General features: G+C 42.0%; 2 protein-coding genes across 3 annotated transcripts in view; both read left to right on the top strand.

Moving 5' to 3' along the window:
* Positions 1–9,681: 9,681 nt before the first annotated feature.
* On the top strand, positions 9,682–564,973 carry LRP1 (LDL receptor related protein 1). Of its 2 annotated transcripts, none has more exons than XM_082246010.1 (89): positions 9,682–9,962; positions 121,403–121,525; positions 157,310–157,447; positions 196,937–197,056; positions 202,184–202,312; positions 203,116–203,379; positions 249,947–250,109; positions 267,948–268,170; positions 269,868–270,057; positions 280,240–280,383; positions 284,858–285,094; positions 295,424–295,604; positions 303,129–303,351; positions 305,827–306,016; positions 309,203–309,328; positions 310,956–311,096; positions 313,618–313,743; positions 313,885–314,001; positions 325,095–325,175; positions 330,587–330,754; positions 339,802–339,984; positions 343,192–343,392; positions 345,526–345,771; positions 357,162–357,359; positions 364,255–364,459; positions 371,026–371,190; positions 374,243–374,487; positions 374,901–375,032; positions 379,220–379,447; positions 379,573–379,747; positions 397,041–397,135; positions 402,654–402,803; positions 406,472–406,612; positions 407,356–407,481; positions 407,800–407,931; positions 409,971–410,105; positions 412,652–412,781; positions 413,760–413,886; positions 415,176–415,327; positions 415,632–415,756; positions 417,365–417,736; positions 419,177–419,366; positions 421,757–421,961; positions 426,232–426,424; positions 427,799–427,921; positions 434,248–434,376; positions 435,340–435,459; positions 435,823–435,936; positions 438,191–438,340; positions 439,553–439,675; positions 440,445–440,561; positions 440,647–440,775; positions 447,694–447,816; positions 447,953–448,093; positions 450,225–450,412; positions 450,520–450,712; positions 451,502–451,587; positions 455,331–455,450; positions 456,259–456,446; positions 456,551–456,756; positions 457,525–457,713; positions 463,990–464,138; positions 465,328–465,421; positions 465,762–465,878; positions 467,293–467,412; positions 473,933–474,055; positions 478,367–478,492; positions 478,612–478,728; positions 484,860–484,966; positions 485,597–485,729; positions 491,381–491,503; positions 491,797–491,919; positions 492,852–492,989; positions 495,779–495,913; positions 508,085–508,204; positions 519,126–519,391; positions 519,687–519,865; positions 520,102–520,208; positions 525,591–525,707; positions 526,614–526,790; positions 527,866–528,012; positions 528,108–528,281; positions 530,323–530,487; positions 539,889–540,057; positions 540,922–541,026; positions 548,307–548,371; positions 560,073–560,166; positions 560,945–561,089; positions 562,369–564,973. In XM_082246010.1, exons 1-89 carry the CDS (start codon positions 9,878–9,880, stop codon positions 562,507–562,509), a joined length of 13,635 nt encoding a protein of 4,544 aa, XP_082102136.1. In that variant the 5' UTR covers positions 9,682–9,877; the 3' UTR covers positions 562,510–564,973. The 2 variants fall into 2 exon arrangements, with proteins under 2 accessions (XP_082102136.1, XP_082102137.1); XM_082246011.1 differs by having other exon boundaries at positions 491,384–491,503.
* Positions 564,974–851,130: 286,157 nt separating this feature from the next.
* NXPH4 (neurexophilin 4) overlaps positions 851,131–910,000 on the top strand; it is a 347,353-nt gene continuing 288,483 nt past the window's right edge. The window contains exon 1 of the mRNA XM_082247195.1: positions 851,131–851,433. Coding sequence (XP_082103321.1) covers positions 851,380–851,433 — 54 coding nt within the window. The 5' untranslated portion in view covers positions 851,131–851,379. The remainder of the gene's footprint in view (positions 851,434–910,000) is intronic.

Raw genomic sequence — 910,000 nt, forward strand, 5'->3', positions numbered from 1 at the left:
GCTCATGCTGAGATTATTGAAAGCATTTCTTATGTGTGTTGACTTGTAAGAAACTTTGATCATGGATGGCCAGCCAAACACTCATTCATTAGTGAACTGGTGATTTTGGTTTAGGAACCAACAGACCCAATTAATTACTTTGCTGGGCGTTTCCTATACTGGGTGGGTGTAGTTTAACCAAGGTTATATAAAGGGATGTATGAGATCATATCATTTGGCCTGTGGAAGGGCCACAGGTCTTTATGTCCGAATTTGCTTTTGGGGTGGGGGGGTTTGCTGGCATGCCTAAAGATCCATATTGCAGTAAGTGTATTCTGTTGGATGAATACTTTTCATGCTCTAACTGTTTGGTATAGTTTTTGCAAAGTGTGTCTTTATGTACTCTATACATGTTTTTTTTTTATTTTCATGCCTCTGTGTAGCTGTATGTTCTAGTGATTTGATGGTATTTAAATGAAAAGGCAGGCTCATGCAAACAATTAACATAAAAGTATGTTGGGTATGTTTTATGCTTAATACTAAGGTGTCTACAACTTATTTTGCTTGACTTTTGGATATTGTAAGCTCTATCTATCCATCATATGTTGTATCTTTGCACTGTAATTTGAATAAAAATTACTTGATTTGGGGGTTTTGGGGGGGGGGGGGGGCATTGCACATTTCACATTTCACATGCTTGCTTGAGTGATTACTGATGTTTTATACATGTTCAATAAAGCTTATTCATTTGTACACAGCTCCTGGTTTTTTGTTTTCTTTTCTTCATATTTGTCTAGATGTAATTCAGATATCTTTTGTGTCTGTTGAATGTAATCCATTTCTTGTATTTTTTGTGTGTGTGCAATGGCAGTACAGTATGAACTTGGGTAGGGTTTCTCCATTTACTCCAGCGATGTGTGTGTGTGTGTGTGTGGGGGGGGGGGGTGGTGTGTGTGTGTGTGTGTGTGTGTGTGTGTGTGTGTGTGTGGGGGGGGGTGGTGTGTGTGTGTGGGGGGGGGGGTGGGTGTGTGTGTGTGTGGGGGGGGTGGTGTGTGTGTGTGTGTGTGTGTGTGTGGGGGGGGGTGGTGTGTGTGTGTGTGTGTGTGTGTGTGTGTGGGGGGGGGGGTGGTGTGTGTGTGTGTGTGGGGGGGGGGGTGGTGTGTGTGTGTGTGTGTGTGTGTGTGTGTGTGGGGGGGGGGGTGGTGTGTGTGTGTGTGTGTGTGTGGGGGGGGGGGTGGTGTGTGTGTGGGGGGGGGGGGTGGTGTGTGTGTGTGTGGGGGGGGGGGTGGTGTGTGTGTGTGTGTGGGGGGGGGGGTGGTGTGTGTGTGTGTGTGTGGGGGGGGGGTGGTGTGTGTGTGTGTGTGTGTGTGTGTGGGGGGGGGTGTGTGGTGTGTGTGTGTGTGGGGGGGGGGGGTGGTGTGTGTGTGGGCTAAATTGTAAGAAAAAATTAAAGTGTTTATGTATATATTTAGCTAAAAATATATAAATTAAGGAATAATACAAAATTTCCATTCAGTCGCTGTGGATGAATGTAACCAAAACATTTAATAAAAAAATCACTAAAAATGATTACTAAATAAAAGATTGCTACAGCGCTCACTCACCTTTTTAGTTGGCTTAGGTCAGTGATGAACCTTGGCAACACAGGTGTTTTGTAACATTTCCCATGATGCTCACCTACACTGCAGAGTACATGAGCATTTTGGGAAATGTAGGGCAAAAACATCTTGGGGGGGGGGGGGGGGGGTTAAGGGTTACCATCACTGGCCTAGGTAAAACATTTCCAATACATTTTAGTTGTCTGTGTGCGCCATTTTTAAAATAAAGCAAAATCTCTTTACAATAAATTGCAAATGGCACATTGGCGTTCGCCCTGGACCAGAAATGACACCAAATTGGCTTGCACACATTCCAGCAAGTGGTCACAATCAACTGGCTAATCATGGTGAGGGCCACTTTCAGCTGTGAAGAAATAGCATTCATATGCAAAGTAAGTGTGTGTGTGTGTGGGGGGGGTCTGTGCTTGTAATCAGAGCATTGATTACCAGTGCAGACCCTTGGGGGATGCCACTAGAGCCACCAGGGATGCCCACCCATGCCACCATTGATGCCAATCAGTGCTCAGGGAACCTGTTAGTGCCCTCCTCATCAGTGCTGCCCATCATTACCATCTTTCAGTGCTGCCCACCAGTGCCAATCATTGCCCATCAGTGCCACCTATCAATGCCCATCAATGCTGCATATCAGTGCCACCTATCTATCTATCTATCAGTGCTGCATATTAGTGTCTCATCAGTGCCTGCCAGCGCAGCCTCATCAATGCTCGTCAGTGCAACAAAAAACATATTGATTTACCAAATTTTATTACATAAACAAAAACACATTATTTTAGGGGTCAAACATTTAGGTCTTCTTTTTGCCAATAGAAAAAAAACCTTGCAGTGATCAAATACCACCAAAAGAAAGCACTATTTTTTATGAAAATACTGTCATACATTTGTGTTAGGTACAGGGTTGCATGACCGCACAATTGTCATTCAAAATGCAACAGTATAAAAAGCTGAAAATTGGCCTGGGCAGGAAGGGGTGTAACTGCCCTGTAAGGAAGTGGTTAACTATTGAAACATGGGAATAAATATTCCAGGGGTAATCATGCTCAGCTCAATGGTTTAGTGGTTAGTGTTCCTGGCTATAAACACTGAGAGCATGAGTTCAAATCCCAAGTGTGCCATCACCTTCTTAAATTTTAGACAGCTATAAATAAATACTGAAACTTGGCAAATGCATAATTGCACCCTGCACATATGCATGTTTGTTTCTTGAATATACAAGGCCATTGACATGCAATTTTAGGTGATGTAGCCAATGTATTACTATGTGGCCAAAAAAAAATTATGGCACACAGGGTGTTATCATGGTTGGGCCTTGAACTCATGACCTAGCAATCTTTAGCTGTGAGCTTAGCCCACTACACCAAAATGCTGAATACAATCAGATATGCCTGAAAGTTTCAGATGAATAAAGAATGAAGACTGCTAATTAGACAGCTGTGTAGTCTGCTATTAGAAAATCTAAAGGTTAAAACACATAAGATACATAACTATACCTTAAAATTAAAATAAACCATAATAAATGACATTGCTGTGTAATAGTGATTCAGAATAGACAAATTTCCTTTTATGAAAAACACAAAGGGAATTTGGCTAACTCCAAACTCAAATTCAGCCTAAGTTAACTCCAAACCCGAATTCAGTCTAAGTTAACTCCAACTCCGAATTCATTAAAGCATCTAGTTGATGGTTTAACTCCAGCCACTTACCTAATTAGGATGCAATGAGTTTAGGCTGGAGTTATTTCTGGAGAAGTGAGCAGCTCTACTCCAAACTTATACTGAATTAGGCCCAATGTCTCACTAGAATTCAGTTACGATTATATGATCAGATTACCCAATTGTCACAGTAGCATTTATGAGGATTTGGTGTTTATTTTGATTAATATGCTTTATATCTTTAGAGATTTAACAATGTATTTGTATTTTGTTTCTCTGCAAAGCAGGGAATAAAATCCAACACATCCCTTCGTAAAAACACCACACTGTGTACACCTAAACACTTCTTAGTCACACATTTAAAACATTTTATCGCCCTATATGTTTAACTCCTTTTCAGCCGGTGTCATTACTACAGTGACAGTGCATATTTCTGCCACTGACCACTGTATTAGTGTCACTTGTTCACTGGTCAAAAGTGTGAGGTAGTGTCAGATTGCCTGCCGCAATGTCGCAGTCCTGCTATAAGTCGGCGATCGCAGCCATTACAAGTATAATAAATTCCAGTATCTACCGTATACCACAGTTTGTAGACGCTATAACTTTTGCACAAAGCAATTAATATACACTTATTGGAATTTTTTTTACCATAATATGTAGCAGAATACATATTGACCTAAATTTCTGAAGAAATTTGATTTATTACATTTTATTTATTGCATATGTTTTATAGCAGAAAGTAAAAAATATTGTTTTTTTTCTTTATAGCACAAAAAAGAAAATAAAAAAAAAACGCAGTGGTGATCAAAATACCACCAAAAGAAAGCGATATTTGTGAGTTGCATGACCGTGCAATTGTCAGGTAAAGTGAAGCAGTGCCATATAGCAAAAAATGGCCTGGTCAAAAAGGGGGTAAATCTTCCGGAGTTCAAGTGGTTATATTATATATGTAAATAAAGGGTAAGCATTCACATCATTGGGAAAATAAATTAATAACAATGAGATCTCCACTGTTCAGTTATCTAGCCCAAATAACATACTATGTCTACCGCCACATTTATTACTTTCCTATTTTGACCTTTTTACTATCAAGGAAGTTGCTGAAAAAACATTTCTGACACCTCCCTCACCAGCTGCCCCCTGGTCGCTATTCCCCAATACTTCAGTCACACTTTTGCTCTATACTGCACTCGGTTACATATTTAAAGTGGAGCTCCACCCAAAAGGGGTGAGCTCTGCTTGTTCACACCCCCCCCCCCCCCTCCACTGCCACATTTGGCACTTTTTGGGGGGAATCGTGTACCTAGTTTTGACAGGTACCGGATCCCACTTCCTGGTAAGATCGCCTTGCGGCAATCTATGTCATGTCTGGCTCCTCATCCTCCCCCACCTCATCCGCTGCCTTCTGAGACCTGTGTGTGTCCCAGAAGACAGCGGGACCATTCAGAAAGTGCAGTGCGACTCACTGCCGGTTTCTCTTACTTGCAATGCCGGCGCCTGCACCTGGAGACGATGGACGAATCAGCCTGGGGTGCGACATTGCAAGATCCCTGGACAGGTAAGTGTCCTTACATTAAAAGTCAGCAGCTACAGTATTTGTAGCTGCTGACTTTAAAAAATAAATAAATAAATTTCCCCCAGACTGGAGCTCCTCTTTAAGCTCTCTCTACTGGCATCGTACCCTTCCCTCTAAAAACATGCACTGGACACCCCCACAGAAATCTCTGACTTGACCCCACTAGTCTAATCAATCAAAGACCCATCTCCTCTTTCCATTTACCTCCAAACGTCCAGAGCACAGTCTACAACCATCTGAGTTGCTACTTCCATGATAACAACCTTCTTGACCCCTTTTGCCTCTAGCCCTCCACAGAAACGACCTTCCTAACTTACTAACGGCTTACTAACGGCTAAAACCAATAGTTATTACCAAATAAACTTACTACTGAACTTTCCACTGTCTTTGACGCAGCTGACCACCCGCTCCTACTCGAAAAACTCTACTCCCTTGTACTCTGCTCTTTCCTGCTTCTCCCCCTCTAAACGTTTCTTTGGTGTCACCTACAACTCTATGTCCTCCTCACCTTTATTTTATAAGGGTCCGCCATGACTCTATCCTCAGATCATTATTATTCTCTGGTCAGTTAAAGAGGTTGTAAATGCAATTTTTTTTTTTTTTTCAACCTGAAAGAGAAACCCATAATGAGCTAGTATGTACGTATGAGTATACATAGCACAGCACACTGTACAGTATGATGAGTATACATAGCACAGCACACTGCACAGTATGAGGAGTATACATAGCACAGCACACTGCACAGTACAATGAGTATACATAGCACAGCACACTGCACAGTACAATGAGTATACATAGCACAGCACACTGCACAGTACAATGGGTATACATAGCACAGAACACTGCACAGTACAATGGGTATACATAGCACAGAACACTGCGCAGTACAATGGGTATACATAGCAGCACACTGCACAGTATGAGGAGTATACATAGCACAGCACACTGCACAGTACAATGAGTATACATAGCACAGAACACTGCACAGTATGATGAGTATACATAGCACAGCACACTGCACAGTATGAGGAGTATACATAGCACAGCACACTGCACAGTACAATGAGTATACATAGCACAGCACACTGCACAGTATGATGAGTATACATAGCACAGCACACTGCACAGTATGATGAGTATACATAGCACAGAACACTGCGCAGTACAATGGGTATACATAGCAGCACACTGCACAGTATGATAAATATACATAGCAGCACACTGCACAGTACCATGAGTATACATAGCACAGAACACTGCACAGTATGATAAATATACATAGCAGCACACTGCACAGTACAATGAGTATACATAGCACAGAACACTGCGCAGTACAATGGGTATACATAGCAGCACACTGCACAGTATGATAAATATACATAGCAGCACACTGCACAGTACCATGAGTATACAGAGCAGCAAACTGCACAGTACCATGAGTATACATAGCACAGCACACTGCACAGTACGATGAGTATACCTAGCAGCACACTGCACAGTACAATGAGTATACCTAGCAGCACACTGCACAGTACAATGAGTATACATAGCACAGCACACTGCACAGTATGATGAGTATACATAGCACAGCACACTGCACAGTACGATGAGTATACATAGCAGCACACTGCACAGTGCCATGAGTATACATAGCAGCACACTGCACAGTACGATGAGTATACATAGCACAGCACACTGCACAGTACGATGAGTATACATAGCAGCACACTGCACAGTACGATGAGTATACATAGCAGCACACTGCACAGTGCCATGAGTATACATAGCAGCACACTGCACAGTGCCATGAGTATACATAGCAGCACACTGCACAGTACGATGAGTATACATAGCACAGCACACTGCACAGTACGATGAGTATACATAGCACAGCACACTGCACAGTACGATCAGTATACATAGCACAGCACACTGCACAGTACGATGAGTATACATAGCAGCACACTGCACAGTACCATGAGTATACATAGCACAGCACACTGCACAGTACCATGAGTATACATAGCAGCACACTGCACAGTACCATGAGTATACATAGCACAGCACACTGCACAGTACCATGAGTATACATAGTACAGCACACTGCACAGTACGATGAGTATACATAGCAGCACACTGCACAGTACCATGAGTATACATAGCACAGCACACTGCACAGTACCATGAGTATACATAGCACAGCACACTGCACAGTACGATGAGTATACATAGCAGCACACTGCACAGTACCATGAGTATACATAGCACAGCACACTGCACAGTACCATGAGTATACATAGCACAGCACACTGCACAGTACGATGAGTATACATAGCAGCACACTGCACAGTACCATGAGTATACATAGCACAGCACACTGCACAGTACCATGAGTATACATAGCAGCACACTGCACAGTACCATGAGTATACATAGCACAGCACACTGCACAGTACCATGAGTATACATAGTACAGCACACTGCACAGTACGATGAGTATACATAGCAGCACACTGCACAGTACCATGAGTATACATAGCACAGCACACTGCACAGTACCATGAGTATACATAGCACAGCACACTGCACAGTACGATGAGTATACATAGCAGCACACTGCACAGTACCATGAGTATACATAGCACAGCACACTGCACAGTACCATGAGTATACATAGCACAGCACACTGCACAGTACGATGAGTATACATAGCAGCACACTGCACAGTACCATGAGTATACATAGCACAGCACACTGCACAGTACCATGAGTATACATAGTACAACACCTGTGTATGTTCAGCATACACCAATCCGCCATACATTTATGACCACCCACCTAATAAATAGTAGGTCCTCCTTTTGCTGCCAAAACAGCCCTAGCCGGTTAAGGCATAGATGCCACTAAACCTCTGCAGGTATGCTGTGGTATTGGGCACCAAGTCGTCAGTAGCAGATACTTAAAATTGTAAGTTGGGGCCACCATGCTCGATTGGATTGAGATCTGGAGAATTTGGAGGTCAACTCAACACCTCAAACTCATTGTTGTGTTCCTCATACCATCCTTAAACCATTTTTGCAGTGTGGCAGGGCACATTATCCTGCTGAAAGAGGCCACAGCCATCTGGGAATACTGTTTCCATGAAGGGGTGTACTTAGTCAGCAACAGTGTTTAGGTAGGTGGTACTTGTCAGGTACTATCCACATGAAAAGGCAAGACCCAAGATTTCCCAGCAGAACATTGCCCAAAGCATCAGCTGCCTTCTTCTCATGGTGCCATCTCTTCCCCAGGTAGGTGGCGCACACACCCGGCCATCCACATAATGTAAAAAATAAATGTGATTCATCGGACCAGGCCACCTTCTTTTATTGCTCTGTGGTCCAGTTCTGATACTCATGTGCCCATCGTAGGCACTTTGGCTGTGGACATGGGTCAGCATGGGCATCCTAACCAGTCTGTGGCCACACATCCCTATACGCAGCAAGCTGTGATAATCATTTTTTTCTGCTTTCAACAAATCAACTTCAGGGACAACATGTTTACTCGCTGCTTAATATATCCCACCGACTTTTAGATGCCATTGTAACCGGATACACATAGCACAGCAGCAGTGTACGGTGGGTGTACATAGCAGAACATTGAACAGTGCCATTAGTATACACATTGCACAGCAGCAGTGTATGGATATTGCACAGGTCCATCAGTATACACATAGCACATTGCCATCAGTATACACATTGCACGGGTCGATCAGTATACATATAGCACAGCAGCAGTGTATGGACATTGCACAGTGCCATCAGTATACACATAGCACAGCAGCAGTGTATGGATATTGCTCAGGTCCATCAGTATACACTTACCACAGGTCCATCAGCATACACAAAGCACAGTGCCATCAGTATACACATAGCACAGGTCCATCAGTATGCACAGTGCCATCAGTATACACATATCACAGCAGCAGTGTATGGATATTGCTCAGGTCCATCAGTATACACTTACCACAGGTCCATCAGTATACACAAAGCACAGGTCCATCAGTATACACATAGCACAGGTCTATCAGTATACACATAGCATAGATCTATCAGTATACACATAGCACAGATCTATCAGTATACACATAGCATAGATCTATCAGTATACACATAGCACAGTGCACAGATCTATCAGTATACACATAGCACAGATCTATCAGTATACACACAGCACAGATCTATCAGTATACACATAGCACAGATCTATCAGTATACACATAGCATAGATCTATCAGTATACACATAGCACAGATCTATCAGTATACACATAGCACAGATCTATCAGTATACACATAGCATAGATCTATCAGTATACACATAGCACAGATCTATCAGTATACACATAGCACAGGTCTATCAGTATACATAGCACAGATCTATCAGTATACACATAGCACAGATCTATCAGTATACACATTGCACAGATCTATCAGTATACACATAGCACAGATCTATCAGTATACACATTGCACAGATCTATCAGTATACACATAGCACAGATCTATCAGTATACACATAGCACAGTGCACAGATCTATCAGTATACACATAGCACAGATCTATCAGTATACACATAGCACAGTGCCATCAGTATACACATAGCACAGGTCAGTGTAGAGTGCGCCGAGCACAGAGTGGGGTCTCCTCGGATGACTGCTAGGGGGCGCCCCAAACATCTCTCACACACGTAGAGGGATGCCGGGGATGCCAGTCACTCTGAGTCGCCCCTCTTTAGCTGTGTAGGGGGCGGGGAGTGTGACAGTCCCGCCCAGTCCCTCCCACTCTCCTTCTCTCCCACATACTGTGTGTCCAGCCATTCCCTCTCATTAATAAGATTGCTGGATTCCTCCTCACCCCTCCTGGTCAGGGGGACACCCTGGAAGAGAAGAGCTAAGGCTGCATGCCCCCCTTTTACCTGCACCCCCTCTCTGGAAGGCAGGCAGGCGGAGGCCAGGACTGAAGGCACCCCCCTCCATCTCCTGGAGCCCCCCGGGACCGCCGCCTCACCCCCACAATGCCGGCTACCAGGACAGAGGTGCCAGCTGTGCTCGTCCTGGGATTCCTCTGTCTGTACGTCTATGCAACCTCTGTCAACGATGGTGAGTCCATGGTGTCATTCCATTCTAATGGGGGGGGTCTCTTTTATTGCACCTTTCCTCTGCAGGCCCTGGAGCTGACATACCAAGCATGGCTGCAACACACATGTCCACTCACACATTCTACTGCATGCAACAGAAAATGCACTGTGCTCTCCTACAGCATGCAACAATGCAGGGAGGCTAGAATGAGGAGCACTATACTAAAAGCATTCAATAATACAGGCAGGGTGTAATACTACAATATAGGTAGGCTAAAATGCAGGCGCAATACTACAGAATGCAACAGTATAGGCAGGCTAAAATACAGGGGCAATATTACAGAATGCAACAGTATAGGCAGGCTAAAATGCAGGCGCAATACTACAGAATGCAACACTATAGGCAGGCTAAAATGCAGGCGCAATACTACAGAATGCAACAAGATTGCCAGGCTAAAATGCAGGCGCAATACTACAGAATGCAACAAGATTGCCAGGCTAAAATGCAGGGTGCAATACTACAGAATGCAACAGTATAGGTAGGCTAAAATGCAGGCGCAATACTACAGCATGCAACAGTATCGGCAGGCTAAAATACAGGGTGCAATACTACAGAATGTAACAGTATCGGCAGGCTAAAATGCAGGGTGCAATACTACAGAATGCAACAGTATCGGCAGGCTAAAATACAGGGTGCAATACTACAGAATGTAACAGTATCGGCAGGCTGAAATGCAGGCGCAATACTACAGAATGCAACAGTATAGGTAGGCTAAAATGCAGGCGCAATACTACAGAATGCAAGAGTATATCCAGGCTAAAATGCAGGCGCAATAATACAGAATGCAACAGTACCGGCAGGCTAAAATGCAGGCGCAATAATACAGAATGCAACAAGATTGCCAGGCTAAAATGCAGGGTGCAATACTACAGAATGCAACAGTATCCGCAGGCTAAAATGCAGGCACAATACTACAGCATGCAATAGTATCGGCAGGGTGCAATACTTCAGAATCCATCAGTATCGGCAGGCTAAAATGCAGGGCGCAATACTACAGAATGCAACAGTATCGGCAGGCTGAAATTCAGGCGCAATACTACAAAATGCAACAGTATCGGCAGGCTGAAATGCAGATGCAATACTATAGCAGGCTACAGTGCAGAATACAGCGGTGATTTCCTACACCTAATCAGAGCCTGGGCTCACCCTGGGGGCCCCACTATCCTAGGAGATGCCATCTCCTCTGATTGGGAACACGCTCTGCTTAATTGCTCGGTGTGTCTGATAAGGCATCAAGTCCATTGTGGTGTTTGTTGTAACAATGGGATGTGATTTGTTTAGAAAGGTGTCCTTTGAAAAGGAGGGGGGATGGGTCATTTGCTTTTCAAGAGCCTGTCTCTCAGTGAGTGTGATGTTCAGGAATAGCTGCCTATATAGCAAACCCATATTGTGTGAACGGTTGCAGAAATATTGACATTCTATAGGTATAAATGTTGATATTCTTTAATAATAGTTTCTGTAAGGATAAATCCTGAATTTCTATCTTCCATCACATGCATTAGAGCCCATCCTCAGCCTTTCATGTATGGGAATGCAGTGGTATGGGGCACTGTGGTATGGGGTGCTGTGGTATGGGGCACTGCGATTGCTGGGTAACACAATGACGTCTGTGCCTTAGTGACCTGTTGTTAATTGAGATAACTTTTATACCCATCAGATCCATTGTTCATATTCTCTTTGTTCCATTTGATGCAATGTCTATGGGAGATGGAGACCTCTTGTATTGTGATCATATCTCTTGGTGAAGGGCCTGGTGTGTGTATTTATGAATGAGATGCCATCCATTGGTACCTCTAGGATCTCAGATGTTCTCCATGGTGGTACGGATGGGCCTGGTATTGGTGAGCAGGGAAGCTGAGCCGGATTCTGCACTGCAGTGAAGGCTGGATTGGAGCTGTTTGCTCCCACAATGTTGTCTTCTATGGAATCTATGAATATGCATATATTGGGATTTTTTTTTTTTTCTTTGTTTCTGGATGGAATTATTTATTCCGAAGCAGCAGAGCTTGCTGCCCAGGGAAACAAGGCTGACATTGTGAAGGCATCTCTATTGCAATTTTCAGGCTTCATCTGCAAGCAGAGAGCGGCTTCCTCCAGAAGAGTGAGGCTGCAGTGCGCTTTCAGTGCGTGACATGGCATTTAACACTGGCAGCAAGAGAAAGGGAGATTCATGGGAGCTGCACACCAGATGTGAGGGGAACCGCTGCTAATCTCTCTCATACTTCCTATGAAAGGATTGTGTAACTCCTTGACCAATAGTTTGTCTTTATCTCTTTCTCCTAATTTTTGTTATTTATTTGTTTATTTCATTATTGAATAGGTCACATGCATTTCAAGAGCAGAAAATCAGACACCTTAAATAAAATAAAGTTCAAGCTTTTACATTTCAGAATATGGTAAATCCTTTCAGCAAAGGGAAAGTTACCTATTAATGATACAGCTGGATATAATTCCTAATATACAGCTTCCATACGAGATCTGTATTCTAGGGGACCCTCATAACCCTTGGGGCAGCCCACTTATATCTGAATATGCCCATCCAATGACACTTGTGAAAATCCTTTCTCTATACTGTAATTGTTTTCCTTCCTTAATCCGTACTGTGCATACTTCATCGTTTTTTCTTCAGTTTATGGATCTGTTGTCATTGGGTGTGTGATTTCTCAGCCTCTATAGCATCGGTCTTTAAACTATGGCCCTCCAGCTGTTTAGGAACTACAACTCCCATCATGCCTAGTCATGTCTGTGAATGTCAGAGTTTTCCAATGCCTCATGGGATGTGTAGTTCCGCAACAGCTGGAGGGCTGTAGTTTGAAGATCCCTGCTCTATAGCAACCTTTCTCAACCTATCTACCCCAAAGGAGCCCTTAAAATTCTTAGGTTTCAGGGGGAATCTCTGTTAAAATGTCCCTTACTTTGGTGGGCAGTGGGGAGAATGTCCCTTACTTTGGTGGGGAGAATGTCCCTTACTTTGGTGGGCAGTGGGGAAAATGTCCCTTACTTTGGTGGGCAGTGGGGAGAATGTCCCTTACTTTGGTGGGCAGTGGGGAGAATGTCCCTTACTTTGGTGGGCAATTGGGAGAATGTCCCTTACTTTGGTGGGCAATGGGGAGAAGGTCCCTTACTTTGGTGGGCAGTGGGGAGAACGTCCCTTACTTTGGTGGGCAGTGGGGAGAACGTCCCTTACTTTGGTGGGCAGTGGGGAGAACGTCCCTTACTTTGGTGGGCAGTGGGGAGAATGTCCCTTACTTTGGTGGGCAGTGGGGAGAATGTCCCTTACTTTGGTCGGCAATGGGGAGAATGTCCCTTACTTTGGTGGGGAGAATGTCCCTTACTTTGGTGGGCAATTGGGAGAATGTCCCTTACTTTGGTGGGCAATTGGGAGAATGTCCCTTACTTTGGTGGGCAATTGGGAGAATGTCCCTTACTTTGGTGGGCAGTGGGGAGAATGTCCCTTACTTTGGTGGGGAGAATGTCCCTTACTTTGGTGGGCAATGGGGAGAATGTCCCTTACTTTGGTGGGGAGCATCTCCCTTACTTTGGTGGGCAGTGGGGAGAATGTCCCTTACTTTGGTGGGCAGTGGGGAGAATGTCCCTTACTTTGGTGGGGAGAATGTCCCTTACTTTGGTGGGCAATGGGGAGAATGTCCCTTACTTTAGTGGGGAGAATGTCCCTTACTTTGGTGGGCAGTGGGGAGAATGTCCCTTACTTTGGTGGGGAGAATGTCCCTTACTTTGGTGGGCAGAGGGGAGAATGTCCCTTACTTTGGTGGGCAATGGGGAGAATGTCCCTTACTTTGGTGGGGAGAATGTCCCTTACTTTGGTGGGCAGTGGGGAGAATGTCCCTTACTTTGGTGGGCAGTGGGGAGAATGTCCCTTACTTTGGTGGGCAATTGGGAGAATGTCCCTTACTTTGGTGGGCAATTGGGAGAATGTCCCTTACTTTGGTGGGCAGTGGGGAGAATGTCCCTTACTTTGGTGGGCAGTGGGGAGAATGTTTCTTTAGTGGGCAGTGGGAAGAATGTCCCTTACTTTGGTGGGCAGTGGGGAGAATGTTTCTTTAGTGGGCAGTGGGAAGAATATCCTTTTTACAGACAGCTAAAAAGATAATTGGGTGTCATGCCACTGCCAGTGCCTATGCAGGCACAGACACATGATTAGCCTCAGCTCTAGAAAACCATTGCACCCTCTGTAAGAGCCCTATTGTTCCACAAACCCTGGTTGAGAAAAGCTGCTCTATAGAGCACTTGATAGACACAGGAAAGAAACACTATATGCTTGTTACCTGGCAAATGTTAATCCTGGAAATTGATGCATTTACAATCAAGCCATACACTTTAAAATATTGCCACTCCTTTTCCAACACCTTTTTTTTTTATTTTTCAATTTTGTAGTCTAGTTTTGTAAAAAAATGTGATGTCATGATCTCATTTTTGAGGGAGCCCCACCAAAGATTTTCCTTCTCACTCATTGCTTTTTGTCCTGTCTTTCTAGGTGATCTTGTTTCTGAGATAGTGTGCTCGAATGTGCCAACCACCCATATATAAAGGAAACAAATATTTAATTAGTCCTGATTGGCAGTGCTTGTCTTGGGTAGCAGACACCACCCCAAGACATGCGCTGTCCCTAGGCAGGGGAAGAGGGGCACCCTGCATCATCGTCCCAAAACTGTGTATACTCTGCTTAATTCTTTATCTAAACCACACAAGGAACGTTTTACCTGGAATAAGGTTTTAAGTGAGATGTTCTCTTTCTTATCTCTACTAGCCAGTAATGGAGAATGCATTGAATTTGCATAGAATAGAGAATGCATGTGTTTAATAAAGGGTGGCTAGACAGTAGAGGGTTGTCACACGTTGACCAGCCTCAAGCGTCTCCATCTTCCTAAAGGCTGCCATACATGACTCAAATTGTAGCTGAATCAGCCAAAATTTGAGCCATGGGTGCTCCTGTCAGAACCACCTGGCTAAACAAGAGTCCATTGTGCAGTTGACTTTTGTGGAAGGGTGGAAAATTGTTGTCCGGACAGTGCCTGCATCCAATAATTTCTTCACTTTTCTCTTACTTCGTGTTCTGTCAATAGGACAGGAAGTGAAAGGAAATCTCTCCAGCAAGACAAAGATAGCCAAAAATGAAAACTGACCATGATTTTAGCAGACCCATAAAAGTCTCACTTACTGGTATCAAGACCCAGTGTAAAAGGTTGTCCGTACTGCATTTGAATTTGTGGACATATGGCCACTTTTGTTTGTTTGAGCTGAAATGCGTGCATTCTGCACCTTTGCTGCTGATTACACGCTACTGATGTCAGCCCGTAATGAGTCATTCATGCCTACACATTGTTGATGTTTACTGTTGGACTTGAAATCACTAGGCAGCGGCACTGGCGCAGGGTCCATTTATGCTGCACACATGTAACCATTAGCAGAAATGCGTAAAATACGGTACTCATCGGATTTGGTTTACTAAATGCTGCGGACCAAAAGGATGCGCTGTGAATGAACCCATAGCATACAATACTGCTGGGGTCAGATCTGTCTAATTTACAAATCCGATAGCAGCCCTCATATTTCCACTTTGCTCAGGTCATCTTGAAAGGAAAGAAACCTCTTTCTGAAAATGCTTGTTGCCTGATTGTCATGTTGAATTGTTGGATTTGGTAGTGTCTCATTAACTCACCCTAGCAGATGGGTAGATAAGGAACTCTGACTTTACTGGCTTCCATTATTATTCTAAACACATATATGGATATCAAAACTAGAGCCAGGCAGCTAGCATTCTCAGAAGGAGAATCTTCAATGACAACCTTCATATTTTTCTCAATGGTAGGTTGCTTTGACAAGGAAGATTGCAATTATGACCATGCAACAGAGACTGCTCCAACTTCCATTGTATGTATGTGTACAGGGTCTACAAGCCCAATAATGGAGTTTTCCTGGGCTGTAGTGTTGGAAAATGGCATAGCAAAGGACAGGTCTAATCCTGTACTGAATTGTCTCCTGAAACTACTGTTTTTTTTTTTTTTTTCTAATCTGTTGAGTGTTTTAATCTGTTGCATAAACTGCAACACAGTATCAGTAGTGGTGGAAGCTCCCCACAGGGCAGTGAGATACAGTAGGAGGCACGCTGACAGGGGTAAGGCATTTTGTGAAAGCTTTTTTTAAAGCTGAACTCCGGGAATAAAACAAAATTTACCCCCAAAACAGATCCTGACCCTACACTTCAAGGTTTGAATGCTTGTTTAGTCTAGGGATAGGCTTTATTACTTACATTATTCTTGGCCCTAGTAGGCTCCAGTGTTGTCCCTAATCTCCGGGCTGTTGGCTTCATCATGCCCATTGTAATGCCTCATACACACGCATCGATAGTTGGCCGTGAATTTTCTGCCAACGTCCGATCGGCCGATTTTCGGCTTGTTAGTATGATGCTTTCGACAACCGACTCCGACTTTTCGGACGAAAAAAATCTGGTGTGCAGGCTATAAAGATTTTTTTGGCCGATTGTTCTTCAGTCAGTACAGATTTCGGCAGACAAAAATCTGATGAGCAAGACTGGGCATGCTCAGAGAAGAAAAAACACACGGAAAGTAAACCAGCACATGACATCACTTCTGAAGTTGGTTTTTGTTGGCCGAGAAAATTCGTGTGCAGTCTAGAGCACATTTCATCCAACACAACACCACTCTGGACAAAAGACAGCCGATCGGTCGGCCGATAATCGTTGTGTGTGTATGAGGCTTAAGGCTATTACCTTTGCATTGTACATGATGGGGCACCATGGCCTGAAACGCATGGATTTAAAGTACCCTGCCAGAGCCACAAATGCGGTAAGTACCCTTACCTGTAGAGTATGACTGAGTCTTACTACTCCTTCCTAATTGACCTAGTCTAGTGAGCTAATCTACGGTCTCTTCAGTCTTAAGCCCCGTACACATGGGCCAAATGTCAGACAGCATCGGCCAGTTCAAAAGAAACCGGCCGGAATTCAGCCCGGATATAGTGCAGCCAGTCTGACAGAAGCATGAAGAAAGGTGTAAATAATCCTATTAATATGTATTGTGGTTTCTATAGATAGTTAGTAATTTACACATTTACAGCCATATTTGCTCATCATATATGCAGACTATATTTACCACTTTTCAGTGCTTCTTTGTGGTTTGGCTGTACTGCATTCTCTGGTAATTCAAGACTATTCATGGCCTAGCTGACTAAAAATGATTATTAAAGTCAGAATACATTGATCACCGGTACAGCCATTGGCTGCAGCGGCTAATTGAATGCTGGATTTCCAGCAGGACCGTTGACAGAAGCCGGCATAACAATCAGCTTCTGCCAGGGCTATGCACAGGTCAAAATTTGGCTGATTCCTGCTGAATTTCAATGTGTGTACCCAGCTTATGTTCACCATTTTGCTAAAATGGACTATGCAGCCAAGTCAGTTAAAATGCTGTTTAATGTATTGCTTGATATCATTGCCATAATTGTAAATGATTTGCAGCACACCCGAAGCCTGGCAGAAAAAAAGCTGAGCTCAGTTGTTGCCGGTATGGGGGAAGAGAGTTCATTGCGCATGCATGTCTTTTAAATGAGGGATTATTCCTGTGATGCAGGGGTTGCGTGTTCACGTATGATGTGTCCTAGCAACTAGCCAGGATGAAGGAATGGTAACAGTATAAAGCTCCATTTACACTATAAACTAAAACAATGCTAGAAAAACGCTGGATCAAAAAAGTTCACAATAGCGTTTTTTTTTTTTGTGCCAGCTTTTAGCAGCAGTTAGGAGCTTTCAACTTTTTCTTCTGCTGGCAAATACTCCCAAAAACACAAAAGAACGTTTTTTTTTTTTTTTTTTTTGTTTTCTGCTCCTAGAAGCTAAAACTTCAACGCTTCTAGACTAAAATAGTGTGCATAGACACATAGGATAACACTAACTGCTTCTAGAACAGAAAAAAATGCTCCAAAGCTGCTGCTAGGAGCGTTTTTTAAGCTAGTGTGCATGGAACCCAAGAGTTTTTCTGCCAGGCTACGGGTAAGCTGCAGATCCTGTAGGTATGGCAATAACATTAAGTGTGGGCAAAAACTTTATTCATTAGCTAGGTACCAGTAAGGTTCCTGTAATGTGTGCCCACTGGTGGCTGCTTCTTTTTTCTTGAAGAATGTTACTTATATGCAACCTTTGACAGTGACATTAGTGCTGAAGTACTGGTGGAAGAATTGACAGTTGGGTATGAAGCTCAGTGATCATAGTAAATTGCTCCATTATTGCTTTAACCAATACGGATGCTGAATAGTTAAAGTGGAGTTCCACCCATTTTAGTCACTTTAGATGTATGTAGTCCCCTTTAAAACGACTTTTACCAATGGAAAGTTTTTTTTTTTTTTGCTAGTAAATATCCGATTTTCTGCTTTATTTATCCTCATCTCACTTCCGGGTTCGGTTGGCGATTACGTCATTCAGCGATTCGCAGTGTGTGCTGGGATTTATCTCAGGGCATGAAATCTCGCATTATTACACAGGAGATGAGCTGTACTGTGTGTTCTGCCCCGCCTCCGCCCCGCCTCCTCTCAGTGAGCTGTATGTAGTGTATTGAGGCCGTGCTCCGCCCCGCCTCCTCTCAGTGAGCTGTATGTATGTAGTGTATTGAGGCCGTGCTCCGCCCCGCCTCCTCTCAGTGAGCGAGGACTGAAAGCATTATATCCTCACTGAGAGGAGGTGGGGCGGAGGCGGGGCGGAGCACAGCCTCAATACACTACATACATACAGCTCACTGAGAGGTGGCGGGGCGGAAGCGGGGCAGAGCATGCAGTGCAGCTCATCTCCTGTGTAATAATGCAAGATTTCATGCCATCCCAGCACACACTGCGAATCGCCGAATGACGTAATCGCCGACCAGACCAGGAAGTGAGAAGAGGATAAATAAAGCAGAAAATAAGGTATTTACTAGCAAAAAAAAAAAAAAAAACTTTCCATTGGTAAAAGTCGTTTTAAAGGGTATTACATACATCTATGTAATCCAATTTATTAAAAATGGGTGGAACTCCACTTTAAATCTCTCAATAGCAAAGAGATTTAGAGGGTCTGGAAATAATTATTGGGGGGCCCCTATGCTGTTTATTTTTTTTGCTATTCCTGCCCCTGTGCCTGCATCACCGGGCAAATAAGTGAATGAGGCCGGTGAAGTCACTGGTTGTTAAGGACTTGGTAATGCATGCACCCGCCGGTATTCGAATGCCCAATCAGCCAAGGTTCGGGCTGAACCTTCAGCTTATCCCTACTTATGACAGATTTAATGGCTTGGTAATCATTATTGCTTTAGCAGCAAAGTGATTTAAATGTGTTGCTGAATAGTCAAATCTCTCAGTAGCAAAGAGACGTCTAGCCTCGTTCTGCCTTCACCCCTTTGCAGTGCATTCCCATAAAGTTTTTTGTGTAGTATAAGGCTGGCCATACACTATACAATTTTTTCTTGTTCAACTTTCCTTTAGATTTACCAAAACCATGTAATATAGGGTCAAACCTAAACACTTTCAATTTGTATGCAGTCAGGCAGGCCCTTGCACTACATAGTTTAAGGTAAATCTAAAGGAAATTGAATAAGAAAATTGTATAGTGTATGGCCAGCCTTAGGGAAGCATACCAGGCACACCAAGACAAGTATCTTGTGCAAAACTGTGGCTGGGATCCCTGGTGTGTGCAGAGAGCCAATGACCAGGAGGCTTGTAGAAGACAGGTATGCGTATATGTATCTGCATTTGGAACTAACTTTAGGGATTGTCCCAGCATGCAAGGCACACCTGGGATCCCATCCACCGTTTTTCTGCTAGAAACTGGCTGCACAGTGGCTGATTTGGCTATGTAAATGAGGCATTAAAGTTGAGCTTCAACTAAAAGGGGAAGTTTTGCTTTAAGTCCACCTCCTTCCCACTCCTCTACCTAATTTGGCATGTGGGGGGAGGGGTGGGAGCAGGGTACCTAGTTTTTGACTGGTATTAAGTGGCAGTTAACATTGGTGCGATGGAACCCTGCAAATCCACTGCAGGTTCCCGCATCACACCCGACACGCAGGTCAGTTCACACTGCCATATGTGAACTGCTGGGAGTGTCACTACATAGTTAATGAGACCCCCAGATCAGTTCGTATATCGCAGTACCAACTGTCAATTCAGACAGGAATCGGATTGCATAGGTGTGAACACCCAGGCAATCCGATTCTGGTGCGGACCAAAAAAGGGCACTGCACGACTTTGGTCCGAATGCGGTGTGAATTCAGCCATACAATCTGTATGGCTGAATTCACATTGCATATCTGTATTGCAGAATTTGCATCGCACAGACATTGCATGTGATATGCAGAGCGAATCCAATGCGATGTCTGACATCGCTATAGTATGAACCGGCACCAACTCCTACTTCTGCTTGGGATGCCTAGGTGATCCGAGCATAAGTTCTCCTCCCCCCCCCCCCTCTTTCCCCGCAGTCTTCTGGGACACATCACAGGTCCCAGGAGACTGTGGGACCATTCACAAAGTGTAGTGCGGCTCGCGTATGCACAGTGGACAGCCAGCGGTGAAGCCGCCATAGTTGGGTGCCCACACTCTAGATGTTGGAGACTGGAACCCAAAGGCTAGTAAGAAAAAAAGCCTGGGTGAGGACGGTTACATTTTTTTTGTTACTGACAAACTGCTTTAAAACAAAAATAGTGTTTGTGCGTTTAAAGACTGCACACTACAACACACTATAATGGGCTAACTTGTGTTGTGGTGTCCTAAAATGCACATGCTTTGATAGGGTGCGTTGGGCTGCCATTAAGAATAAATGGCACTGCAACATGCAACACGTGTGTCCCTGTAGCCTGTGACTGGACCCCCCCCCCCCTCGCCTGTAACTTGACAGTGACAGGATAAGCAACAGATGGATGCACTGATCATCAGAGATGAGCTCAACTGACTGGCTGCTTCTCCCTCTCCCAGTTTGAGCTCTGCAGTACAGGGAATTGCAAGTGGCGGATTCTGAGTCATATTAAGGTATTAAAGAATACATAACAGCATTCATTCATATTTTTTTTACCTGCATATAGGGCAGAGTTTTACCATTTTATAGTCCATTAAATAAACCTTGCATTTCCTTTTTTAAAGGGAAAATGCCAAAATCATTTGTTATAATACAATAATTATTTTATTATTACTTTTTAAGTTTAGACTGAATATTTTTAAAGGTTAAGAAACACCAACAACTTCAGTTTATTTTTCTTGCTTCCAAAAATAAGACCAAAATATTGGTTTCTTGATTTCCAGATGGCTGGGCCTTAAATATACTGTGTGCTGCAAGGATTGCCATCTAGCCTGTAGTTTATTGGAAAGCTGTGTAGAATGGCCTTGCAGCCAACAATAATAACATGTCATCAGATGGCCACTGTTTCTTTCCAGACAAAGGTAGATTCCCTAGCAACTACATAGCACCACCATTCAGCGTGCCGTCTGGTTACTAGGTAAAATATGTGAAGTAGCTCCCAATGCAAAAAAAATAAAGGAATCTAAAACGTAAGCGGATATTAGCAAAAAGCAACAAGTTATCTATTTTATTTTTTATTAGGCAGTAGAGAATGTTTCTGCAGGGGTGACATTTGTAACATTTTCTGCAGATTGGGATACATAAGGCTGGTTGTGTTAAAGTAGCAGATTCCACCTGCTGGGTGTAGAAGATGGCTGACGTTTGTACAGTATTGTATGTATTCCAGTATTACACACTCATGTAGAAGGATCTGCAAAGGCCACCATTGGGGTAAGGTCAGAAGAGAATAGCATTCATGTTCTGGATTAAGCTTTCTGATGTTATCTAGGTGGAGCTCCGTCTGAACTGGAGGCTGTGTATGAAATAACCTCATTTTGGGAGAAGAGCTAGTTAATGTCTTGAGTACCGTAGATTCCTGTATACTTAGATCATTCTTCCAACAAAATCATTTTGCTTATGGTGAAAGTTGTCACCAGATTATGCTAAAGCTCCTTCACTTAGCCATGACTCACTGCTATTTTCTTTAGCCTACCTTGTCTCTTTGTAATTTCTCTTTCCTGCCTGAAGGTTAGGAATGTTGTGAAATCTTTTTGTGAAGATGAAAGGTGGACTGAGACAGGAGTTCATGGTCACAGCCTGACAAGGCAAGTCCATCGGCTGTGAAAGTTAAGCCTAGTACACACGCAACGATTATCGGCCGACCGATCGTCCGTCTTTTGTCCAGAGTGGTGTTTTGTTGGTTGGAATGTGCCTAGACTGCACACACATTTTCTCGCCCAACAAAATTCTACTTCAGAAGTGATGTCATGTGTTGGTTTGCTTTCTTTGTGTTCTTTCTTCTCTGAGCATGCCCAGTCTTGTTTGTTCGATTTTTCCCTGTCGAAATCTGTACTGACTGCACGAAAATCGGCCGTGTTTTGACAGCGTACAAACATTTTATAGCCTGCACACCAGATTTTGTTTGGCTTGAAAAGTCGGAGTCGGTTGTCGGAAGCATCATACTAACAAGCCGAAAATCGGCGGATCGGTCGTCGGACGAAAATTCCCTGCCGATTTTTGACGCGTGTGTACGAGGCTTTAGGGTGCAAAGGTCTAACATCTGCTCTGCTAAGAGGTTTGGGGCTGCCTCTGGGGCTTTTGGCAAGTATGATGTAACTGTAATATTATTAATGCTAAGCTTTTGCCACCAAATTGTGTTTTTTCTCATTGCCTACATACCCTCAGTGCATCATGCTACATGAGAAAATATTACCAAATATGAGCGGGACATAGAATTCTTATGGTTGTTCTTAGTAATTCATCACTATTTGCTCCAAGCGTTTTCTAAGCTCTGCATGGCCAGAGTATGTGTGTGGTCACTTCCATTTGTGTTCCAGCCTATCCCTTGAGATCATAACATTTTTTCTTTATCTGTTATTTTAACCACATTTTTAATGCTTATGAGATGAACTGTGAATAGAGTGTGCACGTTTCAAATGATTTCATATCTGTATGTAACCAGAATTCAGATTTTACTGGGAAAAATAAGATCTATGTTTTATGGGGCTTAGTGCTTGTGTATCGGTGGTATTCAGTAACCATGAAAAAGGCCGAGTATGCAATGCATAGTAACCATGACAACCAATCAGATTTTGGATTACTGCAGTCAGTTTAGTCAAAATCGGAATGATGATTGGTTGCCATCACTTACTGCAAGTCGATCTCCTCCTCGTGCTTTGCACTTTTTCTTTTTGCATTAAATAGGTATAGAAGTTAGGGAATGTTTTTACAGACAGTCTGTGAATAGCAGTAAGTAATATATCATTTTAATGGACTAATGTGCTCTCCATTCTAAAATCGGAGGCAGTACCATCAGTGAGAGGCTTGCCTTTGTTTTCTGGCCCCTCTCATACTGGTCTCCATACGGTCTTATTGCTGCCCCTCATGCTGGTCTCCTTATGGTATTTTTGTTGCTTCTCATGCCAGTCATTGTACAGTCTTGTTGCTGCCCCTCATGCTGGTCTTCTTGCTACCCCTCATGCCGGTCTCCATACGGTTTCATTGCTGGCTCTCATGCCCATCTACGTGTGGTCTTATTGCTGCCCCTTATGTCTGTCTCTGTATGGTTCTTTTGCCCCAACCCCATGCTGGTCTTTGTACGGCCTTAATGCTGCCCCTCTTGCCAGTCTCTGTACGGCCTTAATGCTGCCCCTCTTGACGGTCTCCGTACGGCCTTAATGCTGCCCCTCTTGACGGTCTGCGTACGGCCTTAATGCTGCCCCTCTTGACGGTCTGCGTACGGCCTTAATGCTGCCCCTCTTGACGGTCTCCGTACGGCCTTAATGCTGCCCCTCTTGACGGTCTCTGTATGGCCTTAATGCTGCCCCTCTTGACGGTCTCCGTACGGCCTTAATGCTGCCCCTCTTGACGGTCTCCGTACGGCCTTAATGCTGCCCTTTTTTTACGATCTCCGTATGGCCTTAATGCTGCCCCTCTTGACGGTCTCCGTACGGCCTTAATGCTGCCCCTCTTGACGGTCTCCGTACGGCCTTAATGCTGCCCCTCTTGACGGTCTCCGTACGGCCTTAATGCTGCCCCTCTTGACGGTCTCCGTTCGGCCTTAATGCTGCCCCTCTTGACGGTCTCCGTTCGGCCTTAATGCTGCCTCTCTTGACGGTCTCCGTACGGCCTTAATGCTGCCCCTTTTTTACGATCTCCGTACGGCCTTAATGCTGCCCCTTTTTTACGATCTCCGTACGGCCTTAATGCTGCCCCTCTTGCTGGTTTTCATAGGATCTTACTGCCAATTCTCATGCTAATCATTGTACAGTCTTGTTGGCATCCCTTACTCCAATATCATGCCTGCACTATATTTGGGTCTCGGTAAGGTCTTGTTGCTGCTCCTTATGATGGTCTCTGTACAGTCTCATTGCTGGAGAGTGAAGACAGGGTAACAAAGAAAAGTATACTGTATATTACTGGGGAAGTTGAAAAATCAAGCATTTCGTTGCTGTACCTTTTTATGGCAGGCTTTTTCACCATCTGGGAACCCTTGAAATAACTTTGAGGTCTTAAGGAACCCCTGTCAACAATTACTATACCTATAGTTCAGGGGACATTAGTAGGGTGGTCAGCAGCAATAATAATGCTTCTTAGATTGGTCGAAAAGTAGAAAAAATACTTTTTTACAATTGGTGATCAATGGGAAGAATACTCTATACATTGATGGCCTTTAAGCCCCGTACACACGTACCGATCGTCGTCATACAAACGTCGGCGGACGAAAGATCTGCCGATTGTACGCTTGTTAGTATGGTGCCTCCGACAGCCGTCTGCGCACATTCTGCGGACAAGAGTCTTTCTTGCAAACATGAAAATTTTTGTATGCCGACACCAGAACGGACGATTGTTCGCCAGTCAGTACAGAATTCTGCCGACAGACCGCAGATTTGCAAGACTGGGCATGCTCAGAAAAGAAAAAACACAGGGAAAGTTAACCATTACATGATATCACTTCTGCAGTCGGCTGTAGTCGGCGGACAAAATTCTTGGGCAGTCTTTGCACTTTTCAACAGACACCGACATCCCGGGGAGAAAAGACGAACGTTTGTATGCCGACGATCTGTACGTGTGTACGGGGCTTTAGGCTAAAAAGATCATTGGTGTCAGTGGTTACTTATCTGAGAGGCAGGAACTGCTGATTGCTAAATGAACAAGTTGCAACCTTTTGGAGGGACCCTGGTTAAGAAAAACGACTCTATGGTGTAACTCAGAGGCCAATCAAACGAATCCCTTTATTTTATTTCAGCAGACTAGAAAATTGTTTGCTATGGATTCTGCACTTGCCTCATTTTCATTGCTCCTGCTCCTGGCATATATAAATGTTACAGTGCTGAGTGCATTAAACAACATTAAGGCCATGTACACTGCTGCGTTTTTTGTCAGCAGCCCCTGAACTCTCCTCTGTTATCTTATCTGTCCATGTATACTGAGAAGTTTATAGTCCTTAAAAGGCAGTTGAGTTTAGTGGCAATTTTTTGAAAGCAAAATATTTCGGAAGACGGAAGTTTATTGGCATTTGAAACACCAAATGCTTGTAACCGCGTGTAAACGCGGTAACTCGCGTTTAAGCGTTTTGTTTATAGATATTTTCAATTTACAATGTAAAAACGCTTCTAAACGCAGCATGTAAACGTGGCAAGATGGATGTTTTTAACAGTCGGTTACTAGCTGTCAAGTTCCAGCGTTCAGGCGAGGTTTTCAAACGTCCCGTGTACATGAAGCCTTAGTGCCGGTTCACACTAGGGCGACCTGTGAGGCGACCTCGGAGGTCGCGGTGCGAAGTAGCGTCGCCCCTATATGAACGGGGGCTTAAACGTTTTTTAATAATTACTTTCTATTAGTCTGCTCACATGGATATTTAGTAGTTCTGTTTTACAAGCTGTTTAATAAATGGAATGTGAATCCTATAAAATTCATTGTTTGCCAAAACATGAATCCTGTTTGTTGAAATTAGCATGTCTTTCTCTACCTGTGTTTGTGTGCGGATGATTTCATCCGCGTGCCCCGGCTGGCCTTACCACATCTTGGTGCCAGCTGTTTTCTACTTGGGCACAGCTGCGTGTTACATATTGCAAGCCTCAAAGTATCCCATTTACTGCATCACAACAAAGTCTTACAAACTACATGACCCCCACACCCTGTCATTTTACCTTTTATTTCTGTCCAAACCTCTAGGTTTCCAGTGGCAAATTTTTCTTGCCCAATACATGGAGAAGTAGGAAAAAAAGTCTATACATATTTGTTCTATTCTAATCCCTTTTGGCAATTGTACCATGGTCAGCAGTCTTGGGTTATTTAATCATGCATAGAAGGTTTGAATTACTGTGCAGGTGCATATTACTTTCACCTGCTCAGAGTTAGTGACACCTGGAAATACATACGTTATTTTATTGCTGGAAGCTTTATTACATCAGCATACCTTTACACCTCCCAAGAAGTGCAATATGCTATAGGTAAATGTTACTTTGAATATTGTGCAACCCCAGCTTTGAGTTATTTACAGTATTTGTATCACAATCCCTTTGGTTTACTGGTTTTCATGCTTAAAGTGGAGTTCCACCCATTTTAGTCACTTTAGATGTATGTAATCACCTGTAAAACCTTTTATAAAATGGAAAGTTTTTTTTTTTTTTTTTTTTTTTTTTTTTGTTGCTAGTAAATACCTGATTTTCTGCTTTCTTTATCTTCTTCTCACTTCCGGATCTGGTCGGCGATTACGTCATTCGGCGATTAGCAGTGTGTGCTGGGATTTATCTCAGGGCTTGAAATCTCGCATTATTACACAGGAGATGAGCTGTACTGTGTGTCTGCCCCGCCTCCTCTCAGTGAGCTATGTGTATGTAGTGTATCGAGGCCGTGCTCCGCCCCGCCTCCTCTCAGTGAGCTGTATGTATGTAGTGTATAGAGGCTGTGCTCCGCCCCGCCTCCTCTCAGTGAGCTGTATGTATGTAGTGTATAGAGGCCGTGCTCCGCCCCGCCTCCTCTCAGTGAGCTGTATGTATGTAGTGTATAGAGGCCGTGCTCCGCCCCGCCTCCTCTCAGTGAGCTGTATGTATGTAGTGTATAAAGGCCGTGCTCCGCCCCGCCTCCTCTCAGTGAGCTGTATGTATGTAGTGTATCGAGGCCGTGCTCCGCCCCACCTCCTCTCAGTGAGCTGTATGTATGTAGTGTATCGAGGACGTGCTCCGCCCCGCCTCCTCTCAGTGAGTGAAGACTGAAAGCATTATATCCTCACTGAGCTCACTGAGAGGAGGCGGGGCGGAGCACAGCCTCGATACACTACATCAAACAGCTCACTGAGAGGAGGCGGGGCGGAGGCGGGGCAGAGCACGCAGTGCAGCTCATCTCCTGTGTAATAATGCAAGATATCATGCCATCCCAGCACACACTGCGAATCGCCGAATGACGTAATCGCAGACCAGACCCGGAAGTGAGAAGAGGATAAATAAAGCAGAAAATCAGGTATTTACTAGCAAAAAAAAAAAAACTTCCCATTGGTAAAAGTCGTTTTAAAGGGGATTACATACATCTATGTAATCCAATTTATTAAAAATGGGTGGAACTCCACTTTAAGTTTGATTTTAAGGAAAAATGCAAAGTAGTCAATGCGAGGGTAGGAAGGTGGCTGTTATGAAACAGACTATGAGAAGATCTGTTGGCCTTTAATCAGCATGAACAAGGCGGAACGCACTGCTACAAGTCCAGGAAATTCTTCCACAATAGTGTAATCTATATACATAGCCATTTTATCTCTAGTGTTGGTCCCTAAGTGGAGAATCAGCACTGTCAATTGTCCTATCGCTATTTTCATTTCAGGTTTCTTATACGTCAGATAACATTTTATGATGCTCATATTTTATTTGAGGCCACAGTAACAGGGAGTGAGTTATAGTTTTCAACGCTGTGCTGCTGTCTTTTTTTGCTTTCTTTGCTAAATGTATTGCAGCAAAATTAGGCAACCTTTAACCTTCGTTCTTTTACGTGTCTGATATATTAGGAGGACAACATTAGTGGCTTTACCTGGGTTGATTGTAATTGGCTGAGAATGGCCTCTCTATAGTGAAACCTGTAGATGAAATGATCCAAGTTCCAGGTGCCTTCCAGTTTGTAGTGCGCATACACGCACGCACGCACACCTATTGGTTTGTATATCATTTTTAGACTTGACCACATGATCTACTCCATTACGGAAGGTTCTACTCCCAAACGTCGCTCTCTATTTCTGGCTACCACTTTGGCAAGTCTGAACTCTTGTTTAGGGTGACATTGAAATGCACACAGGGTGCAAAATGCACACAGCTCGTGGGAACTGAATGACTTGTTGATGATAATCCTTAATTCTGTGTTACCTGTTTTATAATGCAGGCACCCCACTTTTGTCTGTACAGTTATATATTTAACCTTTGCTGCAGCAGCGTATTTAGGAACACTGATCATAACGCAACCCCAGCCTTCTGATTGGACAGTAAAGCAGCAGCAGCACACTGATAAGGTCATCCCTTTGCTCACTCTACTCCCTTCTCTTCTCAGCATGTTCTATGCTATTGGAACTGTTGGCAAGCAGGCTTAAAAAGTTTTTGTGCTTGGAGAGTATGTGACCAAAAAACTATAAATCAATGTTTCCATGTGGACTTCTACAAAGTGTGCTGAGAAGGTTTTGTTTTGAACTGCAAACTGACATTGCTGCCTTTTTGCTGCTTGAGGCGCGTGTGTGCATATGTATGTGTATGTATGTATGTACATGTATGTATGTATATGTGTGTGTGTGTATATATATAATATATATATATATATATATATATATATATATATATATATGTATATATATATATAATAATTGTATTATTATTCAGGATTTATATAGCGCCAACAGTTTACACCAACCTTTTTTTTTTTTTTTATAACATGAGGGTGGACAGTACAATTATAATACATTTCAATACTGGAGGAATCCGATGGCCCGGCTTGTTAGAGCTTACAATCTAAAAGTGAGGGTCAAGTGATACAAAAGCTAATAACTGGGGGGGGGGGGATGAGCTGATAGAGAAAATAAAGTACAGTTGTTAACTGGAGGCAAGATAGGCTTCTCTTAAAGGATTTGTAAATTCAGAAGGTTTTTTATGTAAACCACTTCTGGACCAGAAGAATTTACCCCCTTAATGACCAGGCCATTTTTTTTCGATTCGGCACTGCGTGACTTTAACTGACAGTTGTGCGGTCGTCCAATGCTGTACCCAAATAAAATTGATGTCCTTTATTTTTTCTCACAAATAAAGCTTTCTTTTGGTGGTATTTGATCACCTCCTGCAATTTTTTTTTTTTTTTTTGCGCTAGAAAAAGAGGAAGAATTCTGGAAAAAACCCCAATTTTTTACTTTCTGCTATAAAACATTCCCAATAAAAAAAAATGGAAAACACTTTTTTTTTTTCATAAATTTAGGCCATATGTATATGTAATATGTATTCTGCTACATAATTTTGGTAAAAAAAAAAAAAATCCCAGTAAGTGTATATTGATTGGTTTGCGCAAAAGTTATCGCGTCCACAAACTAGGGGAAAGATTTATGTCATTTTTATTTTTTTTACTAGTAATAGTGGCATTCAGCGATTTTTGGCGGGACTGCAACATTGCGGCGGACAGATCAGACACCTAACTGACATTTTTTACACTTGCGATGGGATCAGTGACATTACTACAGTGATCAGTGCTAAAACTATGCACTGTCCCTGTACTTATGACACTGGCAGGGAAGGGGTTAACACCAGGGGGCAATCAAAGGGTTAACTGTGTCCCTAGGGGGTGCTTTCTTACAGTGAGGGGGGGGGGGGGTGGGCTTGCTGAATGAACACAGGATCCTGGTGTTCATTACTGACAGAATAGTGGTCTGCCATGTTTACAACAGCAGACCGCCGTTCTGTCTCCCCCTGTAGCCAATCGGCGCGTGCGCGAGCCCCCAATAGGGGTCTCGCGAAACGATGTACATGTACGTCGTTTTGCAGGACAGAACCGACCTGCTGCAGTATAAGTACGGCGTCGGGTTGGCTAGTGGTTAATGCATTCTGTGCATTTGGCTTAATCAGAAGGGTTTTTTTCTGTTCATCTTCTCTTAAAGTGGATGTAAGCCCTCACATATACCAAGTGAAGTGAAAAGCCTCAGATGATACACAGAGATTAACCAAATCTCCCTACATAAGTTTTACATGTATATCTGCTGTCTATATTCTTTAGAAAGTGCACATTGTGTTAGAATTTTTCTCTTCCTGTTCAGCACTTGGATTGTAGTCTTGGCAGACACTGTGACACAGCTGATTGGAGCAAAGGCACCTCCCCCCCCCCCCGCACTCCACATAGGCGCAGGAAGAAAGTGCTGTGAATAGACCAGCTCTCTGCTAATTCATTACTAGCACCCACCCAGACACCAAATTCTGCCTGGTTTTATCTCAGTTGTCAGAGAACTTGTCAGAAGTTTTCATGCTGATAACAGAAGAACAGAGCAGTCTAAACACACAGGACTCAGGACTTTGGACAGGAATAAGAAAAGACTGCAGATATGTGTGCCCAGATCAAATTTCATGAATCAGGTTTACATTAAGGTTTTTTTTTTTTTTTTTAACCAGCCAATATCGGCCGTCATTTGCCCCGTACGTTGCTTTACTTAACCCTTGGTTCACACCTATGTGTGTGTTTTTTAGTGTGTTTTACAGAAATGCACTACAGTCCATTCAACATGGTCTCCTGTGGATCTAACCCACATCTGTATGTTTTAACTAGTGTATTTTTAGGTCAGGAAATTTTTCTTTCCCTGCAGCATATTGCTTTTTGCGTGTAATAGACTTCAATGGACCCGCACCAAAAACGCAAGTATTTAAGTATTTGTTTTTTTCATGCGTTTTTTGCTTCTTTTTTTTAGGTGGGGGGCTAATTGGAAAATGACAGCTCTGCTCATGCAGTCTCTCTGTGTCTCTCTCTGTGTCTCTCTCTGTCTCTCTCTCTCTCTCTCTGTCTCTCTGTCTCTCTCTCTCTCTGTCTCTCTCTCTCTCTGTCTCTCTGTCTCTCTCTCTCTGTCTCTCTCTCTCTGTCTCTCTCTCTCTGTCTCTCTCTCTCTGTCTCTCTCTCTCTGTCTCTCTCTGTCTCTGTCTCTCTCTGTCTCTGTCTCTCTCTGTCTCTCTCTGTCTCTGTCTCTCTCTGTCTCGCTCTCTCTCTCTCTCTGTCTCTCTCTCATCCTTTTCCATTGAAACATTTGATTTTACTAAGAAATTTGATGCATTCCTATTTTTAGTATTGTTTTATCCTCTGTGAGATACAGACGTAGTAGCAAGGTCAGTATGATCTGTTTCATTCATCTGTAATTAAAATCTATTGACAAGCGTGACCTCTTCCTTTCCTGCAAGCTGCATACAGAAGCTTGAATCGTTACTGAAAATTGCACGTACATTTACAATATTTCTAAAATACATTAGAAGCGCCCTAAATTTTGCTGTATTGGTTCCAATATGCTCTTGCATGTCTGGACTTAGTCCGACCATAGACGGTGTAAATTTCTTTCCTACAACCTCCCGCTGAGCTATTGTGTTCTTGGAGTGGGGGAAGCGGTCCCTGCTGGGAGAAGACAATGATTATTGCTAACAGCCGCTAGCGATAATCGCATTTAAAATCTGGCAGGCTGGTTGTACCCAATTGATCGATCGATTTTGTACCCAATTGATTGATCAATTTGGGTACATTCAACTTGCCCATACATGGTCTGAACCTCTATGGCTGGCCTTAGAATGAGCAAGGAAGGACTAGCACTGTGATTGAATCAAGATTGTATTGCATTGCGCAGTGCTATCTGTCTAAAGCTTGCCATAGACTTTACAACCTTTTGTACATTCTCCTTTACATTTACCAAAACTATACAATAGAACACAATAAATAAATTGTATAGTGTATGGTCTTCCTTAACATTGGCAATTTCTTTACCGGCGGGGAGAGCAGGAGGATGACCTCACCTACGTACTGCTATTTCTTTATTATGAAATCAGCAGTCTAGGGATGGGGAGGTGACCACGGAAGGAGACCATGCATCCGCTTGTAGCTATAACAGTAAGTTGGGACATGAGGGGCATTAACTGGGCATCCCTGGGCATCCTGAGATTAGCTTTTGTAGGAATTTATGCACAAATACCGAAAAAGCACAGCTCTGACAAACTGCAACCTATTCCAGGAATAGTATTCCTCTATCAAGGTCTAATAACTAATTTAGTAAGAGTCAAGTGGGTCAAAACAGAAGTGAGTTGGTCTTCAGGAGTAGACCTCCCATAAATATATTATTCATTCATTTTTACTGTGTATGTAAAAATAACATTTCTATTTCATGACCTTGACCAGAAACCACACAGATAGGAGATTGTCATTGGCTTTCCAGCTCAGTAGCTGTAATGTCCTTAGCTGCCTACAATTGCTTTTAAAGTATTTTGCAGTTAGAACAGGCTTTAGTTTGAACAACATTCCTTTAGATAAAAGGATACCCTTTGTCATGGAAGCAGAGGGGCAGGAGAAATTGAATTGCAATAGGTGCTCACTAAAGCAAAATCCCTGTACAAAGTACATCACTGGAGAAACTCTTTGCTTAGTAGAGATGAATCTCCCATATTTAAGAAAACTCAGCCAGTAGTAGCTGGTAACTTTTTTGTAAACCATAGCCCAATAAGCACTCCTATGCATCCCTCCTACACATCAGTGTTGGCCAATGAGGCAATGCATTATATTGAAGGACCAATAGTGGGCGATGAGAGATGGCAGGACCTCGGTTTGGGGTTTCCAGGGTATTGTAGATTATGGTATAAGGAGGCACCTCTCCTGCTAGCATCTAAGCAACCTAAAAGGAAGTTGGCAGAGTTGTATAAAGTACTCGAAACCCATACTTGAGTAAAAATACAAGTGCTCGATCAAAAAGTGACTTGAGTAGAAGTGGAAGTGCTCGATCAAAAAGTGACTTGAGTAGAAGTACTAAAGTATTCAACATTTTTTGTACTTGGGTATTGCAAGTAGTTTTTTTAAAAATTTTGCTACTCGAGTACTGAAAGTAAAAGTACAAGTACTGTGTTATGTAGTTATTAAAGAAAGAAGTCAAAAGTTTGAACATCATATTGTTTTTTATTATTTCAAATGCAGCTTTTATTTATACATACAGTAGCATTTATTTTCGTATGTGCTGATAATACACATGTTTTGAGCTTCATGAAACCTGCCATCTACTGTTCTGGCAGTGGTAATTTTTATAATTGTAAGGAATAACTATGCAGCACAAAAAAAAATATCGGAGTAGAAGTATTGAAATCATTGAAAAAATGTAGTGAAGTAAAAGTGGAAGTAGGAGAAAAAAATTCTACTCTAGGAAAGTGCAGATACCGCCTTTCGGTACTTAAGTACAGTAGTGAAGTAGTTCTACTTAGTTACTATACATCTCTGGAAGTTGGTGAGGATAGAAATATATAAGAGCTTCCACTGCTGACTTATTTTTAAATATGCAGGTTCTGGGGCTGTCACCTGTTTCCTGGCTTTACTTCACTTACGGAGTCACTGACCTTCAAGAATGTAGGAAGAAGTTCAGTAGTTCATACTTCAGTGGTTGCATGTGTATTATTGTATTGCAGGAAGATAGGATTATGATGATAGCCCCACAACCTATACCTTTTTAAAAACAAGTCAGCGGCAGCTCCCATCATTGTTGGTATCATAGGTTGACCTTAATATAAGGACATAGTCACAGCTGTGTTGGGTGCAGAAGAGAATCTGAGATAGTGGATACTATGTTGTCTCAACTGAAGTGCATCCAATAAGCTTTTTCATTTTAATTTTCTAAGCTGTGTTGAAAAAATTGAAAGCTTGAAGCTGTTTGGCCACAGCAGGCAACAGCACCGGCTAGGCTAGAACATGATTCTGACCATTGTGCTTCTGAGAGCTTCCCACCTCAAATGACCCACTCTTCACAGACAGGATAGGCAGCCTCAGCCTGAAAGCTGCATGTTGGGCTCACAGTACAACAAAATGTACCCTCCCCCACCCCCAAATGTGAGGTGAGCCATTAGACTTCATGCAGATATTAAGTCCCATCATTTGTGGTTTCCCAACTGGAATCCAAACCTCCCGCCAATCCCCCTTACAGCCGCAGTGTAAATAAGCCCTAAGAACGGGGGTCAGCAACCAGTAGATGATGGACAGGTGACTAGTAGATATTGGTCTAGGCTTGCTGACCTACCATTCCAGAGCATCAGGCAGTGTGCAGTACAGTGTACCTGCTGGGCTTAGCCATAGACTTCTATTATATCCTGCAGGTTTGGTGCAATTTCTGAAAGCAGAATGCAGGGCTTTTGGTGTGCTTTCACAAGTGCACCACACCTGCAAGATATAAAAGAAGTCTATGGCAAAGTGCAGATGCTCTGAGCTGCGCCCGCAGTACAGGTAAACCGCAGCACATCAGTGTGAAAGCAGCCTTATAGGGGACTCAGAACAGTAAGGGTTCATTTAAATTTGCAGTTTACGGGGTGGTAAAACCCGGTGTTTAAGATGTGTTTTTATCATCCCCGCCCTAATCACACCCCTTTTAGCTGCATTGGCCAGGAGTCTACACGTGTCGCAGCTGGAGTTGTATGCCCTGTGATGGTTGGTGGGTATAGCACCTGCCAAGCATGACCCATTTAAGTGAATGAGGCCACTCTGCAAGTGCCCTGCAACCTTGTGCAGTACAGCAAACAAGGGGTTAAAGCAGGCAGTGTTGTCTCTTTCTCTCCACCTGCTTTAACCCCTGGGATCCTGCAGAAGCATGCAGTTGTGGGGCACTTGCAGAGTGGCTGCATTTACTTGAATGGATTGTGATTTGCAGGTGGTCCTGCTGTGGCATGTGTATACCTTTTTTACTGCTGCCTCAGCAGCTAAAGGGGGTAAGGATTGGGGGTGGTTAAACCGCGACTCAACAGCAGGGTTTAACCCCCAACTTTACGTGTGAACACACACTAAGGGTGTCGCTGCCGATTGCAACATAAGGCTCATTCACAAGTGCAACAGGCATTGCTGCTTCTCTAAAGGAGTGATCTGAGTATGTTTGACAGGTGGTGAGGGGCGATATGTTGCCTCTTCACCACCTGATTTAAACCCATGATTTCAGTGTAATGCACATGATTGTGACATGGTAGTACAGCAATTAGTGGGTTTAAATCAAGTGTGAGGAGGCGACACTGTGCCGGTGATCTCTGACTTCTCCCATGTTCAGGTAGATCTCTGCCTCTTTAAGGTTGCCTATCGTTTCCTTTAGAACAATCTGAACCAATAGCAATGTTCTGTAGCAGATGGACTTCCTAATGCAGCATTCAGAAGTCAGTCCATTCTGCAAAGTAACGGCCAAGAAACCAGAAAACCTTTCTCAGTTGATAAGGGTTTTTTATTCATATTGATTAATATATGAATGTAAAAAAGGGAAAGTATAGCACTTTATCATTACTTTTTTTTTGGGGGGGGGGGGGCATAGAAGATAATATCTTATTTGTGTCAAATACTTATCCCACCATCCCTCATGTAATGGGTAAAAATAGGCAGGCATGTTCGAAGTCCAACCTCCTTCCATAGATACAGTGGAGAATTTTGTGTAGCCACAAAAGGACATAAAGAGTGTTTTTGTCCCAGGATTACAAGGTAAAAATGCATTTTTTTTTTAAATCCAACTAAACTGAGGGCATCTGAAGAAAAGTAAACACATGGTGTGCTTTATAAAATGTAAAATCATTACAAGCATTTATAAACGCATATAAAAGCATATCCTCGCTTGCCCATGTGAATGAGCCTATGATCGCTGATTGTCTTGCTCCTGGGATTTGTCCAGCCATGGCCTATATGTAAGGTTGCCACCTCATTCCTTTAAAACCGAACACATATTAATTACACAGGTTCTGTGGCTGATTAAGATGGAAAATAAATTCATTTGGTGCCTTATCTGCATTAAATTAGCCTCAGAACCTGTTTAATTCATGTGTGTTCAGGTTTAAAGGGACGAGGTGGCAACCCTAACTATATATACTTAGCTGTATTTACTTTGCGATTCACATAAAAATATACTTTATTATATTTGTCTTTTAGGCTTGGAATAGTGATTTTGCTTTTGGACTTTACATGATAGTGAAAGTATTTAATCTAAGGCCTAGAGAGAGTGGGGAGGTTTTATTGATGTCTGTGTTCTCATTGGGAAAATTCACCCTCTGTATTGGTAAATTGCTAACAATTTTCACCAAGAAAGAAAGTTGAAGAAAAAAACTTTTGTAAGTTGGGTAAGAAGAAATCTTTCAATGGGACACCTGTTCCAGAGACAACTGTTTTGAAAGGGGAATTTACTTCCTTTTTAATCTCTGCTATAGGAAACGGAAGGAAATTTCCCAATAAACCACCCAAAAAAAAAAAAACGGGCAGGAATTTTGAATTTTCTATACTCTATATAAAAAAGTTTTGGCTATACATACTTTAAACTCAAATTAATGTATAAGGGCTCTTTCACACGGGCGTTCCGATCAGATCCGCCTGTCAGTTTTTTAGGAGGATCTGATCGGATGCCCATTCAGCCCTATGGAGCAGCGGATGTCAGCGGTGACATGTCCGCTGACACCCGCTGCCATCCGCATCCGATCCTGTCCGTGAAATCCGGACGGATGGAAACCCTATTTTCCATCCGTCCTGGGGATCGGATCGGATGAGAGCGGACAGGCGGTTTGCTCTCATCCGATCCCCCATAGAGAGCAGCGGGGCTCTGACACCTCCCTCTCCGCACACAGTGCGGAGACAGAGCGGTCATCCGCCGGCTCAGTGGGGATCGGCGGATCGATCCCCGCTGAGCAGCACGGATCCGTGTGAAAGAGCCCTAACTGAGGGCAAAACTTTTGATTAGAACAACTATTAGGTTTTTATAACTGTGTCCCTGTTAGGAAAATCCACCTTCTCTATTTATTTGTTCTGTTTACCGTTCTCACCGAAAGTAAAAGGAAAATCCCTAATTATGGGTTGTCCTCAGAAAAGTAAGCAGGGAAATCTTCTAATAAAGACACTAGTTCTGGTGACCTGAAGGGCCTCAAGTGATTCCCCAAAGCGGAGTTCCAGCCATTTTTATGTTTTTTAAAAGTCAGTAGCTACAAAAAGTGTATCTGCTGACTTTTAATAAACACACACTCACCTGTCCCACATCCAGAGATGTGGCTGGTGGGAGCGTTGGTTTTCTCCCTCTTCTCCCTGCTGCACCAGTATCTCTAGTGTGGGCACCTGGCTGTGACAGCTTGCGGGTTCACAGCCGGGTGCACACTGTGCATGCGTGAGTCGCCCTGCGCGTCCTGAGTGGACGGGCAATCTTCTGGGACCTGTGACATGTCCCAGAAGATTGCAGGGAGGGAGAGGGGAGAGAAGAACTTTTGCTCGAGCCACCTAGGCGGCCCGAGCAGAGGTGAGAGCGGATACCTGTCAAATTCAGGCACACCCCAATCCCCCCCCCCAAAAAAAATGACATGTCGGGAGGCCTTAAAGCGGTAGTTCCACTTTTGGGTGGAACACTGCTTTAATTTGCAATGGATTTCCTCTCCCTTCCTGTTTTGGCTATGGGACAGGGCGTGTCCCCAATGGAAGACGGATGGCAAAAAAAGCAATAAATAATGGACATGGGGGTTATACGACTTCCATCACTCCATCCAAATAGGAAAAAAAAAACTGCCTGTAATTCTAATTTACCATTAATTCCGTTCTACACAGTAAAGCTAATTTGTAATACAGTAAACCCCCGTTATATCGCGGTTCAGTTTTTGCGGTCCCGGTATATTTTTTTTTTTTGTTTGTTCTCTAAGACCTATTCATATTATTTTACCAAGTAAATCATTGTTAATTAAATATTTTTGTGTTTTCCATAGCGCTTGCTCTGCCTCTCAGTATCTTTTGTGTTTAAACACACTTTTAAAACAATAGAAACTCATTTAAAGTCCTTAAAATGCTTTTAAAAGTACAGTGAAAGTGTATTTAAATAGGGTCTTTCTATTTAGCGGATTTTCACTTTTCGGGGGTGGGTCCGCAGCGTAACCTGCGATGGACGGGGGTTTACTATAGATCTGATAATTCTTCTTACAAAAAAGTTGTGACGTTGTGTAAAATCTACACAGAATGCAACGATTTGCAATTCTCCTAAACCAATATTTTATTCACAAAAGAATATAAAAACATATCAGATGTTTAGGCTCTATGCCCACTAGCTTTTTTTTTTTTTTTTTTTTTTTTAGAGGAAGTAAACCCTCCTCTGCAAGTTGTACCTATAGGTAAGCCTATGATAAGGCTTACCTAAAGGTACTGTAAATATCTCCTAAACATGTACCGTTTAGGAGATATTTACCTTACATGCAGCCAGTGATGTCACTGGCGCATGCGCTCTGAATGAACGGCCGCTGGTGCCGTTTCTTCAGAGCCCCGTGCCGTGACTGTCGGCTCCCGTGCGCGGGAGTGACGTCACCGCGGCTCCGGCCAAACAGATGGCCGGATGCCGCGATCCCGGAAGACGGGCGACTGGACATGTCGCCCGTCACACAGGTAAGCGGGCGGCACTGCGGGTGCTCGTTCTAAGGTAAGTATTTCATAATGAGCTAGTATGCAATGCATACTAGCTCATTATGTGTTTCTCTTACAGGTTGCAAAAAAAAAAAAAAAAAAGTTGTATGGGTTTACAACCTCTTTAAGCTCCGAGAGAGAGAGACAGGCAGAGACAAAACACTTCAGGGTGCCCTGGGCTGGTATTAAAGGAGGTAAAAATGTCAGCTGATTATAGTGAATTATTTTCATTAGATTTTAGATCAGATTTTTAATATCACAATGTTTTTGCATGTTGGGTTTAGTTCTAGAATGGCCTAAAGATGTTTCAGGACCTGCAACTCAGTGACACGGTCCATTAATTCAAGGTTTCCACTTCCCCTCCCAAGAATGTTGGAGGAAAGTGCAAAAAAAATCTTGGTCGGGTGTAGTGTTATATACGATATACCGCTTCCTCTCACCTCACTTAGGTGAGGGTGACATCATCCTTTTTCAGGACGCATCTCAGGGAATGTTGAGTTGCCCGAATTTCCTGAAATGATGATCTTGCATTGTATTGCAGCGCATTCTCATGACATTTTGAGTACTCAGCATTTTCTGGGATCTCGTTAGTAGGAGGGTGACACTACCCCCTGCACTATGAAAGTCGAGGGAATGAGACTCTAAATATCCCCTCCATCATTCCAAGGGTCCTTTTTTTGTCCTCAGTTCAATGAAGTGTTATTTCAATAAATTAAAAAAAGGCAGGTGTGCCACGATGTAATGTGCATTATATGCGGGTTGATGCACGCTCCCGGTGGTGTGAACAGGCCTTTAGAGTCTTAAGTTGTGTGAAAAATCTTGAAGGAGATTTGTAAACGTTGAGTAGACTGGAAGATTTCTTTTTTTCGTCTGCCTTAGTTATGTAACCTAAACATATTGAATATATTATGTATCATGGGAGGAAGTTGCCTCTGCCTTGGAAAATTCCATCAGCCATTCTTCCAGATGCTGACTCTGCTTTTCCTGGACCCCCCCCTAAAAGGGTAGTCTGGTCTGCTGGCTAACTCTTCTACTATATATTGTAACCTTTGCAAACTATCAGCTGGCTTCTCTTTGTGACCTCCTTGCTTTTCAGAGAGCTTCAGCAGAGAAAGGCCGTACAAGACTGCGTAAACGATGAGGCCTTTGAAATCGGCAGGAATAACAGCTGTTTTCTGATTGGCAGGGTGCAGGCAGGTTTGAATGTATTGCTATGTGAACACAAGGTCATGTTGAGATCAGATTGATATCCCAGAACTTCCTCACCTCTTACATATTAATAGCAGAGGTTTTATTTTAAACATCAACTGCCTGTTTTTGGTCTAATATTTAAATAGTGAACCAAGAAATGTTGAAGTGATTGAAAAGGTGTTTATAGGTAGAGACTCCCGCTGCAAGCAGTAAAGCAGGGGTGAATTAATTAACAGGAACTCAGGAGCCAATCCACCCGACCAAAGAGCCAGCAGGCAGGTTTAAAGAGCTGAAATGTGGCCAGATCTTCAGTAGTGTCAATCAATGAACTGCTGTTACTTTCCAGAAAACATTGCAAATATGGCAGGGTCAGAATCACTGATTTATTTGTTTTCTTATTAGAAGTATAACTAAAGGCAAAACTTTTTTTTTTTTTTTTGGATTGAGTGGAGAGGGAACTTCCACTCATTTGCTTCTTCATCCCCCCCCCTCCCCATATTTGGCACTTTTCAAGGGGGAGGGGGAACAGGTACCTGTTTTTGACAGGTACTCTTCCCCACTTCCGGGAGACAGCGCCGCGGAAGTTTGGCCCCCTCCTCCTTCCCCCGCCACTAAGCCTATCCAAATGCACAGTGCGCTTCGTGTATGCGCAGTAGGGACCCGCCAGTGAAGCCTTGCAATGGCAGTGGCAGCACCCGACAGCCGGTGCCGACATCGCTGGACTCCATGACAGGTAAGTGTCCTAATACAGTATGTGTAGCTGCTGACTTTTCATTTTTGGAGGGGGAGGCTGGAACATTGCTTTAAGGAGATTAACCCTTTCTATTTGTCCTGTTTACCATTATCATTGAAAGTGAAAATAAAAGAAAATCCCAAAATTTTGGGTTGTCCCAGAAAAGTAATAGTGGAGTAATGTTCCAATGGGGATGCTAGTTCTGGTGACCTGGGGGTCCTCAAGGAATTCTCTTAATTTGCAGGGATTTCCTTTCACTTCTTGTTTTGGATGTGGGACAGGAAGTAAAGGGAAATCTCCACAATGGGACACAAATGGCAAAAAAAAAACCTGACAAGGGATAGAACCCTCCCTTGCTCGATCCAAAATAAATTTAAAAAAAATTGCCTGTAGTTCTACTTTAAGCCATTGCAACCAGGTTCACTAGGCATCTTCTTACCAGGGTTCTTGCCCTTCTTAAACATAGGTCTGTTTTGAAAAGTCTCCCTTTTACACTGTGGATGCACAGGCAGGTGGCCATGCTGGGTCCAGGGATATTCTTTATATTCAGAGGCCTTCAGATGTATTCGGGAACTTTAAACCAGGATTAACTTTATAGTAGGACTGTGTCATCAGTTCGCCAATGGATCTCTGAAAAATAACTGATACATTTGGGTATTGGGAACATGTGACTTCTTCCTCACTATGCAGTGCTTGCCACCTGAGATGCCATTTTGCAGGTCCCAGGAGAACAATCACATGTCTGTGGAAAGAGTCTTTATGCCTATATCCAGAGCATACACAGGACTTGGGGCTCTGGTGGGAGAACATAAGCTTCGTAATTTAGTAGTAGAGGAGGTAAGCTGTAAAGAGAACCTGTTCTTTAAAGGCACAGTCTTTATGTTTTAACTTGTACCTGTATGATGATCAGAAGAGAGGCATTAAAGAGTAACTTCACTTTCGGCGGAAAAAAATAGAAAATAAAGAAAAAATATAGCGTATACAATTGCCACACAAGTCCTATTGTGATTGAATCTTATTGAAAATGACCTTTTCTTTTCAAGCTGCAGCTGCTGTAATTTTCTTAAAATGCAATGCAGCATGGCTACCTGGAGCTGTTCTATGCACAGAATGTATACTGACCACACCCCAGAAACATAATTTCCTGCTTCTGTGATCTGCTGACCGGTTTTCCCAGAAGTCTGCCTAAGATACAAGTCAGATTTCAGGCATCCCCAATGTCATTTTAAGTGAGATACTCCCAATAGGAACACGTTTAAAGGGATGCAGGCCCAGCAGCTTTCCTCATAGAGCCCTGCAGCTGATTGATAATTCTAAAAGCACTCCCATTAGACCCACTCAGCACAGGGGAACCGAGGAACAAACAGTGATTCTTCAGAATAACAAAACGTGGGAATGTGCAACAAAGGTTGTTCTAATCCTTGCAATGTACAGAGATCACCCAGAAGGGAATGTTTTTTTCTGAACAAAAGTGAAGTTGCGCTTTAAACATTTTTTCTGTTGATGGAATAAATAAGCGTTTAGTACTGCAATGCACGATGTATATCTGAAGACTATTGCATTGTTAAAAATTATTGATTCTGTTACTTGGACCCAAAATAGACTAAGCATTTCCCTTCAGTTTCTACAAGTCCTCTACATTGAATACAGTAATAGAGGAGCTGTATATACCACATGTGCAAACATCAAAGTACAATCCCAGGAGTGACTCAGCCCCAACCAAATGGTGCATTCCACTTGCTGCTTATCGTTACATCTCTTCAAACAGGAAACAACAAACTTAATTTAGGAAACCACAAAACACAAACCAGGTGTTGACATGGATCCCATTAGATGTGGAAAAAAAACAGAATGATGTTCAGCATAAACTACCAAATTTTCACTGATAAGACTAATAGAGCAGCATTCATTTGAGCCCCGGTTTACACTGATGCAGTGTGAATTGGGTCTGAATTTCAAGTGGTACATGGTATAAATTCACATTGCGCATATATATATATATATATATATATATATATATATATATATATATATATATATATATATATATATATAATTTATATTTATTTATTTTTTTTTCTCTTTACATCACAATGAAAATTCTGCTTGGCATGTGTGGTTTCCATGCAAATTTAGAGTGTATTTGTGAGGGGAGTGGTCAACAGATTTTCGCTAAAATCTAGGCAAAAAAGAAAACAGTGATGTGAACACTGGGCTGCTATTTCAATCCAGTCCTATAGAAGCCTATGGAGCTGAAATTCACACTGTAACGCACTAAACTTGCACAGGACCCTTTTTTGAACCAGATCAAATTCACACCACATATATGGGAGGTCAGCCTATCAGAGCTCAGACCATACGCCACACACTACATCAAAATGGTCTGCATGGCTGTCCTTCCAGAAGGGAAGCCTCTTTTAATGATGATGCACAAGAAAACCCGCAAACAGTTTGCTGAAGACAAGCAGACTAAGGACATGGATTACTGAAATCATGTCCTGTGGTCTGATGAGACCAAGATAAACTTGGTTCAGATGATGTCAAGCATGTGTGGTGGCAACCAGGTGAGGAGTACAAAGACAAGTGTGTCTTGCCTACAGTCAAGCATGGTGTTGGGAGTGTCCTGGTCTGAGGCTGCATAAGTGCTGCTGGCTTTGGGGAGGTACAGTTCGTTAAGGGAACCATGAATGCCAACATGTACTGTGACATACTGAAGCAGAGCATGATCCCCTCTCTTCGGAGACTGGGCCACAGGGCAGTATTCCACCATAGGACCTCAAACACACCTCCAAGATGACCAGTGCCTTGCTAAAGAAGCTCAGGGTAAAGGTGACGGACTGGCCAAGCATGTCTCCAGACCTAAACCCTATTGAGCATCTGTGGGGCATCCTCAAACAAAAGGTGAAGGAGCGCAAGGTCGCTAACATCCACCAGCTCCGTGATGTCGTCATGGAGGAGTGGAAGAGGGCTCCAGTGGCAACCTGTGAAGCTCTGGTGAACTCCATGCCCAAGAGGGTTAAGGCTCAACTGGAAAATAATGGTGGCCACACAAAATATTGAGCCCAATTTGGACATTTTCACTTAGGGGTGTACTCACTTTTGTTGCCAGTGGTTTCAACATTAATGGCTGTGTGTTGAGTTATTTTGAGGGGACAGCAAATTTACACTGTTATACAAGCTGTACACTCACTAATTTACATTGTAGCAAAGTGTCATTTCTTCTGCGTTGTCACATGAAAAGATATAATAAAATATTTACAAAAATGTGATGGGTGTACTCACTTTTGTGAGATGCTGTATAATGTATAAATTCAGTTATGTTTAAACCTCTTGAGGAATATGAATAACGTTCAAAAAAACCTCAAACTATCAGTGGCTATATAAAAAAAAAAAAAAAAAACTGTGACCATAAGGAAGGTTTAGCGTTAAACTTAGTTTTCTCTCATTACATCTAGATTCTGTGACTTTTTCAGTGCTTCTGTGGCCTCTTTTCAACAACTACTATAATTTTAGAATGCAAAAGAAAATGCACATCACCTCTACTAAGTTTAATTTCTTGTTCTAGCAAATAGCCTGAGGTCCCAACAATTTCTCACCTTCCTCCAACATTTTACATAGCATTTTTCTACTCCAGCCTCCCTCCCACTCACAGGAAAGAAATTCCAAAATAACGAGGTGGTACCACTGCCCAACTTTGTTAAACAACATCAGTCCACCTATACCAGATCCATGTTGGAGATGTGGGGAGTCAAGAGGTTCACACCTACATGTGTGATGGTTTTGCCCAACAATAAAACCGTTCTGATTGGCTATATTCCACCAGCTCAGCGATTTGATCATGGGCAAGATATGGCCAGAGACCCCAGAGGTAGTTCTCCTTTCCATGATCCAGGGTTCGATCAAATCTATCAAAATGGGAACATTTTGATTTCTGTTGATGGGAGGGAGAGCACTGATTCCTAGACACTGAAAATCTCCAGTAACACCATCAATAAGGGAATGGGTAGTAGAAGTGAATAACATAATGTGAAAGAAAATCGCCTCAAGTTTAGAGAAGTATGGACCCCTTTGAAATAATTTCTTGATTCTCCCCCGCTCTTGTCCTTTTTATAGCGAAATTAAACCTATATTACAACACTGATAGTCCTATCTGGTTGTATCCTAGGAACAGATATTAGAAGACAACACGGGACAGCAGATATAGATTTCTTTCATGTTTTCTTGGAGATCATACATGATTTGTTCTGTAGGACGCTACTCCAACTCTTCTTCCTTTTTTTTTTTTTTTTTTACCTTCTTCCTTTCTCTTCTCCTTTTTTGTCTTTGCCTTTTTCTTTTTCTTATTTTTTTCCTTCTTCCTTTTCTTTGTTTTTTATCAGTCTGAGTTCCCCTAGCGTAGGGAATAGGTGGCCTTGAGGTAGAGCTTGCATGATTAATCGTTAAAAAAATCTCAACCCCCCCCCCCCCTCATGATCTTAAAACGGCATTTCCTTGATTCATACAGAGCAGAGCTGTTCTCTGCTCACTCACAGCTGTCAAGAAAAAAAAAAAAAAGCCTCTGGCAAATGTTTATCAACATTAAGTGTGTAGCACCCTCCTAGGTAGGTGCTAGGAAAAAGCATCTATTGCTCCTGCTGCTTATCAGGGGAGCCTAAGCTATTAGTTTGCCTGTCACATGTTTCCAGGTGTGATTCGCTGGGTCTGAGGGAGTGTCCCCACTGCATCCAATGAGGGAGCTTGTTGGACAGTGGAGGAAACCCAGCCAGTGGCACATCCGGTTTTAGGACAGTCCCAGTGGGAGGGCATTCCTGCAATGCATCCTGCGATTGATAACTACTGAGGGGACATGTGACAGGGCATCTTTGGCGGGAAGCAGAGTCCCAGGAGGAGGTGGATGGCTGTCTCTCCTCCTATAGTGTGAGAAGAAAGTGGTCTTAGGCAGTCGGCCTAGTGAACCAGGTGTGGAGCTGATCTGCAGAGGATCCAGTGTGCGGACAGTGGAGCTGCTGGCAGAGTCTCTCTGGAAAAACCGTGTCTGTGAGTACCAGGAGATTTGCCTAAGGGTCTGCCCAGGAAGGGGGATCACTCCAGTGTAGTCAGGGGATCAAGGAGCTAGCTCAAACAGAGTATTACAGAAAAGGGGGTGCCCTGAAGAATAGAGACAAGGGGGGTGCCAGGAAGGGCCCTGAAGAGTGTTCTGCAGTACAGTCAAGTTTATCTCAATAGGTCATTAACTACTTCTTCACCGCTACTGACAAGGTGAAGCAGCGGCCTTGCCGCATTCAGAAATATTCAGTCGGCTCAGCAGATTGTGCATAGTTGTATAAGTTGGAGTATCCCACACATTCCCTTCTCCTACCCAAGTTCTCAATAAAAACACAAAAACCAAAGCTACTGGACTGTTTCATGACTGAGCTAAAACACGTTTAATTTTAGGTTTTGCAGCTACTGAAAAAATAGAGGGTATGCTATAAATTATATTTAGGAATGATTTTTTTGAGCCATGTAAATTTTAATGTTATTAGTACTGTAAGAGTGCCACACTTGCCTCCTTTTTTTATTTAATATTTAAAAAAAAAATTAAATCTGCAGTGGCACTGGTCTATTCTCCATGATCAGATTGCTTAAGTATGCAGTGTCACATACATTTGCTGAATGCACACATCCAATGTGCCTGCCTTTTTGATATGCAGCAATTTTAATCTTCCTATAGGTGGAGGTGAATGTACTGTATCTGTATGTATAAAGCTTTGTGTTAGATGCTCCCCTATAATACTGTAACTGTGGCACCAGCAGCAGCTTTTCTATACATATACCCCTTATACTAGTAACCAGATTTAAGTTTGACTTTGCTTTTATCGAATCATGAAGGATTACTCAGTAAATCTTGTTATGTGTTAACAAAGCCTGATGGTATTATATGCCACCAACTGAGGGATTGGTTGTTTGCCCATGTTCAAGTGGGAGTCAAATAGCTGTGCAATAAAAACCCTTATGGACACCTGTCCATGCACTTTAATGTTAAAACATGTGGCAGAAATGTCCTGTGATTCATTGCACAGATTAGTTAATGATCATTCCAGTGGGTCATCTTAGTTTGGAAGATGGCTGACCTTTTTAGAAAGAAATAAGCAAACATGCAAAACACTGACTTTTAAGCATTTCTATTAATTGTTTGGTGTTTTTTTTTTTTTAATTTTTTATGATGAAGGCTAGAATTATTTTATAACATGGATTTCCACTTTAATTCTAATCTTCTGTATGTACTATAGGATCAGTTAAATAAATATTATTGCACATTATTTACTGATATCTATGCAGGGTCTTGCAGGCAGCAAAATCCAGTTACCAAAACGCATATAATGGTCAAAAGGATGATTCCACATTTGTACAGATCTGTAACATTCTTCTTCCCTTTCTCTAGCACAAATGTATGCATGTACATGCATTTACATATGTACACTTGTACACAACAGTTTAAACCAAGCCTAAAACTGAATTCAAGGTATGGTTTGTATTGCATAGTTACATTGATCCAGCTTGGACCAATGAAAGTATTCATATCCCATACCTCTAGGATCCCTGTGGAAGCTGGAAATCACTGTAGTAGTTACCATTACTACAGCGATCACCATGGTCTTCTGAGCCACGTACAGAGCTGCTATGCAAAACATTCTCTGATCTGCCTCTCCACCTTCTACAATGAGAGAACTCTTTGCAATCATTGTGAAAAATACAAGTTCTCTAAATGGCGGCTTTGCTTAGCAAGCAACACCCTGTGGTTACTGCAGAAAGAAAGGCACAAGACCCAGAAGATCACTGCTATCACTACAGAAGTGGTGACTACTAAATGATTTGCAGATTGCACAGGGATCAATCAGGTATGGAATGTGCATTCCTACATTGGTCCAACCATATCTGGAATACATTTTCAAATGAATGCTTTTTACCTTTTTACTTTATAAAAATGAAATAAACCATGGATGGTTTCCTCTACATGGGTCTGTTTGTAAAATTATTATTATTTTTTTTTTTTTCGTCATGAATGTGCTTGTGTCCTTTTCTGGAAGGTAATGACATATCTTTCTGGTATTAGAAGGTTCCACTTAAAAGCTCTGCAAAGCAGTTGCTCTTGGATATAGACTGTGTGTTGGGCATTGTGCCCAGAGTCTTCCAGCTCAGAGGAAATACGAGGGATTACCCATCTCAGGGGGACGGCCTTTGTTTGAACTATTTAGCAGTGTTTTTATTGTTTTGACAAGGAAATACTCAATGCAATAACTTCCTCAGGCGGTGTGGCTCTAAAGGCTTGTACATCTGCCACAGGATGTGAATTGTGCGAATGTCTTCCCATCACTGACAAAAAAAATGGCTCCAATTCAGCTTATGTAACAAATCAAAGCGCATCCTTTGGAAGAGCACTGATTAAATAATTTATTGCCAGCATTGTCTGTACTTTTTATATAGCTTTTAAAAACTTCCTAAGTTGCATACCTAGGACCGCTGGCTCTTCAGCCGTTTAGAATCCAGCTGACAGAATTTCACTGGCGTTTTAGAACTTTCCTTTTAGCGCTCTCCGACACATTTGCACATCCCGGCATGCCTTGCCGGATATAAACATGTCTTGGGTTAGAGATTCTAAGATTGTTGCTTCATTAGCCACATTCAGGTATACCAAATACAGGTAAGCTGCATTGAGTATGAAAACCTGGGCAGAACTTTACAGTAAAACTAAGGACTGATGGAAAAGTTTTGCTTTAGACGCCATTTAGGATGGCCAAAACCCACATATACCATTAATTTGCCTGAAGGCTTTAGGTATACAGTATAGCATTGGAGCTGTATCGGGGGATCCAGTGCTTTTCCATACAAGGCAATTTAGTACAGTGACAATTTTTTTAAGATGTGGTAACGAGGTTTTGTCTTTTACTGATTTGGGTCTTTATTGGGTTATCACACTTGTCCAGAGTTCTGCTTTATTTTTACATTTCCTGATGTCTAGTGGATTTGGTGGGGCACTGATACTGGGACATTTTCTACTTCCAATGGCCAAAGTTAGGCCCCCTAAAGCCTGAAGGACAGTAAACTGGGCCTTTTCTTAGAAAGTTTGGAGAACCTCTGTTGTAGAAGGAAGATGTTTATACTAGTCTCAGGGCACTCCAGTCCGGCCACGTGATCGGCTAACTTGCCGGCTTCGGGGGGGGGAGGAGAGACTGTTAAAGCGGTAGGTTTTTTTCTTTTAACCCTGTAAGACAATAGCATTATGTGCTAGTATGCATTCTGGAAGACAATAGCATAATGTGCTAGTATGCATTGCATGCTAGCACGTTATTAAATACTTACCTCAGAACGAAGCCCTCCAGTAGTGTGCTGTCACTGCTGAAGGCGCTCTGATCTTCACCCGATCTTCCTTCCGGGTTCACGTCCTCCGGCGGTCTGATTGGCCGTGCCGCGCTGACGTGTGGGAAGTTACGGACCATGGTACGGACCTCCAGAGCACATGTGGCGGTGACTTCACCGGCTGCATGAAGTGTGAATAACGAATAACCTCTGCATGTTTAGAAGATTTTCATTTTACCTACAGGTAAGCTTTTTTATAAGCTTACCTGTATGTATATAAAAATAATAAAAGAGAGTTTACTACCACTTTAAGCTTAAATTTGCTAAACCTGTGTAAACCTGATATGTATACTCCTGTAGCTCTGAGGCTGTCATATAGAAACGGCCTTGTCCCAGCCAAAACCTTTGCAGCCCTCTTCCTAACACCGCTGAGAGTGTGAAAGCAAGAAGAGTCATTCTGATGACACTTGGAGATGGGGATTTGTGTTTATTTTGCCCTATTTAATTTGTGACTATTTCTTGCTAGTAATGGAACATTTGAGAAATTTTGAGCACGGCCAATGCCAGTTCTGTCCCAATCCATATTCTCTCACACTTAAGCCTGCAGGCCAGAAAAAGTTGAAAACATCCTCTTATTTTTGCCAAGGGTGGAAATGATTGCACAGTAAGTCGTCACATTTGTCTCATTTTGAAGTTAAAGTAAGACATGACTACACCAGTCTTGGCTCTCGCAAGGGGTACGGCTCTATCCGGAAATCAATTATTCGCTTGTTGCCTGAAATAGCCATCTGTCAGGAAAAAGGTCTATATATTTCACAGACGCATAGATCTGAGCTGCTGAGATGCTCGGTGTGCAGGGATAAGCACTTGTGAATGGAATGCTTCATATTGCTTTGCTTTTCTCTTTATTTTCTGGATATTTATGTATAAAGGGGCAGATGCTGTGTGTAACCTCTGCGTTTCCAGTTTGCAGGGATGAGAACTATTTATGTACATGTGAAATTTTCTAAATCATGCCAAACCTCAAGAGTATTAAATACTCTTTATCATAAACCTCACTTTTTGGCCTTTCTGGTCTGTTAAATGTACCTCTGAAAAGGTAGTTGTTATATCTGTTCAGTTAATACAAAAAAAAAAAAAGAAAAAATCTGTTGATCCTGCCAGAAATCTTGTGAGCCTTTATAAACCTGTGATCTGACTGTGCTGCACTCGTAGCATTGTTCCTAGAAATATTTGAGAACCACAGAGGCCCCTTTTTCACACAATTTTGACTGAACTTAAAGCAATGACTGTGTAATCTTGAGGTCTATGGACCTCAAAACGCATCAACGTCGACCCAAAGTAGTGCTTGGAGTTGAAGTCGCACAGATATGAACGGTACTTATTGGAAATCATGGAGTACCACTTGTCATGCGACTTTGCAGCCCCAACTCCCAGGACATGTCGCACAAGTGTGAAAGGGACCTTAAGAAGAAGAGGAGTCCTGTTAGTCCCGTCCTAGGGTGACAACACTGCTCCTCCCTTGATACAGTACAGAGATATGTGAACCATTCCCATCTCCTGACATGGAAATTGGATGCGGAGCAACCCATCTAATTCACAATAGTGTGAACCCAGCCTAAAGTTTGGGGGAAAAAAAAATGGAAACTGCGTTTACCGGCAGCTGCGATTACAACCCACAGAGACAAATGGAATGTTTTTCTCTGCAGGCAGTGTGAACCTAACTTTTAAAAGAAACTAGTTATGAGAGAAATATGGCAGCTGTCTTTGCTTGGATGTCACCCTGAACTATTGACTTCAGTACTTTTGAGTCTCTGACCCAGAAAAGAGTGGAGTTTAGAAAGTCAAAGAAATATTTGAGGTCATGATCTACATCTAAGTTCTGGTTCATTACCTGAAAGTATTGAAGCAAGCTGGTATGCATGACAACCAGGCAGATAGCATGCTCAGGAGAAGTGGTTATTGACTGTTGCCTCCGTATTTCTCTTATGACACTTTTATTACTATATTACTACTTCATAAAAATAAATGCAGCTAGGTTCCTGAACTAGAAAATATTTGGGGGGTTATCTCTCACTAAAGGACAATACAGGAATCCACAGTGGGATGCAGAAGGGAATTGGGACTATACGATACCCAGAGATAAATGGAAAAGCGTAGGAGGGAAAAAAAACAAAAAAGAATTATATAAATATTTAAAAAACCTATATGAAGTTTTATTCAAACATTCGTTAAAAAACCTCAAATGAGGAAACCTAGGTTGACCACCAATTAAAACATCAGATCACATAATAGCAATGCATAGAGGATGGACCCTAATACATATAGGGTGATGCTGAAATTGGTGGACACATAGACCACAACGCGTTTCAACAAAGAGTCTTCTTCAGGGGAGGGAGAATGTCCACTTGATCCAGTGTCCCAAAGGACAGCACAAGAGATGAATCGGCAGGAGGGAAAAAGGATTCCTAAAGAGAAATAAAAAGAGAAATATTTTTAAAAATTAGACCAGTGTTTCTCAACTCCGGTCCTCAGGGCACACTAACAGGCCAGATTTTAATTATTACCTTGGGGAGATACAGACTAGACTCCTGCAATCACTGAGCAGCAAATGAGATCACCTGTGATGTATTTCAGTTTTCTGGCAAACCTGGCCTGTTAGTGTGCCCTGAGGACCGGAGTTGAGAAACACTGAATTAGACCATTCTTTCTACCTTTTTCTCCCCCTCCTTTTTTTTTTTTTTTCTTTTGGTTCTTCTCTTTTTTTCTCTCTTCCTTTTCCCTTTTTTTTTTCTTTTCCCTTTTTCAACATAAAAGTAAAAAAAAAGGAAAAGAAAGATGTAAAAAAAACAAAACATAAAGACCTAACAAATACAGAAAATGAATAAATATATACATCTCTTCAAGTATTAGGAAAATTCCTAACTAGTATCCTAGATGTTTTCAGTCAAAGGCCCAGTATTTTGGGAAGACTGGACAAAGGCCTGTATCAAAAATATTATTTAACATCTAGGAAAAAAAAAATGAACAGCTGAACAATACTTGCAGTTAACCAGAGCCTGACAAAACTGATGTGAATCTTCCGCCAGATGGGGAAAGGATGAGGCTGGTATCTAGAGGCAGGTTTATATGGCCGTGCCAAGAGATCACATGGAAATAGAATAGACAATTAGGGGAAATCAGACCTGCAATTGGATTCCCCCCCCCCCCCCCGCCACCAGACTTTGTTGAAACGCGTTGGGGTCTATTTGTCCATTGATTTCAGCATCCCCCCTATATGAGGGTCCATCCTCTATGCATTGATATTTTGGTATCTTATGTGATCTGATGTTTTAATTGGTTATCAACCTATATTTCCTCATTTGAGGTATTTTAATGAATGTTTGAATAAACTTCATATATTGCTGTGCAGATTAATTTTAGCCATACAAACTGTACGGCTGAAATCACATTGCATTCGCACTAAAATGGCGTGGGACCCTTTTTTTGGTCCGCACTAGAATCAGATTGCATGGGTCTTCCCTGCAGAACAGAGTGCAGGACAGGATTACAGCACAGTATGCAATACAGAACAATCAGAACTCGCAGTAAAATAAGATCTATCCTGCCATCCTTGCTCTAAACACCTTTACTGTGCCTGGAGGAGAGCTCTGCTGTGTGCTGGGCTGGGACCAATGATTGATGCTGCAGGGTAAGCTTCTTTCTCTGCTCCACCCACATGTACTGTAGCTGGGACTGTACCAGCTCTGATCCGGGAGGGGGGGGGGGAGAGAACCACAGGTAATCGAGGGAGCCCTGGAGTTTTTTTTTTTTTTCTAGAAAGGGGCGTGTCTGCTGCAGAAGATATGAGACAGGCAGCAAGTAAGGGTGCATCCAGTTTGTTTTTGGGCATGCAAAAGTGTCACAGCCAGATTTTGTGGACTGAGTTATTTGCTTACAATCACACCACACCCAGGGCAGATGCCCCCCCCCCTTCCCTCCCCTTGTTCTTTTTTGGTCTATTTCCCTCCTAAGCTTTTCTATTAATCTCTGGGTATCGTATAATCCCAATTCCCTTCTGCATCCCACTGTGAATTCCTGTATTATATTACTACTTCAGTCCACCCACCCTAGCTCTTTAAATTAAGCTAACACCCACCCATAAACCCACACCCATCTGCTTGCCCATCTCAGTATGACTACCATGGCCTTCCTCTGCTCTTACCCTCTTTCAGTGTTGGCTGCACCTGCAGAGTGCTCCCATAAACTTGAATGCGGCTTGTACTGCCTCCAAGTGTCTTCTAGTCTTGGACCGTCGCCTTCTACAAATTTCTGAGGACTCACTGTGAGGATAGCTAGCACTGAAGGAGATTTTGCCCCATAGCAGGTAAACAGTAGGGGAGGTCATGGATGTCAAGCTGGACAAGGGTTTCGGAGTTAGATTAGATTTTGGGGGGGGGGATTAAGGAGGGTGGATTAATGTAGCTTTCAGAAGTCTGCATTTAGTTCTACTTTCCACATTATTGTGCAGCTTTGTGTACAAGCTCCATCTGATTTACACGTAGAAACCTATATAAAGGGGTGCAGGCAGTTTGACTCGGCAAGTAGAAAATACCGTATTTTCCGGCGTATAAGATGACTGGGCGTAAAAGACGACCCCCTAATTTTCAAGTTCAAACATAGGTTTTGGGCTATACTCGCCGTATAAGACTACCCCCTCTTCCGAAGCAAGGCAACACCATTGAAAAACATCAGATTTCTCATAGCTCTCCAAGGTACCCCAAGTACTGCAATACATGTAATCTCTCATAATATCTCCAAGGTACCCTAAGTATAAGTATTACCAGTAGATGTAATCTCTCAAGATGCTGGCTGTGTGGGAATCCTGTACCGGTATACATTATGTACCGTAGCTTCAGCTACATACAGTATACCACGCTGAGCCAATCACAGTGAGCGATGTATTCTATTATTGAATGCAAAGCCTGCGTGGATTGGCAGTCATTGAGTCGGAGAGGCGGGCTGATGTTACTCCACCAATCCGAGCAGGCTTTGCATTCAATAATTGAATACATCGCTCTCCCTGACTGTATGTAGCCGAAGCTACTGTACATACTGTATACCGGTACAGGATTCCCACACAGCCAGCGTCTTGAGAGATTACATCTACCGGTAATACTTATACTTAGGTTACCTTGGAGATATTATACTCGGCGTATAAGACGACCCCCCTTTTTGGGGGATTTTTTTGAGGTTCAAAAGTAGTCTTATACGCCAGAAAATACAGTAATTATTCTGGCAAACCGTGCAAGAAAGGATGGTGTCTTTGTATCTAAGCAGACTGAACACAGAATGCAAATCATGCTTCTGAAGGTAAAGGTGAGTTTTCACCGCTGCTATCTGGGGAATGTATTGTTGATATTCTAGCAAGAACAATGTCATGGGTTTTAATTTTGTCACAGTTTTCATGCCAGCAATGCTCCTTATTTTAGGCATAGATTGTTGCTGTTGAAAATGTAGAAAAGTTGCACACCTATTTTTCTAGAATAAATGTGATGCAGACTTGTAATAAATTGGGAAGATCGGTAGGCTGCTATTGCCGACCTAAAATACTGTTGCCTGGCATTAATGGTGATCCAATAGCTTTAAAATTTTGAGTTGCTGGCCCACAACAAGTATGAAGATCTGGATTTTTTACTGAATGTTTGTTCTGGCCAGCTCTCACTGTAGGTTTTCTTGAAGTCACCTGCATACATCTGACAACATTGGCTTGTTTACTATGGAAAAGATTCATGTGTGAGTAGCTTCTACAGACCACTTCCCTTGCCTCTGCTTTTTCAGGGGAGGGGGGATTATTACTGCATTTCGGTTTTTCATGGCCAATCATGACTCTCTTCTAGAGAAGTCCGAGATGCCTGCTGAGTGTTTTAACCCCTCCCTTCTTATTAGATACAAAGAGATGTTTGCCTAACGCTGTAAGATTTATAGTTGCAGGTAACTTTGATACCTTGGTTGGGTATTCGTTACTGTATCGGCACTAGCTTTTAGCTGTGGTGCAGATAGTTTCTAACTTCTAATTGTGATAATTTGTCTCTAGTGCTAAACAAGCTGGCAGAACAGCAGTAGGATTTATACTTGGCCCTCTTAAACTATGAGGACATTTATACCCCGCTCTGACCACGAATGGGCTGCTTTGCAGCTCCGTTCCGCAAATGAAAAGGGTGGAAACTTTCTGAAAGGAATGCAGAGGAAATTCCATCATATTAAATGATATTCCACAGGGACATGGAAGCAGCAGGGAAAGGATGTAGTGAGAGATGAAGTTCAGCCCCAGTAGTGTGTTTTGTCAAGCAGTGTTAACTTAGGATACATTATTTTAGACTGCGCAACAAAGCCTATGATTGTTATGAAGCTTGACAGCTACGCTGCAGTGGGGCCCTGGTAAATGTACTGTTAGGGGTTCATGTTTTCTGACATTACCTAGTTACTAATTCTGCTGAAATAGGATATGATCCATGATGAAAATCACATTGTTAGTTCAGTATTGCACAAGGATTGATATTTCTTTATTCAAAGTACTCATGAATTTGGTGTCCAATAAACCATCTGGCCTTTTTGGAAGCTGTTTTCACAAGTATTAGACAGAAATAAAAGCCTCCCCTCCTTGATCATAATGCTTAGAATAAGTATTTATTTAGGACACCAAACAATGTAATAAAATAGCAGCTTATGACATTTCTTAGATGTTATCTGTTGTACTTGTTTGTTGTTTTTGGTTAGAATTGTTCTGCTTTTGCAGTTTACTTCATCAGGAGCTGGCTTTCTCTTCCAGGTTTTTGCAGCCAGCCCCAGACGATGCACTGCAAATTCTCAGTAAGCTGATGCCTCATGGAATATCTGACGTAGATATTCCAGTAAGCTGCTGGAGCAAAGTAAATGTCATTCTTGCATAAGATTAATAAAGGGAAAGGTTGGATAATAAAAAAAGGGGAGGTTGCAAACATTCAATATGATTTTAAAGAGTGAAGGTCCACCTTAAATTCCATTTAAAACGACATGTCCATCGGTATGTAGTTAGATGCAGTAAAATAACGTGTTTTACCTACATGTGGTTTTAAAGCAGAACAAATGTTGTCACTCTGTTAAAGTGGTTAGTTGCCTTGGCAATAAAAAAATACTGTAGCTGCTGACTTAATAATGGGACACTTGCTGTCCTCACCTGAGCTGGCTCTTCAGCTGTCTTCAGGTCCAGGTGCCGGTTTTTGGGATTTCGGTTGTGACGGCATGCGGCTTTATGGCAAGCTTCCGGCTGCACATGTGCGAGCCACACTGCGCTTTGTAATTGGTCTCACAGCTTCCTGTGATGTGTTCCAGAAGACTACAAGGGAAGGAGGGGGTTGCCGAACTTTTACTCATTTTTTTTTTGCTGCGGCAGAATCAACTGATAAATACAATTGTCGTTGAGGTAAAAAAAATGTAATAGAGGAGGAAAAAACTGTTGTGCTGTAATGCTAGTGGCAGAGTGGATCATAAGCCCTTTATTATTTTGCTGATTGTTCCACATTAAGCGATAACTGTCAGTTGTTACTTTTGAGATGCTTTAGCTGTTGGCATTGAACAGTGGGCTGCAGAGTAACTGTCAAATTTGTCATTTTCTCTGTGATTAAGGGTGTTCTCAATAATATCATTGTTATGGCTACTAGCAGCTTTTTTGTATTAGAATATTTTTTGGGATTTGGTGTAATATGTAGTTTTGGACTCTGAAGTGCTTAGGGGATATCTGTAGTAACAGCATACACTTTCATTTTATACCTTTAGCATTGTAATATTAATACAGACAATAGTTATTTTCGACAATCCAATATAAGTTTACTTGAAAAATCTCCTTTCATGTTGAGTGCTGCCTGCCTACTGGCAGTCTCCTTCCACAACTTCTTAGATTCCCTGCATGCCTCACAGATTCTCCTGTGATGTTTACTTTCAATTTCTAAGGACTACATATCCCATGGTACCTTGGCGCCTGCAAACGGTGATCCTGTACTGACTCCGCCTCCTGAAACACTTCTGTAGTTCAGAAGGCAGGCTCTGTGAAATGTGTGACACAGCAGTGCCTACTTAAGAGCATAATGAATACATGTCACATAATTCAATGAAGTAAATGTGTGGGGATCTTCCCAAATGAAGTGTACAAACTTCAAGATTATTCTGAGTAATAGTAGTAGGCTAGAAATAGTTGAAATACAAAGTAAAAACTAATATAGGATTTAACATTTTTACAATGGGTACACTTTAAACCTGCCAATTTGGATAGGCCAGAGGATCACAATGTTGAATCTAGTGGTGTTAACATGTTCCATTAAGGGCCAGTTCACACTGGTCCGACATGCACTCCGACTTTGAGACCACAAGTGGCATGACATGTCCAAATCAGTGGTTCCCTTTGAGAGCCATTCTAGCTGATCCTGGTGTCAGTCTGATTTTGAAAAAGGTTCCTGCACTACGTTTGTCCCACATGAGCACAATTTCAGCCCATTGATTTGAATGGAAGTTGCATCCAGGTCAGATCATCATAACTTACTGATCTTAACTGATCTGACTTGTGGCATGCGAATTGTACTCTCAGGATCTTGAGGGGGAACCCCATGCCAACATTTTTTTAAAAAACAGCGTGGGGTCCCCTACAAGGCTATACCAGACCTTTCGGTCTCTTATGGATTTTAAGAGGAAACCCCTTTGCCGGGAAAAAAAAAAGAAAACAGCTGGGTTTATTTGAGCATGCAGCCTGGCAGGTCAGGAAAGGTGGGAGAGGGAGATGAGTCAGGGCCCACCCCCCCCCCCCCAAACCATATACCAGGCCACATGCCCTGAAAATGGATAGTGGGTGCTTTGGGGTGGGGGGAGGGCACCTTGTCCCCATGTTGATGGGGTCATGGGTCATGTTAATGGGGTCAAGCTGCTTATCGGAATCTGGTAGCCCCCTTTAACGAGGGGCCTCCAGATCCCGGCCTCCTGCTATGCGAATGAGTACTGTATGGGGTACATTGTACCCCTACCAATTCACCCCCCAAAAAAAGCAGTGTAGTATAACAAAAAACCAAAGACTGTTTTTGACAAGTCCTTTTATTAAAAATGAAGAATGCCCCTGTCGTAGCTCTAACGTCAACCACAATGTCTTCTTCCACCGATTTCTTCTTTCTCTGGTTCCACCACCGATGTTTTCTTTCTCCGGTTCCACCACCGATGTCAGTTGTTAGTGCATGAGCACTGCAGCAAAAGGAACATGTTGAAAAGAGAAGAGATCAGAATGACAGGGAGAAAAGTTTTGGTAGATGATGCAATCTGATTTCTTAAAACCACTGGATGGAGGAAAGAAAATCGATTGGTTTCCGCTATTAATACAGTGGTGATGGGGGAACCCTCCTGTGGAACGGTTGTGTTCTCCTGATGGGGAGGCACAGGGAAGCACCCCTGCTGAGAGAACAATGATTATTTCTAGCGGCTATAGCCGCTGGCAATAATCTCATGTGAAATTCCAACATACTCGTTGTATCCAAGTCAATCAAGGGATCAACTTTGGTACAATCAGCTTGCCTATTGAAGGTTCGAATCTCAGCTGGTCCCTGCTGAACCGGCTGAGTTTCAAACCATCTGTGGCCAGCTTAAGTGTGCTGTTTTTTTTTCACTGTCCAGACATACACTGGAGGAGGGACGTGACACAAAAAGCTGGCTTTACACTAGATTTTCGAATGAGCAATGGTATGAACATTAGTATGAAAATTTGTACACCATTCTCAGAAATATTCGATGACTTGCTAAATGTTATTTGAAATTACTGTAAAATGTTGTTTTCTTTTAACAATCGATTTTGAAACAAATTGACTTTCTCTAATGAAAATCACATACACTGTTAGACATGAGTTTGAGTTTGTTTGAGAAACATTTTTCATCCTGCTCCTTATCCATGCCGTCAAAATTAATGTCAATTTGACCCCACTAATGATTACAAAACCGAAGGGAAAAAAATGAGCAAACCTCTACTGGTGTTTGGCCACCCTAAAGTGATTCTAAACCGCTATTTTTTTGTTTTTTAATAAACATGTCATACTTACCTGCTCTGTGCAAACCATTTTCACAGAGCAGCCTTAAACCTCCCTTTCTGGGGTCCCCTGTCAGAACTCCTGTCTCCTTCTCTTCGGTGAGTGCCCCCATAGCAAGCCGCTTGCAGTGGGGGCTATCATGCAAGTTCATTCCCAAGCTGCTCTGCCTTCGACCATAGACACAGACAGGGAGGCTTGGCCCCACCCCCTGCTGCCTCGTTACAGGGTTTGATTTACAGCAGTTGGTGCTTCCATTGTCTGTCTGTCATAAAATATATAATAGAAGTTATCTCTTTCCCAATCTATTCATCAATAAATATCCAATAGAAGATCTAATTCTTCCCCATTTTATTCATCAATAAATATCCTGTAGAAGGTCTAACTCTTCCCCAGTCTATTCATTAATAAATATAAAATAGAACGTCTAAAGCAGGCCATACAATAATAATTCTTTTTTTTTTTTTTCATTCAGACCACAGATTCGATGTGGATGGCGGAATCCCTCCCGCTGAGCCTTTGTATTCCATGTATGGCTGCCTTAAATCTTCCCAAGTCTGTCGGTCATAACATTTACAATAGAAGGTCTACCCCAGTCTGTCCATCAGGTCTAATGCTGGCCATATAAGGTTCAAATCTTGGCTGGCGGAGATTCAAACCATTAATGGGCAGGCTAAATGTACCAAGTTGATCGATTGATTAAATTGAATACAACTATTGATTAACTTGAATGCAACCAGCCTGCTGGATTTTCTGCAAACAGCTGCTATAGCTGCTAGCGATAATCACTGTCTTCTCCTGGTGGGGATGGCTTCTATCACGCCCCCCCCCCACCCTGGGAGAAGACAGTTGTTTAGCAGGAGGGATTCCCCCTGTCAACACTATCTATGGCCTAAGTCTAACCCTTACCCAGACTATTCATTGATAAATATCCAATAGAAGGTTCTAACTCTTCCCAAGTTCATCTGTCATAAAATATCCAATAAAAGGTCTTACTCCTCCTCAGTCTAGTCATCAATTAAAAAGAAAAGTTTGTTGGGAGCTGGGATTTAAGGTATGCAGTGTAGCAGTACAGAGGATCTACTTGCAGACAGATCTGTGTATGGCTAATTGATAAGTTGCTGGGAGTGAAAAGAGGACAGTAATTAAGTGGAGACTGTAGGCTTTTAGATAACAGTAATTTTGTAACTGATTGTTCCCTTGAGGGAAAAGGAAAAGGTGGAGTGCCCCTTGTCTCTACTGACTGGGCCAGACAAGTCTCGCCTCCTCTTAAGGGAAACCAAGTTGCCTAGACGGGATTTCCAGAGATGTGAAGCTTTGTGGTTATCCATGCCATCTGATATTTGGCTGCCTGTACAGATCCCTGGCTAGTCCGGAACCCATCCTGTCATGTCTGTCTATTGACACTGTAACGCTGCTCTCTGTCTGCTCTGCTGAGTGGAAGCATCTGGTTTCCAATATGAGTCGTGCTAATATACTGAGAAAGATGTAGCCTTACAGCGAAATGTGACAGTAGCCTGTCTGACAGGTCAGCTTCTATATGCACAGTCACAGTTTGCTGAAAGGAGAGTGCTTTCTCTTCAGTCCTTTTCACAAGTCCAGGGATGCCAGAGAAAATCACTTGCGTGTGAATGACACTCTTCCTCTTCAAGGCTCTGATTTGAGATTACAAGTAACTCTCTAGTTTGTCTTACTTTTTATTTTATTTTTTTAATTCCATTTTTTCTTTTACAGAATTTAGATTGAATTTCATTTATATTTCTGAGCCATGTATTGCTATTCTGCTTACAGGAAGGAGTTGTCTTTTCATCTCATCCCCTCTCTAGTTTGCCTGGCTGTTTATGGTATACTATATAACGTGGGCCTGCTGTAGGGAAGCCCGTACAAGAATCTCGCTGCTCTTTGCTACAAGTGCTTGCCTGTCACTTTTCTCTCCAGACTCATTTGCTTATTCAAAAGCAGTGCTTTGTCATAAATACATTTTAAGTAATACATAAACGTCTAAAAAGATTGGTTACATCAGTATCATTAAAAAATTCACAAACCATCCCGGCATTCTCTTACTTTTACCCCCTATTGTAAAATGGCTATTTATAATGCATTCCCCACAGCACATGTTATACATTTTGATGCTACATCAATGTGGACCTAGTTTGTAATTACCAGCATTGATGGCTATTCACCGTTTTTTTATCTTAGGGCTCTTTCACACGGGCGGTCCGATCAGATTCGCTTGTCAGTTTTTTAAGCGGATCTGATCGGATGCCCCATTCAGCCCTATGGAGCAGCGGATGTCAGCGGTGACATGTCCACTGACACCCGCTGCCATCCGCATCCGATCCTGTCCGTGAAATCCGGACGGATGGAAACCCTATTTTCCATCCGTCCTGGGGATCGGATCGAATGAGAGCGGACAGGCGGTCCGCTCTCATCCGATTCCCCATAGAGAGCAGCGGGGCTCTGACACCTCCCTCTCCGCACACAGTGCGGAGTCGGAGCTGTCATCCGCCGGCGCCGATCCCCGCTGAGCAGAGCACGGTCCGCAACGGAATGCGGACCGTGTGAAAGAGCCCTTAAGCTTGTCATACATTATACAATTTTCTTCTTCAATTTCCTTTAGATTTGCCTTCAACTATGTAGTGCAAGGGCACGCCTGACTGCATGCAATTTGAAACGGTTTAGGTGTGACTTCATATTATATGGTTTTGGTAAATCTAAAGGAAAATTGTACAAGAAAGTTGTATAATGTATGGCCAGCCTTATGCCCCGTACACACGTTCAGATAATCGGATGACTTAGGCTTCTTTCACACGGCCGCTCCGCTGCTTTAGTCCGCTGCGGGACTTTTTTTTTTTTTTTTCACGGAGCAGATGACATTTGTGTCATCCGCTCCGTGTGCCCGCATATCATCCCATCCGTTTGCGGATGATATGCGGACATAATGTAAGTATATGGCATTGCGGATGTCAGCGGATGACACCGCTGACATCCGATTTTCCTTCCTTTACGTTTTTTACACGGATGAAAAAATAGGGTTCTGTTCCGTTCCAAAAAACGGAACAGAATTGAAAGGAGGAAAGGATGGTATTCAGCTGACATCCGTAGTGCCATTCACTTACATTATATCCGCAAATCATCCGCAAAAAAATAGGATGATTTGCGGACACACGGAGCGGCCGTGTGAAAGGACCCTTATCGTTCACATTTTGTTGCATGATACTAACATCGAATTCAACAATGCGTACAAACGGTATGATTTTTGTCGAACGATTCGGGAAAAGCTTCCTGGTTGCTTGGTTGCTTAGCTATGTATCAGATGGTGCAAAACAAAAACAATGGCAGCCAGGCTTTTTCTGTGCTATTTTAGTGTTTCTGATCATGCGCAGTCTTTGTCGATCGATTTTTAGTGGACACATAGTGTACTGATGGAACGATTGTCGTTCGCGGGGCAGAAGTTTTCCTGTTTGTCCCTTCGGGTTTTGTTGGACCAACTGTCCTGATTGGCTGTCGAAAGCTGTGTACTTATGATCAGATTATCGTGCGATCAGGTCAAATGCGAGTTTTATCGTATGATTATCGGAACATGTGTACGGGGCATTAGGAGTGTCTACCAGAGGGCTCCCTGGTAATGACCTATAGTTTTTTTCTTTTTTTCTTTTGTTTTTTCTAAGCATCAATAATGTACACTTTTCATTCTTATTGCTAGCAATACCTGAGAAATGTATGTGTCCATTTATCTTACATTTTCTACCGTTTGTATTTTCTTACTTTTTGAACAAAAGTATTAAAATAGAGAATAGAAACAAGGTTCAGCCATGATGCAAGTATGTTGCATCATCTTGCAATGAGGCCTCTAAGTTTTACTTATCTTCTAGGGCAGGGGTGTCAAACTAGTTTTCATTGCAAGCTGCATCAGCATTGTGGTTGCCCTTGAAGGGCAGCTTGTATCTGTAAGACGAGACGTGCAGACCACTTTACCTACCTTTCCTTTCGGGGTATGGAGGAGGACCAGCGGAGGGTGGGAGTCAGCTGCCATAGTCTGCTGAATGCTGAGACCAGGGGAGGCGGGGATGAGTGGGTGGTGCCGCTGTACAGAGAGGGGCACAGGATCTGTGGGAGGATTTCTGTCCCCCTCTCTACTGCTGAAACGGGGGGGTAGAGATTATGAAGGTGCTGCAGTAGAGGTGCGAGGGCCACACGAAATGCCCTGGCAGGTCGGATTCGGCTCAGGGGCCTTGTGTTTGACACGTGTCTTCGGGGGTGATTTTGCTAGGCTGTGGCCGTGTATGTTTGATGGTGGTGGGTCCATCTATTTCCTTTTTCTGCAGACTGATGTGACCTTCTGCTTATGCCTGGATATGAGGGACCAAGCCTAAATTTAGATTTACCGTATTTATCGGAGTATAACGCGCACCTCAATATTAGGAGAGAAATTTCAGGAAAAAAGATTAAATTTAAAATAAACAGCTTTGAACTCAGAATATTTTTTTTTTAATCAAATGACATCTCACCAGTGTCCAGCAATGCAGCCTGATCAGCACAGTGTCTAGCAATGCAGCCTGATCAGCACAGTGTCCAGCAATGCAGCCTGATCAGCACAGTGTCCAGCAATGCAGCCTGATCAGCACAGTGTCCAGCAATGCAGCCTGATCAGCACAGTGTCTAGCAATGCAGCCTGATCAGCACAGTGTCTAGCAATGCAGCCTGATCAGCACAGTGTCCAGCAATGCAGCCTGATCAGCACAGTGTCCAGCAATGCAGCCTGATCAGCACAGTGTCCAGCAATGCAGCCTGATCAGCACAGTGTCCAGCAATGCAGCCTGATCAGCACAGTGTCCAGCAATGCAGCCTGATCAGCACAGTGTCCAGCAATGCAGCCTGATCAGCACAGTGTCCAGCAATGCAGCCTGATCAGCACAGTGTCCAGCAATGCAGCCTGATCAGCACAGTGTCCAGCAATGCAGCCTGATCAGCACAGTGTCCAGCAATGCAGCCTGATCAGCACAGTGTCCAGCAATGCAGCCTGATCAGCACAGTGTCCAGCAATGCAGCCTGATCAGCACAGTGTCCAGCAATGCAGCCTGATCAGCACAGTGTCCAGCAATGCAGCCTGATCAGCACAGTGTCCAGCAATGCAGCCTGATCAGCACAGTGTCCAGCAATGCAGCCTGATCAGCACAGTGTCCAGCAATGCAGCCTGATCAGCACAGTGTCCAGCAATGCAGCCTGATCAGCACAGTGTCCAGCAATGCAGCCTGATCACCAGTGTCCAGCAATGCAGCCTGATCAGCACAGTGTCCAGCAATGCAGCCTGATCAGCACAGTGTCTAGCAATGCAGCCTGATCAGCACAGTGTCTAGCAATGCAGCCTGATCAGCACAGTGTCTAGCAATGCAGCCTGATCAGCACAGTGTCTAGCAATGCAGCCTGATCAGCACAGTGTCTAGCAATGCAGCCTGATCAGCACAGTGTCCAGCAATGCAGCCTGATCAGCACAGTGTCCAGCAATGCAGCCTGATCAGCACAGTGTCCAGCAATGCAGCCTGATCAGCACAGTGTCCAGCAATGCAGCCTGATCAGCACAGTGTCCAGCAATGCAGCCTGATCAGCACAGTGTCCAGCAATGCAGCCTGATCAGCACAGTGTCTAGCAATGCAGCCTGATCAGCACAGTGTCTAGCAATGCAGCCTGATCAGCACAGTGTCCAGCAATGCAGCCTGATCAGCACAGTGTCCAGCAATGCAGCCTGATCAGCACAGTGTCCAGCAATGCAGCCTGATCAGCACAGTGTCCAGCAATGCAGCCTGATCAGCACAGTGTCTAGCAATGCAGCCTGATCAGCACAGTGTCCAGCAATGCAGCCTGATCAGCACAGTGTCTAGCAATGCAGCCTGATCAGCACAGTGTCTAGCAATGCAGCCTGATCAGCACAGTGTCTAGCAATGCAGCCTGATCAGCACAGTGTCCAGCAATGCAGCCTGATCAGCACAGTGTCCAGCAATGCAGCCTGATCAGCACAGTGTCCAGCAATGCAGCCTGATCAGCACAGTGTCCAGCAATGCAGCCTGATCAGCACAGTGTCCAGCAATGCAGCCTGATCAGCACAGTGTCCAGCAATGCAGCCTGATCAGCACAGTGTCCAGCAATGCAGCCTGATCACCAGTGTCCAGCAATGCAGCCTGATCAGCACAGTGTCCAGCAATGCAGCCTGATCAGCACAGTGTCCAGCAATGCAGCCTGATCAGCACAGTGTCCAGCAATGCAGCCTCCAGCAATGCAGCCTCGCCAGCGCAGTCTCCACTAATGCAGCCTCGCAAGCGCCATTGATACTATCAGTTTTTAAAAAGGCCGGGAAGCAGCGCCGAGAGCAGAAGGGGGCGGGCCGGGGCGAGGAAGAGGGAGAATGAGCGCTCGTTGTTATCGGTAGTCCCGCCTATGATAGACGTCACACGTCTCGGCAGAGGAGGTGGGACTTCCTATGACAGCTCATCCTTCCTTCTCCTCCGTGCGGCCCACCCCCTTCTGCTCTCGGCGCTGCTTCCTGGCCTTTTTTTAAAAAATATCGGCGTATAACACGCACTATTGCTTTTTTCTCCATTTTTAGGAGGAAAAATGCGTGTTCTATGCCGATAAGTGCGGTAGTTTTAGGACATTTTAGGGATCCATGCATATGTGATATTAGTTTAAAATTAGGTTTGTCTTACAGTACTGATAACACTTTTTGGTTGTTATGTAATTTTGCAATATATTTGAATATACATATACAGGCGGTCCCCGGGTTACAAACATCTGACTTACAAACGACTCCTACTTACAAACGTTTGGGGTGGAGGAACTGACCACAATCTGATAAAACACTCTTGGGAGGAATTAGAGCGGAGACTGTGAGCCCGGCCTTCTCGCCCAACATCAGTGTCTGACCTCATAAATGCACTTCTGGAAAAATGGTAAAACATTCCCATTGACACACTCCTAAACCTTGTGGACAGCCTTTCCAGAAGGGTTGAAGCTGTTATAGCTGCAAAGGGTGGGCCGACTTAATATTGAACCCTACGGACTAAGACTGGGATGCCATTTAAAGTTCATGTGCGTGTAAAGGCAGGCGTCCCAATACTTTTGACAATATAGTGTATATGTATACTCGCATCATAGTTGAACCCTTTTTGCTGTTTTATGACAATACTGGTGTAACCAGTCCTTTTTTTTTGTTTTTTTTGTTTTAATAAAACGTTTTTGTATGAATATAAGGCTCCATTCACACTAGTACGACTTGTCAGGCGACTTGTGTGCCCTCAAGTCGCCCCAAGTCGCTTGTCATAACAAATGCAATGTAAATGAATGAGAGCCATCTTAATATGCACTACTGAAGTCGCTCCGACTTCAGAAAAGGGTCCTGTACTACTTCAAGGCGACTTGTATCCGACTTGTGCCAATAGACTTCAATGGGAGTCGGATCCTTATCTTTTGTCAAACGACTTGTTATCAGACTTTCCAGGAAGAAGAAAGAGATTAGCCAGGCATTCCCCACATTGCAGCCATGCCTACAGTTCCTATATACCATTATCTCTGTCTGGTCTGTGTGAGTGGCACTGGTGGACACAGATAATTGGCACTGGTGGACACTGATACATGGCACTGATAGGTATCACTGGTGGACACTGATATGTGGCACTGGTGGACACTGATATGTGGCACTGGTGGACACTGATTCGTGGCACTGGTGGACACTGATTCGTGGCACTGGTGGGCAGTGGCACTGGTGGACACTGATTCGTGGCACTGGTGGACACTGATTCGTGGCACTGGTGGGCAGTGGCACTGGTGGACACTGATTCGTGGCACTGGTGGGCAGTGGCACTGGTGGACACTGATATGTGGCACTGGTGGGCAGTGGCACTGGGGGACACATACGTGGCACTGGTGAGCAGTGGTACTGGCGGACACTGATACGTGGCACTGGTGGGCAGTGGTACTGGCGGACACTGATACGTGGCACTGGTGGGCAGTGGCACTGGCGGACACTGATACGTGGCACTGGTGGGCAGTGGCACTAGTGGACACATACGTGGCCACTGGTGGACACTGATACGTGGCACTGGTGGACACATACATGGCACTGGTGGGCAGTGGCCCTGGTGGACACTGATACGTGGCACTAGTGGGCAGTGGCACTGGTGGACACATACGTGGCACTGGTGGATACTGATACGTGGCACTGGTGGGCAATGAGGAAATGAGTAAAAAAAAAAACAGAAAAGGGGAATTAGGTCACAACACATCATATTCTGATTGGCCAAATACAAAGTAGTCTATCATATAAGTCGCTTTAAATAATTCACAAGTCGCGCTAAAGTCGCGGTAAAAAGTCGCTAAGTCATGGGGCGACTTATGGTCGCGGTAGTGTGAACCAAGTCTAAATCTATTATTTGTTACATAAATTTGTTGTTAGTCACCACACCTACTCAGCCCCCGTTCACATAGAGGCGACCTGTGAGGCGACCTGGTCGCCTCACAGGTCGCCTTCCATAGAGAAGCTGCGGACCCATTCTAATAGGAGCGACACAAGTCGCTCCGACTTAGAAAAAGGGTCCGGAGCTTCTTTGGGGCAACCAGGAGGCGACCGCCATAGACTTCAATGTTATGAAGTCCGTGGCGGCCGCTCCGAGGTTGCGGCGCGATCTCGGAGGTCGCCACCCGAAGTCAGATCGCCCCTATGTGAACGGGGGCTTAATCCCTGTTGATTTCGTAGTACTTTTAAAGGTAAATAATTTTGGCATGTCCTTTTGGTATGTTTACTCTTCTTTATATGCGGTTCTGACACAATGCTCTTAGGCTCCATTTAAACCTGAGAAAACTGGAATTATGGCAAAACACAGGATGCATTTGCGATGCCCATATTTTCTTAATGACCCCCCTTAATGATTTTTCCGGGATAGTTGAACGACAAAATGCAACACCAAATGCGCCTGGCTCTGTGCCAAAATTTTTTACATACGCTTCTTTGGCGCTTTTTTGGAATGGAGGGAGGCCCATTCAAATGAAAGGGGTCACTCCAAAAACGCTCCACAAAAACAAACAAAAAAGCTGAACAAAAGGCAGCAAGTGTCCCTGCAGTACGCTTAGGTATGACTAGAGCCTTACAGAAAGCCTTTGAGAGACTGCTGCCTTGACAAAATCACTTGAGGAGTGGAGAGCTAGAAAAACTCTTCTGTGTGTAAAGGAACAGTTGTGAAGTATTGTTCTATAGCTGTATCCTGTGACATGGTAAGATTTTATTCTTGCAGAATTGTTACGTTACTGACGGGAGCACTTTAAAGCAAAACTATAATCACACTCCAGCGTTGGGATATCTGTGCGCTCCCTAAGCGCTGCTGATCTCTTCTTGCCACCTTCTTATGAGCCTTTTTTATTGCCCAGGCTGAAATGACAGTGCATCTCTGTGTATGGTGTAAAGAGTTTGCGAGGAGGAAGTTAAGCATCCTTTATTGTAGAAGAGACTTGGAATGTTTCTTCTACAATTAAAAAAAAATGTCCTGCTCCCAGAATTTATTAACTAAAATTCTTTGTAAGTTTATCAGTATGAGAATACAAAAGGTGATAATGGTTTGCTGCTTCATACAGGCTACAGTACATTATCTATTTTTTCCAGAGAAGAATTTGTTGTTTTTTTTACTGAAATAAGGCATTTTGTTAGATTATATAAACAATAGGGCACTTGGTTAGTAGTAATTCAATATATAAGTACATGAGTAATTGTTGGATAGTTTTCAAAGTACATACACATTGGTCCTTCATAACTTTAACAGATTAGTAAAGGGGTAAAAGAATCTCCAACATTTACAGCCATGACTAGGCATGATGGGAATTGTAGTTCCTGAACAACTGGAGGACCATAGTTTGAAGACCCCTGGTCTAGAGCCTGCCTCTGCGCTATAGTACATGTAGGAAAGTCTATACTGTTCAGGTATTGGAGAACGTGATCTGTATCGTATTCAGCCCTAGAGGAGTAAAACGTATGATAGAATTTAGCGAAGCGAAGGTTTATACTAGGTGGATCTGATGGAAAATTACCCTCCGGCCCTTGATTTTGGCTATATGGGTTGTAGCCGATTGTTCCCTAACCCACCAAGCTAGAAATATACTATTCCCTTTGCCTCTTTAAAAGTTGCATTGTGTTTGATAGAGTATATGTATTTTAGCTAGAGTCGTGCGTTTCAACATAATGTCCCTGGGCGTCGCTTGTAATTTTATCACCATGTTTTAGCACACAACTTTAGCTTAGGCTTCACAGTCATCCTGGGAATTTTAGTTTCCCAAAACTAGGAGATTGAAGGTGCTCATACACTAGTTCCCCTCGGGGGGGCTTTGTTCTGCAGAAGGTGTTTCTATCAGCAGGGATGGCCAAACTTGCCACGGAGTTGAGAGCCAAATAGAAATTGCTATCCGAGAGCTACATAATATGACCATCACACATAATATGTCCATCACATATTTGCGTCTTTCTTTTCATCCAAGTGTACAACAGAAACGTTTTTGCAGCCCATCCATGTCTATATCAGCAGGCAAGATTTCAATTGGACGTTCTTTGCTGCGTTTGTATGGGCACTTTTGGTTTTTATTTTGAAGGTATAACCTGTTTATATTTGCAGGCCATTAATAGTCTCTGAAAAATATTATATTGCCCAGTGTGGGTCTGCACCAGGGAGGTGTACATATTTCATTTCAGAAACATTGCAAGCGAACTAGTGCACCCTTTAAACTGGCTTCCATGTGCCATGTATTCTACCATACATTCACTATCTATGTGTAGCATGCCCCCTATAGGCGCTGCTGAGTATGTTAGTTTCCCCCTGACTTCCTTGCCCCTAAGGCACCTCCAACCCACTTGACACTATGGGTTCTGACATAATGGTTCAGAAAACACAACAGTGACACCTAGATATAGGTATATCAGTTTTACTGAGCTTAAATGAAAAAAGGGAACAAATGCGATTTCAACACAACAGGAATTATGGCAGTCTAGGACCAAAGTGAGATTCCGAGTCTTGAAGTCCCATAAAGCACAAGGTAACCCAAGACTCAGAACCCTTTACTGCAATAATATCAGAAACAAATAGATATAATAATATCTAACTGAAAAAAACATATAACTCTGGTTGCAAGAACAGTGAAATTCTGACAAATCCGATATCTGGCTCTATATTAATTGATAATAAGACAGTCAGATCTAACTAATTCAGCTGCATAAATAACTCTTAATGGAATATACTTCAATAACAAGTGTAACTTGACAGAGTTCACTCTATCACCTATAGGGGGCCCCGTTTGTTCCTGAATTAGGTGAGTCTCTTCCTGAGCAAGGCTTCTCAATGACATCCGCCACCTCGCTATTGCCTCCGCACTAGGCCTCAGTCTCACTCCCTCTGCTCCCTGCAGCAAGTCTCCGGCTCTGTCCACCTCACACGCGGTCTCCGGGGCAAGACAGCGAATCTCTGACCCCGCCCCTTATCTATAGACCTCCCCACAATCCCCTGCGGGACACGCAGGTCTCTCTGGGAGTATAGTTCCATCTGGCCATCTCACACAGTCTTCATCCTCTTCTGGACCACATATCCCATAATCCAATATGCCACTCTTCAGGAAAACCTCAGAACAAACAGCTAACTTTAAAGGAACAGTACATCAGCCTTAATTATGCTGGTAGCGATTTCCTCACTTGGCTACGTATGTATTGGTTAGTTTATGGATTTTTCTTAAGCTAATTGCAGTTCATATTCAAATATTAAAACAGAATAATAATAGGGCATGACGATATATTTTCAACTTCCTTTTTTGTTTTTAATTTACTGTTTTCCTAATGGTTGTGGTTCGATGTGCTTAGCCCCCGTTCACATGCACGCGATCCGACTTCGGGTGGCGACCTCCGAGGTCGCGGTGCGAGCAGCGTGCCGCGACCTCAGAGTGGCCGCCACGGACTTCATAACATTGAAGTCTATGGCGGTCGCCTCCTGGTCGCCCCAAAGAAGCTCCGGACCCTTTTTCTAGGTAGGAGCGACTTGTGTCGCTCCTATTAGAACGGATCCGTAGCTTCCCTATGGCCGGCGACCTGCGGCGACCTGTGAGGCGACCAGGTCGCCTCACAGGTCGCCCTAGTGTGAACCGGGACTCAAAACCCCATTGGCAATCCTTCTAGCATCTCATGTGAAAACAATGACAAAAAGCGTTGGCATACTGAGACTGCGACAAAGTGAACCAATATTTTTAATAATTCCTTTCTGCTGAGACTTTATGGTGTAACTTGTTTTTCAAATGTAGCTTCATCCTATTTTCCTTCTAGAAAGTAACAAGCCTAGAGCCAAAAGTCAATTCTTTGTTTTAGAATAGCGAATGACCGTGTCCGTTCGGAATGCTACATGTTTCCATATGTGTCACCAGTCTATTCAGAAAAAATGGCATGAATTCATTCTGATTTGCTGAAGCAAAACTTATAATACTGAGAAATAGATTTTGGCATTATGACTCATATTTGCAAGGACACATCAAAGGATCAGGAAAGCTTGAATAGAAGTTGTTTGGGAAGGTTTTGTGTAATTTGTTTTTAACGTTAACTGACCTGCAAAACACTCAAAGGGGTGAATGGGTGCTTCTCCTGCTACTGGCTGCTCCAAGTAGCTTGGGCCCAGTGGAAGAAAAAGAAAATGCATACCTGGCTCATGTGGGGTGCTCTATATATGTCTTCTGTGAGAACTATATAAATCAAAGCTGAATTAATACTGCCTTTATTTTAAAGCTCTTAGATTTGGAGAAAGATTTGTATGGGTTATTGTGCATAGACCTGAATAGCAGACACTCAAGATTATATACGCAGCTCAATTTATCAGTGAAAGGGCACACACCCTTCCATCTTTTTCTGTGGATACACATTTATGAATTTTCGGTTAGAATGAGCCAGTAATAAAGTAGGAGGGCAGTGCTGGGCTTTCTCAGGTCATAAACGTGTAAACTTTAAAGGATAATTGTACAATACAATCCGAGCCACTGACTAGGATACTTGGGGGTTAATTTATTAAAACTGGAGAGTGGGAAATCTGGTGCAGCTCTGCATAGAAACCGATCCGCTTCCATTTTTGTTTGTCAAAGCTTAATTGATCAAGCTGAGATTAGAAGCTGATTTGGCTACCTTGCACCGCTGCACCAGATTTTGCACTCTCCAGTTTTAGTAAATCCAACCCCTTTGGTGTTTTGCAGCACAGAGCTTGTGGGTTTCAGGGTGCCGTAGTTGTATCTGAGGCAGTGAGGAGGTACATGCTCACTGGTGCTTTGTCATTTTTCCCCTAGCCAGGTTCATTTTATTATAAAACTGTCGTGAAAGAGAAAAGGGAGCTGCCATTTTGGGATTTATTTTGAATTGCAAATTACCGGGCTATTATGCTGTTCTGATGGTTCAGTTGGTTATCTGGCACATATGATGCAGAGAAGGCCAGAGAAATGTTGGAATCCACATACAAATCATTCACTGAGAGAGTGCCAAACAAACACCCAAGAGTCCAGGGTAATTATTATAATCAATTCATAGCGTCAGGCCAACGCATTTCGGGGGTCAAACGCACTCCTTCAACAGGACTACAAAACAAGTACAGATACAAAGGTCATGAACAAGAAAAAAAATTATTACCTTTTTATATTTAAATTTCAAAACTATATTTAGCTGTTCCTTACAACTGAAGTTAAACTATATGTGAACCCAATAACTGAAAAAATGAAATAAACACACACATACATACATACATACATACATACATACATACATACATACATACATACATTTATTTTTAAAATGACTTGGCTCATTTGTAGAATAAAATACACGGCCATAGAAGTCCATTTAAAGAGCCTGTCGGAAACCTGCCAAGTACTTGGCCTGTTAGCCTGGTGGTTGTAAACTTGATCCTCACTGTAACTGAGCGTTTGAGATAAAGTTGTTTCCACACTCCACTTGAACTGGCATCTGATTACAATGTTTCTGATGCAAATCGCAACAGCCCTGGAATTTTATACATTTTCTTATGTAGCTAAGCAATATACCCAGTGTCCTCTGATTTCAAAATAACATGCATGGCATTTTCTCTTTAGGAATGCATCCGACATTTAATTCTGTTCATTCTTGATATCTAAAATGATCACAACTACTGTACTCTGTGATTTGGGAACCTCCAAAAACTTTTTTTGTTTGATCTTCATCTTATTTGTCATGTACAGTATCTCTCAGAAGTGAGTACACCCCTCACATTTTTTGTAAATATTTTATTATACCTTTTTCATGTGACAACACTGAAGAAATGACACTTTGCTACAATGTAAAGTAGTGAGAGTACAGCTTGTATAACAGTGTAAATTTGCTGTCCCCTCCAAAATAACTCAACACACAGCCATTAATGTCTAAACTCCTGATAACATAAGTACACCCCTAAGTGAAAATGTCCAAATTGGGCTGAAAGTGCCAATATTTTGTGAGGCCCCCATTTCTTTTCAGCACTGCCTTAACCCTCTTGGGGATGGAGTTCACCAGAGCGTCACAGGTTACTAGTGGAGTCCTCTTCCACTTCTCCATGACGATATCATGGAGCTGGTGGATGTTAGAGACCTTGCACTCCTCCACCTTCCATTTTGAGGCTGCCCCACAGATACTCAATAGGGTTTAGGTCTGGAGACATGCTTGGCCAGTCCATCACCTTTACCTTCAGCTTCTTTAGCAAGGCAGCAGTCATCTTGGAGGTGTGTTTGGGGTCACTATCATGTTGAAATACTGCCCTGTGGCCTAGTCTCCGTAGGGAGGAGGGGATCATGCTCTGCTTCAGTATGTCACAGTACATGTTGGCATTCATGGTTCCCTCAATGAACTGTAGCTCCCCAGTGCCGTCAGCACTCATGCAGCCCCAGATCATGACACTCCCACCACCATGCTTGACTGTAGGCAAGACACACTTGTCTTTTTACTCCTCCTGGTTGCCGCCACACACGCTTGACACCATCTGAACCAAATAAATTTATCTTGGTCTCACCAGACTACAGGACATGGTTCCAGTAATCCATGTCCTTAGTCTGCTTGTCTTCAGCAAACAGTTTTCTTGTGCATCATCTTTAGAAGAGGCTTCCTTCTGGAACGACAGCCATGTAGACCAATTTGATGCAGTGTGCGGCGTATGGTCTGAGCAGGCTGAACCCCCCCAACCCCTTCAACCTCTGCAGCAATGCTGCAGCACTCATATGACGATTTCATAAAGACAACCTCTGGATATGATGCTGAGCACGTGCACTCAGCTCCTTTGGTCGACCATGTCGAGGCCTGTTCTGCGTGGAACCTGTCCTGTTAAACCACTGTATGGTCTTGGCCACCGTGCTTTAGCTCAGTTTCAGGGTCTGGGCAAACTCTTTATAGCCTAGGCCAGTGATGGGGAACCTTGGCACCCCAGATGTTTTGGAACTACTTTTCCCATGATGCTCAACTACACTGCAGAGTGCATGAGCATCATGGGAAATGTAGTTCCAGAACATCTGGGGTGCCAAGGTTTGCCATCACTGGCCTAGGCCATCTTATGTAGAGCAACATTTCTTTTTTCAGATCCTCAGAGTTCTTTGCCATGAGGTGCCATGTTGAACTTCCAATGACCAGTCAAGTAGAGAATGAGAGCGATTTAACACCAAATGTAAGACACCTGCTCCCCATTCACACCTGAGACCTTGTAACACTAAGGAGTCACATGACATCAGGGAAGGAAAATAGCTAATTGGACCCAGTTTGGACATTTTTACTTAGGGGTGTACTCACTTTTGTTGCCTGCGGTTTAGACGATACTGGCTGTGTATTGAATTATGTTGAGGGGACAGGAAAATGTACAGTGTTATACAAGCTGTACACTCACTACTTTACTTTGTTGCAAAGTGAAATTTCCTCAGTGTTGTCACATGAAAAGATATAATAAAATATTTACAAAATGGGAGGGGTGTACTCACTTTGTGAGATACTGTAGATGTGCAAAAAATGTACACCTTAAAGTGGTTTTAAATGTCCAAGGTTTTTTTTACCTTCATGCATTCTATACATGAAGGTAAAAAAAAAAAACCTGTGTGCTGTGGCCCCTCCAGCCCCTAATACTTAAGCTCCCTCTTGATTCAGCAATGTGAACAAGAGCTGGGCTTCACCCTGTTTTCTCATTTCCCATTGGCTGAGACAGCAGCAGGAGGCATTGGCTCCTGCTACTGTCAATCACAGCCAATGAGGAGAGCACAGTGGGCGGGGCCGAGCCACAGCTCAGTGTGTCTTATGGACTCTGGGGCAGGGCTTTGGAGCGAGCATGCACCAGTGCCCTCAGAGCAAGCGGCTTGCTATTGGGGTACTGGTTGAAGAGGAGGAGCCATGAGCGCCCTGAAAACAGGAGGATTGGGGCCGCTCTGTACAAAACTACTGTACAGAGCAGGTAAGCATAACACGTTTGTTTTTTGTTTTTTTTTTAAATTAATGTTACTTTAATGTGTATTATCTTTTATACAACCTAGCTGAGTGTTAAAAATGCCCTTCCTAAGGTGCAGTGAAAGCTTTCCACACTCCGACATGGGCTATGCTAAAATAATAATATGTTTATGGGCAGTAGCTATCGTTCTTTTGTTTTTTTTTTTTTTTGTTTTAAGGGATTGGTATTTATTGTGTTATCAATCTGTGGTATCAGTCCAAAAATGCCTGGTACACACTACAGCGGGTTGAACAAAAAAATCTGCTGGCTCCAGTCGGAGCCACTATACTAACTATCAGAAATTAGTACAGCAATCTCGCCCGCTGAGTTGTGTTCTGCTAGGGGGATGGCCCCACTAGAACAGTCTGATCAGCGCGCTCTACCATTGGCTAAGAGCACTGATCTGGAGTCGGTTGGCTGCTGGTTTTCCAGCATGCATGCCCAACAGACTGTCATACACACGAACTGAATGATGTACACATGGACTGTTTTTTTTTTTTTTTTTTTTTTTTTTATGAGCCGGCAATCGTCATCAGACATTCAGCCCCTGTGTACTCGGCTTAACATCATTTCAAAATCAAATGCTCTATTTGCACATAAAACTATCATGAATTGGAACACCAATGCTCAAAAGGCACTGTGATCACCACTGGGCTTGACAACAGTCGGTCTAAAAATCTTCTGAGCCATATGGAAAATTATTAGCCAAAAGTGACTGCATCCTATCAGATGCAATTACTGTTCGCAGGTGCAGTGACTGCCTCAACACAATGGTCGTCAGTGGGGATTATGCTATCCATACTGATTAGCGTTGATGGGGGAATCAATTGATTTTCCCTTGTTCAGCCTGTGGGGCAAATGAGAAAAATCAAGTCACTTATTACACAAAGGAGTGGCCATAGGAGGGGCTGGGTGAGGATGAAAACAAGCACTTGCATTGGAGAAGTAAAAGTTAAAAACCCCTATTCCTTAAATGAATAGGAAATTTGCAAAGTAGGTGGTTTTAAAATAAACCCTGTTATGACAAAACTACGGGGGCTGCCTTTGCTGAACAAAAAGTTAGTTGTCGGGTTGCTATGCTGATCCGCCAGCTTATTTTCTTCATTCCTGTTCTGATCAAGCATGCAGGTCAAAGAAGTCCGAAACCCTTATCTGCATATTTGTTGCAGGTCAGTGACCAAATCAAAGCAAAAGAGTAAGCATGACTGCCAAGCAGCTACAATTTCAGAAGTTCAGCAATGGTAGCCTTCATGTTTGTCAAAATACAGATTTCAAATTTTTGACAGCTGAGGATTTGTCATTGCCAGTAAGTCCATTTTTCTTGTCACTTGTGCCTATTGCACTTGGCCATATTGTCTTTTCTTCAGTTGAATTCGCTAGGTTTTCCATCCAGTGTTTTAGGCCTCATGTACATTGCTACTTGTAAACGGACGTTTAGGAGCAGTTGGGCATTTCTTTTCAGAAGCCTCTGAACTCTCCTCTGTTATCATATCTGTCCATGTACACTGAGTCGTTTACAGTCATTTAGAGGCAGTTGAGTTCAGTGTCGTTTTTTGGAAAGCAATTATTTGCGTTCAGGATGTTCAGAACGTGTGTTTACCGGCGTTTCAAATGCAAAACGCAACCGAATGCGATCACCTGCGTTTAGCGCTTGCGTTTTTACTGTTTGACCTCTAATAACGGATCTGAGTGCAAACGCCCGCTAAATGCCGCTAAACGTTGCTGCAAACGCGGCACAATGGGCGTTTTAAACATCCTTTACATATCTGTTAAATTCCAGCGTTCAAAGGACTTTTTACAACGTCCCATGTACATGTAGCCTTAGGCTTAAAGCGGAGTTCCAGCCTAAAAATAAACTTTGCAGCAAAGAGTACAAAAACCTGAAAAAGAATTGGATAATTAATATTTTTTGTTTCACTTACCTTGTTTTTAATGAAAATAAACTTCACTTCCTTCCTCTTCCTCCTTGTGCGGCCTCGGCCCCCGACATCCCTTCCTCCTTTGCATTGCGTCCTGGGAGAAGAGCGTCATCAATCCCAGGATGCAATGAGAACGGCCGGCCGCTACTCTGAGTGCCGATCGCAATCTACAGTGCATGTGCGAGATTGCGATCGGCATTCTGGGTAGCCCAGAACCAGGAAAAGGAACTCGGCAGGGGACACCATGGCTTCAGATGCCCACACCAGAGATTGCCGCGCTCTGCAATCAATTTTAAAGGTAAGTATTTATCTGTATTCAGTAAATGTAATGTACTGTAATGTGGGGTTAGTGTTAGGGTAATTGGGGGTAGCTTAGGATTAGGGGGGTATTTCTAGCTCAAAAAGTGTATGTGGCCGGAACTCTGCTTTAACACTAGAAGTCTAAATCTAAATGTGGGATATGTATGTTTATGTAAATTTTCATGGTTTATTACAGTCTTTATAAAACTACGTGAAGTGACATTAATGCAGCTGACAAATCAGTGCTTCCATTGTCCCTTTTAAAGAGCCCACCAATGCCTTTTCTTCAAGTTGCATCTTTGATGTACTTTTAATAAACAGAGAAAAGCCATGATCCTCAGGATCACGACTGATCTCCGGTGTGTACCGGTTTAGGTAGCAGAGATGAAAAGCAGAGAACATGTTCTTCACTTCTCATCACGGTACATGACTGTTCTGTCACAAACGGCCAGTTTAGAAAAGTGAGATCTGAAGATCTCACAGCCGTTACTCTGAAATATCTCCATTCCAGATTCTCCAGCTCAGAGGTGGAGAATCAGGGGGAGAAGCTGTGTGATTAGAGGAAGAAGACTTCTTCCTTCCTATATATCAGCACCAGTGGGTTCAAAACTAATATGAAAAAAGAATATATATATATATAATGTGTGTGTGTATATATGTGTATATATATATATATATATATATATATATATATATATATATACATACATACATACATACATACATACATACATACAGTGTGTGTGTGTATGTATGTGTGTATATATATATATATATATATAGTGTATGTATGTACTGGTGTGTGTGTGTGTGTATGTATGTATGTATGTATGTATATATATATATATATATATATATATATATATATATATATACTGTATATGTGTGTGTGTGTGTGTGTGTGTGTGTATAGATAGATATTCAGTTAGTTTTCATGTGTCAGAACATGTCATTACGAGTTCTTTTAAACTTTGGTTTCACTTTTTAAATTTAGCGGCACTGTAATCTCACAATATATCGGGAGATTACGGGCAGTCCACCCAGTTATACACAGATCTCGGCCGTTTTCAGAGGAAAAACTTCTCCTCTGATCACCCTGTGAGAAGTGAAGTTCTCCGCATTCTAAACTGGGTGCCAGAGGAGATAATTTTTCTCTGAGAACTGCCGAGAAGTGAACTGATAGAAAACTTCTCAGTTTAATAAACGTACACCTTTGGCTTCCTCAAGGAGGTGAATGTATGATAGGTCAATCCCTTTTGCATAACAGACCAGCACCATTGACAGAATTTAAAAATGAAAAAACATTGCTAGAGATGGGATGGCTAGGAATAGAAACTAAATAGGTTTCATAATTTGGTCCCTAAGTGAATATGAGACGTTTATACCCTTTTTGTTTCTCACATTTAAGAAACATGATATGATTCTACGAGCCAAAACTGATTAAATTCTGTTTTTTTTTCCGTTTTCTGAAATTATGTATATCTGTATAGATAATATGAATGCATTGCCTACAGTGAGATGATATTTGTAACTTTTTTTTTTTTTTATAATGGGGTGTTAGGTGGCTTGGTATCATTTGTACCCCATAAGGCATTTTGCTCTTGTTGCAAGACTGAAAACCTGGTTGCATGTGTAATAAGACATGTTCAGAAAGGAAGGCTCATCTCCATTAATAAAGGACACATAAACACAGCACAAGGACTTTGTGTGCAATGTCAGAAATAATGTCTGTACAGAAAAAAAAAAAAAACATAGCCTCGATCGTCCATTATGGGATCGATCCAGAGCCACACATGATCCAGTGAGAGTCAATGTCCAGTCTTGCTCTATAGTCCAAATAAATGCTTTATTCAATAAAAAATAAAAAAAATCCACAAAAAGGATGATAACACTACACACTGTAATGACTTTTAAGGTGCTTACCATGGTATCTGCGCTATTGAGGAACCAGGATGATCCTTAGACAGGGAGGGCACAGATGTATCATAGGGCTGACAGTTATGAAAAAATCCACAACTGCAGAGAAGCATAATTGTGAGTGTGTGCAAGCCTACAAGGACACCCAGGCTGGAAGTAAGTCCCCACTAAACAGGAGAGCCCTTTTTTTGGAGGGTCCTGTTTTTGGAGTCATCAGTTCCAGTGATAATGTCAGAAATAAGTCCCCGTTCACACTAAGGCGACCTGGGCGCCTCACAGGTCGCCGTAGGTCGCCTCCCATAGGGAAGCTGCGGACCCGTTCTAATAGGAGCGACACAAGTCGCTCCGACTTAGAAAAAGGGTCCGGAGCTTCTTTGGGGCGATCAGGAGGCGACCGCCATAGACTTCAATGTTATGAAGTCCGTGACGGCCGCTCCGAGGTCGCGGCGCACTGCTCGCACCACGACCTCGGAGGTCGCGGTGCGAAGTAGCGTCGCTTGTATGTGGACGGGGCCTTTGGTAAAGTCTGTATTGGAAAAAACATACTGTAGCCTTAATTGTCTACTATGGGATCGATCCAGAGCCACACATGACCCAGTGAGACCCATCTTCATTGAATATTATTGCAGCAAGTTCATTTTTTGTTGGGTTGTTTGTATCGGGCACATTGCTAGCAAAAATCAGGTTACCCTTACCTGGACTTTGTTACCAGATGATAGTGTCATGCTTTCTTAACCACTTCAATACAGGGCACTTTTCCCCCTTCCCGCCCAGGCCAATTTTCAGCTTTTAGTGCTGTTGCATTTTGATTGACAATTGCGCGGCCATGCAACACTGTACCTACACCAAATTTGACATTTTTTTTTATCACAAATAGAGCTTTCTTTTGGTGGTATTTGATCACCGCAAGGATTTTTATTTTTTGCTACACAAATAAAAAAAGACTGAAAAGTTTTGAGAAAAAAAAAGAGTTTATTTGTTATAAAATTTTGTAAATACATACGTTTTTTCCTGCACTGATGAGGCCGCACTGATGGGGTGGCACTGATAGGCGGCGCTGATTGGCACTAATATGCGGCACTGATATGTGGCACTGATGGGCGGCACTGGTGGGCAATATTGGGCACTGGTGGGTGGCACTGATAGATTGCAATGATGGGCACTGGTGGGAAACACTGATAGATAGCATGGGGTGCAGCACTGATGGGGAGGGCACCACTGGCAGGCTCCCTGAGCCCTGATTGCCATCCCTGGTGGCCATGGTGGGCATCCCTGGTGGTTCTAGTGGCATGCCCCCCCAAGTGTCTGCACTGGTAATCAGTGCTTTGATTACCAGCACAGTTCCCCCCCCCCCCTTGTCAGGAGAGCCGCAGATCGGCTCTCCTCTACTCGTGCATGTCAGGCACGAACTGAGGAAAGCCGATCAACGGCTCTTCCTGTTTACTATGTGACCAGCTGTGATTGGACACAGCTGGTCACATGGTATAGAGCCTATGTCAGTAGGCTCTTTACCGAGATCAGAGATGCTGTGTGTCAGAGTGAAACACCGCAGCACCGATCGCCGCTCTACCCCACGGGGGCGCCCAGGGCGCATTATCCTGCCGCCGTCATATGACGTCCGGTCAGGATAATGTAACCACCTTCCCGCTGTCAATTCCCTATAAGGCGGGTGGGAAGTAGTTAAAGGAATTTTCATAGTATAGAATAATTGGTGTATTTGGGGAATGGGTAGAAACAAAACTAATACCAAGATAGCTCTTTTGGGAGTCTCCAAGAGATGAAAAAGACCTACAGAAACCTAAAATCCATTTTGGATGAAGATGTCTTATTTTTGAACCCATTTGGTTTTCTGACCCTTGTGTTTTGCCTATCGGCTCTGTCATGAGCAAAAAATGTTTCCGCAAAAATCTTGCTGCTTTTCAGTTTTGATAAACCAACCCAGCTGTTTATTAAAATAGCCATAGTCCAAACCCACTGAAATTTCTACATATACTTAAAATTCAGGTAGAAATCCAATAGGTATCATGACCCTAAAAGCAGCAGACCAAGAGACTGTTTGCCTAAGTGGGTTTTGTCTGTTTGTTGTACATTGTCCAGATATTGACACAGATTGGATTGTACAGCGTTAACACCGTTGGTATTCAGTGTATAAATGCCTTAATGCAGTCATACTATCTATTGACAATTCTAATGTTACCTCAGGGATGGGAGCCAAATATAATCATATCTGTAGTACAGTCTAGTTATAAAATGTAAGCACCCCTGCAGGGGCTTACATGGTTTAAATTCCTAAATCTCTCAAACTAAATACAAAAATTATTAATAAACCTTAACCCCAGTGGCTGCCGTAGTCTCTAATACTTCTCTCCTGCTGGCTCATAACTGTTTCTTACACACACTGACAGATCTGTGGTTGCTTTGTCTCTAAGCTGTCCATCATTACAGTTTGCTGGACTATGGGATAGCAGGCAGGAATTCCAATAAACCAAAATGTTACAAATAACCCAACATATATAAATCATAAACCTATAAATTATTCATAAAAAACACACCAGGCATTGAGTTGGATAAATAAGTGCCGGTTCACACTAGGGCGACCTGTGAGGCGACCTGGTCGCCTCACAGGTCGCCGCAGGTCGCCTCCCATAGGGAAGCTGCGGACCCGTTCTAATAGGAGCGACACAAGTCGCTCCGACTTAGAAAAAGGGTCCGGAGCTTCTTTGGGGCGACCAGGAGGCGACCGCCATAGACTTCAATGTTATGAAGTAGCGTCGCTGCAATGTGAACCGGCGCTAAGGCTCCGGCCGTTTGTTACGGATTTTAAAGAATTAATAAACACATTAATCATAACAACACTGGAACAACCTAGCCACTACGACTCGCGTTGTATAAACATCAGATTTGTTCCAAAATATCTTTCCAACAATACATACAATCACAATAATGGCGCTTTTCCACTGCATGGAGATGAATGGTTCGGCTTGCTTTTGTGCTTTTCAACTGCTGATACCGCATGGTTTGGTGTAGGAACGGTTCAGTACGGTACGGCGGCGCTTTTCCACTACATGGAACCGAACGGTTCGGCTCGCTTTTGTGCTTTTCCACTGCTGGTACCACATGGTACGGTGTAGGAACGGTTCGGTACGGTACGGCGGCGCTTTTCCACTACATGGAACCGAACGGTACGGCTCGCTTAAACAGTACCACCTCAGTTGTGGTTCCAACAGGGCAGTACCGGTACCATATCCCACAATCCTTTGCATGCAGCCTTGACTGTTTGTCACTACTAGCCACTGATTGGTCAGAGAATCATTGTTATCCCACCCACTTACTTTAGTACTACTTTAGTGGAAAAGCAAACCATACCAAACCGTACCGAACCGTTCCAACACTGTACCATGCGGTACCATGACGTGGAAAACCAAACCGGGCCAAGCAGGGCCGAGTAGAGCCGAGCCGGTACTTGCAGTGGAAAAGTGCCATAATACTCAAATCTTGGCATAACACTTTAGTCCTCCTTCATCAAACAAAGGTGACACTACCACGTAATAATTTGGCTGCGATGAACCAAGGGGAGGGAGGGAGGGGGGGGGGGAACACCACAGTTCTGATTTCTGAGGCGATTGACCTGAGCCTATCGAAGCACCCCCTGAAATACCCCAGAACAAGGTTCTGGAATAAACCAGTGGGTTATTCAGGTGGGAGAAAAGAGCGGGAAGGGGGGTATCTGACCCCAGGATAAAGGTCAGTTACCTAATCTCCCCACATACAGGGCTAAAAGAGCAAGAATTGTGAGCGGGAAAGAGGCCAGTTGACTTTCCCAGAAAAAGTTCAGCTTGACCTTTTTCCTCAGAGGTAGAGCATCTTTCCCCTCAATAGTTATGAAGGTCAAAACTAACATAACATATGCTACTCCTGCCGCAATCCCATGAGGAAAAGGGGGTGCTAAAAGCTCCCCTTTTTCCTACTATGTTCCACTTTAAGTAAACTATCCTGTTCTGGTTTGAATTTGAAAAAAGCACAGATGGTATTTTGTGGGAGCTTAGATTGATCAACATGGGGATGCTTTTATGCTGTTGTGAATGGGGTGCGCTAAACAAAAATTAAGGATTCTAGCGTAAACACACTATAAACAAAGTATTGCACATGTGACATTTAAATGAAAACTCAAATCATACAGTCCATAAATGTGCAGGTGAAAACTGGTAGGTGTTCCAGTGGTGATAATGGTAATAAAAGTCAATAAGTCCACAACTAGTCCAATATGTTGACTGGTCTCCACCCTGTGATAGTGATCAAAACTTCTGGATGTGAAGTAAAAAAATCAACTCTTGGTGATGAAACAATCATGTGATAAAGTGACTTCCACCACCTGCAAACTTTTCTCCTTACCAGATAATAACAGCTAGTGAGCAGTTATTCTCAAATAAGGCCGGCTGATAGGGAATAGGGAAAGATCCTCCACCGCACTCCCACTCTGTGTATACACACTGATGGGCCTCTTACCAAAAAGGTGCAGATTCGATGGCCGGACGCTGTAGACCAAATCCCCAACCTGTTGCTCCGCTCTTCTAGTAAACTCCACCAAGTACTTTTGTCAGATACTGTACTCTTTGATCGCCTCTATGGCCTTGGAGGACCAGAACTACGTCATGACCTCACTTCTGGTCCAGGTGTTTTGCGGCGTGGAACAAATACGCCTACAATCACCGTAAGTATGCTAAGTACAAAAATCCCAACATGGTCCACAAATCTGATGGGGAGGACTGCTGCCAGAGGGACCTCCTGGCCTGTGGAGCTCCTTTACATATTATTTTACCTTTTTTTCCATTTTTCCATTCAACTGACCTTTCCCCTGACTGGCTAAGCTCAACTCCTGGAATAGCCTTTAAGGAAGATTCCATTGACTATAGGATCCATCCTTTTTCTTAGCCACCATCTCATGTCATGCGCGGGAGTAATTTTCCGGCAAGCTCCCGGCAAATTAATTGAAGGTCCCCCCGGACCTTCAGAGCGCATGCGCCACTCGCGAGAGCGGCTGCATGCACTGTAAATATCTCCTAAACCATGCCGGTTTAGGAGATATTATTTGTACCTACAGGTAAGCCTTATTATAGGCTTACCTGTAGGTAAAAGTGTCAAAAAGAGGGATACTACCGCTTTAACCACTTTACAACCGGAGGATTTTGCTGTCTTCCGTCCAGGCCACTTTTTGCGATTCGGCGCTGTGCGACTTCAACTGACAATTGCGCGGTCGTGCGACGCCGTACCCAAACGAAATTTACGTCCTTTTTCTCCCACAAACAGAGCTTTCTTTTGGTGGTATTTGATCACCTGTGCGATTTTTACTTTTTGCGCTATAAACAAAAAAAGAGCGTTTATTTTGAAAAAATAACAATATTTTTCACATTTTTTTATATGAAATTCCCCCCAAAAAAGATGTAAAAACCAATTTTTTTAAAAGTTTTTGGCCAATTTGTTTTATGCTACATATGTTTGGTAAAAAAAATCGCAATAAGCGTATTTTGATTGGTTTGCGCAAAAGTTATTGCGTTTACTAACAAAGGGAAAGATTTCTGTCATTTTTGGTGTTTTTTTTTTAACGCGTAATGGCGGCGATCTGCGATTTTTTTTTTGCGGGACTGCGACATTGCGGCGGACAGACCGGACCCCTGACTGACATTTTTGACACTTTTGGGGGTACCAGTGACATTACTGCAGTAATCAGTGCTATATATATGCACTGTTACTGTAAAAATGACACTGGCAGGGAAGGGGTTAATTTTATTGGAGAGGGAGGGGTTAATGTATGCCTGGTGCTTACTGACGTGTAGGGGGGGAGGTGACTATGTGATTCATGGACAGATCGGATGTCCAGCTATGCTGAACAGTCCGATCTGTCACTCCCTGTCACTATGGAGATCCGCCCGCTGTGTTTACACACAGCGGGCGGATCTCCAGACTCGATCCCCGACGATCGGGTAAGAGCAGCGGCGATCGCCGCTGCTCCTCCCCTGGCCCGACTCCCGCTGTGAATGAAAACAGCGGGAGCGAGCCTCCGGCGGCGCGCAAGCGCCGCCCAGAAGGGGAGGAGTCCAGTCACGTTAATACTACGTGACTGGACGGGAACGAGCCACTCTGCCGCAGTACTATTACCGTGAGCGGTAGTAGAGTGGTTAATATATAATGTGCCCTTCCCCTTCTAGAAGTGGGTTTCCATGTGCTTTATCTTCTTCTCCTTCTGGTTTGCGCCCCCCCCCCCCCCAAGTTATTACCCTTCCCCCTCTTCCATTTCATGTGTCTATACTCTGGGGGCGCACTCCTATGTTTGATGATTGAGATTTGTCATCAGATACGCAATGTCTCTGGCTTTTTTATGATGTCAGCCTACAGCTATACATTTCCATGTACGTACAAGGTTTTTTTTTTTTTTGGTGGGGGTGATTTGTGTTTTGAACCTGGTTCTGTAATAGGACCCTAACCTACACAATTATTATAGCTTTGTATTGTATGCAACATATACTATATGTTCAATAAAATATGTTTGGGGAAAAAAAACTGCTTGTCTTCCACTAAGGAAGCTCAATTGGACTTGCTGAAGGTAATTGTATCGGGCACATTGCTTGCAGAAAAGATTTAGATTCTAGTGAAAGTGCCATGCACCTGGCAGAAGACAGAATGTTAGTGCAATGTAGTAGACGGCGAGGTTTATTTACTAAAACTGGAGAGTGCCAAATCTGGTGCAGCTGTGCATGGTAGCCAATCGGCTTCTAAATTCAGGTTTGACAAAAGAAGCTGGAAGCTAAAGATTGCTTCTATTTGATTTTACTTTGAATCCTTGCACAGTACTTGCTCAGTGGTATTGTCACCTTTTTCGTCCTGTGGTCCCAATCCTTTATGACTGGGAGATTGTACGATAAGTTTTGGTAGGACTGGGATGATGTGAAAGGTGTACCATTCTTTGTGAAGTGGGGATCTACTTTGGATTGGGTAAAAATTTGATTAGATAAATATTTCTTTAATTGGAGAGTTAAGCCCCGCACACACGTACAGATTGTCGGCCGAACGATCGGCCGTCTTTTGTCCGGTGCTGTCCTGTCGGTTGAAAAGTGCTAAAGACTGCACACGAATTTTGTCGGCCAACAACAGCCGACTGCAGAAGTGATGTCATGTGATGGTTGACTTTCCATGTGTTTTTTCTTTTCTGAGCATGCCCAGTCTTGCTCATCTGCTGTTTGTCGGCCGAATTATGTACTGACTGAGGAACAATCGGCCGTTCTGGTGTTGGCCAACAAAAATTTTAAAGTCTGCACGCCAGATTCTGTTCGGCAGAAAAGTCGCAGTCGGTTGTCGGAAGCATCATACTAACAAGCCGACAATCGGCCGATCGGTCGGTGGCCGAATATTTACGGCCGACAATCGCTACGTGTGTACGGGCCTTAACACATAGGCTGATGTGTGTGTATATAGTACTGTAAAGCTTTTGTGTTTTTCCCCCCCCTTCAATAGAAAGTGTTAAATCAGCTCTTGGAATGTATGCTTATAATGGCTTTAAAAGTCATTTTTGAACACCCACGTATGGGTCAACAGAAAATGCAGGCTTATTTTTGTGAACTCTGTCTTGCAGATGTGGCTACACTGCAGTGTCTATGATAGGAGCCTTATGGCTGCCATTCTCCATTCCCTAGAGGGGAGCACAACTGACAGCTGTGTGGCTTACCAGCTTCTCTGGAGTTTTAGAAGCTCTATCTTAGGAAAGAACAGAGAACCTTCCATTAAACAAACTGCCCTTTACTGGAAAAGGGGTACATTTGTCTGACCTTTTATTGCTGCAGTCTTGCATCTGCCCTTTCAAGAATCATTTCTTTAAAAACAAGCTTGTTTTCCTCATATTCTCCCTGTTCTACTTATTTGGAAGGAAACCATATGTAGAAACAACAAGTGGAAATGATGTGGAATGCGCCTGGTGTTTTTTCCTCCTCCTTCTCTTGTTGCTTTTCTCTTAATAAAACATCTGTTTTTAGGATCAGGCCAATCTTGGGACCTGTTTATGGCTGTTTTCTTTAGCTGTCCTGATTACAGCGAGACCAATCGGCGGTAAAAATCTCTTATGTCACTGCAGTACATTCACTAAACGCACAACGTCCATGCAAGTATGTTAATGTGTGACTTTATCTGTGTTTCTGTGATGTCAGAGCAGAGTCTGCATTCTACTGTAATATTAATATAGTATTCCACCATACAAATCTCCTTTTTATGAGCTTTTTAGCCTCGTTAAGGTGATACTAAACACACACTGTTTAATTTACATTGTCCCTTCTAATTCTGTATATGAATGATGGCACTGTAATTATTGTAATAAAAAATGAAAATCAAAGTACCTTTTTCCTAATTGATATACAGCTGTCACATGACCCAGCTCTTTCCCAGCCTTTCTGTAGGGAAATCTAAGCAGGAGGAGCTTCTAGTCCTCTCTTGCTGGTCACTGCTCAAAATAAAAAAGCCTTTGGAATACAGAAAAAAAAAAAGAAAAAAGAATATTATTATACTGTATGGCTATTTGTAAAAGACTCTCAAGGATCATAACATTCAGGGGTATGCGAGATGATTGCGTCCACACACACCTACACAGGTTGAACTGGATGGACTATAGTCTTTATTCAACCTCAACTACTATGTAACTATGTATACTGTTTTTTAAATTGTCATATAAATATACATTTAAAATCAAATCTTTATTTTTATTTTTTTTTAGCATTATCATGGTGTGGGCAGATTTCTGCCAGTCACAGGCTGTGCCTTGCCCCTCCAGCCTGTGTCTTAGAATAAGAGGGAGATGAAGCCTCCATCAATCTTCATGTAATTAATATCCCATTGTGTTTAGCTGATTAGTGGGCATGGAGGAGGGAGGGAGTGGGCTGTCATTTACCACTGTGTATATGCTCACACATGTGACTCTATAGTCACATGGGCTGTGCCACGCCCCTTCCAGCCTGTTTCTTAGAATAAGAGGGAGATGAAGCCTCCATCAATCTTCATGTAATATCCCATTTGTGTTTAGCTGATTAGTGGGCATGGAGGAGGAGGAGGGAGGGAGTGAGCTGTCATTTACCACTGTGTATATGCTCACACATTTGACTCTATAGTCACATGGGCTTCTTAGAGGGGATAGGGAGGAAATGCTCAGCATAGAAACTCGCTGTGAACTGAGCATGTGCAGAGCTGCCAACACGGCTCTGCAAAATCCCTAGCTGCACTGGGAACTTGGACAGAAGGGGGGAAATAGAGAACAGCAGGATGAACCAGGTTTTGTGCAGAATACAGAAAATTAATGCCTTGTTTCCACTGAGCGGATCGTTTCAGGTCAGTTCGGTACCGTACGCTAATTTGAGTGTTTCCATTATGAAAGTGGCCCATACAACCGAACCAACCCGCACCATTCCTGGTCCTGCTTCAGATGTAGGGCCATAGGAAATGGTACGGTGCGGTTAGGGCGGAGCTACTGGCGTCACACGATAGATTCCACTGATTGGCGGACAGGAAAACTTCAATGCTCACATCAAATGAAAGCGCAAAACAAACACCTCATTTGGTGTAAACCCCGCATGGCACCTGGTGGCCCGACTTGCAGTGGAAACGCTCACCTGAATAGACCGGACCATTCTAACCCTTCCAAACTGTACCGACCCGAACCGTTCCGCTTAGTGGAAACGAGGCAATAGTGACAGAGTGAGTATGAATGGCATGTAATACACAGTTTATTGGTAGTTTTTTTTATGATGTGGATTTAGTGACACTTTAAAGTTTGTGGTTCAATGTGGTGTGTTGTGCTAAGGCAGCCAACATACAACAGACCTAAAATCGTACCCGCATAATTTTTCCTAACTTGGTTTTCACTGATACCCTTCACTGGTGGATTAGCACCGAAACATAGAAGCAATAAGGCAAAACCTTGTGCAACATTGCTAAGCTTGAAACAGCTTGTGCATGAAAGATATGCAGATCTAGTGGATATGGCTGCCCACTTATACATACGACAATACAAACTATACTAAGAGACAGCGTTTTTGAAACCTTTAATATACATTTATTCCACTATTTACATTAAGCTGATCACATTTTATATATTTATATCTAAAGAAATGTATTAAATTGTTTAGTTTAAAAAAAAAAAAAAAAAACGGTTGAGGTTTCAGCCCCTAGCTAGTAGTAATGCCAAAGATTAGATGTAATTATTCTACCAACCTAAAAGTGAACTTTTCCATTTCCTATGCAGGGCATAAAGCTTACTTGGGTGCAACCCACCCCAGCACCACATACTCACCCCCCTCCCCCACTTCTCTGTTCAACCAAAAGAGAAGTGCAGTACACACAGTGAATGCAAATATGGGTATACTTGTGACCCGTTCCCCTCTCCCATGTGACAGTTCTGGGTGCCTCATGATTTGCCCAACTCTGTCATATGTGGTTGGGGAGGTAGTGCATATTCCTGTGTAAGCTCCAACAGGTAGGTTTATTGTTTAGTCAATGAAGTTAGCGCAAGGAAAGGTTGAGTCAATCCTACTGGGGAGGAAGGGAGCAGTGTGAAACTTCTTTCTTTTTTTTTTTTTCTTTTTGTCCTCCATGGGCAAAAAGGTTCACTATACGAGTATTTTCTGATATGTGAAACTTTATATAGTATTAGTGTATCTAAAATCAAAACCAAAAATGAAATATATTCAGCTTACTAGTCCTTGGTGTGGCGGTGGGGTGCCAAGATCTGTGGCAATGCTCTGTAGTGCTTTTAAATGTTTTGAAATGGACCTTATGACTGGTATTTCATATGAAAGTTCGTTCTACAAATGCAAACAATGAACATTTCACCTATGGGGGAGTAAAGGCTGCACACTCAAGTGTTGGCTTTTTTCTGGGAAAAGCAATGGCAATTGCTTATGAAAATCTAACCTGGCTGACCTTATGTCCTTAAAGTGCATAGTTAGGGGTTGTCCACCAGGATAGATACCTATTTTTTAGTCCCAACTAGAAGATGCTATTCCCCATTAGCACAAAGGTTTTCTCAAAAGCTCACAGTGGGAACACAAACCTCTTTACTTTCCCATCACAAAGGATTTATTCATAATTGTCACTCTTGGTGTCATAAAACAGCACTACATGTTTTGACACATTTTTCTCTAAATGACACAGGTCCCTGCTGTTAGACTGGAATTTTTAATGCTTTCAATGTGCAAACTTATTAAAGAATAATTGGTGATGATGTGACATTTACGTGAGTGCTCCTTCTAGCCAGGCTAGCAAGTTGGATCTATCCAACAGTTTCCTATGCTATCAGCATTGTAATTCACCTTTTATCCATTTCTATCATTTTTTTAACAAAACAGATGGTGGCTGCACAGAGATATAGACTAGGTATGAAGATGGAGTCTTTTTGTGAAATAACAATGTTTATTTTATTGTCATACACCTAATGGCAAATGATAGATCGAGTCATGGCAGTCTTTACAATTTTTGACCCTAGCCAGAGAAGAAATGCTTTTTTTCCAGATGGCCTTACGTAGATTCATCCTTCTCTTACAATAATACTGTTGGGAATAGTTTTAGGCTGCATTCACACTTGAGCGTAGCGTTTTCGCGCATTTTTTTACCACGATTTTCCAGCGTTTTTTTCATGCGTTTTTGGAGGCAGGCATTGACATCTATCAAAAACACTGGTAATCAGCCCAAAAAGAAGCTCATGTACTTTTTTCAGCTACAGGCGTTTTGCAAAATGCTCAGATGTGAACAGGGGCCATTTAAATGAATGGGGTCTTACTTGGGTGTTTTGGAATGTTTTTTTTGAGCGTTTTTGGAGCTGAAAAACACTCAAAAACGCCCAGGTGTGAATGGAGCCTTAGGCTGCATTCACATGTCAGCGTATTGATCGCGGGCAGAATCGCCGCGATTCCGCCCACGATCCGGAAATCATTGCAAATCGCGGGACGCCTGTGCGTTGCCCGTGATTTGCAATAGCACCCCAAACGCTGTGCGATGTTGCCGCGATTTCCGCCTGCTGAATTGCGGTAACATCGCGCAAAAAAATTGCGGGACGCATTACGCTCCAAAGAAGCTCTTGTACTTTTTTGGGCGTAATGCGTCCCCCGAGATTTTTTTTTTGCGCGATGTTGCCGTGATTCGGCAGGCGGAAATCAGCGTTTAGGGTGCTATTGCAAATCACGGGCAACGCACAGGCGTCCCGCGATTTGCAATGATTTCCGGATCGCTGGCGGAATCGCGGCGATTCTGCCCGCGATCAATACGCCGACATGTGACTGCAGCCTTAGAAAGAATTTATATACAGAGTTTTTGGAATAAAAAAAAATAAATAAACAAATAAATCTGCAAAAAAGAACATGCTGCATTGTTTTTACTGATGAGCACTTACATTTGTGTGTGAATAAGCAGATTGGCTGAAATTGATCCTGTTATTAGGTCTTCCAAAAGCAGACGTGAACAAAGATTGAGGCTTACTGGACTAGTCCCCTTCTTTTTCATGGTTCTTTTCTATATTTTAAAGAAATGCTCAAATCGGAAAGCTTAGCAATATTTGCTTTAGAATAGAAAATACAATTTTAGTACGCTTCGGTCAATACGATCTTTTACTCCAATATATCCTGGGACTCGTGGAAAGCTCTACTCCACAAGCCCATATTGGAACCAGTGAAACCAAAACGTGTACTGGCGAAGCACATTTTCATGGCCACCAAACAAATCCTTATGAAGGCTTTCTATTGCTTTTGAGGAGGTGAAGTGACGGGTACTATACTTGGGGACTCTCAGGATAAAATATTGTGAGTTTGGAAACCCTGGTTTGTTCAGTTTCCAATAACTAGCCCGCCTACCCATTTTTTGGACTCCTAAAGTCCCTATCTGGTCCATCTGTGGTGGCCTTGGAACTCTTTGGGTAGGGCCTCATTTCTTTTCTTCTTTCTCTGGCCCTTTCCCCCTGAACCCCCCCCCCCCTTCTTCTTCTTTCTTTTGATTTGTATTGTGTTTTTTGTTTATTTGTTTCAACTTTTTACTGCCAGTAGCCCTCATGCTGGGTCTGTTTATGGCCTCCTAGTCCCTTTTGCGGCACCAGAATTTTGCTAGCATTGCTTCTCTGTCCTGGGGTGGGGGCAGCATTTTATTTTTAGGCCCTTTTATTTTTCTGGACTTTTTTTCATATAAATGTACAGGTTGACCTTTTGGTGCTGTTTTGTACAATACAGGTTACTGTCCAGAATTTTTGGTGTACTTCTAGCTTACTCCCTTGGTCCTTGAATGCTGGGAGTTGTACTTATCATTGACTCCCCCTGGAATGTACTGGTATGTAGGCACTTTAACCCTGTTGTGTTTTTTTTTTTTTCTGTTTTCTTCGTTTTTTTATGTACACGGGGCCTAGGTGTATTTAGAATGTCTGACTTGGTTTTCTGCTACCTTTCATTGTTGGCCTTGGTGTCTTTTGATTGCTTCTGCTGTATAACCTCTTTTTTTTTTTTCAATAAAAATATTGTGAAAGAAAATACAATTTTTAAAAGTGAATCAATCAAATCTGGATCAAAATGTGTGTCGTTACTTTAGGTGGCCTAACTGATATAGCATAATATAACATTGACATTACAGCTAAAAAAGAATTAGTGCTGTTTGTATTGGCTTCTTAATAATATGATGCATAAGAGCCGGTTCACATACAGGCGACCCGACTTGCCGGGGCGACCTGTGAAGTCGCGGTGCACAGCACGCACCACGACCTCGGAGCGGCATGCACGGACTTCATATCATTGAAGTCAATGCGGGTCGCTCCAGGTCGCCCCAAAGTAGTACAGGACCCTTTTTCTAAGTAAGAGCGACTTGTGTCGCTCCTATTAGAACGGGTCCTGTGCTAATCTATGGCAGGCGACCCACGGTGACTTGTCAGGTGACCAGGTCGCCTGACAAGTCGCCCCAGTGCGAACCGGCTCTAGATGACCATACCAGAGGACCATGACCTGGAAACTTTAAGTAAAAACATGAGAGCCATAGATTTTTTTTTTTCTTGTTCACCACTGTCATTCCCTGTAATATTGATTAGAGGGAGTATCCATTATGGCATGACTAAACTGTATGCAGAGAGAATCGATAAACAGGGCTAAGCAGTTATCTCCACAGAGGAAGGAGTGGCCATAGGGGCATCAAAGATCAAAACTATCAACCTTCGCTGAAAATTTCAGTAGTTGCAATAACTATTGAAGGGATGTTTTTTTTGGAGTATGAGCCTTCTGTTTACAAAGGGAGGAGTACAGTTGATAGAGGAGTACGCTCCAAAAATGCAGATTCCTTTAACCCCCGGTTCACACTTGTGCGTGTGCGGGGTTCGCATGTAATGTCGGAGCGAGTTTAGCCATAAAAACTGTATTGCTAAATTCGCATCGCTCCCGCAGCAAACATGCACAGGAGACATTTTTGCAGCCGCATCAGGATCGGATCGCACAGCGGTTCACACTTGTGCGTTCTGATCCTGTGCGAACTGCACAATCGCACTGCGATATGCGATCAAACTGGGGGTGTCGTTAAGATTACATTGACACCCCCAGCGTATCGCATATGGCAGTGTGAACTGCCGGGGGTGCGTGTGCGATGCGGGAACAGGCTGCGAATTCGCAGCCTTCCCGCATCGCATATATGTGAACCGAGCCTAAATGTCTGATTTATCAAACCAGTGGCTGGTGAATATAACTGACAAAGAAGGACTCTAGTGATGGTTTTCTACAATGCGTATAATTTACTTTTATCATCTTTATGGTATTTTGTATGTCTAAGAAATATGTTGAAAGATCGTGGGTAAATTTTTCAAGAGTGTATTCTTCGTAAAACTTTAAGGCTAAGTTCACATGTAGGTGTTTTGGGGCGTTTTTGGGGAGTTTTTCTGCCCTAGGATCGGCTCAAAAAACGCCCAGCAAGACAAATCCTATTCATTTCAATGGCCCCTGTTCACATCTGAGCGTTTTGATGTTTTAAGCAAAACACCCAACGCTCAAAAAAGTACATGAGCTTCTTTTTGGGCAGATTACAGGCGTTTTTATTTTTTTCCATTGGTCACTAGTCAACCTAAAAATGCCTGCACAAAAACGCCTAAAGAATGCCTCTAAATAGCAATGCCAAAATGTGAACATAGCCTTATAGGCACACTTGGGGCACTGTCATATATGGAGAGTCTGATTTTCAGTCCATGTAAAAGACCTGAGCGAGTAGCCCCATGGGGAACGTTTGTAGAGTGTGGCGGTGGCACTTCTGCTTTTGCTGATTGCTGGGTTGTGTTACCAGACCATTACTGTATAATGGATTTGTACCAAAGTTACTAACATAAAAATACTTTAAAGAAAGACTGCAGTGAATTCACACTTGTCAAAATAAGTAATGTTTAGTCATTATTTACGTATCAGTCACATGCATTTAAGAGCTGAAATATGGATTCCTATTTTAAGTGAGTCTTAAATATTGATCAGTATAAAACAATTGTACAATTAAATGGATCTGGTGCTATGAGAAACCATGTTTTCTGACCTCTCTTTCTGAAAATACTAGTAGCCCAGCTATCATAATGATCTTCTAATGGCTTCAATATTCTGAGTCCGTGACCAACAACGGGTACGCAGGTCAGTTCTGACTTCACAAATGGCATGTTTTTTTACACTAAGGTTGGCCATAGATGCCTCTTCTTTCTTCTACTTCTTCTTCTACTCCTTCCCCCCCTCCCCCCCGATCAGCCAAGGGCTAATTGGAAAAAAAAAACATTTCCAACAATTTTGGCTTGTCCCTGCTGAACTGGCTGAATTTTCATCCATCTATATACAGCTTAAGAAATTGTTAAAGGAAAAAATGAGCATGACTGCCAGGCAAGAAGTATTTTTAAGAGCTCAACAGTGGCAGTCCTTGTTTTTTTTTATTTTTTTTGTTTTTTTGTTTTTTCTCAGCACATATGGCTGTACTGTGAGACCCCGTTCACATAGGGGCGACGCTACTTGCTGGGGCGACCTGTAAAGTCGCGGTGCACAGCGTGCACCACGACCTCGGCGCGACATGCATGGACTTCATATCATTGAAGTCAATGCAGGTCGCCTCAAAGTAGTACAGGACCCTTTTTCTAAGTCAGAGCGACTTGTGTCACTCCTATTAGAACGGGTCCTGTGCTAATCTATGGCAGGCGACCCACGGTGACTTGTCAGGTGACCAGGTCACCTGACAAGTTGCCCCAGTGTGAACCGGCTCTAGATGACCATACCAGAGGACCATGACCTGGAAACTTTAAGTAAAAACATGAGAGCCATAGATTTTTTTTTTTTTTCTTGTTCACCACTGTCATTCCCTGTAATATTGATTAGAGGGAGTATCCATGATGGCATGACTAAACTGTATGCAGAGAGAATCGATAAACAGGGCTAAGCAGTTATCTCCACAGAGGAAGGAGTGGCCATAGGGGCATCAAAGATCAAAACTATCAACCTTCGCTGAAAATTTCAGTAGTTGCAGTAACTATTGAGGGATGTTTTTTTTGGAGTATGAGCCTTCTGTTTACAAAGGGAGGAGTACAGTTGATAGAGGAGTACGCTCCAAAAATGCAGATTCCTTTGAATGTCTGATTTATCAAACCAGTGGCTGGTGAATATAACCGACAAAGAAGGACTCTAGTGATGGTTTTCTACAATGCGTATAATTTACTTTTATCATCTTTTATGGTATTTTGTATGTCTAAGAAATATGTTGAAAGATCGTGGGTAAATTTTTCAAGAGTGTATTCTTCGTAAAACTTTAAGGCTAAGTTCACATGTAGGTGTTTTGGGGCGTTTTTGGGGAGTTTTTCTGCCCTAGGATCGGCTCAAAAAACGCCCAGCAAGACAAATCCTATTCATTTCAATGGCCCCTGTTCACATCTGAGCGTTTTGACGTTTTAAGCAAAACACCCAACGCTCAAAAAAGTACATGAGCTTCTTTTTGGGCAGATTACAGGCGTTTTTATTTTTTTCCATTGGTCACTAGTCAACCTAAAAATGCCTGCACAAAAACGCCTGAAAAAACGCCTAAAGAATGCCTCTAAATAGCAACGCCAAAATGTGAACGTAGCCTTATAGGCACACTTGGGGCACTGTCATATATGGAGAGTCTGATTTTCAGTCCATGTAAAAGACCTGAGCGAGTAGCCCCATGGGGAACGTTTGTAGAGTGTGGCGGTGGCACTTCTGCTTTTGCTGATTGCTGGGTTGTGTTACCAGACCATTACTGTATAATGGATTTGTACCAAAGTTACTAACATAAAAATACTTTAAAGAAAGACTGCAGTGAATTCACACTTGTCAAAATAAGTAATGTTTGGTCATTATTTACGTATCAGTCACATGCATTTAAGAGCTGAAATATGGATTCCTATTTTAAGTGAGTCTTAAATATTGATCAGTATAAAACAATTGTACAATTAAATGGATCTGGTGCTATGAGAAACCATGTTTTCTGACCTCTCTTTCTGAAAATACTAGTAGCCCAGCTATCATAATGATCTTCTAATCTCTAATGGCTTCAATATTCTTAGTCAGTGACCAACAACGGGTACGCAGGTCAGTTCTGACTTCACAAATGGCATGTTTTTTTACACTAAGGTTGGCCATAGATGCCTCTTCTTTCTTCTACTTCTTCTTCTACTCCTCCCCCCCCCCCCCCCCCCGATCAGCCAAGGGCTAATTGGAAAAAAAAAAAACATGTGAGGTACATGGAGGAATCCTCCCCACTGTGCCATTGTATTCTGACAGTGGGATTCTTCTGCTGTCAGAATACACTGATCAGCAGCTGCTGATGGAGAAAACATTTTCAACAATTTTGGCTTGTCCCTGCTGAACTGGCTGAATTTTCATCCATCTATGTACAGCTTAAGAAATTGTTAAAGGAAAAAATGAGCATGACTGCCAGGCAAGAAGTATTTTTAAGAGCTCAACAGTGGCTGACCTTTTTTTTTTTTTTTTTGTTTTTGTTTTTTCTCAGCACATATGGCTGTACTGTGAGACCCCGTTCACATAGGGGCGACGCTACTTGCTGGGGCGACCTGTAAAGTCGCGGTGAACAGCGTGCACCGCGACCTCGGCGCGACATGCACGGACTTCATATCATTGAAGTCAATGCAGGTCGCCTCCAGGTCGCCCCAAAGTAGTACAGGACCCTTTTTCTAAGTCGGAGCGACTTGTGTCGCTCCTATTAGAACGGGTCCTGTGCTAATCTATGGCAGGCGACCAAGTCGCCTGACAAGTCGCGCAAGTGTGAACCGGGTCTTAATCCATTTTTTTTTTTCTAATAAAATTTTTCTGAAAAAATACAGTATTATTTTATAGAAAGGGTTGGTACAATATGGCCTTACTATATGCACCTAATGATATTTTCTTCCAGGAAATGTTTAGCTGTCTCCTTTGCAGATACATGTGTATATTTCTCTGCTTCAGCACATCAGAGTAAGGCTGATTCCCCTTGTCAGATAGGACCGGTTTCAGCCATGACAGAGATGAAAGCAAATTTGCTCCAGCTCCATATAATATGTAGCAGATAAAAACAAATGATTTTTATCCAGGCAGGGGATATATGAATTGTGACCTGTCTGCCAAGTTCTTGGGTCCATTCTTCCAGACCAAGCTTTTTTATTTATCATTCTGCTCTCTTGAAGAATAGTCTCATTGCTTTGTTGTGCTTTGTTGAACATCTTCTATATCTCACTGGCCATCGCAAATAGGCTTGAAGCATGGCGTGTGTGACCAAAATATTAAACAAAGCCCTATCATTTTGGTCACGTCTGCTAGCAACTCCAGCCAGTAAGCACAGAGGAGCAACAATGGGCTGCAGGAGTGTGAGGCCTACTTTCTCATCTGACCTGGCCTAGCTTGAGCTCTTTTTTGCATGCGTCAGTCATTTGTGCATGGTGAAGGAATAATCCACGTGGATAATACAAAATGTGACTATGATTAAAGCGCTACTAAGGTCTAATTAAAACCTAGGGCTTTTTTTTTAGAGCTGTTGAAATCACGAAATATAATACAGTAACACTTTTACTTTCTTTATTTGCAACTGCTAATTTGCATCCAGCAAGTGACAACCTTGAACGCTGCGCCCGTGCCCACCCCCTCCTCTACCTTGCTCTAATTTACAGCGAAGTCACAGGGAAAAGCTGTAATAAATTGCTTTGTTTCAATGGACATGATCATTTTTATGCTGGTTTAAACCAGTCAGCAGATTGTGAATCCAGGAACACAAACATTTAACCTTCTTACATGTTTCTTTACAAAGGCACAGGAACCCAGTAAAGCCATATGTAGTTCTTTCAGTAATGGCTGAGCTTTATCTTTTTATAATATATATCTATATGTATGTATGTGTGTATATGTGTATATATATTTATGTATATATATTTATGTATATGTATGTATGTGTGTGTGTATGTATGTATGTATGTATGTATGTATATATATATAATGTATGTGTGTGTGTGTGTGTATATGTGTATATATATTTATGTATATATATTTATGTATATGTATGTATGTGTGTGTGTGTGTGTATGTATGTATGTATGTATATATATATATATATATATATATATATATATATATATATATATATATATATAATAAATTATTATATAGTTATTTTATGAGAGGTGTAGAATTTATTCTAGTGAATCACAGCTGCTCAGTCCAGAAGTACATTGAGCCTAGCCTGTGTGATGATACCCCCTGGGCTCACAGAAAGTGGGTTTAATGACACTGCCTGTCATTTATCCTAGGAGACTAAAGAGAACAAATAGGAGGGGCAGGATGGGCCTAAGTATTGCAGTAAGGACCAAAGCAATATGTTACAAAAAAATGGAGTTCAGAGTAAAATACATTTGTTGTTCTATTATATGCAACTTTACAAATATAATTGTTTTCCCTGACATTACTTTCTATGTGTTTTTTGAGAGCTGTGATCACAGGGTCAGGCTAATCTAAACTTTGCCAGTCTACATTCTGCACTGGAGAAGGACTGAGCTCAAGGGACACATTTGTTTCACAAACCCATTTAACTTCAGTGGCAGGAACCTGAAACCCTAAAGCCCCATGCACACGAGCTGAATATCGGGCGGTATTGGCCGGCTCAATAGAAACCAGCCGCCATTCGGTCCATGTGTACAGCAGTTGGTCTGACAGAAGCCGGCCGAAACGTCCGGCTTCTGTCAAAGGGGCATGACCAAAAAAAAAAGTTCTGCCGATCGGCATCCAATCATCGCTCTCGGCCATTGGCTGAGAGAGCGGACGGTGTGTTCTGGTGAAACACAATAGCTCAGCCGGGGAGATCACTATACTGACATCTGATTGTTCCCTAACTCTTTAGTGTGTTTTAGTTCTGGTCGCTGGGTTGAACGAAAAAAAAAAAAATGATAGTGTGTACTAGGCTTTAACGATGATTGCTCTTTTGTCTACCTTGTCAAATCAGAGAAGGCCTTGTATTTTTTGGAAAAAAAAAATACAAGGCATTCTGTGAATGGTGGCAGTGCTGAGCAAGCAACCCCTTTTTGGTCAGTGTGGAGAGGGAAAGCCAGTCACTTGCGCAGAATCTATCTGGGATCTGGAAGATCGTGGCAATCACTGTAGTAGCTCTCAACTACTACAGTGATTTCCAGCTTCCCCGGAAGGCTCCTTGGTATGAGATATGTATACTTACATCATGCCAAGCTGGACCAATCTATGTAACGCAAACCATTCCTGAAACTCCGCTCTAATATTAAGATGTATAGTCCAATGTGCCTTTTGTTATTTTATGTTTGCAAAAAGGAAGTCCCCCCCCCCATATAGCACCCCTATTTTTTATTTTTTTTTCCACTGCATGACAAAGAGTTTGAAAATAGTAATGGTGTGATTCCCTGTGATATTCACCCACCTTCATCCCGGCATCACTGCACTGCCAGGACCTACCAAGATCATCTCACCTCCACTTGCTAAAAGTCTTGTTCCATTTACTTTGCAGAGAATGTCGAAAAAGTCTCTGCGTATGACAAGCGCTATTTATAGTTTATTTGTGATCTCTTGATTTTATGTGTTGGACCGTTTATTAATGAATACATTTAATAATGGTATCCGCTTTATATAGGAGAATGATTAGAATAATTGGGTAATTAAATGTGGGGTGTATTTGGCTGTATGGGTGCTTTTTAAATGGAAAAACAGAACACATGCAGTATTTATATGTTGATCAATTTTAAAAGCATCTGGGTCAAAGGACATGTCATCACTGTAAATAAGCCATGGCTATTTTGCTGTCTAAATATTAACATTTGTTAAAGACATGTTTAATTGGGACCAATTTATGACTCTACATTACAGCAGTAACTTGTTTTTATTAATTGAAAGGAAAATAAGTAATTAAAATGTATTCATTAAAACAGCAGTGTCAGCTGCTAATAGCTTGACCCTGCTAGCCCTAGAACCTGTGATAAACGCATATACATAATTTATATAGAATACTGTTTGGCAACAAAGTGTAGAGATGTTGCTCATGGTGTCTCCCATTGGTTTTGTTCTAAAGTTTACGAAGTCTGTTGTGACTTTCAATGATACAGTATATCACTGTCACAAGCAATACCAATCCAAATAATTGGCAAAAGAGGCACTCATGGGGTTTCTAATCGTGCATTTACTGCATTTTTATATACATGTTGGAAGAGGTTGTCCAAGCATACGCAGTGCTGCATACATCGCTTTTCAAGCCTGTTGAGTGCCTTCCCTGTGCATCAGCAGTAGTGTCCTTGTGTGTTATCTGCAAATATCTAGGCAAAGTAGTAACATTCCCAAGAAACTAGCTTTTTAACCACTTTACCACTAGAGCATTTTGCTGTCTTACGTCTGGGCCACTTTTTGCGATTCGGCGCTGTGCGACTTTAACTGACAATTGCGCGGTCGTGCGACGCTGTACCCAAAGGAAATGTACGTCCTTTTTTCCCCACAAACAGAGCTTTCTTTTGGTGGTATTTGATCACCTGTGCGATTTTTACTTTTTGCGCTATAAACAAAAAAAGAGCGTAAATTTTGAAAAAACAACAATAATCACATTTTTTTTTTATATGAAATTCCCCCCAAAAAAATGTAAAAATCTAAATTTTTTTAAATTTTTGGCCAATTTGTTTTCTGCTACCTATGTTTGGTAAAAAAATTCACAATAAGCGTATTTTGATTGGTTTGCGCAAAAGTTATTGAGTTTACTAACAAAGGGAAAGATTTCTGTCATTTTTGGTGTTTTTTTTTTTAACGCGTAATGGCGGCGATCTGCGATTTTTTTTTTTTTTTTGCGGGACTGCGACATTGCGGCGGACAGATCGGACCCTTGACTGACATTTTTGACACTTTTGGGGGTACCAGTGACATTACTGCAGTAATCAGTGCTATATATATGCACTGTTACTGTAAAAATGACACTGGCAGGGAAGGGGTTAATTTTATTGGAGAGGAAGGGGTTAATGTATGCCTGGTGCTTACTGACGTGTGGGGGGTTGGTGACTGTGTGAGACAGGGACAGATCGGATGTACAGCTATGCTGGACACAAGCGGGCGGATCTCCAAACTGGATTCCCCGACGATCGGGGCAGAGCAGCGGCGATCGCCGCCGCTCCTCCCCTGGCCCGACTCCCGCTGTGAATGAAAACAGCAGGAGCGCGCCTCCGGCGGTGCGCGAGCGCCGCCTACAGGGGGAGGAGTCTGGCGACGTACGTCTACGTCGTCAGACAATAACGAGCCACTTTGCCGCAGTAGTACTACGGTACTCAGCGGTAAAGTGGTTAAAAAATACTGATAGATAATAATGGAGTATCCAGATGGATACTCCTACAAGAAAAGTGGTAGATATTGCAATCCTTTGAGGTCTTGTCATTTTGTAGGATTGTAGCTTTTTGATGATTGGCTGTAGCTTTTTGATCATTGTCTTAATACAAATAATGTGCAGAGGTCACCTGTTCCATATATCTGCACCAGATCATTAACATGATTTGTAGCAATGCAGGAATTGGTGGTCGTCCCAAAACATCTACCATTCCAATATGGCTACTGGAACATACATTTTTTTTCTAGCCTGGCCAATCAAGAGCTTCATTAAAAAATTTTTCCTGATTCTGCCAACACCCACACTAGTAGCAGTCACTTCCTTTTATAAAGATGCTGCTAATGTATAAATTCACAAAATCCAGATTTACTTTTGGACTATGGCCTATTCCAAGCCCAGGTACATAAATTCTAAAATAAATTGACTGCAGCAAAAAAGAAAGTGTCCATAAGGCATAAAAAGTCCATCCAATGAGTGATCGATAAGTGTATTATACGCTCACCAGAAACAACAAGGTAACATGCAAAGAATGATCTCTAATGAAGACATGGGGAGTTGTATCCCTTGATAATGTGCGTGCACACAAAACACGTTGGGAGGGGCCAACGTGCAGATGTTACGCCGCTGCATCCATGTGTTTGGAGCCGCAGCCATCATTGTAAGTTTGTTTGGCCTGTTTTAAGTGCGGCAGCATTTTATATATGTAATTTTTAATTTTTAAAAAATATTATCCTATATAAGGTTTCTTGGGCTCCTGGTTGGTGAGCTTCTTGTACCTAGTGTACTGTTTCCTGGAAGAAGGCATCCACACGATCATCGTGAAAGGGAGACCAACCACGGAGTACCTATTGGAGCTTTCTATATGTCTCATTTCTGCATACAGTATTTTGGGTAAAGGTTCACTTGCATAGGGATTCTGCAAGGATTTTGGTGATCTTCATTGGATATCACTCTTTTTGGTGTACATTTATGAAGCTGAGAAGTTTTCTCTCAGTTCACTTCTCGGCAGTTCTCAGAAAATTATCTCCTCTGGCAGCCTGATTATGAAGCGGAGAACCTCAGTTCTCAGAGGGAGAACAGAAGAGAAATGTATCCTCTGAAAAACGCCCGAGATCTGTGTACAAGTGAATGGGCTGCCTGTAATCTCGTAAGACATAGCGAGATTACAGTATGAGAAAATCACTGGTGCCTTTTTATTAAGCAGTGGTAAATTATCACTGCTGAGTACACGTGCATTCTTAGAGGCGACCCCCCCCCCCCCACACCTAATGTTAATAAAATAATTAGTCCCCCTACACAAAATATACAAAATAAATATTTACACACACGCATTTTATGAAAAAATATAATAATTATATATATAGCAGGGGGACATTTTTACTGTCTTGGGGGATCTGGTGGAGGAAGAAGGAAGTCAGTCATCTTTCTTCTTCCCCCCTCAGTTCTCCCCCAATTCTCTCTTCTCTCTCTGATTCTCCACAGCGCGGAGACAGAGCTGCCATCCGCCTGCTTAGTTCCCCTGCTGAGAAAAACGGAGTCTGCTGACAGACTCTAAATGTGAAAGGGGCCTTAACATGTCAGCCCAACCATATCTGGTGTAAGAGTTTTTGGTAGATGCTGGGGAGTTAAACCACCTGACAATTGCAGGTTGGGATGTTTTGGCTCTCGATTTCCTGGGTTTGCGCACTCGTTGTGGTCATTATAAGGGGCTTCCACTACCTGTTGTAAATTTAGAAAAAATAAATTAATAAAATAACAATCCCTGCAACAAAAAAAAAAAAAGGAGGTGCTGAATGCATGGTGAGTGAACACCTAAATATGAAGGGATGGCTCATTTTTCAGGACAGGAGGAGTCAAACCAAAATAACCTCCTAAATAATTTATTTAGCTTATTACACTAATGGCTAAGGCTCGTTTCACATTGGCGCGTCACCAAAGTCGTTTGATTTCCAGTGCGACTTTGGAGTAACTTTGATTCAACTTTACATTCTCTCATCAAAGTCTCACCAAAGGTAGCGCAGGCACATTTTCAAAGTCGCTGCGACTTTAAGTGATACAATTTTGAACGGGTGCAATTGAAAAGAATGGGCTGCGACTTGCCTGTCCAAAGGCGCAGGACAAGTTGCACACGTGTGAATAGAGCCTAAAACAAGTTTCCATCTATTTAATACATATTTTCGTTAGAGCAGGTTTCTGAGTGATCTGCCCCGGTAAAATACACACATTTATACATTCTGAACAGCCTTGGTGTTTAAGTATATTTATCCATTTTGATGTCTTTTATTTTTTCTAGGTTTCTTTTGTGTTACACATCTTGGTATGATACAGTTACCCTGCTGTAACGTTGAAATAGATGATTATCTCATCCAAGAGTGTAGTGCAATATAAACGTATGAAAGTGGGTTTTGAAACACTGCCTAAAATGAGTCTGAGTTACCACAATTTATGTTTAGAACATTTTTATGACACTTTTAACATGTTTTTTAAACATTTAAGCTGTTTTAAAGTGTTCTAGATTAACTCATTTTTGAATGAATGTGCTGCTGGTTTAGTTTTCTCTACGCTAGGATTTCAGGGGCTATGGGCAGAATTTAAAATGATCTTTAGGCCTCAAGTAGACTTTGTTAAGAGTCCAATCTGAATCCTGATTTACATACATATATAGCACTACTCCCATGGGAGCTGCTGTGGGTGGGTTCCCCTGGGTTACCATCAGCAACAACAGAATAGTCTGGGGTTTTTCCAAGTGTTTTACCTCAGACAAGAAGCAGTCCAGTATCTTTTGGCTTTTAGGTTTTATTTGAAACTTGGATAGGAGAAGGGAATGAGTGAGATACTCCAACTTAAAGAACTATGCACAATAGAGCTGAATTAACACTGTATGACGCTGAGTAACGCTGAATAGAGCTAGTCACGGCTAGGCCGCTGCTTCACTTTGCCCTTTGCTGAGAATGAAGTAATAGAGCTTCCTGAGGTAAGCTGTACTTGAGGTAAACTGTGCTGCTGAACAACTTCAGGGCCCTTCCTGGCACCCCCTTTGTCCCTAATCTTCAGGGTTAACTACTTGGCACCCCCTTTCCTGTAACACTCTGAGTGAGCTGCCTCCTTGATCCTCTGACTTCTCTGAAGTGGTCTCCTTTCCTAGGCAGACCTTTGAGCAGATACCTCAGTACTCGCCATACTGTTTTTCCCAAAGTCTTCTGCCCAACAACTCCATTGGTCAGCACACTGGATCCTCTGCAGCCCAGCTCCGCCTGAACCACCGGGATAAAAAGGTCCAATACTATCGGTGAACACCTTCATCCCTAGTAACAATACAAAACAGGAGAGAAGGATGCCCTGGGACTTTGAATTGAGGTGAACACAGAGGGGCCAATGAATCAATTTTATTGAAAATGTCACAATCATAATATATGACCACATGTACATACATGAATAAAGGTATGCAACAATCATAATATATGACCACATGTACATACATGAATAAAGGTATGCAACAATCATAATATATGACCACATGTACATACATGAATAAAGGTATGCAACAATCATAATATATGACCACATGTACATACATGAATAAAGGTATGCAACAATCATAATATATGACCACATGTACATACATGAATAAAGGTATGCAACAATCATAATATATGACCACATGTACATACATGAATAAAGGTATGCAACAATCATAATATATGACCACATGTACATACATGAATAAAAGTATGCAACAAACATAATATATGACCACATGTACACACAAGAATAAAGGTATGCAACAATCATAATATATGACCACATGTACATACATGAATAAAGGTATGCATACTTTTATCTATGTATGTACATGTGGTCATATATTATGTTTATTGCATACCTTTATTCATGTATGTACATATGGTCATATATTTGTTGCATACTTTTATTCATGTGTGTACATGTGGTCATATATTATGATTGATGCATACTTTTATTCATGTATGTACACATGGTCATATATTTGTTGCATACTTTTATTCATGTGTGTACATGTGGTCATATATTATGATTGTTACATTTTCAATAAAATTGATTCATTGGCCCCTCTGTGTTCACCTCAATTCAAAGTCCCAGGGCATCCTTCTCTCCTGTTTTGACTGCCTGAACCACTTTCCTCACATCAGTAGGAGAAGTGACAGCCGTCCACCTCCTCCTGGGACTTTGCTCCTGCCAAAAGACGCCCTGTCACATGCTCCCTCCGGATTTATAACCAATCCCAGGATGCATTGCAGCAATGTCTACCCACTGGGACAGCCATAAACCCTGGTGCACTATTGGTTAGGTTTCCTCCACTGTCCAACAAGCTCTCTTATTGGATACAGTGGGGAGACTCCCTTAGACCCAATAAATCACACCTGGAAACATGGGATAGGCTAAACTAACAGATCTAGCTCTCCTGATAAGCAGAACAGAGCCACCAAATTGGTTTTCCTTGTACCTACCTAGGAGGGTGCTACACATAAAAAAAGTTTTTCAAGGGCAAATCCACAGACAACTTAGTCAGGTATTGATGGGCAATACCCCGATAGTAAATCGCCAAAAAAAATGGTATTAAAGAGGTTGTAAACTCGTTAAAAGTTTTTTTTTTTCTTTTGCAACCTGCAAGAGAAAGACATAATGAGCTAGTATGCATCGCATACTAGCTCATTATGAAATACTTACCTTAGAACGAGCCCCCGCCGTGCCGCTCTCTTACCTGTATGACGAGCGACATGTTCAGTCGCCCGTCTTCCGGGATCGCGGCATCCGGCCATCTGATTGGCCGGAGCCGCGGTGACATCACTCCTGCGCACGCGCGCGGGAGCCGACGGTCACGGCACGGGGCTCTGAAGGAACGGCACGATCAGCCGTTCCTTCAGAGCGCATGCGCCAGTGACGTCACTGGCCGCATTAAAGGTAAATATCTCCTAAACCGTACATGTTTAGGAGATATTTACAGTACCTATAGGTAAGCCTTATCATAGGCTTACCTATAGGTACAACTTCCTGAGGAGGGTTTACTTCCTCTTTAAGTGGCCCCCTGCATTTTTGTCCTATAATGTGCTAGCATGCACTGCATAGTAGCACATTATGACAGACTAATCTGCAAACCAAGCCCTCCAGCCCAACGCTGTCATTGCTCCCCCGGGGCTTCCATCTTCACCCGATCTTTCTTCTGGGTTCACAAGCTCTGGCTGTTTGAATGGCCAGGGCAGCGATGATGTTGCTCCCGTGCATGCACGTGTACATACACGTAAGCCTGATTGTAAGCTTACCTGTAGGTACAAGTTAAGACAGGGACTTTACTACCATTTTCAGGTTTAGCAACTCTAGTTGGTTGTTAATACTTTTGCTTATCTGCTGTTAGGTAAGGCATCTTACTGTTATCATGCTAAAGGCAGTCCTAAAAATTCATATGCAGAGATTAAAGTCGAACTTCAGTCAGAAAATTCCCGTTCTGTCCTTGATTACTTCAGGCTGGCCCCTTTTGCAGGTATGCTGTTATGTAAAACATTAAAAATAAGTGTCTATACTGTTTAACCACTTGACCTCCAGAAGATTTACCTCTCCATAACCAGGCCATTTTTTTGCACCGAGTTCGTTTAACTGACAATTGCACGCCAATGCGACACTGTACCCAAATAAAATGTATTTTCTTTTTTTCCCCACAAATAGAGCTTTCTTTTGGTGGTATTTGATCACATTTGCGGTTTTAGATTTTTGCAATAAAAGTGCCGGTTCCCATTTGTGCGATCACGGAGATCGCATGTAATTCGGAGCGCACTGCTCCTAAAATTACATGCGATCTCTGTGCGGTGCAAATTCAGCCATACAGTTTGTATGGCTGAATTTGCACCGCAATCGCACCTAACACGCACAGGACCCTTTTTTTGTTCCGAAGCAGAATCGGATTGCATGGTAGTTCACACTAGTTTGATTCTGTGCGAACTTTCAGATCTCATTGCAATATGCGATCTGATCTGGTGGTGTCGTTAGCTGTTAATTGACACTCCCAGCGTATCGCATATAGCAGTGTGAACCTGCCAGGGGTGCGGATGCGATGCGGGAGCACGCTGTATATTCCCAGCGTTCCCGCATCGCACAAATGTGAACCGGCACTAAACAAAAAGACAAACATTTTTGAAAAAAAAAAAAAAAATATATATATATATATATATATATATATATATATATATATATATATATATAATTTTCTTTTTTTTTTTTCTGCTATAAAACCTATCCAATAAAAAAAAAAAAATGTAAAAAAGGTCAAGTTTCTTCATCAATTAAGGCCAATATACTGTATATTCTGCTACGTAATTTTGGTAAAAAAATCCCAATAAGTGTATATTCATTGCTTTGCACAAGTTGTAGCGTATACAAACTATGGGACATTTTTCTTTTTGTTTTCCTTTTGTATTTTTCTTTTTTTTACTAGTAATGGCATTGATTAGCAGCATATAGCGGAGCTGCGATATTGAGGCGGACAGTCGGGGCACTAACAGACACTTTTGACACTTTTTTGGGCACAAGTGACACTAATTCAGTGATCCATGCTAAAAATATGCACTAGCGCAGTCTAATATTCACAAACTAGATCTGAATTAGTGAAAAATAGTCCATCTATACAATTAACAGACAGTGTGAGTTGCTTGAATTGGGAGAGACAGAGGCATGATAGAAAAACACCTCACACGGCACCACCGATGTGTGTTGCCACTCACCGGAAAAAATTGCCTTCCACTCTCATGGAAAAGGCAAAATCACTTAAGACCATTTATCCCGTTCCCCTGGATACTCTGTATACGAGCCTCCTTATTCCTCCTCCGTGCACGGTGCAGATCGGCTGTGTCCGGGGCAGATCTCCTCCCTTCCTCCTCCTCTAGCTGTCACCCAGCCTGCAACTGGGGCTCCCCTGCACCGACACAGGCTCCGGCTACTACAGGCGGACAGCAGCGGTACCTCCTCCAACCCTGAGCCCGGCCTGTCCTGTACTCCTTCCCGTTCCTACAAGGACTGTCCATCCGCTCCCATCCCCCCCCCCCCCCAAACACTGCCCGCACTGTAGGATGGGAGCTCTACTGGTAAAACACTCTGACACTGATACTAATTTTAAAATGCTTCTTTTTTTTTTTTAACCCTACCGAAAATACACTGATGCTGGCCTTTCGCCCCGGCTCTTGATCCTGACCTTAAATCTAACCAATTTTTTTCTTTATCAACCTACCGACTGCAGTAAAGCTACAGTGTGAGACGGATGTGCAGAATAACGTGTGTGTGTGTGTGTGTGTGTATATATATTTATATACACACACACATGATTCTGCTTTTCCAGGTAGAAGGGGCACGCATGCATGTGCTGCCAGTGTCCTGGTTGTGCTGTGATTACTCACAGGATAAGCCAAAGGTGGGTGCCGGCCAATAGATGACCGCTGGCACTCGCTTATCGGTGAGGAGGAAGATAGGACAGAGCTCTGTCCTGTCAGCAGGGATGTGCTGGTTTTTATTCCCTGCTAAGCAGGGAATAAAAACCAGCACTTCCCTTAGTGAAAGCACCACACAGTGTACACAGGTAAACACTGCTTAGGCACATGCTTAACCCCTTCCCTCCCAGTGTCATTAGTACAGAGACGATGTATATTTTTAGCACTGATCACTGTATTAGTGTCCCTGGATCCTGGCGAAGTGTCAGTTAGTGTCAGAATGCCCGCCATAGCATAGTAATCCCGCTATAGGAGTCACTGATCGCCGCCATTACTAGTATTTAGTAAGAAATTCCAGTATGTATCCCATAGTTTGTAGGCACTATAACGTTTGCACAAGCTTTATCTAACTTGCTGCAGTTTCAAATGCATGCTGTGAGAAGCTCAATGTGTGCAGCGACATCAGAGTAAGCAATTTCAGTAGAGGAGAAGCGTTTCTAAGACTGACGGTAATGCTGAAGTTTAGTTTTAGGTACTGAACCTTATGCATTTACAGGTAAAACACATTTATTTAGACACTGTTAAAACAAAAAAAATGATTCCATTTGAGTCTGAAAGATCACGTGTCTTGTATTTATTCAGTGCTCTGTTATTTACAGTAAGTATGCATATAGAAGTCACTGGTAAGCTGGAACCTTTTTTTTTGCCCATAGTGTACAATAGTTCAGAAAGTTAAATTTGTAACTCTGGACTTGAACATGGCGTCTTTTGTATCTGTTGACTCCAAACTGTCCGCCCATTTGTAGGGCTTATCGTTTCTAGCTGATAGCGTAGAAGCCCCTTTACAAATCCCAGCAGAAGGTTCATTCATTGAAAAGTGCAAGCCAGCAGGAGCAGTTCACTCTGGCAGCAATTTATCACCATACAATGAATGCTGTACAGTGTGTTATTGATAAGTCGGGATTTTCTTAAAAGGTAGTTATCAAACCGAAAAGAAACATGGGTTAAACATATCAGACATTTGTTTAAGGCAGAGTTTAGTTTTTGGTGCACACAAATGGGTTCTTGAACTTTGTACTGGACTGTTCTGTATTTTTGTAGAGTGGGTGGTTGAAAAGGTTCAGCCAGGAGAATGTTTTTGCTGTTCTCCCTTCTGATCAAAAAGATAAATGACTCTACACGTCCCACAGACAGAGTGTTCTTTCCTGCACTGATGTTTTGGTACTCGTACCTCTCGCCACAGCAGTATTCAGGCAACATTTAGGTTTAGGTTAGTATTCATCTCCTATCACACAGGCGCCTCACTGTACAGAGCGGAGGCGGACACAGTCCCATTCTCCTCTATGGGGAGATTGGGTGAAAATGGACCGCCTGTCTGTTTTTTTTTAATCCAATCATATCCAATCCGATCTGCTGGACGGATGAAAAATAGGACCACCATCCGTCTGGATTTTGCGGACAGGATCGGATCAGATAGCGGACATGTTACTGCTGACATCTGTCGTTCCATAGGGGTGAATGGAGGGTCTGATCAGGTCCGCCTGAACAACTTACAGATGTACCTAATCAGACAGCCTGTGTGAAGGGGGTCTTAGAGAGTAGGTAAGGGCCCTTGGGGCTCTTTCAGACGGCCGCTCCGCTGTTCTTATCCGCTGCGGGACTTTTTTTTTTTTCTTCACGGAGCGGATGACACTTGTGTCATCCGCTTCGTGTGTCCGCATATCATCCCATCCGTTTGCGGATGATATGCGGACATAATGTAAGTCTATGGGTATTGCGGATGTCAGCGGATGACACCGCTGACATCCGATTTTCCTTCCTTTCCGTTTTTTACATGGAGGAAACATAGGGTTCTGTTCCATTCCAAAAAACGGAACAGAACTGAAAGGAAGAAAATCGGATGTCAGCGGATGGTATTCCGCTGACATCCGCAATGCCATTGACTTACATTATGTCCGCAAATCATCCGCAAAAAAATAGGATGATTTGCGGACAAGCGGAGCGGCCGTGTGAAAGAGCCCTAACACTACAAACCTGCCTTGCTGCGGTTTGACTGCAGCACAGGTGCAGAGCAGTGTACCCACAGTTTTACATGCGGGTTACCTGTGCTTTCCCATAGACTTTGAATAGATCACACATTTTTGATGCATTTTTTGAACGTGCACCAGAAGTCCGGCATGCTGCGTCTTCAGAAAATGCGCAATCTAAAAGGAAGTCTGTCGGAAGTGCAAATAACCCACGTGAAAATTGTGGGTACACTGCCCTGCACCCACTCTGCAACCTAACAACAGCACAGCAGTTTGAAAGCACTCTCAGCCCTTCTTCACATTGGAGTGACTTGTCATGCGATTTGAGGTCAAATCGCATGACAAGACGCACCCTATTGTCGGCAGTGGCCATCTTCAAATTGGTGCAAGGCCGACTTTACAGTGCCGTATCAATTGGAAAAAGTAGTTCCTGCACTACTTCTGGTGACTTTGGGTGCAACTTGCATAGAAATGTCTTCAAGTTCACACCTGAAGTCACACTGGCATGGGGATTTCAGATGAATTTGCACGATTTCAAAGCCGCATTCAATGTGAACGAAGGCTAAGGGTTGCTATTCAAGTTTAGGGATAGGTGTCAGAAGGCAGAAGTTGAACAGGAATAGGCAGTGTTTTTGTTATATTTTCTTTGTATATAATGTTCAGAAAAAAAGAATTAAGATTGAGAAGCTTGGATTACACAGAAAGCTAAATGATTCATAGGAATGGTTTTCCCCATTCTTTGTCTCTCTGTATTGTATGGATCTGTACAGACTTTCAGGCCATAGATTATGCAGTTTTCTTTCCTTCAACCACAAGTCAAGGTGGAGGGACCTGAATCAATTTGAATATCTGTGGGGTGACCTGAAGAGGGCTGTGCACAGGAAATGTTCCCACAATATTCCAGTTTACCAGTCCATATCTGTTCAACGATTGCTTCTATGCTCATTCATCACTGAAGAATAGTAAACCGTGTTATATTGAGTTTAGGGTATTTTTGAGAAAATATTGTTTTGTTAAACCTCTGTGCAAATATAACAGGCCTTAAAAATTAGTAGCAAGTTTTGTTATTATCCTGCTGGTCACACGGTTTCAGAAAGTATATGGTTTGTGAGATCTTTTATAAACTCTGAAAGCTGTAAGTGAAAAATGAAAACCTCCAGATTTTTTTGAGAAATTTGGTTATTTACAGTTTTCCATATGTTCAATTTTTATCATTTTCTTAAAAATGTGCAATTTAAAATCTACAAAATATTTGTTATTAACCCAGCACAGATTTAGCTTTTAAATATAGTAGTAATTTTGGCAGGGATTTTGTAAAATTTGCTATGTTTGCATCTGCCCATTTTAATTTTGGTGTATTTTTAGCTAAAATATTGTTTTGATAAACATTTGCGCAAATATCACAGGGCCTTAAAAACCAATAGCACCTTCTTTTTATTCTACGGGCCTGTTAGAAAATCTATGGTCTGGGGAGTCTTTTACAAACTCTGTAAGCTGTAAGTGAGAAATAAAAAACAGCAATGGAAGAATTGCAAAAATAGTCTGGCCACCCCTTAGTTCAAAATTGAAATGCAGAGCCTGGCAGTGAAAGCGTTAAAATGGGTGTAAAGTCTAAACATTTTTTACACTTATGCATGCCCTGCATTAAGGTAAACAATGCTTCAGTATGTGTATCGCTCCCTCACCCCCTCTATTATACATAACTGAGCTTGATCTCGATCCAGTGCTGTGCCCATCTGCAGCAGCTCTTTCCTCTTCTCCCCACTCTCACAGGCTTTGCTGAGAGCAGCGAGAGCCATTGGCTCCTGTTGCTGTCAGTACAATCCTGTGGCAAGGGTGGGACCGAGTCTCTCTGCCTGTGTCTATAGACGCAGGCAGCACATCTCAAAATTGAGCCTGCAATAGGAAGCATGGTAGCACCAACAGAGCCAGGAATACTGGCAGGGGACCCCAGAAGAGAATGCCATTGCACAAAGCAGATAAGTATAACATGTTTTTTATTTTAGAAGGAAAAAAAATTGACTTTACAAATGCTTTAATTCTTCTAAAGAACGCAGTCTTTAATGATTTATCCCAATGACACTTGTTCATTATTGACCTGCCCTACACACCTACAAATTGATCAAATTCTCTGTGTAAATAAATGGAAGCCAAACAGCCTTTAGCTTTCTGTATGTAAACATTGAGTGTGCTCTGTAGGTGAAAAGCTTTTCTGAAAAACGAATGTCACGTGATCAAGTTGTATTGTCCATCATCTTGTGAAAAGAAATTCTAGGCAACTAAATATGTAATTGAAATATGTGTCTACTGTATTACCTGCCAAAGAATTTGTAATTATTATTTACACACGGCACAGCTAGAATGATTACTCTGCTTCCTGGGTCATCTCCCTGCTAATAGGATAAAGGCGATAAGAATTGGTTTGTCCTGGTAGAGAAGTTGCACAGGAAGTTGTATGGCTGAACCAAGGAAGTAATACTGTTATACATGGTATGGCAGATATCTGCAAATTTGGCTGTACAGCATTACAAATCCTTTGGTATTCAAAGCTGCTGCAAACTTGTATATTTAGCAGATAAAAGATCTATTTATATAGTAAATGCATATGTCTGCCTATGCAGACACCACATCATCTTTTCTAAGGCCTTTTTGTATTTGGAATGGATGTGTCATTATAGGTCATTCACTTTTTACTTGATTTAAGTCACTGCCAGTATTTTGTGTTTTGATAGCAGAATCCATTGTTCAGAGTTGTATAAAGTACTCGAAACCCATACTTGAGTAAAAGTACAAGTGCTCGATCAAAAAGTGACTTGAGTAGAAGTGGAAGTGCTCGATCAAAAAGTGACTTGAGTAGAAGTGGAAGTGCTCGATCAAAAAGTGACTTGAGTAGAAGTGGAAGTGCTCGATCAAAAAGTGACTTGAGTAGAAGTACTAAAGTATTCAACATTTTTTGTACTTAAGTATTGCAAGTAGTAAAATTTTGCTGCTCAAGTACTGAAAGTATAAGTACCAGTAGTTTTGAAAAAAAAATTGCTACTCAAGTACTGAAAGTAAAAGTACAAGTACTGCGTTATGTAGTTATTAAAGAAAGAAGTCAAAAGTTTGAACATCATATTGTTTTTTATTATTTCAAATGCAGCTTTTATTTATACATATAGTAGCATTTATTTTCGTATGTGCTGATAATACACATGTTTTGAGCTTCATGAAACCTGCCATCTACTGTTCTGGCAGTGGTAATTTTTATAATTGTAATGAGTAACTATGCAGCACAAAAAAAAATATCGGAGTAGAAGTATTGAAATCATTGAAAAAATGTAGTGAAGTAAAAGTGGAAGTAGGAGAAAAAAATTCTACTCTAGGAAAGTACAGATACCGCCTTTCGGTACTTAAGTACAGCACTGAAGTAGCTCTACTTGGTTACTATACATCTCTGCCATTGTTAAAGGGTCAGTCCACCCAGATGAGCTTAATCAGCCCCTGGCTTCTTATAGGTCTTCAGTGCTTCAACATGGAACTCCTCTTTACCTGTTTTGGATGTTTCCATCTACTAATGTTTGTTCCAGCACACCTGCTGTTGCACTTTCCATAAAAAAAAAAATAATTAAAATGGTAGATTCAAAAGGTAGAGTCTTTATGGCCAAAACAGGTGTGCAGGACCAAAAACTCGGAGAGAGTCTAAAACCAAAACCCTTTTATTTTCGTTGTGGATTGAGTGGCGTGTAGCTAGAACCCTGTTTGTTTGGTTTTTTTTTTCGTGTCCCCATTAGGGAGATTCACTCCCGATGTTGTCCTGGTGATCATGGTTACTAGCACTGTAAAAGATTTGCCACCAGAACAGGAACAGGTATAGAGAGAACGCCTTCCAATGAGAATGCTTGTTCTGGTGACAACTGCCTAAGAGGGCAATTCCCTCACTTTGGAGAAATTTTTTTTTTAATCTTACCTACTGTTGTGTGTGCAGAACAGGGAATTAAGGCAAATGTCCTGTAAAGGGGACAGGTGGAAAATTTTAAATTTGATAGGAGTTTTCACCTCTCCCTATTCATCCAAAATGAAATGTTTTTTGGCTTTAGGTATAATTTAAAGCTGACCTCCAGTCATACTAGTTTTTTCTGTACTTGTAGAAAGTCTTCTTCTCTGATAAAACGGATTACTTTAAATTGCCCAATAGCTTACACCTTCAAAATAAAACCATTTTGAAACTGCAGCAGCTATCTTGAGCCACCTTCATTTTCTATCATAGTAACTTGAAACATTGAATTCAACATTAAATTCTCTCTCCTCCAGATTGTTCCCTCCGTCATCAAGCATTTTGTGTTTTATGGGAGATCACATCCCCAGTTTCTCTTTTAGATGTGCAGCTGCTCAGCAGATTGCACAGCTAAAATCTGCAGCACACAATGGCCACCAGGGAGGAGCATGTATGGCTAAAGGGATACCAGGGGTGCGTTCTGTCAAATATCACTCTTGATCAAAGGCAGGGTGCTGTGACATTTACAGGAGTCTGCTGGCTCTTCCTATGGTGCTTGGAACAAAGACTATTAGACAGAACCAGTGATGTCATCACTAGGTTTCAAAAGAAAACTTAAAAAGTATAACTAAAGGCAAAACTTTTTTTACATTTTTTTTATTTTGGATAAAGTGAAGAGGGATTAGTTACGCCTGTCATATTTATATTTAGGTCTGTGTCTCCATTAGAGAGATTCATCCTCTCTATTTGTCCTGTTTGCCATAAAGTGAAAGCAATTCCCAAATGTTGGTTTGTCCCCAGAAAAGGGGACACTAGTTCTGGTGACCTGGGGGGTGCCCAAATGATTCCCTTGGGCTCTGCTCACATTTAGGCGTTTTTGGGTGATTTTTCTGCTCTAAGCCCCAGCTCTAAAAACGCCCAACAAGATAAATTTCATTCATTTCAATGGCCCCTGTTCACATCTGAGCATTCTGTCACCTTAAGCAAAATGTCTGTCGCTCAAAAAAGTACATGAGCTTCTTTTTTGGGCGTTTTACAGGCGTTTTTTTTTTTTTTTTTTTTTCATTGGTTACTTGTCAAGATGTGAACGTAGCCTTAATTTGCAGAGATTTCCGCTCTCTCGTGTTTGGATATGGGACAGAAAGTGAAGGGAAATCTCTGCAATGGGACAAAGCTAGCAAGAAAACAAAATCTGATGGCATTATAACCCTCCCTTACTCTATCCAAAATGGGGAGATAAAATGTTTTGGCTATAGTTCTAATTTAAGAGTCATTTTTTAATTGTATGTTGATTATTGGGAGCAAGAGAAGGTATTATATTCATACAATACACTTCTAGCTTTAACAGTTATATCCGTTTTGGGAACCTAACCATTTAATAAATGGCTGATTTTTGCTGAAACTTTCTATTCTTAGGCCACTGCCTGCTTTTTCAGAATTGCTTTCCTTTGAGCAAATTCATGTTGTAAATTGGTGAATTTAAAACAAAGCTGTTTAATATTATGCATCTCTTAGAATGGTTGAGTGATGAGTTAGTGGTAAGTGACTCCGTGAATGCTTGCGGTCTCTTGTTTTCTAACACAGAATCATAGTGTCTGTGAGAGCGGCATGCTAATGTCAGAGAGAAGGAACAAATACGCTTTAGTTTGAATTCAGGTCAATGTTCATTATGTTGGACTGTCTCTAGCAGGGTAATGGACAAGCTGTGCTCATTTCCCATAAACTGTGTCAGTGACAGATCTGTGTTTTAACATGTTAAAGCAGTAGTAGGTCATTTGTAAGTGCAAAAAAATGAAATTGCAGCAACTACTGCAAGATTGTTAAAGTATAAAGACTCCTACCTCCAGGTATAATACCTGCCTGTTTGGTAGTTTTAGATCCTGCATATTGATTGCTGCCTATGGTACAGAAATTATTTCTACCTCCTCATCATAACTGATGCATCTACTGAATAGATGGGATTATCCACCTTGATAAACAGTCATCATACTACTACTACTACAATTGTACCCTGCATCAGTGGTTTAGAAGCACTCATCATATCACGGTTGTCATTGTAGTCTGCATCAGTGGTTTATATACAGTCCTCATACCACTGTTTTGTAGTTAAGAAAATATGGGTCTTCAAAAAGTTCTCAAAGATGTTCAAAGCCCCGTTCATACTTGCGCATTACTGTAAAGTTGGATACACACTATACAACTTTTGTTGTTAGGGCTCTTTCACACGGCCGCTCCGTGTGTCCGCAAATCATCCTATTTTTTTTGCGGATGATTTGCGGATATAATGTAAGTCTATGGCATTGCGGATGTCAGCGGAATACCATCCGCTGACATCCGATTTTCCTCCTTTCAGTTCTGTTCCGTTTTTTGGAACGGAACAGAACCCTATTTTTTCATCCGTTCAAAAAACGGAAAGGAAGGAAAATCTGATGTCAGCGGTGTCACACGCTGACATCCGCAATGCCCAGAGACTTACATTTATGTCCGCATATCATTCGCAAACGGATGGGATGATATGCGGACTTACGGAGCGGATGACACAAATGTCGTCATCCGCTCCGTGAAAAAAAAAAAAAGTCCCGCAGCGGAGCTTTCACACGGAGCGGCCATGTGAAAGAGCCCTTAGAGTTCCTTTAGATTTACCTTTAACTATGTAGTGCAAAGGCATGCCTGATTGCATACAAATTGAAAGTGTTTAGATTTGACCTCATGTTATATGGTTTTGGTAAATCGAAAGGAGAAAAAAAATCTAAAGACAATTGTATAGTGTGTATGGCCCATAACTCGGGTTTACTGCTTGTTACCACAACATATGACACTCTGTATGGTGCACTCTAGTAGTTTTTTTATTTAGAGCAACACCCCAAAACACAGTACAGAGGGTGTCGACCGTTCCACAAAGCAGCACTACAACATACATACCATGGGTTGTGGTGTGCTACATTAACCACTTGCCGACTGCTCACTAGAGCACTAATGCGGCAAAGTGGCTCGATAACGTCTGGCGACGTAGACCTACGTCACCAGACATTCCCCGACTCGCTCCCGCTGTATTCAGTCACAGCGGGAGTCGGGCCAGGGGAGGAGCAGCGGCGATCGCCGCTGCTCTTCCCCGATCGTCGGGGAATCGACGATTACAAGGGGCGGATCTCCTAAGTGACAGGCAGGGTCAGATTGCAGGGTTCAGCTTAGCTGAACCCTCGATCTGTCCTTGTGTCACATAGTCACCTCCCCCCACACACGTCAGTAAGCACCAGGCATACATTAACCCCTTCCCTGCCAGTGTCATTTTTACAGTAACAGTGCATATTTATAGCACTGATTACTGCAGTAATGTCACTGGTAACCCCAAAAGTGTCAAAAATGTCAGTCAAGGGTCCGATCTGTCCGCCGCAATGTCGCAGTCCAGCAAAAAAAATTGCAGATCGCCGCCATTACTCGTTAAAAAAAAAAAACACCAAAAATGACAGAAATCTTTCCCTTAGTTAACGCAATAACTTTTGCGCAAACCAATCAAAATACGTTTATTGTGATTTTTTTTTTTTTTACCAAACATAGGTAGCAGAAAACAAATTGGCCAAAAATTTTAAAAAAAATTGATTTTTCCATTTTTTGGGGGGAATTTCATATAAAAAAATGTGAAAAATATTGTTATTTTTTCAAAATTTACGCTCTTTTTTTTTTTGTTTATAGCGCAAAAAGTAAAAATTGCACAGGTGATCAAATACCACGAAAAGAAATCTCTATTTGTGGGGAAAAATAGGACGTAAATTTCGTTTGGGTACAGCGTTGCACAACCGCGCAATTGTCAGTTAAAGTCGCACAGTGCCGAATCGCAAAAAGTGTCCCAGACGTAAGACAGCAAAATCCTCCGGTGGTAAAGTGGTTAAAAAAAAAATGCAGATTACTTTACATGGGTAATGCAGTGGAAAGAAAAGGGGGTGAAAGAGGCCTGAATCCAGTCTTACATCAATGGCTAGCTTGAGGGCCAATTCACACCAGTGCGTTCATCTGCGTTTTAGCGCAGCTGTAAAACACAGATCAACAGAAGGATATCTGAAAAACAATGACTTCCAATGTTTTCTATTTACGCCATAACGCTGTGCATGCATATCAACGGACATCAAAATGTATGTTGATGAACATCAAAATGTATGTCAACAGACGGCAGCATGTGTTAAAACACAACTAAAATGGATGAAAATGTACATGCATTTTCCATACATTTTAGTGGAAGTCAACATGAATTGGCCCTTAAAGGGTACTACTAGAAGGTAATCTCTAACATTTTTGTACTTGTTCAGTATCAAAGCTTACCTGTTGGGTATATTATATTTTTTTTACGTTTAGGCTACTGAATGGGTCATTTCGCACTTGCTAGCCTGTTGGGACCATGTATCTGCTTGTACTGCATTGCTTCTTCACTGGCTATAATGCTAAAGACTCACTTTCACCAGCAAGGGAGCAGCAACAAAGTAACACCTCATTGGTTCAGCCAACTAGGAAGCCATAATGCAGAAACCCAGGAGTATACACTGTTCCTAGTGATCCTGCCGCTGGCAAGTTGCTGCCATTTTCCTTATCACTAGTCCAACATGGCCCTAAAACTATGCTATAATGTATTTTGTTGCCCTTTTCAAATTATAACTTGGATGCTGATTTTGGCATTATTTAAAAATCTTAATCCACAACTCTTACTTTGTTTCTATATGCTGTTATGTATTTTCTTTATGTCCCAGTTGAAATGTTAATCCAGATTCTTGCCTCTACGGAAGCTGTGCTGTCTTCTGTCTGAGCTCAGGGTTTATAGCTAAAACTCTGTCCTGGCTGGGCCTGGAGGTCTGTCAATCAACAAAGCCTTAGCTTCCTTTTATATAATCCTTGGTGCACTTTTACTTGACAAACATTTGAGTGTCTGTTAGAAAAAGTCGGCTCAAGCAGAAGATAGGCCTTACAGCCTGACACCTCTCTTGTGGCAGAGCAAAAATACAAATAATAAAAATTCGAAAAATCTCTGAGAGGCAGGCAACACTAAGGCTGGCCATGCATGTTCAATTTTCTTGTACAATTTTCTGTTAGATTTACAAAAAACTATATAATATGAGGTCAAAACTAAACAACACTTTCAATTGTATCCAATTAGGCAGGCCTTTGTACTACATAGTTAAAGGTAAATTTAAAGAAAATTGTACAGAAAATTGTATAATGTATGGCCAGCTTAAGGTAGCAACTTGCTATAAATGCCAATTGGTAATTGGTATTCTTATAAAAACAGGAAGAAAAAAAGTGCAACATGTAGGTATGAAACATGTAGTAACCAATCAGGAATTCTGATAAAATCAAATTTGTTATATATAACCATAGATGTTGTTTGTTCTTTTATTATAAAGTCTGAATGCACACAAATAGTAATGAATCATTTCTTCTTGCATTTTAGCTCCAAAAACATGTAGCCCTAAACATTTTGCCTGTAAGGATCAGGTAACATGCATATCGAAAGGTTGGAGGTGTGATGGTGAAAAGGATTGTCCAGATGGCTCTGATGAAGCTCCTGAAATATGTGAGTCTATTTTTAAGCTCGTCTTATGGAACATTGTAAAATATGTAGTGCAGAAAACAGTAATAGAAAAAAAAATCCTAAGGAATTACTTAAATTTAAGTTAATCCAGTTATGAATTAAGTAAAAATAATTATATTGCATGTATGTGTGTAATATATATGTAGAACTGTCCCCGTAGGGCTTGATGTGTGTTGACTTCTTGGTCTCACTCTGATTACCTGCAGACAGTTGCTGAGGTTTTTTCGCTTATATCCCCCCTTACTCCCGTTTGCTCGTTACTCATATATATAAATAAACAGTCCAGGGTATTTGGTTTTGCATTTATTGTGGATCATGGATGGGAGAAGGGAATAGTGGGATACTCCAACTGAACTATTCACAGTAGAGAAGAACAACTCTCACTTGGCCTCACCAGGTTATTTGTGGAAGCAGACACACTGCTTTAACCATACTGCCACGTGTATGGAAGAATTGGGTCTTCTTGCTCTCTCGATAGTGGCAGACTTGATGCAACTACTTTATCTTCAGGACACGCTCTAGCATCCCCTTGACTGACACCTGTCCACTGAAGGGATGGCCCTCACATGATAGTCTCCATGACACAGATCTGTACTTACTGTAGGCAGAATTGGATCCTTTCCAGTGTCTCTCTTCCAGTCACCGCAGCAGAACATCTGGGTTCAGCTCCTATCTGACTTTCAGGCCCTCAGGTCAACTACCCAAGGCAACATGGCAGATTCTACAGAGGAGGGGCAGCCACCCCCTCCCTCTGGGACCTCTCTCTCCAGCCGAAGACCCTGAGCACATGTGCTCCTGGCATTTATATGGTCACCCAGCATGATTGCACCAATCCACTTTCCTCTGCCAATCACCAGGGCTTTAACGATGCCTGTGCTTTCACTTGTCTGGTTTCCTCCCACTGTCTAATATGCCTCCCTTTTGGGCCAGTGTGTAACACCCAGACAAGCTGAGCTGCACCTGGGCACCATGAGCAGACCCTACCAATGGGTTCTGCTTTCTGGTAGGCAGAAAGCAATTTAAATTTACCTGGCAATCTCTCTGGTAAGCAGAAAGACCCAAAAACTATACTCTCTTCTAGCACCTACCTAGGAGGGTGCTACATATACATATCTTCCTTGTAGAGCAGAATTGGGAAAGGCAGAGCTAACACTGCAGCAGTGAGGACCTAAACAGTGTGCTGCTGATACTTCATTATCCAACCACATCCTGGGTTATAGACCAGGCAATATTGTGATCTGCACTCCAGTCTACATAGAGGGCACAGGCAATGCAGGACCTCCTTATGCTGTCTGTCAGGGGAAATCTGGGTCAGAAGACTAGTTTGACTGGCAGATAAAATATATAGAGATAATATATTTCACTGCACCTTTAAAAGTGTACTCCTGGTATGTATTTTATTGCATAGAGGCTGAGCAAACCCCTCTGTTCACTGTATGCATGAGACCCAAAAGACAGTGGTAATCACTGTAATTGTGGAGACTACTACAGTGATTCACTGCTTCCATGGTGATCTTTCAGGAATGGCATATGCATACTTGCATTGTTCCAAGCTGTATGCTGGATGTAACTATTCAATAAAACCCTTACTGGAGTTCAGCTTTAACTTTTTTTTTTTTTGCTGAAATTCATCTTTTAAAGGATAAGTTCACCTTTGTGAACATTTTAGATGTTCCACCCTTGGTTTGAACATGTAACATGTTCCCACTGCTGCAGCCGCGCCCCGCTGCCTTCAATCCCGGTGACAGCAGCATGGGGAGAAGTTCCCCATACTATCTGTTCATTTTTCCAAACAGCACGCCCGTGTGGGGCTCTGTTCACATGACCGCTTCATTCATTCACAGAGCTCTATGTATAAATTAACTACAAGTTCCGACATCCATTGCAGCTGTTGGCTTGTAGTTTTCAATGAACTACCACTGCACTGTTGAGCACTGTGGTAGTTCATTGAGTCTTCCGGTCAGTGTGAAACTGCCTACCTGTATGATGTACAGTGTGCAGGAGACCTGCTTGGCACCAACGGTCTGCTGAGCACTGGTGCAATGCTTTCCAGGCTCCTGATTAAAAATGTGCATCTGTTTTTTTTTTTATCTGCAAATAAAATGTGCATTTTTTAAAAAAGTCAACTTATCCTTTAAGCCTGTAAGATTTTCAACTTTTTGGCTTTATGTCAGAATTACTCACCAAGGAAAAAAGAAAAATGTTGCATTGTTTGGATAGACAAGTGTTTTCAAAGTGTGATTCTCTCATTTAAAGGATCAGGATCCAACTAAAGTTCAAACTTTTTGTTTTTAGTCATGGACAGAGCAGGGAATGGTTACAATTCCTGTCAGGTTTTCTCTTGTCCTCAATATTCCAAATAAAGAGATCTCGCTTTGGACCCTGTCCTGTAGACACAACACGAAGTGAGAGAAAGTGTAACTCCACTGTAGAAATTTCCAGTAGGTGCTGGAACTAATGTCCCAATTGCAACATTCCCCCCTTTTCATGTTCATGTGACAATTTCACATAGAGAGGGTAAATCTTCCCAGCAAAGACACAGACAGCAATAAACCCGATGGGATTTAGCCCTTTTGTACTCGATCTAAAACGTTAGGCGTAACACTGCAGGAGTTTGGATGTCTATGCATTTCCCGCAGGAAGTATGGTGGAACAGTCTGTATGGGCTCTATACACAGTGCATCCGGAAAGTATTCACAGCGCTTCACTTTTTCCACATTATGTTACAGCCTTATTCCAAAATGGATTCAACTCATTATTATTTTCCTCAAAATTCTACAAACAATACCTTATAATGACAAAGTGAAAGAACTTTCTTTGCAATTTTTTTGCAAATCCTTTAAAAAAAAAATCAAAAAAAAAATCACATGTACTTAAGTATTCACAGCCTTTGCCATGACACTCAAATTTGAGCTCAGGTGCATCCTGTTTTCACTGATCATCCTTGATGTTTCTGCAACTTGATTGGAGTCCACCTGTGGTAAATTCAGTTGTTTGGACAAGATTTGGAAAAGCACACACCTGTCTATACAAGGTCCCACACTTAACAGTGCATGTCAGAGCACAAATCAAGCCACGAAAACCAAGGCATTGTCTGTAGACTTCCAATACAGGATTGTGTCAAGTCACAAATCTGGGGAAGGGTACAGAAAAAGTTCTGCAGCATTAAAGGTCCCAATGAGCACAGTGGCCTCCATCTGTAAATAGAAGAAGTTTGGAACCACCAGGACTCTTCCTAGAGCGGGCTGCCCAGCCAAACTGAGCAATCGGGGGAGAAGGGCTTTAGTCAGAGAGTTGACCAAGAACCCGATGGTCACTCTGACAGAGCTCCAGCGTTTCCCTGTGGAGAGCCTTCCAGAAGAACAACCATCTCTGCAGCACTCCACAAATCTGGCCTGTATGGTAGAGTGGCTAGACGGAAGCCACTCCTCAGTAAAAAGCACATGACAGCCCTTCTGAAGTTTGCCAAAAGGCACATGAAGTACTCTCAGACCATGAGAAAAAAAATTCTCTAATTTGATGAAAAAGATTGAACTCTTTGGCCTGAATGTCAAGCGTCATGTCTGAAGGAAACCAGGCATTGGCCAATAACCTCCCTACAGTGAAGCATGGTGGTGGCAGGGGATGTTTTTTAGCAGCTGGAACTGGGAGACTAGTCACGATCAAGGGAAAGATGAATGAAGCAATGTACAGAGACATCCTCGATGAAAACCTGCTCTGGACCTCAGACTGGGGTGAAGGTTCATCTTCCAACAGGACAACAGCCCTAAGCACACAGTCAAGGTAACAAAGGAGTGGCTACGGGACAACTCTGTGACTGTCCTCGAGGTGGCCCAGACTTGAACTCAATCTGAAAATAGCTGTGCACGGACGCTCCCCATCCAACCTGATGGAGCGTGCAAGGTCCTGCAAAGCGGGATGGGAGAAATTGCCCAAAAAAAATAGGTGTGCCAAGCTTGTAGCATCATACTCAAAATGATTTGAGGCTGTAATTGGTGACAAAGGTGCTTCAACAAAGTATTGAGCACAGGCTGTGAATACTTATGTACATGTACATTTTTTTTATTTTTAATACATTTCAAACAAATTTCTTTCACGTTTTTATTATGGGGTATTGTTTGTATAATTTTGAAGAAAATAATGAATCCATTTTGGAATAGGGCTGTAACATAACAAAATGTGGAAAAAATGAAGCGCTGTGAATACTTTCCGGATGCACTGTATTTCAGTGGATGAGGGCGTAGCCAGGATTAGTATACAAGAAGATGCGTCTCCCAGAGCTCCCACTCGTACGTCTCCATAGATCTTGCTTGCTGTTAACACACCCAAGAATTACCTCCAGCATCAGGTGCCTTCAGTGCAGTGTAGGAACCCCTTTTTGGCATTCCAGAATGAACACGACCACGTGGCATCAGGCTGCCAACATGATGGCTTAAGCAGCATTGCTTTTTAGACCAAGCAAGTGGACTGGGCTAAAGAAACAGCAGTCAAGTTAGAGAAACATCTGTTATATAGGCAAAGGCTACTTAGAGATGACTTAGCCCCTGCTGGTCACTTCTCACAGCTGTTATTCTTGCCTGAGTGATACAGGAGAGGCCTCCAATTGTGCCATCTTGGAAACCATTAGTACCATTGTACTGAACATCTCGTGCCTGATTACCCAGACTCTGTCTTTACCTGGCACCTCTCTTCTGGAAATCCACAATGTACCCTACTGGAGGTTCTCGCTGCACTAAATGCATGACCTTGCTTGGCATACTTAAGTCAAACTTGGGGATTGTTTAAAATAACGATTAATTTTTTATTAGACAAGACTTCCAAAAAATACCTGAAAGCACTGCGGCACTAAAATGCAAGATGAGTGTATTGAAGATAAAGTCGGAAGTGATGATATTTAAAATTGTTTAAGGCTCAATAATGTGCACATTGTATGCCTACCTGTGCTCTGAGTGCTCAAGCTCCATAGACTTATTGGGGAAGTTGGATCCTTCCAAGTATTTGGTTGTGAGGCCATTACCCCACTTTAGAACACTCATCTGGTCTCTCCCTCCAGGGAACCCTCCAAGACATATCCTCGCAAGGCTCCTAAATTGCAAAGATAGGGAATACTAACTCATTTGGCAAAAGAAAAAAGCAGATGGCATTAAATTGGGCAAACAATCTGATTTTTTTTTTTCCTGGACTTTTTTACTGAAGTCCAAAGGCAAGGGGCTGAATTCTGTGATCTCAAGAAAAGACTTCAATGTTTAAATCTTCTGTATGTAATTCTATTTTCAGCCATCTATTTCTATTTCCAGTGCTGGTGGGGAATCACATTTTTTCCCTTCCCCCTGGGAGGCCGATGAAAGGCTTGAGAGAAATGAGATCCATCTGACCACCTTGCAAATGATGCCATTACTCATTTCCTTCCCCTGTAAAGGTTATATACTACAAGAAAACCTAATTGTGTTCTGCTACAGATGCATACCTATGGTTTGGTATCTTTGGCACCCATGCACCCAGAATGCTATTTTGCATTGACACTCAGAATCTTTTTTGGATTCATAGTTTTATTGCTGTTTTGGACTATGATGTTCAGTTCTCCAATACTGTTTACCTAAGTTGAGTTTTCTCAAACCCTTTGTCATTTTCCTTCAAGTAGTTGCATACCTTAGACATAAAAATTTAACAAAGCACATGCCTCTATAGTGTGTACTTGCCTGGATCCAAAGACCGAGTATGGTTCTTCTCTGAACTCTGTATCTGCATGAGTCACTGATGGAACTCTAAGCCAAAGACTCAGCCTCCTGGGAGATGGTCTGCTCCTTCCGACACACAGCAGGTGACTCAGACTCAGCTCTGTGATTTTCTGTATGAACTTGATAGAGGGGTATGTGTCCCTTCTGTAAAATCAGACTTCACTGAGCTCTGCAGTATGTGTGAGATCAGATCCCTGCTTTCTACTGCTGGGAAGAAGCCTTTGATATGTGTATTTTAGAAGGCTGTAGAGAATTAATGGCTACAGATAAACCGGTACAAATTATGTAGGACTTTGTTTCATCTCTATCAACTGAAGCTAGTCAATTAACTGGGTATACAATATGTAAGAGTTTACAACAACTTTTAGGGCCCATTCACACCATTTTTGCTTGTGCAGTGAGATGCAAGTGCGTTCATTGGTGGTGCATACTTCCTAAGCTTGCATTTCCTTTGAGATCACTTCTGTCTTTTTTCTTCTTGGCTTTTTTTATGTGCACTACACTGGATTTTTGTGCATTTACATATATATTTGTGCGCATTTCTGTATATTTGCAGTGCAAAAAAATGCAGCTTGCTGTACTTCTTTTCACTGCACTGTACTATACTGCTATAGTTTGTACTAAGCCCATAGGATAACCTGAATTTTGAACGGTCCATGCAGTTGGAGTGCAGTCAAAAATGCATCCCACTTCATCTGTTGGGAATGGCCCCCAAAGCACATATTGTGTTTGTTGATATTTATATTACTTCACATGTCTTTCTGAAGTTCTGCTATGGGCTGTGTAATATCGGACCTGTCATCCGCCCGCTCTGCTCTGATCAGCAGGGGATCAGCTCAAGGATCCTGTGTTGATCGGAATGGAATGCGCCCATATGAAAGGGTCCTTCCTTACACTTTTGACTTAACGGTGCACCGACAAATAGAGAAAGGGAACAGACAGCAATACCAGGGGTATAGTTCATATTCCTTTCGCACACATTCCTGGTTTGTAGGCTCGTGTTTTTTTTTGTGCCGAAGCGATCACCAATTGGCAACTGGATTAGTTACAAGTAAATACATATTCGCCAGCACACCAAGGCTCTTGCAAAAGCAGTCCAAAAACTTTATTCAAGTTACGATCACATCAAAAAAATAGTGCAACGTTTCGGAGCCGCACAGGACCCCTTCGTCAGGCATGTGACATCATCATTTTTTTTTTGATGTGATCATAACTTGAATAAAGTTTTTGGACTGCTTTTGCAAGAGCCTTGGTGTGCTGGCGAATATGTATTTACTTATTAGCAATACCAGGGGTTCTAATCCCTATTCACTCTGTCCAGAACAAAAAAAAAAAGTCTTGCCTTTTAGTTACACTTTTTAATTCACAATTTCACAAGGGAGGTTGTTTCATGAAAAAGAATAAATAGAAAATAAATATTTACATGGCTATTCTTGTGCATACTGTATATGTTTGGAATAGGGAGCATCACAGTTTACCATATGAAAGTAATAACTAATTTGGTTGCTCATAGTATATGCTCTAAATATGTCCCTTTTCATTCCGTCACACTTTCCTAATGCTTTTATCGGGGGGTTTTGCAAAGCCAACTGTGGAGTCTTACAATTATGCCTAATTTACCACTTAACTAATTCCTCCACTGTAGTATGAAATTCCATGGCATCTGGGCATTTCCACCACATGAGAAAGGTCTAACCACAGAAACACAAGGGAGAAATGTTGGGTTTGAACTTATGGCCTAGAGGAGTGAAGTACCATCTTGTAAGAACTTTATATGAGGTGTCTTTGACTTGAGAACATCTGGATCCTGATTTGGTGCTCATAAATCTTCTGTTCCGGGCTCCAAGTCCATTTTATTAACTTTGGCCTGCTATTGAATATTTAATTTCTTAACTGTTAGACTTGTACATATAGGTGCTGGGCTCAAGTGGGTTTGTTGAGCTGAATGGCTTAAATCCCACTAGGTCTCAGTGAAGTGTTTCTTACATTTTACTCTGCATAGTATTAAAATGTTGCTTTTAGCGTCTGATAGCTGTGATTTTTTTTTCTGGTGCTCTCTCCAATGAGCTTTTCTGTATACCCAGTGAACACATTTGTATGAAGCATTTCAGACATCATGCTTCAGTTACTTACAAGTCAAGTACTTACAACTGTAGGGTAAAGGAAGTAAAAATTACTCCTTGCAAAGTGCAGTAACCCTCCAAGTCCAAGCCCTCATTGACTAATGATATATCAGTTTACCGTTACCAGATTAATAAAAAAAGACAAATTTTGATTTCTCTTTCTTTCCCTGACAGACACAGCTTCATATCTTCATTGACTGTTGGATTATGCTGCTCTTCCTAGGAGTAGGACACTTGGCGGAAAAGAGTTAACAAAAGTGAACAAGACTTTGACCACGCCCAGGGGGTATACTCCCACTTCCTGCTCTAGGGCATCCGTTTTTTTTTTTTTTTTCTGCCTAGTAGGAGTAAGGACCTAGCTCTTTGCTGGGCTCTCTGGTCCTGGCATTTTTTTCTAAATTTTAAACAAAATTTTTTCCTTTTGATTTTTTTTCCTTCTACAATTAAGCTGTTCCTGTGAGAACTGCAATCAACTGCTGGACTGGGTGACGCACTGCATATTTTAGATCCTTACCCCCCAGTCTGGCCAGCGAGCGCATGCAGACTATAGCTCTGCGCTAAGTCGGCTGCGACATAGCCCCACTGGACAGGTGCAAGGTGTGGTGAGTAACTTTTTCCTCCTTTTTTTTTTTTTCTCCTGTGGAAAACTTTTGGTGGAAGCAGGCCCAGTCTGAGGTGGTCGGTCCCTCCTCTGACCTCTCGACCCCTCTGGTACCACATTTCAAAAAAGGCCCTCCTTGCTAAGGAGCTGTGACTGGTAGGTGACTTGCACTGCTGGCTCTCACTCTGTGCGGTGTGGTGAGTTTACCTGGGGGTGTATGCGACCCCCTCCTTCCTGATGTAGCATTAGCTGGGACCTGTAGTGCCATATTTAAAGTGGTGGGACACGTGTTTTTGCAAAAAATAATCTTGTGAGACCAGGCTGTTCAATGGAACCCTCAGAGCAGGAGGAGAAACTACAAAAGCTGCAGCATGCGATTCAGCTTCTGTTGTCCAACCACTGGTCATCTCTCAGGATTTGCATGCAAGTGCTGGGGTTGATGGTTTCCACTTTCGAGGCAGTTCCGTTTGCTCCTTTTCACACCAGAGCTCTGCAGAGGGAGATCCTGGCAAAATGGGACAGGAATTCCGGATCCCTTCGTCAGGGAAAAATTCTTCCTTCCCTTTATACTGGACTGTGATCTCCACGGACACCAGTTTGTACAGACATTTGGGCCAGGGGGTTTGGACTCGCGAGAAGTCCGCTCTGCAGATCAACATCCTGGAAATCCGGGCAATCAGACTTTGTCTGTCCCAGTAGACGGATCGTCTACAAAGGTGTCCGGTAAGGATTCAATTGAATAATGCCATGGCCGTGGCATATGTCAATCATCAAGGGGTCACAAGGAGTGCCCTTGCAGCCAAAGAAGTGGCTGGTATTCTGAGATGGGCAGAACAACATGTGCTAGCCCTCTCTACTGTGCACATTCCAGGGGTGGACAAATGGCAGGTGGTCTCTCCATCCGGAGGTGTTTCAACAATTGTGTCTCTGGTGGGGGATTCCCGATGTGGATCTACTGGCTTCTCGTCTCAACAGGAAGGTTCAGAGGTTCATAGTAATATCTCAAGACCCCCCTTGGCAGATGCAGCAGATGCTCTGGTGGCTCCCTGGGGTTAGTATTGTCTAATTTATGCCTTCCCTCCGTTACAGCTCCTGCCAAGACTCCTGCGCAGGATTGAGTCAGAGGGTATTCCAGTGATCCTGGCGGCTCCGGACTGGCCTCGCCGATCTTGGTACGCGGGGTTGGTAAGACTGGTCGCCGATGCTCCTTGGCGGCTCCCTCTCAGAGAGGATCTGTTGTCTCAAAGTCCAAACTTCCATCCTGCTTGTCGCATACAGTCACTGGCTTTAACGGCCTGGCTATCAAATGCCAGGTACTGAAGGATAGAGGATTGTTGGATTTGGTGATTCCTACTCTTTTAAGAGCAAGAAAATGTATTTCCCGCAAGATCTATCATCGGGGTTTTAAGGCGTATATTACTTGGTGTGACGCCCATTAGCCTCAAATTCCTTGTACTTTTGTGTAAGGAGTTCCCCATATGGCCCCTCCTGTGAGGTCTCTGGTGCCCCCGTGGGATCTTAATTTGGTGTTATCTGTTCTTCAAAAAGCTCCTTTTTGAGAATTTTCATGAGATTCCTTTATTCACTCTCTCACCGAAGGTGGCCTTTTTTGGTGGCCATTTCTTCGGCACGCAGGGTTTCTGAATTGGCTGCGTTGTCCTGTTGATCACCTTATCTGGTGGTTCACAGGGACAAGGTGGTTCTTCGTCCCTGTCAGTCATTTCTTCCTAAGGTCATTTCGGGCTTCCATTTGAATGAGGACATTGTGTTGCCTTTGCTGTGTCCGAAGTCAAAACACCCAAAAGAGATTGCCTTACATTTCTTATGTGGTTCCTGCCATCAGGGTGTACCTGGCGGCGACTGAAACAATTTGTAAATCGGATTCCTTATTTGTACTTACGGATGGGCCCTGTAAGGGCCAGGCTACGTCTGCTGCGACTATTTCCAGGTGGATCAGGCAGATGGTGGTGCAGACCTATTCAATTAAGGGTCAAGTCCCTCCTTTACCTGTCGAAGGCGCATTCTACAAGGGTGCTAAGTGCCTTCTGGGCTTTCCGTCATCCGGCATCAGTGGTCCAGGTGTGCAAGACGGCCACCTAGTCGTCTGTGCATATGTTCACAAAGTTTTACAAAGTGGTCATCCTGGCATCTGTGGATGCTGCTTTCAGCCGCAAAGTTTTGCAGGCCGCTGTTGTGGAGGCTGTGGCCTCTTGAGGGTGTGTTTTTTTTTTTTTTTTCAGGTTGGTGAGCCCCAGTTGTTCCTGGTTTGGCTCCAGGCTATTTTTTTCTGTTAGCCGTTTTTTTGTTAACAGTTTGCTGTGTGTCCACCCCTCATGATGACACTGCTTTGGGACATCCCAACGGTCAATGAAGATGTGAAGCTGTGTCCATCAATGAATGAAAGAGAAAACTGGATTTTTGTCTTAGTGTAAAATCCTTTTCTCTGATGTTCATTGATGAACACCCACCCCTCTGTGGAATTGGGTTATGTATTCTTCTGACACTGTTACAAAACTGACGTCCTAGAGCAGGAAGTGGGAGTATACCCCTTGGGACTGCCCATGGGCGTGGTCAAAGTCTTGTTAACCCTTTTCCGCCTAGTGTCCTTTTCCTAGGAAAAGCAGCATAACCCAACAGTCAATTTAGACATGAATCTGTGTCAGTCAATGAACATCAGAGTAAAGTATTTTACGGTAAGATAAAAATCCAGTTTTTTTTTTTTGCTTCTTCCGAAATAACAGTGGCTTATTAAATACAATGTTGAGATGGCTCTATGAATAGTTTTGCAAACTAAAGAATGTGTAATTTTGCTCAGTCAGTCTTCTGCTAGATTCTGTCTCTGCACCAGACCGCACAACCAGGTCCTTATTTGCAAACTGCACTACATTTCCCTTCTAAAGCCGTTTTTATTGATTTTTGTAGATTTTAGATACAGAAAGCAATGGTTAGAACCTCTTAAGTTGTTATTGCTACCCTTTGGTGACAATGCAGGAAACCACAAGCAGGGACACTTGACAACAATTCAAATTAGAGAAGTAATAACTGCTAATAATGACGTACTGGCAATTAAAGATCTAAAACAAGCCTGTGGCTGCAATAGAAATAAATTGTATTTGTGTGCAAAAAAAAAAAAAAGCCCTGACAGCGAAAAGGGTTGAAGAGACTCTGCTGGAAGAAGAAACCCAACTTCTGGTGTAAATATATAACATTCAAGTACCTGAAGGAGCTTTTACTCTACCTTTTTATGACTGAATGCCCAGGCGCCATTATGACATGGCAAAGCTCTGGCACTTTCTAAAATGGTCAAAAGTTGCCCCCCTCTTCCTGCCTCTGGCACATTTCTATAGGTCACTAACACTTAATAGTGTTGGGAGTTCTTCCTATCAGAAAGGTCCAGCCTTAAATACAGGAGTTTGGAGACTGCTGAGGGTATGTGCAGGAACATCTAGAACTAGATGCTTGCTGCTTATACCTGCAGCTGTTCGCCTGGTGATGAGGACTTTAAGCAATGTAGCTTGGTCCAAGACCAATCCCAGTCTGTGATTTAACGGTGAAGGAGTAGTAGCACACTGGTGAAGTCCTCTTTCTGTTTCCTGGTCTTGTAAATATTTTTTAAGGTGTGGCTCAGAACATTGCCCCTTTAACCATGTCTGGATGCAGCTTTACAATAGCTTAATGTCAGATTCTCATGCTTTTTTGTATGTAAAAATCTATTTTTAATTCTTATATATTTTAAATAAATTGTGTTTTTATATATACATTTGATATATTTTGAAATGGTAGTGCTAATTATGTTGATCTTGCAGAAATTCTTCTCTACAACATAAACATTTTGGGCCTTGGGATATTTTACAGCAAGTTGACTATGGGATTTAAAGGACTGTGCGATTTGTTTAATGAAACGGTAATAAGCTAAATGTGTATAGGGTCATTCATTATTAATATCCCCTTCTACTCCTGCCCTGACAAAAAGGCCATCATTAAGATGGTCTGTTGGTGGCTGTACCCACCGTAAAAACATTCAGAACTCTTCACAGGCTCTATCTGACAGTGTCTTATTCATGTTGGTGCAAGTAATCAAGAGGCCATAGCCCATGACCGGGAATTGAGCACAAAGCCGCTGTGTGCTACGTGTAGGCAGGCATGCAGACTGAGAACTGCTTGTTATGTCAAAAATAAATACACGAGACAACAAACAAACACATCAGCTTCGTGTACAGTGATGGCGAAAACATAGCTTGCTTCTTGTTGGGAGAAGTGAAAACTCTATGGCAAACACTGCTGTTTATGTCTAACTGCTTTCTTAGATGTTAAAAAAAAAAAAAAAAAAAATTTTTCCATTTTTTAATTTTTTTTTGTAACAGCCTAAATATTTTCATCCAGTTAATTGGAAGATGTAATTCCTATGAACAGAAATAGTGTGGTTTAATCCAAGGATGTGAGGGGGAGGGCTTCCAAAATGTGTGCGCTGAGACAGAATAACATTTCCATTTATTTACCTCTTCCCCAGGTAAGTGGCGCACATGCTCCCAGCCAATCACTTCATGTAAAAGAAAACGTGATTCATCACACCAGGCTTCCTTCTTCCATTGCTCTGTAGTCCAGTTCTGATGCCGACTTGCCCATTATAGGCACTTTTTGCTGTGGATAGGAGTCGGCTTGGGCAACCTGACCAGTCTGCAGCTACACAGCAAACAAACTGCGATGCCCATTTTTCTGCTTTCAGGGGCCACATGTTTACATTCTGCACTAATTAGGGTTCAGCAATACTGGTACCTGTGCTGATGCAGAGTATTTGCACAAGTACAAAACGGATGGCTCAAATTGCAGTGCGGTGTGATTCCTGACCAAATCTCATGCCATTTTCTCCACCGCTACTGTGTATACCCAGTTTAGAAAGACAGGGAAGCTCCATGGAAGTGCAGCAATTGCCAGACAGTTTATTAAAAAATTTTATAACAACTAGCATGTCAAATCCAAATCTGCATGATCATAGTGTCCCTTTCCCACGGGAGCTGCCAATGATGAAAAACCACAGCCGCTTACAGGGCTGGAGGGGATGTAGTAAGTTCCGGGACCCCTGTGAACCAGCTTGGCGCGTATACGTGGGTATTGGAGTGGAAGTGATTTCAGCTTGGGGGTGGACTGCCTATACATGCTTTAACATCTCCTCCAGCTCTTTGAGCACCGCAAGCGGGATTTGACATGCAAGATATGTACTTTTAACATGCGAGTTATAACATTTTTTAATAAACTGTTTGCCGATTGCTGCACTTAGATGGCACTTCCCTGTCTTCCTATACTTGGTTCACACAGGAGCGATTGGGGAAACCACATGCAATTCAGACAGGAATCACACCACATTCCTTTTCAAATTGCATGCAGATCTTTGCAGTGCAATTTGAGTCCATTTTTTTTTTGTATGAGCTCAGATTGCACCACAAAGGTGTCAGTATACTTTGACCAAAAGTATCGGTACTCTTACTCACCGGTAAAAAAACAATATTGGTGCAACCCTAGGCCTAATATATTTCAGATGCCATTTGTAACAAGATAATCAATTTTATCGCTTAACCTGTCAGTGGTCATAAAGTTATATGTGATTGGCGTATAAATCATCGCCCACAGATCCTGGCTCTCACCTCTTATAAACCATGTATGATTAAACAAAAACAATTGGGCAGAGTTGATGGGCATCGGGACTGTTAAAATTCAATTGTTTGGGGTGGGAATCCACACTTTTTACAAGGCATTGGATTGCAGAATATCCTCACATTCTATTTAAAAGCTTGAAACAAGGGGATCATTTTAATCTTTGTTTTTCTACTTAGTTTCATAACACTCAATCAATATTCCTTACAACAGAGAATATCTAATTGTAATAATGAAGTACCATATTTTTCACTCCATAAGACGCACTCCCCCCCCCCCCCCAAAATAAAAATGGGGGGGGGGGTGTCTGTGCATCTTATGGAGCGAATACTGACTAAATCCCTACTGGGTGGTCCGCGGACTCTGATCTGGAGTTTTCCCACGGTGTCCCCGAGTCTCCCGGCTCAGCTGTCATGTATGAGAATGGAGCCGTTACTTCCTGTATAGGTCCGGCTCACAGGCGGAGTAATACAGATGCACGCCACTTGTGCCATACACAGGAAGCAGAGGCTTTGCTCTATACTGCAGCCGCATGCTTCCTCCCGGGCTCAGCCACAGAGTGCCTACAAGCAAATCTCTAAGTACTTGCTACTATTACCTTATGCTGTGTGTGTGTGTGTGTGTGTGTGTGTGTGTGTGTGTGTGTGTGTATTTTGTGTGTGTGTATGTATATATATATATATATATATATATATATATATATATATATTATATATACATATATTATATGTGTGTGTGCATGTATGTGTGTGTATGTATGTATATATATAATATACAGTGCCTTGCGAAAGTATTCGGCGACCTTTTGCCACATTTCAGGCTTCGAACATAAAGATATAAAACTTAAATTTTTTGTTTAGAATCAACAAGTGGGACACAATCATGAAGTGGAACGAAATTTATTGGATATTTCAAACTTTTTTAACAAATAAAAAAACTGAAAAATTGGGCGTGCAAAATTATTCAGCCCCCTTAAGTTAATACTTTGTAGTGCCACCTTTTCCTGCGATTACAGCTGTAAGTCTTTTGGGGTATGGCTCTATCAGTTTTGCACATCGAGATACTGAAATTTTTGCCCATTCCTCCTTGCAAAACAGCTCGAGCTCAGTGAAGTTGGATGGAGAGCGTTTGTGAACAGCAGTTTTCAGTTCTTTCCACAGATTCTCAATTGGATTCAGGTCTGGACTTTGACTTGGCCATTCTAACACCTGGATATGTTTATTTGTGAACCATTCCATTGTAGATTTTGCTTTATGTTTTGGATCATTGTCTTGTTGGAAGACAAATCTCCGTCCCAGTCTCAGGTCTTTTGCAGACTAAATCAGGTTTTCTTCCAGAATGGTCCTGTATTTGGCTCCATCCATCTTCCCACCTTCCCTGTCCCTGCTGAAGAAAAGCAGGCCCAAACCATGATGCTGCCACCACCATGTTTGACAGTGGGGATGGTGTGTTCAGGGTGATGAGCTGTGTTGCTTTTACGCCAAACATAACGTTTTGTATTGTTGCCAAAAAGTTAAATTTCGGTTTCATCTGACCAGAGCACCTTCTTCCACATGTTTGGTGTGTCTCCCAGGTGGCTTGTGGCAAACTTTAAACGACACTTTTTATGGATATCTAAATGGCTTTCTTCTTGCCACTCTTCCATAAAGACCAGATTTGTGCAGTATACGATTGATTGTTGTCCTATGGACAGAGTCTCCCACCTCAGCTGTAGATCTCTGCAGTTCATCCAGAGTAATCATGGGCCTCTTGGCTGCATCTCTGATCAGTCTTCTCCTTGTATGAGCTGAAAGTTTAGAGGGACGGCCAGGTCTTCGTAGATTTGCAGTGGTCTGATACTCCTTCCATTTCAATATTATCGCTTGCACAGTGCTCCTTGGGATGTTTAAAGCTTGGGAAATCTTTTTGTATCCAAATCCGGCTTTAAACTTCTCCACAACAGTATCTCGGACCTGCCTGGTGTGTTCCTTGTTCTTCATGATGCTCTCTGCACTTTAAACGGACCTCTGAGACTATCACAGTGCAGGTGCATTTATACAGAGACTTGATTACACACAGGTGGATTCTATTTTTCATCATGTCATTTAGGTCAACATTGGATCATTCAGAGATCCTCACTGAACTTCTGGAGAGAGTTTGCTGCACTGAAAGTAAAGGGGCTGAATAATTTTGCACGCCCAATTTTTCAGTTTTTTATTTGTTAACAAAGTTTGAAATATCCAATAAATTTTGTTCCACTTCATGATTGTGTCCCACTTGTTGTTGATTCTTAAAAAAAAATTACAGTTTTATATCTTTATGTTTGAAGCCTGAAATGTGGCAAAAGGTCGCAAAGTTCAAGGGGGCCGAATACTTTTGCAAGGCACTGTGTATGTGTGTGTGTGTATATATATATATATATATATATATATATATATATATATATATATATATATATATATATATATACACTGCATGCCCCATACTGCACTGGCTGCATGCAAAGTAAAAATCTCCTAAACGGTACATGTTTGGGAGATATTTACAGTACTTATAGGTAAGCCTTAATATAGGCTTACCTATAGGTACAAGTTGCAGAGGAGGGTTTACTTCCTCTTTAAGTGTAACTCCAGTCAAAAAAATTATTTTTATGTTTCTTGGATAGCACAGGGAAGGGTTATTATCACCTCTGTAATGTTCGTTCTGCTGTCTGTGCCTCAAGTATGAGTTTTATATGTAAGTTGGATGTATGTAACTCAGAGACTGACTGTAGTGTGGGAATGCATGTAAATCACAGGCATTCCCACAGCTGCAAAGGTGATGCTTTAACCACTTAAGGACCAACCCCAATTTTAAGTTAAAATCATATACAGTAAAACCTTGGATTGCGAGTATAATTCGTTCCGGAAGCATGCTTGTAATCCAAAGCACTCTTATATCAAAGCGAATTTCCCCATAAGAAATAATGGAAACTCCGATGATTCGTTCCACAACCATTTATTCATAAATCCTTCAGTTTATAGTCAATATAAAAAGATTATAGCATTACGATAGGTTGTGTAACCATAAAATGTCCATCCACAAATAGCCGCTTCCACAAGGGGATTGGAAGCAAAATCCAGCAGGAGCTACAGGGTATCAAAGAGAAGAGAGGCGCCTCTAAGTGTAGCAATATGGTTCCATTTAATAAAGGTACAACATTTAGCAACTCACATGGTTGATGAATAAAACAGGCACATCTAAGTATGCAGGCATCCGGGGTAAAGCTGTCCACATAGACCCTCTTCTGCACCGCCGGCTGCCAGTCTGTAATCCTGACAGGGAAGACCACCCTGCAGGAAAGTGATCTGAAAGCAAGGGGCAGCATGGAAAGGATGACGTAGATGACGGTGCGGAGGATGGTCCTATGTGGACAGCTTTACCCCTGATGCTGCATCCTTAGATGTGCCTGTTCCAATCATCAACCATGTGAGTTGCTAAATGTTGTACCTTCATTAAATTTAACCATATTGCTACACTTAGAGGCGCCTCTCTTCTCTTTTATACTCAGCTGTGACTTGAGGCTACTTGTATATCAAGACATCGCTTGTATATCAAGTCAAAATTTATTTGAAAATTTTGCTTGTCTTGCAAAGCGCTCTTAAACCAAGTTACTCTCAAACCAAGGTTTTACTGTATATATATATATATATATATATATATATTTTTTTTTTTTTAGCAAAGACTCTGGAGAAAAAAATGGCGGTCGTTGAAATATTTTTTGTCATGTATTTGCGCAGCAGTCTTTTTTTTTTTTTGGAAAAGATACACTTCACTTAATTAAAAAAAAAAAAGGAAACCGTAAAGTTAGCCCAATTTTTTTGTATATTGTGAAAGATGTCACGCCAAGTAAACAGATACCTAACATGTTACAGTTTAAAATTGCGCACACTCGTGGAATGGCGACAAAGTACCATCCTTGAAAATCTCCGTAGGCAACGTTTTAAAAAATGTTAACGGTTACCAGTTAAGAGTTACAGAGGAGGTCTTTTGCTAGAATTATTGCTCCCGCTCTGACGATCGTGGCGATACTTCTCATGTCTGATTTGAACACTGTTTTTATTTGCAGGTGCAACTTACGTATGCGTTTTCTTTGGTGCGCAAGCTCACGGGGATGGGAGTACTTTAAATTTTTATTCATTTTTTCTTCCTATTCATTTTCTGATTTCTTTTTAACACTTTAAAAAAAAAAAAATCTGATCACTTTTATTGCTATCACAAGGAATGTACTCTTTATGGAGGGATCTGAGGTCTGAAAGACCCCAGACCTCTACACTGTACTTTAAAGTATTCAAAATGCCAAAATGGGCATTTTTGAATACTATTAGTTGTTTTAAATCGGCGCCTCTGGCAGCCAAGTAAACCAGAAGTGAGGTCGGGACTCCAACCTGCTGGCAGACATGTCGGTTGGTTGCTCTGGGCCCCCGTAGACCACGTCGCCCTCCGCTCATGGGGATAGCGACCAAACCGCTGCTGAGACACATTGGTTATCTCCATAAAGCTGAACGCCGGCTCTAAAAAACGGTACTGGGGTGATGCCTCTAGCTGCAAGCACCACCCCGGTACAACCACTTCAACCCGACGTACTGGTACTTTGGTTTGCGGGAAGTGGTTAAAGAAAACATATGGGGTGCCATTTACTCTTAATGTCATTTTCATGCACTTTAAAATGCAGTGCGGTTTCCCACACATGGAATCTTAGTGTCAGTGCACCATATGGTTTCTGTTCGGCTGCTGCGTTTTAAAAAAGGTGCAACATAAATATAGAAAATGCCTGATAAAAACCATGTAACGCTTTTTTTTTCTTTTTTATATCATGAAAAATAACTAATTTCTGTCTTTTGTGGACCTGAAGTCTGGAACTTGTGCCCAAAATAGTCAAGCAGAGAGCAAAGGACTAGTAGTAGGCATTACCAATTTGGTTGGGTTCCCTGCAGCTGATCTTTTCCCCTTTATTTACTTGCCAAGCCTTGTTCTGCAGGGTACCACTGCTTGGGGAAGCCATCTGGGTAGGGCTTTCTTTCCTTGTGTCAGAGCTGTACCCTTGGGGACTGGCAATCTAATTAAAAAATATTTAAGGTGCAGCAGAAGAGGTTCAGAAAGCACAGATCCACAAAATCGATTAAATAGATGCTGGGAAATGCATGTAGTGCAGATGTATCTCCTGCCAGCAATTTAAAAATATCTAAACTGCAATATAAATATCCACCTATTGTGAATTAGTCCATTTCCTTATTGTATAGTATTCTGGGTAACATAAGGACACACACTGTCCAACAGTCCATGAATAGAGAGGGCCTGCAACATGGCATGCCTTGTAGTAAAAAAAAAAATTAATTCTTCTCAATTTAAAATCCATCAAGACAACAGGGGAAGACAATGCACAGAAAGTTTGACGCGTTTCATCCCTAAGACGGTGTTATGACTAAAACCCTCTTGGGGCTGAAACACACCAACCTTTCTGTGCATTGTCCTCCCCTGTTGTCTTAATGGATTTAAAATCAAGAATATATATTTTTTTTAACTACAGGTCATACCGTGTTGCCAACCCTCTGTATTCATAGATCATTTGCCAGAAACAATGGTTTCTCCCACCGACTTGCATATCTCTACAAGATCTACGAGCTGGTGGGAGGTGTGTGTGTGTGTGTGTGTGTGTATGTATGTAAGGGCAAGGGCAAGCAGGTATTTTACACTGGCCTCCTAAAATCTGATGCATCACATACATTTGTCTAGCCATGTTAAGCCACTATAGGATAGAGTGAATTTATACAGTCTAAACCCTGGAAAACATCTAGTTACGGCACTAAAAAAAACTGTTTAAAGTTCCACAGAGGAACTTTTTTATATCTGGTACATAACCTCAAGGCAGCAAACTGATTTAGGCTTTGTATATCCATTTCTTTTATTGCCTTACCGAGTCAATTGTTTTATTATTTACATAGTGCCAACATATTGAATATTTTGCTGTTCTCATAAAGCAAATTGCCCCTTTCTCATTAGAAGTTTAAATCTAATGATCGTACAGACTTAAACAAGACCGAAACGAATACATCTATTAGTGCTTTTCTTTCATGCAGATGGTACCCTCAATTGAATTGAATTCCTACTCTCCCAAACATGAGCATTTTATATCATATGTACTTCAGTGGTGATCTGTGAATTAGCATGATGTATGATTTAAAGTGCTTGTAAAGTCTTGTTTTTTTTTTTTTTTTTTTTTTTTTGAATAACAAACATGTTATACTTACCCGAGCCAAGTCAGAGCTTCATGTGTCCATTCAGACACGGAGCCCGCACCAGGCCCCACCCCTTCTCTCTCCTGAATAGCTGGATGATTTTGATTGACAATAGCGGGAGCCAGTCACACCGTGCTGCTGGCACAGCCAATGAGGAAGGGAGTCCCGGATAGCTTAATGACTCCTGCAACATCGCTGGATAAAGACGGGCTCAGGTAAGTATTAGGGGAGCTGCTGCATACAGAAGGTTTTTTTTTTTTCATCCTAGTGCATAGAATGCATTAAGATAAAACAAAAACCTTCTGCCTTTACAATACCTTTAAGTCTAATACCATGGGTCAAATGTTGGCAAATTATATCCTTGTGTATGGCATCTGTTCCGACAGAAGGCTCATGACTGAAAAGGTCTGCTGACAGGCTCCCGGTCAGCGCTCTTAGACAATGGCTGAGAGCGATGACAAGAGTATTCTGGAATGGGGGCTGTCCCCCTGTCGGAACACAATAGAACAGCAGGGTAGATCACTGTACTAACATCTTATTGTTAGTACAGCGGCTCTGACCTGAACTGTCAGGTTTTTTTTTTTCGTTCAACCTGAAAAAAAACAAAGTGTTGTGTACCAGGCTTTAGTCTTCAATGTTGAGTGCAACATCTGATTGTGCTTGAATGAGATTCATACTTGCCTAGGTGGATGCAGCATCAGTCCCCTGCCACCTCTGATACTGAGAACCGAGTGATTGAACACAGCCAATTGCTCGGTTCTCACAGCTTCGTGAGCAGAGAGCTGCTGACTGTCAGTCGCTGTCTCTCTGCTTTGCCCCCTCCTCGTTTACTTCAGCGCTAAGCTGTGGAGGGGCGGGAGGCTCTCAGCGGCTCACTGAGGGGGTGAGCCGGGTGCCAGTCGAGGCATGTGGGTTGATCCCGACTCTATGGTCGTGATGATGTCTGAGCCTGGACTGACTCTGTGACGTCATCAGAGAGCAGACTTCAACCCGCTCTCTACTGAAAACTGGTCACAAGCTTTGGCTGTACTTCTCCTTTAAGGATTTATTTGTTGAGTACATTGTAGTCACTCATATTATGAAGTCACACATGAGCTGTAATTAGCCTTACTTCACTACTTGAAAGTTTTTTGTTTAGGTTTTTTTTTTTTTTTTAAGTTACTAGGGGGTTGTGTGATATAGAAGTATACTGTAAGATGCTTGAGGACAGTAAGACAGAAAGTGAACAGCACATAGGAATTACAGTAAGTGGTCCCTTTCACACAAGTTGTGTCAGGTCCTATCAGCAGGGGTTCTGTGAACAGAGCACAACGGAACATATGCCACTTTTGTGACATCAGAGTCCTTTAGTATTTTGCTGTAGGAGGATTTCGGAACCATAATAATTCCACAGGTGGCCAGATGTGATTGGACTTGGGTCCGTTTACATCAGATTTCCTGTGCTCCTGAAAAATAAAGGAAAAGTATGCAGACCTTTTTTACTTTTTTTTTTTTTTTTTTATCTGGACATACTCTGAAGTAAATAGATGCACTAAAACCAATAGCATTTTTTCCAGAATCAATTATGGATCTCCGGATCATCATTCTCATGGCTCCCTTCCTCCAGTATGCATTAATAATCTGTAGTCAGTGAAAGGTGTATATCCAGTATGCATTAATAATCTGTAGTCAGTGAAAGGTGTATATCCAGTATGCATTAATAATCTGTAGTCAATGAAAGAGGTGTATATCCAGTATGCATTAATAATCTGTAGTCAGTGAAAGGTGTATAGGGGATGCTGGTGTTCAGAGTTTTTTTTTTTTTTTTTAAAACCTGGGGTGGAGGGATAGGAGCTTAAACACACAGTCATTATGACAACCAATCTCAGGTTTATCAGGTTCTTATTTTCCTGTTTGGATTTCAAGTTTCCAACTTATATACAGTATCTCAATAAAGGGAGTATACCCCTCAAATTTTTGTAAATATTTTATTATATCTTTTCATGTGACAACACTGAAGAAATGACACTTTGCTACAATGTAAAGTAGTGAGTGTACAGCTTCTATAACAGTGTACATTTGCTGTCCCTTCAATATAACTCAACACACAGCCGTTATTGTCTAAACCACTGGCAACAAAAGTGAGTACACCTCTAAGTGAAAATGTCCAAATTAGCCATTTCCCTCCCCGGTGTCATGTAACTTCTTAGTGTTACAAGGTCTCAGGTGTGAATGAGGAGCAAGTGTGTTAAATTTGGTCACTCTCTTACTGGTCACTGGAAGTTCAACATGGCACCTCATGGCAAAGCACTCTCTGGGGATTTGAAAAAAAAAGAATTATTTCTCTACATAAAGACATAAGAAGATTGCCTAGACCCTGAATCTGAGCTGCAGCACGGTGGCCAAGACCATACAGCAGTTTAACAGGACAGGTTCCACTCAGAACAGGCCTCGCCATGGTTGACCAAAGAAGTTGAGTGCACGTGCTCAGCGTCATGTCCAGAGGTTGTCTTTGGGAAATAGACTTATGAGTGCTGCCAGCATTGCTGCAGAGGTTGAAGGGGTGGGGGATCAGCCTGTCAGTGCTCAGACCATACGCCGTACACTGCATCAAATTGGTCGGCATGGCTGTCATCCCATAAGGAAGCCTCTTCTAAAGATGATACACAAGAAAGCCCACAAACAGTTTGCTGAAAACAAGCAGGCTAAGAACATGGATTACTGGAACTATGTCCAGTGGTGAGACCAAGATAAACTTATTTTTTCAGATGGTGTCAAGCTTGTGTGGCGGCAAACAGGTGAGGAGTACAAAGGCAAGTGTGTCTTGCCTACAGTCAAGCATGGTGGTGAGAGTGTCATAGTCTGGGGCTGCATGACTGCTGCCAGCACTGGGAACCAACAGCTCATTGAGGGAACCATGAATGCCAACATGAACTGTGACATACTGAAGCAGAGCATGATCCCCTCCCTTCGGAGACTGGGCTGTATTCCAACATAACGACCCCAAACACACCTCCAAGACGACCACTGCCTTGCTAAAGAAGCTGAGGGTAAAGGTGATGGACTGGCCAAGAATGTCTCCAGACCTAAACCCTTTTGAGCATCTGTGGGGCATCCTCAAACCAAAGGTGGAGGAGCGCAAGGTCTCTAACATCCACCAGCTCTGTGATGTCGACAGGAGGAGTGGAAGAGGACTCCAGTGGCAACCTGTGAAGCTCTAGTGAACTCCATGCCCAAGAGGGTTAAGGCAGTGCTGGAAAATAATGGTGGCCACACAAAATATTGACACGTTGGGCCCAATTTGGACATTTTCACTTTATGGGTGTATTCACATTTGTTGCCTGCGATTTAGACATTAATGGCTGTGTGTTGAGTTATTTTGAGGGGACAGCAAATTTACATTGTTATACAAGCTGTACACTCACTACTTTACATTGTAGCAAAGTGTCATTTCTTCAGTGTTGTCACATGAAAAGATATAAAATATTTACAAAAATGTGAGAGGTGTACTCACTTTTGTGCGATACTGTATATGATCCTTTTTAATAAATGTTAGGCCATACATTGTTTTTTTTTTTTTACGGTTGGCATTTAAAATCAACTCCAACGGAACGTGTGTGTGTGTGTGTATGTGTGTGTATGTGTGTGTATGTATGTGTGTGTATGTATGTGTGTGTGTGTGTGTGTGTATATATATATATATATATATATATATATATATATATATATATATATATATATATATATATATATATATATATATATATAAAATAATTTTTTTTTTTTTTTTTTCCAGTTTAAAAGGAAATGTGTAAAGCCCTTAGTTCTATTAGTTCTATTCCCGTGAAGGTCAGTATCTATAGGCAGGTTTCAAGCATGCATACAAACATATATAAGCCTTCATTGGAAACTGCTGACCTGTTTGACCGAAGCAGTTTCAAAACTGTATCCAGAATGAGTTTGTGTGAGTTAAAATACTTGGCCATAAGCGAAGAGGAAAGAAAATCTGCTGAATTTTCTATACTGAGCTGCTTCTATTTTGTCATGTGACTCGGGAGCATGTTGAAGCATGCCAGAACCATAGGTTTCCATAAATGAAAGCTGCTTGAGGTAAACAAGAATGACGTGCCTAATCCAACCTAAATGAACAAATCTATGTTCCTCATGATTTAACACAATGTACATGCTTGGAATCCATAAGCTTTAGACGTATTTAAATTTTTAGGACAAAGGTCAATTTGCAAGTTTTTTTGTAAGATTATAATCATTGTGTTTACACTTGGCATTAGGATCACAAATCTGAAAGCTTGAGCACTCAGCTGACCCTTGAAGGCTAATCTCACGTTCAGAAAGTGTGTCCTACATCACATGAAGGACTTAGACAACAGAAAGTTGTTGTACTGTAGAGCGAACAAGATCAGTAAGCAGCACGTTGTCTAAATGATCTCCACAGCTGTGTAAGATATCCGTAAAATGGCATTATAGCATACCGGAAACAAACTGACCATGACAGTGCACAAGTCAGAGCAGAAAGAAGACAAGAACTTCTATTTATTTCATAAAGGTATGCACTATGATGGGATACAGTACATGCAGCATACTCCCTGTAAAGCAGGGGTCTTCAAACTATGGCCCTCCAGTTGTTCAGGAACTACAATTCCAATCATGCCTAATCATGTCTGTGAATGTCAGAGATTTACAATGCCTCATGGGACGTGTAGTTCCGCCACAGCTGGAGGGCCGTAGTTTGAAGAACCCTGCTGTAAAGGATATACAGAATTTCTGTAGAATTTAGGAGCCAGTCAGCTTGGTTGTAAGTTAGCAGGCATCTGTAAAGGCCAGAGAACCGTTTTCACACAGAGAAGAGGAAAAGCTCAGGAAAATGAAAACCAATTCCAATTATGGTAATATTGCATTATGTTTTAAATTTTAGAAAGATGGCATTTGGCTTGGCTGAACTTGGTCCAGACAAGCATTCTAATCAAGCCTGATCCAGTTGCAAGACAAAAGAAAATCTTGTCTCAGGTGATGCCTTCCTTTCACATGCATGAAACCGTTTCCTCTTGGCCTTGAGCAGTCTCCTCAGTCTGCTTGTCCTATGTGGACTCTCTACTTTATTTAACTTGTCCGCTATCAAAATTATCTATACTGATGAGAATGGAGAACTTGAAGTGCATGTCTGGGCAAAATAAAAAATTAAATAATTTGTCCAATCACCCAATTTATCAACTAACTGGAAATCTGTGAATGCACTGAACAGAACTTTGAACAGTCAGAAATAGTTTTTATTGGCCCCTAGCAAAAATCTACATGGCTCAGACCCACTTATGTCAAATGATGTTCAAATTAGGCACATTGTCAGGCTGTAAAAGACTACTCTAAGGCCCTGTTCACACCTGAGCGTATTTCAGCTCATAAAACGCTCATCTCTGAAGTCTCAAAACACCCAAGAAGCAAAATCCTATTCATTTCAATGGCCCCTGTGCACATCTGAGTGTTTTGTCTCTAGAAGAAAAACGCTTGAAGCTTAAAAGGGTACATGAGCTTCTTTTTTGTCTGATTATACGCGTTTTTGTTAGATGTCAATGCCTTACTCCAAACATCTGCAAAAAAACGCCTGAAAAAAGCCAGAAAAAACACCTGAAAAACGCCTGTAAAAAGCCAAAAAAAGGCCTGACCATACGCTAAGGTGTCAATGGAGCCTTAAAGCTGAACTTCAGGCGGGTGATCAAAAAAAAACAAAAAAAAACGATTTAATGCAGTTGAGTTCATTAGAAAATTTATTAACATACTTTTTTAAACTCTACTTGTGTAAATATCTGATTTTGACTGTATCAGCCTTCTAGTACAGCAGTTAAAGAAGTCAGCATTAGAGGCCAATTGGGTATGCTACAATGCCCATGAGATGACAAGGCACAAATTGAGAGTAGGAGAGAGCAGAACTGATTTATCAAACAATTTTGCCGGTAATTTTGCATAGGTTTGGCAACTACATAAATAGCGGAGTTCAGCTTAGGCTATTTAGAGATTTTAATGCCCCCAAAGGGCATCATCAGCCATGCTGATGATGCCCTCAAAGGGTAAATTGGTTTGGCTCCCTATGGGAAAAAGGAGATAAAGCAGGAGAAAAGTGCAGCTGATCAGCTACTGCCCCCTATAGTGTGTGGCCAGCTCTGGGACACCTACAGAGCTGAGATAGTCATATAATTAATCTGAAAACAGTGAAAATGGCTCCATCAGGTAAATTTCACACCTCTTCCATGAAAATCATTATCCTCTGTCGAACACAGCAGTTTATAGAAAAGCTGTATGCTACATTGTGAATATATGTATATGTCTGTATAATATATAGCTCTCCCCTAGAAGAAAGCCAACATCCTTCACCACGCCAGCTCTATTTATTTTGATGTCTATGGTAATTGTGTAGTGGTGCTGGTCTGGGTGTAATTATGATTAATGACTCAATATTCATGGTTGTCAAACTGTGAAATGTATTATTACCCAGATGTTGGTGATGGTTGCGCTTGCATGATCCCTTTCTGTTAGGAGAGGGGAAAGGTTACCATCTGACCTATGCACATATGATGGCTGTGTAAATATGGACACCCACTCTCTGTGTACAGAAAGTGTTGGCAGGACATTTTGTGAGTGTGTAAACATCCACTATAGCTTTGGTCTTGTGTAATGTGGAAAAGTTTCTGCTTTTAACATTAAGTACTTAAGTCATAAACTATTATTTCAATAAATAAAAGAGACAGGCGAGTCCAACCTTTAGGCTATATTAGGAAATATGCAGAGGAAATAACGTTTTTCATTTTGATTTTCTAAGCTAAATTTCTTCTTGGTATTGTTGTCTATTCTATGTCAAATGCCCACAATAAGTAAATGAATGCTATAGGTTACTACATTTTGCACATTGCTCCTTACTGAGTGAGCCCATTTGTTTAACCTTCACATATACTGTTATTTGTGTTATTGCAAAACTAAATTCCAGCATTTAGAGAAATCTTTCAGAGATTGGCAAATCCTGTATTCATTTTCACTTTTTTTTTTTTTTTTAACAATTCTGGCGAAATCAAAAATTTTGCCCCCATTCCAAGAATTAAATGCTTGCATATGTGTAGCATACAGGGAAAAGCTCTTTTTCTTGTCTGATTCCCTGCTTCCACAGGCTCTCTCCAGGCTGTAGGACTGGTGCCTACAGCCTCTGATGCTCTCTGATATCAAGTACAATGCAAGGCCCTGTATTGGAAATTAAGGACACCACAGGACAGTCCACAAGCAAGAGTTTGGGGCAGAAGAGGAGAGTAAAACTTACTACCTGCATGCTAATGTAGTAAATATGGAATATTGTATAAAAAATAAATACGCTATACATTCTATTTAGGACATTTAATCAAGTTTAGTAAAGGTGTACCACCGGAAAGCATCCTATAGTTTATTTTAAAAGAAAAATCTAGGAAAAAATTGAGGCCCTGGCTTTGCGGCCTACTCGCGGCTGCTGACCAGGCTGTTCGAGCTGCTGACCAGGGTGATAGAGCAGCAGAGGGACATATGGATTGCCTTGCGCCCCTCTTGATCCGTGGAGGCTGCTTTTTTTTGAGAGAAGTGAAGCAGCCTATAAGGTGTGGGGGTTCTCTGCCTGCACGTCTGTGTTACAGCGGGCCACCCTTTCCCTTTCTAGGGGTCTGTCTTTTATGTCCTTTATGGTGGGCGACCCATAGGTCTAATACGTGGTCCTTTTGTGGACCTTTAGCCAGCGTCTTCTTGCGGGACTGTGGTCGGCGACCTCCCCTGCTGGTTATGTTCTCCTGGTGAGCTTGGCATATAATGACTCTACTGGGTCTGCGTCCACGCACTTCGGGTGCTCTGCGTTGAGGAGGATTCCTCTTTTTACTGCAGCTGCCTTCTGCATAGGGGTGTAATTAATTCCTAATAGTCCCCCGACACAGCTGGCAAACGTGCATGTGTTTCAGTACCGTGTGGTTTGGTGCAGCAAGATTTTAGAAATTGTGTCTGCACTATTTTTGCATGCAAGGACGCTTGTGGATGCACTGATTGTATTGGTGCATGAAATGTTAAACATGGGGGATGCAGCTGCTCCTGCGTCAGAGGCACCGGTCCCCTTGGGCCCACAGATCCCCCTAAAGCGGCAAGGTATTCCCTTTTCTTACCTACTGTGACAAAATTGTCGCAACTCAGTGGAGTTGTTCTAAACGCAATATGGCGGTGTCTGAACGTTTCGCTAGACGTTATCCCTCGAAGAGTCTGTTGAGTATGTGGGCATGCCCACCTGTGGTGGACTCTCAAGTTTCCAGGCTAAATAATTCAGTCCTATTTCCGGTGGAGGAGTCTTAGGTTTAAAAGATCCTTTTGACGGGAGAACCGAGACTTTGGTCTATCACATGTCTTCTGTGGCCGCTTCGGTCCTTCGGCCGGTGTTCACCAGTGCATGATGTCCCTGACTTTCCCGAGTGGGCAAAGCTTTTGCGTCAGGATCTGGTGGGGGAACAGATTCTTCCTGCTTTTGCGTTGCTGGTGGACTAGTTGGTCCAGGGGTTGCAGTTAGTCTGTGATGCCTCTCTGGATGCGGCTCCCTTAAACTCTAGGCTGTCTGTGACAGCAATGATCCTTAGGTGCATGATATGGCTAAAATGCTGCTCTGCGGACCAGACTTTCCAGATGGCCTTATGTGATCTTCCCTTGGTGGGGAATCGTATGTTCGGAGCCTTACCTGGCAGGATCTCCTCCGGAGGTTCCATGTGGGCCTGGTCTGGTATGTCAACAGGGCCTTCCAGACATGCAGACAAACGCCCTTTCAGCCTGAAGGGGCGTTCTCAGCCGTATCTGGGGTGGGGGAGGATGTTTTCGCCCTTTTCCGGACCAGTGGATTTCCTTGATTCATGACAAGTGGGTTCACGAGCTGTTTCGGTCTGGCTACAAGATCGAGTTTTTGGTCTTCTCCTCCAGAGATTATTTCCTTCCAACCTGCATTTTTTCCCAGACCACCTGCGAGGTCTTTTCGGACCTCAAGGTTTGAACCACCTTGTGCGGGTACAGGTGTTTCAAATGGAGTCTATTCGTGGGACAGTGGCATGCCTACATCAGGGGGATCTCCTGGCCTCTATTGCTATTAAGGGCACTTACCTTCATATTCCGAGATATGTCGGTCTTCCGCGTTTCTTCCACTTGCCGTGAACGAGGAGCATTATCAAGAGGTCTCACCTCAACCCCTCAGATTTTTTGCTAGTGCTGGCCCTGGTGTTGGCATTGTTGTGCCTGTGGGTGATTGCGATACTGGAGTAACTGGATGATCTTCTTCTGCGAGCAGAGTCTCCGATTGCTCTGAAGGACAACCAGGTGATTGCTGTGGGGACTCTGCATGAGTTGGTTGGAAATTGAATTTCCATGTATTTTCTCTGGTTCCATCCACCTAGTTGGACTATCTGGGTCTGTTCTGGACTCGGCCTCAGCCAGGGTGTTCCTCCCATGGGACAAGTTCCAAACTCTGTCCACGCGAGACGTCTGCAAGGGAGATTCTTGTTATGTGGGGCAAGAATCCAGTGTCTAGACACTCTCTGATCCTGTTGATCCGGGGTACGAGAGGGTCCCTGACATGGTGGTTTTGCTCTCCGGTGCTTTGACAGGTAAATATTCTTTCCCCTGTACAGGACGGTGGTCACCATGAATGCCGCCCTGACCGAGTGGGGTGGCGTTTTTTGGCACAGTTTGTGCTCAGGGGGTCCGGACTCTGGAAGAAACCAGACTACCGATCGATATGCTGGTCCCTTCTTCTGGAGGTGTTTCATCAGTTGTGTCTTGGGTGAGGTACTCCCGAGGTGGTCCTAAGGAAGGTGCTTAGGTTTTTGGCATGGTCTTGGGATCTTCTGGCCAATGATATACGTCTTTGCTCTTCTAGAACTTCTGCCAAGACTCCTGCATAGACTCGAGGCAGAAGGGATTACGGCCATCCTGGTGGCTCCAGACTGGCCTAGTCGGTTTTGGTACGCAGTTCTGATACGGTTGGTCGCCGATGCTCCTTGGAGTCTTTCTTTTAGAACAGATCTGTTGGCTCAAGGGCCAATTTTCCATTTTGCCTTACGGTCGCTGGCTTTTACGGCTTGGCTGTCGGAAGCCAGGTGTTGAAGGCTAGAGGGTCGTCTGGTGATTCCCACACTGCTGTAAGCTAGTAAATCTACTTCTACGTAGTTTTACCATTGCGTTTGAGAGCGTGCTTTGCGGATGTGAAATGCTGCTTTTCGGTGACACGGATTTTGGCCTTCTCTCAACGAGGCGTGGAGCAGCGTCTGGCCTCGGGTACCAGCAAGGGCCAGGTTCGGCCTTGGCGTTTTCTTTCATGGTCCTTTGGCTACGTTTTTCTGTGGTTCACACCGTTGGTCGAGGAGTCCGCCACTTGGCTTCCCCAGTGCGTTTCCATTGCCCTCGTGGGATCTCATCTTGGTGCTGTCGGTTCTTCAGTAACCGCTGTTGGAAAATATTCACAAGATTCCTCTGCCTACAGGTCGTCTTCTTGGTGGCTTTTCCTTCTGCACGTAGGGTGTCGGAGCTGGCAGCTTGTGGTGTTCACCTTACTTGGTGGTTCACGGAGAGAAAGTGGTGCCCCGGCCCTGCCAATCGTTCTTTTCAAAAGTAATCTCTGGTTTTCATTTAAATAAGCACCCTAAAGAGCTTGACTCACACTCTTTAGATGTGGCTCGGGCAATCGGGATGTACCTGGCGACGACTTAGTCATTCCAAAAATATGATTCCCCATTTGTCCTTACGGATGGATTCTTTTAGGGGCTGGCCGCATCTGTGGCGACCATTTCTAAATGGATAGGCAAATGATGGGGCAGGCCTATTCCATTAAGAATCAGGATCCTCCTTCACTGTTATGGCGCATTTTATATGGGCGCTTAGTGCCTCTTGGGACTTCGTCATCAGGTGTCTGTGGTGCAGGTTGGCAAGGCGGCAACCTGGTCGTCCGTGCACATTTTCACAAAAATTTTATAAGGTGGATGTGTTGGCATCTGCGGATGCCTCCTTTTGGCTGCAAGGGTTTCCAGGCTGCTGTTGGAGATGATTAGTCCTCCTTGAGGGTGTACTTTTTTTTTTTTTGTCAGGTGAGCTCCAGTTGTTCCTGGTTGGGCTCCTGGGTTACATTCTTGGCTATGTTTAGCCCTGTTGGGAATTGTTTCTTGCTGTGTTTCCCACCCCTCATGCGTATACTTCTTTGAGACGTCCTATTCGACTAATGAAGATATGTCGCTGTGTCCATCAATGAACGAAAGAGAAATCTGGGTTTCTGTGTTACCATAAAATCCTTTTTCTTTTTTTTACTCAAATCTGTCCGATTCAATAATATATCAAATATATAGCAATCTTCCAGAAAAAAACTGCAAAATTTTTTGAATCCCCCTGGACCAACGAATATACAAAACGAATGCCGAAGATACAACCTTTTTTCCGAAAACGAATCAGTAGAACATAATGAATTTGATGAAACAACATTTTTCAATGAACAAATGCATCCAAAACGAAACAAAGTTCCATCGTGCACATGTCTAATTGAGAACTCCACCATCTGGGTTATTGCATAGGAACAACGGGTCTAAAACAGCCATGAGCCACAACTGTGCAGTGTGGACATGCACTGTTGGCATGTGTCTGTCATAATGGCAGCCCAAGAGCTCATGTTCACTCAGGCAGTGTGTGGGCGGAGTTACATGCCTAATAATGCCACTATCGTTTCTGGTGTTGCATAATGCCACTTCCCTGCCATTCCAAGAGTAAATTACTTTTAGTCTTTTATTAGTCTCCTTTATATATATATATATATATATATATATATATATATATATATATATATATATATATATATATATATATATATATATATATATATATATATATATATATTTTTTTTTTTATTTTATTATATAGGTATTGTTATAGTGTATTTTGTCTTAATTATACGTTCTGCACACTGCTTTTACCTGGGTGCCAGAATACTGCACAGCCAAACTCTTCTTGATTATATTACACTTAAGCAGTTTTGGCGAGAATGAAATAAAAATATCGTATGATGACCCTATTTTCCTCATCTATTCCTTCTATTGCTGCAAAGCTGATCCTTCAATATCTAGAAGATACATTTTTTGACACATTCCCAGCTTCTGCTATTGCCCTGTAATCAGAAGAATGTCAGGGATATATGAAGGTTGGATAGAATGGCTTCCCCATGCTTTTGCTTTCACAGATGAGGCATCCTATCTGGAGGGAGGGAGAGGGATGAGTATATGAATGGGGGGATGTTGTCTGGAAACTATGCTAAGTAGCCGTTTGCTGTTCATCTGGGAATTCTGTGCACAATCACCTCCAGCGGCACCTTTCTGTATCTCCATCATTTTATCTCTGTAGACCTGTGCTTGAAGTCTGAGCAGAGGAATGATGTCTGCCACCTAATCAGTCCAGAAACCATTTAACATTTTTTTTTTTCCAAATTTGATGTAAATGGTTATGAAATTAATATGTTGTGCCCTCAGGGCTGGTTCTCCTCCTTAACATTAAACAGAAATTATAACTGAAGCATTCTGATCTAAAAAACACTGCTGCTTTGTCAGTATGTCAGCACTTGATGTACTCACAATCTGTACTACTACAGCCTACCTCATAATGAGACTTATTGAATCCTTTGTGTAAAAACAAGAGAAAATAAAAACGTTGCAAACTGGTCAGGTTTTACCTTCCAATTTTGCCATTTTATAATTGTAAAGTGACAGGTTTCATGTGTTGAACAGAATCGTACAAATGAACTTCACCGTGTGAGAGCATTATTATAGTTTATTAAGAAAACCCGGTATGATGATATCTCCACCCCTGAAAGCAACCCACAGAATGGTAAATGCAGAGAGCCAGCAGGCCAGTTTCATGCTTTCACATTGTTGCCTTTTGTTCAGTGACATTTTTATTTCCTTATACCTATCCTGACCCAAGTTCCATCTATGTTCCCATTGAAATATGGCGCTATTTTGGAAAGGGGTGGTATCAAACTGTTATATATGTATTGTACATGTTTGCTACCTGAAACCTTTGTTGAAATTGCATTTGCAACATCTTAGGTGGCACACAAGCTAGTTTGGCAACTATTGGTTAGGACTCTTGCCTTGCAGCTCTTAAGGCACTGTTGGGTGATCTCTAGTATCTGCCGTTAGTTCTGACCCTTCACAGATGATAGCAAGGATAACTTGCCACACATTTGTCCTGGAATCCAGCAATGGGTGCACCCCAGCTGTTTCCATCGGCTCTCGGGTGCTGTTGCTGTCATAGCCTGTAAGGGAAACCGGCCATTTCCCTACTGTGCATGTGCTCTTTCTGAATGGCCCAGTGGTGGGGAAGGAGGAGGGGGGCCGAACTTCTGACGTACCTCCCCACATCAAGGTCCAACGGAAGTGGGGTCAGGTACCTGTACCTGTCCAAAGGTGCCAAATGTGGCACCGGAGGGGGAGAGGAGACAGATAAGTGGAGCTTCCACTTTTGGGTGGAGCTCTGCTTTTACTTGCTGCACATTTTCACTGGCAAGTTGTACACTTGCAGAGCACTTGATGCACGAGTTCTAGTTGACAATTTTCCAATTTGAAGCAAATTTGCATGGCAATTCTCTAGCAAGAGCAAAGTTGCAGTGGTGAGTCCACAGCAAGAGATTTGCATGTCTACAGCATAAAAATTCAGCCACGGTGACCCCTGTGGTGGGATGACTATTGCACAACATAACTGAACCAGAACTTGCAGCAGACTTGCAGAATGTTTGCAAAGAAAGTTGATCTGGAGTCATGCAATGCGGACTTTCTGCAATTGTGCAACAAACTTGCAGCACATTGCAGTCATTTTGAAACTTGCAGCACAATTGCTTGCTATCTGGGTTACAGGTAGGTTTATTGGCTTATGACCAAACTTTCGCTAGTGTTGATGTCTAGCAGTCTTTGTTTTATTGTGGAAGGAAGAGTTCAATGGACCCGTCACTGCAGCAGGAACTAACTTAAATAGTTTTATGTACTCTAAATAATCCAGAAAGCTTTAATAAAAAGTATTTTACTTAACTTCGTAGTAGTAAATGGAGAGACTTAGACGCAATAGAGACCACGTGTATAAACGTTATATGGGGGCTTCCAGTGAATTGTATACACCCTCTGAGTGCTTACCCAAATGTTAGTGGTGGCAGGGTGAGCTGAATAGCTTGGTGAGTGGTAAGTGAAATATCTCTAGTGCTGCAGGCTCAAAAGTACATTGTCTGCTGCACAGAATGTGATTCGACTCGGTTTCTCCCATCCCTGTGAAGGGCTCCTGCAGGGAGCAACAGAATCACCCATGTGGTGTTTCACAATATGAGCGATGGGTACACTGCCCTTGGGTACTAAACCGTGAATGTGAGCCTGTGGTTTAAAATTTGCACTTCAAACCAATCAGTATGACACACAACAGTTTTATTTTTTGCCATAAATAAAAAGTCGTGCTCAATTCTAGGAAACTTAAATCACATCAGCATTACTCAGAGTATTTTGTGTCCAATCGGTAAAAGCTAAAAGGACCGCACCCATATACATAGAGAATTGCCATCTATATACAGGCATAAGGGTTTTTTAAAAAAATAATTTAACCCAGGGGTCTTCAAACTTTCTAAACAAAGGGAAAATTGACTGTCGTTCAGACTTTAGGGGGGCTGAACTGTGCTCAGTGGAAGTAAACCCTGCCTGATCTTTGGCACTAGGGGGAGTAATAGTGCCCTATTTTTGGTGTCAGTGGCAGGAATTTTCCTTAATTGTGGGCTCCATGGCAGGAATAATGCCTCAAGGGCCGGATAAAGGCAAGCAAATGGCCACAGTTTGGAGACCACTGTAACTAACATGGGATTTTTTACTTTAAAATGATCTTCTTTATAGTTACTGTATGTCTAGAAAATACTCTGATTTTCCTTTTAAGCACATAAGGATTCCTGGCAAAAAAAAAAAAAAAAAAACATTTAGTACATCACTAGAATCCCACACCCTCTATCTCCTGATTGACTCACTGGCTGTGATTATCAGCCATTGGCTCCTGCTGCTCCCAAAAGTCAATCAGGAGTGCAAGTCTCTGGAGAGGCAAGGCTCCAATGGACATTGCTGGATCAAGAGGGGGCTCAGGTAAGTGTTTGGGGGGGCTGTTGCGCACAGAAGGTTTTTTTACCTCCATGCATAGAATGCATGAAGTTTAAAAAAAAAACAAAAACATTGTGCTTTTACAACCACTTTAATACATTTAAAAAATAAGTAAATAATTAGCTTACTTGGTGGCAGTTTCATTATAGATGTTTGAGTAGTAAATTTACCAGTTCTTCTCAAGAACTCTTTGCCAATATTTTTTATCATTTCTATTTACAGGTCCACAGAGCAAAGTTTCCAAATGCCAGCCAAATGAACATAACTGCCTGGGCACAGAAGTGTGTGTACCCATGAGTAGGCTGTGTAATGGTCATCCTGACTGCCCTGAGGGCTCAGATGAAGGCTCTTTCTGCCGAGGTAAGCCAATAGCAGTGCATGGAATGTGCTATAAACCAGTTCTTAGAAAAGATGACACCACATGCCCAAAAGTACAAAGACTTCCCCTGATGTATTGTGATGGCAAAAAATTGAAACATTTATTATCGGCTATTTAATTAGAAGAGAAAAAGATGCCCTGATTACAGAGAACAAGCTGGTAAATCAGTGTATATAAAAGCTTCTATTTTCATCCCTGTAGGGTAACTTTGTAATGTCTAATTGCCCTTTTTGGGCTGCCACTTCACCCTCACCCTCACCCCCCAATAACCAATAAAATGCATACTTTTTCCTTTGGAAAAACTGCATATCTGTTAGTTGTTAATGTAATCAGACATATTTTCTCTTTTAACTATTTTGAATAGATTTAGGGCAGTGTTAACAAAATGCTTTTTATGTAGGGTGTTTAACAGATCCCATTCAAGCAATGGTGCATTGTGCTACTGCCTGTTCTGCCAAACTATTTTTGATATCCTGGAACTTCCCTGAGAGTTTACAATATTAAAGAGGAAGTAAACTTCCATAAGTAACTTTTACCTATAGGTTAGCCTATACTAAGGTTTACCTATAGGTAGTGTAAATATCTCATAACCGTGCCTTTCCATCAGAGCCCTGGGCCGTAATCGGCGGGAATGACATCATCACTGTTTCGGCCAGTCACAGAGCCGGAGTCCGCAAACCCAGACGCAAAATGGGTGAAGATGAGCGCCCCTGCAGTGCTGCCATTCAGCGCTGGAACAGCTTCCGTTTAAGGTAAGTTTTACATAATGTGCTAGTATGCGATGCATATTAGCACATTATGCATTTACCTTGCAGGGTAAGAAGAAAAAAAAATAAGTCCAGCAGTTTACAACTGCTTTAACCACTTTACCGCTAAGTACTTGAATAGTACTGCGGCAAAGTGGCTCGTTCCCGTCTGACGACGTAGACCTACGTCGCCAGACTCCTCCCCTGTAGGCGGCGCTCGCGCGCCGCCGGAGGCGCGCTCCCGCTGTTTTCATTCACAGCGGGAGTCGGGCCAGGGGAGGAGCAGCGGCGATCGTCGGGGATCTAGTGTGGAGATCCGCCCGCCTGTGTAAACACAAGCGGGCGGATCTCCTCAGTGACAGGGAGTGACAGATCGGACTGTTCAGCATAGCTGGACATCCAATCTGTCCCTGTCTCACACAGTCACCTCCCCCCCCCACACGTCAGTAAGCACCAGGCATACATTAACCCCTCCCTCTCCAATAAAATTAACCCCTTCCCTGCCAGTGTCATTTTTACAGTAACAGTGCATATATATAGCACTGATTACTGCAGTAATGTCACTGGTACCCCCAAAAGTGTAAAAAATGTCAGTCAAGGGTCCGATCTGTCCGCCGCAATGTCGCAGTCCCGCAAAAAAAATCGCAGATCGCCGCCATTACTCGTTAAAAAAAAAACACCAAAAATGACAGAAATCTTTCCCTTTTTTAGTAAACGCAATAACTTTTGCGCAAACCAATCAAAATACGCTTATTGCGATTTTTTTTTACCAAACATAGGTAGCAGAAAACAAATTGGCCAAAAATTTTAAAAAAAATTGGTTTTTACATCTTTTTTGGGGGGAATTTCATATAAAAAAATTTTAAAAATATTGTTATTTTTTCAAAATAAACGCTCTTTTTTTGTTTATAGCGCAAAAAGTAAAAATCGCACTGGTGATCAAATACCACCAAAAGAAAGCTCTGTTTGTGGGAAAAAAAGGACGTCAATTTCGTTTGGGTACGGCGTCGCACGACCGCGCAATTGTCAGTTAAAGTCGCACAGTGCCGAATCGCAAAAAGTGGCCCAGACGTAAGACAGCAAAATGCTCTAGTGGTAAAGTGGTTAATGTTCTCCTAATTTGAAACACACACACGCAAAGTTTTAAAGCTGCTGCCAAAAAAGACCCATCACCAGCATTGCATATGCACATGCCAGGAAGTGTTCTGCTAGTTCTCAGGAGGAATTTAAGACAAAAAGTTCATTTTGCAGGATAATGCTTAGGCACAATTACAATTTTTACGTTTTTTTCAATAACAAAGCAAGTCTTTACTTTTTTGAGTTAAGGTTCACTGTAATATGTATCCCTTTGTGTATTTAATTTTACTCTGTCTAGATCAGTGTTTCTCAACCTTTTTTCATTTGCAGCACCCTTTAAAATTCTGCACAATCTCGAGGCACCCCATTCTAAAATGAAAAAAAAAAAAAAAAACTAAATTAATGGTTTTACATATAGCAGCAACATCCAAACATTAGAAGTGATTTATTCCTCCACTCTTGCAAACTGGTACTGACTAGTATTCTAGCGTTTCTTTTCCCCCTTAGTTTCTCTTCTTCTACTTGCTAATGTGACCCCAGTTATGATGGAGAGGGGAGGAGGAGTTAAACAAGGATTCTTTGCAAGCACCTGTCATTCTCCTTATCAACCAGTGATTTCATTGGTTGTCAGGATGCCAGTGGCTTGACCCGCATGGTGCCCAGGTTTGTATTGCTGCAATGTAAAAACCTGTTTCAATTTGTTGCAATTGTTAGGCATTTTGCCAAGGCACCCCTGAAGAACCCAGGAGGCACGCCAGGGTGCCACGGCACCCTGGTTAAAAAAGGCTGGTCTAGATCACCAACTAGTTAAATAAACTGCTTGTTCCAGCTTTTTATTTTCAGTCATTACATATACCTGCTAGATTGTATGTATTTGATGAAATAATAAATTAAAGTAACTGAAAATGTTTTACGATGTAATGTTACGCACCGTGTACAATATTACATAGGCTCTTAATTGTGGTGCCATACCTAAATGTGCAGTCTCAGTCGGGCAATACACAGATGAGAAGCCTGCTAATCACATCACAATCAATGGCCTACATCATTTACTCAGCAATTGGCTTTTTACCTTTTTAATTGCGTTAAATGATGAATAGTGTAATCCAGTCTCTATGGTTTAACAGCACTTTGCTGTTAAAATTATTATTTTTTTTTTTTGCTGTCTGTCTTCCTGTGGGGAAATTTTCATTCACTTCGGTCCCACAGATGCAACATGAATTGAGAAGAAATTTCTCTAAACCAAATCCCCTACTAAAGCAATGAAACCTGAACAGGTGTACTCATTGGAAGATTTTCCCTTTATCCCGGCTCTGGTGACCTCTCAAAATTTATGTTTTTTTTTCTTCCCCACTTTCAGTCCAGTGCCTGTGGTCAGTAGGAAAAATAAAGAGGCTGAATTCTCTAAAAGGGACACATACCGCAAGAAAACCTAACCCCTCACCAAAATGAAAAGAAAAAAAAAAAAAGTGGGTTTTTGATACACATCAAATGGTTAACAAAATTGCCTAGCGAGTGTGTTCAATTTTCCATTGTGCAGAATCCACCTGGCAGTGCAGAGTTCCTTTCTTTCTTGCATTTTTGCTGTGACACAGTGCAGATGCTGGAAGTCAAGTGACAGAAATTAATGCAGACTATATTCTATATGATTTTTGTCAGGGATGAAAGGAAACTTTGACGCCTGTTATAAATTCTGCTCATTGCTCTGTTATGGAATTTGTGCTTAGTGTTAACTTTTAGATTTAATGGTAACGGTAATGTAGTATTCCAGGAGGTTAGAAAAATGTACCTAAGCCTTATTGCTGGGCTTTTGTGAGCAAACTAATTAAAGTTTCTGAAAAGTATTAAATCCAAGGCTGAAGTTTATTATTCCTTGCTTAATAAACCACCTGTATCCCCCCCTTTATAAAGAAATGGGACTTGTAAGGACCTTAACAAGTAAACAGAGGGACTGTGCCCTCCTCTTTGCTCATCGCACCTCTATCTCCAATAGATACCAAGAGGCTGGCTATACATATTTGACACACTGGTACAGGATGCTTGCCCTCCTACACAAGATCTTTCCTGCAGTTTCACCTCATTGTTGGCGATGCCAACAACATACTGGCTCTCTTTTGTACATTTTTTTGTTCCTGTCCCAAGATGTGTCCTTTTTTGGGAGGGGGTCCAGCGGCTGATCAATAAACTTACAGGTTTCTTGTTAGGTCCACACTGAGCCTTTCCTATTACATATCACTCTGCTATTCAAGCGCAGATAAGAAATCCCTGCTGGTTCACTTGCTTAAAGCGGTAGTAAACTCTAATGACAAAAAAAAAAACAAAAAAAACCCCTGCAAGACAAAGGCATAATGAGCTAGTATGCATTGCATACTAGCTCATTATGAATTACTTACCTTAGAACGAAGCCCCAACATGGACCCCCGGACACCGCTGTGGGAGCGGACATGATCCCACTGCGTCTCTTCCGGGTTCCGCGGCTCCCGCGCTGTGAGTGGCCGGAGCCGTGATGACGTCACTCCCGCGCATGTGCGCGGGAGTAATTTTTCAGCAATTCCCGGCAAGGAACTCTGAAGGTCCGCCGGACCGTCAGAGCGCATGCGCCGCACTCGTCAGCGGCTGCATGCAGTGGTAATATCTCCTAAACTGTGCAGGTTTAGGAGATATTGTACCTACAGGTAAGCCTTATTATAGGCTTACCTGTAGTTAAAGTCAAAAAAAGCGGTATAATACCGCTTTAAGGTCTGCTTTCCACAGAAGTGGAGATGTACTGACCCCCCTACTATTGGCCAGTGGCTTGCAGTAGTAAACAAAAATCAATTATATGGAGCGCCTGACGGCAACTATAACAGCTAATCAGGAGCAATTTAATAAAACATGGTTTTATTGGCATGATTTCCAGTGCTCATGAGATTACGCTTTATACATGTCTGAAAACATTCCACAGGCATTTTCTCATCAACAGGCCTATGGCTCCAGTCCTTTAACCAACCCCCCCCCCCCCCTCCTTTTTGCCGCCTCTTCCACTATTTCCCTAACCTTGTCTTCCTTTTACTTTATAACTTTAGTCCAGGGTCCTTTTGGACCACTCATCTACCTTATCTCTTTATTCAGAACATGTCCTTTCAAGCATGACAGAGTCTATTATCATTTTTCTAAGGGAGGATTTGGCAGGGACAAAAGTTAATTTTATATTTCTTTTTATTATGACCTAAGTAGTGGCATAACATTTCTGTGCATACATTGTTGTTACCGTATCTCCTCCATGTACCTTTGTATGACCACTATAGTGTGATACGTGTTGGTTTTGGTGTACTGTTCTACATGCCTTGCTAAGAGGCAAAATAAAAATGTATAAATGGAAAAAAAAAAAAAAAAAACAGGGCTGATCATATACAGGCAGGCCCATAGTCACCATAAATATTCATGCTTACCCCAAACATTACTGAGTGCATTGCATAATCAGTACATTTTAAATGATTTTCTAGAGTTTTTTTCATTTATTTTTTTAAATTCAAGTGTTCCTTGTTCTGTTGGGAAGATTTCACTTTACTTCTTGTCTCAGAAGTACAGCAAAAAGTGAAAGGAGCTCCTCTTGAATTTTTACCATAACAAGTGACCCAAACGACTTCACCTCCTGCTTCGGGGATAGCTGTAAAATGTTGTTTTTTCCCATTCCTTTCTGTGTATTTCTTTTACAAAGATTTTATTGGTTCGATATAGTAATCAAAGGTACAAAGATAAACATATTAACCACTTCCATACAGAGCAGTTACACCCCCTTCCTGCCCAGACCAATTTTCAGCTTTCACCACTCTCACACTTTGAATGACAATTGCTCAGTCATGCTTAACTGTAACCAAACAACATTTTTATCATTCATTTTTTTTCACACAAATAGAACTTTCTTTTGGTGGTATTTGATTACAACTGGGTTTTTTTCTTTTTCCATGATATAAGCAAAAAAAGAGCAAAAATTTTGAAAAAAAAACAACTTTTTTTTAGTTTCCATTAAAATTTTTTGCAAAAAAATTATTTTTCTTCATACGTTTGGGCCAAAATTTATACTGCTACATATCTCTGGTAAAATGAACCCAAATTAGTGTATATTATTTAGCCTGTGTGAAAGTTATTGAGTCTAGAAGCTATGGTACCAATTCCTGAAAATTGATCACACCTGATGTACTGACGGCCTATCTCCTTTTTTGAGGCCCTGAAATGTCAGGACAGTACAAATACCCCCCAAATGACCCCTTTTTGTAAAGTAGACAGTCCAAGGTATTTAGTAAGATGCATGGTGAGTTTTTTGAAGTTATAATTTTTTCTCACAAGTCTTGGGAATGTTAAGAAAAACATTTTTCTCTCTTTTTTTCTTCCACAAAGTTGTCATTTTATAAGCTATTTCTAACACATAGCATGTACACAGCAAAAATGACACCCCAAATCACATTCTGCTACTCCTCCTGAGTATGGTGATACCACATGTGTGAGACTTTTACACAGCCTGGCCACAAAAACAGACTTAACATCCAAGTAGCACCTTCAGGCGTTCTAGGAGCATAAATACACATAAAACTTTCTTACTACCTATCACACTTTTGAAGGCCCTAGAGCACCAATACAATGGAAACGCCCACAAAATTACCCCATTTTGGAAAGCAAACACTCCAACATATATTTTATGACCCATTATGGGTCTTTGAATGTGTCATTTTTTTCCACAAGTTTTTGGAAAATGTGGGAAAAAAATAAAACCTTTTTTTCTTTTTTTTTTACACAAAGTTGTCAATTTATAGGATATTTCTAACACATAGCATGTAAATAGCAAAAATGACTCCCCAAAATACATTCTGCCACTCCTCCTGAGTATGGCAATACCACATGTGAGACTTTTTCACAGCCTAGCCATATAGAGGGGCCCAACATCCAAGGAGCACCATCATGTGTCCTAGGGACATAAATCACACACATACATTCCTAACAGCCTATAACATTGTTGAAGGCCCTAACACATAGCATACATTCTGCTGAGCAAAGAATAAACAAAAGATTACCTGTGGTTTTAGCAGTGCAGTGGTCCAGGCAGCAGGCAGGAACGTAGACAGCGACAGTGAAAGGATTGTCCAGGCAGCAGGCAGGAATACTGTCTAGTCAGTACAGGCAGAGATATTGTCAGCACAGCCAAAGCATTGGTCCAGGTAGTAGGCAGGGATATGGTCAGCAGCAGCAAAAGGATTGTCCATGCAGCAGGCAGGAATACTGTCCATAATTAGTACAGGCAGCAGGCAGAGATATGGTCAGTACAGCCCAAGTATTGGTCCAGACAACAGGCACATGTTCCATAAAAAGTCCTGGGTCAGTGCAGGCAAGGACATTATCAGCACAGCCAAAGTAGCCAGGCAGCAGGCAGGACCATCAAGTTTAGGACCTCAGTCGGGAAAGAATGGGCACAGGGGTAGAGGCTTCTCCCACCCAAATCGCTTTGAAGCCTCTGGACTCCAGACCCTATTCCGAGATTACAAACCCAGAGAAAATCAAAAACAGTTTTTCTCCTATCAGAACACTATATTCTGAAGCCCCTCACAAAAGTGTGACCCCTGTGTCATTTTGAATCCCACTACTACAGTAGCAGGGCCAAAGATCAGTCTGTGGCAGGCAAAAAACATGGTGGTAACAGGCCGAGGTCAGTGCAGGTAAAAGGCAGAAATAGACAGTGGGCTAAGGCATAATCGATAAACAGTCCAGGGTTAGTGATATGGTTGGTTGAGGCAGCAGGAAAATATTCAGCACAAGCACAAAAATTTAAAAAGGGGAAAATGGCAGTCTGATTGAAATATGGGCTAAAAGTTTAGGGCAGTGTGAGAGATTTTGAAGCAATCTCCGATGCATAGGCCAAGTTGGGAGGGACATTAGGTACAATGAAAACTGGTGTCTTTCCTAACTCCTTTTTTGCTACACACCTGACACTTTTTTGGCGTCTTCTTCTGGTTACTGATGGTGGGATATGGTAAGGGAAATGGCCCTCATGAAGTCTGCTGACACAATCGGTACTAATGCTTTCTGGGGGGGGGGGGGGATCCTTGCTGGTAAATCAGGGCAGTGGCAGTATCTTCAATAAACTGGAGGAAGGGGATTGGTGTTATTGTTGATTTTTGATAGGTGATATATGTGTTGTACATGGCCAAATGGAAAAAGTAAACTGCAACTTTTTTGTAACAAAAGAGGGACTTTCGTGTCGGGAGATACCTTTAAGCCACCAATGTTAAACTATTGTTTTTTTCCTTGTGGGCCCCTTAGCCTTGAATTTGCTCTTGCCCTCCCCTCTGTTAAATTGCTTTAGGAGGTCCCAGTGATTCCGAATATGATCCTGTTCCCTGTCATGTACAAGAGGAAAGAAAACAGGATTTTTGTCTTAGCTGTAAAATACTTTTCTTTTGAGTACATTACAGCTCTTCTTCTGATCAAGTAAGTTGGGAAATATTTGTCATTTATGATTTAAAATGAAAAACATGTACTTTTGTCTTGTAAAATCCTGTTTTCTTGGAGTAAATTAGGGGACAATATTGTGAAACACTGTTATCTGGCCCCGTCAAGAGAATAAGAGAATTGGACACTGGAATACCAAAGGGAAGGGGGGCGCAGTTATACTGTTTTGTACTTAGTTTTGTTTTTTCCGGTGTCTGGTTCTTTTGAAGCAGCCAGTATAACCCAGTGTTTCACAATACTGTCCCGTATTTTACTCCAAAGACAGGATTTTACAAGTAAGGCTAAGTTCACATGTAGGCATTTTGGGGCGTTTTTCTGCTTTAGGATCAGCTCAAAAAACGCCCAACAAGACAAATCCTATTCATTTCAATAGCCCCTGTTCACATCTGAGCGTTTTGACGTTTTAAGCAAAATGCCCAACGCTCAAAAAAGTGCATGAGCTTCTTTTTGGGCAGATTACAGGCGTTTTTATTTTTTTCCATTGGTCACTTGTCAACCTAAAAATGCTTGCATAAAAACGCCTGTAAAAACACCTGTAAAACGCCCATAAAATGCCTAAAAAAACCCCTGTAAATAGCAATGCCAAGATGTGAACGTAGCCTAAGACAAAGCTCCATGTTTTTACTTTTAACCCTTAAATAATAAATATTTTCCAACTTACTGAATGTTTTATGTGATAGAGGTTAGAGATTTCCTGTTTATTATTTATAATTTTTAACCCTGTTTACACTATCCTGTATGATGCTCTGATTGTTGGGTATTCTTTTAGGTATACAGTGTATAACCAGTAATGCAATTTACCTTCAATTCGGGTTCTTGTCTGGGTTACTATGGGCCACTAAGTTGTTTTTTTTTTTCCTTTTCCGTGCCAATAAAGCTCAGGGTTTTACAACCAAATCGGTTTTCTTTATGCATCAGACTGGTGACTTAATGTAACAATCCTGGCCAATCTATTTGAGTTTATCTCAAGACAATTCTTTCTTTCAATTGTCATGTTTTATCTGTGGTTTTTGTGGTTTTGGACAGCACCTCCACTTCATTAGAGCAGGTTGTTATTCCTCTTGTTTGGCACAGAGTCTGGATGTTTGAGAGCAATGAGAGTTGGCATCTAGAAACTATTAGGGAGGGATTAATGATGAGGGAGTAGTAAGAGAGGAAGCCAGGCATAAATCATTTTGATGGCATCCTGCTGTACATTTCAGGCTTCATATCAACATAAAGAATCAGCAGTTGAATCTGTATTGCAGTTTTATGGTTAATTGATTTATTTTATTGTTAGATTTTTAGTTAAACTTTTTTTTAGCAGTATAATACAATAAAAGATGCACAGCTGATGATGCATATGTTTTCACACATTCTACTGGGTTCTACATTCTCTTGTTGTTCCTGGCAACAAATGAGTTACTAGTGGGCAGCACAGTGGCTAAGTTTTAAGCACATCTGCCTGGCAGCACTAGGGTTGTTGGTTCGAATCCCAAACACGGTACTACCAGTTTGCATGTTCTCCCTGTGCCTGTGTGGATTTCCTCCGGGAATGCCGGTTTCCTCCTACACTCCAAAGACACGCTGGTAGGTTAATTGGCTCCTTTCTAAATTGGCTTTAGTATATGTATGAAAGGGAGTAAGGACCTTCCTTAGATTGTAAGCTCTTTGAGGGCAGGGTCTGATGAGAATGTACAATATATATGTAAAGCGCTGCGTAAATTGTTGACACTACATAAGTACCTTGTAATAAATAAAAGAAACAAAATCCAGGAAACTACAGGCTGAGTTCTCTTTTTTAATTTTCCTGTAGCCAGATCCACAGAGCTCCTCACATGGTGAGGGTGGGTATGCTACCTGCACTCTGTGCCAACAAATATTTTTTGCCTGTGCCTGATATATCAACAGAATAAATTTAAGGTTTGGAATCAGTATATGGGGAAGTGAGATCTCTGAACGTATTTCTGATGCTATGATATGCCAACCTTTCAGTATGAGGGAAACTACAAGAGGCCTAGAGTGAGTGTGTTCTTTAATAGCTCTGCTGAATGCCATATGGGCAAGCAAAGTTAATTCCCAGATTGGTAGACTACTGATAAAAAGCAGTGTTGTGGCCAGGTAAAGTTATGTCTGGATGAAGAGCAGCATATTTGAGCAGAGCTTCCTGCATCTCCAGGCTGTTACATAAAAATAGATTATTTTCTGCAGTTTCTTTTCCCGATAAACCTCTCCAATGCTCTGTAGAAAAAAAAATCTCTGGGCTTGTTTGTTTCCTTTCAGTGTTTAATTAGCATTGAATTTACTGTACACTATGGTCCAATTACCCACTGAACGCTGTTACAGACCCTTGTACACTCTCTGTACATCTCCTTGAAGCTTTGAGGATGTATATTGTGTTTTAGCTGTATTCTATCTTTGTAACTGTTTACAAAAAACAATAATCGTGTAGAAACAGAATTGAACACAAGCAAACATTTTTCTAGTAGGCAAGGGTAAAAAAAATGTTGTGTTTTTATTGCTGTGTCCCTCCTGCTTATAGAGATTCCCCCCCCCCCATTTCCTGTCCAAGAGGAATAAGAAGTGAGAGGAGTTGCCCAAGGTGAAGGTAAATCCCACCATTGACCGCTTCTACCTGAAGAGGTGTTCCCCCAACTGGAAGTTTCCTTCACTGCGTGATTTCAGGAGCTTTGAAATTTCACTTCTCCCCAATGATGGTGTTCATCCGATCAGAAAGCAAAAATAAAACTGGAAACATATGTATTGCCTGGATTTCTAATTTGAAGAAGATGATATCCTGTAACAGCAGCATAGTGTTTTAAAAGTAGTTTGTAAAAAAACAAATGTAACTAGTAAACTTTTGTGCCTTCTTTGTAATACAGAGCAGCTACTAGACAGTCCTGTATCTGACACCATAACTTGTGCCTGTGCCCACCCCTCCACTTATGTTAAGTAACATGGCTTATGTAGCACAAAATATGGAAAACTCATATTATGCCATGCAGGGCTTTTTTCCCATAAAATCGGTGCAGGAACTCAAACGCAATCCCCCAAAAAACCCTTCCCCCACGTACACGCACACCATCCAAATCACATCAAATAGTGGGTGTGGTCAAATTTCTCTATTAGTGGGAAGGTCTTAAAGGGGTATTAAATACTAGGAGTGCATAGTACAGTACATAGTCAGTACAGAGTGCAGAGTTTGAGCATTTTGTACACAAATTGCAGAGTTTAGAGTTGCGATCCGTGCAGAGTTCAGGGTATGCTACAAAATAGTGCAGAGTTCTGGGGTGTGCTGCATACAGAGTGAAGAATTCGGGGGTGTGCTACACACAGAGTGCAGAGTTCAGCCTTCTTCCAGAGCTGCTTACCTCTGTATCTTCATACATATCTCACTTTTGCCCCGCTTCTTTTCTAGTACCTCCCCACACACTGTAGGTGTCTCCACCTCTCTCGCTTGCAGGGAGATCATCCAGTGGGGTGTCTGCATTCACACTGCACCCCGGGCACCTGCATCTCCTTTGTCCCCATCCTGCACTCAGTGGGAGCTGCTCAGCAGATGAGATCTGTGGGAGCTGTTAGAAGCTGGACTTCTGTGTTTACAAATGATATTGGTGAGCAGAGGGCCTGAGCCAGAGGTGGTGGAACTGAGTTCCACCAACTTCCAGACGAATAAACCTCTGGTGCCATGGCTCCATCTTGGTCAGCTTTTATTTTTCACAGGCAGTTTCCTACAGTACATGCGCAAGCCGTTCTGTGCTTTCTGAATGGTGCTATAGTCCCAGAAGCCTGCAAATGGAAGGAGGGGGAAAAAAACTTCAGCTAAGATCGCCGTGACGATCTGACCGGAAGTGGAAGTGGGTACCTTCCAACCAGGTACCCGCTCTCCCCTCCCCCAAAAAAAAAGTGAACGGGGGGAATGCAAACAAGCGGAACTTCTCCTTTTGGGTGGTGATCCCCTTTTAAAGAAACATATTTTTGTGTTCAAGCTAATGTATTTTATTTATCTGTCTCCTTGCTGTGATTTGTAGTGAATATACCTGGTAGTAGAGTAGGCATGTACAAAGTGAAGAAATTAGAATAGTTGTCTATCCTGCTATGGGTCAGATGATCAGTCACCCAGGGTGGTAAAATTTGTAAGATTTTCAAAGGACAGAACATATTGTAAGATTGCACCCCCCCCCTTTTTTTTTTTCTCTTTGAAGAATTGCATGGTCAGTGATTACTGTTTTGACTTTGGTGGTATTACAGTATATGTTCACTTTTTAACCTTCTCGCTCTGTCAGTTTCTGTGATCATAGTTCATATAAGGATCTGTAGCTTCCCCCTAGATTGGCTTTCTATATGTCTGATGATAGTCTGCAATCCTTGTTGTATACCTGTTCTTGAGACTATCTACAGATCGAATAGTTTTCCGTGATTTCTGATCACAGACTTTATTATAAGAGATAAGGAAAGTAGGTGTAGCTGGCGTATGTAATAAGCATGTATATGTACCTTCATGTATTGATTATGTTATTCATACTGTGCATTTGTGTACATTTTAAATGTATGGTGTATTATCAATTTAAAACTAATGCATTGAATACCATTCAACATCCTTCTTTGTGGGCTAAAAAGAAACATCTTAATAGATCTCTGATAAGCTGGCCCAAGTTCCATGCCATGCCTTTTTGTACCTGGGCTAACTGTACAATCAGAACTCCTAAATTAACAGAACAGATACTTAGAGGAGCTCCAGCCACCTTTAAAAAAAAAAAAGAAAAGTCAGCAGCTACAAAAAGTCTAGCTGCTGTCTCTTAGAAAAACATCCACTCACCTGTCCTATGTTCCAGCAGTGAGCGCACCCCAGCCGTCTTCATCCACCTTCCACCCTCGGCGGTGATGGCATCTTCACTATGGGCACCCGGCTGTGACAGCTTGCAGCTTCACAGCTTGGTGCCCACTGCGCATGCACGGGTCGCATCCTGGATTGGTGGATGCAGTCTTCTGGGATCTGTCAGTGTCCCAGAAGACAGCAGGGAGGAGGAATGAAGGAGAACTTCCGTTCCCAAGCACCGCGGCGCTTGAAACGGAAGTGGGAGCAGGTACCTCTCAGTATCGATACCTGAACCCCCCCCCCCTCAAAAGTGCCAATAATGCAAGAGGAGCAGGATGCAAGTCCTTAAAGCGGAACTTCCCCTTTTGGATGGAGTTCCGCTTTAAGATCTATTAGGATATTACATGAGCTGTTCTTAAGTGATCACATGACTGCTGATCATTCAGTTCTTGTATCTGCTCTTAGCAGAGAGTGGTGACTGTTAGTCACCAGCTCTCTGCTCTGTCCCTCTAGTGGTCACTGGAGTGCTGGGCTATGGAGCAGGTGGGAGCTACTGGTTCAGGCTCACAGTGGCATGCTGAGAGGCTGAGCCAGCTGCTGGTCAGGCATCTGCGTGGATCCCAACATTATTGTTGGAATCTTTCCAGAGCCTTGACCAGCGCTGCAAAGTCAGTCTACAGTGGGCCTTAGCCCACTGTCTGCTCATTCTGGATCACAGGAGTACAAAAGTAAGTGCAATCCCGTGACTCGCAAGAGAAGTATGACTAAAAAAAGCCTTGGCCATACTTTTCTTTTAAAGTTGACACTTAATAAATAATGACGTTCAGAAATCACAGATTTAGTAAAGCAAGCAACTAAATGCACCAATTGAAATGCATTATGAGAATGGTTTTATCTGGCCAAGGATTTGTAACTTTGTCTATCCGGCCCCAAGATTATAACGACTCTGCCACCCTAGCATGGCCAGCCTGGTGACCTGACTTTAGTCTGCTGCAATAAGCAATATAGGTAGGTCACAGTCCTGCTCTCCAAATTTTAATTGGACAATAAAGGAGCAGCAAAACACTTAAAGTTTCATTAAACACATCAATAAAAACTATCAAAAACCGCTGTATTACATGCTGTTCATTCTCACTCTGTCACTACTGGATTCATTTTCTGTATTCTGTCAAAAAAGCCTGGTTGATCCTACTGCTCTCGATCTCCAACTTCTGTTAATGTCCCCACTGCAGTTGGGGATTTTGGAGAGCAGTGTTGGCAGCCCTGCACATGCTCAGTTTTCAGTGTGTTTCTATGCTTAACATTTCTTCCCTGTTATACTCTGGTAAATGACAGCCCACTCTCTCCCTCCTCCTCCATGTATGTTACCCAGCTAAACACAATGGGGGCAGGATATAACATCTTGATTATTGGAGGACTCACGTTTCTTTTATTCTGAGACATAGACTGAAGGGCTGTGCCTGTAACAGGCAGAAAGTTGCCCATACCATGTTATTGCAAAAATATTAAGGATTTGATTTCAAATCTATATTTGTATGATGATTTAAAAGTTTATTAATTGAATTATTTATTTTTACTCTGTATCCCAAAGGCTGTCTCTTTTAATTTTGGACATATGACCAGTAGCAGGACTAGAAGCTCCTCCTGCCACTATTTCCCCGCAGAAAGGCTGGGAAAAACCTGGGTCATTTTATATTGATTGGGGAAAAAAAGGTACTTAGATGGTTATTGTTTTTTAAATTAAATTTGCAGTGCCATCATCCACATACAGAATGAGAAATGACAATATAAATGAAACAGTGTGTTTTTAGTATCCCTTTTGATTTCTTCTCTCTCCTTTTGTTGTCATATTCTGTGTCAGCACAGAGGGCCAATCCGGTGTCCTGAACGCATAAGCCCTTTTCTCTCCCAGTCTCGGTGCTGCATTACAGTAGATTACAAGTCAATATCAAGTCATGTTCAATTATTTTCACTATATAAATAAAAACATTTCATGACTTTTTTTAAATAAATACATAACTGCATTCAAATTGAATGCAACTGTTTATTCTTACTATGCTATGTATTAGATGCAGTTTAAACCACTCAATTCTGTGATCTGCTTCATAAAAGGTTTTCCTTTAAAAATTATTATTATTTTTTTTTTAAGATTTCCGATGTAGGCAGTCATTTCATAATTGACAGTTTTTATCCCCAACTATGCCTCAACCTGCTGGTCATCTTCATTAGTTCTCGAGCTGTGTTAGTTTTTGGAAACTAGCTGCCTAATAATAATCTAGTACCGCCTCTTTACTGATAGGAGACGGCAGGGAGACTCTGAGTTTGCTGGGGATGGTTGAGCTTAACATGTGCCTGGGGCGCAGCTTATTTGGTTTAAGCCCGGACATGCTTCCATGAGCATTTGGAACTTCGCCCAAGCCTCTCTGCCTCCACTTAGGTCACCGAGGATACAGGGTATAAACATCAACTTTTTTGGTAGCTAGTTCAGTAACCTTTTTGAGAGTTGTGGAAGATGATAGGGAGAGGACTCTTGAAACTTAGTAAGCAGCACACAGTTGATTGAAGTTACAGTTTGTTTAGGTAGAAATTCTTTCCTGTTGTGATATTGCTACTATGATAAAAAACTAGAATGGAGAATTCTTGCATAGAACTTTTTGGCTACCAAAAAATAGTACGAAATAGCAATGACATAGAGTTAGGTGTTCATTTTGCTCTGTTATAAGCAGAGTTGTATAAAGTACTCGAAACCCATACTTGAGTAAAAGTACAAATGCTCGATCAAAAAGTGACTTGAGTAGAAGTACTAAAGTATTCAACATTTTTTGTACTTAAGTATTGCAAGTAGTTTTTTAAAAAAAATTGCTACTCAAGTACTGAAAGTAAAAGTACCAGTAGTTTTGAAAAAAAAAAATTACTACTCAAGTACTGAAAGTAAAAGTACAAGTACTGTTATGTAGTTATTAAAGAAAGAAGTCAAAAGTTTGAACATCATATTGTTTTTTATTATTTCAAATGCAGCTTTTATTTATACATACAGTAGCATTTATTTTCGTATGTGCTGATAATACACATGTTTTGAGCTTCATGAAACCTGCCATCTACTGTTCTGGCAGTGTTAATTTTTATAATTGTAGCGAGTAACTATGCAGCACAAAAAAAAATATATCGGAGTAGAAGTATTGAAATCATTGAAGAAATGTAGTGAAGTAAAAGTGGAAGTAGGAGAAAAAAATTCTACTGTAGGAAAGTACAGATACCGCCTTTCGGTACTTAAGTACAGTAGTGAAGTAGTTCTACTTAGTTACTATACATCTCTGGTTATAAGTAATTTGGGCGGAGTCTTGGTTCACACAATAGCGATGACCGACATCGCATGTGATTCGGATCGCACTGCTTTGAAAATCACATGCAATGTCTGTGCGATGCGAATTCAGCCATACACATCGTATGGCTGATTTTGCACTGGATTCTGACAGAACATGCAGAGGACCCTTTTCTGGGTCCGCAGCAGAATCAGATCGCATGCGATTTATGTCCGAACTGATAGTTCGCACTCTGATAAGCAAACTAATCTGGGGGTGTCATTAACTTTGTATTAACACTCCCAGAGATTTGCATATGACAGTGTGAACTGCCTGCGATTTGAATGCGATGCAGGAACATGCAGTGGATACACAGGGTTCCCGTATCGCATATATTTGAATCGGCACTAAATGACGTTTACCAAGCACCACCTGAAATCTCCAAAGAGATTACTTGTCAAGCAGACAATTGTATGTAAAAAAAAAAAAGCCTTTCCTTGGGCCAGGAGCATCATCTTGGATTGTGATAGCCTTAGGAAATGTAGGTTTTTAAATGTTCTTTTCTGTAAACCTATATCCAGTTTAATTTTACAAGCCATTTAACAACATCAAAACATTACAGTTTGATTGTGAAACCCACTAGTATGAATTAAAAAATGTAAAAACAATTGATTTAGAAACTAAAATGCTTTTCCATTAACAATACCTAACTAGATTCGTATATATATGAATGCTTTTTGTGTTTGCTTACTTTACTCTAGGGAGAGCAGTATTCATGTTATGTCAACAGCGGTCTTTTAATAATTTATATCTGTAGCGGATTAATATCTATGTGCCCTAAGAACTAGGGAACCCTTGCAGTTTTGTACATGATCAAAATTTTACGCTCTCCTTGAGACAACCGCTAAGTCCTCCTTTTTTTGCTATGGGTCACTGGAAACAGGTCTTCCTACTGAAGATCATGCCTTTCTTTTTTTATGGTGGAGTGAGCATGGAGGAAGCCGAATCAAAGAGTTGCAAATTATTCCTGGCCAGGCACACACTCATCAGGATTCATCAGGGCTCTCCTGGTAAATTGATTTGACACAGTACAAGTGCAAGAAGCACTCAGCTGCCTGCTCTCCCACAATGGGCATCTTGTGTTCTCTGAGAACATCCTCTTTTTCTACTCTTTAATGATGTCCCATAGAGATGGAGTTGTGCTCCACTTTCCCCAGCACGATGCTGTTATTCTTAGGTAGGCACTTGTTTCATCAGTTATTTAACGTATAATATCCCATAATCCCATATTTAGATAAGTTTGCACGCTATTAGATCCTGAAAGTGGTATGTGCATTTTCTGCGTGCTTGCTAAGTGGCGAGATCTGAATGAATCTCACTTCACCTTTCAACTATACCAGCTGTAAAAGATAGAGAGCACCATAAGAAAATTACAAGTACATTCAGCATAGCAATGCAATATGCAAAAACATATCCACTATTCAGAATTTTGTTTTCATTTTTTTTTTTTTAAGTTAAATTGTGTGTCTGGGCACAAATAAAAATGTGTATCTGTGAAACATGCATATTTACCCTTTTAATCCTCTGCAAGTACATTTTTTTTTTTGTCAGAAATGCAGTGAGCTTGCATACTGTACTGAACTGACAACACTGCTTCTGCTGTATTGAAATCCCAACCAGTGTTGTCACTCTGTCCAATTCTGTCCAGTTCTTTTTTTATTTGACTAAAGCCCAGTTTCCAATCTTCTCATCTTCATGACATAAAGGAAAGGTGTTCTCAAAGAGCTGGTTCACACTGAGGCGACACGACTTCCAGGGGGCTACCGGTGAAGTCGCGTGCACCGCGACTTCGGCGCAACTTGCAGGGACTTCACATAATGGAAGTCTATGCAAGTCGCTCCGAGGTCGCCCCAAAGTAGTACAGGACCCTTTTTCTAAGTCGCAGCGACTTGTGTCGCTCCTATTAGAACGGGTCCTGTACTACTCAATGGACCGTGACTGACCGTGACTGACCGTGACTGACCGCGACTTGTCAGGCTGACAAGTCGCGGCAGTGTGAATGGGCTCTTAAGGTGGTGGGAACTGAGCAGGACTAACAACACTGGTTGGGATTTCAATGCAGCAAAAGCAAAGGTGTCACCTTTAATGGGAAGTTTACTAGATTTATATCCGAATCAATACATATTTTTCTGTACTTGAAGTGTTTTAAAAGTGACAACACATGAAAAAATGTGTGTGTTTGTAATATACACTACACTGCTCAATAAAATTAAACGGAAAGGAAAACTTTTTAATCAGAGTATAGTATCAAGTAATAAAGCTCCCTGCGCCTGCTGTCACTTATGCTGACTATACAAAAACAATGTCTTCCTTCAAAAAAATATTTATTTTAGGAAAGTTCATTCGATTTTCTAATCATTAGTCGGGACAAATCAATGTTTGTTTTTGACCACGGTGACGGGAAACTTTGAAGGAGCAGAATAGAAAACTTCTTGGTCAAAGGAATTCTTTGATTCAGCGAATGTACAAAGAATTTTCATATGAATATTTTAATGCGAAAATTGATACGTGTATGGCCAGCATAAGGCTCAGTTCACCCCTGTGGAGGTTGCTTTTGATTTTTTTCTGCAGTGCTTTTTGCTGTGCATTTTGCACACGTGATTTCTCTATCATTCATTGACAGACGCAGCTCCATCTATTCAGAGACTAGAAGGTTATGCTCCTCCAATCAGGAATAGGCACTAGGCAGGAAAAAAGCTTAACCACGCCTATGGGGCTGTCCCTGCAGGCATAACCCCACACACTCTATCAGCAAACAGTTTGTTTCTCTTACGTCCTCCGACAGTCGCCGCCTCTTCATATTCGTCACATATGGGGTATTAGACTTTGCTCCGAAGGAGTAGCTAGGCAACAGAATATGTTAACAATAAAGCTTTAACATATCCCACCCTCAAGGGGTGGTCCCCTCAGTCAATACCCTCCTACTTCCTGCAACCATATCTCAGTTTTAATGTCTAGCTTGTCAGGAGTGGCTGGCTCTCTCTGTGCTGGGACTTTTTGTCCCAGACTCTTTCTTCTTTTTAATATTTTGTTTGAGTTTTCTCTCTACCTTTACTTAGCTGTTATTTTTGTCAGCATTAGTTAGTTCTTCGGACGAAGAGGATCATGCGGACTGGGTCTCGGGCTGATCCCCCTGATAGCAGGTCGTGGGTCAGTGGCTTCCCAGTCTGCCATCGAGCGTTCAGCCAGGTAACGCTCCTGGCACAGTGAACGACCCATCCCTGTTCGGTGCAGGGATGATTGGTGAGGTGGCTACCTCACCGGACGCTGTGCGGTTTCTTACCCGCCATTGTGTGCGTCTTGAATTGCGACTCTCCCTGCCTCATGTGCAGTGGCTTGTTCGCCTGTGCGGGTTCCCCACGCCATGTGAGGTAAGTGTATCTATGTGGGGACCTGTCTGTCTGGGGGGGGTCTCAGTCTGGGACTGTGTAACCTGCCTTTAATCACACTGCTTGTCTCCCTATCTCTCGGCTGCATGCTGTGGGCTGCAAGGGGGGGGGGGGGAGCTGTATGACACTGTGTGTGTCAGGCTGGGCAGTGTGGGAAGCTGTGTGCTGTGGGGCATGTTTTTAATGGCATGTTGGGGCATATACAGCGATCGCTGCGGCGATCTAACATGTATCCATATAATGGGATGAAATTGTGTGTGTTTTTATGCACTGTGGAGCGGCGATTTCGGCGCCAAACGACGCCATTTTACCGGCGCCCGCTCCGGCCGCATGGTTTACATGCACGGCGGCCATTTTCTTGTAGCCTCCATAGGCTTACATAGAGCGCCCTGGCAGCATCACTTCCTCTTTCCTGGAACACCGATCGAGGCAGCAGCAGCAGCGGGGTCTCCTCAGGTTTTATCCTTCTATTCCTGTTGTCCATTGCCTGTATTCAGTCTGTATATTCCCTGTGGGGGTCTCATTGTGCCTGAGTGTGGTGCGGTGGGCTGCGCTTGCCGCGCTTGCTGAAAGGGGGCAGTTAACCCTTGGTTGTCTGGCATACAGGGGCAATGGATTCTCAGGAGGGCAAGTTTCCCACAGTATTGGTGGAAAGCCAGGGGACCGCTGTTTCCCCCCCAGGGGGGGATTTAGCCACTATTGTGGCTGGCCTTGCTGCCCAGGTGCAAATGCTGGTGGCTGCTCAATCTGCTAAATGGCCCAGAGTTGCTCTGTCCTCCGATTCTGAGGGTGAAGGTGATGGGGCTGTTCTGGCAGGGACCCCCCTATCGGGGTCCCGCTCCTCTCTTGATCTAGTGGGGTCTGAGGTAGAGGCTGAAGTTGAGGGGGTTGATAATTCTCCCCCTGGCTCGCCTGAAGAGCTTGCAATCATGGATGAGTTGATTGCTTCCATTAAGCAGACGCTACGTTTGCAGGATGAAGTGTGTCCCCCCGCTGCCTTGGCGGCTTATGGGACGCAGAGAAAACGCAGGACGCCGCAGGTTTTTCCCTGCAATGCTGATTTTCAGCGCGCTGTTAAGGATCAATGGCGCGATCTGCGCAAGCCTTTTGCGGTACCAAGTAAATTCAAGCTGCGTTATCCTTTCTCACCTGCCACTGATGAACGGTGGTGTGTGCCTCCGCCAGTGGATCATGCAATTGCGGTTTTGAACAAAGCCACTGCGATTCCTGCAGAGGGATCCCCTGTTTTCCGTGATGCCACGGATAGGAGACTGGAGTCTCTTGCCCGTCATACTTATTCTGTTACGGGTTCTATGCTTAAGGCTCTGTTTGCTTCTCTCATGGCGGCCCAGGCGATCGCAAGTTGGACGCAGATGCTTAGGCGCGTCCTAGTGGCCGATTCGGCCTCGGCGGCGACCCTGGATATGGTGGATCAGATCCACCAGGGTGTCATGTATCTGTGTGATACCTGGACCTGATTCCGTTGGCTGCACGTGTGCACAGCGTGGCGGTGTTGTCTCGCCGCCTGGTTTGGTTGAAATGTTGGTCGGTGGACCAATCTTCACGTAAAACCTTAGCCAATCTGCCTTATGATGGGTCTCGCCTTTTTGGGGAGTCCCTGGATGTGTTGATTAAGGGGATCACCGGGGGTAAGAGCACTCTCTTGCCCCATTTCCCCAAGGCTAAGGGGGCTTCTGGGAAGAAGCATGCGAATTTTTGGCCCCCTCAGGGGTCCTTTCGTGCCTTTCGGCCGCACTACAAGGGAAAACCGTTCAAAGGCCAAGGCTCTCAGAAGAAGCCCTGGTCTGGGAAACAGAAGTCTGGCCAATCCGGACCTGCGGCCCATAACAGTTCGGCCTGAAGGGGCGCCCTCACCCAGTTTTGGGGTGGGGGGACGCTTGCTCGGTTTTCTTCAGCCCTGGTTGGCCCGTGTGCGGGACAGATGGGTTCTGGAAATCGTTCGATCTGGTTACAAGATCGAGTTTCTCTCTCGGCCGGAGAGCAGATTTTTTCCCTCAAATCTACAACTGTCTCCAGAGCGCCTGCGGGATCTGCACCTGGCGGTGCGGGACCTGAGGGCTCAGGGAGTGGTGGTTCCGGTGCCTCATCGGGACAGATTTCGGGGGTTTTATTCCAATCTGTTCACCGTGCCCAGGAAGGAGGGCAAGGTTCGTCCGATTCTGGACTTGAAAGCTCTGAACCGCTCTGTGCGGGTTCGCAAGTTCCGCATGGAATCCCTGCGCTCGGTGGTGGCTGCCCTGGTTCCGGGGGAATTCATGGCCTCCATCGATTTGAAGGATGCGTACCTTCACATCCCCATATTCGAGGGTCATCAGAGATACCTTCGATTTGCCATTGCGGAGGATCACTACCAGTTTGTGGCGTTGCCCTTTGGGCTCGCCTCGGCTCCGCGGGTCTTCACCAAGGTGCTTGCACCGGTTCTGGCATTATTGAGGGCCCAGGGCATTTCTGTCCTGGGGTATCTGGACGACATTCTGATTCGGTCTGCGACCAGTCAGGGTCTGGAGAAGGACCTGTCTGTCACAATGCAAACTCTGCAGGAGTTCGGTTGGACGATAAATGTTCCAAAGTCGACACTGAGTCCGTCGGTTCGTCTTCCCTATCTGGGAATGATACTGGACTCGGTGCAGGCGAAGGTCTTCCTGCCGGAAGACAAACTCAGGACTCTTCAGGAGGAAGTCAGGTCCCTCAGGGACGTTCCGCACTCGTCTCTGCGGACGTGTATGAGATGTCTGGGATTGATGGTCTCGGCCTTCGAGGCGATTCCTTTCGCGCAGTTTCACACGCGGGGTCTCCAGGCGGAGATCCTGTCCAAGTGGGACGGGCGACCTCAATCTCTGGATCTTCGGATCTCGTTGAGTCATCGCACCAGGGAAAATCTTCTGTGGTGGCTCCAGTCCCCGTTGGTGTCCGGGGGCAAGTCGTTTCGTCCGATCTCGTGGACGATAATCACCACGGATGCCAGCCTGTCGGGCTGGGGTGGTGTTCTGGGCGTTCTGTCCGCCCAGGGGACCTGGTCGGAGGGGGAGTCTTCCCTCCCGATCAACATTCTGGAATTGCGTGCGATAAGGCTCTGTCTTCATCGCTGGACGGACCGGCTGCAGGGCTGCCCGGTTCGGGTGCAGACGGACAATGCCACGGCGGTGGCCTACATCAACCACCAAGGGGGCACCAGGAGTGCCCGAGCGGCTCGAGAAGTGGCCGACATTCTGTCTTGGGCCGAGACTCATGTCCCGGCGATAACGGCGGTTCACATTCCGGGAGTGGAGAACTGGCAGGCGGACTATCTGAGTCGCCAGGCCCTGGATCAGGGGGAATGGTCTCTCCACCCGGCTGTCTTCCAGATGTTGTGCGCGAAGTGGGGTCTTCCAGATGTGGACCTGTTCGCGTCTCGCCTCAACTACAAGGTGAAGAGGTTCGTGGCAAGGACGCGCGACCCTCGGGCAGACGCGTCGGACGCGTTAGTGGCCCCGTGGCATCAGTACAGGCTGATGTACGCGTTTCCACCGATTCAGTTGCTGTCCAGGTTCCTTCGCAGGTTACACTCGGAACGCAGCACGGTGATTCTTGTGGCACCGGACTGGCCTCGCCGGTCCTGGTACGCAGACCTCGTGAATCTGGCGGTCGACGCCCCCTGGCGTCTGCCTCTTCGAGACGATCTACTGTCTCAAGGACCGATTTACCATCCTGCTTTACAGTCGCTGGCTTTGACGGCCTGGCTGTTGAGACCGAGGTCCTGAAGGAGAAGGGTCTCTCTCCAGAGGTCGTTCATACCTTGATCAACGCGAGGAAGTCTTCCTCGGGAAAGGTTTATTACCGTACTTGGAAGGCCTATTTTGCCTGGTGTGAGTCCAGGGGGTTTTCACCCCGCACGTACTCGGTTTCCCGTGTGCTGTCTTTCCTTCAGATGGGTGTCGATCAGCGTTTGGCGCTGGCTACGATAAAGGGTCAGGTGTCTGCGCTGGCCGTTCTGTTTCAACGTCCCGTGGCTTCCAACTCCTTGGTTGGCACTTTTATTCAGGGTGTGCGGCATCTGGTTCCTCCTAGGAGGGATCCTTTGCCCCCTTGGGACTTGAATCTAGTCCTATCTGTGTTACAACGTGCTCCTTTTGAACAGATCAGGGAGATCTCGTTGTCTATGTTGTCCAAAAAGGTCGCCTTTTTGGTGGCGATCACTTCGGCTCGCAGAGTGTCGGAACTGGCGGCTTTGTCCTGCAAGTCTCCGTACCTGGTTGTTCATTTGGATAAGGTGGTCTTGCGACCTAATCCTTCTTTTCTGCCGAAACGAGTTTCGGAATTCCATCTTAACGAGGATATTGTTTTGCCTTCGTTGTGCACGAAGCCTAAACATCCAAAGGAGGTGAGATTGCACTCTCTGGATGTTGTTCGGGCGATAAGGGTTTACCTTAAATCGACTGAGTCTTTTCGTAAGACGGACTCCTTGTTTGTTCTTCCAGAGGGTCCTCGGAAGGGCATGGCGGCTTCGGCCTCTACCATCGCCAAATGGATCAGGCAGACCATTGAACAGGCCTATGCCTTGCAGGGGAAGGTTCCCCCTGTGCCTGTGAAGGCGCACTCTACTAGATCTCTGAGTACGTCTTGGGCCTGCCGTCATGGGGCTTCTGTAGCCCAGGTGTGTAAGGCGGCGACTTGGTCGACCGTGCACACTTTCACAAAATTCTACAAAGTAGATGTTCAGGCATCGGCGGATGCTTCCTTTGGCCGCAAGGTTCTTAGTGCGGCTGTTCCATAGGGTCCCTTGTTGGGGACTCCTGGCTGTTGGGATAGTTTTTTGTATCCCCTGGTTTTTTGTCTTTTCCTGGGTTGTTGCTCCTGTTGAGCACTTATTTTTGCTGTTGCCCAGCTGGTTTCCTTCCTTTGGTAAGGTTCCTTTCTTTGACGTGGAGACTGCGTTGCCTTTCGGCGCGGATGCGTTTCCCACCCCTCATGTTTGCACTGCTTTGGGACGTCCCCATATGTGACGAATATGAAGAGGCGGCGACTGTCGGAGGACGTAAGAGAAAACGGAATTTTTGTAAAATCTTACCTGTAAAATTCCTTTCTCTGAGTCCTCCGACAGTCGCCGCCCCCGCCCCTCTTTTGGGGGTTGAATGTATACTCTACTGCTATTCCACTAAAACTGAGATATGGTTGCAGGAAGTAGGAGGGTATTGACTGAGGGGACCACCCCTTGAGGGTGGGATATGTTAAAGCTTTATTGTTAACATATTCTGTTGCCTAGCTACTCCTTCGGAGCAAAGTCTAATACCCCATATGTGACGAATATGAAGAGGCGGCGACTGTCGGAGGACTCAGAGAAAGGAATTTTACAGGTAAGATTTTACAAAAATTCCGTTTTCTGCCTAGTTTAAGGAATAGGACCTAGCTCCCTGCTAGGACTTCGGTATTCGCTCTTAAAAGGGAAATTTTGTGTTAGTTGGGATTTTTTATTTTTTGCACAAGTTAGTTCCTGATGACCCAGATCCAGAGGAACTACAAGCAACAGCCAGCTGTGGTTTCGCACTGTATAATCTAGATCAGTGATGGCGAACCTTGGCACACCAGATGTTTTGTAACTACATTTTCCATGATCAACTACATTGCAGAGTGCATTAGCATCATGGTAAATGTAGTTCCAAAACATCTGGGGTGCCAAGGTTCGCCATCACTGATCTAGATCCTTAAGGTCTCCCAGCTTGGCCAGCGAGCGTGAGCAGGTTATAGTCCAGAACTAGGCCTCGCCACCACTGTGCCCTGACGGATTGGGACGAGCCTGCGAGTGGACCGTCTGGGACATGACGACCTGGAACGCCCTGAGTCGCAGCTTCCCTCTGGCTGACAGCACCCAGAGGGGAGGTGTTCTGTTTCGGTGTGACACCCACCTGGTATCGCGGTTTGGTGAGTAGAGATTGTCCCCCCCCAAAACCTCTGACGGTCTCGGGGTGGACGTGGGCCCCCCCTCCCCCGGAATAGTCAGACCCAAGGGGCTCCCTGTGTTCCCCTGGCCTCTTGGAGGACTGGGCCTTTATACCCCTCAGCACTGATTCCCTTACCCCTAGCAGTTTAACTTGGGGTAATATTACGGCCATTGTGGCGCTGCTGTGGTGGGGGTGAGTTGTTCTGATGGGGTCCTTGTTTAGAAACTTTCCGATGCCTACTGTTCTGGGACCCCTTTTAGTTGTCCTGGAGACTGCATGGCTTGCCGTGGGGGGGGCCGCCATTTTGCTGTGGATCATGTATGTTTCTGTTCCCATTGTATTGCAGGGGCAGCCATTTTCTATAGTTTCCCATTGTGAATGCATTGAGCGGCCATTTTCCTGAAGTCCACGAGCTGGACAGGCGTGCGGCATGGCTTTTTTAAATGTAGAGGCAGAGTTTTTTCCTCTTCCTTTTGTTTCGTGTCACTTTAGTTTTGCATAAACGCATGCTGGCAGTCTCCTGAACTGTCTGGTAACGTTTTTCAGGGGTTCCCTGTAAGTTTTTGCCTCATCCACTCTGCTATTAGTTCTATTAGTCAGGGATTGAGGGTCTGCTGTAATCACGGTGGAATAGCGTTTTGGTGGTTCTTAAAGGGTGATCACCTGGTTTCCAGGTTAAATAAAGCAACTCTGGTACCGGTGGAAGAGTCACCGTTTTTAGCCAACCCAGTGGATAGATGGATGGAGTCCTTGTCCCTGCGTCTCCACTTGATAATGGGGTCCATTTTAAAGCCTACCTTTGGGAACATTCTGGTGGCGCGAACGGATCTCCCCTGCGGTGCTGGAACTGCTGGACCAGTTGGCTCAAGCTTTGGTGTTCGTGTGTGATACGTCTCCGTTGGTGGCCAGGGAGTCGGCAGTGGGGATTGCTTTTAGGCGCATGGTGTGGCTAAAAAGCTGGTCTGTTGACCAGGCCTCCAAAAAAAGCCTCGACTAATCTTCCCTTCACAGGGGAGCGGCTGTTTGGATCCTCCCTGGATGAGTTGATCCTCCCTGGATGAGTTGATCAAAGGTATCACAGGGGTTTAGAGTGCTCTTCTTCCCCAATCCTCAAAGGGTAAGGCACCGCATCCTAGGCGGGAGCCGCGTCCTTGGTGCTTTTTTTCTGGAACCTTGAACTTCCTTGATTCAAGACAAATGGGTTCAAGAACTGATCCGATCAGGGTAAAGATCGAATTCCGGTGTTGTTCATCGGACAGGTTCTTCCCGTCCAATCTGCGCCTATCTTCAGATCAGTTAAGGGATCTACGGGAGGCGGTACAAGATCTGCTGTTGGAAGGGGTGATTGTGCCAGTTCCCTCTCAGGAACACTTTCAAGGTTTTTATTCAAACCGGTTTACTGTACCTTGTAAAGAATGCAAAGTGTGTCCAATTCTGGATCTCAAGGCTCTGAACCGCTTTGTGCGGGTTCAGAGGTTTTATATGGAATCCATTCGCACGGTGGTGGCGTCACTACACCAGGGAGACTTCTTGACCGCCTTCGGTCTGATGGTATCAATTTTTGCGGCGGTTCAGTTTGCTCAGTTCCATACCAGACCATTGCAAAGAGAGATTCTTGTCAAATGGAACAAGGATCCAAAGTTCTTGGACACTTTGATTCGGTTGAGTCACAATACGAGATCTGCTAAGTTATGGTGGCTTCTTTCTCCAGCACTGTGCCAGGGCAAGTCCTTCCTCCCATTGTGTTGGACGGTGGTGACCACGGACGACTCCCTTATAGGCTGGGGCGGGGTACTGGGGAAGTTCTGTGCCCAGGGAAACTGGACAGTAGAAGAGTCCAAACTGTCGCAAACTGTTTTGGAGCTCAGAGCAATAAAGCTTTGTCTGAGCCACTGGACGACTCCTCTGAAAGATTGTCTGGTTCGGATCCAATCGCACAACGCCATGGCTGTGGCTTACATCAATCACCAGGGGGGGGCACCAAGAGTTTTGGCCTGGGTGGAAAAGTTTATTCCGGCCCTCTCTGCTGTGCACAAACACTGAGTCGTTGGATCAAGGGTAATGGTCCCTACATCCGGAGGTGTTTCATCACCTGTGTGTCCAGTGGGAGACTCCCGAGGTCGATCCGTTTTGCTTCTTGTCTTAACAAGAAGGTGCTGAGGTTCGTAGCCAGGTCTTGAGATCCTTTAGCTAACGCCACAGACGAACTGGTGGCTCCTTGGGGGTCAGTATCGGCTGATCTATGCGTTCCCTTTGCTGAAACTCCTGCCGAGGCGACTCCGCAGGATAGAGGTGGAAGGGATTCCAGTCATTCTGGTGGCCCCAGACTGGCCTCGCCATTCTTGGTACGCAAATCTGGTAAGGTTGGTCGCCGCTGCTCTTTGGAGACTTCCTTTCAGGGAAGAGCTGCTGTCTCAAGGACCAATCTTCCATCCTGCTTTACAGTTGCTGGCTTTAACGGCATGGCTGTTAAAAGTCAGGTGTTGAGAGATAGAGGTCTTTCTGATTCTGTAATTCCTATGCTTTTGAAGGCTAGAAAGTCAACTTCCAGGAAGATATATTATCGTACGTGGAAATCGTACATTTCATGGTATGAGTCGCTGAAGGTGCACCCTCGCTTGTTTTTGATCGCTAGGGTTTTGGTCTTCCTGTACAAAGGGGTTGAACAGCTGTTGGGTTTGGGCACTATCAAAGACCAAGTGCCGGCTTTGGCTATATATTTCCAACGCCCGTTAGTTACGCATGCCTTGATTCCTACCTTCATACAGGTACGAATCGTGGAAACTCAATTTGGAGTTGTCTGTTCTTCAAAAGCCTCCCTTTTAGAACATTCGGGAGATTTTTCTGGCTTTATTGTCCCAGAAAGGTTATCTTCTTTGTGGCTATCACTTCTGCTTGCTGAGTGTCTGAATTGGCGGCGTTGTCATGCCGCTCACCTTATCTGGTGGTACACAGGGATAAAGTGGTACTTCGACCTAATCAGTCGTTTCTTCCTAAGGTGGTTTCTGATTTCCATTTGAATGAAGACATTGTGCTGCCTTTCATAATTGATTAGATGTCGATTAATCGATTCGTTGTTTCGGTCCCGCTTTGAATAAGCAGACCCTATCACTGAGGTGCAGTGTCCACTTTAAATGCAGAGAGGAAGTAAAAGTTTTATACAATGGATAGATCAGCTCAAGGCTGTTTGTGGGAAAAGGTTCATGTGCATAAAAATTATTTGCTGATGTGGTTATTTTATAGCGCTAAGAGAAGGTCAGGTCCCTATAAACAACCAAATACAGCAACATTTGTGGTATTCCAGAGGAAGTAAAGTATAAGAAATCTGTATGCTGGTAATAAGTTTCTTGCTGTGTAGGCAGGAGTTTAGCTTGTCATTCAGCATTTTTATGTTAACATCTAAGCCTTCTAGTCTGTAAAAGTTGTTACTTTCTGGTTAAACTGTTGTTTTCAAAACTTCCTAAACTAAGAGAACGTGTGACGCCAACACAGCACATAATCTTGTTCACGTCAGTATTTTATATCTTCACATGCAAAACACTCATACCATGACAATAATGTTGAACTTTTAAAAGACTTATGTGTACTGCGGTACAGTACTTTCGTTCAGATATTTTATGTTTTTCCTCCAATATCTTGCAAGGCTCATACCGCTTCCACTGTCCATTGTAAAAGGTGCTATTTTGAAATGATTTTGTGTGTGGCAGTAACTTAGCCGCGGAACAGTCACACTTTATGGGATCATTGCACATAATAATTAATCTGTCCAATTAACTTCTCTGCATGCGGAATGCTAGGCATATAAACCCGAGGGAGATTTATGTTTTGTGTACACTGAGACCTAGACATGATGAAACCATTTCCTCCTTTGCCGCTTGTGACTGCTTCATTTATGACTGGTTACCTGCCAGGGACAAGATAAATAAACTCTGAGGACTGGACATAAAATTGCAAATGATTTTTGTGCAAGCTAGCGATTTTGGTGACACTTGGCATTAGCGACATACATTTTTTGGAAGGAATATTAGATTTGCAAAAAAGCCTTTTTTAATGTCACTAGATAAGAAAGGCAGGCTCTTAAAGTGGAACCTCAGTCAACATTGATGACTTTTTTAACCCCTTGGAGCCTAAAGCCCCGTACACACGTCCCGAATGTCGGCCGAACGATCGGCCGTCTTTTGTCCGGTGCTGTCCTGTCGGCTGAAAAGTGCTAAAGACTGCACACGAATTTTGTCGGCCAACAACAGCCGACTACAGAAGTGATGTCATGTGGTGGTTAACTTTCCGTGTCTTTTTTCTTTTCTGAGCATGCCCAGTCTTGCAAATCTGCTGTTTGTCGGCCGAATTCTGTACTGACTGGCGAACAATGGCGGTTCTGGTGTTGGCCAACAAAAATTTTAATGCCTGCACACCCGATTCTGTTCGGCCGAAAAGTCGTAGTCGGTTGTCGGAAGCATCATACTAACAAGCCGACAATCGGCCGATCATTCGGCGGCCGAATATTTACGGCTGACAATCGCTACGTGTGTACGGGGCTTAAGTCCTTTTCTGACATTTGTTGCTTACAAGTTAAAATCTTTTTTTTTTTGCTAGAAAATTACTTAGAACCCCCAAGCATTCTATATATATATATATATATATATATATATATATATATATATATATATATATATATATATATATATATACATATATATATTTTTTTTAGCAGGGACCCTAAAGAATAAAATGGCGATTGTTGCAATATTTTAGGTCACACAGTATTTGCGCAGCGGTCATTCAAATGCAATTTTTTGGGAAGAAATACACTTTGATTAATTAAATAAAAAAACAAAAAACAAAAAGTTAGCCCAATTTTTTTGTATAATATGAAAGATGATATTACACCAAGTAAATAGATACCTAACGTGTCATGCTTTAAAAATGCGCACACTCATGGAATGGCGACAAGCTTGGGTACTCAAATCTTCATAGGAGATGCTTTAAAAAACTTTGACGGTTACCTCTTTAGAGTCACAGAGGAGGTATTGTGCTAGAATGAATGCTCTCACTCTAACGATTGCAGCAATACCTCACGTGTGGTTTGAACACCATTTTCATATGTGGGAGCAACTTGCATATGCATTCGCTTCTCAGCGCGAGCACGGAGGGACGGGGCGCTTTGAATTTTTTTTTTCCTAATTTTATTTTTTTATTTTTACACTATTCTTTTAGAGAAAAAAATTTGATCACTTTTATTGCTGTCACAAGGAATGTAAACATCCCTTGTAACAGTAATAGGCAGTGTCAGATGCTCCTTATGGAGTGATCTAAAAGACCCCAAATTCCTCCTCTGCACTTAAAAGCATTCAAAACGCCAAGTTTGACTGTTTTGAATGCTGTGTTTTTTTAACAACAAATCTGGCGCCTTTAAGGCTCCACTACCCAGATGTGAAGTCATGACATCACTTCCAGGTTTTTTACAATGGAGATCCAATCAGAGCCGAATTTCGCTTTGTTTGTGTCTTCAACCAGCTGTCAGACGTGCTGGCTGGTTGCCCGGGCCTTTTTGGTGGAATGGGAGACCCGGGCGAGCCCTGGAGCCCTGATTAGCCGCATCAGTTCTCAATACAAGTAAGCCGACCGTCGCCTCTAAACAACGGTATTGGGTTGATGCCTCTAGGTGTCTAGCTGCAGGCATCACCCCGGTACAACCCCCTAAACCCAAGGCTGTATGTTTGCGTTCTGTCAGCACTAAAGGGTTAAATCTCATGCTGCTAACATTAGTAAATGAATAGGAAAGTTTATCACTTTACTTGTTTAAGTGCCGGTTCACATTTGTGCGATCACAGAGATCGCATGTAATTCGGAGCGCACTGCTCCTAAAATTACATGTGATCTCTGTGCGGTGCAAATTCAGCCATACAGTTTGTTGTATGGCTGAATTTGCACCGCAATCGCACCCAACACGCACAGGATCCTTTTTTTATCCGCAGCAGAATCGGATCGCATGGTGGTTCACACTAGTGCGATCCGATTCTGTGCAAATTTTCAGATCGCACTGCGATATGCGATCTGATCTGGGGGTGGTGTTAACTATTAATTGACACCCCCCGCATATCGCATATGGCAGTGTGAACAGCCAGGGGTGCGGATGCGATGCGGGAAAACGCTGTATATTCGCAGCGTTCCCGCATTGCAGAAATGTGAACTGGGACGTAAACATTTTTTTTTCACATTTCTTCAGTTCCTTCCTGGTTTGCAGGCCTAGGCAAATCTAATACATCCAGGAGTCTTCAAGAAGAGAGGAGGGGCTTCGTCAGCTAAGAAGCTAAGGGCAGATGTAAATGCTACATGAATCATTTGCCCTTACTCAAGATGGCCAGTAATTTCCAGGGTGGATAAAAAAAACTTAGATTTTTTTTTTAAAAACCTCTGGATTTTTTTAAATTTAAATCAGATTTTTTTTTTTTTTAATCAAATCTATTTAAGATACAATAATTTTGTTCCGCATGAAATGGAGCTTAGTTATGTAGCATGAGGCTGTATATTCTGCAATATTTACCAAAGTAGCATGAGGCTGTATATTCTGCAATATTTACATTTTTGGTAAACTCATTCAATGAATCCAAGCTCTACATGCTAAGATAATATGCACTGCATTGATGCATTCACACAAATTCACAGTAACCATGAGATAAAACAAAGTTCAGGAATATTCCTTTATCTCATTGTTTTGCAAATCTATATACACTACAAAATATATGATTACAGATCGGTTCTGATATCGCCCTTTTACTAACCTAACAGCTTATTATTCTAAATGGGAAACCTTCATTTTGTTTGGAAATATTAAAGAATTTAACTACCAGCAAGAATAACATACATACATACTTTAACTTATTTATAGTTATTTATTATATTCTAATTTATGATTTTGTGTTTCAAACTTTATCATACCCGAGATGTTATAAAGAAGAGCGCACAGTAAAAAAAAATCATATGTAAATAGTTGGTTTGGGCTGCTCATTCTTAAGAATTACATGCAAAATAATGGTACCGCTTTCAGCACCTAAAATCCGAAAGAATCATACCGCCAGGGAGGTTAAACACACATAGTTCATAAGGTTATGTGTAAATCAATGCCTGCACCTTAAAGTGCAAATATATGTGCAAAAACTAGGCAAACTCATATGGATTTAAACATATGTAGTGCAAAATATATAACAGTACATACACTTTCCAGGAAAGTTACTAAAGTGCAAATATATGTGCAAATTAAGCAAAAAAGTGTAAATACATGAAGTGCACAGGTGACCATAAAGTCTGTAAATAGTATACGATTAAATAAAAATAGTCCATCATTTGAAAAATTCATAGTACATCCACCAAAAAAGTGCAGATAAATCCTATTGAGTGATCTTGAGTGTATGACCACCACTGATAAAACAGGTAAATCAAAGGCTTACCAGATACCCCGGACCCAACAGAGTATACTCTTTGGATCATTCAAGCTTAAGGGAAACCGATACCACTGTATTATAGATGTCACAAATCCTTCAGAAGACAATAACACTTTCAACCCAGACTCACCCTCCACAGAATGTTACTCAAGAGGATAACCACTGGTGACTACAATAGGAAATTCTTCCTTGAGGAGCTCAATGAAATAGAAAACTCCTAGTGTGTACCCATATAAAACCATTTAATAGTAAAGGTAAAAAACACACTTACAGAAAGACTGATGAAAAGCGCTTGTACTTAGAAATAATTGCAGCATTTGCAGTAGACCCAACGAGTTTCGTCTAAATAGACATCATCTACTACAAGTGCTGCTGCTTTATATACCTTCCAGGGGGTGAACCCCACAATTAGATGTTCGTATTGTGTTTCCCCATTCAGTACGGCTGAACTTCCTGATTTGGCAAAGATGGCAGCGAGGCGTGCGTTCCATGCCTCGTTTTGAATCTCATAGCGTGTTAATGTTAATTCAACTATATGTTACAAGCCCCGATATGAATCCCGCCCTGGAACCACAAAGGGGAAGTAGAAACCAAGCCTCATATTAAAAAGGTATACACTAAAGGAAAATATTACCAAGCCTCATTTTAACTCCACAACGGGCCGGTTTACAAGCCTCACAATTCTGCAATTCAAAGCCACAGAAAAAAATGTAAAAACCCCAAAACGCGTTGGGTCTGCTGCAAATGCTGCGATTATTTCTATGTGACATTTATAATACAGTGGTATCTACATTTACCCTCAAGCTTGAATGATGCAAACAGTATACACTCTGTTGGGTCTGGAATATCTGGTAAGCCTTTGATTTACCTGTTTTATCTGTGGTGGTCATTCACTCAAGAGGATTTATCTGCACTTTGCACTTTTGCGGTGGGTATACTACAAATTTTTCAAGTGATGGACTATTTTTATTTAATCATATAATATTTACGGACTTTATGGTCACTTCTAGACCGCTCCGTTATCCTGCCCCTCTTTTATATGGACTAGGAGGTGCCACAAAATGACAAAGGCGTGATATTTCAACTATGGCGTTAAACCACATTCAAGTTATATTTCACATTCATTATATCACAAGAATAAATGCTGCCCAAACACCACTCCTGGTTTTCAGTTTTCTTTTTTTTCAAGAAGGAAATTGAGCACAGCAAACACACACGCTGAACACTTCAAAAACACATGCCTATAGTGAGTTTGACAGATTCAGCATGTCCTTTTGAAATGTTGCAATTTAATTCAATTGAAACATCAGGTTGTGGGAAAGCCTAGAGAACAAGATATGCCCTAAAATTCTTGATGCATCGAAATGCAACCTGCCACTGTTTTAATTACCTCGTACATTGGCAGGTACCATTGGGAGCATTAAAAATGCGGCTAAAATTATTTTTTTCTTTATTCTCTAAAACCAAGGGAAAGAGGCCCAAAGCATAACTAGCAATACATAACATAACAAAAATGAATAGTCAATTCAAGGATTAAAAAAAAATAACCAGCTTTTGCTGCAATATTCACCAACAATCCAGAGATTTCCCCTGCAGTACTTCTTTTCTGCTGCTACATGACTGCAGTCTGACAGCCATCATCATTCACCCCACTTTCATGGAGCCCAGTTCATCTTGGACTCACCCTAGCTTATGACTGGACAGTGAAAGGAGAAGCATAAGGCCCCTTTCACATCTGTCCGCTCCGTCGGCGTAGTAGTTTTTCTCAGCGGGGAGCAGGCGGATGACAGCTCGGTCTCCACTCTGTGTGCGGAGATGGAGGTGTCAGATCCCCGCTGTCCTCTATGGGGGAATTGAATGTTCTCATCCAATCCGATCCGCCAGACGAATGGCAAATAGGGTTTCCATCCGTGCGGATTTGACGGACATGTCTCCGCTGACATCCGCTGCCCCATAGAGATGCATGGGGTATCTGTTCAGATCCGCCTGAAAAACTGACAGGCGGATCTGAACAGTCCACATGTGTGAAAGGGCCTTACAGCGATGCGCTTATCTCTCTAATTCTGCTTTCCCCTTCAATCAGCATGATTCTTATCAGCATTAACTAATTGGTACATTGTACTGCTTCTTCCTCTCGCACGCCAACTCTGCTTTACAGGGACTGCATAAAGCTGATGCCAGATCAAATTCAGGAATGTACAGTTTGATTATAAAAAATACATTTTAAATAAACATGATTGCGGAGATAAATTAATCTCTGTCTTATATTGGAGTTCAGTTTTAAAAACTGTTCTCTTTCAATCTCCACTTCCTGTCTTTCTAACTCATCCCCTTTTCCATGTGACATTAGACATCAGTCTGAATAAAGAACAAAATCTTGCATTGTATGCATGTGATTTCCCAGGAAGGCACTGTGTGAGGTAGCCTTTCCAGGATTCATCTGGGAGGCCCTGGCTACATCACTCATGCCTCTAGAGACCAGGAAGTGCAATGTAGATAAATGTAAGTAACAGCCAAATGTCAGAAACTTTAGTATCAGGACAAAGAGTGGCATGTAACCCTGATTTATTCTGTAGGGGGTGGGGAGGTCTGCTTTAGAGCTGAACCCTTGGGATAAACAAATATCTAAAAATAAGAGGTTTTACCTTCTTTGTGTATTTCTTTAAGATCTGTGCAGTAATCCAGTGTGCATCTACCTAGTCTCTGCACCCTCCTTTAGTTTTTGCAGGCAGCCTGTAGTGGATGGGTCCTGATAACTCCGTCCCACAGCTTTGATCTTTACACAGGTTGTGTATAGCATTTGGTGTACACAAAATGGATTTATACCCTTTGTGGCTATTAACCACTTTACCACCGGAGGATTTTGCTGTCTTCCGTCCAGGCCACTTTTTGCGATTCGGCGCTGTGCGACTTCAACTGACAATTGCGCGGTCGTGCGACGCCGTACCCAAACGAAATTTACGTCCTTTTTTTCCCACAAACAGAGCTTTCTTTTGGTGGTATTTGATCACCTGTGCGATTTTTACTTTTTGCGCTATAAACAAAAAAAGAGCGTTTATTTTGAAAAAATAACAATATTTTTAACATTTTTTTATATGAAATTCCCCCCAAAAAAGATGTAAAAACCAATTTTTTAAAAAATTTTTGGCCAATTTGTTTTATGCTACCTATGTTTGGTAAAAAAAATCACAATAAGCGTATTTTGATTGGTTTGCGCAAAAGTTATTGCGTTTACTAACAAAGGGAAAGATTTCTGTCATTTTTGGTGTTTTTTTTTTAACGCGTAATGGCGGCGATCTGCGATTTTTTTTTTTTGTGGGACTGCGACATTGCGGCGGACAGATCGGACCCTTGACTGACATTTTTGACACTTTTGGGGTTACCAGTGACATTACTGCAGTAATCAGTGCTATATATATGCACTGTTACTGTAAAAATGACACTGGCAGGGAAGGGGTTAATTTTATTGGAGAGGGAGGGGTTAATGTATGCCTGGTGCTTACTGACGTGTGTGGGGGGAGGTGACTGAGTGAGTCATGGACAGATCGGATGTCCAGCTATGCTGAACAGTCCGATCTGTCACTCCCTGTCACTATGGAGATCCGCCCGCTGTGTTTACACACAGCGGGCGGATCTCCACACTAGATCCCCGGCGATCGGGGCAGAGCAGCGGCGATCGCCGCTGCTCCTCCCCTGGCCCGACTCCCGCTGTGAATGAAAACAGCGGGAGCGAGCCTCCGGCGGCGCGCAAGCACCGCCCAGAAGGGGGAGTGTCTGACGACGTTAATACTACGTCGTCAGACGATAACGAGCCACTTTGCCGCAGTACTATTACCGTACTCGGTCGGCAAGTGGTTAATGAATATATTAAAATTGAGGTTTTTTTGTGCCTGGAGTTCAGCTTAAACCTTCTTGCTTGTTTAATTGGCTAGTTAACCATTACAGATCAAAGTACAATCCCATAGAGCTGGGCACACAGTATACATTTTTATTATTTTTTTTTCAAACCAGAGGGCGGAATAAAAAAAAAAACCCCATCAGATAGCCTTACTAACACAAATGAATGGAGCTCTATCATTTCAAAGCCATTGTTGCTCATTTTAAGAGATTCTTTAATGAATGGAATAGTACCACTGGACTGGCATAAGACCAATGTGATGCCTATATTTAGAAAAAGCGGTCAAAGTCTTTACCACCAAGTAACTATAGACCTGTTAGTTTAACTTCAATGGTTGGGAAGATACTGAAGAGTTTAATAAAAGACCACATAGATGCGTTTTTGCTAGGAAAAAAAAAAAAAAACATTTTAAGCAACAGACAGCATGGATTGGTGAAAGACAGAAGTGGACAAAAAAGTCTGATTTTCTTTTTATGAGGAGGTAAGTAAAACCTTGGACAGAGGGGTGGCTGTGAATGTAGTATACTTGGATTTTGCAAAAGTGTTTGACACAGTTCCCCACACACGGCTAATGTGTAAGGTAAAATCTACAGGCTTGGAAAAATCAGTTTGTAAATGGATTGAAAACTGTCTTCAGTAGTGGTTAATGATTCTTACTCTGAATGGTCTAAGGTTATCAGTGGTGTACCCCAAGGTTCAGTGTTGAAATCCTTAATTTTTAATATATTTATAAATGATATAGGGTCCGGGATTAAAAGTACAATTTCAGTCTTTGCAGATGACACCAAGCTGTTCAGTGGAATAACATTCTTACAGGAGGTCTCCAACTTAAAGCCGACCTCCAGTGCACTTTTTAATTGGGAACTATTTTGCAAAGATATACTGTTGATCAATGTAAAGTTATGCACTTTGGGGATAAAGAAATATGCATGCATCATACATACTAGGGGGAGTACAACTGGGGGAAAAAATGGTGAAGGATCTGGATGTTCTGGTAGATTATAGACTTAAAATAGCATGCAATGCCAAGCTGCTGTTTCCAAAGCAAGCAAAGTCCTTTCTTGTATTAACAGAGGCATGGACTCCAGAGAGAAAGATATCATTTTGCCCCTGTACAAATCATTCGTAAGACCTCATCTGGAATATGCAGTTCAGTTTTGGGTACCAGTTCAGAAAAATTATATTTGGGAACTGCGGGAAAGGTGCAGAGAAGGGCAACCAAACTGATGAGGAAAGATTAGAGGAACTGAATTGATTCTCTCTTAATAAGAGGAGATTAAAGGGGGATATGATCAACATGTATAATTACATAAATGGTCTATTTGGTGAACATTGTGTACAGTTATTCACTTAAAGGGGGCACTCTTTATGTCTGGAGGAAAAGAGATTTAACTTTCAATTACAGAAAGGCTTCTTCACAGTAAGAGCTGTGAAAATGTGGAATATACTCCCTCAGAAGTTTTTCCTGACCAGTTCAGTAGATTGTTTTAAAAGAGGCCTGGATTCTTTCCTAAATGTACATAATATTTTTGGATACTAATATTTATAGGTAAAGTTGATCCGGTGAATATCTGAATGGCCTCTTGGGGAATCGGGAAGGATTTATTTTCCCTCTGCTGGAGCAAATTGAAACATGCTTTGTTTTTGTTTTTCACACTGATCAGCTCTGCCAGCCATTGGCTGTAAGCCTTGATCAGATGCTGGTTGGATGCTGGTTTTCCAGCATGCCTGTTCAACAGAAGCCGGTGAGACAGAGAGCTGTACACTCTGCCTGAAAGTCGGCCAGTTCCTACCGAACCAACCATTTTCGGCCAATTTTCGGCTCCTGTGTACCCATCCTAAGTCATGCCCATACATCTTTAGGTCGTATCGTTCCTCCTTGGCAGCTTACAGCCAAAAAGCTGATTTGACCATCTTCGGTGATATCTTCATAGGCTTGATATCTGGAATGGCATTTGCCTGGAGTACTGCTGTGTCTGTGCAATAGATGGGTTAATTAAAGCCTACATGTATCTTTAAGTTTCTGTCCTCTTTTGACCATGGGTATGATAATTACAACAGTGTCCCAAGTATAAAATGACAGCATGTGATTCAGTTTGAGTTAAACTGGCCCAAATTTTACTTTGACATTTGAACAATGTCAATTCCCTTTCTATCACCTAGTTTGTCAATACCTTTTTACCGTCAGTCCTCTTGGTAACACCTTTTCTTATAGGTTGATTGTTATGTTTTCAGGCTTTTCTGATACATTGTGTTCAGTGCTGCAAAGGAAACATTTAAACTATTTTCATATTTGCTGGAATTTTATAATCATATTTATTTTTCTTTTATTCTAGAATATGCGCACAACTGTACGATAGCGGGGTGTCAGCATCACTGTGCTCGTACTGTGACCGGACCAGTGTGTTATTGCAACACCTCCTTTCAGCTCGCTGAAAATGGCAAGACTTGCAAAGGTTAGTCACCATAGTGTTTATACAACAGTCAAAAGAAGAGAATATACTGAATCTTCTCTATAGGGGAATAATTGCATAATAAGACAAATTGTTGAGAAAGACCATAGTGCTCCGATATGCTTTCTAAGAGGGAAAAAAAATCACGATGTGCAAAGCAAATTGTGAAAGCTTTTTCTATTTTAAAGTGAGAAAGTCAGTTAGTCTTATGTGGGGAAATAGGCCAGAAAGTAGCTGAAATGCTGAGGTGGAACTGAAAATGTACAAAAATTAAACAGTCGTAGGATTATGCAAGAACTTTATTATGTCAGCAGATTCTTTAAAAAGAATATGGAAAACCAAATCTAATGATACTGAAAACCATGGCATGTGTTACAGATTTAAAGTAGAACTATAGGGAGGTTTATAACCCCTGTCAGATTTTTTTTTTTTTTCGCCTTCTGTGCCCCATTGCGGAGATTTTCCTTCACTTTGGTTCCATGGCCAAACAGGAAGTGACAGGAAATCCCTGCAAATTAAGGACATATAAGGGGACCCCCTGTTCACCAGAACTAGTATCCCTAGAACTAGTATTACTTTTCTGGGGACAACCCAAAATTTGGGATTTTGTTTTACTTTCACTTGCAATGATAATGATAAACAGGACAAATAGAGAGGGTAAATCTCTGTAACAAGGACACAGACCGCAATAAAACCTGACAGGTGTTCTAATACATCTCCACTCTATACAAAACTAAAATAAAGGTTTTGCCTTTAGTTATACTTTAAACATGATGTAATGAAGAAACAGGTATACCTGCAAAAGAACAGATTTGAATATCTACCTTTCCTGCCTGTCAATGGCAACCGAACACCAATCCCATTAAAAAGAAAAATCCTTCACAATGTTCTGCTGGGCAACCAGCATGTCTCCTAGTCCCCTGGTGTGCTCAGTGGTTCCTTCCACTGGCTTCCATGTCATTACAAGATACAGTTATGACAGTCAGCAAAAGGAGCCAGTTAGAGCAGAGGGAACGGAGGAGATGGACACTATTGGAAGTTTTACAGCAGACTAAAGTGTAAGATTTCTCTTCATTGGAGGAGCGCAGACAGCTGGAAAAGTAAGTGTTAATTATTTATTTTACAGATATGCATATTTTTTCTTTTCTTTTTTAGCAATTTCAGGATTACTTGAAGGCCTGCGTAGATGGGCTTTTCGTTTCTTCTAATGGGCTGCTCTGTAACTTCAGACAGGGCCTGAAAACAAGTCACCTGTTTAAATTGTTTTTCAGTGCCAAGAGTCTTACATGATGATTTTCATAATTCAGTACACTCATGTAATTGTGGAATAGTATAATCGGCTAAAAAAAATGGCAGCTGCTACACATTTAGCTACAGTTTGGAGAGCACATAACACTGTGCAAAAGTTTAAGGCAGGTGGTGCGAAGAAATGTTGTAGAGTAAGAATGCTTTTAAAATGTGTGTGTATATATATATATATATATATATATATATACAGTATATCATAATTGTTTATTTTTATCAATTTACAAAATGCAAAGTGAGCGAGCGGAAGGAAAGTCTAAATCAAATCAATATTTGGTGTGACTACCATGGCTTCAAAACATCATCAATTCTTACAGTTTGAGTCTGGTATATGATTAATAAATTATACCAAACAGGTGCTAATGATCATTAATTTCATATATAGGTTGAACCAAGGTCATTAACTGAAACATAAACAGCTGTGTAGGAGGCTTAAAACTGGAGGAACAGCCATTAACATCTTGCTTACTTCCCTTCATCACTGGAAAATGTCCATCAGTGCCATCAGCACAGAAGTGGCAGAAACCAGTGGGACCCAGGTACACCCATGTACTGCAAAGAAGTCAGGGCAGAAATGGTCTTCATGGAAAAATTGAGGTCAAAAAGCCATACCTCCGACGTGGAAATAATGCTCAGCGACTCAACAATGCTCGAAAACAAAGGAATTGGGATACAGAAAAATGAAAGCAGGAGCTCTGGACTGATGATTTAAAATATTTGAAGCAGGAGGCAGATTTTTCGCCAAATGATGGAGAGTGATAAAATAATGAGTGTCTGCAGGAAACAGTGAAGCATGGTGCAGGTACCTTCCAAGTTTGTGGCTGCTTTTCTCCAAATGGAGTTGGAGATTTGGTCAGGATCAATGGTGTCCTTAATGCAGAAGAATACAGGCAGATACTTATCCATTATACCCTACCATCAGGGAGGTATGTGATTGACCCCAAATGTATTCTGCAGCAGGACAAGGGCTCCAAAGATACAGCCAAATTAGGAACTATCTTCAGTGTAAAGAAGAACAAGGAGTCCTGAAAGTGATGGTTTGGCCCCCACAGAGCCCTGATTTCAACATCGAGTCAGTCTGGGATTACATGAAGAGACAGGAGGATTTGAGGCAGTGTACATCCACAGAAGATCTGTGTTTAGTTCTCCAAGATGTTTGGAACAACCTACCTATTGAGTTCCTGCAAAGACTGTGTGCAAGTGTACCTAGAAGAATTGATACTGTTTTGAAGGCAAAGGGTGGTCACATCAAATATGGATTTCTCACCTGCCTAAAACCTTTACACATTAGTGTATGTTGAGACTAGGACTGGGAATAAGCAAGGATATCGGGGATCCTAGGATACGGTTTGTTTTTCACAATTTGTTGACTGGAATCACATGTTAGTGGGGGGGAATAGGTAGAAGTTGGAAACGTTTGTACAGGGGTTGCTGTTTCTGCTGTTTGTCATCACCAGTGATTACATGGGAGCAGCAAAGTATGCAAAACACAGTATGTATTTCCTGGTGCTAAAGATGTTGATGAAATACCTATGTGAATTAGATAATTTCATGTTCAATTCTTGTCTGCAGTTATGGTGCAAAAACAGGCTGAATGTAAATAATGCAGTGCCAATGCAGGGGGGAAAAAAAAAGCTGTAGGAGGTCATGTTTGCAAAGTTGCAAATATGTGAAATTTAGTTAACCTAGGCCTCAGACACACTGGCATGTATAGGCATAAAATATACCTACCATAAAAAATACATAATTTCTCTTTTGTTCACTGACAGACACAGCTTCAATTCTTCAGACCAGTGAGCTTTATGCTGTCTCTGTTCAAGAGTAGGACTTGGCTGAAACCTTTTTGGTTACGCCCCTGGGGCAGTCCCAGAGGGTATACTATCACTTCCTGCTGTAGGTCTTCAGTTTTTTTGAAGGCTAGGAAATATACTTTCAGGAATGTTTATCATCGAGTTTGGAAGGTGTACATTACTTTGTGTGAGTCGCGGGCGGTTTCTCCCTGCTCCTTTTCTGTGTCTCGCCTGTTCGAGTTTCTACAATTGGGTGTAGATCAACGTTTTGCTCTGGGCACCATCAAGGGTCAGATTTCCGCCTTGGCTATTTTCTTTTCCAAAGGCCGTTGGCGGTGAAGTCCTTGGTTCACACTTTTGTGCAGGGAGTTCACTATCTGGCTCCTCCGGTGCGATCCCTGGTACCTCCTTGGGATCTCAATTTGGTTCTGTCGGTGCTTCAAAAGCCTCCCTTTGAAAATATTTGAGAAAATCCTCTGCTCACTCTGTCACAGAAGGTGACTTTCTTAGTAGCTATTACTTCCACGTGTTGCATATCAGAGTTGGCTGCATTGTCCTGTCGGTAACCTTACTTGGGGATTCATAGGGACAAAGTGGTGTTGCGACCCTGTCAGGTGTTCCTTCCCAAGGTTGTCTCGGGGTTTCATTTGAATGAAGACATTGTGCTACCATCCCTATGTCCCAAGCCTATACATCCTAAGGAAATTGCCTAACATTACTTAGATATGGTAAGGGTGAATTGGGTATAGCTGGCGGTGACTGAACTGATTCGAAAATCCGATTCTTTGTTTGTTCTTACAGATGGGCCTCGTAAGGGGCAGGCTGCGTCTGTTGCGACCATTTCCAAGTGGATCAGGCATACGGTGGTGCAGGCCTACTCCATTAACTTTCAGGTTCCTCCTTTCCCTGTTAAAAGAGCATTCTACGAGGGCGCTTAGTGCCTCCTGGGCCTTCCGTCCTCAGTGGTTTAGGTGTGCAAGGTGGCTACATGGTCGTCTGTACACACATTCACAAAATGTTAGAAGGTGGATGTACTTGGATCTTCGGATGTGGCGTTTGGCCGCAAAGTTTTGGATGCTGCGAACGAAAAGGCTTCCACTTCTTGAGGGTGAAAATGTTTCCTGGTGGTCAGCTCCAGTTGTTCCTAGTTGAGCTCCTGTTCCCTGGTTGGCTATGTTTAGCTTTGTTGGGAATTCTGCAATTGCTGTGTTTTTTCCCCACCCCTCATGTTGACACTGTTTTGGGACATCCCACTGGTCTGAAGAATTTGAAGCTGTGTCTGTCAGTGAACGAAAGAGAAAACTGGATTTTTGTCTTAACGTAAAATTGTTTTCTCTGAGGTTCACTGACAGACACAGCACCCGCCCCTCTGTTGAGGTTGAGTTATTTGTTCTTCTGACACTGCTTGTTACAAACTGGAGTCCTACAGCAGGAAGTGATGGTATACCCTCTGGGATGCCCCAGGGGTGTAACCAAAAAGGCTTCTGCCTAGTCCTACTCCTGAAGAGCAATAGCATAAAGCCCACTGGTCTGAAGAATTGAAGCTGTGTCTGTCAGTGAACCTCAGAGAAAAGGATTTTATGATGAGAAAAAATATCATTTTTTCCTGTGGCCGGGGAGCTGCAGGTGGTAGTGTACAGCTGGCTATAGAAGTAAATGACTGTGCACTCCTGTACTTTGCATCAGTGTCCTAGCAGATCACATATGCAGCAATTTGGCAACTACAGATCAAACAGAGGCTAAGATGGCAGCTTTCTTGGCTGTAAATGATAGGAGGGTTTGGCTCTACTTTACTTCGAACATGTTGCTTTGCCCTACATGGGTGACACAGGTTTTTCTTAAAAATAGTACTGCATTTTTGAAATCTGGCTCAGAGCCATTTAGAGGTTGTTGGCCAAGTCCTTTAAGTAAGTTTGAACACAAAATGTTTGCATATGACCAGTGTAATAACAATATACTGATTTGTTCACCTTTTTTGATAAATGCACAGTATATCTGTAAGAGCATGTGAAAAATGTAACATATCTCTTTGCAGATTTTGATGAATGCACATTGTATGGAACCTGCAGTCAGACTTGCCATAACACTGAAGGATCGTATGTTTGTAGATGTGTAGAAGGCTATCTGCTGCAGCCCGACAACAAGTCCTGCAAAGCTAAGAATGGTAATTGACAACTTTATCCTTTTTTAACATATGGTAATTTTCAGTTCGGATTATAAACAAACTCGAGTAAAACATTTTGGCTGGAATTTCACTTGAACCAATAAAACTCTGTCCTACTTCAGTGATATACCCACTAAAATGTAGATTTGCACCCCTGTCATTACCCTACATCAGCCTTTTTCAACCTTTTTACGCTTGAGAAATTCTTGAAATATTTTATAGGTCTCAAAGAACCCCAGCTAAAATAAATTATACCTATAGTTCCTGGTATATTGGTATAACCACTAAATTGTAGGATTGCTTAAATATATACAGATGAATTTGCATATTTTACATCCTGGGCAGTTTAATTTTTTACTCCTTCCTGCTTTTAGAAAAATAAATCTTGAAATAAATAAATATTAGCAAAGAAATGCAAACAGTAAAAAATTGTGCTGCTCCCTTGCATTGGTGGTCAGGATAATTAGGATAACAATTTGACATTGCTCACTGCTCAAGGAACCCCTAGAAACCTCTGGAGGTACTCTAGGCTTCCACAGAACCCTGATTTAAAAAGGCTGCCCTACACTTTCACAAACTCTGTCTGTGTCCACATCCATGTACCAATGCCAATGGCTCATTCAATAGAGCATTAAAGGCCTCCCATTAGCTCCCAGGTTTCTTTTCCAGGGATCTGGTTAGCACCATATCTTATGCAGGTACACATACAATAGTGCTTAGTGGGAATTTTTTCTTGAAATATGTTTGTCTAGCTTTAATATGAACTGTTCCTACAAGTCACTTATATTTTTTTTTATCTTTAGAACCAGTTGACAGGCCTACAGTTCTTCTTATAGCCAGCACTCAGAACATCCTTGCCACATATTTAAATGGAGCCCCTGTGCCAACTATCAATCCAACCAGCACCAAACAAACTACAGCTATGGATTTTAACTATGCAGAAGAGACGGTATGCTGGATACATATGGGAGACAGCCCTTCTCAGACCACCCTGAATTGTGCTAAAATCCCTAATCTGAAAGGTTTTGTAGAAGAGAGGACCATTAACATCTCCCTGAGCCTGCACCGTAAGTATGCCTGTAGTTCCTTCCTGTAGTGCAATTTTAATACATGCTGTGAAAGTAGCCCTTTATTTTACTCTGCATTTCAAAGTGACCTTATCTTTGTCTGCTTTAGTTTATCGAATATTTCTGTTCATTAGTATCTTAATTAAACATAATTGAAAGTGTATTTGGGCTTTGCTCGTTAAGAAAAAACAAGTTCCCATTAATGCCAGCTTCTGAAGGATACTGCTGGGTATGAGGAAGCCTTTGTCTTATCCTCAGCACTGGTAATTTGCAATTGGCTGCATAAAGTCCCATGTCATTGGGCATGGAGCCAGTTCTGTATAAGCTCTGTCTAGGACTGACTTGGAGCTTATACTATACTGGGCTTTTCTAGCTCCTGGGAGTGAACAGAGTGCGGAGGAGCAAAGGTGTTGGGTAATTATAGGTTCCTGCAAGGATTGGCTTTAAAGTGAATCTGTCTCATCTCTTACACTATTATGCAGTAGCTGCGTAAACCCTACCTCTTTATGATTTGATAAAGTTTTCATAAAGCCAAAATATTCTTGAATTTTCCTGAGCATGTAAACAATGGACCTAATGGTTTTTACCATGTACTGTTTAAAAGCGTATTTTCATTTTTGCGGCCAAATCGGGATAACACTTTTTAATTTGTTGCATGTTCCCATTCACATAGCATAACTAAAATAAAAATGCAGCTTACAGTACATTTTACTTCGTTTTTTTTTTTGTCTAAAAACAGTTGGCATAGGGAAAGAAAGCGAGGTGAAATCTTCTGAACAGGGGAACAGGCAGCAAAACGTGTGGTACAGGGGTGTTAACCCTTCCCTGTGCTATCTAAAAGACTTAAAAAAATATTATTTTGGCTGGAGATAAACCTAAAAAATGTACCTGTTCTGACTTACAAACAAATTTGATTTAAGAACAAACCTACAGTCCCTATCTTGTTTGTAACTCAGGGGACCGCCTGTAGTGGGGTTTGTACAAACGTAGCTGTAGAAAAAGGAAATGCATGTTAAAACATACTTTCTTGACTGCGGAGCGCTTTTTTTTTTTTTGGGCAATTATAAAATACTGAGCATTCATCATAAACCAAGTGGCTCCTAGAAATCGCATGTTAATCTTTCAACATTTTTGTAATATTTCGTTTATATGGAAAAATGGGGATTTAAAAAGCATTCTAAAATGTCCTGCAAATATTTTAAAGTGACTCTGACAGTACAGGGTCACTTGTACCCAACGCATACCTGCTAAAATAAGAACTATACCTACCTTTACAGCAGCCCTGTCTTAAAATGCTGCTGCTTTGCCGCTGCAATTATTCAGCCAGTTAGATAAGTCGAATCCCTGTTTCCCCCACCATGTACAGTGGTTCGTCCTATCAGCTCATACATCCTGTAATGATGTCCACACCAGTGAGAGGAACCACAGCGTCCAGCAGGTGTTAACAAACCCAGAAGTGTGAAATAGTTGCAGCATCTATGGAGCGGTGAAGCATCAGCATTTCAACATGTAGACCACCAAAACAGTAACTGTATTCCCTCTTCTTTTAGCAGGTTTCGTTTTTTCGTAAGAAAAAACCTGTACTAACAGGGTCACTTAAAGCTCTAAGCAGTTTGAAACAAAATATCTGAATATTTGCATATTTGTGAATGAAACCTAATCTTAGACAGTTGTTTAGGTGTATAGGAAATTTCATTTTTTATTAGTTTATTTATATATTTAATTTTGCTAAATTTCTAAACAATTTATTTTTTAGATACTTGATGTTAAGAGAGGTGTTCTAAATTGCAGCTTAGACCTACTGGGAATTTATATTATGTTTTATGTTAAACCTGGCTGTTGGCCATGTTACCTACAGACTGCAAATTTACATTTATTATTTGTATGTATTTGGACATGTCAGTTGTTTGATTTTTGTGATAGTTGTGTCTCAGGCACACAGACTTTTTGTGACCCAGTAATACTCCCAATTACATGGAGATCATTCCTTTAAGTTTGTGAGATTTGGCTGTGGAACGAGCATATAGAAGAATGCAGGGCGTAACTGAAAATATGAAATAGAGTTAATTGTGTGCTGCGAAACCGCTATTTTAAAAATGGAATGAATAGTATAGTTCTTAAAACAGAAGCTATTTAACATGTTATCAATTTCAACACAAATCCAAATCCCTTTCAGTATGCTTAATTCAGTAAGCAGTATTGATCGGTATTTGCCATTGATGGCTGTTATTGTGAGCAGTAAGAACCAATTCATTACAGCTTCGTGAGTTGAGCCTTTTTTGTCATTATGACTGTATAATTGGGCTGTATATCTGCGCTCTACTCCAGAACCGCTGATTTTTAGCCTTACCTATAAAGAATCACCTGGATTTACTTGCATAGAACTGTTACAGACTGTTTTGGTTTTCCACAGTGCAAAATATGAAACGCAAAGTATATCTTCAACAGAAGATATCACTTCCAACACAGATCCAAAAACAAGCATGTATTCTGCATTTTTGGGTAGGGCATGAAAGAATAAAAAAACATGGAATACTTTCCTTGCTTTTACTTTCTGTTTGGATGTTTTATTTATGTTGATCATTAGGACTTCAAGCAAAAAAAAGTTTCATGGTAAAAGTATACAGAGGTAAATCTAAAATAAGATAGATATGGGGAATCCTTTACAGTACTTGCTGTCCATGCAGCAGGGGATGGTGGAAATAATAATTTGGAACCAGACACAAGTACTCTATCACATCATACATGAACAGTATCAGAGTGTTTAAATGTTGGTGGGAAAGTTGACAATAGCCCGATAATGTAAATTCCAAAGCAAGCACCTTTTATGTTTGTGAAATTTAGGCAAACCGCCTCAGAACAGAAACCCAAAAAGATGTACTCTATGGTGCAGTGTGAGAGACAAACTAGAAAAGACCGGGGTCATTGAAAAGCGACTTCTTGTGTATGTTGATTTCATGGCATGCTCCACCTTACTACAGCTAGCAGACGCTTGGCAAGATTCAAACAAACAATATTCAAGTCCTAATAGCAGCACTTGTAATTCATTCAAGAAATGTCCAGGTCTACTTAGCAAGTGTTGTTAATCTAATATAATCAAATACAGGTAATACGCACTTTTACATTTGTCCAGCCTAGGAAGTAATAGCCATAATAGCTTTAGCAGGCCAGTGCCCAATGTACCCAGCAGTTGGCCTCTTCAAGCACTCCAGCGTTTTCCCTTTTAGTGTCCATGGATTTCCAGATCAATGTATCTGTATGTATGTGATCTGGCGTATAGCCGCCTTTACATGTTGGTACAACGCCTATGTCTAGTGCCTCAGTGATGCAGATACTCTCCCACTGGTGTGTGGGAAAAAGACAGGGATATTGGCCACTACCCTAGCGAACCATAAAAAGCCGCTACACCAAACAACTGACAAGAAAATTGTGAATTACAAAATGTGGAAAAAAGTGCAGCACTAATAAATACTAGCAATATAAACGTGTGTGTGTGTGTGTGTGTATATATATATATATATATATATATATATATACCAAGAAAGGTAAATATAAATAAACTGCAAAATAAATAAACGTGAACATCAAATCAACAGTCCCATATGTGAAGTGAAAACAGTCCACAACGGTGATAATTGAAGTGCCACTGGATCCCAACACCAACAAGATATAGAAATATAATGTGCTCACCAGAACGATAGGACTCAAAATGCCATATAGCATATGAGTCAAATCAGCTTGTTGTACAATGGATGGATAATCCGAAGGGATGGCCGAGGTCACTGATGTTGACGTGAAGAGGTGATAGTAGATATGAACCATCACACCAGAGAGGCTCTCACCCAGCCAGGCTTTTGTGGGTGTTTGGCTGGCACTACCTTTTGAAAAAAGCATTTATGCTGAAACGCGTCAAGGCCACGCTGCTGACAGCCTACCTTTGCATCTGTATACGCTCTTTACCACGAGATGTTTGTAAGTGCAATTTGGTGTATTTTTATTGAATAAAAATTTTAGCAGTGTTACACTATTTGGTGTTCCCTTGTTTTTTGGTTAATTTCTGGCCATTTTTACGGAGTGAGAGCCTCTCTGGTGTGACGGTTCATATCTACTATCACCTCTTCACGTCAACATCAGTGATCTCGGCCATCCCTTCGGATTATCCATCCATTGTACAACAAGCTGATTTGACTCATATGCTATATGGCATTTTGAGTCCTATCGTTCTGGTGAGCACATTATATCTCTATATCTTGTTGGTGTTGGGATCCAGTGAGCACTTCAATTATCACCGTTGTGGACTGTTTTCACTTCACATATGGGACTGTTGATTTGATGTTCACTTTTATTTATTTTGCAATTTATTTGTATTTACCTTTCTTGGTTTATATTGCTAGTATTTATTAGCGCTGCACTTTTTTCCACAATAGAGACAACTTGTTTGTACATGGCGCAAGTCAGATTTTTTTTCCCTTGAGTTCTGCTTTACCTCCCATCAGTAACCGCTTGCCATGTTTTGGCTCTTGTGACTTTTTTTGAGCTATCTGGTGGCCCGATTCTTTCATTTAAATATCATTCTTCCCTGTTTCTCATTAAGTTATTCTCTCCTATTTGGTATTCTTCATGTTCTGATTAGTTATTTTTATTCATTAACTATGTGATGTTGTTCCGCAATATGATTGTCTTCTCGATTTCATTCATCCCTGATTAAACAATTCTGGTTCATTTCAACATTTAATCAATTGTAATCTAGTGTATTGCATCTGTGTATCTACTCCATTTCCTTTTTTGATATTTCATTTTTCATATTTGACCTCCTGCAATGCTGAGGAAATGTAGTTTCTCTCATCATTGAAGGTTTGATGGTTTTCAGTGCTAATAATTAACAATTGTGAGCTTTCCAATACAAGCTATACAAGATGGCAACCACCCAATCTATAATAACCTCTGCAGTAAGGTGCAAACGGAAGAGCTTTGCACATCACAAACAAAAACTTTCACAGCACACTGAAAAGCTACAAACAAGTGGCCACTACCCCCACCTATATCTGGTCTTTACAGCAAGAAGCACTGGAAGGGTGACGTATGTATAAATAAAATACAAAAAGATTCCCAAGCTCACACCAGCTAGCCTGCAAAACGTTGATCCTGTCAAGTCACGTCAAAAACAGAGGGTTTAGTTGCACACACTTGGAAATATATGTGGAAGCCACAGTGCCTCACCAAGGCTCCTTATTATTTATGCTCGTATTATTTACAGCTAAGGAAGCTGCCATCTGATTGATTTGTAGTTACCATGGTGCTGCACATGTGATCAGTTATGACACCAGCCATTTGATGGCTTGACAGTTCAGTTGAGAGCACAAGCGAACTGTGACAGTTATCATTCACAGCATGCCTTGAATGTGATTTTGAGAAATAGTTAAATTGATAGGTTTAGTCCCACTTTAACCAAAAATAGTTTACAGTCTATGAGATCTTTCCACCATAAACCTATGCAGATGTATTCTTGAAGGAATAGCAGATAGAATAAGCTTGCTCTCTTTTTCAATATTCTCCAAGGAAGCTGATTCATATTTCTGGTAAGATCACTGACCAAGGATGAAACCGAACACTTCATTCTGCAGTCAGCAACTTTGTGGACTTCTGTGTCTCCATGAATTTACCATTTATTAGTTTCCTGCATGGGACTTCAGTTGCAGCCTGTAAAGATCATAAAAGTAAATATAAGTACAGCTGTGGTCTAATCTGTATAGAGGTAAAAAATGTTAATGTACACATCAGTTTTAGGTTTATTTAATGTACCTGGCAAAAACGTGGCCTCTTAGTTGAATGAAGAGCTTCATATTTAATGCATTAAGTCACAAGATATCAGTATCATACCATACCACCTGAAATTCGTATCAGCTTCTACGTAGAACAAGGGTAATCCAACAGATGAAAAGGGGGATCTATGATTAGAGTATGTAAACTTTAACAATGCACTTCTCTTATTTGCTCCCTATGTGACTACTCAATACACCTTTGCATGGGTGTTGTTGTTTCTGTTTAATAAGAATACCCGTTAACCTTTCTATAAATCTTTTGAGCTCATAACTTCCTGAGCTTTCTGCCTGTGCTGCACTGTTGTCCGCTATCACTGTTCCCAGTTCTCTTTTTTCAAGTTCAGAACATACCCCCACTATATTATGGAGAAGGGGGGGGGGGGGGGCGTGTGCTGTAGTCCCAAAACACTTTGTCATAGGGTGACAATCCTGCTTTTCCATAGATACAGTACGGTAGCTGAACACTGTCACCCTAGCATAGGAAGTGTGCTGCTGGCAGGATCACCAGTTTAAAATAAAATTTTTTGCTGAGTGCACAGTAGGTTACAAGAACACCGGATTTCTGACAGGATCAATAACTATATTTCTGTACTCAACTAAAAATGAAACAAATGTAGCTGCCACACTTAGGGACTGCTAAATTGCAATATATTACATTTTTGTTCATGGGCGTAGATACACTTAAAAGTCTAAATCCATGCTTCTAAATCTATAAGACAGGGGGCGCTCTTTTGAAAGAGAACAAAGATGACTCTTTTGCCAGACTACATCATACATGCTGTTTTTAATTTGCTTTAAAGCTACATGCACATGGGTGCATTTGCCCATGCAGCATAAAGGCACTGCATATTTTTAGTGTGCCTGATATGCTACAGTTGTGTACAGGGGCCTATAGACCTGAATGAGTGAAGATGGAAGTATGCGTAAAAAGTGCCCATGACGGATGTAATGCACCAAACGTGCTCAAAGTGTGTTTTAGCACATGAGTGCTGTACATGTGTGATACTTTACACAAATATTTGTGTACAGCTGCCATTACCTATTCATATCTATGGGTGGCTGTGCACAGCTCCAGACTGTCGCATCAGAAGTATACAGTGTCTTTATGCTGCCAATGTGCATTTAGCATAAAGCTATATTCTAATCTAAATGGAAAACAAAGTAACCAGATACATACAGGGAGCATTCTAGTTCCCTTGTATTTAATCTGGTAGTCCTGGGGCATGACTACAGGTGATGATGGAACACAGCACGGGGGCACTCCTTCCCGTCATGCACCCTCCCTTACATCTGTCCCCCATCCTACCCCCCCCACTCCACTAATGCAGGGGCTGTGCGGGTGGTCTGGTCCACCTCCTGGGGTGGTGGCACTATGCTGGTGATGGGGGCCGAGGGGGGGGGGTGCACCACTGGCGAGGGGGATTGTACCTGGTGGGGGCTCCTGCCAGGGCCCCCCTGTCCTGCCTGGACCTGTCCTTGAGGCCTAAGCATCCCTCCTGGAGCCACATGGGGCCACCATTTTGCTGTAGCCTGTTTGTTTCTAGGCACAGAGGCGAAGTTTGTGAAGTTCGGTGGCCATTTTGCGGTGGTTTGCCATTGAACATACCAGCTGCCGTAACAGTGGAGCCTGTGGGTGGCAATTTATGCGGTGGGAGACCCTCTTTATTCCCTGGTGCTGACACCTGGATCTTTTCACTTCCTGATCGCCACACGTGGAGTGCAGATTATCCTGGGGCTGCAGGTGCCTGTTTCTGCTGGGTGTTAAGTCTGGGGGGGGGGGTTCTCTCCCTCTCTGCTGGGGATCACTTGGTGCTTTGTGCCTGGTGACCAGGGGGTGCTGCCAGCATGTTGGGGGTCATCTCTTTGCAGTGTTATACACTTTTTGTGGGGTCCCCCTTGTGACTCATGGAGTTTTTTGAGCACATCTCTCTTTTTGAGCACTGACGGCAGTTCTGGAGTCCTTTGTCCCTGGTAGAGGTGGATTTCAGGCGACGGGCTAGCAAAAAGCACCTCCCGCCTTCCCCTGCCTCATCTGTCTTATCAGATCCTGTATCTGATTTGGCCGCCGCAGACGTGAGTCACCCTGCTAGGTCTGCGACCACACGCCCGGAATCCTCAGATAGTGAGGATGATTCTGTGCGTGAGACCTTGAAGATGGGGGACGCAGCTGTGACAGAGGCACAGGTTCCCTCTGGCACTCACAAGCCATCCAGAGCGGCAAAGGTGTTTCCTTTCCCCGCCTATTTTGACAAAATTGTCCCTAAAGAGTGGGCACGACAAAGTGTCCCCTTGGGGTTCCTAAGCGATTTACTAGGCGTTACCCCTATGAGGAGTCCCTTATTAAGAACTAGACTATTCCATCAGTGGTGGACCCTCCAGTTTCCAGATTGAACAAGGCAACCGTGATTCCGGTTGAAGAGTCCCTGGCCTTTAAGGATCCAGCTGACAGGAAGGCGGAGGCTGTGGCCCGCAATATGTACACTCTGGCTGGTTCGGCACTGAAGCCGGTATTCACCATTTCCCTGGTTTTGCTAACTCTGACCGAGTGGGCTAAGCTTTTATGCCATGACCTGGAGGTAGAACAGCTCCCTCCTGCCTTTGCTGAGCTGAAGGACCAGCTGGTTCTCAGGGGCTGCAGTTTTTTCTGTAATGCCTCTTTAGATGCGGCTCACCAAGTGGCTCGGTTCCTGTTTCAGCAGTGGTCCTTCGGTGTGTCTTTTGGCTTAAATGCTGGTCTGTTGGCCAGACTTCTAAAAAGGCCTTGTCTAATCTCCCATTTCAAGGGGATCACCTGTTTGGGGCTACACTGGATGACATCATTAAAGGTCTCACAGGGGGAAAGAGTACTTTTCTTCCGCAAGCTACTAAGGGCAAGGAACCTCGTCGTAGACGTGGGCCCTCCTTCTCAGCAAGTTTTTTTGTCCCTCAGGGTTGACTGACAAGGACTCAAAGCCTTTCAGGGCCTCCTCTGGAGGATCCAAATGAACCTGGTCTGGCAAGCTGAGAACGGGCTTCTCCAGACTTGCGGACAAGGCTCCTTCAGCATGAAGGTGCACCCTCACCTGTATCGGGGGTAGGGGGATGTCTTTGTTGGTTTTCGGACCCGTAGACTGCCCTGGTACAAGACAAGTAGGTCTACAAAGTCTTTCGGTCCGGCTACAAGATTCACTTTTGTCCCTCCGGCAAGGTTCTTTCCTTCCAATTTGCGCCTGTCCCCAAACCGTTTACAGGTTCTGTTTGGGACAATACAAGACCTGTTGTTTCAAGGGGTGATTGTCCCGGTTCCGACTTCTGATTTTTTTCAGGGTTTTTACTCAAAGCTGTTAACAGTTCCCTAGAAGGAAAGCAAGGTGAGTCAAACCCTGGACCTCAAGGCGCTGAACTGCTTTGTGTGGGTGCAGAAGTTCAGGATGGAGTCCATTCGCACAGTGGTGGCATCCCTGCATCAGGGGGATTTTCTTGCCTCGATCGACATCAAGGATGTTTACCTTCACATTCCAATATGTGCTGGTCACCAGCGCTTCCTCCGCTTTGCTGTGGGAGAGAAGCATTATCAGTTTGTGGTGTTGCCCTTTGGTCTCTCTGCTCCTCGGGTCTTCACAAAAGTGTTAGCCCCGGTGCTAGCATTGTTATGCCAACTGGGGATCGCGGTACTGGGCTACTTGGAGGACGTCCTTCTGAGAGTGGAATCTCCTACTGCTCTGGTGGAAAACCTAGAAATCCATTTCTAGGAAGATCTACAATCGTACGTAGAAGACGTACATTGCGTGGTGTGAGTCTCTTAAGGTTCATCCTCACTCCTTCTCGGTGGCTCATATCTTGACCTTCCTTAAACGAGGGGTGGAACAGAAATTAGCCTTGAGTACCATCAAGGGCCAGGTGTCCGCTTTGGTGGTCATCTTCCAACGACCCTTGGCCACATACTCCCTGGTTCGTACCTTTTTTTAGGGTGTCCGACATTTGGTTCCTCCAGTGCGGTCTCCATTGCTGCACTGGGACCTCAATTTGGTGCTTTCGGTCCTCCAGAAGCCTCCCTTTGAGAACCTTTGGAGATTCCCTTGCTTACGCTGTCTCAGAAGGGGGCTTTTTTGGTGGCTATCCCCTCTGTGCGCAGGGTGTCGGAACTGGGAACGTTAGCCTGTCTGTCGTTCACCTTACTTGGTGATTCACAGAGATAAGGTGGTTCTTCGCCCCTGTTCGTTGTTTCTCCCAAAGGTTGTCTCTGATTTTCATTTGAATGAAGACATTGTGTTGCCTTCCCTGTGTCCCAGGCCAAAACATCCAAGGGAAATTGCCTTGCATGCCTTGGATGTGGTACGGGCAATTGGGGTGTACCTGGCAGCTATGGAGTCTTTTAGGAAGTCACTCACTTTTTGTGCTCACGAATGGGCGTCGGAAAGGGTTGTCCGCTTCCTCTGCGACCATTTCCCAATTGATCAGACAGTCGGTTATTCAGGCCTATTCCATAAGGGGTTAGGTTCCGCCTTTCCCTGTCAAGGCACACTCTACTCGGGAACTTAGTGCCTCCTGGGCCTTCCTTCAACCGGCGTCAGTGACGCAGATTAGCAAGGCGGCCACCTGGTAGTTGGTGCACACTTTCACAAAGTTCTATAAAGTAGATGTGTTAGCATCTGCGAATGCTTTTTTTGGCCACAAGGTTTTGCAGGCTGCTGTTTAAGAGGGTGTATTGTTTTTTCAGGTGGGCTCCAGTTGTTTTGGTTGAGCAAAAGAAAGCTATATTTGTGGAAAAAGGACATCAATTTTATTTAGGTACAGCATCGCACGACTGCGCAATTGTCAGGTAAAGTACAGCAGTGCCGAATCGCAAAAAATGGCCTGATCATTAAGGGGGCAAATCCTTCCGGTCCAGAAGTGGTTTACACTGCTTTGGGACGTCCCAATGGTTACGAAAATCAGGAGCTGTGTCCGTCAATGAACGAACGAGAAAATGGGATTCTTGACTTACCGTAAAATTCATTTCTCTGATATTTATTGATTGACACAGCACCCACCCCTCTGTGGAGGAGTTTCTTCTGACACTGTAACAAAACTACTTATAGCAGAGAGAGGGAGTATACCCCCTGGGACTGCCCATGGGCATAGCCAGATTCTTTTTTTCCTGCTCTTGTAGGGGGCAGTATAACCCAATGGTTATAGAGATCAGGAGTTGTGCCCGTCAATGAACATCGGAGAAATGGATTTTACGGTAAGTAAAAAATCTATTTTTTTGGGCTAATTCAGGTAAAATGTCTTTATTTGATAGAATGAGGAATAATCTACATTGTGTCAAGTTTTGTATGAATGGTTATGGCCACATTGGGGATGTTTTGCACTTAGCTTTTTATCCCAATGACAATATTGCCACGGGAACAGGAGGTAAGGAGAAATCTTTCATGGAGACACCCACATCAATAAATAGCAGTTGGAGATTGTAGCATATATGCACTTTCTATTCTGGTCTATGTTGTCATTAGGACAGGAAATGAGGGGAAATCTATTCAATCAGACTATGTACACTAATTAATAAAAGCTTGAAAGAGATGCTTACCTATCCCTGCACAATCCAAATTTACACTGGGTGGCCTGGGCGCAGGCTACCAGGAAGAAAACTTACCTTCTGATCAGTGCAGATAATTGAAAATGTTCTATTTTTTTGCATATGCTTGTAAGCCATACACATGTTTACCATAGCAGCTGAGTACAGCACTGCACAGCCATTCATGTCAATATAAGGCTGTATACTGCATCTGTGCTTCCCGGGCAGAGGAAAAATGCCGGGATTTATATTGAAGGGGCTCAGCTACCCATGCGCCCATTAGAGAAGTGGGCTATTTTGAAGCAAACTTGACCTTTTTAATATTGCTTTTCAAAAGTATGTTAAATCATTAACCATTTGTTAAATCCTAAGTGTTAAGTCCTGTAAAATGTGCGCTATTTGCAGCATGTTGTTTCTCCAGTACAATGGGTATACTTTAACATTAAATTCAAACGAGTTTCCAATTTTATTGTTATCGTGTTCTGTGCATTTGTAAGACCTGTGTGGGGCCTGTTCAAGTAAAGAATTATTTATAGCATGCCAGCTTTGTTTCTAAGGGCCAAGGTTACAAAGTAGAGGCATTAGTGAGCTAAATGCACAAGGCTGTAGGGCTCCCCAGCTGTGCTTCCTGCAAGAGGGTTTAAATGCCAGTTCTGATGTGTCATTGGCCTCTGCGCTACTGGCACAGTATAGAGACAGTCTGTACAGACAGCAGCCGAAGACTTAGGCAATGATTTAAACTGAAGCTTAGTCATTTAGAATACATTTCAGAGCTTTACACACAAACGCAGCCAAAGTCGGCTATGGGAGGACATGTAGAAAAGAGCAGTCACAGCAACAGCCAGGAATGTCTACACTTGAGAAAGAGGAGTTGAACACAGATAATGATGGTATCAAGTGCAGTCTCATACCAACTTTTTTTTTTCCCCGAATAAACCAGCTTGGCTATTTTAATTCCTGCTGTAGAATTGAGAACGCTATGCCTAAATTAGTATATGGTCTGAAAAAACCAAGAGCGTTAAAGCATGTCAAATATGCCTGTTTTGGGAAAGAAATTGTGAGCTATTCACTAACCTCAACTTTTTTTCTTGGTTAAAAAAGTCCAGTCCAACCAAAATGGATGTTTCAGCCATCAGCTTCATATGTATCTTTTGAGGGTTGTGGTTGAGATATGTCTGCTTCTCAGTTCTACCCTTGTGCCAGAGTCTTTACTAGGGTAGCTACTACTTCTTTTTTTAAATTATATTTTGTATTCAATGAAATAAGTACCATATTAAAAAAAAGTACAGAGGATGTAATTTCTAAATCGGCTGTCAAGAGATCCACTGGTCTGACTCAGGTGTACAGATCAGGACTTCTGATATTACCTTGACTTTCCTGACCTGTGTACTTGCTCTGACTCAAGGTCTCCAAATAGCAAATACTGGACTATCATAGAGCCATATCTGATAATGTAGAGCTTATTGTAAGAATTATTCTGATACCAAGCTAAGAGACTGTTAGAGCCTGTTCACATTATTGTGTTTAAAAACCCACATGTGCTTTACTTAAAGTGGAACTTTAGTCAGAAATTTAAGTTCTGCTAGACTTAAACAATTAAAAATAAGTGCCTATAATGCTTAAAGAGGAATCTCCAGGCTCCTTCAGAAAAAGAAAGTCAGCAACTACAAATACTGTAGCTGCTGAATTTTAATATTAGGGCCCTTACCTATCAAGGCATCCAGCAGTGTCCTCACCTAAGCTGAATATTCAGTCTGCTATTGGGTGCTGGCACTGCCATCTTAACCAAGGGAAACCAGCTGTGAAGCCTTGCGGCTTCACAGCCGGTTTTCTACTGCGCCTGCACAAAGTGTGATGCACTTTGAATTGGCCGCAGTATTCTAAAACCTGTGAAGTACTTTAAAGCGAACGTCTGGATCAGTTTACCGTGGTCAAAACTAGGTACCCACTCCCCCCAAAAGGTGCCAAATGGGGCAGTGGAGGGGGAGGAGACAGACAAGCAGAGCTTCCCCTTTGTGTGGAGCTCCACTTTAAAATTCAGTAAGTAACTGTCTTACCCTGCTCTGCACATGCCCAGTTGCTCTATTTTTAGACAAGGCCGATCTGCTGACTGCCTTAAAGCGGAATAAAACCCTCCTATCCTTTACAGCCAAGGAAGCTGCTTCTGCTTGGTCTGCACCTGCCATGGTGCTGCTCATGTGATCAGTTATGACACCAGCCATTGGATGGTTTGACAGTTTGGTTGAGGGCACAAGCAAATGTGACAGTTGGCAAACCTGACATTCCAGGTTTTTAAACCATTAAATTGATGGGTTTAGCTCCACTTCGATTTACTGCTGGAGCTCTGGGCTTCAGCAAACTGGCCGCCTCCAGCAAGAAGAAACAGAAGCAATGCTAGAGGCAATTTACAGCACACACTCATTTTGGTAGGATAATTATTAATATGGAATGCATGTTCCTTGCTAAAGAACATTTTTTTCAAGTTGTAATATATGTAAACTAGTTCCACTTTAAAGTACTTTAATGATTTTTTTTTAATGCATTGAGAAAATTTTAATGTAATGCAAGTTATATGTTGGCACCATCAGCCAGTTCAAAAAAAAAAAAAGTCCAACATTTGGCCTGTGTTTACTACAGTCAGTCTGACGGAAGCCGGCCCTTTGGCTGGCTTTTGTCGATAGAGCATGACTGAAAAAGGTCTGCCGATGTGTCAGACCACAATAGCACAGCATGGGATATTGCTGTACTAACATCGAATGGTTAGTACAGTGGCTCTCCTGAGCTGTCAGGTCTTTTTTTGTTCAGCCCTGCCTGGCAGAACGATAAAAAAAAAAGACCAGTGTGTACTAGGCATACAATGCATTGATTGGAAAAGCTTCATAGATTAGAACAGTAACTCCTTTTCATGTGCTTTTAGTATGCTCTGATTCTGCTTTGTAATGCATATTAATTATGATGATGCGAATGGGCTCCAAAAGTGAGATTAATTGTCATTTCATTGTGCCATTGCTGGAAGTTATGATATTCTGTGCCCCTTTCACCCCCTACCTCTTCTTTTTGGTGGGATGATGCAATTTTCAGAGTTTACAGGGGCAGAACTTATGAAAATTGACCTGGTTTTGACAGTAGTGATTAATTTATCTAATCATGTCCATGACAATTCTTTGCCCCTTGTTTTTTCTACTACATCTAAACGATTATTTATTAATAAATGGCATTAATAGGGTAGATTAACATTGAATGAAAATGTGCGCTACGTAAAACAAATACAGTTCATCTAAAAGTAAAAACAAAAAAAATGTAAACTAGATATTATCATGGAGAATGCCAAATCCATTATTTTACTATACATACTTTTTACCTTTTTATCGTTTTAACATTATTACCACATCTTCACGAGCTGAAGTGTGTTCATTTGCAATGCACTTTATTTGTGCATAAACTTGCTGGATTACATGTCGATTTTTGAATGCAGCTGCTGTACATAGCATGCATTACTTATTTAAAATAACAAAATATATATATTTTGGAGTGTGCATGCTGATTTATATGAAAGAAACTATTTTATATATCTTCATTAACTTTTGCCACTAAGCGTCAGTTTGAACCAGTGGCTGATGGCTGAGCATGATTCATATACGGTGATGCCAGTGAGCTGCCAGCATTGCTTCAGAAAGGGTTAGTCAGAATTTGACTTTGGCATTGACTAGTATGTAAAGGAAAAAAAAAGCTGCATAGATTTTCTTTTTCCTAATGGCCAGCAGAAAGATCTGACATATATGTTATGTTATCAGTATGCATACCCTGCCTGTAGATTTGTAGCTTTTAAGATTTTACCAGTCCAATGGTGGCGTTTGATCTAGACAAATAATCGAGGTGGAGGAAGGAAACCTCCATCACTATGGCTGAGCTATGTCCAGCATTTGTATGTATATCATGATGACATCAGTAGCTAGTAAGCATTGAGCTGAGGACAATCTGCAGTTGATTAGCAAGGAATGCAGGCTTCCCTGCTGCCAAATGGTAAACCTCCTGCATGCTTTTGCAGCAAAAATTGCACTGTTAAACAAGCACAGTGTAAACTCCTTGTTGATAGCTGTCCCTGATTTCTACGAAGTGTCCCTCAATTCCATAATTTATCTGTGTTTTACATATGCTTTTCAGTATTGATAATTTTTCAATAAAAAATCCCTTTTCCCTATAAACTATGTGCAATGATTAGCTAGCTTTCATAGTAATTAGGCAGTTTTAGGTTACTATGTGAAAAAAAAAAATCATTTTTTGGCCCAAGTTTTTAGAATGTCTCACTTCACATCCCTTCACTTAAAGTGGAACTTTGCTCTCTCGATCAACATGGGCTATTTTTAATCCTTATGCTGCTAGCATTAGTGATGATGTCATAGAACTAGAAGTCTTCAGGAGGGGAGGGAGGGTTCTTAGCTCAGCCTATGACTGACCTAAGGGCAGATGGATTCCAGGAAGAAAATGATACATGAATCATCTGTCCTTACTTATGATGGCCATTGCCAGAAATACCGGGGGCTGTTTTTCAAAATGATTTCTCAGCAAAGTAAAGCATGGAGACATATAGGAATGGGGCAGTTTGCTTTTGAATATAAAAAAATTTATTAAATAGCATTTTTGGTTTGAGGTGCTCAGATTAAGTGCAGTTCCACTTTAAGCACATCTCAGCATTATCAGATAATATAATTGCACTAATCAGAAGTTATTTGTTTTTGTTATACATGGAAAAAAAACTGCTTCTCCCAGCCATGGCAGCCTAGATCACATGGTCTTTTGACTGGCAGTCATTTGCAAAAAAGAGTATCTATTGTTTTAAATTAAACATGACAATGATCTTCCAGCAAGATACTCAAAAAAGCAACATTTTTGTATACTTTAAAGCGGAGTTCCGGCCACAGATTAGTTTTTTTTTTTTAAAATACCTCCCAAACAGTGATCCACCGCCCTTTATACATCCGCTAATCCGGTTTTATACATATAAATAATAGATTGACAATACTAAAATCTTACTTTATAAAATGTTTGCAGAGCGCCGCCATCTTTTTCATGGTCACCCAAAGCCTCAGTGTGCACATATATGCCCTGCTTCCTGGTTCTAGATGGAGGGGGGGGGGGGCGATTAATGCAGCGCGAAATCTCGTGCATGCCCAGTACTATGCTGTGGCTGTGACTCCACTCTCTCTCCAACAAACAAAGGAAAGTACTGGCAATAGGCTGTTTACATCTTTTTAAATATGGCGCCGTCCGCGCTGTGCTCTGCCTCTCATCGCGTCATTTTCTGATTGGAAATAACGCGATGAGAGGAGCGGCTGGCAGCCTACGTCACTGCCTATTGCCTCCTGGGAGTGATCAGTAAGAGCTCCCAGGACGCACTGCGGGACAGGAAGTGACGGCGTGGGCCGCGGCCGCATAGGGAGGAAGTGGAAGGAAAGGTGAGTATATTTTCTGCTGAAACAAGGTAAGTAAAAAAAAAAAAAAAAAAATTCGAGAATATCCAATTCTTTTTCAGGGTACAATAAGGAAGTGGATGCCACAAAATCTAAGATAACGATTTTGCGGCCGGAAACTCCGCTTTAACATATACATTATATAAAATAAAAAGTCAATGCAACATAAAAAGGCAGTGTACAATACAACCACTTACTGCATTTGCCCCAAAGATGAATATTACACAATGGTCAACATAAATATTCGCTGTGGCATGTTGCACAAATCATCATGTTTATCAATATGTGTTGAGAATTATTTTAGAAATGTTGACAACTATACAGCTCATTCACTGTGAAATGGTCCACACTTTTTACACAAAAATTTCTTTAAATAGGAATACATACATGTGTGTTGTCACTGCTCTTTAGGCAAGGACTACATGGTTTTTAGTATGTAATGTGAAAAATTCTGCGTGTGTACCAGTTATATATACATACACAAAGCTGCAAGCAAAAAGGTGAAAAAAAGAAAAAAATGCCCAAAATATAAATATGCTGCACTATACTTCATATTATTACTCAATAAATAAATCACAGTACAGTTTTAAATAGTGTATTGAATACATATAATCCACAATAAAAAAGAAAATGTCCAAATGTGAATCCGTGATTCAGCCCTACATAAATATTGGGTACTGTGAAGTAAAACTTCAACCAAGTGCAGAAGATGTGTGAAAATACGTCCACCAAAATCCCTTTGGGCACACGCTCACCTCAATACATTGACCCTCATAACAAAGTTCAAATTGCTCTTCTATATGTTCAATAAGATCTACACTTTAACCAGCTGGATTCTCCTCAAAGGTCCTGCTATCCTTCTCAAGGCTTTAGCAATCATAAACCGCTCAGATTACGGGAAGGTAGAGTAGGTCGATCTTCCATCCTCTGTCACTTGACCAGCAATAAAGGGGGAGTGGGGGAGAGACCATACAGAGCAATGACACAGCAACATATAAGGGTTGCTTTCTCCATATATATGTCCCTAACAGTCCCATTGGATAGATGTCACTGTTTCATCGCTCTGCGTTGTCTCTCTCCGTCCCCCTTTGTTTTTCATCACATGACAGAGGCAGAAGTAGTTTAAACAGTCGAGTGGGAAGATTGACCTACACTGATATCTGCCTTCCCACCACCTGAGCTGTTGATTGCTGGAGCCTTGAGGTGGATCTTATTGAACATATGGGGCACGATCTGACCTTTTTGTTATGAGGGTCAATTTTAGAGGTGGAAGGGATTCTGGTGGAAGTCTTCAGCACTTGCTTGAAGCTTTATTTCACTGGACCCAATATTTATGTAAGCCAAAATCACGGATTTACATGCAAAACATTTCTATTATTTTGATACACTCTTTAATACACTAGTGCGATTTATTTATTGAGTAATATTGATTCTGTATAGCGCAGCATATTTATATTTTTTAGTATCTCAACTGGGCTAGGAATTGTATACCTTGCAACTGATCGCTATTGCATATGCAGCAACTGGATCCCAATGATATAGGCTACACAAATGGCATGTAGTAGAAATTCATCTTGCAATATTGCTGCTACATACTGCTGCGTATTTTTTACCATATTGAGCCATTTGTTATTTTTTCACTATTGATTTTACCAGCAGTTGAGCTATTGAAAAGCACCTTGGTTCTTCTTCAAGGCGTATAAGATATGCACAGGACGCAGAAGAGGTCCCAGCCATAGAAAGTGTGCTACCGTGAAGGTTGTTATCACACAAATAAATCCAACATCCACAGATGGAGCAGTGTAATGATGCCCCTAACCTTTATAAACAAAAAGCCTGAAGAGTTTCTCCTCTGATGGTCAGAAAAGCAGACTCTGCCCACCATCTCCGCTGTCATGAAAACCATCAGGCAACATCCAGCCAATACATGCTTGGTAATGGAAGGCTTCTTGTACCCCCCGAAATTGGGGGTTAAAAACAAGCAGCTTCCTTTTTTGAAACCCAAGAAGAAAGAGAGGGATACTGAAAAAGATTCAATAGTAAATGGAAAAACAACACAAGGATTCCTTTTGTTGGAAGTAAAAAATGGATTGCCATAAAACAGACATAGAAAGAGAATGCAGTATAGATGACATCAAAGAATTGTACACCCTTATTTCAGATAAAGCCTATTATCAAAGGTAAATACACGCTTATAAGGTGCCAACAAAAAGGCGTAACGCTGCTCTTACACCATAAAAGCAGAGGGAAAAGATTACAAAGCATCCTTCTGCTAAAAGGAAATAATGTGAAACCGAGAATACAATCCCTGAGTACCATCTATTAACTTTCATTAGGTTATATGAGAGGGATGATGAAAAATATACTATTCCTCTATATTGTGACATATCAGAAATGTATTCATGCAGACTTTATTGAAAGGTAAACTTTAAACTGGCAAAGTAAGCAGATTGAGAATCTGGACTATGAGAAACCTGAGAAGATGCATTCTGTTTCCTATGAACACCAGGTTATTGAGCTAAAGGGTATGACCACATTAGAAAACAGAAATACAATCCTGCTTTCATTACTTTACACAGGGAAGCATTCTGGACTCATAGATTAAATACATTTTTTTTTTTTTTTAAACTATTCCTTTAATCTTTAAAGCCAAAATAAGATTTTTGGCTCCTCAGGGCCCTTTTTATAATCCGTGTTTAGCATGCTTGAGATTATAGCAGACCTTTCTCCTAAACAGTGTTAATTTCATTGACCAAAATATTTTCATCATAATGTTCATCAGCGGCATGTTTCCAGTGACAAAAAATAAACGAAAATCAATTCCAGTGTTTGTCATTTGACAAAAGCCATGACGAAAATCAATTCCAATTTATGTCAACAAACAAAATAAGAACAAAAATGGGAGGGAGGGATGTTTACCTATGTGAACTTTTGCTTTCCTCAGAGCTCCACCTGTAAAGCCTGTGAGACTGGATTCACACTTAGTGTGGACGCGGTTTACAACAGGGGTCCAGTGCTTTCCTGTTCTCCGTTTAAGGGAAGAATCGGGCCTGAATTTTTGCCTGAATTCGGACCTAAAACTGAGCCAAAAATGCACAGGACCTCTGGGCAATCCGCTTTGCAGCAGCCACAGAGATGTGTGAACCGGCTCTGTTGAGAGCCGGCACGCTCTTCTGTCATGCGAATTGGATGCGAGGAAACCTGCATCCAATTCGCACTAGTGTGAGCCCAGCCTGAGTGTTTCCCCACCCAGCAAGCAAGATAGCAACCTTGGCATGCTTATTGGCATAGTGTGCTAGCACTGTGCAGCATTCCAGGCCTCCTAAGAGGAGCATCCAGAGCACTGTGTGCATTACAGACCTCCTCAGATCACCAAGAGCACTCTGCAATACAGGCCTCCTCAGACCATCCAGAGCACTGTGCGCATTACAGGCCTCCTCAGACAACTGTCCAGAGCACTGTGCCTATTACAGGTCTCTCTCTCTCCTCTCTCTCTCTCTCTCTCTCTCTCTCTCTCTCTCTCCTCTCTCTCTCTCCTCTCTCTCCTCTCCCCTGTAACGAAACTTGGTTTTATTTATAAATATGTTTTACAACGTCCAAATCTGTGTCTGTAGTATGTTGAAACCTTAATACCATAACCTGTTTGTACATTTTTACTCCGTTAGTATGAGTTTGGAAATTCTAGAGAAATGCTTAAATTGTACATTTTTACTCCGTTAGTATGAGTTTGGAAATTCTAGAGAAATGCTTAAATAATGCATTACAATTTAATTAAACCCATTAAGTTTTTGTCAACTAAAATTATTATATTTGACTAAAATACAACTAAAACTAAAACAATTCAGATGAATAAAATATGACTAAAATTAAACCTAAAACAAATTTGAAATTTGATGTTAAAACTAACACTGCTCTCATAGTCTCCACCTCCAGCAATGTGTTGTCTTTGCCACCCCATGTTGCTCTGTGTTCACTGCCATCACCTTCTAGCATTTTTTTTCTGGGTGTGAAGACTTATGCACCAGAGTTACTGTGCCCCAACACCTAAAACATACCAAGATAATACTCTGGGCTGTGTGTGTGCACTGTTCCAGGATGATATCTTCGGTCTGCTTCAGATTTGAAGGAAAACTTCCTTTTGTCTCCAGGTTGGAGGGAAATTTCCTTTGTCTCCTGTCTCCCAGTGATCAGACTGCAACATTGTAAGGCTGTTTCGAATCTCGACCAGTTCAGCAGGAACAGGCTGTGATTTGACTGTTAATGGGCAGGCTGAATGTACCAAGTCGACTGATCAACTTGGGTACAACCAGCCTGGAAGATTCTCTTGGGATTATGGCTAATGCTTGCTAAAGCCGCTAGCGATAATCACTATCTTCTCCCAGCAGGGACGGCCTCCCCTGCCCTCCCCCCACATTGGCCGGGCAGGATGGATTCCTGCATGAACACTGTCAGTCTTGATGGTGGAATTGAGCACATTTCTTTCCTGCAAACCATTGTTGCAGGAAAGAACTTTGTTCTTTGTATGGTTGGCCTAACAGTGTCAGCTGTTTGAGAACTGCACATGCAGGATTTTCACCATTGTATTATATTTGAACTAGCATCTCGGTGCATGAGGAAGATGTTGATCCTGGATAGTGGCTGAACAAGGGTGGCTCTGTCCATTTAGAAAAAAAAAAGCATTTTGGAGGTATTGTTAGGGGATGTTTTGTGGGAGGAAGTAAAAACTGTTGCCAGCTTTTCGGACTGTTGTTTTACCCACATATAGTGAACAGCATGAGCAGCATTTACATAGAGAATATTATGTTACAGTTAATAAACATGTATTTGGCAGTTCTCAGATTATGCTTTCAGTGAGACGTGCCGGAAATGGGGGAGCAGTTCTATAGTAGAGATGAGCTTGGGCATCCTCTGAACTCCCCTCTAACCCAAACTGTCTCGCTTTTATGTACTTCAAAGAGCTGTGGGCCAGGCCATTCCCCACCTCGCAGCTTGCACGATCTCCGGGGCAGTAAATGACCCGACCCACAGCTCATTAGAGTACAAAAAAGAGGGAGTGCAAGTTTCAGATGAGTTCAGAGGATGCCCAACTCTTCTCTAGACTGCAGGCACTAGACTAGGTTTTTTTTGTTGTTTTTGCACTAGGTTGAACAATTCTATGCGTTCATATTTTGATTACGTATCTACAGGGGTGTTTTAAAATGTTGATTGGCTGTAAGCTACAAACATCCCCCTTCAAAATCCTCTGTATGGTTAAGCTTATTAATTCTGTGTAAGCATTTCATAAAATGATGCCTAGCCCATCATGGTGCTAAACTCCAGGAATTTTAACATAACTTCCAAATCAGATTCTTTCCGGGATAACATCTTTAACACTCTCTGGGGAATAAAGGGTTTGCTTTATAAAGCAGGCACACACTGTAAGCCAAATCTACTTACTTAGGCCTGTGCTGTTACGGACAGCTTAGAAGTTAGATGGATGCTAATTACCTTCCCTCATGTCCTGGAAATTCACTTTTAGTCCATTGCTGCAATTCTGTAACCTCTATGTATGGTGTCTTGCTCTTTGTAACGTGTTCTCAAGAACTACTTGGTCTGCAGAAATGAAATGTATAAATCTATATAATGTACTGGTATTGAGTTGGGAACGGCAGACTGATACACAAAAAAAATATCAATATATGCAATTTACAATAAGGGGCGAGGAGGATCTTAAGAAGGATTTTTATTATGTGTACATACCTTTTTTTAATTATAACAGCTTTCTGATCATGCTAATATATCAGCATCTGTAGGTAAAATAACTAAAAGCAAGGGTCCTAAAACCATTTAAAATTATTTCAAGGTTTCAAGCTGGCATAATCTTTTTATTGGTGAAAGTGAAAGGTGCGCAAATTATAAGTGCTAAAAACGGAAAGCAGCACTGGAGAATAAAATATGGGTGAATAAAAAGAATGAATAGTACGCTAACCTAATATATGAATAAAAATCAATAAACATAACATTTAGTGATTAACACGTATCAAAATAAGTGCAAAACATATGAAATCTTGTGAATAAGTCAGTGTTTATCAATTGAACAAAAAATAAGAAACACAAGTCTCTCAAAAGATGTGGGGTATAAAAAACTTCAAAACTAAAAAAAGGTGTTCTGTGCCAAATAAGCGTGCCACTCTGTAAAAGTGATCGTGTTCCCAAATAGGATCCTTGATTTTTGTCAAGGTGGCCCCTTACCGCAGAAAACCTTTAAGGGAAGCTTCCAAGTAATGGACTTTCTATGACGTTGGTATGATGACACTTTATGGTGAAGATGGGTGCTTACCAGAAATCAGGGAGACTTGAGCATGGACTGCTGTAGAACAGGAAATTCCGCAAGGAAGCCTGGAAGCTGGTCCGCTTTGCAGTGGTGAGATTCCAGCAATGTAAGGAGCAGGTTCCACAGAGCAGGTACCCAATGTAAAGAAAAGGGACTGATAGTGCATTACCTTCAATACTTGTTATTGAGAAAAAAGGTGGCTACTTACATCAATCAGGACAAACAAATGCAAAACAAGCTCAAGAGCATGCACGGCCGCCTGCAGAACGGTCCGTGGCGTGGGATGTCGCAGCTAGCCCCCTCCGACGCGTTTCCACTTAGGAGTCGTCAACTGGGAATGGAGCTGGATTTCTTTTTTAGAAACATTTAGAGGAGAACAGGTTGACATAAACTGCTTTCTTGCTCCTTCTTACATTTCCCATCTACCAACATGCATTCAACCATTTCCTTGAAAAAAATGCACACAAGGTCTGACCGATATCCTGTTTTAGGTGTTGTCAAGAGAGAAATTATGCTGAGCCACTGAGAGCTCCTTCTAGTGGCTAATCTAAAAAACGCTATATTTAATATCTATAATAGGAAAATGCAGGCTTGTAAAAATATTAAAGGCATTTAAAAATTTAGTTGAGGGTAAATTTTAACTATGCACTTGTTGAAAATATAATTACTTTCCAGTACAACCTTTATATAGGACTGGGATTTTTTTGGTAGTGCCCTTAATTTTCTTTCCTGGTCTCCCCAGTGACCACACACAGTAATAAAATCTTAAGAAAAGTTTCTACCATGGTTACAGGAAAAATATTCGCCCAATTCCATTCCTCCATCAACACCATGTTGACAGGGAAATCCCTCCCGCTGAGCCATTGTATTCTCCCAGCGGGGATGGCTTCCCAAGTCAGTGACTATTTCTAGAGGCTATACCAGCCGCTAGTGATAATTGCATGTCAAATCAGGCAGGTTGGTTGTACCCAAGTTGTTCAATCGATCAACTTGGTACATTCAGCCAGCTCATACAAGGTTCGAATCTCGACCAGTTCCTGCTGAACCTGCTGAGATTAGAACGGTCTATGGCGGCCTTAGTTTTGTAGGTTTTAGCTAGGGTAACCTCTCTGTATGTATTCATCTTCTGCTTAGTTTGAATTGCTCAGCCTTGTGAAATTTTTGGCTCACAGTGGAACTTCACTCTCCTAATCAACATTAATTATTTTTAATTCTCGTGCTGCTAGCATTGGTAAATAGATAGGAAAGTATATTATATTTACTTGTTTTATACTTTTTTTTTTCTTGCCTAGACAAATGATGTCCTGAATTCTAGGAGTCTTCAGGAGGGGAGGAGAGTAGGAGGGGTTTTCTCAGCTAAGCACACTCTCCTGCATGCATGCTTGAGCTAAGGGCAGAAAGTAACAGGAAGTAAATGCTACATGAATCATTTGCCCTTAGCCAAGATGGCCATGGCCAGAAATGCTAGGGGATAATTTTCAAAGCAATTTCTCAGCAAACTAAAGCATGAAGGCTTTGATATATGAGGGGGTTTACTTTGAATAATAAAAATGAATCCAATAACGTTTTTAGTTTGTGGTGCTCTGATGCAATGAAGATCTGCTTTAAGGGCTTTTACACATGAAAGCAGAAGTATGTCTAGTGCATATGTTTGAGTGGTGGTTCCTGACATTACCCTCAGTCTTTGCTTCTGGAAGATTGTACTCACCTACTCATGTCTGTACATTCTTCAAGACCTCATAGTTTTAAGGCCTTCATGGGCTTGAATTCCCATTTGTATAAGCCCTAAGTGCCGGTTCACACATATGGGATGCGGGAACACTGCAAATCCACTGCAGGTTCCTGCATCACATTCAACTCGCCGGCAGTTCACACTGCCGTAAGCGAAATGCTGGGGGTGTCAATACAAAGCTAATGACACCCCCAGATTTGTTTGGATATTCCAGTGCGAACTGTCAGTTCGGACATGAATCGGATCGCATATGTGATCCGATTCTGCTGCGGACACAAAAAAGGGTCCCATGCATGTGCTTTCCAAATGTGATGCAAATTCAGCCATACAAAATATATATATCTATATAGCCATATTAAAAAATATTTAGTCTGTTTGACTGTAACTTGTCATTTGAGCACAGCTACATTATTTCTAATGCAACGTGTATGACGGGGCAAAAAAGAAAAAAATATTTCATCTCTGCAACGTGCACAATTCTCCATGTTATTTTCCTTTAAACATACTGTAAGTACAGAAAAATATGTTGATCTAGTTTACTGCTGAATTATTTTTTAAGTGGACAAAGTGCCTTTACCTCACTGTAGTCCCAACCAGCATGGTCATCCCTGCTGGTTCTGAACCACAGAACTCCACATATGTGCATTGATTTATTTACCTGCAAAACAGTGGTGCAGCCTTACTGTCTAGTTCCTGTGTTCACACAGTGTGTTTAGGGAAAAGGCTTTTCCTACTACAGTGCCTTGCAAAAGTATTCGGCCCTCTTGAACTTTTTGACCTTTTGCCACATTTCAGGCTTCAAACATAAAGATATAAACCTGTAATTTTTTGTGAAGAGTCAACAACAAGTGGGACACAATCATGAAGTGGAACGAAATTTATTGGATATTTCAAATTTTTTTAACAAATAAAAAACGGAAAAATTGGGCGTGCAAATTTATTCAGCCCCCTTAAGTTAATACTTTGTAGCGCCACCTTTTGCTGCGATTACAGCTGTAAGTCTCTTGGGGTATGTCTCTCTCAGTTTTGCACATCGAGAGACTGAAATTTTTGCCCATTCTTCCTTGCAAAACAGCTCAAGCTCAGTGAGGTTGGATGGAGAGCGTTTGTGAACAGCAGTTTTCAGTTCTTTCCACAGATTCTCGATTGGATTCAGGTCTAGACTTTGACTTGGCCATTCTAACACCTGGATATGTTTATTTGTGAACCATTCCATTGTAGATTTTGCTTTATGTTTTGGATCATTGTCTTGTTGGAAGACAAATCTCTGTCCCAGTCTCGGGTCTTTTGCAGACTCCCATCAGGTTTTCTTCCAGAATGGTCCTGTATTTGGCTCCATCCATCTTCCCATCAATTTTAACCATCTTCCCTGTCCCTGCTGAAGAAAAGCAGGCCCAAACCATGATGCTGCCACCACCATGTTTGACAGTGGGGATGGTGTGTTCAGGGTGATGAGCTGTGTTGCTTTTACGCCAAACATAACGTTTTGCATTGTTGCCAAAAAGTTTGATTTTGGTTTCATCTAACCAGAGCACCTTCTTCCACATGTTTGGTGTGTCTCCCAGGTGGCTTGTGGCAAACTTTAAACTACACTTTTTAAGGATATCTGTAAGAAATGGCTTTCCTTTTTGCCACTCTTCCATAAAGGCCAGATTTGTGCAGTATGCGACTGATTGTTGTCCTATGGACAGAGTCTCCCACCTCAGCTGTAGATCTGTGCAGTTCATCCAGAGTGATCATGGGCCTCTTGGCTGCATCTCTGATCAGTCTTCTCCTTGTATGAGCTGAAAGTTTAGAGGGACGGCCAGGTCTTCGTACATTTGCAGAGGTCTGATACTCCTTCCATTTAAATATTATCGCTTGCACAGTGCTCCTTGGGTTGTTTAAAGCTTGGGAAATCTTTTTGCATCCAAATCCGGCTTTAAACTTCTCCACAACAGTATCTCGGACCTGCCTGGTGTGTTCCTTGTTCTTCATGATGCTCTCTGCGCTTTAAACGGACCTCTGAGACTATCACAGTGCAGGTGCATTTATACGGAGACTTGATTACACACAGGTGGATTCTATTTATCATCATTAGTCATTTAGGTCAACATTGGATCATTCAGAGATCCTCACTGAACTTCTGGAGAGAGTTTGCTGCACTGAAAGTAAAGGGGCTGAATAATTTTGCACGCCCAATTTTTCAGTTTTTTATTTGTTAACAAAGTTTGAAATATCCAATAAATTTCGTTCTACTTCATGATTGTGTCCCACTTGTTGTTGATTCTTCACAAAAAATTACAGTGTTATATCTTTGTTTGAAGCCTGAAATTTGGCAAAAGGTCGCAGAGTTCAAGGGTGCCGAATACTTTCGCAAGGCACTGTAGCTATAGGAACGGGGTGAAATGATGAAGGGGTGTTCTCTAGAGAGGAAGATAGAGGTCTGAGATTTCCTTTTGGTAATACCTGGACATATACTTTATGCAAAGCTTATAATAAAGCCAGGGGCTAATATGTTGGATAGTAGAGAAGATCTGTATCTTTTGTTTCTGCATAATTTACAATCCGCTGGCCTTTGTACTATTGCAGGTCAATCATTACTTACAGAGACTATATCTGCAGGCAGCTGCTGACATATACTGGGCCACCTACAGTTCATATTCTGCATATGACAAAAAACTGAGATTTTGATAAAGGACGTTTTATATACAGTATACTGATAAATCCTTGCAAAAGCAATACAATCAGTGCCACATTTAACCCGTTTAGAGTCTAGTTTCTTTTTCTTCAGGACCTGGAGTGTGCATGACACTGTAAGTGTGTTAATGCTGCTAGATGGATCATGGCCTAAAGTTACATAGGCACTGCATACACTACCCATCCAGTACCTATGTGTACAAGACCTAATTTAGACATACAGTGGATGTAGACACGTACAGACACACACACAGTGTCTGGGGCAGAGGGACACTGGATGATGGACACTGACTTATAGATGTACTTAGATGAATTCTATGGTAAAGATATGGCATACAGTGGAGGACAGTTTTTCAGGTGTCAAACTACTGTTTTAATGCTGAAAGATGCTACTAATAAAGTTGTAGGCCATCTACAAAGGGAATGGTGGGCTCATATACTTTTGTGATATATGCAAGGGATGGTGGGCTCATATACTTTTGTGATATATGCCAGGGATGGTGGGCTCATATACTTTTGTGATGTATGCCAGATTATTTAATAGCAGTCATGGAGCCTTTTTTTATCAAAGTGCTTAAAATAATTTGTATTGCTCTACAGCAACTTCTTAGTTTCAAGCTTTCACTCTGAGGGCCATGTCAGATTCACAATTCTGCTGCTGGCAAGGATACCACCTGACCCAATGGCATCGCTCCCTTGCTGGGTAGAACACTGCAGAATTTAACTTGTTACGATGGTAGCAGTAAGACCATGACTGACCACTGATCTTGTTAGTGATGGAGAAACTACACATCTGTCAGGGATTCAATTGCTGGCAAATTGTTGCCGGCAACAGGTTAGCTTGTTTTAGAAGGCCCTAAAGCCTCCAGTTAACAACTGCAAATTTGAATCTGATTTGTTGGAGAATGCAGACTAATAGTATTTTTGTATACACTTAATATGTAATTCGAGTAGCTCAAAATAAGCCATAAAAAGTTTGGTACATTTATCCCTTGTACCACCGTTATACTGATTTATAAAAACTTTTGTATACAAAAAAAAAAGTTTGGTACAAGTTTTCATTTTATTTTATGATTGTTAATGAGACACATCCGACTCTTCCTGAAATGTTCTCACTGAGAGCTGCAGTGTTTGGGAAGAGGAGCATGTGAGACACAAATGAAGGAGGATTTGGCTCAGTCAGCGAAGGAAAAGCATTTTTTTCTATCACACATTATTTTGGCTCCTGCTTGTGAGCTTTTTAATGCAGCACATAACATATGATTAGCGACTGTGGGACGGTATAGCATGCTTCCAACATTCTGAATGACTATGTTACAGGGCTTGTTTCATTCCAGTATCTGGTGAGTGCATTTGAATGGTGGAGGGAGAGCACAGTGAAGAAACCGTTGGTAACACACGAGGTGTTTCACTCTTTGTACCTCACGGCTGTTTTTTGGCCTATGTCTGGTGAATGTTCTGGCACTCTGTGTCTGTCACGGGAGGAATTATTCTGAATGTAACGAGCCAAGCAATTGACTTTTGATTGCTACACACATTTTTGGACTCCTTCTTTGGACTTTATACACACTTGGGTCACTATATGAAGATTTTTTCCTTTGTTTGCATTTTCAATTGTTTAATCAGTTATAATTATTTGCACTGCACTTATATTCATTATATAATGAGACACATGATGAGAAAATCAAACAAAAAATACCGCTTTCGAAGCGATTGTACAATAGTTTGATCATTAGTCCACCGCTTTCAAGAGCTGACAATTCATCCAAAATTATCCGAAGGGACAAACACAAAAATTGTTCTCGTACGATTCCAAAACTATTGATTTTCGTTCCTTCAGTGCAGTTTTCATCCCAAAAAAATCAGAAGCGCAAGACCTCGCATACTCGGAAATTAAAGAATACATTACAATACAACCTATTACATCACTTCTGAAGTTGTATTCTGCTGTATGAGAATTTTCATAACTTCTTCATTTTTGATACGAGACTAGCATGAAAAAAAAAAAAAAAAAACATGCAACAATTTGTCCTATATTCTCATCAAGTGTACGAGGCTTAAGGGTAATTGTAGTACCCTATGATCTGAATACATCTTTCGCTAATCCGGTTACATTGTGGTCATGTCAGATTGATTGCTACATTTTACTGCACTTAGCAATATATTAATATCTTTATTTGTATAACACAGATGGCAGAACCACAGCATAACCTTAGACAGGGTTTCTTTTTTATATAGACAACAAAAAAAGTTTAAACTTTGATATCCATTTGTCAATGTCCTCTACTAAAAAATTGCACGTGTGATAATCTGCATATTGAACAAACACATTTTCCAATCTGTGTGAATGGTCACAGAAACAAATGGCCAATGAAATGGATGTAGAATCTCTGAAAAATCTGCTATATTGCTAGCACATATAGGAACAAAATAATTGTGATTCCCGAATAATGATCGGTAGCTTTTTTTTTTTTTTTTTTTTTGCACTGTTACAGTGTTTCTTGTCCATTTAGTCCAGGTCTCCCCAAAGTGCTCAGTGATGAATCCCAGGGGTTTATAGGACTATCCAAGGGTAGGTAAAATTGCTCAGGGTCAAAAATGGATGTGTAAATATATATAGAGGGGGTGGTCACTATATGGTCAGTAAAGGATTTAAGGTAAATTGGGGTCAATTGATCTTTTAAGGTCTCTCTAGAGCTCTTTGCTGGTCCCTAGTCCTGCTAGTCAGCTGCCAGTGATACTAGCCTTGAGTTGTCTTTGTTAGCTTTGCCTGTAAAGAATATTTGTACATACATACATGTTCATTACTTATACTGAACATACTTCCCCACTTCAAACTCTGTTTGAGAGCCATTGAGTACACCCATAGCAATAGGAGTGGGGCCAAACCACTGATTGCTGTGTATTTACTAAAAATGTAACATTGTAACAACATTGTTAAATTGTAACAACCCTGGAGGCTTTGACAGTATTTATAGAGTATTGTTCTTTGTAGTTTCCTTGTTTAAAGTTAAATGTATTAGTATATATTCATATAACAAACACTTGGGGTTCAATGGACAATCTGAAACTTCAGGAAGGCGTTATTGAGCTGAAGAGTTTGGGGACTCCTGGTTTAGTCAAATCTTTGTCGGAGTGGATGGAGTCTTCAGTTTAAGGACAAAAATGTGTGGTTTAGAGGAGGCAAAGCAACGGACTCACTAAATTACACAAACGTTAGGTTATGTGTTCACCTCTCCTAGTAGTGCTTGGACAAAACATCCACTAGCTACCTTTCTATAGCTTCATTTCCTTGCTGAGCCATGTTTGTTTGCATATGCTGAAAATGCTATTTGTAACATTTCTGCTCTGGCAGACACCTAATTATAGAAGTAATTAGAACCATCTTGGAGTCTCTCCACACCATTGAAATGTGTCTAATAATGGTGCTCTTGTTTTCCACCTTTAGACCCCCTAATCTGTTTTGTGCAGCAAAGCGGCTTAGCGGGAAAACTGAAATCTGGAGGCTGGCACTGTTTATTAAACTAGGTGAAAACTAGGCACAGGAGAATAAATACTACACTGGCTGATGTGCTTGTCGTATATGCAGATTTGTTTTTGAACACATTTCCCTTACAGCCCATACAGACTTTGTGGGGCGACCTGTGCACCGCGACTTCGACGCAACTTGCACAGACTTTATATAATTGAAGTCAATGCAAGTCGCCTCCAGGTCGCCCCAAAGTAGTACAGGACCCTTTTTCTAAGTCGGAGCTCCTATTAGAACGGGTCCTGTACTACTCAATGGTGAGCGAGCGACCGACCGTGACTTGTCAGGCGACCAAGTCGCCTGACAAGTCGCGCTAGTCTGAATGGACTCTTACCCTCCATAACAAATGACAGCACAGAACCTCATAATATTTAAAGAATATGTAAACCCAATCATTAAAACAGTACACAAGCCAAAGTGTAATTTCCAGTCTTTTTATTATTTTATATTAATTTTATTGAAGCAATACCTGATGATCCTTTCCTTGAAGGTCCTTGTTCAGGAACTTACTGTTAAAGGGTGACTGTGCTCTGTCCCTGTCTTCCAGTTACTTTTCTGTGTTTTCCTCCTGCCACATAAGCTTCCAGTGGAGATTATTACCTACAGAGTAGAAGCTATCATATGTCTTTGAGTAAAGCATAACGTTGGAAAAGAGATTGGACATTGCTTATTCTACAAAGACATTTTAAAATATCTGGACAAACTTGTGGGTAGTCCCTAGGAAAAATGATAAATAATTTAATCAATGTGTTATCAAACTAACGGGTTTCTGTAATTAGTTTTACACATGTTCTCAGTCTTTTAATCAGTCAGTGAACATGGACCTGATTAAGTAAAGGAGAGAAATGTCTGGGGAGATGGGGGGAAAAAAAAATATAGACCAACACATCGAGAGTAAAGGTTAGAAGACCATTTCCAAGCAACTTGATGTTTCTGTGACTACAGTTGCAATAATTAAGATGTTTAATGTCCATGGGAGTGTAGCCAACCTCCCTGGACATGGCCCAAGAGGAAAATCAACCACAGATTAAACAGAAGGATCATTGAATGGTAGACAAAGAGCCAAAGAAAACTTCTAGAGAGAAGCTGAACTTCAAGGTTAAGGTACATCAGTGTTTGATCACACCATCTGTTGCTTTTTGAGCGACAGTGGACTCAAAGGAAGAAGACCCAAGAGGACTCTCAATGTTGAAAGAAAAACAGGCTGAAATTTGCTAAAATGCATATTGACAAGCCACAATGCTTTTGGTACAATGTTCTTTGCACCCATAGCTTTGCACAGCCTATTGTATTAGGGTGTGTACTCCAAAGTTCAAAAACACGGTACAGATCACTCACTGTGTACATTCAGGAAGAGAAGGGGCTGGTAAATTACATATTTGCAGGCCCCTTCCCCCACTCATCCTAAAACATTCCCCTTAGTGTGAGAGAAGAGGAAGAAAGCCGGCAGCACTGTGGGGGGGGGGGGGGGGCGGGGAGCAGGGCAGAATGGGGAATCTGCACTGCACAGGTTGGGTAGGGTGTGCCCGGGCACATCTGGCACAACCTGTGCGCATGCCTTTGTTTGCACAGGTGCAACAAAACAGATGCTTTTTGGCAAGTCACATCAAGGTCACAAACTAAAAAAAATGTTTAAAAAAAAAAACACTATACCTACTGTGAAGCAGGGAGGAGTCTTAGATATGTTTTGGAGCTTCTTTTGTATGTCTGGCATTAGGTGCATTAAATCTGTGCAGGACACAATGAAATCTCAAGACTATCAAAGAATTCTGAAGTGAACTCTACTACCCAGTGCCAGAAAGCTCTGTCTCTCTTACAGGTCATGAAAACATGTTTGCTGAAACTGCTTATAAAGTGTTAGTTGGATTTCATCTTCAATTTGTTAGTCAAGTCCATCTAAACCAGTTATTCCAACACTTCTCTCTCTCCAGACTGACAATGCTTCCGTCCAAAGGTGTATGCTTTAGTAATTCATGCAGAATACAGACACTTTAAGACAAGTGCGTTACTGGTTGGATCACCAAAAGAATAAAAAAGCCTAACAAAAGAAAACGAATGCAGCCACCACAACTAAGTGCAGACTGGGCAGAAGGAACCGCGCACTCAGCCAAGGCTAGGCAGTTCCTAAATGTTTTGCAGGACAATTTTATGGGTCAGATGGTGAATGCACCGACAAGAAACAATGCGGTACTTGACCTACTGATTACCAACGATACAGACCTGATCACGGATATAGAAATACGGGACAACTTAGGAAACAGTGACCATAGGTCAATAAGTTTCAGTATTAATTACAGTAATAGGAAGCAGAGGTGTAATATAAGGACACTGAATTTCAAAAGAGCCAATTTCCCTAAACTGCGCTCGCTGCTAGAAAATATCAATTGGGATAGAACCCTGGAAACAAAGAACACGGAGGAAAAATGGGAGTGCTTCAAGAGCATACTAAACAGGGGGATTGGCCAGTGCATTCCAAAGGGAAATAAATTTAAAAGAGCAAAAATAAACCCTGGATGGCTAAACTCCAACATAAAAATGTATGTTAGTGCTAAAGAAAAGGCCTTCAAAAAATACAAGACTGAGGGGTCATTGGCAGCATTTAAGCATTACAAAGAGTGTAATAAGAAATGTAAAGATGAAATCAGGGCGGCTAAAATAGAACACGAGAGACATATAGCGGAGGAGAGTAAAAGGAACCCCAAGAAGTTCTTTAAGTATATAAACAGTAAGAAAGCGAGGCCAGAACACATTGGCCCCATAAAAGATGATAAAGGAAATATGGCCACTGAGGACAGAGAAAAGGCGGAAGTGTTAAATAATTTCTTCTCTTCAGTCTTCACAAAAGAATCGGGGGGCTACACGAACCCAGCTTGTAAGGCCGATAATACACCTCAGGAAGTGCCGCCATGGTTAACAGAAGATAGACTTAGAGCTAAACTAGAGAAACTTAACATAAATAAATCCCCGGGACCGGATGGCTTGCACCCGAGGGTTCTTAATGAGCTCAGCCAGGTGATTGCCAGACCATTATTCTTGATCTTTAAGGATAGTTTACAGATGGGTATGGTGCCAGCTGATTGGAAAAAAGCCAACGTGGTACCAATATTTAAGAAGGGGCCGAGATATATCCCGGGTAACTATAGGCCGGTCAGCCTAACATCTGTAGTCTGCAAAATTTTGGAGGGGATGTTAAGGGACCACATACAAGACTTTAGTAATAAAAACGGTATTATAAGTAGTAATCAGCATGGATTCATGAAAAATCGTTCTTGCCAAACCAATCTATTAACCTTCTACGATGAAGTGAGCAGCCACCTAGATAAAGGTAAGCCTGTGGATGTGGTGTATCTGGACTTTGCAAAGGCCTTTGACACCGTTCCCCACAAACGATTACTGTACAAACTAAGGAAGGTAGGTATGGACCATAAGGTGAGTACCTGGATAGAGAACTGGCTCCAGGGGAGAGTACAGAGGGTGGTGATTAATGGGGAGTACTCGGATTGGGCGGGTGTGGAAAGTGGGGTCCCCCAGGGTTCTGTCCTGGGACCAATCCTGTTTAATTTGTTCATAAACGATCTAGAGGAGGGGATATCGAGTACAATCTCAGTATTTGCAGATGATACTAAACTAGGCATGCCAATATCTTCTATGCAGGATGTGGAAACCTTGCAAGCAGACCTGAACAAAATAACGGGGTGGGCAATTACATGGCAGATGAGGTTTAATGTTGAAAAATGTAAAGTAATGCACTTGGGGGCCAGAAACCAGAAAGCAAGCTACTCACTAGGGGGGGAACCTCTGGGTGAGTCTAGGATGGAAAAGGACTTGGGGGTACTGGTAGACAACAAGCTTGGCTCTTGCGTAAGAGAATTCCACATCCTTACTGCTCTTACAGTGAAGAACCCCTTACGCACTTTAAGGTTAAACCGCCTTTCCTCTAGTTTTAGTGAGTGGCCACGTGTCTTATTGTATTTCCTTTCTCTGAATAGGTTTTTCCATATGCTAGGGTTGCCAGTACAATATTTGTACATTGATATCATATCCCCCCTCAATTGTCTCTTCTCCAGAGAGAATAAGTTCAGTGCTTGTAGTCTTTCCTCGTAGCTGATGCCCTCCATTCCCCTAATTATTTTTGTTGCCCTTCTCTGGACTCTCTCCAGTTCCAGCACATCCTTCCTGAGGACCGGTGCCCAGAACTGGACAGCATACTCCAGATGTGGCCGGACCAGAGTCTTGTAGAGAGGGAGAATACTCTCTTTATTTCTGGAGTGAATCCCCTTTTTTATACATCCCAGTATTCTGTTGGCTTTGCTTGCAGCGGCTTGGCATTGCATGCCACTGCCAAGCCTGTTGTCTACCAGTACCCCCCAGGTCCTTTTCCATCCTAGACTCACCCAGAGGTTCCCCCCTAGTGAGTAGCTTGCTTTCTGGTTTCTGGCACCCAGGTGCATTACTTTACATTTTTCAACATTAAACCTCATCTGCCATGTAGTTGCCCACCCCATAATTTTGTTCAGGTCCGCTTGTAAGGTTTCCACATCCTGCCCACAAGATATTGGCCTGCTTAGTTTAGTATCATCCGCAAATACTGAGATTTTACTTGATATCCCCTCCTCCAGATCATTTATGAATAAATTAAACAGGATTTGCCCCAGGACAGAACCCTGGGGGACCCCGCTTTCCACACCCGCCCAATCTGAGTACTGCCCATTAATCGCCACCCTCTGTACTCTCCCCTGGAGCCAGTTCTCTATCCAGGTACTCACCTTATGGTCCATACCTACATTCCTTAGTTTGAACAATAAGCGTTTGTGGGGAACGGTGTCAAAGGCCTTTGCGAAGTCCAGGTACACCACATCCACAGGCTTACCTTTATCTAGGTGGCAGCTCACTTCATCATAGAAGGTTAATAGATTGGTTTGGCAAGAACGATTTTTCATGAATCCATGCTGATTACTAGTAATACCGTTTTCATTACTAAAGTCTTGTATGTGGTCCCTTTAACATCCCCTCCAAAATCTTGCAGACTACTGATGTTAGGCTGACCGGCCTTTAGTTACCCGGGATATATATCTCTGCCCCTTTTTAAATATTGGTACCACGTTGGCTTTTTTCCAATCAGCTGGCACCATACCCGTCTGTAAACTATCCTTAAAGATCAAGAATAATGGTCTGGCAATCACCTGGCTGAGCTCTTTAAGAACCCTCGGGTGCAAGCCATCCGGTCCCGGTGATTTATTTATGTTAAGTTTCTCTAGTTTAGTTCTAAGTCCATCTTCTGTTAGCCATGGTGGTATTTCCTGAGGTGTGTTGTTTAGTTTGGCCTTACAAGCTGGGTTAGTGTAGCCCCCCAATTCTTTTGTGAAGACTGAAGAGAAGAAATTATTTAACACTACTATATCACCTGAGGCCAGTCACTTCACTGGGTATATGTAAGGGTTTAAAACCACTTTAACCAAACAGCAGACCTAGTAATGTCATCGGGAAAAAAGGGAATGAATATTCCTATGCTAGCAGCTTTGAGGCAGTCACATTTTGTTGAACTGGTTATTTTCTCCATGTGCTGACACTCAGATTGTTGTTCGCTAACTCCTGCACCCACAGCTTTCTGACTACTCGAACAGCGACTGAATCTAATAGAGTGATAATCTTGATCAGTTGATAATTTTCCACCTGGCTTCTTCTGTTTTCAGTCAGTTTGTTGAGCCAGGTGATGCTGACAGGGCCATCCACAGCTTAAATTTCATCTATATACTGTATAGATAGCTTGAAGTGGTTGTAAACCTCAGACATGAAATCTAAACACATTTTTATGGTGTTTATTTGCCTCTCTCCAAAGCACTAAGTATAATTTTATGTCTGCTGTCTCATTTCTCTGTCATCAGCATGAGTCACTTCTGACCAGTTTTCCTGACACCAAATGATAAAAGGTGACGGGTGACAGGGAAGAGATCTCCTGCACACAACCTGTGATTAGCAGCCTCAACCCTGTTCCTGGGTGCTGTGTAAAGAGGAGAGTTGTCCCTTCTGTCCAATCAGAGCTCTTGTACAGTGTGTAACTGCAGCTCCCACCCACTGCTTTGAGTTTGTGAAAAGTCCTTGATCTCTAAGGATGTACTGTACAAATGGCTGCAAATAAACAGGTACAATGTATGTAGGAAGATTTGTTGCTCCTCTGTGTATCACCTAAGGCCAGGCACTTCACTGGGTGAAGATAATGGTTTGCAACTACTTTGTCTAAAATGACGAACTTGGACAGAAATATAATGACACATTTACAAAGACACTATTGGCTAGAGGTACATGCTGTCTTTTGGCATCGGCAAGCTGCGTAGAGGAGCTTCCCTAAATTTGTACATGATCAGGCAGAAAAAGGAAGCACTGCGAGAGTTTTATAGATACAAAGCTTGTAATAATTTATTTAGAGTCTGAGAGATTTGATGGTTCTATGTCAGCAGTAGCTGTGCCCTGAAGTTGTTTGATGTAAGTTTTTGCTTTGATATCTCTAGCTTGGCATGACTTATCTGCCCACGCACAACAACAGATCCTGCTTACATGCATGCTCAGTGCAATCTGACAGATCTAGGCTGCTGATCAGATCTGTCATGGCAGAACAATTTCATCTGCCTCAGATTTAGGAAGATCCGATTACTGATTTGTTATTCAAAGCCCACATGCAGCAGCTAATTTACTTACAGAACTTCAAACTTCATTCATATAAAGAAATAGCAGTATGTGCCAGAAGTAAGCTACAAGGTGTGCGCTTATACTTAATAAGATTATACCAAATGTTTTCAATTCAATATACACTATATTACCAAAAGTATTGGGCCGCCTGCCTTTACACGCACATGAACTTCAATGGCATCCCAGTCTTAGTCCGTAGGGTTCAATATTGAGTTGGCCCACCCTTTGCAGCTATAACAGCTTTAACTCTTCTGGGAAGGCTGTCCACAAGGTTTAGGAGTGTGTCTATGGGAATATAAAAGAGAAAAGGTGTACTGCGCTCTTAGATAATCTCACTTGTGCTTCAACGGGTGTGTTAAGTAAAGCCCCGTACACACGTACGATTGTCGGCCTCAAATATTCGGCCGCCGACCGATCGGCCGATTGTAGGCTTGTTAGTATGATGCTTCCGACAGCCGACAGCGCATTTTCGGCCAAACAGAATCTGTCGTGCAGGCATTAAAATCTTTGTAGGCCAACACCAGAACGGCCGATTGTTCGCCAGTCAGTACAGATTTCGGCTGACAGACAGCAGATTTGCAAGACTGGGCATGCTCAGAAAAGAAAAAAAAACACGGAAAGTCAACCATCACATGACATCACTTCTGCAGTCGGCTGTTGTTGGCCGTCAAAATTCGTGTGCAGTCTTTTGCACTTTTCAGCGGACAGGACAGCCCTGGACAAAAGACGGCCGATCGTTCGGCCGACGATCGGTACGTGTGTACGGGGCTTAAGCACAATTCCTGTGTGCAATTGATCTCAAAACAAATCAAATATTGGGCACAAACTTATCTTATCCTTTGACAGAACCGCATATGTTATAATCTTGATCATATGTGGCTATTCAAAGTGCAAGTATATAACTCAATATAAAGGTATTATAGAATAAATTAATTCTTATACTCCAAAATTACGTAAAAATCCAAAAAACAATATAAGAATCGCATCCGTGAAATCTAAATCAGGTAGTGCTGTGATTAATCAAAAGTGCATATGTGCAATCCAGCTATATATGTGCAAAACTTCAAGCAAATTATTATTTTGTGCAAATAAGCAATTAAGTGCAATAAATTATTTGTGCAAAATAGCATTACAGTAAATCATAATATATTATCCAAGTGTGTCACGTATTCATTTTTTGTGCAATAACAAAAAGTCAATAAATAGTGATGTTCTGTGCAAAGAAACAATTCTTTAAACGTGATTCCCAACTGTAGTGGAAATGCCTCCACCTTCAGTATTGTGCTCCTATTTGTGCGTGCTCTTCAGTGAAAACACTTATATGTGTGCTAGCCTCTCACCTCTAGCCACATATGTCAGAGCATTTGGGTAATAAAGATCAAAGTTGCCTCTGGTCCTTTTCCTGTCAGTAATATGGATGTTTCCAGCGGGATGGTTTCTCCTTATTATAGGTGGGGGGGGAATGGATACTCCTGTGTATTCCTTCCAATCCTTGTCTATACTTCTCCTTTAACCTCAGTATTATATTCAAAGAAGGGCCATCATGGTGTAGTATTTAAATACATTTTTTATTGAAAAAATATATAGCCACTCACATTTAAAACTGCACTGAACAGTATTCCCGGCTGTGGTAACCGCTGCGGACATTCCATCCGTGTCCCGTCGCGTCACTTCCGGTTCTCATGTGACCCTCCCTACGCATTGCGTCACGGATCATGTGACTTCTTCAGGGGAAGAAGTCACCCTAAAGGGTAATGAAGAAGTCACGTGATCCATGACGCAACGCGTAGGGTGGGTCATACCCCGGAAGTGACATGACGGGACACGAACGGAGTGCCCGAAGCGGTTACCACAGCCTGGAATACTGTTAAGTGCAGTTTTAAATTTGAGTGTGAGTGGCTATAGATTTTTTCAATAAGAAATTGATTTAAATACTACACCATGATGGCCCTTCTTTGCATATAATACTGAGGTTAAAGGAGAGGTATAGACGAGGATTTGAAGGAGTACACAGGAGTATCCAGTAAGTAGATCAGCAGTTTTTGAAATACTCAGACAAGCCCATCTGGCACCAACAACCATGCCATGTTCAAAGTCACTCAAATCTACTTTCTTTCCCATTCTGATGCTCAGTTTGAACTTCAGCAAGTCATCTTCACCACATCTAGATGCCTAAATGCATTGAGATGCTGCCATGTGATTGGCTTATTAGCAATTTGTTATACCAAACAATTGAACAGATGTACCTAATAAAGTGGCCGGTGAGTGAAGATCAGACTAAAATGAAGGACAAATGAGAAGGAAAGAGGGACAGAGGGACTTTGTTACAAATCAGGGACAGTTGGGAGCTATGGGGGTGATTCTTTTCTATACCCACTGTAAATTCTGTATTGCTTACATTCTTCCATTTTGAACACTTCAGAAGTATTTCATAGAATTCATATGTTGCAGCAGCATATGGGGGCTTGACGTAGACAAAGCTTTAGGTTGCCAGGAAATAAATTGCTTATTGCAGAGATTTTCAGCTTTATTGTCTTTGCCATTTGCAGGACCTGCATCAATAACTTGTCAGGAATGTTAGTAGTATACAGAAGGAATTCATAATTCTGAAGGATGAAAGTAAACCATGGCAGACAGTCTGGAGATTCTTTGAGGCATATTTTTTATTTATTACTACAGTATTTGTAATTGGCATGTGTTTTTTGGAATTCTGCATATTTTTAGATTCTTAGAACAATCCATATAAAATTACCCTTAAATGTGAATGAATCTGCACACAATTCTTATGCTTCTCTCATCAATGGTTGCTACTAGACTGAACCAGATGTCTTCTGTTAAATTATATTTTGGTGAAATGGCATTCAACCATGATGTATGCTTTTGGCTGAGCGCTATTGGTTTTTTGGTTAAGCTGGTTTGGCTCTGATCTACCTACATTGATATATAAATGCGGGCCCAGGGAAGGCATGCCTGTTTATGTCCCAATAAACCAATCAGCCATAACATTGTGATCACCCACCATAACCTGTCGAGGCATGGACTGCACTAGACCTCTGAATGTATGCTGTGGTCTCTTTAATCAAGCCGTCCATAGCAGATCCTTTATATCCTGTAAGTTGTGAGGTGGACCCTCTAAGGATTTTACTTGTTTTTCCAGAACATCCCACAGATGCTTGATTGGATTGAGATCTAGAGTATTTGGATTCTAAGTACACATTTCAAACGTGTCGTGTTCTGCAAACATTCTTGAATTAATCAGACTAGGCCACCTTCTTTCATTGCAGTGTGTTCCAGTTCTGATGCTCACGTGCCCATTGCAGGTGCTTTTGGCTGTGGACATGTGTCAACATGGGCACCCTGAGCAGTCTGCGGCTACACAGCCACAAAGCCATTTGACTGAGATTTACTGTGTGTTCTGACACCTTTCTTAGGGAACCAGCATTAACTTTTTCTGATATTTGTGCTACAGTAGCTCTTTTAATGGATTGGACTACATGGGTCACCCTTCACTTCTCCTGTGCATCAAGGAGCCTTGGCCACTCATGACTCTGTCACTGGTTCACCGGCTTTCCTTCCATGGACCACATTTGGGAGGTTCTGACCACTGCAGATAAGGGAGGTGCCACAAGAGCAGCAGCTTTGAAGATGCTCTTATTCAGTCGTCTAGCCCTTACAATTTGGCCCTTTGCCATAGTTGCTGAAATCTTATATTGGCTGTTGGTTTTCCAGCATATGTTTATTTGACAGAAACCGTTTGTGAGATCAGCTTCTGTGAGATCTTTTCGGCCGACTTTCTGTCCGTGTGTACAGGCCTTTAGATCCTGAGCCTGCCTCAGCACAGACTTGATTTTCCCCTCAGGTGCTTCCCTAGTCAGAGTGCCTGTCTGTAAAGCTGGCCAACTAATTTTCATATTCTGGCCAGTTTATGATGTACTAGCTGAAATTCGCTCAGAGGTTGGGCCTGTCAGCCTCTTCCCATCAAACATCCCTCGATTGAAAAATCAAAAGAGCTTGGTGGAGAATATTTTGGGGAACAGTGGCTGCATCCAGTCAGATGCAAATGCTTTTTGATATTTTTGATTACTGTGGGGCTGGCTGTCAAATTACAATTGTCGCAGTAGGTGATTTGTCTATCTGATGGAGGAATCTGGTAAAAGCTTTCCGTTTTAGCTTGCAGGTCAGATAGGTATGTCTACACACCCACTGCTACTGCAGCTCAGATAGGTATGTCTACAAACCCACTGCTACTGCAGCAGCATGTCCGCTGGGGAGGGGGCTCTAACTAACTGGAGCTGCCCTCTTTTTTGTAGGCAACACCCACCTGATCATCAGTCTCACACTTGGCAGAGACCCTTGAACCAAGGACATTCCCAGTCAGTATCTGCATCTTTTACATCACGATAGTGTCAGTTGTCAACACACACACACACTCTTCTAATTTTTTGACGGTCTCTCCTGTTGATCCTGACAGTAATTTTCATTTTATATTGCTTGCAAAATTGCTGCTCAGGAAGATCTACTGCTGTGCACTACTTTGTTATCCTCCCCTCTCACTCTGCATTTTTATGTGATTCATTTCCTGATTTCACTAAATCAATTTTATTGGACACTCCATTAAATGTTTTCACATATCAAGAGTTACAAAATCTTGTATGACCTGCACTAACAACTTGTACATTATTAATCTCTAGAGCGTTTAGAAATGTCTCACTGGTACAGATTGTGCAGACACTATACTAATCTGTGGAAACAATATGAAACCATTTTTAATACAATCATGGCTGTCACATTTCCCCTACCACCTTTTTTCTTTACCCTGGTCGATTGGCAGTTTGTTCATGATCTTGTGTCTCTGAGTCAGCATGGGTGGGCCAGACAATCTGCTCTGTCTGTTGTGAAATTTATAGTTACTGTATGTCCTTTTTTCTAGTTTCCTCAATCTAAAAAAAAAATCCTTTTTCCTTGCAAATATACAGATTTTGTAAATGGTATGAAGAGAAAAAAAAAATATTAGAGTATTTTATGAGAGATCATGCCAACATGTATACTTGTACAACCTTCGAGCACTTCTGAGCTACGGTATCTCACAAAAGTGAGTACACCCCTCATATTTTTGAAAATGTTTTATTATATCTTTTCATGTGACAACACTGAAGAAATTACTCTTTGCTACAATGTAAAGTAGTGAGTGTACAGCTTGTATAACAGTGTAAATTTGCTGTCCCCTCAAAATAACTCAACATACAGTCATTAATGTCTAAACCACTGGCAACAAAATTGAGTACACCCCTAAGTGAATGTCCAAATTGGGCCCAATTTGCTTTCCTTCCCAATGGGCTTTCCTTCCCCGGTGTCATGCGACTCATTAGTGTTACAAGGTCTCAGGTGTGGCTGGGGAGCAGGTATGTTAAATTTTGGTGTTATCGCCCTCACTCTCTCATACTGGGCAGGGCAGTATTCCAACATGATGACGACCACTGCCTTGCTAAAGAAGCTGAGGGTAAAGGTGATGGACTGGCCAAGCATGTCCCCAGACCTAAACCCTATTGAGCATCTGTGGGGCATCCTCAAAGGGAAGGTGGAGGAGCGCCAGGTCTCTAACATCCACTAGCCCTGTGAGGTCAGTGGCAACCTGTGAAGTTCTGGTGAACTCCATGCCCAAGAGGGTTAAGTCAGTGCTGGAAAATAATGTTGGCCACACAAAATATTGACACGTTGGGTCCAGTGTGAACATTTTGACTTGGGTGTACTCACTTTTGTTGCCAACGGTTTAATGGCTGTGTGTTGAGTTATTTTGAGGGGACAGCAAATTTACATTGTTATACAAGCTGTACACTCACTACTTTACATTGTAGCAAAGTGTCATTCCTTCAGTGTTGTCACATGAAAAGATAGAATAAAATATTTACAAATATGTGAGGGGTGTACTCACTTTTGTGAGATACTGTAAGCTTTTTTTAGAGACCCTGAGGAGCAATATTTTCCAGCATGCAGTTAACTTGCTTTTAGTAGCCCAAATAAATGACACTGAAGGCATCTTTCCATATATCCTGTTTTAGGCAAACAATGCTCATACTGTACAGTATACACAACAGGTAATGGAGTAAATGTTAATAATTACTAGATATTGGCAATTGTACACATTTCAGATATTTTTTTGATATTGTGGTTTATTTTCTGATTGTATATTGGGAATATAAAATACTTGCATTCCTAAAGACAAACATTTTTATTGAGAAAAAAAAAACATTCCCTTCTAGTTGATCTGTGTAAATTGCAGGGATTTCAACCAATGTTAATGCAGATTCCTACCTTCTGTTGTTCTAAATAAATAGTTGTTTGCTTGTCTATGTCCATGTGTTAAGTGAACCTGTATGAAAGTAGTTTTATAATTATTAATCAGCTGCTGCACGTGCAGGGCTCTATTGAGAAATTTGGAAGGGTCTGCATCCCTTTAGACATGGTTTCATTTTGAGAGTATCTTACCAAAAGGTAATTTTGTTTGTTGTAGGGGATGCTTAAAATGTGACTTGTATCTTAGTGCAGACTTCTGGGAAAATCAGTAAGCCAATCACACAAGCAGGAAATGTCATTTCTGGGGAATGTCCTGTACAGCATCTGTGTACTGAACAGCTCCAGGTAGCTAAATTGCATTGCATTTTAGGCTCGATTCACACTGATGCGATGCGGGAAGGCTGCGAACTCGCAGCCTGTTCCCGCATCGCACACGCACCCCCGGCAGTTCACACTGCCATATGCGATCCGCTGGGGGTGTCAATGTAATCTTAACGACACCCCCAGTTTGATCGCATATCGCAGTGCGATCGTGCAGTTCGCACAGGATCAGATCGCACAAGTGTGAACCGCTGTGCGATCCGATCCTGATGCGGCAGCAAAAATGCCTCCTGTGCGTGTTTGCTGCGGGTGCGATGCGAATTTAGCCATACAAACTGTATGGCTAAACTCGCACCGCACAGCTGATCGCATGTCATGTCGGAGCAGTGCGCTCCGACATGACATGCGAACCCCGCACACGCAGTAGTGTGAACCGGGGCTTAAAGAAAACGACAGCTCTGCAGACTGAAAATGAAAAAGGTCATTTTTACTAACATTCAGTCACGATATGACTTGTGTCGCAATAGTATACGCTATATTATTTATTTATTTATTTTTATGTGGCAATTTTTTTCCCCTCGAGGCCCCGTTCACATACAAGCGACGCTACTTCCCGGGGGGCGACCTCTGAGGTCGCGGTGCGAGCAGCGCGCCGCGACCTCGGAGCAGCCGGCACGGACTTCATAACATTGAAGTCTATGACGGTCGTTCCGGGTCGCCCCAAAGAAGCTCCGGACCCTTTTTCTGAGTCGGAGCGACTTGTGTCGCTCCTATTAGAACGGATCCGCAGCTTCCCTATGGAAGGCGACCTGTGAGGCGACCAGGTCGCCTCACAGGTCGCCTTAGTGTGAACGGGGACTGAAAGTGGAGTTGGCCTTTAATTACCCTTTAAATTCAGATATAATATTATTTTTAATTTAGTAAACAATTTTTACAGCGTTAGATTTTCTCTTCATAGCTGGTCCTTATGTTCTAACCTGCAAAATGTCAATAAATAACTATATTGTTATCCTTAAATCTCTACCCACGGTAAGGCCCCTTTCACACTTGTGCAACTTGTCCTGCGACTTGGGACTGCAATGTCGAAAGAGAAGGTATACTCCATGATTTCCAATGAGTACCATTCATATCTGTACGACTTCAAGTCACAACGACTTCAAAGTAGTCCCTGCACTACTTTGGGCCGAAGTTAAAGTGTTTTGAGGTCCATAGACATAGGCATTGCTTCAAGTCTAGTCAAAATCACGGCAAAAAAAAAAATAGTGGTAAAATCGCGCGACTTTTAGGTTGCATGAGTAGGAAAGGGGCCTAATCGTACTGCTCGCTAGACTTTTCAACAGTCTTTCCAATGAATGTTCTTTTTATACAAAAGATCACTTGCAGAAATGGTAGATATCATTTGTATTGCAAAATGCAAATGCAATGAAGTTCTATACTATGAAAATAATTCTTCCAGACACAGGAAAGGTATACGTGTGTTGTGTAAAACCTCGGATTAAAGCGAACCTGTGCTTTGCCCATGCAGCGCATAGCAAACATTTCACTTTTATGCCAGCCCCACCAGATTGCACAAACTTGCCTTCCTTTTTTGTGCCTCCAGTGCTCAATTTTGCCATCAAATATAAAGAAAATGACTCAGTCCTTACAAGTATGGGGAGTAATTACCACCAACTAGTTCCTAGTAACTTAAACATTTTAGAATGACTGCAGTATACAATCCAGTCCTAGGACACTACAGGACACAGTAGTGACATAATGGCGAAAGATGAAACCTCAGGGTGCAACTGAATCCCTTTTTATAATATTTGCATTAGCACATAGTTATGAGTCTACTTATGAAAGTAGCGCAATGTATATTTATACATAATATATATTAATGCCTATCCCATATCCCCCATGTATGGCTGACTCTTTTAAACCTCTGTGTGTTTATGGGAATTGGTATTTCCTTCCTGATCCTGTGGTATGCCTGTAACAGAGCATACTTTGTGGCAGGCCTGAGAATTGGCTGATTGCAGTGTGGATTGATGTGAGTATTAAGTTGACATTATGCTATAGGAAAGATTTATGACTCTTTGCAGATTCTCTGACTATATACCAAGGACAGCTTGTTAGCATGTGTGCCATGCAACCTAGCAGAGTTATATGTTTGACATTAAGCTATTTTTGTTTTCATCTTTCAGATGTTGAACAGATGGCCATAGACTGGCTAACGGGCAACTTCTACTTTGTGGATGACATCGATGACCGGATCTTTGTCTGTAACAAAAATGGCGACACCTGCGTTACTCTTCTTGACAGAGAACTATATAATCCCAAGGGAATTGCTTTGGATCCAACCATGGGGTAAGACTAGGACATATTAGAGATGAAAAAATATCTTGTACAATGTTCTATAATTATTTATCCCATAATAACGTGACATCAGTGTATTATGCAATTTTATAAAATGATGATCGTATCTTCAGTATTTTTTTTTCTTTTGAAAAAGGTCAATACATGTGTGTATGTACGTGTGTGTGTAATATATATATTACATTACCTACTCTGTATTGTCAAAGGTATTGGGACACCTGCCTTTACACGCACATGAACTTTAATGACATCCCAATCCTAGTCTTTGGAGTTCAATATTGAGTTGGCCCACCCTTTGCAGCTATAACAGCTTCAACTCTTCTGGGAATGCTGTCCACAAAGTTTAGGAGTGTGTCTATGGGAAAGTTTGACCATTCTTCCAGAAGAGTTGAAGCTGTTATAGCTGCAAAGGGTGGGCCAACTCAATATTGAACCCTACAGAGTAAGACTGGGATGCTATTAAAGTTCATGTGCGTGTAAAGGCAGGTATATATATATATATATATATATATATATATATACACACACACACACTGTGTATGTTTTGTTGTATTACGCTCCTTACAACCCCATCATCTTTTTTCAGAGCAGCCTGTATTTCTCTTGAGGTTACCTGTGGGTTTTTCTTTGTATCCTGACCAATTCTGGCAGTTGTAACTGCAATCTTCCTTGGTCTACCTGACCTTGGCTTGGTATCAAGAAATCCCTGAATTTTCCACTTCTTAATAAGTGATGGAACAGTACTGACTGGCATTTTCAAGGCTTTGGATATTTTTTTATATCCTTTTCCATCTTTATAAAGTACCATTACTTTGTTATGCAGGTCTTTTGACAGTTTTTTTTTTCTGCTCCTCATGGCTCAGTATCTAGCCTGCTCTGTGCATCCACGAAAGAGCTAACAAATTCATTGACTATTTATACACAGACACTAGCTGCAAGTTAAAAAGCCAAACATGTAGGAAATATATTGTTGTTTTTTTTCAAAATTTTCACTATTTTTTTGTTTATAGCGCAAAAAGTAAAAATCGCACAGGGCTTAAGTGGTTGATAAGTCAATAAAAATAAAAGAACATTATGATATATGTGCGATATATATATATATATATATATATATATATATATATATATATATATATATATATATATATATAAAAAAATTTTTTATCACATAGTGGTTTGGCTCCTTTTTTAAATCATAACAACAGAAATTACTCAAATGGTCCTGATGAAAAGTTTACATACCGTGGAATATTTGGCCTTGGTACAGACACATAAGGTGACACACACACACACAGGTTAAAATGGCAATTAAAGGTTATTTTCACATTTTTTTAATATGAAATTCCCCCCAAAAAAATGTAAAAATCAAAATTTTTTAACAATTTAGGCCAATTTGTTTTCTGCTACATATTTTTGGTAAACAAAATCGCAATAAGCGTATTTTGATTGGTTTGCACAAAAGTTATTGCGTTTACTAACTAAGGGAAAGATTTATGTCATTTTTATTGTTTTTTTTTTTTTAAACGAGTAATGGCGGCGATCTGCGATTTTTTTTTTTTTTTTTTGCGGGACTTCGACATTGTGGCGGACAGATCGGACCCCTGACTGACATTTTTGGCACTTTTGGGGGTACCAGTGACATTACTACAGTAATCAGTGCTATACATATGCACTGTTACTGTAAAAATGACACTGGCAGGGAAGGGGTTAATTTTATTAGTGATCAGGGGGTTAAGTGTGTCCCTAGGGGCGTGTTTATAACTGTAAAGGGGTGTGGCGTTTGATGTAACCACAGAGACATACGATCCTACATAGCAGGATCGTATGATCTCTGCTGTTACACCAGGGAGAATGACAGGCGGCTTTGTTTACATCAGCCGCCTGCCTTTCTCCCTCTCTACCGGGAGATCGCGAGTGACACACACGCGAGGATGCAGGGGAACGAGCGGGGGCGGAGGGCGCCTCCGGCGGCGCACGCTTGCCCCCTGCAGGCTCCTGGGCAAGCGACATAGTACTACGTCACTTTGCCCAGGAGGGGCTGACTGCCGCAGTAAATATACTGTGGGCGGTCAGCAAGTGGTTAAAGGAAATGGATAGTCCTTTTCACAATTTTTTTTGTTATACGTGCAAGAAAGATTAGCTTGATATAAATAATATCAGTATGTGTTAATGATGAATAAAAACATTTTTTATGCCTAATTTTTTATTATTTTTGTATATAGGTGACATAATGTTTTCTTACTATACAGACTGCTTCTTGCTATACAGTGCTACAAAATTATGTTTTATTGCTTTTTCTCCCAACGCAAGCCTAGAAGTTGGTCTACTCATTGTAAACCATGCACTTCTTCTGCGGCTTTTTTTTAAAAATATAAACAGTTGTTAAACAGAGGAAGATTGACGGAACTGAGCCACTGGGATTTTCTTTAATGACTAATCTAAAATCTCTGTTTAATACAAAAACTAAAAATTCTTTAATAAGCATGTAGAAATGTGAAAGTGATAGCAACATTTTTTTTCAAGACAAACACTGTAATATTACCTCACTTAAAATACACACTATACATTTCCATTCAGATGGTCGTGTCTTTGATGGGTATAATGGGAGTGTAGATGTCATTCATGTTAATTTTTAGCAGGACTGATGTGAAAAGTTTTCAGATAATACAAGGCTCACAAGCTGCTTTCTGCAAATGGTATAAATGAGTTACTACTCATATTGAATATTAAAGGACTTTTTAAAGATATTTGTTTTAACTAAATATAATTTTAATTTTCAATATACACTTGCCACATAATTAGGTACACCTTGCTAGTACTGGGTTGGACCCTCTTTTGCCTTCAGAACTGCCTTAATTCTTCCTGGCATACATTTATCAAGGTGTTGGAAACATTCCCCAGAGATTTCAGTCCATAGTGACATGATAGCATCACGCAGTTGCTGCCGATTTGTCGGATGCACATCCATTATGCGAATCTCCCGTTCCACCAAGGTGCGCTATTGGATTGCGATCTGGTGACTGTGGACTGAAGGCCATTGGAGTACAATGAACTCATTGTCATGTTCAAGGAACCAGTTTGAGATGATTTGAGCTTTGTGACATGGTGCATTATCCTGCTGGAAGTGGCCAACAGAAGATGGGTACAGTGTAGTCATAAAGGGATGGCCATGTTCAGCAACAATACTCAGGTAGGCTGTGGCGAAAAAATTATGCTCAGTTGGTCCTAAGGGGCCCAAAGTGTGTCAAGAAAATATCCCCCGCACCATTACACCACCAGCAGCCTGAACCGTTGATACAAGGCATGATGGATCCATGCTTTCAGGTTTTGTGGCAAATTCTGAACCTATCATCTGAATGTTGCAGCTGAAATTGAGATTAATCAGATCAGGCAACATTTTTCCAATCTTCTATTGTCCGGATTTGGTGAGCTTGTGTGAATTATAGCTTCAATTTTCTGTTCTTAGCTGACAGGAGTGCCACCCAGTGTGGTCTTCTCCAAGGTTGGATGTGTTGTGCGTTCAGAGATGGTATTCTGCATACCTTGGTTGTAATGGGTGGTTATTTAAGTTAACTGTTGCCTTTCTATCATCTCACACCAGTCACCCATTCTCCTCTGACAACAACAAGGCATTTTTGTCAAAACAACTGCTGCTCACTGGTTAATACTGGATAGATATTTTCTCTTTTTAGGACCATTCTCTGTAAATCCAGAGAGAAGTTGTGCGTGAAAATCCCAGTAGATCAACAGTTTTTGAAATCCTCAAACCAGCTTACCTGGCACCAACAACCATGCCATGTTCAAAGTCACTTAAATCAACTTTCTTCCCCTTTCTGATGCTCGGTTTGAACTTCACAAAGTTGTTTTCACCACATTTAGATGCCTAAATGCATGTGATTGCCTGATTAAAAAATCTGTGTTACTAAGTAAGGGAAGCATTCCCTTACAGGACGTTTTTTGTATAAACTATTATTCTTTTCCTGGAATCGGGTGTATAGTAGGTTGGAGCCACACTGTTCTGTGCAGTGATAGTCTCTGCCCCTTATTCCAGTATAGGAACAAAATGGCATATTAATATGGAGGTGTGGAAGTCTTATGATCTTTGGGCTGCGCAACCAGCAGAGCTAAAGTCGGGAGGTCATACATAATCCTAGGTCCAGCACTGTGCCTGTACAGCAGCTGAAACACTCCCTTGGAAAAGGCAGAAGACATGAATGGAGGAGTTCAATAAATACCTAATATCACCTTTCTGGTGCTTTGACTCTCCATAATGGCCTGTTCTACATTCAGAAATTCCTGCCACCTTATTTGATAGCTTTTCTGACCAGTACGGCAGATTCAGGTAGTTCTTAATAGTGCCACTTTTAAAGAGTGGAACTATTAGTACACCAAATTGAATTAAAAATGATTACAGGGGTCCCCGGGTTAAAATCAAGATAGGGACTGGAAGGTTTGTTCTTAAGTCGAATTTGTTTTTAAGTCAGAACGGGTACATTTTTTTAAGTTTAGCTCCAGCCAAAACAATGATGTTTTAATTTTTTGGATAGCATAGGGAAGGGTTAACACCCCTTTACCATTTGTTTTGTTGTCTGTACCCCCGTTCAGAAGATTTCAACCTCACTTTCTGTCCCTATGACAACTGTATTAAGAAAATGTGGGGTTTTTTTGGAAACATTTATTAGTGATAAAGCTTCAGTCGAGACACCTTTTTTCCATGAGAACTCTTACAGGAGTGAATTTCCTTTCCTAGGGCTAGGACTCCATAGGGCTCCCTTCCTAGGGCTAGGACAACAGTTCCTGTTGTCTCTCCGTTTATAGTTAGTGGATTATGAAACTATAGTTTTTTGAAATTACGAGTTCTATAGTTTGTGGATTATGAAACTGGAGGTAATGAAGGCCAATTTTATGTTGGCATACAGCGACAGGCAGAGTGCTTGTCTCTGTATTCTGTGTACCAGAGCAGCATATTTGCCTTCCCCCTTCCTATTACCCCTTCCCCTCCCTACCTGTCACTGGTTGTTAAGAATGCTGTCCGCTTCACAGCTGACTAGCAGTGACACATAAGTGGATGGAGCCTGATGGGGAATCTAAGACACTAATTCCCCATCAGGTCCACTCTCTCCCTATGATCGATAGCAGGTCGTGGGTGCATTCTTTAGCCAATAGCAGGCTGTCTGTTGGCTAAGGATCTGATGTCGGGGCGGGTTCACATCACAATTCCTGTTTTTCATATGCCTATCTGCATGCTTATTTATGTGTTTTTGATTTATTTTGCCATGTTCCAGGTGCATTCCATACAGAAATAATGCAGCATGTTCTACTTTGGTTGACTACTGGAATACACTGCATTAGTGTGAATTAAGGCCCTTGGAATACATAGAAAACACTTTAGGGGCATTTTTCATGCAGAATACAAACACACTGGACTGCATCTGGTGTGAACCAGCTCTCAAATCACAAGGGAAGCAGACCTGATGGGGAACCAGTGTCTATGAATGCCCATCAGGCTCCACCATCCAGCTTCAAAACTACCTTTCTTAAGGCAAACTGTTTGACAGCTGCAGCAGCATGGGGAAGCTTAGAAAAGTGTGCCCATGTAGTGTCTTCCAGTTTTACAACCTGATAACTTAAAATAAGGCAATGAAAATCAGTAATAGGATTTTTTCCTTTATAAAAGAAAATGGCCTGGAACATCACTAGCTTTACATGTGAGTATGTGTGTTTGTGCTAAATTCCCTATAACGATATTGAGCAATTTAAACTAGATTAAGCAATTGTAGATCAACAATGCCAAATGACCTTCCCTAGCAATTTTTTGTTTGAGTTTGTTGGCCCAGTTATGCTGAGTAGTTAAGTTTGGTCAGTGATCACAGCCAAGAACTCTGTGGTTTGAGGAAATGTTCCATATGATGAGATGTCAGACCTTGCCTTAGGTGAAAGAAGATTGACCTACATGAGAGTCGAAATTGTTGAGCTGTTGAATTTTTTTTATAACTGGAAGCCACCTTTTGGCATAATGAAGGTAGTTTTATAGTTACCTTTATTTTCTATTTCCAATTATTTATGTATTTGCTATATTTGTAAACTGATGTCATAATGTACACCTCTTTTACAGTACACATAGTCAAACCTATTGAACACTCCAGACATGCTCAGTTCTAATGTTTCAGACGCAGTCACTCACATGTTTACATTTCAAAGCATTTGCTGGAATAATACACAAATGACAAATTTAGACACCATGCAAAGAATCTTCCTTGGGAAATAATCAGAGTCTCATGATGACATCATACCTGAGTGAATTTTGAATCCTATGTGCTGAGGTTTTCTGGTCTTTACTGATATATCTAATTTTTTTCACTAGAAATAAGTTAACCTACTTTGTGTGCTATGCAAACATAAATTGAATCTAAAATGCAAAAAAAAAAAAGAAGGAAGTCCGCAATGGCGCTAGTGGTTGTCTTCAGTTTCCTTCACTTAAGGTTTAAAGCCCTATTCTGCACCCTTGTCCCAAGTCCTAAGATGGTCTAATAAAAATATCCGCCTGGCTTCTCTAGTTGACAGTTTGGCCCAACTGCCACCTGCCTCACTGTTAACCCATCAACGGGTATCCTTGTTAGCCAATTTTGAGGCTTAGAAGACTGGAGACAGGGAAGCTTGGCCAAGCTGTGGACCAAGAAAGCTTGATCACTCTTTACAAACAAAAGGACTACAGAACAGTCGGGATGCTGAATGGTACAACTAACCCTTTCTGCTGTGTGGTGCCACTGGTTGTTTAGTGAGAGTAGGAAAAGGGTTAGAAAGGATCTCCAAACTTTGACTGGTGTCATAGGAAGAGGTATTCCACTTTGAAGATTTCCCCTCACTCCTGAACTCAACTGTGGAATTATGGCTCAAACCTAGCTTCTGTCCTGGTAACAATGTACCTTCCGGTGCCAGTGTTAATTTCGTCAACTAAAACCGACTAAAACGTTTTCGTCGACTAAATTAACACAATTTTAGTCGACTAAAATACGACTAAAACTAAAACAATTCAGATGACTAAAATACAACTAAAACTAAAATGGCATTTTAGTCTTAAGACTAAAATACGACTAAAACTAAAATGGCATTTTAGTCAAAAGACTATAACTAAAACTAAATCGAAATTTCCTGCCAAAATTAACACTGGTGCATGCTCAAAGCTTAATACCATAAATAATAACATATTCGATTTTTCACTCCAGGACCAGCAGTAGTATATAATGAGTTTGGAAATTGTAGAGAAATGCTTAAATAATGCATTACAAATTACAATTGAACTACACCCATTCGATTATAGATGACTAAAATGAGTTATAGTCGACTAAAATGTACTGGAGTTTTAGTCGACTAAAATGTACTGGAGTTTTAGTCGACTAAAATGTACTGGAGTTTTAGTCGACTAAAATGTACTGGAGTTTTAGTCGACTAAAATGTACTGGAGTTTTAGTCGACTAAAATGTACTGGAGTTTTAGTCGACTAAAATGTACTGGAGTTTTAGTCGACTAAAATGTACTGGAGTTTTAGTCGACTAAAATGTACTGGAGTTTTAGTCGACTAAAATGTACTGGAGTTTTAGTCGACTAAAATGTACTGGAGTTTTAGTCGACTAAAATGTACTGGAGTTTTAGTCGACTAAAATGTACTGGAGTTTTAGTCGACTAAAATGTACTGGAGTTTTAGTTGACTAAAATGTACTGGAGTTTTAGTTGACTAAAATGTACTGGAGTTTTAGTCGACTAAAATGTACTGGAGTTTTAGTTGACTAAAATGTACTGGAGTTTTAGTTGACTAAAATGTACTGGAGTTTTAGTTGACTAAAATGTACTGGAGTTTTAGTTGACTAAAATGTACTGGAGTTTTAGTTGACTAAAATGTACTGGAGTTTTAGTTGACTAAAATGTACTGGAGTTTTAGTCGACTAAATACGACTAAAACTAAAACACATGCAGAAGACTAAAATGGGACTAAAACTAAAATGCCATTTTAGTCCTAAGACTAAAACTAAATTGAAATTTGCTGCCAAAATTAACACTGTCCGGTGCCCTTATGTACCTTTTACCGCCCTTATGAAAGTTCTTATGACCCCTAAACTCTCAGTGCTCTAGTATGCAAATGATTTTATTTCATTTTATTTATATTTTATTTGCTTCTCACCACTCATATTTGTTCTTCAGTTGATAAGCAGCCCTTTTTGTCTAATAGGGAGTTGCAAGAGGTGTGAGGGCTGCATGCGATGAGGATGTACACACACACACACACTGCATTTGAGCTGTTACTTGTTTGAAACAAAAGGTTTACTTTGAATATGCATGTAACAAAATTGTTGTCATAGCTGGATAACACCAGGTAGTAGTAGTGAACAGTTAAGATTAGAACTAAAGGCAAAACTTTGTTTTTTATTTTTAATAGAGCAAGGGAGGACTCTAACCCTTGTCCATTTTGTTTGCCATCTGTGTACCATTGGGGAGATTTCCCTTCACTTCCTGTCCCATAGCCAAAACAGAAGGTTAGAGGGAACTCCTCAAATGTGGGGAAGTTTGTTGTCAGCAAGGTCACTAAATCCAGTGTCCTTATTTGAAGATGTCCCCTCTATTCCAGTTTTGGTGCCAAAATGTGGTTTTCTTTTACTTTCACTCCTGATGATGGTGATAATGGTTAACAGGACAAAATGAGAGGATGAATCTCTCCAATGGGGGCACAGACAACAAAAAAAGAGCTGACATGTGTTCTAATCCCTCTCCACTCTATCTTTAGTTATACTTTAACTGCATGATCCTGCTATAAAAAAAAATGAACATATCTATTTATTTTAAAGTGAGAGGACAAAGAACTGCTAGTAAGCCACTACTGAAATTTGTATGTTTAGATGTCAGATATGGTGCTAGTAGACTATAATCCAGCTTAATTTTAGAATACTACTGTAACCAAGGAACAGATTTGTGCTATTTAGCAAAATAGCTAAATTTCCTCTTGTTTTCTTTAAATACTTGGAGCACAGTTTAAAGTACAACATATATTTGGGTTTCTAAAGCCACAACATGTCACAACATCCTGAATTTCACAAATCTGGATAAATCAAAGATGCGTCACAGTGTTTCTCAACAAAAACATCTGGCTGCTTTGGTCCAGTACTCCTCTACCAGTTTTTGTCAGTGTTCCACTCTCTTTCAGTATTATTAACCTTAGTAGTTTTGCTGTTTGCACTTCATGCCCTTTGACATGTATTTAGTTTTCTGTTTTTTGTCCAGAGTACATATGAACAGTTTTGTAATCTGTTTTCTTCCCGTATTTCTTTTACTCTGTTAGCCATTCCATCCTTTTTTTTTTTTTTTTTAATTTTTTTTTTTTTTTTTTTTTTATATTTACTAATTAGCCTGGAACACACAGACAATTTATAAATATTTTGTACCTGTTATTCTGAAGTAAGACTAATAAACTATGTAACAGTAGTCACTTGAGATTTTCAGATCTAAATAGATGAGTGGTGAATGGTTTGGCTATATAATATACTTTCTGCTTGCCGCACACTTGCTTGCTGCACTAAAACTTGGTACACACTAAGTTTTTTCGGTTGAACGCAAAAAAAAAGAAAAAAATTGTCAGCTCCGGATTGAGCCGCTGTAATAACGATCACACCTTGGTACAGTGACTCCCCCGCTGAGCTGCTGTGTTCTGACAGGGGGACGGACCCCCCCACCAGGACACTCCGATCAGCACTCTCAGCCATTGCCTGAGAGCACTGATTTTGAGCCGGTAGGCTGCTGGTTTTCCAGCATGCTCATCCGACAGAAGTTGGCCACTTTTTATTGAACTGGTTGATGTCATCTGTACAGGTCTTTACTGTCTGGAATCACTCTACCATATTCTGTGGAAAAGCTCTTGTATCTTTTACTTTTTTAAATGACATTCAAATAGTGTTTGCGATAGGAATGGCGTCGCTATTAACATCTATATCCCACACTTGTGCAGTGCAAAGATAAGTGAAAAAACTAATGACAATATTAAAATTTCTAGAATGCAGCTGTTCATAAATAGTGGTAACCCAAAATTCACAAATACGAGAAAAATAAATCACAGCGCAAACAATAGTGAATCATGTATAATAGTTAAGTGATTACGTTCTACTCAAAAAACTCATAAAGTGCACCGTGCAATTATGTGCAAAAAATGGGGTGTAGAAACCATGTAAACGTATACTATATAACTAAAGTATATAAATATAAAGTGCCAGTCCAGATTTAATAGTTCTTTAAGATCTCCCACATGAGTTTTATGCTTTATGAGCTTTATGAGTTTTTTGAGTAGAACGTAATCACTTAACTATTATACATGATTCACTATTGTTTGCGCTGTGATTTATTTTTCTCGTATTTGTGAATTTTGGGTTACCACTATTTATGAACAGCTGCATTCTAGAAATTTTAATATTGTCATTAGTTTTTTCACTTATCTTTGCGCTGTATTTGCACTGCACTTTTAACAGATTTGGTCATTACCATTTTGAACAGCTGCATTTAAGTTCACCATTATTTCAGTTATTATTTATTCAATTTTTCCTGAGCGCGGTACACACCTACCCACACTATATCCCACACTTGGCTGTTAAGCTCATAAGTAAGCTTGAACATTTTATAACCCTGATTGGAAATATCAGGTATAATAGTTTGCAAATGAATGAAATCTTCCATAAATAACCAGCTGTAAACTGTAATTACTGGAACGTAAAATGCAATTCAGCACTTTTAATATTCCTATGAGCTGGTTCAGGGACAGTACAGTAGTACTCTTGGTTCACCATTCAAGCAGTATAAATCTGGAGGTGTTAAATCGAATAAACTGCAATATTTTGATAGGTAGCAGGAGTTGTCTTAAAATAATCTGTAAGGGCCTCTTAACACAATATGAATTGAATTTGCTGGGAAGCTTTGCCCAACACATGGACAAGGCAATTTTCCTATATGTTCAGTTACCAGCATTGTGCTGGAAAAAAGTAGAGCATGCTGGACTTTGACGCAGCACAGAATGTTGTGACCCACTACACCCATTGCAATGTGGTGCATAAAAATGAATACATTTTTCAAAGAAATAAAAAAATAAAAAAATTAAGTAGCAGTTCAGTGCACAATTACAACATATTACAAATAGCAGCTATCTTATAATGCACCCACTCGTGTGAAGAAGCCCTAAAACAAACACCTTGGAAAATGCCCAACCTTACAAGCCTTTTTACTATCTGAAGTCTTTGAGTTCAATTGCTTTTGTGGCCCATGGATGAAAAAAAAATGTATTGTTCCTCCTAAATTGCTTGCATAGCAACTACTGTAGTGGTAGCTTGGCAGTGGCCATGAAAAATGGTTACAAACTTGCTTTTAGATATCATCTTCTGGAATCCTAAAAGCATTGCGATGTGAAGGCTCATTCAAAACCTTTACCAGGACAAATGGGCCATAAACTGAAAAGGGTCTACATAGTTAAGAGATGTTTTCTCCGATACTAGTCGCTGGGCAGTGGCATTGTCCAAAAAAATCCTCTCTTAAAGTCCATCCAAAACCTACCATTTTGTTTCATATCATCAAATGGATCAATAGGCTCTTTGCATTGCAAACCACCCTGTTAAAAGAAAAATGTATTTTATGTTGTAGTAGAGGGATCCAACCAGGTTTGTACCTCATTTACCTAAGAAATACAAGGTTCTGCAAAATCTCCATATCTCGTTAGACCTGCGAGGCAACAAGCTTCTAGCAGGGTTTATGTGGGCAAGCTAAGTGTGGCTATCCAAGGCCAGATAATACCGTAAGAAAAAAGCAGCAGCAAGAACACCGTTAGTCACACCTTACATCGCAACATAACATCTAAGTAGCTTTAGAACATGCAGAAGTGACACTTCTGTGATTTCAGTGGGATAGGCAAAGCACTGTCACCCTAATTAAAGAAAGTGGCTATTTACTAGTCCTTCTGGCTGGATTAACGGGTATTTGCATCATATTACAGGGGGATTTAGCAAAACATAAAGGGCAGATGTATTGATATTGGCAATTTAAATCCTATATGAGAGTTTGGATTAGATTTTTTTTTTTTTTTTAATTTCTAGTACAGTTATGTTTATCTGGCTGATGGAAAGGTAAAAGGAAAAAAAATAATTTATTTAGGAGGTTTTATAATTATAAATACAGTTCTATTATAATCCCCATATAAATATAACTACATTCAAGTCCTTGATTTGTTTCTCCCTGACATTCAGTGACTGGGGAAGACTACGTCAAGGCCTGTAATAATAATGGATTACAGTGCCATCTCCGATTGACTGCTGATGGGATAGACCAGCCTTGCACATCACACTGATACATTTCTCACTTGACTGAGCATTGTTTGTGACCTTTTTTCCAGCCTCCTTACCAATTATTACAGCCTCTTTTATATTCATTGATTTCAGTCATACACTTTAGTCACAGATGGAGAATGGTTTTATTTATGTTTTCAGCAATTAGTTAGATCTGCTAACTCTGCATTAAATCTCAGGGATTTGTATTTTTTATTAAAGTTAAATGTGCTTGTAATTTAAAATGTATTTGAACTTGTAAGCCAGACTAAGCTAGGATTGGGTAGTGTAGTGTACATTGTTTAATGTGGATTAAACTGATGCAAAAATGGTGACTACATTCCTAGGATTTTAAGGCAAGCCAGGTACTGAGCATGTGATTTGTTTGGGTAGAGTCCTATTAGTGCTATTTTCGACATACATGTATAACTTAATGTCTATTTCAACAATTTCTGTACATTTTTAAAAATCCTTGTTCTTTTGTGTGGTTGGTAATTATACTGTATGTACATGGGGGCTGCCATATGGCTCATTACAAACACTGAGTCTGCTTCATAGTGCTACGCAATGGTTTTGCTTTACTGCATCTTCTCACAATGGCAATTTCTTTATCACCCACTCATTAATACAGTTACCCCAGTTTGGCTTATATAGATCTCAGCAGTTGATAAGCCGTTACACATACTAGTAATTTCAGTTGTAAAAGAATAGTAAAACAGACAAAGAAAATGTGGAGAATCATGTTATCATTGCTTGTCATTAGCTTTAGGCCTCATGCATGTGGGCGAATGAATTTATGGCCCAAATATGCATTTTTTTTTCTATTAGGATTTGCGTGTATGACATTGAGTGTAAATGCATTCCACTAGCCAGAATATATATTCTAGCTTTTGGAATACGCTCATAGGCACCTAAATTAAGCTCACAAGCTCCTCTCTAAACACAGCTTGTGTGCATGTTTTTTTTTTGGCCCCTAAATCTTAAAATGATTGCAAAGCTTTTTTTTAACATTAAAAAGCAAAAAAAAAAAAAACCCAAACAAACATGTTATACTTGCGTGCTCTGTGCAATAGTTTTGCACAGAGTAGCTTCTCCGATCCTCCTCTTCTGGGGTCCTCCCCCAGCGCTCATGGCCCATGTATAAGAAAGGTACTAGTCAACAAAAAGCTCTTGTGGGTTTCACCATTTCTGTATATCATTTCTTCAAGATCTGTGCAACAGGGGTTATGGTAGGGGTGTGTTCTTTGCCTACAACATTTGTGCTAAAATGTATTCCTTTTTCCATCTCAGAAAGTTAAAGTGTGATTGTAGCACCCCATAGTACTGATTGATATGCTGGTTCCTGCAATATGGGTCTACTTGAATATCTTCTAGCCAGGGAGTTTGAAACCTTTTCCCGAAGCTCTGGCTCTTCCTCCATGACTGTAAGGCTTTTGGTATAAAGACTATATGAACATTTTTACAGCACAGTTGTTAGGGGCCCCAAACTTGTGATTACAGGCTAGCTCTGATGGAGGCTGCGCTACCTATCTGGCCCAAATGAAAGTGGTTCACGGATTTTCTTGGTACATGATCTAGACAGGAGTCTTGTGACTACCACCCAGGCACAACAGCTGTCCTTTTCCCAGCAATATTCATAATGCTGGGTTATTTGTAATAGAGTTCTCCAGTTTTCTGGCTACGTAGAAGACCAAACATAGGTAGCAATGTCTCAGAGGGAAAACCCCTTATAGGTAATCTACACTTCTAGAGGAATCTGGCCCCAAGGCTCCCATCAGGCCTAAAATTCACATGGTTGTCTAACTCAGTGTTTCTCAACTCCGGTCCTCAGGGCACACTAACAGGCCAGATTTTAATTATTACCTTGGGGAGATGCAGACTAGACTCCTGCAATCACTGAGCAGCAAATGATATCACCTGGGATGTATTTCAGTTTTCTTGCAAACCTGGCCTGTTAGTGTGCCCTGAGGACCGGAGTTGAGAAACACTGGTCTAACTGATTAATTCCCTCTTCGCTCCACAATCTGAATTCCTGAACTCCCCTCCACCTTGATGCTTATCTTCCAACTAGGCATAAAGTGGGGAACTAAAGCAGTTGGAAAACTTTCATTCGATCAGTGGCTGCAGCGCTGATCAGTGTATTCTAACAAGGAGTCCCGCTTTCAGAATCCAATAGCACAGTGTATTCCTCCACCCTCCCCATTGCCAGCCTAATTAGAAGCTAACTCTGTTCCCATTATGCGCTACAGAAGGGTCTTGCATGAAATATGTTTACAATCCCATGTCTCAGCGCACTGCCTGCATATATAATGGTGTAGAAGATAGACTATAGAGCAGGGATCCTCCAACTACAGCCCTCCAGCTGTTGCGGAACTACACATCCCATGAGGCATTGTAAAACTCTTATATTCATAGACATGACTAGGCATGATGGGAATAGTAGTTCCTGAACAACTGGAGGGCCATAGTTTGAAGACCCCTGCTATAGAGCCTTGTCCATGTGGAAAAATCGAATGCACGCATATTAGAACTCGTTTATCCTTGTGGTGTCCTCTGAAGATCGATCTGCATTGGATCACTCTTCAGAGGGTGTTTTCCATTCCGTGAGGTGGCATTATGTTGCCTCCTCACAGCCTGTTTTTAAAAACCCACAACACCACAATAGCATTGTGGACCCATTCAGATGAATAGGTTATGTTCACTGAGCAGTACTGCCCACCCAGCATGTCAGCGGGTATAATTTTTGCTATGCCACAATGCAAATTATCACAGGCACGCCATGTAAACACAACCATCTGCTGTCTTATGGGAGAGCAGTTTGGGGCACTAAAAATGCGGCTCAGTTGTGTGTTTTTACCACCCCCATCCACAAGTGTAACTGAGGTCTTGCTGTGCACTGAGCAGTGCCTAAAATTGGCTGCTGGAAGCATTGCTTGGCTCTATAGCTAGTGTACTTAGTGTAGTAGATTTTCAGCTGTGTATGTGTGTGGTGTGCAGTCACCAGTGTGACATGGTGTTTTCTCCTTCATTAAAATCATGTATTACTATTCTCTTAAAATGTATTAGTGATTCTGTGATGAATTGCAATTACGCTAATGTGCATGTAATTAATAGCAGCTGAAGAAAATTATGCCTTGTCTTCCGCATGATAAAGACTCGAAAAAAAAAAAAAAATTCCATGCTCCTCAATAATTATTAAGGTATAAAGAGTGCAAACTGCTAGTGATATCTTGTGCGTAACTAGGGTTTTTCAACTTTTTTGAAGTCATCCTGTCATGGGAGAAACTCAAAGATTATCACTGTTGAAAATGCTAGTTGCCAGGCCTGACAGCTGTTCTAATAACACACTTTCTTTAGTACTTTCTGACTTGGGCCTCTATACTTTAATGATTTACAATGTGACTTTTTTTAGGACATTATATAATATTTGCTTAAATTTCCAAATGTAATTTAAAGTGGCTCCCGGTAAAATAAATTAATAAATGAATTTAAATCTTTAGAAGATATAAAGTGAAGACACATACTTCCAGCTGGCAGAAGTCTGCATTGAATGAATGCTGGACCTCACAAATGAGGCAGAATCCCTGCACTTCCTGCTGGTGTCTAAGCTTGGCAACCAGCACCTTGCCTTATCTACATTCCTATTCTTATTCCATTACCACGAAAGGCTTCCTCACCAAAGTGGTATAAATCTTATGAGAGTGGGTAAGCTGTATTTGGCTCTCATATGTCTGCACTGCCTTTGCAGCTTAAAGCATACCTAAAGGCAAAATATACCTAAAGGCAAAACTTGTTGTCTGTAGTTCTACTTTAAGGGGGAGCAGTTGGGTAGCAGTAGAACAATGCTCTGGAATGGTAGTATGCATAGAGCACAGAATGTGACCAGGCAGGGCCGGCCCAAGACATTGTGCTGCCTGGGTCCAAGAATGAAATGCTGCCCTCCCCAAAAAAAAAAAAACATCACGCCCAACAAAAGGCCCCCACATCCATTATTTTATATAAATATGACATTTGGTAAGTATTATGTATACTTTTTCTATAACTCACCACTGGACCAGTCCACCAAACACCCACTGTCTGTCCTCAGTCCTCCTGTCACTCCTGTGTCTGCAGTGCCCACCGCCCTAGAAGATACAGCCTCCCCTGCGTGAGATGGAGTGCGCTGATGTCTGAGGTCATCGCACACCACGATCACATGAGGGAAGTTCCCCGGAGGAGACACTCTGCCTTCTCATACTCATCAGTTTGCACTATGGGCAGCAGTATGAGATGGGAAAATGCCGCCTATAACACGCCGCAAACTGATGACACACAAAACTGCTGTAAAAAAAATCTTGGGAGTCAATTTGCTGCCCCTCTCCATGTGCTGCCTGGGTCCAATGGACCCAGTAGGACCCATGGTAGGGCCTGCCCTGTGACCAGGAATAACAGGCACTGCTCTCTCCATACTATTAGTGGTGGATTGGGAGTGTGCACGGGAGAAATAAGAAGAATAAAAAAGAAAACGGGGCTGTGGTCTACTTGATATTTTAGAACAATTGATAAAAACAAAATGTGAGTTTGGTGTTGTCACTTTTAAATTATATCTTTTTGAAAGCTGAAAACTTTGAGGCCCAAGAATGCTCCACTCCCATGTAACTGCTTGGGCCTTGGTCAGACCCTATACAATAAATTATGGGGGGGGGGGGGGCATCCTTGTATAGTTCTGGAAGAACTATAATTTTCTTGGGGCAGTGCCTGCAGATTGGGATGGTGGGAGGGTGCACCTATAGAGCTTTCCAGTATGCTGTTTTTTTTTTTTTTTTAACAGTGAGAGACCGAATACCAATAAAAATATCCAGAAAATCACCTTTCAAAAAAGTTATAAATTGATTTGCATTTTGATGAGTGAAATAAGTATTTGATCCCCTATCAATCAGCAAGATTTCTGGCTCCCGGGTGTCTTCTATACAGGTAACAAGCTGAGATTAGGAGCACTCTCTTAAAGGGAGATATTCTAATCTCAGCTTGTTACCTGTATAAAAGACACCTGTCCACAGAAGCAATCAATCAGATTCCAATATCTTCACCATGACCCAGACCAAATAGCTGTCCAAGGATGTCAGGGACAAGATTGTAGACCTACACAAGGCTTGAATGGGCTACAAGACCATCTCCAAGAAGCTTGGTGAGAGGGTGACAACAGTTGGTGTGATTATTCAGTGATACTAGATAGGTCTTTGTTAGGACCAAATCGAACTGGGTCTTGGGCATTAAGATTGCATGAAACAAGCCGTTTACACCATACAAGCCTATATTTGTTTATATTGTGAGGTGCATAGATTCTTCTGAGTCCACAGAAATCTTTGGGTATAGTGGGTGCTGTAATAACAAGTGACCTAATTGGTCTTCTGTGTAAGTAAAGGGATCAAGCATTAGCAAAATTGTTAAATATCTGTAACCAGCTTTACAAATTTTAAGAAACTTTTAAACCACTCTCTTACAGGAAAGTGTTCTTCACGGATTATGGGCAAATCCCCAAAGTAGAGAGATGCGATATGGATGGCCAGGACAGAACCAAGCTAGTAGACAGCAAAATTGTCTTCCCACATGGGATCACCTTGGATCTAGTGAATCGTTTGGTTTACTGGGCGGACGCTTACCTGGACTACATTGAAGTGGTAGACTATGAAGGCAAGAACAGACACACCATCATTCAGGGGCTTCTAGTAAGTAACTATGTGCATGAGCCTCTTTTCATATTCTACTTTTTTTAAAGTATTAAATCTATAAATTCTATTAATTTAAGCTGTAATTTGTTCTTAATTGTCTTCAATGGTTTTGCACATTTAATATCACAGAGCAAAGGTAATTGGTGTGCAGTAGTCCATAACAACCATTCATTTCAATTCTCAAATTTCAATTTTCATTAATTGGCCCACTCTGTGCTGCGGAAAGTTGATTTGGTTGCCATGGTTTAATACCCTTCACTGCTTTTTTTTTTTTTTTTTAATCTGTTATTACTGAACTCAACTTTCTTATACTGCTTCCAGAGTGAGTTACAAAAGGAATTCATTTTTTCTTTTTCCTATATTATCTGTAAGGCCTCATTCACATGGTCTTAAAAACTTTACTGATGTTATTACACATGTGTTTTCTAGGAAAAAAGTTCCCACGTAATGATCAGTAAAATTTAAAATACTTGCCTATAGATGTGGCTAAATGCGTAAAGAGACTGATTAATAGCTACCTTGTTGTTATACTTTTTCTCCTTTGTTTTTTTTTTTTGTTTTTTTTTAAACAAACGAGGTATACTTACCTGCTCTTTGCAATGGTTTTGCACATTGCAGCCTTGATTCTCTTCTTCTTGGGTCCCCTTCCTTCTGCCTTCAAGTACCTCCTAGCAAGCCGCTTGCTAGGGGGTACTTGGGCTGGCCCGATCCAGAGCTGCAAGGGCTTGGCCTCGTCACTGGATAGTGAGAGAGAGCAGTATGGGACCGAGATCATGCTCTGACTAAGCCCCCACAATATGTCACTGCTTTTTTTTTTTTCCTCTTCATCTTTTAGCAAAGATGATATTGAGTAGAATGACACATTAATTAGAGTAGAAGCATGGCCAAAGCTTTTTAGGCAATACTTTGCCTATGGATCACAGAGTGCAGTTTGTTCTGAACTCCTGTGACCCAGTTTCAGCCAACAGTGTCTCCTGACGTAATAGAGCCATTCCAGGCTCTGGAAAGATCCTGACCATATGGTTAAGGTCCACCCAGAATCCTGGACCGGCACCTAGGTCAGCCTTTCAGCATACCGCTGAGAGCCTGAGCCATCCATCCCGCCCCCTCCACAGCCCACGCTCCAGTGAGCACTGGAGGGGAGAGAAGAGAGTCAGTGACTGACAGTCACAGCTCTCTACCAAGAGCGAAGGGGAAGAGCATTTTTGATCGCTCAGTCTTCACTGCAGAGTCGGCGGGAAACAAATGCAGAATCGCATCAATGCTGCATCCATCTAGGTGAATATATATTATATATATATATATATATATATATATATATATATATAATTTTTTTTTTTTTTTTTTAAATCCCATACTTTTCTTTTAACGCTAGTAATCAAGCTGTGACCTCACCATTGAGAGTAGTGATGCTGCAAGTCTATGCCCCACTGCATAAAACATTATTTAGGTTATGCAGTAACTCCTTTACCAATGTGTCAAAAATAACACTGTTTTTTTACCTCAGAAAATCAGTCTGATTTAAATCTGCACTGGATTATATCTACTGAAGAATGAAAGTTTAAGGGTCTTCTCTCACAATGGCAGTATGTTGTGGTGCATTTAACTCAATGCAGTGCAACGTTTGTGTACTGGAAAGGTGCATAATGGCATTTATTAAGCATATTAATTTTCTTGACTTTTCTCATTCCTAGATTGAACATTTGTATGGTCTTACGGTTTTTGAGAATTATTTATATGCTACAAATACTGATCATGCCAACGCCCAGCAGAAAACAAGTGTGATTCGTGTTAATCGCTTCAACAGTTCAGAGCATCAAGTGGTGACCAGGGTCGACAAAGGTGGAGCCTTACACATTTACCACCAACGCCGGCAGCCAACTGGTAAGACTTGTAAAAAGTCTGATTCATGGTTCCGTGAGCCATATTGTTGTTGAGTATATATTTCCAGTGTACCAGATAGATAACCTATTAAACAACTTGGGCCCAGCTGGCTCCACTGACCTTGCCAATCCTGTGTATGCCTCACACTACTGACCCCACGTCAGCTCCTGACCTCCTCTGTTAGCCAATGCTGGTGCAGGCAGTTCTGAAGTCCACTACACTGAGCTGATGGACTGCGCCATACTGAGGCCTGCAAACAGAAAGAGAAAATAGATCCAGCCAATCAAAAAAAGAAGGTATAACATTGTCATATCTGTGCAAGCTTTCTGTTCACAGGCATCATGGATACTACTTTTAAAGGTAAAATTCATTTTTACACAATTGTGCTACTCTTGCGATGGCTAGAGAGTTGTGACATGTGAAAGGGAGCCATAAAGGCCTTACAGCGACCTCTATGCATAGCTACCATTACATTTGAAAAGCAAGTGAAGTATCATAGGTTGCTTTAAAACTCTTTTTTTTTTTTTTTTTTACATGTGCCCCCCCCCCCCCATCCCTTCTGTATAAAAAACAAAGAAAAAGCTGGCAGGCAGTACTCACCCTCTTCACACTGGCACTGCATCATCCTGTATCCTGCACCACTGGCCAATTCTGGGTTGAACTGTGCCCAATATCAATGGCTCGCACTGTTGTCAATCTGCCTATTAAGGAGAGAGAACGCTCTCGTGCACAGTGCTGGACTTAAATAAGTATAAGGGGGGTGAGCAGGGTATTCTGTGACACAGAGGGTTTAACCTAATGCATAGAATACATTGAGGTAAATAAAACTTCAGGCTTTAGAACTACTTTAAAGTAGTTGTGAACGTACAAAATTGTAGACACTTGCTAATTCAGTTTAAAACACATGGGTTTTACAAGGTTAAGCCCCGGTTCACACTTCTGCGAGTGCCGGGTTCGCATGTAATGTCGGAGCGCACTGCTCCGACATTACATGCGATCAGCTGTGCGGTGCGAGTTTAGCAATACAGTTTGTATGGCTAAATTCGCATCGCACCCGGAGCAAACACGCACAGGAGGCATTTTTGCAGCCGCATCAGGATCGGATCGCACAGCGGTTCACACTTGTGCGATCCACTCCTGTGCGAACTGCACGATCGCACTGCGATATGCTATCAAACTGGGGGTGTCGTTAAGATTACATTGACACCCCCAGCGTATCGCATATGGTAGTGTGAACTGCCAGGGGTGCGTGTGCGATGCGGGAACAGGCTGAGAATTCGCAGCCTTCCCGCATCGCATAAATGTGAACCGAGCCTAAAAGGTTTTGTCATGTGACCATGCATCTCTTCTCCCTGTTAGTGGGTGGGGACGGGCACAAGGTTACAGGACACTGTTCAGACACACAGATAGCTTTTATTTCATAGTCTGTTTATCCTGAAGCAAGATGAAGGCTGTGCTTGAGCAGGAGGCATATTCAAAAGGCAAGCTTTAGTTGGAAAGGGGGCAGGGGTGTTGCTAGGTGGGAAAAAGACCAGGGGCTTCAGGCTTCAGCCAAAAGGTAAATTTGATCCCAGCTTTTGCATTACATAGGCATTACACAGCCCCCCCCCCACACCTCTAGACCTGTCTTGCGTTACACAGCCCCCCCACACACCTCTGAACCCCTTTTTCATTACACAGGCTCCCCCTTACACTTCTGGACCCCTTTTGCATTACACAGCCCCCCCTCCACACCTCTGGACCCCTTTGGCATTACACAGCTCCCCCCACACCTTTGGACCCCTCTTACATTACACAGCCCCCCCACACACCTCTGGACTCTTTTTGCATTACACAGGCCCTCCCCGCAGCTCTGCCCCTTCCTACCTTATTCAAGCAGCATGCAGAGGGAGAGATACAGGAGCAGAGCAGGGAGCAGGATAGAGACAGAATTGAAGAGGGAAACAGCAGTGCCAGTGCTGAATAGACAATGGGAGGCGGGAGCTGCTAGAGTTACCTTTCCAAGTTAACCTATTAGCCCAGAGTCCCAAGACCTGGGGTTGGCCAGGAACTCGGGGCTATAGTATGCAGTTTGCACCCTGTGATTGGTTGCTAGGACCACCTAGCAACCAATCACGGTATGCAAACTGCATACTAAAGCCCCAAGTACCTGGCCAACCCCAGGCCTTGGGACTCGGGGCTAATAAGTTCTCATGCGCAATACGAGACCCGGGACTTTTTGGGGGCCTACTCGGGGCTATAACCCGAGTCAGCCACCTCCTCGAGACGCCATGGAAAGGGGTGTGTGTCAGAGGCAGGCTGTGATTGGGAGGGGGTGTGTACAAGAGGCAGGCTGTGATTGGGAGGGGTATGGTGACTAATACAGGTCAGCTCCGTGGCTTTGTGTGCTCAGTTGAGTAAGAGGAAGAAAGGTTACCGGCAGGATCAACCAGGTACTTCAGATGAAAGAAGTACAAAAAAAGATAGACACTGATTTATAAAATACACATATGTAAAACACACACTTAGAAAATTGTAAAAAGCACACACTTAAACAAAAAAGTAGGGTAACATATACTTGAACAGCATGTCTGCTTTATATATTTAATTGTTAAATAATGGAAGGATGTCCATTAGGTGGAAAGGTCATGTGTATTCAGCAATATGTGCTAGATTTGCAAGATTCCTGTATTCCTCTGTGCCCACCTTAGAAGAATTTAACTACTGTCTGTAAAATAATGAGCATAATTCACCAATGTCAGGGTGGATTGCGGACAGACAGCAACCACCATGAAATCTAACATGGCATTTGTGTGTTACCACTTATGTAGCTTATTAAATTGCTTTTGTTGAAGAGTTAGTAAGCAAGCCAGTTACAGGATTGTGAAGAGTCCTAGAATGTGGATGAAAGTCAATAAAAATTATTTGTTCCTTTGTGACAGACAGCTTCCTTTGTCAATTGACTTTTGTTGACTGGTTATTTAGTGCCTCTTTTGGCTTTGTATACTCAAACCGCTGCAGAAGACTGAAGCTGATCTTTTGTTAAAGGCAAACTAGATTTAAATTTTAGATAAACTGTGCTCTTTGCCTGTGGACTGCTCTGACAGTTTTGCAGAGGTTCTATTTACATTACATGTGAATACTGTATGTTGCTAGAATGGGGTTTAAACTGGACATAAGTCTGATGTAAGGAATACACAATCTCTGGGTTGGCTCACTACAATTATTTTAATAATCGATTAGTTGGCCGATTAATGTTTCGATTTATCGACTAATCGGATAATATCCTTAAAAAAAAATGTTGTTGTATAATTTAGTTAATATGTAAAGTTTAAAAAAAAAAGGCAATTTATTCCTAAATATCTATATACAGTGGTAAATATAAATAACCAACTACCGTATATGTAAATCTCTAATCCACTCTGAAAATAACAGACAGAGAAGATATACTGTATATACTATTAGAGGTTGAATCTGGTAAATATCATCAGATTTAGAGATCAAATGTTTTTTTTTGAAAGACTATTTTTTACCAATTTTCAGACAGAACTGTAATATAGTATGTATGACAGACTCCCTTGTCAAAGGCAGGTGGCTTGATAAAAGCTACCTGTGCCTGCTGTCCCTTATGCTGGACATACTTATTCTGGACGTCTTCCTTCAAAACAAATTTCATTTTAAGAACATTTGGTCGATTTTCAAATCATTAGTGGGGTCAAATCGACGTTCGTTTTCTAACGCAGTGACAGGAAGATTCGAAAGAGAAGAATAGAAAACTGTTTTGCACAGAGTAGCCCTGATTCTCCTCTTCTGGGGTCCCCCACTAACGCTTCTGTCTCCTCCTGCCTTCAGAGTGCCCCAATAGCAAGCTGCAAAGTGTATAGTATAGAGTGCCCCTATGGCAAGGTAAAAAACTTCTGCCTTTAGAGCCACTCACTTCCTGCCCAGGACTACATGTCCCACGAGGCATTGCTCCTCACACATTTACAAGTTCCAAGGCACTTACTGACATCTATGGATGGTGTACTGGGTTGTATGTATGCTGCACTTTGTCTTCTGATATGTAAACAAATAATGCATTCTGCATGCAGGCCAACTAATAGGCTGACCAATTAATCGATTATGAAAATTAGGGATGCACCGAAATGAAAATTTTGGGCCGAAACCGAAAATGCAGGATTCCCTTGGCCGAAAACCGAAACCGAAAATGACTTTTTCCCCCCAAAAATTTAAAATGGATAGAACTGGGGCATACACCAAAAACAGGTAGTGACGTACACCTGTCACTGCCACCCTGTCACAGTATATGTACTGTGATGGGTTGGCAAGAGGTTAATTTAATTACCAATGGTATTTGTATTATGAAGCATGAGGGGTTAATGTATTGTCACTGCTGGTCACTCATCTATTAGTGACCGACCAGTGGCAGGTAATTAAGCCCTTTTGTGCTGCATTAGTGCAACCAGTATTAGTGCAACCAGTGTTAATTAACACTGATACTGGTTGCACTAATGCAACACAAAGGGGTTAATTACCTGCCACTGGTCGGTCACTAATAGATGAGTGACCAGCAGTGACAATACATTAACCCCTCATGCTTCATAATACAAATACCATTGGTAAGCTGCCTCAGCTCCCCCCCCCACTGCCTCAGCGTCCCCCTCCTCGGGTGTCCTTCATTCAAAAGTCCTGCCTCTGGCCGGCGGCACCGCCTCTCAATGACGTCCCTACTACGATCTGTGCATTAATGAATGGACATACCAGGCGGGGGGGGGGGGGGGGGGCGGGGCGAGCGGCCGCTATAGAGAGAACTAATGTGATCCATCCCTCTCAGCTCAGCACGACTATGTGTGAATGAGAACAGAACTGACACCGGGCGGGGGGAGCGGCCACTATTAGCTGTAACTATGTGAGCGCTTCACTTCCCTGACAGGCACGTATCTCCGCTGACAGGGAAGTGAAGCTCTCACATAGTTACAGATAATAGCGGCCGCTCCGCCCGCCCCCCCGCCCGGTGTCAGGTCAGTTCTATTCTCATTCACACATAGTCGTGCTGAGCTGACAGGGATGGATCACATTAGTTCTCTCTATAGCGGCCGCTCGCCCCGCCCCCCCGCCTGGTATGTCCATTCATAATGCACAGATCGTAGTAGGGACGTCATTGAGAGGCGGACGGCCGGCCAGAGGCGGGACTTTTAAAACCTGCCCTGCGCCGCGTTGCGCCCTCCTCCTTCCCCACGGCGGCCATATTTATTTTCGGCAATGTTAACCCATTATCGGCCGAAATGATCATTTTCGGACGATAATTTCGGTGGCCGAAATTTCGGTGCATCCCTAATGAAAATAGTTGACAACTATTTTCATAATCGATTAGTTGTTGAATAATCGATTAGTTGTTTTGGCCCTAGGTCGATCCAGAGCCTGGACCAGATGGGTGACGTCAGCCGACAATGGATTTTACCTTGCTTTTGGCTGAAAACAGGGCGCAGGAGTGCAGAATGAAGTGCACTCCTGTGACCCACAGGAGATGTAAGGCCAAACTCGCTTTGGACCTACTTCTCCTTTTAATGTCTTAGTGCTTATTCTTCCTACCTAGTCCATTTCTTTACTATTCACCTCCGTACAGTTGTGTTATCTGATCTCTGTGTTCAAAGTGCTAAACAGAGTCATTATTTTCCATCTTCATAGTCATGTATTTAGTTTTAAACCACGTTTAAAAAGTTTTTTTCACCAATGTGATTGTATGAATGTGGAGTGGAGCCCAGGAGAGGCAAAAGTGCAGAGATGCTCCATTGTAATACACCCTTAGCTGTTGAGAAAATACCTGTCTGTTGCTTGTACATTATTACTTGCTTCTTATACATACATACTTACACCATTTCAATTGTTTCTTCTGAATAATGCCTGCATTTTAACCACTTGCCTACTGTGCACTTAAACACCCTTCCCATCCAGGAAACAAACAAAGATAAAATTCCCAGTTCAATTTGCCAACCAGTCTGCTTACCAACCAAATTGGCCTGTCTAACAGTTTGCGTCAATACAGGGGTTTAGTTAGCACACATTTGCAAACGCATGTGAAAGCTGCAGGGCCACGTCAAGGCTCCCTGTTACCTGCAGTCCTAACTCTAATGAATTTTAAAGAGTCTCCACAGTGGGAGCACATGCAAGCTAAGGCCAATTTTCAGCTTTCAGCGCTCGCACACTTTGAATGACAATTGCGCGGTCATGCTACACTGTACCCATATGAAATTTTTATCATTTTTTTCACACAAACAGAGCTACCTTCTTTTGGGGGCATTTAATAACCTCTGGGTTTTTTATTTTTTACAAAAAAAAAGAAAAAAGACAGAAAATTTTGAAAAAAAAAAAAAGTTTTTCTTATTTTCTGCGAGTAAATTTTGAAAATAAATTTTTCTCCCTCACTGATGTGCGCTGATGAGGCTGCACTGATGGGCACTGATGAGGTGGCACTTATGGGCACTGATGAGGTGGCACTTATGGGCACGGTACTAATATGCCGCACTGATGGGCACTGAGAGGTGGCACTGCTGGGCACTGAGAGGTGGCACTGCTGGGCACTGAGAGGCGGCACTGATGGGCACTGAGGCGGCACTGATGGGCACTGAGGCGGCACTGATGGGCACTGGCGGATGGCACTGATGGACACTGACGGGTGGCACTGATGAGCACTGATGGGCGGCACTGATGGGCAGCACCATCAGTGCCCACACTGCTGCCAGTCAGTGCTCATCGGTGCCTAGATGAGCAGGCACTGATGGGCACTGACTGGCAGCACTATGGGCACTGATTGTGGGCATTGATGGGGGCACTGATGGCGGGCACTGTGGGCACTGATGGGGGGGCAATGTGTGTGGTTTTTTTACCTTTAGTAATCAGGGCACTGGTGATCAGTGCCCTGATTACATTTCTCTGTGTCCCCAGCGGCTGACGGCTCCCCCTCCTTCCTCACACTGCAGTGTCTGTGTGAGGAAGGAGCGCCGGCGATGAGAGATGATCTCATATGTTTACATATGAGATCATCTCTCATTGGACGGCTTGATCACGTGGTGAATGTCCGCTGTGATTGGCCATTCACCACGATCTGTGATCGGACACGGCCGACACAGATTCTCCCCGATGCGCGCTCGCGGGAGCGCGCGGGGGGCGTGTCACTGGAGGCCTCCCGAAAATTCGAGTCCGCGCTGCAGCCGTATATAGGCTGTAGCGCGGATGGGAGAAAGTTAGTGTCACTAAAGCAACATCATAAAAAACTACCAATAAATGGTGTATTACATGCTTTTCATACTCACTTAATCACTATGAGATTTGTTTTCTGTAATATAAAAAAAACCTGGTTGGTCCTGGTGTTCGCTATCTCCCCCTTTCGCCCTAGTCCCCAATGCAGCTGGGGATTTTGCAGATCAATGCTGGCAGTTCTGCACATGCTTCGTTTTCAGTGAGTTTCTATGCTGAGCATTTCCTCACGATCACATCTAAGCAGCCCATGTGACTACAAAGTCACACATGGGAGCGTATGAACAGTGGTAAATGACCGTCCACTGCCTCCCTCCTTCATGCCCACCAACCAGCTAAACACAATGGGGCTGGGATATTACATGTAAAGTGATGGAGCCTTCACCTCATTCCTATTCTAAGACATCAGCTGGAGGGGCAAGACACAGCCTGTGACTGGCGGAAATCCACCCACACCATTTCAAATATAGATTTGTATGGCAAATTAAACCACTTTATTGATAATTAATTTTTACTCTGTATTCCAAAGGCTCTTTTTTTTTTTTTTTTAATATGTGACCAACGGCAGAGGACTAGAAGCTCCTCCTGTTTTTTTCTCTTCAGACAGGCTGGGAAAGATCTAGGTCATGTGACAGCTGTATATTAATTGGGAAAATGGTACTTACATTTTTTTTTTAAATAAAATAATTTCAGTGCTATCATCCAAATACAGAAATAGAACAGACAGTGTATGTGTTTAGTATTACTTTACCAGTTCAAACATTAGGAAAATTGACCCAAGAGATTAGGGGGTGCAGAGTTTTGTGAAAAATTGTTTTCTGTGAAGCCAAGGATGAGTGCTGGGCAGAAGAAGGGAAGGAGACATGGTACTATCATTTATCTAAAGGGGCATTTGAAGGCAATGCTCTACCTAGGCTATTTGTGACTAGGATATACGGGAACTCAAAGTGAGGTTTCCTATACAGTCTACTGCACGAAGGGCTATGCCTTGTTTATTTTAGACCTCAAGGTTCATTTGAACACCATATTCCACCAATTGAAATGGCCAAACGGAAATTCCTTGGAATACTAACATTTAGGCCTCTTCACATGAAATTTTCCATTGCTTTCGTTTCTTGTTTTTTTTTTCAAGCTTTTCTTTGTACAAGATGAAAACCTTATATTTTTCAAATGAAAGTATATTTAAACGTGTATGAATGTTAAAAAGCATCTTGTCCATGAACTGTATATGTAGGAGTCACAGGTCAATTGCTTCTTAAATTCATGAGCTCCTTTTATCTTTTCATTTTCACAGCAGGGAGATTTAGTTCTCTGTAATAGGAATAGGTCTCTGACAAAGGATCAAACATTTATTTTTGTAAATTTTAGATCTTGTAAATATTTGTGACTGTCCTGTGTATTTCAATTTGGCAGGAGAATGAAATGTCAGGTGGTTGTCCCCGTGCAATTTAAAGGGACTAGCTTCTTAGAACTCTTGCAGGGTATCCCCCGTGGCTTTAGTAAGGCATTAATTTCCTACATCCTATTGCAGTAACCAGTTGGGATTCCTGTGTGATAGAGCTGATCACCTTATGCCACATCCTCAATAATGTACCTTGTAATCATCGCTGCTGAATATAGACAGAAATTGGAGATGCTGTCAAAGTCCCTTAGACCAGTGGTGGCTGGTGAATGGAAATTTTTTTTTGGGGCGGGGGGTGGCAAAACCAACACCCCCCCTTCTGCTGGCGGGACGGCCGGCAGTCAAATCTACCACCCCCTCCCTCCTCCCCCCTCCCGGGATGGATGGCTGACTGTCCGGCCAGACGGCCAAAATCCTTACCTGCTCTTTCCGGGAGAGGCTGTGAGTCTCCTCTGGCCGTACGACTCCTCCCTCTGCCTGGCCAATGGGCAGTAAAATTGCTTCTTTTTTCAGCCAATCGGGAAAGGAGTCTCACGACCCAATTCCTGATTGGCTGGGAGGAAAATCAGTGTCATAATAGCGAATTCATTCGCTATTGTCATACAACTGGGTGGGCTGAGGGCGCAGTGCTCTGCGCCCGAGCCCACCCTTTTTTTGAAGCCTATTAGAGCCTCTGGCTCTAATCACGTGCTTCAAAAAAAGATCCCCTATTGGAATCTATGCGCCCGGCGCCCTGCGTGTAGATTAGGAGGCTGGACGCATGGAAGGGGGGGGGGGGCGGCGCCCCTGCGCCCCCACTGGACGGGCCGCCACTGCCTTAGACTCACAGAAAGAAAACTGTGGATGATTTAACTTGCCATCACCTAGTGAAATTCAGAGCTTACATTTATCAGACTTTAAACTTGTATTCTAGTGACCTAGCACCTTTTAAAGTGGAACTTCACTCTCTCAATTAACATGGGCAATTTTTAATCCTTATGCTGCTAGCATTAGAAAATAGATAGGAAAGTAGATCATATTTTCTTGTTTTAAACCTTTTTTTTACATTTCTTCAGTTACTTCCTGTTTTCCCTGCCTAGGCAAATGTCATAGACCCAGAAGTCTTTAGGAAGGGAGGGAAGGTTCTCAGCTTAGCCTATGCTTGATTGGCTGAGCTAAGGGCAGATGGATTCCAGGAAGAAAATTATCATCTGCCCTTAATTAAGATGGTCACTACCAGAAATGCCAGGGGGTGTTTTTCAAAATGATTTCTCAGCAAAGTAAAACATGTAGACATCAATTAATGGGGAAGTTTGCTTTGAATATAAAAATTAATTAAATTGCATTTTTGGTTTGTGGTGCTGAGATGCAGTGCAGTTCCACCTTAAGGTACCCATAGGCATACGGAGGTCATTGTTTGTGCAACATTTGGCTTGATGGAGCCGGTGACTTTAGGAAACATCCACTGGTAGTGGGCAACTGTGCTATGTGCTACTACATCATTTTCTAGTGCTTTTATAGCTAGTCTTTATAGTGCACTCATAGATTGTTTTGTATTTCTGCAGTGAGAAGCCATGCCTGTGAATTGGATCAGTACAAGAAGCCTGGAGGATGCTCGGATATTTGTCTTCTTGGCAGCAACCACAAAACCCGAACATGCCGCTGCCGATCAGGGTTCAGCCTGGGCAGTGATGGGAGATCATGCAAAAGTAAGCATGGAACTTCAGTGTTATAGCAATAATTTCCACAATTTCCATTACCATTTTAAATATTACACTGAATTTAAAGGCAAATGTCAGGCAAGTCAAGTCTTTAATAGAATGTGGAAGTATTAGAAAATCTGCCAGTGTTTTATTGCTTTCTATGGCTTCAATTGGGAGATATTCCTGTGACACCTGAATAAGACATTAGCAGAATTGGGGTTGCAAGGACAGAAAGTTATTTATGGTAATAAAAGCCTTGCAGAGGTTCTAACCCTTTTACCACTGTACTCATTTTTTTTTAAAAAAGTGTTTTTTTTGTTGTCTTTCTTCTATGGGGAGCAGAACATTGCATGTGCATAGCTGCACAATTTTCTAGATTGGATTTAGAATGTATGTCACTTGCTAGCTTTAGGCTAACCCTTGGGCTTCAGCACCTGTGGTAGACCCAGGTATATAAAACACGCACACTTAAAGTGGTATTGAACCCAAAAACAAAAATGTATTCTTTTGCAACTTGACAATCTTTAGATATAGTGGTTGCATTTGTTTTTTTTTTTTTTGCAAGTTTCTCCTTTCCTATATTTTCATCTGATAAAGTAAATTTTTTACTTTCCAACTTCCTTTAACAGACCAAACTGTGCATCAGCAGTGTCAAAGGGTTAAGACAAAACATTGACAAGGGGGATTACAATGGTCAGCTTTTATTTATATTTATCCCCCAAAAGGGAAAAAAAATAACCAGTTTCTGTAATTGCCTCAAAAGCATAGCTGGAGTTCGGTGGTAATTAGTCAAGTCCATCCAAATATAATTGACAATGCTGTTGTCCGTGGGTGTCTCAGTTGTCCCCCCATCCATAGTGGATGCAGGAAACACCTTAAGGTGTTTCTTAAGCTAATACATTTTTTACCTTAATGCATTCCCTGCATTAAGGTAAAAAACATTTTAGGGCTTGCTGTGCCCCCCCCCCCCCCTAAACATTTACCTCACTCCTGGATTGATTTAGCACTGTTCCTGGCTGCAGTCTCTTCTCCTCTCTCCCTCTTCACACAGGTACTGACCGGCAGCAGCGGGAGCCATTGGCTCCTGCTGCTGACAGTCAAAGTCTGTGGGGAAGGAGTGGGGAACATGGCCCAGTCACACTGTGCGTCAACAGACACACACAGCCTGGCTCGGCATTGAGTCTGCACGTCTACCCCCATAGCAAGAGTTTTGCCATGGTGGCATACACAGAAGAGGAAGAGCTGAGAGTGCCAGCGGGGGGGGGCCCTGGATGAGGAGGTTTGGGGCTGCTCTGCAATACCAGGTAAGTATAATATGTTTGTTTTAGAAAAATAAAAAATAGGCTTTTAAAATGACTTTAAGACAAAAAGTGTGCTACTAGCTGGATAATCAGGTTAAAAATAAAGGAAAAAGAAAAAAAAAAAAAAGAAAACGAATACAATCACCACATTTGGGGATTGGTAAGCAGCAAACTTAAATATATTTTTTCATTTCTTGGGGTTTCATAGCACATTAAGCCACTGCATACGTGTTTGGTTCATTTATAGAGCATCCTGGGGTCCCTAAACTCTTAAACTAGTGATGGTGGCTCTCGTGGTCCCACTGTGGATTGACTATTCCTGGTCCCTGCAGAAAGGAATCGATGGCAGTAAAAAAAATAAAAAGCCTGATGTGTAAAATTAGAAAACACGTGTCGCTAGAGTTTAGAATGGCAGAATAATAGTTTTATATGGATCATAAGTGTGAGCAAAATTAGAGAGGTTATTATGACTTTCATTTCTAGCCTGTCATCCCATGACACATAACTCAAAATACCCTGTACCTTCTACTTCCACCCCTTGCTTCAGCCTGTTGTCAGTTCTGGCCCTTGTGTCAGAGGAATGCCCCCTTTTTTTTTTAATTTATTTATTGCATGTTTTTATACAGCATCAATTAACACAGCACTTTACATATATATTGTACATTCACATCAGTCTCTGCCTTTAAGGAGCTTACAATCCAATGTTCCTGCTTGGTAGGAAGAGTTGGACAAGAAGGCACATGCTGTGAGAAATTTGATGGCGTTAATACAATATCTTGTGCTTCCATGACCCCTGTCCACAATCCAGAATTTGCTGGATTTCCACTAATTAATTGCTTTAAAAGCTGGAAAATCTAGTAGTAGTTGGTCATATGGTAAATATGTCAGTGAAGGTTCTCATTTATCCCAGGAACAGTAGAACTAGTAATAGTCTCATTTAAGTGGATTTGTTCTTTAATGTTGAAGGTGCTTTGTAGCTTGTTCGAGCCATTTCTTAATTTCTATTGAGTGTCCGCAAAATACCCCAGCATTTATAGCCAATTTGTTTTTTGACACCAATTTGAACTAAAGAAATTACTTTGACAAGCTATGAAACATCTTCAGCATTATATCTCCGCTCAGTTGACTGTGAGTAAATACTACTAGATATATCAGGAACAAAAATAGTGAGGACATTCATAGACACCTTAAACCACCTGAGGACCCAGCCTTCTTCTGACATTTTGTTGTTTACACATATAAAAATCTGTATTTTTTGCTAAAAAAATTACTTGGAACCCCCAAACATTATATATAATTTTAGCAGAGACCCTAGGGAATAAAATGGTGGTCGGTACAATATTTTATGTCACACTGTATTTGCGCAGTGGCCTTTCAAAAGCAATTTTGTTTTTTTAAATACAATTTAATGAATTAAAAAACAAAATGCAGTAGTTACCTACATTTTTTGGAATAATGTGAAAGATGATGTTACACTGAGTAAAAAGATACCTAACATGTTGTTCTTTAAAATTGCGCACGCTTGTGGAATGGCAACAAACTACCGTACTCTAAAATCTCTATAGGCATCGCTTTAAAAATACAGGTTACCTGTTAAGAGTTACAGAGTAGGACTTGCACTAAAAGTCTTGCTCTCACTCTAACAATGGCGGCAATACCTCCCGTGTGGTTTGAACACTGTTTACATATGTAGGCTCGACTTGCATATACGTTAGTTTCTGCGTGCGAGCATGGGCCTCTTGCACAGGATAGTCCTATTTGAGCAGTTACTTTTTCCGACTTTATGTGTATTTGTGCATATTTTCACGCATTTTTGCGTAAATGAGTTTGCGCAATGTTGCGTGCATTTTCACACAAATGCACGAAAATGTATTCTCGCGTTCTTTTTCGGCACAATATGTAAATAGGCATTTGCACGTATTTCCGCACAAGAGGCGTAGATTGCTGACCAAAAAAGCAGATTTTTCTATATATTTTTGTTTACTGAAGAATGTACAGCACTTGTTTACACGCCTGTGTGCATAGGCACGTTACAATTAATGGGCTGTATTTTAGCTCAGTTAAAAAAAAAAAAAAGCTGTAGTGAGGTCTAAAAGCATTACATTTTTTTTTTTTTTTACTTTTTAAAAATAATAATAAAAAAAAGCGTTTATGCCCAGGAACTGGAAGTGGTGTCTGAGGTCGCTCCAGTCCTCTAAGGGCATGGAGCCAAGTGGGGCCATCTTGCCCTCACTCGACTTCCTTCCCAGCAATCGGCCGCATCGGGTCAGTCCCAGGCTTAATGGATGGCCCTGGTAAGCTCGGAAATGGGAGTCACCTCTCCCACTGCTTCTCAAAGTGATCTCATGGGGAATCCACAGCTGGGATCACTTTTATTGGAAAACCAGCCGCCTAAATGTGAAAAACCATACTGGGGTTATGGCATCTAGTTGCAGCCATAACCCGGGTATTGAACGTGAAAATCATGACGTACATTCCCAGCTATGCAGGCGGCAAGTGAAGTTGGCATACTGTATATTATTATGGTCTGGTTGAAAGACATGTCAACAAAAAACAGAAATGTGTTCTTTGCCCCTATTATTGCACAAGGACATAGTGTTTCTTCTAAATCCCACAGCTTGTATATAGCAGCAGTTAGTTTTGTCTTGCTGCACCACCTGTTGGTAGAATATGGTACTGTGATGTGACCAAAAACAAAAAAACTTTTTTTTTTTTAAATGTGTAGGATATCTATTAAGCAGTAAAGACATATAAGCATAGATGATCGAACATTGCGTTGAAGAAACAGAATAAAAGATATTTCAATTGTGAGAAGAACAATTAATCGTATCATAACAACGTTCTTTTAACAGAGTAACCTATATGTAACTTCCATGGTGTACAACTGTAGTTGTTCATTGGTTAGTTTAGCGTTTTATCATTTTGGATAAGAGTATGGTTCATTTCTCGGGAGTCGTTTTTTTTAATGCCAACTGTAAGACGCTGGTAGCATTTTAGACTTCGAGGCAATAAAGTAGATGGGAACTCCTCAGTGTTGGTATACCTGGTACCAGGCAGATGGGAACCATTTTTTTTTCTTTTAAATCCCCTTTAAGATATAATACTTGATGTTCTTGATCAAACTTGTAATACAACACATTTTCTATCTGCAAATAGTAATTAAAGGTTTGTTATTTCAGAGCCTGAACATGAGCTCTTCCTGGTTTATGGTCGAGGACGTCCTGGTATCATCCGAGGGATGGATATGGGAGCCAATATTCCTGATGAGCACATGATACCCATTGAAAACCTCATGAACCCTCGGGCTCTGGACTTTCATGCTGAATATGGCTACATGTACTTTGCAGACACCACAAGTTTCTTGATTGGGCGGCAGAAAATAGATGGTACTGGTCGAGAAAACATTCTGCAAGAAGGTGAGGGTTAATGTCACCATAAAGCTGCCCTTAGATGTGAGGAAAGTAGCAGTTTTGTACAACAGGTTATATCACCTTTGTTGGTCTAACTACACAGATCAGATTTATGCTATTGGATGCCACAGGTCAAAACACATTGTTTATTGTACTATAGGGCTCATGTAAGCTGTCAGATCGCTAACATTTTTAAAAATGAACACAGGAAATAGTAGTGAACTTCTAAGACAAATTTATCACAATCTTTTTTTTTTTTTTTTTTTTTTCTTAAAAGAAATGTACCCTTAGCCATGTTGTTCCTAATTTAATCTTTCAACAGTGCTTTCTTCTTGAAAAATGTAGTGTCAATAACTGACAATCGGCTCAGTTCACTAAAGGATATCGCATGTGATATTGGGGTCACGTGACACTTTTTATCTAAATGTCGCATGTGATATTAAAAATGTCAATACACCATACCCTGATCTGCTATTTGTGTATACCCCATAAAACATTGTTAAAGTAAATAAATGCTTGCGGTAAATAAGTAATGGTCCAGGCATGCAAAATTTAAGTAATGTATGAAATGTATTTGGTAAGGAGGTGCCTCACCTTAATGGGCATCTCCTTACCAAATATAAAGCACTATTTGTTCTACAAGATCCAGGACTTTGGGTTTTTCCCCTGGACTCTCTGCCTCACCCCTTCTGCAAGGTCCCTCAGAAGTGTCCACCGGAAAAGAAGTAACACCCACTGGATATGACATCATGCGATAAAATACATATTAGTTTCATGAGATAAATACCACACATTTCGAAAGAATACCACATGTCTAAATTTATGAGTGTTTTTTTATGAATGGCAACATTTTTTTGTAAAACCGCAATGTGCTCTTTTATCGCTAATCTTAACGTGAGATATACTGTTTCATGAATAATAATAATAATTTCAATATGGTCTAACATTTTTCTTTCCATACGTTTTATGTTAATTTTAGGTTTTAGAAATTTTTTCTAGGAAAATTAGTAATTTATTTTTATTTATTCACAGATGCTTTTTATACATGAGCTTCTATGCATGAAAATAAATACCTTAGTGTTTAGTATTCTGTTGGTTATGATTTACAATAACAGACATTGTAGAATTGAAAGTGATGGTGGGCAGCCGCTTGTTTGGATAATCCGTGCATTCAGAGTGTCATGAATGATTCTCAGCACAGATCTATGTATTTTGGGAGATGGTTATTCACATGTGCTTGTCTTATTAGACCTTTCTGTGTGAATAGCCATTACAGAGTTGTATATAGAGTCTGATTGTTGTGGAGAAATTACAGAATAGACTCGCACTCAATGCCAAATTATTCCCCTTCTCCTCCCTCCTTATATCCCGAAGGCTTATGCATTCTTTTATGTGTGTGACATGAGCTGTCCAGCCTGGTAAAATCCAGCTAATTAACTAGGTGTGATGGTTCATAGATGTCTGTCTCTCTGACATTTCAGCTGTCATTTAGAGCTCAGATTTGTAAAAGAGATGGGGAAATGTGCCTTCATGGCTGGTTATTTATAGCTCCGATAGATTTTTGTATTTATAAGTATTTTTTATCCTTTCTTAGTATAGCCAAGGTTCTTATGGTTTCAGTCGTTCTTTCAAGCTTTCTACATTTCTGTGTGTTTTTTTTTTTTTTTTTTTAAAGCTGAACTCTGATGAAAAAAAAATAAAAAAAAAAGCCTCCCTTGAAGTGATGCTTTCCACACATTGCAAACGTTAAATTCTCATTTAGGTCTAGGCCTAGCAGTTTCACTTACCCACACTGTTAGGTCTAGCAGTCTTACTTCTCCACACTGCTAGACTGGTCCCTGCAGCCTTTTTCTCCCTAAGCTCTGGCATCCCAGGTCCTTTGAAGTCCTCAAATACAGTGAAGGGCCCATAGCCTTGAACTGGCTGTGAGGATACCAAGAACAGTCCACAACCAGAGCATAAGGGAGATGGAGAGATGGCCAGCTGTCCGAGGAACTGGGGTTTAGGTAAGTCTAACTGCTTTTTTCCAGTACCCAAGACAAACCTTTAACTTTTGCTGTGTGGAGGCAGTCTCACTGCAAGGGCGAATTTTACTTTTCCATGAGGTTTTAAGAATCATTTTTATACTATTTTTGAAATTCCATGGATATAAAGTATATAATAAAATATGAATTAAAGCCTTGGATACACTTTTTTTTTTTTACTATGTAAATCTTAAGTTAGTTGTACACATTACAGTTAGGACAACTGTGCACTCATGTCTGGGTTTTCATGTAATTTGGCAGAATTTACCATTCATAGGTTTGGCCAAATCTGTCTAGTCTGCATGTCTGCCATTTGTGCTGACCTTCGAGACTGAAGAATTTGAGGCAGTGTCATATTATCTGTATATATGTGAAAATGTGTTTGGGTGGATATCAGTTTGGTGGAGGGAATACTTGATTCGGTTTTTTTCTACAAACAAACTAGGTATTGATAGATTAGATCTAAAAGTGCTTGACATTTGTCAGATTGTTGGTCCCTAGCTTTGTTTGCTAGCTTTACTATATGCTGCACTACAGAAGAAAATAATCTTGCTTATCCTTTGAGCAATCCTTATTTTCATAATCCGGTTTTCCTCTTTAAACATATGATCTATTCAATTTCTAGCAATGTACAGATGTAATGTTTTAGATTGTAATATGTTTCACAGTGGAAATTCTTGCTTAAAGTGTAATTTCAGTCAAATTCCAACTAAGGATAAATCTACTCTCACCCCCATTATAAGACTTTTCTTACGATCCTGTAAAAAAAAAGAAAAAAAAAAGATCTATAATCTTACATACAAAAAATTGGGGGGTTCCCCTATTTTGGGACTTTTTAGGCACACAGACTATAGAAAGTTGATATTCAAATAATTTATTGGATATTGATATACAAATTTTTTTTTGTATATTAATATCCAATAAATTATTTGAATATCAACTTTCTATAGTCTGTGTGCCTAAAAAGTCCCAAAATAGGGGAACCCCCCCAATTTTTTGTATTTCAAAGGGATGTGGCACTTTCTACAAGAACACTGGTCATGAGCAAATCTTTATAATCTTACATATTCTGAAGCCTCTTTGGTTCGGTCACATGACTGTCTTTCAGTGACCACTTCAGTGTAAAGGAAGGACCTCTACATCTGTTGATGCTGCTTCTCCTCTACACTGAAGCCGATGCTGTGGCCCGATCATGTGACCAGACTGGAGCGGCTTCAGAAAAGCTAAGTATAGGCATCTTTTCTTTTGCAGGCTAGATAGAATGGCCTGAGAATGGGTGTGGGAGTAGATTTAGCCTTAGTTAGAATTTGACTGGAATTCCACTTTTAGGTACCTAACTCAAAATGCAGCATAACTATATAAAATATTGTTGTAGTTGGTTATTAAAACAGACATCTGAAAAAGAAGAGAGAAAAAACGGTAGCAACATACTTTCTTCCTTTGGTCTCTAATGGTACATCTTCAGATACATAGCTGCAAAGACCCTGCTGCCAATGTAGAAGTAGATGTGTATAAAAATCAACTGAAATGTCAATATATCAGACGTTGCCTAGATACTTATGACTGCTTTGATATGCAGATACATTCTAATATCCTGAAATATTTTTCAGGACTTGACTAGTTTGGTGAGGAATGGTATTAACTAGCATGCTGCCTATTTTCAGTCCATTGCTTTTTTTTATCCATTTCCTGTAATGACCTTGTGCATAAATAGTGGAGTTGCAGTTGGGGTTCCCAATATCAGGGTTGAGATGCTTTCCTCAGAGTTGGATGAAATGAGATGAGCATAGTATTTTGTACACTGATCTGTCTCAAAATCATGTGTTTGTCATGACAGCATCATTGACAAAGCTCATAGCATTCGTTTCGCTTAAAGCAAGTACCCATATTATGATGTAGCATGTGCCAGGCTTGTTTACTCAGTGGGTTTCCATCTGGTGTTATGATTTTTTTCCATTATTGTTATTTCTTTATCCATCCAGCAGATGTGCTAGGTTGGCTACATTCTGTAGCAATAAACCTTATTGATTCTCTCTTGATGTGATAGAACTGCACAGGAGTACTGTGGAACCACCAATAAATAGCATGCATACAACCACATATGTAGGAGTAAGAATTTTTGTTATAAGGGAAAAGCAAGGAGTTTGAATATGTTTTAGGCAGAGCTGTATGTTTCACTCAACAGTTGGTAAAAAAAAAAAAAACGCTGATTTTACAAATCCCCTCATGCTACTGGATTATCTTAATTGTACAATACAGGACACAGGCTGGATTTTTTGGAAGAATTGTTGCTTTTCTCCTGAAGTCTTGGGGAAGAAGATGAGGGGTACACACAGACATCAATCCATTTAAGGAGGAAGGGAGCCATGTCCATCCACACTCCATAAGATATTTCACAGTGAAGTTGCTTGGTGCTGTAGAAGCAGGGCAAATGACATCATCTTCAACAACCAGTGTGCCTTTGTTCACAAAGAACTACTTTTAAAAGATAAACCGCAATCTTTCACAACTGCGTCTGATGCTGTCCTCAGGATATATATATATATATATATATATATATATATATATATATATATATATATATATATATATATATACATACAGTGGGTACGGAAAGTATTCAGACCCCCTTAAATTTTTCACTCTTTGTTATATTGCAGCCATTTGCTAAAATCATTTAAGTTCATTCTTCTTCCTCATGAATGTACACATAGCACCCCATACTGACAGAAAAACACAGAATTGTTGACATTGTTGCAGATTTATTAAAAAAGAAAAACTGAAATATCACATGGTCCTAAGTATTCAGACCCTTTGCTGTGACACTCATATATTTAACTCAGGTGCTTTCCATTTCTTCTGATCATCCTTGAGATGGTTCTACACCTTCATTTGAGTCCAGCTGTGTTTGATTATACTGATTGGACTTGATTAGGAAAGCCACACACCTGTCTATATAAGACCTTCCAGATCACAATGCATGTCAGAGCAAATGAGAATCATGAGGTCAAAGGAACTGCCTGAAGAGCTCAGAGACAGAATTGTGGCAAGGCACAGATCTGGCCAAGGTTACAAAAAGATTTCTGCTGCACTTAAGGTTCCTAAGAGCACAGTGGCCTCCATAATCCTCAAATGGAAGACTTTGGGACGACCAGAACCCTTCCTAGAGCTGGCCGTCCGGCCAAACTGAGCTATCGGGGGAGAAGAGCCTTGGTAAGAGAGGTAAAGAAGAACCCAAAGATCACTGTGGCTGAGCTCCAGAGATGCAGTCAGGAGATGGGAGAAAGTTGTAAAAAGTCAACCATCACTGCAGCCCTCCACCAGTCGGGCTTTATGGCAGAGTGGCCCGACGGAAGCCTCTCCTCAGTGTAAGACACATGAAAGTCCGCATGGAGTTTGCTAAAAAACACCTGAAGGACTCCAAGATGGTGAGAAATAAGATTCTCTGGTCTGATGAGACCAAAATAGAACTTTTTGGCCTTAATTCTAAGCGATATGTGTGGAGAAAACCAGGCACTGCTCATCACCTGTCCAATACAGTCCAAACAGTGAAGCATGGTGGTGGCAGCATCATGCTGTGGGGGTGTTTTTCAGCTGCAGGGACAGGACGACTGGTTGCAATCGAGGGAAAGATGAATGCGGCCAAGTACAGGGATATCCTGCACAAAAACCTTCCCCAGAGTGCTCTGGACCTCAGACTGGGCCGAAGGTTTACCTTCCAACAAGACAATGACCCTAAGCACACAGCTAAAATAACGAAGGAGTGGCTTCACAACCACTCCGTGACTGTTCTTGAATGGCCCAGCCAGAGCCCTGACTTAAACCCAATTGAGCATCTCTGGAGAGACCTAAAAATGGCTGTCCACCAACTTTTACCATCCAACCTGACAGAACTGGAGAGGATCTGCAAGGAGGAATGGCAGAGGATCCCCAAATCCAGGTGTGAAAGACTTGTTGCATCTTTCCCAAAAAGACTCCTGGCTGTATTAGATCAAAAGGGGGCTTCTACTAAATACTGAGCAAAGGGTCTAAATACTTAGGACCATGTAATATTTCAGTTTTTCTTTTTTAATAAATCTGCAACAATGTCATCAATTCTGTGTTTTTCTGTCAGTATGGGGTGCTATGTGTACATTCATGAGGAAGAAGAATGAACTTAAATGATTTTAGCAAATGGCTGCAATATAACAAAGAGTGAAAAATGAAAGGGGGTCTGAATACTTTCCGTACCCACTGTGTGTATATATATATATATATATATATATATATATAATATAATAAAACAAAATGCACACAGTAAAAATCGAAGTCCCCATCTCTATATTTTGCTTGAAATATTGAGACTAAAGCTGACTATACAATAGTAGAATGTTTTTTTCGATTTTCTTATTGTTGATGAGGTAAATTTAAAATTTGGTTTTGACCAGGGTTTTTTTTTCTCAGAGAATAGGTACAGGAACTCCCTCTTTCAAAGTCACCCCTTGTTTACGCCTCTACCTACCTCCCAATACTGTTCCTTGGTTCCACCCCCCAACCTCCCAGTACTGCCCCTTTTAGAGAATACAGAAGATCAGTAAAATAGATCCCCTGCAGCCAGCAAGAATAGACCCCCCCCCCCCTTGCAACAATGGACCACCCACAACAAAATACCCAGCTAAAATAGACTCCTGGCAGCAACAACAAATCACCAGCAGTCAGCATCAATAGATCCCTCCCTCAGCAGTAGATCCCTTCCAGCAACAACTGACCCCCCAACAAAAGACTCCCCACCAACAATAGACCTCCCCAGCAGTAATACGCCACAACCCTCCCCCCTTGCAAAAATAGATCCCCTCCAGCGACAATAGATCTCCCAGCAGCCAGCATCAATTCATTCCGTGTTGGCGGTGCCGGAACTACGTTCCCATTAAAGCGGTTGTAAACCCAAAGTTAAAAAAAAAACCTGCAAGACAAAGGCATAATGAGCTAGTATGCATCGCATACTAGCTCATTATGTATTACTTACCTTAGAACGAAGCCTCGACACGGACCCCCGGACATCGCTGCGGGCGCTGCCATGATCCCTCGCCGTCTCTTCCGGGTTCGGCGGCTCCGGCGCGGTGATTGGCTGGAAGAGACGGCTCCGGCGCGATGATTGGCTGGAGCCGCGATGACGTCACTCCCGCGCATGCAACCGCTTTAAGGAAGTATGATGAAATAATTTTCCCAAATGAATGAATTTAAGTTCATTCCAAAATCAAAAGTTAAAAGCAAACAAAAATGTTGAGGTACTTTTCATCAAGTCATTGAGTGGTCTGAGAATTTTCGTACAAATGTTTGAATATCATAGATTGCAATTCAAAGCAAACCTCAATAACACCAACATTCAAAAACACAGTACTGCCTATTCTAAAGGGTTTTTTAAATATATTGTATAGAGAATTGTTAGCTATAGAGGCATTAAGGACTTTAATGGTACTGCCATAGACAAGACAACTACGTTAAATTTAAAATGATCATATTTTTTTACAAATTGTGTAAAATCATTGTTGCACTAATAGAACACCAATTTTAAAAAAATATATCATGAAAAAGGAAAGGTATAACTCCTTCAATACTGGAAGTTTTACTCAACAATATAGCACAATACCCCAATAGGCCAATACCCCAATATGATGAAAGTTACCCAGTATTTCTCAACCTGTTTTATGGGGTTACCGCTTCTTCAGGAGTATTTGAAGGAGTATAGATCTGCAAAGAATAAATCCTAAATTATATACAAATATAGGTAGGTTGTATATACATTTACAAAAGTGAGTAGTATAGCATCAAAAAAAGCAAAATCTCACTGTGCGTTGTGCAGTAGAGTAACACAGACAGTAAGGATAGACAATGCTTAGCATTAATAATCCTTACTGGCCATGTTACCCTTCTGCTGGAGGTGTTTGCAAAATGGAACATGATTTAGCATTGATGAAAGATTCATCAAAACAATGGAAACTACAGTTCAATGTTTCTAAATGCAAAATAATACACTTAGGGGAAAAAATATACAATGTTTGGGGTACATTGTTGGCCAAAACTTGAGGAAAAAGTTTTGGGGGGGGGGTGCCTAATTCAGATGTTTGCAAAATGGGCAAACAGTGTGGACTTGCAATGGTGAAAGTGAATAGAAAATATATTTTCATAATTATTGTGTATATATTACCCATTTGCTGATCCATTAGCAGTAAATCTACTTTGAATGGGCGGCAGGTGCAGGCACACAATATACATATATGTTGGTGGCTTTGTTCTGGGTTTGGGCCATGCATGTGCGTGCCCCCTGCTGACCCGTGCTGTGATTGGACATAGCACAAATTTGTCAGCAGGTTTCAGCCAGCGATTGTGTCCAGTCAAAGCACAGAGTTCTTTGTTCACAAATGCGCTGTACTCTGTGTACACAGAACAGCGATCTGGCTGTTTCTTCTCCCTGAAAAGAGAAGACAAAAAAAAACCAGCCAGATCTGTGAGTAAAAGCAGCATGCAATGTTGTTACACAATGTTGGGCACACAGTTAATCCCTTGATTGCCCTTTAATGTTATCCCCTTCCCAGCCAGTGTCATTAGTACGATGTCAGTGTACAGTACTACCACTGATCACTGTATTAGTGTAACTTGCGATGTCAGTGTCCTTCCCAGACGGTGTCTGTTAGTGCTAGATTGCCCGCCACACAGTCCCACTAGAAGTCGCTGCTCACTGCCATTACCAGTGTGGCATCTATAGCTGCCTAAATTCAAATCTACTGTATTGTATTGTATGCACTGTATGTGCATAGTTTGTTGACATTATAACTTTCACACAAACCAATTAATATACACTTATTGGGATATTTTTTATTACCAAAGACATGTAGCAGAATACAGTTTGGCCTAAATTTATGAAGAAATGTTATATTTTTTATTTGATATGTTTTATAACAGTAATTTTTTTTTTATTCATATAATAAAAAAAAAAAAACAGCTGGTGATCAATACCACCAAAAGAAAGGTATGTTTTGTGTGGAAAAAAAAAAAAAGCAAAAAATGCCCAGGTCGTGATGGGGGTAAAACCTTCTGGTGGTCATGTGGTAAAGATTCTTGTTTTTAAGGGGAATCTTTTTATACATCTCTTGTGATAAAGTCTTGTTATAATGGACGTTTTTTTCATAGGAGGTTGCATCATAAGCTATATTTTTGTGCAGCATTCTCAGAATTGTTACTTAATAGTAGTTAAGGAATTGTATAATGGTTTAGTGATTGGAATTTGATAGATATTACTTTGTGTTTCTGTTTTATGATCAGTACTTTGAGACTGTGGTATTGCAGCTTAAAAGCCTAACTCCGGGCAAAAAAAGTCTTCCCTTGCAGTGGGGCTGTGCCCAGACTGCGAGAGTTAATTGCTCGTTTTTGTCTGGGTGTTTGTAGATATACTTATCTGATCCTCCGATCCTCCCAGCACAAGGCTGGTCCCTTTTGGTTCCTGCCCCCTGCTGGTCCAGCAATGTACTGTTCCTGATGTCATCAAGCCCATAGCCCTGCTCTGGACATGAGAACTTTAGACATGGCTGGATTGTGGGGGAGTGCTGTCCATTGGCGAAATGGAGGATCCTGTGAGCATATTCTCCTCTGGATAAAATGAGCATTTAATTCTTGTAGTGTGTGCACAGCCCTACTGCAAGGGAAACTTTTTCTTTTGCCCGAAGTTGGACTTATAACATTGCATTATGTAAGCTGGGGTGCAGTATTTACAGTAGCTTCTCACCTTCCTTGACTCACCCTCCTATTATGAATAAGCCCCTTGGATGAAACACATATGAGGGAGAGAATGTCTGTCTGACCTTTCTTGTGCTAATAAAAGCGTGTTACAGCTCATCAAAAAAAAACAAACCAACCACAACAGTGTGTGGTTAATGTTTGTGCCTGGAGGAGAGAAAGCAGATCCTTGAGAGCCTGTGGCGCTGGTCGCTGTGTAAGTTTGTCTGAAGTGGTACCAATTAGACACATTTACCTTCGCTGTAATATCTGTTTATATATTTAATTTTTTTAATTGGTTTTACGTTTCCTTTCCTAAGAATAGAAGGTAATTAACAGGTGGTAAACTGAATCACTAAAAAATGCACCATTTCTTGAAACAATATTTTTAGGATCCTCCCTTCAGAACTATAGTATTTTATAATAGTTTATACTTCTACAGTGTTGCTGGTGTTGGACTTCCCTAATTTTAGGATGCTGAAAGATTTTGTGACAGTTGATCTTAATAGGCATATTATTTAAATGTCCTTTTTTTTTTTTTTTTAACCTTTCATGAAAGGTATTCACAATGTGGAAGGTGTTGCTGTAGACTGGATGGGAAACAACCTGTACTGGACAGATGATGGGCCTAAGAAGACAATCAGTGTGGCTCGTTTAGAAAAGGCATCGCAGACCAGGAAAACCATTGTAGAAGGGAAGATGACTCATCCTAGAGCTATTGTTGTGGATCCATTGAATGGGTAAGAACCAGTACTGTCAATTTGTTTTGGATATCAATACTGTATGTCATGAAACATAAATTTAAATGGAGCTCCAACAGTAACTGCACTCTTACAGCTTTTATCTTTTATTCTTAATAAAGAAGTAACACTTTACTTGTTGATATAACGGGCAACAAGCTCAAATGACATTTCCAAATAGAATGCTTTTTCATGTACTAGTAAATTGAAGAAAAAGGGTCCCACACCCCCACCCACATATCCGAACTCAAAGACCCACAGAGTACCGCTAAAACCAAGCCTGAAGACATCAGCTCTATTCTGGAACACTACTATACAGCTCTTTTATAGCCCGGACCAACTGGACAAGACTGCAGCTCAAACCTTTCTAGATCAGATCCCTCTACCACAAATTGACCACGAGGTCCTGACCACTCTAAATGCTCCCATCACTGACCGGGAGATCCAGGTCTCTATTGCGTCCTTAGCGAATGGGAAAGCCCCAGGCCCAGATGGATAAATCCCTATATTTTACAAACTAGTAGCTCCCACGCTTTATCCCCACCCTTGCATTGTTGTACAACCACATTTTGACTGGGGGGTGAATACCTACCCTCGGGCTACCAGGCCTTTGTTAAATTGCCAAAAGAGGCAAGGACCCATCAGACCCCGGATCTTACAGGCCGATATCCCTGCTAAATTTGGATTCAAAAATCCTTTCCAAGATCATGGCAAATAGGCTAGCCAAAATCCTACCATCTCTTATTATCCACCCTGCTCAGTCAGGTTTCATTCAAGGGCGCTCTACGACCTCAAACATCCGCAAAGTCCTTATTGTCCTGGAATATGCAAAAACAAACCCCAACGACGACATAGCCATAATCTCACTCGACTCAGAAAAAGCCTTCGATAACGTCAGCTTTTCCTGGTTTTTGACTGTCCTACAATGCTTGGGCTTTTCAGGCTCTTTCTCCCATTTAATTACGACCATGTACAAGGCCCCCACCGCCAATATTGTAGCAGCAGGACGAGTGTCGAATCCCATCAAACTTTACAAAGGAACCAGACAGGGTTGCCCCTTGTCCCCCCTTCTATTCAATCTAGCTCTGGAGCCCCTGTCTAGATTCCTCTTCTATCACCCCCTTCTTTATGGCATTCATATCGGCCAAAGGGAACTGCATACTTCACTCTTCGCGGACAACATACTCATTTTCACTTCAGACCCCACTTACGACATGCCACTTCAAGACATCTTCACCAACTTTAGAACCTATTCGGGAAAATTGGAGTCATGGGCAGATCTCCCCATCTCGCTTCTTGGGAGGTGTCACCTATTTAGAATGGTAAGCTGCGCCAGGCTGCTATACCCTCTTCAAACCATCCCCTTGCTACTAAAGCATAAAGATTTACAAAATTTACAGCGATTTCTATCAAAATTCCTCTGGTGGGGTAGATGCCCCTGTATAAGTTTGAACAAACTATTCCTCCACAGGAGCGAAGGAGGTGTTGATCTCCCCAATGTAAGGGTCTACAATCTTGCATGTATACTTAGGGAAGGTTTTGACTGGTTGTCATAGTTCTCCAGATACTCCAACTTTGACTTGGAGTCACAGATGGTGTGCCCCTACTCCCTGCCCGCTTTGTTACACTGCAAACTCAGCTCACTCCCCCCTAGCCTTCAACACAATCTCTCGATAAGGGACTCATTGGCGACGTGGAGGGAAGTCAGACGCAAATTAAAAGTGACACCTTGCGTTTCTCCATACCTTCCCATACAGCACAATCCCTTATTTCCCCACCCAAACCAGCACAATGGATGTGCAACCTGGGCCTCGCAGAACCTAGTGCTGTTTGCGCAACTTTTTGATCAGGACTCTGGTTCGGGGCTACCACTCCGTCAGTTGCTAGAGAAATTCCGTTTACCGAGTCATCATTTCCTACTCCTTCACCAAGCAGTTCAGTTCAACACAGAACAGTGCCCAAACAAACCACAAAGGTTCCAACGCACTTTCTTGGACACCCTTATGGAAAAACAACTATATAAAATCTTGGATATTTACAAGCCTCTAAACAAGCATTTTTGCATACCCATTCAAGCCACCACAACTGCCTCCTGGAACAAGGACCTCAAGTCCCTGGACGCTCTTGAACGCATACTAGCTGGCTATGAATCCACCTGTGCCCTGATCACCAACGAATTCTAGCGTGAACAACTCAAAATCATTCACAGGGCCTATATTCCTTTCACATTGGACCCCCAACCACACTCTAGGCAAATTTCTCCCCAGTGCGGGGAAGCCAGGCCCAATCTGCTACACAGGTTCTGGTCATGCCGCATAATCACCTCATTTTGGGATCAAGTCGAAAGTTATGTAGCTACTATAACTGGCCTCCCCCCAACTAAGGATATCTTTCAACTGGTATTTGGAGATCTGGCTCTTCCTTCCCATGCCACCCTCACAAAACTCCACCCTGCCACCCACTTTAACAGGGCATGGCTGGCAACTTGTTTCATGATTGCCAGACAAACTATTCTTAAACACTGGATGTCCTCAATCCCTCCAACATACTGGAAGTTAAACAAGACATTTTCTCACTCCTTTGCAAGGAAAAATTGGACACTAAACTTTCCTCAGCTGCTCCATCGACCCGCTTTCTCCACAAATGGAAGGAAGCCTTTCATCAATAACACTCAATTCTCTCTCTCTTAGCACCAATGTTACGAAATGTTTCAATATAAATTTCTATTAAAAAAAAAAAAAAAGTCTTCATAGACACAATCACCAAAATGGAGCTTTTACTATGATGTCTTGGAGCACTCCAAAGTGTTCCCAGGGGCAGCGCAGAAAATGCTAATTGTGCTAGTTGGTTCATCAGATGAACACCCAACCATCATTTTCCTTTCTGTTGTGCACTGTTGCATTAAAAATAATGTAGACTGCAGCTTTTTTTTTTTTAAACACATTCATTGCTCGCATATTCTAAGCCTTACTAATGTTAGGATTAAAATAAAATATATGTGGGCAAAACAAATCTGTATCTTTGTGTTTAAAAAAATATATAAATAAATATAAAAAAAAAAACACATTTCCTTTTATTTTGTCTGCAAGTACCTATTGATCCTGTTAATAATCCAGTAAGCTTCTAACTTCCTGAAGCTGATAACATTGCCTCTGCTGCACTGACATCACAAGTAGTGTTATCAGTCCTGCTTCTCATTTCATCAACATAACACTGGAATGCGGTCCTTTAGGCATTTTTTTCTGCCACTGACACCAACAGTGTGGCAAAATTCCCAACAACAAAAATGGGGCACTATTCCAGCCACCGACATCAACTTTTTCTCCCCCTAATACCAAAGATTGGGCATGGTTTACTCCCTCTGGGCACAGTCCAACTCCCCTTAAGTCTGAAGGACAGTAAACTGGCTCTTTTTCATTCGAGAGTTTGGAGACCCCTGTATTAACATAACTGGAAAGTGCCTTTTTGGATCTCTAGTACAAAGGTTTACCGCTTGCTCACTGTATACTGTAGATATACGGCAGTAAGTCGGCTCTCCAGCGCAGGATCACGTACCTTGTACGTGTTACTTCAGTTCAAGGTTTGACGGCACGCTTCCACTGTGATTAGACACAGTGGAAGCTGATTGGTGGGTAAAACCTGCGCTAAATCTAAAAATATTGAAAGTGCAAATGAATTATTGTCAAATAATTTAAATTATTTTAAAATTATTTTAAATTGCAGCTGCTGTTCTCCAAGTAAAAAACTCAGACACAAATGACCAACAATAAAACAGTTGTTTTATTGTTGGTCACGCCAAGCTCAATGTCCACCTTCACCCGCCGATGCTTCAGTACACAGACAGAACTGCAATCTGCCAATGCAAACAAGGCAGGTGGCAGATTGCCGTTCTGTCACCATAGAAGACATGGATCCTGTGTCTCTGCTAAGCAGGGGCACTGATCCATGCCTTCTCCTAGTACCAACATCTCCCCCACAATAGTGAAGCGTATGTTAGGCACACAGTTAACCCTTTGATCGCCCCTGATATTAACCCCTTCCCAGCCAGTGACATTAGTACTGTGATTGCGCAATTTTTTTAGCACTGATCACTGTTTTAGTTTCACTGGTTCCCAAAGTGCCAAAATTGTCATTTAGTGTGCCGACTATCCGCCGCAATATCGCAGTCCTGCTAGAAGTTGCTGATTGCCGCCATTACTAGTAAAATAAGTAAATAAATAAAAATATCCCATAGATTGTAGACATCATAACTTTTGCGCAAACAAATCAATATAAGCTTATTTGGATTTTTTTTTTACAAAGAATATGTAGCAGAATACACATTGGCCTAAACTGACAAAGAAATTCGATTTTACATTTTTTTATTAGGTATGCTCTATAGCAGAAAGTAAACAATATTATTTTTTTTTTTTTTTTTTTTTTACAGAATTGTCTGTCTTTTTTTGTTTATAGTGCAAAAAATAAAAACTGCAGAGGTGATCAAATACCACCAAAAGAAAGCTCTATTTGTGGGGAAAAAATACATACATTTTGTTTGGGTACAGTGTTGCACGACCCGCAATTGTCACTTAAAGTAACACAAACAATGGCCTGGTCATGAAGGAGGGTAAATCTTCCGGAGCTGAAGTGGTTAAAATGCACATTTTATTGCCTTGCTCTCATTTACAAATACTTTGTTTGCTGAGGCATCATTATCTAGTAAAGTGTATTTCCACTTTTGCAGCCAAATTTAGATAACAGCTACTTTTTTATTTGTTGCAATTCCCATTTAGGCCTGGTTCACACCTATGCAAGTTGCAGTTGATGCATATTCCAGGTGCATTTTGCGTTTTTCAATACATGTTTGCGATCCATTGAAGTCTATGGAGCCAAAACCATAACCTGCTGGTCCCTGGCACTTTCAATACATTGCACAGATGTGAACGTGACCCGTAGGAAACTATTTAAATGGACTGTAGTGTGTTTCTGCAAAACTGAAAATGCACAAAAAATGAATAGCTTTTTTTTTTTTACTTGCTTAAAAATCCTATCTAGCTCTTCTGTGCTTTGTAATGTTTAGGAAGGGGCTGTGAAATAATACTTTACTTAATTAACCCTGTCTGTAGTTTGCTGGCAGATCTTTTTATCCATTGTAAATTAGCTTTGAAAACATTCTGTCCTAACAAAGGATTATATATGTTAAAGTGTTACTAAACCCACAACAGTAAAATCAGTGTGTATATGCAGTAAAGCATGCTTTTTATACTCACTGTGGAACCTAAGGGATTAATTTTCTGCATTGTATAAAAAGGCGGTTTTATCCGATCTCCTCTGATGCTCCACTTTTTCCACTGTCCCCAACTCATCTCCCGATAGCACAGAGGGTAGGGGACCAGCTGCACATGTTGGTGTGCATTGCTAGAGGCTTTTTTTTTCCCTTGGGAGAGTGCTTGTGATCAGCAAAGGCCAATCAGCACTGTCTAGGCAGAGGGTCAGGGGTCCTGCAGTCTTATAGGACAGTGAGAGCAGAATGAAAATTGCTCCTACAAGCTTTAGCCAGACACTGATGGAAGTCACAAGACTGCTCTAACTGCTGATGAGAAAAGTTATTTAGCAGTTTATATTTATAAAAATATTGCATTTCCATGTTCTGTGTACAATGGGAGACCAGATATTCCAGTTAAATGGTCCTGGGTTAAGTAACACTTTAAGGTTTAGCTTCTGCATTATAACCTCATGCCTGTATTATCCATAAAAATAAATAATGTTTGCATTAGCAGCACATTTTTGAGGAAAATACCACTCCTGTGCTTTTAAAAGTTCCCTGGGGGTGTCAGTGAGGATAAACGCTCTATCATGAAGTCCAACTACAAAATCGCTGACCCATCATCACACCAAGTGTGACCTCTCCCCTAGGGATTAAAAACTCACCGGAGATCGCATAAAATAGGCTTTTGATAATCATCCAGAGGGACAAGCAGCCTCGTCTCCACCACGCCTTTCCACACCCGATAAGCAACAAGCTCAAAATTAGCAAGCCTTTATTAGATTGTCCAAAGGGTCATGCAGGCTCCTTCACCAAAACTCTTTTCCTCACCAAACATAAATGTTCCCATACAAAACATAAATGAAGCATAGCGTAATCCAGTACTTGTTTAATATTAAAAAAATATCCAAATAAACTCCCCCTGTAAAATGCCCTTACACAAACAATTGAATGATAGAGCATAAAATCACAGATAGTGCTGCTGCGCATAGCAAGTGACTAACTGCTTGCATGGATCCTGGGAGATACACACAATCAGTCATCAAGGTAGCCGCATGATCACCGCTGACGCATTTTGCCATCACGACTTCGTCTTTTTTTTATTTAGGTTCTGCATTGTATTTTGTGCACTTACTACATTGCCATCTATTTTAGGCAATGCAATCTGTTCATAGATCCCTATATATAAATATGCACTAAAAAATAAAAAAATAAAAACAGCTACAAAGGTAAGATCGATGGGTATATACGCTAAAACTTTTCTTGAGGGGCAAAATGAAAAAAACAGAAATACTAATGCAGCTATTGCATTTAGGGAAAGCTTATGGTAAGCTGTAATATTTTATATGTTTGCTCTTTGGTGTAGTTCTGTTTTTAAACTGAATAAAATATACTACTGAATGCAACTCAGCAGTCCATAAATGCATACCTATATGTATTTTTAGATGCAAGCAGTGTAAATACCTGAATTTTCCTTGGTATCAACCTTATGTAGTCCTGTACAGAAGGGCTTGATTTTGAAAGGAAGCAGTTGTACAGCAAACCAATGCATATATGCTGGCAAAAAGCATAGTTGAGAAGGTAGAGTGATGGACTTTACTGTCTTTCCTCTCACTGTCTATTTACAGGCTGAGACTGGTCCAGGATGACCTGGGATCAGAGGAATTCTGAGAACAAGTCCAAGGGCAGAGAAAAACCTACTGAGGGTGATAGTTAAGGCTCGGTTCACACTTGTGCGATGCGGAAACGCTGCGAATATGCAGCGTGATCCCGCATCGCATCCGCACATCTGGCAGTTCACACTGCCATATGCGAAACGCAGGGAGTGTCAATTAAATGTTAACGACACCCCCAGTTTGATCGCATATCGCAGTGCGATCTGCAAGTTCGCACAGGATCGGATCGCACAAGTGTGAACCACTGTGTGATCTGACTCTGAGGCGGCTCAAAAAATGCCTCCTGTGCGTGTTTGCTGCGGATGCGCTGCGAATTCAGCCATACAAAGTGTATGGCTGAACTTGCATCCGCACAGGAGATTGCATGTAATGAAGGAGCAGTGCGCTCCGAATTACATGTGATCAGCGCATCCGCACTAATGTGAACCGGCTCTAAATGCAGCAAACATTTGTTTTGTCTTTATTTGGCTATTCAGTTTATCTTTTTATCTTTTTATTTTTTGGCTGGGATTCTGCCTAAGGTTTTTTTTTTTTTTTTTTTCTTGCCTTGATTCTGTGTATGTGTCTGATTTTCTGCAATGTTAATTTCATTGATGTTTTAAGGTGGATGTATTGGACTGACTGGGAGGAAGATCCAAAGGATAGCAAGCGTGGAAAAATTGAAAGAGCCTGGATGGATGGTTCCAACCGCACCATTTTTGTCACATCAAAAGCAGTTCTGTGGCCCAATGGACTAAGTATTGACATTCCAAACAAGATTCTCTATTGGGTAGATGCCTTTTATGACCGCATTGAAATGGTTCACCTTAATGGAACAGGCCGCAAGGTTAGAAAAAACATTTGTAGCATGTACATGGTGATTTGAATTCTAACCCCTGAGAAGGAAAATCTTAAGGGAATAACTTTTTTGTGTGTGATGCCATATTACATATATTAGGAATAGTCTATGATAAACAAGGCAAATTGATAGCTTTGTTGTCCCCAGCAGCTAAAAAGGTTTTTTCTTCCAGTCTTTCCCACCACTGGGACAACAATTTGACTGCTTTCTATGGGCTAGCCCACCACTTTCATAATTTCCCCTATCAGGTGAAAGATGTATGCTATATATATATATATATATATATTTCTTTTTTTTCAGAATTATTTATTTAACTCTTAAAGAGAATCTCTGAAGTTCGATGCATAAGAGCTGCCATTGCTAAACTATTTTACAGGCAGCAGGAAATTTCCTCCTGTTCTAGGCTTTTTAAAGCGTGTCTACATTTAAAAATAAAATGTAATACACTGCTCAAAAAAAAAGTATCATGCTGGATATCTATACTGATTTGGACTGGGTAATGTGTTAGGAATGAAAGGATGCCACATTGTTTGATGGAAATTAAAGTAAGCGTCCTACAGAGGGCTGAATTCAAAGACCCCCCGAATATCAATATAAAAAAAAAGAAGCACAGGCTAGTCCATTTTGCTGATATTTTATTGCAGCAACTCAAAATGGTAGTCAGTAGTATGGCCCCCACGTGCTTGTATGCATTGCTGACAACATCGGGGCATGCTCCTAATGAGACTAAGGATGGTGTCCTGGGGTGTTTCCTCCCAGATCTAGACCAGGGCATCATTAAGCTCCTGAACAGACTGAGGTGCATCAGATGGTGGCATCAGATGGACCGAAATATAATGTCCCAGAAGTGTTCTATTGGATTTAGGTCAGGCGAGCATGGGGTCTATTCAATGGTATGAATTACTTCATCCTCCAGGAACTGGCTGGCTGCATACTCTCCCCACGTGAGGCCGGGCATTATCACACACCAGGAGGAACCCAGGACTCACTGCACAAGAGTAGGATCTTACAATGGGTCAAAGGATTTATTTTGGATACCTAATGGCAGTCAGGGTGCAATTAACTAGCCTATAGAGGTCTGTGCGTCCCTACATGAATATGCCTCCCCAGATCATCACTGACCTACCACCAAACCGGTCACGCTGAACCATTTTACAGGCAACATAATGTTCTCCACGGCTTCTTCAGACCCTTTCACGTCTGTCTCATGCGCGGGGGGAACCTGCTCACCTGTGAAAAGCACAAGGTGCCAGTGGTGGACCTGCCAATTTCAGCGGCAAATGCCAATCAACCTCCATGGTGCCGGGCAGTGAGCACAGGGCCCACTAGAGGATGTCGGACCCTCAGGCCACCCTCACGATGTCTGCTTCTGATTGTTTGGTCAGAGACATTCATGCCAGTGACCTGCTGGAAGTCATTTTGTAGGGCTCTGGCAGTGCTCATTCCTATTTGCACAAAGGAGCAGATACCGGTCTTACTGATGGGTTAAGGACCTTCTGCGGCCCTGTCCAGCTCTTCTAGAGTAGCTGTCTGTCTCCTGGAATCTCCTCCATGCTCTTGAGACTGTGGTGGGGGACACAGCAAACCATCTGGCAATGGCACGTATTGATGTGCCATCCTTTAGGAATTGGACTGCCTGTGCAACCTCTATAGGGTCCAGGTATCGTCTCATGCTACCAGTAGTGACACTGACCCTAGCCAAATGCAAAACTAGTGAAAAACTGTCAGAAAAGATGAATAAGGAAAAAAAAGTCTGTGGCCTCCACCGGTAAAACCATTTCTGTTTTGGAGGTTGTCTCATTGTTACCCATCTAGTGCTCCTTATGTTTTAACACCAAAGCAGCTGAAACTGATTAACAACCCCCTCTGCTACTTAACTGACCAGATCAATTTCCCAGGAGTTTCATTGACTTGATGCTATATTCTAGATAAAAAGTGTTCCTTTAAGTTTTTTTGAGCAGTATATATTGCATATATGCTGCATGTGTTGTGTTTTTCCTTCTTTTCCACCTAGTGAATCCTGCTACTAACATACTTCTTGTCCCAGGGTGACAGTGCTTGCTCACTGTACTGAATAAACATAGTTGTCACAGGACAGGAAGTGTGTTAGTACTATACTCCCCCTCTCCAGATTTCTATAACATAGGGAAGGAGGTGTTCTGTAGTCCACTGAGGTAAAGTGGGCAGGGTTTAATCATTGCTTCGGCAAACTGAACAGGGCACAAGGAAGCACTGGATTTCTGCCAGGGTCTATATATTTTTGTAACCTTTAGAACAGATAAAACAAAACAATACAAATGCAATATTTAACAGACTGAAAGGGGGCATTTTTATTGATATACAATTATGGACATTCATTATTTATAGAAGAGAAGTTTTAAATAGGGATTTCAAACCTTTTAAGCTACTGCATGTAGTAGGTTAAATATTTTAATTTCCCTTTCTTTTCTTTTTTCTTGTTAGGCGGTATATGAAGGACCAGAGTTGAATCATGCATTTGGTCTGTGCCACTACAGTAACTTTCTTTTCTGGACAGAATACAGAAGTGGCAGCATTTATAGGCTGGATCAAGTCACAAAAACTGTCACACTTCTAAGAAATGAAAGGCCACCAATCTTTGAAATCCGAATGTATGATGCACAGCAGCAGCAAGGTGAGTTGTATGTTTTAAAGCACATGTGTCAAACACAAGGCCCGGGGGCCGAATGCAGCCCTTCAGGCCATTTCATGTGGCCCTTGCACATCTCCTGCAGCTGCGGCAACCCCCTCATCTCTGTCCCCACCTTGTCTCAGCATTTGGTAGCAAAGAATAGGACAGAACTCCTAAAGATTCTGTGCAGCTGCAGCACCCCCTTGTTTTCGCATTGAGCAAACTCTAGCCCTCCTCTGGTCCTCCGCCAGACCCTGCACTTTCTGCCTCCCAGCTCCATCCACAGCTTCTTCCAGGCAGCAGCACACGGTAAAGGGGCTGTACTGTGATGTAAGGGAGGGTGGAGGACTTTTGACCTCTCATAGCGGGGGGGGGGGGGCTCTTGACATCTGATGTAAGGGGGCTATGGACATCTAGTCTTACAGATACAACCAGCCCTTTGTGGGCAACCATAATGCTGATGCGGCCCGCAATGGAATTGAGTTTGACATCCCTGTTTTAAAGCATCAAATACTTTTGGGTTGTTTTGTCAAACTCAGTGAGAGCTGTGGAGTTTTTTTGGTGTTTTTTTTCATTGTTTGTTATGACCAACAAACCAAAAAGATTATTCAGTTGCAATAGTATCAGTAAAGAACATTCACAGATATACGGAATATACATTCACAGATAATTTTAATACTTTATGAGTACATTCATTAGGTAAAGTGATACAAAAGAAACTGGCCCCACATATTTTGACAGTGGTTCCCCTTCTTATCCTGCGATGTAACATTTCCAGCTTAGTAACCTTCAGAAATTTTTCAACAGATCTGCTCTCAGAGCTTTCTTTGCAGCACACTTTGCTCCCATGTCATGCTCACAGATCATCCTTTGGAGCAGGCTGTGCTCTTGGAGGCTCAAAGAGATAAACAGTCAGCAATTCTGTATCATCCAGTTGCAGAAGTATTTATTGTTTACGGGGTAAATACAACATGAATACGCTTAAGTGTTTCCGCCTTAGTCCTATTGAGTCCTTAGTCCTATTGAGTGCTAGTGGTGACACCACCAGCCTGAGCACCAGTTTCTTAGCTTCTTCTTCACAGTATCCCGATGTAAATGATGCTCTTTTTTGTATATGTGCTCATGGAGGCTTTGATGATTCCAGGGTGTCCTGCAATAGAAACTGTTATATAAAGCAGTTTTTTTTATGTTTCAGCAGTGGACCTTTAATTCCAAAAATTACTTTATGGATGATATACAGTAGAAATGAAATTAGATTTATTTTTTTTAACTGGGAAAGAGTATGGATGGCGTTAGCCACTTTGCTACCACAGCCACTTTTGGTTTTTGCACACATTTTAAAATGCATACAATGTTGACGAGAACACACACACACTAGATTACCCACTTTTTTGGTTAAAATATAAAAGATGCAATGAGTAAATAGACGCCAAACATGTCAAGTCTTTTGTGCCCGCCAGTGAAACAGTGACAAACTTCAGTACTCAAAATTATTGATTAGTGGTGTTAAAAAGCCTTTGCAGGTTTTCCGTTTAGAGTTAAGCATGAGTGATGGCCTTATTATTTTATTTATGTACGTATTAGAAATATTGCTCTCCCTCCAATTTTGGTGATGATACCTCACATTGTTTTCATACGTAGGCACACCTGCCGCATGCATTTGTGTTGTGTGGAGGCAGGGGACATTAAAGAATTTTGTGGGTTTTTATTTTTAGGTTTCTTCATGTTTCAACCGGTTTTTTTTTTCAACACAAGATTTCTTTTTTTTTTTTTTGCTATTACAAGGGACTGTTGCCTAGGTTACGTGTAAATGTGCATACACCCTAGTCATTGTAGTGGTATGTACCTATACACATCTAGATCCCCCATGTTTTAGCATGCTACAATGACATGTTCTATTTGAGACATCAGTGGTCTACTAGGCCCTTGATGCCTCTCCTGCACTCCATTGCAGGTAGTGGAGCACAGATCATGCTCCATTAGCTGTTTCCCTGGCCACAGCAACTGGGTAGTGACAGCGCCGAAACCCAGAAGTAATGTAAATTGCTTCCATGTTCTTTTGTCACAGACCCCAGCATGGTGGGATAGCAGAGCCCAGAATACATGCCGTTGGTTGGTACCTTTTGCTTCCAACATTAGGCTTCACAAATTTAAACACATTCCTGGCTGCTACAGCTGGGAGTATATTTAAAATCTCATTCTACCAGCCACTGTTTATAAACGGCACTGGTGTAGACACGTTTAAGGAAGGCTTTCTTTTGGTGGTGTTGTCATTCTGGACTTGTTTAACTTTCTACATGTCAAAAGTAAAAAAAAAAAAAAAAAGTTTGACTGGCGCTAATTTAAAAGCAGTTAGTGGAACTGCAGATATAAAGTGCTAATTTTAAAATCGGAATATAATCTGATCTGTCAAGTCTATCATGACACTAACCTGTTTCTAGTGCAAAGCATGGTGATGTATTTTATCATTAAAATGAAGATGTTATTTTTTGTACATATATATTTTTTTCTTTCTTTTCCTACTTGCTTTACAAACTCTTGTGCAAGAAAATAAATACATTGTAATTTACTACTTTTCACAGCTACAACTGAGTACAATGTATCCGTCTTTTTTTTTTTTTTTTCTTTATTGTTTTTATTTTTTTAATTTAGAAAGTATCAAAACTGATAAACGTTTTATTGCTGTTTGGTGCTGAAAGTATATGCTGACAGCAGCTTTGTTACACAGATTAGGACCTCAGATGTCAGCTTGACAGGAGGTTACCCTGCAGCCATGCCAGTGGGCATTTGCCTTAGATGGAAGGTTTCTAGGACATACAAAGAATGTCCCATGTCTGTAACTGGTTAAAAGGCTTTTCCCCAGCACCTTACCACCCATCATACATTTAAATGTAAATCCCCAGCACCTTACCGCCCATTAAAAAATAAATAAAATCTATTTACTTCACTTATAATCCATACTTAAGCAGTCACTTTTTTTGTTTTTAGCAAAGTCATATTGCTTTCACCAGTTGAGACAATTCCAATGTAGAGTTCCCTAGCCTAGTGTACCATTTCCTATTTACCAAAAAACTACAGATAAAATCGGCAAAAAAGGGGTGTTTTGACAAAAGTGACCATTATATGTTGGATTTGTATGATTTTTTTGTTTCTCCATTATTCTAATGTCACTGTATTTTGTCTTTAAAGTGGGTTCTAATGCTTGTCGTGTAAACAATGGTGGCTGCAGCAGCCTGTGCTTGGCTATACCCGGAGGCAGGCAGTGTGCTTGTGCTGAAGACCAGATTCTCGATGAGGATGGTGTCACCTGTAAAGGTAAATATACATTCTGCTTTCTTTATTACCTTATAGTCATACATATTGTTTTTTGTGTCTTCTTGTAGCTCTCATTTTTTTGTTATGGGACAATATTGGGTCTGTTATTGGGTCACCCTATTTTGTTGCTACATTTTGCCTGTTTTTATCTTGCTTGAAACTAATACATAAAATTCTGTCATGTTAAAATTTTGTAAAAATGTAGACCCATTGAGGAAACAGAAAAAGAAAAATGATGTTTTTTATTTTCCCTCTATTAAAAATAATTACATTACATTTAGGATCATATGAAATTACTGTCAATATTTACAGCATGAAAGGATAAAGTCTTCTTTATAAGTTCGCTAAATCTGTCTGGAGATTACCAGTGCATTTTTACTTTTGTTAAAGCCTAACAAAAAGGAGTGGAGAAGTTGTGCAAGGAAGCTTGATAGAGAGACTGATAGATGGACAGACTTTAAACATATAAAATTATTACTTTACTTGAGAAAACTGGTGAAATATTGATTGTTTAACCATTTGATCCCCAGACCAATTATGACATTTCTCTCATACATGTACAAAAAGTGGTACTTTGCATTGTAACTGTACACCTCGAAAAATTTAGAATGTGCCTGCTTTAGCCCCCGTTCACACCAGTGAAGTTTTTAAATGGCGCTACTTCAGTACTATTTGCACTGCCGATTTCATTGCAACTTCATTTAACAGAAGTCTATGCAAGTCGCAATAAAATCGGTAAACCTTTTTCATAATTGCTGTGGCATGAGTTGCAACCATATGAATGATTTCATTGTTGGCAATGGGATGCAACTTGTCATGCGATTTGGAACTGTCAAATCGTATGACAAGTTTCACCGGTGTGAACGGGGGCTTAAAGGGATTGTAAAGGCAGATGTTTTTTTTTTTCCTAATGCATTCTATGTATGAGGATAGAAAAAAAACCTGTGTGCAGCAGCTCTCCTCAACCCCGCTAATACTTACCTGAGCTCATCTTTATCCAGCGATGTTGCAGGAGTTTCTCAGCTGCCCTGGACTCCCCTCCTCATTAGCTGAAACAGCAGCGCGGTGCGATTGGCTCCCGCTGCTTTCAGTCAGCCATTCAGGAGAGAGAGGGCCAGGGCGGGGTCGCTGCTCCGTGTCTGAATGGACACAGGGAGCTGTGACTTGGGGCGGGTGCCCCCACGGCAAGCTGCTTGCTCAGGGAGCACTGAACAGGAGGGAGGGGCCCAAAAAGCACAGAAGAACGAACCGAGAAGACACTTGTAATACTCCTGTAAAAACGCTCAAAAACATCAGTAAATTGTTTCGCTCAGGTGTGAATGCAGCCTTTTCATATATAAAAATATAAAACAAAACCACTTTTAAAACATTAACACACACTACTAATGCAATTATTTAGCTCCAGCCAATTTATTTTAAACATTTATCTGAAAAACATTAAGCAGTTTATACATTTACTTTACAGCAAAAGTGTAAAATATTATAGTGAATTATTAGAAGACATTTACAAAAAAAAAAAAATAGACTTCATAGAATTCCCTAATGTTTTTTAAGATCTCTTTAATTAGTATCTGCTTTGAATATCACATAGCAAGCTTTCCATTCATGTACTTTGTTCTGCTCCCAGCAAACCCATCATACATCCCTCCCCCTCAGTGCCAGCCTGGGGAGTTCGCATGTAAGAACAGCCGATGCATTCAGGAACGATGGAAGTGCGATGGAGACAATGACTGTCTGGATAATAGCGATGAAGCTCCAGATCTGTGTCGTAAGTGCCCTATTGCTTGTAGTAGAATTCTGAGAAGTAAATGGCTTCATTTTCCTCATTTAATTTTAATAATTAAAGACCTAATTCACCAAGAATGGATGGTTTGGTTTGATGTGGTTGTTGTCAAGTTTAGTCACATGCTGTATTTTTATTTTCCTATGGGGATTCTAGTTGAGGGAGATACTTCATCTCCACCATAGTTCCCAGTTTGCCACAACATGCATTACAAAGTCAAATGATAGTGTCCCAGTCCTCTGGATTCTCTAATGTAGAATAAATAATTGCCATTTTCATGCTCTGACAGTAACATTTGGGTTATACCACAGACATTCCAAGTTGCCAGATAATGTAACCAACCTGTTAAGACACTGGGAGGTTCCTGCAGGAAGGTCCAACTGGACCTTGCTGGAGGCCACAGTTTTGCTTTAAATGATTAATTGTGGGGGCCAGCAATCAATTCTTAAATAACAACTTGCTTACCGAACTATGTTTTAAAACCGTAGATTGCTGGCCATTGTATTCTGGAGTGCAACATAGTGCTCTGTTTATTTCTTGTGCACAGTGTGTGCACAATGTCTGTGATCACGCTTTCTTTAGACTGTGCAAATGACAGGCAAAATGCGCAGAGCTAATCAGACTGGCTCTGTGTCTTGTGATTGCTGCAATGGGTCAGTCCTAGTTCTTAGATTTCACATCCCTCCCTTTCTTCTCACAGCAAGGAAAGGGGTGGAAGGAGAATTTGATTAATGGCAGGATCCTAGGTTGGTACACAGTAGCAGATTCAAGTTGGGGGGGTTTATTAAATTTTTTTGGGGGGAATATTTTTTAACCCTTTCTCCTGTACATCTCATCTCTCTCCTCTCTTTGTATTGTCTGAATATTAATGCCTTCTGGACAGTAACCTCCTCATCTCAATCCGCCAACTTTATGTGATCTGTACATCTTCACCATCCCCTCCTCCTTCTGTATAATTACTAAGCTCTGTGTTTTAACCATCTCAACTCTAGCACATTTCTTCATTTCCAAAAATTGTGCCAAAAAATTTAGATCAACTTGGGGTGTCTACTTTCCCAAAAAATGTTATTTGGGGGTACTGTTCTAGTATTTTTATTTGATATGTTTTATTTTTTTCGTATACAAACTTTTATTGAAAGAAAACAAAAGATGGTGGTAGAAAGAGAATTGGTACATTAATATGACAAATAATGGTATCACGTAGAGTAAATAGAAATATAACCATCTTAAGTAATTTCAGGTTGTCTCCATTAAATATGGGAGTTTGATATCAAGATAACAACAAGGATATCAAAAATATAGTTCTTGGATATAGGTACAGAGCAGTATAGTTAGAGAGTTTCATAACACTAAGCGTTAGGTCAGATACCCGGAGTCAAATGAAAGGGTTTTAAATAGTTAGTCACCTGTACAGTAGTTAGAAAAAAAAGTAAGGGATGTGTTAAATACCATCAAAGGAAAGCTCTGTCTTTCAAAAACTATATACAATAACTCGGGTACAGTGTTGCATGAGTGATTCATTGTCAGTTAAAACTATCAAAACACTGAAAATGGATAAACACTAACCAAAACAATCTAATTGCAACACATTCGATTTTTCCAGCAAAGTAAAAAAAAAAAAAAAAAGAATTCCCATTGCTCATGGATCATTTGTTACTTTGCCATTGAAAATGATCAATTTACTGCACTTCACTGCATCCAAACCAGAGAGAGAGAGAGGTCAAAGCATGTCATATGTAGTCCTGAAGACAAGTGACACATATCACCATTTCCTTATCTCCTATCTTAGGTTAGAGATCTACCTGTACTGGACTGGAGCCATGTACAGTATCTATCACTTTTTGTAAGAAATATCAGGGATAATCCTAGATGATTGTTTTATATTCCTTGTAAATCTTCTACACATGTTCTTCTATGTGCTACATCTGTAAAGAAAGGCAGCTGGAGAAACTGGTAACACTTATGTAAATTTGCAAAGCATCACCTTATTGGCATTAGAACTTAACAGATAATTTGACTGCGGGAACAGCGATCTGTCTTTTACTGTGGGGCATTAGTACTCCTTTTTCTGGCAGTTTACAGACATTTTAAAGGCCTAATAACAACTGCAGTTCTGGCACTACTCAACATACACATTTTAACAATTAAACCCCATGCTTGATGAAGTTTCCTGGTTTTAGTATTGTGTATCTACGAAAGTTTGTACCTTTTTATGGTATTTCTCAGTTGTTTTAAACCCTTTTTGTACACTAGTTTTTGTTCTGAAGATGATCTTCTTTTTATTCTCCCATGCCTTGGTGAAGTACACATCTATAGTTTGATTATGTTCCCTTTGTTAGGTGGGCAATCTTTGTGAGCGCAATCCATGCCTCTGCACAGCTTTTCTCTTTGGATATGTTTTTTTGTGTAAGCTTTTATCGGTTGTGTACTTCTGTTTCTATAATAAGCAGTTAGTATTATCTTTCACAGAGCTGGTACACAATTCATATGTGTTTCCTTTGCTTAGACCAGCACACTTGCCCATCAGATCGATTCAAATGTGAGAACAACAGATGTATCCCCAGCCGGTGGCTTTGCGATGGTGACAATGACTGTGGAAATGGAGAGGATGAATCCAACTCTACATGCTCAGGTAAAATGTCTTTAGGTATTGAATAGCATTTGTTACTCTTATTATTTAACTGCCGACCAGCTTAACTTGCTCCTATACTCTTTGTTTGCGTGTCGATTTTTTTATTTTCCTGTAGATGACTCCCGCCTTCTTTTTCCACAGCCCGTACCTGTCCTCCAAATCAATTCTCTTGTGCTAGTGGCCGATGCATTCCTAATTCATGGACCTGTGACCTAGATGATGACTGTGGTGACCGCTCTGATGAGTCCTCTACCTGTGGTAAGTTGTTCTTATCATTCTATATGGACATGTAAAATGTTCATAATTCAACCCCAAGTACTTAGTGATGGCTTCCCTGGCCCTGGATTGTAATTCACAGCCAACTCTTATAACCATGTTTGGTTAAAGTGATTTTAAATATTTTTTTTTAATACCAAACAAATCATGCTGGTTCACACTAAAGCGGCACGACTTCAGGGGCGACCTGTGAAGTCGCGTGCACCGCGACTTCGGCGCGACTTGCACGGACTTCATATAATGAATGTCTATGCAAGTCGCTCCAATGTTGCCCCGAAGTAGTACAGGAACCTTTTTCTAAGACGGAGCGACTTGAGTCGCTCCTATTAGAATGGTTTCCGCAGCACACAATGGACCGCGACTTGTCAGGCTGACCAGTCGCCTGACAAGTCGCGGTAGTGTGAATGGAGTCTAACCTGAAATTTATTCTCAATAATGGTTCAGCGTTGCACCTGTGTAAATAATATAGCCTAAACCAAAAAAATCTTCACATTTAACCAATGTATAAATTCAATGTGTGATCAAACCATTTCATAAACAATCCAACTAAGATATGCAATAAAAAACAAACACACACACACACACACACACACACACACACACACACACACACACACACACACACACACACACACACACACACACACACACACACACACACACACACCAACCACTTTACCACCGGAGGATTTTGCTGTCTTACGTCCAGGCCACTTTTTGCGATTCGGCACTGTGCGACATTAACTGACAATTGCGCGGTCATGCAACGCCGTACCCAAACGAAATTTACGTCCTTTTTCCCCACAAACACACAAACAAAGCTTTCTTTTGGTGGTATTTGATCACCCCTGCGCTTTTTATTTTTTGCAATATTAATAAAAAAATGTGAAAATTTTGAAAAAATAATATTTTTCTACTGTGACAGTTAAAAAATATCCAATATATTCAATTTTTGTCATATATTTAGGCCAAAATGTATTTAGCTACATGTCTTTGACAAAAAAATTGTCAATGAGCGTATTTTTAACCGCTTTAAGACCGGAAGATTTTACCCCCTTCCTGACCAGGCCATGTTTTGTGATTCGGCACTGCGTTACTTTAACGGACAATTGCGTGTTCGTGCGATGCTGTACCCAAATTAAATGTATGTCCTTTTTTTCCCCCACAAATGGAGCTTTCTTTTGGTGGTATTTGATCACCTGTGCGATTTTTACTTTTTGTGCTATATACAAAAAAAGAGCGACAATTTTGAAAAATGACAATATTTTTCACATTTTTTTTATGTGAAATTCCCCCCAAAAATTTAAAAATCAAAATTTTTTAACTTTTTTTTGCCAATTTGTTTTCTGCTACATATTTTTGGTAAAAAAAAATCACAATAAGCGCATTTTGATTGGTTTGCGCAAAAGTTATCGCAGCTACTATCTACGGGAAATTTATGTTATTTTTTTCTGTTTTTTTTTAACTAGTAATGGCGGCGATCTGGCGGCGATCAGCAATTTTTTTTTTTTGCGGGGACTGCGACATTGCGGCGGACAGATCGGACCCTTGACTGACATTTTTGACACTTTTGGGGGTACCAGTGACATTACTACAGTAATCAGTGCTATAAATATGCACTGTTACTGTAAAAATTACACTAGCAGGGAAGGGGTTAATTTTTATTGGTGATCAAGGGGTTAATGTATGCCTGGTGCTTACTGACGTGTGTGGGGGGAGGGGATTGTGTGACACAGGCACAGATCGCAGGTTCAGCTATGCTGAATCCTGTAATCTGTCCCTGTCTGTCAAATAGAAGATCTGCCCGCTTTATTTACACAAGCGGGCTCATCTCCACACTCGATCCCTGACGATCGGGGAAGAGCAGCGGTGATCACCGCCGCTCCTCCCCTGGCCCGACTCCCGCTGTAATTGAATACAGCGGGAGCGAGCCTCCGGCAGCGCGCGCGCCGCCCACAAGGAGAGGAGTTCAGCGACGTAGGTCTACGTCGCTGGACGGAATCGAGCCACTTTGCCGCAGTAGCACCCATGTGAGCGGTCTGCAAGTGGTTAAAGAGAAAGTAAACTTCCTTTTCTGACTTTTACATAGAGGTAAGCTTAAAATAAGACTTATAGGTAGTGTAAAAATCTCCTAAACATGCAACTTTTAGGAGATCTTTACATGAAGCCAGTGACATCACTGGCGCATGTGCTCTGAAGGAACGGCCACCAGTGCCATTCCGTCCGAGCCCTGTGCCGTAAACGGCGATGACGTCATCGTGGCTCCAGCCAGTCACAGAGCCGGAGCCCGCGACCCCGAATGCAAGATGGGGTGAAGATGAAAAGCGGCTGCATCGCTGACATCGTGGCGCTGGAACAGCTTTGTTTTAAGGTAAGTTTCATATAATGCGCTTGTATGCGATGCATACTAGCACGTTATGACTTTACCTTGCAGGGGAAAAAAAAAAGGCCAGCGTTTATACAACCGCTTTACACCCTGTGTATCCACCACCAATGGCTGCTCACCTGATCTTTTGAACCATAGATAATAGGTCTAAATCACTTGTCCCTTTTAAGGATAATATCTTGGTTGTGCTTTCATCTTCTTCCTATGCCATATTCACTGGATGACACTCAGTTTTATCATGCTGGGAAGTTCAGAAAAAATACATGGACCATCATAGCGCTTTCCATAAACCAACTATATTTATTGAAAACACGTATACAGTAAAACTCACGTTTTTAGATGCACTTGAACTGGTGCCCAACAGACAATGGCATGTACATGACACTGCTAAGTGACACCTCCTCTGAAGGCTGCAGCTTGTAGATACTCTAGGACTGTTCCCTTTTAGTGATGCTGTGACAGATACACAAAGATCTTACGTCGCCGGCTCTGCCCCTTATGCATTACGCCACGAAAAGGGCTTCTTCAGAGGAAAAATCCATATGTTTACACAAAGGTGCAGCACTAAATCATTATTGATTGTAAATTTCTGATATTGGGGAGTGAGTAGTGCTCTTTTGGATTTTAGCAGCAGCACTTTATTAGTTTATGTATTATTTTATATAGGTGTGTGAGGGTTTTTTTTTTTTTTTCTGTAAATCATAATTACCTGCTCTGTGCAATGATTTTACACAGAGCATCCCTGATCCTCTTCGGTCCTTTGGGCTCCTCTAATTCTCTGACCTCGAGCTGTGCTGTGTGTGTCCATCGACACACACAGTGCAGCTGGGCCCGGCCCCCTGCTCCCTCATCACTGGATTTGATTGACAGCAGCAGGAAGCTAAGAGCTAGATTGAGATTGGGCTCAGGTAAGTATACAGGGGGGAGCTGACAATAGAAGGTTTTTTTACTCTAATGCAGGGAATTCATTAAAGTAAAAAACATTTAGCCTTTACAATCACTTTACATGTTATACCCTATGCCATTTATTATGGCTATTTAACCACTTCCAGCCCAAGCGAATTCTGGCACTCCTCTCCTACATGTAAAAAACATCAAAAAGAAAATTACTCAGAACCCCAAAAGGTTATATATGTTTTTTAGCAGAACAGATTATAGCAAGAATAACATTTTATGTCACACAGTATTTTCGCAGCAATTTTTCAAACACGATTATTTTGGAAAAAAAGAAAAAACTTTCATGAATTTAAATAAAAAGAAACTCTAAAGCTAACCTTTTTTTTTTTTTGTATAATGTGAAAGATGATGTTACGCTGAGTAAAAAAATACCCAATATGTATGTCATGCTTAAAAATTGCGCACACTCATGGAATGGCGCCAAACTTCGGTACTTAAAAATCTCTATAGGCTACGCTTTAAACATTTTTACAGGTTACCTGTTTAGAGTTATGGAGGAAGTCTTGTGGTAGAATTATTGTTCTTGCTCTAATGTACACTGCAATACCTCACAAGTTTGATCTGAACGGCATTTACATATGTGGGCGCAACTTACATATGCGTTTGCTTCTGCATGCGAGCACATGGAGGGATGGGAGCACATAGGAGCACTTTACATTAGCACTTTACATTTTTTTTATTATTGTTTTTTTCTTAATTTTTTTTTTTATAACTTTTTTATTCCTATTCCAAGGAATGTAAACATTCCTTGTAATAGCAATAGGGCATAACAGGTCTTCTTTACAGAGAGATCTGCGGTCTAAAAGACCCCAAAACTCTCCTCTAGGAGGGAAAGCCTGGAATAAAAAAATAAAAGCATCTCAGCCTTTCCAGCTAAAAACACAGCAGTGTTTACATCTTCCGGTGCCTGTAGTGACTTCATAACATCACTCCTGGCCTCCTAAGGTCATAGAGATGGCCAGGAACAATCTGTGCCTCGTCAGCCTTTATGGTAAACTACTGCTGTCTGCTGATTCATTCTCTGGATTGCACAGGCAAGCCCATAGAAGCGGCGGGAGGGGGGCGGGGACATCCCGTCTGTCCCGCTGCTTGTAAAAACAATGGAGTGGCTGAACAGCCGCTATGATTGTTTTTACTTTGGAGGAATTCGTCGGCAGAAAAGAATTATATCTGAATGATGGCAACATTCAAATATCTTTACTCAAAGTTCAGAACTATTGGAATGTGTCTAAACAGATTATAATTCATTATTATCAGCAACTAAGTTTGAATTTGCAAGTCCTTTCCTTGTATGTTTGGACTTTAGGCTGCCCAAAAGGACACATTAGGCACAGCAAAATTATTAGTTTATTAGGACAACTAAGAGAATAGTTTTTATTGAGGTTTAAAGTATAGAATGTTGCTATACATGAAGTGCATTTTGGAATTAGAAACTGTTTGACATTTTTATTATTCATTGTTTATTAACTCAAAGTAATACTAAAGATTTTTTTTAATAAAAAAGAGGTTATATTTACTTGCTCTATGTAACGATATTGCAAAGAAAGGTTCCTTTCCTAGTTTTTTGGCAGTTCCCTCTGGTGCTTTCTGATGCTCCTTTAGCTAGCCAGGTACTAAGGAGACACCTGTGCGCGCATACTCCCAAGCCGGGCTATGTGTGTTCATGGACACACACAGCACCTGTAATCCACAACCCTCCTTTTCTTAAAGTTTGACATGTGGCAGCAGGAGTCTATGACTCCACTGCCATCAGTTTCTGCTGTTACAGATGAAAGTGAGGGGAATCATGCTGGAGAAGTGACATATAGCCAGGTAAGTGTTTAGTGTCAGGTAAGTGTAGGACAGGGAGTGGGGCATTTTTTATCCTTACTGCAGTGAATGCATTAAGGTAAATAAAAAGTGTTTAGATTTTTGAACCACATTACTCCTTAAAGATTTATAAACCTATTCAGAATTCCAGAATGTCCAATGTTCTTTATGGACTTGTATAGACAATTGTGGATTACTTATAATCTATTAGAGTAAATTTGTGGTTTTTAATTGCCCCTCTTCGCATACGGAGTTTGCAGTGATATCTATGTATGTAAACATTTTTGCTGTTGCTTACATAATATAATCTGGTGCACAACAATTTTATGAACCTATGACATTTACAACAATTATTTAATGCATTTTCTATAAAATATAGAAGCATTTCAGTACATGTAAAATATACAAGCATTTCTGGTAAACATAAGTATTTCTGTATTTTTTTGTTGTTATATGAGAATGAGGATCACTCAAATTAAAATGTGAAAATATGAGAACGAACTTCATAATATAGGGAGTATTTGTCTTCATAAATTGTCAGAATGCTTTGGTAATAGGTGTTTTAGGGCTTCGCCTTTTAGGCTCCGTTGAAAACACATTGGATAGTTGGCTTTCTTGGTAGACAGAGCATGAACACCCTTTTTTGTCCTTCATAAAACCTTCCCTGGACTGTCTATATGCAGTGTTTTAATCCCAGTCAGGCTTTGAATGTGTGAGTATTGGGAGGGAAGGGGTGCTAGCATAGATGGCAATTAGCATCACTGTGCCTAGCAGACCACCAGTTCGGCACCCTTTTCAGAGCAAGCAGATCTAGTTTCCGGGATAGGGTTATATCTAGCTGTACATGGCTCTGCTTGCCTCTTTGTAATACTAAGTGCTCAAGGGAGACTTTTGTAATGCTAATGTATTTTTTGTTTAACATTTGTGTTATTTTTTATCCCCTGAAATGGGCCTCTTTGAAAGTTTACGAGAATCAGTTTGGCTCACAGTTGAGTTGGACGCCCTGACAGTCTCCTACAGGCGTAGTTCATTATTCACAGTAGAAAATAGATACTGCATTAGTTATTGTTCATTTTTTCATGTTTCGGAACCATCCATTCATCTTGACTGAGCTGCTAAACGGGATTAAAACTGGGAAAGATTTATCAGTGATCCTGAGCACTGGTGAAAGCACTGTGTTTTTGTGTTGAATTCAGCTTAATAAATGCCTATCTTAAGAGCTTTCTACTTCATACCCAATCAGTAATTAGGCATATACAGTGGTCTAATACCATAGATTAGGTATTGACAGCCAGCAAAGCTACAAGTTCCAACTGGGCTGGAAAAGCATGCTTACCAGCATGTCTCACCTGTCCTTTAGTGTATGTATAGTTATAATATATATATATGTGTGTGTGTGTGTATATTATTATTATTATTTTTTTAATACAATTTCTTGAATTGGGTCTCCCTGATTTGCCCAGGGCTGGTGCAGATTTTTGAGTTAGGGGTGGTAAGGAACTTTAAACCTGAAATCCAGGAAATATTTAGGTAGGCAAAAACTCCCAATTCATTAAAAAAATCGATTTTAATTTTTTATTTTTTTATAGGCCGCTATTGTACGTACCAGGATTTGACTTATCAGCCTTTGGCTGTCTCTGTGCAGCAGGGCTCAAACTGGGGGACAAATGTGTCAAAGGGATGCATGTAGTTGTGTTAAAATACTTCTGTGCTAACAAAGGATATGCTCGTAGGAGGACAGAGTAGAGTGGCAGAAATATTGGCTCATCAGTCTGCTGCTGCTGCTTCTTCAATGACCATTCACTAACAGTGACAAGACCTAGCTCTATTACTAAATCCAAGAACAAGGATAAAATATATTGCAGCCAACTAGCCCTTAGATGTAGTAGTGGCTCTTTTTTCTTGTGTTTTTTTTTTTTAACCTTTATTTTCACCTGGTTTATTTAAACATGAACTGCAGTAGAGAAAAGCCAGGTCTAAAGTGTAAAAGATTTAGGCATGAATGTTAGAAATACATAATTCATAGAAGAAATATAAATCCTTTGGGATGTAAAAAGGATCCCATATTCTGTGGGGAAAATAATTTTTTGATCCCCTGCAGATTTTGTAAGTTTTCCCACTTACATAGAAAGGAAGGGCCCTTAATTTTTATCATAGGTGTATTTTAAATGATAGAGACAGAATATCAACAAAAAAATCCAGAAACCACACATGATACAAATGTTATAAATTGAGTTGCAGTTCAGTGAGCAAAATAAGTATTTGATCCTCAAGCAATACATGACTTGGTGGAGAAACCCTTGTTTGCAAGCACAGAGGTAAGACATTTCTTGCAGTTTGTGACCAGGTTTGCACACATCTCGGGAGGGATTTTGGTCCACTCTTTTTTTTTTTTTTTTTTTTTTTTTTCACAGATCTCTACATTTTTAAGGCTTCTTGGCTGTTGCTTGGCGACTCAAAGTTTTATCTCCCTCCATAAATTTTCTATAGGATTAAGGTCTGGAGACTGGCTAGGCCACTCCATGACCTTAATGTGCTTCTTCTTGAGCCACTTCTTTGTTGCCTTGGTGGTATGTTTTGGGACATTGTCATGCTGAAAGACCCATCCATGATCCATCTTCAGTGTTCTGGCTAAGGGAAGAAGGTTCTCATCCAAGATTTTACAATACGTGGCCCCGTCCATTGGCCCCTCAATGCGGCAAAGTCGGTCTGTACCTTAAGCAGAGAAACCGCTCCAAAGCATAATGTTTCCACCTCCATGCTTGACTGTAGGGATGGTGTTCTTAGGGTCATAGTCAGCATTTTTCTTCCTGCAAACACGGCAAGTCCCCCCTCCTCAAGAAGGCACATGTACAGTCATGCCAATGGACATCTAAATAATTCAGAGAAGGATTGGGAGAAAGTGCTGTGATCAGATTAAACCAAAATTAGGCTCTTTGGCAATAAAGGGTAACTTCACTTTCATGGGGGAAAAAATTGCAAATAAAGAAAAAAACAATATAGCATATACAATTGCGACATAAGTCATATTGTAATTGAATGTTATAAAAAATGATTATTCCTTTTCAATCTGCAGCTGTTGTAATTTTCTGAAAATGTAATGCAATATGGCTACCTGGAGTTGTTCTGTACACAGAATGTGTACTTACCACACCCCAATAACATAATTTCCTACTTATGTGATTGGCTCACCAATATTCCCAGAAGTCTACCTAAGATACAAGTCAGATTTCTGGCATCCCCTGCAAAAAAAATGTAATTTTCAGTGAGATACTTGCAATAAAAACAGGTCTAAAGGGATGCAGGCCCAGCAGCTTTCCTCATTAGTGCTCTGCAGTTTCCACAGCTGATAGATAATTATGAAACCACTCCCATTTGACCCACTCAGCACAGAGGCACAAACAATGATTTCTTCAGAATAACTAAAGGTAGAAATCTGCAGCAAGGTTTGTTACAATCCTTGTAATGTACATAGATCACCCAGAGGGGAATGTTTTTTTCTCAACAAAAGTGGAGTTACGCTTTAACTCGTCTCGCTGTGTTTGGATGAGGAAAAATGCTGACAATGACCCTAAGAACACCGTCCCTACAGCCAAGCATCGGGGTGGAAACATGATGCTTTGGGGCTGTTTCTCTGCTAAAGGTACAGGCTGACTTTGAGAAGGGTTTAGTGATCAGAGATGTTAAGCCTGTTAGAGCTAAAGCTGGCATTACATTAAGATCTGCTAAATTTAGCTTAAAGAGTACAAAAATAAAATATGTAAAAAGTTTTGAAAAAGAAGATTCTATAGCTATGACATTATGTGTTCAATTTAGTTGCGTTCAAGACATTTTCTGCCTTGTAGTTATGATTTTGCTAATTGTCAAATATGTTTAAGTGTTGCAAAATATTACATTTTGCTCACTGTATTTGGTTAATGCATCTGATATTATGCAGTGTATGCATTTCTTTTTTTTTTTTTTTTTTTCCCCCGAAGCATTATTCTTTTTACTCCACATTACCATGCAGACCAAAATGTTCCAGATACAAAAGTGACAGTGACCAGGTTTATGACAAACTGTATGACTGCCAAGCTTGTGGGTCACTTTTTCACATTTTTAAAAAATGATTCTTCAAAGAAAAACAAAAAACACTGCATCTGCTAAAACGACCCTGCTGTTACTAGTTATTCCCAGCCCTATCACTTTTACTGATCAAAATGTGTATTTTCACAGCAATGTACCTTTTAGAGCCGGTTCACACTACTTGGGACACGACTTGTTTGCCCTCAAGTCGCCCCAAGTCTCTTGTCATCACAAATTCAATGTAAATGAATGAGAGCCGTCTTAATATGCACTACTGAAGTCGCTCCAACTTCAGAAAAGGTTCCTGTACTACTTCAAGGCGACCTCTATCCGACTTGTGCACATAGACTTCAATGGGAGTCGCTCCTAAGTCGGATCCTTATCTATTTTCAAGCGACTTGTTATCAGACTTTCCAGGAAGAAGAAAAAGATTAGCCAGGTATTCCCCACAGACAAAGTCGCCTATCATTTAAGTCTCTTCAAAGTAGTGCACAAGTCCTCTTCCAAGTCCTCTTCCAAGTCCTCTTCCAAGTCTCTCTTCCAAGTCTCTCTTCCAAGTCTCTCTTCCAAGTCTCTCTTCCAAGTCTCTCTTCCAAGTCTCTCTTCCAAGTCTCTCTTCCAAGTCTCTCTTCCAAGTCTCGCTAATAAGTCGCTCCTTCATGGGGCGACTTTCTGGTCGCGGTAGTGTGAACCGGCTCTTAGGCATGATACTTCCAAAAAACAATAAACACAGCATCACTGGAAGAACCAAGCTTAATGTCTATCTGTGGTCACCTGTCATAAGAGAAAATTGAAGTTTGCTCTTGCTAGCTTTCTTCTAGTTGCCTGGCTTTAATACATTTGGATTGCATTTTTGGAATATATGAGAAGAAAATGAAAGTCTAAGCCTTCTTTCACACGGGCGCTTCGTTTTTGTCGTCCGTTCAGTCACTTTTTTTTTTTTTACGGACATGGATGACACTTGTGTCATCCGGTCCGTATGTCCGCATATCATCCCATCCGTTTGCGGATGATTTACGGACATAATGTATGTCTATGGGATTGCGGATGACACCGCTGACATCCGATTTTGCGTCCTTTCCGCTTTTTAAACGGAAGAAAAATAGGGTTCTGTTCCGTTCCAAAAAATGGAACAGAACTGAAAGGACGCAAATCGGATGTCAGCGGGTGGTCATCCGCTGACATCCGCAATCCTATTGACATGCATTATGTCCGTATATCACCCGCAAACGGATGGGGGGATATACGGACATGCGGAACGCCCGTGTGAAAGAGGCCTAAGAAAAGTCAAAATTCCTATGCAAGTCTGTAGTCCATACATCCAGGAGGTTACCTGCACTGGTAGAAGGTGGTAGCGTCAAACAAATAATTTCCATCTCTTTTTTGTCCCTCTCTTTGTATAGGTATCTGCACCTCTACCAAAATTGTTTACATTTTGATTTGACCTTCTCTACTTCCACTTATAAAAATCTGTGAATTTAGACTTAAATGTCTAATTGGTGACAAAGTCGTATAAGGACAGTAAATTAATCACCAAATTTTAATAAAACTAATTTAGGCTGACCGAAAAAAATCACAAAAGGGGCCACTGATGGCAATTAAAAAAAACATATAAAAATAGTAACTCCTACCCTAATCCAAAAACTACAAATATAAAAGTTTAACGTGTCTCAATGAGCACTTATGAGTGGATTATTGGTTTAGATCCAAAATGATGTATAGTACATATCAAAGTTTTATCTAGCTCTGATTTTTCCAGCAGGTCTGATGGAAATTTGCTACAATATTATACAAAATATACAATATTTTCAGCTTGTTTTTTGTTTTTTCATTAATGGGAGTATTTGTTTCTTTACAGCTTACCCTACCTGCTTCCCTCTTACTCAGTTCACCTGTAACAGTGGCCGATGCATTAACATAAACTGGCGCTGTGATAACGGTAAGTGGAACGGTTCTGTTTGTCCTTAAGCTTTTCACATCATCTCTCGTCATTTAGAAGGGCTCGTGTCTGTCATGTCATTCTGATGTTAAGATCTGTTTTCCTAATTTTGGCCTTCATACAATGTGACTGAAAGTGATGTGCAAAATTACCCACAGCAAGCAGTCCGATATCATTCATTTTTCTGACTGATGAAAAGTGAAGTCTTTTATGTCATATACCACCTTAGGATAAGAGCAGACTTCCCACGACTACCTGCCGTGCAGGCCAATTCTACCCAAAGATAAATGTTAACTTTTATGTGACGTTCATGGGTAGGAAGACAATCATGTTTTATTTTTTTTACATCTCGGCAGACTTAAGTCCCCACATACTACTGCTTTGCATAATCATCCCTTGTTTGCTATTGTCAGTATTAGTCTTACCCATACTTTTTTTGGGGAATACATTTTACTTTAACCAGCTGAAACTTTAGAGAGGATTCCTTGATGTGAACTTTGAAACCTACCAAGATACCTGCAATTGATGCAGTTGCTGATACAAGCTTTTAAAGGGTCAGTAAACCCAAAATATTGTTTTTGATAGATACAGTTTAATTTATTTTCCCAATTCTTTTACTAATCCAATGGTGAGAACCTTCCATGCGTATCCAGATTGGCTCACATGCTACAAGAATTATTTAAAGGAACTTGTGTTTGTGTTAGATTTCTCATTTATGCTGTGTTCTGTAGAGTGCAGCGGGGGCAGAGAAGTGGTTGGGGTAGGTCTCATCAACAGGATCTCATAAGACCAAAGTTGCTGGTGCATAAATGATATTGTCCACATTTTCTACAAGCTGTCTTGTCAGTGTGTTTCATCTGACCATGTATATGGCTTCTAAATAAAGACATTGCACATCTTAGGGTATTGTGTCTTCACCCTTCAGTCTGGCTCTTATACTTCACCAGTGCTTAACAATGCCTTACTGTAAAACATTGGGTCTTGTTAAAAAAAAAAAAAATGCAAGACATCATATTGATTGACCATAGGCCACGTTCCGCTATATATTCTATTGTATATATTTTTTTGTAAGGTATATATATTTCTAACACTCTAATTATCTAGTCATTTTAGAGAAAAAAAAGTCCAGGCTAGTAGCCATGGTGACAGATTGACCTTGTTTTTTAATGCTATTTTAGGTTTTCCATATGCCCCTAATCAACTATGAGCATGTTTTAATAAACACAAGATATTGCTTTACAAGACCGATCTGCTTAAATATGCCTATACATATGGTCTGTGTTAAATGTGCTTTCATATGATAAAATGTTGACAAAATCTAGCATGTATATGTAGAAATTTTTTATGTTCTTATTTCACTGTCTCTCTCATCATAATGCTTCTTTCCATTATTTATATTCTTTGTCACATAACCTGCATTTAAAAGATTTATAACCATGTGTCAACTTTACAGTGTATTTTCTTTGTAATCGTATTTGTATGTTCTCTTCTGTTCTATGTCTTCAATGTCTTGAATGTCTTGTCTTTGGTTGGTTTCTCTTTGTTGCAGAAAAGGATTGTGGGGATGGCTCTGACGAAATGAACTGTCCAATGTCTCCCGGTTAGTGCATAGGTCAACATGCACCATACAACCAGCTAGGGATAGCAGCAGTTGTTTAGGATCTAGAGTAGATAAGGCAAATAAAAAGCTTTTTGGGTAGGGCTGTCAGCTGTAACTGGGCAATATGTTTCTAATTTTAATAAATTGATTTAGCAAAATTACTTGATAGGTCTGCCATTCCAGGAATCCAGAATAGACAATGTTTGTGCTCAGTTGGCAGTTGGTCACCAGTCTTGTTTTGTTGCTGATGAACATGCACCTTCCTTATACGTATATATGATAGTCTTATACATTTAGGGCCCAGGCTGTTTGAGCTATGTTTATCATACAGCTTTTACGTTGTGTGCCCTTTGATGATGCCTTAAATCCATTGATGTTGTGTTGTTCTTCACATACACAAGCAGCTCTATATGCCAACAATCCATTCTTCTGCATTTCTGTCTAAGGCTCTAGGGTAACCTTAAAACTCCATGGTCTACCAACTTGAATTCATTGCTGTTTCTCCAAGCTGGTTTTACATTCAAGCAAAAGGCTTCTTATAGCATACTAAAAGATTGCTTCAGCAGACACTGCAGATTTATGCTGCTTATAAACACTAATACTTAGAGCCTAATTTTCTAGGGGGAGACAAGGCAGAGGTCATCCCGAGTCTAAATTTACTAAAATGTAAAGTGATGCGTAACAGTTCTTTTTCACATATTTTGATGTTTGAATTGGACATAGGCTCATTTTTCCTTCATTTACTCTTCAGTGTGTCAAGTTCATGAGCTGCACTTCACAATTCAGTTTATTGTAATTGCTGAGAAACGCTGCCTAGTGCCTTGCGTCAAGCTTGCTAACCATTCTAGATAGGTAGCTGTTTGAACCTGTAAATTACTTTGTGCTTCAATGCCCATCCAGGCAGTTATGGCATATTCATACAGCAATCCCAGTTTTTGTTTTTACTGTAACAAGGCCGGCTTTAGTAATTCTGTTGGGCACTTCTTGCCATGGAAACTTCTGAGAAAAAAAAGATGCCAGCATGTGATTTAGCATGCATTTCTTAAATATCTGTTTTTTGGGAAAGCTGGCCTTTATTTTTTTAATTTGTTCTGATTACAGGTAATTTTATTTTCTACAGTCATATGGCTGTTGCAGTTATTATGTAATGCATCTAGTGACCTGTTTTAGTAATTAGTTTGATTAGTTTTAGTATTAGTTTGAACTACAAAGAATAATTAGAATTATTGAGAGAAAATCAGTCATTGTTGGTGGTGGGGAATAGCTTAGAGAAGGAAATGGCTTATTCAGTAGTCTGCTTGTCATAAATCCAGAGGAAAAGATAGCTTGATATAAAATAGCTTGTAATTAAGGCCTGCTCATGCATAAAATGAGATATCTTCCCATCTGATATGGTGCATGTAGTGATCTATGCAATCTCTGTGTTCACTTTTCACTCTGTGTCTGTAGATGGTAGAGCTTGCTATATCTCTGCCTCTTTCTACTCCTGCTGAGACGGGATGGTGGTTGTGAGCCAGGGACTAACTCTCTACTGACACCCAATTCTAAGCCTTCGTGTCAGTTAACCAATCATCCTCTCACATCCTATGAACCTTGATATTTGTACTGCCTTGCACTTCCTCTTGCCACCTTCTTGTCACTTTTACAAAGCAAGTTGCTTTATCTATGTAACCTTTTGCTGTACTTTTCAACCTTTTTTAATTTTTTTTTGTGTTTTTATGTTTCTCAGAGTTTTTTTAGTCTTTGGAAATCTAATTATATTTGTATCCTTATATTGGCATGATAGAGCTATGGGAGCTGTCATGGCATAAGTTTTCTAGAACTTTCTTGCACAATGTGGTTCACTCTCCTGCATGCATGCGTGTTCTAGGTCCTTTGTTTATAGATGTGTAAATTACCTATGACAGCACTTATCTTTCTTTTATGACAAGCTCCCATCAGTGATCTATGAAATACCCATTCTCTTGCTTACTAATGGAATTTTTGGAGTCTGCCCACTGGTACCTCTTCTCTTTGGGGCTGTTTTGTAGACTGCTAAGAATTCCAAATGGAAGACAATGTGCAGGAACTCAGAGCAATGAAGCAGCAAAGAGAAGTCCTCCTCTTAGACTCCTATATCTTCCATATTATAATAGAGAGATTTTCTAATGATATTGTCTGACTACACCTTCCCACAAGGTTAAAAACAGTTGTATTTCCGATTTATCTATTTATTATACACCTGTGTTTCTCAAAAAGAGCATAAACTGCAGGTGGTACATGTTCTGTCACAATAGGTGGGACACTGTGGGGCACAGAATGTCTGTGCAGGACTGTCTTGTGGAAAAATATGCTTTAGTGCCAGCTACCAGTGGGATATACCACATGGTGCATACTGAAACAGTTTGTATGTGCTTCTTTATTACACAATAAAGGCTATGATAGTGGTAAACACATGAAAAACATTTAAAAACAACCCTCTAGGGGTGATTCATTTGATGGACAGGAGGGCGACACTCAACAACATGTAAAGGCATTAGAATGGTCATAACATCTGGGCAGTATCTCATCTCTGGTGTTTCCTACAGATATATTAAGGCATCCAGCAAATTCTCAAAACTGAGATATCAGCTTTGAGGGTGCTTTGTGTGGGATTAGGCCTAGGTGTCTGCTTTCTACTGACATGGAAAGTGCCAGCTGTATCCAATGATTAGCATTTCGGTGGGGCATTGGTAAGTAAGAGAATGGCGACCAGTAGTAAAGGGGACAGATTCCCCATTGGCTAATAAAGTAAAGTTTTATTAGTGTTCTAAGGGCAGGAAAAAACCTCTTATTGCTATTAACTTTGGCTATGCCTTTTGACATCTGAGAAAGTTCATTTCTTCCTCAAATTCTTTGCAGAATTCGTGTTTTAATGCATGTTTTGTCCTGTATGTTAAGTTTTAGTAGTTCTGTTATTCTATACTAGAAAATGTTTTTTTATATTTCCAGTGAAAAAAAGTATTTTGCGTTTTGGGTAGAGTAGACAAAGAATTGGATCTCTGTCTGGTATCTACTAGTGATCATATCACCGTTGGGGGGATTTACTTTCATGTCTTGTCCTGGTTAACACAGCCAATTGAACAGGAAGTGAGGGCAAATCCTCTTCACGGGTATAGAGGGAGGAGTGAAAACCTGGCAGTAGTTCCAATTCTTCTCCATTCTAACCATTAAAAAAGTCAGTATTTTCTGATATCCATGTTTACATGCTTTACTTTTACTGTTCAGGATGCAATTTAAACTATATTGGCATTTTTAACTCTGCTATTTTAGGATTTTCCAAGAAGTTTGGAAAATATCCTTTGGCTATGTCCTTCACTCAGAGTTTCTTGTTAATCAGAATAATGCTTTTGGCCCATTAATTTTTCCAATGGTATTCTCTGGCTTTCCAAACGATTTTAAATAAAGGGATCAGCATGGGTTGGGGACCTCCAGAGGAACCTCTTGGTACTGTATCATAAATGAGCAGGAGTTTTTATTTAAGCTGGGCCCCATTAATGTCAATTCAAAACAAAGTTGATAATTTAGCTAAAAGTCTGTCTTCATGTCATATCACTGCAAATCTGGTTTATTTACAAGTATTTTATCTTCAGCAGAAAGCTTGCTTTACAATCAGGTACATTGTAAGAATGATTTAGAATAGCATTCCTTCATTAAAATATTAGTGCTTTCTATGCCTGAGTGCTTTGTAACATGTTTTAGTATTTGTAATCCGCTTGCTTGCTTTGTTTTACCCTTACCTGAAGTATTGCTTGGTTGTCTTGGTTATCTAACAATTTATATTCACCTTCAGACAACGACTGCGGAGACAACAGTGACGAGGATGGCTGCAGTCACTCTTGTTCTAGCACCCAGTTCAAATGCAACAGTGGCCGTTGCATCCCAGAACACTGGACATGTGATGGGGACAATGATTGTGGGGACTATAGTGATGAGACCCATGCCAACTGCACCAATCAAGGTGAGAAACAACAATCTGTAATATGTCTGTACAGCCTATATATTTTGCCATTGTGTGTGTTTGGGTATGTTAGTATTTAGTAGTGTTGTGGTGTCTAACATTAACCATGCTGTTCTTGCTCTCCTTCCCAACAGTGCCTGTATATAGATGTTTTTGTAAACTTTTTGTTGCTTCTTTTCTTATGAAATTATTCTAGGAATTCCTAAATAGCATCTGTAATAACTCAGAGTGGAAGTCAGACCTTTTGCTATAAAGCAGATCTTAATGCTCAAGTTTTTTTACCTTCAGGCTTCATGTACACTGGCCTACATTTTACCTCAGCTGCACCGCAATTTTGCCACGTTTTGCAGCTTCCTGTGGCTGGGGTCAAAATGTTACTATCCTGAACGCGTTTCTTCAGGAGTGGGAGGTTGAAGCCTACCTAAATGCGGCAGCTCCTAAACTCTGCTAAAAGCCTTTGTGTACATTGACACATAGGCTTTTATGGATTTGAAGTTAGGAGTTTTGGCAAAAAAAATGCCAAAAGCTCCTGAAGTCAAGTTAAATTTACATTTATGTAAAAAATCTTCTGAGTGCTCCCCCCCCCCCCCACCCCACCCTTAATACTTACCTGAGCTCCATATTGATTGAACAATGTGCATGAGAGCATCGGCTGTCACTGTGTCTCTCTCTCCTCATTAACTCACACAGCAGTGGAAGCCATTTGCTCCTGCTGCTGTCAATCACAGCCAGTTAGCCAATGAGCCAGTGAGAGGCGAGTTTGAGCCACACTCTGTGATTGACGAGCCTATTCCAGTACCCATCATAGCAAGAGGCTTGCTTTTGTGGGCAATCAGCCAGGGGGAGGAGCCAGGATCACTGGCTGGGGACCCAAGAAGAAGTAGATTGGGCTGCTCTTTGCAAAACCATTGCACGGAGCAGATAAGTCTAACAACAAAAAAAATCCGTTACAATCACTTAAGTTGCCTTTTACTTAATCTTTAGGGATACAATCACATTATTTCTCTTTTATTGAATAGCTACCAAAAGAAGAAAATTATTTCAGCATCAAACTTAGGCCATGGTTTCACTGACTAGATCAATTGAATTACAATGGTTTACAATGGCATTGCAGACAGGAATATACTGTACAAAGCTGGGAAATGTTGAAGTAAGGTATTCTAAAATGTCTTCAAAAGACAAATCTTTATAGCTGGAAAACTGGAAAAACATAGTTTAGTCCAATTATGTATTTATTTAAGGAAAAAAATCCCTTAAAGGCTAGGTTCACCTTTCTGAGCATTTTCAAGTTACACCCAAATTGTGAGTGTAACATGAAATATGGTCAGCCTGCACAACCCCTTCACCCTCAAACCTTTTGCAGTATCCAGGGGTTCTTCTCCCTGCAGGCTCCTGCCTGATTTGAAGTCAGTATTATTCATTCAGTAATTTTTGAATGCAAAAAACTACCATGACAGAGGGACTCCTAATTCTCAGGGGAACACAAGTGCGGTGACATCTTGCGGGTGCGTTTTATTTCCTTTTGCATTGAGATCTGTCAGGACAGGCCCTTGCAAGTATAAACTTTGCACTGATTAGGTTCAGTCTTTCTGCTATCTGCACTCGTTAATATTATAATTTAGAGAGCAACTATTAGTTTAATGTAATGTCTTCAGTTATGGAAACCTTAAATAAAGATTTTGAAGACTGAGAACAATAAGGGATCTTTTGATCTCAATAGACTGCTTGGAACTGCATAGCAGTGGGCAGTCTGTTTTTCCAGTGGTAGCATAGCCGCGGTGAAATATAGAAATCATGCTGTATGGCTGCTTGCACAGGTGACATTGAATTGCACAGAATCACATTGATGAGAACAGACTGCAGACAGTCTGAATGTAATCAAAACATTGATTACAGTGGCTTTGGCCTGTGATGAGCGCTATCAAGAAAAAAGAATAGGTAATAGATAATTTTAGCATCATTGCTTCCTGATTCTGTATACAGTATGCATGGAAAGCTATATAGTAATCCTTTAAATGTATTTTAAATATTGATAATTGTGTACATTCATTATTCTTTATATAAACTTGCCATAATCCTCAGTGCAGCAGAAAGTGAAGGTTGTGCGCTATGATCTATTCAGGCACTACTATATTGCACAATACTGCAGTGTAAGACTAAAATATTTCTAGCTTTATAGGCTGGACAGGTGTTTTGGTAGGATTACAGAAGGGGAAAGCTTAGGGATTACTGCTGTAGTTTTATAGTGCTCTATCATAAACTTAAATAACAACAGAGATGGGGTGGTGACACAAGACAAAGTAGTAGCAACAAACATATAAAACAGTGCATATACTATGAGGTTTTCAGCTATATATTGAATTGTTTGTCTGGAATTCAGCTTTAATGAAGTTCTAGATGTTTTTTGAGTTTAAAGGCTAAGTTCCTTTTTCGAAAAAAATAATAAATGCATCTATTTTTGCAGGAAAAAAAATATGCACTTATTATTTTTTTCATATGATTCTGCAAAACATTGTACCTGCGGTCAGTGATTCGCAGGTACAATGCCAGGTTTCTTGCACACACTGCCCGCAGTTCTGTTGCCCATACCTCTGTACGGGCTTTCTGTTACAGAGCTGTAGGAAGTGTGAATGGACTACTACGAGCATGCAGACTAGCATGTTTGTGGTCCATTAACCACTTCCATACAGAGCAGTTAGACCCCCTTCCTTCCCAGACCAATTTTCAGCTTTCAGCACTCTCACACTTTGAATGACAATTGCTCAGTCATGCTACACTGTAACCAAACAAAATTTTTATCATTTTTTTCACACAAATAGAGCTTTCTTTTGGTGGTATTTGATCACAACTGGGTTTTTTTTTTCTTCGTGATATAAGCAAAAAAAGAGCAAAAATTTTGAAAAAAAAACACTTTTTTTTAGTTTCTATTATACAATTTTGCAAAAAATTAATTTTTCTTCATACATTTGGGCCAAAATTTATACTGCTACATATCTCTGGTAAAATTAACCCAAATTAGTGTATATTATTTAGTCTGTGTGAAAGTTATTGAGTCTAGAAGCGATGGTACCAATTACTGAAAATTGATCACACCAGATGTACTGACTGCCTATCTCCTTTCTTGAGGCCCTGAAATGTCAGGACAGTACAAATACCCCCCAAATGACCCATTTTTGTAAAGTAGACAGTCCAAGGTATTTAGTAAGAGGCATGGTGAGTTTTTTGAAGTTATAATTTTTTCCCACAATTCTTGGGAAAATGAAGAAAAAAATTTTTTTTCTTTTTTTTCCCAAAACGTTGTCAATTTATAAGCTATTTCTAACACATAGCATGTACACAGCAAAAATGACACCCCAAAATTCATTCTGTTACTCCTTCTGAGTATGGTGATACCACATGTGTGAGCCTTTTACACAGCCTGGCCACAAAAAGAGACTCCACGTCCAAGTAGCACCATAAGGCGTTTTAGGAGCATAAATACACATAAAACTTTCTTACTAACTATCACACTTTTCAAGGCCCTAGAGCACCAATACAATGGAAAAGTCCACAAAATGACCCCATTTTGGAAAGCAAACGCTCCAACGTATATTCTATGAGGCATTATGGGTCCTTTGAACATGTCATTTTTTTCCACAAGTTTTTGGAAAATGTGGGAAAAAAATAAAAACTTTTTTTTTTTACACAAAGTTGTCAATTTATAGGATATTCCTAACACATAGCATGTACACAGCAAAAATGACACCCCAAAATACATTCTGCCACTCCTCCTGAGTATGGCAATACCACATGTGTGAGATTTTTTCACAGCCTAGCCATATAGAGGGGCCTAACATCCAAGGCGCATCATCATGCATCCTAGCCACTTGCCTAGGCCTATTTTTGACATTTGGTGTTTACAAGCTAAAATCAGTTGTTTTGCTAGAAAACTGCTTAGAACCCCCAAACATTATATATTTTTTTTTAGCAGAGACCCTAGAGATTAAAGTGGAGATTATTGCAATATTTTTTATTACACCGTATTTGCGCAGCGGTCTTCCAAACGCAATTTTTTTGGAAAAAATTAACTTTTTTTAATTAAAAAATAAGAAACCAGTAAAGTTAGCCCAATTGTTTTCCATAATGTGAAAGATAATGTTACGCCGAGTAAATAGATACCCAACATGTCATGTTTCAAAATTGCGCACGCTCACGGAATGGCGACAAACTTTGGTACTTAAAAATCCCCATAGGCGACAATTTAAAAATTTCTACAGGTTGCCATCTTTGAGTTACAGAGGAGGTCTAGGGCTCAAATTATTCCCCTTGCTCTAACGATCGCGGCGATACCTCACATGTGTGGTTTGAACACCGTTTACATATGTGGGCGGGGTTTCCATATGCGTCGCTTCTGCGCGCGAGCTAACGGGGACAGGGCGCTTTAATTTTTTTTTTTACTATTTATTTTATTTATTATTTTTTATTTTTACACCGTTTAACAAAAAAAAAAAAAAAAAATTGATCATTTTTATTTCTATTAAAAGAAATGTAAACATTACTAGTAATAGAAAAAGGCACGACAGGACCTCTTTTTGTGAGATCTGGGGTCAAAAAGTCCTCAGATCTCACAAGTACACTAAAAGATAGAAAAAAAAAAAAAAAAAAAAAAAAAAATTATTATATAAAATGAAAAAAAAAAAAAAAAAAGGACATTTAAACCGGTTGCTAGGCAACAACATTTTCCGTAGCTCCGGTCCTCCAAGACCATAGAGTCAAGTGAGGGCAAGCTTGCCCTCACTCGACATCCTGTCTGTGAGGATTCGGGACCGGATCGTTTTCCCCGCTGCCGGCGGGTCCGGTAAGCAGGGAAAAGGACCGGAACGCGTCGGGAGGGGGGGGGGGGCACCTCTTCCGCCATCCCGGAAGGGTGAACCCACGGCGAATCCGCCGATGGGACCACCCTTATCGGAAAGCCAACCGTCCACCGTTTAAAAAAATACCAGGGTTATGGCAGCTATCTGCTGCCATAACACCGGTATTTAGGTTTAAACGGAGGACGTATATAAACCTTTTTGGACTTGGACATGGTGGCTGTATGAAGGGTGACAGGTACTCGGGTACTTTGTTGGGCAGGTGACAGGTACTCTGGTACTGATGAGCAGGTGGCAGGTACTCGGGTACTCCGATAGGCAGGTGACAGGTACTCGGGTACTCTGATGGGCAGGTGACAGGCAGGTGATAGGTACTGATGAGTAGTACTGATACTGATAGGTGATACTGTACTGATGGGTACTGATGATCAGTACTGATACGTGATAGGTACTGATGAGTACTGATGAGTAGTGATGGGTACTGATGAGCAGGCGGCAAGTACTCGGGTACTTCAGGCGTCAGGTACTCTGATGAGCAGGTGGAAGGTACTCGGGTACTCTGATGGGTAGGTGACAGGTACTCAGGTACTCTGATGACGGGTACTCCGTTGACAGGTAATCAAAGTATCCGAGTATCTGTCATCAGAGTACCCGAGTATCCGTCATCAGAGTACCCGAGTATCCGTCATCAGAGTACCCGAGTATCCGTCATCAGAGTACCCGAGTATCCGTCATCAGAGTACGCGAGTACCTGTCATCAGAGTACCCTAGTACCTGTCATCAGAGTACCCGAGTACCTGTTATCAGAGTACCCGAGTACCTGTCATCAGAGTACCCGTCACCAGCCCATCAGAGTACCCGAGTACCTGTCATCAGAGTACCTGATGGGCTGGTGACAGGTACTCGGGTACTTTGATGGGCTAGTGACAGGTACTCTTTATTGGGGGGGGGGCAATCAGTGTGTTTGGGGTGCACTGTACTTGGTAACTAGCTGTTACCACACTCTCTTCCTCACACAGGATCAGTGTGTGAGGAGGAGAACACGGTGACAGCTAGTTACCGTGTTCTCTGTTGACATTTGTGACCGGCTGTGATTGGACACAGCCGGTCACGTGGTAAAGAGCCAATTTCATTGGCTCTTTACCTAGATCGGGGATCGACTCTGTCCGAGGGACGAGCCTCGTCCCCGATCGCTGCTCTGCGCGCCCCCTGGGGCGCGCATTGCAGAGAGAACGAGCGGCTCGTGCAGGAGCCGCTCATGTGATCGGCTGTGACTGACACAGCCGATCACATGGTAAACAGCCAATTTCTATTGGCTGTTTACCTTGATCAGGGATGGGCTATGTCCGAGGGACGAGCCTCACCCCCGATCGCCGCGCTGCGCGCCCCCGGGGGCGCGCAGTAGCAGCTAGAGCGGGCGGACGTCATATGACGGCCGCCCGGAACGGTAAAGCCATCCTGCCGGCGTCATATTACTATGCGCCGGTATGGATGTGGTTAAGAACGACACGCTTCCTGCCTCGGTGGCAGATGAGACTTTGTTTTCTCATTCACAGATTGCTGCACATCTGCACCATTTCCAAAATGTGACCGCGGATGCTGGGAAAGGATCCCCCACCCGCTGTCGCAGGAAGAGGGAGATTGGGGGTATGGGGGGCAGGTCTGGAGCATGTGAAAAGTTACACCCTAAATATTCTTTAAGATTTGCCACTGAACAGATAGATTTTGCTTTTTACGACTACTTTTCGGCACTGATGGCAATGCAGTTACACACTCAGCACTACTTTTGAAAAAAAGTCTTTCAGTTGTACTATTTAATGTTTCAGCAAAGCTCTGTAAAACAATTGTTGTGGCTGACCTTCTGTTTTCTATGCACTATTGTAATGATTCCTATTTGCTGAGGAATATCATTTATCATTGAATTCTTTTTTTTAACCAATGGTCCCATCGTTGACTTGCATTATTTTTTGCCACATTTTTTTACAACATTCCCCTTTTTATCATTGGTTAATTTCTGTGGACAGCTTGCCTCATTTGGAGGTGTTCTTCCATGGTAGGGTCAGAATTGTCTGCCTGATTATACAAACAAAGTTGAGAAATCAGCTAAAAACTTAGAGGTGCTCTAGCCGTTTTTGTGTGTATTAAAAGTCACTAGCTACAAAAAGTGTAGCTGCTAACTTTAAAAAAAAACACAGCTGGGAGCGCACTGTGCATCCTCAATGGTTGCGCAATCTTCTGGGACCTGTGAAGTGTCCCAGAAGATTGCAGGGAGGGAGGGTGAGAGGAAACCTTCCGCTCAGAACGCCTAGGCAGTCCAAATGAAAGTGAAAACTGGTACCTGTCAAAACCAGGTACCTGCTCTCCCCCCCCCCCCCCCCCCCCAAAAAAAAAAAAAAAAATGACATGCCAAATGTGGCATTGGAGGGGGGAAGGAGTGGTTAAAGTGGAACTTCCTAATTTGGGTGGAGCTCCGCTTTAAAGGGAAACTGCAGTGCTTCTGAATACCACAAACAAAAAAATGCTATTTAATAAATTTTTAATATTCAAAGCACTCACTCATCCACACATGTCTCCATGCTTTATTTAGCTAAGAAATCACTTTGAAAAACATGCCCTAGCATTTCTGGCCATGGCCATCTTGAGTAACGGCAGATGATCCATGCAGCATTTACTTCCTGGAACTCAACTGCCCTTAGTTCAGGCATGCAGGCATGAGAGTGTGCCTATCTAAGAAAACCCCTCCTGAATGCTCCTGGGATGTATGACATCATTTGACCATCAGGGGGCCTCAAAACCAGAAAGTACCGTATTTATTGGCGTATAACACGCATCTTCACTTTAAGAGGGAAGTTTTAGGAAAAAAACATTTTAAATATTTAAAAATAACAGTACACTGCCCCTTTCATTAAACAGCCCCCCTATACATTGCACAGTTCCCCCCATGCACACTACATGACCCCTTTTATTACAAAGCCCCGTTTACATTGCACAGTCCCCCTGCACTCCCAGGAGACCCCCAGTCTCCTGGGACAGCCCTGACAGCGTACTCTAAAGTAAAAACAAAATCACTGCCAGACCCTTTCCATAGATGCTTCCTACAATGTGTCACTGTTATTGTAAACCGATGCCTCTAAATACCTCAGTAGCTCCGTTCTTTCATGGCCGGTCATGTGACTGCTCTTCTCTGACGTTCAATGGCCGGTCATGTGATCGATCTCCTCCACCAATCTGAAGCTACACTCAGAGGAGGAGGAGGAGTGGGAGGAGGAGAGCAGCCAGCAAGAACGAAGCGAACAAGGTATTTAGAGGCTGCGTTTTTCAATGACAGTGATATATTATGTAGTAAGGATCTATAAAAAGGGCTGGCAGTGATTTTTTTTCTTAACTGCAGAGTACGCTGGCAGGGCTGTCCTAGGGCCAGGAGAGGCGGAGCGAACCGCCCGATACCCGCCCCCCCCTCCCTCGTTGGGGAAAAAAAAATATCGGCGTATAACACGCACCCACAGTTCGCACTATATTTTCAGGGGAAAAAAGTGTGTGTTATACGCCGATAAATACGGTAACTAAAGAAATTGAAAGGAAAAAAAGAAAACCTGTTAATCTGATATTTTTTTCCTATCTATTTACTATTGCTAGCAGTATAAGGATTAAAAGTAGTCAATGTTGATTGAGAGAGGGAAGTTTTGCTTTTAATGTGCTTCAGAGGATGAAAAAAAAAAACTTGTTTGGTAGAAAGACATGTAATTTGTGCAAATGTTTTAACTAATTTCAGGAGAAAAAAAAATGCAATTCATGTAGGTAGGTGTTTATTTCAAAGTAACTATTGTGAGTACATGAAATTGACTTCATATCAGCCTCTTGCAATGCATGACAGAAGGATGAGTTAATCATTCTGCTGCTCTTCCTTCACTATCTAATCACGCAAGAAGATGACCTAGTTGTGTTAACTTTTTAAAGTAGAGTCAGATTACCCTCCTGGTTGTGCTGAGTGGTAGAGCTGTGTATATCTCAGAAAAGGATAGACAATAATACAAATCCTTGGAAAGTTAAACAGCCCCTATATATGAATTTCATCTATGTAATGGTCTAAATTTGAGTTTTAAGGTTTATGCAATGTTCTTGATTAAATCTCGTTATGAACATGTGTCTATCCTGCAATTGGACAAATTTGAATTCTATCTTTTTCCATGTGAACAGCAACTCGTCCACCTGGTGGTTGCCATACTGATGAGTTCCAGTGTCGTCTGGATGGGCTGTGCATTCCTAGCCGCTGGCGTTGTGATGGAGATACAGACTGCATGGATACTAGCGATGAGAAGAACTGTGATGGTGTGACACATGCATGTGACCCAAATGTCAAGTTTGGATGCAAGGACTCTGGTGAGGAGAGTTACATAAGGTTCTCAATCTGTTACTAACAGTATTTTGAAGTATCATATTTGCTCTGGAACAATTACCACCTAATGTATGTTGGTCTTCAGGGACAGCAGGGAAAAGAACATACATGTTGTGATAAACTAATGTGATGTGTTTCTATACAGTGTCTTTTCCAAGAAAAGCCATAGACCATTTAGGAAATTACAAGTTATATTTTCCTAATGGATGGGTTCTTTTAACTACCTCAATACTGGGCACTTAAACCCCCTTCCTTCCCAGACCAATTTTCATCTTTTAGCGCTGTTGCATTTTGAATGACAATTGCGCAGTAATGCAACATTGTACCTAAACCAAATTTGTGTCATTTTTTCCCCACAAATAGAGCTTTCTTTTGGTGGTATTTGATCACTGCCAGGTTTTTTCTTTTTTGGTGCACAAATAAAAAAAGACAGAAAAGTTTGAAAAAAAAAAATTTTTTTGTTTAGGTTATAAAATTTTGTGAATAGATACGTTTTTTCTTGCACTGATGATGCCGCACTGACAGGCACTGATGAGGAGACACTGATTGGGTGGCACTGATGGGGTGGCACTGATGGGGTGGCACTGATATGCAGCACTGATGGGCACTGATAGGTAGCAATGATATGCAGCACTGATGGACACTGATATGTGGCACTGATAGATAGCACTGATATGTAGCATTGGTGGGCACTGATAGGCAGCGCTGATGGGCACTGATAGGCAGCACTGATGGGCACTGATCGGCGGCACTGATGGGCACTGGTGGGCACTGATAGGTGGCACTGATTGGCACTGATGGGGGGCACTGATTGGCACTGATGGGGGCACTGATGGGCACTGATGGGGGGCACTGATGGGCACTGATGGGGGGCACTGATGGGCACTGATAGGCAGCACTGGTGGGCAATAATGGGCACTGGTGGGCAGCACTGGTGGATGGCAATAACGGGCACTGGTGGGCAGCACTGATATATGGCATTGGTGGGCAGCACTGATAGGAGGGCACTACTGGCAGGCTGTTTGCCATCCCTGGTGGCCATGGTGGGCATCCCTGGTGGTCATGGGTGGGCATCCCTGGTGGCTCTAGTGGCATCCCCTCCCCCCAGGGATGCACTGGTAATCAATCATCTGATTACCAGCACAGACCCCCCCCTGTGATCAGTGAGTACTTAGAAATACTCACTGATCACCCCAGCTCCAGTATCGATCCTCTTCTTCTCCTCCCTGACAGGATCTGTCAGGGAGGAGAAGAGATCGAAGCCGTCACAACGGCTGTATTTACATTGCATGACGGCTGTGATTGGACACAGCCGTCATGTGATCAGGAGGGCCAATCACAGGGCCCTCCTGACGCATCTTGTTGCGCTGTGTCCGAGGGACACAGGCACATCGGGATCGCGGCGCGATCTCGCTCCTTCTGAAGGACGTTCCGGAACGTCCATTCAGAAGGACGAGACTCCCACCCGGCCGTATATGTACAATGGCCCGGTGGGAGGTGGTTAAAGAGGAAGTAAACTCTTCAAAAACGTTTTTCTTTTTTTGCCCCTGCAAAGTAAATGCATAATGTGCTATTATGCATCGCATACTAGCACATTATGTGACAGTTACCTGCAACAAAGCCAGCATTGTCCCTGCTGCCGGCCGCATCCATCTTCACACTTCTTCTTCCGGGTCTGCGGACTCAGGCTGTATTAGGCTCCATGTACACGGGACGTTGTTAAAAGTCCCTTTGAATGCTGGAATTTTTAGGAAGTTTGAAACGTCCGTTCGGTCGCGTTTGTACCCGCGTTTAGCGGGCGTTTGCGGGTGTTTGAATTTAGGACCGTTCCTAGAGGTCAAAAAAATGATTCCCCTTTAAAATGGAAAAACGCGAACGCCAAACGCGGGTCGTCGCGTTTTTGCGTTTGAAACGCCGGGAAACACACGTTCGAAAGCAAATAATTGCGTTCTAAAAAAAGTCCCTGAACGCAACTGCCCGCAAACGACAGCAAACGACCCTGTGTACATGGACAGATAAGATAAAATGTAGATGGGTTCAGGGGCTTCTAAAAAAAAGCCCAACTGCTCCTAAACGGCCATTTCCAGCGTCCCGTGTACATGGAGCCTTACTGGCCTGAGCCACGTGACGCATGCGTGGGAGCCCCAGTCATGGCACAGGGCTCTGAACAAAAAACGTCAGTTTCTTCAGAGCGCATGCGCCGAGGACATCATCGGCTGCATGCACTGTAAATATCTCCTAAAACGGAGCAAGTTTAGGAGATATTTACAACACCCATAGTTAAGCCTTAATATAGGCTTACCTATAGCTACAAGTCATTCAAGTGGGTTTACAACCACTTAAATGACATTGTAATTCACAGTGGCGTGACCAGTAACAAGTGACAGCAAATTTAAAAAACAGCTTATAGCCTACAGTACAGACAGTCCCTGAGTTACATACATCTGACTTACATCCGACTTACATACAACTCATACTTTCAAACGGAGGGAGACAACAGGAAGTGAGGAGAAATCTAGCCCTAGGAAGGGAAATTCACTCCTGTAAGAGTTCTCATGGGAAAAAGGTGTCTCCAATGAAGCTTTATAACCAATCCTTGTTCCCACAACAACCCAAAATGTTCAAAATCCTGTTGCCATAGGAACAGAAAGTGAGGTGAAATCTTCTGAACAGGGGCACAGACAGCAAACCAAATTTACACTGGTGTTAACCCCTCCTTATGCTATCCCAAAAACTTTTTTTTTTGCCTAGAGTTACATATAAAATTTTTTCCTGTTCCAGCTTACATACAAATTCAACTTAAGAACAAACCTACAGAAACGATCTTGTTTGGACCTGGGGACTGCCTGTAATCAGAAAAAATCAGATTTCTGTTTGGTTGTTATGAAATGCCACTGGTTTTAAATGATCCTATATATCAGTGATGGCGAACCTTGTCACCCCAGATGTTTTGGAACTACATTTCCCATAATGCTTATATGCAGTGTAGTTGAGCATCATAGGAAATGTAGTTCCAAAACATCTGGAGTGCCAAGGTTCGCCATCACTGCTATATATAATATAAGTCTTCAGTTCACTTGCACTATATATTTTGGCAATGTCAAATATATTTGTGGAATATAGCAGTACGATCTGCAGTACTGACTGTACTGGATGCTGTTAATAAATGTATATATATATTTTTTTTACAGCAAGGTGCATTAGTAAAGCGTGGGTGTGTGATGGTGATAATGATTGTGAGGACAACTCAGATGAAGAGAACTGTGACATGTTAGTGTGCAAACCTCCATCCCACACCTGTGCCAACAACACCTCCATATGTCTGCCTCCTGAAAAACTGTGTGATGGCAATGATGACTGTGGAGATGATTCTGATGAGGGAGAGCTGTGTGGTAAGTGGGATAAGAATCCCTTTAATATAATTTTCCCAAATATTTTAATCACATGAAATGTTGGTTTTATAAAATGGCTATAATAAGCAGTGTCTTCATCTAACGTATAACTTCAGCATAAAGCAAGCCCCTTTAGTTGATCTGACCCGAATCAGAAAAAATATTCTTCCCTATAACCCAGTAGGAGCTTCTTCTGTCCTCCTTTTGGCACTCCATGCAGTCAGCTAACTAAATATTGCGGATAAACACGTTTTATTGAAAAATATAAGTTCCTGGTCTGCTGGTAAATTATCTGTAGCGCTGAGAAATGTTCAGTTACCTTGGTGAATATTTACCATTTGCTTTACATTTAGTGAAATACTAAACTGTTGTAACCTTGCAAGGAAGTATAGTTCTTTTAATTTTTTTGTGGCCATGGTGGGGAATTTCAAACCTGTGCCTTCTGCATTTAAATAAAAGTGGTATCTCCACTGAATTACTTGGCATCAGAAGTTGGTGAGTTAGGGTAATATTCTAGGAAGGGAGTCTACACAGATAGTGTATGTACCCACCTAAAAGGATAAGAGATCCAATGGACATCTTTTATTATTTATAGATCAATGCATTAGTGATTCTTACAAGTTTTTAAAGGCCAAAAATCTGGAGTCAATTGAACATTTCACTCATTTGTATTAGTAAAGAACTGATCTGTGGAAACTGTGCCCAAAGTGGCATACAGAGGGAAAATTACTATTACCATTTCTGCCTGTAATCTTCAGCTGAACTTTTACTGATTTACTAACTTACCTTGCTTTGTTCTGCACTGTGTCTCTACAAATCTTTATTTTGTAACTTTAGATCTACTTTAAGAATGTTTTTTTCAAACATTTTATATACTTCTCCTTTGTTGAGAAGATATTTTGAAACTTTTCCTCAAGATTTAGAGATCTACTCAAATGCAGTTGCAGAATAGTAACTATTGGACCAGGATCGCAATGCATAAACCATTGGGTTAATTCTCCTTTCTTGTCAACGCTCTGTTGAGATTGTCACATGATGCATAAGCTTGTTATGAGTGATTTCCATATAGGAAGAACACAGGTCTGCATCTTCTTCTTTCACATCTTTCATATTGCCTTTGCATACAGTTATTTAAATAGCTTAATTGCTTGCCTCCAAGCTTGCCAATCAAACACTCCTTCCTGTACTATTAAAACGTTCTGTCTATGAAAATGACAGCCTTCTATGTCTGCACTTACTGGCCTCGTGTATGTATTTTGGATGCATATTGTGCCGCTTTTGGGATATAAATAATGCATAATATGAAGACAGTACTTTAAAGTCCAAATAAAAACATTGCACATAGGTATATGAAAGGTAATTTTAACAATAAGAAAAATACTTTCAACAAAATCACAGCAAAATAAACAAATGGCTTCATTTTTTTATGTATCTCAGCCTTAAAAACCTAATGGAGAAAAAGACAAAGGGGTCCCAAACCTGCTTTGTTTTGTTTTTTAATTTTTATTTAATCTGTAAAGCGTTGTGCAAATTGATGGAGCCATATGAATGCTGTATAATCCTAATAATAATTATTTGGAAGTTAATTGCAATATAAAAGCAGTTTACTTTTTTTTGTACTAAATACATAAAAATGTATGATAGTTTTTGCTCATTTTGTTCAAATCCATTAATCTCTTTCCGGTTGTGATCTATATGCTATCTGTATGCTCTTGCCATGTTTGCTTAGAGATTCTGTCAGGTGCTTGGACGTCCTCGCACAATTAAAAAACATAATAATAAGTGATTAGCTTCTTCTCAAACTGTGTGATAGGGAGTGTGGTAGGGATATTAAATTGCAAGCTCATTTGAGGCACAGGGACTGATCTGAATGGATGTAAAAACTCTGGTGGGTGCTTTATGATAAATCAGCACTAAAAATACCAGAAATAAAATTGTTCGATTCTTTCATGCAGCTGTTGCTGGGTAGCAGGAAGATTAAGAATTTTTGGGTGATTAACATTTTCTTCGATTTGTTGTTATTTTTCTCGCTAGGAAATATTTTGAAGTCATTTTATTATTTGTATATATATTTCCATGAGCCTTCGTTGTTTCACTTTGCCTGCCTGTTGTCTTTTACATTCTTTTATACAGATCAGTGTTCTCTGAACAATGGTGGATGCAGCCACAACTGCACAGTTGCCCCTGGGGAAGGGATTGTATGCTCCTGTCCACTAGGCATGGAAACAGGTCCTGACAACAAGACCTGCCAGATTCATCATAATTGCCCTAAACATATTGGTTGCAGCCAGAGGTGTGAGCAGGAAAAGTTTATAGTGAGGTGCACCTGCTATGATGGCTGGTTTATGGACCTAGAGCAGGAAACCTGCAAAAGTCTAGGTGAGTACACAACATATTTGTATCTATGCAAAGGGCTTCAACTGCTGCTAGGGCAGTTTTCATTCTCACTGTATACTGACCAGTATATATTTTCCCACACCGTCATATAATTCTTCCATCATACAAGTCAGGAAGAAATAATACCATTTTCCAAAAAGTGCTTTTCACTACATTATCCATTATATTTTACTTCATGGTGATTCATATTCTTTCAAAATAACCTTGTCATTATTTTCAGAGTTTATATTTTTCTCAGTTTAGGTTTCAAACTATGCAAGCCCCTATAGCAAAATAGTTTAGTTTGATTTTGTTATTGAAATGGTCCAGGTATATTATTTCCAATACAGACTGTCCTTGCATTCCTTTTGAAGTATATAGTTCTATAATCAAATTCTTTACAAGGAATGCTTTGTGTGCATGTGTGTTTCCTTTTTTTTTTTTTTTTTTTTTTTACCCTGTGTTTAAAAGAAAGTATATTTGGCAATTGAATTGTGAAAATATATTAGAGTGTCTATATATCTATAATAACATTGCGATATCTGAGCCACTAAGTATGTCATTCATGTGACGACTACTTATTGCTTCTCTTGCAAAGCCCCATCCATTTCCCCTTTCTGTTGGATGCAGCACTTAATGTATTATTGATTCTACTGAAGGCTATTAAGGCTCCCTCTGAGCATTGCCCCTTTCTCCCATTTCCCTGGTCCACTGAAGCATGAATAAGAAATAACGAATATACCAAAAACTTAATTTTCAATCACCTTCTACACAAAACTCAAATAGCCGCATTAGCTATAGAAAGTGTAACATAGACCCCTAAATGGGGCTAAGGCAGGGCTTGACAAATTTGCCTGAAATCTAGGAGCCAGCTAAAAAAGTTAGGAGCCAGGTTTTTTTTTTTTAAACTAAGTGCCGGTTCACACTCATGCGGCTGCGGCGATCGCATGTAATATCGGAGCGCACTGCTCCTTCATTACATGCGATCGGCTGTGCGGTGCGAGTTTAGCCATACACTTTGTATGGCTAAATTCGCACCGCACCCGCAGCAAAGACGCTCAGGACCCTTTTTTGCAGCCGCATCAGGATCGGATTGCACAGCGGTTCACATTTGTGCGATCCCATCCTGTGCGAACTGCAAGATCGCACTGCGATATGCGATCAAACTGGGGGTGTCATTAAGATTACATTGACACCCCCAGCGTATCGCATATGGCAGTGTGAACTGCCAGGGGCGCGCTTGCGATGCGGGAACATGCTGCGAATTCGCAGCCTTCCCGCATCGCATAAGTGTGAACCGGGGCTTACAACCAAGCTTTATTTAATAAAACGGATACTAAATTTACAAATAAATACGACTAGAACTCCACTCTCTTCTATAGCGCAATTGGATGGAAACAGACTGTCTGTCTCTTTCCATCCGATGCCATCTGATCCGATCAACGGGATGGATAGAAAATAGAACCACCATCCGTCTGTTTTTGGCGGACAGGATCAGATGGCGGCAGATTACTGCTCCATAGAGGAGACTGAAGGGTCCGATCAGGTCTGCCTGAAAAACTGACAGGCGGACCTGATCAGACAGCCCGTGTGAAAGGGGCCTTCGGCTGTGGTATGGCGATGAGGGGAAAAAAAAAAAAAAAAAAAAAAAAAGATTGATATTATATATATATATATATATATATATATATATATATAAATTTTTTTTTTCTTTTTTAAATAAGAATTGGAAAAAAAAAAACGTATTTTTTTTTTAATAATTTAAAAAAAAAAAAAAAAAAAAATTATTTAATTTTTTTTACATTTAAAAAATAAATTAATAATAATAACCACACTCCCTGTCCACTTACCTTTAAGCAAAGGTAACTGGACAGAGAGATGAAGCCTTAAAAAAACTTTCCTCTCTTCTCCTCTTTGGAAGGAGATGGAAAGGCATTAAGAACATGCATTACTCCCGGCCACCACAAGAGGGCGCCAGTTCCCCTAGCCTTTCTCATCTCACAGAAGAAGGCCGAAAAGCCGGGGCCTCAATTTTTGGACAGCGCGGAAGTCCGTGCACTCGAGGAGAAGGTGGGGGGCTCAAAAGGGACAGGACACCCTATGCAGGGCACCCCAGGCGCCAGGTCGCTAATTCTAGTCGCAAATGCGACCTGGCGCCCGGGTTTGTCGAGCCCTGGGCTAAGGTGACTTCATCAAAATGTAAAAAAGGGTAGGCTGATTAAAATGTGATCTTTGTTGTATTATACTTACCATGTATTGAAGTTTAAAAGGAAATGTAATAATATTATAAGAGTAAGAAAAAGCACGATAGAAGCGAAAATAATACATGAAAATATAAGGAGATGACTGGCGCCCAGCTAATATTGTACAAACGGGGTAGTAGGGGGAAAGCAGGACACTGCGGGCCAGTCAATTTAACATCCGTAGCAGAAAAATGAATGAAATTACTCTTAAAAAAAGAATTCCTATCATTTAAGGACAACTTGCTGAAGCTAGGCTTTACTTAGGGCAGATAAGATCAGACTAATCAGATTATTATTCTTATTCATTTTTTACCACTTGAGCTCGGGAAGATTTATCTCCCCTTTATGACCAGGCTATTTTTTGTGGTACGGCACTATGTTACTTTAAATGACAATTGCGCGCTCGTGTCAATGTACCCAAATAAAATATATGTCTTTTTTCTCACAGATAGAGCTTTCTTTTGGTGATATTTGATCACCTCTGCGTTTTTTATTTTTTGCGCTATTTGCGCTATAAACAAAAAAATACCGACAATTTTGAAAAACAAAATTTAAAAAATCCAATTTCTTTACCAATTTAAGCCACTATGTATTCTGCTACATATTTTTGGTGAAAAAAAATCCCAATAAGCGTATATTGATTGGTTTGCGCAAACATTATATTATCTACAAACTATGGGATATATATATATATAATATATATATTTTTTTTTTTTTTACTTGTAATGGCGGCAATCAGCGACTTATAGTGGGACTGTGATATTACAGCAGAAAATCGGACACTTACTGACACTTTTGATACTTTTTTAGGAACCAGTGACACTAATACAGTGATCAGTGCTAAAAATATGCACTGTCACTGTACTAAAGACACTGGCTGGGAAGAGGTTAACATCAGGGGCGATCAAAGGTTTAACTGTATGCCGCTGGGTAGAGAGGAGGGAAAAGAGTAGACACACGTATGCTCTCCTCCCCTTCTTGTTGCTGATCCAGGAGTGACGTGTTTGACCACTCCCGGGTCCTCGTTTACAGGTACCCAAGCCATCAAGGCTGGGAATGAATGTAATGCAGTGAAATGTGCATTGCATTACATTCAGTGGAGCACAGGGGAGTCATGCAGATCCTGTCACCCAAAAAATCATCACATAGTGGTCTTTTTTTCCCCTATGCTATGGGGAAAAAAACTTAAATAAAAAAAAAAGCACATAAAATAATCCCCCCCCCCCACACCCACCAAAAAAAAAAAAAAATTGAGTCCCTGCCACCCCCACATATATGGAGGTACAAACGTAAACACATATTGGGGCGCCTACAACTGAGCAAATTTGTTAAGCCATTCCCTAAGGGACAACACCTGAGAGTGTGCGGTCTTTGCTGGAGCTCCTGAGGTAGAGATGAAAGTTGTGTGGCTTGCACTTCCAGGCAGTAGCTCTCACTTGTGAAACAAAAAAGACAAACATTAGATCTTATGAGACTTGATGTTTAAATTCCTATGATAAGTTGCACACTTGATGTTGGGATAAGTGAATTTAAAAGGGGGAAGGGTAGATACGTTATTGGGGTCATCAAATGGGCACCCTCCCTTAAAGTTTTGTTGATAAGCCCACTACATCTCCTCCAGAGAGCTCAATACCTGGTGTCCCTGGTACACCCCTCTCAGTTTCTTACCCTCCTGTGTTCTTTCAGCTCTGTTGTTGTCTTGCCTTTTAATTCACATTCTATTGCTAACTTTTCTGCTGCATTTGAAAGACTTGATTGCTTGTTGGAAAAAACAACCCCCTCACCCCTCTTCTACAGAAGGCTGATTGTAGATGTAATGACAAAAGCCCTACATCCCACTTTTACTGGGAAAATGTTGGTTTTCCAGCCATTCTCAGCTTCAGTTGCCAGTTCTGAGTACTGTTTTTTTTTTTTTCTTGTAAGCTTTGTCAACACCATCTTCCCATGCTACTGTTAATTCCACAACATATGCCAGCTTAGTTGTTGTGGACCATGGAACCATGTCTAGCCAGATTGTTATAGCTGCGATATCTGAGTTAAACTCTATTTTTTGGGTTTTTTTCCCCCCCCTGATCCACATCTATTTTCCAATCCTGAACAGTCTTTGGGATACTTGTATCCTTTGATCTTATTTGGTGCTCTGGAGATTAGTCTGTTGGTACATATCATGTGATAGAGACATTCTCTGCCGGTGTTTGTGGGAGATCATATGTGGTGATTCACCTCTGTTCTAAAATTAATGTAAGCTATCTTAGAATCTGGTTGTGACAGCAGGTGTAAAACCTTTGAAAGAGTACTTTCAGAACATCCTGTTATGAAATGCCTTAGTGAACCAAATGCTTGACAAAGAGTACAAGCATGATTTGCTGAGGAGTCCAATAGCATTGGCATCATGGAGGTGTTTGCAACATGGAAAATAAATCCAGTGAAAACTGCAGTTGAACATTTCTAAATGCAAAATAATACATTTAGAGAAAATCAGTCCTCTAACAATCCTCTGACAGTGTACAACATTGGGGGATACAGTGTTGGCCAGAGTTACAGGGGCAAAAGATTTGGTGGCACTTATTTCAGATGATTGCAAAATGAGCAAACAGTGTGGCTTGGCAGTGGAAAAAGGGAATAGAATTCTGGGTGCATCACTACAAGGGACACCGGCAGAAGGAAGGAAATTTGAATTCCCCTATATATAATTTTATTTAGGCCTCATGTGGAATACTGTCTTATTCTGGGGACCTCACTTTAACCACTTTACCACTAGAGGATTTTGCTGTCTTATGTCTGGGCCACTTTTTGCGATTCGGCACTGTGCGACTTTAACTGACAATTGCGCGGTCATGCGACGTCATACCCAAACAAAGTTTATTTCCTTTTTCCCACAAACAGAGCTTTCTTTTGGTGGTATTTGATCACCTGTGCGATTTTTTACTTTTTGCGCTATAAACAAAAAAAGAGCGTAAATTTTGAAAAAACAACAATATTTTTCACATTTTTTTATATGAAATTCCCCCCCAAGTTATGTAAAAATCAAAATTTTTGGCCAATTTGTTTTCTGCTACCTATGTTTGGTAAAAAAAATTCACAATAAGCGTATTTTGATTGGTTTGTGCAAAAGTTATTGCGTTTACTAACAAAGGGAAAGATTTCTATAATTTTTGGTGGGTTTTTTTTAACGCGTAATGGCGGCGATCTGCAATTTTTTTTTTCTTGCGGGACTGCGACATTGTGGCGGACAGATCGGACCCTTGACTGACATTTTTGACACTTTTGGGTGTACCAGTGACATTACTGCAGTAATCAGTGCTATAAATATGCACTGCTACTGTAAAAATGACACTGGCAGGGAAGGGGTTAATTTTATTGGAGAGGGAGGGGTTAATGTATGCCTGGTGCTTACTGACGTGTGTGGGGGAAGGTGACTGAGTGACACAAGGACAGATCCAGTGCTGAACCCTGCAATCTGACCCTGCCTGTCACTTAGGAGATCCGCCCGCTTGTGTTTACACAAGCAGGCGGATCTCCACACTAGATCCCCGACGATCGGGGAAGAGCGGCGGCGATCGCCGCTGCTCCTCCCCTGGCCTGACTCCCGCTGTGACTGAATACAGCGGGAGCGAGCCTCCGGCGGCGCGTGAGCTCCGCCGAGAAAGGGGAGTGTCTGACGACGTAGTACTACGTCGTCAGATGATAACGAGCCACTTTGCCGCAGTAATATTACTGCAGGCAGACGTAAAGTGGTTAAGGGAGACATTGATAAGTTAGTTCAGAAAAAGGCAAAAGAAAAATAAAACATAAAAAAAAACAGGATTAAAACTGATCAGGAAGGACTGCAGGAATGTAATATGCACAGACTTGAGGAAAGAAGGGGGGGGGGGGGAGACAAGTCTGAATCCTTTAAGTACTTTAAGGGTGTGAATAAAGTTCAGGAGCACAGTATTTTCAATATAAACAGATTTTCAGTAGCGATAGTAGAGGTTATTTACCAAAGGCAAATAGGCTTTCCTTTGCACAGGAAATTTGTAGTTTTCAAGGAAATTATCCCCAGAGTTTAGTGAATGTAATGAAATTTCATTTCACAAACAAATCCCCTATAACAGTGATGGCGAACCTTGGCACCCCAGATGTTTTGAAACTACATTTCCCATGATGCTCATGCACTCTGTAGTGTAGGTGAGCATCATGGGAAATGTAGTTCAAAAAACATCTGGGGTGCCAAGGTTCACCATCACTGCCCTATAACATGCAAGGCAGATAAAAAAAAAAAGTTACATTTTTGCTTGCACATGACTGGGTGCTGAAAGTCAGCAGAGCTTCACTTAATTCACTAAGCTCTGAAGAAAAAAATTATGGAGAGCCACTTTCTTTGCAAAGTGAACAACCTATTTATCTTAATAAACCAACCCCAGTGAGTCAATCAACAATAAGTAAATCTAAACATGCTTGGGAGAAACCTAGAGCTCTACTTGGACAAAAGGGAAAAAGCCAAAAAAACAAGGGAATACACTCAATAGACCATCTGGTCGTCTTCTAATGTAATTCTTTCATGTTTCTATGAAAACTACTTATGTTGTCCTTGTTAAATATTCTACTATAGGCAAATATTTGTGCCCCACTGTAAAAGGTAAACACATCTCATATTGTCTCAAGATAAATTCCATTATTATTTTGTTTTATCTCCTTTTATGTTACAATTACATGTTGGCACATGCATGTACTCTTTGGCTTGGATCTGCAATGTTTACACATTTATGGAATTGGGAAGTTTAACATTATTACAGAGGATCGTAGATCCAAGGAGTTGTTTTTATAGACATTGGCTCAAAGTACAAAACAATCTACTGCAGCTGTTCATTTTATGTGTTGGTGACCTTTTTAGACAGCCAAACTTTCCAGTTTTGTGGGCTTCTACTTTGGAATTTTCACCAGCAGAGGGTAAAGAGACCCAACCTTGGTTCATATTTTTGTCTTTTTTTCATCATGTTATAGGGATTTGTTGCCATTACATTTTCCAGAGCAGCGATGACCCAGTTTGAAGCTCTAATACAGTTTCTATACATGGGGGAATCTTTGTTTATCCCATGACCTGGGAGTGCTGGTACTATCCAAATGAGTTCAGTGTGCTCCAGACGTGTGCCAAAGGAAACAGTGACACAGCCATTCATCCAGTTCTTGTCGTCCTCAGAGAGGCGCAGTCAGCATATTAACAGGCCCTTATAATAGCCCCATTGTGCTGGAGAATGGATGCCAAGATCAGGGTTTTCAGAAGATGTGCAAAGCACTTTTTTTCTTTTTTGTATTCAGTCTGTGCCTGTATAACCCTTTCAGCACCTCAGTTCTTCCGTCTGCAAGTTTTAAGTCATAACTTAATCTACATAGTTGGTAAAGTCCTTATACCCTCCTATTCATGTCTTCTGTTTATGTGCCTTGCGAAAGTGAGTTTGAGTCACGAGAAGATGACTCGAGCCATCTTTGTATTAAGACTATTGCTTTTGGAAGACGATTAAGCATCTGGAATGCTCTCTTGATCTTTCAAAGCACTGCGGAGATCTATGTATGCCAATATGTATGTTTTCTGACTTTATTCCGGCTCCACTTCTGCATAACATAGATATTTTCCATAGAACTCAGCTGGCTTTACTTTAGTGCAGCCAGTGACCATCGTGTTTTGATTCAGCGGCATGGAATTATTATGTGGTCGTTAAATCTAATTTACATTCACGTACTTGAAGTACTGGTGCTTTGTTTAACATAGGGGTTCTTATGTAAGACTGTAACTGAACAATATTGCTGGAAGTGAGCATGTTGCTGTAAATGTCCAAGATGACTTGGTGAAATTCCAGTCATTTTTCATATACCTTTTAACTTTTAGTCTTATTTTTCCTTTTATGATTATGCCTCTTGGATAGGTGCTTGTTCTGTGACCATTTGTACAGTGTTTGAATAAATAATATCTGACACTGTCTTAGTTTTAAGAATTTCTTCATATGAAGGAGGCAATTTTAATCCTTTCTCATAAGATGTAAGACTATTTAAACAAATTTACTAAAACTTCCTAAAGTGTACCTTTTATTTTCTTATTGCTGTTACTACTGGGGATAGTAACCCTCTTTTATTGTCCTGGTGACCATGTTACTAGACAGAAAGTGCTAAAAAATCCAAATAGTAATGTGGTCACTGGACCAGGAAGTGAGGGGAAATCTGCCGATGGGGACATTTTGTGAATTTTCCACTCTAACCAAAACCGGGAAAAAAGTTTTGGTTTTTAGATATGTTAAACACCCACATTTAATTTAAAGCACTGTTAAACCCAACAACAAAAAAGAAATATTTAGCAGCTTACCAGTCCTTAGATGTAGTGACAGCATTCGTTTTTTCTTTTTTATGCTTTTTTTTTTTTTCTTTATTTCACTTGATGATCCAGCCAGTAACACACTTCCCGTCTTAAAGAGGAAGTAAACCCTCCTCTGCAACTTTTACCTATAGGTAATCCTATGATGAGGCTTACCTGTAGGTACTGTAAATATCTCCTAAACCTGTACCGTTTAGGAGATATTTACCTTAAATGCAGCCAGTGACCTCACTGGCGCATGCGCTCTGAAGGAACGGCCGCTGGTGCCGTTCCTTCAGAGCCCCGTGCCGTGACCGTCGGCTCCCGCGCGCATACTCGGGAGTGACGTAATCGTGGGTCCGGCCAATCAGATGGTCGGATGCCGCGATCCCGGAAGACGGGCGACTGAAAATGTCGCCCGTCATACAGGTAAGCGGGCGGCACGGCGGGGGCTCGTTCTAAGGAAAGTATTTCATAATGAGCTAGTATGCGGTGCATACTAGCTCATTATGTGTTTCTCTTTCAGGTTGGAAAAAAAAAAAAATTTCAATGGAGTTTACAACCACTTTAAGGTGTCTGCATTCTGGATGAAGTAGTAAAGCAGACATCTTTGGACAGACAGCAGCTTTGTCAGTCTTCTAGGAGGGTAGTGTTAGAATAGCAGATTTAAATGGATTTGACTAACAAACAGAAGCTGAACCCCCACTAACATTTTTTAAACAGTTACAGCAACAGTTTGCTCCTTTTGGAAAATAAAATCTTAACATTGTAAGCACAGTTGCCAGTGTTAAATAGTTTGTCTCAATCCTCTAAGGCCCCATTCACATCTGAGCGTCTCAGCGATTCTGCTCGTGATTCCAGACCACACTTAAATTCGTAATGACACCCCAAATGCAACAAAAAACAGGCATTTTGTTAACCAACAAAACGCACCAAATCGGGGCTGTTCAAAAACATGCCAAAGTTGGCTCCAAAAAATGGTAGAGGAGCTACTTTGGCTGATTTTGGAGTAGAGGACAGCCCATTTAATTTAATGTCATTCCAAACCAGCAGGAAAAAATGTGCAAAAAAAAGCATGAAAAATGCAATGCTGCTGCGTCACTAGATGTGACAGGGGCCTAACTGCTACTTTGGACTTCTGGACAGCTTGGTCTGTTAACAGAAGCTGAAAAATAACAGACACTCTGGCTGGGTCACCCGCTGAAAATAATGGAAAAAAGACTAAAAACAAAAGCATCCAGCACATCTAAGAATTGGTGATCTGCAATTTAATAATGTTTTGTTTTGGGGTTTAAAACCACTTTTTATTTCACTTATATTTATATATAAATTAACCACTTTACCGCTGAGTACCGTAGTACTACTGCGGCAAAGTGGCTCTTGTACGTCTGACGACGTAGACCTACGTCGCCAGACTCCTCCCCTGTAGGCGGCGCTCCTGCTGTTTTCATTCACAGCGGGAGTCGGGCCAGGGGAGGAGCAGCGGCGATTGCCGCTGCTCTGCCCCGATCGTCGGGGAATCCAGTTTGGAGATCCACCCGTCTGTGTAAACAGAGCGGGCGGATCTCCTCAGTGACAGGGAGTGACAGATCGGAGTGTTCAGCATAGCTGGACATCCGATCTGTCCCTGTCTCACACAGTCACCTCCCCCCCCCCCCACACGTCAGTAAGCACCAGGCATACATTAACCCCTCCCTCTCCAATAAAATTAACCCCTTCCCTGCCAGTGTCATTTTTACAGTAACAGTGCATATTTATAGCACTGATTACTGCAGTAATGTCACTGGTACCCCTAAAAGTGTAAAAAATGTCAGTCAAGGGTCCGATCTGTCCGCCGCAATGTCGCAGTCCCGCAAAAAAAAATCGCAGATCGCCGCCATTACTCGTTAAATAAAAAACACCAAAAATGACATAAATCTTTCCCTTTGTTAGTAAACGCAATAACTTTTGCGCAAACCAATCAAAATACTCTTATTGCGATTTTTTTTTTTTTTTACCAAACATGGGTAGCAGAAAACAACTTGGCCAAAAATTTAAAAAAAAATTGGTTTTTGCATCTTTTTTGGGGGGAATTTCATATAAAAAAATGTTAAAAATATTGTTATTTTTTCAAAATAAACGCTCTTTTTTTGTTTATAGCGCAAAAAGTAAAAATCGCACTGGTGATCAAATACCACCAAAAGAAAGCTCTGTTTGTGGGAAAAAAAAGACGTAAATTTTGTTTGGGTACGGCGTCGCATGACCGCGCAATTGTCAGTTAAAGTCGCACAGCGCCGAATCGCAAAAAGTGGCCCAGACGTAAGACCGCAAAATGCTCTAGTGGTAAAGTGGTTAAACCCTATGTTTCTGGTCCCAGTAAATGTTAATAGCAGAGATGGAAAAGAGCCTGGTTCAATGATAGAGAGAGATCCTACCATTAAAGTCTCTCCCTGTAGAAATCTAGGAAGTACTTAGACCATAAGAATCCATGTAAAGTCAAAATATCGCTGTTCAGTGTACTGAGCCTTTGGGAGAAAATGCTGAGAGGCTGTAATAGATGGTTTCATAATTTTATTGACTAATCTCAAGTATTCAGCAGGTTTCAAAGGTGTTTTTTCAAATATTTCTATTAATACAGGGCATATTATTTTAGAGTTAACTAAATCCAACACAGAAAAGTACCTGAAATCATATTCATCAAAAAATCTAAAGATTAAAAAAATGATCACTGTTTATAAGGGCCTTGCTACCTACTCTTTGTTGTCTAAAGCTTAACCCTGCTGGTGTGGAGTAACATATGTAAAAAGGAATATTCATTTTTATCTTCTTGTTTTGCATTTTAGATCCCTTTAAACCTTTCATCATATTTTCAAACCGCCATGAAATCCGCCGAATAGATTTAAATAAAGGTGATTACAGTGTCCTTGTACCAGGACTAAGGAACACAATTGCTTTGGATTTCCATTTGAACCAGAGCACCCTCTACTGGACAGATGTGGTTGAGGACAAAATATATCGTGGGAAGCTATCTGAAAGTGGAGGTAAGCGATATGGTGTACTTGCTTTATATTACAGCGAATTGCATTTTGTACAACAAATTGAGTATCTGCTACATGGAAAAGTGTCCAGGGGTATTTAATTAAACAGAGTGCAAAATCAAAAGTGCAGTGATTCACTTTTGCTAAAATTGACTGCATATAATATATGCAATTATTACACAAGCTATTAGGGTATTTGATGCTATTAAAGAATGACTTTCTGTTGCAGCCTACATCCAAAAAGTAATTTTCTTTGCAGCTACTGGAGGCATTCTATACACTTTTATGTTGTCCCAAGAAATATCATTTTGCTCAATTGGCTAATTTTTTAATGTGTTTTTTTGCTGGGATGAACATTTGATTATAGCAGGCAGACTCTCTCTTAGCACCTGGGAAATAGAAAGTTACTGGAATGCAATTGCCAGTTCCAGCAGAACATCATCAGGTAAAAACTAGGGAATACTTTTTCTAATACCAATTAGTTACAGCTAGAGCAAAATCTCCAAAAGAATAAAGAAAATGATCAAGTTCTATAGGTTGTTGCAGTTCTTGTTTTTCATTATATCCTGAGATATAATTCTAATATCTAAATGCTCTGTAAAATACAGTGCCTTTTAAAAAAGTATTTATACCCCTTCAAATTTTCCACATTTTGTCATGTTACAAACAAAAACATAAATGTATTTTATTGGGATTTTTTTGTGATAGACCAACACAAAATGGCACATAATTGTATAGTGGATGGAAAATGATAAAGGGTTTTCAAACTTTTTACAATATGAAAAGTGGGGCGTGCATTTGTATTTAGCCCCCCCGAGTCAATAATTTGTAGAACCACCTTTCCCTGCACTTACAGCTGCAAGTCTTTTTGGGGATGTCTTCCAGCTTTGCACATATAGAGAGTAAAATTTTTGCCCATTCTTCTTTGCAAAATAGCTCAAGCTCTGTCAGATTGGACGGAAAGCGTCTGAGAACAGCAATTTTTGACTTTGACTGGGCCATTCTAACACATGAATGTGTTTTGATCCAAACCATTCCATTGTAGCTCTGGCTGTATGTTTAGGGTCATTGTGCTGCTGGGAGGTAAACCTCCGCCCCAGTCTCAAGTCTTTTGCAGACTCTAACTGGTTTTCTTCTAAGAGTGCCCTGTATTTGGCTCCATCCATCTTCCCATCAACTCTGACCAGCTTCCCTGTCCCTGCTGAAAAAAAAGCATCCCCACTACATGATGCTGTACGTTGGGGATTGTCAGTTCAGGGTGATGTGCAGTGTCAGTTTTCCACCACACATAGCATTTTAACATTTTGCTTTTAGGCCAAAAAGTTCAATTTTGGTCTCATCTGACCAGAGCACCTTCTTCCACATGTCTTCCCGTAAACTGCAAATGGGACTTCTTATGGCTTTCTTTCAACAATGGCTTTCTTCTTGCCACTCTTCCATAAAGGCCAGGTTTGTGGAGTGCACAACTAATAATTGTCCTGTGGAAAGATTCTCCCACCTGAGCTGTGGATCTCTGCAGCTCCATGGACCTCTTGGCTGCTTCTCTGATTAATGCTCTCCTTGCACCGCCTGTCAGTTTAGGTTGACGGCCATGTCTTGGTAGGTTTGCAGTTGTGCCGTACTTTTTCAATTTTCGAATGATGGATTAAACCGTGCTTCGTGAGATGTTCAATGCTTGGGATATTTTTTTATAACCAAATACTGATCTGTCTGGTGTGTTCCTTGGCCTCATGATGCTGTTTGTTCACAAAGGTTCTCTAACAAATCAGAGGGCTTCACAGAACAGCTGCATTTATACTGAGAATAAATTGCACACATGTGGACTCTATTTACTAATTAGGTGACTTCTGAAGGCAACTGATTCCACTAGATTTTAGATAGGGTTATCAGAGCAAAGGGGGCTGGTTACAAACCTACGCCACACTTTTCAGATATTTATTTGAAAACATTTTGAAAACCATTTATCATTTTCCTTTCACTTCACAATTATGTGCCACTTTGTGTTTTTCTATCACATAAAATCCCAATAAAATACATTTACGTGTTTCCGGCGTCCTCTCTCCTGTTTTACAGAGCTGCCGTTGCGGCAAGGACCTCTTCACGATCCCGTGCGGGATCTTTAGCAGAGCCCATCTGGGCACAGACTGTCACAATTTGTCATCCTGTGAGTTGAACCTGTTACTGTTTTTATACATTCACCTTTTAAACTGTTGGTCGCCTGGCACCTCTTCTCACCCTTTCTTCTTGCGTTTTTGGTTGTAACATGACAAAATGTTGAAAATTTCAAGGGGTATAAACTATGCACTGCATAAATGGTAAATCTGGCTGGCCATGTCCATGACAAATATGAAAACTTGTCTTCAGACTTTTATTTAAAGTACAACTAAAGGAAAAACGTTGTTTAGTTTTGGATAAAGGGGGTATATAGCTTAGAACACCCATCAGTTTGTATTGCTGTCTGTGCCCTCTTTGGGGAGATTCATCCTCTCTATTTGTCCTGTTTACCATTATCATTGAAAGTGAAAGTAGAAGGAAATCTCAAATTTTGGGTAGTCCCTAGAAAAGTAATAGGGAGGAATGTTCCGATGGGGACACTAGTTCTGGTGACCTGGCCGCCCCCAAGAATTTCCTTAACTACTTCCTGTCCGCCCACCGTCAAATGAAGGCAGAGCGGTGCGGCTATTGATCTGGGACGACGTCATATGACGCGGGGGCCGCAGTGTGGCTATCGTGGCCGCGCCGTGTTGCTAGGACACGGCGCGACCCCGATCTTGGTAAAGAGCCAATGACTTGGCTCTTTACCCATGTGATCGGCTGTGTCCATTCACAGCCGGTCACATGTAAATGAGGAAGTGCCGTTTACTGGTTCTCCTCGCCTCACACTGTCAAGAGTGTGGGGTGAGGAGAGCCGATCAGCGGCTCCTCCTCAAAAGGGAACCAAGAAAAGGTAATCAGGGCACTGATCATCAGTGCCCTGTTTACAGAAATTAGTAGAAAAACTCAAAAACAGTGCCCACCATCCGTGCCCAAAATCAGTGCCCATAGTGTTGCCAGTGTGCCGCTCATCAGTGCCACCTGTCAGTGCCGCCTATCAGTGCCCATCAGTGCGGCATATTAGTACCTCCTCATCAGTGCCCATAAGTGCTACCTCATCAGTGCCCATAAGTGCTACTTCATCTGTGCCCATCAGTGGAACCTATCCGTGCACATCAGTGAAGCAGAAAAATTACTTATTTTCAAAATTTACTCACAGAAAATAAGAAATTCAAAATTTTCTCTTTTCTTTTTTGTAAGAAATAAAAAACTCAGATGATTAATACCACCAAAAAAAAGTTCTTTTTGTGTGAAAAAAATGATAAAAATTTCATATGGGTACAGTGTAGCATGACCGCGCAATTGTCATTCAGTGTGACAGCGCTGAAAGCTGAAAATTGGCCTGGGCAGGAAGGGGGTGAAAGTGCACTGTATTGAAGTAGTTAAGTTGCAGGGATTTCCTCTCACTTCCTGCAAGGCTATGAAACAGGAAGTGAAGGGAAATCTCTGCAATGGGATACAGATGGCGAAAAAAAAAAAAAAAATCTGACGGGGGTTACTTTGTCCAAAAAAAAAAAAAAAAAAAGTTTTGCCTATAGTTACATAGTTAATCTGGCAGTAAGAAAAAGACACAAGTCCATCTAGTTCAACCAATATAGTTCTAATTTAAATACTCCTAGTGTCTATCTTTTCTTGGTTTCAAGTAACCCATTGTTTAAACATCCATGGAAAAGTATCAAAACCCATTTAGTTCCAGTTGAAAGACATTTTGTATCAATTTCCAGTGGTCTGGTCACTTGAAACAATTGCAAGTATCCTGTGATTTGCTACAGAATTCCAAAATGTATTTTGCGTAGAGTAAATTCACATCATTACTGCATATATTCACAACTAGAAAATGGCAAAGTGGGAGTCTATACCCAGCGCCTTAGCCATGACTTCTACTACACATATTGTACACATACTATTTTTACGTTTGGCATATAGCAGAGTCTCCAGCCAGACTGTATTAGGTAAAATTGGGGGGTTACACATAGGAGGACTGTTTAAAAGTTACTCAGTAGTAATTAAGTATCAGAGTCTATTACCACAATTCAGCACTGCCTAGAATTTTGTCTGGTCCGGATTGCACATCACAATCTGCTTAATGATACCCTTCCTAGCCGGAAAACATTCATCATGATACCAGAGTTAATTAGCATTCAGAGCTTGCTGTTAATGCTAATTATAGTCTGATGGCAATTACATGGAGGAGGGTACAGGGAAAACAAAATGCTAATTCTTCCTTAGCCCTGTACAAGTAGGTCTACGGCAGAGCTCACTTATGTTCTGTTTTTATTATCCTACAAAGCACTTGGGAAAGGTGTGTAGCTAGGTAGATAGACTGTAGTTGACCCCCATGTTTTTCACAGAAAACTTTGTGAAGGTTGGAAAGTTAGGTGGCAGGAAAGTTGACATAGAAGTGAGTTGAACATTGATGTTTGGAGAGAGATTTTCTTTTGGACCCACCAGTGATTTGGCAGCTTTTTTGGGACTGCCTCTATAAAATAGTAAACGGTAAGTTAAAATAAATGGATAAAATTAAAAGTTTTTTGGTTTTGTCCAAAAGGCACACTGCTAGGGGAAAGGTATTGAGTGGTTTCAGCAGTGTTAATCCATTGAGATCTGAAGGTCCTGCTCTAAACATTTTTTCCAACCAGTCCTACTCACTCTCTGGCTGTGTTTGTGTATGAAACTAAGAGATTTTCCCATTGAATTAAATGGAAGTTGTTCACACCCCAGGCTATGTGTGGACAGCAGGCTGCCATAAAACTGTCAGGGAATGTACAGGTCATTGGTGGTCTGTTTAAAGAGGATTTATTATGACATTCACTCAGTGAATGTTTGCTGGACATTCACCAGTCTATTTTTTTGGCATTTATTTTAAAAGGGGTATTTATTCTATGTGCAATAGGGCAGGTGGGCACATTTTGCTTAAATTGAATGGGCAATTGTTTATTATTTTTGAAATCTCTCCATCATGTTGTATGCTGATGTTAATGAGTGAATCTTGTGTGACTTTAAATATGGTGGTCAAATCTTGTTTGCTATTGGAATCGCTTACATTTTACGCAACTAACAAAATTCACCCAACATTTGTTGCAAATTACATAGTAGAGTAGCGTAGAGCAGATAAGAAGAGGACAATTGCATGGAAGAAGGAAGGGGGCTGTGCTAGGGAATTGACTAGTCAAATTTTCTATGGAGTTCAGAGGTATGTTGTAAGTGAGTAAAACATTATACAAAGGAAAAGTATTGCAAGTAGGAATGTGAAATACCTGATTTTCTGTGTTTTTTACCTGAATTTATTTAGGTTGGTGACAGGGTCTCCTTGGGAGCCATTTAGATATCCGCTAAGTAGGGAGTGCGTTGTTTACAAAGAATCAACTGACTGATAGACTTAAATTGTGACCAAATATGGTTTTACAAATATAATTACTAACTAATAATTACTATATATAAACAGCGCAGTGCTGTCTGATACTTTCTTTTTGTAATTTGCGCTAACAGTTTGAGGACAAGAGCTTCTACGGTGATAGCCTCGATCATCCGGATTCTGTGGGAGACTTTCTCCCTGCACACTGACCACAGGGATTGTCACTCATTTGGCACTGCTGTCATTCCTAGAATGCCTTGCACTTTTTTCAATGAATACTAGGTGTTCTCTGATTGGGGAAGGTGGAGAGGAGGGCTGGTAATGTCATGCTCTGCCTTGTCCAATCAGAAAATGCCTTGCATTTGTTGGAATATTAAAAATGGCAGCGGTCCTGAGTGAGCAATTCACTGTAGTCAGTGTGAAGAGGTGGGGTCTGCTTGCACAGAACTTGAGTAGGACCCAGAAGATTTTGTCTATTATTGCAATGTTATATGTATACTTACATTGTACCAAGCTAGTCGAATGTAAGTATGCAATGCAGATAATTCCTGGAATTCAGCTTAAGGATCGGTTCACACCACAGTGTCCGTGTTCTGGACGCACTTCTGCATACATGTTTTATATGCATTCCTGTGCGTTTTTGATAGTTTTTTCCCCTCTCTTTCTTCATCTCAATTCGGACATGTGCATTCTGGTACATCTTTAATGTGTTTTTGATGCGTTCCATACAGAAAAAATGCAGAATGTTTTAATCTTTTTTTGACTGCACTGGTGTGAACTAGAACCATTGGAATACATGGGAAACACTGTGCATGTGTTTTTTGATGCAGATTAAAAATGCACTGGACTGCTTCTAGTGGGAACCACAGCCCTTAAAGGGGTTGTAAAGTCGAAACGTTTGTTAACTTAAAGCCTTCTTTGTGCGGCAGCCCCCCTAATACTTTCCTGAGCCCCTCTTTTCCCAGTGATATCCATGATTGCCTCACCCATCCGGGACTCTCTCTCCTGACTGGCTGAGACACAGCAGCGGTACCATTGGTTCCTGCTGCTGTCAATCAAACTCAATTAGCCAATCAGGGGAGAGAGGGGACGGAGCTGGATGGCAGCTCTGTGTCTGAATCGACACACGGAGCTGCAGCTCGGCTCGGGTGCCCTTATAGCAAGCTGCTTGCTGTGGGGGGGACTCAACAGAAGGGAGGGGCCAGGAGCTTCCAAGAGGGACCCGAGAAGAGGAGGATCCAGGCTGCCTTGTGCAAAACCAACTGCACAGAGGAGGTAAGTATGACAGGTTTGTTTTTTTAATAGAAAAAAAGAGACTTTAAAATAACTTTAATAAAGAATACATTGAAACCGCACTTAGTGGAGTTCCTATTTAAATGATCATGTTATGCTGTAGTAGTTCAATATGCATCATTATGTACCATCTGCCAATGTTTTGTTTTTTTGTAGCGCTCACCAGTTTTGAAGTCATTATCCAGTATGGCCTTGCAACTCCTGAGGGTCTGGCTGTGGATTGGATTGCTGGGAATATTTACTGGGTAGAGAGTAATCTAGACCAGATTGAAGTGGCCAAGCTAAATGGTACTATGAGAACAACTCTTTTGGCTGGAGACATTGAACATCCTCGTGCCATTGCTTTGGATCCTCGAAATGGGTTTGTGTTTTTTGTAAAGGTTCTTTTTTTCTTTCCTTCTGACTGACTGACACTGTCAGACATGCACATATACACCCAAGTCCCAATTTTTTAAAATTTAAATCATAAACATAATTGTAATATTTTCAAGAAGATATTTTCAAGACTAATTTTTGTACTTTTTACCAGGCTCTATATAGAGATTAGATAGAGATAGAGATTATAGAATAACATCTGGCATGTTGAGTAAAGGAGGACCCAAATAGGGTCTGCTATACAAAGTAAGGAAGTTGTACATAATGCATTCAGAGACTAGTGACGATGAAAGGGATCTATGCTTAAATAAACATGGATTATGAAAGGGGCCATGTTTTAAAGCCCAATTGTGGGAAACTTTAAAATTATCCCTTGCAGTGGGGCTGCGCTAACACTGCAGGAGTTAATTGCTTGTTTACTCTAGGGGGAGAGTAGAATCTTTTACTTTCCTGATCCTCTGCTCCACAGTGGTAGGCTTTCCCTCGGTGTCATCAAATCCAGTGTAGGATTGCATTTGTCTTGATGACATCAGGATCTTTGGACTGCTGAAGTATGGGGGAGAAAAGGCTGCAGGACTGGTCTAGCAGCATCAAGAATCAGATAAATAATTGTACTTTAACAAGTTCCATAGACCTAAACAGGTAATTAATCCTTGCAGTTAGGGGGCAGCCTTTCTACAAGGGATAAGTTCTTCCAAACTGTAGCAATAAAACATTTATTTACCACTTTAATTGTAATACAAATGCTCCACTTTACATGGTTTTTGTAAATTGTACATTTTTTTTTCACTGTATGATAGACTTATTAGGAGCCTGCTATAAAAGGCGTATGAGAATAACTGGTCCTTCTGCAATGATTTTTGTTTTCTTTCTCCAATAAATGGATTTCTTTCTTGTCCATTGATGGACACAAGAATTCTTAAACCTTTCAGTTATACTGCTGTTTACAGAAGGATTGGACACTGGCAAACAAAAAAAACTGTAGGCCAGTGTAGGATAACCCTTCCTACTATTAGCACCCTCCGTTTTTTGCTAGTGTCCTAGGGGGATAGACCTCTTTTCTACAACTCTACTTTTTTTGCCTTTCTTCCATCATCGCTTTTTTTTTTTTTTTCTTTCTTCAATTTTATTTCTTCAATTAAGACTATTTTCTACATGCTGCTGGCTTTCGGAGTACTGTGTTTGGAACCCACTTAACTGGATGTGCAGGGATTACATTGAAAAGGACCTTCAAGCACTTGGTTCATCATAGGGTGCTTTCCAGATTCTGGTATGCAGGTAAAAGTTATCAGCGGAACACTTTAGATCCAGAGCTGCTGGCATTTCCTTAGGGCTCTTTCACACGGTCCGCCTCCGTAGGCGGATCCGTGCTGCTCAGCGGGGATCAATCCGCCGATCCCCGCTGAGCCAGCGGGTGACAGCTCCATCTCCGCTTGCCGTGCGGAGAGGGAGGTGTCACAGCTCCCGCTGCTCTCTATGGGGGATCGGATGAGAGCAGACCGCCTGTCCTTTCTTATCCGATCCGATCCCTGAACGGATGGAAAAAAAGGGTTTCCATTCGTCCAGATTTCACGGACAGGATCGGATACAGATGGCAGCGGGTGTCAGTGGAGGTGTCAGCTGACATCCGCTGCCCCTTAGAGCTGCATGGAGGATCCGATCAGATCCCCCTAAAAAACTGACAGGCGGATCTGATCGGATCGCCCGTGTGAAAGAGCCCTTAGTGTTTGCCCTTTCTCTGAAGACTCCGTTTGCTGGGTGCCCTTATTTCCTTTTCTTTCCATGGAAACCTTGTGGGCCTGATCGCTTAGGTCATCTACTGGGTGAAGTGTCATGCATACTCCACACTCTTCCCTGCCATACAGCATTGAGGGAGCATCTCTCCACTTCTGCTCCTGCTTGAAAAGAGCCATGTTGTTCTTCAGTCTTTGATCTATTTCTGCTGCCTTCCTTTGGTCATCTCACAGCATTGGACCCTCGCCTTTGACAGCTGTCCTTGTTTTAAGGAGTACCTGAGGTCATGCCTGTTACCCTGAGCTAACATGTTGCTTTTCTGCCACCCAGCCCCAGCATGTCTGAACCTAAGCATGGGAGAGACATTCTGCTGTATCTGGTGTCCCAAGCTCATATTCTACTAATGGCTCCAAGCAATACACCTTCCAATGGTGCAGATATCTGCAGCCTGGAACAATGTTCTCCTTTAATCCTAGTGTCTGTTTTGTCCTAGGATACCTCTTTTAATGCATAATGGGCCAGGGCCCTCTCTTCTTTTAGCTGAGGATTTTACCGTAGTAATAAAAGGTTTTTTTAGCCTAATTGGCTAGCTATTTGATGACCATGATTGCAAATGTCACAAATATTTTCCCATTGCCCTCTTTTGCAGATTCTGTACCTGATTTGACACAACCGACGGGCTGAGGAGGAGTCCTTGGCACCCTGTCAGGGGACTTGGTTGTCAAGGAAATCTCATCCCCCTAACAACATCCTGGAACTTCATGCTGTTTGGCTGTCTCTGTAGTGTTGGACCATTATAATGGAGGGTGATCTGATCCAGGCTCAGGCAGCTCGGCGACCATGGCATACCTCAATTATCAGGGAGGAGCCAGAAGTCTTGATATGACAAGAGAGATAGATCTGATCCTGCCCTGGGCAAAACTTCCAGCCTTGTCAGCTGTGTACAATCTTAGGCATAGACAATTGGCAGATGCTCTATTGGATCATCAGTATCTTCTGTCCCTAGGGCTGATTTGCTATCCTGTCGCTAACTAATGGCATGGCTGTCAAAACCCAGGTTTTAGGAAACAAAGACATCTTGGAGTCTGTGATTCCTAAGATGTTATAGGCTTGGAAGTCTACATCTCGCAGGGTTTATCATTAGGTCCTCAAACATGAAAGGCATAGTTCACTTGTCTTTAGACTTCCACCCCAAGAACCTTTTTATTGTAATAACTCTCTTTCATTCAGCTGGGTCTGAACCAGTGTTTGGCTGTCAGTGCTGGCAAGGGTTAGGTTTCTGCCCTTTCTATCCTGTTTCAGAGACAGATGGCCCCATAGTCTTGGTTCAGACATATGAGCTGGCATTCTGCTTGTAGGGCAGCCCATTCATTTCAGTGAGCTGCCCTTCCTGCAGAAACATGGAAAAATACGTCTCCGATCCTTTTTTTTGTTTTTTTAAATCATGCTGCACAGAACAGCATGTTGCTCCAGCACCATACGGTTTTGTATATGCAAAAAAGCGGTTGTTTCTCAGATGCCTAGGGTTAATGGCTCCCCCAGAGCAGCATATTTCTCTTACCTGTCAGGAAGGCGTGTGATTGTGTGGGCATTCCTGACTTGCAATAATTTGAACTTAGCCCTATTTTTTTTTTATTAAGATCCTTGTGTAGGTGGTCTTCCATGTGATTCCTCTCATCTGTGCCCTTATGACTTTCTGAGATCTAAGCCTGGTTTTCTTGCCACTTCAGAAACTACTATTTGAATTCCTTATATACATTTCTCTCTTTTTTTCACCCACAAGGTGGTGTTTCTTGTAGCCATCAGCTTTATAAGCTAAGTTTCTTAATTGGTTGCCTTATCCTTCATTTCTGCTTCTACATAGGGGTAAGGGGGTGTTAAGGCCCAGGACTTCCTTCTTGTATAAGGTAGTTTCTGCTTTTGACCTCAACCAGAACATGTTCTTCCATCCTGCTGTCTAGCTGCACTTCACCTAAAGGATTACCCTCTATGGTCTAGATGTGGTTTGGTCTTTGCAAATCCTATCTTTCAACCACTGCTTCTTTCAAGAAAAAGGATTCCATTTTTGTTATTCTGGATGGACCCTGTAAAGTTTCTGACTTCTTAATCTAGGTACTCTAGGTGGCGCAGACAGACCGTCATTCAAGAACTGTGAGTGATTCTTTGACTTTTCCAGATCAAACAACGGTTTCCCAGATTTTCTGAAATTTGGTAGAAGTTTCTAAACGTGTTCTCTACATTTATGCCAGCACATTGCAGCCTTGTTTGATGTCTGCATAGGGCATGAGGTCATGTACGCTTCACTTTTAATTTGTGGGCAGTCCCCAATTTTAATTTTTGGGGGCCTGTTTTTGGTTGTTTGCTGTATTGCCCACCCCTCAGACTGCTTTTGGAAGTCCTGAAGGGTTTAGGCTTCCTGTTTCCCTCAATAGATGTGAAAAAAAGATTTTTGTATATACCATAAAATCCTTTTTTTTTGTAGCCCACTAAGGGACACAGGTCCCACCCCTCTGTTTATGATCATGCTCTCAGTACGTTAAACATGCTGGTAGTAGGAGGGGTTATCCTGGGCTGGCCTACAGTTTTTTGTTTGCTAATGTCTAATCCTTCTACAGATGGCAATAAAGCCCAAAGGTTTAAGACTTGTGGCTCTCAATGGAGTCCAGCAAAAATATTTTACATTGAGTAAAGAAGTCTCATTGTTTTAAAGACTTGGATTAGGTGTGAATGCTCTATCCAAGAAAAAGAAAGCCAACTCCGTCGATCAAATGTGTGCTTAAATGATGTAGATTTAAAAAAGTAGTATACTCTGTAATTCACCAGTTACAGAATTAAAGCTTAACTCACCTAATACCTACCCTCACTACAGGTAAGGATATAAAACGTTAATGTACATGCTAAGGTCATGTATCGGTTAATAGGTGCTTATTCACTCTGTTTACTGGTTGTAAAAGTGAATCCAGGAAAAGACTGAATGATGCCAAAGTTGAAGTTTCTTTTGTTTAAATGTTCATTTATGGAAACTAATTGCAAAATGCACCCTTAATTTTGCAATGCTCAGCAGATTTAGGAAAGCACAATATGTTTTTCTGTTCCATTTGTATGGAACTCAGAATGACCTTTTGTTTATAAAGTTTTGGTTTAGTCGTTATATTTATACATAATACTGGCTTATCTGATTCTTGCTCATCTATTTTTAATGACCCAGTCCAAAGATAAGCATTTTGAACTTTAAAGTGTCACTAACGGGGAAACTTTTTTTTTTTTTTTTTTCATTTTGAATAGAGTAAAGCAAGCCATAGACCATGCAATTTTCTTTCCCTCAGCCACGGGTTGCAGGAAGGAAAATCGCTTTATTTCTGACTGTGTTGTTGGGGGAATCCCTCCCACATCACTATTGTGTTCTGTCGACTGGAAGCCTTTACTAGTGTACTAGTGTCCACCATAAGGATATTCAATATGCTTGAATGCAGGTGTAAGGACTCATTGTTGACCACTGCGAAAATCCAGAATGGATTGTAAGGTGTTTTAGATGTGTCTAGAAGTCCATAAAATAAAAAGGATCTTTTTGTTTTTGTCCAACCCAGTCCAGCATATCCATGTTGACTTCCCTTGTGCCTGCATGTATAGTCACTAGGGAAAGCGTTTATGTGGTGTTCAGAGCATGAGACCACTAAAGGAAAGAGTGGCTTCTCATTTCATGCCAGCCAAAGAAGAGATTATCACCTTGCTTAATGATGAAAATTACCAAGTGGGGGGTTCACATTCTCCCTGTGATTTGTCCATTGCAATGAATAATTTGTCATGGCAAAATCCGCTGACATGGCTGGAGCCTCTATAAAATAAGCTGCCCTTCCTAAACATGTGCTAGGCACAGCAAAGGTAGTAAAAAGTATGCACGGTTGGTGCACATTGCTGCACAATCTTATACCTACCATAATAAAATAAATTTCATTTTTAAAGCTTAAACACAAATACTAAATGCTCTGCAAGACTGATAATTATCTGGATGCTTGGTGGGCTGACAGGCCACAATTATAGGATACTGTTTACCCGCAGCTGCCAAACAATTTATTGTCTAGGAAGCAAGAAGAAAAAGTACAATTCGAGTCAACACAAGGTATAATCATTGATACTACTAATTAGTTTGTTACCTTTTTTTGCTAAAAGGTCATATAGTGACGAATGAACCATATATGATTATTTTAATAAGTGCCAAAATATTCATAATTTTTTATGCTGATTCACTCCTGCAAATCAAAATGTTATGCTTGGGCTACCTGTCAACTAACATGCAGAAAGAATGTTAAAGCCCCACTTCAGGCCTCCTCCTTTCCCCATCCAAGCCAAATTAGCATTTTACCCATGCAGTGAGGGAGGTCCCCACTGCATGGGTAGATTTACCAATAGCAGCATTCTGCAAATTGATATATTATAAAATATTTATAAAATATCAATGAGAATCTGTTCGTCGGATTCAAAATAAAAAAGCTAAAAGGAAAAGAGGACTGACAAGTGAGTCCAGAAAAGATGCAAGAAATGCTTAATTCTTTACAAAAAAAAATGTTAATTATGCCAAATATAAATAAATTATCCATTTAAATAAAAAAAAAAAAAACCACAATTTAGGGGAACGGTAAAATATACATTTTTTTATTTTTATAGTGAAAAAAATAGCTGATGGATTGTCTAACAATTGCTAATATTGGCCCAGTCTGGGTCAGTTTTGTCATTACTACAAGCATTTGTAGTAATTGTTTAGAACTAGTATGCATCTAGAAATTTTAGTTCACTAAATTGTATTTTTTCTGTTAATAGAATCCTCTTCTGGACTGACTGGGACTCCAGCATGCCACGTATTGAAGCTGCATCCATGAGTGGGGAGGGTCGGAGGACAATACATAAGGAGACTGGGTCTGGAGGTTGGCCTAATGGCCTCACTGTTGACTATCTGGAAGAACGTATTCTTTGGATCGATGCCAGGTACAACATCCATGCTTATCTAGCATTCACTTGCATAGTGAAGCTTGATAAATCCATAGCAGAAAATATACTTACCTTTAGATTGCTGTAATGTAGACTTCACTGAAAAATATTATTTTATGAGACAGTTCACTTTTTATTAAAGTGGTTGTAAATCCTCTCATATACCCAGTGAAATGCATAGCCTCAGACAGTGCTGCTGTTAGAAATCACAGCGCCCCATACAGCCTACCTGACAGGGCCCCCCTCCTTGGGAGAGACCAAATACTATTTCCTCATAATTTAGAAATGAACAATAAGTGAACTGTTGTTTACCTCATGTTTTTTTCTAAGTTCTTTCTACTACTTTTAGCCTTGTCTAGACAATGTAGAAATAAGAGGATGTCTGTAAGCCTGGGCCCAGGATTGTAGCTATTGTTACTGATGAGTGGGATGATGGTTAGAAGTAGGTGGATAGGAAAGGTTGTAAGGCCTTTTCCCTTTGGCTAAGATTCTTTCTTTTTATTTTTAGCACTGATTACTGTAGTAATGTCACTGGTCCCCTCAAGTGTCAAAAATATCAGGTGGTGACCCGATCTGTCCGCAATCAAAATGTTTAGAACGCTTAGTCTACAACAGTCTTGGCTCCTACCTCACTGACAACAATCTTCTTGACCCATTAAAGTCCGGCTTTGGCTTGCTACACACAGAAACTGCCCTACTGAAGCTCACTAATGACCTACTAACTGCTAAAACCAATTGCCACTACTCCATACTCTTACTACTCAACTTCTCTTCAGCCTTTGATACTGTTGACCATCCCCTCCTCCTTTAAAAAACTTCACTCTCTTGGCCTTCAAGTCTCTGCTCTTTCCTCGCTCTCCTCCTACCTAACATAGTGCTCCTTCAGTGTGACTTATAACTCTGTTTCTTCCTCTTCACTTCCTCTTTCTGTAGGGGTACCTCAAGGTTCTGTCCTCAAACCTCTTCTCTTCTCTATTTACAACTCCTCACTTCTCACTGTTAGAAAACTCCCATGGCCTCCAGTACTACCTTTATCTACCTCCTCAAACTCAGTCTTTCTAAAACTGAGCTCATAAAGCTCATAATTTTTCCTCCAGCCCCTCCCCCCCGACTTCTCCATCAAGATCAATAATAAAACCATCAGTCCTTACCCTCATGCCAGGGTACTAGGTGTAATCCTGGACTCTGAACTGTTCTTTCAGCCCCAAATCCAATAACTGTCCAAATTGTGTAGATTTCACCTCCGAAACATCTCCAAAATATGCCCCTTTCTAACCATTGACACCACTAAGCAACTTATTCACTCCCTTGTTATCGCTCACCTTGACTATTGTAACTCCCTCCTCACTGGACTACCTCTCAGCAAGCTATCCCCTCTTCAGTCAATCATGAATGCCGCTGCCAGACTCATCCACCTTACCAACCATTCAGTGTCCGCCACTCCTCTCTGCCAATCCCTCCACTGGCTTCCCATAGCCCTACGAATACAATTCCAGACACTAACATACAAAGCTATTTACAATTCTGCCCCAAGCTACATCACCAATCTTATCTCCAAATATCACCCAAACCGTTCTCACCACTCCTCCCATGACCTTCTTCTCTCTAGCTCCCTTGTCTCCTCCTCCCATGCTGGACTTCAAGACTCCTTTAGAGCCTCTCCCAACTTCTGAAACTCACTACCCCAATCTTTCTAGTTATCTCCTACTCTGTCCACTTTTAGGTGATCCCTGAAAACTCGTCTCTTTAGGGAGACCTATCCTGCCTACACCTAACAACCAAATCTTATACTTCCCTCATCAGTTCATCCCTCACAGTCACTACCTTTTGTTTCACCATCCCCTCCCTCTTAGATTGTAAGCTCGCAGAAGCAGGGCCCTTCTAACCCTCTTGTTTTGAATTGTATTGTTGGTGTATTGTCTCCCTTTATATTGTAAGGCGCTCCGCAAACTGTTGGCGATATATGAATCCTGTATCACAATAATAGTTGCGTTTAGGTTTCGACTTCTGTAACTTGATTGAAACAGAAAATGTGAACGAGAAACTGACCAGAATCAAACTACCTATGTGCCTATGTTATAAATTCTGGGGATGAACTGCTCTACAATGCCTGTAACTACAGAGGTCAGCAAGGGCTGTTTTAAAGTGTATATATACCTTTTTGTTTTTTGTTTTGGACACAGCAGGGGAAGAGTGGAACTTTTGCCAGATTTTTCTTCTTTTGTAGGCTTGGCTAGCGAGGTTTCTTCACTTCCTGTCTGTTAAAAAAAAAGGTTGTCACCAGGATAAGAAGTAAGGGATAATCTTAATAATGCCAACAGAGACAGAAGTAAAATGTAAAGGAATGCTATAACCTCTGCCAGCTTTTTATTGTCTGTTTTTCTATTGCAGAATTTCTGCAGTGAGTCAAAGTCTCTCTAACAGAGCTCAGAGCTCTAGATAGCAGTAAATCCTGCCAAGGGTTCTAAACATTCCCCATTCTGTTTAGAACTTAAGTTTTTAGTATAAATACACTTTTGAGCCTACTTACTGCTTGTTAAGAATGTGTAAATACTTGACTGCCCGAAGCCTGACCACAGGTTCACTTTAATTTATGTGCACATTTTTAATATCTTGCTTTTCCTTGTGTATATTAGTATGGTACAAAACCTCTCAACAATTTCAAAAATGTTTATTAGTATAGCTTTTCTAGTCTACATTAATATTGAATGGCTGCATTTTTAGAATATTATTATTATTATTATTCAGGATTTATATAGTGCCAACAGTTTGCGCAGCTCTTTACATGAGGGCAGACAGTACAGTTACAATACAATTCAATACAGGAGGAATCAAATTCACAGTTACATTAAGTGATTACATTACATTTGTGTAATGAATGCTTTGTCATTTTTTACCTTAACATATATGGTAATCAAAGGAATGGCTGGATATATGTATGCACATTTTTTAAGAACTTTACTATTGTGGGAAATGTTGAACTGAGGATGAAAGTTTGATTTGTGTGTTCTAAGCGTGATACATTGTTATAGCTCTTTTTACTCTTTAGATCAGATGCAATTTACTCAGCGAAGTATGATGGCAGTGGACACATTGAAGTACTGAAAGGCCATGAGTATCTGTCACATCCTTTTGCTGTCACACTGTATGGCGGAGAGGTGTACTGGACAGATTGGCGGACTAACACCTTGGCAAAGGCAAACAAGTGGACTGGCCAGAATGTGACCATTGTACAGCGCACAAACACTCAGCCCTTTGATCTTCAGGTTTATCATCCATCCCGTCAGCCACTAGGTAAACTCATACATTGTTTTTCAGAATACATATTACATAATAGTGTACTTCAGCATGCTGGGGCTGTTCTGTTGTGTGTCTGATTCGGTGCTTGACTAGGAGGATAAATAATCACCCAACTCAAGTTCCTATAAATCTTCTGAAGAAAGGGTGACATTGGCAGCATAAACCCATTGATGGTTGTACCACAGACTTCAAATTGATTACCATGAATAAAATTCTGCACTGACAGAGTCAGTGCTAGTAGTTGATATGATAAGATATGTAGTGGAGGAAAATTCCTAGCAGCTCCAACATGAGGAATTTCGTATGCTTTACTTGGGAGGTCATATAGATGTTTTTCCAGATTTTTATTTTATCCTTGCCCTATAGAATTTGTTTCAGAAAATGTGACTTTTTTTCTTCTATTTTAGCGCCCAATCCATGTGCGGAAAATGATGGGAGAGGGCCCTGCAGCCATTTGTGCCTTATTAACTACAACCAGACATTCGCCTGTGCATGTCCACATCTTATGAAACTCTCCCCCGACAAAAAGACCTGCCTTGGTAAGTTTATATGGATCCACATGCTGCAGAAACATTGGAGCTTCATACTCTGGCATCTGGGTTATGTTCTTTTCGTAGTGTGTTACATTGCGGGTTTTACAGCAAGTAGGCAAGGTAAAATCCAAAAAAGGAGCAAGTAGGCGGGGCACTACGAGGGACTATAAACACCTGCTCAACCGGCGCTAAAATACAAGTACCTTAAAATCTATTATATAAAAGATATATGAATGCTTGATACAAACAATATATCTAACAAAGCTGCTGCTATAAATAAAATGACATACAATAGAGGTGCATATATAATAGTATCACAAACAAGATATACTACAACGCACTAGCAGCGCTAAGAACATAAAAAAGTATAAATGCAGTCCACTGGGATAAAGTCCATGTGCTCATATGATCATGCAATGTGCCCAGGATATTCTCTCCTGACAATCCAAGGTCGTGAGTATGTTGGTGAATACACCGGACCCTCCACCGCACCAATGTGCTCCCCCAAATCAGAAACACTCACCAGAAATCTGGTCAACAAGCGCCTGTAACATCAGCCTATCACAAGCTTAGAAACGATCTCCTCAGGAATTAACCAGGAGCGCCGGCACTTGAACCGTCTCAATCGGATCAATTTTTGTGGTATACCCACAGGAGGTTCCAATCAAACAGGGGTGGTACATGTGGAAATAATAACTCACATAGGGCAATATTGCATGGCTAAAAACACCGCTTTATTATCCAAAAGAATACCCCCAGTAGCTGATGCACTTACAGAATAACAGAACAAAGCAAGCTTGTCATAAAAGATGAGGCATAACCTGCGTGCAGAGGCCGGTCCCCGTAGTAGCAGTTCGCCGCTGGTACCAAGCGATGGCGAGCCTCGGGTACAGCATCGGACGCCGGTCTGCCTCGTGACCGCGTGACCACGCCCTGACGCATTTCGTTAGCAAGTAACTTCAACAGAGGGCGTCTGTTGAAGTTACTTGCTAACGAAACGCGTCAGGGCGTGGTCACGCGGTCACGAGGCAGACCGGCGTCCGATGCTGTACAAGCTTGCTTTGTTCTGTTATTCTGTAAGTGCATCAGCTACTGGGGGGTATTCTTTTGGATAATAAAGCGGTGTTTTTAGCCATGCAATATTGCCCTATGTGAGTTATTATTTCCACATGTACCACCCCTGTTTGATTGGAACCTCCTGTGGGTATACCACAAGAATTGATCCGATTGAGACGGTTCAAGTGCCGGCACTCCTGGTTAATTCCTGAGGAGATTGTTTCTAAGCCTGTGATAGGCTGATGTTACAGGCGCTTGTTGACCAGATTTCTGGTGAGTGTTTCTGATTTGGGGGAGCACATTGGTGCGGTGGAGGGTCCGGTGTATTCACCAACATACTCACGACCTTGGATTGTCAGGAGAGAATATCCTGGGCACATTGCATGATCATATGAGCACATGGACTTTATCCCAGTGGCCTGCATTTATACTTTTTTATGTTCTTAGCGCTGCTAGTGCGTTGTAGTATATCTTGTTTGTGATACTATTATATATGCACCTCTATTGTAAGGCAAGGTAAAATGGTTAAATTAAATTATCTTTTTCAGAAATTATGCGGTTTATAAATACAAATCTATTTGAAACCAAAATTAACTCAACATTTTTCTGGATATGCGGTAATGAATATGCACCCTTTATATCATCTAAGTGCTGCAGCAAGGGTTAAAAACGCCTGTGCTGTCAGCACATAGAAGAGCCAGGCCGCAACTCACTCAAGTTCTCCTGAAGTCTAGCATACCCCAATTGAAACTGCTCTAATCAACATTATTCTTGCTTCCTGAGTAGAGCTGTTTATTAGAGTAATGTTAAGGTAGGTGTGACAGAGACCTGTGCCACTGCTTTTATGTGACAGCAGTAGTCCGTCTCTCATTGTGCTGTCAGCACAGGGTATTTGAACCCTTTAGGCAGCACTTTGTAGATTAAAAAAAAAAAAAAAAGATAAAACCAAAGGCGTATTTATTACTGTATATGCAGCCTGACTCCATTATAGTAAAAATGTAACAGAGTTCAATAGAGCTTTAGCATGAATCTCTACCTGAATGTTGTTTGTAATATCCCCTGTAAGTTTTAAGCGCTGTGTGTGTAAGTTTGCGATTTCCTTTTTTACTTCTTGTTCTGGTGACTGTTGGCTCCAGCATTAAAAATAATGAGAAATCCAACTTTTTACTGGAGTTGAGAAGAAAAAAAGGGACAGCTGTCTAAAAGTCGTTTTTTTTTTCCCCTTCTTTTGGAGAGATTTTTCTCTTCCTTCCTTCTGCTTTTTCAGAATAGAAAGTAGGGGGGAATCTTACCAATGGACTAAGCAAAAAGTAAATTGACAGAGTTTATAAGAATTTGCTACTCTTATCTATACTAAAAAATTTTTTTTGGCTATGGGTAAACATTAAGAACAAATAATTCAGCACTGTGTAATGCCAATGTCTGTTTACTATGCCGTTGTTTTTTTCCACTGTTCCTGACTTTCTAAATAAAGTATTTGAAAAAGGAACAAAGAATTCAAAGTGTCAGCCATCTTAACCCCTTCGCGCTGACAGAACGCAAATATGTGGCCTCTGCTTTAAGGGGGTGTACCAGGGTGATGCCTGCTAGGTAGCCGCTCGGTTGTTATATCAAAGAACGGGAGGGGACCCCATCCGCCACCTTCCGCGGCTTGCGAGTGACCAGCCAGGACGTCTGCCAGCTGGCTGAAGACCCGAACAAAGGCGGATTTGGCTTTGATCGGGTCTTCGATGTAGAAACCCGGAAGCGATGTCATGATATCACTTCCAGTTACTGAAACCTTAAAGGCGCCAGATTTAAAAAACAATTACAGTATTCAAAACAGCCTAAGTTGGCGTTTTGAGATTGCTTTTAAATGCAGACCCCAGATCCCTCCATAAAGTGTACCTGTCACTGCCTTTTACTGTCACAAGGGATGTTTACATTCCTTGTGAGAGCAATAAAAGTGATCAAAATCTTTTTTTTAAACAAAATAAATAAGAAAAAAAATGTAAAGTGATCCGTGCTCGCGTGCAGACGTGAACGCACACCTAAGTCGTGCCCGCATATGTAAAAGGTGTTCAAACCACACATGTGAGGTATTGTCACGACAGTTAGAGCGAGAGCAATAATTGCACAAGACCTTCTCTCTAACTCTAAACAGGTAACCGTTAAAACGTTTTAAATCATCGCCTATGGAGATTTTTAAGTTCCTTTGTTTGTTGCCATTCCACAGGTATGCGCAATTTTAAAGCATAATATGTTGGGTATCTATTTACTCAGCGTAACCTTATCTTTCACAATGTACAAAATTGTAGTGCTAACATTTGGAGAGCTTTGAGCACCCATACTATTCAACAGCACTGGGTGTGATAGCATGCCCCTTGTTGGCTACTGTGGTTCCTCCTGCCAACCTTTGTCCTTACAGGGCAGAGAGCAAAATTTCAACATGGTGTCCAACTTCAAGGATTCTTCAGCTTCATCTTTTGCAGTATAGGTTTTGATTTATTTAATTTGGTAAGCGACAGGGTCGCACAAAACAAACAAACAAACAAACAGGACTTATGTTGATTCAGGAAGAAATCAGTTTGTCCCTCAGCATCCAGCTGCAGAAGCAACTGTGTAGAAAGAGTGGGGTTCTCTGTAGCAGTCTGGCACATTCCCATTTAGTCAGTGCTAGAGTTTTCCAGACATCAAAGCATGTTTGCAGCTCTAATTCTGGCTCAGGAGGAAGTAAGTTGGATTGATGCAGAGAGACCACTGCTTCCACATAGAGAGAAAATGAATCAACTTAGTGTAGCCAAACAGCAACCTATAAAAGCATTACTGTTTGTTTCACTGAAACTAGGAAAAAAATGAGCCTGTTCCCAGCATTTAGCTATAGAGAAGGACCCTTTCTTAAAGGTAACTTTAGTTGGGATTTCATAATAACTTGCATTTTGACCATAGCACTACCACCTTTTTGCCCTAAGCTATTTTAGACTTGTTTCTTTTGGACAATGTTTTCCAAAAAGTTGCAGGTAGAATATTTTGAAAGTATCAATTTCTTATCAGCATTGTAATTCATCTTCTGCTTAAATTGTTTAGCAGAATTCACCAGCAGAAGTTGATGGTCCTGTATAGAAATGTGTGCATGATATTTTTTCTAAATCTTTCAGAGTCTAGGAGGTTCCTGTTGTATGCTCGCCAGATGGAAATCCGAGGGGTGGATATTGACAACCCATATTACAACTACATCATTTCTTTTACTGTCCCGGATATTGACAATGTCACTGTTGTGGATTATGATGCTCTTGAACAACGTATCTACTGGTCAGATGTCCGTACTCAGACCATCAAGAGGGCTTTTATCAATGGTACAGGCGTGGAGACTGTTGTGTCTGCTGGTAAGGGCTTCAGGCCTTGTTTAAATGTTAATTTGATAGTTGTATGGTGCTGTACATTGAATATATGTAATGCCAAAGTACATGCTCGCAAAAAACAAACACTATCATTTGAATGATGCTTTCAGATCTGCCTAACGCCCATGGACTGGCTGTTGACTGGGTGTCTCGTAATCTCTACTGGACAAGCTATGATGCCAATAAGAAGCAAATCAATGTGGCTCGTTTGGATGGATCATTCAAAAACGCAGTCATTCAGGGTTTAGATAAACCGCACTGCCTTGTAGTTAATCCACTTGAAGGGTATGCTTTTTTTTCTTATTGCTTATAACCATCCATTAAAGTAGAACTATTAGACAAAATTTTATTTTTTCATTTTGAATAAAGTGGGGTAGGGTTTTAACCGCTGTCAGATTTTTTTTTTTTTTTTGCTATCTGTGTCCTATTCGGGAGGTTTACCTTCACTTTCTGTCCCATAATTAAAACCGCAAATGAGAGTAAATCCCTGAAAATTAGGGGAATTTCTTGGGGTCCCCCAGGTCACCAGATTTAGTCTCCTCATTGGAAGATTTCCCCTCCTAATACTTTACTGAGGACTAACAAAAATTTAGGATTTTTCTTTAACTTTTACTTTCAATAATCATGGTAAACAGGACAAATAGAGAGCATGAGTCACATTGACGGGGACACAGACGGCAATGGAAAAAACTTTACAGGTGTTCTAATACCCTAAATAAAAAGGGGAAAAACACAGAACTTCAAGAATGACATTCAGGTAAAAGTAAAACCAAATGAATATAATAAAACCAATATTTATTACAAACTGATTAAAAAGACTGTATTTTCACATTGTAATGTAACAGTGTTTAAATTAAATTATTTCACAAGCAGTTGTCCTAATCAGTCTATGCGTTTTGTGGATGATCCTGGTCTTCAGGACTGTATACAGTCCTAAAGAAGTGGATCATCTGTGAAACGTGTAGAATGATTAGGACAAATGATTGTGAAATAATTTTAATACTGTTATATTACAATGTGAAAGTATGGTATTGGTTTTTCCTGGCGGTCATACTTAAAGGCCCATATTTTTCCCCTTTTCTATTTATGCTATTTTTCCGGTTGATGATCCCTGGGTTAATATAAAGAGCTTGTTTTTCATGTCTTTTGTCCACATTTTCTGTCTATATAGCGAGTAGTCTAATACCCTCTCCACTCTATCAAAAAAGTACTGAAAACGTTTTTCTTTTGGTTAATACTTTAGGATATATTAAAATGTGAATTTCATGAAGAAGTACAACCTTTAAGAGTAGTTGTTTGCCTGTCCATTTAAGTCCACTTTATGTTCCCCAACTTTAATGGAAAATCCTAGTCTAGTTTTCTTCGTGCTTCTGTTAGTTACCTTCATCTTCCTTTTATAAGATGCTGGGCTCATAGGACTGCAGAGAGAAGGCACCCGTGAGCAGGGAAGGCTACATTAAGTGCCGGTTCACATTAGTGTGATCACAGAGATTGCATGTAATTCGGAGCGCACTGCTCCTAAAATGACATGCAATCTCTGTGCGGTGTAAATTCAGCCATACAGTTTGTGTGGCTGAATTCGCACTGCAATCGCACTAAAAGACGCACAGGAACCTTTTTTTGGTCCGCAGCAGAATTGGATCGCATGGTGGTTCACACTAGTGCAATCCGATTCTGTGCAAACTTACAGATTGCACTGCAATATGCGATCTTATCTGGGGGCATCGTTAACTTGTAATTGACACCCCCAGCGTATCGCATATGGCAGTGTGAACTGCCAGGGGTGCGGATGCGATGCGGGAACACGCCGTATATTCGCAGCGTTTCCGCATCGCACAAATGTGAACCGGCAATTAGAAGTTGTTATTGTTACACGTGTTGTTTTTTTGTTTTTTTTTTAAAGGCTCCCATAAATACACATAAGCACTTTCCTACTCGCTAAGATCTGCACCCAGCAGACGCACATGGTAAATTCTTTTTTTTTGGGTTTAAGGGAGGTGGGGGGAGGGGCATTGAATAGTGAATATCCTTCCAAGGATACTACTGCATTTTATTAATTCAGCTGCCATGTATAGATTTTTACTGCAGAAGTGCCTTTGGTTTTCTAAAGAGTGGGTTATAAAGGCAATTCTTCCACTTTCTACTAAACTAATCAAAAGTGTAAATCCAAAATCCAGTTACTATGTGATGCACAAGGCTCATAGAGTAAACAAAAAAAATCCTTTTCTCTATCGCTCATTGACAGACGTAGTCCTCGGTGATACAGCACCTTCGGGTTATGTTGCCTCCGCAGGAGTAGGACTAGACAGGAAATAAAATGCTCTGGCCACACCTTAGGGGCAGTCCCAGAGGGTATATCCTCTCTCTCTCTGCCACAGCAAATCAGTTTTTTTCTGTCTAGTCAGGAGTAAGGACCTAGATACCTTGCTGGGATCTTCGGTCCTGGCAGGATTTTTTTCTTAGAAAAGATTTTTTAGACAGCTTTTTTTCTCCAGTGTTCCTGTGAGATCTTCAAGCAAGAAAGCTGAACTGGGCGACGGGCGGGATGTTGAGATCCAGTGGTCACCCCAGTTCAGCCTACGAGCGCGTGCAGGCCATAGCTCCGCGCTGGGTCGGCCGCGACATAGTCCCACTGGAGGGACTGACCCTGCGAGTTAAACGTCTCGCTGAAACGCCAAGGACCATGAGTCACGGCGTCCGTATTGGTCGACAGCCCTCCAACTTCGGTGGAGAGGGGTACTGTCAGGAGTTGGTGCCCGCCTGGTTCCGGTATGGTGAGTAGTATGTTCCCCCTTTCCCCCTGACGGGTCTTGTGGTGAACGCGGGCCCCTCTCTGTAATGGTAAGGATGGGTTCCCCTCTATCCTATAACATGTCACAGATCCCCCTAATTGAGTGTGATTTTTGTGTACAAAAAGCCAGCAGGCTTGGTTTGGGAGCTGACAATCTAATTACAAAGTATGTTTAAATGATTGTAATATGTGGCAGCACTGGAATCTTACTGTGTTACTAGAAGTATCCTACCTGTCAGAAGTCACAGGACAGGTATGCGGCTTGCCAGGTCATTCCTCCAGCTGAAGCAGGTCTCCCGACGGCCATGCGGTTCCGCCAGGGTTCGGTACCGCCGGTCAAACTGATCTCCATGAGAGAAAGATTTGCGATGCCTAGTTACTCTGCAGGACGCCGCTATGCTGTAACAGACCGCCGTAGATCGCACAAGGCTGCCATTTTGGCGTAGCCTCGTGTCTGCAGCATGGGGGCGGCCATGTTTGAGGTGACTCCAACACCTCGTGGAGCTAGGGGAGGCGCCGGAAGGCGTGCAGAGGGGCGGAGCCGCCTCCTTTCTTCCCGGGCAGCCAGCCAAAAGACTTCCTGTTTGTGGACACAGCGCTGTAACCTGTTGCAGTGAACTCTGAGCATCAAGTGGTGAGCCTGGGGGTCTATCTCTCTCTCTCTCTCTCGCTCGATAGGGATCCCTAGCAGGTAACACTGAGGGGCTTTTGTGGCGCTGGGGGTCTGAAAAAAAAAAAAAAAGTTTTTTATTTAAGTTTGGATTGAAGTTTCCGGGTAGTTACTGGAATAATCATGGACCCTGCCACACAAGTACCCCCACCTGTTTCCCTCGAGGGGGCCACGGGACCCGCCGGTGCACAGAGTATGGATGCATTTACAGCAGTTTTGGAGTCTATGGTGGCTCGGGTGGAGGCGGCCTGTCAGGGACGGGGGTCAAGAAAGCGACCCCCGCCTACCCCTATATTATCTGACACCTCTGACTCAGATTCAGAGATGGTCACTGCAGCTGCAGGTCCCTCTGCAAGGGCTGTTATCTCAGGTAAAGCTCCCTCAGACAGTGAGGAGGACGTTCATTCTTCCGCCATAATTCAGGAAGAAGCATTGGTGGACGCACTAGTTGTGGCGGTGCGGGAAACCTTAAGACTTGAGGTTTTACCGGCAGAGGCAACTGAAACAGAGATTCCCTTTGGTACTAACAAGCCCATCAAAACGGTGAAGGTTTTTCCTGTACCCAAGTGTTTTGGTAATAAAATTAAAGGAGAATGGGAGCATTCTAAGCGTACCTTTACTATTTCCAAGCGTTTTGCTAGACGCTATCCGTTTGAGGAATCCCTCATTAAGAAATGGACGGTACCACCAGTGGTGGATCCACCTATTTCCAGGCTGAATAAAGCCACGGTTATCCCAGTGGAGGACACTTCGTCCTTTAAGGATCCGGTGGATCGAAAGATGGAAGCAGAGTCCCGTACTATCTTCTCCCTGATAGGGTCAGCATTTAGACCAGTAATTGTTATTGGTCTAGTTTCCCAGACACTAACGGAATGGGCGAGATTGGTACGCCAAGACCTTAGGGGAAAAGATATTCCCCAGGGAACCTCTGATTTGATGGAACAGATTATACAAGGACTACAGTTTGTCTGTGACGCAGCCTTGGATGCTACCCCCCTATTAGGGCATGCATCTATGTCAGCGGTAATCCTCAGACGTGTGCTGTGGTTAAAATGCTGGTCAGCTGACCTAGGTTCCAAAAAGACCTTGACGAATCTCCCTTTTCAGGGGAATCGCCTATTTGGGGCCACCCTAGAGGAAATCATTAAAGATGCCACTGGGGGCAAGAGCACTTTCTTGCCACAGGCTGCTAAAGCTAAGGGACCTCGCAACAAGCGAGGACCTTTCTTTACCGCCCACAAAGGGTTCGCACGCCCGGCTGGAACAAGCGGGAAAGGCAAGACTCCTCCAGGAGGGTTCAAGAAAGGCTGGTCGGACAAACAGAGGACCGACTCAGCCAAACCCGAAGCAAAGGATTACACAGCCTGAAGGTGCGCCCCCACCCGGTTTGAGGGTGGGAGGGACGTTTTCCAGGACATTAGATCGAGCATCGACTACTACTACCGGTGCGATTCTTCCCTTCCAACATTTAAGTGCTACAGGGAGCGGTAGTCACCGTTCCCTGAACAGATCTTTTTCTTTACCTTTTCCTAAGATTAGTCTCAATTCCCCACAGGAATCGGATCTGGTTGACCAGACAGACCAAGAAGCCTCTAGCCGGGTGACTTCGGTCCCTGAGATTCAACCAGGAGAGATCACCGTTCCTGATAGGAATCAGGTCTCGGATAAATGTGTGGGAACAGAAAACGACCAGACTTTCTCGGATGGTCGGGGTCAGATAGCTCTAGGGACGCCTGGTTCAAATCCCGTCAGTGCCAGTGGTCCTAGAAATTCTAGGCTGGCCTCGCCAAGCCGGCCTGGCCGACTTGGACTTGCTAGTCGCGGACGTTCCGTGGGAACTGCGTCTCAGGGAGTATCTGCGGTCTCGAGGACCAATCTACCATTGTGCTTTACAGTCGCTGGTTTTAATGGCCTGGCCATTGAGACCCAAGTACTGAAGGACAGAGGGTTGTCAGCTTCAGTCATTCCTACCCTTATTAAAGCAAGGAAAGCGACTTCCAGCAGAGTCTATTATCATACATGGAAGACTTATATCGCGTGGTGCGAATCTTTAGGATTTCCTCCACGTACCTATTCGGTGACTCGAATATTGGCCTTTTTGCAAAAAGGGGTTGAGCAGAAGCTAGCCTTGAGCACCATCAAGGGTCAAGTTTCAGCATTAGCAATCTTCTTTCAGAAACCTTTAGCTACCAAGTCCTTGGTGCGGGAATTTCATCCAGGGGGTGCGGCACCTGGCTCCACCAGTCCGCGCGCCCTTACCGCCCTGGGATCTTAATTTGGTTTTGTCGGTTCTACAGAAACCTCCTTTTGAAAACATCAGGGAGATTCCCTTGCTTACTTTATCCCAGAAGGTGGCCTTCTTGGTGGCTATCACTTCTGCACGCAGGGTGTCAGAACTGGGTGCTTTATCATGCCAGTCCCCATACTTGGTGATTCATAGGGATAAGGTAGTACTTCATCCTAAGCCATCCTTTCTTCCAAAGGTGGTTTCAGATTTTCATCTGAATGAAGATATTGTACTACCTTCCTTGTGTCCTCAGCCCAATCATCATCTGGAACATGCGTTGCATTCCTTGGATGTGGTTCGGGCAATCAGGGTATACCTGAAGGCTACGGAATCGTTCCGTAAGATGGATTCACTTTTTGTGATCACGGATGGCCCCAGAAAGGGGTTGCCTGCATCTGCCGCGACTATTGCCAAATGGATTAGACAGACGGTGGTACAGGCTTATTCTATTAAGGGTCAGAGTTCTCCGTTCCCTGTTAGGGCGCACTCCACTCGAGCGCTCAGTACTTCCTGGGCCTTTCGCCATCAGGTGTCAGTGGTCCAGGTATGTAAGGCGGCCACCTGGTCGTCGGTACATACCTTTACAAAGTTTTATAAAATTGATGTGATGGCATCGGCGGATGCCTCATTTGGCCGCAAGGTTTTGCAGGCCGCAATTTGAGGAGACCGGTGGTCTACCTCGAGGGTTTTTTTCTGTTGAAAGATTTTTGTTGAGTCTCATCATTAAGGATGAGCATTGTAAACTTCTAGTTGGCACCGGTTGGGCCTTCTAGATTTGGATTTGATTTCCATTTTCCCACCCCTCAGTTGGGATACTGCTCTGGGACTTCCCGAAGGTGCTGTATCACCGAGGACTACGTCTGTCAATGAGCGATAGAGAAAAATTGATTTTTGTAAGATCTTACCGTAAAATCCTTTTCTCTTAGCTCATTGACAGACGTAGTACCCGCCCCTCTGTTTTTTTGAGTTGGGTTGGGTTAAATTCTCTAAAGACTGCTTTTGTGACATAACTGATTTGCTGTGGCAGAGAGAGAGCGGATATACCCTCTGGGACTGCCCCTAAGGTGTGGCCAGAGCATTTTATTTCCTGTCTAGTCCTACTCCTGTGGAGGCAACATAACCCGAAGGTGCTGTATCACCGAGGACTACGTCTGTCAATGAGCTAAGAGAAAAGGATTTTACGGTAAGATCTTACAAAAATCCATTTTTTCCTCCCCTGCCTGAGCCAAATTCCTAATTTTTGTCCTACATACTCCCTCTTCCACTCACTGCAGACTACAGTGGGAGAGTGTCAGCAACAATGTCAGTATTGCCAATCCAAAAGGCAGTGGGAAGGACTAGGTGTGTCCAAGTGCTGATTGACAAGCTACAGACTAAGAATTGGCAGTGACAGTGCTAACAGCTATGCCTTACCATCTCATCCCACTGTAGTGCAAGAAGGCAACATAAGATCTAACAATTTTGTATCTATTTAGTGATATAAGTTGGTTGACTTGGAGTTTTTATTACAGTCTCCATCATCCATTCATAGTAGTCTAGAAGAGCATCTGGTTAGGTCTCATATTTTGTGGTTTGGATACTGCTGGATTGTAAGCTTTCCAGTCATATAAAAAAATAAAAATAAATATGGGTAGAGCTCTAATGACGTTAATAATGACAGAGACTGTTCCATTAGTTTATTTTTTACACTCACACACATACACACACTTACATCTGTAGGAGAAAGTGACAACTTCCCGTCCTGACTTTTTTTTTTTTTCAGTCTGGCTCGCCTGCATGTGGGGGTGGACCACAGCAGTTTCCAGTAATATAGAAATAAGCAGAGCCATCTGTGTGGGAGAGTTGGGTTCATTACGGGAATTTAATATGAGGAAATGGTGGATCAGACATGGCGATAATGTCACGCAGACCCCAGGACAGATCCAAGATTTCGCTGGCTGCCCTTAAGCATTTTTGTATAGAAGTTTAGACTTTATTTTTTCCTAACCCTCCTACATTCAGAGTACATTGAAATACTGTATGTGTAACAAACATGCAGGAAACTGTATGTATTCCACCAGCTAACGTGCAGAAACCTGATATTAATGTAATACAGCTGCTAGGCTTATTAGATGGCTGAATAGGTGTGCACACTAGGCATTTGGGGAAAGAATGTGTTTTCTGTTGATAAACAATGAAAGGTTTGTATGAATGGGCAGCAATCTGCATTCTTGATAACAGGATCTGCTATTTATTGTGGCAGAAATACGATCACGGAGATGGTGAGCAACGCTATTGCATGTTCTTTTTCTCCAAAGTTATGAGTAATCAATAATAAACTCAGTGAACTTGTCTCAGAATATTAGAGAGAAGAAGGTAACACACAATACTAAGCAAGACTATTCTATTGTTAGCAGGTGCATACCAATTGCATGAAGAACCTTTTGGCCCTTATTGGCCTTGGGTTCTTCGTGTTAGGAGCCTGGCACTGGGAGATTTTAGTGCTGGATTCTTGATTCCAAGACAAAGTGAAGCTTCACTAACACTTACTAACTTGAAAGGCATCTTTAAAGTATATCTAAAGACAAAACGTTTTTTTTCTTTGTTTTTGATCGAGTAGCTAAAGGTTAACCTCTTTCCCGGTTTTGTTGCCATCTTTTGGAGAATTACCTTCATTTCATGTCCTGTAAACACAGCAGGATTGAGCAGAGATCTTTCCAAAATAAAGGAAATACCTTCTTAGGAATTTGTAATTGGGGCAGGTGCCTCCATCGCAAGATTTTTCCTCTATTCTTGTTCTGGTAACAACTTAAAATGTAGGCTGTTTCCTTATTTTTAGTTCAGGTGACAATGATCACTAGCAAATATAGAAAGGGTAAATCTCCCTAATAGAAATACAGACAGAAATAAAAGTCTGGCTTAGGTTCTCCCCTTATTCTACCCAAAACTAAAAACAAGTTTTGACTTTTATATAAACTTTACCACCTAACCAAATAAACTCAATACCCTAATTGTGAACATATAACTTAAACCTAAGTTAAGTCCTAACTCTCACCTCCCCTGTAGATCCTAACGTATTCCTGAACCTAAAAATTACTTTTCACTCTAATTCTGGCTGAAGACAATTTAGCCGGTTCAGCAGTACCTGTCTAAATTTGGATCCATTTATGGGCAGGCTGGTTGTACTAAAGATCATTGTATACTGATGGCAGGAAAACCTCTGGCCTTCAGAATACAATAGCACATCAGGAGGGATTCACAAATGTTGATCAATCAATCAAACAATCAAGTGTTTTTCCATAGATTATGCAGTTTTCTTTCTTTCACCCATGGGTGGAAGGAAAGCAAGTTGAATAATCTATGGTTTGCCTAACTTTTTTTTTTACTTTCAAAAGATTTTTATTTATAATATAAAGGAACAGATACATAACAAGCATTATGAACCATGCACAAAAAGCAAATTTCTCTAGCGCTCATTGACAGACGTAGTCCTCGGTGATACACCACCTTCGGGTTATGTTGCCTCCACAGGAGCAGGACTAGACAGGAAATTAAAAAGCTCTGGCCACACCCTAGGGGCAGTCCCAGAGGGTATATCCTCTCTCTCTCTGCCTCAGCAAATCAGTTATTTTCTGTCTAGTTAGGAGTAAGGACCTAGATACCTTGCTGGGATCTTAGGTCCTGGCAAGAATTTTTTCTTAAAGGATTTTTTAGACAGCTTTTTTTCTCCAGTGTTCCTGTGAGATCTTCAAGCAAGAAAGCCGAACTGGGCGACGGGCTGGATGTTGAGCAGCATTTAGACCAGTAATTGTTATTGGTCTAGTTTCCCAGACACTTACGGAATGGGCGAAAATGGTACGCCAAGACCTTAGGGGAAAAGATATTCCCCAGGAGACATCTGATTTGATGGAACAGATTATACAAGGGCTACAGTTTATCTGTGACGCAGCCTTGGACACTACTCCCTTATTAGGGCATGCATCTATGTCAGCGGTGATCCTCAGACGTGTGCTGTGGTTAAAATGCTGGTCAGCTGACCTAGGTTCCAAGAAGACCTTGACCAATCTCCCTTTTCAGGGGAATCGTCTATTTGGGGCCAACCTAGATGAAATCATTAAGGATGCCACTGGGGGCAAGAGCACTTTTTTGCCACAGGCTGCTAAAGCTAAGGGACCTCGCAACAAGCGAGGACCTTTCTTTACCGCCCATAAAGGGCTCCCGGCTGGTACTAGCGGGAAAGGCAAGACTCCTCCAGGAGGGTTCAAGAAGGGCTGGTCGGACAAGCAGAGGACCAACCCAGCCAAACCCGAAGCAAAGGAGTACACAGCCTGAAGGTGCGCCCCCACCCGGTTTCAGGGTGGGGGGACGTTTTCACCGGTATTCAGGACATTAGATCGAGCATCAACCACTACTACCGGTGCGATTCTTCCCTTCCAACATTTAAGTACTACAGGAAGCGGTAGTTACCGTTCCCTGAATAGATCTTTTCCTTTACCTTTTCCTAAGATTAGTCCCTATACCTCACAGGAATCGGATCTGGTTGACCAGATAGGCCAAGTAGCCTCTAGTCGGGTGACTTCGGTCCCTGAGGTTCAACCAGAAAAGATCACCCTTCCTGATAACAATCAGGTATCTGATAAATGTGTGGGAACAGAAAACGACCAGACTTTCTCGGATGGTCGGGGCCAGATACCTCTAGGGACGCCTGGTTCAGATTCTATCAGCGCCAATGGTCCTAGAAATTCTAGGCTGGCCTCCTCAAGCCGGCCTGGCCGACTTGAACATGCTAGTCGCAGACGTTCCGTGGGAACTTCGTCTCAGGGAGTGTCTGTGGTCTCAAGGACCAATTTACCATCATGCTTTACAGTCGCTGGGTTTAATGGCCTGGCCATTGAGACCCAAGTACTGAAGGACAGAGGTTTGTCAGCTTCAGTCATTCCTACCCTTATTAAAGCAAGAAAAGCAACTTCCAGCAAGGTCTATTATCACACATGGAAGACTTATATTGCGTGGTGCGAATCTTTAGGATTTCCTCCACGTACCTATTCGGTGACTCGAATATTGGCCTTTTTGCAACAAGGGGTTGAGCAGAAGCTAGCCTTGAGCACCATCAAGGGTCAAGTTTCAGCATTAGCAATCTTTTTTCAGAAACCTTTAGCTACCAAGTCCTTGGTGCGGAATTTCATCCAGGGGGTGCGGCACCTGGCTCCTCCAGTCCGCGCGCCCTTACCGCCCTGGGATCTTAATTTGGTTTTTTCGGTTCTACAGAAACCTCCCTTTGAAAACATCAGGGAGATTCCCTTGCTTACTTTATCCCAGAAGGTGGCCTTCCTGGTGGCTATTACTTCTGCTCGCAGGGTGTCAGAACTGGCTGCATTATCATGCCAGTCCCCATACCTAGTGATTCATAGGGATAAGGTAGTACTTCATCCTAAGCCATCCTTTCTTCCTAAGGTGGTTTCAGATTTTCATCTGAATGAAGATATTGTACTACCTTCCTTGTGTCCTCAGCCCAAGCATCATCGGGAACATGCGTTGCATTCCTTAGATGTGGTTCGGGCAATCAGGGTATACCTGAAAGCTACGGAATCATTCCGTAAGACGGATTCACTTTTTGTGATCACGGATGGCCCCAGAAAGGGTTTGCCTGCATCTGCCGCGACCATTGCCAAATGGATTAGACAAACGGTGGTACAGGCTTATTCTATTAAGGGTCAAAGTTCTCCGTTCCCTGTTAGGGCGCACTCCACTCGAGCGCTCAGTACTTCCTGGGCCTTTCGCCATCAGGCGTCAGTGGTCCAGGTATGTAAGGCGGCCACCTGGTCGTCGGTACATACCTTTACAAAATTCTATAAAATTGATGTGACGGCATCGGCGGATGCCTCATTTGGCCGCAAGGTTTTGCAGGCCGCAATTTGAGGAGACCGGTGGTCTACCTCGAGGGTTTTTTTCTGTTTGGAAAAAAAAAAAAAAAAAAAATGTTTTTTTCTCTTTTTTGTTGAGTCTCATCATTAAGGATGAGCATTGTAAACTTCTAGTTGGCACCGGTTGGGCCTTCTAGATTGGGATTTGATTTCATTTTTCCCACCCCTCATTTGTGATACTGCTCTGGGACGTCCCGAAGGTGGTGTATCACCGAGGACTACGTCTGTCAATGAGCGCTAGAGAAAAATGGATTTTTGTAAAATCTTACCGTAAAATCCTTTTCTCTTAGCTCATTGACAGACGTAGTCCCCGCCCCTCTGTTTTTTGAGTTGGGTTGGGTTAAATCTCTAAAGACTGCTTTTTCACATAACTGATTTGCTGAGGCAGAGAGAGAGAGGATATACCCTCTGGGACTGCCCCTAGGGTGTGGCCAGAGCTTTTTAATTTCCTGTCTAGTCCTGCTCCTGTGGAGGCAACATAACCCGAAGGTGGTGTATCACCGAGGACTACGTCTGTCAATGAGCTAAGAGAAAAGGATTTTACGGTAAGATTTTACAAAAATCCATTTATTTGTCAAATTGAATCATACCGAACAGTCAACTCTCAAATACTTCTGAGTGTAAGTAAGCAAGTGAACCCCATAGGTTCCACAATAAGAAGGGCGCAGAGTAAATGCTATGTGCCTTGAAATGGAGATCCGGAGAGGCACGCCCAATCCCAAGGAGACCCGGTTTGCTTAACTTTTTACCCAATTTCTAGCTACCTAAGGATTTCTCAATAGTGACAACCAAAATGCTTGCACCAAGAACGAAGGACCCTTAACTGTAAAGAAGATATTCCCCCTTTCTTGGAGGAGACCGTCTGGGACCTGATGAGTGCAAGGTAGTTTAAAGTTGATCTCCAGGAAAAAAAAATATTTTATCTTGTGCGGTTTAAAAATAAGTCACCTCTAATGATGATAAGTGTAGGTCTGCATCCATGCTGTGCAGTTTCAAAAATCATGATTTCACTGACTCTGGAATCTGCAGGCAGCCCTATTTGTACAGTGCCGATGAAGAGCTGCAACAGGGAAGGATCCTGTCTATCTCTGCCACCCTTCCCCTCCCCTTTCTTTCCCCTAACTTTACACATTCACAAAATAGCCTTATATTCTTTGAATGGACAGGGAGAAATCCTGTTCCTGTTCATCCTCCCCTCCTGTATATTCACAAAAATGCCTTGTATTCATATTTGTTTTCCAGAGCCTAAGGCAAAAATACATTCTGAAGTTCAGTTTTAAGATCCTTTAAAAGCTCCAGAAATTAAGGGGGGGGGGGGGGTACATGTCTAAAATATTGCATGTGACATTTTAAAACATTCACCACGGTTGAATTTGTCCTAGTGCATAATGACTCGTTCACTTATGGTGCATGTTTGGTGAATGCCACATTCACTTCTTTTTAAATAAAGCACAATAGTAAACATAGGTTCCTCTTTAACTGAAACTGACCTTATGGGCTTAATGCTGATATATTGCATACACACAATGGCACACATATGTTGAGTCTGTATCCGACCTAACAGACCGCTAATATCTGCAGAACCTTGCATTCATCACAAGAGATCTCCACCAAGAATATTAGTTTGCTAATATCTGTAATTTGTTGGAATAATACAACCTGTTTGTAACATTTCCTTCACCTAGTTAGATATAAAAGTGAAAAAATGGATTAAGTACGCTCCCAGGTAGCGGTATCCTGGGCATCTATATAACGTAATAAGTGCCACATCCTATTACAAGACTGAACAAAAAAACTAAATGGAAAGAAGCATGGACTTTGGAGGCACTGGGTACTTTAAAATATAACATTTTATTAAATAACATATATAAAAACATCAAAAGAGAAAAAACAAAAAGCAAAACAGTGTAACCATCCCATTCATAAAGGGGGACACACTTGTACAGAATAAACAATTCTGGCAGTTACATTGCTGGTGAATAATGAACAAGTACAGATCATTTGAATAACATAATAAAGTAATTGATACTTCACATCGAAGCGATCCAACCAAAGGTGACAGGGAGGTGTACTGTCTTCCCAGGGAGATCGGACGATGTGTTAACACATAGACATTAAATTCCGTTGAGCCATAGTGCTTGACATGTTTTGCGGTAATCTTCTTCGAAGCACTATGGCTCAATGGAATTTAATGTCTATGTGTTAACACATCGTCCGATCTCCCTGGGAAGACAGTACACCTCCCTGTCACCATTGGTTGGATCGCTTCAATTACTTTATTATGTTATTCAAATGATCTGTACTTGTTCATTATTCACCAGCAATGTAACTGCCAGAATTGTTTATTCTGTACCAATGTGTCCCCCTTTATGAATGGGATGGTTACACTGTTTTGCTTTTTGTTTTTTCTCTTTTGATGTTTTTATGTATGTTATTTAATAAAATGTTATATTTTAAAGTACCCAGTACCTCCAAAGTCCATGCTTCTTTCCATTTAGTTTTTTGTTTAGTTAGATATAAATACTAAACAGTGCTGATGAGATGTTAAATCCTCCCTGTATCATAATTACTTGGCTTTTAATGGTCACATAGTTTAGTATCACATCGAACGTGTTGAAGCCAGTGTTTATATAAACAGCACACCACAATTCACTGTGTGATGGGAGAACAGTGTTTTTAGGTGTATTTTAAAAAAATCCAAATTAGCACACAAAATGTCAGCAATATATGACCCATACTTTGCCTATCACACATGCACATAGAAAAATTGATGTTTATATTATATGCATAATCTCATGTATAGTCTCAGATTTTTTTTTGTTGTTGTTTGTGAGGGGTATGTGGATTAAATGATAACCGATGCCTAAGGCTGCATTCACACCTGATTTTGGAGCATCTTTTTCTGTGCGTTTTTGTGTGTTTTTTTTTTTCAGGCGTATTTAGGCTTGAGTGTTTTTCTTTTACCAGCTAGTTACTAGGAGGAGGAGATAGTTGTTTAGGCTTAAAAAACACTTGTTTTCTGGCATTTTCAGGCATTCCTATTGAAATCTTTGGTGTCTAAAATGCTCCATTCTTCTTTAGAAGTAGCTCATGTGCCTTTTTAAACTTCAGGTGTCAAGCTATAAGTGCAAAGAATTCAAGTATGAACAGGCACAATTCGAAAGCATGGGATTTTGATTATAGCTTCAAGCTACACAACTCTGGTGTGAATTTGGGCCAAGGGCAATTCATACCAGTGATTTGTTTTTGTTTTTTGGTGCTGCAAGTGTCGTTTAATGAATAAAACCCAAGTGACCAATCAAACATCCTTGTGACAACTGTCACAGTGCTGCCTCACTGTATTTAGACCAAAATGATAAACCTATTAGCACACATTATTTTACTTGCAAATTGCAGAGCAATGTGGACTGTGTTCTATCTCAGCATGCAGCTGGAAGAACTGAACGCCCCACAGAATATCTAGTCTAGTGGCAGGCATTGGCAGAAGTACTGAGTATTGCTGCATTTGTTGCACTTAAATTGTAATCCATTAAATGTTCAAGAGAAGTTTACACTATATGCTTTATTCATTGTTATTAATATGTCATTATCATCTTTCATCGTTAACAGCACTTTGAAATGGTGACTGCCCTTATCATGTTATTAAGGATAAGTTCCATGCTGGATCCTGGAGCCCCGAGGCTTTGCAGAGCTTTGGGTGGGAAAAAGCCACCTTACCCGAATCCACATTTTACCTGTTAGCTGGATTTTATTAGTCTCAGCTGTCCACAAGCTTTTGTTTATTGAGCTTACTGATTCTGAGGTCTGTCTTTCTTTCACTCTCTCTCGCTCTGCTGGTGGGTGAAAAGGCTGACTTCTGACAAAAAAAAACCTAAAAAGCTACATGTGCTGCTTGTTGTAGAAAACCTTTTAAAGAGGACACCCTGTTAAGCCTGGTACACACAATCAGATAATCAGATGAATATTTGTCCTTTTTTTGTTGCATGCTAGTCTCATATCGAAAGTGAAGAGGTTATTCAACGTATGAAAATTTCCATACGACCGAATACAACTCCAGAAGTAATGTAATGTGTTGAATTGTAATGTATTCTTTGGTTTCCAAGTATGCGTAGTCTTGTTTCTATGATTTTCAGATGAAAACTGTACTACTTAAATGAAAATCTAATTTTATGTTCGTGTACGATAAAATTTTATAGCCTGCACCTTCCTTTTTTTGTTGTTCGAAAAATTTGAATCGGCTGTCGAAAGCACTATAATGATCAGAACATCGGCAGATGGTTCATCGTACCAAATTTTACTTCCAATTTTCTTATTGTGTGTAGGGGCTCTTAGTCAGGAAGTGACCTAAGTTTAATCAGTGGCTTGGATGAGCAGAGGATGTATTCGTTTTAATGCAGGAGGGCTTTCTTCAGCAATTCCAAAGCATAAAACTGTTGGTTTGCTGACTAAAAATGCAGGATTAACCAGCTTTGTTGTTCCTGGGTTTCCCTATCTTATACATGCCACTACTAGTTGAGCCTGTCCCCCCTTGCATTATATTAATATAGTCCTTTCCAATCCAAGTGCCTGCATCATCCTGTTTTTAGCCCTGATGAAGGGGGAGTGTTGAGCCCTTGAAAAGCATTGGCTGTTCCATAATCAAAATCTTTCACTAGTTTACACAAGCTGGTGTGGTGCTCCCATCCATTCAAAACTTCAACGAACCCCTTGCAATATATGGACTGATCGCTGAAAGCAGCTGTCAGATTGGTTGCTTCGGTTGTTATACTTGAATTATGCGTATTCCTCGCTTGTTCAGCTTAGTGAAATTATGTCTTTCCAGCTACAAGGTTTAAACCTGTTGCTTTTACATGTAAATGTATTGGTGATCCTGTTGGAATTTGTGTTTTGTTATACTGGATTTCTAGCACACCAATTGATCTTAGATTCACAGTGAGATGAATCCGGTAGTGTAAGAGTTGATCAAGGTATAGCAGCCAGTTTATATCCTATACTGCACTGTGTACATTTTCATTACTTTATGCTATTTATTTATTGAATGAGCCCTTATAATTTGTCTCCTATAAAAAAATAACATCTAAAAACAGTGAGCCACAATGCATGCCTATATCACTCCAGCTTCAGTCATATCTTTTGGTTCCTAATAGTTTCATCATCTTCATATCTCCTCTAAGCAAGCATTATTGTACTGCTACTGACATGTGGGCATGCTTAAGTGCCCACGACATGGGATTTTGGCCACCAATTTTATTAAAAAAGAAAAAAAAAATTTAGGTGCTCTCAGCTTTAAGGCCTCAAGTGGCCTGTCATGGGGATTTGAGGTGGGAAACACGTTTTTCAAATCCCGGCCTGTCACGGGGACTGGAGGTGGGAAACATGCTTTTGAATTCCTTCACGTGTACTGGGGGGCTATATAAGCCCCTGTCATGACAGGATTTCTTCACAATTTCAAAATTGTTTCTGTATGGCTAGGCGAGATTCCCTCCCACCCTGTCATGGCACCATTTAGGTGGTTTTGTCACCCTTGGATCAAGGGGGCACTCTGCTTAATGAATTTCAGTTTTTAACACTCGAGTTCTATGAGTGATTTTGAAATTTTATTATTATATATTTTAATAATATTATTTGTTTTTTAATAAATTAGAATTTGAGGAATTTTAAACCAATAAGGGTGCCATGGCCGTTTTAAACACCAATTAGTTGTATGTCTTTTATTTATTCTATATTTTAGTCTGTTAAGTTTGAATGTGCGACCTACAATCCCATGCGATCTTTCTGTAGAGAATAGCCATATCCCTGAATATTTAGCATTGGCGTTTACTCGTGGATGGGTTCATGTGAGGTAATTGCCTCAGGGTGAAGCGTGTCTTGTACTGGACACATACTGCAGTTAGTCAGAACTTTAATATTCAGTTTGTTTTTTCCAGGAAGATGTATTGGACAGATGGCGACAATATCAGCATGGCAAACATGGATGGCACAGAGCATCAAGTCCTGTTCACCGATCAGAAGGGACCAGTTGGTAAGATATTTTTACTGAATATAACTACCTCATCCACGCTTGTCTGCTTCCTGCTCTCACTTGTGTGCAGATTTAATGTAACATCTGCTGCCAAGCTTCTCAGTAGAATGGGTTTAGCTTTTACAGCTGGCCAGAGCATCCAGTATTTTGTAAATGTTTGCCTGTGCTACTTTTTTATTTTACATTTTGGTCCTCTTCACATTATTGTGGTGTGTTGTGTTAAGGCAGCCCCTTATCATCAAAGTACATGTAACTCTAGGTAAATTACAATCAGTACGGTAAAGCATAATGTATCATAAACAGTTGCTTTTTTTTTTTTTTTTTATACAATACTGCTTTTATCTTTTTCTTTTCTTTTTGTTGTGTGGTGCTCATCAGCACTGCTGGTCTCCTGCTACCCATTTGCAGTCACTGCCTGTCTACATGCTTGCAGATCATTTCTGCATGTGGAACTTGCCTGTACAATATTCAATAGTCCTTTTTAGCCTTCCTCCATTAGAAAAGCATGACCCAGGGTAAAGTCCCTCTGTAACAGGTGCGTGACAAGGACTTTCATGATATCAAGTATCATTTTATTGAAAAATTGTCAAATTAGAAATGTGTTGTTTCTACGAGCATTCCAACAACATCAGACACTTTTTGGCTGTCTGGACCTGAGAGAAAAAAAAATGGTTGGTTGGATCCTCCTGGGTCATCTTCTTTTTTTTTTTTTTCCTGATATAATCTGGTGCAGGAAATGTCTGGCTATGCCATCTCTCCCCCCCCCGGTATAGATCTACATATATTCACTTGGATATTTATAGAAAAATCTTTTGATCATCACATGGCAGTTGGAAAACGAATCACTGATGATCATATTTGAAAGGGAGTCTGTATTATTTATTTTAATGCTTTAAGTGTGATAATCTTTACATAAATACATTTGGCAGAATGTGTTAATAGCTTTAACAACTTTTCTGTATACTGGCATAATTACATATGTGCATGGGAGCATTTGTTCCTTACTTAATTAGTGCCTACAATAGCTGTACATTAAGGTAAAGCTTATTTTATATCTGAAGAAAGACCTCTCTAAATACCCAACCCATACTCTCTAGGTGATTTACCTGGTCCTTCCTTCTGGTTCTCCATTAAGAATGCTGATTGTGTGACCTACACAATACTCAACTGGAGCAAGTTAGAGCAGGGCTGGCCCAAGACGTTGTGCTGCCTGGGTCCAAGAATGAAATGCTGCACCCCCCCCAAAAAAAAAAACCCAACCAAAAGGCCCCCACATCCATTATTTTATATAAATATTACATTTTGAAAATATTATATATATACTGTTATCTTCATCCATATCCCTCCACCATACAGGTCCATCAAACACCCGCTGTCTGTCCTCAGTTTTCCTGTCACTCCTATGTCTACTGCACTCACCACCCTAGAAGATCCAGCCTGCTCTGTGTGAGATGGAGTGTGCTGATGTCTGACCTCATTGCGCACATCACGATCATGTGAGGGACGTTCCCTAGCGGAGATGGTCTCATACTCCTCAGTTTGCACTATGGGCGGCAGTGTGAGATGGGGAAATGCCGCCTGTAACGCTCCTGCAAACTGATGACACAAAACTACTGGAAAAAAAATATTGGGAGTCAATTTACCGCCCCTCTCCAAGTTCTGCCTGGCTCAAATGGACCCAGCGGGACCCATGGTAGGGCCGGCCCTGAGTTAGAGTTTACTGAAAATGCACACTAGGCAGATATAAAACACATTTAAATGCAGTTTTGGATTACTTATAAAACAAAGTATTGCTAAATGCTGCTAGTGTAAGTACATGAATTTGACTTTGTATCAGCTTCTTGTATTCCCTTTACAGCCACACTCAGACTGGAAAAGGAAGGGCAGCACTATTAGATTATCAGGTTGTTCTGTATGAACATGCTATGACTTAAAACATGCTGGCAGGAGGAGAAAGCAGAGTGAACAGGGTGGAGAATTATTTTGGCTCCTTCCCTGTCCCATAACAGGCTGGAGTCAGGTGGTAACATAGCTTTATTGCCAAAAAGCAGAACTTCACTCTCTCCATCAACATTGACTATTTTTATTCTCATGCTGCTGGTATTGGTAAACAGGTAGGAAGGTATATTCTATTTACTTATTTTAACCTTTTTATATTTCTTCATTTACGTCTTGGTTTCCATGCCTAGGCAAAGGATGTCCTACATCCCAGGAGTCCTCAGGAGAGGTTTTCTCAGCTAAGCACACCCTCCTACCTGCATGTCTGAGCTAAGAGTAGATAGATTGTTGAGGGGGGAGGGCGAGTTTACTTTTAAAAATCAAAAATTTAATAGTTTCTGGTGCTCAGATACAGTGTAGTTCCGCTTTAACTACAACAAGGAAAATGTAGGTCACCAGCCTTCCTGTGCAGTCTGGCTAGGCAAATATCTGTTCTTGCTGGACGGAAATAGAAATGATTTGACATGTAACGAAGTCCCATATACACTATGTAGCAAGGTTTCCAGGCCTGTGGCCTGATGTGGGTCTGCCATTAGTACCGGTAATCTCTCCAGCCCATGTGAGCTGTGACCCTGGGTGGGATAACTGAAGCAGCGACAACTCCGGCATCTTTGTTTGTGGTTTTTTATTGGAATAAAGGGGATGGGAGAAGGGAATGAGTGGGATAAACTAAATACAATTGGGACTTTACTTCTGAAATGCCCATTGGCGCTTCCTTGACTCCAGCCGGCACCAGCCAACGCTCACTGACACTGAGAACACTCTGTAGAACAGAAGAAGTGCTGAATCCTCGACTTATAGTCCAGGAGATCCAAGACTAAGAACTGTAGAAATCCTGAAACTGTTGTACTATGAAAGTCACTGAATAATTTCCCCCGCCTGGCACAGCTTAAAGTAGTATATAGTAGAACTCTGTATAGCTGTCACTTTTAAATGGCACGCTCTGTGCAATTCAGGGCCCAAATGCAGGTGCCCCCTTTGACCTTGAACTCTTCAGGGTCCACTGACTATGTACCCCCTCTGTAGCTTCAGGGTCCTCAACCTAGGTACCCCCTTTACAGCTAGCTAACACTGGATCCCAGAACCTCTTGCCGAGTGGTCCCCTCTAACTTCAGGCAGACACCCAGGGGCAATTCTCAGTACTCACAACCTGTGTAGGCTTTGCTGGGACTGTACCCATCTCTCTCTCCGCAGGCTCACGGCACACCAGATCCTCTCAGCTCAACTCGGCACTCTCTGGACACTCAGGCGACACCCTGAGACATCCACCTTCCTTTGACAGGAGGAGAGACAGCCGCACTCTCCTTCCTGGGACTCTGCTCCCGTCAAAGACCCTGTGCCACGCACTTCCCCCCAAACTTATACCCACTCCCAGAATCCTTAGCAGCATAATATGCCTTCTGGGGTAGTTACAAACTGAGATGTGTCCCCTGATTGGGCTTCCCACACTGCCCTATGAGAATACTCTTACAGGAGACCGTGGGGATACTTCTCCCCTCAGCAGACACATCTGGAAGCCCTGACACACCAGCTAAATAAATCACAGCCCTGCTGTTAGGCAGACAAGGCCCACTATATTTTTACTTAGCACCTACCTGTAGGGTGCTACAACTATATTACCAAACGTATTGGGACATCTGCCTTTACACGCATGTGAACTTTAATGGCAACCCAGTCTTAGTCCATAGAGTTCAATATTAAGTTGGCCCGCCCTTTGCAGTTATAACCGCTTCAACTCTTCTGGGATGGCTGTCCACAAGGTTTAGGAGTGCGTCTATGGGAATGTTTGACCATTCTTCCAGAAGCGCGTTTGTGAGGTCAGGCACTGATGTTGGATAAGAAGACCTGGCTCGCAGTCTCCGCTCTAATTCATCCCAAATGTGTTCTGTCGGGTTAAAGTTAGGACTTTGTTCAGGCCAGTCAAGGTCCTCCACTCCAAACTCACTCATCCATGTCTTTATGGACCTTGCTTTGTGCACTGGTGTGCAGTCATTTTGGAACAGGAGGGGGCTATCCCCAAACTGTTACCACAAAGTTGGGAGCATGAAATTGTCCACAATGTCTTGGTATGCTGACGCCTTAAAAGTTCCCTTCACTGGAACTAAGAGGCCAAGCCCAACCCCTGAAAAACAACCCCACATCATGATCCCCCCTCCACCAAATGATTTGCACCAGTGCACAAAGCAAGGTCTATAAAGACCTGAATGCGGGAGTTTGAGGTGGAGGAACTTGACTAGTCTGCACACTGCACAGAGCCCTGACCTCAACCCGATAGTACAAATTGTGATGAACTAGAGCAGAGACTGCAAGCCAGGCCTTCTCTCCAACATCGGTGCCTGACCTCCCAAATGTGCTTCTGGAAGAATAGTCAAACATTCCCATAGACACACTCCTAAACCTTGTGGACAGCCTTCCCAGAAGAGTTGAAGCTGTTATAGCTGCAAAGGGTGGGCCAACTCAATATTGAACCCTGCAGACTAAGACTGGGATGCCATTAAAGTTCATGTACAAGTAAATGCAGGTGTCCCAATACTTTAGGTAATATAGTTTATGTATTTAATCTGTGTATTTAGCATCTGCTTGCAATTCAGCTTTAAAGCAACAGTTTATTTTTAATAGCAGTGCCTGCAGCAGTTTGTACTCTTTCTGTACACTCCTCTGACACTAGGGAGATACTCAGGATTTCCTGAATGAAGAGAAATAACCGGTATTTTGGGCATGGGATGGAAGTGATTCGCTCCCTTTTTTTTTATTGGTGACAGAGCTGGTGCTTTGTATATGGCCATTCAGGTACCCAGCCCTGTCACACATGGGGGGGGGGGGGGGGGTGGTGAGGGGAAGATCCCCAGTCCTGTGTAAACTCTTAGTGGCCTCCTCTCACTGCTCCGTATAGCAAGCAAAGTAGGGAAGGAAAGTTAACTTGCGTGAAAGCTGCTGTGAGGGCTGGCAGTAAAGTGAACGAACCTATTATTCATTACACAGATTTTTTTTTCTAGATTGTCAATCACCTGTATACTAATAAAAAAAAAAAAAAAAAAAAACCTCTTACAGCAAAAGCAAAAAAAAAGTGCAGCTCCCCAACTTCAGTCCTTCACCAATCATTGCTTGTTTTAGATTCTGAATATTGCTAGATACTAAGCATTTATGGGTAACATTACATATATACACAAAAATAAGGTTTTTAACAAACTGATAGAATTAAAAAAATAGCTGATCTTTTCTTATGAAATCATTGTAGCTGTAGGTTCTCTATAAATAATCCTGAAAGATATTTTTGTGTTTTGGGTGCATATTAGTTTTTTTTAAGTATTCTCTCTGCAGAAGCTTGGCATGGTTTAGGAAAAAGTGCATAAGGATAATGCATACATCAGTAACCAGATGAAATGGAAGCTTCCTCTGTACTTTCATTTTCTGTTGTTTGTTTTTTTTCCCCAGATGTATGGCCATTAGAGAGAAGAGTCTATTTGCAGTAAATGTTTTTTGTTTTTAACTCCTCATTGCTTTTATTGCTTCCCTGCAGGCTTATCCATTGACTATGTTGACAAAAAGTTGTACTGGATCAGTTCTGGTTCGGGTACAATTAACAGATGTAATCTTAATGGCAAAGGACGAGATGATCTGCTTACCATGAAATCCTATTTGGGAAAGGCAACAGCCCTGGCCATTATGGGTAAATACATTTTTCTCTTTTCCAAGTTTTTATATGTTTTTTAAAGCTAACATACAATAAGAGTGTTCATATAACAGTTTGTTAGGTTCATTATAAGTGTGACGAGTATAATCAAATGTGTTTATTGCTGTGTCAAGGCCTGGTGTTATGTATCAAACCAGGGTGACCAAGCATCGGTATATCTGGAAACTTTATTCTCCAGTGCTGCCTCAATTTTTTTGTGAATCCTATTTTTGTAATGTATACTCCTATTTAGTTTTGGCTAGACACGTTTTTTACCTGGCCTTGGCTATAGTTTGCTGTGAGCACTGTGAGTTGAAGTCTGCATTGTTGGAGATATCTGGAGACTGTTTATTAAGGAGTGCCCATATGGGGTCTATAGAGACTTGTTTGCCCAGTAGGCTGAGTAAGATCTCAAATATTTTAGTCTAGATAACCTGAGCTACTAGATAGGGCCACCACATATTGACAATCTATGTGCAGCCTCTAAAGCAGATCGATATCTAGGGACAAACTTGTACATGCTGGCTGGGACTAAATACCATTTTGTGGGTTGATTTCTGGTGCTGCTTCACTTACAGAGGATGATTTTGTTGCTTCCCAAATCTGATTCCAATCCTCTTCCTTATGAATGATGTTGAGGTCAGCCTCCACTTATGTTTGTATGAGGGAGAGTGTGATATCAGGCTAGCAATCATGATGGAGTACAGTGAAAAAAATTAAGCCTAAAGTTTGTTTCTCTCAAGCAATTCTTCTCAAAATATTTGAAGAAGTGTGGAAGGTCCAACTCTTGAAGTATATGCATCCGAATATGTTTAACCTGTTTTTTTACAGAAGGTTTCACAGGACTACACTTTGTATCCACAGATGTGCATACCATAGTGATTAGGAGCTATGGGTTATAGACTTTTTAATCAAAGCATAATGCCAAAGCTTGAACTAGATTTATAAAGGTAAATAGTGAACTGCAGAATGAGCCATTTTCTATTAAGCATTGGAGTAAAAAACACAGTGGTGGCTCTGGTCTTCGTCAAGCTTCCTGCATACATTTTTTATTGTCTGGTGTACAATGCCTTGAAAAAGTATTCATATCCCTTGAAATTTTACACATTTTGTCACGTTACAACCAAAAAACGTAAACGTATTTAATTGGGAGTTTGTGTGATAGACCAACACAAAGTAGCACATAATTGTGAAGTGGAAGGGAAATGATAAATGTTTTTTCAAAATTGTTTAAAAATAAATATCTGAAAAGTGTGGCATGCATTTATCTTCAGCTGCTTTACTCTGATACCCCTAACTAAAATGTGTTACCTTCAGAAGTCACCTAATTAGTAAATAGTCTACCTGTGTGTAATTTAATCTCAGTATCCATACAGCTGTTCTGTGAAGCCCTCGGAGGGTTCTTAGAGAACCTTAGTGAACAAACATTATCATGAAGGCCAAGGAACACACCAGACAGGTAAGGGATAAAGTTGTGGAGAAGTTTAAAGCAGGGTTAGGTTATAAAAAAAATATCAAAAGCTTTAAACATCTCACGGAGCTCTGTTTAATCCATCATCTGAAAATGGAAAGAGTATGGCACAACTGTAAACCTACCAAAACATGGCCGTCCACCTAAACTGACAGGCCGGGCAAGGAGTGAATTAATTAGAGAAGCAGCCAAGAGGCCCATGGTAACTCTGGAGGAGCTGCAGAGATTTACAGCTCAGGTGGGAGAATCTTTCCAAAGGACAACTATTAGTTGTGCACTCCACAAATCTGGCCTTTATGGAAAAGGGGCAAGAAGAAAGCCGTTGTTGAAAGAAAGCCATAAGAAGTCCTGTTTGCAGTTTGCGAGAAGCCAAGTGGGGGACAGTGAAACGTAGAAGAAAGTGCTCTGGTCAGATGACACCAAAACTGATTTTTTTGGCCTATAAGCAAAAAGGTATGTGTGGTGGAAAACTAGCACTGCACGTCCCCACTGTGAAACGTGGTGACAGCATCATGTTGTGGGGATGCTTTTCTTCAGCAGGGACAGGAAGGCTGGTCAGAGTTGAAGGGAAGATGGATGGAGTAAAATAAAGGGCAATCTTAAAAAAAAAACCTGTTAGAGTCTGCAAGACTTGAGACTGGGGCGGAGGTTCACCTTCCAGCAGGACAACAGCCCTAAACATACAGTCAGAGCTACAATGGAATGGTTTAGATCAAAACATATTAATGTGTTAGAATGGCCCAGTCAAGGTCCAGAGCTAAATCCAATTGATAATCTGTGGCAAGACTTGAAAATTGCTGTTTACAGATGCTCTCCACCCAATCTGACAGAGCTTGAGCTATTTTGCAAAAGAATGGGCGAAAATGTCACTCTCTAGATGTGCAAAGCTGGTAGAGACATCCCCAAAAAGACTTGCAGCTGTAATTGCAGACAAAGGTGGTTCTACAAAGTATTGACTCAGGGCGGGCTGAAAACAAATGCACACCACACTTTTCAGATATTTATTTGTAAAAAAATGTGAAAACCATTGATCATTTTCACGACTCTTCACAATTATGTGCCACTTTGTGTTGGTCTATCACAGAAAATCCCAATAAAATAGATTGTTTTTGGTTGGACCATGACAAAATGTGGAAAATTTCAAGGGGTATGGATACTTTTTTTAGGGCACTGAAATTGCCACTAAAACACTGTCATGAACATATATTACAGGGATATGCAAATGGTTTCAAAACTACAAGTCCCATCATGCCTCTGCCTCTTGGTGTCATGCTTGTGGCTGTCAGTCTTGCTATGCCTCATGGGACTTGTAGTTCTACAACATCTGGAAGGCCACAGTTTGCATATCCCTGATCTATTATATAAAAACAAATTTCCTCTCCTTTGTAGTAGACCTGTAATCTGTTGCCAGTGGAAAGTTTCAGCATACTTAAAGCGGAGTTCCGGGCACAAAATCAATATTTTTTTTTTTTGTGCCTGTCCGCTTCTACACCTTCACCTGAAAAGGAATTGTATAGTTAGGTTTTTTTTTTTTTTTTTATTTACTCACCTTGTAATTGAAGATCGAAGATACTCACCTAGTCTTCACTTCCTCCCTCTGTGCCGAGGCTCAGTCGTCTCTTCCGGGCTTGCACTGATTCCTGGGAGCTGAACGTCATCGCTCCCAGGAATCAATGCGACGGCACCGGCCCCACTCGTCACTTCCGGGCGACGCCGCATTCCCCCTGCTAAATAGCTTCTGGGCATGCCCAGAAGCTGTGGAGGAATGCGGCGCCGCACCGGAAGTGATGAGAGGGGCCGGTGCAGGCGCATTCTGGGAGAAGAAGACGCGGAAGAAGACGCCGAAGAGGACCGCGCCAGCTTCAGCTGCCCACAAGAGAGATGGAAACGCTGTGGAAGAAATTTTATAAGTGAGTATTTCTTCTAAAAGGTAAGTGCGAACCGGGACAGATCAGAGGCTAGCCATTGTGGAATGTGCTAGCCCTGACTGTCCCGGGGGTATGTTTATTGAAAAATTACTTCTGTGCCCGGAACTCCGCTTTAAATGCACAAGTTTCCCTGAGCTACCTGTCAAATTCAGATTTTTATTTAGAGTATAAAAGCTGATATTTCCTTCAGTGTTGTGGGTTTATATTGCCTGTTCTGTCAGTTAAATAAATAGCAAGGTTAATGGGGTATTTTTTCTTTCACGTAGGTGACAAACTGTGGTGGGCAGACCATGCATATGACAAAATGGGAACATGTAATAAAAAGGATGGGTCCGATCCAAAAGTTCTACGGTTTAACACGAACCAGGTCATGCATATGAAGGTGTATGATGAAGAGATACAGAAAGGTAAGAGAGCCTTTAAAAATGAAGATATTCACTGAAGTTAAAGAACATTTATGTGATCTCATAAAACCACATTAGTTGCATGCCTTTGTTAGTTTTAGTTCATGATTATTTTGTTATAAAAAAGTTCAATTCACAAAATTATTGCATTCTTTAGAAATTGAAACCCTGAAAACCTATTTTTATTGAGCTGGAGTGTCTATGTTCTTTGAAGAAAACGCTTGGTCCAAGAGAATTAACATTGATGAGAATCTTTCGTTTTAGGAGAACGAAACCAGTGCAATAATGTTTGTGAATTGAATTTTGCATACAGGACACTGAAAAGGACCATTATAAATTGTATGCCGTAAATTCAGCAGATGTGTTAGATTTAAAGCCTCTGTGAATTTAAAAATGTGCTTTTGTTAAAATGAGTGATTAAAGCATCAAAATACTGCATACAATATGTTTTAGTAAACTGACAGCAATATTTAAATATGCCTAGTTCTGTGTCTTTTTTTTTTTCCTGGCACAATAAAGCTGTTTTGCTTATAATAAGTGTTCTTTACCATCCATTCACCCATCGCCCAGTGTACCATGGAAGAGTGGAAGGTAGAATACGGTTTCCTAAAGGGGACAGCAAAATCAACTATTTGGTTGCAATATGGAAGTGCTCAGATCACAAAAACGTTGTGGGGGAAAAAAAAAAAAATATATATATATATATATTTATTATCGGTTTCAAATTTCTTGCACCTTCTTTTTAGGCACAAACAATTGTTCCATTAACAATGGAGATTGTTCTCAGCTATGCCTCCCGACCTCTGCTACCAAAAGATCATGTATGTGCACTGCAGGATACAGCCTCAGGAGTGGGCAACAGACCTGTGAGGGTAAGTCTCCTCTTTCTGTCGTATTCAGAGGCCCTTATTTAATTAAAGCATAAAGTAAATACTGCTCTTCGCTGAACATCAAAATGTTACCTTCACATTGAAGCTTACATTACAGGTCATGTAACCAGGTGTTCGTCCTCCCGACTTTTTTTTTTTTCTTCATTCATAATGTTATACCACCTCTCTGGAGCCCTAGTGCAAACTAAGTGCATTACACATTTGCAAAGCACACTGCTGTGTGTGCACTGCTTTTTCCACTGCTTGCGTTTCTAAAATTGTGCTGAGTCCCCTGTAATGTGCAGTGCTTGTCTCTTGCAGGTGTTGGTTCCTTCTTGCTGTACTCTGTGCATGAAGGCATACGAGGAATTCCTTTGGATCCACAAGATAAATCTGATGCTTTGGTTCCTGTTTCTGGCACATCCCTGGCAGTTGGAATGGATTTCCATGCAGGTGAGAATGGCTTACCTTCATACTTTTTTACACATTGAATACATTTCTTTTATCGTGCATCTCATTCTTCTCTCCACATCATTTGTGACTACATTTTCTATCAAAAGTAGACTCCTTTTTAACAACCAAAAGTAGTTTGTTTGAGAAGTTGGGATGCACAAACAGCGTTATTTTCCTGGCCTAGAAGTCAGGGCAGTAGATGAAATACTTCATAAACCATTCTTGGACATCATTGCAGCACTAGCTATCAAATTAAGAGGTTGGATATTAAACTTGATCGACTAAACCAGTAAATCATTGGACAAACTCTCTCTCCAACTAACTGGGCTCAATTCCAGGAGCAGTAAATTAGGGTTAGTTGTTATAATAAAAAACTCATGGTTGGCTTCTTGTCATTTATGTGATAAAATCATTTTGATAGCTGTAATCAAACCGCCTTTAAAGTGAAACTGTATGCGTTTTGAAAACATACCCTCAATAAGAGTTTCCCAGCATATTATATAGAGGAGTTGGTGTTATAAGGCCGATTGTTCTGAAAAATACCAGTACTTTTTTCAGAGTAACAGACCTTTTACTGTAAATGCAGCACCCGAATGAATGCTTTATTATTTTTTTTCCATTTAATCATTCACCATGCATATCTAGTTCCCAATGCATCATATAGCAGTGATGGCGAACCTTTGCACCCCAGATGTTTTGGAACTACATTTCCCATGATGCTCATGCACTCTGCAGTGTAGTTTAGCATCAGGGGAAATGTAGTTCTAAAATATCTGGGGTGCCAAGGTTTGCCATCACTGACTTATAATTACTCAGAGATCTGAGAATTGGGAGGTTTTCTCATATATTTGTAAGTGACTCAACAGCAATAAAAGAGGAAGCACAAGCTAATGCCAATAGCCACCAGTTTGAACACCTTCTTTACTACCCCCTTATGTCCCTACCAGCTGATGCTCCAAGAAAACATTTTTATTAATTAAAAACAAGTTAGTATATTGTAGTTATAGGCTATTTCCTGTTTGTTTGGTTGGTTTCAAATAAAATTTCGATCGGAGCCTTTTTGACAAATTTTTTGAAAAGTTTTGTTTTATTTGATACCATTTATTTCTTATATTCCTGAAAAATGAGCCTATACATATTTTGCATTTATCTAAATATGAAATATTGTTTTGTACTGTTCTTTGCCCATCTGTTTAAAAAGCCTGTCGGATACTGAGCACAATAGCTCAAGTTTAACACACACTGGAAAAAGCAGTGACCCCTCCCTGCAGAACTTCTTTATCTGAGCTTTAAAGAGAGATAAAAATGACCCGAAAGGGTGGAAGTACTGTTGTCCTAGCTCTTTAGAGAACACATAGTGCCCAATTTATAAAAAAGCACATTTGCATTACTATGGCCATGCAGCTGCTTTTAAAAACAACATCGGTGTCTCAAAGCAGGTAGAGTGATATTTATGACAGTAAAAAGAAAAAGCCAGGAGACAGAGAGCCGAGTCATATGAACTGCCAGTTATCCGACCTGCCTGTCCTCCAATCACAGAGTTCTGTTTGCAGCAATAAGCAGTTCATCTGTAGAACACTGCAGGTTCCACACCTAGGCCTGCATTTAATAAATTGCTAATCATATGCCTTTCATGGTCTGTCCTCCAATCACAGAGTTCTGTTTGCAGCAATAAGCAGTTAATCTGTAGAACACTGCAGGTTCCACACCATAGCCTGCATTTAATAAATTGCTAATCAAATGCTTTTCATGGTGTAAACACTGCAATGTCCAATGGAGAGTGGATTGCAATATCCACTCTCCTTTATAAATTGGGCACAGAGTGTCTGTCTGGACAGTCCGTACAGTGTGTGTGTGTGTGTGTGTGTGTATATATATATATATATATATATATATATATATATACATACATACAGGAAACCTCCATATATATAATAAAACGTATAGGAAACTTCCGTATAAAAACAAATGAACAAAAAGGAAATGTCATGCACTCCATTCCAAATCTGTGCAAATACTTATCCCTGATATTCTTCCAGAGAATGACACCATCTACTGGGTGGACATGGGGCTCAGCACCATCAGTCGAGCCAAGCGAGACCAGACCTGGCGAGAGGATGTTGTTACTAATGGCATTGGCAGAGTTGAAGGCATTGCTGTAGACTGGATAGCTGGTAAGAATTACTTTCTACCTACTACATTATTCTCTTTTTGGACTTGGAAATAACTTATGTAATGTACAGTTTCTGGAATGAATGTATATTTCTGCATTGGACAATAAAGGGATTGTAGAGGCACAAGGTTTTTATATCCTAATGCATTCTATGCATTAAGATAAAAAAACTTTCAGTGTGCAGCAGCCTTCCCAATACTTGTCTGAGCTTATCTTTATCCAGCGGTGTTGCAGGAGTGTCTCAGCTGCCCAGGACTCCCCTCCTCATTGGCTAAGACAGCAGAGTGGCATAAAAGGGCTCCTGCTGCTGTTAAAGTCACTCAACCAAACAGGAGAGAGAGGGGGGATGGGGCTGGGTCTTGGCTCAGTTTCTGAATGGACACAGGGAGCTGTGACTCAGCTGAGATGCTTGTTGTGGGGGCACTCAACAGGAGGGAAGGGCCAGAAGCACCAAAGAGGGACCCCAAAAAAAGGAGGATTCGGGCCACACTTTTTTAAAAACAAGACTTTGCAATTACTTTAATATGCATTTTTAGGTTGGCGTTAGTAGAATTCGAGATAGTTACCTGTATAGAGCACTTGAGTGTGCATAACAGGAAAATTAAAATTGAGGCATGCAGTACATTTCTTTAAAACCAGCCTGCCTTGGATGTTTGAATATAATTGGTCAAATCATTTGAATATCATCAGGCAGTGATGGCAAAGTTACATAGTGCAGGTTTCAGGAAGTGAACCCACCTGTCCCTCAAGTGAGCTGTGATTGAAGATGTAGTGGATTACATTGCACACAAATGAAGGAGGAAACTGAGTGGACATTTTGTCTTTAGTACAACTACCCTTTTTTATGGATAGCATTTTATTGCCTGGAAATGCATGACAAAAAAAATATATAGGCAGATGGTATTATCAGTAGTTGTAGCAATAAGCTTGGGCCTCCTCCACAACCTTCCACTTTGTCCTTTTAGCCTGTATTCACACCTGAGCAGACTGTATTCCTGAAGATTTTAAAGAGCTTTTTTCAGGCATGTTACAAAAGTTTATAAAACCATACATTTTATTACATATTAATGTCCAAAATGTAGGGGTACAACCTCCTAAAATCACTTATTTAAATAAGGGACAAGATGGCGCCCAGTGCCCTAATCCTGTGCCGCCTCCATCGTACTCTCACAGGATTGGATCAAACTGTCAGCGAAGGTGGATGTCCCTCCACACACGCACTGCCTGGCCAGAGCGCATGTGCGGTGGTGATGGGGATATTGATGGAGAATCTGCCCAAGCACTGCATCCGCCAAGGAACAGGACGCACCACACCACACACTGCACGATGCAGGGACATGACCCACCCCACTGACTGCTGCAGTGCAGATAAAACATCCGCCTCCCCTCGCCAAGAGCCAGCCCAGGATGTGGCAACTGCTAGATCATAACATCGCTGCCCACAGAATAAAAGATGCTGTTGCAATCACCAGCCATTGCCCTAGGAACCATAAAACCATACACCCACATATGGATTTCATGCCCCAATCCACAGCCATAGTAGAAGGGGTAATTACTTAAAGTCAAAATATCCAGTATAGATGGAGCATGGATCAAAACCAATCTTTAAACGGTTCCCATGGTTGCTGCTGGATAATAAAACCTTAAAAGAAGCAATCACAAAAACATATTAAAAAAAGAAGCATACAAGACAGACTTACACATCCTACAGTGCCCATTGTAATCTAAATCAAGGCACGGTGATGTCTAAAAATTGCCAGATGGAAATCTCAACAGCCTGCACACTTATGGCCACCACATTGTATCATCATAAACCTAATATAACAATAATATTTTCTGTGAAACCATAATAACTAAGAAATTATATAAAAGTAGTAAACAGGATTCTGATGAAGAGAACTGACTTTTTTTTTGTCTTTATCAATGCTAATTGGGGATTTGGGATGTATCAACTACTTTGTTTTTTACCTATATGTATATACAGTATAAGGTGTTTTTGTGTTTGTATATGTGTATGTTTAGATATGTATGTCTGTGTTTTGTGTGTTTTAAATAAGAATGTAAATTGGTGTAAAATGTAAATAGATTTTTTTTTTTTTTTTTACACATCTAGTATTCTAGATGGCTCTAAATCATTTTTTCATTCCAATTTTCTATTTACCTGAAGCTGAAGGAAGCAACAGGAATGCTTGTATTACAAGATTGAGAAAACTTGCCATTGGTGTTGCTAGCGTGGCATTGCTCACTGGCATTACACATGGCAGGCAGGATGTTTGAGGGTGACAGGTGCGCTGTTGATGTGCCTGTTTTTTCTGTACCACACTATAAGTTAGATGACAGAATCAAATGCCTTATTTTGTTCCCTGTACTAGTTTTACTGTTGGAAATCCATTTTCAAATATGTTTAGAGCCTTCAAATTTGTATGTTTACTTTTTAGTGAGCAATGTGAATGCAGGTAGCACCTAAGGTTTTATTTCAAATGCATTGGTGGCCTGGGTATTTTGTTTTCTCTTTTCATCCGCCTGTTACTGTCGTTCCCTTCACAGGTAATATCTATTGGACTGATCAGGGCTTTGATGTTATTGAGGTAGCTCGTCTGAATGGCTCGTTCCGCTATGTTGTGATATCCAAGGGACTGGACAAGCCACGGGCCATCACTGTTCATCCTGAGAAAGGGTAATTAATCCTCAATCAATGCGTGTTATTGAGATGAGCCATTTGTAATATTTGCATAATGTACTCATAGATACAAGACACTGTTTTCTTGTAAAGATTTTGTCCAGATCAGATGACTATAGCCCCGTACACACGTACTGATCGTCGGCCGAACGATCGGCCGTCTTTTGTCCAGGGCTGTCGTGTCTGTTGAAAACTGCAAAAGACTGCACACGAATTTTGTCGGCCAACAACAGCCGACTGCAGAAGTGATGTCATGTGATGGTTAACTTTCCTTGTCTTTTTTCTTTTCTGAGCATGCCCAGTCTTGCTAATCTGCTGTCTGTCGGCCGAAATCTGTACTGACTGGCGAACAATCGGCCGTTCTGGTGTTGGCCAACAAAAATTTTAATGCCTGCACGACAGATTCTGTTCGGCCGAAAATGCGCTGTCGGAAGCATCACACTAACAAGCCTACAATCGGCCGTTCGGTCGTCCGCCGAATATTTACGGCCGACAATCGGTACGTGTGTACGGGGCTTAAATCTACATGTCTATTGGTGGGTGCAAAAATCTCTGACCAATTGTTGTTGAGGAAACTTGCATTTTGTGTAATTTTATTTTTAGCTGACCAATATTTTTCTTCAGCATACCATTGGAAATGGGCATCAATTGTACTAATCTACCTCCTGTTTGGATGTTAACTTGAATAATCAGGCAATCTGTTTCAATGGAATGATCTTCCCCAGGTGAAATTCCACAGACCATTCCAATAATTCAGATAGCCCATCTAATGTTAGTATGTATCTTTGCATTCATAGAAATCTCTAAAAAGCAAACTGGGATATGTGAAGCCATGCATGAGATACAATTAAACAGGGCAAATTAAACCCAGGCCTTGTGGTCGGTTTGCATAGGATTTACATTTTATCAAGGTCACAGCAGGAGTTCTGTCTGTCTTTTTACCTGCTCTTATATGTTTTTATCTGCCGCTTGCAGTTATCTGTTCTGGACAGAATGGGGTCAGTTCCCTCGAATTGAGAGGTCCTATCTTGATGGCAGTGGGAGGCTCATCCTGGTAGATGTCAGTATCAGCTGGCCTAATGGTATCTCCATAGATTACGAGGTATGTAATCCATCACAGTTTAGAGGTAAAGGTAAATGCTAAAACAGGAAAAAGAGACTTACATTATGTTGGTTACAATAGTGAATATGGTATATCTTATGTGTAAATCGCCCTAAAGACATTCAAAGTCCAGCAGAGCAGTAAATACATTAGAAGCGCTATAATAATTCCCCAGCAAATAAGTCTCTCTGCCAAAGTTCATAAAAGCGTAATCCTTTTGAAATAAGCAGGAAAGAGTCCTTCACCAATGTTTAAGGATATCAGCCTGCACCATCACCGCACCTCCAGTGTAGTCCCCTAGGTAAAAAAGACTCACCGGAAGGACAGTGGGTACTGCGCCTTTAATAATCCATGTGATGGTTATCCTTCCCCTTCCACCAACAGATTACAGGGATTACACTCCTATACCTGTACCGTATCCGGCCGTATTCAGCAGTATATAGCCAAACAAATTGCTCCACAGTCATGTAAGCCACATGCAAATGATAAGAGGGACTCAAAGGGCAATATTGCTAAAAACCTCTAGTTTATTCAAAAAACATCCCCCGTCCCGCATCCAATGCACTTACATATGAATAGTAAACATACGCATTCAAAGGCAAACGTAACCTCTTTACTAGGACACCGCTCCACCTCTCTACCATCTGCGCTTGATATCCAGCTGGTCGGAGGTTCCGGGTCACGTCACATGTCCAGGCGTCAGGTTACTATGGTGACCGCGTGCTCACAACTTCAACTGAGGCCCTCAGTTGATTTTTTTTTTTTTTTGATAGAGCAAGGTCGGCTTATTTGTTGCCATCTGTGCTTTCCCTTCACTTCCTGTCTCATAGCCAAAACAGGAAGTGGGATGAAAACCGTAAAAATTAAGGGAATCCCTTGGGGACCCCCCAGGCCACCAGGGCCCCTTTGGAAAATAATTTTTCTGGTGACAACCTAAAATTAATTTTTTTTTTTTTTTTACTTCCACTTTCAATGATAATGGTAAACAGGACAAGTTGAGAGGATGAATCACCCTAAAACCGGGTTCACACATATGTGACTGCGGGTTCCCAGCATGGGGTCTGGTGCGTTCCTGTTTATTAGGTCAGGTGCGAATCAGGTCCAAATTTTTGCCTGAATTTGCACCTGAATCAGAGCCAAAAACACACAATCTCCAAACTAAAGAAAAAATGTTGCCTTTAGTTCTACTTTAATGCTCATCTACTGCTTCAGAAATTGTAACTCTTTGAATGTTCATGGGTTTACTTGTTACTTATGAGATCAGTATTCAGCCAGTCACTCTTCTGCAGGATGGAAAGCTGTACTGGTGCGATGCTCGCACTGATAAAATTGAAAGGATTGACCTGGAGACGGGGAAGAACAGGGAGGTAGTGCTGTCCAACAACAACATGGACATGTTCTCTGTATCAGTCTTTGAAGATTACATCTATTGGAGTGATAGGTAAGGACTTTCACATTTTTAAGTTGTTTTTCCTTTGTTATGTGCAGTTTATATACATAATCTTCATTATTGAGTAGTAGCACAATAAAGGATACTGGCACATACTTTGGAGCAGCAGTTTGCGTTTAGCTTCAGAGCAAATACAAATACAGTTTATAATATACAGAATTAGGGAAAAACAAGGATTTTAAGTTATTGACCCTTTTAAAAGAAAAGGCTCTTTATCTAAAGTTGATTTGTACACAGGCTATTTTATAAGAGTTGCCTATTTTTTATTGTGCGTTAACTTCTGGCTACCTTGCAGGACTCATGCTAATGGCTCCATTAAGCGAGGGCAAAAGGACAATGCCACAGATTCTGTCTCCCTGAGAACAGGCATTGGAGTACAGCTCAAAGACATCAAGGTGTTCAACAAAAACAGACAGAAGGGTAAATACGGTGCACAAGATTTCACCTGACAGTGCATAAACCTGTGGATAATTAATAATTTTATAAATCAACAGTATCACCTATTTTACATGTGAAACAACTGTCCTATCTCTTTCAGCTAGGTGGCATTTTTTATATTTGGATAAAACCTTTTCTTTAACATTGGTGTATTGAATTTCAATTTTATTTAAAGGCTCCATGTTGCCATGCAACAGCAAAAATATTAACCACTGGTACAAAACTAGAATAGAATAAATAAAAAGATTTTCCTGTCCACCTATTTAAATGCACCTGCATTTGTATGAACGCTGTAAAGTAGTTACTCCTATTTAATAGCAGGAAGGTGCCTGCATGCAATTACAGCTGTTCTCTGAAATGTCCCGAGCGCCCCTAAGCCTAGTAATATTCAATTCTTGTTTTTGTCTAGACCTTTGGCGCTTTGTCCTACCTCTTCTTCTATACTTTTCCCTATAGTTTTGGTTAAGACATGCAATGGATGATTTCACTAAATTATGAGGGCATATAAAGGGGTGGGCCGGGCTCCATCTCCACCAAATGTTTACATTTCCATATCAGAAAGTCAAAGTTTATAGCAGACCTAGGCAAATTGTGGCCTCTCTAAGCCTGTGAGCTTCCTCACAGAGGGAACTGACAGGCTCAGAGAGGCATGCTGAAAAATGTCTTGTGTGGAGAGCTGCAGGAACTGGAAGGAGAGCGCCTGAGGAGCTGATTGCTACCCAGCCAAGTTCTTCCTGTTAGCATCTGCTACCTGCAAACCCTAGGAGCTGTGGGGATTTTCAGGAATCCCCACTGTACTGATCTCAAGCACTCTCCTTTCAGGAGCTGCTTTCCTTTGCAGCTCTGCAAGTTATCTCCCTAAACTTGTGAGGACTCAGGACGGCAAATTAGTTAATTAACCTCTGCGGCTATCGGCTATCTCACAGCTTTTACCAGCCTGCCCCGCGTTAAAGCCTGTTACACACCACTAGTTTTTTTGTTTTTTTTTTCATTCCAGCCAACAGGTTGAACGAAAAAAAAAAAAAAACGCTCCGGTCAGAGCTGCTGTTCTAGCAGCCAATGGCTGAGAGCACTGACCGTCAGTTCTGGAGCCAGTTGGCTGCTGGTTGGGAGAAGATCCCTCAGTCTGCTGTCAAAGGGAGGGGGTCGCATGGAGAGAAGGCAGGAGCTGAAAGATGTTACATGTTCTACCCTAAATACTGGTGGAACATTCAACATGTTCCAAAGGTGAACTTCTCCTTTGAGCAAACCTGCCAGTGTTAAATGGCTTGTCTCATCCCTGTAACTGCAAAGGGAGCTTTTCTGTTGGAAGACAACAGACTTACTGGCTCGATCACCAAAATGAAAACTGATGAAAGAAACTCTAAAAAGGAAACTAATATATCCATCACGTCTAAGAATTGGTAAGCTGCAATATAGTAAGTGTTTCCTTTAATACTGCTTTAAAACTATAACATCTTAAAAATCATTTGAAATTGCTTACCACTATAAATGTATGTTTGCTTCTAGATGACATTAAAGATTTCTGTAGATTTTGAGAATAAAAGGTGTTCAGCAAATGTAGTACTGAGCTTGTTTTATATTTCACAGGAACCAATGTCTGTGCTGAAAATAATGGTGGTTGTCAACAACTGTGCCTTTACCGAGGTGGAGGTCAGCGTACATGCGCATGTGCCCATGGCATGCTGGCAGAAAATGGCCTTAGCTGCAGGGAGTATGATGGTTACCTCTTGTATTCAGAACGAACAATCTTAAAAAGCATTCATTTGTCGGATGAAAGTAGCCTCAATGCCCCAGTGAAACCATTTGAAGATCACGATCATATGAAGAACGTAATCGCTTTGGCATTTGATTATCGGGAAAGTGACAAAGGGGGAACACGCATCTTCTATAGTGACATCCACTTTGGTAACATCCAGCAGATCAACAACGATGGAACTGGTCGAAAGACAGTGGTGGAGAGTAAGCTTTTTGTTCTGCTAAATACAGTTTAGGGTTGGGTACCATTTAACATTGTTTGTATTTTACTGCTGTGAATTGAAAACATTCAGTACGTTTTGCAATGCAAACTGCAGTTAATTTTCTAAAACCGCACAGTGTTGCCTAAATCGGCAGCAACTGGCTTCGTGGGACACAAGGGTTACCTAAATATGCCAGTGTCATATGCTAAGTGCTTATTTTGCTACTGTTAAAGCCTGAACCTTGAGAATTGAAATAAATATACAGAATGAACGCCCAGAGGGGACTTTGTTTTTTTAATTTGATGTTGCTATACATAGAGCTAGAAGCCCTCCCTGAAGATGGTGTAACCCATTGGCATGATTAGCCGAGTAGTGCTCTCCACTACTGTGTGCTGATGCTTGAAAATTAGTGAGCGAGGCAGGACTACACCACTGTACGCATACACAAGATGTAGTGATGACTGGTGTGTGCGGAAGCTGCTTAGGTTGTTTCCTTTAGATTTACAAAAACTATATAATATGAGCTCAAACCTAAACACTTCCAATTTGTATGCAATCAGACAGACCCTTGCTCTACATAGTTAAAGGTAGGTCTAAAGGGGAAGCCATTTCCGGTGATTAAATATTCACTTTTCTTACCAAATCTACAAGATCGCTTTCATGGAACTACTTAATTACAGGAAAGCAAACACATCTTTTATGCATAGTAGCATTTTATTGTTCTGGGTTTAGCTTTAGCTTGTCTATATGTCATTTTTTTTATCAGACTTTTTTTACTTGGTATGAGATTTTGATCTAAACTAACAACCTTCTTACACCAAGGCAACCTAAAATGTATTATGTTTGTGTCTCATATTTGGAAGGGGCACTGCTCTGAATATTAACTACAGAGAAGGGTCTAAACTAAGTATCAACTGTTAGGTCAAACTGGAAAAAGAACTTTACTAGAACCTGCAGACATTAAAAAAAAAAATATTGTATTGTGTTTATTCACTTTAAAAATTGAGAGATTTCTTAAAACCATATTAGCTCTTTATTGCTTTTTAAATCCTTGTAGAAAACTTTTCCTCCTATCCAGTCTGGTTAAACCGTGACCGTAAGTGATGGGAAGTCTGGAGAGCTGCAAAAACCTGACAGGGGTTCTAACCTTCCCTACTCTAGCCCTTCTCTATCCAAAACTTAAAAAATAAAGTTTTGGTTGGACGTACACTTTAAACATCTAAGTATAAAACTACTATTGCCTTGGTATGTTTTGCTATTTCCAAGAACTGTCACCAAAGGCAAAATAATAGTTATTAATTCCATAAAAAGTGTGTTTTATGCAAAATAATGTTTGTGCCCATATGTAATTGAAAAAGAGGTCATGTGTAGTGCTTAAAATAACAAAAAAACAAAAAACAAAACATTTTCATACTGGGAACTTGTCTTTTTATTTCCACAGATGTTGGATCAGTGGAAGGCCTGGCCTATCACCGAGCATGGGACACCCTGTATTGGACCAGTTACACTACATCAACTATTACTCGGCATACTGTTGACCAAAGCCGTGTTGGGGCCTTTGAAAGAGAGACTGTAGTCACCATGTCTGGAGATGACCATCCTCGGGCCTTTGTTCTGGATGAGTGTCAAAAGTTGGTGTTTGGTTCCTCTACTTTTGTGTTCTAGAAAAATGTCATCCTTGCTTTTTATTTCCGCTAATTGAGCTCTTTTTATTTTCAAGGTTATTTTTTACTATACTATTTCGTAAGTTGAAAAACCGCTCAGCAGGTGGTCTAGCTGAGATTAAGTATTGAACATAAAATTTTTTCGCAGAGCTGTGTAATAAATAGGGCTATGTTTATAATCTCTCCTATCCGAGATCAATAGCTGGGAATGATTGTTCCCAACATTTGATATTTTCACCATGAGTACAGCAGGAAGTGCATACACCACCTAAAATTTGTGTAAACTAGAACTAATTTGTTTTGCTGAAGCTTTTTGTATCATAAACCGTTATCTGCATGGTGACTGCATAACATTTCTTAGGGTGCGTTTCCTGATGGCAACAATAAATCGGGCCTATTTAATGTGTGTTACAGTAGTATGACCTCTAATAGTCTTCATGCGACAGCATGGTTACAACACAGGAGCATAATGTTGTCCCTCTACAGTATAACAGGAAGTGCCTGAACAAAGATCTTCATGGCAGGATCACCAGCTATTACGTTAAAGAATGCTGCAGTTTGAAAGAGACTGAACATGACATTGACATGTTAAATCATCTTAGATTTTAGTGGTTGAGTTTACATATACTTCAATATAGATGATGTTGATATGAGAGACTGATATGTATGGTCCTAACTCTTGTGGTCATGTTTTTTTTTTGCTTTCAATTTGTAATGAGTTTAACCTTTGTTTCTTGGGAAAGAAACGAGTGTGTTATCTAGACCAAATAGTAACACAATGAAAAATCGTGGCAAAGAAAAATTCACAATGTGAAAACTATTGCAATGAAAAATGTGAACAACCTGAAATGTGTACACATATATATGCTTTGTAAAAAACTTTTGTGAAGTGATAAAAAGCATGCACAAATGTGATAAAATAAAGCCACAATAGTGAAAAAGAAAGCAAAAAAGCTTTCGCATAGAAAGTCCCATAGAAAAAACTGGTAGGTATCAATGAAACAGTCTCTTAGATGAATGACAACTGAAGAAATGTTCCGATAGTGTCTCTTCCAAGTGCTGCCTGCAACCCCAGCATGCTCAAACCAAAAATGGATAGCTGCTTAATGGAGAAAGTCTCAAGGCCTTAGGAAATATTCCACTGCAAGGGCTCATATGGTATCACTCTTCCCGACAGAGAAGGAGTCCCTATAGATACAACAATCAACCGATTATCCACCCCAACACTCTAGAGATTCTGACTCAGTGATGAAAAAGGAGAAGCTTATAGTGCATTATCTTCTATATAAAAACATGTTTATTAAAAGTTGCACTTACATAAAAATCTTGACACAGGCATCTATATCAAGAGCGCACGGCCACCTGCATTGCGGTCTGTGCATGGTGATGACATGGCTGGTTCCTCCCGAGTCGTTTCCCCTCAGAAGGCGTCAACTGGGATTGGAGTCGACTCCTCCTGAGGGGAAACATGTCTGGCAGAGCCAACCATATCGTCACCACACACGGACTGCACTGCAGGCAGCCGTGCTCTCTTGATATAGATGCCTGTGTCAAGATTTTTATGTAAGTGCAACTTTTAATAAACACGTTTTTATATAGAAGATAATGCACTATTAGCTTCTCCTTTTTCATCACCGAGCCGGGATCTCTAGAGTGTTGGGGCGGGGGCATGGTCCATCTAGCCCCCGTGGTCAAGTATCCTTCCATAATCGGTCGATGGCCAGATCTATAGGGACTCCTTGTCTGTCGGAACGAGTGATACCATTTGAGCCCTTGCTGTGGAATATTTCCTAAGGCCTTGAGACTGTGTGTCTCTGATAAGCAGCCATCCATTTTTGGTTTAAGCACGCTGGGGTTGCAGGCAGCACTTGGAAGGAGACACTATCGGCACATTTCTTCAGTTGTCATTCATCTAAGAGACTGTTTTGTTGTTACTTAGTTTTTTCTATGGAACTTTCTATGTTAAAGCTTTCTTTTTCGCTATTATGGTTTTGTTTTGTCACATTTGTACATGCTTTTTATCACTTGAAGAAAGTTTTTTTATGAAGCATATATACTGTATAAAATGTGAAAAACCTATAACGTATAAGTTTTCACATTGTGAATTTTTTTTTTGTCACAATTTTTCATTGAGTTACATATTTGGTCTAGATAGCGCACTGGTTTTCTTTCCCATTTACATTTACTTATCTCCCAGTGTTCAGGGAGCTCTAGATGCTGCCATCTACCAGATAGGCTAGCGCACCCTTTACACCTATACTAACCTTTTGTTTCTTAACTCTCTTACCTGTCCAGCACATATTTCTGAATGTCACTCAGACATCTTTTGAATATGTCTGTATCTGTGTCTTCTACAGCTTTATGTTCTGGACCAACTGGAATGAGAAGCATCCGAGCATTATGCGGGCAACACTCTCTGGCGTTAATGTGCTTTTCATTATTGACCGTGACATCCGCGCACCCAATGGCCTTGCTATTGACCACAGAGCTGAGAAATTGTACTTCTCTGATGCTACTCTCGACAAAATTGAAAGATGTGAATATGACGGTACCAACAGACAAGTAAGTCTTCTATGGTAAACATCTTGAGACATTTTGAAAAACTAGGTGATTCAGCGTTTGAGTGACATCTTTATTATGGGCTTTGCGGGAAGGTCAATGATATAAGCCATGTTTGAAATATCAGTTATGTATTTAGCTAGTCATTTAATTTTTTTTCTTTAAAGTGGTTGTAAAGTCACATGTTAATTTGATTCTCTCTGTTTTAGGTCCCAATTCAGTACAGTGTGTGTGTTTTCCTAAAATTGTAATGCTAGATACCTTCTTTGCACAGCCCTGATGTGCTGTCATGCTACCTCCCTCTGCTTTCCTTCTCAAAGTAAGTGAGTACAGTGGGAGGGGCTGAGATCCCCTTCTGATGAATGCAAGCTGGCAGAGGTAGGCCACATGTCTGCACAGCAGGGCTTTGCAAAGAAGGTATTTGGCATTATAATTTTAGGAAAACACACACACTGGTACTGAACAGGCACTTAAGGACAACCTTAATGACCAGGCCATTTTCTTACGATATGGTGCTGCGTTACTTTAACTGACAATTGCACACTGTACCGAAATAAAACGAATGTCCTTTGTTTTGCCACAAATAGAGCTTTCTTTTGGTGGTATTTGATCACCTTTGCAATTTTTATTTTTTGCGCTATAGTTAAAAAAATTGGGACAATTCTGAAAAAAAAAAAACAGTATTTTTTACTTTCTGCTATAAAACACAACCAATAAAAAAAAAAAAAAAAAACAAATTTTTAATCATTTTAGGCAAATTTGTATCCTGCCACATATTTTTAGTAAAAAAAAAACCCAATAAGTGTATATTGATTGGTTTGCGCAAATGTTATCGAGTTTACAAACTAGTGGATAGATTTATGGTATTTTTTACATTTAATTTTTTTTACTAGTAATAGTAGCAATCAGCAATTTTCAGCGGGACTGGGGGACCAGTGACGTTACCACAGTAATTAGTGCTGAGAGAAGGGGTTAACACCATGGGCAATCAAAGGGTTAAATGTTTCCCTAGGGGATGCTTTCTAACTGTGTGGGGGATGGACTCACTAGATGAACATGAATAGCAGGAACACAAGATCCCTGTGTTCATCTGTGACAGAACGGCAGTCTGCCTTGTTTACATAGGCAGACCGCCGTTCTGTCTCTGGGGAGTGATTGCGGGTGGACCTGCTGATTGGCTCCCTCTCTGGCTATTGCACAAAAAGACATACACGTACGTCATTTCACGCAATAGAGCCGACTTGCCGCAGTATATGTGCGGCAGCTGGTCAGCAGGTGGTTAAACAGGGGAAGACTGGAACAGGCAAGATCAACCAGGTATTGTACAACATAGAATGGGACAAATGACACTACAGAAACAATGTGCTTTATATTATGCCTTAAAGTGACGGGTATTTTTTTTTAAGGATACAACCACTTTAAAATGATGCAAAGAAAATTTCATGAATTTGGTAGGGATGGGGAGTTTTTTTTAGTATAGTAGTTACTGTAATATCTTGTACTTGCTATAACATAAAGTAGAGCAACCTGCACGTGCAGTAATCAGCAGCACTAAACAAGAAAAGGCCTCATTTGTAAGTTTAACTTCAATTGTGGAAAAGATACTTGGGTGGTTAGTAAAAGAGTATATGCAGAATAGAAAAAAAAAATCACAAATAAAGGGCAGGTGATACCTTGTATAACTACTGTATATGCAGTCAATGAGCCATATAGAAAATTCAGTTAAAAACTTTTTTTTATTTTTTTTATTTAATGGCACCACAAAGATGACAAGAAAGAAAGTTGCCTGGAGAGGGACCCAAAGGCACCACATCCCAATAATAGTGGACAAGAAAGATCAACCCCCAAAGGGGGAAGAAAAAATTAGGGGATGTTTTAGGTGCCAGTAATTTGGACATCAAAACATTGTTTAAAATATACAATTTTTTTTTTTCAGTGATTAAGAGTTCAGCAAAAAAATAAGGATAGACAGACATGCATCATAATTAAAATCAGTTAGTAGCTGTGTACATATTTGAAAAAAATGTATATACATATATTTGCAGTAATGTCATGGAGTAGCAATCCTGACATGTTTCACCAAAAAGGTTTCCTCAGGGGATAGATTTTAAGCTACTTATTATTACTAAAATAGAAAGCATACATATAAGGAATAAATAATAACAACACTGAATACATTTTATATGTACGTCTGAAAAATGATTCAATATAATATGTATTATCACAGCAATGAATATAATAAACTACAAAAGATATTATCACATCAATGTAATTTCAATTAACATAGGTTATTCAATCCAATAAACAGTCAAAAATACTAGGAATAACAAAAGGGTGCTACCCAAGGTAATGCAAGTAAGAATTTAAATATGTATATAATATATTAAATTGGTTGTTGTCAGATCAAGGTGTGCATCAGAGAATAAATTGGTCAACTGCAGGAGGAGTGATTGAGTAGTTTAATTGTCTATCTGTGTATATGTGTATGTGTGTATATATATATATATATATATATATATATATATATATATATATATATATATATATATATATATATATATATATATATATATATATATATATATATATAATGTGTGTGTGTATATATATATAATGTGTGTGTGTGTGTATATATATATATATATCTATATAATATATGTGAGTGTGTGTATATATATATATTATATATATATATATATATATATATATATATATATATATAGATATATATATATATATATACTATAAAATAAATAACTATAGTAATAGTAATTTAGATATGGGGGATAGAGAAGCATCCAAATGGTTTTCCTAGGAAGCACAAGGAGATCTTCTGACCCAAAGTATACCCTGAACCCAGTTGCCAGGTTAAGTACATGTATAAAGACTCCAAACTGGGCACAGCTAGGGAGAGGGAGGAGGAAAGGCTGAAGCTTTACAAAGAAATCCTTAAAAAATAGATTCCCAAAGGTCCTCCGGTTTCAAGATTAAATGTTAAATATCTTGAACTTGGTAAATTGTCTCACAGCAAAACATCCGGGTCTGGCGATGCACTCACCGACACTGGATGTTAGCCGTCAAGGCTGCCTCCTAAATACCTCTGGGAGATAGAAGGATAAAGCCGCTCAGGTGTATGTTTCAGACCTGGTGCAGGTCAGATCCGTCATCCAGAAGCATAGGAAAATCCAAAATGTGAGACCGCACTCAGGATGTTGTTTTGTTGAAATCAAAACATTTTTTCTTTATTCCTCAAATAAAATGGACAGACAATGTACAGGCAGACGTGTCAGGTTGATGCGTTTCACGACATTGCTAGTCGCTTACTCATAACCACACGTGAAACGCGTCAACCTGACACGTCTGCCTGTACACTGTCTGTCCATTTTATTTGAGGAATAAAGAAAACATTTTTGATTTCAACAAAACAACATCCTGAGTGCGGTCTCACATTTTGGATTTTCCTATGCTCCTAAATACCTCTCCCAGGAGCGTTGTGCGTGAAGACGCCACGACCATGTACAAGGGCTGCTATGAGACACGGCACTTCCGCCCTCAATAGGTAGGATACCTAAAACCACTCCTGCCGTGAGGGTGCGTGTGACTGAAAGAAAATAAGTTTAACCTCTGCATACAGAAAGCCTCTTTATTGTACAATAAACTGTGAATGTGTGCAATAATACAAGAACTGTGTCTGGCAGATTCAGCTGATTATTCCATAAAAGGGTTGGCTGCTTTTTAAAAGCATGAAATAGAGATGGGTATTATATTTTTAAGTACGTTGATATAGTTTTTATTTATTTTTATAAAGTTGATGGATATGTCTCTTTTTAACATACAGTAGCTATCTATAGCTATGTTTGTATGCATTAATTAATGTGTTACCGATTAAATATTTGAAATGGATGGTAATTAGGATGTTTACTAGCAGATGAATAATAAATACCGGTATTTAAAGTGTTTCTAAAGCCAGACATTTTTATAAGTCTTGTGTAGTGTGGTTAAGGGTTAGAGCCCCTTTCTAATCTTTACTGTTGTCCATGTGCCCATTACGAACAATCACCATCTCTCTTTGTCCCAGTGACCATGGTCATGTCGAAAAAAATTTAGTAAAGACCCAAAGTTTGGCTTTAGAATTACTTTATTTTTTGTCTTTTTCTTTCTTCTTCTGTAGCCATTTATTTCTTTATCTTCTTTTCCCTACATTGCCTGTTTATTGCTGTATGTAATGTGGGATAAGGTCAAGCTCATATGGCATTGTGTTGATTTTTTTTAGTGGATTTTAAAGTCTGATCCAGTTCACCCCTTCGGCCTAGCGGTATATGGAGACTATATCTTTTGGACAGACTGGGTGCGCCGGGCAGTTCAGCGGGCAAACAAATATGATGGCTCAGACCTAAAACTTCTTAGAGGCGATATTCCTCAGCAACCAATGGGAATAATTGCCGTGGCAAATGATACTAACAGCTGTGAGTAGAATATTTTATTTCCTATTCCTTGCAGATTTCATAATAAAAAAGCAAGGTGTTCAATCCATATTTGATCCCTCTTGTATAAATAATAATTGCTTTATAATTTAAAAGGAAACCCTGTAAAATAAAAAAAAGTAAATATATTTTCATTATTCATGGCTTCTGCCAATTTGGTACCTAGGCACCAGGAAATGCTGAGTATCCCAAATCCCCTGAGATTCTGGATACTCTACATTCCCTGAGATCTTTCTGGATGTCACGCCCTGCAGTATGGAAGTATATGTACTTTTTTAAATTTAAATTCCAGAAATTCTGGCATTGTTGCTTTAGAAGAAGTAGAAACAGAACCTCGGTTAAGCGGCTACCTGTTTATCACTACAGTGGGTTAATAGGTATATGGCCAAATGTAAAAGATACAGACATTTGTTATTTAAATGAACTTCTGGATTCTGGGAGAAGAGACATTAGGTGAGCAACAATCATATTAAACCCTAACTCCAGCTAACTGTTTTTAAGTAGTTACAGCAGTAGGACAAAATAAAAGATTTAGCCACATGTTTAAAAGCTTTTGACCATTTTAAGTAGGGATCGACTGATTATTGGCAAAGCCGATATATCAGGGGTCGATATGCACTTTCCCCAATATATCGGAATCGGGCCCGGAGGTTTCCGATATTGCTGATATTTCGGGAAAGTGCATGTACCGGGGTGATGCCTGCAGCTAGAGGCATCACCCCGGTACCGGCGTCCATAGCAGAGGGTCGGCTGTCTTGTAATGACAACCGATGCGGCTGAGAAGCCGCTCGGCTGTCATTACAAGGAACGAAAGGGGAAGTCGCCGCTCGCCCGGGTCTCCGGCCGCTGAAGACCCGATCAAAGCTGCATTCGGCTCTGATTGGGTCTCCATGAAAAAACCCGGAAGTGATGTCATGAGTGACATCACTTCCGGGCACTGTCTGGCGCCAGATTAAAAAAAATGACAGCATTCAAATGAGCCAAACTTTGCGTTTGGTGTCTTTTAGACCCCCAGATCCCTCCACAAAAGTATCTATCAAAAAAAAAAAAAAAAAACATTTTTTTAAATGTAAAAAAAAAGACCAATATCGGCCGATACTGATATGCATTTGCCAAAATATCGGTATCGGCAACGAAAAACCGATATCGGTCGATCACTAATTTTAAGCACCCCTGGCTGTGTTCTATGGTTTGTTCCAAAAACAGTAGCAATCAGTCTTGCTGCACAGCTTGGCCAGCATTTAAAGATGAAAAAAATACACTGTAAAGACCCATGAAAAAACAAAACAAAAAACTATTAGATATTAATCAAATTGCCCTGATATGCTAACATGTTTTATTATTACCCTTTAATAGGCGAGTTATCTCCATGTAGCCACAACAACATTTGTCAAGACCTGTGTCTTATCACTGCTGATGGAAGAGTGAACTGCTCCTGCAGAGGAGATAGGATTCTACAGGATGACTTTACATGCAAAGGTATTTTGGGTTACAGAATCATAGGGAATACAATTGTTGGTAGGGACTCAACTCAGCAAATGCATAAGATTCAGAATAGAGGGGCCTCCCCTTGTGTCATCCCCTCCAGAATAAAGAGGTCAGTCATCAAATTTCATAATTGGAACCTTAAAAAGACAGAGAGGTCACACAGACCCTAGTGCAGTGATGGTGAACCTTTTTGAGCCCGAGTGCCCAAACTGCAACGGAAAACCAACTTTTTTATTTCAAAGTGCCAACACTTCAATTAAACCTGAATATCGAGGTTTTTAGTTAGAAAAAAAAACATGTACATTTTTTGTTTTGTAATGCTAGTATGCATGTGAAAGACACCTTTGCTCTCTGCATACATTAAAAGATATTAGGAGGGGTTAGAGGTGGAGATGATGGTATTTGCATATTGGTACTAGAAGTATCCACATTAAAAATCTCAAGGTTCATGACATTCCGTAAAAATGGAAGTGTACATTAATTCCATCATAATGTGCAAAAGCATTGTCATTTTATTTTTTTAATAAAACAAAAGCCACAGCTTTTTGACCAAGTAATCACAGACCACACAAGGCTGTGTCCACCCCCAAATGTAAAAAAATGTAGTGCATGGTCACAGTCACAGAAAACCAAAGGGGTTAATCTGGATTCTTGGGAATTTGATAGGGTAATTGGCGCTGCCAATATTTGTAAAAAAATATATATATACAGGGGAGTAATGTATCTCACAAATGCAGGGTAAATATAGGTGATGAAAATATGATATCAATGGTATAAGTAATGGTCCTTATATATACCCAATGGTTCTGATGTTATGCCACAATATGTATTCTAACCAACAATTGATAAACTTATAGCACTAGTAAATAATTAATATCTAATATATAATAATCCAATAAATAAGGTGAGACAACATAAATAAATAAAATGTGAACAGTACCTGAAGGCAATAGATATAATCCAATTGATAAAAGATATGTGAGTCTAAAAGTAAATAATTAAGGTGACTCGTGTAATAAATAATGTAAACACTAGGTGGCAGTGCTGTTAAAAAATGATGAGTGTGGATATCCAAGTAAAACAATTATAAAGTGATAAAACGTGCCAAGTGGTGTATTAATATCAGGAGTAAAATGTCAATACCAGAAATCTCCCAATATAGTGAAATAATGGGTATCCAGGTGAAAATCAATATATAAAAAATGGTACTAAAAAATTAAATATTGTGCCAAGTGAAATAAAAGTGTTTGGGATCTCTAAAAACACTTATAGGGATAAATATAATTGATATCTGGTGAATAAAATAAAGATACACAAAGAATTAAATAGTCCGTAATAAAAGTGAAGAAAGTCCACAAATTTGATTAATATAATGATCTTCCAAAAGTGTGCAGCAATATTGTGATCTAAAGTGCCAGAAGAAATTTCATGGATGGAGGGGGTGCTTCCCAGTGATGGATCAGGATGTGGGTGCCGGGTGAGGGAATTCCGTGCTCCCCTTCCTATGTAGCCCGCACTCACCAGAGAGCGGCACCCCTACAGGGGTAACCAGCGTTGGATTAATGGGGTGTTCCCTGGTAAACCGCGGTGAGCCTCTCCACTCCTCCTGGGATCAATTGCACTTCCTCCCTCCAGTAGTTAGGTATTTAGGCAAGCGATGTGTAATATGGGATCATAAGCAGCGCTCCAGAGTATTAAGAATGATGTCCGAGATTATATGGATAGAAAACGCTAATATAGTGATGTACCGTAAAATGTATCCATTTATTAAACAATTTGCATAAAGTACTCACATTTAAAACAAAGATACAGCATCCGTAAGCAAGTAGGGACCGCGAACCCCTCGTGTAGCGGTATTTCCGGACGCCGTGCGTCTCAGCAACCGGATGTGCGTCTCAAAGGGCGGAACTGACGTGCCTACGCTCTACGCGTTTCGTCATACAGCTTTCACAAAACGAAACAAAGTGGATATATTTGTTAGAATCCCTACAACCTGGAGGACTTAATCTTGATATAGACTTGAATTGTTTTTTTTCTGACTTTTAATTAATTTTTAATCTTTTAAATAATAATTTTACATTACTGACAACTATCAACAAATCTGTTATCAAGTTCCCATTGGAGTAACATATCATGTCTTAATACGCTAATTTATTTCCCTATATGGTTTCTTCTGCATATAATTATGGATACTTACCCATATATTCTCCTTTAACTAGAACATCTACTAATACGACTATCACTAACTTACATGACCTTCCCTTCGTCTATAGACATATCTAGACACGCTATGGCTGATTATTTGATCCAGATATTTATATATACCATGAGTGATTATTTTGATCTAGATACACCCTTCCAATCTATGTATTTAGTTTTTATTTATAAATTATAATTTATTTCTTGGTCCTTATAGTATACCATATGGATCTATAATGTTACATATATGACAACATATATGATGTTTATTGGTATATATGTTTTTACATATACCTTTATCATAGGTATGTAGAGGTTTGTTAAATAATATACACATCCTGTATATGTATGTATCACCCAGTGGGTTGCCTGTCCACAGGAAATTAATGCCTTTCATTTCCACCAATTAGAATATAGAAGAGAATAGATGTAACACAATATATATATATATACATCCCGGTATTCCCATAATTATTTTAACATGAAATTTTACTTCAGATAACATATATCTTTTTTTACAATAACTTAATATATGTATCAGTTCCACAAACACGATGTAGTTCTTACTGGAATCATTCCATAATTATAATACTGTCTCGGGCTGTTCCGCCAGATTTCCTGAATATTATAAATTTTTAATAGTTTTTTAATAATATATACTCTTTTAATAATAATTTTTCTTTACCTTCATTTAGAGTGCATATGTTTTTAAACCATTTCAAAGTATTTTTTACCCACATGATTATATTCTATGTCGCTAATTTAAATATATTTTTATACCTAATTATATTTAATTATCTAATTATATCTGCCGCTAATTTAATTATATTCTTACATCTGAGGATATTTAATCTTCAAATTACACACCAACTAGTTTGGGCGTTTCTTCAGATCCCTTTGCTATTAATTTAACTCAGTTTTACTATCCGTGGTCACAGAATAAACCAATTCACCTTTAAAACATTACCCTAGCAACTGCTGAGTCTGGCTCCCGAATAAAATTCATTGGTCACACAAACCACTCGGGCGGAGTTTAACACTTCCTTTAGAGTTATATTAGTAAGTTCTGCCCAACAACCGATGACGCGCTAGCATGAATATCCCGATTGGGCGCCTGTTCCGGTTGCCGGGCAACCTACTAGGATTTATACAAGCGGGACTCGCGTAGCCTCACGCTGCTCCTGATGACGTCAGCTTGATGACGAAACGCGTGGAGCATAGGCACGTCAGTTCCGCCCTTTGAGACGCACATCCGGTTGCTGAGACGCACGGCGTCCGGAAATACCGCTACACGAGGGGTTCGCGGTCCCTACTTGCTTACGGATGCTGTATCTTTGTTTTAAATGTGAGTACTTTATGCAAATTGTTTAATAAATGGATACATTTTACAGTACATCACTATATTAGCGTTTTCTATCCATATAATCTCGGACATCATTCTTAATACTCTGGAGCGCTGCTTATGATCCCATATTACACATCGCTTGCCTAAATACCTAACTACTGGAGGGAGGAAGTGCAATTGATCCCAGGAGGAGTGGAGAGGCTCACCGCGGTTTACCGGGGAACACCCCATTAATCCAACACTGGTTACCCCTGTAGGGGTGCCGCTCTCTGGTGAGTGCGGGCTACATAGGAAGGGGAGCACGGAATTCCCTCACCCGGCACCCACATCCTGATCCATCACTGGGAAGCACCCCCTCCATCCATGAAATTTCTTCTGGCACTTTATATCACAATATTGCTGCACACTTTTGGAAGATCATTATAATTGATCAAATTTGTGGACTTTCTTCACTTTTATTACGGACTATTTAATTCTTTGTGTATCTTTATTTTATTCACCAGATATCAATTATATTTATCCCTATAAGTGTTTTTAGAGATCCCAAACACTTTTATTTCACTTGGCACAATATTTAATTTTTTAGTACCATTTTTTATATATTGATTTTCACCTGGATACCCATTATTTCACTATATTGGGAGATTTCTGGTATTGACATTTTACTCCTGATATTAATACACCACTTGGCACGTTTTATCACTTTATAATTGTTTTACTTGGATATCCACACTCATCATTTTTTAACAGCACTGCCACCTAGTGTTTACATTATTTATTACACGAGTCACCTTAATTATTTACTTTTAGACTCCCATATCTTTTATCAATTGGATTATATCTATTGCCTTCAGGTACTGTTCACATTTTATTTTTTTATGTTGTCTCACCTTATTTATTGGATTATTATATATTAGATATTAATTATTTACTAGTGCTATAAGTTTATCAATTGTTGGTTAGAATACATATTGTGGCATAACATCAGAACCATTGGGTATATATAAGGACCATTACTTATACCATTGATATCATATTTTCATCACCTATATTTACCCTGCATTTGTGAGATGCATTACTCCCCTGTATAATATATATTTTTTTACAAATATTGGCAGCGCCAATTACCCTATCAAATTCCCATTATCCTGATATAGTTTTACTATATTTTTGGGGTAGGCTGCAGCCAATCAAGTTACCAGATCCATTCGCGCGGAATTCTCTCTTTATAATCTGGATTCTTAGCACATGGCCAATATGAGGGTACCCACACAGGAGTCCACACAGAAAGGAGTTTAAGGGAAGGCTCAGTGTCCACCGCCAAAATTAAACAAACATGTAGTGACCTTTCTGTACAGCCACCCTGGCCATGTGCTAAGGATCCAGATTAACCCCTTTGGTTTTCTGTGACTGTGACCATGCACCACATGTTTTTTACATTTGAGCCTTGTGTGGTCTGTGATTAGAGACTTGGCCAAAAAAGCTGGAGGATCCTTGGCACACACAGGAGGCCAGACAAAGGGGAAGGAGTAGGTGGTACAGATTTGCATGGCTTCAGTCACCAGGGAGTGAGGGGAGCACCTTGACCCGTTCTTTTCATTGTGGTATTAAATATTTTGCATTCACTTTATTACTGTGCATAGATAGAACATTGGATCAGATTCCCTCCACCTTACACATCTACTGCATTCATTAATTATACATTTTTTTGGGCAGTGCATATACCTCCACATTTCCATCAAGCAGCTTTAACCCTCAGGAGGGACCAGGGACACATTATACATAACGATTACACATTATGTTCACAAAAGCTCACCTGGCATCAGTGTCTGCTTGTGTCTTCCAACCGCTCAGCAGCTCTTTCCCGCCGCACTTCACTACTGGCCTCAGAGCTGCGCAGGAGCCTCCTCTTCTTCTTCATGCCCGCCCCGGACACCTCACCCCCTGCCCCCACGCCCACCACGGACACGTCACTCCCTGCCCTAGACTTGTGGGAGATGTAGTTAGATGGGGAGTGCAGCTTGTATGGATGGATGCCTGGTTGGTCAGTCTTCCTCCTGCGTGCCGGCAGAGAGAGCTCTGCGTGCCAGCTGTGGCACGCGTGCCATAGGTTCGCCATCACTGCCCTAGTGCATTATCCTAAAATGTATCAAGTACATCACATAGTTTAACGTCATCCAATCCACACTGCATCATATCGTGGTAGGAGAAGGTGAAGATCCAATAGGCTAACGTGTTTCGAGGAATAGCCTCTTCCTCAGAGCCAGGAGACATTTGTCATCCTGTGAGTATAATACTTACCACTTTTTTACTAATAAAGTGATGGTTTTAGGATAATGCACTAGGTCTATGCCCCCTCTCTGTCTTTTTATTTTATTAGTTTTTGTGTTTGTGTCGATCAAATTTCACAGTGTTATATCGATCGGAATTGAGTTACAATTAATGTATTGCAGTTTAAAAAACATCCAATGGTAATTCTCTATAAAAGTTCTTGCAGTGAATATAGGAATAGAGAAATAGAAGGAAAGGCAAAAAAGTTTTTATATTTGAAAAGGTTGTACCCCACTTCTGTGTTGATGAAGAGTATTGGTTCTTTTATTTTCATCACCACCTACTGGCAAAGTGGTGATAATGCCTCAAGATTGTACATTTTCAGAAAAACATCTTTTTAAAAACTACAGCTGATATTTGGGGTCTTTAACTATTCTCTGGTACTGGAAGCAGCCTCTTCTACTATAACATTGTTATTTCTTATGCATCTTCTGTTAATCAGCCCCCAATTCTACTTGCAATCCCCATGATGAATTTGAGTGTGGCAATGGTGACTGCATCAACTACAGCTTGACATGTGATACCCTGGCTCATTGTAAGGACAAGGCAGATGAGAAGCACTCTTACTGTGGTAAGTTTAACCCCATTCTGACTAGTAGCAGGCCATGCAGTGGCCAAATGAACTTTGCCCCATCAGGGCATATCTATATGAATATAAATAAATGTATCAATCCTGTATAATAATAATAATGATACTGCGCCATTGCATGTTATGTCGATCAGGATGTTACTAGCAGCCATTGACACAGTGAACTTTCGACATATGAATATATCAGCTCTTAGTTTCCTCTTGACAGTAATCATCAAAAGGCCCCAATGCCTTAAACTTTAACATATCATAAAACCAATTTGTCTCACGCTGCCTTAATTGTAAGTAAAAATACACCTCTACTTCACAAGGGACGAAGAAGTACTGAAAAGAAAGGCAAGTGAGGAGCAACTCTAGAGTATATTGGAATCTTAGCATATAGGGCTTTAAATGTAACTCCTTTTTATTTATAGAAGTATCCTTGTGCAATCCCCTATTTCAGTACATAATATGAGAAATAATTTATTTGTGCATTGAGTGGAATTGACATGTTTGCCCTGAACTCTAGATGACTTTGTCCCACCACAGCTGATCACCTATATCCACTATGCTTTTTGGTAGACCTAATAATTGTACAATAATATATGTAGTTTTTATTTGGTAATAAAAGCAAAATGAGTCAACAGTGCTCAGGACCTCAAACAGCGCTGTTGACTCAATCTGCTTTTATAGATAATCCTCTACTCCAAGTGTTTCTCACAATAGCTGGGACAATCATGTACTTTCCACTGGCTAAATCTATGATTCAACAGGCTTGGTGCCAGACTTTGCATGGATATTTTATTTTCTAAGCAAATTGTTAGGTTCTTAAATTGTACATTGTGTCATTTCAACAAATACATTTTGAGTGGAATACATTGCTTCCTTTTTCCCTTTGCCCCTTTACAAAGTCTAATTGACAGATGCCCATGACTAAATTAGTAATTGTTTTCTGTGCCCCCATAGCTAATCGTCAATGTAAGAAAGGTTTCCGTCACTGTTTGAATGGGCGATGCATCTCCACTGCTTACTGGTGCAATGGCCTGGATGACTGCGGTGACAACTCGGATGAGGGATCTTGCAACAGTGAGTATGTCCAGCTCCCTGGAATGTCCTGACTATAGCGTATGAGCTACTTCAGTTACAGCCTCCATACAAACATAGACAGATCATAAAAAATGACATGCAGTCTATTGAATATGGGTATACCTTTTTGCCTCTGTGGGAGCAGACAATATGTGTAGTACTTTAACTTACTGTAATCATAGCAAAGATAAACCACTAGGTGTGTGCAAAGAAAAATGTCTTCAAGCAAACTTACTGGCCTTTTTTCCTTTGTACACATCAAAGATTTACTGTATGGACATCTGGTGGTCTTGTGGCTGACTTTATGTCCTTTTACTATTTTGTGAATAGTATGAGGTCAGTTAACCCTGCTGTATCTTGCAGAAACCAGCTGTGCCCCTACAGAGTTTCGTTGTCGAGATGGGACCTGTATCGCAAACACAAGCCACTGTAACCAGCTCATTGACTGTGATGACGCTTCTGATGAGATGAATTGCAGTAAGTACACTGTTAGTAGGTGGTCATTGCATATGTTCTATTAGATTAGATTTTTTTTTTTTACATTATGGTCTTGTACCATCCCAGGCATGTATGACTGTTTTGGATGCTCTAGAGGAGACTTGATTTGGTCCAATTATTTAAATGTGCAGGAGTAATAGTTAATACTATATGCTGCATCAGCTGCCATGTAAATGGTCAAAATTACATGACTATTTCAATAGTAATTCCATATTTTGAAATTATTTTTAAACACACAATTTGTCAATTTGTAATTTATTTGAGGCTTTTGTGCAGTTAATTTCTTGGTATTCGGAAAGAAAAGACGCACACCCTTTTGTACCACCTGCCCTGTTACATGCAGAAAATTTTAAAAGTTTGTCTTCAAGTGAAGTTTACTCTTTAAGCATATCTCCCTAAAAAAACATCTAATTACAGGGTTGAATAAACATGCACAAGCTGTCTTATCAGCCAAAAAATACACCTCTGCTGGATGACAACAGTGCCTGAATCATGATTTTGCTTTCAATTATGGTTTCTGGTGCTTTTGCCTCCCTACTTCCAGACTGGACAATAAAGGGGCAGCAATATGCAAGTCAATGTGGTCCAGGAAACCTCCTTTCTTTTCCTGGTACAATATGATGCCCCTTGGAAGTCCTAAGTACCTACCTGGAAAAAGGTTTTGTGGCTATAATACCTTGTACTGAAGTCCTTAGTGGAGAGAGGTCCCCATTTTCATCCCAGGTTTTTTCAACGCCTTTTACCCCTGCAGGGGTACGGAGTTCTGGTGAGTGCAGACTAGATCATAAGGGAAGCACCCTTTATCCCTCACCTGCACCCCACGAAGTGGACTACCCTAAGACCCACTCAGAACCTCTGGGATAACATCCCTGGAGCACTATATGGACTTTTTATTCACTATTCCAGTCACGATACCATTTATAATTTATTGATGTTCACAGCACTGGTCACTTTAATTCTGATTAATTATTTGTAATTTTTGGAGAATCAGCTATTTATTCCCTATTTATTCCATATTAATTTTAACCAGGAGTTTTAGCTTTATATCCACTTGTGTCACTCGGTATTGGCACTGTGTTGCCAACACACCCAATCTCTCACCCAATCATTTATATTTTTTCACTATCTGCCCTTTAGAATTGAACTTCTTGAGTAATGTTTTGCTCACCCAATACTTTCTATGATATAGGTCACTTTGACTTACAGGTCCCCACCCTGTAACTGGACCGTAAAAGGTGAAGCAGCACACTGATGAGCACTTCTATTTCACTGTACTCTCTACTCCTATCAGCATGCTTCTTGCACCGCAGAACACCTGTTGGCTACTTGTGTTGCTTCTCCTTTTCTGAGACTATATGGTATGCTGCAAAAGGCTGATACCAGTCCAATGTAGGCACTTACACTGTATGGATTAAAAAAATATATTCATTGCCTGGAGTTCAGCATTAATACTGTTATGATTGTAATTTTTCCCTATTTTAAAGGTGATTCAGAATGACAGACGCCAGGGATCTGTGATAGTATCTGGTGTCACTGGCTGAAATGATTATGGTGCTCCTAGCCGATTCACATTTGACCTTTTCCTGTGGTTGATGCATTTATCCTTTTTTAGTAGAGTTCCTATTCTAAAGTTTAGTTATCCACTCAGAAAGTCAGTATCCACTTTTCTGACTCTTGCAGAGTGAATTCTGATTGGCTGCTGGAGATATTGCAGTGATTCAGAAATAAGGTGGTGAGGCTGATGTTAGATTGGTGATAGCTATTGATCCCTGGCCCTCAAATGAAATGTCAGGTTAGACAAGAGAAGTAAAACTTCATAGTTTAAATAATTTCACACTGCATATTCAGATTCTTGCTTAGGCCCAACCATAATTGTTTTTCTTTAATGTTTTAGCTGAAGATGGTAATCTTCTCCCTATTTCTGGTGATTGTAGGAAAATGGAGTTTCCTAATCATGTTCTTTTTGTATGTGAATTAAGCCATAAAACAGCAGCATACTTCATTAGAGTTGAACACATTTGATAAATTCAATGTCATTTGGTGAGGCACACTGTGTAGCTATGATAATCATATAGCCATACACAAAAAAAGCCTTCCTTCATTCTCTTTTTTTTTTTTTTTTTTTTTTTTTTTTTTTTTTAGATACATTTTATTCTTTCTTTTTAGTCTCATCAGTTATCACATAAAGCTGAGCCTACACCCTCTTTATTGCTTCTCATTTCTATGTACCCAGACATCACCGACTGCAGTAGTTACTTCAAGCTGGGAGTGAAAGGAACAACCTTTCAGAAGTGTGAGAAGACCTCTTTGTGCTATGCCCCCAGCTGGGTCTGCGATGGATCCAATGACTGTGGTGACTTCACAGATGAGATGAACTGCCCAGGTAATGCTTGCACTTTGTGCTGCCATTCTTTATTGTAGTAATATTAATGTAGTTAGTGATAGTTATTCGTAGTTGGCTTTCCAGCTCTAACTATGTTTTAGTGATACTGTCTGTGGAAAGCCCGCCTATCAAACCATTTATACTCCGCTCGCCAATGCTTTCCCCCGCTTCCTCTTCTGTGGCCACCAATGCAAAATAATCGGTGTTCTCAGGTTTGGTCAGCATGTGATCTCCTCCAATAATGCAGTGCTTGGGCTAGAGAATTTTGGTGGGGACTACAAAACAGAAGGGAGCAATGAGGTGAGTATGAAGATTTGAAGCTAGAGGTGAGCTTGGCTGGAGAGGTGAGTATGGAATGTTAGAGTAAAACGTGAGCTAAAGACATACGTTTGGAGATTTGGAAAAAAGGAGAGCTGAAAAGGGGAATATGGAGAGTTGGAGTAAAAGTTGAGCTGAAGAGATTAGTACAGAGAGGTAAAACGACAGGTGGGTATAGAGAGTTGAAGTAAAAGGTCAGCTGTGGATGTGAGTATTGGGAGGTGGAGAAAGAGGTAAGCTGGAGAGGGGAGTATGGAGAATTAGAGAAAAGGTTAGCTGGGGATGTGAGTGGGCACCTGGAGAGATGAGAATGGAGAAATGGAGTAATAGGTGAGCTGGAGGGGTTAGTATAGAGAGATGGAATTAGAGAGGAGTATGGAGGGGTGGAGTGAAAGGTAGGCTAAAGAGGTAAGTATGAAGAGCTGGAGTGAGAGTTATGCTTGAGCGTTCGAGAAAAATATGAGCTAAGGAGGCTATTGTAGAAAGGTTGGATGGAAGGGGACTTGGTGAGCTGGGTATGAAGAGTGAGAGGTGAGCTGGAGAGTTGGAGAAAAAGGTAAACTGAGGAGGTGAGCATGGAGAGTTGGAGTAAAAGGTGACTTGGCAGGGTGAGTATGGAGGAATGGAGTGCAAGGTGAGCTGGAGAGGTGGGTATGAAGAGTTGGAGTGAAAGGTGAGGGGAGAGATGGAGAAAAAGGTAAGCTGGAGAAGTGAGTATAATGTAGTTTCTGCAGATCAGAGATGACAGTGTTTCTTTAACTCTGATCTGTAGAGTCAATATAAAGTACGCCTAAATACAAATACACCTGTTCTAATGGTTTTAATGTAGTTTATTTTACAAAGAGGTTTTACATTTAGATTATGAAGTCTTCAAATGACACTTTTGCCACACAGGTATTCGGAAGCCAAAGTGCTCAGTAAATTACTTTGCCTGTTCAAATGGGCGTTGCATTCCAATGAGCTGGACTTGTGATAAAGAGAATGACTGTGATGATGGGGAGGATGAGAGCCACTGTGGTAAGTGTCTGATTATGTTACATACATCATGAATGTCTTAACAGGAAAGTAGAATACTATAAACTGAAGGGTGGGGAGTCTTAGATTTACATTACACAATAGATTCTAAACGTACATTTAAAGGAATGACAGAAGCTTCCTAAATTAACTTTTACATATGAAATTGAATGAAATATATGCGGAGAGAAATACAGAGGCTACCATTGTAGACCTTCTGAAAATTATAGTTGTCTACCTGTATCTGGCTTTTCTCACTGAATCTTTGACAAGCCCCCCAAGGCATGCAGATCAGGAAAAGTGAAGTTAAAATTCCTAATCTGCATACTGTTTCCTGGTCACAGGCTCACAAAGTACTGAAGCCAATGGAACATCATGACTGCTTTGTTGCTAGCATTTATTAGGACTGTTCAGCAATGGCAGCCTTTATACTTTTTCAGTACATGTGTCCATTAAGGTCAAATTACAGGATGTGTTCTTAGATTTTCTGCTCCCTGTGCCGTGTTTCAAGTGTTCCACCCCTGCCCTGGCTATTTTCCCTCCTCTAACTATTACAACATTCCCTCCTACCTTACTGTCCAGAGCAGCTTACAATAACTAGGGTGAAGTAAAGGTAGGACTGTCCTTTAATGTTGTGCTAAACATGCCATCTTCGTGGAGAGAATAGAAATAGGGTAAAAATCGGAAAACATAATACTATACACTTATATGATAAAAAACAGACAGTTGCTTCATTAAACTTCAAAGCTAACATTTGTTTCTATTTTCCCAGACAAGTTCTGTACATCTATGCAATTTGAATGCAACAATCATCGTTGTATCTCTAAACACTGGGTGTGTGATGGCTCAGATGACTGTGGGGACAAATCAGATGAGGACGCCCGCTGTCGTAAGTTACCCACTATCATTTTGCTTCCACTGTATTTAGAAGGATAGATTGGTGAATCTGATAGACACTTTATTTTGTATTCTAGAATCTGCAACTTGTAGCCCGGAATCCTACCAGTGCCCCAGTACTAATGTGTGTGTCCCTCGCCGCTGGCTCTGTGATGGAGATAAAGATTGTCAAGATGGGTCAGATGAAAGTGTCCAGGCTGGTTGTAGTAAGTGATACTTTGTTTTAAATTGCTTTAAATGGCAATAATGTATATTTATGTATTCTTATCATCACAGGAGGTGAGAAAATTGACCCACAGGTCACTCTAATCCCCACTTTAAAGCAAACCTATTTGTCCTCCTTAAAATTTAAAATTGCAAGTCCTGTGAATCAGAAGGCACTGCAATTGTGCTCTTACATTTATTAGCTGGAACAGTCTTGTACAATTCTCTGATATAGTTTCATTTTATTTCTATATGCCTGACTTTTTTTTTTTTTTATTTCTTTAATGTTTTCCAAAAACACTATATATATATATATATATATATATATATAATACACAACCATATCAATAAAAACAGACATAGCAAATATACCTTAACCAACTCCTTTATATTATTAATAATTATTATTTATCCTTTTATGTGCTTTTTATAGTTTCCCTAAAGATGTTATTTTTATTCCTAGATCTTTTAATACTATTTTCTTCCATACAAAGGGAAACTCTCGTTATATGGCCTGTTCCTCCTGTTTACTCACATTTCTATTCAGGATCTCTGATTTTGTGGGGTTAATTTTTAAATTAGACAATTCACCATAATATTTCAATATTTTCATTAAATTCAGTAGAGTTATCCTAGGATTGGAGATGTAGAGCAAGATGTCATCCTCCTACGCCACTTCCTTATGCTCCACATCTCCAATCCTTATCCCCCCACGTCCAGGTTATTCTTTATAGTTGCCAGAAGAGGTTCTAGCGACAACACGAACCACATCGGTGAGAGGGGGCATCCCTGCCTCGTTCCATTATACATTTCAAACGGTTTGGACAATGTCCGTTAATTTTTACTTTTGCTGTGGGGTGTCTATATAGCGTTTTAATCCAGTACATCATCCTCGGGCCTATTACCTCTGATGCCTTCATCATAAATTCTCAGTCTACCCTGTCAAATGCTTTTTCAGCATCTATTTACAGTATTATCCTGGGGACTTTCTCCTACTCATTTGCTGTAAAAGAAGTAATGTTCTCACCCCATTATCCTTTCCTTGCCTTCCTGGAATAAAACCTATTTGGTCTCCATGTACCCATTCCGACATCGGCCCCTTCATCCTTGTAGCTTATACTTTTGTAAATCATTTTGTATCTGCATTTAAAAGAGAGATCGGTCTTTAGCTTCAGTATAATGTTACATCTTTCTCTTCCTTTGGTATGATTGTAATGGAAGCCAGTAGTGATTCCCTCCTCATCTTATAACATATCCCTAACCCATTCATGTATACACATAATTTTGGTATCAAGAGATTTTTAAACTTTTTGTAATAATTGAACGTAAATCCATCCAGGCCCGGACTCTTTCCTGATGCAGATGATTTTAAACCTATTGCAATCTCCTCCTCAGTTATGGGGACCTCTAAGGCTGCTAATTTTCCTTTGTGTACCTTGGGTAATCTGGCTTCTTTCAAATACCCTGCTCCAGTAAATATTTTAGTTCATCCCTTTTTATGACAAGTGTATGGTGGACCTCTGGGTTCAATTTCCTCTTGTGCTGTTGCTCCAACTTATAGATCTCTTTTGTTAGTATTTCCAGTTCTTTACTTTTTTCTTTGAGCTCCTTTAGATATTAAAATACCCCTGATATATGCTATGTGTGCTTCCCAAAGCGTGGCATTTATTATCTCTTCTGTGTCAATTATTTAAAATATTGTTCTAATTATTTTTCTATTTCTTCTCCCACCTCCTTATCTAGTAATATTTCCTCATTTATTCTCCATGTATTCATTTTATTCTGCCCCCCTGGTATTCTCATCTTCATTGTAACTGGTGCATGGTCTGACCAAGTTGTTATTTCTATATTTGTTCTGATCACTGATTCTATTAATCTATGATCAATCACCATATAGTCTATCCTTGAGTACGTCCCATGTACAGTGAAATAATATGTATAATCCTGCATTTTCAGATGTTGTACTCTCCATATATCTATCATTTGACATTGATATAAGTTATTTTTTATCATCTTCAACTGAGAATTCCTAATCCACTGTACATGGGAGGTATTATCTATTACTGTATCCATACAGAAATTTAGGTCTCCTGCCATGATCAGATATCCCTTTTTAAACTCCATTCATTTCCCAAGCACCTCTTTCAAATAACCTGTTGGATTTTTATTGTACAGTACAAATTTGCCAGTATAAGCTCCCTATCGTACAGTTTTCCCTTCAGGAAGAGGAATCTCCCCTCCTGGTCCGTCATCCTTTACTCCAGGGAAAACCGTACTCCTCTTGCTAGTCCAATGGCCACCCTTTTTGCTCTTTTTGTTGTAGAATCTGTACAATACCATGTGGGATGATCCTTTGAATATAACTTTACATTTGACACATTTAATATGTGTGTCTCTTGCAGGAAAACTATCTCAGCAGCATGATGCTCAACCTTTAAAATGTTATGTCTCTTTTTTGGTGTATTCATCCCTCGAACATATAAGTTAAAACGTTTATTGCTGTCCTCTATAGTTAAAATCCTCCCCTCCCCACACCCTCCAGTCTCTACTCTTATTCTATGAGGAGATCTGTCTTTTAAACCTATATCTGGAGGGTTGGGGAGGGAATGAAGTGATAGAGAGTGAATTTTTGTACAGCAACCTACTTAAAGTACCAAGAGGCTTTTCCCTTCCCCCCTCACTTCTCCCACCCCCCCCTTCCCCCTCACCTCTCCCATTCCCTTCCCCCCTCACCTCTCCCATTCCCTCCCCCTTCCCCCCTCCCCCTTCCACCCTCACCACTCCCACTCCCTCCCCCACTCCCTTAACCCACCTAAGATTCTAATCTCCAGGGTTTGGCCCCAGAAAAAAAAAACACAGGCCCATCCAGTTGACTCCACCTCCCTCCTACCTATAGACTCTTATTCCTGAGGTCGGACTCTGTCTTTGCCCACCAGCTAGGCCGTGCACCCCCAATATTGTGGTGCAGAGCCCACTGGGTCTCCTAGGATCCAATCCTACTATGTTTCTTTCTGCCTGCCTATATCTCCACCCCCCCCCCTCCCCTACACCATCATTCACTATGATTCGTTTTTTTATTCTTATTTTCTATTAGATGTCGGGTTCTTCTTAGGAATTAACTGCCACTGATTTTCTTCCACTTCTATTTTTTTTTTCCATTATGTCTGTCCAACCTGGGATGTCTATAATAGGCAATTTCAGTTTTTCACAAAAATCTTGCGTTTCTTCTGGGAATCTTAATTTTGCTGTAGTTCCATCTCTCCAACCCCCTAAGCATGCAGGAAATCCCCAGAAATACTGGATATTCTGCTGCCTCATTTGTTCCACTAATGGTTTAAGAAGCCTCTTTCTTGCTAAGGTCTCTTGCGCTAGATCTGCAAACACTTAAAGATTTGCTCTTTTATATTTTAATGGTGGTATTCTTCTCAATCTTTCCCATATTTGAGCTCTTTCTTCGTAATAGTGAAACCTCACTATAACGTCTCTTGGGATTTCCCTTGCCATATTTTGGGGTTTTCTGGTCCTGCGTACTCTTTCGATCTTTTTTGTCTCTGTTGTTGCTCTTACTAGGAGAGGATTGAACACTTTCTCTATTATTTCTTTTAAATTCTCCTCTTTCTTTGTCTCTGGCAAACCTCTGATTCCTAAATTTTTTCTTCTATTTCTATTTTCTTGGTCTTCTATCTTATATAACATGTTTCTTTGTTCAGTTTGTAGCCTCCTCATATGTTCTTTAAGCACTTTTATTTCCTGGGCATGATTGTCTAACCTTTCTTCCGTTTCTTCCACTCTTGTCAATATTTGACCCAGTTCTCATGTAGAGTTGCCATATCTGTCTTTAAAGGATAACTCCAATTTTGCAAACCTCTCTATCATTTCTGTCTTAGTAGGCAGTTGGGCTTTTATTCTTTGTTCTTTCGCATTCCCTATATCTGTATCTATTTCAATCTGTGTTTCTTTTTTTGATTGATTGGGATTGCTTACACCTATTGATTTTCGAATTTGCAGATTTTTTGTGTTATCTGTAACCTGTTTGGCTTTAGTTCCTGTTTGTTTTTCAATGTTCAGATTTTGCTTATTCGCTTCCTGGGTCATATATTTTTTAATTGTGCCCGGGCTTGCACTTGTTTTTTGGGTTTTCCCTCCACCTTCTTTTGCTGATCCGCCCTTCATTGTAATGTTCCTTTCTATTTTGTTTGCTTGTTTTGTGTTTCCCTCTCTGTTTTCCTTTCCTCTGTGTTATTCTGCGCAATTCTTGTTACCTCTAATCAGGTTAGTTCTTTTTTTTTATGTACCAACACAAAATGCTCTTCCGTTTTTTTTCCTTTAGCGTTCCTTGAATCTTTTATTCACCCCCCTTCAAAATCACATCTGGTCCTTGAGCTTCCTTTCCTTGTTTATTTCCTTATTGATTTCTCACTCCCAGTATCTGTGGCATATAACAGTCACTCACAGTCCTTCCAAATCACGGGGAAATACCATATCATCAGACAGGGGAAAGACTCGCCACTCCGTTGATTGAAACACCTTCCAATCCGGGGTTCTTGCCTCTTCTCTGCCTTGGTTGCCCTCAGTGTAAAAAGTGTAAAAGATTGACTCCAAAGGGTTTTTAGGTTTTCACTGTGTGGCTATACTGAATTCCCATACCTGGCTTTCTCTGGTCTCTGGTGGCATCTCTGTCCCATCGGCCACTTTATAGCAAGCACTGGTTCCCTCTACTCAGCCACGACTCTGACTCTCCTCCTCGGACCTGCACGCCCCTGGTGCCATCACTGAGGGGAAGCCACCAGCTGTCTGAGTCTCCGCGTAGGGTATCGAGGAAGCCTGGCAGCTAAGTCACCATACACGCTGGTCTCCCAGCCACTCTGCACCACTTGCCGGCACACGTTACCTCCCGGCGTCTCCTCCCTCCCCACACCTCACCTTTCCAGTTTAGCCTCTCCAGGGGGATACGGTTTTAACCCAAACACTCTCCGGAGCCCCAGGTATGCCAGGTAATCAGCGGGTATTATTTAGAGATCGTTAATAGGCAGGGGTGGATGGCAGGTACTCCCCCCTCATTTTTACTATGCTCATGTCCTGCATAGAATCTCCCGGATCCCTCAGCAGCTCCTTGCCGGCGCCATACTCAGGCCCCTCCCTCCTCACTTTTTCTTGACTTCTGGCCTTAGATCTGACTAATTGTCACAAACTTAACTGTCCTGTAAAAGAACTTCAGGGGTCATTAAAGGCAGTCCTATTGGACAAGGGGAAAGACAGGTGGATGAAAGTCAAGCCCACAAATAACAAAGTAACTTTGAATCAGGGGGGACACACAAAGGAAAATTTTCCAGGTAATAAATGTAATAGCAGGCACTCAAGGGTGTGCCGGCACTCAAGGCAATAAAATAGTGGAAGTATAAGCAATTTTACATGGTTACTACTGGTAATGTGTGTTAACGCTGTGTTTGCAGGCTCCTCTCCTGTACTGAAATTGCTTACTCTGGTTTCACTGCACACCGTAAGCTTCTCAGGCTCTGTTCACATATTGGCGTCACGGATCGCAGGCAGAATCGCCGCAATTCTGCCCACAATCCCGAATCATTGCAAATTGCAGGACGCCCGTGCAATTCTCGTGACTTGCAATGGCACCCCAAATGCGGTGCGGCGTCCCGCAATTTGCAATGATTCGAGATCGCAGGCAGAATCGTGCCGATTCTGCCCATGATCCGAGACACCAATAAGTGAATGGAGCCTCATAGTGTACATTAGAGTCTGCAGCAAGTCAGAACCTGCCTCATTTTCTGGCTGAAAGATGTCCCACATCATCTAGCCCCTCTTCCCCAGCCTCTTTAGCCCATTCCTTTAATTTTAATGGATTTAGATTCTATTAATTATGGCTCAACATCACATATAGGCATTACCACAGCTTCCTGTTTTAAGGAATCTATGTATATCACCCTGCTGGCCCTTCCCATCAGCCATGATGCACCTGCACTTGAAAGAAAAGCACAGAGACCCAGGGGGAGATTTACTAAAACTGAAGTGTGCAAAACCTTGTGAAGTTCTACATAGTAACCAATCAGCTGCCAGGTTTTATTGTCAAAGCTTAATTGAACAAGCTGAGGTTAGAAGCTGATTGGCTACTGTGCACAGCTGCACCAGATTCGGATTGCTCCAGGTTTAGTAAATTTCCCCCCCCCAGTGACAATGTTACAGGGTCCTAAATTGTGCATACATTAAAATGGTTTTATTTAAAAAAAGAAAAAAACAAATGAAAAGTGTGCTTAAAGTGGAGTTCCACCCTAAAATTATACTTGCCTCTATCTTCTCGCTCCCGGTCACCTAAAAAAAAAAAAGGGATAATCGCAATTTTTTTTTTTTTACTAACCTGGTTTAGAAGAAAATATACTTACCTTACTTCCTCTTCCTCCCCTCGGCGGCCGCGGCGAGTCGTCACTTCCTGGCATGCAATGATTCCTGGGAGCTGAACGTCATCGCTCCCAGGAATCAATGCGCCTGCACCGGCCCCGACGTCAGGCGCCCTCATACCTTGCAAAACAGCTTCTGGGCATGCCCAGAAGCTGTGCAGGGATGACGCTGCGGCCCCGGAAGTGACGGCGGGGCCGGTGCAGTGCGTCGTGGGACCGAAGAAGACGGAAGAGTACACAGAAGAGGATCACGCTGGCTTCAAGCTGCCCACACCTGAGATGGCAGCGCTGGAGAATACATTTTCAAGGTAAGTATTTCTTCTAAAAGGTAAGTGCAACCCGGGACAGATCAGAGGCTAGCCATTGTGGAATGCACTAGCCCTGACTGTCCCGGGGGTATTTTTAAAAAAAAAACTTTCACTGGGTGGAACTCCGCTTTAATATTATCTGATTAGCTTATCTGAATAAATGTAGGACTTTTGTTGACAAACTCTCATGTTCTTTATTTAGTTTTCAATAACACCTGTGACTCCAAGGAATTCATGTGTCAGAATCGGCATTGTATCCCAAAGCAGTTTGTGTGTGATCATGATACTGATTGCAGTGATGGCTCTGATGAGTCTCCTGAGTGCGGTGAGTTATGTGTAACTCTTGTTTTATACCATGTATGAGACTTTGCTACCGATACTTGCAAATTTATTGAATCAGTTCAGGTCATACAGGTACTGTCTCTTTAATATTGCTTCTGTTTTGTATTTATTCTGTATAGAATATCCCACATGTGGCCCTGAGGAATTCCGTTGTGCTAATGGCCGCTGTTTACGTAACAAGCAATGGGAATGTGATGGCGAGTTAGATTGCCACGATAAATCAGATGAGGCTCCCATAAATCCACGTTGTACCAGCACAGGTAAAACAAAATGGCAGAGAAGCAATATTTAGGTATTTAACACAGCAGCGTTTCTCAACTTAACTCGTACAGCCATTGTATTGCTGTTTGCAAAGTGTAAGAAATACCTATGGTTTTGCAACTGATCTCAATCCAGAGCAGAATCTTTTTCAGGATACATACATCTGCTTCATGTTATTAGCAATAAAAATGTAAATTGTGCCGTGGCCATGTTCTGTAGGGTATTGGGTACAGTGCCATATTCACAGATGACTGTTAACAAGTCCTGCAAAGGAACCAATGTCTAATCAGAAAAGTTTTGGAGCTCATGAAAGCCTTCTGGCCTTCAAAGATTTAGCAATTTGCAGGTTGTGATCCTTTTCTTTTACATTGATTACTGCCAGGCACATGAAGGTGATGTTAAATATTTAAACTGTACACGTAAGAAGTGATTATTTTCATAAATATGCTTAGTCCTTCTCTTAATAGTGGGCATAATAAATCATTGACAGAATGGATGAATTCCAGTGTGGTTTATGTCTTCTATTTATTTCCATTTAACATTGTTATTACACATCATCGCTTGCCTTTCATCCACCTATAGAGATTTTATTGTTCTTAAAACTTATGCTTCCATCTAGAAATTCATGATGAAATCATTCATGCAATCAATTTCTTGATTTTAAAGCAAATCTCTTAGCCTTGTTTAATGTTTAAAGCTGAACTCTAGGTAGATATAAAAGACACAAAATATTGCAGCCCTGAAATCATTAATACATGAAGTATTTCTAATTACAGGGCTGCAATCATTTGTCTTTTCTATTGGCCTAGAGTTCAGCTTTAAATGTTAAACAAAGGTGAGAGATTTGCTTTAAAATCAAAAAATGGATTGCATTAATGATTTCACCATGGAATTCCAGATGGAAGTATACATTTTAAGAACAATAAAGTCTCTATAGATCACATGTAATAACAATGTTAAATAGTAATATAAGACACACACCACAATTGAACTCATCCATTCTGTCCATGATCTATTATGCCCTGTATGTATTTTTAATGCACCATAAATACAAGTGTAACATCTTTAGAAAGGTGAACGTATCCTTTTATACCACTTTCACTTTGTTACTAAAGCCATGCTCTAAAGCTGAATATTCCTTTTTTTTTTCCCCCATTGGATTGAAATGTTACATTTTTATTTTTTAGTACAGCTTGAACTGCCTAAATATCTGCTTTAAGGACTCTAAGCCATGCTAGCACCCTTCTGTTTTACAGAGCTGATACTGATGTTGAGCAGAAGAATTCTGGCTGCACAAGGCTTAGTCACAGAGTCTACCCTCATTCACAAAGTGAAACTAGCTCCGTAGACCTACAAAGAAGGGTTTTATGGCTAACAAAAAGAATTAGCAAGCACCTTGTGATGCCTACTGTTAGGTTGGACTTTAAACAGTTTACAATGTTCCAGAAGGTTTTTTTTTTTATTTTATTCCGAAACCTATTTTGGAAGGGGTTAATTAAAGGGGAACTATACTGCAACTGAGCACCACAAACCAAAAACGTTATTTATTTCATAAAACAATATAATATAGTTTATTATTTAAAGCAAACGCATCCATCCTTGTTTCCATGCTTTATTTTGCTGAGAAATCCCTTTGAAAAACACCCCCTAGCATTTTATGCCCGTGGTCATCTTGAGTAAGTGCAGATAATTAATGTGGTATTTCTTTCCCGGAATCTGCCTGCCCTTAGCTCAGGCATGCATACAGGAGGGTGTGTTAAGCTGAGAAAACCCCTCCTGAAGACTCCTGGGATATATGACATCATTTCCCTAGGCCTGGAAACCAGAAAGTAACTGAAGAAATGTAAAAAAAAAAAAAAAGTTAAATCGAATTAATATGATATACATTGCAATCTATTTAATCATACAAGCAGAATTTTAAATTGTTGTTGTAAAGTGTAAGGAGTACTTTGATACATTTAGTTGTATGTATGCAATGACCATAAAGTGTTATCCTATCAGGATTAAAAATAGTCAATGTTGATTGAGAGAGTGACGTTCCACAGTAACAGAGAAACACTGATGCAGTGCCATAAGTGCAAATGTTACATCTTTAAAACTCTGTTTTATAGTTCATTTTTATCGTTACAGAGGGCAAATGTAATGAGACGTTTTACCAATGTAAGAATGGCAAGTGTATCCCAGAGCATCTACTGTGTGACAATAATAATGACTGTGGTGATGGCTCAGATGAACGGAACTGTTTTGTCAATGAGTGTCTAAATAAGAGGATGAGTGGCTGCAGCCAGGAATGTGAAGATCTTAAAATTGGTTACAAGGTAGACATCCAATTATGTGTATTCTATGATACAATTTACTTTTTTATGTACAATTTAACCAATTGTGATTTTCTTAATGCTATTGATGTTTCCTGTAACCCGTGCAGTGCAGATGCCGTCCTGGATTCTTGCTAAAGGATGATGGTAAAACTTGTGTGGACGTGGATGAATGCACAACTACCTACCCCTGCAGCCAGAAGTGTATCAACACAATTGGTAGCTTTCGCTGCCTCTGCGTGGAAGGCTTTGAATCAAGACCTGATGACCATACTAGCTGCAAAGTGGTTGGTTCTGCTGGAGGTGAGCCAGTCATTGGAAAAAATCTTTAATCCTATATATTTCTTCTTATGATACCAAGTCATCAAATTCTGTATATAAAAGGGGGACAATCTGTTTTCAATTGCTCATTTAGTCACTAGTTCTCTTCAAGAGCAGGTTTAAAAAATGCAGAGTAACCTTTCCTTTGTGACAATAGAATGCTTGATAAAAGCATGCAAATTTCCTAAATTCACTTATTATGTGCCATGTTGGAGCCATTTTTGCATTCCAGGGAGATAATAGCCTCAGGCAGTTGAAATTGTTGGGGTACAACAGTGCTGGTACAGGTCACATGTTGAAAGGTGGATATTCTCAGGCTGATATCTGGTTAGCCACTGAGAGCCAATACCTCTCCTGCTTAGCCACATTGTCCTTTTCTCCTCCATGACCCATTTTCAGGTCATTGTCCACTATTTAGTCTCTAGTTTTACTCTGTATGCCTCTGTCTGCAGTACATTCCAACCAACTTATACATCACCATCTGGCTTTTTCTGTCCTCAAAATTTTCTACCCACTTTGTTGTCCACAGTCCTCATTCCACAGCTAAGGCTTACATTTCTTGTTTGTAGGAGATTACCACCATAGAAAGTGAATAGGTGTTTCTGGTTCAGTTAACAGGAACTCCAGAAATTTAGAACTTGTTCCCTAACAGTAGAAGCATAAATAAACAGTCTGAAAATAATTTCATATGGCAAAAAATATGTTTCCTGACTTTTTTCAGGAAAATTCACGTACTATTTAACTGACTTTCTGTATTCTTATTTCCCTTAGTTGAAGAGCCATTCTTAATTTTTGCCAACCGTTACTACTTGCGAAAACTGAGTTTGGGAGGCACAAATTACACACTACTTAAGCAGGTGAGAGCTGGGAAGAGAAATCTTCAGGCAAAACACACATTACAAAGTATGACCAACTACATATTGTCTGATATACATCAGCTCTTATAACTTTTGTATTGTATGCACATATATCCTTGAAACTGCTCTGAGTTCCTTGGTCTGTCTTCCTCCAGTCGTGGGGTGCTGGCAACCTCTGGGTTTCATCAGGTTTCCTACACTGTTTATGTATGAAAGTAATAACCTACAGTGCAATATATATGAAAGTACACACGTACAATACTGATCTCTCGCATACAAAAAAGACACTTTACTCGCCTTCTCCCTCTGAGCCCTATGTTTAAGCCCCAGAAACAGACACTTCAAGAGACATTGCTGGAGTGTCTCTGTTACTGCTTTCAGAATAGATCAGCAGTGTGCATCTTTACAGTTCAATATACAGTACATGAAAATAGGTGATACCTGAACATTTTAGCAACGGTCTTCGAATAGTCGAGACATTGGATCAAACATTAGGGATAAGGAGCACTACTTTACTGGTTGCAAACTTAGTCAAGGATAACTATATTTATACAGGACATAGATGCCCTGTGGTGCTTCAAGTTTCAGTGTTGGTGTCCTGTTGGTGGAAGGCTTTACTGTATGTCAAGGAGTATTGGAGAATGGCCTTTGTAAATGTTAACTTTAAGTATGATGGACAAGTTGGGTGTTCTGATGGGTCACTGGGCTAATGGATATACCTTTCTCTTTCCTTCATTGACGGACACAGCTCCTGATCTTCATAAGCATTTGTTATACTGCCCAATAACAGGAGTAGGACACTAGGCAGAAAAATAATCGGGCTACCCCTTTGGGCAATCCCAGGGAGTATACTCCCTCTCCCTGCTATAGGTATAGGAGTAAAGACCTAGTTCCTTGCTGGGATCTCTGGTCCTGGAAAATTTTTTTTAGCTAAAAATGTTTTCCCCTGTGAAATCTACAATCAACTGCCGGACTGGGCGATGGGCTGGATAATCTAGATCCAGTGGTCACCCCGGTCTGGCCAGTGAGCACACGCAGACCTCAGCTCCACAATAGGTCAGCCGCGACATAGCCCCACGTGATGGGTCTTAAATGCCTTGCGAGGTTGTATACGACGGGGTCTCGGCCTGAGTCGCAGCGTTCCTCCTGGCCAACAGCCCCCCATTTTTCATTGGCGAGGAGTTCTTGGTAATTGGTTGCACCAGAGCTTTTTATGGGCTTAATAACAAAGGGGGTGAATACATACGCACATGCCAATTTTCTGTTTTCTATTTTTAAAAAATATTTTTTTGTATTAATAAAACATTGAACTTAAGGCTGTAATGTAACAAAATAGGTAAAAAGTCAAGGGGGTGAATACTTTTGCAAGGCACTGTAATGGGTCAAGGCAAGCTTCACTACACCAGCGCAGCTCTTCTTGGTTTTCCAAAGAAAACAAAGGGATGCCACACCATTATTTTGTATCTCTGGGCATCATTTTGCAATGCTCTTAGAAATACCCCTTCCTTAATGTGCTTGCTTCAGTAGGTGTAACGTGTTTATTATTGTATAGGATTTATATAGTTCCAACAGTTTGTGCACCACTTTATAATATAGAGAAAGACAGTACAGTTACAATACAGTTCAATACAGAAAGATTAGGAGGATCCTGCTCATTGAGGTTCCAATCTAAAAGGAAGAAGGAAGTGGTACAAGAGGTACTAGCTCTGGTAGATAGGCTGATAGAGATGATCAAATTACAGTTTTTAGATGGAGACATGGAGGCGTCCCTGAATAGATAGGTTTTCAGGAATGACCTAAAGGCAAATAGGGTAGTAGATAACCAGACAGATTAGAGTAGCGAGTTCCAGAGCATACAGAGAGGTTCTAGAGAAGTCCTGGAGGTGAATATAGGAGTTGGTGGCAAGGAAGCTAGAGAGCAGGATGTCTTGGGAAGAGCGAAGTGGACGATTTAGGCAATATGTCGAGATGAGGTTGGGGATGTAGCTGAGGGCAGTGTTGTGGATGGCTTTGTATGTTGTAGTGAGTATTTTGAATGTTCTATGTTATGTTAGTTGAAGCCAGAGTAGCAATTGGCAAACAAAGGTGGAAACCACTGATCGATTAGAAAGATGGATACGTTTATCAGCGGTATTCCTGACAGAATGAAGGGGGGATACCTTGTGTAGAGGTAACCCAGTCAGAATGGAGTTGCTGTGGTAGAGGCAGGAGATAATCAGCTAGTGAATAAGATGTTTTGTTGTGCTATTGGTTAAGAAGTGGCAAGTTTTGGAAATGTTATGGCGGTTAAGATGGCAAGATTTAGCCAGTGATTTGATGTGGGGCCTAAAGGAGATGTTGAAGTTTAGAACTGCACCTAGCACCCTGGAATGCGTGGAGACCGATAGTTATGCTGTTGATCTCAATGGTAAAGTCAAGAGGGGTGATCGGGAAGGAGGAAAAATGACAAGCTCAGTTTTAGACAGACTGAGTTTGAGGAATTGACGTGACTGCCGTACTGATGTCTTTAAGTAAACTAGTGATATGTGAGGAGATCAAGGGGGTCGGCTGAGGAACAGAGATAACTCTGGATGTCATCAGTGTAGAGGTGATTTTGGAAGCTGTTGGAGGTTATCAACTGGCACAGGGAAGAGGTGTAGAAGGAGAATATAGGGGGCCCAAGGACAGAGCCTTGGGGTACCCCATTAGGAAAAAAAAGAGGAGACTGAGTTGTAGGTGACCTTGAAGGTACGATGAGATAGGTAGGAAGAGAACCAGGAAAGAGCAGATTAGTGGAGGCCAAGGAAATAAAGTTTATTGTGGATGACTAGGTGCTCAACTCTATCAATGGCAGCCAAAAGGTCTAATAGTATGAGTATGGAATACTGGTCATTGATTTTTCAGTTAGTAAGTAGTTAGTGAGTTTTAGTAGGGCAGTTTCAGTAGAATCTTGCCCTCTGCAGATAAGGCAGACTGGAAAGTGGAGATCTCATTACGAATTGTACCAATCTTGTTTTTGATATCCGCAATCTCCTGGGCACTGGGCAGTAAGTACATTAGTGAGGGTTGAGGTAGAGAGTTAAGCTAACCATAGATAGATGGTCTTTCCCTCTATCTTTTCAGAAATGTGCACTGATAAGTGAATAGGGTGCTGTTTCAACAAATCTCATTTTCTTTACAAATGAACATTTTGTATCTCTACTGTTCTTCCCTGCCACACTATAAACTTACAAGGCTGGTGTCTTTATTACCCTTCAATGACTTTCCATAAGTCAGCATAGTCTTCATTACTGGTCTTTCTACACTTAAACATAAGACAATTGTGCCTACAGTACCCTTTTAGGTACCCTGTAAGCCTAGAGACTTAATGTCTCCATTACGTTTCAGTACTTCCCTGAGTAACTGATCTATTACCTCTATTACCATTTTCTGTTATCCTGTATCTCTTACAGGCTACAGGATTGTATTTATTACTCAACATTATTTTTGTAACTTCCATGTATAGCTACCCATCTAGAGTTTTCAGCACTCTGCATTGCTACACTGTAAACATAAAGATTTAGAACCTCCATTACCCTTTTCTAATGTTAACCTTCAAATTTTCTGCTTCCATTATCCTTTTGTTATCAAATGTTTTATCCTATGGTAACTCACTCCTGGTAAACATGCTGTAGTTCTCTCAGATTTGTTCTTTGTGCTATTAAAGCTGCACTGATTGCTCTCAAGAGTGTACACTGATTATATTGTCTGTTCTGTCCCTGTAGGGTTTGAATAATGCTGTTGCATTAGACTTTGATTATCGAGAAGAGATGATATACTGGACTGATGTCACCACCCAGGGAAGCATGATCCGCCGCATGCATATCAATGGCAGCAATGTCCAGGTATTTAGTGTCTGCTAGTTGCTTAACAGCTCTTATTATGAAGGATGAGGTACAAGTCAGTTGTGACAATGGCAACTTGGTAAGACAAAATGTGTTGGTAAATATAGGTTCAAAATCCAAATAATAGCGTAATATACTTCAGACTACATTACTATTTGATATTTATATAGATAACTGGTCTTAAAGCAGAGTTCCACTCAAAAGTGGAACTTCCACTTTAAGTGGTCCTGACCCCCTGACATGCCACACTTGGCATGTCATTTTTTTTTTTGGGGGGGGGGGGGGTTACCTATTTTTGACAGGTACCCGCTCCCACTTCCGCTCGGGCCGCCTAGGCGACTCGGGTGGAAGTTCTCCTCTCCCCCTCCCTCCCTGCAATCTTCTGGGAAACATCACAGGTCCCAGAAGATTGCTCGTCCATTCAAAACGCCGTAGCCCGACTCGCGCACGCGCAGTGCGCACCTGGCTGTGAAGCCGCAAGCTGTCAAAGCCGGGTGCCCACACTACAGATTCCGGCGCCAAGGGGAGAAGACAGAGAGAACCGAGGCTCCCCCCGGCCACATCGCTGGTCCGTGGGACAGGTGAGTGTGTGTTTATTAAAAGTCAGCGTCTACACTTTTTGTAGCTGCTGACTTTTAATAAACACAAAAGCCAATGGAACTCCGCTTTAATATGTGTGTGAAATATCTGGTGTGAAATATTAAATTTAATTAGATTGTAAGGGTTATTCTATATCCTGATTTCCTTATTCAATTAGTCTTAGTGCTGCATTGTTTGAAGGAAAGATAAGATTACCTCTTCACTGCAGGTTCTGCATCGTACTGGACTCAGCAATCCTGATGGACTGGCAGTAGACTGGGTTGGAGGTAACCTGTACTGGTGTGACAAAGGAAGGGACACTATTGAGGTTTCCAAACTAAATGGGGCATATCGTACAGTGTTGGTGAACTCTGGTCTAAGAGAACCACGTGCCCTGGTGGTTGATGTCAAACATGGGTAAGAATCTCCTATAATGTGTTTTTTTTTTTTTTTTTTTCATGAGATCATGTTATGAGGTCAGCATATGCCAATATGGTATCTGCCATTCTTTGTGTTCTCAGCTACCTATATTGGACAGACTGGGGGGACAACTCCTTGATTGGTAAGATTGGTATGGACGGCACCAACCGCAGTGTCATTGTTGACAGCAAGATAACTTGGCCCAATGGCCTGACATTGGACTATATCAACGACAGAATATACTGGGCTGATGCAAGAGAGGATTACATTCAGTTTGCCAACCTTGATGGTAGCAATAGGCACATAGGTAAGTTAATTTGTATTGAATTCTGACACTTAGATTTTATGAAACAATGAAAAAAATATTGTCTAAGGCTCGGTTCACACTTACGCGATGCGGGAAGGCTGCGTATTCGCAGCCTGTTCCCGCATCGCAAACGCACCCTTGGCAGTTCACACTGCCATATGCGATACACTGGGGGTGTCAATGTAATGTTAACGACACCCCCAGTTTGATCGCATATCGCAGTGCGATCTTACAGTTCGCACAGGATCGGATCGCACAAGTGTGAACCACTGTGTGATCCGATCCCGATACGGCTCAAAAAAAGGGTCATGTGCGACTTTACTGCGGGTGCAGTGCGAATTTAGCCATACAAAGTGTATGGCTGAATTCGCACTGCACACCCGATCGCATGTAATGAAGGAGCAGTGCGCTCCGATATTATATGCGATCGCCGCAGCCACACATATGTGAACCGGCACTAAGGATATATATTTATTATCTTAGTAACCAATAGGGTAAAAAAATTCCAAGTCTGTCAAAATAAAAAATCACAATGAACCGGTGTTTAATCCTTGATTTAAGAAAAACAAACTTCATCCACGTTATTTCACTTTTACTGCTGCCCTCCTCACAACCTCCTACGGTAGTAAATATTTGTTTAAAAAAAATAAATAAATTGGTGCCGCATTTCAGAAAATTAAAAAACGTACCCAGTACAGAATTAAACCTTTAAACATAAAATGTTCATCTGATTGTTTTTTTATAAAGTTAATTTTTTTCCCCTCTCAGTGCTCAGCCAAGATATTCCACACATCTTTGCACTGACACTTTTTGAAGATTACATATATTGGACAGACTGGGAAACTAAGTCAATTAACCGAGCACACAAGACAACAGGAGTAAACAAGACCCTGTTGATCAGCACTTTACATCGACCCATGGACATACACATCTACCATCTCTACCGACAGCCCGATGGTGAGTATACTGGGATGCTTTAACCTCATACCCACTTTTTTAAGGTGAAAATATTTTTATTGTCAACAAATCAACATTGAACAGGTTATGCATTACAGACAGTACAGTTTTGTGGTAATTAGAGAATGGAGTAATAATTAAGGGTCAACAACCCTATCAACGTCAAAGGAAAGTCGCACAGCATCTCCAATAAAACACGTCTGTAAACATTAATAATTTGGGATATCAGATGTACGGGCAACAAATTGACTATCACTTTAAGTGAGCAAAAAGCCATCACTCCACTCCCAAACTAGAGTAAAGGATGGTGCGATACAGATTTCGATGGTCAACCGCTAATCAAGAGAAGATAAGAGAAAGGAGAAAAATTAACATTTTAGCTAATAAATGTGAGGGTCTGTAGGGAAAAGTAAGTCATTCAATGTGAGTAAGGGGTAAAGAAGGAAAGGAAAGAAAAGAGAAAGGTAGAAAGTACAGCAATGGTATCGGGAAGTGTTTCGTTCTGAAAATGGGAAACAATGGAAAGGATGGAACCAGGAGAGGCCACGTCTAAGCCCCAACCGCGTGGCTCAATGTGGGGTACGAGAAGCATTTATTTGTGAAGGAGAAAGCGTATCTTTAAGGTAGTTAGATGAGGAGAAGTGGATCCAAACAAGCCATAAGGCCATATATTTAGCAGAAGTGTTATTATCCTGCGCCAACATCTCCTCCGTACTCATTATGTCATTCATAGTAGAGACCCAAGCGGCCAGAGACTGTGTCTGTTCTGTCTTCCAATTTAATGGTATAAGCTGACGAGCTGCCGACAAAAAGAAGCGGAGTAAGCTCCGCTTTTAGGCAGTTGCAGTGCCAGGTAGCATTGAGAGGACAGCAATTGCTGGTGTAAGTATCAATGTGTCATCATAGATTTTATTATAAATGTTAAATGCCTGATTCCAGAAGGGTCGGGTCCTTTCGCATTCCCACCAGATATGCAAATCTTTCCCGCCACTGCAACGCCAGCATGAGTCTGGAGTGGCGGGAAAGATTTTGTGTAGTGTTGATGGGTCCCTGTACCACCGTGAGATTATTTTGAAGTTCTTTTCTTGGGAGTAGCATGAGATGGAGGACTTATGTGTGAAATGAAAGGAGGTTTGCCATTCAGCTCTGGTAAATGTCCTACCCAAGTCCCTAGACCATGATGTAGTGTAAGCAGGTAAATCAGGTTGAGTGAGTGTCTGAAGTAGGCAATATAGGGAGGATAAAAGATGTACAGGTATTTAATGGAGAGAGCATAGTCATTCAAACTCTGTGAGTGGTCGATGTATTTTAGAGGAGAGAGACAAGTATTTACAGAAGGATGAATGATGTAGGGAAGTAAGCCAATCTGGCATTCCGTGAGGGGTGACTGGTGTGCCCTGTTGAGGGTGTACAAAGCTATGTGCAACTGGCCATGAGTCTCGGGTGAATGTGCCAACTAAGGTGGCGTCACTACTCGAGAAAAAGGCTGGGTTATCAAAAAGTGGTGAGAGTGGTGAAGGATCAGATGAAAGAATAGAGTAAAGTCCCTTTTTGTACCATAATCTGAGTGAAGAGTGTGTCAGCGGGATAGTAAGTAGTTTATATTTGACCCTGGAGAGAACCCGGTTCCAGATAAAGCGGATAGTGAGAGACTGTAAGGAAGAAAAGAATGATTTGGGGACTATGATTGGGATTGTTTGAAAAAGGTAAAGTGACCTAGCCAAGGCAATGAGGAGTTGCCAATGACTCCAGATCTTTCCTAATCTGAGATAAAAGGGGAGGGGGGGGGGGTAGTTTAGGGTATATCATTTAGATAAATCAGTTGGCATCGTAATCCCCAAATACGAGATGCCTTTTGATTGCTATTGGAAGGAAAAGTTAGTACGAAGTTGGGACATTGTGGTTTCCGGTAAGGACACATTGAGGGCCTCTGTCTTAGAAATGTTGAGTTTAAAATTACTAAACGACCCAAATCTGGTATATTTGTGAAATAGAGAGGGAAGAGAGTTGTGTGGGTGTTTTAGGCAGACTAACAGGTCGTCTGCAAATAAATAGATTATATGATAGTAAGATGGGGTGAGACTACCCTGTATTGAGTTGTTTTGTCGAATGGCGTATGCCAAGTATTTTATCACTATAACAAATAGTAGCGGAGAGAGAGGGCACCCCTGGCGAGTACCATTGGAAATTCGGAATGGATCAGATGATGTGCCATTTACAAGGACAGAGGCGGTAGGATGAGAATAAAGGGACATCACTTTGGTAATTAAAGTGGTTCCTAGGCCCAATTGTTCTAGGGAGAGGTGGAGAAATTACCAATTGACTCTGTCAAATGCCTTTTCGGGGTCAAAGGACAGGAGGCAAGCTTTCAGAGCTCGGCTGTAAATATAGGAAATTAGATTAATTGTTTCGGTCGTGTTGTCCCTCGCTTCGCGACCTGGAACAAAGCCCACTTGGTCTCTATGTATGACCCCAGGTAGCAACGGGGATAAGAGGTTGGCGAGTATTTTAGCAAAAAGTTTAATGTCAATATTCAACAAGGATATCGGACAATAACTGCTGCATTGTGAGGGGTCTTTACCGGGTTTCGGGAGGATGGATTTGTTCGCCGCTAACAGATCTATCATCAATCAAGTAAAAGGGTATCATCAATTTAGTTAAAGGCTTTGGTGAGTATAGAAGGGGCGCGAAAATCTTGTAGAATCTGGGAGTAAACCCATCAGGACCAGGGGCTTTGCCCACTTTCAGACCCTTAATGGCATTCAGGAATTCAAGCTCGGAGAGTGGTTTATCCAAATCTGAGGCAGCCATTGGGTCAATCGTGTGGAGCGCAGTTTCAGAGATATAGGCCCGCATACTGTCTTGCGAGGAAGCGAGAGTGTTTACTGGTGCGTTCGATGGTAGATTGTAGAGTTGCAAGTAGTATTGTTGAAAAGAAGATAAGATGTTGTGTGTGTTGTGCTGTTTGCCATGAATGGGGTCTGTAATAAACAGGATGGGGTGATGCAGGGGTCTGGGGTGAAGGGTCTTCGCTAAGTGTTTGCCACATTTGTTTGATATGCAATAGTGATGTGTACGACAGATCTTTTTTGTGGGTAGTTTCAAGGTCTGCAATAGTGGCGAGTAAACAGCTGATCTCAGTCGTTCTAGCCTTTTTCAATCGGGAGCCCTGCTGACTAAGAATGCCTCTAATGGCGCGTTTTAGGGCTCCCATTGTGTAAGGGGGGAGTGGAATTTAGACTGGGGATTAGAGCTGTGAAACCAAGTGGTATAGTGTCGGTTGCGTATAGATGGTATGGAGCCAGTGCAAAAGTGCATCTCCTGAAGAAGAATAATGTCAGAATGTCTCTTGTGAAAGTGGTAAAGGATCTGCCTCCGCTTCTCTGGTGTGTTGAACCCTCTGCAATTAAAAGAGGACATACTCACTGGGCTTTTGGATGTCATGTCACCAGCCATGGCACATGTTTTCCTCCTCACTAGAAGGGTGAGGAGGAAAACATGAAATCAAGAGCCTCCCCTGGTTTCACACACCCCGATTAAGGAGAGAGGAGAAAAGGAAGGGGGAGGGGAAAAATGTACCAACTAGATTCTCTGTCGCCAAATCCCGCCCAGGGTCCAAGAAGAGGAGAAACACACAGGAGGGGCAAAAGGGAGAGAAAAGTTAAATGATGCACATAATTACAGGTACTCAGCATGGCCACTAGGTGGCTCTAGAACACCAATAATACAAAAAACATACAAAAGCAGATATAGAAAAATGTGGCTAAACAAAAAACAGTGCATTGTCCAGTACTGAACAGGCAATGGGGGAACGCAGAAGACACACGGAACAGTGGCTCCCGAGTCCTCCGGTCCACAGGGTAGAGGAAAAGAAAAAAACGCCCCGAAGGGAGGTTAGGCACTTGATGATAGCAGCGGGGGGCAATGTTAAAAACTGATGGATATGGGAGCAGGGGCTCACAATGGGGCATGTACAGAGGTTTGTGAACCAAGGAACATATGCCTTTATCGTCAGAGGAAAGGAGTGAAATGTCTCCGGAGCACTTTGGTGGATAAATAAAGTGGGAGTTCAGGAAATGGTATAACAGTCATGGTAGTCAAACTTTGATCTTCAAACCTAAAACTTCCCGAATATAGGAATACCAACTCCAGATCACAGCAAGACGGGTTCCTGCAAGTAGTGGATACACTGGATGGTGCACAGGCCTGCATCAGTCATTAGGTGCCTTACGGGAGGGTGATCTGGTTCTGAGCTTGTAGCCCTCTTTCTGCCATTGAGGGGCAAATGGTGGTCAGGTATAGCAACTTGTGGGAGCTCCAGGGTACTGAAGAAGGCCGAGAGATCTCCAAAGGTGCAGAAGATTGCTGTTTTACCAGCTTGGTGCACTCTGAGGTGGAAGGGGAAATGCCATTGATATTTGATATTTGATCAGGCAGGAGCATAATAGCAGTATCATTGCATAGGATAGTAGTATCCTAAGAGCTGGCAGCCCGCATAATGGCATCTTTCTCCCTATAAAAGTGAACTCTGCTAAGGGTGTCGCTTACAAAGGTCAGGTCAGGGTTGCGTTGGCCCGAGGTCCTATGGACGTGGTTCAGTTCTATAGGGTCATCCTTATCTTTTTGAAGTAGTTGGTTGAAAATGGCGGTGACTGCCACATGCAAGTCTTTGGATTCTACATTTTTCTGGAATTACGCATATCCTGATATTGTGGTGGTTCCTATTGTCTATGTCATCTTGTTGGTAGGAGAGTTGTTGGGACATAATGGTATGTGAATTGATGGTTTCCTCTTAGGATTGAACCGCACTACGTAGATCATCCATGGTATTTTCAACATCCTCAATCCTGATCCCAATATCCCTCTTTACTTCAGATATCTCCTGTTTTATATGTTTTTTCTATCCATTTAACATAGTGTTCAAAGTCTGATTTAGTAGGCAGAGACGTTATGTAAGTATGCAGGGATTTTGAGCTGGGATTCTATATCCCATCCATCTGCAGAGCCCAGGTATGAATGTGAATAACTTCTGGAACGTCTTAGTGAATGACCTGGGACCTCAAGGGGGTCGTGTCCATCGTGAGAGCTCACCTGTGGCTCCAGTGCAGACTCTGAACAGGTTGGGGAAGGAGGGGGCCGGCGCCATCTTGGATTCAGGCTGCCTCTGAGTGGCGACCAACGATCAGGTGAAAAATTGCCCGAGATCCCATCCAGAGCAGCTTCCACCTGGTCTTTTTTGCTCCTTGAGCTGATATTTCCCAATTGTGGTCGGTGAGAGCTGGGTACCCCGCTGCGAGCAACCCTGTTAGGCTGTGGGGACCAGGAGTCGAGGTGAAGTGCGACTCACCACTCCATGCGCCAAGCCACGACCCTCCATACTCACTTTTTATATATGTAGAGTTGACACAGCATTCATAAGCATGTATGCTCACTGACCACTTTATTAGGTATAGTATATACTACCCATAAAAAGGTGCTCCTGGTCAACAACTAGGTATGCTGTAAAATTCAAATTATTCTTAGCTGGGGCCCTGTGTAAACCAAGAACACTTTTACACACCATGTCAGCACCATCAGCCTCAACAATTGATAAGAATGTCAGTGGATCTGTAGACGAATTCTGTGTATGCCCAACTCTGACCCAATTGTCTGCATGGAATGCACCCATGGTCTGCTGCTACTGTAGCCCATCCATTTGAATGTTCATCCTCACTGTTGTAGAGGATGGTTAACTGGGCAGTTGTGGATGAACATGTCTTTCCTTTTACAAACCAAATGTTTTTGTACACAGAAATTCTTCTTACTGGAAGTTTCTTTTATTTTATTAGCACACTATTCTCTAAGTACTTGACAGTGTCTTTATGCTTCATGTATTGAGTTGTAGCCACATGCACTGCTCTTTGACTATTTGTGAACAGTTGTACCTTCAAAAGTGGCCATTGATAATATTTATCATAATCATATAACCATACCATATTCTTTACATTGAACTTTCAAAATGCTCACAATAGGTATTTTTTTAGGTAGGATATATTTCAACCTTTGAAAGAATATTTATTTATGCACTCAAAAAAACTCTTTTATTGCAGTAATTATAGGCTGATCTATACACCTGAGGGTTTTTTTTTTGTACGAGTGTCTTGTTAGAGTTCATTCAAGAGGCCACAGTAGAATACTATATTGCATCACATTTCATTATGTTGGTAATGGTAAACATCCCACCAGTCTGCATTTATATGCGTGCCTTGCTTTAGTGAGCCTTTCTTCTTGTTTTAGTTCCCAAACATCCCTGCAAATCCAACAATGGTGGATGCAGTAATCTGTGCCTTCTGTCACCTGAAGGTGGCTACAAATGTGCTTGTCCAACTAACTTCTACCTTGGAGCTGATGGGAAAACCTGTGTCTCCAACTGTACTGCCAGTCAAGTAAGTATATTTGGGTGTGGTTATGCTCTGTGGTAAAGGACATTTGTCATAACTAATGGGAGTTTCTAAAAGCCTTATCTGCAGATCTCTTAGCTGGGTACACAAGCATCAAAATTTGGCCGGTTCCAAAGGATCCACTCCAACTACGATCTGTGTGTAGCCCTGCGTGTTTAACAGAAGCTAATCGCTCCTGTCAAATGGTCCTGCTGGAAAACCAGCATTTAATCAGCTGATCAGTGTATTCTGATGGGGCCCTCCCAATCTGTGATTACATGTTGCCTTTGTAGCTTTGAACCTGTGAGAAAAAGTAATCAAGCAAACTAGCAACTTTGCTTATATTTCTTTTAAGAACCTTTCTGAATAGCATTTACGGTACTTTGTCAAACAGCAATATTGGCACTACCTCTTGCAGTTAAGTGACTGGGTTTCTAGCAGCCTATCAGTGGGCAGGATCTAATCACAAGGTGACAATGTGAATAATAACCCTGATGAGTTGGCATTCACATAGAGCACTAGCTGTAGCTGGACACACATCATAAAGCAATAGGCATAAACCGCCGAGTTATGATGTCACCTGTCTACTAAAGCTGCTAGTTTGCCTCATTTCTATATCGCAGAAAGCCTTAAAAGCAGTTAATACCATTCACAGTTATACCTTACCATATCTATATTGGGATAGTGATAGATGACATTGTATTTAATATTGCTGCCCAGTCTGTTTTATGGAAGCAGGTGTTACAGGGTAATGTTGGTTTAACCTGTGGCACTTGATTGCTTTACTGTACCGAAAGAATGTCTTTTCATTGTGGAGAAGCAGTTACCCCATAGTAAAAGCTTGATCATAAATATCTTCAATGTTAAGTTTTTCAGTAACTTTGCCATATTTTAGTGTACTCTTACTATTGATCAAAGCAGACATGTTGGAATTTTTATGAATGGTTTTCTGAGCACATAAAAACACATTTAGTACATTTCTGCAATACAACCACATGTCCTCATGTGTTATCCCTTAATAAACAACGAAAGTACAGAAGAATACTCGTCGATCTGCCAGAAATCCAGTAAACTCCTGTTTGAGCGGTTAACTGTGTCTCTTTGGCACTGAAATCACCCCAAGTAGTGGTGTTCTCCTTGCAGGACTACAGAGCAGCCCCCCTTCTTATCATCCCCATGTCTTTTCCTTTTTCAGTTTGTGTGTAAAAATGACAAATGCATTCCATTCTGGTGGAAGTGTGACACTGAGGATGACTGTGGAGACCGATCAGATGAGCCAGCTGACTGCCGTATGTATCACTACTTTTTTTTTCCTGCCTTTTTATTGTGTTTTTTTTTTTATAACTCATTTTCTGTGTGATGACCCATAAAAACTCTATAATTGATCAAAACTGAACTTTTATTGAAATTTCACCAATTCGCATCTCCACAGAGCTGACTTTTAAGAGTTATTTCTAAAAGAGCACCTGTAGTGTATTATTAAACATAATGCTGTAAGGGAGATATGGTTGTGGTAGATAACTTTTAGTGATATAAAATAGGTCTCTTTAGCAGGGGCCCACTTTATTACAGAGTGCAATGCACACATCTTTTGCTATATTCTTAAACTGTTTTTTTGTTTCTCTTTAGCTGAATTCAAATGTCGCCCAGGGCAATTCCAGTGCTCCACTGGAATCTGTACCAATCCCGCCTTCATCTGTGATGGTGACAATGACTGCCAGGACAACTCAGATGAAGCCAACTGCGGTGAGACTGTTAGCACAGATGAAGCACTATGTGTTTTTCAGGAAATCAGAGGCAGGATTTTTCTACAACCCCAATTCAAAAAAAGATGGGACACTGAATAATCTAGACAAAAACAGAATGCAATGGTTTGCAAGCCTCATAAACCCATATTTTATTCACAATAGAAAATATATAAAATGTTTAAACTGAGAAAGTACCATTTTAAGAAACAAAATAAGGTAATTTTGAAATTGATGGAAGCAACACGTTTAAAAAAAGTTGGGACAGGGAAACAACAAGCTGGCAAAGCACAACCCCAATTAAAAAAAGTTGGGACAAGGCCATGTTTTACCACAGTGTAGCATTTCTCAGTTAAAGCGGAGTTCCACCCTGGATTGTTTTTTTTTTTTTTTAATACCCCCGGGACAGTCAGGGCTAGTGCATTCCACAATGGCTAGCCTCTGATCTGTCCCGGGTTGCACTTACCTGTTAGGACAAATACTTACCTTGCAAACGTCTTGTTCAGCGCTGCCATCTCAGATGTGGGCAGCTTGAAGCCAGCGAGATCCTCTTCGGCGTCTTCTTCCGCCTTCTTTGGTCCCACGATGCTCTGCGCCGGCCCCGACGTCACTTCCGGGTCGCGCGCATCATCCCTCTACAGCTTCTGGGCATGCCCAGAAGCTGTTTAGAAGGGGATGACGCGCGCGACCCGGAACTGACGTCGGGGCCGGTGCAGGCGCAATGATTCCTGGGAGCTATGACGTCCAGCTCCCAGGAATCATTGCAGAGCCAGGAAGTGACGACGGGCCGCGGCCGAGGAAGGAGGAAGAAGGAAGTAAGGTAAGTATTTTTTCTTCGCTACGAGGTAAGTAAAAAAAAAAAAAATATGCGATTATCCATTTCTTTTTCAGGTGACCCGGAGCGAGAAGATGGAGGTAAGTATAAAAATAGGGTGGAACTCCACTTTAAATGATAGATGAGACTTAATCTAACTTTTGAGAGAAAGCTCAGAGCCTGGGATCCAAGTGGCTTCAAAGGGACACAGTGATTGACTTGAAGGCAGCACAAGGTGCCTACACTTCAATACCGGTTCTTACTTTAGGCACCTTCAGCTGTGTGTGACAAATTCTTTTGCCAAGTACAATTACAGCCCAGCCTGCAGATCTTGAAGTGTATTGATTTTACACATAAATGTACTGGCATGAAAAAAAAAAAAGTTGTATTTTGGTGTGTTGAGCGTGTCAGGTCGGATATAGTATAGTTGGAGCCAATTTAGCAACAAATTCTTTATTTACTGAATAGTCTATAAACCGGTTGGTTGCTATGCATTACACTGCTACATTTTTTTTTTCCTGCAAATTTTTTTTTACAAATACACCTCATCTATACCTTTCCTTTTTTGTCATTGTGTATTTTTCTGTTCTTTCCCTTGTAGATATTCATGTGTGTTTGCCCAGCCAGTTCAAGTGCACCAATACCAATCGCTGCATACCAGGAATCTTCCGCTGCAATGGTCAAGACAACTGTGGTGATGGAGATGATGAAAAGGATTGTCGTAAGTATCTTACAGAATGTCTCCCTTCCCAGTTCTCGTGTTCTGCAGATATCATTCCTATACAAAGTGAAGTCAAACAAACTGTATCCTAACACTAGAAACTGAAAACACTATTTAATTCATTTTTATGTAGCTTCCTCCCACCTGCCATGTAGTGAAATGACAACAGGCAGGATCTCCTATAATTCTGGGATGACGTCCTATGTTCGTTATGACTCTTGCACACCCGCGGTTGACGCAGCTTTTTACCCATGTCTCCAATCACAGCCGGTCACATGTAAATACCGAAATGCCATTTATCGGCTCTCCTTGCCTCACACTGACAGTGAGAGAGGTGAGGAGAGGCGTTCAGCAGCATCTCCTTGCAGGGGAGACCTGTACAGGTAATCGGGGCACCGATGATAAGTGCACTGATAAGTGCAACCCCAGCAGTGCCCATCAGTGCCTGTCAGTGACGCCAATTAGTGCTGCCCAATCAGTGCCCGCTCATCAGTAGCGCCAATCTGTGCTGCCTATCAGTGCCATCTATCAGTGCCCATCAGTGCGGTATATAAGTGCCTCCTAATCTTCAGTGGCGCCTCGTCAGTGCAGCCCTACCAGTGCCCATCAGTGTCGCCCCATTAGCGCACATCAGTGAAGGAGAAAAATTACTTATTTACAAAATTTTCTGACCGAAACTAAGAATTACTTTTTTTATTTTTTCAAAATTTCTTTTGTATTTTTTCGTTTTTTTAAAAAGAATAAAAAAACCTAGTGGTGAATAAATACCACCAAAAAAAAAAGCTATTTGTCTGAAAGAAACGATAAAAATTTAATTTGGGTACAGTGTTGCATGACTGCACAATTGTCATTCAAAGTGTGACAGCACTGAATGCAGAAAAATGGCCTGGGCAGGAAGGGGGTGAAAGTAACCTGTTTTAAAATGGTTAAAAAGTAAGCTCACTTATTCAATGTCTCCATGCTTTTTTTCTTTGAGAAATCAATTTGAAAAACACTGCCCCAGCATTTCTAGCTGCAGCTATCTTGAGTAAGGGCAGATGATTGATGTAGCATTTACTTCCTGGTATTCCATCTGCCCTTAGCTCAGGCATGCAGGCTGAAGGGTGTGCTTAGCTCCTTCCCTCCTCCAGATGAAAGAAAAAAAAATGCCCATAAAGAGTGCAGGGATGTATGACCGCAATGTGGCCTAGGCCGGAAACCAGGAAGCAACTAAAGAAATGCAATGTAAAAATAAAAAGGTTAAAAGGATTAGATATATTATACCTTCCTATTTATGTACTAATGCTAGCAGCATAAAAATTAAAACTAGTTAATGTTGATTGAGAAAATGTAGTTCTGCTTTAATAATGCAATGTGCTGAAAATGATAAGTGAGCAGCGAAAAACTAAAATACAGACCAGGCTATAATTTTTTATTTAGTACAGTGCTTTGCGAAAGTATTCGGCCCCCTTGAACTTTTCCACCTTTTGCCACATTTCAGGCTTCAAACATAAAGATATAAAACTGTAATTTTTTGTGAAGAATAAACAAGAAGTGGGACACAATCATGAAGTGGAACGAAATGTATTGGATATTTCAAACTTTTTTAACAAACAAATAAAAAACTGAACACACATATCACATGTGTCAAAGGATCATCCCACATGGTATTGTACAGATTCTACAACAAAAAGAGCAAAAAGGGTGGCCATTGGACTAGCAAGAGGAGTACGGTTTTCCCTGGAGTAAAGGATGACTCGGAGGGGAGATTCCTGTTCCTGAAGGGAAACCTGTACGATAGGGAGCTTATACTGGCAAATTTGTACTGCCCCAATAAAAATCCAACAGGTTATTTAAAAGAGGTGCTTGGGAAATTAATGGCGTTTAACCACCTCCCACCCGGGCCATTGTAAATATACGGCCAGGTGGGAGTCTCGTCCTTCTGATCGAACGTTCCGGAACGTCCTTCAGAAGGAGAGAGATCGCGCCGTCGCGGGTACGCGCAGCGGCGCGATCTTGATGTGCCTGTATCCCTCACAAGATGCGGCAGGAGGGCCCTGTGATTGGCCCTCCTGATCACATGACGGCTGTGTCCACTCATAGCCGTCATGTAATGTAAATAGAGCCGTTGTAACGGCTTCGATCTCCTCTCCTACTGACAGATCCTGTCAGTGAGGAGAAGAGGAGAGGATCGGTGCTGCAGCTGGGGTGATCAGTGAGTATTTCTAATTACTCACTGATCACAGGGGGGGGGTCTGTGCTGGTAATCAGAACATTGATTACTAGTGCAGCCCTGGGGGGAGGGGGTGCCACTAGAGCCACCAGGGATGCCCACCCATGACCACCAGGGATGCCCACCATGGCCACCAGGGATGGCAAACAGGGCTCAGAGAGCCTGCCAGTGGTGCCCCCCTAGCAGTGCTGCCCACCAATGCCATCTATCAGTTCTGCCCACCAGTGCCTGTTATTGCCATCTATCAGTGCTGCCCACCAGTGCCCATTATTGCCCACCAGTGCTGCCTATAAGTGCCCATCATTCCCCCCCAGCAGTGCCGATCAGTGCCGCCCATCAGTGCCACCTATTAGTGCCCATCAGTGCCGCCGATCAGTCCCCATCAGTGCTGCCTATCAGTGCCCATCAGCGCTGCCTATCAGTGCTATCTATCAGTGCCCATCAGTGCTGCATATCAGTGCTACCTATCAGTGCTGCATATCAGTGCCACCCCATCAGTGCCACCCCATCAGTGTCTCCTCATCAGTGCTTGTCAGTGCGGCGTCATCAGTGCTCATCAGTGCAGGAAAAAACTTATCTACAAAATTTTATAACCTAAACAAAAAAACTTTTTTTTTTTTTTTCAAACTTTTTGGTCTTTTTTTATTTGTGCACCAAAAAAAAAAAAAACCTGGCGGTGATCAAATACCACCAAAAGAAAGCTCTATTTGTGAGGAAAAAATGAAACAAATTTGGTTTAGGTACAGTGTTGCATGACCGTGCAATTGTCATTCAAAATGCAACAGCGCTAAAAGCTAAAAATTGGTCTGGGAAGGAAGGGGGTTTAAGTGCCCAGTATTGAGGTAGTTAAAAAGGGATATCTGATCATGGCAGGAGACCTAAATTTCTGTATGAATCCAGTAATAGATAATACCTCCCATTTAACGGTGGATTAGGAATTCTCAGTTGAAGATGATAAAAAAGAACTTCTATCAATGTCAAATGATAGATACAGTGCCTTGCGAAAGTATTCAGCCCCCTTGAACTTTGCAACCTTTTGCCACATTTCAGGCTTCAAACATAAAGATATAAAACTGTAATTTTTTGTGAAGAATCAACAAGTGGGACACAATCATGAAGTGGAACGAAATTTATTGGATATTTCAAACTTTGTTAACAAATAAAAAATGGAAAAATTGGGCATGCAAAATTATTCAGCCCCTTTACTTTCAGTGCAGTAAACTCTCTCCAGAAGTTCAGTGAGCATCTCTGAATGATCCAATGTTGACCTAAATGACTAATGATGATAAATAGAATCCACCTGTGTGTAATCAAGTCTCCGTATAAATGCACCTGCACTGTGATAGTCTCAGAGGTCCGCTTAAAGCGCAGAGAGCATCATGAAGAACAAGGAACACACGAGGCAGGTCCGAGATACTGTTGTGGAGAAGTTTAAAGCCGGATTTGGATACGAAAAGATTTCCCAAGCTTTAAACATCCCAAGGAGCACTGTGCAAGCGATGATATTGAAATGGAAGGAGTATCAGACCACTGCAAATCTACGAAGACCTGGCCGTCCCTCTAAACTTTCAGCTCATACAAGGAGAAGACTGATCAGAGATGCAGCCAAGAGGCCCATGATCACTCTGGGTGAACTGCAGAAATCTACAGCTGAGGTGGGAGACTCTGTCCATAGGACAACAATCAGTCGTATACTGCACAAATCTGGCCTTTATGGAAGAGTGGCAAGAAGAAAGCCATTTCTTAAAGATATCCATAAAAAGTGTAGTTTAAAGTTTGCCACAAGCCACCTGGGAGACACACCAAACATGTGGAAGAAGGTGCTCTGGTCAGATGAACTTTTTGGCAACAATGCAAAAGGTTATGTTTGGCGTAAAAGCAACACAGCTCATCACCCTGAACACACCATCCCCACTTTTCTTCAGCAGGGACAGGGAAGATGGTTAAAATTGATGGGAAGATGGATGGAGCAAAATACAGGACCATTCTGGAAGAAAACCTGTTGGAGTCCGCAAAAGACCTGAGACTGGGACGGAGATTTGTCTTCCAACAAGACAAGGATCCAAAACATAAAGCAAAATCTACAATGGAATGGTTCACAAATAAACATATCCAAGTGTTAGAATGGCCAAGTCAAAGTCCAGACCTGAGTCCAATCGAGAATCTGTGGAAAGAACTGAAAACTGCTTTTCACAAACGCTCTCCATCCAACCTCACTGAGCTCGAGCTGTTTTGCAAGGAGGAATGGGCAAAAATTTCAGTCTTTCGATGTGCAAAACTGATAGAGACATACCCCAAGCGACTTACAACTGTAATCGCAGCAAAAGTGCTTAACTTAAGGGGGCTGAAGAATTTTGCACGCCTAATTTTTCAGTTTTTTATTTGCTAAAAAAGTTTGAAATATCCAATAAATTTCGTTCCACTTCATGATTGTGTCCCACTTGTTGATTCTTCACAAAAAATTACAGTTTTATATCTTTGTTTGAAGCCTGAAATGTGGCAAAAGGTCGAAAAGTTCAAGGGGCCCGAATACTTTCGCAAAGCACTATATTTGTATATTCAAGAAAGATTGTGGTGTACAGGAAAAATACAAAAACAGATAAACAATTTCCATAGTATAAACGATATCAAATAAGTCAAATTTACCCGAGAACCAATTACAAACAAAGACACAGGGTGGGGCAATGAGTGAAGGAATTGAAGAAGCTGATTGTATCTCCATTTGTCCATAAACGTGATTGGTTTGGTTTCCCATTAGAGATTGAAGGGGTTTGGGAGAGTTGGATGTAAAACGTGTTGGAGTAACAAAGGGCTCTCTGGAGAACACGATTTGAAGCCTTTATCCATCGAGCCAGGCAGAAAAAAGTTGTGGCTCAGGAGAGGCATTAATGGAGAGTTGTAAGACCAAGAGAATTTCTTATGCAACAAGTCCCAGATATCCAGCGAGGAGGTAGTTAAAGGCGAAGTGGACGAAGCAAGATTTTTTGATGAGCGTGATATCCAGGGGACAGTAGCAAGATCTGCCTCACCCAGATTCCAGTTGAACCCATAACTTAGTTTTACCAGCATATTTCTAGTCCGCAAGGCTGGTCAGAACAATAGCGTGATAAAATGCCTTAATGTCGGGACAGACCAGGCTTTAATAAATGGATTCTCTAATGCCTGATAAACCAAGGGTGGTTTTGAAGTAGTACATGAACAAATATTACCATCAGAGAGTTGGTAAAAACCTAGTGAAAATCTCTTACCAGCACATTAGTAAAAAGGGCAGATGAGGACAGAGAGGGGCTCTGGGGAATGTAGTAGCTTGATCTCCTAGCTCTTCAATTTATATTCATGCAGGAATCCTACATACGCAGTGCTTGATGGGAACTGATTGCTAACTTTTCGCATAGGCACTACAGGAACAGGAATGAAACCTATTAATATATACCAAACTGATGATATGTATCTGGGCTAGAACTTTGTCTTCATGTACAATGAATTCTAAGCTAATATTAAAAACTGCCTCTAGATATTCTGATTCTCCCACAGTATGCAAAGCAGAGACATGGCTTTATACCATTTCCTGCTTTTATTACAGGAATTCTAAGAATATAAACCCTGTGGATTATCTCTATATTTTCTATTTGATTTGAATCAAATGTTATTAAATATCTCCTGAAGCATTTTCTTTCCTTTTTAGCTGTCTTTTATTTTGATAAAACAAAGTGCATTGGATTCTGTGTTAGGATAATAAATGGATCTTTTAACACTTGGGTGGTACTGATCCTTGTTCTACTGTTTAATGTTATATATATCTATATGTATATAATATAATATAATTAGAGTACCCTCTGATTTCATGTACACTTTTTTTGTTATTTTTATCAGCATAATATTCTTTTTGTTTGAAGAACACTGATCACATTTTTGTCTGTTTCCCTCTGAATCGGCTGAAATTTGATCAGTGGGTGACCTTGCTGCCACCACCCATTGTGACATACTTTGATGTAAAGATTGAAGGAGCCAGGAGAAAATATATTTGGCAAACAGTAACTGCAGCCAGTCAGCTGCAAGCGGTGTTTGGTATTTCAATGGCCACAGATGCCAGCTTGTCGAATATATAGCTGACGGAGGAGATTTGTTTAACTGTGCTGTTTAACATGGATGGAGTAATCTTTTGAGTAATTTCTTTTGTTCAGCCCGCAAGCTGTTTGTGCATGATCAGCTTTAATCTGTTTCAGCTTAAAAAAGCGCTGCACAAACTGTGGGTGCTATATAAATCCTGTATAATAATAATAAATATTTTCATTCCTTTTTTTGCAGCCGAAGTCACCTGTGCTCCAAATCAGTTTCAGTGTGCTATCAACAAGCGGTGTATTCCCCGTGTCTGGGTGTGTGACAGGGACAACGATTGTGTGGATGCATCTGATGAGCCCGATAACTGCAGTAAGGAATTTGGCTTATGTGACTTAACCCCAAAAATATTTATCAGGGAAGAGGGTTACACAGACTGGCTCCAAGCTGGAGCAGTTGTCTGGAGCATCCAATCATAGCTTTTTAAAGGCTTAGCTCCAGGTTTTGTGTTAATATTTTGTTGTTGCCTAGCTGCCAAGAAATGCGGCTGCTGTCAGCACTGCATAAATTGTGTATATTATCAATCTACGTACAGTATACAATGCTGTATTTAAGCATTGCTACAGGGACTTCCTGTCTGCTGCTGGAACAAAATCAAGTCAAGCTGAGCACTGCCCAGCCTTCACAGGAAGCCTTCTATGAATACAAGTCTTCCACTGATTGTCCGCTGCCAGGACACAGCGCTATAGGTAGCATCAGCTACATGCAGCGCATACAGCTGTGACAGCAGCCGCCGCCTTTTTTTTTTTTTTTTAAAGAAATCTTTGTATTGCGATATAAAAAAAAATGGTTGTACAGGTGAAGGTGCCTGGTTCTAAATAATAATACCTGCTGCCCCTTTTTTTTAATGGTATGTACCAAAAAAACTTAGATAAAATGGAAAGATAAAGTAGGCGCTGGCATTAAATAGGCGTTTTTATATTTTGGGAAATGTACTATATCTTATCAAGTGTACACCCATATATTTGTTTTGGTGGTATATTTTAGGCACAAATCAATATCTTCAAAAATGAAAATGAGTGTGAAAGTAAAAAATTAATTGTGGATGTGTGTGTCATCCATGTGAAGCCTATATGTACAGTGAGCCCAAAAAATAGTGAACCACTAAAATATAAATGCTGAACAATCAATCACAAAATTGGTGCAACATGTGACAGTTGTGGTAAATACACAAAATGTGACTTTTGTGGTAAATTATACACAATATTGTGCTGATATAACTTATACTCTATGCAAAAAAATATTTCACAAATCTGTGATAATTTCAAAAAATATTGTGCAAACAGGTGACTGTAGTCCATACAGTGAAGTAACTAATTCTTTCTTCAGTTACGGTGTTCCAACTTGTGCTCTTGTGATAATCAGAGCCCTTGGGTATGGATCTCAAGCCGGTGGATATATAGAAGACATTTTTTGGCATATTTGGCTTCCCACTGTCTTCTATATATCCACCGGCTTGAGAACCATACCCAAGGGCTCTGGTTTAAGGAGAAGGAGGGAAAAGGAGAGTGCCCTGTATTCCCATCCAGTTCCATTGAGGTCATTAGCCTCACAGCCTTTGATGTGGAGGAGCTCGGTATAGGATTGATCCATCCTGGGAAAGGGATCAAAAAGCGTTACAGGTCTGTGTGACCTGAGGTCATCTGGTAAGCAGATATTGATTACCATTATCACAAGAGCACAAGTTGGAACACCGTAACTGAAGAAAGAATTAGTTAATTCACTGCACGGACTACAGTCACCCGTTTGCACAATATTTTGTGAAATTATCACAGATTTGTGAAATATTTTTTTGCATAGAGTAATTTATATCAGCACAATATTGTGTATAATTTACCACAAAAGTCAAATTTTGCACCAATTTTGTGATTGATTGTTCAGCATTTATATTTTAGTGGTTCACTATTTTTTGGGCTCACTGTACATATAGGCTCCACATGGATGACACACACATCCACAATTTATTTTTTTACTTTCACACTCATTTGCATTTTTGAAGATATTGATTTGTTCCTAAAATATACCACCAACACAAATATATGAGTGTACACTTGATAAGATATAGTACATTTCCCAAAATATAAAAATGCCTATTTATGCCAGCGCCTACTTTATCTTTCCATTTTATAAAAAAAAAAAAAAAAAAAAGCTTTACAAAACATTTGGTATAATAAAAAGAAAAAGAAAACCAATAGCTTGGTGCATCCCTTGCAGTGGAGCATCAACTGTGCACCAACAAGGTAAGCACAAGACCATGCAGCTGTGGTACAGCCTATGAGGACAAAGTCAAAGTGCAGTGTAGGTAGGTATACAAGTGAAAACTTAGCAAAACAGAACCTCAAAAAAGAAAAATAGATGTGCTCGTACATGTGGCTCGGGCTTAGTAAACAGGATGCATGAAGAATCACTCAGTTGGTACCCTCAAAGTATCTGCCTAATACTAAGGCAAGTTAATTTTCAGATAGCTGAAACAAACCGGTTATTGCAATACATTATTCAGCATTGCTGCGGTAGAGATGTTTTCAATCCACCTCACCCAAACTTTATCGAATTTCCGGATACATCCCCTACTGGCATAAGTGTCCTTGTACAAAGGTAAATTGGTATTGCCAATTGTTTCCAGAATCAAATATAAGGTGGAGATGGCTGTTTCCAGGATAAGGTGATCACCTTCCTAGTATAGAAGAGCAGAAGTCCTAAGAGTGTCCTCTCTGCCACAGTGGGAGTGGGATGATCCACCAGTCCCAAGAGACATATTTTTGAAGTGGGAGAGAAAGGGGTGGCAACTATCGTATTATTTTTGGAAACAAACTCTCCTCAATATTGCACGTTAGTCTCCTGTGGAGTGAGCACATCTCCAATATGTCAGTGATATGGTCGAGTCAGTCTTCTGAAGCCTATGCGTGATGAAGTAAGCCCTGTAAAGAATCTTAAACTGGATCAACCAATCCCTGATAGACACAAGCTGTTTAAAGTGTCTCAAATATCCTCTCAGTCCTCAGTATCCAGATCTACGCCATCTCCAAGCCACTTTTGTCTGAGGGAGGATAAATCAGGGAGATGCGCCACTATATATAGAGTCAATGTCAGCTTCTCCAGATCAGGGGTCCTAAGTATAGCTTCAAGGTCAGGTCTAATTCAAGTTCCCGAGTAGGAAATTGTGGGTTGAAGGCATGAGAAAGCTGATGATATCGGATTTGGTAATAGGCTGGTATATTATAGGCCATGCAAAGGCTGGGCAACAGAATTAGAGTACGATTCACCACTATTTGTGAAATAGTTTATTTTAAACTTGGCCCAGCTGGGATTGAGTAAAAAATTAGGCAAGGAGGGATTGTTCCATTATGGGGTATGCAGAGAAAGAGTGTTTCTGGGCTTAAAGTTGCTGTATAACCCTACTTTCCAGACCCAGTAGTCATCAGAGAAGGTGTTAACTGGTAAGGAGCCCTGGGACCCCTGTATAACAGTGTTTGTAGCGCCTCAACTGATTGTAGCACAGCTGCACCCAGTACAGTGGAGAAGTTACAGGTGTCTGGGTTCAGCCACCAATGCGCAGTCACCAACTGGGTGGTGAGAAAAAATGTATCTATATCTGACATAGCCAGTATGTAGGGTGGGCCGCATGAGAATAGTCCGTTTATAGCATGGAGGTTGGGATCCCCACAGGATGAAAGAAAAGAGTTGGTTAAGTTGAGTGAAAAATGACTTGGAAATCAACTGTGGCGAGTTTTGGAGCAGGTAGGTGTATTTAGGTAAGATTTTTATTTTAAAGAGGTTGCTGCTGCATTTCTTAAAAAACTGAAAAAAATTGTTTCAATTTTAATGTTTAAACCAGCTTGGCCCAAATTAACGATTAAAATTAACACAAAACCTGGAGTTAGGCTTTAAATACATGAATGAAACAGGTTTACTCTGGGTAACTGTAAATCCGGTAAACTTCCAAGAAAAGTTGCTGCCGACTAATAGTATATACAAATAGTATTTGCATATAGTCAGCCATACGCAGACAAGCTTTACAATCATCACTTACAGTAGCCAGCATGGGCGACGAACTTCCGTGCAATAATGAGCATCAGAAGTGCTTGTTATCTCTCACAGGGATATTGAAAATCTCTTCTCCCTATTGCGTCTTTCCTTAGTCAGACACTCATGGGGGGAATAGCTGCAGTGGGTCTGGCAATTATGTGACTGCTGCTCATTGTTCTCAGTAAGTGATTTGTCTGTCTGTGTTCAGCCTGGTCCTTTCATATAAAATTGCTACTTTTTCATATCATTTTGGTGAATACTTTTGATAATGGAGTTTCAATACTTACAATCTATGGGCTCACACAGTGAGTGTATGTATCCTGTGCATGTTTTTTTTTTTCAAAATTCCATTTTATTGTATTTCCAAACGGGGGGTTCTCCCAGGGCAGCCAATCATAACTGTTGGAGCTGTGGCGCCAAAGCCTGCATTACGGGCAGATGCTGTTTTTTTTTTTTTGTCCTGAATGGTCCTCTGAGCCATTTTGCTCAAAGCACCCTTTCAGCCCCTGGCAGGAAATAGAACACACACTGGATTTTTCTGCGTCACCTGTATTTGGCAGGCTTTGTTGAGTTACTTGTTGTTTTTTTACTTTGCAGCTCAAATGACTTGTGGAGTGGATGAGTTCAGGTGTAAGGACTCTGGGAGGTGCATCCCTGCACGATGGAAATGTGACGGTGAAGATGACTGCGGAGATAGCTCAGATGAACCCAAAGAAGAATGCGGTATGATACGTTTTTGAATCCCCAACACATTCATAAGCTCATTTTGCTACAATGGAGACTTTATTCTTGTCTGTTAGTGACACACCGTAAATAGAGATTATGTTTTTGTTTAATCCCAGATGAGCGAACATGTGAACCTTATCAGTTCCGCTGCAAGAACAACCGCTGCGTCCCTGGCCGCTGGCAGTGTGACTACGACAATGATTGTGGTGACAACTCTGATGAGGAGACCTGCAGTATGTCCATCTTATCTGCATTAAATTGTCATTTACTGCCTAGCAGCTCAGTCATTCACATTGTAAAAGGGTGACTAAAAATCTATTATCCACAGAGAGAATTAACCTGATCCACTCTAAAGCAAGCTATAGATGATGCAATATTTGCTTCTGCAGCCATGGGTTGCAGTAATTAAAAGCCGTTGGCAAAAATAACATGCAAAATATCTGATATCTGGTAGTACTGAAGTCGACCAATGGATTGAATCTCGGACGATCGCCCAACTGTTGAGATTCAATCAATATATGGCCAGCTTAAACCCTCTTTTACATGGGCTAAAAAAAACACTTGTGTTTGTAGCCATGAGTTTGTTCTTACAGATCTGAACACAGGTGCATTGTTGTCTATGGGACACTACACACAGCTGTATAAAGATACAGAAATGTGTTCAGAGCCATAAAAAAAAATGCAATAACATACACAGACGTTTGTACAGTATCTCACAAAAGTTAATACACCCCTTACATTTTTGTAAATATGTTGTTATATCTTTTCATGTGACAACACTGAAGAAATGACACTCTGCTACAATGTAAAGTAGTGAGTGTACAGCTTGTAAAACAGTGCATATTTGCTGTCCCCTCAAAATAACTCAACACACAGCTATCAATGTCTAAACCACTGGCAACAAAAGTGAGTACACCCGTAAGCGAAAATGCCCAAATTGGGCCCAATTACATATTTTCCCTCTCCAGTGTCATGTGACTTGTTAGTGTTTGCAATGTCTCAGGTGTGAATGGGAAGCAGGTGTTAAATTTGGTGTTATCACTCTCACTCTCTCATACTGGTCACTGGAAGTTCAACATGGCACCTCATGGCAAGGAACTCTTTAAGGATCTGGAAAAAAGAATTGTTGCTCTACATAAAGATGGCCCAGGCTATAAGAAGATTGCCAAACCCTGAAATTGAGCTGAAGCACGGTGGCCAAGACTATACAGCGGTTTAACAGGACAGGTTCCACTTAGAACAGGCCTCGCCATGGTCGACCAAAGAAGTTGAGTGCACGTGCTAAACGTCATATCCAGAGGTTGTCTTTGGGAAATAGACATATGAGTGCTGCCAGCATTGCTGCAAAGGTTGAAGGGGTGGGGGGTCAGCCTGTCAGTGCTCAGACCATATGCTGCACACTACATCAAATTGGTCTGCGTTGCTGTCGTCCCAGAAGGAAGCCTCTTCTTAAGATGATGCACAAAAACGCCCGCAAACAGTTTGCTGAAGACAAGCTGACTAAGGACATGGATTACTGGAACCACATCCTCTGGTCTGAGACCAAGATAAACGTATTTGATTCAGATGGTGCCAAGCATATGTGGCGGCAACCAGGCGAGGAGTACAAAGACAAGTGTGTCTTGCCTACAGTCAAGCATGGTGGTGTGAGTGTCATGGTCTGGGGCTGCATGAGTGCTGACGCCACTGGGAAGCTACAGTTCATTGAGGGAACCATGAATGTCAACATGTACTGTGACATACCAAAGCAGAGCATGATTCCCTCCCTTTGGAGACTGGGCCGCAGGGCAGTATTCCAACATATCGACCCCAAACACACCTCCAAGAGGACCACTGCCTTGCTAAAGAAGCTGAGAGTAAAGGTGATGGACTGGCCAAGCATGTCTCCAGACCTAAACCCTATTGAGCATCTGTGGGGCATCCTCAAACAGAAGGTGGAGGAGCGCAAGGTCTCTAACATCCACCAACTCCGTGATGTTGTCATAGAGGAGTGGAAGAGGACTCCAGTGGCAACCTGTGAAGCTCTGGTGAACTCCATCCCCAAGAGGGTTAAGGAAGTGCTGGAAAATAATAGTGGCCACACAAAATATTGACACTTTGAGCCCAATTTGGACCATTACACTTAGGGGTGTACTCCCTTATGTTGCCAGCAGTTTAGACATTAATGGCTGTGTGTTGAGTTATTTCGAGGGGACAGCAAATTTACACTGTTTTACAAGTTGTACACTCACTATTTAACATTGTAGCAAAGTGTAATTTCTTCAGTGTTGTCACATGAAAAGATAGAATAAAATATTTACAAAAATGTGAGCGGTGTACTCACTTTTGTAAAATACTGTATATAGATGTATACAGGAGCATACATTGCAACACTGATAGCTCTGGTAGATCTTTATGAAACATAACTTAATAAACATAATTTTTTTTTTTCTCAGGATCTTCCTGCTAGTGAGATCCTGCATATAAACCGTAAATTATTAGGTACATGTGCAAGGGACCTAAATAATTAACCTGAATGCTGTGTGTAAAAATGGAGATATGGTTGCATCAACCAGTCATGTCCATACCTTTTGATTTTCCTAATTTGCAGTTAATAAGAATAGGTAGATTCAGGCTGGTATGACTAATGCTTTTAATCTACTTGCTGTCATTATGATACGTGAAACAAAGATGTTATTTCTAGAAATCAGTCCGATTTCCTCCTGTTATTTCAGGTTCTCTTGCTTTGTCACTGCATCACATGCTTCTGTTGTTGACACCATTTTTTCCTTAACCATCTGTCTGGGGCGCAAACAAGTTTTGTTTCAGCATAGAAGCTTACCTTTTGTTCTCACATGTGTACTTGTGTTGGTTCCATTTCACCTCATGTTATGTTTTTCTCCATTTTAACACTGTCGTCCCTGGGGGCATCCAGAGGTAGGTGCAGAACGGTCTTTACATTTAACATGACTAACCATGCTGCTCCCTCCCTTTGCTATATTCCTGGCCTGCTCTCTCTCCTCCTGTTGTAATGTGATCCAAGCATGTCTCCTGAAAACCCAGGACAGGAAGAATACATTGTGTATACAGACGAAAGAATTAATGTGTATTTTCTATCCAAATTTACATGTTGATTTGTATGCAATAGGACTAGTCTGTACTTGAAGTTTAGGTCTGGACAAAATATAAACAAATACAGTATATCTCTGTAGCACATTCACAACTCCCCAGAAAAGTAGCTGCTAATCCTGCAACAAAATAAGCTCCTAAATTCCTGTAGTGAGCAGTTAACTTTGCCTCTGTACCACTGGATTCTCAAGCAGCCCTACTGGAGTTCTCCTCTAGAGATCATACAAACAACACAGGAAAAGCCGCTCAGGTGAGGCACAAGTGCCTAGGTGCTGGTCGGATCCGCCATCCAGTAATCAAGCTTCCAAAGAGAAAAAGTGCATGCACTCAGAGGTGAATGAACTTGAAGTGTTTATTGCCATTCATAAAAGACAACGGTGCATCGAACAGACATGGACACGGTTGACGCGTTTCACGACTCTGTAGGTCGCTTACTCATAACTTATGAGTAAGCGACCTACAGAGTCGTGAAACGCGGCAACCGTGTCCATGTCTGTTCGATGCACCGTTGTCTTTTATGAATGGGAATAAACACTTCAAGTTCATTCACCTCTGAGTGCGGTCACTTTTTCTCTTTGGAAGCTGGAGTTCTCCTCTGCTGGACTACAGGACACTTCCCATTCTTCTCACCAAAGTGTAAGCGGGTGGTGTTTTGTAGTCCAGCAGAGGAGAACTCAGGACAGACAACTCTGCTTGGAATTTAAATGTTGCAGAGGCAGTGTTTTCAGTTAATTACAGTAAGTTAGGAGCTACATAGATATCTAGCAGATCCATTGGTATTTTTTTTATTCCTCTAGTGTTTTAAAGCGACAAAGAGAGAAAAATGTGCATGGCTGAAAGAGATGTACTGCATATTTTTTAATTTTTAAGATATACATTTTTAAACATACCTTCAGCAATTTTTTTTTTTGTTATTTCAACCTTATTAGGAGCTTTCTGTTATATTTTATGCCATCTGTAGAAAAAAAATGGAAGTGTTCACTAAGACAGGAAAGCAGGGGATGGCATAAAACCATTATCAAAAGTTCCAGCCCTTCCTCGTTCTACTAGCATCGGGAAGATTTTTCATCACTTCCTGCCCTAACAGGAAGTGAGGAGAAATCTCCTCAACAGGCGCACAATAGCAATAGAAATCATGACAAAGCCCTGTCCGTTTGACAAAACATGTCTAGGGGCGTGACCTGGATGGGGCTGATATCACTTATTAGATGCTAGGCTTGTATGGTGTGCTGTGCGGTGGCTGAGATTTTTCTCTATTTGTTCTGAGAAATAGAAATCAGGCAGAAGTTTTCTGACCTGTCCAAGATAAAATAAATAGCATTGGCTGGAGTTGCGTTTTATCTGTTCAAATCTAAAATACACAGTGGAGATGGTGTAAAGCAGTGGTTCTCAAATCCGGTCCTCGGGACCCACCAACAGGCCAGGTTTGCAAGATAACTAAATTACATCACAGGTGATCTCATTTGCTTCTCAGTGATTGCAGTATTCTAGTCTGCATCCCCCAAGGTAATACTTAAAATCTGGCCTGTTAGTGGGTCCCGAGGACCGGATTTGAGAACCACTGGTGTAAAGAGCTTTCTTCTAGAAAAGTTGGTGATGACCGCATTAAACAGTGTTGACCATCCTTCAAGATTTTTGAATCCATGCATGAAGCCTCCAACTCTTCCACTGAGAAGGCTCTTCTAGCTTTGACAGAAATACCAGGGAGTAAGGCAGTAATATTCCTTATTATGAAATGCGGTAGTAGTTTGGGAATTCATACAGCATCAACATTATATTGTCAGTCCACCGAACCTTATATTATAGTCCTTGCTAGATGAGGAAGTCTTAATCCATCTGGCAGTTTCTAATATATGAGAAACCTCAGCTGCACAATTAATAGCATTACCCATTGTAATATGTAAGTCCTAGAGAAATGCAGTTTTAAAGTCCAGCTCATCTTTTACACAACACACAATCACTTCCAGTGCTTAGAGATCAAGATATGGGATAGACCATATATGGTAACAGATGGACATCCATCTGGAATGCTCAGCTGATGTAGCCCTCCTAAGACTGGGGAATCCAAAAACAACTACAAAAGAACAGACAGGAGAAAATGCCTAGTGCATTACCAGAGTTTTTCTGCGGTTTAACGCTTTTTTATATTTTTCATCTTTGTAAGTACCTGTTTTCTATCTTCCACATTTTTATATATTAAATCTCTGGTAATGCACTAGAAGTCTTTCCTGTCTGTTCTCTTTCCAGCTTAACTTTTAGTTTAAATCTGCTAAATGCAGTCTAGATGCATCAAGACAAATGGTGTGCAAAGACCCTGGCTTTCTGTGTGGACGCAGGGGTCTCTCTGTAGGGATCTGACACGCTTCCTCCTAAAGCCTGGCACACTATGAGTTTTTTTTGGGTTAAACGTAAAAAACTGTCAGCTTCGGCGGAACCGCTGTACTAACTATGCAAAGGTAGTACAGCGATCTCCCCTACTGAGCTGTTGTGTTCTGGCAGGGGAACAACCCCCTTGCCGGAATACTCCGATCAGCCATCTCTGCCATTCACCAGGGATACCACTACTTACACATAGAGAGCAATGGTCCTTTACTGCATCATGCTGGTAAGGGACAGACTTTCAACAGGCTGTAATCTCTTTCTAAAGAAAACAAACTGCACTTTGGAATGTATTTAGCTGGTTTAAACTAGAAACACAGTTGAGCTTTAATGGCCCATTCATACCTTTTGTGTCCTGGTCAAGTATTCAGTGATGCAGGTTGTGTGTGTTAGTGCGCCGCAGGGCCATTCATTTTGACTGGCACTCCAATGCACCACTACAGTGCTGCTATGTGCCACCATGTGTTAGAAAAAAACACAGCAGGTATTCTTTTTGATACTTTGTGATGAATTTGGCAGCCCATTCAAACAAATAGACTGCCTTGACATAAGACATTTTAACGAGCAACATAGAGCATTTTAATCAGTCTTCATTAGATTGTTCTTGTGTGAATTGGTCTTCAGTTGGTCTTCAGTTTGAACACTTCTAAGGGTTACACAGGAAAGTTAAGTGATTCTCAGAAATGGTGCTGAGAATCTGTACAAGCCTGTCACATTTCTATACTGCATTCTTTGTTTTTCAGTTGAAGTTGAGAATACTGTAACTCTTTACATCACTTTAATAGATGGAAACTTAATTGGAGTCTTACCAATTAGCAGAGATATGTAGTATTGCTATGGGCCATCCTACATCATTTCCCACCGCTTTACTTTTTAGCACCGCGGCCATGTTCCGAAAGTGAATTTTCTTGTGCCAATGGACGTTGTATTGCTGGTCGATGGAAGTGTGATGGTGATCATGATTGCATTGACGGCTCAGATGAGGTGAGAAATTTGCTGTCACTAAAAACCTATACCTTGAAATATGTAAGCTGTCGTTATGATCTCTCCTTCTGAAAATGCTAGTTATTGGGTTGCAATGATATTTTTGATTCACTTATCTGATGTGCTGATCAAGAGTTCTGACTTTAAAGAATGCAGATTTGTTCTTGGTCAGTGGCTGACAGTACGAAAGCCGAGAATCAGAATGACAGCCAGCTAACATTTTGCAAGTCTGCAATGTCTCTTATTACAGAATATTTTAGTAATGTGATGAGTACTGGAAATCAGCCACTAGAGGGTGCAACTGTCACAAAAATGATGATGAAAATGTTTATTATAAATAATATTTATTTTTCCTTGTTATTGTTGTACTTACCTCACAACTTCTGTAAAGCGTCTGATTTTTACCCAAAGTATTGTTGTTCCAGTTTGGCCTTCGGTTTATTGTTTGCCATGATGACCCGGAGCTCATTAGTTTGGTAAAAATATACAGGTAGATAGGAGACCATTAATATAGCAGACATGTGGTTATTATTGGGATGCTTGTTAACACTCTAGGGTGCTTGTATTATCAGGGCATTAGCTGAATTTTCCTACAAAATTTAGAGTATTTCCTCTGTTGTCTAAAAACAGAAAGATTGTGTGCTGAGGTGTGAACTAGACCAATTCCAATGTACAAACAAGCACTGTATTCCACTCCGCTGGGCCTGTGACGGTGATTCTGACTGTATGGATGGAAGTGATGAGTTGAATTGCACTACTAGAGGTAAGTGTGCCTTTTTTAAATTATTGTTCAGTATGTGATTGATTCATATGTAGGTTGTCCTAGCATAAATAAAACTTTAGGGTCGATTCACTAAAAGCAAGTAGACAGTTGACTTTGCAAGTGGAGTTGTACTCTGCAAGAGAATTATCCCCAGAGCTTAATCAATGTGGCAAAGAATTGCTAATCACGTGCTTGCGCATGGTTGGATGATGGAAATAAGCAAAGCTTCACCTCATTCACTAATCTGTGGGGCAATCCATTTGCAAAGTGCAACTGAACTTGCAAAGCAATCACTCTATTGGCCTATAGTAAATCAACCCCTCTATGTTGCTTTTGTGTTTCCTCTGCTAAAAATGTTTAAAACGTTCTAAGTATGACCTGTTCTTCAGTTGATGTTATTCACCTCCTTTATCCATACATAACATACTTAAGATTACATTTTAGATCACCACCTTCTCTGCCTCTTTTTTCAATTATGTTATTAAATAATTATTTGGTTAAAGAGAAGGTGATGCATTTGTACTTATCCTTGAATCCTGTGTAAACAACGAGCTAGGGTTTTAGTAATAGTAGTGTGACCCAGTCAAGTGTTTTTTCCCAAGTTCCAATATTTAATGCGTCTCTGCAATACATACACATTGGGCATTTTCCAGGGCCCATGCTGAAAAATAAGAAGACTACTGGGACCCTGTACTCTGGAGTGAAGAGACCAAGATAAATGTTTTTGAAACAAATGGCTTCAAAACTGTTTGGTGCCTACAGTGAAACATGGTGGTGGCAGTGTCCTTCTTTGGGACTGCATGAGTGCTGCTGGTGTCAGAGAGCTGCATTTCATTGATGGTATCCTGAATTCACAGATGCACTGCTCTATATTGAAAGAGAAGATGCTACCATCACTCTGTGCCCTTGGTTGTCATGCATTTTTCCAACATGACATTGATCCAAAACACTTATCCAAGGCCACTGTTGCATTTCTGAAGAAGACCAGGGTGAAAGTGATTCAGTGGCCAAGTATGTCTCTTGATGTAAATCCAATCGAACACCTATGGGGAATTCTGAAAAGACAAGTTGAGCATCACTCTCCATCCAGCATTCAGGCTCTAAAAGAGATCATTTTTAAAGAATGGAAAAAGATAGATTTTTTGGAAAAAAAAAAAAAAAAAAGATAATGTTGCAATACGTTGGCAACTTGTTAATTCCATGCCTAGAAGACATACATATATTTATTTATATATATATATATATATATATATAAAAAGTCCCAAAATCATCTGAAAATTAGAAAGTGAAGAGTTTCTACTTCATTCGAGCTGCAAATGTTCTTTTCCTATTCTGCACACTCCTGGTGGGGGTATCATACTATCCCTCTTTATTCTCCTCTTCCTAGACAATGCTGTACTTGTACTTCGTTTTTTTTTTTTGTTTTTTGTTTTTTTTTTTTAATCTATGCATAAAAGGGGCAGGGCTGGAAGTAGGTTGGGTTTGCTCAAAACTTGGCTGCACGGACATCTCTTAAGAGGCCAGTATATATCTATATAGTGCACTAATTTAGTGCACCAAATAATGTGATTGTGATTTTAAAGGTGACACAATGGTTTTATGAGCACTATGAGGCTGTATTTTTGTTCCCTGAGCACCTATTGAGGAAAAAAAGAATAAGAGCTTGATGCATATATAACAAAAAAAAAAAAAACATAAGAACATCGTTGTCTGGGAGAAGGAGAATAAGGAGGAATTATTAAGGGACTGTTTCGGTTTTTGAGACTTTTATATGATTTGTTCACATGGTATTATAAAAAATATTGTGCATTTGAATTGTTTACTGATAAATTTTGGAATTAAGTAAAATTTTAACATGATTTTTTAATTTTATTTTTTTTATGATTTTGGGATTATTTATTTGTATGTGTATATGTGTGTGTATATACAGCGGGTAGAATAAGTGTTGAACACGTCACCAATTTTCTAGGTAAATATATTGCTAAGAGTGCTATTGACATGAATTTTTCACCACATGCCCGTAACAACGCATGCAATCCATACATATAAGGAAACTAAAACAAATAAGTTGAAAAATTAGGTTCTGTGTAATAAAATTCAATGACACAGTATTGAACAAGCTAATTGAAATTTATTTAAAGTGGTTGTAAAGCCTCAAGATTTTTCACCTTAATGCATTCTATGCATTAGGATGAAAAACCTTCTGTGCTGCAGCTCCCACCAGACTCTCCATCCACTCCACCCCCCCCCCCCCTTCCTTACCTGAGGCCAGTCTGATCCAGGGATGTGAATGAGCGCATTGGCCCTGGCCACGGTCCCTCTCCCCATTGAACAGATTGATACCAGCAGGAGCCATTGGCTCCCGCTGTTGTCAATCAAATCTGGTGTCTGTGCTAATGGACACAGCAATGAGACTCTGAAGCAAGCCCGCACAGGTGCCCCCCCATGGGGACACCCAATGAAGAGTAGGGGCCTGGAGCTCCGGCGGGGGACCCCAGAAGAAAAGGATAAGGTTGCTCTGTGCAAAAAGATTGCACAGAGCAGGTGAGTATAGGAATGTTTGTTGTTTTTATTTTAAAAAAAAAGAGGGTTTACAACCCCTTTAAATGCTTTGTACCAAATCCCTTGTTGGTAATGACATCCTCAAGATGCCTCCTGTATAGAAAAGCTAGTCGCATGCATTGCTCAGGTGTGATTTTGGTTCATACTTCCACACAAACGGTCTTCAAATCTTGAAGGTTCCATGGACCTCTTCTATGAATTCTGATCTTTAGTTCTTTCCATAGATTTTCTGTTGGATTCAAGACAGGTGATTGGCTGGGCCATTCTAGCAGCTTTTTTTCTTTCTTTGAAACCCATTAAGAGTTTCGTTGGCTTTGTGTTTGGGATCATTGTCTTGCTGAAGTGTCCACCCTCATTTTATCTGCATCATCTTGGTAGATGGCAGCAGACTTTTATCAAGAATGTCTTGGTACATTTTTCCATTCATTCTTCCTTCAATTATATGATGTTTGTCAGTACTGTATGCTGAAAAACAGCCCCCACACCATGATGTTCCCACCTCCAAACTTCACTGTTGGTATGGTATTTTGGGTTAATGTGCAGTGCCATTTGACCTCCAAACATGGAGTGTATTATGGCATCCTAAGAGTTACATTTTGGTCTCATCTGACCAGACTATATTCTCCAAGTAGAGATGGGCCAAACACCTACTGTTTGGTTCACAATAGAACTCCCGAACATGGGAAAAGTTTGGTCACAAACTCCATTGAAGTCTTTGGGAGTTGAACATGAGAAATCTTGGCTTATATGCCAGTAATTGACCAAAAAATGGTATGGGGGCCTCGATACTGCCCTGGGAGACATAGCAGGCCCTTTTGGGACTACCAATAAAAAAAGTCGTGTTCATATCAGACCCTTATCCGAGGACGCAGCCTGCCAGGCCAGGAAAGGGGAGAGATGAGCAAGTGTCGTGATTAATCTACATTGGGAGACATTTTTTAATAAAAGACTTGTCAAAAACCACTGTAGCTTTTTTATTTATTATTGACAATTTGTTTGGTGAACGAGCAGGGGTACAATATAACCCAAACTCTTTCACATGGGGGGGCAGGATCTGGGGGTCCTCATTTTAAAAGGGGCTTCCAGATTCTGATAAGTCCCCTGCCCGACAGACCCCCACAACCACCGCCCAAGATTGTCGGGAAGAGGCCCCTGTACCCATCAACATGGGAACAAGGTGCTTTTGGGTGGGAGGGCATGCCCCCCCCCCATGTTGGGGGCATGTGGCCTGGTATGGTTCAGGAGGGGGGGGCGCTTGCTTATCCCCCCCCCCCACATACCTTTTCTGGCCTGCCAGGCTGCATGGTCGAATAAGTGTCTGGTATGGACTGGGGGTGGGGGGGGAACGCATTTTGTTTTCTTCAGCTGTTTTTGGCCCAGCTCATTAACAACATATTGACTGTGCATTCGGCACGCAAACTTCCCACTGAACGCACAGGAGATTCTCCCAGTAATTTACGGACTTGTCTAAATGTTGTGCAGCAAACTTAAAATGAGCTTTAACGTGTTTTTATTTCAGCAATGGAGTCTTGGGTGGTGAGCATTGATACAGGCCATGGCGGTTACTTAAACCTGTTTTCTTTGAAACAATTGTACCTGCTAATTCCAGGCCTTTCTGAAGCTCTCCACAAGTGTTCATTAGCTCTTAGACAATACTTCTGATAATTCTTTTCACTCCTCTGTCAGAAATCTTGCGAGGAGAACCTGGTTGTGGCCAGTTTATGGTGAAATTATGTTCTTTCCACTTCCGGATTATGTTCCCAACAGTGCTCACCGGAACATTCAGAAGTTAAGAAATCCTTCTGCCATCAGTATGTTTTGCAACAATAAGGTTACAAAGGTCTTGAGAGAGGTCTTTGCTTTTACCCATCATGAGATGTTTCTTGTGTGACACCTTGGTAATGAGACACCCTTTTTATAAGCTATCAGTTGAGATTGAACCAGCTAATATTAGTTTGCACTGACAAGAGGTAGAATTGCTTTCTAAATACTGATAGAATTCAGCTGGTGTCTTGGCTTTCCATGCCTTTTTGGATCTCCTTTTCTTTATGTGTTCAATACTTTTTTCCTTGTCATTCCATTTTATTACACATAACTTTCTGAACGTATTTGTTTTGGTTTCTTTGTATGTATCGATTGCATGGGTAGTTATTGAAATGTGGCGAGCATTTCATGTCAATAGCACCTTTAGAAATATGTTTTCCTAGGAAAAACTGTGTCCTGCTCAATACTTATTTTACCCACTATATTTATCTCCAAATCTGGTTTAGAGGCACTCACGGGTCTTGCAGAAGAGGAAGATCAACGTTTTGATGAAGCTCTGTCTCAGTCCAGAAAGATGGACTGAGCTTCATCGATATATTGACAATAAAAACACTTCTGTTTTTGTTTGCCTCTAAACCAGTTTTGGATATCTACTGATTTCCTTATGGGTGATTACCTGGGCATTTACTTCAAACACAGAGCATATATTATATATATATATATATATATATAGACAGCATTGCACTTTATATTTTTCGTTGCAATACACAGACATGTTTTATCCCCTTGAGTATTGAAAAATAAAAGTTATAAATCATGTGAGCTTCCTGCTTGAGCTGACAGCACAGTGCCTTTGCCGCTTTCATTACTTTTAGTAGGGTCAGTTTCCTGGGTCCCCTAGAATTTTCACTGGTTCTTCCTGATGACCTCCATATCATACTACTGTCTCCCGTGATGATGTGAAGGTCAACAAGAGGAACCAGGGAGAGTGTGGGGGACCCAGGAGATTGGCACTTCTAGGTTCCCTTGCAGACTTCTAGGCACAATTTCTCAGGACTGAAGCAGCAATGAGCTGCATGGGTAGCAGGAGAGACGTGTTTAGGTACATGCTTCTAAAGAGATTTTTGTTATGTGACCGGGTCTCTTTAAGCCAAATGAGTAGAGATTTCTTAGTACAGTGGGATGTAGATTAGAGAGAGATTCATTTTGATTAAGAATAATTTTATAAATGTCATTCCTTCACATTCGTTTGAGTCTAAGTAATGCAAAAGGTTAAAGGTTTTACAGCTCTGGTTGTGATACTTATTGTGTTTGCATCTGTGCAGTAGTCCGAACCTGCCCTCTAGATGAGTTTCAATGTAACAACACACTCTGCAAACCATTGGCTTGGAAATGTGATGGAGAAGATGACTGTGGAGACAATTCAGATGAGAGACCAGAGGATTGTTGTGAGTATTTACTAGTGTTGAACAGTCTGCAGTACCCAGAAATGTGAGAGTGCAAATGGAGTATGCCAAAACAATACAGCTAGTGCTACCAAGCATCTGCCATCTGATGGTTGCCTTGACATGCAGTGCATGACAATGCAAATACAATGCACTATATGGGCTTAATAGATTTATTTAAAAAAATAAAATTTAGAATTCCTTTTTCCTGATTAGTTATTAGATTTAAAATATTATTGTCATTCTGTTTATTGTTCTTAACAATCTGCTCTGTTTTTTGTTGATGTCTGCACCAGTGAAGTTCCCCTGTCCACCGTACAGACAGTTCCGCTGCAGAAATGACCGTGTGTGTCTGAGCACATCACGTGTCTGTGATGGGACTGATAATTGTGGAGATGGAACAGATGAAGAAAATTGTGGTGAGTGGGAAGTACTGCTTTCCAGAGACATGTAGTGTTGCCGCAAACCAAACCCATATAAGCTAAAGGATGCTTGATTGCTTTAATTTTGAAGCACATTGTTGCCCTTGGCACTTATAAAAAGCCTGAAATAGTTTTTTGGTCATTGTCCACATTAGACTGTCTACTATTTAATGTGATCTGGTTTGACATCTTCCCTCTCTTTGTCGTTGGGCATTAACTTCTAATCAGATGTATGAAGAGCCAATGGCTACATGGAAAGGAGTGGTGCATTGCTAAGAGTATTCCCAAACAAAGTGCAGGATATTACTTAGGGCCAGTTCACACCATAGAAACACAGTCTGGATGCTTTCCAGATGCTTTTCTGCATGCGTGTTTTGATGCGTTCCAGTGCGTTTTTGATGCAGTCCAAAGCGTTTTCCCTCCTCTTTTTTTCTTAACCTTAAATGTGTGTTTCAGTGCATTTTTGGTGCGTTCCAGTGCATTTGTGATGCATTTTACCACGTTCTAGTACAGTCCAGTGCAGGAAAAATGCAGCATGTTCTACTTTTTTTTAACTGGAACGCACTGGAACTGCACTGGTAAAAACAATGCCATTGGAAACCATATAACCTCCTTTCCATGCGTTTTGATGCAGACAAAAAAAACGCACTGGACTGCATGTGGTGTGAACTGGCTCTTATTTATTTGCAGCGCATCCTTTAATTATTTTACCCTCCAGTTTAATTTTAAAGTGGAGTAGCACAAAGAGAGATGAGAAGCCAGCATGTTATTCAGTCTGTCAAAATTTGGTAGAATTATCCTTTAAATGTCGCTTGTTTTATAGAAAACTATCCATGATATGAACATATCTTGTGTTAATAAATCCATGGTATTATACAGTTTCAGACATTGCATGCCACTAATCTTGTATTTTTTTTATTACAATTCAGACTTGCACAAACCAAAGATCTGTGACCCAGACAAACAGGAATTCCAATGTGCAAACAGCAAATGCATCAACTCCTACTTCAGATGTAACCTGTTTGATGATTGTGGAGATGGCTCTGATGAAGAAAACTGTCTTCACAGTAAGTGTGCCTCACCTGCATTGGCTGGTGCACTGACACTTCTTTGTAAATGCTTGGGAAATTTTTTTTAGTTTGCAGTGAATCTGCGAATATACATTAGATCCAAATTCTTCCATTCCTACTGATAGTGGTCACTGTTTGTTGCTGTTTTACAGCTGTCCTTTAATTATGGATGAATGTATAATCCATAAATTGCAGATTCTATGAATTACACATTCTACCGATGAAACTGCAATTTTGTAGTATAGTCTTATTTATTTAGATTTTGTTTAGTATTTTTTTCCACATATCCTAAAAAAAATACTTTCAGGGTAAATGATTTCTGCTCATAAAAAATGATCATTTGATCATTTTATATAATAGCCATAATATGGGATTTTAATTGACATTTGGGAAATCCTAATTGGGGATGATTTATTAGGTATAGACATAAAATGATTGTCACCCAGTTAAGGTGATTTTGGTATGGTCTGGCAGATTTCAGCTGAATTGGGCAATGATCCCTATGTGTATGAGTACAGGTTGACCTCCACCAGCCATACATATGTTGCCTCTCGGCTGGTGGGCTTTAACCCTGAGAGGCCACATATGTGTCTCAATTACCACATATGTTACACATATCACAGTTACCAGAGGGTACTGGAAAGCTCCTGATACCTACTTACGATTGGGAGCTTTCTGTTCATGTCACAGCCAATCAAAGCGGTCACACAATTGGGAGTGCCTGTCTCCAACTCCCGGCATTTAAAACTTCTTAAATTGTTGGAAGGCGGCGGCGGGAAGGGGTTAAAGGACTAGTTCACCTTTAACAAAATATTGGCTATGCAAGTAACGTAAGTAAGTGAAGCTTTGACCAAAATTGAATAATGCCCATGCTATAGGCATAGGTCATTTATAATATACCTCATGAAATCTGACCTGCAAACTGCTAGGACATTGCTGAATGAGGCCTAGCTATTCTTGTTCATCTTCACCATCACAAGAGTGAGCTCTTTCTCTTATTCAGCCTCACTGACATGCGCTTTTTCTCCCTTGATGCAGTAGCTCTGCGCTCAGAGTTTTAGGGCTCACTCCTGTGATTATGGAGATGAACAGTAACAGCTGGGCCATGCAAATGGCCTACACCTATGGCAAGGGCATTATCCAAATTCAGTCAAAGCTGCCGTTTGTTTTTATCTACAAACACCCTTAATCTGCATAGGCAGTTTTTTGGTAAAGATGAACTAACCCTTTAAGCAGTCTCAGGTCACATACTAATTGTATGTCCCAACCATTCATTGTTGTTTTTACCATGCTAAGGCAACAACAGAGAAGTTTTTCTGTTTCCTCCTATAATGCTATAAACATGCAGGTCTAGGTAGTCCGATCCTGTGAGGGCCCTTTGCAAGGAAGATATTTTTTAGTCTAATTGTGTCTGCATGTGCAAGCATCCTCTAAAGTGTTTTTTTAGAATTTTTCTTAACATTTTAACCTTGGTGGTAGATAAGATCATCAAACCCTGGTGGAATATAGACTCTAGAACACAGGACAACCTTTGCATCATGTTTAGTCCCATAGATAGGTGGTTGTCATTTCACAGCAACCATGAGCAAGAGCTCAGGTTGTTCTAAGCCAAAGGAGACCGCTTAACCACTCTTAAAGGTGGGTAGGTCATATTATTTATGTACTGTATGTATTCAGGCAATAGCTAAAAAGTACACATTCCAAACCTCAAACATGGCATTCGTTTGGATGCAAGTTCACTAATATTGACCACTTTTCCAATGTTCAAACTGTACACTTTTTTTTACTCTAAACACACAACTCCTGCGCTTTCTACAGAATCAGTTTGTCAGCCAAAATGGATCTGCTTCTGGGTCATATCAACTACAACTCATGTCCATCCTGGAAATCATTTCTCCATTCGCAAGTGCTAGGCAAGCTTAATTCTGTGTGAGCAGTGTACCTAGAGCCCATGGCAATAAATATTAAGAAACACTTTATATACCCATATACAAAGATCATTCAGGTTCCACTCTTGAGTATTTACCATGGCAAAAAAACAATCCTGACTTTTCGCTAAAAGTACCAACTTTTCAAGGTCCCCTAATTTTAATATTTTATTATTATATACCATGTTTGAGGCATTAAAACGTATACTTTGGCTGTGGGACTTTGTACCTTTTAACAGCACACCTTCACACTAAAAGTGCATATTTTCTCAGTTTTCCTAGAGGCAGTGAATGATATAGGACTTTATCCTGAGGCATACTATAGCAGACTGCTTATAAACATTTTTATTCCTGCACTAAAAGGCTGGCCATATACAGTTACAGATTCTTCCACCCATGCTATACAGCGCAGATTGCAGAATCTCCCTCTGTGACTGTTTTATATAGACAGTCACTAGCAACGGCTATAAGAACACCTTAACAGTAACTGCATCTGTTTGGATGCAGCTGCTATTCAGCCTTCAATTTTCCACCTGACTCTTGATTTTGCGAAGAATCACAGGATGAGCAAGTGGGAGTGGGCAACAGGGCTACCCACCAAGCAAATTTCAGCTGCTTTATTAGAAGCCAGCCAAAATTCAAACAGTGTATGGCTCTACCCTGTTTGCCATTTCTGTCTTCCTCTCAGATGTTCACTTTAATAATGAGTCCAGACAAACTGACACCTATTGTATAAGGAAATTGTGCTGCATACTCAATAAATTTTACTCATTATACTAAACTTGGAAGCACTACATTATGAGAAGGAAATTGATCAGTTGCCATGCAAGATTTACTGTATGATCTTTAATTTTGCAGATTTTAGGCATTATGGCTGTCATGCCAATAGCACCATTTGTGGAGAAGAGATGAACTGTTTCCAGTCCTCAACCAGAGTGTACTGCAGATGTAATGAAGGATTTGAGAAGATCCCAGGAGAGAACGGTTGCAGAGGTAACAACTATATTTAGTCCGTCCTACTGCGATGGTCTATTTTTACTTGTTTATAAGCCCAAACACTAACATCTCATATAAGCTGTGCAAGTTAACATAACTTCAAAGCCATTTTCACTATAAAGTCAGTTAGCCAATGAGGAGAGAGAGAGAGGGGGCGGAGAAGAAAGGCGGCTCCATGTCTGAATGGATACAAGGAGCTGCGGCTCGGATCAGGTACCCCCATAGCAAGCTGCTTGCTGTGAGGGAATTCAACAGGAGAGGGGGCCAGGGACCCCAGAAGAGGAGGATCTGGGCTGGGCTGCTCTGCAAAACCACTGCACAGAGCAGGTAAGTATAACACATTTGTTATTTTTATAGAAAAAAATAACAGACTTTACAATCACTTTAATGAAGTACCTGGCAATCCTGCCATGAAGGTCCTTGCTCAGACACTTGTAGATATACTTATTCTTTATGAAAAAGCACCATTGGAAAGACATACCAAAGGTGGTGCAAAGTATATCCTTTGTTACATCGTTATGCTGGATATACATTCTACAACTTTTGTTGTTCAATTTCCTTTAGATTTACCTTCAACTATGTCGTGCAAGGGTCTGCCTGATTAGATACAATTTGATGTGTGTGTTTAGGCTTGACCTTGTATTATATGGTTTTGGTAAAACTAAAGGAAAGTTGTACAAGAAAATTGTATAAAAGTTGTATAGTGTGTAGCCAGCTTTAGTCTGATTGAAAAAAGACACAAATCCATCTAGTTCAACCAATAAAAAGAAAAGAAAATCATAGTCTTATATACAAAATATACAAAAGCCTCTCCCCAGTCAGTGTACCTTATCTAGTATATACAAAATTCTATACCCACAGTTGATCCACAGGAAGGCAAGAAAAAACAGCAAAGCATTATCCAATTTGCTCTAGCGGGGGGGGAATCCTCGATTTCCCTATCGCTCATTGACAGACGCAGCTCCATATCTTCTTAGACCGTTGTGTTCTGTTCCTCCAATCAGGAATAGGCAAAGCTTTACCACACCTTTGGGTGTTGTCCCTGAAGGCATAACCCCACACACTCTGCTACAGCAGTCAGTTTGTGTCTGCCTAGTTTAGGAATAGGACCTAGTTCCCTGCTGGGACTTCTTCGGTCTTAGCTGTTAATCTGGAAAGTTTTTATGTTGTGATTTTTTTTTTTTTCACTAGTTAGAGTTCCTGGAGAACTACAAGCAACAGCCAGCTGTGGTTTCATACTGGATATTTTAGATCCTTATGGTCTCCCAGCCTGGCCAGCGAGTGTGAGCAGGTTAAAGTCCAGAACTAGGCCTTGCCACGACAGAGCCCTGATGGATGGGGATGAGCCTAGGAGTGGATGAGTCTCGCTGGGGCGCGATTGACCTCAAATGCCCTGAGTCGCAGCGTACCCCCTGGCTGGCAGCACCCCCACCCTGGGTGGGAGGTGGACTGTTTGGAGTGGTGCCCACCTGGTACCGTGGTATGGTGAGTAATTCGGTCCCCCCATTCCCCTGGAGGTCTCTGGGTGGACGTGGGCCCCTCCCTTGGATAGTCAGACCCTCGGGGCTCCCTTGGTTCCCCTGGCCTCTGGGATGTTAGGCCTAACCCCTCCAAGCATTTTCACCTACCCACAGCAGATCCTACCTCCAGAGGGTGCAAAAATCAAGGCTGCGGCGGTGTTTCTCTGTGGGGGGGGCTTGTTCTGGGGGGGGGGTCACTTCTTAGGGACTGTCTGATGCCACTTGTCTGGGAACCCCTCAGGGGGTCTGGGAGACCGCATGGTGCGCCGTGGGGGTCGCCATTTTGCTGTGGATTCATGTTTTATTTTCCCCATTAGAATACATGGGCAGCCATTTTTTATTAGTCCCCATAGGAATGCATGGGGCGGCCATTTTCTTAAAGTCTGCAATTACTGGGCAGGCGAATGGCATGCAACAGTAAAAATCTAGCTGTGACAAGCTGTGCTTGTCATTTTCTGTGAAGGAACTTTTTTACTTTCATTTTCACAGAGCGTGCTGGCAGTCTCCAGAGCGGTCTGGTAATGTTTTTCTGGGGTCCCCTGTGGGTTTTCTCACCCACTCTGCTATCAGATTGTATTGGATTGGGACTAGGTATACCACGCGGTTAGCGGTAGAATTGCAATTTAGCGCTTTTTAAAGCGACATTGCACTATTCTCATTTTTGGTGAAAATGGAGTCCCAGGGTACTATTTCACCTACAGACCCCCTAAGAGTGGCTGCAGAACCTTCTGGGTCACATCCCATGTCTGCGCTTACAGCAGTCTTGGAAAGCCTGGTGTCAAAGGTGGATTTTGTATGTAAAAGTGTTGCTAGCTGTAAATGCCCTCTGCCTTCACCTCCCTCGGTGTCCTCAGATTCTGAGGCAGATATGGCCGCTGCAGACGCACCCCACTCCGAGGGGTCGGTGTCATCGCATTCTGATGGTGAAGAGGACCTGTCCTTGTCAGCAGCTGCGCGGGAACGCGCATTGGTGGAAGCACTTTTAGTTTCAGTGCGGGAAACTTTAAAATTGGCTGGTGAATCTACAGCGTCGGGTTCACATGTATCTTTTGGCTCCCGTAAATCGGGCAAGGTGTTCCTTGTCCGGAACTTTTTGACGATATTGTCAATGAACAATGACAGCGCATCAAGCACATGTTAGTGGTGCCTAAGCGCTTTAAACACCATTATCCCTTTGAAGATGCATTTCCAGGCTAAATAAGGCTACTGTGGTTCTGGTGGAAGAATCCCTGACCTTTGCGGACCCTGTGGATAGATGGGTGGAGTCTCCATCCCACCATCTCCACGTGCTAGCTGGTTCCATTTTAAAACAAATATTTGTAAATGTTATGGTGTCACAGAGGGTTACTGAATGTCTGAAGTTACTAAAAGGTAACTTGGAAGCTGAGCAGCTCCCCCCAGCAGTGCTGGAACTAATGAACTAGATGGCTCCAGCCTTGGTGTTCATGTGTGATGCGTCTCTGGATGCGGCTCCCCTAGTTGCCAGAGTGTCGGCAGTGGGGATTGCGGACCAGACTTCTAAAAAGGTTTTGACGGATCTTCCCTTTCTGGGGGAGAGGTTGTTTGGATCCTCTTTGGAGGAGTTGATCAAAGGTCTTACGGGTGGGAAGACTACTCTTCTTCCTCAATCCTCAAAGGGCAAGGCGCCACGTCAGCGACGGGGGCCTTCCTTTACTGCTCATAAGCGGCTTTTTTGTACCTCCAGGTCGCAAGACAAAGGAAAGCCGTTCAGGTCTTCTGAGAGTTACAAGAAGCCATGGTAAGGTAAATCAAATACCGGCCAGTCCGGATCTGCAGACAAATCCTCATCTACTTGAATCGCTTCTTTCCGGAACCTTTGACTTCCTTGATTTAGGACAAATGGGTTCACAAACTGATCCGATCAGGGTACAAGTTCGAATTCCAGTCGAATCCATCGGACGGGTTCTTCCTGTCCAATCTGCACCTGTCTCCAGATCGGTTAAGGCAGTGGTTCTCAACTCCTGTCCTCAGGATCCACTAACAGGCCAGGTTTGCAAGATAACTGAAGTACATCACAAGTGATATCATTTGCTGCTCAGTGATTGCAGTATTCTGGTCTGCATCTCCCCAAGGTAATACTTAAAATACGACCTGTTAGGGGGTCCTGAGGACAGGAAATGAGAACCACTGGTTTAAGGGATCTAAGAGAGGTGGCACAAGATCTGCTGTCCCAAGTGGTGATTGTGCCAGTTCCCTCTCAGGAACATAGTAAAAAGGTTTTATTCAAACCTTTTTACTATGCCTCGGAAAGAGGGCAATTTGCGTCCAATTCTGGATCTCAAGACTCTGAACTGCTTCGTGCGGGTTCAGAGGTTTCATTTGAAATCCATTTGCACGGTGGTGGTGTCACTACACCAGGGAGACTTCTTGGCTTCCATAGATATCAAGGATGCACATCTACACATCCCTATGGACACCAGCAGTTTCTTCGTTTTATCATAGCAAAAGAGCATTATCAATTTGCGGCGATCACTGTCAGCTCCCTACAGAAGTATCGGAACATTAATTTCAAGAAATCCGCCCTGATACCTTCTTTGACACTGGATTATCTGGGCCTGACTCTGGATTCAGCTTTGGCGAGGGTCTTTCTTACCATGGACAAGCTGCAGAAGTTGCAGAGGGCGATCCAGTTGTTGTTGGAAAACAATCTGTCTTCTCTGCGAACTTGCATGCGGGCCTTGGGTCAGATGGTGTCAAGCTTCAAAGCGGTTCTGTTTGCTCAGTTCCATACCAGACCATTCCAAAGAGAGATTCTTGTGAAATGGAACAAGGATCTAAAGTCCTTGGACACTTTGATTCGGTTGAGCCACAACACGAGATCTGCTCTGTTATGGTGGTTCCATTCTCCAGCACTGTGCCAGGGCAAGTCCTTCCTCCCATTGTTTTGGACGGTGGTGACCACGGACGCCAGCCTGTCGGGCTGGGGCGGGATACTGGGGAAGTTCTGGGCCCAGGGAACCTGGATAGTAGAAGAGTCCATACTGCCGATAAATGTTCTGGAGCTCCGAGCAATAAAGTTTTGTCTGAGCCACTGGACGACTCGTCTGCACGATTGTCCAATTCGGATTCAATCGGACAACGCAACGACTGTGGCTTACATCAATCACCAAGGGGGCACCAAGAGTGTCTTGGCACCAGGGAGGTGGCCGAGATTTTGGCCTGGACGGAAAAGTTTGTTCCGGCCCTCTCTGCTGTGCACATCCCAGGTGTAGACAACTGGCAAGCGGATTTCCTGAGTCGTCAGGTGTTGGATCAAGGGGAATGGTCCCTACATCCAGAAGTGTTTCATCACCTGTGTGTTCGGTGGGGGACTCCTGAGGTAGATCTGTTTGCGTCTTGTCTCAACAAGAAGATGCAGAGGTTCGTAGCCAGGTCTCGAGATCATCTAGCCGACACCACAGACACACTGGTGGCTCATTGGGGTCAGTATTGGCTCTATGCGTTCCCTCCGCCGAAACTCCTGCTGAGGTTTCTACTCAGGGTAGAGGTGGAAGGGATTCTGGTCATTCTGGTGGCTCCAGACTAGCCTCACCGGTCTTGGTACGCAGACCTAGTAAGGTTGGTCGGCGATGCTCCTTGGAGACTTCCTCTCATGGAAGATCTGCTGTCTTCAGGTTCGATCTTCCATCCTGCTTTACAGTCGCTGGCTTTAACGGCATGGCTGTTGAAAGCCAGGTGTTGAAGGATAGAGGTCTTTCTGATTCCTACACTGTTGAAGGCTAGGAAGTTGACTTCCAGGAAGATCTATCATCGTACGTGGAAATCATACATTTCATGGTGTGAATCGCTGAAGGTGCACCCTCATTTTCGGTTGCTAAGGTTTTGGCCTTGCTGCAGAAAGGGGTTGAACACTGGTTGGCTTTGGGCACGATCAAAGGCACAGTTTCGGCTTTGGCTGTATATTTCCAATGCCCTTTAGCTACGCATGTCCTGATTAGCACTTTTATTCAGGGGGTCCGCCACTTGGCTCCCCCGAGACGATCTCTGCTGCCTCCATGGGAGCTGATTTTGGTACTATCTGTTCTTCGAAAGCCTCATTTTGAGAACATTCGGGAGATTGCTCTGTTTTCATTGTCTCAGAAGGTTGCCTTTTCGGTGGCTATCACTTCTGCACGCAGAGTATCTGAATTGGTGGAGTTGTCTTGCCACTCCCCTTATTTGGTGGTCCATAGAGATAAAGTGGTACTTTGACCAAATCAGTCTTTTCTTACTAATGTGGTTTCTGATTTTCATTTGAATGAAGACATTGTGCTGCCTTCACTCTGTCCCAAGCCCAAGCATCCAAAGGAAATTGCCTTGCATTCTTTGGATGTGGTTCGGGCGATCAGGGTTTACCTGGGGGCCACTGAGTCTCTTAGAAAATCAGATGCTCTTTTTGTCCTTACTGAGGGGCCTCGAAAAGGATTGGGTGCTTCTGCTGTGACAATTTCCAGATGGATCAGGCAGACAGTGGTTCAGGCTTATTCACTGAAGGGTCATGTTTCTTCTTTCCCAGTGAAAGCACATTCTACTAGAGCACTGAGAGCCTCGTGGGCTTTTCGCAATTAGGCCTCAGTGATGCAAGTGTGTGAGGCGGCAACTTGGTCATCTGTGCATATGTTCACAAAATTCTACAAAATTGATTTGTTGGCATCCTCAGATGCTTCTTTTGGCCGCACGTTTTTGCAGGCTGCTGTTTAAAGAGAATCCTGTTTAGTTCTCTTTGAGGGTTTTTTCCTGGTTGTGCTCCATATTACCTGGTTGGCTACGTTTAGCCCTTAGGAAGTTACGTTCTTCTTTGCGTTATCTTCCCACCCCTCATGAAAATACTGCTTTGGGACATCCCAATAGTTTAGGAAGATATGGAGCTGCGTCTATCGATAAACGATAGAGAAAACTGGATTTTTGTATCTACCTTAAAATCCTTTTCTCTGAAGTTCATCGACAGACACAGAACCCGCCCCTCTACTTTTGAGTGAATAGGGTTTTTTTGTCTTCTAAACTGACTGCTGTAGCAGAGTGTGTGGGGGTTATGCCTCCAGGGACAGCCTTATAGGCGTGGTAAAGCTTTTTACTGCCTAGTGCCTATTCCCTTATTGGAGGAGCATAACCCAATGGTCTAAGAAGATATGTAGCTGCGTCTGTCAATGAACTTCAGAGAAAAGGATTTTTATGGTAAGTACAAAAATCCAGTTATTCACTGGATCAACTTCACTTATAAATGTTAGTACCCAGTTATACTATGTACATTTAGGAAAGAATCCAGGCCTTTTTTAACTACCTCAGCTCTGGAAGGTTTTACCCCCTTCCTGGCCAGGCCATTTTTTGCGATACAGCACTGCGTTGCTTTAACTGTCAATTGTGCTGTTGTGCGATGCTGTATACAAATAAAATTGATGTCTTTTTTTACAAGTAGAGCTTTCATTTGTTGGTTTTGATCACCTGTGCGTTTTTTTTTTTTTGTGCTATAAACAAAAAAAGAACCACAATTTTGAAAAAAAAAAAAAAACAATATTTTTTACTTTCTGTAAAACATACCCAATAAAAAAATGTAAAACTATTTTTTTCATCAATTTAGGCCAATATGTAACGAATAGAAAAAATGTGCAGCGCTAGTGATGAATATGTATAAACAAATAATACATGAGAGTCCAAACATAAAAGTCCATCAAAAAAATCCCAAGTGGATGATTATGATGAAATAAATCCAGGAAAAAATATATTGTGATCTTAATGTGCAGCAAATCCCAACACCAGTGAAGATAAAGTGAATTGCGCTCACCAGATGGATGGGACCCAGATACCATATAGCATAAGGGTCAAACAGGCTAATGGGGATGTTTGAAGAATGTCCCAGCTGGATTCACCGACCTCAAAGATTTCCACATGGATCAGCAACGAATATGGACACTCCAGAGCTCAAATATATTTTTTCCTGGATTTATTTCATCATAATCATCCACTTGGGATTTTTTTGATGGACTTTTATGTTTGGACTCTCATGTATTATTTGTTAATACATAATCATCACTAGCGCTGCTCATTTTTTCTATTCGTTGCATATTGGCCTAAATTGATGAAAAAAATTGTTTATTTGTCACTATTTTTGTCTAGTGATTGGTGTCAGCTGCTTGTTCACTCATTAGTTAGCGCAGTAATTTTTTGCTTCCACATTTATTGTTTAGATTAGGCCAATATGTATTCTGCTAAATATTTTTGGTAAAAAAATCCTAAAAAGCATATATAGATTGGTTTGCGCAAAAGTTATAGCGTCTACACACTATTGGATACATTTATGGACTTTTTATTGTTTTTACTAGTAATGGTGGCGATTATCAGCGATTTTAAACGGGACTGCGACATTGCGGTGGACACATCTGACACTAATGCCTCGTTTCCACTGAGCGGATCGGTTCGGGTCGGTTCGGTACGGTACGCTAATTTGAGTGTTTTTATTATGAAAGTGGCCCATACAACCGAACCAAACCGCACCATTCCTGGTCCTCCTTCAGATGTAGGGCCATAGGAAATGGTACGGTACGGTTAGGGCAGAGCTACTGGCGTCACACGATAGAGTCCACTGATTGGCGGACAGGAAACCATCAATGCTCATGTCAAATATAAGAGCAAAACAAACACCTCATTTGGTGTAAACCCCGCATGGTCCCTGGTGGCCCGACTTGCAGTGGAAACGCTCAACTGAATAGACCGGACCATTCTAACCCTTCCAAACTGTACCGACCCGAACCGTTCCGCTCAGTGGAAACGAGGCATTAGTGACACTTTTTGGGGACCAGTGACACCAATACAGTGATCAGTGCTAACAAAAATGCACTATTACTGTATAAAAGACACTGGCAGGAAAGGGGTTAACACCACGATCAAGGGGTTAAGTGTGCTCCATAGGGAGTGCCTACTAACTTTGGGGGGGGAGTGAATCCACTAGACTAGAGGAAAAGAGAGATCTGTGTTTCAGCTCCGCTGAAACACTAGATCTCTCTTTTACTCCCTGACAGCAGCAGTCTTCCTTGTTTACATTTCCGAATGATAAGTGGGTCCTGGTGGCCATCGCAGGCGCCGGACCCACTGGTTAGCTTCCGCTGTGTCCCATCACAGCAAGAGTGGCACGCGCGCGCCCCCTGCATCATCTGCACAAAATCAAGTACATGTACGTGATTTTGCTCACCCGGGCCGCCTTGCTGCAGTATATATGCAGTGGGCAGTCCTGAAAGGCTTAAAAGCATTCTACTGAGCTGGCCAGAAACAGGTCTTGAGGGAGTCTATTCCACATTTTCACAGCTTTTACTGTGAAGAAACCTTTCTCCATACGTAAAGAGCGCCCCCTTGTCCTCTGTGATGACCTTTAACCTCCCTGGCGGTATGATTGTTTCCGATTTTAGGTGCTGAAAGCGGTACCATTATTTTGCATGCGATTCTTAAGGATGAGCAGCCCAAACCAACTATTTACATATGATTTTTTTTACTGTGCATTCTTTATAACATCTGGGGTATGATAAGGTTTGAAACACAAAATCATAAATTATAATATAATAAATAACTATAAAAAAGTTAAAGTGTGTGTGTATATATATATATATAATATATATGTGTATGTATGTGTATGTATATAAATATATATATATATATATATATTACAGTAAAACTGCAGGCAAGGGCACTGGGGGGCAAACTAATGTCAATTTATTTATTTATTTTATTTAGTAATGTAATCCAATAGGATTACAATACATCAGTGTGTTTTACTTTTCAAATTTGCCACCGCTTCCACACCCCCTTCCACGTGACGCTTGCAGGAGACGGAAGCCGGGGCACAGAGCATCAGGCAGAAGATCCGGCCGCCGTATGCTGCAGGAACACATCGTGGGATCCGGGGACAAGGTAAGTTACCTCTTCCAGGATCCAGTGATGCTCCCTGGCGGTACCGCTAATGGCACTGAAATTCCTCCCCGAGCCACACTCGGGAATACCGCTAAGGAGGTTGAGTGAATAACTCAACACCAAGTTCACTATACGGACCCCGTATGTATTTATATATGGTTACCATATCCCTCTTAACTACTTAAGGACCAAGCCCATTTTTGACACATTTTGTTCACAAGTTAAAATCAGTATTTTTTACTAGAAAACTACTTAGAACCCCCAAACATTATATATATATATATATATATATATATATATATATATATATTTTTTTTTTTTTTAGCAAAGACTCTGGAGAATAAAATGGTGGTCATTGCAATATTTTTTGTCATTTGGTATTTGGGCAGCGGTCTTTCAAATGCCATTTTTTGGAAAAATTACATTTCACTGCATTTAAAACAATAAACCATAAAGTTAGCCCATTTGTTTTGTACATTGTGAAAGATAATGTCACGCCGAGTAAATAGATACCCAAATGTTACGATTTACAATTGTGCACACCCGCGGAATGGCGACAAACTACGGTCAATAAAAATCTCCACAGGCAACACTTTAAACATTTTTAATGGTTACCAGTTAAGAGTTAGAGTGTATCTCTTTTTTTTAAATGATTGCTCTCGCTCTGGCAATCGTGGCGATACCTCACATGTGTGGTTTGAACAGCAATTTTATTTGCGGGCGCGACTTCCGTATACGTTTTATTTCCTGCGCGAGCTCACGGCGACAGGGACGGCTAAAAATTTTTTTTCCTATTTATTTTATTTATTTTAATTTTTAGCACAGGTTTTTAAAAAAAAAAAAAATCTGATCACATTTATTGCTGTTACAAGCAATGTAAACATCCCTTGTGACAGCAATAGGCAGTGACAGGTACTCTTTATGGAGAGATTGGGGGTCTAATAGACCCTAGACCCCTCCACTACACTTCCATGTATTCAAAACGCCGAAAACTGCATTTTTGAATAAATTCACTTTTTAAACCCGGTGCCGTTAGCAGCCGAGTAACCCGGATGTGACGTCATGGACGCCGCCTCCGGGTTACGTCATCGGAGACCCAATCGAAGCTGCATCCAGCTTTGATTGGGACTCCAACCAGTTAGCAGACGCGCCGGCTGGTTGCTCGGGTCTCCCGGTGGGACGAGAGACCCGGGCAGAGCCGCGGGATGGCGGGGCATCCCCTCCCGCTTGCTGGGGTAACGGCCGCATCGGTAGTTACCGCCGGAAAGCTGACCGCTAGCTCTAAAAAACGGTACCGGGGTGATGTTTCTAGCTAGAGGCATTACCCGGTGCAACCACTTAAAGTCAGCCGCGTAGGTCAACGTGGCTGGTCGCTAAGTGGTTAATCTCCTCTTCTCAAGAGAGAATAAATTCAGTTCTTCTAATTTTTCCTCATAGCTGAGCTCCTCCATGCCTCTTATCAGTTTGGTTGCTCTTCTCTGCACTTTCTCCAGTTACCTAATATCCTTTTTATGAACTGGTGCCTAAAACAGAACTGCGTATTCTAGATGAGGTCTTACTAATGATTTGTATAGGGGAAAAAGAGTCCATACCTCTCAATACAAGAAATGGTTTTGCTCGCTTTGGAAACTGCAGCTTGGCATTGCATGCTTTATGATGCATGCATATTCTTAGCCCCCAAGTACATAACTTTACATTTATCAATATTAAACCTAATTTGCCACAAAGACGCCCAATTAAACAGTGCATTGAGGTCGGCTTGTAAGTTGGAGACATGCTGTAAGAACGTTATTCCACTGAAAAGCTTGGGGTCAGCTGCAAAGACTGAAACTGTACTTTTAATCCCAGACCCTATATTATTTATAAATGTATTAAAAAGTAAGGGTCTCAACTCTGAATCTTGGGGTACACCACTGATTTAGACCAGGGGTGTGGAACTACACGTCCCATGAGGCATTGTAAATCTCTGACATTCACAGACATAACTAGGCATGATGGGAATTGTAGTTCCTGAACAGCTGGAGGGCCATAGTTTGGACACTCCTGCCTTAGACCATTCAGAGTAAGAATCATTAACCACTACTTTCTGAATTTGGTAGTTGAGACGGTTTTCTATCCATTTACAAACTGATTTTTTCCAAGCCTGTGGACTTTACCTTACACATTAGCCGTGTGTGGGGAACTGTGTCAAAATCCAAGTATATTACGTCCTCAGCCACTACTTTTGTCTGAGGTTTTACTTACCTCCTCATGAAAAGAAATCAGACTTGTCTGACCACTTCTGTCATGAATCCATTCTGTCTTTTCCATATATTTTTTTTTCCAGTGAGAACTCATCTATATGGTCTTTTATTAAACTCTCCAGTATCTTCCCAGCTATAGAAATGAAACAAACAGATCTACAGTTACTTTGTAAACAAATACCTTCAACACATTGGAAACAATTCCAAGGATTGCCTAACTAGAACAATTTGCTGTATGTTCACAATAACGGTTCTAAATTACGCTGCAAGGGACAAACATGAGTAAAATTAACAAAATTCAGGAATCGCATGAAAAAGCACCTTGTGACTTTTTAAAAAAAAAACTTCTCATCTGTAGATTTTTAGTATGCTTTTTATTATGTTAACATGCAAGTAGACAATATTTATAGCTTTAGTTTTTTTTCCCTTGGTTACATTCAGGGAACCAGTGTTCAAATTGCTCACTTTCAATCTCCATGCCATCATTGTTCTCCTCTTTCTTATAGATCTCAATGAGTGTTTGGCATTTGGCACTTGCACTCAGATCTGCAACAACACCAAAGGCTCCTACATGTGCACCTGTGCAAAGAACTTCGTCAAGCATAATTACACATGCAAGGCAGATGGTAAGTGTGTGAGAGACTTCTACTCTTATACATGTGACACAAAGGGTTATATATTTTGAATACTAATTTTTATAGTGTATGTCTATTAAAAACGTTTTATGTTCATTTTGGATAAGGACAGGTTAAACTTTTTTCAGGTATTTATTGCTTTGTTCTCACTAGAGAGCTGCACTCTCTCCATTTGTCCTTGTGACCATTGGCCAAGTATTCAGAAGCTATTAAAACTCGATATCCATGAGAATTTCCTAAAAATTTGGACCCTGTGGATAGCTTTTTCCCAACCCAGTACCAGAGCCACACAACTGTAAAGATAGGCAATTTATTATCCCCTTACCACTTACCCCTTACCTCTGCTCCTGGTAAGGGGATGCGCTTGAGACCCTGAAGATTGAGGATGCAGCTAAAGCTGCGACGGAGGCGCAGGTACCCTTTGGCACTCAAAAGCCATCCAGCGTGGCAAAAATGTTTTTTTCCCTGTCTATTTTGACAGAATTGTCGCTAAAGAGTGTAGACGATCAAAGTGTCCCCGTGGGGTCCCTAAGCGCTTTACTAGGCATTACCCCTATGAGGAGTTCCTTCTTAAGAAGTGGATTGTGCTGCCGTTACTGGACCCTCCAGTTTCCAGATTTAACAAGGCAACCATGGCGTGTCCTTTCGTTCAAGTGCTGGTCTGTCTTCGGATCAGGCTTCAAAAAAGGCCTTGACTGATCTTCCTTTCCAAGGAGATTGCCTGTTTGGAGCTACTCTGGATGCCATCATTAAAGGTCTCTCAGGGGGGAAGAGTACTTTTTTCCGCTGGCTACTAAGGGCAAGGAACCTCATCATAGACGTGGGCCCTCCTCAGCTCATAAGAAGTTTTTTCTCTTACGTCCTCCGACAGTCGCCGCCTCTTCATATTCGTCACAATGGGGTTATTGACCTTTGCTCCGTAGGAGTAGCTAGGCAACAGAATATGTTAATATCAAAGCTTTTAGCATACCCCACCCCTAGGGGGTGGTCCCCTCAGTCAATACCCTCCTGCTTCCTGCATTCCTACCTCAGTTTCATTTGTCTAGCTCAGGAGTTAGCAGGCTTAACCTGTGCTGGGATTTCAGTCTCAGCCTCTGTTCTCTCTTTTTGATTTTATTTCATGTATTTTCTCTTCTTTACTTAGCTGTTATTTTTCAGCATTAGTTTAGTTCTTCGGATGAAGATGATCATGCGGAGCTGGGTCTCGGGCTGGCCTCCCTGGGTACCCGGGGTTCAGGGCCAGTGGCTTCCCAGCCTGCCATTGAGCGTTCAGCTCAGGTTTCCCTGGCATTTGTGAACGACCCATCCCTGTTCGCTGCAGGGATGCTGCAGTGAGGTGGCTACCTCACCGGACGCCATTTGCGGTTTTGCACCGCAGTTCCACTGTGTCCTGGCTGCGACTCTCCCTGTCCTTAGTGCAGCGGTTTGATCGCTTGTGCAGGTTCCCCACGCCATCCGGATGGTAAGTGTATTCTGTGTGGGGACCTGTCTGTTTTGGGTGTCAGTCTGGGACTGTGGGACCCTGCATGTCTGTGAAAAACCTTTGAGCTCCCTGTCAGTCATAGCTGCCTTTCTGTGGGCTGAAGAGGGGGGGGGGGGCTCTGCTCTGTGTAACAGGCTGAGAGTTCTGTGAGACATGCTGTGTGTGACATGCTTGTGCAACGTTTTTGGAGCATACTGTGCGGCGACCGCTGCTGCGGTCCGCCATTTTTTTGCAGCGAGCTATGGTGGCCGGTCCTGTGTGAAAAGAGCGGCGTTTTTGGCGCCAAGCGCCGCCATTTTGGCGGCGATCGATCCGGCCTCATGTCAGCGCTGTTTCTGTATCTGCCTATGGAGCCTCAGCCAGCGGCCATGTTTGTGTAGCCTTTCCATAGGCTTCATAAGGGCGGTCAGTCTTGCATCACTTCCTTTTCCTCTGGGACAGCGATCGGTGCAGCAGCCTGTGTGATCCCTCCAGGTTTTACCTTTCCATATTCCTGTATTCCTTGCCTTGTATTCCTATCCTTGTGGGGGTCAGTGTATTCTGTGAGTGCGGTGGGCTACGCTCGCCGCGACCTTAAAGGGGCAGTACTCCTTTTTTTCCTAAGTTACTGGGGCATGGATTCTCAGGAAAGCAAGTTTCCCCCCTCCTTGGTAGGGGGCCAAGGGGCTGCTGCTTCCCCCGAGGGGGCTGATCTGGCTACTATTGTGGCTAACCTAGCTGCTCAGGTGCAGATGCTGGTGGCTGATCGATCCACAAAAAGGCCCAGAGTGTCAATTTCCTCTGATTCAGAGGGCGATGGGGATGCTATGGCTGGAGTGCCCTTCTCAGGGTCTCGCTCATCTCTAGACCTTGCGGGGTCTGAAGGGGAGGCTGAGGTGGAAGGGGTTGATAATTCTCCCCCTGGCTCGTCTGAAGAGCTTGCACTCATGGATGAGTTGGTTGCTTCTATCAAGCAAACGCTGCATTTGGAGGATGAACCATGTCCTCCTGTTTTGATGTCCTCGTACGGGACGCAAAGGAAACGCACAATGTCGCAGGTTTTTCCTTGCTCTACGGAATTTCAGCGCGCTGTTGATGAGCAATGGCGCAACATAAAGAAGCCTTTTGCTGTGCCGAGTAGGTTCAAGCTGCGTTATCCTTTTACACCAGCTACTGATGAGCGTTGGTGTGTACCGCCTCAGGTGGATCATGCGGTGGCCATTTTGAATAAATCCACTGCGATCCCTGCTGAGGATACCCCGGTGTTCCGGGGACCCGACGGACAGGAGACTGGAGTCTCTGGCCCGTCATTCTTATACGGTTGCGGGCTCTATGCTGAAGCCTATTTTTGCTTCCATTATGGCAGCCCAGGCTATTGCGGATTGGACGCAGGTGCTCAGGCGCACCCTGGTGACTGACTCTGCTTCGCCGTCAACCTTGGCTATGGTGGATCAGATTCATCAGGGTGTCAAGTATTTGTGTGATGCGGACCTGGATATGGTCCCTTTGGCTGCACGTCTGCAGAGTGTGGCGGTGTTGAACCGTCGCCTGATCTGGCTGAAATGTTGGTCTGTTGACCAATCTTCTCGCATGACTTTAGCTAATTTGCCCTACGCGGGCTCTCGCCTTTTTGGCGAATCTTTGGATACTCTGATAAAGGGTATTTCTGGGGGTAAGAGCACTCTTTTGCCCCAGACTAACAAGGCTAAGTTTGTTCGCGGTAAGAAGAATACTTTGTTTAGACCCTCTCAGGGGTCCTTTTGTGCCTTTCGGTCGCACTATAAGGGCAAGCCCTTCAAGGGACAAGGCTCCCAGAAAAAAACATGGGCAGGTAAGCAGAAGTCCGGCCAGTCCGGGTCCGCTGCCCATAACAATGCGGCCTGAAGGGGCGCCCTCACCCAGAACGGACAGTTCAAATTGGTGGTGACATCCGTGCGTCAGGGGGATTTCCTTGCCTCTATCAATATCAAGGATGCCTTCCTTTACATTCCAATATGTGCCAGTCACCAATGTTTTCTCCACTTTTCTGTGGGAGAGGAGCATTGTCAGTTTGTGGCGTTACCCTTTGGTCTCGCCTCTGCTTCTCGGGTCTTCACAAAAGTGTTAGCTCCGGTACTAGCCTTGGTCCACCAATGAGGGGATCATGGTACTGGGCTACTTGGATGATCTCCTTCTGTGAGCGGAGTCTCCTCTGCTCTGGTGTACAACCTGGAGATCACAATACGAACACTGCAAGAGTCCGGCTGGATTCTGAACTTTCAGAAGTCTGCTCTGGTTCTATTCATGGAGCTGGACTATCTGGGCCTGACAGAAGTGTCCTGGTGGCTCTGGAGGTAGCTGGCATTCTAAGGTGGGCAGAACGGTTCGTTCAAGTCCTCTCCGCCGTACACATTCCCCTTGGTGGAAATTTGGCAGGCGGATTTTCCCAGTCAGCAGGCGTTGAACCACGGGGAGTGGTCCCTTCATCTGTAGGTGTTTCATCAGATGTGTCTTTGGTGGGGCACCCCCCGAGGTGGATCTGTTGGCGTCTCAGCTCAACAGTTAGGTGCAGAGGTTTGTAGCTCGGTCAAGGGATCCTCTGGCAGACTCCACAAATGCGCTGATGATCCCATGGGGGCAGTATCAGCTGATTTACGCTTTCCCTCCGCTCAAGCTTCTGCCCAGACTTCTACGCAGGATCAAGGCAGAAGGGATTCCGGTCATCTTAGTGGCTCCGGACTGGCCTTGCTGGGCTTGGTATGCCGATTTGGTGCAGCCGGTCACCGACATTCCTTGGAAACTTCTTCTCAAGAAGGATCTTCTATCCCAAGGGTTTGGCTGTTAAACGTCAGGTGCTGAAGGATAGGGGTTTATCTGAGTTAGTAATTCATAACCTGTTAAAAGCTAGGAAATCTACTTCTAGGGAGATCTACCATCGTACATGGAAGACGTACATTGCGTGGTGTGAGTCTCTTGGGGTTCCTCCTCGCTCCTTCTCGGTGGCTCAGATCTTAACCTTCCTTTAACGGGGGGTTGAACAGAAATTGGCCTTGAGTACCATCGAGGGCCAGGGGTCGGCTTTGGTGGTCTTCTTTCAATGGCCTTTAGCCACACACTCCCTGGTGCATACCTTTCTTCACGGTGTCTGCCATTTGGTTCCTCCAGTGCGGGCTCCATTGCCCCCTTTGGATCTTAATTTGGTGCTTTCAGCTCTGCAGAAGCCTCCTTTTGAAAATATTGGGGAGATTCCCCTGCTTACGCTGTCCCAGAAGGTGGCCTTTTTAGTGGTGATTCAAAGAGATAAGGTGGTTCTTCGCCCCTGTTCGTCATTTCTCCCAAAGGTTGTCTCTGATTTTCATTTGAATGTAGACATTGTGTTGCCTTCCTTGTGTCCCAGGCCTAAATTATCTGAAGGAATTTGCCTTTCATGCCTTGGATGTGGTCCAGGCAATTTGGGTGTACCTGGCAGCTACGAAGTCTTTCAGGAAGTCAGACTCTCTATTTGTGCTCACGGATAGTCCTCGAAAAGGGTTGTCTGCTTCCTCTGCGACCATTTCCAGATGGATCAGACAGATGGTGGTTCAGGCCTATTCCATCAAGAGTCGGGTTCCTCCTTTCCCTTTTCTTCTCACCCTTTACGTTTAACACTGCTTTGGGACATCCCAATGGTTATAAATACCAGGAGCTGTGTCCGTCAATGAACAAAAGGGAAAATTGGATTTTTGACTTACTGTAAAATCCATTTCTCTATCGCTCATTGACAGACGTAGTCCTCGGTGATACAGCACCTTCGGGTTATGTTGCCTCCACAGGAGTAGGACTAGACAGGAAATGAAAAATGCTCTGGCCACACCCCAGGGGCAGTCCCCGAGGGTATATCCTCTCTCTCTCCGCCACAGCAAATCAGTTTTTTTCTGTCTAGTCAGGAGTAAGGACCTAGATACCTTGCTGGGATCTTCGGTCCTGGCAGGATTTTTTTCTTAGAAGACAGTTTTTTTTTCTCCAGTGTTCCTGTGAGATCTTCAAGCAAGAAAGCTGAACTGGGCGACGGGCGGGATGTTGAGATCCAGTGGTCACCCCAGTTCAGCCTACGAGCGCGTGCAGGCCATAGCTCCGCGCTGGGTCGGCCGCGACATAGTCCCACTGGACGGGGACTGACCCTGCGAGTTAAACGTCTCGCTGAAACGCCAAAGACCATGAGTCACGGCACCCGTATTGGTCGACAGCCCTCCTACCTCGGTGGAGAGGGGTACTGTCAGGAGTTGGCGCCCGCCTGGTTCCAGTATGGTGAGTAGTATGTTCCCCCTTTCCCCCTGACGGGTCTTGTGGTGAACGCGGGCCCCTCTCTGTAATGGTAAGGATGGGTTCCCCTCTATCCTATAACATGTCACAGATCCCCCTAATTGAGTGTGATTTTTGTGTACAAGAAGCCAGGAGGCTTGGTTTGGGAGCTGACAATCTAATTGTAAAAATGTGTAAATGATTGTAGTCAGTGGCAGTACTAGAACTTTACTGTGATAGTATAAGGTATCCTACCTGCAATTAGCCACAGGGCGATGTCTATACATGTATACTGCATTCCAGATCATTCCTCCAGCTAAGCAGATGCCTCCCGACGGCCACGGACCGCATACGGCCCGCCAGGGTCCGGTACCGCCGACCATGCTGACCACCATGAGGGTGAAGGGTTGCGAGGCCGAGATCCTTCTGCAGACATGCCGCTATTCTGTGCAGGCGGCCGCCATTGTCTGGTAGATCGCACGAGGCCGCCATTTTGGTGTAGCCTCGTGTCTCCAGCATGGGGGCGGCCATGTTTGAGGTGACTCAAACACCTCATGGAGCCAGGGGGAGGAGCCGGCAGGCGTGTTAAGGGGCGGAGCCGCCTCTTTTACCCAGGAAATAGGGCCAAAGACTTCCTGTCTGTAACAAGACAAGCACTGAGCAAGCTGATGAAAACTTCTGTGCATCAGGGATGAGCCTTGGGGTCTGTCTCTCTCTCTGTGGGGTCCAAAAAGGCAGGTAACACTGAGGGGCGCTGTTGCGACTGGGGGACACAAAAAAAAAAAAAAAAAAAAAGTTTTTTTTTTTTTTTACTTTGTCATTTTTTGTCGCTGGCAAGTGTCTTGTATAATCATTGACCCTGCCGCATAGGTATCCCCTCAAGGTGGCCGCAGGACCCTCCAGTACCCCACTTGTTTTTAATGCATTATTGGCAGTTTTGGAGTCTTTGGTATCCCGGGTGGAGGTGGCCTGTCAGGGACGGGGGTCAAGTAGCGACCCCCGCCTACCCCTATTGTTTATCAGATACTTCAGATACGGATTCGGAACTGGTCAATGCAGTTGCAGGTCCCTCTTAGGGGGCTGTTGTCTCAGGTAATATCTCCTCAGCAGTGAGGAGCACGTTTCTGCCTCCGCCATAGCACAAGAGTGGTGGATGCACTAGTTGTGTCCGTCCGGGAAACCTTTAGTCTTGAGGTTACCCCGGCAGAGGTAGCTGAGACTGAGATTCCTTTTTGGTACTGGTTAGCCTACCAAAAGGGCGAAGGATTTTCCTTTACCCAAATGGGGTCGTTTTGAAACGAACCCCTGTTATTTCCAAACGCATGGCTAGGTGCTATCCGTTTGAGGAATTCCTCTTTATAGGATAGACGGTACCACCTGCTGTCTTGCCACAGACTGTTAGGATAAAAAGACCTCGTAACTAACAAGGACCTTCCTTTTCTGCTCATATAGAGTTGTTCGTTCCGCGAGGGCGGGCGATAAGGCGAAACCCTCCAAAGCCCCTTTAGAGGGGTTTCAAAGGGCGCTGGTCGGGTAAACAAAGAGTCCGGCTCAGCCAAGCCTGAAGTATATAGCCTGATGCGCCCCTACCCATCTCTGGGGTGGGGGGGGGGATGTCTTCACCGGTTTCTGGAGGACACAGGATCGAGTTTCGATCACTTCCACCGGTGCGATTCTTCCCTTCTAACATTGAACGGTTTCAGGGGTTCTATTCGAACCTATTCACAATGCCCAGGAAAGAGGGCAAGGTGCGTCCAAATCTGGACTTGGGAAGAAATAGAGTCCATCCGTACAGTGGTGGCCTCCCTGCATCAAAGAGATTTCCTGGCGTCCATAGACATATAGGATGCCTATCTTTATATCCCCATCATCGCAGGACATCAGCGTTTTTTCGCTTTCCCAAAGATCATCCCTGGTTCCCACCAGGAGACTGAACTATCTGGGCCTAAGGTTGGATACATCCTGGGCAAGAGAGTTTCTCCTTGCTGGGAAACTCCAGAAGGTTCAGTCAACGATTCGGATGTTGCTGTCCGTCAATTGGCTGGGACTGATGGTGGCCTTCTTAGAGGCAGTACCGTATACCCAGTCTCATACCCGAATTCTCCTGAAGGAGATTCTTTTTTAATGGAATCAGAATTCCGATTCCCTGGACAATCGGATCCGGTTGAGCGAGCGGACCAGGAAGTCTCCGATGCTCAACCAGGGGAAGTCATTTCTTCCGATAGTATCCAGATTACCAATAAGGGTATCGGAACTGAGAGCGATCAGATTTTGTCTGATTTACTGGATCGAGCAGCTCTAGAGCAGCCCGATTCAGATCCAATCGCATATGGCCTCTTCATCCAGAGGTTTTTCCCTAGCTGTCCCTTCATTGGGACATCCCGGATGTGGATCTGTTGGCACCTTGGCCTAACAGGAAGGTGCGGAGGTTTGTAGCTCGCGCCACGATCCTCTGGCGCGGTGGTTCTCGGGTCCGGTCCTCGGGACCCACTAACAGGCCGGATTTTAAGTATTACCTTGGGGGATGCAGACTAGAATACTGCAATCACTGAGAAGCAAATGAGATCACCTGTGATGTAATTTAGTTATCTTGCAAACCTGGCCTGTTGGTGGGTCCCGAGGACCGGATTTGAGAACCACTGCTCTAGCGGACGCAGCAGAAACGCTGATCGCACCGTGGGGGCAGTATCAGCTACGGCATGCCTTCCATCCTCTCAAGTTGCTGCGGGAACTTCTTCGCAGGATAGAGGTGGAGGGAATTCCAGTTATTCTGGAAATTCCGGATTGACCTCGTCGAGCCTGGTACGCCGACTTGGCGAGGGTAGTCGCGGACGCTCCTTGGAGACTTCCTCTCAGGGAGGATTTGCGGTCTCAGGGACCGATCTTCCATCTTGCTTTACAGTCGCTGGTTTAATGGCCTGGCCATTGAGACCCAGGTACTGAAGGACAAGGGAGTGTCAGCTTCAGTTATTCCTACCTCCAGTTAAAGCAAGGAAAGTGACTTCCAGCACATGGAAGTCTTATATTGCATGGTGTGAATCTATTGGATTTCCCCCACAGACCTATTCGGTGACCCGAATTTTGGTCTGTCTGCAACAAGGGGTTGAGCAGAAACTATCCTTGAGCACGATCAAGGGTCAGGTTTTCGGCGTTAGCAATCTTCTTTCAAGAAACCTTTGGCTAATCATTTCTTGGTGCGGAATTTCATCCAGGGGGTGCGACATCTGGCTCCGCCAGTGTGCGCACCCTTACCGCCTGGTATCTTAATTTAGTGTGGTCGGTTCTTCAGAAACTTCTCTTTGAAGATATTAGGGAGATTCCCTTGCTTACATTCCCAGAAGGTGGCCTTCTTGGTGGCCATTACTTCTGTACGCAGGGTGTCAGAACTGGCCGCATTATCCTGTCGTTCCCCAGATCTGGTGGTTCATAGGGATAAGGTGGTTCTTCTTCCGAATCCATCCTTCCTTCCTAAAGTGGTTTTCGTAAGACGGACTCACTTTTTGTGATCACGGATAGCCCTTGAAGGGGGTTGCCTGTGTCTGCCGCGACCATATCTACATGGATCAGTCAGACGGTGGTACAGGCTTATTCTATTAAGGGTCGGAATCCTCCATTCCCTGTTAGGGCGCACTTCACTCGAGCGCTCAGTACTTCCTGGGCCTTTCGCCATCAGGCGTCAGTGGTCCAGGTATGTAAAGCGGCCACCTGGTCGTCGGTACATACCTTTACAAAATTTTATAAAATTGATGTGATGGCATCGGCGGATGCCTCATTTGGTCGCAAGGTTTTGCAGGCCGCAATTTGAGGAGACCGGTGGTCTACCTCGAGGGTTTTTTCTGTTTGAAAATTTTTTTGTTGAGTCTCATCATTAAGGATGAGCATTGTAAACTTCTAGTTGGCACCGGTTGGGCCTTCTAGATTTGGATTTGATTTCCATTTTCCCACCCCTCATTTGTGATACTGCTCTGGGACTTCCCGAAGGTGCTGTATCACCGAGGACTACGTCTGTCAATGAGCGATAGAGAAAAATTGATTTTTGTAAAATCTTACCGTAAAATCCTTTTCTCTTAGCTCATTGACAGACGTAGTACCCGCCCCTCTGTTTTTGAGTTGGGTTGGGTTAAATTCTCTAAGCACTGCTTTTGTGACATAACTGATTTGCTGTGGCGGAGAGAGAGAGGATATACCCTCGGGGACTGCCCCTGGGGTGTGGCCAGAGCATTTTTAATTTCCTGTCTAGTCCTACTCCTGTGGAGGCAACATAACCCGAAGGTGCTGTATCACCGAGGACTACGTCTGTCAATGAGCTAAGAGAAAAGGATTTTACGGTAAGATTTTACAAAAATCCATTTTTCTCTGATGTGCATTGACGGACACAGCACCCACCCCTCTGTGGAGTTATTATTCTCCTGACACTGCTTGTTAGAAAACTGAGTGGCTATAGAAGAGAGGAGGAGTATTCCCCCTGGACTGCCCATGGGTGTAGCCAGAATTTTTTTCTGCCTTGCATCCTAGTCCTGTAGGGGGCAGTATAACCCAATGGTTATGAATACCAAGAGCTGTGTCCGTCAATGAACATCAGAGAAATGGATTTTACGGTAAGTCAAAAATCCCATTTTCACTAGCAGTGTCTGTACCACATTTGTATAACCTTTTCATAATTGGCCCTGATTTATGCAATTTGTTCTTTGTTTCTTGCATGTTGATCTTTTGTAAAGCAATTTTAAATAAGAAAAACCATGAAAGAAAGCAAGCACAATTCCCTGTAATTGCTGCAGCGGACATTCAGGCCTGATACTCTGCTACAAAAATCTTACTAGTGTGAAAGAGATGTAAATAACTGTTGCTGGGTTTTTACTCTGACTTTACCAACAAACAAAAGGTAGCACATGCCCAGGGAAATACTCCCTACAAATGGGGAACAGATGACATATGCGCTTTCAAATTTTTCAACACTTTGTAAATTATCTCTGTGCAATAGCAAGCACCAAAAACACCTCTTAGGAACTCCCTGCATGGCCTGATTATCACGAATTCTTGAACTGGACCATTGCCTACATATTACATTTTATTTTAGGCACCCTAGTGCACATTTAATTAATGTCTGTGCCACAGAGTAATGGTTTTTCACTCTTGCAGTCTTGGTTAACTGCTGGTGTGTGTTTGTTCCTTTGTTGTTTACAGGGGCAGGGGCTAATCAAGTGTTGTACATTGCTGATGATAATGAGATCAGAAGCCTCTATCCATTCAACCCCAACTCTGCATATGAGCAAGCATTTAGAGGTGATGAGAATGTGCGCATTGATGCTATGGATGTTTATGTGAAGGAGAACAAAATCTACTGGAGTAACTGGCATACTGGGAAGATCTCTTTCCGAGTGCTGCCTACATCCACCTCCTCCACCACTTCTAACCGTAACAAGAGACAGATCGATGAGGGAGTAGTTGACTTGAATGTAAGTGGAAAGAATACTGTGTTTGAAGACTTGTACGACTATTTTTTACATATATATGAAGATACTTTGCATCTGTATAGCTTAAATGAATGGTGAAACATCTTCAGCATTACTGAACATGTTCAGTGGAATGTAACAAACTAGCTGAAACATGCAACCAAATAGGTGCACTCTTGGTGCTTCTTATGGAATGGTCACATGATAATTATATAATATATTATAGGATGAACATCACACATCTCGGCATAATGTCAATTGTAATGAAGTATATATTTCTGGTTTTCATTTTGTACAGATACCTGGCTTGAAGATGCCCAGAGGCATCGCTGTTGACTGGGTGGCAGGAAATATTTATTGGACTGATTCTGGCCGCGATGTCATTGAGGTGGCACAGATGAAAGGAGAACATAGAAAGACTTTGATCTCTGGCATGATTGACGAACCACATGCCATAGTTGTGGATCCCTTAAGAGGGTATGAAATAGTTTACATTTAATAGTCATTCCTCTAGTGCCGTTTTGGTCCACAAACACACTCACACTATAAAGACAAGTGAAAATGTTAATTTTCAATTTTTTTACTCTTCTGTTTTACAATGTGGCCTTTGATTTATGATACTCTATTTAAAATTTTGTATTTCTACAGCTAAAATATTTGTCTAAAACAAACCTGCATTAAAGACATTTTTTTCTCATTTTTGTTCTGTATAGAACTATGTATTGGTCTGACTGGGGTAACCACCCAAAGATTGAAAAGGCAGCCATGGATGGAACCATGAGAGAGACTGTTGTAGAGAACAACATCCAGTGGCCCACGGGTATATATATTCGTGTTCTCCTCAGTATAACCTTCAGATAACTGGCAGGGCCTGTTTAAATGATCTCTTCTCCTACCGTCTAACTGTAGTTTCCTTATACTATGTTTTTGCTCACTCAAGAGCAATTTGTTGCTTTATAATAGTTTTAAGATATAATGTTATCGCTTTATTATCCTGGTTTTGGTACGAATATTTGTGATATATTTCTTACTATTATACGACTTATTTGCAATCTGTGATCTGATTGTAAAAAGTATTTAAAACAGTTCACTGTCCAACGTGAAAATAATAATTATAAATTTGCAGTTTATCTTCCCACAGTGGTAATTAAAGTGCAGTTCTTCACATTTATAGCTACCACACTGTGTTCCTCCACCGCCTGCTTATTAAGACATGCTTACTAGAGCCATTTGACCCTACAATTGAGAGAAATTAACATCCATTTGTATGGAAATGTCTGGAAATGTAGCTTTCCGCGTATATATATCTCTACTGGCTCCATACAAAGCTCCATATTCATAAAAAGAAAGCCAAATAGTGTAAAGCTATATGAGTTGAGAATGTATTAAAACCGCTGAAATACTCACAAGTGTATATATAAATAATGCTTGTACAACTATAGGCTGGTCTTGAGAATCAAATGGGCTGCTTCAGGACTAGGAGATGTGTGAGCCGTCGACAGAGCTGATGTTCGTGACATCATCACGTATCTCCTAGTCTCCAAGTGGCCTGTTTAATTCCTGGGACCAGCTTTTGTTTGTACAAGCATTGTTCATATATACACTTGTGAGTATTTCGGCTGTTTTATCAAATTAAAACGGAAAAACAGAAAAACAAATGCAGCTACCACATTTAGGGAAAGCTTATGGTAAGCTGCAATATTTTCTACTCAAATATATAAATAATTTTTTCACATTGAATGGTGGAATATGGTTTATTTGGATGTTTCTATTATTTTTGCACATAGTGTAATTAAGTTTTGATAGAATTCTTTGCATTGAAATTTCTTCAAGAGCAGCACCTATTTTATGATTTCTGTTACAAATATATATCTGTTGGAGTGCTGGCAGCTGACATTTGAAAATATCAAATGGGATAGAACCCTGGGAACAAAGAACACGGAGGAAAAATGGGAGTGCTTCAAAAGCATACTTAACAAAGGGATTGACCAGTGCATTCCAAAAGGAAATACATTTAAAAGAGCAAAACTAAACCCTGGGTGGCTAAACTCCAAAATAAAAATGCATATTAGTGCTAAGGAAAAGGCCTTCAAAAAATACAAGACTGAGGGGTCATTGGCAGCATTCAAGCATTACAAAGAGTGTAATAAGAAATGTAAAGACGAAATCAGGCAGCTAAAATAGAACACGAGAGACATATATAGCGGAAGAGAGTAAAAAGAACCCCAAGAAATTCTTTAAGTATATAAACAGTAAGAAAGTGAGGCCAGAACACATTGGCCCCATAAAAGACGATAAGGGAGTTTTTGGCCACAGAGGACAGGGAAAAGGCGGTAGTGTTAAATAATTTCTTCTCTTCAGTCTTCACAAAAGAATCGGGGGGCTACACTAACCCAGCTTGTAAGGCCAAACTAAACAACACACCTCAGTAAATACCGCCATGGCTAACAGAAGATAGACTTAGAACTAAACTAGAGAAACTTAACATAAATAAATCACCGGGACCAGATGGCTTGCACCCGAGGGTTCTTAAAGAGCTCAGCCAGGTGATTGCCAGACCATTATTCTTGATCTTTAAGGATAGTTTACAGACGGGTATGGTGCCAGCTGATTGGAAAAAAGCCAACGTGGTACCAATATTTAAAAAGGGGCCGAGATATAGGCCGGTCAGCCTAACATCAGTAGTCTGCAAGATTTTGGAGGGGATGTTAAGGGACCACATACAAGACTTTAGTAATGAAAACGGTATTATTAGTAGTAATCAGCATGGATTCATGAAAAATCGTTCTTGCCAAACCAATCTATTAACCTTCTATGGTGAAGTGAGCTGCCACCTAGATAAAGGTAAGCCTGTGGATGTGGTGTACCTGGACTTCGCAAAGGCCTTTGACACCATTCCCCACAAATGCTTACTGTTCAAACTTATGCCCCATACACACGTGCAGATTATCTGCAGACTTTTGTCTGCAGACTTACCAAAACCATATAATATAAGGTCAAACCTAAACACTTTCAATTTGTATGCAATCCGGCAGGCCCTTGCACTACATAGAAAAGGTAAGTCTGCAGATAATCTGCACGTGTGTATGGGGCATAAGGAAGGTAGGTATGGACCAAAAGGTGAGTACCTGGATAGAGAACTGGCTCCAGGGGAGGTTGCAAAGGGTGGTGGTTAATGGGGGAGTACTCAGATTGGGCGGGTGTGGAAAGCGGGGTCCCCCAGGGTTCTGTCCGGCGGCCAATCCTCTTTAATTTATTCATAAATGATCTAGAGGAGGGGATATCGAGCAAAATATCAGTATTTGCGCATGATACTAAACTAAGCATGCCAATATCTTCTGGGCAGGATGTGGAAACCTTACAAGCAAGCATGCCAATATCTTCTGGGCAGGATGTGGAAACCTTACAAACGGACCTGAACAAAATAATGGGGTGGGCAACTACATGGCAGATGAGGTTCAATGTTGAAAAATTTAAAGTAATGCACCTGGGTGCCAGAAAGCAAGCTACTCACTGGGGGGGGGGGGGGACCTCTGGGTGAGTCTAGGATGGAAAAGGACCTGGGGTACTGGTAGACAAAAGGCTTGGCAGGGGCATGCAATGCCAAGCCGCTGCAAGCAAAGCCAACAGAATACTGGGATGTATATAAAAGGGGATTCACTCCAGAAATAAAGAGATTATTCTTCCACTCTACAAGACTCTTGTCCGGCCACATCTGGAGTATGCTGTCCAGTTCTGGGCACCAGTCCTCAGGAAGGATGTGCTGGAACTGGAGAAAGTCCAGAGAAGGGCAACAAAAATAATTAGGGGAATGGAGGACATCAGCTATGAGGAAAGACTACAAGCACTGAACCTATTCTCTCTGGAGAAGAGACAATTGAGGGGGGATATGATCTCAATGTACAAATATTGTACTGGAAACTCTAGAATATGGAAAAACCTATTCAGAGAAAGGAAATACAATAAGACACGTGGCCACTCACTAAAACTAGAGGAAAGGCGGTTTAACCTTAAAATACGCAGGGGGTTCTTTACTGTAAGAGCAGTAAGGATGTGGAATTATCTTCCGCAAACAGTCGTATCAGCAGGAGCATTGATAGTTTCAAAAAACTATTAGATGGGCACCTTAACCACTTAAGCCCCGGAAGATTTTACCCCCATTCCGACCAGGGGGTATTTTGCGATTCGGCACTGCGTGACTTTAACGGACAATTGCGCGGTCGTGCGACGCTGTACCTAAACGAATTTGGCGTCCTTTTTTTCCCACAAACAGAGCTTTCTTTTGGTGGTATTTGATCACCTGTGCGATTTTTTGATCACGCGCTATAAACAAAAAAAGAGCGTCAATTTTGCAAAAATAGCAATATTTTTCACATTTTTTTATATGAAATTCCCCCCAAAAAAAATGTAAAAATCAAAATTTTTTAACTTTTTTGGCCAATTTGTTTTATGCTACCTATGTTTGGTAAAAAAAAATCGCAAAAAGCGTATTTTGATTGGTTTGCGCAAAAGTTATCGCGTTTACTAACAAAGGGAAAGATTTTTGTCATTTTTGTTGTTTTTTTTTTTAACGTGTAATGGCGGCGATCTGCGATTTTTTTTGCGGTACTGCGACATTGGGGCGGACAGATCGGACCCTTGACTGACATTTTTGACACTTTTGGGGTTACCAGTGACATTTCTACAGTAATCAGTGCTATATATATGCACTGTTACTGTAAAAATACACTGGTAGTGAAGGGGTTAACTTTATTTGGGAGGGAGGGGCTGTGTGTATCCCTAGGGGCGTGCTTTCTACTGTGATTGGCTGTGGCTTCAGCTGTAAGGACACTGATCAACGGATCTACATACTAGATCCGAGTGATCAGTGTCTTAACAGCAAGGAGAATGACAGGTGGCTTGTTTACACAAGCTGCCTGACATTCTCCCTCTCCCCCGCCGATCGCCGAGTGACCGGCGGACATCGGGTCCGCCGGTCACACGCGCGGGGGGGTCCGTGACCACGCGGGAGCGGGAGCGCGCCTCCGGGGGCGCGCGCTCGCTCCCTAGACCCTCACAAGCTAGTGACGTAGCCCTACGTCACTTTGCCTGTGAGGGGCTGACTGCCGACGTAGATCGGCGTTAGGCAGTCGGCAAGTGGTTAAAGACCACAACATACAGAGGTGCAATGTGCGGTTAACAGTAGACACACACATCATAGGTTGAACTGGATGGACTGATGTCTTTTTTCAACCTCTCTAACTATGTAACTATGTAACTATTGGATTGTACCCTAAAGCAACATTTCTGCTCTAAACTAACTATTGTTAATTAATCCTATACCAGGCAGTAGTCTGGAAACCCTATACTAGTAATCAAATGTGTGGGTGAAATACAAGCTAGAAAATATTCAAATATTCCCTGCAGTATGCCATAAGGATAGTAGACATCAGTAATGATTAGTTGAAAGAAAAGCACTTCTGCAGAAGTCTCATAAAATTTTACAACTGTAAGCCAGAAATTTTAATTAAAAAAAATAATTTATAGCATGAAGTGAATGTTTAATTTTCACTATCAAGATAGGTGCAGTATAGAAAAGGACAGGCAAAGCCAAATGTTGAATTTACGGGTGCCACGCTGATCAACATTCTGTAAAATATCTACTATTTATTAGTTTTCAATGTCTTTGCTTATAAATGCTAATTGTGCCTCAAAAATAAACAGCCTACAATAAGACTGGCCATACACGGAGCAAATTTCTTTGGAAAGAAGCTTGCTCGATTCCACCATCAACACAGACCTTGTTGATGCGGTAATCCCTCCCGCTGGGCCATTGTCTTCCCCCAGGTAGAGGAGGGCAGGGGAAGCTGTCCCTGCCAGGAGAAGACAGTGATTATTGCAGCTATAGCAGCCACTAGCGATTAATTGCAGGTAAAACCCAACATGCTTGTTGGTCAGCCTTCCCATATATGGTTCGAATCTTGGCCGGTTCAGCAGGAACATGTATGGCCTGCCTAAAGTCAGTGCCAGTTTCATACAGGATGATACATTTTTTAATTATGTTTTTATCTACTTGAGGATGTTTCTTAGCATTGTGTTTATCCTATTTTTGTGTTTCTTTTGTCTATACCAGCAAGTGAGCTATTGATAACATTCAGTAAGCTATGAACCCTTTATAGGAGCCAGACAGTCTTATGATGTAACCAATTTTGCTCTTTCACAGGCTTAGCAGTGGATTACTATAACGAGCGCCTTTACTGGGCTGATGCCAAGTTATCCACCATCAGCAGTATTCGTCTTAACGGGACAGATCCTGTAGTGGTGATCAGTAGCAAGAATGGTAATAAATGTTTGCTGTATAGACTTGATATATCAGAATGACCCAACAATAACTGTGTAGCCCTTCCAAGAAAAAATGTGTCTTTCTGCCTGATTTCAACATGCCATTATGCTGCTGCTTATATGTGTTCTTAAAGAAAATGGGTATAGATAATGTGTCCAATTAAGAAGCTGATCAGAGCAGCAACCTCTGGATATGTGTCACATGTAAGAACTATGAGAGCTTATGTAGATGGGAAGTGTGGTGGTATGTGCAGTCAGCTTGTGTTTGAGGTCAGTTTAAGATTCTTTGAATTTCATTCATAGATGCTTCTGACCTGCATTTTTAAAGAATATTTTAATTGCTGTATAATACATATACAGACAGTTGTTCAAGAGAGTTTAGACATGGAATTAAAGGAGAACTAAAGTCCACAATACTTACCTCCCTTTCAATGGTCTGAGGTCTTATGCCATCATCTTATAATATATTCATCTACCCAGTGTCTTCCAGGTGCTGGGCTGCGGCCATCTTTATTGGCCTGGTGTGGAATAACATTAGTCATCTGTCACACAGGAACTGTGCTCGAATCTAAATTGAGCTGTGCTTGCGTATTCTCCTCTCTGAAGTGTGATATCTGCTGCTTTATGTAATGAAATCATGGTGGGACATTGCACATTCCATAAATGAAGCATTATTTGTGGAGTAAATTTTGTGATATTTTTTGGTAGTTAAAGGGTTGACAGCACAGTAGTATATAAACGATCCCCACAGCAATGGGGTTTTTTTTTGTTTTTTGATAGGGTTACATGTAGCTGATGTCTCATTTTTGTTTAGGTCAAATATGCAGTTTTTAAAACACCTATTTTTTTTTTTTTTTACAAACCAGTCAACAATTACTATTTTTTGTTTTTCTGCCACTTACAGGCCTCACCCATCCGTTCAGCATTGATATCTTTGAAGATTACATCTATGGAGTAACATATGTTAATAACCTTATCTTTAAAGTGCACAAATTTGGACATGGCCCTGTTACCAATCTTACCTGGGGAATAAACCATGTCACTGATGTTGTTCTTCATCACCAGTACAAGCAGCCTGAAGGTAATGTCATAAATGAGATAACATATTAGCTCTGTTTCATTGTATGCAAAATTGGCTAAGTTCTGGAGCACAGATGCAACAAAGACAATTCATGCAAACCATAGTGGATTTGATTTTGGTGGAAGGAAAGAAAATTGCTCGATTTCCCTATCAACACAATTGCTCCTGCAGCACTATTGTGTTCTGCTGGCAAGGAGCTTTCCAGACTATAGCCGCCGGCAGTAATTGCATGTAAAATCTGACAGGCTGGCTTTACCCAAGTCGGTCAATGGATCAACTTGTGTACACTCAGCCTGCCCATAGATGGATCAAATCTTGGCCGATATTCGATCCATCTATGGCCGGCTTACGGATTTAAACCAAATGTAATAAATAGTACACTGCTTACATAATGTATAAGGTTATCATTTGGCTGCCTTTGGCGATAGCTAATAGGGCTCTATCTTTGCTCCTGACATGAACCTTTCAATTGTATGGTTGATATTACTTAACGCCCAGTTGAAATTTTCTAAAAATCACAACATTTATGCTCCCTGCTGATTGCAGAGCTCTAGCTCTGATCCAGCAGCATGCATTTTCAAGCTTTCCATTATTTGCACTCACAGCTGTGGTTGTTGTCCCAGAATATAAGCAAGTAACCACTAAGGTAAATCTGCAACCATCCAAGCTTTTCAGGGCTTTGCAATTGAAGAAATAATGTTTTTCATAAACTTTAGAGGCAAAGTTATTTTTACACCATAAGTCAGATCTTCTGACTTTTTTGTTGTGGCTGTTTTCAGAAACGGGGGCTCTGTGATGCAGCAATTCTTCTCTAGTCGTTTACCCTTGTAATGGTGGATTGAAACATTTTTACTTTTGTACCCAAATAATTGTGTCCTATAGAGCTCATGGAATTTAAGAAGGGGCAGCTCTTCACCTTGCTCAGCTGTGTTCTTATGTTTCTTCTGTTCTGGAAAATCAAACCTCAAATAAATATCAGTTCTGCCAACTGCGTAGAAACGTCCTAATCATCATTAAGAATATTTCTTTCTCACAGAATCTGTGTCTTAATAATCATCGGTTATATTTGTTGTAGCTTTAGTGACCAATCCATGTGACCGCAAGAAGTGTGAGTGGCTGTGTTTACTTAGCCCCAGTGGACCAGTGTGCACATGTCCTAATGGAAGAAGACTAGACAATGGAACATGTATCCTTATCCCATCCCCTACTCAGTCTCCTGATGGTAAGAGGCACAAGGTGGAAAGGTCTTGTATTTATTTTCTCCTTTTATGAATCAATATCTTCTAAAATTAATATTTACATCTGTCTTTTTTTTAGAACCCATACCTGAGTCTTGTCCCTTAGAGTGTCTTAATAGAGGACAATGTTTCTTTAATGCAAGAAAACAAGCCAAATGCCGCTGCTCACCCAGCTACAGTGGAGAAAGGTGCGAGAAAGATCAGTGCAAGGATTACTGTAAAAATGGAGGAAACTGTGCACCATCACGAACAGGTAATGAATTTGGAGAAGACTAATAGATCATACAACCCCAATTCCAAAACAGTTGGGACTCTGTAAAATCTATACAAAACATACACAAAACAATGCAAAGACTTGCGAATCTCATAAACCCATATTTTAAACATAATAGAAAGTATCAAATGTTTAAACTGAGAACATATACTATTTTTGGAAAAAAAATAAGGTAATTTTGAAATGGATGGCAGCAACACCTCTCAAAAAAGATGGGACATGGCAACAAAAAGCTGGAAAAGCAAGTGGTACTAACAATGAACTGAAAGAATATTTTGCAACTAATTAGGTTATTGCCAACAGGTCAATAACTTGATTAGGTCTAAGAGAGTCAGAATATTTCAGCAGCCAAGATAGGCAGAGGTTCACCAATCTGTGAAAAGCTGCATCTAAAAATTGTCAGACAATTTCAGAACAATGTTCTTCAACATAAAATTGCAAAGTCCTTAAATATATCATCTTCAGTACATTATATCATCAAAAGATTCTGAGAATCTGGTGAAATCTCTGTGTGCAAGGGATAGAGTGGAAACGTAATATTGGATGACGTAATAAAACAGGCCCTCAGACAGCACTGCATAAAAAACCTGCATGATTCTGTGATGAACATTACGACATGGGCTCAGAACTACTTCTAAAAATCACTGTCTGTGAACACAGTTCGCCGTGCCATCCAAAAATGCAAGGTAAAGCTCTATCATTCAAAGAAGAAACCATATCTGAACATGATCTAGAAAGGACGCTGTCTTCTGTGGGCCAAAGCTCCTTTAAACTGGTCTGTTGCAAAGTGGAAAACTGTTCTGTAGTGAGACAAATCAAAGTGGGACATGATTTTGGCAACTATGGATGCAGCATCTTCCAGACTAAAGAGAGGGACCTTCCAGGTTGTCATGAGCTCTGTTTAAAAAACCTGCTTCTGATGGAATGGGGGTGCATAAGTGCGTATGGAATGGGCAGCTTGCACATCTGGAAAGTCACCAACAATGTTGAAAGATATATCCAGGTTTTAGAGCAGCATATGCTCCTGTCAAGATTAGCTCTTTTTCAGGGAAGGCCTTGCATATTTCAGCAGGACAATGCTAACCTGCCTATTTAATCTATGACAACATCATAGCTTCATAATAAAAGGGTCCAGGTGTTTACCTGGCCTGCCTGCAGTCCGTACCTTTCACTGATTGAAAATATTTGGCACATCTTGAAACAAAAAATATGCCAAAGAAAGCCCAGGACCATTGAGCAGTTAGAATCCTATATCAGGCAAGAGTGGGACAACATTCCTCTCCCAAAACTCCAGCAACTGGTCTCCTCAGTTCCCAGATGTTTTCAGAGTGTTTCTAACAGAAGGGGATGCTACACCATGATAAAAATGGCTCTATCTCAACTTTTATGAGATGTGTTGCTGCCATGAATTTGTAAACACAAGTTAAATTCCACACATCCTAATGATAACACATTCAATGTTAAAGATTATATCCAGCAAAAATGTGGGTTTCTTCGGACAGGAAGTGAGGGTAAATCTTTAACAGCAATACATGCAGGAATATGGGGCTCCATTATAGTGCATTTCTTTCATTTAGTGTCAGTGGGACAATAGTTTTACTATAAAGGAAGTAAGGAAAAATCTGAAAATTACCCAAACATTTTCAATATAGAAGAAACAATTAGAAATAATTACAATGTAATCAAAACCGAGAAAAAAAACAACAACAGTTGTCTCAAAGAGTAATTTTAATTCCATCTCTTCATGGACCAATAAAGCCACCGTTTTATGTTTTATTTGCTCCATGGCTTTGACAATAATATGAAATAAAAAATTTGCTTGCTTGATGAAACTACCACATGCATGGCCACATTAAGAGAGATAGGACCAAAAAGCCACTGTCAGCACAGCATATGTAACTAATGAATAAATATGGCTCGCCTTACAGATATGATCACAAACCATAAAGATGTATAATCGTTTTTGAGCAGCTTTTGGATTTCAACTTTCTCTTCTTTATTTATTTTTTATTTTTTTTAGGCTTACCAACATGCCGCTGCTCAACTGGATTTACTGGTCCTACATGTGAGCAGCAAGTGTGCACACCAGACTATTGTCAAAACAATGCCACTTGTTCTGTGAACCTAGGCAACCAACCCAACTGCCGCTGCCTCGCTGACTACATTGGAGACAAATGTCAATACCGTAAGAAATTTATACATTATATGGTCATGTTTACAGCTTTTATAAAACAGAAATAATGTTTGTATTTTTTTTGTAAAATAAATTAATAAATACTACTCTCCGGCTAATTAGGTCAAATAATACATTCTAGTGGAGATGTAAGAGTTAATCATTGCTCCAAAGCCATAAAGATAAGGGCATGTGGTCGCCCTTATCTTATTATATACCTTGTTACCTTTTTTTAGGTCTCTCCCCCTACTTGGTGTGTGCAAATTAATCCCTTAGACTCACATTTTGATATAGAGTGCAGGCATTAGTGAGTCAACATTAAAACCTTTTTTTAATACATTACACATTTAAAATGTATTTTCTCCTCCTTTGATCCTAAACAACTAGGTTTATAGGACCCGAATGTTAAAATCAGTCTGATCTAAATTAGGTACAGATCAAATTTTTTGCTTGGGTAGGACTGAAAAGCAAAGAATCAAAAATAGATTCTCAATCAAAAACGCAAATAGATATTCCTAATATATGATCAAATAAAAAATATAAAATTTTTCTCACATCAGAACCTTTTTAAGCTATTCTGGAATGAATGCCTTTCACTTCTCTCCTTTCTGAAAAAGATAATTTAAATTACAATCTACATTTAAACCTCTTGGGGCTAGAATGTGGAGGTGGTATATCTACTCTCCCTCCATTTGAGGGACTTTCTAGCACGGTGATCAAACCTCCTCCCTTCCTTTTCAGTATCAGTCTTTGTATGGCTAGATAGTTAATTTCTCTATCGTCCATTGACAGACACAGCCTCCATCTTCATTAGCTGAATGGGTTATGCTGCACCCGGCAGGAGTAGTCGAGGCAGGAGAAATTTTACATGTACACGCCTATGGGGCCTACCCCACATGCATAACCCACACACCCTCTGCTCAGCAAACCAGTTTGTTTTATTTCTCTTTACCCACTTTGCTAGCTAGTGTTCAGGGGGATCCTCCTGGGGATCTACAAGCAATGCCGGCTGGGGTTTCCCACTGGATAATCTAGATCCTTATGGTCCCCCTAGCCTGACTTACGAGCATGAGCAGGGTATAGTCCCGCACTAGGCCTCGCCACAATGGTGCCCCTGTCCAGATGGGGACGAGCCTGCGAGCGGATGCCTCGCCAGGATGTGGCTACCTGGAAAGCCCTGAGTCGCAGCGTACCCCTCGGCTGGCAGCACTCCCACTTCGGGTGGGAGGAGGTCTGCCCGGAGCTGAGCCCATGGTATGGTGAGTAAATGTAACCCCCCCTGGTGGCCTTGGGGGGATGTGGGCCTTCTCCTGGGGATAATAGGATTTGTACCTCCTAAAAGATCCCCCTGACCTGTCAGATACCCGGCCTCTGCGCCCTGTCTCCCTCTCCCGCCCCCGGGGGGGGGGGGGTTATGTCACTGGGGCGCCTGGCGTCCTGAGGGGGGTGGCAATAGTACCTTGTTCTTGCTGGGTCTTGTTTTAGATTCTTGAGGCCTTCTTTGTCGGGGTCCCTGGCCGCATGGAACACCTTGGGCACCGCCATCTTATGTGTGGGCAACGTGTATAATTTTCCTATTGACTTGTATGGAGCAGCCATTTTCCCTGAGCTTCCTATTAAAATGCATTGGCACCCATTTTTGTGTAGTTATGTTGTACTACTCTAGCAGCGTGACCTTTTACATCCATGCCGAGGTCACAGCCTGTGATTCTTCTTCCTGCTGGAGGCCGTTCGGGAGGGTTCTCTCTGGAGGTGGTACAGTACTGGGGGTCTCTGCAGGCATATCCCTACACACTCTGCTGTTAGTGTATATTTAAGGGGGACTCTGCAGACCGCTGCGATCGGTACTCCATTTTTCTACAACTCTGAATATGGAGTTCCAGGCTGTAATTTCTCCCTCAGACCCACTCTGTGCGACTCCTGGACAGTCTGGATCACAGTCGCTGGCTGCGATTTCAGCAGCTCTGGAAAGCCTGGTGACAAAAGTTGATTTTTGTCATGAAAAAGGTTAATAGTCATAAACGGCCGCTGCCTTCTCCATGCTTGGTGGAGTCCTCTGATTCAGAGGCTGATGTGGTCACCACGGACGCCCCCCCTACCTGAAGAGTTGCTGTCCTTGCAGTCAGATGGGGAAGAGGACCTGTCTTCTTCAGCTGCAGCGCGGGAACGTGCTTTGGTGGAAGCCCTGATTGTTTCAGTGAGGGAAGCCTTGAAATTGGCTGATGAGCCCTTGCCGGCAGGGAAACAGGTGGCCTTTAGCTCCCACAAGACCCAAAAGTCTGGCAAGGTTTTTCTCTGTCCCAAGACTTTTCATGATATTGTGAATGACCAATGGTGGCGCATTAAGCACGTGCTAGTTGTGCCAAAAGGCTTTAAGCGCTGGTATCCTTTTGCTGATGCAGTCTCCAACCGCTGGACGGTGCAACCTAAGGTGGACCACCCTGTTTCCAGGTTGAACAAATTACCGTTGTGCCTGTGGAAGATTCCCCGTTTTTTACAGATCCGGTGGACAGGTGGGTGGAATCCCTTTCCCGCCATCTACATGTGTTGGCGGGTTCCACCTTGAAACCGATCTTTGTGTCTGTGTTGGTATCACAGACAGTTACGGAATAGATTACGGTTCTGAAAGGGAGCTTGGACCCTGACGTAGTTCCCCCAGAACTAATGGAACTTTTGGACCAGATGGCCCAGGCCCTGGTGTTCCTGTGTGATGCTTCCCTGGATGCGGCTCCCCTGGGGGCCAGAGTTTCGGCTGTTGAGATTGCCCTGAGTCGCATGGTTTGGCTGAAGAGCTGGTCGGCTGAAGAAAGCCCTGACGGAACTCCCTTTTCTGGGAGAGCGTTTGTTTGGCGTTTTACTGGATGAGTTCATCAAGGGTCTGACTGGCGGGAAGAGTACTCTTCTTCCTCAATCCTCCAAAGGTAAAACACCCCGTGCTAAGCAGGATCCTTCCTTTACTGCTCATAGGCGTTTTTTTTCCTGCAGCGCAAGAAAAAGGTAAGCCATTCAGAGGGGCAAGCCCTAGACCAGTCAGTCCGGTGCTGCAGACGAGTCATCGTCGGCATAAATGGGCGCCCTCACCCATGTCTGGGGTGGGGAGATGCGCTTCTTCCAGGAACCCTGGACCTCCTTCGTTCAAGACAAATGGGTTCGCGAACTGATTTGTTTGCGGTACAAAATCGAATTTTGGTCCCTGCCGGGGGACAGGTTTTTTTCAGTCGACTCTTCACTGGTCTCCAGAGAGTTTGAAAGATCTTCTGGAAGCGTGCAGGACCTCCTGGCTCAAGGAGTGACCGTGCTGGTTCCTCTGCAGGGATGCTCTCAAGGTTTCTATTCTAACCTGTTCACGGTACCCAGAAAGGAGGGCAAGGTGCGTCCAATCCTGGATCTCAAGGCTCTGACCCGCTTTGTGCAGAAGTTTCGAATGAAGTCTATTCAGTCGGTGGTGGCGTCCTTGAATCAGAGATTTCCTGGCCTTCATCTATATTAAGGATGCATATCTCCACGTCCCCATACAGTCTCTGCAGAAAGTGACTAGGGATCCTCGGTCATTGGACCAGAATATTAGTTTGAGTCATCTCACGAAGTTGACCCAATCCTGGTGGATACAGTCTCCTGCTCTGTGTCATGGCAAGTTCTTCCTGCCGCTGTTCTGGACGGTGGTCACCGCGGATGCCAGCCTGTCTGGCTGGGGTGGAGTGCTGGGGAAGCTCTGTGCCCAGCGGACTTGGGTGTCAGAAGAGTCCTCCTTGCCAATCAACATTCTGGACATCAGAGCGATCAAGCTCTGCCTGTTCCACTGGATGAGCCAGCTACGCGGTTCGCCTGTTCAGATACAGTCGGACAATGCCACGGCTGTGGCCTACATCAATCATCAAGGGGGCACCAAGAGATCTATCATCGTACGTGGAAATCGTACATTTCATGGTGTGAATCGCTGCAACTGCACCTTCGCTTGTTTTCTGTAGCTAGGGTTTTAAGCTTTATACAAAAAGGGGTTGAATAGCATTTGGCATTGGGTACTATCAAGGGCCAGGTGTCGGCCTTGGCTATTTACTTCCTACGTCCGTTGGCTACTAATAGCTTGATTCGCACCTTTTTTCAGGGGGTGCGTCATCTGGCTCCTTTGAGGAGATCTCTGTTAGCTCCGTGGGATCTCAATCTGGTTTTGTCTGTTCTTCAAAAGCCTCCTTTTGAGAATATTAGGGAGATTTATCTGCTTTCCTTGTCGCAGAAGGTTGCCTTCCTGGTGGCTTTTACTTCTGCTCGCAAAGTATCTGTAATGGCAACGCTGTCCTGTTGTTCACCTTATTTGGTGGTCCACAGGGATAAAGTGTTTCTCCGACCTAATCTGTCTTTTCTCCCTAAGGTGGTGTCAGATTTTCATCTTAATGAAGACATCGTGTTGCCTTCCTTGTGTCCTAAGCCTTAGCATCCCAAGGAAATTGCCTTGCATTCTTTGGATGTGGTTCGGGCGATAAGAGTTTATCTGATGGTTACTAAGTCCTTTAGGAAATCGGATTCACTCTTTTTCCTTATGGAAGGTCCTCGTAAAGGTTTAGCTGCATCTGCTGCGACCATTTTGAAGTGGATCAGGCAGACGGTTGTTCAGGCTTATTCAATGAAGGGTCAGGTTCCTCCTTTCCCTGTGAAGGCGCATTCTACAAGAAGGCTGAGTGCCTCTTGGGCTTTTCACCAGCAGGCCTCTGTTGTACAAGTTTGTAAGGCAGCGACTTGGTCGTCTGTGCACAACTTTACTAAATTCTACAAGGTGGATTTATTGACTTCTTTGGATGCCTCTTTTGGCCGCAAGGTTTTGCAGGCTGTTGTTTCATAAGAGAAGGCTTTTTTGTTTCTCTAAGGGGTCTTTAACCTGGGTGAGCTCCTGTTTGGTTGAGCTTCATGTTTCCCAGTGGGCTTAGTATTCGCCTTAGAGTTTACGTTACTTTCTGGTTGCATTCTTCCCACCCCTCATCCCTATACTGCTTTGGCACTTCCCATTCAGCAAATGAGGATGGAGGCTGCGTCTGTCAATGGACGATAGAGAAAATACGATTTTTGTAAGATCTTACCGTAAAATCTTTTTACTCAGACTCAGCACCCCCCTCTGATGTGGAGATGGTTCTTCCTTCACTGCTTACAACTAAACTAGTTTGCTGAGCAGAGGGTGTGTGGGTTATGCATGTGGGGATGGCCCTTTAGGCGTGTACATGTAACATTTTTCCTGCCTAGACTACTCCTGCAGTGGGCAGCATAACCCATTCAGCTAATGAAGATGGAGGCTGCGTCTATCAATGGACTTCAGAGAAATATATTTTACGGCAAGATCTTACAAAAATCGTATTTTTTACCACCTTGGCAGTCATTAAAATTATTATTTTAAATGTTGGGGTAAGCTGCAGTCTGTCTTGCCTTTTGAGATATTTCTAGTATGCTGTTAAATGTGTTTCGCCAATATTCTTTTAGTTCTACCCTCACATTACATACCACAACCACACTCAAGCAGATAGATTACCTGGATGCTGTTGTATGTAAGAAAGTCTGTTATCTCATATTCCGTTCCTGTGTAATTGGAGCTAAAAGATTTGATGATTTTCCTGTCAATTCCTGTGTGTCTGCAGGCAGAACACCTATGGCACGAGTCAAAAACTTTCTCAAAGAAAGGCTTTTTATCCCAAATATAGCTCCTCACTAACAGATACTTCAAAGTGGGGGCTTTGGGTCTTGGGGGTAATATCCTGAGGACCGGACCATTCTTGAGTAAGGGCAAAATATTGCCTTATAATCACAACTTTTCTCTTGCTTTCACAATAGGGAAGAATACAAATAGGGCTTTTCTCCTCTTTATTTCACACCTCCTTGTCACACTGAAGGGTTTTTCTATCTGACTCCAAATCATCTCCTTATGCTCTTTCCACAATCTCCAAGTTTATTTTTATTTTTTCCAGAAGCCTCTTTTTGCTCTTCTCAGACCTCAAGGTATCTAAGTCACAGGTTATCTAAACAACCTTCTCTTGAAGGACTCATCTCCCTTACAGCTGTCTGCAAACGTCTCCAGCATAGTTCAGATGCTCCAGGCCTTCAGTTGGCTGATCAGTTTCCAAAAATTCACTTTTAAACTTTCTCTACACCTGGAACACTTGGGTCAGGTCCTGAACACATCCCAAGATGATGTTTTTTTTTCTAGAAGGGAAAATTCTTTCTCTAAAAGCCCACACTCAAGATTTGAGATTAGAGAGACCAAAGAGTTCTAAGTGCCATGGCAGCCTCCTTCAGTGCTGTTCCATCAACACTGATTGTGTTGATAGGGGAATTGAGTGATTTTCTTTTCTATAACCCGTGATTGCAGGGAAGAAAATCATATCGCCTATGACTGGCTTTACATGCGCAGAAAGTGCCCCCCGCTTCAACCTCTCCCTTCTATAGTCTCACTGCTCAAGTTGTTTTCATTGTTTTGTAGTATGCTCTGAACTTTATGCAAACAACCAGACCTGTTATTTTAACTGTTTCATTGGTTATTTCCACAAGTAATAAAAAACATTTAATTTCCAAAAAACTAATAAACAAAAAATGCCTGATTGATTAGATACAGTGGGTACGAAAAGTATTCAGACCCCCTTAAATCTTTCACTCTTTGTTATATTGCAGCCATTTGCTAAAATCATTTAAGTTCATTCTTCTTCCTCATGAATGTACACATAGCACCCCATACTGACAGAAAAACACAGAATTGTTGACATTGTTGCAGATTTATTATAAAAGAAAAACTGAAATATCACATGGTCCTAAGTATTCAGACCCTTTGCTGTGACACTCATATATTTAACTCAGGTTCTTTGCATTTCTTCTGATCATCCTTGAGATGGTTCTACACCTTCATTTGAGTCCAGCTGTGTTTGATTATACTGATTGGACTTGATTAGGAAAGCCACACACCTGTCTATATAAGACCTTCCAGATCACAATGCATGTCAGAGCAAATGAGAATCATGAGGTCAAAGGAACTGCCTGAAGAGCTCAGAGACAGAATTGTGGCAAGGCACAGATCTGGCCAAGGTTACAAAAAGATTTCTGCTGCACTTAAGGTTCCTAAGAGCACAGTGGCCTCCATAATCCTCAAATGGAAGACGTTTGGGACGACCAGAACCCTTCCTAGAGCTGGCCGTCCGGCCAAACTGAGCTATCGGGGGAGAAGAGCCTTGGTGAGAGAGGTAAAGAAGAACCCAAAGATCACTGTGGCTGAGCTCCAGAGATGCAGTCAGGAGATGGGAGAAAGTTGTAGAAAGTCAACCATCACTGCAGCCCTCCACCAGTCGGGGCTTTATGGCAGAGTGGCCCGACGGAAGCCTCTCCTCAGTGTTAGACACATGAAAGCCCGCATGGAGTTTGCTAAAAAACACCTGAAGGACTCCAAGATGGTGAGAAATAAGATTCTCTGGTCTGATGAGACCAAAATAGAACTTTTTGGCCTTAATTCTAAGCGGTATGTGTGGAGAAAACCAGGCACTGCTCATCACCTGTCCAATACAGTCCCAACAGTGAAGCATGGTGGTGGCAGCATCATGCTGTTGGGGTGTTTTTCAGCTGCAGGGACAGGACGACTGGTTGCAATCGAGGGAAAGATGAATGCGGCCAAGTACAGGGATATCCTGGACAAAAACCTTCTCCAGAGTGCTCTGGACCTCAGACTGGGCTGAAGGTTTACCTTCCAACAAGACAATGACCCTAAGCACACAGCTAAAATAACGAAGGAGTGGCTTCACAACAACTCCGTGACTGTTCTTGATTGGCCCAGCCAGAGCCCTGACTTAAACCCAATTGAGCATCTCTGGAGAGACCTAAAAATGGCTGTCCACCAACGTTTACCATCCAACCTGACAGAACTGGAGAGGATCTGCAAGGAGGAATGGCAGAGTATCCCCAAATCCAGGTGTGAAAGACTTGTTGCATCTTTCCCAAAAAGACTCCTGGCTGTATTAGATCAAAAGGGGGCTTCTACTAAATACTGAGCAAAGGGTCTGAATACTTAGGACCATGTGATATTTCAGTTTTTATTTTTTAATAAATCTGCAACAATGTCAACAATTCTGTGTTTTTCTGTCAGTATGGGGTGCTATGTGTACATTCATGAGGAAGAAGAATTAACTTAAATTATTTTAGCAAATGGCTGCAATATAACAAAGAGTGAAAAATTTAAGGGGGTCTGAATACTTTTCGTACCCACTGTATAATTGGGGGTGGGGGGGGGGTTGAGTTGACTAGCTGCTTAAGTGTCTTTCTGTCACTTTGACTAGCTATACACAGGTGTCAAACTGGCGGCCCTCCAGCTGTTGCGGAACTAAAAGTCCCATGAGTCTTTGCAGTTACAAGTATGACTCCCATAGGCAGATGCATGATGGGACTTATAGTTCTGCAACAGCTGGAGGGCTGCCAGTTTGACACCCCTGAGCTACACACGGTATATTGACGGCTTTGCTGTGACATACTGTGACCAGATTTGTCCAAATACACGTTTTCTGCATAGTCTCTTACGTCTAAGTGTCTCTGTCAATAATAATGGGATGTGACGAGGTGAGTGCACACTTTTTGTCCTCCTCTTGCATGCTGTGTGCTCCTGCTGTGAAAACTACAATTGATACTTTCTCTTCAGCTGTGGAAATGGCCTTAATCTTTCTTTCGTAAAGGAGAGAGGACTAAAGAATTATTAATTTTTGATGTTTTCAGGAAAACATGAACATTCCTTCTAGCTGATATTTTTTTTTCTTTCAGTCTTAGCAATAGATTTGTTTTGAGATTCGTTCTTCACTGCTTCATTTCCATCTAAAATAATTCATTTTTTGGTGGAGCATGATAGATTGTCACCTTCCGGCTTCTTTTTAGATCTCTTTTCCAGTATTACTTGCTTTGTTGGCACCCACCTTCTCCACAAATTGAAACTTTAACTGTGGGAGTATAATCTAAAGGAGAGGTAAAAGAACCTGTGAAATAAAGTGCGGAGACCAAAAAATGAAACCAAAAAGTAGAAACTCGTTTATACCTCCAAAATATATACAGGTTGAGTGTTTAGCTCAGTACCTCCACCAATAAACTGCTTTTAGAAAAGTAATCTTGCAGCTTCTGCTGTACTCAGTAGTGCCAATTTTTGGCACTACACCATTGCAGCAAACCTGTTGCTAAGTCAGAACTGCACATTGGAACTTTGCAGGTGCTTTTTATCTCTTTAAGTGTTAAGGGTTCTGAACAGGTAAATCCCTACATGTCTGCATTGGAGCATGATATGCAGAAGGGGTTTGCACTTCTTTGCTGAAACATAAACTTTCATCTCTAAATATAATAGTGCTTTGTGATTCACACTTTGGTTTGGTCAAGTTTGTAAGTACTTCAAAATCTAACAAAAGACTTGTGTGTTAAAGGAAAATGTTACGGTTACTGCGATAATGATGGAGTCTGCCAGCTCAGTGCTAATGGGACCAAGCAGTGCCACTGTACACCACTCTTTGAAGGCAGTCGCTGTGAAAAGAACAGATGCGACCGATGCAAGGATGGAAGATGCAGTTTGAAAAATGGAGAGGTTCTATGCTTGTAAGTCTTGCAGAATATGGGGAATCCTATTCACTTGTCATACCTGAGGAGTATATATGGCCTTTACTGATTTCTCTCTCTGATAATGGCTGCTGTATACCATTAATGCACACTCACTAAAAGTAGAACTAAAGGCTAAATAATTTTGGTCAGAGTAAGGGAGAGTTAAATAACCCCTGGGTTGCAATTCTGCCATCGGCCCCATTGTCTAAATTTCCCCTTTGCTTCCTATCCCATAGCCAACACAGTTAGTGAGAGGAAATCCCTCCAAAGTGGGGGAATTCCAGGTTGTCAACTGGATCGCCTAAACTAGTGTCCCCATTGGAAGATTTCCCCTTTGTTCATGTTATGGTGATAACCAAATATTTGGGATTTTATTTCACTTTCACACTCTATGATAATGGTAGACAGGACAAATCGAGTGGGTGATTCTCCCAAATAGAAGCACAGACTGCATTAAAAACCTGACAAGTATTCTAATCCCTCTCGACTCTATCCAAAACAAAAAAAAAAAGTTTTTTACATATACTGTACTTTAAAGTAAGTTAACTCCAAAGATGCTGTATTAGATAGCTGTGTGCTCCATTGTTTACAAGAAAACCTCCAAAGTGTAAGTATTAATACTATTAAAAAGTAATACAAATAAAATTAAAATAGTATTTGCATTTAAATTGACCCCATAATATAAACTTGATGCAGTTTCAGAAAACATTCTTTATACATCTTTTGTATGCATGTGGAGAATTACATATAAAAAAATAAATAAGTAAAGTTTAGTGTTGCAGCTGTTTGACATATAATAGTCTGTGATCAGATCAAAACTGTTCTTAATTTATGTAAGGTTGACATTTCATAATTTTGTAGGTGTACTGATGGACGTGTCGCCAAGTCTTGCTTGACATGTGACAATTACTGTCTGAATGGAGGAATATGCAGTATCAACCGTTACACAGAGATGCCAGATTGCCAGTAAGTACCAAGCTGGATTTGGGAAATTCGTCTCAAAGCTAACATCATTTAAAGTGCATGTTAGGGCAAAATTAAAACAATTATATGCAGTAAATCTCTACACATGTCCCCATGTGTAGTCTCTTCAGAAACACTGCAAGACTGCAAGTACAGAAAAATACCTATTGATTTTGCCAGAAACACTATGGGATGCTAACTTCCTGTAATGAGCTGTGAGCTGCCTCTGCTGCACTGAAATCCCAAGCAGTATTGTCTGTCCCGTGTGATTTCTTGCTGTGTAAAAAGTGGGGGTGTTGTGTAGTCCAGCAGGAGAGCACTGGGCAGGGTTGATAACATTGCTTAAAATTTTTAAGTGTAACTACACTGTATCTGAGCACCACACACCAAAAACGCTATTTCTCTTATGTCCTCTAACAGATGCAGCCTCTTCCAAGTTTCATCACTTTTGGGGTAATGGCGCCCTTTGCAGGAGCAGGCTATGTAGTGAAACTTAATTAAAAAGCTTTAACTAGACATACCTTAGGCGCTCTCCCTCTCGACATTACCCTCAGACACTTAGAGCTTACTAATCAATTTCTTGCTGTCTAGCTGTCTTGTTTTATTTTCTCACTCACTAACGCTAGCTAGTCAGAGAGATCCTCCTGGAGAACTACAAGCGACAGCTGGTCTTCGCACTGGATAATCTAGATCCTTATGGTACCCTAGCCTGGCCTACAAGCGTGCGCAGGTTGTGGTCTGCCCAGGCCTCACCACGACGGTGCCCCGACGGATGGGGACGAGCCTGCGGAGAAATTTTGTCACCGGGACGCAACAACCCTGGAAAACCCTGTGTTGCAGCGTCCACTCTTGGCTGACAGCACCCCCACTCAGGGTGGGAGGCGAGCTGTATCGGAGCGGAGCCCGCGGTCCATGGTATGGTGAGTGATGCTACCCCCTGTGTCCCTGGGACAGTCCTCTGGGGTGGTTGATGTGGGCCCACTCCTGGGGATGTCAGAGCTGCGATCTCTGTGGTGTCCCCCCTGGCCGGTCTGGACGGGTCCTGCCTCCCTGCTCTTTACGGGGGCGCTCTAGCGGTGCGCACTGTGTGGTGGGTGTAAGGCTCTTTTCCTGGGGGGCTTCCTATAGTAGATACCCGTGGTGGCCAGGGTTCCTGGGCTCCTGACTGTCGGCGCGGTTTTCAGCCGCCATTTAGGATAAGGGCATGCCTGGCTGCATCATTGTAAGGGCAGCAGCCATTTTCGCATAATGTGCTTTTGGCCCCATTTTCGGCACCATCTTGGGTGTGGGCAGCCACCATGTAAGGGCAGCGGTCATTTTCCCTGTTTTCTCCATATACTTCTATTGGCATCCATGTTTGTGTGGCTCAGGGCACTGTTCGGCCGCTGGTGATTTAGGTCACTTCCTCCTGCCATCTTTTCACTTGCTGCAGAGAAGCGTGGATAGCAGTTTGTTTTTTATATCTCTGGCATTATAAGGGGTTTTCACTGCTTTTGGGCATTGTTCCTTAGACACATTTCTTGCTCAGTTATTTAGCATTATAAAGGGGGACTCCGGCAGTAGCACGGGATTGCGGTGCGGACCGCAATCGTCGATTTAAAGGGCCAGTGTTCCATTTTTTATATTCTGCTAATATGGAGTCCCAGGGTGACAATTTCACCCCAGAGCTTGTTTGTGCATCCGGGACTTCCAGATCACATTCCCTAGCTTCTTTATCTGCAGCCATTGAACCTTTGGCGTCCAAAGTTGATCTTATGATGCCACAAGGTAATGTTCCTCACTCAGATCCCTGTCCGCACACTCTCCCTGTTTTCCACCTCCTCTCCCTCCAGTTACCCGTAGAAACCTTTGCCACCTCAACCCTTCTCTTTTCTACTCTGCTACTGACCATCTATATCACAAAATCTCGCCCCTGTCATGCACCAACCTAGCCACTTCCATCTATAACAGCTCACTGTCGTCCTCCCTAGACAAGCTCGCTCCCCTCACTACACACAGAATTTGGCCCGACTGCTACAACCCTGGCAAACAGACTACACCAAAAATCTCTGATAACGTAACCACGGTCTTGAGCGCCTGTGGCGTAAGACTAAGTCCCCCGGAAGACTTCAACCAATCTAAATCTGCCCTCCTAAAATACTATTCCTGCCTTCTCACTGCCAAGCAAACCTATTTTTTCATGCTCCCTAAAACATTCTCGTCTATCATCTCTTCTCTACCTTTTAACACTCTACTCCGTCCTCCACCAACTCCACTCTCTAATTCACTCACTGCCCAGGAGATCGCCAGTCACTTCAAAAATAAGATCGATACAATTCATCAGGAGATCTCTAATGTACAGAAACCTCCCCCACTTAACAACCCATGTCCACAGGTACAATCATTACTTCCCTCGTTTAACTCTGCTGGTATTAAGGAGGTTGCTGGACTTTTATCTAACACCCATCTAACCACCTGCCCCCTGGATCCTGCTCCCTCACACATTCTACGCTCACCCTCTGACTCTATTCTACGCTCTATAACTCACATCTTTAACTTCTCCCTCTCTTCTGGCATCTTCCCCAACTCTCTAAAACATGCCTAAGTCACTCCCATCCTTAAAAAGCCCTCACTGTGAGACACTGGAAATCTGCTGAGGTCCCTGCACTACATGAAGTAACCAGGCTTCTCCAGGAAGTTCACATGTATGAACGCATGATGGCCTTAAAAGAAGGTTCTTCACATAGAATAGGTTAATTTTGGAAGCCATGGCAGGAATTTAAACATGATGGATAATTTCTGCCCTCCCAACATTGACCACTAGGGTGCGCTGCTGCCTTATCTTTAATACCGCAAACTGTTTTCTGTTTTGTTATGTAACTTGCATCTTTGAGTCGTACAGGGAGATCCCACTGGTTTTATTTTCCCCCTATGATGGATAGCATTACTTGTGATCTCATGCTTTTGTTGATATCTGATGTTACCCCCATGTTCCTATGTATGACTATTCTACTATTTGTACACTTTGTCATGTTATTCTTTAAAAAATCAATAAAAATTATTTGTTAAAAAAAAAAAAAAGCCCTCACTGGACCCCACCAATCTTCACAATCTACGTCTCATCTCCTTACTCCCCTTCTCCTCCAAACTTCTTGAACGATTGGTCTACAACCGACTGAGTGACCATATGACTAAGAACAAACTTCTTGATTCCCTTCAGTTCGGATTTGGCCCTCCACTTTCCACTGAAACTGCTCTCCTTAAACTCACAAATGACCTACTAACAGCAAACACCAATAGACGCTATTCTGTACTACTCCTCCTGGACCTCTCTGTTGCCTTTTGACACAGTGGACCACACCCTTCTCAAAAAACTCCACTCTCTTGGTCTCTGTGACTGTACTCTTCACTGATTCTCATCCTAATTATCCCAACACACCTTCAGTGCTAGTTACAATTCTACTACCTCCTCTATCCTTCCTTTCTCTGTAGGGGTCCCCCAAGGTTCTGTTCTTGGACCATTCCTTTTCTCAATCTACACCTCCTCCCTGGACTTTCAATATCATTTCTATGCTGATGACACCCAAATCTATCTCTCGAACCCCCAGCTCACTCCATCAGTCTCCTCACGCATCACCAACTTACTAACAGACATATGAGCCTGGATGTCGCATCACTTCCTCAAACTCAACCTATCCAAAACCGAGCTCATGATATTTCCTCCCCCTTCAGTCCTCTTCCACTGATTTCTCTGTTAAAATCAACGGCTCAACTATCAACCCATCACCCCATTCCAAGGTCCTAGGTGTAATCCTGGACTCTGAACTATCCTTTCGGCCACACATACAGTCACTGTCCAAAGCTTGCCGCCTCAATCTCTGTGATACACCCTCTTCCTAACCAACTACACCACAAAGCTTCTAATCCACTCCCTGGTCATCTCTCGTCTCGATTACTGAAACTCCCTTCTCATTGACTTACCTTTAAATAGGCTATCTCCCCTTCAGTGCGTCATGAACGCTGCTGCCAGGCTCAACCACCTTACAAACCCCTCTGTGTCTGCTACCCCTCTTTGTCAATCCCTCCATTGGCTGCCCCTCAACCTGCAAATTAAATTCATGTTACTAACCATAACTTACAAAGCCATCCATAACTTGGCACCCAGCTACGTCACTAACCTGGTCACAAAATACTAACCAAATCGTTCTCTTCGTTGCTCCCAGGACCTCCTGCTCTCTAGCGCCCTTGTCATCTCTTCCCATGCTCGCCTTCAGGACTTCTCCCAAGCCTCTCCCATCCTCTGGAATGCTCTACCCCAATCTGTCTGATTATCTCCTACTTTGAGACGATCCCTGATCACACATCTCTTCAGAGAAACCTATCTGGCAACCACCTAACAACTGTACTTTTTATTTTCTCTCTCAGCCCATCCCCCACAGTTGTTACCTCTTGTATCTCTTGACCCTCCCTCTTAGATTGTAAGCTTGAAATAGCAGGGCCCTCGATTCCTACTGTATTCAAGTGTATTGTATTTGTACTGTCTACCCTCAAGTTGTAAAGTGCTGCGTAAACTGTCGGCACTATATAAATCCTAAATAATAATAGTGGGCATTCTTCGGTGGGCAGAACGATTTGTTCTGGCCCCCTCCGCTGTACACATTCCAGGAGTGGAAAATTGGCATGCAGATTATCTCAGTCGGCAGGCCTTGAACCAAGGGGAGTGGTCCCTTCATCCAGAGGTGTCATCAGCTGTGTCTCCGATGGGGCACCTCTGAGGTGAATCTGTTGGCATGTAGGCTCAACAGGAAGATACACAGGTTTGTGGCACAGTCACAGAATCCACTAGCAGATGTCACAGACGTGCTGGTAGCCCCCTGGGGCCTGTATCGTCTGATTTACGCTTTCACTCCTCTGAAGCTTCTGCCGAGACACTTGCGCAGGATTGAGGCAGAAGGAATTCCAGTCATTCTAGTGACCCCCAGGTTTACCTCGCCGGTCTTGGTCGCCGACGGCCATTGGAGACTACCTCTCAGGGAGGATCTGCTGTCCCAAGGGCCAATCTTACATCCTGCTTTACAGTCACTGGCTTTGACAGCATGGCTGTTGGAAGCCAGGTGCTGAAGGATAGATGTTTGTCTGGGTCAGTGATTCCCATACTACTGAAGGCTAGGAAGTCTACTTCTAGAAAGATCTAACATCGTACATGGAAAGCGTACATTCCCTGGTGTTCACCCTTGCTCTTTTTCAGTTGCTCGGATCTTGACCTTCCTCCAACGGGGGGGGGGGGGGGGGGGTTGAGCAGAAATTGGCCTTGAGTACCATTAAGGGCAGGTGTCGGCCTTGGCAGTCTTCTTTCAATGACCCTTGGCCATGCACTCCCTGGTGCGTACTTTTATTCAGGGGGTTCGACATTTGACTCCACCGGTGCGGTCCCCACTACTGCCTTGGGATCTCAACTCGGTGCTTTCAGCTCTACAGAAGCCTCCCTTTGAAAATATTAGGGAGATTCCCCTGCTTACTCTATCCTAGAAGGTGGCCTTTTTGGTGGCTATCACCTCTGCGTGCAGGGTTTTGGAATTGGCGGCGTCTTGTCCCCCTTTTAGGTGGTCCACAAAGATAAGGTGGTTCTTCGCCCCTGTCCGTTGTTCCTTCCAAAGGTGGTCTCTGATTTCCATCTGAATGAGGACATAGCGTTGCCTTTTTTGTGACCCAGGGCAAAACTTCCTAAAGAAATTGCGTTCCATTCCCTGGATGTGGTTTCGAGCTATTCGGGTGTACCTGGCAGCTACAGAGTCTTTTAGGAAGTCAGACTCACTATTTGTGCTTACGGATGGGCCTCAATATGGACTATCTGCTTCTTCTGCGACCATTTCTAGATGGATCAGACAGACAGTGACTCAGGCTCATTCAATTAAGGGTCAGATTCCTCCTTTCCCTTTGAAGGCACACTCTACGCAGGCGCTCAGTGCTTCTTTGGCCTTTCGTCATCAGGTGTCAGTAACGCAGGTGTGCAAGGCGGCTACTAGTCAGTGCATACTTTCACAAAATTTTATAAAGTGGATGTGTTAGCATCTACAGATGCCTCTTTTGACAGCAAGGTTTTGCAGGCTGCTGTTTAGCGGGCTTGTTCCCTCTTTGGGGGGTGTAATGTTTTTCAGGTGGGCTCCAGTTGTTTTGGTTGAGCTCCTGTTACCTGGCTGGCTATGGTTTAGCTATGGGAATTTTTTCTTGCTGTTCCCACCGCTCATGTTTGACACTGCTTTGGGATGTCCAAATGGTCAAGAAGATCAGGAGCTGTGTCTGTCAATGAACGAACGAGAAAATGGGATTTTTGACTTACCGTAAAATCCATTTCTCTGATGTTCATTGACGGACACAGCACCCACCCCTCTATGAAGTTGTATTACTTCTGATACTGCTTGTAACAAAACTGAGTAACTATAGCAGAGAGGGGAAGTATACACATAGGCGTAGTCAAGTTTTTTTTTTTCTGCCGTCAATGAACATCAGAGAAATGGATTTTACGGTATAACAAAAAATCCCATTTTTAGTAGGTTATAATTGCAGGAGGCTGTTGCATCATTTATTTGAAAACCTATGTGATAAATCTATGTCTCTTCTATATTCACAACACCCACATCAGAGTACTTGGAATGGAGGTTTTATTATTTCACAGACTGATGTTCAACTACAAGGTTAATTAGTAAACTTACATAGCGAATCTTGTTTAATTATAAAGTACTTTTAATTATGTTTTAGTGGCAATAGTTCCTCAACTATTCTGTTACAGAGATGTGGAGGGTGGGGGTGTTCTGTAGTCCAGCAGAGGAGAACTAGCCAGGGCTGACATCACTGCTTGAGATTTCAGTGCAGCAGAGACATCTTTGTCAGCTCAAACAGGAAGTTAGCATCTCACTGTATTTCTGGCAGATCAACAGGTATTTTTCTGTACTTGCAGCATTTTTAAAGGGATAAAACATAGGGAAATATATATGTACAGTATTTCAGAGATGTACTGCATTTTTTTTTAATTGCCCAGAAATTCACTTTAAAGAAAATAAACTGTGTTCACAAAAAATATGATTTGAAAGATCATGATTTAAAATAAACCTATAGGACTGAGATTATATTGCCAGAAAAAATATGTCTGTACTGTAGTGATAATAATGCAGATACCTTAAAAGAAGACATGTATCCTGTAATGATCATTCGTTATGATATACAGCTAATAGTTGCAATTCTATCTGTAGAATGCTTCTTCTTGTATGTGCATTTGTTCATATAACTTTACATTGTCTTTCTAGCTGTCCGTTGGATAGAACTGGTCCAACATGTGAACAGTTTGTAGGACAGCCACAACCAGCATCAAGTAAGTTTTTATATTTGCATTTTAATTCCTTTTCACAAAGCTTTGCAACTAATACTATAGGGTTAGTAACTTTTAGATTACATAGGAAGGATTTATGAGTAAGGTGAATTAGCGTTTCTATTTGGTCTAAGGAAAACTTGCTTTGTAAGTTGTCTTCCCACTTTTTAAAGAAAGGGGCAGAGTAGGCAGAGCTTATGTTTGTCAATGCTGGATACCGTTTAAATAAAGTATATCTCATGGAACCTTTCTCAGCACAAAGAATTTCAAAATGTGTCCATGTGCCTAGATGTCCTAAGTGACAGATGTGGTCCAGCATTTGGACTTTTTGTAGGACAGTAAAGCCTTGTACACACGTAACGATTATTTGCCGATCGATCGTCCGACTTTTGTCCAAGTTTTGTTTTGTTGGTTGGAATGTGCCTAGACTGCACACAAATTTTCTCGGCCAACAAAAATCTACTTCAGAAGTGATGTCATGTGCTGGTTTACTTTCTGTGTGTTTTTTCTTCTCTGAGCATGCCCAGTCTTGCTCATCAGATTTTTGTCTGCCGAAATTTGTACTGACTGACGGGAAATCGGCCGTTGTGTGGACGGCCAACAAAAATTTTATAGCCTTCACACCAGATTTTTTTTCGGCCGAAAAGTCGGAGTCGGTTGTCGGAAGCATCATACTAACAAGCCGAAAATCGGCTGATCAGACGTTGGCCGAAAATGCCCGGCCAATAATCGATACGTGTGTACGAGGCTTAACAACCAACATCAAGTATGTATATATCTTCTGAGTTTCATGCCTTGACACAAAGTTTTATAGAAAATACTCATATACACATTTAGGCCTTACCTTTGGTTATGGTTGATTCTTGATTTTAAGAAGATCACTAATAATTCCATAACATGCATAGGGGAAGCTAAGATTATGGAAAAAAAGGACATCAATGATAACTGCAAAAGAAAACAAATCTCAAGTTTTAACGATGTACACCAATGTATCATACATTATATGAAGGGATAGATATAGTGTCTAACGTGCGCTGCCTCCACCAAAAAAAGAAGTGTTGCAAGCAAATCTCAGGGATCTTTGGTTTTAGAAAATGTTTGGTGATTTAATGAGGGATGGGGTAGATATCATTGGAAAAAACATATAAACAGCATATAAAGATTGGGAAAATGTAATTATGGCGAAAAAAAAAAAAAAGATGATGATAGAACAAAGTTCGGCAAAGATAGTAAAAAGATGAGAGAGAAAAAAAGAGGGGGAGGTGGTTGGATGATATTAGTTAAAAATAACGGATATAGAAACTATGGGCATAGGAGGGTGGGAGTGAGAGGAAGGTGGGGGATGGGTGGGGCTTAATATATATTCATTTGTGCATGTATTGCAGCCAGTTAAGCCTAGTACACACAATGAGATTATCGGGTGAATGATCATCTGTTTTTTTTTTTTTTTTTTGCCTGTTAGACTTTATATTGAAAACGAATAGGTTATTAAAGTACGGAAATTCTTCTACAATAGCATAAAAATTCAGAAGTGATGTAATGTATTTGTATTGTATTTTCAGACAGAAACTGTGCTGCTTTAACGGAAATCGTACGATCTGGTATCGTGCAAGAAAGATTTTCGTGTCTGTCCCTGCGGAGGGTTTCAGACGAAAGCTGCGTACTAATGATCAGATTATCCTACAATCGGTTAGAAACCGATATTTTTTGTACGGTATTCTGATCGCATGTACCAGGCTTAAGGCTAAGGGCTTCTACTTTCCCCTGGATAGTGGATGCGAGTTCCTTCAAATATTTGATTCTGACAAACCACTGTGCTATTTTTGGAGGATTCTACCAACTACCAAGTGCTGAAATACAAGCCCTGTGGTTGTTGACAAGATTGATGAGGATGGAGTGTTTGTAGAGTACGCCCTACTGGGAAAGCTATTATGATGGAGAAGAAAGAAAGATGAGTCATATGGGAATGTGTTTGTCTGTAAACTTGTGTGAAGGAATAAGCCCACTACCTCCACAGAACCAACATGTTTTGGGAATGGAGAGGGAAAATGCATAGAAAACAGAATATCCTATACCTTGTAGCCTTCTTCTTGATACGTATTGCTTATGGAGGATTTAGGAGTAAGGTGAATTAGCCTCATTTTTGATCTGGAGAGAGTGTGATCTGTAAGTCATCTTTAATCTCTTTATTAAAAGAGTAAGAGTACTTAGAGGTTGAGTTTATTGCTAAATAAAGTTTAGAAAAAGTGCAATGGATAAAAAAAAAGTCTACAAACCCGTTAAAATGTCAGCTTTCTGTGATTTAAAAATTTGAGACAAAGATAAATCATTTCAGAACTTCTTCCATCTTTAATGTGACCTATAAAGTGTACAACTCAATTGAAAAACAAACTGAAATATTTTAAGGGGGGAGTAAAAATAAAGAACTAAAATAATGTGGTTGCATATGTGTGCACACCCTCCTGTAACTGGGGATGTAGTTATGTTCAGAATTAGGCAATCACATTCAAACTCATGTTAAATAGAAGTCAGTGTACACCTGCCATCATTTAAAGTGCCTCTGATTTACCCCAAATAAAGTTCAGCTGTTCTAGTAGGTATTTCCTGACATTTTCTTAGTTGCAGTCAGGGAAGCTGCCAAGAGGCCTACAGCAACATTAAAGAAGCTGCAGGAATATCTGGCAAGTACTGGCTGTTGGTACATGTGACAACAATCTCCCATATTCTTTATATGTCTGGGCTATGGGGTAGAATGGCAAGATGAAAAGCCTTTTCATATGAAGAAAAACATCCAAGCCTGACTAAATTTTCCAAAAACACATCTGAAATCTCCCAAAAGCATGTGGGAAAATGTGTTATGGTCTGAATAACTAAACTAAGGGTAAACTTTTTGGCCATAATTCCAAAAGATAGGTTTGGCACAAAAACAACTCTGCACATCACCAATAAAACACTATACCCACAGTGAAGTATGCCGGTGGTAGCATCATGCTTTGGGGTTGTTTTTCTTCAGCTGGAACAGGGGCCTTAGTCAAGGTAGAGGGAATTATGAACAGTTCCAAATACCAGTCAATATTGGCACAAAACCTTCAGGCTTCTACTAGAAAGCTGACCATGAAGAGGAACTTCATCTTTCAGCATGACAACGACCCAAAGCATACATCCAAATCAACAAAGGAATGGCTTCACCAGAAGAAGATTAAAGTTTTGGAATGGCCCAGCCAGAGCCCAGACCTTAATCCAATTGAAAATCTGTGGGGTGATCTGAAGAGGGCTGTGCACAGGAGATGCCCTTGCAATCAGACAGATTTGGAGTGTTTTTGCAAAGAAGAGTGGGCAAATATTGCCAGGTCAAAATGTGCCATGCTGATAGACTCAAACCCATAAAGACTGAGTGCTGTAAAAAAAAAAAAAAAAAAAGGTGCTTCAACTAAGTATTAGTTTAAGGGTTTGCACACTTAAGCAACCATACTATATTTTTTTATTTTTACTTCCCTCCACCTAAAAGATTTCAGTTTGTTGTTCAATTGAGTTATACCATTTATAGGTCACATTAAAGGTGGAAAAAAAAAGCACTGAAATGATTTATCTTTGTCTCATTTGTTCCCATCACAGAAATCTGACATTTTAACCGGGGTGTATAGACTTTTTATATCTACTGTATTTCTTGTGGGACTTGTCTTAGTGTAGGCAATCTCAGAATGCATAATCCATTAGGTTTTCTAGAAACCCACTGGGCCGTACAAAAAAAATGACTCATTTCCTGTAATGTGGGCCAAGCAATTACAAAATCGGAAATGTTTTCCATGTGCTTCTCCCATATCAACTTGAAAACTTACCAAGGCTGAAGGAAAATCCAGATTACCTAGAATTGGATTCAGCGAGAATGGATGTAAAGAAATATTAGGTAAAGGTGCATATTTCTTAAGAATGGTGATAGAAGTGCCTATAGTAGGGTGGTTGAGTAAGGCCGCAAGGAGGTCCTTTTGTGCACTATAGAAAATTGTGGAGTAGTATTGTCATGAAGGCCTAGGCAATCGCATGGGGTGTGCTGAGTGTGCCTGGGCGATCTCTGATGGTGGGGAAGGCTACCCACTGTCAAAATACAATAGCTCACCAGAAAGGTTTCCCCCCTTTCACATCCAGTGTGTGGATGGGGAAATTGAATACATTTCTTTAGTCAACCTGCTGCTGACTTATGTATGGCCAGCCTTAGTGCTCCCCTAACTTCCAAAATAGGCCTGATAACTATTGTGAGTTGTGCCTTGGAGCAAATAGAACAAAGAAAAGGAAACAGAAAAGCCATGGTGCAACAGAAAAAGAACATTGAGAGTGAAAGCAAATTCATATGAAGAGCTGTAGCTGTCAAAACAGGAAAAAAAGAAAAGTCCTGTGACCTTGCAATGCCTGGGTAGCTTTCACAAAGCTTTAAAGTCATATGGCAGGGTCTCCACCAGAAAAAGAAGGTTTGGGGCTGGATAAGGAGATGCAGGGATCAGTTCTCTCTTATGACAGTCCTAACAAGGGCAGCTAGATCAACCTGATGATGCGACCCCTGGGAACACACAAGGCCTTCAATTGAGCAACATTCAATTGCCTGACCCAATCAGTCAATGCCAGGGTAAGAGCTCAAGTTTTTTTTTGGGATGAGAGGCAGTTATCTTTGGTCTGAACAGTTATGTTTAGAAATGTTTATAGGTTCCCTCTCGGGCTTTTCCATAAACTGGGATAAGTCGGTCCTGCTTCCCTTAGATCCTCTCCCTGCTCCTCTCCCTGCCAGGGCGGCCGCGGTTCGGGTGGTGGATAGGTTTAAATACCTGGGTATTCATGTGTCTCCCGACCCGACTGACTATTTGGAACTGAACTTGGTACCTCTGCTGCAGAGAATTCGGTCTAAATGCACGAGTTGGTGCAAACTGCCTCTGTCTGTTGCTGGCCGTGTCAACCTTCTTAAAATGGTTTGGGCTCCCCAGCTGCTATATGTCTTCCACAATACCCCCATATGGATACCTAGAAGATGGTTTCTCAGGATCGAGTCACAGTTTAGGGAACTTATTTGGTGTAAGAAAGTGGCCAGGATTAAGCTTGCCACTCTCCAGATGGCTAAGGACGGTGGTGGTTTGGCGGTCCCCGACCCCCGGGTGTATTTCCTGGCCTCCCAGGTCCAGCATATGGGAGGCTGGGGGATTGTGGACCCACAGGATTCCATTGGGGCCCTTTTGACTCCTCTGGACTCTGACACCCCGGTTCTTGTCCACCTGGAGGCGGGATTTGCGCATCTGCCGGCCAACTTGCCGACGGTGTCCCTGCTCCGTTTAGTGTGGCGTTGTGTGAAGGACATGCTTCGGGTTGAGGGCTTCCTTTCGGAGACCCCGATCTGGGACAACCGGAACTATAGAGAACTCGCCCATTTGGAGGGCTCGGAAATCTGGAGGAATTTGGGGATCCGATTCATGACACAATTGTATAGGGGGCAGGTCCTTAAATCTTTTCGGGACCTGGAAGAGGAGTTTCGGGTACCTAGACAGCATTTTTTCAGGTATCTGCAGCTCCAGCATGCGCTCTTGGCTCAGGCCGGGTCTTCTCCCCTACGGCTTACCACCCACAGACTTCTGGGGGAGGTGCTCCGGGCCTCCGACAAGAAGGGCATGATATCTGAGGTGTATGCCGCTCTGTTAGGCTCGTTTCAAGACCCGGCCGCCCTCCCTGCCAGAACGGCGTGGGAGGAGGACCTTGGTCCCATTGATGGTGAAACATGGGAGCTATGTCTGGCCTCCATTCCCTTAGTCTCGGTCTCGGCCTCCCACAAGATCTCGCACCTCATGTTGTTCCATAGGGCGTATAGAATGCCTGTTAAGCTCCATAGGTGGGGTCACAGACCTACCCCTCTCTGCCCTAAATGTGGTCAAGAACTGGGCACACTGATGCACATGCTGTGGTGCTGCCCCAATCTCTTTAGATATTGGTCCACGGTTATAGAAACGATATCCAAAGCATATAATTTTCAGCTGTTGCGGGATCCCTTGATCTGTCTTCTTGGGGCCCTGGAGGTGGAATCCCTGACTCCTAATGCACACGTAGCTGTTCTTCGGCTGCTTTATATGGCTCGTAAGTTAATTGCCAGGTACTGGATTTCCTCCAGGGTCCCGACAGTGCAGCAATGGATTGCACAAGTTAATAGCTCTCTCATTAGAGAAAAACTGACCTATCAACACAGGAAAGCACATAAGAAATTCCTGTCGCTGTGGCAGCCCTGGTTGGATGATCCGGCCCTGGCTCCCCCACAACTAGTCATGCACAGGCTTCTAATGGGTTAAGTTGGTTCACACCTTTAAGAATGTTTGACTGCTACTGCTTGGTAAGGCTCTTCCCCCCCCCCCCCCCCCATTTCCTTTCTTTTTCCCCCTTCCCTTTCCTTCCTCATCCCTACCTCACTTTCCCCTTCTCCTTCAATGATTCCACTTGGTGCCAATCTTTCTACGGTTACTCTTGCCCAGTTAGGGCCCCTAAGTGCCTCCTACAGTACTGTTTATAAGCCCTTTGTTGTTGCTTCCTGAGGGGGTACTCCTTAATTCTACTTGTTGTATGGTGGGCGGTGGAGAGTTCTCGATTGCCCGCTAGCACTTACTTCAGGATTGGACTGTGGGTAGTGTATCTGATTGTTTTATGGAATGTTATTTGCACATTGTACTGCCTTATTTTCTGTACATTATTGGATGTTAAAAGAAGCGAAGGAAAAGAATTCTCTTGCGTTATGCAAGCTTTTACTACTGTATGTACAATGTTTACTACTGTGTTTATTTTTCTCAATAAATTTGTTTACTTCTTGAAATGTTTATAGGTTAGGCTGATGTATTCATGTTGTCAATTGTGCATGGAGATCATGTGGTTATCGAGTAGTTCTCCTAGTTCCCAGAAATCTGAGCAACTGGGTATGAAGAGTGCCTTAAAAAGTATTCATACCCCTTTTCAACATTTTGTCATGTTACAACCAAAAACGTAAATTCATTTTATTGGGGTTTTATGTGATAGGCCAACGCAAAGTGGCACATAACTGGGAAGTAGAAGGAAAATGATAAATGGTTTTCAACATTTTTTACAAATGTCTGAAAAGTGTGGTGTGCATTTTGTATTCATCCCCCCCTGAGTCAATACTTTGTAGAACTACCTTTCACTGCAAATACAGCTGCAAGTCTTTTTGGGGATGTCTCTACCAGCTTTGCACAACTAGAGAGTGACATTTTTGCCCATTCTTCTTTCCAAAATAGCTCAAGCTCTGTCAGATTGGATGGAGAGCACCTGGAAACAGCAAATTTCAAGTTTTGCCACATATTCTCAATTGGATTTGGATCTGGACTTTGGCTGGGCCATTCTAACACATGAAAATGCTTTGATCTAAACCATTACTTTGTACCTCTTGCTGTATGTTTGGGGCGTTGTCCTGTTGGAAGGTGAACCTCCACCCCAGTCTCAAGTCTTTTGCAGACTCTTAACATGTTTTCTTCTAAGGTTGCTCTGTATTTGGCTCCATCCATCTTCCCATCATCTCTGATCATCTTCCCTGTCCCTGCTGAGAAAAAGCACCCCCACAACATGACGCTGCCACCACCATGTTTTACAGTGGGGCTGTGCATTGTTAATTTTCTGCCACACATAGCATTTTGCTTGTAGGCCAAAGAGTTACATTTTGGTCTCATCTGACCAGAACACCACCTTCCACATGTTTGCTGTGTCGTCCACATGGTTTCTCGCAAACTGCAAACAGGACTTCTTATGGCTTTCTTTCAACAATGGATTTCTTCTTGCCACTCTTCCATAAAGGCCAGATTTGTGGAGTGCACGACTAGTAGTTGTCCTGTGGACAGATTCTCCCACCTGAGCTGCGGATCTCTGCAGCTCTGATTAATGCTCTCCTTGCCCAACCTGTCCGTTTAGGTGGACAGCCATGTCTTGGTAGGTTTGCAGTTGTGCCATAAGCTTTCCATTTTGCTGTTTGTTCAGTAAGGTTCTCTAACAAACCTCTGAGGGCTTCACGGAACAGCTGTATTTAAACTGAGATTAAATTACACACAGGTAGACTTGATTTACTAATTAGGTGACTTCTGAGGGCAATTGGTTCCCCTAGATCTTAGTTAGGAGTATCAGAGTTAAGGGAGCTGAATACAAATGCACTCCGCACTTTTCAGATATTTATTTGTAAAACATTTTGAAAACCATTTATAATTTTCCTTCCACTTCACAATTATGTGCCACTTTGTATTGGTCTATCACAATAAATCCCAATAAAATACATTTAGGTTTTTGGTTGTAACATGACAAAATGTGGAAACTTTCAAGTAGTATCAAAACTTTTTCAAGGCACTTTAGCTCAGTTCACTGGCCTAGAGTAGTTGGATAGGCCACAGAAATATAAGTAGTAAGCCACTACTGAAAAGGCTTTAAATAGCAGAGGTCTTGTTGGCTAGTTTGTGGTTCTAAGCAGAAGTCAGTAAGCTAAAGCTTATTATTTGAAAAGTTTGTGTATTCATTTTGTGCTTGCTTTATGGTTCTTGTACATTTAACCACTTAAGCCCCGGAGGATTTGGCTGCTAAAAGACCAGGGGGTTTTTTGCGATTTTTTACTGCGTGACTTTAACGGACAATTGCGCGGTCGTGCGACGCTGTACCTAAACAAATTTGACGTCCTTTTTTTTCCCACAAACAGAGCTTTCTTTTGGTGGTATTTGATCACCTGTGCGATTTTTTGATCATGCACTATAAACAAAAAAAAGCGTAAATTTTGCAAAAATAACAATATTTTTCACATTTTTTTATATGAAATTCCCCCCAAAAAATGTAAAAATCAAAATTTAACATTTTCGGCCAATTTGTTTTATGCTACATATGTTTGGTAAAAAAAATCGCAAAAAGCGTATTTTGATTGGTTTGCACAAAAGTTATCGCGTTTACTAACAAAGGGAAAGATTTTTGTCATTTTTGGTGTTTTTTTTTTTTTTTAACGCGTAATGGCGGCGATCTGCGATTTTTTTTTTTTCGGTACTGCGACATTGCGGCGGACAGATCGGACCCTTGACTGACATTTTTGACACTTTTGGGGTTACCAGTGACATTACTGCAGTAATCAGTGCTATACATATGCACTGTTACTGCAAAAATGACACTGGCAGGGAAGGGGTTAACTTTATTGGGCAGGGAAGGGGTTAAGTGTGTCCTAGGGGGCGTGATTCTAACTATAGGGACATTGCTATTGGTGTAAAAACAAAGATCAACGGTCCTACATAGTAGAACCGTCTGATCTTCATTTTTACACCAGGGAGAATGACGGGCGGCTTGTTTACATAAGCCGCTCCGCCTTTCTCCCTTCACCGGAGCGATCGTAGTGTGGCCGGCGGACATCGGGTCCGCCGGTCACACGCACTGACTTGTCAGTGAACGAGCCGCGGCGGGCGCGCGCCCGCCCGCAATTGGCTCGCAAGTCATTGACAGGCGAGTGACATATCCATACGTCACTCTGCCTGGCCAGGGCTGACCGCCGCAGTATATAGTCGTGCGGCGGTCGGCAACCGGTTAAAAGCATCATGGCTCTATTACAGAGTAACAGAAGTCTGGGAGAAAGACGCAGAGGTGTCTTGGTCCAGTGAGAAAATTTTTCTTTGTGTTCAAGAATTAGAATAGCTCTGGAAAATGAGGGGGTGGAGTAGGAAAGATTTCCATCTTTATTATGTGATGTGGAATGGATGTCCTCACTTATGTTGGTCCTGTCCTGTATATCCAATAAGTTCAAGCAGTGGTTTTAGAATTCTGCATAGAGCATAGATATCTGGCGATACTGTGTCTGGCAAAGCATTGATATGGGCACTGTAGTGATCAAAAGGGTCTTGTAACCAAGCCTTTTCCAAAATATCCTTCTTCATTTATAAGTGGACCCTGCATAACACATCTGTCAGTTTGCTCTGCATGGAGGGACTTAGTCAATTCAGTAGTTTGTAGCTTTTCCAACAGAAATTTTTTTTATAGCTGCAACCATTGTTTTAAGGTCTGTATCAGATGTGGCCTTGGATATCCCATCTTCAGCGTGTATGTAGAAGGCAGTTTTTGACTTTTGGTCTCATGTAGTTTTGAGGGAAGATAAACAAGATTTAATAGAGGTGTTAACATTCTTAAAGGAGGTCACTTTAGATGTAGACCAAGTCACATAATTTTTATTTATTTTTTTGTTCCCTCTAATTCACATTTTAGCACTCCCTATTTGTGTGTTGCTAAAACTTTTAGGTCTGCCTTAGTTGGTAAGAATTGCAGCAGAGCCTGAAAATAAAGGACTCTCTGGGCATCACGTCCCAAAGAGGTCTTTGATCCATATGATAAATTGGGTCACTAGAGTGGGATTTGAATTGGAGAGTTGGGGGAATGAGGCTATTGATCATGTAAAGAGCTGGCAGAGGAGGAGACCTCTGACTGCAGGAGAGTGTCCCCTGTGTGTTCTATGATTGGTGTTTTAGTATGAAGGGTAGGGTCCTACTTGGGAGATTCCGCTGGCACAGAACTAGAAGTCCACTTTAGGAAGTACCACTGAAGCCCCAGTATGTCTTGCAGTGCTGTGGATGCCTGCCGGTTTTGCTCCTTTTAATAGCATATTTCAGAAAAACTGCCAAGAAGGTTGTTAGAGCCCATCTGGCACAGAGATTAGGATGGTAGCATCTTTATGCATGCGTTGCTAGCCATGATTCCCCTTCCTCTCCGGAGCTTTAGTCTTTTTCTTTTTTTATGCTGTGCCCCATTTGTCATATTATTTTACTGCAGGTCATGGAAAGTTTACTTGTGAGCTTATTTCTAACTCTGGGAGCACTAACATGAGAAGATCTCATATCCATACAGATTTCTGATATAGATTGCCTATGGGTGTTTTATACCTTACATGTAGATTTTTATAGTTACATTGACAGTATGTTGGGAGCGAATATCAACATAATAAGAAAAAAAAAAAAAAATGGGAAACACCACCCTTAGTAGTGCTGTATAGGTTACTGAACAATGTCTTTCTGCAACAGCCCTTTGCTTTGGTTCACTTTTTACTCCCATAAATTAATGGAAAAATGGGAGGCAAGTGGCTGCTTTACACAGACAATTTTGTGTCATGTTAAAAACAAAACAGATTTCTGGATTTTTTTTAATACCCTTAAGTCACTATATTTTAGGTGGTGGTCTTTAAAGTGACCCAGTCACTGCAGAGTCTAAAGTAAAATAAAGCCAGCCAGCAGAAGATGCCATATACTTACCTTTCCAGCAGCCTATGTGTTCAAATTAGGATGTATTGCTGATCTCTGGCCCCTGGAGATATCTGATACTTAAGAGTTTGTGAATACCTGCTCCTCCTGCTTCATGGGCTTAGCAGTCATTTGGAGGAACTATAGTGCGAGGCGAAGGAGCAGGTATTGAACAGGCCTCGAAGTACCAGATACCTACTGTGGATTAGCAACATGGCATCATTTTAACATACGAGCCCCTGCAATTGTAACTATATAAGCATTCTCTTTTACATGCTGGCCTAATTTTACTTTAACCCATAGTGACAGAGTCATATAAATCACCCTTAACTGCTGCTCATCAAAACACTGTTTAGTAAGAAACAAAAAAAAACATTTTATATACACTTAATTCTTCATGCAGTAACCAATGATTTCTCCATTTGATGTATTTTCTGCAGAGACCACCTCCATTGTAATTCCAATTGTGGTAATATTGCTACTTCTTCTTCTTGGAATTGGAATATTTGCCTGGTACAGACACAGGATGAGCGGGTAAGAACATATAATTTATAAATGACATTAGTGTTCTCTTACAATGGCTGTGTATGTTTGTGAATGGACTATTAGCTACATGAATAATACTGGAGATTCTGCTTGTGGTGTGAGATATGTATTATTCACACTAGTAAAAATATTTTTTGAAACCTCTTGTATGACCGAATTTGATATTTACTGAAGCTATAATAATACAATAAGAAACGTATTATATTGTCATTTATGCTATATTGAGAGCTGTTATTACAGTATCCGTATTTGATACCCCTGTATCGCAAAGGATGTGTTTTATACACCAGCTACAGTTCTCTTATTGGAGAATCCATTTATAATATTTACTCACATTGCAGTAATATTTGGAGACTTCCCTATATTATAAAGTATGCAGTAAATACTCCAGATAAAATAACACAACTGTCTAACTCTTTGTTGTGGAGTATACAATATTTACCTTGGCTACAACAGTACTTCTGTGTATCCCCTGTATTGTGAGATACTGTATGTAATGTGTAAATACAGTAGTATTCTTGGGTACCTCGTTTTTGTGAAGAATGCAATATTTACTCCAGACACAGTAATACTTAGTATAGTCTCTGTACTATGTCTTAAGTAATATTTGTACCAACTATGAGCATACTGCTGGGATGCCACTATGCAGAAGTTCCAAAAACAAAATTGCTGTTAGAGGATCCCCTAAATTTTGTGAACTTTATTCTATCAGCTACAATATTTCTGTAGACTTCTTTTCAATTAGTGATAGAAAATGTTTTCACAGGGCCAAAGGTTTCCAGCACCAGCGAATGACCAATGGAGCAATGAATGTAGAGATCGGCAACCCAACCTACAAAATGTATGAAGGCGAGCCAGATGATGATGTGGGAGAATTGATCGATGCAGACTTCACTTTAGATCCAGATAAGGTAAAATTAAAATTTTATTAAGGCAAAATTACAATTTTTTTAGCTAAGTGCGCCTACATTGACTCTTGCAGGCTATCCAGATCTTCATGACCTCATGGACTATAATATGTGAGGCCACTTAGTCTCTAAAGGGATTGTAAAGGCAGAAGGTTTTTTATCTTAATGCATTCTTTGCATTAAGATAAAAAAAAAACCTTCTGTGTGCAGCAGTCCCCCTCAGCCCCCTTAATACCTACCTGGGCATGTCTTTCCCCAGCGATGTTGCAGAAGTTTATCAGCTGCCCGGAACTCCTGTCCTCATTGGCTGAGACAGCAGAGCAACGCCATTGGCTCCCACCGCTGTCAATCAAAATCAGTCAGCCAATCAGAAGAGAGGGGGTGGGGCCAGGTCGCGGCTCCATGTTTGAATGGATACAGGGAACTGTGGCTCGGTTTAGGTGCCCCCACAGCAAGCTGCTTGCTGTTGGGGCATTCAACAGGAGGGAGGGGCCAGGAGAGCCAAAGAGGGACCCCAAAAGTGGAGGATCTGGGCCATTCTGTGCAAAACTATTACACAGGGAAGGTAAGTATAACAAATTTTTTTTTTTTTTTTTAAGCAAGACTTTACAATCGCTTTAATTCCTCTAACCTCTTTCAGGCTTAGTCTCCTTACTTTGGTAATGCTGCTTCTTCTCCTTAGCCACTCTCATCCCTTTCTCCATTTGCAAGCTTCAGAGTAAGTCCTGTTTTTCTTTTGGTGAGCAATCTAGGTTTATTTGCTTGAGCATTTACGGTCAACTGATAATACTGAGGGGTTTCATGCAGAAAGGGATGTTTTGCACTAATTGAATATTTATAGATAAAAAATTTGATCATTTAAGAGATAATCACTTTGCCTACCCTGGACAGTTACCATATGCACTGATGGCAAGGTATACTCGTCCCACTTGGCTAAGCTAACATGGTGTCAGAACCGAATAGATCAGGTCATGTGACATTGTTAGGGGCTGGTGGTTAGCCACTTAAGCCCTAGCAGTGTCACATGGGGAAGGTCTCATGCTCCCCTCTGTACCAAGAAGGCAAAGAAGGAGTGCAGATTTGGTTGTATAACTTGCTGGGTAGAGTGGGATATCCGCTAACACTGTTAGTTTGATCTGAATGATCAAAGTGACGATGTCTCTTTAAATCAGTTTAGTGTTGGAACCACCAAAAAAGCACTGATTATTAAATGACCGATTAGGACAGGAAAAAAAATTATTGCTAGAATATGTTTTCTCAAAATCCCTTTCTCTCCTTTCAGCCAACAAACTTTACTAACCCAGTCTACGCCACATTGTATATGGGAGCACACAACAGCCGAAATTCTCTAGCAAGCACGGATGAGAAGCGAGAACTGCTGTCTCGTGGAGGAGAGGATGATTTCTCAGACCCACTGGCGTAGGGATGACATTTTAATAAAAAGAGAAAAAAAATAGATAAAAAAAAACTTTTAAAAATTATGGAGAAAACACACACACAGCCTAACGGTGTATAAAGTGTATAAATGAAGGACTACTTTTATATTGATCTCAGTATTATAAATATATTTTTTTCCTTGCCATTATTTTCTGGAACCTGTCTGAAATCCTTCAGCTCCTTGCCCATACATGCTCGGAACCTGCCTGTAATGGGACTCTGCAATAAACATAAAGTGGCACACTGCAGACAGGAGAGTTGAAGAGAGAAATACTACAGAAGATAAAAAGGAAAGGCAGCTTGTATAGCAAAGAAGACAAATTATACATCAACAAGAGGGGGTGCTTTTATATTTTCAAGGGCTGGCCTTTTAAACAAGACTGTTACGTTATTTTATTCACTTCAAGAATTATCAGAATGGTACAAAGTAAATGGAGCAAAACGTGCCAGGCGAGCTCTTTCCATTACTTTTTTTTTTTTTTTTTCTTTATTTGCTTCATGTTTTAGCTACAGCATACCGTAAATAACAAATCATTTTACAATTTAATTTTTTTTTTTAATGATGTGAAGAAGAAAGAATGTTGCCATTTTTCAGGCTGAGCCTTTTGGAGAGAGAGAGAGAGAGAAGTATAATTCCTGGGTGTTACTGGGTTTGTGCAAAGTGACTTTGAACACCTTCACTGCCACAAGTGAACCAGAAGCAGTTGACTGCATGTTTGTCATGCAGGAAATTAGAAAGCCTCACGTCTGAAGTCATAACCATTAAAACTCCCAACACGGGCAACAGGGTCCATGCATCTTCCCCAACACCTGAGGAGCTTCTTCTACAAATCTTACTGTGCCTGCTTACTGGAGAACCAGACGAACAATCCCTTTTCTAGCTGGAGGAAGGACTCCCCCCACCCAATGAATGTGTTTTAGCTAAAAAAAAACTGCATTTTGCTTCCAGTAGCTTCAAGTTTATAGCTTTTAAGGGCTTTTGTATTCTGTTACTTTGGTTCTGCTGCAGTCATCTTCAGTACTATACAAGTATAGAAGAAAATTTTCCTCAGAATCCAGAAAAGAAGAGGGGTGGATGATGGTCAGATTGAAATGATTGTCTATTTTAAAAGCAATGCTATGTTGTCTCCAAAAAAAAATGAATGTGCCCAGGTGTTTTTATTCTCATTTGTGTATTTCCCAAACCAAATTTTTTAAGAAAGTCTGACTTTTTTTTTTTTTTTTCCTTCAATGATAAATTCACCTTTGTAACACTCTTCTCACTAAAACCCCTTTTATTTTTATTTTTGAATTAATAATGTCCTAATTGTGATGTAAGACTTTATTTCAAGCCCACAAGCCTTGACATAGAACACTTTGGTTATGGAGAGCTCACAGGAGCAAAGTAGGTGCACCTTAACAGGTTATCTTAAATCATTTTTAAGAATAGTTTGTGTCTGTGGCGTTGCCACCCTTTAAGTGTATCTGTTAATTAGGTTGGGTGGAGAGTCATTTTATTACTGAATTAGAAAACCACAACAACGGTACAAAAAAAAAAAACGCTTATGGGAAGTTTGGAAATTCTCTAATTTGCACAGTAACGTGGATATAAAACATTTATTCAGAAAACCACAGCGCTTTTTAATCATAATACACCATGTGTATTATAAACTAAAGCACTGTAAAGTTTTAATATGTTTTAATCACTGAGGTACGTTGCGTCTCATCTTACTGTTGTCCTTATTAAATAGCTGCCTTCAGCTGACAAAATGTCTGCTTTGCCTGTGTACATGGCAGGTGTGATAGAAGTAAATGTCTATTAGTTATTTGTGTGATCACTATTGTTTTCCTGCCTGGTGGCCTTGCAGCACAAAGTTGTACTGACAGTGTAGGGGGTTTACCTGCCTTCAGCTGCCTTGTTGTGTCATGAGTTTACATCACCTTTCCTTTTTTTTTTTAGAATATTTCCCCCTTATATAAAATTTGTAACTACAGCAGAATATTATTGCTGAAAACTTGGCCTTGCTGGAAGTTATAGGACATTGGGCAGAAATCCTGGTCAGGTTTGGGTGGCAGTGTGAGAACAGAGTCACGTTAATATGGACATGTTTCATCAAGTGATTCTGCTTTAGCACAATGTTTGTTTGTTTTTTTTCACTATAAGTTTTTGAATTTGCACATAGAGCAGCACAGTATTACAGGGAGAAGATGTGCTATGGATATTTCTGTATTTGAAGTGTGTAAACCCTTCATACATAAGCACTTTGGCATTGTGCACACATAGTTTAGTATATTAGTATGCTGTAGTTGCTCTCCACCTATTCTAGAACCAGACATAAGATGGATCAGGTATTTGAGGGTAAAATCCATTACAACGAGAAGCTTTCCACTAATCTGAAAACACAATAATATAAGCCATTTCCAAATATGAAATGTAACATTCAAAACGAGAGACTATTACTCAAACAAAACTGCACACCTAAAATCAAGTGAGTGCTTCAGCAGAATTTGATATTAAATAAACATCTGGTTAATATAGGTTTTGAAGCTTCATCTAATTCTAGACCATGAATAACCCAGCTATATTAGATCATGGACAACATAGAACATATTTCTCTTTGTTCAAAACAATGTTGCACTATAAGCCTTATAATGTTAAGTAATATTCCACCATTGTCACTCATCATACTTCATGGAATGAAAATGTTCAAGATCATTTCTTGCACAAAAACTTTTTTTTTTTTTAGGACAGGAACACATTTTTAACTTTTTTTTTTTTAGGACAGGAACACATTCCATGTGATACACCAGCACGCCCCTCCAAATCCAACTCAGCCAATGGCCTTTGTAAGAACTGCTTTTTTCAGTCACATCCAGGAAATCTATTTTCTTTCTCATTTTATTTTCTCAGATGTGCTAAAGGATATGTTATGTTCACATACAGTATTTTTTTATTTGTTGAATCTGGAAAGCACTCATTTCAAAATGTTTTATTGGGCTGATTTGAGGGAGGCAGGGTTACAAAAAAAGAGTTTTAATAATTTTTGCTGGATTACTTTACAACTTAAATAACACAGAATATTGTTATAAATAAAATTGAAAATTATACTGAAGTTTGTTTTTTTTATTATAACATTAGTTTGTGTGACACTTGGTTAAAATTTCTTGGAGAAACAAAGCATAAGCAAAAAAGCATATATACAAATCCACACGTTGATTGGTCAATTGCTTCCCAGATATTTGCTGCCAGATGCTGAGAATGTGAGGCATTTATAAAGCATATGTGCAGGTAACGTTCACTGCTATTCACTCAACTTCTGCAAAAGAAATCCAGATTCTGGCATTGATTGCTCTGAGACAGTCATCGTTTTCAAATACATTTTATTTGATCAATGATTTATTATTGATTCCTTTGAATGCTTGTTGCCAAGCCTTAATTGATGCTCAGAAATAAGATTTAAACCCGCGTCTCTCGATTTGCATATGGTGGGGCTTGCCTCCTTTTTTCATTAAAATGTTATAACTTTTGCGAATTTATCAAAATTAAAACATTTTCTCCCTCCTAAAGCTGAATTCCAAAAAATAATAAATTCAGTAATGTATTTGAGAAATGTATTTTTGAATTGCAGCTAATGCAAGTACTTAAAACTTTTTTCATATCAGCCTTCTATAATCCTCTCTGCATAAACACGTAGACCAAAAGAGAGAACCAGCACTAGGGGTTAGTCGGGCACTGCAGCTGGGTGTGTGTATCAGCAGTGAAAATGCTGTCTGGAGAGGAATACTCATTAGTGTAAGGCATACACTGTCTAGTAAATAGAATGGAAAGTTGTTCAGGACTGGGAACTGCATTAGTAGTGAGGGAGGCCCTGAACCTGGCAGGAGTGGCTGGATCAAAGGAGTGGCTTCCGGTTATCACACTTTCAGGAATGTATTCAGCTGTTTGCCTAAAATGTACCACTTGGGTCCTGGTTGCCAATTTAAAATGGCACAGGGACAAAAAGGAACCCAGACTCAGCAGCTCTTATGGGTCCTGGTAGCATCTAGCACTGAAACCAACAGTCAGTGATCCGAAAAAAATATATATTCCTATTCCCGGTTTAATTCCCAGGTCGCAATAATGATGCCAAATGATCTGGATGACATTTGCGTTTACTGCACAGGTATTAAATACTTCTATGAGTAAATGCAGTGTCACTTGAATTTGTGCTAATATTTGGCCCTTGTCAATCCCCAATGTAGCAGTGAAATAGGAATAAAGCTTTCTCATTCTGCTATGTTACATAGATGTGTAAAATGATCATAAGCAGCAGACTTTGTTGATTTTAATGTTGGGGTAAATATATTGGGATGTGCTAGTTTCCAATGAAAAAACAAGTAAATCTGTTACCAAATTTAAGTAATATCTGTCCTGAAAATAAAAACGGCCATTAGACTTACCAGTAACAGTGTTTCTACGAACCTTTTTAGGACGGCAAACATATGAGAGATGATAGGCTCCTCCCTACAGGAAACACAATAAGATCACATCTTGTTAAAAGGCCCCACCCTTCCCCTTGTCCCTCAGTTGTAAAAAAGTAGTTTCTCCAACCGAAACACAAGGGATGTACAATCACTTAGGTACTTACCACCTATGGACTGATGTGAGACGAGCTCAAAAAGAAGGGGGGGAAATACAACAGGAAATAAGGTACCTACATCCCAAATTATGTTTAGAACAAAAGAAAAAAAGGAGAAAGGAGAGGGGGCCAAAGGGGACTTTTATAATGGTACCGTCATGAGACCAATATGTATAGATAGGACAATGTATTAAAAGGTCAAATACATTTTATTTACATAATATATTAAAAAATTGTATTTCTGGCAAATACAACAAACAGTATACAAATATATCATAAATGCTACTATATGAATGCCACTCAAGGACTAGGCGGAGAGGCCAAAGGGCCACAAGGTGAGGGATAACCCCCCCCCCCAGGAGGAGAGCACAGGTGCAACCAGAAGGATCCAGGGCCAAATGATTGTTACAGATGTAGATAGGTGTCTAAAAGCCAATGTCCAATTCACTAGACCCGTAGGGGGATTAAATCCGTCACAGACAAGGCTAACGGGGCAGCTGATGGTATGAGCTGCACTGATAATGGACAGAAATGCTGTTTTTAAGCACGACAAAGTTTTCCTTGGAAATTGTCCAAACCGGAAAGATAAGACACCAAGGAGTATCTTCCGATGTGCACAGCGTCACATCCTTGTTGCTCGCCCCCAGGGGGGGGTTATCCCCCACCTTGTGGCCCTTTGGCCTCTCCGCCTAGTCCTTGAGTGGCATTCATATAGTAGCATTTATGATGTATGTACCCTAATCCAACAGCCTCTGAAGAAGCGGTCTCCCGCGAAACATGTCGGGCACCTTTTTGGGCACTACAGTTGCTACATTAAGCTGACCATGCTTCAGTGTCATTAGTCAGCAAGGGTCTGTTCCAATAAACTGCCCCTGTGTGTAGAAAACTAATGTGCTACTTATGTCTATGCTACTCTTGTTGTTCTTTTTTTAACCACTTGCCGGCCGCCACACGACTATTTACTGCAGCGGCCATCCCCTACTGGGCAAAGTGACGTAGGACTACGTCGCTCGCCCATGAGCCTCTAGGGGTTCACTAACATCCCCGTGCGAGTGACCGGCGGCTCCGATGTCCACTGGCCACTCGCGATCTCCCGCTGGAGAGGGAGAAAGGCAGGCGGCTAATGTAAACATAGCAGTTAGAATCACACCCCTAGGAATACATTTAACCCACTGTTTACCAATAAATTAACTTAAATTAATTTAACCCCTTCCCTGCCAGTGTTATTTTTACAGTAACAGTGCATATTTATAGCACTGATTACTGTAGTAATGTCACTGGTACCCCCAAAAGTGTCAAAAATGTCAGTCAAGGGTCCGATCTGTCCACCGCAATGTGGCAGTCCCGCAAAAAAAAAAACGCAGATCGCCGCCATTACTAGTTATAAAAAAAAAAACAATAAAAATGGCAAATCTTTCCCGTAGTTAGTAAACGCAACAACTTTTGCGCAAACCAATCAAAATCCGCTTATTGCGATTTTTTTTTCACCAAAAATATGTAGCAGAAAACAAATTGGCCTAAAATGTTAAAAAATTTTGATTTTTAAATTTTTTGGGGGGAATTTCATATAAAAAAAATGTGAAAAATATTGTTATTTTTTCAAAATTGTCACTCTTTTTTTATTTATAGCGCAAAAAGTAAAAATCGCGCAGGTGATCAAATACCACCAAAAGAAAGCTCTCTTTGTGGGAAAAATAGGACATACATTTCATTTGGGTACAGCATTGCTCGACCGCACAATTGTCAGTTAAAATCACGCAGTGCTGAAATAGGCCCTGGTCTTTGAGCAGCCAAATCCTCTGGGGCTTAAGTGGTTAAATATATTTGTATACTGTTTGTTGTATTTGCCAGAAATAAAATGTTTTAATATATTATGTTAACAAAATGTATTTGACCTTTTAATACATTGTCCTATCTATACATATTGGTCTCATGATGGTACCATTCTATAAGTCCCCTTTGGCCCCCTCTCCTTTCTCCTTTTTTTCTTTTGTTCTCTACTTACCACCTATAGTATACATTCCTTTCTCACCCCTTTTAACAGGGCGGCAAGTAGGCCTGCCGTCCTGGAAGGTTCGTAGAAACACTGTAATGCCCCATACACACGTGCAGATTATCTGCAGACTTTTGTCTGCAGACTTACCAAAACCATATAATATGAGGTCAAACCTAAACACTTTCAATTTGTATGCAATCCGGCAGGCCCTTGCACTACATAGAAAAGGTAAATCTGAAGACAAAAGTCTGCAGATAATCTGCACGTGTGTACGGGGCATTACCGTTAAGTCTAACAGCTGGTTTTCTCCTCTCATCTTCCAGGACGGCAAACATATGGGAGGATAATGAAGTAATCACAGGCCTACCTTAGGGTGGGACCACTGCCTGCAATATCTTCCTGCCAAATGCCAGGCTTGCAGCGCATTTTACCTCCACTCCATTAGGAGTGATGCAGATATCTTGGAACAAGAGGCTGATCAGCAGGTTTGTCCCTCCGAAGTCTCTGCCTTCTCTGCTTCGGATGCAGGACCTATCTGAAGTGGAACCTAAAGATGAAATTAGAAAAACGTGTGAAGTCAGTAGGTTAGAAAGATTGACTGTCTTAATCATCTAGCAATCATAATCTATCCTGTCTGTACCCCTTGTTAGGGCCACTGACAGGACTAATCCAAGACATGTTCTGTGAAACAAAGACACTACTTTAATTACCCAAGCGGGTCTGGCTTAAAGACTACTCTGTTCAAGAGCATGATTTAACAGGAGGCTCCCTGACAGACACCCCTTGCAGGTCCCCTAAATTACTATTTATCTTTAATAGTGATAGGTAAAGGAAAGCCTGTTTAAGGGAATCGGATTAAGGTAAGGTTATCACCTGGGCTCAGAAGCTGGACTGGTATGTACCCAACGTACACCAAATCTATGACTTCCCTCACAACTGAATGTTGACATGTCAGTTGTAAAAAAATGCTCTATATACCAGAAAACTCCTTATACACCTGCCCGCAAATGCAATAAAATTAAGAGAAAAAGGAGTTTGTTAAAAGAATGCTTTTAACCATATCGTAGCGATCAGGTGTCCTACCTGAGGTCTGGAACCATAATCCACTTCAATACCATTGGGTGCCTTTTGGTACTGATGAAGAATACATTAAGGAGATCCCTACTTCAGAGTAAGTCCATAGCAGTGTTAGAACACTCAAATTGGCTTACTGCAACCAGTTATGCTAAGAGAGTGATATGAGGGATACATATAGAATTGTAAACCTATTGAGTTGGGTATATGGGTCAGATAAGTTCTGATACCGCATCTTTAGACTACAATACCCCTATGAACAAAGTTCTTAAAGGGAAGAGGAGTATATTATTTTTAACCTTCTTCTAGTGTCCTACAACCTTACCAGGCTTTAAGCAGAGGGAATGCCTCTGGTATGCTTGAATGCAAGGGACTGCGTATTCTGACATCTGACGTTTCTGCAGCCAGAACTTCTGGCCCTTCTATGTCCCTGGCAATATAAGGTCTGCAATAAAATTAATACATGTATAACTTATATCACACACATAGAAGATCACAGATTGTGCATTACTGACGTACAGCACCAGAAAATAGATGCAGACAAAGGACATCAGCATAGAAAACAATGTGTATTTCTGAAGCGCAGCTAGATAGACCAACCCAGAAAAGACACAACATAAACTTCATACTTGTGTATTTTAAAAGTGCAATTAGCTTGGGCTATATAATATAAATAGGAAGACCCAAACCAGACCTGAAGTGTAGCAAGATCCACAATAAAATCAACATAAAGACAGAAGGGACACGAACCCCCTTGCTGTGTATTGCTGATGCCTGACAAGGTACCTTCATATATAACAAACATAACAGATAAGATACAAACTCCCAAGTTTGTGCATTTCTGATAAGCAACAAGGTATAGTTATATGTCAGAAAGACACTAGACTTCCATGTCGTGCATTTCTGATTGTCAACAAGGTACAGTCATAACAGAAGACACTAACCACGTCAATGTTGTGCGTTTCCAATTGGCAACTAGGTATAGTCATATAGTGCAAATACACTGCTAATGTCAATGTTGCATATATCTGATTAGCAACAGGGTACAGTCATAAGATCAACCAAAAAAAGTCGCTAACAAAACTTAAATACTGTGCATTTTTTTTTTAACTCACTAATAAATTTAGTTACTAATACAATTTTAAAATTTGTGCATCTTGATAAGTAACAATGCAGACATAATAGAAATGTCACTAGCCATCTTTAATGGGGTACATTTCTGAATGGTAACATGGTATAGCCATGTAACAGAAATGTTACTAACAAAATTTCAAAGTTTGTGCAACTTGAAAAGTAACAATGTAGTCCTGACAGAAATGTCACTAGAAATCCTTAAAGTTGCGCATTTCTGAATAGTAACCTGGTACAGCCATGTAACAGAGATGTTACTAACAACTTTAAAGTTGAGCACTTTTATTAGTACCAGTGTAGTTCTAACAGAAATGACACTGGGAACCTTTGTGCATTTCTGACTTAGCAGTCCGGGTACAGCCAAGTAACCGACAGAAATATTACTAACACAATGTAGAGCATTTCTAATGTACAGAAGAATAAGGTATAATAGAAAGACACCCCCAACTTTCAATGTTGTGTATTTCTAGTAAGCAAAAGAATCATATAGCCAAAATAAACAGAAGAGACAGACATCTATGGCGCTTTTCCACTGCATGGAACCGAATGGTTCGGCTCGCTTTTGTGCTTTTCCACTGCTGGTACCGCATGGTATGGTGTAGGAACGGTTCGGTATGGTACGGCGGCGCTTTTCCACTACATGGAACCGAATGGTACGGCTCTCTAAAACAGTACCACCTCGATTGTGGTTCCAAGAGGTACCATACCGGTACCATATCCCACAATCCTTTGCATGCAGTCACTACTAGCCACTGATTGGTCAGAGAATCGTGGTTATCCCTCCCACTTAACTTTAGTACTACTTTAGTGGAAAATTAAACCATACCAAACCGTACCGAACCATTCCAACACCGTACCATGCGGTACCAGCAGGGGAAAAGCAAACCGGACCAAGTAGAGCCGAGCCGGTACTTGCAGTGGAAAAGTGCCATTAGTGTTGCGTATTTCTGATGAGCAGTAAAACACAAAGACACAAACTTCCACATTGTGTATTTCTGAGATTTCTGATACTGTGTCTCTTTACCATATGTGGAGAGAATTTTAGGATGCAGGCTTTTAAGAGCAAGATAACTATAAATCACCCATCTTGAAGATACGTGGCAGAATCATAGCAGCTGGCCTAATATATTCAGATTATCTGGTGTGCATTGCTGACCAGGGAAAAATCTGTGGTATTACTCATGTAATCTTCTTCAGGTTCCTGAAAACCACCTTACATTCCAATTGTTTAACCCTTTAGGAATGTCTAACTTGTTCAGTGGCAGAAATAGCCTGTATAAGACTCTGGGAGAGATTTACTAAAACTGGTGCACACAGAGTCTAGTGCAGCTGTGCATAGTAACCTATCAGCTTCCAGGTTTTATTATACAAGCTTAATTAAACAAGCTGAAGTTAGAAGCTGATAGGTTACTATGAACAGCTGCACCAGATTATGTGTGCTCCAGTTTTAGTAAAACTCACCCACAGTGTCTAACAGGTGTCACTCCTTCACTAGAATTACCCTTATTGATGTGCAAATAGGGTTTATAGTGAGAGACTGGCAACTTAATGTTGAAATAACCACAGCATCTCCTGATTTAAAAGGAAGCTGTGGACATAGGTCTAGCTGAAGCTTCTGGGTTACTTGTTCTCAGGCCTAAAGGAAAAGATAGCAGTACCCTCATTAAGGGAGGGAGTACTATGAAAAGCCCTGGCTGCTATCAGGGATACTGCTGCTAAGCTCCCAAGGTAAAGGGAAGTACACACCACTGTTGGTTTCCCCCTTTACCACAGCCACAGGGCTTGCTTTTCTATCCTCATGATCACTTGGAAAGGAGGAAATCTTACACTAACCATGAGGCCTCCTTACCAGCCAGTTTGTTAATACACCATCTGGGGATTCTGCAATAGAAGAGGAGATGACAAACAGATCACTCTTCCTGCCAAATAGTAAGTTGGCTACAGGCCCCGCTGAGGGAGAGCATGGGAACTACCAAGGATTAAGCCTAATACTGGTATCAGTCCCAAACAGCAAAGAAAACGGCACTTAACGGGTTCCAATCTGGGTTTGCCTGTAGCCACCTGAACCGACCTTCCCTCCTCCTTTTCCACGAGGTGGGTTGCGGTCTGCAGGCTTAATTTCTTTGGCAGCTTTCTGGGATTTTTTGGCCTGAGAGTCTGCCTTCCTGCCGCCATGCGGGTCCGGCGTCTCCTCCGTCTTTGCTTCCCTCTTCCGGGTAGCGATACGCATGCTCCGCCTTTCCAACACAAACCGGAAGTTCCGGTTTCCAAAACAAGGCTTTGAGTGTGCTTTCCGGCGTTTTTTTTTTTTTAATTTTCTCTGTGCCAAAAAAACAGTGCAATGGCCGGGAGGACCAGAGGAGACCCCTGCTGAACAGCAGGTCACAGGCCTAGAGGGATCACCCTAGTTACTGATGGCCTGTGCTTTGGGGGCAACCTGTGTGAAGCCTAGGAGGCGGCAGGTAGAGTGCAGCCTTCACCTGCATTTCTGTACCTGGCTCACAGGGGGACCATCCACTCCCAAGTCTTCAGGATAAAAAAAATAAATGTTTCGCTGTGGGAAAAACACAATCGAACTGAGGGACAAGGGGAAGGGTGGGGCCTTTTCACAAGCTGTGATCTGATTGCGTTTCCTCTAGAGAGGAGCCTATCATCTCTCATATGTTTGTTGTCCTGGAAGGTGAGAGGAGAAAAACCAATATTTCTTTATCATCCATAGATACAGCTGGGTTATACTGCTACCTACAGCTTGATACACTGGCAAATTATTTCTAGTTTCAACTTTCAATGTAACTCTTTATAATTCAACAATGTCTTTCCTGAGAATTGGAAGCCAAAACTGAACTGCCTATTCAAGATGAGGCTGAACCAGTGTTTTGTAAAGGGGGTAGAATTATCGATTTCTCTCTTGGATATATGCCTTTTTTTTTTTTGCATGACAGTATTTTGCTAGCTTTGTTTGCTGCAACTTGACATTGCATGCTATTGCCAAGTCTGTGATGTACAGACACTCCCAGATTCTTTTCCATCACTGATTCTCCCAGGGGAGCCCCTCATAACGTGTAATTTAACGTTCCATTTCTCAGTATTGAACATCATCTGTCATGTTGTTGCCCATCCTTCTATTTTGTCTAGGACTTCCTGTAACAACTTCTTGACCAGCGATGTATCTATATGTCGTTGGACTTTGGATGGTTATACCAGGATGATGCCTACAGCCGCAGGCATTACCCCAGTACTGTTTTTTACAGTCAGTGGTCGGCTCTTTTAAAAGCAATCCTAGCGACTAGCCGCAGGACTGCTTAAAAAAGCAGTGGAAGGGAACGTTCCCCCTTCCTTCTACCTTCCGCAGCTTGTTTGGGCTCTCCCGTCCCAGGATTGGCTTTGATTGGCTCTGTGCTATGGTAACCCGGAAGCCATGACCTTACATCACTTCTGGTTAACTTGGATGTCAAAGGCTCTATTTTAAAAAAAATATAAAGCATTCAAAAACTGCGATCTTGGTGTTTTGAATCCTTTTAAGGGCAGAGGAGGGATGTGGTGTCTTATAGATCCCATATCTCTCAATAAGGAGTACCTGTCACATGCCTATTGCTGGCACAAGGATGTTTACTATCCTTGTTACCACAATAAAAGTAAAAAATAAAAAAACATTTAAAGCAACCGTGTAAAAAAAAAAAAAAAAGGAAAATAATTTAAAATGCCTCTGTCCCCCATACTCCCGCACCAAGGCGAACTTGCACGCTGTTCCCGCACGCATACAAACTGCAATCGTCCCACACATGTGAGGTACCATCGGATCATGAGTAGTAATTCTACAACTAGACCTCCTCTGTACATCTAAAGTGGTAACCTGTAAAGGCTTTTACAACTTCGCCTATGAATATTAAAATTTACGTTGTTTGTCGCCGTTGCACTGGCATGCACAATTTTAAAGCATAACATGTTTGGTATCTATTTACTTGGCGTAACATCATCTTATATCATTTACAAAACAGATTAGGTTATGTGTTATGTTGTTTATATTAAAATTCAGAAATACATAACAAGATTGTCTGCAGGCAGAACATTGAGGTTATGCTGCACATACCCCTGTTGGGAATAAATTACAATCGGAGGCCTTCACTGGACCAGGAGATAGGAAATCCTTCTGTGACTGATTTGTAGCCTATTAAAAAAAAAAAAAAAAAAGTTCCTTCAGGTTCCTATTCATCTTCCTAATCAGGTTAATATTTTTGTAAGTGTGACTAAAATCCCTTCCCTTTGCCTGAGGATATTTTACTGGGCCAGGGTAAGTCAGATGACTCTTAAAACCATGTTCTTTTTGATCAAGGTTAGGCAGAATTGCATAGGTTCCTCTGTCAGATATCAGAGACACTTTCAGGTATTCAGCTGAATGGATTCCTGCTCATCTATCCAGTAAAACCTAATTCCTGCCTACCCTCGTAGGTGTGTCTTCCTCCTCCTTCAGTTAATCTAACGTCAAGGTTGGGTCTACAGTCCATTCTTGGGAAGACTTGAATGGAGAAGTCAATGTTCTTTGGGTGTACAGACCAATCGGTCTTTCAAAGCAGACCACAGGTCCCAGCAAGCCTATGCATGTTTCCCTATACTTCTTAAGCCCTTGCTTTATGTTCCCCCCTAGCATCCAGACCTCGTCCCTTTTATTGAAGGTGGGAGGGAGCCTGGACCCCAGAGAAAAGCAGACAATTATCTCGAGAATGGTGGCAAAAGCATTAGCCCTTTCCCCCTTACCTGGGCAGCTGTATGCTAACTAATCATACAGTAGGCCATCTGCCTACAAGTACAGTTCTGGGTTGAGATGATTGATTGCTAGGGCCACCCTGCCCCTTAGCAACTAATCACCAGCTTGTTATCATGAAACATTACTCCAGCAGCTCCTGCCCTATGTTGCTGTGACTCCCACCCTTAGTCCAGAATTGCTGTGCCTCCAGCTCAATGCTCTGTGTAAGGTAGGAGAATGAATGGGGGGCAAAGAACATGGCTGTGAAGCATGGGGGGGGGTGATGTGAGGGGGGTAAAGGACACGTTTGTAGGGGGTGGTGATGTACAGGTAGGGCAGTGCTGTGGGAGAGTGATGTGAGGAGGGGCAGTACTGTGGGGGGTGATGTGAAGCGGGCTGAGGATAGTACTGGGGGGGGGGGGGTTGAGGACACTGCTGTGAATAAAGGTGGTGTGTGACGTGAAAGGGGTTCAGAACACTACTGTAAAGGGGTGGAGGGGTGATGTAAAGGGGAAATTGTGATGTGAGGTGGGGGACTGTAAGAGGACTACGATGTAAGATTTGGACTGTGATGTAGGAAGCATGTTCTGTGATGCGGAGGATCTGAGGCTTCCCCCCAAAAATGCAATATGAATCTTAGCTGGAAGACAGTGTTACTGATCAGACCTCCATGAATTTTAATTCAATACTCCTGTTTTAGATCTACTATAGGTATAGGGTTCTGTATATGGAGGTTTTTATTTATTCATTTTTCTATTGGTTGGTGTGTATTTTCTCAACTGAACTACAGTATGTGACTATGCCTTATCTAAAGGGAAATATAAAATACATTATTAGTGTTTCAAGCTATACAGTACATTGTTAAAACCGTTAAGAAAAGACAAAATAATATAGAAAAAAGATGCAGGACCAGATAAGCCACAACCCGTCTAATTACCCGCACTTTAAAGGCTCAGCAATGGGAGACAAAGGTATAATTAAAAGTATAAATTTTATTGTACATAATTTCTACAAATACAAACATATAGTCAGTAATAAATCCACCCATAATTGCTTACATAGACTCTATCGGGTACCGGAGGACCATAAATAAATGTCATAAAGCCTAACATCTTGTAAGGTTGAATGCTTCCTAACACCCAATCTGCCAGGCCATGTTTACCCAGTAACACAGCTTCTTCAGGACCCGATAGTGCAAGGTAGAGCACCACTAAATATATAATACAAGAAAAGAAAATTAGTATAAGTATACATGAAGTATAGCATATAAATCACAATAAACATATTTCACTTTCAATCATGCTTACAATATTGCAGTGGATCATGCGAGGACAGCAAAGTACAGTCTGGGGGAGGGCACAGGGGCACCAAGGCCAACAGAAAGGTGACGGGGACACGTCACTGCCAGAGAGACAGAACCTGTGGGACAATATAACCTTTATAGTTCATAATATATTCCTATCCTTGTATCAATATGCAACCACAGTGGCCCAAATAATACATTTTTTATTATTATTTGGGCCACTGTGGTTGCATTCTGATGCAAGGATAGGTATATGTTATGCACTATAAGGGTTGTATTGATCCACAAGTTCTGTTTCTCTGCCCGTGATGTGTCCCCGACACCTTTCTTTTGGCCTTGGTGCCTCTGTGCCCGCCCACAGACTGTACTTTGCTGTACTCGCATGATCTACTGAAATATTGTAAGCGTGTTTGAAAGAGAAATAGGTTTATTGTGATTTATATGCTATACTTCATGTACAGTATCTCACAAAAGTGAGTACGCCCATCACATTTCACACTTTTGTAAATATTATTATTATATCTGTTCATGTGACAACACTGAAGAAATGTCACTTTGTTACAATGTTAAGTAGCGAGTGTACAGCATGTATAACAGTGTAAATTTGCTGTCCTCTCAAAATAACTCAACACACTAGTCATTAATGGCTAAACCGCTGGCAGCAAAAGTGAGTACACCCCTAAGTTAAAATGCCCAAATCGGGCCCAAAGTGTCAATATTCTGTGTGATCACCTTTATTTTCCAGCATTGCCTTAACCCTCTTGGGCATATAATTCACCAGAGCTTTACAGGTTACCACTGGAGCCCTCTTCTACTCCTGCATGACGACATCACAGAGCTGGTGGATGTTAGAGACCTTGATCTTCTCCACCTTCAATTTGAGGATGCTCCACAAATGTTCAATGGGGTTTAGATCTGTAGACATACTTGGCCAGTCCATCACCATTACGATCAGCTTCTTTAGCAAGGCAGTGGTCATCTTGGAGGTGTGTTTGGAGTCGTTATCATGTAGGAATACTGCCCTGTGGCCCAGTTTCCAAAGGAAAGGGTTAATGCTCTGCTTCAGTATGTCACAGTACATGTTGGCACTCATGGTTCCTTGAATGAATTGTAGCTCCCCAATGCCAGCAGCACTTATGCAACCCCAGACCATGCCACTCCCACCACCATGCTTAACTGTAGGCAAGACACACTTGTATTTGTACTCCTCACTTGGTTGCTGCCACACACGCTTTACACCATCAGAACCAAATAAGTTCATCTTGGTCTTATCAGACCACAGAACATGGTTCCAGTAATCCATGTCCTTAGTCTGCTTGTCCTCAGAAAACTGTTTGCGGGCTCTCTTGTGCATCATCTTTAGAAGAGGCTTCCTTCTGGGAAAACAACCATGCAGACCAATTTGATGCAGTGTGCGGAGTATGGTCTGAGCACTGACAGGCTGACCCCTCCCTCCCCAACCCGTCAACCTCTGCAGTAATGCTGGCAGCACTCATACGTCTATTTCCCAAAGACGACCTCTGGATATAACGTTGAGCACGTGCACGCAACTTCTTTGGTCAACCATGGTGAGGCCTGTTTTGAGTGGAACCTGTCATATTAAACCACTGTATGGTCTTGGCCACTGTGCTGCAGCTCAGTTTCAGGGTCTTGACAATCTTCTTAAAGCCTAGGCCATCTTGCCATGAGGTGCCATGTTGAACTTTCAGTGACCAGTATGAGAGAGTGAGAGCGATAACACCAAATTTAACACACCTGCTCCCCATAAACACCTGAGACCTTGTAACACTAACTAGTCACGTGACACGGGGAGGGAAAATCTCTAATTTGGCCCAATTTGGACATTTTCACTTAGGGGTGTACTCACTTTTGTTGCCAGCGGTTTAGACATTAATGGCTGTGTGTTGAGTTATTTTGAAGGGGACAGCAAATTTACACTGTTATACAAGCTGTACACTGACTACTTTACATTGTAGCAAAGTGTCATTTCTTCAATGTTGTCACATGAAAAGATATAAATAAAATATTTACAAAAATGTGAGGGGTGTACTCACTTGTGTGAGATACTGTATGCTTATACTATTTTTCTCCTCTTGTATAATAGTTTTAGTGTTGCTCTACCTTGCACTATGGGGTCCTGAAGAAGCTGTGGTACTGGTGAAACATTGACCTGGCAGATTGGGTTACCAGAAGCATACAACCTTACAAGATGTTCTGCTTTTTGACATTTATTTATGGTCCTCCGGTACCTGAGTAGAGTCTATGTAAACAATTATTGCCGCATTCGGCTCTGATCTGGGTCTCCTTGTAAAAACCCGGAAGTGATGTCATGACCGGATAACGATATTCCCGAGGCTTCCGCCCCCCACCCATCAGCGGGGACTCCGATGCATGGGGCAGGTGGCTCAGATTGCCGTCTGACACCCACAATCGTTCCCCACTGAGAGAGAAGAACAGTCAGCTGTTGTAAACACAGCTGACCATTCTTCTCTCTGCAATGATCACAGAGCTGCTGTGATCCTTCTATATAGGAACACAGGTCTCTGTGATCATTTTACAAGCCACGCCCCCATACAGTTAAAAACACGCCCCTAGGTACACATTTAACCCCTTGATCACTTACTGTGGTAGCCCCTTCCCTGCCAGTGTCATTATTACAGTAACGGTGCATATTTTTAGCACTGATTACTGTAGTAATGTCACTGGTCGCCCCAAAACTGTCAAAAATGTCAGTCAGGGGTCCGATCTGTCCGCCGCAATGTCGCAGTCCCGCAAAAAATCGCAGATTGCCGCCATTACTAGTAGAAAAAAAAAAGAACAATAAAAATGACATAAATCTTTCCCGTAGTTAGCAGACGTGATAACTTTTGCGCAAGCCAATCAAAATATGCTTATTGCGATTTTTTTTTTTTTTTTTTTACCAAAAATATGTAACAGAAAACAAATTGGCCTAAAATGTTAAAACATTTTTATTTAAATTTTTTTTTTTTTTTGGGGAATGTTATATAGCCGAATGTGAAAAATATTGTTTTTTTTTTTTTTTTTTTCAGAATTGTCGCTCTTTTTTTGTTTATAGCGCAAAAAATAAAAATCACACAGGTGATCAAATACCACCAAAAGACGACTCTGTTTATGGGGAAAAAAAGGAAATCAATTTTATTTTGGTACAGTGTTGCACGACCACGCAATTGTCAGTTAAAATAACGCAGTGCCGAATTGCAAAATATGGCCTGGTCATTAAGGGGGCAAATCCTTCCGGTCCAGAAGTTGTTAATTAGTACAGTATGTCTTAAAAAAAAAAAAAAAAATCAGAAGAGCAAGACTACGCATGCTCAGAAACAAAATAATTCATTTCAATACAACACAACACATTACTGCACTTCCGAAGTTGTATTCTGTCATATGAGAGTTTTCGTAAATTTAGTAATCTCTTAATTTTCAATTTGAGGCTAGCATGCATAATGCATAAAAGAAAGGGACGATCATTTGTCTGATATTCTCATTGTGTGTACGAGGCTTAAGCTCACAAGATTTCTAGCAGAATCACCAGTTATTTGATTTGCAGTTATCAAATATATACTGTAATACAAAGCACCTTCTGTGATATATTTATAGTGGTTGTAAAGACTGAAGGTTTTTTGACCTTACTTAGTAACATGGTAGTTAAGGTTGAATAAAGACAATAGCCCATCTAGTTCAACCTGTGTAGGTGTGTGTGGCCATATTCATTTCCCATACCCCTGAGTGTTTTTATACTTTAGATGTATGTCCAAGAGTATTTTTAAAGTAGCCATACTGCATTCTGCGCATGAAGGTAAAAAACCTGTGTGCTGTTCCCCCCATAACAACCCCCCCTAATACTTACCTGAGCCCCCATCTCGATCCAACGCTGTGCATGGAAGCAGTGCCTCTCCTGGATCTCTCTCTCCTCATTGGCTGAGACACAGCAGTGGGAGTCATTGTGGAGGGAGTGAGGTGGGGCTTGAGCTTTGCTCTGTAAGTCTCATAGACACACAGAGCCAGCTAGGGAGTGAGCACACACGAGTTCCCCTAAAGCAAGCAGCTTGCTTTTGGGGCCCTCAACAGGGGGGAGGGACCAAGATTGCCAGCGGGGAACCCGAGAAGAGTAGGATTGGGTCTGCTTTAAGCAAAAACATTGCACAGAGCAGGTAAGTATGAAATGTTTATTTAAAATAAAATAAAAAAATCTGAACCATCAATGTTACTTTAACAGACAAAAGGAGAGAAAATAAGAGAGGTTAATTGTTGACCTGAACCTTTAAGTAAACGTTCAGTTAGGTTTAGAAGAATAATCCCCAGGTAGCATTCATCCCTCACCTCCCCTGAGTACCTACTTACCAACCTTCCCCACCACCTCCTTTGGGTATCCACTTCTCTGACAGCATTGATGGCCTTCCCTGGTTTTACCTGTTTAGTAACTTCCATACTCCAACTTACTCTAATGGCATTGGTACGACTCATTCAAGTCTATGTAAAGTTACAAGCAGGTGTAGGCAGTGATGAGAACATTTCTGGATGGAAAATGTAAAAACAGCGAAGGCCACCACCATCCAGAAGAGGTAAGTGGTCCTGGGGGGGTTACGTGGAGTAGTTTGGGAATGGGAGCTGGGGACTTTTTATCCAAGCATGAACTTGTTTTAAAGTCCATGTCAAGTGTTCATTTTAGATGGCATATTAAATAATTTGTGTGGGTCAGCTTGGACCAAACAAATTATTTGTATGCCAGAATAGACTGGCAGCTGTTTAGGCTGTAATATACTGTTGTGGCAGCAATGCAATAGACTTTCTTAGAAGGACTCTTGTACTATCAATGAATACAAGGTTTCCTCTGACTGGCCAAGGTGGTGGATAATGTCACGATCTACACCTTGGCCAATCAGAAGAAGCCTTGTATTCATTGATAAAAATACAAGGCTTCTGCTATGGTGTAGATGTGATACGAGTGACTTTCTATATCCAGGAGTAGAGAATTCTATTGTACTGCTGGCAGAACACCATGCTCTTATTGTATATAGCATAAGCTACTACAGTATATTGCAGTCTAAGCAGCAGCCATACTGTTCTGGCATGCAAATCATTTGTATGGCCCTAGCTGACCAAAATAAATTCTTTAAAGCGGTAGCAAACTGCCACAAAGATAAAATATCTAGGCCCCCTGCATGTTTATGTCATAATGTCCTAATATGCACAGCATACTAGCATTATGACAGACTTACCTGCACACGGAGCCCTCCAGTGCAGTGCAGTGCTGTCAAGGCTCTGCGGTGCTTCTATCTTCACCCGGTCTTCTGTCCATGTTTGCAAGCTACGGTTGTATTAAAGGCGGGGGCTGTGATAACTAAGACAGATATAGATATTGCAGCGCTGGTAATAAAAGTTAAATGTGCAGTGAAAAATTGTACATATAAATCAATATGTGCACATTCAGGTAAAGAAAACACCAATATAAATCAATATGTGCACATTAAGGTTAAGAAAACACCAATATATGTGCACAATTGGGCAAAAAAGTGCAAAGACATATAAAGTGCATAAGTGAAGTGACCTAAATTAATAGTCATAAAAGTCCATATACACCATAGAAATGTTAAAATAATAAAAATGCATAGTCCATCAAGTTTGTAAATATATGAAAAATGTCCATAATAAATCCACAAAAAGTGCGATGTGCAGATAAATCCTCTTAAGAGTAAAAGGACGGTGATCTTAGGTGAATAACCACCATCGGTGAACCAAGTGACTCGAAGGCTTACCAGATATCTAGGACCCCATAGAGTGCATACTTTGGGTCATTCACTCTTAGGGAAAAGATAGGTGTCACTAGATTTCTGATGCCAGAAATCCTTCAGAAAGGGAAGCCACCTCCAAACCAGGCACGTCATTCATATGGCATAATTGGAACAGTAACTTCTGGTGACTACAGCCGGAAATTCTTCCACATGGGGCTCAATGGAATAAAAAAACTCACATAGTGTGTACCCATATAAAATCATTTAATAATACAGGTAAGAACACTTACAGAGAAATTGATGAAAAAGCGCTTGTATATGAAAATAGATGATCGCAACACTTGTAGCAGACCCTTCTGCGATAACGACACTCCCACGTATGTACACGGGAAACCTGTGTATGTTGTCCCTTCAGAACTCATGTGTTGGTGCTACATGCAGTGTGAATATCTCCTAAAAAGTGCAAGTTTAGGAGATATTCACTGTACCCACAGGTAAGCCTTTTTATAGGCTTACCTGTGGGTACAAGTTAAAAAGTGGACTTTACTTCCACTTTAAAGTGCCAGGAAACCTGGAATTCTCTTTTAAACGTTATTTATCAGGGGTAGTCTTATTTTAGCATTATTAATGTTACTGGCAGAATAAAAGCCTTAAAAAAAACAATGCAGTAACCACATCTAAAGACTGGTAAGCTGCAATATATTACATTTTTGGTTTTGGTTTTAGATATACTTTTAACTGCTGGGTTGCACTAGGTGTATTTAATGTGTATTTAATCCTTATTTCTAGCAGTTTGAAATACAATTAGCATCTTCCCTACTGATTAGTGGCCTTCTTTATACAATACCTGATTCAGATTTTAATCATTCCCTCTTTCCTGATTGATCGTAGAGAAATTAGAGACTTAAGGCTTAATGGAAATGAGACTCTTGGGGCCTGGTTCATTACAGATCATGGTTGGAGAGGCAATTGACATAGATGTTATACAACAACAAATGTGTAGAGCAACACCTTGAAAATATTGCATGTGTGTACAGGTGTCATTCAGTATAAATTTATGGTCATTTTCAATTCAGAATGTATACCTTTAATTGACTGAAAACACCCAGATTCTCCCTCTGCAGTGCAGTATAATGTAGGGGAAATCTTACTGCTGAAATACTTTAGGACTTACCTATGAATTGACTTAAAAGTTCTTGATGTACTTGAACATTGATGTATAAAAGGACAATCCATAGGCCAGCAAGCAAAGCATCAAATGTTTTGCAGACATTTTACTTAGCAGGATCTATAACATATATACTGTACAAGGTCTCTGCTCCTAAAGGGAACCTGTATTAGGCAAAATTTGTAGGTTATTATGGCTAACCTAAGTGCTTTAAGTGGGCAGGTATGCACTGGTACTCAGTACCGCCACTTCCAAATATGGCTTTTGAGCATACCGCCACCTCTCTGTGCACCTTAGGGTACCAGTACGCTCATTTCGGACATCTACGCCCTCAATTGCCCCCCCCCCCCAAGAATATTTCCCACTCCAGAGCCAGACCAGTCACCACCAGTGAGTCCCCCTGCTCCGGAGTCCCTGCCCAGGCCAGGGGGGGTGCTCTTTGGGGACCCTGATGTTGGGTGGGGGGGCGACCAAATTTTTAGGCTATAATAGAGTACCGGCACCTCTTTTGGGCCACTTAAAGCACTGGCTAACCTCCTTCAGAAAATGCTAGCTTGGCTTCCTCTGGCTTCAATACTTTCTAAGTCACCGATCTGGAATAAACCTGGAGGAAACTGGGTCAGAACTCCTCGTCTATGTACTTTTTTTATTCTGTAGCAGAGAAAGTACTGAAGCAAACAGATCAGCTTGAGAACCAGGCAAGTAGCAATTCCAGGAGGAGGTCAACAATTGCAGCCTTCAGATTCTTCTCACTGCTGGTTTCCGATATAAAAAGGGTTTTGCTTGCTAACTTATTTTTTTTTTTTTATAGCTATTTTGTATTCCAATAAATACAAGGAGAGGAGTGAGAATATGTGGTGGAAAGTTGGGCTTGGACACAGTAGCTGGGGAATTCTCATCTTTCGTCTTCTTTCACATTAGGAGTATGGAGGTATAGCAGTGACTACTGTGGCCTCCTGAAAGCCTGTTTATTTTATTTTTAAATTGGCGTGTGACAATTTTACAGCGGGGAACCCACCGCAATTGAATTGTGAGCCAAGGGTTCAGCTTGCGGTTGCAGTGCACCTCAATCTGACTCAATGTGTTAGTCTGATTGACGATGCCATCTGTCAAACTGCACCCGGAGTTAAAAATGGTGCAAAGCATGGTGGCTGCGATATGTGTACAGCCCTTTTCAGCTGTATTGTTTGAATTTGGGTGTATGGTCAGGTAGGGTTTCCACCTCAACCATTTAAAATTGAACACATATTATTTACACATGTTCTGATGCTAATTAAGATAGAAATTAACTTCAGCTAGTGCCTTATCTGTATTAAATTAGCCTCAGACCTTGTGTAATTTATGTGTTCGGTTTTAAAGGGATGAGGTGGCAACCCTACGGTCAGGGGGTAAAATCGTGGCTTAGCTGCCTGTTTTACTGCCTCCCAAGCATTCATCTGAAAAAGCCTTTCTTGATTCCAGACATTTACAAAATAGATTAAGTTGTCTTTGAAATGTTTCCAAGATAGTCCTTTTCATCCAAGTAAGTGTCCTTTCACACGGGCGCTCTCTGTTTAGTTCAGCAGGGCACTTTTGTAACAGCCATGATGCCCTTTCAGTTTTTTTATATGCATTTTGACAGTGGAGTGTGGTGGACTTGTGTTGGATTGTTGGGCTTCTGGATGTAAATAGACTTGTTTCCATTTAAATCAGGCTACCTCTGATCTGTCACACCTAAGTACTTTTTCCCGGTCCTGGACAGAATCAGTGATAATAGATGTTATGCGTTTGCGTCAGGAATTGCCTAAATTATTAATTATATTGAGTCATTTTCACCAATTGAATTTCTTTTTAAAAAAAATGGTATGGACACGGGCAACAAACTTACATAAAAATAAAATTATATACAACACTCGCTTAAGGATTTTGCTATGCAATATGAATGGAACAAAAGGATTAATTTCTCCCAGTGAAAAAATAACCATGTATATATAATTAACTATCAGACAATCGTCTGCATTTTACGCAGCCCAACAGTTTCTCTCCGGCAGAAAAAGTAAGTATCAAACTATGTAAAATGGTACGCTATTATAGCGCAAAACAGAAAAAGGATTAAAATTGAAAAAATAAAATCAAAGAAAAATCTAAAATGTTCATTATATAGGGGGAAGAACAATCTAAATATTACAAGAAATCAATAATAGGTATATTCAAATAATCAATGAATCATGAAAAGATCAATGTATTTGTGACGAGACCCTTGCTTGCTCTGTCCGCTCTCCCGACACTCCTCTGTTTTTAGTAAGTCAGCTTGCAGATCACAACGTCTGATGGTTCGGTCAACCAAGGATCCGGGATCCGAACTACAGCTATGTGCCGTCCGGAATCCATTAGAACAAACACCAAGCAAGCTGTATGTAAGTTCAAACAGGAAGACATTTATTGGAAGAACACAGCACACTTTTATACAGAATTTGGAACATCCTGCCCCCAACAACTGCCCTCCCATTGGTCAATTGCAAAGTACCTGCAGTTCCCATTCAGGTCCTCTTTTAGCCATGCCAATGAGGAATTGAAAATGAGTCAGCAGTGATTGGTCAGATAGATTGACCAGAAGGACTGCCATGCAAATGAGGACTTGAAAATGAGTCAACAGGGATTGGTCAGATAGCTTTGACCAATGCAAGGAGACAGAAGCCCCAGGGGGCAATCAATGTACACAATAGTCAGACACAGAACAATGGTTCCCTAACGAGCCCTCAATACACATTACTCTGAGTGTCAATACATCCCTTAGCAGACAACAGGTGAGGTCATTAGCACACCTGACAATAGGTGAATGGAAAGCCCCCTCAGACAAAAAGCAACATTGTTAGCCAGCCTGTCTCCCCATTGAACTTCCTGGAATGACCATATTAGGAGTGGACTTCCTGCTCAGAGACCTCATGCTGTACAGGGAATAAAAATCTTCATATTACAAGGGCGACATTATTCCTGAATATGACTGTCCCATTTGTAGTAGTCCAAACCATATTTTCAGTGTTCATCACCCTCCTGGTCACCCTGCATCCATAACAGATGCAGGGTGACTTAAACATAAGAGAGCCCCATAAGGCTGGGCATGGTGCCCCCCAACCTCTCAAAAGGAATTTGGGGTCCACAACCCCCATGCCCAAAGTGACTCCCGTCACATTTCTCCCCTTTCGGCAGGAGACTAACACAGAAGGAGACCCTAACCGGGTTTACTTCGAAGTTAGTCCCTAGTTCCAGTCCTCCCATGTCTGCACCCACAAAGTACCCCAAACAAATTGTCCGGGACAGAACATCACTCACCCAGCCAACCTCTGCCACTCTTGTAGAACATCCCCTCCATGGGGAAGGAGCATGAACTGGCCCTTCTCCCAGGATTCTTTTCAGCTGCTGGAGAGAGGACAGGGTGGCTGGGCTCACTTCCTCATGCTGTTGGGGATCTGGGATCCCTGGGGTAAACAAGTGGAGACTGTAGCTTTTGCGGGTGCTGGGCAGAGGTCAGTAACACTCTGCCCTGTTGCCAGCTCTTTTGCTGGGTTGGGGTTGGCGAATACTACCCCCAGGACCAGGTTGGGGGTCTGCTGTAGAGAGGAGGGATCGCCTACCTCCTCCTCCTGGTATTCCTGTGGGGCAGGTTGGGGATCTGGACCGGCCGTCCAGCATCCCTGTAGGTCTGGTGCAGAGACCGCGGTGCCATCTGTACCATTGGGGTCAGGGCTGTTGTCTCCCTGTGGTTGGGGAGAAGGATTAGTTGTCTCCTCTCCCTGTAAGGTACACTGCTGCTTGGAAGGAAAGACGACACCTTCGGCTCCCTGTAAATCCTGCTGTAGCTGAGGACCTGGGCCGGCTGCCCAGCCTCCCTGTAGGGCCGGTAGAGAGACCTCAGTCCCATCTCCACCTGCCATCGGTGGGTCTTCACAGTACCCCCAGTCTGTACTGTCTCTCCAACTGAAGGGTTGTGGGTCTGGATCTGCCACCCAGGACTCCGGCTCTGCTTGCAGGGTAGATTGGGGTGGAACGGAGCAGAGCAGGCATTGGTAGTCCTGCTCCAGTTCCCACTCCATTCTGACCAGATTAATCAGGTCTGACCCCAGGTCATTCGCTTTGGGGAGATCCAGTAGGGCTTCCCTGGTGTCCTGGATTTCCCAGCGCCGAAACTCTGCTGGACATCCAAAGTCCCTCTCCTCAAAGGCCTTCCACAGCAAGCCCGGGCCACTATAGTCCTCACCTTCCGGCATATTGTCATCAGCCATGCAGTGGTTGTAGCTGGTGGAGTACCACTTTAGTGCCCGGTAAGCTTCATCCAGCTACATCTCCTTCCAAATCAGGTTCCACAGCTCCGTCACCCACTCATCCCGGGGTTGCTCTCCTAGGAAAGGTAACCGCAGGGCAACGTATACCTGGAACCGCTGTTCTTCGCTGGGAAGGTTCTCTCTCTGCCTCCACTGCACATCCTCTAAGGCCTCATACCACATTTCCTTTCGAGTGAAATCTCTCCAGTCCAGTATGGCTTCCTCTGATCCAGGCCCATCCTGTTGGACCAAGTGTTGCTGCAACCTCCAGAGAAACTCCTCCTCATATGGGGACGCTGCATCTTTCGGCGTTTTCTTCAATTGCCCATATTTCTGCCATTCTCTGCTCATGTTGCCGCTCTCGTTCCCTCTCTTGCCGTTCTTGTTGTTTCTCTTGTCGCTCTAGTTCTCTTTCTTGTCGCTTATCCTGCAGCTGGATGTCTCTAATGGCATTCTGTATGGCGGTCTCTGATGGGTTAGCACCATATAATGCCAACCGCTCTCAAACTCGTTGCTGAAAAAAGTCTTCAACTGACCGGGGTCCTGCATCACCATCCCTCTGATCCATCTCGGTTAGCTCACTGATCAGGGTGGCCTTGTTCTTCAGTGTGGCTCTCCTGCATGCTGCATAGCTGGTCATTGACTGTGGTGGTTTGGAGTGTCCCGGTAACTGGAGAGCAAATCCCACCGCTGCCAACCAATGTGACGAGACCCTGGCTCGCTCTGTCCGCTCTCCCGACACTCCTCTGTTTCTAGTAAGTCAGCTTGCAGATCGCAACGTCTGATGGTTCGGTCAACCAAGGATCCGGGATCCGAACTACAGCTATGTGCCGTCCGGAATCCATTAGAACAAACACCAAGCAAGCTGTATGTAAGATCAAACAGGAAGACATTTATTGGAAGAACACAGCACACTTTTATACAGAATTTGGAACATCCTGCCCCCAACAACCGCCCTCCCATTGGTCAATTGCAAAGTACCTGCAGTTCCCATTCAGGTCCTCTTTTAGCCATGCCAATGAAGAATTGAAAATGAGTCAGCAGTGATTGGTCAGATAGATTGACCAGAAGGACTGCCATGCAAATGAGGACTTGAAAATGAGTCAACAGGGATTGGTCAGATAGCTTTGACCAATGCAAGGAGACAGAAGCCCCAGGGGGCAATCAATGTACACAATAGTCAGACACAGAACAATGGTTCCCTAACGAGCCCTCAATACACATTACTCTGAGTGTCAATACATCCCTTAGCAGACAACAGGTGAGGTCATTAGCACACCTGACAATAGGTGAATGGAAAGCCCCCTCAGACAAAAAGCAACATTGTTAGCCAGCCCGTCTCCCCTTTGAACTTCCTGGAATGACCATATTAGGAGTGGACTTCCTGCTCAGAGACCTCATGCTGTACAGGGAATAAAAATCTTCATATTACAAGGGCGACATTATTCCTGAATATGACTGTCCCATTTGTAGTAGTCCAAACCATATTTTCAGTGTTCACCACCCTCCTGGTCACCCTGCATCCATAACAGATGCAGGGTGACTTAAACATAAGAGAGCCCCATAAGGCTGGGCATGGTGCCCCCCAACCTCTCAAAAGGAATTTGGGGTCCACAACCCCCATGCCCAAAGTGACTCCCGTCACAGTATTATAATTATCTTTCCAAAATGGCTGCTGGCTTACAATGGTCGCTACCAGAGTCCCCTAAAATGGCTGCCTTTTTAAAATTGAGTTTCTTTAAGGTGGAGCTGCGTCTTGGCGTCCTTAAAGTGTCAGATGATGAGGTGTGATAATAAGTATCTCTCTGGATGAATGGGTGTGTTTGTGGATGAAGTGCCCGGGTTTGTATGGATGAAGAGTGATGAGTGTGAAGTGAAGAGTTCCTATGTCTTCCTATCTTGGTCCTATATACTGTTCTGGACAATAAGCTTATAAAAATTTGAATAAGCCTAGCTCCAGAAGGTGGAACTTCATTGGTTCATGTGGCTAAATAATAATTCCATTATTTGTTCAGGCATTGCCTCTCTTAGCCACCAAGTGTCACCCTAGGGCAAGAAATATTTGTTCTAAATAATTTGTTGTAGGACTGTGTACTTTCTCATGATACAAGTGGGGCTATGTGATATTTTTATTATATATATTTATACTGTTTGGGATATCTGGTAACGCCAACATATGAGAATACATTCTTGTTACAGCACTATTTTCTGATAATTCTATTTCTATAATTATATTAATTATGAAGAGATGTTTTACCCATATATTATGATTATTTATACATCTAGGTGTACAATTTATTGTGTTTATATATATATATATATATATATATATATATATATATATATATATAAACACAATAAATTGTACATTTAACAATTTCTACATATAGGATATTTCTAATCAGATTAAATGCATACTATAAAATGAGAATATTATTATTAACCGACGATAAAATAATGGTTTGAATCCATTTCAGGGTATAGGATAAATTAAGTTATAGTCATATAATCATACACTTTTATATATATATATATATATATATATATATATATATATATATATATATATACGGAGATGGTGCTGTTCTTATAAGAATATTATCATAAATACATGAATACAATTTCCATAGTTCCATCTTAGCATATTATGGAATATGGAGGTTGTACATCAAAAATCATGTTAATATGCCTAGTTGGCTCTCCATTGTATAGTATTCATATATTTTAAATGATGTCTGAGATGTGTGTGTATATATATATATATATATATATATATATATATATGTGTGTTTCTTTCAGTGGTTGCGATATTTTAGATGGAAATTCAGGTTTTAAACTATCCTGAGTCTGTATACAGAGGTATATTAGAGGCTGTCTAGTTTGGTAAACATCACCCAAGGCTTCGTCCTTATACATTGTTTGAATATGGTGTATTCTTGCCTTGGAAAGCCAGTTGATGTTTGCTGTTGAAGGTTTTATTACTGGTCCTAATAAATTCTATGTAGTGCAAGGGCCTGCCGGATTGCATACAAATTGAAAGTGTTTAGGTTTGACCTCATATTATATGGTTTTGGTAACTCTGCAGACAAAATTTGCAGATAATCTGCACGTGTGTATGGGGCATTAGGTGACTCGTGTCCTGAAGTTGACCTTTGTCTCTGGGACCCATACAGTCTTAACCACTTGCCAACTGCATACTGTATATATACGGCGGCAGAGTGGCTCGTCCAGGCAAAAGCATGTAGGGGTACGTCATTTGCCTGGGAGGAGCTAGGGGGCGAGCGCACGCCGCTGGCGGCGCGCTCCCGCCCCTGAACGTCAGCGGGGAAGCCGGCGTGGGTTAGACGGCTCCGATTGCCACCTGACACCCTCGATCTCTCCCCACTGAGAGAAAAGGACGGATGGCTGATGTAAACACAGCCATCCGTCCTTCTGCCTGCAATGATCACAGAGACCATGTGATCCTGCTATATAGGATCGCATGTCTCTATGATCATTTCACAAGCCCAACCCCCCCACAGTTATAATCACTCCCCTAGGCTTACATTTAACCCCTTGATCACCAACAGGGTTAACCCCTTCCCTGCCAATGGCATTATTACAGTAACAGTGCATATTTATAGCACTGATTACTGTAGTAATGTCACTGGTTCCCCCAAAAGTGTCAAAAATGTCAGTTAGGGGTCCGATCTGTCCTCCGCAATGTTGCAGTCCCGCAAAAAATCGCAGATCGTTGCCATTACTAGTAAAAAAAAGAAAACAATAAAAATGACTTAAATCTTTCCCGCAGTTAGTAGACGTGATAACTTTTGCGCAAACCAATCAAAATACGCTTATTGCGATTTTTTTTTACCAAAAATATTTAGCAGAAAACAAATTGGCCTAAAATGTTAAATTTTGATTTTTAAATTTTTTTGGGGAATGTTATATATCAGAAAGTGAAAACGTATTGTTTTTTTTTCAAAATTGACGCTGTTTTTTTGCTTATATCACAAAAAATAAAAATTGTACCGGTGATCAAATACCACTAAAAGAAAGCTCTATTTGTGGGAAAAAAAGGACGTCAATTTTATTTAGGTACAGCATTTCTATAAATATGTCTCTGCTGCAGCAGAAGCTTGTCTAGATCTGTGTACAATCTCGGCATCTGTAGGGTGCCAGAGTAAATTAACCGCTTGCCGACCATATAACATATACATAGGGTGCCAAGGCAACTCCGCTGCGTCAGATCCTGTACTATGTACTGGCACTTCTGAGTAAGGGGTGCGCACGTGCTTTGCCAGCAACCCGGCTGTGCTGTAATTCAACACAGCAGATGACGATCAGCGGGTGTCGGCAAATGGATTACGGCTGGCACCTGCCGATCGTCTGGAATTTACACAGGACGGAGCCCTGCCTATGTAAACGAGTCCTGTCAATGGGGAAGTAAGGGATTTTCTTTCCCCGCAAAGCAGGGAATACAATTCATTACTTGTCTTAGTAAAAGCACCTCACACAGTACACTAAAACACTGGCTAGGCACACATTTAACCCTTTGATTGCCCTTCCCAGCCAGTGTCATTAGTACAGTGACATTGCATAGTTTTAGCACTGATCACTGTTTTAGTGTTACTGGTTCCCAACAAGTGTCAGTTAGTGTCCGAATGACTGCCTTAATATTGAAGTCCCACTGTGAGTTGCTGCTCACTGCCATTACTAGTAAAAATTAAATAAATGATAGTCCCAGTATACAGTATATCCCATAGTTTGGAGACACTATAAATTTTACAAAACCAATCAATATACGCTTAATGGGATTTTTTTTTTTTTTTTACCAAAAACATGTATCAGAATACATATTGGCCTAAGTTGATGAAGAAAAGTATTTTTTAAATTTTTTTATTGGGTATGTTTTATTGCAGAAAGTTAAAAATATTGTTTTTTTTTTTCTTTTTAAAATTGTCGGTCTTTTTTTGTTTATAGTGCAAAAAAATATAAAATGCAGAGGTGATCAAATTCCACCAAAAGTAAAAAAAAAAAAAAAGAACATAAATTTTATTTGGGTAGAGTGTCGCATGACCACGCAGTTGCCAGGTAAAGTAACGCAGTGTCCTATTGCAAAAAATGGCCAGGTCATTATGGGGGTAAATCTTTCCGAAGGTCAAGTGGTTATCTTCTGTGTGCATGCACATCCAAGTTACATCATCCTGCACTGTTTATCAAGATGGCTGAAGATGCCAAACATAGAGGAAACCAAGCAAAGGTGTCAGTGCCTGGGAGGTTCGATCACACATGTTGCATACCTGAAACAGAAGAAAGTATACATGGTGGTCTTTTATGTCTTCTTCTGGACTCATTTCATTTCTAGTGTGTTACACACAGTATGGGCTAATTCACACCACATGCAGTCCAGTGCGTTTTTTTTTTTTTTTCTGCATCAAAAATGCATGGAAAGTAGGTTATATGGTTTTCAATGGCATAGTTCACACCAGTGTGTTCCAGTTCCAGAAAAAAACTAGAACATGCTGCCTTTTTTCAGCACTCACTGTACTGGAACATGGAAAAACGCATCAAAATTTCACCGGAAGTCACCAAAAATGCACTGGACCACACCTGTTCTTATTCAAGGTTAACCACTTGCCGACCGCCGCATGACTATTAACTGCGGCAGTCAGCCCCGTACAGGCAAACCGACGTAGGGCTACGTCGCTCGCCTACGAGCCTCTAGGGGGCGAGCACGCTCCCGCCCCCGCTCGTTTCCTGACATGTCCGCGCGAGTGACCGGCGGCTCCGATGTCCGCCGGTCACTCGCGATCTCCCGGTAGAGAGGGAGAAAGGCAGGCAGCTAATGTAAACAAAGCCACCTGTCATTCTCCCTGGTGTAACTGCAGAGACTATACGATCCTGCTATGTAGGATCGTATGTCTCTGTGGTTACATCACTAGCCACGCCCCTTTACAGTTAGAATCACACCCCTAGGGACACACTTAACTCCTTTATCACTAATAAAGTTAACCCCTTCCCTGCCAGTGTCATTTTTACAGTAACAGTGCATATGTATAGCACTGATTACTGTAGTAATGTCACTGGTAACCCCAAAAAGTGTCAAAAATGTCAGTCAGGGGTCCAGTATGTCCGCCGCAATGTCGCAGATCGCCGCCATTACTAGTTAAAAAAAAACAATATAAATGACATAAATCTTTCCCTTAGTTAGTAAACGCAGTAACTTTTGCGCAAACCAATCAAAATATGCTTATTGCGATTTTTGTTATCAAAAATATGTAGCAGAAAACAAATTGGCCTAAAATGTTAAAACATTTTGATTTTTACATTTTTTTTGGGGGACTTTCATATAAAAAAAATGTGAAAAATATTGTTATTTTTTCAAAATTGTCGCTCTTTTTCTGTTTATAGCGCAAAAAGTAAAAATCGCACAGGTGATCAAGTACCACCAAAAGAAAGCCCTATTTGTGGACGTCCATTTCATTTGGGTACAGCGTCGCACACGCAATTGTCTGTTAAAGTCACGCAGTCCCAAATCGCAAAATAGGCCCTGGTCTTTCAGCAGGAAAATCCTGCGGGGCTTAAGTGGTTAAAGAAAAAGTGGGGGGAAAAATGCAGTGGATTGCATCAACAACGCATCAAAAACGCACATGCAGAAAAGCATCTGAAATGAATCCAGACTGCGTTTTTGTGGTGTGAACTGGCCCTATGTGTTTTGGTAAGGCAGCCCATTCGTTAGGAAGCACCACAATGCAGGTTTTAGCAGATATTTCTCCCCCTGTAATGCACCACATACTACACGGGGTTCAAATATGTGTGTAGTGTGCATGCATCGGCTGTGTGTTGTGCTTTACTGCAATGCACACATGTAAATACAGCCTAGTGTATCTAAAGTCATTTCTTTTAACCTTTGGACAGAGAAGGGGATGGTAAACACCCCTGGCAGGTTTTGTTATTGATGTCTATTCCGATTGGATACATTCACTTCCTCTTATTTCCTGGTGACTGCTGTAAGCAACCCAACAATTTTGGACTGATCACCAGAACAAAAATAGAGAGAAAAATCTTCAAATAAGGACATTTGTTCTGTTGACAACTATTAAAGGATTTCTATCTCTTTGTAGAGATCTGTAACTAAAGTGGGGTACACACTATAAGAGGATTTCTATCTCTTTGTAGAGATCTGTAACTAAAGTGGGGTACACACTATAAGAGGATTTCTATCTCTTTGTAGAGATTTGTAATTAAAGTGGGGTACACACTATAAGAGGATTTCTATCTCTTTGTAGAGATCTGTAACTAAAGTGGGGTACACACTATAAGAGGAGTTCTATCTCTTTGTAGAGATCTGTAATTAAAGTGGGGTACACACTATAAGAGGATTTCTATCTCTTTGTAGAGATCTGTAACTAAAGTGGGGTACACACTATAAGAGGATTTCTATCTCTTTGTAGAGATCTGTAACTAAAGTGGGGTACACACTATAAGAGGATTTCTATCTCTTTGTAGAGATCTGTAACTAAAGTGGGGTACACACTATAAGAGGATTTCTATATCTTTGTAGAGATCTGTAACTAAAGTGGGATACACACTATAAGAGGATTTCTATCTCTTTGTAGAGATCTGTAACTAAAGTGGGGTACACGCTATAAGAGGATTTCTATCTCTTTGTAGAGATCTGTAACTAAAGTGGGGTACACACTATAAGAGGATTTCTATCTCTTTGTAGAGATCTGTAACTAAAGTGGGGTACACACTATAAGAGGATTTCTATATCTTTGTAGAGATCTGTAACTAAAGTGGGGTACACACTATAAGAGGATTTCTATCTCTTTGTAGAGATCTGTAACTAAAGTGGGGTACACACTATAAGAGGATTTCTATCTCGTTGTAGAGATCTGTAGCTAAAGTGCTGTACACACTATAAGAAGATTTCTATCTCTTTGTAGAGATCTGTAACTAAAGTGGGGTACACACTATAAGAGGATTTCTATCTCTTTGTAGAGATCTGTAACTAAAGTGGGGTACACACTATAAGAGGATTTCTATCTCTTTGTAGAGATCTGTAGCTAAAGTGCTGTACACACTATAAGAAGATTTCTATCTCTTTGTAGAGATCTGTAACTAAAGTGGGGTACACACTATAAGAGGATTTCTATCTCTTTGTAGAGATCTGTAACTAAAGTGGGGTACACACTATAAGAGGATTTCTATCTCTTTGTAGAGATCTGTAACTAAAGTGGGGTACACACTATAAGAGGATTTCTATCTCTTTGTAGAGATCTGTAACTAAAGTGGGGTACACACTATAAGAGGATTTCTATCTCTTTGTAGAGATCTGTAACTAAAGTGGGGTACACACTATAAGAGGATTTCTATCTCTTTGTAGAGATCTGTAACTAAAGTGGGGTACACACTATAAGAGGATTTCTATCTCTTTGTAGAGATCTGTAACTAAAGTGGGGTACACACTATAAGAGGATTTCTATCTCGTTGTAGAGATCTGTAACTAAAGTGGGGTACACACTATAAGAGGATTTCTATCTCTTTGTAGAGATCTGTAACTAAAGTGGGGTACACACTATAAGAGGATTTCTATCTCTTTGTAGAGATCTGTAACTAAAGTGGGGTACACACTATAAGAGGATTTCTATCTCTTTGTAGAGATCTGTAACTAAAGTGGGGTACACACTATAAGAGGATTTCTATCTCTTTGTAGATATCTGTAACTAAAGTGGGGTACACACTATAAGAGGATTTCTATCTCTTTGTAGAGATCTGTAACTAAAGTGGGGTACACACTATAAGAAAATCGGGCGAGCGATCCTCCGATTTTGCTCGTTGTTTCATAGCAAATTGAGACCGATGAGTTCATTTTTTTGTTGTTTATTGTTTTTTAATCATGCGCAGTCTTTCTTTTCTGATTTTTTTTGTGTACAAAAATTGCACAAAAATGGTACACATTAAACTAAAATCGTTTGTTTTTTTAGCGTATGAGGAAAATTTTGAAGTTTCGAGAATTTTCGTGCAAAAGTTCAGAATCAACCGTGGAAAGTTATGTTACACACTATAAAAAAAATCATAAGAAAATTTTATGGATGAAAATGCTTGCCCGATTTTCTTATAGTGTGTATTAGCCGTTACCTTTAACAGGGAGAGGAGATCTAAATATAAAGCTACATCCAGGAGAGATTGATTTGTCAGGTCCTTTTCTGCAGTGTATTGTTTTTTTTTTTTAAATAATGTAATTGGTAGCTTTTGTTTGAGTTGGAGAAGTTTGACCAGTAGGTGGGGCCAAAACCTCAATAAAATATTAGGTGGGTTTTTTTTTTTTTTTTTTTTTTCAGGGATCTGCTACATTATTATTAGCACTGTTCATTGCTAAAAAATCCTATTAACTCCCTAGACCGTGTAGGAGTGTTTGTCAGACAAAAAAAAAAAAATCAGAAAATAATGATATTGTTGAAAAGGTACATAAACCTTTTACATTGCCTGTGTAACTTGTTGAAGTGCCATGCAAAGCTCACCCCAAATGTTACAATCTGACTATACATTCTCCTTTACATCTACCAAAAATTATGAAGTGAGGGGCCTGCCGGGTTTAACCAGTTCTGGACCGGAAGGATTTTCCCTCTTAATGACAGGACATTTTTTTGCAATACCAATTTTGCGATTCGGCACTGCGTTACTTTAACAGACTATTGCGCGGTCGTGTGACGCTGTACCAAACTAAAATTCACCTGTGCGATTTTATTTTTTGCTCTATAAACAACAAAATAGCGACAATTCTGAAAAAAAAAAACAATATTTTTCACTTTCTGCTATATAAGATTCCCAAAAAAAAAAATTAAAAAATCAAAAATTTTCATCATTTTAGGCCAATTTGTTTCTGCTACATATTTTTGTTTAAAAAAAATTGCAATAAGCGGATTTTGATTGGTTTGCGCAAAAGTTATCGCGCTTACAAACTAGGGGAAAGATTTATGTCATTTTTATTTTATGTTTACTAGGAATGGTGGCGATCTGCAATTTTTAGGGGGACTGCAACATTGCGGCGGACAGACCGAACCCCTAACTAACATTTTGGCACTTTTGGGGGTACCAGTGACATTACTACAGTAATCAGTGCTAAATATATGCACTGTTACTGTAATAATGACGCTGGCAAGGAAGGGGTTAACTTAGGGGTGATCAAAGGGTTAATTGTGAGCCTAAGGAGTGTTTTCTAACTGTGGGGGGTGGGACTTGTGAAATGACCATAGAGATCTGTGATCCTATATAGAACGATTACATGCACTCTGTGATAATTTCAGAGAGAGTAAACACAGCTTACCGTCCTTCTCTCTCAGCGGGGAGCAATCGCGGGTGCCCGGCGGCAATCGCAGCCGCCGGTCCCATAGATCGGCATGCCCGCTGCCTATTGAGGGCGGAAGCGTGGTGCCGGTCCCGCGACCGATGTACCCCTACGTCATTTTGCACAGCCGAGCCAGCCTGCCCCAGTAAATCTGCCGCAGGCAGTCGGCAAGTGGTTAATGTACAATGGTTGGATAGTTTAGGTAGGTGCTCATATTACATACAGGTGCATCTCATACAATTAGAATGTCATCAAAAATTTATTTCAGTAATTTAATTAAAAAAGTTAAACTTTCATATTTTATATAGATGCGTTATACGCAGAGTAATATATTTCAAGCATTTCTTTCTTTTAATTTCAATGAGTATAACTTACAGCTAGTGAAAACCCAAAATTCAGTATCTCAAACAATTTGAGTATTTTTGTCAGGTTAGGTACTGATGTTGGGTGAGAAGTCCTGGCTCGCAGTCCCCACTCTAATTCATCCCAAAGGTGTTCTGTCGGGTTAAGGTCAGGACTCCGTGCAGACCAGTCAAGTTCCTCCACCCCAAACTCACTAATCCATGTCTTTATGGACCTTGCTTTGTGCACTGGTGTGCAGTCATGTTGGAACAGAAAGGGCCATCCCCAAACTGTTCCCACAAAGTTGGGAGCATGAAATTGTCCAAAATGTCTTGGTATGCTGATGACTTAATAGTTCCCTTTGCTGGAACTAAGGGGCCAAGCCCAACCCCTGAAAAACAACCTCACACCCTAACCCCCCCTCCACCAAATGATTTGGACCAGTGCACAAAGAAAAAACGCAGAAGTGATCAAATACCACCAAAAGAAAGCTCTACTTGTGGGAAAAAGGACATCAATTTTATTTGAGTAGAGTGTTGCATGACCGCGAAAATGGCAGTTAAAGTAATGTAGTCTGGTCTAAATGGTCTGGTCATGAAGGGGGGTAAATCTTCCGGTCAAGTGGTTAAAAATACTGTTCCTCACTAATAAAAAGGTAAGAGCTGCGATTGGTGATGCAGCGTGTCACTCTGACACACCGAATCTCCGATCTCGGTAAAGGGATGCCCACCATGGCCACCAGGGATGGCAATCTGGGCTCAGGGAGCCCGCCAGTGCCCTCCCCATCAGTGCTGCCCGCCAGTGCCCTCCCCATCAGTGCTGCCCACCAGTGCCCATCATTGCCATCTATCAGTGCCGCACACCAGTGCCCATTATTGCCCACCAGTGCCGCCTATCAGTGCCCATCAGTGCCATCTATTAGTGCCCATCAATGCCACCTATCAGTGCCCAGCAGTGCCACCTATCAGTGCCCACCAATGCTGCATATCAGTGCTACCTATCAGTGCCACATATCAGTGCCCATCAGGGCTGCCTATCAGTGCCGCATATTAGTGCCACCCCATCAGTGCCACCCCATCAGTGCCACCCCATCAGTGCCTCATCATCAGTGCCTATCAGTGCGGCCTCATCAGTGCAGGAAAAAACTTATCTATTTACAAAATTGTATAACATAAACAAAAAACCCTTTTTTTTTTTTTTTTAACTTTTTGGTCTTTTTTTATTTGTTTAGCAAAAAAGAAAAAAACTTGCAGTGATCAAATTCCACCAAAAGAAAGCTCTATTTGTGGGGAAAAATGACACAAATTTGGTTTAGGTACAGTGTTGCATGACCGCACAATTGTCATTCAAAATGCAACAGCGCTAAAAGCTGAAAATTGGACTGGGCAGGAAGGGGGGTGAAAGTGCCGGTATTGAAGTGGTTAAAGCACCAAGTGTGATCTCTGTCGCCTCTCTTTCCTCTGCTATTTGTAGGTTGAACAAAAAAAACTGAACCGACTGCCCTTCCACACATTGGAGGTGGATGCAGGAATCCTTTCTGCTGTGTCATTGTATTCTGACAGTGGGACTCCCCTGCTGTCAAAATACACTGATCAGCACTGCAACTGATTGGCTGCATGAGCTGATCGAAGCAACATTTTCCAACAAGCTCGTTCATTAGCAGTCGACAATTAGATTGAGTTGGAATAACCATAGATGGACTGAAATTGGGATGGTCCCTGTTGAACTGTCCAAATTTCGATCTATCTATGGACAGCTTTAGGAAGCTGTACAGAAGAGAGGCTGCAGATACTTTTTACCATTCATACTGACAATTGTGCGGTCGTGAAACTCTGTATACATACAAAATTTATATCATTATTTCACAGAAAAATAGCTTTCTTTTGGTGATATTTGATTGCCACTGGGTTTTTTTATGTTTTGTAATATTTTGAAAAAAACCCCAGTATTTTTAATTTTCTGCTATAAAGCATACCCAATAAAAAAAATTAAAAAAATCTAATTTTGCATAAATTTGGGCCATAATGTGTTCTGCTACATGTCTTTGATAAAAAATCCCAATAAGTGCATATTGATTGGTTTGCCTGACAGTTCTAGTGTCTTCAAACTATGGGATATATACAGTTGTATTCAAAATTATTCAACCCCCACTGAAATTGATTGTTTTGGCCAGTTTGACATTGATTTTGATCATTCAGTCATCCTGCTTACAATTAAATCAAAGAGGCACGTGTATGTCAGACAAATATAACATAACATTTATAATGAAATAACCACAAATGTCTTTTCTGTGCTCACATCATTATCAGTTTTATTCAACCCCCAAGTGACATTCAATCTTAGTACTTAGTACAACATCCTTTTAAAGTTATAACAGCTTTTAAACGTGAAGCATAGCTTGACACAAGTGTCTTGCAGCGATCTACGGGTATCTTCGCCCATTCGTCATGGGCAAAAGCCTCCGGTTCAGTCACATTCTTAGGCTTGTGCACTGCAACTGCTTTCTTTAAGTCCCACCAGAGGTTCTCAATCGGATTTAAGTCTGGTGACTGTGATGGCCACTCCAAAATGTTCCAGCCTTTAATCTGCAACCATGCTCTAGTGGACTTGGAGGTATGCTTGGGATCATTGTCCTGTTGAAAGGTCCAACGTCTCCCAAGCCTCAGGTTTGTGACGGACTGCATCACATTGTCATTCAATATCACCTGGTACTGAAGAGAATTCATGGTACCTTGCACATGCTAAAGCTTCCCTGTACCTGCAGAAGCAAAACAGCCCCAAAGCATGATTGACCCCCCGCCATGCTTCACAGTAGGCAAGGTGTTCTTTTCTTCATAGGGCTTGTTCTACCTCCTCCAAACATAGCGTTGATCCATGGGCCCAAACAGTTCTAATTTTGTTTCATCAGTCCACAGAACACTATCCCAAAACTTCTGTGGTTTGTCCACATGACTTTTGGCATACTGCAGTCGACTCTTCATATTCTTTGGAGACAGCAAGGGGGTGCGCATGGGAGTTCTGGCATGGAGGCCTTCATTACGCAGTGTGCGCCGTATTGTCTGAGCAGAAACTTCAGTACCCACATCTGACAAATCTTTTCTCAGTTCCTCAGCAGTCACACGGGGACTTTTCCCCACTCTACGCTTCAGGTAGCGCACAGCAGTCGAAGTCAGCATCTGCTTTCTGCCATGACCAGGTAGCGTTTCAACAGTGCCCTTTGCCTTGAATTTGCGAATGATGCTTCCTATGGTGTCTCTTGGTATGTTTAACATCTTTGCAATCTTCTTATAGCCATTGCCCTTCCTGTGAAGAGTAATCACCTCTTCTCTTGTCTTCCTGGACCATTGTCTTGACTTCACCATGTTTGTAACCACACCAGTAAATGTCTAGAAGGAGCTGAGTATCACAGTCATTTTAAAGCTGCCTAATTGGTGCTTATTAGGCTTTATTGCTGCTCCCTGACATCCACAAGTGTTTTCAATACCTGATTGAAAACACTTCAATGAACCTCTGTTCTTCAGAGTGGTAGTCTTAAAGGGGTTGAATAATTGTGTCAATGAAGAATTCACAAAAAAAACATATACTACTGTATTACAAAACCAATTGATGTCATTTTAGTTGCATATGGTTCTTTAAGAAGTCCTTGTAGGATTTCATTCTGAATACAATTACAAATGTACAATAAATTCCCTAAAACCCTTTACAGCATTGGGGGGTTGAATAATTTTGAATACAACTGTTTACTGGAATTTTTACTTTATTTATTCTTACACTACCAATGGCGGTGATCAGCGACTTATAATGGGACTGCGATACTGCAGCAGGCAATTTGACACTGGGGGAACTGACTAAATGCCACTAACATCACCAGTGACATAAATACAGTGATCAGTGCTAATAATGCTCACTGTCACTGAACTAATGGCACTGGGTAGGGGTAGGAAGGGGTTAACATCTAGGACGATCAAAAGGTTAACTATGTGTAATGTGTGTGCTGCTTTTACTAAGGATCTTGTTGTTTTTTTCCCTTCTTGGCAGGAAAATCACAGAGCTCTGCTCCGTGAATCACTGAGCCGTTTAGCAGGTGCTGGCAGGCAATCATTGGCCGAGACCCACTGATTGGCTTGTGCTATGACAAATCACAGCCCGGCTAGGCCAGCGGGTGCACTCAGATCACATACTAGGTACATGACCCAGTGCAGCGAGGCCGCTTTGCCGCTGCATATGTACGTTAGGCGGTCAGCAAGCGGTTAAGTCCATATGGATATAAACAATCCATTTCAAAGATCCATTTGGTTTCTTTCTAGTAAATTCCTCTAATTAAAAGTCACCCTCTCCAGTTACTTGAAAGAAATCAAATAGATCTTTGAGATGGGTTGTATATATCCAAAAAACTGTCTAAGACTTGAAAAAGCTGCTTACTTTTTACTTGAGCTTTCATTTTGCTCAGTAAAAGAATTTTCCTGTGCAATGCAAGGAGGTTGGGCAGTTAATGGGGTTGATTTGCTAAAGGCAAATAGAATGTGAAATTTGCAAGTGCAGTTTCACTCATTTTACCCAGAGCTCTGCTGATTTACATCATCCAATAATATACAAGAAAAAATCCTTTTTTTTTAAATTTTCCATGCACCTGATTGGGTGTTCTTTACAAAGGGAAGCTTCACTAGCAGCATTCACTAAGCTCTGGAGTTCAACTGATATGCAAATTGCACAGGCTACAGTAATTGCCTTTAGTAAATCAACCACCAATGTTTACCATAACTGACCCTGTTTGTACTGTGCTGGCAGATCTCCTTATCAGTTGTAAACTAGATTTGGATAAAAGATTAGAAGCTGAGCTTCTTCCTTGTATGTTAATGAGAGATTGCTCAGTTTGTCTCCAGTCTCCATGGGGGCAGAGACACTGGGATTGTTCAGAAATGTTTGGAATCTGCCACGAGACTGTTCAAAAATGTCATAATAGGCAAGAAATATATATAATTTTTTTTTTTGGTATGCCGTGTGAACAGAAACACTTAAACATATAGTTGGTTTTTCTCAAATTTGACAGCAAAAGTGGAAATACGCTTTAAGAAAGAGAATAGTAGCTAGGCAGATATGTGACATAATCAATGTACAAGTCCATGTTTGTAACTACAAAGCAGAACAATTTTACTGTTCCATGTTGCCAACGACTAAACTGTACTGTGAAGTCAGCGGCTTGATGATTTTTTATTTATGGAGAGTTTTGCTGTTTACATTTGTGATATATTTATAATGGCACTTTTGATGTAAACCTGCAATGACTTTGGCAGTAAAATCAAAAGGGGATGAGAGCCAATTAGGCAAGGCAGACATCTGGCCAGAGACTTATGGGATTTTTATAAAAAAGTGGAGGAACAGTAAGGTTTCCCATGCTAGATCAACCAATCAGACGCTTTATTTTTTTTCTAAGCTGCATTGCAGCTTGGAGATCATGTGCAACACAGCCATTTTTCTTTCTTCTAACTTTCATAATATGGTCAGGAGTTTGCTACAATGTTGAGTTATCAATAGGTAAAACTAATATAGCAATGTGGTGTTACCATGTACAAAGCCTTGTATCATTTTCCTATTTTTCTGATAAGAACAAAGTATTGTCATAGATACAGTATATATGTGGAAAAGTTTGGACACACACAAACCACAACCACAACTATTTTTGAAACATGTTTTATTGAGTATTCCAAGTTATTAGACCCAAAAAAGCATGGGCAGTTATGCCACAAGGTAAAGAAAAAAACAAAACACTATCTTGATATGTCCGCCCTGACCTCCTAGTGAAGGTGGAGCAGCTTCCTATCTTAAATCTCCCGCCTCGCCATTCACACCAGCCGAGGTATGGGCGGCGTCTGAGATCACATGAGGTCACCGGTGTGATCCCCCCACCCTCACCTCCTCTTCTTCGTCTCTCTGGGAGTAAGATATTTTTCTTTGCCGGCACCTGTTCTGCCAGCTTTCTCCGGCTCACATCAGTTTGCAGTTGGAGGGAGATGAGAGCACAATCCTCCCTCCAGCAGTTGCTGCAGTCGCACTCTGTGCCCTCTTCTCCAGCTTCCTAAGAGGGCAGCATGATCACTCCTGTCATCCAGGCAGATAGAGAGCAGAGCATTAAGAAGCTCTCCGTGCCCCCTGCTTCACAGGACCACACAGCGCCCAGGGCAGTTTACCCTCCTGCCCTCCTTGTCTCAGTCCTAGGAATATGCCTAATATAACTTTACTGCTAAAGCATTTTTGTTATCTGGTGTGCTTACTCTATATATTTAAATTTATTGTGCTCACAGCACAGCCAGAAAACTTAAAGGATGTTCAATGCCTAGCATGGTCAGTTTGAAATAGAAAAGCAGGGGGCTGGCAAAATCACCAGATATTTCACATAAAAAAAGAAATATACAGAGAACAGGATACTTTTTAACACAAGTACATGGTACAACAGACGTGTGTTTGTGTCACAAATGTGAAATGTTGGGTTAAGGGGTTGGAAAGTCAGAAGGTTTTTTATCTTAATGCATTCTATGCATTAAGATAAAAAAACTTTGTGTGTACAGCAGGTCCCCTCAGCTCCCCTAATACTTACCTGAGCCCCATATTTATCCAATGATGTTGCAGGAGTTTCTCAGCTGCCTGGGACTCTCCTCCTCATTGGCTGAGACAGCAGCTCGGTGCAATTGGCTCCCACTGCTGTCGATCAAAGTCAGTCAATCAGGAGACAAAGATGGTGGAGCCGGGTTGCAGCTCCATGTCTGAATGGACACAGGGAGCTGTGACTCGGCTCGGCTGCTTGCTGTGGGGGAACTCAACAGGAGGGAGGGGCCAGGAACATTGAGGCGGGACCCGAGAAGAGGCGGATCCAGGCCGTTCTGTGGAAAATCAACTGCACAGAGCAGGTAAGTATAACATGTTTGTTGTTTTATTTTTTTAATTTTTTTAAACAAGACTTTACAATCACTTTAACCACTTGCAGACCGCCCGCCGCAGTTATACGTCGCTATTTTGATGGTAAATACCGGGGTTATGGCAGCAGATAGCTGCCATAAACCCAGTATTTTTTTACTCGCCTCTTGCTCATAAAAGTGGTCCCAGCAGCGGATTCCCCGCAGGATCACTTTTATTGGCGGCGGGAGAGGTGCCCTCCCCCCCTCCTCCCGCCACTTCCTGGTCGTTTTTTACCGGAGCCATCGGTAGCGGGGAAAACGATTCGGTCCTTTCCTCTCCTAGGCAGGAAGTTGAGGGAAGGCAAGCTGGCTTTGAAGGACGGGAGCAACGTTATATGTCGTTTCCTCCCAACAGCCTTATATAGAGCCCATTTTTTTTTCATAATAAAAAAAAATGACTTTTTTAAATTTTTTTATTTTGCTTTTTAGTGTAGATGTGAGATCTGAAGTCTTTTTGACCCCAGGTCTCACATTAAAGAGGACCTCTCCTGCTTATTTCTATTACAAGGGATGCTTACATTCCTTGTAATAGTAATAAAAGTGATCAAAAAAATTTTTTTTTAAAGTGACAGTGTAAAAATAAAAGGTTAAATAAGAAAGAAAAAAAAAATGTAAAGTGCCCCCCCCCCTCCAAGATTGCGTGCAAAAGTGAACGCATACGCAAGTTGCGCCCACATATGTAAACTGTGTTTACATATCACACATTTGAGGTATCATCGCAATTGTTAGAGTGAGAGCAGTAATTCTAGCCCTAGACCTCCTCTGCAACTCTAAACCGGTAACCTGTAGAAATTTTTAAAATGTCGCCTGTGGAGATTTTTAAGTTCCAATGTTTATCACCATTCCACGAACGTCCGCAATTTTGAAGCATGACATGTAGGGTATCTATTTACTCGGCATAACATTATTTTTGACATTATAGAAAAAATGGGCTAAGGGCGGCACAGTGGTGTAGTGGTTAGCACTTTCACCTAGCAGCAAGAGGGTCGCTGGTTCGAATCCCAACCATGACACTACCTGCCTGCAGTTTGCATGTTCTCCCTGTGCCTGCGTGGGTTTCCTCCGGGTACTCCGGTTTCCTCCCACACTCCAAAGACATGCTGGTAGGTTAATTGGATCCTGTATAAAAAAAAAAAAAAATTGGCCCTACTGTGTATGTATGTGAGTTTAGGGACCTTAGATTGTAAGCTCCTTGAGGGCAGGGACTGATGTGAATGTGTAATGTTTATGTAAAGCGCTGCGTAAATTGACAGCGCTATATAAGTACCTGAAATAAATAAAAATAAAAACTTTACTGTTTGTTTTTTTTTTTAGTTTCAATAGTTTTTATTATTTTCAAATTGTTTTTTTTTTTTTTTTTTTTTTTAAATGCAGTGAAATGTATTTTTTCCAAAAAAAGTGCATTTGAAAGACCATTGCACAAATACAGTGTGACAACAAATATTGAAATGACTGCCATTTTATTCTCCAGAGTCTTTGCTAAAAAAAAATATATATATAATGTTTGGGGGTTCTTATTCATTTTCTAGCAGAAAAAATACTGATTTTAACATGTAAACCACAAGTGTCAGAAATAGGCCTGGTCCTTAAGTGGTTAAACTGCCTGAACCTGTGCTTTAAAAATCATGTCCGTAAAAAAATAAAATAAAAAAATACAGCGTGATCCTGCCGCCATATACAATAATATCTCTCTTTGCTATTTTTTTTAATGCAGGAAGAATGGAAGAGAGACAAAGGGCAGCACAGGACAGAAATGTTGTTCTCTATGCAGTAACGTATTATGTGTTCCCTCTGAGCCTGCCATAAACAGACATCAAGCTGTGCTTTTCCCTCATGTTTCTCTGATGTCTATTTATGGCAGGCTTAGCGGGGACAGCAAACACGCCTGCACTCCTCTACGCCGTGCGTCCGTCCGTCCGTTTGATTGAGCAGTGGGTAACCATGTGAAGTTTGTGTAAGAAGGGTACACATATCAGATACATTACGTGTACCGTCATTATTCTGCTGTATATCATCGATGCAAATTCTGCAACCATAAATTCAATCACTGCTAAGGCGCTCTTGACTCATTTCCATTCAGCATCAGGAAGACCGTGAAGAAATTTTACTCTAAGTCTTATAATAACACGACATAAGTGCCTTGCTTTATTGTTGGACTCTTATTAGTCGTACGTGTTTTTGCATTAGCGGAATCAAGTTTAAAGCTTTCATCAATGGGAAACGCAAGAGCAGCTTAGAAGTCCTGCTGTCTTGATGACGGTTTCCCAGCAGCGATGGAGTTAGCGGGCTGCAGGTACAGTCTGAGCTGTAGACCAGCAGTGTAAAGAGAGAGGATTAAGCTGGAGTGCTGATCTGTAATTTAGTGACTGCTACCAAAGCTCCTGGAAAATGAGTCTGGAGGTTTGAAGAGGACTGAGTCCGCAGGTGTCTGATCCGTAGATTTACCCTTTGCATAAAACCTATATATTTTCTGCCCTGGCAAGTGTAAATTGCCTCTCTTGCTGTAAAGTCAGAAAGATCAGTTTTTAATCAATACATTGCTTCCTCGGCCTGGTTACAGGTAAGCTCTGATAGACAGGGCTTGGGTTTTTATCTCCGCAAAGCCAGTGAATATCAGAAGTAAGCGCTGGTAAGTGTACAAAGCTAATGTCCAATGACAAATGCTTTCTATCTCAGGGGGAAGATTTATTGGTCGAATGTAAGTAGAACGGTTGAGACTGATTCAGCGCAGGCGATATGTCATGAGGATGCCATTTTCTATCAAGGGAGTCAGTGCAGATTCTTGTTTACAGGAAATTAGAGCACACATACTTATTTGTTGGTAGCAAGAACAACATAACTGCTGAAAAAAACAAAAAAAATAAAAGTTTATTCTGAGCATTTTCAAGGAGGCTTCATGATGCCTATAAAGCTAAAGTGGTAAAATATCAAAACAGTGCTACGCCACTTAAACAAATACAAATGTGCTTAAAAAGTGCATATATAAAAATAGTAATGCGTAAAAAATAGTGATATCATACAAATTGTAGCAGAATTCCCAGCATAGGTGCTGGCTGTGGGTCCCCCAGGCTCACCGGGTGCAACAAAAGTACCTTTGAACATGTTTCTCCAAGTGTGAGCACTGAGACAAGGACCAGTCAAGTATCTTTGGTTTTTTAGGTTTATTTAGGAACTTGGATGGGAAAAGGGATGAGTTGGATACTCCAACAACTGAACTATGCACAATTAGGCAGGGAGTCATGCACAATTAGGCAGGGAGTCTAGAAAATGCTGCTTGATGCTGGTTAGCGCTGGCCGGATGCCTGTTAACGCTGACTTGATGCTGGTTAACACTGGCTGAATGCCGGGTAATGCTGACTTGACACTATGACTTTGCCTTTGCCTATCAAAGTCCTGTTTAGCTCCCTGAGGTACTCCTTCCTGAGGTAGCTGACTGTACACTTTGACTGCACTGCTAAATGCTTCATAGCCCACACTGGCGCCCCCTTTCACTTCCCTATCTTCAGGGCTTTAAGTCTTGGTACCCCCTTTCACTGCCACTACTACTGGTTAGCTGGCTCCTGGATCCCTTTGACCTTCTGGAGTGGTCCCCTTTCCTAGGCAGACCCCTGGGTAGATCTTAAGTACTCACGATACTGTTTTTCCTGAAGACTTCTGCCCAGCAGCTCCACTTGGTCAGCAACACTCTGGATCCCTCTCTGCAGCTCAGCTCAACCTCTGGTCACCTTAGGCAGGGGCGGACTGGGCAGGGGGGCAGGGAGGCAATTGCCCTCCAGGCTGCTCTGATGCCTCGTAAAAAGGCCACTTGCTCCGCACCGCTTCCACCGCTTCCACCGCTGCAGAAATGGCATGACACCCGCCAGCCGCCGCTACATTGTGTTATACTTGCAGAGCCGAGCAGTGCGAGTATGTCACTGCTTCGCTGCAGCTCTGCAAGTATAACACAATGCAACGGCGGCTGGCGGGTGTCATGCCCTTTCTGCAGGGGTGGAAGCAGTGCGGAGCAAGTGGCCTCTTTGACTGGTGAGTCCAGTCACTTCCCTGTAAGGCGGAGTGATCTCCACCTGACAGGTGCTTCCTAGTCCCGGCCGAACGTGATGTCATCCAGAGGCCAGGAGGCGGGAAGAAAGAACAGAGGAAATTGCTTCTGCTAAGATCTGCGAGGAGCCAGTGAAGCCCTGTGCAAGTGAGGGTAATACACCTTACCTAAGGTACTGTTGTGTCAGTGTCTTAGCTGTGTGAACTGGCTGAAGTGATTAACTCATTGGGGGGAGGGGTTAATTTACAATGCTGTTTGTAAAATGCAGCATGGAGGGGGGTTAATGTACTGCCACTGGCCACTGATGCATTAGTGACCAGTGGCAGTTAAGTAACCCCTTTGTGCTGCATCAGTTGAAGTGGCATCATCAGTGTTAATTAACCCCTTTGTGCTGCATTAGTGACAGTGGCACCAGTGTCAGTGTTAATTAACCCCTGTATTGTGCAGCATGAAATGGTTTATATACACTGACACTGGTACCACTAATGCAGCACAAAGGGGTTAATGACTGCCACTAGTCACTAATGCATCAGTGTCCAGTGGTGTATTTTATTTTTGTGCTGCCCTAGGCAAGACTTAAATTGGGCACCCCCCATCTAAATTTGTCCCACCCCAGCCACAGTATACTGTTCTTGTCTCAGGGTCTGATGAGTAAGCCACAGCTGTTCACAGTGAATGGCTGCGTCTTCCTTATCAGACCCTGGGACATGAGGGCAGAGGATGGGGGTCAGTGGGACATAGGACGGGGTCAGCAGGGCAGAGAATGTGGCAGCAATGGTAAGCACTGATCAGGAGCAATGATTAAGCTGGATTGATATGCAGCACTAGTAGGCAGCACTGATGGGCACTGATAGGCGGCACTGATCAAGCTGCACTGATGAGGCTGAGCTTATATGCACTGGTGAGGCTGCATTGATGGGCAATGATCAGGCTGCATTGATGAGCACTGATGAGGCTGCACTGATGGACACTGGTGGTGCTGCGTTTATGGGGACTGATGAGGCTGCATTGGTGGACACTGATGAGGCTGAGCTGATGGACACTGGTGAGGCTGCATTGATGGGCACTGATCAGGTTGCATTGATGGGCACTAATCTGACTGCATTGATGGGCACTGGTGAGGCTGCATTGATGGGCATTGATCAGGTTGCAATGATGGGCGCTGGTGCAGCTGCACTGATGGACACTGGTGAGGCTGCATTGATGGGCACAGACCAGACTGCATTGATGGGCACTGGTGAGGCTGCATTGATGGGCACTGGTGAGGCTGCATTGATGGGCACCGGTGAGGCTGCACTGGTGAGGCTTCATTTATGGGCACTGGTGTGGCTGAATTGATGGGCACTGGTCAGGCTGCATTGATGGGCACTGGACAGGTTGCATTGATGGGCACTGGTCAGGTTGCATTGATGGGCACTGGTCAGGCTGCATTGATGGGCACTGGTCAGGCTGCATTGATGGGCACTGGTCAGGCTGCACTGATGGGCACTAATCAGACTGCACTGATGGGCACTGGTGAGGCTGCATTGATGCATTATTTTTGTTAAACCTCCTTTGTTGCTATTAACATTAAATTATGTTATCACATTGTATCATATTTGTCTTGCTTCATAACATCAATATCCGTTATAAACCAGGTGGGCATAGATGGTGAGCTGATTCGGTGGTTCAATGGGCCACTTGACTGGACTTGCCCCCCAGGCCCAAGGCTGCCAGCCCTCCCCTGACCTTAGGCCAACTGCCTGGACCACCTTCACTCCCTGACAGGAGGAGAGACAGCCGTCACCTCCTCCTGGGTTCCCACCACAAGACGCTCTGTCACATGCTCCTCACAGATTTAAATCTAATCCCAGTGTGAATTGTCATAAACCCTGGTATGCTATTGGCTAGGTTTCCTCCACTCAGGGCTGCTGTTAAAAATCAAGGGGCCCTGTACAGCCTACCTGGCAGGGCCCCCCCTCCGAATATTAAGACAATATTTTCACTAAAAATACACTAAAATCATTATTAGCGGACACAAACCTAACTGAGAACCTGTGTGAATTAGCCCTTTTTAGTTTATTTTTTTTACATTTTTTTTAATTATATATTTGTTTTCAAATGTTAAAAATGTTTACAATTATTTTATTTTAAAAATGTTTAAATGATTTATCACAATTTTTGATTAATATTTTTTTTACAATTTACAGTGAATAGGGAGGCACACAGGGAGGGGGGGGGGACAGAAGCAGTTAGAACAGGAAGGGAGATCAGTGTCGGAGAAGCAATTACGGGAATGATGCCCTGAGTCTGTGTCTCTCCCTGCAGTGGCTGAAAGCTGGTAAGAGGGGGAGAAATTGGTTTTCAGCTGCTACAGAGAGCCGCAGAGGGGTTCCTTCTGTAATTGCCCCTAAGCACTGATTCCCCGTGCTGTTGGGGCCCCCCTGTGTGCCTGGGCCCCCTACAGGAGGACTGGTGGTCCCCCCTTATCAGCGGCCCTGCCTCCACTGACCAACAAGATCCCTCACCAAAGTCCTAATCATGTGCTGATTGGACAGAGGGGGAGCCAATCAGCAGATCTGGCAGAACAGTGGTCTGTCTATGTAAACAAGGCAGGTCGCCGTTCTGACAGGGGAGAAGATGGTGATCCTGTGTTAATGCTAAGCAGGGACAAGGATCTCTGTCTTCCCCAGTCCGTGCAGCTCCCCCACACAGTTAGCAAGCACCCCCTAGGGACATATTTAACCCTTTGATCGCCCCTGATGTTAACCCCTTACCTGCAAGTGTCATTAGTACAGTGACAGTGCATATTCTTTTAGCACTGATCACTGTAATAATGTCATTGGTCCCCAAAAAAGAGTCACTTAGTGTCCAATTTGTCTGCTGCAATATCACAGTCCTGCTATAATTTGCTGATCACCACCATTACTAGTAAAAACAATAAATACATAAAAATCCCATAAAAATATCCCATAGTTTGTAGATGCTATAAATTTTGCGCAAACCAATTAATATACACCTTTTTACAGGAAAAATGTAGCAGAATACATATTGGCCTAATCTAATGAAGAAAATAGATTATGTAAATTTTTTTATTGGATATGTTTTATAGCAGAAAGTAAAAAAATATTGTTTTTTTCTTTTCGTTCTTAGCGCAAAAAATGAAAACTGCAAAAGTGATTAAATACCATCAAAAGAAAGCTCTATTTGTGGGGAAAAAAGGCAGTATATACCCCATAGTTTGTAGACACGAGAACTGTCAGGCAAACAAATCAATATACGCTTTTTAGGATTTTTTTCTCAAAGACATGTAGCAGAACCCAATGTCCCAGGCAGGACTCACCAACTTATCCATAATATCCACTGAAAAATCATTCTGCGAAGATTTGGGTATACATGATGTGGTTAGAAATGTTGCTGTTTCCAAGGCTCGAAGAGTTAGTTTTGTTTGAATAAATAATCAATGTGTACGCTCTTCATCCTTCCCCAGTGTCTCACAACTGGAAGATAATGTACCAAAAATTAGGAAAGTGAAGAGGAGCACTAATTAAAAAAACAACACTCTGTTCAATAAAGCAGACACTTCTTATTTTTATTTATTTTTTACCATTTTCGTATATGGGTCAATCCATAATAGAATATAACCTCATATAACACAAAACTGTGCAGTATAGGCTACTGATGCACACCATATGTTTACATATTTGTAACTTTATTTAATTGATATTTGCACTGTTTTGTGATTGTATTTATTATGGAAATCGGTTATTTGCACTTTAGTGATTGTATTTATTGAAATTGTAAAAAGTTCAAAATCGATCTACCTTGCATATTTTGCACTTCTAGTTATCCCGTCTACAAACTAGAGGAAACATTTATGTCATTTTTATTTATTTATTTATTTTACTAGTAATAGCGGCGATCTGCGATTTTTAGCGGGACTGTGACATTGCGGCGAACAGATCGGACACCCAACTGACATTTTTGACACTTTTGGGGAGACCAGTGACATTACTACAGTAATCAGTACTAAAAATATGCGCTGTTACTGTACTAATGACACTGGCAAGGGGTTAACCCAGGGGCAATCAAAGGGTTAAATGTATGCCTAGGGGGTGTTTTATAACTGTGATCCTAAATAGGAGGAACACAGGAGCCCTGTGATGATTACTGAGAGAACAGCGGTCTACTGTGTTTCCAACAGCAGACCGCTGTTCTCTCTCCATGGGGAGTGATCGCAGGAGGCCCTGTGCCTCAGCGTCCCCGCTGGTGAATGGGCACAAGCGCCTCTGACGCCCCCAGGATCGCTCCCGTGAACCGCAGTACAGGTACACGGGAACCTGCCGACCTGCCTGCCGTATATTGGCAGAGGCTGGTCGGCAAGTGGTTAATATTGTTCAGTTCATATTTATATTCCAAGATTTGTTTTCTGCTACAATATTTGATTTACATGCACTTTACATAATTGTCAATAAATAAAACATTTATTTTGACTTGTCAAAGCTGTTGACTAAGTTATTGTCAAAGCATTCAGATTACAAAAAGTGGTGGGGCTTATTATAGATGGAGAGGTGGAGTCATTGCCATAGAAACATTTGTAAAGGGGAGAAGTTAGTAGAATGACCACGCCCATGTGGGGGCGCCAGTAACATTTCTTCACCCAGGTGACTGTGACCCTAGGATCGACCCTGCAGGGATGCAGGTGTGTGTTCCAGATACTGAAAATGACATACCAGCCAAAAAAGCCCTCCCCGATGCGTTTCGTCAAACCAGGATGTCATCAGGTTTAAGGCTTAATATTTTAATAAACAGTATCACAATATATTGGACTCCTCCTGTCTTGATTTTAATGCCTATCAGTGTGGAGCTGGAGGAGAGGAGCTGTGGGATTCCTGATATCACACATTGAAAAAAAAAAAAAAAGCAATTGTAGACCTGTTTACTAAAATAAGGGATCTGCAAGTCTGATGATGTATTTTTTGCATTGGGGATCAGATGAGAACTGAGGAGAAAGTGCATTGTAGTACTGGCATGTGGGTGTGGAAGGAGCACTTGTCTTTTTCACAAGAGGAGTTTTTTTCATCACTGAAACAGTGGTTAGACATTGACTGTAATGTTGATAAGTTTGGAAGCACAGCTTATAGAGTATAGTAAGCACAATCTTTGACTTTACACTTTTTTGGTGTTTACATTATAGAGCAAGAAGAAGTTTTTTTTTTCTTGTTTTCATTATGGCGTCAGGCATAGAAATATGTTTACATTTATTTTTGCTAATAATTGAAATAAGAGGGTGTGTTATATTGCTGCACTGTTTGATAATATACTATATGTTAATATAGAGGGAGATGTTTTGCGTTCAGCCACTAGAGGGGTCACTTTATATCCACAAGCTAAGGAAACTCGTCTATTTATCATAGTTAGGGGAGAAGGGCAGGACTTTTTGATGATGCCAGAGAGATCAACAATTTACACAAAATAGTATAAAATATACAAATTTATTGACATAGCAAGTTAAAAGAGTTCCCAACAGAGGGACTATACAAATAAGACCAAACCCATGTGATACAGGATGGCATGAACTGTAAATTGCTGACACACGTCAAGTAAAACACAATCCCAAAGCTTATCGTCCAGATCTCCGACGCGTTTCAACTGATTCAATCTTCTTCATGGTATTGGTGGACTTTGCGTGCAAGCTGGGTTTTCTAGAATTATAACAAATAGTCATACAATATGCATGTAAAACAAAAAGAGAGAAAAGGAAAACATGAAAAATCTGAATCGATGTTAGAAAAATAATCATTACATACACAGGAGGATGGAGTAGCTTATTCTGGGGATCCATTCATTGGATGGGGCCAGATGTAATTGGCCTTTGCCTACAGTGCTGAGTCCTGAAAGCAAGGGACATAGAAAAGTGGCAGCCAGGGCTTTATGGATTCCAAGAAAATAATGATGAATAATACATCAAAGTGAAAATCTTTGGGACTATGTTTTTAGTCCCATACATGTTACATACTATAGAAAAATATAATAAATTAAAAAAGGGTTAATATAGCATTCCTGCATGTAAGGACCCCAAGCTAAAAATATACATATGCGAGTCTGTAAGACAATCTAGGTAAGGTAGAGATCTCTGTAGAGGTATATAGATAGGCACCCAATCATAGCTTCTCCCAAAGAGAATAGGTTATCCCTGAAAAAAAATCTATCAGAAGGACACTCAATCATGAAGTATATTTGTCATAAAAGGATTTGAAGCCTATATACAAAACAAGGAATACAGGTACCATCCATTCTTATCAGTGTTGGTGATCAATACATGCAGGTGTAAGCAATGTCCAGAAAGGTGCTGCGTACATGGAGCAAACAAACCTATGTGCTGAGTGTTTATAAGTATGGGAAAGGCCCCATCATGTGACCAGATAGGGCCAATCCCAGCCTCTTCATTTGGCGCCAAAGAAATCTAACCAACTGAGTGAATTGAAAGAAAATATACCTCTTCGTAACTGCCACTAAAGGGAGACAGCTGTCTCCTATCGTCCCTTGCTGTGTCCAAGCGAGTGGCTGGAAGTGCGTCACCGCTAGAAGATGTGCTGCTGTTCAGAAGCATTGAAATGTCAGTGGTGGGATCTTTGAGATTTGCAGCTGCTCACATGGATACTAAGGCCACACCCTGAAAGTGAAGGCTGTATGATTGACATTTGGTCAAATGTATAAACCCACTCTGTGTCCATGATTTGAGGACAACGTTCAAGATGAATGGCCAAGGGTATATGCAAAGAGAAAAGGAAATAAAGTTGAACATGATTTAAACCTTTGTATTCTTGAGTGACACAAAGGCCTTTCTGATATTTGTGAGGAGCAAAAAAAAGTGAAGTGTGGGAGTTCATACAATGAGTTTGTTTAATCTGTACTTTCTTTATGTGTTTACCACAGTCCCCATAAGGCTTTCCGTATGATGACTTCTTGGGCCTCCCCTGATTACCTGCAGACAATCACTTAGGGACAGTTCACACATCCATCCTTTCTCCCAACGGCTCGTTTCTCAATAAACAGTCCAGGGGTTTTGGTTTTATATTTATTGTGGAACTGGGATTGGAGAAGGGAATAGTGGGATACTCCAACTTGAACTATTTACAGTTGATAAAGACTCTCACTTGGCCTCACCAGGTTATTTGTGGAAAGAGACACACTGCTTTAACCATACTGCCACTTGCAAGGAGGAATTCAATCTTCTTGCTCACTCTAGAAGCAGACTTGATGCAACTACAAGTACATTATCTTCAGAACACTCTCTAGCATCCCCTTGACTGACATCCATCCACTGACTCTAATAGCTGAAGGGATGGCTCTCTCAGGACAGGCCCCATGACACAGATCTGTACTCACTATATGCAGAATCAGATCCTTTCCAGTGTCTCCATTCCAGTCAGCTCTGCATGACATCTGGGTTCAGCTCCTCCCTGCCTCTCAGGTCGACCACCTGAGGCCGAATAGCAACTTCTACAGAGGAGAGACAGCCACCCCTTCCCCGCGGGACCCCGCTCTCCAGCTGATAGACCCTGAACAATCGGGCCCTTGGCATTTATACAGTTTCCCAGCATACACTGATGCAGTTTCCTCTGCCAATCACCAGGGCTGTACTAAATGTCTGTGCACTCATTTGTCAGGTTTCCTCCCACTGTTCAATATGCCTTTCTATTGGACCAGTGTGAAACACTTCAGACAAACTGAGCTGCACCCGAGCATCATGAGCAGACCTCACTAGCAGATCCTGCTTTCTGGTAAACAGAGAACAATATAGATTTACATGGCGATCTCTCTGGTAAGCAGAAAAGATCCAAAACTATACTCTCTCTCTAGCACTTACCTAGGAGGTGCTACATGGGTAAGAATCAAACAGAGTAGGCCAAAGTTTGGAAGAAAGTTGCAATCTAATTTACTAATTCTATTAATGTATAGTAATTATGTATTTATGATCACCTATAAGGAGCTAAAAAAAAAACTAGATTAAAGTTGCCAAAGATTTTAGAGGAAAGTCAAATTTTAAAGCTGAACCAATCGATTTAACCATTTCCCAAAACAGTTACTATCAAGGCATGTCATGAACAATACCTATCATAGTTGCTTGTACTCTCAACTGAACTGTCAAGCCATCAAATGGCTGGGGTTGTAACTGATCACATGTGTAACATGATGGCAACTGCTGATTAACCACAGGCTAAGATGGCAGCTTCCTTGGCTGTCAAGGATAGGAGGGTTTATTTCCGCTTTATGGCACGTTTCAAACAACACCATAGGGTACAGGTGCTGTCTTTTCACAAATTTGAATGCTCACTCTATTGAGTATAGGCACCTCCTTCGCAATCATACTTCCTAGAGCAATGGGCACTGTCTGAGGATTCTAGACAACTAGTTAGATGGTTATGAATGACTAGCGGGGCAGAGCTGCTTCTCCTGGGGAGCTTACAACATGTCCCTAGAGGTTTGAATAGTCAGTGCCAGCTACAGTTTTAGACCTCATTCACACTGACATTGACAAACTTTTGATTATATTGTATATGTTTATAGGACATTTCTAAACACAAATAAATGCATATAATGATTTTTAATGGTATACTTCACACTTTGCGATAAGATGTGCAGGGGCAGATTAGATACTCTGAACGTATTTATATGCATGTAAATGCAAGCGAGTGTGTGAAAACACACAAAAAGGGCCCATTCACAATATATCTGCTGACTAGCATTTTTCTGCATCGAATTGATGCCAGTCAGAGCATGGTCACATAAAAAATAATTGTTTTCTATGTGCCTCATTCACACCACAATGTTTGTGTGGTGTGGTGGGGTGCAGAAAAATAAAGACATGTAGTTTAGCATGCTGTTAGTGTAAATGTAGGAGAACATAATCTGAGATGGATAATTTTGACTTTACTTCCCAGATAAATTCTCTTGCATTTAAATAAAACAAACAAAGTAAAAAAAAGAAAATTATTTCAGAATCTATAGATAAAATGTAAAAATATTTTCAATCAATAAAAGGTAAACCGGGTCACAAATTTTAGTTGGGACACTTCTTAGAACTAAATCACCAATAACTGGGACTCCCCAAGGCCTAGACTGAGAATCAGTAGAAGATGTAGATTTAGAGGAAGGCAAAAAACACTGCAATATTAGGGCCAGTTAAAGAGGTTGTAATCCTAAAAGGAAAAAAAAAGTAAGCTTCTGTTCCTTTAAAGCATGATCTATAGAATAGTGCTTGTGCCATGTAATTAGTCCCTTTCTATGCTGTAAAATACCTGGTTGATCCTGCCTGTTCATGTGTCCCCCTGTGTGTGCTGACCACGGTAATTATGGCTGCTTATCCATGATACCATGGTCAGTTTACGTGCCTCTGTCATCCTAGTCTCTCCCTCTCCCCCTGTCAGTTCCGAAGCCTGTGTGTGAGTGTCGATCTCCTGCCCTCCTGTTGCTCTTCCCTGTGTCTTGAAAGTACAATTTATAAATAACTGCCACCCCTCTGTTTTATCAAGATCTAAGGTACTGTGTGTCCATTTTTTTAAAATTCTAATCCTACATACATTCTCTCACAGCACTGATGTGTGGTCACATAACCTTCCTCTGCTGGCTGGCTGACGTCAGAGGGGTATCTCAGCCCCTCCCTCCGCATTCCTTAGATCGGAGAAGGAGAGCGGAGGAGGAAATGTGACAGCACAGAAATGCTGTGGGAAAAGGTATTCAGAATTATAATTTTTTAAAAAGCGCACACACAGTACTTTATAGCTTGATAAAACAGAGGGATGGCAGTTATTTATTATGCTAACTTTACAACAACTTTAAAGTGGTTGTAAAGCCACTGTGTTTTCTTCATATAATGCCCTGTGTTAGATAACATTATGTGCCCCAGTATATGTGCTTTATAACAAAGATGTTGTTTTAAACCTTATGTCAGAGCGCTGCTCGGTGCTCACATGACTGCCCACCACTCTCCTCTCCCGATCTGAGAAGTACAGCGGGAGGGGCTGAGAATCCTCCACTGACGTCAGCGGGGAGGAGGGAAGGAGAGGAGGAGAGCCGCAGCGGTCAGGTGAGCACCGAGCAGCAGTCTGAAATAAGGTAAAAAAGCTGCATTTTTTAAATTAAGCACATACACCAGGGCACATAATGTTATCTAACACTGGGGATTGTATTAAAATAACCAAGTTATTTCAGCTGCATGAGGGGAGGGGCGGGTGGGTGCTAACACTAGATGACAGGCAAGCAGGGTGGGAGGGGGGAGAAAGGACAGAGGAGAGGCAGCGGATGACAGAGGCATGTAAACTGACCACATCAGCCATGATAAACGTGGTCAGTTTACAGAGGGGAGGGCAGCACCAGGCAGGATCAACAGGTATTTTAGATGATACAAAGGGCCAAATTGCATAGCACAGGCACTGTGCTGTTATTCATGCTTTAAAGGAACAGGATACATTTTTTTTTTAAATCTCTAAAGAAGAAAAAAAACTTCCTGGCCCAAAATATATAGAAAAGTGAAGAGGAAGAAAAAAAAAAAACCCGAGTAGTCCATCGAGTCTGCCTGTTTTGTTTTTTTTTTTTTTGTTAACTTTTCTTGCCTGAGTATAGATCTATGTTTGACCCAAGCATGTTTGAAGCCATTTACTATTGATTGCTTGGCTCACTACCTCTGCTGGAAGTTTAATTCAATATCAAACATTCTGGATCATACATACTGTTAAAAACATATATATCAATACACAGGGCTTAAACGAAGCTTGGCCTGATCTGGCATCTATTTTTTTCAGGCCCTAGCTATACTGATGTTATATTGGTACTAAAATTAGTGCATGGAGGGGACTGTAACCTGGCCTTCCTGTTAAGTGGAATGGTAATTTGAAGATGTTGAATTTGGTTATGGAAAGTTTAATGCCTTCACTGTTCCCTAATGAGTAACAATGCATGTTCATCATTATTAGATTTGAAGACAATGCATCATTTCCATCTAGGAAGAGGACCAGGTACTGCTGTTTTTCTGCTGTAAAGGGTATCCCTTCTATACCACTTTACAATTATAATTGCACATTTAGACAGGAAAGGCTTGAGCCCCCATGTCTCATAGGCCTTGGCTGTTTGAGAGGACCCCCTCCACACTAGGTTTGGACCCAATGGAGACTGAGAGGCCTCTCATAAGTATGTAAAAGAGTGTTTGCTGGTATGGCCCAAAGGACGCGATGAATGGGAACCTGAAAAAGTGGTAAACCAAAGGGATGATTACTGGGGTCTCAAACCCACCATCGCTGAAAATTGTGAGAACTGGCTCAACAACCCGCAGCAGGGAGTGATACAAGTGTTTACACAAGACCTGCAGCATAAAATCTGTTTCCCTTAGCATCTTAACTGCAATGTCATAAAATACCTTCCTGATTTTTATATCATGTGTTCACATTTCAAACAACACATTGTAGGTCTTTTAGAAAGTACTCAATCAAGAAATTGTGTCCAGTCACAGCCGGTCACAGAATGTAAACAAGCCATAGTAACTAACTGTTACCGGGTTCTCCTCCTCACACAGGATCCATGTGTGAGGAGAAAATTGCGGTAACAGCTAGTTACCACCTACAGTACACAGTAAAACACACTGATTGCCCCTAGTAATAAAGAGTACCTGTTACCAGCCCATCGGAGTACCTGTCACCAGCCCATCAGAGTACCTGTCACCAGCCCATCAGAGCACCGAGTACCTGTCACCAGCACATCAGAGTACCCGAGTACCTGTCACAACCCCTTAAAATACCCGAGTACCTGTCTCAAGCCCAGAGTACCTATCTGCAGACCATCAGAGTACAAGAGTACCTGTCTCTAGCCAATTGGAGTACCCGAGTACCTATCTCAAGCCCATCAAAGTACTGGTGTACCTGTCCCCAGCCCATCAGAATACCTGAGTACCTGTCTCCAGCCCAAAGTACCCGAGTACCTATCTGAAGCGCATCACATTTTAAACAACACATTGTAGGTATTTTAGGAAGTACTTAATCAAGATTTATCTGACCCTAGAGTAGCAGGATTCCCAAACATTTTGCTGGATGTGGGTCCGCCTGGGTTACCGCTAACAACTACAGCACATTAAAGCATGTTCTCCAAGTGTGAGCACTGAGACAATGACCAGTCCAGTATCTTTGGGTTTTTTATATTTATTGAGAACTTGGATGGGAGAAGGGATGAGTGGGATACTCCTTTGGCTCAACTATGCACAATTTGCTGGGGACAACTGAAAAATGCTTGTTGGCGCTGACTTCATGCTGCCTTGATGCCAGTCAATGCCGGTTAACGCTGATTAACGCTGGGCTGTTGCCTGTTAACTCTGAACTGACTTCTGATCACCTCCTTGTGACTTAAAGTCCTTTTGAAGCTCCCTTTGGCACTCCTTGCTGAGCTAGATAATTTATCACTGCTGCACTGCTGAACACTTGTATGCTTCAGAGCCCACACCGGCACCCTCTCTCACACCCTTATCTTCAGGGCTTAGACACTGGCACCCCCTTTCCTAAGCCTTCTCTACTGGTTAGCTGACTCCCGGATCCCTCTTGACCTTCTGAAGTGGTCCCCTTTCCTAGGCAGACCCCTGGGTAGTTTCAAGTACTAACGATACTGTTTTTCCTGGAAACTTCTGGTCAGCAGCTCCACTCGGTCCACAGCACACTGGATCCCTCTATGAAGCTCAGCTCAACCTTCTGCCCTCTAGGCTGACTGCCCAGGACACCCTCACTTGCGCTGACAGGAGGAGAGACAGCCATCATCCTCCTCCTGGGACTCTGCTCCCTGCCAAAGATGCTCTGTGATGTGCCCCCCTCAGACTTACACCCCATTCCAGCATGCATTGCAGCAGATTCTGCCCTCTTGGATAGAGACAAGCCCTGATATGCTATTGGCCAAGTTTCCTCCACTTTCCAATAAGAGCCCTCATTGGACATAGTGGGAGACTCCCTATGCTTAACAGGCACACCTGGAAGCACATGACAGCCTAGCTGAACAGTCAGGCCCTCCTGATAAGCAGACAGGGCCTCCCTCATGGTTTTCCTAGCACCTACCTAGGAGGGTGCTACACTAGTTTGCAAGTCTTAAATGTGAATTGTCTATGTTCCCCTACAGTCATGTACGTATATGTTACATTCTAAATGGTTCCTGTGGGCTACAGGGAAGTGCTTGTACAAAGTAGATAATTGTGTAATGCAAGGGCTCTTCTTGTTGCTTACAGCAACAAAATTAGATTCCTTTCCAGAGCTTTCTGAGAGAGAAAAATGTAAAATTTATCTGGTAATTATGGGAAAAAAAAACGTTCTTTGGTAAAAAAAACTAATGTGGTTGAGGCCCACAGTTCTTAATAAAAACAACTTTTACAATGAGTCTTAATTAATGAGGACAGTTTGCAAACAAACCAAATGAAAGGTAATGTTGGAGTGTTACAGAGGAGGCTATATGTGAAGAAGCTCACAGCTAATTAGAAGCCTGTGTGTAACATCTACAAATGAAGAGTTATATTTTTTATTTGTGATGATACGACCAAAAATTCCACACATTTTGAAGGTGTAATAGAAAGTGTAGAATTATAAACATAATAATGTGCAACAAATGAAAATTGGGTGGCAGGGCAGATATGCTTAGTTGTGGTTACACTGATTTAAAGTTGATTTAAAGGTAATGTATAGCAGTTTTGATTATTTATTTGTAACTTTTTTTTTTTTTTTATTACTTGTAACAACAAAAATAAACTGTAAAAATGTTTAAAAATGTATTTTGTATTTTTTAGTAAGATAAATATGAACTAGGTTACTGGGGGATTACCGATAGCAGAACCTACGCCAGCTAACTCAAAACAACCAACTAGCCAGGCCAAAACTCAAAATTGTGAATGAAAGTGAATGCAAAGTTTCTCGCTGGAGCTAAAAAGGTAAGATAGGTTTATATTTTTACAATGACATTTGTATTATTATATTTCAATAAGTTTTCCTCAAATTGTCCTTACTTTTATTGGGGCCTTGCTGGGTAATCTCTTTAAAAAAAAAAAAAATACTGAACCCTTGTGATCTTTGATCGCCTCCATGTTGTCCAGATATACACTATATTGTGAAAAGTATTGGGACACCTGCCTTTACACGCACATGAACTTTAATGGCATCCCAGTCTTATTCCGTAGGGTTCAATATTGAGTTGGCCCACCCTTTGCAGCTCTAACAGCTTCAACTCTTCTAGGAAGGCTGTCCACAAGGTTTAGGAGTAGAGATGGACGAACATCGGCCGGGGTGGTTCACGAACGTCAGCCGCAAATTTTCTCAAAAGTCCGCGAGCCGCAAGTTCGCGGTGGGTCCCATTGACTTTACTGGAAGGCAAACTTTAAAAACCTTTAGGTCATATTTGTAGCCACAAAAGACGTACTAGCTGTGCACAAATAGTCCCAGCACATGGACAATGTCATAACAGAAGTATTGCAATTGGAAACGTTGCCCTATAATTTTTTTTTTACAGCAAATACATTTTTTTTTTCATAAATCAGCCAGAACTGACAGCAGCCGGTAAATACATGTCAAATACATATAGGGTCAATTCACACATCTGTAAAATGGGTCCGCATCCATTCAACAATTTGGCAGAACCTTTACATACCCATTGATTTTCAATTTCAGTCTGAAAAATTAGGCATTCACAGGATACAGAAGTAAGTGTTGGCAATTCCAGGCCCCAAAAGTTAGCCCACATGTGTTTACCTGACAGCTAAGAACATTGTATTCTGTGGCTGAAGGTACATTAGGCATTCACAGCCTCACAGGATACAGAAGTAAGTGTCGGCCAGTATTGGCCCCAAAAATTAGCCCACATGGGTTTACCTGACAGCTAAGAACATTGTATTCTGTGGCTGAAGGTACATTAGGCATTCACAGGATACAGAAGTAAGTGTCGGCCAGTATTGGCCCCAAAAATTAGCCCACATTGGTTTACCTGACAGCTAAGAATGCTGTATTCTGTGGCTGAAGGTACATTAGGCATTCACAGGATACAGAAGTAAGTGTCGGCCAGTATTGGCCCCAAAAATTAGAACATAGGGTTTACCTGACAGCTAAGAACATAGTATTCTGTGGCTGAAGGTACATTAGGCATTCACAGGATACAGAAGTAAGTGTCGGCCAGTATTGGCCCCAAAAATTAGCCCACCTGGGTTTACCTGACAGCTAAGAACGTTGTATTCTGTGGCTGAAGGTACATTAGGTATTCACAGGATACAGAAGTAAGTGTCGGCCAGTATTGGCCCCAAAAATTAGAACATAGGGTTTACCTGACAGCTAAGAACATAGTATTCTGTGGCTGAAGGTACATTAGGCATTCACAGGATACAGATGTAAGTGTCGGCCAGTATTGGCCCCAAAAATTAGCCCACCTGGGTTTACCTGACAGCTAAGAACGTTGTATTCTGTGGCTGAAGGTACATTAGGTATTCACAGGACACAGAAGTAAGTGTCGGCCAGTATTGGCCCCAAAAATTAGCCCACATTGGTTTACCTGACAGCTAAGAATGCTGTATTCTGTGGCTGAAGGTACATTAGGCATTCACAGGATACAGAAGTAAGTGTCGGCTAGTACTGACCCCAAAAATTAGCCCACATGGGTTTATCTGACAGCTAAGAATGTAGTATTCTGTGGCTGAAGGTACATTAGGCATTCACAGGATACAGAAGTAAGTGTCGGCCAATATTGGCCCCAAAAATTAGCCCACATGGGTTTACCTAACAGCTAAGAACGTTGTATTCTGTGGCTAAAGGTACATTAGGCATTCACAGGATACAGAAGTAAGTGTCGGCCAGTATTGGCGCCAAAAATTAGCCCACATGGGTTTACCTGACAGCTAAGAATGCTGTATTCTGTGGCTGAAGGTACATTAGGCATTCACAGGATACAGAAGTAGGTGTCGGCCAGTATTGGCCCCAAAAATTAGCCCACATGGGTTTATCTGACAGCTAAGAACGTAGTATTCTCTGGCTTAAGGTACATTAGGCATTCACAGAAAAAATAATTGTCGGCCCTGAAAGGCCCCAAAAAGTTGCCATTCAATGGACATGAAATGCCTTTTATGCCGCTGTATGTAGCGAAGCCAAGGACCAGGAATTGCTGTGGGTGGATGGCGGTCTGGCAGGTATTTGTGGCCTGGCATGAGGAATTTCAATGAAACATGGTCTACTGGTCACATGTGTTGAATTCCTCAGAGATCCATGCCTCATTCATTTTTATAAATGTGAGGTAGTCTACACTGTAGGTCACGATCCCCCCTGCTGCGCTGAACGTCCTTTCGGACAGGACACTGGACGGGGGGCAAGCCAACATTTCCATTGCAAATTGTGCAAGCTCTTGCCAGAGGTCAAGCCTGCCCACCCAGTAGTCCAGGGGTTCATCACTCCTCAGAGCATCCACATTGGCCATTAACCCGGTGTAGTCGGACACCTGTCGGTCTAGGCGTTCCAGGATAATGTCGTCCTCGTTCTCCTCCCCCCCATCCACGGATAACACCAGGGATCCCAGAAAGGTTTAAAGCATGCTCTTCTTGCTTCTCCTCATCCCCCCCCCCCAGCACCATCCTCCTCTGACTCCTCTTCAGACTCCTGCTGTTGATTTGTCTCAGATGGAGTAGCACCCATTGGGAATTCATCCAACATTGCGACTTCCTCATCTTCCTGCTCCTCGACGGCTTGATCAATGACACGACGCAATGAACGCTCCAGAAAGAAGGCGTAAGGTATGATATCACTTATGGCACCCTGGCCGTGACTGACCAGTTTGGTGATCTCATCGAATGGCCACAGAAGTCTGCATGCGTCCCACATGAGCAGCCACTGGCGAGGTGAACAAAAACCCAAGCTCCCCAGAACCTGTCCTGCCGCAGAGTTCGTACAGGTAGTCATTAACTGCACGTTTCTGCTGGAGCAGCCTATCAAGCATTTGCAACGTTGAGTTCCATTGCGTCGGGCAGTCACAAATAAGACACCTGATGGGCAGGTTGTGTCGCCGCTGAATGTCAGCAAGGTGAGCCATGGCTGTGTAAGATCTTCTGAAATGGCCCGAGATTTTCCTGGCCTGCCGCAAGACGTCCTGGACCCCAGGGTATTTGGCAATGAATCGCTGCTTCACCAAGTTCAGGACGTGTGCCATGCATGGCATGTGTGTTATTTTGCCCTGTTTCAGCACGCTCAGCAGATTGGCACCGTTGTCACACACCACTTTACCAACTGTCAAATTCAGCGGTGTCAGCCACTGATCTGCCTGTGAACGCAAAGCTGAAAGGAGTGCAGGACCAGTGTGGCTCTTGGCTTCCAGGCACAACAGATGCAGCATAGCATGGCAACATCTCACCTGGCATGTGGAATAAGTTCTGGGGATCTTGGGCGGTGCAGCGGAAGAGACGGTAATAGCGGAAGAGGAGGAGTCAGCCGAAGAGGAGAGGGAGGATGGAGGAGGAGGAGAAGGAGAGGCAGGCCTGCATGCAATCCTAGGCAGTACAACGAAATCTACACGGGTGCCACGGGTTACATGCTTGACGGCCATCAGAAGGTTCACCCAGTGGGCAGTAAAAGTGATATACCTTCCCTGCCCGGGTTTGTTAGACCATGTGTCTGTGGTCAGATTTATCTTTGAACCAACACTGTGTGCCAGAGATATATTCACTTGCCGCTGAACATGGCCATACAGCTCTGGAATGCCCTTCTGTGAGAAATATTTCTTGCCTGGGACCTTCCATTGTAGAGTTCCAATGGCCACAAATTTACGAAAGGCCTCCGAGTCCACCAGTTGATATGGCAGTAGTTGGTGGGCTATCAGTTCCGACAAGCCAGCAGTCACACGTTGGGCAAGAGGGTTATCCGGCGTCATCATTTTCTTACGCTCCAACATTTGGGCCACAGAAGTCTGCCTTTTTCCAGAACAACGTGACGACAGCATCATGGAAGGTGGAGTGGAGGACAAATGTGAGGAGAGACGAGAAGAAGAAGGAGAAGAGGCTGGACGGTGAGAGCCTGGAGTGTGGCTTTGTGGGTTCTGACAGTGTTGCTCCCACTGGGCTCGGTGATGGGAGTTCAGGTGCCTTCTTAAGCCGGTCATCCCTAGGTGAATGTTGGTCTTACCGCGACTTATGCGTTGACTGCAAAGGCTTCAGATGGCAACACTGTTGTCAGCAACGGACACATTAAAAAAAGCCCACACTGCGGAGCCATGTGTCGGCGTCCTGGGAGCGCCAGATGTGACTGTACATGGTTGATGGCTCACTCCTGATACATTTGCAGTCTGCTTTGTACCTCATGTGCAATGCAAGTTCTGCCTGCCTCTCCTCCCTATCTGCTGGTCCGTCTCTCCCTCTGAACTCCCCTCCTTTTCCTCTCTTGTGGGCACCCATGTGACATCCTTAGACACATCGTCATCATCCACGTCACCTTCCCCACCACTAACAATCGAGATCTCGGAGTAATCAGCAACAGCGGGGACCAACCTCCTTGGGCTTATCTGGGTACTGTTGTCAGACTGCTGAGTGGCAAACTGTTGCTACCTCCTCTTCCTTATCCGATGCCAACAATGGCTGCGCATCGCAAATGTCTTGTGATGGATCGGAAAATAATTCCAGAGACTCAAGCGGGGGGTATGTGGTGGTGGTGTTTGTGGTGGTGCCTTTGGGGTGCACACAGAAGAGAATGAAGAGGGTGCAGATAGAGAGAATGAAGAGGGTGCAGAAGAGGAAGGCTGAGTGAGCCACTCAACCAAGTCTGATGCGTCCTTTCACACTTTGGCTCTGGCCTACTGCTCCTACCCTACCCCTACCACCCCTGCGTAAGTGTCTGCCTCTTCCTCTGTCTGTCATGTTTTTTAATTACCCTGTGACAAAAGTCTCTAGAGAATCTCAGTTTATCTGGAAAAAGGTATATAACACCTCACTTCAATCTGTGGTACTGGGGGGGCCACCGTTTTATCACACCAGTTCTACAAATAATTGGCCAGTAACTGTTGTCACTGTGTGTAGCACAGTTAACACAGCAAAAGAGGCCAAATTTCTGCAGGACTAAAGTACACTCTTAGAAAAGTATAATGTTAAATAACACCCCACTTCAATATGTGGTATTGGGGGGCCCCTGGTTTATCACACCAGTTGTTCAAAAAATTGGCCAGGGAGTTTGGCACTGTGTGTATCAGAATTAACACAGCAAAAGAGGCAATATTGTTGCAGGACACAAATACACTTGTAAAAGTATACTCAGATAACATCCCACTTCAATCTGTGGTATTGGGGGGCCACAGTTTTATCAAACCAGTTCTAAAAATAATTGGCCAGTAACTGTTGTCACTGTGTGTAGCACAGTTAACACAGCAAAAGAGGCCAACTTTTTGCAGGACTAAAATACACTCTTAGAAAAGTATAATGAGTACATAACTTCAATATGTGGTATTGGGGGGCCACTGGTTTATCACACCAGTTGTTCAAAAAATTGGCCAGTGAGTTTGGCACTGTGTATATCAGACTGAACGCAGCAAAAGAGGCAATATTGTTGCAGGACACAAATACACTTATGAAAGTATACTCAGATAACACCCTGCTTCAATCTGTGGTATTGGGGGGCCACAGGTTTATTACACCAGTTCTACAAATACTTGGGCAGTAACTGTTGTCACTGTGTGTATGTAATGTTCTGGTACCTCTGGTACCCTTGTTCCATATTTCCCCTTTGCTAATTGCGTCCCATCTTGTGTAACAAGAGACGCATATACCTTTAAGACCGGATGACATCATTGCCGAGCGCTATGAGAGGCTATTTCAATCGCCGGCTTTCTCTCACTCATCGCTCGTTCAAACCACATGTTCACCGCACCTTCTCCTGTAAAGTCGGAGCTGCTGACATTTCCTTTGCTGAACTGACGCCAGAACCTCGCCGCTGATCCGTATCTCGCTACGGGATCACCTCTCTATCTATGGACATTGTTACTACTAACCTATCTAAGTGATAAGTACCCCACAGGGGATTCCTTACTAACCAATCTCCTACTGTCATCTACTGCAATTACCAGGACTATCTATCTATCTATTCCATACCATCTGCATAGACTGTTAGCTCTTGGGACTACCTTCAACTATCCTTGCACTAGGTTACTCTGTCTAAGTATACTCCATCTGTGTCCACTTACCATCCGCACTATACTAGACATCAGAACCTATCTGATTTACCATCACCTGCAACTCTCCTAATATTACTCCTAGTAATCACCATACAACCTGTCTCTCATCTATACATTCTCATATGTTCTATCCCTCCACTAAAACATCTGATTGAGTATATGTATATTGCATAACAGGCTGTACACCGTGATGAAGTCCTGAGAGTTGGATAGGTTTATTCAACAGTATCTCTACAAGGCTACTGAGTGTGATAATTCTGCAGCTGAAAATCCATCCATTAACAAAAACGCATGAACGTTACAGATTGAACGAGCCTTAAAAAAAAAAAATATGGATTCAGCAGAATTACCCACTCATGTACTACAATTAAAACAGCAAGAAGATGCATTGATCCTTGCGCTTACAGAGGTACAAAACGAAAATCAGACCTTGAGACAGCAGGTTGGCCGTCTCACACAGCTTTCTGCTACTCAGTCCCGTGAGCCTAAAATAAACCCTCCTCTAGTGTTTTCTGGTGATCGGAGCAAATTTCGTGAATTTAAAAACGCATGTCGTTTACTTTTTTTTTTTTTAAAACCTCTAACCTACACCACTGACCAAATTAAAGATTGTACCATCATCTCCTATTTAACGGGTGAACCCCGGGCCTGGGCAGACGCTCTCTTTGAAAAGGATGATCCACTCCTTAATTCTTACCCTCTATTCCTAGCACAACTCGCTAGTTTATATGAAGACCCCAATAAGCAGAGTACCGCTGATACCCAGTTACGGGCCTTGAAACGAGGAAGGAGACCCGTTGAAGATTTCGTGGCAAATTTTAAAAGATGGTCCCCTGATTCAGGGTGGAACGACACATCTTTGAGAACGCAGTTTAGACTCGGCCTATCTGAGGCCGTTAAAGACGAGCTCGCCCGAGTGGATTTACCTGGCACTCTGGAGGGACTGATACAGACCAGTATCAATATTGACAGACGACTACGAGAAAGAAAGGCTGAGAAGATGGGCTCACCATTTTCCAGTCCTTCTCGGATGTTGCCTGCTGACCCTACTCCTATGGAGGTAGGAATGATACGCCCACCTCTGACCCTTTCTGAACGTGCCAGAAGTAAGACCGAACATCTCTGCATGTACTGCGCATCTCCGAATCATTTGATAAGCGGCTGTCCCCTTGTCCGCAGAAAAAAGGGTGAGTGTTCAAATGTCTTGCTAGGCGGACTCACAACTTCCTTTTCTAATCCTTATCTTTTTGTTCATTTAACATTGCAGTGGGACCAAACTAGGATCACCACCCAGGCTATGATCGACACAGGATCTTGTGGAAACTACATTGACATTTGTTTTGTCTCCCTTAATAAAATACCTATTGTTTCAAAACCCAAACCTGTCTCCGTTAGTTTTATTAACGGTACCCCCCTATCCTCTGGTCCTATCACCAGTCAGACACAGGCACTCCTTGTAACTGCTGATGAGTCTCATGTGGAGACCACCACCTTTGATGTGTTAACATCACCACATTTCCCAATCATTTTGGGACTTCCCTGGTTACACATACATCAACCAATCATCGATTGGAAAACAAGAACGCTAGCGTTCTCTTCTCACTATTGTGAAACGACGTGTAATCTCCCCACATATGATAGGATCCTGTCTGTAGTGCCGGATGACATTATACCCAAGTGTTATCAGGACTTATCGGAGGTTTACCTTGAAAAAAACGCTCAAATGCTACCTCCTCATAGGGACTATGATTGTTGTATCGATCTACTCCCTAATAGCAAGTTGCCCTTCGGACATGTTTATCCTCTCTCACAGGATGAACTCTCTCATCTTAAGGAGTATCTGGATGAGAACTTGGCAAAAGGATTCATCCGACCTTCTACTTCCTCCACTGCTGCTGGACTCTTCTTTGTCCGCAATAAGGATTCTAGCCTTAGGCCTATCATTGATTTCAGACAATTAAATGCCATTACAATAAAGGATCGTTATCCTTTACCTCTTATTCCTGAACTTATCGAACAGGTGCGTGGAGCTTCTCTTTTTTCAAAATTGGACCTAAAAGGGGCATACAATTTAATTTGAATCCGTAAAGGGGATGAATGGAAGACGGCATTCAGAACCAGATACGGACTGTTTGAGTACCTTGTAATGCTATTTGGGCTATGTAATGCTCCCGCAGCCTTCCAACGGTTTATAAATGAGATATTCAGAGACTTGCTTGACATTTGTGTTGTAGTATATTTGGATGATATACTCATCTATTCTCATTCCTTAATAAAGAAAATTGCTGCGCTAACTGAAATTCAAAGCTTCAAACATACAAACTTCAGAAGTTGGTAATAAAATCCAAATAGAAAAGCTGCTACACAGAATCTGGAATAAAAAACAGATCTAAAAGCAATATAAGAACAATGTAGCGCTAATCATCAGTAAAAAGTTCTCAGAAAGATTAAAAAGTCCATGTAAAGTCCCAATATGATCAGATGAAAAATGTAGCGAATCCGTGATACCACCACCAGACACCCAGTTCACACTGACCCTTACCACATAACGATGATCCCCATGACAGAGATCCCAAATGCCAAAAATAGACTCAGTAGGACTCAATATGTATCCTGGATAATATGCGTCCTTCTCTGGAAGTCTCAGGTCAGTAGTCACAGGTATGTAGGGAATGAAGCACAAGGCAGTATCATAGCGCAGACCATTTATTAACCAGATCAAAATAATAATAGATTAAAAACACTTACAAGGATCCAATCATAACGAGCATGTAAAGCAGTCCAAATTGTTTCCAAGCATGTTCCGCCACGGCATTCCACCAAAATGATGGCCGCCACGTCTCCTCACTGTGGGCGAGCGTGTCCACTGTGACCGCCCGACGTACGTTTCGTTACACTGAACGTCTTCAAGGGGCCCCTTGAAGACGTTCAGTGTAACGAAACGTACGTCGGGCGGTCACAGTGGACACGCTCGCCCACAGTGAGGAGACGTGGCGGCCATCATTTTGGTGGAATGCCGTGGCGGAACATGCTTGGAAACAATTTGGACTGCTTTACATGCTCGTTATGATTGGATCCTTGTAAGTGTTTTTAATCTATTATTTTGATCTGGTTAATAAATGGTCTGCGCTATGATACTGCCTTGTGCTTCATTCCCTACATACCTGTGACTACTGACCTGAGACTTCCAGAGAAGGACGCATATTATCCAGGATACATATTGAGTCCTACTGAGTCTATTTTTGGCATTTGGGATCTCTGTCATGGGGATCATCGTTATGTGGTAAGGGTCAGTGTGAACTGGGTGTCTGGTGGTGGTATCACGGATTCGCTACATTTTTCATCTGATCATATTGGGACTTTACATGGACTTTTTAATCTTTCTGAGAACTTTTTACTGATGATTAGCGCTACATTGTTCTTATATTCTCATTCCTTACCTGAGCACATAAAACATGTGAGACTTGTGTTGTCAAGACTACTTGCACATAACTTATATGTTAAATCAAAAAAATGTTTGTTTCATAAAGAAGAAGTACTATTCCTAGGATATATTATATCAAAAAATGGAATCAAGATGGACATGAGCAAAATATCCTGCATTCTAGATTGGCCTGTGCCAACCACTCGCAAAGCATTGCAAAGGTTCCTAGGATTCTCTAACTACTATAGGAAATTCATTAAGAACTTCTCTGCGATTGTGAAACCTCTCACACAACTCACAAGCACGAAGAAACCATTTAATTGGTCAAAAGAAGCAGATGGAGCATTCTGTCTGCTGAAATCAAGCTTCACTACTGCCCCCATACTATGCCACCCAGACCCATCCCTTCAATACATCTTGGAGGTAGATGCGTCAAATATGGCAGTAGGAGCAGTTCTCTCACAACGACCAACAAACACCTCACCTCTTCGCCCAGTTGCTTTCTTCTCAAAGTCATTAAGCAGCCCCGAGGTGAACTACCCAGTAGGAGAGAAGGAGTTATTAGCCATAAAACTGGCATTAGAGAATTGGCGACATCTACTTGAGGGCACTCAATTGCCAATCCTGATATATACTGATCACAAAAACCTTCAATACCTTCAGACTAATAGAACTCTTTCCCACCGACAGGTTCGGTGGTCGTTATTCTTTCTGAGGTTTAATTTTTTAGTGACTTATACTCCCGCAGACAAAAATAAAAAAGCGGATGCACTTTCACGACTACCCTCAGTTCCTATAATACCACTTGAACGTATTATCGGTGTCATTCGCTCCCTGAAGGAAGAGATTTTGCACAGCATAGGACTGGACTCACCTCCACCACAACTAACTACTGACGCAGAAGGCTTCCTCTATTACAACGATAAATTATACATACCCCCTAATATGCGAACCAAAATCTTGGAATTGTAGCATGACGTACCTATGGCAGGACATATGGGTATGACTAAAACTTAAAATCTACTTACTAGGCAGTTTTGGTGGCCAGACATGAAGACAACCGTAAAAAAGTTCGTTTCATCTTGTGATATCTGTGCAAGGTCTAAAATCGACAACACAAAACCATCGGGGTTACTTTATAGTTTACCGATACCCCAGGTTCCGTGGGAAGTGGTATCCTTAGACTTTATAGTGGAACTACCACCTTCCAAAGGATTCAACACCATCTTGGTATCAGTGGACCATCTGACCAAGATGGCACATTTTACTCCTATCCGAAGACTACCTTCGTCCAAACAAACAGCGGAATTACTTGTGAAACATGTCTTTAAGTTACATGGTATTCCAAAAACATTGCTGTCTGACCGTGGTTCACAATTCATCTCAAAGTTTTGGCTAGCTCTATGTCAGATACTACGAATAGAGCGTAAACTTACTTCTCCATACCACCCTCAGACCAACGGACAGACAGAGAGAGTTAACCAGTGCATTGAACAGTATCTGCGTTGCTATACTTCGTATCTACAGGACGATTGGGCAGATCTCCTCCCGCTGGCGGAATTCGCCTATAACAACGCGACTCATAGCACTACTAAACAAAGTCCATTTTACCTAAATTACGGGTTTCATCCCACACTCCTTCCACCACGTATCTTGCCATCAAGTAATCCAGTGGCATCTGATTATCTTGCCCAGATAAAGGATTCTCTGGGATTACTCAACAATACCATATCACATGCTCATAGCCAACAAAAGAGGTACTACGACCTCCGTAGGAAACCCTCTCCCCAATATGCCATTGGGGATCTTGTTTGGCTTTCTACAAAAAATCTGAGATTAAAAATCCCTAGTAAAAAACTTGGACCTCTATATCTGGGACCTTTCCCAATAGAGAAGCTTATTGGAAAAGCTGCAGTACAACTCACACTACCAGCAGACCTCAAGATACATCCTGTCTTCCATGTGTCTCTACTGAAGCCCCATGTTCCTAACCAAGGAATAAGGCCTACTATCTCACCTCCACCTCCTGTACAAGTAGAAGGTGGAGAAGAATTTGAGATAAAAGAAATTTTGGATTCCCGTTTCAATAGAAGAAGACTCCAGTATCTTGTACGATGGAAGAACTATGGGCCCCAAGATGACACCTGGCTGGATACCTCCGATATACATGCCCCTAGACTGATTCGCAAATTCCACTCGAAATATCCAGAAAAGCCAGTTCTAGAGGCCTTCCGGAGCCGGCCTTAAGGGGGGGGTACTGTAATGTTCTGGTACCTCTGGTACCCTTGTTCCATATTTCCCCTTTGCTAATTGCATCCCATCTTGTGTAACAAGAGACGCATATACCTTTAAGACCGGATGACCTCATTGCCGAGCGCCGCTATGAACGGCTATTTCAATCGCCGGCTTTCTCTCACTCATCGCTCGTTCAAACCACATGTTCACCGCACCTTCTCCTGTGAAGTCGGAGCTGCTGACATTTCCTTTGCTGAACTGACGCCGGAACCTCGCCGCTGATCCGTATCTCGCTACGGGATCACCTCTCTATCTATGGACATTGTTACTACTAACCTATCTAAGTGATAAGTACCCCACAGGGGATTCCTTACTAACCAATCTCCTACTGTCATCTACTGCAATTACCAGGACTATCTATCTATCTATTCCATACCATCTGCATAGACTGTTAGCTCTTGGGACTACCTTCAACTATCCTTGCACTAGGCTACTCTGTCTAAGTATACTCCATCTGTGTCCACTTACCATCTGCACTATACTAGACATCAGAACCTATCTGCTTTACCATCACCTGCAACTCTCCTAATATTACTCCTAGTAATCACCATACAACCTGTCTCTCATCTATACATTCTCATATGTTCTATCCCTCCACTAAAACATCTGATTGAGTATATGTATATTGCATAACAGGCTGTACACCGTGATGAAGTCCTGAGAGTTGGATAGGTTTATTCAACAGTATCTCTACAAGGCTACTGAGTGTGATAATTCTGCAGCTGAAAATCCATCCATTAACAAAAACGCATGAACGTTACAGTGTAGCAGAGTTAACACAGCAACAGAGGCCAAATGTTTGCAGGACTAAAATACACTCTTAGAAAAGCATACTGTTAAATAACACCCCACTTCAATATGTGGTATTGGGGGTCCACTGGTCTATCACACCAGTTGTTCAAAAAATTGGCCAGGGATTTTGGCACTGTGTGTATTAGACTGAATGCAGCAAAAGAGGCAATATTGTTTGTGACGAGACCAATCTCGCCACTGGGCATTGGAGAAGCCTGGTTGCTCGCCTCCTGCAATGTGACTATGGACCCTCTCATCAACCCATGCTAAACGTAAACCCCATGGCGATTTGACTGTGTTTGTGGCATCTGAGCGCTGTTTGGATATGTTGAGCGCTCAGATCCAGGCTATCTGGGGATGGGTTGAATGTGGGGGTTCTGTTCAGTAGACCGGGAGGGTGGTGTACACTGAGAATATGGTTTGGACTATTTCAAATGGGACAATATATGCATTACCCATATCTCTCAGGAAATAGGGAGATCTACCTTATTCCTGTACACTGTAAGGCACAGGAAGGACCACTCCTAATATGGTCATTCCAGGAAGTTCAACGAGGAGACGGACTGTCTGAGGTGGCTCTCCATTCACCTATTGTCGGGTGTGCTAATGAACTTGCCTGCTGTCTGCTAGGAGATGTATTGACACTCAGAGTAATGTGTATTGAGGGCTCGTTAGGGAACCATTGTTCTGTGTCTGACTATTGTGTACATTGATTGCCCCCTGGGGCTCCTGTCTCCTTGCACATGGCAGTCCTTCTGGTCAAGCTATCTGACCAATCACTGCTGACTCATTTTCAAGCCCTCATTTGCATGGCTGGAGAGGACCTTATGGGGAACTGCAGGTACTGTGCAATTGACCAATGGGAAAGTGGTTGTTGGGGGAAGGATGCTCCAAATTCTGTATAAAAGTGTGCTGTGTTCTTCCAATAAATGTTGTTCCTGTTTTACTCTCAACTCGGAGCTTTGTCTCGTTATTGGGGGGATTTATTGTATGCTGTTCCAGTTTGACTGCTAGGAGTGTAAACCCTTCATATGGTTTTTCCTATTCAGCTGTATGCAGCATTCATAAGGTTCCAGCTACACTGTTTGCCTCATTCCTTGGTTTCCAGTTCGGGAGTTTGGTGTCCTGCAAGTAGCTGTGCCTGTAGCTCTGGAAGGGGAAGATCTCCTAAACGGTTTTAACCCTTTTGTGTCCGGGGTGCCGTTACATTGTTGCAGGACACAAATACACTTGTAAAAGTATACTCAGATAACACCCCACTTCAATATTTGGTATTGGGGGCAACTGGTCTATCACACCAGTTGTTCAAAAAATTGGCCAGGGAGTTTGGCACTGTGTGTATCAGACTGAACGCAGCAAAAGAGGCAATATTGTTGCAGGACACAAATACACTTGAAAAAGTATACTCAGATAACATCCCACTTCCCCACTTCAATATGTGCTATTGGGGGGCCACTGGTCTATCACACCAGTTGTTCAAAAAATTGGGCAGGGAGTTTGGCACTGTGTGTATCAGACTGAACGCAGCAAAAGAAGCAATATTGTTGCAGGACACAAATACACTTGCAAAAGTATACTCACATAACACCCCACTTCAATATTTGGTATTGGGGGGGCCACTGTTCTATCACACCAGTTATAATACATTAAAAGTACTTTTGTCACTGTTTGTAGTATTGCTGCAGCAACGCTCAGTCACCACACCTGTCACAATGCTGCACAGTGCACAATAATACTTCTAATCCACTATAATATGCTTTCTACAAAGTATATTATACCGTGGATAACCCCCCCCCCCCTATATAGTGCACTGCACAGCAATACCAAAAAATTGAAGCCCTTTAAATGACTTTTGTGGACAGTAACAGAGCTATTTGTGTGATTGCTGACGATCTCTAACTGCCCCTAAAGCACCGACTGGATACCTGCCCCTAACCTGAAAAGATACTGTAGTAGACCTATACCGAAATACCAGCCCTGAAAAGGACTTTTGTGGATCTTAACCACTTGCCGACCGCCGCACGACTATCTACGTCGGCGGTCAGCCCCTCACAGGCAAACTAACGTAGGGCTACGTTGCTTGCTTGTGAGGGTCTAGGGAGCGAGCGCGCGCCCCCGGGGGCGCGCTCCCGCTCCCGCGTGGTCACGGACCCCCCCGCGCGTGTGACCAGCGGACCCGATGTCCGCCGGTCACTCGGAGATCGGCGGGGGAGAGGGAGAATGTCAGGCAGCTTGTGTAAACAAACTGCCTGTCATTCTCCTCGCTGTAAAGACACTGATAAAACGGATCTGGTATGTAGATCCGTTGATCAGTGTCCTTACAGCTAGAGCCACAGCCAATCACAGTAGAAACCACACCCCTAGGGACACACACAGCCCCTCCCTTCCAAATAAAGTTAACCCCTTCACTACCAGTGTATTTTTACAGTAACAGTGCATATGTATAGCACTGATTACTGTAGAAATGTCACTGGTAATCCCAAAAGTGTCAAAAATGTCAGTCAAGGGTCCGATCTGTCCGCCGCAATGTCGCAGTACCGCAAAAAAAATCGCAGATCGCCGCCATTACGCGTTAAAAAAAAAAACAACAAAAATGACAAAAATCTTTCCCTTTGTTAGTAAACGCGATAACTTTTGCGCAAACCAATCAAAATACGCTTTTTGCGATTTTTTTTACCAAACATAGGTAGCATAAAACAAATTGGCCGAAAATTTTTAAAAATTTTGATTTTTACATTTTTTTTGGGGGGAAATTCATATAAAAAAATGTGAAAAATATTGCTATTTTTGCAAAATTGACGCTCTTTTTTTGTTTATAGCGCGTGATCAAAAAATCGCACAGGTGATCAAATACCACCAAAAGAAAGCTCTGTTTGTGGGAAAAAAAGGACGTCAAATTCGTTTAGGTACAGCGTCGCACGACCGCGCAATTGTGCGTTAAATTCACGCAGTGCCGAATCGCAAAATACCCCCTGGTCGGAATGGGGGTAAAATCTTCCGGGGCTTAAGTGGTTAACAGAGCTATTTGTGCCTGCCAATCTCTCCCTGATGCATACAGTAGACCTCTCCCTACGTTGACAAAAAGCAGAATGTGAAATGGCCGCCTGCTCTGATCTATTTATAGGGTAGGGGGCATGTCCATGTGCTGAAATGTTTCAATTGGCTGTCCCATTCCACCTGACGGCTGTGTCATGGGTCAAAGTTCTCCCCAATGTAAACTAATATGGCCGCCGCGAACAACGCCATGTGTTCACAAAATTGGCGGGTAGCGGGGGGGCCTGGTTTGACGCACGATGCGGAAGGCAGCACACTGAGGAGTAGCGGGAGGTGAGCAGCTCCACAACAGAGGCGTGAGGCTTGGCGCCATAGACGGCCCCGGACGATGGGCAGGGTGTCCCGCCACACACACTACACTGCACAGAGCAGCAAACAGCAGCGGACATCCTCTGCGATGGCAAACCGCAACATTTCGGACTTATTCAAGTCCCAAACAGCCATGAGGAGCGGCATGAGGGTGGACAAGATGGCGCTGACCGACGGAGAGGAGGAAAACAGTGAGTACTCCCAGCACTCATCGGAGGAAGGGGTAAGCAAAGGGTCCATGGAGGATCCCCCTCTTACACTCACCGTGATGAATAACATTGCAGCAGATATTAAGTCCACTTTGTCAGCGGCCATTACCGATTTAAAAACGGACTTCCTTAAACTTTCTGAGCAATTTTTGGTGGTTGAACAGGCGGGCGCCCATAGAGATAGGTCAATTGGGAGATTAGAACATATAGCTGTTTCCCATGCGGCACATCTGATTGAGATCAATAAGAATCTTGAGGACTTGGACAACAGAGGGAGACGCTGTAATTTAAGAATAAGAAGTATCCCGGAGGATGTTATGCAGGATCAAATATATCATACCTTGCAAAAAATGTTTAATTCATTATTGGAGAGACATGAAGATGCAACAATTGATTTTGTACGAGTACACAGAACACTGCGGGCCAAAGGTGCAGACAGTGGACCTCCTAGAGACATTATATGTTGTTTTCAAAGCTTTCAAGTGAAAGAGGAGATTATGTATAAAGCAAGACAAAAAGGAGAAATTAAATATAAAGAAATACAGGTGCAGATATTTCAGGATCTTTCTCAGATCACTCTGAGGAACAGAAGAGCTTTACGTCCCCTCTTAACAGTTTTGCGGGAAAAAGATTTGAAATATCAATGGAGGTTTCCCTTTGCACTAACAGTGACTTTACAGGGCAAAATGCATACTCTTAGATCTCCCAATGATTTGGGCGAATTCTGTGAAGGCTTACAGATTCCAATAATGGAACTCTCGGAGTGGTACCAGGAATATAAACTACCCGTATTAAACGAGGATGATGGACGTTCACCTTGACAATCACCAGAAAAAAGACCCCAGAACAAGGAAAGCAGGAGCAATAGAACTGGAAAATAGAAACAGAGACGCTTTGCAGTAAAAAGAAGATAGGGGGAAAAAAAAAAAAGAATATATATTTTGAAATAGCTAAGTATAGAAGGAGACGGGAGGGAAGGGACCCTTTCTTTTTTTCTTTGAGATGAAGGGGGTGAGTGGGGGGGGGGGAGGATTCCCGGCCCCCTCTTCCCCCCTTTTTTTTTTTCCCTTTGTATCTCCCCCCCCCGTCCCTTTCTGATTCACCGTCTGCCTCGTAAACAATTTTTTTTTTTTTTTTGAAGGAGCTGTTTCCCGTGTGTTAGAGCTATTATATATAGAATAATTTGTGAGTCAATGCTGATGTGGAGTATGAAAGGGGATTTGTGTTCCCTTTCCCCTTTTTTTTTTTTTTTTTTTGTTTGGGATCCATCAGCACTGGTATTGAGTGCTTTTTCTACCCGTGTTATTCTCCCACTAACCCCCACCAGGGGTTTTGCTCGGTTCTACAGACATTTAGCCACTCTGTGATTTTGGAACCTAGACACTCTTTTCTTAAGGCAGAGTGCTATCTACTATCAAAGCTTTGCTTATCACTGGGTTATACTAGTGGGGTGTTCCCTTTTTTTTTTTTTTTCTCTCCTTTTTCTTTTTCCTTTGTTTGGTTTTTTGGTGAAGGGTAGGAGGAGATAGGGAGGCACCGAGTCGGACGAGAGTAACTGAAATAAGGTATTAACCATGACTTATAAATCGGTAGGCAAACATATCACGGTATTATCCCATAATATACAAGACCTAAATATCCCAGAAAAAAGGCATTTTGTGCTTAGAGAGTTTAAAAAGGTGAAACCACATTTTGTATTTTTGCAGGAGACACATTTTAAACAAACTAACGTGCAAAAATTGACCTCAGCATATTTCTCCACGGCGTTTCACGCAACCAATCCGACAGATAAAACAAAAGGGGTATCTATATTGATTAGTAAGACAGCAGGTTTTCAGGTGGACACATCTTTATTGGACCCCAATGGAAGATATGCATTTGTGAGAGGGACATATGCAGGAATTCCCACGACTCTCGCAAACGTATACTTCCCGAATAGGTCACAATTGGGATTCTGTCAGAATATGGTAAATATGCTTTTGGGATTTGCTAGAGGACGAGTGATAATGGGGGGCGATTTAAATATACCACTCCACCTATTGCAGGATGCCTCAAATAAAAGTTCGTGCATACGGTATAAGACCCTGGCCCGGATAAAAGAATTAATCCATTTATTGAATTTGGTAGACTCATGGAGGACCTTACATCCCGACGACAGAGATTTTACCCATTATTCAGCGATACACAATAGATACAGTGGGTACGGAAAGTATTCAGACCCCCTTAAATTTTTCACTCTTTGTTATATTGCAGCCATTTGCTAAAATCATTTTAGTTCATTCTTCTTCCTCATGAATGTACACATTGCACCCAATACTGACAGAAAAACACAGAATTGTTGACATTGTTGCAGATTTATTAAAAAAGAAAAACTGAAATATCACATGGTCCTAAGTATTCAGACCCTTTGCTGTGACACTCATATATTTAACTCAGGTGCTTTCCATTTCTTCTGATCATCCTTGAGATGGTTCTACACCTTCATTTGAGTCCAGCTGTGTTTGATTATACTGATTGGACTTGATTAGGAAAGCCACACACCTGTCTATATAAGACCTTCCAGATCACAATGCATGTCAGAACAAATGAGAATCATGAGGTCAAAGGAACTGCCTGAAGAGCTCAGAGACAGAATTGTGGCAAGGCACAGATCTGGCCAAGGTTACAAAAAGATTTCTGCTGCACTTAAGGTTCCTAAGAGCACAGTGGCCTCCATAATCATCAAATGGAAGACGTTTGGGACGACCAGAACCCTTCCTAGAGCTGGCCGTCCGGCCAAACTGAGCTATGGGGGGAGAAAAGCCTTGGTGAGTGAGGTAAAGAAGAACCCAAAGATCACTGTGGCTGAGCTCCAGAGATGCAGTCAGGAGATGGGAGAAAGTTGTAGAAAGTTAACCATCACTGCAGCCCTCCACCAGTCGGGGCTTTATGGCAGAGTGGCCCGACGGAAGCCTCTCCTCAGTGTAAGACACATGAAAGCCCGCATGGAGTTTGCTAAAAAACACCTGAAGGACTCCAAGATGGTGAGAAATAAGATTCTCTGGTCTGATGAGACCAAAATAGAACTTTTTGGCCTTAATTCTAAGCGGTATGTGTGGAGAAAACCAGGCACTGCTCATCACCTGTCCAATACAGTCCCAACAGTGAAGCATGGTGGTGGCAGCATCATGCTGTGGGGGGTGTTTTTCAGCTGCAGGGACAGGACGACCGGTTGCAATCGAGGGAAAGATGAATGCGGCCAAGTACAGGGATATCCTGGACAAAAACCTTCTCCAGAGTGCTCTGGATCTCAGACTGGGCCAAAGGTTTACCTTCCAACAAGACAATGACCCCAAGCACACAGCTAAAATAACGAAGGAGTGGCTTCACAACAACTCCGTGACTGTTCTTGAATGGTACAGCCAGAGCCCTGACTTAAACCCAATTGAGCATCTCTGGAGAGACCTAAAAATGGCTGTCCACCAACGTTTACCATCCAACCTGACAGAACTGGAGAGGATCTGCAAGGAGGAATGGCAGAGGATCCCCAAATCTAGGTGTGAAAGACTTGTTGCATCTTTCCCCAAAAGACTCCTGGCTGTATTAGATCAAAAGGGGGCTTCTACTAAATACTGAGCAAAGGGTCTGAATACTTAGGACCATGTGATATTTCAGTTTTTCTTTTTTAATAAATCTGCAACAATGTCAACAATTCTGTGTTTTTCTGTCAGTATGGGGTGCTATGTGTACATTCATGAGGAAGACGAATGAACTTAAATGATTTTAGCAAATGGCTGCAATATAACAAAGAGTGAAAAATTTAAGGGGGTCTGAATACTTTCCGTACCCACTGTATGCACGTATCGATTATCTATTTATCACACAACGGGATATAGAGAACCTTTCACAAGCACGGATTGGGACACAGGTACTTTCGGACCATGCACCGATATCCGTAACTTTAAAAACAAATAAGACTCCCAGAGCTTTCAATTGGAGACTGAATGCTGAGCTAATTGCGGACCCAGATATTAACTCCCAGATAACACAACAAATACAATCTTATTTTAGTTTGAACACATTACAAGAGACCACCTCGATGGTTAGATGGGAGGCACATAAGAGTGTTATAAGGGGAGAACTAATTAAATTAGGTTCACAACGGAAAAAAGAAAGAGAAAAAGTGGTTCAAACGCTCATGCATTCAATCTCCAATTTAGAAAAAATGCATAAAAGGTCTTTATCAGTAAATGTCGCAACTGAGTTGTTACAGAAACGGAAAGAACTCCAACAGATAATCGAGACAAAAGCCAAAAGGCTATTTTTCTTTCGAAAGGGGATCTACTATGAACACGGAGATAAGAGTGGAAGATTTCTTGCGAGGGCCCTTAGAATTGATCAGAACTCTAACACTATAACAGGCGTTAGGAATGCAGCAGGTAAAATAGAATCAGCAGCGGATAAAATTGCAGCACAATTTCACACGTTCTATTCGTCTCTGTATAATGTTGCACCACAACATAGATCCCCGGATTTTACGGGCAACAGAGCTACCAATATTGCAGCTTACTTGGCGAATAGTGGACTTCCAAAACTCACAGAGGAAGTGAGTAATGATTTGGATCAACCTATTACAGAGACGGAACTACGTCTGGCACTGAAAGAAATTAAACCAAATAAAAGCCCGGGACCTGATGGATTTAGCTCCGTATACTATAAACAATATGCAGATATTTTATTACCTCAACTGGTACCGGCTTTGAACTCCCTCACGGACCCGCTGCAGGCCTCACCTGCATTCCTCCATGCACACATATCAGTTATCCCCAAAATTGGGAAATCAACACATGAATGCGCTAACTACAGACCCATTTCTCTGTTGAATACGGATCTGAAGCTATTCTCTAAGGTACTGGCTAACAGAATTAAACCGAATTTGTCTACAATAATAATGGAGGACCAGGTGGGTTTTGTAGTGGGCGGAGAGACTAAGGATAATGTTATCAAGACGCTTAACTTGATACATTATACCCAACAGCGAAATGTCGAGGGCCTTCTTGTATCAACAGGTGCAGAGAAGGCCTTCTCTGCATGGGACTTTTTGTTGGCAACCTGCAAATATGTGAATTTTCCCCCTAAAATGTTGAGTTGGATAGCCTCACTTTATCAATGCCCAATGGCAAGAATTAAAATAAACCATCTTTTTTCGGAACCAATCACTATAAAAAATGGGACCCGACAGGGATGCCCGTTGTCACCATTATTATTTATTTTGACGATAGAACCTTTCTTGAGACATATAAGGGCAGATGAATCAATACAAGGGATGAAAGTTAAGGAGAATACGTATAAAGTAGCGGCATACGCAGACGATTTGTTATTTTATGTAACAAAGCCATTGATCACAATGCCAAATCTGATGAAAGCTTTTGAAAAATATAGCTATATATCAAATTTTCGTATAAATTATTCGAAATCCGAAGTACTCAATTTAAACATACCAGAGAATAAACTGTTACAAATAAGACAAAAAAGCCCTCTCAGATGGGTTACGGGAGCCCTAAAATATTTGGGTGTTTGGATAACTCCGAGTTTGGAAACTTTGTATTCTAAAAACTTTTTGCCATTACTTAACCGCTTCCATACAGAGCAGTTAGACCCCCTTCCTGCCCAGACCAATTTTCAGCTTTCAGCACTCTCACACTTTGAATGACAATTGCTCAGTCATGCTACACTGTAACCAAACAAAATTTTTATCATTTTTTTCACACAAATAGAGCTTTCTTTTGGTGGTATTTGATCACAACTGGGGTTTTTTTTTTTCGTGATATAAGCAAAAAAAGAGCAAAAATTTTGCAAAAAAAACACTTTTTTTTAGTTTCTATTATAAAATTTTGCAAAAAATTAATTTTTCTTCATACATTTGGGCCAAAATTTATACTGCTACATATCTCTGGTAAAATTAACCCAAATTAGTGTATATTATTTAGTCTGTGTGAAAGTTATTGAGTCTAGAAGCTATGGTACCAATTACTGAAAATTGATCACACCAGATGTACTGATGGCCTATCTCCTTTCTTGAGGCCCTGAAATGTCAGGACAGTACAAATACCCCCCAAATGACCCCTTTTTGGAAAGTAGACAGTCCAAGGTATTTAGTAAGAGGCATGGTGAGTTTTTTGAAGTTATAATTTTTTCCCACAATTCTTGGGAAAATGAAGAAAACATTTTTTTTTCTTTTTTTTTCCCAAAACGTTGTCAATTTATAAGCTATTTCTAACACATAGCATGTACACAGCAAAAATGACACCCCAAAATTCATTCTGCTACTCCTTCTGAGTATGGTGATACCACATGTGTGAGACTTTTACACAGCCTGGCCACAAAAAGAGACTCCACGTCCAAGTAGCACCATAAGGCGTTTTAGGAGCATAAATACACATAAAACTTTCTTACTACCTATCACACTTTTCAAGGCCCTAGAGCAACAATACAATGGAAAAGTCCACAAAATTACCCCATTTTGGAAAGCAAACACTCCAACGTATATTCTATGAGGCATTATGGGTCCTTTGAACATGTCATTTTTTTCCACAAGTTTTTGGAAAATGTGGGAAAAAAATAAAAACTTTTTTTTTTACACAAAGTTGTCAATTTATAGGATATTCCTAACACATAGCATGTACATCGCAAAAATGACACCCCAAAATACATTCTGCCACTCCTCCTGAGTATGGCAATACCACATGTGTGAGACTTTTTCACAGCCTAGCCATATAGAGGGGCCTAAACATCCAAGGAGCATCATCATGCATCCTAGCCACTTGCCTAGGCCTATTTTTGACATTTGGTGTTTACAAGCTAAAATCAGTTGTTTTTGCTAGAAAACTACTTAGAACCCCAAAACATTATATATTTTTTTTTAGCAGAGACCCTAGAGAATAAAATGGAGATTATTGCAATATTTTTTATCACACCGTATTTGCGCAGCGGTCTTCCAAACGCAATTTTTTGGGAAAAAAATCACTTTTTTTAATTAAAAAATAAGAAACCAGTAAAGTTAGCCCAATTGTTTTCCATAATGTGAAAGATAATGTTACGCCGAGTAAATAGATACCCAACATGTCATGCTTCAAAATTGCGCACGCTCACAGAATGGTGACAAATTTTGGTACTTAAAAATCCCCATAGGCGACATTTTAAAAATTTCTACAGGTTGCTATCTTAGAGTTACAGAGGAGGTCTATGGCTCAAATTATTGCTCTTGCTCTAACGATCGCGACGATACCTCACATGTGTAGTTTTAACACTGTTTACATATGTGGGCGGGGTTTCCGTATGCGTTCGCTTCTGCGCGCGAGCTCGCGGGGACACGGCGCTTTAATTTTTTTTTTTTTTTTTTTTTACTATTTATTTTATTTATTATTTTTTATTTTTACACTGTTTTTTTTAAAAAAAAAAAAATTGATCATTTTTATTTCTATTGCAAGAAATGTAAACATTACTTGTAATAGAAAAAGGCACGAAAGGACCTCTTTTTTGTGAGATCTGGGGTCAAAAAGTCCTCAGATCTCACAAGTACACTAAAAGATAGAAAAAATAAAAAAAAAAAATTAAAAAAAAATTAAATAAAATGAAAAAAAAAAAAGGGACCTTTAAACTGGTTGCTAGGCAACGACGTTTGCCGTAGCTCCGGTCCTCCAAGACCATAGAGTCGAGTGAGGGCAAGCTTGCCCTCACTCGACATCCTGTCTGTGAGGATCTGGGACCGGATCGTTTTCCCCGCTGCCGGCGGGTCCGGTAAGCGGGGAAAAGGACCAGAATGCAGCAGGAGGGGGGGGGGGGCACCGCTTCCGCCACCCCGGAAGGGTGATCCCGCGGCGAATCTGCCGCTGGGACCACCCTTATCGGAAAGCCAACCGTCCACCGTTTAAAAAAATACCAGGGTTATGGCAGCTATCTGCTGCCATAACACCGGTATTTAGGTTTAAACGGACGACGTATGTTAACCTTTTTGGACTTAGACATGGTGGCTGTATGAAGGGTGACAGGTACTCGGGTACTTTGCTGGGCAGGTGACAGGTACTCTGGTACTGATGAGCAAGTGGCAGGTACTCGAGTACTCCGATAGGCAGGTGACAGGTACTCGGGTACTCTTATGGGCAGGTGACAGGCAGGTGATAGGTACTGATGAGTAGTACTGATACTGATAGGTGATACTGATACTGTACTGATGGGTACGGATGATCAGTACTGATACTAATAGGTGATAGGTACTGATGGGTACTGATGAGTACTGATGAGTAGTGATGGGTAATGATGAGCAGGTGGCAAGTACTCGGGTACTTCAGGTGTCAGGTACTCTGATGAGCAGGTGGAAGGTACTCGGGTACTCTGTTGGGTAGGTGACAGGTACTCGGGTACTCCGATGACGGGTACTCAAAGTACCAGAGTACCTGTCATCAGAGTACCAGAGTACCTGTCATCAGAGTACCCGAGTACCTGTCATCAGAGTACCCGAGTACCCGTCATCAGAGTACCCGAGTACCTGTCATCAGAGTACCCGAGTACTTGTCATCAGAGTACCTGAGTACCTGTCATCAGAGTACCCGAGTACCTGTCACCAGCCCATCAGAGTACCTGTCACCAGAGTACCCGAGTACCTGTCATCAGAGTACCCGAGTACCCATCATCAGAGTACCCGAGTACCTGTCATCAGAGTACCCGAGTACCTGTCATCAGAGTACCCGAGTACCCATCATCAGAGTACCCGAGTACCTGTCACCAGCCCATCAGAGTACCTGTCATCAGCCCATCAGAGTACCCGAGTACCTGTCATCTGAGTACCTGATGGGCTGGTGACAGGTACTCGGGTACTTTGATGGGCTAGTGACAGGTGCTCTTTATTGGGGGGGGGGGGCAATCAGTGTGGTTGGGGTGCACTATGATTGGTAACTAGCTGTTACCACAATCTCCTCCTCACACAGGATCAGTGTGTGAGGAGGAGAACACGGTGACAGCTAGTTACCGTGTTCTCTGATGACATTTGTGACCGGCTGTGATTGGACACAGCCGGTCACGCGGTAAAGAGCCAATTTCATTGGCTCTTTACCTAGATCGGGGATGGGCTCTGTCCGAGGGACGAGCCTCGTCCCCGATCGCCGCGCTGCGCGCCCCCGGGGGCGCGCATTAAGGAAGGAACGAGCGGCTCGCGCTGGAGCCGCTCATGTGATCGGCTGTGATTGACACAGCCGATCACGTGGTAAACAGACAATTTCATTGGCTGTTTACCTTGATCGGGGTTGGGCTCAGTCCGAGGGACGAGCCTCACCCCCGATCGCCGCGCTGCGCGCCCCCGGGGGCGCGCAGTAGCGGGGAGATCCGGGCGCCGTCATATGACGTCGGCCCGGATCGAGAAAGGATTTGTGCCGACGTCATTTTACATGACGCGGTACGGAAGGGGTTAAACAGATCGAATTAGATTTGAAACAGTGGCATACCAGGTTTTTTTCATGGTTTGGGAGAGCAGCCATTATTAAAATGGTAATTCTCCCAAGATTGCTTTATCTGTTCCATACCTTGCCAATTAAGATTCCTAATAGCTATTTTACGAAACTCGGAAGGATCCAAACCCAATTCATTTGGTCACATAGACAGCCTCGAATACGGCACAATTTGATTGCGAGAAGGAAAGAAAGGGGAGGAATGGGAGTACCGGATTTCCGATTATATTATAAGGCTACTCAGCTTACACGAATCATCGATTGGCACTGTCATGAATCAAAGAAGGCGTGGGTAAAGTTGGAAGCGGACATTATAGAGTGCCCGCTACGATATTTACCTTGGATAGCCTGGCAAAAATGTCCGGCCAGAGCGAAGGCTCATCCGTTAATAAGACAAACAATAGCGACGTTTCATGGAGTGATTAAACTTCATGATATTTCAAGTGTACCAGGGCCCCTCACACCATTGACAAACAACCCAGAGTTTGCACCAGGTTACTCAGATGTTTGGCTTAACGCATCAGAAAATAGTGAATTTAAAATTGCAGCGCACTTCTTTAGGAATGGCGTTTTTGTGGGACAGGACCAACTTAAACATACATTAAATGCTCCGACTATACCTTTTTGGTCATATCTACAGTTACACCATTTCCTAAGTGAACCTACAAGGAAGAAGGCCTGTGGGGGACAGATTTCGGCATTTGAGCAGATATGTCTGGATCAAAAGCCTTTTAAAAAAGCGACGTCATATACCTACACGCTGTTACTCTCTAGTGTGAAAATTAAACCAGATAAATTTAAGGAAAATTGGGAGAAAGCGTTACAAGTATCAATCTTAGATAAAAAATGGGCGTCAGCATGTTCTATGACACACAAATGTTCAAGGAACACTAGATCTCAAGAAAATGCGTATAAGCTTCTTACCCAATGGTATATGACACCGGAAAAAATTAACAAGTGCTTCCCAAATACATCTGAAATGTGCTGGAGATGCGGCCAATCAGTAGGAACATTATATCACATCTGGTGGCAGTGTACAAAAATAGCTGAATATTGGACTCAGATCAGGGAGCTGATTGAGAAAATAGTGGGCACAGCAATTCCATTAACTCCTGAATGTTGCCTGTTACATATTACAGAGGCCGCAGAACAAAGGTATAAAAAATCAATAGTCTGCTACCTTTTGAATGCGGCAAAATTAATGATACCGAGATATTGGAAATCTACCTCAGTTCCATCAATTAGAGAATGGGTGGTTACAGTGAGAGATATTTATAACATGGAAGAGACCATGGCCATGGCCTCGGACAAAATAAACAAATTTCAATTAAGATGGAGGCCATGGTATATCTTCCAATGTTCAGAGGGATTTGGGTTTTTTTTTTTTTTTTTTTTGGGTATGATGGTGGCAATGGTGTGTGGTTATTGATATGCACAATTTTGTATTTATGGAGAGGTGTGATTTATGAGAATTTTGAGAAACACAATAATAAAGGGAGAGAGGTCAGAGGTGTGGAGAGGGGGGCTTCTACCCCTCCCTTCTTTTTCTCCCTTTTCCCCCCTTTTTTTTTTTTTTACCCCTTTCTCACGAGATATGCGAATACACGAGAAATATAAATATGGATTTTTAATCCTCTGACACAGATGATGGAATGTGAGTCACATTTAATATTACACTAAGAATATAAGGTGTTAGGGGAGGGATAAGGGGGGATGTGATTCTTTACACACCCCCCCCTTCCCTTCCCCTTTTTTTTTTTTTTCTTCTCTTCTTCGTTCCTCTTTTCCCGTCTTCTTTCTCTTTTTGTCTTTCCCTCCCCCCCCCATCTACCCTCCTCTCGCCACATTTTCTCTGTACCCTCGGATAATGAGGGGTTTTAAGGGAATAAACAAGAATAAAAGGTTGGGGGATACTCACTTTGTAGCTGACCATAGAGTACTGTAGATTATACCATATATAAGGGATTTTGGATAAGTTGTTTGACTTTGCTTTGTGTCCACTTTAAAATAGAGACACCAGACAAAACACAAATTACTCTTACAAAAATGAATTTATATTGTTAAGAACTATACGTTGACGGTTTCGAGATTAAATGTTTTAGATAATGTGTGTCTTTCACAAACACTGTACACGTATGTTTGTAATCTTTAAATTTTTGAATGCTAATAAAACCAAGATTGAAACACAAAATTGGCGGGTAGCGAACAAGCAAAATTCGCTGCGAACCCGCAAGGCCATCTCTATTTAGGAGTGTGTCTATAGGAATGTTTGACCGCTCTTCCAGAAGCGCATTTGTGAGGTCAGGCACTGATGTTGGATGAGAAGGCCTGGCTCGCAGTGTCTGTTCTAATTCATCCCAAAGGTGTTCTCTTGGAGTGAGGTCATGACTCTGTGCAGACTAGTCAAGTTCCTCCACCCCAAACTCGCTCATCCCTGTCTTTATGGACCTTGCTTTGTGCACTGGTCCAAATCTTCTGGTGCAGGGGGGATTATGGTGTGGGGTTGTTTTTCAGGGGTTGGGCTTGGCCACTTGTCAGCGAACAAAGACATTTTGGACAATTTCATGCTCCCAATTGTGTGGGAACAGTTTGGGGGACGGTCCCTTCCTGTTCCAACAGTGAGTTTGGGGTGGAGGAACTTGACTGGCCTGCACAGAGTCCTGACCTCAACCCGTTAGAACATCTTTGGGATAAATTAGAGTGGAGACTGCGAGCCAGGACTTCTCGTTCAACATCAGTGCCTGACCTCACAAATGGGCGAGGGTTTAAACATTTCCTGCTTCTGGAAGAGGGTTTAAACATTCCCTTTGACGCACTACTAAACCTTGTGTACAGCCTTCCCAATAGAGTTGAAGCTGTTATAGCTGCAAACGGTGGGCCAACTCAATACTGAACCCTACGGAATAACACTGGGATGCCATTAAAGTTCATGTGCGTGTAAAGGCAGAAGTTTGACAATATAGTGTATCTCTCCCTCTCTTTCAGCCAGAAGGTGAAGATCTTGGCTGCTCATCATTTATTTGGATTGGTTAAAGACACCTGTTTTTAACATAGCTCAAGCTCTAATTTACACAGAACTAAATAAACCCTACTGTGTTCAGATGGCTATGTAAACAGTTTTAATAGAAAACAGAGGGCCTAAAGGCAAACAGATACTGCTGTGCTCACTTTAGAAAAGCTATAATGTTCTACGAATCCTTTGTCATTGTGCATTTTGTATTAAATAATTTGTAAAGCAAATATTTTATCTAAATAGTACATAAATATATATAAAATGTATGATTTATAAAAACTTAATAATTTAAAAAGATGATTGCACTTTTTCATTTATTTGCCCCCTTCCCATGATCTCACCCAATTCCCCCCCCCCCCCCTCTTCCCATAGATGCATATTCACCTTGATCCGACGGGCCTTTGTTACATTGTTTGTTTATTTCCAGCGCATCAAGTATTTACTTCTTGCCCGCGCCTGTGCTTACCAGCCCCATAGACTTCTATGGGACCATCTTCAAGCAACTCTGGCCTTGGGACACAGCCCTATAGAAGTCTATGGGGCTGTAATTAGCAGGCATGGGCAAACAGAGGATCCACGGCCGTCAAAAGAGTTTGCATCGGTGGATCTCGATTAGTTTGGGGGGAGAGGACAAAAAGGATATGTGAATTTTATTTTAATGTGCCCTTATCCTTTAAAAAAAAATAAAATACAAGTGATTCAAAACTATTACAGTTTGCCTTTAAAGATTATGTAAAGCCTAACATTGAGCATCTCTTATTTGTTCTCATTTGGTCTGGTAAATATATCTTTGAAAGCAATTTGTTATAGCTGGTTGAATGTTTAAATAATGCCTGCTGATCTTGCAAGAAATTTTGTCAGCTGATACATCTTTCAAAATGGATGCTTTTACACCGGACTGGGGTTTCTTAATGTTTTCTTTTTTTTGCTTTTTGGTTTGGTGTGCTCTTCTTTCCCCAGTAATTTTGCTGGAAAGAGCGATATTACGTCCTACAACGTGAAAGACAGGGATTAGGTATGTATATAATCTAACTGTTTTCTTTATAGGTACTCTTTTATAGGGTAATTCCACTTTTGTGGGGAAAACAAATCAGCAAATAAAGAAAAAACTATATAGTGTATACAATTGCGACACAAATCATATTGTAATTAAATGTTATTACAAATCCCTTTTCAATCTGCAGCTGTTGTAATTTTCTGAAAATGTAATGCAATATGGCTACCGGGAGCTGTTCTGTACATAGAATGTCTACTGACCACACCCTAGAAACATAATTTCCTGCTTGTGTGATTGGTTTACCAATTTTCCCAGAAGTCTGCACTAAGATACAAGTCAGATTTCTGGCATCCCCTGCAACAAAAACATCATTTTCGGTGAGATACTCCCAATGGGAACATGTCTAAAGGGATGCAGGCCCAGCAGATTTCCTGCCACCGCTGATAGATAATTATGAAACCACTCCCATTTGACCCACTCAGCAAAGAGGTACAGAGGAACAAACAATGATTTCTTCAGCATAACAAAAGGTAGGAATCTGCAACAAAGTTTGTTAAAGTCCTTGCAATGTACATAGATCATCCAGAGGGGAAGTTTTTTTTTCTTAACAAAAGTGGAGTTACGCTTTAAAGTATATTTAGTGCAATGTACACTTCAATTTAAACGCATATATAAAATTATTTAAAATTTGAGGCAGAATAGACACTTTGCGAAGTTAATAGAGCTTAACCAAAGGCTTTTTGTTGTTGTTTTTGATATATTTAGGGTTAGAACCTCTTTAAAGTTTTTACTGCTGTTTCTGTTGCTACTGGGGAGACTTTTGCTCACATCCTGTGTGATGATCAAGACAAAAAGAAAACAAAATCTCTTCATAGCTGTCTGTATCCAATCTAGGAAGATCGACTCCTTTTTGGTTACCAGGATAGAAAGCCAATCTTATCAACAGAGGGTACAAAAAGCAGTTCAAATCTGACATAAGTTATAAACTTTCCATACTTTAACCAAAACAAACAAAACAGGCTTCAGTTAGGGAAATGAAAACATATGAGAGTGAAGTGTAGACATGCTCATCAGTAGGGTTGGGGATGTTTTTGGGAACCCAAGTAAATAAAGAGACCATTTAAAAAGCTTTGGTAAAAATGTCTGGATTGATGGGTAGGAAGAGGAGGCACTTGCCTCTGGAAAGAGGGGGGGGGGGGACGGAGCAGACTATCTCAGTGTAATGCAGACAGTTCTTCCTCATTGTTTCCTTCTGAACACCTGACAAACATTCCAATCTGCAACAGTAGCTCTTACACCTATATGGGTATGATGGGCCTCATTCACGTGGGAAGCCAAGGGGCAGTAAAAGCAGGTGGATAAGCTGTGGTTTTACTGCCCCCCCAAATGCGGGCCATTCAAGTGGACGGGGCTACGCTGCAACCATGAACCAAATGCTTGGCTCGGCCCGGCCCGGGGTGTCCGCCAGTAGAACGGTATCATCTGCATCCGACAGGGATCCTGGGGATGTAGCTGGTGTGGCGGCCGCAGTGGATGTACCTCGGGGGGTTGCTTTACTAAAGAATTTTTGTGCCGCCTCTCTATAAGTCTCCTTGGGAGAGAAGCTGGGAGAGGGCGCCATCTTGGGCTTGCATGTCTCTCGCGGGCTTCCCGTTTTTCTGGCTCTTGGACATCAGACCAGGGGCGAAGAGGACTCACCCACCGGGGGGTTCCGCAGGAGAGGTTAAAGCAAGTGGATCGGCTACCAGGAGGATAAAAGGCAGGATCACCTGCGGAGCGAGCGGAGAGCACGTCTGTCCACATTCGCTGTTGTAACGCTGCTGCGTTTTTAGTATAGGCTGGATTTGCAGCTGCAAAATCTCCACTCAGTAGTCATGTAGAGATATGTTGAATACCAGATCCAACTCTCCAGGACTCATCACCGTGGGCCTGTCAGCTTCAACATACAGATATATACACACTCAATGAGATGTTCCTGGAGTGATAGTATGTATATGATAGTATGAAGGTGATGTGCTGAAGGGACAGGTGTGAACAGTGACAAGGATGGTAATCACTTGATAGGTTTTGTATAGGAGAGTTCAAGATGGTATTAGGAATGCAGATAGGTTAGTATCGAGTATGCTAACAGGTGGTGAGGACAGCAGATGACAAATACAGGATAGACTAACCCAGTGCAAGGATAGATAGTAGTAGACAGGAGAGCTAGCAATCTATGCAGCAGTGCAGATGATAGATGGTAGTAGGCTGAAGAGCTAGCAATCTATGTAACAGTGCAGATGATAGGATAGTATAGATAGGTAGTAACAGTCCTTAATGTGCATAGGTAGATAGTGCAATAAGGTTATGGAGGGTTCCCCTGCGGGGTACTTATCACTTGTAATGTTAGTAGTTTAGAGAGGTCCAGTAGATAAGGAATGATCCGGTAGCGAGATACAGGGATCAGTAGCGAGGTTCCGGTCTGCTCCAGGCAAAGGGAATGGCTGGAGGTTCCGATCAAGAGACAGGCTTGAAAGCATGTGGGTAACAAGGCAGGTTGAACGAACAATGTGAGTGAGACCGCCGGCGGTTGAAATAGCCGCTCTGCGGCGCTCAGCAGTGACATCATCGTTCTTAAAGGTATATGCGTACCACCTGAAGAGAAAGGTGGGACGCATTACAGAGGAAAGTGGTGATTAAGGGTACCGGAGGTACCAGAATCCTACAGTACCCCCCCCTTAAGGCCGGCTCCGGAAGGCCTATAGGACAGGTTTCTCTGGGTGTTTCGAGTGAAAGTTCCGTATAAGTCTAGGAGCATGAATATCAGAGGTATCTAGCCAGGTGTCGTCTTGGGGTCCATAGTTCTTCCATCTTATGAGATACTGGAGTCTTCCTCTATGGATGCGAGAATCCAAAATTTCCTTGATCTCATACTCTTCTCCGCCTTCAACTTGTATTGGAGGTGGAGGCAAGATGGTAGGCCTTATTCCTTGGTTAGGAACATGGGGCTTCAGTAGCGACACATGGAAGATGGGATGGATCTTGAGATCTGCTGGTAGGGTGAGCTGTACTGCAGCTTTTCCGATAAGTTTTTTAATTGGGAAGGGTCCCAAAAATAAAGGTCCAAGCTTCTTGCTAGGGATTTTTAATCTTAAGTTCTTTGTCGATAGCCAAACAAGGTCCCCAATAGCATACTGAGGAGAAGGTCTTCTACGAAGGTCGTAGTACTTTTTTTGTTGACTGTGAGCGTGTGATATAGTGGTATTGAGTAAGCCCAAAGAGTCTTTTATTTGGGTAAGGTAATCCGAGGCTACTGGGTTACTCGATGGCAGGATGCGTGGTGGAAGAAGAGTGGGATGAAACCCATCGTTCAAGTAGAACGGACTTTGCTTCGTGGTACTGTGGGTTGCGTTGTTGTAAGCAAATTCTGCTAGAGGAAGGAGATCCACCCAATCATCCTGCAAGTATGATGTGTAGCAACGTAGATATTGCTCAATGCACTGGTTGACTCTTTCAGTCTGTCCGTTGGTCTGAGGATGGTAGGGAGAAGTGAGCTTTCGCTCAATACGTAAAATTTGACAAAGTGCTTGCCAAAATTTAGAGATGAATTGTGAACCACGGTCGGACAAAAGAGTTTTTGGAATTCCATGCAACTTAAACACATGTTTCATCAGTAGTTCTGATGTTTGTTTAGATGAAGGTAGTCTACGGATAGCAATGAAATGTGCCATCTTTGTCAAGTGGTCCACTGACACTAGGATGGTATTAAATCCTTTAGAGGGTGGTAGTTCTACTATGAAATCTAAGGATACAACTTCCCATGGAACCTGGGGTATTGGTAGACTACAAAGTAGTCCAGATGGTTTTGTAGTGTCAATTTTGGACCTTGCACAGATGTCACATGAAGAAACAAATTTTTGTACAGACGTCTTCATATCAGGCCACCAAAACTGCCTAGTGAGCAAATTAAAGGTTTTCGTTATACCCATATGTCCTGCCATGGGCACATCATGCGATAACTCCAAAATCTTGGTGCGCATAGTAGGGGGTATGTAGAGTTTGTCATTGTAATAGAGGAAGCCTTCTGCATCAGTACTTAGTTGTGGTGGAGGTGAATCCATTCTTATACTGTGCAAAATCTCTTCCTTCAAGGAACGGACAACACCAATAATGCGTTCATAGGGTATTATGGGAATGGAAGGGATTTCGGCGCAGTTATCTTCGGTTAATCGTGATAGCGCATCCGCTTTTTTTATTTTTGTCTGCAGGCGTGTAGGTCACTAGGAAATTAAATCTTAAAAAGAATAATGACCATCGTACCTGCCGGTGGGAGAGAGTCTTGTTAGTCTGGAGGTATTGAAGGTTTTTATGATCTGTATATATGAGTATTGGTAACTGGGTACCTTCAAGCAGATGTCGCCAATTCTCCAGTGCCAGTTTTATGGCAAGCAACTCTTTTTCACCCACTGGGTAATTCACCTCTGGGCTGCTTAGTGATTTTGAAAAGAAAGCAACTGGGTGAAGTGATGAAGTGTTTGTTGGTCGTTGGGAGAGAACTGCTCCTACTGCCATATTTGACGCATCTACCTCTAGAATATATTGGAGGGATGGGTCTGGATGGCGTAGTATGGGAGCAGAAGTAAAGCTTGATTTTAACAAGCAGAAAGCTTGATTTGCTTCTTCTGACCATTTGAATGGTTTTTTTATACTTGTCAGTTGTGTGAGAGGTCTAACAATAGCGGAAAAGTTCTTGATGAACTTCCTATAGAAGTTCGAGAATCCAAGGAATCGCTGTAGGGCCTTACGAGTTGTTGGTATAGGCCAGTCTTGAATACAGGATATCTTACTCCTATCCATCTTAATTCCAGTTTTGGATATGAAGTATCCTAGAAATAATATTTCTTCTTTATGAAATAGACATTTTTTTAATTTCACATATAGTCTGTGTGAGAGCAGTCTGGACAACACAAGTCTTACATGTTTTATGTGTTCAGGCATAGATCGAGAATAAATAAGTATATCGTCTAGGTATACTACAACACAGACATCAAGTAAGTCTCTAAAGATGTCGTTTATGAATCTTTGGAAAGCTGCGGGAGCATTACATAGCCCGAATGGCATCACAAGGTATTCGAATAGTCCGTATCTGGTTCTGAATGCTCTTTTCCACTCATCCCCGTCACGGATTCGGATTAGGTTGTATGCCCCTTTCAGGTCTAATTTGGTGAAATAAGTAGCCCCACACACCTTTTCAATAAGTTCAGGGATGAGCGGCAAAGGATAGCGATCCTTTATCGTAATCGTGTTTAATTGCCTATAATCGATAATAGGCCTGAGACTGGAATCCTTATTGCGGAAAAAGAAAAGTCCTGCAGCAGTGGAAGAAGTAGAGGGTCTAATGAACCCTTTTGTCAAATTCTCATCCAAGTATTCCTTGAGATGAGAAAGTTCATCCTGTGAAAGGGGATAAACATGACCGAAAGGCAATTTGCTGTTAGGGAGTAGATCGATAGTGCAATCGTAATCCCTATGGGGAGGCAACACTTGAGCATTTTTCTCAAGGAACACTTCGGACAGATCCTGATAGCATAGTGGTGCAATTTCATCAGACACCACAGACAGAATCTTCCCATAAGATGGGAGGTTACACGTATTCTCACAATAGTGAGAAGGGAAAACCAAAGTCCGTTTTTTCCAATCTATGATTGGTTGGTGTGTGTGTAACCAGGGAAGTCCCAAAATAATAGGAAAATGGGGTGAGGATAGTATGTCAAAGGTGATTGTCTCCACATGTGATTCGTTGGTAGTGGCAAGGAGTGCCTGAGTCTGGTTGGTGATTGGACCAGAAGACAGTGTAATACCATTAATGAAACTAACAGAAACAGGCTTAGATTTTGAAATAATAGGTATTTTATTTAAGGTAACAAAGCGTGTATCAATATAGTTTCCACAAGATCCAGTGTCGACCATAGCCTTGGTGGTGATCCTAGTTTGGTCCCACTGTAATATTAAATGAACAAAAAGATAGGGGTTAGAGAAGGAAGTCGTTAATCCTCCCAGCAAGACATGTGAACACTCACCCTCTTTTTTGCGGACAAGGGGACAGGTGTTTATCAAATGATCCGAGGATGCGCAGTACATGCAGAGATTTCTGGATGTTCTTCTAGCTCGTTCAGTAGTCGTTAAAGGTGGGCGTATGGTTCCTACATACATGGGAGTAGGGTCAACGGCCGAAATCTGAGAAGGACTAGACAATGGCATTCCCATCTTTTCAGCCCTTCTTTCTCGCAGTCGTCTGTCGATGTTGATACTAAGTTGTATCAAGGCCTCCAAGGTGCCAGGTAAATCCGCTCGGGCGAGCTCGTCTTTAACAGCTTCCGATAACCCGAGTCTGAATTGAGTTTGCAAAGATGTGTCATTCCACCCTGAATCAAGGGTCCATCTTTTGAACTCAGATACAAAGTCTTCTACAGGTCTCCTTCCTTGTTTTAAGGCCCTCAACTGAATATCAGCAGTACTCTGCCTATTGGGGTCATCGTATAAACTAGCGAGTTCCGCTAGGAATAAGGAATAGGTGTTGAGAATCTGATCATTACTCTCATAGAGAGAGTCTGCCCAGGCCCGTGGATCACCCGTCAGGTATGAAATAACGGTACAGACTTTTATTTGATCAGTGGGGTATGTACGAGGTTTTAACAAAAAAAGCAATTGACATGCGTTTTTGAATTCACAAAATTTTTTCCGATCACCTGTAAACACTAGAGGAGGGTTTATTTTAGGTTCAGGAGGCTGAATAGCAGTAAGCCGTGAGAGCTGGGTTACCTGCTGTGCCAGAGTCTGATTCTTTTCTTGTATGTCAGTCAGAGCAAGTATTAAAGCTTTTACTTGTTGTGTTAATTGTGTCACTTGAGTGGGTAATTCTGCTGAATCCATTTTTAAGGTTCGTTCAATCTGTAACGCTCCTGCGTTTTTAGTATAGGCTGGATTTGCAGCTGCAAAATCTCCACTCAGTAGTCATGTAGAGATGTGTTGAATACCAGATCCAACTCTCCAGGACTCATCACCGTGGGCCTGTCAGCTTCAACATACAGATATATACACACTCAATGAGATGTTCCTGGAGTGATAGTATGTATATGATAGTATGAAGGTGATGTGCTGAAGGGACAGGTGTGAACAGTGACAAGGATGGTAATCACTTGATAGGTTTTGTATAGGAGAGTTCAAGATGGTATTAGGAATGCAGATAGGTTAGTATCGAGTATGCTAACAGGTGGTGAGGACAGCAGATGACAAATACAGGATAGACTAACCCAGTGCAAGGATAGATAGTAGTAGACAGGAGAGCTAGCAATCTATGCAGCAGTGCAGATGATAGATGGTAGTAGGCTAAAGAGCTAGCAATCTATGTAACAGTGCAGATGATAGGATAGTATAGATAGGTAGTAACAGTCCTTAATGTGCATAGGTAGATAGTGCAATAAGGTTATGGAGGGTTCCCCTGCGGGGTACTTATCACTTGTAATGTTAGTAGTTTAGAGAGGTCCAGTAGATAAGGAATGATCCGGTAGCGAGATACAGGGATCAGTAGCGAGGTTCCGGTCTGCTCCAGGCAAAGGGAATGGCTGGAGGTTCCGATCGAGAGACAGGCTTGAAAGCATGTGGGTAACAAGGCAGGTTGAACGAACAATGTGAGTGAGACCGCCGGCAGTTGAAATAGCCGCTCTGCGGCGCTCAGCAGTGACATCATCGTTCTTAAAGGTATATGCGTACCACCTGAAGAGAAAGGTGGGACGCATTACAGAGGAAAGTGGTGATTAAGGGTACCGGAGGTACCAGAATCTTACAGCTGTTCAGCCACGCTCTCAAGGCTCTGTTGTTGGACCCCTTCTCTTCTCTATCTACACCGCCTCCCTTGGTCACTTGATAACCGCCCATGGCTTCCAATACCATCTATACGTCGATGACACTCAAATCTATCTGTATACTCCTCACCTCACTCCTTCATTCTCCTCTATCATTACTATTACTAGCTTACTTACTGACATATCATCATGGATGTCGCACCACTTCCTAAAACAATATTTCTCTAAAAATTAGTTGGTAATATTCCCCCTCGCCCATGCCCCCCTCCTTGACTTTTTCATCAAAATCAGTAATGTAACTATCAATCCCTCCCTTCATGCCAGGGTACCAGGTGTAATCCTAGATTCAGACCTGTCCTTTCAGCCCCAAATCTTATCGTTGTCAAAAGCTTGTAGACTTCACCTCCATAATATCTCTAAAATTCGCCCCTTTTCAACAACTGAAACCACAAAGCTACTCATTCATTCCTTTGTTATCTCTCGCCTCAACCATTGCAACTCCCTTCTCATAGGCCTACCTCTCCATAGACTATCCCCTCTTCAGTCTATCATGAATGCTGCTACCAGGCTTATCCACCTTACCAACCGCTCAGTGTCTGCCACCCCTCTCCACCAATTCCTACACTGGCTCCCGATTGCCCACCAAATTAAATTCAAAATACTAACCACAACATACAAAGCCATTCACAACTGTGCCCCAAGCTATATCTCCAATCTTGTCTACAAATAACACCCAAACCGTCCTCTCCGCTCCTCTCAAGACCTCCTACTCTCAAGTTACTTTGTCTCCTCCTCCCATGGTGATCTCCAGGATTTCTCCAGAGCCTCTCCCATCCTCTGGAACGCTCAACCTCAACCCGTCCAGCTATCTCCTTCTCTAGCTGCCTTCAGGTGATCCCTGAAAACTCATCTCTTCAGGGAAGCCTATCACTCCTCCAACTTATTTTTTACCTCTTCTATCAGCTCATTCCCCACAGTTACAACCTCTTGGAACACCTGCCCCACCCTATTAGATCGTAAGCTGTTCTGAGCATGGCCCTCCTAATCCTCTTGTATTTTATTATATTGTAACTGTATTGTCTCCCTTTTATATTGTAAAGCACTGCGTAAACTGCTGGCGCTATATAAATCCTGTATTATAATAATAATAATAATAATAATTAAGCATGCACTTGAAAGAGAGTAAAGTGCTTCAAATGACTGTCGAACTCCATCTCATCCACTGGTGGAGTTGACTAACAAAATGATAACAAACCACAAGAAATAAAAACTAAGTGTGAAGGGAACCTTCTTTTCCTGAAAGCCGCACTGAGAATAAACCACTTAACTCTTGACAATAAAACTCAAATCAAATTACATCTAAACATCTCGAAGGGAAATTGGTTTACGGAAGAAAAAAACACATACAAACAAACCTCGAATTATCCTGTGTTCCTAAATAAAATCTGATAGATGAGGCGTCACTGCGCTCTGTATGGTATTCTAATCTGCATGAAATGACCTAAATATCTGCCTTAACCCCTGCAGAGCTTCAAGGGTGAGCAACATGCTCAATTTCCATATGGCTATATTTCGGGAGAGCAGTAAGGGTGGATTAACCACACTGCTGCAGGAGAGACGAGTACAAGCTGTTTTCTTATTACGGCCTTTTTCTGCGCATTTCTGAGATGTCCAGAGGAGAGGAGATAGACTGGTATTTGGGTCATCTGAACAGCAATCTATATAGTGCATGCAAAAGTAATGTAAAATTTACTCTCATCTCCTCAAGATAGTAAAGTTAATTTACCAAAGCAACTAAACGGTAACATCCCATAGTTAACATGCTATAGCATAGTTTTCAACTTTTTTGCCAACTGTCCCCAAATTCGATAGTTTAAGGTAATGCAGTTGCTGGCTAGTTCAAGCAAATGCAGTGATACAATACCAAAATATTGATCTTTAAAGCCCAGGCAGATAAAAAAAAAATACCCCTTGCGGTGGACCTGTGCCTGCAGTATAAGGCTTAATTGCTCATTTTATCGAGGAGAGAAAGTAAAGATCTTTAATTGTAGGTTGCGCTCACCCCGTAATTTGGCAGTTGACTGCCCCTTGGTATCCTCATGTCTGCCCCTTGGGCAATGCACATATGATCTGACCCTATTGCTATATGTTACTTCCCAGGACCAGTATTAGTGATATTAGTGTTTTTAGAGCATTATGTACACAGTATTGTTTGGTATATTTAGAAACTTTTGGATACCATTCAAATATGAAATAATTTAATTTTGATTTATATATATATATAACTTGAATATGACTTTATATGATTTAATAGTGGTTAAATGTAACTAATAAACAAATAGACTTTTAACAGTAAGTCAACAGGGCCATTGAGTCTAATAACTCACATCTGAGAATTTATGCTGTGGGGACATAAAAGAGTGGAGAAACTGATAAAAATGCCAGTCTCTTTAAAGAAGAGGAACGTTGGTAAATGCTGTTAACATGAGAAGAACTATATAAATTAATCTGTTAATGTAAAATTTATCTCTGTGCTACTGTTGAGAAGAGTGCAATGAGGAAAGCAAGCTTGCAGCATTGGAAGCTGCACCCTGTCACTATGATGTACAATGTGTCCCATAATCCACAGTAATTAGTCTTTTACTGATCTAGCTACAAAAATCTAAAAGTCTGATTGGTTGTCAAAGAATACCCAAATGTTAACAGGAGACAACATTGTTGTTTTAAATTTAAAATTTAAAATTTTAAAATGAATATGAATAAAAGCTAAATGCTATAAATACCCCAGACACTGTTATGTGGTTTGTCACAAAGTGAGGGAAATCCCTTCTTAGACAGTTGCCATCAGAACAAGACAGTTGCCAACAGAACAAGACAGTTGCCATCAGAACAAGACAGTTGCCATCAGAACAAAAATTTCCATTGAAGGATGTCCTTCCTTGTTCCAGAGACAACTTAAAAGTTTAGATTTCCTATCACTTTCTGTCACACAGACAGTGGTCACTTGGACCAATGGAGAAAGGGAATTACCCCAGTGGGCCCGGTCCCATTTATATCAGTTTTTTTTTTACTTTTTTGCATTTGTGGTTAGAGCCATGAGCAGCCATGAAAGCAGTAATTATTTACCCTCAAATGATTATTTCCCTAAAATTGCAGTTGGACTTTTAGGCCTCATGCACACTGGACGTTTTTTAACTGTCCTAGAAACCAGCGTGTTTTTGCTGAAAAAATGCCTGACGCTTGTAAAAGTGTTTTAGGCGCATGTACAGGCATCAAGCATTTGGGCATTAATTAATTTCATTGGCCACAATAAAAAATGTATTCTGGCCATTGAACTTAATTAATGCTTACGCGCTAAAAGCATTTACAAATGTTTTTTCTACCCAAACTCTGCTAAATCCTGGACGAACTAGCAGTGTTTTTTTTCCCTGCCTCTAAACTCTCCTGCCACTAAACATTGCTAAAAGCCGGTGTGTGCATGGACACATAGGCTAACATGCAGGAACAGTTTGAACCCCGCCTGAAGCCCCTATTAGCAGCTGGAAAAACTCGAGTGTGCATGAGGCCTAAGGATATGGTTTACAGGTATAGAAAAAAGTTTTGTTTTCACTAGTTTTCATAAAAAAAATTTCTTGTTCTGGATACAATGGGGGAACAGTTGTAACAGCATATTTTTTTTCTGTCTGGGTACATGTATTGGAGGTTTTGCCTCATATCCTCTACTGATGATCACTTTCACTGGGACAGAAAATAACTCTTCAACCACAGGAAGAGAAAACCTTTTTTTGCGTAGAAGATATTGGTGAAAGTAAGAAATGTTACTAAGGGATCACCAAAATGAAAACTAAGAACAACACTTATATTAAGGGTATGGGAGAGCCCCGGTGACATCCTAAAGAAAAAAAAAAAGAAGAAACAAAATTATAACTTTAACTTATTCTAAATTTAGAAAACTTTTAAACTCAGAACTCTAACTTTGCAAATTAGAATTACAAATTTTATTCTCAGAATTTTGACATTTAATCTCAGAATTCTGATTTTAATCACAGAATTCGGACTTTAATCACAGAATTTGGAGTTTTCATGGAACCAGAATTTGTTGTGATTGAAATAAATATGGGGTGGTTTTGAATTTCCCCTATATTTTATAAATATGTATTCACTATAGTTAGCTAGACTATCAAAGCTTCTGATAAGGTAAATGGTGAGGATATAATAACAATGTTAGCTATAAAAATAAACACACTGCTTAAACAGGCAAGGTTTTAATTTATTATACAGAAAGTAGAAATGCTAACACAAAACACTAAAAGAATACTGCAGAGCATAAAAAATACAACGTTACGTACTGTCGTCCTTAGTGTTCTGCAGGTTAGCTGGGCTCCAGGAGAAAAGAGAAAAAACTCTAGCTGACCATTATTTTTTAAAGCTTACTCAGTCCCCACCCACCCACACAAACACCCTCTGCCCGCCTGTCCAATTCTCTGTCCAATGAAAATCCATAAGAGGCCGTCCTTCCTAAGCACCAGGAATTCAATTCTTCCTCTGACCACTAGGGGCACTATTAGTCCATGAACCACTGCTTTGACCCAGGTCAACATTCCAAAGGCAGCTGGCCTTTTCAAGCTCATGGCGAATAGGCACTTTAATCTTCATTACACCAGGTGGTTTGAAGCAAAGCTCTCCTATTCTATACTCCAGGGGTATGCATGACTCCTTTTTCCAGATGAAATCTCTGATAAGCACTCTTGAGTTGCACACACCCTGCTGGGTCATCTTGCACTGCTGGCATTCCAGGCTAAATGTAATCACTTTTCGACCACCTAGAAACATCTGATTTAAAAAAAAAACATGTTGTCTTCCAACAGTGATAAAAATAAAAAAGTAATCTCAAAATTCTAACTTTTAAAGAATTGTATCTTTTAATCACAACAGTCTGACTTTACATTAAAAATTATGACAAACATCAGCATTCTGACTTTGAAAGTGAAAATTTTGTTTCTTAAATTCCTTTTTAGAATGTCTCCAGGGCTTCTTCGTACTGTCCAGATCATTCAGAACTGTAAATAGAAGCTTTAAAATGTGCTCATCTTTCACTAAAGCAAAAAAGGGCATACAAAAGTATAAATAATGTACCCTAAATTCCATAACTGAACAGAAATTGAAAAAGTTAAATTATTTTTTTATGGCTGTGCATGAAGAAATTGCATTAATGGGAAAATAAATGTCTGCCCATTACTTGAAGAGCAAATTACAATTTGTACAATTCTCTTTGATTGCAGGAAGTAGACACCGTTCAAGTGACAGGCAAAGCTCTTTATGCCTTATTGTTGTAAAGATTACACTTGTGTTTTGTGCACTAAATGGAGTACTTCCATTTTTTATGTTCAGTAGAAAGAGAAGAGGGAGAGAGAGATATGGTGAGTTTGAACATAAGATGTAATGATAATAGCACTTATTAGCATTAGACAACATCACATTCTGCCCACCAGCTGTGACAAATGTTCTGTGTTGCATAGGCTTATTTTACATCCCAGCAGTTTCAAGATTTAAACATTTCAGTTTCTGGGAATCTCAGCTGCCGAGCTATGCTCACCCTTTGTTACACAAAGACCTTTGTCTTCTCAGCACTCCTACAGAGATTTCTGGATCACCTTTATTATATTCCATCGAATAGCACAAATTAGCCTTGCTAGAATAATGTACTACTGCCTGATACTCCATGTGATCATACACCTCTCCCTGTGCCATGTGATCACAAACATTTACAGAGAAGATATTTACTTCAATCATGTTCTGTACCCTGGAGCCAAGAAATCTTAGGAATTCAAAACAGATATAGAGGACTCGAGGAGGCTTACGCAAGTTGGGGACTTTAGCATTTTCATCTTTTGCTAAAATTCATATTCAGTTTATGACAGGGGACATTACAGTAGAAAAAAGATATTGAGCAGAACAATATATATGTCAAAGTTAACTCTTACAAAAAGTCTTAGCACATATTTCCAGATATTTAGGTTTTTAAAGAAAGTTATTGAATGGGTTTAAACAAGCTTTTTTGTCTTTGCAGGGCAGGGAGGAAAGGTGAATGGAAGGCGGATGGAAGGTGCTGTGGAATGGGGGGATGAAGTCGGTGTCAGGCAGTGGCGGCCCGTGCATAGGGGGCGCCAGGGCGCCGCCCCCCCTAAAAAAAGAAAAAAAAATGACAAAAAAAGACAAAATGAATAATAAAGTTTTACAAAAAAAAAAATTGCGTTCCAAACTTCGCCGCCGCCGACCTATGTGGAGGCTGGGGGCGGGGGGGGGGGGGGGGGGGGCGGGGTTACGACCCAGAAGAAGCGCTGATTGGCTGCCTTCTGGGGGCGTAACCTGGGCGCTGGGTACAGCGCTTGGACACCCCCACTTCGTGGATTCCTGGCTGTGATTGGTCCAGTCTCCAGCCTGGACCAATCATCATCCAGGACATCCGATGCTGACCCGTGACCCCGCTGACGTCGCCTACGTCAGTCACGAGTCAGTGGACGGACGGGCACTGCAGAGCGGACCGGAGAGCAGACCGGAATCGGATTCAGAGAGGGACGACCCGACCAGTCACCTCACCAGGCCGCAGCCGCGCAGCGTCTCGACTCGAGTCCGACTCGGGTGTAGGTCGGTAGAACTCTCTTCTCTCTGATTCCTCCAGCAGCTCCCAGTGTGTGGCTGTCAATCCGGGCGGGAGGGGGATCGGAGCACACACAGTACTGTACTGAGATTCATCCACTTGCTGCGCTGGCTGGGCTCTGCTCCCTCCTCAGATCATGTCACACTTCATACAGCTCAGGGTCCTCCCAGCAACCACAATATGACACTTGACTTGACACAGGGAAAGATAACTCCGTGGCTGTGTGACAGAGACTATAGTAAAATAGTGCAGGACTGAGGAGTGAATTGGACAGCACGCTGCAGCATAGAACAATTGCAGGAACCGTGTCCCTGTATCTATGTGTCCCCCCCCCCTGGCTTTCAGCTCCTGGAGGGACATAGATACAGGGACACGGTTCCTGCAATTGTTCCATGCTGCAGCGTGCTGTCCAATTCACTCCTCAGTCCTGCACTATTTTACTATAGTCTCTGTCACACAGCCACGGAGTTATCTTTCCCTGACACATTCCATGAAGTGATAAGAAAAGGACCTGGGGCGGGTGCAGCAGGACTCGGGAGTAGGCTAGCCCTGCAAGAAGTAGGTGCTTGGTGAGTACAGGACTGTGTGTGATAGAGGCAGATGCTGGACGGGATTGCTGGGGAGTTCGGGGGACTACAATGTCCAGCATGTCTATGGAGGAGGAGCACACCCACCCCTTTCTCTTCTCTCCCTTTCCTCCCTCCCTCTCTCTGTCCTCCCCCCTCTCCCTGTCTGTCCTCTCTCCTCCCCTCCCCCTCTCTGTCCTCTCACCCCCATCCTGCTCTCCATCTTCTCCCTCCCCCTCTCTGTCCTCTCTTCCCCGCTCTCTCTTTTCTCCTACTTCTCCCCCCTCCCTCTGTCCCTTCTCCCCCCTCCCTCTGTCCCTTCTCCCTCCCTCCCTCTGTCCTCTCTCCCCCCCTCCCTCCCTCCCTCCCTCCCTCTGTCCTCTCTCCCCCCCTCCCTCCCTCTCTCTGTCCTCTCTCCCCCCTCCCTCCCTCTCTCCCCCCTCCCTCCCTCTCTCTGTCCTCTCTCCCCTCTCCCCCTCTCTGTCCTCTCTTCCCCGCTCTCTCTTTTCTCCTACTTCTCCCCCCTCCCTCTGTCCCTTCTCCCCCCTCACTCTGTCCCTTCTCCCTCCCTCCCTCTGTCCTCTCTCCCCCCCTCCCTCCCTCTCTCTGTCCTCTCTCCCCCTCTCTCTGTCCTCTCTCTGTCCTCTCTCCCCCTCTCTGTCCTCTCTCCCCTCTCGTCCTCTCTTCCCCGCTCTCTCTTTTCTCCTACTTCTCCTCCCTCCCTCTGTCCCTTCTCCCTCCCTCCCTCTGTCCCTTCTCCCTCCCTCCCGCTCCCTCTGTCCCTTCTCCCTCCCTCCCTCTGTCCCTTCTCTCTCCCTCCCTCTGTCCTCTCTCCCCCCTCCCTCCCTCTCTCTGTCCTCTCTCCCCCCTCCCTCCCTCTCTCTGTCCTCTCCCCCCCCTCTGTCCTCTCTCCCCCCCTCTGTCCTCTCTCCTCCCTCTGTCCTCTCTCCCCCTCAGTCGCTCTGTCCTCTCTCTCCCCCCTCCCTCTGTCCTCTCCCTCCCTCTATCCTCTCTCTCTCTCTCCCTCCAATCCTCTCCCTCTCTCTCCCTCCTATACGCTCTCTTTCTCCCTCTTGTTCTCTCTCTCTCCCTCCCATTCCCTCTCTCTCCCCCAGTCCTCTCTCTCCCTCCCCTCCTCTCTCTCTCTCCCTCCCCTCCTCTCTCTCTCTCACTCTGTTCTATCTCTCTCCCTCCCTCCCTCTGTCCCCCTCTGTCTCTCTCTCTCTCTCTGTCCCCCCTCTCTCTCTCTTTTCCCCTCCTTCCTCTCTCTCTCTCACTCCGTCCTTCCTCTCTCCCTCCCTCCGTCCTCTCTCTCCCTCCCTCCTCTCTCTCCCTCCCTCCTCTCTCTCCCTCCCGTCCTCTCTCTCTCTCCCTCCCGTCCTCTCTCTCCCTCTCGTCCTCTCTCTCTCTCCCTCTGTTTTATCTTTCTCCCTCCCTCCCTCTGTCCCCCTCTGTCTCTCTCTCTGTCCCCCCTCTCTCTCTCTGTCCCCCCTCCTTCCTCTCTCTCTCTGTCCTCTCTCCCCCCCTCAGTCCCTCTGTCCTCTCTCTCCCTCCCTCCCTCTGTCCTCTCCCTCCCTCTATCCTCTCTCTCTCTCTCCCTCCAATCCTCTCCCTCTCTCTCCCTCCTATACGCTCTCTTTCTCCCTCTTGTTCTCTCTCTCTCCCTCCCATTCCCTCTCTCTCCCTCCCCTCCTCTCTCTCTCTCCCTCCCGTCCTCTCTCTCTCTCCCTCTGTTCTATCTCTCTCCCTCCCTCCCTCTGTCCCCCTCTGTCTCCCTCTCTCTCTGTCCCCCCTCTCTCTCTCTGTCCCCCCTCCTTCCTCTCTCTCTCTCCGTCCTTCCTCTCTCTCTCCCTCCGTCCTCTCTCTCCCTCCGTCCTCTCTCTCTCTCTCTCCCTCCCTCCCTCCTCTCTCTCCCTCCCTCCCTCCCCCCCTCCTCTCTCTCTCCCTCCCTCCTCTCTCTCCCTCCCTCCCTCCCTCCCTCCCTCCGTCCTCTCTCTCCCTCCCTCCCTCCGTCCTCTCTCTCTCTCCCTCCGTCCTCTCTCTCTCTCCCTTCCTCCCTCAGTCCTCTCTCTCTCTCTCCCTCCCTCCGTCCTCTCTCTCCCTCCCTCCCTCAGTCCTCTCTCTCCCTCCCTCCCTCAGTCCTCTCTCTCCCTCCCTCCCTCCATCCTCTCTCTCCCTCCCTCCCTCCGTCCTCTCTCTCCCTCCCTCCGTCCTCTATCTCCCTCCCTCCCTCCTCTCTCTCCCTCCCTCCCTCCCTCCTCTCTCTCCCTCCCTCCCTCCCTCCCTCTGTCCTCTCTCTCCCTCCCTCCCTCCCTCCGTCATCTCTCTCCCTCCCTCTGTCCTCTCTGTCCTCTCTTCCCCCTCTGTCCTCTCTCTCTCTCCCTCCATCCTCTCTGTCCTCTCTTCCCCCTCTGTCCTCTCTCTCCCTCCCTTTGTCCTCTCTCTCACCCCTCCTTCCCGATGTCCTCTCTCTCTCACCCCCTGTCTCCTCTCTCACCCCCCTCTGTCTCCTCTCTCACCCTCCCTTTGTCTCTTCTCTCACCCCCCTGTCTCCTCTCTCACCCCCTCTCCCCTCTGTCCTCTCTCACCCCCTCCCTCTGTCCTCTCCTCCCTGTCCTCTCTCCCTCTCTCTGTCCTCCCCCCCACCCTGTTCTCTCCTCCCTCCACTCTTTCCACTTCCCCCATCCTCTCGACTCCCCTTCCTCTGCCCCCCCCTCCTTTCTGTTCCATTGTCATGTATAGCATAAAGTGAAAAAACTGTGAACTTTTTAAGCCTTCCAAACTATCTCAGGGCATAAAAAGAGGCTCTGTAGGTGCTGCATTCCAGTTATGTACCTGGTGAAAAATTCCCCCCAAGAGCTCTATCATATACCGATCTAGTCCAGCCAGAGGAAGTGGTCAGGGTCCAATGGTAGTTATTGGTTCATAACTTTAATGGATGACCTCCCTTACATAAAGGGTGGAGAGGACGGGCATTCTACAACAGTTGCTGGTAAAGATTTGCATATTGGAACACCCAAGGTTTAGGAGTTCTGAGGTATGTGACCATACAACCACCAACAACAGATGGGACATGGGAACCTATGGATGATGTCCCCGCTCCAGACTTTACTGGCCTTTGTCAAGCGCTCTGTCCTCTCCCCTGCAGCCACCACTAACTGACACAAGGGGATCACGTGACCAGAGCTAAAGGTCCATGGGTTAGGGGGCGCATATCATTTAACATGCCCTGGGCGCCGACAACCCACGCTACGCCACTGCTCACGTGGCTTGCTCAGTTATGAGTACAGTGACAACTCCCCATGCAGTAATATGAACACTGGGCGCTGGGCGATCCCTACACTGACCATGATCATGCCCAAAGGTGTCTCCCTTGCCTCTCTATCCAGAGTGGAGACACCCTAAGACAGCACCTTAGTTATTGGCCCGATTACCAGGTGAAAATAAAGGAAAAAAGCCTAAAAAGAAAATGAATGCAGCCACCACATTTAAAGTGGGAGTAAACTCCCTTTGTTGATTCATTCCTATAGGTAAGCCTAGAATAAGGCTTACCTATAGGTACAGTAAATATCACCAAAACATACAGCATTTAGGAGATACTTTAGAAGTGGCCGGTGACGTCACGTACGCTTGTCACTGCATTGAAAGAGGGCCTGTATACTGGTCACTACATTGAAAGGGCATGTACGCTGGTCACTGCATTGAAAGGAGGCCTAGGGGGTCTGTACTGTGGGGTTTGTGCTAGGGGGCCTGTACTGTGGGATTAGTGCTAGGGGGCCTGTACTGTGGGGTTTGTGCTAGGGGGTCTGTACTGAGGGATTTGTGCTAGGGGGTCTGTACTGTGGGATTAGTGCTAGGGGGTCTGTACTGTGGGATTAGTGCTAGGGGGTCTGTACTGTGGGGTTTGTGCTAGGGGGTCTGTATTGTGGGATTAGTGCTAGGGGGTCTGTACTGTGGGGTTTGTGCTAGGGGGTCTATACTGTGGGGTTTGTGTTAGGGGGTCTGTATTGTGGGATTAGTGCTAGGGGGTCTGTACTGTGGGGTTTGTGCTAGGGGGTCTGTACTGTAGGGTTTGTGCTAGGGGGTCTGTACTGTGGGGTTTGTGCTAGGGGGTCTGTACTGTGGGATTAGTGCTAGGGGGCCTGTACTGTGGGGTTTGTGCTAGGGGGCCTATACTGTGGGGTTTGTGCTAGGGGATCTGTACTGTGGGGTTTGTGCTAGGGGGTCTGTACTGTGGGGTTTGTGCTAGGGGGTCTGTACTGTGGGGTTTGTGCTAGGGGGCCTGTACTGTGGGATTAGTGCTAGGGGGTCTGTACTGTGGGGTTTGTGCTAGGGGGTCTGTACTGTGGGGTTTGTGCTAGGGGGTCTGTACTGTGGGGTTTGTGCTAGGGGGTCTGTACTGTGGGGTTTGTGCTAGGGGGCCTGTACTGTGGGATTAGTGCTAGGGGGTCTGTACTGTGGGGTTTGTGCTAGGGGGTCTGTACTGTGGGGTTTGTGCTAGGGGGCTGTACTGTGGGGATTTTGCTAGGAGTTCTGTACTGTGTGGTTTGTGCTAGAGGGTCTGTACTGTGGGGTTTGTGCTAGGGGGTCTGTACTGTGGGGTTTGTGCTAGGGGGTCTGTACTGTGGGGTCTGTGCTAGGGGGGCCTGTACTGTGGGGTTTGTGCCACTCTCAGTCAGTGTATCCCATAATAGGGTGTCTCTCACAGTATATCCCATAATAGGGCCCCTGCTCCCTATTATGGGATATACTAGTACTGATGGACCCCTTAATATGTGATATATTGGGAGAATTGGTTCACGCAAGCAAAATACAGGGGACAAAATGGGTGGAGTCTATAAGGGATGGGGCTTCTGAGAAATGGGAGGGGTCAAAATAGAAGGGCGGGGTCTTGCGCCCCCCCATCCTAAAACTTCACCAGCCGCCACTGGTGTCAGGTAACTTGACCAGGGGTTGAAGAGAGTAGGAGTGAGGTATGTACTCTGCTTCTTAAGAGTTTTATGTGCCTGACACTGGTAAGCTGCTAAAGCAGTGACAATGTGCTACTGGCTAAGTTTCGGTGGATTACTAAAGAAGCCTCAAAGTCCTAACCTTTAAAATAATTATACTTCTATACTTGTATAAAGTAGAAGTCAATGGTATTAAATCTGAAATATATACTTAATCATAAAAAATGGGTTTGAGACTCTACACCTAAAATGACTTACCAATATATCTGTCCAGAAAATAAACCATACCAGTATAAGCATTCATGTAACCTATAAGGTACTATACTTTATTAAAAAAAATACACAAACAATTTAAAAATGTTTTTGCCAAAACGCATGTAAAACAATGACCCGCACAAATGAACTATGGGTTCTGTATAAGTAGTATATTAAACTTGTATATAAATATTTTATTTGAATGTACCAATTAATGGACCTTCACCTAAAACCCAACGAAATCCTGTATGTAGTAAAAGAAAAAGTTCAGCTTTTTATACAAGACTCTTCATGGTACAGCCCCTATAATTAATTATATCCAGGGAAAGACAGATACAAGCCTATAATCCAATAGGTTCCCAAATAGCTAGCAGGTGTGATAAACAAGTAGATGTGTCCAAAGTTACACACTGCTGCCTGGTCCCATCAACCATAGGCGGCTCTCTAATTAGGCAAATTAGGCGGTCGCCTAAGGCCTCGCACCTACAGGGGCCTCGCGGCCAGTGGCGGGGCAACAACATTTAGAAGGGCGCAGTCAGGGAAATCTCCCAAGTAAAAGATTGCTTTAAATCCTCAGATATAAAAGTTGCAGCAGTGTGAGAAGGAGAAGGAGATGGCCCCTGGGTGGTTGTAGGAAAAGGAGATAGCCCCTGGATGGCTGGGGGAGAAGGAGATGGCCCCTGGGTGGCTGGGGGAGAAGGAGATGGCCCCTGGGTGGCTGGGGGAGAAGAAGATGGCCCCTGGGTGGCTGCGGGAGAAGGAGAGGGCCCCTGGGTGGCTGCGGGAGAAGGAGAGGGCCCCTGGTTGGCTGAGGGAGAAGGAGAGGGCCCCTGGGTGGCTGGAGAAGGATAGAGCCCCTGGGTGGCTGGGGGAGAGGGTCCCTGGGTGGCTGGGGGAGAGGGAGAGGGCCCTGGGTGGCTGGGGGAGATGGTGAGGGCCCCTGGGTGGCTGGGGGAGAAGGAGAGGGACCCTGGGTGGCTGAGGGAGAAGGAAAGGGCCCCTGGGTGGCTGAGGGAGAAGAAGAGGGTCCCTGAGTGGCTGAGGGAGAAGAAGAGGGTCCCTGGGTGGCTAGGGGAAAAGGAGAGGGTCCCTGGGTGGCTAGGGGAAAATGAGATGGCCCCTGGGTGGCTGGAGAAGAAGGATAAAGCCCCTGAGTGGCTGGGGGGAGGGCCCCTGGGTGGCTGGGGGAGGGAGCGGGCCCCTGGGTGGCTGGGGGAGAAGGCCCCTGAGTGGCTGGGGGAGAAGGAGAGGGCACCTAGGTGGCTGGGGGAGAAGGAAAGGGCCCCTGGGTGGCTTAGGGAGAAGGAAAGGGCCCCTGGGTGGCTTAGGGAGAAGGAAAGGGCCCCTGGGTGGCTGAGGGAGAAGGAAAGGGCCCCTGGGTGGCCGAGGGAGATTGATAGGGCCCCTGGGTGGCTGGGGAAGAAGGAGAGGGCCCCTGGGTGGCTGGGGGAGAAGGAGAGGGCCCCTGGGTGGCTGGAGGAAAAGGAGAGGGCCCCTTGGTGGCTGGGGAAGAAGGAAAGGGCCCCTGGGTAGCTGAGGGAGAAGGAGAGGGCCCCTGAGTGGCTGGGGAGGAGAGGGCCCCTAGGTGGCTGGGGGGAAGGAGAGGGCCCCTGGGTGGCTGGAGGAGAAGGAGAGGGACCCAGGGTGGCTGGAGAAGGAGAAGGAGAGGGATCCTGGGTGGCTGGAGGAGGAGAAGGAGAGGGATCCTGGGTGGCTGGAGGAGGAGAAGGAGAGGGACCCTGGGTGGCTGGAGGAGGAGAAGGAGGGGGACCCTGGGTGGCTGGAGGAGAAGAAGGAGAGGGCCCCTGGGTGTCTGGAGGAGAAGGAGAGGGCACCTGAGTGGCTGGAGGAGAAGGAGAGGGCCCCTGGGTGGCTGGGGAAGAAGGCGAGGGCTCCTGGGTGGCTGAGGGAGAAGGAGAGAGCCCCTGGGTGGCTGGAGGAGGAGGGCCCCCATGACGCCAGAGTCAGTTGCCAGGGAAGAAAGTGGAGTCTGCATATCCTGCATATCTGACATCAAAGCCAAACATGGTGGAGCTGGAGCCCTTTGCCCTACACAATGACAGCACCCGAGGTGGAAGGTGAGGGGTAGTGGGGCTGTGACATTATATAGCATATTGATAGTTTTGTTTGGAGTTGTCCTTTAGATGTTTAACTCTGTGTTGTTTTTCCCCCCAGCTGTGAGGGACTGAGGAATGACAGCCCACTATGCTGGGACTTATAGTGCCCTAGAATGTGGGGGACTGAGGAATCCTCAGTTCCTCACAGAGGGCACTACAAGTTCCAGAATAGCAGGCTGCCATGCCTTAGTCCCCACAGAGGGCACTACAAGTCTTAGCATAGCAGGCAGTAGTTCTTCAGTCCCCTACAGAGAGCAGTACAAGTCCAAGCATAGCAGGCTTCCATTCCCCAGGGAGGAATGGCAGTGCACTATACTGGAATTTACAGTGCCCTCTGTGGGGTCTCAGGTATGGCAGCCTTCTGCAGTGGGTCGTGCCCTAGACTGTGGCGGACTGAGGAAGGGAAGTGTAAGGGGGACTCTGGAAACTCTGATGCAAGGGGGAGCTTTGATGACCACAGAGTTCCTTTTTACACCAGAGTCCCCAGCTTTCCCCCTCAAATCAGGGTTCCCAGAACTCTCCTTACATCAGAGTCTCCAGCATTCCCCCTTAAATCAGGGTTCCCAGAACTCCCCTTACTTCAGAGTCCCCAAAATTCCCCCTAAATCAGGGTTCCCAGAACTCCTCTTAGATCAGAGTCTTCAGAGTTCCCTCTTACAGTGTGAGGGGGAAACTCTGGAGACTCTGATGTAAAGGGGGCTCTGTGAAATTTTATTTAAGAGGGGGACTCTAATGTAAATAGGAATTCTGTGGACTCTGATGTAAGTAGGAGAGATGCTGGGGGGGGGGATCTGACTTAAAGGAGAACTCTTATGTAAGGGGGGACACTGAACTCTGATGTAAGGAGGGACTCATGGCCTATAGGGAAATGATGGCGACTGTGATGTAAGAGCATATATATATATATATATATATACATACAGTACATACATACATACCCAATGTGTAATGATCTTTGATTAAAGAAGAGTTGGTTAGAGAAAATTTTAGAAACTGTGAATTCATAGTACAAAGGTTAAGGCTCTTAATATATGCAATTTATACAGTTAATTTTTATCGCTTGAATTATTTTTCCCATTATGGTCATGAGTGGGGCCTCATGTCCAAGTTTTGCCCGGTTATATATCTCAAAGTTCATCCGATGTACAGTATGCTATGCAGAATGCCTCCATCCAGTTGGCATTTCCACTCTTAACATGGAAACCACAGATGCAGGAAATTTACAGTTAGGTCCATGCAACGGCCTGTAATCTGCAATTAACTTAGCCCTCAATGTTTAAGAGCCTCTATGCACCAAGTTGAACATAGTGGATATAGTATATAGTGTAAAAAGAAATAATACTTAACAGTCCTGCTTAGAAAAAACATGTGCCAGAGAAAGAGGGCTGGGTTAAGATGAAGAAGCCTAACCAGTTTCGCCTGTTAAAACTGGCTGCATCTGAGGCAGAAAAAATGTACCTGTAGCTGACCATGTACTTATAAGCCTTTCAAAATAGCCACCACATCCTTCAGGGTGCACAATGACGTTATCAGCATCACAACACCACACATCACTGAAAAAAGCAAAGAAAAAAAAAACATAAATACAGTAATTTATGTAAATAAAATAAAAATAAAAAAATCAGGAAAAAAGGGCCCACGGCACAGGGTCAGCCCAGGCAAATACATACATAATAATAAACCAAAACTAATTATCAACAGTTTCGCAGTAGTATCAAAATATTTTCATGAATGAAAGCTGGATTGAACCGAAAACAATATATTTGAAAACATATGTTTATATATTCAAGAAGGGAGTAAAGCTCAAGCTGTCATTCAAACCTAGTGGTTTGGTAGCCTTAAGTTCCCAAATCCACTTGATCAAAGTTCCCACCTCTGTGTTTTGTGTAACAACTCCAAAAACCCAGCATTTCAAAACATGAACATCTGTTCTACCAATGATTTTAAATGATATGTGGAGATAATGTAATAAATTTGATCTTGTAGGCATCTCTGTATTGATCTAATACTTTTGTCTACATAGAAAGGCGCACAAGCGCAGGTGAGAACATACACAACACCACCTGTGCCACAATTAGTTCTCTGTAATGAACCTCATTGGCAATCTTAGAACATCGCCTTCCACCATAAAATGGCAGAATTCACAGCCACCACATCTGCTCATACCTTGATTAGTTGTAAAAATTGGATGTAAGGTTTATCACTATGTATGTAATCTCCCAAAGAACGTGCTAATAAATAAACTGTTCGCCAATAGGTGTCAATGCTTATTGCAGATTTCCTTTACATTATTGATTAAGTATGTGAATTTAAGACTCAGTCTGGTAATTTGCTTGCTATCACCGATTTTCCCTGATTAAAAATCAAGTTGTCACTGTCACTTGCCCTCTGATAAGCTGTCAACTTTTCTAGTAACCCTATCTTATGAATCTCTCCCTAAGACGTCTAGATTCCTGTTAAACATTTCTGTCATCTGAGCAGGTTTGGTGGGCTCTTAGGTACTGACACATTGGAATTTTGTGAGTTAGCACCTCTGGCTGGAAACTCCCGGCGTGTAATAAATTACTGGTGGCGGTGTGCCAAAAATATTTGTATTCCCTGATTCTTCATTGCTTTTGTTTCTGGGTTGTTATCACAACAAATACTAATTTAGTAAAGAATTGTACCTATTGATAACAGTGATTTATCTGTTTTTGCTTACAAAATCACATTTTTTCTTTATATTGCACCCTTGACTATTACTAATCCGGTTAAACATGACATATAGTGATATTTGGTGATTTAAAAAAATTAAAAAAAATTTAAAGGCTGTAGCAATTATGAAAAAAATACTGGTTTTCACCAGTATTGCTGCTTTTCACTGATTTTCCACAGTTCATTTACGGTTGTTAATTACATTTCATTTTTCCCCACTTTTCCATATTTGAAAATCATTGGAAAAATTAATAAAATATGGCATAAAAAACCCAGCAAAATCTAGCGAAATTAAATAACAGATTTGACCTTCCATGTAGAATATCACTCTAACGACGCGTTCGGAAGTCGGCCATCTCCTTGGTTGGAAACAGGAACGCCATTAGTGTTATATACGCGCTTTGTTATTCTGTTGTTTGGTTAATATGGTGATATTCTACCTTTTATTGAGTAAAAAGTTGAAACATATCACGCTATGAGGCTTTCTTCTTGACAGCTTTCCATGCATTAGGTATTTTTGGTCCTGGAAGGATTTCCATCATCAGATCAGTCAGGATGTCTAAGGTTGAGTTATCCTTTGAATCATCCACTGCGCTGTCTGGCCATTGTGGGAACAGTGGTCCATAGTTTTTGGTAAGAGTCAGTGTGTGGTGGAGGTGGAGGATCGGGCTCACCATTGCATGCTTCTAACACCTGGGTGGAGAATCCCTTTCATTATTGGACTGTGTTTCTTCCATGCTGGATTAAGGACTATTTATTTTATTTTAACAGCTCTGCTTGCATGTTTTTCATATTGTGTGTTTTACCAGTACCTTAAGCTGGCAGCTGTTACATACATTTGGGACTCGGAGCGCAGAGTCTGATACATAATTGTACTTGTCTATACTTGTCTATACGCTTATGCACCTTTACTCGCCTATACTTAGTATTACTCAGGCCTTTACAGTTTTTGGCCCCTTGCACATGGGCGTCACAAGTTCCTGAGTAAACATCATTAAATTACAATGCCTGTGTGCAAGGGGCCCGAATAAGATAATATGTGCAGGTTTGAGCATGAGACATTTATTATACTGTATTTTCTGGCGTATAAGACTACTTTTGAACCTCAAAAAAATCCCCCAAAAATGGGGGGTTGTCTTATACGCCGGGTATAATATCTCCAAGGTAAGCTAAGTATAAGTAGATGTAATCTCTCAAATACATACATACGGTATACTGGTACAGGATTCCCACACAGCCAGCATCTTGAGATTACATCTACTGGTAATACTTATACTTAGGGTACCTTGGAGATATTATGAGAGATTACATGTATTACATTACTTGGGGTACCTTGGAGATCCATGAGAAATCTGATGTTTTTCAAAGGTGTTGCCTTGCTTTGGAAGGGGGGTAGTCTTATACGGCGAGTATAGCCCAAAACCTATGTTTTAACTTGAAAATTAGGGGGGTCGTCTTATACGCCCAGTCGTCTTATACGCCGGAAAATACGGTATTTTATATGCTTTTTTATAGTGTGCTATTTAGGACTATTCTTGAATATTATTGCATAACATTAAAGATGTCCTTTTTTATTGATTGGTATGTTATTGCTCCATATTAGCAATAAAACCTGACAGAAGTTTTAACACTTCCTTATACATCTCCATATATGATACATTACAAAAGGCAACAGGGAGAAAAGTAGAAGAAGGGGGATTTAGTTCCAAAGCTTGGCGTCATTGAGGTACAGCTGCTGAACACAGTAATCCTTCTGTTTACTGAGATATTATGGAGTTTGAGCTAGTCTGTGACATACCTGCACCCATAGTCATTTAATTTTTTGTGTGTTCCAGGAATGTGTTGTTTGGAAATGCATGCTGCAAAGTCTCTTAATCCTTTTACATAGTACTACAGCAAATTGGTTCATCCATACTTGTTAACTGTATTCACTTTCAGGTACTATAATCATCTGCCTTAAGAGGTGCTATTCCTATATATTTTATTGTTTTGCAACTTTAAACTACTTTCATTTTAACAACTATTTCAAATTAAATTGTAAGGGTTACTGAGAAGGTTTTGTAGCAGTCTGATTTAAGAAAGGATCAGCAAAACAGGAGAATCCTTCTGTGTCAAAGGCATCTTTGGCTTTGCCAGCCACCTGAAGCACTGGCACTGCCTGAGCTGGGCACCTGGAAGAGAAATAAAGACAATGGATGTGGTTTGCTTTCCCTTTCAGGAGATTGGATGATTCTTCTTCTGCTGCCCTGTTATCTCCTCTTTACTAGTACCCTTGGCATCTTCCCCTATAAACTATGCTGATTGACTAGCCAGGGAGTCAGATCCCTCTGTGAGTGCATCTCTTCCAGCTTGGACCAGTGTATGTCATACCTGTAGGATGCCTGTGGAAGTTGGGAATCACTGTAATAGGACCGCTAGTACAGTGATCACTGCTGGCTTCTGGGTCCTATGTTTAATGGCTGCCCTGCTGCTTACTGAACACAGGATGTTGCCCGCTTAGCATGGGCACCGTTCAGAGAACACTTTTTATTTTCTCAATGAAGGCAGAGTCTTCTCTGATTGGACAAGGTTGAGATTGTGACTTTTCTGCCCTGCCTGTCCACCTCATTTAATCAGAGAATAGTTTGCATTTATTAAGAAAATGCAAAGCCTTCCCTGAATGGCTCCTGTGACATGTGAGTACCCTCCTGTGTACATAACGCAGCCGGGAAGCCACTTAGCACAGGACCCCAACCTATCATTTCCTCTTTCTACCCATTAATGGGGAGGTTATTTAAATGGTGTCTTTGGGCGGTCAGTGCAGATCACATCTGTAGACACAACCAAGATACTAAGTAACTAGCTAGAAAAAGGTTGGGGGAGAAGCTCGCTGCACAGCCTTCTGTGGAACTGTCCCCATCTGTGCGTTGGGGAGAGCTGCAATGGATTTGCCATTCAAAATGAGTGGCATCACACAACCAATTATTCAATGTACATTACCACAATGCATACTTGTAAAGCTTAAACTACTTTCTATATTAGGACCTTTTCAGACTAGTCAGTGAAATGCACATCTTACCATGCATTGCAGTAACCCACTAAGCTAAGTGCATTTTGAATATAACCACAATGCACATACACAGCTCAATTGAACACACCTGCATCTTTTTGTGTAGCACAGCACATAGCGATGATCCATCTGAGTGTTGTGGTGTGCTGCACGTGTACGTTAATTTGTATCATGCTTTGAGGTGCCATCTATCTTTAGGAACAGATGGCATCCTTTGAACATGTTGAAGGAAGCACTTGAGGCCATCTGTATTTATGAGGTTGACCACCCCTGCTGTATAGTGATTGGGTGTGGTTAGATGACCATCTCATTAAAATAAAAAAAAGGGAGTAGCAATTATTGCAGCAAAGAACCTCATGATACTGAACTTTTATGAAAAATGTGGCATTTATCAAATTATCTGTTTTAAGGACTGTGTTGCCTCACAATAATCAGCATTACTCATACTTGTACAGGAAATGTCAGAGACTGAAATTTTGAAGAGAGTTGCTGTGGGCAGTACATATTTACTTATTTTCTTGAAGAGGAACTGAACTCTGGAGACTAACCCAAAAAAAAAAAAAAAAAAAAAAGCCAGACAGAGGGCAAAAGACTAGTAACTAGTATTGGTTGTGGTCTCCTTGCAGCTGATCTTTCTCTATAACTGACTTACTGCGTTTCCCCAAAAATAAGACTGGGTCTAAGTATACGTTTGACTACAGAAAATACACTAGGGCTTTTTTTAAGGGGATGTCCTATTTATTTACAGTATGTACAATAATCTACATTTATTCAAATACAATTATAGCATCTTCTTCCGGAAAAAAAAATCCTGATCCTTTAAAGCAGGCATGTCCAACCTGCGGCCCGGGGGCCAAATGCGGCCCGGAACCCCAGGCAATGCGGCCCACTGCCCCCTGACAATTTTTTTTTTTGCTAGGGAGGAAGGAAGTCGGGTCGGGGGGCATGGCCACAGCAGCTTCCAACTAACGGTAGGCAGAGGCTGCCTCGAAGGGGAGGGGGCTGAGATCCCCGCTGACTCCATGCACTGCAGAGGAGTGGGCCACTGACTTCAGCCAGGAGGAGAGTAGAAGATCTCTGGCGGGTCAAATGAGTGCCCACGTGACCCGCCAGAGACACACTGCATATTATATAATCTTTTTACAAAACAGATTACATGTTTTTACAAGGACTTTACATAGGGCTTATTTCCGGGATAGGGCTTATATTGTAGCCATTAACGAAAATCATACTAAGTCCTTTTTTGGGGTAGGACTTATTTTCATAGAAACACTGTACTATGGCTTGTCCTACACTGTGTTTCTGTGTGGAGGGGGCTATCTTGGTAGAGAAAGGGGTTTTGCTTCCTCATGTCAGAGCTTTAAGCAAGAACAACCAATTTGCAAACAGAGGCAGCAGTGCCCTAACCTCAATGCAGATATGCAACTTTGAGTATTGCTTGGACACAATTACTATTTTCAAATTTTCCCTTATAATATAATGAACAATGGTTTTCTGTGGTAACTGCTCATGGAAGGCTTATCCAACATACACTGAGGAGTAATTTTCAATATAATAAGTCAATAAACTTCTAACAGAAAGAGGGAAAAAAAGGCTGGTTTTACACAAGCACAATATGGTAGTCATAGGTGAACAAATGATCGGATTAGGGAAAGTTCAAAATCTTCCTTGTGACAGGGACGTAACTACAGGGGTTGCGGTCGCAACCGGGCCCCATGCTCCAGGGGGCCCTGTGCGGCTCCCCTGTACACCTGGATAGGAGGGGCAGCAGGGGCCGCATGTAGAGAAATCACTGCCCTCCTTTTTCCTCCTGTAGCTGCAGGGGGAAAATGGAGGAGATTGGATCCTCTGTATGCTGCCCCCGCCACTCCTCCTATCCATCCAGTTCACTTGTGTTCTGCTGTCTCTGGGCCCCTGTGTGCTCCCCTGGTCCCCCCCCTACTGTGCTTCCCCCCCCCTACTGAGCTCCCCCCCCCCACTGTGCTGCCTCCCCCTACTGTGCTCCCTACCCTCTCCTGCCGGCTGCTGCAGGGGATGTGTCACAATAGAGAACCAGGAAGGGGTCGGTAAATAGGTAATTTACCAGCCAGCTCCTTCCTTTTCTCAATGGACAGAGTCATAGTCAGTGACATTGTAAAAAAATAAAATAAAATGATAAAAAATAATACAATTAAAATACCAAAAAAATAAAAACAACTGACACCAGTGGGTGAACTTCCAGGATCGTAAACGTCACACTTGCAACCGGGCCCTGGCATTCCGCCACTGTGGGGAGGCCCCAACATCGCAGGAAGGTGGCCCACTGCAGAACTTGTGAAAGGGTCCCGCAACGAGAGTAAAGGGCCCCAGGATCAGTGGGAAGAGTCCCAGGCTTGAAGGGAAGGGCCCCGGCCAGGGGTCCAGGGGGCCCTTCATGGTTTCCTGCACCGGGGCCCTGAAGGTTCTAGTTACGCCTCTGCCTTGTGATATATATAGGTACATAGTAATAGAAGCTTACATCTTATAAATACGCATGTACTGTATAAAGACCCATTTGGAAAGATCTGGTTCTGTGGATTTGCTTTGTGATTTGCAAAGCAGAGGGTGCCACAACATTAGAACTTATGACTGTAATTGACACCAGTCTGATACGACTGGAAGATGGAATTACAAATTTTGTTGTATATTCCAGAAGCTGCTCAATAGACAAGTATAGAAGTAAGTAAATCATGCCAGTCATTTAATGTCAGTTAGGGAAAATAATAAGGGTATAAAAATACAGAAATCAAAAGAGCACAGAGTTGAGCTTTAAATCCTTCCTTTAAATTATCTGTGGATTTATCCATTTTCTTTTGAATCTTATGATAAGGGCTTTGGGTTTGCATCCCATTGCTCATGTGAATAGAGCCCCTACCCCTACTCCAGTAGTGTTTTTTTTTTTGTTACTGCATGTTGGTAGGCAAGCAGCTCAAACAGAAAACTGCTTCTGCATTCCTTCTTATTGACCATTAAATTATACAGTATGTTACATTGTTGATCAGGCTGAAAAAAGCCTGTTCATGCAACATGAAAAATAAATTACTAGGATATATATAGCACCAATAGTTTGTAACGTGAGGGCTGACAGTACAATTACTAATTACAATACTATTCGCTACAAGAGGAATTAGAGGACCTTGCTCATTAGAATTTACAATCTAGAAGGGAGGGTCAAGTGATACAAAAGGTAATAATTGCGGGGGATCAGCTGATGGAGAAAATAAAAGTACAGTTGTTAGGTGGGGGCAGGACAGGCTTCTCAGAAGAGAAAAGTTTTCAGGGATCGCCTAAAAGTGGATAGAGTAGGAGACAGTTGGACAGAGTGGGGTAGGGAATTCCAAAGGATGGGAGAGGCTTGGGATAAGTCCTGAAGGCGAGCATGGGAGGAAGTGACAAGGGGACCAGAGAGCAGAAAGTCATGAGAGGAACAAAGAGGACGATTTGGTTGGTATTTTGAGACTAGGTTAGTGATGTAAATAAATAGAAAAATAGATAAATAGATTTCAAGAATGAAATGCTGCCCCCCCCCCCCCCCCCGGCAAAATAAAAATCGCATTCACCAATAATTGGCTAGGTTCACATCAATGTGGGAGTGGGAGTGGGAGTCGTGTATAGATTGCACTCGTGTCCACACCCTCATAAAAAAACATGCTGCTTTAGGAACACACTGGGGGTGCAATTAAAGTGATTGTAAAGTCTTGTTTTTTTTTTTTTTATTAAAATAACAATCATATTATACTTAACTCCTCTGTGCAGTTAGTTTTGCATGGGCAGCCCTGATCCTCCTCTTCTCAGGTCCCTCGTTGCTGCTCCTGGTCCCTCCCTCCTGCTGAGTGCCACGGCAAGCAGGGGCATGGGGCTATGGGGGCACCTGAGTCGAGCTGCAGCTCCATGTGTCCAGTCAGAAACAGAGCTGTGGCTTGGTCCCACCCCCTCTCTCCCCTGATTGGCTAACCGACTTTGATTGACAGCTGCGGGATCCAATGGTGCCACGTCTGTGTCTCAGCCAATCATGAGGGAGAATGGTGGATGGCTGAGGGACTCATAGACATCGCTGGAAAGAGAGGGGGCTCAGGTAAGTATTAGGGGGTGCTGGGGCGGCTGCTACACACAGAAGGCTTTTTATCTTCATGCATAAAATGCATGAAGATAAAAAAATCTTCTGACTTTACAACTCCTTTAACTCTTAATGGCACCCCCAGTGCAAAGGCACCATGCAGTTTCTGTGCAGCCACATTTAACCACTTCTGGACTGGAAGGTTTTATCCCCTTAATGACCAGGCCATTTTTCGCTAAACGGCACTACATTACTTTGACTGACAATTGTGCGGTCCTGTGATGCTGTACTCAAATAACATTAATAAAATTGTCTTTTTCTCCCCACAAATAGAGCTTTCTTTTGGTGGTATTTGATCACCTGTGCGATTTTATTTTTTTGCTCTATAAACAAAAAAAGAGCAACAATTCTGAAAAACAAAGAACATTTTTTTACTTTCTGCTATATAAAATTCCTAATTTAAAAATCTAAAATTTTCATAATTTTAGGCCAATATGTATTCTGCTACATATTTTTGGTAAAACAAAAAAAAAAAAAAAAATCCCAATAAGTGTATATTGATTGGTTTGGGCAAATGTTATCTTGTCTAAAAACTAGAGGAAAGATTGATGTCATTTTTATTTATTTATTTATTTTTTACTAGTAATGGCGGTGATCAGCGATTTTTATCGAGACTGCGACATTGCGGTGGACAGATCGGATATCTAACTGACATTTCTGATACTTTTGGGGGGAACCAGTGACATTACTACAGTATTCAGTGCTAAAAATATGCACTGTTTCTGTAATAATGGCACTGGCAGGGAAGGAGTTAACACCAGGGGCGATCAAAGGGTTAATGTGTCTCTAGGGGGTGCTTTCTAACTGTGTGGGGGATGGGCTTGTTGCATGAACACAGAGACCTGTGTTCCTAAATAGGAGGAACACAGGATTCCTGTGTTCATAACTGACAGAACAGCGTTCTGCCGTGTTTACAACGGCAGACTGCCGTCCTGTCTCCACGGGGAGCGATCATGGGTGCCCGGCGGCAATCGCGGCCAATGGACCCATGAATTGGCTTTCCCTGTGGTGAATGGGCACACTTGCCCCCGCTAGCTGTTCCGTGAATCGACGTACAGGTATGTTGTTTTGTGGGATGGAAGCGACCTGCCGCAAGTATATGTACTTGCAAGTGGTTAAAAAAAGGTTTAGGAAACATAGGTACAGCAGCCAATTCTAATGAATAGGCTGCTTTGCCCATGCAAATGCCGCACACAGAACTGCTGAGATCTAAATCTAGCTTCAGACCTTTTGTTTCCATGGGCAACAGCTTCACTTAAATCTCAGTGTTTTCACATCAGCTCCATTACTTTTGGGGGGGGGGGGGGGCTGGAGGAGGCAGTTCTCTTTAGCCAATAATCAGCACTTGATGAGAGAGAGTTGCCCTGAGTAAATATTTGCTGCTGATAGAAGGTTGCACTTTATTTAATGAAGTCCATCTCATTGACAAGAACAGTACACATCATGTACTTACTACGGCGATCCTGACAGGAACAGCTACTCAGCAGCGTTGGCAGTGTTGGGCAATCCTGCTATGAAGTCTGTGCTTTTTGGGGAGAGCTGCTCTACCCTGATCCGCTCCCCAGCCCCGCCCCCAGTGGCAGGACAAGGTAATTCAGTGCCCAGGGTGAAGACCTAAATATTTGCCCCCCCCCCTCCAATGCAGAGCAGGGGGGGGGGGCTATTAGAAGCATTTGCAGCACACAAAAACATATTTGATGATTTCAGAGTGCACCAGTATTACTATTTACATTCGTCTTTGGTCATCACAATGCGGTGTTCTAGAACTAGCTGAAGCTGATATTGGCTTCTGTCAAACGGTCGTGCTCGAAAACCTCCTTCGATCAGCGGGCTGCAGCACTAATCATTGTATTCTGACAGTAAAGGAGTCTTGCTGTCAGAGTACAACAGCACGGGGGGGGGGGGGGGGGTTCCTCTTTCCTTCTTGTTTGAGTGGATGCAGGGACCTGTGCAGACTGCTGGAAAAAAAATAGCGTCTAATAGGGTTGCACTGATACCGGTATCTATGCCGATATTAAGCATTTGCACGAGTACTTGTACTCGTGCAAATGCTCTTATACCTGAACCCAAAACCTTTGCAGTGTGATTTGGCGGCACAGTGGTGTAGTGGTTAGCACTTTCACCTAGCAGCAAGAGGGTCGCTGGTTTGAATCCCAACCATGACACTACCTGCTTGGAGTTTGCATGTTATGTGCTGAGTGGTACTGGCTGGCTGCGTGGTACACTGGTACCTGGGTGGTATTTGCTGAGTGGTACCTGAGTGGTATTTTCTGAGAGTGACACTGTCGTACCTGCATGGTACACTGCCGGTGTATAGGGTGGGTGGGTAGGTGTATTTGGGGGTCAATGGGTGTATAGGGTGGGTAGGTAGGTGTATATAGGGGTCAGTGGGTGTATAGGGTAGGTAGATAGGTGTATATAGAAGTCAGTGGGTGTAAGGGTTGGGTAGGTAGGTGTATATAGGGGTCAGCAGGTGTAAAGGGTGGGTAGGTGTATTTGGGGGTCAGTATGTAGGTGTGTGTGTATATAGGGGTCAGTGGGTGTATAGGGTGGGTGGTTAGGTAGGTGTACATAGGGGTCAGTGGGTGTATATGGTGGGTAGGTAAGTATATATAGGGGTCAGTGGGTGTATAGGGTGGGTAGGTAGGTGTATATAGGGGTCAGCAGGTGTAAAGGGTGGGTAGGTGTATTTGGGGGTCAGTATGTAGGTGTGTATATATAGGTCAGTGGGTGTATAGGGTGGGTAGGTAGGTATATAAGGTGGGTACATAGTTGTATATGGGGGGGGGGTTGGTGGATGTACAGTGCAGTTCGGTATCGGTGGGGCTCTCACCGCTCTCATGATTCCCCTCGGCCGGTCCGCTCTACCTTTCCACTCTCCTCCATGCCACATGCCACTGCCAGTACCGCAGACAGCGCCGGCAGGGTCATAGGGGAGTGAGGAGGAATTACACTACTGCCATCTAGTGGCGGTAGATGTAATTGCGGTAATGCTGCCAAAGTAATGGGAACGGCGTTACCATGAGGGGAAAAGTAATCAGTTCGATTACTAGTTACCCTTTAAAAGTAACGTCGTTAACCACTTAAGCCAGGGGTGGGGAACCTTTTTTCTGCCAAGGGCCATTTGGGTATTTATAAAATGATTTGGGGGCCGTACAAAATTATAAACTTAAAAATGTGCCTGTTATATTTGGTCAAACATTTAATTAACTCGCCCCTAATGTGATGGCTGCAACTGCATCTCTTTGGTGAGGTGTGTGATGTTAGATAGTATTGATGATGTTGCTACTCGCAACTGGTTTTCCAGGTTTGCGTCGGTTAGTCTGGAGCGCAGTTGACTCTTTGTGGTGGTAAGTTTTGATAGGAACTGCTGGTGGGTACAGCTGGCGGGTACAGCTGGCTGGTACTGCTGGCGGGTACTGCTGGTGGGAAATGTTGGCTGGTACTGCTGTGGGTACTGCTAGCTGGTACTGCTGGTGGGTACAGCTGGCTGGTACTGCTGTGAGTACTGTTGGCTCTGGATGGTACTGCTGGCTATGGCTGGTACTGCTGTGTGTGCTGCTGGCCGGAAATGCTGGCTAGCAGCGGCGCCGCGCTGGAGAAAGAGACAATATTTCCTGTATTGGTCACAGGCGGAGAGCATTTGATATCACTCCACCTGTGACTCACTCAGACTGTCAGAATGGAGTCGAAACTATACAGGAAGCATCGGCTCCATTCTGACAGATCAGCTGAGAGACACAGATTCAGTTGCACGGGGGGCCGGACAAAATGACTTTGAGGGCCGCATACGGCCCCCCGGCCATAGGTTCCCCACCCCTGACTTAAGCCCTGGAGGATTTGGCTGCTCAAAGACCAGGCCCTATTTTGCGATTCGGCACTCCGTGACTTTAATGGACAATTGCACGGTCGTGCCACGCTGTACCCAAATGAAATTGACATGTTTTTTTTCCCACAAACAGAGCTTTCTTTTGGTGGTATTTAATCACCTGTGCGATTTTTATTTTTTGCGCTATAAGCAAAAAAATAGCGACAATTTTGAAAAAATAACAATATTTTTCACTTTTTTCATTTTTTTATATGAAATTTTCTAAAAAAAAATCTAAAAAAAAATTTAAAATATAAATTTTTTAACATTTTAGGCCAATTTGTTTTCTGCCACATATTTTTGGTAAAAAAAATCGCAATAAGCGTATTTTAAATGGTTTGCGCAAAAGTTATTGCGTTTAATAACTATGAGAAAGATTTATGTCATTTTTGTTGTTTTTTTTTTAAACTAGTAGTGATTTTTTTTTGCGGGACTGCGACATTGCGGCGGACAGATCGGACCCCTGACTGACATTTTTGACACTTTTGGGAGTACCAGTGACATTACTACAGTAATCAGTGCTATAAATATGCACTGTTACTGTAAAAATGACACTGGCAGGGAAGGGGTTAACTTTATTGGTGATCAGTGGGTTAAATGTATCCCAAGGGGCGTGATTCTAACTGTGGGGGGGCGTGGCTTGTGATGTAACCACAGAGACATACGACCCTACATAGCAGGATCGTATAGTCTCTGCACTTACATCAGGGAGAATGACAGACGGTTGTGTTTACAACAGCCATCTGCCTTTCTCCCTCTCCTGCGGGAGATCGCGAGTGGCCGGCAGACATCGGAGCTGCCGGTCACACGTGCGGGGATCCCTGTGAACGAGCGGGGGCGGGAGCCCCCTACAGGCTCCTGGGCGAGCGACGTAGTACTACGTCGCTTTGCCCAGGAGCGGGTGACTGCTGCAGTAAATGTACTTGCGGCGGTCGGCAAGTGGTTAAGTAACGCCATTTACTTTAACGCTGTTACTACCATCGCTGGTGATCAAGGAGTTAAATGTGACCCTAGGGGAGTGATTCTAACTGTGGGGGGGGGGGGGCAAGGCTTCTGAGATGACCATAGAGACATGTGATCCTATATAGAAGGATCACATAAGCTCTGTGATCATTTCAGGGGGGGGCGATCGCGGGTGTCAGGTGGCAATTTTAGCCGCCTGACACACGCATCGGCTTCCCCACTGACGATCGGGGGCAGGAGCACGCCGGCGGTGGCGCACGCTCGCCCCCTAGCTGCCACCAGATGACCAACGTACCAATAAGTGGTTTTGCCTGTAGGAGCCACTATGCCGCCGTATATATAAAGTAAGCAGTCGGCAAGTGGTTAAAGTAAAGCAGTGCTGAATCGCACACAACTCCTGTGTGAACTCGGGCTTGTCATAGTGACTTCAGCTTGGGTTCACACATTAGTGTGGTAAACCACATGTGATTCGGAAAGGAATCACATTGCATTACTATTCAAATCACTTGTGATTCTTTGCAGTGCTATTTGAGCCCATTTATTTTGTATGGGCTCAAATCGCTCTGCAAAGGTATCGGTAATTGGTATTAATGAGTACTTGAGTCCAAGTATCGACACTTCTACTCAACAGTACAAAACAAGTATTCCTGCAACCCTAGTGTGTACCCCGCTTTAGTCAATGTGTCAGGGTGTTTAATGGACTCTCTGACACACAGTGTCAGATTGAAGGAAAAATATCTACTGCTTTGAGAGACGTTGATCATTAAATTGACTTCTCTTTAGCAGGAATGGCCCTACATGGATTGAAACTCATCCTGTCCAGTCAGATTCAGTGGTGGCTGGTGCTCCATGGGCCGGTGGGGGGGGGGGGGGGAGGGCATCAGACGGACAACACCATACCCCCCACCGGACCACACCAGCTCCCCCCCCCCATTGCTGGCTCACTTACATTAAAGAGCGCTGAAATGAGAAATAGAAAAGGTGGACACAATCAGTTGCTTGCATTGATTTCTGGGATGCCCTGGAACACTCTCAGGAATTGGTGGAATCCTGCCTGGCCCCATTAGAAGCCTTCCATCAGCTTCATCTCCAGCGGCGGCTTCCCCGGGCATTTCCTCCTTGGCCAATAGCATGGCCTCTCCTTTTAGCCAATCAGGAAACAGGTCTCATGACCCGCTTCCTGATTGGCCAGGAGGAGGATCCGTGTGACAATAGCGAATTTTCATTCTCTGCACCCCGAGCCCACTCTTTTTTTTAACCTGTGAGAGCCTCTGGCTCAAATCACATGGTTTAAAAAAAAAATCCCCAAAAACTCCATGCATCCGGCAACCCGCATGTAGATTAGGGGGCCGGATGCATGGATGGGGGGGGGGGGTGGCGCCCCTGCGCCCGTATGCACCAGCCGCCACTGGTCAGATTTCTATCCATCTATGGCCAGCTTTAATACGTTCTGTGTAAAATCCCTGTTGTTTTCCTATACCTGGAGAGCTCACTAAGCCTTTATGTATAGTATCTCACAAAAGTGAGTACACCCCTCACATTTTTTGTAACTATGTTATTATATCTTTTCATGTGACAACACTGAAGAAATGACACTTTGCTACAATGTAAAGTAGTGAGTGTACAGCTTGTATAACAGTGTAAATTAGCTGTCCCCTCAAAATAACTCAACACACAGCCATTAACTACGTTTTACTGCGGAAGGCAGCCCCTCCTGTGTGAACCGACGTAGCTCTTTGTTGGTCGCGCGCCTGTAGCTAGGGGGCATGCTCGCGCCACTGGCGGTGAGCTCCCATCCCCTCTCAGCAGCGGGGACTCCGATACACGGGGTAGGCAGCTCGGATTGCCACCTGCCACCCACGATCGTTCCCCGCTGAGAGAGAGAAGGACGGGCAGCTATTGTAAACACAGCTGACTGTTCTTGTCTCTGGAATGATCACAGAGCTCCTGTGATCCTTCTATATAGGATCGCAGGTCTCTATAATCATTTCAAAAGCCCAATGCCCATACAGTTAGAAACACTCCCCTAGGTACACATTTAACCCCTTGATCACCCACTGTGTTAACCCCTTTCTGCCAGTGTCATTATTACAGTAACAGTGCATATTTTTAGCACTGATTAATGTAGTAATGTCACTGGTCCCCCCAAAAGTGTCAGTAAGGGTTCTGATCTGTCCATCGCAATATCGCAGTCCCGCTAAAAACCGCAGATCGCTGCCATTACTAGTAAAAAAAACAATAAAAATGACATAAATCTTTCCCCTAGTTTGTAGAAGTGATAACTTTTGCGCAAACCAAAAATATGTAGCAGAATACAAATTGGCCTAAAATGTTAAAAAATTTTGATTTAAAATTTTTTTTTTTGGGAATGTTATATAGCAGAATGTGAAAAATATTGTTTCTTTTTTTTTTTTTCAAAATTGTCGCTCTATTTTTGTTTATAGCGCAAACAATAAAAATCGCAGAGGTGATCAAATACCACCAAAAAAAGCACTATTTGTGGGGAGAAAAAAGACCTTCATTTTATTTGGGTACAGTGTCGTATGACCGTGCAATTGTCTGTTAAAGTAATGCAGTGCAGAATCGCAAAAAATGGCCCGGTCATTAAGGGGGCAAACCCTTCCGGTCCAGAACTGGTTAATGTCTAAACTGCTGGTAACAAAAGTGAGTACACCCCTAAGTGAAAATGACTAAGTAGGAGTGACAAAAATGAAGGGAGAGGGGAGGAAGTGGAGGAAGAAGCCCCTGTTCAGTCAAGCAGAGAAGCAGGAAAGTTGTATGCATCTACAATCAATCAAGAAAACATTGATAACCGATGCCATCCCAACCTCATGTGCTTCAGCTGATCAACTCCACACTTGCTGAGGGAGTAGTAGAGTGCACTGTGCAGGCAGGGGGAAGGTACTAAGATCTAGCCTACATGCAGGAACAAAGCCGCTCTCTGTCTACTGTGTTACAGCATATTCCGTACTGGGCATGGTTGTACCTGGCAAAATGCGCCCTCTTACCACATTACCCTCCTGCCTGCCCCACTCTGCTCCCCAGCAGTACAACATGCAAGGATGACACTGTACACTAGAGGAAGAGAGGTGTTGTCAATACCGATGTACCTGCCCCCCAACACAGGCGACTCTTTAGTGATCCTGCATTCTTCAAAACAAAGTGACAGTCTTCCCCTGTTACTGCGGCCGCCCCTCCTAAACTTCCGCCTGGGTCCAATGGACCTACCAGGACCCACCAGGACCCATGCCTATACCCATAGTTGATCCAGAGGAAGGCAAAAAAAATCCTCTCTCCTTTACAAACAAAATATCAGATTGTTGATTATAAGTAAATCTTAGAACTTTGGAACATCTTGTTGATCTCAGATCTGCAGGTAATAAACAGGTGCATTATTCATCTTATTTCTCCTTACAGATAATTTGTTTTACAAATTGCACACCACAGGTAGTTACAAGAGACGCATTTGTACATGGTAGGATTATCTAATTGTTTAGATACACAAAGGCATAAGGCAGAATCCCACTTAAGTTACAAAAATATATGTATATCTTGATTTGATTTGTATCAGTCTCCTTTCACAGGAGTCCAGACTTGTTGCATATATATATATATATATATATATATATATATATATATATATATATATATATATATATAAGCTTAGACTGTCCCAGAAAAAAAAAAATAATGGAAGCCTTGGCATTTTGCTGTGTGTGCTCTTATAGCACCAGTTACAGTCTGCTGATATCTTATACAGGCTGATTATTTAATATCAGCAAACATTTATAGTAAGGAAATGTGTTAAAGGGCACATGATAGAGTAATAATACCTGTAAATAAATTATAAGACCTATCATTACATTCACGCACAATGGTAATTATCCAGAAATAGGATTTCATAATAATACACGGAAACGCAAGCAGACAAAGTGACAGCCAGGTGTTTGATGAAATTAGATTATTGCCAATACCTTCTATGTTTTATTCACGTAGTGTTAACCTAAGGCTATACAGATATTTATGAGATGCTGTTCATGCAATAAACTTTTATGACTGGGGCACTCTTGCATTCAGGCAGCAGAGAATATAATATGTGGTGTTTTTGACAAGTGCTGGTGAGAACCCCTAAAAATCTCCAGTTACCTTATTTAATAATTGGATTAATCTGCATAAATTAAAAAAATACACAGTATTCATGATGTGGTAATAATTCACCATAATATTGCTGGTTTACTAAAGCTATACAGAAATGATCTATCCCACTGGATCCAGGGTACAACATTACCCAGGGCCTTTGACATCTTCTTTAAAATGAAAACACCTTCCATATATAATGCTACAAAAGAAAAAAAATCGTATTATGGTTTTAAGTGTCTGTCTACCAATTTGTGGAATGCAGGTACCGCCACACACTGTATTTAACTCCAATGTAAGGTATATGAAAGACAGGCTGCAGCTTAAATCCCAGTCCATATGTCATGCCCCTCTGACATGTTTCACCCACATTGAGCTTAATCATAGCGATGAGCATGTCCTATGGCAAAGGGATTATATGCACACACACATAACAAGGCAGGTAAAACTTAATGATTATACACAGTGCACGCAAATTAGGAGCTTTAAGCCAACCGTGGACATTTCGAATCTTGGCTGGTTCAGCAGGAACTGGCCGATATTTGAACATGTATGGGCAGGCTGAATGTACCCAAGTTTATTGATCAATCAACTTGGGCACAACCAGCCTGTCGGATTTTACATATGATTATTGGTAGCGGCTGTTATAGCCACTATCAATTATTACTGAGCTCTCTCAGTGGGGGTGGGTTCCCCCGCACCCAAACAGCCCCCCCCTTCACCCGGAAAAACACAATGGCTCAATGGAAGGGTTTCCAACTATGCCATGATGTTCAGTCCCTAAAATGCATGCTCCTTAACTGCATGGTCCAATTAGTGTAATAAGTTACAAAAAAAAGCTATATGTACCTCAAAAGAGTCGAAGTTGAGTGTGACGGTACGCACCGTCACTGAGAGTGAAAAAACTATGTGACAGATAAATAGATGGTTTGGACTGCTTAAGTTGGTCAGACTTGTAACAGATGCATGTCATCCGCTCAAACACCTGTCTTCCACGAATTGTAAATTATGCTGATTTGCTCACCTATTGTTTACGGTGGGTTCTCAGTATTTACACTATGATATGTGTATTTGTATCTTGTTTTAGCTTTGGTGTCGGCAGTCTGTTCTTCCAGGCTGGCTTAAGTGTAATGAGTTAATTAGCATGTTAATTGGGATTAGCCATGAGTCAACTGTACCTCGTTATCTATTCATCGTGTGATGTTTTGGGTAAATATTCATGTAGTGACTGACATACTTCTCAAGTGTATAAAAGTCTGTTTCTTTTTCAATAAAGGAGTTTGTTGTTTCCAGTATACAAACTAAGTGTCAGGCTAGCTTTGTATGACAGCGGGTGGGATTTGATATCTATGTTCATGACTGTGAGGAAGCGGTATACTGACGGAAGACCACAAGTACAGTGTGGGTCTGAGGTTCCGTTACATTGGTGGCAAGCGGTGGGATGCTTCCTGCAGTCTGGAACATCCAAACCTCCACCGGGATCCAAGGTCCGGGGAGCAGAAGAGGAGAGGTACAGATATCAGCCGCCATGGAAGAGGAATTCGGAAGGAGGTTGCGAGAGATGCGGATACAGCACAGGGGACCCGTGTCAGAGAAGGTCCTGCTGGGATGGCATGATTCAATCCGTTTGGAACTCTGGGAGGAAGCGCTAGCCCGTGAGCAGCGACACCAGGGAAAAATCCTCCCCTCCTTCCAGGAAAGGTACTGGTCGCAGTACGAAGTGCGAATGGTATTTTTGGGGAGACAACCGCATAAGGAATGGAAAGCTGAGTTAAGCAGGCTGGTCCAGGCGGAGATGCGGTTGGATGAGAGCTATAGAGCTCTCCGCTGGTATGTAACCCAAGTGCGCCCATGGACAGCAGATGACAGCCCAACGGAAGGCTTTTGCTACGGCGGCCTGGGGCTGTTATTTGAGAGGCTGTCTGAGGACCCCGACTTTGGGAGCGATTTGGAGTGGCGTTCGGAGGAAATCTTGGAATACAGAGAACAGATGCTGAATGTCTTGAAAGTGAAAAACTATGTGACAGATAAATTGATGGTTTGGACTGCTTCAATTGGTCAGACTTGTAACAGATGCATGTCATCAGCTCAAACACCTATTGATGATTTGCTCACCTATTGTTTACGGTGGGTTCTCAGTATTTACACTATGATATGTGTATTTGTATCTTGTTTTAGCTTTGGTGTCTTTTCTTCCAGGCTTGCTTAAGTGTAATGAGTTAATTAGCATGTTAATTGGGGTTAGCCATGAGTCAGCTGTACCCAGGACCGGTGCTAGACTTTTTCATGCCCTAGGCAAGACCAGCTACTCGTGATCCCCCGCCCCCCCCCCAAAAAAAAAATAAAACAAAAAGGGAAGGGTTTAAAAACTCCTCTATGTCATATTCAGTGACCCTGATCTGATGGTTCCTCCATGTAATTCTTTTATACCCAGTGACCCCCATATTCCTTCATGTCACACCCGGGGACCCTGATGTCCCCCTATGTCACACCCAGGGACCCTAATGTCTTCCCATGTCACATTCTGGGACCCCAATATTCCTCCACGTCGTACTGTCATACCCACTGACCCCGATGTTCCTCCATGTCACACCCAGGGACCCCTGTGTTCCTCCATGTCGTGCTGTCATACCCAGTGACCCCAATGTTCCTCTATGTCACACCAGGGGCCCCTGATGCTCCTCCATGTCACACCAGGGGCCCCTGATGCTCCTCCATGTCATACCCAGAGACCCTGATGTTTTTCCATGTCACACCTGGGGACCCTGATGTTCCTCCATGTCACACCTGGGGACCATGATGTTCCTCCATGTCACACCTGGGGACCTCAATCCCCCATGGCGTACCAAGGGGTCACAATTCCTCATTGCACACCTGGTGACCCCGAACCCCTGTTACACTCGTGACCCCTATACCCCATGTCATACCTTTATGACTCCGATTCCCCATGGCACACCTGGTGACCCCAATTCTCTTTCACACCAGGGATCCTCCATGTCACACCCAGGGACCCTGATCCCCTGTTCTGGGGACACTCACTGGGCAGTATGAAGAGAGTGGCCCGCACTCTGCCCTCCTTCACTGTGATCCTGCTAAATTCCTTCTCCCAGGACACTCTTCTCCTGGACCACAGTGCTCACCACAGCTCCAACTGGCTCCTGGTGAAGAGAGAAGAAGCAGTCAGAGAGCTCTGCACATCCTTCATCACCAACCTCCTCAGACCATTCCGGTACCTCGTCGCTTCTGCTCCAGTTAAGGTGCCGTCCTGCAGTGCCGAGCTACGGCTCAGGTTCAGCTCTCCTCCGCTCCCTGCTTAATACTGACCCAGGGAAATGAATGGCTGCCCACCAGCTCAGTGTAGAGAATCACGTCCTGCCCAGGGTTTAGGCCACTCAGCTCCAGATGAAGAGTATCATTATGCAGGCAGCACTCTGGTGGGCTCCCTTCCTGCCTCTTGGGCCCCCCCCAACAAAGGTGGAAATCCAGGGCCTGGTAGTTCCGCCATTGCCCCAGACACCTGGCATATTCCTCTGTCCCTTCTTCCTCCCCCACTGCCGCACCTCCCATCAGCTCCCAAAGATCATTCATGATGGAGAGAGATTGCTGACTCATGGCTGCGCCCCTAAGTGGCAATGCTCCCTAGGCGGCCGCCTAGTTTGCCTAGTGGAAGCACCGGCCCTGGCTGTACCTCGTTATCTATTCATCGTGCGATGTTTTGGGTAAATATTCATGTAGTGACTGACATACTTTTCAAGTGTATAAAAGTCTGTTTCTTTTTCAATAAAGGAGTTTGTTGTTTCCAGTATACAAACTAAGTGTCAGGCTAGCTTTGTATGACAGCAGCTGGGATTTGATATCTATGTTCATGACTGTGAGGAAGCGGTATACTGACGGGAGACCACAAGTACAGTGTGGGTCTGAAGTTCCGTTACATTGAGTCTCCTAGGGAAATGGGTTCTGTACCATCTGATATCTTACTCATCCCTGTTTAATGAATTATGACTAAATGTGTATGCCAAAATTGTTTTATGTTCAACAGTGGTTGAAAGGCTAGGGACCTCTGTCAGGTTTTATTGTTGTTCTTGTTAGGAAGATTCATTCTCTTTGTTTTTTAGTTGTATATATATAGGTGCATCTCATGAAAATAGATTATCATCAAAAAATGAATTTATTTTAGTAATTCATCATATTTGCATGAAATACTGCATCAATGCAGCATGGCATGGAGGCGATCAGCCTATGGCACTGTTGAGGTGTTATAGAAGCCTAGGTTGCTTTGATAGCAGCTTTCAGCTCATCTGCATTGTTGGATATGGTTTCTCTCATCCTCCTCTTAACAATACCCCACAGATTCTTTATGGGGTTTAGGACAGGCGAGTTTGCTGGCCAATCAAGCGATAGCGATACCATGTATTGGTACTTTTGGCAGTTTGGGCAGGTGCTGGAAAATGAAATCAGCATCTCCATAAAGCTGGTCAGCAGGGGGAAGCATGAAGTGCTCTAGAATTTCCTGGTAAAAGGTTGTGCCGACTTTGTACTTGATAAAACACAGTGAACCAAAACCAGCAGATGACATGGCTCCCCAAATCATCACTGACTTTGGAAACTTCACACTGGACCTCATGCAACTTGAATTCTTTGTCTCTCCACTGTTCCGCCAGACTCTGGGACCTTGATTTCCAAAAAAATTCTAAATTGTCCACAGTCTGTGATGATTTAGGGAGCCATGTCATCTGCTTGTGTTGGTCCACTGTGTTTTATCAAGTCCAAAGTCAGCACAGCCCTCTACCAGAAAATTCTAGAGCACTTCATACTTCTCTTTGCTGACCAGCTTTATGGAGATGCTAAAAAGTATGCCAAAAGTACCAATACCTGGTTTAATGATCATGCTATCACTGTGCTTGATTGGCCAGGAAACTTGCCTGACCTAAACCCAATGGAAAATCTGTGGGGTATTGTCAAGAGGAAGATGAGTGACACCAGACCCAGTAATGTACGTAGATGAGCTGAGGGCCACTATTAAAGCAACTTGTGCTTCCCTAACACCTCAGGAGTACCATTGTAATGTTCCGGTACCTTTGGTACCCTAAATTACTCTTTTCACAAGTGTATGCGCCCCACCATTCTCTTTTGGAAAGGTGCGCATACACCTTTAAGACTGAAGCTGTCATCACTCAGCGCCGGACTAGATGGCTATTTAAATCGCCGGTTCTCACTCACATGTGTTCGTTCAAACACCCTTACCTGGATGCTAACTTGGCTTGAAGCTTTCGTGCTTGCAAGCATACCTCGCTGACGGAACCTCGCTGCGCTGATCCCTGCATCCCGCTTCCGGATCATCCGCTCCTCCTGAACCAACCTTCGGCTGTATTGCTATTAGTGCTAAGTACCCCGCAGGGGAATCCTCTATAAACTTATACTAAGCTTACACTATCTAGCTCTGCATAGTAAAGACTATTTATCACATCTGCATATCTAGATTGTTAGCTCTTAAGACTACTGCTACTTATTCCTGCACTGGGTTGATCACTCTTGTATGTCCACCTGCTACTCTGTCATCTGCTACCATACATGATTGCTAAACCTACCTTTATCCATCTGCTACTGTCTTACCTTCAAGTGTCTGTCACCTACCACCTCCACTCAACCTGTCTCTTAAATCTTCATCACTGTGTTACTACATACATAAAGTCACTCTAGGAACCAGCTTGTTGAGTGTGTGTATTTACTAGCTGAATTAAGACCTTCCACACATGATGAGTCATTGAGGTTGGGAATGGTATCTCAGCATCTCTCTTACATGACTACTGAAGTGGAATATTTCTGCAGCTGAAAATCCACACCATACATGAAACGCAGGAGCGTTACAGATTGAACGAACCTACAAATGGATTCAGCAGAAATAACCACTCAGGTGACACAATTAAAACAGCAAGTAACTGCGTTAATACAAGCACTTGCTGAATTAAAAGAAGACAATCAGCCTCTGTCGCAGCAGGTAATTAGACTGACACAACTTACCTCTGCTCAGTCCCCTGAACCCAAGATAAATCCCCCTTTGGTATTTACAGGCGATCGCAAAAAATTTCGCGAATTTAAAAACGCATGTGAGTTACTTTTTTTGCTAAAACCTCGTACCTACCTTACTGATCACATTAAGGTTTGTACTATTATTTCTTACCTAACAGGCGATCCTCGAGCCTGGGCAGACTCTCTTTTTGAGAAAAACGACCAGCTTCTCAACTCCTATGCCTTGTTCCTAGCAGAACTCACTAGCCTATATGATGACCCCAATAGGCAGAGTACTGCCGATCTTCAATTAAGATCCTTGAAACAAGGAAGGAGGCCTGTAGAAGACTTTGTCGCGGAATTCAATAGATGGACCCTTGATTCAGAATGGAATGATGCATCTCTGAAAACCCAATTTAGGCTTGGCCTATCAGAAGCCGTTAAGGACGAGCTCGCCCGAGCGGATCTACCAAAAACCCTGGATACATTAATACAACTCAGTATTACCATAGATAGAAGACTACGAGAAATAAAGGCTGAGAAAATGGGAATGCCATTATCCGTTTCCTCTCGGATTCCGGCCGTTAACCCCGTTCCTATGGAAGTAGGAACCATACGCCCACCGCTATCAACTATGGAAAAAGCCAAAAGACGATATGAAAATCTCTGCTTGTACTGTGCATCCCCGGATCACAAGATAAATGTCTGTCCCCTAGTCAACAAAAAGAAGGGTGAGTGTTCACATGTCCTCCTAGGGGGATTGACAACTTCATTCATTAACCCTTACATTTTTGTTTGTTTGACATTACAGTGGGACCAGAACAGGATTACTACTAAGGCCATGATTGACACAGGATCTTGTGGAAATTATATTGATATATGTTTTGCTGCTTCAAATAAAATTCCTATTATTTCTAAACTTAAACCTGTCTCAGTAAGTCTTATTACCGGTGTTCCGTTATCCTCTGGTCCAATCACCGATCAGACACAAGCACTTCTAGTCACTATTAACGAGTCTCATAGGGAGACTACTACCTTCGATTTAATACCTTCACCCCACTTTCCCATTGTGTTGGGACTTCCCTGGTTACACACACACCAACCAACCATAGATTGGAAGGAACGGTCCTTGGCCTTCCTCTCTTGCTATTGCGAGGATACGTGTAACCTCCCGTCTTCCGGGAAGATTCTGTCTATGGTGACAGATGAGATTGCACCACTATGTTATCAGGATCTTTCTGAGGTTTTTCTTGAGAAAAATGCTCAAGCATTACCTCCTCATCGAGACTATGATTGTAGCATTGATCTACTCCCAAATAGCAAATTGCCGTTCGGTCATGTTTATCCTCTTTCACAGGATGAACTTTCCCATCTCAAAACCTATTTGGATGAGAATTTGGAAAAAGGTTTTATTAGACCTTCCACTTCTTCCACAGCAGCAGGACTCTTTTTTGTTCGCAATAAGGACTCAAGTCTCAGACCTATCATCGACTACAGGAAATTGAATGCTATCACAATAAAAGATCGCTATCCTCTACCGCTTATCCCTGAGCTCATTGAGCAGGTGCGTGGAGCTACCTATTTTTCAATATGGACCTGAAAGGAGCATACAATCTCATTCGAATCCGTGATGGAGACGAGTGGAAGACTGCATTCAGAACCAGATACGGATTGTTCGAATATCTTGTGATGCCATTCGGGCTATGCAACGCCCCTGCAGTTTTCCAACGATTTATAAACGATATTTTTAAAGACTTACTAGATGTCTGTGTTGTGGTATATCTGGACGATATACTTATATATTCACGATCCCTGTCTGAACATGTAAGACTTGTACTATCGAGATTGTTTGCACATAACCTTTATGTGAAACTGAAGAAATGCTTGTTTCATAAAGACGAGGTACTCTTTCTAGGCTACATCATATCCAAAACAGGAATCGAGATGGACATGAGTAAAATATCCTGCATTCAGGATTGGCCTACATCAACCACACGCAAGGCGCTACAGCGATTCCTGGGATTTTCAAATTTCTACAGGAAGTTCATTAAAAACTTTTCTGCTATTGTGAGACCCCTCACACAGCTCACTAGCATAAAAAAAACATTCAAATGGTCAGAAGAAGCCAATAAAGCTTTTCATTTGTTAAAGACAAGGTTTACTTCCGCTCCCATATTACGCCATCCAGACCCATCCCTCCAATACATTCTGGAGGTAGATGCGTCAAACATGGCAGTAGGTGCAATACTCTCCCAACGACCAACCCACACTTCCCCACTTCATCCAGTCGCCTTTTTTTCTAAATCCCTAAGCAGTCCCGAGAAAAATTACCCCGTGGGTGAAAAGGAACTGCTTGCTATAAAATTGGCTCTGGAGAATTGGCGACATTTACTCGAAGGCACCCAATTACCAATAATTATATACACGGACCATAAAAACCTCCAATATCTTCAGACTAGCAAAACTCTCTCGCACCGACAGGTACGATGGTCACTATTCTTTCTAAGGTTTAACTTCCTAGTGACTTACACACCTGCAGATAAGAACAAAAAGGCGGATGCACTATCACGACTAACTGAAGAAAACTACTTTGAAATCCCTTCCGTTCCTATAATACCTCACAAACGCATTATTGGAGTTGTCCGTTCCTTGAAGGAAGAGGTTTTGCATGGTATAAGTTTGGATTCACCCCCACCACAACTAAATACTGATGCAGAAGGCTTCCTCTACTACAACGACAAACTTTACATACCACCTACCCTACGCACCAAGATCTTGGAATTATCTCATGATGTGCCTATGGCAGGACATATGGGTATGACAAAGACTCTTAATTTGATTTCCCGGCAATTCTGGTTGCCTGACATGAAAACATCTATACAAAAGTTCGTCTCTTCATGCAATGTCTGTGCCAGGTCCAAAATTGACACTACGAGACCATCCGGTCTACTATGCAGTCTACCAATACCCCAAACTCCATGGGAAGTTTTGTCCTTGGACTTCATCGTAGAATTGCCTCTTTCCAAAGGATTTAATACCATCTTGGTGTCAGTGGACCATCTGACAAAGATGGCACATTTCATTGCTATTCGCAGACTACCTTCGTCCAAACAAACGGCAGAACTCCTGATGAAACATGTCTTTAGATTACATGGTATCCCAAAAACACTTCTGTCTGACCGTGGATCCCAATTTATTTCTAAGTTCTGGCAAGAACTATGTCACATACTACGGATCGAGCGGAAGCTCACTTCTCCTTACCATCCGCAGACCAACGGACAGACTGAAAGAGTCAACCAATGCATCGAGCAGTACATACTTCTTACCAACAGGATGATTGGGTGGATCTTCTCCCTCTGGCAGAATTTGCCTACAACAACGCAACCCACAGTACAACCAAGCAGAGTCCGTTCTACTTGAACTATGGGTTTCATCCCTCTATTCTTCCACCACGCATCCTTCCTTCAAACAACCCAGTAGCCTCAGACTATCTTACCCAAATAAAGGATTCTCTGGGTTTATTAAATACTACCATTGCACACGCTCACAGTCAACAAAAGAAGTACTATGATCTTCGCAGAAGACCTTCTCCACAGTACACTATTGGGGACCTCGTTTGGCTCTCAACAAAAAATTTAAGACTGAAGATCCCTAGCAAAAAGCTTGGACCTCTGTTCTTGGGACCTTTCCCAATCAAAAAACTTATTGGAAAAGCTGCAGTACAGCTTACATTGCCAATAGACCTAAAAATCCATCCCATTTTCCATGTGTCGCTACTGAAGCCCCATGTTCCGGACCAAGGAATAAGGCCTAATATTCCACCTCCGCCTCCTGTACAAGTTGAAGGTGGAGAAGAATACGAGATAAAAGAGATTCTGGATTCTCGTATCTACAGAAGAAGACTTCAGTACTTGGTTAGATGGAAGAACTATGGGCCCCAAGACGACACCTGGCTAAACACCTTTGAAATACATGCCCCTAGATTAATCCGCAATTTTCATGCGAGATACCCAGACAAACCAGCTCCAGAGGCCTTCAGGAGCCGGCCTTAAGGGGGGGGGTATTGTAATGTTCCGGTACCTTTGGTACCCTAAATTACTCTTTTCATAAGTGTATGCGCCCCACCATTCTCTTTTGGAAAGGTGCGCATACACCTTTAAGACTGAAGCTGTCATCACTCAGCGCCGGACTAGATGGCTATTTAAATCGCCGGTTCTCACTCACATGTGTTCGTTCAAACACCCTTACCTGGATGTTAACTTGGCTTGAAGCTTTCGTGCTTGCAAGCATACCTCGCTGACGGAACCTCGCTGTGCTGATCCCTGCATCCCGCTTCCGGATCATCCGCTCCTCCTGAACCAACCTTCGGCTGTATTGCTATTAGTGCTAAGTACCCCGCAGGGGAACCCTCTATAAACTTATACTAAGCTTACACTATCTAGCTCTGCATAGTAAAGACTATTTATCACATCTGCATATCTAGATTGCTAGCTCTTAAGACTACTGCTACTTATTCCTGCACTGGGTTGATCACTCTTGTATGTCCACCTGCTACTCTGTCATCTGCTACCATACATGATTGCTAAACCTACCTGCATCCATCTGCTACTGTCTTACCTTCAAGTGTCTGTCACCTACCACCTCCACTCAACCTGTCTCTTAAATCTTCATCACTGTGTTACTACATACATAAAGTCACTCTAGGAACCAGCTTGTTGAGTGTGTGTATTTACTAGCTGAATTAAGACCTTCCACACATGATGAGTCATTGAGGTTGGGAATGGTATCTCAGCATCTCTCTTACATGACTACTGAAGTGGAATATTTCTGCAGCTGAAAATCCACACCATACATGAAACGCAGGAGCGTTACAACCATAGGCTTATTGCCTCCATGCCACGCCACATTGATGCAGTAATTCATGCAAAAGGAGCCCCGACCAAGTATTGAGTGCATACTATACTGTACATTGACATACTTTTCAGTAAGCCGACATTTCCGTATTAAAAATCTTTTTTTTTTTATTGGTCTTATGTAATAGTCTAATTTTCTGAGACACTGAATTTTGTGTTTTCACTAGCTGTAAGCCATATTAATCAAAATTAAAAGAAAGAAATGCTTGAAATATATCACTTTGTGTGTAACAAATCTATATAAAATATGAGTTTTACTTTTTGAATTGAAATACTGAAATAAATACATATTTTTTGATGATATTCTATATTTATGAGATGCATATATATATATATATATATATATATATATATATATCAGATACAAGTAGGTAGTGCAGGATAAGAGTGTGTCAGAAAAGACAGTGGGCAGTATAGGCAGGGGAGGAGTAAGGAGAGTTTAACATCACGCAGCATATGGAGGGAAGGAGTGAAGATGGCATGACGGGGGGCAGTATATGCAGGAGAGGAGCAAGGAAAATATATTAGCAGGGTGTATGTGCGGCGGTACATGCAGGATAGGAGTGAGGAAGATACGACAGTTGGCACTATATGCAGAACAGGAGTGAGGAAGATATGACAGTTGGCGGTATGTGCAGGAGAGGAGTGAGGAGGAAATAACAGTGGGCAGTAAATGCAGGAAAGGAGTGGGTAGAATACAACAGTGAACAGTATATGCAGGATAGGAGTGAGGAAGATACGACAGTTCACCCCAATGTATGCAGGATAAGAGTGAGGAAGATATGGCAGTTGCCAGTATATGCAGGATAGGAGTAAGGAAGAAACAACAGTTGGCAGTATATGCAGGATAAGAGTGAGGAAGATATGACAGTTGGCAGTATATGCAGGATAGGCATGAGGAAGATACAACAGTTGGCAGTATATGCAGGATAGGAGTGAGGAAGATATGACAGTTGGCAGTATATGCATGAGAGGAGTGAGGAGGATACAACAGTTGGCAGTATATACAGGAGAGGAATGAAGAGGATATGACAGTGGGCGGTATATGCAGGAGAGGAGTGAGGAGGGTATGATAGTGGGTGGTATATGCAGGAGAGGAATGAGGTGGATATGACAGTGGGTGGTATATGCAGGAGAGGAGTAAGGAGATACGACAGTGGGTGGTATATGCAGAAGAATTGTAAATAGAATACGACAGTTGGCAGTATATGCAGGAGAGGAATGAGGAAGATATGACAGTGGGTAGTTTATGCAGGAAAGGAGCAAGGAAAATATGACACCAGGGTGTATGTGCGGCAGTATATACAGGAGAGGAGTGAGAACGATATGACAATGGGCAGTATATGCAGGATAGGAGTGGGAAGAATACAACAGTGGACAGTGTATGCAGGATAGGAGTGAGGAAGATACGACAGTTGGCACTATATGCAGGACAGGAGTGAGGAAGATACAACAGTTGGCAATATATGCAGGAGAGGAGTGAGGAGGAAATAACAGTGGACAGTAAATGCAGGAAAGGAGTGGGTAGAATACAACAGTGAACAGTATATGCAGGATAGGAGTGAGGAAGATATGACAGTTTGCAGTATTACGCGTGCCTCCATCTTGGACTCTGGGAGGAGCAGGTAGTATATCCATCCCCAATGTACCTCAGCCACTCCCTTATGTGGCTGAGGTACATTGACGATGTCCTGCTCCTCTGGGGGGGGGGGGGGGCACTTCCTCTGAACTTGATCAATTCATTAATGAACTGAACAGGAACGATCGGAATATTAAACTTACTTATACCGTGACCTCTAATCATCTACCATTTTTGGATATGTTAATTTCACTAGAGGATGGAACGATTAAAACCACGACCTATCGTAAAGACACGGCTGCTAACACATTGTTGGTAGCTGATAGTCATCATCCTAGACACCTGATCGAGAATATACCCGTAGGACAGTTTCTTCGGTTGAAAAGAAACTGCTCCGACCCCGCAGACTATCAGACAGAGGCCGAGCAACTTCATAAACGTTTCAGAGAGAGGGGATACACACATAAAACAATAAGAAAAGCACGTAAAAAGGTGGCCCTTAAAGAAAGATCAAAGTTATTGGGTGGTCAGGATAACACTCAAGCAAGTTCATGCTCTGATGAAACTGTATATCCACGCATCATAACTCCGTACGGTACCCAATGGGAACAGGTAAGAACAGTCCTTTCGAGGCATTGGCAGGTGTTGACCGTATCACTACTAATTGAGTGAATAGTGGGCCCGCGGCCCCTACTAACGGCCAAACGGGCCAAGAATCTGAAGGACACCTTATGTCATTCGGAATTCGTTCGCTCTAAGAGTGGTGATAACTGGCTAATGTCCTTGCCACGTCTAAAAGGGATGTTCCCATGTGGGCGCTGTTCCATATGCAAATCAGTAATCAAATCTAAATCCTTTATGAGTTGCAATGGACAAAAGGAATTTACAATCAACAGCTTCATCAACTGCCAGACTGAACGAGTGATTTATCAGCTTATTTGCCCCTGCAATAAGTCTTATATTGGTAAGACTAAACGCCAATTAAAGATAGAGGCATTTACGCCTTAAAATTGCCAGCAAGACGAGGGGACTTCGACAATGTCCTTTTACAAAAAGAAAAAATGTGGATCTACAAAATGGGATCCCTGGTACCCCAGGGACTAAATGTCGAGTTTAGCTTACAACCTTTTCTGGTCTCGTAACTCTCGGGATTTGACATCATGGTCGCTGTACTGAAAATTATGGGGCTAGGGGGCACAATTGGCACCATCCCATGCCTAGAGGGGTCTCCCTATATGATGTTATTTCTAGGGAACCCCGGGTCCACACCGCACCGTCTTTCCCTTATATGCTATCTTCATTGACCTTTTTTGTCAATATATACCTTTATAAGATCCTTTAGAGATTTTGGTATATAAACAACAAATCTCTATTCCCCTTTGGGGAAATAGGTCACACCTCTGGTTTCTCTCTGTTTCGATTTATTATGTTCTGACTTCTGTTCTCTTGAGTCATCTCTATGTATTGTGCCCTCGGCAGTGCTTTTACAAATCAGGGACTCTTCTGTGGCCTCCACCGTTTTACCTATTGCCCCCACTTGGTTATACCTATAGGGAATATCCAGTTCCACCTTAAATTTAAGGCATATAGAGCCCTAATGGAAACAGTGATGTACCTATGTATATATTCTTTTTATATGTATATGTATCATGTTTCGTTACTGTTGCAGCATTTTTAGCCTGTACTGTTTCTTGTCTGTTATTATGGCCACCTTTCCGTATGGTCGATTGTAACCACAGTGGTGGGACGATTTACATCGTTTTCTGCCTACTTATGTGAAGTAAACATTTGTATATATTGTTGCAAACCATCGGAAAATTTGGCTATAACGCTGGTGGAAGGGGTGACGCCATAAAGGTATATTTGGGTGGTGTGTTAATACAGCGACATCTGGTGGAGGAATGGTGTCTCTGCTGCTCCATCGGATCTCTATGATATACACACCGGTATTGAATAAATCAATTCTGATCAATTATTGGTGGTATAAAATATGGCGCCATCTATTCCCACACTAGCTCTGAGGAAACCGACGTTGCAGTCGGTGAAACGTGTCGGCGTCCACTGTCTACTACACTGCACATTGTGTGATTGCTTGCCCCTTGACTGAGGATCCCCCTCTACCCATTACTGGGTTGTTCCCCTGTATGCACCCGGCAGATCGTCAAACCGGATGTGACGCCAGCCGGTCACCTCCGACCTGGAAGTCCATCCCCAGCCGCGGGTGTAGCTACACACGTGAGTTGAACGCCCGACTGATGGCACTAAGGACCGGACAAGCTGGGCAATGGGACCGCATCACGGACCTCTGCAGCCTCCTCTGAGCTAACGGCTGGATTCGCCCAAATCAATTAGCCACCACCACTGCAGGTAACTGCCGACTTTGATTCTTCACCTCGGTGATTGGGTCCCGCCACTGGGATCATAACGGCTTCCCTGTCAGTAAGTGGACCTGTCCTTATCGAAGTTTGCCAAATACCGGATCTGGTTACTTTATGATTTATTTAATCCACATTATCATCACTGTAACTCTTCTGAAGCCCCTAACAGGAACTGTGTACTGTATGGTATTCTGTGATTTCTATTGAGGGATATTTATGTCATGGACTAGCGGTGTCATGTACACCTTTTACCCCTATCCATCACAGATTTCTATTGTTCCAGCACCAAGAATCAACATTTTTCTTCATTAGAGTCATTTCATTTTTTACCCCCATGATCCTGCATTTTGGTACCAGCTAGTGAATTAATAGGACAATTAGCTCTTAGGTCACATCTGCAAGGTCCTCTCACATCACCAAACACGGTAACCAACCTACACGGTATGTTGGTGCCTGTTTGGGTCTGTGTCAATATATCTTTTTTACCTTGGGCTATTATTCAATCAGCTGGGCTTACTGGCCATTGAGCCGCTTAGAGCAACCTCTGCATCTACCAGCTTTTTTTCCCAATGTGTTTTGATATTGTGAATTGAGTCCCTACAGCACATGTGCTTGTGTGTATTTTTATGCTTTTATATTGTATTGTTATTCAGTGTCTCCTATGCCACCCTGATTTGTCTTCATTTATTTTTGTTCTTTCAGGCATACGTGCCGAATAAAAATTATTTTTTACATACATTTTCAGTCTGGAGTGCCCTTAGTTGGTTCCTTTTTTGAGGTTGACAGACTACGGTCTGTCATCTCAAATTTTTCTTTTTCTTGTACTTGACTGACCAACGGCCACTACCCATGACCTTACCTTAGAGATATATATTTTTTGGGGGACTAATTCTATTTACTTCCCTTGTTTGGGCTACTGATTAGGCCAACTCTGGAACACAACCTTCTGCTTTTTTTTTATAGTTTGCAGTAATTGCAGGATAGGAGTGAGGAAGATACAACAGTTGGCAGTATATGCAGGATAGGAATGAGGAAGATACAACAGTTGGCAGTATATGCAGGATAGGAGTGAGGAAGATATGACAGTTGGCAGTATATGCAGGATAGGAATGAGGAAGATACAACAGTTGGCAGTATATGCAGGATAGGAATGAGGAAGATACAACAGTTAGCAGTATATGCAGGATAGGAGTGAGGAAGATATGGCAGTTGGCAGTATATGCATGAGAGGAGTGAGGAGGATACAACAGTTGGCAGTATATGCTGGAGAGGAATAAGGAAGATATCACAGTGGGCAGTATATGCAGGAGAGGAGTGAGGAGGATAAGAAAGTGGACAGCATATGCAGGACAGAAGTAAGGAGGATATGACAGTAAGCAGTATACGCTATAAAAAGTTTTGGGACACCTGCCTTTACACACACATGAACTTTAATGGCATCCCAGTCATAGCTGCAAAGAGTGAATAAACTCAATATTGAACCTTACAGACTAAAACAGCTTCAGCTCTTCTGGGAAGGCTGTCCACAAGGTTTAGGAGTGTGTCTGAGAATGTTTGACCTTTCTTTCAGAAGTGCATTTCTGAGGTCAGGCACTGATTTTAGATGAGAAGGCCTGGCTCACAGTCTGCATTCTAATTCATTCCTAAGGTGTTATATCCGGTTGAGGTCAGGATTCTGTGCAGGCCAGTCAAATTCCTCCATCTCAAACTCGCTCATCCATGTCTTTATGGAGCTTGCTTTGTGCACTGGTGTGCAGTCATGTTGGAATAGGAAGGGGCCATCCCCAAACTGTTCCCACAAATTTGGGAGCATGACATTTTCCAAAATGTCTTAGTATGCTGATGCCTTAAGAGTTCCCTACACTGGAACTAAGGGGCCAAGCCCAACCCCTGAAAAACAATCCTACACCATAATTCCCCCTCCACCAAATGATTTGGACCAGTGGACAAAGCAAGGTCCACAAAGTCATGGATGAGTGGGTTTGGGGTGGAGGAACTTGACTGGCCTGCACCATAACCCGATAAAACACCTTTCGGATGAATTAGAGCGGAGACTGCGAGCCAAGCCTTTTCGTCCAGCATCAGTGCCTGACCTCACAAATGCACTTCTGAAAGAATGGTCAAACCCGCGGTCATTGGGTCTCTCGGCAAACTCTCTTCTCTGATCGCTCCTTTGCCACGCTGTCGTTTTGGCAAAAGATACAGCTGGCTCACTTCCTGCAGTCCCTGCCACCGGCAACCCTGTTCACGAGACGCCTTACCCCTTTTGAGGATCTGTGTGCTTCGGACTCTCCACTGCGCCACACCATATCTCTGCTCTATCGCCTTCTGTCAGGCTCCGATACATCCTTCAGACCCCAGTACCTGGCTCATTGGGAAAGGGATCTAGGGATTTCTCTGTCTGACCACCAGGTGGAGCGTATTTTCTTTTTCACCTATAAGACTTCCCTGGGCTCCAAGTATCAAGAGGCCGGCTATAAGCTCTTGACCAGGTGGTATTTCACCCCGGCTAGACTGCATAAGATGTTCCCCTCTTGCTCAAATCTTTGCTGGCGATGTGGGGAGGAGGTGGGATCCCTCCTACACATTTTTTGGTCCTGCAGTAAACTGCAACCCTTTTGGAATGAGGTAATGCGGATTTCGCAGAAGTTCACAGATCATACCCTCACTTTAAGTCCTGCTCTCTTCCTCCTCCACCACAATAGCTTTCCGCGGTCTTCTTATCGGAAGTCAATCTTGCCGCTCCTACTTACGGCGGCTAAGAGCTGTATCCCTCTTCTCTGGAAACAGGCACACCCCCCCACGGTAGCAATGTGGCTGCGAAAAGTGGCACATATCAATGAAATGGAGGACCTCGTTGCGACCGACAAGGGCACCAGAGAGAAGTTCCTCAAACGGTGGTACTATTGGCATGAGTTCAGCTTCTCCGATGAATATAAAACTTTGCGCGCTTAGCTGACTGTTGGCGGACTGGATGGCCATCTTCCCCCTCCCTCCCTTCCGTTTTAACCTTCTCCCCTTTTTTTTTTTTTCTTGCTTCCTTCCCACTCCCTTCCCCCCTTCTGCACTGTATTCTCCCCTCCCTTTCTCTGTACTAATGCTTCCTCTCTTTCGGGACTTTCTTTCCCCTAGGCGTACGTACTCTACCTGCCTCTAGTAATTTAGGAGTGGGGCGGGCCACCGGATCGGTTCCTCTCTGCCTCCACAGGCCGGCCATTTGATAGATGCCGGCGGAGGTTGGGGTCTGGACCTTTTTGGAGGGCCAACGCCCTGTATTCAGCTCTTAGATCTTGCCTTATGTGTTTATCTCTGTGGGATCACTTGTCCTGAAATATGTTTTTGATTATTCCCTTGTACATTATCTTCTTCTTGCACATTGTTTTTGGACTTGTACCACTGCTCATGCATTTGTTGTATGCCTATTCCTTTTTTTCAATAAACGTTGAATTTATAAAAAAAAAACATTCTCATAGACACAATCTTAAGCCTTGTGGACAGCCTTACCATAGGAGTTGAGCTGTTATAGCTGCAAAGGGTGGGCCAACTCAATATTGAACCCTACAGACCCTAATCATTTTGACAATATAGGGTATGTATGTGTGATGTATTACTATTAAAGAAATATGAAGATTTATTCCCACTTTACACTGGGAGACTTAGACTGTTATAGACCATTGCCATGAAGTCTGACTCCTAATGTGTATTCCGTGTGCTTGTCTGTGAGAGAGACACACAGACTGCCATTGGCAGACTTCCCTATTGTTTGTGTATTGAAATGGAATGTGGATTGTGCCTGTCCCATTGTTAAATTTTAATGACCTCACATTGTTCTGTCCAGATGGCAAGATAATTAGTGTAGGTTAATTGTGTTCCTGTATACATCTTCATCTGCATATGATACTGTAATCAGCCAGAGGGGAGGGATTGTGTACACTGTATGGGTGTGTAAAACTCTGTTTTCATTGCATTGTGAATGTCATGTCCTGTCCCCAACAAGGTCCACCTGGGCGGTAACCTTGTTGAGGAAAACTGTATAAAAGATCAGCTGTACCATTAAAGTTTGAGTTCTACTTCACCCTCAATTTAGAGTCCTGTCTATCATTGAGGGAAGCTGCTACAAGGGATTGCTATGCTCTTCATACTCCCTTGAATCATCACTAAGCTCTTGTAAGAGCTTGTAAGAGCTTGTTCCTACTGCACTCTCTGGGGAAAGAGAGGTTCACCCACGGGAACCAGGAGCCTTGTCGTAGGTCCAGGGTGGGTAGGAGACAGCGAGACCCCAACCAAGCTGCAGCGGTTTGTGGGGTCTGAGGCGTTATGGTGTCTGGTGGAGTGCTTGGAGCCCTCGGGAAGCACTAGGAGCATCCGTCAACGGAGGTACCCTGGCGGGGTTCGGTTGATCCGTTACAGTATGTATTGGAGAAAAGGTAGTATGTACAGGAGAGAAGAGTAAAGATTATGACAGCGAGCAGTTTGTGTAGGAGAGGAGTGTGGAGGGTATGATAACTGGTAACTAATGCATTAGAGAAGTGAAAAGGTTTTTGGAACTGCTGGTGTAAGTTGTGTTTGCAGCCACTGCCATTTTAGTTATATAGGATATCATTATCAATCTGTAGCACCCTCCTAGGTAGGTGCTAGAGAGAAAGTATAGTTTTGTATCTTTTCTTACCAGAAAGATTGCCAGGTAAATCTATATTGTTCTCTGCCTACCAGAGAGCAGGATGTGCTAGTGAGGTCTGCTCATGGTGCTCAGGTGCAGCTCAGTTTGTCTGAAGTGTTTTACACTGGTCCAATAGGGAGGAATATTGGACAGTGGGAGGAAACTTGACAAATGAGTGCACAGGCATTTAGTACAGTCCTGGTGATTGGCAAAGGAAAGTGCCTCGGTACATGCTGGGATACTGTATAAATGCCAAGGGCACATGTGCTCAGGGTCTTTCAGCTGGAGAGCAGAGTCCCAGAGGGAGGGGGTGGCTGCCTCCTCCTCTGTAGAAGATGCAATGGGGCCTCAGGTGGTTGACCTGGGGGCCTAAGAGTTAGAGAGGAACTGAACCCGGAGGTCCTGCAGAGCTGACTGGAAGGGAGACACTGGAAAGGATCTGATTCTGCATATAGTGAGTACAGATTTGAGTCAAGGGGCCTGTCCGGAGGGGGGGGGGCATTCCTTCAGCTAGAAGAGTCAATGGACAGGTGTCAGTAAGGGGATGCTAGAGAGTGTCTTGAAGATAATGTAGTTCACCAAGTCTGTTGATGGAGAGAGAGCAAGAAGACAACTATTTCCATACACATGGCAGTATGACTGCTTCCACAAGTAACCTGGTGAGCCCAAATGAGAGTTGTCCTAGTAATGATATCCTGCACTGGATATATGAAAAGCTGTCACAAGCGGCCATGTTGTTCAGTCATTATAGGTCTGTCATGACAGTCCTTTAGAACAGTTATACACACAGCTAAATTCTTCCCCTCCCCACCTCATGTAATTCATGGAATGCATAGGTTTTAAATTTCAAAAGAGCCTTATCTTAATTGAGTCCTGGCAGTTTCTCCTGTCCAGGCCTGTCGTAAAACTTTAAACAAATCCATTAGGGATAACCAGAACTAAAGGGAGTTGTAAATAGCAATCAGCAAGCTCTGCTCATTAAAAACTTAACAAATACACACAAGATTCATAAATGCAGACAGGAACATGACACAATAACAATACTGTAAATTGAAACAGTGTATATAAATAAAAAAACACTGAAAGTAAATAATATTAGTGACAATAAATATTGAGTACAAATAATATTGTGATACAAATAATCCCAAATTAAGTGAAAGTTGAAAAAATTCTCAATAATAAAATTGTGCAAAAGATATAAACAAAATATAAAAGTCCCAAATCTCTGAGTGTAGGATAGTGAAATAAATAACGAATGTCCTCCACCAACAAGATGTAGAATATTCTTCCACGGTGCTCAGTACACAAAGACACACTCATGCGCTTACCAGAGATCATAAGAAAAAGAGCCTGATAACACATTAGTCAAAAGACTATCGGATAGGTGGACCTGGAGCAATGGCTGGAAAGGTCTGTATATATGTATATCGCCCTCAAGTGTTGTATGCCCACAACAATGTCCTCAAGGATTAGCATGCGGAACACAAAACAGCCTCCATAGCGTAATATTGTAAAAACCACCGTTTACTGTAAAAAATATAATAAACTCACATTTATGAAGATAAAGCGCTATCACAAACAGCCGGCAAAAGAAAACACTGTTGCCCGTCCTTCCGGGACCGGCGTGCTGACGTCACCACGCAACAACCCGGAAGGACGGGCGACGGTGTTTTCTTTTGCCCGTCCTACACTATCCTACACTCAGAGATTTGGAACTTTTATCTTGTGTTTATATCTTTTGCACAATTTTATTTTTTCAACTTTCACTTAATTTGGGATTATTTGTGTCACAATATTATTTGTACTCAATATTTATTGTCACCAATATTATTTACTTTCAGTGTTTTTTTATTTATATACACTGTTTCAATTTAGCGCAGCCTTATTTTTATTTGTTTACTTTTAGGTGTTTTCCCACTTTTTAGCTGCAGCTTTGTTGTTGGTTGTATAGCGCAGTTATCTTATTTATACAGAACAATAAGTATATATTTGGATGAGAAATGTCATACTGATCGAATTAAGACCATGCATGACCACCCTATCACATATAGAATAGAAGATAGTAGTCAGATTTTCCCTGGGTGACAAGTTTATCTGAGACATTCTGTGTTTGGTATCCCTGGATGCGAAATGACATGCTGAATGATAAACTATCAGTTGAAAGAATGTAACCAATACATATTTCAAGATATGAATAGTGGTATAAAACTGTCCAAAGATGAGGGTTTTGATATGGTCATACGCCCTAGGACAGCCCATTGCCACTCCGTTTTAATTGGTCAGGGGCATCTGTCAACACCCCTTTGATCCCAGAGAAAAAGGGAGACCCCCTAAACAGTGATGAGTTCTCATGTAACATCAAAGAAGGAACATCTATCAAGTTTGGGAAACGATCACACCTGGCTCATTGGATTAACTCTGATAACACCCAGGACATTGACTGCAACTATTCTTCCTCCTCAATTCTCCCTTATTTTTTGAATTGCTGAATTGTGTCTCTATGTCTTTGAAGCACATTTTTTCTGTAAATATATTATTTGCACCAACTTTGACCTTTTCATTATAAAAACTTTATTTTGAAAAGTGTTAACCTTGTCCCTATGCTCTTAATGCAAGCTAACAAAGAACCTGTCTCTTGAAGAGTGCTATTGTATAGCATAAATCCTGTAAACATACCTGTCTGTGGTGACAGTGTGTGTTACAGATGATTATTCTAAAATCATAATTGGTATTTCTAAAATTACGAGCTTCCTACCGCTCTGAACGTAGGTGGTGACATTGAAAGGGTTAATTGCTTAATTAGCCTGTTAAAAATCGCTCTCAGTCGGCTGGCACCTAGATTGTGGTCCCGCAAGCTGGAAAATCTTTGTGCAGGGTGCAGCTGAGAGTGGCATTGGTACGTAAGTGACGGCGGGGTATGAGATTTGCTGGTCCTTTGTCCTGAGTTAGTGAAAAGGGCAGGGATCTGATACCTGCGCCCGTCACAGTCCTTATGAACTGTAAATAGTTCAAGTTGGAGTATCCCACTATTCCCTTCCCCCATCCAAGTTGCACAATAAATACCAAAAACCAAAACCCCTGGACTGTTTATTGAGTACCAAGTCACCGGGAGAAAGGATAAATGTGTGAAGTGTCTCCAAGTGACTGTCTGCAGGTAATCAGAGGAGGCCCAACAAGTCATCACACAGCAAGCCTTACGGGGACAGTGATACAAAATATATTACTTATCATGGAACTTTGTAACTCTGCTAAGCCAGACCTGGGACTGTCATACTCCTGCAACACTGCAAAGCAAGACTGGAGATTACTTTTTTCTGAATATGTTTTGTAGCATTCAATGCCTCCCTTCCGCATCCAACCTACTCAATAGACAGTAGTTAGGACACCACAGTTGACATAGGAATTTGTAGTGGAACCATGGAATAGCATGGCTATGTAGTAAAGAAAATGGGTGTAAATCATGATGCTGGCTGAAGACAATGACAATTCTTTGGCTAATATTGCAGATCCCATAGATCTACTGTATAGATACAGTGGAGTAGTGTGCTATTTGCAGTATTAGCAGCTGAAAAAAAACATGAGAAACGAAAAAAATATTCAGCCACCACATCTAAGGATTGTTAGGTTTCAATATGCTACATTTATGTTTTGAGTCTGAATATGCTTATATATTAATATAACTATAAAGGCACTCAGGACACTGACACCTATGACTGTTAAAGATGAAAAAAAAATAAGAACAGCCGATATATTAAACTCTGGATTAGATAAATAATCCTCTTCTTGAATAGTGCAGTCTAAGCACAAAAAGTACATCTTTAAAAATAGAATAACTTGCTCTGAGTAATTATTGTGAGCAGATACTGTCTCTAATGGTGTCATTTAAGACACAAACCTCTTTAATATACTGTTAGGTTGGTAGAGAAGTCTTAAATAAAATGCAGGAGTTTCAGTGTGGCAAAGAAGAGGCTGGAATCATATTAAACAAGGACGTAAATGCTGGCTGAAGCGCTCAGCACATCAAAGCTTCTGCCTGTCTTTCAGTGGGATAAAGATGGCATGTTGGCTGACATACATATAATTGAAGAGAGCCTTCAAATCAGACTCTTTTGGAGAAACAAAAAAAAAAGAAATAAATCACATTGTGATGTTTGGGAGGTAGATGGCTAATGCTGCCTACAGCTGAGCAGAACAGTAAACAGTTGTTCTTCGACTTCACGCCATGCTTGTCAAAAAATTATTCTAAAAAAATTGACGCCTAACGGGATAATTGCTGTAGGTCCCAGCCTCCTTTTTCTTCCCTGGAGTAGATAAAATAGTCGTGTGCAGTCTGGGACAGTAACAAAATCTCTTCAGCACATAATTATAACATCAAAGAAAGAAAAAAAGAATCTATTCACTTAGGGAGACGATGTTTTAATTCTCTATCAGATTTTCAGATAGGCATTGTGATGAAAATAAGACGTGAAATTAAAAAGTACCTGTCTGATGTTTTCTGTTATGTGGCAAACCAATTTTCTTAGTGTAGGCATGATCTGTTTCAGTGAAAAATATGGTCGTAGCCTAGAAGCTTTATTTATAGCTCAATCAGTCTTTAAGGGCTATTTCCACTCAAAGCTCACATTTCAGGGCTTGGTGGACAATGGTCGGTTAAAAAACCCATTTGTTATCTGAGGTTGACAAAGATCTTAGGATGGTGGTACCCTTTCTGGCTCTATCCTAACTCTTTTATTTACAGATAATATGTACAAAAAACCCTTCAATGGGATTTTTTTAGGGCATACAGTAAATACCAAAATGCTAGTAAAATTAACAATATGCGTTTTTTATGTACAGACAAAAAACATATGGTTGCATATAAAATCAGGGGCTGCCAGTGGCGTTGGCTTTACGCTGCTGTTGGCCTCTCTCTGTTCCAGGAGGCGGGGAAGCTTCCCAGTTACAATGGAACCTCTTGTGCGTCAGTAAGCTGCCTATGCGGGACAAGGCCCCTGCCCCTCTCAATGGGCATGACGCTTGTGCATACCAATGACGTCAGCACCTCATCAAAGCTCGGCAATCCCTACACCAGCTGCCAACATGGTCTTCATTGCCACAGGTGTTGGGGGTGGCACTGTGCACCACCTGCTTAGGGGGTGTGGGAGGTCCCCATTAAGGTGAGGCTAATTGAGGAGCACTTCCCCTAATTGAGGAGCTTCCCCTCCTTCTAGCCCTTGAAAAAGGCTCTGGCGATTAGGGCACTGTAGCTGCTGGTGCTCACCAAACTGCCTTACAGCCCTTCTTGATAACATCAGGTAACCTAATAACAGATTGGTTTGTTTCTTTTCTGTACACATCAGGCACTAATGCCCTTTCAATCCCAGGCCTTATATTCTTCATTATGTTCTATTGACTGGGCCTTTCTCTTCATAGATTGTCACAATCAGACCGGGGGTAATCACATCTCTGGATTGTTTTGACATCATGGAGGGATTGCTCTAATGACTATCTAAAATACCTGGAAAGCCCATATTGCTTTAATTCATCCATAGACATAAGGATGAGTCTTTAAGGGTCACCATAATAGCCTGATTATCTTGCTTTGTAGATGAGCATCTGAACCATTCATCTGTAAGATCCTCAGCTGGGGGAATTTTTTTCTTTTACATACCTCTGCCCTGTTTGGGCTTTATATTATCTGGGTCTGAGGGTCTCATTCAGTTAGGCACCAGATTTGCAAGGGCACCCCTATAGATTGGGACACTTACGGATTTACAAGCAAGCAATATTATTTTCTACCTTCCTTTTTACTATTGGCAGATTGGGCTTTTAAAGACACTACTGCCATCATGTGGAGTTCCCTGTAACCTCTTGTGGGTAGAGTGGCATAGGTCTTCGTGCCTTCAGTTGTTGTATTGTCGGTAATATGCAGCAGCAGGCAATTCTTGTGCTTTTAAATGATGCGATTTTTCAAATGATATGTTGATGTCTACAGGGTCAGTATATCATGAACTACACAAATGCTATTATTCTATACTAAAATACCTATATGTTATCTAATCATTCTCTTTCTGCATCTGTAGAAGAGCTTTGCAGTATAACCACCTACCCCTGAAGAAGAAATTTAAGTTTTCGAAATGTGTTGGGTTTCTTTCTGTCACAGGAAATCCCTGACGGTTTGAATGTGGTTATTCCTGTACATCTACCACTGCTACTGCTACTACTATCTGCTTGTCAAACCAAAATGAGATTTTATATACAACTATATGTTTTTTATGTCTGTACATGAATAAAGTATATTGTTAATTTTAATAGCATTTTGGTATTTATAAAGTAGAATGTGTATGACAAAGCTGCTGCCTACCTCCCATATCCCAAAATATGGGATATGAAATGGAATAGATTTATTTAAGGGAGAGGTATAGGTGGCACTGCCTGTAAAATGCATCAAATATCTAGGTAAAAAGTAAACTACTATTTCCTAAAAAACCTTGTGTACATAAAGACATAAATAATATGTATGCAATACAATAATATTCATATGTAACCAAATCCCCTACACTATATCATATGAATCCAATAGTAAGGTGCTCACAGTGCAAAACAAGTGACAAAAATACAAATGTAATAAGCAAATTATGCATAAATATATAGCCCCACACTACGAATTATGAGGTAAAACGGTGTTCTCAGTACAAAAAAGTGCAAAGAAAAATGCAGTACAAAAAAATATATATTCAAAAAAGTCCATATAAAAAGTGCAAAATCAGTGCAAAAAATGCAGTCTTTGATGGTGAACTGGAAACGTGAATCCATTCATGCTCCCCCCTTTCAGGTCCGCACTCACCAGAGAGAAAAACCCCTGCAGGGGTCACAGACACCAACAGTTAAACTAGAACGCTGATATGTCTCCTTCTCCACCTCAGTCTACCAGATTACTTGGGGCTCCCATCATGGGGTTATGTAGAGGAAAAGAGGTATCCCATAGTGTAATACCGTCTAGATAGTTTTATTTAATATAAGTAAAATGCCCTTACAACAGGGACAATACGTAAAACCCTTGAATACAGAGCTGTCTGTTCCGTGTGCTGCATCTGGAATGCTATGCGTTCCACGAACCAGAAAAGCGAGGCCAGAAAGTGACGCCATGATGCTCTATGCGTTTCGTCAGAATGACGCCATCAGGAACCTCTTTTGATGAAATCATTCTGACGAAATGCATAGAGCGCCATCGCGTCACTTCCTGGCCTCACACTTCCGATCCGTGGAATGCATGGTGTTCCGGATACATCTCTGTATTCAAAGCTTTTACCCTTTGTCCCTGTTGTAAGTGCATTTTACTTATATTAAATAAAACTATCTAGACAGTATTACACTACGAGATGCCTCTTTTCATCTACATAACCCTGTGATGGGAGCCCAAGTAATCTGGCTGCCGCTGACCTGCTAAAAATAAAAAAAATCTTCCTACAACGCTTGTTGCCTCTGTTGTGTTGGCTCATCTGTCTGCCATTTCTTATGTAGGCATGTGCCGTCATATGGGGTGGGTGCTCCAGGTGACGGCACCGGATAGCCATGCCCCATAGCTATATGAGAAATACACTGCTTTTTTACAATGTACCCCACACTCATTCACATAAGGGGTGGATCCAGGGGGGCCCCATTTTTTTCAAGGGGATTCCAGATTCCGATAAGCCCCCTGCCCGCAGACTCCCACAACCACTGCCCAGGGTTGTCGGGAAGAGGCCCTTGTCCCCATAAGATGGGGAAAAAGTGCTTTGTGGTGGGGGGCAGAGCCTCCCCTTCCCCAAAGCATCCTACCCATGTTGAGGGCATGTGTCCCCTCCATTTCCTGACCTGCCAGGCTGCATGCTTGAATAAGGGTCTGGTATGGATTTTGAGAGGGTCACCTCCAAATCCATACCAGACCCGAAGGACCTGACATGGACCTGGGTAAGACCCCACGTTATTTTCTTATGATGTTGTTTTTCCCGGCAACTCTTTTTTTATATTCAGTGAACCCCGCTGACAGCTGATGACTCATCGTTTGTTAAGGACGCTGCGGCCGGCTTTCTGGCCCGTTCCTTAGCAAGCAGCTATATACAGTGTGTTTACAGTGTGTTTAAAGAGAGAAAAAAAGCGTAAAACACAAAATGCATAAAATCGCAAAATGCACTGCAAAACATGCCTGAAAAATGCATCAAGCGCAGCCCGCATAGAAGTGAACCTAGACCTAGAACCTAGAGACATTTACAGCACCTATAGGTAAGCCTTATTATAGGTCTACCTATAGGTAAAAATCATACATGTGCGTTTCTTCCCACTTTAAGTCAGAGCATACAAAATGCACAATTCTGATTGTATGCTATGGGCTACTACACCTAAGAATTCCTTTTGAATAAGTAATTATATGTAAACAGGACAGAACATGAGGGTAAATGTCCCCAATGGGGACACGGGCAGCAAGAAAAAGAATTTGGCTGGAGTTCCACATTAACTATAGAATTTCTACAGTTTCCATAGAATTTAGACAGAACTGTACATTCTGCCACAGACATTAGAGGAAGATAAACTGATAGGAAACATATGGATCATGCTGTTTGATTACTGACATGTGAGCAGTCGTAATAGAATAACAGACCATAAAACTGTATTAAACCTACAACCAAAAATGTAATAGATTGTTTTTCAACTTCCATTAATGGACCAAGCTGTATAGCAAAATTGGTAGATAGAGGAGGTGAGACAAATAATTTACTGCTGACAGAGGTGCGTACAATGATCAGTTTTTATTCAATTATGTAAAATCTTTATCCCAAAAGTGAAAAAAAAAAAAACACAATGTTGCTGTTACTACTTAAAATGGAACTAATCCCATCAATTGAACTGATTCCCAAAACAGTTACATTCAAAGCATGCCATAAATGATAACTGTCACTATCTCAACCTGTCAAGCCATCAAATGCCTGTTGTCATAAATGATAATGTGCAGCACCATGGCAACTGCAGATCAAACATAGACTAAGATGGTAGCTTCTTGGCTGTAAAGGATAGAAGCTGATGTTTGTGTTCATTCAGTAAGTATTAGGGTCTGTGTACACAGGTTATTGTGAGCTTCAGAGCTACTTTTCCCCCAATACAAGTTCAGAGGAATGCAAAAGTAGCTTGAAGCAGATTGATGCAGCTTGGAAGAAGGCCAAATGCATAGCTCCTGACTGTCCCTGATTTCAAGGGACTGTCCCTGACATGGAACCAAGTCCTCCTGTCCCTCTTTCCTCCTCTTTTGTCCCTCATTTTGGTCTGATCGATATAGTTGTGCATAAAATGCATTATTCATCTTTCAAAAAGTGTTCCCCAGTGCTAAATTATTCATCCCGTTTCAAAATTTCTACATTGGCAAATGTCAAAAGCCAAAATGAAGAAATAGTAGTGGTAAAAAAAAAGCACTTGTGGCTTTAAAGGAGATGTACAGCCAAAGCTCATTTGTTTTGCACACCTGAGACTTGTTTTCAGCAGAGAGCGGGCTGAAGCCCACAGTTGAAGTCACAGAAGTCACTCCAGGCTCGGGCATCATCACGACCATGGAGTCGGGATCCACCTACATGCCTGGACTGGCATCGGCTTAGCCTCTCAGTGAGCCGCTGAGAGCCTGATCTGGCCGCTCCCGTCCCCTCCATAGCCCAACACTCCAATACGTGAGGAGAGCAGTCAGCAGTTCTCTGCTCATGGAGCTGTGATAACCGAGCAATCGGCGGTGTTCGATTGCTCAGTTCTCAGTGTTAGAGGTGACGGGGGACAGATCCACTTAAGTAAGTATGAATCTAAAAAAAAAAAACACACATCTCTTTAAACTAATCTTTTTTTGTCTAATTCTTTTTTAACCACTTTCCGCAAACCAAGGTACCTGTACGTCGGCTTAAAGAAGTGCTTGTACCGGGGTGATGCCGCAGCGGCAGGCATCACCCCAGTACCCTTTTTTTAGAGTGGTAACAACCAATGCCGCTCAGCAGCCACTGTTATCCCAGCGAGCGGGAGGGAAGCGGGAGGGGACGACCCGCCTTCTGCTGCTCTGCCCGTCCCACCAGCCATCACATCCGCCGAGAACCCAGCATCCAGCTGGCACATCCGTCGGCTGGTTAGAGTCCTGAACTAAGCCGGATTCGGCTTCGATCGGGTCATAGAAACATAGACATAGAAACATAGAATGTGTCGGCAGATAAGAACCATTTGGCCCATCTAGTCTGCCCAATATATCTGAATCCTATGAATAGGTCTCCGATCAAGTAACCCGTAAGTTACCCGTTTTACTCGGCTGCTAATGGCGCTGATTTAAAAAAACTGACAGTATTCAAAAATGCAGATTTCAGCGTTTTGAATACTTTGAAGTGCATTGGAGGGGTTTGGGGTCTTTTAGACCCCAGATCCTCCCATAAAGATTACCTGTAACTGCATATTACTGTCACAAGGGATGTTTACATTCCTTGTGAAAGCAATAAAAGTATGTGAAAGCATAAAAAATATGGTTCGTGCCCACCCAGAGACGCCAAAAATAAAATAAAAATAAAAAATAAAATAAATATGTAGCACCCTCCTAGGTAGGTGCTATGAAAACCATTAGAGAGGCCCTGTCTGCTTATCAGGGGGGCCTGATTGTTCAGCTAGGCTGTCATGTGCTTCCAGGTGTGCCTGTTGAGCTTGGGGAGTCTCCCCACTATGTCCAACGAGGACTCTTATTGGACAGTGGAGGAAACCTGACCAATAGCACACCAGGGCTTGTATCTATTCCAGAGGGCAGATTCTGCCACAATGCATCCTGGGAAGGGGTATAAGTCTGAGGGGAGCACATGACAGGGTATCTTTGGCAGTAGGAAGAGTCCAAGGAGGGGGGTGACAGCTGTCTCTCCTCCTGTCAGCGTGAGGAAAGTGTCCTGGGCAGTCGGCCTAGGGGACGGAAGATTGAGCTGAGCTGCAGAGAGGAATCCAGTGTGCTGTGGACCGAGTGGAGCTGCTGGGCAGAGGTTTCCAGGAAAGTAGTGTCGTGAGTACTGTAAACTGCCCAGGGGTCTGCCTAGGACAGGGGACCACTCCAGAAGGTCAGAGGGATCTGGAAGCCAGCTAACCAGTAGAGAAGGCTTAGAAAAGGGGGTGCCTGTGTCTAAGTCCTAAAGATAATTGTGTGAGAGAGGGTGCCGGTGCGGGCCCTGAAGCGTACAAGTGTTCAGCAGTGCAGCAGTGATAAAGTAGCTACCACAGCAAGGAGTGCCAAAGGGAGCTTCAAAAGGACTCACAAAGAGGTGATCAGAAGTTCACTGTTAACAGGCAGCAGGCCAGCTTAACCAGCATCAACCGGCGTTGACTGGCATCAAGCCAGCATCAAGTCAGTGCCAACAGGCATTTTTCATTTAATCTTTTACAATATATAAAAAGATTGGGCTAACTTTACTGTTTTGTTTCTGTTAATATTCCCTGAAGTGTATTTTTTCCCAAACAATTGAGTTTGAAAGACCGCTGCGCAAATACTGCATGACAAAAAATATTTCAACGACCACCGTTTTATTCTCCAGAGTCTCCAGTTAAAAGCTGATTGGTTACTATGCACAGCTGCACCCTATTTTGCACTATCCAGTTTTAGTAAATCAACCCCAGTGTGCTTTTTTTTTATGTAATTAAAACAAATTTGTATATTTTTATATAAATATGTAGTTGTATTTCTTGGGTACCTCAAAAGTTTAAACCTCCTTGTTTTTGTCTATACCACAAACTAAAAAGGGGTGTGATAACAATAATTTAGGACAACATCAATATATAGTTTAAGTACAGAGAATAAAATAGCTAAATCTTTTACGTATGCCTATTTCTATACATTGTTGTCTTGCTCCTTTTCAGACTGTTGGTGGCATTCACAGCCTATAGCTCAGTTCTGTCCAATAAACTACTATGAAACCTTCACCTCTCTTATAAATTTCCTCAACATTTCCTTAACATTCAGTAGGGAACATCATTTTTTACACTTCATAGATCACTTTATCAATACTTAATGCTTTTAACAATTCCTTTTAGTACAATTAATCTTCTGGCTTACCTAACTGCAACAAAGTGCACCACAGGGAGAGGTCAATTCCAAAGACAGAAAAGACATTACAACCTATTTTTACAAAATCAAATGGATGAATTAGCACCAGTTGTAAAAATGAACACGCAAGGACCCAGATAGGGGAGCAAAACAAAATATTTAGCAAGATTGGTTACACACATATTAAAGACCATCCCATCTAAAACTAATATTTCTCATAACTGTAAAGAGAGTGCAACTATACGCAGCTTGAATTACTGTGTTTCTTCCCTGAATGTGCGCCGGAAGTACACCTATGCTAATATAACGGTGAAGCTTACCAACAGGGTGGACTCCTTGAAGAACATGAAAATGTTAAAACATTCCAAGGTGGGCTATTCCTGGGAGTTAGCCAGACTTTTGTCTATTTTATATAACCTATTCATTGAAAGCATAATTCCATTCACTATGCCACATTTTATTTCTCTGGGTCTGATGCATGAAATCTTGCAAAATGAAGCAGCTCCAAGCAGCAATACCATGACAAGGGATCATTTCACAATTTCCATCAGATCCATCGGTCGCATGTGAATATCTTTCAGCCCAGTTAGGGATTGGAAATCTGCCAGAGATAAAATGAATTGAAAAGGATAATGCAAAAGTTTAATATTTTAGGGAGTTATTGAGGAAAATGCTCTGTACTCAGGCTGGGGTTTAGAAATCTGGACAGAATAAATATTACCTATGAATAATAAAAATATATTTGTATTAGTTAGGAAGCAGTGAAAATTTGAGGATCAACAAGTAATGTGTCTATTCCCATTTGAGGACCAACAGCTGCATTAGGGTAAAATAACACAAAAAAAATGTGCTTCTGCAGAATGGCTATGTAATAGCTGGATCTTCTCTTGCTTTTTTCAGGTGAAAGCTTAAACGTTTTCTCCTTACAAAAGGTGTGTGGATTGGGCATTAAAAAAGCTTAAATATATTCTATTTTTTGATGAAGCAAGGATTATCATCACATGTCAGATGGTAATGCTTGAAATGTCAAATTTAACTAGGGATGAGGGAACCAGCCGAAGTTTGGTTCTCAGTAGGTTTGTCAAACAGAGAAAAAAATCTGCTAAACTTGAACATACTGTATTAAACCCCACTAAAGGCTATGGGGCAGAATCTTGTTTTTTTTATTCTGGCTTTTTTCCAAGCCATTTTAACCACTTAAGCCCCGGAAGATTTTACCCCCTTCCTGACCAGGGGGTTTTTTGTGATTTTTTACTGCGTGACTTTGACAGACAATTGTGCGGTCGTGCGACGCTGTACCTAAACGAATTTCACGTCCTTTTTTTCCCACAAACAGAGCTTTCTTTTGGTGGTATTTGATCACCTGTGCGATTTTTTGATCATGCGCTATAAACAAAAAAAGAGCGTAATTTTTGAAAAAATAACAATATTTTTCACTTTTTTTTATATGAAATTCCCCCCAAAAAAATTTAAAAATCAAAATTTTTTAACATTTTCGGCCAAATTGTTTTACGCTACATATGTTTGGTAAAAAAAAAAAAAAAACGCAAAAAGCGTATTTTGATTGGTTTGCGCAAAAGTTATCGCGTTTACTAACAAAGGGAAAGATTTTTGTCATTTTTGGTGTTTTTTTTTTTAACGAGTAATGGCGGCGATCTGCGATTTTTTTTGCGGTACTGCGACATTGCGGCGGACAAATCGGACCCTTGACTGACATTTTTGACACTTTTGGGGGTACCAGTGACATTACTGCAGTAATCAGTGCTATATATATGCACTGTTACTGCAAAAATTACACTGGCAGGGAAGGGGTTAACTGTATTGGACAGGGAGGGGTTAAGTGTGTCCTAGGGGCGTGATTCTAACTGTAGGGGGACAGGTCTCCTAGTGTAAAAACAAAGATCAACGCTTCTACATAGTAGAACCGTCTGATCTTCATTTTCACACAGGGGAGAATGACAGGCGGCTTGGTTACATAAGCCGCTCTGTCTTTCTCCCGCTGTACCGGCGATCGTAGTGTGACCGGCGGACATCGGGTCCGCCAGTCACACGCCCGCACTCCTTTGTGAACGAGCCGAGGCGGGCACGCGCCGAGGCGGGCGCGCGCTCGCCCGCTTTTGGCTCTAAAAGGAGTGACTGGCGTGCGAGGTAGACCTACGTCACTCTGCCTGGCCGGGGCTGACTGCCGCAGTAAATATACTGTGAGCAGTCGGCAACCGGTTAAAATCTTTTTTTTTTAAATAGGGAATAGGTAATTCAGCACTGCCATGGGTGGCATGTACCAATGCAAAAAAAAGAAAGAAATGAAGTTCTATGAGGACAGCATCATGTATTGAAGATATACAAATCTTTTACATAACATGCTTGGGGGGGGCCTTAAAACTGCACGTGAGGTTGCGGATGCAGTATGATGTACAATATGATGCCAGCATCTGTCAACTAACAGGGAATTGGTCATTTAGCGGTGGAATTACAACTTTATCCAAATGATACACTCACCGGCCTCTTTATAAGGTATAAAAGAACAGAATTTATGGTATGCCATAGGGAACTTCTTAAGGTGCATAAACAGCCCAATACCCAGGGAGCAACAACCCCAAAATTAAAAATGATCAGATGAAGAAGGGAAGGGGAGGATAAGGAGAATATATGTGGGCGTTAGATGGAGGAACCTGGGTATATCAATTTACTACACGAAAATGCAAATATTTAGTAAATTATCAAAAATAATTATTCGTACATAGAAAGACGTAAAAAAAACTTTAAAATTGCATCAAAAGGGGCATATATAAAGCCACCAAACATATATTAAACAAGTATGTATTTAGGATGATCAAAAGTGATGAGAAATATGCCTTATTTTGGGGGGAGGGGGTTGGGGATGCCCCTTGTTCTAGGTTGGGTAACGTGGGCCTTTCTGGTGCCACTTCCTGTGGTGGATGGCCTAAGGTCTGCCTGTGGTTGAATGTGTCATCGGGACTTGGCCTGCGGTGCCTTTTGGCCTGGTGGGCGCTCTTTATTTGTGCAGTCTGGCATGTTTCCCACCTGTAGCTTGCGGTCTTCCTGTAAATTGGTGTCTCCCCGGGTTTTGACTTGCGGTGCGGCATACTTCCAGTGGACTTTGGAACGCACTCCTGGCCTGGCGGCCAACTTTGATGACGCGACCCGACATCACTTCCTGTCTTGGGCGGAGAAAAGACAGGATGGGACCGCCGCCATCCTGGCCATGAGGACACCAGAATTGCGGCTCCCTGGCCAGTAATGCCTCCCTCATCTCTCTCCCCCCTTCTGTTCCTCTACAAATCCGCCTAGCCAATTGAAAGAGGATCCGCCCAGCCCCCTGTGGACTGCACCTATTTACTGTTTAAAGGTGAGATCACATTAGGGATATTTGCGGGTCCTTGGGAGACCCCAGACATATCTTTCTGCTATTTGCCTCAAATATCTAATCGGGTAAGCACCACACAGATTAGTACGTTTTGGGATGGTCCTAGATTTGTTTTTTTGCTTTGTTGATTTAGCCCTGATTGTTGGTTTTTTGTTTTCTTCTTTTTTTTTTGTATAATCTAGTGGGAATCCTTGTTACATACCTGTTTGATTAGGTGAACCCCTGGGAGGGAACAGCCTATTTTGCCAGGTTTCCTAGTAGCTCACCTTATGCAATTTGGTTTGAGCTTGGATTTTGTACTTTTGGTATTTTTTTCTATCTATAAGCATTTATTATCAAACATGTGGGTTTCTGTATAAGTAACGTTTGTGCAAAATTTCCCTGTTTTCGGCCTGGTGTATAGAGCACTTGTACCATCTGGCATATATAATTTTGCTATTTCATTCCAATGTCTGAAGCCAGCAGGAAAGTTTGTCGTTAGAAGTCTCCCCTTAGCCTGAACACACCTGATATACTATTTTGAGGTATTTATTGCTGTCAATAGTAATGATTATAAAAATGAATTACTACCCCCCCCCCCATGTCACAGGATAGAGCTATGCATACTGTATATCGTTCTGCTATGTGAATATGTAACATGTTGTATATATTGATTTTCTTTTGTTTATGTATGTTAGATGTGTTGAGTCAGACACGGAGATAGAACCCCCGAAGAAGCAGTCTGTACAGCGAAATATGTAGGCTAACTCCATGTGGCACACTTCTCATCACATCTTATCATCTTTAATACATACTTGTTTTTATATGTTTAGCGGCTTTATATATTTGCCCCTTTTGATGCAATTTTGGAGTTTTTTATGTCTTTCTATGTACGAATAAATCATTTTGATAATTTTCTATATATTTGTGTTTTCGTGTAGTAAATTACAACCATCTAACACCCACATATATTCTCCTTAGGCCCCTTTCACACAATGTCAGTTGTCATCCATTTTTCGTCAGTTGTTATCCGTTTTTCATCAGTTGTTATCCGTCTTTCATCCGTTGTCATCCGTTTTTGCATAGAGATGCATTGATGTCCGTTTTTCATCCGTCAACGGATGGATGAAAAAACGGACAAACGGACAGCGTGTGTGAAAGGGGCCTTATCCTCCCCTTCCCTTCTTCACTTTATTAGGTACACCTGTTCAATTGCTTGTTAATGCAAACTGCTAATCAGCCAATCACATGGCAGCAACTCAATGCGATTAGGCATCTATAAGTGGTAAAGAAGACTTCAAACCAAGCATCAGAATAGGAAAGAAAGGGGATTTAAGTGACTTTGAATGTGGCATATTCGCTGGTGCCAGACAGGCTGGTTCGATGATTTCAAAAACTGCTGATCTACTGGGATTTTTACGCACAATCATTTCTAGGGTTTACATAGAATGGTCCAAAAAAGAGAGAATGTCTTGTTGATGTCAGAGGTCAGAGGAGAATGGGCAGACTGGTTTGAGATGAGAGAAAGGCAACAGTTACTCAAATAACCACTTGTTACAACCAAGGTATGCAGAATACCATTCCTGAATGGACAATACATCGAACCTTGAAGCAGATGGGCATACCTGAGTATTGTTGCTGACCATGTCTATCCTTTTATGACTACAATGCACCCATCTTTTGATGACTACTTCTAGCAGGATCATGCAAATCGTGATAGACGAACATCGGCTGGGGCGGTTCGCGAACGTCAGCCGCAAATTTTCTCAAATGTCCGCAAACCGCAAGTTCATGGCGGGCCCCATTGACTTTAATGGGAGGCGAACTTTAAAAACCTTTAGGTCATATTTGCAGCCACATGACTTACTAGCTGTGCACAAATAGTCCCACCACATGGACAATGTCATAACAGAAGTATTGCAATTGTAAAAGTTGCCCTAAAATTTTTATTTTTTTTTTCTAAATCAGCCAGAACTGACAGCAGCCGGTAAATACATGTCAAATACATATAGGGTCCGTTCACACATCTGTAAAATGGGTCCGCATCCATTCCACAATTTGGCGAACGTTTACAGACCCATTGATTTTCAATTCCGCTCCAGGCCCCAAAAATTAGCCCACATGCGTTTACCTGACAGCTAAGAACGTTGTATTCTGTGGCTTAAGTTACATTAGGCAGTGACAGGATACAGAAGTAAGTGTTGGACATTAAAGGCCCCAAAAAGTAGTCCACATGGGTGTACCTTCAATTGCGGTGTTCCAATGGCCACAAATTTCCGAAAGGCCTCCAAGTCCACCAGTTGATATGGCAGTAGTTGGCGGGCTATCAGTTCCGACAAGCCAGCAGTCAAACGTTGGGCAAGAGGGTTATCCAGCCTCATCATTTTTTTTATGCTCCAACATTTGGGCCACGGAAGCCTGCCTTTTTCCAGAACAACGTGACGATAGCATCATGGAAGGTGGAGTGGAGGACAATTGTGAGGAGAGAGGAGAAGGAGAAGAGGCTGGACAGTGAGAGCCTGGAGTGTGGCTTTGTGGGTTCTGACGGTGTTGCTCCCACTGGGCTCGGTGATGGGAGTTCCGGTGCCTTCTTAAGGCGGTCGTCCCTAGGTGAGTGTTGGGCTTACCGCGACTTATGCGCTGACTGCAAAGGCTGCAGATGGCAACACTGTTGTCAGCAGCGGACACATTAAAAAAAGCCCACACTGCGGAGCCATGTGTCGGCATCCTGGGAGCGCCAGATGTGACTGTACATAGTTGATGGCTCGCTCCTGATACATTTGCAGTCTGCTTTGTACCTCTTGTGCAATGCAGGTACCTCCTGCTTCTCCTCCTTATCTGGTGGTCCATCTCTCCCTCTGAACTCCCCTCCTCTTCCTCTCTTGTGACCACCCACGTGACGTCCATAGACACGTCATCATCCACATCACCTTCCGCACCACTAACATTCGAGATCTCGGAGTAGGCAGCAACAGCGGGGGCCAACCTCCTTGGGCTGATTTGGGTACTGTCGTCAGACTGCTGAGTGGTGGCTGTTGCTACCTCCTCTGCGCATCGCAAATGTCTTGTGATGGATCGGAAAATAATTCCAATGACTCAAGCGGAGGGTATATGGTGGTGGTGTTGGTGGTGTCTATGGGGGTGCACACAGCAGAGAGTGAAGAGGGTGTACATAGAGAGGATGAGGAGGGTGCAGAAGAGGAAGGCTGAGTGAGCCACTTAACCAAGTCTGGTGTGTCCTTTGAGGTAATCAAACGCACCTTCTGAAACTTCACACTTTGGCTGCGGCCTACTGCTCCTGCCCTACCCCTACCACCCCTGCGTAAGGGCCTGCCTCTTCCTCTGCCTGTCATTTTTTAAATTACCCTGTGAGAAAAGTCTCTAGAGAAGCGCAGTATATGTGGAACAAGTTATATAACACCCCGCTTCAATCTGTGGTATTGGGGGGCCACAGGTTTATCACACCAGTTCTACAAATAATTGGCCAGTAACTGTTGTCACTGTGTGTAGCACAGTTAACGCAGCAAAAGAGGCAATATTGTTGCAGGACACAAATACACTTATACAAGTATACTCAGATAACACCCCACTTCAATATGTGGTATTGGGGGGGCCACTGGTCTATCACACAAGTTGTACAAAAAATTGGCCAGTGAGTTTTGCACTGTGTGTAGCAGAGTAAATGCAGCAAAAGAGGCAATATTGTTGAAGGACACAAATACACTTATACAAGTTTACTCAGATAACACCCAACTTCAATATGTGGTATTGGGGGGGGGCCACAGGCTTATCACACCAGTTGGCCAGTAACTATTGTCACTGTGTGTAACACAGTTAATGCAGCAAATGAGGCCAAATTTTTGCAGCACTAAAATACACTCTTACAAAAGTATACTGTTAAATAACACCCCACTTCAATATGTGGTGTTGGGGGGCCACTGGTCTATTACACCAGTTGTACAAAAAATTGGCTAGTGAGTTTGACACTTCTCTACCACAAGAGGTGGCTTTCAAAAGACTCTTAGACGTACATCTAAAGGATCAGGACATTAACCACTTGCCTTCTGTGCACTTAAACCCCCTTCCCATCCAGACCAATTTTTAGCTTTCAGTGCTCTCACACTTTAAATGACAATTGCGCGGTCATGCTACACTGTACCCATATGAAATTTTTATCATTTTTTTTCACACAAATAGAGCTTTCTTTTGGTGGTATTTAATCATCTCTGGGTTTTTTATTTTTTACAAAAAAAAAAGAAAAATGACAGAAAATTTGGAAAAGAAAAAAAAGTTTTTCTTATTTTCTGCGAGTAAATTTTGAAAATAAATAAATTTTTCTCCTTCACTGATGTGCGCTGATGAGGCGGCACTGATGGGCACTGATAGGCTGCACTGATGGGCACTGATGAGGTGGCACTTATGGGCACTGATGAGTTGGCACTTATGGGCACTGATGAGGTGGCACTGATGAGGAGGTACTAATATGCCGCACTGATGAGCACTGATAGGCGGCACTGATAGGCGGCACTGATGAGCACTGATAGGCAGCACTGCTGGGCACTGAGAGGTGGCACTGCTGGGCACTGAGAGGTGGCACTGCTGGGCACTGACGGGTGGCACTGATGGGCACTGATGGGCGGCACTGATGGGCACTGATGGGCAGCACTGATGGGCACTGGCGGGTGGCACTGATTGACACTGACGGGTGGCACTGATGAGCACTGATGGGCGGCACTGATGAGCACTGATGGGCAGCACCATCAGTGCCCACACTCAGTGCCCATAGTGCTGCCAGTCAGTGCTCATCAGTGCCTAGATGAGCAGGCACTGATGGGCACTGACTGGCAGCACTATGGGCACTGATTGTGGGCACTGATGGGGGGCACTGATGGCGGGCACTGTGGGCAGTTAGTGTGTTTAGTGTACCTTTGTTGTAATCAGGGCACTGGTGATCAGTGCCCTGATTACATTTTTCTTTGTCCCCGATGGCTGATCGGCTCTCTCCTTCCTCACACGCAGGCTATGTGTGAGGAAGGAGCGCTGGCGATGAGAGATGATCTCATATGTTTACATCTTTCATTGGACGGTCCGATCACGTGGTGAATGGCCGCTGTGATTGGCCATTCACCACGATCTGTGATCGGCTGTGTCCAAGGGACACGGCCGACACAGATTTTCCCAGATGTACGCTCGCAGGAGCGCGCGGGGAGCCTGCTTCTGGGAGGCCGTATAAAGACGGCCTCCCGAAAATGTGAGTCCGCGCTGCAGCCATACTTCGGCTACAGCACGGATGGGAGGTAGTTAAGGGCTATGTGAGATGATTACAGCCACACACACCTACACAGGTTGAACTGGATGGACTATTGTCTTTATTCAACCTCACCTACTATGTAACTATGTAACTGTGTGTAGCAGAGTAAACGCAGCAAAAGAGGCAATATTGTTGCAGGACACAAATACACTTACAAAAGTATACTCAGATAACACCCCACTTCAATATGTGGTATTGGGGGGCCACAGGTCTATCACACCAGTTGTACAAAAAATTGTCCAGTGAGTTTTGCACTGTGTGTAGCAGAGTTAATGCAGAAAAAGGGGCAATATTGTTACAGGACACAAATACACTTATACAAGTATACTCAGATAACACCCCACTTCAATATGTGGTATTGGGGGGCCATTATTTTATCACACCAGTTGTACAAAAAATTGGCCAGTGAGTTTGGCACTGTGTGTAGCAGAGTTAATGCAGCAAAAGAGGCAATATTGTTGCAGGACACAAATACACTTATACAAGTATACGCAGATAATACCCCACTTCAATATGTGGTTTTGGGGGGCCACTGGTCTATCACACCAGTTGTTCAAAAAAATGGCCAGTGAGTTTGGCACTGTGTGTAGCAGAGTAAACGCAGCAAAAGAGGCAATATTGTTGCAGGACACAAATACACTTATAAAAGTATACTCAGATAACACCCCACTTCAATATGTGGTATTGGGGGGCCACTGGCCTATCACACCAGTTGTACAAAAAATTGGCCAGTACGTTTGGCACTGTGTGTAGCAGAGTAAACGGAGCAAAAGAGGCAATATTGTTGCAGGACACAAATACACTTATAAAAGTATACTCAGATAGCATCCCACTTCAATATGTGGTAATTGGGGGGCCACTGGTCTATCACACTAGTTATAATACTGTAAAAGTGCTTTTGTCACTGTTTATAGTATTGCTGCAGAAACGCTCAACACACCAGTCACAATACTGCACAGTGCACAATACAAATCCACTATAATATGCTTTCTATATTACAAAGTATATTATAAGTGGATTACACCACTATATAGTGCACTGCACACCTATAACAAATACCAGTCCTTAAAATGACTTTTGTGGACCTTTACAGAGCGATTTGTGTCACTGAAGATCTGTCCCTGGTGCACACAGCAGACCTCTCCCTACACTGACAAAAAAGACTGTAGACCTATACCAAATACCAGCCCTTAAAGGACTTTTGTGGATCTTAACCGAGGGATTTATGCCACTGACTATCTGTCCCTGCTGCACACAGCCAACCTCTCCCTACACTGACAAAAAGCAGAATGTGAAATGGCTGCCAGGTCAGGTCTATTTATAAGGTAGGGGGTATGTCCATGTGCTGAAATGTCTCAATTGGCTGTCCCGTACCACCTGAGGGAGTGTAATGGGTCAAAGTTCTTCAGAATGTAAAATAAAATGGCGGCGCGATCATTAGCGTGAACATCGGCAAAAGTCTGCGTTTTCGCAAATTTGCGAACACGCAAAGTTTGCCGCGAACCACAATCTTGGATCTTTAGATCTTGGGTGATGTAATTGACCAAATAGGGTCATGACCGTATTTTGTCAATTAAATCACCCTGGATCCCCACCACAGTGTTCACATTCTAGCAGCCCTGGGGATTTGACCTTGTGAAGAGAGTAGCTGCAGATCATCAGTCACAATGAGTCATTGTGTTGGTGGGTAAACATCGTTGGAAGTTACTCATCATGATATACATGAATCTACATTGCTGTTTAACTTGATTGACATTGGATTTACATTGGGAGAATATTATTTATTTGTTTTTTTAATTAGAGACTTTTTCAATGGTGTGGGTGTTTTTACTTCCTTATTTCCTTTTTTTTGTAAATGAATAACAAGAGCTATGTAGCGTATCTGGACATCTAAGCAGACTTGTATTCAAAAGGGGATTTGCTGGGAAAAACTGGAAAGCCCCCTTTAGAATCTTCAGGTTAAAAAATATTTTTTTAATACATCATAAAAGTGCTCAGTTTGACAATTGGCCTTACATGTGAATCAGTTTATGACTAGAGTTGAGCGGACACCTGGATGTCCGTGTTCGGCGGGTTCGGCCGAACTTGAAAAAAAAGTCCGGGTCCGTGTCCCGGACTTTTTCCGAACTTTACCCGGACACCGAACCCCATTGAAGTCAATGGGGACCCGAACTTTCAGGCACTAAAATGGCTCTAAAACACCAAAGGAAAGGGCTAGAGTGCTGCAAATGGCAGCAAAACATAGTTAAGAGCATGGCAAGTGCTCTGCAAACAAATGTGGATAGGGAAATAACTTAAAACAACAAAAAAAAAAAAAACAGAAAAATAAAACAATGTTCTTCATCTGTGAAGGACGAGGCCCATATGGAGTAGGAGGGAGGTTGAGGTGGTGGTGGATGTGGCAGTGTCATAGGCGTGCACACAGGGTGTGCCGGGTGTGCCTGGGCACACCCTAATCACCTAGGGCACATTAGCATTATCGCTCTGTTTGCCAGTGAGGAGATGGGAAAGATCTCCCTCGGACCTGCTCTGCCATAAGAGAAGTGCCACACACTTCTATTTCACTTTGCCAGCAGGGAGAGTAATGTATCTGGGCCATGTACATGTAGGCAAACACATGCATGTGTATTTAAACTTAGGGGTGCACACCCTAATGCAATAGGCTGCGCACACCTATGGGCGGTGTAGGTGGAAGCGGCGGTGGAGGAGAACGAGGTAGCCAACACTGCTTTTTTTCAGTCATTTTAAATGAGGGTACACCCCAAAAGAGTGAGAAAGAGCAAAAATAGAACAATGGCTGGGTAAGGTCGGTATCCATCTCTATTCTGCACAAGGTACGGAAAAGTCCCGTGGGATCCATGCCTAGTTCATTTTAATGAACGTGAGCTTGTCCACATTGTCTCTGGACAGGCGGCTGCGCTTGTCTGTTATAACGCCCCCAGCCGTGCTAAATACCCGTTCAGATAATACACTGGCTGCAGGGCACGCCAGCACCTCCAAGGCTTAAAGGGCAAGCTCAGGACATGTGCCCAATTTGGAGACCCAGAAGTTGAAGGGGGCAGACCCGTCATTCACTACATATAGGCGTGTGCACACATACTGCTCCACCATGTTGGTGAAATGCTGCCTCCTGCTAAGACGTTCCATATGAGCTGCTGGTGCTGCTGTTTGTTGTGGCGTGCTGACAAAGCTTTTCCACATTTCGGCCATGCTAACCCTGCCTTCTGAGGTGCTGGCGGTGCCCTGGTTGCGTTGGCGACCTCTTCCTCCTCCTCCTCTGCCTTGGCCTTGTGCTTCCACTGTGGCCCCGCTGTCAGGTGGGAATGCCAGCAGCATCGCGTCTACCAGCGTGCGCTTGTACTCGCGCATCTTGCGATCGCGCTCCAGTGAGTGAATTAAGGACGGTACATTGTCCTTATAATGGGGATCCAGCAGCGTGGCCACCCAGTAATCAGCACAAGTTAGAATGTGGGCAACTCGGCGGTCGTTGTGGAGACACTGCAGCATGTAATCGCTCGTGTGCCAGGCTGCCCAGAGGCAACGAAAGGCTGTCCTCTGTGGGAGGTGTATCGTCTGTGTCCTCTGTATCCCCCCAGCCACGCAGCAGTGATGGCCATGAGCTGGCCTGGGTGCCACCCTGCTGTGAACATGGTTCCATCTCCTCCTCCATCTCATCCTCCTCATCCTCCAGAACTGTGCCCCTGCTGGACAATTGTGTCCCTGGCGTTTGTGTGTGCAGGAACCCACCCTCGGAGCCCCTTGCGAATGACTGCCCTGAAAGCCTTGGAAATGTTACCTCTTCTTCCTCCTCCTCCTCATCCTGTGCCACATCCTCTTCCATCATCGCCCGAATTGTTTTTTGAAGGAGGCATAGAAGTGAGATAGTTAAGCTGACAACGGCATCATCGGCACTGGCCATGTTGGTGGAGTACTCAAAACAGCGCAACAAGGCACACAGGTCTCGCATGGAGGCCCAGTTATTGGTGGTGAAGTGGTGCTGTTCCGCAGAGCGACTCACGCGTGCGTGCTGCAGCTGAAACTCCACTATGGCCTGCTGCTGCTCGCACAGTCTTTCCAGCAGCAAGGTGGAGTTCCACCTTGTGGGCACGTCACATATGAGGCGGTGAGCGGGAAGGCCGAAGTTACGCTGCAGCGCTGACAGGCGAGCAGCAGCAGGGTGAGAACGCCGAAAGTGCGCACAGACGGCCCGCACTTTCTGCAGCAGCTCTGACATATCGGGGTAATTTTTAAGGAACCTCTGCACCACCAAATTCAGCACATGCGCCAGGCAAGGGATGTGCGTCAAACCGGCTAGGCCCAGAGCTGCTATGAGATTTTGCCCGTTATCGCACACCACCAGGCAGGGCTTGAGGCTCGCTGGCAGCAACCACTCATTTGTCTGCTGTTCCATGCTCCTCCACAACTCCTGCGCGGTGTGTGGTTTTTCCCCTAAACAGGCAAGTTTTAGAACTGCCTGCTGTCGTTTACCCCTGGCTGTGCTGAAGTTGGTGGTGAAGGTGTTACGCTGACCGGATGAGGAGGCGGTAGAGGAAGCGGAGTAGGAGGAGTTAGGAACAGGAGGCAAACTGAAGCACCCTGCAATCCTCGTGGTGGAAGGACATTGTAATGTTCTGGTACCTTTGGGTACCCTAATTACTCTTTCATAAGTGTATGCGCCCCAGCATTCTCTTTTGGTAAGGTGCGCATACACCTTTAAGACTGATGCTGTCATCACTGAGCGCCGGACTGGATGGCTATTTAGATCGCCGGCTCTCACTCACATGTGTTCGTTCAAACTGCTTTGTGCCTTGATGCTAACCTGTCTTGAAGCTCACATGCTTGCAAGCATACCTCGCTGTCGGAGCCACGCTGCGCGGATCCCTGTATCCCGCTACGGGATCATCCGCTCTTGCCGAACCTCTCCTCTGCTACATTGCTATTAGTGATAAGTACCCCACAGGGGAGACCTCTATAACCTTTATACTAAAGCTTACACTATCTAGCTCTGCATACTAAGGACTATTACTACATCTGCATTATCTAAGATTGCTAGCTCTTGAGCCTACTACCACCTGTTCTTGCACTGGGTTGATCTCTCTTGTATGTCCACCTGCTACTCTGTCATCTACTACCATACATGATTGCTAAACCTATCTGCATCCCATCTGCTACTATCTTACTTTCAAGAACATTTCCTTTCAAGTGTCTGTCATCTACCATCTCTACCCAACCTGTCTCTTCAGCCTATCATCACTGTGTTACTATATACATAAGTCACTCTAGGAAACATCTTATTGAGTGTGTGTATTTACTTGCTGAATTGAGATCATCCACACATGATGAGTCATTGAGAGTTGGGAATGGTGTCTCAGCGTTTCTCTACATGACTACTGAAGTGGAATATTTCTGCAGCTGAAAATCCACATCATTCGTAAAACGCAGGAGCGTTACAGATTGAACGAACCACAAATGGATTCAGCAGAAATAACCACTCAGATGACACAATTAAAACAGCAAGTACCTGCGTTAATACACGCACTTGCTGAATTAAAAGAAGACAATCAGGCTCTGTCGCAGCAGGTAATTAGACTGACACAACTTACCACTGCTCAGTCCCCTGAACCCAAAATAAATCCTCCTTTGGTATTTACAGGCGATCGCAAAAAATTTCGCGAATTTAAAAACGCATGTGAGTTACTTTTCTTGCTAAAACCCCGTACCTACCTTACTGATCACATTAAGGTTTGTACTATTATTTCTTACCTAACAGGCGATCCTCGGGCCTGGGCAGACTCTCTTTTTGAGAAAAGCGACCAGCTTCTCAACTCCTATGCCTTGTTCCTAACAGAACTCACTAGCCTATATGATGATATCAATAGGCAGAGTACTGCCGATCTTCAATTAAGATCCTTGAAACAAGGTGGGAGACCTGTAGAAGACTTTGTCGCAGAATTCAAGAGATGGACCCTTGATTCAGAATGGAATGATGCATCTCTGGAATCCCAATTTAGGCTTGGCCTATCAGAGGCCGTTAAAGACGAGCTCGCCCGAGCGGATCTGCCAAAAACCCTGGATGCATTGATACAACTCAGTATCACCATAGATAGAAGACTACGAGAAAGAAAGGCTGAGAAAATGGGAATGCCATTATCCAGTTCTTCTCGGATTTCGGCCGTTGACCCCGTTCCTATGGAGGTAGGAACCATACGCCCACCTCTATCAACTATGGAAAGAGCCAGAAGACGATCTGGTAATCTCTGCTTGTACTGTGCATCCCCGGATCACAAGATAAACGTCTGTCCCCTAGTCTACAAAAAGAAGGGTGAGTGTTCACATGTCCTCCTAAGGGGATTGACAACTTCAATCACTAACCCTTACCTTTCTGTTTGCTTAACATTACAGTGGGACCAGAACAGGATTACTACTAAGGCCATGATTGACACAGGATCTTGTGGAAATTATATTGACATACGTTTTGCTGCTTTAAATAAAGTTCCTATTATTTCTAAACTTAAACCTGTCTCAGTGAGTCTTATTAACGGTGTTCCTTTATCCTCTGGTCCGATCACTGATCAGACACAGGCACTCCTAGTCACTACTAACGGGTCTCATATGGAGACCACTACCTTCGATCTAATACCTTCACCCCACTTTCCCATTGTTTTGGGACTTCCCTGGTTGCACACACATCAACCAACCATAGATTGGAAGGAACGGACTCTGACCTCCCTCTCTTGCTATTGCGAGGGTACGTGTAACCTCCCGTCTTTCGGGAAGATCCTGTCTGTGGTGACAGATGAGATTGCACCACTATGTTATCAGGATCTCTCTGAGGTTTTTCTTGAGAAAAATGCTCAAGCACTACCTCCCCATCGAGACTATGATTGTAGCATTGATCTACTCCCAAATAGCAAATTGCCGTTCGGTCATGTTTATCCTCTTTCACAGGATGAACTTTCCCATCTCAAAGACTATTTGGATGAGAATTTGGAAAAAGGTTTTATTAGACCTTCCACTTCTTCCACAGCAGCAGGACTCTTTTTTGTCCGCAATAAGGACTCAAGTCTCAGGCCTATCATCGACTATAGGCAATTGAATGCTATTACAATAAAAGATCGCTATCCTCTACCGCTTATCCCTGAGCTCATTGAGCAGGTGCGTGGAGCTACCTATTTTTCAAAATTGGACCTGAAAGGAGCATACAATCTCATTAGAATCCGTGATGGACACGAGTGGAAGACTGCATTCAGAACCAGATACGGATTGTTCGAATATCTTGTAATGCCATTCGGGCTATGCAACGCCCCTGCAGTTTTTCAACGATTTATAAACGATATTTTCAGAGACTTACTAGATGTCTGTGTTGTGGTATATCTGGACGATATACTTATATATTCACGATCCCTGTCTGAACACATAAGACATGTAAGACTAGTATTATCGAGATTGCTTACACACAACCTTTATGTGAAACTGAAAAAATGCTTGTTTCATAAAGAAGAGGTACTGTTTCTAGGCTACATCATATCCAAAACAGGAATCGAGATGGACATGAGTAAGATATCCTGCATTCAGGAATGGCCTACACCAACCACACGCAAGGCGCTACAGCGATTCCTTGGATTTTCGAATTTCTACAGGAAGTTCATTAGAAACTTCTCTGCCATTGTGAGACCCCTCACACAGCTCACTAGCATTAAAAAACCATTCAAATGGTCAGATGAAGCAAATAAAGCTTTTCACCTGTTAAAGACAAGGTTTACTTCTGCTCCCATACTACGCCATCCAGACCCATCCCTCCAATACATTCTGGAAGTAGATGCGTCAAACATGGCAGTAGGAGCAATACTCTCCCAACGACCAACTCACACTTCACCACTTCATCCAGTCACCTTTTTTTCTAAATCCCTAAGCAGTCCAGAGATAAATTACCCCGTGGGTGAAAAGGAACTGCTTGCTATAAAATTGGCTCTGGAGAATTGGCGACATCTACTCGAAGGCACCTAATTACCAATACTTATATACGCGGACCATAAAAATCTCCAATATCTTCAGACTAACAAAACTCTCTCGCACCGACAGGTACGATGGTCACTATTCTTTCTAAGGTTTAACTTCCTAGTGACCTACACACCTGCAGATAAGAACAAAAAGGCGGATGCACTATCACGACTAACTGAAGAAAACTACTTTGAAATCCCATCCGTTCCTATAATACCTCACAAACGCATTATTGGAGTTGTCCGTTCCTTGAAGGAAGAGGTTTTGCATGGTTTAAGTTTGGATTCACCCCCACCACAACTAAATACTGATGCAGAAGGCTTCCTCTACTACAACGACAAACTTTACATACCACCTACCATACGCACCAAGATCTTGGAATTATCGCATGATGTGCCTATGGCAGGACATATGGGTATGACAAAGACTCTTAATCTGATTACCAGGCAATTCTGGTGGCCTGACATGAAAACATCTATACAAAAATTTGTCTCTTCATGCAATGTCTGTGCCAGGTCCAAAATTGACACTACGAGACCATCCGGTCTACTATGCAGTCTACCAATACCCCAAACTCCATGGGAAGTTGTGTCCTTGGACTTTATAGTGGAATTGCCTCCTTCCAAAGGATTTAATACCATCTTAGTGTCAGTGGACCATCTGACAAAAATGGCACATTTCATTGCTATTCGCAGACTACCTTCGTCCAAACAAACGGCAGAACTCCTGATGAAACATGTCTTTAAGTTACATGGTATCCCAAAAACTCTTCTGTCTGACCGTGGATCACAATTTATTTCCAAGTTCTGGCAAGAACTATGTCACATACTACGGATCGAGTGGAAGCTTACTTCTCCTTACCATCCGCAGACCAACGGACAGACTGAAAGAGTCAACCAATGCATCGAGCAATATTTACGTTGTTACACTTCTTACCAACAGGATGATTGGGTGGATCTTCTCCCTCTGGCAGAATTTGCCTACAACAACGCAACCCACAGTACGACCAAGCAGAGTCCGTTCTACTTGAACTATGGGTTTCATCCCTCTATTCTTCCACCAGGCATCCTTCCTTCAAATAACCCAGTAGCTTCAGACTATCTTACCCAAATAAAGGACTCTCTGGGTTTGCTTAATACTACCATTGCACACGCTCATAGTCAACAAAAGAAGTACTATGATCTTCGCAGAAGACCTTCTCCTCAGTACGCTATCGGGGACCTCGTTTGGCTCTCAACAAAAAATTTAAGACTGAAAATCCCTAGCAAAAAGCTTGGACCTCTGTTCTTGGGACCTTTCCCAATCAAGAAACTTTTTGGAAAAGCTGCAGTACAGCTTACATTGCCAATAGACCTCAAAATACATCCCATTTTCCATGTGTCGCTACTGAAGCCCCATGTTCCTGACCAAGGAATAAGGCCTACTATCCCTCCTCCTCCTCCTGTACAAGTTGAAGGTGGAGAAGAATATGAGATAAAAGAGATTCTGGATTCTCGTATCCACAGAGGAAGACTTCAGTACTTGGTTCGATGGAAGAACTATGGGCCCCAAGACGACACCTGGCTAAACACCTCTGACATACATGCCTCTAGATTAATCCGCAATTTTCATGCGAAGTACCCAGACAAACCAGCTCCAGAGGCCTTCAGGAGCCGGCCTTAAGGGGGGGTACTGTAATGTTCTGGTACCTTTGGGTACCCTAATTACTCTTTCATAAGTGTATGCGCCCCACCATTCTCTTTTGGTAAGGTGCGCATACACCTTTAAGACTGATGCTGTCATCACTGAGCGCCGGACTGGATGGCTATTTAGATCGCCGGCTCTCACTCACATGTGTTCGTTCAAACTGCTTTGTGCCTTGATGCTAACCTGTCTTGAAGCTCACATGCTTGCAAGCATACCTCGCTGTCGGAACCACGCTGCGCTGATCCCTGTATACCGCTACCGGATCATCCGCTCTTGCCGAACCTCTCCTCTGCTACATTGCTATTAGTGATAAGTACCCCACAGGGGAGACCTCTATAACCTTTATACTAAAGCTTACACTATCTAGCTCTGCATACTAAGGACTATTACTACATCTGCATTATCTAAGATTGCTAGCTCTTGAGCCTACTACCACCTGTTCTTGCACTGGGTTGATCTCTCTTGTAAATCCACCTGCTACTCTGTCATCTACTACCATACATGATTGCTAAACCTATCTGCATCCCATCTGCTACTATCTTACTTTTAAGAACATTTCCTTTCAAGTGTCTGTCATCTACCATCTCTACCCAACCTGTCTCTTCAGCCTATCATCACTGTGTTACTATATACATAAGTCACTCTAGGAAACATCTTATTGAGTGTGTGTATTTACTTGCTGAATTGAGATCATCCACACATGATGAGTCACTGAGAGTTGGGAATGGTGTCTCAGCATTTCTCTACATGACTACTGAAGTGGAATATTTCTGCAGCTGAAAATCCACATCATACGTAAAACGCAGGAGCGTTACAGACATGCGCCAAATTGCTATCCGCCTCAGGCCCATCCGCCACTGCATTTACCCAGATATAACGCCCCTGACCGTGCTTACTGGTCCACGTATCAGTAGTTAGGTGGACCTTGCCACAGATGGCGTTGCGCAGTGCACACCTGATTTTTTCCCCCACTTGGTTGTGCAGGGAAGGGATGGCTTGCCTGGAAAAGTAGTGGTGGCTGGGCACAACGTACTGTGGGACAGCCACCGACATAAGGCTTTTAAAACTGTGCGTCTCCACCAGACGGAATGACAGCATTTCAAAGGCCAAGAATTTTAAAATGCTGGCATTCAGGGCCAGGGATCGCGGGTGGGTAGGGGGGTACTTCCTCTTCCTCTGAAGTGGTTGGGAGATGGAAAGCTGAACGCTTCCACGGGACATTGTGGAGATGGTTGGTGACCCAGGTGGTGGTGTTGCTGACAGATCGTCTGTTTGCGGGGTGGCAGGTGCCGGTATCACTACAGAGGTGGATGGAGAGGCCGAGACTGCAGCAGAAGAGGAAGCAGGAGAAGCCAGAGACCTTTCTTGGTTTTGAAGGTGTCTACTCCACTGCAGCTCGTGCTTTGCATTTAGATGCCTGATCATGCAGGTTGTGCTCAGGTTGAGAAGTTTTATGCCTCACTTCAGGCTCTGATTGCACAGGGTGCAAACCACTCGTGTCCTGTCATAAGCACATTTTCTGAAGAACTTCCACGCTAGAGAACTCCTTTGAGCTGGCTTTGGTGCGCTCAGTCCCTTGCTGCATTGGGCAGTAGCAGGCGTAGTGTCTAGGGCACGGCCGCTCTGCTTCTGCACCCTGCTCCCTCTTCTGCTGTGCTGGTGGCTCTGTGCGACCACCGCCTCTTCTTCCAAACTACACAGGTCACCTGCATGACCTTCATTCCATGTGGGGTCGAGGACCTCATCGTCCTCCACATCATCTTCCACCCAGTCTTCACCCCTGCCCTCCTTGTCGGTCTCCACAATTCTGAATGCCGCAGCAGTTGGCACCTGTGTTTCGTCATCATCGGAGACGTGCTGCAATGGTCCTTCCATGTACTCATCTTAAGAAATAAGTGGTTGGGCATCGCTGCACTCAATCTCTTCCACTTCTGGGGCAGGGCTAGGTGGATGGGCCTGGGAAACCCTGCTGACAGAGTCATCAAAAAGAAGAAGAGACTGCTGCATGACTTGGGGCTCAGACTGCTTGCCTGATTTGCAAGGGGGTGAGGTGAAAGACGGTTGGACATTGGCTGCAGGTGCCAACTCTGACCTTTCTGCAGTAGACTGGGTGGGAAACAATGTGAAGGAACTGGAGGCACTGTCAGCAACCCAATCTGCTATCGCCCCTACTTCTTCTGGCCTCATCACTTCTAGAGGCGTATGATGCCCTACCAAATACTGCTGCAGGTTCTGTCGCCGACTCTCACTTGAGGAAGGTGTTTCACTTGTGCGTGTAGCTGGCACAGATCGACCACGTCCTCTCCTTGCAACAGGAGCTCTACCAGCAGCACCACGACCCAGGCCACGGCCCCTATTTGACGGTCTCCTCATATTTCTGTAATTTATGATCTTGCCCTAGAAAGGTGTTTATTGAATAGCGGTCACAGTCAAATATGCAAACTATGCCGCAATTTAATTTTTTTTTACCCCAAAAGGGTGTATATTGAATAGCGGAATAGGAAAAAGGATAAAAAACGGTGTATCTCACACGTATAAACACAGACTAGGCCCCGATTAAATTTTTTTGTACCCTAAAGGGAGGATGAGGAAGAGGAGTAGGAGGAGTTCGGAAAAGGAGGCAAACTGAAGCGTCCTGCAATCCTTGGCGGTGGAAGGAGATGCGCCAAACAAATTTAAAAGGTGTATCTCACACGTACCGATACAGACTATGCCGTATTTTAATTTTTTACACTCCAAAAGGGTGTATATTGAATAGCGGAATAGGAAAAAATTTATAATACGGTGTATCTCACACGTACAAACACAGACTAGGCCCCGATTACAATTTTTTGTACCCTAAAGGCAGGATGAGGAAGAGGAGTAGGAGGAGTTGGGAACAGGAGGCAAACTGAAGCGCCCTGCAATCCTCGGCGGTGGAAGGAGATGCGCCAAACAAATTTAAAAAGGTGTATCTCACATGTACCGATGCAGACTATGCCGTAATTTAATTTTTTACACTCAAACAGGGTGTATATTGAATAGCGGAATAGGAAAAATTTTACAAAACGGTGTATCTCACACGTACAAACACAAACTAGGCCCTGATTACTATTTTTTGTACCCTAAAGGCAGGATGAGGAAGAGGAGTAGGAGGAGTTGGGAACAGGAGGCAAACTGAAGTGCCCTGCAATCCTCAGTGGTGGAAGGAGATGCGCCAAACAAATTTAAAAAGGTGTATCTCACATGTACCGATACAGACTATGCCGTAATTTAATTTTTTACACTCAAACAGGGTGTATATTGAATAGCGGAATAGGAAAAATTTTACAAAACGGTGGTGTATCTCACACGTACAAACCCAGACTAGGCCCTGATTACTATTTTTTGTACCCCCAAAGGCAGGATGAGGAGTAGGAGGAGTTCGGAACAGGCAGGAGGCAGACTGAAATAAAAAGAGGAAAACAACTGCGCTGATTCAAATAAGCAAAGCAGCAGCTTTAAGTGCGACTGACACCCCAAAAAGTAAATGTATATATTAAGCTGCGCTAACAATTGAAACAGTCCATGTGAATGTCCATAGATGAAAAGAAAAAAGATGACCCTGGTGCAGGTACCGCTTACCAGATTCCAATCATTAAAGAGCCAAATGAGTAGAGACAGGGTCTTCAGATATGGAACACAGCAAGCTTCAGAAGGGCTCCGATATGAATCTCCTCAATAGTGTATGGGTAAAAAGGAGAAAAACGACACCATAGTGTAAACCAGTAACAGAAAATGAATAACAAATGAGGGCATATGGTAAGCAAGGCACCCAATACTACCCCCAGACAGGCACAACCAAATTCAAAAATATTTGATTCATTTTTTTAAACGGCAAAAGAGTTTTGCAATAGATCACATGTGTTACATATAAGAAAGATAATGGTTCAAAAATGTTCTGGATATTGATTCCACATCTAATACTGATAAAAGTCATTTATCAATTGAAATGGTTATCCATGCTATTAGATGATCTGCCTTTGTAAATTTGATAAAAAAAAGTCAGCCTGATTAATCTTTCCTGTAAATAGCTCAGTAGGGAAAAAAACAAAGGTAGTCAATTGCAAAGGGGACACACATGAACGTGATATGGATTTCAATAGGCAAAGCTTTTGGAGCCAGTCATATCAATGACAAGCTTTATGGATATGGCTGTTTGCACCTGGATGCAAAATGCAGATTTTCACTTATACCTGCAAAGGAGAAAACATAGGCTGCAATTTCATACTGTAATACAAGGGTGTCAAACTCAATTTCATTGCGGGCCGCATCAGCATTATGGTTGCCCTCAAAGGGCCGGTTATATCTGTAAAATTTCCAGAGCACCCCACGCCCCCTTACACCCCTACATGAGATGTCAAGAACCCCACCACCATTAGAAGTCAGGAGTCACCCACCCTTCCTTACATCACAATGCACCCACTTACCTTGTACTGCTGCCAGGAAGAAGATGCGGGTGGATCTGGGAAGTGCAGGATCTGGTGGAGAACCAGAGGAGTGCTGGAGTCAGCTTCCAGAGTCTGCTGAATGCTGAGACCCGGGGAGGCAGAGGCAAGGTGGTGTTGCGGCTCCACAGAGAGGTGCAAGATATGTAGGAGGAGTTCTGCTCTCCTCTCTGCTGTGGACTTCTGAGAAGAGGGGAGGGGGGGTGGGAAAGACCAGCCTTTCTGCAGCTGCACAGAGGAGTGCAGGATCTGGCAAAGGAGTTCTGTCCTTTCTGCTGCCGACTACTGAGACAAGGTGGGGGCAGAGACAAGGGGGGTGCTGCAGGAGAGGTGCGAGGGCCATATGAAATGGCCTGGGGGGCCGCATTCGGCCCGCGGGCCTTGTGTTTGACACCTGTGCTGTAATACCTCACAGCAAATGGTATAGTGTAAATACCATGGCTAACCTGTTGTTGGGGCTCAGATCTTGTCTGCTATAGAGAATTGTCTGTAGAGGATTTTCAATACAGAATGATGTGAAGTCGGTTGCTAAAATATCCTTGATGAATGCAAGGATGTGCAAAAAAACTTTTAAAAACTGTGCGCAACTGTAGACACCTATGAATGCAAATAATATGTGTATGTCATAAACCAAAACAGCCTGCTAGCACCAAATAAGTGTTGCACTGCACTAGTTTATAAATGAATGCAAGGATTTAGTATGGACTGCACAATACAAAATCCGAGTGAGTAAACAATTAGCTCAGCAGTGCATTTCCTCTACAGATTTCCACTAAAGACTGTCAAATTTGGAGAGACAACTAGATTCCTAAATTAAATGGTCATAGTTGAAAACGCACAGACAATTGAGCAGTAACTTAGCTGGACTTCAGAGAACTAAATAAAGCTGAAAGCAGTAGTAAATGCCTACATTAGAAGACCTACTGTAACTAAAAAGCTGGCTGGTTCAAAATACTTCAGGGTATTGGCAGAAAAAACTGGACAAGGAGAGTTCTATATTGGATAACATTTAACAAAACACTTACAGTTTGATATGTAGTCTGAACCAGAAATGTTTCAAATCAAAGCAAGATTTCTCAATGTTTGCTATCATCGTAAAGAACATGATTCTTTTGAAAGCCATGCTTGAAAGATTCAAAAGGGGAGTTAATTGAACATTATTAGCAATCAAAGGTCAAAGATATTGCCCACATGGTGTGTTCATCCCACCTAAAACCAGGTCAAGTTAAAATTGCAGCTGTCACAAAAGACCATCTGAAAACTAGTCAGAGCTGGAAGTACTTCTAGTAAGCCAAGTTCCAATACCTGGCAAACGTCACTTAACATCTTGCTGATTCTTCTAAACGTAGGTCCTCATGCATTACTTAAGCTCTGGGGACTCTGGCATAGGTCAATTCCCATTACAGTGGAGTCTATGTTAGACATGGTCTTGTGCAACTAATTGAAAATGTTCTCCACATACGCTCACATGCCTTTGTAATTCTTCCCCTACCCCTAGGACCCCGCACATTGATATCCTGTCTAATTAGAAAGCCTAACTGGAAGTGTAATTGCCTATTTTCTTTCTATTTTTATTTTTTTTTAAAACTGAATGAGAATCTCAACAAAATAAAAGTTTGCTCAAAATGAAGCAACTCACTGCCAGTGCAATGAATATTAGCATACTATGACATGTCAAAATAAATGACAGTTCAGGTTGATGTCTTCAAACAAGAACTTCGTGGTATGTTACTGCTAAGAATGGAAAGCAATCATTTATGCCTCAAAGACACTGACAGAGACAGAGATCAATTATGCCCAAATAAAAAAGAATGCAACGGTATTTAAATGTGAACATTTCTATTAATACATACTGTATACTGGCAAAAAGTAATTGTAGAATCAGTTCACAAACCCTTGAAAATAGTCACATCAGGAATCTTAGAAACACAGAAAAAGCAGAAACATAGAGGAGCAATGTCAGAAAAAAAAAAAACAAGTGGTCCATTAAGTCTTCCCTTGTTTTTTTGTTTTGTTTTACCTTTTAGTCTAGATCTATGTTTGTGCCACACATGCTTACATTATTTACTATCTGACTGTCTCACTGACCCAGCAAACAACAGAGTTTGAGGCTACGCCAATGTAGCAACCTCCCAGGAAGGTGCTAGGCATAGGTGTGACCTTGTTCTGCTTATCAGGAGGGTCTGATCTGTTAGTTAGCCTGTCACATGCTTCCAGGTGTGAACACTGTATCCAATGAGGGCCCTTGTTGGACAGTGGAGGAAACCTAGCCAATAGCACACCAGGGTTTATGACTCTCCCAGTGGGTGGGCATTGCTGCAATGCATCCTGGGATTGGGAATAAATCTGGAGGGGGCATGTGACAGGGTATCTTTTGGCTGGAGCAAAGTCCCAGGAGGAGGTGGACGACTGTCTCTCCTCCTGCTGATGTGAGGAATGTGGCCCAGGCAGTCGGCCTAGGGACCAGGGGTTGAGCTGTGCTGCAGAGGATTCAGTGTGCTGACCAAGTGGAGCTGCTGGGCAGAAAAACAGTATCGTGAGTACTCAAGGAGAGACCACTCCAGAGGGGTCAAGGGGATCCAGAAGTCAGCTAACCCAGAGTGATACAGTAAAGGGGGTGCCAAGTTGTTAAGCTCTGAAGATTAGGGAGTAAAGGGGGCACCAGGAAGGGCCCTGAAGTTGCTCTGCAGTGCAGTCTACTATAAAGGACAGCTACCTCAGGAAAGGAGTGCCTTAGGAAGCTAAAAGGACTCTTTCACATTTAAAGGCAAAGTAAAGTAAGCGGCCTAGCCATGACTAGCTCAAACAGTGCTAACAAGCGTCAGTCAGCGTTAACCAGCATCAATCAGCATTTTTCTATATCGTCCTAGCCTATTGTGCATAGTTCTGTTTAATTGGAGTATCCCACTCATCCTTTCTCCTATCCAAGTTCCTAATAAAACATAAAAACCAAAGAAACTGGACCGGTCTTTGTCTGAGGTAAAAACACTTGGAAACATGTCAGAATGTTCTACTGTTACTAATGGTAACCCAGGGGAACCCATGCACAGCAGCTCCCATGGGAGTAGTGCTACACCTATAAAAATGTGACACAGTACTGGCTTAAAAACCTGGGGACATTATGCCAGTGCCCAATAGTCTAAGAAAGTTTTCAATATCCCAATGAACTACCAATCAAGAGACACTAGTGCAAATATGTATGTAATGCTTTGCTATTTTAAAAAAGGAAAATGAGACAACTGAAAGGAAAATAAGTTAATGAGGCTTAACTTTATTTACCTGAACTGTAAAAGTTAGGGGGGCTTTGGGATATGGCAAAGCATGATGAAAGAGACATGGGCTATTCATTTTGAAGCACAGCACAGCAAAGCAGCTCAAACTAACCCGTGTGTACACGTGTGTGATTTGCATTCAGATTGCTTTAACCACTTCCGGGCTGCCCCACATAGATTTACTGCGGCAGGGCTGCCGCTCTGCAGGAAATCACGTACCTGTACGTGATTCCCGCCTGCTTGCCTGCTGATGATCAGATTTGATTCAGAACTGATCAATCATCAGGTCCAGGCCAATGATTTATTGCCTGGACCTTCTGATCGGTTCTGATGAATGGCAGAACCTCTTGTGCCTGTGTAATGTAAACACAAGAACAGAAAATTATGTAATCTTTTCTCCTGGCGTCCTTTTTAGTTCCAGCGTGAGAGAAGAGAGCATCTACTGTGAGTACAAGCACTACACTGACACCAGAACACATAGTTAGGCACATTTAACCCCTTGATTGTGCCCACTCCCCCAGTAAACCCTTTCACTCCTTGTCACAGTGTCATTAGGTACAGTGTATAGATATTTTACTGATCACTATATTAGTGTCACTGTGGTGACGCTTGATCGTGTTACCGGCAGTTAGCGTCAGTTAGCGCCAGTCCCAGATAGGGTCAGGGTACCCGCCACATATTCCCTTATAAAGTTTTAACCCCCTGATCACTCCCAGTTAACCCTTTCACTGCTCTGTCACAGTGTCATCAGTACAATGTACAGGTCTTTTTCTGATCACTGCATTAGTGTCATGGGTAACGCCAGATAGCGTTAGCGTCAAACCCGGACAGGGTCAGATTACCTGCCACATATTCACTAATACATTTTAGCCCATTGATTGCCAGTAACACTAACACACACACTATACACCTTCATTACTAATATAGTGTCTGAACTGATCAATATCTTTGATCAGAACTATACTAGCATCCCAAATAGAATGGTGTTCCCAAAAATGCAGCATTAGCAGGATCAGCCCCGACACCTGCCAGCACCTGCGTTTAGTCCCCCCCCCCCCCCCAAACAAGTGCAGTGTCAGTACACCGCTGTCACTACTGATACACAGTACACAAAACCGCAGCATTAGCAGAGTCAGACCTGATCTCTGCTAGTGCTAGCAAGTAAATTTTTTTTGTAGTGGACCAAACAGTCGCTGACAACCAGGTGCTTTTTACCTGTGAATCACACTAGGTACCTATACATTTATTGGCCAAAATGTGCAAAGAAATGTACACTAGTGAAGAGGCCTACAGGATGCTGAGCATGACAGATGAGAGCGATGGGGAGTTCTCACTGCCAGAATCAGGCTCACTATTCGAACCTGTAGAGAGCAGTGGCACCCTGACAGATAGCTCTGACAACAGAGCAGAGGTCCCTGCTAAGGTCAGGCTTACCTGACCTGTTCCCAAATTGTTGAGGTGTTACAATCGCATGATTCTCGTGTGCAGCAGAGTGCCAGTACTAGTGCCGCTCTTCCTTCTGGTGAGTGGCACTAGTACTGCCCTGCCAATTTATCACCTCAAGAAATTAAATAGGTGGTCAGAAAGTAAAAGTAGCATAAATTCCAGTATATATACCTCAGTTTGTAGATGCTTTGACGTTTGCGCAAACCAATAAATGTACGCTTATTGAAATTTTTTTTTTTACCAAAGAAATTTAGCTGAATACATTTTTGCTTAAATGTATGACAGAAAGGTATACTTAAAAAAATAACAAAAAATTAAAATCCCAGTGGTGATCAAATACCGCCAAAAGAAAGCTCTATTTCTGGGGAAAAAAAGACATACATTTTGTTTGGGTACAGCATTGCATGACCATACAATTACCAGTTAAAGTAGCGCAGTACCAAATTGCAAAAAATGCTCCGGTCAGAAAGGGGGTGAAACTTTCTGGGGCTGAAGTGGTTAAAATTGCAGGTCAAATGCTACACTTTGAAGCAAGTGAAAAGGAGGCCTTACTGATAAATGTAAAGGGTCAGCTTTAATTGAGAAAGTAAAGGGATCACTATATTGGGCAGGAATCATTTTGCTGCACTAAATCTATAGTTAGTGGTGGGTCTTATCATAACAGGTCCTGTTGCTCTTATTTGTGCAAGTGTCACCTCACTGGTCCTTGGGAATAACTTTTTATGCACAATTAAAATGCCACCAAATATGAAAACAGAGGGTCGGGAATTCAACACCTACCCTTCTCTGTAAGAAAAGTTGTTTCACAGGAACTTAAGAAATTACCAAAAAAAAAAGATGTGATTGAAAAAAACTGATACATCTGATCTGGGTATCTCCTATTGTGGTAACAATGAAGAATACGGGAAGTATTATATTGTTAAAGTTCCTGTTATTGATGATCTGCCCTTACCACCTGTTGAGGAAGTATTTTCATAACTGAAATGAGCTAAATTCTATTTAACCTAAATAAAGTGCATATCACCAGGTTTTGCTGGATAAGGGAACAAGGAACCTCACTGCATTTATTGCCCTTGAGGGCCTGTTCTGTTTCAAAGCCTAAATAGTGCTAGCCCCGTAATGGCCCCTGGTGATAACTGGTTCTTCCACAACAAATACAGAGGGTACCCCCAAAAGCACCAGTCCATTCGCACTGACTCCAATAACACAGTCTAGGACAGGGGTGGGCAACTGCGCCCCTCCAGCAGTTGTGGAACTACAAGTTCCATCATGCCACTGCCTCAGGAAGTGATGCTTGTAACTGTATGTCCTGCAAGACCTCACAGAACATGTACTTTCACAACAGTTAGAGGGCCACAGTTACCTACCCCTGGTCTAGGGGATGACTTTTAAAGATTTATTGCTTGAAAAAACTTCAATAGGAGAGGGGTTAGGGCATGGGATACTCCAAACTGAATTAGAGGAAAGTCTTCTCATTAAGCATTTGTGGATGACAGACAGTCTAATGCCTCACAACTGGGGACCAAGAGGCAGATTTCTGATTAGTCTAGGGCCTTACCACTGAAGACAATGAAGCAAGTCCGCAAGCAATCTAAGGCCTCACAGTTGAAGACCGGGAATCAAGTCTCTTTAGCATCTAGTTACCTTTCGCCGATGCACAACTGCTGGTACCCAATGCGGTATCCAGAACCTTACATAGTTGCAGTGATCAAATTAGGGTCTTTACTCACAAGTAGTGTTGAGCGAACACGGACTGTATTATTCGTGTTCGTACCGAATAATTGGATTTTTTGTACCCGAACACGGACACGGACACTTTACTGTATGTTCGGGTAAAAATCCGTGTTCGGTCGTTTTATTTCCGGGTTTTGCATGCTTTGGCGCTCTTTTCATGGCGGGCTTTCAACAGCCAATCAACAATCGTTTAACTGGTGTGCCTTAAGCCATCCCAGCCATGCCTGCAAATGTCTCAGTAGCTGTGATTGGCCGTCTGAAGCATGTGACCAAGTCTTTATAAGTTCGAGGCAGCCGCAGCGGCGTCATTATGCTGCTTAGATTCAGGGACAGAGCACACATCAACGTGCTGGCTGCTGATTAGGGAAAGATAGGCAGGAAAAAACCATTTGTGTCCGGATAGAATTGAGGGACAGGTCGGAGTGTTTAGGCAGGGCGAGTTGTAGGCATTTTAGGGATAGAGTCTGCTGAATTATATAGGGTCAGTGTCTTCTACAAACTACAATCGATATTGCTGTGTGGGGGGTGGGGTCTGCACTCAATCCTGATCTACGATCTCTTCTCAATCCTGTTAGGGACAGAGTCTGCTGAATTTTAGGGAAACTGTGTTCTACAAACTACAATCGATATTGCTGTGTGGTGTGGGATTGGAGATAGGCAGGTGTCAGTGATCCACATCCATTTTTCTGTGTGTGAGCTGCAGTGAACACAATCTTTTTGGGCTGCAGTGAACACAATCTTTTTGGGCTGCAGTGAACACAATCTTTTTGGGCTGCAGTGAACACAATCTTTTTGGGCTGCAGTGAACACAATCTTTTTGGGGTGCAGTGAACAAAATCTTTTTGGGGTGCAGTGAACACAATCCTTTTTGGTGTGCAGTGAACACAATCTTTGTGGGGTGCAGTGAACAAAATCCTTTGTGGGGTGCAGTGAACACAATCTTTTTGGGGTGCAGTGAACAAAATCCTTTTTGGGGTGCAGTGAACAACATCCTTTTTGGGGTGCAGTGAACACAATCTTTTTGGGGTGCAGTGAACAAAATCCTTTGTGGGGTGCAGTGAACACAATCTTTTTGGGGTGCAGTGAACACAATCTTTTTGGGGTGGAGTGAACAACATCCTTTTTGGGGTGCAGTGAACAAAATCCTTTTTGGGGTGCAGTGAACAAAATCATTTTTGGGGTGCAGTGAACACAATCTTTTTGGGGTGCAGTGAACACAATCTTTGTGGGGTGCAGTGAACACAATCTTTTTGGGGTGGAGTGAACAACATCCTTTTTGGGGTGCAGTGAACAACATCCTTTTTGGGGTGCAGTGAACACAATCTTTTTGGGGTGCAGTGAACACAATCTTTGTGGGGTACAGTGAACAGAATCTTTGTGGGGTGCAGTGAACACAATCTTTGGGGGGTACAGTGAACACAATCTTTGTGAGGTGCAGTGAACACAATCTTTGTGGGGTGCAGTGAACACAATCATTGTGGGGTGCAGTGAACTCAATCTTTGTGGGGTACAGTGAACACAATCTCATACTGAAGGTTTGAGGGTGCTGCCTGTTCCATACTCCCCCTACTCCTCATCTAGCCTTTTAGGGGTACAAACAATAGTAATTGGGGCCTAGTGTGGTTGTGTACGTGTGATATACATACACTTTTTTGGGATCATATTTTCTATTCCGCTATTTAATCAAAAACCTTTGGGGATCAGTTAAATTGGGGGATAGTCTGTGTTGGTACGTGTGAGAGAGATCCACCTTTCCAAGTTGTTGGGGTTCATCTCATACTTCTGAAGGTTTGAGGGTGCTGCCTGTTCCATACTCCCCCTACTCCTAGCCTTTTAGGGGTACAAACAATAGTAATTGGGGCCTAGTGTGGTTGTGTACGTGTGATATACATACACTTTTTTGGGATCATATTTTCTATTCCGCTATTTAATCAAAAACCTTTGGGGATCAGTTAAATTGGGGGATAGTCTGTGTTGGTACGTGTGAGAGAGATCCACCTTTCCAAGTTGTTGGGGTTCATCTCATACTTCTGAAGGTTTGAGGGTGCTGCCTGTTCCATACTCCCCCTACTCCTAGCCTTTTAGGGGTACAAACAATAGTAATTGGGGCCTAGTGTGGTTGTGTACGTGTGATATACATACACTTTTTTGGGATCATATTTTCTATTCCGCTATTTAATCAAAAACCTTTGGGGATCAGTTAAATTGGGGGATAGTCTGTGTTGGTACGTGTGAGAGAGATCCACCTTTCCAAGTTGTTGGGGTTCATCTCATACTTCTGAAGGTTTGAGGGTGCTGCCTGTTCCATACTCCCCCTACTCCTAGCCTTTTAGGGGTACAAACAATAGTAATTGGGGCCTAGTGTGGTTGTGTACGTGTGATATACATACACTTTTTTGGGATCATATTTTCTATTCCGCTATTTAATCAAAAACCTTTGGGGATCAGTTAAATTGGGGGATAGTCTGTGTTGGTACGTGTGAGAGAGATCCACCTTTCCAAGTTGTTGGGGTTCATCTCATACTTCTGAAGGTTTGAGGGTGCTGCCTGTTCCATACTCCCCCTACTCCTAGCCTTTTAGGGGTACAAACAATAGTAATTGGGGCCTAGTGTGGTTGTGTACGTGTGATATACATACACTTTTTTGGGATCATATTTTCTATTCCGCTATTTAATCAAAAACCTTTGGGGATCAGTTAAATTGGGGGATAGTCTGTGTTGGTACGTGTGAGAGAGATCCACCTTTCCAAGTTGTTGAGGTTCATCTCATACTTCTGAAGGTTTGAGGGTGCTGCCTGTTCCATACTCCCCCTACTCCTAGCCTTTTAGGGGTACAAACAATAGTAATTGGGGCCTAGTGTGGTTGTGTACGTGTGATATACATACACTTTTTTGGGATCATATTTTCTATTCCGCTATTTAATCAAAAACCTTTGGGGATCAGTTAAATTGGGGGATAGTCTGTGTTGGTACGTGTGAGAGAGATCCACCTTTCCAAGTTGTTGGGGTTCATCTCATACTTCTGAAGGTTTGAGGGTGCTGCCTGTTCCATACTCCCCCTACTCCTAGCCTTTTAGGGGTACAAACAATAGTAATTGGGGCCTAGTGTGGTTGTGTACGTGTGATATACATACACTTTTTTGGGATCATATTTTCTATTCCGCTATTTAATCAAAAACCTTTGGGGATCAGTTAAATTGGGGGATAGTCTGTGTTGGTACGTGTGAGAGAGATCCACCTTTCCAAGTTGTTGAGGTTCATCTCATACTTCTGAAGGTTTGAGGGTGCTGCCTGTTCCATACTCCCCCTACTCCTAGCCTTTTAGGGGTACAAACAATAGTAATTGGGGCCTAGTGTGGTTGTGTACGTGTGATATACATACACTTTTTTGGGATCATATTTTCTATTCCGCTATTTAATCAAAAACCTTTGGGGATCAGTTAAATTGGGGGATAGTCTGTGTTGGTACGTGTGAGAGAGATCCACCTTTCCAAGTTGTTGGGGTTCATCTCATACTTCTGAAGGTTTGAGGGTGCTGCCTGTTCCATACTCCCCCTACTCCTAGCCTTTTAGGGGTACAAACAATAGTAATTGGGGCCTAGTGTGGTTGTGTACGTGTGATATACATACACTTTTTTGGGATCATATTTTCTATTCCGCTATTTAATCAAAAACCTTTGGGGATCAGTTAAATTGGGGGATAGTCTGTGTTGGTACGTGTGAGAGAGATCCACCTTTCCAAGTTGTTGGGGTTCATCTCATACTTCTGAAGGTTTGAGGGTGCTGCCTGTTCCATACTCCCCCTACTCCTAGCCTTTTAGGGGTACAAACAATAGTAATTGGGGCCTAGTGTGGTTGTGTACGTGTGATATACATACACTTTTTTGGGATCATATTTTCTATTCCGCTATTTAATCAAAAACCTTTGGGGATCAGTTAAATTGGGGGATAGTCTGTGTTGGTACGTGTGAGAGAGATCCACCTTTCCAAGTTGTTGGGGTTCATCTCATACTTCTGAAGGTTTGAGGGTGCTGCCTGTTCCATACCCCCCCTACTCCTCATCTAGCCTTTTAGGGGTACAAACAATAGTAATTGGGGCCTAGTGTGGTTGTGTACGTGCGAGATACATACACTTTTTTTGATCATATTTCCTATTCCGCTATTCAATAAAAACCTTTGAGGATCAATTGAATTGCGGGATAGTCTGTGTCGGTACGTGTGAGAGAGATCCACCTTTCCAAGTTGTTGGGGTTCATCTCATACTTCTGAAGGTTTGAGGGTGCTGCCTGTTCCATACCCCCCCTACTCCTCATCTAGCCTTTTAGGGGTACAAACAATAGTAATTGGGGCCTAGTGTGGTTGTGTACGTGCGAGATACATACACTTTTTTTGATCATATTTCCTATTCCGCTATTCAATAAAAACCTTTGAGGATCAATTGAATTGCGGGATAGTCTGTGTCGGTACGTGTGAGAGAGATCCACCTTTCCAAGTTGTTGGGGTTCATCTCATACTTCTGAAGGTTTGAGGGTGCTGCCTGTTCCATACCCCCCCTACTCCTCATCTAGCCTTTTAGGGGTACAAACAATAGTAATTGGGGCCTAGTGTGGTTGTGTACGTGCGAGATACATACACTTTTTTTGATCATATTTCCTATTCCGCTATTCAATAAAAACCTTTGAGGATCAATTGAATTGCGGGATAGTCTGTGTCGGTACGTGTGAGAGAGATCCACCTTTCCAAGTTGTTGGGGTTCATCTCATACTTCTGAAGGTTTGAGGGTGCTGCCTGTTCCATACCCCCCCTACTCCTCATCTAGCCTTTTAGGGGTACAAACAATAGTAATTGGGGCCTAGTGTGGTTGTGTACGTGCGAGATACATACACTTTTTTTGATCATATTTCCTATTCCGCTATTCAATAAAAACCTTTGAGGATCAATTGAATTGCGGGATAGTCTGTGTCGGTACGTGTGAGAGAGATCCACCTTTCCAAGTTGTTGGGGTTCATCTCATACTTCTGAAGGTTTGAGGGTGCTGCCTGTTCCATACCCCCCCTACTCCTCATCTAGCCTTTTAGGGGTACAAACAATAGTAATTGGGGCCTAGTGTGGTTGTGTACGTGCGAGATACATACACTTTTTTTGATCATATTTCCTATTCCGCTATTCAATAAAAACCTTTGAGGATCAATTGAATTGCGGGATAGTCTGTGTCGGTACGTGTGAGAGAGATCCACCTTTCCAAGTTGTTGGGGTTCATCTCATACTTCTGAAGGTTTGAGGGTGCTGCCTGTTCCATACCCCCCCTACTCCTCATCTAGCCTTTTAGGGGTACAAACAATAGTAATTGGGGCCTAGTGTGGTTGTGTACGTGCGAGATACATACACTTTTTTTGATCATATTTCCTATTCCGCTATTCAATAAAAACCTTTGAGGATCAATTGAATTGCGGGATAGTCTGTGTCGGTACGTGTGAGAGAGATCCACCTTTCCAAGTTGTTGGGGTTCATCTCATACTTCTGAAGGTTTGAGGGTGCTGCCTGTTCCATACTCCCCCTACTCCTCATCTAGCCTTTTAGGGGTACAAACAATAGTAATTGGGGCCTAGTGTGGTTGTGTACGTGTGATATACATACACTTTTTTTGGATCATATTTTCTATTCCGCTATTCAATAAAAACCTTTCTAGGGCAAGATCTTAAATTACAGAAATATGAGGAGACCGTCAAATAAGGGCCGTGGCCTGGGTCGTGGTGCTGCTGGTAGAGCTCCTGTTGCAAGGAGAGGACATGGTCGATCTGTGCCAGCTACACGCACAAGTGAAACACCTTCCTCAAGTGTGAGTAGGCGACAGAACCTGCATCAGTATTTGGTAGGGCATCAAACGCCCCTAGAAGTGATGAGGCCAGAACAAGTTGAGGCGATAGTAGATTGGTTTGCTGCTGACAGTGCCTCCAGTTCCTTCACATTGTCTCCCACCCAGTCTACTGCAGAAAGGTCAGAGTTGGCACCTGCAGCCAATGTCCAACCGTCTTTCACCTCACCCCCTTGCAAATCAGGCCAGCAGTCTGAGCCCCAAGCCATACAGCAGTCTCTTATTCTTTTTGAGGACTCTGTCAGCAGGGTTTCCCAGGGCCATCCACCTAGCCCTGCCCCAGAAGTGGAAGAGATTGAGTGCAGCGATGCCCAACCACTTATTTCTCAAGATGAGTACATGCAAGGATCATCGCAGCACGTCTCCGATGATGACGAAACGCAGGTGCCAACTGCTGCGGCGTTCAGCATTGTGGAGACCGACAAGGAGGGCAGGGGTGAAGACTGGGTGGAAGATGATGTGGAGGACGATGAGGTCCTCGACCCCACATGGAATGAACGTCATGCAGGTGAACTGAGTAGTTTGGAGGAAGAGGCGGTGGTCGCACAGAGCCACCAGCACAGCAGAAGAGGGAGCAGGGTGCAGAAGCGGAGCGGCCGTGCCCTAGACACTACGCCCGCTACTGCCCAACGCAGCAAGGGAACGAGCGCACCAAAGTCAGCTCAAAGGAGTTCTCTAGCGTGGAAGTTCTTTAGAAAATGTGCTGATGACAGGACACGAGTGGTTTGCACCCTGTGCAATCAGAGCTTGAAGCGAGGCATGAACCTTCTCAACCTGAGCACAACCTGCATGATCAGGCATCTAAGTGCAAAGCACGAGCTGCAGTGGAGTACACACCTTCAAAACCAAGAAACGTCTCTGGCTCATCCTGCTTCCTCTTCTGCTGCAGTCTCGGCCGCTCCAGCCACATCTGTAGTGATACCGGCACCTGCCACCCCGCAAACAGACGATCTGTCAGCAACACCACCACCTGGGTCACCAACAACCATCTCCACAATGTCCCGTGGAAGCGTTCAGCTTTCCATCTCCCAAACACTTGAGAGGAAGAGGAAGTACCCCCCTACCCACCCGCGATCCCTGGCCCTGAATGCCAGCATTTCAAAATTATTGGCCTTTGAAATGCTGTCATTCCGTCTGGTGGAGACGCACAGTTTTAAAAACCTTATGTCGGTGGCTGTCCCACAGTACGTCGTGCCCAGCCGCCACTACTTTTCCAGGCAAGCCATCCCTTCCCTGCACAACCAAGTGGGGGAAAAAATCAGGTGTGCACTGCGCAACGCCATCTGTGCCAAGGTCCACCTAACTACGGATACGTGGACCAGTAAGCACGGTCAGGGGCGTTATATCTCCCTAACGGCACACTGGGTAAATGCAGTGGCGGATGGGCCTGAGGCGGATAGCAATTTGGCGCATGTCCTTCCACCACCGAGGATTGCAGGGCGCTTCAGTTTGCCTCCTGTTCCTAACTCCTCCTACTCCGCTTCCTCATCCTCTACCGCCTCCTCATCCGGACAGCGTAACACCTTCACCACCAACTTCAGCACGGCCAGGGGTAAACGACAGCAGGCAGTTTTACAACTTGCCTGTTTGGGGGACAAACCACACACCGCGCAGGAGTTGTGGAGGAGCATGGAACAGCAGACAAATGAGTGGTTGCTGCCAGCGAGCCTCAAGCCCGGCCTGGTGGTGTGCGATAACGGGCGAAATCTCATAGCAGCTCTGGGCCTAGCCGGTTTGACGCACATCCCTTGCCTGGCGCATGTGCTGAATTTGGTGGTGCAGAGGTTCCTTAAAAACTACCCCGATATGTCAGAGCTGCTGCAGAAAGTGCGGGCCGTTTGTGCGCACTTTCGGCGTTCTCACCCTGCTGCTGCTCGCCTGGCAGCGCTGCAGCGTAACTTCGGCCTTCCCGCTCACCGCCTCATATGTGACGTGCCCACAAGGTGGAACTCCACCTTGCACATGCTGGAAAGACTGTGCGAGCAGCAGCAGGCCATAGTGGAGTTTCAGCTGCAGCACGCACGCGTGAGTCGCTCTGCGGAACAGCACCACTTCACCACCAATAACTGGGCCTCCATGCGAGACCTGTGTGCCTTGTTGCGCTGTTTTGAGTACTCCACCAACATGGCCAGTGGCAATGACGCCGTTCTCAGCTTAACTATCCCACTTCTATGCCTCCTTGAAAAAACAATTCGGGCGATGATGGAAGAGGATGTGGCACAGGATGAGGAGGAGGAGGAGGATGAAGAGGTAACATTTCCAAGGCTTTCAGGGCAGTCATTCGCAAGGGGCTCCGAGGGTGGGTTCCTGCACACGCAAACGCCAGGGACGCAATTGTCCAGCAGGGGCACAGTTCTGAAAGGATGAGGAGGATGAGGAGGAGGAGGAGCTGGAGGAGGAGATGGAACCATGTTCACAGCAGGGTGGCACCCAGGCCAGCTCATGGCCATCACTGGTGCGTGGCTGGGGGGATACAGAGGACACGGACCATACACCTCCCACAGAGGACAGCCTTTCGTTGCCTCTGGGCAGCCTGGCACACATGAGCGATTACATGCTGCAGTGTCTCCACAACGACCGCCGAGTTGCCCACATTCTAACTTGTGCTGATTACTGGGTGGCCACGCTGCTGGATCCCCGTTACAAGGACAACGTACCGTCCTTAATTCACTCACTGGAGCGCGATCGCAAGATGCGCGAGTACAAGCGCACGCTGGTAGACGCCATGCTGCTGGCATTCCCATCTGACAGCGGGGCCACAGTGGAAGCACAAGGCAGAGGAGGAGGAGGAGGAGGTCGCCAACGCAACCAGGGCACCGCCAGCACCTCAGAAGGCAGGGTTAGCATGGCCGAAATGTGGAAAAGCTTTGTCAGCACGCCACAACAAACAGCAGCACCAGCAGCTCAGATGGAACGTCTTAGCAGGAGGCAGCATTTTACCAACATGGTGGAGCAGTATGTGTGCACACGCCTACATGTAGTGAATGACGGGTCTGCCCCCTTCAACTTCTGGGTCTCCAAATTGGGCACATGGCCTGAGCTTGCCCTTTACGCCTTGGAGGTGCTGGCGTGCCCTGCAGCCAGTGTATTATCTGAACGGGTATTTAGCACGGCTGGGGGCGTTATAACAGACAAGCGCAGCCGCCTGTCCAGAGACAATGTGGACAAGCTCACGTTCATTAAAATGAACCAGGCATGGATCCCACGGGACTTTTCCGTACCTTATGCAGAATAGCAATGGATACCGACCTTACCCACCCATTGTTCCATTTTTGCTCTTTCTCACTCTTTTGGGGTGTACCCTCATTTAAAATTTGTGAAAAGAAGCAGTGTTGGCTACCTCGTCCTCCTCCTCAGGGCCAGATTAATGTAGGGGCTATTGGAGCTGCAGCTCCAGGCCCCTACCTTTTATATAGGCCCCGGGTTGGCCATATTCACTGTTACCGCTCTTCTGTCACTTGTAAACACAGAAGTCTGGCTTCTATGCTCGCTTCCCCAGGCAGCACCCTCAGAACCTCCCCACACAGCGTGAAGGCCGGACAAGGAGGGACAGTTGGCGATGCATGGATGTGTTTATGGGCTTCAGAGACAGCATCCCATGTTGAATTAGGCATGCATGGCTGCACCCTTCCTCCTCTGGGTGCATGGCAAGGCACGGCCCTAAGGCCCTTCAAAATCCTCAGCACCAAGCCCATGATGCTGTTAATCCGGCCCTGGTCCTCCTCCACCGCCGCTTCCACCTACACCGCCCATAGGTGTGCGCAGCCTATTGCATTAAGGTGTGCACCCCAAAGTTGAAATACACATGCATGTGTTTGCCAGCAGGGAGAGTAATGTATCGGGGCCATGTACCTGTAGGCAAGGAGAAATAGAGCAGAGCAGGTCCCAGGGAGATCTTTCCCATCTCCTCACTGGCAATGCTATGTGCCCTAGGTGATTAGGGTGTGCCCAGGCACACCCAGCACACCCTGTGCGCACGCCTATGTCACCGCCACATCCACCACCACCTCAACCTCCCTCCTACTCCATATGGGCCTCGTCCTTCAGAGATGAAGAAGAACATTGTTTTATTTTTCTGTTTTTTTTTGTTGTTTTAAGTTATTTCCCTATCCACATTTGTTTGCAGAGCACTTGCCATGCTCTTAATTACGTTTTGCTGCCATTTGCAGCACTCTAGCCCTTTCCTTTGGTGTTTTAGAGCCATTTTAGTGCCTTAAAGTTCGGGTCCCCATTGACTTCAATGGGGTTCGGTGTCCGGGAAAAGTTCGGTAAAAGTCCGGGACACGGACCCGGACTTTTTTTTAAAGTTCGGCCGAACCCGTCGAACACGGACATCTAGGTGTCCGCTCAACCCTACTCACAAGTACTCACCCTGATACTGCTGAGGCCTCTAAACAGCTACATTGTCCATGAGCTGCCTGAAGGCAGTGGCCCCCCCAGGCTCTGGAACCCTCCTGTGGAAAGAGAGCCCCAGCTCTCCAGTGCTTCAGTCTTTATGTTACCTTTGCAACCTCCTTCTTGACACTCCTCTCCAGGGATTGGCTGGAGCATGATAAATATTTAGGTTGGTTATTTGCATCTCCCTCCCTAAGCTCTGGAAGCAATGAAACTTCCAGCCTGTGAAACCCTGAACAGACCAGGACAAATTATCACATTTCCCTTGATTACGGAAGGAGTCAAAAACTAAATTTACCTTGCATCTTATGCTAGGAGGGTGCTACACTTAGTTTTATCAAGCAGATATATAATAATGTAGATGAGTTAGCCAAAAGGAACAATTGCACCACACCCTGAAATAATACAAAATGTTTCCAAATGTAGCAATATTTCCAGGCATTGGGCCTGATATGGTTCTGCCATCGTTACCGGTAACACTTCCAACACATTTAAGTTGAAAACCCAAGTGTGAGAACTGAGAAAATGACAATTCCGGCATCTTTGGTTTGTTTTGTTTATTTTGTAATGGGGATGGGAGAAGGGAATGAGTGGGCTACTCCTCTGGCTCAATTAGGTTCAACTGGGACACTCTACAGAAAAATACCTGTTAGCGCTGTTTTGATGGCAGCTAAATGCCAGCCAATGCTCCCTGGCGCTTGAAGATACTGTTCTGCTGAACTGTGCTGAAACTTTGACTTTAATACTCAGATTAACTCAGAAGATCCAGGACTGTAAGACATTTGACTCTGTTTAGCTCAAAAGTCCGGTGAACAGCTCTCTCCAGCCCTTCCCTGACTGAGGTAGCTCCTTGTAACTGCTTGTGCTGCTGCAACTCTTAACACTGTACACTTCCCACTGTACACTTAACTCTTCAGGGCCCAACCGCTGGCGCCCCCTCTCCACTTCAGGGTCCTCTCACTAGGCACCCCCTCTTACACTTCAGGGTTCTCTTGCTAGGCACCCCCTTGAAACTAGCTGGCTCCCAGATCCCTTGGACCTTAACCGGAGCGGTCCCCTCTACACTTCAGGCAGACCCTCAGGGGCAGTTCACAGTACTCACGAACTTGGCATGCTTTCCTGGAACTGAACCTCTCTATCTCCACTGGTCCTCGGCACACCGGATCCTCTCTGCAGCTCAGTTCAGCTCTCTCTCTGGACTCTCAGGCAGCCACCCGAGAGAGGAGAGGACAGCCATACCCTCCCTCCTGGGACGCTGATTCCCACCAAAGACGCTGCGTCATGTGTTCCCCTCAAATCTATACCCACTCCCAGAATCCTCTGTGGCAGAATCTGCTTTCTGGGGTAGATACAGGCCTGAATGAGCCACTGATTGGGTTTCCTCCACTGCCCAATGAGAATCCTCTCATGGAGCTAGTGGGGAGACTCCCCTCTCAGCAACCACACCTGGGAGACATGACATTCCAGCTGAAAATCATGGCCCTGCTGTTAGGCAGCCAAGGCCCACTGTGCTTTTACCTAGCACCTACCTTGTAGGGTGCTACACAAGGATTTTAGGGCTTTTAAGGGGCCAAATAGATCAATAAACACATTGATAAAATAATCAAAATTTTATTATGAGAAAATATTAAAAAATCTCAAATAAAAACGATTTCCAATTTTGTTACGGCAATACCACAAACAATTCCTCAACATGTTTCGATGTATATGTATAGCTTCTTCAGGAGAATTAGCTTGAATAGTGCTCACACATGAATTGTTGGGTCCCGTTGAAAAGACACAATGATCCCTTCTGTATCCATCTATCCCAGAAACTCCAGAAATGTCTTTGTCATTGAACAAAGCTAAGGACACTTAGGGTTTTAAAATAAATGCCATAGAGAATGGATATCAGAATTCCGTAAGGGGCAAATATAGATCAGAGTTTCTTACACCCCATATCAGCTGTCGATTGCAAGCCGCAATCTCTTGTGAGTATTAGGGACTCAGACATGAGCCATTAGGAGGAGGTCAGTTAATGCCTCCTCTCTCCATAGGTCATCAAGCTTTGGACTATCGCCCACCTAAGATGTCCTTCCTTCAATCGCCTCTCCTAGAGTGCTGCTGCTTTATCAAACAGATGTTTTTAATCTTCAGTAATGTACCTGATATACTGGATGACATAACTGTATACAGCCCAAGACTGGATCATCACAACTTGTATCTTAAAATTGATCTTAATCACATTGACCTTGTCCCAGCACTGATAGTGTGCATGAGGGTTGAAGGAGCTCAGGAAATGATCAGACACAAAATAAGGATAGTTAGGAAGTTTTGTTAATTTGAACATTTTTATAATGCGATATGTTTACCTAAATAATTAATAAAGCTTTAGGTGTTTTACATGTTTTCATCCAATTTTCAAATATATCTCTAATCTGTGGATGCTTTAATTAATTTGCACAGTTTTTCAACACTATCATGAAAAATGGCATAAATGCTGAAAACTGAGAATAAAACTTTCAACCCAAAAAAGAAAAACAAAAAACTGATAAATCCAAATTCTATCTTTAATTGTGACTTCAGGGTAGGAATAGCTGAAATACCTTTTAGAATGAGTATGGTTTAAACAGTCACACATTGTAAATGAGTGATCTCAACATCTGTGGTGCACCTGCTGTCTTATTAAATGATTCCCAGTTGGTGGGAATAAGCTGATTTCTCCATGTTGTGAATGGCTAAGATCCTTCCTATTGCAAGAGTACATGGGGCATTTCAGATATATGCTATATCGGTAGCTTGCAGAGATAATTAGTTTCAGTGAGTTCCTTTGTGAAAATAAAAATATGTCTGTCTGTCTCTCTATATCTATCTATCTATCTATCTATCTATCTATCTATCTATCTATCTATCTATCTATCTATCTATCTATCTATCTATCTATCTATCTATCTATCTATCTATCTATCTATCTATCTATCTATCTATTCGTCTGTCTGCCCCTTTCTCTGCATGAACTTGAAATATGGATTTCCTGTTTTTCTAAATTACTAAAGCACATTTATTTAAACAAGTATTTCAGGATAGGTATGAGAACCATTTACCTGCGAACTTCGCACCTGTGGTTTTCCATTGAGGAAATCTTTATTTAATTTATAACACTATATCCAAAATACGTGATCTTTTAAAATGTACTTCAGTCTTGCTCACATTTCTTCTTGCATACATAATTTCATTAACATGTTTAGAAGCATTACAATTTACTCCAAATGAAAAATTATATATGCCTTTGACAATATAAAAAAAAATAATTTAAATTATATTCTTTGATGTATTTCTGTGTTTTGGACACCAGCTGTCTGAACCTGACAGTGGTTTTGCTACAGGTGCGATGGGAGAAGGGCATTTTTTACAGATTGTTGAGCAATGTGTGGCATTTTCTGTGTGACATTCATGGGCATCCTGTGTGGCATTTGTAGCAACTGTCATTGTAAAATTTGATTGTAACATTGAAGGATAATCCTAATGTGTAGGAATGAGTAACTTTTGAAACTAAATTCTGGACAATGCTAATAGGCAAGCTATTGTCAATAAAGGGTGTGCATAGCAGGGCACTGCAGTAATAGACCTTAATTACTGGTATCAGCCACAAAAGATCTGAAAGTTATAGGAAAGTTTACTCTTGAAAAAAAAAACAATGAAACAAAAGTTCTTAATTTTGTTTAAATTGGCCAATGACACAACCATTTGATAATATCGTTTTCTAGCTTTTTCTTTATAGTTTTGCACTGACTTGTCTTATAGGTTTAATAAAAAGTCAAAATAGAGTGTACAAAAACATTTCAAAACTACAACTCCACATTCCCTGGACCCCTTCCATTCATGTATTACCAATTATGCGCAAAATATTTCAAATTTAGGCTTCAAGTAGGTGTTTGGTAGAAATTGGCTACAATCAGGACAGTACATGAGCACTTGAATGGATAGCAAGTAGAAAGAGACAAGGCAGGTTTTTTCCTTGCACATAAAAGTAGGGTGCATTATCTAGGGGACAAAGCCATGCAGCTCCAGGCAATTTTTTTGGGGGGGAGGGGGGGGGGTGGCTGCTGTGCTGGTGCTGGGAGTATGTGGGCATGGTAAGAAAGTGGGTATTTCTTCATCATATATGGCCTGTAGTCGATCACTTTTTCCACTTTGGATAGAAAAAATTGGGCCTGGAAGTACATTAAAGAAATTGTAGGAGTAAAATAAATTCCATTGGGGCCAGCAATGATAACCCCCAGCAAGTGTCAGGACCAGCAATGATAACTCCCAAAAGAAAAAAAAAAGAAAGAGAAAAAAATAAAACATGGCGATCAGCACCACTAAACCAGAACCAACAGGCTGAGGGCTAACAAAAGGGTTGTCTGCAGCAGAAACTATCCAAGGAGGCTGGACAAACATAATGTACCAAAAAAGGCGTAGAAGAAGCATACTCTAAAAGCCCATTAAAGTCCTTGTAAAGGCACAGTCAGTAATAATAGTGCCCAAAATGGATGACTATATCACTTCTGATGAGAGTCCCCCACAGACCATCAGATGTGATCTGTAGCTAATCAGATAGAGTGGATTGGCTGCAGATCACATCCATTGTGGACAATATAATTGCTGACTGTGGTTTTGCAAGGACATAAGGGGGCTTTTTGGGTATGTTTCTTCTGCGCTTTTTTTTGGGTAAATGATAACTTCCAGCAAGTGTCAGGCCCAGCAATATTATTCCCCAACAGTAACCCCTACCATGTGTCTTGGCCATCAATAGCCCCCTCATGGCACACTTATTACCCAGGCACAGCACAATAGTTAGAGCACTAGTTTACATCAAAATATATCATTACATTTCCCCCTGCAAGGTAAAGGCATAATGTGCTAGTATGCATCGCAGCAATCCCTGGCCTTGAGTAATCAGGGGGACCCGCCGGAGCGCACTGATCTCTTTTCGGCAGCAGATGGGCTATCTAAAAAAAAAACTCAACCCCACTGCCAGAACCCACTGCCATAGTGACTGTAGAGGTGGTTATTAACACCTTGGTTTGCTTAATTTCCATGATTTCGGAAGGAAATTGGGCCTAAGTGCTAGTTCCTGCAGGCCACCTTACTCCTCCTCACTGTCCTAGGCCTTAGCCTAGGACTCCTGAGGTTCATGGCCTCGTCAGGTCTCTCATTAATGTTGTTTTTTTTTTTTTTTTCAGGTCCTTTTTTGATCTGCTTTTGATTTTGCATTTCATTTCAACTGTTGCTGTTTCCAACTCCTCAAGTGTTTATTTACTACTGACTCTTTTTTCTTATACACCATGGACATTGCTTTTTACCCCTAGTAATTGGATAATGTTTGCATTGCCTACATGTTATCAGATATGGCTTTAAGAATAACTTCATGTAATGTGAACTTCATCCATAAGAGATGGCTTGCTTTGAAGGAGTTTAGGTCTTTTAATGCAGATGTGGTCATGGTTCAGGAAACTCATTTTCGAGCAGGGTGATCTTTTAAGTTTGCCTCTAAACATTTTCCTACTGCCTTAGTAGCTTCAGATCCTTCTGGAAAAGCGGGCGTGGCGATTTTAATTAGGCGTTCATTAAATCCTCTTTTCCGGATCCTCACAATCAGTTTTATTCTCCTGAACTAATATACAGTATATTCACCCAACTCAGGGCAGATCGGGTTTCTTACAGAAGTTTTTGAGAAAATTCATTCTTTTTCACAGCCCTTTATGATCATAGGCAGGGATTTTAATATTTGAATGTCCCAGACCAAGGTTAGATGTTCTCTTTTTCAAACTACCCCCTCCCACATACTCTCAGGTTATCCACCTCTTTTCACGAACTTATTAGATCTCACAACCTTTTTGACTCATGGAGAATTAAACATCCTACCCATAAACAATATACATTCTACTCACCTTCACACAAACTTTATTCTAGATTAGACTATTTTTTTGTGACAGCCCTCTTTTAACACATTTAGTAGCTTTGGAAATCAACCCTATTACTTGGTCTGAGTTTTGGATCTTGCCCTGTCTGTACTGACCACAAAAACTTGTCATTGGCATCTTAATTAATCTCTTTTACGGATTCATACTATTAAAGACCAACTATATCAGAAATTGTCTGAGTTTTTCCAACTTAATCAGGGCACAGTATCTGAGACTTCCACTCTGTGGGAAGCCCATAAGGCTTTTTTTAGGGGTGAATGTATCTCAGCTGGTTCGTGTATGAAACATGATACCAATCTCCAAAGATCAACATTACTTACCCAACTGCGCACAGCAGAGATGCATCTGCTCCTTTTTCCTGTGTGAAACGTCTACGTGCTGTTGTATCTCTACGCAACCGTATCAAGTCATTGGATATGGGTAAGATTTTCAAATCCTTGCTATGGGCTAGACAGAAGTTTTATGAAACAACAAATCCCATAAAATGCCAGTCCGTAGGCTTAAACCTCACCCTTCCCTCGCGGCACTCCTTCCTATTGTCCCCATACCATGTCCAAAAGTTTTTGGTGACTTTTATCATAAACTTTATAATTGTCTAAGCTTTGATCCACTTTCCCAGTTTTCACAGGAGAAATTTGACAGCTTCCTTGAATCTCTAAAACTACCTAAATTATCCTCAGCCAATCGTTCTAAACTTAATTTGCCTAATACTGATGAAGAAATAGCAGAGATAAACGGACTCCTGCTATTACACAAATCCCTAGGTCTCGATGGTCTACCTTACTCTTATTATATAACCTTGCTCCGTATTATTTCTCCATATATGTTAAACCTCTTCACCTCTCTGATGAAAGTCACTGTACCGCACTCCCAATTTCTACATGCTTTTATCACAGTCATTCCGAAACCGGGCAAGGACCTGTAGATCCCTGATAATTATTGCTCTATTCACTATTAAATTCAGATTACAAAATATTTACAAAAATCCTTGAAAATAGACTCTCACATTTACTCCCCTCCCTCATCCATAGAGATCAGGTTGGTTTTGTCCCTACTAGGCATGCTGGAGACAATACAAGATGCACTATTGATCTTATCGATCTTTTGTCTAAAACTAAATGTCCTGCCATAGTTCTAAGCCTAGATGCTAAAAAAGCTTTTGATAGTTTAAATTGGTCCTTTATGTTTAAAGTCCTTTCCCACTATGGCTTTTCTGGTACCTTTATATATGCCTTTCAAGCGTTATATTCCAACTCCACCTCCCAAGTGCAGCTAGCCTTTTACTTGTCCTAATCGTTTCCCTTGAGTAACGGCACCAGGCAAGGTTGTCTCTTGTCACCTTTACTTTTTATTCTCAACTTATAACCTCTCGCTGCCGCTGCTGCTATTTGCTCTCATCTTGATATTTGAGGGGTATATTTGCGACAACAAGATTATACATGATCAATTTTTTGCTCATGACATCTTATTGACATTACCCTTACTTCTCTACCATCCTTACATAAGATATTTACCAACTTTTGGCTCCCTATCAGGTTTCAAAATCAATCCCACTAAGACAGAAGCCCTTCCTATTACTATCTCGCAGACTCTTCTCACCTCTCTCCAGCAAAATTTCAATTATAATTGGTGCTCTCAAACACTTAAGTACTTAGGTGTACATTTAACGCCCTTCTATTCTACCCTTTATCAAGCTAACTTCCCTTCCCTATTCATAGAAATTAATTGCCTATTGAAACACTGAACTGCCCTCCCTCTGTCCCTTTTGGGAAGAATTACCCTTCTCAAAATGTCTATACTCCCGAAGCTGCTGTACTTGTTTGAGACTCTTCCAATTTTGATTCCACTATCCCCTTGAAAACAATTCAGAGAAGCTTTCTTGCTTTATATGGAATAACGCTTCCAATCTGATAGCAGGATCGGTAGTTCAGGCTCTGCGAATGAGAGGGGGTTTGGGGGCTCAAGATCTGTTGAAATATCACTACGCCACACATTTACAGGCTGTCATTTCTTGGACATCTAGATACGCTCCGAATAGGTGGTCTGAAATTGACCTCAACTGGGAAGCCTATGTTTAGCCCCGATGTTATTCACCCTGACAATCTGGAAGCGTTGTTCTGGAAAGTACTCTCTCTCTTCTCCCTGCCCTCTACTTTTGAAAGTGTTATTTAATCCAGATATTCCTGATGGCTTATCCTACAACCGTATGCTCCCATGGACTCAGGCAGGGGTTTTTAAACTAATTTTGTCTATCCATTGACCTATAAATTTTTGTCCTTTGCAGACATACAATCTAAACATCTAATTCCGAAATCACTTTTTTACTTATATTTACAGATTAAACACTTTTTCTCCTCAAAATCCCCTACTCTATCCTTGGACAAGCCAACTGGTTTTGAATTATTATGTGCCAGGGGTCCATACGTGCCTTATTTAATCCCTTCCATCTACAAAATTCTCCAAAATATCCCCTTAACTGAATCCACTCATTCCTACATGATCAAGTGGTCACATATTCTTCAACAGTCTAGCTCGCTAGCAGATTAGGGAAAAATCTGGGACTCCGCTTCTAGGGTATCACACTGTGTGGTGCAGAGAGAGACTGCTTTCAAAATTCTCTTTTTCTGGTATAGGTATTCCAGACATTTTTCATGCTCTTAAACCAGAGGTGTCCCGGAGTTGCTGGAGATGTGGCACCGATATTTGCTCTCTCTATCACATTTTTTTGGGGATTGTCCCAGCATTAAACCTTTTTGGGTCTATGTCCAAAATATCTTGCAAAACCTCTTAAATATTTCTATTCCCCAAAATCCTATACATTATCTACTGGGTCTCAGTTTCCCGGGCATCTCCAAGCCTTCCAGGAAGTTGATGGCATTTGTTTTATTAGCAACTAAACGTGTCATTCCACGATGCTGGCTGTTTACCTCCCCCCAATCTGTCCTCAACTGGTATCCACAATAGAAGATATACGCAGAATGAAACATTTGACTGCATTACCTGATGACTCAATATCTAGGTTTATTAGGATTTTGGAGGTTTGGGATAAATCTACTTACTGCCCTGAAGCGGTTTTCCTGGAACCTTAGGTAGATATCATTTCTATTAGCTGAATCCAATCTGTTATATGTATACTCCTTTGTGTCCTATGCTCCATGGTGTTCCCTTTATCCCTCTAGCCCCTCTTAGTCCCCCTTTTGTTTTTGTTTTCTTTTAATATTTGCAATAATGTACTTTTCCTTCTTTTTCATTTGAGTGTCCAGTATTTTCATAGACGTCTATGTTGTACTTTTACTATATGTTATGCTTTCGCTGACTCATATTCGATTCCTGTTACTACTGTTATGAATAACACAAATCAATAAAAATACAATAAAAAAAAAAAAAAAAAAAAAGAAGCAACTTGACTTAAATACAACTTGCATTGACTTCTGTTAAAGCCTGAATGTTAAATTCGAAGTCGCCGCAGTGTGAACTGGGCCTAATATATTTCTACCCATCATCACAATTATGTTATGTATTTCAAATTTTGTTACAAAATATTTACAGAATTAAAAGAGAGGGGGGGTTGAGGGGGGCTCTGAGAGGGGGCTGAGAGAGGGAGGGCTAAAAGAGTGGGGGCTTAGACAGGGGGACTTAGAGAGGGAAAGGGATGAGAGAGGGGGTGAAAGAGGGGTGGGGCTGAGAGAGTGAAGGCTTAGAGAGGGAGGACTGAGAGAAAGGGGGAGTTAAGAGAGGTGGGATGAGAGAGGGGGGTGCTGAGAGAGAGGGGAGCTGAGAGAAAGGAGGGCTGAGAGAGAGAGGGGGGGCTGAGAGAGGGGGTTTAGAGAGAGGGAGGGCTGAGAGAGAGGAGGGCTGAGAGATGGAGGGGAGAGTGAGGGCTGAGAGAGAGGGGGCTGTTAAAGAGGGGGTCTGAGAGAGGGAGGGGAAAGGGAGGGCTGAGAGAGGGGGGCTGAGAAAGGGAGGGGAGAGGAAGGGCTGAGAGAGGTGCGCTGAGGGAGAGGGGGGGGTTGAGAGAGGGAGGGGAGAGGGAGGGCTGATAGAGAGGGGGGCTGAGGGGGGAGGACTGAGAGAGGAAGGGAAGGGGAGAGGGGGGCTGAGAGAGGAAGGGGAGGGGGGCTGAGAGCTGAGGGGGGCTGAGAGAGAGGGGACTGAGAGGGGGGCTGAGATAGAGAGAGATGGTAATGAGGGGGGAGATGAGGGGGGAGATGAGAGAGACCCTCTAGCCCTGTCCCTGTCTGCAGTCCCTCTCTATCACAAAAATCTCATATAAGCTTTAACATGGTATTATCACTTGGAACGTCTATTTTTATTTTAATCACTAGCTCTCATGAAAATATTAGGTGGGGATATGGATATAAAGGTCCTTGTTTGGACATTTGTGTAGTGGAGTGACAGCGCTCTGCCTCTGTATCCCAAAATCTCTTGCCTGTATATTATATTATCAAATGCTTTCTTAAATGAACCTATAGGCTTCTATGCTGATGCAAGTTGCTTAGGTATATTCCACTATTGTCCCAATTGAATAAAAGTGGAAGGTCCACACATTTGAAAGTCCCCCACCCTAAAAGTCAAATCACCTTACAAAAATGCTTTAAAAATAAAGCTGTTGTCAAAAGAAAAGGAAAGAAAAAGAAAATACCTTGACCCTTCTGGCGTTTGTTTCCTCCTGGGATAGGTGGATGCTCAAAACCGCTCCAGAATATGCCTCTGCAGTGGGCTGGACTGTATTCTTGGACAACCTTTTTACTTACATGCATTTTTTTTCTTTCTTTAATAATACATTTGCTGTATATTGTAACAGTACGTAAATTTATTCATGAACTTGATTTACCGCATAACAATTCCTGAGACAGCTGTTTGAGATGTCAAGGGGCTTTTTTAATATCATAATGTAAGGTGTTGTTCACACTGAGTTTGACGTTTCAATAACAGTCTTGTTTAGGACTCATGTACAGCAGCAATTGTAAGTCACATTTAGCACAGCAATTAAACTAATGTAAACACACAGTAGAATAAAATCAAAAATGATGCTGCATTTGCTGCTTATTTTGTAAGCATTCATATTGCACCTTCATATATTTTAAAAGCACCCTGCTGCATATTTCTGCATTCAAAAGCGGATTTCTTATTTTACTTGCATAAAGGCATATCGGCACAAATAAAAATACAACTACAGATTATAAATGTACATGTCCCCATCTAGGAAAATAAATTCTTACAAAGGTCCCTGTTTATAAGAGACCTTAAGACAGAACAACGAGCAGTGATCATGTGAACATTGCAGTAATGCATACCAAGCGACTTCATGATTTAGGTGTCATAACTGTAAAAAAAAAAAAAAAAAAGATTAATGCTTAGTTGTATGGATAGAGCCCACTAATCATGGCTTTTGAATGTATTATTATACCTGTACGCCTTGTATAAATTCTCCTATATAATGTTTGCTCTTATTTGTTTAAAACAGAACTATGGCATCCCATTGAAAAAATATACGTTGCACTTGATTGTAAGTGCATCTGCTCTTAAAGTATAACTAAAGGCAGCACCTTTTTTTTTAGTTTTGGAGTGAAGAGGGATTATGAAAGGACATGGCTGGCCTTACCATGAGTCCCGCTGGGTCCATTGGACCCAAGCGGCACTTTCAGGGGGGGCGGCAAATTGACGCCCAAAATTTATTTTCCAGTGGCTTGTGTTTCATCCAGGGGTGTCTGCTCCACTGCCCTGTAAAAAGGCAGCCCTGCTGCCCTCAACACACATACTCATAGTTGCTGGGCTCGAGGCTGCTCGCACACAGTCTAATACTGGCTGTTAAACACCCGAGCACACATGAAGAGCTAAGGTGTGCGTGCTGCCGGGGGCGGGGTACCCACAGGAGACAGAGAGCAATGAAAGATCCCTTCCTCACTGGCTCTGCCAGCAGCCAATGTTCGGCACAGCTTGCGAGGCTTGCATTTTTATTGGGTGGAACTGGAGGGGGGGTTCTGCCGGCCTTGCGCCCAGCCTGCCTTCTTCTAATCATGCGTGAGGCTAGGCACTGAAGACTGTGGGAGCACTGGCAGAGAGCAACAGAGAGGTAATATAAGTTAGTTATGTGTGACAGGACACAAAGGTTGTCCATTATTTTTTCTAGTAGTGAGTAGTGACTGCTGATCTGCTGGATGGCCAAATGGTGTATAACCTGTCATGCTTTAAAATCACTATACAGCCCCAGCTTGCCATTATACTACCCTAGCCGGCCCCTATACTGCCCTAGCCCACCCCTGTACTGCCCTAGCCTGCCTATATACTACCCATAGCCTGCCCCTTTAGTGCTATAGACTGTCTATATATTACCCTAGCCTATCTATATACTACCATAGCCTGTCCATATACTACCCTAGCCTGTCTATATACTACCCTAGCCAGCCCCTATACTACCTTAGCCCACCCCTTTACTGCCCTAGCCTCTCTATAAACTACCCTAGCCTATATATATATATATATACTACCCTAGTATTCCCCAATACTGTCCTAGCCCCCCCTATTCTACCCATAACCTGCCCGTTTACTGCTCTAGACTGTCTATATATTACCCTAGCCTATCTATGTACTACCATAGCCTGTCCATATACTACCCTAGCCTGTCTATATACTACCCTAGACTGCCCCTAAATTTCCCTAGCCTGTCCATTTACTACCCTAGCCTGCCATATACTACCCTAGCCTGTCCCTATACTACCCTAGCCCACCCCTATACTGCCCTAGCCTCTCTATATACTACGCTAGCCTACCTATATACTACCCTAGCCTGCCCCTATACTGCCCTAGCCCGCCCCTATAAAACCCTATCCCAGTGGCCTATCATCCATAGGTGCAACGTGTTCACTGCACATGGGCCCTGAGGGGTTGGGATTGGGGCCTACGAGCCTCTAGGGGGTGAGTGCGTGCCGCCGGAGGCACGCTCCCACTCGTTCACTAACATCCCCGCGCAAGTGACCGGTGGCTCCGATGTCCGCCGTCCACTTGCGATCTCCCGCTGGGGAGGGGGAAAGGCAGGCGGCTAATGTAAACAAAGCCGCCTGTCATTCTCCCTGGTGTAACTGCAGAGACTGTACGATCCTGCTATGTAGGATCGTATGTCTCTGTGGTTACATCACAAGCCACGCCCCTCCACAGTTAGAATCATGCCCCTAGGGATACATTTAACCCACTGTTTACCAATAAATTTAACCCCTTCCCTGCCAGTGTCATTTTTACAGTAACAGTGCATATTTATAGCACTGATTACTGTAGTAATGTCACTGGTACCCCCAAAAGTGTCAAAAATGTCAGTCAAGGGTCCGATCTGTCCGCTGCAATGTCGCAGTCCCGCAAAAAAAATTGCAAATCGCCGCTATTACTAGTTAAAAAAACAAAACAAAAAAATGACATAAATCTTTCCCGTAATTAGTAAACGCAATAACTTTTGCACAAACCAATCAAAATATGCTTATTGCGATTTTTTTCACCAAAAATATGTAGCAGAAAACAAATTGGCCTAAAATGTTAAAAAATTTAGATTTTTACATTTTTTTTTGGGGGGGGGGGGGAATTTCATATATAAAAATGTGAAAAATATTGTTATTTCTTCAAAATTGTCGCTCTTTTTTTGTTTATAGCGCAAAAAGTAAAAATCACACAGGTGATCAAATACCACCAAAAGAAAGCTCTGTTTGTGGGAAAAAAAGGACGTCAATTTAATTTGGGTACAGCGTCGCACGCTGTACCCAATCACCCACTGGCCAAGGGATTTGAACCCATAACCTTGCAATTAAGGATGATCGAACTTTTGAAAAGTTCGGTTCGACCAGAACACCCGAATTTTCCAAAAGTTCGGCCCGGATTTCAGAACCCCATTGAAATCAATGGGACCCGAACTTCGGTAATCAAAAAACACCATTTCCTGACAGACTTCATGGCAGCTTACGTGTGGGTTAGTGCCGCCTCCTCCTACCTCATAGGACCCTACTCCCATAAATTTTTACTCCGTGCCAGAGGCCGTGTTCCTTTTTTGTCCTCCTCCTGAAAGGATTATAGTCAAATCTTACCTCATGAAGATTCCCGATTCAGGCCTGGCGGTCTGCACGTTGGATCGAGTGGTGTCCCCTTCATGTCCAGCACGCCCTAGCTATTAGCGGGGTAGGACACGGGCGTGGAGTCAGTTGCCGGAAGAGCTTACAAACCTGGCCAATGGCAGGCAAAGCGACATTTGGCCAATCGTCCCAGCTATTAGCGGGAGGCCCATTAATACGCCCCATCATGTGTGCAGCCGTGGTGTCCTTATGGTCCAGGGCCTGGTCGTGGAAGTGGTGATGTATCCTGCTTTACATTCTATGGCAGCAGTTTGCTTTTGTATATTCTCCTGTTGTTTGTTACTTATCTCTCCCTGGAGTCTAGTTTGGCTGTGGGATGCATGGTGTTCCATTCCACGTCCTTCCCCTCCGCTCCACTGCTTCCTGGTGTCTTCCAGGCTCGATCTGAATCGAGGCTTGGTTCACACAGGTGGGGGGGGCGGTGCCTTCCAGGCTCGATCTGAATCGAGGCTTGGTTTGCACAGGTGGGGGGAGGGGGGCGGTGACAACATTCCAGTAGCAAATTCAAATAGCTGTTAGTTTCAGCTATCTGTGGGTTTGTTCAGCAATGTTTCCAGCGGCTTCCCCGTGCTCTGCAGGAATCTTTAAAGGTGAGAGATGGCTGTGATTATGCTGAATAGGCTTCCTGCCTGCTTTCTGCATGTCACTCATTCATAATCTCTTGCAGTTTCCTAAAGTGATATGGATGTCTCACCGCCCCCTGGTGGACAGCCCTTACATTACAGGTAAGATTGGTTTTATTCCTCTCCCTGTAATGTTTGGTGGGGGGTTTTTTTCTGCTGTTCTGTTGAGTCTTTATTTTCTTTCCTAAAGCCCTTCTAGGTCTGAAAGACGTCACTCAGCCCGTGAAGATAAAGATCCTCCCAGGTCGCAAACGCGGCATTCATCATCAATCATCATCGGTCGTCCTCTAGGCGACACGGTGAAGAGTCTGGAGCTACTTCAGGACACCACCACTCTGACAAAAGATCCTGATGGAAAGTCGCTCTGTGAGCCCTGTTTTGCACATGCTGCAAACAAAAGGGAAGACAGCAACCAGCAGATGGAGTCGCTGGTCAGGCGAATAGTTATGGAGTCCTTAAAAACCTCGGATCCTGCTCGTGCTGGAACTTCCTCCCCCAGGATGGCGAGTACTCCGGCTGGTTAAAATATTCATATCCCTGGGCCTTCCCAGCACAGTCACTCCTCATCTGACTACTCTGAGGGTGAGCTTGAAGCAGACGACCCTGGTGCGGGTTTTGACTTTGCCATGGTTCCCTCCTTGGTCAAAGCTGTGAAGGAAGCCCTGAAGTGGGATGAGCCGGTAGAGTCACCCTCTAAACAGAAGAGGTATTTTAAGCACCTCTAGAAGGAACGCCCTTTCTTTCCCCTGTTAGGGGAGGTCGGCGAAATTCTTACAGACGAATGGGGCTGCACAGAGAGAAAAAACTCTCTACTCTCCAAAGTGAACAAAATGTACCCGTTTAAAACGGAAGAGGTTAAACACCTGGAATCTGCACCTCTGGTGGATGCAGCACTGATACGTCTGGTGCGTCATGTCACCCTTCCGCTTGAAGACACAGTGACCTTTAAGGATGGCCTTGAGAGACGCATTGATTCAGACCTCAAGCGCATCTATGTGTCAGCAGGAATGGCATGCAAGCCAGCATTGGCTCTCGCAGCCCTGTCTAAAGCAATGGAGGTGTGGACAGACAGTGTGGACACAACACTCAGAAGCGTGTCGGAAGAAGTCGCAAGAAATTCGCCAATACATGAGCTGAGGCTGGCGGCTTTTTTTTTTGGGGGGGAGGCCTCCCTAGACATGGTCCGCCTTGCGGCACGGGTAATGCTTTCATCGGTTACTGCAAAACGGGCTCTTTGGTTACGTCCTTGGTTGGCCGATCCTGCGTCAAAACAGGCCTGGTGCCGAATTCCATTTGAGGGGTCCTTCCTATTCAGCAAAAAGTTAGAAAGCGCCGTTTCCCATGCCACAGGTGGTAAGTCGCGGTTCCTTCCCCAGGATAGGCGCTTGCTGGACCAGAAGAGGTCTCAGCCCAGGCAAGGGGCTGATCGATCAAGGGATGCTCGCCTATATAAGCCTGGCCGTCAATTCCGAAAGAACTGGAGAAGACCGCAGCCTTCAGGACAGAAAGCACCCAGAGGAGGGTCTTCTGGTGGTCGGGAGGCCACGAAGTCTTTTTGACGTTGTGCCTGCCCAGGCGGAGCAAGTCGGGGCTCGGCTTCTATGCTTCCAACACGTCTGGGCAACCTCGATAAACGACTTCTGGGTCCTCAAGACAGTATCAACAGGCCATTCCTGGAAATTCTGCAGTCCGCCCAGACTGAGGTTCATTCCAACCTCATTGCCACAGTCAGAAGAGAAAAGACAAGGCCTTCTGTCTTACGTAGATCTGTTGGTGGCTCAAGGCGCAGTGGTTCCAGTTCCAACCAACGAGAAGTTCCAGGGTCTATACTCCCCTCTCTTCTTGGTTCGGAAAAAGAGCGGTGCTTGGAGACCGGTCATAGACCTCACGCACCTGAACTCTTTTATCAAGAAGGAAAAATTCAAGATGGAGACGCTATTCACCATCCGTCAAGCAATACAACCGGCAGACTGGCTTGTGTCAATCGACCTCAAGGACGCCTATTTCCATGTGCCAGTGGCAGCAGATTACCAGAAGTTCCTACGATTCGCAGTAGATCAGAATCATCTACAGTTTGTCTGTCTCCCGTTTGGGCTTACTACATCGCCGCGGGTATTCTTAAAGGTCTTACTAGCAGTGGTGGCTTTGATCAGGACCAAAGGCCTCCGTCTACACCATTATTTGGACGACCTGCTGTCACAAGACCGAGAACAACTTCTGGTACACAGGTCTCAGGTAATAGCCACTCTTCGCGAGTTCGGCTGGTTACTGAACATGGAGAAGAGCCATCTGGAGCCTACCCAGTCGTTAATATTTCTGGGAGCTCAGTTCGACACAAGTCGAGGCACAATTTCTTTGCCCCTCGAGAAGATCCCGGTAGTCAGGGACAGGGTACGCCTAGCTATGATGGCCACTCACCTTCGAGCATCTCAGTGTCTAAGATTGGTTGGGACCATGGTAGCCACGACTCCAATGGTGAAGTGGGCACAGTGGAATATGCGGCCTTTCCAAGTGGGGTTTCTCCATCAGTGGCGTCCAGGAGATCAAAATCACCTCATTCGCATAACATCATCAATGCGGGAGAGCCTTCCATGGTGGCTGCAGAGCAAAAATCTCCTCAATTGCCATTCCATCATGCCCATCTCTTGGATCACAGTTACCACGGATGCCAGCAACACCGGATGGGGTGCCCTCTGTCAGACAGAGATAGCCCAGGGCAGCTGGGATTTCCAAGCTCACAGGGTAGTGTCAAATACTCTAGAATTGCGAGCCGCGTTCTGCGCTCTGAAAGCATTCCGTCACCTAATAGAAGGGACTTCTGTGATCCTGAGGATGGACAATACGACCGCGGTCTCCTATGTGAAGCGACAAGGAGGCACTCCCTGTTGAAGGAGGTAGATCCAATTTTATATTGGGCCCAGAAACACCTGGTCAACCTCACTGCAGTGTTTCTTCCAGGGGTACAGAATGTTCAAGCGGACTTCCTCTCAAGAGTCCGCTTGGACAACAACGAATGGAGCCTTCACAACGATGTCTTCCAGTGGCTCACTTCTCTGGAATTTCACCCAGAAGTGGATCTATTTGCATCTCCATGCAATCACAAGCTTCCGAAGTATTATGTGAGGTTCAGTTGTCCCCAAGCCTTTGGGACGGATGCTCTGACAGACCATTGGAGATTCCACAGGGCATATGCCTTTTCCCCAGTTCCTGTCATTCTCCGGTTCCTGGCGAGACTCAGGATGGAAGATGTGGAAGTGCTAACAATAGCCCCATACTGGCCGAACAGGCCATGGTTTCCACTGCTGATGCTCCTCAGTTTTCGGGATCCAGTTCCTCTACCCATCAGGCCGGACCTTCTGTCCCAGGGAGCAACTCTGCACCCATGCGCGGCTCATCTGCACCTGAAGGCATGGTTTTTGAGAGGGAAAGGCTGGAGGCGTTAGGTTGCCCGAGTGGGGCAATTTCTACTCTCTTAAGTGCCAGAAGAGCGGGCACTAACAAGGTCTACGGAAGGATCTGGTCCAAGTTCATGGATTTTGTTACCAAGAAAGGGGGGTCATGCAATGACCTGAATATCCAGCATATTCTTGGTTTCCTGCAGTCGGGACTGGACCTACCATTATCCGTTAGCTCACTACGTGTGCAAGTTTCTGCTATTTCGGCCTTCACAGGAACTTCTTGGGCGTCTCATCCCCTTGTTCGTCAATTCTTTCGGGGAGCTTCCAGACTCAGGCCACAGAGGAAGCCAAGGTTCCTTAAATGGGATCTTCCACTCGTCTTGAACTTCCTTTCTGACGTCATAAGAAGTCACACAGAGCAACTCTCCATTAAAGATCTGTCTCTGATATTGGCCTTCTTGGTTGCCGTCACCTCGGCTAAAAGAGTCTCCGAGATTAGTTCTCTGGGTTGCAAAGAACCATTCCTGACCTTCTTCCCAGATCGTGTGGTTCTTATCCCCATGTTGGGATCACACCCCAAGGTGGTCTCTGTTTTCCACGAGAACCAGGAGATTGTCCTTCCAACATTCAAATCGTCAGATGATCCGAATACACATCCATTAGATGTGGGTGCAATTCTGAGACTGTACCTGGATGCAACAGCTTCCTTCAGGCGTTCAGATTATCTATTTGTTCTCCTCCATGGAAAGAACAAGGGCTTGCGGGCCTCTTCAAGATCCATAGCGGCATGGATTGTTCAGACCATCCAATGGGCATATAAGGCTAAGGGCTTGGCTCCTCCAGAAGCGGTGACCGCGCATTCGACAAGAGGGGTGTCCACATCCTGGGCGGCTTCTTGTCATGTGGCCCCTGAAGTAATATGCAAGGCGGCATCATGGTCTTCCAATAACACTTTCATGACTCATTATTGTATTGAGCCAGCTTCATTGTCTTCTGTTAACTTTGGTTTGCAAGTACTGTCTGTTGATGGTGCAAATTAAATTTCTTTTGGCCAGCAGTTTCCCACCCTTGTGTGTTTGGCTAGTTATTTCCCACACGTAAGCTGCCATGGAGTCTGTCAGGAAAACGGAAAATTGTTATCAAATACTTACCGTAATTTTCCTTTCCTGATGGACTCCATGGCAGCTGGAGTCCCCTCCCATCTGCTGGAGTAGGCTATTTATGGAACATGGCCTCTGGCATGGAGTAAAAATTTATGGGAGTAGGGTCCTATGAGGTAGGAGGAGGCGGGACTAACCCACACGTAAGCTGCCATGGAGTCCATCAGGAAAGGAAAATTACGGTAAGTATTTGATAACAATTTTCCGTTTTTGAAGCCCTAAAACCCAATAACCCAATAGGGTTCTGGGTCATGCCCCATTAACTATTAATCACACAAAAAAAAGTTCTTAAAAATTGTCATTTTTGATAAAAAAGCCAATTATTGAAAAAATTTAAAAAAAAAAAGGGATGTGGGTCGGGACCCTCCTTTAACTTTAACACCTATATGATATTTTCTTCTGGTTCTTGACATGCTACAGAGCTCAAACTTCACAGGTACACCTTTTAGACCCCCCAGACACAAAATCACACAAAAAAAGTTCTTAAAAATTGTCATTTTTGATAAAAAAGCCAATTATTGAAAAAATTTAAAAAAAAAAAGAAAGAGATTTTTTAATTTTTACTTTGGATTTCAGATCTGGGGGGTCTAAAAGGTGTGCATGTGAAGTTTCAGCTCTGTAGCATGTCCAGAACCATAAAAAAAAAAAGATAATTTGTATTAGAAAACTTTCTGACAGGGGGTTTGCTTCGCTGCTGTAACACCTTGCCGGTTTAATAGCAGGCATTTTTTTGAGTTCTTTGCAGTCAGGAAAAACATCTGAACTTGTGTATAGTGGTACTGTGCACAAGTTCTGATGTTTTGCCTGCCTCCAAAACCCCCCCAAAAATGCCAGCAAAAACACACCTGGGCATTTTTTTTTTGACGCTAGCGTTTTTTTTGGCATTTTTTGGGGTTCTTTTGAGGCAGGCAAAACATCTAAACTTGTGTATAGTGGTGTAAAACCACACATCCATATATTTATATACACACCTAGACATATATAGGTGTGATAGTAGCAGAAATATATGCTTGCGCTAATGAAATCATTTACAGTAATATATTTCTGCTACTGTCACACCTATATATGTCTAGGTGTGTATATAAATATATGGATGTGTGTTTTTACACCACTATACACAAGTTCAGATGTTTTGCCTGCCTCAAAAGAACCCCAAAAAATGCCAAAAAAAAAAACGCTAGCGTCAAAAAAAAAATGCCCAGGTGTGTTTTTGCTGGCATTTTTGGGGGGGTTTTGGAGGCAGGCAAAACATCAGAACTTGTGCACAGTACCACTATACACAAGTTCAGATGTTTTTCCTGACTGCAAAGATCCCAAAAAAATGCCTTCTATTAAACCGGCAAGGTGTTACAGGCATTTTTTGGGGTTCTTTTGAGGCAGGCAAAACATCTGAACATGTGTATAGGGGGTATATATAGACATATATGTCTGAATATATACCCCTAGACATATATAGGTGTGATAGTAGCAGAAATATATTACTGTAAATGATTTCATTAGCACAAGCATTTATTTCTGCTACTATCACACCTATATATGTCTAGGGGTATATATTCAGACATATATATGTCTATATATACCCCCTATACACATGTTCAGATGTCATGTCTGACATCAAACATGTCCTCAAAAAAGCACTGGCAGTGGCAGCCCCTGCAGCATAAAAAATGCTTGGCTGGTGAGAAGCCATATGGGTGTGCCGAAGCAATTCAGAGAAATGATCATTTCTCTATAGCGGTCACCCTGCTATGGAAGGGTTTTGTCACCCTGCCATAGCAGTCACTGCCAGTTAACCCTACACTACACTACGGTCCCCTGACACTTAACACTTTCCCTACAGAAACTGAATTTTTGAAGGTAACTAAAGTGTAAAGGAGCACTCTAACTACACTAGATATCCCTTTCCTCACACTAATAAATGCTAAATGACACTTTTAAAGTAAAATTCACAGAACTGCTTCCACTCTCTTCCATGTCCAGTATAACAATGCTAGGAATATGGCGGGGGCGATCTTATATACTGGGGGGCGTATTCACTAATGATTGGTCTAGGGACCCCCTAGTCACTCCAATCACATTCCTAGCATTCTCCTGCCCCCTAAATTGGCTTTTGCTAATGGTTCTGGTCCAATCACTGGCTTTTAAAGCCCATTTCCTGAAGCATTGCATTTTGGGCGGTTCTGGTTGCCGAATTCCGAAATTTTTGGGCAAAAAGTTCTAAATTCGTCCGAACCTCAAACACCCAATGTTCGGGCCGAACCGATGGTGGACCCGAACCGTTCGATCATCCCTACTTGCAATTACAAGCCTGGTAGTCTAACAGCTTTGCCACCGTCAAGCACACTTAGGCTAAACACACTTTCCCTGCCTAACTAACTCCTATCTCACCCTACACACAGTGGATGAGATAAAAGTTAGGGAGAGTGTGTTTAGCTTAAGTCGGCTTAATGGTGGTGTAGGTGGCAGAATACCAGGCTTGCAATGAGATGGCAGTGGGTTTGAATTCCATGGCCAGCAGGTGCTTTTTTGGAATCAGAGGTCAGAGTCCATGATAATGCGGGAACTCAAATTTCCCACAAAGAAGCCAAAATGGTTCATCATTCGACAAACGAGCGAACAGCCAACGTTTGAGTCGAACGTAAGCTCATCCCTACTTGTCATTTAGCAGCTGGCCTCATCTAGTTCTGCCCACTGTTTTGTGGAATGACTGCACTGCATCTTTGTGGATGAGGATTTGGATCACTCAGGGATGGTAAAGAAAGATTTTTTTTACATTATGAGGCCTGTACATTGCATAGTAACTGGATTTGGGATCTGCTTAGAGTTTCACACAGGAACCATTTAAATGTACTTTAATTGTGGCATATGATGAAAAAGCACCCTTGCTGCTTCTGACATTTGGCCAAATGACACTAATAATTGACAGAGAGATAACGACAATTTAATTAGTGAAATAATTTGACATTATGGCAAGTAATATAGCCTGAAACTGACACCTATAATTACTTTCACAGAGGATTCACAAAACTTTCATCCAAGATAAACACATTTTTCTAACATTACCTGGAAAAAAATGTGTGAATCCTAAATGAATTAATTTGTAATCAGACTCCACAAGTCCTAAATGTCTGTTGATTGTTTTCTAATTTTTTTTCTGCAAAGGTATGTATTTTTTAGGTATGTATATTTCAGACCTCTAACATATGTATTAAGATCTTTATAAGACCATATTAAACCATGCTGTGCTGCTAGTGTGGGTTTGGTATAGAAGGATCAGCCAAAGCAGCTTGGTGTTATCAGATCCTTGCCCCTGTGTCTCACCCTGCCTGCTTTCTGCATACTACTCAAGTCTCCACTGCTGTCAATCTATCAACTGTCACCAACGCAGAGTATAATATATGTTCTTGGCGGCAAGAACCAAGCACAAAAAATGTTACATAGAAAATTTCTGCATAATTTCCTACTTTGTGTCACTAGAGGAAAAAAAGATAGATGATTCTTTGCATGCCCAGACCTACGGAAGGCCTCCCTTGGCAGTGCTATGTACAGAATAAAATCAGCACACATCAAAAGTACAGATGCTACAATGTTTAAAGACAACACAATGGATGCAATCTCTATAAAATACAACTAAGATTGCCTTGAAGTGATGCATGCTATAGATAGTTTGGACAGACATTGTCATAAATGTGAATATAAGAATAAATATAAATGTAGACTATAGAGATATGGATTATAAACAAGGGCAATTAATAGAAAAAAATAAAAAGAGAGCGAAAAATAAAGTAAACCATACATCTACTAGGTTAGGATGATTCGAAAGTACTTCTTTGAAATGATACCCTGCATATAGGCCAGGTAACTGGGTTAATGCATAAAGAAACAATATATTTTTGTGTGGTCACGCGTGTTTGTTTGTGCGTGTGTTTGCCAAGAGGTTGACATACACTAAGTGCAGAATGTAGTGAAGCTCCATAATGTATACTGTGGTCAAATTTTTTTTTTTTAGGGTTCTTCTGTCAGGTGGCGCTGGCTCACCCAAGGCACAGAGTAACAGCTTGATACTCACCAAAGCACTCCAACAAGGGATTGCAGGAACAGGGTGGCTACTCTGACGAGACAGTGGAGCAATATAACAAAGGTCAGTATTCGAGCAGAGGTCGGGTCAGGTGTCAGACAAGAGAATGGTCAATACTTAAGCATAGGTTGAGGCAGTCAGTAGGCAGGAGAATAGTTGGTGTTCAGGCACAGGTCAGGGCAGGGATGAGAGTAATAGGAACAGGTAGAGTACACACACAAGTAGCTGGTAAGAAGACACTGGTAAGAAGACACAGCACTGGGAACCATAACAGACAATGTTTTAATACCCTTCAGAGCCTGTACATACCCTTTGTCAGGGATACATGCCAATACACTCTAACACATGCACATGATACATGCTAATGGATACATGCCAATATGTGCACATCCACATGTGCAACTGGCCATAGGAAAAAGTCCACATGCCACCTATGAACAGGACAATTATTTAGTGGTTTGGACTTCCTGAATGCAAAGATTAGGCAGTTTTTATCCAATATAAGGGTCACTGTTCAGCCACCATGTAGTGGATGTAGCCTCACAGTAGAATGTATCATATAAAAAATGTAAAGGTATACACATGTCGAAAATCAATGTTACCCCTTTGAAGTGGCCCTGCAAATCTACCTGCAAGTGCCAAATAAAACATGTTACCTTGACTGAGAATGTGAACACATAACCCTTCTGTTGCCTGAGCTGCCAAACATCATTCTGATGTTTTTTTTTTTTTTCTGCTGTGGAAATGTGTGGTCTACTGTGTGTTAGAGCAATTTATAAAATTACAGTGTGCAGTGCATTGCAGTGCCTTTCATTTACAATGGCACCCCAAAGCATAAGTGCAGTAGACTGCAACATACCCAAGCCGCAGAACACTTCCTCTTTGTTCTGGGGACAACTCTAAAATGTTGGATTTCCCCTCATTTTCTCTCTTGGGGCAAGAGTCATCAGGACTAAAAGAGTAGTGAATCTCCCCAATGGGCACATGTACAGGAACAAATATTTGACAGAGGGTCTGAATCTTCCCCATGTCATCCAATACTAAAAAAAAAAAAGTTTTGCCTATAGGTACTCTTTAATAGAGATTTAAAATTCAGACAGAAAATGTCAGATGTTGTCATTACCTTTTCTTCTATCTTACCAAGACATGAACATGTGTTCTCCTGACCGGATTACTGTAATGTTTGTCAGTGCTTTTTTTCTTCAATTATTTGTGTTATTGCCGAATGTTGCATTTAGATTGCTAACAAATGTGCACCACCTTTCTCACATTGCCTTAGTCTTCCAAACACTTCCAAATTTTAGAAGATAATACTGGGATCATTCCAGCCAGACGACTCACTGAATCTCCTAAACAGAAAAAAATCTAATCGTTTCCAGACTCCAACTAAAAAAGTAGGGTGCACAAGTCTTACACTCAGCTAAAAACACAGTGAAACATGCTCCTTACTTCAGTCTGAAAGACTTTATTGCCAAACATATTTAAACCAGACAGGGGTGGACTGAGCGGTCGGCACTTTGGACGTAGTCAGAGGGCCCGGCCGGTTAGGGGGCCCGCCGCCCAGTACAGAATTAATTCACCCAATGTTGTCTCTGAGAGACAACATCGGCCTATCGGGGCTATGTAAGTGGGAAGAGGGGAGGGGCCCGGCAGCCGGCGCTACTTTAGTGGGAGGAGGGGCCCGGCGCTGCCTACTTCACTCCTGCACCAAATGCAGGGCAGAGAGGCAGCCTCAGCTAAAAGACTCCGCCCCCTCTCTTCAGCCGTCAAGGCATGGATCACTGGATCCATTGAATGAATGGAAAAAAAATCCCTCCTTCCATCTGGGCTGTGGCAGGGAGAGGGGCAGAAACACCTCCAGTTCAGCAGCACACAGAGACAATCACCGCTGAACTGGAGGGCATGTGAGATGAGGGGGAGTCCGGGGAAGAGCCTGAAGCCGATGTAGATAAGGGGGAGGGGCCTAGAGGTGAGGGGGGAGGGGCTGCGTAAGACAAGGGGAAGGAGCCTAAAGGTGAGGGAGAGGAGCCTGGAGATGAGTGAGAACAGGGGGGAGGGGCGCAGTGGCACTGATACCACCACAGATAAAGGTTTCTCCATACCATCTCTGGAAGGTAGTTCATACAGCCTGCTTTTATCTTTATGCTGTCAGAATCTGGCTGTGAATATTATTGTACCAGCCGCCCCTTGTGCCATGCCCGCAGTCTCTGTCTGCCCCTTGTGCCATGCCCACAGTCTCTGACCATCCCTTGTGCCATGTATGCAGTCACTGACCATCTCTTGTTACATGTTTGCAGTCTCTGACCATCCCTTGTGCCATGTCTGCAGTCTCTGATCATCTGTTGTGCCATGTATGCAGTCTCTGATTGTCTCTTCTGCCATATATGCCTTCTCTGACCATCTCTTTTTGCCATGTAGGCAGTCACTGACCATCTCTTGTGCCATTTATGCAGTCTCTGATTGTCTCTTGTGCCATGTCCATAGTCTCTGACCATCTCTTGTGCATTGTATGCAGTCTCTGTGGACAGTAATGTAAGGGGGAGCTCTATGGACTCTTGTGTAAAGGGGCCGTGGTGACCAGAGACTCTTTTACAACAGAGTGTCCCTTTACACAAGAATCCACAGCAAAGCCTCTTACACCAGAGTCCTTAGAGTTCTCTTTTACATCAGGGTCCACAGAGTTCCCACTTACACTGTAAAGGAAAACTGTGTTGGGTTTTATTAACCTGACCTTCATATAAATGGAGAAATATGTTTTTGTTCTTTTGTTATACCTAAAACACATTGCTAATCACACTAGTAACATGTGCAATTAACACAATACATAGCTTCAATATTGATATTTGCACGGTTGTGCACTGAAATTAGCCATTGTATGTAATTTTTTGAATTGTCTGTAAAAAGTGTGGCTCTGTTAGTAAATTTCACGTGACTCTGTCTTGTAAATTTTGGACACCCTCTCAGTAAATTTCACTCAGGGAGGTTGGCAACACTGCACCCCATTATAGTTCCCCCTCCCTCAACTATGTATCCTGAGTGCTGCTTGCCCATCTTCTGCGTCTGGGCCTGGCATAGCAGGTGCCGCCAGATAGAGGGGAGGGAGAAGAGCAGACACACATCTGCTCTCCTCCCCTTCTTCTGGAGGCGGGATGTGGGTGTGGTTGGAGGCGGACTGTGGGTGTGGCTGGAGGCGGGGCAAGGGTTGACTGGAGGTGGGGCATGGGTGGGGCCTGGAAGGGGGCCCTTAATTTATTTTGCCCAGGGACCCTGAGGGTTCTCAGTCCGCCCCTGAAACCAGACCAAAATCTATAGGATTCTTTAGCTATTACCTTTTCCTGTACTGGCCTATTGTATTTTTAGTTTTATTATAGTTGGTATTAAAAGTTACATATCAAAAACAATTTAGGAGAAACAAAGAATTTTGTACAAAATGAAAATCAAAAATTGGCTTGAGACTGCTATATGCAAGTTAAAGCCCAACAACAGCAAGAAATGAAATGTAAATTGAGCATTGCAGTGCAGAGCTTTAGTGGCTCTTCTTACCTCAAGACTTTCTTTTAAAGCGCAACTACAGGCAGCAATAAAAAAAAAATACTATTTGTGTATGCAGGTCGCACTTATTCCCTTTAACGAATAGTAACTTAAATTCTAAATATATATAAATAAAACACAGACACAATTGAAAAGCAACATTTTTGGCCGTGGCAAGTTTATTGGTGTAAATAAACTATCAATGAATAAAAACAACATATTGCTGGTCATTTATTAATAAAAAGTTCTTTTTAATCAATTAATTTCTTTTTAACAGCATATACAAATCTTAGTGAATACAGACTACAGTAGGGAATATATATAAGTATATTTATTCACAAGACATGTATTCACAATAAATAGTTAGACTTGAGGTGACACAAAGAGATAACTTTTACATAAAATACAAACTTCAAACAATAAATGCAATGGGATATGTAGTTCAATGATAAAATTAAAAAGATAGCAAGATTACATTTTCCCAGGTATAGTGGAAACCATAGATAAGTGTTCTATATAATCAGACCACAATTGTCTGCGAATTGCGCAGCCAACAGTCACTCTGCTGCAGCTGGAGTGAGAATAGGATATGCAAAACGGGAGACTAAATCGCTAATATTGCGCTAAACTTGATACTAATAAAAACGTATAAAAACAAAAATCAGTTTTTAGAGAAAAATCTAATATGGTTCATATGGCTGGGACTGTAATCTCGAAAAACCCTTTAGCATGAAATTCAAAACATATAAGGAAGGAAGTAAATGATAATCAGAAAATCATAATCAGATAAACAGCAATGGATATATACCACACTTACAATAGCTGCTAGCTTAAAATGGTCGTTACTTAAGATGGCTGACTTTCCCAAAATGGTGGCCGGTTAGGGAGGAGTTTCGTCTGGCTTCCTTCAAAGTTTCAGATAAGGGATGGAGCAAGATGGAGTATGTATAGGTGAGTATGAGTCTAGATGTAAGTAGCGTGTGTGTTGAAGTGTAATGAATGTTGTTGCAATGTGTGTCTCTCTCACATCTGGGTTACCTTTTTATTTTGTGTTGAACAAAAGGGCAGTTAAAATTACCATAAGCCGAACACAGAAGGAGGAACTTTATCCCCATTGGTTGGGATTACTTAACCATTAACTGGTGAGGTCATTGGGCGACACCTCTACTAGTCATTCAGTATATTGGATATTAGAATTATATGATAAGTTCTTCATTTAATAATAATCATAAAAACAATATGAGAATCTGTTCATACTCTCATGGTACATACGTGGCCATCTAATATTTCCATCATGTATCTAGGTAAGGATTGGACCTGGTAACGCAGTTTAATAAGGATATATTATTAATACGATGTGTATATTGATTGGAAATGACTGATTTACCCAGATACTATATATTTACATTTAGTAGCAGTAAAAACTATATAGATACATACACAGTTATAATATATATTGTTACACAACAACTTGTATATGTAAACTTTTCTACACATGGGTTATTCCCAATCAGAATATCATCCATTAAGGAATTATTATGATAACAAACAATACAATCATGATTTGGGATTGGATATAAAATATGGGAGAAATTCTGACCATTATACACTACTATATAATCGATATAATGTATTTCTTAAAATAGAAGATTCCATACCCCCCTTGGTATATGATGGGACAAGGATGTTGTATAAGCTTATGATTATATTAAATTCATTTGAAGATGCAGTTCTAATCAGTCTAAGTGAACAATGTTTATTTGACACCATGTAGCTTCCATTGGACAATTGTCTGTATGACACAATCTCTACCCCCGTCTTGGTGTAGGTAAATTAATTACACGTTCTTGTCTTTGTCCAGGCTGTTTTCCATTTGTTTGACTTCTCAGGGTAGAAACAATAGTTTATTTGCTAGGGAATGGGTGGACACAGGTGTGATCCTAAAACTAGCAGAATATCTGCCTTTGTGGAGAGAAATTTCATTGAGAAATTTCATTGCCAGAGCATTATATTCAAAGTTTATCTAAACAAATTTCCTTTTGGGGGCAGACGACATAGCTTCTCATCTGAAGGACATGTAAATAAAACAAATTCAACAATGGACGCAATGTGTGCTTGAAGCTGAAGGGATTTTGACTGAATCAGTGACAAGGTCATTTGAGGCCTCAAAGTTCACAATTATTGACCTGTAATATGGAAAATGTATTTCTATTTTGTACTGTAAGTCTGACAAATCCCCCCTTTGGAAAAAGTGTGAAATGGCTGTAGCCATTTGAAACATTTTTCCAAGGCAGACTCTTGAAGAAATAGGGCTTAAATCTGACTTTGACAGTTTTGTAGGTGGGTATGGAATAATTGAATGGGGTGTAGACACCTGCAAGTAGGTGTAGTGACTTCAGTAGATAAGCATGGTGACTCAGAGTGAGGTGTGGATCCAAGGGTTATCATTTGTTGGCCAGTGAAATGTGGATCTCTCCGGGCACTTTTGCCTTTGGCTGTCTTGACGGTTTCGTCCTGGTAGACCGGCCATCAGGGGTATCCTGGGGTCCTTCACACTGTACCCCCCTTGGGTGTCTCAGACACATCAGACTCTCGGCTTCCTGCTTACTTCCTAGATCTCTTAGTCCTATAAAGGAAAATGGATTCCATGAGAAAATGATACATACAGATTTCATCTATAACTTTTAGTTGAAATTTCAATGTGAGGTTGGTATCCTGAGCTTCCTCAGAGTCCTCCTTTAGTCCACCGTGTGATCAGCCTTTTATCTAACCACCATGGAAGGCGAGACTATATATGCGACCTTTTCCAGGGGAGACTGACTTCTGGGGCTCATTAACATGGGGATGTATTCATCGCCATGGATACCACACATTGAACAATTGAACAGTAATACAATATTTTGTTTAGAATGTACCTTCTACTTGGGAGGAAAAATACAATATCTCGCCCTTTGGGGCATAAATGCAATTCATTGTAGGCAACAAAACTACCTGACATTGATGATTCCTCATTGGTTACCGTAATACAACCTTTTAACCTCTTGACTTCATCACGTCATTAGGGTTTGATCTTCCATGGTATCACCATCTTTGGCGATTTTTCGAAATGTGCCCGCTTTGAGCGACCTGTGTGAGTCTTAGGGATGAAGTGACCACTGAAAAATAGGAGGGTAGTTAGTATATAATGACCAAGATCACCTGGCAGGGATTTCAGGATCCTCAATACTGTGACCTGGGGATAAAATGGTGTTAGAACCTCTATCTCATATTCCTCCATTTAGTGTATCCCTCTGATTCCTGGCCACTTGGGCATTTAAGGATTTTGTGGCCCTTGGCTGGCCACAGGATTTGTTTCTAAAGAGGGATTATTTTGGTTCTAGGCTGCAGTGCCCTGAGTGAACCAAGTGATCATCTGATCCAACTTGGCATCTACTCTGTTGAAAACCTTTTCAGAATTGGATTGTTGGCTCCGCCTCTTGCGTTGCCTATGTCTCTCGGGTTCAGACAGATTGGACAGATCCCCATCAGAACCACTTGCTCGGTTCTGGCATGGGGGTCTGGGCCTTAATGGCTCTCGATCTTCCCGAGGATTTTGGGGAGCTCTAAAATGGGACGAATCCCTATTTATTTGTGGGTGTCCCCCTTGTTGAGGATATTGGGCATAGCGAGGGTTTCCATCCTCAGGGGTAAATCGCGCATTGGGGATACTCCCTATAGATTCTTCTAAACCTTGGGCCCTGTCCCCTTGGAGGGAATTCCTGAGGTGGCGTCAGTTCCCCCCCTTCTGATTAGTGGGATATCTGGTGTCCCCCTTGGGGTATCCGGTGTGCCCCTTGGGGTATCCGGTGTCCCTCTTGGGGGCCTAGGTGGCATGTCTCCTCTTACTACCTCAGCGTAGGTCTTGCTCCTTTTTTCCCAGTGTGAGGGTTGAGGAGAAAGGTGTGTTTCTGCAATTTTGGTGACAGGCTCACGCCTTTCTTTATATTCACTGGTCTGTTGGATGGAGTACAAATTGTCGCTCTCTTTCACCAACCATTCCAGTGAACACCCCAAATGGTAGTCCCTTGCCAAACTTATTTTTATGTACGTGGGCAATGCCTCAAAGAACAGGGATTTCAATGGTTCAATGGTGGTTGTACTCAGGCTCCTTCATTGTTAAGTGGTAGGCACTTTTGAGCACAGACAAAAATTCAGTGGGGCTTTGGTGCTGGGTACATTTTAGGTTGTAGATAGCAGCTCTAGCAGCGGTAAGGTTTTTGTATGGGCCAAATTCTAAATGACAGCAGTGTTTAATTTCTTGCCAGCAAGTACCATATAGACTTTTCAGAGATTCGAAGAATTCCCGGTATTTGGTCTCAAATACCCATGGCAAGAAATTAACCATAGACTGGTCATCCTCCAGGCCCAACACAGAAAGGGTGTTTTCATAGGCCTCAAGGTGATCAGTAATGTCTAAGGACCTTTTCTTAACAAAATCGGGACAGTACTCTTTAAAAACTTTATAATTCTGGATGCGTCCGGTATCTTTTTAGGGGTGCTCGTCTTTTTGCTGTGACCTTGATATGACTCATACCTGTCTATGCATGGCTGCCCAATTTCTGCCCTCCTATGTTTAGAAGATGGCTAGGGGCAGGACGTGGACTCTTTGTCTGACTCCTCCCCGCTGTCTGGGTCGTAACCATCAGACTGGGAGTCATATCTGGGTCTATGATTAAGTACTTCATTTTTAATACAGGACTGATAAGCATTACCCTTTTGCATGAACACCATAGCCTTTTGTAACTCTCCTATTTGTTTACTAATGAGTTACTGTCCTGACTTGAGCTATTTCACTTCTTTTTCTAATTTTCCACTGCTGGTTACTCGGCAACTTTCACTAGGGGGCATTTTTCCTTGTTTACAGAAAGGGGTAATGGTCTGGTTCCCACCAAAGCACTCCTCCATCCCAAAATATATATCAACACAAAGAGAATTGGCCCGCAGGACTTTGTATGAGGTACGTGCTCAGTGGCTGGAAATGATTATCATGCACAGTATATGAATAAAATAACGATTGATTTTATTGCATAAAATGACAACATTTGCTCAATGGCACATAATATAGCTCAATGGCTCAAAATATAAATGACATGTAACATGAATGATATAATATGATGTATTTTCACTTTAAGGTAGACAACTTGGTGTAACCTCTTGCTTTGAAAGTAACAAAAATGATGTAATCAGATGACATCGCAGTAGAATATATATTGTGAACTGACGCGTTTCGGGAGCAGTCTCCCTTCCTCAGAGATCAATATATTCAAGGTGTCTCTATAAGAAGACAATGTTGTTACAGGGTGCAGTAGAGATGAAATAAAATGAAAGGGTTCAAATAAAATGATAAGAGCTAAGGGAGTACTGTATACTCACAGATCAAAAAAGCTCAAATGGCAAAAGTGGATTCCTACATGGCAGCGGTGCATCACGTCTAACCCGGGAGATGAAGGGTCCCAGAGTGCCGGTAAACAGAGAGGGGGTCCCATGGCAGGCAAGTGTGTGTGTATGAAAGAGAACCTTCCAGACCTGTTGTATAATAAATATCAAAGTAGTAGTGAAAAAGTAGCATATATGCTCACAATGGTAATAAACTAGTGTAAATTGTACCAGGTGGGAAGGGCTAGTGTAACAAAAACATGATGGGGTTTCCAAAAGGGTATGGGAGAAGTAAGAAAAGAAAGGTGGGAAGGGAGGGGCAAAAGGGAGGAAAAGGGGGGAAGGGGGGGAGGGGAAGGGGGGAAAGGAGGAGGAAGGGGGAAGGGGAAGGGGGGGGAGGGAAAAAAAGGGGATGAGGACAAAGAAGAGGAGGGAAAGCCCAAAAGCCAAGGGATGATGGAGAAGATGGAGAAGCAGTGTGTGGTAGAAAGTGATGTGAAAGGTGAAAAGGGGAAATAGGTGAAGTGTTAGCCTAGGGGGTGTAAGTGTAAGGAGAGGATGAGGGCGTGAAGAGAAAAGTGGAAATATCCCAGTGACTAATCTGACAGGTTGCTCCGTGGCCGGCAGCAAAAGAGGGACCCTAACGTCATGCACGGGTAAAGGCAGATCAAACAGAGCCGAGGCGTCTGTGATCTCATGAGGGAGAGGCCCGCTGGAAGCGGACCTCCCCGTCCCGCAGATATGACGGCACGCAGTGGCGCGAATACGTCAGTGGAAGCACTGATGCACAGCGCTAAAGGTGCGGCATGACGCCGATGTAACAGGTGGACCCGCTCATCCCAATCAAGGGGGAGGGGCGGGGACAGCAAGGGAGGGCGGACCCTCCCTATTACGTACATCGCAGCTCCCGGGAAAAGACAAAGACACCAACTGACACAAGGGGCCACTCTGTCATAAAAACAACATGAATTGGCTGTAAAAAGAATACTATATTAACCAAATAATGCACACTGTAACAACAGGAAAAAAATATTATTAATAATAACAATAAATGAAAAACGAGCAAAAAAAGAGGGGGGGGGGCACCAAGATTGCATTGTCAGCCGGGAGGAAAACCAGATCATTGATGGGCACAGTGGGTGTCTTCCACCCTAAATATGAGAACAGAAAGGGGTAATAGTCTGGTTCCCACCAAAGCACTCCTCCATCCCAAAATATATATCAACACAAAGAGAATTGGCCCGCGGGACTTTGTATGAGGTACGTGCTCAGTGGCTGGAAATGATTATCATGCACAGTATATGAATAAAATAACGATTGATTTTATTGCATAAAATGACAACATTTGCTCAATGGCACATAATATAGCTCAATGGCTCAAAATATACATGACATGTAACATAAATGATATAATATGATGTATTTTCACTTTAAGGTAGACAACTTGGTGTAACCTCTTGCTTTGAAAGTAACAAAAATGATGTAATCAGATGACATCGCAGTAGAATATATATTGTGAACTGATGCGTTTCGGGAGCAGTCTCCCTTCCTCAGAGATCAATATATTCAAGGTGTCTCTATAAGAAGACAATGTTGTTACAGGATGCAGTAGAGATGAAATAAAATGAAAAGGGTTCAAATAAAATGATAAGAGCTAAGGGAGTACTGTATACTCACAGATCAAAAAAGCTCAAATGGCAAAAGTGGATTCCTACATGGCAGCGGTGCATCACGTCTAACCCGGGAGATGAAGGGTCCCAGAGTGCCGGTAAACAGAGAGGGGGTCCCATGGCAGGCAAGTGTGTGTGTATGAAAGAGAACCTTCCAGACCTGTTGTATAATAAATATCAAAGTAGTAGTGAAAATGTGGCATATATGCTCACAATGGTAATAAACTAGTGTAATTTGTACCAGGTGGGAAGGGCTAGTGTAACAAAAACATGATGGGGTTTCCAAAAGGGTATGGGAGAAGTAAGAAAAGAAAGGTGGGAAGGGAGGGGGAAAAGGGAGGAAAAGGGAGGAAAAGGGGGGAAGGGGGGGAGGGGGAAAAGGAGGAGGAAGGGGGAAGGGAAAGGGGGGGGGAAACTTCCTAATTCTTGCATTAATCTTTTGCATTTCTCTTTCAATTGGTTGCTTTCGTTACGGCTTTCTTGATAGGATTTCTGCCACAGTTCTACTTCATTCTGCAGTTTCACGCTACATTCTCTTAACTGATGTGTCCCAATAGAGGTCTCCTTCACCTGCTCCAGGAGGTTCCTTATCTCACTTTCTTTTACTTGGAGTTGAGATTGGAACTTTACTAAATTCCACCTCTGCTGAGCATTCTGGTGCTGAAGTTCCTCACAGAGATTCAGTAAGATTGGCCATGACTCTAAAAGTATGTGATCACACTTCCTGACGTCTTCAGTGTTAGAGAAGCTATTGGAGAGTTCATACATCGGGTTTTCCTCTACCCATATGTCAGGTGCCACATAAATGGCCTGACTTTTGAGGATTTTGATATATGACTCTATACCAGCTTTTACATGTTCCACCATTTCAGACTCAGAGAGGCGTTTCCACATATCTTTGATCTGTGCCGAATCTACTGGGGCTGTGGGATTACCACTAGGGACTGACACCTTGCCAGAGTTGGCAGCATGAACCTCACCTTCTGTAGACATTTTTAGGGCGTTTCTATCAAAATTCACAATTGATAAACAACAATTTTATGCAAGGTTATTAATTATGTCACCACGATCAAAACTATGATTGGAAGATGTAAAAAATGAATGATATCTCAGCAGTGCCTCCATTTAATATGTTGTGCGTTTTACACGCTTGAGAATATTATTCTGACCGAATATAACGAGTTCTTTTTAATTAATTTCTTTTCAACATTATATACCAATCTTAGTGAATACAGACTACAGTAGGGAATATATATAAGTATATTTATTCACAAGACATGTATTCACAATAAATTGTTAGACTTGAGGTGACACAAAGAGAAAATTTTACATAAAATACAAACTTAAAACAATAAATGCAATGGGATATGTAGTTCAATGATAAAATGAAAAAGAAAGCAAGATTACATTTTCCCAGGTATAGTGGAAACCATAGATACCGTATCTACTCGAGTATAAGCCGAGTTTTTCAGCATGTTTTTTCACGCTGAAAGTGCCCCCCCTCGGCTTATACTCGAGTCACTGGCTTCACTGTGTTTTTAAAAATGGCGTGCTCGGCGCTGACGTGTCACTGCGCATGTGCGGCATGCCCGGGAATAGCCAAACGTGTTGGGGTTTTCCTGAGCATCGGCGGTGCATTCTGCGGTGACGTAGTATTGGCGCCGGGCGGAGCGATTTTTAAATCGAAAGCGGCTCACCGACAGGTAAGTGAGACTCCTCCGCAGCCCCTGCATTTCCTCATGCAGTGCTGCGGGCATGGTACAGGACATTCTCCTGTACCATGCCCGCAGCACTGCATCTCCTGTGCCATGCCTATACTTACTGTGCCATGCCTATACCTACTGTGCCATGCCTATACCTACTGTGCCATGCCTGTACATACTGGGCCATGCCTGTACATACTGTGCCATGCCTGTACTTACTGTGCCATGCCTATACCATCACCTGTGCCATGCCTATACCATCTCCTGTACCATGACCTGTGCCATGCCTGTACCATGACCTGTGCCATGCCTGTACCATGACCTGTGACATGCCTGTACCATGACCTGTGCCATGCCTATACCATCACCTGTGCCCTGACCTGTGCCATGCCCTTACCATGACCTGTGCAATGCCTATACTATGACCTGCGCCATCTCCTGTGCCATGCCCGCAGCCCCTGTTTTGTGTCTTGTAGTGGTCCAGTTGGGTCCAGTAGCTGCTGCATTTCCCACCCTAGGCTTATACTCGAGTCAATACATTTTCCCACTTTTTTGTGGTAAAATTAGGGGTCTCGGCTTATATTCGGGTTGGCTTATAACCGAGTATATACGGTAAGTGTTCTATATAATCAGACCACTATTGTCTGCGAATTGCGCAGCCAACAGTCACTCCGCTGCAGTTGGAGTGAGAATAGGCTATGCAAAATGGGAGACTAAATCGCTAATATTGCGCTAAACTTGATACTAATAAAAACGTATAAAAACAAAAATCAGTTTTTAGAGAAAAATCTAATATGGTTCATACGGCTGGGACTGTAATCTCGTAACCCTTTAGCATGTAATTCAAAACATATAAGGAAGGAAGTAAATGATAATCAGAAAATCATAATCAGATAAACAGTAATGGATATATACCACACTTAAAATGGCTGCTAGCTTAAAATGGTCGTTAACACACACACAGTTATAATATATATTGCTACACAACAACTTGTATATGTAAACTTTTCTACACATGGGTTATTCCCAATCAGAATATCATCCATTAAGGGATTATTATGCTAACAAACAATACAATCTTGATTTGGGATTGGATATAAAATATGGGAGAAATTCTGACCATTATACACTACTATATAATAGATATAATGTAATTCTTAAAATAGAAGATTGTCCATAAAAATCATAAGTTCCACACCCCCCTTGGTATATGATGGGACAAGGATGTTGTATAAGCTTATGATTATATTAAATTCATTTAAAGATTCAGTTCTAATCAGTCTAAGTGAACAATGTTTATTTGACACCATGTAGCTTCCATTGGACTATTGTCTGTATGACACAATCTCTACCCCCGTCTTGGTGTAGGTAAATGAATTACACGTTCTTGTCTTTGTCCAGGATGTGTTCCGTTTGTTTGACTTCTCAGGGTAGAAACAATAGTTTATTTGCTAGGGAATGGGTGGACACAGGGGTGATCCTGAAACTAGCAGAATATCTGCCATTGTGGAGAGAAATTTCATTGCCAGAGCATTAAATTCAAAGTTTATCTAAACACAATTTCCTTTTGGGGGCAGGCGACATAGCTTCTCATTTAAAGGACATGTAAATAAAACAAATTCAACAATGGACGCAATGTGTGCTTGAAACTGAAGGGATTTTGACTGAATCAGTGACAAGGTCATTTGAGGCCTAAAAGTTCACAATTCTTGACCTGTAATATGGAAAATGTATTTCTATTTTGTACTGTAAGTCTGGCATATTTAAACGTACAACTTTAATAAATGCAAAATACAACTTTGCTCAGTTATAAAGGACTCGAGCACCAATAGCATAAATCATACCTGTCCCCCCTTTCAATAAAAAGGGTGACAAACCAGAAAAATGTGCCTTTCAACAAAGGAAGGAGGGGGGGGGGTGGTGAACTCGCTGCGCCATCACAGACCCACTGGCAGCTGCCTCAAAGCGGGGCTACTTTATATAATAAGCCCTGCTTTTTCAGAACTTTCTTTAGTATCACGTGACCTTCCTGATTATTCCTAGGTCACATGATACATTTCCTTTCTGCCTAAACCCTGCTTTTTCTGCCTAGGCCCTTTCTTAAAAACTAACAGGTACAGCACCTTAAATTTTAGAGGACATTTATTTATTTATTTTTTAAATGGAGGGAAGGGGTGACTGCATGCCCATGCTGTTGGGCCCAAATACTTGTGCCTTCTCTTTGCTTCTTTTCCTCGAAGATCAGTCTAGAGGTGTTCTTTTTGTTATTTTTTTATTTTTGGAGTAACTGGGATAGGGTTAAGGAAACTGAGTGGGATTATCCAAAAACAGAACTATGTACAGATTGAGACAATAAACTCCTTTGCGTAAATCTGAAGCAGAAGTCCGTGCAATAGCCCAAAAGTCTCTAAGATCTCTCACAGCCGTCTGCACTCACAAAATGTCCAGAAACATTTATTTTCCTCCTTCCAACTTTCAAGCAACATATTTCTTTAGTGATACCAGACTAGATCAGTTCAGCAGACAGCCCTACAGTGACCTCTCTGTAACTTCAGCATCCAGGCCCTCAGGTTGCACACTTAACCTCCCTGGCGGTATGATTCTTTTGGATTTTAGGTGTTGAAAGCGGTACCATTATTTTGCATGTAATTCTTGTGAATGAGCAGCCCAAACCAACTGTATACATTTATTATATATATTATATATTATATATATATATATATATATATATATATATATATATATATATGTATATATATGTATGTATACATATATATATATATATATATATATATATATATATACATTTAATTTACATAAAAAGTACAGTAAAACTGCAGGAAAGGGCACTGGGGGGAAAACTAATGTGATTTTATTTTATTTTGAATGGTATCAGTGTGTTTGGTGTGTTTTTACATTTGAATTTGCCGCCGGTTCCACCCCCCTGCGAACGTCACGTCGCAGGAGACGGAAGCCGGGGCACGGAGACGATCGGGAGGAAGAACCGCCGCTAGACACCGCCGGACACATCGCTGGATCCCGGTGACAAGGTAAGAAACCTCTTTTAAAGGATCCAGCTATGCTTCTGGCGGTACCCCAAGTGTGGCTCGGGGTTACCGGTTTTGGCTCTGAAATTTAACCCCGAGCCACGCTCGGGAATACCGCTAGGAAGGTTAAGACCTCGCAAACAGCAAGCACATGGCAGCGTTGCCCTGGAGGCTTGACTGATCCTCTGTAGGAAATGACCCAGAAGCCCAATGTCTCAGAGTATTTATGCTGACTCCCAGCAGTCTTCAGGACCCTGCTCTCTGGGATTGGCCAGGTCTTTTTAAAATATTCATACTGCCATATGCAAAGCTCCACACCTATGTTCTAGAGAATTCTACAGCTCTCTGGAGGGAGCATTCAGACTAGCAGCAGCTGAGAACACCAATCAGACTTAATTAATCAAAGGCAGCTGCACTGGTTACAGTGAGCACAACTAAATGTACCGAACACAATAATTACAGCCACACTGGTTACAGTGATGCAAGCTAAATTGACCTAACATGGTCTGCTAAATATACAATTTTTTTCAGTTTTTTTTATAGTATTTTGTTATATCTGTTCAACAAGTTAAAAAACTGCTTTCCTCTGCAGGTGGGTATCAGTTAGCATTGTTCCAAGCAATTCCCATTGACTACAAAATGTTACTGGGAAGGGGGGTGTTATATAGTTCTAGCACATTCCCTTCCTAGGGTAACAATGCTGCTCCTCCTAGACACAGTATGGCTGTTACCCTAGGACAGGAAGTGTAATCCTGGCAAGATCATCAGGCAAAAAGTAAAGGGAAAAAAAATCAAAAAAGTCATCACATCTAAGGACAGCTGTGTTTTAACAAATCGTTGCTTTCCATTTAGATCCATTTTCTGCAATATTTACCTCCTTTCTTGCACTGTCCTTGGCAAACCTACTTAATCTAGAACTGATTTTCTTCTGGTTTGAGCACCAATGGCAGGCACCACAAGCTCACAGTCACTTGACTAAACAGTGATCCCAAAAAAGCAGGCCATATACCACTAGAATTTAATTTAAACATTTGTACGGAAATTGAGAAAAACATTTTGTCAGAACATTTAATAGTCCATTGTGGACTTAACATACAGTATTTCATAAAAATCCGGAAAAACTGTGTTCGATTGCCATGCCAAGCTTTTGAATTCTACATGCAATTTACTTATCTAAATCCTTTATGGATCCAGTCCATGCCTGACTGCAGATCTTCTCTTCCCCCTCCTAGTAGCTATTGGCTCATGTTGCTGTCAGTCAAATCCTGTGAGGAGGGATCAGGGGGGTGCAGGTGAGTTGTGCTGTGAATGTCTATCGATAATAAATATTGCTGCGCCAAGTGAAAATAGTGATAATAAATATGCTTAAATAACTAATATTCAGAAAGCAACTAAATGCTTATATATGAAAATCAAATATTAGTGATAATCAGTGATAATTACAGTCCCAATAGTGAAAAACTGAAGGTAAACAATAAATCCAATAAAACAATCAATCTTCATCTGTGATCAAAATAAAGTGCTGCATGCTTCACTCCAGTGCTCTCAGTGGCTAGTGCAAGATAAGCAGCTCACCTTAGGAATAGACTCATGAGAGTCATACACGCTTTGGGATGTATATAGATGGATGTATAAGTATAACAGCCTGGTCTCCCTTCTTTCACTGCTTCCAGCTACCACTCCACGTGGGCCAAGAACTCGGTGTGAAAAAAAAAGGAAGAAAGGATCTAGTGCTCTCTGCTTTCAAATGCTTTATTCCTCTTATTAAATGAAAATCCACTTACATTCTTAAGCACTTCAGCAGTGCGGGCTTACAGCATCAAGACAGCTCTCTGTGTACCTCCAAGGATCGACGTACTCCGAGCAGGCTCCTCCCCCGTGCGCATTACATCAGAGACTTCGTCAGCGGGGTGGAGCCAAACGTGTTTGTCAATCCTATATAGTGCTATTGCCCCAGCTTATCCGCCCAACTATTGGCACGGATGCCGCGCTGTGCGGCGCCATTCCCTAACTTTGCCAGCACTCTGCACGGTAATATCAATAACAAACCGGCAAAGCAGACTTTGAGCAAACTAATTACACACTTTCAGGAGAAGCGGTCTCCTAGCATTCCTGGCAGACCCACTGCATATATCCACTGTGAACAAAATTTGTTATACAGGAGCCTGTCTCCCGACAACCAAATACCCAGGGGGTAAAAAGAAAAGACAGAGAGGACGAAGAGCAGGCAGAAAATGCCAAAAAAAGAGAACACCAGTAGGAACGGGCATTTTTAATCTGAGTGATAAGGTACTAAACCAACAAGAACTGAAACTTTTAGATAAAGGCCTAAAATTCGCACCCACAAAAAAATTTGAGTAAGTTTGACACATATGTGCATTTGCAGAAATTTGTCCGCACTATCAATCAGAAGAAATACTTCCTATCCAAACTGGATACTAGGCCCCCAGTGGTAGAAGTTGGTCATCACTCTACCCTGAGGAACAAATCGGTTTTTAACCCTCTAAATGCGGGAAATCAATGGTAACCGATGACCTGGAGAAATTAAACGTTCGAAAAATGTCGAACCCGCAATGGATAAAACAAGGTATTAGAGATTTAGAGAAGTACAAAAAGTCGTGATCAGACCAGCGGACAAAGGGGGAGGATTGGTGGTAATGAATAAATCCTATTATAAGGGAGAAATGGAAAGACAATTATCCGATACAGGAACCTATCAACTATTGAATGGCAATCCGACAATGGAATTCAAACAAGAATTGGATCAGTTGATTAAGAAAGGGGCTAAGAAAAATATATTAAACAAAAATTAAACTGCTGAAGTGCTTAAGCATTTGAAAGCAGAGAGCACTAAATCCTTTCTTCCTTTTTTTCACACCGGGTTCTTGGCCCACGTGGAGTGGTAGCTGGAAGCAGTGAAAGAAGGGAGACCAGGCTGTTATCCTTATACATCCATCTATATACATCCCAAAGCGTGTATGACTCTCATGAATCTATGAATCTATTCCTAAAGCCCCGTACACACGCGTCAATAATTGGCCGTGAATTTTCGGCCAACGTCCGTTTAGCTGATTTTCGGCTTGTTAGTATGATGCTTCCGACAACCGACTCCGACTTTTCGGCCGAAAAAAAATCTGGTGTGCAGGCTATAAAATTTTTATTGGCCGTCAACACAACGGCCGATTTTCCGTCAGTCAGTACAGATTTCGGAAGACAAAAATCTGATGAGCAAGACTGGGCATACTCAGAGAAGAAAAAACACACGGAAAGTAAACCAGCACATGACATCACTTCTGAAGTAGATTTTTGTTGGCCGAGAAAATTTGTGTGCAGTCTAGACACATTCCAACCAACAAAACACCACTCTGGACAAAAGTCGGACGATCGGTCGGCCGATAATCGTTGCGTGTGTGCGAGGCTTTAGGTGAGCTGCTTATCTTGCACTAGCCACTGAGAGCACTGGAGTGAAGCATGCAGCACTTTATTTTGATCACAGATGAAGATTGATTGTTTTATTGGATTTATTGTTTACCTTCAGTTTTTCACTATTGGGACTGTAATTATCACTGATTATCACTAATATTTGATTTTCATATATAAGCATTGAGTTGCTTTCTGAATATTAGTTATTTAAGCATATTTATTATCACTATTTTCACTTGGCGCAGCAATATTTATTATCGATTTATCACTGGTGTTTTGTGTTTAGCACTGATTGTTTGCAGCCTTGTGCGTACACCTACATAGTCTTTTTTCTATTTTTTTATGGTTTGCGCTGATTATCACATTTATTATTTACAAGCCCACAGCCTGGCTTGGGAGCGCTTACACACCTGTACTCCCAAAGTAGCCTGATTGCTGAGGGGGCACTTTTAGGATGGAGGAAAGAGAGCCAATGAAGAACTGCCAAAGAAGTACATTGCACAGAGCAGGTAAATATAACATCTTTTTTTTATTTTATGTTCAAAATTATCCTTTAGAACAACTTTAAGCATGGCTTCTAGCTGGTTTACAAGTGCTGGTGACTTTGGGGAAAACAGTATTTTAAACTAGAAGAGTATGTTAAAGCAAGCATGAGATTTCAGCTGTTCACTTCCAAAAAAAACTAACATCTGATAGGTTGTTACATTACCCGGGCCTGCTGCCCACCCATGTGGCGGATTGGAGGCAGTATTTCTATTCTGACTTGAGTCACCATTTTATGGATTACTTTGTTTAACTGGAATTTTTTATACCCTGCAATGTTTATATTTGTATTTCTCTAATCCATGTCTTGCAGTTGCTAAGCCATTTACGCCATGTATGACTGAGCCCCGTGGGCACACTTTGCACTGTTGTAAGTTTTGTTTACCTTTTTCATAAAACCTCAATAAAAAATATTGGAAATTAAAATAGTGTGCTGTGTAGGAGCAGTGAGGGGTGGTGTGATGCACTGTTATAGTTTAACATTTTTTGTAACTTTATTTGAAGTGTTACAAAATGACACTCAATTTAAGCCTCCACACATCAGCACGTTGCAATGCACTGCGGTACAGTGACATACTGTGCCATGTGATGTGCTGCAATAAAGTGATGACTGCATAATTGCTTTAGCCACTGGCAATAATTGCATGAAAAATCAGACAGGCTGATTGTATCCAAGTTGATCGATCAACTTGTGTACAATCAGCCTGCCCATACATGGTTTGAATCTCAGCTGCTCAGTCCCTGCTAAAAGGGCCAAGATTCAAACCGTCTATGGCCACCTTTATTTGTTGTAGAGTATCCATTCACTTTTTTTTTATGTTTTGTAAGATATAACTAAAGTAAGTATAACTAAAGGCAAAACTTTTTTTTTAAGTTTTGGATAGGGTGAAGAGGGATTAGACCCTCTGTCATTTTGTATTGCTGTCTGTGTACTGTTTACCATTATCATTGAAAGTGAAAGAAAATCGCAAATTTTGGGTTGTCACTAGAAAAGTAATAAAGGAGAAATCTTCCAATAAGGACACTTGTTCTGGTGACCTGGGGATCCCCAAGGAATTCCCTTAATTTGCAGGGATTTCCTCTCCTTCCTGTTTGGCTATGGGATAGGAAGTGAAGGGAAATCTCCGCAATGGGACACAAATGGTGAAAAAACTCTAAAAGGGGTTATAACCCTCCCTTACACTTTCCAAAATGAAAAAAAAAAAAAAAAAGTTTTGCTTATAGTTCAACTCTAAGATCTATTGGCAAGATTCTATGCCCCTGCTTTGGTTTTACACAATGTATGATTTGTGCTCTTACTGTTTTGTCTTTCTTGAACTACTGTAAAGGGTTAACATAAATCTGATCTGAAGCTTCTGTCTACTTTTAGATTCATTGGATTTCCTATCTCCTAGGTTTCATATCTATATTTCATATTACTAGACTTGGATAATAGTTAATTTGCTATGTTTGCTGTGATTGTGCAGCTAGAACAAGAACATAAAAGAAATCCAGTAATTTCCAAGCTGAAATAGGAAAGCCCAAGCCACTCCTTTACAAAACTAATACAAGTTTTGACCTTGCCTCAATGATAAAGACTTATTGAATCCTTTGCTTTCAGGTTTCCCAGCCAGCAATTGTAATTTTGCATTTGTTATTCATTTGTCTGCTTGCCCTGTAGAAAACGCTACATTTCAAATAAATCTTCTCAGGACAGACTCCTCATAAGCACATCTTTTCACAGCCCCAGCTTGTGACTTTTTAGGAAAGCAATTTAAGCCTCTGGAATATTAGCCTTTCAAGAGCAGACTATGGTTCCAGGAAGTCTGAGGCAGCCTATAGGATCCGTTCATGTTATACTATTCACCTTCTATCAACGGCTTGCCGTGAAAGTAATTGATACCATAAGATCATAACTCTTTCAGGAACCGCTGAGAATGAACGTTTCATCATTGGGACATTCTATTGGTGTCGAACAGGAAAGCCTTTCATTGAAGAGTTCTGTAAGGACATTGTGTTCCCAGTGTTTTCAAAGGAAAAAGTACAGTTACAATATGTTGCATAAAACATAATTCCAATTATTTCATAGCTTATTGTCAAATTTGATAACATACACATTGAATATTCAGTTTTGTAAACTACTGGATTTTTTATGCTTGCAAGATTTTTAAAGCTTGGGTGGAGCCAAAGCACCATGACCACCGCTGATGTGAAGTTAGGCCTTTTTTAATACATTACCCTCTCTGCCTGGTTTCTATGAATTGCCCAGCCTTGGCTTGAAATCTCAAATTGACACCATTATGAAAAGTAAACTTTTCTGTTCAGAATTAGACAAAATAGACAACCCCCCCCCCCCCCAAACATCAGCACAAGGTGCATAACTTACAGTCAGTAGGATGTGTCCCTTATGCCAATGCTTTTTTATTAAGTGAAGTCCTCTTCTGTTCATGAAAGCCCCACCCCAACCCCTGCCACTGTAATTTCCAGTGTGGCAGGTGTTTATAAAATGATTGGGCTGTTAAAGGCTCTCACCAAGAGTGTCTGTCTATGCCTGACATTTCTGCCCTGCTTCTTTGTTTAAGGAGCTAATACTATATTTTCTATGACCAAAATAGTATCTATGATTGGAGGGGGTTTTTAATCATTCATCGTGTTTCATTTATGAGGCAAACACGTTTTCTTCAGGGTTCAAAAGGTCTTATTTAACCAAAAGGAAAAGGAAAGAAAATGCATTTCGGGCTTTCCAAACAATTCCCCTTCATCAAGGGTTTTTTTTATGCCTAAAACAATGTCTTGATGCCATTAGCATAGGCATTCACACAATAAATAATATCGTGGCGTTGATCAATGTGTCCAGGATCTTAACTCTTAGTCCATTATACACTGTTTTATGCACTAGAGCCCTAATGAAGGGTAATTATTTGGGCCATTGAAATGCATTGGCCACTTTTTTCCTTTCAGTCACAAGTGAAATCAAATAAATAATTTTGGACTCTGAAAAACATTTGTTTGGTGCACCTTCTGGCTCAATTATACATAGATTGTTATTTGGGTGACCCCTGTCTATGGGCGGGGTCCCTGTTTTGTGGAGAGCTACTGATCCTAAGCCATTGGGCTGAACTGAGGACTTCCATTTGTATCATGTTGAGCTCCCCAACTCTACTCTGTTTGGACCAATGAAATGAGGGGTTCTGTCCTGGTAGGGGACATAATATCATGGACACCAAATTATTTTCTCCCGTGGGTGCTTCCACTGACACCAATGATTTGGGGGACTATTCTTCCATTGGTGGGCACAATCCAACTGACACTAATGATTTCCCACTGGAGCCACTGTCCCTCCAATATTTTGATTTTATGGGTATAAACTATTGTATTTTCTTATCGGGGTATAGAAGGTTCTGAAATAATTTATTGGGTCCTGTTCTCATCAAAGTTGAGATCCATTGCACTACATAATTCCTGTTGCAGGAAAGTGGAAGTAAAATGGTGAAAATGGAAGATGATGCTACAATGTAGACATCTATCTGAATAGCTACTATAATCCTGTGACTACAATAGGGCTTTAAATAAGAAAGGTCTAGGATGCAGATAACCCTTATTATAATTCAGCACTGGCTACACATATAAGTCCCCAGAGTAAATATTTTTTTCATTTTACTCTGTAAATATTTCCAGCAATAGGTGGGTACAGTTTACCTAAACTTGTATTTTATGATTAGTTGCCAGGCAAACCAATTTACTATTAACTGGTCCTTTGAACTCCTTACAATAATGTACGTGGGTGCCATTCATGAAAAGCCTGCATTTTATCTGAAAGTGCTGGCTTCCTGCCCCACACTTGATATATCCAAAGTTGATCCTGCTTTTTATGGGGGGGTGGGGGGGGGGGGATTTTGTACGGGAAAACCCACTGCCTGTAATAACAAAAAACACTAATAAAATAGTATATTACTGTAATGGGTAGTACCTTAGTAAGGTAATTTAGCATTTCCTTTGCAGGTTATGAACATCTGGTTGCTTTGTGTCTATTAGGGTTTTTTGTGGTAAACCCAAGGAAGCAATTAAAACCTCTGTAGTGTATTAATGTGCTTTTACTAAATAAAAATGCTGCACACATCGAGGAATATAGTACAAGGCTAACATATATGACAAAATATGCCTACAATGTACAAGTTATCCATCATTCCTAACAAATGAGCATGTACAATATGCACAATAAGTATACAGCCGTGACCAAAAGTTTTGAGAATGACACAAATATTAATTTTCACAAAGTCTGCTGCCACAGTTTTTATAATGGCAATTTGCACATTGAATGTTATGCAGAGTGATCAGATGAATTGCAATTAATTGCAAAGTCCCTCTTTACCATGAAAATTAACTCCCATAAGTCCCATAAAAAAACAATTCCACTGCACTTGTGAAGAAGGCTGCAGGGCACCCAAGAAAGTCCAGCAAGCCCAAGGACCTTCTCCTACAGTTGATTCAGCTGCGGGATTGGGGCACCACCAGTACAGAGCTTGCTCAGGAATGGCAGCAGGCAGGTGTGAGTGCATCTGCACACACAGTGAGGCGGAGACTTTTGAAGGATGACCTGGTGTCAAGAAGGACAGCAAAGAAGCCAAGATATTCTGCAAAAGATACAGGGATTGGATTGCTGAGGACTGGGGTAAAGTAATTTTCTCTGATAAATCTTCTTTCCGATTGTTTGGGGCATCTGGAGAAAAAACTTGTCTGGAGAAGAAAAGGTGGGCGCTACCATCAGTCCTGTGTCATGCCAATAGTAAAGTATCCTGAGACCATTCATGTGTGGGGGTACTTCTCAGCTAAGGGAGTGGGCTCACTCACAATTTTGAACACAGTCACGAATAAAGAATGGTACAAAAACATCCTCCGAGAGCTACTCTCAACCATCCAAGAATAGTTTGGTGATGAACAATGCCTTTTCCAGCATGATGGAGTACCTTGCCATAAGGCAAAAGTGATAACTAAGTGGCTCGGGGAACAAAACATTGAAATTTTGGTTCCATGGCCAGGAAACTCCCCAGACCTTAAATCCCATTGAGAACTTGTGGTCAATCCTCAACAGGCAGGTGAATAAAAAGAACCCCCACAAATTCTGACAAACTCCAAGCATTGATTATGCAATAATGGCCTGCCATCAGTCAGGATGTGGCCAAGAAGTTGATTGACAGCATGCCAGGGCGAATTGCAGAGGTCTTCAAAAAAGAAGGGTGAACACTGCAAATATTTACTCTTACTCTAAACTTAATGTAATTGTCAATAAAAGCCTTTGACACTTATGAAATGCTTGTAATTATACTTCCGTATACCATAGTAACATCTGACATAAAGATCTAAAAACACTGAAGTAGCAGACTTTTTGAAAAATAATATTTGTGTTATGCTCAAAACTTTTGGCCACGGCTGTACACTAAAAGATCCTTAACTTAAGTTGTTCCTTTGAGTGTTCTTATGGCTCCTTCCTTCTCAGAGTCCTGCAAACTACTTTTCCTTTGTCTCTCGTTTGTTCCTGAGCACAAGGTTTGGTCAAAGTCCTTCCCCCTCCCCCCACTTCCTGCTACCGTACTTTATTTCTTGTACTGAGCTTCATGAGGCAATCCAAGGAATTCATTTGCATATAAAGAGGGGGAGGCCTAGCTTCCAAAAACAAAATGTGACTAAAAGCTAATATTCCACATATCTGAGCTAGAAAAAAATCACTAAAATATCTTTAGCAACACAACATTGTAGGGAACAACCTCTCCCTATACTCTGCTACATTATCAGTGACCCCACTGAATCCTGCTTAGTGACCAGAGGGGAGTAAAGAGTGGTGTACTTCATGACACTGCAGGTATCTAATTAAATTACCAGAATGGTGGGTTATATTTACTCTTCACAATATAATTTAAAAATTGTAATACATTTTGAGGCTGTGTATGCAGATAATTAATTTGTAAATAGTACAACATTAACATTTTGCTCTATTATACCTCAACAGTAGAGCTGCACGATTCTTGATAAAATGAGAATCATAATTTTTTTACTTAGAATAAAGATCCCGATTCTCGGCGCAGCATCATCTTTCACATTAGACAAAAAAATTGGGCTAACTTTACTGTTTTTTTCTTTTAATTCATTGAAGTGTATTTTTCCCCCAAAAAATTGCTTTTGAAAGTCGGCTGTGCAAATACAGTGTGACATAAAATATTGCAACAGCTGCCATTTTATTCTCTAAGATCTCTGCTAAAAATATATATATACCGTATTTATCGGTGTATATAACTCACTTTTTCCTCCTAAAAATGGATGGCAAAACACCAGTGCGTGTTATACGCCGATATAGTAAAAAAAAAAAGTCCAGGCAGCGCTGAGAGGCAGAAGGGGGCAGGCCGGGCCAGGCCGAGCGGAAGGAAAGACGAGCAGTTGCTGTCATAGGAAGTCCCGCTATGATAGACAGCACAGTGGCCCAATGCCAGGAAGCGGTACTTGTGACGTCTATCATAGGCGCCGGGACTTCAGATGACAGCGACCACTCATCCTCACTTCTCCTTGGGCCGGCCCGCCCCCTCTGCCTCTCAGCGCTGCCTGGCCTTTTTTTTTAAAATATATAGCATATAGCCACTCTGTGCAATGGTGCTGGCGAGGCTGCTACTGCTGTTGCCTGTTGCTTTGCCCTGCATTGGTGGACACTGTACTGGCGAGGCTGCATTGATTGACACTGTGCTGGCGGGGCTGCATTGGTGGACACTGCACTGGCGAGACTGCATTGATGGACATGGCACTAGTGAGGCTGCATTGGTGGACACTGCACTGGCGAGCCTGCATTGGTGGACACTGCCCTGGGGAGGCTGTATTGGTGGACACTGCGCTGGCGAGACTGCTTTAATGGACATGGCGCTGGTGAGGCTGTATTGATGGACACTGCGCTAGCGAGGCTGCATTGGTGGACACTGCACTGGCGAGGCTGCATTGGTGGACACTGCGCTGGCGAGGCTGCATTTATGAACATTTAATTCAATTTTTTTTCCCCTAAAATTTCCCTCCTAAATTTGAGGTGCGTGTTATACGCTGGTGCATGTTATACGCCAATAAATATGGTAATTTTTGGGGGTTCTTAGTAATTTTCTAGCAAAAAATACGCATTTTAACTTGTAAACGACAAGTGTCAGAAAAAGGCTTAGTCTTTAAGTAGTTAAACTCCCCTCATTTGCAGACCGATGTTCATCCCTTTGATCTAAAAGAACCAAATGATACAATGTTTCTTTTTATCTCTGCACTGAGCAATGTTGTGATAAACTTTGCCAGATGCCTTTTATTTTTGACAGCTCTGAGCAGAGAACCGCTATGCACTTATTTAACAGTGCTAAATGGCTAAAATCAGCTTGATAGTAAAAAGAACCCTAAGAAATTCTTTAAATATATCAACAGCAAAAAAACAAGGGCAGAGCATGTTTCACACATAATTAACGATGAGGGGAGGATGGTTACAGAGGACACTGAAAAGGCAACCGTGCTTAATGCTTTTTTCTCCTCAGTCTTTACACAGGAAAAGGAGGGGTACACTGACCATGACTGTATGGTTAGCAGTAATTCACAGGACTTGCCGCTATGGCTAACAGAGGGTGAAATCAGGGAAAAAATTAACACAAATAATTCACCAGGCCCGGATGGCGTACATCCGAGAGTACTCAAAGAACTTAGTAAAACTATATCTAGACCACTGTTCCTGATCTTTGCTGACAGTATTATAACAGGAAATGGGATTGGAGCACAGCTAACGTGATACCGATATTCAAAAAAGGGCAGAGGCATGTCCCGGGAAATTATAAGACGGTCAGTCTGACATCGATAGTATGTAAACTTCTGGAGGGGAGGATAAGGGACTATATCGTAGAGTTTGCTAAAGACAACAACATCATCAGCAGTAATCAGCACTGGTTTACTAAAGGGCTTCCTTGTCAAACCAATCTCTTAACATTCTACGAGGAGGTGAGCTGTGAGCTAGAAAGGGGGAGACCAGTGGATGTGGTGTACCTGGATTTTGCTAACGCGTTTAATACAGTTCCCCACAAGCGCTTAATTTATAAAATAAGGTCTGCAGGCATCGACCACAAGGTTTGCTTTTGGATACGGAACTGGCTAAAAGGGCGTGTCCAAAGGGTGGTAATAAATAGCGCATACTCAGACTGGTCTGGGGTGGTAAGTGGGGTCCCCCAAGGCTCAGTCCTGGGACCGATCCTGTTCAATTTCTTCATAAACAGCATTGAGGATGGGATCAGTAGTTCTATATCAGTTTTTGCAGATGACACAAAATTGGGCAGGACAATAACTGCACAGCATGAGGCAGATATCCTACAGAATGACCTGAACAAAATAACAGAGTGGGCAACGACATGGCAAATGAGGTTTAATGTGGAGAATTGTAAGGTTTTGCACTTAGGGACTAAAACCATAAAAGCACAATACACTTTAGGGGGGGAACCTTTGGGGGAATCAAAAATGGAGAAAGACCTGGGAGTCTTGGTAGAGGATAGACTAAGCAATAGCATGCAATGTCAAGCGGCAGCTGCCAAAGTCGGCAGAATATTAGCATGCATAAAGAAAGGGATGTATTCCAGAGATAAAACTATAATCCTACCACTTTATAAAACTCAGGTCCGACCGCATCTGGAGTATTCTGTCCAGTTCTGGTCGCCAGCCCTCAGGAGGGATGTGTTGTAGTCGGAGAGAGTCCATAGAAGGGCAACTAAATGAATTAGGGGATTGGAGGACCTTAACTATGAAGAGCGTTTACAATCGCTTAATTTATTCTCCCTGGAGAAGAGACGCCTGAGAGGAGACATGATAGCAATTTATAAATACCTCAATGGTGACCTCAGCATAGAAAAAAAGCTATTCAGTCGCAAGGATTGTATGGCTATGCGGGGAGTATGGCTATTTTCAAAAGACTCTTGGACGTACATCTCAAGGATCAGAATATTAAGGGGTATGAGAGATGATTACGACTACGCGTGCCTACACAGGTTGAATTGGAAGGACTATTGTCTTTATTCAACCTCAACTACTATGTAACTATGTAACAGGAATCGTGGAAATGCTGGATTAGGATTGTGGTGGAGGGGCGGGGTTTGAATCGAGATAGTGACTTTTTACTGATTAATCGTGCAGCTCTACAGGCATAAGGAATAAAATAAGTCAAAAATACTATGAAAGATTATTATCAGAATACAGAAACTTTAATGTATTAAAATAAAAAAATAATTATTGTACATTAATGTACATTTTGATATTTAAAATGTAAAAATAAAAATAAATGTGTATAGTCATTTTTCCAAAGTGCAGTTACTGCTGTAAATTATTATTTTTTTCTAAATAAAAAATATTTTTTTGATAAATATTTAGCAAAATTGTGTGCCTTTCAGACAACCCAGAAATTGCCTGGTTTTCTGCTTGCCCTGATTTTTTAATGCCCCATATATATACATATTTAATTTATGTATTTTTCAAAAAGCATAATGCATTCATTTCGAGTTTTTCTTTTTTTGTTACAGCAAATGGGTATTTCTTTTGTTTTGAGAGACTGTACTTTTCACTATTGTTCGTGGCCTACAGTTGTCATTCTTTAGACTGACTTCCATACAACTGAAAAATCCTAATGTAGAGTATTACTGCCCTCATTGCAGGACTGAATCATTTTAATAGGGTTGTATTAAAAAAAGATCTGCTAACAAAATATTGCTTTGAAAGACCACCAGCCTAGCCTTGCACATCAGATTGCACATACTGTTGGCCAGGCCGCTGCCTGGTCATGTCTAACGACTTAGACTTGTAGCCAGTCAACCATGCCAATGTTATTGTGACGGGAGTCACTTTGGTTAGGAGGGGCCCGTGGAACCCAGCTTACCTTAGAGGGGTTGAGAAATCCCTCTCTCAGCTCCCTAGGCCCCTCTTATGTGTAAGCCCCCCTGTGTCTATTAGGGACACAGGGTGACCAAGGAAATGATGGACAGCTACCTCATAGACTCTGAGAATAAGGTTTGGATTACTTCAAATGGGACAGTAATATTTATCAACAATATACCTTAAGGAATATATGAAGACTCTGGGACTCTAGGCCTAGGATCCATGTTAACAGCCTAGCTGCCTATTGCCAATAGTGGACTGCTCTGCACATTCAGGCTCATAGCAGATGCTAATATCATCGGCTCAACCACTTGTCTTCCACACATTGTTGATTGTGCTGTTTTCCTCACCTATTGTCTACTGTGGGGATGTGTTTACACTTATAATAATGTGTATTGTACTTTGTAAGTTCAATGACATCAAGTATGCTAGTTAATTAACTCAAGTTAATTAAATCACTGTCATCTGTTAGTTGCTGAGGGGAAAGTAGAATACTGTTTGTGTTGGTTGTTCCTTAGATATGTTAAATATATTTCTATACACAATTCATCTGCATATGATAATGTATTCAGGCACCTGAACTGGTGGGGTAATCTGATCAGGAGGGGGATGTCCTCCTCTGTGGTATATGTTGTGTGTGAGTCTATTCAATAAAAGTTGTTCCAGATCTATACAAGCTAAGTTCCGGCTAGTTTTGTATGGGGCGCTGTAATATCTGATATCTATGTTCAAGACTGGAGGAAGTGGTATTCTGACAGAAGCCCACAAAAACAGTGTGGGTCACGGTTCCATTACAGTTATATTTGTTTAACTGATTTAAAGCGTCTTTTTGCCATAATTTCGCATAATTTAAAATATTTTGTAGGGAATACTTATCCAAAGTGAAGGTAAATTAACCTAATTTAATCTTTAGATAAATGTTGGCCAGAGGGATATGAATATGAGTGTTTAAGATAGCGATCATTTTGGTAAAACATTTTCAAAACAGTTTGAGCATCAATGAAACAAATGATCAATTTTATCAATGCAAGCTACCCCCAACAGTCAAAAGCTTGCATTAGCCCCAATTCACATTGACTTGCAGCTTTGAAATCATGCAACTTCATCTGAAATCGCACAATTTCAACGCTGCATCTCAGTGGAACTTCGGTGCTACTTTGAAGGCATCTGCGCAGCTCCATGCACACATATCTATTTAGGTTGCACCCAAAATTGCCGAAAGTACAAAAGTAGTGCATTGAACTGAGGAATTGCCAGCAATAGGCTGCGACTTCTCATGTAATTTGATCTGTCAAATCGCAATGACAATGTGAATGGGGGCTTAGTGTGCAGCCAGCATTAGAACAGGTCCCCGCTAGGGAGGGTGCTCTGATATTTAGCATGTATCATTCCTTTGTTCATCATGTGCACATGAATCTAAATGAATGGAACTGTAAAAGCAGCTTGAGGCAGGTCAGAAGAGAGACAGAAGCAGAGCCAGGACAAGGGGTGGGTAGGAGGGGCCCTGGGCACTGTGATATAATGTCAGGTGGGGGGGCCGCCACGAGGAGATTGGGGGGAAGGGGGATTTGGGGGGCAGCAGGGTGTAAGAGTTGTTCTAGGAGGGTACATTTGGATGGGTGTGTTCTAGGAATGGTGTAAAAATAAGTCGCGCTATAATATGATCAATGGAGATATAAAGTCCATACAGTCCAAACATAAAGTAAAGATGTAATCCGGGACCAGGAACCCCAAAGGGTATATGCTTACCAGATTGAGGTAAGGTAAAGGCAGTTTCTTTAGATAAACTTGTCACCTTGATAGTAGATCCAGGTCCACGTGAACGGTTAGCTCAATGGTCATAGGATCATGGAAGTAAAGGTAAAAGCGCAATAGCGTAAAACCTTACAAACTAAATTAATTGGACACCACAGTGTTCGTGAAAAATGAATTCAATTGTGTATAGGAATAAACCTCCACCAATAAAATTGATCACTGTGACAGTGAATAAAAAAACATGCAAAAAATAAAATAATGATGGGTACCCCTTACCAGAGGTGATAGAGGTAAACACCAAAATTGATAAACGTGTTATAGCTGAAGTCGCCTCTTACCGGACAACGTTAAAAGGAAGGCAAAAATGTGAGATTTGCGTGTTGAACCACCACCTTTTATAGCTAGATTCGCCTCTTACCATATGGAATAAGGATTAAAGCAAAACGTGCAGATCACAATTCAGTGTGAACCCGGAGCCAATAATAAGATATACCAATAGGGGTCGCCTCTTACCAAATACAAATAATGTTGAGCCTGTATGGTGATCAAGCATCCAAGGACCCAACCCTTAATCTGGGGTGCTGTTTTCCTCAAATGGCGGAGGTATTGTAAGTGTTCACCCACGTAAAGAAAAGAGAGGCTCCCATAGCGTAAAACCATTAAAAATTTATTCACAAATAAAATAAAAAAAAACTTACAGCAAGACCAGGAATGAGGAGCAATGTTTGTCAGCCGCCGGCCGGACGGCTTCGCTCGCCCGCACTCTCCGGTCGCAATCCGATGACGTCAGTACGCCGTGACCCGACGACGTTTCGTCACAGATGACGTTTTCAAAGGTGCGGACGGCGTACTGACGCCATCTATTTGAGCTAAATGACCGGAAGAGGGTGAGGATCATTCCGCCATCTTAAGTGGGGGAATTCATAACCGGAAGGGTAACCCACACATCAACCCGCAAATAGCAACAACAAAGGGTTTATACATAAACAAAATAGAGAAGAGCATCACGCAAAACAACCATATTTTATACTTAAGATATAAAGCAAAAATTAACGAACAGATATTCGTCATATCCGCCTAGAGTAGGTCAATGAAGGCACCATCTAGTGGATATTTAAGGATATCATCTCTATTGACCGGAAGAGGGTGAGGATCATTCCGCCATCTTAAGTGGGGGAATTCATAACCGGAATGGTAACCCACACATCAACCCGCAAATAGCAACAACAAAGGGTTTATACATAAATAAAGTAAAAAAGAGCATCACTCAAGACAACTATATTTTGTACTTAAATTATAAAGCAAAAATTAGCGAACAGATATTCGTCATATCCGCCTAGAATGGGTCAATGAAGGCACCATCTAGTGGATATTTAAGGGTATTACAGATTTAAATGGCATATTGATTACAACTGGACAGCACCAATCCAGACCATCATAAACAGAGAGGGAGGAAGGCTATATATGAAAAGGATTAATGATGTAAACAAAAAATTCCTTCATTCTTAGATATTGTTATATCCAACTCAATCAGCCCCTTATTTAATAATTGGGCCCAACATAATGTTAACAATTATAATAAAATGTCACACATATGTCAAATTTAACTGGTTGGTGTTGTCCAATTGTATTGACATTCAGGTAATAGGCTTGGATAGGAAATCAATAATAAATTAATTTCAATATATACATAAAAATATATTTGAAAAATGGAATAAAAGGGTAATGTTAAGTTTAGGCGTTATCTATGAAAGCATTTATTTCGATGTCTACATTGAGTCCAAACGGTACATATGTTTTGGCTCGATGAATCCAGTTCATCTCTAGTTTTGAGATACCTCTAACTAGGGGTTCACCCCTCCAATGGGGTACAAATTTGTCTATCCCTAGGAATAAGGTATTCCTGGGATTTTTATCATGGACAAGGGCATAGTGTTTGGACACTGAATGCTTGGGAAAACCTTTAAGTATATTTGATATATGTTCATTGAGTCTTACTTGTAATGGTCTTTTGGTTCGTCCTATATATTGAAGCCCGCATGGGCACTGGAGCATGTAGACAATGCCAGTGGTCATGCAGGAAATGAATGGCTTAATAGCGTGAACTCTACCTGTAGCTGTGGACGTAAATTCTTTAATTGATCTACATTTGTTAGAGCTGAAAGAACAGACACGGCACCTGTTACATTTATAAAACCCAGTCAACTGACTTAAAAAAGTAGGTCTGGGAGCTGGTGGTTCCAAAATGTTGGGTGCCACTTTATCTCTCAAAGTTGGAGCTCCTTTAAATACCACGCGTGGTCTATCCGACAGAGTGCTACCCAGGACTGGATCATTACCAAGAATGTGCCAGTGACGATTGACAATATTTTTAATAGTCATATGCTGACTTGAAAAGGAAGTAACAAAAGGTAAATTATAAGAAGAATTTTTTCTATCCGTTTTGGACTCGTTATTCAGTAGTTGGGTTCTATCCAATCGGCTAACCTCCATAAGTGTTTCGTTGAGAAATTCCTCACTATAACCCTTATCGAGAAACCTCTCAGTAAGAACACGGGCCTGAGCTTGAAACTCATGGAATTCACTACAGTTACGCCTAATACGAAGGTATTGGCCTTTGGGTATAGCCCTCAGCCAAGGTGCATAGTGACAGCTATCGACAGGAATATATGAATATATGAATTCCTGTCGGTTGTTTTGAAGTATGTAGATGTAGAAAATTGTCCATCTTTAATGCTTATGGTGAGATCGAGAAAATGAATAGTAGACTGGCTACACTCATAATTCAGCTGGATACCCCGATCATTGGAATTCAAATATTCAAATATTCCAAGAAGGATATCAGGTCACTGTGATGGCCATCCCAGAGGAGGAGCACGTCATCTATGTACCTAGCCCAAAGCAGTATTTGCGGCCTGCGATGGGCATAGATATTTTTCCTTTAGCGCGGTTAACATCTTTACATTACTGTTCTAGGAATGGTGATTTGCGGAGATTTGTGTTTGCAGGGGGATTGGGGGAAATTATTTTTGCTGGGAGGGAGGAATTGGGGGGGGGGGGTTGTGCTACAGGAGGTGATATGGTAGAGGGGGAATAGGATTTGTACTAGGCGAGGAATTATTTTTGAGGTGGGGATTTGTACTAGTAGGGATGATTGGAGGAGTGGTATTTGTGCTAGGAGGGGAAATTTGGGAGGGGGGTGATGGGGATTTGTGCTGGGAGGGAAGATGGGGGAAAATTTGTGCTGGGAGGGGGGGGGATTAGGAGTTTGGGGGAGAGGATGTATACTCAAACTGGAAATTTGAGGGGTAGAGGATTTGTGTTAGGAGGAGAGATTATGTTTGTGGGGGGATTTGGGGAGGGAGAAGATTTGAGCTGGTAGCAGGGATGGGGGGCAAAAATTTGTGCTGGGAGGGGGGATTTCAGCAGGGGGGCGGATTTGTCCTGGCAGAAGGGGAATTTATGCTTAGTGGGTAAGCATGAATATTACTGCTAATTTTTCTTTTTAGGAGGGGAAGAGGGGTTGCTGCATCATAATACTCATGCATCTTGTGGGGGAGCAGTTTGGCATGTTCGCCCTGGGCTCAAGATGACCTTGTCCTGGCACTGGACAGAAGCACCTCTGAAGTATCTCAGCACCATCTCAAACTGATCTCAAATGCAAGCTAAATGCACCCGAAAGCATGCTGCATTTATTCACCTGAAAGGGCAAAGAGCTACATAGGGATAGTAGTCATGATGTCCTCTTCTTGCCCTACAATTTCCATGCTGTGATAGATATAAGAAAGCTGTGTAGATATGTATTTTGTTTTAACTTAGGAAGGCAAATAATTTAAGATTCCTGTGTTAGTAAAGCTTTTCCACACACCACAGCCAGGACAAGTCCTCTGTGGTGCAGCAAACTACAGCCAACAGATGTCTAGAAAGATTACCATTAGTGATGATTGCTACATACATGCTCCAAACAAGCTAATCTAGCCTTGTACATTCTTACAGTAGTTCAAATATCATTAAACAAGTTTCTCTTTGTGCATCAAAATGACACATTTTTATTATTCTTAAAGGACATATAGAGGGATACATTACTTAAAGAACAGCAGTGCAGAGGGGACATTTGGAAAGCTATGATCTATTGCACAATGCCAGTAACTGAGTCATTGCTTTTGGAGTTCAGCCATCTTGGCACTGCTAGGCTGAGCAGTGAGGAAAGAAATTATGAATAAAGAACTGTCAATACATAACTAACCTCTTTGAAAATAAACTCAGATCGCCACTAATCATAGTCTGTTTTGTGGAAAATTCTAATGTTTAATGAGTGAAGTTTAGGATTTACTCAGTGACATGTAAAAATATTTTTATAAAGACCAATATACACTTTAAGCACCAAGCATAAATGTCTCTTAAATCCCATTTACATTGGGGCAATTTGACATACCAAAGCGCATGCCAAAAAGCAGCCTATTGCTGGCAATGGGCACTGCCCGAATTGGTGCGACGCCGACTGTGCGGCGCCGCACTGATTTCCAAAAGTAGTTTCTGCACTACTTTTGGCGACTTCGGGGGCAATTTCAATAGACATCTGGGCAGCGAAGCTACACAATGTCTTCCAAATCGCCCTCGAACTCGCAATTAAATCTGGGTTTGAAATCGTGCGAGTTTAGCTAACGTACCCTTCATGGAATTTTACTCCAATTTTAATTTTAATTTAGCCCTTTTCACATGGGCTTTCCAATCAGGTCCGTCTGTCAGTTTTTCAGGTGGACCTGATCGGATGCTCCATGCACCCCTAAGGAGCAGCGGATGTCAGTGGTGATATGTCCGCTGACACTCACTGCTATCCGACCCGATCCTGTCTGCGATATCCGGATGGATGGTAACCCTATTTTTCATCTGTCTGGAGGATCGGAGCAGACGGAACAGGATTGGATGAAAACGGACAGGCGGTCCGTTTTCATTTGATCTCCCATAGAGGAGAGCGGGGCTCTGACAGGTCCATCTCTTCACAGTGAGCAGAGACAGACCTGTCATCCACCTGCTCAGCGGGGACCAGTGGATCGATCCCCTCTGAGCAAAATGGAGTCCGCCGGGCAGAAAGGACCCCTAGGGCTCAGTCCCAAAGGAGTTAATTTACTAAAACTGGAGAGTGCAAAATTTGGTGCAGCTGTGCCTAATAACCAATCAGCTTATAACTTCAACTTGTTAAATTAAGCTTTTACAAAAAAGCTGGAAGCTGATTGGTTTCTAGGCAGAGCTATACCAGATTTTGCACTCAATTGTAGCACATCAATCCCATAGGGCCATGTTTATGTGTTCAAAAGGGGCTGGACTGACAGTCCAGTATAAAATCTATGTTTTCAGCCCACAGGACATTTCTGGCAGATCAACAGGTATTTTGCTATACTTGTAGGGTCTTTAATGGGATAACACATAGGGAAATGTGCATATGTTGCACAGATTGTTTTGCCTTGGCATTTGCTTTAATGCGGGATAGACATCATTGATATCTTCCCTTAATAATTAGTAATGCATTGCTCTCAGCTACATAACTACCAGTACTGAGCTCTTGGAAATAAAAGCAAAATTATCTGCAAACGTGGGAAAATTCTGCGCTAATATATATTAATCAAAATTATATGAATAAAAAAAAACAAGCTGCTGCATATAAGGAATCATAGAAAAAAAACCCTAAATACAAACTGATATCAAGGATGTGCTGCGCTAGAAAAAAATGTGATTAAGGTGTCACCAATTGTGACATTAGTGCTCAAAGTTATACATCAAACATACATCAAAACATATAAATTGTTCCAAATATATGTTAAAACAATCCATGCGAAAAAATGAAAGAAAAAAAGGATTTTGAATCCAAAGGAAAGTCCACAATCCACAGTGATGAATGAATGAAAAATTAGGGAATCAACCACAAAAAGTCCCAGCAATTATTAAATCCACAGGGTACTTATGAAGATAGAAGGACCACCGATGTACGATTCACCAGATAGGTAGATAAAATGGCAGCTTACCAGAGTAAGTGGGTCACTCAAATTAATGAGTAAACCTGTATAAACTTATTGGATATTAATACCAGAAACGACCACAGGGTGTCACCTCACCGACTCAAACAGGGTATCCACATAATGTAAACAGGGAAAGATGACAGGGACATAGCGTAACTCTGTATATAAAATGTATTTATTTGATTAAAAGAAAAGCATCACACTCACATTTAGGATGAATGTCATAAGCATGTAAGATTGTAGGCAACCGCTGAGAGGCGAACGAACATCTCCTTCGGTTTGATAGATCTTGGAAGCCGGCTGTTGGGGGCGTGGTTACGTCACGTCTGACTCACCCTATTGATTGAGTCATTAATTTGAGTGACCCACTTACTCTGGTAAGCTGCCATTTTATCTACCTATCTGGCGAATCGCACATCGGTGGTCCTTCTATCTTCATAAGTACCCTGTGGATTTAATAATTGCTGGGACTTTTTGTGGTTGATTCCCTAATTTTTCTTTCATTCATCACTGTGGATTGTGGACTTTCCTTTGGATTCAAAATCCTTTTTTTCTTTCATTTTTTTGCATGGATTGTTTTAACATATATTTGGAACAATTTATATGTTTTGATGTATGTTTGATGTATAACTTTGAGCACTAATGTCACAATTGGTGACACCTTAATCACATTTTTTCTAGCGCAAAATTATCTGCAAGTCTGACAATGTGGTCATTTTTACCTGTGAACTGTCATCGTATTTAATGATCAAGTATTCTAAATGTAGCACCCTCTTAGTTAGGCTGCTATGTAAATGTAGTTTTTGGCTCATGCTGTAGCCAGAAGAGCAGTGTTTGTTTAGTCTGTTTTGTTCAGGGCTTCACAGGCTAGGAGTTTGATTGGTTCCTCCTGCCCCTAGAAGAATTTTCTGGAGTTTAGGGAGGGAGAATTTGAATGACCAGCCTAGCCAAACCCTGGGGAGGTGTGCACAGTTGGTGGCTGGGAAGCTGTTAAATAGTCTGGAGCCCTGTCTTTTCTCCCTCCTATGGGAATGGATCAGTGAGCTGAGAGGACGGGATGCTGAGTTACTTACAAGAGGCCACACGTATGGACTGATCCTGTTTCAGGATTCTGTATGTAGAGCCTCCTTTCTGCAAGCTATTTCATGGTCCCCAGCTGTGAACCTATGGACTGCTCCAGTCTAGCCATACCTGTTCTCCAAGCTATTTCATGATTGCAAACCATGGACATAGAGACTGTTCCAGTCTAGCCATACCTGTTCTGCCAGCTATTTTATGATCCCAAGCCATGGACCTAGAGACTGTTCCAGTCTAGCCATACCTGTTCTGCGAGCTATTTCATGGTACACAGCCGTGAACCTATAGATTGTTCCAGTCTAGCTGTACCTGTTCTGCAAGGTATTATATGGTCTCCAGTCATGAACCTAGAGACTGCTCAGGTCTAACCATACCTGTTCTACAAGCTATTTCATGTTCTCCAGTCATTAACCTAGAGACTGTTTCAGTCTAGCCATACCTGTTCTGCAAGCTTTTTCACGGTACACAGCCGTGAACCTATGGATTGTTCCACTCTAGCTACTCCTGTATTTCAAGTTATCTCATGGATCCCAGCTATCCGTGAAATACTTTATTGCTACTGTTTAGAGAGTGAGAAAGAGCTGTCTTCTGCAGAATTGTGCTCAAGCATTTTTAGAGTATTTCACAGTACCCCAAATCCCCTCCTACATTTCTACAAACAATAAAATACAAAAAAAAGACAAATCCCTAGACTGTTCAATTAGCCCAAGTGAATGGACTCTTGCTGTGTGCTTGGCTGCCTCTGTACTCTTGTGGGAAAGAACCAGTTAAATCTACAGCAGCTCTTTTGGGGGTAGCACTACATAAATATATTAAGCATAAAATCATTATTATTTGAAAAACTGGACAGGTGTATCCATATTGTAATTATAATTCTAGGATAAATGTATTTTAGTAGTAACACAATTCTCTTCTCACTACTGCTGCCAAAGCCATTATGTCAATATAGTAAGGTTGGAAACTCAGAGAAAAAAAAATGGACTTTATAGGCACATATATAAAATTACCAAATTTATGGATCTGCATTAAAATATTTTGTATACAATTGAATTGCAGAAGTATTTCTTTTAAAATAGTAGTGGGTTGCAACTATTTGTATATCCCCCTAGAGGATACATTGGCATATAAGACCTATGCATGTAATGTATACAACAGAATTCACATATCCTCCAGATATTGGGGTTTTGCTTGTGATTGCTCGACTTTGTGAGTTGCACTCTACATGTTACGCGACCTAGTCACTTCCTCAGGAGCTTTCATAATTCACAATTATAATGTTGCTCACCCTCAAGGCCTGGCGGGGGCCCCCCAGCACAGGCCACAGTAGGCTCACTTGTCAGAATGTGGGGACACACAAAAAAATTGTGGCTGTGTGTCTTCACTTGTATTTATGTATTAGTATCTCCTGAAAATCTAAAAGCCTTAGTCCAGGGTCTGCACTGGCATATGCATGGTACATCTGTTACAGCAGGTATAAGACCCCAAAGTCGGTTTTTCATCCACAGATATTAAAGCTGGGTCACAGTCCATGCAACAAGTGCCTGTCCTGGATGTACCTCCTCAAATCGACCAGTACCTCCAATGCAGTGGAGAGAGAGGATACGGGGAGGCAAATCCGGGACAGGCACTTGTTGCATGGACTGTGACCCAGCTTGAAAATCTGTGGATAAAAATCTGACTTTGGGGGCTTTATACCTGCTGTAACAGACGTACCATGTATATACCAGTGCAGACCCTGGACTAAGGCTGTTTGATTTTCAGGGAATACTGATACTCGAATACACATGAATTCGCACAGTAATTGCAAATTTTTAAAGCTCCTGAAGAAGCGACTAGGTCATTTAACATGTAGAGCGCAATTAATGAGGTCAAACGAGGACAAGTGAAACCCGATTGTCTGAAGGATATGTGAATTCTGTTGTATAAGTCTTTTATGCCAATTTATCCTCTAGGGGGATATACATATAATCCACAACCCAACACTGCAGGGATCCTCAAACTACGGCCCTCCAGCTGTTGCGGAACTATACATCCCATGAGGCATTGTAAAACTCTGATATCCACAGACATGACTAGACATGATGGGAATTGCAGTTCCTAAACAACTGGAGAGCCTTAGTTTGAAGACTCCTGCACTATTATTTTAATAGAAATAATTCCAGAATTCATTTGTGTATATATATGTGCCTATAAAGTCCATTTATTTTTTTTAGAGTTTCCAATTATGTATACACATTACGACATGGCACAGTGAATATTCAAGGTGCCCATGAGCCACCAAATGGACACTAGGGATGATCGAACTTTTGAAAAGTTCAGTTCGACCAGAACACCCGAACTTCCCGAAAGTTCGGCCTGGATTTAAGAACCCCATTGAAATCAATGGGACCTGAACTTCGGTAATCAAAAAACACCATTTTGAAGCCCTAAAACCCAATAAATGCCCCTAAAAAGTGCCTAGGGTTCTGGGTCATGCCACAGGGACTATTAATCACACGAAAAAAAAAGTTCTTAAAAATTGTCATTTTTGATAGAGAGCCAATTATTGAAAAAAAAAAAAAAAAAATGAGATTTCTTTGGATTTAGTGTCCGGTGGGTCTAAAAAGTGTAAAAAACCTGTGAAGTTTAAGCTCTGTAGCATGTCCAGAACCAGAAAAAAAAAAAGATTGTTTCTATTAGAATTGCAATAGAACATGATGGTGGCTTCGCCCCTGTGACACCCGGCTTTTTGTTGCAGGCGTTTTATTGTGCTTTTTTGTCGACGTGTTGGGAGGCAGGCATGACATCAGAACTTCTGTGTAGGGGTATATATACACACACACATGTATGTATATATACACCTACACATATATAGGTGTGAAAGTAGCAGAACACTATGCTAGCGCTAATGAAATAATTAACAGCCATATGGCTTCGCTCCTATACACCTGTGTATATATACCCCTACACAGAAGTTCAGATGTCATGCCTGCCTCCAAAGACGCCCAAAAAATGCCCAAAAAAAACGCCTGCAACAACACACCTGGGCGTTTTTGTAGCAGGCATTTTTTTGGGCATTTTTTGGGCGTCTTTGGAGGCAGGCATAACATCTGAACTTCTGTGTAGGGGTATATATACACACACACATGTATGTATATATACACCTACACATATATAGGTGTGAAAGTAGCAGAACACTATGCTAGCGCTAATGAAATAATTAACAGCCATATGGCTTCGCTCCTATCACACCTATATGTGTGTATGTGTATAAATACATATAAGTGTGTGTGTATATACCCCTATACAGAAGTTCAGATGTTATGCCTGCCTCCAAAGACGCCCAAAAAATGCCCAAAAAAAACGCCTGCAACAACACACCTGGGCGTTTTTGTAGCAGGCGTTTTTTTGGGCATTTTTTGGGCGTCTTTGGAGGCAGGCATAACATCTGAACTTCTGTGTAGGGGTATATATACACACACACACACACACACACATGTATGTATATATACATATACACATATATAGGTGTGAAAGTAGTAGAACACTATGCCAGCGCTAATGAAATAATTAACAGCCATATGGCTTCGCTCCTATCACACCTATATGTGTGTATGTGTATAAATACATATAAGTGTGTGTGTATATATACCCCTACACAGAAGTTCAGATGTCATGCCTGCCTCCAAAGACGCCCAAAAAATGCCCAAAAAAACGCCTGCTACAAAAACGCCCAGGTGTGTTGTTACAGGCGTTTTTTTTGGGCGTCTTTGGAGGCAGGTATAACATCAGAACTTGTGTATAGGGGTGTATATACACACACACTTATATGTATTTATACACATACACACATATAGGTGTGATAAGAGCGAAGCCATATGGCTGTTAATTATTTCATTAGCACAGCCATAGTGTTCTGCTACTTTCACACCTATATATGTGTAGGTGTATATATACATACATGTGTGTGTGTATATATACCCCTACACAGAAGTTCTGATGTAATGCCTGCCTCCAAACACGTCCACAAAAAAGCCCAATAAAACGCCTGCAACAAAAAGCCGGGTGTCACAGGGGCGAAGCCACTATCATGTTCTATTGCAATTCTAATAGAAACAAACTTGTTTCTATTGCGGTCACCCTGACATGGAAGGGTTTGGTCACCCTGCCATAGCAGTCAGAGTCAGTTTACCCTACACTACACTACGGTAACCCTGGCACTTAACACTTTCCCTACAGAAACTAGATTTTTTAATCTAACTAAAGTGGAAAATAGTACCCTAACTACACTAGATATTCCTTTCCTTACACTAATAATTGCTAAATGACACTTTTGAAGCAGGAGTAACACTAATGCTTCCACTCTCTTCCACATCCCTGTATTACAATGCTAGCAATTTGGCGGGGCTATCTTATATACTGGGGGGCGTATTCACTACTGATTGGCCTCTGGACCCACTAGTCACTCCAATCACATTCCTAGCATCCTCCTGCCCCCTCAATTGGCTTTTACTGATGGTTCTGTTCCAATCACGGGCTTTTAAAGCCCAGTTCCTGTCCCATTGCATTTTGGTCGGTTCTGGTTGCCGAATTCCGAACTTTTTCAGCAAAAAGTTTGGAATTCGGCCGAATTTCGAACAGCCAATGTTCGGGTCGAACCGATAGTTGACCCGAACCGTTTGATCATCCCTAATGGACACCTAATCCACCTATTTCAATATAGTAATATAGTAAGGTTTAAAACTAGTAATTTTTTACGGTGACTGGATAATCTGGGCAGACATAAGCCCTGTACACATGGGCCGAATGTCGGGAGACATTTGCTGGTTAAAACACAAAAGCCCAATATTTGGAACGTGTGTATGTCGGTCTCTGGTCTTCCCATAGTTAGTACAGTGGCTCCGAATGGAGCTGACAGGTTTTTTTCTGTTCAACTCGCTGGGTTGAACGAAGAAAAACTCATAGTGTGTACCAGGCTTTAGACTTATGTGAGCTAATCTTTCACAGGTTTTGCCATGAGCAGATATATCATGACTTGTAAAATGTAGATGTTTGACACTAGGTTGAATTTCTAGGCCTTGCAGGGAACATATGCTGGCAATCATACTTATAATGACCACATTTGTAGGAAATAATGTAACTGTGCAAAATATGGGCAAAACTCTTTTGAGAGCTCTCTCTGCCCTTCATGATTCCTAATAGAATATCTCTGGTACATTTCTGCAATTTAGGTCTAAAACAAACAGTTTTTAATCTGCAGTTCCACAAACATAGGGGTTAATTTACTAAAGGCAAATAGGCTGTTCATTTTACAAGGGAATTTTCCTGTGGCTAAGTGAATGAAGCAAAGCACTGGTGACTTCCATCATCGAATCATGCGCAAGCAAAAATACTATTTTTGTTTCTTTCATGTGATTAGGTATTCAGTGCAAAATTTATTTTTTACAACATTCACTAAGCTAAGTGAAAACTCCCTGCTTTAAACCTTGCACTTAGTTTGCTTAAAGTAAATCTATTTGTAGTGTATTTGCTTTTTAGTAAATCAACCCCAGATTGTCATAGACTCATCAACCCATAAGCCAAAGGATTAGCGTGACAGTCGGTTATTTTTAAAAGAAGGTCACCGGCCCCTCTCGTCACTTCCGGCGCGGCGCCGCATTCCTAAACAGCTTCTGGGCATGCCCAGAAGCTGTTTAGCAGGGGAATGCGGCGTCGCCCGGAAGTGACGAGCGGGGCCGGTGCGGCGCATTGATTCCTGGGAGCGATGACGTTTAGCTCCCAGGAATCATCGCAGCGCAGGAAGTGACGGGGTGAGCCGCGGCTCCGAGGGAGGAAGCAGTCAGAGGTGAGTATTTACAATCTTCAATAAAAAGGTGAGTAAACAAAAAAAATAAAAATAACTATCCAATTCCTTTTCAGGTCAGGTCTACCTAGCGGAGGGGCACAAAAAAAAAATCGTTTTTGTGCCCGGAACTCCGCTTTAAGAGCATTAAAGGGCCCCTGGGCAATGCAGTGCACTGGGGCCCCTGCCAGGGTAATGACAGCTTCCAAGTTGGGTAGCTGGGTCCGGTGAACACACACATGGACAGGAGTCAGACTCGACTGTCCTGTGTGTGCCTGTTCCCATGGAGGCGGACAGGCATTCCTGCAATTGTAAGCTCCCCTTCCATGGCCCAAGTGGCCTGATAGCAGCGAAGGGCCGACAGACACATGCCACCTGTTAAGTTTGGCGGCGGGATGCACACAGGAATCGAGACTAATGCTGGGCTGGGTAGCTGGGCAGGTGGGGCCCCCAGGCAAGTGGGGCACCCGCGCAACTGCCCAGCATGCCTATTCAGTTAGATGGCCCTGATTTAACTGCTCGTGTATGCCTAGGGGATGGTGAAAAGCAGTTTTACTTACCTGATCCTCCACTTCAACAGGCACCTCTGCATTGCTAGACTGTTCCCTGCAGCCTCTTCACCCCTACAGCACTACAACAATCTAAGTCCCTTTGACATCATCAAGACAAATTCAAGGCCCAAAGCACTGCATTGGATTTGAAGATGCTGAGAAACAGTCCATTGTTGGAGCAGAGGGGAGCACCTTTTGCCAGAGGAACAGAGGATCAGGTTATTAAAATAGGTTTTACCATCCCCTAGATTTAACTAGCAGTTAACTCTTGGAGTTCAGCTTTAAATTTTGTGGCATCGATGTCTATCTACAACTATATCCCTCTGCTGCATTTCCTAGAGCAGATATATTGACATCACTAATAAATAATTTAGCATAAAAGTCTCTTCATCCGTAAATCCACTGAATGATTACTGCCTGTGCTAACACAATTACTGCAATTGGGTTTGCTCAGAAGACATTAACCTGTGACCTGTGTAGAATAGCAAATCCTTTTATCTATCCTTTTTTCAGCTATTAATTTGCTCAGAGAGCTATAGAAATAAAGACATAAAACTGCTACTGGAATATGATATGATTTGAAGCTCACTTTGCATGTATTAGTGTGTATGTGCACACCAGCACCTTTCTGTGTATATATTTATTCCTTGGTACAAACTAACCCAGAGTGCTCCCCATATCCCAAAGCAGCAATGCTATGGAGGAGCCTGTTCTGATATTTACAAAGGGAGCCCCATATTAGTGTTGAATAGTCTAGCGTGGGGCCTGGATATGGAAGAGATGCTAGCCAAAAGGGTATCCAGCTATAAGCCTGGTGAACTGGGATGGTATCTTTGGGGAAAGGGGTATGAAATGCATGCCTGTTTTTTTTTTATACAGATTTTATATTATATTTTTCTCATTCACTAATATTTTTGTTTTTTTAGTTCATATTTATCACGCCTAATAATTTTTATCAATTCAACCTTTTATTCAGGTGGACTGTCTTCACTGTACATACACTAATGAACAGTAAATGATTCAACATGAAATGATTCAAGTCATAATAAATAGCCAGGGTCGCATTATCAATAATTTTCATCCTACAAACACTGAATCTTTTTGTTGAAAAAAATTAACAAAAGAGTCTTAAATGGCCAATATTAGAACTGTCAGGATTTTACTGTTGTTTGTGTCCCTACTGGGGAATTTACCCTCATTTTCAGCTGATGACTGTCAGTCAAAACTGGAAGGGAGGGAAAATGTATTTAATGGGGGCACAGTTCAAGTTTAACCACTTACCCACTGGGCACTTAAACCCCCTTTTGGTAACCAGACCAATTTTCAGCTTTCAGTGCTCTCACAATTTGAATGACAATTACTCAGTCATACAACATTGTACCCATATGAAATTTTTGTCCTTTTTTTCACACAAATAGAGCTTTCTTTTGGTGGTATTTAATCACCATTGGGTTTTTTATTTTTTGCGCTATATATGAAAAAAGACTGACAATTTTGTAAAACAAAAATGCATTTTTCTTCGTTTCGGTTTTAAAATGTTACAAATTTAGTAATTTTTCTTCATGAATTTTGGCCAAAAGTTATACTGCTACATATCTTTGGTAAAAAGAGCCCAAATAAGTATATATTATTTCGTCTTTGTGAAGGTTATAGAGTCTACAAGCTATGGTGCCAATCATTGAAAATCAATCACACTTGATGTACTGACAGCAATCTTGAGACCCTAACAAGCTGGGAAAGTACAAATACCCCCCTAAATTAACCCTTTTTGGAAAACAGACATTCCAAGGTATTTAGAAAGAGGCATGTGTGGGACTTTTACACAGCCTAACCACGTACCGAGCAACAACATGCAGGGAGCACCATAAATTCACTGATAAGCCCTGTAGTGGAACTGATGTGGCACAAATGTGGCACGGATAATTACTGATGTGGCCCAGATGTGGCATGGATGAGCACTGATGTGGCACCAATGAGCAGTGTTGTGGCACAGATGTGGCACGGAGGAGCACTGATGTGGCACGAATGAGCACTGACGTGGCATGGATGTAGCACGGATGAGCACTGACGAGGCATGGATGAGCACTGATGCAGCATGGATGTGGCATGGATGAGCACTGAGGTGGCATGGATGTGGCACGGGTGAGTACTGATGTGGACCGGATGAGCACTGAAGTGGCATGGATGTGGCACAGATGAGCACTGACATGGCACGGATGTGGCAAGGATCAGCACTGACATGGCATGGAAGTGGCATGGATGAGCACTGACGTGGCATGAGGCACGGATGAGCACTGATGTGGAATGGATGAGGCACGAATGAGCACTGACGTGGCATGGATGAGGCACGGATGAGCACTGACGTGGCATGGATGTGGCACGGATGAGCACTGATGTGGCATGGGTGTGGCACAGATGAGTACTGGCATGGCAAGGAGGTGGCACAGGTGAGCACTGATGTGGCATGGATGTGGCACGGATGAGCACTGACCTGGCATGGATGTGGCACGGATGAGCACTGATGTGGTATGGATGTGGCACAGGTGAGCACTGACGTGCCATGGATGTGGCACAGGTGAGCACTGACGTGCCATGGATGTGGCACGGATGAGCACTGACGTGTCATGGCTGTGGCATGGGTGAGCACTGATGTGGCTCGTATGTGGCACGGATCAGCATTGACGTGGCATGGATGAGGTGTGGATGAGCACTGATGTGGCATGGATGTGGCACTAATGAGCACTGACGGGGCATGGATGAGCACTGACATGGCATGGATGTGACACAGATTAGCACTGATGCGGCATGGATGTGTCACGGATGAGCACTGACATGGTATGAATGAGCACTGACATGGCATGGATGTGGCAAGAATGAGCACTGATGTGGCATGGATGAGCACTGGCATGGCATGGATGTGGCATGGATGAGCACTGATGTGGCATGGGTGAGAACTGATGTGGCATGGGTGGGCACAGATGAGGCATGGATGTGGCACAGATGAGCATGGATGAGGCAGGGATAGGCATGACTGTGGCATCATCAAGGCATGGAGGAGGCAGGGGGTGAGTGCAGCTGCAGCCTCCCTTCTCTCCTTGCAGGCTGTACCGATCGTTGTGTACAGTGTGCGAGGAGAGGAGAGAACTGAACCGGACATGCGCCGGTCTGTTGACAACTGATTGCTCCATCGTTGGACGGAGTGATCACATGGTAAAGGGCCACTGTCATTGGCCCTTTACCATGATCCGTGATGCGCCAGGTCCCTTGGACCCGGCAAGCAGGGACACTTCCATGTGCACGCCCCAGGGGGTGCGCAGGAAGCGCGATTCTGGGGGGGGGGGGGCGTCATTGTACGCCCTATCAGAATAAGCCAACCTCGCTGTAGCTGTCATTCGGCTATGGCCCGGTCGGCAAGTGGTTAAACATGAAAGAACTTCTAGTGCTCCCCTATTCTGTCCAAAACGGAAAAAAAAGTTTTTTGGGGGTTGCAGGTTTTGAGGGGATGAAAATATAGCATGATAATATGTGTGATTAATAGTACAGTACTAGAATTTGATATATTTTCCATATTTATTGACACAGTGATGTTCAAAAAATGTTAAAAAAAAAGATGTAAATAAGACAATAGGCAATTCCAAGCATACTATTATTTTTATTTCAATTTAAAGTATATGTCTAGCCAAAAACTTCTATTACTTTTTTTTTGTAAAGAGTTTTTTATTGGAAGAAGGTCAGGTTTGGGGTTTAATTAGGGAAGTTTCCCTTACTTTCTTTTCTGCTGAGAATGGTATTACTGGACAGGAAATTAGGGGAAATCTGTAACAGAGTCACAGACAAAACTAAAAATCTAACAGGGATTTTAACCTTCCTCTACTTTACTAAGAAATGAGTTATATTTCTGCTGTTTTTGAATTTCCTTCACTTCCTATCTGGAAAAACATTGTCAGCAGGACAAGGTGTGAAGGAAAATATCTCTAATGAACCTAATAGGGGTTCCAATCTTCCATCACTCATCCAATACTAAGAAAATAATTTGAAGGACCAGACACTTTTAAGGGAGTTCTATGGTCACAGCATACACTCTCATATTATAACATCAGCGTTATAATAGTTATACAAACAACAGTTATATTTGACAATCTGATACAAGCTTACCTGAAAAACTCTCTTCATATTGTGAATTCTGTCTGTCTGCCTTGCTGAATCTCCTGCATGCTTTGCAGCTTCTCCTCTACTGTTTACTTTCAATTTCTAAGGACTACATTTCCCATGGTACCTTTCTGCATGCAAGCAGTAAGGACACCACTCAAATTACCCCATAACAACTGGATGTTGTGGAAAGAGTACAGATGGAGATGAGGACATTTCGAACTGGGTATGAACTATAAAAGGGTTGTAACTACTGAAAGGGTCAGCATATGGTTACTACATGCAATATGTAGCTATATAAGGTAAGTATTTCATAATGAGCTAGTATGCGATGCATATTAGTTCATTATGCCTTTGTCTTACAGGGTTTTCTTTGTTTTTTTTTATTATTTTTTTTTGGGGGGGGGTTTACTTCCTCTTTAGACCCCGTTCACACTGGAGCGATCCGACTTGCTGGGGCGACCTCACAGGTCGCGGGGCGCAGCTCGCACCGCGACCTCGGAGCGGCCGGCACAGACTTCATAACATTGAAGTCAATGCAGGTCGCTCCAAGTCGCCCCAAAGAAGCTCCGGACCCTTTTTCTAAGTCGGAGCGACTTGTGTCGCTCCTATTAGAACGGGTCCGCAGCTTCTCTATGGCAGGCGACCTGTCAGGCGACCAGGTCACCTGACAGGTCGCCCCAGTGTGAACGGGGTCAAAATTGAACAAGCTAAATTTAAAAGCTGATTGGCTATTATGCACAGCTGCACCAGATTTTGCACTCTCCAGGTTTAGTAAATCAACCCCAACGTATCCTCCACTAATCAAAACCGCACTCACCAACAGTTGTAGGCAGGTCAAATAGGCAAGAGACCTGTCCTCTGCCCAGCAGCCCATGTCATCACGAGTATAACAAAATAACAGGCTAGAAATAATTGAAATACAAAATAAATATATGTTTTTACATTTTGACCATTAATAAGCTCAAACCATTTGATGCTTGTAGGAGATGGCTTTGCCATTTTTCTTTTTAGAATGCAAGCTCTGGTGTTGTTTTCTACATTCTTGCTTTAGTAGGTCACAACCCAATATCCCCTTTTCAGTCGGTTATTCACTAAGTATAGAAGAAAGGATAAGGATGATGGTGACAGATCATTCATCTACAAAAACAAGTTGGCATTTGCAGTTCTCATATTCCATCTTAAGTATATCTCTTTAAACATACACCTGGAAACACATGTCACTCTGTTATATCATTTTGATCATTAAGAATCTGTAATTAGCAGTATCTATCTATCTATCTATCTATCTATCTATCTATCTATCTATCTATCTATCTATCTATCTATCTATCTATCTATCTATCTATCTATCTATCTATCTATCTATCTATCTATCTATCTATCTATCTATCTATCTATCTATCTATCTATCTATCTATCTATCTATCTATCTATCTATCATATTTCAATTAAATATATTTTCAAAGAAAAGGGATAAGACACAATTATTCTTGCTCTTTTTCTTTCCCTTTCCCTTTATTCAATCCTGTAGAACATATAGTACAGTACATTAGAATGAGTGTTTCAGGTCTCCCCGCCCTTTCTCAAGTTCACAAGGCGATTTTTCCAATGTCTCTTCTGTTGTACAAGAGCAAGTGTACCTGTGCCTTAATTCATATACAGTATATATAATGTTTTTATATTTATAATATATATATATATAGATATATATATAAATGCACACTATATCTGTACAGCTGTTCAAGCACAGTTACACTTTTTTGTTCTCCTGGAATATAATCTCACTGCTCTACTGACTGCTGTAAAACAATAAAGTATCACCCTGGCAAGCCCTATTTAAAACATATATGGATTACAATAATAGATAGATAGATAGATAGATAGACAGACAGACAGACAGACAGACAGACAGACAGACAGACAGACAGACAGACAGACAGACAGACAGACAGACAGATAGATAGATAGATAGATAGATAGATAGATAGATAGATAGATAGATAGATAGATAGATAGATAGATAGATAGATAGATAGATAGATAGATAGATAGATAGATACTTATTACAGGTTCTTAGTAAGAAAAATGATGGAATGGTAGAATAAAGAAAGAGTAAGAGACAGAACAGTTGCATGCTTTAGTTCTGAAACATAATCTCACCTCAAGAATGTTGTAAAATAATAAAGTAGCACCCTTCTATTCATATGTGTTAGATTAAATATACAGTATAGCTCACATACATACACATACATACCTGTGCCTACAAGACAGTAGGATAACCCATGACAGTGGGCAGCACAGTGGCTAAGTGATTAGAACTTCCACCTGGCAGCACTAACGTGATTGGTTCAAATCCTAACCATGGCATGCTTGGAGTTTACATGTTCTCCCTCTGCCTGCGTGGGCTTCCTCTGGGTCAGGGGCGTAACTACAGGGGTTGCAGGGGTTGCAATTGCAACCAGGGCCCTTGCTCCAGTGCGGCTCCCCTGTAAACCTGCATAGGAGGTGGCAGCATGTGGAGAAATCACTGTCCACCTTTTTCCTCCTGTCGCTGTAGGAGGAAAATGGAGGAGATTGGTTCCTCTGTTTGCTGCCCCCCCCCCCAATTTCTCCTATCCAGTTCACTTGTGTTCTGCTGTCTCTGGGCCCCTGTGTGCTCCCCTGGTCCCCCCCCCCCCCCCACTGGGCTCCCTCCCCTCTCCTGCTGGCTGCTGCATGGGATGTGTCACAATAAAGAACCAGGAAGGGGTCGGTAAAAATGTAATTTACCAGCTCCTTCCTCTTCTGAATGGACAGTCATAGTCAGTGACATTGTAAAAAAATAAAATAAAATGATAAAAAATAATACAATTAAAATACCAAAAAATAAAAACTACTGACACCAGTGGGTGAACTTCCAGGATCGCAAAGGTCACACTTGCGACCGGGCCCTGGCATTTCACCACCATGGGGAGGCCCCAAGATGGCAGGAAGGGGGCCCACTGCAGAAATTGTGAAAGGGTCCCACTGTGGGACCGTAATAAAGGGCCCCACAACGAGAGTAAAGGGCCCCAGGATCAGTGGGAAGAGTCCCAGGCTTGAAGGGAAGGGCCCCGGCCAGGGGTTCGGGGGGCCCTTTATGGTTTCTTGCACCGGGGCCCTGAAGGTTCTAGTTACGCCTCTGCTCTGGGTCTTAGTGACTTCAGCCTGGGTTCACACAGGAGCAGTGTGGGAAACCACATGTGATTCGGACAGCAATTGCACCGTATTCAGGTTCAAATCACATGCAATTCTTTGCAGTGCAATTTGAGCCCATTCATATTTTATAGGCTCAAATCGCACCGCACCACACAAAAAAAATAAACAAATAAAATAGGTATCGGTAATTGGTATCGGCAAGTACTTAAGGAAAAGTATTGGTACTCATACTCACTCTAAAAATGCTGGTATCGGTGCATCCCTAATATGTATGAATGTGAGTTAGGAACCTTAGATTGTAAGCTCCTTGAGGGCAGAGACTGATGTAAATGTACAATATACACTCTCCAGCCACTTTATTAGGTACGCCTTGCAAGTACCGGGTTGAACTCGCTTTTGCCTTCAAAACTGTCTCAATTTTTCATGGCATAGATTTAACAGGGTTGGGAAACATTCCTCAGAGATTTTGGTCCATATTGACATGATAGCATCACGCAGTTGCTGCAGATTTGTCCATGATGCAAATCTCCCGTTCCACCGCATCCCAGAGGTACCCTATTGGATTGAGATCTGGTGACTGTGGAGGAAATTGGAGTACAGTTAGCTCATTCTAATGTTCAAGAAACCACTTTGGGATGATTTGAGTTTTGTAACATGGGGCATTATCCTGCTGGAAGTAGCCATCAGAACAGAAGATGAAGAAGATAGTCATAAAGGGATGGACATGGTCAGCAACAATACTCAAGTAGAGTATAGCACTTAAACGATGCTTTACTGGTACTAAGGGGCCCAAAGTGTGCCAAGAAAATATCCCCCACCATTACACCACCAGCCTGAATTGTAGATATAAAGCATAATGGATCCATGCTTTCATGTTGTTTACGCCAAATTCTGACCCTACTATCTGAATGTCACAGCTGAAATTGAGACTCATCAGACCAGGCAATGTTTTTCCAATCTTCTATTGTCCAATTTTGGTTGTTGAGCCTGTGCAAATTGTTGCCTTAGTTTCCTGATTTTCACTGACAGGAGTGGCACACAGTGTTGTTTTCTGCTGCTGTAGCCAATCTGCGTTAAAGTGTTGTGCAACCAGAGATGGTATTCTGCATACCTTGGTTGTAACGAGTGGTTATTTGAGTTACTGTTGCCTCTCTATCATCTCAAACCAGTCTGCCCATTCTCCTCTGACATCAAGAAGGCATTTTTCCACACAACTGCCGCTCACTGGATATTTTCTCTTTTTCTGACCATTCTCTGTACTCCAGAGATGGTTGTGTGTGAAAATCCCAGTAGATCAACAGTCTTTGAAATAATCAGACCAGCCCACTAAAATCACCTAAATCCCCTTTCTTCCGCATTCTGATGCTCAGTTTGAACTTCAGCAAGTTGTCTTCACCACGTCTAGATGCCTAAATGCATTGAGTTGCTGCCCTGTGATTGGCTGATTAGCAATTTGTGTTACCAAGCAATTGAACAGGTGTACCTAATAAAGTGGCCGGTGAGTGTATATGTAAAGTGTAGAATATCTATGTAAATCGCTGTGTAAATTGTTGGTGCCATATAAGTACCTACTGCTACTGCAAATCCATAGTATGTATGTGAGCTGCTCGGGCTGCTAGGAAATGTAGTCCTGTGCCTGCTAATGTGAGTTCTGCCTGAGAAGGAGCCAGCCCAGGCTCCAGACAATGACAGATAAGAGCAGGATATCTCGGGGGCCCCAGATCAGAACAAGATGTGCTGTGTGTAGACAAGTGGTAGTTTCAGCCTGGAGTCCCACAAGGGCCACGCCTAACGCATTTCACTTCACCGTCCTGGGATCTTCTGCGCTTAACTTCTATATATGTACCTGTAATAAATAAACCTGTAAATTAAAGCAAGATATTGTCTGTATATCTGAAAGGGAATAAAGTTCATAAATACAGTAAAACCTTGGATTGGGAGTAACTTGGTCTGGGAGTGTTTTGCAAGACAAACTCATTTTTTATATAAATTTTGACTTAATAAACAAGTGATGTCTTGATATATAAGTAGCGTCACGTTACAACTGAGTAGAAAAAAGAAGAGAGGTTCCTCTAAGTGTAGCAATACGGTTTCATTTAACCACTTGCCGACTGCTTACTTTATATATACGGCGGCAGAGTGGCTCCTACAGGCAAAACCACATATCGGTATGTTGGTCGCCTGGTGGCAGCTAGGGGGCGAATGCGCGCCACCAGCGGCGCTCCCGCTCCCGATCATCAGCAGGGAAGCCGATGCGTGTGTCAGGCGGCTCCGATTGCCGCCTGACACCAGCGATCGTTCCCCGCTGAGAGAGAAGGATAGTCGGCTGTTGTAAACACAGCCGACCGTCCTTCTCCCTGAAATGATCACAGAGCCCATGTGATCCTTCTATATAGGATCACATGTCTCTATGGTCATCTCAGAAGCCACGCCCCCCAAAGTTAGAATCACTCCCCTAGGGTCACATTTAACCCCTTGATCACCTATACTGTTAACCCCTTCCCTGCCAGTGTCATTATTACAGTAACAGTGCATATTTTTAGCACTGATTACTGTAGTATTGTCACTGGTACCCCCAAAAGTGTCAAAAATGTCAGTTAGGGGTCCGATCTGTCCGCCGCAATGTCGCAGTCCCGCAAAAAATCACAGATTGCCACCATTACTAGTAAAAAAAAAAAAAACAATAAAAATGACATAAATCTTTCGCATAGTTAGTAGACGCGATAACTTTTGCGCAAACCAATCAAAATACGCTTATTGTGATTTTTTTTTACCAAAAATATGTAGCAGAAAAAAAATTGGCCTAAAATGTTAAAAAATTTTGATTTTTAATTTTTTTTTTTTTTGAGAATGTCATATAGCAGAATGTGAAAAATATTTTTTTATTTTTTTTCAAAATTGTTGCTCTTTTTTTGTTTATAGTGCAAAAAATAAAAATCGCATAGGTGATCAAATACCACCAAAAGAAAGCTCTATTTGTGGGGAAAAAAAGGACATAAATTTTATTTGGGTACAGCTTTGCACGACCACGCAATTGTCCATTAAATGAACGCAGTGCCGAATCGCAAAATGGGGCCTGGTCATTAAGGGGAAAAATCTTCCAGTCCTAAAGTGGTTAATGAAGGTACAATATTTAGCAATTTACATGGTTGATGATTAAAACAGGCACATCTAAGTATGCAGGCATCTGGGGTAAAGCTGTCCACATAGACCTTCCTCTGCACCGCCATCGATGTCATCCACGCTGCGCTTCAGGAGCGCTTGAAGCCTAGCTTTCAGATCGCTCTACTGCAGGGTAGTCTTCCCCATTACGACTACAGACTGACGGTGGTGCGGAGGATGGTCTATGTAGACAGCTTTACCCCGGATGCCGGCATACTTAGATGTGCCTGTTTTAATCATCAACCATCTGAGTTGCTAAATGTTGAATCTTCATTAAATGTAACCATATTGCTATTCTAAGAGCCGGTTCATACTGGAGCGACTTGTCAGGTGACTTAGTCGCCTGACAAGTAGTGCTCCATTCAGTGCAATGGAACCGTTCTAATCAGAGCGACTCAAGTCGCTCCGACTTAGAAAAAGGTCCCTTCACTACTTGGGAGCGACTTTGGAGCGGCTTGCATTGACTTCTGTTAAAGAAGTCGTTTGCAAGCCATGCTGAAGTCGCGCTGCAGGGGGCGGCTTTAGAGTTGGGCGGCTTTGAAGCCGTCCCAGTGTGAACCGGCTCTTAGAGGCGCCTCTCTTCTCTTTTATACTCTGTAGCTCCTGCTGGATTTTGCTTCAGATCCCCTTGTGGAGATTGCCATTTGTGGATGGACATTTTATGGTTACACAACCACATCTTTTTATATGGACTATAAACTGAAGGACTGAATAAATGGTTGTGGAAGGAATCATCTGAGTTTCCATTATTTCTTATGGGGAAATTCGCTTTGATATAAGAGTGCTTTGGAGTACAAGCATGTTTCCGGAACGAATTATGCTCGCAATCCAAGGATATACTGTACATAAAACACATACATAGACACAAAGATTAAAAAACATGAAATGGTTTGTGTTGCTATGTAATAAATAAAGCCAATGAAAAGTGTTCTTTAGGTTGAGATATGATTAGAGAGGGTGGGGTAGACTTGGGCAGTGCTGGCTTTGGAAGAGACATTCGCTGTCCAAGGTGCTGATCGCTGTAGCTTTTCTGTGGATTCATTCATCTCCTTAGTTGCCTCATATTACATTGATCCTAAAACAAATGAAAGCATTTATTTAGGTGTCATTCTGCATAAACCAATTAGAAGACCATCGGTGGGATTGTGAATGTGAACCCCCATGTCACAAGTCTATTGATCTCCTTTAGAGCAGTTGTAGAACATCATATACACATGGACTAGAAGTGATATTAGTGATCATAAGGCACAATTCATTATCACTCCCTAGGAATAAAAACAAGAAGCCTGTGATGCTGGTGTGAGCACAAAGCACAGATCACATTGCTTGTACAGGAAGACAGCTGAGATTTGGACGCGTTAACAATCTATAATATTTTCATTTTGTCGCCATTAACATTGTGGTCTGGAGCAGAGAAAGCTTTTAAATCAATGACAATTTGATCAGAGAGATAACAAGGATAAAATAGATCCAATATGACGACTTGTCTCTGAGTCTTGATTCCAGTTCTGTAATCACAATGACTCTTTCATGGAAGGTGAAATTGACTCATTTGCCTTCATAATTACTTGAAATGTGTATTCATCAGGAGCTCTGTAACTGTTCCAAGCTTCGAAAAAGCCTCCTTTCTGGGTAATAAAAATCAGCATTGTGCAAATGGAGCTTTATTATGCATGAGGAACAGTGCAATTTAATTGGTCTGTGTAGAGAGAATATGGCCAGACCTATTCATTTATTCTCCTGTCATAGTTGGGGGATCACATCCAAGTATCCACCCCCCCCCCCCCTCTTTTTATTCTGTCCTTTGGGGAAATACATTACAGTGCCTGATCATTTCATAAAACTGCCTGGACAGTAGTAATCAAAGGCAAGCTAAATAAACAGCACAAACTGCATTACGTCTAAGATCAACATATGCCCTTTGATTGGGACTTGTGTCATAATAAAGATAGTGTGGAGCTGGAATCCCCTGCAGGGACAGTTGGGGATGGAGCGCCTGACAGCTGGGTATCCTCTGATTCAGATTAGGCAGGGATTGCGGGCTGTGTGATTCATTCATCTGACACATAACATACTTGTATCAGGACTGAACAGATTTGTTTGGAGATCAATACCGTACATGCCTGGAGCTAAACTTATTTCTATGCCGCACCAGCACTAATAGGAAGATATTATGGCTAATGCACAGAGCTGCCAATGCAACAGGCAACGGAGAAGAGCGCAGCGAGTTTACAATAGTACATAGCACTGTGCAGGCTGCTGGCTCTGTCATTTGCGGGATAATGTGGACATTGCTTGTGTGTGCATGCTTCTGTGTATATGTCCATGTGGGTCTGTATAGAACTATACATCTATATATTACACCACCACAGCTATATACTGTATTACAAGGTGGACAACACACTGGCGCTGCTCTATATTACAGAGTATATAACAAACTGGCACAGCTTTATATATTATTGGATAGGTAACTTACTGGCACAAATATCTGTTACAGGATGACTGCTATATATTAAAGGATGTTTCACACATCCTAGCACTGCTATATATATATATATATATATATATATATATATATATATATATATATATATATATATATATATATATATATATATATATATATACAGAGTATATAAGAAATAACAAACTGGCACAGCTTTATAAATTATTGGATAGGTAGTACTGGCACAAATATATATTACAGGATGGCTAACACATTGGCACTGCTATATATTAAAGGATGTTTCACACATCCTAGCACTGCTATATATACAGAGTATATAACAAACTGGCACAGCTTTATATATTATTGGATAGGTAGTACTGGCACAAATATATATTACAGGATGGCTAACACATTGGCACTGCTATATAGTAAATTATGTTTTCACACATCTTGACACTGCAGTATATACAGAATATATAACAAACTGGTACAGCTATATATATATTATTGGATAGGTAATGTGGCTAACACATTGGCCCTGCTATATATTAAAGGGTGTGTCACACACTCTGGCACTGCTATATATCACAGGGTAGTTGGATAACACAACACCACTGTTACACATCAGAAGGTGGATAACCCACTGGCACAGCTTTATATTACTGGGTGGATCACACTGGTAATGAAATATATTACAGGGTGGAAAACACCCCGGCACAGCTATATATATAATGTAGGTTGGTTAACACCCTGGCATAGCTATGTTACAGGTTGCATAACACACTGGCATAGCTATATTACCGGATGCATAACAGGCCAGCACATCTATATATTACAGGTTGGATAACACAATGGCACCACTATATTTTACAGGGTGCATAACACACTGGCACTGCTATATATAAAAGGGGTGGATAACACACTGGCACAGCCTCATATAATAAAGGATGGATTACACACTTGCACAGCTATTTATAATATAGGATGCACACTGACACCGATTTTTATAATATAGGATGGATAACACCCTGGCACATCGGATGGATAGCACACTGGCTCATCGTTATATAATATATAATAGCACAGTGGCACATATTTATATAATACAGGATGCTGGCACACTGGCATAATTTTATATAATTTAGGATGCATACTGGCACATCTTTATATAATATAGGATGGATAACACACTGGCACAACCTTATATGATATAGGATGGACAACACGCTGGCACAGCTTTGTATTAAAGAGTGGCTACTGACACTGCTATATGTTACCGGGTAAATCACACCCTGGCACTACTATACTGTATATTACAGGGTGGATAACACGCTGGCACACCTATATATTACAGATTGGATAACAAAAAGGTACAGCTTTATATATTAAAGGGTGGCTAACACACTGCCACTGCTATTACAGTTTGGATCACACAAGGCACTGTGTGTGTATATATATATATAATATAGGATGGATAGCACACTGTCACTGCTATACAGTATATTGCAGGGTGGCTATTGCTAATGCTAACACAATGCAGCATAGTATAGAAAATGCACATGGCACAAATGTTTATTTTCCAGGGTGGATCATGTACTGGCACCGCTCTATATTACAGGGTGGATAACACTGGCACAGGTATAAAGTATAGTATGGAAAACAGACTAACACTGCTATAAGTTACAGGGTGAATCACACACTGGCAGAACTATATTACCGGGTAGCTAACACACGTGCATATCTAAATTACAGGGTGGATCGCACGCTGGCACTGCTATGTATTACCGTTCGGTAGCACTGCTGTGTATATTACAGGGCGAATCACACAGCGCTGGCTGAGATATTAAAGGTTGGCTAAGACAGTTATCCTATCATAGATGGAAGATGGGATATAAGACAGGTATAGAGGAAAGTTGATATATAAGACAGGTATATAGGAAAGATGAGATATAAGACAGGTATAAAGGGAAGATGAAATATAAGACAGGTATAAAGGGAAGATGATATATAAGACAGGTATAGAGGAAAGATGAGATATAAGACAGGTATAAAGGGAAGATGAAATATAAGACAGGTATAAAGGGAAGATGAAATATAAGACAGGTATAGAGGGAAGATGAGATATAAGATAGGTATAGATGGAAGATGAGATATAAGACAGGTATAGAGGGAAGATGAGATATAAGACAGGTATAGATGGAAGATGAGATATAAGACAGGTATAGGAGGAAGATGAGATATAAGATAGGTATAGAGGGAAGATGAGATATAAGATAGGTATAGATGGAAGATGAGATATAAGACAGGTATAGATGGAAGATGAGATATAAGACAGGTATAGGAGGAAGATGATATATAAGACAGGTATAGAGGGAAGATGAGATATAAGACAGGTATAGGAGGAAGATGATATATAAGACAGGTATAGGAGGAAGATGATATATAAGACAGGTATAGGAGGAAGATGATATATAAGACAGGTAGATGGAAGATGAAGACAGGTATAGAAGGAAGATGATATATAAGACGGGTATAGGAGGAAGATGATATATAAGACAGATATAAAGGGAAGATGAAATATAAGACATGTACAGAGGGAAGAAGAGATATAAGACAGGTATAGAGGAAAGATGCGATATTAGAAAGGTATAGAATGAAGATGATTTATAAGACAGGTATAGAGAAAAGATGCGATATTAGAAAGGTATAGAAGGAAGATGAGATACAAGACAGGTATAGAGAAAAGATGCGATATTAGAAAGGTATAGAAGGAAAATGAGATATAAGACAAGTATAGGAGGAAGATGAGATATAAGACAAGTATAGAGGAAAGATGCGATATTAGAAAGGTATAGAAGGAAGATGATTTATAAGACAGGTATATAGGGAAGATGAGATATAAGACAGGTATATAGGAAAGATGAGATATAAGACAGGTATATAGGAAAGATGAGATATAAGACAGGTATAGAGGGAAGATGAGATATAAGACAGGTATAGAGGGAAGATGAGATATAAGACAGGTATAGAGGGAAGATGAGATAAAAGACAGGTATAGATGGAAGATGAGATATAAGACAGGTATAGAGGGAAGATGAGATATAAGACAAGTATAGAGGAAAGATGCGATATTAGAAAGGTATAGAAGGAAGATGCGATATTAGAAAGGTATAGAGGGAAGATGAGATATAAGACAGGTATATAGGAAAGATGAGATATAAGACAGGTATAGAGGGAAGATGAGATATAAGACAGGTATAGAGGGAAGATGAGATATAAGACAGGTATAGAGGGAAGATGAGATAAAAGATAGGTATAGAGGGAAGATGAGATATAAGACAGGTATAGAGGGAAGATGAGATATAAGACAGGTATAGAGGGAAGATGATTTATAAGACAGGTATAGAGGGAAGATGAGATATAAGACAGGTATAGAGGGAAGATGAGATATAAGACAGGTATATAGGAAAGATGAGATATAAGACAGGTATAGAGGGAAGATGAGATATAAGACAGGTATAGAGGGAAGATGAGATATAAGACAGGTATAGAGGGAAGATGAGATATAAGACAGGTATAGAGGGAAGATGAGATATAAGACAGGTATAGAGGGAAGATGAGATAACAGCTGGCTGCACACATGCTGACAAGAGCACGATCCATGTGGATTGATGGTGAATAGAATGATGAGAGATGAGAGCCAGGTGCACACCTATTGCTGAGCTCTGATACATGGAGAAATGCTGAGTGCCGCTATTAGAGGTTCTCCTCCAGCAGCCCAGCTCTACCTATCTCCACCAGAGCCGGATCGCAGAGACACAATACTCGGAGCTGAGCTCAGACAGCATCAGATGGGAGGGATGGAGAGGCAAGGACAAGGCAGTTTCAGCGAGAGGACGATTGGAGGAATAGCAAATGATGAAAGGAGGGGGTCTATCCTTCCCACCATTGGAGGGGCTGGGGGTGGCAATGGACCTTGAAACTCGCTCCTTGGACTTTCTCCTGTAACACATCACACTTCCACATCCTCAAAGCAAGTGGATAACACTGTAATCTCACACTCCCCCTTCTTCTCAATCTTTCCCACTGCCTCTTCTCCAAAAAAAAAACTCCAGCACCCCACACCTTGCCTGTCCTCTTCTCACCTTCACCATAGACAGACAGGGGCTGGTTCAATGGGGGAAGGTCTGATTCCTGATCTCTGGACAGGTGACTGTGCCCTGAGCTAGGAAGACTACACAAGCTTCTCTTCTCTAAGTGGAGACCAGTTCTCTTAAGACAATGGATCTCCTCACCTGGGCATTTGCCATGTTCTGCCAGTGGATTCTGCACAAGGTAAGGCAGACAAGGTGGGAGCCACTTCTGGGGGTCTGGTGATGCAGAGAGGAGAGTGGGAGACTGGCTGGTGTTTATCAGCTCATACTTTGTTTTTCAGAATGCATGATATGAAAAAAATATATACCAGTTCAAAACTTGTTGGAGGAGAAAACTGAGATCTGGAGCAGGAAAGGAGTAGGTGGCAAAGAAAGCCTCCTGCTTAGTAGTCTTCATTGTGTGGGTTGCTGTTTCTCTCTTACAGACTAAACACAGTACTAAGCTCTGGAAAGATGAGCTCAGGTTTATTGGCATGTGCAGGATAAGTACTTGTTTGCTTAGATATGTTCTCTATCCAACAAGCAGTAGTCACTAGATGACTCTCCTGAGCTGTAGGGAAAATAGCATTATAATCTGGGCACTGTATGGTGCCCCCTTATCTTCTCCGCACATGTTGCTGGGGGGCACCTTGGTCGATTTTCTGTGCTGTGAATGGCTCTTTTTGTCATTTATGAGCTTATTTACTATCAGGTGTTGACTCGTGAAAACCGGTGAAACTGAAATAAAAACATCACTGTTGTTCAATGGCAACCCACTTTTTCCTTTCATTCTTTAACTAGTAGTCAAAAGTTGAAAAAAGGACTGCTTTACTCCAGCTTTTAAAGTTAGCTCCAGTGTCTTCTGTTGCAGGGTGATGTATTTGTCCACATTGTTTTTAAACAATTAAATGTTCATTATTTGTCACAATCCATTTGCAGCCTAGATATTTAAATCACAGTCACAGGTATTTGCCTAGAAGGTGCAAAGTGAAGTGACAGAGTGCAAACTGTTGTCACCAATAGCAGACAGTCAAATCACATAGTCTGATCAGTAGAAGGGAGTTAGGTTGCTAGGGGTCCTGGCACTGTGTATAGCCTTCACTTTTGCATTGCAATATTTTGTAAGCTTGGTTCAAAATTAAATAAAAAACAATTCACTTTTGTTTCAGGGAAATATGATTGCTTGTGTATAGTATCCATAAACCACTGGGAATTAAGAGTTAAGAGCCTACTCCATATCCTATTATAAATAGTGAATTATTCACACTAACATGGTACCACGGGGTGCTGCATGCGCATGCTAATAAGATAGGTATTAACTCCTTAGCATAAAAATAGAGTAGATCAAACAATATATTTGAGGCCCGCAAGGCAATACCAACTGAAATCCATATATCGTATAAAAGGTGACTTTGTAACCAGAACTCATTGCGTCAACTTAAATGCAATATGATCAATGTGACTTGACCACTGGCATTTCAGGTTCCAAGGTTATTCAGATCTACATTAGGTATGATACAACTACAACAGGAAGACTTGTATAAAGGAGTATACTTATCAAGTGTACTACAAGTGATTCAATGCATTAAGTTTGAATTTATGTTGATCAACATAAGAAGTGTTATAATAAGCACACTTTTTCTGTATGACTGCCGTTTAAAGTGCTTTCATTTTTCTTTGCCAAGTCACACTCTATTGAAACCTGTTTTCCTCTTTACACTTGCACATTTTTGTTTCTATCATTTGTTGGCAAAAGCTTCATATAGGGCTGTGCCACACAACTTTGCATCATGATAACATTTCAGGACTATTGCTGCATTCTGTACATTATTACCTTGCAAGCATTACAATACTAAGTCCCCATGTAAATGACGCAACATGGCCAGGGATGAACAAGTGATACATATTCCTTATCTGAATAACGCCCTAAATATGTTGTGGGAAAAAGAAGGTCTAGAAGAGAACTGTTGGGTTTATGTAAAGTACAGTGCTCACATAATATTAAATCAGCAATCATTTCCTAGCTCATGTATAGAGTAAGTGTACCCATCATGAAAATAATTTATATTCACAGTGAACATAAATTATAAATTAATAGGATTCATCATACACTGTGCATAGACTATAGAGTCTTGCTTCTGCTCTAAAACCCACAGCATAGAAATATCAGTGACAAATTATATGTTGTTTAATTAAATTATATAAAATTGAATTCAATTATTTTTTTACAAAACTAATTTATGTGTTTTTGATATAGGCTAGAGTCTGCACATTTGTTTAATTTAATATTAGTTAAAATTCATTGAGTATATGATGTTCAACGATTGAAATTACATTGTTTAATTCACATTACAAGGCACAGTTTCATATACAGTAACATGTCTATTGTTTTGGCAGAGGAAACATAGGTATCAATCGGATATCAGATGATAGAATACCAGTTTCTTAAAGGCAATCAGTAAAGAAATGAAAATTACCAATTATAGTCCTCTTGTTAATAAGGAACTGTGCTGCATTATCAGTATAAAGTGATGTTGTATATTAGTTATTAAGGCCTGAGCAGATTGCATTAACACTATTCATTCTTAACCTTGTGGTCTAGTGGAATTCATGCAGGTAAAGGAAAAGTGTGTGCGGATTGCAGAGTTTTTTTTTTTTTTTTTTTAATAAATGTTGTATTGGTGAGCTATTCATTAGCTAATCGCTCCAAAATCTATTCTATGATAATCCTGCTTTCAATTGTGAGCTACTTTGCCAAGTTCATTATGCACATCCCATTGAGTTACATCATCTGTCATCCAACTGAGCTTAACAAAGTTTCATGCTTTGACTGTAAAAACATTATATATTATCCTTCCATACCTCATACCCATGGCTTAGTTTTCATCTCATGTCAAAACTATATGGCTGGTTCAATACAGTGGTATAAAAAAGAATAACAGACAGAAGATATCAAGTGATTATCCAAATCTGTTCTTTCAAGTTCGGTACTTGTGGGCCATGACCCTGACACCATTTATTTGTATTTCTTGATAACCTGTTTAAATGGGTCAGAAAGGCATATGATTGTGTCCACTGCAATGTCATGACTTTATGTGGTCCTTAGCAATTAGCATTGGGCAGTCATGATATAGATGATCTAATCAGGAGGGCAAAAAAGGTGTGAGGCCTAAGAGCATAATTAGCTAAATGGAACTTCAGCAAATTGTGTATGATAAAGAATTTAAAGATATATGTATAAAGAAAATGAGTGATGTTTCTGTGCCTATATGAGTATAGAAAATGCTTGAGTAATGTCCGAGAGAGACTTCCGAACAACTGACTAAGAGTACACTCTGATCTGGCGGAGCCGAAACAAGAAATGCTTTGTACTTACACCTCTTCAACAACATGTTATATATTGTTGATGTTTGTTATGTAGTAGATAATGAGCTCATATAATGCTAATTGGGTGATTTGATGTAATAAATGGATTTATCTATTGTAGGCTTCTGGTTCTACTGGTAGGCAGTCAGCACACAATTCAATAATGTGATCAAACTCTACCTACATTTAGTACCTTTACCGCAGGGCAAACAGGATACATTTAAAAACAGGATACAATTATTATAATAGGAGCCAAAGGTTTTTCTTTTATCAAACATCTAGCTTTATTGCAAATGACACAAAAGCTTTAGAATAGAAATATGGGCTTATCATTACCATTTAGGTAGTACACCATGACTTATCTATATATAATATGAGGTCATTGACTGCAATGGAGGAATCCATTTTGGAGAAGAAAAATTTATAGTAAAGAGTTCATCCACATTTACGCCTTTAAGACAGGATGGTATTTAGGCGACCCTTGGGTGGAACTAATTGATACACTGAATGAAAAAAAATAATAGGAGGTGTGCTCATTCACAGTAGCTAGCCTACTTAAAATGCACAAAGGCTTAGAGTACCAATTCTTTACCACTTTTGTGGCACTTTCGGATATAAAGTTTACACTAAGAGGCAACATTCCCTAATTCAGAGCAAAGAGCATTTGTAATATCCACCACATAACAACTTCTATCAGCTAATTAATTATCAGTTCTCCGAAGTCTAATTAATAGGAGATACATTGTACTTGTTTGCTACTGGCTTTGTCACTTGCACAGCAAAAAGTATATAATGTGCTACAAACCCAGACACACGTGCACTTGACATCTGCTGCAGGTTGCCATAAGCAAAAAATAAGGATGTGCAAACCATGTGTACCTCCAATATTACTACATGGCATTAGGAAGTCAGGCACTTTAGTATTTTATCCTTCACCCTTTAGTGTTTGTTCAGTGTTCTAATTAAAATTTCTCCAATAGTCAAAATGGCTGCCTATTCCATGTCCAAGTAGTAGTGTGACCTTTAGCTTATTTCATATCTGCTACCATTGTCAGTCCGGTACATATTTCAGAGCTCCAGCATGCTGTCAAACTGGAGGGTAAATGTGTCTTTCAAAGTGGATGTTTAATGTAATTCGAATATTGAACAGAGAACCTTGCAGATGCTGAGGAGTGTCTGAGAACTTGTGGAATCAGCATGTTCATGCACAGCTCCCTTTGTGACTTGACTATAACTTAGTATGCTGAGGGTATCTGTGACTTGTTCTGTACAGGCCATAATGCTATTGAGCCAGTAATGTAATAAGGCACTCCGCTCTTGTGGTGTTACCAACATACTGCGCTGCTGAGAGAATCAGCACTATATTACTCTGAAATGTGTTGACTTTGTGATTATTGTTGTAATATAAGGGGTTTGGGAATTGTCCCCTGCAAATCAATCATTGATGGTATTAATACCCCAGCTGCTGTTACGGTTATAAAGAATACTTTATGAAATGGGCATTGGAATGCCTCAAAACGTGTTACCTTCCATATCCACGAAACATATCCTCTCATATATATTTAACATCCCTTAAATGCACATCTAGCTTAAACAGCCATTGTCTATATGGATTAATACAGTATAAGCTGGCTCCTACCCAAACTACAAATGTTACAGATAATACTGTTTTAAATGGAGGCCAATAGGATCACTTTAAATAATTGGAGGAGAGCCACACACAAATTCTATACATACAGGCAGGGAGCCCAAAAAGTGTAAAATCAGTTATCTTGTACTGATGTAAATTCAGTGCAGTTAATTATACTTGTTCGCTATTCTTTACCGCACTTTCTGCACTGCACTTTATAACTTGCCCTGTTAATAAATAAATTTGATAAATTCGTAATTGATTGCTCACATGGCTCCATGATTGTTTTGATAAATTCATATGATACTAGTATAGTAATAATACCGATAACAATAAATATTATAGTAACTAGTAACAGTAATAATACTAGTAAAAATAACTATTATAGTAACTAGTAATCGTAATAATACTAATAAAAATAAATAGAATTCAACTAAGAATTTAAGCATTCTGCACCTGTAGATAGAAAAACTGTAAATATATAATAAAATAGCAAAATACAGTACAATTTCCTTTTGTTCTTGTTTGCCATTAAAATTGAATGTGATCATTTATTATGATTTAAATGTGTTTCCACTTTTTCAGCCATGTTCCCATTCACATTGCACACCCTAAAAAAATATATAAGAATTGCTGCTTACCTTTTTACTTGCTTAAAAATCCTACTGAGCTTTCCTCTTCTATGCAACGTTAAAAAGGGGGCTGTGGAGTTATGTATACCATAATTAACCCTGCCTGTACCACGCTGGCAGATCTTCATTATCAGTTGTAAACTAGATGTGTATACTGTCTGTCCTAACAAAGGTTTACATATCTCAAGGTTTTGGTGGTACATTGTATATCAATGCACTTCAAAAATGACTGACCCTACAACTGTCTTCTAATTGCACATTACACACTATTCTAAACAATACAAGCTATCTATAGAATCCAATATATAAACCTGAAGCAACCAAAAAGGTAAGAAATATTTTTTTAGGATTATTTTGGTTTATGATGTGTGAATGGGAACAAAAATGTGGAGTTTTCTCAAATCTGTCTTCAAAAGTGGAAATACACGTTAAGCTTTACTTTTTGAAAGTGCATATGTTTAAGAGTTAAGGGAGTGGTAAAATGGTGGAAGTGCTTTAAAGGATTTGAGGATCTGTTATTATTATGCAAAGAAGTTGTCTGTAGTTCAGTACTTTCATTTTTTTGCTTATTGTTCTAAACATAGGTAAACTTTACATGACTAATTGTGCTAGAATAATTCATTATTATTTCAATGTTTTAGCTGAACTGCATTTATTTTTGGATGTGAGGTATGCATATGCAGTGTTATGTTGTGTTGGAGAAGGTGATATCAAAGATTTGGAAGTTATATAAAGGTAGACAAAAGCAGAGGATTAGGCTGTATGCGTATTCTGCAAAGGTATTTTTGCACTGGAAGTCAGTTGGCAGAAAAGTGCTATCCAAGCTAACAGTTTTTCAAAGAAACAACTATTCAAGCTAAATAGAATCATACTAAAAACAAGTACGAGAACCAACCGTGAGGATGAATTCTGTTATTTTTCACTCTTTAAGGGACATACAAAAATAGGAAAATGCATTATATTGGTGAAAGATCTGTAAATCTATTATAGGTATTCAGAAAAATGCAAAAAATCTCTGCAGTGCTTTACATATTGTACATTCACATCAGTCTTTGCCCTCAAGGAGCTTACAATCTGAGGTCCCTATATCACATGCATGGGCCAGTTTTTTGACAGGAGGCAATTAACCTACCAGCATGTCTTTGGAGTGTGAGAAGATACCGGAGTGCCCAGAGGAAACCCACGCAGGCACAGGGAGAACATGCAAACTTCATGCAGGTAGCATCATGACTTGAATTTGAACTGAGTCCCCTAGTGCCCGGAGCAAGACGTGCTAAGCACTGAGCCACAGCATTTATAACCATTATATCATTGTATGTAGATGTCCACACTAGTATGGAAATAGTATTATTCAACATAAGTGTAACTTTGCTGTTCATCCTTTTGCTTTGCCATTGGAGAGGAAATCAGGCAACAGAAACACATATGGTCGTTGTTTTTTCTGTGGGATTACTAGATAGGAAGTCAACCATGTGTTGGAAAAAAATCTGCTAACATATTTACATATTCTTTCCTGAGTTTTACACAAACCATTCTTTATACAATATATGTTTAGCAACATAATTTATTTTTTTCCAGCATATTGTTTTATATTAGAAAGATATTGTCAGTGATGGGGTCAGTCAGTAGCTCCAATATGGAAAACTGTTTTTTTTTTTTTTTCAACTGTATGTCCTCATTCCAATCAAAGTCTCCTGCAAATTTGCAGTCATATCACAAACATATAAGCAGGAGTTTAAGTTTTAATAAGAGTGTTGATTTAAGTTGCATTGAGGTGGTCATGAGTTGGAAAATCAGTGGCAGAGTTTAATTTATAGATCTAGTGAGTTGTTTCTGAACTGTAGATTAATTTATTTTTGTATTTATATATATATATGAATCATCCCAATCGCTGAAACATCTTATGATCTTTAACATGTTACTACAACTTCAAAAGTAATTTGCAAAATGCTTTAATCTGCAACTTTTATTAAAATAATACCTAATGATTCTGCCATGATGATCCTTGTTCAGGCATTTCATGCTATAGTATGACAACCCTCTGTCCCTGCCTCCCAACCTTGCTTCTACATTGTCAGCTTGTCTTACGAGCATTTGATGCAGACTAAAAGTGGCAGTTTTTGATTCCCCAACCATGGACCCCTGTTGTCACCATCAGGAAACTCATCCTCGGAAATACAATGCAGCTATCACTAGAGGGAGTGCATGTAGACAAGAAGTGGTTGCAAAAAGAATGCAGGAGATCGACAGCAGTGAGATGCAACAGATAAAATTATTTCACAAAAATGGGTCGAGTCAGGAGAGGGGTGTCCTGGATGTTTCCCTATACTATTACCACTGGATGAGTTTGTTAGGATACCAGCACCCCAGTATCTGAGGACCAGGCGGATACATCCTTTCCTATTGCTTGGTCACAAAAGTGATACAGCAAAATAAATGCCATTCAGTTAGGATTTACATTTCGTTTAAAGAGCAGCAGTAGAAAAAAGTAACTTCAGAAAATGCTGCCCAGGAAACTCTGCAGCTGTGTTTAAGTGGGGATGTTAACACAAAGTACTTTTACTTATTATCTTATATAAATCTTTTCAGACAGTTTCATCAGGCCTTTGATGATGCTTTTGGGTGGGGATGTAGCAGTATGCCACGATACATATGGAGCATAAGCTGGCCTCCCAATGTACACAGGTATAGTTGAGGCCAGGGGCGTAACTACAGGGGTTGCAGGGGTTGCATTTGCAACCGGGCCCCATGCCCATGCTCCAGGGGGCCCATGTGGCTCCCCTGTACACCAGGATAGGAGGGGCGGCGGGGGCAGCATTCAGAGAAATCAGAGTTCTCCTTTTTCCTCCTGTAGCTGCAGGAGGAAAATGGAGGAGATTGGTTCCTCTGTATGCTGCCCCCGCCACTCCTCCTACCCAGTTCACTTGTGTTCTGCTGTCTCTGGGCCCCTGTGTGCTCCCCTGCCCCCCCCCCCCCCACTGTGCTCCCTCCCATCTCCTGCAGGCTGCTGCAGGGTATGTGTCACAATAAAAAAACAGGAAGGGGTCGGTAAATATGTATTTTACCAGCTCCTTCCTTTTCTGAATGGAGTCATAGTCAGTGACATTGTAAAAAAATAAAATAAAATGATTAAATAAAATAAAATGATAAAAAATATTACAATTAAAATACCAAAAAATAAAAACTAAGGTCACAAAGGTCACACTTGAGACAGGGCCCTGGCATTCCACCACCGTGGGGAGGCTCCAAGATGGCAGGAAGGGGTCCCACCGCAGAATTTGTGAAAGGGTCCCGCTGTGGGACCGTAATAAAGGGCCCCGCAAAGAGAGTGAAAAGCCCAAGGATCAGTGGGAAGAGTCCCAGGCTTAAAGGGAAGGGTCGCGGCCAGGGGTCCGGGGGGCCCTTAATGGTTTCTTGCACCGGGGCCCTAAAGGTTCTAGTTACGCCTCTGGTTGAGGCATTATAATTTACTTGTGTTTAGTTCCTGGGTTCCATCTTTATTAACATACTTTGTAAGCTTTCTTTTTTTAAGTTATATTATACTAGTAGACATAGAGGATGCTGTGTTATAGCAATTATTTTACTTTGCGGATGCCTGAAAAAAGTTATCTTTAATCCCTATTTTATTAGGTTTGCAGTTATTAAAGTACAAAAGACAAATGTCCGTGATAGACTAGTAAGATACAATAACAGCAAAACATAGGCATACCCATATATACAGTATAAGGGCTGTACAGTGAGATCAGTAGAAACCATAACAATTCTGTTATATTATAACGAAGAAAGAGGAAGGACAAAAATCCTCATAGTAGAAGCTAACCAAATACATACTAGGTATGGTAATATAAGCCAAATGAACAAAAGTAATAGGGTTCCCAGTTCTAAAGAGGCGATAATGTCTACATACAGGTACATGTCATAAAATTAGAGTATCATCAAAAAGTTCATTTATTTCAGTAATTCGATTCAAAAAGTAAAAATCATATATTTTATATAGATAAGTTACACACAGAGTGATATATTTCAAGCATCTCTTTCTTTTAATTTTGATGATTATAACTTATAGCTAGTGAAATCCCAAAATTAAATATCTCAGAAAATTAGAATTTTACATAAGGCCTATAAAAAAAGTATTTTTAATACAGAAATGTTGGCTTACAGAAAAGTATATCCATGTAGTATAGTATGCACTCAATACTTGGTCGGAGCTCCTTTTGCATAAATTACTGCATCAATGCGGCGGGTATGGAGGCGATCAACCTGTGGCACTGCTGAGGTGTTATGGAATCCCAGGTTTCTTTGATAGCAGCCTTCAGCTCATCTGCATTGTTAAGTCTGGTGTATCTCATCTTCCTTTTGACAATACCCCACAGATTCTCTATGGGGTTTAGGTCAGGCGAGTTTTTTGGCCAATCAAGCACAGTGATACCATGATCATTGAACCAGGTATTGGTACTTTTGGCAGTGTGAGCAAGTGCCAAGTCCTGCTGGGAAATTAAATCAGAATCTCCATGAAGCTGGTCAGCAGAGGGAAGCATGAAGTTGTCTAGAATTTCCCGGTAGAGGGCTGCACTGACTTTGGACTTGATAAAACACAGTGGACCGACACCAGCAGATGCATGGCTCCCCAAAACATCACTGACTGTGAAAAATTAAACTGGATCTCATGCAACTTGGATTCTGTGCTTCTCCACTCTTCCTCCAGACTCTGGGACCTTGATTTCCAAATGAAATGCACAATTTTCCACAGTCCGTGATGTTTTGGGGAGCCACGTCATCTGCTGGTGTTGGTCCACTGTTTTATCAGGTCCAAAGTCAGCACAGCCCCCTACCAGGAAATTCTACAGCATTTCATGCTTCCCTCTGCTGACCAGCTTTATGGAGATGCTGATTTAATTTTCCAGCAGGACTTGGCACCTGCCCACACTGTCAAAAGTACCAACACCTGGTTTAATGATCATGGTATCACTTTGCTTGATTGGCCAGCAAACTCGCCTGACCTAAACCCCATAGATAATTTGCGGGGTATTTTCAAGAGGAAGATAAGAGACGCCAGGCCCAACAATGCAGACAAGCTGAAGGCTGCTATTAAAGAAACCTGGGCTTCCACAACACTTCCATGACACCAGCAGAGCCACAGGCTGATCACCTCCATGCCCCGTCAAATTGATGCAGTAATTCGTGCAAAATAAGCCCCAACCTAGTATTGAGTGCATACTATACTGTACATGGACATCCTTTTCAGTAAGCCGACATTTCTGTATTAAAAATCCTTTTTTATTATTGGTCTTATGTAAAATTCAAATTTCCTGAGATACTGAATTTTGGGTTTTCACTAGCTGTAAACCATAGTCATCAAAATTAAAAGAAAGAAATGCTTGAAATGTATCACTCTGTGTGTAACGCATCTATATAAAATATATCAGTTTCATTTGTTTAATTGAATTACTGAAACAAGTTAACTTTTTGATGATATTCTAATTTTATGAGATGCACCTGTATGTTGATGTCCATTCGGGAAACCACCTCTATGTCTAGGATGCTATCATGGAGTGGTGAGCCCAAAAATGGGACAACCCAATGAGAAAACAATATCAGAAGAGGTGATAAAGAGAGAGAGAAAAAAAAGAGGGGGAGGAAAGAAAAGGGGGGGGGGGGGACTTGACCACTGAACAGTAGTAGGAGGGAACATCCACCTAACAGGATCCTGGAGGTATCTACAGTCTGAAAATATTTAGATACTATTTTTATTGATCATACGTCCACTTATTGTATAACCATTGCTCATTTCTATTAAAGATTGGATCGCAAGTCAGGGTTATTATCCCTTTGGCATTTTCCCTACTTGGTGATTACATTATTTAATGATACTATAACTTTCATGGTACATGGGAGAAGCCTTAATGATGGGGCATGTTGATTTTAATTGCTTTCATGGGTAAGGGTTGCTATGTTTGTGTTTTTTATTTTTATTTTTCATTTTTTAAACATTAATAAAAGATATTCTAATTACTGGAAAAACTGGTAGTTGTGTCAGGAATCTCTTCATCCTTAACTGTAAGTTACTTTTTTGGATCCAGCCTGCACACACAGAGTTGTGCTCCAGCCGTCATGTTCTTTTCTGTCATGGTCCAGTGCATCGGTGGATAAACTGTTTTATTGGGCCTTGGGTCCCTGTCTGTTTTCAATCTATGAGCCCCTTGCCAGTTTATTGGTATTATGCATAATGGCCATTTTGCATAGACATTGGTATTTGCCTCTGGTATGTATTTGTAAAACATTTCTGAAGTATTTGGAAGATAGTGTTTAAATTCTGAAAAGTGATGGTGGTAAATATGGAAATGATTGCATATGACTAGCTGATTACATTAAAGAAAGTATTTTCTTTGAGGAATATGAAGGCTGCCATTGCTAATCTTCTTTTGAAAAAAGTATAAAGACTTGCACAGTTGAAACTGACTTCATAGCACTCAATTGAAGAACTTTGTTTTAGCATCCCATTGGCTTCCCTTTTGAGTCTGGGGTCGCAGGTGGCCACCCATTCTGTCCTTAATAGAATCCTTTACTGGTCCAGTGAGCATGGATAAGTCTACAGGGTCTCAGAAAGAGAACAGTGGTAAAACTATTAAAAATATGTTTACAATCTCAAATTCAAGGCGATTGAGATAATATCTATACCAGTAACTAGAGGGATGTAGACTGGACAGCCAACAACTGCAAGGATGAAAATGAGAGCTCAGCAATAAGGCAAGTCTTTTCAGTCAATTTAAAGGACAGCTTATGTTTAGAATAAAATCTTCTTATCCCTTCCTCCCTAGTTGCCTAATCTATTCAAAGCAAAACTCCCTGGCCAACTTTCCAATGTGTATACAGCAAGAAGCCACCACTGATTGATCAAGAGCCACCAGTCAGAGATCACAGACAAATTACATGAGACTGCTAGAGACATTTGCTAATAATGACCCTTTTACAAATCAACTGACTGCTTGGTCCCAAGGGCTGCACTGTAAACACTAAGGGGCCACAGGTTTGGCACCAGGGCATTGCATGCAACATGTTTGCATTTTATAGGTGTAAACCTTTAAATTAAACCATTAGGATAGAAATATGGGCAATGCTGACCGTTTTTTAGGTAAATAGCCATCCTTGTGTCACTACGTGGTAACTCACTATCAGAGTTGTATAAAGTACTCGAAACCCATACTTGAGTAAAAGTACAAGTGCTCGATCAAAAAGTGACTTGAGTAGAAGTGGAAGTGCTTGATCAAAAAGTGACTTGAGTAGAAGTACTAAAGTATTCAACATTTTTTGTACTTAAGTATTGCAAGTCGTTTTTTTTTTAAATTTTGCTACTCACGTACTGAAAGTAAAAGTACCAGTAGTTTTGAAAAAAAAATTGCTACTCAAGTACTGAAAGTAAAAGTACAATTACTGCGTTATGTAGGTATTAAAGAAAGAAGTCAAAAGTTTGAACATCATATTGTTTTCTATTATTTCAAATACAGCTTTTATTTATACATACAGTAGCATTTATTTTCGTATGCGCTGATAATACACATGTTTTGAGCTTCATGAAACCTGCCATCTACTGTTCTGGCAGTGGTAATTTTTATAATTGTAATGAGTAACTATGCAGCACAAAAAAAAATATCGGAGTAGAAGTATTGAAATCATTGAAAAAATGTAGTGAAGTAAAAGTGGAAGTAGGAGAAAAAAATTATACTCTAGGAAAGTACAGATACCGCCTTTCGGTACTTAAGTACAGTAGTAAAGTAGTTCTACTTAGTTACTATACATCTCTGCTCACTATGTAGTATACAGTACATATGTGCACATCAAGTGTCCTTATGTTTTATTGCCTGAATGCTTACTAAGCTGTGTGGAAAGGCCAAGGACAACAGACTGAACTTTACATCCTGAGAAGTGGTAGATCCCTTAGATTTCTCATGAGAGGCTCCCTTTAAGAAAATAAACTGCTTTCATACAACGTTGATTAAGATACACTTTGATTTCTAGTATGATGTATAATTCCTTTAATTTTAGAAACTTACAAAACAGTTGAAAAACTTCATAGACATGTATTATAAAGTAACATGCGAAGGACAAGAAGGACAATCACAGCTCAATCAAGTCCATAACTTCACAGCAGGAGTGATGTGCTGTGAGCATACTGACATCCACAGGGGTGCAATGGTAGGCAAACAAACATCAGTCAAAGACGGCATTCACTGGCACTCCAGGTAACCGTACATGTGTCTGTGATGTACTAATATTGTACTAAAAACACAAATATATTGTTTTAATCCAATCCTGACATGACACGGGATATTATGTATTGCTTAAAGCCATATAATGAAAGCATTCAATGTGAAAATTGTCTTTATTTGTTCAGGGCCATTATGTTATGTAATAAGAGTTGTCACATGAGAAGCTAAGACATCTGTTGGGGTTAACATCAAATGTGCAGGATTTAAAACAGAACTAAACTCTATCAGCATTAACTATTTTTAATCCTTAAGCTGCTGGGGTTACTGCATAGACATATTATATTTACTTGTTTCTTTTTTTTACATTTTTTTCAGTTGCTTCCTGGTTTATGGCCCAGGCAAATGATGTCATACAGTACATCCCAGGCGTCCTTATTGGCATTTTATTTTCTTTTATCTGTCTGCATGTCTGAGCTAAGGGTAGATGGATTGAAGTAAATTCTACATTATTCATCTGCCCTTACTCAAGGTGGCCGTGGCTAGGCTAGAAATGCTGGGGGTGTTTTCAAAGTTATTTTTCAACAAAATAAACATAAAAATGTAGACATGGGTGGATAGGTGAGTTGAAAAGCATTTTGTTTGTGGTTCTCAGATTTAGCTAAGTTCTGCATTAATATAAAGTGGGAAAAAAATCTAATTTATTCAGACCAGCTAAAGAAAAATACATCTTCTCCTATAAGTTATTTGGTATTACATGTAGCACTAACCATACATGTAACAATAAATAGACAATTGATAATAGAATAGGAAAGCAGCTATGATCACCACTATACCACCAATACCACCACAAGATCACAGATTTAATTGTTTGAAATGATCCTTCAATCAAGAACAATTGTTTGATGCAACAAAGAAAACGATCAATTTTATCTTGATCAATCAGATTTTCCTACAGGACCGTTCATGTTCAATCCCATAAAAACAATCATTTATCAGTTGAAATGGTCATTTCACCCAAACTATTTATTAATAAATGTTCATTCAATTGAATCAATCCATTTAAAAGATCACATGTTGCATGTATGGTCAGCAATTTTGTTTAGAAAAAAAGTGAACTAAAAATGAAACTCTTATTACAGGGGAGTCTGAAATTAGGCATGCTGAAGTGACACCTTCTGTCAGTAACCCAATAACACTACTTAAAATTAACTTTAGGATGAATGTGAGGATAATGAGAACTGGGCACCCCAACTGGTCAGTGTGAGAAGATACAGGGCAGCCTTGTTGTTTCAAAATGTTTTATTGAAGAAGTCAGCTTCTATGCCCACAGCCAGCAGTGATACCCTTCCAGAACATGACTATAAACTCAGGAATGGTCATTAACAAATCTACCATAACATTAGCTGGCATGTGGGGAGGTGCAGCCTGGTGCGGTGGCAGTAAACACTCGGAGACCAGATTTAACAATGGAATTGTATTGTAGTAAAGTCCAAGCAAAACAACTACCCAGTGAGGAGACAATGCCACCACGTGCACTCACAGAATGTTACAGAGAATAGGGTAGCAGCAGGTCTCGGATGCTCTAACAGTGTCTGTTTTGAGGGATAGAAAGCGGCTTGGTTGGTCTGCGTCCAAACAAGGGAGGTTTCCAGGAGGGGTAGCATGTCCCTGACATTTCCCTACTCATTAGGAACCTCTCCCTACCACTATTACTGTCCCTATCAGATAGATGACTTGTCCCTATAAAACTCACACACAAAATTCACACCAAGCCTGGGAGCCAGGGCCCTAAATAGGCTCTGCCTGACCCAAGATGGCTGCCAGATTCACATTGAAAGGTATCATCCAATCGGAAAGCATCCCCAGTGACCCAGGAAACCATAGAGAAACCATGTACCTCTTAATTTTCCCTCCAACTGCAACGCCGCTTTAGTTGAGTGCCACCTACAGTGGAGAAAATAGACTGCTCCACAGGCAGACCACTATTAAAAGGATCAGCAAAGGATCAGCCAATGAGGCCTATCATATACCACATTCCAGCTTGTTTATCATGGCTATGTTATGAAACCTATAAAAACAGTAGTAAAGTGTCAGGAACAAATAAAAATAGCATACTAGCACATTATGAGAGACTTACTTTAAAATGAAGCCCTCCAGTGGCGCACTGCCACTGCTAAGAGGGGTTACACCTTTGCCAGTCTTCCTTCTGGGTTTATAGTCTTTAAATAGTCTGTGTTTCCAATAAAACACATGGTGACAGTTCTTTTGGTGCATAACTGGGTAACTGCATAGTTAACCATACCTGAGAGCTGAAAATTCTTTGTGCAGGGAGAGGCTGAACGTGTTATTATGGTGTATTAGTGGCAGGTAGGTGAAATTTTACCTGCCATTTGTCACATATTGGTGACAGTGGCTGGGTTCTAACACCACTGAACATTTAGAACAAATAATTTATTTGTATAGGGACATTTTAAAACCTAATAGTATATCACAAACGTACATAAATTGTGGTAATTTTTTACATTTTTACACTTTAAATGTGACATTCCACCTTCTAGTGCAGCAAATGGTCTCTCCAAAAATGCCATCATGTGCTCACACCAAACACATTCAAAGGAAAAGTACTAATCCAGGTCACTAAACCTTTTATTTAACAAGGGCAAAGTATAACTAAGAAGTAAAAATCTCAGTAGCCTATAGCATTCAGTTAATAGTTTTATTAAACTATGAACAGTAACCTAAAAGCTGATTGATGGCTATGGGCCATTGTATATGGTACAGTACAGTCCACAGCAGTGGTCTCCAAACTGCGGCCCTCCCAATGACACCAACAATGGGGCCCAATTACATCAATGGTGGGGCACAAATCCTCCCAATGACAACAATGATGTGGAATTGTATACCCCCACTTATGATGGGAAATTTTGTGCTCTTGTTGGCCACAGTCCGGCCCCCCTAAACTCTGAGGACAGTAACCTGGTCCTTGTTTAGAAAGTTTGGAGACCCCTGGTCTACAGTATAGCAACATGTAGCTATTCCTCAGATCTACTTCTTTTACAAATGGCTTGAGCTTAGATAATTAGTAATGCTGTGGGCAAAGTATGATGTCAAGCCTTTGCATCATGTAACAACCTTTAATGTGTGGCTTGACCTACTCTGTTAAGTCAATGTAACAACAATGGTGTGGAAGCAGGCCTGGTTCTTTAGACATTTGCATGGATTTCCTGAATTGAGGAGTTTGAGTTAGGGTACACATTTGCTTTAGAATGCAAACTCTCTTTAAATTCACACATATATTTAGATGTAAATAATTACAATGCAAATAATGTATCTGAAACAGTTCATGCATCAGCTTCATAACATCATAGTAAATTTAAAATTATATGAATCCACAGGCTCATGTTTTCAAAAAGGTCATAAAATGGTGGTTTATCAACATATTTTTACTTACAGTCAAAGTTTCTTCTTCATTAAGGAAAAAAAAAAACTTTAGGTTAAATAGAATTTGTTAGTATGAGAAATGCATAATTTTAGTTGGGTGTTTCAATAGTTCATTTTTAATGTGAGTAATGGGATGCAGGTCAAAACCTTGTTACTTACCAACCAAAATCGACATTTTTCAGACAGGAGCTAATTACTCACTTAGTCTGATTTGTTTTAAAGTGGGAGTGGTCTTTTGACATTCATTGCTCATTAAATTGAATCTAATCTTTCTCAATCAACAATAATAATTGTATTCCTTATGGTGCTAGCATTGATAGGAAAGTATATTATATTTACTTGTTTCAATTTTTTTTTTTATATTTTGTCAATTGCTACCTGGTTTCTGTCTTAGGCTAAAATGACGTCTCACATCCAAGCAGTCTTCATGGGTATTTTTTTCTTTCATCTGGAGGAGGGGCTTTACCAGCTAAGCATACATTCCTGCCTGCATGCCTGAGTTAAGGACAGAGGGATTCCAAGAAGTAAAAGCTACATGAATCAGATACCCTTTACTCAAGGTGGCTGCGACTAGAAATGCTAGGAGGCTGTTTTTTAAAGTGATTTCTTAACAAAATAAAGTATGCAGACATGGACGGATGGCTGAGTTTGTCTTAAATACTAAACATTAATTAAATAGCGTTTTCAATTTGTGGTGTTTGGATATAGTTAAGTTTCCCTTTAACACATTTAAATTATTCTCCATCTGTATGAGCTGTGTTATACGTTTGGTCTTGTCATGTTAACCTTGTAGCTTGACAAACAAGTGTGCTACAATTCTGCTTTGCTACTTTTTACTTTTTTCTTTGCTGAACTGGAGTCTGACCTAGTAGTCACAAAGCATCATTATATAGACCTGTCAGATATCAATATCATATGGTATATTACATTGAGTTTCTAAACAAGGAATCCAATGTCACTTCTAGCTTTTGGTGGAGCAAAAGAGTTGTGAAGGAAGACCCTTTTGTGATACTACACAGGACAGTCTGAAACACTGATCAAAATTTAATTTAGCCTTGAAAACCTCTTTGTTATCTTTTGCAGTATGCAAATTTACCAGAGCAAAGTTTAGTTATAATGAAGTAACCTTGATAACTCTTGTCTTTACATTGAACCCAGCCGGCATGCTAAGCAACCCAGTCAGCATGCTAATCACTGCTACTGCTGTCTTCTGTTACATGCCAATGGACACCCATGAGAAGTGCTGGTATGAAACAGGTAGCTGGCAATAGAAGGATAGCAATCTGCTTGGTATGCAGTTAGCGTACTGAGTGACCTATCTGTCTTTTTGAAAGATCAACTGGGAAAGGTTTTTGTTACTCACTTTGCATAGTCAATAGCATAAAATATCATATTACAGTAGCAATGACATGGGACTTGCAGTGAACACAAACTCATAGGGGATCTTTCTAATCGTACCCCCTCCTTTACTGTCAGTAAAGCCTCAGAGAATGAGGGTATAGACCTTGATTGGGCTGTGTAATAAAAGTTTTACAGGAAATTGATATAGTGAGTGTAAAGGCACCAAAAACAGGAGAGGAATGTTTTAATGAGAAATTGATTTAAACCATAGGGCACGTGTGTCAAACACAAGGCCCGCAGGCCGAATGTGGCCTCCAGGCCATTTCATGTGGTCCTCGCACCTCTCCTACAGCTACCCCCTCATCTCTGTCCCTACCTTGTCTCAGCAGTCGGCAGCAGAGAGGAGGACAGAACTCCTCATACAGATTCTGTACCTCTCTGTTCAGCTGCAGCACCCCCTCCTCTCTGCCTCCCCTGGTCTCAGCATTCAGAAACCTCCAGCCCCCTTCTGGTCATCCTCCAGACCCTGCACTTTCTGCTTCCCAGCTTCTTCCAGGAAGCAGCACAAGGTAAAGAGGGAGCTCTGTGATGTAAGGGAGGGTGGTGGAATTTTCACTTCTTATAGTGGGGGGCTCTTGACATCTCATGTAAGGGGGAGTGGGATGCTCTGGACATCTAGTCTTACAGATACAACCGGCCCTTTGATGGCAACCATAATGCTGATGCGGCCCACAATGAAATTGGGTTTGACACCCCTGCTATAGGGCTAAGGAAAACTTTGACAGTCCATGTTGCAGAAGTCCTATCTGCTTATGTCCAGACAGCTATCCAAAGAGAAAGAAAAAACTTCTGGGGAAGCAATACTATTCCTACATTCCAGGTCTAACGAACTGCAACTGCAGGGCAAACATTGCATAGGTTTGGGCCAAGGTGCCGCTATATGTCAACTGCCAACCACCCACCTGTGTACTAAGCCATTAGGCTCAATACAGTTTGTTAGACCTGGAGTGTGAGAGTTGCATGCTTGTGCTTTAAAACACCTGCCAAGTTCCCATTTTAAGTGGCCATTAGAATGAGGCCCAAAAGGAAAATATACTCTTAATTGTCTTAGGTGCTTAAGTCGGGAGATTTGATCTCAAATTCCAAAATGCTGTTGATCTGAAATGCTAAAAAAGCTACTTACCACTCAGTTCTCAAAAGGAGATAACTGTAATATGTTTCTTTGGTGTGACCAGGAATAATAAAACATGGTAGAAAACTGTGAGTCAAGAAAACAGACCACTCATCAAACATGTTTTCATGACTTATCTGAGCTAACGCAACAAATATCTTTACTTTTGAATGACATGTATTCTGGTTGGTTGTGGACTACATCTCTGAATATAAGGCATAAACCCTAAGACTACAAAATTAAATGTTGCACACATCATTGCTAAAGCTAATGTTTGTATCTGCATGGTAGGGTATTCAACGCAACATGATTTTGCAAACCAGTGAGGAATTCAACTATCAGGCTTGAACTACAAGGGTGATTTCAATCTCTTGCAACTAAAAGATTTAACCACTTGTGGGCAAGAACCTTGTGCTATCAATGAGATATTTTTCAACAAATGATTGAATATTTTGGTAGCAAGTAAAAAGTAGCCCTAGCCTAGACCTAGCTCTTTACATTAGAAAGTATTCAATGTGTATACGTGATTCAGAGGTCTTACAAAGTCTGGATTAGTCCCAGCTCAATGGAAAACAATAATTACTAAGCAAGGTTTTCTAATCTGTCTGATTACTTTGTTGCATTGGAAATCTCAGTCAGGGCATTCTTATGCTGAGTCATAAACATTGGCTGGAATAGGAGAATGTCATATAGGAGTTGATTTACTAAAACTAAAGTGCAAAATCTGGTGCAGCTCTGCAAAGAAACCAATCAGCTTCCAGGATTTTATGTCAAAGCTTAATTGAACAAGCTGAAGTTAGAAGCTGATTGGCTACAATGCACTGCTGCACCAGATTTTGCACACTCCAGTTTTAGTAAATCAACCCTATTATGTCTCTAGGCCAACCCTTACTGCCTAATCTGGGATACCGTAATCTAACAGATAGGCTATATGAACGACTGTGTAAGTGTTGACCACATGAAGTGATTTTTGATCTAAAGATTATACCTTTTACAGGTACAAATGTTATAAACCTGCTTAATCGCTGATTATGAGAGTATTGAGAAGTACTCTACTTGATTCCAGACCATTTCTTCAACCTAAAATATCTGACCAAAATCTAATAAAACTTTGAAAACTACAGGCAAAGTAACAACTAATCTATAATAGTGGTTTAAATAGGAAACAAACTAGATTTACATTTGTGATTGCCTTTTGGTTAGAATGTAGTGTATTCTCTGCTATTAATTTATGTTTCTGAAAGTTATCTCCAGTCCAGATAAAATATCCCTCAGTTACTTCAGTCTTCCCTTTTATTTACCCTAGGTTTGAAAAGATTTATGTCAACTTTACAAAGGATCATTGTTCTAATATGGGTTCAAGAAGGCAGTATGTTTCTTAGAAACAGAATATAGAAGACATCACTATTCTTCCACACTCAATGGATATAGTAAAATGTGTGCTTCTGACTACTTTAGCTGATCATTGACAAACTTGTGGCAATTTACCCAAGAAATTCAGGGTTAAGATTAGGTTTACATCTAGCCATTTCCTGTGTGCCACCTGCCACGTTTGCACGGACACAGTAGCCCATTCATTTCAATAGGCTGCCGTGCCTGCAGGAATCTCAGGAAAAAGAATAAGAAGAACAACAGTGCGCAATGGCTCTCCATCATCTTGTTGGTTTCCACTTCCTCACAAATGTAGGTAGCTCCCCGATCAAGTTTCCCTGAGATACAAGCCATTAGGAAGAGATTTAATGCTCCAGTATGTACTAAAAACGCTGTGTGGAGTGTCCCTATACCATAACAGATTATTTTTTGGTTGTAAGAGAAAACTAGAGCCCATACCTTCATACCTGTAGTAGCCTAGCAGGACAAACCCCTAATAGCTCCAAGCATCAGTGCTAAGCAATGTACATTTGTATCTTGAGGGAATTTTAGTCTTTCATGATGGAAGACCTGTACCCAGTTATCAATACCAGCCCATTACTTGTCTTTCAAAAAGAAGCCAGTGGCATGCCATTTCGTTTTTATTTTTTCATTTACTGTATGTATCCAGTAAAACCCTTTAGTATCAGGGGACCTGACCCCTTCTGGCAGAAGCCACATTCATGAAATCACCTCCATCTCCTGTATAAGTGGTTATTTTGCTGGACTTCAAAGGACATGCAGTGCTTAATGTTGTTCTAGAATTGGAGTTTTGTTGTGATGGCATTGATATATCGTTCTCTAAATGTAATAACATGGGAATCTGTCCAGTGCTACAGACTGCAACAAGAGTGCCATGGAATGTTAAGAAGGTGTTTTAACAGATAAATCTCTTTCCCTCTTCTTTTTTTTGAAGTGGCGTACCTAAGATTAACACTCATGACTTGGAATGATTAAGAAAAATCCTACAACATAGGCCTGGGACACAGAATATTTTTTCTTACTAACTATGCATCAGTGATGAGCAATGTTTATAATGAAACAAACAGAGGGAAAAATAGATCTTTGATGTCAATAATTATGTGCTTATGTGGAGTTATTCCTAATAAAAGTACACAGTTAACATCTAGAGAGGAGTTACCATTCAGATGACGGAAGGGATGTTTGGTCATTTCTCTGCCCTTGCATGTTCCTCATCATTCAAATGATGAGGAAATGTCTTTGTTTCCTTGAAGCTCAGAGCTCAGAGGATGCTTTTACAAGGGCAACTCCTCAATGTGCTTATGATAGGAAAAGATTGTATCATTTAATGTTAGGGAGAAGCTAATGTTAGGGATAGAAGAATAAGTTATGATTAGGCAACAGCAGATAGTTATGGCTGGCGGGACTTTAGGAATATGAGGCTAGGGCTAAGGCTATCAGAGCTGCATGTGTGTACTGAGAATGTTGGTGCAGCTGCTTTAAAGCAGACTATAATGCACACAAGTCCTGCTGGTTAGTTACTAGTATGCAGATTATCACAAACTGGAAAAAAAGGCATAGTATATATCACCTAACTAATTTTCTAAGTGTTGGGTAATGAATTCCCACTAAAAAAAGTTAGTATAGCAAGTATCTATTGCCAAGTGTTGGGAGCAGTACATTTAGTCAAACATACCAGAACCCAAGGAATGATATATCCTAGTGTAAAAACTACCTTTAGAGAAAGAAATTCTAAGCCTGGAGCAGGGAAACCTCTAACATAAAAATTTCTCAATAGGGTCAAATACTGACAATCGGCAAACATATGCAGCTGCTTCCGTTTGACAAAACTTTCCCGTTGTGTACTATTTTTAAGTTAGACATTTCCCTGTACCAGGTTTAGAGTTTCTTTCTCTAATCATAGTTGTTGCTGGCTTTATCCAGGGTGGCAGTACTGGGGATGTGTGGAAGCAATCAGCGGCAGCGGCTGTCAGTTTTACCGAATTGTGTGTGAAATCCCCCCGCTGTCAGGTCATACAACATACGGACCTGGCAGGGAAAAAGGGTTAAAACAATTTAAAAAATTAAATAAAACCTTAATATGACAGTCACTGCTCTAGAAAGGGCGCCTGTAGGCACATGCCTATAGTGCCTAGTGGAAAATCCATCCCTTCCCGGGTCCATTGAGTAGCCTTAACCTCTCACACACCGGATTGTGTATGAAATTCGCCCCCCTCCCCATTGAGTAGCCTTAACCTCTCTTACCTTTATATAAGCCCAGTGCTCTCACTAGCGCCAGTGTAGTTTTTCCTCATTTGTGGTTGCTAACCAGTGAATTAACAACACCTATTTTATTTGTATTCTTTTTGTATTTTAAAAAAAAAATAACTGTTATTATTAATAATTACCTGACTATAGATGTTGAATAGAAAGAAAAGGAGGGAAAAGTTATGTGTTTATGCCTTAAGAGCAGTGATGTTCATACTATAACAATGTAATACTTGGAGGGCAGTGATGTCATAAGTTTTAACTTGAACATAAGGGAAAGGTATGGCGCTGACACAAATAGTAATATATAGTGCAGGGTACACCCAAACATAGAAATAAAAAATTAAAATGATAAATATAAATTTGCTGTAGCCTCTTTAAGTGTTAAGCACACTTTAAAGCTGCAGTGCTCAAGACATAATATAAAGTAGGCAATTCCAATAGTAAAATTGTGAAGTGACAACAACCTATGTGCTCAATAAATCATTCTCAATAGTCCATAAATAGTCCATAGCAGAAAATTGGTGATTTTTCAACACCTAGATGGAAATAATTCTGGTGACAAAATGGGGAAGAAAGGGGATTTAAGTGGCTTTGAAAGTGGCATGGTTGTTGGTCCCAGACGGGCTGGTCTGAGTATTTCAAAAACTGCTGATCTACTGGAATTTTCACGCACAACCATCTCTAGGGTTTACAGAGAATGGTCCGGAAAAGAGAAAGTGAGCAGCAGTTGTGTGGAGGAAAATGCCTTGTTGATGTCAAAGGCCAGAGAAGAATGGGAAGACTGATTTGAGATGAAAGAAAGGCAACAGTAACTCAAATAACCACCCGTTACAACCAAGGTATGCAGAATACCATCTCTGAACGCACAACACATCAAACCTTGAAGGAGATGGGCTACAGCAGACCACACCAGGTGCCACTCCTGTCAACCAAGAATGGGAAACTGAGGCTACATTTCACACAAGCTCGCCAAAATTGGACAATAGAAGACTGGAAAAACGTTGCCTGATCTGATGAGTCTCCATTTCAGCTGCGAAATTCAGATAGTAGGGTCAGAATTTGGCGTAAACATTAAGAAAGCATGGATCCATCATGCCTTGTATCTATAGTTCAGACTGGTGGTGGTGTAATGATGTGGGGATATTTTCTTGGCACACTTTGGACCCCTTAGTACCAATTGAGCATCGTTTGAATGCCATGGCCTCCCTGAGTATTGTTGCTGACCATGTCCATCCCTTTATGACTACAGTATACCCATCTTCTGATGGCTAATTCCAGCAGGATAATGCACCATGTCACAAAGCTCAGATCATCTCAAACTGGTTTCTTGAAGATGACAATGAGTTCTGTACTCCAATGGCCTCCACAGGCACCATATCCTAATCCAATAGAGCACCTTTGGGATGTGGGGGAATAGGAGAATCGCATCAGGGATGTGCAGCCGACAAATCTGCAGCAACTGTGTGATGCTATTATGTCAATAGGGACCAAAATCTCTCACAAATGTTCCCAACACCTTGTTGAATCTATACCACAAAGAATTAAATTGGTGTTCCACCCAAAAATGGAACTTCTACTTTAAGGTCTCCTGACATGCCACATAGGGGATGTCATTTTTTTTTGGGGGGGGGGGGGTAGCGGGTACCTAGATTTGACAGGTACCTGCTCCCACTTTCGCACAGGCCACATAGGCGGCTTTAGCAGAAGTCCTCCTCTCCCCCCCTGCATTCTTCTGGGACACGTCACAGGTCCCAGAAGATTGTCCGTCCACACACTTTTTGTAGCTGCTGAATTTTAATAAACACAAAAACGGGTGGAACTCCGCTTTAAGGCAGTTCTTAAGGCAAAAGCGAGTCCGACCTGGTACTAGCAAGGTGTACCTAATAAAGTGGCCGGTGAGTGTAATTTTATTTATGCTTACATTTATAAAGCCGTATAGTGTGCTTTGTGCTCCACGGGCTTCAGAAGTTTTAAGCTAAAAGAATATATTACAAATGAAAAGTGCAGGAAAAAAAAAAAAAAAAAAAAGACTGTTGCACTAAGCAGAAAAAAATGCTAGCTCCACACCTTGGCCTTCATTTTATGAATGGACCGTAAAATACAACCCGCGATGTGCATAGCTGAGTCATCTGCTCTCCATTATAAATAAGCTCACCACCTTTTAGTAAAATCGAATGTGTATCATAATACTTCAACATCCTATTTTGTCTTCTGTTGCAAAGCGGTTCTGCCTTTAAACGTTTAATATACTGTATACTATTATTATCATTAATAATATACAGGATTTATAGAGCACAGTTTACGCAGCGCTTTACAATATAAAAGGGAGACAATACAGTTATAATAAATTATAATACAAGAGGATTAATAGGGCCCTGCTCGGAAGAGCTTACAATCTAATAGGGTGGGGCAGGTGTACTACATTGATGAGGAGATGGAAAGCGCTCTGGATAGTGGATTCTGGCCTGAGGCGATGTCCCCAAAAGACACGGCCATGTGTTTTAATTATCGGCATTAAGAAAGAGCCAATCGTCGCTTCGAAACACGTAACGCCCTTTTGACATCACTTCCTGGCATTTGTGTTCCACGCTGGTCTGGGCAGCACAGCCATCCTTCCTGGTTCTTTCTCCTGCTGGTCGCTTGGGATCTCCACCATCGAGCTGCCCACTGGAGCACCCCTGGGACCACCTGTCACTGGATTCCTTGCCACATCCTATGATGAGCCTGGTTTATTTTAATTCTAGTAAGTGCATTTTTATCCTTTGGCAATAAAAGTCTTTTGTTTTCTGCACTTATAGGCACCTTCTGTTTTCTTTATACAAGGTGTACTACATTACCAGTTACTAGTATCAGAATATTTCCATAGAGTTTATGGACATCACAAGTGTTTTCATCACATATTACTTGAGCGATAAATTAAATTCTTGTTTGACTTTGTTCCCGATAGCAGCAGTGAGATGCGGAGAAGAGTGGGAAGGGGCAGAGGTTAGATCTGTGTAATAACCACATTCCCATCCATGCAGGTAGATATTTATGTTCGTCCCTCGGAGTGTTGTGCACAGTATATCACAGCGCTTGTGTCATATGGATGGAAATAGATAGGGGGTGTGCCAGGATTGAGGTAGGGTCCTGTGTATTGTCAGTCATTCTTAGCGGCCAAGCAGATGCTATGGAGCCAGTAACTGCACACTCAGCACCACTGTGTGCAAATGATGAAGAATAGAAAATATAATGGGGAGAAAACACAATGACGGATATCCACAATTCATCACACAGCTGACTGCTATGAGAAGTAGAAATCCCTATCTAATTCAAACAAAGGCTGACTGGTAGATTGTAATGCCTATGCTGTTGGAGAAGCTTCGTTTGACAGAAAGAGCTTGAATTCTTTTCTATCCTATAACAAGGAGATAGAAGAAGAGCTTACTGACTGTCAAATATACAAAGTATTTTAATGGCGTGGTTAGAAATGCGTATTGTGTACCAGATATGTCAAATGCATCTGGCTCGCTGCTGATTTCTTTAGAGGTTGTTAGATTCCCGGACTAGAAAGTACATCTGATATGTAGAAGCAAAATATACCCAATTAGTAGTGTTAGCTGTACAGTATTGCTAAACACTGTGATATATCATTTTCCATACAGAAAAAAACTTTCCTATTTTGTATATCCTAAGCCATCTTCTATTGGATCTCTGGAAATAGGATGTTTAACAATAGAAACTATTTGACTGGCATTATGGCACATCTGTGCTAGAAGGAATACAGATTTGCATTAACCATTTTATCCCCGGAAGGTTTTACCCCCTTAACCTCCCTGGTGGTATTCCCGAGTGTGGCTCGGGTTAACTTTCAGTACCAAAAGCGGTAACCCCAAGCCACACTCGGGATTACCCCAGAATGTTACTCACCTTCCTTGCGATCCCCCGCCATCCTCCCTGCCGTCCTCCCCGTCCTCCTCACAGTCTCTCCCCGCTCTGTGCACGGCCAATTGCACTTGCCTTCCGGTTCCCTCCCTGCGAGCGTTGCGACGCAGGGGGGTGGAACCGGCGGCAAATTCAAAAGTGTAAATACACCAAATGACATGATACAAAGCTGTGATCCTAACGGATTACACTGTATCATGCCATTTCACCACAGGATTGCACCTGGTGATTTTCCCAGTGCCCTGCCTGTGCTTTTCCAGTGCTTTGTGCGTGGAAAATTTTGAACAACCATGGCGTCCAAAAAGCTTATTTTTCGCGACTAACTTGCTTTAATTAACAATTGTGCGGTCGTGCGACGCTGTACCCAAATACAATTGATGTCCTTTTTTCCCCACAAATAGAGCTTTCTATTGGTGGTATTTGATCCGCGGTTTTTAGATTTTGCGTTATAAACAAAAAAAGAGCGCCAATTTTGAAAAAAAAAAAACAATATTTTTTACTTTCTGCTATAAAACATTCCCAATAAAAACAATTATTATAAATTATTTATATCTTTGGTAAAAAAAAATCTCAAAAAGCATATTTTAATTGTTTTACTCAAAAGCTATAGCATTTACAAACTCTGGGATAGATTTTTGGACTTTTTATTTTTTTTTTGTTGTTTTTATTAGTAATGGCAGCGATCAGTGATTTTTAGGGGGACTGGGACATTGCGGTGGACAAATCTGACACTAACTTACACTTTTTGGGGACCAGTGACACCAAAAGAGGGATCAGTGCTAAATAATATGCACTTTTACTGTATAAATGACACTGGCAGGGAAGGGGTTAATACTGGGGGTGATCAAGGGGTTAAGTGTGCTCCTACATTTTTCTTACTAACTGTGGGGGGGCTGTAACAGGCACACAGAGATCGGCGTTTCAGCTTAGCTTAGACACACAATCTCATTGTGCCTGTCTGACAGGAGAGCCGCCTGCCTTGCTTACATAGGCAGGCGGTTCTCCTGTCAGTTTCCCTGAAGATTGCAGGAGGCTGACAGCGAGCGTGCCCACTCCTCCCGCAGTCTGGCTCCCGCTGTTTTTAAACACAGCGGGAGTGCGGCTCCAGGGGTGCGCGAGCGCTGCCGAGACCACATGCATATAATCCCATAGATCTACATAATTATGCACAGCCGATCCACCTTGCCACAGTAAATCTGCGTGGGGCGGTCAGCAAGTGGTTAATGTATATAGAGCAATTACAGATGGGTAAAATCCTTTTTACCTTAAAAAAAATGCACTGTTACTGGAATAATGACACTGGCAGAAAAGGGGTTATCACAGCGGGTGATCAAGGGGTTAAATGTAAGCATAGGGGCGTGTTTCTAACTGTATGGGGATGGGCTTTTGATATAGAAGGCGCAGGCGCTCTGTGATCATTGCAGAGAGAAAAAACGGTCAGCTGTGCTTACAACAGCTGACCGTTCTTCTCTCTCAGCGGGGGGCAATCGCGGGTGCCGGTGGCAATCCGAGCCGCCGTTCGCCCCCTAGCAGCAGGCGCACAACCGATGTAGGGCTACGTTGGTTCCCGCAGGAGGGGCTGCCTGCCGCAGTATATCTGCAGCGAGTGGTCCGGAAGAAGTTAATCTTCTTGCATTTAAATATACACCATATTGTCAAAAGTATCCGGACACCTGCCTTTACACGCACATGAACTTTAATGGCATCCCATTCTTCAGGGTTCAATATTGAGTTGGCCCACCCTTTACAGCTATAACTGCTTCAACTCTTGTCCACAAGGTTTAGGAGTGTATCTATGGGAATGTTTGACCATTCTTCCAGAAGCGCATTTGTGAAGTCAGGGGGACTGATGTTGGACCAGAAAGCCTGGCTCGCAGTCTCCACTCTAATTCATTCCAAAGGTGTTGGCTGCATTAGTTTTCTTTTTAAGGCTTTCTTTATTATATTTTCATCTGGTGATCCTGCAAGCAAGTCTGTGGTTATTCAAAAGAATAAGCTTTCCAGCAGAATGTATCAGTTACAGGGATGAGACAAGCCATTTACCAATGGCAGGCCTGAGTACAATGATTAGCTTTTATTTATTTATGTAAAACCGTTATCCCTTAAGAAGAAAAAACTGTTTCCCCTAACTGCTTGTAGGTGGGGTGTAGCGTGGTGTGGCGACAATAACATACACAGTATCAGTGTGATGAAATAGTGAATTTGTATCGAATTACTGCAAAGCTAGCTCACAATAAACTCAGTGGGAAGACAACTGAAGCGGGAACACTCACAGGTCCAACAGTGTGTAGAGAAGAAGTTTCAGCCAGACTGACAGCACCTGTTAGGAGGGGCCAAACTAGCCCTAGCTGTCTCGTGCCCAAGCGGGAAGATGTTGGGGAAATTGTGGGCCCTACGCTTTTCTTCCTCATTAGGAACCTTTCCCTGCTGCTAGTTTTGTCCCCAGCAGATGGGGTACCTATCCCTACTTAACCTACTCGCAAAATGCACACCGAGCCTGGAAGCCAGGGTCCTAAATAGGCTCTGCCTGACCCAAGATGGCTGCTAGTGTCACATGGGGCAGCAGCATCCAATTGGATAGCTTCCACAGTGAGCCAGTAAACCATAGAGGAACCATGCCCCCTTGACTTCCTCTCCAACTGCTATGAAGCTGCAGAAGAGTGCCACCTACAGTGAAGAAAGTAGACTGCACCTGCCTACATGCTTATAAAGTATTATCTTGAATTTGGCTTCATTTTGTTAGTGTATTTAAATCTGCTAGTCCATCTAACACTCACCTCCCCCCAGACTGACAATGCTGCTGTCCAAATGTGATCCCTATACTCCTTAATTTAGAGTGGGGGCACTCTAATTCAGGAGGTGTGTTACTGGCCGGATCAGCAGGTGCAAACAGAGGGGAAAAAAAAAGACTAACAAAAAAATAAAATTATGCAGCCATCACATCTTTTGGTTGTTAGGCTGCAATATATTACATTTTTGCTTCTAGGTTTAATACTGCTTAAAATCTATGTACAAGATAAAGACTTTAACAGTCACTGATAAACATAGCCTTTTTTTGTTTTAAAGTAGGGAAGGGTTTTATTCAGGTGTTGTGTGTTGCCTCATTGGAGATGCTTCCACTTGCTTTGTGTTCAGAGTCAAAATCATTACCTGAAAGAAGTAAGGGAAATTAAAATGGTGCAGTTTTCAACTTTTTTTTTTTTTTTTAATTCTGGCTGAAGATACAAATTAAATACCAAACAAAAAAACGCACCATTTTAAATATTTTCATTGAATAAATTATTTCAACAATCAAGGTCCTCGATGGAATACGTATATAACCATATACAGTAATGACATCTTGAAAAGAGGGTAATTGGATTAGTCAATGAGATTATATAGGATGTATGCTTTGAAGGTGTCCAGCCATCTAAAGAAAAAGGCACCCAAAGTTTGGCTACTGAAAACATCTGTTCTTCTCAGGGAAATCAGTCAATGTGACCCATGCCATGAAATAGTCTACAAATAGGGGCACACGTTGGTTCACAGGAGGTTCAGCAAACTCAGCAAAAAATCCCCAAAACCTGCACATAGCTCCGAACCCAACTGAAGTCAATGTTGAATCTTAATATTTTTTATTTTAGTCGCTTGCAAGATTTTGTTTAAAGAAAATGCATTTTGGAATTGAATTTGATTTGAATTTGAGCAGCGATTGCAAAACCAGATCTTGTGCCAAACCTCACAAATGCATAGAATGCGGAAGAATGGTCAAACATTCCATAGACACACTCCTAAACTTGTGGACAGCTTTCCCAGAAGAGTTGAAGCTGTTCAAGCTGCAAAGGGTGGGTCAACTCAATACTGAAACCTACGGACTAAGACTGGGATGCCATTAAAGTTCATGTGCATGTAAAGGTAGGTGTCCTGACTCCTGATACTTTTGGTAAGATAGTGTAAATGCAATCTATTACCCAATTTTATGCTACAATATAAAAGATGAGGCTGTGCCAAGTAAATAGATACCTTAAATTTGCGTGCGCCCATGAAACGGCAATAAAATTCAGTAACCTTTATTTTTTCATAGGCAATGCTTTAAAAGCCCCCTACAGGTCATAAGTTTGGAGTTACACAGGAGCTTTAGTGCTAAATAGATTGCCCTCACTCCAGCGTGCATGGCGATATATAACATGTGCAATCGCCGTTTTTCTACATAGGAAACCTAACACATGTGTTTTTGTATGTGTGTGGAAGGGATGGGGGGCACTACATTTTTTTTTTTTTTTTTTTTTATGCGTCTTTTTACATGTTTAAAACTTTTTTTAATCTATTTATTATTATTTTTTATTTTTTTACATGACTTTATTGCTATCATATATTGGACCAATAGCCCATTATGTGATAGCATATAGATGACAGGTGCACTTTATGAGACATCCTGGGTCTACTAGACCCTGGATGTCTCCTCTGTACACCTCTGCAGCTCTGTGTTCTATCAGCCACTTCACCCGGCATTAATCCTGGTGATTGATAGCTCAGGATGAGGAAGTGACATCATACATGTCACTTCCTGGTCTGTGCACAGAAAAGAGGCTCAGCGGACGGAGGTCCTATTGAGCTTCTGCTGCCCTTCCAAATGACACCTGCCATGACCGCACCAGGCCCGCAGGTGGGGCAGCAGAGCTTAACGGTAAACATGGGGGGTGGCATTGCAAACAGCGGCAGTTGTGGAAGTGATCAGCAGCTCCACAGCTGCTTGTATCACTTCCACATTAAAAGCTAACAGTCGCTTTCAGAAAAGTACATGGGTGATTCAAAGCAGTTAAAAATCTGAATCCCCAGCAAGTGACATGGGATTCAGATTTTATTGCCCACCCCCCCTTCCCCTTTCAGGCTCCCCAAGGCGGTTGCCTAAGTCGCCTTACGGTTGCACCAGCCCTGGGGACTGGATGTGGGGCTGTCCTCAAGATTCATAAGATACTCTTATCCAGGCATGCAGCCTTGGGGTACCTTGCAAGAGGGGCAGTGAAGCCAACCCCACTTCGCAAGGCACCTTGTCCCCAAAATCCCTGGAGTTCTGCTTTAAGAGTCCAGTGTGCCAGGCAAAGTTTTTCCATGCTTTATTTGATATCAGCATTGCAAAGTCTTCTGTTAGGTAAACATACAGTCTAATAGTAGTGCTACCGCCACATGATTGTTTAGAGGTAAAATGTCCAGTGGTCTTGTTGGCAACACAACAAATTATATAAGACTATCAGTCTAGATCATTTGCATTTGTGACAAGGTTTCCCTTTTAAAGCAAATGTATAGTCTTTATTATATATATATATATATATATATATATATATATATATATATACAGTATGTGTAAAATACAATTTGTCATCATGCTTGTACATTATCTTATAAACTTAGTTTTTCATGATCTTAAAAAAAAAGATTCTAAGTACTGTATAGTTTTTCATATATTTGCATAGAGGAGCTATATTTACTCATTATAAAATCAGGTTCTGCTTTTCCGGTGGAAGGACTACACGTTGGTTACCATTTACTCCTTCTAACAATACAGTTTTATTATTTGGTCATCTCAATTTTTAACAATGTAGCAGAGGGTTTGAGTGAATCTGGGGCAAATACAGAGCTTCAACTAGACATTAATTTATAGATCTTTATGTTTAATACAAGCATATAAAATGTGAAAGTAACAACAAAAATAAGACAAACACTGCAGTAATTACTTGAAACATATATTATACGTTGTTAACAAAGGTGTTGTAGAATATTTGATCAGAAAAAACAAACTATAACACTAGCAGCGCTAAATAAGAGGTCCATTGAATAAACAAGTGTCCTTAATGACTCATACAAAATATATATATAGTACAGTCCATGCAGTAAGCACAATTCACCAGGGTAGGGGAGTGAAGGGTCTTGACTGTTCCTCCAAAAATGACACCACACTCTAGTGCTCCCCCCCTTTAGATGCAACACTCACCAGAAACTGGTGAATATAGAGCCTTAAATCCACCAATCAACGGGTGTGCTAATCACTGCTGGGCTGCTCCAAAATCCTCCTTCCTCCAGAGTTCCTCCACTCAAGGTTCATGCAATTGAACAAAGTGGGGGCGACAATAGTGTAATTCTGCAAACTTTATTAAAACTACACACAGTAAAACCCCTCTCCCCTCAAGATATCTACTCACAGGAGGGTAATGGAGTGAAGGCATAAAGGATCAAAATATGCACACTGGATGACCGATTCGAAACTCTCCTGCAATCCCATAGGAATCACGAATGGTGTCCTGTGCGAAATGTTCAGCGACCGCGCACATCAGCTCTGACGTTTCGTCCTCACGACTTCATCTGAGAGCCCCAGGGGGCTCTCAGATGAAGTCGTGAGGACGAAACGTCAGAGCTGATGTGCGCGGTCGCTGAACATTTCGCACAGGACACCATTCGTGATTCCTATGGGATTGCAGGAGAGTTTCGAATCGGTCATCCAGTGTGCATATTTTGATCCTTTATGCCTTCACTCCATTACCCTCCTGTGAGTAGATATCTTGAGGGGAGAGGGGTTTTACTGTGTGTAGTTTTAATAAAGTTTGCAGAATTACACTATTGTCGCCCCCACTTTGTTCAATTGCATGAACCTTGAGTGGAGGAACTCTGGAGGAAGGAGGATTTTGGAGCAGCCCAGCAGTGATTAGCACACCCGTTGATTGGTGGATTTAAGGCTCTATATTCACCAGTTTCTGGTGAGTGTTGCATCTAAAGGGGGGGAGCACTAGAGTGTGGTGTCATTTTTGGAGGAACAGTCAAGACCCTTCACTCCCCTACCCTGGTGAATTGTGCTTACTGCATGGACTGTACTATATATATATTTTGTATGAGTCATTAAGGACACTTGTTTATTCAATGGACCTCTTATTTAGCGCTGCTAGTGTTATAGTTTGTTTTTTCTGATCAAATATTCTACAACACCTTTGTTAACAGTTCTTTTTGTATAGTAGCTGCTTTGAGACTTTACGTCTTCATAATTCCGTGTTGTTATCTACTGTGTTCTTTTGTGCGCGGGGTGAGCCACTTTATGAGACCTGTTTTTGGTCACCCATATTTTGACTCCTTTGTCTGCATATATTATACGTTCCTATAAGTACAATAGTACAAATGGCACTTCTGGAGCAAGTCACCTTATTTTACATCACTTTGGATTCAAAATAGAAAAAAAAAAACTTAGACCTCAAACTTTCAAAGCAATATAAACACTTTTGTTAGATACCTAGAGCATTCATACAGATCTTACTAAAAGACATAAAAGAGAGACTGCTGTGAAGGAAAGAGGGTCAGGCGGATTTGGCTCCAGAAGAGGGACAGTTAGAAGCTCTGAATTATTTTAAGTAAAGGTACACAATATTCCCTTTAACAGATGTTTAAATAAGGCCAGAGTTCAATGACCTGTTCGTCTAGGCCATTTTTATTGTGCTGCTTTCATGACCACAAATCTTTGTAGCTGCGCAGTCCTGTACATGGTATTTTAATCTGGGCTGACTGCAGAACCTTGAAACAGAAAAATGTTTAACAAAAAAAAAAAAATGTGAAACAAGCAACCATTGACCACTTCTTTGAAATCATCCAGGTCTGATTTGCAGCAGAGGACACTTTATTTGAAATGTGATATTGAGAAAGGTAGTGCGTTGTTACAATGCATCACACTGTTTACCTTTTTTTTTTTTTTTACTTAATTAAAAGTGACAATAAAACTTTATTCGACTTCATGCAACACAGTTCTGCAATGTACTGACATGCTTTGACATGCATTGTACTGTATAAAAATGCATACATGCTGCACTTTTACACACTCACATCTCTGCACATGTATGTTGTGTACATGGCACATAGAGAACAACCCTCGCCTAGTGTGAACTGACCCTTATTGTCAGGTAACTAGTTCTAATATCTGTCAGTTCCTATCACTGAGCTAGTGACAAATCAGTTTAGTTTAAATCTCTTTTCAACTGTCTGCTCCCATGTCAAAGAAAAGTAAAAACCTTCCAGGACTCTCCAAAACTAACTCCCTTCAGATATATACTGAATGCCATTCTGAACAGGAAGTTAGGAGCACACTGGATTTCTGGCAGATTTACAAGTATTTGCAGCAGAGGCATCACTAGCACAGGGCATATGTCCCAACTCTCCTGTGAGGTACCCCAGGTCCCCGATGATATAATCATCCACTACTGCTGTGATCATTCACTACTGCTGTGATAATTCACCACTGCTGTGATCATCCACTACTGTTGCGATCATTCACTACTGCTGTGATAATTCACCACTGCTGTGATCATCCACTACTGCTGTGATCATTCACTAGTGCTGTGATCATCCACTACTGCTGTGATCATCCACTACTGCTGTGATCATTCACTACTGCTGTGATCATTTACTACTGCTGCGATCATCCACTACTGCTGTGATCATTCACTACTGCTGTGATCATCCACTACTGCTGTGATCATTCACTAGTGCTGTGATCATCCACTACTGCTGTGATCATCCACTACTGCTGTGATCATTCACTAGTGCTGTGATCATTTACTACTGCTGTGATCATCCACTACTGCTGTGATCATTCACTACTGCTGTGATCATCCACTACTGTTGTGATCATTCACTATTGCTGTGATCATCCACTACTGCTGTGATCATCCACTACTGCTGTGATCATTCACTAGTGCTGTGATCATCCACTACTGCTGTGATCATTCACTAGTGCTGTGATCATCCACTACTGCTGTGATCATCCACTACTGCTGTGATCATTTACTACTGCTGTGATCATCCACTACTGCTGTGATCATCCACTACTGCTGCACTCATCCACTGCTGCAGCATTCATCTATCCCTGCCAGATTACTATCTCAGCAATAGACATCAGAGCTGAGAGAAGCTCCGATGACTGTGATGTGTCACATGACATAAGACAGGGAGAGCAGGGAAGGAAAAACATACATTATCCTGGCATATTCCCATGCTGTATTTGAGGCCCGAAAGATCACAAAGGGATATGGGAATTGCACTGGGGGACAAAATGACCTAGGGAGGTAACAAAGATTTGTGTTGGCAGGAGAGGAGAATTTAGGAAGGACATGAGCTAGGAGAGGGGATTTGTTGGGGGGGGGGGGGATGAATCATACTGCCAGGGGCATTTGGGGGGGGGGTTACTGGTAGGGGAGATTTGGTGGATGGGTAAGGGTTTGTGCTAGGGAGAAGTTAAGGGTGGAGATTATTTGTTCTGAGAAGAGTGATTTGGGTGGAAAATTTAATTTGTTCTGGCAGTAGAATTTGTGGGAAAGAGGATTTGTGCTGGTGGATTTTGAGGGCAGAGGGGATTTGTGCCCAAAGGTGGGATTTAGGAGGAATGGTCAGATGATTTGTGTTGGCCCCTAGACTCTTCACATTGTTACTCCTGACTCCTGCACACTTCACATTACACAATCCTGACCCCTGCATACAGTGCATTCCACACACGTAACTTCTGCATTTTGTGTATTATGCACTCTGTGCATTAAGAAAACCTGGAACTAACTATAGTACGCCATGTGTTTTGTTTTTCTGACCCTTGAACTCTTTGCATTACACACCTCTGACTCTTGCACTCTGCATTACACACCCCTAAGCCATGCACTCTGCATTATGTACCCCTAACTTGGCACTGGCTACAACAATCTGTGCATTACATACTCCTGACCCTTGCACTGTGCATTACACACTCCTAAGCCATGCACTCTGCATTATGTACCCCTAACTTGGCACTGACTACGACAATCTGTGCATTACATACTCCTGACCCTTGCACTCTGCATTACACACCTCTAAGCCATGCACTCTTCATTATGTACCCGTAACTTGGCACTGACTACGACAATCTGTGCATTACATACTCCTGACCCTTGCACTGTGCATTACACACTCCTAAGCCATGTACTCTGCATTATGTACTCCTAACTTGGCACTGACTATGACAATCTGTGCATTACATACTCCTGACCCTTGCACTGTGCATTACACACTCCTGAACCCCACACTCTGTACCTTACAGACTTTTGCAACAAACACACTATATTGTATACTATATACTTCTCACCAAAGTGTTTATTGTTTTGCTATTTGCTATGCATTCCCTGAATATTTTAATAAAGTTCTTCAAGGTGGGCTCAGAGAAAGTGTTAAATCTCTGTCTATTTGTAGTGTGTACAAAACCATAAGTAATGGAAGCATTAATTTTGAAAAAAATATTTTGCTGAGGTTTATACAGTACATGTCTGTGAAACGTTTGCTTGTGGAACAGAAATTAAAGCATATTTAATGGGTACAAAACACAATTTGGCCATACCCACAGATCAACCATACCCACTGTTCGCCATGGTGTGCATAGCATGACACATTATTACTTTGGTAGCCCAAAGGTGCCCAAGATCTTTTTCAATCCTAGCAATGCCTCTGGTCTGCAGTGTTTTTAAAGGGATTAAATATGGGGAAATGTGCATGTGTGCATGTATTGCAGAGGTTTTTTTCCCTGCTAATAGAACATTTTTCAAACGGCTGTAAAATTACCCAAGTGCATAGGCAGCATAAGTAGAGATTGCATAGTTTGTAGTGATACCCATCAATTACAGTATGTACTGACTTACCAGTTGAATTGATCTTTAATTTCCAACTGTATATTAATGTAGTACTCACATGGATCCTTGTGGACACTTATAAACTGTAGCTAATGAATAGTAGCAAATTTAAAAAAAAATTATCTGCACTCCCTTTGGCCATTGCAGTGCATCACAAAAGACAATTCATTCACATTGTTGTGTGTCATGGTGCACTGAAGAGCAGGCATGCTTATTTATACTCTATACATGAGTTTGGGTGTCATTTAGAATGAATGGTAAGGCACATTTGTCATGTGTTGCAGTACATGCATTTTGAAGGAGCCTTATGCCTCGTACACAACGATTATCGGCCGACCGATCGTCCGTCTTTTGTCCAGAGTGGTACAGAGGTCCAAAGCTCTTCACTCCCAGTATGTGGCTCCAAACTGGTGTTATAGATTGCTCATAAATGTTCTAAGTAGAGTTCCCTTTATGTCAAATGCTGGTAAATTAAAAACTCTGCGTACTTAGATTCCTCCAACATGGTTTAACCATGATACCTCTGAGGCCTTTTACACAGACAAAACACTGCATAGTGCAACAAATCCAAAAACCCTTGAAATGTAAGCTTTCTCTAACCCTTGTAACTCATTTTCATATCTTGTGCACATAACAGAATCTCATTTTAGTGATTTAGTTGAGCAGCCATGCACATAATTGCATCTAAATAGGAATGTCCCTTACACCTCAATCCGACCTCTAATTAGGGCACAAAAACAGTTACCTTTCATAAAATGAAGCTTTGCCATGTAAATTGAGACACCGTGATACAGTTTGTGGTTTTTAGAAACAATCCAAGGTGCAGACTGATGCAAAAGGTTTCACAGTATAGTAACCCATAGAAACTAAAGTTCATCTTCTACTGAGATCAATACAGTAAATAATGTCTGACTACGTGCCACATTCTGCATATAGTTATTGCTATTTGCTATATTTTACTAAAAAACAGCTGCCATACAATCAGCATAATCTATATTCTAATTAAAGATGAAAACTAGTTGATATGGGTTAGAACAGTGTGCATAAAGTTACTGAATTCTTTCTGCCTGATTTACTTTTAGAAGAGCAGTCTTCCTAAACTATGGATTATCTTGGTGGACGAATCTCTGCTGGCAGCTATTTTATCCCGATAGTCAGCACTTATGACTGTCAGAATCAGGGCAGCCATTAGAAATTTTGGGGCCTCTTACCCAGCTTTAGGCCTGGGTCCCCTGGGTTTGACCACCAACATTCCTCAGGGCCCACTCACTGGCTGTTATACAAAATCCATCCACTGGTCATTCCACTGCACCCACTTTTATTTTAACACTATTACAACCTAATACAGTGCCTTGCGAAAGTATTCGGCCCCCATGAACTTTGCGACCTTTTGCCACATTTCAGGCTTCAAACATGAAGATATAAAACTGTAATTTTTTTTTTTGAAGAATCAACAACAAGTGGGACACAATCATGAAGTGGAACGAAATTTATTGGATATTTCAAACTTTGGCAACAAATAAAAAAACTTAAAAATTGGGCGTGCAAAATTATTCAGCCCCTTTACTTTCAGTGCAGCAAACTCTCTCCAGAAGTTCAGTGAGGTTCTCTGAATGATCCAATGTTGACCTAAATGACTAATGATGATAGATAGAATCCACCTGTGTGTAATCAAGTCTCCGTATAAATGCACCTGCACTGTGATAGTCTCAGAGGTCCGTTTAAAGCGCAGAGAGCATCATGAAGAACAAGGAACACACCAGGCAGGTCCGAGATACTGTTGTGGAGAAGTTTAAAGCCGGATTTGGATACAAAAAGATTTCCCAAGCTTTAAACATCCCAAGGAGCACTGTGCAAGCGATAATATTGAAATGGGAGTATCAGACCACTGCAAATCTACAAAGACCCGACCGTCCCTCTAAACTTTCAGCTCATACAAGGAGAAGACTGATCAGAGATGCAGCCAAGAGGCCCATGATCACTCTGGATGAACTGCAGAGATCTACAGCTGATTTGGGAGACTCTGTCCATAGGACAACAATCAGTCGTATACTGCACAAATCTGGCCTTTATGGAAGAGTGGCAAGAAGAAAGCCATTTCTTAAAGATATCCATAAAAAGTGTTGTTTAAAGTTTGCCACAAGCCACCTGGGAGGCACACCAAACATGTGGAAGAAGGTGCTCTGGTCAGATGAAACCAAAATCAAACTTTTTGGCAACAATGCAAAACGTTATGTTTGGCGTAAAAGCAACACAGCTCATCACCCTGAACACACCATCCCCACTGTCAAACATGGTGGTGGCAGCATCATAGTTTTAGCCTGCTTTTCTTCAGCAGGGACAGGGAAGATGGTTAAAATTGATGGAGCCAAATACAGGACCATTCTGGAAGAAAACCTGATGGAGTCTGCAAAAGACCTGAGACTGGGACGGAGATTTGTTTTCCAACAAGACAATGATCTAAAACATAAAGCAAAATCTACAATGGAATGGTTCACAAATAAACATATCCAGGTGTTAGAATGGCCAAGTCAAAGTCCAGACCTGAATCCAATCGAGAATCTGTGGAAAGAACTGAAAACTGCTGTTCACAAACGCTCTCCATCCAACCTCACTGAGCTTGAGCTGTTTTGCAAGGAGGAATGGGCAAAAATTTCAGTCTCTCGATGTGCAAAACTGATAGAGACATACCCCAAGCGACTTACAGCTGTAATCGCAGCAAAAGGTGGCGCTACAAAGTATTAACTTAAGGGGGCTGAATAATTTTGCACGCCCAATTTTTCAGTTTTTTATTTGTTAAAAAAGTTTGAAATATCCAATAAATTTTGTTCCACTTCATGATTGTGTCCCACTTGTTGTTGATTCTTCACAAAAAATTACAGTTTTATATCTTTATGTTTGAAACCTGAAATGTGGCAAAAAATTGCAAAGTTCAAGGGGGCCGAATACTTTCGCAAGGCACTGTATATGAATATGAATCCAATCCAGCAAAGAGACCTCCCCATATATTCAGCAAAGAGATGGTCCGGTCCAGCAAAGAGACATCCCAATCCAGCAAAGAGACATCACAATATATTCAGCAAAAAGACATCCCCATCTATTCAGCAAAGAGACAGCCTAATCCAGCAGTGACATCTGCAGAGGTAGAGACTCACTCCGAGGTCGCCCTGCTTTAGCACTTGCTAGTTATGATAGCATCAGCAACACATTGCTTTGAGCCCAGGTAACCAGGCCCCTAGGGATGCCGGGGGCCCTCTACATGTGTATGTACTGTTCCCCCCTGATAGCAACCCTGTTTAGAATACTCAAAAGTGGCTGCCTCTGATTGGATGTAGCCACTGTTTGGCTCATAATTTTTCTCCTGGCTCCTTTGATTTTGCGGATGTTGAGCAAGAAGGTGTTTACCAAGGCAGCCAATAAGATTGAGCTCAGGCATGTTTGGATCCTAGTCCAAAGCCACTTGAGCAATCATGGCAGGAAGCTGTCACCGTGTTTGACCAATCATAAGTGACTGAGGCATCCTGCACCATGGTCCCGCACATATACAGTACATTACAACTGTATGTGTGCATATATGGGGTGGGGAATGCCTGAGCCACTTGTGATTGGCACAGTACAGATGACAGCTTTATTGTGATTGGCACACTAAAGATGACAGCTTCCTTGTGATTGGCACAGTACAGATGACAGCTTCATTGTGATTGGCACAGTACAGATGACAGCTTCCTTGTGATTGGCACAGTACAGATGACAGCTTCGTTGTGACTGGCACAGTACAGATGACAGCTTCATTGTGATTGGCACAGTAAAGATGACAGCTTCCTTGTGATTGGCACAGTACAGATGACAGCTTCCTTGTGATTGGCACAGTAAAGATGACAGCTTTCTTGTGATTGGCACAGTACAGTGACAAGTTTCTAGTGGGATCGCTCAAGTTGGTTTGGACTAGGATTCAAATACACTTGATATCATCCTTAGCAGCCACAGCTTAAATTTTGGCCGCCTCATCAGGAATTGTTTGAAATTTGCTTAGTGTATGGCCAGCTTTTCTTCTGGCAGTTCTTTCCTGTTATACTTTCTGAAGATCTCCTTTAATACAATGACACAGATATAGAAAAGTCACATAAACACTACAATAATAATGCAAAATATGCTTTCATTGAAAAATACACAGCCCTTGAGTGTGTTATCTCGGAGTCAAAGGCGTAACTAGAACATTCAGTGCCCCGGTGCAAGAAAACATGAAGGGTCCCCCCCCGGACCCCTGGCTGGGGCCCTTCCCTTCAAGCCTGGGGCTTTTCCTACTGATCCTGGGGCCCTTTACTCTCAATGTGGGGCCCTTCATTACAGTCCTTTAGCGGGACCCTTTCACAAGTTCTGCAGTGGGCCCCCTTCCTGCCATCTTGTGGCTTCCCCACGGTGGTGGAATGCCAGGGCCTGGTCACAAGTGTGACCTTTGCGATCCTGGAAGTTCACCCACTGGTGTCTGTAGTTTTTATTTTTTGGTATTTTAATTGTATTATTTCTTATCATTTTATTTTATTTTTTTATAATGTCACTGACTATGACTCTGTCTATTCAGAGAAGGAAGGAGCTGGTAAATTACATATTTACCGACCCCCTTCCATGTTCTCTATTGTGGCACAACCCCTGCAGCAGCCGGCAGGAGAGGGAAAGGAGCACAGTGGGGGGGGGGGGGGGGCAGCACAGAAGGGGGGGACCATGGGAGCACACAGGGGCCCAGAGACAGCAGAACACAAGTGAACTAGATAGGAGGAGTGGCGGGCAGACTTGTATAAAGTACTCAAAATTTCTACTTGAGTAAAAGTACAAGTGCTCGATCAAAAAGTGACTTGAGTAGAAGTGGAAGTGCTCGCAGAAAAAGTTACTTAAGTAGAAGTACTAAAGTATTCAACATTTTTTTTACTTAAGTATTGCAAGTAGTTTTTTCAAAAAATTTGCTACTTAAGTACTAAAAGTAAAAAGTACCAGTAGTTTTGAAAAAAAAAATTCTACTCAAGTACTGAAAGTAGAAGTACAAGTACTGTGTTATGTAGTTATTAAAGAAAGAAGTCAAAAGTTTGAACATCATATTGTTTTTTATTATTTCAAATGATTAACCTGTGTTTGTTAGTAGTTTCTTGATGCACTTTAAGCGCTGTAGCACCATTTATTTGTTTGTTTCATATTTTCTTTTTATTGGAAAGATTTGGTATAGCAGCTTTTATTATACACAGCCTTTATTTTCGTATGCGCTGATTTACAAATGACATTATACACATTTTTTTGAGCTTTATGCAACCTGCCATCTACTGTTCTGGCAGTGGTAATTTTTTTTAAAGTAACGAGTAACTATGCAGCACAAAAAAAAAATACTTGAGTAGAAGTATCGAAATCATCGAAAAAATGTAGTGAAGTAAAAGTAGAAGTAGGAGAAAAAAACTATACTCTAGGAAAGTACAGATACCGCATTTCGGTACTTAAGTACAGTACTTAAGTAGTTCTACTTCGTTACTATACATCTCTGGTGGCGGGGGCAGCATACAGGAGGAAAAAGGAGGACAGTGATTTCTTTACATGTTGCCCTGCTGCCCCTCCTATCTTGGTGTATAGGGGAGCCGCACAGGCCCCCTGGAGCATGGGGCCCGGTAGCAATTGCAACCCGTGTAACCCCTGTAGTTACGCCCCTGGCACTTTCCTTTTTAACAATGTTTGCTCTTTGCGAGTCTCTTTTTTCTTACTGCTATCGTCTATCAGGCACAGATAAAAAGCTTGTGTACACGATCCTCCTGCAGTGCTTTAAGGCTAGTTGTAATCCAAGTTAAATCTATCCTGCCCATGTGATGCTTAACGTGGTGGGGGGAGAGACACAAAGCTGATATTAACAAGATGACTTTAGAAGCAATTGGGTTCTTAAAATGACCATGTGAATAAAATGTGTTAACATCCATACACGCTGCCTGTAAACAGGCCTCCTGATCTCATCAAAGAGCTTCAGGATTTCATTAACCCCTTTCTGCTTTAAATCAAATAATCCAGGCGCTCTAGCGAGTGATTAGTGATTAGAGGATAAAGACTGCTACATTCACCATGCTGTGCCAGCCAACTTCAAAACGATCTCGCCCATGTTTGTGGGTCATTGGAGACCCTATCCAAACAAAGAGCTTTTTTTGTTGTGCTGCTCTTTGTAAAATGATATTGTTGCCTCTAAATGTGTTCATGTGAGAGCCGGGAGTGCCAGAATATAATGCAGCGATAGTTAGGGAGTGGGTAATGATAAGTGTCTGTTGTCATTTCTGAACACAGAGAAATCAAATAAGCCTTTGCATAATGTTGATCCAAAGAGCCATCTACTACAGAGTGACTCAGTGCGTCGGGACACAGCATAGTCTACTTCGCCTTGTGTTTATCTTCTGCTGCAACTATAAGCCAAGGATCAGTGATTTCTAATTAAGTGTTTCATTGCTTTACAGTGCAGTTATTTCCTGTGTTATCTTAATCTATTCACTTTTTGGTTTTTGTTTTTAAAAAAAAAAGGTAAAATGAAGCTATAAATCTTATACAGCCAAATTTGCTGTAGTCTGCTCTAATAGCTAGATAAGAAATACCCTAATACATCTCTTTGTGATCATTGCAGATAGGTTTGGTTGGTCTGTGGTCATCCAATTATTGGCAAATTAAAAGATGGATTTCAGGAAAATGAAATATACCCATATAAAATTGTTTCTGACTCCGCTAGATCTTTGTGTAATTGGTCAGGATGAGCAAAATTGAGAATTTTCATTTCTCAAAAATTTAGGAAAACTTTTCCATTTAGACTAAATGCATTGCAGTCAATAACAAGGGCAAAATTAAAGTGTTTGTAAAGGTAAAAGGTTTTTTACCTTAATGCATTCTATGCATTAAGGTAAAAGAAAACCTTTTAAGTGCAGTTCCCTCATAGCCCACCTAAATACTCATCTGAGCCTGACCTTGGTCCAGTGTTGTGCACACTATAGCAGCTCTTCTTCCCTCTCCCAACTTTAAGAGGCTTGGCTGACAGCAGCAGAAGCCAATTGCTGTCAGTCAAAACCTGTGAGCAGAGAGCAGAGGGAGGGGTCAAGCTAGGCTGTGTGTCTACATCGGGAGCGAGCCCGCACGAGTGCCCCCATCAGAAGCAAGTTCCTATAGGGGCACTCGGCAGGGGGGAAGATCCAGGAGCACAAGCGGTGGACCCAAGAAGAAGAGGATCAAGGCTGCTGTGTGCAGAAACCATTGCACAGAGCAGGTACCGTAAGTATAACATGTTTTTATTTTATTTAAAAATTGACTTTTTAATATCACTTTAAGGTGAAAACAAGGGTTATAAAGGGTGCACTGGGATTTAATTGGCTCCTCGAGGGTACAGAAATTATTTTCAACTATCCTGGATCTGTTGCAAAAACAGACCCTTATTGCCTTCATTATATACAGTATCTCACAAAAGTGAGTACACCCCTCACATTTGTGTATATTTTATTATATCTTTTCATGTGACAACACTGAAGAAATGACACTTTGCTACCATGTAAAATAGTGAGTGTACAGTTTGTATAACAGTGTATATTTGCTGTCCCCTCAAAATAATTCAAAACACAGCCATTAATGTCTAAACCTTTGGCAGCAAAAGTGAGTACGCCCCTAAGTGAAAATGTCCAAACTGGGCCCAAAGTGTCAATATTTTGTGTGGCCACCATTATTTTCCAGCACTGCCTTAACCCTCTTGGGCATGGAGTTCACCAGAGCTTCACAGGTTGCCACTGGAGTCCTTTTCCACTCCTCCATGATGACATCACAGAGCTGGTGTATGTTAGAGACCTTGTGCTCCTCCACCTTCTGTTTGAGGATGCCCCACAAAATAGGGTTTAGGTCTGGAGACATGCTTGGCCAGTCCATCACCTTCACCCTCAGCTTCTTTAGCAAGGCAGTGGTGGTCTTGGAGGTGTGTTTGGGGTCATTATCATGTCGGAATACTGCCCTGCGGCCCAGTCTCCAAAGGGAGGGGATCATGCTCTGCTTCAGTATGTCACAGTTCATGTTGGCATTCATGGTTCCCTCAATGTACTGTAGCTCCCCGGTGCCGGCAGCACTCATGCAGTCCCATACCATGACACCCACCACCATGCTTAACTGTAGGCAAGACACACTTTTCTTTGTACTCCTCACCTGGTTGCCACCACACACGCTTGACACCATCTGAACCAAATAAGTTTATCTTGGTCTCATTAGACCACAGGACATGATACCAGTAATCCATGTCCTTAGTCTGCTTTTCTTCAGCAAACTGTTTGTGGGCTTTCTTGCATCATCTTTAGAAGTGGCTTCCTTTTGGAACGACAGCCATCCAGACCAATTTGATGCAGCGTGTGTCATATAGTCTGAGCACTGACAGGCTAACCCCCCCCACCCCTTCAACCTCAGCAGCAATGCTGGCAGCACTCATACGTCTATTTACCAAGGATAACCCCTGAATAGGACACTGAGCACATGCACTCAACTTCTTTGGTCGACCATGGCGAGGCCTGTTCTGAGTGGAACCTGTCCTGTTAAACCGCTGTATGGTCTTGGCCACCGTGCTGCAGCTCAGTTTCAGTGTTTTGGCAATCTTCTTGTAGCCTAGGCCATCTTTATGTAGAGCAACAATTATTTTTTTTAGATCCTCAGAGAGTTCTTTGGCATGAGGTGCCATGTTGAACATTGAGTGACCAGTATGTGAGAGCGTTAACACCAAATTGTAATACACCTGCTCCCCATTCACACTTGAGACCTTGTAACACCAATAAGTCACATGACACCGGGGAGGGAAAATGACTAATCAGGCCCAATTTGGACATTTTCATTTAATGGTGTACTCACTTTTGTTGCCAGCGGTTTAGACATTAATGGTTGTGTGTTGAGTTATTTTGAGGGACAGCAAATTTACACTGTTATACAATCTGTACACTCACTACTTTACATTGTAGCAAAGTGTCATTTCTTCAGTGTTGTCACATGAAAAGATATAATAAAATATTTACAGAAATCTGAGGGGTGTACTCATTTTTGTGAGATACTGTATATATATATTTTTTAAAGGAAGTAAAAAACAGTCAGCAAAGGAAGTAAAATAAAACTGAAAGCAACAGTATAAAACTAGCAGTCACAAAAACGTAAAACAAATACAAAGCACAATATACTGTATGTAATTAAAAAAAAAACTACCTTAACCACTTGCCGACTGCCGCAGGACTATTTATGGCGGCAGTCAGCCCCTCAAAGGCAAAGTGACGTAGGGCTACGTCGCTAGCCTGTAAGGGTTTTGGGAGCGAGCGCGCGCCGCCGGATGCGTGCTCCCGCCAGATGCGCACTCCCGTCGGATGCGCGCTCACGCTCCCGCTCAGTCACGGACCCCCCCCCCCCGCACGTGTGCCCAGAGGACCCGATGTCCGCCGGGCACTCGCGATCGTCCGTGACAGCGGGAGAAAGGCAGGCGGCTAGTGTAAACAAAGCCGCCTGTCAGTCTCCCCTGTGTAAGAATGGTGATCAAACGGTTCTACTATGTAGGACAGTTGATCACTGTTCTTACACATCAAGCCACAGCCAATCACAGTTAGAAACACGCCCCTAGGACACACTTAACCCCTCCCTCTCCAATACAGTTAACTCCTTCACTGCCAGTGTCATTTTTACAGTAACAGTGCATATGTATAGCACTGATTACTGCAGTAATGTCACTGGTAACCCCAAAAGTGTCACAAATGTCAGTCAAGGGTCCGATCTGTCCGCCCCAATGTCGCAGTCCCGCAAAAAAATTGCAGATCGCCGTCATTACGCGTTAAAAAAAAAAAAACAACAAAAATCACTAAAATCTTTCCCTTTGTTAGTAAACGCAATAACTTTTGCGCAAACCAATCAATATACGCTTTTTGCGATTTTTTTTACCAAACATATGGTAAAAAAAAAAATTGGCCTAAAATGTTAAAAAATTTTGATTTTTACATTTTTTTGGGGGAATTTCATATAAAAAAATGTGAAAATATTGTTATTTTTGCAAAATTTACGCTCTTTATTTGTTCATAGCGCATAGCGCATGATCAAAAAATTGCACAGGTGATCAAATACCACCAAAAGAAAGCTCTGTTTGTGGGAAAAAAAGGACGCCAAATTTGTTTAGGTACAGCATCGCACGACCGCGCAATTGTCCGTTAAAGTCACGCAGTGCCGAATCGCAAAATAGGCCCTGGTCAGGAAGGGGGTAAAATCTTCCAGGGCTTAAGTGGTTAAATACCTTACAAAGGAACTAAAAAATCTAAAAAAAAGAAAAAAAAAAGAGATTTTTTTTTTCCAGACAACTTTTGTCCAAGCAGTTTTATGAACAAAATTAAGATTTGGTATTTTGGAGAAATGTTGATACAAAATCAGTGTACTCATCATGTGCACTGTTTCTTTCTTTTGGGAGAACTACTCATGTGACAGGTTTCAGAGCAATAAAGGATGGACAGGGGCCTCCCCATCCATTGTTCTTGTGAAGATGTTTGCTCATCTGTGACCTCCTTTATGTTGTAATAAGCTGGACTTTGTCAGTTAGTGGGGAAAGCAGTGATGGAACGGTGACCGACTAGAATATCTTCAACCTAATTATACTCTCTTCCCTGAAATGGTGAGCTTTATGGATATAAGGTTTCGAGGGATAAACAATGTATGTAATGTTAGTATAATTGCTGAACAGACACAACAATTGGTAAATAAGTCTAATGAAAAAAGCTACAACTACAATGATTTCAACAAATTTCAAAGCATGAAATGCTATTATCGTAAAGGCAGGAATCATAGGATGCTGATATGAAAAATGATCACTGGATGATCGCACTTATCAATGAATATATTTCTACAGGCAGCCGTTAGAAGACCACTAGAGAGCAATATTGTTGTAAAACTATAAGAACAGAGGAAAAAACAGCTATGTCTTGCTGGGGAAAAAGATATCATGTAGAGAATAGAGATCCAAAATGTATTATACATTGTCCTGAAACAGGGATGTTAACCTATGGATTGCCAGTTATTGTGGAACTACAATTGCATGCATGCCTTATTAACTCAAGAGTAGCGTTACATGCTGCATAGTAATACATCAAGAAAAACTGTCTTTACATTGAAATATATGACATATCTGTGAGTAATGGTCTTAAGTGACATTGGTGCCAGCAGAAGGAATGAAGTCCAGCCAATGGTAAGAAGAGAGTAAACAGTATAATTTCTCTTTTAATTTATTTTAGTTACGAGCAGTGGGATGTAAGGCGGACTAGGACAGAACATGTGCAAGTCCTCACCCCACGTCTTCTTGGATAGGACAGCCGCTTACTTGTTGTTGGAATAACCTTCTGCCGTATTGTGTTCTACTCTTGGTTATAGGCCCGTTCCCTGGCATGAGGCCCAAATATTTGAGAATAAAGAAATGTCCACACCGTAAAGCATATTTTCTGCACTTTATTGAACCTTTCCATGACATATAAAAGTGACATACTAGCAGAATATTTAGCAAGGAATGCCACATGTAAGGTTAGACATTCTCTACCCTCTAGACCTCCATTCCTCTCATTAGGAGCACCACAGAGTTGAGACCACTTACCTATGTATACAATAGGTTGCCTTCACCTTGTCACAGGAGCTGGCGATAGGTGTGATCAAGGTGCCCTCTTTAGTATAGTCTCTCTCTTTTACTGTTTCATCTACAGCTCTGCCCAGCTGGACACACTCCCAGATAACACGCTCATTCCCAGGCTTCAAAAGAGGACTCTGTCTAGGCCCCTAAGGCCTTACATACCCCACTACAGGACCTGCAGAAGAATGTCAGGGGAAACAAAGCAACTGCAGCTTTTCCTCCCATGTTCAGTACCACCTCGTCTGCGACTTCAGCCCTGCAAATGATCCTTTAGAATAATACTGCAGGAGATCTTAACATCTTTACAGCTCTGGGGGAGTTAAGCTCCCATGCCCTGTGTACTCTGGGTTCCATCCACCACTGGCATTTATGTAGGCAATAACCCCACCCATCAGGGTTGCCAAACTTCAAGAAACTCACAGACAGAAATGTCTGTAACGGACATTCACGGACAGATGTAAACATCATGGAATATGCAAACTGTCCATGAATTTACTGAAGGCTGGCAACCCTGCCACCCATTATAGCACTAGACGAGGGATTACTCTAAAAGGGGAGCTAACACCTAGTTACAACTTTAGCCTTACCATACTGTGCTGGGAACAGAGCCATCTAGGGGCAGTAAAGCTAACTGTACCTGCCAACACCGTCCATTTTAAGAGCATGCCCACACAGGTGCTCCCAAAGCACACAGCTTCCCGAAGGGCGCTCGTAATAAGAAGGTGTGGACAGGTCCAGTGGGGGACTCCAGAAGAGGTGGTAAGGAATCTTTCTGTGCAATGACATTGCACAAAGCAGGCAAGTATTAAATCTTAATTTTTTTAAATTAAAAAAAAAAATATTTACAATCACTTTAATTTAAAGGAACCCTGTCATTCACTTAAAAATGCAATTAAAAGCACAGAAAAATTAAGTATTACAAATGTTTATTCCAGCTTTATTTATTTATTTATTTTTTATAATGTGCATCTGAACTTGCTAACAAAGCTGACTATTTCAGTAAAGTTGATTCCCTAGCACAGGTCCCTCTCTCTTTGGAGGTGATACCCCTCTCCTCATCTAAAAATGACAAATGAGGTAATGCTGAGTGATATAATGTTATGCACTTGGGGGCAAAGAATATGCATGAATCATACATACTAGGGGGAGCACAACTGGGGGAATCAATGGTGGAGAATGATCTGGGTGTTCTGGTAGATCACAAGCTTAATAATAGCATGCAATGCCAAGCTGCAGTTTCCAAAGTGAGCCAAATCCTTTCTTGTATAAAAGAGGTATGGACTCCAGACAGAAATATATCATTTTCCCCCTGTACAAATCATTAGTAAGGCCTCATCTGGAATATGCAGTTCAGTTTTGGGCACCAGTTCACAAAAAAGATATTGGGGAACTGGAGAAAGTGCAGAGAAGGGCAACCAAACTGATAAGAGGGATGGATAAGCTCAGCTATGAGGAAAGATTAGAGGAACTGAATTTATTCTCTCTTGAGAAGAAGAGATTCAAAGGGGATATGATCAACATGTATAAATACATAAGTGGTCCATATATTGAACATGATGTTGAGTTGTTCACTTTAAGGTCATCACAGAGGACAAGGGGCACTTTTTAAGTTTGAAGGAAAAGCGATTTAACCTCCAAATACAAAAAGGCTTCTTCACAGTAAGAGCTGTGAAAATGTGGAATAGACTCCCTAAAGAGGTGGTTCCGGCCAGTTCAGTAGATTGTTTTTTAAAAAAAAAAAATGGATTTCTTCCTAAATGCACAAAATATAACTGAATACTAACATTTATAGGTAAAGTTGATCCATGCAATATCCGATTGCCTCTTGGAGATCAGGAAGAAATAGTTTTCATCTGCTGAAGCAAATTGGTTCACGCTTTAGTGGAGTTTGTTTTTCTTTCCTGTGTTTTTTTTTTTTTTTTTCATTTCCCTGGATCAACTGGGGGTTAAGGATTGTGTATTTGGAGGTTTTAGATTTGTGTGTATTTTTTTTGTTCCTGTGGATTGAACTGGATGGATTTGTGTCTTTTTTTCAACTAGAATATGTTACTGTGTAACTATGCTTATTACCAGTTTTGGAGAATTTTGGATTTCTACATAAGGGAGGTTTTACAAGTAGAAAATATGCCTAAAAAAACGTAAAGTCTAGGTTCACACTTATGTGAATTGGATGCGGTTTTCCCCACATCCAATTCGCATGACAGGAGATTGTGACCGGCTCTCAATGGAACCGGTCACACATCTCTGGGGAGGCCGCAGAGCACATTGCACAGGGGACCTGTGCATCTTTGGCTTCGCTTCAGGTCCGAATTCAGGGTCTGATTCATCCCTGAAATGGAGGACAGGAATGCACCGGAACCCTGCTGTGAGCAGAATCGGTATAAGGTGTAACCCCAAGCCTAAAGAAGAGATCCAGGTATGGCTATTTTATACATAGTTACATTGGTGTGTAGCTTGGACCAAGATAACTATCTATATAGCACACCTGGCCACCATCTCTTGGAAGCTGGAAATCACTGAAGTAGACACCACTTCTACACTGCTATTCCACTAACCTCAACTTGCTTCCCAGTTCAGAAGTTTGACATTGAAATAAATGGTCGGATGACAAGGTCTCTTTATATCTGATTCTGGTTGGTGGCTGTAGAGCCACGCAGACAGTTCTTGTTGATGAAAAATACAAAGAATATGGAGAACAATTTGAAAGGAGTGAAACATATCCTGCTTGGCCTGCAGTGTTGGGGGTTTGAATGGGATGAATTGAGAACATTGGCTCTACAATGTTCGTTTCAGGTCAGAATTATTGTAAGCAGGGGCTTAATGTTATAGTCTGCTTGAAGGTCCCTTTAATGGAATGTCCAATGCATGAGAAATACAAGGAGAAATAAAATTTCTAATTGTTCCTAATGGAATGGTCAGAAGGTTGGGAACACACGATATTCTCTAGTAATGATACTGATTGGAACATTGCTAACTATACAAGAAAAGTACAGAGGAAGTAGAGAGACCAGCTCAAGAACGCCTACAAATAACATACAGTGTATATGATGAACTTTGGCTGATCATGTAAATGCTTTATGTGCTAAGTGCACCAACACACAAGGTGGGAGGAAAACAGTCAGGATAGGCACATGCCAGTCATCAAAAGGACAGGCAGATCATTTAGTTACCCATTCATTGCACTCTGTGGTAGGTAGGCTAATGTGGTAGGTAGGCCAATGTGAACCTTCAGTTGAATTCAGCTAAATGAATTTTAGGTGCATTAAAAGTCTTACAATTCATTTTCTTTCTAGGCCAACCTCAGCTTGAGTAGAAAAATCTTTTCCTTTACAGAAGATGCAGAGTAGGACCCCTACTTTCTGTGGGAAAAGCAGTTGTCTGGTCTCATTGTGGAGGTCTGACACATCCCTACTGAGCTATCAAAAAAACAAAGCTCATGCCCACTAATTAGAGAGCTCTGGCGTGTGTTGTGGCTGAATTTTAAAGGAAACATACCGTAGGGGATGTATTTAAAAAAAAAAAAATGCAGCTAATCATGCAGTAAAACTGCATGTATAGGGCATTCATTCTGTGTGGATGGGGCAAAATCAAACCTTATGAGGTTGAACACACATTTTCGTTTTTAAGGTGTCCCTCCTCCCCAAAGTTGCAAAGGCAGTGTGCAAGGATGCTCACATGCTACAGTTGCGATGATTTGCTTCATGCCCAAGGCAAAAATTATCCCCCTAGGCTAGAGTTGTCTTGGTTGGAGTTTTGGCCGGGTTTTCAGCTGCCACAGCTCATCTTTGTGGCAGTACTGCAAACAACACATATAATTAGAATATTCTAGCTGGGATGTCAATTTTAGTTAATTTTTTTTTAATTTTTTTAAATATTTAGAAAATAAAGCTTTATTTAGTTTAAGACAATTAAATAAAGGCATGAACCCTGACCCCCCCCCCATATCATATTGCCCCAATCACCCCCCCCTGAACGCCAGGATCTGTGGTTTCCAGAAATCCAGCCATGCCGGAAAGTTGAATTACTGTGCCTGGACTGTGATCTGGTTCATTAATGAATCCGGTGACTGAGGTTTTATATAAGTTTTTACTTTGAAACAGCTGCAACTCACTGACTTAATTTACAGCTTGAAATCTGCTCCTTCTAAAATGTAATATCTTAGAAACACAGGAGTCTACAAAACAAATCTAATAAAGAAACCCAATTTGTCCTAGTTTCTGTACTCTCAAACTTGTGAAATCCAACTATTTTTAAAGTGAACCTGCAAGGATGGAAAAAACGAAAACTGTCATGACTTGTTTTTTTGATGGGTACATGATCTAGTTTTGTCATTCAAGTCCTGACATCCCTATGTAGTGAGTCACTCACCTGGAACAAGCATATAGCAAGTCAATTCTGAAATATTGTCCCAGGTCAGTGCTGCTAAGCTGTGACGAGAGGATCAAGATGACAACCTTGGCACCTGTACCTTTAAAAACCCAGTTGGCAAAGGCAATTACCATATTAAAGCCCAACAACCCATATTAAAATATAGGTTGCTGGGCTTGCAGTGCACCTGCCCTGCAAGGGCCTAATTCAGTCTAGAGGATCGGGAAAGCTCTTTTACTTACTCGATCCTCTGCTTCCCCAGCAGAGGGTGCTTTCGCAGCAACATGGAGGAGCCTGCAAGAGCAGAGGATCAGATAAGTAAAGCTGCTTTTTAATGTCCCTATAGACATTAACAGGAATTTAACCCTTACAGTGCAAAAGCAACCCCACTGCAAGGAAGGGTTGTTATTTTTCTTGTAATTCATCTTTAAGAATTCCATATAGCTTCTTGGGTAGATGTTAGGGAAGTAAGTTCGATGTATTTGTTTCACATACATTTTTAAAGCTCAATTTAAAGGAAATACATCCAGAATCAGGCAAAAGTAATACAAATCTGTATGACTATGCTGCAAATATGTGTAAATATAATGAAACAAAATGTTACCCGTTGAGTCCTCAATATACAAAAGCGCTACTCTGGCAAACTAGACAATCACAATAATTAGTCAGCATATGAGTAAAATGCTGCTGCCTGGGGGATGAATGTAGGGAATTATCACTAGTATACAGTATGTTCTTATTGGTGCTGCAGATCATATATCTATTTTATGTGCAGCACTGTCTAGCGGTAGAAGGGGGAATTTCGCTTCCATAGGGAACCAAGGGATGCCTACTTAACAGTTGCAATTTAGATATAAGCTATGTTATAGTCAGACCAATATTCCTAATTTTTAAGGACAACCAACTCACTGACTGGAATGATACCAGCAGATTGGTGAAAAGCATATGTGGTGTTAAAATTTAAAAAAAATATATATTTATATGGAAACTACAGACCAATCAGCCTAACTTCAATAGTAGGTAAAGTACTGAAAGGAAAGATATGGGAACATAACTAAGAATTTACTGTAGAATGGTATCATTAGTAGCACCCAACATGGATTTATGAAGAACCGCTATTGCCTTACCAACCTTTTAATTTTTTATGAGGAGGGAGGAGGTAAGCTGTAATTTGGATAGAGGAAGGCCTGTGGAGGTAGTCTATTTTGATTTCATTAAGGCATTTGGCACAGTACCCCATAAATGATTAATTTTAAAATTAAGGTCTTTTGGCATCAATGATATTGTATGTAGATAGAAAACTGGTTGGCGGAGCGCATCCAGAAGGTGGTGATTAATGGCATATTTTCTGAATAGTCTAGAGTTGTGAGTGATGTACTCAGGGCTCTCTTCTGTGACCTATCCTGTTTAACTTGCTGATAAATGATAAAGAGGTTGGAATAAATAGTTCAGTCTCAGTGTTGTTGCTGATAAAACAAAGATAAGCAGGGCGATACATTCACAATAGGATATAGGCACTTTGCAAGAAGACCCAGTTAAAATAGAAGGATGTGCAGCTATATGGCAGATGAGGTTCAATGTAGGAACATGTAAAGTTATGCTCTTGGGAGTTATGTTGCTGGATATGGGTCCGCCTGGGTTACCGCTAGCAACAACAGCACATTAAAGCATGTTCTCCAAGTGTGAGCACTGAGACAAAGACCAGTCCAGTATCTTTGGGTTTTTATATTTATTGAGAACTTGGATAGGAGAAGGGATGAATGGGATACTCCTCTGGCTCGACTATGCACAATTTACTCGGGACAACTGAAAACTGCCTGTTGGCGCTGACTTGACGATGGCTTGATGCCGGTCAGCGCTGGTTAACGCTGGCCTGCTGCCTGTTAACTCTGAAATGACTTCTGATCACCTCCTTGTGACTCAAAGTCCTTTTTGAAGCTCCCTTGGCACTCCTTGCTGAGGTAGCTACTTTATCTCTGCTGCACTGCTTAACACTTGTATGCTTCAGGGCCAACACCGGCACCCTCTCTCACACACTTATCTTCAGGGCTTAGACATAGGCACCCCCTTTCCTAAGCCTTCTCCACTGGTTAGCTGGCTCCCAGATCCCTCTGACCTTCTGGAGTGGTCCCCTATCCTAGGAGACCCCTAGGCAGTTTTCAGTACTCATGACACTGCTTTCCTGGAAACCTCTGCCCAGCAGCTCCACTCGGTCCACAGCACACTGGATCCCACTCTGCCGCTCAGCTCAACCTTCCGTCCTCTAGGCCGACTGCCCAGGACACTTTCCATAATGCTGGCAGGAGGAGAGACAGCCATCACCCCCCTCCTGGGACTCTGCTTCCTGCCAAAGACACTCTGTCATGTGCTCCCCTCAGACTTATACCCCATCCCAGGATGCATTGCGGCAGAATCTTCCCTCTGGGATAGATACAAGCCCTGGTGTGCTATTGGTCAGGTTTCCTCCACTGTCCAATAAGAGCCCTCATTGGACATAGTGGGGAGACTCCCCAAGCTCAACAGGCACACCTGGGAACACATCTAGCTGAACAATCAGGCCCCCCTGATAAGCAGACAGGGCCTTCCTTATGGTTTTCCCAGCACCTACCTAGGAGGTTGCTACACAAGTTACATGCTATGGGGGAGAATCTCTGGGGAAATTGAGGATGGAAAAGGATATGGGGGTCCTACTAGATCATAGGCTCAGCAATAGCATGCAATGCCAAGCTGCAGCAAGCAAGGCCAGCAAAATATTAGCATGCATTAAAAAGGGCATTTACTCAATAGATAAGACTATAAATTTACCACTTTACAAAACTCTGGTTCAGCCACATCTTGAGTATGCTGTCCGGTTCTGGTCACCAATCCTTAGGAAGGATGCCCTTGTACTGGACGGAGTCCAGAGAAGGACAGCAAAGCAAATATGGGGGCTGGAGGACCTCAGTTATGTGGAACAACTGCAATCATTTAACTAAGGAATGCCATACATGATTCTTTTTTTTTTTTTTTCGTTCAACCAGCAGATTGAACAATACTCTGATCATTGCATTGTGCCAGTGAGCCTGCCTACCAGCACAATACAATGATTAGTGTTGCAGACTGTAGCACGGATTTGGGAAAAACCCAACAAGCTGATTGTACATAAGTCAATCGATAGATGGACTTGTGTACACCCAGCTAGCCCTTATAAGAATCAAAATTTGGCCAGTCCTTGATGAACTGGTTGAATTTCATCCATGTATTGCCGACTTTATTCTCCCCGGAGAAAAGACACTTGAGAGGAGATTTGATAGTGATATACAGTTCCTTGAATGGTGACTCTAGCACTGGAAGGAAACTATTTAGCCTAGGGTCTCTAAAGAAGACACATAGGCACTAGAGATTGACTGATTATCGGCAACACCGAGGTTACCGATATTGCCAATATTTAGGGAAAGTGTATGTCCTGGGGTGATGCCTGCAGCTAGAGGCATCACCCCGGTGCCAGTGTCCATAGCCGACAGACGGCTGACTTGTAATGACAACCGATGCGGCAGAGAAGCAACTCGGCTGTCATTACAAGGAGCGGGACGCCGCCTTCCACGGCTCACCCGGGTCTCCTGTCCCACCAGGAGACCCAGACATCCTACCTCCACCACCGCCGCCGAAGAGAAGACCCGGTGTAGCATGAAGATGTGTCCCTGTGAAAGCCGGTATCCCTGCCGCAAGTGCGCATGCGCCGGTCTCCATGTAAAAAACCCGGAAGTAATGTCATGACATCACTTCCAGGTACTCGGCGCCGAATTAAAAAAACTGACAGCATTCAAAACAGCCAAACTTGGCGCTTTAAATGCTTTTCAGTGCCGAGGAGGGGTTTGGGGTTTTTTAGACCCCCCATATCCCTCCACAACAGTACCTTTAGATAAAAAAAATTTTTTTACATGTCCCAAAATATCGTCCGATACCGATATCCGATGACCAAAATATCGGTATCGGCATTAAAAAAACGATATCCGTCGATCACTAATAGGCACACAATGAAGTTGGACGAGAAGTGGTTCAATCTTAAACCACGTAAGGGGTTATTTACTGATAGAGTGGTGAGGATGTGGAACTCCCTTTCAAAGTTTTTGGTGTCAGCTTGGAGTGTAGATAAGTTAAAAAACCTTTATATGTGTTTCTTAGTGAACACAATGTACAGGGCTATGGAAAATGGTAGTGACACACACTCACACACACACACACACACACACACGCACAAACAATGCCATAATTTACTGGGTGGACTAACATGAAGTTCATAATAATATAATTGTGGGAGATTTTTAAAATACATTTCACAGCCATTAGCACATTAAGGTTTTATTCACATGTCTGAACATGGGTGGCCACTGGCGAGAATTAGTAGATCCTTGTCAGTGGTTCCAAATGCTTAATACACACTATATGCAAACAGCAGCAGCTGTCAGCGGTGGCTGTCAGATTAATATTTTATACAAAACTAAAGCTGGTGCATCTTTTCACTTGTAACCACTCATTCAAGTGGTTACATGTGAATAGAGCCTCTGACTGACATTGACCTTAAAAAGTGTGCGTTCAGGGAGTGCAGCTGCGTCTACAGGAGACATTTGTTGCCAGGTCCGGACTGGCCATAGGGCACACCGGGCATTTTCCCAGTGGGCCTGGGGGTGTCGGGCTTCATGTCATTTTGGCTCTCGACTCCCTAGGCAGCTGCTTGGGCCGCTCTCCCA

This window comes from Pelophylax lessonae (assembly GCF_965119305.1).
Source record: "Pelophylax lessonae genome assembly, chromosome: 2".
NCBI lineage: Eukaryota > Metazoa > Chordata > Amphibia > Anura > Ranidae > Pelophylax > Pelophylax lessonae.

Excerpts from the sequence above, each read along its gene's own strand:
- LRP1 (XM_082246010.1), top strand. The coding sequence starts at position 9,878 with ATGCCGGCTACCAGGACAGAGGTGCCAGCTGTGCTCGTCCTGGGATTC. Across the intron at positions 339,985-343,191 it reads GTTTGGATGCAAGGACTCTG|CAAGGTGCATTAGTAAAGCG; the intron begins GTGAGGAGAGTT and ends TTTTTTTTACAG. Across the intron at positions 439,676-440,444 it reads GGAGGATGAGAGCCACTGTG|ACAAGTTCTGTACATCTATG; the intron begins GTAAGTGTCTGA and ends CTATTTTCCCAG.